The 1,153,433-nt window shown below is 45.3% G+C and overlaps 7 protein-coding genes and 1 long non-coding RNA gene across 11 annotated transcripts; 3 read left to right on the top strand and 5 right to left on the bottom strand.

Annotated features, from left to right (window-relative positions):
- Nucleotides 1–103,948: 103,948 nt before the first annotated feature.
- On the top strand, nt 103,949–114,659 carry SSTR2 (somatostatin receptor 2). Its single transcript, XM_040437709.1, has 2 exons — nt 103,949–104,187; nt 111,426–114,659. The coding sequence occupies exon 2, from the start codon at nt 111,511–111,513 to the stop codon at nt 112,621–112,623; it is 1,113 nt and encodes a 370-aa protein (XP_040293643.1). The 5' UTR covers nt 103,949–104,187; nt 111,426–111,510; the 3' UTR covers nt 112,624–114,659.
- A 199,395-nt stretch (nt 114,660–314,054) lies between these two features.
- COG1 (component of oligomeric golgi complex 1) lies at nt 314,055–337,705 on the top strand. Of its 2 annotated transcripts, XM_040438744.1 has the most exons (15): nt 314,055–314,392; nt 314,810–315,042; nt 315,322–315,503; nt 318,239–318,409; nt 318,597–318,753; nt 320,026–320,236; nt 321,194–321,973; nt 326,915–327,061; nt 330,014–330,175; nt 330,455–330,579; nt 330,662–330,770; nt 331,244–331,353; nt 331,910–331,985; nt 332,684–332,737; nt 336,999–337,127. In XM_040438744.1, exons 1-14 carry the CDS (start codon nt 314,090–314,092, stop codon nt 332,708–332,710), a joined length of 2,793 nt encoding a protein of 930 aa, XP_040294678.1. In that variant the 5' UTR covers nt 314,055–314,089; the 3' UTR covers nt 332,711–332,737; nt 336,999–337,127. The 2 variants fall into 2 exon arrangements, with proteins under 2 accessions (XP_040294678.1, XP_040294676.1); XM_040438742.1 differs by lacking the exon at nt 332,684–332,737 and having other exon boundaries at nt 336,999–337,705.
- A 9-nt stretch (nt 337,706–337,714) lies between these two features.
- Nucleotides 337,715–349,564, bottom strand: FAM104A (family with sequence similarity 104 member A). The gene is made up of 4 exons (XM_040438745.1): nt 349,423–349,564; nt 348,307–348,440; nt 342,283–342,376; nt 337,715–340,140 (listed from the first exon to the last, which is right to left on the bottom strand). The coding sequence occupies exons 2-4, from the start codon at nt 348,321–348,323 to the stop codon at nt 339,922–339,924; spliced, it is 330 nt and encodes a 109-aa protein (XP_040294679.1). The 5' UTR covers nt 348,324–348,440; nt 349,423–349,564; the 3' UTR covers nt 337,715–339,921.
- An 861-nt stretch (nt 349,565–350,425) lies between these two features.
- C6H17orf80 (chromosome 6 C17orf80 homolog) lies at nt 350,426–363,117 on the top strand. 2 transcript variants are annotated; one of them, XM_040437782.1, is made up of 6 exons: nt 350,440–350,472; nt 350,684–350,745; nt 355,680–356,665; nt 356,767–356,913; nt 359,658–359,774; nt 362,869–363,117. In XM_040437782.1, the coding sequence occupies exons 3-6, from the start codon at nt 355,705–355,707 to the stop codon at nt 362,895–362,897; spliced, it is 1,254 nt and encodes a 417-aa protein (XP_040293716.1). In that variant the 5' UTR covers nt 350,440–350,472; nt 350,684–350,745; nt 355,680–355,704; the 3' UTR covers nt 362,898–363,117. The 2 variants fall into 2 exon arrangements, with proteins under 2 accessions (XP_040293714.1, XP_040293716.1); XM_040437780.1 differs by lacking the exon at nt 350,684–350,745 and having other exon boundaries at nt 350,426–350,472; nt 355,682–356,665.
- Nucleotides 363,118–366,303: 3,186 nt separating this feature from the next.
- On the bottom strand, nt 366,304–379,972 carry CPSF4L (cleavage and polyadenylation specific factor 4 like). The gene is made up of 8 exons (XM_040436048.1): nt 379,836–379,972; nt 376,567–376,617; nt 374,481–374,633; nt 371,881–371,976; nt 368,568–368,661; nt 368,424–368,466; nt 366,967–367,167; nt 366,304–366,803 (listed from the first exon to the last, which is right to left on the bottom strand). Exons 1-8 carry the CDS (start codon nt 379,936–379,938, stop codon nt 366,735–366,737), a joined length of 810 nt encoding a protein of 269 aa, XP_040291982.1. The 5' UTR covers nt 379,939–379,972; the 3' UTR covers nt 366,304–366,734.
- Nucleotides 379,973–403,572: 23,600 nt separating this feature from the next.
- Nucleotides 403,573–443,102, bottom strand: CDC42EP4 (CDC42 effector protein 4). The gene is made up of 2 exons (XM_040437171.1): nt 442,969–443,102; nt 403,573–405,058 (listed from the first exon to the last, which is right to left on the bottom strand). Exon 2 carries the CDS (start codon nt 404,869–404,871, stop codon nt 403,936–403,938), a length of 936 nt encoding a protein of 311 aa, XP_040293105.1. The 5' UTR covers nt 404,872–405,058; nt 442,969–443,102; the 3' UTR covers nt 403,573–403,935.
- Nucleotides 443,103–484,692: 41,590 nt separating this feature from the next.
- On the bottom strand, nt 484,693–494,841 carry LOC121004816. The gene is made up of 3 exons (XR_005779832.1): nt 494,567–494,841; nt 491,427–491,431; nt 484,693–484,704 (listed from the first exon to the last, which is right to left on the bottom strand). It is a non-coding gene; the product is annotated as an uncharacterized LOC121004816 (long non-coding RNA).
- A 2,777-nt stretch (nt 494,842–497,618) lies between these two features.
- Nucleotides 497,619–1,089,704, bottom strand: SDK2 (sidekick cell adhesion molecule 2). 2 transcript variants are annotated; one of them, XM_040435816.1, is made up of 45 exons: nt 1,089,213–1,089,704; nt 819,850–820,009; nt 655,692–655,798; nt 630,695–630,842; nt 624,439–624,572; nt 622,249–622,360; nt 620,964–621,154; nt 619,063–619,146; nt 616,881–617,075; nt 616,426–616,542; nt 613,046–613,213; nt 606,016–606,118; nt 598,575–598,751; nt 598,343–598,479; nt 586,523–586,670; nt 584,235–584,375; nt 569,734–569,915; nt 569,060–569,175; nt 549,622–549,817; nt 548,747–548,845; nt 546,271–546,462; nt 543,940–544,061; nt 543,743–543,852; nt 543,498–543,648; nt 542,330–542,567; nt 541,315–541,430; nt 540,219–540,408; nt 539,805–539,903; nt 538,607–538,801; nt 538,206–538,407; nt 537,588–537,691; nt 537,261–537,331; nt 536,391–536,526; nt 532,015–532,071; nt 526,825–526,926; nt 526,492–526,607; nt 519,361–519,547; nt 516,999–517,136; nt 516,388–516,549; nt 515,861–515,986; nt 515,617–515,781; nt 515,296–515,436; nt 515,065–515,203; nt 511,722–511,848; nt 497,619–500,147 (listed from the first exon to the last, which is right to left on the bottom strand). In XM_040435816.1, the coding sequence occupies exons 1-45, from the start codon at nt 1,089,283–1,089,285 to the stop codon at nt 499,797–499,799; spliced, it is 6,525 nt and encodes a 2,174-aa protein (XP_040291750.1). In that variant the 5' UTR covers nt 1,089,286–1,089,704; the 3' UTR covers nt 497,619–499,796. The 2 variants fall into 2 exon arrangements, with proteins under 2 accessions (XP_040291750.1, XP_040291751.1); XM_040435817.1 differs by lacking the exon at nt 532,015–532,071.
- Between the last annotated feature and the right edge of the window lie 63,729 nt (nt 1,089,705–1,153,433).

Below are 1,153,433 nucleotides of genomic sequence, written 5' to 3'. Positions count from 1 at the left end.
CTGTGGTGGCACTGCGTCATTTCGAAAGATGGGTGTCCTGAGTGTTGGGCCCCTACTGATCTGATGACCTACCCTAAGTCCATGAAGTAAAACCAAGGAGGAGTAGTACTCACAGTTCTGACACTTCCTGGGCCATGCAGTGATGAGAAGGGTGCACCTTTGTCTCTCTTGGCGGCACTCCCTGGTATTGGGGTTCTCCCTCCCGATGGTGTTTAGGGGTTCCCTTGGCATTAGTGGTTTCTGTGAGTTACAGGGCTGGGTTCCCTAAAACGTGAGTCCTTGATGAAGCCAGGGTCAATTCAACAAATTCATTGTACTTTATTGCAGCAGTTAATGGATGGTTCACACAAGCACTCTACACATTAAATGTAGTCTCTGCAGTTGGCATATGGGAGACAGGGGGCTGAGTCTGTCTCTTCTTTCACATATTCTGCACAATCTTCTAAAATGAACCAAGGATTGAATTGATTCTTCTCACTTTTGCTATATGGGTGTCACTAAATAAGAGACCAGGCGGTTCTTCTACATGGTGGGAAGCCTGAAGCCTATTTGCTTCCACCATATGCAGAGAAGTCTGTAGCCTCAATGTAGATGTGTTTTCTTTCTCTGACAAATGCTCTGCAATCCTCTTTATATGTTCATTGAAGTTTCTGCTGCATTCAGTAACCTCCTCCCTCAAAAGCTGCCCCATATGCTGATGCTTTACTGCTTTGTATCCACCCTGAAAAACACTGTGTGAATTCACCGAAACAGGTTCCCCACCAACCATTACCATTTGTAATGCTGATGTCTTCTTATCATCTATATATTATCTATCTATGTATCTATCTATCTATCCATCCATCCAGGAGTGAATTTGCCATAGACCTTACAGGAAAGTTTCCCGGTGGGCCGATGCCCAGGGGGCAGTCTGAGCCCTTCTCACGGCCGGCCAGTGGAAGTTTTTGGGGATGTATTTTATGCTGCTGGTGGCAGTATTTTGTGATGGACTGTTGTATTTGGCTCTGTTGGGGTGGTATAATATGCTATTGCTGGCCCGCCTACTTGTGTTGGCCTAGCCTTCTATCAATATGGACTTGACTACAAAACGGGGCCACTTTAAGTATTTTTTCCAGGGTCACTTTAAGTTCCCAGTTCGCCCCTGTACCCATCTTATATCTATCTATGTACCTATGTATATATCTATGTAGCTATCAATCTATTTCATATCTCTCTATCTATCTATCTATCTATCTATCTATTGTAATGCCGTGTACTTCTATGACCAGTTTTAAAGGCTATGTACACATTTGTAGTCAATTTTCTTTTTATGATTGCATTTAACTTATTTTTGGCTATAAATAATATTTTCAATTGGCCTTTATTTAAAAAAAATTGACCTGTTCAGTCACAAAGGGTTAACTGTTTTTCTAACTGTGTGAGTCTGATACTTTCACTTTGTGCCAATCATCTAATTACCCTTATTTCTAAACTACTGAGAGGTCATAAACACTTATTTAACCCCTTAGGGACACATGACGTACCGGTACGGCATGTTTCCCGAGTCCTTAAGGACACATGACATACCGGTGCGTCATGTGTTGTTCCGATCACCGCCGCGCGGCGGGCGGTGATCGGAACAAGGTGCCTGCTCAAATCATTGAGCAGGCACCTCGGCTAAATGCGCGGGGGGGGGGGGGGGGGTCCCGTGACCCCCTCGTGTCGGCGATCGCTGCAAACCGCAGGTCAATTCAGACCTGCGGTTTGCGGCTTTTTATGGTGCGGCAGCAGTGCCATCGGGTCCCCATGGCATCTGCGCTGCCTTCCGGTGAAGAGCCTGTGAGATCCAGCCCCCTGGATCTCACAGGCCCCGGAAGCTGTATGAGTAATACACACAGTATTACTCATACAGCCAATGCATTCCAATACAGAAGTATTGGAATGCATTGTAAAGGATTAGACCCCCAAAAGTTCAAGTCCCAAAGTGGGACAAAAAATAAAGTGAAAAAAATAAAGTTTAAAAAATTAAGTTTTCCCCCCCAAAAATTAAGTTTCAAGTAAAAATAAACAAAAACGTCATTTTCCCCAAATAAAGTAAAAAAAAATTGGTAAAAAATAGGGGGAAAAAAAGTATACATATTAGGTATCGCCGCGTCGGTATCGACTGGCTCTATAAATATATCACATGACCTAACCCCTCAGATTAACACTGTAAAAAATAAATAATAAAAACTGTGCTAAATAAACCATTTTTTTGTCACCTTACATCACAAAAAGTACAACAGCAAGCGATCAAAAAGGCGTTTGCCCACCAAAATAGTACCAATCTAACCATCACCTCATCCCGCAAAAAATGAGCCCCTACCTGAGACAATCGCCCAAAAAATTAAAAAACTATGGCTCAGAATATGGAGACACTAAAACATCTTTTTTTTTGTTTTAAAAAAGCTGTTATTGTGTAAAACTTACATAAATAAAAAAAAAGTATACATATTTGGTATCGCCGCGTTTGTATCGACCGGCACTATAAAAATATCACATGACCTAACCTCTCAGATGAACACATATATTTATATTGACAGGCCTGGTCCTTAAGGTGAGTCCTTAAGGGATTAAGCCACATTCCTATCAGATAAGGATTGGGCTTTGATGAGTGTTTATTATGGCAGAGAGAAGAGATAAGAATCCTATCTGCTCCTCAGATGACGGAAAGAACAAAAAATCCACAGGCAGCTAGTAGAGCATGTCAGCTCTGTACAGAAAAAAGGATTCCATATTGTTAATAAAGACCAATTGAAAAAATGACTTTTAGCTCAAAATAAGTACAATGCAATAATTTAAAAAAATGCCCCCAAAGGTGTACATAGCCTTTAAAGACAGGCAGGGACACACCAAACTCACTTTAATACAGTTTATTGCTTGTTCCAGCCAACTTAGGCCACTTTCACACAAGCAAGTGCAACGGCCCACTCATAGGCGTCTGGGGGATCCCTTGCCCCTTACCAGGTTTCTACGAAATATGTCCCTCTTATAGAGCAAGTAGTTGTGATGCCAGTTGCAGTTAAGCAACAAGGACATGAAGTCCCCTTTGTAGATGGTAGTGTGGGTACCAAGATGTAGGATTGCCATAGTGGTGTAGAGTGGCCTACACTCTCTCTGAAGGTGTTGTATGCACGTGTCACGGTGCTTCTACCTGGAAATCCTTGGATCCCAGACGTGGTGGTTCGAAGCAAGTGCAAAAAGGGGGATTGTTGAACTTGGATGATGAAGGAAGTTGAATAAATAGAGTCCAGACTTTTTATTAGCGTAGAACACAACTTTACTTGGCATAAACGGTAATCTAAACAGTTTCCAAATGGTATCTTGGTCATCAGCAGGTATTGGCTTAACTTTGGCAGGCAAACACTTCTGCAACAATCTCAGCTCTGCTGTGCTGTATCTTTCTCAGCTCTGCTATGTTAGCTGGGTTAAACAGGAAACTTCTCCTCTTCTGCTGGAACTTTACTTAGCTGTAGTCTGTCTCTTACTTTATCTTTAATCCTAGGAACTTCTTCCTGGCTTCAAGCATACTTAGCTTGGGTATTAGGCAATGCAAGCCCAGGAGGGGATAAGCAACCAGATAGATCTCGCAGGCAGTGCTCTGCTGGCCGACACAGAACCTTCACTTAGGAAGGGGTAGACTAGACTCTGCACAATCTGTCCTAACACTAAACTCCTCCCTCTCTAGAAAGGGCTAGAAGGAACAAAAAGGTTCCTCTCCAGGAAAACTAAGTCTGCCAATGTTGCTGCCACCTGCTGGTGAACCATGCACATTACATGTCAACATAACATTTGCAAGGAAATACATATACACATTGCAGGAAATGGCAATAAATACATATAGGATGAAACTTGCTACACTAACCAAGATAGTGGGGGTATAAAGGAGGTGGTAATGCAACTCTGGGGTATTACGCGAGTTTTCCGCACGGGTGAAATGCGTGACGTGAACGCACAGCACCCGCACTGAATCCTGAGCCATTCATTTCAATGGGTCTGTGTACATGAGCGTTTTTTTCACGCATCAGTTCTCTGTTGCGTGAAAAACGCTGCATGCTCTATATTCTGCGTTTTTCACGCAGCCCTGGCCCCATAGTAGTGAATAGGGCTTCAGTGAAAAACGCATTGCATCCGGAAGCAAGTGCGGATGCAATGCATTTTTCACTGATGGTTGCTAGGAGATATTGCTTGTAAACCTTTAGCTTTTTATCACGTGCGTGAAAAAACCCATCAAAACGCATTGCACCCGCACGGAAAAAACTGAACAACTGAACGCAATTCCAGACAAAACTGACTAAACTTCCTTACAAAATGGTGTGAGTTTCACTGAACGCACCCTGAACGCATGCGGAGCCAATCCGTCACGCTCGTGTGAAAGAGGCCTTACAGTTCAGTTCAGACGGATCGCAGCCGGGACAAGTAATCAGTTCATGTCATCCACGATAAAGTCATGCAGGCTCGGGGCTCCTTTATAAGCGTCCACAGGCTAGTGTTTACTTCACATGCACCTTACAGGGTGTAATCTGCAGCCTCTCACACAACAGACACACCCTGCCTCATGCTGCTGACTTTAAGGCTAGGGCTACACGACGACATTTGTCGCGCGACATTGATGTCGCCCGAATGTCGCGCGACAATTTTTATAATGATAGTCTATGGTGTCGCATAGTCTATGGATTTTTCTGCGACTGTCACATCGCAGTCGCAGTATGTCGCATGTCGCAGTGCGACACCATAGACTATCATTATAAAAATTGTTGTGTGACATTGGTGCGACATCAATGTCGCGAGACACATGTTGCAGTGTAGTTGTGCCCTATAAGTCGCACGACTTATTGTCGCGCGACACATGTCATCGTGTAGCCCTAGCTTTAAATGACAATTGTGGAAATGGGCCACGTATAAACCCCGGAGTGGATCGTGGGGAATAAGCACCCACCCAGCTCTTTGCTTACTCCCAGTAAAAGCCAGGCCCGGATTAGCTGTTACCAGCTATATTAGGTAACAATGCAAAGGGCGCCTCCCCCCAGGGCCCTACTATAACACGACCCAGGTGTAGGAATGACGAGTGGTATAGTGCGGCCTATCTGTTTCTTTATGTGTCACGGTGCTCCTACGTGGATATGACTGGACCCCAGGATTTGGCTCCAAAGCAATACATAGGGGGAATGATTAAGGGATTGGGAAGAATAACTTGAGTCCAGACCTTGAGATGAAGTTAAATGGCAGCTTTACTTTGAATAGATGTTTCTTCAAACAGTTTACAGACTTTAGCATTAAAGGGTAACTGTCATATTTTTTTTATTTATTTGCTAGTTTATTAGAGCTAGGCATGTATACCTGACTTAGTCTGTCAATGATTGTCAAAAGATCTGTAATTACCTTATAATAACAGTTTTCATTAATGTCCTCTGTCCCTTTCCATTGCTCCCTTAAAAGACTGTTGCTAGGGCTTATCTGTCTCCCAACTTAATGTAAACAGAAGACAGAGGGGCGGTCCTTCACACTGCATGCCTGCACTAGGCTTCAGAGTGAGGAGGCATGTCTCTCAGTAATCTAATCTGATTGGCTGGCAGGGAGCTGCTGTCTACAGCAAGTGTGTATGGGAAGTGAGGGAAGACAGTTTTGGCCTCAGAGAACTGGCAGAGGAGCCATCTTGAGAAGGTCCTCATATTGTAAATGTTTAAACAGCCATAACTAAGGTAAAAACTCAAGGAAAACAGTGGTATGTGAAGAAACTAAAGATCGCTTTATGCATAATGCTCCTGCAGCAGTAAAATTTATTTTTTGATGAAAACATGACAGTTACCCTTTAAACTGGCAGGCAAACTCAACTCTGACTTGGTAACTTGGCTTCTTCTTTATGCTGAACTTCACTTTTTAGTCGGACATATCTTCAGCCAAGGAATAGGTTAGAATCTTGGCAGCTCCAACATGGAGTCTCAACCAGCACAAACCAGAACTGCCCCACTTCCTTCTGGTAGCAAGCAGGACTGGCCCACTTCTGACCAAAGGGGCGGAACAATGGAATGGTGAATTCCATTCTATCTAACTATAACTCTGCTATGTTTGCTGCCACCTGCTGGTGAACCAGACACATTACATGAACAGTTACATAACATTATTATAAATGCACAGTGTTGAAGGGCCTGGAAATAAATATATAGGTGACATACAGGTTAGACCATAAAAGATAGTAGCAAGGTGCAGAAGTGGTAACACCACTCTGGGGTGTTACAACAACAGTGTCCACTATCTATCTTAGTGGACACTCTAGCGTCTGGCTTCCACTCCACCAAGGCCGGGTACCTTGGTGGCACGTCTCAGGTCCACCACAGCAAACCACAATATGAATCTCCTTAATAGGTTTCTTGCACCATTCTGGGAGATACATACCTTCCTTCATATATGAGGCCTGTCACTGCCTCACAATATCTATCTATCTATCTATCTATCTATCTATCTATCTATCTATCTTCTATCTATCTATCTATCTATCTATCTATCTATCTATTATCTATCTATCTATTATCTATCTATCTATCTATCTATCTATCTATCTATCTATCTATCTATTATCTATCTATTATCTATCTATCTATCTATCTATCTATCTATTATCTATCTATCTATTATCTATCTATCTATCTATCATCTAATATCAATGCATTTATCTATCACCAACTTTATTGTGTCATTTGCCCATTACCCAGTTGATGCCTGCATAAGGGTCCATTCACATGTCCGCAAAATGGGTCCGCATTCGTTCCGCAATTTTGCTGAACAGGTGTGGACCCATTCATTTTCAATGGGGCCGGAATGTGCTGTCCGCATCCGCATTTGCGGATTCGCACTTCCATTCTGCAAAAAAATAGAACATGTCCTATTCTTTGTAATGAAGTCAGGCGGCACAGCGTACTGGTTGAGGGGTGCTCGGTTTGTGTGGAGGTAATCCCAAAATCAGAAGAATGAAAGAAAACCGGCACTCCCAAAAATCTTTGCTGGTGATAGATTTATTGGTCACTCATATGACGCGCAGCGTTTCGGCACTCACAGGTGCCTTTTTCAAATAAGAAGTGAGCAGCAGTATGAGTGGCGGACAAGAAAAGGCATTTTCTATGAGAGTGCCGGTGATGTGCAGTCCGCAAAATGCGGAACGTACATTGCTGGTGTCCGTGTTTTGCGGATCCGCAATTTTCAGATCCGCAAAACACATATACGGACGTGTGAATGGACCCTGTATCTGCCCCAGACTGATCACTTTCCATTTCAGATCTGAGCCCGGTTTGTCCCATTTCTTCCACAGATAAAGCAGATTACAAACTTTTCACGTAGCCAAATCTAAGTCTTCAGATGCATCTTGTGCTTAAAGATGTAGCAGAGTTATAACGTGTTAACTAGATGTGATAACTCACCAAGTGTGACTGTTAACTCTGCTACATCCGTACATTTTCTCTTTTCTCAATATACAGGATTCAGGGATATTCAAGATGCCATCAAAGCAAAGGGCAGAGATCTGACATTTAGGAATAATATACTGTATGTTCTTTTTGTCTCTCGTATGTTTCCTGAGGTCTGAATTGTTGGTCAGCATCGTGTTCTCCATGACGCTGACATAATAAATGTATCTGTGAAGATGTGACAGCGTGCAGCATGGAGTAATTGATTTCAATGAGGGAGAAGGGGGCGCTGTTTTCGCTCGGTGGTGATGTGACGGGTTCCCTTGTTCTCTCCTCGGCTCCAGGAGCTGCTTTTCTTGCAACCAAATGACATGGTGGATTGTTAAATCCCCTCCACCTCATTCATCGGCTCAAGTTCATTCTTATGGATAAATATTAATCTGTAAGATGAAAAGCTTTGTATGAATGTTAAGCACTGCTTCATTGTAGCTTTCTTCTAGGTCTATGTTTTATCCTATGTGTGTAAGTGATCTCTCCATCCTGAGTAGAATGTTACTTATATGCTGTGGAAATTTGAGTTTTAATTATACCAAACTGTGCTGGATCCTAAGTAAATTATCTATCTATGTCATATCTATCTATCTATCTATCTATCTATCTATCTATCTCATACAGTCCTGATCAAAAGTTTAAGACCACTTGAAAAATGGCAAAAAATCATATTTAGCATGGCTGGATCTTAACAAGGTTCCAAGTAGAGCTTCAACATGCAACAAGAAGAAATGGGAGTGAGACAAAACATTTTTTGAGCATTCTAATTAATGAAAACAACGAATAAACTGAAACAGGCTGTTTTTCAGCTGATCAAAAGTTTAGGACCACACCTCCAAAAAAAACGAAACCCCCCCCAAAACAGAAATCCAACTTCCAAACATGAACTCAGTAATGAGTAGCTCCGCCGTTATTGTTTATCACTTCCAAAAATTTGTTTTGGCATGCTTGATGCAAGCGTTTCCATGAGGTGAGTGGGAACATTTCTCCAAGTGGTGAAGACGGCCGCACGAAGGCCATCTACTGTCTGGAACTGTTGTCCATTTTTGTAAACTTCCCTTGCCATCCATCCCCAAAGGTTCTCAATTGGATTTAGATCAGGGGAACACGCAGGATGGGCCAAAAGAGTGATGTTATTCTCCTGGAAGAAGTCCCTTGTCCTGCGGGCATTGTGTACTGTAGCGTTGTCCTGTTGAAAAACCCAGTCGTTACCACACAGACGAGAGCCCACAGTCATGAGGAATGCTCTCTGCAACATCTGGACATAGCCAGCGGCCGTTTGACGCCCCTGCACTTCCTGAAGCTCCATTGTTCCACTGAAGGAAAAAGCCCCCCAGACCATTATGGCGCCCCCTCCACGGTGGCGCGTAGAAAACATCTCAGGTGGGATCTTCTTGTCATGCCAGTAACGTTGTAAACCATCAGGACCATCAAGGTAAAATTTTTGCTCATCAGAGAATAAAACTTTCTTCCACCTTTGAATGTCCCATGTTTGGTTCTCTCTTGCAATGTCCAAACGAGCAGTTCTGTGGCGTTCAAGGAGACGAGGTCTCTGAAGACGTTTTTTGTTTTTGATGCCCTTCAGTCTCAGACGCCGTCTGATGGTTATGGGGCTGCAGTCAGCACCAGTAAGGGCCTTAATTTGGGTCGAGGATCGTCCAGTGTCTTGACGGACAGCCAATTGGATCCTCCGGCTCAGTGCTGCTGAAATTTTTTTGGGTCTTCCACTTGACTTTTTTGTTCCATAACCCTCAGAATCATTTAAGAAATTCCAAATGACTGTCTTACTGCGTCCCACCTCAGCAGCGATGGCGCGCTGTGAGAGACCCTGCTTATGCAGTTCAACAACCCGACCACGTTCAAAAAGGGAGAGTTTTTTTGCCTTTGCCATCACAACGTGTGACTACCTGACAGAAAATGACAATGAATCAACATCTTTGCACAGATTTGGCCTTTTAAAGACATGTGGTCCAAAAATTTGGATCAGCTGAAAAACAGCCTGTTTCAGTTTAATCGTTATTTTCAATTAATTGAATGCTCCAAAAATGTTTTGTCTCACTCCCATTTCTTCTTGTTGCATGTTGAAGCTCTACTTGGAACCTTGTTAAGATCCAACAATGTAAAATATGATTTTTTGCCATTTTTCAAGTGGTCTTAAACTTTTGATCAGGACTGTATCTATCTATCTATCTATCTATCTATCTATCTATCTATCTCATATCTATCTATCTATTATCTATTATCTATCTATTATCTATCTATCTATCTATCTATCTATCTATCTATCTATCTATCTATCTATCTATCGTGAAAGGCAATGACCCATTTTTTCCCAGGCAATGTTTCAGGCCACTCAATGAGGCTTAACAAAGGCCTCATTGAGTGGGCTGAAACGTTGCCTGGGAATAAATGGGTCATCACCTTTCACCCTGATTTGGAGTGCTGCCTTATTCTTTTGGAAATATTGCATTGTGGAATGGGTGCCTACCTGTCCTGAGGATTTGCACCCGATTTATTTTTCTCTAACTGTGCTGCTGTTTTTTTTTTTGTATCTATCTATTTATTATCTATCTATCTATCTATCTATCTATCTATCTATCTATCTATCTATCATCTATTATCTATCTATCATTTACCTATTTATCATTTATTTCATATCTACAGTATTTGTCATCTGATATATATACGGTATAAAACGCCCTTAAACAATACAACTCCTCTTGCAAAAAAATCTAGTAATCATATGGCTATGTCGATGAAAAAAATAAAAAAAGTTCTCGGAGACAAGATCCCAGGTAATAAGTGCTATTACTCTGTGCATTAAATTCCTGTGCGGCTCTTCCTACACGGGAACTTGCTGTGTTCTTTCCTGCTGCATTAATTCTCCTGTGCAGCCCTCCCGGCAGAGCCGCCGGCATTTCTCTGATGCTTGGCGATTGTCTCTTTATGTCTCATTTCTTTACATGCTGCACTTTTGCTTCTGGCTCAAATTCAGGGCCTGCTGTATGTGACGCAGAAACACTAGCGGTGCTGACAGCCTGCACTGCAAATACATTGTTTATTTAACACTTTATGAAATAAACCTCACTCAGATACATTGTATCCCAGTATCCACCTTATTACGGGCCTTGGTACAAAATGGTTAGAGCTGGCATTATTTTGTAAAAGTTGCATACTTATGTACATTGCAGAATGGTACGATTGAAGATTAAAAAAGTTATGGCTATTGTAGAGTGAAAACATAAAAAAATCATTTTGCCCTCTGAGCATAAGGAACACTTCAATTTTTACCCAGTAACGACTGCGGCATGCAGTGGTCGACTTTTAGTGCTTGTTTGTGGGGGTTTTTCAAGGTTTACGGTAAAAATGACAGGAAATATATTAATATGATTTAAAAAGAGGGGCAGAAGACACACATAATGCCACCAGTGAACATTGAACTGGCAGCATCAGTAGTAGATGAAAGAAGCTGAAATATAATAATAGGCTATCCATATCTGATCGGCAGAGGTCCGACACCCTGCACTACCTCTGATAAGCTGTTCTGAAACTGGAAGTAGGGACCAGAACCACACAGCTCCGTCCATTGTGCAGTGCATGGGGCTGATTACGTTCACTTCAGCTCCGTCCACTATACAATGGATGGAGCTATAGTTCAGGCGTTGACTTTTGGCACTGGACCTTCTCCTGAACCGCTGATCGGTGGTGGTGCAGGGTGTTGGACCTCCACCGATCAGATATTGATGGCCTATCCTGAATTGGAAAACCCCTTTAATAAATCCCATACTCATTAATATCTGATGAGGGTCCGATTCCCTTACACCCCTGCTGATCAGAGGTGAACGATGCGGCCTCTTCCTAGACCAGTGACTTTATGTTCATCGATCACATGGCCAATGTGCAGCTCAGTCCCATCCAAGTGAATAGACCTGGGCTGCAATACCAAGTACAGCCACTATACAATGGATGGTGCTGTGCTTGGTAAGCTGTGAGGAGGCCACAGGGCTCACTAAAGCACCGCTGCCTCTTCAAACAGCTGATCATCAGGGTGCCAGGAGTCGGAACCCACTAGAGAGCATCAATATTCTACTCCTGGAAAACCCTGGAAAACCTGAAGCTCCTGGTCCCCAATGCTACATCTGTAACAGGAACCCCATATACCATGCACCATTTGCAATCCCTATTGTAGGTCCTTCATGTGGGTTACAGAGATAATCACTTTTACACCAATCTCCTTTACTTTATTATTACAACCTGTGGCTCGACATAATGAAGGCATATATACAGTACAGACTAAAAGTTTGGACACACCTTCTCATTCAAAGAGTTTTCTTTATTTTCATGACTATGAAGGCATCAAAACTATGAATTAACACATGTGGAATTATATACATAACAAACAAGTGTGAAACAACTGAAAATATGTAATATTCTAGGTTCTTCAAAGTAGCCACCTTTTGCTTTGATTAATGCTTTGCACACTCTTGGCGTTCTCTTGATGAGCTTCAAGAGGTAGTCCCCTGAAATGGTCTTCCAACAGTCTTGAAGGAGTTCCCAGAGATGCTTAGCACTTGTTGGCCCATTTGCCTTCACTCTGCGGTCCAGCTCACCCCAAACCATCTCGATTGGGTTCAGGTCCGGTGACTGTGGAGGCCAGGTCATCTGGCGCAGCACCCCATCACTCTCCTTCATGGTCAAATAGCCCTTACTTTCAAAGTTTTCCCAATTTTTCGGCTGACTGACTGACCTTCATTTCTTAGGGCTCTTTCACACTTGCGTTCTTTTCTTCCGGCATAGAGTTCCGTCGTCGGGGCTCTATGCCAGAAGAATCCTGATCAGTTTATCCTAATGCATTCTGAATGGAGAGAAATCCGTTCAGGATGCATCAGGATGTCTTCAGTTCCGGACTGGAACGTTTTTTGGCCGGAGAAAATACCGCAGCATGCTGCGCTTTTTGCTCCGGCCAAAAATCCTGAACACTTGCCGCAAGCCCGGATCCGGAATTAATGCCCATTGAAAGGCATTAATCCGGATCCGGCCTTAAGCTAAACGTCGTTTCGGCGCATTACCGGATCCGACGTTTAGCTTTTTCTAAATGGTTACCATGGCTGCCAGGACGCTAAAGTCCTGTTTGCCATGGTAAAGTGTAGTGGGGAGCGGGGGAGCAGTATACTTACCGTCCGTGCGGCTCCCGGGGCGCTCCAGAGTGACGTCAGGGCGCCCCACGCGCATGGATGACGTGATCACATGGATCACGTCATCCATGCGCATGGGGCGCTCTGACGTCATTCTGGAGCGCCCGGGGAGCTGCACGGACTGTAAGTATACTGCTCCCCCGCTCCCCACTACTACTATGGCAACCAGGACTTTAATAGCGTCCTGGCTGCCATAGTAACACTGAACGCATTTTGAAGACGGATCCGTCTTCAAATGCTTTCAGTTCACTTGTGTTTTTCCGGATCCGGCGTGTAATTCCGGCAAATGAAGTACACGCCGGATCCGGACAACGCAATTGTGAAAGAGCCCTTAAAGTAATGATGGCCACTAGTTTTTCTTTACTTAGCTGCTTTTTTCTTGCCATAATACAAATTCTAACAGTCTATTCAGTAGGACTATCAGCTGTGTATCCACCTGACTTCTCCTCAACGCAACTGATGGTCCCAACCCCATTAATAAGGCAAGAAATCCCACTTATTAAACCTGACAGGGCACACCTGTGAAGTGAAAACCATTTCAGGGGACTACCTCTTGAAGCTCATCAAGAGAAAGCCAAGAGTGTGCAAAGCAGTAATCAAAGCAAAAGGTGGCTACTTTGAAGAACCTAGAATATGACATATTTTCAGTTGTTTCACACTTGTTTGTTATGTATATAATTCCACATGTGTTAATTCATAGTTTTGATGCCTTCAGTGCGAGTCTACAATTTTCATAGTCATGAAAATAAAGAAAACTCTTTGAATGAGAAGGTGTGTCCAAACTTTTGGTCTGTACTGTAGATATAAATTCTGCACGTGGCACAGTGCGATTTATTTTCTTGCGGGTCAAGTGGAGCATCACGCAGTAGGTAAAATTGCTGGTCAGGAGCAGGTGAGATATGTGCATTATGTATGGTGTTGCTTGGAAACACGCTCTCTTATTACAAGTAACGGGATCTTGCTCTGCTTTGCGGGGTGCAGAGCAGTTCACGGATATGAGCAGAGTGATTAGTTATAGAATAGACATTTTTACTAGTAAGCGAGGGACGAAGCCTCATACAGTAGATGCCTACAAGATCAGAAAGGTTCTGTGATGTCTTTCTGCTGCACTATGTATCTTACTCCTCCAGCAATGGGGCCCATTTATAAGACATGGTGCAGTTTTTTGGAGTTGTGGTGGATTGGAAATTGATGAAAGCACATGTGCTGTATTCATAAAGCCAATGGCCAGGATGAAGAATTAAGGTGTAGTGCCCTGGAGCTGGGGTACTTTGACGTTTGGACATTTGTGGACGTTTGTCTATTTCCTCTATGCAAAGTTATAAACTTCTTACTTTATTTCACTTGAAAAGGTTAACTTGCACTGTTTTATACTGTGTAACTGCATTGTATATGTTGTGATATACACTCACCTAAAGAATTATTAGGAACACCATACTAATACGGTGTTGGACCCCCTTTTGCCTTCAGAACTGCCTTAATTCTATGTGGCATTGATTCAACAAGGTGCTGATAGCATTCTTTAGAAATGTTGGCCCATATTGATAGGATAGCATCTTGCAGTTGATGGAGATTTGAGGGATGCACATCCAGGGCACGAAGCTCCCGTTCCACCACATCCCAAAGATGCTCTATTGGGTTGAGATCTGGTGACTGTGGGGGCCATTTTATTACAGTGAACTCATTGTCATGTTCAAGAAACCAATTTGAAATGATTCGAGCTTTGTGACATGGTGCATTATCCTGCTGGAAGTAGCCATCAGAGGATGGTACATGGTGGTCATGAAGGGATGGACATGGTCAGAAACAATGCTCAGGTAGCCCGTGGCATTTAAACGATGCCCAATTGGCACTAAGGGGCCTAAAGTGTGCCCAGAAAGCATCCCCCACACCATTACACCACCACCAGCCTGCACAGTGGTAACAAGGCATGATGTATACATGTTCTCATTCTGTTAACGCCAAATTCGGACTCTACCATTGGAATGTCTCAACAGAAATCGAGACTCATCAGACCAGGCAACATTTTTCCAGTCTTCAACAGTCCAATTTTGGTGAGCTCGTGCAAATTGTAGCCTCTTTTGTAGTGGAGATGAGTGGTACCCGGTGGGGTCTTCTGCTGTTGTAGCCCATCCGCCTCAAGGTTGTGCGTGTTGTGGCTTCACAAATGCTTTGCTGCATACCTCGGTTGTAACGAGTGGTTATTTTAGTCAACGTTGCTCTTCTATCAGCTTGAACCAGTCGGCCCATTCTCCTCTGACCTCTAGCATCCACAAGGCATTTTCGCCCACAGGACTGCCGCATACTTGATGTTTTTCCCTTTTCACACCATTCTTTGTAAACCCTAGAAATGGTTGTGCGTGAAAATCCCAGTAACTGAGCAGATTGTGAAATACTCAGACTGGCCCGTCTGGCACCAACAACCATGCCACGCTCAAAATTGCTTAAATCACCTTTCTTTCCCATTCTGACATTCAGTTTGGAGTTCAGGAGATTGTCTTGACCAGGACCACACCCCTAAATGCATTGAAGCAACTGCCATGTGATTGGTTGACTAGATAATTGCATTAATGAGAAATAGAACAGGTGTTCCTAATAATTCTTTAGGTGAGTGTATATTCTGTTCATTATCACTGTATTTGCAAGGCTTTGTGGAAAGGGTTAATAAATACTAAAAGACTGTTAGGACTTTGAATGAGAAGCTGGTAATTTTCCACGGCTGCCATAGAGACAATGTTTTTGGGGGGAAATGCCAGATGTTGTTTCCCACTAAAACCAGACAGACTGACCTTGTGACTGTCTGGTTTAGCTCTGTTCTTATGTCTGGAAACTTGTTTTTGTCTGGAAAAACTGCTGTGTCATTATCATTGAATATCATTGAAGCTGTAATGTAAATCTATGAGAGACGGAAAGTGTTACAATGTATTTGTTTCTGCTGAGCTTCTCCACTCCACCCCTCCCACTAGAAGGCTCTAGTCTAGCTAGCCCCTGGTGTTCTGCAGTTAGGGACCAGTGCTTGAAGAGAAGACTCATGCCAGACTACTGAGTGATCAGAAGAAGATGCTGAAATGGGGAAGCTGAGCCACAGACCATGGGTCACCAGCCCTGTGACCAAGGAGGCACCCAGACTACTGAGCTACAGACCGTGGGCCTTTGACCAGGGTACCAGTCTTCTGAGAGAGAGAGGGATAGCTAGCTCTGTCATGACCTACAGAGAAATAAAATACACTGACTCCTTCTTACTGCTCAGCTTTATAAGGTCCAGTTTTAGGCACTCCCTAAAACACATCTTTTTAGGGTGGCCTATCACATCCCCTGATCTAACTCCTCTCCACATAGCCCATTTATCATTTCCTTAACCTGATCCTCCACCAAACTCCTCCATCGCACCCAGAAGCACTTTATTTATTGGCTGCTGACCAGCTCAAGCAGATTTATATCTGCTCCCCTATTCTCCCAAGATGGCTGGACCATTGTACAAAACAAGCACTTCTACCTTTTGTGCCACCCCTATCTCCTGATAGATTGTAAGCTCTGGTTCTAATTATTGACTTGTCTGTTGCTATGTTATTTATGATTGTTTGTACATGAACCCCTGAACTGTAATGCGCTGCGGAATATGTTAGCGCCATATAAATAAAGATTATGATTATTATTAAGTGTATGAGAGACGGAAAGTGTTACAATGTATCTGTTTGTGCTGAGCTTCTCTACTCCACCCCTCCCACTAGAAGGGGACGCTGAGTCACAGACCATGGGTCACTAGCCCTGTGACCAAGGAGCCACCCAGACTACTGAGCTACAGACCGTGGGCCCTTGACTAGGATGCCAGCCTTCTAAGAGAGAGAGAGGGATAGCTAGCTTAGGCCTTTCCTCAGCATCAAACCCTTCTTCTGCCAGGGAGAAGACTGGAGAAGCCAGCCCTATGCCTCGCCTGTATTGTTTTGCACCTGAATCCCTCCAGTAAAGAAGCACCCTGGTTTACTGCAGACCCTGACTGTCTGGACTTATTTCCCATTGGGGTGCACCACACCTTACCATCTCTTCCGGAGAGCAGCAACATGAGGGGACACCTCGATGGTGTCCGGGGGACACAGCGTAGCATTGGGGTCACCCCAAACCCGGCCACTGCATAGGGCATGGGGAAGCCTAGGCAGGGTACCTTCCTTGTCCAGATTTAGTAATAGTTTCTAGACTAGACAGTCATGTACTGCACCAGATTTATCATAGTGTGGGATGCTATATGATAAATCTGGAGTTTCCCACTCATCCATTGCTGCTTTGGATGCACGGACATGCTTGCGGCATCCTGGCGATCTGGAGGTGTCGAGAGCACCAGGGAGATTGGTCAACTCTTCCAGGAGGCCAGAGGGTCTGCAATGTTTCTGGGAGACTCCTAGAAATTACAGGATAGTTGGCAAGTATGATGTAACTTTATGACTGTAAATGCAGAGCAGTTGCATAGCAGAGGTAAGTGTGGTACAATGGCATAGCTCTCATGGGAGCAGTGTGATAGGTATTCAGCGGTGGGGGATTATGAGGGCAAAACATGGTGGTTGGCACTGTTATAGGGCACTGTGGCTGGCACTGTTATAGGACACTTTGGCTGGGACTGTTATAGGACACGGTGGCTGGAACTGTTATAGGACACGGTGGTTGGCACTGTTATAAGACACTGTGGCTGGCACTGTCATAGGACACTCTGGCTGGCACTGTTATAGGGCACTGTGGCTGGCACTGTTATAGGACACTGTGGCTGGCACTGTTATAGGACACTATGGCTGGCACTGTTATAGGACACTGTGGCTGGCACTGTTATAGGACACTGTGGCTGGCACTGTTATAGGACACTGTGGCTGGTACTGTTATGGGGCACTGTGGCTGTCATTGTTATGGGGCACTTTGGCTGGCAGTATTATATGTAGGGCACTTTGACTGGAACTTTTATAGGACACTGTGGCTGGCACTGTTATGGGGAACTGTGAATGGCAGTGTTATAGGGCACTTCGAGTGGAAGGAACTGTTATAGGACACTGGCTACCACTGTTATGGGGTTACCGTGGCTGGCACTGTTGTAGGACATTGTGGCTGGCACTGTTATGGGGTTACCGTGGCTGGCATTGTTATAGGGGACTGTGGGGTGATATAAGAATATCATCTTGGGGTGGTATTAGACCACACTAATATTACTGATACTACTTCATGCCTGGGATTGCTATTTGGTCACTGTATGTGAACATAGTATAGCGCTTTTTACTTAGACACTGTATGGAACTGCTACCCTTTTTGTATATTAGTATCTGATGGTATTTATTAGGCACAGTATGGCACTGTATTATGTTAGTAATTGTCGTTTGGCCAGCATATACTATGGTAATTTGGGCACCATACTGCATGGCGCTTGTCATCAGGCACCGGATGGTCTAGTGCATGTGGTATAACATACATCATATTGGGGGGGGGGGGGGGGGGGGGGGGTCATCCATCATTAGACTGACCTGTTCTACTATATAGGAATATACTTGAACATTTTTGAAGGGATATTCTAGTAGACTGAGCCATGTCAATTTCTACTCTCTGAAGATGGAAGTCATTGAAGCCAACAGTGGCCGGACCCCAGTGTGCCTATATTGGCCTCGACCACCCTGGACGACTCCTTTAATTAGGCTGCAGAGGGGGGTTAAACCCAGCGGACTTCAGGCTCGACTAGGACATGAGAGGGCCAGTCATTTGCTTGATAAACAGCGTAAGGAATAATTCCTTTCATTTCCCTCTCCCATGTATTTAACATTTCGCCCAGCGGTCCCGTAAGCGGCTCCTCTTGTTTATTCAAGTCCCTAAAGGAAAGTAATCCTTGTTTTGAGGTTATCGCTCCGCTCCATAATGAGCTGGAGCTGACGCCATTAATATTCAGGACGCACATTACCCATGCAGATCGTTTCTTGAAGCTCGGGAGCAATCTCGGCTCCCCCACTTGTTTTCTTTCTACTATATCAGGAATTGGCCGCTGCACTTGCGTTAAGTGACCCCTGGGTAATCTCATAAGCATATCACAGCGCAAACCCGGCAAGAAAATGCAAAGGAGTCAATTTACTCTTTGCATTGATCTCTGAAAGTTTAATTGTCATTTAAGTTTTGTCAGCTCTCCTGATGCCTTATATCTTAGAGCTCTGCGTTGTGCTGTTCCTCTGTTATTCCTCCTAGAAATTTATGAATGAATGAAAGGGGGTTTCCAGGCTCCTGATATTGATGAACTATCCTCAGGATAGATCATTAAAGGGGTTGGCCCATCTCTAGGATAGGCCACCAATGTCTGATAGGTGCGGGTCCCACCTCTGGGACTAGCACCTTTCTCTACAACAGGGTCCCCTAAGCAAAGGAGAACGCATAGCACGCTTGGCCATTTCCAGAACTCCCATCTCTATTAACCTCTATGAGAGTTCCAGAAATAGTCATGTTGGTGCTTGGCTATTTTTGGAACTCTCATAGAAGTGAATGGAGGGTGGCTGCCTTTGGGTGGGACCTGCACCTATTGGACATTGGTGGCGTTTAATAGTGATATGCCACCAAAGTGCAAGATGGGCCAACCCCTTGAATATCCAATCGGTGAGGGTCTGACACCCTGCACCCCCACCGATCAGCTTTTCTGTGCAGCCACCAGCACAGAAACTAGCACTTTGAATGGAACAGGAAGTACAGCGCCGTTCAAAGTGTAGTGGCCGTGCCGGGTTACTGCAGCTCAGCTCTCAATAACATCAGTGAGAGCTTAGCTGCAGTAACCTGGCACAGCCACTAGACTTTGAACAGCGCTGTTCTTCCTGTTCCATTCAAAAGCTAGCTCAGTAGGTTCAGGATGTCGGACTCTCACCGATCGAATATTAATGACCTATTTTGAAGATAGGTCATCAATATGAGGAGCATGGAGAACCCCTTTAACAATGGTTGTTTTCGTTTGCCTGGCCAATAGGGACAAATAGGGTGTCCCTCTTGACAGTTTGACCCTGCCAGTTTTGACTGGACAGTGGTGGAGTCTGTAGGGACATGCCCAAAGGGAATGGTAATGCCCAATTGTCAATTTAAAAGGGTTGTCCAGGAGTTTACTATCAATAGCCTATCCTCAATATCTGAACGTCGGGGGTCTGACACTTTGCACTCCTGATGATCAGCTGTTCTGAGGTAGCTCCAGCACTGAAACAACACGGTGTAGTGGATGGAGCTGGTCACTTCAAAGGCACCTGGGCCGCAGTAACCAGCTCTGTCCACTACACAATGGACGGCGCTGACTTCCGGCAACTGAGATACTGCAGAACACCAGATCGGCCAGGTGGCAGGTGTCAGACCCCTGCTATTCAGATATTGACTGCCTATCCTGAGGGTAGGACATTAATAGTAATATTCTGGACAACCCCTTAATACTGCAGTTCTTACACTGGCCTTTAGAGCAGACCCCATAAGCTAACGCTTTCTGTTTTTAGTAGGTCATTTATCAGCTTTGCTGTGCAGACTAAGACACAATGAGCAGGGCCATGTCAATATCATAAGAGGGTGGGTAAGTCAGTCAGTCACAGCTCCATTGTACTGCTGGAGGCTCATCTACATCAACCTATTACATGGCCTATTGCAAAGGATGTGGGGGAATAGTGGGTACCTTCAAAATGGCCGCCCCACAAGCTTTTAAAAATAATTTAAAATATTTAGAAAACAGATCAAGCAGCTTATTTCTCTTTATGGATTTTATGGTATTAGTGATGTATTGTAATAATGTAGGGAAATCAACAGTGCCCAGGTCAGGAGTCCAATACATTCATAATATTTTCCGCAATTACTGTAAATTATGATCAATTAGGTTTAGATTTTATTTTCTGTAACTGAATTAGCCCTACGATTAATTATCCACATTACATGTGAGCTGTGGTCTGCTGACTGGCCATAATAATGATTGCTTCTGCATACACATGGCGGCCATTACCAATTAATCACTGCTGGTTACGAGGTGGAATTACTAAGCATACCAACGGCTATTGTGACTTGCTTCAACTGGCATCTAGAAGATACCCATAAAGGGTTAAACCAGTCACTGCTAAACGGTCCCAATAAATAGCACATGTAAATGTTTTGTATTGTTGTGTTATATAATGTTATGTACACCTAGAATGACCTGGTATGGTTGGCAGGGACAGGGTTAATCATCCTGTTCCGCCCCTCTTGGCAGGAGTGGGCTGGTCCTACTTCCTGTCTGGAGGGACACTAGAATGAGTAAGTAAGTGAGGAGGGAGAAAGTGGGTCCACGTGCTCCTTCTCCTTGGGTCTCAGGATCCGGAGACTAACAGATCTCTGTGAAAGTTATTGCTTCTGCTACAGCAAGAAAGAGAGAAATAAAGAGTTTAGAATCTGCATGGCCAGACATAGGAGTCAGCAAGGTAACCTGCGACAACAGCTATACAGACTTTGCTGCGTATGAGGGATTACAGTTAACTACAGCTATACATAATTTGCTGCTTGTGAGGGATTACAGTTAAGACACCCTTCACATTTAACCAGGTCCTAGCCAGAAGTGCCTCTAAATACCTGTAAGCCGCAGTGGACACTGCAGCCATAATTTCCGGACAGAGACTTTGGCAAGATAGCATACCAAGAGTGCCATTATTTGCCACTGTGCCAGCCTCCATACCTCGCCATCTGAGAAAAGGATTTACACTGCGTCCAGATTATTGTTGGATCTACTACAACTCCCATTTTGCACTCAAGTAAAAGACATTTACTGTATTCGCCTACCTTTGGCCTCGTTTGCTGACTCCTATCAAACCATACACTGGCCACTGCACTGAAATTACCATCAGGCATGAGCTTCAATTACAAGGAGTGCCCCGAGGGAAGAAAGGGTGCACCCTCTTCTCACTGCACTGGCCCTAGGGTGCAACGACCTAAGGGGAAGCCACTGTGACACATCCTATAGTCAGATCCACTACCACTCCCATCCTCCACTCCAGCTTCTCAAGGGCTCACTGCAAAAACACAGGTAAAGGGGATGACATTTTATAAAACCGTAAGAGAGGCATTACTTGCCTGTTTAGTCCCTGCACCAGTGCCTGCCTCCCCAACAGTCTTTCTTTACTATGCTGCACTTTGACACAACTAACCAATCACTGGCCTCAGTGGTGAGACATTTTATAGCAGCATTATTGATGGATACTTAATGGCAGTATTATTTATGGGTACAATGTGCCCCATTTATGGGTATTGTATAGTAGGATATTTTATGTAGGCAGAGTGGTAGAATAATATGTATTGTGCCGTGGAATTCTAGATACTGTACAGTGGGATATTGTAGTAAGATTATGCATGCTTTATGACAGTATTCATTTTGTATGCAAAGTGGCAGGATAATAGGTATTGTATGTTAGGATTATGTACGTGTGTAGTGTGGGATATTTTATGTGAGTGGTAGAAGAATATGTACTTTATGACAGGATTATTTATGTGTACATTGTGGTGGAATTCTGGGCATTGTTATTAGAATTTTTTATGTGGATACTGTAATGAGATTATGAGCACTTTATGACAGTTGTAATCTTGTGTACAAAGTGTCAGCATTATGGGTATTGTATGGTAGGATTATTTGTGTGTGCAATGTGATGGATTTATGGGTATTGTATAGTGGGATTATTTACGTAGATAGTGTGGTGAGATTATGTGTACTTTATGACAGTATTACTTTTGTGTACAAAGTGGCAGGATTATGAGTTCTGTATAGATTATTATTTAACTGTACAATGTGGCAGAATTATGGACATTTTATAGTAGAATTATTTTATAGAAGGATTATTTATGTGCACAGTGTGGCAGAATTATGGGTATTTTATATTCAGATTATTTATGTGTACAGTGTGGCAGAATTACAAGTATTGTATAGTCAGATTATTTATGCGTACAGTGTGGCAGAATTACAAGTATTGTATAGTCAGATTATTTATGTGTACAGTGTGGTAGAATTACAAGTATTGTATAGTCAGATTATTTATGTGTACAGTGTGGCAGAATTACAAGTATTGTCAGATTTTTTATTATTTAGTAGGATTATTTATGCAGTGAGATTAATATATGAAAGCTCTCTAAGCAGAAAGGTATTGGCGAAAATCACAGGTTTACGCCTCGTGCACACAACAGTATGTATTTTGCGGTTCATAAATTGCAGTACCGTCTGTGTTGCATCTGCATTTTTTGCAGACCTATTGACTCATCCCTATTTTGCGGATCCGCAATTTGTGGACTGCAAAAGGGATATGGGCAATATAGGAATTATTTGGGAGTTTTTTCCTATGGCACCTTTTTTGAGTGTTACGGCACAAGCTAGATGGAAAATTCAGAGGCTATGCTAGGTAGCAGGTGCGTCGATCCTTGTAAATATGCCCCATCCTCGAAATCAATGCAAACCTCTATAACATGTCACACAATGAAAACATAATACGCCAATGTTTCCGAGCTGAAAACAGTAATCAGAGCGTTCTAGTCACAGCAATTATCCAGGAACCCGAAAGCAAATTATAATATAACGTACATGTGAACGAAAAATAAATAGAGTAACGTGAAAATTACCAATTAGAGAATTACGCATAATTATCCGGCACTGGAAGATTAATTAGTTCAGTCTGAAGGGCGCACATAAGACCTTTCGGTTAAAGCTAATTCATAGTTAAGTTGGTGGTAAGGAAGTGTAAAGAAGGAAAAGCCAAAGGATATCAAAAAGCCGCACTTTACCTAGATGTACAGTAAGTTTACGTTTTTTGTTTTTTTTTACGTGGGCTCTCACGTGGACTTCCGCATGTTGTAGCAGTAATCCCTTGACTAAGATGCTTTTAAATGCACAGAAGGGATATAAGTGGCATTATTGGAGCGACTTGTACAAGATTGGCTGACAAGGTGAAAGGAGATGGGAGGATCGGGCAGAGCGTAGAGAGACGTCTGCGGTGTACGCCTGTATGTACCGGGGTGACCAAAGACATATCCATAGCCTTCAAATTGTTGAACTTCTCCTGTCCACCGTTATGGTGACCATATACCTAGAATAGCTGTCGGGCAAGCCCTATTTCTACCGACTCCTCCATACACATGCATGCTTGGTTCAGTTGAGCATGCATGTGTTTTCAATAGCTTATCTCCGGCCAAATTATTTTTATCGGGTGTCGAAATTCAACTTGCCTGATTCTCCTTTCCCCCGATTTGGAAGATAGTTGGCTTGCCACCCACTGAAATTGGCAATATAAAAAAAAAATAATGTAATAAATAAGGGAGTATAGGAAGCGCAGCTCTGGAGTACAAACTGCAGATCCAGTAGTACAAGGACTTCCCAGCTAAATTCTGACCTAATTTTTAGGGGTTTTTCCAATGCTGTCCTAATGCCACTCCAACAACAGATGTCGGGGAAATAAAGGATTGGGCATGTTCAATTTCAACATGCCTGATCCTTTGTTCCCATGGGCGATAAGCCATTGCCAGAAGTGTGTGGTCACAACTTATTGCCAAACCAAGCGTGCATGTCTATGGCAGAGTTGGTCTTTTTGCTTTTCAGTTCATTTTTACACTATGAATAAAAATTTTTGTGCTGCTAAAAGGAAACAGTCAGCAAGTTGCCATTGACTGATCTGACCATGTGTTTTTAGACTGTGGATCTGGAACACCCACTTCACAAGAAGCCTTTAAGTGTTATTCTGGGATTGAAATATTGAGGATCTAGGATATATCTGATCAGTGGGGGCCTGCTGGCTCCCCTTACCCCTGAAGATCAGCTGAAGGAAAAGGCCACACCCCTTCACTGTTTACCAGGTACAGCACATGCATTTTCTTTGTGACTGTGCTTGTGCAATGAGCAGGACACTGGGTCAGTGGGAATGCTATGCAGTGGGTCAGTATAGATGTATATAAGTTTGTGACGCCAGTTGCAGCTTGCGCAGGTACTGTAGCAGGGCCCTTTAAGATGTTATGAGCTCACGTACCAGGTGAGGAATGCCAGAGGGGGATATTGTCTCTGTATTGTAGGTATAGTAGTGTCAACGGTGTCTCCTACCTGTGGTACGGCTGGACTCCTGTATCCCAGGTCACATGCAACAAATTGAGTGTGGTTAATAGGAGTAATGGAGGAATGATGGGATTCCACACAGATAATAGGGTCCAACTTGTCTTTACTTGGTGGTATGATATGCAGCTTTGATCCATACAAGTATACAGCTTTAGTCTAGGGTCCCAGCAGGTTTTGGCAATATGTGGCAGGAATTTATATCCATTCTGCATCTGGTACATACGCCTATTGATCTGGCAGGTATATATCTTCTGCTCTGTCTTTAGTCTGCTTAGTTTGGGCCTGACTAGCTGAAGAGGTACTTATCTTCTCTTTATCTTTGGATCTGTACTTACAGGACTGCTCGCAGGGTATGGTGGTCTTGTGAAGGTCTGCTTTCTTGGTCTACCAGCTGAGGTAAGGGACTCAGGCTGGGAAGGTTGATCTTGTGCCTCAGCCGAGGCTTGGATCCTTGGTTGGGGTCCCTGTTTTCTGGGAGCTCCTACTAACACAGCCTACCCCAGCAGGGGGGTGGCTTACTCTGCCTATAACTTTCCTTCCTCCCCCTGAAGTAGGATGTGGGAACATTCAACTCCTCCTCAGAAAGGGGGGAGCTAGCCTGGAATGAACTATTCCAGTCTAGGTCTATTAACTAGCTATGGTCTGCTTACATATTGCTGCCACCTGCTGGTGTACATGGAAATTACAGCAAATACATATTAAACAGTCATATAAATACATATGTTGGTAATGCACAGTTATATTACACTAGTTGACAATACATTCACACGTAACATTATTGTAGCAGGGTGACAGAGTTTTAGTGACATACTCTGGGATGTTACACTTGGTACTGCAGCCGAGTCTGATTCACTTGAGTGGGGCTGAGCTACTAAGAGCTGCAATACCAGGCACAGCCACAAGTAAAGTTATGGCGCTGTATCCGGCTAGAAGGGGACATGAGTGTTGCAGCCCTAAACAATCAGACATTAATGACCTGTCCTAAGGACAGCTCAGAAGAATCCTTTTATTCAAATGAGCAGGATCTAGCCTGCTTGTTGACGGTTTCCTTGCCGACACAGATTTTTATTTTTAAAGCTGCACATGACAATAAGTAAAAGCAAAATAAATAAATAAATAAAAAACTAGCATATAATGCAGAGATTTTATATGAAATCATCCAGCTACTCCTGACCGTGATTGCTGACCCATTTCCAGGAACGGCGCATGATTCAGAAGTGAAAAGAGGCATAAAAATCAGTGTGAAGGAGAAAGTTACGCAACACAAACTTGACGCACGTTAGCAGCGGCCGCGCTTGTCTGAAACCACCTCGCTTCATGGAATATTCATCAGTCCTCTTAGGCGCTTTGTATCATCTTGAAGGATGTAACTATGGCCAAGGCTTTCTATTCACAGCATGATATCTCTCAGATGGGTTCGTTCTGTGTTATTGCTGTACGTGAAAGTGTGGATAATCTTTTATGCTAGGAATAGACCATATCTGGAACTTCTCACCGACCGTGCCCTTAAAGGGGCTTTGGATGATCCTGACACGACCTATCCTAAGCATGGGGCTTTGATATCCAATCAGTGAGGGTCCAACAGCCCGTGCCAGCTGTACCAGCCTCTGGCGCTGGAACATTGTAATGGAGAAGGAAGCAGACAGCTCCGTGCAAGGTGTAGTGGTCGTTCTGGGTTACTGCGGCTCAGCTCCCATTGAAGTGAATGAGAGCTGAGCTGCAGTAACCTGACACGACCACTACACCTTGCACGGAGCTGTGCTTTCTGTTCCATTCACAATGCTATTTTCAGCCCCAGATCAGAGGGGGTGCGGGGTGTTGGACCCCCACCAATCAGATATTAATGACCTATCCTGAGGATAGATCATTGATGTCCGGAGCGTGCAAAGCCTCCTTTAAATCAGTCTTAACCCACAAGCTGCCGGAATATTTTCTCTCTGTGGATTTGCTTCCGGCAGTAACTGGAAAAGTCAAGGGTTAGAGGACATTGCTGCTCTACTATTTGATAATGACTGCATGCTATACAGTGCAGGCAACACCATTCCTGCCCAAAATACTAAAAATATATAATAATATTGTCCAGTGCCACACAACACATATACCGCCATACAGTACTCACATAATGGCAACATAGAGTGACCAAATAAAATCATGTAATCTAATAACACTGCTATACCCCTATGCCTTATCATCTGAGACACCCCCTAATAACAGGGGGTACCTGATGTGCCAAATGAAGGATGGGCCAAAAAATATGGTGAAACTGTTTAGTGCAACTCTCAGCATCATTCGGCAGAAGAACCTTCAGATAATCACATGACTTCTAAGGGTCCTCAAGTACAGGCAACAGAGGTGCTGCTATGTTCTGTAAGTGTATAGGGTGTGGTGTTTATTATTAGGGGTCTAAATTTATTTTGGGGCTCTGTATTAGTTTAGGGGGGTCTGGTCTGGGTCTGTATTTATTTAGGAGTCTGCCCCAGATTTGTTTTAGTTTAGAGGGTCATCTGTGGTTCTGTAAATATTTAGGGGTCTGCCTTTTGTTTGTTATAGTTTAGTAGGTCTGCTCATAGTCTGTACTTCTTAAGGTGGTTTAGTATTAGGTGGTCTGGTTTTGGAGAGAGGTCTGTATTTAGGCGATCTGGTTTTGGGAGGGGGGGTTGTATTTATTTAGGGTGTCTATTCTTGGGTCTGTATTTGTTAAGTAGAGTCTGGTCCAGGGTCTGTAAGGGTACGTCCACATGGGCTGCAGATTTACCACTTTGTGTGAAATTGACAGGTCACCCACGCGGTGCGTAAAAAAAATCATGGCCGAATCATATGTGAACACTGACATGCGGTGCAGATTTTAAATCCACGGCATGTCAACTTTTTAGACTTGTAAAGTAGGTTGACCTTATCTCTCCATTGCTGAGTCGAGGTGAGGTAACCCATGTGGATTTTGCGGATTCATCATGGATTCTGCTGCAGATCTGACATTTGGCCAAGGTCCTCAATATCTAAGTCTCAGAAAACCTCTTTAGGGTAGGTTCAGAAGATGGAGGTTTTTGTTCTCAAGAAAATTTGCTGCATATTCTACAGCAGAAACTACTACGCTGTACTCCACTTTTTGCCACAGGTTTTTCGGCAGACCCGCTCTACGTTTTGCTCCATTGAATAGAGCTAAACTTCAAGCAAGCCCCTGTTGTGCTTTTTTGAGGGGTGCCAGTAAAATGGACTTGTACATTTTTGGCTCCGTCTTGAAAAAACGCACCTCAAAAATTCTTGCCTGTATAAATTACGGAGCAACCTCCAATTGAAGACAATGGGAGGTGATTTCCGTGCAGATTCTGCGTAGTTTTCTGCACCAAATCCTCGCTGAAACCTGTGCCCAACATCCTCCGTCTGAACATAGCCTTAAGGTGTTGTCTATCCTACACAAACCCTTTGAGGGTACAGCCACACTGTTGGGTAGCGGCTTAGATGTAGACACGGTGCCGCTTGAACCTCATGGCCTGAGATATTAGATATTAACATATTTAATTTATTTTCCGCCCTATAAGACGCACCTGCCCATAAGACGCGGGTTTTAGAGAAGGAAAATCTGAAAAAAATATTTTTCATTAGACATCAAATCAGCAATCAGACCTCATCTCACAGCCCCAATCAGAACCCCAATGTTAATAAGACCTCAATAAGACTTCAGATCAGACCCACAATCAGACCTCAGCTCAGACCCCAATGTGAATGACCCGCAATCACACCTAAGATAAGAGCCCTAATATACACTGAACAAAAATATAAATGCAACATTTTTGGTTTTGCTCTCATTTTGCATGAGCTGAACTCAAAGATCTGAAATGTTTTCTAGATACACAAAAGACCCATTACTCTCAAATATTGTTCACAAATCTGTCTAAATCTGTGTTAGTGAGCACTTCTCCTTTGTCGAGATAATCCATCCCACCTCACAGGTGTGGCATATCAAGGTGCTGATTAGACAGCATGAATATTGCACAGGTGTGCCTTGGACTGCCCACAATAAAAGCCACTCTGAAATGTGCACTTTGATCACACAGCACAATGCCACAGATGTCGCAACGTTTGAGGGAATGTGCAATTGGCATGCTGACTGCAGGAATGTCTACCAGAGCTGTCGCCCATGCAATGAATGTTCATTTCTCTACCATAAGCCGTCTCCAAAGGCGTTTCAGAGAATTTGGCAGTACATCCAACTGGCCTCACAACCGCAGACCACGTGTAAACACACCAGCCCAGGACCTCCACATCCAGCATGTTCACCTCCATGATCGTCTGAGACCAGCCACCCGGACAGCTGCAGCAACAATCGGTTTGCATAACCAAAGAATTTCTGCACAAACTGTCAGAAACCGTCTCAGGGAAGCTCATCTGCATGCTCGTCGTCCTCATCGGGGTCTGGACCTGACTGCAGTTCGTTGTCGTAACTGACTTGAGTGGGCAAATGCTCACATTCGATGGCGTCTGGCACGTAGGAGAGACGTTCTGTTCATGGATGAGTGCAGGTTTTCACTGTTCAGGGCAGATGGCAGACAGCGTCTGTGGCGTCGTGTGGGTGAGCAGTTTGCTGACGTCAACGTTGTGGATCGAGTGGCCCATGGTGGCGGTGGGGTTATGGTATGGGCAGGCGTATGCACATTTTATTGATGGCATTTTGAATGCACAGAGATACCGTGATGAGATCCTGAGGCCCATTGTGTCACTCATCCACGACCATCACCTCATGTTGCAGCATGATAATGCACAGCCCCATATTGCAAGGATCTGTACACAATTCCTGGAAGCTGAAAACATCCCAGTTCTTGCATGGCCAGCATACTCACCGGACATGTCACCCATTGAGCATGTTTGGGATGCTCTGGATCGGCGTATACGACAGCGTGTTCCAGTTCCTGCCAATATTCTGCAACTTCGCACGGCTATCGAAGAGGAGTGGACCAACATCCCACAGGCCACAATCAACAACCTGATCAACTCTATGCGACAGGGATGTGTTGCACTGCGTGAGGCAAATGGTGGCCACAGCAGATACTGACTGGTTTTCTGACCCCCCCACTACTGAATCTGGAAGGATTTTGTACCCATTTTCTTGACCATGCTTCACCATCAGCACAGCAATATTATGTCCTGCAAGTTTTCGGGATTCCCTCTCCACATTATCAGAGCTGAACCACATACAGGTAATCTTTGGCTTTCACCCCACTTGACTCTCAGGTTCCGATAATTGCTGGCGATGACCCAGCGTATTATAATCCGTTAGTCTCTTAATATAACCCCATCTATAGCCCCTTACCAGCTCATTTCCTTCCCTGTTCCTGACAATGACTCAATGACTAATTCATCAACTGATTAGCACACAGCTGAGCCCGGCTAAGCCTGTCATCTAAATAGGGCTGAAATAACATCACAAAAATTACACAGACGGCCAAGATATTACATGAAGAAAATGTTGGCGACAGATTGCCACGTTGCATTTCTGGAGCGAGCTCCGCAGGCTGCGAGCCTGAATCGTGACTTACGAATTATTCATACCCTGCCTGGAGGTAGACACACGAAAATGGGGATTAGTTGTCAGAAGTCCATATCAATAGATAGATAGATGGATATGAGATAGATAGATAGATAGATAGATATGAGATAGATAGATAGATAGAAGATAGATAGATAGAAGATAGATAGATAGAAGATAGATAGAAGATAGATAGATAGATAGATAGAAGATAGATAGATAGATAGAAGATAGATAGAAGATAGATAGATAGATAGATAGATAAGATTAGATAGATAATTATGAGATTGATAGACAGACAGAGAGATACATAGATAGATAGATACATAGATAGATAGATATGAGAGAGAGAGAGAGAGAGAGAGAGAGAGAGAGAAAGATAGATATGAGAGAAAGATAGATAGATGTCAGAGAGATATAGATAAATATTTGATAGACAGACAAACAGACAATTTCTAGATAGACAGATACAGTAGCCTAAGCCCAGACAAACCTTTTTTTTTTTTTATGATTGTGTAGATAAAGGTACAATATGTAGACTTGAAGGCAAAATAAAAAATAATCTAAAAATTTACCACAAAAAAACACCTAAGTGACTACCAAACCATGGGCACCGAGGCCATTTTGCAAGCTTCTAAATAATAGTACAATCAAAAACTCCTGGCCAAATAATCTTATGGTATAACAATGGGCTGGGCATATTTGTTTTCTGAAATTCTTTTTAACAAGTTTTTATCTTGTAAGTATAATTAATGAAAAGAAGCGTGACATTGCCACTTGGATTTTACACAGGGCGTCTGCTCCCATTGTCAACTCAGGAGAATCTGAAGGTAGATAAGGAGACCCATAGGTGTGAGTCAGAAGGTTGTTTGAAGGTGGAAGGAGAGCGGTGAAACACTGGAGCAGTGTAACAGCTCGGCTTCTCTAAAACAAAACTGATCCTATATTGGATTCACCCGTCATCCTGTGGAAATCAGGCTCACCGGGTTACACAGTGAGATCACCGACGGGAAGAGTGATCCCAGAAGACCCGTGACCTCCCGCGGCGGGTTTCACGGGATCACACGCCGCAGGACGGGATTGCGCACCAAAGTGACTGAACTCATGCCCGCGCAGCCTGCAAGTAGCGGATCAGCGGAACAAGTAGGGGTGGGGGGATGATCTGTGGGCCCTGGAATAGCCAAATATTAAAGGGCCCTGGAATAGCCAAATAAAAATATAAAATGCTACCAGGCCAGCATAACATTCGGGGCACTGGACAAAACACCAGGGGCTCAAGCCCCGAATGTTTTGACATAACGATGCCCCTGGTCAGAGCATACAGGCTGTACAGAGAATTAGCTAGCAAGTGGGGGTGAATGATGCTTGTCCCTAGGGCACACCACCCTAGGGACCTGGATAGAGGTCATAGGTCATAGCAGTGACACCCCACAGAGGGGAAGTGCAGGGGAAGCTGAACAAGTCCTAGCTCTTGCACCGGCAAGTGTTCAGAAGAACTGTCATAAGCTGGGTAAGGAAGAACAGGGCAGTTTGGGGTAGACAGAAAGCCTGTGTAGAGCATGGAGTACCATACTGTTATAAGAAGAGAATATGAAGGTTATCATTCATCCAGAGCATGATATATCAGTAGTAATAAGTTACAGCATCTGGACTTGAAGACATCTTGCAAGTCATCTGACTGGCTTTCTCATTTACAATGGCTTGTACAAGATATTTCCGGCATTAAATACTGATAACGTGTGCTTCAGTCATGGAGGTAAGATGTTGATTGCTTTTGCATAGCTGAACCTATTAAGCGTGATTAAACTGCCTCAGGAGAGGTGTTTGAACAGCATTGTAAGTGAGACAATTGATGTCACACCCCTCCACCTCAATTCAAGCTGAAGGCAGAAGGAAGAACTTGATTCTTCAGTAGAAGCTCGGGAGCATTGCATGTCTGTTTGCTTTAAACCTAGCAACACTCTTAGGCAGCAACTGGTTCACCGAAAAGACCCAAAACACAAAAAGAGCGGTATTGTGTATACAGTCCAGTGCAATGAGGACTGCCAGGAATTGTACATTGGGGAGACAAAACGGCAGCCACACCAGCGTGTGGTCCAGAACAGAAGAGCTAGCATGTGCCGTCAGGATAGCTGTGTACCTACATCTCAAGGGCAAAGGACAATCGTTTGATGACAGCGAGGTCTGAATCTTAGACATAGAGGAGGACTGGTTCAAATGAGGTGTAAAAGAAGCTATTTATGTAAAATAGGAGAAACTGAGCTTGAAAAGAGGTGGAGGGGTGCAACATCTATTGTCTGCCACTTACAATGCTGTTCTAACATCTCTCCCAAGGCAGTGTACTCACACTTAATAGCTTCAGTCATGCAAATGCAATCAGCATTTTACCGTCATGACTAAAGCACGAATCACCAGTATTTAAATCAGGAGAATTCTCGTACAAGTTATTCTAATTGAGAAATCCAGTTAGATGACTAGCGAAATGTCTTCAGGAAAAAAATAATCCAGTTGCTCTGACTTCTTACTGCTGAGATAAGAAGAGACACTCAGAGAGAACTGATTTCTGTGGCTCAGCAGGTGCCAAGCCAGATACGCAAGGAGAGGGATCTACGTGCGGCCTGTGGTCATGTCTGTAACAGTGTGTGCGCCCTGTGATGAGAAGCCACATCCTAGACCAAGAAGCATAACGATCTTCATCACTGCCACCAGAAGGAGACTCCAGGGCAGAGTTGCAAACACTTGTTGAGTTGCGTGCAATGCCAGAGGAGCAAGTACGATGTTTTCACCAGGAGACTTTCAGACCACCAAACCTATAGTCTCTAAAAAGAATCTTGTAACCATCAAGCCAGTTGCTTCTTTTTAAACCCTTGTAACCATCAAGATTGATGCCTCTGTGTTCAACCAAATCCTGGTGCTATCCTTTAAAGGGGTGCCACGTACACCACTTACTGGCCAGAAAGATCCTGGGTAAGGTCTGACTCTGTTACAAGCTGCACTGGGTGTTTGCCAAAAGGAAAAATGGGTCAAACCTTCTCCAAAATGTATTAATCAAGTCAACAGCAAAAGTAGTCAAAGAGATAATTCGGTGAAACTAATCCGAGCCGCTGCCGATTCCAACACAAACCTTGTCACCATGTCCTTAATATGTGTCATTCAGTAAGCTTTCATAAAAATCTATTAAAACTTTCTAAAAATAAACTAATGTTCTCCGTGCGAAATTGACCCTGAAAATAAATTATTTTCCGTTTCCTGAATTTCCATGACCCATGGACAGGACCTGCTGTTCCCCTACCTTCCTACAAGAATACGTAGCACAGGCTAAGTGTGTAATCCTCCAGCACAATGGAAAAATGAAACAGTCTGCGATCAGTGAAGAGCAGCTCGCCTGCTAAAAATCCCATGTGCCAGATATGATTTAACATCTGCAATTCAGGGGATTATCTCATTGATTGAACACAGTACAGAGAGGACTGAGTCGCTGCTCTGCCAAGCCTTGCTTGCTCACTTTCCCAGTGTAACTGATATGCACACAATATTACAGCAAGTTAACATTATAGTATATGGGCACTAGTTGTATTTCAAGGGTACAGTATGTCAACAACAGAGGACCATTTTACAACTTATAAATTACCTAAAAAACAAATGTAACTTTATGTAAATTCATCACAAAGCTGAGTTATATCCTGTTACACTCCAGAGCTGTACTCATTATTCTGCTGGTGGATTCACTGTGTTCATACAATATTTTACATATCCTGTACTGATCCTGAGTTACATCCTGCATTATACTTCAGAGGTGCACTCACTATTCTGCTGGTGGAGTCACTGTGTACATACATTACATTAAGTATCCTGTGCATATCCTGAGTTACATCCTGCATTCAACATCAAAGCTGCACTCAGTGTTCTGCTGGTGGAGTCACTGCGTACATACATTATATTACTTATCCTTACCGATCCTAAGTTATAGCCTGTGTTATACTCCAGAGCTGCGCTCAGTGTTCCGCTGGTGGAATCATTGTGTACATACATTACTTATCTTATATTGATCCTGAATTATATCCTGTATTATACTCCAGAGCTGCACTCTCTATACCGCTGGTGGAATCACTGTGTACATACAACACAATACTTACCCTGTTTGTATCTTGCATTGCAACCTGTATTATACTCCAGAGCTGCACTCACTGCTTTGACAATACTCATCAAATCCATAATTCCTTCAGTAAAAAGTACCGTAGTTCATCAGATTACTGCATAGTACCTGCTGTGAAGTCTACACCTCTCAGAATGCAAATAACCAGAGCACAGTCTACTAAGTTTCTAAACAAACAGGACATACTGGGAGATTTCAGCTCTGGTGTATAATACAGACAGTAACTCAATGCAAGATAATTTCAAATAACATAGCAATTCAAATGTGTGTATTTCCAATACAGGGCTAGGAAGGTGAGATATGGGGTTCTGTTTGGCAGGCTTCTAGACAACTAATTAGCATATCTACAGGATCAAACAAGCTTCAGGATAAATGAAATATTTTCTATAGACTACCCCAATTGATCAGCTGCTCTGCAGTAGCTTCAGTGCCAAAACATGGTGATGAAACTGCGCAGCTCCATCCACTGTGCAGTGGACAGAGCTGGTAACTGCAGTCATGCTCCAACAGAAGTGAATGGGAAAAGTGCGGCAGTAACCAGCTCCGTCCACTGCACAACAGGCGTAGCTGTGCAGTTCTGGCACCAGTTCTACTGAAGAACAGCGGAGTGGGGGGGTGTCAGACCCTTGAAACAAAGTCATGATCGGCAACCACTTGTGAAGGTTTGTACAGCCCCTTTAGTAAATTTCCTAGCACTATGCTTATCGAAGGCAAACTCCTTTCAGTTGTAACATTTGATCTGCCTGCAGCCATCACTAGGGGTAGCTAACTGAATACAAATTTATACAGATCCCTTTCCCTTTTGAAGGGGTTGTCCAGGATTTTAAGAAAATAAGCAAAACATTTTTTGGGAAATTGTGTAGAATAAAAAAATATATATACTACTCATTTAATTATTATTATTATTATTATTTATTATTAAAGCGCCATTCATTCCATAGCGCTGTACATGTGATAAGCGGTGCACATACATAATACAGACAATTGCACTAATCATAAACAAGACAAGTTACAGACTGGTACAGAAGGAGAGAGGGCCCTGCCCGTGAGGGCTTACAATCTACATGGTATGGGAGAAGGACACAGTAGGTGCGAGTTAAGTTGGTCATGGCGGTATAGAGGCAGCAGGGTCACTGGTTGTAGGCTTGTCTGAAGAGGTGGGTTTTCAGGTTTCTTTTGAAGGATTCCAATGTAGGTGAGAGTCTGATATGTTGGGGTAGCGAGTTCCAGAGTATGGGGGATGCACGGGAGAAATCTTGGAGTCGATTGTGGGAAGAGGCGATAAGAGGAGAGGAGAGAAGGAGGTCTTGTGAGGATCGGAGAGTGCGTGTGGGGATGTATCGGGAAAGTAGCTCCGAGATGTAGGGAGGGGATAGGTTATGGACGGCCTTGTATGTATTTGTTAGTACTTTGAAGTGAATTCGCTGGGCAATGGGGAGCCAGTGAAGGGATTGGCAGAGGGGAGAGGCTGAGGAGTAATAGGGTGAGAGGTGGATTAGTCGGGCAGAAGAGTTGAGGATAGATTGGAGGGGTGCGAGAGTGCTAGATGGAAGGCCACAGAGGAGAATGTTGCAGTAGTCTAGGCGGGAGATAATGAGGGCATGTACAAGAATTTTCGCAGAGTCAAAGTTAAGGAAAGCACGGATGCGGGAGATGTTTTTGAGTTGGAGGCGGCAGGTGGTGGAAAGAGCTTGGATTTGCGGTCGGAAGGAAAGTGCAGCCTCAAAGGTCACTCCAAGGCAGCGGACTTTGTTGACCGGGGAGAGTGTGCAGCCATTGATCATGATAGATAGGTCTGCTGAGGGGGTTGAACAAGATGGGGGAAAGATTATAAATTCTGTCTTATCCATGTTAAGTTTTAGAAAGCGAGAGGCGAAGAAGGATGATATAGAAGATAGACATTGTGGGATTCGTGATAGTAAGGTGGTGATGTCTGGACCAGAGAGGTAGATTTGTGTGTCGTCAGCGTAGGAGTGATACTGAAAGCCATGGGACTCTATGAGCTGTCCCAGGCCAAAAGTGTAGATAGAGAAGAGCAGGGGTCCTAGGACAGAGCCTTGCGGGACACCAACAGAGAGGGAATGAGACGAGGAGGTGGTGCGAGAGTGGGAGACGCTAAACGTCCGGTCTGTGAGATATGATGTGATCCAGAAGAGGGCCAGGTCGGTGATGCCAAGAGATGAGAGAGTTTGCAACAGAATGGAGTGGTCAACAGTGTCAAAGGCAGAGGACAGGTCAAGGAGAAGGAGGACAGAGTATTTAATATCTTAAGGTAAGGACAGACACAGACAGTGAGCCCTAACCTAGGTCCCAGTTCACTTTTCCTACTTACTTGCAAGCCCTAGGTAGCAAGGCCGCATCTGGTCGACAGTCCCTACGCTACTATGGTGCAGAGACAGACAAACACCTAGTGACAAATAACACAAAGAGTCGTACGTAAATGGGTCAGAACCAGGAGGACAACACAGTACAAAAAAGAAGAAACAGAGAGAGGTAAAAAAGACGAGACAAGGTCAGAACCAGGCGGGATGCACAGTGCAAATCATGAGAGACAGAGAGTGGTCAAAGGACAAACTGAAGTCAAAAACACAAGCAATCCAAATCAGCACAGGAACAATAACAAGGAAGCTAGCTTGTGAGCCCAAACAAGACTATCATTGGCACTGATGTATGGCCTGGCAGAGGTTTGAATAGAACACAGAGTCCCTGGATCAGTACCTGATAGGGGCTCCATTAGTCAGAAACACTGGCACACAGTAATAGACCAGCTGAGCAGTCAACTCACTGCTAATCTCCTCCAACACACGCCCGCTGCAGGGAGAAACGGAGGATTGCATCCTGTCACGTTGCCAGGGGGGCATGGCTCAGCACCGTGTCTCTCCCAGCTTGGCCGCGCCGAGGCTGAGGGTCACGCTGCTGTCACGTCCCAAGGGGTGTGTGGCTTAGCACCGTGTCTCTCCCGGCATGGCCGTGCCGAGGCTGAGGATCGCGCTGCTGCCTCACCTGCTTCACTGCCCTTCTGGTGGTCTCTGTCTTACCTGCAGTGATAATATCATATAGATGGAAGACTCATCGCTGAGACCTGTGATTGGCTGCAGCAGTCATGTGATGCCATTGTTTTGCTGGATTTAAACGGTGAGTATCTCCTGGACACCTTTCTTAAAACCCTAAACAGCCCCTTTAATTCAACGAGAGCTGTATAAGTCCTGACGGAAGTAATTTTTGACCAATTTTATTTAATTAAATGAAATTATGGCAAATTTATAGGTGGTGGTGAGCCCTTCGTCTACTTGGCCTTTGCATAATACCTACTGGACACTATGATACGTTGTTGCAGCTGTGCAAAGATTTTTGTCATATGATCATCTAAAAGAAACCAATATTGAGCAAGATCCTGGTCTAAAGATGGGCCCCTTTGCCTCTGAACCAGTACAAAAATTAACCCTACCTTACTCTTAGTAACAGGAATGCAAGATATCACGTTTAGTGTCTATCTTAAAATTTTGTAATTGCATGTAATTAAACATTTTGTATAGTGTATTGAAAGGGTATTTTTAAGTACTGATTGGTTCTGTCCCCTTTAATTCTGTCTCTTAAATAATACTTTTAATCTGTATAACAAAGTTCCCCTTGTAATGTAGTTGATTAGAGAAGTACTCATCCCCCATTGTGCTTATAAGACCACATTTCTGAGTGATCTCAGAGACATGTGAGATGTACACTGGAGGAGGGGCTGATGGGAATAACTCTGGTTTGCACACATATGTCGGGGAGACTCTACTGAAACTGCATCCTAGGTAGGATGTAAGTATTGATTTGCCCTATCTTGTGTACACCTGGGGTGTCGATCATGTGTTTTAATGTGGTAGACAGCCATGTGTTATAGCATGATCGTTGGATTCTCACCCTATTTAGGCTAGTGATGTGTTTATTCTGTGTTATTTTATAGTTAATTACACTAAGTAAATATATTTATCCACTTAGCCTGCGTAAATCTTTTGAATTCACATTTTGAAATACTTGATGTCAGAAGTGGGACTTGAGCAAATGAATATGCAGTAGATAGGGTGTTACATAGAGAGAGGGTAGTTTGGACCAGCTACTCCTAATGGGAACCTGGGCATTCGCGGGAATCTAATAATCTGAGGGTGGATTATTAGGGTCACAAGTGTTGTGCAAATCTGCTATGAGCTGTGAGTGGGGCTGTAGTAGGCTTGGTAGAATCCAGCAACGTTCTTTTCAAAATTGTAGAACTCAGCAGATTCAAATGAAAATCTGTAAGAATCAGTGAAGTTAGAGCTTGCAGATTGTGGACATCAGAGCTCCTGTGATGTTGAGGGGAGTTCTGATGAGTTGGAAAACAGAGCAGTGTCAAGATGTTAATTTATGGCACCAGCAAGAGAGAAAGTGCCCAAGTGTCTACAGTGGTCACTTGTGTTAAATGTTCAGAAATGTTGGTACCCTAATGGTATGTGTGTGAGTCCTGGCCATAGCATTAGAGATTGGAGCAGTAAAAGATGGTAAGTGTGATACATCAGCGTCTGTTTGTCAGTTAATGAATAAGTATTGTACCTACTGTGTGCCAATAGATCTATGGCTAGCACTAAGAATATGAAGACTTTAGGAAAGTATCTCTGTTGAAATTGTTCTGATTTCTAGTGTGTGAGAAGATGTATGTTGATCACAAAGATTAAATATTGTCTGGTATATGTATAAAGTTGAATAAGGTTAGAGAAGAAAAGTGTCCTTGAAGAATGCCCTACCTTTAAACAACGGTTGGTATGTCTGGACTGTTAAGGGATATAGACTCACACAGATAGTGGTATTTTATGGCCCTGTCCCCCTTCTAGTCTGATTGTATAGATCTGCTTTTCTCTCTTTGCTGAAGTTTCAGGAAAGTTGGATAGAATTCTTGAGATATAAAAATCAGGAAAGGGGGGCTGACTGCTGCAGTGGGCTGATCCCATCCCACAGCTTTAACAGAGAAGAGTTGTTAAAAGACATATAGTTTGCTAGGCCCAAACATTCCTGTAACGGTCGCGTACACACACACACAGGGGTGAGGGAAGTGACCACTGCGCTCCACCCTTACCCCTGGCCCTGCCTACTTGCCTCGCGAGTCCTAATGACAGGGGACAACTGGACGGCAATCCCTAACTTGGAATAAGTGCAGGGATGACAGACAGACAAACAACAGGACGTGAACGGACCGAGTCAATACCAGGAAAGCTACAAAGTACAAATGGAGCAAGCAGAGAATTGTCAGGAGAAGCCGGGGTCATAAATACCAGGAGAGACGTGAAGTACCAAAGGAGTCAGCAAAGGATCGTCAGGAGGAGGCCGGGGTCAGAATACCAGGAGAGCAGCAAAGTACACAAGGAGCAGGCAGAGGATCGTCAGGAATTCAGCAGGAGGTAAGTACGCCAGGAAAGACCAAATCACAGGTGGAACCTAAATTAACAGGCAACCTGTGGCCAGCAGGCTGTATTTATAGTGGGGAGTGAGGGTCATGTGACATGGCCAGCGTCACATGACCGACAGACCAACCAGTCGAGCACCGAGTGATCAGCTCGGCGCTCAAGGCAGACTTAGGAGCAGGGAGCCACCCAGCTAGTAAAGCCGCCCTGGGAACGAGGTAAAACACAGATCCTCATTCCCGAAGCTAAGCAGCAGGTCTGCGGCTAATGGGGGACCGAGTGCACCTTCGGAACCCCGTTACAATTCCTCAGAAAAGGGAGTTTTGATTCTGTGCAATGCAAAAGAGACTATGAAGAAGGGAGGGGTGGGGTATGAGGAGTAAGACAAACAGAGTATAAGATTGTTGAAATGTAGGATGTGTTTAGCACATGATGTCCAGTAACCTTTTACAAGACACAGAAAGGAGAAGATTATTAACTTTTTTTTCTTTCTTCTTTCCCAAGCAGCTAATTGGAATGTGGGAACCCAGCCTTAAAGGAAAATGATTATATATGTGCACCACCAATTGAGTCATATACAATGAATCCGTTTTAACACAAATTGTTTTATGATTATAACTTGGATGCTGTCTTTTTATAAGATTTTGATTAATTACATATTGAAGACCAGACGGCATTGGCAAGAATGGCAGAAATAGGCAACCGAAATTATTAGTAATTGTGGGTGTGCTGTGTGCATCTGTTTCCAGAAAAACTGTTTCTTTGTGGCTGTTACATTTCAGGAATATGAAACAGAGAAAGCTGTGTAGCTGGTATGGCAGTCATAAATCATTAGGTAGAATATGAATGGGTGTAGCTTTAAGTTGCAGTTCTGTTGAGGTGGAGACTGATTGATGCTTAGTATAAGGGTGTGGTTATAAGCTGTGTGTGGATATGAATAGATGATGCTGTAGCAAGAGGTTAATTAATGAAAATGTAAATATGTATGGAGTACAATATTAGTTTTTTTATAATGCACATTGGGAATTTTAATTTTTTCATGGGAGATTTTTGCTTTTTATTGGTGACAAAAGTTTTTATTGAGCTCTACATTTTTTTTATTGAATTTTATAAAACGTTTCCTCTGGGCCCTTCATGTGTTCATGTCTATGTTGTCAGATGTGTTTGTTTCTATGTTTGTATTATATATCGACTGTAACATGTTAAATGTACAGATAACACAGGAGATCTGTCCTTATGAACAGTTGAAAGTAGACTTACTGAAAGAGGGAGGATCGCACCATCCGACCGGAAGGGGTGGACATAGATGAACTAGAGTGTGGAGGAAGGAGTAAAGATAGGATGTCCTAGACACAAAGACAGCCCTTGTTTCCATCCCCTAGTTAAAAGACACCCTCATGAAAGATGAGAAGTCCTGTGTTCCTTCATGAAAACAAAAAGGTCTATTCATTTCCACATCCAGAAAAGCTAGGTACTTCTTCAAACTAAAATGGCAGAAGACCTCTATGGTACCATTGGAAAGTGTTCTTTAAATATAGTGTTGGACCGACAAGGACTTTTCTTTGTTTTATTTGATCCATTTCATGCAGGGGTGGAGAGGAAACCACCCCATCACTGGCTTTTCCCGACATGGACTGCAAGTACCTTTTCCCTAAGTGCAGGCTGTATCAGCTGTTTAACAGAGCCAGGACTGGCAACCTCAGAAGTGTCAACGACACCAGGTATGCTAAGACATAGCTTTCGGTGAAAAGACTTCAACCACTAGTCTGCCATGCTGAACAAGGCCTTGCTCCTCGTACTACTGACCTCAAAGGTAATCGTCTACCTAAGACTTCCTGACCAACCGGCAGGGCTGATGCAATGATCTGAAGACCAGTGAGGGGAGAAGGTCAAAGCTCCTTCCACAGACAAGGTAATGGACTGTCTAACACCCTCTGATAAGAGGCTCTGACACCCGCACTGTCAGTATACCTACAAAACCCCTTCACATAAATAAGGAGGGGTAATAGACTGAACTGCACAGAACATAAAGAAATGGACAATTGACTGTGCACCAGAGACGTTGTTATCCAAGAAGATCAAAAGTAAAGAAGACCTCAGTGAGACACTTCTTGTTAATCCAACACAGTTTTGTTTTTGTTTTTTTTTGTTTTTTTTAAGATCCAATGGTTCCAAAGTAGTTTTCTGTCAAATGACTAGACTATATACTGTATATAGAATAGGTCCCGATGTTGGGTTTCGAAAATTAATTAAAGTGGAAGAACGAGGGGTGGAATGTACTGTAAGGGTAATTCTACTCATTTACATTACTTTTAATCTGTATAATAAAGTTTCCCTTGCGTGATACACAAAGGAGGAGGGGCTGATGGGAATAACTCTGATCTGCACACATACATTGGGGAACTCTACCTGAAACTTTATCCTAGGTAGGATATAAGTATTGATTTTCCCTATCTCTTGTACACCCTGGGGTGTTGGTCATGTGTTATAACGTGGTAGACAGCCATGTGTTATAGCATGGTCGAAGGAGTCTCACCCCATTTGGGTTAGTGATGTATTTACTTTTTATTCAATGTTATCTTATATTTATTTACACTTAGTAAATATATTTATTTATTCACTTAGCCTTCATAAGCTTATTCATTCTCAAATCTTTTGAATTCACGTTTTGAAAGATATAGCCACTGAGCTATTCAATAAAATCTGTCTGTATAGCGCCACCTGCTAATTGTTCTTTTCCATATTTCTCTGTCCACCTCAGTAGCATCGATGAGGTGGTCACACATGCTCAGCATCGATGAGGTGGTTCCTTCCCTCAGCTTCCACTATCCATATTCTACTGTAGATGTGAGTTACAGGGAGAAATCTGCAGCAGAAAGGAGATGCCCCCCGAGAACAGACATGGCCCTGAGCTACAGCAGAAAGGACACACCCCTAATAAAGGACATGCCCCTGAAGTACTAGCCTGAAGAAAATCTACAGTAACAGAGCAATTGGAGCAATGAATAGGTAGATCTCTGGATCCATATGAGGTACAGGGCTGGTTCTAGCTTTGTTAGAAAGAGATTGTCATGTACTATATGTTTTTTCATGTTTTACATTAATCATAGAGTAACCTTTTAAAATGTAATTAGTAGAGCACAGTCACCCCTTTTCAGTATATTTGCATACGCTTTCATCCACATATTCTTTGTAAGCACAGAGCACGACCATCATGTAAAGAGCACGTATGTATGCTCCCTCTAGCAATTACTAGTGCATTTGCCATGGCGTTCCACTACTGCACTCAGTGCAATTTTTCTACAACCTTTTATCTTGCTAATTATTGGCTTCTTTCCATACTTGTTAAGTGGTTTGAGTCATAAGTAGAGTAGCACTATGTAAAATCCCTATATTCTAGCTATTACTACATACTGCCATGCAGGCAGGGCATTATTAAGAAACTTTTGCACGGGAACTTCAACACTCACATGAGAGTTATCCTACTTCAAATTTAACATATACCCATTCCAACTGAAATTAATATTTGCTGGAAGTAACATGGTACAGTCCATAATAGCGGTTTTTACAATCAACCATTACAGAATCTCGAAGCAAACTTTTCATGCGGTACAATAAAAGGCATTATTTTTTTTTTTCACTTTCATGTTGTTGTCCATAGGGGATTGTATTATAGAAGTTATATTCTTGTACATAGGAGCAGTATTATAGTAGTTATATTCTTGTACATAGGAGCAGTATTATAGTAGTTATATTCTTGTACATAGGAGGCAGTATTATAGTAGTTATATTCTTGTACATAGGAGGCAGTATTATAGTAGTTATATTCTTGTACATAGGAGCAGTATTATAGTAGTTATATTCTTGTACATAGAAGCAGTATTATAGTAGTAATATTCTTGTACATAGAAGCAGTATTATAGTAGTAATATTCTTGTACATAGGAGGCAGTATTATAGTAGATATATTCTTGTACATAGGGGGCAGTATTATAGTAGTTATATTCTTGTACATAGAAGCAGTATTATAGTAGTAATATTCTTGTACATAGGAGCTGTATTATAGCAGTTATATTCTTGTACATAGGAGGCAGTATTATAGTAGTTATATTCTTGTACATAGGAGCTGTATTATAGTAGTTATATTTTTGTACATAGCAGCAGTATTATAGTACGTATATTCCTATACATAAGAGCAGTATTATAGCAATTATATTCTTAACCAAATTTATTTTTATTCAAAGTAAGTAAGGCATATCAATCGATCACAAACCATCGTAGCATCACTGGTAAGGCAAAGTCACAAATCGGTCATGGAAGTGACCACAAATGCATGTCAGTGCAACACATGTTGTACAAAATGATACATCAAATGTGACAGACAATAAAAATCAATTATAACACAAATAAGAGGGAAAGAGAGGAAAAGGAAGGGAAAGGAAAGGGGGGGGGGTAGGGGAGTTTTCCCCAACTCCGTCAGGGGAACTTCCTATATGTCTTCCAGGGCGACCAGATTTTCAGAAAGCGGGAACGCGTGCAAGATTCCCAGTGGGCCAGCTCTTCAAACCTGTAGATCTGATCCACCTTATCCCTCCACATCGAAACAGTGGGAGGTTCAGTATCCTTCCAAAGCAGCGGGATGAGCAGTCTCGCCGCCGTGATGAGCATAGTAGGAAGATCAGATCTACAGGGGGAAAGCGAGTCATTAGGGCACCAAAGCAGAATCAGTTTAGGATCCAGCTTAACCTGCTTAGCACACACCTCATTTATCAGAGCTTCTATACTGGTCCAGAACGCTTTAATCTTTTCACAGTGCCACCAAATGTGTGACAGAGAGCCTATGTCTTTTCTACACCTCCAGCACTCACTTGGGAAATCTGCATTAAGCCTATGCAAGAACTCCGGGGACTTGTACCATCTCGTAAGCAGCTTATACGAGTTTTCTTGTACCTTAATACAGCAGCTAAAGCCGTGAGAATGTGTAAGGACAAAAGCCCTTTGCGGGTCTGTAAGGTGGATGGACAATTCCCTTTCCCATGAAGAAAGGAAATGTAGCTCAGGAGGGGAGGCTGAGAGTAACTCCTTATATATGGTAGACAGCGGTTTAGGGATCCTACAGGCATCTGATAGTCTCTTAGACAGCCAAGAGGGGGTTCCAGAGGTGGTGGGGGGTGGTAGCTTAATCATCTTAATCTCCTTCTGCAGGGCAAAACTCTGTAGGAAGGAAGCTTTTTTGACTTTAGGGTTATTCAAGACCATGGACCAATCCAGGGACCCATCCGGGGACCTAATCTCACTTAAAGGGATCTCGGCCAAAAGAGGCCAGATACCTGAGGGCTTCTCTGCTTCCGGATGGACATAAAACTGTAAAGAGGAAAGCGGAGTACCCGGTATGGGAAACTCAAGTGTTCTATCCTTAAACTGCTTGGCCCACTCAACAAACATACCCTTCCATAGGAGTGGCAAAGAGGAACTACCCGGAGAACACGGGGACAGCCCCCAGAGAATCCGCTTCATTCTAGTGGAGAGCAGAGAGCGCTCAAGACACACATATGGAGCAATATAAGTGCTATTGAGGAGGGATAGACCTCTAAATAGTTGAAAGGCCACATAGTAGGAACGTATGTCGGGCAGACCAAAGCCGCCAAACCTCCTCTCTCTGGTCAGCACCGAATAAGCAATTCTGGAGGGTTTACTTCCCCACAAAAAGAGGGAAAAAACTCTGCGGATGTCTACAAAAAATGAGTGCGGCAGCCAGATAGGCAACACCTGCAGAAGGTACAAAAATTTAGGTGCTATAAAGGTCTTGAAGTGGTTCCTCTTGCCACACCAGGAAATAAACGGCAGTTTAATAGAGTGCAGCTGCTTCCTAACTGAGGACAATAAGGGGGCATAATTCAGAGCAAATAAGTCCTTCGCCTGAGCCAGGACGTGCACTCCCAAAAATACTATGTCTTTTGTAGCCCAGTGAAAGGGGGTAGTATTCTGAAGGGCCTCTTTAACCGATTCTGGACAAGTAACGTTTAGGGCCATTGACTTGCTATAGTTGATTTTAAAGTTTGACACATAGCCAAACTCCTCAAAAAGAGACAAAAGCCTAAGGAAGGATGTTTCGGGATTGGAGGTCATGATAAGTAGGTCATCTGCAAATGCGGCTGTCAAGTGGGTCCGAGAATCAATGGTCAAGCCCCTAACCGCAGGATCCTGCCGGATCTTACACAGCAAAGTCTCCATCACTATGACAAACAGAGATGGGGAGAGAGGACACCCCTGCCTCGTCCCATTGGATATGGAAAAGGAGGGAGAAAGCGTACCATTTATTTTGAGTTTGGCAGACGGGGCTGAGTACAGAGTGAAGATCGCAGATATAAACGAATCTGGGAAACCAAACCTCGACAGGGCCCGCGACATATAATTCCAACCGACCCTGTCGAAGGCCTTCTCCGTGTCCGTGCTCAGCAAAGCCAGAGGCATAGAGGAGCTTCTAGCCCAATCCATAAGATGGAGCAAACGTATCGTGTTTTCACAGCCCTGTCTGCCACGCACAAACCCCACTTGCTCGCTATCAATAAGATCCGGCAGGATCAGCTGTATTCGCTGCGCCAGAATCTTGGCCCACCACTTGACATCCGCATTTAGCAGTGAAATCGGGCGATAACTGCCACAGTGGAGGGGGTCTTTGTTTTCGTTATGGATTATAGTTATGTGGGCCTCTAACGTTTGGGGGGGTAGAGAGCCTCCAGACAGGAGGAAATTACAGAGTGCCTGAAAGTGAGGAGTCAAAACGTCTTTGAAGGTCTTGTAATACGATATAGGGAGTCCATCCGGGCCTGGACTTTTACCTGAAGGAATGGAGGAAAGGACCTTGCCAATTTCCTCTCTTGATACAGGGGCGACTAGTTGGGAAGCTTGTAGGGGACTAACAGAGGGCAGCTTCAGAGTGGACAGGAACTCATCTGTGGCTTGCTCAATAGAGGCTGAACCAGGACGGTCTGGAGTGGGGAGGTTATATAGATCCGCATAGAAAGCACTAAACGCTTTCGCTATATCATGAGTCGACTTGTGCTTATTGCCTTTCGCATCTAGAATAGCAGGGATAAATGAATCCGCGTGGCGTTGCTTAGCCATGGCAGACATCAGTTTATTCCCTTTGTTCCCATGAGCATAAGCTTTAAACCTGGAGCGGAATATAAGTTTAGCTGATTTGGCGTTGAGCAAGTTTTTCAATCCCGTCCTGGCCTCCGCTAATTCAGCAGCCACAGCCTGAGCCTGGGTTTGCTTATGGGTCAGTTCAAGACTCGCTATGCGGGACAGCAGGTCATCTACAGCCTTGGAGCGCAACTTTTTAACATGCGAGCCCAGGGAAATTAATTCTCCTCTAACCACTGCCTTATGAGTCTCCAACAAGATGGAGGGGGAGGGAGGAGGGTTGCCCACTGCATTAAGAGAGAAGAATTCAGACATAATCCGGGAGATTCTAGCTGCATTGTTAGGGTCGGAGATCAATGTGTCATTAAGACGCCATATTCTCTCTCGTTTAGGAAGAGCTGTCATAGACATTCGGAGAAATACTGGGGCGTGATCAGAAAGCGTAATGTTCCCAATTCTCGTGTCTACCACCTGAGAAATATGGGGGGAGGATAAAACAAGTAGTCCAACCCATGGAAGGATTTTTTAGCGTTTGAATAAAACGTATAATCCCTACCAGAGGGATGCATAGTGCGCCACACATCAATAACCCGCAACTTCTTCAGCGCAGTCTTCAGACGTCGCAGAAGTTTGTGGGACAACTCAGACCTCTGAGAGGACGAGTCAAGGCCTGGCTCCATAGTCACATTAAAGTCACCACCTAGTATAAGCATACCCTCACTAAAAGCCTGTAATTGCTCAAGAGTCCGAACGAGCCAGGGGATCTGACCCCTATTGGGGGCATATAAATTAGCCAGGGTAACAGGCGCGTCAGCGATGTGCCCCTTAACGAATAATAAGCGACCATCAGTGTCCGCAAGGACAGCGGAGTGTTTGAAGGGTAGGCGCTTGTGGACGGCCACGCTGACACCCCTGCTAGCCGAGGCAAAAGAGCTATGAAACCATTGTGAGAATGCGTTTTGGGACAACTTCGGGATCTTCCCTGATTTAAAATGAGTTTCTTGGAGGAATACAACGGAGGCCTCATCTTTCAGTAACAAAGAGAGCACCTGAGACCGCTTACATGGCTCGTTCAGACCCTTGGCATTCAGTGAGGCAACTACAACAGAGGCCATAGTAAAGACAGAGGAGGCCTGTCGGCCCAGAGCAAGAGGACATCCAGTCTGGAAAGCCACGTACGGCGTAAGGAGAAGAAAGGGAGGAAGGAGGACAAAGGGAAAGTCAAAAGAAAAATAAAAGACATAACAAATGAGACAGAAACACAACCCAAATAACAAAGAATGTCTCCCCATGGACAGGGAGCACGTGACCCCACCCAGCATCTGACACAATGGAGATCCTTTTTCATAGCGGCGGACAGCGGGATCTATCAGAGGGGGGCTCCTGTGGGGCCACCGGGGGTGGAAAGGAAGGGGGCGAGGGAGAGGACATAATCAGTAACATAACTGACAACAGTGCAGAAATATAACCCCCGCATAACTAACAGTGCATTCAGTGCTCTAATGCACAGCTCGTAACCCGCATCTCATGCAGGCAAGGTAGTAAAGCATAGGGTCAGGCCCAAAACCCATGAGAACGGGGCAGTGGGCCAAGACCTAAAATAAGTCCAAAACCTATGGACAAACGATGAAAATTCAGCTCAGACAGAGCCAGAGTTCCTACGTCCTGGGACCCAGCAAAGTCACAGAACATTGAACTCAGTGAAGAGTGAACAAAAGCGCCTTCAGCGCCTCCCGGAACAGAGTCAGGTAACAGTTGCTTGCGACCAGCCTGTTCCTTGTTTCCCAGCTCTGGAAGGTGAAACTTGCTGCCACGAATCTATACCCGGAGGGGTAGGCAGGGGATCCCCTTGATCAGCCGGCATCCACGAGGGAATTGTGATGGGTTCAATCCCAAGAGGGCCCCAAATAACTTTCAGGTCACCCGGGGTCCGCACCGTATACTGCCTCCCATTTTTCAAGATGGCCAGACCGAAGGGATAGAGCCATCGGAATGGCGTAGCTGTGGCTTTAAGGGCCTCTAGGAGCGGCTTCACGATGCGCCTCTTGGCTAAGGTGGAGGGGGCCAGGTCCTGGAAGAAAAGGACTGGGGTCTCACCGTACATGATGTGATCCGCCTCCCTTCCCGCCTTGAGCAGTGCAGCAGTGTCCACATAGCTTAGGATGCCACATACTACATCCCGCGGCGGCTCACCAGGTTTTGGCTTGGGCCTCAAGGCCCTGTGGATGCGCTCGATCACAATCGGAGCTGCTCTCTCAGCTCACAGCAGGGAGGAGAAAATTTCGCATGCGACTGAATGAAGCGCGTCAATCGCAATATTTTCGGGTAGGCCGCGGATGCGAATATTTTGCCGCCGGCTCCGGTTCTCCTGATCCTCTATGCGCATCAGCGCGTCGTTTAGCAAGTCTCTATGGGTTTGCAGGGCTGCGCTGGTCTTACCCTCATGCACCAGGATGGCTTTCTGTGCTAGCTCCAGGGACTCCACACGATTCCCAATCTGCCGCAGATCTCCTTTTATCTCCTCCAAGTCCTTTTTAAGAGGTGCAAGAGCAGATTCCAGAATGTCCCTGAGATCTGCTTTGGAGAGTGAGGAGCTCTTTCGCAGTGGTCTGCAATCTGATACATCAGAAGTTCTTCCTGCCTCAGAGCCTTCCTCTGCTTCAGAGAGCTGCCACGCCCTCCTGGTTGTTTCAGCAGCAGGAGTTCTGGACTGTTTCTTGAGGTATTTATCCATCTCCGGTTGCCTGGAACGGGCCCCAGTCGGTTCTGGTGTCTCAGGGTGACGGTTCTTGCCTGGTTTCCCCATTGGCACTGAGTAAATAGCTAATAAAAGGGGCTATAATAGCTGCCAGGGAGAGGAGCTCAGGAACAAGCAGCCATTCAGCTCCAAGGTCAGGCTCTGCCCCCCAGCAATTATATTCTTGTACATAGGAGGCAGTATTATAGTAGTTATATTCCTGTACATAGGAGCAGTATTATAGTAGTTATATTCTTGTACATAGGAGCAGTATTATAGTAGTTATATTCCTGTACATAGGAGCTGTATTATAGTAGTTATGTTCCTGCACATAGGAGCAGTATTATAGCAATGATATTCTTGTACATAGGAGGCAGTATTATAGTAGTTATATTCTTGTATAGAGATGTCGCGAACATAAAATTTTTCGTTTGCGAACGGCGAACGCAAATTTTCGCAAATGTTCGTGAACTGGCGAACCGGGCAAACCGCCATAGACTTCAATAGGCAGGTATCATGACCGGCGTGCCGATCACATACGTGACGCAAAGGTAGGGAAATGGGAATGCCCTGTCCAAGGGAGAGGGAAAGATGGTGACCCCTGACTCACCTTGTGGCTGGCACCTGACTGCCCTGACGTCCCTAGACGGGTTCCTTACCCGTACGCCGATCACGTGCCTAAAGCCTGGCTTTCCCTGAGATGAGCCCTACGTAGTCAATAGGGCGGTGGGAACACTTGTCCGCACCACTAACACTAAAGGAAAACACCAAGGAGAGGACAGACAATACAGACAAAACATATAATCCCAGGTGGGCGACAACAGCAGACAACAAAAGCCCAACAGGGATCCGGAGGGTAATGCTCTGGAACAACAATAGAACAGGGAGAGAGAGAAAAAGCCAGGCGGCACTGCCCCCACTACTGTAACTGCAGGATAACACCGGCCGGCATGTGGTGTAGAGGGATCCGATAGGTGGTGCTCAGCAATATGAAGCGTGAGGTAAAGTTCACAATGCGAGAGAAGAGGAGTAACAAAGTTGCGGCACTCACCAGGATATAAACGAAGTCTTTATTGATGCTTCCTTGGAAGTTGTTACATGGGGGATCCAGGGGCGGACACACTGTTGCGGGCGGCGACGGCCGTTTCGCGCGTGGGATCAATGCTCTGGAACAACAACCAGGAATCACAGCTACACAGCTCCAGTGGGTCAGTATAGAAGTCCAGGCAGGAAGCTCTATATCTGGCAACCAGAGAAGTGGGAGAGGGGAATATAAGGAGGTTGGGATTGCTGGACAAGAAACAGCTGAGGAGAAGACGCTACGGATCCCTGAGTGAGCCAAAAAGGATTGCAAGGCAAACCCAGAAAGCTACCATTCAGAAACAGCACTATCTTTAGACATAGAGCGCGCAGCCACCCGCTGCAACTTCCTGACCCCGGGTATAACGGAGTCAGACGTGGCTCTTGACACCCTCGTGACAGTACCCCCCTTTCCACGAGGGGCCTCTGGACACTCAGGACTAGGTCTCTCAGGATGAGAGGCATGAAAAGCCCGAACTAACCTGTCGGCGTTTACCTCAGACGCTGGAACCCACATTCTTTCCTCGGGACCGTAACCCCTCCAATGCACCAGATATTGAAGAGAGCGGCGGACCCGACGAGAATCAACAATTTTGGATATTTGAAACTCTAGATTACCATCCACAACAACAGGAGGGGGTGGCAGCGGTGACGGTTCTAGAGGTGGAACATACTTTTTGAGTAACGACTTATGGAAGACGTTATGGATTTTAAAAGTTTGAGGTAGCTCCAGGCGAAAAGCCACGGGGTTAATGATGGCTACTATCTTGTAAGGACCAATGAACCTAGGACCCAGTTTCCAAGAGGGAACCTTTAACTTAATATTCCTAGTAGATAACCACACATAGTCATTCAATCCTAGGTCCGGACCTGGCGACCGTTTCTTATCAGCCATGCATTTATATTTACCTCCCATATTTTTCAAGTTAGCTTGCACCTTCTGCCATACAGATGAAAGAGATGACGAAAACCGTTCCTCTTCGGGAACCCCAGAAGACCCCCCCCTCTTTGAAAGTACAGAATTGGGGATGAAAACCATATGCACCAAGAAATGGTGACTTGCCAGTGGATTCCTGACGATTATTTATAGCAAACTCGGCTAACGGTAAATATGATGACCACACCTCTTGGTTTTCAGACACAAAACACCTTAGATATGTCTCAAGGTTTTGGTTGGTGCGCTCAGTCTGTCCATTCGACTGAGGATGGAAAGCTGAGGAAAAGGACAAGTGTACCCCCAAACGGGAACAAAAAGCTTTCCAAAACGTAGAAATAAACTGGGTTCCCCGATCCGAAACAACATCGGAAGGGACCCCGTGAAGCTTCACGATTTCACTGATGAATACCTGAGCAAGAGTCTTAGCATTAGGTAGTGCGGGTAACGCTATGAAGTGTACCATTTTGCTAAACCTGTCTACTACTACCAAGATAACTGTTTTACCCGCAGACAAAGGTAAGTCAGTGATGAAATCCATTGACAGATGTGTCCATTGTCTATTGGGAATGACAAGTGGCAATAAAGACCCTGCAGGAAGTGTATGAGAGACTTTCGCGCGTGCACAAGTAGAACAAGTAGACACAAAATCCATTACATCCTGACGCAACCTTGGTCACCAAAAACGACGAGACAATAGCTCCAAGGTTGCTTTACTACCCGGGTGCCCAGCAAGTGCCGAATTATGATGTTCCTTTAATAATTCGAGACGCAGGTTTAACGGTACAAACAATTTCTCTGAGGGGCAAGAGACCGGGGCGTCCCCCTGGGCCTCTAACACCTTCCCCTCCAGAACAGAGTGTACAGCAGAGACAACCACTCCTCTTTGTAGAATGGGTACCGGATCACCCACATTACCCCCTCCAGGGAAACTACGAGATAATGCATCTGCCTTGGTATTTTTTGCCTCAGGACGATAGGTGATGAAAAAGTTAAACCTGGTAAAAAATAGCGACCACCTAGCTTGTCTAGGGGTGAGACGCTTAGCTGATTCGAGGTACAGAAGGTTTTTGTGGTCCGTAATCACCGTGACGGGGTGGATTGCCGCCTCTAAAAAGTGACGGCATTCTTCAAACGCTAGTTTAATAGCTAATATTTCCATATTGCCAATATCATAGTTCTTGTAATGGGGTTCCGAAGGTGCACTCAGTCCCCCATTGCCCGCAGAACTGTTGCTTAGCTTCGGGAATGAGGATCTGTGTTTGACCTCATTCCCAGGGCGGCTTTACTGCTGGGTGGCTTCCTGCTCCTAAGTCTGCCTTGAGCTCAACTGGTTGGTCTGTCGGACATGTGACGCTTGCCACGTCACATGACCCTCACTCCCCACTATAAATACAGGCAGCCTGCTAGCCACAGGTTGCCTATTAATTTCTAGGTTCCTGGCTATTTGTTGGATTACTGAATACTTACCTGATTCCGTTCCTTGACGATCCTTTTGCCTGCTCCTCCTGTACTGTGCATCCGTCCTGGTATTGTGACCTCGGCTCCCACCTGACTACTCTCTTAGGACTCCTCTTGTACTTCTCTACTCTCCTGGTATTTGACCCTGGCTTCTCCTGACCATTCTTTGCTTAACCCTTTGTACTGCGTAGCTCTCTTGGTTCTGACCCGGTCCGTTCATGTTCCGTATTTTGTCTTGTCTGTCTTCCCTGCACGTATCCAAGGTTAGGGACTTTCGTCCAGTTGTCCCCTGTCATCAGGACTCGTGAGGCAAGTAGGGAGGGCCAGGGGTGAGGGTGGAGCGCAGTGGTCACTATTCTTCCCCGTGTGTGTGTGTGGACGTGACCATTACAGATTAACAGGCCCAATAACCACTGTATCATGAATCCTCTTACTACCCTGACTGACCATGTCTCTAACTTGACACAGAGGGTGCAGGAGCTAGGAGAGAAACTCCGTTCTTGTGAGTTACGGCAAGGTTCTTCCACTCCTCTGTCCTCTAGTCCACATTTTGAACCCCAGATCAAGCTCCCAGAACCCTTTTCTGGAGACCGGAAGAGGTTTCTCTCCTTTAAGGAGAATTGCAAACTCTACTTCCGTTTGCGCCCCGTGTCCTCCGGTCCCGAGAGCCAACACGTGGGGATTATCATTTCTCTACTACAGGGTGATCCCCAGGACTGGGCATTTTCGTTACCTCCTGGGGCCAGTTGTCTAACTTCTGTGGAGTTTTTTTTTCAGGCCCTGGGTACCCTCTATGACGAACCAGACAGGGCCCTGGTAGCCGAGATGGCTCTTAGGGCACTGGTTCAGGGCCATCTCCCTGCGGAGGAGTATTGCACCCAATTCAGACGGTGGTGTGTCCCCTCAGGATGGAATGAACCAGCCCTGAAGAGTCAGTGTCGGGATTCGAACCCGTGACCAGCCACATCCCAGGCGGTAGCCCTGCTTACTAGGCTACCGTCCTCTCTGGACATTCCTCCCTGAAGCCTATTAGTTAACCTCAGTCTTGCCAAGCCTTGCTCATTACCCTTGATTCCCCACACCTGGTACTTCCCTATATAAGTCCAGCCCCTTGCACTCCAGTTTGCTGATTATTGAGCTCCTGAGCCTTGATCAAGCTTCTCCTCATCTGTTGCTCTTACTACTGCTGGAAGTCCACCGCTGACCAGGAATTGCCTACCGACTACTCTTCTGCCTTATCCCTACCTACTGAACTGCTACCACCGTTGCCATCCGGATTGTCTGACCACGCTTACTGCCGCCTGCCCTGACCCACCGCCTGCCTACCGACTACTCTTCTGCCTTATCCCTACCTACTGAACTGCTACCACCGTTGCCATCCGGATTGTCTGACCACGCTTACTACCTGCCTGCGGTCCTTGCCACTGGGCTCCACTCCTACCTCGAGCCAGCGGTCCTCTGACTCAGGTGAGCCTGTAGGACTGTTACAGAATAATCAGCCACACTATGGAGTCCGCAATGGCCACTCTGCGTAAGCAGGTCTCCGAACTTCAAGAATTTGGTACTACATATCAGGAGAAATTTGCCCAGCTCCAAGGCGTAGTCCAAAGCCAGCAAAGGGAGATTATTGAACTACAGAGGCAACACCTGGACGTCCGCGGCGCGGCCGCAGACACCCGCGTGCCACTCCCATCAAGATTCGGCGGCGACAGACGCCAGTATCGGGGGTTTCTAAACCAATGCCGCATCTATTTTCAGATGTACCCGGCCCCCTTCACCACCGAGAAAAAGAAGGTGCTATTCATTGTCAATCTCCTGACGGAAGAAGCATTAGCATGGGCATCACCTTACGTGGAGACTAACAGTCAGCTCCTGGACGACCTAAACAACTTCATCACCGCCATGAGCCAAGTCTTCGACGACCCCAACCGCTGTGCGACAGCTGAGGCGCGACTACATGGTCTGCGGCAAGGGAGACGCTCCGTCGCCGAATACACCGCCGAGTTTCGCCGTTGGGTCACGGACACCACCTGGAACCCAGCGGCACAGAGGAGCCAATTCCGGCGAGGCCTGTCAGAATTAATAAAGGACGAACTCGCCAGAGTTGAGGCCCCGGACGATCTGGATGACTTCATTCAGTTATGCATCCGGATAGATCAAAGACTCTCCGAGAGGAAGAGAGAAAGACTCTGGTCCTCGGACCACAGATCCACTTACTCCTTCTCTTCCAACGCCCAGCGCCACCCCCAATCAGCAACTGAACCTATGCAGGTCGATGCTCTACGTAGGTCTCTATCTACAGCTGAGAAGGAGAGACGGCTGGCCGAAAACCTCTGCCTCTACTGTGGGGAGCCGGGTCATTTTGCCATCAAATGTCCTCATAAGATCCGAAAGACTATTGCCGTCACAGAACTAAAGGAGCAACCACAGACTCCAACCCCGTCAGCAGCCCCGGAAAATAACAATACGGCGGCTCATGGATCCCATTTCATCATTCCCATCCTCATCGACATTGAGGGGCGACAACTCCCCTGTTCAGCGATGTTAGACTCTGGGGCGGGAGGCAACTTCATGGACCTAACCTTCGCCCGCGAAAAGAACATTCCACTGACAATCAAGGCAGCCCCCGTTGACCTGGAAACCGTCGACGGATCCCCACTCTCCTCGGGGCCGGCCACTCACGAGACCACCGAACTACAACTCCTCATAGAACCCGATCACCGTGAAAAGATCCACTTCTCGCTGATCGCTTCCCCGAAGTTCCCGGTGATCTTGGGCATCCCTTGGTTGGCCACCCACAACCCCTCGGTGGACTGGGAAACCCGCTGCATACGATTCCCGTCCGAGTTCTGCTCGCTAAATTGCTCCCACAGATCCGTCCTTCCACCCGAAGACACCACCATCTCAAAGCTATCCGTCAAGGGTCTGCTACCCCCTCAATACAGCGAGTTCCAGGATGTCTGCGACAAGAAAAACGCAGACAAGCTGCCACCACACCGACCCTACGACTGCCCTATAGAACTGTTGCCCGGGGCCGAAATACCCTTTGGCAGTATCTACTCCCTCTCAGAGCCTGAACTCAAGGCTCTGAAAGAGTACCTGGACGAGGACCTGAGGAAGGGGTTCATCCGGCCCTCCACCTCCCCCGCGGGAGCCCCCTTTTTCTTCGTAGAGAAAAAAAGACTCCTCCCTGCGTCCCTGCATAGACTACAGAAAGCTTAATGACATAACCGTAAAAAACCGGTACCCGCTCCCACTGATTTCCGAACTCCTTGAGAGACTCCGGGAAGCGAAGATCTTCACCAAACTCGACCTTCGAGGGGCCTACAACCTCGTCCGAATCCGCCCTGGGGACGAATGGAAGACCGCCTTCCGGACACGTTATGGTCATTTCGAGTACCTGGTCATGCCTTTCGGACTCTGCAATGCTCCCGCCACCTTCCAGCACTTCATTAACGACGTCCTCAGGGACATGCTGGATCTGTTTGTAGTCGTTTACCTGGACGACATCTTGATCTTCTCTGAAGACCTTGAGCAGCACCGCGAACACGTCCGCAGGGTACTGCAGAGGCTCAGACAGAACTCTCTCTATATCAAGCTAGAGAAATGCGAGTTTGAGCGAACCACCACTCAGTTCCTCGGATACATCATCTCCCCAGCGGGCCTAAGTATGGACCCGTGGAAGGTTCAAGCTGTGATGAACTGGCCCGTTCCGAAAAACGAGAAGGAGATACAAAGATTCATTGGCTTCGCCAACTTCTATCGGAAGTTTATCCGGAACTTCTCCAAGGTCATAGCACCAGTCACCCAACTCACCAAGAAGGCAGTCCCCTTCTCCTGGACACCCGAGGCCCAGGAGGCCTTCACCAAGTTGAAACTCCTCTTCACTTCTGCCCCAATCCTAATCCACCCGAACCCCGAGCTCCCATTTACAGTCGAAGTGGATGCATCAGACTCTGCGGTGGGGGCAGTTTTGTCACAACGGACAGGGGAGAGGATGCTATTACACCCGTGCGCATATTTCTCCCGCCAGATGTCCCCCTCCGAGAAGAACTATGACATCGGGAACAAAGAACTACTGGCGATCAAGGATGCCTTCTCCGAGTGGAGACACCTGCTGGAGGGAGCCACCAACCCCATAATCGTACTAACTGACCACAAGAACCTCGAGTTCATCCGCAGCGCTAAGAGACTCTCAGCCAGACAGGCCAGATGGAGCCTATTCTTTTCCCGCTTCAACTATCTCATCACCTATCGCCCTGGATCAAAAAACGGCAAGGCTGACGCCCTCTCCAGAATGTTTTCCGAGCCCTCACAGAGTAACAAGGGCCAAAAGAACATCTTACCCGAGAGAAGGGTCGTAGGGGCCACCTACTCTAAAGAACTCCTGGGCACAATCAAAGAAGGATATGAAAATGACCCCTTCCTCTCCCACCCCACAGGCACTGTCAGCCTTACGTTTAAGAACGGTCATTGGTTTCATCAGGACCTACAACTATATGTACCAGAAATCGCACGGCTCGAAGTGCTCAAACTCAACCATGACTCCAAGGTGGCCGGCCATTTTGGCACAAGAAAGACCCAGGAGCTTCTCTCCCGCTCCTTCTGGTGGCCAACATACAAGGAGGACATCAAGAGGTACATCTCCTCGTGCACGGTCTGTGCCCGCAATAAGACTCCTCGTTCCTCTCCCGTGGGTCTGTTACAACCCCTCCCGATTCCCTCCCGCCCCTGGGGCTCGATCTCCATGGACTTTGTGGTAGACCTTCCTCCTTCAAAAGGGATGAACACCATCCTGGTCGTGGTCGACCGTCTCACCAAGATGGCCCATTTCATCCCCTACAAAGGCCTACCCACAGCCAAACAGACGGCCGATCTTATTCTCAGAGAGGTCTTCAGGCTGCATGGGATCCCGGACGACGTGGTCTCCGACCGAGGCGTACAATTTGCCTCAAAGTTCTGGAAGAACTTCTGCCTGGCACTCGGGGTTAAAGTGAACCTGTCCTCTGCTTTCCACCCTCAGTCAAACGGGCAGACGGAGAGAACTAATCAGACCCTAGAGCAATACCTACGCTGTTTCAGCTCCCACCTGCAGGATGACTGGCTTGATCATCTCCCCACGGCCGAGTTCGCCTACAACAATGCTGAGCACAGCTCAACCAAGCACAGCCCCTTCTTTGCTAACACAGGCTCGCACCCGGTGTTCATTCCCCACCTACCCGTCGCCTCCACCCTCCCAGCAGTGGCCGAACGCCTAACAACCCTACAGGAGGCACAAAAGAACATTATAGACAACCTCCAGCTTGCCCAGAGGCGCTTTAAACAGGGAGCAGACAGACGTCGCAAACCCACCCCGGGCTTCCATGTGGGAGACAAGGTGTGGCTGTCCACCAGGAACCTCAGATTGAAGGTCCCCTCCAAAAAATTTGCCCAAAGATACATGGGTCCGTTCCGGATCACCGCACAAATCAACGAGGTCACGTTCCGGCTCGACCTCCCGGACTCCATTAGGGTGCACCCTGTCTTCCATTGCTCTCTCCTCAAGCCATACGTGGAGAACACCTTCACAGGCCGCCACTCTCCCCCTCCACCACCCGTGAGGGTACAGGGTGAAGAAGAATACGTTGTCGCAAAGATTCTCGACTCCAGGATCCACCGGGGAAGACTACAATATCTAATTGGGTGGGAGGGTTACCCTCCTGAGGATAACTCCTGGGAGCGAGAAGAAAATGTCCACGCCCCCAGACTGGTAAAAGAGTTCCACCAACGGCACCCCGGTAAGCCTGCCCCTGCGGTGCCCAGAGGTCACCTTGGAAGGGGGGGAGTACTGTCGGGATTCGAACCCGTGACCAGCCACATCCCAGGCGGTAGCCCTGCTTACTAGGCTACCGTCCTCTCTGGACATTCCTCCCTGAAGCCTATTAGTTAACCTCAGTCTTGCCAAGCCTTGCTCATTACCCTTGATTCCCCACACCTGGTACTTCCCTATATAAGTCCAGCCCCTTGCACTCCAGTTTGCTGATTATTGAGCTCCTGAGCCTTGATCAAGCTTCTCCTCATCTGTTGCTCTTACTACTGCTGGAAGTCCACCGCTGACCAGGAATTGCCTACCGACTACTCTTCTGCCTTATCCCTACCTACTGAACTGCTACCACCGTTGCCATCCGGATTGTCTGACCACGCTTACTGCCTGCCTGCGGTCCTTGCCACTGGGCTCCACTCCTACCTCCAGCCAGCGGTCCTCTGACTCAGGTGAGCCTGTAGGACTGTTACAGTCAGTTTAGGTCTGGTCTATCTGATAATTTAAAAGATCTATTGGTCAATTACCAAATTCCTGAGACCTTAGAGGAGATGATGACCCTAGTTGTCCGACTTGACAGACGAGTTAGAGAGAGACGACAAGAACGACAGTTCTGTTCTCAGATGGTGGTCCAGCCAGAGGCCTTTTCCAGGGACAACACTGAGGTCTCCACCGAGGAACCCATGCAGGTTGGCATGACCCGGGTTCATCTTTTTCGCAGACGCGGAGAGTGCTTCTACTGTGGAGATCCTGGCCATTGAATCAACAAGTGTCCTAAAAGGGTCCTCTCTGACAAGTCCCCTAAGGCAAGACAACCTAAAGACCAGGTACACCCTGATTTTTCTAAAGGTAAGCTTTTGGTACCCATAACAATTTCTCTGGGGGTTAATAAGTGGCCGGGTAAGGCCTTTATTGACTCCGGTTCAGCGGCCAGCTTTATTGACTTTGAGTTTGCTTGTAAATTGGGTATTCCAATGTTTGCTTTACCTACACCTATCCATGTCATGGCTATTGATGCTACTCCCCTGATTGGTGGTACGATGAGGTCATGTACCTCTGAAATTTCTCTGTCCGTGGGTGTGTGCCACTCTTAGAGATGTTCTCTTCTAGTTCTGGAGAACCTACCGGTTGAGGTGGTACTAGGGTTGCCTTGGCTCCGTTTACATAACCCCATAATTGATTGGTCCAAAGGAGAGTTGGTGAAATGGGGACCTAAGTGTGACTCATGCTTGTCCGTGGTCCAGGCTGGGGTTTCAGTAAGGTCTAATACATTACCCTCTGTTATTAAGGAATATTCTGATGTGTTCTCGTCCCTTACTCCAGAGGTTCTACCCCCCCATAGACCTTATGATTGCGCCATAGAGCTAATTGAGGGTGCCGAATTTCCTAAAGGTCGAATTTATAATCTTTCAGGCCCGAACGCAAGGCTATGGAAGATTATACACTGCTCAAAAAAATAAAGGGAACACAAAAATAATACATCCTAGATCTGAGTTAATTAAATATTCTTCTGAAATACTTTGTTCTTTACATAGTTGAATGTGCTGACAACAAAATCACACAAAAATTAAAAATGGAAATCAAGTTTTTCAACCCACGGAGGTCTGGATTTGGAGTCACACTCAAAATTAAAGTGGAAAAACACACTACAGGCTGATCCAACTTTGATGTAATGTCTTTAAAACAAGTCAAAATGAGGCTCAGTAGTGTGTGTGGCCTCCACGTGCCTGTATGACCTCCCTACAACGCCTGTGCATGCTCCTGATGAGGTGGCGGACGGTCTCCTGAGGGATCTCCTCCCAGACCTGGACTAAAGCATCTGCCAACTCCTGCACAGTCTGTGGTGCAACGTGACGTTGGTGGATAGAGCGAGACATGATGTCCCAGATGTGCTCAATTGGATTCAGGTCTGGAGAACGGGCGGGCCAGTCCATAGCATCAATGCCTTCGTCTTGCAGGAACTGCTGACACACTCCAGCCACATAAGGTCTAGCATTGTCTTGCATTAGGAGGAACCCAGGGCCAACCGCACCAGCATATGGTCTCACAAGGGGTCTGAGGATCTCATCTCGGTACCTAATGGCAGTCAGGCTACCTCTGGTGAGCACATGGAGGGCTGTGCGGCCCTCCAAAGAAATGCCACCCCACACCATTACTGACCCAATACCAAACCGGTCATGCTGGAGGATGTTGCAGGCAGCAGAACGTTCTCCACGGCGTCTCCAGACTCTGTCACGTCTGTCACATGTGCTCAGTGTGAACCTGCTTTCATCTGTGAAGAGCACAGAGCGCCAGTGGCGAATTTGCCAATCTTGGTGTTCTCTGGCAAATTCCAAACGTCCTGCACGGTGTTGGGCTGTAAGCACAACCCCCACCTGTGGACGTCGGGCCTTCATATCACCCTCATGGAGTCTGTTTCTGACCGTTTGAGCAGACACATGCCCATTTGTGGCCTGCTGGAGGTCATTTTGCAGGGCTCTGGCAGTGCTCCTCCTGTTCCTCCTTACACAAAGGCGGAGGTAGCGGTCCTGCTGCTGGGTTGTTGCCCTCCTACGGCCTCCTCCACATCTCCTGATGTACTGGCCTGTCTCCTGGTAGCGCCTCCATGCTCTGGACACTACGCTGACAGACACAGCAAACCTTCTTGCCACAGCTCGCATTGATGTGCCATCCTGGATAAACTGCACTACCTGAGCCACTTGTGTGGGTTGTAGACTTCGTCTCATGCTACCACTAGAGTGAAAGCACCGCCAGTATTCAAAAGTGACCAAAACATCAGCCAGGAAGCATAGGAACTGAGAAGTGTCTGTGGTCACCACCTGCAAAACCACTCCTTTATTGGGGGGTGTCTTGCTAATTGCCAATAATTTCCACCTGTTGTCTATCCCATTTGTACAACAGTATGTGAAATTGATTGTCACTCAGTGTTGCTTCCTAAGTGGACAGTTTGATTTCACAGAAGTGTGATTGACTTGGAGTTACATTGTGTTGTTTAAGTGTTCCCTTTATTTTTTTGAGCAGTGTATTAAGGAGAGCCTTGCTAAAGGGCATATTAGACCTTCAGTCTCTCCTATGGGAGCAGGGTTTTTCTTTGTTAAAAAGAAGGATGGTGGTCTTAGGCCTTGTATTGATTACCGGAGATTAAATAAAATCACTGTCCAAAATAGATACTCTCTCCCATTGATTCCGGATTTATTTAACCAGGTTTTGGGGGCAACCTGGTTTTCCAAGATTGACCTGAAAGGGGCATACAATCTAATGCGAATCAAGGAGGGAGACGAATGGAAGACAGCGTTCAATACTCTGATAGGACACTTTGAATATCAGGTGATGCCTTTTGGACTCAGCAATGCCCCAGCTGTGTTCCAAAACTTAATGAACGATATTCTTAGGGAGTTCTTAGGTAAATTTATTATTGTCTATCTTGACGACATTTTGATATTCTCTCCTGAATTCGAATCTCATGTGTCCCATGTCAAACAAGTATTAGAGGTGTTGAGGGAGAACCAGCTATCCGCTAAGCAAGAGAAATGTGTCTTTGGTGTACAGGAGATACTGTTTCTAGGGCATGTTTTGACTCCTCACGCCTTTAAGATGGATCCTGGTAAGGTTTTAGCAATTAAGGAATGGGTAAGGCCTTCATCCTTAAAGGCTTTACAACGGTTTTTGGGTTTCGCTAATTACTACCGTAAATTTATCATGAATTTTTCTGTAATTGCTAAGCCATTGACCGACCTTACTAAGAAAGGGGCGGATTTGGAGAATTGGTCTACCAAAGCCATTTCTTCATTTGAAACATTAAAAAAGGCATTTAGTAGCGCTCCTATTCTGATCCAGCCTGATCAGGAGAAACCTTTTATTGTGGAGGTGGATGCGTCCGAGGACGGCGCAGGAGCAGTCCTTTCACAAGGTCCTGCTAGCCTCACTAACCTGAGACCGTGTGCCTTCTTCTCTAGGAAATTCTCTCCCACGGAGAGAAACTACGACATAGGGAATAGGGAGCTGCTGGCTATTAAATGGGCATTTGAGGAGTGGAGACATTTTTTGGAGGGGGCAAGGCATCGAGTAACTGTTGTCACTGATCATAAAAACCTTATGTTTCTCGAGTCCGCTAAGAGGTTGAATCCCCGACAAACCCAATGGGCTCTGTTTTTTACCCGTTTTGATTTCTCCATTACGTTCAGGCCGGGAAGTAAAAATGTGAAGGCAGACGCATTATCTCGGAGCTTCCATGCTTTTCAACCCACTGAGACGCCGCCTGAATCCATCCTACCAGCAAACATCTTCTTAGCGGCTCTAACCCAGGTTATCTCGGCTCGCATTAAGGCTGAACAACATCTGGCACCGGCATCCACCCCAACAGATAAGTTGTTTGTTCCCGTACAATTTCGTCTCCAGCTGTTGGGTGAGTGTCACGATTCTGCCTTTTGTGGACATCCGGGTGTTGAGGGCACAAAGGATCTGGTTTCTAGATCTTATTGGTGGCCCACTCTGACCAGGGATGTCAAGTCCTACGTGTCAGCCTGTGAGGTTTGTGCCAGGTCTAAGACACCTAGGACTCGCCCTGCTGGTAACCTACGACCCCTACCCATTCCCAGTAGACTCTGGTCCCATATCTCGATGGACTTTATAACTGACCTACCGTTGGCGGAGGGTAAGACTGTGGTTTGGGTAGTGGTCGATAGGTTTAGCAAGATGGTTCATTTCATTCCCCTGTCTAAACTTCCGAATGCTAAAACCCTGGCGTCTATTTTTGTGAGAGAGATTGTTCGTTTACATGGCATTCCGGAAAATATTGTTTCGGACAGGGGTGTGCAGTTTGTGTCCAAATTCTGGAGGGCCTTCTGTCAAAGATGTAAAATTTCGTTGTCTTTTTCTTCCGCCTACCATCCTGAGAGTAATGGGCAGACTGAACGCCTTAATCAGTCTGTGGAACAATTCCTGAGGTTGTATGTTGCTGATGACCAGCAATTATGGGTCAAATTCCTTCCGTTGGCTGAATTTGCTTTGAATAACCGTGTCAATTCTTCTGCTGGGGTCTCCCCTTTCTTTTGTAACCATGGTTTTCATCCCCGTTTTCATTTTGGGTCGTCCGTCTCCTCCTCTAACCCTGAAGCTGATAAACTCTCCTCCGAACTGTGCACAGTTTGGGCCCGGGTTCAATCGAACCTAGAAAAGGCTCAAAGTTCTCAAAAACTCAAGGCCGATAGGAGACGTTCAAGGGGGGTGAACTTTCAGGTTGGGGATAAAGTATGGTTGTCCTCCAAGAATCTATCTCTAAAGGTAGCTTCTAGAAAATTTGCTCCTCGTTTTATTGGACCATATAAGATCACGGAGGTGATTAACCCGGTATCATTTAGGTTGGAGCTGCCCGAGTCATTCCACATTCATAATGTGTTCCATAAATCTCTACTTAAAAAAATATTTTGAACCGGTAGTACCATTAAAAGCCTCGCCTCCGCCGGTTCTTGTTAATGATGCTGTCGAGTATGTCGTGTCTAAAATAGTGGATGTCAGGAAGGTGCGTAACTCCTTGCAGTACCTGATTCACTGGAAGGGGTATGGACCCGAAGAGAGATCTTGGGTACCTGCCAGGGAGGTTCATGCTCCTAGACTGGTTCGTAAATTTCATTTAGAACACCCTGAAAAGCCATCGCCTGAAGTCTTGGGTCCGGTGGCCCCTCGTAAAAGGGGGGGTACTGTAACGGGGTTCCGAAGGTGCACTCGGTCCCTCATTGCCCGCAGAACTGTTGCTTAGCTTCGGGAATGAGGATCTGTGTTTGACCTCATTCCCAGGGCGGCTTTACTGCTGGGTGGCTTCCTGCTCCTAAGTCTGCCTTGAGCGCCGAGCTGATCACTCGGTGCTCAACTGGTTGGTCTGTCGGTCATGTGACGCTTGCCACGTCACATGACCCTCACTCCCCACTATAAATACAGGCAGCCTGCTAGCCACAGGTTGCCTGTTAATTTCTAGGTTCCTGGCTATTTGTTGGATTACTGAATACTTACCTGATTCCGTTCCTTGACGATCCTTTTGCCTGCTCCTCCTGTACTGCGCATCCGTCCTGGTATTGTGACCTCGGCGCCCACCTGACTACTCTCTTAGGACTCCTCTTGTACTTCTCTACTCTCCTGGTATTTGACCCCGGCTTCTCCTGACCATTCTTTGCTTAACCCTTTGTACTGCGTAGCTCTCTTGGTTCTGACCCGGTCCGTTCCTATTCCATATTTTGTCTTGTCTGTCTTCCCTGCACGTATCCAAGGTTAGGGACTGTCGTCTAGTTGTCCCCTGTCATCAGGACTCGTGAGGCAAGTAGGGAGGGCCAGGGGTAAGGGTGGAGCGCAGTGGTCACTATTCTTCCCCCTGTGTGTGTGTGGATGTGACCGTTACAGTTCTTCTCCGCTGCAGATAGTTTTTTAGAAAAGAAAGCGCAAGGATGCCATTTGCCAGGAGACGGACCCTGAGACAGTACAGCCCCCACTCCCACCTGTGACGCATCTACTTCAACAATAAAAGTCTGGGAGACATCAGGTTGGATTAGTACAGGTGCCGAGGTAAACCTCTCTTTTAGAGAGGAAAATGCAGTTTTAGCGGCATCAGACCATTTAGAAAAATCAGTCCCCTTCCTAGTCATGTCAGTAAGGGGTTTGACAATCACTGAATAATTTTTAATGAACTTTCTATAGAAATTTGCGAAACCCAAGAACCGTTGCAGTGCTTTAAGTTTCTCAGGAAGATCCCAATCTAAAATTGCCTGGACCTTCCTAGGATCCATACGGAAACCTGAAACAGATAATAGATATCCCAGGAACTGTATTTCCTGAACGGCAAAGACAAACTTTTCAATTTTCGCATATAATTTATTCGTCCGTACGACCTGCAGTACCTGCCTGACATGTACCTCATGTGTTTTCAGATCAGACGAATAAATTAAAATATCATCTAGGTATATCACCACAAACCTGACGATAAGATGACTAAAAATGTCATTAACGAAATGTTGGAAGACAGCAGGAGCATTGGTCAGACCGAAAGGCATGACTAGATTTTCATAATGCCCCTCAGGGGTGTTAAAAGCTGTCTTCCACTCATCCCCTTCCTTGATACGAATCAGATTGTAGGACCCCCTAAGATCAAGTTTGGAGAACCACCTAGCACCCGCAATCTGATTAAACAGGTCAGGAATGAGAGGAAGAGGGTATGGGTCTCAGATGGTTATCCGGTTTAGTTCGCGGAAATCTAAGCAAGGACGCAGGCCCCCATCTTTATTTTTAACAAAGAAAAACCCTGCAGCCACGGGTGATGAAGAGGGTCTGATGTGTCCCTTAGCCAGACTCTCGGAGATATAATCTTTCATGGCTTGTCTCTCGGGACCCGAAAGATTATATAACCTGGTCTTGGGTAATTTTGCACCGGGAATCAGGTTAACCGGGCAATCATAAGGACGGTGAGGTGGTAACTTCTGACAACCCTTTTCAGAAAAAACGTCCTCAAAGTCCGAAACAAATGTAGGTAGAGTAGCTATGGATGCGACTAAGCAATTGCTATTTAAGCAATTTTCTCTGCAATGCTCACTCCACTCCAATATCTCCCTGGCCTGCCAATCCACCACTGGATTGTGCGCTACCAACCAGGGAACACCCAATACCACAGGAGTGGGAAGACCCTCCAGAACATAACATGATAGACACTCGTTATGGTGGTCCCCTACCCGAAGGTGTAAGTTATGGACAATGTGAGTGAGGTTTCTCTGAGACAGAGGAGCAGAATCAATAGTGAATATGGGAATAGGTCTCTGTAGCGTACAGAGAGACAAACCCATAGTGCGGGCAAAATGGGCATCTATCAAATTTACCCCTGCTCCACTGTCTAGAAAGAAAGAAATAGTCTCCGTCTTAACACCAAAAACAACAACCGCTGGCAACACAAATTGAGATGTTCGTATGGAGGAAACGTATACCCCCCGGCTGACATCCTCCACACAGCCTGGGGTTAGTAGTTCCGACGGTCTTTTGTTTTTGAGAAAGGAAGGACAGACATTAATGAAATGACCCCTCCCCCCACAGAAAAAACAAACCCCACGCCTACGGCGAGCCTTAGGAGGACGGACCTGACGAGTAGTTGCTCCTAGCTGCATAGGCTCTTCTAGGTCCGTACAGACTAACTGCTGCTTGGGAGGGGTTACCAATTGCTCCAGATTTTTCAATCTATCCCTAAGACGTCTATCTATTCTGATAGAAAGGGACATAACAGCATCAAGGGAAAAGGGGGTCTCATACAGCGCAAGCGCATCCTTAACCCTTTCGGATAACCCAGAAAATCTGTCAGGAAGAACAGCAACCTGGTTACCCATAGCAACCGCTGGGCTTGCGTCTGTAGCAATTGCTGCTGTTGCTGGAGGACTGACGTCCTCAATCCTGCCACCTCCAAAGACAGGCCTTGAAGTTGCTTTGTCAAAGCAGCAATAGGATCCATACTGGATTCTAAATAGGCAGAAAGAAAAAAAAAAATATATATTTTTTTTTTCTTTCTACCTACACAAAATAAGGGCCAGATATAATATCATGACCGGTGTGCCGATCACATACGTGACGCAAATGGAGGGAAATGGGAAGGCCCTGTCCAAGGGAGAGGGAAAGGTGGTGACCCCTAACTCACCTTGAGGCTGGCACCTGACTGCCCTGACGTCCCTAGACGGGTTCCTCCCCCGTACACCGATCACGTGCCTAAACCCTGCCTTTCCCTGAGATGAGCCCTACGTAGTGAATAGGGCGGTGGGAACACTAGTCCACACCACTAACACTAAAGGAAAACACCAAGGAGAGGACAGACAATACAGACAAAACATATAATCCCAGGTGGGCGACAACAGCAGACCACCAAGGCCCAACAGGGATCCGGAGGGTAACGCTCTGGAACAACAACCAGGAATCATAGCTACACAGCTCCAGTGGGTCAGTATAGAAGTCCAGGCAGGAAGCTCTATATCTGGCAACCAGAGAAGTGGGAGAGGGGAATATATGGAGGTTGGGATTGCTGGACAAGAAACAGCTGAGGAGAAGAAGCTACGGATCCCTGAGTGAGCCAAAAAGGATTGCAAGGCAAACCCAGAAAGCTACCATTAAGAAACAGCACTATCTTTAGACATAGAGCACGCAGCCACCCGCTGCGACTTCCTGACCCCGGGTATAACGGAGTCAGACAGGGCTCTTGACACCCTTGTGACAGCAGGCAAATTTTAAAACTCACAGGGACTCTTTCTGGCCACAATAGTGATGGAAAAGTTGTTTCAAGGGGACTAACACCTGGACTGTGGCATGCCGGAGGGGGATCCATGGCAAAACTCCCATGGAAAATTACGTAGTTGAAGCAGAGTCGGGTTTTAATCTATAAAGGGCATAAATCACCTAACATTCCTAAATTGTTTGGAATAACGTGCTTTAAAACATCAGGTATGATGTTGTATCGATCAGGTAGTGTAACGGTTACGCCCGCTTCACAGTGACAGACCAAACTCCCCGTTTAACGCACCGCAAACAGTCCATTTGCACAACCGCAAACTCCCCATTTGCACAAGGTTGGATACCAAGCTAGCCATGTCCCGTTCCTTGTCCTCACTGATATCATTGAAGGTCTCTTCCTCCACCCAGCCACGTACAACACCAATGGTCCCCGAAAGGTGACAACAAGCCCCCTGGGACGCCTGCTGTGGTTGGTCTTCCACCTCCTCAAAGCCACCTTCCTCCTCTGACTCCTCTTCTTCAGACTCCTCTCTCTGCGTTGCCTCTCTATGCGTTATTATAAGGTGTGTTAAATAGTACTATTCCTATCAGTTTAATCCCTGTTACGTCCCCTATTAGGGGACATGTATATGGAATCGATTTTAGGATCCGGGAGAGGGAAAAAGATGCTTGGTCGGTCCTCCTACTTCAAATTTGGGGCACTGCGCGTGCAATCTAATGTGCCGCCAGATAGTTGTGGTGTGTTATGTTGTTCTATTCTTATCAGTTTAATCCCTGTTACGTCCCCTATCAGGGGACGTGTATATGGCATCGATTTTAGGAATGGGGAGATGGAAAAAGATGCTTGGTCGGTCCTCCTACTTCAAATTTGGGGCACTGCGCGTGCAATCTAATGTGCCGCCAGATAGTTGTGGTGTGTTATGTTGTTCTATTCTTATCAGTTTAATCCCTGTTACGTCCCCTATCAGGGGACGTGTATATGGCATCGATTTTAGGAATGGGGAGATGGAAAAAGATGCTTGGTCGGTCCTCCTACTTCAAATTTGGGGCACTGCGCGTGCAATCTAATGTGCCGCCAGATAGTTGTGGTGTGTTATGTTGTTCTATTCTTATCAGTTTAATCCCTGTTACGTCCCCTATCAGGGGATGTGTATATGGCATCGATTTTAGGAATGGGGAGATGGAAAAAGATGCTTGGTCGGTCCTCCTACTTCAAATTTGGGGCACTGCGCGTGCAATCTAATGTGCCGCCAGATAGTTGTGGTGTGTTATGTTGTTCTATTCTTATCAGTTTTATCCCTGTTACGTCCCCTATCAGGGGACGTGTATATGGCATCGATTTTAGGAACGGGGAGATGGAAAAAGATGCTTGGTCGGTCCTCCTAGCAGTTTCAAGTTTATTAGTATAAACAAATATAACAATACATTCAATCTGAATGAACAGAAACAATGGTCATTTACCAGAAATCATACATATCCAACAGTATAAATAATAATGATAATAACTCTAACTTAACAATAGTCCATCGCTGTTAAAGGGAAAGAAAGTAAATAAATCAGTAATAAACATTCCATTATAAAGATAAGTCCACATCCACCATATGTACATTCCTCCATAACATCCTGTTTCTCTCCTTTTTCCTACATTCTAAGTTCTTTATCCACCTCAGCTCTGACAGGATCAAGTTCACCGCTTGCCTGTGATGGAACGGCTCGTTATGTACGGACACATTCGTTCTAGTATGCCAGTGATAATATTTAACAATGGTGATGATCAGGTACATGGTCCCCCAGTCAATGTCAGGTATACTAGCTGGTACCCCATAGATGATGTCTGGGTATGTAAGACACTGCAGTCTGGGGATCTTTAACCTGGAGGATACTTCCTGACATATTTTCTGCCCTTCCTCGCACTCACATATGAAATGTGCCATTGTCTCCTCCTGTTGACATCCTAAGGGACACTTACGCTCTGACACACTCAGATGTTTTAGATTCCCCTTAACATAAAGCTTCCCATGCAAGGACAGCCAGGCTATGTAAAAAAAAAATTGCGGGAAACCTCAGACTTTCTTTTTAGGTTACTGTTGCACAGTCTTTTAATGCTGGCTGTATATAAAAGAAAGTCCTACATATGGTCAGGTACAGCTCTTTCCTGGTCTTACTCTCAATACATGCTCTATCAATCCTCCAGTTTCTCAAGCACCTAAGACCATATTCCAGGTACTGGGGTAGGAAGCCACGAGTCAACCGATCCCTCTTGAGACTGCCGCCTCACACCCAAGACTCTGCAAAAGGCAATATCCAGTCCCTGACACTGTTCACCCACAGGGAGCTGTTCTCTGAGTCCAGGTCAGCAAAACTTAACTTCTAAGATCTTAATATAGGTGGAGGCTTTTGTGAATTGTGGCAGATCAAAATCGGGATCAGAATTCAATGACCAAAAAGCTTGACTCTTCTCAAGGTTGACCAGAGACCCTGAGGCCTCCGAATAGCTTCTGATGGCTGCCGACAACATCTGCACCTCACGAGGCTCAGATATCACCACAGTCACATCATCCGATTAGGCAACAACACTCAGAGGCAAGCAGTGGGGGATCGGTACCCCCCGAAAATCACACTCCTGCAGCGACCTCAGGAACGGGTCTAAGGCAAACACATACCGCAGTGGACTCAACAGGCAACCCTGTCTCACCCCTGCCGCAACCCTGAACGTGTCACCCTGCCAACCATTGACCAGAGGAAAGCTCTCTGCCTCTTTATACAAGGTTTTCAGCCAATCAATAAATTGTCCCGGAATACCGTACTTTGACAAAGTGGCTCATAGATACTCGTGGTCTACTCTGTCAAAGGCTTTAAACTGGTCAAGACCAACAACATATCTCCCACACCTCAGAGCTTTACATCTCTCAAACATCTCCCTTATCGAGATGACTGCTCTAGAGATGTTCCGCCCTTTTACTGTACCGAACTGACAGCCTGCCAACAGTGCCCGAGACAAACAGACTAATCTAGAGAAAATGATTTTTTCCAGAATTTTCCTGTCGACATTCAAAAGGGCAATCTGCCTCCAGTTCTTCATGTCACTAGGCTCCTCACCTTTAGAAAGCAGAATTAGCTATGACACCCTCATGAAAATATTCTACTTTGGTCTCATCTGACTAGAGCACCTTTTTCCACATGTTTGTTGTGTCCTCTATATGGCTTGTGGCAAACCGCAAACAAGACTTCTTATGGCTTCCTTTCAAAAATGGCTTTCTTTTTGCATATTTGCAAAGGCAAGATTTGTGGAGTGCCCTCCATGCCTGGGCTGTCAGTTTAGTTGGACGGCCATGTCTTGGGGTAGGTTTACAGTTGTGCCATACTGCTTCCATTTTCGGATCATGGTATGAACAGTGCTGTGTGAGATGTTCAGAGCTTGGGATATTTTTTTATAACCTAACCCTGCTTTACATTTCTCCACAACTTTATCCCTGACCTGTCTGGTATGTTCCTTGGTTTTCATGATACTGTTTGGTCACTAATGTTCTCTAACAAACCTCTGAGGCCTTCACATTAAATTACACACAGGTGGAATCTATTTACTAATGAGGTGACTGCTGAAGGCAATTGGTCACACTGAGTTTTATTTAGGGGTATCAGAGTACAGGGGGCTGAATACAAATGCACACCACACTTTCCATATTTTTATTTATTAAAAATGTTCAAAAACATATCATTTTCTTTTCACTTCACACATACTTGCTACTTTATGTTGGTCTATCACATCAAATCCCAAAGAAATACATTTAAGTTTGTGGGTGTAACATGAACAAATGTGGAAAAGGGGTATGAATACTTTTTCAAGGCACTGTAGTTGTTGTGATTCATGTTAGTGATATCTTCTTCTATATATATATATATAAATATAAAGAAGGACGTATATATATGTGTATGTATGTATCTATGTTCCGCTATCATTCAAAAACGCAACCATCGATTTCAACAAAACTTGGTATACACAACCCTTGCTACCTGGAAAGAAATCTTGTGGGTGTCATATGCCCCTACACCGCAGCTGCATGGAGTTTGTATGCTTCAACTGTTTTTGCTACACACATAAAGCTCTGTAACTCAAAAACTCATCTCAATCAACTTCTACTAACATTGATACTCATATCACTTACTACCTGTGGAGGTAACATGCCGGTACACAATGAGTTTCTGTCTGTCCTGACGTCTGTCTGTCTGTTCTTTATGCGCAACCAAATGACTGGAGCGATCTTCACCAAATTTGGCACACAGTTACATCAGGTGTCCTGGAAGGTTTTAGACCAGGTCTCAGCTCTCTAGGATGTACCGTTCCTTAGATATTCCCCAAAAATGACCTGCATTAGCCAATACAAGCCTGCAAGTCTTTCTCTTCATATCCCAACTGCCATACACACGGTCACGTGTCCCTTATCAGCCAATAGAAGCTCGCAGACCCTTAGTCTCCACATACACACAGTTTTACTCCAGGTTTCGATAAAAACCCAGGCATTTTTCTTCACTGCTGTAGGTCAGCTTTAGGCTAGGGCTACATGACGACATGTGTTGCGCGACAATAAATCGCACGACACATAGGGCACAATTATACTGCTATATGTGTCGCACGACATGTGACATGCTGCGACTGCGATGCGACAGTTGCAGAAAAATCCATCCGTGTCGCAGTCGCAGCATGTCACATGTTGCAGTGCGACACCATAGCCTATCATTATAAAAATTGTTGAGGCAAAATGTTGCGCAACACATGTCGTCGTGTAAACCTAGCAAAGGTTAAAGGGGCAGGGCGCTTTGGAGGTCACTGTTAAAGGGGAAAGCCTCTATGGTGGTCACTGTTAAAGGGACAGACACTATGGAGGTCACTATTAAGGGGGCAGGGGCAACTGCTGTGGAGGTCACTGTTAAGGCAGCAGGGTACTGTGCGGGCACTGTTAAGGCAGCGGGGGTACTGTGGATGTCACTGTTAAGGGGCGGGCCCCTGAGGAGGTCACTGTCAAGGGAGTGGGGTGCTGTGAAACTCACTGTTAAAGGGGAAGGGGGTCAGTCAGCACATCCCAATGCGCAGGGGCACGTTGCTATGGCTGAAAACAACACTGTAAAACAAAACATGCAATGCAACAGCTCTCTGCAAACCAAATAGCTGGTCAGCTGTTTTACAGTGTTGTTTTCAGCCATAGCAACGTGCCCCTGCACATTGGGATGTGCTGACTGACCCCCTTTATCTTTGCAGTTCGTACTGGAGGTGTGGCTGACACCTCAGTCGTGCACTCCTGACCAGCTCGTCTACCCCATAGGCTGATTTTAATTAGTGTGAGTATATAGCTTGGCCTGCTCCCCCTCACTCACTGGAAGCCATTTGGCACCAGGAGAGATATAGTTGTGGACTCTCATTACATTCTTTGGTGGCCATTTGGCACCAGGAGTGGTGTGGAGTGGGCCCGGCCTGCATGTTGGTACCTGCATTCCTTGGATATAATGGAGGCCATTTTGGCACCAAAAATGACAAATTAAAGCAGGCCCAGCATGCATGTGGAACCTACACTCCCTGAATTGTATGGTAGCCGTCATGGCACATAACAGGTAGAATTTAGTGTTAGGTTCCCGTCTTACAGAGATCGCCTTGACGTGCGGCAGACAGGCTCAAATAATTTTGTACAAAATGATTTGCCAAGCATCTCTAATTTATAAGTATAGCATTAGCAATCATTATGCATTTTTGTACTTTATTTGGTTTGCAGAGAGCTGTTGCATTGCATGTTTTGTTTTACAGTACTGTGGAGGTCACTGTTAAGGGGGCGGGCACCTGGGAGGTCACTTTCAAGTGAGTTCAGTGCTGTGAAACTCACTGTTAAAGGGTCAGGCTGCTGTGAAGGTCAAAGTTAAGGGGATGGGCTGCTGTGGAGGTCCCATTTTAAAGTGGCGGGGCACTATTTGGGGGGTCAGTGTTAAGGGGTGGGGGACTGTGGAGTTCACTGTTAAAGGGGTGGGGTGATGTAGAGGTCACTGTTATGGGGGATACTCTCGATATCTTTTAACCACACACACAAACATTAAATGAAATAGATTAAATATTCCCGCTGTGGGGGATTAGCTCTCTTTCGGGGGTCATTCTCATAGATATATTCGCCAGACATCAAGTTTAAGGTCCAAACGCTGTGCTTTATTGCAGCACATCCGCGTAAACATGATCAATTAAACAAAATAATAAACACCTGCCCGGCTGGGCTCTAACTAAACGTAACATGTCCCTGGCTCACGTAAATCACCGTTCACACACGGTCATAACATGCGGCTTTCCCAGCCCAATGTCCATCAGCCTCCTGGCTGTACAGAGCACCGTTCACACACGGTCTCAAGTCCAGTACCTTTATGGGGGAGTGTGGTCCAGTAGTCCTCCCGACTCCGGCCTCGTGACCCTTGCACCCAGGCGTCACAGCATCCCCCAATGTTCCAGCTAGCACCTAGCCCCATGGCCCCTCAGCCAGCCCGGCTGAGGCCAATCGTACAGAGCCTCCAACAGGACTCTGTTTCACAAAGAATCTCCCTCTTGACTGACCGTCTGGGCAGCTATGAGGCCTGTCACTGCCTCACACCGCACAAAGCCAGGTCCTTTTGCTAGTATAAATATAAAAACTTTTCATAATTATGGTTGTACAGCTTTAATGTTTTTTACACTTTTCTTATAACCTGGGGGTCCAGAACATGCGCTGTATTGTAAATAGTTATTGATCAGTAGATGATGCATGTTCCTTTTACAGCAGCTGCCTGGCACTAGCTGCTACCGATCTCTTCTCTGTCTACTGTCAATTAGTCTATTACCCAAATGTTTCCACTTAAAATGTAATTAGGGCATTTGTTATCATATCATAAGTGCAAAACCACACTGAATTTCATTTGCTATTTCCCATCATATTCTTCCAATTTCGCTAAATCCCTCTGTAGCATGATAAGCTCTCGGCAATTATATCATCTGCAGTTGTGAAAATTTTACTTTCTAAGCTATCTACCAGGGCATGATAAATACATAAAAAGGGACATAATTCAGTGCTATTCCGTCTAATACCCCAGTACTAAATATAGATGATAAACAGAGAGACAGATAGATACTCTAGATAGAATGGCAGATAGATACTGTAGAGAGATAATAGAAAGATAGATAAAGATCGATAGACAGATATGAAATAGATAGATACATAGATAGATATGAGATAGGTAGATAGATAGATATGATATATAAAAAAAACATTTATTTACCTGAATTTTATTTCCTGTAGTCCGTAGGCAGCACAGTCAAAAATGGGTTAAAGCTCCCTAGGTACAACTAGACAGAAACAGGTTAATAAGCAGTAATGAACAATCAATCAATTAGCCAATCACCCTGGACCCTATAAAGTTTAAACCAGTGTATTTTAATAAGGCAATATTGAATTAAAGGAAGGGGAAGTTGTGCTGCCTACGGACTACAGGAAATGAAAATTTCAGGTAAATAAATTTTTCTGGACGTCCTACGGCAGTGCTGTCAAAAATGGGACCTACAAAGCAGTGATCAAGTGGGTAGGACAGAAGCCTGCATTCAAATATTTGGTAAATAGAGGCCTATGCAGAGAGGATGCCCATCTTGTAATTCCTCATCAAGGGTTAAGACACTGACTGTGCGGTAGCGTTGCAGATTTGTTCCAGTGGTATGTGTCCAGTGGTAGGAGCATCTGCCAGGAGGACCTCTGATGAAATCATCATCATCATCATCACAGGTCCTGTACATCTAGTAAAAGAACTGCTCAGAGAATCATCACAGGTCCTTTAACCTCCAACAGCATGGAGAAGAACTGCAGGATGAGCCCTCCACTGAGACTAGAATGGAGTGGTAAGAGGAGGTCCTCCTCATTTCTCCTCATTTGCCCCCTCATTCCCTATTTTTATAGTACTGCAGACATTTACAACCCCTATTAACTCATGTACCTCACAATATAACCGTAATATACACTCACCTAAACAGGGGCGTAACTAGAAGTGACTGGGCCCCACAGCAAATATTTGTAAGGGCCCCTCCAGCGCGCTTTGCATCTCCCTCATCCTGTGTAAACCCCACTCCTTTGGCACAGTGTAGTGGTATACTGTATATTGTGTGGCACGTTGGATGCTATATGTGTATAACATAAACATATTTCATATGAAAACTTACAGTTACTTGACCCTTGGGGATCTCGGACACCACTTCAACACTTGGCCGGGGGCTCGGCGGAGCTGATGTTGTGCTTTATCCTAATGAGAAAGATTTCATAATAAGGATTTGGAGAAGGGGCAGAGGGATAGCAGAGCAGGGAGAGGCTGGTGCTGCTACTAGGGGATCATACCATGGGGGAGTAATAAAGCCCACTATAATGCCCCCCTCCCCAGTAGTAATAATTCTCCTTATAATGTGACAGTGCAGAAATACCCCCTTGTAATGCCCCCAGTTGAGCTAATGTCTCCATAGTGCCCCCATAGTGCCCCCATAATGTCCCAGTATAAAATAACCCTATATAGTGCCCCCAGTAAATTCCCCCATAGTGCTCCTCTCCCCCCTTCCTGCTAGTGCCCCTCATAATGTACCAGTATAAAATGCCCCATATATAGTGCCCCAGTAGATGCCCCTCAGTGTCCACTGATAGGCTGCCAGCCTAGTGTCCCCCATAATGCCCCCAATAATGTGCCAGTAAGTGTCCCCATAGATGCCCCCCCATCATGTGCCAGTATCAAGTGCCTCTCTCCTCCCCCCCACATGTCCCAGTATCATAGTTCCATCTCCCCCCCCAATGTGCCAGTATCAAGTGCCTCTCTCCTTCCCACCCCCCATGTGCCAGTATCATAGTGCCAAACCCCCTCATGTGCCAGTATCAAGTGCCTCTCTCTCCCCCCCCATGTTCCAGTATTATAGTGCCACCCCCCCCCCAAAAAAAAAGTGGCAGTATCAAGTGCCTCCCCATGTGCCAGTATCATAGTGCCAAACCCACCCATGTGCCAGTATCAAGTGCCAACCCCCCCCCCCCCCCACATGCCAGTATCAAGTGCCTCTCTCCTCCCCCCCCATGTCCCAGTATCATAGTGCCATCTCCACCCAAAAAAAGTGCCAGTATCAAGTGCCTCTCTCCCCCCATGTGCCAGTATCATAGTGCCACCACCCCCCACATGCCAGTATCAAGTGCCTCTCTCCTCCCCCCCATGTCCCAGTATCATAGTGCCATCTCCCCCCCCCACAAAAAAAGTGCCAGTATCAAGTGCCTCTCTCCCTCCCCCCCCATGTGCCAGTATCAGGTGCCAACCCCTCTCCCCCCCATGTCCCAGTATCAGGTGCCTTTCCCCCCCCATGTGCCAGTATCAGGGGCCAACCCCCCTCCCCCCCAGGTGCCAGTATCAGGTGCCTCTCTCCCCCCCCATGTGCCAGTATCAGGTGCCAACCCCCCCTCCCCCCCAGGTGTCAGTATCAAGTGCCTCTCTCCTCCCCCCATGTCCCAGTATCATAGTGCCATCTCCCCCCCCCACAAAAAAGTGCCAGTATCAAGTGCCTCTCTCCCTCCCCCCCATGTGCCAGTATCAGGTGCCAACCCCTCTCCCCCCCATGTGCCAGTATCAGGTGCCTCCCCCCCCATGTGCCAGTATCAGGTGCCTCTCTCCCCCCCATGTGCCAGTATCAGGTGCCAACCCCCCCTCCCCCCCAGGTGTCAGTATCAAGTGCCTCTCTCCTCCCCCCCATGTCCCAGTATCATAGTGCCATTTCCCCCCCCCCACAAAAAAAGTGCCAGTATCAAGTGCCTCTCCCCCCCCCATGTGCCAGTATCAGGTGCCTCTCTCCCCTCCCCCCCAGGTGCCAGTATCAGGTGCCAACCCCTCTCCCCCCCATGTGCCAGTATCAGGTGCAAACCCCCTGTCATGGTCTTACCTTCTTGCTGTTCTCCTTCGTTTGACATGTGCTGGCGGCCATCTTGGTTTCTGGGTTTCTTGTAGCCTTCCACCCTGCGGCTCCTCCTTCCCACTGGGAGGAGCTGGATGCCTAGCTCACATATATAGGAGGTCTGTGGCTTCAGTTCCTTGCTTGGTCCTCTTGTGTTCACATGCTTCCAAGACTGCTGCTGCTTCTGTTTCCTGATCCTGGCTTCGTCTGACTACCCTGCTGGTTCCTGATCCTGGCTTCGTCTGACTACCCTTCTGGTTCCTGACCTCTGGCTTCGCAAAGACTCTGCTCGGCTTCACCATCCGTTTGGACTTTTGCTTTACAGCTTTATTTTCAATAAAGCCTTCTTATTTTCTCTTATCTCTTGTGTACGTCTGGTTCATGGTTCCGTGACACCCCCCTCCCCCATGTGCCAGTATCAAGTGCCTCCCGCTCCCCCATGGCAGTAACAGTCGGGTATTAAAATAAAATAAACACTTCTACTTACCTCCATGTCAGCCTCTTCCTGTGTCCCGCCCTGTATGTCCATATATGGAGTCAGTGCTTGTATTTCAGAAAAGTTTCTGCTGGGATTCAAACCCACAACCTTCTGTATCAGAGGCAAAGCACTTAACCACAAGACCATAAGAGCTGCCTTGCTGCTGACTGAAAAAATATGAGACTTCTACTGTTATAGCTGGCTAAGTGTACATCTATACACATGACAGCTGCCCCAACACACCCAGCACTGCTATATCTCTATATGACAGCTGTCCCAGCACACTCAGCTCTGCTATATCTCTATATATGAGCAGCTGTCATGTGTATAGATGTACACTTAGACAGCTATAACAGTAGAAGTCTCATTTTTTTTCAATCAGTTGCAATGCAGCCTTTATGGCTGTGAGGGTAATAAATGCCATGCCTCTGATACACTGATACATTGGAGGATGTGGGTTCGAATCCCAGACACATCAGGAGACTTTAGGAGACAGTAAGATTAGATCACATTAGCGAGGTGGCCTGGTCAGCCGCTGCTGCTGTAAAGGGGCCCTGAATGAGCGGTGCGGGCGGCGTGTGTAGTGCCGTGTAATGATTGGTTGGCGCGCCGGGCTGCGTGTCTGTGCATGTGTGCCAATAAATGAACTGCACATGCGCGGTGAGCTAACCGATCATCACATGGCACTCCACACAAATGTGCCGCTGAATCACAGCCGTCGCTCGCAGGTTATGGTGTGCTCGCCACGTCGGAGCGCCGCCATTACTGTCCGTGCATCGGAGAGCCACACAGTCCCAGCACTTTCAGCCACAGACAGCAGCCGCTGCCAGCAGTCTCAGCCACCAGTCGCTGCCAGCGGTCTCAGCCACCAGTCAGTGCCACCAGCCACAGCCACCAGTCACAGTGCCAACAGTCTCAGCCATCAATCAGTTCCAGCCGTCTCAGCCATCAATCAGTGCCAGCAGTCTCAGCCACCAGTCGCTGCCAGCAGTCTCAGCACCACCAGTCAGTGCCATCCGTCCCCTTGCCATTTAATATAGACTGTTCCTACTAATGTTTATGCACTACTGTTCTAGCGCCCGTTATTGTAACTGGCTTAAAGAGAACCTTTCATCAATTTAGACCTAGTCTAATTATGGTCTTACCTTATAGGGCGGCCCCCACTGATGCCATGGCACTTTTTTTTTACTGCTGTGTAATGAGCGGTACAGGCAGCGTGTGTAGTGCCGTGTGATGATTGGTTGGCGCGCCGGGCTGCGTGTCTGTGCGTGTGTGCCAATAATTGAACTGCACATGCGCGGTGAGCTAACCGATCATCACATGGTGCTCCACACGCCGCCCACACAAGCGTGCCGCTGAATCACAGCCGTTGCTTGCAGGTTATGGAGTGCTCGCCACGTAGGAGCGCCGTCATTACTGTCCGTGCATTGGAGAGCTGCACAGTCCCAGCACTCTCAGCCACAGACAGCAGCCACTGCCAGCAGTCTCAGCCACCAGTCGCTGCCAGCGGTCTCAGCCACCAGTCATGCACTACTGTTCTAGCGCCCGTTATTGTAACGGGCTTAAAGAGGACCTTTCATCAATTTAGCCCTAGTATAATTATGGTCTTACCTTATAGGGCGGCCCCCACTGATGCCGTGGCACTTTTTTTTTTCTACCATCCCCCCCTTCCCCCCCAGTTCGTGCGCTGTTGGCCGCGTTGATTTCTGCGCCTTATATTATAATGAGCCGACTCGGTTATACTAGGCGGAGACTCACAGTTTTGCTGGGGGCGGTTCTCTTCTCCAATCAGAGAGCACCGCTCTTAGCCAGGGAGAAGCTCAGGTAAGACCAGAATTAGACTAGGGCTAAACTGATGAAAGGTCCTCTTTAATGTCTAGTATATACAGTACAGACCAAAAGTTTGGACACACCTTCTCATTCAAAGAGTTTTCTTTATTTTCATGACTATGAAGGCATCAAAACTATGAATTAACACATGTGGAATTATATACATAACAAACAAGTGTGAAACAACTGAAAATATGTCATATTCTAGGTTCTTCAAAGTAGCCACCTTTTACTTTGATTACTGCTTTGCACACTCTTGGCATTCTCTTCATGAGCTTCAAGAGGTAGTCCCCTGAAATGGTCTTCCAACAGTCTTGAAGGAGTTCCCAGAGAGGCTTAGCACTTGTTGGCCCTTTTGCCTTCACTCTGCGGTCCAGCTCACCCCAAACCATCTCGATTGGGTTCAGGTCCGGTGACTGTGGAGGCCAGGTCATCTGGAGCAGCACCCCATCACTCTCCTTCATGGTCAAATAGCCCTTACTTTCAAAGTTTTCCCAATTTTTCGGCTGACTGACTGACCTTCATTTCTTAAAGTAATGATGGCCACTCGTTTTTCTTTACTTAGCTGCTTTTTTCTTGCCATAATACAAATTCTAACAGTCTATTCAGTAGGACTATCAGCTGTGTATCCACCTGACTTCTCCTCAACGCAACTGATGGTCCCAACCCCATTTATAAGGCAAGAAATCCCACTTATTAAACCTGACAGAGCACACCTGTGAAGTGAAAACCATTTCAGGGGACTACCTCTTGAAGCTCATCAAGAGAATGCCAAGAGTGTGCAAAGCAGTAATCAAAGCAAAAGGTGGCTACTTTGAAGAACCTAGAATATGACATATTTTCAGTTGTTTCACACTTGTTTGTTATGAATATAATTCCACATGTGTTAATTCATAGTTTTGATGCCTTCAGTGTGAATTTACAATTTTCATAGTCATGAAAATAAAGAAAACTCTTTGAATGAGAAGGTGTGTCCAAACTTTTGGTCTGTACTGTATATATTACACAAAAAATTCCACAGTACTCCCAGATGAAGTTCAAAAGTAGTGTTCTTTAATCACCAATGTGACGTTTCAGTCCTGTTACTGGGACTTTTCTCAAGCAGTGAAGAGTCCCAGTAACAGGATTGAAATGTCGCATTGGTGATTAAAAAACACACCTTTTTTTTGTTTATTAGTTTGGAAACTGGATCACATCTACAGCCACTGGCACACCATTTTTATTTCCTTAGCTGTGCTGCTCCGATTATACTGCATGGTATAATAGATGCAGTGGACACAGATATGTAGTATACCCAGCAGTGTACTGAAACGTGACATACAAGGTATAATAGATGCAGTTTGTATGGATATACAGTTGCAAGAAAAAGTATGTGAACCCATTGGAATGATATGGATTTCTGCACAAATTGGTCATAAAATGTGATCTGATCTTCATCTAAGTCACAACAATAGACAATCACAGTCTGCTTTTACTAATAACACACAAAGAATTAAATGTTACCATGTTTTTATTGAACACACCATGTAAACATTCACAGTGCAGGTGGAAAAAGTATGTGAACCCTTGGATTTAATAACTGGTTGAACCTCCTTTGGCGGCAATAACTTCAACCAAAAGTTTCCTGTAGTTGCAGATCAGACGTGCACAACGGTCAGGAGTAATTCTTGACCATTCCTGTTTACAGAACTGTTTCAGTTCAGCAATATTCTTGGGATGTCTGGTGTGAAATGCTTTCTTGAGGTCATGCCACAGCATCTCAATCGGGTTGAGGTCAGGACTCTGACTGGGCCACTCCAGAAGGCGGATTTTCTTCTGTTTAAGCCATTCTGTTTGTTGAGGAAGGGTGGCAGGTATACATAAATATATATGCATGCCTACTGGGCATGCATGTATATATGTGTATATATTGGCGGTGCATAATATTCCCCTCAGAGGGCGATGTGCGCAGATGTGCCCAGCACCTTCGCCCATCTGCCTCTGATATTCCCCAGGGGCTCATTCATGCCCCTGTGGGAATTCATATGTGTGTGCCCCCTTAAGATATGCCCCCTGAATCATATAATGTGCCCCCTGAATGTATAGTTGGAGGGATGTGTATATATATATATATATATATATATGTATATGTGTGTATATATATATGTATATATATATATATATATGCCCCCTGAATCATATAATGTGCCCCCTTATTATATAGATATATTGCCCCCTTAATGTATGCCCCCTTATATATATATATATATATGCCCCCTATGTGTATCCATTCATATATGTTTATGGATGTGCCTCAAGCATCCATAAACATATATGGCAGTTGCTCGGGTGCCCCCGCTCAGATGCGTCTGCTGGGGGTGGCGGAGGAGACCGACAGTTGGACAATTATGTCCAGCGTTGGCCTCTACAAAGGACAGAGGATCAATAAGATCCTCTGCCCTTTGTCACCATCTCCGGCCGCGCCGGAGATGATGCTCCTAGCAGAGACATGGGAACAAAGAGTTCCCATGCCCCTGTAAGTGGCTGACCTCCGGCGCTGTAATTACAGCGCCGGAGGTAGGCGTCCGCTTCATGGGCGGGAGGATCAAAGGATCCCCCCCCCCCCTGGAAGCGCGCTCTGAGATCCTCGGGCCGGCGCGGTGACGTCATATCACCGCGCCGGCCAACGAGTTCAGGCCGGCGGTGCGCATGCGCACGGCGGCAATAGAGGGACTGCGAGCGGGCGCTGCCAAGCTTAAATAGGCTGGCAGCGCTCCGCTCAGCAGTCCAGCTTACCACCGGCCAGAAGAATCATCCCCTGGACCGACGAGCCCCCCTGGACAACGAGCATAATACCCTAAGTATCTTCTATATACCCTCTGCTACCTGCTATATACCCCCCTGAGCTGATATATACCCCCTGCTACCTGCTATATACCCCCCTGAGCTGATATATACCCCCTGCTACCTGCTATATACCCCCCGGAGATGATATATACCCCCTGCTACCTGCTATATACCCCCCTGAGCTGCTATATATACCCCCATAACCCTATATACCCTCCTGCTATCCCCTGGTAACCCTCACTATATATCCCCTGGTAACCCTATCCCCTGCTCCCCTGATATACACACCCCTGGTAACCCTACCCTATATACCCCTGGTAACCCTACCCTATATACCCCTGGTAACCCTACCCTATATACCCCTGGTAACCCTACCCTATATACCCCTGGTCCCTACCTATTACCCCTGTTAATCCTACACCCCTGGTAACCCTTTACGCCCCTTGTTGCCCTGATCCCTGATTTACTCTAATCACCTCCCGCGGTATATTTATGCTTTGTGGTTGGCTTACACCCTTGTAAGACCACCGTCAACCTTCGTCTACCCCATAGGGATAGTATATAGTACTAGGTGGGTGGGCTGTTAATATTGAATGTGTGTATCGTATAGTTAGTTTAAGGGTGGAATTGGGAACGTGTAGTGTAGTTGAGTACTGTATATTTAGTGCTGTATTGTTAGTATTGCGTGCGTAGTGTATTGTTAGTAATAAATACTGTTACTTATAACTATCCGTGTAACGTGTAATTATTGGCGATAGTTAGTTAGTAAGGCGCATGCAGCTAGTGTAGCAATCAGTGTAAGGCATAGTGAAAGTATTGTTATTATTATATAAAGGCATAAATAGGTGGAGTTATCACTAGACGGCTCCTCCTATTTATGAATATTAATTATCGATATTTGCATAAATATTGGTGATTAATATTCCCCCTTTACATTGGCGAGGGATTTAGTAATACCTATGCCCTCTGTAGGAGAAATGGTAATGGTGAAAGTCTTTCGTCGGGTCGGCCCATGGGACGCAAACTGGGAGGGACCGTACAAGGTCCTTGAAGTGATGGGGGACACCATGCTGAAGGTACAAAGGCCTATCACGAGCAAGAAGAAATCCCGTAGACGCCAGGAAGTTTTTTGGATTCACATCGACCAGGCCAAAGCCACCCGAGCATCCTCAACTCAATAACGCATACCGTTCCGAGTTGGGTGAGGGGGGGGGGAAGGGCTTGGTGGGTCGAGAGTGAATCCAATCCACTTAACACATCCCATCTCATTGCAGAACACAAGAGGGAGACACTCCATGGGACAACACTGCCAGGGAAGAGCTAGGCATCCTCTGAATGAGATATGTATCCAGCTTGTGACACTAGTGGTAAGCATGTTGATGGCGGGCTCAGCCTCTTCAGGGGAGGACCTGGGGACTAATATTGGTATGGCCAGCATATCACTTGATGGACCCGGCCTTTTAATGGTGGAATGTTTGGATGGCAAAATCCTGGAACCATACAAGAACGTTACCTTTACACCAGGTCAATGGTATCTGTATGGTTTCCAGAGAGAGGGTTTTGCCAATGGTGTAATTCAGCATTATACCCTGGTGGAGAATGTGTCTGCCATACAACATGACTTGCACGCCCTCTGTCTCAAGGAATACAGGCATTTTCAGGACTTGGACCCTGTACCTATCAAATCCTTAAGATGGGTGTCTAGGAATCCACACTTACACCCTTATCACCAAGTGAGAACCAGCACTACCACAGTGTTGTGTACTAAGGAGGGTTTGCTGAGTCCTGAAGATGTCACTGGGGCAGAGTACAGCGTTTGGTATATCCTGAAAGCTACCTTCCTAGGGAAGGATAGCAGAGACGGGTTGAGGGTTAGGACATATTTCGATAGGCCCATTCCGATAAAAGGTACCCTCAAGGCTTATTGTATGTTGAGGGATTCCCAGATGATTATCACCAGGGAATCCAGTTATGTACAGGGACATGTATCCACAGATTACTTGCGAACCAGCATAATGATGTTAAAGTTAAACTGCAGTGACTCTGATCAGGCCATTTGGAATGATCAGAGTGGTCCGGTGAAACTGGAGGGTTTGTATCGAGCCACAGTTTTAAAGGTACGGACCGATGCCAAGGACCCAAGGTATGCGCAGTTAAAGGGGTCCCCATCCATACGGTCTTTCATGATCACGATCATGAGAGACAACTGCGTTCCTGAGGTGACGGGGTACTATTTCGTCACCTATGCCCACTGGGAACAGGATACCCAGATGGTGATGTTGGACACTAATCCCTGGAGGTGGGATTTAGTGTGCAATGAGGTGGACACCCCCACAGTGGATGTATGGATGGATGGTACCCCTATGACTGAGGAATACCGGGGTAGGTATGTGTCTTCCGATTGGACAGACCCCAGGGGCAGGGACATTAACTTTGACATCAATATAGATGGTTCATTCAAGTGGCCTTTTTGCGAGGCAGCCGACGAAGGGTGCTGGACCTTTACTCAATGGGTCTATCTGTCTCAAACCAAACCCGTAGGGAAACTAGTGTTACAGGCTGGAGAAGATGATCAATGGTATCCATTCAAAGGACGGGGACGGGTCTGTGTTACTATAGTAAGGGTCCCCTACGAAACAGAAGGTCTCCAACCAGTAAGACCACTTTCGGACTCTTGCACCACCCCTATCCATCAATTGGCAGACCCTGTAGCTCCTCAACTGTCATCCCCCTGGAAGATCATCACGGATGCAAAATTCATCCTGTTTACCTGGAGAATTTCCGTAGATGACTTCCGAGTTGATCACTGGGATCACAGGTGTGAGGAGTTCGTTAGGAACCAAATTGACATGGTAAGAGGTTGGATAGAGGCGGGGCAAGAGGTCAGGAAAGACGACTCTCGACTCAGGAAGAACAGGGGGAGGAGAGACCTGGTGGCTATGGGACTTGGCGGAGGTGCTTTGGGAGTGGGTGCCCTGAACACTATGGACATGGAAGTCTTGAGAAGTAAGCTTGGGGAGGTTGCGCGACACGCCGGGGAAGGATTCAAGACCCAGATTGATGTAGACCACGTCTTAGAGGGTTTACAACACTCGCACATTGATGCCACTACCTCCCTATCTTCTGCTATACGTGAGAAGTTTAGGAGGTTAGTTGTGGGTCTTTTGGAGGAGCAGGATCGGGCTCAGCTTGCTCTGGCGTGTACGCAGGTCCAAAGTGAACTCTCGGACAACCTTAAACATATTGTCACGGCACTTCACAACGGCCACTTCCCATTCAACCTCCGTCAGCGAATAAGTCCACTGATTTCTCCTTTTGCCATTAATCACACCAACTGGTGGGTGGTTCAGTGGCATGGATGTCAAAATTTAACCTGCACTGCTTCATCCCTGGCACCTGTATCCGGTCGCATCAGACAAGGATACAGTGTCATCAATCTAGGAACAATGATTAACAACCAGACGGTGCTTCATCCCCAGCTCCCCTCGGGCGTTCTAACCTATGAGGAGGGCCATCCCTCTTTGTTTGATACAGAGGGATGTCGGAGAATGCCATCCTCTGTCAGGGTAGTCGGGAGCGGATGCTCAGACACCAGTGTTGGAACACCGAGGGGTCCTGTGAGATGAAGGCCAACCCAGTGCCCTCATCCTCTTTGAAATATTTGGGGCAGGGGTATTGGTGTTGGTACCAAGGGAGTGCTGCACCCTTAGTCCCGTTTTAGGTTTGAACATCGCAGAGCAGCAGGGAAGAACCCCGATTACCCCAGAGAAAAGACTTGACATCCGCCCCGATGTTCCTGTAAGACTTCAGAAGATTCCTCTTGGCTTCGGCAAAGAACTTAGACATCTCCTGATGGATTTCGGCCAAGAGGAAGAGATTATACAACGTCTTCGGGAGACGGAGAAGCAAGCCACCATTCAACTCACCCATGACCGAACAAAGATTATCGCGGTTGCCACAGCATTGGACAAGGACTCAAAGGTTTCGTGGTGGGAGAGTCTTTTCGGATACAGTCCTAAGGCAACGTCATTTTTTAATTTATTGATTCACCCGGTGATAGTGCTTCTGATTCTGGTTGGACTCATGTACCTTGGACTATGGTGGATGTATCGGAGAGTCAAGAGACTAACGGACCAACTAAACCAGAACCAGACGGCACTTCACGAAAACAACCGCCGAAGGCTCAGGACTTGACGTCACAAAAAGTCCTGGTCCTAATCGCCCAAAGAACAAGACAATTGGACTGAACTCTTGGATTTAGGGGGGGTTGGGGGTTATTGTGTAAATAGGTGGTGTGAATGGGGATAAGGTTAGGGCACGATAGGGACAGGCCCCCTCTGGTTGCCATTTGCCACTTTGACCCCTGAACGGTAAGGATCAGGCCTCATGCACACGACCGTTGTGTGCACCCGTGGCCGTTGTGCCATTTTCCGTTTTTTTTCGCGGACTCATTGACTTTCAATGGGTCCGTGGAAAAATCGGAAAATGCTCCGTTTTGCAGCCGCATCCGTGATCCGTGTTTCCTGGCCGTGAAAAAAATATGACCTGTCCTATTTTTTTCACGGCCAACGGTTCACGGACCCATTCAAGTCAATGGGTCCGTGAAAGAACACGGATGCACACAAGATTGGCATCCGTGTCCGTGATCCGTGGCCGTAGGTTAGTTTTTATACAGACGGATCCGAAGATCCGTCTGCATAAAAGCTTTTTCATAGCTGAGTTTTCACTTCGTGAAAACTCAGAACCGACAGTATATTCTAACACAGAGGCGTTCCCATGGTGATGGGGACGCTTCAGGTTAGAATATACTAACAGAACTGTGTACATGACTGCCCCCTGCTGCCTGGAAGGTGCTGCCAGGCAGCAGGGGGCAGCCCCCCCGTAGTTAACACATTGGTGGCCAGTGTGGCCGCCCCCCCCCTCCCTCCCCTGTAGTTAACTCATTGGTGGCCAGTGCGGCCGGGCCCCCCCCTCCCCTGTAGTTAACTCATTGGTGGCCAGTGGGCCCCCCCTCCCTCCCCTGTAGTTAACTCGTTGGTGGCCAGTGGGCCTTCTCCCCTCTCTCCCCCTCCTAATTAAAATCTCCCCCCTATCATTGGTGGCAGCGGAGTGTACCGATCGGAGTCCCAGTTTAATCGCTGGGGCTCCGATCGATAACCATGGCAACCAGGACGCTACTGCAGTCCCGGTTGCCATGGTTACTTAGCAATTTGTAGAACCAGGTCCATTATACTTACCTGCGAGCTGCGATCTCTGCGTCCGGTCGGGAGCTCCTCCTACTGGTAAGTGACAGGTCGGCCGGGAGCTCCTCCTACTGGTAAGTGACAGGTCATGTAGGAGGAGCTCCCCAGCGATTAAACTGGGACTCCGATCGGTATACTCCGCTGCCACCAATGATAGGGGGGAGATTTTAATTAGGAGGGGGAGGGAGGGGAGAAGGCCCACTGGCCACCAACGAGTTAACTACAGGGGAGGGAGGGGGGGCCCACTGGCCACCAATGAGTTAACTACAGGGGAGGGGGGGGCCCACTGGCCACCAATGAGTTAACTACAGGGGAGGGGGGGGGGCCGGCCGCACTGGCCACCAATGAGTTAACTACAGGGGAGGGAGGGGGGGGCCGGCCACACTGGCCACCAATGTGTTAACTACGGGGGAGGGGGCTGCCCCCTGCTGCCTGGCAGCACCTTCCAGGCAGCAGGGGGCAGTCATGTACACAGTTCTGTTAGTATATTCTAACTGAAGCGTCCCCATCACCATGGGAACGCCTCTGTGTTAGAATATACTGTCGGATTTGAGTTTCACGATGTAACTCAAATCCGACAGTATATTCTAACATAGAGGCGTTCCCATGGTGATGGGGACGCTTCAAGTTAAAATATACCGTCGGATTGGAGAAAACTCCGATCCGATGGTATATTAACTCCTGACTTTACATTGAAAGTCAATGGGGGACGGATCCGTTTGAAATTGCACCATATTGTGTCAACGTCAAACGGATCCGTCCCCATTGACTTGCATTGTAATTCAGGAAGGATCCGTTTGGCTCCACACGGCCAGGCGGACACCAAAACGACTTTTTTTTCATGTCCGTGGATCCTCCAAAAATCAAGGAAGACCCACGGACGAAAAAACGGTCACGGATCACGGAAAAACGGAACCCCGTTTTGCGGACCGCAAAAAAATACGGTCGTGTGCATGAGGCCTCATAAGGGAATAACCTGGATGTGTAGTGTAACGGAGGTATTCCCGTTGTTAGAATTTAGGTACCGTGACATCACCTCTATTGAAAAAAATATATATATCTGACCTGCCTTGTAAAGACCGATTCAGCTGTCCATGGGAGAACCGCACCCATCCTTCGATCAAGATGGAACAAGAATAGAGACTGAGACTGTAAGGGTGGACCCACTCCAGGTTTCTTGGGCGTGGACGACACCTGAAGATCGACAGCAATGCCGAGAGACAGCGAGGGTGTGGTCATTCTAAACTTATCAGGAGTGACCGACACCGGAAGAGTGAGAGAAAGACCAGTCAAAGACTGAGAGTCAAGCCACTCCGGAAGTCCAGAAAAAAAATGACAGTAGGAGGGGCTGACACCGTAACAATCAAGGCAGAAGAGAGTTCCTGGAAAAAAAAAAGACGACGGTGTATCCTGTGGATGGAGGAGTCGGTTACGGTGAAGGGCAGGTCGGAGGAAGTCGTTGGGTTAGATGATGTCTAGGTACCTAAGAGACAGGGTGCACTCCGGTTTTCCTGGACCATCACCGAGGATGGGGTTGAGGGGGGCAAAAATGCCTCCACCCTTCCCCCAAGATATTGTCGTATCACCGACAACAGGGGGATTGTTGAGGAAGGGTGGCAGGTATACATAAATATATATGCATGCCTACTGGGCATGCATGTATATATGTGTATATATTGGCGGTGCATAAAATTCCCCTCAGAGGGCGATGTGCGCAGATGTGCCCAGCACCTGCGCCCATCTGCCTCTGATATTTCCCAGGGGCTCATTCATGCCCCTGTGGGAATTCATATGTGTGTACCCCCTTAAGATATGCCCCCTGAATCATATAATGTGCCCCCTGAATGTATAGATGGAGGGATGTGTATATATATATATATGTATATGTGTGTATATATATATATGTATATATATATATATATGCCCCCTGAATCATATAATGTGCCCCCTTATTATATAGATATATTGCCCCCTTAATGTATGCCCCCTTATATATATATATATATATATATATATGCCCCCTATGTGTATCCATTCATATATGTTTATTGATGTGCCTCAAGCATCCATAAACATATATGGCAGTTGCTCGGGTGCCCCCGCTCAGATGCGTCTGCTGGGGGTGGCGGAGGAGACCGACAGTTGGACAATTATGTCCAGCGTCGGCCTCTACAAAGGACAGAGGATCAATAAGATCCTCTGCCCTTTGTCACCATCTCCGGCCGCGCCGGAGATGATGCTCCTAGCAGAGACATGGGAACAAAGAGTTCCCATGCCCCTGTAAGTGGCTGACCTCCGGCGCTGTAATTACAGCGCCGGAGGTAGGCGTCCGCTTCACGGGCGGGAGGATCAAAGGATCCGCCCCCCCTGGAAGCGCGCTCTGAGATCCTCGGGCCGGCGCGGTGACGTCATATCACCGCGCCGGCCAACGAGTTCAGGGCGGCGGTGCGCATGCGCACGGCGGCAATAGAGGGACTGCGAGCAGGCGCTGCCAAACTTAAATAGGCTGGCAGCGCTCCGCTCAGCAGTCCAGCTTACCACCGGCCAGAAGAATCATCCCCTGGACCAACGAGCCCCCCTGGACAACGAGCATAATACCCTAAGTATCTTCTATATACCCTCTGCTACCTGCTATATACCCCCCTGAGCTGATATATACCCCCTGCTACCTGCTATATACCCCCCTGAGCTGATATATACCCCCTGCTACCTGCTATATACCCCCCGGAGATGATATATACCCCCTGCTACCTGCTATATACCCCCCTGAGCTGCTATATATACCCCCATAACCCTATATACCCTCCTGCTATCCCCTGGTAACCCTCCCTCCTGCTATCCCCTGGTAACCCTCACTATATATCCCCTGGCAACCCTATCCCCTGCTCCCCTGATATACACACCCCTGGTAACCCTACCCTATATACCCCTGGTAACCCTACCCTATATACCCCTGGTAACCCTACCCTATATACCCCTGGTAACCCTACCCTATATACCCCTGGTCCCTACCTATTACCCCTGTTAATCCTACACCCCTGGTAACCCTTTACGCCCCTTGTTGCCCTGATCCCTGATTTACTCTAATCACCTCCCGCGGTATATTTATGCTTTGTGGTTGGCTTACACCCTTGTAAGACCACCGTCAACCTTCGTCTACCCCATAGGGATAGTATATAGTACTAGGTGGGTGGGCTGTTAATATTGAATGTGTGTATCGTATAGTTAGTTTAAGGGTGGAATTGGGAACGTGTAGTGTAGTTGAGTACTGTATATTTAGTGCTGTATTGTTAGTATTGCGTGCGTAGTGTATTGTTAGTAATAAATACTGTTACTTATAACTATCCGTGTAACGTGTAATTATTGGCGATAGTTAGTTAGTAAGGCGCATGCAGCTAGTGTAGCAATCAGTGTAAGACATAGTGAATGTATTGTTATTATTATATAAAGGCATAAATAGGTGGAGTTATCACTAGACGGCTCCTCCTATTTATGAATATTAATTATCGATATTTGCATAAATATTGGTGATTAATATTCCCCCTTTACACTGTTGTTGATTTACTTCTATGCTTTGGGTCGTTGTCCTGTTGCAGCACCCATCTTCTGTTGAGCTTCAGCTGACGGACAGATGGCCTTAAGTTCTCCTGCAAAATGTCTTGATAAATTTGGGAATTCATTTTTCCTTTGATGATAGCAATCCGTCCAGGCACTGACGCAGCAAAGCAGCCCCAAACCATGATGCCCCCACCACCATACTTCACAGTTGGGATGAGGTTTTGATGTTGGTGTGCTGTGCCTCTTTTTCTCCACACATAGTGTTGTGTGTTTCTTCCAAACAACTCAACTTTGGTTTCATCTGTCCACAGAATATTTTGCCAGTACTGCTGTGGAACATCCAGGTGCTCTTTTGCAAACTGTAAACGTGCAGCAATGTTTTTTTTGGACAGCAGTGGCTTCCTCTGTGGTATCCTCCCATGAAATCCATTCTTGTTTAGTGTTTTACGTATCGTAGATTCGCTAACAGGGATGTTAGCATATGCCAGAGACTTCTGTAAGTCTTTAGCTGACACTCTAGGATTCTTCTTCACCTCATTGAGCAGTCTGCGCTGTGCTCTTGCAGTCATCTTTACAGGACGGCCACTGCTAGGGAGAGTAGCAGCAGTGCTGAACTTTCTCCATTTATAGACAATTTGTCTTACCGTGGACTGATGAACAGCAAGACTTTTGGAGATACTTTTATAACCCTTTCCAGCTTTATGCAAGTCAACAATTCTTAATCGTAGGTCTTCTGAGAGCTCTTTTGTGCGAGGCATCATTCACATCAGGCAATGCTTCTTGTGAAAAGCAAACCCAGAACTGGTGTGTGTTTTTTATAGGACAGGGCAGCTGTAACCAACACCTCCAATCTCATCTCATTGATTGGACTCCACTTGGCTGACACCTCACTCCAATTAGCTCTTGGAGATGTCATTAGTCTTGGGGTTCACATACTTTTTCCACCTGCACTGTGAATGTTTACATGGTGTGTTCAATAAAAACATGGTAACATTTAATTCTTTGTGTGTTATTAGTTTAAGCAGACTGTGATTGTCTATTGTTGTGACTTAGATGAAGATCAGATCACATTTTATGACCAATTTGTTCAGAAATCCATATCATTCCAAAGGGTTCACATACTTTTTCTTGCAACTGTATATATTCTTCAGATGGAAAAAAAGACGAATATTCTAAAAAGCAAATATATTCGATATAGTGCTATATATTTGTTTTTTCGAATATTCATAATATTCTAAAACAAGAATATATAGCAATATAGCGATAGATGAGAAATAAATTACAACTATTAGACAAAGAAGATTATAGCACTATATTAGCTAATTTGCTCTATATTTGTTTTTGTTTTTCGAATATTCGCAATATTGCTATATATTCTTGTTTTTGAATATTCCGAATATTCTAAGAAACAAATATATTAGTTTTTTAGAATATTCGTTGTTTTTTTAAATCTGTACAGTTGTTCCACTTTGGCATACTCCTCCCCGACAAGAGTCCACGTCACCATGGGAATGCCTGGGGGTTAGAATATACCATCGGATCTGAGTTTTTACGATCTCATTGATTCTCATTACGAAAATTCTCATTACAAAAATTCTCATTACGAAAATTTGCATTACGAAAATTTGCATTACGAAAATTCGCAATCAACACTACTCCTAAAGTCAAAGATATTGCAGCCTTCTCATTGGCCCACAAGCTAGAGGCAGGGAGGGATCATGTGTACTGATAAAAAAAAAATGGTGAATATTCGAAATGAAGAATATATATCACTATATTCTAAATATTCGCGAATTCTCGAATTGCGAAAAATTCACAATTCGAATATTCGTGATCAACACAAGTGTCCGTCCAGGCTCTGCGCCAGATGGAGGACAGGGAGCCTAAAAAGCTGGACTTTCCGACCTAAAACTGGACCTCTGGCCACCCTAGGGGCAGGCTGCTGTGGAGGTCACAGTTAAGGGGATGATCCGCTATGGAGGTCAGAAAGGAGCAGATTGCTGTAAAGGCCACTGTTAAGGGGGCGGGCCCCTGTGGAGGTCACTGTCAAGGCGGTGGTGTGCTGTGAAACTCATTGGTAAAGGGGAATTCTTGAAACTCACTGGTAAAGGTCAAAGTTAAGGGGTGAGGCGCTGTGGAGGTCACTCTTAAGGGGGCGGGGTGCTGTAGATGTCACTGTTATAGTGGATAGTGTTGATATTTTTTAACGACCCACAAACATTAAATGAAATAGATTAAACATACCCGAGCGAAGCCAGGTCCTTCAGCTAGTATAGTATATACAGCAGTGTACTGAAATATAAGTTATGAGGTATAATAGATGCAGCGTGTATAGATATATAGTATATACAGCAGTGTACTGATATGTGAGGTACGAGGTATAATAGATGCAGCGTGTATAGATATATAGTATATACAGCAGTGTACAGATATGTGAGGTACAAGTTATAATAGATGCAGTGTGTACAGATATATAGTATATACAGCAGTGTACTGATATGTGAGCTATGAGGTATAATAGATGCAGTGTGTACAGATATATAGTATATACAGCAGTGTACTGATATGTGAGGTATGAGGTATAATAGATGCAGTGTGTACAGATATATAGTATATACAGCAGTGTACTGATATGTGAGGTATGAGGTATAATAGATGCAGTGTGTACAGATATATAATATATACAGCAGTGTACTGATATGTGAGGTATGAGGTATAATAGATGCAGTGTGTACAGATATATAATATATACAGCAGTGTACTGATATGTGAGGTATGAGGTATAATAGATGCAGTGTGTACAGATATATAATATATACAGCAGTGTACTGATATGTGAGGTATGAGGTATAATAGATGCAGTGTGTACAGATATATAGTATATACAGCAGTGTACTGATATGTGAGGTATGAGGTATAATAGATGCAGTGTGTACAGATATATAATATATACAGCAGTGTACTGATATGTGAGGTACGAGGTATAATAGATGCAGTGTGTACAGATATATAGTATATACAGCAGTTTACTGATAAGTAAAGAATGAGCTGTAATTTATACCTTATACCTTACATATCAGCACACTGCTGTATATACTGGTCAGGAACAGGCAGTGGTAGGGGTTATGAATGGGGCATGGGGGCCCAGTGATTTCTATGTACGCCCCAGTTCAATCCAGGAGATGGCAGACGAGTAGGCAGAATTACTGATTAAACTGGAAGTACTTCTCAGTAGATACCCTGATCCACCATAATAGTGGTATTACTTGCTCCCTGCCCTTTATTGAGTCCTTGATGCTGAGAAAAAGGGCCTCAAAGTTTCTAAAAGTACCCGTCATGGATATACTGCATGTTAAAACAGTCCTTCTAACATCAAAAGTGCCATTCCTCCTGTTCCTGGCCTTGTGGATCCTATCTCTAAGATAAGGCCCCTGGTATGACCACTCTTGTAGTTCACTAATACGCCTTGCATAAGTGATGATAACCAACCAGAAGATCTTGAAAATTATGAATCTGAGAGAAGAATCCTCTGAGCTAAAACTATAGACAACCCCAAGAAGGTGAGTCAAGGTCACAGTGGCTCAACCAGCCTAAAATTATGGTCCAGTTGCACACTCCACGACACACCCACTGTTGACCGAGTAATTTAGAAATGCATAAAATGGAGGGCACTCTGCTATCTGGTGTTGCACAAATATTAATCAAATACATGTTTATAATCAAATAAACAAATATTTATTATCAACCAATAAAATAGAAACTGAAAATAAAAATTAAACGTTAAAAATATTGCAGATAAGAATAATTACAAATATTTCACATCTAGATCGTGATTAGCTGAACATGTAGGTTTGTTCACAGTCTCACAGTAGCAGCTGGTATGCTGTGAGGGTGTGAATCTGCATTAAATCTCTGGTGGAACTATTCTCTACATGGATAGTTGCTTTGATGTCTTAATAGTGGATAGCACATCACGCCCTTCAATTAATCAATAAGGGTTAAAAAATATATACTGTTAAAATATAACAAACAGTAAGGCTAGGGCTACACGACGACATGTGTCGTCGTGCAACAAACCCCTGACAAAATAGTGGTTAGAAACCCTACTTTACAGCTGTGCCTTGATGGTGCTGAATTACACCATGAGGTTTTTTTTTTAAAATACATTCCACAAAAATGTTATAGGCCTTCAGGCAGCTAGCAAAGCTTTAACAACCTCAGTGGCAATCTTAGGTATAACAGGTTGTCCTTGCCAGCTTCCACACCACTAGCTGCAACTTGTTTGGATGAAGTAGAAGACACCTCTTCTCTAAGAGAAGGTCTGGAATGCTAGGCAGACTCCAGTAACTGTCTTTTAAGAGTGACCACAGAAATGGGAACCAGGCCATGGAAAGTTATCATGGGAGAATGACTATGGCTTTTGTCTGCACACAATGACGTCACAGTAGAATAATGATTACTTTATAAGCTCCACCACAGGCATAAGGCATACGGTGATATCACAAAATGCTTGGAGATGTTCTAAAATAGAACAGTGATAAAATGCCAAAAAAATTATGAAATTTTCCATACACATCACTAACTGTACAGAGTAAATCTCTGATTGGAGATGGGCCCTACCGCAGCTGACAGGATATAAGATTCTTTTCAATAGTGAATCAGCTTTTCTATCCATAGGTTCCTTCAAGTGTGGTGACTCTTCTGAGGAGAACAAAGCGTATATGGACTGTTTTACAACTACAGAATCAGCTTTGGGGTCGGCCTCTTACATTTCAGAGAATTTCCAACTAATTTGCCTATTTTGGTCATTTATTCAGTACTGGAAGACCAAGAAAAACTCTTTCCTTGTTTATTTTTTTAAAGTACCTGCTGAGTGGTAGGAAGAGTCTCCCATGCAAAGCAGAACATAGCTTAAGTTTGCTTAGCATCCCACATTAGGCTGAGTCATTCCTGTCCAGGAGAAACAGAGAAGTTATCTCAGACCAAAGCCAGAGAACCATCTATGACCTATGAGCCAAGATCTGTCTTTCCAACAAGCCTTGGGATTTGACTACTGAATATAGCCAAGCCAGTTATATACATCCATAGACAGGGGGGGGGGGGGGGGGGGGGGGGGGGGGGGGCTTGCCCCTCATCAGTACAGAGTAGGATTCTGGCTGGCTCAGCACAATGCCTTGGACTTCAAGAGACCAGTCCTGTGTGAGGAAGTGCTCCATGGTATGAAGACTTATTGGCAATGCTCCATGGGATCTTGACTCATAGAGAGCCACTTCCAATAGGTGGCACTGGCGAGGTGGTTCTCTTTTTGGGAGATACCTCTTTGCATATTTGTTTCCCATTGCCAAAAGATCTCCATACAGGATTGGTAGATTCAGCACCATGCCTAAACACAAGACAAAAAGAAGAAATTCCTTGGTCTCATTTGGCAGAGAATAAAATCTATGTGATTACCAGGCAGTGCAGACATCTGGTAAAAGCTGCTGGCATTCCCTGCAGAGTCTGGATTTCCAAGACCTTTTGCTGGAGTTAAATACCTAATCAATACCTAGTCAACAGAACCAGGGATTTCCAGGCAGTCTACTAAGCTGCTGCTTGCAATGAGTAACAGCTGCGATCTGACGAGTGAAGGTATATTCAGCTTCACCATGAGAGGTAGACATCTAATAAGAAAACTACATATATATGAACTCTGGTATGCTAGTGATGGTAAAACTACAACTCCCAGCATGCACACTGGCTTAGTTGTTCTCAGTACTCCTACAGAAGCGAATTGAGTTTCATGCATGCACCTTATCATTGGCTTCCCTCTACATAACGATACATGTTTCAGGAAATTCATATAGGCAGGGATAAGCTAACTTTCACAGCAGGGAGGCGGTATACAGAACAGGGAGTCTGGAAAGGTTTTGGGAGCGCTGGAGAAGTGTCTGTGTAGTGACCTGGAGCAGGGACACTCTGAAGTCTGGACATTTGCCCCTGTTTCCGCTATGAAAAATAATAAACTTTTTACTTTATTTCACTTGAAAGAGTTAATGTCCACTGTCTAAAACTGTTTAACTGCATTTTATATGCACTGTATTTGTGAGGTAATGAATACCAAGAGACTTTTGGGACTTTGAATAAGAAGCTGGTAATTTTCCACAGCTACCATAAGGTTTAAAGAAGAGCAGACTTGGAGGGAAAAGCCAGACTTATTTACCATCCAAAATCAGACACTCTGACCTTGTGACTGTCTGGTTTAGCTCTGTTGTTATGTCTGGAAACTTGTTTTTGTCTTGAAAAACTGCTGTGTCATTATCATTGACTATCATTGAAGCTGTAATGTAAGTCTATGACAGACGGAAAGTGTTACAATGTATCTGTTTGTGCTGAGCTTCTCCACTGCACCCCTCCCACTAGAAGGTTCCAGTCTAGCTAGAAATAGTATATAAGGAGAGCAGTCAGAGCCCCTAGTGTCTGCAGTTAGGGAACAGTGCTTGGAGGGGAAGACTCTGCCAGACTATTGAGTGACTAGAAGAAGACGCTGAGCCACAGACCATGGGTCACTAGCCCTGTGACAAAGGAGGCACCCAGACAACTGAGCTACAGACCGTGGGCCCTTGACCAGGGTACCAGCCTTCTAAGAGAGGGACAGCTAGAATGGGCCTTTCCTCAGCATCAAACCCTTCTTCTGCCAAGGAGAAGACTGGAGAAGAAAGTCCTATGCCTCGCCTGTATTGGTTTGCACCTGAATTCTTCCAGTAAAGAAGCACACTGGTTTACTGGAGACCCTGACTCTCTGGACTTATTTCCCATTGGGGTGCACCGCACCTTACCATCCCTTCTAGAGAGCAGCAACATGCGGTGACACCTCGACGGTGTCCGGGGGACCCAGCGTAGCATTGGGGCCACACCAAACCCGGCCACTGCGTCTGTATAAAGGGTGATTAATGTTCTGCAAGAGGCACAATGTATTATATAAATCAGAGCAAGTGCCGTTCTGCTGCTTCTTCAAGCTGAGCGACAAAGGCTATGCCCTGTATACAGCTCGGGAAGCTCCTGTAATTTCTTTATATTGTAAGATCTTGTCTCTGTCATGACCTACAGAGAAATAAAATACACTGACTCCTTCTTCCTGCTCAGCTTTATAGGGTTCAAGGCGGTTGGTTAACTGATTAATTGACCAATACTACTTACTAACCTGTCTCTGACTAGAGAGATTTAAACTATTTGTGACTGTACTGCTGTAGGACATCCAGGAAAGATAGATAGACAGGAGGATGGATAGAAGAATGGGTGTGTAGATAGATAGATCGATAGATAGACAGGAGGATGGATAGATAGATAGATAGATAATATATAGATAGATAGATAATAGATAGGAGATAGATAGATAATAGATAGATAATAGATAGATAATAGATAGATAGATAATAGATAGATAATAGATAGATAGATAATAGATAGATAGATAGATAATAGATAGATAGATAGATAGATAATAGATAATAGATAGATGATAGATAATAGATAGATAGATAGATAATAGATAGATAATAGATAGATAGATAATAGATAGATAGATAATAGATAGATAATAGATAGATAGATAGATAATAGATAGATAGATAGATAATAGATAGATAATAGATAGATAGATAGATATATAGATAGATAGATAGATAATAGATAATAGATAGATAGATGATAGATAGATAATAGATAGATAGATAGATAGATAATAGATAGATAGATAGATAATAGATAGATAATAGATAGATAGATAGATAATAGATAGATAGATAGATAATAGATAGATATATAATAGATAGATAGATACAATAGATAGATAGATAGATATATAGATTTTGTCAGGGCCCCCTCAACAGTATTATACAATGAAATGATATACAATGACAGTATAGACAGTGTAGAAAACGGATGGAACAGCTGCCGGGCCTGGTCTGAGAGAGCGATCTTTACTAGCCACAGGAATATGGGGGTTGAAAGGAAGGGGTTGCAAAAAAATTACTGGGGGAGGGGGGCCCCATTCAAAAATTTGCTGTGGCGCCCAGTAATTTCTAGCTACGCCACTGAGATAGATAGATTAGATAGATAGATGAGATAGGTAGGTAGATAGATAGATGTGTAAAAATGAAAAGTTCCACGGCACTTCCAAGAAACAATTGATGTGTCTATTACAGCAGATGCGACGTTTCGGTCCTCTCAATGGAACCTTTTTCAAGCAATGACAATGAGAGGACCGAAACGTCGCACCTGGTGTAATAGACACATCAATTGTTTCTTGGAAGTGCCGTGGAACTTTTCATTTTTATATTGATCTGGATGTTGGATCGCTTCCGTGGCCGCTGGCACTCCATTTTTCCACTTTGCCTGCAGTGCTTGGTTGTTGTCTAGATAGATGTCTAGAAAAATGTGTAGATAGATAGATAGATGATAGATATATAGATAGATAGATAGATAATAGATAGATAGATAATAGATAGATAATAGATAGATAGATAGATAATAGATAGATAGATAGATAATAGATAATAGATAGATAATAGATAAATAGATAATAGATAGATAGATAGATAATAGATAATAGATAGATAATAGATAGATAGATAATAGATAGATAATAGATAGATAGATAATAGATAGATAATAGATAGATAGATAATAGATAGATAGATAGATAATAGATAATGTAGCAAAAGAAGGCAGCACTCCAGATTGCAGTAAAAAAGTGGACGGTTTATTCACTCATCAGCAACGTTTCAGCTCTCACATTGGAGCCTTTTTCCAGCTCCAATGTGAGAGCTGAAACGTTGCTGATGAGTGAATAAACCGTCCACTTTTTTACTGCAATCTGGAGTGCTGCCTTCTTTTGCTACATTATCTACATTTGGGATCTTGGTCGCAGGTCTCCTGGGAGGATTTTTTTGCACCCGTTCCTTTTTTGTGTGCTGCTTTCTTTCTTTTTCTTTTAGATAATAGATAGATAGATAATAGATGATAGATAGATAATAGATAGATAGATAATAGATGATAGATAGATAATAGATAGATAATAGATAGATAATAGATAATAGATAGATAGATAATAGATGATAGATAGATAATAGATAGATAGATAATAGATGATAGATAGATAATAGATAGATAATAGATAGATAATAGATAATAGATAGATAGATAATAGATGATAGATAGATAATAGATAGATAGATAGATAGATAGATAGATAATAGATAGATAATAGATAATAGATAGATAATAGATAGATAGATAGATAATAGATAGATAATAGATAGATAATAGATAGATAGATAATAGATAGATAGATAATAGATAGATAATAGATAGATAGATAATAGATAGATAGATAGATAGATAATAGATAGATAGATAGATAGAAGATAGATATATAGATAGATAGATAGATAGATCGAATAGACAGACAAATACAGAGAAGATAGATATATGAGATAGATATATGAGATCTGTGAGTACAGCCTTACAGGGAAACTAAACTCTTCCATATGTGAGTAATCCATATTTTCTGTGTAGTAGAGTACGGTCTTTCGCTCCCAGTAATAATATTATAATTGATGAGCGAAGTTACTTTTGGATCATAGATCTGAAGTCGCTTCGCTCCAAACTTCGTTTGAATGCTGTACGGGGATTCGTCTCCGCACAGTATACAAATGTATGGGCTCCGGCGAGGGGAAAGGAGTTATCACTTCAGTGAATAACTTTGGCCATCGATTTTTTATATTTTTTCCTGAAAACCATTTTAAAACAGGAATCCGAAGTCGGCTTCGGTACCACGTTTCAAAATGGTTTTCAAATCCCAAAGTTATTCACCAAAGTCCCGTGATAACGAATTTCCCTCGCCAGGGCCCATAGATTTTAATGCTGTACGGAGGTGAATCTCCGTAAAGCATTAAAGCAAAGTATTGAGCGAATCGCCTTCGGATCTTGGATGCGAAGCTTGCTTCGCTCATCCCTAATTAGTATTATTACGCTCTTGCATGCTCAGAACTCCTTCCTTCTGACGCTTTATACCGATTCATGGCTTTTGGGACCTGCTCATTAGACTTGTATGTTATTTAACACACGTCTGGAGAAATAAACTCTCTGCTTGTCACTGACGTTTCCTTATCAGATCAAAGAATGGGGATGTCAGGATGAAAGAAGGGGCAATCTGTGTCTCTCATTCAGCTCCTTCTGTTCCGTGAACTGATCCTTCAGGTGTGAGGACTTCAGCACCAATGCCCTGCAGGTGCAGCCTGTGCCAACCAGAGACCCCCGCTCCTTCCATTATCTATATTTTTGCTTGTCATGATCTCATGCAGACCTGTCATCACTTCTCCAGACAGAGCAGGAAACAGTTCACAAGTTATCTTGTAAACATGAAATACTCTGTGCTGCTGTGAGTGAGCATTAGGATGGGCTACAGGATAAGCCATTCCTATATGTGTGATACTTTATTAAACTTCAATCTGCTGTTCTCCATGGAAGCAATTTCACTGAAGCAGAAAATGGCAAATTACAAAAACAGCTCTACTACATCTGCATCTTTGTAGAATATTTTTGCTAAGGGTTTCTTGTGCCTGATATGTTCAGAGCTGTTTGTATGGGCTACTTTTCTGCACCCCCCTCACCACAACTGCATCCCAGTAACTTTTTTTTTTTTAACTCTGTGCTTTGCTTGTAAACCATATTTTTTTTAAAAAAATATTTGCTTGCTGTCAGTGAACAGAAATAAAACCCCTGACCTAGTGCAGAAGGTTTGCCATAGCTTATCAAATACAGGTAATCCATAGTGGGTTAAATATAGCGGTAACAGCAGAAGCCTCTTCTGTCTAGGACTTACCTGTACTGATACGTTGTGACAAAACACTTGCATGGGAAGGACATTTCCAGCTTCAAGATGTACAGTATCCCTATTCATTGACAGCAAGCAGTGGGAAAAAACTGATAGCCGTTATCACCCAGATAAGATTTTATGTTAAACCCAGGTACAAGATGGGGAAGCAGGGGGTTTACAAATTGCTAAAACGTACTTTTTTTTCCAATTTGATCCCATCCTCCCGTATGTGTGTGTGTGTGTGTGTGTAGGCTGCTATATTCAGTTACATTCGCATACCAGTTGGTACTGGAGAAATAATTAACCCCTTGAACATTGGAAACACATCTACAGATATAGCAGAGCTGGAATATGTCATTTCACAGTTTCCTGACCATGTTAGTACAAAATCTACAGAACGACAACCTCAGCTCTGCTACATCTGCAGATGATACAGAACCTTACCCTTAGGCTACATGCACACGAACGTTGTTTGTCTCCGCGTCCGTTCCGTTTTTTATCAATGGGTCCGCCAAAAATGCGGACAGCACACCGTGTGCTGTCTGCATCAGTATGTCCGTTCCGTAGCCCCGCAAAAAAAATAGAACATGTCCTATATTCTTGTCCGTTTTAGGCATTGTTACAATGGATCTGCAATTTGTGGACTGCAAAACACATAAGGTCCTGTGCATGTAGCCTTATTGGGATAATAGCAGGAATTTTTGCAACAAATCTGCACCCTTACCTTTTATAAACGGATACAGTAAATAAGTGCAGTGACTGACGGCTGTCAGTGGAGACTGAGGGGGGGGGGTCTGTATTCAGGGAGCGAGCGACAGACGCTGTCTCCATCTTTCCAGCTCGCAATAGACTTGAGAGAGATTGTATGGCTTGAGCACCATCTGTGTGTGAACAGGAGGAATTCTGCAAGTCCTCCTCTCATTACTCCTGGATACAACCCTCAGATGTAGAGGGAGCTTCAGACTGAGCACACACGCACTTGGAGAGCTCTGTTGCCGAGGACCAGCTGGAGAGGGAAGTCACTATCCAAACGCAGGCAAGAGCACTACTCCCATCGGATCTCAGAAATACATCGGAGAGTTTCCGAAATCTCTCGCAGGTGAGAAACTTCAGGACAATGGACTTCGTCAGGTGCACTGCTGGAGAAGACGGTGGATTCCCTGGAGCGTCTTGAACCCCTAGTTGACCCTAGACAGGTAAGTGACTTTTTATTTATTTCTTTGCACCAAAATGAGCTTATGTTTTTTCTAATATCCGAGCAGATCTATTGGATCTCTCACCTCAGGGTTAGGCTCTATGTGTGATGGCTAACCTCCGGGACTCCAGATGTGGTAAAACTACGACTCCCAAGATGTCATAGAAATGAATGGAGCATGCTAGGAGTTGTAGTTTCACCACAGCTGGAGTGCCAGAGGTTAGCCATCACTGGGCTATAGTGTAAGCTATGAATACATTCTATGCAGGTTTTCCTATGCCCAGGGTAAAAAGATTCAGTTTGCTACCCTAGCCCTGTATCTAAATAACCTTGCCAAGGCAGAGTGACTTGTTGACATCCCACCGCCCTGGCACGCAACACCCGGGGCAGCTACTCTCCTAAATTGTATGGGGCTGTTTCCCTTTGAATTTTTCTTCAACCTGTTTGCTCAAAGTAAATTGTAACTTTGACTAATCTTATCAGCCACTTTAATGACATGGAGCAGTTCTGCCAGGACGCCAGTGTACTAGGATCATTATATTTGACATGGTAGTTGGCAGAATGCATGGCACAGAACTGATTGGCACATTAGGATGCCATGAGTTGCATATTAGAAAAGCACATCACCCACTAAAAGAGTCCGGGTGGCAACCTTGTCACACATTGTATCAGCCATTGTTTGTTTATAAACGGCAACAATTTGCATTTGTTACTTTGTTGCAAAGAGCTCACAATCCGCATGCAACAAGTGCTAACCGATCAGTGATTCCTCTTCCCCCTGGACTACCTATGACTTGTATTCTGCCAGTCTCATCAGCTTCCCTGGCACTACAAGTCCTAGCATTGCTTGCCATATGGAGAAAGAGGGTAGCCATAATTTCTGGTGATTCAAAATCAAATATCAACTGAAAATTAGAGATGACATGAAGGGTTAAATAAAGGCGTAGGGCGAGAGGTGATGAGGCACTACGAGTCCCAGAATGGCTTATCATTCGCTAAACTAAGCTAACTGTGGACTGTAGGTGCTGACTAAATTCCACGGTCTAGGACTAGATATGGGATTCATCAATGGACACATCCTTTCTTCCCCAGGGGTTAAATAGACAAAACCAGATTTTGTAGAGTCCTTATGTGAATCAGGGAAAGAAAATCACTGGTGCCCACTAGTGTGAAGATCCTGACAAACATCTCCCCATCTCTCAGTTTCCTGGACCCCTTAATTGTGTAACAGGTTCCTAACGGAGATAAGGCTGTGATGCTACAAGTGGTAGTGGTCCTCGTATGGCAAGCCAAATTGGGTAAAATGTAAATATTCAAGGGGAAAGCTCCTCAGATCTAAACATCACCTAAGAAGAATTCGGTCCTGCTATCTCATATGTCTTCCTGCCTTGTATCTTCTCACTACAGTAGTGGACCATAAGTATAGTAGGAAACATGAGCTACATGAGCTGATGAAATGTGGTCAGACTGGTGTACTCCTCTTCGTCTAATGAAATGATGCAGATCTAAACAGAGAGCGGCACGTAGAGAGTCACTGCGTTATGTCATCTGACAAGGACCTTGCAAATGAATCTAACTAGTAACTAGCCTCCTTACTCCAGGACGGACATAACCTGGTGTAAAAATAAGTTCCTCATTGCTTTTTGGCTATATTACTATGGGATTGTCAGGTCCAAGAGCTTCTCTAGAATGTCATCACCCCTACTTGGGTCTTCAACCTTCTTAAAGACATATTCATGTTAACCGCTGCCATTGCCTCCATCAACTTCCCCTCTCTGGTCTAACTAGTAACTAGCCTCCTGACTCTAGGACGGACGTAACCTGGTGTAAAAATAAGTTCCTCATTGCTTTTTGGCTATGTTAATATGGGGTTGTCAGGTCACGGAGCTTCTCTAGAATGTCATCAACACTACTTGCGTCTTCAACCTTCTTGAAGACATGTTCATGTTAACTTCTGCCATTGCCTCCATCAACTTCTCCCTCTTACCTTAGCTTTGTAATTACCTTTTCTAATGAGTAAATTCTTCTCCTAATATGTCCACAATAACATAATGTCTCAGTTTTTATCCTTCAAGGAGAATATTCAACTTAACTTGGCCAAGCTCCTTGCCTTCGATGGGATTTTTAAAAGATACTGTAGCTGTCGTTCGGTTACAGTTACTTCTGCCAACCCTTCATCCATATGCACACTGGCTTATCTCCCTGAGAACAAAAGGATCAGGCATGTTGAAATCTATCAACCTGATCCTTCTCTACCCTGACATCTGCCATTGGGGAGAGATAAAGGTCCCACATGCGCATTAGATGGTCAGCCGGTTTCCTCAAAATCATTGGGTTTGGCTTATAGATATCTAATTCTGGGGCAGCTTTAGGGGTGTATGACCCTAGTGGTCACAGAGGACACATCAGCCATCCCTATTGAAGGGCGCCGGAGGCTTTTGCCCACCATTAATCCTACTATTAATTGTCTAGCAGTATTAGATTACTTTATGTATGGAGCTGTTATCTGGTCACTTTATGATACTACTATTTGAGCACTATATGATACTGTGTGGTGCTGCTGCTACACAGCTTATTATTTTTGTAGTGTACAATGATGGTGGCACCCTATGGCACGGTTAATTACCGTACGATATGGAAGAGTAATTTGGCCTACATATGGCAGTATTATTTGGGAACATTACTTTGTGGCACTAATCATTAGCCACTCTATGATTGCCCGCTTTTGAACCCTCTCTACCTCTCCCACGTTCTTTTTTAGAATGTGGAACCCAAAACTGGACCTCATCTTCAACATGTGACCTTGCTGTACGAGGGATTTTCTAAAGGGGCAATATTATCTTGGGGTCACAGAGTTTTATCTCTCTTTTTATACTCCCTGAAACTTCATTTGCTTTTGAAGCAGGTGCCTGACATTGAGTGCTGCTACATGGCTTACTTGTAAGGTGGCTCTTAGTGATGCCCAGGCCACCATCCGTCCATCATGAGGTCATCTTTGCTTTAGTTTATGCTTCCATAGTAATGGCTGGACATACAGTAGATTATGGAGCAAACTATTAGATAGAGAACATGGGGTTTACATGCTTTAGGGAGGACCATGGACTTCCACTTCTGAATGTATGACCTCTGGTTGCCTGCCTTTGAAACCTTTATGCCTCTCCCATGTCCTTTTTTAGAATATGGAGCCCAAAATTGAAGCCCAACTTCAACATTCGACCTCACGAGGGATTTCTAACAAAAAAAAATATATTACCTTGGGATGACAGGGTCTTATCTCTCTTTTTATACATCCTGAAATCTCATTTCCTTCTGCAGCTGCTGCCTGACATTGAGTTCTGCTGCCTGGCTTACTTGTAAGTTGGCCTTAGAGATGCCAACAGAAAATACCACCCAGGCCACCATCCGTCCATCATGAGGTCATCCTTGCTCTAGTTTACGCTTCCGTAGTAATGGTTGGACATAGATTATGGAACAAACTATTTACACCTAGATGATGGAGGGCAGGTTTAGAGGCTTTAGGGAGGACCATGGATTTCCACTTTCGATGTATGACCTGGTTGATAAATGTGTCAGATAGGACCTCGTTGATACAGATGCCGGTACAGAGCATACTGGTGGCTAAACCCACGATCAGGCTTTATTGAAGTGTTTGAAATGTTTCCTATTAGAGTGAGAGCGTGATACAAAATCAATAGTCTTTCCAGCCGGCTGGAAATAACCGATTGCATTCTGCATCTGCCAGACCTCTGCAGCCAGCGTGACGGATCAGGACTGGGTCATTATAAAGTGGCAAAATGTACTGTAATATCAGTATCCAGGCAATGTACAGAGGAGTGTGGGAAGTGTGAGACTAATGCATCACTGCCTTGGTTACGTTTTACAATATTATTACCGTAATGCGAGTTACACTGAGAGCAATGGAGTTATGTGAGGACACATACAGAAAGGAAGAGGGATTCAATGGTAAGGAAGCAACATTAGAAAAAAAATGGCTGCTTTCTTTCTTTCCAGAAGCAGCGCTTCCTATGTTGTGTATGGTATTGCAGCTCAGCTTCCTAGATAAATGCATGGAAATGATGGGAGCAAACAGAAAAAAAGAATTGTTAAAAATTTAACATATTAACATAGTTTATAAGGCTGAAAAGCCTGTCATCCTGCAAGTTGATCCAGAGGAAGGCAAAACTTTAGGGGAAAAAAATTCCTTCCCGACTCCAATCAGGCAATCAGAATACCTCCCTGGATCAACGACCCCTCTCTAGTAGCTATAGCCTGTAATATTATTACACTCCAGAAATACATCCAGGCCCCTCTTGAATTCCTTTATTGTACTCACCATCACCACCTCCTCAGGCAGAGAGTTCCATAGTCTCACTGCTCTTACCGTAAAGAATCCTTTTCTATGTTTGTGTACAAACCTTCTTTCCTCCAGATGTAGAGGATGTCCCCTCGTCACAGTAGATACATTATATTTAGAGATGGGCAAAGTTTTAGAAAATTCAATTCGGCTGCTTCACCAAATAAAAATAAAAAAGTGCTTTGTGACGAATTACTTCGTCATGAAGCGCATTTTTTTTTGTAAGTAACGGGTGCAATGACAGGGAGCTGTGATAGCACCGCCACCCGTCATTGTACCCCTCAGATGCCGCGTTCATAGCTGATCGCGGCATCTAAGAGCAAAAACTGTGTAAAATTAGCAGAAAAAATAATTTAATCATACTTACCGCCTCCATTTGCTCGTGACGGTCCGGCCAGCCACCATCTTGCTTGAAGATCTTTTGCGAAATCTTTCAGCGCCCGAGATGATATCGGCACGCCGACCAGCGTGGTGATGTCATACGTCACCACGTACGAGATTTCGGCCAAAATGTTCCATCAAGATGGCGGCGGCCGGCAAATGGAGGAGGTAATTATGATTTTTTTTTTTAACACTATTTTAGGTTAAACCGCTTCGCTACCACGAAGCACGAGGAAATTCAGCTTTGTGGCAAATCGAATTTATCCTGAAATTCAGATTGAATTCTTGATATTTCAGAGCTGGTAGCAATAACACAGGAGAAGCCAGGTGTGGGTGTGTGAATGGAGTGCCTCAACCCACAATGCACCAAGTAGAACAGCCGCACCCATGGTCTAACAAAAGATCTGTGTGTATAAACAGCCATCTGACCTATCATTGGTCAGAAAAACTGTCAGACAATCTGTTGGTGTAAATGCCATTACAGAGGTGACAGACAACCTCCACTTCCTTCACAGCATCACCACAAGTGATCTGAATGGTTACCTGATACCTATAGAAATCTGTGGGCTATGTGTGCAATGCACAGATTTTCTGGGTCCTCCAGACAGAGAGGGGCGCTGTTTGGAAGTGATTCCTGTTCTGAAAAATAGATGAGGGCCCTGAACAGTGAACACTCTCCCCTTCCAATAGATGTTTCTTAAAAATATCATAAAACTTGGCAAATACTTGGCTTCCCCAATGATGACGTTTACATTTTCATCCAAAGCTACCATTAAAGTGAACCTTTCTCAGCTGAACGTAATGATACCTTCTACTTAGCGATCTGTTGCTTCATTCTGGAGAAAAAGTACTTTTAATCCATATGAAAATGAGCAGTTGAGTGCATCGAGGGTGGGCTTAAGATCTTCGGTGCACCCTTGCTCCTACTAGGTGCCCCTCCTTCTACTTCTTGGATAACAGGGCCTGGCGATAGATTATGCAGGAACCTGGCAGTGTCAATCAAGAAGGAGAGGTGGGACTGGCTGAGGAAGCAAGAGATACAAGGGAGCCCTTTGTGCACGTCTCTGCTCACCTGCATATGGATTAAAAGTAATGTTCTCCAGAAAGAAGCAATAAGCAATGGACCACTAAGTGAAAGGTACATTCGGCTGATCTAGCCCTACAAGGCATTGTGATTGGTTAAACTGGTGACAGACTCCCTTTAAAGGAGTTGTCTCATCATGACAGCCCTATGGTCTATTATGGAATATGGGCATCATACAAGGGGGGTTTCTATGTCCATAACTTCTACACTGGTGGACCAAGCATGTCCATGCATGGTGTCTAGTGATACAATGTGTAGCTGCAGCTTTGCCTGGTGAAAAGACCTGCATCGATCAGCTGATTTCTTCATCAGACAACCTCTTTAAGGGTATGTCCACACAGGATGGATACACTGCAGGGTATCCACCACATATTGCAGTTGGAAAATCTGCAGCATTTACAGCAGCAGCAAAGTGGATGAGATTTTTCCGAAATCTCATCCACACCCTGTGGAACAGTGTAGACATTCACTATTGAAACTTCAATTTATCTTCCAGATTTTCACTGTAAGTTTCAATGAATTGGGTAAAATCAATGGCAATATAGACCTAACTAAATACTGAATTGGTAGTTGTAAGTAAGAAGTCTGTCACAGAAGCCAACTACCTAAAATATAGTGTCTGATAGGACACTATATTTGTTTGTATAGTAGATATCTCAGGACCCGGACATCTATATGGTTTTTTTTTGAGATTAGGGCTTTTCAAGGACAATTAGGTTAGGTACGGGGACGGAGTGTTCCCACCATCAGGGTTCATCTCCGGGCTAAGAGCAACACAGGGACATCACAGGGATACACATGTGTGTCTGGTCCTGCCATATCACCTTATTGGCCCTCCCTTACCTGGTCCTTGTTTTGGCTCTATTTTTGTCTGTATATGTCTTCTGTTTGTCTATCAGTCCCCAAGTGAGGAATAATGTGTTTATCTTAGCCGATTTTGATTAAAAGTTATATTTTAGGTAGTTGGCTTCTGTGACAAAATCAATGGCAAATCTGCGATGAACTCACATGTAATTTATGCAAATGTGGACCCCAATTTGGATGTGTGTGGATGTTCTCTAAAGGGTTCTTCTGATGTCCAGACAGCAGGGCATTAAAGATGAGATTTATTCGGCTAGGAATAAGCCACGTCATACATCTGACAACAGGTGGAGCTAAATTGCTGTCTGTTTCCAATGGCAACCAGCAGAATTTTGGAATCTTCTATGGATATGAATAGAGAGAAACGGAACATGTTGTGTAGATCTGAACTGCATAGATATACATTGTAATAGATCATTATGGTATACATGGAAAGGCAAGATCAATAATGTGTAGCCGTAGCTACGTAGGCTTGGGCAGAGTAAATAGATTTGTCAATCTGTTGCTACTTACAGTTGCTAGCTTTTAATGATTTTTGCTTTTATGTGTTTTGTTTTAGTGTCCACCAGACTACAAGAGACCCAAGGATCTGCCATGAGTATTGAATAAACAAACGCCATTTGTGCTCACTAGAGAACGACAAAATGGAGCAGGATTACTCAGACTTAACCAACATGACAGAGCTATATTTTTCTCCTGTTTCACAGGGGTACATTATGGAGACAACTAACAATGCATCCACCAACTCAACATTACACTACTATGACCTGACGAGCAATGCCATCCTGACCTTCATCTACTTTGTGGTATGTATTGTTGGACTTTGTGGAAATACACTGGTCATTTATGTCATACTCCGATATGCCAAGATGAAGACAATCACCAACATCTATATCCTAAACCTAGCCATAGCAGATGAACTGTTTATGCTTGGCTTGCCCTTTTTGGCCATGCAGGTGGCTTTGATTCACTGGCCCTTTGGCAAAGTTATTTGCAGAATTGTCATGACGGTGGATGGCATTAACCAGTTCACCAGTATCTTCTGCCTGACAGTCATGAGCATGGACCGTTACCTTGCAGTGGTTCATCCAATCAAGTCTGCAAAATGGAGGAGACCAAGGACTGCTAAGATGGTCAATGCTGCCGTATGGGCCATCTCACTTTTGGTCATCATGCCCATCATGAATTATGCCGGGGTACAATTAAACCATGGAAGAGGCAGCTGCACCATTATCTGGCCTGATAACTCTGGCAACTGGTACACTGGTTTTATCATTTACGCCTTTATCCTAGGATTTCTGGTTCCTCTCAGTATTATTTGCCTTTGCTATCTGTTCATCATCATCAAAGTGAAGTCCTCTGGGATAAGAGTTGGCTCCTCCAAAAGAAAAAGGTCAGAAAAGAAAGTTACAAGGATGGTGTCTATAGTGGTAGCGGTTTTTATATTTTGTTGGCTCCCATTCTACATCTTTAATGTCTCCTCTGTCTCACTCTTAATAGTGCCAACTCCAGGCTTAAAAGCCATGTGGGACTTTGTAGTGGTTCTGAGTTATGCCAATAGCTGTGCCAACCCCATACTTTATGCCTTTCTATCTGACAATTTTAAAAAGAGCTTTCAGAATGTCCTTTGCTTATCCAAGGTCAGTGGCATGGATGAAGGAGACAGAAGTGATAGCAAACAAGACAAATCTAGGTTAAACGAAACAACAGAAACGCAACGCACATTGCTTAATGGAGATCTTCAAACCAGCATCTAAGGATACCTTAAGTTTTAAAACATAGCATATAAAGCTGTATATATACAAGCAAATCCACCCTAAAACATCTTGACTAGATAAAGGCTATGAAAGTGAATGAACCAGCTCATGGATGTTCTTCAAAAGTTGCTTGGCATGTAGGCATAGGTTTACAGAGTCAAGCAGTTACTCAACCAATGCTATTAATGTCACAAATAATGTACAACCTGAAGAATTTGTAGAAGTTTGCACCCAGTACAGTTCCAGTCTTCAGGAGTGTCTACAACCAAGTAGCCTCCGTCTAAAAATGTCACTGCCGGATCTTGTGTATAGGGTCAAGTTGCTAAATAACATACATATTGACTTTGTGTGGGCTCCATAGGAACAGTTCCTTCTAGGTGGAGGTATAAACTGGGGTTATTGAAGATACCAAATATGAAATTTGGAAGATTCAGTAAAACCTTGCCCAACTACAGAAGATATCTCCCAATGTTGTTGGGTTGTGGCTGCACTTACAATATGAACTACTCAATTGTCAATGTTCTGCAGGACTACAGGTCACCACACTGTCATGTTTCATAGATGAAATATGGGATTCTTTTTGAAAAACTGGAGTGACCTCTAGTATTTTTGGATGCCTTTCCATAACCCATACTCTTTAGAACCAGTCCACCTTTGACCTATCTTCTATTATGTTTTATATTATACAGGTGAGGCACCAACATAAATAGATGTGCCACATTGTCTCAGATATGTGTGCCCAGCTGTGTGTGCACCCATACATACAAACACACATTAACCCAATTTATCTAGTGGCTATTTTTCATTTCTAGCAATAACTTGAAAATTGGTGGTCATTTGTATTGTTTTTTTCTCCTCTTAGCTTGGCATAAAATATTTACTTTCTTGTAGTAAGTGCACTTTATATTCACCAAGAAACACACTGCACTTTACTTTTGGGCAAAATCGCCATATCCTTGTCATGGAGGAAATGGAAAATGATGGAGAAAGTGAACATTCTGAACTGAATGTGGACAAAAAAAATGGAAAAATGTAATAAAGCACAAGAGATAAGGTTAAGAAACTTCTACACTTTGCAGTTTTGAAGACGAGACCTCAAAGGGGTGGTAGAAACAACCCACCATCATCTTCATACAGCACAGGATCTCCTGTAATACTACTAGCAAGTAGTGGTACCAAATAGGCTGCTATTGGTTTACGTGCTTTGAGCTGCTGATTGTTTTGTCCATGGAGGGGTTGACACCATACATGAGCATGAGGCAAACTGGTGGTCAAATGTCCACTACTGGAGTAAATGATTTAATAATTAAAAAAAAGACAAACCCCAAGACTGGTATAAACATTTGTAGGGTAAAGTGATATAGTGCCTACATATAACAAAACCGCTGAAAGATTATCTGGTATTTCTATACTCAATATGTCACTTATGTCTACAGAAACTGGCACTTTCAGAGAAACCAAACTTACCTGATTTCAGCTAATACGAACAGAGGCCTTCTGCCTGTGGAGCAAGCCTGGAGTCTAAAGTTCACAAGAAAATGGGCATAAGAGCTTGTGCCATTCTGTGAAAATAATCTTGTGCTATTTTTTTTTTTGTTATTTCATACATCCAATGTAAAGGGTGTTGTTGCCTGCTGTCGAGGGAAGCAGCCACTTTGTGAGGTGGACTAGTATAGAGGCAGCTCCCATAGTTACTATTGGGTTAGTGGTTAGCTAACAATGGAGCTGAGAACATGCCAATTGTCAAGCCACCTTTAAAGGTCAATGGGGCAAGCAGAACCTTCTGTCCAGGAAAGGATCCTGTTTTGGGGCCCCCTTTTCTCTAAGTATTTTTTTTGTGATCCACAGCCTACCAATGTTTTGCCCACAAATTGGCTGTTTCCCTGTGGGCCGTAAGTTTACTTTAACAGAAATGTCTCATGCAACTTTCCAGATGTTCTCTATTTGTCATATTTAAAATTTGTTATATATTTTCAGAAAGTGCTTAAATTATACAAATGCTTGTGGCAACATTAAAAACCAGATATTGTATTCTTCTTTATGGCTGTTATAATAGAACATGTAAGGAAGTCCCCATACAGGAGGGTTTTTCACATTTATTGATGGTCTTTAAGGTATATTCCCAGCCCTGGGCACCTATAATGGTCAACATTATACTTTTCTGTATGTAGATTGTCTTCTTAACATGCTGAAAGAATGAATGGTGCAGTTCAGTAGTAAGTCTGGTGAAGGAGGAAGTAGCTAGCTTCTTCTCCTAAATACTGAGTTTGGTGAAGGAAGGAGTAGCTAGCTTTTCCTCCAAAATAGTGAATGCGGTGAAGGAGAAAGTAGCTAGCTTCTTCTCCTAAATATTGAGTTTGGTGAAGGAAGATTAGCTAGCATCTCCTCCTAAATAGTGAATTTCGTGAAGGAGTAAGCAGCTATCTTCTCCTCCTAAATAGTGAGTTTGGTGAAGGAAGAAGTAGCTAGCAACTCCTTCTAAATAGAAACAGTGGAGTTTGAGTAAGTTATTTTCATTTTTCCTCTAAATACTTAATTTGGTGAAGGAGGGAGTAGCTGGCTTCTCTTCCTAAATAGTGAGGAAGGAAGATGTAGCTAGCTTCTCCTCCTAAATAGTCAGTTTGGTAAAGGAGGAAGTGGCTGGTTTCTCCTCCTTAATAGTAAGTTCGGTGAAGCAGGAACTAGCTTGTTTCTCCTCCTAAACAATGGGTTTGGTGAAGGGCTAAGTAGCTAGCTTCTCCTCCTAAATAGTCAGTTTAGTGAAAGAGGAAATTGCTAGCATACTTTTGGAGTAAACCACAGCCTAAAAATTTTTGTCCACAAATTGCCTGTTTTCCTGGTGGCCATGAGTATACTTTAACACAAACCTGTCATGCAACTTTCTATATGTTCTCTATTTGTCATATTTAAAATTTGTTATAGATTTACAGAAAGTATTTAAATGATAAAAATGCTTGTGGCAGCATTAAACCAGACAACATGGAGTAGAACATGTAAGGAATAAGGATGTCTATAGACAGGAAGCTTTTTTCACATTTATTGATGGTCTTTGTGACATCTGCCCACTCTTTGGTCATAATTGTGCCTTTTAGACAGATTAAAAGAGTGAACTTTGGGAAGTGTAGTTCAATAGAAGTGTTGGGCGAGCATTCTCGCAATGCTCGGCACATCGCGGTGTTCGGCCGAACACCGGTTGTGCTCGAGCGCAATGCTCGAGTCTCCTCCCCGCACGTTTGTTACGCAGCCAATAAACGTGCAGGTAAGTACAGCCATTCACTGTAATGCCGTAGCCATGTTGGTTACTGCCATTCAGAACTCGAACATGAGGCCCCCACGAAGAACGTTGGGATGCTCGTGATCTCCCGTACAGCGCCCCGGCTCAGTCCTCAAGAAATAAGCTGTGTCAACCACCGCACGGAGCGGTGGTGTGGTCAACACTCCCCCTGCATGTATCTCTATGGAAGACTCGGAGATACACAAGTGCTGTATCTGCGTCTCTCCCATAGATACATGGAGGGGGAGTGTTGACCACCGCTCCGGGCACAAGGAGATCCAGAGTACCATACAGGAGATATTGGGGGATCCCATCGGCCGGACCCCCCCGATCAGACACTTATCTCCTATTCTTTGGATAGGGGATTTATTTTCCTATCCTGGAGTACCCCTTTAATATGCAGTGACATCACAGTAAAGGGTTAATATTCACAGTGGCAACACAGTACAGGACTTATATTCACAGTGCATATTAACACTTTGCATTAACCCTGGCTATACTGAGATGTCACAGTGCATATTAATCCTGTACTCTGATGTCCCTTTGCATTAACCCTGGTCCCTGGATGTACTGATGTACTGTATGTGACATCACTGTGCATATTAACCCTGTACTGTGACTAACAGTACAGGGTTAACATGCACAGTGAGTGACATCACAGTGCAGGGTATACACAGTGATGTCACAGTCAGGGTTAAGCAGCTGCATGCTTGCAGCCAGGGCCGCTGATAGAAATCATGGGGCCCCGTACAGCATACATGACGGGGCCCCCTTCAGCTCCACCCCCTGATCCCTCCTTCAGCCACACCCCTGGCCCCGCCCTTGGCCCCTCCCCAGACGCCGCCTTGAAACAACATGTAGATTTGTCTACAAGTGATATTTATTTTTCTCCAGCCAGTTATAAGTTTTATTATCCAAAATAAATACTGTTTTCAGATGAGAACAGACCTCTTTAATATCAATATGTAATAAAAAAACATTAATGAATAAATGAAGTGGTATTTTGAAAAAATTAGGAAGATTAAACAAATGATAAAGGTGGAAAAAAAACAACAAGCCAGGTCTCGTTAAAGATAGTTTACTGTAGACAACTGGGTAAACATAAGTGCGCCAACAGGCACAAAAACAACAGGAGTCAAACGACCCAAGTTCAGAGTGCAATTGAACATTCACAGTCTGCATATGTGCATATATTTATGGCTTCACCCAAAAACAATGTGAAACACTGACCAGTTTCACTAGTCCTTTCCCATTTTGACGCTGACCCCCACCTGACACAGACGCTGACCCCCACCTGACACAGACGCTGACCCCCACCTGACAGAGACGCTGACCCCCACCTGACAGAGACGCTGACCCCCCTGACTCCTACAGTAAGCGTCCTACTTCCTGCACTACTCACACACCCCCTCCCCAAACCAATTAATGTTTTAAAAAAAAAACAAAAAAAAACCTCCACAGCCCTGACCGCTAGTCAAACGCCGTCGTACCCCCCCCCCCCTGCTTTCTACGTTTTTTTTTTTTTTTAAATCGCCGCTCAGTACCTGCCTGCTTGCTCCGTTTGTATGCGGCAGGCTTGAAAGTACTGAGTAGTGGTAGCATTTAAAGTGGAGGTTCACCCAAAAAATACATTTTTAACATTACATTCAGCCGAGTTGTCCTAATGACAATCGGCTGTTTTTTTTCTCGTACATACCGTATTTTACCGCCGCTTCCGGGTAGGTCTTCTGCGGGACTGGGAGTTCCTATTTGATTGACAGGCTTCCGACCGTCGCATACTGCGCGTCACGAGTTGCCAAAAGAAGCCGAACGTCGGTGCGCAGGCGCCGTATAGAGCCGCACCGATGTTCGGCTTCTTTCGGCGACTCATGATGCACTGTATGCGACGGTCGGAAGCCTGTCAATCAGATAGGAACGCCCAGTCCCGCAGAAGACATACCCGGAAGCGGCGGTGAAATACGGTATGTACAAAAAAAAAAAAAAAACAGACGATTGTCATTAGGACAACTCGGCTGAATGTAATGTTAAAAATTTAAGGCGGGGAGTCGGGACAGAGGTAAGGAGGACGGGTTTGAACCGAGTTGTTATGTCGAGGCTGCCCGGGCCCAGTGCAGTTTCTAGGTAAAATTTCTCTCAGGGCGAGTGTCAAAAAAACTCCCCCCCCCCCCCCTCAAAACTGCTCGATGAAATAAGTGTCTCCCCATTGTAAAAAATGTGGAACCACATTGCACGGCGAGGATTTTTGCCGCCCTAGGCAAGATAAAAATTGCCGCCCCCCCTTATCAGACATCACATATGTTCCACCCCTTTCTCAGCTTTTAAATTAAAAGAACTGCTATGTTTCCCTTAGGGTTAATCTAGCTTCATGTAGCTGTCCCTTTTTGCAGAATGGAATTGCGGACTCATACATTTCTATGGGGCCGCAATTCCGATCCTGAAAAAAATAGAACATGTCCTATTCTTGTCCACAATAGCAGACAAGAATAGGCATATTCTCTTAGTGCCGGCAATGTGCGGTCCGCAAAATGCGGAACGCACATTGCCGGTGTCCGTGTTTTGTGGATCCGCAGAACACATACGGACGTGTGAATGGGCCCTAAATGTGAGGTAAATTAGTTTCCAATATAGCATTAATAACTAAACAATTACATAATAAACATATTGCATTGTCTACTTACCACCAGGACAATAAGATGATCTGGTCTCTGGCTGCAGTCTGGCTCTTGGTCTGGCTCTGGGGACTCTCTTGTCACTCTCTTCTCTCCCCCCCTCCCTCCCTTGTCACTCCCATTCCCCCCCCTTGTCACTCATTTCCATTCCCCCCCCTTGTCACTCATTTCCATCCCCCCCCTTGTCACTCATTTCCATCCCCCCCTTGTCACTCATTTCCATCCCCCCCTTGTCACTCATTTCCATCCCCCCCTTGTCACTCATTTCCATCCCCCCCTTGTCACTCATTTCCATCCCCCCCCTTGTCACTCATTTCCATCCCCCCCCCTTGTCACTCATTTCCATCCCCCCCCCCTTGTCACTCATTTCCATTCCTCCCCCCCCTTGTCACTCATTTCCATTCCCCCCCCTTGTCACTCATTTCCATTCCCCCCCCCTTGTCACTCATTTCCATTCCCCCCCCCTTGTCACTCATTTCCATCCCCCCCTTGTCACTCATTTCCATCCCCCCCCCCTTGTCACTCATTTCCATCCCCCCCCCTTGTCACTCATTTCCATTCCCCCCCCCTTGTCACTCATTTCCATTCCTCCCCCCCTTTGTCACTCATTTCCATTCCTCCCCCCCCCTTGTCACTCATTTCCATTCCCCCCCTTGTCACTCATTTCCATTCCCCCCCCTTGTCACTCATTTCCATTCCCCCCCCTTGTCATTCATTTCCATTCCCCCCCCCCTTGTCACTCATTTCCATTCCCCCCCCCCTTGTCATTCATTTCCATTCCTCCCCCCCCCCTTGTCACTCATTTCCATTCCCCCCCCCTTGTCATTCATTTCCATTCCTCCCCCCCCTTGTCACTCATTTCCATTCCCCCCCCCCCCTTGTCATTCATTTCCATTCCTCCCCCCCCCCCTTGTCACTCATTTCCCTCCCCCCCCCTTGTCATTCATTTCCATTCCTCCCCCCCCCCCTGTCATTCATTTCCATTCTATTGTCAGTTTGTCACCTCTAATGTAGCGTGGCCGAGCTCTGTTCGGTCCGCGGTACAGGAGCATTTGTTTCCTGTACCCGGCCGGACTGACAGGAAGTGCTCACTTAGTGTGCACTTCCTTTCAGTCCGGCCGGGTACAGGAAACAAATGCTCCTGTACCGCGGACCGTACAGCGCTCGGCCACGCTACACTAACATGAGCAGAGACAGCAGGCGCAGGCAGGAGATTCTTTAGAGGAGCGGCAAGCGCTCAGCCGCTCAGGAGGCGCAGCATGAGGGGCGCCACCGGCCGGCAATTATATATAACCACGGCAGAGAAACGACAAGAGGGGGCGCCCCCCTTCTGACAGCGCCCCGGGCGCCCGCCCGTTCCGCCCGCCCCTAGAAACGGCCCTGCCCGGGCCCCCCTGCCAGCCGGGCCCGGTACAACTGGGCCAGCTGTACTGGCCTATCAGCGGCCCTGCTTGCAGCACATAGTACAGGGTGATCTTGTACCTTGGGCTTATATTCAATTATATTCACTATACAGCAGCACATACCTGTCACATCCAGGGCCTCCGGGTGACGTCTCCTCCGATGTAGATCTTCTCTGTCATTGTCTTCTCCATTCGGTCCGGACAACTTCTCTCAGCCACCTCATCTCTGCAGAGTGTGATACACAGACATCTTAGTGTCCTCACTTTTCTATCATCATCCCCCAACCTGGAGCCCCCACAGTGTTATCCTGCTGCTCGCTGTGCTCCCCAATACCCCCAAATACTATCCTGAAGGAAAATGAGTGCCCCATGGTTATAGTACTCCTCATAGTCCCACCAATTGTAATTCCCTTCTAGAATGCCCTCATTAGTAATACTGCCCCTCACACTGCGCCATTAAGTAATTTTCTCCCACACTGGCCCACATGATGTAATTTGCCCCCCACACTGCCCCCATTAAGTAATTTGTCCGCCACACTGCCCCCCATTAAGTAATTTGCCCCCCACACTTCCTCACATTATGTAATTTGCCCACACACTGACCCCCACACTGCCTCACATTATGTAATTTGCCCCCTACACTGCCCCATTAAGTAATTTGTCCGCCACACTGCCCCCATTAAGTAATTTGCCCCCCACACTGCCTCACATTATGTAATTTGCCCCCTACACTGCCCCATTAAGTAATTTGTCCGCCACACTGCCCCCCATTATGTAATTTGCCCCCCACACTGCCTCACATTATGTAATTTGCCCCCCCACACTGCCCCATTAAGTAATTTTCTCCTACACTGGCCCACATTATGTAATTTTCCCCCCACTGCCCCCGTTAAGTAATTTGTCCACCACAGGTAAGCCCTTACCTGTGCGCGAGCCGGTCTGAAACAAATGCGGTCACCGGGAGCAGGCGATCCCGGTGACCACATTTGTTTCAGACCAGCTCCCGTCACAGGCACAGGTAAGGGCTTACCTGTGCATCGCCGGACTTGTGAGTTAAGATGGCAGCCCGCATGTGTTCGCGGGTGAACACGGCGAACTGGCCATCACTGCTGGACAAAACATCCAGGGCTCAAGCCCCGAATGTTTTGACCTAACGACGCCCCTGGCGGTGTCGGGTGAAAGCCAGAGCGAGGCCCCCACCAGCGCAAGGCCTTAGGCGGCAGCCTAAGTGGCCTAATGGAAGAGCCGCCTCTGCTGGCATTACAGTGATTGGCTGGCCGGAATGCGCCATCGGGTGCTATATAGCACCCGATGACACGTGTACGGCTCAGTCTTAGTCAGGGAGAGCTGTGCTGAATAAGGGACAGATAGTGTAGTGAGTGAAATAGTACTATTCTATTGAAAAAGCTTGTTAGAGACCCAAAAGTCCATTTAAGGACTATTGTTCTATCTGGCAGCAATATAATTATTAGCGCAACCTGCGCTAAATTGCGTGGAATTGTTAGAGAGACCCAAAAGTCCTTTTAAGGACTATAGTTGTATCTGGCAGCAATATATATTTTGAGCGCAACCTGCGCTAAATAGCTTGCAATTGTTTGGCCACTGCAGACAGGGACATTATCTGCGCTACATCTCCAGTATCACGTGTGTGCAGCCTAAAAATATCTGTGACATCCAGTGTATGTTTTCCGTAGATGGTGTCCTCTGCGGACAGTTACATTACCTGCGCAACCTCTCCTGTATAACGTTTGCATATCCGAAATATCAGTGACATTCAGTCTAATTCTTTTGCTGCTGGTGGCAGTGACATTACCTGCGCTACATCTCCTGTATAATGTTAGCGCATCCAAAATATCAGTGACATTAATGCAGTGTAATTTTTTATTAGCTGCTGGTAACAGCGACATTACTTGCGCTATACCTCCTGTATAACGCTTGTGCAACCTAAATATCAGTGACATTAATTCGGTTTACTTTTTTTATAGACGCTGCGGACAGCGACATTATCTGTGCTACATCTTCTGTATAACGTTTGCACATCCTAAAAATATCTGTGACATTCTGTGTACTTTATTTGCGCATACACTTACAAAACCTACACTACTGTACGTGTGACATACTTGGAAGCATATATACCATTTATTATGCGCAAGGCGAGCAGTAAGGGACGGGGAAGTGGCCGTGCTGCTGATGGTGCACGTAGAGGCCGTGGCCCTGGGCGCGGTGAAACTGTGCCTGCTGCCAGAGCACAAGAAGCACACTCATCCACGATACCTAGCTTCATGTCCCAGTTTGCAGGGCAGCGCAGGACACCACTCTCGAAGTCAGACCAGTGCGACCAGGTGGTCGGTTGGATTGCAGCAGATAATGCTAACAGTCGGTTAAGCACCACCCTGTCTTCCACAAAGTCCAGTCTCAGTAGCCAAGAGTCTGGTCAACAGAATCCTCACCCTGATACTCCTTACTCCCACCGTGGAGAGTCTTGGCAAACAAGTGATCCCACACTCGGATATTCCGAGGAGCTCTTTTCATCACCATTCTGTCACGGCGCCGTCTAGGAGGCGGGCACGTCCGGAGCGCACGCGCATCATCATTGCGTCCAGCGTCACCCGCGCTCCTGATAATACTATGTGTGTATCTATCTGCATTCATGCTAATGGTTTTAGGACTGAGCACCGAGCTGAGCACTCGGTGCTCGGCTGTGTAGTCTGTGTGGAGTCATGTGACGCTGGCCACGTCACATGACCCCTCTAGCTCCCTATTTAAACAGGCAGTCTGCAGGCCATAGATTGCCTGTTATTTAGCTTCCACCTGTGATTTTGTCGTTCCTGGCGTACTTACCTCCTGCTGAATTCCTAACGATCCTCTGCCTGCTCCTTGTGTACTTTGATGCTCTCCTGGTATTCTGACCCCGGCCTCCTCCTGACGATCCTCTGCTGACTCCTTTGGTACTTCACGACTCTCCTGGTATTTATGACCCCGGCTTCTCCTGACAATTCTCCTGTGTGTGTGTGTACGCGACCGTTACAGAATAACAGGCCTACTGAAACCACTGTACCATGAATCCTCTAGTGACCCTGACTGAGCATGTGTCAAACCTGACGCAGATGGTGCAGGAGCTAGGGGAGACGATTCTTTCCCTAGAAATAGGACAAGACGCTGCTGCTCCTCAGGCCTCTGGTCCGAACTTGAGCCCTCATATGGAGCCACCGATCAAGCTTCCAGAGCCCTTCTCTGGATTTCGGAGGAAGTTTCACTCTTTTAAGGAGAGCTGTAAATTGTATTTTAGTTTACGCCCCTTGTCTTCCGGGTCGGAAAGCCAACGGGTGGGCATTGTTATTTCCCGCTTACAGGGGGATCCCCAGGAGTGCGCCTTTTCTTTACCCCCTGATGCTAGTTGTTTAACCACGGTAGAGGGTTTTTTCCAGGCTCTGGGTACCCTGTATGATGAACCAGACAGGGCCCTGGTAGCCGAAACTGCGCTGAAAGCATTGGTTCAAGGCAACCTCTCTGCGGAGGAGTATTGCACCCAATTTAGAAGGTGGTGTGTTCCCTCAGGATGGAACGAGCCAGCTCTTAAGTGCCCATTCAGGTCAGGCCTATCTGATAATCTAAAAGACCTACTAGTGAGTTATCAGCTCCCTGAGACTCTTGAGGAGACTATGACCCTAGCAGTCCGACTCGACCGACGTGTGAGAGAAAGACGACAGGAACGACAGTTCTCTTCTCAGGTACTGGTCCAGTCTGAGGGTTGCACCAGGAGTGGTGTTGAGGTTTCCTCTGAAGAACTTACTCAAATTGGGATGACCAGAGGGGATCAGCGCCGCAGACGTGGGATCTGTTTCTACTGTGGAGATCCTGACCATTGGATCAATCAGTGTCCAAATAGGATCCTTTCTGATAAGGCTTCCAAGACAAGACCACCAAGGGACCAGGTACTCCCTGTTATTACTAAGAGTAAGCTTTTAGTTCCTATAACCATTTCTCTGGGTTCTAATAAGTGGTCGGGTCAGGCCTTTATAGATTCTGGCTCAGCGGCCAGCTTTATTGACCAGGGGTATGCTACTAGACAGGGTATTCCAATTTTTGTTTTACCTTCGCCCATCCATATCATGGCCATCGACTCCACTCCCCTGGTAGGGGGTACTGTGAGGTCATGTACCTCAGAGATTTCCTTAGCTGTGGGAGTGTGCCACTTAGAGAAATGTTCCCTGTTAGTCCTAGAGAACTTACCATTCGAGGTGGTATTGGGGATGCCATGGCTCCAATTACACAATCCTACGATTGATTGGACCAGAGGGGAACTGGTGAGTTGGGGATCTGAGTGCGGCTCGTGTTTGTCTAGAATACAAGTTGGGTTCTCTGTGGAGTCTGAGGTATTACCCGCAGTCATAAAGGAGTATGCTGATGTGTTCTTGTCGTCGTCCACGGACGCTCTTCCTCCCCATAGACCTTATGATTGCGCCATAGTCCTGGAGAAGGGGGCAAGGTTTCCTAAGGGGCGTATTTACAATCTTTCCAAACCTGAACGTGAGGCCATGGAAGATTACATTAAGGAGAGTCTCATTAAGGGGCACATTAGACCCTCGGTTTCTCCCATGGGGGCAGGGTTTTTCTTTGTTAAGAAGAAGGATGGTGGTCTTAGACCCTGTATAGATTACCGGAAATTAAATGAGATCACTATTCGGAATACTTATTCCCTCCCATTGATTCCGTTTTTTTTTAACCAGGTATTAGGGGTGGCCTGGTTTTCTAAGATTGATTTAAGAGGAGCATACAATTTAATCCGAATCAAGGAGGGGGACGAGTGGAAAACAGCATTCAATACCCCAGCTGGTCACTTTGAATATCTCGTTATGCCTTTCAGACTCAGCAATGCCCCGGCTGTGTTCCAAAATTTCATGAACGATATTCTTAGGGAGTTCTTGGGAAAATTTGTCATTGTATATCTCAACGACATTTTGATATTTTCCCCTGATTTTAAGAATCATGTGTTTCATGTTAGACAGGTGTTGGAGGTGTTGAGAGAGAACCAATTATCTGTTAAACAGGAAAAATGTGTTTTTGGGGTGCAGGAGATTATATTTATCAGACATGTTCTGACTCCCCATGCCATAAAGATAGAGCCTAGCAAGGTTTTAGCGATTAAGGGATGGGTAAGACCATCATCCTTAAAGATCTTACAACGTTTCCTTGGATTCGCTAACAACTACCGTAAGTTCATAAAGAATTTCTCGGTAATCGCTAGACCACTGACCGACCTCACTAAAAAAGGGGCGGATCTGGAAAATTGGTCTACTGAGGCCTTAGATTCATTTGAAACCCTAAAGGAGGCTTTCAGTAGCGCTCCCGTTCTAACCCAGCCAGATCAGGAAAAACCTTTTATCGTGGAGGTGGATGCTTCTGAGGACGGGGCAGGAGCAGTCCTCTCGCAAGGTCCTGCTACCCTCACTAACCTGAGACCTTGTGCTTTTTTTTCCAGAAAGTTTTACTGGGAGTTACTGGCCAGTAAGTGGGCATTTGAAGAAAGGAGACATTTTCTTGAGGGGGCAAAACATTGTGTTACTGTTGTTACCGATCATAAGAACCTAATGTTTCTCGAGTCGGCTAAAAGGTTAAATCCCCGTCAGGCTAGATGGGCATTGTTTTTTACTCGCTTTAATTTTTCCATAACTTTCAGACCTGGAAGTAGAAACGTGAAGGCCGACGCACTCTCTCTGAGTTTCTGTGCGTACCAGCCTACAGAGACTCCACCTGAAACCATTTTACCAGCTAAGGTCTGCCTTGTCTCAGGACATCACGACTCTCATCAAGGCTGAACAACACCTAGCTCCGCCATCCACTCCTACAGATAAGTTGTTTGTTCCCGTACAGTTTCGTCTCCAACTGCTGGGTGAGTGTCATGACTCAGTTTTTTGAGGACATCCGGGCATTGAGGGCACTAAAGAGCTGGTTTCCAGATCATTCTGGTGGCCTACCTTAACTAGAGACGTCAAGTCTTATGTGTTGGCCTGCGAGGTTTGTGCGAGGTCTAAGACCCCTAGGACTCGCCCGGCTGGGGACCTACGACCCTTACCCATTCCCAGTAGACCCTGGTTTCATATCTCGATTTTATCACTGATCTGCCACCTGCAGAGGGTAAGACTGTGGTTTGGGTTAGGGTTGTTGCGGGTATCGAAATTTCGATACCCAATCGATACTTTTGTCCCGGTATCGATACGATACCGGGATTTCCGTTTTTTCGATACTGGGCTGCGCTTCTGCGCAGTCTAGTATCTCTGAACATGAGAGCGCTGCTATCGGCGCGCTCATGTTCTCTCTCAGCAGCACGGGGAGAAGGAAGCTGTCCTCCCTCCCCCTGTGCTGCTGCCGCTGCCACCAATGAGAAGAGAGGGGCGGAGGAGGGGCGGCAATGAGAAGAGAGGGGCGGAGGAGGGGCGGCAATGAGAAGAGAGGGGGTGGAGGAGGGGCGGCAATGAGAAGAGAGGGGCGGAGGAGGGGCGGGCGCACTGCGCCACCAATGATAGGATTACTATCGGAGCGATGGGAGGAGACATCAGCTTCACTAGTGGGCGTTCCTTTTCCCTGCGCTGCGATTGGACAGCGCTACAGCCAGGGAGAAGGAACGCCCACTAGTGAAGCTGATGTCTCCTCCCATCGCTCCGATAGTAATCAGCAGCATGTGGAGCAGGAGAGGAGACAGTAATGGGGCACTGCGGGCGAACGGAGCGGCGCCCAGGACTAAATGGTGAGTGCTGAGACATCGCTGGGCGCCGCTCTGTGTGGCCTAATAGTGAAAGTCTGGACTCATATACAGTAGTCAGTCTTTAACACATACAGGAGGCGGGTGCCGGCAGCAGAATCGCATTGCCGGCACCCTGCCCCTGACAGGGAGCTGCGATCAGCGGCAGTTAACTGCCGCTGATCTGCTAGTACCCGCCTCCTGTATAAAGGGGTAAAATCATTGGTGGTGCAGTGTGCCCCCCCCCCCTCAATCCCCCCATCCCATTAAAATCATTGGTGGCACAGTGCGCCGGCCCCTCTCAACCCTCCAGTATTAAAATCATTGGTGGCAGTGGCCACAGGGACCTCTCCACTCCCCCTCATTGGTGGTGCAGTGGCAGCTTCTGATCGGAGCCCCAGCTGTGTAAGCCTGGGGCTCCGATCGGTTACCATGGCAGCCAGGACGCTACAGAAGCCCTGGTTGCCATGGTAACATCCCTGATGCTGTGTGCACAAAGCACAGAGCAGCAGGGACAGTGTGGAGTCCTATTCACCCTGATAGAGATCTATCAGGGTGAATAGGAAAAGGGATGAAAGATCCCAGGTTCTAGCCCCTAAGGGGGGAAATAGTTATTAAATAAAAAGTGAAAAAAAACAAAACACTAAAATATGAAGTATAAATCACCCCCCTTTTCCCAATTTCACATATAAAATATATAAATAAACATATTACATCGCCACGTCAGAAAAGTCCAAACTATTAAAATATAAAAAAAAAATCTAGGTGGTGAATGCCGGAACAGAAAAAATAAAATAAAAACTGCGCGATTCGCCATTTTTAAAAATGAGGAATGCACGTGGCTTTTTTTGTTTATTTTTTTCGCGTGGTATCGAATGGTATCGAGTATCGCAATACTTTTTCATGGTATCGAAACCGAATCAAAAATTTGGTATCGCAACAACTCTAGTTTGGGTAGTGGTCGATAGATTCAGCAAGATGGCTCACTTTATTCCCCTGCCAAAACTCCAGAGTGCAAAGACCCTAGCATCTTTGTTTGTGGAACAAATTGTACGTTTACATGGCATTCCAGAAAATATTGTATCTGACAGGGGTGTGCAGTTTGTGTCCAAGTTTTGGAGGGCCTTCTGTCTGAGATGCCGGATTTCTCTGTCCTTCTCATCTTCTTATCACCCTGAAAGTAATGGACAGACTGAGCGCCTCAATCAGTCGGTGGAACAATTTCTCAGGGCATATGTTGCAGATGATCAACAGTTGTGGGTGAAATACCTTCCGTTAGCCGAGTTTGCTCTGAATAACCGTGTTAATTCCTCTGCTGGGGTCTCTCCTTTTTTTTGTAACTATGGCTTTCATCCTCATTTTCTTTCTGGGTCATCCGTCTCCTCGTGTAATCCCGAAGCGGATGAGATCTCCTCAAAACTGTGCACAGTATGGGCTCAGGTTCAATCGAACCTGGAAAAGGCTCAAGATACTCAAAGAGTCAAGGCCAATAGGAGACGTTCCATGGGAGTGAACTTTCAGGTGGGTGATAAGGTGTGGTTGTCCTCTAAAAATCTTTCACTCAAAGTTGCTTCAAGAAAGTTTGCTCCTCGCTTTATAGGGCCATACAAAATCACAGAGGTGATTAATCCTGTATCATTTAGGTTAGAATTGCCCGACTCGTTCCACATTCACAATGTATTTCACAAGTCCCTACTAAAAAAATACATCGAACCTGTTGTACCGTCACAAGCCGCGCCTCTGCCTGTAATGGTTAAGGAATCTGTGGAGTATGTGGTATCTAAAATTGTGGATGTCAGGAGAGTGCGTAATTCCTTGCAGTATCTGGTGCACTGGAAGGGCTATGGACCTGAGGAGAGGTCTTGGTTACCAGTTAGGGAGGTTCATGCCCCTAGACTGGTTAAGAAATTTCATGAGGATCATCCCGAGAAGCCGTCACCTGAGTCCTTGGGTCCAGTGGCCCCGCGTAAAAGGGGGGGTACTGTCACGGCGCCGTCTAGGAGGCGGGCACGTCTGGAGCGCGCGCGCATCATCAGTGCGTACAGCGTCACCCGCGCTCCTGATAATACTATGTGTGCATCTATCTGCATTCATGCTAATGGTTTTAGGACTGAGCACCGAGCTGATCACTCGGTGCTCGGCTGTGTAGTCTGTGTGGAGTCATGTGACGCTGGCCACGTCACATGACCCCTCTAGCTCCCTATTTAAACAGGCAGTCTGCTGGCCACAGATTGCCTGTTATTTAGGTTCCACCTGTGATTTTGTCTTTCCTGGCGTACTTACCTCCTGCTGAATTCCTGACGATCCTCTGCCTGCTCCTTGTGTACTTTGCTGCTCTCCTGGTATTCTGACCCCGGCCTCCTCCTGATGATCCTCTGCTGACTCCTTTGGTACTTCACGACTCTCCTGGTATTTATGACCCCGGCTTCTCCTGACAATTCTCTGCTTGCTCCATTTGTACTTTGTAGCTTTCCTGGTATTGATTCGGTCCGTTCAGGTTCTGTTGTTTGTCTGTCTGTCATCCCTGCACTTATTTCAAGCTAGGGATTCCCGTCCAGTTGTCCCCTGTCATTAGGACTCGCGAGGCAAGTAGGCAGGGCCAGGGGTAAGGGTGGAGCGCAGTGGTCACTTCCCTCCCCCCTGTGTGTGTGTACATGACCGTTACACATTCATTGTTTTGGGCCTCTCAACAAGCCTGCTAGAAGATGGACATGAGGAGATCTTGTGCCCTGATTCCCAAACTCTTGAGCATCCACAGTCACAAGAAGATGACGGTGGGGAACGGCAATTAGTGTTCCACGAGGTGGATGATGATGATGAGACACAGTTGCCAATAAGTCAACCGCAATTAGTGTCTCAAGAGGTTCATGATGAGGATGAGACACAGTTGACCATAACTGAGGTTGTAGTTAGGTCAACAAGTCAGGAGGATGACCAGAGTGAGGAAGTGGAAGAGGAGGTGGTGGATGATAAAACCACTGACCCAACCTGGGAAGGTGGCAAGCCGAGCGAGGACAACAGTACAGAGGGGGAGGGATCTGCAGCACGGCAACAGGCTGAAAGAGGCAGTGGGGTGGCAAAAGGGAACTGTTCCCCGGGGCACCCGCTTGCAGCAATCTCCCTTGCCAAGGGGTAGGTGTTTCGCAGTCTGGTGCTTTTTTGAGGAAAGTGCGGACGATAAAAGAATTGTCATTTGCAACCTGTGCCGTACCAAAATGAGCAGGGGCGTGAACACTAGCAACCTCACCACCAGCATGATCCGTCACATGGCATCAAAGCACCCTAATAGGTGGGCCGAACGTGTCTGCGGGTCACACCACTGCCTCCTCTTCCCCGTGTTACATGCTGGCCAATCCCCTGTCCAAGACGCAGGCCCGGATGCCTCCCACCATGCACCTGGACCTTCGCAAGCACCATCAGCTAGCACATCCACTTCTGTGTCCCAGCGCAGCGTACAGATGTCTATACCCCAGCCCTTTGAACGTAAGCGCAAATACCCAGCCACCCACCCACAGGCCATAGCACTAAATGCGCACCTTTTAAAATTGCTGGCCCTGGAAATGTTGCCATTTAGGCTTGTGGACACTAAGGTGGTGGCCAATATTTTTCACGTTGTGCGGTCCCAGCCTTACACCAGAATGTGTCTCGTAACATCACCGTGCCCTGACCAACGCAGTTATTGGGAAGGTCCACTTAACGACTGACACATGGACAAGTGCTTTTGGCCAGGGACGCTACATTTCCCTGACGGCACACTGGGTGAACGTTGTGGAGGCCGGGAGCGAGTCGTACCCTGGGATGGCACAGGTGCTACTGACGCCAAGGATTGCGGGCCCTACTTCCATCAGGGTTTCTGCCACCACCTACGTTAGTGGCTGCAACCCCCCCCTTTCTCCTCCTCCACCTCCTCCACCTCCTCCTCCACTTCCACCTCCGAATTATCTTGCAGCACCAGCCAGACATCAGTCAGTAGCTGGAAGCAGTGTAGCACTGCAGTGGGGAAGCGGCAACAGGCCGTGCTTAAACTAATCTGCTTAGGTGACAAACAGCACACCGCTGCAGAGCTGTGGCAGGGGATAAAGGACCAGACTGAGCTGTGGCTCTCGCCACTCAACGTACAACCAGGCATGGTTGTGTTTGATAATGGTAGTAACTTGGTGGCGTCTTTAGAGCTCGGCAAGCTCACGTGTTCATCCTAGTGGTTCAGCGGTTTCTCAAAACCTACACAATTTGCCTAAGCTACTGGTGAAGGTGCGCCACATGTGTGACCATTTCCGCGAGTCATTGACAGCTTCCGCCGGTCTGGCAACGCTGCAGCAGTGCTTGCAATTGCCAGCTTACCGACTGTTGTGCGACGTGAGCACGCGCTGGAACTCCACGTTCCACATGTTGGTCAGGCTTTGCGAGCAGCTGAGGGCAGTAGTGGAATACCAGTTTGAACATGGTCATCGCCTTTCGAGTCAGCTTCCGCTCTTCACAAGCGATGAGTGGGCAGTGATGTCTGACCAACTTTGCCAACTTTGAGGAATCAACACAGATGGTGAGCGGCGATAACGTTATTATCAGCATAACCATCCCACTTCTGTGTCTACTCAAACGCTCGCTGCTCACAATTAAGGCAGACGCTTTGCTTGTGGAAGAGGTGGAAATGGGGGAAAGCAGTACACAGGGTGATAGCCAGACCACCCTCAGTTCATCTTCTCAGCGCAGATTGGATGATGATAAGGAGGAGGAGGAGCAGGAGACGGTTGCCTCCGCTACAGAGTGTAGTACCCATGGAAGTTTTATTTCATCTGTTCAGCGTGGATGGGTAGAAGAGGAGGAAGAGGATGAGGAGATTGAGAGTCATCCTTCTGATGAGGACAGCGAAGTCTTGTCTGTTGGGACTCTGGCACACTAGACTGCCTTTCCTGTGACCCTCGCGTTGTACACATTTTGGCCAACACGGATTACTGGTTGTTCACCCTTCTCGACCCCCGCTACAAAGAGAACTTCTCATCTCTCATTCCTGTGGTGGAGAGTACGAGCAAAATGATGCAATACCAGAAGGTCCTTGTGGAAAAATTGCTCCAAAAATTTCCAGCTGACAACGCTGGCTGCAGAGTACGTAGTTCCTTGGCCAACCGAGGAGGGGAGACGAGGGGAACATGCAGCAGTTCCAACAGAGGCAGGGCAACACTCTCCAAGGCCTGGGACAGTTTTATGACACCCCGCCAGCACCATCAACCTGATGCACGGCCTAGTGTCACAAGGAGGGAAACAGTGATCCCTCTGTGACTTCCTGATATTACTTTTAAACCTTTGCCCCTCTAATTTAAAACTATGTGCTCTTGTAGCAGTTTTTCTTCTTTTAAATATTCTCTCCTCTTTTACCTTGTTGATTCCCTTTATGTATTTAGCAGTTTCTATCATATCCCCTCTGTCTCGTCTTTCTTCCAAGCTATACATGTTAAGGTCCTTTAATCTTTCCTGGTAAGTTTTATTCTGCAATCCATGTACTAGTTTAGTAGCTCTTCTCTGAACTCTCTCCAAAGTATCAATATCCTTCTGGAGATATGGTCTCCAGTACTGAGCACAATGCTCCAAATGAGGTCTCACTTGTGCTCTGTAGAGCGGCATGAGCGCCTCCCTCTTTCTACTGGTAATGCCTCTCCCTATACACACAAGCATTCTGCTAAATAGTAAGTAGTTAGCATCTCCTTAATAGTGAATTTGGTGAAGGAAGACATACTGTAGCTAGTTTCTCCTCCCAGTCAGTTTGGTCAAGAAAGGGCTAGCTAGCTTCTTCTTCTAACCACTGAGTTTGGTGAAGGAGGAAGTAAATATCTTCACCTAAATATTGAGTTTGATGAATGAGGAAGTAGCTAGCTTTTTCTCCTAAACAAGTAGTTTGGTGATGGAAGAAGTAGCTAGCTTCTCTTCCTAAATAACTTGGAGTTTAGTGAAGAAAGAAGTATCTAGTCTTTCCTCTTAAATAGCAAGTGTGGTGAAGGAGAAAGTAGCTAGCTTCTTCTTCTAAATATTGAGTTTGGTTAAGAAGGTAGTAGTAGCTAGCCTCTCCTGCTGAATAGGACGTTTTGTGAAGGAGGAAGTAGCTAGCGTCTTCTAAATAGTGAGTTTGGTAAGGGAGGATGTAGCTAGATTTTCTCCTACTTGGTTGAAACAGAAATCAATATATCCGTTGATACATACCTGCATATGCAGAGAGATAATAAGATATTTTTAGAGCTAAACACAAACAAAAATTCAAGTTGTGCAAAATTTCAATTGTTACTGCAAACAGATAACATGTAACGATGCAATGCTGCAACTACCCGTTACCATGTAGAATCTTGTGTGGTGCCTGATGTATCTCAACACCTCTATATTAGCCTCAGGCTCCTTTCACATCACAACGGAGCCGGAGAACGGAAAGGAGAAACGGTGATGTGAAAGGAGCCTCAGCCAAAAATAAGTTAAAGAATACCACCCAGCATCATACAGGTGCAATTTTGGATAATTAGTCCATATCTCTGACATGCTATTCTATTCAGAAATAAACACTAATGTACTGTAACTATTCACAGATCAGGTCATCTATATCTAACTGGTGGAAGTCTGGCACCACCACTGACAAGCTGTTCCCTGGAGTCATCAGGGTGTGGCACTGTCACTTTGCACAGAGTCAGAAGCACAGGCACATTCAAAGTGTAGTATAAGTGCTAGTTCCCGTACCGGCAGCTGCAGGGAACAGCTGAATGTGGGGGTGCCTTGTGTTGGACTCCCACCAATTGGATATTGATGGATATTGGGCTTAAAATCAGGAGCCCACAAAACAACTTTTAGATATCTTTCATATATATTAACATTAGCCATTCCTGTATCTCAATGTGCCTTTAAATAACTTGACTCTTCCCCTTAATAAGAAGTTTTATCCCTATTGGAAATCTATTAATTGGGGATATTCCATAAAAATGGAGTCTGTATGTCTACGGCTGCAGCAGAGTGGTCTGGTTTTATTATACTGTAAAAGATTTAATATGGTCACAAAACACAACTGACTCTACAGTAATAGAGGAGGGAGCATGACAACGTAAATGTATAGTGGATTCTCATAAAGTTTAATGGCTTGTGTACAATCAACTGGGAATGCACTAAATCTATGTATCTATGTATCTGTCTGTCCGTCTATCTATCTAAGCAGGTGCTAACTCTACTACATCTGTATCTATCTATCTATCTATCTATCTATCTATCTATCTCATATCTATCTATCTATCTATCTCATATCTATCTATCTATCTATCTATCTATCTATTATCTACCTATTATCTATCTATCTATCTATTATCTATCTATCTCATATCTATCTATCTATCTATCTATCTATCTATCATCTATCTATTATCTATCTATCTATCTATTATCTATCTGTTATCTATCTATCTATCTCCTATCTATCTATCTATCTATCTATCTATCATCTATCTATTATCTATCTATCTATCTATTATCTATCTGTTATCTATCTATCTATCTCATATCTATCTATCTATCTATCTATTATCTATCTATTATCTATTATCTATCTATCTATCCATCCTTCTTCAATCTCACTCTATATCTTTCTACTATCCTTCTATGTATTACTTATTTCTCTCTATCTAATTTATCTATCTATCTACCATCTTTATCTATTTAATATCCTTCTATTATTTATTTCTCTATATCAATTTATCTACTGATCAATCTCCTCTATCTTACTCTATCTATATTTATTTAGCATCCTTCTATCTATTAATTATTTCTCTATATCTATCTATCTATCTATCATATCTATTCTCATATATATTATATACTAGCTGAAGGACTCGGCTTCGCTCGGGTATATTTCATCTATTGAATTTAATGTTTGTGTGTGTCGTTAAAAGATATCGACAGTATCCACTATAACAGGGACCTTCACAGCCCCCCACCACTTATCACTGACCCCCCCTACAGTGCCGCATCTCCTTCAAATGGGACGTCCACAGCAGACCCCTCTTAAATTTGACCTTCACAGCAGCCTGCCCCTTTAACAGTGAGTTCCACAGCACCCCACCCCCTTGACAGCGACCTCCACAGGGGCCCGCCCCCTTAACAGTGACCTTTACAGCACTCGCCCTTAACACTGACCATAGGTTATAGTCCCCTTAACTGAGACCTCCACCTTTCCCGGCCCCCTTAACAGAGACCTCCACAGCGACGGCGCGCGCCCCTTTAACAGTGACCTCCACAGGGGCCCGCCCCCTTAACAGTGACCTTTACAGCACTCGTCCCTTAACACTTTCCCCTTAACTGTGACCTCCACCTTTCCCCGCCCCCTTAACAGAGACCTCCACAGCGACGGCGTGCGCCCCTTTAACAGTGACCTCCACAGTGGCCGCCCCTTTATTAGAGATCTCCACAGTACCCCGTCTCTTTAACAGTGATTTGCAAAACACCCTGCCCCCTTAACTGTGGCCTCTACAGCAATCTGCCCCTTAACACTGACCTCCATAGCAGACCGTCCCCTTAATTGTGATCTCCACAGCAGACTGCCCCTAGGGTGGCCCGAGGTTTTAGACAGGACAGTCCGGCTTTCAGACTCCCTGTCTCCGTCTGGCGCAGGGCCTGGACGGACACAGGGATGTCTTTTTGAACAGCTCACTCTCAGACAGCAGCACTGTGCTGTCTGAGCGTGCGCTGCAGGGAGAAAATCACCGTCCCTCCCACCCCTGCAGCTGACAGAAGTTGATTTTTACCTTCCCTTTTCAATCCCTGTCGGCTGCAGAGTGGGGGCGTGGCCTAACCTGGCCAGGGGCGTGTCTTAGCGGGACCTGGGGGCGGTGTTTTTAAGTCCGTCTTTTGAGGGTGGCCTGAATGACCACCCTACCTGCCCCCTGAACTGTGACCTCAACAGCACTCCGCTCCCTTAACAGTGTCATTCACAGCGCCCTGCCCCTTTAAAGGAAATCTGTCACCTGGATAATAGCTAATGAAGTAAAGCCATGGCCTAATAGCACTTCGTACCTTATTTCCAGGTGTGCCTTTGTTTCAGCAATAGTTGTTTTCTATCTTCTGAAAATCCAGTTAATTTGGTATGCAAATGAGCCAGTAAGGTGCCCAGAGGGGCGTCGCTCCTGCAGGAGGGAGCCCAGACACAACTCCTGCTAGTGCCCAAGCGCACCCTCATGCTGGGTGCAGGAAAAAGGGGGGCAGTTATGGCTTAAGGGTCCATTTTACACATCCGTATGTGTTTTGCGGATCCGCAGATCCGCAAAACATGGACACCGGCAATGTGCGTTCCGCATTTTGCGGACCACACATCGCCGGCACTATAATAGAAAATGCCTAATCTTGTCCACAATTGCGGACAAGAATAGGACATGTTCTATTTTTTTCGGGAACAGAATTGCGTACCCAGAAGTGCGGAACCGCATTTCCGGATCCGGACAGCACATAGTGTGGCCCCATAGAAATGAATGGGTCCGCAATTCCATTCCGCAAAATGCGGAACAGAATTGCGGACGTGTAAATGGAGCCTGAATGTGATGTAGGAGGGGTGGGTGGACACATTGTGGCAGGGGGCGTGTCTGGGCTCCTCCCTGCAGGAGTGACGCCCCTCTGGGCACCTTACTGGCTCATTTGCATAGCAAATAAATTGGATTTTCAGAGGATAAAAACATCTATTGCTGTAACAAAGGCACATCTGTAAATAAGGTACTAAGTGCTATTAGGCCATGGCTTTACTGCAATAGCGATTATCCTGGTGATAGAATTCCTTTAAAGCTCACCTACAGCAGTGAAGAAACATGGCTGGGTTGTTATGGAAACCTGGTGTAAAACTGTGTATGTGGAGACTAAGGCCTGCGAGTTTCTATTGGCTGATAAGGGTCAGGTGACCAGGCTTCTATTGGCTAATGTATTTTTTGGGGAATATCTCTGGAACGGTACGTCCTAGAGAGCTGAGACCCGGTCTAAAACCTTCCAGGACACCCGTGTGCCAAATTTCGTGATTGTAAATGTGAGGGTGCGGATTCCTTTAGCGGACATACATACACACACATACATACACTCAGCTGTATATATTATATCTATCTATTCTCATATCTAATCTATCTATCTATTATCTATCTATCTATTATCTATCTATCTATTATCTATCTATTATCTATCTATCTATTATCTATCTATTATCTATCTATCTATTATCTATCTATTATCTATCTATCTATCTATTATATATCTATCTATCTATTATCTATCTATCTATCTATCTCATATCTATCTATCTATGTATTATCTATCTATTATCTATCTATTATCTATCTATCTATCTATCTATCTATTATCTATCTATCTATCTATCTATTATCTATCTATCTATTATCTATCTATCTATTATCTATCTATCTATCTATCGATCTATCGTTATATTTCTCACACATTCTCTATATATACAGGCTCTTAGGTTATATTTATGTGTCTCCGAGACGCAAGTCTTGATCAGCCGCCACTTATAACGAGGTGACGTGTCACCCGCCTAGAAGGCTGATTCCTCCGGCCGTAGAATCAGAATAAGTCAATAGAGATGAGCGGAGTATTGGAAAATTCGATTTGATACCCACGGTTTTATAAGGACAGTATAAAATTAGTGCGGACCAGAATAACATTACAAGTCATAAAATATCCGAATCTCCTTTTGTGCCGTTCAGTTGATTTCAGGCTTCAATTTTCAGTTTTGGGAGATTCCCCAGCCTCTAAAAATGCAAGATGAAATATCCATAGATCCATCTGTACTGAGGATGAGCGTGTAAAGCAGAAATCGCAGATAAAACCGACATTAACGTCACAAGTCCGTCTGGGGACATTGAATACTGAAAGATTAATTGGGAATTTGGTTGCATTTAATAACATTTTCTGATCAGTGAGACATAATGGACACAAGCAGAAGGATCCGTGCGCACAGTGCTCGAGGCGAATATCCTGATCAACATGTCACCGAGTAACCCATCAGTGTCCTATGTCCCAGTGTAAGGCCATTGAAATAGCGGTAACTGAATGACTGTGGACAAACTCATCTCTGCTGCATCTCACCAGTGCAGCCCTGCTATATGCGTATGACTGGGATAAACTGGTGACTTCTCCCTCCTTGCAGTCTAGTCCTGGTGCCCACGTGGGAGCCTAGACCCAATCTCCACATCTAACACCTGTTCTGCGACACCTGACCAGCCCAGCTGCCAGTCCTGGTTTATAAGGAGCCGGGCAAATATTGACACAGCCCTTTACTCTGGGTTTTGAAGCCACGCATAAAATCAAATAGTGGAAGGTGCAATAAGAGATAAGAGGAGCCAGGAAAGGCACGTGACACACCACTAAGGACAAAAATCAGGTTCTGGTTCTTACTGACAACACTGTTGCATCACCATCGCTCTCTGGGTTAAATTTGCATTGCAATTTTATGTTCTAATAAAGTTTATGTTGCAGTCATGCAGGGGAGACAAAAAACTGTCACCCTGAACTCAGCGGCTTAAAGGGAATCTATTTGCTGTTAAAATTGCCACCATGCCTTGTAGGGATAGATCAGCTGAATGTAATGATACCTTTCACTTAGCGATCTGTTGCTTCATTCTAGAGAAAAACTACTTTTATTCCATATGCAAATGAACAGTTTAGTGCACTGAGGGTGGGCCCAAGGCACTCTGTACACCATTGCTACTCCTGTTTCTGCCTCTCCTTCTTGATTGACAGGGCCAAGGGAGGCGACTATGCAGAAACCTGACCCTGGCAATCAAGGAGGCGCTGCAGTCCCTATCGCTACGCCCCTACCTAAACTCATTCCTCTGTCGCTGGATGTGCAGGAGACATAGAGCTGCCAGTAGGTAATGAAAACATGGATTATCTGTATTCATTGGGTGACTTTAAAGATTTTAGGAGTCCTGGAATGTGCATGAACCTGGTAAATTGCATAGATGCCTTGAAAATTAATCCTTCCTTAATAAATATATGCAGCAAACCCAAGAGGAGCCAGAGCGGAGGATGGGAGTGGCAGTGGCTCTGGCTGTCGCAGTCAATCACAGTGGCTTTACTCACATCATCGCTCCCTAGAGCTGTGCAGTGAAAAGAGGGCACACAGTTTCTTCCCCCAGGGCACACCCTAATTCTGGGTTTGTATGGGTGCAAGGCCTACAGAGTACAATCAGTTGTCAGTAATGAAGCCAGAGGTAGAAGAATAAACTCTTTACTGAAATGCAAAATAAGGGTTGTAGTACATCCAATGACAAACCCAAATAACGATGTATGGATTTTGGAAAGGAAAGCAGTTATGGCTCTCTTCCCTCTCTATGTGTCTCAAGTGTCTTCCAGTAGAATCTTTTCCTGGCAATCATACTCTTTCTATGGTGGCTGTAATGTCCACTAAGGGATACAAGGCTTTAGTGATATAAATGGCCAGGTTATGTTCAGGTGTGAAGGGTGTCTTAACAGTATTACCCTCACTGCAGTAAAGTCTTAACAGCTTTTGGTAGGAAGTTACCTTACTGTCTCCAATGCTCAACCATGTAAAATCTAGGTGCTCTATTTATCTTCTCTGTCTTACTGTAAATCATGCAAAGATTGGTGAGTCTCTGTATCTTTTTGGGTCTAAGAAGAGATAACATAATGAGCATATTTAGGACAAAACCTGGGTAAGGTTTTATAATAACTAAATTAACTAATGTGGGGGATTGGGTCAGCACAACCTGTATGTAGGTGCACATCACTATGGCGACATACATATACAAACGGAAAATACAAATGTGATAGCACTCTGCACCCAGCATTCTGCCCTGCCTCCATGCTGGATGAGGCATTCGTGTACATTTTGGCCAAAGCGTAATAAGCCACTCACCACGTCAAGATCGCCTCTATGAGTGGTCCCTAACACTTGTTCCTACCTGTTTATGGGCCATGACAGCCACATAAAGTCCAGGGAATGCAGGTCAGCATGCACGCCAAGCACACTCTGCTTTTAACCCCGTCCGGTGCCATTACAGCTTTCATCGGATCCAGGGATGCAAGTACCAACATGCACGCTGAGCCCACCATATACTTCTCCTGGAGCCAAATGGCTACTGGTAGGTTCTATATAAGCAGACTCAGTTTTATACTGACTTTAAAACCAGCCTCCAGGACAGAATCTCCCACCTTCTCACTGATAAATCACAGTGTCGCCATCTGCAGGGCTGATATTAGCTCTATACTGCTGTCCGTGGCAGTGTAAAGCAGAGGGGACTTATGCGACGTCAACCCTCTGTAAGGGGAGAACAATGGCTCCCATACACACAGCTAATCAGCTGAAATCTAAACAGCCAAAAGCACCACAGTTTCGGCAGTCACTATTAGATGTATATCATGATTGATTGATAACTGTGATAGTATTCTAGTCCTTTCGGACAGCCACAGTTTAAACACTATGAGGAAAGAGACCGCACATTAAAACAACAAACTGCCCCCTGACATGTTTCGCCAGATAACTGGCTTCATCAGGGGAAATGGGCAACAAGGGGTGTGGCCAAAAAACGGCAGGTTAAATACTTTAGGGGCTGATTGACAGGACGCTCGTCCACTCATAGTCATGGTAAGCGTAGTTGTTGACCTGTCATCTTATGCCAGAAGCAGGGTTCAAGGCAGGTCATCCACCGATGTCAGACGCCTGCCGATTGCGTCATCAGGCCGTGCCGTACACTTGAAGGATGCGCCGGCACTTAGACTGAATCTAACTCGCATATGTGCAGTGCGCATGCGCTGCGCCAGTATACGATGCGCATACACTTAGCCCAGGTACAGAGGCACTTGGGCTAGATTAGACCCAGACATCGGGCATGCGCTGCGCTAAAAAGAGAGGCGCAGACACTTCACATATATTAGTGAAGGCTGCTTTAATAGATCTAAATACAGGGGAAATGGCTACTCTAGTACAGATTGCATTTAATCTGAAATGATATGACAGATGCAATCTGAAGAAAAGAATGGCAAAAAATGCCTATTATGTTTGTCTATCATACTTGCCTATTATTGTTATAAGTAATGCAAAGCTATTTAGCAGTCACTAGGTGTTAACTGTGTCCAGAAAGCCATAAAGGGCAAGAGTATATCCCATAAACACCAGAAGGTGTATAGGGGTGTACGTGTAAATATTAAAATTATTAATAGGTGCTGACATGTCAATTGAAATGTCAGAAGACTGTGTGTGAATAGGAGAACAATAATAATACAGCAAGGCTCTTAACTTTGAACAATAGAACAATAGCATGATGAGAATGAGTGCCATATTTATGAATTTTAAACCTTTACTACAAAACCCTGGATCCTACTTTCAAAAAGGTGACCCCAGTATGTATGGCTATTTGGATAAAACAGTTATCTCCCTAAAGGATCTGCAAAAGCCCACAAAAGCGGTTGTGAATAACCAATACCGTCCTTATGGCACCCTGAAGGTTTCAGAAACTGTAGAATAATAGTCTGAAAAATTGAAGCATGTGTCGAAATATACAAATAATTCAGTACTGAACAAAATAGTAGTAGGACTGCAATAGTTGAAAAACCAACAAGGGGTGGTACCTCTCCCTACAGCTTTTAAAGAAAGGCTGTGAAGGCAAAATCTTCATTGAGACCGTTGGGGCTAAGATTGAAGTGTCAGCTCCAGTGTTGATGCTGCTAAGATGTTACATATATAACGTTAATAACATCTTAGCAGCATCAACACTGGAGCTGACACTTCAATCTCCAGACACGTTAGGTCCCACCATTCTGGTGACCATAAGGCTTTAAAATTTTGGGGTATCTGTAAGAAAACCCTAGGTGCCAGGAGAGGAGACCTGGATGCCATCCTTTTACAGGAAGAGACCAGGTGGATTTATAGGCTTGATAGCCTTAGCCCCAACGGTCTCAAAGAAGGTTTTGCCTTCACAGCCTTTCTTTAAAAGTTGTAGGGAGAGGTACCACCCCTTGTTGGTTTTTCAACTATTGCAGTCCTACTACTATTTTGTAGTGATGAGCGGCAGGGGTCATATTCGAATTCGCAATATTTCGCAAGTATTTTGTAGAATATTCGTCGAAAATTCGCAAATTCAAAAATTCACGATTTTTTTTTACTCGAAAAATCGGAAAGGTAATGATTGTGTAATATGCGAATTTTTGGAATTCGAATTTTTGGATTCAAATTTTTTTATTTACGAATTTTTCAAGTTACAACTATTAGACAAAGAAGATTATAGCACTATATTAGCTAAATTGCTCTATATTCGATTTTTTTCTAATATTCTCTATATTGCTATAACTTAGTTTTTTCGAATATTCTCTATATTCTAAAACAAGAATATATAGCAATATAGCGAATATAAAAAAAAAACGAATATAGAGCAAAATTTGCAAACACTACTACTCCTAAAGTCAAGTATATTGCAGCCTTCTTATTGGCCCACAAGCTAGAAGCAGTAAAGGATTAAGTGTACTGATCAAAAAAAAAAATCAAAAAAAAAAATTTGAATATATAACTATATACGAAATATTCGCAAATTTTCGAAGTACCTATATTCGCAATAAAAATTCGAAATTCGAATATTCGTGATCAACACTACTATTTTGTTCAGTACTGTATTATTTGTATATTTCGACACATGCTTCAATTTTTCGGACTATTATTCTACAGTTTCTGAAACCTTCAGGGTGCCATAAGGACGGTATTGGTTATTCATAACCGCTTTTGTGGGCTTTTGCAGATCCTTTAGGGAGATAACTGTTTTATCCAAATAGCCATACATACTGGGGTCACCTTTTTGAAAGTAGGATCCAGGGTTTTGTAGTAAAGGTTTAAAATTCATAAATATGGCACTCATTCTCATCATGCTATTGTTCTATTGTTCAAAGTTAAGAGCCTTGCTGTATTATTATTGTTCTCCTATTCACACACAGTCTTCTGACATTTCAATTGACATGTCAGCACCTATTAATAATTTTAATATTTACACGTACACCCCTATACACCTCCTGGTGTTTATGGGATATACTCTTGCCCTTTATGGCTTTCTGGACACAGTTAACACCTAGTGACTGCTAAATAGCTTTGCATTACTTATAACAATAATAGGCAAGTATGATAGACAAACATAATAGGCATTTTTTGCCATTCTTTTCTTCAGATTGCATCTGTCATATCATTTCAGATTAAATGCAATCTGTACTAGAGTAGCCATTTCCCCTGTATTTAGATCTATTAAAGCAGCCTTCACTAATATATGTGAAGTGTCTGCGCCTCTCTTTTTAGCGCAGCGCATGCCCGATGTCTGGGTCTAATCTAGCCCAAGTGCCTCTGTATCTGGGCTAAGTGTATGCGCATCGTATACTGGCGCAGCGCATGCGCACTGCACATATGCGAGTTAGATTCAGTCTAAGTGCCGGCGCATCCTTCAAGTGTACGGCACGGCCTGATGACGCAATCGGCAGGCGTCTGACATCGGTGGATGACCTGCCTTGAACCCTGCTTCTGGTATAAGATGACAGGTCAACAACTACGCTTACCATGACTATGAGTGGACGAGCGTCCTGTCAATCAGCCCCTAAAGTATTTAACCTGCCGTTTTTTGGCCACACCCCTTGTTGCCCATTTCCCCTGATGAAGCCAGTTATCTGGCGAAACATGTCAGGGGGCAGTTTGTTGTTTTAATGTGCGGTCTCTTTCCTCATAGTGTTTAAACTGTGGCTGTCCGAAAGGACTAGAATACTATCACAGTTATCAATCAATCATGATATACATCTAATAGTGACTGCCGAAACTGTGGTGCTTTTGGCTGTTTAGATTTCAGCTGATTAGCTGTGTGTATGGGAGCCATTGTTCTCCCCTTACAGAGGGTTGACGTCGCATAAGTCCCCTCTGCTTTACACTGCCACGGACAGCAGTATAGAGCTAATATCAGCCCTGCAGATGGCGACACTGTGATTTATCAGTGAGAAGGTGGGAGATAGTGCACTCTCCGTGTCCTCCTCAATGTCATTCATCAAGTCTATTCCTGTGAAGTTGAGACTGTAATTTTAACCTTAGGCTTTTGATTTGTAGAAAATTAATAAAGACAAGCATTTTTTCATTCACCTATTGTGATTCAGGTTTTAGTATATTCAGAAATAAAAGTGAAGTTTTAAGTAACACCTGGGTCAAGATAGGTCTCATTGCCTTGGTTGGCATTAGTTAATTTAGAAGAGATAACATGAGGCACAGCTTCTTTTCCCTTCCAAACTCTCCCTATCATTTCCAGGGGTGGAGCCAATACACACCTAACCTCCCACAAGGGCTGTCAGGATTGTAAACCCTGTCTGTGCCATCCATACCTGATTATAGTATGCCATGAAGTTACCTGTCCGGGCTCCAATTCTGTGTTCTCCTCCTCGTTCCGACCCATTCCTGTACGACTCTGCTTTTGTGTGGTTTTGTCTCTGTGTTTCGTCTGTCTTGCACCTAAGTAGGGTAGGGAGCGTCGACCTGTTGCGGACTTGCCGCCTAAGCCTTGCACAGCAAGTAGGCAGGGAAAGCAGGCAGGGTAATTGTAACGGACCGTTTCATCAGACAAGGGGTTAAAATCCGTTTAGGCGATATGCCCCTTTCTGAGAGACAGGCACAGCTACTGCAGAACACCAACTCCCGAACTGGATACAAAATAGCACTCCAAACTGGAACCTCACGAATAGCTGCTAGCAGACGAACAGGAAAAGCATACAATCCTGGCAATCGGTCTTCTAACAGCATACAGTGAATCCCCCCAATAACGAGACAAGGCTCCGTGTTGAGGGTCAAACAGTGGTCTGACTGTACTTCACGTACAGCCTCTTTTATTCATAAACCACAAACATAGTACTGCCCACAGGGGTTTGAAATACAACCAATCAGTAATTAACAACACATACAATGTAACTACAGCAACCAATCGTTCACGCCCCCAGAGGACCAGAATGAAGACTGACATAGGACAACATATCCCCACAATGCATCATGGTTTCCTCCTCTCTGTCCAGACAACCTGAAGAGCAATCCAATTATCTCTGAGGACAAAGGGAGATCGCCAATACACATGTGAGGACAACAGAACAGACATCACCATTTTAAACACACAATGGGACAATAGCACAATAGAAACACACCCGCATATTCCTCCCAAGCTGACAAGTTACACTTATTATAAATTGTTACAACTTTGTGAGTTTACATTGGCCATACATATAACTTACATTAATTTAAACAGTATAACTTGGGGACAAACCTATCCAAAATTCACTTGAATCGGTTCAGGGGTTTAAAAGTTAGTATATGGCCCATAATCCTGGGGCAAGAGGCCAGCAGCCAGTCCTCTCCAAAACCCAGTGGCGAGGTCGGTTTCGCCACACATCTCCCCCCCCCAGGGAAGACTAACCAGATACCTGACCTCACGCCGGTCGGTACCTGAGTTAGTCTGGCAGCCCACCCACAACCAAATACTGGACCTGTTGACTTTAGTAGCCTGTCTCTGTCCAGTGAGTCCACCAAGGTTATGTTGGCAGCTGGTACTCTCGGTCTCTGTGTTGCTCCCTGGCTTGGAGTGGAGGTTGCTTTGTGGGCAGGTATCAGCGGTACTCTGCCCTGGTGCCAGCGCTACCACGGAAGAAGCCTGGTTGGAGCCTGGTTGTTGGAGGGGGAGACCGACTGTCTCTACCCCCTGTGCTGTAAGTGCAGAGACCACGGTCCCATCTGCACTGTTGTGGGGCTTACTTTGTCCCCCTGGTGCGTTAAGCTGCCGCTGGGGAGAGGGGGTAATGAGCTCCTCTCCCATACATACTTCCAGCCGCTGGGGGGGGAGGGCGACCGACCGTCTCCGCTCCCAATACAGTGTCCTGCTGCTGGGGAAAGGAGACTGGGCTCTCTATTCCCTGCTGGACACTCTGCCGCTGGGGGACAGGACCGACTGTCTCTGCCCCCTGGAACTCCGCCTGCCGCTGGGGAATGGAGACTGGGCTCCCAATTCCCATAAAATCATGCTGCTGCTGGGGGGCAGGAACAACTACCTCTGCCCCCTGTAACTCCGCCTGCTGCTGAGGAGGAAGGACGCTGCTCTCCTCTCCCTGCACTTCACACTGCCGCTGGGGAATGGAGACTGTGCTCCCAATTCCCTGCAATTCACACTGCCGCTGGGGAGGGAGGGCGCTGCTCTCCTCTCCCTGCACTTCACACTGCCGCTGGGGAATGGAGACTGGGCTCCCAATTCCCTGCAGGACCGGTGGAGAGACCTCGGTCTCATCTCTACCGGCCACCTGGGGTACTCCCCAGTAACACTCTACAATATCTGCCCAGCTGAATGGGTCTGGATCTGGGTCTGTCACCTTACCGTCCTGCTGAGCCTTCTCAATGGAGTGGAAGAGATCTCGGTAGTCCTGCTCCAGTTCCCACTCCAGGGTTGCTAGGTGAGCCAGGTCTTGCTCTACCTCATGGGGGTCATCCCACTCATGCCTAGCCTCCCTCTCATAGAAAATGTCCTGAAGTCTGGACTGTGCAGGGCTCCCGAAGTCAGGCTCTGCAAAGGACTCCCATAACAAGCCAGGACCATAAAACTCCTCTCCCTCTGGCTTGTCATGTTCGGCTGTCCAGGGTATATACTGTGCCATATACCACCAAAGCGCCTGGTAGGCATCCTCCAGCCATAGCTCCTGCCATACCCGGTGCTCTAGTTCCTTCACCCATTCCTCCAGGGGCTGCTCTCCCAGGAAGGGCATCCGCAGGGCCACTTGCTTCTGCAACCGCTGCTCTTCACTGGGGAGACTCTCACCCCGCTGGTATTGTAGATTATCCAGGGCCTGGTACCAGATGCCTTTCCTTAATGCATCCCGGCCATCCAGGTCCTCCTCCTCGTATAACACTGCTGGTTCCATCCTGCTGCTGTCAGGGACGCTGTACTGGGACATGCGTTGTCCTTAAATTGTAGAATCCACAGAAATGGTGTCTCCTGTAGCTGTCCTTCTGGCTGTAGGAACGATCCCGCTGCTTGCCACCAATGTAACGGTACGTTTCAGCAGACAAGGGGTTAAAATCCGTTTAGGCGATATGCCCCTTTCTGAGAGACAGGCACAGCTACTGCAGAACATCAACTCCCGAACTGGATACAAAATAGCACTCCAAACTGGAACCTCACGAATAGCTGCTAGCAGACGAACAGGAAAAGCATACAATCCTGGCAATCGGTCTTCTAACAGCATACAGTGAATCCCCCCAATAACGAGACAAGGCTCCGTGTTGAGGGTCAAACAGTGGTCTGACTGTACTTCACGTACAGCCTCTTTTATTCATAAACCACAAACATAGTACTGCCCACAGGGGTTTGAAATACAACCAATCAGTAATTAACAACACATACAATGTAACTACAGCAACCAATCGTTCACGCCCCCAGAGGACCAGAATGAAGACTGACATAGGACAACATATCCCCACAATGCATCATGGTTTCCTCCTCTCTGTCCAGACAACCTGAAGAGCAATCCAATTATCTCTGAGGACAAAGGGAGATCGCCAATACACATGTGAGGACAACAGAACAGACATCACCATTTTAAACACACAATGGGACAATGGCACAATAGAAACACACCCGCATATTCCTCCCAAGCTGACAAGTTACACTTATTATAAATTGTTACAACTTTGTGAGTTTACATTGGCCATACATATAACTTACATTAATTTAAACAGTATAACTTGGGGACAAACCTATCCAAAATTCACTTGAATCGGTTCAGGGGTTTAAAAGTTAGTATATGGCCCATAATCCTGGGGCAAGAGGCCAGCAGCCAGTCCTCTCCAAAACCCAGTGGCGAGGTCGGTTTCGCCACAGTAATAATAATAATATTTATTTATATAGCGCCACCATATTCCACAGCGCTTTACAATTCCATAGGGTTCATGTACAAAACAAAAGTAAGTGGCTAATATACAACTGAAACGCTAGAAGTCAAGGCCCTGCTCGCAAGAGCTTACAATCTATGAGGAATTGGGGATGACACATAAGGTAGGTGATTGTGATAGGTAGTATTCAAGCCATTATTGAACTGAAAGGAGTGGTGCCGGACGATCTGCTTTGGTTTTGGGACTGTTAGAGGATCGAGTTCAGGCCAGAGGAGTTGGTGGGGGAGAGGTTTACTCGGGAAATAGTCATTTTAGGTAGCGTGATAAGCCTGCCTGAAAAGATGTGTTTAAGGCACGTTTGAAGGTGGAGAAGTTGTGAATTGACCTAATATTCCGGGGCAGAGGATTCCAGAGAGTAGGAGCAGCTCGAGAAAAGTCTTGAAGATGGGAGTGAGAATTATGGAGGATGTTGATCTTAGGTCACTAACAGAACACAGAGCATGACTAGGGTGGTAGATGGAGATGAGGGAGGAGATGTATGGAGGTGCAGCACTGTGGAGAGCTTTGTGGGTGAGGGTGAGAAGTTTGAACTGTATTCTGTGGTGGATGGGTAACCAGTGAAGTGATTGGCACAGGCTAGTAGCATCAGTGTAGCGGTTGGTTGGATGGATAGATGAGCCTGGCTGCAGCATTTAGGACAGACTGAAGGGGGAGAGTTTAGTGAGAGGGGGACCAATTAGTAGCGAGTTACAGTAGTCAAAACGAGAATAAATCAAGGCAACAACAAGAGTTTTTGCTGTTCCCACCGTAAGAAAAGGGCGGATTCTTGCGATATTCTTGAGAGACGACAAGTGCAGACGACAAGAGCGTGCAAATGATTGAATATGGAGAACAAAGGAAAGATCAGAGTCAAACGTGGCCCCAAGACAGCGGGCATGGAGTTATGATAGTGCTGCAGACCGAAATTGAAATATCACGTTTAGGTGAGTTAGTAGATGGGGGAAAGACAAGAAGTTCAGTTTTTGAGAGGTTCAGTTTTAGCTACGGAGAGGACATAATGTTAGAGACATCTGCCAGACAATTACTGGTGTTTTGGAGTAAACCACGGGTGATGTCAGGGGATGAAGTGTATAGATGGGTGTCGTCAACATAGAGATGGTACCGAAAGTCTAATCTGTCCGATGGGGGCAGTGGAGGGAGAAGAGTAGAGGATCTAGTACTGAGCCCTGAGGAACGCCAACATCGAGAGGAAGAGGAAAAGAAGAAGAGCCAGCAAATGATACACTAAAGGAGCGGCCGGAGAGATAGGAAGAGAACCAAGAGAGAGAGTGTCCTTAAGGCCAATTGTGTGAAGCATGGTGAGGAGGAGTTTATGGTTTATGCTATCAAACGCTGCAGAGAGATCCAGCAGAATCAGTAGAGAATAATCACCATTTCTTTTTGCTGTCAGGAGATCGTTAGACACTTTAGTAAGGGCAGTTTCTATAGAATGTAGAGGGTACCAGTTAGGGCTTTAGGGCTCTCTTGTTGTGTCCTCCCTACCGACTGCAGTATCATACTGCGTGCAATACATAACATGATATAGCATTACATTACATAACATAAAGAAACAATTAGCAGATACCCCCTTGTGCTGGCATACTGCATATACCATGGTTGAAAGGTCTGTCTAAATAGAACAGGTGATTGATGGATTAATACATCCTCCCCTCACCCCCACTTCCACAATCTGTACATGTTGTTGGAGAAGCCACAAGATAAGTGGCCTTTTAATTGAATCAATACTTGAAGTCCATTAAAATCAATGTCTATCGGTTAATTTTAATGAATACTAATGATGCTTCAGAGAGAAGAAAGGCAACCTTCTCCGAACCCTACACCCAGCTGTGGTGCAGGTTGACTGAGGGAACCTTCATTATATAGTTTTCAAAAACAAGAGCTGGAAAAAAACTGGAGGCAACACACAACACAAATATGGTGCTCCATAATGGTACACATATGGCGGAAGGTGGTCCACATTTGATACGTACAATAAGAGGCCCATCATGCAGTGCCACCAGGCCTTCGGACTAGCCGTGGTTGGTCCACTTCTTTGTTAAAAAACCTTTTCTAGCACTCACCTCTACAGAGGAACTGCATTATTAGCAAACGTAGTGGTGGGGAACAAGCTCAAGGGTAATGGTAGGTGGCAATTCTGATATTTTGCTATGGGGGCCCCTCTCTTCTTCGTACAATATGCTACTGATTCCTGGTGATTGGATGACACTGGTGCTAGGATAGATGTAGACAGCAGTTATGAACATCTGTTTTGTGCAAAGGTATGGTTTATTATAGATGGGGTTTATTATAGGCATGGGTTATTATAGATGTGGTTTATTATAGATGTGGCTTATTATAGGCATGGTTTATTACAGATGTGGCTTATTATAGATATGGCTTATTATAGGCATGGTTTATTAAAGGAAGTGGCTTATTATAGATGTGGCTTTTTATAGGCATGGTTTATTATAGGCATGGTTTATTATAGATGTGGCTTATTATAGGCATGGTTTATTACAGATGTGGCTTATTATAGATATGGTTTACTATAGGCATGGTTTATTATAGATGTGGCTTTTTATAGGCATGGTTTATTACAGATGTGGCTTATTATAGATATGGTTTACTATAGGCATGGTTTATTATAGATGTGGCTTTTTATAGGCATGGTTTATTATAGATGTGGCTTTTTATAGGCATGGTTTATTATAGATGTGGCTTATTATAGATATGGTTTACTATAGGCATGGTTTATTATAGAAGTGGCTTATTATAGATGTGGCTTATTATAGGCATGGTTTATTATAGGCATGGTTTATTACTAGAGTTGAGCGAACTTCCCGGAAATGTTCGGGTTCGGGATCCGAACCCGACCCGAACTTCGTCCCGAACCCGAACCCCATTGAAGTCAATAGGGACCCGAACTTTTGGGCACTAAAAAGGCTGTAAAACAGCCCAGGAAAGAGCTAGAGGGCTGCAAAAGGCAGCAACATGTAGGTAAATCCCCTGCAAACAAATGTGGATAGGGAAATGAATTAAAATAAAAATTAAAAAAATTAAAATGACCCAATATCAATTGGACAGAGGTCCCATAGCAGAGAATCTGGCTTCACGTCAGCAGAGAATCAGTCTCTTCATGCCATAGCAAAGAATCTGGCTTCATGTCAGCAGAGAATCAGTCTCTTCATGCCATAGCAGAGAATCTGGCTTCATGTCACCCACCACTGGAAGAGGCCACTGTCACATATTTAGGCCCCGGCACCCAGACAGAGGAGAGCGGTCCCGTAACAGAGAATCTGGCCTTATGTCAGCGCAGAATCTGTCTTCATGTCATAGCAGAGAATCAGGCTTCACGTCACCCACCACTGGAACAGGCCACTGTCACATATTTAGGCCCAGGCACCCAGGCAGAGGAGAGAGGTCCCGTAACAGAGAATCTGGCCTTATGTCAGCGCAGAATCTGTCTTCATGTCATAGCAGAGAATCAGGCTTCACGTCACCCACCACTGGAACAGGCCACTGTCACATATTTAGGCCCAGGCACCCAGGCAGAGGAGAGAGGTCCCGTAACAGAGAATCTGGCCTTATGTCAGCGCAGAATCTGTCTTCACGTCATAGCAGAGAATCAGGCTTCACGTCACCCACCACTGGAACAGGCCACTGTCACATATTTAGGCCCAGGCACCCAGGCAGAGGAGAGAGGTCCCGTAACAGAGAATCTGGCCTTATGTCAGCGCAGAATCTGTCTTCATTTCATAGCAGAGAATCAGGCTTCACGTCACCCACCACTGGAACAGGCCACTGTCACATATTTAGGCCCAGGCACCCAGGCAGAGGAGAGAGGTCCCGTAACAGAGAATCTGGCCTTATGTCAGCGCAGAATCTGTCTTCATGTCATAGCAGAGAATCAGGCTTCACGTCACCCACCACTGGAACAGGCCACTGTCACACATTTAGGCCCAAGCACCCAGGCAGAGGAGAGAGGTCCCGTAACAGAGAATCTGGCCTTATGTCAGCACAGAATCTGTCTTCATGTCATAGCAGAGAATCAGGCTTCACGTCACCCACCACTGGAACAGGCCACTGTCACATATTTAGGCCCAGGCACCCAGGCAGAGGAGAGAGGTCCCGTAACAGAGAATCTGGCCTTATGTCAGCGCAGAATCTGCCTTCATGTCATAGCAGAGAATCAGGCTTCACGTCACCCACCACTGGAACAGGCCACTGTCACATATTTAGGCCCAGGCACCCATGCAGAGGAGAGAGGTCCCGTAACAGAGAATCTGGCCTTATGTCAGCGCAGAATCTGTCTTCATGTCATAGCAGAGAATCAGGCTTCACGTCACCCACCACTGGAACAAGCCACTGTCACACATTTAGGCCCAGGCACCCAGGCAGAGGAGAGAGGTCCCGTAACAGAGAATCTGGCCTTATGTCAGCACAGAATCTGTCTTCATGTCATAGCAGAGAATCAGGCTTCACGTCACCCACCACTGGAACAGGCCACTGTCACATATTTAGGCCCAGGCACCCAGGCAGAGGAGAGAGGTCCCGTAACAGAGAATCTGGCCTTATGTCAGCGCAGAATCTGTCTTCATGTCATAGCAGAGAATCAGGCTTCACGTCACCCACCACTGGAACAAGCCACTGTCACACATTTAGGCCCCGGCACCCAGGCAGAGGAGAGGTTCATTCAACTTTGGGTTGCCCCGCAATATAATGGTAAAATGAAATTAAAAATAGTATTGAATGAGGAAGTGCCCTGGAGTAGAATAATATATTGTTAAGGGGAGGTAGTTAATATCTAATCTGCACAAGGGATGGACAGGTCCTGTGGGATCCATGCCTGGTTCATTTTTATGAACGTCAGCTTGTCCACATTGGCTGTAGACAGGCGGCTGCATTTGTCTGTAATGACGCCCCCTGCCGTGCTGAATACATGTTCAGACAAAACACTGGCCGCCGGGCAGGCCAGCACCTCAAAGGCATAAAAGGCTAGCTCTGGCCACGTGGACAATTTGGAGACCCAGAAGTTGAATGGGGCCGAACCATCAGTCAGTACGTGGAGGGGTGTGCACAGGTACTGTTCCACCATGTTAGTGAAATGTTGCCTCCTGCTAACACGTTCCGTATCAGGTGGTGGTGCAGTTAGCTGTGGCGTGGTGACAAAACTTTTCCACATCTCTGCCATGCTAACCCTGCCCTCAGAGGAGCTGGCCGTGACACAGCTGCGTTGGCGACCTCTTGCTCCTCCTCTGCCTTCGCCTTGGGCTTCCACTGGTTCCCCTGTGACATTTGGGAATGCTCTCAGTAGCGCGTCTACCAACGTGCGCTTGTACTCGCGCATCTTACTATCACGCTCCAGTGTAGGAAGTAAGGTGGGCACATTGTCTTTGTACCGGGGATCCAGCAGGGTGGCAACCCAGTAGTCCGCACACGTTAAAATGTGGGCAACTCTGCTGTCGTTGCGCAGGCACTGCAGCATGTAGTCGCTCATGTGTGCCAGGCTGCCCAAAGGTAAGGACAAGCTGTCCTCTGTGGGAGGCGTATCGTCATCGTCCTGTGTTTCCCCCCAGCCACGCACCAGTGATGGGCCCGAGCTGCTTTGGGTGCCACCCCGCTGTGAACATGCTTCATCCTCATCCTCCTCCACCTCCTCCTCATCCTCGTCCTCCTCGTCCTCCAGTAGTGGGCCCTGTCTGGCCACATTTGTACCTGGCCTCTGGTGTTGCAAAAAACCTACCTCTGAGTCACTTCGAAGAGACTGGCCTGAAAGTGCTAAAAATGACCCTCTTCCTCCTCTTCCTCCTGGGCCACCTCCTCTTCCATCATCACCCTAAGTGTTTTCGCAAGGAGACATAGAAGTGGTATTGTAACGCTGATAACGGCGTCATCGCCACTGGCCATGTTGGTGGAGTACTCGAAACAGCGCAACAGGGCACACAGGTCTCGCATGGAGGCCCAGTCATTGGTGGTGAAGTGGGGCTGATCCGCAGTGCGACTGACCCGTGCGTGCTGCAGCTGAAACTCCACTATGGCCTGCTGCTGCTCGCACAGTCTGTCCAGCATATGCAAGGTGGAGTTCCACCTGGTGGGCACGTCGCATATGAGGCGGTGAGCGGGAAGGCCGAAGTTACGCTGTAGCGCAGACAGGCGAGCAGCGGCAGGGTGTGAACGCCGGAAGCGCGAACAGACGGCCCGCACTTTATGCAGCAGCTCTGACATGTCGGGGTAGTTGCGAATGAACTTCTGCACCACCAAATTCAGCACATGCACCAGGCAAGGGATGTGCGTCAAACCGGCTAGTCCCAGAGCTGCAACGAGATTTCGTCCATTATCGCACACCACCAGGCCGGGCTTGAAGCTCACCGGCAGCAACCACTCGTCGGTCTGTTGTTCTATACCCCCCCACAACTCCTGTGCGGTGTGGGGCCTGTCCCCCAAACATATGAGTTTCAGAACGGCCTGCTGACGTTTACCCCGGGCTGTGCTGAAGTTGGTGGTGAAGGTGTGTGGCTGACTGGATGAGCAGGTGGAAGAAGAGGAGGAGGAAGCTGAGTAGGAGGAGGAGAAGACAGGAGGCAAAGAATGTTGCCCTGCGATCCTTGGCGGCGGAAGGACGTGCGCCAAACAGCTCTCCGCCTGGGGCCCAGCCGCCACTACATTTACCCAGTGTGCAGGAGATATAGCGTCCCTGGCCGTTCTTACTGGTCCATGTATCTGTGGTTAGGTGGACCTTGCCACAGATGGCGTTGCGCAGTGCACACTTGATTTTATCGGACACTTGGTTGTGCAGGGAAGGCACGGCTCTCTTGGAGAAGTAGTGCCGGCTGGGAACAACATACTGTGGGACAGCAAGCGACATGAGCTGTTTGAAGCTGTGTGTGTCCACCAGCCTAAATGACAGCATTTCATAGGCCAGTAGTTTAGAAATGCTGGCATTCAGGGCCAGGGATCGAGGGTGGCTAGGTGGGAATTTACGCTTTCTCTCAAATGTTTGTGAGATGGAGAGCTGAACGCTGCCGTGTGACATGGTTGAGATGCTTGGTGACGCAGGTGGTGGTGTTGGTGGTACATCCCATGTTTGCTGGGCGGCAGGTGCCAACGTTCCTCCAGAGGCGGAGGAAGAGGCCGAGGCTGCAGCAGCAGAAGAGGCCGAGGCGGCAGCAGCAGAAGAGGTAGCAGGGGGAGCCTGAGTGACTTCCTTGTTTTTAAGGTGTTTACTCCACTGCAGTTCATGCTTTGCATGCAGGTGCCTGGTCATGCAGGTTGTGCTAAGGTTCAGAACGTTAATGCCTCGCTTCAGGCTCTGATGGCACAGCGTGCAAACCACTCGGGTCTTGTCGTCAGCACATTGTTTGAAGAAGTGCCATGCCAGGGAACTCCTTGAAGCTGCCTTTGGGGTGCTCGGTCCCAGATGGCGGCGGTCAGTAGCAGGCGGAGTCTCTTGGCGGCGGGCGTTCTGATTTTGCCCACTGCTCCCTCTTTTGCTACGCTGTTGGCTCGGTCTCACCACTGCCTCTTCCTCCGAACTGTGAAAGTCAGTGGCACGACCTTCATTCCATGTGGGGTCTAGGACCTCATCGTCCCCTGCATCGTCTTCCACCCAGTCTTGATCCCTGACCTCCTGTTCAGTCTGCACACTGCAGAAAGACGCAGCAGTTGGCACCTGTGTTTTGTCATCATCAGAGACGTGCTGAGGTGGTATTCCCATGTCCTCATCATCAGGAAATATAAGTGGTTGTGCGTTAGTGCATTCTATCTCTTCCACCCCTGGGGAAGGGCTAGGTGGATGCCCTTGGGAAACCCTGGCAGCAGAGTCTTCAAACAGCATAAGAGACTGCTGCATAACTTGAGGCTCAGACAGTTTCCCTGATATGCATGGGGGTGATGTGACAGACCGATGGGCTTGGTTTTCATGCGCCATCTGTGCGCTTTCTGCAGAAGACTGGGTGGGAGATAATGTGAACGTGCTGGATCCACTGTCGGCCACCCAATTGACTAATGCCTGTACCTGCTCAGGCCTTACCATCCTTAGAACGGCATTGGGCCCCACCAAATATCGCTGTAAATTCTGCTGGCTACTGGGACCTGAGGTAGTTGGTTCACTAGGACGTGTGGCTGTGGCAGAACGGCCACGTCCTCTCCCAGCACCAGAGGGTCCACTAACACCACCACGACCATGTCCACGTCCGCGTCCCTTATTAGATGTTTTCCTAATTGTTCCCGTTCACCACAATTTTGAGAATGGCAAATTTGGGAATAGTTTTTCAACCCAGAACAAAAAATGTGCTTTTACGGTCACTACAAATAACTTGACCAGCTAAAACAGTACAGATTTGGTTGAATAGAAATGTCAGGCCTGTTTTTTTTTTTGCGCTATGTGACAGGTATAGGTTTAATCACAGAATTAGACTTCTATCTGCACGGTAGCGTGTGTCTTAGGTTTTTCTGAATGACACTATCAGCACCTTCAATGTAAGATATCCTTTTTGGGATAGATTTCAAGTAGGCCTCAAATACCAGAAACTAGTTATTTTGAGAATGGCAAATTTGGGAATAGTTTTTCAACCCAGAACAAAAAGTCTGCTTTTACGGTCACTACAAATAACTTGGCCAGCTAAAACAGTAGAGATTTGGTTGAATAGAAATGTGAGGCCTGTTTTTTTTGCGCTGTGTGACAGGCTCAACTTGCCCCTGATGTAGTATATGGCCAAAAAATAACCACACTGTTGATGGTTTAATGCACTTGGGTGACACAGGCTCAGCCTGCACCTGATGTAGTATACGGCCAAAAAATAACCAGACTGTTGATGGTTAAATGCACTTCGGTGACACAGGCTCAGCCTGCACCTGATGTAGTATATGGCCAAAAAATAACCAGACTGTTGATGGTTAAATGCACTTCGGTGACACAGGCTCAGCCTGCACCTGATGTAGGATATAGCACAAAATAACCACACTATTGATGGTTAAATACACTTGGTGATAGCTTGTGCTGGCGCACCACAAGTCACAAAATGGCCGCCGATCACCCCAGAAAAAAAGTGATCTAAAAACGCTCTGGGCAGCCTCAAAAAAGTGAGCAAGTCGGTATTAGCACTTCAATGATCCACAGCTGCAGATCGATCACAGAATGAAGTCTTTTGGAGGAGTTAATCTGCCTAATCTCGCCCTAACGTCGCAGCTGCAACCTCTCCCTATACTGATCATAGCAGAGTGACGTGCGGCGCTACGTGACTCCAGCTTATATAGAGGCTGGGTCACATGCTGCACTGGCCAATCACAGCCATGCCAATAGTAGGCAAGGCTGTGATGGCCTCTTGGGGCAAGTAGTATGACGCTTGTTGATTGGCTGCTTTGCAGCCTTTCAAAAAGCGCCAAGAAAGCGCCGAACACCGAACCCGAACCCGGACTTTTACGAAAATGTTCGGGTTCGGGTCCGTGTCACGGACACCCCAAAATTCGGTACGAACCCGAACTATACAGTTCGAGTTCGCTCATCCCTATTTATTACAGATGTGACTTATTATAGCTATGGTTTACTATAGGCATGGTTTATTATAGATGTGGCTTCTTATAGGCATGGTTAATTATAGAAACCTAGAATGTGTCGGCAGATAAGAACCATTTGGCCCATCTAGTCTGCCCAATATACTGAATAAATTTAAATGGGTAGATTTAATGGTCAGTAATAATGATTCAGCTATAATAAAAGTTATGTTTTATGGGAGTGAAAGATAAGGCAAACACAGTCTTAGGACTATAGGTAAATTGTCTAGAAAGAACATACATTTATAATAAACCATTTATAATTATAGATGTGGCTTTTTATAGGCATGGTTTATTATAGGCATAGTTTATTATAGATGTGGCTTATTATAGGCATGGTTTATTACAGATGTGGCTTATTATAGATGTGGTTTACTATAGGTATGGTTTATTATAGATGTGGCTTATTATAGGCATTGTTTATTATAGACATGGTTTATTACAGAGGTGGTTTATTATAAATGTATGTTCTTTCTAGACAATTTGCCTATAGTCCTAAGACTGTGTTTGCCTTATCTTTCACTCCCATAAAACTTAACTTTTATTACAACTGAATCATTATTACTGACCATTAAATCTACCCATTTAAAAACTATCAGTTGTGTTGCCTATTTTCTGTTAATGGATCAATTTATACTCCGTTCACTATCTGGACTGTAATTCAATAAGGGGCTGGAAGCTGCGTGCTGGCTCCAGACTCCTCCCCTATTCTTATGCTGAATACACTTGTGTTTAGACTGAATACACTTATTGCTGAATTCACTCCATTATGCTGAATACACTAGATATCTATAGGCTTCACCCCTGCTCTAAAAACACCCCCAATGACTGTCCCCCAAGATGTTTCGCCAGCTAACCTGGTGTCTTCAGGGGATCGGACAGTCTACCTGGAAACAGTCTACAATAAATGTTCAACTAGGTATGACCAATTGGGGGCGTGTCCCTTTACAACACTGATAGGATTGTGTCAGGCCATGCAGGGGCATCCCCACCCTCAATTGGTAACACCTTTATTGTAGACTCTTTTCAATTCAGTATTGAACTTCTGGAAGGAATAATAGAGGAACAATACAGCCACAGCATAGTCATAAGAAGAGATTGCAGACTGCGGGCAATTCATTCATAACTCCTAGTAGGAGTCAAATAGGGACAGCGCAACATATTCATATGAATAGATGCTCCAGAAAATTGTTATTACATGGGGAATGCATGTAATTATCAAATAAACATGTCGGGAGAAGCGACGTGTCCTCTTGAACTACAGCTTCAGATATTCAGCTCGAGGCGAAGCAGAGGCAAAGAGGCATAGACTCAAAGCACACTGCAAATGATAAATGAAAACCTCCACTTATGTTGTCATGCTATAGTTCAGATTTTTGTTTTTGACCTTTTGGAAGGTCACCACCAATCTAGATTTAGCAAATGACCCGCCACCGGTTAGAGGGCGTGCAAATGTTGGAATTTCACTGCAGGGACATTAGTGGCTGTCAGTGTGAAGCTCCTGGACGGGAGGGGAAATAATTCACACTGAGAAGTGTTTGGCGGTAATTGAATGGATTGCCATGTTCACATTGTCAAAGGCACTTAGGTTATATTTATGTGTCTCCGAGACGCAAGTCTTGATCAGCCGCCACTTATAACGAGGTGACGGTGTCACCCGACTAGAAGGCTGATTCCTCCGGCCCTATAATCAGAATAAGTCAATAGAGATGAGCGGAATATTGGAAAATTCAATTTGACTTCTTTGCAGAATTTTACAAAAAAATTAGCTTTGTGGCGAATTACTTCATCACAAAGCGCAAATAAAATAATACTTACCTTCTCCGTTTGATCACGAAGAGCCCGCCGCCACCATCTTGATTGAATATCCAGCAAGAAATCTCGCACGGCCCGTGATGATGTCACCACGTCATGCGACATCCCTATGAACCGGTGACAAAAATGAGTAAAAAATTTCTCTAAGTCAAATAAACTCCAATACTGAATTAGAAATAGTAATACAGATACAGTAATTAGAGGAAATTTATTTTTTTCAGCAACAGCGCCACTCCTCTCTCTAGGCTGAATCTGGTATTGCAGGTTAGTTCTATTTAAAGGGAACCTGTCACCGGGATTTTGGGTATAGAGCTGAGGACATGAGTTTCTAGATGGCCGCTAGCACATCCACAATACCCAGTCCCCATAGCTCTGTGTGCTTTTATTGTGTAAAAAACCTGATTTGATACATATGCAAATTAACATAAGAGAGTCATATCTTACTTGTGTGACCAAAGAAGAGTCATATTTTCAAGCTCTGACTCAGCTCAGGTTAATTTGCATATGTATCAAATCAGTTTTTATACACAATAAAAGCACACAGAGCTATGGGGACTGGGTATTGTGGATGTGCTAGCGGCCATCTAGCAACCCATGTCCTCAGCTCTATACCCAAAATCCTGGTGACAGGTTCCCTTTAAAGGGGCTGTACCACCATTAATTGCTATCCAGGATAAAAAAACTAGTTACTTTTGTGATTTACTTTCTGTTACAAAAGTGCTACTGATGTACAATATTTTCTTTTCAACATTATAGTGGCCCCACCTGGTGTTTAATGTGTATAGTAAAGTGCATGTCCACCGACAGAGGTGGTCCCAGATGCTCAGCTCAATTCTTCACCTGCCACCAGTCGGATCTACCAGCCAGATACGTAGATTATCAGAAAGAGTATTGGGAACAAACGTGAATGCCCACTCCATTTATCAACAAAACCTGGAAGTGCTGTAGAAAAAAAAAAATATCCGCATGGGGATGAACGATTGCAATGGTGATCATTCATTTCAATATAGATGAGATGACTGTTGCATGTAAATGCGGCTTTAATAAACTGCTGGTGGCAAGAGATCTGGCAGTTGGAAGCTGTGACAGTTACAGGGTAAGAGCTGTAGCAGAAAGGACACACCTCCTGCTACAGGACACACCCCTGAGGTACTAGCCTGAAGAAAATCTAGCAGAATAGTTGGAGCAATAAATGGGGAGATCTGAGGTACAGGGCTGGTTCTAGCTTTGCAACTCAGACCTACCTTCTCCTTACTGCATGATCATCTCACCCAGCCCTGGCAATCAAGAAGAAGAGAAGGGGCTGGCAGAGGAAAAAGGAGGGGCAAGGGTGCACAGAGTGGCTTTGGCCCACCCTCGATGCACTTAACTGCTCATTTGCATCAAATTGGATTAAAAGTACTTTTTCTCCAGAATGAAGCAATGGGTTGCTTAGTCAAAGGTATCGTTACATTCAGCTGATCTAGCCCTACAAGGCATAATGTCTGGTTTAACAGTTGGATCTGGTAATTTCTAATGACACAGAGCTTGTTGGTAATGTTACTGTTCGAGAAACACTAGGTAATAGTGACCACAATATAATTATATCCCCCCTAAACTATAAAAAGCAAACTCTGTCAGTCAGAGCAAAGACACTGATTTTCAAAAAGACTAATTTCCCTGGGTTGAGGGCAGTATTTCAGGGCATAGACTGGGAGCAGCTACTGTCACTAAATAATACTGAGGATAAATGGGAGAGCTTCAAATCCACATTGAGTAATTGCACTAAAAAATTTTATTCCTTTAGGTAACGAGTATAAACGGCTAAAATTAAACCCCCCCATGGCTTACAGCTACTGTAAAAGGGGCAATAAAAGACAAGAAGAGAGCATTTAAAAAATAAAAATCTGAGGGGTCAGCTGTAGCGTTTGAAGATTACAAAGGGCTTAATAAAATCTGTAAAAAGGAGATAAAATTAGCAAAAATACAAAACAAACAATAGGTAGAAAAAGAGAGCAAAACAAATCCCAACATTTTATTTATTTATATATATATACATGCTAAAACACCTAGGTCTGAGCAGGTAGGTCCCCTAAATAATGGTAAAGGTAGGGAGGGGGGGGGGGGGGAGTCACTGAAGATAAGGAAAAGCCAGAGTTACTAAATGGGTTTTTAGCTCTGTATATACAAAAGAAGAGAAATTAGCTGATATCTGTGGTGCTGAGGCTGTTAGTACATCCAGTAGTATACTCAATTGGCTAACTGTAGATATGGTCCAAGATAAGTTAAATAGGGTAAATGTGAACAAGACTCCGGGTCCAGATGGATTACACCCAAGAGTGCTTAAAGAGCTCAGTTCAGTCATTGCTGTGCCCCTGTTTAGAATTTTTAAAGATTCTCTAGGTACTGGTACAGTGCCAAGTGATTGGCGCAAGGCAAACGTGGTGCCCATATTCAAAAAAGGATCAAGGTCCTCCACAGGTAATTATAGACCTATAGGCTTGGAAAGTATAGTTTGTAATTGGATTGAAAACTGGCTGAAGGACCGTGTCCAAAGAGTTGTGGTCAAATAATGAAAAATATCACATGACTTAACCCCTCAGGTGAATACCGTAAAAAAATAAAAATAAAAACGGTGTAAAAAAGCCATTTTTTTGTCACCTTGCATCACAAAAAGTGTAATAGCAAGCGATCAAAAAGTCATACGCACCCCAAAATAGTGCCAATCAAACCGTCATCTCATCCCGCAAAAATCATACCCTACCTAAGATAATCGCCCAAAAACTGAGAAAACTATGGCTCTCAGACTATGGAGACACTAAAACATGATTTTTTTTGCTTCAAAAATGAAATCATTGTGTAAAACTTACATAAATAAAAAAATTGTATACATTAGGTATCCCCGCGTCTGTGACAACCTGCTCTATAAAAATACCACATGATCTAACCTGTCAGATGAATGTTGTTGTTAAGGAAGGGTTGAAATATATGCATGTATATATATATAACAGGCATATTATAGGATGATGTGCGCAGATGTGCCCAGCATCTGCGCACATCTGCCCTTAGTATTCCACAGGGGCTCATGGTGGCCCCTGTGGGGAATATGTGCCCCCTAATATATATCCCCCTATGTGTCCCCACATACAGTACAGACCAAAAGTTTGGACACACCTTCTTATTCAAAGAGTTTTCTTTATTTTCATGACTATGAAAATTGTAGATTCACACTGAAGGCATCAAAACTATGAATTCACACATGTGGAATTATACACATAACAAACAAGTGTGAAACAACTGAAAATATGTCATATTCTAGGTTCTTTAAAGTAGCCACCTTTTGCTTTGATTACTGCTTTGCACACTCTTGGCATTCTCTTGATGAGCTTCAAGAGGTAGTCCCCTGAAATGGTTTTCACTTCACAGGTGTGCCCTGTCAGGTTTAATAAGTGGGATTTCTTGCCTTATAAATCGGGTTAGGACCATCAGTGGCGTTGAGGAGAAGTCAGGTGGATACACAGCTGATAGTCCTACTGAATAGACTGTTAGAATTTGTATTATGGCAAGAAAAAAGCAGCTAAGTAAAGAAAAACGAGTGGCCATCATTACTTTAAGAAATGAAGGTCAGTCAGTCAGCCGAAAAATTGGGAAAACTTTGAAAGTAAGGGCTATTTGACCATGAAGGAGAGTGGTGGGGTGCTACGCCAGATGACCTGGCCTCCACAGTCACCGGACCTGAACCCAATCGAGATGGTTTGGGGTGAGCTGGACTGTAGAGTGAAGGCAAAAGGGCCAACAAGTGCTAAGCATCTCTGGGAACTACTTCAAGACTGTGGAAGACCATTTCAGGGGACTACCTCTTGAAGCTCATCAAGAGAATGCCAAGAGTGTGAAAAGCAGTAATCAAAGCAAAAGGTGGCTACTTTGAAGAACCTAGAATATGACATATTTTCAGTTGTTTCACACTTGTTTGTTATGTATATAATTCCACATGTGTTAATTCATAGTTTTGATGCCTTCATAGTCATGAAAATAAAGAAAACTCTTTGAATGAGAAGGTGTGTCCAAACTTTTGGTCTGTACTGTATATATATCCCAAAATTCTATGTGATGTTGTATACATGTGTATGGATGTGCCCCAAGCATCCATATACATGTATATTATATATGGAGTCCCCTGGTTCACCTGAAACCAGATATATCAGTGTGAATGTGCCCCAAGCATTCACGCTGATGCCATCTGGTTAATTGCATCAGAATGACCAGACAAGAGTCCGGTCATCCTGTATGCTTCAAAAAAACTCTGATTCAATAGAATCAGAGGCCTTTGTATTAATTATCTCCAGCGCCGCTGGAAAAAATTATGCATAATAGGAAGAGGGGAGAAACCTCCCCTCCTTCTCTTATGTGTATTCCGGCAGTGCGATTTCCATCGCTCTGTCCGGAATGCAAAGTGCTACAGGCGGGAGATCAAAGGCTTCTCACGCCTGTCAGGAAGCAGCGCGGCCCCGAAGCGCTCGTGCAGGGACGCGCGGGCTGGCGCAGTGACGTCATCTCGCTGCGCCGGCCCACGTGTCCCTGATGGGGGCGCGCGCCACAGTGTGGGCGGTGCGGCAGTGTGGGCCGCCGGACATAAATATCCGGCGGCCCCTGCACTGGGGGAAGAAGAGCCGAGCCTCCCCCCCCCTGAAGAGGATCCCCTCTTGGACAACGAGCAATTTCCTGGATGGGCTGAGTATCCACTACCCCACCAACGATTAACCTCTACTCCCCATATTACCCTATCCCACCAACGACTACCTGTAGCCCCTACGGACCCCTATATTTCCTCATTAACCCTCACTATACCCTATATTTAACCCTCCTTATACCATACCTCAATCCCACCAACATACCCCTATACCCCTAAAATCATCCCACCATCACTCCCTGCTACACCCCTATCTATTAACCCCTACAATACTCCATCCCACCATCACTCCCTCCTACACCCCTATCCCTGCTGCTATTATCCCACCAACCATACCCCTATACCCTACCCTAACCCTGTAGGAGCATCCCTGCTCCCGATTCTGTACCCCAGTACCCTGTGTCTGTGGCCTGCATTTGCCCTTGCAGCGCCACCGTTAACCCTTCATTTCCCTGTAGGGATAATTTTTAGTCCAGGTGGGGTGGGTTGCTAATGTATGTGTGTGTGTACTGTATAGTTAGTTTGTGGGTGGAACTTGGGATTGAATAGTGTATTTAGTGCTGTATTTATGGTGCTGTATTGTGTGTATTGAGTACTGTAGGTTGATAATAAATACTGTGTGTTATTTGTACCTACTGTGTAACGTGTGGTTACTAGCGGTAGTTAGTTAAGTTAAGCGCATGCAGCTAGTTTAGTGATTAGCGTAAGGCAAGGTGAAAGTATAGTGTTATTAATATAAAGGTATAAATAGGCGGAGTCATCGGTAGACGGCTCCTCCTATTTATTAATATTAATTATTGATATTTTCATAAATATTGGTAATTAATATTCCCCCTTTACAGTTGTAAATAACCAAAAATAAAAATGGTGCCAAAACAGCTATTTCTTGTTACTTTGCCTCACAAAAAGTGTAATATAGAGCAACCAAAAATCATATGTACCCTAAAATAGTACCAACAAAACTGCCACCCTATCCCGTAGTTTCTAAAATGGGGTCCCTTTTTTGGAGTTTCTACTCTAGGGGTGCATCAGGGGGGCTTCAAATGGGACATGGTGTCAAAAAAACAGTCCAGCAAAATCTGCCTTCCAAAAAACGTATGGCATTCCTTTCCTTCTGCGCCCTGCCGTGTGCCTGTTCAGCATTTCACGACCACATATGGGGTGTTTCTGTAAACTACAAAATCAGGGCCATAAATATTGAGTTCTGTTTGGCTGTTAACCCTTGCTTTGTAACTGGAAAAAAAATATTAAAATGGATAATCTGCCAAAAAAGTGAAATTTTGAAATTTTATCTCTATTTTCCATTATTTCTTGTGGAACACCTAAAGGGTTTACAAAGTTTGTAAAATCAGTTTTGAATACCTTGAGGGGTGTATTTTATAGAATGGGGTCATTTTTGGGTGGTTTCTATTATGTAAACCTCACAAAGTGACTTCAGACCTAAACTGGTTTTTGAAAATTTCTGAAAAATTTCAAGATTTGCTTCTAAACTTCTAAGCCTTGTAACATCCCCAAAAAATAAAATGTCATTCCCAAAATGATCCAAACATGAAGTAGACATATGGGGAATGTAAAGTAATAACTATTTTTGTAAGTATTACTATGTATTATAGAAGTAGACAAATTGAAACTTGGAAATTTGCAAATTTTTCTAAATTTTTGGTAAATTTGGTATATTTTTATAAATAAAAAAAGATTTTTTTTTTACTCCATTTTACCAGTGTCATGAAGTACAATATGTGACGAAAAAACAATCTCAGAATGGCTTGGATAAGTCAAAGCATTTTAAAGTTATCACCACATAAAGTTTTCCATTTTTGCGTTTTATTTTTTCACTCCCCGCCTTCCCATAGTCCTATCTTTTTTATTTTTCCATTCACATAGCCTTATGAGGGCTTTTTTTTTGCGGGACAAGTTGTACTTTCTAATGGCACCATTTATGGTTGCATACCATGTAGTAGGAAGTGGGAAAAAAATTCCAAATGGGGTAGAATTGGGAAAAAATGCAATTCTGATAAAGGTTTATATTTTTATTTTTTTACACTGTACACTATCTTCATTCTCCAGGTCAGTACGTTTACAACGATTCCACACTTGTATAATCTTTCTTGCGTTTTAATACTGAAAAAAAATGATGTTTATTTTTTTATAGTTCAAGTATTTTTATTTTAAGGAATTTTAAGGTGATTTTAACTTTTTTAAGGTGATTTGAACTTTTATTTTTTCTTATTTTTTTATATTTGCAAAAACTTTTAAAACTTTTTTTAACTTTTTTTAAGTCACCTTGGGTGACAATAACTGGCAATCATTAGATTACCTATTGTGTTCATTGATGTCTATTTACAGGTGAAACTCTAAAAATTAGAATATCGTGCAAAAGTGCATTTATTTCAGTAATGCAAATTAAAAGGAATTGCATTAATGCAGCTTAAAATTAGAATTTTGTGAAAAGGTTCAATATTCTAGGCTCAAAGTGTCACACTCTAGTCAGCTAATTAATCCATACCCCTGAGCAAAGGGTACCTCGAAATTGAGACTTTGGGGTTTCATAAGCTGTAAGCCATAATCATCCAAATTATACCAAATAAAGGCTTAAAATATCTCGCTTTGCATGTAATAAGTCTATCTCATATGTTAGTTTCACCTTTTAATTTGCATTACTGAAATAAATGAACTTTGCACGATATTCAAATTTTTCAAGTTTCACCTGTAGACACCATTGAACACTCCATTTGCACTATACCAATACAATGCTGCCACCTAGTGGCCTGTATTTGTATAGTCATCTAATAGGCACCGAAGCCTGCTTGAGGCTTCAGCCAATTAGATCAATGTAACAGGTTCCCCGATCTCAGCCCGGGAACGCTGTTACCGGAGCGGAAGTGCGCGACTTCCGCTTCCGGACTGCGCAGATGCCGTGGTGACATTTGACTACGGCATCTGAAAGGGAAAATGTATGCGATCAGCCTTATGGCTGATCGCATACATGTGCCGCGGGTCTCTGCTATTTAAAATAGCAGAAACCCGGCGGCTATGGCGCCCACTGCACGTGCAAGCGGGCGCCATGTTTGGGGACCGGACTTCTGCCGTACATGTACGGCAGAGGTCCTTAAAGGGTTAACCCTGAAACGCGTTGTCTACTGGACTTAAAGGCATTGTCCGGGCTTTTACTATTGATGACGTATCCTCAGAATAGGTCATCAATATCCGATTGATGGAGTCGGACCCCTACCGATCAGCTGTATGAAGGGAAGATGCGTGCAGTGTGCACGTGCCGCCTCCCTTCTCTCTTCCTCTCCGCTGCTGCTGTCTATGGTCTTTGCCATAGATAGCAGAAGTGAACAGGAAGAGAGACAGGAGATAGCACATGCGCACTGCGCTCGCCGTCTCCTAATATAGTCTGACACCCCCGCTGATCTGATATTGATGACCTATCCTGAGGATAGGTCATCAATATATAGGAGCCCGGAGAACCCCTTTAAGTCCAGTAGACAACACGTTTCACGGTTAAAACCCCATCATAAGGTCAAATGGTCATATCTGACGGTAGTGCTCTGTCCTAATGACAGCATATGCGCACTGCGCACATCTTCCCTTCATAAACCTAATCAGCATGGGTGCCGGCTGTCAGACCCCCGCCGATCTGATATTGATGGCCTATCCTGAGGATAGGTCATCAATAAGGGGAGCCCGGAGAACCCCTTTAAGTCCAGTAGACAACGCGTTTCAGGGTTGAAACCTCATTGTCAGGTCAAATGGACATATATGATGGTAGTGCTCTGTCATAATGAGAGCATATGCGCACTGCACACATCTTCCCTTCATAAAGCTGATTGCCTGAAGAACCTGCAAGCTAAAAAATGATGACTGTTTATATCAAGACTTATAAATAATCAAGAACGGAATAGGTGGAGGGGGGCTGTCATCCAAATCGGAGATAGAAATCAAAAGGCATGAACTGTTCAAACTCATGGGCCCTAAGTTGTTGAGAGTTCATCTCTGGAATCATTAGCAACTCATGGTCCTCCACAGGGTAGGACTGAGGTTTCTTGGGGCTACGGACAAGTGATTGGCTTCAAAGGCAGCTCCAAATGAGAATTATCTCCTGGACCTTTGGGGCCCACTATAGTTTCAGAGACTGGGCCCAAAGGATCCTCTGGTAGTCTGGTGGGCCAGTCCAACCCTGGTCTTCCACTTGAAATGACAAATCAACCTAATTTATTAACTATATTGCCATCCCTACCTGGACAACCATTTTACACACCCCTTCCTCGAAAAAAAAAAAAAAAAAAAAGCTAATACTCACCTGTCTGCATTCCCAGTGTCCCCTTCCTTCAAAATTGAGTGGTGGCCAGTAGCCGGTGAGTGACGTCAACGCTGTCCAGTCACTTGGGCCCATTTACATGCGTAGATTATCAGGACAAGTTTTGGGAACAAACAGTAATGCCGACTCCTCCACTTATCAACAAAACAGGGAATTGCTGTTGAATTTTTTTTTATCCGCATGGGGATGAGCGGTGATGGAGGTCATTCATTCCCATATAGATGAGATGACAGTTGCATGTAAATGCATCTTTAATGAGCTGGAAATGAACAAGCAGTTCATTCTGAATGATTGCCCCCTGTAAATGTGTCCGCGATCACAAGATGAGGGGGCGATCAGGTGATTGGATCATTTAATGTTGCTGCCAATACTAAGTAAACTGTGTGGGAATGAATGATCGTGTTAACCATCCGGATGATTGCTGCATGTACATAAAAGGATGAACCACCAACTGACATACTGTTATCAACAATCAGAGCTTGTTACCGTCCAGAATATCTGCCATGTAAAGGAACCCTTAGGCTACCACCATCACTGCCATGTAAAGGAAGCCCTAGGCTACCACCATCACTGCTATGTAAAAAAACTATTAGGTTATGACCATCACTGCTGTGTAAAGGAACCCTTAGGCTACAACCATCACCGTCATGTAAAGCAACCCTTAGGCTACCACCATCACTGCCATGTAAAGGAACCCTTAGGCTACCATCATCACTGTCATGTAAGGGAACCCTTAGGCTATCATTCTTATTGTTGTGTTAAGGAACCCTTAGGCTACCATCCATCACTGCCATGTAAAAGAACCCTTAGGCTACCATCATCACTGCTATATAAAGGAACCCTTAGGTTACCCCTATCACTACCATATAAAAGAACCCTTAGGTTACCCCTATCAATACCATATAAAGGAACCATTAGGCTACACCATCACTGCAGTGTAAAGAAACCCTTAGGCTACCAACATCACTACTATGTAAAGGAAGCCTTAGGCTACCACCATCATTGCTATGTAAAAGAACCCTTAGGCTATCCCCATCACTGCCATGTAAAGGAACCCTTAGGCTACCACCATCACTGCAGTGTAAAGGAACCCTTAGGCTGCCACAATCACAGACATATAAAGGAACCCTTAGGCTACCCCCAACACTGCCATGTAAAGGAACCCTTGGGCTTCAACCATCACTGCTGTGTAAAGGAACCCTTAGGTTATGACCATCACTGCTATGTAAAGGAACCCTTAGGTTACCACCATCACTGTCATGTAAGAGAACACTTAGGCTACCACTCTCTATGCCGTGTTAAGAAATCCTTAGGATACCACCATCGGGTACTACAAGTAAATGACAAAAGTACGTTTTCTGGCTGCCCACCAACACCACCAATAGTGATTTGGGGATTAAACATTTTTTATTTTTTTTCACCTTGACACTAAATGTATGGACAAATATTGACAAAATGTCCCTTCTTACCACAACAAAAACAGACTCCCTTCATATGACCAAAGCTCTTGCCAGCAGTTCCAGGAGTAGCTCCCCCTAGCTGCTTAGGCTCATCGCAAGATGTAACCACAGGTGACTCGCCACAATAAGTGTCAAAGGAAGCCACCATATTATTAGATAGTACATCCTGGGGGTGAGGAACCCTAGATCTCTCCCTCAGGCGTCTATCCAGATAGACCCTGACAGAATTGGCTACGGAGAGCAGGATCATTCCACTCCGTATCCGTAGACCATCTCCTAAATTCAGAGCAATAGGTCTCCGCGGAGCGCTCTCTCTGCCGTAAACCGTGTAACTTGGTCTTGGCCTGAGAGACCCGATCCGGGTCATCGTAAATAAGACCCAAGGCTCTAAAAAATTCCTCTACCGACTGCAGGGACGGTGATCCGGTCGGCATAGAAAAAGACCAAGTGTCACGGCGCCGTCTAGGAGGCGGGCACGTCCGGCAATCTGCTGGCCACAGATTGCCTGTTATTTAGGTTCCACCTGCGATTTTGTCTTTCCTGGTGTACTTACCTCCTGCTGAATTCCTGACGATCCTCTGCCTGCTCCTTGTGTACTTTGCTGCTCTCCTGGTATTCTGACCCCAGCCTCCTCCTGACGATCCTCTGCTGACTCCTTTGGTACTTCACGACTCTCCTGGTATTTATGACCCACGGCTTCTCCTGGCTATTCTCTGCTTGCTCCATTTGTACTTTGTAGCTTTCCTGGTATTGACTCGGTCCGTTCACGTTCTGTTGTTTGTCTGTCATCCCCGCACTTATTCCAAGCTAGGGATTGCCGTCCAGTTGTCCCCTGTCATTAGGACTCGCGAGGCAAGTAGGCAGGGCCAGGGTTAAGGGTGGAGCGCAGTGGTCACTTCCCTCCCCCCTGTGTGTGTGTGTGTACGCGACCGTTACAGAATAACAGGCCTACTGAAACCACTGTACCATGAATCCTCTAGTGACCCTGACTGAGCATGTGTCAAACCTGACGCAGATGGTGCAGGAGCTAGGGGAGACGATTCTTTCCCTAGAAATAGGACAAGACGCCGTTGCTCCTCAGGCCTCTGGTCCAAACTTGAGCCCTCATATGGAGCCACCGATCGAGCTTCCAGAGCCCTTCTCTGGAGTTCGGAGGAAGTTTCACTCCTTTAAGGAGAGCTGTAAATTGTATTTTAGTTTACGCCCCTTGTCTTCCGGGTCAGAAAGCCAACGGGTGGGCATTGTTATTTCCCGCTTACAGGGGGATCCCCAGGAGTGGGCCTTTTCTTTACCCCCTGATGCTAGTTGTTTAACCACGGTAGAGTTTTTTTTTCAGGCTCTGGGTACCCTGTATGATGAACCAGACAGGGCCCTGGTAGCCGAAACTGCGCTGAAAGCATTGGTTCAAGGCAGCCTCTCTGCGGAGGAGTATTGCACCCAATTTAGAAGGTGGTGTGTTCCCTCAGGGTGGAACGAGCCAGCTCTTAAGTGTCAATTCAGGTCAGGCCTATCTGATAATCTAAAAGACCTACTAGTGAGTTATCAGCTCCCTGAGACTCTTGAGGAGACTATGACCCTAGCAGTCCGACTCGACCGACGTGTGAGAGAAAGACGACAGGAACGACAGTTCTGTAGTGTACGGGGACGGTAATGCCCGTCACTACAAAAGGGTTACTTTGTGTGCTGTCGTGTCCTCTTATTTATGGGGAGGTTGGTTATAAAATGTAATTGAATGTAATGTTATGTATTTCCCTGTTACTGTGAAACTTGCATGTACAGGCCTGCTAGGGGTGTCATTCCAGCTCTTAGTCACTAGAGGGAGCTAGGGAGCCCTAGTTTATATAAGGCCCAGTCAGGGAAGGGAAGGTCAGTCTAGTCTAGAGTCTAGTCTAAAGTCAGTCTACAGCAGTTGGAGTTTAGACTATGTCAGAGTCAAGTCCAGGCCTGAAGCCTGCGGACCAGGAGAGGGTATTGCAGTCCCTGTAACCGGGTTCCAGATCCAAGGAGAAGGTTCCCCTCCTGAATTTATATATGCAGAAGCAGGAAGACCACTGTTAAACAGCCTGGGAGTTCAGAAGTTTCTAGAGCCTGAGGAAGCTGAGGGAGACAGAGGCAAGCAAAGAAAAGCAAGAGGTACTCAAGACAACAGAGGAGGTACTTGATAGAGATAAAACCAAGGATATACGCCAGAGCTAGGGCATTGGACCTTGGAGAAGAGTTTCTATGTTCCAGGATCAGTCAGGAATAGAGTGCAAGCTGCCTGTACTGCAAGTCCTGTGTTTAACACTCTGAAGTCACCTTGCTGTATCTGTATTGCCTGCATCAAATGTACTGCAACAAACTGTCTGCAAAGGAACTGCGTTTCCAGCTATGGCCATGTTTGATAACTACTAAAGTTTGAGTTCTGCTTTAACATCACGTGGTTCCTCAGTTATTCCTGCTATCAGCAAACGGCGTGCCACCGTTTAATTGGCACTGGCGTCACGAACATTTCTTACCATCACCTGCCCTTGCAGAGAGTCAGCAGTCTCACCCAGGAACATTTCTAAACACAACTTGAGTACGCTGCACCTCTCTTTTGGCGTCACGAACAGGATACGCACGCTTTCTAGTGCAAGAAGCGTGAACTTTGTGACTTATACAGTTGCCCTGTGACCAAAGTGACAAATTGCCTGTTTTATTGAAGTGAACTTTGTGGACTGAAAAACATACTAAAAGTGTCCCTAAAACCTCCAAAAAGCGCTGTGCAGTGTTGCGCTATCAAGAGGAAAGAAATCGCCACATCGGAGTGTGGTTTTGTGGACTTTTCATCATCCTGCTTGCTGTCAGTGAATAGACAGCGTTTCTACCAAAGATGGCCGCTGAGGCTACTGAAATAGCTGCTGCGTCATCTTCATCCCGAAAATGCGGGAAAAATTGGCGCCTTTTTGAGGAAAAAGCGGGAAGGAGTTCAAGGTCAGGCGCCACTGCTTATCTGGACATTTGCATGTCTGCCAGCATGGACTCCGCCTTCCATATACTGGAATACCTGGGGGGCGGCCTCCCAGTGCAATGGGAGGATCTGGCTGAACTTATTGGCGCCACCCTGTCGCTCTCCAGAGAAGGATCGAGCATGTTGGAGAGTGAACAGAGCTTTGCTGCAACGTCCGCGCCTGATATACCAAAGATGGATCATATTGGTGTAGAGCCAGAAGAGGCTCCACCGGCCTACTCTCCGGGACCGGAGAAACCCGCCTGCCCGCCACGGGAGAAAGAACCAGAGCCCTGCTATGGCTCTTGGAGAGACTTCTTTCAGCCCTCTTTCAAGTGGTCTTCGTTAATGGCAGAGATCCGGGAGGCCGCTATAAAACGGAATACAAAGACTAAAATCTATTATGAGGAATTGACCAAGACTATCCATGAACGACACACCAACACCCAACCCCGCCTGGAAAGGAGAAAGGGAGTGGTGGTGTCCTTTGACAAAACCCGTGGCTACGGGTTCACGCAAGATTATCTGACTGGCAGAGACTTATATGTTAACAGAAGATCTGTCAAAAGAGACTACCTCCCTTCCTATCAGCACAGCCTCCGCGAGGGAGAGGAAGTGGAGTTCACCCCTGCCGAGAGCCTGAGAGGCCCTTATGCAACTGCCGTGACCCGTCCCAAGCGAAGACCTGAGGACTAGGAGGCAGAAGAAGAAGACTACTCTGGCTGCGAGCGGGAACCGGAACGCTCTCCAGAGCCGGCCCATCACGCCTTCCAGGAGCGGAGCTCCTTCATTGGGCCCAATGTCTTCTGGCAGCCAACCGTGTTGGAAAAATGGGTGAGCCCCTATCCTTCCCCCGAGCTGCCTCGTCAGGAGAAGACCATACAGGACCTGGAGAACTTAAAAGGACTTCGCGCTACCTTTGAGAACATCCGGTGGGGTCAGAGACCCGATGCGCCACCAGAACCTGCAGAGGCCGCGTCCGAAGTATCGTTGCCTGAACCTGCGCCGGCGGCGCCAGCAGATGACAGCGACTCCGACACAGAGAGCATCGGTGAGCAGATTGTCCGGCTGGAGGAAAAGTTGCGGGAGCTGCGCAAGATTGCCACCGCCAGGATCCGAACGCCGCCTAAGAAGGATGAGGTAAGGGTGCCTGTCACCACCCAGAGGCCACCTTCTGTCACCCCCGCTCCGTTGCGGCCCCAAAGAGGACCCGCTATTGCTGTGAACTGCTGCACAGAGCCCACCGGACCGCTTGCTGCGGCGGTACCCAATGCGGCACCACCCCCAATCATTATGCCGGGACCGGTACGGTCCACCCGAGGGTTTACCCCTAGGCCCATGGGGCCAATACCTATTAGGGGCCCCTTTACTTTGCAGCTGCCCCCTAACACAGTTATGTGGGCACATCCTCCTGTAGAGGACTACTACAGGCCGTACTTGCCAGCAGAGCCGGGTAATTATGACATACCCCTGTGAATCAGCCTGCTAGGCCTTTGATTTATTGCACCAAAGAGTGATGTTGTTAACCCTTCCAGGACAGGAGTCCTATGTTTCCTGGTCTTTTGTTGCTGCTGCCAGTTCATCCACAGCTCAGTGGTAGGTGTTAACCACTGAAATCACAAGGTCAACAAAGCCAAGTTTGTTTCCAGGATCTCCTGCCTGCTTTTGCTACCCCACGCCAAGTTGTGCCTGTTCCTTAGTTGCACCTTTTACCCTTTACCCCCTTTTCAGGTTGATCAGGGGTATTACAGCACTTGTTTTATATTGTGCAACTTGATACTAAGGAACCGTGCCCGGAGACAGACTCAAAAGAACCTGAGCCTCTGAGATTCTTACTCTTTTTAAAGGAAATGTGCCCAGAGATGGACTCCACCGCACGAGAGCCTCTGTGATTTAATAGGAAAATAACCTGGGTACGGACTCATGTTTGTTCTTTGAGCCTCCAAGAACTTTTATACTGTTTTATCTATTTTGCTGTTCTATTATGGACTTATTCATTGTCATGGACTATCCTGGTTATAATGTTACGCTGTGCCAGGTCAGCGCCCCAGTTCCATTCACTATCCTGAGAGAAGAGAACGACGCCCCTTGTCACCACACTTCACTTTTGCCAATTGGACCTGATATGAATGTAAATGCAGATGAATTACATATATGTATGCCTGCATGTGTCTTTTCTGTTTCAGGTAGAGATTCCAGTTGGGCGAGCCCTGATGGAGTACGAGGTCGTACTCAGCTTAAAGCAGTGGGGTATGTAGTGTACGGGGACGGTAATGCCCGTCACTACAAAAGGGTTACTTTGTGTACTGTCGTGTCCTCTTATTTATGGGGAGGTTGGTTATAAAATGTAATTGAATGTAATGTTATGTATTTCCCTGTTACTGTGAAACTTGCATGTACAGGCCTGCTAGGGGTGTCATTCCAGCTCTTAGTCACTAGAGGGAGCTAGGGAGCCCTAGTTTATATAAGGCCCAGTCAGGGAAGGGAAGGTCAGTCTAGTCTAGAGTCTAGTCTAAAGTCAGTCTACAGCAGTTGGAGTTTAGACTATGTCAGAGTCAAGTCCAGGCCTGAAGCCTGCGGACCAGGAGAGGGTATTGCAGTCCCTGTAACCGGGTTCCAGATCCAAGGAGAAGGTTCCCCTCCTGAATTTATATATGCAGAAGCAGGAAGACCACTGTTAAACAGCCTGGGAGTTCAGAAGTTTCTAGAGCCTGAGGAAGCTGAGGGAGACAGAGGCAAGCAAAGAAAAGCAAGAGGTACTCAAGACAACAGAGGAGGTACTTGATAGAGATAAAACCAAGGATATACGCCAGAGCTAGGGCATTGGACCTTGGAGAAGAGTTTCTATGTTCCAGGATCAGTCAGGAATAGAGTGCAAGCTGCCTGTACTGCAAGTCCTGTGTTTAACACTCTGAAGTCACCTTGCTGTATCTGTATTGCCTGCATCAAATGTACTGCAACAAACTGTCTGCAAAGGAACTGCGTTTCCAGCTATGGCAATGTTTGATAGCTACTAAAGTTTGAGTTCTGCTTTAACATCACGTGGTTCCTCAGTTATTCCTGCTATCAGCAAACGGCGTGCCACCGTTTAATTGGCACTGGCGTCACGAACATTTCTTACCATCACCTGCCCTTGCAGAGAGTCAGCAGTCTCAGGTTAGTGTCTATTGCACTACAACACCCAGGAACATTTCTAAACACAACTTGAGTACGCTGCACCTCTCTTCTCAGGTACTGGTCCAGTCTGAGGGTTGCACCAGGAGTGGTGTTGAGGTCTCCTCTGAAGAACCTACGCAAATTGGGATGACCAGAGGGGATCAGCGCCGCAGACGTGGGATCTGTTTCTACTGTGGAGATCCTGACCATTGGATCAATCAGTGTCCAAAGAGGATCCTTTCTGATAAGGCTTCCAAGACAAGACCACCAAGGGACCGGGTACTCCCTGTTATTACTAAGAGTAAGCTTTTAGTTCCTATAACCATTTCTCTGGGTTCTAATAAGTGGTCGGGTCAGGCCTTTATAGATTCGGGCTCAGCGGCCAGCTTTATTGACCAGGGGTATGCAACTAGACAGGTGTTGGAGGTGTTGAGAGAGAACCAATTATCTGTTAAACAGGAAAGATTTGTTTTTGGGGTGCAGGAGATTATATTTCTCGGACATATTCTGACTCCCCATGCCATAAAGATGGATCCTAGCAAGGTTTTAGCGATTAAGGGATGGGTAAGACCATCATCCTTAAAGGCCTTACAACGTTTCCTTGGATTCGCTAACTACTACCGTAGGTTCATAAAGAATTTCTCGGTAATCGCTAGACCACTGACCGACCTCACAAAAAAAGGGGCGGATCTGGAAAATTGGTCTACTGAGGCCTTAGATTCATTTGAAACCCTAAAGGAGGCTTTCAGTAGCGCTCCCGTTCTAACCCAGCCAGATCAGGAAAAAACTTTTATCGTGGAGGTGGATGCTTCTGAGGACGGGGCAGGAGCAGTCCTCTCGCAAGGTCCTGCTACCCTCACTAACCTGAGACCTTGTGCTTTTTTTTCCAGAAAGTTTTCCCCCTCTGAGAGAAATTATGACATAGGAAATCGGGAGTTACTGGCCATTAAGTGGGCATTTGAAGAATGGAGACATTTTCTTGAGGGGGCAAAACATTGTGTTACTGTTGTTACCGATCATAAGAACCTAATGTTTCTCGAGTTGGCTAAAAGGTTAAATCCCCGTCAGGCTAGATGGGCATTGTTTTTTACTCGCTTTAATTTTTCCATATTTTTACCAGCTAAGGTCTTCGTAGCAGCCTTGTCTCAGGACATCACGACTCTTATCAAGGCTGAACAACACCTAGCTCCGCCATCCACTCCTACAGATAAGTTGTTTGTTCCCGTACAGTTTCGTCTCCAACTGCTGGGTGAGTGTCATGACTCTGTTTTTTGTGGACATCCGGGCATTGAGGGCACTAAAGAGCTGTTTTCCAGGCCTACCTTAACTAGAGACGTCAAGTCTTATGTGTTGGCCTGCGAGGTTTGTGCGAGGTCTAAGACCCCTAGGACTCGCCCGGCTGGGGACCTACGACCCTTACCCATTCCCAGTAGACCCTGGTCTCATATCTCGATGGATTTTATCACTGATCTGCCACCTGCAGAGGGTAAGACTGTGGTTTGGGTAGTGGTCGATAGATTCAGCAAGATGGCTCACTTTATTCCCCTGCCTAAACTCCCGAGTGCGAAGACCCTAGCATCTTTGTTTGTGGAACAAATTGTACGTTTACATGGCATTCCAGAAAATATTGTATCTGACAGGGGTGTGCAGTTTGTGTCCAAGTTTTGGAGGGCCTTCTGTCTGAGATGCCGGATTTCTCTGTCCTTCTCATCTGCTTATCACCCTGAAAGTAATGGACAGACTGAGCGCCTCAATCAGTCAGTGGAACAATTTCTCAGGGCATACGTTGCAGATGATCAACAGTTGTGGGTGAAATACCTTCCGTTAGCCGAGTTTGCTCTGAATAACCGTGTTAATTCCTCTGCTGGGGTCTCTCCTTTTTTTTGTAACTATGGCTTTCATCCTCATTTTCTTTCTGGGTCATCCGTCTCCTCGTGTAATCCCGAGGCGGATGAGATCTCCTCAAAACTGTGCACAGTATGAACCTGGAAAAAGCTCAAGATACTCAAAGAGTCAAGGCCAATAGGAGACGTTCCATGGAGGTGAACTTTCAGGTGGGTGATAAGGTGTGGTTGTCCTCTAAAAATCTTTCACCCAAAGTTGCTTCAAGAAAGTTTGCTCCTCGCTTTATAGGGCCATACAAAATCGCAGAGGTGATTAATCCTGTATCATTTAGGTTAAAATTGCCCGACTCGTTCCACATTCACAATGTATTTCACAAGTCCCTACTAAAAAAATACATCGAACCTGTTGTACCGTCACAAGCCGCACCTCTGCCTGTAATGGTTAAGGATTCTGTGGAGTATGTGGTATCTAAAATTGTGTAGTATCTGGTGCACTGGAAGGGCTATGGACCTGAGGAGAGGTCTTGGTTACCAGTTAGGGAGGTTCATGCCCCTAGACTGGTTTAGAAATTTCATGAGGATCATCCCGAGAAGCCGTCACCTGAGTCCTTGGGTCCAGTGGCCCCGCGTAAAAGGGGGGGTACTGTCACGGCGCCGTCTAGGAGGCGGGCACGTCCGGAGTGCGCGCGCATCATCAGTGCGTCCAGCGTCACCCGCGCTCCTGATAATACTATGTGTGCATCTATCTGCATTCATGCTAATGGTTTTAGGACTGAGCCCCGAGCTGATCACTCGGTGCTCGGCTATGTAGTCTGTGTGGAGTCAGATGACGCTGGCCACGTCACATGACCCCTCTAGCTCCCTATTTAAACAGGCAATCTGCTGGCCACAGATTGCCTGTTATTTAGGTTCCACCTGCGATTTTGTCTTTCCTGGCGTACTTACCTCCTGCTGAATTCCTGACAATCCTCTGCCTGCTCCTTGTGTACTTTGCTGCTCTCCTGGTATTCTGACCCCGGCCTCCTTCTGACGATCCTCTGCTGACTCCCTTGGTACTTCACGACTCTCCTAGTATTTATGACCCCGGCTTCTCCTGACTATTCTCTGCTTGCTCCATTTGTACTTTGTAGCTTTCCTGGTATTGACTCGGTCCGTTCACGTTCTGTTGTTTGTCTGTCTGTCATCCCTGCACTTATTCCAAGCTAGGGATTGCCGTCCAGTTGTCCCCTGTCATTAGGACTCGCGAGGCAAGTAGGCAGGGCCAGGGGTAAGGGTGGAGCGCAGTGGTCACTTCCCTCCCCCCTGTGTGTGTGTGTACGCGACCGTTACTCCAAGACTGGGCTCACTAGAGCTCTATAGAGCATTCTATAATTATCTACTGAGGAAGGAACTTGTTTCCGAAACGCGTCTAGTGTGTATAGAGACCAAGGCTATTAGTGCGGTTTTTTGCAAGAAGAGGACTTTCTTCAACTTTCAGCTCTTTGAACATTTTCAAGTATCTGAAGACGTCCCATACTGCTCTAGAGGTTTGCATTTATCAACTACTTACAAAGTGGACTAAATCCGGGCTGGCACATTTACCATTGCCGCAAATCAAGGTAAAACCTTGTTACATCTTTTGCCGCTGGCCTGACAGGCTCAGGCAATTACCAGCTCAGCTCAGCTCAACCAGCTTCCGTTGGTCTGACGGCTTCAGGCGCCTGCGTCACTAAACCAGCGATCGACTACCTGGCTGGACACGTGAGACGCTGAACAAGCTGGTCTGAAATCTTGCTCCGCAAGCAAAAAAGTAAGTGGAGCATTGCCAAATAATTGCGGTTACGATCTGTTACAGGCTATTGGAATACAGAGCCTTTATTTGTGGGAATCAGAGCAAGGACGTTCCCAAAACCTTGTTTGAACTTTTGTTTCAATTACCTGGCAAATTGCCATTCATGTCCTGGACATACAAGCGGTCTATTTGAATATCTCTTGCAGCCCCACTTTAGCCATTTGGTCCTATTAGGAGTACTCCAGATATATAGGATTGTGCGTGAGCTCCGCACTTATACACCTATATTTACACATTTATTCATGTATGCATGCTGATATGATGATACAAAGTCAGTTGTTTTTGATTTAGTGTATTAATAAAACTTTTATTGCAAAAATACTGTGAGCCAGCCTATATCTCTATTGATTTATCACCTCCTAAATAACCCTACTCCTTGCCCTGTCTCCTATCCGTATGGGCACACCCCGAAGGTAGGAATTGCCATACATGGTAACCTGAGATCCTGGAGACCCTAAGGAGCCCTATAGATAAAGGATGGGCAAGAGGCGACCCGCTCCTTCCCAGTTGAAGGAACCAGCGTCTCTCTGAGGCCTAGTAGCAACAGACAAGGGGAGGGACAACAAAACACAAAAGAGCAAGACACTTAACTTCTGAAGAGATGGACAAGCACGGACTCCAGAGATGACAACACACCAGCTCTTCCAAAACCCAAATGAAGCTATCAAGCTCACAGCCAGAAGGGTGAGGTCAGACTATATAGGGGAGGTGTGATGACCACTAAGCAACACCTGAAACAAGGGGTGTGGTCAAGAACAACAACAACAACTGAAGCAAGTAACCAAAGAGGCTGTTAGATTCCTTCACGTGTAGCCAGTCTCTTTGATCTCCTGACATGTGTCACAGGCGGCACTGTGACAGGAACTCTTAGGCTACCACCATCACAGCAGTGTAAAGGAACCCTTAGGCTACCACCATCACTGCCATGTAAAGAAGCCTTAGGCTACCACCATCACTGCTATGTAAAAGAACCCTTAGGCTACCCCCATCACTGCCATGTAAAGGAACCATTAGGCTACCACCATCACTGCCGTGTAAAAGAACCCTTAGGTTATGACCATCACTGCTATGTAAAGGAACCCTTAGGCTACGACCATTACTGCTATTTAAAGAAACCCTTAGGCTACCACCATTACTGCTATATAAAGAAACCCTTAGGCTACTACTTTCATTGCTGTGTTAAGGAACCCTTAGGATACCACTATCACTGCCATATAAAGGAACCCTTAGGCTACCATCATCACTGTTATGTAAAGGAACCCTTAGGCTACCACCATTACTGCTATATAAAGGTATACTTACGCCACCATCACTGCCATATAAAGTAACCCTTAGGCTACCACCATCACTGCAGTGTAAAGTAACCCTTAGGCTACCACCATTACTGCCATATAAAGGAACCCTTAGGCTACCACCATTATTGCCCTATAAAGGAACCCTTAGGCTACCACCATCACTGCCATGTAAAGGCACCCTTAGGCTGCCACAATCACAGACATTTAAAGGAACCCTTAGGCTACCACCATCACTTCAGTGTAAAGCAACCCTTAGGCTTCCACAGTCACAGCCATATAAAGGAATCTTTAGGCTACCACCTTCACTGTTATATAAAGGAACCCTTAGGGTACCATCAACACTGCCATGTAAAGGAACCCTTAGACTACCACCATCACTGCCATGTAAAGGAACCCTTAGGCTACCACCATCACTGCTGTGTAAAGGAACCATTAGGCTACCTCAGCCAGGATCTCTTTAGCAGCTCATATGGAAGACAGAAGGTTTCGGCTTAATAAACCGATTCAGCCTAGTCATCAACACTACCAGACAATTTCTTTAAGCATCTCAGCACTATGAGGGGCATATAGACTACCCAGATCGATAAGAACACTGTATTACAAGGAGGCAGTGGCTTACGTTCAATGGAGGCAGTCCATGAGACTGCTACAGAGCCCAAGGGCAGCGGGGAACTCATCTTCCCGAATTGAAAACGCAAACAGGAATATCTCAGCGTAAAGAGATCATTACAGCTTCTCTTGCAGGCAACTGCATAAATTGTTAACCACCAAGCTCCCCCTAGTGGTGGCTGCACACAGCCAGCTTTGTAATATTATCTGAAGGAAAGCAGTGATTTAGAGCTGTATGGGGGAGATTTATCAATACATACAGTACAGACCAAAAGTTTGGACACACCTTCTCATTCAAAGAGTTTTCTTTATTTTCATGACTATGAAGGCATCAAAACTATGAATTAACACATGTGGAATTATATACATAACAAACAAGTGTGAAACAACTGAAAATATGTCATATTCTAGGTTCTTCAAAGTAGCCACCTTTTGCTTTGATTATTGCTTTGCACACTCTTGGCATTCTCTTGATGAGCTTCAAGAGGTAGTCCCCTGAAATGGTCTTCCAACAGTCTTGAAGGAGTTCCCAGAGATGCTTAGCATTTGTTGGCCCTTTTGCCTTCACTCTGCGGTCCAGCTCACCCCAAACCATCTCGACTGGGTTCAGGTCCGGTGACTGTGGAGGCCAGGTCATCTGGCGCAGCACCCCATCACTCTCCTTCATGGTCAAATAGCCCTTACTTTCAAAGTTTTCCCAATTTTTTGGCTGACTGACTGACCTTCATTTCTTAAAGTAATGATGGCCACTCGTTTTTCTTCACTTAGCTGCTTTTTTCTTGCCATAATACAAATTCTAACAGTCTATTCAGTAGGACTATCAGCTGTGTATCCACCTGACTTCTCCTCAACGCAACTGATGGTCCCAACCCCATTTATAAGGCAAGAAATCCCACTTATTAAACCTGACAGGGCACACCTGTGAAGTGAAAACCATTTCAGGGGACTACCTCTTGAAGCTCATCAAGAGAATGCCAAGAGTGTGCAAAGCAGTAATCAAAGCAAAAGGTGGCTACTTTGAAGAACCTAGAATATGACATATTTTCAGTTGTTTCACACTTGTTTGTTATGTATATAATTCCACATGTGTTAATTCATAGTCATGAAAATAAAGAAAACTCTTTGAATGAGAAGGTGTGTCCAAACTTTTGGTCTGTACTGTATATGCTGAATGTCTGGTGTAAATTCTTCTTTTTTTTTTTACACAGAAGTGGACTAAAGTGGTGAGGCCAACGACAACTTTTTTAATTCCATTTTTTTTTATTTATTAAAATTTCTTACTTTAAGTTTTTTCATTACTTAATGAAAAAACTTAAACTTGTCTGGGGCATTGAGTTTTGCATTCTGCGTTATCTGGGAGTAATTGGCGCACACATCCTGAGAAAATGGAGCAATAGGGGGGCCCACATTAAGTTTTGCCAGGGGGCTCTATGAGATCTGTGTACTCCCCTGTGAGAGGATGGTGCAGCGTCTTACCATGATTATATTTTTTGCATCTGATAGCATGGAGATAGATTCTATATAGCATGCTCTATTATCATGCGATACCACAGCACGTGATGTAGTCGACATGTGGACGCTACCGCATACCCTGGGGCCCAGCCACGAATCTGCATAGCATAGCAGCACTAGTAATATCTTACTATACCACACAGCGCACACTGCATCACTTTTCTGTTTTTTAGAATGATATAATGCGCACTCTCACACATGGAGCACGCGTTTGCCGCCTGGGCCTGGGCCTGTACTGTAGACCGCAAATGCACGGGCACCGAGCATAGGACTGCCAAAAAGAAGTGAATGCACTACTATTTTGCAGTGCGGAGGCAGGAACAGAAACTTGAAGGAAGCACCCCGTAAGGCTTCCGTGGGGCTCCGTGCCTCCATTCCGCAGCGCACCTTCTGTGATGCGATGCACAAACGGCCGGGCAATGAGCCCTTAGTCTACTACTCCTGTCATCTCTAGAAACCTCAGGGAACATCTTAAAGCGTTAAAGCCTTTATATTAAGTTTTACAAGCGGCTTCTGCATCCTGCCACGTTAATATCTGCTTTCCCCTGAGGCAGTTGTAAATATCTTTAAATTCTTGCCTTCGATATTAGAACTACCCGTAACCATAGAAACAGCGTTGTGATGTCGCGCATTCAATTCGGAGGAGGGGGTGGATTAGGAGAACAGTCTATCTATGCTGGAATTTGGGAAGTTCATATCGGTAGGAGATTCTTCATATATTACAGGATTGGGCAAATTTAGGCACAAAATTAGATTTTTATCCAGTCCGTTGCCTAGAATTTTGTATTTACAAGGAGGACATAATTACATAAATCTAATTGCATCAATTAAAATATAGAGTAACTGCATCTGAGCAGAAATTAAAGCAATAGTTTAGTAGTGGGGTTAGATCTTCTGCACAATTGAGAACCCATATAGTGAAGCTAGACAACAGCCATCATATGTTCATGAGTGGCCCCTCAGCCCCTATAGCTGCGATGACAGGTAAAGAGGAAATACCGTATAGGGAACCATGGTGAAATATCTGGAGGATTTCCCCTGAGGGGTAGCAGTATTTTATTCTTACAGGGTTGTGCTACTGCAACGGGTGCCTCCCCCTAGGGACCTCTATATCGCGTCCCAGATTTAGTAGGGATGTCACGGTGCTCCTACCTGGATACCGTTAGACCCCAGGCTTTGGCTCCGAAGTAATAAATAGGGGGGATAATTGAGGAATAAAAGAATAACTTGAGTCCAGACCTTGAGATGAAGTTCAATGGCAGCTTTACTTGAATAAACGTTTCTCCAAAACAGTTTACAGGCTTTGTCTTGGTTCCAGCAGGCTTTAGCATGAAACTGGCAGGCAAACTCCACTCTGCTATATCTGTTTCTCTGACTCTGCTGTACTGACAGGCTGGCTGTATAAATCAGCTTCTTCTGTATGCTGCACTTCACTTTGTAATTTGACTCTAGGTTATGCCAGGAAACTTTCTTCCTGGCTCCTGAGGCTTCAGACTTTGGCCTCCATGGTCAGCAGAGCTTAAGGTACTCTGGCTGACGTGGGCACGTCTAGCAGAGACATGCCCCTGCACACCCTTCCCTTAGCTGGGGGTGAACTAGACTAACTGGAACTTCTGCCCCACCCTTCCTGCACGAAGTAGGACTCGCCCACTTCTCTCCAGAGGGGGGTTAGAATGAAATGGTAAGTTCAATTCTAAGTATAGCTCTGCCGTGTTCGCTGCCACCTGCTGGTGAACCAGGCACATTACATGAACAGTTATATAACAACATTAATAGGAATGCACAGTGTGGATGACATGAGGTTAGACCAATAAAGACAGTAGCAATGTGCAGAAGTGGTAACACCACTCTGGGGTGTTACACTACCATTAAAGGTCACACTCGCATGATAAACTAGTTAGCTTTCTGTTGTAAAAATGCTCCTGTTGTGATATATTCTCTTTAATTCATCATAATGGTGCCCCTAGTGTTTAATCTATATGGTCATGGGCAAGTCCACCTCCTGAGGTGGTCGCACATGCTCATTTCCATCCTTTAACTGCCACCAGCCATATGTACTGTAAGAAGTTGTTACAGAAAAACAGATGCAGCAGAAAGGACTCACGTACTGAGCTGTGATAGAGAGAAAACCGAAGCAGAAAGGACACATTACCTAAGCTGTGATAGGGAGAAAGCTGCAACAGAAAGGACACCCCCTGAACTGTGATAGAGAGAGCTGCAGCAGAAAGGACACACCACTGTGATAGGGAGAAAACATCAGCAGAAAATACATAAACGAATGTTATTTGCGTCGCAATCTGCGACTTTTTCCCGCTCATGCAAAAGGGCGGACCAGCAGGCAGTATCATTTATCATTTTCTATGCCTGTTTTAGACATAGGAAAATTATCTAAATCTACTCCAGCAAAGAAGCTGGCGTAGATTTAGACAGACAGCGGATATGCCTAAGTTATGTACAGTAAAACCCCAGTGCAAGGGGTATTAAGATCGGCGCCTAAAATACCGGTCTTAATAAATGACCCTCTTTATGTTTCCTGCAGATCACATCTCAGCTTTGTTGTGTAGACTGGAGCAAGGTCAACGGAGTCATCACCTCAAGAGAATTTCATTATAGATGGCACTACTGTTGTGCTTAAAGTTTATTTTTCTTCGTATTTTGATATCAGTATCAGATCATCAGGGGTCTGGCACCCCATCAGTCAGCTATTTGGGAGTAACCATAAATTAGTGCCGGAACTACACAGCTCCGTGGCCTATGTAATGGACAGAACTGGTTACTACTGTGCACTTGGACAAACGCCAATCTGACATTGATGTTCTATCCTGATAATGGGTCATCAATATAAAAATACTGGAAAAGTTATTTTAGATAAGGCAAGATAGACGCACTGCACACTAATAAGGCTCTGCACTCAGCTGTCCTGTGGACAAGACCGACACTTTTCTGACCGCTCAATGCAGTTGCCATAAAGCACGCACCCTGCTGTGCTGCCTACACAGACAATACAGCATGAAAGTGTATGCATCCAATATGGCCGCCCCCAGGGATGTTGGAAATTATAAAAAACTAGCAAAAGGACCCGGCTTCACATGGGTATATTTCATCTATTTCATTTAATGTTTGTGTGTGTCGTTAAAAGATATCAACTGTATCCTCCATGACAGTGAACTCCACAGCACCCTGCCCCCTTAACAGTGAACTCCACAGTCCCCCACCCCTTAACACTGACCCCCCCAAAGTGCCCCGCCACCTTAAAATGGGGCCTCCACAGCAACCCATTCTCTTAACTTTGACCTCTACAGTACCCGCCCCTTTAACAATGACCTCCACAGTGCCCGCCCCTTTAACATTTACCTCCACAGTGGTCGCCCAGTTAACAGTGACCTCCACATTGCCTGTTACTTTAATAGTGTCTGCCCTTTAACAGTGACCTCCACAGTGCCCGCCCCTTTAACAGTAACTGCTCCTTTAGCAGTGACCTTCATAGTGGCTGCCACTTTAACAGTGACCTTCATAGTGCTCGCCCCTTCAATGGTGACTTCCACAGTGCACGCCTCCTTAAACAGAGACCTCCACAGTGCCCGCCCCTTTAAAAGTGACTTTCACAGTGACCGCCCCTTTAACAATGACTTTCACAATGACCGCCCCTTTAACAGTGACCGCCCCTTTAACACTGACTTTCACAATGACCGCCCCTTTAACAGTAACTTTCACAGCTCGCATTGATGTGCCATCCTGGATAAGCTGCACTACCTGAGCCACTTGTGTGGGTTGTAGACTCCGTCTCATGCTACCACTAGAGTGAAAGCACCGCCAGCATTCAAAAGTGACCAAAACATCAGCCAGGAAGCATAGGAACTGAGAAGTGGTCTGTTGTCACCACCTGCAGAACCACTCCTTTATCGGGGGTGTCTTGCTAATTGCCTATAATTTCCACCTGTTGTCTATCCCATTTGCACAACAGCATGTGAGATTGATTGTCACTCAGTGTTGCTTCCTAAGTGGACAGTTTGATTTCACAGAAGTGTGATTGACTTGGAGTTACATTGTGTTGTTTAAGTGCTCCCTTTATTTTTTTGAGCAGTGTATATAAGAGATGATTAGCTAGAGGATAAAAAAATAAGGAACGATCAAATTATTTCTCATTAATTCTCTTACCTCTGATGAATGAAACTTTAAAATGAGATTCATGAGACATTCCCTTTAATTAATATTAATCCATTCATTAAGGACCTGAGGGGAATGAAAACCATAATTGGTCTGAATTGTTCAGCAATCATTAAGAGAATAAAAATGAAGAATGTAAAGGACACCAGCAATGACAGGGGACCTGTCACCACCATGGACCCCACTAGATCAGTACCCCTTCCCCCCCACAGATTATTATTATTACTACAATCCTGATTCTGGGGCCTGGTAAGGCCGCATACACACAACCGTATCCGTTTTCACGGATGTGCAAAATGCGGATGTGGCTCAACCACATTTTATTTATTGACCCATTATTTTCAATGAGTCCATGGTCCGTATTTCGCAGACATGGTCTATTTTTGCGAAATGAACATATGGATGCTGAAAGCACATAGACAATCCCTGTGCGTTCCGCATCCATATGTCCGTTCCACAAAAAGTATAGAACATGTCCTATACTTGTCTGCAAAATGCGGACCGCGGACCGATTGAAGTCAATGGGTCTGTAGATAAAATGCGGCCCCATTTAGACAATGATATCCGGGGTTTTGTGGTCCGCAAAAACACGGATTCTGTCTTTTGTGGAACAGAACAGCCGGCCCAATGATAGAAATGCCTATTCTTGTCCACAATTGCGGACAAGAATGGGTCATTTTCTATCTTATTTGTGGGGCCGTGGAATGGAAGTATAGATGCGGACAGCACACGGTGTGCTGTCCGTATCTCTTGAGGCCCCATTGAAATGAACGGGTTCGCATCCGTTCCGCAGGATACTAAATGAAATATACAGTCATGTGAATGGGCCCTCAATTTGAGACGGGTCCTTTGTTGTAATTTGGCTTAATAAATTGCGTTAGAAGAGCATTAATCACTAGAAAGATCATGAGAACGGGGGTCCTGGGCCCCACATGGACGGACCGGCAGGTCACGCATGCACACTGCTGCTGCATTCTTTCTATATGACGGAGTTCAGCAAGAGCACAGGACCCCGATTCTCATGATTGGACAGGGGGTGAGTTTTTAAGGCTCCTTTCACATTAGCAGGATACTTCTCCGGCAGGCTGTTCCAGCGGGTGAACAGCCTGCCGGATCCGTGCTGCCGCTAGTGCAAGCGTACCGCCGGAAGTCCGCTCCGGCTCCATTCACTATAATGGGGGCGGGCCGGAGGTCCGGCTGCAGTACGGCAAACATGTCGAGAGGCGGCCGGAATAAAACGACGACATTCCTTTGAGGAATTTTTATTACTGTGGAGCAGAAGACTGGTCACAAGACTTCAGGATAGGCCATCAATGTCAGATAGGTGGGGGTCCGACACCCTGCCCTCCCGCCAATCAGCTGTCACCTTGATGCTCCGGTGCCAGAAGTCAGAAGGTGCTGCATAGTGGACAGAGCCGGTAACTGCTCCGGTTACATTCCGGTGCCAACCTCCGGCGACAGATCTACAACTAAGTAGCTGATCTGAGGGGGTGCGATGTGTCAGACCCACTGTCACGGATGTTGTTGCAGATAAACATCCGACTGGCTTGATCCCAAACTAAGGAGCATAAAGGTGACCCCTATAAAACTCTAAGCACATACCAGGGTCTCAGAGGTAGACGATTGCATGCCCTCGTACCTAGACTGTGTGACACCTGAAAAGCCTATAATAGTGAGGGGACACGACCACCAGCTCCCTGCACTTAATACGGAGGGAGTCAGGGTCACCTAGAATCAAGCCAGCAAGGAAACACAATACATAAAAGGACTTATCTGAACAAGCAGCAACAGAAGTCTCCAGCAGTGAACACTTCAATCCAGGAAGTAGTATAAACCGCAAAGTGAGGCAGTATGGGAGGGAATATAAAGGGAGGCAATTAGTGTAAATAGGTGACAGCTGGGAGAAGGAAATGAGATGACAAAGTGAAACCAAAACAAAGAACATCATGCAAGAGGTAGAAAAGGACGTCTGTCAGACCTTCTCACAGAAGTGGCGGTGACACCCCCCTGCTCTGATAATAATAGCCTATCGTGAGGATACCTCAACCATATCAAAATCCTGAAATAGCCCTTTATGTCCTTTTAAAGGGGTTGTCGCATAAGGATCAGGGGAAAAGGATATCGTAAAGGGGGTCCCCTGCTTAAGGCGAGTTAGAATGGAGACCCTCCATTCTGGTGAACTCTAGTTGTCCATGGATTACATGGATGGCCAGTCACGTGAATGGCGGCCATATAATACTATATCATAATACATTATAATAGATAAGAATTGTATTGTATTATATTATTGTATTATATTGTATTATACATATTATTATATATTATAGCACTTATTATAATATATATATTATTATCTTATAATGTCTATTAACCATATGCTTGCTGTTTTACATTAATAAACCATATCGCAGGCTCATTCGGCCATTATGCTCCATGGTAAAATACAGATAATTATTTCGTTCCGAGACAAGGACGGGTGAGCAATCCTCAGATGTGTGAACAATAGAGCGGTGCGAGGCTGGAGCAGGTGTGGGAGGCATACACTCCACAATAGCATCATATGAATGCTCATATCATCGATTTGTCTCCGGTGTCTCCTAAGCTACATTATGCCTCGTATGGAGGTTTCCAAGCAATAAGCATAACTGCTATTGATCTATAAGGATTGTGCCATAACCTGGCAACTGGCTCTTCCGGTATCACCGTGGTGAAGCAGTAAGCAGCTGAACCCCAACATACAAAACACACAACCACACAGTAAAGCTATGAAACCACCCTTTATTTACTATGGACCTCTTCACTGCCCTAGACGCCCAGGGAATGTGAAACTAACCCATTCACTACCTACACCATTAGTGATTATGGAACACCGAGGAAAAGGCGACTAAAAATGGGGAGCGAGGCCGTGCATGCTAGTTACGGTTCACACGGTAGATACATAGCAGTGCAATGTACAGATAAAAGGAAAAAGTATTAAAGGGGTTGTCAAGGTTTATCTGGGAACTTTAAAGGGGTTATCCAAGACTATTAAATGCCCCCATATGCCCGGGCCCCTCATACTGAATATACTTACCTGGCTCCCCGCTCCCGGCACCGCCACTGCTGCTTCTCCCCGTGCGTGGATGAAAACATCCGGTGTTGGGGGGAAAGCAGCCAATGGCAGGTGCAGACAGGGACGAGCCTCCCTAGTATCACGGGTGATGCTAGGGAGGCTCGTCCCCGTCCCTGCCTGCCATTGGCTGCTTTCCCCCCGACACCGGATGTTTTCATCCACACACGGGGAGAAGCAGCAGTGGCGGTGCCGGGAGCGGGGAGCCAGGTAAGTATATTCATTGTAAGAGGCCCGGGCGTATAGGGGGCATTTAATAGTCTTGGATAACCCCTTTAAGCTGTGTTCCATTTATTTCATCATGAAATAATCATCTGTAGGATAAGGCCTAAATAAAGGAAACGTCAGAGAAGACACAAGTGTTGTCTCCCCTGCATCTTCCCTATGGATCTTTTACATGGGTTGATTTTTGAGGTCAAAAGACGCTCATTCCCGATCACAGGGAGTGTGTCATGTAATTTTTTTTTTCTGCCAGTTAAAACCAGGTAGTGACACCAATCCGTTTCTAATCTGTTTTTATTTTCTGATTGTAGATATTTTATTCTATTTCCTGAACATTATTACGGGGGCGACCTTCTTGCCTGACCTGTTCTGCTTTATGGCAGTCACAACGGTCTGGAGGGAACCTCATTGACTTCTGTGAGAGAGTTTTCTAGGCATGCTCCGTGACTTGTGGAGAGGTCAGGAGGGAGCAGATAAGCTGTGATATCATCAATTGTGAATGCTGGTTATTGTCTTATCTATATATAGGTGATATCTGTAATTCTAATCCTGCATGTGATGATAATGAGATGACTGCAGTATAACATCATCAAAAATATGTTTAACATAAAAACCTGGTGTAAACAGTAGGTAATTTTTTGATGGGAAATACTTTAGAAAGGGCTCAGAATTTAAAGAATGGATACTCCCCATCACCGATCCCCTATTGCCAGTTGATCCCGTTTTGAAGGTTACTGGTTTCTCTGCTGGTCTCAACTTTCTTGTCCCATCTAGACTAACAGAAAATGCCTTCCCAGCCAATCACTGGCCACAGCAGTGACCCCCTCCCCCACTACCACAGCCAGGCATTTCCTGTATGTCAAACTGGGACCAGGACATAGTGACTATCTGGAATATAAGTGGTTGGGGGTTGGCGACTACAATAATCCCTTCTTTTATTATTTTTTTTTCCCACCATATTAAACACTTTCACTCGAATTTTCTCACTAGGTCAAAACTTTGAAAAAACAGTGATAAGAAATGCCATAAGTACCCGATAGGTACGGCTATTTTTGAAAGTCCTATAGAAGTGAATGGAGAAAACTGTGACATGCACAGCGTACTCGCCATTAATGTTGGGTCCATTCTTGAAATAAGAGAGGGTCCCAAAGGCGGACATTTATGGCAGATCCTACTGATGTGAATGCCCCTTTAAAGGGTTATGCCATGATTGATGTAAAATGAAAATCAGACATCATATAGTACATGACAATCTCTTTCTACCAAAGCTAGCCCTGTACCTCACATGGACCCAGAGACTCCCCATTCATTGCTTTAGTTGTTCTACTAGATTTATTTCAGGTTGACACCTCAGGGGCGTTTCCTTTCTCAGGAAGTGTGTGTTTTTCTGCTGCAGCTTTCTCCCTATCACAGCTCAAGGGGTGTGTCCTTTCTCATGGGGCCTTTTTTTTCTGTTTTATCTCTTTGCCTGTAACTGTCACAGTTCTTACAGAACATAGGACTGGTAACAGTTGATGGCTTAAGCATGTGTGACCACCTCAGTGAGGTGGACAAGAAATAAGGAAAAGAAGAAACAGCAGGTGGCGCTATAAAGATACATTTTACTGAATAACTCAGTGGCTATACAACATTTTTAATTAAATACAATTCCCTTTTAGGCCCCTACAGCACCACCCCAGGAACAATGAAGCTGTTCCCTGGCGCCAATGGGCAATCCTTGTAAAGCATTCATATGTTGGGTCCTCCAGAAACATAGACGGTCTAGTTAGCCACTGTTTCCTCTGGCAGACTCAAGGTGGTCTTGAGAATAAAATTACAGCATATGTTAATCTTTATTTATACAGTGAGGATTTACATAGAATTTTTCTATACTGCCAACCAGTGGTCATGCCAGTTATCGCAGCAAAAAAAAATCTTACCATGCCCATGATTATGCCAGTTCAGTAATGATAATTCACCATTAAAGTCTTTTATTATAGGATCAGATAGGGTAAGATATTCCTACCTTAGCCACAGAACTGAAGCCCTCTTTATCTGCAATTTATCTTAGCTACGTCACATCCTCATAATGCTCTCCCTGCCCAGTGCTGATGAAAACACGTGTAGGCGCAGGGACATGGGGGCGCATTACTGTCCTACCATATAAAGCATGCTGCTATCTGCAGCCCAATAAACTATAAATCTGTTTCATAAACCAGTTAATAAAATCATACACAGCCAAAACCGAGAGATTTTACAGTTGCACAATAAAAACGGCTCAGGTATCCCAGCCATGCACATTCCCGCAAGGCAGATCGTAATAAACATTTAGAGGGATGGATCGGGAGCGCAGATGGAGACACTGATAGTAAAGTGTTCTGCAAATCTTGTGTGAAAGAGACAAGAAGAAAACCAGTCACAAATGCAGGGAGTGAAACACGATGGAAATGTATGCGTAGGAATACATAGAAGCAAGCCTGCCGGAAATTAAAATGCTGCTGAACATAAAAGTATTAAACAATGTAATTTACCAGAAAGGTCAAAATCCTCTGTGAGAAAACAAGGAAAATGTGTTTGTATTTTGGTTATTGAAAGAGTAGAGTTGATCATGCTGATTAAAATGACACTTTTCTTTTGTTTGTATGTTAAACAGCTGCAGAGATATCTGTGATTTTATTCATATGCAAATGAGCACATTGGAGCACCAGGGGGTGCAGCTGAAGCCTTGGAGCACTGCTTTTGTAACACCCCTGTGCACTGCACTCTCCAAATCCCCTTAATTGACAGGGCTAGACATCAGCATGCTGAGGGCAGAGTTGTGTACTACAGCTGAGTCCCAGTATGTGCATATCATATATACTACTTGAGAATATAGTTTTTTTATGCTTAGGAAGCTAACACAGATTACTGGTTTATTTACACATATTACTAGTTAGACACCAGTAATATGAATTAACTTTCTAAGTATAAAAAAACACTCTTCTCATCATGATAAGACTGTAACCTGTTGATAAACAGACAGCCTTGTATGTAGAGATCCTAAGTTCAAGTCCCAAGAGAGACTTAAAGATACTTTTCTTCTGTTATGTTTTGTCTCCCTTATTTAACCTATAAAAAATGTTATAGCCTTACTTATATTGAGAATAGTGTTTTTATACTTAGAAACCTAAAACTGGTTTATTCACAGGCCCAATATATGGTTTTAAAGAAACCAGTAATCTGTATTAACTTTTTAAGCATAAAGAATATATTATCAATATAGTGAGGCTATAACCTTTCATTATGGTTTAAATGAGGGAGAAAAAAATACCTGAAGAAATCTAAAATTCTCTCCCAAGATTCAAATCTGGGACATCTACATCAGGCTACAACCTTATCATATTGAGAAAAGTGGTTTTCTATACTTAGAAAGCTCATACATATTACTGGTTTCATGATAATCATATATTGTGCCTATGAATTAACCAACAATATGTATTAGCTTTCTAAGCATAGAACACCTCTATTCTCAACATGGTAAGGATGTGGTAAGTAGTGTATGATATGTACATGCTAGGACAAAGCTCTAGGACACACCTCTGTCCTGAGCATGCTGATGTCTGGCCCTGTCAATGAAGGGGAGGGGGGAGTGTGCAGAGCACCGTTGTAGTACAAAAGCAGTGCTCCAAAGATTCAACTGTGTCCCCTGGTAGTTCAACATTCTCATTTTTATATGAATAAAAATGTTGATATTTGTAGACAAAAGAAAGGTATCATTTTAAACAGTATGATCAACCCTACCAGGCAGTATGCCTGGTTTAATAGTGTTGATCATGCTAACAGAGGCTTTTTAAATTTAATTTTATGTTCTATTCTGTAGGATTCAGTGCTGACATCTCACAGTATTCTCTGCTTACTCTTATAATTTGCATTCTGGGAAGTGTGATCTTTACACCAGAAGCTGTGCAACAATTTAAGGAAACTAAATCTCCTCCTGCTTTATAGCTAAGCTATTGACAGGCTTATTAACTATTTCTATGAGCAGAATAGTGAATGAGGCTCTGGAATATAATACAGAATCAGGATATATAATACAAACTCAGGATCAGTACAGGATAAGTAATGTAATGTATGTACACAGTGACTGCACCAGAACAATAGAGAGTGCAGCTCTGGAGTATAATACAGGAAGTAATTCAGGATTAGTACAGGATAAGTAATGCAATGTATGTACACAGTGACTGCACCAGCACAATAGTGAGTGCAGCTCTGGAGTATAATACAGGATGTAACTCAGGATCAGTACAGGATAAGTAATGTAATATATGTACACAATGACTCCACCAGCAGAATAGTGAGTTCAGCTCTAGAGTATAATACAGGATGTAACTCAGGATCAGTACAGAATAAGTAATATAATGTATGTACACAGTGACTCTACCAGCAGAATAGTGAGTGGAGCTCTGGGGTATAATACAGGATGTAACTCAGGATCAGTACAGGATAAGTAATGTATGTACACAGTGACTCCACCAGCAGAATAGTGAGTGCAGCTCTGGAGTATAATACAGGATGTAACTCAGGATCAGTACAGGATAAGTAATGTATGTACACAGTGACTCCACAAGCAGAATAGTGAGTGCAGCTCTGGAGTATCATACAGGATGTAACTCAGGATCAGTACAGGATAAGTAAGGCAATTTATTTACAAAGTGAATGAACTCTATATAGATTACGTATGCAAACTATAAAATTGGGTGAAAAAAAGTTGAAGTTTTGAATTAAAGGCATAGTAACCTAAGCACATTATAAGTAATCTTTCTCTGCATACAATATGCATATATTTTTCCATGTTATAGTAGTTCCAGTCCCATCCTATGGAAAAAGTATGTAAAACAAAAAAAATTCATACAATTTTTCTCACTTATATAGCACTGACATATTCCACGGCAGACATTATCCTCACTTGCTGTCCCCAATGGAGCTCACAATCCAAGGTCCCTATCAGTATGACTTTGGAATGTGGTAGAAAACCAGAGAACCTGGAGGAAACCATGGGGAGAACATACAAACTCCATGCAGATGTTGTCCTTGGTCAGATTCAAATCCAGGACCCCAGTGTTACAAGGCACCAGTGCTAACCACTGAGCCACCATGCTGTTTTTTTTTTTCACGGTAAATGTCTCAGGAAACCCCAAATATAAGAGGAAATTTATGTTAAGAAGAGTATGTATACCTGTCACTTACCGTATCTGAGAGTAGCAGGGACTTACCTTCCAGCTGTTCCTTTCATGTCTCTAATGCGGCCCACCTTTTAATTCAGTTGAAGCAGGATAAAGACAATCTCTGTGAATCCTCTTTTCGGATGAGTTCTTCAAAAAGAAGTTCTTGAAGACAGAGGCAGAGAGCCTCCCGGGAGGGAAATGGAATTCAATGTCTTTTTATTCTGTCTCGTCCTCTCTCCTCTTATGCCAGTTTTACAACTATAAGAAATGCCAAGGTGGCAAATATCCAAGATGTGAAGATAAAAAGGACAAGTGGTGGTGACTAAGCTCATACAGTGAAGACTCCAACTTGTATATAAAGGTAGAGACATAGGTATAAACTTAAAAGGGTTTCCCAATGGAATAGTTTTTAACGGGGTATAATGGGTTAAAAAAAATTCATTATTGTCACTCAACCTCACCGATTCCCTCTGTGGTGACGTCAGTCTGGTCCCAACTGCTCTTCACTTCCTGATGCATGCTCAAAGTACAGGAAGTGACTTGGACCCCCCTTCAGTCAAACAATGGGTCACCTCTGTGACCAATGATTGGCTGAGCAGGCAGGCCAAACCATTTCCTTTAAAGGGGTTGTCATGTGTCTATTTTGCCATATAAGGTCATTAAGATGTCATATAGAGGTGAGATCTCCTAATCACGTCCCCTACCCTCCTTTATCAGCCAGGTAAAGTCAGCTGCTTGCCAGGGGTATAGGGTGGTCAATAGAAAATTGGCCAAAATGTGTCCAAGTGGAAGGCAAGGGATGGGATAAATTAATAAGACGAAGTAATTATCTGCCGTTTCAGCACCACTTCCCCAGTACTTTGTTTACTTAGCTGCAGCAGTGAGATCACATCAACAACATGTGACCTCTGCAGCCAATCATTGTACAGAAGCCCTATCAAGGCATATAGGTGCAACATGCCGCCCAGCAGTGCCAATCATGTCCCAGGTTTATCGGAATGCTGAGTGATGTGGTGTGGCCTCAATAGTTTTCTGTGTGTGTTACGGTGTTCCTACCTGGATACCATCGCTCCCCAGGGTTAGGCTTCAAAGCAATAAAAAGGATGAGTAATGGTGGAGGTGGGGAATAAGTCGAGTCCAGACTTTATAAAGTTCAACAGATTTATTTGCATCAACTTTTATCCAGATAATTTTCAGTCTTTTTCTTGGTTCCAGCAGACTTTAGCATAAACTGGCAGGCAAACTTGAGTACACTGCTTTCTCTCTCTGCTGTGCTAAACTTGGCTCTATTCGGGCAGCTGAACTTTAAGATTGTTCTGGTATCTCTGGAGTGGGGTGCCTTTGGCTGTTGACCCCCTCGTGACACTCTATCTGTAAATCTGTAAGGAGTCATGGTGCTCTATGAGATGCTTCCCTCTGGAGAGATTCCTGCTGCAGGAGGGGGTCTCCCCTTGCTGCTACATCTTTGGCACATCTGCATCAGACACTACCCTGGATTAGACTCACTAGACACTTCCTGCTGCCTCTCCCTTGGTAGAAAATGGGACTAACCCACACCTGCCTAAAAGGGTGAGAATGGGATGGTAAATTCTGTTCTATCTAAGGATTCTCGCTGCCTGATACACACCGCCATCTGCTGGACAACCAGGAACATTACATGAACATAACAGTTTCAGAGCAATACAATCAATGCACAATGTGAAGGACCTGGAATAAATACAAGGATGACATTATTGTTAGCAATCAAAGACAGTAGCAGGGTGAAGAAATGGTAATACCACTCTGGGGTATTACATAGGCATTATTAATGGTGGGGGATACGTAGGGGAAATGTATTGTCAGCTGACAGCTGATCGCCAGGGGTTTCTGAAGGTGGGCCTTCTGCAATCACCTATCCAGCTTTAGTATAGGTGGGTTCTCATGATGAATAAAACCCTTTCATGGGGGTTTATGACAAAAATAAAACATAAATGGGGATTGCTTGTAATTCCCAGCACGATACAAAAATGGGGGTGGTCCTGTAAAGCCAAAGGGACCATGACCCCACATTCTAAACAATGAGGGAGGTCCGTGTTAAAATTTTGCATTGAGGCCCAAGCACGTCAAGTCATAATTTGTACTAGTTTTTCTGGCATAAATTAGTAAATCCAGTGTCCAGGTGCCAGGCCCCTGTTGCTAAGCCCTGCCTCTTTTTATAGCCACTTCTAAAAAGTGGCAAGAAGCTCAACAGTTGCAAATTGTGCTGCAAATATAGTTTGTGCCATATCTTTAGGCCATTTTTCCATAGTATTGGAAAAATTTAGCAAACTATTAATAAATGTGCCTCACAGATTTTTACAAAGATGGTTGCTAGATAAATTCATACTCAGTTAGCTCCCCCTAGTGGGACCTACAGGAAACAAAATTATGCAATTTATCAAGTCCCTCCTCTATACAGCTATGTTATAAAATTACCCTGCATAGATTTTTGGATTTTACAGGTGTAGTAGTTTTGCAGGAACACGTTCCATTTTGACTTTCATTATGGGGCCCTATGAGCATGTGCAGTGCCCAGGTTTGGGGTGGCCCTAACATTACGCTTGGTCCGCCAGACACCATTGAGGTGTCACCATGTGTTGCTGCTCTCTAGAGGGGATGGTACGGCATGATGCGCCCCAGTGGTGAATAAATCCAGAGGCATTGAGCTGGCTTCTTCAGTCTCCTTCTGGGCAGAAGAAGGTTTCATGCTGAGGAAAGGCTTGTGCTAGCTGTCCTTCTCTCTCCTTCAGAACACTGGCTCCCTGACCAAAGGCTGATGACCCAGGATCTTTGACACAGTATCCTCGTCTAGGAACTCTGACTGCTGTAATATACAGTTTTTAGCTGAACTAGAACCTACTAATAATGGGAGGGGTAGAGTGGAGAAACACAGCCTAAACAGAAACATTGTTGTACTTTCTGTCTTACATGGACTTTGCACAGAGCTTCAATGCAAGTCTAAGGAAATGAATAAGTCGTTTTTCCAGACATATATATGTCTTCAGACATACACAACAGGGCTAAACCAGACAGTCAAAAGGTCAGTGTGTCTTGTTTTTTTCTCCAAAACTTTGCATAGATATAAAGTCCCAAAGTCTCTCAGTATTAGCTGGCTGGGCATTAACCATTTCCACAGGCATAGTGCAAATTAACAGGATATATCACCATATTCCCAACAGTCCTGGATCTAGCAGGACAGTCACAGATTTCAGGGGCTGTTACGCGGTCTCGGAATGGCTGAGGTATGTCCTGCTGTCAGCTGTCTCTGCATCCATAGGATGCAGAGACAGCTGATTGTAATGATGAAGCAGGGAGCCATATGCTCCCCGTTTCACCATTCCTCTCAGTTGCTAGCACTCCCCAGCAGCAGCACGATGCCCTCACACATCGCAATGCAGGTCTGTGTACGAGGAGCCAGGAATCAGCCTCTGTGCTCCTCCTACACAGCACATAGTTGAGCATAACTACTGTAAAAGGGGCATATCTGGGCATAACTACTGTGAGGGAGCACATATCTGGGCATAACTACTGTGAGGGACCACATATCTTGCAATAACTACTGTGAGGGAGCACATATCTTGCCATAACTACTGTGAGGGGGGCACATATCTTTCCATAACTACTGTGAGGGGGGCACATATCTGGGCGTAGCAACTGTGAAGGGGGCACAATGTGGGCATAACTGCACAATGTGGGCATAACTACTCTGAAAGGGTCACAATGTGGACATTACTACTGTGAACGGGGGACAATATGGACATTACTGCTGTGTGCTGGCACAAAGGGGGAATAATTACTATGTGGGGGCATTTCGGGGACTGGGTGTGTATAGTTATGGTTTGAGTAGAGTTAGAGGCACGGCCTAGTATGCGCTCTGCACGTATTGTCTCGCTTTGTGTTTTTCAAAAGTTGGGAGGTATGTATTACAGATAACATGTTGTAACGGATCCGCTTCCGTTAATGGACGCTTCCTAGCTTGCGCCGAGGACCACAAGCACCGCACTGGACACAACCGCCGTAGCTTAACTGGAGCCGCGCCGTCTTACTTCCACCCTGAATGAACCTCCAGCATTCAGGACCGTGTGGGAAAGATCTCTCCTCCAGGGAATATGCAGAGCATAGCAATCCCCAGCGTGATACAGCAATTCCCTCCAATAGCGAGACAAGGCTGCGTTTTGAAGGGTTAGAAACACATGAACTCAACTGAACTCTTTATTGAGGGCTACCCGCCCGTATTTATGCAGGTCCCCACAATGCATCATGGTTTCCTCCTCTCTGCCCTGGAGACACCCGAAGAGCAATTCAATTATCTCCCAGGACAAAGGGAAATCACCAATACACATGTGGGAACAATAGGACAGGAATTACCACCCAAATACACAAAATCCTCCCTTCTGTCTGGGATATAATTATGGATTAACATAACTATCACAGACAGTAAAAATACAGTTTTTAAACATACACTGTAACTTTAAAACCATACATTCCATCTCCATAAAAATTACATATTTAAACTCAGCATACATCAAACATAAACACTTCCAAAAATCACACAAATCCCTCCAGCGGATCAAAAGTTTAGTGGAAGTCCTTTATGACTGACCGCAAGCACAATTTCCTGCCCAAAACAGTTCCATAGATTTGGGCTGTGTAGTCGGTCAATTTCATGCAGAAAAACGACTAAGTCCCATCTTCGAACGGGACTTAGTCTCTGGAGCTGAAAGTTCATTATGGAAGAAGGTAAGGGTCAGCGGCGTTCGTGTATCCGATTCCAGCTCCACAGAATCCCCAGCATACACCGCTGACCGCGTTCGGTCCCACCAACAGTCCAGACATGCGGCACAGTTCTGTCACACTGTTCCTGAAGGGCAACATGTCCCGGGGCCATAGTCGTAGGGCAGGAGGCTAGCCATAAGTCCTCTACAATGCCCAGTGGCAAATGGCAGTTTGTCACACATGTATATGAAACAGTATGAATGCACAAATCACAGAGCAAGTTAACCCTTCAAAGTGCTATAAAGTAAGGAGCTGATGGCTTTGCATAGTAGCAATAGGGGCAAATGTCCACAAATGTCCATAGTCCAAGGTCCCCTCACCACAGGGCACTGCATATGCTCCTGCTAACAATTCCATGGACAAGACGGTGGTTGTCAGCGCATCTCTAGCAACCAGACTGTCCAACATTACAAAACAAAGCAATTTGTCGACAGGCATGGGTGCAATATGGGTGCTATGGGGGTATTCTCTCACCACAGGATTGAAAGGGAATGGGGTTAATAAACCAGGCCTAGTAGTGAGGGGTTGTCTTCTCTTTCTACAGAATGCCATCTTTCATCCGTCAGCGAAGTACATTTACGAGTCACTGCAACAAGAACCAGTGCTCACAATGAAATCGGACTACCATAAAAAGTTAGACTCATTTTTATCACAAGGTCCTCTGAGGTTTTCCATGTTTGCAGGTTGGTTGTGTTCAAGCTGTGCTGTATTTCTATGGCTGCTTCTAGCAATCTGTAACCTTAAAGGGGTTTTCCGGGCTACAGAAATTGATGGCCCATCCTCAGGATAGGTCATCTTTATCAGATTGGTGGGGGTCCGACACCTGGCACCACTACTGATCACCATTGGCACTCCTTAAATTGTACAGACCTGGAAGCAGACAGCGCCGTACACTGTGTAGTGTCCATGTCGGGGTACTGCAGCTGTCCGTTTCAGTAGGGGTGTTCGGTGTCTGACCTTCACCAATCTGATATTGATTACCTATCCTAAAGATAGGCCATCATTACTGCAGCCTGGAGAATCCCTTTAACTCCTATCCACTTGATAGGTGATAATTTCCAGATTGGTAGGTGTCTGAACAAAAGGAACACAACAATGGGGGAACCCAGTCCCCTGTTCTCCAGAGGCCGGACCGTGGCTAGGAGGGGTTTGACTGGAGTGTTCCCATTCTGGTGACTAGTGGGTTGTAACTCCACAGATCTAGTGTTTATCAACTATCCATTGGATAGTCGATAAGTGCTTCTGATCAGAATACTTCTTTAACCCCTTAATGTATAATGCTGCAGTGAGCCCACTCCATACGTGGCAGGTACCGGCTGTATCACAAAGCAAATACCCGGCCGCAATGATGGGGAATGGCAATCGCGCCGAACCCTGTCCTTTAGCCCCTCAGTTGCCACGTTCAACACTGATCACGACATCTGTGAGGTAAGGCAGAGGCATGCGGCTCCCTCTGCCTTCCGATCGGAGCCCTTGTGGTGAAATCTCAGGGCTCTGATCGGTTACCATGGCAGCCTGAACTCTTTTGAATCCTTGCAGGCCTGCCATGGTAATCTGCCTGCTCAACTATGCACGAGGCACAGCTCAGCAGGGAGAGTGTCAGAGTCCTATTCACCCTAATAAATCTCTATTAAGGTGAATAGGACAAGAGATCAAAAGATCCCAGGTTTATGCCCTCTGAAAAAGCACCAAAATATCAAAATTTTAATCACCTCCCTTTCCCAATTTTACATATAAAAATATATAAACATTAAAAAATGAACATATTAGGTATCGCTACATCCGAAAATGTCTGATTAATGTCCGGTGAACGCCATAACATAAAAAATAAATAAAAAAAACCACCAGATTCAAAAAATTTTTGTCATCTTGTCCACTCCTCAAATTGAATAATGGTGATCAAAAAGTCGCACATACCACAAAAACATTAACAATAAAAACTTCAGTTTGTTAGGCAAAAAACAAGCCCTCATACAGCCCTGTAGACCAAAATATACATGTTATGGCTGTCAAAAAATGACGATGCAAAGTAAATTCAGATTTTTCTTTTTGTTTTAAGTAATTAAACAAAACAAAAACTATTCAAGTTTGGTATCGCCATAAATGTATTGAGCTGCATAAAAAGGTGTTGTGTCATTTTTAGCAGACAGTGAACACTGTGGTGTCAAAATCTCAAAAACCTTGGCGGAATTGTGCTTTGTTTTTTTCAATTTTACCCCACAAATAATTTTTTGCCCATCTTCCAGTACAGGACATTGGAAATTATATGGTGGCATTAAAATAATACATCTTGTCCCGCAATAAAAATGTGAATAGAAAAATAAAAACGTTATGGATATTGGAACGTGGAGAGGAAAAATAACAATTGCAAAAATGAAAATATGCCCAGTCTTTTAGGGGTTAAGAAAACAGCCTAAAAGTTCACCTTTACCCTATTTTGGCAGTCAATAACTAATGACTTTCATTATGCTTTCCTGGCTCAGGGGAATCCCATTACCATTCACATTTTGCAGTAGAAATTGATTTCGGATGTTACCCTCAGTCTAGATCAGACATCTGGATTAGGAAACACCTAAGTATTAGATTGCCTTAAAGGGATTCAGGCTTGTTAACGACCATTTAAATTAACCTTTTTCCTATGGGAAAGAGAATTTGCAAATGTAACTGGTTTTTGTCATTGGGTGTGTGGAACATGAAAGGTTTACAATGCACTGATTTCCCCAGACGCGTACATGGGGGAGGGGGGAACAATTGGTATGACAAATGAAATTACAAACGGTATGCCCCCCACAGTCAGTACATTAGGTCAGTCTATACATACAAGAGATTACATACACTGTCCAGCAGGGGTCCTTGTACAAGGCAACTAAAGTGGCTCCAGGGACCATACACGGAAGGCGTTTTCTGTAATTCTCCTACTGGTATAATCAAGGGTAATTTATTGTGTCATTGTACCATGATAGACAACTGGGGTGCAGAGGTAGCAATCGACTGGGGCCTGAGGGGACGCACCAGCCCCTCTGCCAAATAAATCAGTGCAATAAATGATCCCATTATAGCTGACGGGGGACATCAGGCATGGCTCATTTCCAGACGGCACATCTGTAGTTAGCAATGTTCTGCTTCTATAATGAGCATTAAAATGGAAATAAAAAATGAATATATAAACATTAACTAACATCTATCTATCTATCTATTTATCTATATATCATCTATCTCATATCTATCTATCTATCTATCTATCTATCTATCTAGCTATCTCATATCTATCTATCTCATATCTATCATCTATCTATCTATCTATCTATCTATCTATCTATCTCATATCTATCATCTATCTATCTATCTATCTCATATCTATCATCTATCTATCTATCTCATATCTATCATCTATCTATCTATCTATCTCATATCTATCATCTATCTATCTATCTATCTCATATCTATCATCTATCTATCTATCTCATATCTATCATCTATCTATCTATCTATCTATCTATCATCTATCTACCTCATATCTATCGTTCTACTGTATCTATCTATCTCATATCTATCATCTATCTATCTATTAAATTCAGATTCAAATCTGTTTTATTGACAGGACTAAATACATTTTACCATTGCCAAAGCAAGTGGGAACAAGTGGGAAATAATTAGGTGTGGTTGGGGGATGAGGACACGTCCAGGGTGGGGATAAAGGAGCCCATGGTATATCAGGCTCCTCTCAGTCCATGGCAGGCTATGGCCGCAGTGTTCTCCTTTTCCCCCAGCGGTATGGAGTCTCTCTTCCTCCTCCATGGAGCTGAAGACTGGGCAGAGATCAGACAGTCTCCTGAAGTGAGTCCCTCACTGCTGAGTTTTTGGGGGGCACCGCCGCATTAAGTGAACCTCAACTTCCACGGGCTCCTGGTCGCACGGCTGGCACAGTCTTCTCTCCTTGGGCATATACCTCTGTCGGTGCCACCCGGATTCGATTAACAGCCTGCTCAGTCTGTACCGGCTCAGGATCTGTTGGTCTCTGGGATTGGGGCGTTTCTCCAGATATGGGGCCAGTTCGTATCTATCTATCTATCTATCTATCTATTAATCTATCTATTCTTATATCTATCTATTATCTGTCTATTTATCTATCTAACCTATCTCATGTCTATCACCGGTAGCTATCTATCTATCTATCTATCTATCTATCTATCTATCTATCTATCTTATATTTCCATTGTCAGTAGATAATATCTATATCATCACACCTCTCCCTGGAGCACCATCCTCAGTTGGTTGCCCCAAAATATAAACAATTTCCCACCTGTCAATTATACCGACCTAATGTTTATAAAAAATGTGCCCAATTGTAGTGTAATGAGATTACTGGGGAGACCTGTGACTGGAGGGAAGATCACCGGTTGTCTCCCGGGAGGTAATATCTAGAGTCAGGAATCCGGCACAATGTAATCACACACAAGATGAAGAAGCACTCTAGATATTAGATGGTATCTATAGCAGAGGAGGGGAACGCAGCCCTGGGACAAACATCCATCTATCTTCCATGTGGGGCTCTTTTTTGCCTACCTGTCGCCACAGGGCTGCTTATCTCTTCCTGGGAGTCAGCTGGAAAATGAAACTATTATGAACTGGTGATGAGATATGTTCACTTGTATAATGAACACTGCTATGATGAAACAGTCCAAAAGAAATAATCACAGTATTATATTATACTGTATTATATTATTTATACACATTTTTCACCTAATTTTCATGCATTTGAACTATAGACATGGACATGTCTGTCTATCTATCTATCTATCTTTTAATCAAGCTTTATTGGCAGGTCTAAAATTATACATTAGTATTGCCAAAGTATCTGGGAAATAGGGGGTTGAGGCAGGCACTGATATTTTGTGCTGCTATGTCCACAGTGTTCTCTTCCTCTCCCAGCAGGATGGGCAGTTTCTCTTCAACCTCCATGGAGCTGAAGTCTGGCCAGAGATCAGAAAGTCTCCTAAAGTGCTGAGTATTTGGGACAGGATATCAGGAAGTGGGCCTCACCCTCCACCACCATCAGGTGGCACTGCTGGCACAGTCTGCTTTCTCTAGGCATGTAGCTCTGTTGATTCCGTCTGGATTCGACAGCCAGACTGTCACGACTGCTATCCCAGCAGCAGTCGTGTCGCACCAGACGGAGGGGAAGGGGGACCCTTATCTACGGATGGGAATAGTATGGCCACCCCTGACTAACCCTAAACTGGCACCTGTCTGCCCTGATACCCTAGACGGGGTGTGAACCCGTGCGGCGAGCTGGATGCCTAAACCCTCAGTCACCCTAACAAGCCTAGAGTGGGGAAAGGCCGATGGGAGCACTAGTCACCATCACTCATGTCTAGGAGAACAGCAGGGGAAGACAGCAACAAACAAACTATAGCAGAGATAGACTTATCCAGTCACGAGCAGAGAAGGCGATCCCAATCACGACAGTCCACGCCGGACAAGAGCTCCACAGCAACACCATCAAACGATCTCTTTCAAAGGTCAGAATAGAACTGAAAGTAAGGACTATATCTGGCAATGACTGCAAGTGAAACTGAAACTAATATAGTAGCTGGGAGTGGCAGACAGGACTCACCTGAGAAGGATGCCTACAAACTCCCAGTCAGGACAAAAAGGTTCACAAGGCAAAACCCAGATGACATACCCTGAACCACGGAGCAAACTCACAAGCTATCGCGAGTAGCAAGTCGCTGCGACCTTCTCCTCCCAGACCTGTCTGGATCAGTCACAGTCGTGACACAGGCTGTGTGCGCTCAGTCTGTAGCGGCTCAGGATTTTCTGGTCTCTGGGGTTCCCTAGTTTCTCCAGATATGGGGCCAGTTTGTAGTCTCTCTGTAGGCTCTGGTACACCGTCAGCTTCTGGGATGCTTTGACCTCCTTCCTCCATTCACTGACATATTTCTCTTGTCTGTTGTTTACTGTGTTCCTGATCCTGGCTTTTGTGAGGTTGTGTGGAGTGATTATCTGGTCGGGCTGGGTTTCAGTAAGTTGATTTTGGGTCTTTGCCTTGCCTGGGATCCCTTGTTGTAGCAAGGCTTTATGGTGATGGGAGCCTTTACTACTACCATGTAGATGGCCCCAGAATGATAGCGCCCTCTTCTGAATTGTAAAGTGTAGAGGGAATCTGCCCAGCTCTGTGTAGAGGTGCTCCGATGGACCTGGAGGAGATGCTTACAGAATTCCAGGTTGAATATTTCAGTTGTGCTAGAATCCCATCTTAACCAGTCGGGGTACGTGTGAGGGCCCCAGACTTCACTGCCATACAGGAGGATTGGTACAATGATGGAGTCAAAGATTTTAAGCCAGACCCTCACGGGTGACTTGAGGTTGTACAGTCGTCTTCTGATGCTGTAGAAGGTCTTGCAAGCTTTGTCTTTCAGCTCCTCAATGGCTGATTTGAAACTCCCAGTCTGGTCAATTATCAGGCCCAGGTAGGTGTTCCTGTTGGTGGCTGTAAGAGGGCGATTGTGTAGCGATTGTGTTTTCCTTCTCTGGAACACCACAGTGTTGGTCTTTTTTAAATTGATGGCAAGGGTCCATGTGGTGCTGAATTTCTCCAGAATGACTAGCTGGTCTTGGAGACCTTTCTCAGTTGGTGATAGTAGGAGAAGGTCATCCGCATACAGGAGAAATTTCACCTCGGATTCATGGAGGATGAGACCTGGTGTTGAGGAGGACTCTAGAGCCACTGCCAGCTCGTTGATGTAAATGTTAAAGAGAGTTGGACTGAGGCTGCAGCCCTGTCTGATTTCTCAGCTCTGCTGGAAGTAAGCTGTTCTTTTCCCATTTACCTTCACACTGCATCGGTTCTCAGTGTAGGAGCTTTTGATGACATCGTATGTCTTTCCTCCTGTTCCGCTCTCCAATAGTTTCAGGAGCAATCCTGGGTGCCACACCGAGTCGAAGGCCTTTTTAAAGTCCACGAAACAAGCGCATTTCTTTCCCTGCTTTGTGTTGTGGACATGGCTCTGGATGAAGCGGTGCAGTGTGTAGACGTGGTCTGTGGTGCGGTGGTTTGGCATGAACCCTGCTTGGCTTTTACTGAGTACATTGTGCTGGGTGAGAAAGCCGAGGATTTTCTGGTTCAGGATACTCTTAAATAGATTCCCCAGATTGCTGCTGACACATATCCCTTGGTAGTTGGCCGGGTCATACCTGTCCCCGCTCTTGTATATTAGGGTTATAACACTGGTTCCAAGAAGTAGCCAGCGCTCAGCACAATGTCGTACAGTTTTGCTATGGCCGCCTGTATTGCTTGTGGGCTGTACTTAATCATTTCGGGTGGGATGCCATCTGTGTCGCTGGCTTTCTTACCCCTTAGGCCCCTTTCACACGAGCGAGTTTTCCGCGCGGGTGCAATGCGTGACATGAACGCATAGCAACCGCACTGAATCCTGACCCATTCATTTCAATGGGTCTGTGTACATGAGCGTTGTTTTTCACGCATCAGTTCTGCGTTGCGTGAAAATCGCAGCATGTTCTATATTCTGCGTTTTTCACGCAGCCCTGGCCCCATAGGCTGGGTTCACACGAGCGTGTCCGGATTAGTTCCGGATGCGTCCCGGTGTGTTGCGGCAAACCCGCGCGAGTAGGAATGCAATTGCAGTCAGTTTTGACTGCGATTGCGTTCCGATGTTCAGTTTTTATCGCGCGTGTGCAATGTGTTTTGCACGCGCGTGATAAAAAACCGACTGTGGTACCCAGACCCGAACTTCTTCACAGAAGTTCAGGTTTGGGTTCGGTGTTGTGTAGATGTTATTATTTTCCCTTATAACATGGTTATAAGGGAAAATAATAGCATTCCGAATACAGAATGCATAGTAGGTGATCAATTGAGGGTTAAAAAATAAAAAAAATTAACTCACCTTCTCCTCTTGTTCGCGTAGTTCTCCCGGTCTTCAGTTCTTTAAAAAGATGAACTATGGGCTAAAGGATCTTTGGTGACGTCAGATCACATGCTCCAATGACATGGTCCATCACCGCGGTGATGTACCATGTGATTGGAGCATGTGATCTGACGTCACCAAAGGTCCTTTAGCCCATAGTTTATCTTTTTAAAGAACTGAAGACCGGGAGAACTACGCGAACAAGAGGAGAAGGTGAGTTAATTTTTTTTATTTTTTAACCCTCAATTGATCACCTACTATGCATTCTGTATTCGGAATGCTATTATTTTCCCTTATAACCATGTTATAAGGGAAAATAATACAGTGTATAGACTGTCACCTAGCAACCGTGCGTGAAAATCGCACCGCATCCGCACTTGCTTGCGTATGCATGCGATTTTCACACAACCCCATTCACTTCTATGGGGCCTGCGTTGCGTGAAAAACGCAGAATATAGAGCATGCTGCGATTTTCACGCAACGCATAAGTGATGCGTGAAAATCATCGCTCATCTGAACAGCCCCATTGAAATGAATGGGTCCAGATTCAGTGCGGGTGCAATGCGTTCACCTACCGCATTGCACCCGCGCGGAAATCTCGCCCGTGTGAACGCAGCCATAGAAGTGAATGGGGCTGCGTGAAAAACACATTGCATCCGCAAGCAAGTGCGGGTGCGATGCATTTTTCACTGATGGTAGCTAAGAGATGTTGTTTGTAAACCTTCAGTTTTTTATCACGCGCGTGAAAAACGCATCAAAACGCATTGCACCCGCGCAGAAAAAACTGAACAACTGAACGCAATCGCAGACAAAACTGACTGAACTTGCTTGCAAAATAGTGCGAGTTTCACTGAACGCACCCTGAACGCATCCGGAGCTAATCTGTCACGCTCGTGTGAAAGAGGCCTTACGGTTGATATTCTCTCTGATATCTCCTGCAGTGTTATGGGTGAGTCTAGCGGGTTTTGGAAATCTTTAAGTATCTCTTCCATGCTCTTCAGTTTTGACCTCATTTGTTCTTGGTCTGGGTTACGTTCTTCTTTTGGGATGTCTCTGTAGAGGTCTCTGAAATACTGGAGTCAGATGTTGCTGTTCTGAATATGGAGGTTGTTTTTCTTCTCATTTGTGCCCAGGTGGTTCAATAGTTCCCAGAAGGAGTTATCTTGGAGGGCATCTTGAAGCTGTGTAAGTTTGGTTGAGGTACAGTACAGACCAAAAGTTTGGACAAACCTTCTCATTCAAAGAGTTTTCTTTATTTTCATGACTATGAAGGCATCAAAACTATGAATTAACACATGTGGAATTATATACATAACAAACAAGTGTGAAACAACTGAAAATATGTCATATTCTAGGTTCTTCAAAGTAGCCACCTTTTGCTTTGATTACTGCTTTGCACACTCTTGGCAATCTCTTGATGAGCTTCAAGAGGTAGTCCCCTGAAATGGTCTTCCAACAGTCTTGAAGGAGTTCCCAGAGATGCTTAGCACTTGTTGGCCCTTTTGCCTTCACTCTGCGGTCCAGCTCACCCCAAACCATCTCGATTGGGTTCAGGTCCTGTGACTGTGGAGGCCAGGTCATCTGGCGCAGCACCCCATCACTCTCCTTCATGGTCAAATAGCCCTTACTTTCAAAGTTTTCCCAATTTTTCGGCTGACTGACTGACCTTCATTTCTTAAAGTAATGATGGCCACTCGTTTTTCTTTACTTAGCTGCTTTTTTCTTGCCATAACACAAATTCTAACAGTCTATTCAGTAGGACTATCAGCTGTGTATCCACCTGACTTCTCCTCAACGCAACTGATGGTCCCAACCCCATTTATAAGGCAAGAAATCCCACTTATTAAACCTGACAGAGCACACCTGTGAAGTGAAAACCATTTCAGGGGACTACCTCTTGAGGCTCATCAAGAGAATGCCAAGAGTGTGCAAAGCAGTAATCAAAGCAAAAGGTGGCTACTTTGAAGAACCTAGAATATGACATATTTTCAGTTGTTTCACACTTGTTTGTTATGTATATAATTCCACATGTGTTAATTCATAGTTTTGATGCCTTCAGTGTGAATCTACAATTTTCATAGTCATGAAAATAAAGAAAACTCTTTGAATGAGTGGTGTGTCCAAACTTTTGCTCTGTACTGTATATTCTTGCTTTTTCTTTCTGAGGAGGGTTTTGTATTGCCTCTGTGTTGTGTCATAGACTTCCCACAGTTTGGTGTTGTTGGGATCTTTATGTTTTTTATTTGAGGCCGATCTTAAGGTCTTCCATACATCTCTACACTCCTCATCGAACCAAGTTTTGGGGTTATCTTCTTTTTGCTTCAGGTGGCTATACTTTTTTAGGTCAGTAATTTCTGCCATGGTGTAAAATATATAATAAATATCTCTTACAGCTTGATTGACTCCTTCTGGGTTTATCTCAAACACCTTGTTGTTGAAGTAATAGAGCATCCCTTGGATTTCTGGTTTACTGTGCACCTCTTTATATTTCTGAGCCGATGTCTTGGACCACTTATAGGATGGAGGTAGTCCTGGTGGTTTGTTTGTGGACTTAATATATAGGGAAGTTTGGTTGTGATTAGACAGGTGCGATTGTGGGCTGACTATGAAGTCCCCAATGTTTGCGAGGTCCATGTCTGTGATGGCGTAGTCCACTACGCTGCTACCCACATGGGAGTTTAATGTAGTCCTTCCTAGAGAGTCTCTCTTGGTGCAACCATTGAGGAGTCCTAGGCTTCGGCAAAGATTCAGCAATTTTTTTACACTTTTATTTATCGTGCTGTCGTAACTGTTCCTCTCTGTATGTACTGAGTTGTCGCTGTCGGTCTGTTCTCAATGTATATAGATGTTTCCATCTGTGGTCAGGTTGTCTCTTTCCCTGCCTGTTCTGGCATTGAGGTCTCCCATGATAAGGACTTTGCACAGGGTTTGATAGTGGGCGGCTTCCCTTTGCAGGATCTCAAAGCTTTCTGGGTTGTAGTAGGGGGACTCAGGTGGTGGTATGTAGGCCGCACAGAGGTAGATGTCGGACTGAGAGGTGAGGATGGAGCGGTCTATTCTGATCCAGATGTGTCTGTTTCCCCGTTTCACAGGTCTGATCTGCTCATGGAGCTCCGCTTTATACCACACTAGTATTCCTCCCGAACAGCGGCCAAATTTGGTAGTTTTATTTTTCAGGGATGGGACAGAGATTTCCCTGTATCCAGTGGGCGCCAAGGACTCGCTATCTGCCTTAGTCCATGTTTCTAGAAAGATTTGAATGTTGATGTTTCTCAAACTCTGGGTGAAGTCTGGATCATTTACTTTACATCCAAAGGCTGATGCATTCAGACCGTGGATGTTCCAGCTGCTGATTATAAAAGATGTCATAGCGGCTCCTTATACCTTGTAATGAGCGGGTTTCATAGGACGAGCTAGGGGTCTGACTGGTTCTAGTATGATAGATAAGGCTTGCGTTGTCCAGTCACTTGAATGTTCTACATAAAGTTCTAGGCAGGGTTTTTTATCTCATCTAGGTCTCTGCTCTGTATTTCACTGTGTGAGGAGGGTGGTTTCCTCCATGGTTTTTGCCTCTGGTGGCCCGCGTTGGGGTACAAGGCCTTGTTTCCAGTTTGTGGTGTGGTGTTTGATAATATCTATCTATCTAAGACAAAAAGCAGCAACTAGTCAAGATGATGTGGGTGCAATCCCTCTAGGCTGTAGGTTCTTGAGCCCATGTATAGAGAAGCAAAGAATGAGGCAGCAATTTTGGTGAAAAAAGTTGTGGACTGCTTTATTCATCGCGGTCCAATTCAAAACAACTTTTTTCACCAAAATTAGAGTGCTGCCTCATATCTATCTATCTATCTATCTATCTATCTATCTATCTACAGTTGCAAGAAAAAATATGTGAACCCTTTGGAATGATATGGATTTCTGCACAAATTGGTCATAAAATGTGATCTGATCTTCATCTAAGTCACAACAATAGACAATCAAAGCCTGCTTAACCTAATAACACACAAAGAATTAAATGTTACCATGTTTTTATTGAACACACCATGTAAACATTCACAGTGTAGGTGGAAAAAGTATGTGAACCCCTAGACTAATGACATCTCCAAGAGGTAATTGGAGTCAGGTGTCAGCCAACTGGAGTCCAATCAATGAGATGAGATTGGAGGTGTTGGTTACAGCTGCCCTGCCCTATAAAAAACACACACCAGTTCTGGGTTTGCTTTTCACAAGAAGCATTGTCTGATGTGAATGATGCCTCGCACAAAAGAGCTCTCAAAAGACCTAGAAAGATTAAGAATTGTTGACTTGCATAAAGCTGGAAAGGGTTATAAAACTATCTCCAAAAGCCTTGCTGTTCATCAGTCCACGGTAAGACAAATTGTCTATAAATGGAGAAAGTTCAGCACTGCTGCTACTCTCCCTAGGAGTGGCCGTCCTGTAAAGATGACTGCAAGAGCACAGCGCAGACTGCTCAATGAGGTGAAGAAGAATACTAGAGTGTCAGCTAAAGACTTACAAAAGTCTCTGGCATATGCTAACATCCCTGTTAGCGAATCTACGATACGTAAAACACTAAACAAGAATGAAAAATTAAAAATTAAATAAGATGTCGCACTCGAATAAATGGACCCCAAACAGCAATTTTGAATAATATTTATGTATAAATTATATATTAAGTGCTTGCTGAATGGGAAAGAACAAAAAACTAAAAAAACGCATGGAAACCGCAACAAAAACGCATGGGGTGACCATGCGTTTTTTGGTCTAGGAGAAAGATAAGCTTAAGTTATATCAGTAGGTGTAATTATATGAATATAGCATATTGCTAAGTATTAGAAAACACTACTTCAAAAATTGTTATTTTGAGAGCAAGTCCAAACAGCAATTTTGGTCACCTGGGTTGATTGAAAAAACTGGATCTGATGTTCAAGGGTGTGTCCAATGAGTCCATAGAAGACACAGTATATAAGAGGGGTATTGATAGGGGTGCTGCATACCACTGAGGAAGGGGCAATAACTTGGACCCCGAAACGCGTCGGGTGCTACACCCCCCATCTGTACATTGAAGGAACAAAGTACCCCAAACCGACCGACTTACAGACTACACTTGGAAGCCTCCTTTGACGGAATATCTCTGCTACAAACATCACTGCAGTTTTTCCACCAACGGATTGAGATCTGGTGGACTTGGCAGTTAAGTTCAACAGAAACACAGAGTCGTCTAGGTAAACCTCTTGATACATTGTGTCACAGACACTTCTGAGGAGAGGAGAGGACCCAAAGTTTAAAGTCTGGAGAACCTTCGGTTGATATAAGGTAAATCTTACTTGCAAGTCATTTTATAGCGGGACGCCACTATCTACTTCATGTTCAGCGGGACGCTGCTGTAATGAGAAATGGGACATAATAATATTCGATTGGACTGCACCAATACCCAGATGTTTATACCAAATTTGGACTGAACAATTGAATTTGAGATTTTATTTTATGATTGTCGATATTTGCACTATATTGTTCTGAGCCCTTGTGTAAATCGATTATTTTTATTCAATATTATCAAATATTTTATTCAATGATATCAAATATTTTATTGATTCATCCATTGATTATTACAATTGACTGGTTTGAGCAACATTATTCACAATAGTAATAAAGATATTAAATTGTACCACATGGTCAGGATTTCTTGAGTGCCCTGTTACACTGTTTACTAAACAAGAATGGATTTCATGGGAGGATACCACAGAGGAAGCCACTGCTGTCCAAAAAAAACATTGCTGCACGTTTACAGTTTGCACAAGAGCACCTGGGTGTTCCACAGCAGTACTGGCAAAATATTCTGTGGACAGATGAAACCAAAGTGGAGTTGTTTGGAAGAAACACACAACACTATGTGTGGAGAAAAAGAGGCACAGCACACCAACATCAAAACCTCATCCCAACTGTGAAGTACGGTGGTGGGGGCATCATGGTTTGGGGCTGCTTTGCTGCGTCAGGGCCTGGATGGATTGCTATCATCGAGGGAAAAATGAATTCCCAAGTTTATCAAGACATTTTGCAGGAGAACTTAAGGCCATCTGTCCACCAGCTGAAGCTCAACAGAAGATGGGTGCTGCAACAGGACAATGACCCAAAGCATAGAAGTAAATCAACAACAGAATGGCTTAAACAGAAGAAAATACGCCTTCTGGAGTGGCCCAGTCAGAGTCCTGACCTCAACCCGATTGAGATGCTGTGGCATGACCTCAAGAAAGCGATTCACACCAGACATCCCAAGAATATTGCTGAACTGAAACAGTTCTGTAAAGAGGAATGGTCAAGAATTACTCCTGACCGTTGTGCACGTCTGATCTGCAACTACAGGAAACGTTTGGTTGAAGTTATTGCTGCCAAAAGGAGGTTCAACCAGTTATTAAATCCAAGGGTTCATATACATTTTCCACCTGCACTGTGAATGTTTACATGGTGTGTTCAATAAAAACACGGTAACATTTAATTCTTTGTGTGTTATTAGTTTAAGCAGACTGTGATTGTCTATTGTTGTGACTTAGATGAAGATCAGATCACATTTTATGACCAATTTGTGCAGAAATCATTCCAAAGGGTTCACATACTTTTTCTTGCAACTGTATATACATCTATCTGTCTACCTATCTATATATCTATCTATCTATCTCATATCTATCATCTATCTATATCTATCTATCTATCTATCTATCTCGTATTTATCATCTATCTATCTCCTATGTGTCTGTCCTTCTGACAGACTTAGAACGTTCCCCCTGCTTCTCCTCACAGAGAGCACCCCAAATCTAATGCTTATCTACTAGCGCCATGAAATATTATACAATTTCAGCTTCATGGAGCCACCACTAGGGGGAGCTACCTGCATAAGGCTACTTTCACACTAGCGTTCGGAGCGGATCCGTCTGATGTTTCATCAGACGGATCCGCTCCGATAATGCAGACGTTTGCATCCGTTCAGAACGGATCCGTCTGCATTATTACTTAGAAAATTTTCTAAGTCTGAAAGTAGCCTGAGCGGATCCGTTCAGACTTTACATTGAAAGTCAATGAAGATTGAGCCATATTGTGTCATCTTCAAGCGGATCCGTCCCCATTGACTTACATTGTAAGTGTGGACGGATCCGCTCGCCTCCGCACGGCCAGGCGGACACCCGAACGCAAGCAGCGTTTCAGGTGTCCGCTCACTGAGCGGAGGCTGAGCGCTGGCAGGCGGATGCATTCTCAGTGGATCCGCCTCCACTGAGAATGCATTAGGGCTGGACGGCTGCGTTCGGTGCCGCTTGTGAGCCCCTTCAAACGGAGCGCACGAGCGGACACCCGAACGCTAGTGTGAAAGTAGCCTAACATTAGGATGTAAATGCTACATTTTTTATTTTTATTTGGCATGTAAGGCTAGTTTCACACCAGCCTTAGAGTTCTCTGGATCTGGCATAGTCAGATGTTACCGCAATGCCCCCTGGCCGCCACTCACTAATTTGGGAACTGGCGAAGATCCGTTCGCTCCCTGGCATATATGTCCTGATTCGGCTGGACGAAAGCTGCTGTAAGCCCAGGTTTTTTTCCAGCCGAATCCGAGCATGTATGCTGGGAGCAGTCGGATCTGCGCCAGTTTCCATTATAGTTAATGGGTCCGGCGGGCAGGTGGCACTTTCCGGCTATGCCAGATCTGGAGATGTCTCCAGATGTCTCTAAATGCTGGTGCGAAAGTAATCTAACAGTGACATCTCAGAAGTTAAAGGCGTTGTCCCACAAAAAATATTCTACAATTTTCAAACCAGCTCCTGGATCTGAATACTTTTGTAATTGCATATAATAACAATTTTTGTATAGCCTCTGAGTTATTCAATAAAATGTATCTGTATAGCACTTTATTATTTTTCTTGCTTTCTTTGTCCTGCTCACTGAGAAGGCCACACATGCTCAGTTTCATCCTTCAGCTGCCTCCTGAGCTGTGATAGGGAGAGCTGAGACACGCCTCCTGAGCTGTGATAGGGAGAGCTGAGACACGCCTCCTGAGCGGTGATAGGGAGAGCTGAGACATGCCTCCTGAGCTGGGATAGGGAGAGCTGAGACACGCCCCCTGAGCTCCAGCAGGAAAGACACTCCCCTGAGCTGCCAGCTTGATATAAATCTAGTAGAGCAATGAATGGGGGGATCTCTGGATCCATGTGAGGTACAGGGCTGGTTCTAGCTTTGTTAGAAAGAGACTGTCGTGTACTATATGATCTGATTTTCATTTTTTAGATTATTCATTGGAGAACACCTTTATGGTAGGCAGGGGTCCCGTTGCTGAGACCAGTTGCTAAAACAAAGAGGCAGAAGTGCCTGGCTGATCTCTGTGCCCTTTTGTTTTTGATCGGTTCTGCTTGGTTCTTCTCGGATAGTGGAGCGAGTGATATTTGGGCTTGCAGAAAGTCCACAGAGTTCTTATGGATCCTTACCCCACTCACTCCTCAGAGACCCAAGCAGAGGTGATCAGAAACGAAGGGGCAAAGATGGGTCCATATGCTTCTAGGAGAGGCATTCAACTGAGATCTTCTGCGCCTTGGTTTTAGGGACCAGTGAGGGTCACAGCTTCTGGAGTCCTGATGCTGATCAAACCTTTTGGCATGCCGCTATGATTTTTTTTTCTAATGATAGGTACTTAGCATTTCAACAGCAAAGATTGAACTCAATGGCATCTGTATAAATCTGCATGCAGTGAGCTCCCTCTAGTGGCAGCTTCAAGTATAGCCATGACAGTATCACAGCATGCTGGCAATGCAAGGAGCTGCCTACTAACATGGGTCTGATAAAAGTGACGTGTCCTGTTTCTATGGTACGTATGCCACCGGCTATATGGAATGAATAAGAATTTCAATTATTCAAGCGAGAATGAGATGAGCCTGGCGGTTGGATTCTGCTCACAAGAGGGAAGGCACTGCTGCATTTTATCAGACAGGCCATGGCCATTTGTCTAGTGCAGAATCCCTGCAGCCCCTCCGATGCTGAATAGGGGTGCATGGTGCTACCCTTGGACCATTTTCCGATGTGCATTAATATCACAGCAGCCAAGGTTTCCCGTTCTGTGCAGAAATTTAGAAAGAGTCTTAATGCTGCCATCTAGTGGTGTATAGGTGTTAGGAGCATATTAAAATATTGCATTTTCGTCTAATATTTCTGATTTTATGCACTGGCTGAACCCGGGTACTCATAAACACATAGCAGTGACACCATGTAAAAATTATTGGGAAATCTCTGGCGTCTTTGGCTCCTGGATAATCTCTCCCTTATTAGTACAATGACTGCAGAGTTTCAAGCTGTAGAGGCCATTGTGTTATGAAGAAAATGGTGATTAGACATGGAGGATGGATGCCACCACAAAGCTGGGCTGTTATACAGTGCAACAAATCAATAAGTCACGCCCGTTCCGTCTACACGGCAGATCTTTAAGACAACGGATATTTATGTCATGCGTAATTCAGGGGGGGACGAAACGCGCTTGATTCGTTGGCAAGTAAAAAATGTAATGATCATGAATGGCTGAAGATGAGATGACCAGCAAATTTTACAAAAAAAAGTGTTATCCTTGGTTTTAGGTCATTGCCAGGCCGTTAGGGTGCTTATTTTGTGCGGTGGGCTACTGGGGGCATAGAACCATCTATAACCAGTCTATCTCCTATCATAAGCCTGCAAAACGTTGGTAGAGACTTTTTAGGGGCTGCCAACTCCCCCAAAAAGGCAGCCAGACTATCCCTGTTCCCCTGCAAAAAACATATTCCCAACTGTAATGACATGATTAAAGGGGTCATCCAAAACTATAAAGTGCCTCCCCATATGCCAGGCCCCTTACACGGAATATACTTACCCCGCTCCCTGCGCTGCTCCTGGTCCCCGCACCGCCGCTGCTGCTTCTCCCCGTGCACGGATGAAAACATCCGGTGTCGGGGGGAGAAGCCAATGGAAGGCAGGGACGAGCCCCCGCCTGCCATTGGCTGCTTTCCCCCCGACACCGGATGTTTTCATCCGCGCACGGGGATAAGCAGCCGTGGCAGTGCGGGGACCAGGAGCGGCTCGGGGAGCAGGGTAAGTATATTCCATGTGAGGGACCAGGCATATGGGGAGGCACTTTATAGTTTCGGATAACCCCTTTCAATCCAGCCCCTGGATCTGAATACTTTTGTAATTGCATGTTGTAAAAAATTTTGTAGAGCCTCTGAGTTTTTCAATAAAATGTATTTTTATGACACCACCTGCTGTTTGTACTTTTCCTTATTTCTCTGTCCACCTTGCTGAGGTGGTCGAACAAACTCAGGTCCATTCCTCAACTGTCACCAGACTTATCTAATGTTAGAAGTGTTGACAGTTATAAGGAGAGAACTGCCGCAGAAAGGACACACTTCCTGAGCTGTGATATGGAAAGAACTGCAGCGGGAATGACATGCCAGCTAAGAAAGGATTGCAGCAGGAAGGGCATGCCAGCTGAGAAAGGACACGCCCCTGAGGTGCCAGATTGATATAAATCTAGCAGTGCAATTAGAGCAATGAATTAGGAGATCTCTGGATCCATGTGAGCTACAGGGCTGGTCCTAGCTTTGTTAAAAAGAGATTGTCATGTCTTATATGATGTCTGAGTCCATTTTTTACATTAATCATGGGATAACCCCTTATAAATGTCACCTGTTCAACTCAGGAAGAAGTACAGCACCACCTAAAAAAGACAAATCTAAAGAAAATAAGTACCATTATAGACACAACATTATATCTATCCTTTAAACAGGTTGTCCAGCCTAGGAGCTGACAAGCCCAATAGTCAGAACCTGTGAACAATTTAAAAAAAAACACTTATGTGTCCTTATATATGACTGCTGAGGCCAGTGATTGGCTGCAGTGGTCATAGCATCAAGCTGCACACGACCCAAAGGAGACCAGGAGCAGCTGGGTATGATAGCTTAGGAATGGCAGGACTGCGGACAGTAGGTTTTTCTTTGTGATTGGGCACAAGTTTCAAACATTGAGGTTTCAGCAAAAAGGCCAGACAATTTCTTTAACCCTTTCAAGCTGGTTTTTGCCTTCAGAACCCAGCCTCATTTTGCAAATGTTTTTCCTTGTCCAAGCGATTCTGAGATTGTTTTTTGGGACGCATTGTACTTCATGTTAGTGGTAAATTTGGGTCAATATGTTTTACCTTTATTAAAAAAATAAAAATAAATTACATATAACTTTGAAACATTCATAATTTTTTTATTTGAATTTCTTTGCTTTTAAGACAGATGGTGATACCTCATAAAATAATTACTAATTAATATTCCCCATATGTTTACCTTATGATGGCATCATTTTGTAAATTTCATTCTATTTTTTTGGTCGTTAGAAGGATTAGAATTTTGAAGCAATATTTGAAATTTTAAACAGATTTTCCAAAGCTGACTTTTTTAACGACCAGTTAAGTTTTTAGAAGTGACTTTGAGAGGCTTTCCTAATAGAAATCACCCATAAATTACCCCATTTTAGAAACGACACCCGTCAAATTATTAAAAACTGAGATACTGAAGTACCAGTAAAGTGGTAATTCCCTATAATTAAAATATAAAATTGAGTCCACGCCCATTCTGACAAACCCCTCCTACATTTAATAGGCCACTCCCAACAAACGCCATACAGCTGAAATTATATTTTTTAGGATGAAGGTAAGACTCTCACCCTCATCCTACATAGACACACTGGACTTAATCCTCTTCTACACAGTATCACTTACCTCTTACATCCAGTGATGTCACCTCTGATGTAGACGTTCTCTTTCTTTATCTTCTCCATTCAGACCAGACCGCCATGATGATTTTTCAGCCATCTCTCGTCTCTGCAAAGATTGACAAACAGACATTAGTTTCCCAATTTCCCATCATCTTCACATCTTCTGAACACCCCATCCTGCCACCCCCAATACCGTGCCCGCTGTGCTCGCCAATATTATACTTCAGAAACAGATAATCCACCTGAAAATACTAGTACCACACAGATAGTGCCCCCTTCAACATTTATTGGCACACAGTGCCCTAAAAAAAATTACTGCGCCCAGTAAATAGTGTCCCTGACACTAATAGTATGAACATAATGTCCCCCAAAAATAATTGTGCTAAGCTGATACTGTGCCAGGGTGCCCCCCACAGTAACAGTGCTCCCCAAAATCCCACCAATACAAATAATTCTCTGCCAGAGCACAGTTAGTAGTAATAATGCCCCCATAGTGCCCATACTAGTAATCATGTTCCCCATAGCTCCTCTCCCCTTCTACATAGCGCCCCCCCATAATGTCCCAGTAAAAAATGCCCCTTCTTACTGCCCCTAGATGCCCCCATAGTGCTCCTCTCCTGCATTATGACAACAACAACAACAACAACAACAACAACAAAACACTAATAAATACACCATGCGTCTGTTAGTGATACGATGCAGGCCTCTTCTGGCCTATGTCCTGCCCTGTATGTTGCCTGGCTCAGGCGGTGCAATGATAATGACATCATTGCATCGCCTGAGCCGGCCTCCGATAGGCTGCAGACACTAGTGCGTGCAGCCTATCAGAGGAACGGGGAAGGGAGATGCCTCTCCCCTGCCCCGCAGCAGCATGTATCAGATGAATATGGAGATGAGCGCCTCCACAATAGAAGCGCTCATCTCCACTCCTACTGCCCTGCTGCCGCCACCGCCCCCCACATAGATCCAGGGCCGCGCCACTGAGGCGATCGTCTCATTTAACTGGCGGTGCGACCCTGGTAAAAAAAACTGGCGGAAAAAAAATATTACTGCTTCTAGTGGCGTGCAGACCCGTTGGACCCCCTGTCGGTGCACCCCTGCTATAAGTAACCCAATTTTGGATACTACAACACACAAGTTATTTATGAAGGGAGGGGGTAAGCAGCTTGACATCCTCCCTTCTTTTTGACCCCTCCACGATTGTGTCAGCACTGCTCCCACTTCATGCACTTATCCACCTCCTCCTCTTCCATGGGCATGTTCCCGTCCCCAACAGCAGCTGAGCACAGGGTCGCTCGCACTACCCCTCCTTCCTATCACATCTGGGAGGTCAAGCTTTCCCACGTCGTGTTGGATCTGATTGGCCCAGAAGAGAGTAGCCAAAACGGCGAGCAGTTGCTCAAGTACAATAAGCAGCAAATCCCATTGGCTCTCCCCCCATGCCGAATTCTCAACCTAACCCAATCCTTCCAGTCCTACTGTTAAACGGGGTTGTCCTCTTTTTACTACTGATGACCTATCCTCAGCATAGGTCATCAATATCAGATTGGTGGGGGTCGGACCCCCGGCACCCCCGCCGATCAGCTGTTTGGCTGTTAGGCTTCACTCATATCAGAGCTGCTTTCTCTACTCTGTTTACCTACTCGCCCCAACACATGCAGTGCAAGCTGCGTACACAGTGTTTCCTGGTAGTAATGTAGTTTGTCCTTCCTTTCTGCCAGAGGAAAATATTCCCCCATTTTGCTTTAATAGCGAGGGTCTAAAAGCATGGCTATCTAGTAATCCTCAGACTGCTTGATTTCAACGATACATCGGTCACTGTGTAAGCAAACCAGCATACAGGTGACCAGCGTTCCCCAGGAGCCATTTCTTTCCCCCCCGGCCCCCCCCCCCCCCCACTGAGATGATTGTCTGGTGCATGACAAAATTGTTCACGACTTTTCTCTTATCATACAGACGCTCGAGCATGTGCAATGATGAATTTCAGCGAGTTGGCACGTTGCGGATTAACTGGTGTAGTGGCAGGCCATTCTGTCGTTGCAGATCCAGGATAGTGTTCCTCATCATGTAAGTGTGGCTGAAGTGCTTGGACAGTCTCCTGGACTTTGCCAGCACCTTGCGCAAGCCAGCGTATTTATTTAGAAGGCACTGCACCACTAGCAGGGGTGCACCGCAAATGAGGTGAGGTGAGGCGCTTGCCTCAGGCAGCACCAGGGAGGGGCAGCGGAAGGGCCATGGGCAATGAGTGCTTCCAACGTTCATCTCTACATATTCAACTGCATCACTGTACTCAGGACAGCAGTACAATTGAATGCAGGGGCGGGCTGGGCCGGGGGGCAGAGAGGCAATTGCCCCCCAGGCCGGCAGGCTGCCCTAAAAAAACGGCCGCTGGGCCGTCTTCAACAAATTATTTTTTTTTTTTTCAACAGACATCAGGGGCGGGCAGGGACGGACGGCCGCACTTAAAACGGCCGCTGCCGCTGCGCTATCTGAGCAGCACAGAGCGCAGGCACCGGTCCGGCCGGGACCTGGAAGCCGCGGTGAAGGCTTTGAAGTTTACTCACCGGCACTTCCTGGTCCTCGGCTGTGTGTGCAGGGCAGAGCTGCGCTCTGTGTGAGTGACGTCACACAGCTGTGCGCAGCCTTGCCGCCGACAGCAGATAGCTGAAGAGAGGACCGAGGAGCAGACAGACAGAGTGGAGGAGGCAGAGCCCGGCCAGGCAGCGTTCTTCCCAGTTCCAGAACTTCCAGCCCAGGAGCAGAACTTCTGCAGAACGAAAAGTGGGTTTTTGTAGGATGTTTTGTTGGGAAGACAGACTCAATGGTGGTGGTGGGGGGGGGGGGTGCTGATGAATTGATGACTGTGGAGAGGAGAGGTTTGGGGGGGGCTGATGAATTGATCGATGACTGTGGAGAGGAGAGGTTTTGGGGGGGGGCTGATGAATTGATGACTGTGGAGAGGAGAGGTTGCTTTGGTGAGGGGGGGGCAGGGGCTGATGAGACTGAGATGGAGGCACTGGGGGAGATGAGAGGCATTGGGGGCATATGGAGGCTGCTGGGGCAGATAGAGGCACTGGGGGGGGATGAAAGGCATTGGGGCAGATGGAGTGGCTTCTGGGGGCAGATCAGGGGCTGATGATCATGAGAGGCTGCTGGGGGCTGATGGAGGCACTGGGGGAGATGAGAGGCATTGGGGGCAGATGGAGGCTGCTGGGGCAGATAGAGGCACTGGGGGGGAGATGAGAGGCATTGGGGGCAGATGGAGGCTGCTGGGGCAGATAGAGGCACGGGGGGGAGATGAGAGGCATTGGGGCAGATGGAGTGGCTTCTGAGGGCAGATGAGGGGCTGATGATCATGAGAGGCTGCTGGGGGCTGATGAGAGGCACTGGGGCAGATGAAAGGCTGCTGAGGGCAAATGAGAGGCACTGGGGGAGATGAGAGGCACGGGGGCAGATGGGTTGCTGGGGGCAGATGGGTTGCTGGGGGCAGATGAGTGGCTGCTGGGGGCAGATGAGTGGCACTAAGGGCAGATGAGAGGCACTGGGGGCAGATGAGAGGCTGCTGGGGGGAGATGGGAGGCACTGGGGGAGATGGGAGGTATTAGGGGCAGATGGAGTGGCTGCTGGGGGCAGATGAGGGGCTGATGATCATGAAAGGCTGCTGGGGGATGATGAGAGGCATGGGGCTCTGAGGTCTGATTGGGTGTCATTCATATTTGGGTCTGAGCTGAGGTCTGATTGGGGGTCTGATTTGAGGTCTTATTGGGGTCTTATTAACATTGGGGATCTTATTGGGGCTGTTAGCTGAGGTATGGTTAACATTGGGGGTCTGATTGGTGGTCTGACCCGAGGTATAATAAAAAATATGTTTTTCTCATTGTCCCCCTCTAAAACCTAGAGCGTCTTATAGGGCGAAAAATACGGTACTTGCTTGCTCCTCCTCACGATCTCCCCCGCCCTTTGCGTACACCGTGCGCCGTGACATCACAAGGAGGCACTGCAACGCTAGGGTGAGCCCCGGTCTCCGTCCTAAACTGGAGAGCAGTGTCCACTTCCATCCCTGAGCCCAGCTGCCCAGAGCACTGATCCTGAGCCGCTGGAGTCTTCAGAGCTGTAAGTATTTACAGTCATTCACTGTAAGCTATATTATATATATATATATTGTTTTATGTGAGTAAGGATGCTGGGTGGTTGGAGAAGGGGGATGGAGGGGTTAGTGGTACAGTCCTATCTGCACATTGTAAAAAAATATTTGTCTTGCTTCATAACATAAAAATCCGGTATAAAACAAGGAAAAGGTGGGCGTGGACGGCGAGCTGATTAAGTGGTGCTATGGGCCACTTGACTGGATTTGCCCCCCAGGAATAAGGCTGCCAGCCCTCCCCTGATTGAATGCTGCGACGGGGCACGGGAGCGATGTCTCCCTGGCCCACCGTTTCCTCTAATAGTCTTTAGTCCTAGTTCCTGTAGCCTATCAGAGGCCGGTGTCATCATTATCGCACTGCCTGAGCCGGGCTGCATAGAGCTCAGGGCACAGACTAGAAGAGGTCGGTGTATTGCACTGCATCGCTGACAGAGGACTGGAGGTAAGTATTTGAGTTTATTATTTTTATTTGGCAGCATGATGTTAGGGCCACAATGGGTGGGGGTCATTATTTTGTAACTGGAGAAAGCACTACTGGGACATTGCAGCTGTCAAAAGAACATTTTTGTACTGGCGCACATTTTAAGGTGGTCACTATGAGGACATTTGTTCTACATGGGGCACTAAAAGTTTTTTTTTGTACTAGCACACGTCATAAGGGAGCATTTTTTGTATTGACACACATAAGAGGGTATTTTTGCACTGCCACACATAATTAGAGAGTATTTTTGTAATGGCACACATTATAAGAGAGTATTTTTGTAATGGCACACATTATAAGAGAGTATTTTTGTACTGGAACACATTGCAAGTTGATCTCTCTTGAGAATCTATAACAGGAACAGGAGCTCTGCAGTGTGCTTCCTCCCCTCATTGTCTCTGGACAGTACCTCCACCTTCTGGCAGGAAGCAGGACAAGCCCTCTCCTACTAAGTGGGCAACAACAGGGTGGTAAGCCCTGTAGAAAAAAAAAAAGGGACTGAATCCAGCGTGGCCAGGGGAGGGAGGGGTGAGTTCCACCACCTTTTCTCTGAGAAAATCACAGACAATGGGGGCATATCGCTAGGATATGCCCACATTGTCTAATAGGTGTGGGTCCCACCTCTGGGACCCGCACCTACAATGAGAACGGAGCGGGGAGAGCTGTGGCTGGAGGACCCCGGATTTCCCGGGGTTCGTCCACCACCAAGCGCTGCACCCATAGAAGTGAATGGGAGCGCACGCGCGGCCCCTGCTCCCATTCATTTATATGGGGCAGACGGAAATAGCTGAGCCAGTGCTCAGCTATTTCGGTGGCCACATAGAAATGAATGGAGGGCGGCTGTGCATGCACAGTGCACCCTCCATTCATTTCCCCACTCTGTTCTCATTGTAGGTGCGGGTCCCAGAGGTGGGACCCGCACCTATCAGACAATGGGGACATATCCTAGCGATATACCCCCATTGTCTGTGATGGGAATACCCCTTTAAATTCATTTATCTGAAGAGATCACCTTCTTTACCTAATTTTATACAAAAATTTGTTTCGCAAACAGTCGGTTGCTGCTGTGCATAGGGTTCCCACCCCAGGTAATATTTTTACAAAGATCACAGCAGATAAGTGAGATGTTCTTTGTGTTTTTCTTTTTATTTTGTTTCAAAATAAAGTATAGTGACATACGGCAGACACACGTACTTCTTTACCTAATGTTACAAGAACTAATTTTAATTTTGTAGACCAGTGTTATCGATCTTTCCTTTATACTACTTCTTTAGCTCAAAAGAAAAAATTGTATCAAAATCTTAAAGTGTGATTCTAGCCTTATAGGTATCCGCTCTTCCTAGAATTAGGGTCTCTTTCGTCTTATGGTTGTTATAGTCTGACTCAAAAAATACATGTAAGAATATCAAATTCCCCCGAGCAGGGGAGGGGGTGTACCTGCAAATTGCTTGCTTTTTAATGCTTCTCATGTTATTTAAAGGGCATCTGTCAGCAGATTTGGAATCTATGACACTGGCTGACCTGTTCCATGTGCACTTGGCTGCCCTATGGCATCTGTGTTGGTCCCATGTTCATATGTGCCCACCTTCCTGAGAAAAAATATGTTTTAACCCCTTCTACCCCGGGCCAGTTTTTACCTTCCAGCCCAGGCCATTTTTTGCAAATCTAACATGTGTCACTTTATGTGGTAATAGCTTTGGAACACTTTTACTTATCCAAGCCATTCTGAGATTGTTTTCTCGTGACACACTGTACTTCATGATAGTCATACATTTGAGTCAATATATTTCACCTTTATTTGTGAAAAAATCCCAAATTTACCAAAAATTTTGAAAAATTCCCAAACCTTTTAGGTGTTCCACAAGAATTATTGGAATTGGATTTTACATTTTAATCCATTTTTTCCAGTAACAAAGCAAGGGATAACAGCCAAACAAAACTCAATATTTATTACCCTGATTCTGCAGTTTACAGAAACACCCTATATGTGATCATAAACTGTTGTATGGCCACACGGCATTGCACAGAAGGAAAGGAACGCCATATGGTTTTCGGAGGGCAGATTTAGCTGAACTGGTTTTTAGACACCATGTCCCATTTGAAGCTCCCCTGATGCACCCCTACAGTACAAACTCAAAAAAGTGACCACATTTTGGAAACTACGGGAAGAGGTGCCAGTTTTATTGGTACCATTTTTGGGTACATATGATTTTTTGATCATTCATTATTACACTTTATGGGACAAGGTGACCAAAAAATAGGTTGTTTTGGCGCAGTTTTTATTTATTTATTTTTACAGCGTATACCTGAAGTATTTTGTCATGTGACATTTTTATAGAGCAGATCGTTACGGACGTGGCAATACCCAATATGTCTACTTTTTCTTATTTATTTAAGTTTTACACAATAATAGCATTTTTGAAACCGAAATAATGATGTTTTTGTGTCTCCATAGTCTGAGAGCCATAGCTTTTTTATTTTTTAACCGATTGTCTTAGATAAGGTCTCATTGCAGGATGAGGTGACGATTTGATTGGTACTATTTTGGGGGGTTATATGCCTTTTTGATCGCTTGGTGTTGCAATTTTTGTGATGTAAGGTGACAAAAATGGCATTTATTTTTTACAGTTTTTATTTTAATTTTTTTATGGTGTTCATCTGAGGGGTTAGGTCATGTGATATTTTTATAGAGCAGGTTGTTACGGATGCGGCTATACCTAATATGTCTACTTTTTCTTATTTATTTAATAATAGCATTTTTGAAATCGAAATAATGATGTTTTAGTGTCTCCATAGTCTGAGAGCCATAGCTTTTTTATTTTTTAACCAATTGTCTTAAGTAAGATTTAATTTTTTGCGGGATGAGGTGACAGTTTTATTGGTACTAGTTTGGGGGGTATATGCCTTTTTGATTGCTTGGTGTTGCAATTTTTGTGATGCAAGGCGACATTATTTTTTACACAGTTTTTTTTTTTTACGGTGTTTACCTGAGGGGTTAGGTCATGTGATATTTTTATAGAGCTGGTTGTTACGGACGTGGCGATACCTAATATGTATTTCTTTTTATGTATTTCACTTTGGCACAATAATAGCAGTTTTGAAACAAAAAAATGTTTTAGTATCTCCATGTTCTGAGAGCTATAGTTTTCTTATTTTTTGGGCGATTGTCTTAGGTGGGGGTTTATTTTTTTCGGGATGAGGTGATGGTTTTATTGATACCATTTTTTGGGACATACGCCTTTTTTATCGCTTGGTGTTGCACTTTTTGTGATGTAAGGTGACAAAAATGGCATTTTTTTTACACTGTGTTTATTTAAAAAAAATTTAAGGTGTTTATCGGACAGGGTGGATCATGTGATATATTTATAGAGTCGGTCATTATGGACGCGGTGATACCTAATATGTGTGGGGGGTTTCTGTTTTTTCTTCTAAAATAAGGGGAAAGGGGCAATTTTTTTATTTTTTTACTTTTTTTCTTTACTTTATTTCTGACGTTCACTTTTGGGGGTCTGATCCCCTCTGCAATGCATTACAATACATCTGTATTGTAATGCATTGCCTGTTTGTGTACTACAGTGAGTAGTACACGAACAGGTTGCCTAGGAGACCCAGCCTGAGGCTGGATCTCCTGGGCACCCGTAGAAGGCAGGTCCCAACGCCGTGCAAGGCTATGGGCAGCCTCTGCACGGCATCAGGCTGCCTTCTGACACATCGAGTCCTCGCCACAGCAGAGCGGGGACTCGATGCGCTCTCTCACCCGACACAAACCCCTTCTATGTCGCGGTCAGCGCAGACCGCGGCATAGAAGGGGTTAATCCGCCAGCATTAGATTTTACAGCGATGCCGGTGGATACAGCAGGGACCTGGCTACCAGGGACTGCCGGACCCCTGCAGTGATCAGGTGCGCACCGTTCCGGTGCCCGCCCGATCGCCATGACGTACTATTACGTCAAATTGCGGGAACGCAGTGGCTTCCATGATGCAATAGTACGTCATGTGACGGGAAGGTGTTAATATATGCAAATGAGCCTCTAGGAGCAACTGGGGCGTTACCACTACACCTCGAAACTTAGCTCTCTCTGCAACTGCCTGGTCCTCTGCACTTTGATTGACAGGGCCAGGTGTGATGATGTTTTCACTGCCTGGTCCTATCAATTAAAGTGAGAGAACGCGGCAGTTGCAGTAAGTGCAGTCTTTAGGTGTAACAGTAACGCCCCCATTTTATCCTGATTACAGAAATACCCCATATGCGCTTGTATACTGCTATATGGGCGTACCACAGGGGTCAGAAGGAAAGGAGCACCAAATGGCTTCTGGAAGGCAGATTTCACCGGAATAATTGACAGGCGCCATCTTGCAATTGAACACACCCTGAGGTATCCCTAGAGTGGAAACCCAAAAAGTGACCCCATTCCAGAAACCACACCCCTCAAGGAATATTTAAAGGTGTGTAGTGAGCACTTTGACCGATCAGGCGTTTCACAGAATTATGAAACGCTTGGCTGTGAAAATGAAAAATTAAATTTTTTCCAGAAAAAGTTGCTTTACACCCACATTTTTCACTTTCACAAGGGGAAACAGGACAAAATGCATCCCACATTTTGTTACCCATTTCCCCCCGAATACGCCAACACCCCATATGTGCTCAAAAAATGATTTATGGGCACACAGCAGGGCTCTAGAGTCAAACAGCTAAATATGGATTTTGCTGACCTGAATTGGCAGACATTTATTTTAGGTGCCTTGTCGCATTAAATAAATTTCCTGAGGTCCCCAGCACCCCCGTACGAACATATTAAGTGGTGGAAAGGGTAATTTTCAGCAAACAGGTGACTCACAGAAGGCAGAAATACTAGAGAAAGCATTTGTAAAAATGAAAAAGTACTAGCAGACCCCAATTTTTCACGTTCACAAGGTGTTAAAGAAGAAAATGCAGCCAAGTACATGTTCACCATTTTCTCCTCTTTTTGCAAACACCCCATATGTGTTTGTAGCCTGCTGTATGGGTGCACAGCAGGTCTCTAGAGGCAAAGTGCAAAAAAATGTTTTTTGCAGGCTTGAATAAACAAACATGGATTTTAGGTACCATGTCGCATTAAACACATTTCCTGAGGTCCCCAGAAATGAAAAACCCAAGAAATTACCCCATTTCATAAAGAGCACCCCTGTACGAACATTTTAAGTAGTAGAAAGGGTACTTTTCAGCAAGCAGGTGACTCACAGAAGGCAGAAATACTAGAGAAAGCATTTCTAAGCACACATTTGTAAAAATAAAAAAATTACTAGCAGACCCCAATTTTTCACTTTCACAAGGTGTTAAAGGAGAAAATGCACCCCAGTATATGTTTCCCATTTTCTCCCCATTCAGGAAACACCCCATATGTGCTTGTAACCTGTTGTATGGGCACACAGCAGGGCTCTAGAGGCAAACTGCAAAATACGGATTTTGCAGACCTGAATAAACAGACATGGATTTTAGGTGCCACGTCGCGTGTTAAAAAATTTCTGAGGTCCCCAGAAATGAAAACCCCCCAAAAGTGACCCCATTTTGGAAAGAGCACCCCATTACGAACATTTTAAGTGGTTGAAAGGGCACTTTTGACCAAACAGGTGTATTACAGAAATTAATATGTAGTGGTTGGTGAAAAGTGGATATGTAAGCTCTGTGGACAAAATCAGTTATAAGGTGGTAAAATTACAGGGTACATCAATTATTCCATGGATGAGTGATAGATTCGGAAACAATCCTTGATGCACAGGCACTGGCGTACTGCCCATATAGGCAGACTAGGCAGTTGCTATGGGGCCCGTGAGTGTGAAGGGCCCGGCCAGGCTGCATGGCCCCGCCCCCTTTCCAACCTAAATGCACAGCTTTCTTCCTCCTGGCCCCTGTAGCTGCTGCCATCTGCCCAAGATACCGAGCTGGTCAATAAGCAGGGAGATGCTGTGTTCTCTGCTCTACTTATTGACCAGCTGAATTTTCAGGGCCATGACCTGACCTGTCCTCCAGTCTTCACTCTGCTGCTTCACTGTCTGATGCGTCCAGGGATCAACTCTTACAGGGACCTGGGGCTGGTTAGGTGAGTCATATTTGTGTAGCAGGGACAGGGTTAGTGTAACGGTCGCGTACACACACACACAGGGGGAAGGGAAGTAACCACTGCGCTCCACCCTTACCCCTGGCCCTGCCTACTTGCCTCGCGAGTCCTAATGACAGGGGACAACTGGACGGCAATCCCTAACTTGGAATAAGTGCAGGGATGACAGACAGACAAACAACAGAACGTGAACGGACCGAGTCAATACCAGGAAAGCTACAAAGTACAAAGGGAGCAAGCAGAGAATTGTCAGGAGAAGCCGGGGTCATAAATACCAGGAGAGCAGCAAAGTACACAAGGAGCAGGCAGAGGATCGTCAGGAATTCAGCAGGAGGTAAGTACACCAGGAAAGACCAAATCACAGGTGGAACCTAAATTAACAGGCAACCTGTGGCCAGCAGGCTGCCTGTATTTACAGGCCTGTTAAACTGTAACGGTCACGTCCACACACACACAGGGGGAAGGATAGTGACCACTGCGCTCCACCCTCACCCCTGGCCCTGCCTACTTGCCTCACGAGTCCTGATGACAGGGGACAACTGGACGGCAGTCCCTAACTTAGGATATGTGCAGGGAAGACAGACAAGACAAAATACGGAACATGAACGGACCGGGTCAGAACCAAGAGAGCTACGCAGTACAACGGATTAAGCAAATAATGGTCAGGAGAAGCCGGGGTCAAATACCAGTAGAGTAGCGAAGTACAAGAGGAGTCCTAAGAGAGTAGTCAGGTGGGAGCCGAGGTCACAATACCAGGATGGATGCGCAGCACAGGAGGAGCAGGCAGAGGATCGTCAGGGAACAGGATCAGGTAAGTATTCAGTAGTCCAACAAATAGCCAGGAACCTAGAAATTAACAGGCAACCTGTGGCCAGCAGGCTGCCTGTATTTATAGTGGGGAGTGAGGGTCATGTGACGTGGCCAGCGTCACATGACCGACAGGCCAACCAGTCGAGCACTGAGTGATCAGCTCGGCGCTCAAGGCAGACTAGGAGCAGGGAGCCACCCAGTCAGCAAAGCCGCCCTGGGAATGAGGTCAAGCACAAATCCTCATTCCCACAGCTAAGCAACAGGTCTGCGGGCAATGGGGGACCGAGTGCACCTATGTATATACAGAACAGACCAAAAGTTTGGACACACCTTCTCATCCAAAGAGTTTTATTTTATTTTCATGACTATGAAAATTGTAGATTCACACTGAAGGCATCAAAACTATGAATTAACACATGTGGAATTATATACATAACAAATAAGTGTGAAACAACTGAAAATATATTCTAGGTTCTTCAAAGTAGCCACCTTTTGCTTTGATTACTGCTTTGCACACTCTTGGCATTCTCTTGATGAGCTTCAAGAGGTAGACCCCTGAAATGGTTTGCACTTCACAGGTGTGCCCTGTCAGGTTTAATAAGTGGGATTTCTTGCCTTATAAATGGGGTTGGGACCATCAGTTGCGTTGAGGAGAAGTCAGGTGGATACACAGCTGATAGTCCTACTGAATAGACTGTTAGAATTTGTATTATGGCAAGAAAAAAGCAGCTAAGTAAAGAAAAACGAGTGGCCATCATTACTTTAAGAAATGAAGGTCAGTCAGTCAGCCGAAAAATTGGGAAAACTTTGAAATTAAGGGCTATTTGACCATGAAGGAGAGTGATGGGGTGCTGCGCCAGATGACCTGGCCTCCACAGTCACCGGACCTGAACCCAATCAAGATGGTTTGGGGTGAGCTGGACCGCAGAGTGAAGGCAAAAGGGCCAACAAGTGCTAAGCATCTCTGGGAACTCCTTCAAGACTGTTGGAAGACCATTTCAGGGGACTACCTCTTGAAGCCCATCAAGAGAATACCAAGAATGTGCAAAGCAGTAATCAAAGCAAAAGGTGGCTACTTTGAAGAACCTAGAATATGACATATTTTCAGTTGTTTCACACTTGTTTGTTATGTATATAATTCCACATGTGTTAATTCATAGTTTTGATGCCTTCATAGTCATGAAAATAAAGAAAACTCTTTGAATGAGAAGGTGTGTCCGAACTTTTGGTCTGTACTGTATATACAGTCAGGTCCATAAATATTGGGACATCGACACAATTCTAACATTTTTGGCTCTATACACCACCACAATGGATTTGAAATGAGACGAACAAGATGTGCTTTAACTGCAGACTATCAGCTTTAATTTGAGGGTATTTACATCCAAACAAGGGGAACGATGTAGGAATTACAACAGTTTGCATATGTGCCTCCCACTTGTTAATGGACCAAAAGTAATGGGACAGAATAATCATCATAAATCAAACTTTCACTTTTTAATACTTGGTTGCAAATCCTTTGCAGTCAATTACAGCCTGAAGTCTGGAACACATAGACATCACCAGACGCTGGGTTTGATCCCTGGTGATGCTCTGCCAGGTCTCTACTGCAACTGTCTTCAGTTCCTGCTTGTTCTTGGGGCATTTTCCCTTGAGTTTTGTCTTCAGCAAGTGAAATGCATGCTCAATCGGATTCAGGTCAGGTGATTGACTTGGCCATTGTATAACATTCCACTTCTTTCCCTTAAAAAACTCTTTGGTTGCTTTTTCAGTATGCTTTGGGTCATTGTCCATCTGCACTGTGAAGCGCCGTCCAATGAGTTCTGAAGCATTTGGCTGAATCTGAGCAGATAATATTGCCCGAAACACTTCAGAATTCATCCTGCTGCTTTTGTCAGCAGCCACATCATCAATAAATACAAGAGAACCAATTCCATTGGCAGCCATACATGCCCACGCCATGACACTACCACCACCATGCTTCACTGATGAGGTGGTATGCTTAGGATCATGAGCAGTTCCTTTCCTTCTCCATACTCTTCTCTTCCCATCGCTCTGGTACAAGTTGATCTTGGTCTCATCTGTCCATAGGATGTTGTTCCAGAACTGTGAAGGCTTTTTTAGATGTCGTTTGGTAAACTATAATCTGGCCTTCCTGTTTTTGAGGCTCACCAATAGTTTACATCCTGTGGTGAACCCTCTGTATTCACTCTGGTGAAGTCTTCTCTTGATTGCTGACTTTGACACACATACACCTACCTCCTGGAGAGTGTTCTTGATCTGGCCAACTGTTGTGAAGGGTGTTTTCTTCTCCAGGGGAAGAAGTCTTCGGTCATCCACCACAGTTGTTTTCCGTGGTCTTCAGGGTCTTTTGATGTTGCTGACCTCACCGGTGCGTTCCTTCTTTTTAAGAATGTTCCAAACAGTTGTTTTGGCCACGCCTAATGTTTTTGCTCTGATGGGGTTGTTTTGTTTTTTCAGCCTAATGATGGCTTGCTTCACTGATAGTGACAGCTCTTTGGATCTCATCTTGAGAGTTGACAGCAACAGATTCCAAATGCAAATAGCACACTTGAAATGAACTCTGGAGCTTTTATCTGCTCATTGTAATTGGGATAATGAGGGAATAACACACACCTGGCCATGGAACAGCTGAGAAGCCAATTGTCCCATTACTTTTGGTCCCTTAACAAGTAGGAGGCCCATATGCAAACTGTTGTAATTCCTACACCGTTCACATGATTTGGATGTAAATACCCTCAAATTAAAGCTGACAGTCTGCAGGTAAAGCACATCTTGTTCATTTCATTTCAAATCCATTGTGGTGGTGTATAGAGTCAAAAATGTTAGAATTGTGTCGATGTCCCAATATTTATGGACCTGACTGTATATACACACACACACACTGCTTACTGACTACACAGCAGCCTCCATATGCTTCTTACCACTCACAGACACATGATTGAGATTCAGGGAATTCAGTCTTTGCCCAATAAGAACTAAGCCAGTTCTACTTTACACCAGTTTTTTTTAACCGTTTCCTGCTCTGTAGATGTGTAGCACAGTGATCACCTTTTGGTGTCAGCTATATAGCTGATACATTGCTCAAACTGACAGGTGTGAACTAGATCCAGTGCTGCCATTTTAACCCTTTGGAGGGGGGGCCCAATTCTGAGTTTTGCCATGCGGCCCCATGATTACTATGTACGCCCCTGTGCACAGGCCAGGTTTCGCAATGGTGAATGGTGTCTTTCCATATCCCCATTTTGGAACACACCCTGCATCCTTTTTGGGTCCTTCCCTTTCTTGCTGTTTAGGGGACTTCACCAGGAAAAGTTTGCCCTGGTACAACTCGGGCACCGTAACTTGCAGAAGTACTAGGGCCCTCGATTGCTTGGTTAGAAAATATGAGGGCCTTTATCACCCCCTTATGAAACTGTAGGAATGTTCTTGGATGGCCTCTAGATTTAAAAAGCACAAACGCATTGTACAGCGCCATCTTGTACTTAACCATCAACATGTTATCATTGAGGAGAGCACGGCTGTCTCCTTTCTTAGTGGTTGCCCTACCAGGGATCTAGGGAGGCCTCTCTGATTTTTGCGCACCGTGCCGCACGCCACAGTACCTCTGGAAGCTAGAGACTGGAACAGTGGTAGACTCGTGTAGTAATTATCCACGTAGAGATGGTAACCCTTATCCAGCAGTGGGTGCAGTAAGGCCCACACTATCTTGCAGTAAGGCCCACACTATCTTCTAGGATGGGGGGCATTCTGGGGGTTCAATCCGGGTGTCCTTCCCTTCGTAAACCCGGAACTTGAGAGTGTACCCAGAGCTACTCTCATAGATTTTATACATTTTTATGCCATACCTTTCCCGCTTGCTGGGCAGGTACTGGCGGAATCTTATCCTCCCTTTGAAAAGTAATAGGGATTCGTCTGCGCAGACATTTTGTTCTGGGGTGTACACTTCTGAAAACTTTGCGTTGAAGTGGTCAAGGATGGGCCTAATTTTGTACAGACGGTCAAATGCGGGGTGATTCTGGGGTGGGCACTGTGTATTATCGTTGTAATGCAAACATTTCAGGATTGCTTGGAATCGATTACGGGCCATGGCACTACTGTAAATTGGAGTGTGGTACAAGACATCCACATTCCAATACTGAGTAATCTTTGGTTTTTTAACAACGCCCATATGCAGCAAGAGCCCCCAAAAGGTCATCATCTCTGCTGCATTTACTGAGGTCCAACCTAGGGGTCTAGCATAGGGCGGTGTGGGGTTCTGGGAAATAAATTGCTGGGCGTATAAATTTGTTTGAGTTACCATCAAATTTATTAAATCTTCAGAGAAAAAGATTTTTAAACATTCAATTTCAGTGAAGCCCACACAATCTATCTGAATTCCTGAGCTGCCCACAAACTCAGGAATTTGGGGAAGATAATCGTCAGAGGGTGGGGTCACTCTGGGGGGCTGTCTCCGCTGTTACCCTGGGGTGTCTTCTAGAGGGTCCCTCATCACCGGATGATGATGATGATGCATATGCCTCTTCAGCTGAGTAAACTCGTTGGGACGGACGGGCCATTTTTATTTTATTGGGGTGTAATGTGTGAAATGTGTAAAATTTTATTTAGCGTGGGGTGTGTATGAGGTGCTTTCACACGTGAAGGGGCTTGTAATGAATTGGAAAATAAATTTAGGAGAAAAAATGGTGAACAAAAATTAGCAAAAAATAAATAAATTATTTTCTGCACAAAAAAAGTCTCTTCTGCACAAAAAAAAAAAGCTGTGAAAACTGAGAAGACGCGATCAGTAATGGACACCACTGATCAGTGCTTACTGGTTGCAAAATGCACGCACACAGATGGTGCGTTCGTGCAAAATCCTAAACTGGCACTAACTGGAAAAAAAAAGCGCAAAAAATAATCCCGAGGTGCTGATCAGGCAGGTATGCACTGAACAGCACTTGGCGGTCACAGCTCGCATGCAGAAAAAGTTGTGCAGAGCTGTAAAATTGTAAAAAAAAGAATAAAAAAACAAAAAAAAATGCACGGACCAAATGGCGTCTGTAAAAAAACGATGGGGGGGAGGGAGGGGAGACGGGAAGGGACAGGGACCGAGGGTGGTTTAGGGATCTAGAACTGCTGCAAATGAGAAAAAAAATCACTGCAGCAGTTCCAGATGCTCTTCTTCTTTTCTTCTTTCCTCTTCTTTACAGGAACAGTTGAAGCCGCAGTGGTGGAGCACCACAAGTCCCAGCAAGCCAACCAGCAGCACAGAGGGGCACAGAACCTCACCAGCTAGAATGGCTGCATGCAGGGAAGTTCAGCCCTTTCCTGTACAGCTGTAGCACTTTCATTGGCTGGAGCGCTGTTTTATTTTTTGACCGATTGTCTTAGTTAGGGTCTCATTTTTTGCAGGATGAGGTGACAGTTTGATTGGTACTATTTTAGGGGGCATAAACCTTTTTTATCGCTTGGTGTTGCACTTTATGTGATGTTAGGTGACAAAAATGGCTTTTTTGGCACTGTTTTTATTTTAAAAAAATTACGGTGTCTACCTGAGGGGTTAGTTAATGTGATATTTTTATAGAGCATGCTGTTACGGATGCGGAGAGACCTAATATGTCTACTTTTTTCATTTATTTCACTATAACACAATAATAGCAGTTTTGAAGCAATAAAATATATATTTTAGTGTCTCCATTGTCTGAAAGTCATAGTTTTTTTTTATTTTTGGACTGATTGTCTTAGGTAGGATCTCATTTTTAGCGGGATAAGGTGACGATTTGATTGGTACTATTTTGGGGGGCATACACCTTTTTGATCGCTTGGTGTTACAATTTTTGTGATATAAAGTGACAAAAAATAGCTTTTTTGGCACTGTTTTTATTTTTATTTTTTTACGGTGTTCACCTGAGGGGTTAGGTCATGTGATATTTTTATAGAGCTGGCTGTTACTGATGCGGAGATAACTAATATGTATACTTTTTTATTTATTTCACTTTAACACAATAATAGCATTTTTGAAACAAAAAAATGATGTTTTAATGTCTCCATGTTCTGAGAGCTATAGCTTTTTTTATTTTTTGAGAGATTTTCTTATGTAGGATTGCAGAATGAGGTGATGTTTTTATTGGTACCATTTTGTGGGACATACGCCTTTTTGATCACTTGGTGTTGCACTTTTTGTGATGTAAGGTGACAAAAATTGTTTTTTTGGACACACTTTTTTTTTTTTTTATGGTGTTTATCATGTGGATCATGTGATATATTTATAGAGCCAGCCATCACGAACGCGTCAATACCAAATATGTCTATTTTATTTATTTTGTTTCTATTTTTAACATTTTTTTTAATTACTTAATTGGGGAAAAAAATATTTACGTGAAAACTTTTATTTTTTTTATTTTTTATAAAACACTGTGAGGAATATCGATTATTATTTAATGTCAGCCATGTTCCCACACCAGCCATCTGCTGTCAGATAGCAGAGGTAGTGAACTCCACAGGGGGGCCCCGCTTCAAAGCCCAGCCAAATGGCAGAGAACTTCTAGAAGGCCACCTTTGCTTACAATTTCTCACCTCCATTCAGATAACATGGATCCTGCAGGAAAGCTTCTCTGCAGGGGTCTAGGCCATTCCCCAGTTCAATGAACATTATCAGACATCATGGAACCGGTGAATTATAAGGAATTATGAATCGCCCGTCCCCCGCAGACCTAAACCAGATACATATTTGTGTCCCTGTGGCCACGATGAACAGGCCCGTGGTCATAGTTTGGTGGTGGGATGCCAGGGAGGGGAGATATACATATCTCCCCACAGAAACCAAATAACAGTACTGTAACGGATCCGCTTCCGTTAATGGACGCTTCCTAGCTTGCGCCGAGGACCACAAGCACCGCACTGGACACCACCACCACCGCAGACTTCACAACCGCCGTAGCTTAACTGGAGCCGCGCCGTCTTCCACCCTGAATGAACCTCCAGCATTCAGGACCGTGTGGGAAAGATCTCTCCTCCAGGGAATATGCAGAGCATAGCAATCCCCAGCGTGACACAGCAATTCCCTCCAATAACGAGACGAGGCTGCGTTTTGAAGGGTTAGAAAAAACATTAACTCAACTGAACTCTTTATTGAGGGCTACCCGCCCGTATTTATGCAGGTCCCCACAATGCATCATGGTTTCCTCCTCTCTGCCCTGGAGACACCCGAAGAGCAATTCAATTATCTGTCAATGTAGGATTGGCACACTCAAAACATGCGGAGCCCCACGGAGGATTTTGTGTATTCGGGTGGTGATTCCTGCCCTATTGTTCCCACATGTGTATTCGTGGTTTCCCTTTGTCCTGGGAGATAATTGAATTGGTAAATATCTTGGAAATAGCTCACTGACCCCACAACCATAAGAGGTGCACAATCTGATGAATTCACCCTTCAAATTGTATAACTGTCAATGTAGGATTGGCACACTCAAAACATGCGGAGCCCCACGGAGTTGAAACTATTTATTATTTATTATGACTACGTTTGATAAAATATTATAAAATACAATAAGATACATAAAATTAGATTAAACAATGGTCGTAGTTTTGTAATATTCAGATCAACTTATTACAGACAAAGTGCCCTGAGTATTCTCAATACTGAATGGGTCTGAAATGACACACAATAGGATCTGTGTATGTTCAATTACAGATCCTAACAACAGGGTGTTATCTTGCGAATAAATCACACTTTAGGTCACTACAGTCCATACATATACAGATTACAAATATTCAGAAAAACTGTTTAGATTCCAGGAGGTTGTCGAAAACGGTCTCTCAAAGAAGGATCCCTTAAGAGAGATTTTTCGCATCAAGCTCCGGTTATATTCATATGAAAAATACACTAGAAGACTCTACATGCAAATGAACGCATACAATGGTTTTCTATGCAGGCACTAAATTCCTATCTCTGTGTGCCTACAATTGCTGCAATCCATACATTCCAAGATTGTTATAAACTCGATTTTTCGTAAGAGTTTTCTGCATGCATCTATATTTGTATTTTTCTCAAGGATTGTCGAAAATTCTATTCAGAGGGATCCTCAGAGAAATTGTTCCACACAAAGTCCCGATTGTATCCACATGCAGTATTCACATATAGTCTATATAGACACTGTGTTGTTATTTCGTTATGAGATGTAAGTTTGTAACGATAACCCACGTTTGTGGGCTTACCTGGCCTTTTTATTCAGCTAGTTTTTCTGGGTGGTTATCACTTCCGACTTTAGGCCGGCGTCCCGGTCTTTGCTGTGTCGGCGGCTTAGTATTCCCCAGTGATGACTTTCAGCTGGTTGAAGGCAGATTGATATAGAGCGTCTTATTTGAATCCTTTGAATCCTCGATATCCTCTGGTTTTTAACAGTGCACTGTTTTTTCAAGGTTCAAATCCTTCAGGGGTGAAACTCTCGCCAGACGCGTTTCGGGGATACTCTCCCCTTCCTCAGTGGCATCACCCCTATAAGTGAATGGTGGGTTTTTATATCCCTCATGGACTTGTGTGGAAAAGGATCATGGGAAAAAGCATCATGGGAAAAAGAAGGAATCATGGGAAAACAGTGTTCTGGAAAAGAAGGAGTATGGATTCTCCCAATATAGGTCTTCCCCTACCATACTTCTTTTTCAATCTTAATGGTCCAATGTCATTCAAGAGTTCATAGATAATATGATTTTATAATTTTGTTAGTTTCCAGGTGTTTTTGTGCATGCGTTTTTTGATTGCGGTTTTCATGCGTTTTTTTCTTTGATGCGTTTTTTTAATATTTGAATGCAATCTTTACTTCTGAGTCTACTGTATACCATATTTTTTCAAAATAACATTTATGAGTAGTTCAAAGTTCATCCACCCAGAATCAGACGCAGACGATCACAATCACCAGACCACGAGAAACAAACACCAATACCTTACAGACCACCATACAATTTGAGGCACAGAACTCCACCACTGGAACAGAGGAAACCGACACATCAGAGGGCACACTTAGAGAAACAGGACTCACGTTCACACAATGTTCAAGACAATTATTTAACAGACAGTCAGAGACACTACCACAGGGAATATCCCGTAAAATTAGGAAAACACGACGAGGTAAGAAGAAAACCAGAGCACAAGAGACACTATTAAATATGGACCAGAGTAATATAGTTAATCTGAGTCAAATAATTCTCACACCTGCACAAATTACTTTATTAAACAAGGGATTAAAATTTGCCCCCACAAAAAAATTAAACAAATTTGATACCTATATAGGTATTCAAAAATTTATTCGGAAGTTATGTTTAAAGAAATATTATTTGAAGAACCCAGTTAACACAGACACGGAGAATGTAGATTCCTTCACACATACTCACCTAAAGACCAAATCAAAAAAGTTTCCGAGAGCAGAGATCAGTCCAGAGATATCTGCCTTTCAAAAAAATATCGAAATAGGCCTGAACAAGATTAAACCAAAAAGATCTGATAGAAACAATCTAACTAGCACCGAGATTAAGGCCATAAGAGTATTGCAGGAAGAACAGAACATTGTAATTCGTCCGGTCGACAAGGGGGGCGCTATTGTCATTTGGGGTAAAGACAAATAAAATGAGGAATTCCTGTCTCAGCTGTCCGACCAATCCACTTATAAAAAAATAAAGAAGGATCCAACAAGCGAATTCAAGTTGGTTTTAGTCAATTACTGTGAAAAAGGTTTTCAGCAAAACATTCTGACTGCACAGGAATATAATTACATTATGGGAACATTAGACAGACTACCAATCTTCTATTGCCTGCCGAAGATCCATAAGGATATTGAAAACCCCCCGGGACGCCAAATTATATCAGGGATAGGGTCCTTAACAGCTAATCTATCGCAATATATTGACATCCTGCTGCAACCATTGGTAAAAACCACTAAGTCCTATATTAAGGACACAACCCAAATTATTGGGGTATCGGAGGGACTGGATGTCCAATCGGAGTGGATTATCAACACACTGGACATCCAGTCCCTCTATACGATAATAGATCACACACAGGGAATTTCGGCCCTAAGGGAACAACTGAATTCCAATGGGACTATGCAGCAGGAACAGATAGATTTTATAATAGAGGGTGTGGATCATATCCTTCACCATAACTATTTTTTCTTCAATGATGAATATTATTTACAGTTGAGGGGCACCGCCATGGGTACCAGGTTCGCCCCCAGCTATGCTAATTTATTTTTGGCCCAGTGGGAACACGAGTTCATAGACCCCAAGCTTGGGGGCGACCTGGTCCTATGGCGGCGCTATATCGACGATGTTGTTTTCATTTGGAGAAATGGTGAGGATGGACTACAACGGTTCATGCAAGATTTAAACAAGAACGCATATAATTTACGTTTTACGGCAGGCACGAATAAAGAAAAGGTAGACTTCCTAGACATACAAATAACAAAAAAATAATAAATACCTGTGCAACACTTATCACAAACCAACATCCAAAAATGGGTTTATTCTTTTCTCTAGCTGCCATTTGCCATAATGGCTTACTAATGTCCCCCTCGGGCAGTTCCGCCGCATTAGACGCAACTGCACTGAAAATAATGTTTTTGAGGAGGAAGCCATAAAAATGAATTCGCAGTTTAGAGAAAAGAATTACCCGGCTAAAATACTTGAAGAAGCATTGGGAAAGGTGAGGCAGCTGAGCAGAGAGTCCTTTTTTGAGACTAAATCCCCACGGAACATTGATAAAAGTTCTGAGTTCAGAATAAACCTGCCTTACAATGCTCAATCAAAACAAATTTCACAATTGATTAAACAACATTGGCACCATGTGCTTTATGATAAAATAATTGGCCCTATCTTACCAGCTCAACCACTCATTACCTATACTAAAGCTCCCAACTTGGGTATACAAATAGCCCCCTCAATAAAGGACAAAAAGAAGAAAATAAATACATCAGGCTGGCTGAATGCCAAAGGTTTCTTTAGATGTGGAACATGCATAGGATGTAGGAAAACTAAATTTCCCAAAAAAACAACAGAAATTTCCTCAACCCAAAACGCTTTCTCGATGACAGTAAAACAACCTCTGACATGCAATTCCTCCAGTGTGGTCTATCTAATCCAGTGCCCTTGTCCTAAACAGTATATTGGCCGCACTAAAAGACAGCTGAAAGTGAGAATATCGGAACATCTTGATAATATTACAAAAGGATGTGAAAATAATCCATTATCTAAACACTTTAAAGAGACACACAACAAAAGCTGTACAGGCCTGACATTTACGGCGCTGGAGAAGATAGATACACACTAGAGGGGGGGAAACCACATAGAGAAAATGTCGAGAGCGGAATCGAGGCGTATATACGATTTTGGGAGCATGATGCCAAAGGGACTAAACTCAGAACTTGAAATATTTGGCTTTTTATAAGATGGGTCGTCCGCCCGTGTGTCCACAGAGAGTCGCACGTTTGGCTGTTTATCAGCACTGTGCCCCTCTCTGGACCACGGGCGTGCGCCCCCTAATCCTCTCTGAATGTGTCAGATGCATCGCCATCCGACCCAATTTAGGGTCATTTTTGAAGCTGCTAAAATTGCCATATAATTTTAAGTATGTATGTTATTTTAATAAAACATGGGGTATAGACATATTCAGAAGTAAAAAAATGTAACAAATATCAAAAAAACGCATCAATGGTGAAAAACGCATCTTTAAAAAAACGCACAATAATCGCAACCAAAAACCGCATGTATGAAAATGAACAAAATTATATTATTTATGAACTTTGAACTACTCATGAATGTTATTTTGAAAAAATATGGTATACAGTAGACTCAGAAGTAAAGATTGCATTCAAATATTTAAAAAACGCATCAAAGAAAAAACGCATGAAAACTGCAATCAAAAAACGCATGCACAAAAACACCTGGAAACTAACAAAATTATAAAATCATATTATCTATGAACTCTTGAATGACATTGGACCATTAAGATTGAAAAAGAAATATGGTAGGGGAAGACCTATATTGGGAGAATCCATACTCCTTCTTTTCCAGAACACTGTTTTCCCATGATTCCTTCTTTTTCCCATGATGCTTTTTCCCATGATCCTTTTCCACACAAGTCCATGAGGGATATAAAAACCCACCATTCACTTATAGGGGTGATGCCACTGAGGAAGGGGAGAGTATCCCCGAAACGCGTCTGGCAAGAGTTTCACCCCTGAAGGATTTGAACCTTGAAAAAACAGTGCACTGTTAAAAACCAGAGGATATCGAGGATTCAAAGGATTCAAATAAGACGCTCTATATCAACCTGCCTTCAACCAGCTGAAAGTCATCACTGGGGAATACTAAGCCGCCGACACAGCAAAGACCGGGACGCCGGCCTAAAGTCGGAAGTGATAACCACCCAGAAAAACTAGCTGAATAAAAAGGCCAGGTAAGCCCACAAACGTGGGTTATCGTTACAAACTTACATCTCATAACGAAATAACAACACAGTGTCTATATAGACTATATGTGAATACTGCAATTGGATACAATCGGGACTTTGTGTGGAACAATTTCTCTGAGGATCCCTCTGAATAGAATTTTCGACAATCCTTGAGAAAAATACAAATATAGATGCATGCAGAAAACTCTTACGAAAAATCGAGTTTATAACAATCTTGGAATGTATGGATTGCAGCAATTGTAGGCACACAGAGATAGGAATTTAGTGCCTGCATAGAAAACCATTGTATGCGTTCATTTGCATGTAGAGTCTTCTAGTGTATTTTTCATATGAATATAACCGGAGCTTGATGCGAAAAATCTCTCTTAAGGGATCCTTCTTTGAGAGACCGTTTTCGACAACCTCCTGGAATCTAAACAGTTTTTCTGAATATTTGTAATCTGTATTTGTATGGACTGTAGTGACCTAAAGTGTGATTTATTCGCAAGATAACACCCTGTTGTTAGGATCTGTAATTGAACATACACAGATCCTATTGTGTGTCATTTCAGACCCATTCAGTATTGAGAATACTCAGGGCACTTTGTCTGTAATAAGTTGATCTGAATATTACAAAACTACGACCATTGTTTAATCTAATTTTATGTATCTTATTGTATTTTATTATATTTTATCAAACGTAGTCATAATAAATAATAAATAGTTTCAACTCCGTGGGGCTCCGCATGTTTTGAGTGTGCCAATCCTACATTGACAGTTATACAATTTGAAGGGTGAATTCATCAGATTGTGCACCTCTTATGGTTGTGGGGTCAGTGAGCTATTTCCAAGATATTTACCAATTCAATTATCTCCCAGGACAAAGGGAAACCACGAATACACATGTGGGAACAATAGGGCAGGAATAACCACCCGAATACACAAAATCCTCCTTTCTGTCTGTGATATAATTATGGATTAACATAACTATCACAGACAGTAAAAATACAGTTTTTAAACATACACTGTAACTTTAAAACCATACATTCCATCTCCATAAAAATTACATATTTAAACTCAGCATACATCAAACATAAACACTTCCAAAAATCACACAAATCCCTCCAGCGGATCAAAAGTTAAGTGGAAGTCCTTAATGACCGACCGCAAGCACAATTTCCTGCCCAAAACAGTTCCATAGATTTGGGCTGTGCGGTCGGTCAATTTCATGCAGAAAAACGATCTTCGAACGGGACTTAGTCTCTGGAGCTGAAAGTTCAGTATGGAAGAAGGTAAGGGTCAGCGGCGTTCGTGTATCTGCGCATCCGATTCCAGCTCCACCGAATCCCCAGCATACACCGCTGACCGCGTTCGGTCCCACCAACAGTCCAGACATGCGGCACAGTTCTGTCACACTGTTCCGTAAGGGCAACATGTCCTGGGGCCATAGTCGTAGGGCAGGAGGCTAGCCATAAGTCCTCTACAATGCCCAGTGGCAAATGGCAGTTTGTCACAGGTACTATGCTTGGACTTTACTGGTAGCCGGAACCCATGCGGATCTATTGGTCCCAGAACCATGTCCCTGCGACATTCTGGTCTGGAGACATGAACCCTAATCAGTTTTGTGACTCATTTGCTGCCAGCCCCAGAAGAGGGAGGGGAGGGGCCGGCTACTGGTCAAAAGGCTTGTGCCAGCAAGCGGGCATGTCTTTTCTTCTGAAGAGGGGTCACGCTGCATATGTGTTTGGAAGGGACCTGGAAATGGCTGACATCACTGCCTCCCATGTGACTACAGCCAATCCTTACAGAAATCCATTATCCATCACCACCCAAAGGACTCATCCATCTGGTAAACTGACTTTTGTTCTGCTTAACCCTGTTGTACCATGCCATCTGTATTTACCACTCAGACCACTGTATATATTTTCTTTGTATATTGTGTTATGTCTAGTGAGCCCTTAAAGGGACTCTGTCACCAGTTTCTTACCCCCCCCATTTAAAAATATGGTTATGTTCATGGAGCTCTAGCGATTCCTAATGTGGTCTTATAACCGAAATCCGTAGGCTCATTTTGTCTAAAAAACGTTATAACTAACCTGTCATTCATCTCACAAATGTGCCCAAGGGGATGATCATGTCTTCCAGATGCCGCCCGTACCCGCCGCCGCCGTTTGTGCCCAGCTCCTCCCTTGCTGTCATCAGCGCCGCCTCAGAATCGTGTGACGCCTCCGGCTCCCTCACTCCCCCCTCCTTCTTCTCTAACATCCCGCGCGTGCGCACAGGCCTGTGCCTGATGCGCCCGTGCGGACTTCTCCGTTCGGCTTCATGGAGCGAAGTGTGCATGCGCCGGCACTTCGCTCAACCATTGGCCGGCGCATGCGCACTTCGCTCCATGAAGCCGAACGGAGAAGTCCGCACGGGCGCATCAGGCACAGGCCTGTGCGCACGCGCGGGATGTTAGAGAAGAAGGAGGGGGGAGTGAGGGAGCCGGAGGCGTCACACGATTCTGAGGCGGCGCTGATGACAGCAAGGGAGGAGCTGGGCACAAACGGCGGCGGCGGGTACGGGCGGCATCTGGAAGACATGATCATCCCCTTGGGCACATTTGTGAGATGAATGACAGGTTAGTTATAACGTTTTTTAGACAAAATGAGCCTACGGATTTCGGTTATAAGACCACATTAGGAATCGCTAGAGCTCCATGAACATAACCATATTTTTAAATGGGGGGGGTAAGAAACTAGTGACAGAGTCCCTTTAAGGCAATTAAATATATAATTTAATCTTGTGCTGTTCTGGTATCTCGATCACAAATCCCCACGTCCATGTTTTGGCTTAGGTATACGCTACTGCGGGTTGGTTTCTCACCCTATATAATTCCGTTAGCGGACCGGGCTTATATCAAACGAGAAGCTGGTGGCCGTCTTCCCGGGCTGAGGAAGCGCTGTTTCACTGGGGCAGTGAAAAGGCTCCCTCAGCTTGTTGCCTCTTGGTGCCCGTGTGGACAGGAGGTGTCTGTGTAAACTGTACCAAGCTGACCATACCTGCTTCTCAAGGACGGCATAACGCCGTGGTAACCAGTGACTATACCATATCTTGCTGGCTCTACATATTTGACGTCAGTCGGGGTATGGTATTCGTCACAAACACTTTATTTTTTTATTTTACACTTTGCGTCCCTTATAAAGTCATACAAGACCTCTGTGGGACATTTTAACTATTGATTTCTCCTGTAACTGGGGCTGACATAGTAGCCCCAGTTACAGGGTAAATACACCCCAAAGAGAGGCTGTACAGCACTATACTGCACTGTACAGCCTCAGTGCAGGGCTGATCGAGGTCTACGGCAGACCCGACAGCTCCTGGACTCTCCCGGCTCCGGCGGTCACATGATCACCGGGCCGGGACAGAAAGCGCATAGCTCTTTGAGAGCTGTGTATACAGCGATCTAGAAGGCAGGGACACCGAGGAACGGTCCCTGCCTTCTCTCTGGGGTGCCCTGCTGTCACTGAAAGCGGGCCCCCCGCTCGGCAGCTGCACGATTAGTGTTCAGCTACCATCTCTGAATGGACATTCCAGAACATCCATTCAGAGATAAACGACCAGCCCACAGACGTTTATAGTCAATGGGCGGTCGTGAAGTGCAGTGGCTAGTTGACCTAGGGGTGATGTGTGTGAGCGCAGTGGTGGTGATGTTCCGAGTGGGTGTAGTAGTACTCACAGTTCAGTGGTCCCCTGGGGCCTGCATGCAGCGGATGGGAAGACAGCACTACTAAATCCTCTGGGACACTCTGGGTTGCAGGGAACAACAGCTATATGGAAGTTGAGGTGCTCTTGATGGTAGTGGGTATGCTTAGGGTGCTTTGGTGGCTGGGCCGTGTTCGTGATGCCAGCACCATAAGGTGCAATTAAGAGATGGAGCAGAAGAATGAGGAATGAGGCAGTGGTTAAACCAAACAGGATCTTTACTTCTCAGATATAGTAAGTCACCCAATATCATCACTTTGTCTTGCATACACATGGCAAAAATGGAAAAGCTGCAAATCCAAATTAGCAGGCTCCTTGAGGGGAAGTGTAGAGGTTAGCTCCATCTCATTTTAGTAAAGGTGATGTTCTTATTGTACTTGGTTCCTGATCTTGCTCTGATCACTCAACCTTTCAGTAGTAGTTTAGATCCTCTGTAAATAAGTATTCTGACAGATGGTGGGGCAGCGGGTAGCTTTGAATCTCTAGAGCTAATGCAAAGGTGACTAAAACCTGATAAACAGCAGTTATCTTCCTTCACCAATAGTCTATAATTCAGTGATCCTACAACCTAAGGGCAATCTCACTCCTGGCAGGCAAACTCCCTGCTTCATTGTTTAAAAAGTTTGCGGTCCTCAAAGTGGTAATCTTACATTGTAGGATTAGACCTTGGACTCCAAGGTTAAGGTAAATTGGTTCCCCTGGGCTAGGCCAAGGAGGACAGAGACAAGACTGTCTCCTCTCCTTCCTACTAACTCCTAGTCTCTCATTTTCTAATCTCAACACCCTCTAACTTTCTGTGGCTGCAGTATATAAATGGTGTGATGGAGACCTCTAGTGGTATAAGTATGTAGTGCATGTTACCAGCCTGTAATATGGACTTAGCAGCATAGACAAAGGCAGGGGCGTTGCTAGGGTCTGAAGACATCCGAGGCACGAGCCCACGTGAAACCACGCCCACATCCCATGAAGCCACGCCCCCATCCCATGAATCCATGCCCTCATCGCTGCCGGGGGAGGGGGGGGGCCTTCACTGTAGTTATTAACCCCTTTTAGCAGTCCCCCCTTCAGTGAATGGGGGACTGCTGAATGGGGTTAATAACTACAGTGAAGGGCCTAGCCGTCTGGGCAACCCCACAGATCATCCATAACAGTTCCATCCACAGGTCCCCCTCCCCATAACAGTGTCATCCACAGATCCCCCTCCCCATAACAGTGCCATCCACAGATCCCCCTCCCCATAACAGTGCCATCCACCGCAGATCCCCCTACCCATAACAGTGCCATCCACAGATCCCCCTCCCATAACAGTGCCATCCACAGATCCCCCTCCCCATAACAGTGCCATCCACAGATCCCCCTCCCCTCCACTCACAGGAGTGTACAACTGTACATTATTTTAAACTGTAATCCCAGTAACTTTAACTTTTGCTCATAGTGACCTAGTCTTACTCAGAGTCTCTCTGTAGTCTCAGCTAGTCAGCTCCAGGCAGTGCGGGCGGCGCACACTCACTGACATCACGCGCCTGCGCCGCCTAGTGGGATGATTTTTCAAGTTATTTACTCTGCAGGCAGGGCAGGCGGATTAGGATTAGGATTACACATGAGCGGCGGGGCCGGTGTAGCGCAGCTGCGCAGGAGAGTCAGAGCGCCGGCCCTGCCAGTGCCAGCAATACATTTGGGGCACTGGTCAAAACATCCGGGGCTCAAGCCCCGAATGTTTTGACCTAACGACGCCCCTGGACAAAGGAATACTGTAAAATGACATCATACAATATATATTGTGGGGTTTTGCTCTGGTAGACAGGCTAGCGGACGCAGTATAAAGGCAATCACAAAGTCTTTAACTTAAACAGTTCGGTGTTTATTCACACATAAAGAAAAACAAAATGACCGTTCACAGTCTTGGTGTTTGTTCACACCACGCAATGTCCATAGAAGAAAATCTTCTCCTTGTTAGCAGTTTTCCTTCCGCAGTCCACAGCAGGCTTTAGGGGCGTTTCCCGGCATGCGGCTCTCAACCCTTTAGCACGGCACAAATTCACAGGTCCCAAAACAAAGAGATTTCCCAGCTTCTCAGTCAGATGGAGGATAAACCACACCCAGCTGAGACTGCTGGCTGGGTTTTATATAGGCCGAAAAAGACCCGGCCTGGAGCGTTGGGAGGAGCCACCCACCCAGTACTTTGGCTACTCCCAGTAAAAGCCAGGCCGAATCGGCTTTACAGCCATACTAACAGCAAAACAGTGTCAGTCAGCACTAGCTGCCGCTGACACTTAAAACTACCGGCTCTTACCTCACCGAGGCCAGGAATCTCGGTGACACATACCTTCCATCAATGATGGCTCCTTGCGCCTTCCTACAATATATATAACAATTTGGAGTGGACCATACACACATGTGGGACACTACAAAGTGGTTAAGTTAAATGATCTGGACTGACATTCTGCTGTTTGGCCACAAGATGCCGCTGTTTCCTAAACACAGCTAACAGACTGCATATTTTTCCATATTCATGAGAGGTGGAGTTACAAAAGCCTAGAGAGGAAGAGATAGATCAGCCATCTTGGGGAGAGCTTGGAAGAGGATCCAGGGGCTGTGTATGAGGAGAACCCATCGAAATCCAGGTGTGGGAGCACCCTTCGGTGACCAGAACTATAGCCTAGTGAAGCTAATTGTGTCCAAGGCCCTGATCCTGTCCAGAGGAACAAGGATTGCTTCCAGAAACGCTGATGAGAGCTGAGGTGCAAAGCAACATACTCTGTGGCACCGCATGCTTGTTGGAGAAACTTATGTTCGGTCCACAGCCACCAGAGGAGGCAGAGCAGACCCGGGTTGGTAACACTGATCGTGCACACACCTCACTACAGTGATGGCACCTAGAATCCTAGAGACTGAGAACAGGCCTGTAGTCAGTTAGATAGGGTTTCTGTTTGTGTCAGGCCACAAATGTTGCTACTGTTCATTGCAAGGACCACAATTTAAAGTGACATTTCACACTGGAGAGCTTATAAGCTTCCCTACAAACTCAAGCCAGGCAGTTTTGCTCAGAAGGAATACCCAGGCATGTGCTACACAACCAGTTATGGGAATGGGAATACTGTAGAGCACTGTAAGATTGTAAGTTGTTGTGCTGCACCGCAGGCTAGCCGCACCTCGCACCCATACAGTTATTCCTGATATTTAGGGTAATAACAGATAAGGCGTGGATGTTTAATTGTGCCCTCCAGTAGGTAAATTACCGCACTTTCCTCCGACATCCATCGGAGGGCGCCGCGCTGTGCAGCACAAGGGTCTCAGCCTTCGGGCTGGGTGTATGTAAATTTATTGTATGTTCCCAGCATTTGTGGTTGTGCTCATTGCCACGTTTAAGTAAAATACTGTTTTGGCAAAAGCTGGTGTTGGAGTTGCTCTCCTCGTTCGTGACTTCGCTGTATCCTGGGGAGCCCACCCCGGTACACGGCTTACATGTATTGGCAAGTTATGCTTCGCTCTAACGGCCTGGGCCTCTTTACCACTGCAGGCCCCGCAGAAGTTTTGCCCTTGGGGGGCATCACACTGTGAGAACGGCACATTGGGTATCATTCTGTGCCATTATATTAAGGGGCACATAAAGAGGAAAAATATTATGTGTGGGATATAAGAAGGAGTATTATATTGTGTAGGGGCAAATAAAAGGGCATCAATATGTGTGAGGGGCACATGAAAAATTGGTGAGGACAGTGCAAGAAGTGTAAACATTGTAAAAATCTCTGATTAGGGCCCCCAGACCTAACAGCGTGGGGCCCCTGAAACAACAAATCTGCCCCTGCTGCTACCAATTATTGGAGAAGGAAGAACACAACTTTTCAGGCAACCATATAGAAGAGAACAGAGACCTCGGATCTGGAAGAGGAAATGACTCCATAACACTTTATATTCATACAAGATTACTTCTACTACTTTTTTTTTTTTGGGGGGGGGTGTGGGGGGCAGGTACAGGGGGTTGGTTTTTATATTTATCTCCTTGGACATAAATAATGGTGATAAAGAGATTTCACGCATGTCCTCAAGATGCTCCTCTGTCTTCTTCTCCTCTTGTTCTTATCTTTATTTTTCTTCAAAATATTATATACTGTAGATGTTTTAGGCCAAATTTCTTCAGATAGATCATTGGTATATCTCCAACATCTCCAGAATATATGCCATGTTTCACACGTCGTACTTTTTTAATTACTTTATTCACAGCTGCTGGACCAAATAGAATGTAAAAGGAAACCATCAGTAAGTTGTAGACGTAACAAACTCTATCTCTATAAGAATATGAGAAATGAGACAATATAACAAGGAGGACGCAGGGAAATTCCCAATGTCTTCCTTGCAGCCCATCAGCAGACACAAGATGTCTGACCGCTGCATTCTGCTGATTTCTAGGGTGCTAAAAAGACCCTCCAATATGTAGGACCCCCAAGTATAAGAGGCCTAACCTGTGTATATGATATCATAAAGCCGTTCTTACCTGTCCGCTCCACCACCACTTCCATTAGGTGGTCTAGTATGACATGCTGGCATTTTTTAATACACTTGTAGCTGTAACACAGAGAGATGTCCTTACATAAACTGGCAGATATGACAATATTCAGTTACCCCCAGAATATACCCCTGATCCCCTCCCCCACTACAGAGGGGCAGATATAAAGGTGCAGTGTATACCAGGCAGGAAGGATATGGGGTCCTGGTGTATATTACATCATAATACCAGGAGAGGAAGAGCAGCGGACATCTGATTATAGCACCGCCTGATCCAGCCCCTGGGGTATAGCCTGGCTGCTCTAGTCATTGTGCCCCCTGTAGGTCAGACAGTAAAGTGCAGACCCATGTTATATAGCAGTTCCCTATAGAGGAGAATGTGATCTGTAGAGAAGAAGAAGATGGACACTCACCAGCATGTAATGATGCTCACAATAGTAAACAAAGTTGAAATTGCCGATACAGCCTTGAGAGCGAGGCTCGCGACTGGTAATAAAGAAACAAGATGGCGGTTATTACTTCTTATTATAGACAGAATATCCTATAAGACATTGTCCAACATCTCCAGATCCTCCTGATGCCAGCGCTGTCCTTTATGAAGATATCAGCGGGCAGGGACTGGCAGTGTGGCTGGACTGGGGGTAATGGGAACATCATTATATAGGAGCAATCCCCTAAAGAAGCCGCTCAGTGGTCGTTCTCCTCCACTACAGCCAGGGCTTGGTAGAGGATGATGGGAGTAGTATTAGTTGGGGGAGGGAGGAATTGACTACTCACTGTTCTTGGCTCCTCCGCTGTCCGGTCCGGCAGATGTTTTTGTCAGAAATCCAGGTAAAGTCACTGTCCAGAAGAGAATGAAAGGAAATAAAGACGTAAATCCATGATGGCAGCAAATGACCCCAAGACTGTAACATGAGGAGGAGACAGAAGACTCTTTTTATAAGTGACCCCCAGAAACCTTCACAGACCCCCCTAGTAATAGCGTCCATTACCTGATGGTCGTATTGTGACTTTCTTATCAGCCAAGCACAGGCTAGTTATGCAGAAAATCAGAAAAAGTCTCTGTAGCTCCATCTCCAACAGCAAGTAACCCTCAAAAGACTCCGGAGCACCTCCAACACATAGAACACTGGACACTGCATTGTGATGTCATCCAGCATCACAGATGTCTTCTCTGGGGGCGGGGCTTCTGGCTGCTGCTGATGTCATCAGAAATCTGTCCTGAATGATGAATAGTATATGGGGGATAATATTTAAAGTGAAACTCCACCTCAATTTAACATTTTGAAAGTAATATGAATGTTAAATACACTGTAATATCAGAATAAGATAAATCTACACCAAAATGCATTTTTATTACAAATGGATCAAAAATTCTGCTCTAATTAAGGTCATAAATATCGTTATAGGTGTTGGAGCTGCATTTGATGTGAGACAGATCTGCAGAGCTGCCTGCCACCACTAGAGGGAGCCTGGAAGTGTACTGTATACATGTGTAACTGGAGCAGCAATAAGAAGTGGCAGAATGAGCAGCCATTTATATGAATGAAATACTGGTTATAGTGAATCTTTACCCACAAAACTATTTATCAGTTTGCTCTGCTCCTCCTGCTCTATAATATTCTAGCTTAAGATAAAACGGCAGATTCATTTGGAAAGGTACAATTTAAAGGGATTTTCAGAGTGTTTCATCAATATCTGGAGGATAGGTCATCAGTATCTGATCGGTGAGGGTCTGACGCCCAGCTGCTCTGCCAATCAGCTGTTTGAAGAGGCCTTACCAAGTACAGCACCATCCATTATATAGTGGCTGTGCTTGGTGTTGTAGCTCAGCCCCATTTATTCAGTTAGTTAACAGACGTCACTCTTAGAATCAGTTCACACTTCAAGTGGTGCCCCCCTGACAGAGTGGAGAGGGTGTCAGCAGTAAGTTTGTGTTGACGTCACTGATTATTTTGCCCTTCCTCTGATCCGTCAGAACAATAACCCCCAAAAACGGATCCTGTCTTTTGAGCATCCACCTTAATGCGGTCAGCATTTGGTCAGTAATCCATCAGTATTGCTAAGACATAATGATAGGGATCTTAGATTGTGAGCCCAATTGGGGACAGTGTGATGCTATTGTCTGTAAAACGCTGCTGAATATGTCAGCGTTATATACAGTAAGTGTGTATAATAAATAATAATAAATAATAATATTGGCAAGGCCAAAAAACAAACAAACAGGAGTGGATCCAAAAAAGAGATGACACGTTATTGGAATATTTGCATGTCTTCTGTGTTTTGGTTTAGTGCTCTCATTAAGAGAAACAAAATAAGAGTATTGGAGGTTTGATACCTTTTAATGGCTAAGTAATGATGTTACATAGCGAGTGTGATGGACTGAACCGTCACTGGGGCTGCTGGAAAAGCCTGAGGGCTAGCCTCCTTCCTACGGACTATGGACCCAGAACTATAGAGACCCCCTCAGACTTTTTGGGGTTACAAGGAACTATGAACCCTGATTTATGTGTGGAATTTATATGACACATATTTCCTATTGCCCATTAAAGGTGCAGGGTGTGAATTCAGCAACACAAAAAGGGGTTAACTCTGCACTGAGACTCCCACTGATTGTGTTAGTGATGGGATTAAGATAGCTGACACTAGGAGCAGCCGACTCCTAGATGAGTAGATCACCCTATGATACACTGTGTCTTCTCTCTCCCTATTCATTCATTATGGAGTGGGGGGGAGATGTCTGTTTGCATGTTGTTCATGGTTGATTGCGTTATGTCGTTAGACTTCTTGAACTGTATATATATTCAGTTGGTCTTCAATAAAGGGAGTTCCTGTTTTGCCTCCAACATAGAGCCTCGTCTCATGTGTGTGGGGATTGCTATACGCTGTATACTCCCCTGGCTATAACCCCTAGCTCTTGTAAGAGCTGTTCCTGTTCCTTTTTCCTGTGGTGGTTACGGTGTCGAGCGGATTGCTTGGAGTCCTCGGGAAACACCAGGAGCATCCATCAACGGAGGTACCCAGTATCCGTTACAGTGGTGGCAGCAGTGGGATGGCGTCCTAGTGAGAGGAGAAGCAGATTGGTGTCACGGCTGAAGGTGGGGGAAACCCTCAGCCGTGCGGTGTCAATATGAAAGGGAAGCTGCTAGGCCAGGACAGGAATCAGGGAGCAGGTCACCTCCTATCACATCCCTAATTCTGACCCTGTCTCCTAGCCAACCCTGATGGTAGGAGGGCTCATACACCGGAACCTAGGATCCCTACTAGCCCTCAGGGTAGCCCTGGACTAAGAGCAGGGTAAGACGACCTGTTCCTCCTAGACACGGATGAACTGGAGTCCCACTGGCCAGTCTGCAAAGGAAAGGGGAATAAATACACCATATGGCAATGGCAGGTAAGTAAGACTAGTACCACACCTACCTACCACGGACACATAGCCTGGAACCCATGCACAAGTGCTGCTGTCCACAACAACTTAAACGGACACAGCACACACCACACATCACACAGGAACCCAGGACCATAAGCTGCAATAAAGATAGAGACACCACTAGACATATAATACCATGAGAACAATAATGTCTAAACATAACCTATGACCACAAGGGTGGCCCTCACTGGACAGATGGAAAAATACCAGGAGGATGACTCCAGCAAACACCATGGCTGGAGTACCCCTCAGCTACTGGCATCCAGCAAGAGCTAAATAGCCCCAAGTAGCCACACCCACACACACACCCAGTGTTAACACACTAGGAAGGGAATTAACCCTTCCAATACCAGGCAAGGGATAAAAGCTACTAAAAGGGGAAAAGCACAAACAAGCACACACTCCACCCGTTACCGCCAGCAACGGCATGCGTGGCAACCATGTCCTGGGGATCAGCCAGAAGGCCGAGACACTGCCACCACATGCATAGAACACCACACATTGCCACGGGCAACCACAAGTGAAGGAAAGTGTCACTAAACACACCATAGGCCGTGACAATTGGAGACACCGTTCGTGGATTTACAAAATTGAGGGCAACGCTAGTATCCGTACAGCTCCCCGGGACACAGCAGGATGGAATCAACTAGTCTTCGGACAGCGTTCCATGATGAGGAGGAGGAGGCAGCCGCCGACTACAGGGATGCAGACAGAAAGGAAGTCTGGTATGATTCCCTGGAAAATGCCCAGCGGCGGCGAGGTGAGAGTCTCCCTAGTTATGAGTAACGGCTACAGAAGCGTGTGGCGATTTGGATGGGTCTCTTGGGAGAGCAGCCCCTGGATGAGTGGGTAACAGAGCTCCAGAACCTGGTATGTAAGGAGCTTTGGCTAGAGGACGCTTACTGGGCCCTAAGGTGGCATGTCATTCAACATTCCCCCTGGACGGCCGAGCGCGACTTACCTTAAGGGAAGGATTATGATGGACCTGGGTTACTATGGGAGGCCTTGGAGGAGGACATTGATCTCGGCAGCATGGAGGAGAATAGGTTTTGGGACATCTACGACAACCGGATAGGCATGCATGTTCATGCTGATGGATGGGAGGTGAGCAAAGACATGACCCACCTGGTAACAAGGGAGTGGGAGCTGGAGCAGACCTACCAACACCTGCTCAGCTCCATTCATCCCCAACCTACCCGACAAGCAGAGCCAGATCTACCCTCCTACAACTGGCTGGGAAGACTTGGCAGCGATACCCCCTGCTTCCCTACCAACGCCCAAAGTAGGGAACTTCATCGACTGGTTCTGGGAAGACCTCCTGACGGCAGGTATAGATGGGACCGAAGTCTCTCCACCGGCCCTACAGGGATGCTGGGCAGCCGGCCCAGATCCCCAACTACAGCCAGCGTTAACAGGAGTCCAGACAGTCGGTCTGACTCCCCAACGGCAGCGGGAGTTTCAGGGAGTAGGGACAGTCGGTCCTGCTCCCCAGCGGCAGTATGTTTTGAAGGGAGAGGAGAGCAGCGTCTCCATTCTTCAGTGGCAGTGTACCTTGCAGGGAGAGGAGACAACCGGTCTCTCTCCCCAACCACAGGGGGACAGCACCCCTAACTCCGATGGTGCAGATGGGACTGTGGTCTCTGCACCAGACCTACAGGGATGCTGGACGGCCGGTACAGATCCCCAACCAACTCTGCAGGAATGCCAGGAGGAGGAGGTAAGCGATCCCTCCTCTCCACAGCCGATCCACAACCAGGTCCTGGTTCCTTGTAACCCCAAAAGGTCTGAGGGGGTCTCCATAGTTCTGGGTCCATAGTCCGTAGGAAGGAAGCTAGCCCCTAGGCTTCTCCAGCAACCCCAGTGACGGTTCAGTCCATCACAGCGAGCTTTCGAGACATCACCAGTCCCTTCATCAGGCGTACTACAAGAATATATGAAGAAACAGCAATATATATATTTTAAGAACAGAGACATGGGGGAATGAATGGACATTTGGAAAAAAAAAACAGAACAACATATCAAAGATCTTTAGAATGAGTCCTTATTTATCTTGCAGATAAGGGGTGTGAAAGTTTTATGGTCTCTAAATTCATGTTATCTCAGAGACCTGGTGCCCCCACTATGTCTATAGAAGACTCTTTAGATCTTGTAGTGTGTCATAAATCCCGGGGACAAATTCAGTCCAGTATTCAAAGTGTCAAGCAGTATTATAAATTTGTATTCCCAAATTCTGTGTTTTGTACCCACTCCTGCTTTTGGCTACCTAATCATGAGCAACTTCTGATACAAAATACTGACCGTGGGATACAGGCCTTACAGCTGCTACATAGACAGAATCCGTTGTGGTTTTCATTTTTCCTTTTTTCTGACAGATCAGAAGAAGGGTAAAATAAACGGGGATGGCAAACAGGGACACTAGTGGCGAAGTCACAGAATGGTGAAGGTGGCAACAGATTGAGGATTCAACACAGTGGCCCAGTGACAGAGTGATGAGGGTGGCAACCACAAGAGGAGTCAACATAATGGCCCAGTCACAGAGTGGGGAGGTGGGGTGCAACAGCAGTGGCAGTAACACAAAATAGTGGCAGTAGAAGAAGATGGCAGCAGAGGCAGCAGGTGTGTGGCATCAGGCAGGTGGTAGCATCAGAATAGTGGCTGAAGTATGTGTCCAGAAGTAACGGGTCATGTTTCACAAGGTTTTGGTGTGGCACCCAGAATGATCTAGTCTATTAAATCAAGCACTGGCATGTGGAAATATTGGCTGAAGCCCACCTGATTCATCTTTACAAAGGTCAGTTTCTCAATTCTCAACATTTTGTGAGGAAAGGCGAGTTCTCTTTGGGGTATCTATGTCCCCCTCCACACTAAACACCAGCATTCATGCCACACTACTGACCGGGCAGAAAAGCTTTTCCAGGGCAATCTCAGCCAGTTGGGACCACAAATCAAGTTTGGCGGCCCAGTAGTCCAGATGATCTTGGATCTGGGGTGGCAGGATGCACTCCAAACATGCCACCACCTGCTGGTTCAGGTTCTGCTCCATGTCCTGCTGATGCTGGGTTGTTTCTTCAGTAGGCGGGTGAAGAAAAGTGCTTATTAGAGACTACAGACTTAAGTTGCTGCTGATGGAGCTGGTGCTGCTCTTGGCTCCCCAACCCCCTCCAGCAGTCATGGCAGTGGAGGGTGAACGCAGAGGGCCCCCCCGGTCAGACCTTCATGAGGATGGGCGATGGCGCACATAGGCAGCAACCAACTGACTACGTAGGATGTCTCGATAATAGTTGAGTGTATCCTCCCTCTCAGCAGGTGGAAAAAAGGCCCCCATTTTGGACCGGTAGCGAGGATCTAACATGGTGGAGAGCCAGTAGTCATCCCTCTGCCGAATGGTAAGAATACGGCAGTCACTACGCAAGCAACTGAGCCTGCATCTGGCCATTTACGCAAGGGACTCAGGGGTCCATCTGTATGTGTATTGCATATATATAGTGTATGTATATGTAAATAAGTCGTAATGCCACGTGTCCACCGTTGAGTAGGGAACATGTTGTTAAAAATTTTAATTCCATCCCTGTGGCCTTCCTCTGCTCATATAGTCGGTCCAACATGTGGAGGGTGGAATTACAACGGTGATGTTGGGGTACGCCTTTCTGCCTTTGCAGCTCAAGGAGAGCGTGTTTGCAGTGTAAGAGTAGCTGAAGTGCATGCACAGTTTCCTGGCCATTTTCAAGATGTCTTGCAGTTGGGAGGAAGCCTTCAGGGACCGCTTTACAACCTGGTTGAAGACATGACGGCTTGGGACTCTTCACCTTGGCTCGGCACAAGCCATCCATTCTCTGAAAGGTGCAGAGTCCACCACATGGAAAGGGAGGGACTGCTCCTGCTGCTACCAATCATTGGAGAAAGAAGAACACAACTTTTCAGGCAACCATATAGAAGAGAACAGAGACCTCGGATCTGGAAGAGGAAATGACTCCATAACACTTAATATTCATACAAGATGAAATTTTATATTATTATTTTTGGTGGGTGGGGTGGGAAGGGGGTGGTGGGGCAGGGACAGGGGGTGGTTTTTATATTTATCTCCTTGGACATAAATAATGGTAATAAAGAGATTTCACGCATGTCCTCAAGATGTTCCTCTGTCTTCTTCTCCTCTTCTTCTTATCTTTATTTTTCTTCAAAATATTATATAGATGTTTTAGGCCAAATTTCTTCAGATAGATCATTGGTTTATCTCCAACATCTCCAGAATATATGCCATGTTTCACACGTCGTACTGTTTTAATTACTTTATTCACAGCTGCTGGACCAAATAGAATGTAAAAGGAAACCATCAGTAAGTTGTAGACGTAACAAACTCTATCTCTATAAGAATATGAGAAATGAGACAATATAACAAGGAGGACGCAGGGAAATTCCCAATGTCTTCCTTGCAGCCCATCAGCAGACACAAGATGTCTGACCGCTGCATTCTGCTGATTTCTATGGCGCTAAAAAGACCCTCCAATATGTAGGACCCCCAAGTATAAGAGACCTAACCTGTGTATATGATATCATAAAGCCGTTCTTACCTGTCCGCTCCACCACCACTTCCATTAGGTGGTCTAGTATGACATGCTGGCATTTTTTAATACACTTGTAGCTGTAACACAGAGAAATGTCCTTACATAAACTGGCAGATATGACAATATTCAGTTACCCCCAGAATATACCCCTGATCCCCTCCCCCACTACAGAGGGGCAGATATAAAGGTGCAGTGTATACCAGGCAGGAAGGATATGGGGTCCTGGTGTATATTACATCACAATACCAGGAGAGGAAGAGCAGCGGACATCTGATTATAGCACCGCCTGATCCAGCCCCTGGGGTATAGCCTGGCTGCTCTAGTCATTGCGCCCCCTGTAGGTCAGACAGTAAAGTGCAGCCCCATGTTATATAGCAGTTCCCTATAGAGAAGAATGTGATCTGTAGAGAAGAAGAAGATGGACACTCACCAGCATGTAATGATGCTCACAATAGTAAACAAAGTTGAAATTGCCGATACAGCCTTGAGAGCGAGGCTCGCGACTGGTAATAAAGAAACAAGATGGCGGTTATTACTTCTTATTATAGACAGAATATCCTATAAGACATTGTCCAACATCTCCAGATCCTCCTGATGCCAGCGCTGTCCTTTATGAAGATATCAGCGGGCAGGGACTGTCAGTGTGGCTGGACTGGAGGTAATGGGAACATCATTATATAGGAGCAATCCCCTAAAGAAGCCGCTCAGTGGTTGTTCTCCTCCACTACAGCCAGGGCTTGGTAGAGGATGATGGGAGTAGTATTAGTTGGGGGAGGGAGGAATTGACTACTCACTGTTCTTGGCTCCTCCGCTGTCCGGTCCGGCAGATGTTTTTGTCAGAAATCCAGGTAAAGTCACTGTCCAGAAGAGAATGAAAGGAAATAAAGACGTAAATCCATGATGGCAGCAAATGACCCCAAGATTGTAACATGAGGAGGAGACAGAAGACTCTTTTTATAAGTGACCCCCAGAAACCTTCACAGACCCCCCTAGTAATAGCGTCCATTACCTGATGGTCGTATTGTGACTTTCTTATCAGCCAAGCACAGGCTAGTTATGCAGAAAATCAGAAAAAGTCTCTGTAGCTCCATCTCCAACAGCAAGTAACCCTCAAAAGACTCAGGAGCACCTCCAACACATAGAACACTGGACACTGCATTGTGATGTCATCCAGCATCACAGATGTCTTCTCTGGGGGCGGGGCTTCTGGCTGCTGCTGATGTCATCAGATATCTGTCCTGAATGATGAATAGTATATGGGGGATAATATTTAAAGTGAAACTCCACCTCAATTTAACATTTTTTAAAGTAATATGAATGTTAAATACACTGTAATATCAGAATAAAATAAATCTACACCAAAATGCATTTTTATTACAAATGGATCAAAAATTCTGCTCTAATTAAGGTCATAAATATCGTTATAGGTGTTCGAGCAGCATTTGATGTGAGACAGATCTGCAGAGCTGCCTGCCACCACTAGAGGGAGCCTGGAAGTGTACTGTATACATGTATAACTGGAGCAGCAATAAGAAGTGGCAGAATGAGCAGCAATTTAAATGAATGAAATACTGGTTATAGTGAATCTTTACCCACAAAACTATTTATCAGTTTGCTCTGCTCCTCCTGCTCTATAATATTCTAGCTTAAGATAAAACGGCAGATTCATTTGGAAAGGTACAATTTAAAGGGATTTTCAGAGTGTTTCATCAATATCTGGAGGATAGGTCATCAGTATCTGATCGGTGAGGGTCTGACGCCCAGCTGCTCTGCCAATCAGCTGTTTGAAGAGGCCTTACCAAGTACAGCACCATCCATTATATAGTGGCTGTGCTTGGTGTTGTAGCTCAGCTCCATTCATTTAGTTAGTTAACAGACGTCACTCTTAGAATCAGTTCACACTTCACTTATTTGGTCTTCTACGCGTCCAAAACTGACCAAATAACTCAAGTGTGAACACAGCCTTACAGGACAGTGTTAGCGTCTAATATAATGAAGCTGCAGTGGCCTAAGATTCTACTATAGGGTGAAAGAGCGCACTCCTTTTACACCGTCGTCAGCTGATTCCTCATAGATTTCTACAGAACCTGTTCTGTTACACACTAAAACAAGTGGTGCCCCCATTACAGAGTGGCTACCTAATAGAGATGTCGCGAACATAAAATTTTCCGTTCGCGAACGGCGAACGCGAATTTTTGCAAAAGTTCGCAAATGGGAGAACCGCCATTGACTTCAATTGGCAGGCAAATTTTAAAACCCACAGGGACTCTTTCTAGCCACAGTAGTGATGGAGAAGTTGTTTCAAGGGGACTAACACCTGGACTGTGGCATGCCGGAGGGGGATCCATGGCAAAACTCCCATGGAAAATTACATAGTTGACGCAGAGTTGGGTTTTAATCCTTAAAGGGCATAAATCACCTAACAATCCTAAATTTTTTTGAACACCGTGGTTTAAAACATCCAGTGTGTGTATACGATCAGGTATGATGTTGTATCGATCAGGTAGTGTAAGGGTTACGCCCGCTTCACAGACATTGACAGACCAAACTCCCCTTTTAATACACCGCAAACGACCGTAAACAGTCCATTTGCCCAACCGCAAAGTCCCGTTGATGTCATTGAAGGTTTCTTCCTCCACCCAGCCACGTACAACACCAAGGGTCCCCGAAAGGTGAATTGAATTGATTTTTCGAACGGGGAGATGGTTAAAAAAACGCTGGCTCCCTCCCCTTTGTTTTAATCCACGGTCACTGCGTCTGCGCCGTGCAATTTTCTCTCACACTCTATATGAGTGGTATTTTCTGTAGTATTATTCTCATCAGTTTAATCCCTGTTACGTCCCATATCAGGGATTGCCTTTTGTGAAAAAAAAATTAGGCCGGGTACCTTCGACTGCCTTCACAGTGACCGACCAAACTCTGATACACCAAAATGAATTGATTTTAGAAACCGGGAGATGGAAAAAGCAGCTCTTACTCCCAAGTTGGGGCACTGCGCGTGCACGGAGCAATGTGCTGTGACACCCTATATGAGTGGTGTCTTAACTAGTACTATTCCTATCAGTTTAATCCCTGTTACGTCCCCTATCCGGGGACGTGTGTAGAATTGATTAACCATTGTCGAATTAACGAACCATTACGACATCCTGAAATAATTTAGTTCTGAGCTCTGTACTTGCTTTGTATTGGAATTGATGGGGATTTTTTAAATTGTCTGCATTATTTCTAATAAACTATTAAGAGACTTTATTATGATTTTTTTATTTTATGTATGAAAAACCCATACAACTTAAGAAAAAAAAAAGAAAAGGTTTTTTCTATGAAAAATTATCCAGCCGATCGCTTTTGGTCTGATCATAATGAAGCAACTGCCTTATCATCTGGGGTGTGGCAACATTGCCAACACACTCATAGAGTGATGATCGCTTCATTGTGATACGCAAGCCCCTTCACCACAACAAGGTAACGATCACGAAGGGGAATTGACACATGTATGTGCATTTTTTTTTGTTTTGTTTTTGCAGCCACAGTGCAGCACCAGAGGGCAGAAAAATTAGGCATGTACACATGCCTGAAAAATAATGCTATTGTTGCAGCCGCTGTTGGTGTTTTCCAGGCAGAAAGGTGACTAAAACATTGGGGCTTGAACCCTAGTTGGTGGCGGAGAATTCACGAAAGTCATCCGGTATGCAGACATTAAATACAGCAGCGTGGGGACCATTTTGAGGCCAAGGCATGTTCTCAGGCCTTTTGTTAGTCAAACGTATCCCCCACTGTCAGTCCCTTCGGGATCCATGCCTCATTCATCTTAATGAAGGTGAGGTAATCAACACTTTTTTGACCGAGGCGACTTCTCTTCTCAGTGACAATACCTTCTGCTGCACTGAAGGTCCTTTCTGACAGGACACTTAAAGCGGGGCAGGCCAGAAGTTCTATCGCAAATTGGGATAGCTCAGGCCACAGGTCAAGCCTGCACACCCAGTAGTCAAGGGGTTCATCGCTCCTCAGAGTGTCGATATCTGCAGTTAAGGCGAGGTAGTCTGCTACCTGTCGGTCGAGTCGTTCTCTAAGGCTGGATCCCAAAGGGCTGTGGCGATGTGTAGGACTGAAAAAGCTCCGCATGTCCTCCATCAACAACACGTCTGTAAAGCGTCCTGTCCTTGCCGGCGTGGTCATGGGAGGAGGAGGAGGATTACTTTCACAGCTTCCCCTGTTAGATTCCCGTTGTGCTGTGACATCCCCCTTATAATCTGTGTAAAGCATATTTTTTTGTTTGGTTTTGAACTGCTGCATCCTTTCCGACTTTCGGTAATTTGGTAACATTTCCGCCACTTTCTGCTTATACCGGGGGTCTAGTAGCGTGGCCACCCAGTACAGGTCGTTCTCCTTCATCCTTTTTATACGAGGGTCCCTCAACAGACATGATAGCATGAAAGACCCCATTTGCACAAGGTTGGATGCCGAGCTACTTATTTCCCGTTCCTCGTCCTCACTGATGTCATTGACGGTCTGTTCTACCCCCCAGCTACGTACAACACCACGGGTCCCAGATAGGTGACAACAACGAGCACCCTGGGATGCCTGCTGTGGTTGGTCTTCCTCCTCCTCAAAGCCACATTCCTCCTCTCACTCCTCTTCCTCATACTCCTCTTCCAGCATTGCCGCAGGTCCGGCAAGCGATGATGACAAGGCTGTTTCTGGTGGTGATGGTGACCACAACTCTTCCTCTTCCTCTTCACGCTCATCTACAGCCTGATCCAGCACTCTTCGCAGGGCACGCTCCAGGAAGAAAACAAATGGGATGAGGTCGCTGATGGTACCTTCGGTGTGACTGACTAGGTTTGTCACCTTCTCAAAAGGACGCATGAGCCTACAGGCATTGCGCATGAGCGTCCAGTAACATGGCAAAAAAATTACCAGCTCCGCAGAGGCTGTCCTAGCACCCCGGTCATACAAATACTCGTTGACGGCTTTTTCTTGTTGGAGCAGGCGGTTGAACATTAGGAGTGTTGAATTCCAACGTGTCGGGCTGTCGCAAATCAAGCGCCTCACTGGCATGTTGTTTCGCCGCTGGATATCTGAAATGTGCGCCATGGCCGTGTAGGAACGCCTGAAATGGCCACACACCTTCCTGGCCTGCTTGAGGACGTCCTGTAAGCCTGGGTACTTAGACACAAAGCGTTGTACGATGAGATTCAACACATGTGCCATGCACGGCACATGTGACAACTTGCCCAAATTCAATGCCGCCAAATAATTGCTTCCATTGTCACACACCACTTTGCCGATCTCCAGTTGGTGCGGGGTCAGCCACTGATCCACCTGTGCGTTCAGGGCGGACAGGAGTGCTGGTCCGGTGTGGCTCTCTGCTTTAAGGCAAGTCAACCCCAAGACAGTGTGACACTGTCTTATCTGGGATGTGGAATAGCCCCTGGGGAGCTGGGGGGATTCAGTTGATGTGCAGCCAGACGCCGCAGCAGAAGAGGACTCAACCGAGGAGGTTATCGAAGAGGATAAAGTAGGAGGAGTAGAGGAGGTGGCAGTAGGCCTGCCTGCAAGTCGTGGCGGTGTCACCAACTCCGCTGCAGAGCCACGCATTCCATGCTTGTCAGCCGTCAGCAGGTTGACCCAATGCGCAGTGTAGGTGATATACCTGCCCTGACCGTGCTTTGCAGACCAGGTATCAGTGGTCAGATGGACCCTTATATTCAATCAAAGTCCCTTTTAGAGACCCTCAGGATATTTATATAATTGTAGCAATGGTCTGTTGAGACTGAGACAAACAGCCACTAAACACAGAGGATTAGCAATCTTGCTAGCTGCTTGGTAACCTTGATATAGGGACCAGATAGCAGTGAACATTGGCAGGAGAGACACATTCACCAGTGCTCCTGTAGGTGATCCACTGTTAGTAATTTGAACTAGTAACTGCCAGTGGTAATACCATCCCATACCAGTAGGTGGGATGAGGTATACCCTATCAAGGGATCCCATCAAATTACCGTATATGTAATCACACCTTCCAAATGTAATCACACTACTCCGGCACAATCCCATATATACACTGATACACTGATAATTTTAAAGTGAATTGTTTTTCTGTACAGTGCGTTTTGTCCATTAAATAATAAAGACAAAAATTTTAACATTTGTTAGGGACCCCTACAGGGATTTCAGGTCTCAACAGACCATTGCTACAATCAGATGGACCCTTGCCCCAACACTGTATGCCAGAGCCATGACTTCTTTTTCAATTTCAGAGTAGAGGTTTGGGATTGCCTTTTTTGAAAAAAAAATTTGTCCGGGTACCTTCCACTGTGGTGTCCCAATAGCGACAAATTTTTTGAAAGCCTCAGACTCCACCAGCTGGTATGGTAAAAGCTGGCGGGCTAAGAGTTCCGTCAAGCCAGCTGTCAGACGCCAGGCAAGGGGGTGACTTTGTGACATTGGCTTCTTACGCTCAAACATGTCCTTGACAGACACCTGACTGTGGGCAGATGAGCAGGAACTGCTCAAGGCGAGAGACGGAGTGGTGGATGGTTGAGAGGGGGCAAGGAGGACAGCAGTGGTTGACGTGGCTGAAGATGCTGGACCAGGAGGAGGATGGCGGCTTTGAGTTTGTGTGCTGCTTGTACTCATGTGTTGATCCCATAGGCGTTTGTGATGTGTGATCATGTGCCTTCGCAAAGCAGTTGTACCGAGGTGGGTGTTGGATTTCCCATGACTCAGTTTCTTTTGGCACAGGTTGCAAATGGCATTGCTGTTATCAGAGGCAGACACACAAAAAAATGCCACACTGCTGAGCTTTGCAATGACGGCATTCTGGTGGTGGCAACAGCATGCGTTGATTGGCGTGCTGTCTGCCTGACCCCGGGTGCCAATACATGCTGTCTGACTGTGTCACTAGCTCCTTGCGACGACCTCCCCCTGCTTCCAACTCGTCTCCTCCTTCTCTTTGTCTCCCCTTCTGAACTTTCCCCCTCTTCTTCTTCTCTTCGAGCGGGCACCCACGTGACATCCACGGACACATCGTCATCATCAACCGCTTCACTTGTATCTGACACCTCAGCAAAGGAAGCAGCAGCGGGTACAACATCATCATCATCATCATCATCATCACACTGTACGTCCATGTGAGTGTCTTTTTTTTATCTGCCAGGTATTGTGAGTGTGACACCCTGTAACGGTATGAGTGGTGGCCTGGCCAGTGGACACAGTACAGTCTGTGAGCTTGCAGCCTCTCGCTGTCTGGCAACTGCAATTATATCACAGAGAACAAATAAATTGGCTTTTTTTTTATCTGCCAGGTATTGTGAGTGTGACACCCTGTAATGGTATGAGTGGTGGCCTGGCCAGTGGACACAGTACAGTCTGTGAGCCTGCAGCCTCTCACTGTCTGGCAACTGCGATTATATCACAGAGAACAAATAAATTGGCTTTTTTTTATCTGCAAGGTACTGTCTGTGACACCCTGTATGAATGGTGTGCACACAGTACAGTTTGTGAGCCTGCAGCCTCTCACACACTGGCAGGCAACTGCGAGATATATATATATATATATATATATATATATATACAGTACAGACCAAAAGTTTGGACACACCTTCTCATTCAAAGAGTTTTCTTTATTTTCATGACTATGAAGGCATCAAAACTATGAATTAACACATGTGGAATTATATACATAACAAACAAGTGTGAAACAACTGAAAATATGTCATATTCTAGGTTCTTCAAAGTTGCCACCTTTACTTTTGATTACTGCTTTGCACACTCTTGGCATTCTCTTGATGAGCTTCAAGAGGTAGTCCCCTGAAATGGTCTTCCAACAGTCTTGAAGGAGTTCCCAGAGATGCTTAGCACTTGTTGGCCCTTTTGCCTTCACTCTGCGGTCCAGCTCCCCCCAAACCATCTCGATTGGGTTCAGGTCCAGTGACTGTGGAGGCCAGGTCATCTGGCGCAGCATCCCATCACTCTCCTTCATGGTCAAATAGCCCTTACTTTCAAAGTTTTCCCAATTTTTCGGCTGACTGACTGACCTTCATTTCTTAAAGTAATGATGGCCTCTCGTTTTTCTTTACTTAGCTGCTTTTTTCTTGCCATAATACAAATTCTAACAGTCTATTCAGTAGGACTATCAGCTGTGTATCCACCTGACTTCTCCTCAACGCAACTGATGGTCCCAACCCCATTTATAAGGCAAGAAATCCCACTTATTAAACCTGACATGGCACACCTGTGAAGTGAAAACCATTTCAGGGGACTACCTCTTGAAGCTCATCAAGAGAATACCAAGAGTGTGCAAAGCAGTAATCAAAGCAAAAGGTGGCTACTTTGAAGAACCTAGAATATGACATATTTTCAGTTGTTTCACACTTGTTTGTTATGTATATAATTCCACATGTGTTAGTTCATAGTTTTGATGCCTTCAGTGTGAATTTACAATTTTCATAGTCATGAAAATAAAGAAAACTCTTTGAATGAGAAGGTGTGTCCAAACTTTTGGTCTGTACTGTATATGAAAAAAATAAAAAAGCAGACTGATGTACCAGCCCTAAAAAGGGCTTTTTGGGGTGCTGTCAGGACGCTGTCCTTACAGCAGATGAGTCTGTGGACACAGAACACTGCCCTAGCTAATGCTTTCCCTATTAAATCAGCAGCAGCAGCACTGTCCCTCCTCTCACTAAGAATGCAGATTCCGAATGAATCTAAAATGGATGCTGTCCAGGAGGTGGGAGGGTCTGGGAGGGAGGGTCTGCTGCTGATTTGCTGGAATGTGTCTGCTGACTGTGAGGTACAGGGTCAAAGTTTACACAATGATGACGAATAGGGGGCGGACCGAACATCGCATATGTTCGCCCGCCACGGCGAACAAGCTATGTTCGCCGGGAACTATTCGCCGGCGAACTATTCGGGACATCACTACTACCTAATCATGAGCAAATTCTGATACAAAATACTGACCGTGGGATACAGGCCTTACAGCTGGTACATAGACAGAATCCGTTGTGGTTTTCATTTTTCCTTTTTTCTGACAGATCAGAAGAAGGGTAAAATAAACGGTGATGCCAAACAGGTACACTAGTGGCCAAGTCACAGAATGGTGAAGGTGGCAACAGAATGAGGATTCAACACAGTGGCCCAGTCACAGAGTGATGAGGGTGGCAACCATGTAATGACCCAGAGTGTCATTACCACTCCGCACCCCGCTACTGTCTTCTATGGGCTAACACAGTGTCATCTTATGCATTTATTTGGTTGCACATAGTTCTTTTTTTCCCCCTTCTCAGGTTAATTGGGAGCCCCTTTTGCTAAAAGGGTTCTCATTATCCTGTGTTGCTATTTTACATCCTACCCATGTGGATTACAAATACCATTATTGCCTTATGTGGATTACAAATGACTTTTACTACCTCATTTGGATTACAAATAATTACATTATTTCCCGTGGACTACAAAGGAACTGTTTGTACTATTTGATTCCCGTTTGGTGCATTTCATCCACCAACATGGAAGGAGAGACTCTAATGTGATTTATTTGCACTATTTTATTGCACTTTTTAATTGACTTATATTTTTGCACTAACCTTTTCAAGTTTTCAACAACGTTAAAGTATATTATGCCCATTGTGTGTATTTATTTTCCAGGTGCCCCAATGTGACCTTAGCCTATCATGCACTTTAAATGGACTTTGCACTGAATCTAGTTAGCCAGATAGGTAGTACTTTACTTTTACAGGTCAATATGGACTGCCTCTGAGGATGTCTGGTACGTCACAAGCAGCTCTAACATAGTCTTTGCTCATATGGACTGCCTCTGAGGACGTTTAATACTAATGGTGCTTATTGTACCTTGTGTCAGTTTAGATAGCCTAGGTATACATTGAATTGTATTTTTGCTGCACAAGGAGAGCCAAGTCGTAAGTGAAAAGCAGATCTAACAACGTCAAGGGTAACCCGTTGCTAATATGCGTTTGGAGGGATTAGTCCTCCAGGAGAGATTGGAGAGCACTGCCTCATCCTTCTAATTTATATGTGTTTTAGGGCCTTGTGCTTTGCCAAGGTTGTGTATATCCTTAGGTCTTGTGCATTGCCAAGCCAAGGAAAATTTTGTAGCTACCTGTTCAGACATCAAGGTGACGAAGCGTAAAGCATGATTAGACCTTGGTGCTAGGAAGGGAATACAGGATGAAGCCACCCTTCTATTTGCGGGAGTATCATAGTATTGTGGAGGGATTACAGTACATGACACCCCCACGCTCCACATAAGAATATGGTCACATCGTGGAGTATTTGAGCGCATTGTGCATGTATGTATTTGTTTGGTTCACTGCAAGAGGGAAAACCGTGGTTAGACACCCTAATCATATAGGCAGAAATCTGTTGGTAGCTGTGTACATGTCTCGGTATGTGTCTTCCTATGCATATACCCTAAGCACAAGCCAAGGGCGGCTTGATTCTTAAGTAAGAGGGAATGTAATGACCCAGAGTGCCATTACGCACCCCGCTACTGTCTTCTATGGGCTAACACAGTGTCATCTTATGCATTTATTTCAGTCCACTACAATGTGCATTGTTATTTCTATGCAACTGCTATTGTTCATGTAATGTACCTGTTTCACCAGAAGGTGGCAGCAAGTATGGCAGAGCTACATTTGCAGAGGATGGAATCTTCTTTCTATTCTCTTCTCTTCCTCTAAGGAGGAGTTTAGTTAGTTAGAAGTCGGAAGGGAGTACCTGCTGCTTGTGGAAGAAAGCAGGTCCACATCCCTGCTGGACGTGTCCTGCCTAAGCCAGTAAGAACACCTTCAGCTCTGCTGGATATTGAGGCCACAGCTTGGAGCCTCTGAAGCCAGGAGGAAAAGATCCCTGGTACTGATCTAGAGTCAGACTACAGAGAGAAGATGCAGCATAAGGAAAGAAGCAAAGTTATACAGTATGCTTGCCAGCACAGCAGAGCCAGAGAGCAACAGATGTTGCAGAGTTGAGTTTGTTTGCCTGCCAGAGTAAATGCTAATGCCTACTGAGAACCAAGACAAAGCCTGAAACTGTTGGAGAAATGTTTATTCAAGTAAAGCTGTTATTGAACTTCATCACAAAGTCTAGACTCAATTTATTTCTTCAAATCCCTCGATTATTCCCCCTATTTGCTCTGCTTTGGACGACAATGTCTGGGTTACAGTGTATCCAGCTAGGAGCACCGTGACATGTGCACCAACATTAAGGGACATTTAGTCCACCCTACACCACTCTGGCATTCCTACACCTGGGTACCATCTACTACATCACTAAAAGAGGCCCTGTGCCCTTGTTGCTTCACTGCAACTGGCGTCACGAAAAACATTTGTTTTAAGGGACCCATGGCCCCTTGTCATTGTGTTGCAACCAGAAGAGTCAACATAATGGTCCAGTCACAGAGTGGTGAGGAAGGCAACAGCATCAGGAGTCAAAACAGTGGCCCAGTCACAGAGTGGGGAGGTGGGGTGCAACAGCAGTGGCAGTAACAGCAAAAGATAGTGGCAGTAGGAGAAGATGGCAGCAGAGGCAGCAGGTGTGTGTCATCAGGCGGGTGGTAGCATCAGAATAGTGGCTGAAGTATGTGGCCAGAAGTAACGAGTCATTTTTCACAATGTTTTGGTGTGGCACCCAGAATGATCTAGTCTGATGCATCAAGCACTGGCGTGTCGAAATCCTGGCTAATCCACACATGATTCATCTTTACAAAGGTCAGTTTCTCAACATTTTGTGAGGAAAGGCGAGTTCTCTTTGGGGTATCTATGTCCCCCGCCACACTAAACACCAGCATTTATGCCACACTACTGGCCAGGCAGGAAAACTTCTCCAGGGCAATCTCAGCCAGTTGGGGCCACAAATCAAGTTCGGCGGCCCAATAGTCCAGGCGATCTTGGATCTGGGGTGGCAGGATGCACTCCAAGCATGCCACCACCTGCTGGTTCAGGGTGAAGAAAAGTGCTTATTAGAGACTAAAGACTTAAGTTGCTGCTGATGGAGCTGGTGCTGCCCTTGGCTCCTCACCCCCCTCCAGCAGTCATGGCAGTGGAGCGTGAACGCAGAGGGCCACCCCGGTCAGACCTTCATGAGGATGGGCGATGGCGCACATAGGCAGCAACCAACTGACTACGTAGGATGTCTCGATAATAGTTGAGTGTATCCTCCCTCTCAGCAGGTGGAAAAAAGGCCCCCATTTTGGACCGGTAGCGAGGATCTAACATGGTGGAGAGCCAGTAGTCATCCCTCTGCCGAATGGTAAGAATACGGCAGTCACTACACAAGCAACTGAGCCTGCATCTGGCCATTTGCGCAAGGGACTCAGGGGTCCATCTGTATGTGTATTGCATATATATAGTGTATGTATATGTAAATATGTTGTGATGCCACGTGTCCACCGTTGAGTAGGGAACATGTTGTTAAAAATTTGAATTCCATCCCTGTGGCCTTCCTCTGCTCTTATAGTCGGTCCAACATGTGGAGGGTGGAATTCCAACGGTGATGTTGGCGGACGAAGTTCTGCCTTTGCAGCTCAAGGAGAGCGTGTTTGCAGTGTAAGAGTAGCTGAAGTGCATGCACAGTTTCCTGGCCATTTTCAAGATGTCTTGCAGTTGGGTGAAAGACTTCAGGAACCGCTTTACAACCTGGTTGAAAACATGACGGCTTGGGACTCTTCACCTTGGCTCGGCACAAGCCATCCATTCTCTGAAAGGTGCAGAGTCCACCACATGGAAAGGGAGGGACTGTAGTACCAGCAACCTGGCCAGGAGCACGTTCAGCTTCTGCGCCGTTGTGCACGCATACCGTTGTCTTTTTGCAATTGCCTCGGTGATCGATTGCTGGAGAAATGATTAGCAAGGTGTAGGAGGAGGACGAGGAGCATTAGGTCTAGTAGATGATAGGAAGGAAACACAGCTCCTTTTTTTCTGAGGTAGTGTAGCCTTGACTGCTGAAAAAGAGTTGCGGGCCGCTAGGAGATGCCTCATGCTGTACCACAACATTAACGGCACGGTTTTCCCAAGCCACTTTATGGTGACGCTCCATGTCTTGACGCAGGGCCGTGCAACAGAAGATTGCCAGCACTCCAGACCAACACTTAGGGTAAATCTAATTTCATAAATCTGGGTACCTGGTGAAAGAGGTCCAGAATAAAGTGGTATAGTGACAAGACAATAGAAGCATCCACAGCACTCATCCAGTTCAAGCAATCCAGTTTTTATTTAACCCGCAGCAAACAAGCCTTGATAAACACTTCACAGTTAAAACGTCTCTATGCCCCCCCTCCCCCCCCCCCCCCCCCCTTGTTCTGCTGCTACTTCTTTAAGCTCCAGAAACATTTTTGCCACTGCCCGTTCCTTTAGAAGGGCCTGGCACTTGTCTGTGGGACATACTGTACTGTAACAGTAACTGTAAGTGTAAAATAGCAGTAGTGTCAGGGCGCAATTGCATCCCAGAAACAATGATGAATGGATCTACTTATGTAAAAAAGAATGTGAACACTCCAAAATCTGTAGTATCAGGCCGCAGTTTCACCCCAGAATCAAGGATGTATGGATATACTCAGTGGTGTGCTATTGGGGAAAGGGGGGTGGGCGGCCCGCCCAGGGTGCCCGCTCTCAGGGGGCTGCCAGAAGCACTTCAATCAATACAGATGGAAGCGCTCATTGCTGGGGTGCCAAGAGCTGCGGTCCTGTCATTCAGCTCTCCGCGCTCCGTCTCACCCAAAGTAGGAAGACTTCTTCCTGCTCCACTATTCAGTCTGAAGGCACAGATTGTGCTGCTGGCCTGTGTGGGAGGAGCCTGCAGCCCAGGAATCTGCCTAAGCTCCGCCCACACAGCGCTGCAGAGTGATCTGTTGATCTGTATCTGCAGGGGGAGAGCTGGATGTGAGCGTCAGGAACGGGACAAGTGAGTAGTTACTGTGTTTTTTTTATTTTTTATTTAACACAGAGGTGGCACAGGGGGCATTACTACTATAATGGGAGCACAGAGGGCATTACTACTTTGAAGGGGGCACAAAGGGCATTACTACTTTGAAGGGACAGATGGCATTACTAATACAAATGGGGCACAGAGGGTAATATTAATACAAAGGGGGCACAGAGGGCATTTGTCACCGCCAGCTCTGTGAGAAGATCTGGCAGACGTTCTTCTCTACCTGTTGTATGATGTTCTTTGTTTTGTTTCACTTTGTCATCTCCTTTCCTTCTCACAGCTGTCACCTATTTGCACTGATTGTCTCCCTTTATATTCCCTCCCATACTGCCTCACTTTGCGGTTTATACTTCTTCCTGGATTGTCTTCACTGCTGGATGCTGCTTCTCCTGATTCCTCGGATAAGTCTGTTTCCTTTATTTGTGTTTTCTTGCTGGCTTGATTGTAGGTGACCCTGACTCCGTCCGTATTAAGTGCAGGGAGTCGGTGGTCGTGTCCCCTCACTATTATAGGGTTTTAAGGTGTCACATAGTATAAGGTACGTGGGGATGCAATCGTCTACCATAAAGACCTTTGCATGGGCATAGCAGTCAGGGAGAGCTCTAGGGGTTTTATAGGGCTCACCCATATGCTCCTTATTTGGGATCAAGCCAGTCAGATGTTTATTTATAAGTTCCAGCTTACTGCAACACCATCCGTGACAGCATAACTACTATTAAGGGGGCACAATGGGCATTACTACTATGAATTAGGCACAATGGGCATTACTACTGTGGAGGTGGCACAATGGGCATTACTACTGTGAAGGGGGTACAATGGTCATTACTACTATGAAGGGGGCAGAATGGGCATTATTACTGTGAAGAGGGCACTATGGGCAATACTACTGTGAAGGGGCACAATGGGCATTACTACTGTGAAGGGGGATCAATGGGCATTACTACTAAGAAGGGGGCACAGTGGGCATTACTATTATGAAGGCACAATAGGCATTATTACTATAAAGGGGGCACAATGGGCATTATTACTATGAAGGTGCACAGAGGGCATTACTACTGTGAAGGGGGTACAGGGGGCATTACTCCTTTGAAGGGGTGGGCATAACTGTTTTGGGGCACAGAGTGGGCATTATTTCTGTGAATGGGCACAATGGGTATAACTACTGTGAAGGAGCACAGAGGACATTACTACTGTTATGGGGGCACAGTGAGGGCATAACTACTCTGAAGGGGCACAGAGAGGGTATTACAACTATGAAGGGGGCACAGATAGGGCATTACTACTGTGAAAAGGGGCACAGAGAGGGCATAACTACTGTGAGGGTTTGTACAATGAGGGCAATACTACTGTGAGGGGGTACAATTTTTTAAAAGTATTGAAGGGGTGGGCATAACTGTTTTGGGGCACAGAGTGGGCATTATTTCTGTGAATGGGCACAATGGGTATAACTACTGTGAAGGGGCACAGAGGACATTACTACTGTTATGGGGGCACAGTGAGGGCATAACTACTCTGAAGGGGCACAGAGAGGGTATTACAACTATGAAGGGGGCACAGATAGGGCATTACTACTGTGAAAAGGGGCACAGAGAGGGCATAACTACTGTGAGGGTTTGTACAATGAGGGCAATACTACTGTGAGGGGGTACAATTTTTTAAAAGTATTGTGGGGGGGAGGGGGGGGTGCCAGAGAAAGGACTCGCCCCGGGTGCCAAACACCCTAGGTACGCCACTGGATGTACCTATATATAAAAGAACGCGAGCATCCTAAATTCTGTAGTATCAGGCCTTATTTTAACCCCAATTACACAATTGAGGATTAAAGGATTGAATTGAATTATTTAAAAAAGCCGATGGCATATAATAATTAGAGATGGCCTTGCGGTTCGCCCGGCGGTCGTTTTGCAGTGATCTTTGCTCGTTCGCGTTTCACCGAACGGGCGAACATATGGCGATGTCCGCCGGTGTCATATTCTTTTACATTGTGAAGAACTTTGACCCATGACACATCCATCAGGTGGTACAGGACAACCAATTGAGAAGTTTCAGCACATGGACATACCCATCTTATAAATAAACCCAATCTGGCCGCCATTTTATATTCAGTCATTTGCCAGTGTAGAGAGAGGTTGCTGTGTGGAGCAGGGACAGGCTGTTAGGGACATCAAACACTAGCTAATAGGGCCACAAAAGTCCTTTTAAGGACTGGTATAGGTGAGATATCCATAGGTGTGACATACTGAGGGGTGTGATATACAGGGAGTGCAGAATTATTAGGCAAGTTGTATTTTTGAGGATTAATTTTATTATTGAACAACAACCATGTTCTCAATGAACCCAAAAAACTCATTAATATCAAAGCTGAATATTTTTGGAAGTAGTTTTTAGTTTGTTTTTAGTTTTAGCTATTTTAGGGGGATATCTGTGTGTGCAGGTGACTATTACTGTGCATAATTATTAGGCAACTTAACAAAAAACAAATATATACCCATTTCAATTATTTATTTTTACCAGTGAAACCAATATAACATCTCAACATTCACAAATATACATTTCTGACATTCAAAAACAAAACAAAAACAAATCAGTGACCAATATAGCCACCTTTCTTTGCAAGGACACTCAAAAGCCTGCCATCCATGGATTCTGTCAGTGTTTTGATCTGTTCACCATCAACATTGCGTGCAGCAGCAACCACAGCCTCCCAGACACTGTTCAGAGAGGTGTACTGTTTTCCCTCCTTGTAAATCTCACATTTGATGATGGACCACAGGTTCTCAATGGGGTTCAGATCAGGTGAACAAGGAGGCCATGTCATTAGATTTTCTTCTTTTATACCCTTTCTTGCCAGCCACACTGTGGAGTACTTGGACGCGTGTGATGGAGCATTGTCCTGCATGAAAATCATGTTTTTCTTGAAGGATGCAGGCTTCTTCCTGTACCACTGCTTGAAGAAGGTGTCTTCCAGAAACTGGCAGTAGGACTGGGAGTTGAGCTTGACTCCATCCTCAACCCGAAAAGGCCCCACAAGCTCATCTTTGATGATACCAGCCCAAACCAGTACTCCACCTCCACCTTGCTGGCTTCTGAGTCGGACTGGAGCTCTCTGCCCTTTATCAATCCAGCCACGGGCCCATCCATCTGGCCCATCAAGACTCACTCTCATTTCATCAGTCCATAAAACCTTAGAAAAATCAGTCTTGACGTTTCAGCTTGTGTGTCTTGTTCAGTGGTGGTCGTCTTTCAGCCTTTCTTACCTTGGCCATGTCTCTGAGTATTGCACATCTTGTGCTTTTGGGCACTCCAGTGATGTTGCAGCTCTGAAATATGGCCAAACTGGTGGCAAGTGGCATCTTGGCAGCTGCACGCTTGACTTTTCTCAGTTCATGGGCAGTTATTTTGCGCCTTGGTTTTTCCACACGCTTCTTGCGACCCTGTTGACTATTTTGAATGAAACGCTTGATTGTTCGATGATCACGCTTCAGAAGCTTTGCAATTTTAAGAGTGCTGCATCCCTCTGCAAGATATCTCACTATTTTTGACTTTTCTGAGCCTGTCAAGTCCTTCTTTTGACCCATTTTGCCAAAGGAAAGGAAGTTGCCTAATAATTATGCACACCTAATATAGGGTGTTGATGTCATTAGACCACACCCCTTCTCATTACAGAGATGCACATCACCTAATATGCTTAATTGGTAGTAGGCTTTCGAGCCTATACAGCTTGGAGTAAGACAACATGCATAAAGAGGATGATGTGGTCAAAATACTCATTTGCCTAATAATTCTGCACGCAGTGTACTTATAATATACTTTCTAACATAGAAAGTATATTATAGTGCATTTGTATTGTGCAGTAGTTGTGTGCAGTTCTGCTGCGATTGGAACAAAAAAATTGCAACTGGTGTGATATACCAGTTGCCCCCCCAAAAAACTGATTGAAGCGGGGGTGTTATATACCAATAATATACTTTCTATATAGTGCATTTGGGTAGTGCAGCATTTGTTTGCGGTTTTGCTGCGTTACCGCAGCTACACAGAGTGAGAAACGCTATTGGAACAAACTATTTCTACTGGTGTGATATACCAGTTGCCCCCCAAAAAAAGTGATTGAGGCAGGGGTGTTATATACCTTCTTCCACAAATACTGCTCTTCTGTAGAGACTTTTGTCACAAGGTCATTTTTAAAATGACAGGCAGAGGAAGAGGCAGACCATTCCGCAGGGGTGGTAGGGGTCGTGCAGGTACACCAGGCCGGAGCCTAAGTGGAAAGTTGGAGAAGGTGAGTGCGATTACGTCAAAGGACGCACCAGACTTGGTTGAGTGGCTCACTCAGCCTTCCGCTTCTGCACCCTCCTTATCCTCTGTATCTGCACCCTCTTCACTCTCTGCTGTGTGCACCCCCAAAGACACCACCACCACCATATCCCCTCCGCTCGAGTCAGAGGAATTATTTTCCTATCCATTCCAAGACCTTACCGATGCGCAGCCATTCTTGGCATCGGATCAGGAAGAGGAGGTATCAACGGTTGCCACCCAGCAGTCTGATGACAGTACCCAGATCAGCCCAAGGAGGGTAGTTCCCGCTGTTGCTGCCTACTCAGAGATCTCTAATGTCAGTGGTGGTGAAGGTGACGATGATAACGTGTCGATGGATGTCACGTGGGTGCCCACAAGAGAGGAAGTGGAGGGGAGTTCAGAGGGAGAGACGGAGCAGCAGATAGGGAGGAGAAGGAGGAGAAGCAGGCAGAACTTACAGTGCACAGGAGGCAAAAAGCAGACTGCCAAAGTATCTGAAATGAGCCATTCACCATGCACGGTCACATCTAGCGCTCCCAGGACGCCGGCACATGGCTCCGCCTGTGCTGTCAACGCATAAGTCGCGGTAAGCCCAACACTCACCTAGGGACGACCGCCTTAAAAAGGCACCTGGCCTCCCATCACCGAGCCCAGTGGGAGCAACACGGGCAGAACCCACAAAGCCACACTCCCAGCGCTCCACGTCCTCCATCTTCTCCTTCTCCTTCTCCTCTCTCCTCCCATTTGTCCTCCACTCCACCTTCCACCGTGCCGTCGTCGCGTTCATCTGGTAAAAGGCAGGCTTCCGTGGCCCAAATGTTCGAGCGTAAAAATATGATGACGCCGGATAACCCTCTTGCCCAACGGCTGACCGCTGGCTTGTCGGAACTGCTAGCCCGCCAACTACTGCCATATAAACTGGTGGACTCGGAGGCCTCTAGATTTGTGGCCATTGGCACACCGCAATGGAAGGTCCCCGGAAGGAAATATTTCTCCCAGAAGGGCATCCCGGAGCTATATGGCCACGTTCAGCGGCAAGTGAATGTATCTCTGGCACACAGTGTCGGTGCCAAGATACATCTGACCACAGACACGTGGTCTAGCAAACACGGGCAGGGAAGGTACATAACTTTTACAGCCCACTGGGTGAACCTTCTGACGGCCGTCAAGCATGCAACCCATAGCACCCGTGTGGATTTGGTGTTACCGCCACGGATTGCATCCAGGCCTGCCTCTTCTTCTCCTCCTACTCCATCCTCCGTCTCTTTCTCGGCTGACTCCTCTTTTTCCACTGCTACCGCATCTTCCGGTGCGCACCCCAAGCTCCCCAGAACCTATTCGACGTGCCAGGTAAGACAGTGCCATGGAAGCCAAGAGCCACACCGATCCTGCACTCCTTTCAGCTTTGCGGTCACAGGCCGATCAGTGACTAACCCCGCTCAATTTGACAGTTGGCAAAGTGGTGCGCGACAACAGTGCTAATCTGCTGAGCGTGCTGAAACAGGGTAAAATGACACACGTGCCGTGCATGGCACACGTCCTGAACTTAGTCGTGCTACGATTCATTGCCAAATACTCCGGGGTCCAGGACGTCTTGCGGCAGGCCAGGAAAATCTCTGGCCATTTTAGAAGATCTTACACGGCCATGGCTTGCCTTGCTGACGTTCAGCGGCGACACCACCTGCCCATCAGATGTCTGATTTGTGACTGCCCGACGCGCTGGAACTCCACCTCGTATATGCTTGATAGGCTGCTCCAGCAGAAACGTGCAGTAAACGACTACCTGTACGAACTCTGTGGCAGGACAGGTTCTGGGAGCTTGTTTTTTTTTCACTGTGCCAGTGGCTGCTCATGGGCGACGCATGCAGACTTCTGCGGCCATTTGATGAGATCACCAAACTGGTCAGTCGCAGCCAGGGCACCATCAGTGACATTGTACCTTACGCCCTCTTTCTGGAGTGTTCATTGCGTCGTGTCATTGATCAAGCCGTCGAGGAGCAGGAGCAGGAAGATGAGGAAGTCGCAATGCTGGATGAATTCCCAGGGGGGGGCTACTCCATCTGAGACAAGTCAACAGGAGTCTGAAGAGGAGTTAGAGGAGGATGGTGCTGGGGCGGAGGAGGAGCAAGAAGAGCAGGCTTTAAACTTTTCTGGGATCCCTGGTGTTGTACGTGGCTGGAGGGAGGAGACCGATGACAACATTATCCTGGACGATGAGCAGGAGCCAGGCCACTCCACCACTTCCAGTTTAGTGCAAATGGGGGCATTCATACTCCAGTGTTTGAAGAGAGACCCCTGTATAAAAAGCATAAAGAGCAAGGACCAGTACTGGGTGGCAACGTACTTAGACCCCCGGTACAAACACAAAATGGCGGACATGTTACCACCATCACAGAGGGCTGTCAGAATGCAGCACTTCCAGGCCTTGCTTCGAGAAATGCTGCATTCTGCTTTTGCGGGAACTGGCAGATGAATTTCCACTCATAGAGAAACAGTTGTGGGTACCAATCCAACAGCACATGCAAAAAGAGGGAGGTTTGAAGATGTGTTGATCATTCTTGCAGCCAACCCATCGACAGCCACCCTCCGGATCCAGCCCTCCGGATCTCTGGGAACGCCTAGACCGACAGGTGTCCGACTACATCAGGTTAACGGACGATGTGGACGTTCTGAGAAGCGAGGAACCCCTGGACTACTGGGTGTGAAGGCTTGACCTGTGGCCAGAGCTGGCACAATTTGCCATGGAACTCTTGGCTTGCCCCTCGTCCAGTGTCCTGTCCGAAAGGACATTCAGCGCAGCAGGGGGGGATCGTGACCAATAAGCGCACTCGCCTAGCTCACGACAGTGTGGACTTCCTCACAGTTCTAAAAATGAATGAGGCATGGATCTCGGAGATTTTCAACACATGTGACGAGTCGACCACGTTTAATTGAATTTCTTTATGACAGCCCACAAATATCCGCCACCACTCAGAACAAATAATGGTCCCTGTCTTAGGTAAATACAGCGGCATAAAAGGCCTTTTCAGACCGGTGAATGCCTAACGTTTTGGGCCTCGGAGGAATTGAACACCTGTGACGACCACTTGTTTCAACTATTATCATTAGGGTTTTTTTCAAGAGGGGGGATTTCGTTAGCCATGTTTTTAATCCAATTTTATATTTTTTGTTCTTTTAAACATATGTATTTGACCTGTATTTGTACTGGCCTTCAGTAAAATTGATATCCATTGACCGTCTAATAGACCTCCAGCCACATAATGACTTGATCTTTTCTGTACAGTGAATGCATAATTTTTGGGGCCTGTAATACACTTGCCTGCAGTAAAATTGATATTCAATGACCGTGTAATCTACCTCCAGCCACATACTTACTTGTTCTTTTCTGTATGGTGAATGCATAATTTTTGGGGCCTGTAGTCCACTGGCCTGCTGTAAAATTGATATCCAATGACCGTGTAATCTACCTCCAGCCACATACTTACTTGTTCTTTTCTGTACGCTGAATGCATAATTTTTGGGGCCTGTAGTCCACTGGCCTGCTGTAAAATTGATATCCAATGACCGTGTAATCTACCTCCAGCCAGCCACCTACTTACTTGTTTTTTTCTGAACGCTGAATACATAATTTTTGGGGCCTGTAGTCCACTGGCCTGCTGTAAAATTGATATCCAATGACCGTGTAATCTACCTCCAGCCACATACTTACTTGTTCTTTTCTGTACGCTGAATGAATAATTGTTGGGGCCTCGGAGGAATTCAACACCAGTGACGACCACGTGCTATCGAATTTCAACTATTATCATTAGGGTTTTTTCAAGAGGGGGAATTTCATTAGCCATGTTTTTAATCCAATTTTATATTTTTAGTTCTTTTAAACATATGTATTTGACCTGTATTTGTACTGGCCTGCAGTAAAATTGATATCCATTGACCGTGTAATATACCTCCGGCCACATAATCACTTGATCTTTTCTGTCCGATGAATGCCTAATGTTTGGGGCCTGTAGTCCAGTGGCCTACAGTAAAAATTGTATCCATTGACCGCATAATGTACCTCATGTCACATAATCAGAATTTATTTTATGTCAGGTAAATGCCTAATTTTTAAGGCCCGTACTCCCGTGGCCTAAAATAAAAAAAATTTAGGCTCCAACAGGGCACATTTGAATTTCCCTTTAAGACGCATAAAAATGTCCACTGATTAAGATACATATTTTTTGTTGGAATTTTTGTAATTGATGGACTATTTGTGCACTTCTACTAAGTAATTGGTGGCGCAAATATGAGCTGAAGGCTTTTCAGGTTCACCTGCCATTCAAGTGAATGGGGCCCGTGGTGAACTTGCGGTTCGCGAACATTTGATCGCGTTCTCGCAATCACGTTCGCAAACCGTCCCGGCCGATATTCGTCCATCACTAATAATAATTCCTGAGAAGAAGGAGCAGAAAATGAAACAGGCAGGTTCAGGACAGGTGAGGGCACAGTGCTTGTTCCTGGGTCATGCCAACTTAGTGTGGTGTCAGAGTAACCCAACGACTCCTGGCTGGGGGTGTCTAATGGGACTTGAGATGATATTGAAGACCGAATCAACCATTCAAGGACAGCTGGGTTGATGATCAAGACAGGAATGCTGGATGACAATGGCAGCTCTGGCCTGCCACTGCGACTGCTGCTACCACCCCACCCCCCTTGTTCTGCTGCCCATTCCCTTAAAAGGGCCTTGTAACGAGCCCCTGCTCGCTCTATTCTGCTCTCATGGCACTCCCTGATGTGACCACAATATCTGCTGGTTCCACCGTTGATGATCCGGCCTCAAACGACCGCTCGTGTCGTTTTAATTCTCACAGAACTAACACCAGTCAGGCTGTATGTGAGTTCAAACTGACAGAATCTTTATTGAATGCATCACATATATTTATAATGACAGTTGGAACACTCTTTCAATTGGTAAATTGTAAAACCCCCTCTGATTGGCTATGCAAATGAGGTAAGCAGAGATTAGTTCAAGAGCTTGGCTGGGAGGCAGATGGGTGTGGCCATTGTCACAGAGAGAGTCAAACCATGATATTACCCCCCCCTCCCGGGAAACAGTCCAACAGACACAGTGGGACCCTCACCGGGTCAACTCGAGGATGTTGGAAAAGTAGTCTTAAGATTCCAGGTCCGTTTGCCATGACAATCCATCCGCATTCCCGTTTTGAGGCCCTGGCCGATATTGTATGGTGAAATTGTAGGGTTGCAAAGCCAGGCTCCACCTTAGTAATCGGTCATTCTCTCCCGCCACCCGGTTTATCCATATCAAGGGATTGTGGTCCGTCATGACGGTAAAAGAGCGTCCATAGAGGTAGGGCTGCAATTTCTTTAAAGCCCAGACTAAAGCCAAACATTCTTTTTCCACGGCAGCATATCCAACTTCACGGGGTAACAACTTGCGGCTGAGATACGCCACCGGGTGCTCCTTCCCATCGTCGCCAACTTGACTTAGTACGGCTCCCAGTCCGAACATGGAGGCGTCTGTATGTACGACAAAGCGTTTGTTAGGATCGGGTGCCGTCAGTATGGGAGCTTGTGTTAGGGTGGTTTTCAACTGTTGAAATGCTGTTTCGCACTCCGGGGACCACAGGACCTGTCTAGGGAGATTCTTTTTGGTCAGGTCCGTCAGTGGTTTGGCTATGTCACTATTGTGAGGTACAAACTTTCTGTAGTACCCGGCTGTCCCTAAAAATGCAAATACCTGGGCCTTGGTTCTGGGAACCGGCCAGTTTAGGATGGCATCGATTTTTGCAGGCTCCGGCCTCTGCTTCCCACATCCCACTCTATGTCCCAAATATTGTACCTCAGACATCCCGATATTACACTTGTCTGGCTTCAGGGTCAGGCCTGCAACTCTGATTCTGTCTAGCACTATGCCCAGGTGTCTGAGATGCTCCTCCCATGTCTGGCTATAGATTGCGATGTGATCAAGATATGCGCATGCAAAATCCTGCAGACCACCGAGGAGTTGATCTATCATTCGTTGGAAGGTAGCCGGAGCATTTTTCATCCCGAATGGCATTACCCGGAACTGGTAAAGGCCAAACGGGGTGATGAAGGCCGACTTTGGAATGGCGGCCGCCTCCAGGGGAATCTGCCAGTAACCCTTACACAGGTCAATAGTCGTCAGATAATTTCCCTGAGCTATTTTGTCCAACAATTCATCCACTCGGGGCATGGAGTAGGCATCTGTCACAGTACAGTCATTCAGTCGCCTATAGTCCACACAAAATCGGGTCGTGCCATCCCGTTTTGGACTAATACTACAGGGGAAGCTCAGGGGCTTGCTGATGGTTCGATCACCCCTAACCCAAGCATCTCCCTAATCTCTGCTCTCATCCCTTCTTGCACAGTTCCAGGAATCCTATAGGCTGATTGTCTCAGAGGCTTCTGCCCGAGGGTCTCCACCTTGTGCACTGCCAAGTGAGTGTATCCAGGGAGTGTTGAGAACATCTCTTTCCGGTCCTGGAGTAATTCCCTGACCTGTTCTTGCTCCTGGGGTCCTAACCCATCTCCTAACTGAACATCTTCCACCCCCCCCCCAGAATGATTACTGATTGCAGGAAGCTCCAGCATCGGCAGGTATTCAGAGTCCCCGGTGGCAGGAGTGCATATGGCGGCTACTGCCTCAGCCCTCTCGTGATAGGCCTTCATCATATTGATGTGGAATGTCCTCTTAATTCTTGTGTCTGCACAGCTGGCGACCACATAGGTGGTGTCGCACAGCTGTTTTACCACCTGATAGGGGCCCTGCCAGGAGGCCTGTAATTTATTTTGCTTCAAGGGTTTTAGTACTAGGACCTTCTGTCCGACACAAAAAGTGCGATTCCGAGCAGATCGATCATACCAAACCTTCTGCTGACTCTGGGCTGATTGCATATTCTCATGGACTAGCTCGGTAAGTTCCCGCAGTCGATCCCTGAGTTCCAAGACGTACCTAAGGATGGGGAGGCCTTCAGGATCCTCTCCCCCTTCCCACTGGGCCCTCACTAAGTCTAAGGGTCCCCTAACCCTTCGCCCATACAACAGCTCAAATGGTGAAAACCCTGTGGACTCTTGAGGTACCTCCCTGTATGCGAACAGTAGGTGGGGAAGATATTTTTCCCAATCCTTCCTACTCTCTACGAAGGCCCGAAGTAGCTGTTTTAGGGTCCAGTTAAATCTCTCGCACAGCCCATTCGTTTGGGGGTGGTAGGGTGCACTCTGGAGGGTTTTAATACCACAGAGGCGCCAGAGCTGCTGGGTCAGCTCAGCAGTGAACTGATTTCCTTGATCAGACAATATCTCCTGGGGAAATCCTACCCTAGTAAACACCCGCAGTAAGGCATCAGCTACCGTGTCAGCCTGGATATTGGATAGGGGAATAGCTTCCGGGTAGCGGGTGGCGTAATCCACCACTGTAAGAATATACTTCTTCCCAGTAGCACTGGGGCGGGCCAGTGGGCCAATAATGTCTACTGCTATCCGGCTAAAGGGTTCCCTAATTATCGGCATGGGGTGCAGAGAGGCTTTTGGATGATCCCCCGCCTTTCCTACTCTCTGGCAAGTCTCACAGGTCCGGCAGTATTCTCGTACCTCTGCATGTAACCTAGGCCAGAAGAGAGCACGAGACAACCGACTCCGGGTCTTAGCTATCCCTAAATGTCTGGCCAAGGGGATGTCGTGAGCCAGCCTCAATAGCTCCTGTCTGTACTTCTGGGGTACGACTAGCTGTTTGTGGGGGCCCTCGCGTTTCCCGTTGCCCACCCCTTCAGTGTAACGATAAAGAAGCCCTCCCTCCCACTCTATTCTGTCTTCCCCTAACCCCCCTGGATCCTTGCCCGCCCTGTCCCGATAGCACGCTAAAGTAGGGTCTCTCCGGGTTTCTTGCCTAACGTCGGAAGGAGAATCCCAGGACATGGGGTTGTCAAGTCGGGGTAACGTGGGAGGATTTGGTCTTACCTGGGTCCCCATAGGAGTGGAGTTGCCTTGTAGGTGGCTTTGTTGTCGGGTGGTCACGGCCATGGCGGTCTCTGGTGCAAATGAAGAAGTCAAATGCCCCAAGTCGTTCCCCAAAAGTATTTCTGCGGGTAACTCACGGAGTATCCCTACTCTCACTTGTCGCTTCCCTGAGCCCCAATCAAGGTGAACTCTGGCGGTGGATAAGCGCAGCACCTTGCCCCTTGCTACCCTGACTGCCACAGTCTGGCCGGTTCGGGCCGACTGAGGAACCATGTGAGGCTGAATAAGGGTAATCGTAACCCCGGAATCACGAAGTCCCTGGGCCGGCTGCCCATTAACCCATACCGCCTGACGATGGTGCTGCCGATTATCTTCAGCTGCGGCCTGGACGGGATCCGCCTCGAACAGCTCACCAAACTCTTCCTGAACATCTAGCGGGTTGGCCTCGTTCTGGAGGCAATAATTCGCCGACTTGGATAACTGGGCAGTCTCTTTGTACCTCGGGGATCGGTTAGGGCAATAACGCTGCAGATGACCCCTTTGATTACATGTATAGCACTTAGGCCCGGTAGAAGATTTTGATTGGGCTAAGGGTCTAGAGGCAGCCCACTGAGATACTGGAGTTGGGCTCGAGGTCGGTACACTGGGCCGCGGTAGTGGATAGCGCTGGCCCCCAATGGATCTCCGAGAGTCCAGATATTCATCGGCCAAAGTAGCTGCTTGCTGTACCGTCTGTGGCCGCTTATCTCGCACCCAATCCCGTACTATCGGAGGGGTGTGGTCAAAGAACTGCTCTAAGAGAACTAGCTGGGTGATGTCCTCTATGGTATGAGCATGGCTTCCCTGGAACCAGCCCTTGAGGTTCCGCTGCAGACGATGTGCCCACTCCACGAAGGTTAGGTTGCCTTGTTTCCGGGATTCTCGAAACTTAATCCGGCTGGCTTCAGGGGTAATGGCAAATCGGGCTAGCAGGGCTTCTTTTACCCGGTCATAATCCATGGCGTCCTCATCCTCCATGGCCCGATACGCATCCGCAGCTTTGCCAGTTAGGTTACTCGCCAGTAAGGCGACCCGATCTTGGGACGGCACTTTATGTATCTGGCACAGTCTCTCAAAGTCCTGGAGGAACTCTTCTATTTCCTCCTCTCCTTCCTTAAATAATTTGAATGCGCGAAAGGGCAATTTACGGACAGGTGCTGTATCTCTAGGTGCTGTCTCTGATCGCCGTATTTCCGCCATTCTCCACTCATGTTGTCGCTCCAATTCTCTCTCTTGTCGCTCTAGTTCTTTCTCTTGCCGCTCATCCTGCAGCTGGATGTCTCTGATGGCATTCTGTATGGCGGTCTCAGATGGGTTGGCACCATATAATGCCAACCGCTCTCTAACTCGTTGCTGAAACAAGGCTTCCACGGACCGAGGTCCAGCATCACCATCCCTCTGATCCATCTCAGCTAACTCACTGATCAAGGTGGCCTTGTTCTTTGTCCCAGCGATCCCTCCTCGGCTCTCAAGTAAATCTTTCAGCGTGTCTCTCCTGCAGGCTGCGTAGCTGGTCTATTCTGCTCTCATGGCACTCCCTGATGTGACCACAATATCTGCTGGCTCCGCCGTTGATGATCCGGCTTCAAACGACCGCTCGTGTCGTTTTAATTCTCACAGAACTAACACCAGTCAGGCTGTATGTGAGTTCAAACTGACAGAATCTTTATTGAATGCATCACATATATTTATAATGACAGTTGGAACACCTCTTTCAATTGGTAAATTGTAAAACCCCCTCTGATTGGCTATGCAAATGAGGTAAGCAGAGATTAGTTCAAGAGCTTGGCTAGGAGGCAGATGGGTGTGGCCATTGTCACAGAGAGAGTCAAACCATGACAGGCCTGACACCTGTCTGTCGGACATACTGTACTGTAACAGTAACTGTAAGTGTAAAATAGCAGTAGTGTCAATTGTAGTGCAATTTCACCCCAGAAACAAGAAAGTAGGAATGGATTTACTTATGTATAAAAGAACGTGAACACCCTAAAATCTGTAGTATCAGCCCTCAATTTCACCCCAATTACACAATTAAGGATTAATGGATTTACTTATATATGAAAGAACATGAGCTCCGTAAAATCTGTAGTATCAGGCCAGATTTGTAGCTGGCCAGCTAAGACCTGTCCTATGGTGATAATATAGCTTATATGTTTATACAGCTAGACCTGCCAATAACCTTAATACAGTTCCTATGTTTGTGTGTTAAAGACAAAAGCAGAGCTATTTACAGTGACTTCATGTTTGGATGTCATTTAACTGTTATATATATTGTGTTCACAGAAGCAGAAAAGATAATATGCTTTTAAGATTCATTATATTAATGTGAGGTAAGCTCAATGACACAGCAGAAACAACAGAAAGCATAGGGTTAAACAGTTGTTGCTGGGCAGGAGACTTGACCAATCCTAGCCAGCCTCACACAGCCCAGGAGTTTTGACCAATTACAGCCAGCCTCACACACAGCTTATGTGGGAAATTCCCTAGCAGGAGCTGCTGGAATCATTGTTCACTACAGAGAGAAGCTGAACAGACACACACTCCACTAAGAGCTGTGTTTTATGGAAGCAGAGAGGCCAAAATAGGTATTTAAAACAGTTATATAATGTTCCTACTGTTAATATAGTGATTAGAGCTGTATACTGAACTAGTTATATATGTGTTTACTTACAGTTCCACCAATTGCAAACTACAAAGTTCACAATCTAAATTCAAATTCCATATTGCAATCCAAATTGCACACAACCATACCAGATCATACTTAGCCAATCTGCAAATAGTTACTGCTAACTGCATACTGCAAATTGTGACCAAATTCAGCAAGTAGAACTATTAGTTAGACCTCAGATATACCTCTCAGAGAGATCATAAAGTGCTTAAATAACTTAAAGTGAGAGTACAGATACTCAAGAGAAAAATATATCCTCTATTGTATATGTTGAATGACAAGATTGAACAGTTGAACCACCATAATATGCATACCGCCATTTTGTGATACTTTATTCAAAATGTGTTATGTACATGGACTATCTGCTGTGGAGGCTGCAGTGTTATATGAAGAAAATTTGAAGTTAATAAAGAAGTTATTTCAAGCATTTGGTGTGCTCTTTAAACCTACTGCTTCCATAGAACGGCGCTAGAGGAATTACAGAGTAATAGACAGTCTGGTTAGACTAAAAGTCAGAGATATCCAAATTCTTCTAATGCCACAGCGCAAAAGGCACTTAATAGTGCTGCGCCTGCCACAGTGGAACTATTTCCCTCAGGGGGCGAAGTGATAGCGCTCCTCAACTTGCACAGTAAAGAGCGCATTAGAGCAGCAGAGCGCCAGCATATACCGCGCACAGCAACTGTTCCCTGAGTGAGCAAGCAAAGACACCTCAGCGGAGCTACCATAGAACGTGTGCATTAGTCAAACTGCATCCGACTCTTAAAGTGGCAGAACGGCAAAGGCAAAATAGTCAGAGAAAGAGCGCCAACCCTCCTGCGATCCCTAGATAAAGAGACGCATGGTGGGAGGCCAAAGTCCAGAGCTAGAGTGCCCGCACCACTATACACGAAGAGGCCACGTACTGCAGCCAGCTAGTTTCCCGCCACTAGGCCCAAAGCCTGCAGCATCGTATCCAAGCCAGCGCATCACAAGTCAGCACAGAACATCGCAAGCAGCGTATCCAAGCCAGCGCATTGCAAGTCTGCACAGAGCATCGCAAGTCAGCGCAGACCATCGCATTATATCAAGAAAGGACACGTCTCCCTTAAGTTTGACATTTGTTCCTGCTCTTCAGAATAAGGTCAGAGCTTTCCTTTTATTACTTATCATTGCATATAGGCTTTGGCATAAAGAGACATTTTTCGTGTTCAGGAATAAAAGACAAAGGACAGTTTGTAATACACGGACTCTATTGCATTTAAAGTGAAAGTCATTTATTGCCTGCAAATAATGTTATTGCATTTAAAGTGAAAGTCATTTATTTTTGCATTTGTCAATATTTCATTTAAAGTGAAAGTTCCTTTAATATTCGTATTGATTGTTATAGCATTGAAAGTAAAATGTCTGATCCTAGTATTACCATTCCACTGTTAGAGGACACAAAGATAGATAGAGTAGAACTTGAAGAGCAAGGGAACCTGTCTGAGGTAGAAGAGTCTGATGCAGCATTAGTCTTGCCTCAAATAAATATAGCCCAAACAGATGAACTAAGACGTTCATCACGTGCCAGAAAACTGACCCCAAAGACGCTGGAAAATTTGGAGCAAGAAGCAGCATTAAAAGGAAAAAAGTTTGCCAGAATGTATCAGAAGTGGAAATTATACATTAGAGACATTCATGGATAGTTAAACCAAGAAAGTATAACAGGTAACTTGAGTGATATGGTAGAGACGGTAGAAGAATCTGAATCAGAGCTTATGGCAGCATATGTCAACCTACGGTCATTTAAGACACCTTCCTAGGATATAGTAAGGAACATGTACTGCAGTCACTAACGATTTGGTAAAGCTCATGAGAGAATTATCATCTGCAGAAAACTATGATAAAGTTATAGCAAGAAATAGAATGAATGAGCTTTTTATGAGAGACTATGCTAGGTCCTTAGGGGGAACCACAATCTCAAGTGGGACTTCCTTCGCTAGCAGAAGTGCCACCTACATATCAGAATCCTCAAATACTTCAGCCAAAAGAAAGGAATTAGCTGAACAACTTGCTGTCAAGAGAGCAGAAATTGAAATGGAAGCTGCCACCGAGGCGCAGCGCCAAATGATGACTGAAAAGGAAGCTGAAAAGGAAGTACAACGCCATCAGATGGAAGCTGAATTGAAAAGTCTGGAAAGGCAAAAAGAAGTTAAGATCATAGAAGCCAGACTCAGAGTACACGAGGAGGATATGAATCAGAGTGGTCATAGGTTCAAATCTGTACTAAGTGAAGAGGCAGACATCTACTTTCCTACATACTCCCAGGAGAATGGAAGGAAATCTCCAGCACTTAGAGAAAATAAGTCATTATCCTTCCATTACTGCTCAGAAAGACAAAGAGAGGCCTATTCCAGTGTTAGGAAAAAGGTGTGTGGATTTACCCTCTATCTCTACCAGAAAAGAAGAAGAAAGGGACTCACCTAATTCAGAAATAAGTGAGAAAATAGAACCGGATGATTCTATTCCTAGATGCCACGGCAATGCTCAGGACAATGTTACAACTATTGTCCCAACAAGACCACAGAGAACAATCCTAGCTAGACTTCCCGTTCTGGAACCTACTGTATTTTCAGGAGATGTACTGAAGTTCATAGAGTGGAAGGCAAGTTTTGAAATGATGATGGAGCATCATTGCTTCAGTCCAGTCGACAAGTTATTCTACCTTCAGAGATATGTTGGTGGGGAAGCAAAGAAAAGTTCTTGAAGGTAACTTCTATAGAAAAGACGAAGAAGCCTACAAGCAAGCTTGGGAAAAATTAAATGCAAGATATGGTCATCCTTTCTTAGTAAAAAAGAGCTTTTAGAGAGAAATTGAATAACTGGCCTAAAAAAGGTCCTAAAGAGCACTTCAGACTCCAAAAGTATGTGCAGCAATGCCATCCCGCATGTTCAAGGACTAGAAGTACTGAACGACTATCTAGAAAACCTATCTAGAGCTCAGTACATGGTGACATCATGGCCTCTTCCCGCCAGTAGGAGTGACATAAGGAGGTGACCTGTTTTGTTGTCGCAGAATTTTCCTGTAATCACTGCCATGTATGTAATCTGTCCACAATTATGTATTTATAATAATTTTTTGAAATAATAAAGATTGAAGTTATAATACATGTGTGTGTTTATGTATTTGGTGATTTATTGTATGTTGACACACATGTTAAACTACTGGTGTTTTGTTAATATCGGTGTTTCAAGTAAAGCTGTTGTTCAACGTTATACAAAGTCTGGACTCCATTTCTTTCTCCATCCCTTTCATCAACTACCCCTTGATTTGCTTCGCATGACCATGCCTGGGATTTCAGCGTATCCAGGTAGGAGCACCGTGACACGTGCAACACCATTAAGGGACATTTAGGCCACCCTACACCACTCTGGCATTCCTACACCTGGGTACCACCATATCACTAAAAGTGGCCCTGTGTCCTTGTTGCTGCAATGCAACTGGCGTCACGACAAACACTTATAACATCTTAAAGGGATCCCATGGACGTTGACCCCCTGTGCGCTACAATTGCAAGAAGAGGTATGAGGAGAGGACTACAACTCCCAGCATGTCCAGCTTGTTAGGTAATATCAGAGTACATTACAAGAGGAGGTATAAGAGGAGAGATCTACGACTCCCAGCATGTCCAGGCCATTATTATGTAATATCAGGGCACATTACAACACCCTGGATATGTTGGGAGTTGTAGTCCTCTCCTCATACCTCCTCGTATAATGTACTCTGATATTACATAATAACGGCTTGGACATGCTGGGAGATGTAGTCCCATCCTCTTAAACGTCCCCCTGTAATGTGCTCTGATATTAAATAATAATGGCTTAGACATGCTGGGAGTTATAGTCCTCTCCTGTTGTAGCTTCTGCGGTAATGTGCTCTCAATTAGGGCTAGGAGGATGGATAGGAGACAGTTCTCGTCCACCTGGGGCGCTACTTCGCTACCCATAAAAGGGGGGCGCACTCACGGCCGTCCAACTTCACAAGCCTCAGGCCACTAGGCCTCAAGCCTGGGAGGCAGTAGAACAGCACAAGAAGCCACGATGACATCAATGTGACCTCCTGCTCTGGGTCTTGCATGATGACATGATCACCTGAGACCCAGAGCAGGAGCGGTGATGTCATTGGGACGGCATGCATCAGGACGCAGCAATGCAAGCCACAATAAAACTGTGGTCTGCATCGCAGACACCGGCAGGGGGAACGGGAGGGAGGCAGTTTTTTTTTTTTTTAATACTAAATGTCCGCACTGCAGGGAAGAGGGGAAGGCGATCGTTATATATACCGGGCACTACTGGGTAGGAATGGAGGAGCAACATATACTGCAGGGGAGGGCTGGCAGCCTTAGTCCTGGGGGGCAAATCCAGTCAAGTGGCCCATTTTAGCCCCGCCCATTATTAAAAGCCCCTCCTACATATAATAGGCCACTCCCAACACACACTGTACAGCTGACATTCTATAGTTGAGGCCTGTCTACACATCATACGGAGAGGGGAGGTCTGTCCTGGCTGCACTGCCTGCTTATATAACAAGCTACAGCCAGGAAGCTCCTCCGCTCTCCTCCCTCCCCTGATCCTGCTCAAGGCTTGTGGTTCCCCCCACCATCTGCCACCCGCCCGTGGCCTGCTGCCCCCTTTCGTTGTCCTCACCCAGCTCTGAATCCTCCTTCTGCAAATGGCAGGGGGAGGAGCCGGAGCATCTCCTCTCCTACATAGCACCACATACCTCTTACATCCAGTGATGTCACCTTTGTTGTAGACGTTCTCTTTCCTCATCTTCTCCATTCAGACCAGACCGCCATGATGATTTTTCTGCCATCTCCCGTCTCTGCAGAGATTGAGAAACAGACATTAGTTTCCTGCCACCCCCAATACTGTACTGCAGAAGCAGTCCCCCTAGAAATACTACTACCACACAGATAGTGCCCCCAATACTGTACCCGCTATGCCCCCAATACTATACTGCAGAAACAGTACCCCTGGGAATACTACTACCACACAGATAGTGCCCCCATAAACAATTATTGGCACACAGTGCTCTAAAAAATAACTGCGCCCAGACACTAATAGTATAAAGATAATGTCCCCCAAAAATAATTGTGCTAAGCTGATACAATGCTAGGGTGCCCCCAAAGTAACAGTGCTCCCCAAAATCCCACCAATAGAAATAATTCTCTGCCAGAGCTCACTTAGTAGTAATAATGCCCCTATAGTGCCCTAGTAATCATGTTCCTCATAGCCCCCCAGTAGTAGTAAAGCTCCCCATAATACCCCCTAGTAGTACTTATTTTCCCTATAATATGACAGTACATGAAATACCCCCGCTTAGTGCCCGCAGTTGAGCTAATGTCCCCATAATGTATTCCAGTATAAAATACCCCTATATAGTGCCCGAGTAAATGCCCTCATACTGCTCCTCTCCCCCTTCCCCATAGTGTCCCCATAATATGCCAGTAAAAAAATGCCCCTTAGTGCCCCCAGCAGATGCCCCTATAGTGCTCCTCTCCCCCACAATGTGCCAGTAAAAAAATGCCACCATATGCCCCAATAGTGCTCCACTCCCCCATAGTGCCCCCAAATAATGCCCCATAGTGCCGCTCTCCCCTATAGTGCCTCCCATAATGTGCCAGTAAAAAATGCCCCCTTAGTGCTACCAAATGCCATAGTGCCCCCATAATGTTCCAATACAAAAGGCCCCTTTAGAGCCCCCACTTCCCCATAGTGCCCCCAAATAATGCCCCTATAGTAACACCAGATGCCCCATAGTGCTGCTCTCCCCTATAGTGCCCCCCAGAATGTGACAATAATTTAAAAAAAAGCCCCTTTAGAGCCCCCAGATACCCCCATAGTGCTCCTCTCCCCCATGGTGCCCCCCCCATAATGTGCCAGTAAGAAATGCCCTCATAGTGCCAGCTCCCCTCATAGTGCCAGCTCCCCCCATAGTGCCAGCTCCCCCCATAGTGCCAGCTCCCCCATAGTGCCAGCCCCCTTATAGTGTCAGCCCCCCTATAGTGCCAGCTCCCCCTATAGTGCCAACCCCCCCATAGTGCTAGCTCCCCCATAGTGCCAGCTCCCCTATAGTGTCAGCTCCCCTATAGTGCAAGCCCCCCCATAGTGCCAGCCGCCCCATAGTGCCAGCCCCCCTATAGTGCTAGCTCCCCCATAATGCCAGCCCCCCTATAGTGCCAGCTCCCCCTATAGTGCCAGCTCCCCCATAGTGCCAGCTCCCCCATAGTGCCAGCTCCCCCATAGTGCCAGCTCCCCCAATAGTGCCAGCTCCCCCATAGTGCCAGCTCCCCCTATAGTGCCAGCTCCCCCCCATAGTGCCAGATCCCCCTATAGTGCCAGCTCCCCCCCATAGTGCCAGATCTCCCCCCATAGTGCCAGATCCCCCCCATAGTGCCAGCCCCCCCTATAGTGCCAGCTCCCCCCCATAGTGCCAGATCTCCCCCCATAGTGCCAGATCCCCCCCATAGTGCCAGATCCCCCCCATAGTGCCAGCCCCCCCTATAGTGCAAGCCCCCCCATAGTGCAAGCCCCCCTATAGTGCCAGATCCCCCCATAGTGCCAGACCCCCCCTATAGTGCCAGATCCCCCCATAGTGCCAGACCCCCCCTATAGTGCCAGATCCCCCCTATAGTGCCAGAATCCCCCCCTATAGTACCAGATCCCCCCCATAGTGCCAGATCCCCCCATAGTGCCAGATCCCCCCTATAGTGCCAGATCGCCCCCATAGTGCCAGCCCCCCCCATAGTGCCAGCTCCCCCTATAGTGCCCCCCCATAGTGCCAGATCCCCCCTATAGTGCCAGATCCCCCCCCATAGTGCCAGATCCCCCTATAGATTAGTGCCAGCCCCCCGCAAAGAAGAAAAAAAAAAACACTAATACTTACCTTCATCAGCAGCGATGCAAGCCTCTTCCGGCTTGTGTCCCTGCTGTGTGCTGCCCGGCTCAGGCGGCGCAATGATGACGTCACCGCGCCGCCTGAGCCGGCCTCTGATAGGCTGCAGGCATTAGTGCCTGCGGCCCCGCAGAAGAACAGGGGAGGGACACGCCTCTCCCTCCCCCTGCCCCACAGCACACAGCACGGCCGCAATTACATCCAGGGCCGCGCCGCCTGTGGTGATCGGCGGTGCGGCCCTGAAGAATAAAAAAAATATATTTTTAAAGACGTGCGGCCCAGCGGCCGTTTATTTAGGGCGGCCTGGGGGGCAATTGCCCCCCGGCCCAGCCCGCCCCTGATATACTGGCACTACGAGGGAACACTAAATACTGTACAGTGGGATGCGAAAGATTGGGCAACCTTGTTAATCGTCATGATTTTCCTGTATAAATCGTTGGTTGTAACAAGAATAACTAATGTAGATGTGAAAGTAGCCTAATACAGGTCCACATACCGATTCCATCCAGTGACGTCTCCTTTGATGTAGATGTTCTCTGTCCTCATCTTCTCCTTTCAGACCACACCGCCATGATGATTTCTTTCAGCCATCTCTTCTCTGCAGAATTTGAAATACATCTTAGTTTCCTACTTTTCCATCATCCTCCCACCTTCTGAACACCCCATCCTGCCACCCCCAATACTGTGCCTGCTGTGCTCCCTATACAAGTTACACACAGATGGTTCCCCTTCAATAATTATTGGCACACAGTGTCCTAAAAAATAACTGTGCCCAGGAAACAATAGTGTAAAAATGTTCTCCAAAAATAATTGTGCTAAGCTGATACCGTGCCAGGGTGCCCCCCACAGTAATACTGCTCCCCAAAGTCCCACCAATAGAAATAATTATCTACCAGACAACACGTAATAGTAATAGTGCCCCTGTAGTAATAATGTCCCCACTGTGTCCCAGAAGTAATAATGCTCCCATAGTGCTCATACTAGTATTCATGTTCCTCATAGCCCCTCAACTGTAATAAAGCCCACCATAATACCCCCGGTAGTACTAATTCTCTTTATAATGTGTTACAGTAAAAATAAAAAATGCCCCGTTGTGTGGCAGTATAAAAAAATACCTCCTCTTAGTGCCCCCTGTAGAGCCAATGCCCCCATAGTGCCCTGATAATGTGTGCCAATGCCCCCTACTGTGTGCCCAAAAAACCCTCTTAGTGCCCCCAGTTGAGACAAGGTCCCCATAGTGCCCTATAATTTGCGCCAGTATAAAATACTCCTATATCGTGCCCCAATAGTGCGCCTCCCCTTATCCCCATGGTGCCTGACAATGTGCAAGAATAAAATGCCCCCATAATGTGTGCCAGTATAATTTCCCTATATAATGAGCCCAATAATGCTCCTCTCCCCCCTTCTCCATAGTGCCCCCCATGTGTGCCAGTATATAAGATAGGGTCCCCAGTAGATGCCCCCATAGTGCTCCCCTTTCTCCATAGTGCCCCCCATGTGTGCTAGTATATAAGATATGGCCCCCATATTGCTCCTCCCCTCCATAGTGTCCCCATGTGTGCCAGTATACAAGATAGGGCCCCCCATAGTGCTCCTCTCCCTCCATAGTGCCCCCGATGTCTGCCAGTATATAAAATAGGAAGACCCCCCCCCCCTAATATCAGTTGTTAATTATTTATTCAGGCACCCCCATATCGATGTGACAGACCCCCATCAGACCTCAGATCAGACTAAAAATAAATAATTAAAACTTACCTCTCCTGCTCCGCTGCCGGGGTGTCCTGATGTGAGTGCCTGCCCTGCTGGTCTCCAACAGACCGCGCTGCACAGTCACGTGACCTGACTGCGTCCCATATCACTTCAGTGGAAAAGAACACCGGGTCTCACAATTACGCTTTCAAGTATTGGAGCAAGTCGATTCCCCAAGACGCGGCGGTAACCGGATTTCACGTTTAAAACAAAGAGAGGCATCCATACGCTCGGGACACTTTCACCACACGGCCTCAACCGGGAATGCGATTTTTTCATCAATGTTTAATGTGACTGTAAAAATTATTGACTTTATGTAACTAATCAGTTCTTTATTTTCCTTTTCAGACCCGTTGAAATCACGACTTGTAAGGGTGAGATAATTTCCCCACCCCCCCTTCCCTTCCCTTTTGTTCCCTCACTTTCCCATGCCCTTTCCCCCATCCCTCCATCCACTCTACCCACTATACTTAAAAGTAGGGATATGATGTATTTATTATTTTCTGTATCAACGAGTCGGGAAATATCATCAATTATCTAATAACTTTATTTTTCATAGAAATACAGTAATTACTCTGCTGTTATTTAGTTCCATAATGTCTATTTATTCTAAAATATCCATGCAACCTATCCATTTTCATATGCGCTTCCCTAGAGGTCAGTATGCATTACCGACAGTGGCATTACCGATTCTGTACCTGCATATTGTTCATAAATGGCATACAACTAATAATATCCCCATATTTTATGTTAAATCTGCCCCTATAATCAATCGTATTTGCCATACCGGCTAGCATGTATACAGACCCTCCCCCGAGACATGTGATAATATCACATGACTCGGCATTCTCCGCCTCCCAGACAGCGCAGCACACGCCCGGCCTGAGCGCTTGACACGTAGGTGGAACGCACGTGTCACGTGACCCACGCAAGCCTAGCGTCCCTCGCCGCTTTAAAGGGCGCGCTTCCAGCGTCTATATTTTGTATCCAGCGCAACACACCACAGGGGCATAACTAAAGGTAAATACTGATGGGACCTTAACTCTTTGCTACCTTCCTAATAATGATGAATGTCTCTTGTTTTTACATTATATTTTTTCCATATGTTTTGATTTCGTGTTCTATATGTATAAAAAATCTTTCTCTATAATCTTTCATCAATCTTGATCTCGATGCATGTATCCCATGACTTACGAAAGTACGTATTGCTCTGTTTTAGATTAAGACCGCTGAAGAAGGCCCTGACAGGCCGAAATGTCCGGTCGCCATAGCAGTACGCAGCCCTGCAGGGTGAGCGAATGTGAGGTCACAGGGGTAGTTACTAACCTGGTGTCTTTGGTACTCACAGTTTTTCATATACCCTGGGTAGGCGTACAGCAGTGATGGAATTCTCTGTGTATAGGGACCAGGCCGGGTGGTAGGTGAGGTGCCCTGGGTGTTGCAGGTTTAATGTGCCGGTGGCAAGATCACTTTAAGTTTGTGACGCCAGTGCCGGTAACGGTGGCACACCGATTTATTGTAGTAATAATTGAGGAACACAAGTTGCAGTGAACCAAAAACTTCCTTTTACTGAACAGTTCAACTATGTACAGTCTTTAGTCAGTTCCATAGGTAAAAGGTTGTAACAGGCAGGCTTCATATAAAACGGCAGGCAAAGTCCTTGCAAGATACTCAGAGGGAATAACACTTACAGATCAGGCTGCACTTTTCCTCAGAATCCTGTCTGTCTTTCTCCAAGGCCCGTATGCCCTATAGCTGGCTTTATCCTTGGTTAGGGAAAACTTCCTCTGTTCTAAATCCTTGCTGTCGAATATCCTTCTGCCCTTCAGCTCTCTGTTTGGCTCTGCACTGTACTTTTATAGGAACTTCAGGAGGCAAACTCTTCTCCTGGGTGCAACTTCTGAGCTTCTCTTGCTCAGGAAACTCAGGCAGGCTAGACTGCACTCACTAGCCTCCTGGACTATACTGCACTGTCCTTTTATAGGAACTTGGTTTCTCAGGAGGCAAACTCTTCTCCTGATGGCAAGCTAGGAGCCTGGGCTATCTAGCTGCATGTCAGAAGCTGCTCCTCAGCTCTCCTCTGGCTAAAGTCCAACCTGACTTCTGACTACACACCTTCTAGACTGACTCTTTCCTGTCCTGAACCTGACAATATATACTAGGGGTTCCCTAGCTCCCTCTACTGTCTAGGAGGAGGAACTACCCCTAACAGGCCTGATACAGGAAATACACAGGGAAAATGACATAAAACATCATATAAAATACAATGGCCCTGTTCCACAGGAGGTGGAGAACAACGTAGCCCAATTGACCCTTGTGTAGTGCCCATATTTACCTAGTGGGACACTACACCATTCTGATTTATACATGCCCGTCCTATATACCCTGTAATTGCACTGGATCATGATCATGTGATGATTAAAATTTTACAAGCAAAGAAAAAAATACTGTGTGCTGCAATTTTCTACTACTTGATTACGACTAAACAAGTCCTTGCTGGCACCAGCAACCAACGGTGTGCGGTACTCCAAATTTAATAGACTGACTTCGTACAGCGTCAGGTCATAGTGCGCGCTGTACGCAGTCAGGCAGGAGGAGACCAGGGAGGAAGTGGAGTAAGGGGTAAGTAAGCGCTTCTTTCCACCACCACTCTCTTGCATACCAGAGGGGGCCCATTCATACTAGTGAGTGCTTCCAGAAGCGTATGCTAGTATGAATGAGGATGATTAGTAAGTAGGGGCATAAAAGGAGGCAATAATACTAAATATCTGTGTTCTGTTTCGTCAGTTATACAGAAAGAAGTTGTGGAAAAAGTAAAGAGAACATCTCCAGTCAGAGGAGACATCATTTGTAAGTCACTGAGTGGGGGTCTATACGGGTTTATTAATTACTGTGTTTTGACCGACCATCCGCCCCAAACGCATATTAAATGGCGGATTTTCAATAGATAATGTACGAGAAAATTAGAAACATGAATACAAGCAACTACTTCACCTTCTGCCCAGACAGCCGCATCAATATAAACACTGCATTAAATAAACGACAAGTCATTAGAGATGAGGGGGAAGAAGCGCGGGAGCGAATGACAATGCGTAGAGACAACTTCATCACTTTTTCTATTAAAGAACCGTACCCCGGGAGTGTCCTCATTCTTCCTAGTAATTGCTTGTTCATTGGAATGGCCTCGACTCTATAATGTGTTTTCTGTGGCTGGCGTCGTTGCACGCTCCCGCACTAGAGACAGAACACGCTCCAACTTATTGAAAAACCTAATTTCCGTTATACATAACAATTTTATTAATAGAGATTCTCGTTGGTCCTGAAGAAGCTTCTTCAGTGTTATCAGCCCCTTAATACTCGCGGGATTCGCACCCACGGCCTCCAGAATTACATTTAGTCTCGTGGTCCTGTTCTGGGATTACACCGCTGTCTGACTGTAACTACTGATTAAAGGGCATCTGTCAGCAGTTTTGTACCTATGAAACTGGCTGACCTGTTGGCAGCTGAAGACATCTGTGTTGGTCCCATGTCCATATGTGCCCGCGTTGCTGAGAAAAATTATGTTTTGATATATGCAAATGAGCCTCTAGGAGGAATGGGAATGTTGCCGTTGCTCCTAGAGGCTCTGCTCTCTCTGCAACTGCAGCGCCCTCTGCACTTTTAAGGTGCTAGGCAGTTAACATCACACCTACCTGGCCCTGTCAATCAAAGTGCAGGGGACGCAGCAGTTGCAGAGAGAGCTGAGCCTCTAGGTGTAATGGCACCGCCCCTGTTGCTCCTAGAGGCTCATTTGCATACATCAAAACCTCATTTTTGTCAGCAACGCGGGAACATATGAACATGGGACTAACACAGATGCCTTCAGCTGCCAAGTGCACACGTAACACTTTCTGGAGCGGGGAAATTAATGCGCAGCCGCCCTCCATTGATTTCAATGGGGCCGCCGAAAATAGTCGGGCGCTGGCTCAGCTATTTCCGTCTGCCCCATAGAAATGAATGGGAGCAGGGGCCGTGCGTGCGCTCACATTCACTTGTATGGGAGCCGCGCTTGGTGGTGGACGTACCCCGGGAAACTCGGGGTCCTCCAGCCACAGCTCTCCCTGCTCCGTTCTCCTTGTAGGTGTGGGTCCCAGAGGTGGAACCCACACCTATCAGACAATGGGCGCATATCTTAGAGATATGTCCCCATTGTATGTGATGCGAATAATCCTTTAACCTAACCCCTTCACTTCAGCCCATGGTCCTTCGGCTGCCCTTCTCTTGCCCCTACCTGGTGCGATCGCCTCACCTAGCTTCATTGGTGGTGCATCCCTGGCTGACGCCCTTTAAGTGCCAGGATAACAATATAGACGCCAATATAGGTGACAATGGCTCTTGTCATAAGGTGGGATACATTAGGCTGCAAGTGAACAGTCAGTTCTTAAAGTTGATGTGGCAGAAGCAGGAAAAATGGGGAAGTGTATGGATTGGAGATCAAATTGTGACATCTAGATGATTGGGTCAGAGAATCCCCAAAACGTCCCGTTTTATGAGGTGTTTCTGGCAGGCAGTGGTTAGTATCTACCATGAAAGGTCCAGAAATGGATGATCAATGACATGTGTAACATCCCAGAGTTATGTTACGAAACTCTTTTACCCCGCTACAATCTCTTAAGTGTATTCACATTGTCATCTTGTGTCATTTCATGTAATCTCCTTACAATTGTGCATTCTAAGCCTTGTAAATGTATATTGCTGTCATTTTCCATGTTTACCAGCAGGTGGCAGCAATGTGTTCAGCAAGGACTTAGCTACAGTTTAGTGTTCCTAGGCTGGAATACTTTATTCCAGTTTAGCTCCCCCTCTCTTTGAGCAGAGTGGATTGTTCCCACATCCTGCAGCAAGGGAGGAGAAAATCAGTTAGATCCAGTTCTAGCTCTCCCTGCATGGGGAAGGCTGTGTGTGTAGGATGTCATGGTCTTACCTTCTTGCTGTTCTCCTTCGTTTGACATGTGCTGGCGGCCATCTTGGTTTCTGGGTTTCTTGTAGCCTTCCACCCTGCGGCTCCTCCTTCCCACTGGGAGGAGCTGGATGCCTAGCTCATATATATAGGAGGTCTGTGGCTTCAGTTCCTTGCTTGGTCCTCTTGTGTACACATGCTTCTAAGACTGCTGCTGCTTCTGGTTCCTGATCCTGGCTTCGTCTGACTACCCTGCTGGTTCCTGATCCTGGCTTCGTCTGACTATCCTGCTGGTTCCTGATCCTGGCTTCGTCTGACTACCCTGCTGGTTCCTGATCCTGGCTTCGTCTGACTACCCTTCTGGTTCCTGACCTCTGGCTTCGCAAAGACTCTGCTCGGTTTCACCATCCGTTTGGACTTTTGCTTTACAGCTTTATTTTCAATAAAGTCTTCTTATTTTCTCTTATCTCTTGTTGTACGTCTGGTTCATGGTTCCGTGACATTAGGACCAAGCCATGAATTCTGACGGTACAGGGTTCACGATCCGTAGCTGAATACGCCATTGAGTTTCGTACCCTGGCAGCAGAGGTGGGCTGGAATAATGAGGCTCTGGTCGCTGCTTTCTCTCATGGTCTCTCGGATGCCTTGAAGGATGAGGTTGCAGCTAAGGACCTACCAGTTGAGCTCGAGTCTCTTATTTCATTCCTGATTTTGATTGACACCAGACTCAGGGAGAGACCTTCCTTTAAGGAGAACCTGCGGAGGTCTTCTAACAGATTGGTGCCTACGTTTGCTGTCCCACCCGTGCCTCCCTCTCCTCCCACGCCTCCTGGGGATGACTTGTCTGGGGGTGAACCCATGCAGCTGGGGTTTGCTCGCCTGTCCGAGGGGGAGAGGGCACTCCGGAGACGCGAGGGCCGATGCATGTACTGTGGTCTCGGTGGGCATTTTCGGTTGGCATGTCCGAACCGTCCGGGAAAACGCTCGTACCTGAGATCCTGTCGGGGGCAGATCTTGGGTGGAGTCTCCTCGTCCCCGGTTTCCCGTGTTGACAAACCACTGATCACTGTTGTCCTCTCCTGGGTCGGGGGCTCGGTGACGACCCAGGCGTTGGTGGACTCTGGTGCTGGTGGTTTGTTCATTGATAGTGTGTTCGCTGCCGCCAATTCCATTCCTCTGCAGGCTCGAGGTTCCCCACTGGCTCTTGAGGCGATAGACGGCAGACCCCTTCTGCCGCCACACGTGACTCATGAGACCCTTCCAGTGGGGATAGCCATTGGTGCCGTTCACAGAGAGTCGGTCTGTCTCCAGGTTATTTCGTCTCCACACTACTCGGTGGTCTTGGGGTACCCCTGGCTCCAGAAGCATAATCCGACTTTCGATTGGAGATCGGTCGAGATCCTCTCGTGGTCACCGCAGTGTGGGGCTAGTTGCATCCATGGGCCTGTCAAGTTGCTGTGTACTTCCTCGGACTCTCTGTTGCCTCCTGAATACGAGGAGTACCGGGATGTATTCGATAAGGTGCGCGCGGTTGCCCTACCTCCGCACCGCCCATACGATTGTGCCATAGAGTTACAATCTGGTGCCGTTCCTCCTCGTGGCAAAGTCTATCCACTGTCGGTAGCGGAGAATGAGGCCATGGAGGAGTACGTGAGGGAGGCGCTTTCACGCGGACACATTCGCAAATCCTCGTCCCCGGCAGGGGCTGGATTTTTCTTTGTGAAAAAGAAGGGCGGTGAGTTGAGGCCTTGCATCGATTACAGGGGTCTCAATCGCATCACGATCAAGAACGCTTACCCGATACCCTTGATTTCCGAGCTGTTCGATCGCCTTAAAGGGGCCACGGTCTTTACCAAACTCGACCTGAGGGCGGCATATAACCTGGTAAGGATCAAGGCGGGCGATGAGTGGAAGACCGCGTTTAACACCAGGACCGGTCATTATGAATCCTTGGTTATGCCCTTCTTAGGTTACATCATTTCCGCTGAGGGGTTCTCCATGGATCCTGAGAAGGTTTCAGCTGTCTTACAGTGGCCCCAGCCCAGTGGTCTTCGTTCCCTGCAGCGCTTTTTGGGCTTCGCCAATTATTATCGGAAGTTCATCAGGGACTTTTCCATGCTGGCCAAGCCTCTCACGGATCTGACCAGGAAGGGCAGTAATTCCCAGGTCTGGCCGCTCGAGGCCATCCGAGCTTTTGAGGCCCTAAAGTCCGCCTTTGTGTCGGCTCCGATTCTGTCGCATCCCAACCCTGGGTTGCCCTTTGTCCTCGAGGTGGACGCGTCTGAGACGGGAGTAGGCGCCCTTCTGTCTCAGCGTAGAACACCAGAGGGTCCTCTGCTTCCTTGTGGGTTTTACTCCCGGAAACTGTCTTCCGCGGAGTGCAACTATCAGATTGGTGACAGGGAGTTATTGGCCATCGTGCAGGCCCTTAAAGAATGGAGGCACTTGCTCGAGGGTTCGGTGGTTCCGGTTCTCATCCTGACGGACCACAAGAATCTGACCTACCTTTCTGAGGCCAAGAGATTGACACCACGTCAGGCCAGATGGGCTCTGTTCTTGTCACGTTTTAATTACGTGGTCTCCTACCTACCCGGTTCCAAGAACATCAGGGCGGATGCCTTATCACGGCAGTACTCCGAGCTGTCCAGGGAGGAGTCGATTCCGACTTCGGTCATACCTCCGAATCAGATCCTGGCCGCCATTCGCACCAGCCTGACCTCTCCCCTGGGTGAGCAGATTTTGGCGGCTCAATCTGGTGCTCCCTCTGGGAGACCCAACGGCAGATGTTTTGTGCCTGAGGAGTTGCGCACTCGGTTGTTGCGTACCTACCATAACTCCAAGACCGCGGGGCATCCTGGAAAGAATCAGCTGTCCTGGGCTGTTTCACGTCTGTTCTGGTGGCCTTCCCTACGTTCCGACATCGCCGCATATGTAGCGGCATGCTCCGTTTGTGCCCAGAGTAAGTCCCCTCGGCACCTTCCGTTGGGCCTTCTGCAACCCATAGCCACCGGGGAGCGCCCATGGTCACACCTGGGGATGGATTTCATTGTGGACCTCCCTGCATCCCGAGGCCATACGGTCATTCTCATGATTGTGGATCGGTTTTCCAAAATGTGCCACTGTGTTCCTCTCAAGAAGTTACCCTCTGCACAAGAGTTGGCCACGATTTTTGCCAGGGAGGTCTTCCGGTTGCACGGTTTGCCCAAGGAGATTGTGTCGGATCGGGGGAGTCAGTTTGTGTCCAGGTTCTGGCGCGCCTTTTGCTCCCAGTTGGGGATTCATCTCTCCTTCTCCTCGGCCTACCACCCTCAGTCCAATGGGGCCGCAGAACGATCCAATCAGGCCTTGGAGCAATTCCTTCGTTGCTATGTCTCCGACCACCAAGACAATTGGGTTGACCTCCTGCCTTGGGCTGAGTTTGCCAGGAACACGGCGGTGAACTCTTCCTCTGGGACGTCTCCCTTCATGGCCAATTATGGGTTCCAACCTGCCGTGTTACCGGAGGTATTCTCTCCCCAGGATATTCCGGCTGTGGAGGATCACCTTTCCGTCCTACGTGCTTCTTGGGTACAGATCCAGAAGTCCCTTGAGGTCTCTGCGCAGCGCCAGAGACTCCAGGCTGATCGCAGACGAGCGCCTGCTCCTTCCTACCAGGTCGGAGACCGTGTATGGTTGTCCACCCGCAACCTCAACCTTCGAGTGCCCACTCCCAAGCTGGCGCCTCGCTTTGTTGGTCCCTTCCGAGTGCTTCGCAGGGTAAACCCGGTAGCCTATGCCCTTGCGCTTCCTCCTGGCATGCGGATCTCCAACGTGTTTCATGTCTCCCTGTTGAAGCCACTGGTGTGTAATCGTTTCACTTCCTCGGTTCCTCGGCCTCGTCCGGTCCAAGTGGGCAATCGTGAGGAATATGAGGTGAGCAATATCCTGGACTCACGCCTGGTCCGCGGTCGGTTGCAGTTTTTGGTCCATTGGTGTGGTTATGGTCCAGAGGAGCGTTCCTGGGTTCCCTCCGCAGATGTCCATGCTCCTGCCTTGCTCCGAGCCTTCCACGCACGCTTCCCTCAGAAACCGTTTTGTGCTCCGCGGAGGAGGGGCCCTTGAGGGGGAGGTACTGTCATGGTCTTACCTTCTTGCTGTTCTCCTTCGTTTGACATGTGCTGGCGGCCATCTTGGTTTCTGGGTTTCTTGTAGCCTTCCACCCTGCGGCTCCTCCTTCCCACTGGGAGGAGCTGGATGCCTAGCTCATATATATAGGAGGTCTGTGGCTTCAGTTCCTTGCTTGGTCCTCTTGTGTACACATGCTTCTAAGACTGCTGCTGCTTCTGGTTCCTGATCCTGGCTTCGTCTGACTACCCTGCTGGTTCCTGATCTTGGCTTCGTCTGACTACCCTGCTGGTTCCTGATCCTGGCTTCGTCTGACTACCCTGCTGGTTCCTGATCCTGGCTTCGTCTGACTACCCTTCTGGTTCCTGACCTCTGGCTTCGCAAAGACTCTGCTCGGTTTCACCATCCGTTTGGACTTTTGCTTTACAGCTTTATTTTCAATAAAGCCTTCTTATTTTCTCTTATCTCTTGTTGTACGTCTGGTTCATGGTTCCGTGACATAGGAGCTCCCAAATATAGGGATCTAAAGCCAGGATCTTGTCAATTGATCATCATCCCCAGCCTGAGCCTTGCAGCCTCAGCTGGTAGAAAGCAAGTAGCCACCTCCAGTTACAGGAAGAAGCACACCCTGAGATAATAACTGTGAGTACCATCCAGAGACACCAGGAGAAGCCATATTCCTCCTCAGCTAGTCAGTCCCCAAGACAGTAGAAAATAGTCAGCGCAGAAGCCAAATTCCTGCCACACATTGCCAATACCTGCTGGGAGCAAAGACTATTGCTGTACCTTGTTTGGATGAAAGCTGCAACTAGTAAAGACAAGTTTGAACTTTACCAAAGGTCTGGATCTCAATTACTGCTATCAAATCCCTCAATTACTCCTACTAGCACAACACTCATTTTATTGCAAGTGAGCCAGGATCCAGGAGTCCAGCCGTATCAAGGTTGGAGACACCGTTGATACTATTACTACTACCATACAGAGACATTACACCACTCTGGCATTCCTAACTTGGTACGTGAGTTACAACACCTTAAAGGGCCCTGTGACAGTACCCTGCGCACGCTGCAATTGGCGTCACAATCAAAAGTATAGACTATTATACACATATCCTGACCCACTGCATAATTTGGCGTTCGTGTAAATGTACCCACGGTCCGGCTCATTGCATTTAAGTGGCGTCACTCGAACAGGATACAAACTAAATTGTATGCCATAACAGGATCGGATTGAATTGTGTGCCTATCCCTGCATAACCGGATCCCATTGTGTGCTACAACAGAACCAGATCCAATTGTGTGCCAACAGGATCAAATTGCACGTTTTACAGTACTGCAAGACCTGAAAATTGTGCCAAAACCATGAAAATTGACTTTATTGCTTTGTTGCTGTGCCAGAAAGCACTATGCGGTGCCCACGAGCACTCAAAGGGTTAATTCGCCGTATTCGCAAAATGGCACCGCTTCTTCATGCCTGTCGGAAGCGGGAAAAGTCAAGAACGCCCTCTCAAGAGCGCGAAGATGCCGAATACACCCCCCTAGAAGCGGAAACTCTAAAGCCTGCCCACCAAGAACTTTGCAATGCGAGCCAAGGGAGTGCAGACTCCTCCCTCTGGGCTCCACCCTCACTTCCTGAACGCACCCCGACAGAGGAGCCAAGGAAGATGGCGCTCCCTGCATCAAAATGGGATCAGATGGTGATCCAGGGAGAACTCATCTACGAGCACACTGTGCCTGAGATCCGGGTCTCCCAGCTCGTGAGGAGAGCTGGCCCCTGTGCATTCAAAGTGCCCCCAGAGCCTGTGCATGCCGCAACCAAAGAAGAGGACATCGCGACTACAGTCCGGACCTTGGAGGCAGTGGATCCCTCCGCCACTGTCGACTCAGCAAACCAGACTGCTGCCAGTGCCGATGATCAGACATCCCCCAAGATGGCCGCTGATGCTACGCCTGCTCCCGCAGAAGACGCCGCTGACACCGTCGCCCAGGCCTTGGACCAGCCTGCACCACAGACGGCACCTGAACACCGCGATGACCACCAGGAGGCACCGGAACCGGGCCCGACATCAGGTCACGAACAAAACTATAGACTATCATACACATATCCTGACCCACTGCATAATACACATATCCTGACCCACTGCATCCGTGTAAATGTACCCACGGTCCGGCTCATTGCACATGATTATGGGCGCCCAGGGCTCCTTGGTGCACATGGAAAGCAAAAGCTAGCCCGTCTGGCCGGAGCTACTGTAGAGCAAACTGCTGAAAATGTTTCAGCTGGTTATGACAAAAAGGTGTCAGGACACACAGGACATCACATCTTGGGTCTGAGTGTCCATGCTGACCCCTGTCCACTACTGAAAGTGCCTACAATGGGCACCTAGGTGTCAGAACTGGACCACTGAGCAATGGAAGAAAATGGCCTGGTCTAATAGATCCCCTGAATCATGTGGGTGGCCGAATGCCCTTGTGCAATTGACTTGGGGAGAGATGGCACTTTGGGAAGAAGACAAGTCAGAGGAGGCAGTGAGATGGCTGGGCAATGTTCTGCTGGAAACCTTGGGTCCTGGCACCATGGGGATGTAACCACCTACCTAAACATTATACCTAAAGGTGGGTGTTGTCCCCACATGGGACAGTCACACAGGGAGATGAGCGCTTCCATTGTGGGAGCGCTCATCTCCATAGTCATCTGTATCGCCGTCCTCAGGACAGAGATACAGATGGAAGTGCTGCGGCGGGGCAGGGGAGAGGTGTGTCCCTTCCCTGTTCCTCTGATAGGCTGCCAGCATAGTGCTGGCAGCCTATCAGAGGCCGGTACAGACGTCATCGCGCCGCGTGAGCCGTACAGCGCGGGACACAGGCTGGAAGAGGCCTGCACCGCATCGCTGATATAGTGGTAAGTATGTTTTTTTAATATGTGTACAATACAGGCGGCTACTGATATGAGGGAGGCTCTGGCTACTGGCACATGATGGGGGGGGGGGGGGCTCTGGCTACTGGCACATGATATGGGGGCTCTGGCTACTGGCACATGATGGGGGGGGCTCTGGCTACTGGCACATGATATGGGGGCTCTGGCTACTGGCACATGATAGGGGGGCTCTGGCTACTGGCACATGATAGGGGGCTCTGGCTACTGGCACATGATGGGGGGGGGCTCTGGCTACTGGCACATGATATGGGGGCTCTGGCTACTGGCACATGATAGGGGGGCTCTGGCTACTGGCACATGATAGGGGGGCGGCTCTGGCTACTGGCACATGATAGGGGGGGCTCTGGCTACTGGCACATGATGGGGGGGCTCTGGCTACTGGCACATGATAGGGGGGGCTCTGGCTACTGGCACATGATAGGGGGGGCTCTGGCTACTGGCACATGATAGGGGGGCTCTGGCTACTGGCACATGATGGGGGGGCTCTGGCTACTGGCACATGATAGGGGGGGCTCTGGCTACTGGCACATGATAGGGGGGGCTCTGGCTGCTGGCACAAGAAAGGGGGGCTCTGGCTACTGGCACATGATATGAAAGTGGCTCTGGCTACTGGCACATGATATGGGGGGGCTCTGGCTACTGGCACATGATATGGGTGGGCATTGGCTACTGGCACATGATATGGGGGGCTCTGGCTACTGGCACATGATATGGGGGGGCTCTGGCTACTGGCACATGATATGGGGGGCCTCTGGCTACTGGCACATGATATGGGGGGGCTCTGGCTACTGGCACATGATAGGGGGGGCTCTGGCTGCTGACACATAATATGGGGGGCCTCTTGTTACTGGCACAAGATGGTGGGGGGGCTCTTATTACTGGCACATGATTGGGGGGCATCTATGGGGGCACTTCTTACTGGCACATTATTGGTGGGCACTATAGGGGCATCTACTGAGGCCACAAAGAACGGGTATTTTATATGGGGGGCTCTGTACGGTAGCATTTTATACTGTGACACATTATGGTGGGTACTTTGGGGAAGGTGGGAGAGGAGTACTATGGGGTCATCTACGGGGGGCACTAAGAAGGGGTATTTTGTACTTACAAATTATGGGGGACGCTGAGGGCATCTACTGGGGCACTATATATGGGGCATTTTATACTGGTACATTATGGGGGGCACTAGGAGGAAGGGGGGAGAGGAGCACTATGGGGGCATTTACTGGGGGCACTATATAGGGGTATTTTATACTGGCACATTATGGGGGCACTATGGGGACATTAGCTCAACTGGGGGCATTACAAGGGGGTATTTTTTGCACTGTCACATTATAAGGAGAATTATTACTACTGGGGGGGGGGCATTATAGTGGGCTTTATTACTCTCCCATGGTATGACCCCCTAGTAGCAGCACCAGGCTCTCCCTGCTCTGCTATCCCTCTGCCCCTTCTCCAAATCCTTATTATGAAATCTTTCTCATTAGGATAAAACTCAACTTCAGCTCCGCCGAGCCCCCGGCCAGAGTGTTGAAGTGGCGTCCGAGACCCCCAAGGGCCAAGCCAAGTAATTGTAAGTTTTCATGTGAAATATGTTTCTTATACACATATAGCCTACACCGTGCCCCACAATATATATTCTTCTGTATGAACGTCCACAAATTAAATCTCCAAAGTCAATACAGGACGTTAAAGTCAGCAAGTGTCGGGGAGGGGGGGGGGGGGGGGGGGGGGCTCTTATTGTTTTTCGCCCCAGGGCCCTATTTCGCCTAGAACCGGCCCTGAGCCAGAGCGGTCGATCATGTAGTCATACAGTGATGACCTATCACTAGGATACCTTTAGGGACCCCCCACTGCTCCTGAGAGTGAAGGGGCCACAGTGCTGATCTAGCACAGTTTTTCCCTGCACAAGTGACTGGAGGAAAGCTGAATATATCAAGAGTGAACAAAGCCTTTCTGATTGCAAAGAAAAAAATGGAGGGTAGTCAGCACATCCCAGTACGCAGGTGCACGTCGCCATGGCTGGAAGCACAACAGCAAAAACAAGCACAAATAATAAAGTAAATATGATTGTGCTATACTCACTATAGAAAATGTGCTAACGCTTTTTTGTGCCTGGCCGCCAACCACAAGGCGATCTCTTTAGGACAGGAACCTACACTAAATGCTAACTCCTCTGGTGCCATGTTGGACTCCATTAAATTCTGAGAATGCAGGTTTCCAACAGCAGGCACCCGCGGCTAATGTCCACGACCGGCGGTACTGCCGATCGTGGACATTTAACCTCTCAGATGCTGTGGTCAAACTTGACCACGGCATCTGAGCGCATGAAATACCGAACGTGCGCACTTCCCGGTGTGCTCGGACTCACCTGTGTGGTGATCGGAGGAGCCGGAGCGCGTATCCGTCAGCCCCTGTCATTCACAGTAACAGGAGGCTGCCTCATAGTAGTTTCTTTGGAGACCCTGCCTGTAGCAGATGCTCATAGACTCCAATGCTAAAGAATTGGAGTCTAGGAGAGAAGCAATCCAATGATTGCTTGTTATAGTTCCCTAAGGTTTAAAAAAAAAATAATATTAAAAAATATAAAATTCTAATCACCCCCCTTTCCTCAAAATGAAAATAAACTAAAAAAAAAAAGCAAAGAAAAAAAAAAACACATCATGGGTATCACCGTGGGTGAAAACACCCGTGCTATTAAAAAGTGTCAAAATGGCTGATTTGCCATTTCTTGGTTGCTTCTCCTCACACAAAAAAATTAAATAAAAAGTGATCAAAAAGTCATACACACCCCAGAATGGTATAAATGAAAAGTACAGACCGTCCCGCAAAAAATGAGCCCTCACACAGCTCTGCACACAGAACTTCAAAAAAGTAATAGGGGTTAGAAAAAAAAATATATATATATATATTTTTTTTTTTTACTTTTTTTCTGTATCAAAACGCAAGAAAAACTATACGTATGTGGTGTCACCGGATTCGTACTGACCTGGAGAATAAAGAGCACAAGTCAGTTTTACTGCACAGTGAATGCCGTAAAAAAAACAAAAAAAAAACAAAAGCAAGCCCTCATACGGCTATGTGAACGGAAAAATAAAAAAATTTATGGAGCGAAAAAAAAAAGAAAACACAAAAAATGAAAATTGCCTCGTCGGGAAAGGGTTAAAGATGGAGATTTAAAGGGATTCTGTCATCAGATTTAACCCCTCTAACCTAAACATATGCTCATGTCCGGACTAATAGAAAGAATCCTAAGCTGGCCTTATTAAACCTCACTGTGGCTCTATTTGCCCAAAAAAAATGGTTTTTATAACCTGTCAATCACTCACTTAAGGTGCTCAAGGGGAGGTCCGTTAATTCAGGGTGCCCGGCCGCACCCCTCGCCGTCCGGCGCCCAGCGCAGCCTTCTACAGCTCAGCGCCGCCTCCGCAATCCTCCCCGTCCCTCTGCCAGATCCCGCCAGGCCTGCGCACTAGGCTCAGGGATAAGTATCTGATCGATGAGGGACCTATTTTGAGAATGGGGTCCGGTGTCACCGTATGAATGACAGGTCACACATGTCAGCGCTCGGCTACCTAATGCAGTGCCATAGAGATGAATGGAGTGGCAACGTGTAGCGGAATCAGGATCACTAACTGTCCGATGCTTATGTCCTATCCCGAGGACAAGTTTCTAGCTTGGCAGAGCCCCCACTGAAGTCTATACTAGCTCTATAGCTATAGAGATTTGTATATAAGGAGCGCCACCTAGTGGCATCTGCTGGGAGAACACATGTACTCATAGTAGCAGCACTGGGGGTAGGTTCTGACCAGGCGCCCCTTTAAATTTTTGGATTAGGACGCTGTGAGATTAGAAAGACAAGGTTGCTTTTTTCCACCACAAACAGCGCCACGCCTGCCCACAGGTTCTTTCTGGTATTGCTACTCAGATCCTTTTCAGTGGATGGGACTGATCTGCAATACCAAACACAACCTGTGGACGAAAGCAGCCATTTTTTTATTTTATTATATACCACCACCCCTACCAGTGGTTTAACAGTAGGAGGGGTTAGTTTGGCTACTACACCCATTGCCAAAGCCCACCCAACCAGCAATGAGTGACGTCTCTAGGTCACATGACTAAATCAGCAGTCACATGACACAAATCTCCAGCAGATACCGTCTACGTCTTCAGTAACTTATGAAAACTACAAGTTCCGTCATCCCCCACGCCGGTCCTGGTAGACTAAAACGACTTTGATTCGAACGGCATGACGGGAGGTGTAGTTCAGCGTTTATTCACCAATCAGGTGACACGAACGGTTTCCTCCCCTGGTAAACGACAAATCCCATCAGCCCCTGCGACAAGTCCAGTCGCAAAGTGGTTCATTTCGTTCGCAAGGCATTACGGGAAGCGTAGTCCGGCTGAAGTGACAGCTGGTTTCCTGGCTGCGCTGGCAGTCAACATGGCGGCGATGAAGCTGAGTGAGGTGCGGGATCCCAGCGCCCTGTTTGAGGCGCACAGCGCCGAGGAGATCCGGGTGCTGGAGAGGAAGGTGCGGGCGGAGATCGAGCAGAAGAAGGAAGAGCTGCGGCAGATGGTGGGGGAGCGGTACCGGGATCTGATCGAGGCGGCGGACACCATAGGAGAGATGAGGAAGAGTGCGGGGCTGGTGGTGGAGGCCGTGCGGGATATGGAGCGCTACTGCGGGGCCCTGAAGTCCAAGCCCAGCCCGGCCTCGGGGCTCCGGGGAAGCAGCGCTGCACAGGTGAGCATGCGCAGTGGGGTCTGCTCTGCTGCATCTTTGCTTTATAATGTCTGGAGGTGTAACATGATGAAGCCTGGTGCAAAAACTGCCACAGCGCCCCCACTTGCCATGTGGCAGAGTAAGGAATTGCACCAGATATGTTGCATCTGCACCCCCAATATGTACGCTGCTGGCAGGGGCACTGCATGCGGTACTGTGATGCCCCGAACAAGGGGGTCTTCGCTTTGAGTCACATGACTTGCCCAATTTTCTTCTCCCCCCCCCCTCTCATCCCATAGACCTAGGTAACCATGAGGCGAGAAGGATGGTTTGTTACAATGTATCAGTCCAGGCTGCTTCTGGATCATGTGAACGGGAAAGTCTCTGTTCACTGACAGCAAGCAGAGATGTAAAATGCCGCATTTTCTCTTTTCTCAGTCCCAGGAGAGGTTTTACAGCACGGCTGCTCAGATCAAGCTGCTGCTGGAGATTCCGGAGAAGATCTGGAGCGCCATGGAGTCCTCTCAGTACCTGCGCGCCACCCAGCTCTACCTACTGTGCTGCCACCTGCACACCCACCTGCAGCTCGACTCCTCCGCCTCCCGCTACAGCCCCGTCCTCGCCCGCTTCCCCATTCTCATACGGCAGGTGGCAGCAGCTGGCACATTCCGGTAAGAGCCGCCAGGTCCTTACTGCAGTGAATCCTATCAGATTAAACCCGGGTCATGTGACCAGGAGGTACGGATAGCTCTGGATGTGTAGGTGCCATTTAAAGGAGTTGCCCATAAGCTGCCCCCAGGTTGTGTCTGGTATTGCAGCTCCCCTACACTGAAGTGATTGCAGTACCGCTCACAACCTGTGGACGGAGGAGGTGCTGTTTTTTAGAAGAGTGCAGCCATGTTTTTTTCAAGGTCTGATTTCCATGTACATTCCTGGTATCCTTTCTGCAGGTCCACCATCCTGCAGGAGAGCAAGTCCCTTCTGAGATGTTCCTCGGCCTCTGACCAGTCTGTGGCGGAGGCGCTCTGCTCCATCATGCTTCTGGAGGACAGCTCTCCGCGCCAAGCCCTGGCCGATCTCCTGCTCGCTAGAAAGGCCGGCATCCAGCAGCTGCTCAACCAGCCGCATCACGGTGAGAACGCGTAGTGACCACTTCATACGGACCTGGCACCTCTCTTCTCTGATCTGGCCTGGGACCCCCGACGATCAGCTATTTGAGAAGGCGCCAACGTGCGCCCTCCTCGCAGCGTGATGTCATGACCATTGAAGTAAATGGGGCTGAGCCGCGATACCGAGCACAACCACTATGCAATGTACGGCGCTGTGAGGAGGCCATGGCGCTTGTGGCTTCTCAGAGAGCTGATAGTCTCTGAATAAATCCCTTTTAAAGAGCTGGGTCACTTGGCAGCACAGAGCATTTCAGGAGAGCATTGTGCCGATCTAATCGGATGCTGTCCTCTCATGTGACGACGTTGCGGAGGAGAGGATGCGGGCAGGGGTCGCACTTAATTTTTTCCGAAAAGAGTAAAAATACTCTTCTTGAGGAGCCCTTTTAGTAAGAAAGTTGCGGTAATTAGAATAAAGCCTCTTTCACACGACCGTATGGCTTTTTAAAAATATTTTGCGGTCCATTTTTAACGGATCCATTGTTCCGTTTTTTGTTTCCATTGTGTTTCTGTTTCTGTTCCGTTTTTCCCTATGGCATATACAGTATACAGTAATTAGCAATAAAATGACAAAATAGGGAGGCTCAACACTTAAGATGAACGGATAGCGGTGGGTTCACTGCTGATTGGGTCACTCACCCAATTGAGAAAGTGTAATGTATAGCAGAGAAAAGCAGGCAACACCACCTTCTGGAATAAGCGTGGAACAATAGTCTTTGAAATATTTATTATGAGATGTCACACTTTAAAAATGGCCAATATTTATAAAATAAAATATTCTATTACAATAAAATACAATACACTGAATAAAATACAATTAAATCAATAAAAATATAAATGTATATATCAGGAAGTGGTCTCCTGGAATAATGTCTCATGAGATAAATTGCGGCAGAGAGCAATAAAAATCCACCTGTTGGTGTTTGCCTGATAGGACTGTCTCTGTGAGACTCTTACCGCTCAGTAGTACCGATGCTGTTAGTGTATGATTCGCTTCCACGGAGCGGTAAAGAACTGTCGTCACCAGGACTCTGGAATATGAACGCTGAATGATGAACAAGCGCGCAGCTTGAAGTAAGTAGTCACACAGCGGTGAAGGATGCAGACACTGGAGCGCAGGACGCTGAATGCTGAGTGTTCAGCTCGGAGGGCGTGCTCTTGATCAGGTGATCCTATGTAAATGAATCAGATGTTCCGATCAGCTGGTATGTATCGCCCAATCACGTACTGCTCAGGTCCTTGTACCTAAAGGTAACTTGACACAGCGTAAGTCCAGGTCCAGGTCCTAAATTGCAGTGTTGGTGGATAATATTTAAAGAGTGAATTCTCTTTGTCCACGGAATATTTTGTACTTGGGGTCCGGACCAGTACTAGATATAGAAGTTGCGTAGTCCGCTAGACTACTGAGGAAGAGGCAGGAGGCCTCGAAACGCGTCTAGCGGACTACGCAACTTCTATATCTAGTACTGGTCCGGACCCCAAGTACAAAATATTCCGTGGACAAAGAGAATTCACTCTTTAAATATTATCCACCAACACTGCAATTTAGGACCTGGACCTGGACTTACGCTGTGTCAAGTTACCTTTAGGTACAAGGACCTGAGCAGTACGTGATTGGGCGATACATACCAGCTGATCGGAACATCTGATTCATTTACATAGGATCACCTGATCGAGAGCACGCCCTCCGAGCTGAACACTCAGCATTCAGCGTCCTGCGCTCCAGTGTCTGCATCCTTCACCGCTGTGTGACTACTTACTTCAAGCTGCGCGCTTGTTCATCATTCAGCGTTCATATTCCAGAGTCCTGGTGACGACAGTTCTTTACCGCTCCGTGGAAGCGAATCATACACTAACAGCATCGGTACTACTGAGCGGTAAGAGTCTCACAGAGACAGTCCTATCAGGCAAACACCAACAGGTGGATTTTTATTGCTCTCTGCCGCAATTTATCTCATGAGACATTATTCCAGGAGACCACTTCCTGATATATACATTTATATTTTTATTGATTTAATTGTATTTTATTCAGTGTATTGTATTTTATTGTAATAGAATATTTTATTTTATAAATATTGGCCATTTTTAAAGTGTGACATCTCATAATAAATATTTCAAAGACTATTGTTCCACGCTTATTCCAGAAGGTGGTGTTGCCTGCTTTTCTCTAGTATACAGTAATTACATAGAAAAAATTGGGCTGGGCATAACCTTTTCAATAGATGGTTCCGCAAAAACGGAACGGATACGGATGCATATCCGTATGTGTTCCGTTTTTTTTTTTTTTTTTTTGTGGACCCATTGACTTGAATGGAGCCACGGAACGTGATTTGCGGACAATAATAAGACATGTTCTACCTTTCAACGGAACGGAAATACGGAATGCATATGGAGTACATTCCGTTTTTTTTGCGGAACCATTGAAATGAATTGTTCCGTATACGGAGCGCAGAAAACAGCCCGTCAACGGAAAAAAAAAACGGTGATGTGAAAGAGGCTTAAATGGTACGCAGGCGCGCATCATGTGATACGGTCGCTGTTTATGAGGACAGACAGAGCAACTGGTGGACAATGGGAGCACCTGTGTGAACTCTCCTGAAATACTCTGTGCTGCTGAGCAGTTGATTATACAGGCTGTGGGAGGCAGGTAGGCTGTAGATGATCGGCACCGGGTTCCATGTCACGTCTTCTTGTCTTCCAGGCTCCAGCATAAAGTCTCAAGTGTGTTCCTTGGTGGAACTTCTGGCCAATACCCTGTACCAGGCCCATGCCCTCTTCTACACCCAGCCGGATGATGTGCCCGCAAACCCCACTCTAAGCTGTGGCCTCTTATTCTCTATGTTAGAGACAGTCACTGCCCAGCAGGCAGGAGGTAAGACGCGGTATGCCTGGGTCTGATCTGCCGTGCCAGTTCCCTGGGCACCGTGTGCCACGGAATGACCAGTCTCGCAATGCTTTGCGTCAGTCATCAACAAGGAGGAAGTTTCCTCCACTTGGCAGACGTGGGCACGCTGTGCCAGTGACCCTCGCCCATTGTGTACCCATCTGTTATATTGCAGGAAAAGCCGTGAAGGTGCTACGGGAGGAGATGCAGTCCGTCAGCTGGTTCAAGCACCTTCCGCCCTCCGTCGCGGATTTCCAGCCCACCCTGCGGACCTTGGCTCACCCCATAAGCCAGGACTATCTGCGGGAGACTCTGCAGCAGTGGATTCACCTGTAAGATCGAAGGATTTCTAGTAGTTTGCAAATGAAATTGTCACTTTTAAAGGGAACCTGTCACCTGGATTTTGTGTATAGAGCTGAGGACATGGGTTGCTAGATCGCCGCTAGCACATCAGCAATACCCAGTCCCCATAGCTCTGTGTGCTTTTATTGATACATATGCAAATTAACCCGAGAGGAGTCCTGTACGTGAGATGAGTCAGGGACAGGACTCCTCTAAGGTTAATTTCCATATGTATCAAATCGTTTTTTTTTACACAATAAAAGCACACAGAGCTATGGGGACTGGGTATTGCGGATGTGCTAGCGGCCATCTAGCAATCTATGTCCTCAGCTCTATAGACAAAATCCCGGTGACAGGTTCTCTTTAAAGGGATGTTCCCATTTCCTACATGGAGGAAGGGGGGGGGGGGCTGAAAGATCAGACAGGTTGTATTTCAGCATGCCCAATCCTTTGTTCACATGAGAGATAAGCCACCGCCAGAGGTGTGGCCAACAGCTTTTGAAGGTGTATGGCTGAGTTTTAGGGCTCGTTCACACGACCACAAATTGCGGACCGCAGTGCACGGGCACCGACCGTGGCCCAGCCGCATGGAGATCGTTGACCCATTCACTTGAATGGGTCCGCTATCCCTCCGTTCCGCAAAAAGATAGGGCACGTTTTATCTTTTTGCGGTGCGGAGGCACGGAACGGAACCCCAGAAAGCACTCCGCGGTGTTCCGTTCCGCACCTCCGGATTTGCCGACCCATTGAAGTGAATGGGTCCACTCCCGCGACGCGGAATGCACACGGAACGGTGCCCCGTGTATTGCGGATCCGCAAATGTGGTCCGCAGTACGGCAACGGGCAGCACAGGTTCGTGTGAACGAGCCCTTAGGTAGATGACTAGTAGGTAAGAATATTTCAATTCACTGACTGCAAGCAGAGATCCTAAAGATGGTAGGGAATTGCAAAACAAAGTATATTAGGAACTGATAGAACTGTTCATGGACACATTGAGGTTTACTTACTTAAAGGGGCTGTCCACTGCTTTTATATTGATGGCCTTACTTAAAGGGGCTGTCCACTGCTTTTATATTGATGGCCTAACCTCGGGGTAGAGCTGATCGGGGAGGGATTTGTTAAACCCACCCTCACTGAGCAGATATTGATAGCCTAATACAAAGGTGACCCCATTAAGTCTGAACACTCCCTTTAAGACAATTGACCATTGGATGCGTGTCCAATGTAGAAGTGTCGGCTCATGGACGTGGTCTTTCCGCCAGGTGTAACGAGGACCTTAAGTCTGGCATTTCCGCTCTGCTCGTCTATGTGAAGACCCTGAAGGGCCTGGCCGGCATCAGAGACGCTGCGTGGGAACTGCTGACCAGCGACTCCATGAGCCAGAACTGGGAGAAGGTTTGTCGGCGACTACTGGACCGACCCATCCGCTTCTGGGAGGACATGATGCAGCAGCTGTTCTTAGAGCGACTCCAGGTGAGAGCTCTGACTAATACTGGGGGTCGCCGGAGCTTCCTGAAAGGGGTCTTCTCGTGAAGATTCTCCTTTACCCCCCCCCCGGTGATCAGTGTGAGCGCCTGCTGCAGGGGAGGGGGTGTGATTGGCTGTTCATGTGATGCACGGTGGCGCCGGGCCCACCAGAGCTGTCCGTTCCATCTCACGGATGGAGACCCCTCTGATAGGGTAGCATTAAATGGCAGCTAGTCAATTCTGGCTCATGTAGGGATTCCGGGGGCAGCCCCTTTTAAGGACTTAAAGGGGTGTTCCCATCTTGGACACTGATGGAATATCACTAGGATATGGCATCGGTGTCAGATAGGTGTAGGTCCCAACTCCAGAACGGCGCCCCCGAAGCGAGTGTCCTGCTATTTGTGGAGCTCCCACAGAAAGGAATGGAGGGGGCTATGCATGTGCTGCTCCCTGTTCACTTCAGGGGCCCCGTCCCGGAGATGGGAGCAGTGGGAATATCCCTTTAAGTTCTCACCCAGGAGAGGCAGAGAGATCGGGAAAGAGTATCCGTGTCCGACCTTCTCTGAGTTGAAGATCTAGCTCATCGCTAGGTTATCTGCTGTCTGACAACCCTATTGAAAAGATTGGTTGTTAGGCAGTGTAGCCCTAGCAACCAGTCAGGCTCAGCTCTTTAGCTTAGAGCTGGATCGGCACACCATCTCCCAAAAGGTTAGGTGAGTGCAGAAGTAAAATCCCAACATGGCACCAAGAGCCCATAGTATCATGGCTGGCTTTTGCTGTGGCACTTGGGCACAAATGGAGATGTGCCATCGCAGAATGTTCACCATGACGATGATATTGTGTGGCGCTCCACCCTTGTCTCCATTCAGTGCCCATCTACACAGGGTACCATGTGGACTAAGGCGGGTTCTGCCCAGGACCGTATAACTGTCTCCTTCTGACCATTCTGTCCTCTCTGTGCAGACTCTGATAAAAGAAGGCCTTGAGTCCATCTCCAGCGACTCCGTGCAGCTCCTACGCTCCACACTGCAGGACCTCGAGAGGAGCCCAGACACCCTCAAACATGCCCAGCACGAGAGCAACATCTGCTCCTTCCTATGGTCCGAAAGCCAGAGCGACCTCCCGACGGATGCCGCCTGGATCAGTGTGGCAAACCGCGGCCCCCAGCGCAGGAGCGGCCTATCCCTGAAGGCTCAGGCAGTCACTCCATGCGTTCAGAGCTTCTGCCAGGCCTTAGACTCCAAACTGAAGGTCAAACTAGAAGACCTGTTCTCCTACCTGCCAAGGGAGGCGTCCGCTACAGACCAGCAGAACGAACCTCTCACAGCGGGCGGCAAGCCCTCGGCTTTTGATCGATACGGCGATGCCAGCACGGTGCAGCAGATGTTGGGCCACCATTGCCTCGCGTGTATGCAGCACATCCAGGATGCGGTCAAGGCACAGCTCAGAACTGCTGGAGGAGCAGAACTTGGCGACCGTAACGCGTGTGCCTTATGTAAAGTGCTTTTCCTGGCAAGGCTGTGCCAGTCCTTGAGCGAACTCTGCCCACATTTGAAGCAGTGCGTCTTGGGAAAGACTGGTGGCATTGAACAGACTATACGAGAGACTAAGACGGGCAAGAAGTCTGGTAAAGGGAGAGCCGCCGAGAAGCCGCAGGTCGTCTGCAAGTGGCAAGAACTGAAAGACAAACTCGTAAACCAATCTCTGGAGGCCTACTCCATCTGGAGCACCACTGTGGTCAAAGTAAGTGGCACCTTCTGAGCGGTGGGAGGCAGGAGGGGGTGAGGATAGACATCTAGGATGGTGCACCCATCATGAGACCGCCCTCAGAGCTGCATTCACACTTTAGAGCTGACATTTATACCAACTCCTGCTTGAGCAGGAGGTCGTGCTGTATCTAGGAACCACTGACCTAATGCATTACAGGTGTCCGGTGTTAAGAGGTGTGTATGACAACAAGCTTGTGAGTGCAGCTATGGAGTATAATACAGGATGTAACTCAGGATCAGTACAGGATAAGTAATGTAATGTATGTACACAGTGACTCCACCAGCAGAATAGTGAGTGCAGCTCTGGAGTATAATACAGGATGTAACTCAGGATCAGTACAGGATAAGTAATGTAATGTACACAGTGACTCCAGCAGCAGAATAGTGAGTGCAGCTCTGGAGTATAATACAGGATGTAACTCAGGATCAGTACAGGATAAGTAATGTAATTTATATACACAGTGACTCCACCAGCAGAATAGTGAGTACAGCTCTGGAGTATAATACAGGATGTAACTCAGGATCAGTACAGGATAAGTAATGTATGTACACAGTGACTGCACCAGCAGAATAGTGAGTACAGCTCTGGAGTATAATACAGGATGTAACTCAGGATCAGTACAGGATAAGTAATGTAATTTTTATACACAGTGACTCCACCAGCAGAATAGTGAGTACAGCTCTGGAGTATAATACAGGATGTAACTCAGGATCAGTACAGGATAAGTAATGTAATGTATGTACACAGTGACTCCACCAGCAGAATAGTGAGTGCAGCTCTGGAGTATAATACAGGATGTAACTCAGGATCAGTACAGGATAAGTAATGTAATGTATGTACACATTGACTCCACCAGCAGAATAGTGAGTGCAGCTCTGGAGTATAATACAGGATGTAACTCAGGATCAGTACAGGATAAGTAAGGTAATGTATGTACACAGTGACTGCACCAGCAGAATAGTGAGTGCAGCTCTGGGGTATAATACAGGATGTAACTCAGGATCAGTACAGGATAAGTAATGTAATGTATGTACACAGTGACTGCACCAGCAGAATAGTGAGTGCAGCTCTGGAGTATAATACAGGATGTAACTCAGGATCAGTACAGGATAAGTAATGTATGTACACAGTGACTGCACTAGCAGAATAGTGAGTGCAGCTCTGGAGTATAATACAGGATGTAACTCAGGATCAGTACAGGATAAGTAATGTAATGTATGTACACAGTGACTCCACCAGCAGAATAGTGAGTGCAGCTCTGGAGTATAATACAGGATGTAACTCAGGATCAGTACAGGATAAGTAATGTAATGTACACAGTGACTCCAGCAGCAGAATAGTGAGTGCAGCTCTGGAGTATAATACAGGATGTAACTCAGGATCAGTACAGGATAAGTAATGTAATTTATATACACAGTGACTCCACCAGCAGAATAGTGAGTACAGCTCTGGAGTATAATACAGGATGTAACTCAGGATCAGTACAGGATAAGTAATGTATGTACACAGTGACTGCACCAGCAGAATAGTGAGTACAGCTCTGGAGTATAATACAGGATGTAACTCAGGATCAGTACAGGATAAGTAATGTATGTACACAGTGACTCCACCAGCAGAATAGTGAGTGCAGCTCTGGAGTATAATACAGGATGTAACTCAGGATCAGTACAGGATAAGTAATGTAATGTATGTACACATTGACTCCACCAGCAGAATAGTGAGTGCAGCTCTGGAGTATAATACAGGATGTAACTCAGGATCAGTACAGGATAAGTAATGTATGTACACAGTGACTGCACCAGCAGAATAGTGAGTACAGCTCTGGAGTATAATACAGGATGTAACTCAGGATCAGTACAGGATAAGTAATGTAATTTATATACACAGTGACTCCACCAGCAGAATAGTGAGTACAGCTCTGGAGTATAATACAGGATGTAACTCAGGATCAGTACAGGATAAGTAATGTAATGTATGTACACAGTGACTCCACCAGCAGAATAGTGAGTGCAGCTCTGGAGTATAATACAGGATGTTACTCAGGATCAGTACAGGATAAGTAATGTAATGTATGTACACATTGACTCCACCAGCAGAATAGTGAGTGCAGCTCTGGAGTATAATACAGGATGTAACTCAGGATCAGTACAGGATAAGTAATGTAATGTATGTACACATTGACTCCACCAGCAGAATAGTGAGTGCAGCTCTGGAGTATAATACAGGATGTAACTCAGGATCAGTACAGGATAAGTAATGTATGTACACAGTGACTGCACTAGCAGAATAGTGAGTGCAGCTCTGGAGTATAATACAGGATGTAACTCAGGATCAGTACAGGATAAGTAATGTAATGTATGTACACAGTGACTCCACCAGCAGAATAGTGAGTGCAGCTCTGGAGTATAATACAGGATGTAACTCAGGATCAGTACAGGATAAGTAATGTAATGTATGTACACAGTGACTCCACCAGCAGAATAGTGAGTGCAGCTCTGGAGTATAATACAGGATGTAACTCAGGATCAGTACAGGATAAGTAATGTAATGTATGTACACAGTGACTCCACCAGCAGAATAGTGAGTGCAGCTCTGGAGTATAATACAGGATGTAACTCAGGATCAGTACAGGATAAGTAATGTAATGTACACAGTGACTCCAGCAGCAGAATAGTGAGTGCAGCTCTGGAGTATAATACAGGATGTAACTCAGGATCAGTACAGGATAAGTAATGTAATTTATATACACAGTGACTCCACCAGCAGAATAGTGAGTACAGCTCTGGAGTATAATACAGGATGTAACTCAGGATCAGTACAGGATAAGTAATGTATGTACACAGTGACTGCACCAGCAGAATAGTGAGTACAGCTCTGGAGTATAATACAGGATGTAACTCAGGATCAGTACAGGATAAGTAATGTAATTTTTATACACAGTGACTCCACCAGCAGAATAGTGAGTACAGCTCTGGAGTATAATACAGGATGTAACTCAGGATCAGTACAGGATAAGTAATGTAATGTATGTACACAGTGACTCCACCAGCAGAATAGTGAGTGCAGCTCTGGAGTATAATACAGGATGTAACTCAGGATCAGTACAGGATAAGTAATGTAATGTATGTACACATTGACTCCACCAGCAGAATAGTGAGTGCAGCTCTGGAGTATAATACAGGATGTAACTCAGGATCAGTACAGGATAATTAATGTAATGTATGTACACAGTGACTCCACCAGCAGAATAGTGAGTGCAGCTCTGGAGTATAATACAGGATGTAACTCAGGATCAGTACAGGATAAGTAATGTAATGTATGTACACAGTGACTGCACCAGCAGAATAGTGAGTGCAGCTCTGGAGTATAATACAGGATGTAACTCAGGATCAGTACAGGATAAGTAATGTATGTACACAGTGACTGCACTAGCAGAATAGTGAGTGCAGCTCCGGAGTATAATACAGGATGTAACTCAGGATCAGTACAGGATAAGTAATGTAATGTATGTACACAGTGACTCCACCAGCAGAATAGTGAGTGCAGCTCTGGAGTATAATACAGGATGTAACTCAGGATCAGTACAGGATAAGTAATGTAATGTATGTACACAGTGACTGCACCAGCAGAATAGTGAGTGCAGCTCTGGAGTATAATACAGGATGTAACTCAGGATCAGTACAGGATAAGTAATGTAATGTATATATACAGTGACTGCACCAGCAGAATAGCGAGTGCAGCTCTGGAGTATAATACAGGATATAACTCAGGATCAGTACAGGATAAGTAATGTAATGTATGTACACAGTGACTGCACTAGCAGAATAGTGAGTGCAGCTCTGGAGTATAATACAGGATGTAACTCAGGATCAGTACAGGATAAGTAATGTAATGTATGTACACAGTGACTGCACCAGCAGAATAGTGAGTGCAGCTCTGGAGTATAATACAGGATCAGTACAGGATAAGTAATGTAATGTATATATACAGTGACTGCACCAGCAGAATAGCGAGTGCAGCTCTGGAGTATAATACAGGATATAACTCAGGATGAGTACAGGATAAGTAATGTAATGTATGTACACAGTGACTGCACTAGCAGAATAGTGAGTGCAGCTCTGGAGTATAATACAGGATGTAACTCAGGATCAGTACAGGATAAGTAATGTAATGTATGTACTAGGGTTGGGCGATATCAAAAATATTCAGACGATAACGATATTAAAAAATATATCGCGATAAATACCTGTTTAAAAGAAAAAAACACAAGGAGACGTTACACTGTGCCACAGGCCACCATACATACAATAATACTTTACAATATACTTTTCCGGCGGCTGCTTCGCTTGTGTGCTCCGATTCTGACATCAGATGTAAAAGTAGTACGTTTGTAATTTCGTCATCGGAGCACACTACGAGGCAGCCGCAGGAAAAGTCTCTCCAGAGACCCCAGTACTCGCACACAGTTCGCCCCATAGAACCGGCACGGGTGGGTGACGGGCGGTGATGTCAGATGGTGGGTGGAGTCTGGAGACTTGAATAAGGGAGGCGGAGCAAGAAGGAGCCAGGAGCGAGTGGAAGTAATGTGTTTGTACTTCTCAGCGCTATGCAAGGTGCAGGGGCGGGCGGACGCAGATTTAGAAGCGGTCAGCACACATGACCGCTTTGATGACGTCGCAAAATACCGCGGTAATTAGGAAACAGCGATATCGCCATATCGCCGTTTTTTTAATACCGCGTTATATCGTGATATGGGTATATCGCCCAACCCTAGTATGTACACAGTGACAACAGATACATTTACCTGCACTGATACATTGTAGCAGCCCATCAGGAGGCAGTGACGACCTGGTAGTTAATAGATTAGTATTTTCATTTCTCTGTAACAGTCCCTGTTTGCACCTCTTTTCCCAGCACTTGGTCCATTCCTTCACCAACACCTTACTGCAGAACACAGCCGGCTCCGCGCTCGCTACTGCCACCCAGTGGGATGAAATAGAAATTCAGGAGGAAACTGAGGCAGGAAGCAGCGTAACATCAAAGATCCGACTCCCTGGACAGGTGGGTTCTTCTGTGCAGGGGGAGAGTCATGAAGAGTCTGCATTGCCGTAATTTGTACCAAATGTATCAAATGTGTGACAAATTTGGTGGATCTTAAAGACTCTTCTGTCTACTAGTTACTCCAATTGGAGTAAGATTGTGTCAACTTTTTAGAAAAGTCTCAGTTGATAAATCTGGTTTAAACAGTTCAAGACCGACCATTTACCCCCCTCCCCAATTCTCCCGGGTGCATTTTCTGCTTTTTCTTTTTTTAGTACATGCATCTTTGAGAGCCATAACTTTTTATTTTAATTTTTTTTCCATTTGGTTATTTAAATAATATTTAGCATTTTTTATTTATTTTTTCCCCAGGGATACATGGGGCTTTATTTTTGCCATTTTTATTTTAGCATTTTTTTATTTATTTTTTTTTACCCAGGAAAAATTTTTAATGCCACAAAAATACTTTTTTAAATGATGCACCCTTTCTATAACGGCCTTCTTGATATAGGTGGAAATATATAGAGTATGGGCACGGGGGTAGAAGCTGTGGTTGTAGTGTTTGCTGGGGTTTTTCATTATTATTATAATTTATTTTTATTTTACACTTGCCCCCACCCCCCCTACTCCCATAATCTCATTCAAGATGTTTGGATCTTACGCCCCTTATGGATTTTGCACCTTAATGACCAAGCAGGAATTTTTTGTTTTCCAAGAGCTATAATTTTATTTTTTATATATTTTTATTTTTTTATTTTTCCATTTATGTAGCCGTACAAAGGCTTATTTTTATTTTTTTGTGGAAAAGTTATTGTATTTAATGGCACCATTATGGGGTACACGTAACTTTTTTTTATTTTTATTTTTGCATCGCCACATGATCCCAAGACTCTGAACATTTTTATTTTACTTTGTACTGATGTGTTAGAGCTTGATGATTTTTGTGGGATGACATGGAGTTTTATTTGGTATTATTTTGGGGTACATAATACTTGTCGTTTATTTTGGATTCCATTTTTTTGGTGGCAGATCGAATGTGCAAAACCAGAAATTCTGGCATAATAAATTTTTTGACGGATTTCACCGTGCAGGATAAATTACGTGATCAATGCATAGTTCGGGTTGTTATTTTTTCAAAAGGTGGGTGTTTTGTTTTTTTAAGGCCTCATGCACACGACCGTTGTTGTGTTCCGTTCCGCAAAATGGGGTTCCGTTGTTCCGTGATCCGTTTCCGTTTTTGTTTCCGTGTGTCTTCCTTTATTTTTGGAGGATCACCAGACATGAAGGAAAGTAAAAAAAAGTTTGTCAAGTTTGCCATTCAAATGATAGGAAAAAAACGGACGCGGATGACAATCTTGTGTGCCTCCGCGTTTTTTCACGGTCCCATTGACTTGAATGGGTCCGCGAACCGTTTTCTGTGAAAAAAATAGGACAGGTTATATTTTTTTGACCGACTGGAATCACAGACGTGGATGACAAACGGTGCATTAGGCCTAGTTCACACGAACGTATGGCTTTTATAGTTTTTTGCGGTCCGTTTTTCACGGATCCGTTGTTCCGTTTTTGAGTTCCGTTGTGTTTCCTTTCCGTTTTTCCGTATGGCATGTACAGTATACAGTAATTACATAGATAAAATTGGGTTGGGCATAACATTTTCAATAGATGGTTCAGAAAAAACTGAACGGATACGGAAGACATACGGATGCATTTTTGTATGTGTTCTGTTTTTTTTTTTTGCGGACCCATTGACTTGAATGGAGCCACGGAACGTGATTTGCGGGCAATAATAGGACATGTTCTATCTTTCAACGGAACGGAAATACGGAAACGGAATGCTTACGGAACACATTCCGTTTTTAATGCGGAACCATTGAAATGAATGGTTCCGTATACGGAACACAAACAAAACGGCCCGTACACTCGCAAAAAAAAACGTTCGTGTGAACTAGGCCTTAGCCGAGTTTTCAACGGACCCGTTGAAAGTCAATGGGTCCGCAGAAAATCACAAAAAACGGAACAACGGACACGGAATAAAACAACGGTCGTGTGCATGAGGCCTAACTTGGAGATTTTTTTTTTATTTTTTTATTAAACTTTAATTATTTCTTTTTTTCACCTATTAGTCCCACAAGGGGATTTTGACTTGCAATCCTTTGATCACTACAATATACTGTAGTAATTATGTAGTACAGTGTATTATGTTGTCAGTAGGATATTAACAGGCAGTCTATCAGGCTGCACCTCTGGCACGGCCTAAAAAGGCATATACAAAGGGCAGTCTGGGGTCCTTCATGGGACCCCCAGCTGTCATGTGGTGCTGATGCCTGACAGAGAAATCCCCCCTCCCTCAGCTAACCACGTCCACTTTCTCACATTTCAAAACTGAATCGAGTGGTGTGACCAAAAAAGCAAAATTTCACAAAATTTTTGTACAAATATTCCCTATTTTGCACCACCTTTGAAGCCAGAATTCTGGATGCAGGGTGTGATGAATTCCCTCTATAGTATTTACAGCACACTGGGATGGAAAAGATGAATACATTATTCCAAAATCAAGATGTTGCGTCCGGTGCTTGCATCCAACCGAAACGGACTTGAGGGAACAGAGTTGTCAGGAGATCCCCGTCAGATACTTCCCGTCCCGGGGTTTTCCGAGATTATAAAACTTAAGACCTATCCTATGGATAGGTCATCAGTATCTGATCGGTGGGGGTCCGACACCCAGGTCACCTGTGCTCAGTAAGCAAGAGAGGGGGCCACAGCACTCACTGGAGTGCCGATAACTTCTTAAGCAGCTGATCGGCGGTGGCCCCGGGTTTCGGACCCCCCACTGATCGCTAGGACCAACGTTAAAGTGTTCTTAGCAGTGTTGATTGGCGAAAGCAGAGCTCTCCTCACTCCATGTCCTTTTCAGTTGGATTCAGGCCCATTAGTGACTCTCCTAATTTTTTTTGTATGCTTCACCGACTGCAGTGTTCCTGGCACGTCCAGTCCCTTCTGTTCAACTTGTGCCAAGCCGTCAACTGCGTCGGAGGGCATGCCCTACCGAAAGTGACCCAGCAGGCGTTACTAAGGAGTTGCCAGGATGAAGTGCTCAGTGCATATGAGAAGCTGTGCGAAGAAGGTCTGGGAAAGGTAAAGTCCAACCTGAGGTTTTTCTTTGCTATATTTGAACCATCGTTCCAAATCATCTTCCCAGGGAAAGACGAGCATCTCGCTAGTGCCACCTTCTGGCAGTGGCTCGGATGGATATTTGGCTTTGCTATTTTCCCTTGTCACGTTCCAAGGCTTGTTAAAAGTCGGACTTTGACTCCTAAGGAGCCACTTCCACAAGGTGGCCCTAGCGAGATGGTTGTCTATTTTTAGGAGATACTTCTTTGCATATATATATATTTTTTTTTTTGTTTTTTTTAGAAATCTGCTAATTCCGTCACACAGACGAGAGCTCTGCAGCTGCTCTTTGACCTCCGTTACTTGTGCCTAATCCTCGGCTCTCGTTCAGAAGATGGTAAAAGTGGTAAAGCCAAGCCGGACTCCAGGTATGTGACAGTGATTGTTGTCATAGGGTTCCCAGGAGAAATCTCCCCCCTCCCCCCCTCCTAATATGTTTTCCCTTTACAGGATTCAGCAGGTGGCCGATCAGCTGGAGAGCTGCATTGATCCGTTTGATTTGGACGTCTTCACCCCACACTTGAATGTTAATTTAAACCGGCTGGCCCAGAGGACCTCGGTACGTGCCCCCCGCGTATTGTGCGAGCGTGAACGTCCTCCAGTCTGGCATCAAGCAGATCTTCTGATTGTGGATGATCAGACTTAAGGGCTCATGCACATGACTGTATGTATTTTGCGGTCCACAAACAATACGGATGACGTCCGTGTGCATTCCGGAACAGAACAGCCGGCCCTTCATAGAACAGTCCTGTCCTTGTCCGTAATGCGGACAATAATGGGACATGTTCTATTTTTTGCGGAACGGACATATAGAAACAGAATGCACACAGAGTAACTTCCGTTTTTTATTTTGCGGACCCATTGAAATAAATGGTTCCGCATACGGTCCGCAAAAAAAAAACCGGAACGGACACGGTTAGAAAATACGTTCATGTGCATGAGCCCTTGCTGTTTGTATATCCAGCCAGTGATGCTCTGTGACGTGATGGGAGTAGTAGTCCTTGTAGTGACTCCAGTTCCTGTTCCTTGCAGGTCCTCTTTGGGTTACTCACAGGAAGTGAAAACCAGTTCACCAGCAGAAGCTCCACCCTGGGGGTGCAGGAGACGCACAATGTCCTGCCATTGGCTTCCAGCCAGATACGGTGACTATGTCGATCCATCATCTTCCCAGTAACTTAGTCTCTGGGAAACCTGATCCTTCTTGATGGACAGGGCCAGGTTCCTGCCTAGTCCTCTCACCCGTTCCTGTCCACCAAGAAGGAGCTTGGACCCGCCCTTGGTGCACTTAAAGGGATTCTGTCATCAGATTTAACCCCTCTAACCTAAGCCTATGCTCATGTCCGGACTAATAAGAAGATTCCTAAGCTGGCCTTATTAAACCTCACTGTGGCTCTATTTGCCCAAAAAACTGTTTTTTATAACCTGTCAATCACTTACTTAAGGTGCTCAAGGGGAGGTCCGTTAATACAGGGTGCCCGGCCGCACCCCTCGCCGTCCGGTGCCCAGCGCCGCCTTCTACAGCTCAGCGCCGCCTCCGCAATCCTCCCCGTCCTTCTGCCAGATCCCGCGCCTGCGCACTAGGCTCAGCCTGATGCGCCAGTGCGGACTCCTGGCAGCGTCTTCGTTGAGCGAAGTTCTCTGCCTGCGATGAAGCTGGCCCCATAATCCATTCTCAACTTTCAATTATTTTTTTTAAAGGTTTGGGCTGCTTCCCCTTAGTATGTCTAGCTCACGCAAGTCAACGAGCAGGACTGTGGAAGATGTGAAAATGCAGGTGAGTGCAGGTTTCCATGACAAGCACCCCCTGACTGGCTGGAGTGTGTGCCTAGAGGTACACTTAAAGGGATTATCTGAGATCTTGATATGGATTGCTTATTCACAGGAGGTCACCAATATCTGATCAGTGGGCACACCACTGCTGCAGTCTCTTTCTAGACCAGTGACCTCATGGGCATTGATCACATGACCTAGGCGCATTCAAGTGAATGGGCAGAACCAAGCACAGCCACTATACAATGTACAGCGCTGTGCTTGGTAAGTTGCGAGGAGACTGCAGCACTCAGAGCACCACGGCCCCTTTACACAGCAGATTGGAGGGGGTGCTGGGAGTCAGACCCCCCCAACGATCAGATATTGATCACTCTTGTCCATGTCCTGTGTGTTAGGGTTTGTAGCTCAGTCCATTCATTTGAAATGCTATAATACCAGTAGTCTAAGGCAGGGATGCTCGATCTGCGGCCCTCCAGCTGCTGCAAAACTACAATTCCCAGCATGCCCTAATAGCTGTAGGCTGTCCAGGCATGCTGGTAGTTGTAGTTTTGCAACAGCTGGAGGGCCGCAGGTTGAGCATGCCTGGTCTAAGGTACACTTCCTGTACACTGCATTGGTCTCTTGCCCAGGATCAGGCGCTCGTCAGTTTCAGCCGATTCTATGTCACAGCCGTGTTGATAATTCCTGTAACTTGACTTCTAGCTGTTAGCGAGCCACATCCTGCTGTAGACGCCTCCCGGCCGGGATCTGTGATGCGTAAGCTGCTCTGCCGTTTGCCTTTGATGTGTCTTGCAGTGAATCCCATTAGTTTGAATGCACGTTGTTTGCCGTGGCAGCACTTAAAGTACAAGTCAAAATATGTCTACATATACCATGAGGAGCGGGGGAGGGGCTCGCCGCACAATGCAGAGTTATTCACCGCTCTAGCTACCCTGGCTGATTCTCCTGTCTTCCTGCTGTGAGCTGTGTAATGTCACAGCCCGCGTGTCGGCAAAGCGGGTGACGGGGGAATCGAGACTGGAACATATACACTGTATTGGGGCATCAATTATGCATAAAACTTGTGCAGGCAACAAGCAGCCAATCAGATTCTCTTCTGCATGTTAGAAAGTAGTCATTTAATTGGTTGCTATATGCAACATCTCTACTTGTTCTCCGCAACATAAAAAGTTGTGCCTGTATTCTCCTCCAGAGCTGCACTCACTATTCTGCTGGTGGAGTCACCGTGTACATACATTACTGATCCTGAGTTACATCCTGTATTATACTCCAGAGCTGCACTCACTATTCTGCTGGTGGAGTCACTGTGTACTCTACTTATCGTTCACTGTGCTCAGTAATGTATATACCCCATGACTGCACCAGCAGAATAGTGAGTGCAGCTCTGGAGTATAATACAGGATGTAACTCAGGATCAGTAATGTATTATACTCCAGAGCTGCACTCACTATTCTGCTGGTGGAGTAATGGGGTATATACATTACTGAGCACAGTGAACGATAAGTAGAGTACACAGTGACTCCACCAGCAGAATAGTGAGTGCAGCTCTGGAGTATAAATACAGGATGTAACTTGGGATACGTAATTGTAGATCTAGTGCCTGTTCTCCCCCCTACACATGAATGATGGGTTTAACACCAAATGGGCAGATTTTCATTAGTCAAAAATTAATAGTTTTTAGCAATATACAGTTCTGTTCAAAATAATAGCAGTCAGACATCACTAACCTGATCAATCACAGTTTTTGGTAGAAATGATATTTCTACATGGCAAATAATTTACTAGCAGGTGTAGTAGAGTAATGGAAATCCAACAGTCAGGACATGCATGCTGCTGATTCTGTGTAATTCAATCACTTAGTGAAAGGGTCATGTTCAAAATAATAGCAGTGTGGAGTTCAATGAGTGAGGTCATTCATTCTTTGAAAAACAGGTGGCAATTATTGTCCTTATTTAGGGAAGGAAGGCAGCACATGTTGTACATGCAGGTTACAGTGCATTTCTCTGAAATTCTGAGGAAAATGGGTCATTCCAGACATTGTTCAGAAGAACAGCGTACCTTGATTGGAGAGGGGAAAACATATAAAGAAGTGCAGGAAATGATAGACTGCTCAGCTAAAATGATCGCAAATGCTTTAAAATGGCAACCAAAACACTAAAGATGTGGAAGAAAGCGAAAAACTACCATTCGAATGGATAGAAGAATAGTCACAATGGCAAGGACTCAGCCAACAATCAGCTCCAGGAAGATCAGAGACGGTCTAAAGTTACCTGTGAGTACTGTTACAATTAGAAGACCCCTATGTGAAGCCGAGCTATCTGCAAGAAGCCCCCCCAAAGTCCCACTGTGGGAAAAAAGACTTGTGCTGAGGAGGTGACAATTTCCCAAGGAGCACATTGACGGCCTAAAGAGACATTCTGTGGACTGATGAAAGAAAGATTGTTCTTTTTGGGTCTAGTGGCCGGAGACAGTTTGTCAGACGACCCCCAAACACTGAATGTAAACCACAGTACACTGTGAAGACAGTGAAGCATGGTGGACAAGCGTCATGATATGGGGATGTTTCTCATACTAAGGTGTTGGGCCTATTTATCACATACCAGGGATCAGTCTGAATCCATCAGAATACTTGAAGAGGTCATGCTGCCTTATGCTGAAGAGGAAATGCCCTTGAAATGGGTGTTCCAACAAGACAACGACCCCAAACACACCAGTAAACGTGCAACATCTTGGTTCCAGACCAACAAGACTGATGTTATGGAGCGGCCGGCCCAATCCCCGGATCTTAATCCCATAGAAAACCTGTGAGTGACATCAAAAATGCAGTTTCTGAGGCAAAACCAAGAAATAGAGAAGAACGGTGGAATGTAATCCAATCATCCTGGGCTGGAATACCTGGTCACAGGGGCAGAAGGTGGCGACTCCGAGCAGCACAGACGTCCAGCAGTTCTCAGAAACAGCGGTTATACAACCAAATATTAGTGACGGGATTCAGAGGAAAGCAAAATCTTCAAACATCATCAGTTTATATAGTGAATGTTTGAGTTTGTAAAGAAGAATACAAACACTGCTATTTTTTTGAACAGTCTTATATTCACTTTTCTTTAAACACAAATTTGATATATTTTTCTTCACGTTGTGATTTGGAATAGAATGTGTAGTGTTCCCAATGCATTTGTGTGGATGGAAATAGAAGCCATTAGAAGGATTTTGAGCTTTATTCACTTTTGTAAACACACTGCTATTATTTTGAACACAACTCTATAGATCAAGAAAACGTGACTGCTTTATTCCAGAAACTGCACCACAACTGTCCATGGGTTGTGTCTGGTCCTGCAGAATACAGCCGAGCTGCAGGACCGGACACAACCTGCGGTGCTATTTGTAGAAGAAATAAGGCGTGTTTCTCTAAGGCTACTTTCACACTGGCGTTTTGGCTTTCAGTTTGCGAGATCCGTTTCAGGGCTCTCACAAGCGGTCCAAAACGGATCAGTTCAGCCCCAGTGCATTGGTCTCCATTCTGCTTTTAAGGTGGACACAAACGCTGCCTGCAGTGTTTCGGTGTCCACCTGACGATGCGGAGCCAAACGGATCCATCCTGACTAAGGCTACTTTCACACTAGCGTTCGGGTGTCCGCTCGTGCGCACCGTTTGAAGGGGCTCACGAGCGGTCCTGAACGCAGCCGTCCGGCCCCAATGCATTCTCAGTGGAGGCGGATCCACTGAGAATGCATCCGCCTGCCAGCGCTCAGCCTCCGCTCCGTGAGCGGACACCTGAACACTGCTTGCAGCGTTCGGGTGTCCGCCTGGCCGTGCGGAGGCGAGCGGATCCGTCCACACTTACAATGTAAGTCAATGGGGACGGATCCGCTTGAAGATGACACTATATGGCTCAATCTTCAAGCGGATCCGTTCCCCATTGACTTTCAATGTAAAGTCTGAACGGATCCGCTCAGACAACTTTCACACTTAGAAAATTTTCTAAGTTTTAATGCAGACGCATCCGTTCTGAACGGATGCGAACGTCTGCATTATCGGAGCGGATCCGTCTGATGAAACATCAGACGGATCTGCTCCGAACGCAAGTGTGAAAGTAGCCTTACAATGTAAGTCAGGACGGATCAGTATAGACTTTTTTTTTTTTTAAAGAATAATACAAACAGATCTGTTCTGAACAGATACAATCATTTGCATTATCAGTGCGGATCCGTCTGTGCAGATAAAAGACGGATCCGCACCGAACGCAGGTGTGAAAGTAGCCTAATCTTAGTGTCTGTAAGGATAATCATTCATTCAGGTTTCCCCACTTCCAGCAGCTGGCTGTATACCCTAGGGCCAACTGGTGGAGGTGCAACCCTCTGCGCGCTCCACGGATCCAGAGTACAGAGTACAAACAAGTCACGCCACAGTTGCATGAGCGTTTGCAGTGTGCCGTTATACCCTCTGACATTGGCGGAGACTTAGAAGGGCTGTGCAGGGGTTTGATCAGGATAACTCATCAATATCATATTGGCAGGGGTCCGACATCAGCACCCCCGCCGATCAGTTGTTTGAAGAGGAGGCGCGCGCGCCGTACCAGCGCTGCCTCCTCTTCACTGTTTACCTTCTTGCTGTCGCCTCTGCAGCGATGAGCAGGTGTAATTCCCATACAGTTGTATAGAAGTGATCCGTCCCATTGAAATGAATGGGACGGTTAGGTGTAATTACACCTGCTCACCACTGCAGAAGCGACAGCGAGAAGGTAAACCGTGAAGGGGAAGCAGCGCTGGTACGGCGCGCGCCGCCTCTTCAAACAGATGATCGGCAGGGGTGCTGATGTCGGACCCCTGCCAATATGACATTGATGACCTATCCTGAGGATAGGTCATCAGTATTAAAAGCCCGGAGAACCCGTTTAATAATCCAAAAAGCAGTCTGATCGCTTCTCCTCCCTTATTCTTTTGCACCCAATTTGATAAATCTCCCCACTGCCTGACAACTTGTACTATTTTGTCCTGACAACTTTTGATCTCTGCAGATGCCCCGGACCATCCCCGAACCCGAGGACACTTTCAGACCAGGCTCCTTGTTCAGACAACTGGCAACGCAGGACGACGACGCTCAGGCCCCGTCCCTCTTCAAACTGGGCTGGCTCTCCAGCATGACCAAGTGACCCCCCCCCCCCCACCACCACCAACCCACACCTTCAAGAACTGACACACTGTAACAAACTGTAATTTTGAGCAAATTAAATAACTTTATTGTGCATCAATCCCAGTTTGTATTGCCTGTGTTTCCACCTCAGGTATATATAGAGACACGGGTGCTGTGGTATACAAAATCTCCTTGACTTCTTGGAGAGCTGGTGCCAGAAAAAGCAAACCACCCTGGCAACTCATCGAGTATTCTCATTTAAGACAACTGAAAAACTTCTGCAACTCCAGGTCAATTTTCTAAATTGACGCATCCACCCTCCTGCAACTTTACCAAATGCTTTGTCTTACTGCCCCTGGGGACAGTCAAGCCATGCAGTATCAATGGCAGGCACTGGACGATAAAGTCATTGATGAGGATACAAAGCATACATCCACCATATCTCCACAAGAGGTTGCTCAGGGTTGTCTGATGGCGCCCACAGACATGGGTGATCAGACTGTGCCCACTGGAAAGTTGGGCATTTGCAAACAGCATAAGTAAATGTTCAGAGACTTGGGGTATTCTGTTTGGGTGCCTACTAATTTCCTATCTCACTTTTGGGTGTGCGTTCCCCTTTAACATCACCGTTCTCTCTGCTCCACAGATTTACACAATGGGAGGAGTAGATTGCGTGGGTGACGGGCTGCCTGCTCTACCTCGTCACCTGAGGCCTGGCCATGAACCTGGGCTTTGAAGCAGATTAATACAACTGAACAAGTGCACCTCATACGGTGCTTCACTTCCAAAAAAAATAATTGTTTTTTCTTCAACTTTTGCCGAACCAATGCTGTATTCGGTATAAATGGAGGTGTTAGATGGCTTCTTACCAATGTAGCACCGAAGAGGAGGAGGAGTGCGCTGCCGCGAGTGAAGAGCATGGGGCTTATTTCATAAAGGTGCCTAAATCTGCTGTCCAGTCGGGATCCTGATGAATGCTGACAGTTTTGGGGCTCTGTGAAAGCTCATATTAATAGGAGCATTGTGCACGTCATCAGAATCAAGCAGGAGGCCCCATATTGTGTTACACAGGAATAGTGTCCAGGGCCCCAAAAATTGGGAGCAGCAAGCCAAAGTGCACTCGGGTCTGCTACGTACATAAAGCAGTAAAAGGGATTTCCGGGTCCCGCAAACCCTCCTCAATTACATACAACTCGCCTGTAGGAGAAAGTTTGTATATACTTACCAGCCTGAAGTTGTGTGCTGCTCAGGAACTCCTGAAAATCTAGCTTCCGCCGATGTCACATCATTTACCGGGTTTCCAGCCTAAACTATGGAGGAGACGTCACTTCCGTTGTGGATGGAGCTAGATCTAGTCGTCTCCCTAGTGCGGGCGCAAACTCCGGAATCCACCTTATTTGCACATGCACAAGGGAAAGGAATAGTTCTGGAGATAGCCAAATACAGCGCTCACCTATCTCCAGAACTCCCATAGAAATGAATAGAGCGGCTGCACAGATGTGCGACCGTCCAATCTGGTCATTTTAGGGGAGCAGCAAGGGACCCTCGTTATCATGATTGGTGGGGTTCCCAGCAGTAGGACCCCCACCAATCTGACAGTTATCCCCTATCCTGTGGATAAGGGATAACTTGTACCCCTTTAAGTATATTACAAACTTTCTTCTAGAGGCGAGTTATGTGTAATTTAAAAAGATTTGCAGGACCTGCTGGGTCCTGTACTAGAATCAACATTCATCACCCTATCCACATGATGTGATGTCTGATTGCGGGGGACCCCACTGATTATTAGAGCGGAGGTCCCAAGCCCCCCTGTTCCTTCTCGCTAGACCACTGTTCTCTGCTATCTCAGTCATGGAGAGGCAGTGAATGCTTGGATTGGTGGGGGTCCAACACATCTGTGGTTGGTTCAAAATGTCGATTCTGGTACAACCCCCTTTAAAGGCATACTAACTCAGCGCTTGACTAATTGGCACCGTGTCTAAAAAAGTAGCTGCTGGCACCTAATGTCTACGGTAATTTTACTACTGATGCTACTGCCAGGCTCAGCCAACCACTTGGGAACCAGCCTGGTAGATTTCATAGATGACATACCAAGTTATACACTAGGGCAAGTATCTCTACCAGAAGGCCCAGGCTCCATCACATCAGGTGCCCCGTAGGTTCACTGGTGGGACAACCGCCTACGGCTTTTAGTTCCCCCCCGCCACAAACCAGGGCTGGGGGTGCAATGTAGGTTCATGTCACAATCATAACGGCAGCATCTGATGTAAGGTCTGAGTTCCCTAATTAAGCGCCATGATGTCCTGAGGGGATTGAATGGTGACCCTTACATCAAGCAAGGAGGTACATGGTGGTGGTTGTGGAAGCTCTGATCCAAGACAAGTCCTTTGTTCCGTTGCTTTTTGCCATCTGAACATGGAGGTGGAACCAAGCTAGTGTATATATACAGCCCCCCCTTTCAAAAGTGCTAATTAAGGTCACCTTCCAAAAAGAAAAAAAAAAAGAAAAAATGATATATGTACAAATTAAATTTACACAACACCTAAATGCACACGGCAAGATGGCGTCTCTGACCAGCAAAGATTCCCTGTCCGAAAGGCTTCACCTTCTTACAGAAAGATGGAGTCTCCGGCTCAGGGGGCTGAACTGAGCGTGTGATAATCTGTTACCTTGGGTAATGGGTGGGAAACGACAGAATAAAGCCAGCAGGTAACGGCTCGTGGGGCCGCTTTGGAAGCAACCGGAGGGCTGTAATATTGGCATTAGACACATAGTCCGTCTGCAGGGTGGGATCCGTGGCTGGCAGGTCAGGAGGAGGGGCACCCCCGCTGCTGTAGGCTGGAGAAGTGCGCTTCTTTTAAGATCTGGTTGATGACAACATAGGGTCCCTGATTTAGCGCCGACTGCTCTGGGACGGAGAATGGCTGTGGGGTGGCGGGGCCTGACGCAGCCACTGTCTGTAGATTCTCCGACCCGCTACTCCGGTCCAAGCTTAAGTTACTGTTACTGCTGTCACTCCCTGATGACTAAAAGGAGAAGGGGAAAGAAAAAAAAAAAAGTTACAAAAGTACAAAACGAATACTATAATATTAAAGGGGTTGCCCAGGGTTTGAAAAGCACCACACCTGTCCAGAGGTTGCATGGGGTATTGAAGCTCAGCCCCATTGACTTCAATGTAAACTGAGGTGCAAAACCAGATACTCAGACAACCCCTTTAAGAACCAACCCAAGTAAGGCTCAGGCTATACAATAGCATCTACACAGTGGAAAAACCCATTCAGGTTGTCCCTGCAAAAGCCAGACTGGATCCAAATCTGACCATATATATCCCGCGAGTTACTAATTCTGCTAAAAGGGGTTGTCTGGGTGTTTAATATTGAGGACCTGTCCTCAGGATCGGTCATCAATACCCGATTGGTGGGTGTCCACCAGCTGTTTGATGAGGTCGTGGCTCCTTGCAGCTTACCAACCACAGTGCTGTATAGTGGCCGTGCTTGGTATTGCAGTTCAACCCCATTCATATGGGGGGGGGGGGGGGGGGGGGGAGAGGGAAAGAGTATACAGAATAGCTCTCCTCAAACATGTAGGTGGCTACTAGTGTTGAGCGAACTTCTGTTTTAAAGTTCGGCGTCTAAAGTTCGGCTTCCGGTTAGCAGAGAATCCCGATATGGATTCCGAATTCCGTTGTGGTCCGTGGTAGCGGAATCAATAATGGCCGATTATTGATTCCGCTACCACGGACCACAACGGAATTCGGAATCCATATCGGGATTCTCTGCTAACCGGAAGCCGAACTTTAGCCGCCGAACTTAAAACAGAGGTTCGCTCAACACTAGTCGCCACCCTTTAGGTCAACGACCATAGCTGAAGCCATACAGAACCCCGGATCTTTAACGGGCAGGACACTAACCTGTAAGTGGCACTAGAAACTTTTTCCCTTTTTGAAGAAAGCTATTTTGCAATGGTAGATCTGACATGTAGTCAAATGTAAAGGTAAAACGGCAAGATCAGCCATTATACCCCGATACAGCAGTCCCCCATGATCACCAGATCCATCACTGATCCTGTTGCCATGTCTTCAGCCTGTAGTAGTCATCCTGCAATCAGGAACAAGCCTACTACAGCCAGAAGGTATTTTCACACAGGACTATTACCCAGGGTGTGCATAACTTCAGTACAGCATAGAAGCTGCCATACGATGCACAAGCCTAGCCTTCTGTGAGGGACACTGATGGAAGGAGAGGCACTAGTATTAGGATATGTCATCGTGACTGGGTGGGGGGTTGCAGCAGTTAGACCCCCCACTGATCACACGGTGGGGTAAAGGGATCTTTCAAGGTTTAAGAAATTCACGGTGGTCAATCTGTAATGCCCAATATCACTTACATAAAAAATCTGATTAATACAGCAGTAAGATAAGATAGGCCTGGTTTACTTCCTGCTGAGCCTCCTTGCCCATTCTCTACCCCTTAGTTCAATGTCAACTCTGCCTTGAGCTGAAGACTTGAGCAATCCGACACAAACAGAAGAAAACAACTTGTCTGACAACCCAATTCCAAGGATTATGGGTAGTGTTGAGCGAACTTGTGTCTTAAGTTCTGCGTCCAAAGTTCGGGTTATCGAAGAATCCCGTTATGGATTCCGCTACCACGGACCATAACGGAATTTGGAATCCATAACGCGATTCTTCGATGACCCGAACTTTGGACGCAGAACTTAAAAGACAAGTTCGCTCAACACTAATTGTGGGTAATGCATTTGGAGCAATGTCATTGTCTCATGCTGCAGTAGTAATCAGATTTTTCAGATAAAGGTCTGAGCTATGAAAACCTGTTCCACTGGTGGGACACTTCTACCCATCAGAATGATTTGGTTGCTCAATAACGGCATTACGGGTACACGGTTTTCACCAAGAGAAAACCTTGTGCATTGTGGGAAGGCTATTCTCACTTCTGACCATTATCAAACATGGCACCATTTGCAAATGGGGGAATCTTTACACTTCTAATGCCTGGGAAAACCCTCCATAAGACAGCCAAGGCCATACAGGTCTCAGTAGGCGAGTACATCTACCTCTTCATGGGCACTGAAAGGTTAATTGCTGGAGTCCTAGGTTTACCGGCAGATGACAGTAGGCCTATTGTATGCTGCAGGCAGGGGACACTTACCTCCGCCTCTGCCTCCCAGTCCTGGAATGTAGGACTCCCGTTGCTCCGTTTAGACTGTGGGAGCTGGGAGACATCATTATTTCGCCGTCTCTTCCTAGAAATGCAGAATTAGAGAGGATGACTAGGGTTAGCATTAGATAATCATCACATAGATGTGGATATTGGGTCGTTTTCTCTAAACATTCTTCTGACCGGTATCATTTAAGAAGGGGTTATCCGACACTAATAAATGCTCCCCTCACTGATTCTACTTACCTGGCTCCCTGCGCTGCTCCTGGGGACGAGCCTTCCTAGCATCGTGGGTGACGCTATGGAGGCTCATCCCCGTCCGCCATTGCCCGCCTCCCCCACGACACCGGATGTTTTCATCCGCGCAGCAGCGGCGGTGCAGAGACCAGGAGCGAGCCGGGGAGCCAGGTAAGTAGAATCAGTGTGTGGAGCCCAGTATATGGGGGAGCATTTTCTAGTGTTGGATAATCCCTTTAAAAAGGTTTTTTTGGTGCTACTCAGGATAAGCCATCCATAATATCTGATTGGTGGGGTCCAACATCCCTCGCCGATCAGCCTTTCTGCAGTAGCTCCGCGACCGGGAGTACACAGTGGACATAGCCGGCCATACACACGAGCTGGTCTGTTTTGTGGTCCGCATATCAGTAAAATACGGTTGCGATCCATGTTGCATCCGAATTTTATTTATGGAACTATTGACTTCCAACATTTTGCAGAACAGACATACGGATGTAGAAAGAATACATAGAATTCCAACATGCCCGATTGCTTATCTCGCAAAAAGTGTCACCACAGAGCAGCTTACTCTCCCCCTCCCAGGACACCTGCATGCTCGGCTGAGCCAAGTGTGCACTGTAGGTAGGGGTGGTTTGGCGAAACACCTGTGGGATGACATGTATGGCTAGCCTTAGGTATATCCACAGGACCATAGGCTTCATTCCCATCACGCACAGAATAGAGCAGGGGTAGGCAACCGCCGGCACTCCAGGTGTTGTGAAACTACAACTCCCAGCATGCACACTTGCTCTGCTCTTCTCAGAACTCTCATAGAAATGAATGGAGCATGCTGGGAGTTGTAGTTTCAGAACAGCTGGAGGGCCGAAGGTGGCTGACCCCTGGACTAGAGCGAAAGCCTCATTAGGCTACATACACATGACCAAAAAGGAAAGAACGGAACAGGTTATATAATTTGCGGAACAGCCGCCTGGATGCAGACAGTACACGGATGATATCCGTTTGCTCACTGTCTTTGTATTTCACGGCTCCAAATGAATGCAATCCACAAAAAATGCAGATCGGATGTGGACCAAAAACTATGTCGTGTGCATGAGGCCTGAAGAAGCTGAAAGTCAGCAGTTTCCGGATTCAGTTCACGTCTTCGCACCAGACACTACGCGGGCATTTTCTCACGGGATTATCAGATTTGCAAACCACCTGCTTTCTGCGCTGCTCCCGACCGCTGCGCCAATCTGCCGCCTGTCTGACGTGCATCTAAGCCGAATGTCTAATTACACAAAGGCACCTTGAGATGGACGAAAATCATCTTCTCATATTGGACAGGACACGCAACTGCTTTCCTTTATCAGCCATTAACCCCCTCCGTGACCAGCCTGTTTTGGGCCTTAAATGGGTTGTCTCATCACAGACGATGGGGGCATTGCGCTATATCAGGAACGGAGCCTCGCAAAGTGGCGGCTGGAGGACTTCGGTCCGGCCACCACCAAGCACTCCCCCCATAGGAGTGAATGGGAGCGCACCGCGCATGACCGACCACCGCTTCCATTCACTTCTATGGGCCCGACGGAAATAGCAGAGCCAGTGCTCGTCTATTTTTTTGGGGCCCCATAGAAGATGAATGGAGGGCGGCTGCTCATGTGCAGGGCGCCCTCCACTACTTTCGGGGCTCCGTTCCTGATACACCGCTGGGACCCGCACCTATCAGACAATGGGGGCATATCCTAGCGATCTCCGAGAGCTATAACTTTTCTATTTTTACGTCTTCTGTGGGACAAGCTGCAGTTTTAATGCCACCATTTTGGGGTACAGATACTGATTTTAGTTTTTATTGCTATCATTTTGGAGGTATAAAACACTTTGATCGCTTTTTATTCAGTTTTTTTAGGCTGGCAAATAAAAAGTAGCAATTCTGGTATTTTTTTTTTAAAGCCATTCACTGTATGAGATAAATGTGATAACTATGTAGTGCGAGTCATTACAGACGTGACCATGCTAAATTTGTGGAGGGACTTTTACTTTTGGAACTTTTTCATTAGAAGGCATTTCTTCAATGGAAAAAAGGAGTATTATATTTTTTTTTACTAGGAATTTACTTTAAAGCGAACCTTTCACCTGCATTTCACTTAATAAACTATCAAAAGTACCTTATAGATCATCCTCATCACGCGCGAGGAATAGCGCGTGAGGAAGAGAAGACAGGCAGGCATCGGGGACGGCGCATGCGCGATTCAGTTACAGGATCGCGCTCGAGTCAGACGGCGCATGCGCCGCCTGTACAAGCGCGGTCCCGGCGACTGAGCCGGGTGTCAATTAGACTGCATAGAGGCGGGGTTAGGCAGGAGCGTTACAGCCTGGAGTGAGGGAAGGGCGACCCCCTTGACTTCTAACGTGACTTGTGGAGCTGGAGAAGAGTACTTTATAAGGCGATTTTTTCATGCATATACATGGCAGAAAAGCGGGACAAGACCGTGTGCTAACACAATGAGGATGATCTATAAGGTACTTTTGATAGTTTATTAAGTGAAATGCAGGTGAAAGGTTCGCTTAAAAAAAAACTTTAATAAACCATATAATAGTCCAAAACGGGGACTTCAATATTAGATGTTTTGATCACTCTGTAATTCTCTGTTAATGTACTGCATATAAATATACTGTCTGTGTTAGGGTACATTCACATGAAGGTAAGCAATCTGTGCCCGTGCTGCGGACCGCCACTAGTGGTCTGCAATGCATGGGCACCAGCCGTGTGAATCCTGTACTGCGGCACGGACCCATACAAGGACGCAATATATACGGCAAAATGTCCTATCTTTAGCAGGGGGCAGAGGCACGGATCCAGAGGTTGGACCATGTTTTTTCCAGAAGAGTAAAAATACTCCTCTGACCATTTTTGTGGAGTATTTTTACCCAAGGAGGAGAACAAAAGTTGCGGAAATTCAAATACATAATACATAGGCCTGCATTTGCCAACAAGTGCGTTGGAGGCTGCGTTTGGAGCCTCTGTGGCAGAATCTGTCGAAAGATCACACAAAAAAGCCTTGTGTGCAGCACTTTTTGGTCTGGTAAAAAGACAGATCCCGAACAGAAACTGAACGGATCCCATCATAGTCGGCAGAGTCTGTTGAGCAGGGCCACCGGCGGGGAGACGGGAGGGAGCAGGGCCACCGGCGGGGAGACGGGAGGGAGCAGGGCCACCGGCGGGGAGACGGGAGGGAGCAGGGCCACTAGTAGAGGGGGGGGGGGGGGGGGGGGGAAATCCTATAAGATTTTGTGTCTTTCCTTTTATTTCTGTAAGTCACGTCCTCTGCACACACTTAGATACTACGCTCCTCATTATCCTGCAACCGGAGGGGGGTGCAGAGAACTGGGAGACTGGACGGAACCATGATTGAGGAAGGGGGGGAATCACTCACTTGAAGACCGACAGGCTGAGCTTATCACTGCCACAACTTTCCCGACCCCCGCTCCGCCCAGGGGCCGGGACACACACAGGCCCGGGGACAGCTCTTCTCTCAGGCCGGGGACCAGTCACACGAGTCTGCAGCTCCTTAGCGTCTCCCGCGGTCCATGGGCAGTGCGCCCTGCTCACCTTACTACAGCCACGTCTGTACAAGCGTCTATGACGCTTGTACAGACGTTATTGTGACCTCTGAACGGATCAAAAAGCCCACAGAAGCGCTTCTAATCCGTGCCTCCGCGCTGAAACTTGAGGATGGCGGGCCCATTAAAGTCAACGGGTGCGCATCCGTGATTCACAAAGCCAGTGCCAGTATATTGCGGAGCCGCCATTTCCGTTCCGCAATACGAGCACGGACGGCCTACGGTCGTGTGAATGCACCCGTATACCGGCTGCGCCACAGAGGTGCGGCCTGCTAGGATACGCTGCGGGCAGGCCTGGGGTCTTCATTAGGCCATAGGAAAACATCAGCACCCCGCAATCTCATTTGCGGGGTGCTGATTGGAGATGGAGAGAGCTCCTTCCCTCTAAACCACTTCTTATGCTGTGATTGCTATTCACCACTGCATCTAAGGGGTTAAACAGCCCGGCTGCCGTAAAAAGGTGGCGGCATACACTAGGGCCCCTAAGGGGTTAAGACTAACAGTGACGCTTCAGTACATAGCTACCACAGAACACGCCTAGGGATAGACACAGAAACACAACAACCGTTTTGTGTTTACAGCACCTATGCAGACACTCCCCACCCCCCATAGTCTGACTGTCCGCACGAAGGGGGGGGGGGGGGCAGAGGGAATGCAGATGTAATACATAACTGCAAGGTCCGACTACAACAGGTAGCCTGTAACCACAGAGTCCCATAGGTGCGCACAGGAGCTGCTAAACAATAAACCATAGAAGTCAATGTATTTGGATTATTTTAGATGCATTACAGCAATGTAGGCACTGGCAGTGAGGGCGGCATCGCGAAGCAAGGTTGCTGCATGCCATCGTCACATCCAAACGAGTGGAAGAAATGCCCATCGGACCTGCTGAGAACGCAGACGCTTTTACCCACAGCAAACCCAGCTCCCCCTGCTTGTTCAGTCTCTGTACAAGCACAGGCAGTGCTGCTGGGTTGGCAGAGGGATGGCAGCGCCTCTGCTGACTCTGGAAGCTTGTCTATGGCATGACATACTGCCACTTCATGTTTACCACGTACGCAGTGTGGGTGCGGGAAGCCAGCGTAGCAGGGATTAACCCTTCCATGGGAAGAACGTCAAACTCCGCGCAGATTTCTACCACATCAGATTTGGTCATCATCATGTTCAGGAGACGAGGCGGCGCCATTAGCAAGGGGGTGCCAGCCGTTACCTAGAACTGTAACTATGATCCTAGCCATTTAAGCCCTTAAGAGTCCATTCACGCGTCCGTATGCGTTTTGCGGATCCGCAAAACACGGACACTGGCGATGTGCGTTCCCGCGTTTTGCGAACTGCACATCGCCGGGACTCTCATAGAAAATGCCTTTTCTTGTCCGGACAAGAATAGGACATGTTCTATTTTTTTTGCAGAACGGAAGTGCGGATGCGGACAGCACACTCCGGCCCCATTGAAAATGAATTGTCCACACCTGTTCCTGCAAAACCGATGAGGACGTTTGAATGGAGCATACAAGACCCTTGGGGGGGGGGGGGGGGGTCACTTAAAGGGAACCTGTCACCGGGATTGCGTGTATAGATCTGAGGACATGGGCTGCTAGATAGCCACTAGCACATCCGCAATACCCAGTCCCCATAGCTCTGTGTGCTTTTATAGATATGTAAATGAACCTTAGAGGAGTCCGGTCTCCTCCATGCTTGAGAGAGGGGTCCAGCGTTCTGACTCTGAGCCCAGCACCGCCCCCCATCCTCCGAATCTCCTCCTTGCTCCCCGACGTCACAAAGCTAGCACCACATGCGCAGTTTGTTCCCTGAGGCTGATACCAGCACAGGGAAGGAACACTATGCAGACACTGTGCATGCGCCAGCTCACGCAGGGACCCCCCCCCCCCCCAACTGGACCTTCACTGCAAACTGCTGGCAATTCATTCAGAAGTAGGAATAATAGAGGAACGGGACATCATATTCCAGACTGGTTGTTACATGGAGAATGCAAGCAGTTACTAAAACGGAGACGTCAGGAGAGGGGACGGGTCCTCTTTAAATGATCATAGGACGACTCCTGGGTGACAACCAATTTAGCTATTATTTCGACATCCAAGTGAGTTGTCACCAGGGATCAGAATTTTCAAATGACCCATTTCATTCATCAAAGAAAGCCAGGCAATATTGACTTCTGACCTGCTATCGGGCAACATCTGGGCTCTGGGGTCCGGCTGTACCGGGATCCTCGCTCTGACGATGGGGGTTCCACAGGAAATGCGTGGGGGGTGTGGGCTGGGGTCCAGTAAGACGTCTCTGCTGCTTAGTCCAGGCTGAAAAAGGGACAATATAAAAAAATTCATGCAAATTCAAAAAGACTATGAGGTGCCCTAATGTCACAAAGGTGGTATCCCGACAGGACACAGATACAGGCCCCCCCCTCCTATGTACTGGGCGATGCCCTCCTGGTGTCATACCCTGGAATCTGCTGTGCCATCAGGGTTATAGTGGTTCCCATGCGTGGTAACACCCTCCTTCATTTTGGGGGTCCCCATTTTAGAGACCGATGCGGGTCCCAGAGGTGGAACCCATATCTATCGGACATTGGTGCGAGATGGGCCGACCCCTTTACATGGGACTGAGCTGCTGCAAGGTCATGTGACCGATCACGTGGCCTAAGAAGACACGGCAGCGCCCCCCCCCCCCCCCTGATCTGATATTTAGTCCATCAATATCCAAACCTCGGACTCTGGATCGCCGGACACGGGTGTACAGAACCCGACGCCGCGGTCAACAGCGACTGCGGCATCTACGTGGTTTACAGAGAGTGACTGAATCACAGGACACGACAGGTTAACACAGCGACCGAAGCCTAGTGAAGGCCCCCAGACCCGCCATCTTTGTCCTCCTCAAAGATGATTGCTGTGAAACTACATGTCCCAGCATGCCCTATTCACTCAAAACCGGCAAAATAAAATGGTGCCATTTCTACCGCGCAGTGAACGCTATAAAAGCAAAACCTCAACAAACAATGGCGCAGAAACTAAAGTAATTTTTTTGTTACAGTTGAAAATGTGTTTAAAAAAGGAAAAAAAAAAAACTCGTCCAGCAAAAAAATAAAATAAAAATGGCTCTTGGAAAGGAAAGAGTGAAAACAAGAGGCCAGAATCGGCCTGGTCCTGAAGGGGTCTATTATAATGGGAGGCCATGGCGGCATATACGGGGCTCACCACAGAACACTGCGGCAGGGCATTCTGAGACTTGTAGTCCCACAGAAGGCGATACAAAGGGCCGCCCCTCCTCCTCCCGCCTCACCTAGGCTCCGTCTCCCCGAGGCTGCTGCCCCGGCTTCTCCCGGTCCGGCTCATACTCCTCATACGCTGGCTGACGCTCTCATTCCCCGCCGGGCTCCATGGTCCAAACCCAAGCTGCAGCCGGATACAGGGCCTTGTGACGTCACCACGCAGCCTTGGCGGTGGACCAATAAGACAGCGGCTTCACAAATGTCGCCGGAGTGGCGAGTAGGGAGGCCATTTTCTTGGTTATAATAAAAACAAAACCCTTGTGAACGACCATATTGTTTCAACTAGAGCAGGGGTAGGCAACCTTCCGGCACTCCAAGTGTTTTGTGAAACTACAACTCCCAGCATGCACACTCGCTCTGCTCTTCTCATAACTCCCATAGAAATGAACTGAGCATGCTGGGAATTGTAGTTCTGGAGTGCCGAAGGTTGCTGACCCCCTGAACTAGAGTGACCGACCAACAACTGTAATATTGCTGTTTATTCATTGGCACGGGTCTATCAGTCCCTCCACAGCAACCAATCAGAATGCGGCTTTTAACGTTAAAGAGAGGGTTTGAACATGAAACAAGAAATCCGATTGGTTTTACGAGTTCGATGAGGCGAAAACGTTTATTTTTTTTGCCTCTGCCAACATAGCGACGCGTCGCAGACATCCAGCCAATCGCAGGAAATGATTATGTCCACGTGACCCTGCACGCCTGAGTACGTCGCGTCGTAAGATGCGGGCGGCCATTTTGTTGGTGTGTATATAAGCTTTATTTTTATTTTTTTAATACTTTGCGCGATATCTATCAATTTCTTACCGGGCTATCGCTTTTCGGTTTCCCGTCCCGCTTCTTTCCCTTGCTCACGTATAGGATATTTGGCTGTGTATGTGCAGAAAATATTGAGGGGTTGTTTTTGCCTCTACCAATATGGCGACGCCTTAATGTCAAAATAGGAGAAGACCGGTCAGCCAATCAGAGTAAAGAAAAGGTCTGCCCACGTGACCGTGGCTTGTCTAATGACGTCACTCGTCCTGTACAGGGCCAGAGGCTGCATGTGGGTGAGAAGTGTGACGGTGAGCATAGTGTGGTGTGATTCTGTGCAGCAAGCAGGGCAGGACCTGCACTAACCCTGCATGCGGTGCCCGTGCTATATACAGTGATACTCAGATTTTAATTAAATTAAAATATTATTTACATCTAACTCCCTATTTTTTTTCCTGCAACTTTCTAATATACTCTGTGTTTCACTTGTTTTCCATTTTCAATCTCTCTGCTTGCTGTCAGTGAATAGGAACATGCCTTTGAACATTGTGCTTTTGAGGAGGGACATCAGGGAGATTCTAAAAAAGGTGCGTACAAAGCGCAAATCTTTAGTGTTATTCCCTGCCCGTTTATAAAGGACAATGAAACAAATGCAGAGCTCAGGCTAGATTCCCCTAGTTCCTACCCCACTATGCAGACTCCACACTAGATCCTGCTACAAACCCCCTTCATAGAGACAGGATGTCTGTGGTGGGCACCCATGGGCAGTGGTGTATCTATCATGAGGCAAACAAGGCATTTGCCTAGGGCGGCACTTGCCAATGGGGCGGCAAAATGCTTTGTTTGCCCCTTGTCCCATCCGTCTTATATGCCGGTATACTCAGAAGATCCGATGGTATATTCTAACCCCCAGGCGTTCCCATGGTGATGGGGACGCTTGCCTGGGGGTTAGAATATACCATCGGATCTGAGTTTTGACGATCTCAGTGAGATCGTGAAAACTCAAATCCGATGGTATATTTTAACCCCCAGGCCTTCCCATGGTGACAGGGACGCTTGCCTGGGGTTTAGAATATACAGGGCCAAGCCGCCCACAGGAGAACATTTATAAACTAATCAGTAACTTTAACTTTAATGATTGCTGATCTCTTTACTTGGATACCTTACTCTGTCTTAGCTCTGGTAACAGCAGGCAGTGCGGGCGGGCGGCGCTCACTCACTGACGTCACGCGCCTGCTCCTCCCACTAATCGGCGCAGGCGAGTGACGTCAGTAATTGAGCACCGCCCGCCCGCACTGCCTGCTGTTACCGGAGCTAAGACAAAGTAAGGTATCCAAGTAAAGAGATCAGCAATCATTAAAGTTACTGACTAGTTTATAAATGTTCTCCTGTGAGCGTCGGGGAGGGGGATCTGTGGATGTCACTGTTTAGGGGAGGGGGATCTGTGGATGGCACTGTTTAGGGGAGGGGATCTGTGGATGTCACTGTTTAGGGGAGGGGGATCTGTGGATGTCACTGTTTAGGGGGGAGATCTGTGGATGGCACTGTTTAGGGGAGGGGGATCTGTGGATGGCACTATTTAGGGGAGGGGATCTGTGGATGGCACGGTTTAGGAGAGGGGGAACTGTGGATGGCACTATTTAGGGGAGGGGGATCTGTGGATGGCATGGTTTAGGGGAGGGGGATCTGTGGATGGCACTGTTTAGGGGAGGGGGATCTGTGGATGTCACTGTTTAGGGGGGAGATCTGTGGATGGCACTGTTTAGGGGAGGGGGCTCTGTGGATGGCACTATTTAGGGGAGGGGATCTGTGGATGGCACGGTTTAGGGGAGGGGGATCTGTGGATGGCACTATTTAGGGGAGGGGATCTGTGGATGTCACTGTTTAGGGGAGGGGGATCTGTGGATGTCACTGTTTAGGGGAGGGGGATCTGTGGATGTCACTGTTTAGGGGAGGGGATCTGTGGATGGCACGGTTTAGGAGAGGGGGAACTGTGGATGGCACTATTTAGGGGAGGGGGATCTGTGGATGGCATGGTTTAGGGGAGGGGGATCTGTGGATGGCACTGTTTAGGGGAGGGGGATCTGTGGATGTCACTGTTTAGGGGGGAGATCTGTGGATGGCACTGTTTAGGGGAGGGGGATCTGTGGATGGCACTATTTAGGGGAGGGGATCTGTGGATGGCACGGTTTAGGAGAGGGGGAACTGTGGATGGCACTATTTAGGGGAGGGGGATCTGTGGATGGCATGGTTTAGGGGAGGGGGATCTGTGGATGGCACTGTTTAGGGGAGGGGGATCTGTGGATGTCACTGTTTAGGGGGGAGATCTGTGGATGGCACGGTTTAGGGGAGGGGGATCTGTGGATGGCACTATTTAGGGGAGGGGATCTGTGGATGGCACGGTTTAGGGGAGGGGGATCTGTGGATGGCACTATTTAGGGGAGGGGATCTGTGGATGTCACTGTTTAGGGGAGGGGGATCTGTGGATGTCACTGTTTAGGGGAGGGGGATCTGTGGATGTCACTGTTTAGGGGAGGGGGATCTGTGGATGTCACTGTTTAGGGGGGAGATCTGTGGATGGCACTGTTTAGGGGAGGGGGATCTGTGGATGGCACTATTTAGGGGAGGGGATCTGTGGATGGCACGGTTTAGGGGAGGGGGATCTGTGGATGGCACTATTTAGGGGAGGGGGATCTGTGGATGGCATGGTTTAGGGGAGGGGGATCTGTGGATGGCACTGTTTAGGGGAGGGGGATTTGTGGATGGCACTGTTTAGGGGAGGGGATCTGTAGATGGCACTGTTTAGGGGAGGGGATCTGTGGATGGCACTATTTAGGGGAGGGGATCTGTGGATGGCACTGTTTAGGGGGGGGGGGATCTGTGGATGGCACTGTTTAGGGCAGGGGGATCTGTGGATGGCACTGTTTAGGGGAGGGGATCTGTGGATGTCACTGTTTAGGGGAGGGGGATCTGTGGATGTCACTGTTTAGGGGGGAGATCTGTGGATGGCACTGTTTAGGGGAGGGGGATCTGTGGATGGCACTATTTAGGGGAGGGGATCTGTGGATGGCACGGTTTAGGAGAGGGGGAACTGTGGATGGCACTATTTAGGGGAGGGGGATCTGTGGATGGCATGGTTTAGGGGAGGGGGATCTGTGGATGGCACTGTTTAGGGGAGGGGGATCTGTGGATGTCACTGTTTAGGGGGGAGATCTGTGGATGGCACTGTTTAGGGGAGGGGGATCTGTGGATGGCACTATTTAGGGGAGGGGATCTGTGGATGGCACGGTTTAGGGGAGGGGGATCTGTGGATGGCACTATTTAGGGGAGGGGATCTGTGGATGTCACTGTTTAGGGGAGGGGGATCTGTGGATGTCACTGTTTAGGGGAGGGGGATCTGTGGATGTCACTGTTTAGGGGAGGGGATCTGTGGATGGCACGGTTTAGGAGAGGGGGAACTGTGGATGGCACTATTTAGGGGAGGGGGATCTGTGGATGGCATGGTTTAGGGGAGGGGGATCTGTGGATGGCACTGTTTAGGGGAGGGGGATCTGTGGATGTCACTGTTTAGGGGGGAGATCTGTGGATGGCACTGTTTAGGGGAGGGGGATCTGTGGATGGCACTGTTTAGGGGAGGGGATCTGTGGATGGCACGGTTTAGGAGAGGGGGAACTGTGGATGGCACTATTTAGGGGAGGGGGATCTGTGGATGGCATGGTTTAGGGGAGGGGGATCTGTGGATGGCACTGTTTAGGGGAGGGGGATCTGTGGATGTCACTGTTTAGGGGGGAGATCTGTGGATGGCACTGTTTAGGGGAGGGGGATCTGTGGATGGCACTATTTAGGGGAGGGGATCTGTGGATGGCACGGTTTAGGGGAGGGGGATCTGTGGATGGCACTATTTAGGGGAGGGGATCTGTGGATGTCACTGTTTAGGGGAGGGGGATCTGTGGATGTCACTGTTTAGGGGAGGGGGATCTGTGGATGTCACTGTTTAGGGGAGGGGGATCTGTGGATGTCACTGTTTAGGGGGGAGATCTGTGGATGGCACTGTTTAGGGGAGGGGGATCTGTGGATGGCACTATTTAGGGGAGGGGATCTGTGGATGGCACGGTTTAGGGGAGGGGGATCTGTGGATGGCACTATTTAGGGGAGGGGGATCTGTGGATGGCATGGTTTAGGGGAGGGGGATCTGTGGATGGCACTGTTTAGGGGAGGGGGATTTGTGGATGGCACTGTTTAGGGGAGGGGATCTGTAGATGGCACTGTTTAGGGGAGGGGATCTGTGGATGGCACTATTTAGGGGAGGGGATCTGTGGATGGCACTGTTTAGGGGGGGGGGGATCTGTGGATGGCACTGTTTAGGGCAGGGGGATCTGTGGATGGCACATAGGAAGGGGTGGGGTTTAGAGAGAAAGGGGTTTGGCCTTGACAGGAAGGGGTGGGTCAAGTTTATATTAGGGGGGTGCCCGAGTTTAGTCTCGCCTAGGGCAGCACAAAACCAAGATACACCACTGCCCATGGGTGAAGAAGAGTGCAGGGACCGAGAGAAAAGTATAATTTAAAGGCGCAGCACCAGGCAGATTTGCCTGCTATCGCGGTTATCCAGGAGATTTTCGCATTTTCCACGAGTCTCCTTTACGGGCAAAGATTGAAACCCTGCCTTGACCTAATACTTGTCACAGCTGAGCATTCGTTACAGTATTATCCAGTCTGCACAATCCAAGTGCGCCTGGATTCCTGTCTGATACATTGTAACAAACTATCAGGATGGGAGAGCGACTAGCGCTGCTCACAAGGATTGTCTAGGCGCGATCGAATGGTAGCAAGCGCTCGGCGATGAGCAGTATTCGCTGTGGGTGGGTCTGTATGTAAAGAAGAATGTTCCCATTCATTGACAACAAGCAAAGATCTTACATTTCCGGGAATTTCTCAAGATATCAGATCGGCGAGGGTCTGACACGCAGGTCCCCTGCCGATGAGCTGGATAAGGAGGCGGCAGCGCTTTGTAGGCCATGTGACGTCACGTTCATCGGACACGTGGCCTAGCAGTGGCTCAGTCTCTTTCAAGTGAATAGGCCTGGGCTGCAATACCAAGCACAACCACTATCCAATGGACGGCGCTGTGGTTGGTGAGCTATGAGGAGGGTGTGGCACCACCATAGCTCTGGTGAGGGTTGCGGCTTCCTCAAACAGCTGATTGGCAGGGGGGCATCAGTGGGACCCCCCTCCCCTGATCTGATACTGATGACTTATCCAGAGGATTGGACATCAAAATAAAAATCTCGGAAAGCACCTTTAAATAGGGTGAGGAACTGAAAAACAAAGTGTATTAGAAAGTTGCAGAACTTTTCATAACGCAATGATTAAAGGGGTTTCCAAAATCATAGACATATTATTATTTTTGGGTGGGTGTCCGACCTCTAGGATGCCAAAATGTCATGAGAATAGAATGGCCCTGGCTCCCCAGTCATCTAGGTGAGCCACCATGGTTATACCTTGTATTTCTGTTCCTTCCAGTGAGGAGAGACCCATCATCTCTAATGGAGGTTTGCCCGTTCTGCGGGAAAGCTTTCAAGAGGCTGAAATCCCATTTACCACACTGTAAGATGGCGGAAATCAAGAACACGGCACCCGAGGCAGACAGCGGAGACGAGAATCGGACGGCCAACCGGGTGACCATGAAAAGTATGGGCACAACGTTACCCAGTATGGAAAAATGGAAAGGCAAAAGTAAGATGGAGGAACTCAAAAGTCCAGTCCGGCAAGAGAAGACAACACGTACGAAAGTGGGAAGAGCCTCATCGGGGAGCACATCGACTCAACAGAAAGCCTCAGTGACCGTAGGACAATCCAAAAAAGCTCTTCAGGCAGGGACCAGTCAGATGGTTACATCAGTAAAAGAACAGGTGGAGTTGACTGAACCCAACATACCAAACCGGCAAGCCCTAATGTTAAGGTCCGATCTTGAGATCACAGCCCCGGCTAATGTGGACAATCCAGGAATGAGAAACTCATGGCAGATTGTGAGAGAGCAAGTCTGTACTGAGAATTTAGCAGGAGCTCAGGCTAGGTTATTCTTGCCTGAGCCCATCTTAGATGAAAATTTTGAGGTACAGGATCATCTTCAAGGCCATTTCCATGAACAGGTCTACGTGGACCAGAGCTCGGCACCAAGGCCTCTTTCTGAATCTACCGTGGTCTTCCATAGGTCTACCAGCTCTCCTCAGGATAGAGTTAAAACACAAATACCAGTCATCTCCCCCACCTTGAGTGATACAAATGTGGAAATGAGGAACGTTATTGGGGAGACTATGAACATCAAGTTGGACATGCTATCGCCAGCCAAGACCGTGCAGATGATAGATGGTCCCTTAGGGCTACAGTGGGTTCCTCAGTTTTATTCTAATTATGTCCAACTGCGAGTTGTCCCTGGAAGACAAGAGCAATGGGATCCATGTGGAAGAGGAACTGAGACCCTAGAGCCATCAGGAAGACTATCTGGTAGTGTACATCCATGGTTAGATGGTTGGATTTTTACCAGGATCTCACATACTTTGTAGGCTTTTTCTCAAATTCTATCATTTCCTTGCTTCTTTGTCTAGAATTTCGCAAGTTGGGTTGTAAAGAGTCCATTCTAGAAAGACGGTCTACATCCAAGCGTTTGATGGACGTCAGGCTTGGGGAGCTTCCTGCTTGGTTAGCTGACCGTAGATATTCACCAAAGATGATTCCAGAGTTTATTGAGAAAGGTGAGAGAGCTAACTACCTCATTTCACCTGTGGAGGCGCTGTAGGGGAATTGAGCACTTTACTTAAGAGTCTTACATAGAGATGAGCAAGGCGATTCTTCTCATCAAGAAGATTCCTACACCTGCGAGGATTCTCTCTCCCTTTCCGCTTGATGACCTTGACAATCTCGCACCTGTGCCATTGCTTCAGTTAGTGGCGCAAGCACAGAAGCTCTGCTTCCGGAGCAGCCACTCTTCCTTTCACCGCAACCCGGAAGTGTTGCGGCACAGGCTCTAGTAGCGGAAGCAGAGCAGCGGCTTGGGCATGAGATTGTCACGGTCATCCAAGATGCCCAGCCATGTCAATCAAGCAGCAGGGGGAATGTCCTCAGCTGAGACGAATTGATTTGCTCTTCTCTAGGCCCAACACAAATGACATCTGATCGGCAGGGCCCCTGCAACGATGAGACGTTCTGATCAGATTATCGTCTGGCAACCCTTCTAACAAGAAGGGCCTGAGTAGACTGGACAATCCCTTTAAGCCAGCGGTGGGGCCCCTAAGTAGCACCTGTTTTTCAGTATGCCTCAGCATCTGATGAGACTTTAAGGTTCTCATTTGAACACTAGATTGCTCTTCCAGCAGCAGGATCCTTCCATAAGGTCCTCGTCACCAGGCTACAAGTTCTGTCACATTAGACAGGAAGCCCCTGCTTGGTTGGTGGGTGGCTTCCAACTTAGTGATAGTCTACATGTTCCTTTGTAGTTTATAGACTTCTTCCACTTTTCCTTCATTTCCGCTCCTGGCATTTGATAATTCAGCACTTGTTTGTGACATGATCTACTATAAGGTCCAACCACAGATGACTGAGCAGAGGTAACCCATTTGGAAATTAGTCACAGGAGCAGGTTTTCTGTTATCATTCCTTCCTATAGATTCACGACCCTCAAAAAGTGCTTTTCTAGGACTTTCCAGTAATCCAAAATATCTAACAGGTGCCTCTTAAAGGGTTGTCCCCACCGAAGAGCGTCATGGCATTTCGTTAGTATACCTCATATCATTTCGATCAGTAGGGGTCCTACCTCTGGGAAACCAAATGATCTAAAGCAGACATCCTCAACCTGCGGCCCTCCAGCTGTTGTAAAACTACAACTCCCACAATGCCCTGCTGTAGGCTGTTCAGGAACGCTGGGAGTTGTAGTTTTGCAACAGCTGGAGGGCCGCCAGGTTGCGCATGCCTGATCTAAAGAACGGAGAGATAGGCCTCTTTCACACCACCGCATGGCTTTTTCAGTATTTTGCGGTCCGTTTTTCACTGATCCGTTGTGTTTCCGTTCCGTTTTTCTGTATGGCGTATACAGTAATTACATAGAAAAAATTGGGCTGGGCATAACATTTTCAATGAGTACATTCTGTATGTGTTCCGTTTTTTTGCGGACCCATTGACTTGAATGGAGCCACGGAACGTGATTTGCAGGCAATAATAGGACATGTTCTATCTTTCTACGGAAACGGAATGCATACGGAGTACATTCCGTTTTTTTTTTTTTTTTTGCAAAACCATTGAAATAAATGGTTCCGTATACGGAACGCAAAAAAACGGCCCGCAAACGAAAAAAAAAAAACGGTCGTGTGAAAGAGGCCATAGAGGCAGTTTTCCTGCCACACTGCAGTCCATAGAAGTGAATGAGGCTGTGTTGCACTTCCCTACAGTGGATGGCCGGGGGCGCTGCCTGCGCTGGGAACAGCACTGAGCTTAAAGGGAATCTGTACCAGCGACCTCCCCATGCAGCTGTTTGTATGGACACATCGCTGGGCTTCACCGGATCAAAATTTTTATTTTTTTTCAAAGAAATCCAAACAACTTTATTTGCTTATTTAAATTTATACATGTTTCCGTTTTTTGCGGATCCGCAAAAAACGGATGACATATGGAAACATTTTCAGGAACAACAGATCCGCAAAAAACGGACCGAAAATCGGGATATAGAAAAATACTGACGTGTGAATGTAGCCTTAAGATACTTTTTTCTTAATATGCAGTCTAGGCCTTTGGTGCAATGAGGGTGTTGCCGTTGCTCTTGTTGCAGCAAAGCTCCACTGCTTTCTGGGGTGAGCCTCTCCCTCACTACTTTGCTACTGCCTGGTCCTGTCTATCAAAGCAGCCAGGGAGGGGCTGGCCACCGAAAAGAGCAGAGCTTGGGTGCAACCAGAGCAATAGCGACACCCTCATTGCACTAAAAACCTAATCTACATATTAAGAAAAAGTATCATAACTCTGCAACAGAGCCTCGGGTCAACAAAAGAAAAACAGTGTGAAGCACGGCTATGTGTGTATGAAAACAGCTGGGTGGGGGAGGTCGCTGGTACAGATTCCCTTTAAAGGGGTTGTGCTTTTTCGGAGGCCTTTTGGCCAGAGATCCCCCACATCATTGGACCTGTGGAGGGATGCTGGTTCCCCGATCTGTGCTGGTAAACTTCCACAGCAGTCACATGACCCCCACAGGTCTGGTGACTATGGGGGGGGGGGGTTCCCCGAATGTGGACAACCCCTTTAAGAAGCCTTGCAGCCCATTTAGTCTGAGAATCAACGAGGGTCCCAACAGCCAGACCCCACTGAGCAGGCAGTGAAGCATATCCTAGCAATATGCCATCACTTTTTATGGTAAGAAAACCCCTTTAACACTAGTTTAAAGGGATTTTACCAGGTTTCCGACGAGGACACAGTAGTCGTTAACCCTTTTACAACCGTGTCCCTTTTTTTCCAGCTTGGGGCCGATACTACGCCAAGTACATCAATGTGAAGAAGGGCGGTGCGGGAGGCCTGAGCATGCTCCTCGCTGGTTACTGCCTCCTCAGCTACTCCTGGAACTACAGCCACATCAGTAAGATCTCATCTCCTCGATTACCCCTCCCGTACGTCAGGCTGCGGTTTACATCCGTCTTTCTAGCCAATTGACGACTCCACTGCATCGAAAATAGGAAAGGAAGCAATTTTGCCTCTTACCGTTTTGGGTCTACAGCCTGTATGCAGAACTATGCGTCTCTATGGTTACAGACTACAAGAAAACAACAACAGTAGTCTGTAACCGTAGTAACGCATTAGCTGCGTACAGAAAGATGTTAGGAAGTAATGTTTGGGCAGATTCTCCAGCTGTACTGTAGATTTCATGGGTATTGTTAGGGGTTGTATAAGAGTAAAAAAAACATGGCAGTGTTCTTCCTAAAACAGCGCCACCCCCGTCTATAGGTTGTGTAGGGTATTGCATCTCCACTATATTCACATAGATAAAGACCTTTATTGTCATTGTATTTCCGTACAACGATATTCTATTTGTCGCCCAGCTGGCCGCATAGAAACTGACCTGCTGTACCAGGCACAACCCATTGACAGGTGTGGCGCTGTGTTTTTAAGTCCTACACTTCCTGGAGGAATAGCAGAGGAACAAAGACTCCCATTTCTAAGAAAAGATTCCCCGGAATAGTTATTTTATGGGGAATAGAAGTATTTACTAAAACTATGTAAGGGACGCCCCTCAATTTTAACCTTGTAGGTGACAAAAGTCATGGCAAAACAGCATATAAAAACTGCACTGTGTGAACAGGGTCTAACTGGTGCCAGGATCTGTTTAAAGGGTACATCCAGTTATATATGGTTATTACCCTATCCACAAGATAGGGGATAACTATTATATCGCCAGGGGCCCTACCACTGATCACGAGAACAGGGGTCCACACACCGTGGAGTCCCCCAAAACTAAAGGAGCAGCCAGTCAGGCATGCGCGCAGCTGCTCCATTCTCTTCTATGGCAGTTCAGGAGATAGCCAAGCGCTGTGCTCCCATAGAAATGAATGGAGCGACTGCACGCATGCCTGACCGGTCGCACCGTTCTCGTGATCAATGGGGGGGGGGTCACACCGATCTAATAGTTAGGGTCCATTCACACGTCCGCAAATTGCAGACCCATTCATTCTCTATGGGGCAGGAATGTATGCGGAGAGCACACAGTGCGCTGTCTGCATCCGCATTTCCGTAGCGCGCCCCCGATCTTCCGGTCCGCAGCTCCGGAAAAAAATAGAGCATGTCCTATTCTTGTCCGCAATTGTTCTATGGGGGTGCTGGCCGGGTGTATTGCAGATCCGCAAATTGCTACGGACGTGTGAATGGACCCTTATCCTGTATTCTGTGGATAACTTTCTATAAGCGGAGTACCCCTTTAACTGACTGTATTGTGCCACTTTCAGATGGATGCAATAACCAGACCTCTACCTAAACAGATCCCGGTGGGATCCTGCTGGAGGTCGGGGTGTTGTTCTTGTGTAACGGACGGTAAAACGTGGCCGCGTTACTCCCATCTGACTCTGCCGACAGCTACTAGGAGTATCAACCCCATGCCATCTCATAAGGGTCACCCGAAGTCACAGACGGATCCGAGCCAGACTCCGGGGCGATCTGGAGATGTCCTTTAAGAACCACATTAACATAGAGAGCACTTCATGCCCAGCGTCTGCGGCTCCTGTAAATCAGGTTTCATTGCAGACCATTACCCTGCGCCAGCTGGAAGGAGCACATTAACGTGGCACAGCGACGTATTCTGGGAGCCGTAAAAGTAATAGATCTCAACAAGCCCCGAAGACCAAATTAACTGGAGGTGGCTGCATCAAGCCGAGCGCGCTCAGCCCAAAGACGTATAGGGCTGCAAGAAATGGAAGGATAGGGTGGACCCGGCGCCATCGCATTCACACCACCGTATCCGTGTGCCTCCCGGCCCCGTTGGAAAAAAAAAACGTATTCTTATCCTCAAAATGGACAAGAATGGGACATGTTCTGTCATTTGTAGCTTGGACACAAAGATGCGGCCAGTGGGTCTGCATCCAATCTGTAAAAAAAAAAATGCGGATTGGACGTGGACCGAGAATACGGTTGTGTGTAGAGATGAGCGAATTTCCGGTTATGAAATTAGTTTGCGATTTGTTTACTGGTAAAAGGTGAATTGCGTAATAAATTCAGTTCCCACGGACCATAACGCAATTCTATGACGGGATGCCTTTAGAGGCATTGCATTATTCATTCCGTCATTATAGAAGTCTATTCGCTGCAAAACGGATCCGTCCCGTTTCCGTTACGCAGAAGAGGACTCCCCTGCTTAACGGAAACGGGACGGATCCATTTTGCAGCCCATAGACTTCTACTATGACGGAATGAAGCATTCCGTCATAGAATTGCATTATGGTCCGTGGTAATGGAATCCATAACGCAATTCACCTTTTACCACCAAACTAATTTCAAAATACGAAATTCGCTCATCTCTAGTTGTGTGAATGCATCCTTAGGGCTCATGCACACAAAGGTATTTTTTTTCCGTTTCCGTTCAGTTTTTTCTTTTTTACAGGTCCGTATGCGGAACCATTCATTTCAATGGGGGGGGGCAAAAAAACGGAAATAACTAAGTGTGCATTCCGTGTCTGTATGTCCGTTCTGCAAAAAAATAGAACATGTCCTATTCTTGTTACAATTGATCCGCAAACAAAAAGGGATGCAACACGGACATCATCCGTTTTTTTTTTGCGAATCCATGTTTGACGGACCGCAAAATACATACGGTAGTGTGCATGAGCCCTTAGGCTGGGTTTAGTTATTTCTGCATCATTTGGATTTTGGGATCTTCTCTACGCTTTGTGATTGCTACCTCTAGGCTACGGCTACACTGGTCGCGGCCAGGATCGCAGAGTAGCGGTGATCCCATAGAAAAAAAATGGGATTGCTGCGCGAGTCGCACTGCTGGATCTCGTGCAATTGGCGCAGCTATCCCATCATATGGTTTCCCCTCACAATAAGCGGCACCGGTGGTGTATATGGCAGCTGCTTATCCCACATATCAAATCCATGCTTGGGTTTTCAGTGCGCAGGTCTCCATTCTGGCCAGCAGAGGGGGCTCACGCGCCCCTTTAAAGCTGATGTCAATGTCTCTCTTTCAGAGCAGGATCGCTGGAGGAAATACCACTGACGACGTGACCGCTTGGAACTACCGGTACGCCGCGGGATGCCTCCAGGTCCTCCAGCGACGTCCTGGAAGACTCGACGGCATTCGCCAAGTGCCTTGTGAATCTTCGCACAGAGGTTCTCGCTTTTAGTTCTATTTTGGTTTACAAAAAAATGTTTATTTCTAGTATTACAAGTTTTATGAAGGAGAACGTTTTCTGAGCCCGTCATTAATAAACGAGCTTACTGACCCTGTAAGAATAAAGGGGTAATGCAGGATTGTTCCAGAAACAGCGCCACTCTTGTCTGCGTCTGATATTGCAGCTCCACCCCATTCAGTAGCAGACACACAGACTATTGCGCCGTTTCACTGTAATCTCGGAGATCACCTTTATCATTGGTCACCCGTACTGGAGATAAGTGAACAGGGTTATCCCGTGGTCGGACCTCCACCAATCTACGTGATAGAGGCTCGTTGTGGGACGACCCCTTTAAGGCTAAATGCACACGATCTGGATTTGCGTGCGGAAAATCCGCACCGTAGGTCATGTACATTGTATTCTATGAGAATTTGAAATTCTCAATGCACACGATGTGGATTTTTTTTCCACGCGGATTTTGACCTGCGGTGCGGATTTTAAAATCGACGCGGCATGTCAATTTATTTTGTTTTTCCTGACCGGATTTTCTTCATTCACTTAGTAAAATCCGCACCAATTGATGCAGATGCGATTGAATTCAATGGGTGACAGATCCAGTTTCTTAGGCTCCTAAAAAAAAATAAACGGATCCGTCACCATTGACTTAGGCCTCATGCACACGACAGTTGTTTTGGTCCGCATCTGAGCCGCATGCGGACCCATTCACTTGGATGCGGACCCATTCACTTCAATGGGGCCGCAAAAGATGCGGACAGCACTCCGTGTGCTGTCCGCATCCGTTCCGTAAAAAAAAAAAAATTTAACCTGTCCTATTCTTGTCCGTTTTGCAGACAAGAATAGGCAGTTCTATTAATGGCTGTCCGTGCCGTTCTGCAAATTGCGGAACGCATACGGACGACCATCCGTGTTTTGCGGACCGTGGTCGTGTGCATGAGGCCTTACATTTTCAGTGACTCATCCAAAAACAAAAAACCGCAGCTTGCAGACGTCCTGATGCATCCTGAACAGATCTCTTTCCATTCAGAATGCATGAGGACATAACGGAAACGTTTTTTTTTTCCGGTGTTGAGAACCTCTGCCGGATCTCAGTACCGGAAAAACAACAACGCAAGTGTGAAACAGGCCTAAAGGAGAGCACACCGCTCATGCGCGGCCGCCATCTGTTCATCACTATGGGAGTTCAGACAGTAGTCACGCCCAGGCTTGACGTAGCAGTGAATAGAGAGGTGGCCGCACACGCGCGGCGCGCTCGTCTCCATTTCAGAGGCTCCCAGTGGTGGGACCAACACGTATCTGACGTCGATGCCCATGGTTTTAACAATTTTGACTTCCATGCGTCTCACATTTATTGTCCATTCACACGTCCGCAAAATGGGTCCTCATCCGTTCCGCAGAACGGATGCGAACCCATTCATTTTCAGCGGGGCCGCAAAAGAAGCGGACAGCACACAGTGCGCTGTCCGCATCCGCACTTCCGTTCCGCGGCCCCGCAAAAAAAAATGGAACATGTCCTATTCTTGTCCGCAGACACGGACAAGAAAAGGCACTTCTACACTGCGTGCAGAATTATTAGGCAAATGAGTATTTTGACCACATCATCCTCTTTATGCATGTTGTCTTACTCCAAGCTGTATAGGCTCGAAAGCCTACTACCAATTAAGCATATTAGGTGATGTGCATCTCTGTAATGAGAAGGGGTGTGGTCTAATGACATCAACACCCTATATTAGGTGTGCATAATTATTAGGCAACTTCCTTTCCTTTGGCAAAATGGGTCAAAAGAAGGACTTGACAGGCTCAGAAAAGTCAAAAATAGTGAGATATCTTGCAGAGGGATGCAGCACTCTTAAAATTGCAAAGCTTCTGAAGCGTGATCATCGAACAATCAAGCGTTTCATTCAAAATAGTCAACAGGGTCGCAAGAAGCGTGTGGAAAAACCAAGGCGCAAAATAACTGCCCATGAACTGAGAAAAGTCAAGCGTGCAGCTGCCAAGATGCCACTTGCCACCAGTTTGGCCATATTTCAGAGCTGCAACATCACTGAAGTGCCCAAAAGCACAAGGTGTGCAATACTCAGAGACATGGCCAAGGTAAGAAAGGCTGAAAGACGACCACCACTGAACAAGACACACAAGCTGAAACGTCAAGACTGGGCCAAGAAATATCTCAAGACTGATTTTTCTAAGGTTTTATGGACTGATGAAATGAGAGTGAGTCTTGATGGGCCAGATGGATGGGCCCGTGGCTGGATTGTAAAGGGCAGAGAGCTCCAGTCCGACTCAGACGCCAGCAAGGTGGAGGTGGAGTACTGGTTTGGGCTGGTATCATCAAAGATGAGCTTGTGGGGCCTTTTCGGGTTGAGGATGGAGTCAAGCTCAACTCCCAGTCCTACTGCCAGTTTCTGGAAGACACCTTCTTCAAGCAGTGGTACAGGAAGAAGTCTGCATCCTTCAAGAAAAACATGATTTTCATGCAGGACAATGCTCCATCACACGCGTCCAAATACTCCACAGCGTGGCTGGCAAGAAAGGGTATAAAAGAAGAAAATCTAATGACATGGCCTCCTTGTTCCCCTGATCTAAACCCCATTGAGAACCTGTGGTCCATCATCAAATGTGAGATTTACAAGGAGGGAAAACAGTACACCTCTCTGAACAGTGTCTGGGAGGCTGTGGTTGCTGCTGCACGCAATGTTGATGGTGAACAGATCAAAACACTGACAGAATCCATGGATGGCAGGCTTTTGAGTGTCCTTGCACTTTTGAGTGTCCTTGCAAAGAAAGGTGGCTATATTGGTCACTGATTTGTTTTTGTTTTGTTTTTGAATGTCAGAAATGTATATTTGTGAATGTTGAGATGTTATATTGGTTTCACTGGTAAAAATCAATAATTGAAATGGGTATATATTTGTTTTTTGTTAAGTTGCCTAATAATTATGCACAGTAATAGTCACCTGCACACACAGATATCCCCCTAAAATAGCTAAAACTAAAAACAAACTAAAAACTACTTCCAAAAATATTCAGCTTTGATATTAATGAGTTTTTTGGGTTCATTGAGAACATGGTTGTTGTTCAATAATAAAATTAATCCTCAAAAATACAACTTGCCTAATAATTCTGCACTCCCTGTATTATAGTGTCGGCCATGTGCGGTTTCGCAAAACACTTGCGGACGTGTGAAGGGACCCCAAGGCTACATTCACACAAATACTCACATTAATCCCCTGTTACTCGGCAGCATGAGGCTAACGTGTAGGTATTTTTTTTTGGGGTGGTATCGTGCATCACAATTCTTTCCTTGGTACCCAACACAAAATTCTGGTATTGTGCCGGCTCTATCCCCCAGCCCCGCTTCTTGACAGTGTTGCGGGACCCCCATTGTGGGGAAAACACTATAGGCGGCAAATTCCCAGCCTCCGTCATTATGTTTTACCATTTTCCCTTCACTTTGACCACCTAGAAGCCATAAACAAGCTGCTGTTGACGGACCTTGCCTGGGAATAGATCAGTCCTGCAGTTGTATGAAAATATAATTTATTCTATAATTTAGCAGTTTAGGGGGGTCATCGATGGACATAGAATAGTCATTCGCAGCGCGTCGCCCTTTGGAGCACAGCTTGCGGGGATCCTCACTTGAATGGACGAGGACGCGGCGCTCCTGTCTGTGTCCACACAACCGCCCCTCCGCCATCTTCTATTCACTTCCTTATCAGAAAGGCGTAGCGGCCTTTGCTGCACTTGTTGGCGTAGTGGCCTCGGTCTCCGCACTGCGTGGTGCAAAACAAAAACGGATCAGATAGGGAAGAAATAGGTCGATTTTTTACTGCAGTTTTACTAATATCAGGAGCGGACACCCCAGTATTTTGGCACAGGCACCAGGAGCGCTGCTCTACCTGGTGTCACTTACTGGGCAGCGTTCAGTAGACTTACCTTGAAGCATGTGACTTGTTCCAGGGGTCTCAGACCCCCACAGACGTTTTCATGCATCTTTCTAAAGCGTTCGTTTATCATGGTGAGAACAGTCAGGTGTGAGAGGTGTGGGAGCTCCAGCAGGAGAGCCGGGTGCTTCGCCATGGACTCGGGATCGCAGGGGAGTGAGGGGCCCGGGGGCCTCTGAGGGCCAGCAGCAAGCTGGAAGAAGAAGCAGGGTCACCAAACCAAGGCAAGAAGGAAGCATCTTCACATTAAACACGGCTTTAGGCCTTTACCAGACGTGCGCTATCCTCATTTTCCACAGACAGAGCACATAACTCTTGATTTGAATGTGTTTGTTCACACATCAGTGGTTTTCCACGGACCATAGGTCAGTGAAAAAAAAAAGAGACATGCACTACTTTGGTCAGTGATGTGGACGAAATACACCCATTAGAGGCTACATGCACACGACCATTGTACGTTTTGCGGTCCGCAGATGGCGTCCGTGTGTGTTCCGGCACGGACGGCCATTGATATAAATGCCTATTCTTGTCCGCAAAACGGACAAGAATAGGACAGGTTATATTTTCTTTGCGGACCATGGAACGGAGCAACGGATGCGGACAGCACATGGAGTGCTATCCGCATCTTTTGCGGCCCCCATTGAAGTGAATGGGTCCGCATCCAAGCCGCAAAAATTTCGGCTCGGATGCGGACCGAAACAACGGTCGTGTGCATGAGGCCAAAGTCTGTGGGTCAGTGAAAACCACCAGCTAAACAGTGTCCATGGAATATGGACAGACACAGAAATGTGAAAGGGGCCTTAGTTATTAGAATTCTGCCCAAAAGGGCGATTGTGAGTACATTACTGATCCTGAGTTATATCCTGTATTATACCCCAGAGCTGCACTCACTATTCTGCTGGTGGAGTCACTGTGGTCATACATTACATTACTTATCCTGTACTGATCCTGAGTTATATCCTGTATTATACCCCAGAGCTGCACTCACTATTCTGCTGGTGGAGTCACTGTGGTCATACATTACATTACTTATCCTGTACTGATCCTGAGTTATATCCTGTATTATACCCCAGAGCTGCACTCACTATTCTGCTGGTGGTTTCACTATGTACATACATTACATTACTTACCCTGTACTGATCCGGAGTTACATCCTGTATTATACGCCAGAGCTGCACTCACTATTCTGCTGGTGCAGTCACTATGTACATACATTAGATTACTTATCCTGTACTGATCCTGAGTTACATCCTGTATTATACTCCAGAGCTGCACTCACTATTCTGCTGGTGCAGTCACTGTGTACATACATTACATTACTTATCCTGTACTGATCCTGAGTTACATCCTGTATTATACTCCAGAGCTGCACTCACTATTCTGCTGGTGCAGTCACTGTGTACATACCTTACTTGTGCTGTAATTCTGCTGTCTGTACACAGTACTAACCTTTGTGTGGTCCGGACTGCAGAGAACCAAGTCTACTTTGGGGCTGGAATACATAAGAGATCATTTTTAGAATCCCCATGTGAACTGTTGTGAACAAACAGACCCAGGTTTTCCATTGAACTGCATGGGAGGCTGACAACTTACTGGACGTATTTACACCTAGGACCTTCTGGACAGAAGCCAACCAGGTAGTTGGCGCACATCACTCTGCGGGTGTGTCTGTGTTTGCACGCCGGACCTGGTCAGGTGTAGAAAGATTAAAAAAAGATTAGTCAAATTCTTTAGTGAAGCATTTTAACCCCTTTTCATTTTTCTTCCCCAGTTTTTGGGGTACACATGACTTTTTGGTCACTTTGTAGTCAGCTTTTTTTTTTTGAGGTGGGGGCAAGGTGTGATCACTTGTACCATAGACTGCAGTAGTTTACTATTACAGTGTATGGGGAAAATGTGGTCTGCCAATTAAGTCCTGCCACAGGCTGCCGTTGTACCGATCAGCACTCTACAATATTGCTGTGTGGAAGGGAGCGGTCGTAGGTCAGAGGGAGACTTAACACTTAGATGCTGCATTCTCTACTGACAGTGGCATCTAAGGAGTTAAATGGCCAGGATTGGAGTCATCTCCAATCCTGGTCACTGCAGGCTGGTATCTTGTGGGGTATGGATTGGGCTATACTCCTGAGCCCGCTCCATACTCCCCTTGTGCCATAATGCTTGCATGTTTCCAAGGGGTTAAGGGAGCACTCTAAGCAAAATGGACAGTGTGTTATCCCTAATGCACAGCCCAGGGATGCAGACCCTTTAGTGGTCTTTGGATCCTTGTGTCAAGCTCAGGCCCTGCACTAGGCATAATAGTAGAATAGTAATTCCAATATCCATGGAATAACTTGGGGGTCTGACCGGTCATGATGGCGGGGTTCCTCTGCCCCCCATCTCCAGCAGTCACATAGAGAGGAATGAAGCGACAGCGAGCATGCTTGCCAGACGTTCAGTTCATACGGGACCCCCATTCTCATGATCAGTGTGGGTCCCAGCGGTCAAATTTCCACCAGTCTACCAGTTGTGGAATACCAATAGTATAAACAAAAAATGTAGATGTCGGAGTCTAATTTTTCCATGATTACCGATACGGATGCTACATGACTACAGAAAGTGGAGCGAGGACCACTGTTGGCTCTGTGTCCTGGGTGGTCTTGGTGTGGACGGATGCACTCATCCATGGTGACACCTCCTGGAACCATCAGGATCTATGAGATAATACAGCAGCAGAGTATTTCTCATAGATCCTGATGGTTCCAGGAGGTGTCACCATGGATGAGTGCATCCGTCCACACCAAGACCACCCAGGACACAGAGCCAACAGTGGCCCTCGCTCCACTTTCTGTAGTCTTGTTTATATGGTCAGCAGAGGTGCAGTGTGAAAGCTAAATCTGTAAAGTGTCCCCCCACCTACCATGTGCCCTTTATAATACTGGGGTCTTCTTATACGACAGAGGAGCCTTCTGGATCCCTTACTACCAGGACACGGGTGGGACAAAGTCCTCGGTCTCTACAACAAGGGATTAATCTCCACCCGTAGAACAATGCATCTCTCTAGAAATTGCAGCAAAAGTCACAACAAACAACATAAAAGCAATAGAAATCTGTCAGTAACCTGCAGCTGAAGGCGTATCTAGGGCGTCCATGGATGATACACAATGATGCTGTTCTATAGTCCTGCTCCACCTTCTAGAAGTCAGTCCAGGCGGAGGCCTCCCGACGTGACCCCCAGGAGGTCGTGATGACAGAACCTCCTACCTGAAGTTCTGTGCAAGGGTTGAATAAGGGGCTCATTGCGCCCCCTAATTAGAGTCTGTACCTCCCGGTCAAAACATGTGTTCAAGAAGAAGTGGGACTTCGATTCGAATTTCAGAAAAAATTCAAATTCGCCAAATTTTTCCTTGAGCTTCGTGGTAACAAAATCTATTTTCCATAAAATGGCAATTAAAAAAAAAAAAAAAAGTTCACACCTCATCCATTTGCGCGCAAATAGCCCACCGCGGCCACCTTGATTGAAGATCCAGCGCGAAATCTCACGCAGTGTGTGATGACATCATCACGCACAAGATTTCGTCACAAATGCATAAATCGCCGTTCCCCGTCATTGCGCCCTCTACTCGCAAAGAAATTCGCTTTGTGATGAAATAATTTGTCACAAAGCCAATTTTTTTGGGCGAAATTCGGCAAAGTGGCCAATATGAATTTTTAAGAACTTCGAGCGTTGAGGTTCAGCTCCACTTCTGCCTAGAATTTTACACCGTATGTATTTTGCGGCCTGCTTATTACGGATGCGCAAAATGCATTGAATCCACATTCTTTGCAGATCCGTCGACTCTTCAGTCGGTCTGTGGTCAGGTATAGGACATGTTCTATCTTTTTGCGGATCCGTATGTCCATTCCACAAAAAAAATAAAAAAATAGAATACGTCCGCAAAATGCGGACCACGGATCCATTGAAGTCAACGGGTCCGTGAAACTAAATGCGGACAGCACATGGACGCATTCCACATTTTGCACGTATGTACATAAGACCTAATGGACTTTGATCTCTAAATAAATGTCTTCTACTCTAGAAACATCCAAAGCTGCCTTCAAAAATACGTTTTTTTTCTCATAAAATGGAGTCACCTGCGGCTGCCACTGCAGCGGGGCAGAAAACTTCCACGTATAGAAAAATGTCTCATTTTTTTGAGCACCGAATGTCAGGTAACCCCCGAAGTGCATCATTTACAACGGTGCATCCACATTGCTCATGCAACAATTCATAAATTTGGCATAACACCAGAATTAAAAAAAATATATAAAAAAACATTAAAAGGGCATCTGTCAGCAGCTTTGTACCTATGACACTGGCTGACCTGTTGGCAGCTGAAGACATCTGTGTTGGTCCCATGTTCATATGTGCCCGCATTGCTGAGAAAAATGAGGTTTTAATAAATGCAAATGAGCCTCTAGGAGCAACGGCATTGACAGAGACAGGCATTATGATGTTTTCACTGCCAATTAACAGAGCCTCCGGGTGCAATGGTAACGCCCCCGTTGCTCCTAGAGGCTCATTTGCATACATTAAAAACATCATTTTTTTCAGCGATGCGGGCACCTATGAACATGGGACCAACACAGATGCCTTCAGCTGCCGAGTGCACATGTAACAGGTCAGCCAGTTTCCTAGTTACAAAACTGCTGACAGATGCCATTCAGGGTCATATAAGAAAAGGTAGACTGATGGCGACCCGACCGCTCCCACACACAATCGTCGTTAATTACAGACTCTGAAAGCCATGGGGGGCGTTTGTCGTTGACAGATTCCAAGTAGCATCCAGGCGAATTTTTGAATGGAGCTTTGTGTGTGAATTGTGTACGTGTCGGATCAGGATCAGAACAGGGCAAGTGAAGTCAAATATTAGAAAAGGCACATTACCATGTTTGCAGAATCCTCTGTCGTACCAGGGGCAATCCTTAATCTTAGACGCTGGGTCGATGTGCAGGAAGGGGCAGTCTCTGTTGCTGCATTCACCTAGAGCGACAATCAAGCAGAGGGACACTTGTCATTCCACACTCTACCACTAGAGGGAAGCAGAGCTCCACTAGGCTGCAGCACTGCTGCATTCTTTTAGAGATTGTTTGGTTTTGTGTTTACGCAGCCAGTTCCAAGAATGGGTCAACTCAGACTCTTCTTAAATGCATACCCCCCGCATCCCGGTGAACTAAACATGACCTATAGAAACTTCTTTAGTAGTTTACGTAACCCAATCCGATCTCAGTACAACCATTTATGGCAAAAATACTCGGTTTTCCAGTAATAATTACATTTCATCTAATGCCTCCTGAAACAGAAGAGAATCTGTCAGCTCTCCCGACATGTCCGTTTTAGTAAATACTTGTATTCCCTATGAAATATAAATTCTGGAGCATCTTTTCTTAGAAATCTGTGGCATTAGGCCTCATGCACACGACCGTATTTTTTCACGGTCCGCAAAACGGGGTTCCGTGATCCGTTTCCGTTTGTCTTCCTTGATTTTTGGAGGATCACCAGACATGAAAAGTGAAATAAAAAAATCTAAGTCAAGTTTGCCTTGAAAATGATAGGAAAAAAACGGACACGGATGACAATCTTGTGTGCCTCCGTGTTTTTTCACGGACCCATTGACTTGAATGGGTCCGCGAACCGTTGTCCGTAAAAAAAAAATAGGACAGGTCCTATTTTTTTGACGGACTGGAACCACGGACGCGGATGACAAATGGTGCATTTTCCGAGTTTTCAACGGACCCATTGAAAGTCAATGGGTCCGCAGAAAATCACGGAAAACGGAAAAACGGACACGGAACACAACAACGGTCGTGTGCATGAGGCCTTACTCTGTTATTCCTCCTTGAAACGTAGGAATAAATTGACAACTGGATGTTGGGGGTGTGGCCCCACAGCCCGACACTGTCCAATCAGTGCCAATATAGTCCTACATTTCCAGTAATACAGATATTTAGTCGGATCGTTTTAGTAACATTTTTATTGTTTAGTATCTTTTATTCTCTGTGTAAAGTTGCAATAGTCCCATTTGCTGTAATGAATTATGTCTGAGGGTAAGGGTCCATTCACACGTCCGTAAGTGTTTTGCGGGGGAGGGGGGGGGGGGGGTAAACCCTTTAATTATTCAAATAGTTATCTGGGTACATAATCTAAACTATGTATTATATGTGTCCACATCCTTTCTGAGGACCCATGAAGAACTCCGAAACTCCTGAAGGGGTCGTGTTGATGCAAATCAAATATGGAGCTTCGGCCCAGCACTAGTCCTTCACCCGTGCCACGTCCTCTCTAAGGAATTTGGACCCTCAGCAGAGCTGCTATGGACTCTAAGGCCTCATGCACACGACCGATGTTGTGTTCCGTGTCCGTTGTTCCGTTTTCCGTGATTTTCTGCGGACCCATTGACTTTCAATGGGTCCGTTGAAAACTCGGCTAATGCACCGTTTGTCATCCGCGTCCGTGGTTCCAGTCCGTCAAAAAAATATAACCTGTCCTATTTTTTTCAACGGAAAACGGTTCGCGGACCCATTCAAGTCAAGGGGTACGTGAAAAAACGCGGAGGCACACAAGATTGTCATCCGCGTCTGTTTTTTTTCCTATCATTTGCATGGCAAACTTGACTTAGACTTTTTTTTACTTTCCTTCGTGTCTGGTGATCCTCCAAAAATAAAGGAAGACACACGGAAACAAATCACGGATCACGGAACAACGGAACCCCATTTTGCGGAACGGAACACAACAACGGTCGTGTGCATGAGGCCTAAGAGAGAGATTAAATCGCCAGGCGCGAGGGTCAATTCCTGTTAATTTAGCGACATCCCGGGTGCTGCCCGGACTAACGGCATTGTGCTGGATTTCTGCGGCAGAACCTATTAAACAGTATAAATCCACCCGCATGGTTTCCTGGCAGCTGCCCTCGTGGCGTGACCCTCACATCCAGGTGTGTTTCCCCATCAGACACATTCCATTATGGAGGACTTCTCACAAGCAGTCATGCGGGAGAGAAGGCAAACAGAACAGGAGAGGCAGCTCGGCGCGGGTGCATTCATTTAGTCATGCCCGTGTGACACCACATCGCTTGCCAGAGATATAACTGGCAGCTCGCCCCGGGCAGTAGTGATGCCATGATGTTTTTGGTGACCGTAACCAACAGATAGTGAGCCACAGTTTCAGGGCTGTCTGTTGCAAAACTACAACTCTCAGCATGCCCTAATAGCTGTAGGCTCTCCAGGCTTACTGGGAGTTGTAGTTTTGCTACAGCTGGAGGGCTGCAGGTTGGGCATCCTGTTATGCCCTGCCCAGTAGGCTGACCGGATTGCAGTCCCATCCCTACATAAAACCACTTTGATGCTGCAGACCATGGCACCTAAGGGGTTAAAGGGGCGAACCTCGAGTTCTCTCCGATCCTGGCCATGGGTAATAATAGGACGATCGCCCGTGAGTAATTTAGCTAAGCAATGTGCTTTACCCATAAACCCGGCCTCGGCCCTTACCAAATTTGGAATAGAAGTAACATTCGGGCATTCGACCCATGTCGTACTCGTGGAGGAACTCGCAGTGGTCGCCTTTCTTGCACAAACCCCTCAGCCAGTGCTTGCAGACTACAGTCTTCTCCCCCGTCAGGTGACGGAAGGGGCACATGGGACCTAGGGGGGAAATGGAACATGATGCAGACATGTAGGCAACAGGACAACCTGAAGCATCACACGTGTACTGGGCCTGGGACTCGGGGTGTAGGTGCAGGGGGAGCGCTCACACCGAGGTCCTGGAGTCCGATATGGCACAAAAGTCCCTCCGCCACGTGACGCCAGTGTTAGAAATGGTAGATGGGGGGGGGGCACAGATAGAAATTTTGCATCTGGGCCCAGGAGTGAGAGACTTAGGCCTCATGCACATGACCGTTGTTGTGTTCCGTTCCGCAAAATGGGGTTCCGTTGTTTCGTGATCCGTTTTTGTTTCCGTGCGTCTTCCTTTATCTTTGGAGGATCACTAGACATAAAGGAAAGTTAAAAAAAATCTAAGACAGGTTTGCCATGCAAATGATAGGAAAAAAATGGGTCCGCGAACCGTTTTCCGCGAAAATAATAGGACAGGTTATATTTTTTTTGACGGACTGGAACCGCGGATGGCAAACGGTGCATTAGCCGAGTCTTCAACGGACCCATTGAAAATCACGGAAAATGGCGCAACGGACACGGAATAAAACAACGGTCGTGTGCATGAGGCCTTAATGGGGTGCAAGATTGATGACCTATCCTCTGATCGGTGGCGTTGGGACAACTGGGACCACCACCGAAGCACCATGGCAATTCAGAGAGCGCCATCCATTGTATAGTGGTTGTACTTGGTATTTCAGCCCAGGCCTATACACCTGAAAGGGACCGAGCTGCGCCTAGGCCACGTGACGTCTCCAGTCTAGGAAGAGACCGCAGAGCTCACCAGAGTGCCGGCGGAGGTGTCGGGAGTCTGACTCCCACCGATCAGATATCGATGACCTGTCCTGAAGGCAGATGATCAAAATTCGAGTTCTGGATAACCCCCCTTTAATTTTGGTTATCTTGTACTGATTCAGTTACATCACGTCTTATGCTCTCTAGTCACACCTAGAGCTGCATTCACAATTCTGCTGCATTCCTAAAAGCATATCTGGCATCAGATAATGCACATCCCTCGGGCGCATTGAATAGGGAAACCATAAAAGGGTAAAATTGTTATAATATTGTATTTCTAAGCGGAATGTTTTGGTTAGCTGTGTTTGTAAACCAGTAGTACTGTATAGGTAAGTCGGGGTTAACACCTGGCCTCAACCCTTACAGGTTCGGCCACTCAACATTTCATGTAATGACAGTCCATGTTATCGCAATGGGATCTGCTATGACTGCGATGCAACAGTCACAACATCTCCAGACAGGCTGGACTTTGTGTTGCAGGTCACATTGTCGCACGCAAACATCTCATCCAATGATTAACGGAAGTCGTGCGCGACATTCAACTCGCTGCGTTTCCACGGCCGTAACACAGTTCTAAAATAGCAACAAGTGTCGCCATGTAGCCAAACCCTTAGTAAGCCAGGGGATGGACCTGGGTCCGCCCCCTGCTTAGCGAGTAGTCGTTAGGCTGCTTCCGTCACAGAATTCGCTAGAAATAGCGGACTGCACGCCGGTCTTTTTTCTACGCTACAAAAAACAATTCTCTAGAATGGATCCCAGTACAGTCACATCTAGTAAGAACCTCATTGCAGGCTAAAAGTCTTAGTAAATGACCCCCCCACTATATTTTTCACAATGCATGACAGCAGAGCATGCGCTATACCTACATATACTGTAGAAGCAGGTAAGCGATATCAAGTCTAGTATGAGAGGTCTGAGAGTTAACAAATCCAGCAGAATTTTGAATGCAGCTTTGGATGTGAATGGAGTATAAGACATGATTTTTTTTATTTTTATTTTTAAAGTTATTTCACATTATTTGCAGATTTAAACAAAATAAGATGGAGGGTTTAGTTCCGGACGGGTTGGGTGAAAAGCGCAGCCGTTATTATCAGAGAGGCGTGCACAGCTTATGTACAGGCCGCCTTACCTTTCTTACACAGGCCTCGTATGAAGAAGTCACACACCGCTGCTCCAGACTCTGCACAATACAGAGGAAAGAAAGTGATTGCAAGAGCAGAGCGATCCTCTTACACGGCTCATTAACCCATTCCTAACAGCCGAGGCATGTCTGCAGAAACTGCCAAAAAGTTGCCTTTTCACACTGAAATAAGAGTGGTTCTCAGGGTTTTAGTAAAATATACGACCAATATTTTTTTTTAGAATTGCGGCATTTAAAATTTTTTAAGAAGCTTTGCAAAAAAACTAACAAACAAACAGATCCTGCATTTTAGGGCTCGTTCACACGACCGTTGGTGTCCCGTGCTGTGAACCCCAAATTGCGGTCCGCAGTCCGTGGGGCAGGCGCATGGGGATCGCAGACCCATTCACTTAAATGGGTCCGCAATCCCTCCGTTCCGCAAAAAGATGGAGCATGTTCTATCTCTTTGCGGTGCGGAGGCACGGAACGGAACCCCAGAAAGCACTCCGTAGTGTTCCATTCCGAATCTCTGGATTTGCGGACCCATTGAAACGAATGGGTCCGCATCAGTGATGCGGAATGACAACGGAACGGTGCCCGTGTATTGCGGATCCGCAAATGCGGTCCGCAATACGGGAACGGGACACCAACGGTCGTGTGAACGAGCCCTTAAGCATCCGTTTTAGGCATTTCCGTCTGAGATCCGTTATTTTTAGATGGAAAAAAATAAATAAATAAAAAAGTCTCACACAAAGTATTTAATTTACGTCTAAAATGACGGATCTCAGACGGAAATGGCTAAAACGAATGCAAAATGAGCATAACGGATGCTTAAAATACAGGATCCGTTTTTTTTCCCTTTTTTTGCTTTCTGTTCTTTTGATGGATCAGAAAAACATAAAACTAAACGGTGATGTGAACCCGACCTAAACAGCGATCTGCCGCCCAGATGCGATGCAGCTGTCTGAGGACGAATGACCGCAGTAGTGAACGCTCATCCGGTGGAGGAGATCGATGCACACATCTTTTGCCACACTTTTCCATCATTGCAGAAAAAAATTCAGCATTGACTCAAAGTGTAAGGGCTCATGCACACGAATGTATTTTTTTTTATTGTGTGTCAGTTCCGTTTTTTTGGGACCATTCACTTCGAAAGGTTAAAATAAAATTAAAATAAAAAAGGGAAATGACTCCATGCGGCCATTCTGTTCCACAAAATACAGAATGCATACGGCCGGTATCCGTGTGCATGAGCCCTAAACCTGGCCTACTTCTGAGGGCCTTGTACACATTGGGGGGGATTTATCAAAGCCCAATCTTTCATAGCCCCGGCTCTGCCAGAAGAGGCGCCTGGTTTATGACGAGCCGCATCATAAATTTGGCGCACCTCTGGCAGTCCATGGGGCATATATACTGTGTGCATATATACGCATCTTCAGGGGTAAAAAATGGAATTTCAGACTTTTTTTTTTTTTTGCGCCTTAGGCTACTTTCACACTAGCGTTAATATTTTCCGGTATTGAGATCCGTCATAGGGTCTCAATACCAGAAAAAAACACTTTCGTTTTGCCCCCTTTCATTGTCAATAGGGACAAATCGTAACTGAACAGAACGCAGCGCTCCCAAATGCATTCCGTTCTCATACCGGAGAGCAGCACGCCGCAGTTTGCTTCCCATCCTGGGATGCGGAGCAAAACGGATCAATCATGACCAACAAGGCAAGTCAATGGGGACGGATCTATCTTCTCTGACACAATAGAAATCGGATCCGTCCCCCATTGACTTTCAATGAATTTATGACGGATCCGTCTTGGCCATGTTACAGATAATACAACCGGATCCGTTCATAACGGATGCAGACGGTTGTATTATCAGTAACGGATCCAGTAAAACGCCAGTGTGAAAGTAGCCTTATTTACAAACTGATTTTTATTTCTGATGTATTTATGTTGGTGCGCCTTTTTTTTGCACCTGAATTAGGCCTCATGCACACAACCGTTGTTTTGGTCCGCATCTGAGCCGCAGTTTTGGCGGCTCGGGTGCGGACCCATTCACTTTAATGGGGGCGCAAAATATGCAGACAGCACTCCGTGTGCTGTCCGCATCCGTTGCTCCGTTCCGTGGTCCGCAAAAAAAATATAACCTGTCCTATTCTTGTCCGTTTTGCGGACAAGAATAGGCAGTTATATCAATGGCTGTCCGTGCCGTTCCACAAATTGCGGGACGCACACGGACGCCATCCGTGTTAGGATCCGCAATTTGCGGACCGCAAAACACACAACAGTCATGTGCATGAGGCCTTAAACCGACTTATTTCTACTCCACTCCTGAGGCTTATTTTTTTCCGTATGTTTTGATGGAGAACTTGAAAGAGATGGAGTTGCAACTTTTTTCCGGTCATTTGCGCACTTTTTTCTTGCACAAACCAATGAGACAAGTCTTAATGAATATGAACCTGTCTTACAAGAAAACAACCACTAGAGGTCAGACTTTAATAAATCAGCTTAATCGTATTTGGTTTAAGGGATCATACATTTCTGGTAATTTAAAGACAGGCGTTTCGAATTCGTTACTCCTACAAACAGGCGAGCTTAATAAATGTGCCCCCACGTGCCTGGAGTGAACACCACGTCAGCCCCTGACAGGAGTAGTTTGAGTAGTTTTCACTTCTCTTTTACGCCTGTTCCCATACGTGAATGTTAGGGCTCATGCACACAAACACGTGCGGCCCGTGCCCTTGCTCCAAACCGCTAAATGCACGAGAACCGGCTGTGTGCCCGCCATTTGCAGATGTGGACCCATTCACTTAAATGGGTCCGCACCACAAAAAAATTGAACATGTTCTATTTTTTATATATTTTTTGCAGTGAGGAGGCACAGACCGAAATCCCACAGAAACGCTCCGTAGTGCTTCTGTGGGATTCGACTCTGTACCGTTCCGTATCTTGCGGATTAGGGACCCATTAAAGTGAACGGGTCCACATCCACGGCCGGTGCTTGTATATTGCGGACGCGCCGTTTGCGGGCCACACGCGTTCATGTGCATGAGCCCTTAACTTGCTGCGTCCAAGGTCCCGACCTCGTCCGCGGCCAAGTGGTGGTTACAACATAAAAATACCCATGTGACAAAATATTCTTGCTAGAGCGTTCAAAAAGTAAATGATCCCCCCCCATTCTCTGGATACATTACCGTTTTGATGGGAGCGTTCCCCTCCTGCATTATGTCCTCACTGTCATTACATTGATTTTCTGGGATGCTGTATGTGTGTCATACTTACTGTCCATGCCATGGAAAGGCAGGATCTGGGACCCCCGCTGACCTTCAACATCCCTTTCCAAGTCAAAACTGAATTGTCCAAACCCAGCTATTAACTCTTGCATGCCTGCAGCTTTCTGACCACAGGGAAGATCCCCGATGCAAATACCAAAGCGCTCCTGAAATAAAGTTAAAAAAAAAAAAAAGTTCAGTTTTTCACTATGGGTAGCGTAGAGCGAACGCGTGTTTTCAAGTTCGGCGTACGAGGTTCGAGATATCTAAGGCCCCTTGCTAGGTCCTAATGCGTTCAGTGAAAAAATGCGCAATTTTGCAAACAAGTTCATTCAGTTTTGTATGTGATCGCGTTCAGTTTTTATTGCGTGGGTGCAATGCGATTTAATGCGTTTTGCAAGCGCGTGATAAAAAAAACCTGAAGGTATACAAACAATATCTCTTAGCAACCATCCGTGAAAAACGCATCGCATCCGCACTTGCTTGCGGATGCGATGCGATTTTCACGCAGCCCCATTCACTTCTATGAAACGCAGGATATAGAACATGCTGCGATTTTCACGCAAAGGCACAAGTGATGCGTGAAAACCAACGCTCGTGTGCACAGACCCATTGAAATGAACGGGTCCGGATTCAGCGCGGCCGCAATGCGTTCACATCACACCCGAAATACTCGCTCGTGTGAAAGGGGCCTAAGAATTCCGTTATGGATTCCGCTACCGCAGACCATAACTTATGCTCCATGGTAACGGAATCCATAAATGACCCGAACCTCGTACGCCGAACTTGAAAACAGAAGTCCGCTCATCCCTAGTTTTGGGGCCACCATCAGCAGTATCTGGATGCTATATTTTCATAGCTATTAGTATCATCGTGTTACCATATTATAGAAGTATTTGCCCAAAAATTGCAATAATTATATCTACAGCACCAACATATTCCACTGTACTGTACACAGATAAAGTGTCCATGGAAAGTCCATACCTCTTCTCAACCTTTGCAAACGACGAGCTCATGTCTGGAGGAAAACCCTGTTTAGATGCCTCCAGGCCAGATCCTCCATGTCTAATAGACACCTGTGACCACATGTGCAACAATTGATTGACCAGCCTGTGTAGGCACCATTGCTTCCTGTGTGAATTGGGATGGGAGAGGGGGGATATTTATCATTAGTTATCTTTTTCACCAGTTTTGATAAATCTACCCCATTACGTTACACAAAGAGGGTCATTTACTTACAGCGCTATGCCAGTTTTTGGCTTAAAAAAAAAGTTGCAAGACCTCGTTTTAACACCACCCTTGCTACTGGGGCGTGGCAGGGGCGTAGCGGAGGCCGGGCCATGATATTGGAAAAGGAAAATTTACTAACATTTATGCCTAGAAAAAAAGTGTAAGGCCTCGTTCACACTGATACGGATTGTGTCTGGGTGCGTTCAGTGAAACTTTCACCATTTCGCAAGCAAGTTCAGTCAGTTTGTCTGCGGTTGCGTTCAGTGTTTTCCACGCGGGTGGTTGATGTATTTTTCACACGCCTGAAAAAAATGGAAGGTTTACAAACAACATTTCCAAACAACCATCAGTGAAAAAACGCATCACAGGATATATCCGGATGAATCCCCATTCACGTCTATTGGGCCAGGGCTGCGTGAAAAATGCAGAATAGAGAACCTGCTGCGATTCTCACGCAACGTAGAACTGATGCGTGAAAAAACCCTACATGTATTTGTACACAGACCCATTGAAATGAATAGGTCAGGATTCAGTGCGGGTGCTTTGTGTTCACTTCACGCATCGCACCCGCGCGGAAAACTCGCTCATGTGAAAGGGGCCTAAAAGAAGAGTGAAAAACACTCCACACAGGCCCCTTTCACATGAGCGATACGGATTGTGTCAGGATTAGTATTGGTCGAGCACCAAAGTGCTCGGGTGCTCGAGTAGAACACCTCGGGATGCTTGGGTGTTCGGGTGTTCGGGTGCTCGAGTAGAACACTTTGGGATGCTCAGGTCCTCTACCGAGCACAATGGAAGTCAATGGGAGAACCTGAGCATTAAACAGGGTACCCCCTGCTCTGAAGAGGGGAGCGTGTCTGATTCATAGGAAAAGGTCAGCATCTTGGACTCCCAGGTCGCTGCTGGGAACGATGTTGTCCGAGTAGTACGCCACTTTTACAGACTGACAATAATACGCACAAAACTGAAGATAAAATCGATTTTAGAGGAAACATTGTTAGGAAACATTCATTCCTGTATATTTACTTGTATATAAAGTGCAAGTGCTGCCAAAAATTACAAGGAAGCGGCACTCCGATACAACCTGTATATGACATAAAGGAGGGTCTCATTCACATTGTGGTACAATTGTTCAGGTAGAGGGACTCCTACACTAATAAAGCCTATGCACTAAGTGAAGGGGCTGCCAAAAATTACAAGGAACCTGCACTCCAAAACACCCTTTATTACACATAAAGGAGGGCATCATACACAGCCTTGAAAAATGATGATTGATGGCCTGCTGGTGACCCTCAAAAACATTAGGAGCAAGGACCTGCTGGTGACCCTCTAAAACATTAGGAGCAAGGACCTGCTGGTGACCCTCTAAAACAGGGGCGAGGGCCTGCTGAGCTGACCATCTAAAACATTAGGGGCGAGGACCTGCTGCTGAGCTGACCATCTAAAACATTAGGGGCGAGTGCCTGCTGGTGACCCTCAAAAATATTATGAACAAGGGCCTGCTGGTGACCCTCTAAAACATTATGGGCGAGGGACTGCTGGTGACCCTTAAAAACATTAGGAGCAAGGGCCTGCTGGTGACCCTCTAAAACATTTTGGGCGAGGGCCTGCTGGTGACCGTCAAAAACATTATAGGCGAGGGCCTGCTTGTGACCCTATAAAATATTAAGAACAAGGGCCTACTGGTGACCCTCTAAAACATTATGGGCGAGGGCCTGCTGGTGACCCTCAAAAACATTATGAACAAGGGCCTGCTGGTGACCCTCTAAAACATTACGGGTGAGGGTCTGCTGCTGAGCTGACCCTCTAAAACATTAGTAGCGAGGGCAGCCTAATAAGCATGTTTATATGATGGAGGAGGAGGACGAGAAAAGTGAGATTGAACCATATACCCTTTTTAGTGGTGGAAGGGGTGCATGGGAATACAGAGTATTCAATACACCATAAAAGCCACATTTTGAGTGCCTTTATGTTCAGCTGCTTTCCTGGAGTAGAGAAGTCAGGGGCAATCCAGGCCTTGTTCATTTTGATAAGAGTCAACCTGTCAGCATTTTCAGTTGATAGGCGGATGCGCTTATCAGTTATTATGCCCCCAGCAGCACTAAATACCCGCTCTGACAAAACGCTGGCGGCAGGGCAGGGCAGGCCAGCTCCTCCACGGCGTAGAGCGCCAGTTCGTGCCACGTGTCCAGCCTGGACACCCAATAGTTGGAAGGCACAGAGGGATCACCAAGGACGCTGACACGGTATGCTACGTACTCCTTCACCATCTTCCAAAATGTTTCCCTCCTTGTGACACTAGGCCACGCATCAGGTTGAGGGTGCTGGCGGGGTGTCATAAAACTGTCCCAGGCCTTGGAGAGTGTTGCCCTGCCTCTGTTGGAACTGCTGCGTGTTCCCCTTGTCTCCCCTTCTCGGTTGGCCAAGGAACTACGTACTCTGCAGCCATCGTTGTCAGATGGAAATTTTTGGAGCAATTTTTCCACAAGGACCTTCTGGTATTGCACTATTTTGCTCATCCTCTCCACCACAGGAATGAGAGATAAGTTCTCTTTGTAGCGGGGGCCGAGAAGGGTAAACAACCAGTAATCGGTGTTGGCCAAAATGCATACAACGCGAGGGTGACGGGAAAGGCAGCCTAACATAAAGTCAACCATGTGTGCCAACAGACAAGACTTCGCTATCCTCATCAGGAGGATGACTCTCAATCTCATCATCCTCTTCCTCCTCTTCTACCCATCCACGCTGAACAGATGGAATAAAACTTCAATGGGTACTACCCTCTGTAGCGGAGGCAACCGCCTCCTGCTCCTCCTCCTCATCATCATCCAATTTGCGCTGAGAAGACGAACTGAGGGTGGTCTGGCTATCACCCTGTGTAATGTCTTCCCCCATTTCCACCTCTTCCACATGCAAAGCATCCGCTTAAATTGTGAGCAGCGAGCGTTTCAGTAGACACAGAAGTGGGATGGTTACGCTGATAATAGCATCACCATCTGTGTTGATTGCTCAAAGTTGCGTAAAACCTCACAGAGGTCAGACATTCATGCCCACTCGTCGCTTGTGAAGAGCGGAAGCTGACTGGAAAGGCGACGACCATGTTGCAGCTGGTATTCCACTACTGCCCTCTGCTGCTCACAAAGCCTGGCCAACATGTGGCTGCACAACAGTCGGTGAGCTAGCAATTGCAAGCCCTGCTGCAGCGTTGCCAGACCGGCGGAAGCTGTCAATGACTTGCAGAAATGGGCACACACGCGGCGCCCCTTCACCAGTAGCTCAGGCAAATTCGGGTAGGTTTTGAGAAACCACTGAACCACTAGGTTGAACACGTGGGCTAGGCATGGTATGTGTGAGCTTGCTGAGCTCCAAAGCCGCCACCAAGTTCCCAATAACTGCATTGGTCAGGGCACGGGTGATGTTACAGGACACATACTGGTGTAAGGCTGCACACCGTGAAAAATATTGGCAGCTTGGGACAGAGTAACGCGGGACGGCCACCACCATCAGGCTGCGGAAAGCCTCAGTGTCCACAAGCCTAAATGGTTGCATTTCCAGGGCCAGCAATTTGGAATAGTGCGCATTTAGTGCTATGGCCTGTGGGTGGGTGGCTGGTTATTTGCGCTTTCGTTCAAAGGCCTGGGGTATAGACATCTGTACGCTGCGCTAGGACACAGAAGTGGATGTGCTAGATGGTGGTGTTTGCGAAGGTCCAGGTGCATGGTCGGAGGCATCCGGGCCTGCATCTTGGACAGGGGATTGGCCAGCACGTAACACAGGGGAAGAGGAGGCAGTGGTGTGACCCGCAGACACTGATTGTGGACCCAGGTGTTCGGCCCACCTATTAGGGTGCTTTGATGCCATGTGGTGGATCATGCTGCTGGTGGTGAGGTTGCTAGTGTTCTTGCCCCTGCTCATTTTGATACGGCACAGGTCCAAATGACAATTCTCAAAAAAGACTGCAGAACACCTACCCCTTGGCAAGGGAGATTGCCGCAAGGGGGTGCTCCGGGGACCAGTTGCGGGCCTGTTTGGTGTGGCCCGCCTTCTCCCTTTTGTCACCCCATTGCCTCTTCCAGCCTGTTGCGGCGCTGCGGATCCCGGCCCCTTTGTACTGCTGTCCTCGCTTGGCTTGCCACCTTCCCAGCTTGGGTCAGTGACTTCATCGTCCACCACCTCCTCTTCCACTTCCTCACTCTGATCATCCTCCTGACTTGTTGACCTAACAACAACCTCAGTTATTGACAACTGTGTCTCATCCTCATCATCAACCTCTTGAGACACTAATTGCAGTTGACTTATTGACAACTGTGTCTCATCAACATCACCCACCTCGTGAAACACTAATTGCCGTTCCCCACCGTCATCTTCTTCTGACTGTGGATGCTCAAGAGTTTGGGAATCAGGGAACAAGATCTCCTCATGTCTCTCTTCAAGCGGGCTTGGCGAGAGGGCCAAATCAAGGAATGGTGATGAAAATAGCTCCTTGGAATATCCAAGTGTGGGATCACTTGTTTGCCAAGACTCTCCATGGTGGGAGGAAGGAGTATCAGGGTGAGGATTCTGTTGACCAGACTCTTGGCTACTAAGACTGGACTTTGTGGAAGATAAGGTGGTGCTTACCTGACTGGAAGCATTATCTGCTGCAATCCAAACAACCACCTGGTCGCACTGGTCTGACTTCGAGAGTGGTGTCCTGCGCCGCCCTGCAAACTGAGACATGAAGCTAGGTATCGTGGATGAGTGTGCTTCTTGTGCTCTGGCAGCAGGCACAGTTTCACCGCGCCCAGGGCCACGGCCTCTACGTGCACCATCAGCAGCATGGCCACTTCCCCATCCCTTACTGCTCACCTTGTGCATATTAAATGGTATATATGCTTGCAAGTATGTCACACGTACAGTAGCGCAGGTTTTGTAAGTGTATGCGCAAATAAAGTACACAGAATGTCACAGATAATTTTAGGATGTGCAAACGTTATACAGGAGATGCAGCACAGATAATGTCGCTGTCCACAGCGTCTATGAAAAAAGTACACTGAATGTCACTGATAATTTTAGGATGCACAAATGTTATACAGGAGGTATAGGTCAAGTAATGTCGCTGTTACCACCGGCTAATAAAAAATTACACTGAATTAATGTCACTGATATTTAGGATGCGCAAACGTTATACAGGAGATGTAGCGCAGGTAATATAACCGTCCGCAGCGGACACCGTCTACGGAAAAAGTACACTGGGCGTCACAGATATTTTTAGGCTGCGCACACGTTACACAGGAGATGTAGAGCCGATAATGTCGCTGTCACCAGCAACAAAAAAAATTACATTGAATGTCACTGATATTTCAGATGCGCTAACGTTATACAGGAGATGTAGCGCAGGTAATGTAACTGTCCGCAGCGGACACCATCTATGGAAAAAGCACACTGGATGTCACAGATATTTTTAGGCTGCGCACACGGTACACAGGAGATGTAGCGTAGATAATGTCGCTGTCTGCAGCAGCCAAACAATTGCAAGCTATTTAGCGCAGGTTGCGCTAAAAATATATATTGCTGACAGATACAACTATAGTCCTTAAAAGGTCTCTAACAAGTTTTTTCAATAAAATAGTACTATTTCACTCCCTACACTATCTGTCCCTTCTTCAGCACAGCTCTCCCCAAGACTGAGCCGAACACGTGTCATCGGGTGCTATATAGCTCCTGATGACGCGTTCCGCCCAGCCAATTACTGTAATGCCAGTAACCAACATGGCTACGGCATTACAGTGAATGGCAGTACTTACCTGCACGTTTACAAAAGTGCAGGGAGGAGACTCGAGCATCGCGTTCGAGCACACGCAGTGTTCGGGCCGAACACCGCTATGTGCCAAGCATAGCGATGCTCGAGCCGAACTGATGTTCGGACGAGCATGCTCACCCGACACTAGTCAGGATGCGTTCAGTGAAACTCGTACCATTTCGCAAGCAAGTTCAGTCAGTTTTGTCTGCGATTACGTTCAGTGTTTCAGTTTTTACTACGCGGTTGCAATCCGTTTTGATGCGTTTTTCACACGTGTGAAAAAAAAAAACGATTTGCAAACAGCATCTCCTAGCAACTATCAGTGAAAAACGCATTGCATCCGGACTGCATCCAGGTTACATCCGGATGCAATGCGTTTTTCACTGAAGCCCCATTCACTTCTATAGGTCCAGGGCTGCGTGAAAAATAGAATATAGAACCTGCTGCGATTCTCACGCAGAACCCATGTACACAGACCCATTGAAATAAATGGGTCAGGATTCAGTGCGGGTGCTATTCGTTCACTTCACGCATCGCACCCGCGCGTAAAACTCGCTCATGTGAAAGGGGCCTTAGAGTCTGGAGTAGTCTTTACGAGGCCTGGCTCTCTTCATAAATGAGGCGCTTTCTCTATCATAGTACAGGGGCTATCGAAGACCAGAATAAAAGGCTGGTCTTTGATAATTGACCCACAATGGATGTAGATTGAAATCAATAGACATTAATGGCCAAAGGCATATCTTTAAGTTTCTGGGCTAATGTAAGGGCGCCTGCACACGTGGCAGAAAATTCCACGACTGAAAATCAGTTCCACTCATTTGAATGGGGCAGCAAGCGCATGGATTTCTGCCAGCCCCATTAAGGTGAATGGAACTGATTTCCAGTTGCAGAATTTTCTCCCACGTGTGAAGACGTCCTTAGATTGACGACTTGTGTTCACCGCTGCTCCACTATCCTAGGTGGGCATGGGCGTCGCTCCACTTACCGTGTGTGTATTAGGGCTTGTATTCAGAAAACGTCTCTGTAGTACTGCAGGGGTTAACCTTCCCTCTTGCTTTCGGTTCAGCTGCTGACTAAGGTGCTGATAAACCCTCCCATTTATTTTGCCTCTTTGTTCCTCAACTTTAGGCCTCATGCACACGACCGTGCCGTTTTTTGCGGTCTGCAAACCCATTGTAGAAATGCCTATTCTTGTCCGCAAAACGGACAAGAATAGGACATGCTATATTTTTTTTGCGGGGCCACGGAACGGAGAAACGGATGCGGACAGCACACGCAGTGCGGCTCTGATGCGGACCACAACAACGGTCATGTGCATGAGGCCTTAGGCTAGGGCTACACGACAACATGTGTCGCGCATCAATTTTTATAATGATAGTCTATAGTGTCGCACTGTAACGTGCAACATACTGCGACACGACAGGAGCAAAAAATCCATCCAAGATGGATTTTTCTGCGACAGTCGTGTCGCAGTTTCAGAATGTTGCATGTCGCAGTGCGACACCATAGACTATCATTATAAAAATTGTTGCGTGACATTGGTGCGAAATCAATGTCACGCGACACATGTTGCAGTGTAGTTGTGCCCTATATGTTGCGCGACTTAATGCCGTCGTGTAGCCCTAGCCTTAGGGCTCATGCACACAAACTTGTGTGGCTTGTGCCCGTATTGCTGCCCGCAAATAGCAGGTCCACAATTTACGGGCATAGGCCGTATGAGCCAAGTATCAGACCCATTCACTTGAATGGGTCCGCAATACGCAAGATACGGAGCGGAGTCACGGAACGGAAGCACTCCGGAGCCCCTCTGTGGGATTTCGGTCTGTGCCTCCGCACCGCAAAAAAAATAGAACATGTTCTATTATTGTCCGCATTACGGACAAGGATAGTACTGTTCTGTTAGGGGCCAGCTGTTCCGTTCCGCCAAATACAGAATACACACTGACGTCACCTGTATTTTTTGCGGATCCGTTTTTTGCGCAAAATACATACGGTCGTGTGCATGACCCCTAACACTGGTGTCTTCTAATGTGGCAGAAGGGCCTTTGGTCCCCTCTGGCACCAATACCCCAGTGTGACTGCTACCTCTTACTCCCCCTTCCTATAGCTATGCCCCTGCCATTTATTCTTTACTGTAGGCTTGCAGTATGTTTTAGGCCACACATAGTGGATGAGGGCATCTGGGTATGGAAGTTGGGGGTCATTCATGACCATGATGGGCCAGGGAAACAAATTCCATTTGTCCGCCACATCTCCCAGGCCACCCGTGGCTCCCTTAACCTGAAATGACTGTATCATAATGATTTATGATGCAGTCTCTCTCTGATTGTAGAGTTATTGTGCTGTACTCACATGATGAGATGAGTGTGCAGTACCCCATTAGGACTACTGCAAAGGGTTAACTAAAGCCAAAATGGTTAATACAATGTTAAATGTGATTAATAGTATTTTGTGTGTACTTAATAGCAATGTATAGACATCGAAATGGTTAAAAGATTGGCAGACTGGTTAGGTTGCTGGGGCAATGGACCGTGTCCGCCCCCTGGTTAGTTAAGGAGTTTAGTCTTAGCAGAGCAAGGGAGAAGACGTGTGTGAAAGCTCCTGCAGACCAGGCCCAAGTTCAGAGAATCTTAGGGGGTCATTTACTAAGACCAGCGTTTTAGACGCTGGTCTTAATAACCCCATTCGCTGGTGGTGGATCCTTCATCTCTAAAGAAGCAACTCTACTACCAGAGTACCCATGATAGAAGGAGATGTTTTAGAAGATCCAGAACAATAAGGCCGTGCATAGGATTCAGACAGCGAGGTATTGTGCTTATGGCAGAAGGACTTTGCTGATGTGAAGAGGTAATATTGCTTAGGCATCCTCCACACTTTGAGAAGGACTGGCCATCCAAAAGAAAAGGAAAGGTTCCAGCACTATATATTCCGGTTATTGCTTCGTCTTTATTTCATTACTGATTGCAGATTACATCTTGTGATTAAGAACGTTGGAGTTCAAAACATGTTAACCTGTTGCGGTGGTGGGACGTGATTTCCACAAGATGTAATCTGCAACCAGTAATGAAATAAAGACGAAGCAATAACCGGAATATGAAGTGCTGGAACCTTTCCTTTTATTTTGCATGTTGAGAGGACTTGTCCGGTTCGTTCCATGCATGGGGAGGATTTGGTGAGCTGGAATTTACCTTTTTTTGTGGACTGGCCATCCGTATCTAAGTTCTGCACCCCTAAGCCCTGGAACTGCAGAAGGAGTTAACCAGAACCTAATTGAAAGCCAGGGAGTACTACAACTACCATCATTGTTTTAGGAACAGAATTTTCACACTCCGTTTTACTGTGATAATGTGAAAATCAAGTCAAAAGATGCAATGTGACCTCAACAACTCAAACAGTATGAAGAGAAGCGGAAATCATGAGACATAAGTGCTGTTATAAATATACACTCTAGGCCTCAGGTGCCTCAGAGCTGAATTGGCCTCGTTGCCAGTAGCAACCAATCAGCATCCTTGTTTCATTATTCCAGTGCAGGTTTGAGAATAGAAGCTGATCTCTGATTGGCTGCTGTAGACAGCAAGGCCGTCTGCAGCAGTTCTCCTACTTGAGGCCCTCTGTTTACAGATGACGTCTTGCTGGGTTTGGTGGCCCTTCATAAGAAGAGCAACGGGAGACATTTCTGAAACAAGTAGTAAAGGCAAAATGGTTTTAGTTGTTCCCTATAACGACCAGGGTAAAACGTGCCAGACGTCATTAGCTAATTACACAAAAAATGTTGTACGTGACGTGTGGTACATTTATGGTGTGTTTTAGACACTTTCATGCCTACCTCAATAGCTAGGTGTATTTCCATGAGTTTTTTTGGAACTATTTTCATAATTGTGGGAAAACCCCAATAGTTAAAAAAAAAAAAAAAATGATATGGTTTTTTGTGATTTGTGCTCAGTTGCACCAAATATATTGAGGGTCATTTACTATGACCCCTCCGCCAGAAACTGGTGCAAAAAAGTCGCAAACCAACTGTTTAAATGCCATTGCACCTAAATTTTGTCACAAATGGCGTTTCTACGCTGCCCTCGCTCCTTTCCAAAAAAAGGGGGACAGCGTGGGGCATTAGCCCCACACATTTATCATCCTTTGCGCCCTATGAGCTGGGATAGATCTAATTTTCGGCACGCTGTGGCACATTTACAAAGACCGACGATTTCACAGTGCTAGAGGATTAGCCTAATATGTGACTACAACTACAACATAATATTGTCGCACGGCTGGTCAAAAAGGGGACTTGCGACTATCCCTAGATAAATAACCCCCACTAACTCCTTGAGGATTCACTTAATTTATGATGGAGCTTATGATGAAGGGATCACTGTGCTATGCTAAAAGAATTCCCTATACCAGGGATCAGCAACCTTCCGCACTCCTGCTGCTGTGAGACTACAACTCCCATCATGCCCACATACATGGCTGTTCTTTTAACTCCCATAAAAGTGAAAGGAGGATTCTGGGAGTTGTAGTTTGAGAACAGCTGGAGTGCCGGAGGTTGCTGATCCCTGCACATAGACCTGTCGTCGTCATATAATTTCTAGCCTATAGGTCCGTGCAGCGAGCAAGACCTGATTTACTGGCCTGCATTAAATTCTTTATCTAGATATTCTGCCTGATCTTAATTTAGATCACAGACCATGGTTCCCCCCCCCCCCCCCCCCTCATCACATGGGCCTGGAGGCAGACAAAGGCCTAGTGTATCACAGTAATAGGGTGGACGCTCCGGGCTGGCACGTGACAGGAGCCGCGCTCACATCTGGCCCTCTGGATTTTGTGAGGACACTTTGTACTGAACCCTCAGTTTCCATTTCGACCCATTATATTGCAATAGGAGGACAAAGATATCACTTATGCTTCTTGTCAGAGCAAACGCATCCAAAAACGCAAGGCTATGTATTTTAAAGCCTTTTATTTTTAGGTGCCTATATCAGTGTGTTTTAACATAGTCTTTTTTTCCTTTTTTATATAGAAAAGCACAGACCCTGTAAGGTCACCATCTTCACGGTGCATTCACATGACTGTATGTATTTTGAGGTCTGCCAAGCTCGGATCCGTCGAATATACAGGTGACGTCCGCGTTGCATCCGTTTTTTTTGCGGACCCATTGTAACAATCCCTATTCTTGCCCCCAAAATCTTTTTTTGTGGGACTGCGGAAAGGACGTCCGGATGCAAACAGCGCACTATGGGCCAGATTTATCATTACTCTGACAGCTCACTCCACTTTCACATATGGCTAAAGTCAGTTTTAGCCAAGTCAGATTTATGATCGGCCCTTTAAGACTGTAATAAATGTGGTTTGACGGTAGCAGTTTATTTGTTAGTAAGCAGCTTTACAAAAGTCGCACATCTTTACGAAAAAGTCGCACGTTTTTAAGAAAAAGTCTCATAAGATAAGCATGGTCCTCACTGGAGTGAAATTGCGACTTTTTTGCGACTTTTTAAATAGTCCCAATAGTAAATCTGTCTAGAGATTCATTTACATAAGAAAACACGCCCACTTTCAGAAAACTGGCGAGCATAGTGCAGAGCAGAAAAAAGTCGCAAATTTGTGCGCAGTTTTAGCGTTTGGGACTTTTTTTGGGACTTTTTCACTCCATTATTCTGACCTGAGCTAATGATAAATCTGGCCCAGTGTGCTGTCCATCATTTTTGCAGACCCATAGAAATGAATACGTCTGTGTGTGATCTGCAAAAAATGGGGATCGGATGCGGACCAAAAATACGGTCGTGTGCCAATAAAATAGAAAAAAAAAACACCATGCAACACACATTGGGCCAGATTTATCATTAGCTCAGGTCAGAATAATGGAGTGAAAAAGTCCCAAAAAAAGTCCCAAACGCTAAAACTGCGCACAAATTTGCGACTTTTTTCTGCTCTGCACTATGCTCGCCAGTTTTCTGAAAGTGGGCGTGTTTTCTTATGTAAATGAATCTCTAGACAGATTTACTATTGGGACTATTTAAAAAGTCGCAAAAAAGTCGCAATTTCACTCCAGTGAGGACCATGCTTATCTTATGAGACTTTTTAATAGAACATGCGACTTTTTCATAAAAATGTGCGACTTTTTCATAAAAACGTGCGACTTTTGTAAAGCTGCTTACTGACGGATAAACTGCTACCGTCAAACCACATTTATTACAGTCTTAAAGGGCCGATCATAAATCTGACTTGGCTAAAACTGACTTTAGCCATATGTGAAAGTGGAGTGAGCTGTCAGAGGAATGATAAATCTGGCCCATTGTTTTTTTTTGCCAAATAATTAGGAAAATAATGCCATACCCAAAGCATTCTGCAATTTACAAAAACATTAAAAAACATTAAAAGGGGCTAATAAAAGGCAGGGACGCTATCATAATGTGTCCCACAAAAAATCTCAATGTAACATCTGGATGCGTTGAGAGGTCATTTATCAAGGGTCTTGCGAATTTTGTAGTTGTAAGTCCCTTTTTTGACTGGCAGTGCGACAAAATATTTTGTCACATGGCTGGTTTGATGCTGCGTTCGACAATTGGTTGGGAGGAAGGCATGTCAGGACCCGGCAGAGTTACTAACATTTTCCCCATGGCAAAACACTGGGTAAGGGCTCATTCACACGGCCGTATCCGTTTTTGAGGTCTGCAATTGCGTCTGGAGGAAAGAAGGTTTGTACACAAACATAGAAGAGGATTCTTTACGGTAAGAGCAGTGAGACTATGGAGCTCTCTGCCTGAGGAGGTGGTGATGGTGAGTACAATAAAGGAATTCAAGAGGGGCCTGGATGTGTTTCTATAGCTACTAGAGATGGCGAGTTAGGGACCAAGGGAGTTAAGGACCATTGAGATGGCCGTATGAACGGCAATTCATTTCAATGGGGCCGCAAAAGATGCGGACAGCACACCGTGAAGGAATTTGTTTCCCCTATAATGAGGAAAATTGGCTTCTACCTCACAGAGGTTTCTTGCCTTCCTCTAGATCAACTTGCAGGATAACAGGCCGAACTGGATGGAGAGATGTCTTTTTTTGGCCTTATAAACTATGGGGGAGATTTATCAAACTGGTGTAAAGTAGAACTGGCTTAGTTGCCCATAGCAACCAATCAGATTCCACCTTTCATTTTTCACAGCCCCTTTGGAAAATGAATGGTGGAATCTGATTGGTTGCTATGGGCAACTAAGCCAGTTCTCCTTTACACTGGTTGGATAAATCTCCTCTTATGTTACTCTGTTCAATCATGTGTTATCATTGCAGAGGTTGACTGCTGGAAGTACCAGAGGCCGTGTTCATGACCCGCAATATAGTAATCTACTTTGTATCATATTACCAGATTAGGTATGGCAAATTGGAGACAAACAAATTTATCTGTGAATTATTTTTTAAACGTGTCATACAAGATTAGAAAAACATGGCTACTTCCCTGCACAAACAGCGCCACACCTGTGTGTGGTGCTGCTTAGGGACAAAAGCAGCCATATTTGTCTGATCCTGAAGAACCTCTTTAATTCTTTGGCAAGGCACAGTCCTGTTTACACAGAATGATGTTTTTTTTTTTTTGTAGAAATGTTTGATCCCAATAATTTTCCCACTCATCTGTCCGTGCAAATGAGGCCTTAAACTGGCCTTACACATTAGTCTCTAGTCGGCCGAACCCGCAGAGAACACTAAGGCTGGGTTCACACTTGAGCGTTTTACAGCGCGTTCAAACGCGCTGTAAAACGCTCAACACATGAAAACCAATGCTTCCCTATGGCCCTGGTTCTCACTTGAGCGTTTTACAGCGCGTTTGAACGCGCTGAAAAACACCCTACGCTCAAACAAGTTCTTGAGCTTCTTTGGGGCGTTTTGACGCGCGTTTGTGGCCATAGGACACTGCAGTCAATCACACAAACGCGCGTCAAACGAGCGTTTACTATTGCAAAAAACGTGCATAAAAACGCGCGACAAAAACGCGCGTTAAACGCGCATATAAAATGCGCTCAGGTCTGAACCCAGCCTAAGGCCTCTTTCACACGAGCGTGTCCGGATAAGGTCCGGATGCATTGCGGCAAACCCGCGCGAGTAGGTACCCAATTGCAGTCAGTTTTGCGTTCCGTTGTTCAGTTTTTATCGTACGGGTGCAATACGTTTTGCACGCGCGTGATAAAAAACTGAATGTGGTACCCAGACCCGAACTTCTTCACAGAAGTTCAGGTTTGGATTCAAGGTTGTGTAGATTGTATTATTTCCCCTTATAACATGGTTATAAGGGAAAATAATAGCATTCTGAATACAGAATGCATAGTACAATAGGGCTGGAGGGGTTAAAAAAATAAAAAATAATTAATCCACTTGTTCGCGCAGCCCAGCTTCTCTTCTGTCTTCATCTGTGAGGAAAAGGACATTTGATGATGTCACTGCGCTCATCACATGGTCCGTCACATGATCCATCTCCTAGGTGATGGATCATGTGACGGACCATGTGATGAGTGCAGTGACGTCATCAAAGGTCCTATTCCTCAAAGAAGAAGACAGAAGAGATGCCGGCTGTGCGAACAAGTGGATTAAGGTGAGTTAAATTTTATTTATTTTTTTAACCCCTCCAGCCCTATTGTACTATGCATTCTGTATTTCGAATGCTATTATTTTCCCTTATAACCATGTTATAAGGGAAAATAATAAAGATCGGGTCCCCATCCCGATCGTCTCCTAGCAACCATGCGTGAAAATCGCACCGCATCCGCACTTGCTTGCAATTTTCACGCAGCCCCATTCACTTCTATGGGGCCTGCGTTGCGTGAAAAACACACAAAATAGAGCTTGCTGCGATTTTCACGCAACGCACAAGTGATGCGTGAAAATTACCGCTCATATGCACAGCCCCATAGAAATGAATGGGTCCGGATTCAGTGCGGGTGCAATGCGTTCAACTCACGCATTGCACCCGCTCGGAAAACTCGCCCGTGTGAAAGGGGCCTAAGTACCCAGTCACATGACCCTATTTTTTGTCTGAATCCAATCAGTATTTTTTGTGGACCGGATGCAAACCTATTCATTTCTATAGGTACCAAAAAAAATTGATTAGTCACAAAGCTGAATTTCCTCGCGCTTCATGGTAACGAATACATTTTTACTAAAATGGTGGCATGAAAAAAAATATTATACTCATCCGCTTGCTCTCGGAGAGGCTGTCCACTGATGGCGTCACTGCGCGTGCCCAGCTTGATCATGTGGTGACTGGGTCATCACACCCAGCGCAGTTTCTTTGGTGGGATTTTTTCAATCAAGATGGGAGTGGACGGCCTCTCCGCGAGCAAGTGGATGAGGTGAGTGTAATTTTTTTTTTTACCCCTGAAAGGCTTAATGTGAGTCACAAATGCCGCAATCAGTCTTGAACGTGGCATCTGAGGGTTTAAATGGCGGTACGGTGGCCACGCGATCACCGTTCCCTGTCATTCTGCCCGCTCCATACAATGGAAAGCGATTAGTGACAAAGTAATTTGTCACTAATTGAATTTTTTGTCGAAGTTCAGTGAAGCAGCCAAATCAAATTTTTCTAAACTTTGCTCATCCCATGCTAGAGAGAGAGAGCCAGAGACTGAATGCCCCTAAGACCCCAGAGATTGATGACCCCCTTCTCTACGACCTGTCTGAATATAGAATTTGGTGCACTGGTTTAATCATTTGCCTAAGCACATGAACGACCTTTACACCACATGCCCCATCTTCTGTCTGACCATGTGGCTTCCCAACAGACCGTTCATGGTTTGAGGGATTGTCTCCTTCCATTTTGTTGCTGGTTACAATCTCCTTTCCGCTCTTCTGAGCAGAACGGTCTGGTTTCCTATGATAAAATCTTTAATGTTGGGGTAGTAAAAGTATAACTAACATTTCTTTATGAGATCATGGTGATAGATTTCTCGGTGGACGCCATTGAGTTGGCAGTGATACGTTGTGTCATGTTATTTGCTATAAGATAACAATCTGTAGGAACCAATTTACAAGTTGGCTTCTTACCAGCCGGACTGTGATGATACCATGGAGACATGACTATTTACCATGGCGTCATGTTCAGAACTGCAGGCTTGCACGCTGTTCTGTGACTCCCTTTTGTGTCACGTTGCTTGAGTCACTTTATTCTGAGAGCTCAGGGTGAATGGATCTCATTACTCCTATGTACTTTGCTGTCTTAAAAGATGCCTGACGAAGAGGTCATCTCGAAAGCTTGCAATTGTGGCATCATCTTCCCAGTTAGCCATTATAAGGCATCGACCACTGAGAAATCTGATGTAGTGAACATGAGTAGTAGTGAACACTCAACCATGAGTAGTATTACCTTGGAAAGGCAGAACCTGATCACGGCTACAACAAATGTTTTACCAATTTATATGTGATTATTAGATGGGCTGTGCATGTTTGAGTTTTTTTTGGCACCACCGGGCAGATCTGCAAAGGGAAGCATTCTTCTCTGCTTCCCAACACTGGCTCCCGAATCCTTCCCTCTCCGGCCCCCGCTGCTCCTCTCGGGTCCCTGGATGTAAACATCTGGTTTGACGCCTCTGCAGCCAATCTATGGCCGCAGTTCTGACCTGCTCCCCTTGCGTCATGTGACCATTTGTCATGAACCAAGGGGAACAGGTCTCCACTGCAGAGTGGAGCATCAGAGGATGGAAAGCGTAGGAGCCAGCGTCAGGAACCAGTAAGTATGCTTCCCATCACAGGTTTCCCCCCCCAAAAAAAAATTCACAACGCCTTTAAGTTGCACTCATTGCAAGAAATCATTTCAACCTTTCTTGAAGCCATCAATTGAATCATTTTGTGCCACTGTAGATTGATCATTATCTCCTCCTGTCAGAGCAGATGCCCCATGAGATAAATACATTATATTTTTTGAGGTACTGGAAGGTGAAGGTAAGGGTCTATCCACTGTCCATTTTGTGCATACACAGGAAAGCTCCTTGCGCATATGAGAAATGAATCCATAAAGTCCCATTTCGTTTAGTGGGTACAGGGGCCCTAAAGAAGACCAGGGAGGGTGAGTACATCCAGCGCAGAGCTTCCCTCACTGCTCCCTGCGCCTCCTGCATACTAATGACCACTTCCATAATGGAAGCATCTGGACTATAAGACGCACTGTAGTTAACTCTTTGTTGTCCAGTGCGGCTGGCCCCCCTCCCCTGTAGTTAACTCATTGGTGGCCAGTGGGTCCCCCCTCCCTCCCCTGTAGTTAACTCATTGGTGGCCAGTGGGCCCCCTCCCTCCCCTGTAGTTAACTCTTTGTTGTCCAGTGCGGCAGGCCCCCCCCCCTCCCTCTTAGTTAACTCGTTGGTGGCCAGTGGGCCCTCCCCCCTCCCTCCCCCTCCTAATTAAAATCTCCCCCCCTATCATTGGTGGCAGCGGAGAGTACCGATCGGAGTCCCAGTTTAATCGCTGGGACTCCGATCGGTAACCATGGCAACCAGGACGCTACTGCAGTCCCGATTGCCATGGTTACTTAGCAATTTGTAGAAGCATTATACTTACCTGCGAGGCTGCGATGACTGTGTCCGGCCGGGAGCTCCTCCTACTGGTAAGTGACAGGTCTATGCGGCGCATTGCTTAATGATTTGTCACTTACCAGTAGGAGGGGCTCCCGGCCGGACACAGACATCGCAACCTCGCAGGTAAGTATAATGCTTCTACAAATTGCTAAGTAACCATGGCAACCGGGACTGCAGTAGCGTCCTGGTTGCCATGGTTACCGATCGGAGCCCCAGCGATTAAACTGGGACTCCGATCGGTACTCTCCGCTGCCACCAATGATAGGGGGGGAGATTTTAATTAGGAGGGGGAGGGAGGGGGGACGGCCCACTGGCCACCAACGAGTTAACTACAGGGGAGGGAGGGAGGGCCGGCTGCACTGGACAACAAAGAGTTAACTACAGGGGAGGGAGGGGGGGCCAGCCGCACTGGACAACAAAGAGTTAACTACAGGGGAGGAAGGGGGGGCCCACTGGCCACCAACGAGTTAACTACAGGGGAGGGAGGGGGGGCCGGCCGCACTGGACAACAAAGAGTTAACTACAGGGGAGGGAGGGGGGCCCACTGGCCACCAAGAGTTAACTACAGGGGAGGGAGGGGGGGGGGGGCCGGCCGCACTGGCCACCAATGTGTTAACTACAGGGGGGGGGGGGCCTGCCCCCTGCTGCCTGGCAGCACCTGCCATGCAGCAGGGGGCAGTCATGTACACAGTTCTCAGTATATTCTAACTAGAAGCATCCCCATCACTATGGGAACGCCTCTGTGTTAGAATATACTGTCGGATTAGAGTTTTCACGAAGTGAAAACTCATCTCTGAAAAAGCTTTTATGCAGACGGGTCTTCGGATCCGTCTGTATAAAAAGTAACCTACGGCCACGGATCACGGATGCCAATCTTGTGTGCATCCGTGTTCTTTCACGGACCCATTGACTTGAATGGGTCCGTGAACCGTTGTCCGTCAAAAAAATAGGACAGGTCATATTTTTTTGACGGACAGGAAACACGGATCACGGATGCGGCTGCAAAACGGTGCATTTTCCGATTTTTCCACGGACCCATTGAAAGTCAATGGGTCCGCGAAAAAAATGGAAAACGGCACAACGGCCACGGAGGCACACAACGGTCGTGTGCATGAGGCCTTATAGTCCAAAAAATACAGTAATATGTGGCCCAATATGTCCAAATACACACGGAGCTCCACTCCTCCATAATCACAGCATAGCAAAGTGTCTAGGACAATCTACGACAATCACAAGTTAAATCTCTTTTCATAAAGATATTACATAGCTGCACATATGAAACGTAAAAAAAAAACGGATTCCGTGTGTTACGTCACGATTTATTCTATCCCGGATCACCTGCTTTTCCATGCATTCCTGACATGCATCCGGCCTGCAACATGGCAGTATACCGTACACGTAACGTTTCGGGGGGCACGCCTCATTTGTCAAGAGCACTTGTGCCACCGAAACATTGTGTGGCGGGTGTGGTATGTTGCCATGTTTCTGGTGATGGAAGCCTGGGAGGACTCTGACCGAGTGCACATGAGGAATGCATGAAACGCAGGCGATCCTGTATGGAATAAATCGTAACGGAACACGTGGAATCAGGTTTTTATATACGTTTCACATAATGCAATATCTTGATGACAAGTTTGGTAGGTCTAATAAAAGAAGAAAAGAGATTTAACTTGTGATTGCCCTATATGTACACTTACTACCTGCTATGCCACCTGTGTCTCTCCATGCCCAATGTAAAACCACAGCAGAGTGAGCTGAGGGCAGGGAATGGGCAAGGAGGCTTGGCAGGATTTGACCCCCACTTTTCTCTTACTGTCACATCAGCAGAGTGTTTGCAGAAATAAATTTAGATGGAAACCTACTTAAAGGATGTTTTGCCCAAAACAAGTGAAAGGACCGGCATTCGTTTCCAGGAAATGTGGCAACACTGAGGTCAAACAGACCAGGAAATGGATTCATATGTAGAAAGGAACCAGGGTTATCTTGGGAGCTTTTCACTGTCAGTATGTCTTTGCAGCTAACTGTAGGTATCCAGTGACTTCTTATTAATAATAAATGAGTTCTAGATTATTTTCATTGAGAGAAACTGATAAGTAAATTTAAAGCAGTTTTGCAGTTTTCACTAGCCAACCGGAGAAGATGCCAGGACCCACTGGAGTAAAGGCCACCACACACTTAAGGAAAAGGTTGTCTGAAGCCACAGATTTTGGATGGACCGACCGACTGTCTTATGTGTATGGAGTACTACCGACTCTTAGCAGATAATGTCAGGGAGAAAAAAAGATCGGCCATGTTAAAGTTCACAAGCCACCAACAGTAGCCACTTGCCACGCAGAGGGAAAGTTGACAGGTGGCCCATTGTTTCTCCATTCCCATGGCTCCACATAGACTTATATATGGCCCTGTGTGTATGGCAAAATATGAGTGTCATGGCGGAGCTCTGTGCGGGTGCTACATCACTCACTTATCCCGACATGCATCCCCACTAGCTCTCCTTTGCCTTCCAGTAGTGGAGACCGCCACCATAGTCCAGTGTCCCACCCTGTTTCCCGTAGGGCACGTGTCTCTGGGATCTTAAAGTGCCAGTACCCAATTACCTCAATCTGAGCTAGCCAATGGCTGCTCACCTTGGGGAGGGTGTCTGAGCATTAGGTATCTAGTTTGCCAGTTTATTAGTGGTGTTTTTTTCCATTTGTCTGCTTGTGCACCAAACTCTGCCTGCTTGCTGATTCTGATTCTCCGCTGCCTTCCGTAAGTTCTCCCTGTTTATTGTATTGACCCTCTGCTGTCTGCCCTGACCTTGGATTGTTTTATGGATATGCAGAAACCTTGCCTGCCTTGACCTTGGCCTGCTACTGACTAAGAGTGTTGCGTGATCCCTCGTGTGTTTTTGACCCTTGTGGGTCAGCTGCCAACTACACCGGGACTATTACAAAAGTAGTGATCTGGTGGCTCCCATGCAGCGAATTCCCTGTACAGGGGTTAAAGGGTAAATACCAGGGGGCTACCAGGATAATGCCCTTATGTCTAGCCCCTAGCCAAACCGGTTAGTTGGCACAGTGGTTCCACAACCATTGTCTGTTACAATCAGCACTTCTAATCTATAGGGTCATCATTGTGCCAGATGGGACCACTCCTTTTAAGGTCTAATGTCCTTTTCCCATCCTTCCCATATCCTGGGAGGACCTTTACCCTGTTCTTTTTTTCATCCCTTGCTAAATATAACTTTATGTACTCTCTTCACAAGGGAATGACAAGTGCAATGTATAAGTGCTGCAGAATTTACCCATGTTCTGTACCTCGCATGACTATGATGAGCCCTTACTGACTAATAGGTCTTGGCACTTACCAGCAATTAGCAAAATCTTGCTCACAGATAATTATACCAACATTGCATTAGTTTATTTAGTCATAAACTCTTAATACTAAGGAACACGTTGTGAACAGAAGATGCGTGTATGTCCTGGGATCAGATTTGGGGACAGATAGTCCCGGACAGTACCTCGTCTCATTTATAACATTTATGAGAGTTTGGGAAACTGAGATTTTTTTCAGTGAGGTCCTGTCTTTGAATAATTGGTGGATACCAAACTCACAGACCTGCCCCTGATGCTACTGTATATAGTCTTATCACAATGTAATTAAAGCCTATGTACACCTTTGGGGGCAATTTTTTTATGATTGCATTTTACTCATTTTGGGCTTAAAATATATTTTTTTCAATTGATTTATTACAAATATTCAGCAGCTTCGTCATAAAGGGTTAACTTCTACCTAGCTGTGAGAATTGTATTTTCACTTTGTGCCTGTTACCTAACAACCCTCATCTCTAAATTACTAATAGCACAAAAACACTTATCTAAGCCCCATTCTTATCACTAAGATAAGAATTGAGCTATAATGAGTGTTTATGAGGTCAGAGATAGGGAGCCATCAGCTGAGCTGTGTAAAAACACAGAGCATGCTACTCGAGAATCTCAAGGCTGAACAGAGAAAGGGGCTCATAAGTTTAAATAAAGACCAATTGAAAAAAATGATTTTTAGCTTAAATGAGTACAATGGAATAATAAAAAAAATTGCCCCCAAAGGCTTATTTCCATCTCAGACATTGGGGGCATATCGCTAGGATATTCCCCCAATGTCTTATAGTATACACCCCCAATGTCTTATTCTAAGTATAGGTGCGGGTCCCACCTCTGGGACCCGCACCTATACTTAGAATGTAGCCTGCAAAGTCCCAGAGGGAGCACCGCTCCTATGGGAGCACCGAAAATAGCAGAGAGTGACGGCTATTGTAAGTCCTATTGAAATGAATGGGAGATGCACCGCTCCATTTACTTCTATAGGGATGACAGAAGCGCTCTCATGGGAATGAATGGAGGGCGGACGCACATGTGCGGTGCGCTCTCCAGGACTTTGTGGGCTCTGTTATAATTCTAGCGATATGACCCCAGTGTCTGAAATGGAAATAACACTTTAATGGAAATAACACTTTTGTAAGGTATATGATACGGTATTGGTGGTCAGGGGATAAAGTGCTCAGGAAAATGCATAGTGTTCTTTTTATTTTACTCCAAGCACCATAAATAATAACAATACAAAAAATACCTTCTCATACACAAGAAGTTTTAGGGAAATAAGTTCCTCTAAAGATTAGTATTAATTCCCACAGGAAAAAAGAGTAATCTCTGCTGATAAAGGAGATGTCCCAACTGTACATTTTACTGGCAAAGTAATGGTTAATCATTGGCAAAAAATGTGAGGACTGAATCCTGAGTCCGGTGCTCACATCATCAATAAAGTTCTAGTGTTTTGGAATTACTAAGGAGTTATTGGTGCCTCTTCATCACCTAGAGTAGCTTTCCTTTAATCTCATCTTCTCACTGCCGACATCCATTGTAATCTGATTGTCAGTGGACATGACCCCATACATAGCCACCCATAAGTCCATGTCAGTTTACCGAAAATGTATTTTACAGTCACAAGAGATCTCCAAGACCTCCAGGCTTATTTTAGTCTCTGTAATGGGACCAGTTTACACCCACATGGCAGGTTTAAGGGTTCCACTTACAAGGCAACAAAGATTTGGGAGGTGTGACCAGATATAAAACCTGCAAACTTGGGGTTATGGGTCTTTGGAAACGTTGAACAACATGGCCGCGGTGAACAAATGATCAGGGTTTTGTAGTGATACCTCTTGCTCAGTCTGAAATTGTACATTTCTTCCTCTGTGTCTGTCAAAGGATGACTTGCAGCATTCGTTATAATGGTTACTTGTTCAAGGGCAACAACGCCATCATCCGATCCACATGGTCTACCCTTGGCCACTTTTGATCATGGATAAGTGTTGGAAATTGTAGTGCCTATTGCTATAAATTGCCTTCTATAGCTTACACACTCCATTCATGGTTCCATGGTTAAGATTTATAGAGCGCGTAGGTAAAAGGGTTATTGCCAGAATAGCCCTGTGGTACCAAGCTCAGATCTAAACTGGGACGAGCAAGTCCGCTCTATTCATGATTTGCATCTCAGATTATTGAGTAGGCTGTATATCCTTCCTACACCCTTATTTCATCCTCCTCTTCCTCATCCATAAAGGAAAATTCCCTTCCTCGCCTTGGTTTTCCTTCTGGATGTCCTGAAGAAGCTCTGGAAACTGAGTGGGACTCTTTGGTGGGCTGACTCTTGTGGTTCCTGCTAGATGAGGAAAGACTTCCATGATCATGGACTTGAATGGGTGGAACTGCTGAAGAACTTGCCTGTCTAGTTGGTCCAGAACTTTGGTTATAAGTGGTCCTGTTTCCATCCAGGTCATCAAGGCTTCGGTCAAGGTCTTTCTCCCACTGGCTCTTGTCCATTACGCTTAGTATATCTCCTAACATTGAAGGGCCCAGGTCAATATGAAACGACATGATGGAGTCTGCATGTTTCATGCCATAGCTGCTTTTTGGTGCTGTGTCTGGAAGGTCTGTTAATTCTCCAAATTCTTTCTCTGCTAAGCTTGTGTCTGAAATGGGTATTGGGCTGGGCAGTGGGCTTCGAGCAGAGGCTCCATTTACGTGTTGCTGCTCTTCAGGCATCTTCTTCACTGGACTGGATGAGAGGCTCTTGGGCATCTTTTTGCTTGAAGACCCCTTTTCTGATTCTTTTTCCGTCAGCTGTGGCAGTGAAACAGCATTCTTAACAAAAAGGGCTGAGTCCCTTAAAGATCCCAGCATGTCTCTTCGATCACCTCTAGTTACCGAAAGGGAGCGTTTGCTGCTCCGGAAGGTCCGGGATAATAAGCTGGGTTTGGAGGTAGATTCTTCTCGTTCTGGCTGCTCCTCTTCTTTGCTCAGAAACGATGTATCTCCAAAGGCATCTCCGGACCTTCCTATGTGCATGGTATGACGAAAATCCCCAAGGGGGGCACTTATCATTTCTGCAGTGAGATCTGCTCGTGAGCGTCTCTTGGATGCATTTGGGTTGGCCACCAGCTGCTTGAGAATTGGCATCTTGGCTACTGGTACACTCCAATCTCCGAGAAGAACCCTTTCACTGTTCCCTCAGCAATTCAGTGCTATAATATGGAGATGCAGTGAGTCCAGAGTGTCCTCGGGAAACTTTATGAGGAGATTTCAGGAAACCAATAAACTGGCGATGTGGTGACAAGTTTACTGGGAATCACGAGCTGATTAGATCCTGATGAGACAAAAGAGGAAATAAGATGTAAGGTTCTGATGTAATCTCTCATAAGGAATATTCATGATCTCTACATTAAACTATTTGCAGTTGCACATTAGTTTTCCATCTGTGCTGAACCTGGCTGAGTCTTCATTGCAATATGTCCGCTGATTACAATGATCAAGGAGGGGGAGGGGTACATCTAAGAAATGGATATCACAATTCGGTGCCATTTACTGGGGTCTACAATTTGCACTTTCTACAAAAGCTTATATTAGAGGTGTGAGTGGGCTGATATGGAGCAACGATGGCTGATGTTGATATCTTAGGGTATACTCAGTAAAAATACATAAAAAACACATGTTTTTGTCAGATTTTTTCAATGCAGTCAAACCGCAACCACACCGAAAACCATCCCAACATTGGTGGTGTCCAAACTCTGAGACCTGCACAGATAACTGGTGCCGGTTTTGCTGGAAAGTTGTTGCCCCTTCTGTGTTTTCCCACATGCAGGAGAGTTTCTGAAATGTAGCCCCTTGCCTTCTATAGAACAAGGGTCAGCAACCTCCAGCACTCCAGCTGTTGTGAACCTACAACTTCCAGCATGCTCCATTCACTTCTATGGGAGGTTTGAGAACAGCTGAGCAAGTACGCACGCTGGGAGTTGTAGTTGCATAACAGCTGGAGTGCCAGAGGTTGCTGACCCCTGCTATCTAGGATACGTGGATAAAATACTCTAGAATCTCCACAGACCTAAGCAGAAAACAACCCAAACTTCCAGGAGCCTGTAGCAAATTTTAGCTGCATTGTCCACTGCAATAGAGGGTGTGAAAGATGGAGCAAAGAACTTGAAAACATGTTAGTCAACTCCAGTTTTTTTTAACCTATTTTTGTAACCGTGTTAAATCCATTTACTAGGTCAAGCTCTGCTACCAATAAGGCGTCTACAGGGAAGGCTTCCGATCCACAACGTATCACTAAGAGACAGTTTTGGGAATTAACGGTGACAGCCGTCAAAGCTTATATTCCCCTAATACGAGAAGAGAGAGGCAGAGGTAACCGTGCAGAAAACAAAGACTGCGCTGACGATCTGAGTTATCTGTCAGGGATGTGACCGGAGGAGTCGTGACGGCACTATAGCGGTACACGGGCAAATTTGGTAAACTCAAGCCTGCCTTCTCTTATCTTCCCCTTCTGTGATTTTCCAGATTTTACTGCTGCCACTAATAAAACTGGAAATTAACAAATTCACTACGGCCTCGTTCGCATCTCAGTTTAGGAGATCCAGCCTGCCGGATCCTCGACTTCATCGTTGGATCCCCATTGACTGCAATGAGGTCTGGTGATTCAGCCAATTTCCAGCACAAATGGCAGGTTTCAACTGGACAAAAAAACCATTGCATGCAACAGTTTTTTGTCCCTCCGACAGCCAGCATTTGCGCAAGATCAGGAAGCTGGATCTCCTAAATGGAGATGTGAACACAGCCCAAGTCTAAAGCCGGCCACACATTCAATGGCTATCTTTCTCTACTACTCCTTGACGTCCACATCCGGGGAGAGGAGAAAGCAGCCAACCCTTCTTCAGAACCTTGTCTTCCTCGACATCATCTGTTGGGGAAGAGTCGGGAGCTCCCAACATACATTAGACTGTTGTCCGAACCGACCATTCTAGGCAGGTTTGTCAGACACTGATGTGTATGGGGGCCTTAAAACTGGCCATGTACTTTAGATGTAAATTGGCCAGGTTTGGCCAACCATCTCAAAGCCTTCTGGCACTTCTTCTATGCATGATGTTGGGGAAGATTAGGACGGGGCAAGTTGGATTCAACTGCCAATCCTTTTGTTAGCCGAAAGAAAAATCTCTTTCAGAGGATCCTGGCAGCAACTTTCTCCCCATTCACTACATATGCATGCTCAGCTGAGCCAAGCATGCATGTGTACAAGAGGATTGGGAGAGAGAGCGAGTATTTAGCCAACAGCTATAATGGGTTTGGTCACGCTGGAAATTCAGGTGCAACCAGAGCTCTCGCCATTAGTTTTTACCCCATCTCACACTCACAGGGGCCCTGGCGCTGAGGTATGTGATGCTGTTTTCTGAGTTCTTCACATTGTAAAGCTGCTACAGCTTCGTCTGCATGGGGTGTAGCGATGGGTGGTGAAGAGGTAGTAGGCACACTCGGGCTACATGGCAACTTTGGCTGCGACATACAAGGCATGCTCCCTGCCTCACATCTGATGAAAATGAATATGGTCGTGTTATGACCTTTAAGTTTGGATGTCTGGCAACTGCAGTGGTGGCTATATTTACAAAGACCCCTCCTCATTATCTTTACCTGGATAACCCCATTAACTTCCATGATCAAGGCCTTATTTCCATCAGTGATTCAGAGCCAAAACCAGGTGCGGGACAAAAACACAGAACAGGTGCATATCTTTCTACCTTATCTCTCTACTCCTGGTTTTTGCTCGCAGTCACTGATGGAAATCACTGACCTAACACTGAAGTGTGAATAAGGCCTAAGGCCGAATTCACACGGCCATGGTATCCCGGCCTGGCATCCTGCTAAGAGCAGGAGCGCACGGCGTCATTGGTTTCTATGACACCGTGCGCTTCATGCTGCCGCTGCACTACAGTAATACACTCGTATGATCTATGGACATCATAGGGGAGTTAAAAAAAAATACCCTCTAATTGTTTTTCATGGTCCTGAAATTCAGGCCTGTGGGAAGTGAGAACTTTGCAATCGACAAAATGCTGCTGAGGGTGGTTGTCACATTTGTAGTCCCCTCCTCCTCCAGGACATCCAGACTGCAGATCCAGAACCGCCCTGTGTATGGACTGTACAGTGTAAATGTCCAAGTAGCTGTGGGATTGTCTATGGTACATGATCTTGGTCTCTTAGGGCCTTTACTCACAGACTGTAAACTGTGGCATGTGGTTGGTCCTGGAGGTGACAGTCTTCGGAGGTCAGTGGTCGTGGACTGACCATACATTAGTCACATATTTACCTGCCATCTAGTGCTTCAGCGGGTCCCCCAGGGTTATATCCTATGCAGGGACACCGATCTCCTTCCCGTCCCGATGCAGGTACAGATTTATAGGAGAACATATCCCAGTAACCTGCACTTGTTTATATTGGGCACATGTCCAAAAATCCTGTAAGTGTATAATCTTTCATGGGAGGATGGAATAAATGGTATAGGTGGGATAAACACCCAACGTAAGTGGAAAAAAAGCAACTCCTTAATATACTCTTTAACCCTTTCATTAGTAAACTGCAGAATTTTTCCAGTGGGATCATCATTTGCACACTAGGTAAGGAGATCTCCCACTTTTTGGCACTATTTCCTATGTAATAGAGTCTGTAAGGACCATAGATCTTCCTGTTCCAGCTCCCTCTAGTGAGCCTTACCCTATGCAGGGGCGGATTTGCTATGTCTGGGGACCCTCGAAACACCACTAAGCTCCACCCCTGTTGGACCACTAAGCTCCTCCCTTTCACACTGAAACCCCACTCTCAGCATACCACTGCTCTACAGCTGGGAAAGGACCGCCCCTGAGCAGCTGAGCCACCTGTACAAGGTGGTATTCTCTACCCATAATTTTTTTTTTCTTTCAGCCAACCATTTGTGACCCATCTGATCTCTAGAGCTCAAAGCATTTGCTTGGTTTGTGTGTGTAGGGGTCCACCCCTGATCAGCTATATACTGTGGGGTTTCGCTCTGGTAGACAGGATTAGCGGACGCAGTATAGAGGCAACAACAAGTTCTTTGGATCAAACAGTTCAGTGTTTTATTCACACTTTAGGCAAGTGACAAAACAAGCAGTCATAATCAAACAAAAAGTCACCTTGCGGTGTTGGTGGTAATTCACACCATGCGGCAATTCTGCCTCAAAGAGTCCTTGCTCATAGCAGCCCCAACCTGTTTTCATGCCAAACAGGTAGCAAGCCTTCATCCAGACACAAGGCTCCCAGATCCCACCACAGAGACATGGCTTCTGAGCCCAGCTGCTTATTTAAGGACAGCCAGGTGCTGCAAAGACCCGGACCGGCATTTAAAATCTGGTCCGGTATTTGACCTTACCTGGCTATAAATCAGCCCAGCACATGCTGGGAGGAAAATACCTGTTTTCCCAGACCAAACCTCTCACTGTGCCACAATATATACACTAATATATGAGGCCTATCTATCCCGGACAGAAACCAAGATGTGATATATTAATTGACTACTTATGAAAAGCAGGAAAATATGCTCCGCCACTTTAAAACTGCAGCTGTACTAATCCAAAATGGCACACAACACCCCGGAATATAATTGACTATGGCATGTATCCTAGAATCATATCCAGCACTGAAGGAGACTGCTGTCTAGGGGCGGTCATGTGATGGCCTGCTCTTGAGGACAATAATGGAGACATCACCGGCTGTGAATTCTCTTGTTTGGCCTCCCCTAATCTATATGCCAGTAATATAAATGCTACTCACACAGAAAGCATTTTGGCTGCTTGAAATAGAAATGCTCTGTCATCCAGCGACTGGTTTGCACCACTCCTTTAGATCTGACTGTGCTGATCCCCACAAAGCTGTCAGCTCAAGTGATGTGCTGTCCTCCATAATAGATTACCTGTACCTGGGGTTACAGCCAGAGACACGTGGCCATAGTGCTTATAATGTACAAAACTACAAACAGTGAAATTAAGCCACCTCTGGGACCACCACCAGTCCCGAGAATCGCTGTGAACACATACCCTTAGAGGGGGACTCAATGCTGCAGTCCCTTCAATCTCAGGATTATTGGACATCCTTTAGGTCGGAATATAAAGTATCTGATGAGAATGACCTTTTAACTTTAACCTTTTGGCATCAGCATTATGACAACCTACACAAGAACACAGACCAACCATTAATTACAAGTCACTCAGAAAATGAAATCCCTAACGTACAGCCAGCTGTACAGACATATAAACACACGTTTATGGCAATAGACTTTACTGCTTGTGGTCTGGGTTATGGGCTTCTGGAGCCTGCCATGTTTCTGAGACGGGCTAGCCATCCGGATCTAGGATCTGTATCTTTCAAGTGGGAACTGCAGAAAGTATATTGAGTAATTGCCTTTGGTCAAGAGAGACTTTATTTATGCTAACCAAGCGAGTCTGGTCATTCTCTCCATCGGCCACCTGCGCCTGTCCTCCTGCCTTGCACCCACCATCCACCATCAAGGGTACCCAAGCCATACCAAAGTCCAAGGTGTGCCCTGAGGGGAAGAAGGGTTGCGTCCAGAGGCGAAGCTATAGGGGGTTCAGTGGTAGCAGTCACTACCAGGCCCAGGAGCCTGAGGAGGCCCAAAGACGCTTGTCACATAAGAAGACACCAGTATTATGGAAAGTGTACGCTGGTCAAGTTACACCTCTGGCTGAAGGGAAAGGGTTAGGTCAAGAATTTGGCATTGGAGGGGAGTACCGTTTCAATTTTTGCCTCAGGCAGCATGAACGCTATGTGCTTCCCTTCCCCTGGCCACAAAGCACTGAGGGAAGGGGGGCCCAACCTGAGCTCTTGCACCAGGGCCCATAAGCCTTCAGCTATGCCCCTGGTTGCGTCCCCCCATTCACTGCAAATGCGGACCAGAAGAGCACTGGAGTCGGGATTAGCCACCCTCAGCGTTTCAACCACTACTCCCATCCTCTCCAACACGCTTCCATGTGCGAACCAGCACCGCAAATCTACTCATTATATATTTTCAACTTAACCCTTAAGGCCCCTCTGTCTATTGGCTCTTCTCTTGCCTGGTAGTAGCGTGTGTGTGTGTTTTATCAGTGGTCAAGAAGACATTTTGTGCAGAAGAAGCCAATTACAGCCGGGGTTAAATAATGTGACCCAAGCACAGAGGATCCGTCAGCAGAACGGCCCAGTCTAAACCCCATGGCTTTCAGGACACGTGTAAACAGACACCCTGTGACGGTTGTAAATCTGCCTGCCCTGCACAATCCACTAACCTGGCTGTGCATCAGCTGCTTGGAAACCCTGACTGAGCATTTCACATATCGAAAGCCAGAATGTGTAGGCGCTCTAGATTTAAAGGGCCACAAGGTCTAAAGTCAGCCTATAATAGTGCTAATATTAGTCACGTGTTTGTTAATGTTCCTGGAGGATCTTAGCACTGAAGATCTGTAAGACAGTAGTGGTCATCATGATGGGTAGGGTTTATTCTGGATTACCCCATGACATGGCCGAGGTGCTATGGGGCCACTTAAGGAGGTCTCATACTCTATGGGGGCATCATACTGTGTTAAGGGGCACTTAAGGGGACACGATTTTGTGTGGGGACTACTTAACGGGATATCACAATGTGTGGGGGGCACTTAAAGGGGTTTTCTTATCTGAGACATCGCTAGGATATGCCACCAATATCAGATAGCTTTGAGTCCCAGGGGTGGGACCCGCACCTATCTCCAGAACGGGACCTCCAAGAGAGCAGAGAACAGTCTTATTACTGTCTGAAGGGCACAAAGAGACATCACTATGTCATGTTTCTGTACTAAGGGGGCATCACTACAGTGAGGGGAGCACTAAGGGGTATTCTTACTGGGAGAGGAGCACCATAATTATGTGGGGGCCCTAAGGCGACTGGGTGGGATTGGATATTGTATTTGAATTGCTTGGAAGAAAGACGAAAAAGAGGGGATATGATAGAAACTTTTAAATATATAAAGGGAATCAACAAGGTAAGGCCTCATGCACACGACCATATTTTGTTTCTGTGTCCGATCCGTTTTTTTTGCGGATAGGATGCAGACCCATTCATTTCAATGGGTCCGCAAAAAACGCGTGTGCTGTCCGCATCAGTATGTCCATTCCGTTGCTCCGCAAAAAAAATAGTGCATGTCCTATTTTTTTCTAGTTTGCAGACAAGGATAGGCAATACAGAACGTCATCCGTTTTTTTTAGCGGATCCGCAATTTGCGGACTGCAAAACACATACGGTCGTGTGCATGTAGCCTAAAAGAGGAGAGAATATTTAAAAGAAGAAAAACTGCTATAAGCGGATATAGTTTTAAATTAGAGGGGCAAAGGTTTAAAAGTAATATCAGGAAGTATTACTTTACTGAGAGAGTAGTGGATGCATGGAATAGCCTTCCTGCAGAAGTGGTAGCTGCAAATACAGTGGAGGAGTTTAAGCATGCATGGGATAGGCATAAGGCCATCCTTCATATAAGATAGGGCCAGGGACTATTCATAGGATTCAGATATATTGGGCAGACTAGATGGGCCAAATGGTTCTTATCTGCCAACACATTCTATGTTTCTAATAGGGGTTGGGTGGGGTTAGAGGCAGAAATTGCCTGGCATGGTTAGTATTGTCCCTCCTTGCATTTTTTTAAACGTATGTAATACTGGGGTCTTCTTATATGGCAGAGGGAGCTTTGTGCCCTCTAATGCACCAGGGCCCCTTGTAGCCACATCCATGATGACTAAAGGATCAGTCTTGTCCAAATCAGACTTTTACATGTTTTTCTGTTTAGAGGGATGAAATCCATTAAGATGTCATGAATCGGAGGCGACGACTGCTCACCGCTGAGCTTTATTCTACAGATTCCCCACCAGTGAGTCAGCCATTATCTGCATCTCTCACTGGATATATCACCGGTTTTACGGGGAACATCAACCAGAATAACAACGTAATAAGCCAGCAGGCCCGCGGCAGACCCTCCCGAGACTGGCCAGCTACAACCGGTAGGACTGAGCTGCGTGACAATTGAACGTTACATCTTAGGCCTAGGAACCCTATCAATGAGATATTGATGACCTATCCTGAAGATAGGTTATCGGTATTAAACAACCAAAAAAAAACTTTGATCTTGTTGATTGCTGCTCATTAAAGGGGTTGTCCCATGAAATATATTAGATAGTTTTCAAACCAGCGCCTGGATCTGAATACTTTTGTAATTGCATGTCATTGAAAATCTTGTATAGCCACTGAGCTATTCAATAAAATGTATCTGTGTAGCGCCACCTGCTGTTTGTTCTTTTCCTTATTTCTTTGACCTGCTCACTAAGAAGGCCGCACATGCTCAGTTTCATCCTTCAGCTGCCTGTGATAGGGAGAACTGAGACACGCCTCCTGAGCTGTGATAGGGAGAGCTGAGACACGCCTCCTGAGCTGTGATAGGGAGAGCTGAGACACGCCTCCTGAGCTGTGATAGGGAGAGCTGAGACACGCCTCCTGAGCTGTGATAGGGAGAGTTGAGACACGCCTCCTGAGCTGTGATAGGGAGAGCTGAGAGACGCCCCCTGAGCTGCAGCAGAAAGGACACTCCCCTTGAGCTGTCAGCTTGATATAAGTCTAGCAGAGCAATGAATGGGGAGATCTCTGGATCCATGTGAGGTACAGGGCTGGTTCTAGCTTTGTTGGAGAGAGGTTGTCATGTACTATACTTTTTTTATATTGATTATGGAACAACCCCTTTAAGTGATATTCACTTATGCAGCACTTATTCACTTTATGCAGCAATCATGAGAAGTATAAGAAAAGAACAGTAATACGATCATTCATCCACAGACAGTTTTAGTGCTGCATAAACTATGCGATCAACCGACAAACGATCGCTCCTTCGTTTGTGAGGTGATTGGTGACATATTTCCATGGGGCAATGATCAGGAACCACGAAAAGGCATCCTAAGGAGGTTTTATGCTCGTCTTTCACAGACAAAGTGGGGTTCTATACTGCAAGGGTCCATAACCTGTTCAGTCACATTCAGGTGGTGCTGAAAACGTATTCCAGATATGAGCTGGGTCACTTATTTACAGCAAATGTGGAAAATGCCAAGTGGCAGAAACTCTGTACTGGTGCGAAGTCCGGTAAGACGCTGCATAACGAGGAGGTTCTGCCAATTTTTCAAGATATCTGCTTGCAGTCGATGAATATGAACATCCTTGCTTATCTCAGTTCCTGCAAGGACAGGATCAAAACAGATGCAAATATTTCTCTCCGCTGAAAGCAAGCAGCAATCTTGATAACTGTGATGATTTGAAACACCAAGGGGGTCATTTGGTAAGACCGGCGTTTTAGACGCTGGTCTTAATAAGGCCTTGCGCTGGCGGTGGAATCGCCAAAGTTTTGTAGAGGCGCCGACCTCTACATAACTTCAGCGGATCCACCGCCGCTTCTAAATCTACCCCAGCTTACTTGCTGGCGTAGATTTAGGCCATTTTCTATGCCTAAAACAGCCATAAAAAATGATGAATGAGATGGGCCAGCCTGTCCCCTTCTCCGCCGACACTACTCCCACTTCTGTAGACCTGGCGTGAGCAGGGAAAAGTCGCAGATTGCAACGCAAATAACCTTTGTGCCGCAATCTGCACCAGAAATACGCCTAATATAGACATATTTCTGTTAGTAATTAACCCCCAAAGTATATTTGAAGGTTGCAGAACATTGCATTATACTATGGGTTTAGGCTACAAGTTTATCAGATCCATTTGCCTCCTCGTTCCTGTCTTTTACGGACGACGCAAATAACTGCAGATAGTAGTTTAGGTTTGTGCTGATTTGTACTGAGTTTCTCCATCACATAGTATCGCGCTATTACTATAGCGTGTCTTAGCGGTCTTGTGCTCGTCTTCAAGTTCAATTACATAAAAATGTTCCTGTTTCTAGGCGATGTGAGCACTGCTATTCCAGAGGAGTGGCGCAGCGGCTGACTAACCAGGCATAGTATTCTCCTGACTCACTGCCACAGAAATAGACACTGGATTGGATCTGCACCCAATATAAGGACTGTAGACTCATCCTGTAGGACTGTTCCAGCGTCTGAACATCTGGAACCTAGATGACTGTGTTTTAGCTGGGTTAAGAGTCTAGACCAGGGATCAGCAACCTTCGGCACTGCGGCTGCTGTAACACTACAACTCCCAGCATGCAAACTTACTCAGCTGTTCCTGTAACTCCCAAAGAAGTGAAAGGAGGATTCTGGGAGTTGTAGTTCTAGAACAGCTGGAGTGCAGGAGGTTGCTGATCCCTGGTCTAGACCATAAGGTCCACTACTGCACAGGGGCCCTCATCTGCTCCCTCGTCAGGTATCTGGACAGATTTGTCATTATGGGAAGGAGACCTTATGTCAGCCATGTTGGTTGAACTTGTCATTAAACTCTCCCAGAAACTGGTCTAAGTAATGCATAGCTATATTCATTATTCTACTTTCAAATCAGCGGTTTTGGTTTCCGGTTTTGAGATCCGGCAGAGGATTTGTCCCCATCCATTGTCAATGGTGACAAAACTGATCAGGATGCATCAGTTCCGTTTTGTTGCGTTTTGTGTCCGGTCAGCGAAACTGAACACACCGGACTTGGCATGAAAATCAATGTAAGTCAATACCGAAAAAAACGGATTCGACTTTCAATAATTTTAATGCTGGATCCGGTTTCTATTTAATACAACTGGATCAGGATCATCGAAAGGCTACTTTCACACTAGCGTTTTTCTTTTCCGGCACTGAGTTCCGTCAAAAGGACTCTATACTGGAAAATAACTGATCAGGCATATCCCCATGCATTCTGAATGGAGAGTAATCCGTTCAGGATGCATCAGGATGTCTTCAGTTCAGTCTTTTTGACTGATCAGGCAAAAGATAAAACCGCAGCATGCTACGGTTTTATCTCCGGCGAAAAAAACTGAAGACTTGCCTGAATGCCATGCGCAGACCGAAAAAAAAGGTGAAAAAAATAAATGCCAGATCCGTTTTGCCGGATGACACCGGAAAGACGGATTTGGCATTTCAATGCATTTTTCTGACTGATCAGGCATTTTTAAGACTGATCAGGATCCTGATCAGTCTTAAGCTAGTTTCACACTTGCGGCAGGACGGATCCGACATGCTGTTTAGCATGTCGGATCCGTCCTGTGGCTGTTCGCCGTGCCCCCGCTCCGTCCCCATTGACTATAATGGGGATGGGGGCGGAGCTCCGGCGCAGCACGGCGGTGCACGGAGAAAGCCGCCGGACTAAAAAACCTGACATGCAGTAATTTTAGTCCGGCGGCCTTAAGCCGTGCACCGCCGTGCTGCGCCGGAGCTCCGCCCCCATCCCCATTATAGTCAATGGGGACGGAGCGGCGGCCCGGGGGCACGGCGAAACAGCCGCAGGACGGATCCGACATGGTGAACAGCCTGTCGGATCCGTCCTACCGCAAGTGTGAAAATACCCTTACAAAGGCTACTTTCACATTAGCGTTGTTTTAATCCGGCGTTCAATTCCGACACCGGAACTGCCCGCCGGATCCAGAAAAACGTGTGAAAACAGATTACATTTGAATCCTGATCAGGATTTTGATCACAATTAAAAATGCATTGGATAAAACGGATCCGCCATTTATGGACTTTAACTTTTTTTTCACATTTTTCGGGTTTAACATGCAAAAGCCGGATCCGGTTTGACGGTACACACAGCGCCAGATCCGGTGTTAATGCAAGTCAATGGGAAAAAGACCGGATCCGGCGTTCAGTCAAAGTGTTCAGGATTTTTGGCCGGAGGTAAAAATACAACATGCTACGTTTTTCTGAAAAGCCTGATCAGTCAAAAAGACTGAACTGAAGACATCCTGATGCATCCTGAAGGACGGACTCTCCATTCAGAATGCATGGGGATAAAACTGATCAGTTCTTTTCCGGTTTGAGCCCCTAAGGCCTCTTTCACACTTGCGTTGTTGGGATCCGGCGTGCACTTCCGTTGCCGGAGGTGCCCGCCGGATCCGGAAAAACGCAAGTGTACTGAAAGCATTTGAAGACGATACCGTCTTCCAAATGCTTTCAGTGTTACTATGGCAGCCAGGACGCTATTAAAGTCCTGGTTGCCATAGTAGGAGCGGGGAGCGGGGGAGCGGTATACTTACAGTCCGTGCGGCTCCCCGGGCGCTCCAGAGTGACGTCAGAGCGCCCCATGCGCATGGATGACGTGTCCATGCGATCACATGATCCATGCGCTTGGGGCGCCCTGACGTCACTCTGGAGCGCCCCGGGAGCCGCACGGACGGTAAGTACACTGCTCCCCCGCTCCCCGCTACACTTTACCATGGCTGCCAGGACTTTAGCGTCCCGGCAGCCATGGTAATCACTCTGAAAAAGCTAAATGTCGGCTCCGGCAATGCGCCGAAACGACGTTTAGCTTAAGGACGGATCCGGATCAATGCCTTTCAATGGGCATTAATTCCGGATCCGGCCTTGCGGCAAGTGTTCCGGATTTTTGGCCGGAGCAAAAAGCGCAGCATGCTGCGGTATTTTCTCCGGCCAAAAAACGTTCCGTTCCGGAACTGAAGACATCCTGATGCATCCTGAACGGATTTCTCTCCATTCAGAATGCATTAGGATAATCCTGATCAGGATTCTTCCGGCATAGAGCCCCGACGACGGAACTCTATGCCGGAAGACAATAACGCAAGTGTGAAAGAGCCCTAAGACGGAACTCAGCGCCGGAAAAGAAAAACGCTAGTGTGAAAGTACTCTAATGCCATCAGTTGGCATACGTTTTGCCGGATCACTCTGCCGCAAGTGTGAAAGTAGCCTTATTCAGGTTTTGAATAAAGGGAGATTATGAGATTTTTGGAGACAGAGGTTTCATGAAGATTAAAGGAGTATTCCGGTAAGGCCTCATGCATCCGATTACAGACGTATGCGATCCGTATTTTCCACTGACAGCGCACTAAGGCCTCAATTCACATTTCCGTGTCCGTTTGACGACCATGAAAAAAACTGTCTAGCTTTATTACTGTACAATGAAAAGGTCTGAGGCTTTCTAATATACTTTTCAGTTTCTCATAACTTTCAAGACCTCTGCTTGCCGTCAGCAAATGGGAAAGCTCATTGTGCACATCCAGAGGCTACATCCCACAGATGATACATTTGTATCCAGCCTAGACAGTGGTCTGTGGGGGGTAACCAGTCGAGATTCCAGATTGATACTTTTCACCAACATTGATACACTGTAGCAAACTCTCAGGCCAGGTGGATAGCGTTCTCTAGACTGGATACAATTGTAGCAGACCCCCAGCAGTGAGTAATAAAAGGTCTGCACCAGCTTTCCGCCTCTGGCTATAAACACAAATGGTTTCATTCACTGTAGAATAGCTGCGATCCTGGGGAATTGAAACACTAATTATATAAGAAAGTTGCAGACCTTTTTGGATTCCCACCGGCACTTCAATTCCTGTTGTTCTGCCCCATTATAGGAGCAAAAAAAAGAAACTAATGGGAGCAGTGGAGGCGTCACATGACTGTGACAAACAGCGCCTGACGGTCCCAGTGACTATAATGGGATCAGTCGGGTATCTTACATTGTACTGGATAAAACAGCGCATCATGCTGTGCATTTTGTCCTGGATTTGGTTTTTAAGGGAGGTTATGGCCGGGGTCACACGTGACTGATATGTGGATTTTCTGTTATGTGTGATCCTGGCCTAAAGCCTCATGCACACTACTGTTGTTTGTGTCCGCGTCCGAGATGCATTTTTTTCGCCTCAGATGCGGACCCATTCACTTCAATGGGACCTCAAAAAGATGTGGACAGCATTCTGTGTCTGTGTACAGTCCGCATCTGTTGCTCCATTCCGTGGCCCCGCGAAAAAAAAATATATGGGTGGCCCGTTCCGTTCCGCAAGTTGCAGAACGCACACAGGCGGCATCCGTGTTTTGTGGATCTGCAATTTGCGGACCGCAAAACACGGCACATCTTGGATGGATTTTTTGCTACTGTCGTGTCGCAGTCGCGGTATGTTACATGTCGCAGTGGGACACCATAGCCTATCATTATAAAGATTGTCACGGCGACATTGGTGCGCCAAAACTTTGCGTGACACATGTAGCCCAGGCCTAAGGGTACCTGCACACAGGTGAGGGCATACTAACAGAAATTCTGCATGAATTTCCGTGCTGATTTCTAAGCATTTCCGCACCAAATCTTCAGAAAAAAACACGATACTTGCTGTTTTTCTTAGGCCTCATGCACACGACCGTTGTGTGCATCCGCGGCCGTTGTTCCGTTTTCCGTTTTTTTTCGCGGACCCATTGACTTTCAATGGGTCCGTGGAAAAATCGGAAAATGCACCGTTTTGCAGCTGCATCCGTGATCCGTGTTTCATGTCCGTCGAAAAAATATGACCTGTCCTATTTTTTTGACGGACAACGGTTCACGGACCCATTCAAGTCAATGGGTCAGTGAAAAAACACGGATGCACACAAGATTGCCATCCGCGTCCGTCATACTTGTCCGTAGGCTACTTTTACACAGACGGATCCGCTGATCCGTCTGCATAAAAGCTTTTTAGATCTGATTTTTCACTTCGTGAAAACTATTCTAACACAGAGGCGTTCCCATGGTGATGGGGACGCTTCAGGTTAGAATATACTAAAAGAACTGTGTACATGACTGCCCCCTGCTGCCTGGCAGGTGCTGCCAGGCAGCAGGGGGCAGACCCCCCCTCCCCCCCCCCTGTATTTAACTCATTGGTGGCCAGTGCGGCCAGCCCCCCTCCCTCCCTTGTATTTAACACATTGGTGGCCAGTGTGGCCGGCCCCCCCTCCCTCCCTTTTATTTAACACATTGGTGGCCAGTGCGGCCGGCCCCCCCTCCCTCCCTTGTATTTAACACATTGGTGGCCAGTGCGGCCGGCCCCCCCTCCCTCCCTTGTATTTAACACATTGGTGGCCAGTGCGGCCCCCCCCCCCCCCCCCGCAGTCGGTCATTTGCCATCAGCTTCCCCCCAGTCCCATCAGCTCCCCCCCAGTGCCACCCTCTCCCCCTCCTAGCCATCTTCTTCTTCACGCGCTGCACTTGGACCTGATGTCACACAGCGTCAGGTCATAGTGTGCGCTTACGTGCACTATGTCCTGACGATGTGTCAGGATCCAGTGCAGTGCGGTGCGGGCCGGCGGGTGACCACTGATAGCAATAGCAATAGCAAGCGCTTTACTCACGTTCGTGGTCACACGACACAAACGAGTCATCGATGCAAAAAATTACATCGAGGACTTTTTTGTGTCGAATTACTCGATTCAATCGAGTAATCGTTCTGCCCTACTTTCCATTATACAAAACAATCACACAAACAATTGACATGCTGCTGATTTCTAAATCCACACGACAGGTCATTTTGACGCGGAATGCACATGGAACGGTGCCCGTGTATTGCGGATCCGCAAATGCGGTCCGCAATACGGCAACGGGCATCAGACATTCGTGTGAACGAGCCCTAAGTGTAAATTATGCGAAAATGCTGCCGTACAAAGTCACTTTCCCTCTTCTATTTTTTAAATTGACCTGAAAAAATATCTGAATCCATAATGTAAACTCATTGACGGGGCCCTGAACCCTTCTTCCCTGTCCTCGCAAGGCCTGTGGCTTACATAACAGACCTCTGTTCTCCTCACAGTGGATCTATGTGCTGCAGCCCTGTCCGTCAACTACCAGAGAGCAATAACATCACACGGCACACCCAAACTTTCTCTGAAGGAGCCTCAATATTTGGGATCCTGTGACAGAGCTGCGTCAATGGCATCCTTTATACCCTGCAGTCATCTCGCAAACCACCAACGCCACAGACTAATGATGGGCCGACATAATAAGTGTCCGTGACACAAGGGCCTAGTGTGTAACACGGCAGCTAATAGCTGGGAGGCAAAGATCTATGCATCTATGCATAAAGGGGACCTCCGCCACTGTGTAAATACGGTTTATTGGAGAGGGCGCGCTTTGCATTGTATCGTACATCAGGCTCGGACTATGTGTTAGCACTGGGGCCTCGCAGCGCCGGGGTCCTAGGTTTGAACCCGGCCGTGGACAACATCTGCGTGGAGTTTGTATGTTCTCCCCATGTTTGGGTGGGTTTCCTCCAGGTTCTCCGGTTTCCTCCCACTCTCTAAAGGCATATTGATAGGAAACTTAGATTGTGAGCCCCATTGGCGACATCTTGATGCTAATGTCTGTGCGCTATATAAGTGCATAAAATAACTAAAATAAAGTTTCACAGCTAAATTTCCATGTGTGTCACAAAGAACGCTGGGAGTTGTAGTTTTGCAACAGCTGGAGGGCCGCAGGTTGGGCATCCCTGGTCTAGACCATACAGTAAGAATTCAAAAAGGAAGTTCCACAAGTGTCTGATCGCTGAGGGTCCGACCGTCGAAACTCTCAACAATCACATGAAAGGAGTCCTGTGTCCATCTATGTGGTGGTCGAGCATGTGCACTGCCACTCCAGTCATCTCTAAGGGACTGCGCAGTACAGCGCTCAGCAATCTCCAGCAGTCACATAGAGATGTCACATGCTTGACTGCGGCTTCATTTGTAAAAAGGGACACAGGACCCCCGTTCTTGTGACCATGGAGGTCCCAGTGGTCACCCCCCCACACCAATCAGACGCTTATCCTCTATCCTCTGTCCAGGGGACAACCCTTTTAATAGATTAAGATCACCAACCACATACCAATATCTACATCCTAGCTGACATATTTGACAACATGGGTATAGATCAGGGTTCAGCAACCTCTGAAACTACAACTCCCAGAATCCTCCTTTCACTTCTGTGGGAGTTACAAGAACAGCATGAATGCTGGGAGTTGTAGTTTCACAGCAGCTGGGGTGCCGAAGGTTGGTGAGCCGTGATGTCGATGATTATTCATTATTCACAGAAGATAGACTACAGGGCACCTGACAGAAGTCACGGGACATGTTTTCAACAGCTTGCCGCAGGCTTTGGGCCTGAAGCTCAGTGAGCATATTGCAGTATAGAAGATCGACTTCCAAAATTCCTTTGTTCTTGAAAACTCATATAAAATTTCTCCCTGAAATGTTGTGTATATGGTGAGGACGAGGTTACAGATCTCCTGTACGTCACCTGTATACAGCGCTGGATAAACATGTAATGTGCGGAGAGATTTATGTGCATGAGGTAAGTCGTTAGTAATTACTTGGAGGACATGTTACCTCATGCTACATAAATGTAAGATCTAGGAGGGGCCGACACCACCGGCCATGTGCTGCGCTCGCTCTTATTCAACTTCATCATTGTTTCTGTCTTGTGAGCGGGTTAAGACTATTTATCACCATTGTTACTGCCGAACGGCATGTTCTTAAAATTACATTCTGCTGGTGCAGTCACTGTGTACATACATTACATTACTTATCCTGTACCGATCCTGACTTACATCCTGTATTATACTCCAGAGCTGCACTCACTATTCTGCTGGTGCAGTCACTGTGTACATACATTACATTACTTATCCTGTACCGATCCTGACTTACATCCTGTATTATACTCCAGAGCTGCACTCACTATTCTGCTGGTGGAGTCACTGTCTACATTACATTGCATTACTTATCCTGTACTGATCCTGAGTTACATCCTGTATTATACTCCAGAGCTGCACTCACTATTCTGCTGGTGCAGTCACTGTGTACATACATTACATTACTTATCCTGTACCGATCCTGAGTTACATCCTGTATTATACTCCAGAGCTGCACTCACTATTCTGCTGGTGCAGTCACTGTGTACATACATTACATTACTTATCCTGTACTGATCCTGAGTTACATCCTGTATTATACTCCAGAGCTGCACTCACTATTCTGCTGGTGAGTTACTGTGTACATACATTACATTACTTATCCTGTACTGATCCTGAGTTACATCCTGTATTATACTCCAGAGCTGCACTCACTATTCTGCTGGTGCAGTCACTGTGTACATACATTACATTACTTATCCTGTACCGATCCTGACTTACATCCTGTATTATACTCCAGAGCTGCACTCACTATTCTGCTGGTGGAGTCACTGTCTACATTACATTGCATTACTTATCCTGTACTGATCCTGAGTTACATCCTGTATTATACTCCAGAGCTGCACTCACTATTCTGCTGGTGCAGTCACTGTGTACATACATTACATTACTTATCCTGTACCGATCCTGAGCTACATCCTGCATTATACTCCAGAGCTGCACTCACTATTCTGCTGGTGGAGTCACTGTGTACATACATTACATTACTTATCCTGTACTGATCCTGAGTTACATCCTGTATTATACTCCAGAGCTGCACTCACTATTCTGCTGGTGAGTTACTGTGTACATGCATTACATTACTTATCCTGTACTGATCCTGAGTTACATCCTGTATTATACTCCAGAGCTGCACTCACTATTCTGCTGGTAGAATCACTGTGTACATACATTACATTACTTATCCTGTACTGATCCTGAGTTACATCCTGTATTATACTCCAGAGCTGCACTCACTATTCTGCTGGTGGAGTCACTGTGTACATACATTACCTTACTTATCCTGTACGGATCCTGAGTTACATCCTGTATTATACTCCAGAGCTGCACTCACTATTCTGCTGGTGGAGTCACTGTGTACATACATTACATTACTTATCCTGTACTGATCCTGAGTTACATCCTGTATTATACTCCAGAGCTGCACTCACTATTCTGCTGGTGCAGTCACTGTGTACATACATTACTTATCCTGTACTGATCCTGAGTTACATCCTGTATTATACCCCAGAGCTGCACTCACTATTCTGCTGGTGAGTTACTGTGTACATACATTACATTACTTATCCTGTACTGATCCTGAGTTACATCCTGTATTATACTCCAGAGCTGCACTCACTATTCTGCTGGTGCAGTCACTGTGTACATACATTACATTACTTATCCTGTACCGATCCTGACTTACATCCTGTATTATACTCCAGAGCTGCACTCACTATTCTGCTGGTGGAGTCACTGTCTACATTACATTGCATTACTTATCCTGTACTGATCCTGAGTTACATCCTGTATTATACTCCAGAGCTGCACTCACTATTCTGCTGGTGCAGTCACTGTGTACATACATTACATTACTTATCCTGTACCGATCCTGAGCTACATCCTGCATTATACTCCAGAGCTGCACTCACTATTCTGCTGGTGGAGTCACTGTGTACATACATTACATTACTTATCCTGTACTGATCCTGAGTTACATCCTGTATTATACTCCAGAGCTGCACTCACTATTCTGCTGGTGAGTTACTGTGTACATGCATTACATTACTTATCCTGTACTGATCCTGAGTTACATCCTGTATTATACTCCAGAGCTGCACTCACTATTCTGCTGGTAGAATCACTGTGTACATACATTACATTACTTATCCTGTACTGATCCTGAGTTACATCCTGTATTATACTCCAGAGCTGCACTCACTATTCTGCTGGTGGAGTCACTGTGTACATACATTACCTTACTTATCCTGTACGGATCCTGAGTTACATCCTGTATTATACTCCAGAGCTGCACTCACTATTCTGCTGGTGGAGTCACTGTGTACATACATTACATTACTTATCCTGTACTGATCCTGAGTTACATCCTGTATTATACTCCAGAGCTGCACTCACTATTCTGCTGGTGCAGTCACTGTGTACATACATTACTTATCCTGTACTGATCCTGAGTTACATCCTGTATTATACCCCAGAGCTGCACTCACTATTCTGCTGGTGGAGTCACTGTGTACATACATTACTTATACTGTACTGATCCTGAGTTACATCCTGTATTAGGCTACTTTCACACTAGCGTTGTTTTAATCCGGCGTTCAATTCCGACACCGGAACTGCCCGCCGGATCCGGAAAAACGTGTGAAAACGGATTACATTTGAATCCTGATCAGGATTTTTATCACAATGAAAAAATGCATTGGAAAAAACGGATCCGCCATTTATGGACTTTAACTTTTTTTTCACATTTTTCGGGTTTAACATGCAAAAGCCTGATCCGTTTTGACTGAACACACAGTGCCAGATCCGGCGTTAATGCAAGTCAATGGGAAAAAGGCCTGATCCGGCGTTCAGTCAAAGTGTTCAGGCTTTTTGGCCGGAGGTAAAAATACTGCATGCTACGTTTTTCTGAAAAGCCTGATCAGTCAAAAAGACTGAACTGAAGACATCCTGATGCATCCTGAAGGACTGACTCTCTATTCAGAATGCATGGGGATAAAACTGATCAGTTCTTTTCCGGATTTGAGCCCCTGGGACGGAACTCAGCGCCGGAAAAGAAAAACGCTAGTGTGAAAGTACCCTTATACTCCAGAGCTGCACTCACTATTCTGCTGGTGGAGTCACTGTGTACATACATTACTTATCCTGTACTGATCCTGAGTTACATCCTGTATTATACTCCAGAGCTGCACTCACTATTCTGCTGGTGCAGTCACTGTGTACATACATTACATTACTTATCCTGTACTAATCCTGAGTTACATCCTGTATTATACCCCAGAGCTGCACTCACTATTCTGCTGGTGCAGTCACTGTGTACATTACATTACTTATCCTGTACCGATCCTGAGTTACATCCTGTATTATACTCCAGAGCTGCACTCACTATTCTGCTGGTGCAGTCACTGTGTACATACATTACATTACTTATCCTGTACCGATCCTGAGTTACATCCTGCATTATACTCCAGAGCTGCACTCACTATTCTGCTGGTGGAGTCACTGTGTACATACATTACATTACTTATCCTGTACTGATCCTGAGTTACATCCTGTATTATACTCCAGAGCTGCACTCACTATTCTGCTGGTGAGTTACTGTGTACATACATTACATTACTTATCCTGTACTGATCCTGAGTTACATCCTGTATTATACTCCAGAGCTGCACTCACTATTCTGCTGGTAGAATCACTGTGTACATACATTACATTACTTATCCTGTACTGATCCTGAGTTACATCCTGTATTATACTCCAGAGCTGCACTCACTATTCTGCTGGTGGAGTCACTGTGTACATACATTACATTACTTATCCTGTACGGATCCTGAGTTACATCCTGTATTATACTCCAGAGCTGCACTCACTATTCTGCTGGTGGAGTCACTGTGTACATACATTACATTACTTATCCTGTACTGATCCTGAGTTACATCCTGTATTATACTCCAGAGCTGCACTCACTATTCTGCTGGTGCAGTTACTGTGTACATACATTACATTACTTATCCTGTACTGATCCTGAGTTACATCCTGTATTATACTCCAGAGCTGCACTCACTATTCTGCTGGTGCAGTCACTGTGTACATACATTACTTATCCTGTACTGATCCTGAGTTACATCCTGTATTATACCCCAGAGCTGCACTCACTATTCTGCTGGTGGAGTCACTGTGTACATATATTACTTATACTGTACTGATCCTGAGTTACATCCTGTATTATACTCCAGAGCTGCACTCACTATTCTGCTGGTGGAGTCACTGTGTACATACATTACTTATCCTGTACTGATCCTGAGTTACATCCTGTATTATACCCCAGAGCTGCACTCACTATTCTGCTGGTGGAGTCACTGTGTACATACATTACTTATACTGTACTGATCCTGAGTTACATCCTGTATTATACTCCAGAGCTGCACTCGCTATTCTGCTGGTGGAGTCACTGTGTACATACATTACATTACTTATCCTGTACTAATCCTGAGTTAGGTCCTGTATTATACTCCAGAACTGCACTCACTATTCTGCTGGTGGAGTCACTGTGTACATACATTACATTACTTATCCTGTACTAATCCTGAGTTAGGTCCTGTGCTATATACTTCAGAGCTGCATTCACAGTTCTGCAGGATGTTATCAGACACAGGGGACAGTTGATCTTTTCATCTATATATTATCAGATTACCATGCAGTGACTGATATAAAGACAAAATACAATATGCCCACAGCCAACACTGCGGAGATAGTGAACAAGAAAGACATGCTGGAACATTTCAGCTCTGAGGCCTGCAAAATTACGAATGCAGCTCTGGATTATAATAAGGTAATATACTGCATGTATTAATGTACTCCATTTTAGATTTACATTATATCTGTATGTAAACTATGGACATATACTTGGTTGCTATGGTCCTTGTTACCATTTTTGCTACAATGGATTTGTACTTACAGGGTTAGGCCTCATGCACACGACCGTGTTTTTTTTTACGGTCCGCAAAAACGGGGTCCGTAGGTCCGTGATCCGTGACCGTTTTTTCGTCCGTGGGTCTTCCTTGATTTTTGGAGGATCCACGGACATGAAAAAACAGTCGTTTTGGTGTCCGCCTGGCCGTGCGGAGCCAAACGGATCTGTCCTGAATTACAATGCAAGTCAATGTGGACGGATCCGTTTGACGTTGACACAATATGGTGCAATTTCAAACGGATCCGTCCCCCATTGACTTTCAATGTAAAGTCAGGAGTTAATATACCATCGGATCAGAGTTTTCTCCAATCCGATGGTATATTTTAACTTGACGCGTCCCCATCACCATGGGAACGCCTCTATGTTAGAATATACTGTCGGATATGAGTTACATCGTGAACCTCAAATCCGACAGTATATTCTAACACAGAGGCGTTCCCATAGTGATGGGGACGCTTCTAGTTAGAATATACTGAGAACTGTGTACATGACTGCCCCCTGCTGCCTGGCAGCACCCGATCTCTTACAGGGGGATGTGATCAGCACAATTAACCCTTCAGGTGCCGCACCTGAAGGGGTTAATTGTGTGTATCATAGCCCCCTGTAAGACATCAGGGGCTACAGTAGGGGGCAGACCCCCCACCCTCCCCAGTTTGAATATCATTGGTGGCCAGTGTGCGGCCTCCCCCCCCCCCCTCCGTCGGCCCCCCTCTATTGTAATATCATTGGTGGCCAGTGTGCAGCCTCCCCTCCCCCCCTCTATTGTAATTTCATTGGTGGCCAGTGTGCAGTCTCCCCTCCCCCCCTCTATTGTAATTTCATTGGTGGCCAGTGTGCGGCCTCCCCTCCCCCCCTCTATTGTAATTTCATTGGTGGCCAGTGGGCGGCCTCCCCTCTTCCCCCCCCCCCCGCCCGATCATTGGTGGGAGCTGGGGCTCCGATCGGTAACCATGGCAACCAGGACGCTACTGCAGGCCTGGTTGCCATGGTTACTTAGCAATATTACAATATTAGAAGCATCACTTCATACTTACCTGCTGGCTTCTGCGATGTGTGTCGGCCCGGGAGCTCCTCCTACTGGTAAGTGACAGATCAATGCGCCGCACAGACCTGTCACTTACCAGTAGGAGGAGCTCCTGGCCGGACACACATCGCAGCAGCCAGCAGGTGTAATATTGCTAAGTAACCATGGCAACCAGGCCTGCAGTAGCGTCCTGGTTGCCATGGTTACCGATCGGAGCCCCAGAGCGATTAAACTGGGACTCTGATCGGAATCTCCGCTGCCACCAATGATCGGGCGGGGGGGGGGGGGGGGGGGGAAGAGGGGAGGCCGCACACTGGCCACCAATGAAATTACAATAGAGGGGGGGAGGGGGGCCGACGGAGGGGGGGGGGGGGCGGGGAGGCCGCACACTGGCCACCAATGATATTCAAACTGGGGAGGGGGGGGGGTTTGCCCCCTGCTGCCTGGCAGCCCCTGATCTCTTATAGGCGGCTATGATATGCACAATTAACCCCTTCAGGTGCAGCACCTGAGGGGTTAATTGTGCGGATCACAGCCCCCTGTAAGAGATCGGGTGCTGCCAGGCAGCAGGGGGCAGTCATGTACACAGTTCTCAGTATATTCTAACTAGAAGCGTCCCCATCACTATGGGAACGCCTCTGTGTTAGAATATACTGACGGATTTGAGTTTTCACAAAGTGAAAACTCATCTCTGAAAAAGCTTTTATGCAGACGGATCTTCGGATCCGTCTGTATAAAAAGTAACCTACGGCCACTGATCACGGACGCGGATGCCAATCTTGTGTGCATCCGTGTTCTTTCACGGACCCATTGACTTGAATGGGTCCGTGAACCGTTGTCCGTCAAAAAAATAGGACAGGTCATATTTTTTTGACGGACAGGAAACACGGATCACGGATGCGGCTGCAAAACGGTGCATTTTCCGATTTTTCCACGGACCCATTGAAAGTCAATGGGTCCGCGAAAAAAAAACAGAAAACGGCACAACGGCCACGGATGCACACAACGGTCGTGTGCAGGAGGCCTTATTCCAGTTAGAGAAGGTTATCCCCTATCCATAGCATAGGGGATAACTATTAAATTAGGAGGGGGGAACCTACTGCTGGGACCCCCACGATCACGAGAACGGGGACCATCCATTATCAGGAGTGCTCCACAGGGTATGGGGTCTCTACGGGAGGACCCCCACCGATCTAATACTTATCCCCTATAATCGGAATACCCCTTTAAAGCCATATCATACAGTGAGCCTGCCCTTTGCTCTCTTCAACCTCCCTTCATTGCATGCAGTAAAATACACACACTTCCCTCCAGCTTAGTCCCAATAAGGGGTTAACGCTATCTGAACTGATCTCTACTGCTTTGCCGTTTCCTTGCACAATTTGCATGATTTTTGATTAATCGGTGAGGCTTTGTTTCCTGAAGAAGGCGCCATCGCCCAGTGCACATTATATTGCTTAAATAGCAATTCCATCTTCTGTTTCTTGATATCAGCAGAGGTGATAATGGAGAAGGGACAGCCCTCCCTGGGTAAAGGGAGCTACTCTGTTCATAGCAGGCTGACGAGGAATTGCTACTTGAGCGATTTTCTTTTGGAGAATTGGAAATAAGTTTCATCGCTATGCAAAGCCAGTTGCTTTCTAAGTTTGTCCTAATGGAGGTGAACCCATCGGGGGTGGCAGGCCCGGCAGCTCACGGCAGCGCCGTCCTTCGCCGTAGTCATGCTTTCGGTTGCAACTCCTGGGAGTTTCTTTGCAAATGGGGAATTAATACTGAGTCACAGATGAGGATTGCACCACACAAAAAAGCCCTGTCAGTAAAAAGTCCCTGGAAGACGTGGGAACTTCACAAAATCTAAAAATCCCATGCTACTGTCAGTGAATGGAATGCGCTTGCTTACATCCAGAGGCCAATACAGATCTAATACTTCTCACAGCTGAGGGTCTGGTATACAACACAAATATGTGCTCTGGCCTGATAGTTTGTTACAATGTATCAGTAGGTGAGCCAGAGACCAATCTAGACTTGCCACAATTGTATTTGTATACAGCCGCGGTATTTCGCCTCTTTCACACGTCCGTGTCCATGAGGACGTCCGTGAAGGATCCATGTTTGGTCCGTATTCCATGGACACCACTCAGAATAAAGATTAAATTCCAGAACATCTCCTACCAATGGTCCGTGAAAACTCCAGTCCAAACATAGATGCCATCTGTCTCGTGTCCGTGCTTTTCACGGCCCCCAATGGGTGTGCTTGGTCTACTCACCGTGCACTGACCCACGGTGAGTGCAAAAGGACAGATGTGTGAATAAACACATTAAAATCAAGGGGTATGGACGCTGTCGTCGCAGCCCGCGGAGAGCAGAGGTTCGCGATTCACTGATGTGTGAAAGAGGCCTCGGGTGGAGGAAGGCAGAAAAAAGACATAAGACGCGGTTCACACTTCCATTCTTTTTTTAACTACAGTCGCTGTATCCATAGGGCAGGACTTAGCTCATACCTTCAGCGGCGTACAGTATATACAAAGAGGTATCTCCCAAGGGAGGGAGCAATCTCACTAGCGCCACCTTGTGGAACTGGCTTCCTATAGGTCAAAATATGACCTTTTAACATGCCTTGGAATTCGGATTTTGACTCATAGGGAGCCACTTTCACATGGTGGCGCAAGTGAGATGGTCAACCTCCTTGCATATTCCTTTCCCTTGAAGCATTGCCAATAAGTCTCCATACTATGAAGTACTTGAAGTGCAACTGCCATATTTTTATTAGCTAGTTTATTAGAGCAAGGCATGTACAGTATACCTGTTAGTCTGTCAATGATTGCCAAAAGATCTGTATTTACCTTATAATAACAGCTTTTATTTATGTCCCCTGTCCCTTAAAAGACCATTGCTGGGGCTTGTCTGTCTTCCCTTCAGTGTAAACAGAAGACAGAGGGGCGGTCTTCCGCACTGCATGCCTGCATTAGGCTTCAGAGTGAGGAGGCGTGTCTCTCAGTAATCCAATCTGATTGGCTGACAGGGAGCTGCTGGCTACAGCAAGTGTGTTTGTGAAGTGAGGGAAGGCAGTTTTGGCCTCAGAGAACTGGCAGAGGAGCCATCTTCATATTGTAGGGGTTAAAACAGCCGTAACTAAGGAAAAACAGTGGTATGGGAAGAAACCAAAGATTGCTTTATGCATAATGCTCCACCAGTAGTAACATATGGTAAAATAGATTTTAGACTTTAAGTCTCCATACAGGACTGGTCTCTTTAAGGAGATCCAGCACCCAAAAAACATATACCTTGTGTATCCATATCATTTTCCTGTGAGGTGCTGTGGGTGATGTCTGGAGCTGAATGACCACCCAGTGTCTATCATTGCAGTCCTCTGTCAGAGGTGTATATTCTGTAACACTCCCGACACATCCCTCTGACGGACTGCCAAAACAGGTTGTTTAGCTCACAGAGGATTGTCTAGTCTGGATACAACTGCGGCAAATCCTCAGCTGCGAGCATTAAGCCTGTACAGATGTAAACAAAATGTTCCGTTCACTGATAGTGATGAGCGGCATTGGCAATATTCGTTTTCGCGATATTTCGCCAATTTTTCGCATAATATTTACAATAAATTTACAAATTTTAGAATTCGTGATCTCCAGTTATTATTTTCGCGATTGCGCAAATCGGCACTAATGATGCGCATATTTTTTGCGCAATACGTTCAACTTTACATTTTATCAGGTCTGAGTAGATATTACTGATTGGTGCACTAAGTATTGTTGTGACATCACAGCACTATGTCTGTAGCATATATGTATGGACAGCAGAGAAACAGTAATCCCTATCACACTACCTAACACCCTGCACTGGAATCAGCTACACTATATCACTATCTAACCTTCACTGACTATCTCCCACTAACTATCTGTATTATATATATGAGCTAACTAACTAATGTAATTGGATAAGGAATAGGATCCAGATGAAAGCGCAGAGCACAGCAATGTCACTGCTCTCTCTCTCAGAACTGCGGGGGAGGTTCTTATATAGTAAGGGGCGGGCAACTTTCCTATTGGTTGCTAGGGATGTTGCTAAGCTCTGACAAAGACATTGCAGCCTTCTCATTGGCCAACAAGCAAGAAGGGAGGTTACTGATGAAAAAAAAATCTAGAATATTCGCTATTACGAATATATATCACTATATTCTACATCTTCGATATTCGCGATAAAAATTCGCGATTAGACTATTCGCGATCAACACTATTCACTGACAGCAAGCAGAAAAATTGAAAATGGAGTAAAACTGAGGCAGAGTAGAAATTAAGTTGCAGAACTTTTTTCATGATATTGTGAGGAGGGGGATGGGGGTTAAAATGTTATGTTGTTTCCTCTGCGAATCCTTAATTTTTTTCTCAAAACATAAGATGTAGTAGAAGTGTCCAGCAGTCGTTTGCCGTACCACAACGGACTCCTAAATCGGTGTGACAACCCCCCATTTAAAGATTTTTCACCCTCTGCATGCATAGCAATTCCCAAAAATATGCTTCCCTGCTCATAGAGGTGATGCACTAAGGCAGTGGTCGGCAAGCCGCGGCTCGCGAGCCACATGCGGCTCTTTACACACTTTAATGCGGCTCTTCTGCAGGGCTCCAGATGCCATTAGCGACTAGACCCGCCGCCGCAGCTCTGCTCAATACAGCGGCGGGCACAGGAGATGATCGTTCTCAGCAGCGCAGGAGGAGTCTCTCCCTCCCCCCTGTGCTGCTGCTGTCCCCGCCGCTGCCAATAAGAAGAGGCAGGAGGAGGAGGGGAGGGGCTGTGGCCACTGCGCCACCAATGAAGAAAACTGACCTGTTAATACAAATACAGGAGGCGGGTGCCGGAATCAAATAGCCGGCACCCGACCTCTGTGACAGGGAGCTGCGATCCGCTGCAGTTGAGTTAACCCTTCAGGTGCGGTACCTGAGGGGTTAACTGCCGCTGATCGCAGCTCCCTGTCACAAAGGTCGGGTGCCGGCTATTTGATTCCGGCACCCGCCTCCTGTATTTGTATAAGAAACGTTGGTGGCACAGTGCCCCCCCCCCCCCAGTATAATAAACGTTGGTGGCACAGTGCCCCCCCCCCCCCCCCCCCAGTATAATAAACGTTGGTGGCACAGTGCGCCACCCCCCCCCCCCCCCCCAGTATAATAAACGTTGGTGGCACAGTGCGCCCCCCCCCCCCCCCCAGTATAATAAACGTTGGTGGCACAGTGCGCCCCCCCTCCCCCAGTATAATAAACGTTGGTGGCACAGTGGGAAGTGCCAATGAGGGTTAAAAATAATAAAAGAAAATTAACTCACCTCCTCCAGTTGATCAGGTAGCTGCCGGTCTCCTGTTCTTACTTCTTTCTAGTTTCTTCAGGACCTGTGGTGACGTCACTGAGCTCATCACATGGCCCATTACCATGGTGATGGATCATGTGATGAGCACAGTGATGTCACCACAGGTCCTGCGTCCTGAAGAAACTAGAAAGAAGTAAGAACAGGAGACGATCAATTGGAGGAGGTGAGTTAATTATTTTTTTATTTTTTAACCCTCATTGGCACTGCCCACTGCGCCACCAATGTTTATTATATTGAGGGGGGGCGCACTGCGCCACCAATGTTTATTATATTGGGGTGATGGGGGGGGCGCACTGCGCCACCAATGTTTATTATATTGGGGTGATGGGGGGGGCGCACTGCGCCACCAATGTTTATTATACTGGGGTGATGGGGGGGGCGCACTGCGCCACCAATGTTTATTATATTGAGGGGGGGCGCACTGCGCCACCAATGTTTATTATATTGGGGTGATGGGGGGGCGCACTGCGCCACCAATGTTTATTATATTGAGGGGGGGCGCACTGCGCCACCAATGTTTATTATATTGGGGTGATGGGGGGGGGCGCACTGCGCCACCAATGTTTATTATATTGAGGGGGGCGCACTGCACCACCAATGTTTATTATATTGGGGTGATGGGGGGGGCGCACTGCGCCACCAATGTTTATTATATTGACCTTGTACTAAGCATTCTGTATTCAGAATGCTATTATTTTCCCTTATAACCATGTTATAAGGGAAAATAATACAGTGAATAGACTTTCATCCTAGGAACCATGCGTGAAAATCGCACTTGCTTGCGATTTTCACACAGCCCCATTAACTTCTATGGGGCCTGCGTTGCGCGAAAAACGCACAACAGAGCATGCTGCGATTTTCACGCAACGCACAAGTGATGTGTGAAAATCACCGCTCATGTGCACAGCCCCATAGAAGTGAATGGGTCCGGATTTAGTGCGGGTGCATTCCGGTATTTTGAATGCCGGATCCAGCACTAATACATTCCTATGGGGAAAAATGCCTGATCCGGCATTCAGGCAAATCTTCATTTTTTTTCGCCGGAGATAAAACCGTAGCATGCTACGGTTTTATCTTTTGCCTGATCAGTCAAAATGACTGAACTGAAGACATCCTGATGCATCCTGAACGGATTACTCTCCATTCAGAATGCATGGGGATAAAACTGATCAGTTATTTTCCGGTATAGAGCCCCTGTGACGGAACTCAGTGCCGGAAATGAAAAACGCTAATGTGAAAGTACTTTAAAATATTAAGTTTAAATCCCCCCTTTCCCAATTTTACATATAAAATATATAAACAATAAATAAATAAACATATTACATAGCCTTTTTAGTCACCTTGTCACCCCAAAAAATAGCATAGGACTGTTCTATTATGGGCCGAATGTTTCATAAAATGCGAAATGCACACAGCTTTTTTTGTTGTTTTTTTTTTTTTGCACGGTATTGAGTATCACAATACTTTTTTATGGTGACGAAAGCGAATCAAAATTTTGGTTTCAAAACAACCCTACGCCGATCTGATCGGCGTAGCGTTGTCACGATACCAAAATTTTGATTCAGTTTCGATTTGGCAACTAAAAATTTGATTTGGCTCCTAAATTTTTCAGTTCAGGAGCCAATGGCTACTTGGAATTTTTTTTTAGTCTGGAGCACTGTTCTGTGTGCCCGGCGCCCGCTCCCCTCCCTCCTCTCGGGGGCGGCAGCCTGCGGCTGTCCTGCCTACATGTGTGCCGTGCGGCGCTCAGGCCAAAGGAGGCGTCACTGACTGTCAGTGGGGCCGCGGCGGAGGGAGGCGAGGAGGCGGAGCTGCTCTGTCTGCTATGACCTGTAAAAGCTGCCCCTCCAGGCTGGCAGCAGAAGAACACAGTCACAGAGTAACACTGAGGCACGACTTGTTGGAACTTGGCCGACCCTGCTGGACTCTAGTCTGGACTCTGGAGAAGACACCTTAAGGCAGAGCCAGCTGAGATTGGAGCCAGGACCAGACCGACCCCACTCCAGCCAGACCCCAGTGATATATCAGGTACCGACTTCAACATTGTCCCTCATCATGTCACCCCCCCGATGGTGCAGACTCCAACATTGTCCCCCATTAGGGAGCATAATGGATGGGGGCTGACGGCTGTCATGGGGGGCATGATGGCTGACATGGGAGTAATGATGGATGGGTGCTGACGGCTGACATGGGCATGATGGATGGGGTGCTGACGGCTGACATGGGCATGATGGATGGGGTGCTGACATGGGGGGCTGACGGCTGACATAAGGTCATGATGGCTGACATGGGGGGCATGATGGATGGGGGCTGACGGCTGACATGGACATGATGGATGGAGTGCTGACATGGGGGGCTGATGGCTGACGGCTGACATGGGGTGCTGACGGCTGACATAGGGGCATGACGGCTGACATGGGGGGCATGATGGATGGGGGCTGACAGCTGACATGGGCATGATGGATGGGGTGCTGACGGCTGACATGGGGGGCATGATGGCTGACATGGGGGGCTGATGGCTGACATGGGGGGTAATGATGGATGGGGGCTGACATGGGCATGATGGGGTGCTGACGGCTGACATGGGCATGATGGATGGGGTGCTGACGGCTGACATGGGCATGATGGATGGGGTGCTGACGGCTGACATGGGCATGATGGATGGGGTGCTGACGGCTGACATGGGCATGATAGATGGGGTGCTGACATGGGGGGCTGACGGCTGACATAGGGGCATGACGGCTGACATGGGGGCATGATGGATGGGGGCTGACATGGGCATGATGGATGGGGTGCTGACTGCTGATATAGGGGGCTGATCTGAGGTATGATTAACATTGGGGGTCTGATTGGTGGTCTGACCTGAGGTATAATGGAAAATATTGTTTCTGATTATACTCCTCTAAAACCTATGTGCATCTTATAGGGCGAAAAGTACAGTCCTCAAACCAGATCGAAGATATCAGGACCACACAGAGGAGAAGCCAGCTGCTGCAGACAGAACCAGGACCAGGTGAGCTGCGGGCGGGGCGGTGGGAGAAGGGGGTCACCGAGATGTAGCTTCGCTTGTGTTGCCAAAAAATCCTTGCACAGGCTCTGGTCACGTCCACGTGACAGGGCCGGTGCAAAGAGTCCCACAGTACCCGACCTATGTGGATACTTGCATGCACAATATTCTCAATAAAAACTTATTGAAACTAAAAACAGTGTACCATCCTATGTATTTTCGGTTTTAAAAATGTGGCTCTCAAAATAAATTTCAATCGTGGTTTTGGCGAGATTTGGCTCAGTTGAAAAAAAAGGTTGCCCACCACTGCACTAAGGTGTCACATCACGGTAAGCAATGGCGCGTGATGTTTACATAATACAAATCGCGCTCGCTCCAGCCAGGACAGGAGAAGAACACGAGCTGAACACGCCGAGGCCTCCAGGCCATGCACTTCCAGAGATCAGCAGGGTACGTCCCACTACACCCTTCTCAGGCTGGCACCGCTGGGCGATACCCAGCATACGATAAGTCCTGTTCTTGTGTAACAATTCCTAATATCCTTCTATCGGCCAAAAAATACAGCAGGGAAATGGTCTTCACCCCACCAGGGCTGTGCGGTCCCATCCCCAGCGTACAGACCGCCCATTGTCCAGTGGGAGCGGGAGAGATTTTATCCCCCCCCCCCCCCCCCACACACACTTTCCAGCTCTGTTATCTGATAGCTCCCACTCAGAAAATAGAATACGTAAGGGAATTGCCGTATATACGCAATTCACCTAAGACATCAGTCTTTCGTCAGGTGAACCCACCGAGAACAGGAGGGTTAGGCTGACACACTAAGGCCTTGTTCACATTTCCGTGTCAAAAAAGCGTATGTGTTTCATCCGTGAAGGATTCGTGGTTATTCCGTGTGTCCGTTTTTTTATTATCTGTGTGTCATCCGTAATTAACAGACGTTGCTCAGCAGAAAATTAATTTGCAAAGAATCTCCTATGAGTCTTCAGTGAAAAAAACGACGCAACACGGACCCTGAAGAGAGGTCATCAATATTTATTCCCGGATAACCCCTTTAAGGCCGCTTTCACGCAGTCAGTGATTGTGAGCCGAAACTAGTTACAGGTCAAAAACATAGAGCATGTGAAAAATCTTCACGTTATCTCTGTATAAGCTCTGCTCCTGGTGTTGGCTCAGAACCACTGACTGCGTGAAAGCATCTCCGTTTCATTTTCCGTTTTTTCTGATCCGTCAGAAGAACATGAAAAAAACAGGATCCTTTGCATCAGTTATTCATCCATGTGCTTCGGTTATGTACAAGATCCGTTTTTTTACAGAATCCTACAAAAAAAACGGATCCTGTTGCACATTTGGCATCCGTTTGAGTAATTTCCGTCAGAGATCCGTTTTTTAGACGGGAAGAAAAAGTACTGCACGCAGGACATTTTTTACATCTAAAAAAACGTTTCTTTGATGGAGATGACTGAAACGGATGCCAAATTTGCAACAGGATCCGTTTTTTTTATTATAGGGTAATGATAATGTCTGTAGAGAGCTGCGGAATAGGTCAGCGCTGTATAACGAGTATAATAGGTATTTAATGTCCAATATTCCCAAAGGTCCTGAATGTGGCGAACTGTTGAAATGTTACCGTATACGTGGCGCATCCTATAACTATTCTAGCCAATGTATCAACTAGTTTTGGCTAAAGGACGATCATTTCATTGCAAAGTTCGTCCAAGAATGGAGGGTGCCCCATGGGGCGAGGTATGGGGTTAGCAGGTGGCTCCTCTGGCCATATGTGCCGTTAAGTGTCGTTACTGATCCTGTTTCCTGTCATCACAAGAAGATAAAACCTGCAGTGACAGATGGCAGATTCCCAGATGGGACCTTCTCGCTAACCGCCGGCTGATCAAGATCATCACAACTGGCTGCAGACATCAGGTCCCCAGCAGGGGCGGATTGGCCGGATGCACAACGAACGTTGCGCATCCGTTCCGTGCAATGCACGGGCCACGTCCTTACGGAGGCCAGGACGGATCGAGGCCCATTCAACTTGAATGGGTCCGTGATCCGTCCGCACGGCAAAAACAAGTTCTATTTTTTTTTTGCGGTGCAGAGGCACGGACAGAAACACCACGGAAGCACTCCGTAGTGCTTCCGTGGGGTTCCGATCCGTGCTTCCGTCCCGCATCTCCGTGATTGCGGACCCATTCGAATTAATGGGTCCGCATCTGCGATGCGGAGTGCACACGGGCCCACATACGGCAGGTCTGCAATACGGCCACAGGCACACAACGTTCGTGTGCAAGAGGCCTAAAGCCTCATTCACTCGTCAGTGTTTCACGGACACATGCTGTACGTGTTCTCCACGGACAGCACACGTCCCCATTCTTTTTAGGCTACATGCACACGACCGTGCTGTTTTTTGCGGTCCGCAAAAAACAGAAGCCGCCCGTGTGCCTTCCGCAATTTGCGGAACAGAACGCACGGCCCATTGTAGACATGCCTATTCTTGTCCGCAAAACGGACAAGAATAGGACATGCTATATTTTTTTTGCAGGGCCTCTGAACGGAGCAACGGATGCGGACAGCACACGGAGTGCTGTCCACATCTTTTGCGGCCCCTCTAAAGTGAATGGGTCCGCATCCGAGCCGCAATAACTGCTGCTCGGATGCGGACCCGAAAAACGGTCGTGTGCATGAGGCCTTAATGTGTGTATTCAGACATCAGTGTTTTAGCACGGTCCGTAGGTCAGTGTTTTAGCACGGATGCATGCTCTATTTTGTTCAAAGATCCATCACATCCATTATAGTCTATGGGTCCGTAAAAACCACGGATGCAACACAGATGCCATCCGTGTTGCATCCGTGTTTCACGGATCATTAGGAAGAGATGCTTTGAAAATGATTTTTCAGCTGTTCAGTGTCAGTGAAACACAGATGCAACACGGACAACAAAAAACGGACACACGGACAGCTTCACGAATGCATCACTGACCACCTGCTCACGGATTTGAGCACGAACACGGATGTGTGAATGAGGCATAAGGGGTTGTTTACACAGAAATTTGTGCGACTGAAAATCAGTTGCGTACATGTGAATGGGAAGCAGGTGCATGGTTTTCATGTCAATGGGAAACACACAGAAACTTCTGCAACAAAATCTTCCGTGTGTGAATTCACCTTTATCACCCCGGCATCCCCATTTAGGTTCATGTCATTTCTGCTCCTCTCCAGACAAGACAGGCACAAATACAACCTGCTGCAGGGGTGCACCACCAATGAGGCCAGGTGAGGCGATTGCGTCAGGTAGCAGAAAGGCTAGGTGCACCCAACGGTCCACCACCGATGAGGCCAGGTGAGGCGATTGCCTCAGGCAGCAGGAAGGCTAGGTGCACCACCGATGAGGCCAGGAGGGGTGATCACCTCAGGTAGCAGAAAGGCTAGGTGCACCCAATGGTGCACCACCAATGATGCCAGGTGAGGCGATTGCCTCAGGCAGCAGAAAGGCTAGGTGCACCCAGGGGTGCACCACCAATGAGGCCAGGAGGGGTGATCGCCTCAGGTAGCAGAAAGGCTAGGTGCACCCAACGGTGCACCACCAATGAGGCCAGGTGAGGCGATTGCCTCAGGCAGCAGAAAGGCTAGGTGCACCCAGCGGTGCACCACCAATGAGGCCAGGTGAGGCGATCGCCTCAGGCAGCAGAAAGGCTAGGTGCACCCAACGGTGCACCACCGATGAGGCCAGGTGAGGCGATTGCGTCAGGTAGCAGAAAGGCTAGGTGCACCCAACGGTCCAACACCGATGAGGCCAGGTGAGGCGATTGCCTCAGGCAGCAGGAAGGCTAGGTGCACCACCGATGAGGCCAGGAGGGGTGATCACCTCAGGTAGCAGAAAGGCAAGGTGCACCCAATGGTGCACCACCAATGATGCCAGGTGAGGCGATTGCCTCAGGCAGCAGAAAGGCTAGGTGCACCCAGGGGTGCACCACCAATGAGGCCAGGAGGGGTGATCGCCTCAGGTAGCAGAAAGGCTAGGTGCACCCAACGGTGCACCACCAATGAGGCCAGGTGAGGCGATTGCCTCAGGCAGCAGAAAGGCTAGGTGCACCCAGCGGTGCACCACCAATGAGGCCAGGTGAGGCGATCGCCTCAGGCAGCAGAAAGGCTAGGTGCACCCAACGGTGCACCACCGATGAGGCCAGGTGAGGCGATTGCCTCAGGCAGCAGAAAGGCTAGGTGCACCCAGCGGTGCACCACCAATGAGGCCAGGTGAGGCGATCGCCTCAGGCAGCAGAAAGGCTAGGTGCACCCAACGGTGCACCACCGATGAGGCCAGGTGAGGCGATTGCCTCAGGCAGCAGAAAGGCTAGGTGCACCCAGCGGTGCACCACCAATGAGGCCAGGTGGGGTGATCGCCTCAGGCTGCACGAGGAAGGGGCCAGAGAGGGGCAGCAAAAGGGCCATGGGCAATGAGCGGTTTCATTGTGGCAAAGGGGTTAGGTTAAGAAACTAGCATGCGGTGGGGGGGCGCGTTTCAGTTTTCGCCTCAGGCAGCAGAAAGGCTAGGTGCACCCCTGACCTGCTGGATCCTTGTTTTCCCCAACAGTCCCAGATACATTGCTACAATGTTTGCCAAAACTGGATACAATTGTAGCAAACAGTTGTAACATGACACCTAAGGATGTAAACCAGAATGTCTCCATTCCCTGACAACAAGCAGAGATACAGAACTCTTCGTTATACGAGAAAGGACTGTCTCAAACATTTTTTGTTTATAGAAATAAATTTGGGGCCATAAATCCCAGTTATGCACAGGTATTAGATGATTATGTGTCCAGTGCTGCGTCCACTGCTGAGCTCAGGGGTGGTCGCACATACATGCACCAGTATAGGGGCCCCTCCAATAGCTGATATTGCTGACAGTGGGGTTCCTGCCATAAGAAACAAGCAGCGGGCTCACTGCTCACACAAACAGCCTTGTCCAGCGTTACCCCCTTTTTCAAGGGATTGCACAGAATTGGGAAAACATGGCTGCTTTCTTCCATAAGCTCACAGGTAGTGGGCGACATGGCAGGTTTAGTCCCATTCACTGCAATACCAGTCACAACCACGGACAAGTGTGGCGCCGTTTCTGAAGGAAAACAGCCATGTTTCTCTAAGCCTGTACAGTCCCTTTAAGGCCGCATAATCCATGTAGAGAGTTATCACACCGCTCAAACGATTTAACCCTGAAAGAGTTAAAAGGCACATACAGCTCTGCTACATCTTGTGTATTATAGGCATAAAACATACACAAACCAGCAAGCTACATACTACTGAGAAAGTTAATATGAAACCGCAACAGCGGGTCCACAATTCAGGCACTGACCGCGTGCAACCCGCATTACGGATGCGGACCCGTTCACTTGAATGGGTCCGCAATCTAGAAAGTTGGTGCGGAACCTAGGCACGGAACCCCACGGAAGCACTACAGAGTGTGGTGCGGAGTTCGATGGGTCCGGATCCTTCTGCGGAATCCGCGGGGATGTTGCCCGTGCATTGGGGACCGCATATTGCGGTCCCCAATGCACGGAACGGCCGTGTGCATCAGCCCTTAGTCACCCAGCTTTCCCAGGGCCATGCAGCGGTAGAGTAGTGCTGTAATGACAGCCATATTGGTTGTCACCCAGCTTTCCCAGAACCAGATGATGAGAAGAAGAACACAACACTTTACATAGTACAGAACTCCAGCTGTAGTCAGACTACGACTCCCAGCATGTGCACTTGCTTGGCTGTTCTCTGGTAGAAGTCAATGAAGCATGCTGGGAGCTGTAGTTTCATCGGGCACCTCTGCACACAGCAGGACTCGATCAGATGTATTCTTATCCATGTCGGAGTGCCCATTTATATTTTTTCCACGTGTGGGGACGTCCCCGTCACAACCCCTAAGTATTTGCATAACAGTCACAACTCATGGACTATGGCTCAAAGGACTTATGGTGACAAGGACAGAGGAACTTTAACCCCTCCGACCGGTCTACGGTGACAGCCGAGGGGAGCCATCCAGATAATAAGGAGTAAATATGGTACCCACCACAAAAGACCCTACTGAATGGGTACAGAGACCACCCCCCTTCCCCCGACAATGAGGGGCAGTCATTTGGATGCAGGCCTTTGTGTCCCTCTGAACACAGACAGAGCGAGAAGAAGCAATGGGACAGGATCCAGGCGGCGCCGTGCCTCGTCCCATCATCTCCCATGGTTGTAACCACTGCAGTGCTGAACCCATAGGCATGGCTGGGTCCCGGCACAACCCTCTAGCGCGCCTATTTATCCATAACCATGGCGCCTCGGATCATAATCCGGCGAAACGGCGTCCATCCGTAATTTCTGATTTATATAGCACCAACATATTCCACAGCACTGCACAATCATCTACTAACAGGGATACAAAAGCAGGCGGCAAGAGCTTGCAATCTAACGAAAGGAGCAGACAAAGACGAAAAGAACAACAGAGGAGAATGACGCATGGAACGTGCGGGGCACTTACCTCAGAGGACCCTAATCCCAATCCTAATCCCAAAAAAGAAAGGGGCGCAGAAGTGCGATCCAGAGCACAGTTGCTCTCTGCAGATCTCCCCAGTGTCTGTGTGACTACTGTGCCAGCACTCACATAAAGAGCTGCAGCACAATGCAGGCCACGCCCACCCCCACAGAGCCACGCCCCCTCCAGGAGTTAAAGGAGTCAATGCAATCTGCTCTCCCGAAAGGCAAATGGCATTTTCCAGTGACAATAGACACTTACGAATTAGAACAAAGAATCTATTGAATTAAGGGACAGTCACCTGGGGGTTTAGATGTGCCCTGAAGGTGCAGCGTCCATTGTCCACACATCACCCGGTTTCAGTCTACTGTATATGTCTGGCTTTGTACATAAGGGGGTGGGGGTAATGGCATGAGCACTAGAGCAGAAATCTTGAGGGACCCCAACTACTATGTTCTCATAGCAGCCCACCAAGGATCTGTGGTCACCGGGTCCCATGATAGATTTTATTTTAAAATTCCTTTAATTCATCATCCAATTTACCCATGGGGCCCCAAAGCAAAACTCAGGATGCGGTCTCACACCACCATGACCACCTTCGGTAGCATGATTGTGAGAAGATTAAGATTATTTTGCTTTTTTAGATCGTGCACACAGTGATGTCAGAATGGTGGGATAATGCACACAGTGATGTCACAGTGATGGGATAATGCACACAGTGATGTCAGAATGGTGGGATAATGCACACAGTGATGTCAGAATGGTGGGATAATATGTACAGTAATGTCACAGTGGTGGGATAATGCGTACAGTAATGTCACAGTGGTGGGATAATGCACACAGTGATGTCACAGTGGTGGGATAATGCACACAGTGATGTCAGAATGGTGGGATAATGCACACAGTAATGTCACAGTGGTGGGATTATGCACATAGTAATGTCACAGTGGTGGGATAATGCACACAGTGATGTCACAGTGGTGGGATAATGTGTACAGTAATGTCACAGTCATGGGATAATGCACACAGTGATGTCACAGTGGTGGGATAATGCACACAGTGATGTCACAGTCATGGGATAATGCACACAGTGATGTCACAGTGGTGGGATAATGCACACAGTGATGTCACAGTGGTGGGATAATGCACACAGTGATGTCACAGTGGTGGTATAATGCACACAATGATGTCAGAATGGTGGGATGATGTGTACAGTGGTGTCACAGTGGTGGGATAATGCACACAGTGAGGTCACAATGGTAGGATAATGCACATAGTGAAGCCACAGTGGTGGGATAAATGCACACAGTGATGTCAGAATGGTGGGATGATGTGTACAGTGATGTCACAGTGGTGGGATGATGCACACAGGGAGATCACAATGGTGGGATAATGCACATAGTGAAGCCACAGTGGTGGGATAAATGCACACAGTGATGTCAGAATGGTGGGATGATGTGTACAGTGATGTCACAGTGGTGGGATAATGCACACAGTGATGTCACAACGGTGGGATAATGCACACAGTGATGTCAGAATAGTGGGATAATGCACAAAATTATGTCACAGTGGTGGGATAATGCATACAGTGATGTCCCAGCACGCAAAGCAATCAGGCTCACAGTAACATCCGAATAGTATGATAATACACATGACACAGAAATGTATCAGTAATGTCACAGAACAGAAATAATGCGAGAAGTAATGCGCTTTTCCATTCTCCATAAGCTGTACATCACAAACTGCACATAAGTCTGAGTGGAGATGGGCCCCCTTAGTTATTGGGGCCCCATAGCAGCTGCTGTGCCTGCTACCCTGATAGTTACATCAATTGATTTCTAAACGGGACAATCCAGAATCTCGCAAGACCAAAAGCTGGACATCGAGCAGGGATTACCAATGAGGAGTTATTTCTACGACCATCTAATAATCCGGAATCCCTGATCATCTGGCAACAGTATATAGGTGTAATGGGACCCCCAATAGTGAGTACAATGAAGGGGCCACAACAGTCCTGCGAGCTCTACGTCCCCTTCTTAGTTTAGTTCATCTCATTTATTTTGCTGGACGGTGCTGGTCTCTGAGGTCGAACCCCCCACTTAAGTCCTAGAGAACCCCCTTAACTTATAGTGATGTCTGTCAAGGTTTTTAAATATTCTACTCAGTTGCTTCTTGGTTTAATCTGTTCCCAGGAAAGAAGGGTCGCAGCCCAGCTTTTACAGACACCTGAAGCACATGAAGTAATGGCGGACAAGTGGAAGATGTCTCCTCAGGTTGTGTTCAGGGTCGGACTGGACCAGAGAATCCTCTATTGGGTCCAAGCTCTGACAATAATAGACCCCTAATAAAACAGGGCCCGTAATGTCCTATATACACGGAGGGTGGTCCCTCAGAATCATTTCCTCTGGTGGGCCCAAGGGACTTCAGTCCAACGCTGGCTGTGTTGTCACGGTTTTTGCTCTCCGGCGATTGATTGCGTTTTATTATATGTGTGTTTTTTTTTTTTTAAATTCTCCTGTGAATTTTGCCACCAATAACCGCATCGCTAAACCAACATGTGTGCTTTTGCCATGTGGCATGTGGCCTCCAGCTGCGTAATTTACCACCATGCAAACCAAGCAAATGCTTGGGACCACAGAGACCAGGGGCGCCCCCTGCTGGCCACAAGCAGTTGGCTGAAAAAAATGAATAAAGGGGTGGACATACCTGCCTATGCAACAGGTGTTCAGCTTCACAGAGGCCCTGGGGAGAGAGGGGGCCCTTTCCAGCTGTAGAGCAGTAACAGAAGTGCCCAGGCTGCACCACTGAGCTGAGAGCGGGGTTTAGAGGGCTGATATGGGTGAAATTTTACAATACAATTGGGATCCCCAAACTTAACTTTGCTTGGGGTTCCAGAAATGCCAAATCTGTCCCTGCCTAATGCGACATCTAAGGTTTTAGATCTACTTATGAGTTATCTGATTTTCTTTCAGGCCTGGGATCCAAGGCAATAATGTAGTGCCCTGGAGCAGGGGTACTTTGACGTTTGTCTATTTCCTCTATGCAAACTTGCACTGTTTTTTACTGTGTTACTGCAGTTTATATGCTGTGATATATATCCTTTTCATTATCACTGTAATTGCAAGGCTCTGTGAAAAGGGTTAATGAATACTAAGAGACTGTTAGGACTTTGAATGAGAAGCTGGTAATTTTCCACAGCTGCCATAGAGTTTGTTTTGGAGGGAAAAAGCCAGACTTGTTCACCACCAAAACCAGACAGTCTGACCTTGTGACTGTCTGGTTTAGCTCTGTTGTTATGTCTAGAAACTTGTTTTTGTCTGGAAAAACTGCTGTGTCATTATCATTGAGTATTATTAAAGCTGTAATGTAAGTCTATGAGAGACGGAAAGTGTTACAATGTATCTGTTTCTGCTGAGCTTCTCCACTCCACCCCTCCCACTAAAAGGTTTCAGTCTAGCTATAAATGTATATAAGGAGAGCAATCAGAGCCCCTAGTGTCTGCAGTTAGGGACCAGATGGGGACGCTGAGATGGGGACGCTGAGCCACAAACCATGGATCACTAGCCCTGTGACCAAGGAGCCACCTGGACTACTGAGCTACAGACCATGGGCCCTTGACCAGGGTACCAGTCTTCTAAGAGAGAGAGAGGGACAACTACTGTAGCTTAGGCCACTTTCACACTAGCGTTTTTACTGGATCCGGCAGGGTTCAGCAAAAACGCTTTCGTTACTGATAATACAACCGTCTGCATCCGTTATGAACAGATCCGGTTGTATTATATTTAACATTGCCAAGACGGATCCGTCATGAACTCCATTAAAAGTCAATGGAGGACGGATCCGTTTTCTATTGTGTCAGATTGTGTCAGAGAAAATAGATCCGTCCCCATTGACATCCCAGGAAAGCAAACCGCAGCATGCTGTGGTTTGCTCTCCGGTATGAGAACGGAACAGAATGTATTTTGGAGTACTCCGTTCTGTTCAGTTACATTTTGTCCCCATTCACAATAAATGGGGACAAAACGGAAGCGTTTTTTTCCGGTATTGAGACCCTATGACGAATCTCAATACCGGAAAATATTAACGCTAGTGTGAAAGTAGCCTTAGGCCTTTCCTCAGCATCAAAACACTTCTTCTGCCAGGGAGGAGACTGGAGAAGCCAACCTATGCCTCGCCTGTATTGTTTTGCACCTGAATTCCTCCAGTAAAGAAGCACCCTGGTTTACTGCAGACCCTGACTCTCTGCATTTATTTCCCATTGGGGTGCTGCATGCCTTACCATACATTCCAGAGAGCAGCAACATGTGTTACTACACACCTTTACCCCGCCACTATCTTCTAAGAGCCTTTATACTGTCATCAGATATAATTTACATTATGTCTTCCACAAATGTGCATATAAATCTATGTTAAATGCAATTGTTAATGTAATTTGCCTGGCTACCAGAAGGTGGCAGCAAAGCATTGGCAGGTAGAAGCTACAGTTTAGTGTATCTGAGCTGGAATGGATTATTCCAGCTTAGCTCCCCATCTGTGGAGGGGTGGGCTAGTCCCACATCCTGCAGGATGGGTGGAGAAAGAAGTTAGTGTGAGTGTAGCCTCCGACTGCTAGGGGAAGGCTGTGTGTTAGTGTAGTATACGGGAGTTGTAATACCCGTTACTACCAAAGGTCACTTGGTGTGCTGTCGTCCCTCCTTAATTATGGAAAGTTGTTGTATGTCAGTTTTATAAAATGTAATGTACTGTGTGTACTTCCCTGTCATTGAAACTTGCATGCACAGGCCTGCTAGGGGTGTAATTACAACTTCTAGTCCATAGAGGGAGCTAGAGAGCCCTAGGATATATAAGGCCAGACAAGGAAGTGCAAGGGGAGACGGAGTCTAGTGTCTGTAATCTACAGATGGAGATTAGATAATGTCTGAGACCAGTCCAGGCCTGAAGCCTGCTGTTCAGGAGAAGATTCCCTCCTGAATTCCTACATGCAGAAGCAGGAATACCTTAGCCTGAGGAACCATTCAGAAGCTAGGAGAGACTGAGGCAAATATCAGAGGAGCCAGAGGTATTGAGGAAACAGAGGAGGTACTTATGAAAGTCATAATCAAGGATATAAAGCCAGTATTAGGTTAATGGGCCTTGGTGAAGAATTGCTACATTCCAGGATCAGACAGAATTAGAGTGCTAGCTCCTGTGCTGAGAATCCTGCGTTTTACACTCTGTAATTACCCTGCTGTACTGAATTGCCTGCATCGACCGAATTGCAAAATCGACTGTATGCTGAGGAACTGCGTTTCCAATATTGTCTCTGCCTGCAACCTACTAAAGTTGAAGTTCTGTTTAACACCGCGTTTCCTCAAATTATTTCCTGCATCCGCAAACGGCGTGCCACCGTTTACTTGGCACTGGCGTCACGAACTATTCCTACCTATACCTGCCCTTGCAGAGAGTCAGCTGTACCAGGTTAGTGTATATTGCACTACTACACTCAGAAACACCTACTACGCACAACTTGAGTACACTGCACCTTCTCTTTTGGCGTCACGAACAGGATACGCACGCTTTCTAGTGCAAGAAGCGTGAACTTTGTGCCTTATACCGTTGCCCTGTGACCAAAGTGACATTTTCCTGTTTTATTCAAGTGGACTTTGTGGATTAAAAATCATACCCAAAGTGTGTCAAAAACTTCTAAAAAACGCTGTACAGTATTGCGCTGCACAGAGGAATAAAATCGCCGCATTGGAGTGTGGTTTTGTGGACTTTAAACATTCCTGCTTGCCGTCAGTGAATAGACAGCGTTTGTACCTAAAGATGGCCGCTGGGCTTGCTGAATTTACTGCTGCGTCACCTTCATCCCGAAAAGGCGGGAAAAATTGGCGCCTTTCTGAGGAAAAAGCGGGAAGAAGGTCAAGGGCAGGCGCCACGGCTTATCTGGACATTTGCATGTCTGCCAGCATGGACACCGCCCTCCATATACTGGAATACCTGGGGGGCGGCTCCCCAATGCAATGGGAGGAGCTGGCTACTCTAATTGACGCGACCCTATCGCTCTCCTCAGAAGGATCGAGCATGTTGGATTGTGAACAGAGCGTTGCTGCAGCGTCCACACCGGTAATTGAAAAAATGACCGACACCGGTGTAGAGCCAGAAGAGGCTCCACCGGCCTACGCTCCGGGACCGGAGCAACCTGCCTGCCGCACCAGGGAGAAAGAACCCGAGCCCTACTATGGCTCATGGAGGGACTTTTTTCAGCCATCGTTTAAATGGTCGTCCCTGATGGCGGAGATTCGGGAGGCCGCTATCAAGCGGAATACCAAGACAAAGATCGTGTATGAGGAGCTAACCAAGACCATACATGAAAGACACACGCACACCCAACCCCGCCTGGAAAGGAGAAAGGGAGTGGTGCTGTCGTTTGACAAATCCCGTGGCTACGGGTTTATTCAGGACTATCTTACTGGCAGAGACCTCTATGTCAATCGAAGGTCTGTCAAGAGAGACTACCTCCCTTCGTACCAGCACAGCCTCCGCGAGGGAGAGGAAGTGGAGTACACCCCTGCCGAGGGCCTGCGAGGCCCCTATGCGACTGCTGTGACCCGTCCGAAGCGAGGACCTGAGGATTGGGAGGCAGAAGAAGAAGACCACTCTGGCTGCGAGCGAGAACCGGAACGCTCTCCAGAGCCGGCCCATCACGCCTTTCAGGAGCGGAGCTCCTTCATCGGGCCGAACGTCTTCTGGCAGCCAACCGTGTTGGAGAAATGGGTGAGCCCCTACCCTTCCCCCGAGCTGCCACGTCGGGAGAAGACACTATCTGAGCTGGAGCAGCAAAGAGGATTGAGTGCTACCTTCCAGAACATCCGGATGGGACGGAGACCTGAGGCAAGTCCAGAACCTGAAGAGGCCGAGTCTGCATCAGCGGTGACTGTACCTGCGCCGGCGGCGCCAGCAGAGAACAGCGACTCCGACACCGAGAGTATTGGTGAGCAGATCGTCCGGCTGGAGGAGAAGTTGCGGGAGTTGCGTAAGACCTACACCGCCAGGATCCAGACGCCGCCGAAGAAGGATGAGGTAAGGGTGCCTGTCACCACCCGCCGACCGCCTTCTGTTGTCACCGCTCCATCAGTGCCCCAGACCGGACCCGCGATTGCTGTGAATTGCTGCACCCAGAGCACCGGACCGCTTGCTGCGGCGGTACCAAGTATGTCACACCCTGCAGTGATTATGCCAGGGCCGGCACGGCCCACCAGAGGGTTCACCCCTAGGCCTATGGGGCCAATACCTATTAGGGGCCCCTTTACCCTGCAGCTACCCCCTGATACAGTCATGTGGGCCCATCCTCCTGTAGAGGAATACTACAGAAGATACCTCCCTGCAGAGCCAAGTAGCTACAATATGCCACTGTAGTCAGCCTGCTAGGCCCTTGATTCATTTCTTCAGAAGGTGATGTTAACCCTTCCAGGACAGGAGTCCTATGTTGCTGGCCCTTTGTTGCAGCTGCCAGTTTGTCCACGGCCCAGTGGTAGGTGTTGACCACTGAAATCAGAAAGTCAGCAAGGCCACGTTTGTTTCCAGGACCTCCTGCCTGCTTTTGTTACCCCACACCAAGTTGTGCCTGTTCCTTTGTTGCACCTTTTACCCTTCACCCCCTTTTCAGGTTGATCAGGGGTATTACAGCGCTTGTCTTTGCTGTCCATTTTATTGTGCAACCTGTTACTAAGGAACCGTGCCCGGAGACAGACTCAAAAGATACCTGAGCCTCTGAGATTCTTACTCTTTTAAAGTATTGTGCCCAGAGATGGACTCCACCGCATGAGAGCCTCTGTGATTTAATAAGAAATAACCTGGGTACGGACTCATGTTTGTTATTTGAGCCTCCAAGAACTTTTATACCGTTTTCTACTGTTTTATCATGGACTTATTCATTGTCATGGACTATCCTGGTTCTAATGTTACGCTGTGCCAGGTCAGCGCCCCCGTTCCATTCATTATCCTGAGAGAAGAGAACGACGCCCCTTGTCACTACCCTGCACCTTTGCCAATTGGACCTGATGTAAATGCAGTTGAATTGCATATATGTATGCCTGCATGTCTCTTTTTCTATTTCAGGTAGAGATTCCAGTTGGGCGACCCATGATGGAGTACGAGGGCGTACTCAGCTTAAAGCAGTGGGGTATGTAGTATACGGGAGTTGTAATACCCGTTACTACCAAAGGTCACTTGGTGTGCTGTCGTCCCTCCTTAATTATGGAAAGTTGTTGTATGTCAGTTTTATAAAATGTAATGTACTGTGTGTACTTCCCTGTCATTGAAACTTGCATGCACAGGCCTGCTAGGGGTGTAATTACAACTTCTAGTCCATAGAGGGAGCTAGAGAGCCCTAGGATATATAAGGCCAGACAAGGAAGTGCAAGGGGAGACGGAGTCTAGTGTCTGTAATCTACAGATGGAGATTAGATAATGTCTGAGACCAGTCCAGGCCTGAAGCCTGCTGTTCAGGAGAAGATTCCCTCCTGAATTCCTACATGCAGAAGCAGGAATACCTTAGCCTGAGGAACCATTCAGAAGCTAGGAGAGACTGAGGCAAATATCAGAGGAGCCAGAGGTATTGAGGAAACAGAGGAGGTACTTATGAAAGTCATAATCAAGGATATAAAGCCAGTATTAGGTTAATGGGCCTTGGTGAAGAATTGCTACATTCCAGGATCAGACAGAATTAGAGTGCTAGCTCCTGTGCTGAGAATCCTGCGTTTTACACTCTGTAATTACCCTGCTGTACTGAATTGCCTGCATCGACCGAATTGCAAAATCGACTGTATGCTGAGGAACTGCGTTTCCAATATTGTCTCTGCCTGCAACCTACTAAAGTTGAAGTTCTGTTTAACACCGCGTTTCCTCAAATTATTTCCTGCATCCGCAAACGGCGTGCCACCGTTTACTTGGCACTGGCGTCACGAACTATTCCTACCTATACCTGCCCTTGCAGAGAGTCAGCTGTACCAGGTTAGTGTATATTGCACTACTACACTCAGAAACACCTACTACGCACAACTTGAGTACACTGCATTAGTGTCCAGGAGAACCCCTTCTTAGGGAAGACAGCAAGGACCTAGTCTCGGCTGAGACTTTGCCATATACCCACTCTGAGCACCTTCAGGTCTGCTGGGTGAAGAAAATAGAAACTACAGACCAACTCCAGAGTTTCAGGAAGAAAGCATCCCTTGAGAACCCATCTGTGAGATGAGTCCAGTGCCTAGGAGAAGCCTATTCCTCCTCAGCTAATCTGTCCCCACACAGCAGAAGTTCCAGATAAGTGCAGAAGCTAATCCTGCCATAGTTACATAGCTATCAAGCAGACGTTTTATCCTGCAAGCTCCACATTTAAAGCAGATGTACTCATTCCTGCCAATCATTGCCAAAACCTGCTGGGACCAAGAGACCAAAAGCTGTATACCGCTTGGATGCAAGTTATTTCAAGTAAAGCAACATTTGAACTTCATCTAGAGGTCTGGACATCATTTATTCTGCCAAGTTCCTCTATTACTCCTACTATCACCACATTCAAATTTATTGCAAGTGAGCCAGGAGTCCGGCCGTACCCAGGTAGGAGACACCGTGACACAACTAACATCAAGCTATAGAGACATTATAGGCCATTACACCACTCTGGCATTCCTAATCTGGGATGTGCGTTATAACACCTTGGAAGGGCCCTGGGATAGTACCCTGCGCATGCTGCAATTGGCGTCATGAACAAATACAGAATATTATCCCCACGTACCTGGCCACTGGATTGACACCTCGTCGGTATCCTGGGGACCCAATGTAGCATTGGGCTCACCCCAAACCAGGCCACGGCAATAATACTTTAGATCGCCATGCGTTATCACTATAAGTGGTGCACTATAGGGAGGCACATGAAATCCCACGTCTGCATGCAGTTTTACACGCCTGCAATTTCAGACCTCAGATATCCAACATGCATGAAGCAGCATGTAGACAGAATTTGCTGTAATTCTCCCACCCACTGGGTACCCCTGACGGAGACAACCCGCAATATCAGTTGCTTAGTGGACCCGGGTCTATCAAAGGGAGATCTTCCTTTCTCCACTGAAGTCATGCACTGCTGGGTACCCAAACAGATCAGCACGAGTGTCACGGGTTCAGACTAAATTGAATAATGATCATCCCGCGCACTTCGGATCGTTCTGACAGTCACGCTTTAGAAATCTCTGGATTTCAAGGCTGTAATTATTTAGCAGAAACAACTGTTATTAATGTCATCAGCACAATAACCCCCTCTATAACACATACAGGGCAGCATTGTACACAGCGTAAGGTGTGCTATAGAAGGCGCCGGCACTGTAATCCACACAAGGGAGATGGAAATTTAATAATTTGTGTGTCTGTGAGGGTCTTCATGGCAGGGAAGCCACCACACTTGGTTAGACTGCGAAAGCAACTGTGATCCAAACCAGGTCTGACTCCCAGTATACTTATCACCAGAGCAAGCTCTGTGCAGACATTGAGTCAGAGAGGAATCTGGGAGATTTCAGCTCTGAAGTTTTGAATGTGCATGCACCTGACACTCTCCAGGGGCAGGAACAAGATGTATTCATCTTGCCAGGGTACAAATGGGGGGCAGGGGGAGATGTAATTTATGCATGCTATGGCCACCCTACTGATAATACTGGGGTGCAAATAAACAATTTTTAACACTTTAGTAGATGTCTCCTAGGTTTGTGGTGTCACCATTTTTGCTATGTGGTGATTGACTGCATGTTTTATAAAAAATGTTTCTCTGTGAACTTTGTCGCCAATAACCACATCGCAAAACTGTAGGGGTAACGTACATGTAATGTATGAGGGGGGGCCTCAGCCACCAAGAAAGCTTGTGCCACCCTACCATCCACAGTGTACAGCCCAGGACCATATACAGAGATTCCTTAGCTTTAGTTTCTGGGTCCTGGCCAGTTTTGGACTGAAGTCCCTTGGGCCCACCAGAGGAAATGGTTCAGAGGGCCCACCCTCTGTGTATATAGGATCTTAAAGGCTAGATACACCTTTGGGGCAATTTTTTTTATTATTGCATTGTACTCATTTTGAGCTAAAAATGATATTTTAAATTGGTCTTTATTAAAAATATGGAGCCCTTTTTTCTGTACAGAGCTGAGATGCTCTAGTAGCACCCTTTGGATTTTCTCTCTTTTCCATCAGACCAGGAGCTGACGGGCTCCTTAGCTCTCCTTATTTCATTATGGCTTACCGATAAGAATGTGGCTTAAATAAGTGTTTATGACCTCTTAGTAGTTTAGAACTAAGGTTTAGGCACAAAGTGCAAGTACCAGTCACACAGCTAGAAAAACAATTAACCCTTTGTGACAGAACAGCTCAATATTTTTAATAAAGGTCAATTGAAAAAATTATTTTTAGCCAAAAATGAGTAACGTGCAATTATTTTAAAAAATTGCCTCCGAAGGTGTACATAGCCTTTAAGGGCCCTGTTTTACTAGGGGATCATTATTAGCAGAACTTTTGTCCACCTGAGGATCTTCTGGTGCTCCGGTGGGCCACCCTGCTATCTCACAACCTCCCCTGTCTACAGTGCACAGAACAGAGGCCGCAGGAAACCCACCCTTCTTCAGGACATGATGGTGGGATTTGTAATTCCTGTTCGTTACTACTATTGAAGTATTCTGAGCAGTAACTGCTAATACATTACTTTGGGGAGTTGTCAATGCCTTCGAAAGGTGAATTTAACCCCCCTATGGGGCTATTGTTTGGATTTATATACATAAAGACAAATGGGTTCACAGAAGGTAAACAATGTAGACTTCAGTTTTTAGTAGTCATTTACTGCTTTATTAAAGGTTTTATGATCCCTGCTTTTCATAATGTGCATTGTCTATTAAAGAAGAATTCCGACAGGTAAGGAGACATAAAGCTTTGGAAGTTTATTATTCTTCCACCACATGCAGAAATGTCTCTAGCCTGTGCAGTTACCTATCTCTGAAAAAGTAGTCCACAAACCCCTTTAATATGACTGCTCAAGCTAAGTCTCTTTCTCTCCAAGGGCTCTTCTCTGGGACTCTGCCTCCTTGCTGCCTATAGGTCTTTAGCTCACACTGGACTGAATTCTATTTGTTCTTAGAAAGGAAGGGTGGTGCCAGCCCTGCCTAGCGACCAGGGACCTCCCACTGCTCTCTCTCCATACACAACTTATAGGATATGTAATACAAGGTATAATGCTTGAAATACACTGACATTAACCCCTGTGATGGCGCTGCAGTCCATTCAGCATTTCCTGCTAGATAGTAGCCGATCCCTGGGCGTGACCCTGTCATCCACTTTTTTTGTGGTGCTCTTCTCAAAAAAGGGACTGGAAAAAAATCAAGCAACACCTTTAAACAAGAAAGAGGTCATAAACAGAATAAAAAAAAAGGGGCCCTTCTTAGTTTTTGTGCTGTAGGGTGCTGATTAATTTCTTTAATTTTATTATCCATTTTTCTGATACAGAGCTCCAAATCTCCTGCCTAGACATGGATATAAAAGTTAAAAAGCTGCTTGCCTGCAGCCACCACTAGAGGGAGCACAAGAGCTAACTGCATACTGTCCTCTTATTGAGCACTAGCTATAAACAGTATGCAGTAAACTCCTGAGCTCCCTCTTATGGAGGCTGCTGGTAGTCCACATAGTCTCTTGTAAATCTATGCACAGGTAAGGAATTTGGAGCTGTCTCCATCATTACAAAGATGTATTAAGGAATGAATCAGAACAAAATTATGGACATAGTCTGTTCATAGACATAAAGCAATGAATTTTTCTCTAGAAAAACCAAGATCCTATACTCCATTTCCTGGGGAAAACTATAGAATGAGGTGGGGAAAAAAGATCCAACCTGTCGACTTGGTAATGCTCTGGAGGCTGTAGACATTCGAAGGTTTCATTGAGATCCATGACAAGTATAAATCAGTCATTCCACCATAAACATAAATTAAATCCTATTCTCTATATGTAATGTCACATGGGCGGAAGGGATTGAGAAACATAGAAGATATTATTTCTTCATTAGAAATTACTTGATGCTTGTCACAAGGCTGAGCCGGGATTCCAGTATTTAACAGGGTTTTTCGGGGAGTGGAGAGAAGTTAATCTAAGGCTTACAAAGAATATTGCAAAATAGAATGACAGGCAACCGCAGAGAGATGACACAAATCCTGAAAATGAAAGAAGACAAGACTGTAATTGTCACCCTGTGTTCTCTACTATAAATCACCTACACGCAGATACTGACATCACCTGCAGCTGCACGGTGGAACGCCGGCGCAACATCTTAGGATCTGTGCGTGTAGAACATTATCTGCAGAATTTTGTAGAAGACTTTTTGACAAAGTACATAAACTACTGCCACTTACTATGTCAAAGGCTCGCCTCTCAGCCAAGAATGAGCACCGCTCGACATGCTATTGATCGTTTGGCGCTCATTACCAGGCAGACAACTGCCCATCAAAAAGGACATTTTCTAAGGTACGCCCCATAGACAAAAATAAGAGGCCCTTAGAGAGGTTCTCCAGGATTTTCATATTGATGGCCTATCCTTAGGATATCTGATCGGCAGGGGTCTGATTCCTGGCATCCCCGGCTATCAGCTGTTTGAGGAACCTAAATGTAAAGATGCAGCAGCACTGACGGTTCCATGGAGCTATTCCAGGATAGGTAAGTGGCTGTGTCAGCAGTGTTAGGCTGTAGCCTGTGAGCCCCAGGTAAATCGGAAGAAGTAGAAGAATAAAGCAGCACTCACTTGTCTTCTTTGCATTAGTTAAGAAGGTTTATCCACCAAGATGAATGCATCGTTTTGACTTCCTACAGTCTTCAAGTCAAAACGTCGAAAAGTTGCATTCATCTTGGTGGATAAACCTTCTCAAGTATTGCAACGAAGACAAGTGTGTGCTGTGGTATTCTTCTATTTCAGCTGTTTGAGGAATCCATGGAGTTCACTGGAGCTCTGGTCAGCGCCTCGGCCTCCTTGCAGCTTACTAAGCACGGTGCCATACATTAAATCACAGCTCAGCCTCATTCACTTGAATGGGACTGAGCTGCACCTAGGCCATGTGACCGATGAACGTGACATCACATGGCCTAGGAAGAGGCCTAAACGCTAACGGAATGCAGCAACCTCTTCATACTGCTGATCGGCGAGGTCACTGGGAGTTGGATCCCCGATCTCAAATTAATGACGTATCCTGAGGATAGGCCATCTATATCAAAATCTGGAGAACCCCTTTAATTCCAGTTGTGTTGATAAATTCCAGACTGAAGATTAAAAAGGAACTTTGCATGAGACAAGGGACTTTTGACTGTACAGTGGACGACTCCTGAAGCCATCCTGGTAATCAACCGATCACCATAGCTTTGGCTTTTCTAACCTCTGGTGATCAGCTGTCATTGCCCGTGGAAGTTCTATGTGGCCAACCATGGAATACAAGACCTGGAGACTGCAGGAGTAGGGGCTGCACTTGCTAGTGCTCTCTGGCTCAACGACCAGGGGTCCAAAATAGGAGAACGTTCATATATCCTAATAGTAAGAGCAGTTGTCCAGTAGTTTTCCATTACGTGATGTAATGTGCATGGGGATGACTAGAGTGTACCCCAATTTCTGCCATGGTGGATTTAGGATGTGCAGATGGAGCGGCCACACACTCCCACATTCCAACATTCACAATGGGTATCAATTAAACTGTATGGAGAAAAGTATTGGGACACCTACACATTATACCTACAGGAGCTTTTATGACATCCCATTCTACTGTATATCCATAGGTGTTAATACGGAGTTGGTCTCCAGATTTGGTGGGAATTTTCGCCCATTCATCCAGAAGAGCATCTGTGAGGTCAGACACTGATGTTGGAGAAGAGGGCGTGACGCACAATCTCTGTTCTAGTTCATTCTGAATGATGGGGTTGAAGTCAGGATTCTGTTCGAACTTTCAAGTTCTTCTATAACAAAATTCCCCACCATGCCTTTATGGAGCTTGCTTTCTGCACTGGGGAACAGTCATGCTGGAACAGAAAAGGACCTTTCCCGAACTGTTCCCACAAAGCTGGAGGCATACAATTGTCTAAAATTTCCTGGTGTACAGAAGCATTAAGATTTCCCGTCACTGGAACTAAGGGGCCGAGGATATTATACCCCTGTGTTAATGGCAGAATGCATGACTAGAGGCAGGATTTTATACACCTTAGGTAATGGCAGACTGCATGGCTAGAGGCGGGATTTTATACACCTTAGGTAATGGCAGACTGCATGGCTAGCGGATGGATTTTATACACTTGTGGTACTGGCAGACTGCATGGCTAGGGGCTGGATTTATACACCTGTGGTAATGGCAGACTGCATGGCTAGAGGCTGGATTTTTTACCCCTGTGTTATGGCAGACTGCATGGCTAGGGGATGGATTTTATACACTGGTGGTAATAGCAGCCTGCATGGCTAGGTGCTGGACTTTATACGCCTGTGGTAATGGCAGCTGCATGGCTAGGGGCTGGATTTTATAGACCTGTGGTAATGGCAGTCTGCATAGCTAGGGGATTGATTTTTTACACTTGTGGAAATGGCTAGGTGTTGGATTTTATACACGTTTGGTAATTGCAGACTGCATGGCTAGGTGTTGGATTTTATACACCTGTGGTAATGGCAGACTGCATGGCTAGGATATGGATTTTATACACCTGTGGTAATGGCAGACTGCTTGGCTAGGAGCTGGATTTTATTTGTCTTATGGTGCAAGTTATCAATCACTTGTTGGTGCTGTATATATGCCACAATATTACTACTGTATAGCCACCAGGTGTTCTTCTGGCACAATATGTGGCGCACTATACAAAGTAAATGTGTTCATCACTACACTTGGACATTTCTATTGACTTCTATGGGGAAAAAAAGTCACAGGACAGCGTGAATTTCATATGACACGTAGTCCCATTGCTGGAGAATTTAAGAGAGATGTACTGCACGTGGGAGAGAGAGAGAGGGAAGTTCCAGCAGACACGGTTTCAGTTTTGGATGGCTTCCACCGCAGCGCTCTGGACTGATCTGCTAATTCTAAGATAATCTGTATCAGAACTGGAGAGGATATTAAAGTGTTGTGTCTCCGTATCAAATGCCTCCTTCATGTTTTGTCTTTGAGGCAAGGACACGGCTCCAAGAAGGATCCAGGCAGCTTTCTTACCAGCCTTCCTCTATAGGGCCTTGTAGAATTTCTGAAGTTATCGCAATATGTAAAGAGCCTTCCATTTCTGTTTTAGGTAATTGCATATATAGCTATTCCATAAGGCTGTATCCTATGGGAGCATTGAAATCCCTATTACCTATGGACTTTACTGGGGAAAATGTAACATAAAATTTGCAGGGGGTGCAGAAGTAGCACTCACACCCAAGACCTGGTGCCTTACAAGAGCCACTGCCACAAGGAAGGAAGGGGGGGGGGGGGGGTCAACCTTTACTAGTATACTACTACTCCTCTCCTCCACGGGAGCAATGCAGGCAATACATGCTCCCAAAGGCTGCACCACCATTCTTGTGCTGCTCCTCAGAGCTTGGGTTTGGTGGTAGACCACATTATACAGTCATGACTGATTGCACTATAGCAACTTCCCCATTACTCTTCTGATATCTTCTTGCAGCCACCATTCTACAAGTAGCACATAAGTGGAGCCCTGGGCAGTCCTGGAGTTTGTAAATTCTCCCAGTGTTTGCATGGGACTGCAGCTCATCTGTTTGAGATTTTCCTGTGCCTTCTGATACATATAACACTTCGTACAGGAGCAGTTGTGATAATACAACTATATGTGGGAATTGCTATATATGCACATCCCTCACATATAACGTAAACCTGCAATATGAGGTCATGCATGGGGCAACATAACAAATGATGCAAAGGTAAATGACTACGGCGTGCTCTATAATCACCGCACTGTGGATTATAAAGACTTCAGAGAAAAGATGTGATAACAATTACATAAATACTGCTATGGGCATTACCTGTGGTATACAGTGTGACTCGTTTATAAGCAATCTACATACAGAGAAGTATTATAGCAGTGATTGTCTTATAGGAGACAGTATTATAGTAGTTATATTCTTGTACATAGGAGGCAGTATTATAGTAGTTATATTCTTGTACATAGGAGCAGTATTATAGTAGTTATATACTTGTACATAGGAGCAGTATTATAGTAGTTATATTCTTGTACATAGGAGGGAGTATTATAGTAGTTATATTCTTGTACATAGGAGCAGCATTATAGTAGTTATATTCTTGTACATAGGAGGCAGTATTATAGTAGTTATATTCTTGTACATAGGAGCAGCATTATAGTAGTTATATTCTTGTACATAGGAGGCAGTATTATAGTAGTTATATTCTTGTACATAGGAGCAGTATTATAGTAGTTATATTCTTGTACATAGGAGCAGTATTATAGTAGTTATATTTGTGTACATAGGAGGCAGTATTATAGTAGTTATATTCTTGTACATAGGAGGCAGTGTTATAGTAGTTATATTCTTGTACATAGGAGCAGTATTATAGTAGTTATATACTTGTACATAGGAGCAGTATTATAGTAGTTATATACTTGTACATAGGAGCAGTACTATAGTAGTTATATTCTTGTACATAGGAGCTGTATTATAGTAGTTATATTCTTGTACATAGGGGCAGTATCATAGTAGTTATATTCTTGTACAGAGGAGCAGTATTATAGTAGTTATATTCTTGTACATAGGAGGCAGTATTATAGCAGTTATATTCTTGTACATAGGAGGAGTATTATAGTAGTTATATTCTTATACATAGGAGCAGTATTATAGTAGTTATATTCTTGTACATAGCAGTATTATAGTAGTTATATTCTTGTACATAGGAGCAGTATTATAGTAGTTATATTCTTGTACATAAGACCAGTATTATAGTAGTTATATTCTTGTACATAGGAGGCAGTATTATAGTAGTTATATTCTTGTACATAGGAGCAGTATTATAGTAGTTATATTCTTGTACATAGGAGCAGTATTATAGTAGTTATATTCTTGTACATAGGAGCAGTATTATAGTAGTTATATTCTTGTACATAGAGGCAGTATTATAGTAGTTATATTCTTGTACATAGGAGCAGTATTATAGTAGTTATATTCTTGTACATAGGATGCAGTATTATAGTAGTTATATTCTTATACATAGGAGCAGTATTATAGTAGTTATATTCTTGTACATAGGAGGAGTATTATAGTAGTTATATTCTTATACATAGGAGCAGTATTATAGTAGTTATATTCTTGTACATAGGAGCAGTATTATAGTAGTTATATTCTTGTACATAAGACCAGTATTATAGTAGTTATATTCTTGTACATAGGAGGCAGTATTATAGTAGTTATATTCTTGTACATAGGAGCAGTATTATAGTAGTTATATTCTTGTACATAGGAGCAGTATTATAGTAGTTATATTCTTGTACATAGGAGCAGTATTATAGTAGTTATATTCTTGTACATAGAGGCAGTATTATAGTAGTTATATTCTTGTACATAGGAGCAGTATTATAGTAGTTATATTCTTGTACATAGGATGCAGTATTATAGTAGTTATATTCTTATACATAGGAGCAGTATTATAGTAGTTATATTCTTGTACATAGGAGGCAGTATTATAGTAGTTATATTCTTGTACATAGGAGCAGTATTATAGTAGTTATATTCTTGTACATAGGATGCAGTATTATAGTAGTTATATTCTTATACATAGGAGCAGTATTATAGTAGTTATATTCTTGTACATAGGAGGAGTATTATAGTAGTTATATTCTTATACATAGGAGCAGTATTATAGTAGTTATATTCTTGTACATAGGAGCAGTATTATAGTAGTTATATTCTTGTACATAAGACCAGTATTATAGTAGTTATATTCTTGTACATAGGAGGCAGTATTATAGTAGTTATATTCTTGTACATAGGAGCAGTATTATAGTAGTTATATTCTTGTACATAGGAGCAGTATTATAGTAGTTATATTCTTGTACATAGGAGCAGTATTATAGTAGTTATATTCTTGTACATAGAGGCAGTATTATAGTAGTTATATTCTTGTACATAGGAGCAGTACTATAGTAGTTATATTCTTGTACATAGGATGCAGTATTATAGTAGTTATATTCTTATACATAGGAGCAGTATTATAGTAGTTATATTCTTGTACATAGGAGGAGTATTATAGTAGTTATATTCTTATACATAGGAGCAGTATTATAGTAGTTATATTCTTGTACATAGCAGTATTATAGTAGTTATATTCTTGTACATAGGAGCAGTATTATAGTAGTTATATTCTTGTACATAAGACCAGTATTATAGTAGTTATATTCTTGTACATAGGAGGCAGTATTATAGTAGTTATATTCTTGTACATAGGAGCAGTATTATAGTAGTTATATTCTTGTACATAGGAGCAGTATTATAGTAGTTATATTCTTGTACATAGGAGCAGTATTATAGTAGTTATATTCTTGTACATAGGAGCAGTATTATAGTAGTTATATTCTTGTACATAGGAGCAGTATTATAGTAGTTATATTCTTGTACATAGGAGCAGTATTATAGTAGTTATATTCTTGTACATAGGAGCAGTATTATAGTAGTTATATTCTTGTACATAGGAGCAGTATTATAGTAGTTATAGTCTTGTACATAGGAGGCAGTATTATAGTAGTTATATTCTTGTACATAGGAACAGTATTATAGTAGTTATATTCCTGTACATAGGAGCAGTATTATAGTAGTTATATTCTTATACATAGGAGCAGTATTATAGTAGTTATATTCTTGTACATAGGAGGCAGTATTATAGTAGTTATATTCTTGTACAGAGGAGCAGTATTATAGTAGTTATATTCTTGTACATAGGAGGCAGTATTATAGTAGTAATATTCTTGTACATAGGAGGCAGTATTATAGTAGTTATATTCTTGTACATAGGAGCAGTATTATAGTAGTTATATTCTTGTACAGAGGAGCAGTATTATAGTAGTTATATTCTTGTACATAGGAGCAGTATTATAGTAGTTATATTCTTGTACATAGGAGCAGTATTATAGTAGTTATATTCTTGTACATAGGAGCAGTATTATAGTAGTTATATTCTTGTACATAGGAGCAGTATTATAGTAGGTATATTCTTGTACATAGGACCAGTATTATAGTAGTTATATTATTGCACATAGGAGCAGTATTATAATAGTTATATTCTTGTACATAGGAGGCAGTATTATAGTAGTTATATTCCTGCACATAGGAGCAGTATTATAGTAGTTATATTCTTGTACATAGGGGGCAGTATTATAGTAGTTATATTATTGCACATAGGAGCAGAATTATAGTAGTTATACTCCTGTACATTGGAGCAGTATTATAGTAGTTATATTCTTGTACATAGGAGCAGTATTATAGTAGTTATATTCTTGTACATAGGAGCAGTATTATAGTAGGTATATTCTTGTACATAGGAGCAGTATTATAGTAGTTATATTCTTGTACATAGGAGCAGTATTATAGTAGTTATATTCTTGTACATAGGAGCAGTATTATAGTAGTTATATTCTCGTACATAGGAGCAGTATTATAGTAGTTATATTCTTGTACATAGGAGGCAGTATTATAGTAGTTATATTCCTGTACATAGGAGCAGTATTATAGTAGTTATATTCTTGTACATTGTAGCAGTATTATAGTAGTAATATTCTTGTACATAGGAGGCAGTATTATAGTAGTAATATTCTTGTACATAGGAGGCAGTATGTAATCCCACATCTGTGCACTGTCCTCGTCTCTATGGGGACCAGGGGGCGGGGAGGACCCGCCCGCACACGCCTCCTCAGCGAGGCCGGCATCCTCCTAGCTGAAAGAGGTACTGAGCGCCGATCGCAATGTATCGGCGTTAAGATGGTTTGGGCTGGACTTGGGTCACGTGATGCTGGCCACGTCATGTGACCCACTTGTTCAGCTATTTAAGCAGGCAGCCTGCTGACCACAGGCTGCCTGTGAATGGTCTTGCTACTCTCACCAGCATTTTCGTATTGTGCCTTCTGTTTGTTTTTGACCTCGGTTCTGTTTTTGACCTCGACCTTGTGACCTCCCTGGAATTGACGTGACCTCTTGGCTTCAGACTCCGGATAGTTTTTTTACTTCGTTATCGGATTGCTACCTGTGTACCTGCGTGACCTCCTGGCTTTGACTTTGGCTTGTCTGACTCTGTTACGGTACTTCTGTTATCTTCTTAGGCCCCTGCACATATCTAAGCGAGGGACTGCCGCCAAGTTGTACGCCGTCGGTTAGGACGGGCCGTGCAAGTAGGCAGGGACTTAGGTGGGGTGGCGTTTAGGGCTGCACTTATCCCTACCCTCTGTCGTGACACAGTATTATAGTAGTTGTATTCTTGTACATAGGGTAAATTATTATTGCAGTTATATTCTTGTACATAGGAGGTAGTATTATAGTAACATAGTAACATATTATATAAGGCCGAAAATAGACATTTGTCCATCCAGTTCGGCCTGTTATCCTGCAAGTTGATCCAGAGGAAGGCAAAAAAAAACCTGTGAGGTGGAAGCCAATTTTCCCCACTTTAGGGGGAAAAAATTCCTTCCCGACTCCAATCAGGCATCAGAATAACTCCCTGGATCAACGACCCCTCTCTAGTAGCTATAGCCTGTAATATTATTACACTCCAGAAATACATCCAGGCCCCTCTTGAATTCCTTTATTGTACTCACCATCACCACCTCCTCAGGCAGAGAGTTCCATAGTCTCACTGCTCTTACCGTAAAGAATCCTCTTCTATGTTTGTGTACAAACCTTCTTTCCTCCAGACGCAGAGGATGTCCCCTCGTCACAGTCACAGTCCTGGGGATAAATAGATGATGGGATAGATCTCTGTACTGACCCCTGATATATTTATACATAGTAATTAGATCTCCCCTCAGTCGTCTTTTTTCTAAAGTGAATACTCCTAATTTTGATAATCTTTCAGGGTACTGTAGTTGCCCCATTCCAGTCATTACTTTAGTTGCCTTCCTCTGGACCCTCTCCAGCTCTGCTATGTCTGCCTTGTTCACAGGAGCCCAGAACTGTACACAGTACTCCATGTGTGGTCTGACTAGCGATTTGTAAAGTGGTAGGACTATGTTCTCATCACGGGCATCTATGCCCCTTTTGATGCAACCCATTATCTTATTGGCCTTGGCAGCAGCTGCCTGACACTGGTTTTTACAGTTTAGTTTGCTGTTTATTAAAATTCCTAGATCCTTTTCCATGTCAGTGTTACCGAGTGTTTTACCATTTAGTATGTACGGGTGACTTGCATTATTCCTTCCCATGTGCATAACCTTACATTTGTCAGTGTTAAACCTCATCTGCCACTTATCTGCCCAAGCCTCCAATTTATCCAGATCCCTCTGTAGCAGTATACTGTCCTCATCAGTGTAAATTACTTTACACAGTTTAGTGTCATCTGCAAAAAAAATTATTTTACTGTGCAAGCCTTCTACAAGATCATGAATAAATATATTGAAGAGAATAGGGCCCAATACTGACCCCTGAGGTACCCCACTAGTGACAGTGACCCAATCTGAGTGTGTACCGTTAATAACCACCCTCTGTTTTCTATCATTGAGCCAGTTACTTACCCACATACAGACATTTTCTCCCAGTCCGAGCATTCTCATTTTATATACGACATCCATTGATTTGCCGCTGTCAAGTCTAGAACTTACCTCCTCATAGAAACTGATTCAATTAGTTTGACATGACCGATCCCTCAAGAAGCCATGCTGATATGATGTTATAAGCTTGTTTTCATTGAGATCCTCCAAGATAGCATCTCTTAGAAAACCTTCAAACAGTTTACCCACAACAGATGTTAAACTTACCGGCCTATAGTTTCCGGGCTCAGTTTTTGGACCCTTTTTGAATAGAGATGTTGCGAACATAATATTATAGTAGTTATATTCTTGTACATAGGAGCAGTATTATAGTAGTTATATTCTTGTACATAGGAGCAGTATTATAGTAGTTATATTCTTGTACATAGGAGGCAGTATTATAGTAGTTATATTCTTGTACATAGGAAGCAGTATTATAGTAGTTATATTCTTGTACATAGGAGCAGTATTATAGTAGTTATATTCTTGTACATAGTAGGCAGTATTATAGTAGTTATATTCTTGTACATAGGAGCAGTATTATAGTAGTTATATTCTTGTACATAGGAGCAGTATTATAGTAGTTATATTCTTGTACATAGTAGGCAGTATTATAGTAGTTATATTCTTGTACATAGGAGCAGTATTATAGTAGTTATATTCTTGTACATAGGAGCAGTATTATAGTAGTTATATTCTTGTACATAGAGGCAGTATTATAGTAGTTATATTCTTGTACATAGGAGGCAGTATTATAGTAGTTATATTCTTGTACATAGGAGGCAGTATTATAGTAGTTATATTCTTGTACATAGGAGCAGTATTATAGTAGTTATATTCTTGTACATAGGAGGCAGTATTATAGTAGTTATATTCTTGTACATAGGGGGCAGTATTATAGTAGTTATATTCTTGAACATAGAAGCAGTATTATAGTAGTTATATTCTTATACATAGGAGGGAGTATTATAGTAGTTATATTCTTGTACATAGGAGCAGTATTATAGTAGTTATATTCTTGTACATATGAGGCAGTATTATAGTAGTTATATTCTTGTACATAGGAGCAGTATTATAGTAGTTATATTCTTGTACATAGGAGCAGTATTATAGTAGTTATATTCTTTTACATAGGAGCAGTATTATAGTAGTTATATTCTTGAACATAGAAGCAGTATTATAGTAGTTATATTCTTGTACATAGGAGGGAGTATTATAGTAGTTATATTCTTTTACATAGGAGCAGTATTATAGTAGTTATATTCTTTTACATAGGAGCAGTATTATAGTAGTTATATTCTTGAACATAGAAGCAGTATTATAGTAGTTATATTCTTATACATAGGAGGGAGTATTATAGTAGTTATATTCTTTTACATAGGAGCAGTATTATAGTAGTTATATTCTTGTACATAGGAGCAGTATTATAGAGGTTATATTCTTGTACATAGGAGCAGTATTATAGTAGTTATAGTCTTGTACATAGAGGCAGTATTATAGAGGTTATATTCTTGTACATAGGAAGCAGTTTTGTAGTATATTCTTATACAATATTATAATTAGAAATCATATTCTAATTATAATCAACAGAAAGATCTCCAGGTGAACATATATAATACACTAGTAAGTGATATATGATTATTAGTAATGATAATTAATTTCATTTAATAAACATAAAATGTAGTCCCTTTGAATTTCTATGGATTTAGTTGTGGTGTCTTCGCTTCAGCCTCTTTTTTGCTGAGCTAGGAACGACATGTCTTCTCCTAAAGCAATTTTTGACCGGGTCTAGCAATTCTTAACAGAGAGCGGCCTACATGAGAGAGCAATGTCAGACTGATTTACTAGGCTCCCCTCCGTCTCTATAGGCCCTAGTGACAGGATTAGTCCTGGGGTGCCCCATTAGTGGTGAGCGCTCAAGTGTATGACTGGTACAATCATGTCTGATCGAGGTTTGGAGATTTTAATATGAAGCTTAGAAGGGAATGGAAAGCTGTGGTGTAATGTATGAAGTAGATCTGAGCCTGGTGGATTAGAACTGGATAAATAATAATCCTTCATCTGGTAATCTAAAAAGTCTAATAATCCAGCACTGGTTCCCAGCACAGGAATGCTATATAGCAACACCTTTTTGGTAATGCTTTTCTTTGAGCTTTACATAATGGGTCATTTTTGCACATTTTTACTATTTTTAGCATGCTGCCAGTGCCAGTAAATGGAAATTCGTGTTTCCCTCTTGTAACTGGAAACCCTGATCTCACAAGTGAATCTGCTTACTAGAATTGTTGGCAATCTAGACTGTGCTTCAGATAAGTGCATTGGAAGCAGATCTCCTCCCTGTCTCCTATCACATTATACAGATAATGATGCATTGTATTAGGCTATGCCCAGGCTGTTTAGATCAGAAAAGATAGTCTAGACTGGATGACACCTTGTAGCAAACTCTCAGCTCTGAGACGTACTATGTCTGTAAAAGTGTTCAAACTGCTAAGGCAAATAAGGACTGTCCTATTCACTGACAGCAAGCAGAGGTCTCGACGATATTGCAGAATTGAAAAACTGTTTAGGTATTATTAAGTAGTAGCATTTCAAAGTGATCAAGCTTTATTTACATAGCCCTTTAAGAGAGCTCACTTAAAGGGGCATTCCAGTTCAAAATTTTTTTTTTTAGCTTATTTGTTTATAAAATAGGAAACCATACAATTTTCTGATATACATGTACTTAAAATTCTGCATACATACCTTTCTTATATCAGGCAGTTGACCCCTATATACAGTAGAATGGTGTAGCCCGTGTATCAGTCCTGTGTAATGTATCCACGCACCAACTGAGACATGGTATTAATCATGTGACACCTTACGCATCATAACATTTCTGACATTCAGTTAAGCAGCAGTGTGACATGACATACATGTGCTGGGTCAGCACACAGGTCACGTCCGTGTGATAAGTACAGGTGAAACTCGAAAAATTTGAATATCGTGCAAAAGTCCATTTATTTCAGTAATGCAAATTAAAAGGAATTGCATTAATGCAGCTTAAAATTAGAATTTTGTGAAAAGGTTCAATATTCTAGGCTCAAAGTGTCACACTCTAGTCAGCTAATTAATCCATACCCCCTGAGCAAAGGGGACCTGAGATTGTGACTTTGGGGTTTTTATAATCATCCAAATTATAACAAATAAAGGCTTGAAATATCTCGCTTTGCATGTAATGAGTCTCATATGTTAGTGTCACCTTTTAAGTTGCATTACTGAAATAAATGAACTTTGCACTATATTCTAATTTTTCGAGTTTCACCTGTGTATAGGACTAGTGGTAGAATCATGATTTGTATTGTGGTTATTACAGTAACTGCATCACTGTGTGTATTGACCTGGCTGCCTGTCTGTAGGTGATTTGTAAAATGGCTGCCTGTCTCTAGGTGATGTTGTAAAATGGCTGCCTGTCTCTAGGTGATGTTGTAAAATGGCTGCCTGTCTCTAGGTGATGTTGTAAAATGGCTGCCTGTCTCTAGGTGATGTTGCTATGTTGTTAATAAAGGTTAATGCAAAAAAAATAAAAAATAACATGCAGATCTGTTTCTACTAAGACATTAACAGACATGATGGGATACTGCTGCAGATAGTAATACAGTATATACCATATATGTTCTGCTCTTTAATACACTACTGTTCACCTGTTAGATACCTGCTCAGATACTTCTGAGGGTCACATGATAGCTCACATGACTGATGTCATGTTTAGTCCTATCCAGCTATCCTATGGATGCATTACAGGACAAAAATGGGCCATACCATTTTTTTTCTTTAGGGAGATGATCTAATAAACTTCTGCAAGCAAAATTTTAAATAGAAGTATGTTAGAAAATTGTTCAACATCCCATTCTCTACATAAATAAATGTAATCATTAAAACCGGAATACCTCTTTATTAGCAGACAATGATTAAAGGTGTTGTGTACCCCATTTTACTTAGAAGATGGCGTCCAGCTCCCCACCAATCTGCTTTTCTCTAGGGGGGAACTTGACAAGTATTTAATATCCCTGCAGTGCCCCCAGAGGGGAGGTGAAGCATTACCCAATTGCCATTGAAATCAGTTTGTTGTCCATGTAATGCATTGGCGTGCAGGGTCCTCCAGAAGAAGAAATGCTCCTTGTAGCCACACTCTAATGCTAATATTGTGTTGGTCCTGAAGAAGGGGACCCTCCCTATAATAATTTAGAATTATGGGGGGTGTAAAGGAAAACCAGCTTAGTTGCCCATAGCAACCAATCAGATTCCACCTTTCATTTTCTAAAGGAGCTCTGAAAAATGAAAGTTGGAATCTGATTGGTTGCTATGGGCAACTAAGCCAGTTTTCCTTTACACCAGTTTTAATAAATCTGCCCCAATATGAAGATCTACTGCATGCAATGTGGCATCATACTCTATTACGGTGTGCGGTATATTATCCCATGAAGGTAGCTTTTCCTTGTATTTTTCTTTATTGTAGTTGATGTCCACGAATATTTTCGACTTTTTCCTCGTTTTACACACATTTTTCCATAAAATACCGTGCAGCAGACGGCAAAACCTTAAAAGACCACATCCCTGAAACTAATTTAGCTATTGAGAGTCTCAGTGACCCCAAATGTTACGTGAAGGCAGGAGAGACGGGCCTGAGCCTTGCGGCGTTGCCATGGAGATGCAGTTTGGGACAATGTGAAGCCGTGATCTCATCCATGAGATGAGACTTGGGAGAAAAACTGGCAACAGGCTTTGCTTTTTACAATAAGTGCAGTGTAAGCTTTCGATGTTAACTCCTTTATGTCTGAACAGGCCACACACCAAGGCCTCTTGCACTAAGGCCTCTTCCGTTTACGTTCCATTTTTTGCGGTCCGTATACGGTCTGTATATGCATTCCGTTTCCGTATTTACATTCCGTTCAAAGATAGAACATGTCCTATTATTGTCCGCATAACGGACAAGGATAGTACTGTTCTATTAGGGGCCAGATGTTCCGTTCCGCAAAAAACTGAATGCACACGGATGTTATCCGTATTTTTTGCGGATCCGTTTTTTGCGGACCGCAAAACACAGAAAAAGCCATACGGTCGTGTGCAATAGGCCTAAGGGCTCATGCACACAAACTTATTTTCTTTCCGCTTCTGTTCCATTTTTTTTTGCGGACCGTATGCGGAACCATTCACTTTAATGGGGCTCTAGAAAATACAGAAGGTACTCCGTGTGCATTCTGTTTCCGTTTGTCCGCATGGCCGTTCTGCAAAAAAGTAGTGCATTTCCTATTATTGTCCGCAAATCACGGTCCAAGGCCCCATTCAAGTCAATGGGTCCGCAAAAAATACGGAACGCACACGGAACTCATCCATATTTCATACGTATTTTGCGGATCCATACTGTAGAAATGCTATCCTGAGCCCATATTGCTCATGTGTTTGGTGATTAATAAGTTACTGTTTCTGTATACGATCTGCAAAAAACGGAACAAATACGGAAACCATACGGATATGTTTTGTGCAATAACGGAAGGGAAGAGGACTTAAATCAGAGAAAAAAAACCCTCAGATACGGAACAACGGATCCGTGAAAAACAGACCGCAAAACAACAACGGTCGTGTGCATGAGCCCTAAGAGCAGTGCTTCTCAATTATTTTCTGTCATGCCCCCCCTAGGAAGAAGAAAACATTTCGCGCCCCCCGCGCGACTGTAAATAGTATCATTTGTCTATAAAATTGTTATAAGTACACCTCTGCATAACACTGTATCCTTATTAACGTATAAGAGAATAAAAAAAGAAAGAAATGTGGATCGGACACACACTTATGGGGGGATCTGTGGATAACGGACACTTATGGGGGGATCTGTGGATGACGGACACTTATGGGGGGATCTGTGGATGACGGACACTTATGGGGGGATCTGTGGATGACGGACACTTATGGGGGGATCTGTGGATGACGGACACTTATGGGGGGGATCTGTGGATGACGGACACTTATGGGGGGATCTGTGGATGACGGACACTTATGGGGGGATCTGTGGATGACGGACACTTATGGGGGCGATCTGTGGCTGGCACTGTTACAGGGGGATCTGTGGCTGGCACTGTTATATATGTGCCATCCACAGACCCCCGACCCCATAACAGTGCCATCCACAGTTTCCCCCCCAGCCCATAACAGTGCCATCCACAGACCCCCACCCCTTAACTGTGCCATCCACAGATTCCGTGTGCCCGCCGCCGCCGTTTAAAGTTATTAAACATGCCCCCCTCACTCCTAATAGTACCGTATATCCGAATTTCTTCTGTATAATACCGACAGGCGGGCCGGGCGGCCGGCGCGTCCCTCAGTGACGTCACTTGTCTGCGCCGCCTGCTTCACTTGTCTGCGCCGCCTGCTGAGGGACGCGCCGGCCGCCCGGCCTGCCTGCCGGCATTATACAGAAGAAATTCGGATATACGATTAATAACTTTTAATTCAATAATACATTTTATATTAGTATACCGGAGGGAGCGGTGGGGCGGGGCTATAGTACAGTGACCGCACCGCCCCACCGCTATTGCCGGCCCCCACCTCCTCCCAGTCCCTCCCCCGGCCCCCGCTCCGTACATCGCGTCCAGCACCTGCGCCGGCCTCTGATCAGACGGGAGATGAGCGCTTCCACAATAGAACCGCTCATCTCCCTGCCGCATATTACACTGCGAGCTGTCGGCCGCCCGGTGCCCCTGTTGCTATGGCGCACTGTGCGGCCGCACAGCCCGCACACCCCAAAGGCCGGCCCTGAACGAGCCCCCCTTTACGGAGCCTGGCGCCCCACTATTTGAGAAGCACTGCCTAAGAGGGAGATTTAGTAAACTGGTGTAAAGTAGAACTGGCTTAGGTGCCCATAGCAACCAATCAGATTCCACCTTTCATTTTCCAAAGAAGCTGTAAAAAATGAAAGGTGGAATCTGATTGGTTGCTAGGGGCAACTAAGCCAGTTCTACTTTACACCAGTTTACTAAATCTCCCCCTGTGTTCAAAAAGACAGTCGGGAAGCTTTATCAAAAAAGGTGTGAAGGAAAATTGGCCTAGTTACTCATAGCAGCCAACCAATCAGATTCCACCTTTCATTTTTTACAGCTTCTTTGGAAAATGAAAGGTGGAATCTGACTGGTTGCTATGGGCAACTAAGCCAATTTTCCTTTACACCAGTTTTGATAAATCTCCCCCAGTGTCCCCAATATTCTATGGGACCCCATATTTCGTCTTGAGTCTTCTGTCTCTCATATTTTGTTGCCATTACCTATTGACTTTTTGTGAATATTACATTTTATAAGATGACCACCGCCAAAATGATTTGGAGCGTTTCCCTATGTGCTTGATAAAGCTTTGGTGCTCCTCCTCTTTAGGGTATATTCACCCTGAGTTCTTTCGGTACGGATTTCATATTCAAAAACAGCTCCTCTATTGATTTCAATTGTTAATATACCGGTACATGGCGCATTTTTTTCCCGCTTGCAGTTTTAAAAACAGTGATGTGGAAAAAAGAAGGGCCAAGTTCATTGTTCATTCTGGGTGCGGACTTCGCATCGAGTCCGCGTCCACACTTCGCGTTGACCTGGGGAGGATCGAAAACCATTTCAAAACCATCAAAAACCACTTTGGAATAAAAACCACTGTTAAAAAACGCACAGATTCCTAAAGCAGAATTTGTTTTTGTTTGTTTTCAGCACAGAAAAAAAACTCCATGTGAACTTAAAGGGGTTATCCAATACTATGAAAATGTCCCTCACAGTGAATATACTTGCCCCGCTCCCTGCGCCGCTGCTGCTGCTTCTCCCCGTGCGCTGATGAAAATATCCGGTGTCGGGGGGAGCAGCCTATGGCAGGCAGGGACGGGGACAAGACTCCCTAGCGTCACCCGCGATGCTAGGGAAGCTTGTCCCCGTCCCCGCCTGCCATTGGCTGCTCCTCCTCCGACACCGGATATTTTTATCCACGCACAGGAGCGGCGCAGGGAGCGTGCAGCGGGGTAAGTATATTCACTGTGAGGGGCCCGATATATAGGGGACATTTTTATAGTATTGGATAACCCCTTTAAGGCTGTATTACACAGCCCAATGGGGCAGACGATTGTCGGGAGGGAAGTGTTCCTTCCTGGCAATCGCCTGCCCGCTAGCGGAGGAGACAACATGGCTATGCAATTGCTCGTCCCCATGCTGTATAGTGGTTTGCCGGCGGCAGATTGTGATTAGACAGCCCGGTCTGCTGCTTGCAAACAATAATTTTTTTAACGTCAAGAGATTTGGATTGCCTGATGATCGAGCTTTTGCTTGTTCATTGGGAAATCGCCGGCAGTATTACACTGCCAGATGATCGCTAACAAGCATTCATGCGAACGTTTGTTAGCGATTATCTGCCAAAAAATCAAGCAGTGTTATACAGGCTTTAGCCTTAGTGTTTTTCTGCCAGCTCACACACATAAAAAAATCACACACGTGTGATGTCACAGCAGCTTGTTAGGGCTCTTTCACACTTGCGTTCTTGTCTTCCGGCATAGAGTTCCGTCGTCGGGGCTCTATGCCGGAAGAATCCTGATCAGGATTATCCTAATGCATTCTGAATGGAGAGAAATCCGTTCAGGATGCATCAGGATGCATCAGGATGTCTTCAGTTCCGGAACGGAACGTTTTTTGGCCGGAGAAAATACCGCAGCATGCTGCGCTTTTTGCTCCGGCCAAAAATCCGGAACACTTGCCGCAAGGCCGGATCCGGAATTAATGCCCATTGAAAGGCATTGATCCGGATCCGGCCTTAAGCTAAACGTCGTTTCGGCGCATTGCCGGAGCCGACATTTAGCTTTTTCAGAGTGGTTACCATGGCTGCCGGGACGCTAAAGTCCTGGCAGCCATGGTAAAGTGTAGTGGGGAGCAGGGGAGCAGTATACTTACCGTCTGTGCGGCTCCCGGGGCGCTTCAGAGTGACGTCAGGGCGCCCCATGTGATCACATGGATCACGTCATCCATGCGCATGGGGCGCTCTGACGTCACTCTGGAGCGCCCCGGGAGCCGCACGGACTGTAAGTATACTGCTCCCCCGCTCCCCGCTCCTACTATGGCAACCAGGACTTTAATAGCGTCCTGGGTGCCATAGTAACACTGAACGCATTTGGAAGACGGTTCCGTCTTCAAATGCTTTCAGTACACTTGCATTTTTCCGGATCCGGCGTGTAATTCCGGCAAGTGGAGTACACGCCGGATCCGGACAACGCAAGTGTGAAAGAGGCCTTAGATAAAAAACATGGCTGTGATGTCAGCTGTTAGCGCATCTGCCGCTTCGTTTTTTCAACAAGTTTTAATTACCCGTTATGGTCCAATGGTCAGCAATACCTCCTTATAGTGGCGGATTTACATTAAACAGATCATTGCCTGCTCAGTCGGCGCATGTGAATGTGCCCGAAAGGGATTGTGCCATGAAAAATATTCTACCTTTTTTAAACCAGCAACTGGATCCGAATAGTTTTGTAATTGCATGTAATTAAAATTTAGGATAGCCACTTAACCATTCAATAAAATGTATATGTATTGCGCCACCTGCTGGTCTTTTCCATATTTCTCTGTCCACCTCACTGAGGTGGTCGCACACACTCAGTTTAAATCTTCAGCTGTCAACAGCCATTTCTTCTGTTAGAAGCTGTGGCAGTTACAGGAAATGAGCTACGGCAGAAAGGGCACACCCCTGAGGTGCCAGTCTGAAATCAATCTAGTAGAACAATTGGAGCGATGAATGGGGAGGTCTCTCCATGTGAGGTACAGGGCTGGTTCTAGCTTTGTTAGAAAGAGATTGTTTCATGAAAAAATAACTCTTTTTTTTTTACATCAATCATGAGTAATCCCTTTAAGTCTTTCTGTGAATTGTCTTGTCCTTGATAGGATCATTATTCAACCTCACAAATCATTATGTAAATAGGGTTGTAAATGATAATTACGTCACAATGGATGTGGACACAATGGATAATGGCATATGATGAGGACAACTTACCACAACATCCAAAAACAAACCTCAGTAGAGGTGGATAATATAGTTAGATACACGTTGGCCCAATTCTTTCAGCTGTGATTGAATTACGGAATTTAATTAAGAAAAGAGAATAATCTCAAGGATAGCTACAATCTTCTTCTGTAGTCCGTTTCAACTACAGATAATGCCCATGGAAAAGGTGGGTTTTGGCCAAATATCTGAAAGTTAAAGAATTAATAGGGAACCTTGTCTAAAGGACATGGCTAGGCGGGGAGCGATGAGTACCCAAATTTGTTTTAGCTATGGTGCATATTCTCAATAGGCTTCTGGTCATGCACCGCTGAACACCTCCATGGAACTTTACATTGCTGTTTTTTCTCATCCCTGTTTACTGCTAGAACATCATCTGGGAATTTGCATTTGGCACATGCATCCTGTTATGATTTCCACCATAGCCCTACACTAGATGTGCCCGGATCCCTGCTGGAGGAATGACTACAGCGAGCTCTGCAATCTTATATCTGCTATCTATAGTCAGATAGACTACGGGTAGGTTCAGACGTAGAATTTTGGGCGCAGGTTGCAGCGTGGATTCAATGCCAAAAACCGGGCCAAATCTGCACTGAAACTGCGGAGCAGTTCATGCGGCCGAGGTTTTTTGCCATGCGGTTTCAAGTCCGTGTTAATAATGTATAGGTCCATTCTTGGTGCAGTCACCACGTGGACCGCTCATAAAGCCTCATCCAGAACTTGCTTGGCATTTAGCTTCATTTAATGAAAATAAACTTAGAGCAGGTCCGCATGAAAACTCACAACAGATATCGCAGCACAGCGCAGCAGTTTCTGCTGCGGGATGGATACCCAGCAGATTTTGTAGTGGACAAAATTCTCCGTGCAAACCTACCCTTCCATTGGTAAAGGCCAATAAGTTCCACAGGGAAGCTTGTGCACCTAAGTGGCTGGATTTAGCTTAAGAGATAAAAAGGTCTCCAAACCCAACATCTGGATTTCTTCTGTGGGTTTTATCGTACCAACTATCTTAGAACTCTTAGGGCCTTGCATAGGTTCCCTAATTGAAAGGAATTTCCTATGTGAGAGGTCTTCAACCTAAAGTTCTCCATCTGTCACAAACTACTGCTCCCAGCAGGCCTTGATGAAATATGTAGAGCTGCAGCATGGAGATCACTAACCAGTTGCAAAACTCCATGCCATATGTCGGTAGAGAAACACTAGGGGGGACATTTATCAAGAACAATGTTTTAGATGTTTTACACACTGCTTGCTTGAGACGTACCGCAATTGTTCAGAGGCGCATTTCTCTGAAAATTTGTGGTGCATCTGTGCAGGTCCGTGCAACAAAGAGGAGATGTAGAACAGCAAAGGAGCTAGTGTAGATCTTCGCTATAATCTATGCCAGGTTCCTGAGGTAGATTATAGTGTACAGGGCCGGTTCTAGGTGAAATGGGGCCCTGGGGCGGAAAACAATAAGGGCCCCCCCCCCCCCCCCCCCCACATGACACTTGCTGACTTTAACGTCCCTTATTGTAAACAAATGCAAGTGGCAAAGCAAGATGTACAAGTAAAAATCCCCCTAAATGCACATTTCTCCAGTCCAACTGACTCCAAACAGAACCAGGGCGGGCTAGTACACTGGCACGGGTGAGATGGTGCCTGGGATGGATCCGACCCAGTTTAATCAACCAACCTACCAGACTGGGATGGATCCCGATCCATTTTAATCAACCAGTTACTGGTAGGTTGGTTGATTAAACTGGATCGGATCCATCCCAGGCACCATCTCACCCGTCCCAGTGCCAGTATGCCCCGCCCACCCTGGCTCCCGGGGGTGTTCAGCATATATTGACAAGAATCTGGGGCATTACATGATGTAATACCACCCAACTTTCCTGCTGTCCAGCATTGCACATGCGCAGAGACATGAGAAAAGTGTGAGGAAGTGAGTGCCCCCCTTCCCCCATCCTCTGTGTCATGCAGGACAGCTGGGAGACACTGACATTACTTGCTATCCTGCAGGGCACATGTGCAGAGACATGAGTCTCTGGGAAAGCTGGGTGACCCCCTCCCCTCTGCCTTTCCATGTTCTTATTATCTGCATTTATGCCTTGCAGGAAATCTGAGTGACATTACATGATGTAACAGCACCCAGCTTTTCTGCTGTCCTGCATGGCACATGTGGAGAGACATGAGAATAGTCTGAGAAAGCTGAGTATAAGGCTACTTTCACACTTGCGTTCGGAGCGGATCCGTCTGGTGTCTGCACAGACGGATCCGCTCCTATAATGCAGACGATGGGATCCGTTCAGAACGGATCCGTCTGCATTGTATTTCAGAAAAAAATCTAAGTGTGAAAGTTAGTCAGACGGATCCGTCCAGACTTTACATTGAAAGTCAATGGGGGACTGATCCGTTTGAAATTGCACCATATAGTGTCATCTTCAAACGGATCCGTCCCCATTGACTTACATTGTAAGTCTGGAAGGATCCGTTTGCCTCCGCACGGCCAGGCGGACACCCGAACGCTGCAAGCTGCGTTCAGGTGTCCGCCTGCTGAGCGGAGGCTGAACGCTGCCAGACTGATGCATTCTCAGCGGATCCGCGTCCACTCAGAATGCATTAGGGCAGGACGGATCCGTTCGGGGCCGCTTGTGAGAGCCTTCAAACTGAGCTCACAAGCGGATCCCCGAACGCAGGTGTGAAAGTAGCCTAACACAACTCCCACCTCCCCTTATATCTTCTCCTACCTCTGCACTTGTGCCATACAGGACATCAGGAAAGCTGAGTCACATTACATAATAGCACCCAGCTTTCCTCCTGTTCTGAATGGCATATGTGCAGAGGAATAGCCTGGGAAAGCTGAGTGACCCCCCTCCCTCCACACATACACCTCTGCACAGTCCTCACCTACAAGTCGTCACTTCATTACTGGTGGGGTTGTGGCAATCCGGAGGAATCAGGCGGGAGGTGGAGCTAGGAGGCGGGGCTAGCAGACGGGAGAAAGTTAGGAAGATAGATGGGGGGGGGACTCTCTTCCACTGGGGGCCCCATAGCAGCTGCGTGGTCTGCCTATGGTAGGTACGCCACTGCTTTGCTTCTCCTTCAATCCAAGTTCTCTGCTCTGGGCAGGGGGGGCGGAGCCTGTGGCAACATAACATACGTCAGCTAGACGTGCCTGCCTTGCCTGTGCTGTGCATGCCGCTGCTCCAGTCTCGGATCTCTTAAAGAGACAAGCAGTACAGCGCAGCCGCCGGCGTCCGGCGGGGGGCCCCTCCACTCCAGACTCCAGACCAGTTTTAATTACATTACTGCGGCACGGCGCCACACAATAGAATTATAGATATAGTAGTAGTTGCGGCCGGGCCGGCGCTGGGGGCCCCTAAGGAGTCGGGGGCCCGGGGGCAATTGCCCCCCTTGCCTCTATGGTAGCGCCGGCCCTGATAGTGTAGTGTCCCACTACGTAAAGATGGGCACTACTTAAGGGTCAATTGGGTCATGTTGTTCCCCACCTCCTGTGGAGCATGGTCATGGTATTTTGTATTGCATTGTAATGCATATTTTTCTGTCATTTCCTGTGTACCAGGCCTGCTAGGGGTGTAGTTTCTCCTCCTAAGCTGTAGAGGGAGCTAGGGAACCCCCTAGTATATAAAGACAGGCCCAGTCCAGCTGGGGGGGGGGGGGGGGGGGGGTGTTTGAGGCCAGTGTTAACTCTAGTCATGGAGTAGCTGAGGGTCAGCCAAGAACATGCAGCTAGATAGTCCAGGTCCTCCACCTGAGTCCAGGAGAAGAAGATCCTCCTGACTTATCCTGCACCCTGCAGAGTACAGAGCAGTGCTAATCCTATACAGCCAAGTGGAAAGCTGAGGGGCAGAAGTTTATTGTCAGCAAGAGAATTGATACCAGAGGAGGTTTCCCTACCCAAGGATAAAGCCAGCTAATAGGCATACGGGACGGGCCTTGGAGAAAGCCAGACAGGATTCTGCAGAAAGTACAGCCTGATCTGTGAGTTTAATTTCCCCCTGAGTTATCTTGCTAGGATTCTACCTGCCACCTGGGTAAAGCCTGCCTGCTACTAAATATTCTTCATATGGAACTGTTTGGAGTTTGTACATAGTTTGAACTGTTCAGTAAAGAAGAATTCTAGTTCACTGCAATCGTGTGTACCTCCATTATGCCTCCTAACTCACACTCGCTCACCCTGAAGGACTGGCGTACTGCAATAGTACATGTGATGGACCACCTACTCCAGCCCTTCACGATGAGTAAAAAGTTGGAAACTTTTCCTCAACAGTAGCGTGCACCACAGATTGCGATTCTTTTCTGGCGCAGAGGGGATAATAAATGTCTTCCTATGTTCTTTGGAAGTTCTGTATCTCCTGCAGAAAGTGTAGGAAACCTCTGAATTGCCTAACAGATGGGCTCCACACGTCACCCGCTTGTCTCTGAGTGATGTAGCCTCTTCGGAATAATTTGTTTTGTACGGCGTTGAATCATGACATGACAACTCGGCATGGAGAAGCTCGAAATGGGAAAGACAGACGCTTCACCCGTTAAGTACATGAGAGTTGGAAAAAGAAAATGCAAGAACAGGTGGCAGCTAAACGTGAACATTTTTATTTTAAAAAAAAAATTAATCTACATTTCTTAACCCAATGTGTTGGCAGATACAAGAGATTAAGTCTCTGCTGGATTTCAGTAGGCACACAGGGCAACGTATACCAGCCTGGCAGTCCCAAGGTAAAAGCTCCATTATAGAAGGGATCTTGGGGCATAATGTCATATTACACAAAACGATGGCACTTTAAGGCCAAGTCATACATTCGACATGACAATAAAAAGTGTAACAATGTCCATCGTCATGTGATAAAAAAACTATATTTTGTTTAAATTTGTCTCTGACTTGAGAAGTCTCCAAGGGCGTTGACCAAGAGCATTACAGAAATGTTTCCAACTAACTGGAAATCTTCCTACAGGTTATAGCAGACACGGCACTTAGAGTTACGTCTCAGCCATTGACAACATGGAAACTCTGGTTTGTGTCACAACTTCATTGCTTCTCATAGCTTAGCCTAGGCCATTGATGTCACGTTCATCAGTCACTTGGCTTAGGTGCAGCTCAGCGCCATTAAAGTGAATAGGACTGAGCTGCGATACCAAGCATAGCCACTCTACAATGTACGGCACTGTGCTTGGTGACCTGAGAGAAGGTGAAAGCAGTGCCTTGGCAAACAGCTGATCGGTGGGGGTCCTGGCTGTCAGACCCCCCACGGATCAGATTATGATGACCTACGTTAGTAAAGAAAAGTAAAAAAAATAATAATTTGAAGTGCCTATAGTCTATATCGTAACTGACCAAGACTTACTGAAGTAGCTGCGCCCAAAAAAAGTGGTGCAAAATTGCACAATTTAGTGCAACTAGGGTTTCTACACTTTTTCCCCCAAAAAGCTCTACCAGGGGCAGGGCTTAACACAGAGTTGGCAGAGCTTCGCAGGAAAGTGGCAGTGCCTAAGATGCGGCATTTTGTGCCAAACTTTTTCGCAATTCTGATGTCAAAATTTATCTTAAAGTAAGCCAACCAATTGTTGGTATAGAGTCAGAGAAAAGTGCACCAGATGTATCATCCTGCCTTAGCTTCTGTGATAAATCTGGTGCAGGTCTAGACAGACGGCCTAAACTTACTCCATCTTTAGGATTAGTAAATCTTGGCCACTGTCTGCTACATAGTTGCTGGAATCCACACCAAATTGTATGGGATTTTTTAGGTTTTTTTGCCGACTTCATAGAGGTTATGCCTGGCAGAAATCTGCAGTATAAATTGACATGCTGCAGATTTAGAATCCCCTGATAATGTTCACAAATGACTCAAATGTCCAAGTTATGCGGAGGAATCCACCACCACAAAAAATGTATAATCCAGAGGTCTCTAAAGTCTTCAAACATAAAATTTATACATAAATTTTCTTTATATCTGTTCCAAGGAAATGTTGACTAATGATTGTTAAAGGGGGTCCTACTACAACAATTTATCCCTATACACGTGCTTTGGGTTAAGTGTCTGATGACCACTGGGGCTCCTAAAGATCACAAGAACGGGGGCATCGCCTGCCGAGCATGGTGTAAAGACATCTACAGCTTGAGCTCCCCTGCCATCCTGTAATTATCCTGCTTCCCAGACTGTCCTGAACTCAACAGTGACCCACACTATCAGCAGAAGGACTTCTGCCCTCACCCTGTTTCTGTGCCACGCTGCCAACAGCTCTTCCTCTGCGACGGCGGCTCTAGTGAGAAGCGCTCCAGTCTCCTGCAGGAGAGCGGGCGGCAATCTTTCTCGGCGGGAGCAGTGAGTCAGCGACTCCAGAACATTGCGGAGCACCTCCCGCTGTCTGCGCTAAGTCCCCCGTCGCGCCACTGGGGATCTGGAAGAGACACTTCTGCAGGAGCAGCTCCATGCAAAAACAGAGAGATTCTGCAGCGGCGCCCAGAGACAGCTAGTGGCCATCTTGTCCTCACATGGTGCCTGATTACAGGTGACCGGGAAGGGAGCGCTATCTGACAAGCTGGGGAGGAGGTTGGGGACCCCCCTGTTCTCGGTTTCCCTGGACCCTGATAAAGATAAAGGTGCAGTGGGAGCCAGAGCTTTACCAATTGTCTCTACTGGGCTGCTATATCTAGCCTCCTCTCTCATGGGGAACTGGTAACGCCATTTTGGTTCCCTGTTTCCTCCCACCGCTGGTTACTGGAGACCCATATCCGTTACTTCTGAAGTCACACCACTTGTAAATCTCTCAATACAACTACTAAGTGGGATCTTCAATTATCAAACCCACACAGAGGGCAACTTGACACTTCATATCTTGCTTTGCTCAAGGCTTCCTGCACTTTCCCCTCCAAAGGATATTGCAGTTTTTACATATACTCCCCTTAGGGAGCATCTACAATATATACCGCATCTGAAACATACTTATGGGCCGCAAAACCGCATCCTCTACATCACCGAAAGAACCGGTAGATAATATGAGTCAGACTGACCTGGACCCAGAACAGGTTGCCCCTATGGACAATGAGCCACAAACAGACAAGATCATGTCTGCTACAGCAGCATGCCAGGCAGCCATAACTGCGAAAATCGATCATTTACAAATTGACATTAACTGTCTACACCATGACATAGATAAAATGAGAGATCGTACAAAGGAGGTTGAATGTCTCCTTGGTGAGGTGGAGGATTCAGCATCTGCTACCTCTGAAACTACCAGATATTTGCAACAACAGGTGAAAACCCTACAGGCCAGAGTGGAAGATGCGGAAAACTGCAATAGAAGAAATAACATCAGAATTCTGGGACTACCTGAAAGGGGGGAAGGATCCACCCCAGAGATCTATGCGGAACAACTGATTCGAACTCTCCTCGAGCCCATTGAGCTATCGTCAAGATTTGTTGTGGAACGAGCCCACAGGATTCCTACAAGACCTCTCCCTCCTGGCTCTGCTCCCAGACCCTTCATTATGAAACTTTTAAACTATAGAGATCGGGATGCCATTCTGGCAGCAGCCAGGAGGAAGAAAGACATTCAATATAAAAATGTAAAGATCTCCTTCTATCCAGACTTCAAAACTGAAGTACAGAAACAATGCAGGCAAGTTACCAACGTCTGAGCTAGCCTTCGTGACTTGGGGATGAAATATGCAATGCTGTACCCGTCCAAACTGAGGATCCAAGAAGGAGATAGAGCCAGGTTTTTTCAGACTCCAGAAGAAGCATCAGACTGGATCGATCGACAACATCTGAGATGATGGACATGTAGTTCTACAAATAACTAGTTCAAGTGAACTTTTTTCTTTCCAAGGGTTTGAGAGAATGCCACTGCCGTTAGGGGTGTTCCTGTTCTGCTGTGTGATTGTGGCACTCTATGCTGGAAGTGGGATATCTTCGGAATATTGTGCAATATAATCTAGATAGGGGTTAGTTAGCCTTAGGTCAAGTGTTCCAGAGGGTACTGTTAAATAACCCTCTATGTTCTAGTTAGACTGGCAGAGTGATCCTTAGTCTTCCATAAAGGTTTACTAAGCAGGTTAGGGATAAATAAGCTCATACGAGTTGGCGATGTTTGGGCAGGGAGGGGTTGTGGTAGGAAGTTACAGGTTTTTCATACTTTGGTGTGATTGTGTGTGTGAATGGGGCAGCGACTCTGACGGACGTAGGGTGTGGTGGCACCTCCTTATGAATACCCATGGCGATATGTAAGCTGATCTCCTGGAATGTCCTGGTAAAAAGGTCCTTAGCATTCAATTATATAAAGAAATATAACCCAGATGTTCTCATCTTCCAGGAAACCCACCTTCGCGGTCAAAAAGTATTGGCGCTTAAAAGACCATGGATAGGTTATGTGTACCACGCAACCTTTTCTAACTATGCCAGAGGTGTGTCCATACTCATAAGTAAAGCATTGCCGTTTCAGCTGATCTCCGTGCACATTGATCCGTCTGGGAAATATTTACTGCTGCAGGCTGCTATTAGAGGCTGTGATGTTTTGATTGCTGGGATATATGTCCCCCCACCTTTCGATAGGGAGGTGTTAGACCAAATTATGGCTCGGGTAGCTGTACTCCCGCCAGCCCCACTTTCCCCCCTGGGTGATTTCAATGCCACATTGGATAAACAACTGGATAGGCTAAACCCGTCACCTAGACATAACCTAGCATTGCTTCATTGGGCACAGGCGCACCATCTCACGGAGATATGGAGGAGGCTACATCCTGATACCAGACAATTCTCATGTCACTCTTGCTCTGTACACTCACTATCACGTATAGACCTTGCGTTTGCCAATCAGGCAGGACTTGCATGGGTGAGGGCAGCTGAGTATCTACCCCGGGGCATATCTGACCATACCCCACTTCAAATTACCCTTATACAGCCACTAAGCTGACCACTTACCAACTGGCACCTAAACCCTACTTGGCTAATGGTGCTTCCCATGGCACAAAAATGCAGGGAGGGATTATCGGAATTCTGGGAAACTAACACAGGTTCCTCTAATCCGTTGACAGAATGAGACACATGCAAGGCAGTTATGAGGGGAATACTGATAGCAGCGATAGTGACGCATAGGGCTGAACTACTCTCCACACATAAAAAGCTGGAGGAGAAGTTGGCAAGTGCAGAAGAGGCTTACACGGTAGACCCCACAGCAGAACATGAGGCAACATGGCTTGCAGTTCTGAGGTTATACACTTTACACCTGACGGAGTACACGCAGAAACGGGTATTAGCACAGAAGCAGTCCATCTTTTCCGAGGGCAACAGGAGCAGTAAAGCCTTAGCGTACTTGGCAAGGACAGAGACCCCACAGACAGTGGTAGCAGCAATCAGAAATGAATTGGGTGGGCTGGTTACTACCCCTTAAGCTATATGCAAGCAATTTGTCAATTACTACTCTACTCTCTATCCTCTAAAATGGCGAGACCATTGGAGGAGCTAAAACGGTTTCTTGAGGATACTCCTCTTCCTTCCTTAACTCAGTCGGAGAGACAAATATTGGACGCCCCCAATACTCCAATAGAAATCCAAACGGCTATTCTATCTATGGCGCAGGGGAAAACCTCAGGTCCAGCTGGCTTTCCATTCGGGTGGTATAAATTCCAGATCGAGGAAGCCAGTCAAAGACTGAGTAAGCTATTTACATACGCTCTGGAACAGGGGTCGTTACCTGCGTCCTTTAATGAAGCCACTATAGTGGTAATTTTCAAAGCTGGAAAGCCGCGGACCAATGCAGCTCTTATAGGCCTATTTCAGTGATAAATACGGATACCAAAGTAGGCGTCGCAGGCACGTGACATCAGGGAGTTACGCTGCCGCCCTGCCTGCATTCTACAGAAGCTGTTAGGATGTACGGTAATATTAGGAGTGGGGGGGGGGGGGGGGGGGGCATGTGTAATCACTTTTAATTGAATGAGACATTTTATATTTGTATAGTGCAGCACTGGAGTGGCGGGGCCGGACTACAGTGACTGCACCGCCCCGCCGCAATTGCCGGCCCCCAGCTCCTCCTCCCAGTCCCTCCCCGCTCTCGCATACATCGCAGCCAGCAATGTAAAAATGTCAGCATTCGCCCCATAAGACGCAGGGGCATTTTTCCCCCATTTTGGGGGGGGGGGGGGGTGCGTCTTATGAAGCGAAAAATACGGTATATTTGTAATTTTGAATATTTGAGATTTTTTTTAAATCAGTACACATGATCCCTCCCTGCTTCTAGCTTGTGGGCCAATGAGAAGGCTGCAATATCTTTGACTTTAGGAGTAGTGTTAATTGCGAATTTTCTTAATGCTAATTTTTACCGCTAATTTTTCAATTGCGAAATATGACGTATTCGAATATTGCCCCTGCCGCTTATCACTAGTGGGAAGTACTAAAGAAAATGGGGATCCCTCAGAACTTCCTCAAATGGTTACATTTGCTCTACCTGCAGCCGATGGCTCGGGTGAAAGTAAATGGGTATCTCTCCAATTCATTCTCATTGGGAAGGGGTCCTAGACAGGGGTGTCCATTGTCACCCCTCCTGTTTGCTCTGGTGATGGAACCTTTGTCTGCGCATATAGTGGGAAGTGCGAGAATACAAGGATGGGACATTGCTGGCATCACTGAGAAAATGTCGCTATATGTGGACGATATGTTAATTTACTTGAGGGATGTGGGCCCCTCGCTCGAGGCTCTACTAGAGGTGGTCAACGAGTATGGTTCATACTCCGGATTAAAGGTTAATTGGGGTAAATCAATATTATACCTGGTGGATAAAGTAAACGCAAGGTCTATCTCATTTCACTCGTCACTGCAGATAGTAGATAAATTCACATACAGTACCTGAGAGTAGTTATTCATAAGGATGTCACCCAGTTCCCTACACTTAATATGGCTCCAGTGGTGAGCTACGTCTCGCAAAAACTTAAAGCCTAGGAGAATTTACCCTTGTCCCTCATCAGACGAATCAATATTTTCAAAATGGTTATCCTCCCTAAGCTCCTTTATCTTTATAGGGCAGCCCCCATGGTACTGCCGAAGTCTCATTTCCAAGCACTCGACTGCTTATTAACTCCCTTTCTGTGGAGTCGATCGGTACCCTGCATTGCTAGGGAAACGCTCCGGGCCCCTTATGGGATGGGCGGTTTGGCTCTCCCGGACCTACAGTCAGGTCCATAAATATTGGGACATCGACACAATTCTAACATTTTTGGCTCTATACACCACCACAATGGATTTGAAATGAAATGTGCTTTAACTGCAGACTGTCAGCTTTAATTTGAGGGTATTTACATCCAAATCAGGTGAACGGTGCAGGAATTACAACTGTTTGCATATGTGTCGCCTACTTGTTAAGGGACCAAAAGTAATGGGACAATTGGCTTCTCAGCTGTTCCATGGCCAGGTGTGTGTTATTCCCTCATTATCCCAATTGCAATGAGCAGATAAAAGGTCCAGAGTTCATTTCCAGTGTGCTATTTGCATTTGGAATCTGTTGCTGTCAACTCTCAAGATGAGATCCAAAGAGCTGTCACTATCAGTGAAGCAAGCCATCATTAGGCTGAAAAAACAAAACAAAAACATCAGAGACATAGCAAAAACATTAGGCGTGGCCAAAACAACTGTTTGGAACATTCTTAAAAAGAAGGAACGCACCGGTGAGCTCAGCAACACGAAAAGACCCGGAAGACCACGAAAACAACTGTGGTGGATGACCGAAGAATTCTTCCCCTGGAGAAGAAAACACCCTTCACAACAGTTGGCCAGATCAAGAACACTCTCCAGGAGGTAGGTGTATGTGTGTCAAAGTCAACAATCAAGAGAAGACTTCACCAGAGTGAATACAGAGGGTTCACCACAAGATGTAAACTATTGGTGAGCCTCAAAAACAGAAAGGCCAGATTAGAGTTTGCCAAACAACATCTAAAAAAGCCTTCACATTTCTGGAACAACATCCTATGGACAGATGAGACCAAGATCAACTTGTACCAGAGTGATGGGAAGAGAAGAGTATGGAGAAGGAAAGGAACTGCTCATGATCCTAAGCATACCACCTCATCAGTGAAGCATGGTGGTGGTAGTGTCATGGCGTGGGCATGTATGGCTGACAATTGAACTGGTTCTCTTGTATTTATTGATGATGTGACTGCTGACAAAAGCAGCAGGATGAATTCTGAAGTGTTTCGGGCAATATTATCTGCTCATATTCAGCCAAATGCTTCAGAACTCATTGGACGGCGCTTCACAGTGCAGATGGACAATGACCCAAAGCATACTGCAAAAGCAACCAAAGAGTTTTTTAAGGGAAAGAAGTGGAATGTTATGCAATGGCCAAGTCAATCACCGGACCTGAATCCGATTGAGCATGCATTTCACTTGCTGAAGACAAAACTGAAGGGAAAATGCCCCAAGAACAAGCAGAAACTGAAGACAGTTGCAGTAGAGGCCTGGCAGAGCATCACCAGGGATGAAATGAAACCCAGTGTCTGGTGATGTCTATGCGTTCCAGACTTCAGGCTGTAATTGACTGCAAAGGATTTGCAACCAAGTATTAAAAAGTGAAAGTTTGATTTATGATTATTATTCTGTCCCATTACTTTTGGTTCCTTAACAAGTGGGAGGCACATATGCAAACTGTTGCAATTCCTGCACCATTCACCTGATTTGGATGTAAATGCCCTCAAATTAAAGCTGACAGTCTGCAGGTAAAGCACATCTTATTCATTTAATTTCAAATCCATTGTGGTGGTGTAAAGAGCCAAAAATGTTAGAATTGTGTCGATGTCCCAATATTTATGGACCTGACTGTATACCTGTATTATATAGCACACACAATTAAATTACGCTGCTTGGTGGATTAAGGCAGATCCAAGTAACCCAGCTGTGGTACTAGAGGCGGCTCTGATGGGATCCTATGAGGCCATGACAAATCTGGTCTATAGGGCAGACAAATACCCAGTGAAGTACCTTACCTCTCTTATGGTAGGGGTGATTAACGCATGGAACTTTAGGTTTTTCCAACTGAGGCATGCATGTGTGTCCCAATTCGGGGTGGGCCCTCTGCGGCTAGAATATGGAGAGGTAGAGAAAATTGCCAAACGCGCAGATCATGGTAAAATGGTCTCTGCCTTCTATGGGATACTAATATCATATCAACCTTTGCCTATATCTAAAGCTTTCGCCAAATGGAAAGATAATATCACAACTCTAGACCCGAGGCAGGAGAGGGAATAGGCCTCTACATGGAGATCATCAGTGATTTGTGCGCGGGATCAGCTGATACAGGCTAAATGGATACACAGAGTATATTTGACTCCTGTGCGTCTGGCTCGCATACATAAACTCTCATCAGATATCTGCACCAGATGTGGCAGTGACAGGGGAACGTTGATGCACATGATTTGGGAATGTCCAGTTATTGCAGACTTTTGGGAAAACGTGCACAGCTATCTCAATTCCAAATTGGGTCTCCCAGCAGTTGTATCCCCAGAAGTTAGTCTACTGGGCCTTGTCAACGACACTATTCCTACTAAATATACTAAAATCCTTTATAGATTATTACTATTCTATGCTAGGAAGTCTATCCGGCAAAATTGGAAGCCTCCAAAGAGTCCCTCCTTATCCCATTGGACTCAACTTATCAATCCAACTCTACCTATGTATAAATTGACCTTTGAAGCCAGGGGTACACCAGACAGGTTTGAAAAGATCTGGGGTCTCTGGTTGAGTGCCAGCTTGGTATTAGAATAATTCAGAGACATAACTCTGGTGTCTCCAGGTCGCTGCCCGCGTGAATGTGGTGTGTGAATGTCTGACAGTCTGTGATGGTGACCAGTTATATCCAGGATCACTAGGATTATGAGATGAAGGTGGAACGTACTGTTTCCACAATCATCTAGATGTTACATAACGCCTTTCTCTTGACTGTCAGGTAATGTAGCTGAATGTAATTGTCATTCTCATTTTGTTTGTTTCAAACTTTATTGTTTGTGTTTTGTAAAGTTGACAAAAGGAAAAAAAATTAAATCTATTAAAAAAGATCACAAGAACAGAGGCGGTGTTCTCCGATATGAATAGAGTGTCTGACATGCATAGGTGCCCACCACTCCATTCTAGCGGAGTGCAAGTGCTCGGCTATCTCCATAGCCTCATAGAGTTGAATGGATCCCCACCGAGCAGGTGTGTCCACCCTCCATTCAAATGGGAGAGCACAGGCCCTGTTCTTCTTGATCAGCATCCCCATAGAGCTTGATGGATCACCACCACACAGGTGTGTCCACAGCGCCATTCAAATGGGAGAACATTGGCCCCCTGTTCTTGTGATCAGCAGCCCCATAGTGTTGAATGGATCGCCGCCATGCAAGTGTGTCCACAGCTCCATTCAAACAGGAGAACATGGGCCCTCGTCTTCATGACTGGCAGCCCCGTAGAGTTGAATGGATCACCATCGCGCAGGTGTGTCCACAGCTCCATTCAAATGGGAGAACACGGGCCCCAGTCCTGAATAGGGGTAAGTTGTTGTAATTGGACAATACCTTTAAATTTGTGACTTTTAGTGGTAATAAGCCTTTGGTTCCACAGAGCTGATACAATAGGAAAAGATATTAACAGTTGACTATACTGGCCGACTATCTGATGTGTATGTGGGTGTCCTGACTTCTCCATGGGCGCAGAAAGAAAGATTGGGGTTGCAGTACTTTGACATTCCTAAACCTTTTTTCCTACAGGAGGTTGTCAAACACCCCTTGTTCCCCTTTTCACCATTTACAATATACATGCAAGACCTGGGAAATGGCTGAAAACTGCTGTAGGTGTATGGACGCTTTACAGATGGTTATCTGTAATGGTGGTATAAAGGCCTTCACATACATTAGTCTGTTAAACCCACTGTTTTAGGCCGAACCGGCTAAAATTCTATGTGCATGGGAAGTTCCTTGAGTGCACTCAATTTCAAGGCCCAATCCTTTTGTTCTCCTGGGAGATATGTCTGTTTCAGAGGTTCCTGTCATTGGATTTCTTCTCCCTTCCTATTGCAAACACACACAAGCTCGGCCGAGCAGAGTGTGCAGTGTATGGGGGAGTCGGCAAGGTGTATGGGGTCTATGATCTACATAATTTCTTGACTTAAAGGGGTTGGCCCATCTCACACATTGTTGGCATATCGTTAGGATATGTCACCATTGTCAGATAGGTACAGGACCCACCTCTAGGACCCACACCTATTTCTACAACTGGGCCTCTGAAGTGAAAGGCACACTGCACAAGGGCGTCCACCCTCCATACACTTCCATGCAAGTGTCGAAAATAGTTGAGTGCCGGCTAGGCTCTTTCTGGAACTCCGGAACTTCTGTGCTCATTTCAGAACTCCCGTAGAAGTGAATGGAGAGCATGCCGCGCATGCGCTCTTCTTCGCTTTGGCACCTGCAAAGGTGGAACCTGCATCTATCTGACACTGGTGGCCTATACTAGGGACATCCCATCACTGGGTGAGATTGCCCAACCCATTTAAAGGGTTTCTCAATGACAAGCAAAATGAACTGAAGAAAGCAGTAACCTTCATTGTGTACTTTATGTAGAGGGTCATGCAATGATCACACAGGCATACAACTCTTAACAGTGACAGTACAGTTATAGTATTGGAACCAGCCCCTGTCAGGCACTGCAGTAGAAGTTTACGCAGCCTCCAAGCAACAGGTCCATAGAGCCAGTGGTTGAAATGTCGGAATCTGCAGGCTTCTGTGGAGAAAATGGTGGTGTCACCCGGTACAGTGGAAGGTCCTACTGATATGTGTTCTCCACTCTCAACGTGATTTACCTTTGTTCTCTTTTTGTATAGGACTATGGACTCTTAGTGTTGTTTGCATGATGACAGACTGATGCAAACATCTGGGTATCTGCATGATAAGCTTAATGTGATATGGACACCATTGTCCATATGGGACTAGGATGGGCTTATTGTCCCCCTAGAGACTGCCTCGGTGACTGACAGGTAAGTGCACATCCTCATACATATAATATTTGCCTTTTACACAGGAATCATTTCCCACCATTTTTTATTATACACTTTTGATAACAAAAATAAATTTACTTTTATGAATTTACAACGATGCCAGAACGATGCCACATTTTAGAAAATAAACACGATCATTGAAATGCAAAGGACAAATGTGATAGAGACTCTAGACTGAGGTGGGCAGGCAAGTCCTAGGACAATGAGTCAGGCTGGAGGCCACGCAATAAGCCTTTGGGCAAGGTCAAAATTCAGATCTTACAATGTTTTCAGAATTTGTTCTTTTTTTTATACTTGGGTTCATGAAGTTTAACACTGATATCAGAACATCGGGCTATCGCTTAAATAACAATTCAATAATATATGTGCTCCTGATATGTTTAGGAAGTGTTATAAAATACAGCAAGGCAGTCTGGGAAGTCTGCTGTGATATGGTCTGTAAAAAGTTTTTGAGTGGTGAGGAACCATAATAAGGCACCCATAGAAGTCTATGCAACCATACTCACCTTCATATGTTTATGCTTTACACATGGCCATACTAAAGGTGTTGTGCCCCAAACACAAATTCTACATTTTTCAAGCCAGCTCCTGGATCTGAATACTTTTGTAATTGCATGTAATTAAGAATTTCAAATAGCTAGTGAGCTATTCAATAAAATGTATCTGTACAGCGCCACCTGCTGTTTGATATTTTCCTGATTTTTTTGTCAGTCTCACTGAGGTGGTCGCACACGCTCAGTTTAAATCTTTAGCTTTCACCAGCCAAATGTTCTGTTGCAGTTACAGGGAAAGAGCAACAGCAGAAAGAGCACGCCCCTGAGCTTTCAGGCTGAACAGAATCTAGCAGAGCAATTGAATCAGTGATAGCTGAGATCTCTGGACCCATGTGAGGTACAGGGCTGGTTCTAGCTTTGTTAGAAAGGGATTGTCAATTACTGTACGATGTCTAATTTTAATTTTTTACATTAATCAGGTCCAAGTTTGATAACCCCTTTGTCTGAATGCCCTGCTGTATTTTTTTTTTCATATTTCCACCGCCAACGGGAACCAGTTACTGCCCATTCAATTATGGAATTGTTATTTAAGCAGTTACAAATCAAAGATATTCTTTGACAATTGGGGTCTTCATTAAGAAATAATACAACTGAGCATCACTGGTCTAGAAGATCACCTAGTGTAACGAACAGGAACATTTAATAGTTTGTGATTTCTGTAAAAAAAAAAGAAATTAAGTAATAAATTACAGAAAATTAAAGCACTGTTGTCTGCGAACACAGGACACAAAAAAAGTGAAATATTCTCTGCAGAAGTGTAAAATCATAACTGGAATTGTAATTAAAAAAAAAGGCAAAAGTGCGACCAAATAGGAAGTGGATTTCATTGGCCAATCCAGTACATTAGTCAAAGCTGAAAACAAAAACATAATACCATAACCAGGCGGGCTGTGATCTGTAATATTATTCATGTGATTTCTGATAATGATTTTACGTTTACAGAGTCATTTAGTGACATAAAATTGCATTTGTGTTGATCATGCAGCAACAAATCCAAAGGTATACAGCACAAAAACCCAATGTAATAAATCAAAGTGATAAAAAAAAAGTTCTATGGATTAGAATGATTGAAAAAATTTAAATATAAATGGGTGGGTGGGGGATAAATAAAAAACCTAAACCCAAAAAGTAAAACTTTCCTATTTAGTTTCAGGTAAATGGTCTAAAACTGGTGGCTGCGCTGACCCTTATAATATTTGGTGCTTATGGCCGTACATGCGGAAGCTGAGCCGTGGTTGCAGCTCGGATCTTGGATCGGCTTCTTTTCCTATATAACCATACTCTTTGCGGATCAATGATCCCTGTGAAATATATTTGAAACTTTTTGATTCTCTTGTAGACACACCAGCTTACAGTAAATATTTTTTAGGCCTCATGCACATGACCGTCCGCAAACCGTGGATCTGTAAAACATGGATACTGGCTGTGTACATGCTGTCATATTTTTTTTTAATCTATAGAAATGTCCTATCCTTTTCCGCAGGTCGGAGTAACAGACATATAGATGCAGACAGCATGCCGTGTGTTATCCTCATTTTTTGCGGCCCCATTGAAATGAATGGTTCCGCATCCGATCCGCAAAAAATGCAGAACATAAATACAGTAGTGTGCATGGGCCCTTAATATTAAGGGAGGAAATCTTTGGAAAATGTTGAAATATAAAAGGCGGGTTTTACACTGACCAATTGTCGGGCCGATTATTGGGAAGGGCGTTACCACGAACACTTGTTCTCGCTTACAGGTCCATGTAAAGGTGCTGCCAATCATCTGATGAACGGGCAAAAGCCATCGCTCATCCCCATACAGTGGAGGCGATCATTGCACGGAAATGAGGAGCAGGCAATTATTGGGAAGAAACTGTCCCTTCCTGTTCAGTCAGCATACATTCATGAGAAACAGGTTTAGGCAATTGTTAGCCAAACTGCGAAGCTGCAGGAGGACTTAGCTTAGAACAGGGATGCTCAACCTGCGGCCCTCCAGCTGTTGTAAAATTACAACTCCCACCATGCCCTGCTGTAGCACAATAGCTGTGGGCTGACCGGGTATGCTGGGAGTTGTAGTTTTGCAACAGCTGGAGGGCCGCAGGTTGAGCATCCCCGGCTTAGAATATGGGTGTATCTACTGTTTGGTAAACCTCTAGTAGGGGACATGTGGCCACCGAGTAGGATAAACCGGGATGAGGTTTGGCCATCCAGACCAGTGGTGGTGGTGGTGGTGACACCCACCAAAGTGACCGCTCTTACATGTCTAACAGTCTATTAAGAATCGGGCGTGTTGTCAGGGAAGCATCTTCCTGTTTTTGGTGCCCTGATAACAACCATATGCAGGTTCTATTGCTCTGCCGAGGAGGTATGCATCTTGTTGTAAAACTACAACTCCCATTTTGATTGGCCTGCTGGGTATTGTCAGAAACCAGTGCTTTACCCCCTAGAGTTTCACAGCCGCCATCTTGTCAGTCTTCACAATGAAGGACAAACTGTTTGCTCTATCTGATTAGATTGGCCAGACAATAGGGCAATTAGTCCTTAATTAAACTTGCCCCCACTAATTAAACTAGTGGATATTTCATCCTCCTCTGTTTTAGTTCTTCTTTCGGCAGAAGATATTAACCCTTACACTGTCGGGGATGTAGCAGAATGTTCAAAAATGCTCAAAAATGTGAAGCTGGTTCACACACTCTCTGCAAAACGAGCATGATTTGCATATTCAATAGTAAAATATCATTTTGATGCATCTCATCTAGAACTTGTTGTTTTTCGTTGCGTTCTAAAGGGAACATGTCCTCCAGTAAATCTCCTTGCAGGTTGGCACATTCCTAAAATGCTGAATTAGTGGGCACAATAGTTTTTTTTCTCTAAGCAGCTCCTCGGAACAGTTTGTTATACGATCCCTTCTCCTGAGCTGCTCAGCAGAGGAGGAGTCACATAGACTCTGCAGCCTCAGGGGTGGGGCTTACATGTTAACCCCTGACCGCAGTTCTCTATACTAGTTCAATTTGAGCCTACGTTCTGCTTATGCTCTCATTGAAAGGGAATTCGTCCAGTGATAGGTAAAAATACATTCTAAAAGGCCTCGCGACACACTACACTGTTCTACAGTAGATGGTAATGATGCAATCCTTCCTACGATATGTCATCATGGCTGAGCAGCCTGACAGGAACACACACCTATACTGTATGTAGTATATGCAAGTGCCAGAGAGTAGTGTGTAGTGAGACAATGCCCTTCCTAGGCAGTTCTGCAAGCAGCAGAAACCAGTCCAGCTCACAGGACCATTTTAAATTCCTGGAGAACCCCTTGAATCCTGATAATTTGGTATAGGTGTAGATCATGCATAGAAGCAGCCATATTTTATAATATTTTCTGTACAAAGTGCAAGGACATTAAGGGTCAATGAGGTTATGACGCATCCGGTAAAAATCATAATGAATGTTGACGGACAAAAAATTTAAAACAGCACCAGAACAGAAGAACAAAAAGTTACGTGTATATGACGCTACAACGACTAGTTCTGTGTGTGATCCTCTGCGTACTGTACAATATCTTCTCCATCATATCACTGTAGTCACCTTACTATTTCTAAGTCTGCACATGACCATAGGCTGAAGATGAGCGCCAGTCAAAAGTGGCCCCTGTCCCTCCCATTAACATGAACGTTTGGCTCTGCCGAATGTTCATGTAGTTTCAATGGAGGGAAAATAAGTAATGACCACTGGGCAGCACCAGCCTGGCGCAGGAAAAAAAAAAGGATCAACCTAAAGAAAATTCCAATCAGCCAAACCTCTGATGATAGGAGAGGCGGGCGGTGCCCATTATATTCTGTATAGGTTAATCTACTGCAACCTCATCACCAAAGGCATGCACAGGGGGTGAGCGCGGGGTTGTCCTAATACTGGAAGATCTGCAGACCATTTATACCACTGGAAGGGGGGATATCAGGGTGACGCCCCCTCATCACACTAACAGAAGATGGGATTTACTATTATAAATAGGATTTAAAAAAAATAACAATAATAATTTGATATATTCTGGACGCCCCGGTCACCACCATCTGCTCAGCAAACACGTTAAAGGCAATCCAATCCACAAAGTGGCATTCACTTAAACCTATTTCTATGCCAAGCTATTTTTTTAATTTTCCATGATAATAACTGGCCACTGTCAACACCCAAAATACTGTCCATAAGGCTGAAAACACACATGCAGTTAAAGGGAGTCTGTCACCTAATCTGAGCCTTTTAGACCGCCCAGATCAGGTTATAGACTGTGCCCTCATTACAATGGTACCTTTATTTGTGCTGTCCCTCGCCGAGATCTTCCAAAAAAGACTTTTAAAACGGATGCTAATGAGGTTCGGCAAGTGCCTAGGGGTGGCGTTACTGCAGCAAGTGCCCAGGCCCCTGGGCAATGTGCCCAGAAAACCACACCTATTTCACCCCTCTGGCCCGCCCTCCTTTCCTATTATTACCTCCTCCTCTTCCTCACAAATCTCGCGCCTGCTAGAGGAAAGACGCTGCTGCGCCGACCCGCCCCTTCTTTGGCTTCACTGCAGTCCTCTGCAGCGGCTGGTTACTTCCGCCCGCTGGATTTCAAGCTACGGACCAGCGCATGCGCAGTCCAACTCCCTGTTCCTCTGCCCTTAATGGGCACAGCAGTGCGAAGGTGCGGGAAAAGTGTGGAGCGGCGCAGGAACGAGATTTGTGAGGGAGAGGTAATACTAATAGGAAAGGAGGGCGGGCCAGAGGGGTGAAATAGGTGTGGTTTTCTGGGCACATCGCCGAGGGGCATGGGCACTTGCTGCAGTAACGCCGCCCCTGGGCACTTGCCAAACCTCATTAGCATCAGTTTTAAAAGTCTTTTTTTGGACAATTTCGGCGAGGGACAGCACAAATAAAGGTACCATTGTAATGTGGGCAAAGGAGTCTATGACCTGATCTGAGCGGTCTAAAAGGCTCAGATTAGGTGACAGACTCCCTTTAATGAGCAGGAAGGTAATGGATTGTCTTTACTTTATACCGCCACTTCTGGCTTTGGCTCCCAAAAATGTCATTAAAAAAACAGCATACATGTTTCAGGCCCCAGGACTTATTCACACGTCCGTGACACGTCTTCCGCAGCACACAGATCCACTGAATTCTGTGTTAGGGCCCTTGCACACAATCGTATGCCCTCCAAGACATGCGGTCCGTGAGCGGGCCATATGTCCCGGAGCGGCATTGGTCGTGCGCACGGGAGCGTACAGCATCAAAGATTACCATGATGCTGTGGAGGTCGGCCCGCCCGTGCTATTGTCCAGCACTCATATGATTTTATGAGTGCAGGATAATAGCCCCGCGGGCGGCCCGATGTGCACAGCATCATTGTAATCTATGATGCTGTGCGCTCCCGTGCGCACGATCAATGCCGCTGCGGGACATATGGCCTGCTCATGGACGGTATATCTCGGAGGGCATACGGTCGTGTGAAAGGGCCCTTACTTTCATGTTTTTCTCAAAATCTTGGGAGCACGCACTATTCGGGTCTGCTTTATGTGTGCTGCGCTCATTCTATTCAACGAGTCAGTGAAAACCAAAGACATCACAGGGATGTCATCCACATGTGGTCCATTATCACTGGTCCAATGCGTAGAAAATGAATAAAAAGTTTATTTAAAACGGGCAGGGACGTGTGAATAGGCCCTTGTACTGTCCTGTCAGTAAGACTGACAGGAGGACTCCGCAAAGATACAAAGGGGGGGATTTATCACCGGCTGTATGCCAGTTTTTCTGACCTATTTTTATGCAGTTTGTTACTTTTTTATTTTATACCACTCTCACCAATCGGGGTTTGATAGGAGGGGCATGACACATTTGCTATAATTTATGCCAGAAAATGGGTTAAACTGCTTTTTCTGCACAAACACTGCCAAATGATGCACCAAATTGTTTAAGAATCCTGTTCCTGTTAATTTGGCGCATTTTTCTCCAGCAATCTTATTGTTAAGACTGGCGTATGAAATACCAGTTTTAATAAATCCCCCCCAATGACTACTACTTGTTACGCCTGGCAAACAGCATCACTTTCACAGTCAAAATGGCGTTATATGCAGATTATTACCCTCTCCATCCTAGAGATGCTATCTGGAGGCTTAGGTATGTCTGTCATCTATAGGACTGCTGTAAATCTTTCCTATGATGTCATTTCACCCATTCACAACCCAAACACTACCATCACCACAAGCCTTTTTTCGAGTAACACTGTTAAATTAGGTGTAATTCCGCAATGAAGGGGGTTGACAAACTCAACATCTTTGGGTTAAAGGGAAGCACTGTTGGGGCCCATGAGAAGGAACCTTGGATTTCTAAGATCACCTTCTACCAGACGTCAGGTGGCTTCCATATCGGTCAACAGAACAGGACTCTTCTGGTCATGGTGGAGGGCCCCAGCCTCCAATGACATTAAAACCAGTTTGTCGGTAAAACTCCTCTTTACTAGAAGGGACGTACACAATGAAGAGGAGTGCTGGCTCATGACACCATGAACCCCCCTCCATCGAGGGAGAGGTTGGTCTTGAACATCATGACCCCCATTCTTTTTCCAGAACAGGGTTATTCTCCTCGCCCTTGTAGCCAACAAAGTACACAGCACCTGCAAGGGCAACCACTACTGTACCTACACCCTTGTCTAGTTGCAAATATGCATCTGTACAAATAACCATTAACCCTTGGAAAACTCTGACTCCTGTACAGCCAGGAGTATATCGATGGACACATGACTGGACCATGGATACATGTGGACTACAAGGTCAATATGATATAGGATGCATTCAATGTAATTTCCTGCTCCTTCAGTATTTGAAGGCCCTTGCCTACCAAGGGTTGTACCCTGGCTGGTAGCTACAAGTTGCTTAGAAATGTGTTACTGTTGGCACCTTCCCCCCACAAATGAAATCTATGTAATTTGGAGGTAGCCCTGGTGCCATCTTTGAAACCCTTGGCTCCAGTAATGGCATATTGTACACCAAGTCCCCATGGCACTTGTAAGCTTCCATATTGTCCTCCGTCCAACTGTATGAGGTTGAGGGGGAGAGTATGGTCCTCAGGCAAACTGCTGTAAATGCCATCTTCAGTCCAGAGAGCACAGCGCACTTCATCACCAGCTATGAACGAAGGTGCTCCAAAGCAACAGCAGCTATTTTATGACAACAGGCCCCATGGTCCTCGATGAGGATGAAGGTTTCCTTGGTTCACTGCATCCATCGTATTAGATTTTTTTTTTTTCTTTTTCTTTTTTTGCACCCAAAAACCTTTGGAATATTATACATAACCGAAGCAGCAAAATGAAGATCTCAATTCGCAACTGATTGTCTCCAACACAGTCTCCTCCCTATTCATATATATGTATATGCATATATACACACACATACCTTTTTATATATAATATAGATTTATCTGCTTCTTCAAAGTTAAAGAAACCATGGTAAAATGTTGCAAGGGTTTGTCATCAAACGAAGGAGGAAAAGCCAGCGATTGGGGCGCGGGATGATGGGGCGAGGCTGCTGGGGGGCCGGTATAGGGGGTTTTGCTGCGTCGGAAGGCTCGGAGGCTGCTGAGGGGTTGGAGTCCGGCTGGATTTGGGCCTATACAGGCTGCCTTGTTGACTGCTGTTGCTGTTGGGTATCATACAGTGTTCCGAGTCCTCGGGCTCGTCTGTATAATTGTAGGCATGTGCCCTGGAGATGCCTTTCTGCTGACGTCGCCATGAGTTGTAGTAAGTGGGGTCACTGATGTAATGGTTGACAAAGGAATGGGTTTTCGGCTGGGTCTGGTCCACTTCATATTCGCTGTCACTCCCCTGCATCAAAATACAAAGCAAAAAGCACAGGTTAGCAGCACTAAAGACTCCTGACCAGGGGTGCACCTAGCCTTTCTGCTGCCTGAGGCAAAAACTGAAACGGCGCCCCCCCCCCCCCCCCCCTCGGCGCCCCCCTTAAGGTTAAATCTACCTTGTCTCTAGTTTCGGAGACATTCGAGGTGACTGGTCTTATGCACTATATACATTTGTTGACATGTGCAGACTGGAACACACCTGGAATTGCTGGAATGAAAACAGGATCTGGACTGGTATCAGGAAGATCAACCCTGAGAACGATCCACAAGCAGATACCTGCAGAGAACCCCGAGCAGTAATCCTGAAGCCCCTATCCTGCAAGCCAAGGATTTAACCCCGTTCAAGGGATTCTGCCCCCCACCCCCCCGCTGCCTGTTTGCCTCGGACAAGGTGCGGCTTGTTTACCCTGTCAGCTCGTAGAGAATAGTGGCGTTCCCATAGTGATGGCATTTTACACTGGCAGAACACCGCGGCCTGGCAGCTATGACAGGCGACCAACAATGCCCGCTCCTGAATGAATATGTCTAATCCATCACTTTATCAGGACGGATGGCGTGCCCTGTCAGGAATCTCTCTCCTACTGGGTCCTGTTGGATTTGTTCTAATAAAATAACAGTGGTGCAAACTGGTATTTTTCAGCCCGATCTGCTCCATCTGGGGTTCAGAAATCAGAGCAATAGTGATGACTGAAACTGTACATAGAAGTCTACACCACGTTGGCTGAGCCCACCATCCGACCTTCTAATGTGTATAGGGAGCTCTCGATCCTAACCCTGATGTCAGGGGAGAGAGGGTGCGCGGTCAGGTTTGTGTGTGCAGTTTTGGAAGCCGTATCTGTCCTTTATACTTTCCTCTCCTGATTTTGGCTTCCAAAACTGCATGCAAAAACCTAACTGTGTGGTCCTACCCTGAAGGATCAGGCGTGTTGCCTTTTAGCATCTGATCCTTGTTTTCTTGGGGAGATCAGCCACCTCCAGAGGTTTCTGGCAGCAGCTTTCTCCTCTCTCCCCATGCCGAGCTGATTGTGTATGTGTATGGGGGCTATTAACTCCATTATGGAAACTGCACACATTGCGGACTATGTGTGTTTTTTCCGTGCAGATTTCTGTGCCGAAAAACCTCAGCAAAGTGAATGAGATTTGACAAATTGGGTTGCTGAAATTTTCCAAAATGGACAACGCCTCTAGGCAACACGCACGCAGGAATATCAGTTTTCAGATTGTCTGGATTTGCATGTGCTGCGTTTCCACAATAAATCGGCATGCCTTATACGTAGATGTTGTTACAGATTTGTTGCAGATTTCACCCTACACTTCACGTGAAATCCTCAATGCTCTAAGAACTGACATGCTGCCGATTTCAAAATACGCTCCGCAGGTCAATTTCTGAAGGGAAATGATTTGCAAAATGTAGCTGACTTTTTAGGAGTCAACGCCCCCGTTGCTCCTAGAGGCTCATTTGCATATATTAAAACATCACTTCTCTCTGTAATGCGGCCACATATGAACATGGGACCAACACAGATGCCTTCAGCTGCCAAGTGCACATTTAACAGGTCAGCCAGTGTCATAGGTGCAAAACTGCTGACAGATGCCCTTTAACTGCCCATTGATTATAATGGGAATCTGCACAGATTTTTTCAACATACAGACTGGGAATCTACAATGGGGTTAAATCCGCAAGCAGATCCGCAGCATGTAAACTGAAAATCTTGGGTAGAAATAAAAAATTCCTACAGTGGATTTTTCTAACCCTTGAATGCCTGGCTCTGGATCCAAAAAGTGAAGCATGATCCACCACCTACCAACCCAGAATGAAACATTTTCAATAAGTAGGTCACCGGTTGTGTATCGTTATATATATATATACAGTATATATGCCAATCCGTCTACCATGATGATTGTATTGTGGGCCTTGTATATTACTGCATTATTTTAATTTCTGGGGGACCACCTGGGCCCTCTGCCACCTAAAAGATGAGTCAAAACTTCTTGGTCTCTACTGCTACAACACTATGTAAAACAAGAATCTGGGTTGTGTTGCCTGGAACTATTGCTTGTATAATGATCATAGGTCAGGCTATGGTATCTTACTCTATGCCAACAAGGCAAGACAAGTGCCAGAGATCTTCCTGCTGATATTTACTTTGGACCTCGGACATGCTTTGTGACTTTGCTCCATAGTTTTGGGCCTCACACAGGGGGAAGTTTTCGGTTCCCGAGTATGCTAATGGACGAATAGGGAATTTTGATCCAATTCCTTAATCAAGCATGCCGGACCATCTGGTTTTAGGGTCAGCTGTAGTTGGCCATAGGTTCATTTCATCTCAGCAGCCAGGGCATTACAGTATGAAGACCACCACCACAAAACATGCTGGTCCTCAGCACCAGACTCCAATCCCATCCCTATTTCGCATAACCCTACGGCAGGTTGTTTCCCCCTGGTTGCTCGCATTGTAGTGTCCTTAGGTAGAAGGATACTTGCTTTGATTCTCACCATCCAGTGGGAGCAGTGATGGTGCTCATCTAAGCTGGCCATGTGCAGGGGAGGACGGGGAACTTAAAGTGGCCCCATGTTATAGGCAGGCAAATCTGACAGAAGGCGGGACAACACAAGTAGACGGAGTCAGCAATACCACAGTGTAGCACAGAATATTGCCCCACCAGAACCAGATACCACAGTGCAGCACAGAATACTGCCCCAGCAGAACCAAATACCACAGTGTAGCACAGAATACTGCCCCAGCAGAACCAGATACCACAGTGCAGCACAGAATACTGCCCCAGCAGAACCAAATACCACAGTGTAGCACAGAATACTGCCCCAGCAGAACCAGATACCACAGTGCAGCACAGAATACAGCCCCAGCAGAACCAGATACCACAGTGTAGCACAGAATACTTCCCCAGCAGAACCAGATACCACAGTGCAGCACATAATACTGCCCCAGCAGAACCAGATACCACAGTGCAGCACAGAATACTGCCCCAGCAGAACCAGATGCCACAGTGCAGCACAGAATACTGCCTCATCAGAACCAGATACCACAGTGCAGCACAGAATACTGCCCCAGCAGAACCAGATACCACAGTGCAGCACAGAATACTGCCCCAGCAGAACCAGATGCCACAGTGCAGCACAGAATACTGCCCCAGCAGGACCAGATACCACAGTACAGCACAGAATACTGCCCCAGCAGAACCAAATACCACAGCGCAGCACAATATACCACCCCAGCAGAACCAGATACCACAGTGCAGCACAGAATACTGCCTCAGCAGAACCAGATACCACAGTGCAGCACAGAATACTGCCCCAGCAGAACCAGATACCACAGTGCAGCACAGAATACTGCCTCAGCAGAACCAGATACCACAGTGCAGCACAGAATACTGCCCCAGCAGAACCAGATACCACAGTGCAGCACAGAATACTGCCCCAGCAGGACCAGATACCACAGTGCAGCACAGAATACTGCCCCAGCAGAACCAGATACCACAGTGCAGCACAGAATACTGCCCCAGCAGAACCAGATACCACAGTGCAGCACAGAATACTGCCCCAGCAGAACCAGATACCACAGTGTAGCACAGAATACTGCCCCAGCAGAACCAGATACCACAGTGCAGCACAGAATACTGCCCCAGCAGAACCAGATACCACAGTGCAGCACAGAATACTGCCCCAGCAGAACCAGATACCACAGTGCAGCACAGAATACTGCCCCAGCAGAACCAGATACCACAGTGCAGCACAGAATACTGCCCCAGCAGAACCAGATACCACAGTGCAGCACATAATACTGCCCCAGCAGAACCAGCTACCACAGTGCAGCACAGAATACTGCCCCAGCAGAACCAGATACCACAGTGCAGCACAGAATACTGCCCCAGCAGAACCAAATACCACAGTGCAGCACAGAATACTGCCCCAGGAGAACCAAATACCACAGTGCAGCACAGAATACTGCCCCAGCAGATCCAGATACCACAGTGCAGCACATAATACCGCCCCAGCAGAACCAGCTACCACAGTGCAGCACAGAATACTGCCCCAGCAGATCCAGATACCACAGTACAGCACAGAATACTGCCCCAGCAGAACCAGATACCACAGTGCAGCACAGAATACTGCCCCAGCAGAACCAGATACCACAGTACAGCACAGAATACTGCCCCAGCAGAACCAGATACCACAGTACAGCACAGAATACTGCCCCAGCAGAACCAGATACCACAGTGCAGCACAGAATACTGCCCCAGCAGAACCAAATACCACAGTGCAGCACAGAATACTGCCCCAGCAGAACCAGATACCACAGTGCAGCACAGAATACTGCCCCAGCAGAACCAGATACCACAGTGCAGCACAAAATACTTCCCCAGCAGAACCAGATACCACAGTGCAGCACAGAATACTGCCCCAGCAGAACTAAATACCACAGTGCAGCACAGAATACTGCCCCAGCAGAACCAGATACCACAGTGCAGCACAGAATACTGCCCCAGCAGAACTAAACACCACAGTGCAGCACAGAATACTGCCTCAGCAGAACCAGATACCACAGTGCAGCACAGAATACTGCCCCAGCAGAACCAAATACCACAGTGCAGCACAGAATACTGCCCCAGCAGAACCAGCTACCACAGTGCAGCACAGAATACTGCCCCAGCAGAACCAGATACCACAGTGCAGCACAGAATACTGCCCCAGCAGAACCAAATACCACAGTGCAGCACAGAATACTGCCCCAGGAGAACCAAATACCACAGTGCAGCACAGAATACTGCCCCAGCAGATCCAGATACCACAGTGCAGCACATAATACCGCCCCAGCAGAACCAGCTACCACAGTGCAGCACAGAATACTGCCCCAGCAGATCCAGATACCACAGTACAGCACAGAATACTGCCCCAGCAGAACCAGATACCACAGTGCAGCACAGAATACTGCCCCAGCAGAACCAGATACCACAGTACAGCACAGAATACTGCCCCAGCAGAACCAGATACCACAGTGCAGCACAGAATACTGCCCCAGCAGAACCAGATACCACAGTGCAGCACAGAATACTGCCCCAGCAGAACCAAATACCACAGTGCAGCACAGAATACTGCCCCAGCAGAACCAGATACCACAGTGCAGCACAGAATACTGCCCCAGCAGAACCAAATACCACAGTGCAGCACAGAATACTGCCCCAGGAGAGCCAAATACCACAGTGCAGCACAGAATACTGCCCCAGCAGAACCAAATACCACAGTGCAGCACAGAATACTGCCTCAGGAGAACCAAATACCACAGTGCAGCACAGAATACTGCCCCAGCAGAACCAGATACCACAGTGCAGCACAGAATACTGCCCCAGCAGAACCAAATACCACAGTGCAGCACAGAATACTGCCTCAGGAGAACCAAATACCACAGTGCAGCACAGAATACTGCCCCAGCAGATCCAGATACCACAGTGCAGCGCAGAATACTGCCCCAGCAGAACCACATACCACAGTGCAGCACATAATACCGCCCCAGCAGAACCAGCTACCACAGTGCAGCACAGAATACTGCCCCAGCAGATCCAGATACCACAGTACAGCACAGAATACTGCCCCAGCAGAACCAGATACCACAGTGCAGCACAGAATACTGCCCCAGCAGAACCAGATACCACAGTACAGCACAGAATACTGCCCCAGCAGAACCAGATACCACAGTACAGCACAGAATACTGCACCAGCAGAACCAGATACCACAGTGCAGCACAGAATACTGCCCCAGCAGAACCAAATACCACAGTGCAGCACAGAATACTGCCCCAGCAGAACCAGATACCACAGTGCAGCACAGAATACTGCCCCAGCAGAACCAAATACCACAGTGCAGCACAGAATACTGCCCCAGGAGAACCAAATACCACAGTGCAGCACAGAATACTGCCCCAGCAGAACCAGATACCACAGTGCAGCACAGAATACTGCCCCAGCAGAACCAGATACCACAGTACAGCACAGAATACTGCCCCAGCAGAACCAGATACCACAGTGCAGCACAGAATACTGCCCCAGCAGAACCAGATACCACAGTTCAGCACAGAATACTGCCCCGCAGAACCAAATACCACAGTGTAGCACAGAATACTGCCCCAGCAGAACCAGATACCACAGTGCAGCACAGAATACTGCCCCAGCAGAACCAGATACCACAGTGCAGCACAGAATACTGCCCCAGCAGAACCGGATACCACAGTGCAGCACATAATACCGCCCCAGCAGAACCAGCTACCACAGTGCAGCACAGAATACTGCCCCAGCAGAACCAGATACCACAGTGCAGCACAGAATACTGCCCCAGCAGAACCAGATACCACAGTACAGCACAGAATACTGCCCCAGCAGAACCAGATACCACAGTACAGCACAGAATACTGCCCCAGCAGAACCAGATACCACAGTGCAGCACAGAATACTGCCCCAGCAGAACCAAATACCACAGTGCAGCACAGAATACTGCCCCAGCAGAACCAGATACCACAGTGCAGCACAGAATACTGCCCCAGCAGAACCAGATACCACAGTGCAGCACAAAATACTTCCCCAGCAGAACCAGATACCACAGTGCAGCACAGAATACTGCCCCAGCAGAACTAAATACCACAGTGCAGCACAGAATACTGCCCCAGCAGAACCAGATACCACAGTGCAGCACAGAATACTGCCTCAGCAGAACCAGATACCACAGTGCAGCACAGAATACCGCCCCAGCAGAACCAAATACCACAGTGCAGCACAGAATACTGCCCCAGCAGAACCAGCTACCACAGTGCAGCACAGAATACTGCCCCAGCAGAACCAGATACCACAGTGCAGCACAGAATACTGCCCCAGCAGAACCAAATACCACAGTGCAGCACAGAATACTGCCCCAGAAGAACCAAATACCACAGTGCAGCACAGAATACTGCCCCAGCAGATCCAGATACCACAGTGCAGCACATAATACTGCCCCAGCAGAACCAGATACCACAGTGCAGCACAGAATACTGCCCCAGCAGAACCAGATACCACAGTACAGCACAGAATACTGCCCCAGCAGAACCAGCTACCACAGTGCAGCACAGAATACTGCCCCAGCAGATCCAGATACCACAGTACAGCACAGAATACTGCCCCAGCAGAACCAGATACCACAGTGCAGCACAGAATACTGCCCCAGCAGAACCAGATACCACAGTACAGCACAGAATACTGCCCCAGCAGAACCAGATACCACAGTACAGCACAGAATACTGCCCCAGCAGAACCAGATACCACAGTGCAGCACAGAATACTGCCCCAGCAGAACCAAATACCACAGTGCAGCACAGAATACTGCCCCAGGAGAACCAAATACCACAGTGCAGCACAGAATACTGCCCCAGCAGAACCAGATACCACAGTGCAGCACAGAATACTGCCCCAGCAGAACCAGATACCACAGTACAGCACAGAATACTGCCCCAGCAGAACCAGATACCACAGTGCAGCACAGAATACTGCCCCAGCAGAACCAGATACCACAGTTCAGCACAGAATACTGCCCCGCAGAACCAAATACCACAGTGTAGCACAGAATACTGCCCCAGCAGAACCAGATACCACAGTGCAGCACAGAATACTGCCCCAGCAGAACCAGATACCACAGTGCAGCACAGAATACTGCCCCAGCAGAACCGGATACCACAGTGCAGCACATAATACCGCCCCAGCAGAACCAGATACCACAGTGCAGCACAGAATACTGCCCCAGCAGAACCAGATACCACAGTGCAGCACAGAATATCGCCCCAGCAGAACCAGATACCACAGTGCAGCACAGAATACTGCCCCAGGAGAACCAAATACCACAGTGCAGCACAGAATACTGCCCCAACAGAACCAAATACCACAGTGCAGCACAATATACTGCCCCAGCAGAACCAAATACCACAGTGCAGCACAGAATACTGCCCCAGCAGAACCAGATCCCACAGTGCAGCACAGAATACTGCCCCAGCAGAACCAGATCCCACAGTGCAGCACAGAATACTGCCCCAGCAGAACCAGATCCCACAGTGCAGCACAGAATACTGCCCCAGCAGAACCAGATACCACAGCGCAGCACAAAATACCACCCCAGCAGAACTAAATACCACAGTGCAGCACAATATATGAACATGCGGGAGGCAGTGCAAAGGACCGGAGCGGTGAAGAGCAGGTAAAAATTCATTTTTACAGACGTAGGCTGGTGGCACTTGCAAAAAAAAAATATCTAAATTCCTGGTGAACCCTTTTAATGTTGGTGGAGTGTATGGGACTGGGTGGCTGAATGTGACATATGCATGTACAGACATCAGTTTATGCATTGGGTAGGTCAATAATTGTCCATAAATGTTGCAAACGCACTTTGATTGACAAGTAAATAGCAAATCACTGGGTTGCTACGAGACATCCCCAGGCAAAGGGATTCCAGAGGAGCGTTCCGCAGCCATCAAGGAGTTAAAATAAACCGTACTGGATGACGAGACACGCTAGTTTTCTCTGTCTCTTTGTATTTGGCTCTGAGGTGAGACGTTCACATCCTCCAGCGCCCCAGAGAAGTATTCCAGTGACTGCAGGTTTTCTCGGTCGCACAGCTCTATTTCCTGGGTCAGCTTCTTGCTTATTGTGTATCGCAGGTCCAGACACACCCTGCACAATGTGCGCTCATGCCAGGAAACTCCCTTTAACCTCAAAAGATTGCCTTTCACGGTGACAATTGCGGTCATTGTGTCGCAACTGAAACCGATATCTCCTATCTGGAGCAGTGTGTTCTGGATCTACATATCTGTCTCCTCGTCGCCAGTTCGCCATTATCTCTCCTCAGGTCTGCAGACCGCCACTCTGCATTTTATTTCTGTTTCCGTTCCATTTTTGCGGTTTCCGTATACGGAACCTTTCATTTCAATGTGCATTCCGTTTCCGTATTTCCAATCCGCTAAAAGAAAGAACTTGTCCTATTATTGTCCACCTTACGGACAAGGATAGGACTGTTCTATTAGGGGCCAGCTGTTCCGTTCCACAAAATACGGAATGCACACCGACGTCATCCGTATTTTTTGCAGATCCGTTTTTTGCGGACCGCAAAATACATACGGTCGTGCGCAAGAGGCCTCAGGGTGGAGTGATATAACATAGACAAGTCCTATCAATGTGTGCTGTGACGTAGGGAGGAGGTCCGCTGCTAGGGACCCCCCTGTCTATGACCCAGAATGGAGAACCACTCTGGCAGACTCACGTCACCCTTGTGTTACATCGATGGCTACTGTGTAAAGCTACGTTTCTTCTGTATAGGACATGTTCTACCTTTTTTGCGGAAAGGACATATGGATGCGGAAAAGCAAAAAGATCATCCATGCGCTCTCTGCTTCCGTGTGTCTGTTTCGCAAAAAGGTAGACTATGTCCGCAAAATGAAGAACACGGACCCATTGAAGTAAATGGGTCTGCGAAAGACAAAAGGAAGACGCCACACGGACCGCTTCCATATTTTGATGGACACTGTTGATCACATGTGCACTCTCGCTTTTGTTTATATTTGTTTATATGGTTGTCATAGTAACTGACGTAATCACTGTGATTTGGCGAGCTATTTAAATGGGATTATGTTGCTTGTATGTTCACAGTTTGAGAAAGGCAAACAGCGTGCCGAAACGCGTCACTAATATGTGGGAGTAAACAGAGTAATATTATTACTGACAGCGAGTGCCGATCCTCCTTTACTGCTATCTTCACGGGACGCCAGCCCTAGGATACGCGCGCGCCACTCTAAACTTACCGTTGTACCGATCGATATATGGTACATATTGCAAAACGGATAAGGTCGTATGCACAAGGCCTTAATTATTGTAAATGTTTTTATGGGTACAGGGGGAGTATGCATATAGTCATTGGTCAGACCCAGTCAAGGCCAGAAAGAGAAAGTTCACATTAGCTTTGCTAATTCCGTTATAGTGTTCCGTTATAACGTAATATAATGGAATTTTTAGGACAGAATGCAAAACGGAACCCTTTAAGTTTGCTCCGTCCTAATACATTTCTATGGGCACAAATAACGGTTCCATTTTTTCCCCCCGTTATGCATGACGGAAAAAACGGAACCCTTATATGTGCCCAACTGCCCATAGAAAAATATTTGGATGGTGCAAAATGGAATGCCTCTTAAAGGGTTCCGTTTTTCATTCCGTCCTAAAATTCCGTTATACCTCTATTATAACAGAACTAGAAAAGCTAATGCGAATCTGCTCTTAGGCTTCCTTCATACGTGGCCAATTTTGGCAAACTTTCTGCGACTGAAAATCAGTTCCATTCATCTCAATGGGGTTGTTTGGTGGGAGGCACATAGGGGGTCATTTATCAAGGGACTTGCGTCTATTTTAGGAGCTGGCGTCCTTTTCACCAGTAACATGGATGGAGTGCCTCAGGTAAGCCTAATTTATCATCAGGCGCACGCTTAGTCATAAATTAGGCTAATCCTTTGGCAGCGCAAGGGGAAACAAAGACCGGTGTGTGTGAAAATGTAAATCTGCCCCATAGATTTCAGCAAGCCCCATTCAGATGAATTCATCATTTGCACACATTTTCTGCGCCAAAATCTGCCACGTGCGAAGGCTCCCTAAGGCTCCATGCAGATGACCATATTCATTTTGCGATCCACAGATCCGCAATACACGGGCGCCGTTCCGTGGGCATTCCGCATCACAGATGCGGACCCATTCCCTTCAATGGGTCCGCAAATCCAGAGATGTGGAATGGTGCGGAACGGAAGCACGGAACCCTACGGAAGCACTACGGAGTGCTTCCGTGGGGTTTCGTCCCGTACTTCCGTTCCGCGAAAAGATAGAACATGTCTTATCTTTTTGCGGAACGGACGATCCGCTGCGGCTGCCCCGCGGTCGGTGTTCGTGCATTGCGGCCCGAAGGAGGCCTGAATGAGGCTTTATACTTTAGGATTCTTCATGTGACTTGAAAACCCTGGTGCCTCCCTTGTATTTCAGAACCATAAGGGCTCATGCAGACGAATGTTGTTTTAGTCCACACCCGATCCGCACATTTTGTGGGTCGCATGTGAACCCATTCACTTCTATGGGTCGCAAAAGATGAGGACAGCACACTGTGTGTCGTCCGCATCGATGTGTCCGTTCCGTGCCATCTCCGTGCCAAATGTCCTAATCCTATCCACATTATGGACAAAGATGGGACTGTTGTATAATGGCTCAGACGTTCCGTTCTGCAAAAGGCAGAACGCACACGGCCGGTATCCATGTTTTGCTACGGCCGTGTGCAAGAGCCCCAAAGCAGATACAGATAACGAGCCTGTATAAAATTGGACTATGAAGCTGGGGCGAAATCGACTTATAAAGGGAACTGCCCTTCAGGTCATCTATTGAGACTCGTCAGTCATCGCTGTTGGCCATTGCACCTCTGGATACTCTAGGACAAGCTGAGACACCTATCCTTCTACAAGGCACGGTCACCGCTCTCACCTGTGAGTCTGACACCTCGGAGGGCTTCTCAGTCAGGCTGCCGCTGTCAGCAGGAATCAAGTCGTTGTACTTGGCTACGTCCTCGTCTGAATAGTGAAGGCTCCCAGGACTGGGACGTGGAGGAGACCTGCCAAGAAAAAGATTCATTTCATGGATGAAATGGATAGGGAGAAACTGAATACACACCACATATGTTCTCTGCTTATTCCAATAGCCCCAATAATTGAGAACTTCTGCAAAGTTCTCGCCCAGCAGGCTTGGAAAATTGAGCGTTGTACCACTGGGTTTGCAGGTTTATATCCAAACTATGAGAATGCTTGTTCACACGATCCAGGAGATCTTAGACTTCCTGCACACGATGCAGATTATGTGCGGTTTTTCAGCGCCGATTTTGGTGCAGTGTAACGTATGGTCCAGCAAAATGTATGAAATTTGACAAAACTCATGCTTTTTCCTTCAGTGCAGAAGCTGACCTGCCGTATGGATTTTGAAATCTGCACCATTGTCAATTGTATGTGCAATTCCGCACCTTCTGTAGACTGGTCTTCCCATTAGACTTCAAACAGGCAATCTACACCATGAAAACGCCCCAAAAAACGCAAAAAAAAAGCTGATTTATGTGCTTTTTTTATGCAGTTTTGGTGCTGCATCGATGCTCTTTGGTATCAATTATGTCAGGGATCGGCTCTTTGCAATGCAGGACACCAGGCAGGTGGCCAGGAAACTCTTCCCCCCACAATCACTGCTTTATCATGAGGTTCTCAAGCTCTGAGTACATCAGAGATTCCTTCTCCAGTGCATATAAGGGGACATTTCATATAAAACTTTATGGACGTTGTTCAGATTTGTCCATGTAAAAGCTGCAAACATATCTGAGGCCCTCTGACGTCCACCACCTGGCAGGACGTGTAATGATCTGAATATATATCTTTCTGTGGGGACATCAATATTTAGAAGTTTGTGGGACAGTTTAGGGCAGGGGTCAGCAACCTTCCAGGCACTCCAGCTGCTGTGAAACTACAACTCCCAGCGTGCTCCATTCACTTATATGGGAGTTCTGAGAACAGCTGAGCAAATGAGCATGCTGGGAGTTGTAGATTCACAACAGCTGGAGTGCCGGCCCCTGGTTTAAGGTTTTTGCTATGAGCAGCACTGGTTGAGAAATCGGAGTGGACCCATGAAATTTGACGAGGATGACAAGCGGCTCATGAAGGAATGCTATCCTCTTCTATCACAAGGGTTTAGATCATGCTTAGCAACGAAGGATGTTTGGACTCTACAGAGTGATATGGGGGATTCGCTTTAAGAATTAATGGGTTTTCTTGAAGCCCCAACATTATTGTAGGCATCTCGGAATGTTACAGTACAAAATGGAATTGCAGATTTTTTTTTGTAGCACTTGGATAGAGAGGATTTTTTTGGGTAACAGCCTGTAGCTTTTGTAAAAATGTTGTCCAAATTTTGAATGGGGGCAGAGGCATAGCTGCTATGGAAGCAGGGGAAGCGGCTGCTACGGTGCTCAAGCTCAGGAAGGTGTCCAGGAGGAGAACAAATGGATTGATTTTCAGGGCCCAGGGAACAGTCAGTATGGGGCTTCTAGCCCTAGCACTGGTATTACTCACTGCTCCCTGGTCTTCTTCTCCAGATGCCTGCACTGCACCAAGTCCTGGCTGCACATAGTTCAGGACAGGACGTAGTGCCCTTAGGGGTGCACTATGACCTGACGCTGTGGGACGTCAGAGTGTAGTGCGTGCCTAGATGCAGTGCAACACAGATGGCAGAAGCACTCGCAGGAGAAGAAGAGAGGTGAGTATTTTCTTTTTTTTTGCTCCAGTCTGAGGTGACTGAGCGGGGGGGCCCCATTCACAAATTTGCTGTGGGGCCCAGTCAGTTCTAGTTACGCCACTGGATGGTGAATGCAATTCATACCATTCTCCTACTGAAAGAAATGTCTGCTCATTCCCAGTGATGGACTGGGAAATACCTGGCATTGGGTAAATATGACACATCAGACCTGGAGAGCTGGCAGAAAATCTTCATTAGTGTCTGTTCACACATGGCAGTTGTTGTTGCACAGATTTCTGCTACCGAGAATCGGCAGCATGTGCGAGGATTTCTGGAATCCCCACTGAATGGCACAGTTGCAGAAATGTTTGCAACAAATTTGTGTGAATCTTGGACATTGGGGGCATATCACTAGGATATGCCCTGAATGTCTGATAAAGTGCTGGTCCTACATCTGGGAACTGCACCTATCCTTAGAACGGAGCCTGCAAAGTGAAGGAGGGCACACCGCACATGTGCGGCCGCCATCCGTTCATTTAGTTGGGACTGCTGAAAATAGCCCAGTGACACACTCTGCTATTTTTGGAAGTCCCATTAAAATTAACGGGAAGTGCGCCACACAAGCGCGGCCACCCCTCCATTCACTTCTATGGGGCTTATGAAAATAGCCATTTTCGGCATAGAAACATAGACATAGAATGTGTCGGCAAAGAACCATTTGGCCATCTAGTCTATGGGCACTCCCATAGAAATGAATGGAGGGTAGCCGCACATGTGCGGTGTGCCCTCCAGCACTTTGCGGGCTTCGCTCTACGTATAGAAGTGTACGGAGGGTGGATGCCCTTGCGCGGTGTGCACTCATTCACTTCAGAGGCCCAGTTGTAGAGATAGGTGTGGGACCCGCACCTATCAGACATTGTCTGAGATGGGAAAACCCCTTTAAGGTTTACGATCCTATAAAAGGTGCAGACAGTAATGCTAAAAGTAACTATCATAGTATTCTACCATATTTAATATCTTCCGCTCTTATTATTAGCAACCTGACCCCTTGAGTATATTTCTAGTGTAAGGACCTATTTGCCAAGTTGCTGAGTAAACTTTCCTTGGTCCTTCCGATGCCAGCCCGTGACACTCCACAATGCTTCTCTTTCCTCTTCACAAGAGCTGCTCACACGGTTACGTCCCTAACAGAGCTGCCTTTGTGATTCCCCCAGCAGGAGGACTCCATGAACATTACCAGGACGAGACGTGAATATCAATGGGCAAAGACAACTTTTAAAACAAGCCGCACCCTGTGCCAACCACTTCACTGGGAAGTAGAGGCTCTTGGCTCGGAGACTAACGTACAAGAAGAGAAGAAGAACACAAAATACTTCTCATGAAATGCTTACGAACAAATCCCTGGTTTATACTACCATTGTCTACTGAAAATATTGCATTTTGGGAAAAATCCTTGAAAAAAGGGCCTGAAATGCATTTACAAAAAACATCTTTAAAGAAGTGAGCATGTAGGATAGGTACAGGGCTGGTTCTAGCTTTGTTGTACGTGGTTCCTCACCTCGTATAAATACCGTTCTTCCTGCAGAATGAATTCTTCACCGAGAGTCGCCGATTGTTCAGCTCTAGTGCCGGGAATCTGCTCTCATCCAGACTCACCATCTCTCCGTGGCCCAGGGTTGTGTTCTTGGAATTACAGCCTGTTGGAGGAGAAAGAGATGGAGAAGAACATAAGCATTGTCATGTGGTGGGAACTGTCAGATCTCCGGTCTGCCGTGCCATATTTTCTCACCCGAATCAGATTTTTTGGCATACTTCTTGCTCTGTCCTCGGATGATCAAAGCAAAGACCAGTAGGAGAATGAAAATGAGACCGATGAGGGCGATGACGACCAGGAACCACCATTCCTCATAGAAAGGGTTTGCTTTGGTGGCTGTAATAAGAAAATAAATATTAAACAATGAGCTCTCCTAGTACAAAGCGACGCATTTCAGGCCATCAGGATTATTTACAGACTTCACCTGTCCAGGAGGATCGGAAACGCATCATCACGTTAAATGCACTCTGACCTTTTGATTTGATAACGTAATTTTCTACAGCAACTTTGAAATACCTGATACAGATGTGGAGGGCGGGCTGGGGGTCCCGTATCCGTAATCATTGACGGCAATGACGCGGAAGTCGTAGCTCACGCCTTGCTTCAGGATGTCTATGCTAAAGGTGTATGAGGTGGCTTCCTTGGGAATGTCCTTGATGAGTATGTCCCATAATCCTTCATCTGAAGAGAAGAAATACGCTATATACTAGTGCATAATAAAGCGGCAGAACCGATCCACATGCGTACTGTCGGTACGTACCTGATGGCCGGGCCTCTATGACATATCTGGTAATAGGGCTTTTTCCTGGATCCCCACTTGACCACTGGATAGCAATTAGTGAGCTGTATCTGGAGATAGTAGGAACCCCCGGAGGTCCTGGAGCCCCTAGGGTTTGAAAAAGTAAAAGTTTTTTGAAATATATGATCAATGGTAGGAGAGCAACTACACACGTGATATGGAGGTTTTTCATATAAAAGGGGTGCACCTAGCCTTTCTGCTGCCTGAGACGAAAACTGAAACGACGTCCCCCTTCCCAATGACAATTTCTTAACCTAACCCTTTCCCTTCAGCCCATGGCCCTTCGGCGGTCCCCTTCTTGCCCCTACCGGGTGCTGCCTGAGGCAAATCGCCTCACCTGGCCTCATTGGTGGTGCACCCCATCGCTTAGGCACATGATGTGTCGCAGTACAGTGCCTGAGCACGTGACGTTGCTGTGTGCATGCTGTTTACATTACTAGTATATTGAAAATGGCTATTACATGGGACTGATAATGCAATTCATTTACCATCCCCTGGTCCCGTCGTCACATTGGCCTCAATGTCGGGTCCATAGGTGAACGTTTTGGCCCATATCCGAAAGCGGTACGTCACCCCCTCAGCGAGGTCCTTCAGCTTCATCCACAGGGGACTGTTCCCCTTTACATCCACTGTTACTATCTTACTGATTCCTGGGAAAAAAGAAGGAAATTGTAAGGATCAACAAGTGACTGACCGAGGCGTACTGTATAGCAAAGATGGCGGCTGGCTACGAAACGGTGTTGTCCAGTATTAGAAAAACAGAAACGGCCCCACTCCTGCTCATGGCTTGTCCCTGGTACGAAAGTCATTCAGCCCCGGGCACAACCCATGGACGGACGTGGCGCTGTTTTAGGCAAAAAGCAGATATATTTTTTCTGATCCTGGACACAATTTTAAAGGGGTTGCATAGGGTTTGAGAAAAAAATGTCTGCTTCCTTTCAGAAACAGGTCCACACAGGTTTATTGGATGTGTCTGGTATTGCATCACAGCGAGTTGCAATACCACACATAACCTGATGACAAGCGTGGCACTGTTTTCGGAAGAAAGGCATTTTGCAACAGATTTCTGCTGTCCACTACATCCTTAAACGACACTTACCATCTACAGGTGTGCAGGGCTCGTATACCAGTCTGTAGCCTTCCAGAATCCCATTGGGGTAAATGGGCGCATCCCATGATACATTCACAGATGTGGTGGTCAGTTCACTAAATCTGAGTACCGCTGGGGCACTGGGTGCTGCAATGAAAGCAGATGTTAGATTAGCGTAACCTAATTGGTAAGGCCTGCGCCAGCCAGTGTCAGACTGAATTTCCTTGGGCCCACCAGAGGAAATGATTCTGGAGGCCCACCCTTTGTTAGACCTTACAAGCCTTGTTTCATAAGGGTCCCTGATTTATAAAGTGTCAGAGCTTGGGCCCACCGGAGGAGGCCCGGAGGATCTTCTGGTACTCTGGTGGTCCAGTCCGACTCTGGCGCAAGGTGACTAGAAAAGAATCATGAGGAACATGGTGGGCACACTTGTTATCTTGGGCATGGTTTGATAAGCTATTACACCCCCTGGAGTGGGAGGAGGTGGTGGCACGAGTGACAACCGGCAATCACCAAATTCACTGTGACAATCGTGCAAGGGACAACGCAGACCATCGCTCTGGCGCGGCGTTATTGCCTAGGTTGCTTCTGGGCTGGGCTCGCCTTGGTATCGTCAACTGCTGACCGCCATTCCTCTAAAGTCCTCGTCTACATCTCGTCAGGTCATTGCCTTTCAGGTGAGCTATGTAAAGACTCAAAAATGTCGCCAGACCAGAATATCCACCGAGATTTATGTGCTAAAACAACATCCCCATACAAAAGTGCATCACAAGTGCGGGGTCAGGAGGCGAATTTCCTCATGTGCGTGATACAGATGAGATCTCACGTTGAGTCGGTGCCACAGACCACCCGGGTTATGGCCGTTACTATAGTCACTGAATCTTCGTACCAGCCTGACCCCCGCGCTTGCTGTGTGATAGAAAACCACTAAGTGCGATAAACGAGGGGGCGTCAGAGGCGATAACCATCAGGCACGATCTGTCTGCCGGGCATCAGTGCGCCGCACACAGGCTAATGTCACTTGACATTGTCATAGCCGGGCAGTCAATGGGCGGATTTGCTTAGGGGTTGTCTGCTTAGGGAAAGCGCTAAACCAGGAGAGTCTAGGCTGAGGTTATATAACGCTTATCCATCCATAAAACTGTGATAAAGCTGGGATTTTGTAACGAAGCTGGGCAATATGGAGTGCCTGATTACCAGATTTTCCAATCTATTGGATTTTATCAGAGGGTTTGGAGAACTGGGTATCTCTGCTCTCTCGTCAGCATGTAGTCATGTAAGATTTAAGATTCTTCTATTGTTAAAAACGGACACGCTGACATTTTCCAATGATTTCTGCATCCGCTTTCTGGCCGTCTGTCCATTTTTAATGGCCGTTTTGCATCCATTTTGCTTCCATTTTTAACGGCTGTGAAAAATGGCCATTAAAAAGGTTTGATTTCCATTGGGTTTTTAAGTTAAGCCCCAACCCCTCATTATATACATTGTGCCCCCCAGTATAGATAATGCACCCCTTTGTGCCCTCTGTAGTTATGATGGCCCCGAGCTGTGCACCCAGTATAGATAAAGGCCCCCTTGGTGCCTCCTAGTTGTTCCCCAGTACAGATATTAGCCTCTAGTTGTGCCCCCATACATATATTATGGCCCTGGTTTTTGCCGTCAAGACGCTGGGGTCGGTCCTGCTGCACTCAGTGAATAGCAGGAGTTCGAGGAGCGAGTGTCCACGCGCATTCCAGCGGAAGAGGCGAGTATTGTTTAATTTTATTTATTTTTTTAACTCCTGAAAGACCCTTGTAGCCTTTTAATAGTCCACTGATTTTAATGCCATGAAAATGGGCAAAAATAAGACAAAATAAGGTCATGTGACTAGCACAATAGACTTTAACTGGCTCTGAAAATGGCCGTGTGATGGTTATTACAAAAATGGCTGTTTTTTAACTAAGGCTACGTTCACAAGTCCAGCATGCCTGATCCGTCACAAATGCCGGCTGGACAAAAAATGTTGCACGCAATGGTTTTTGTCCAGCTAAAACCGGTCAGAGAGTGGCCAGATCACCGCCGGAGCCCATTATAATCAATGGGGATCTGGCAGTGAACTGAAGAATCCAGCAATGCCGGATATGACGAAATCCGTCAGGCAGCTCTCTGCCGCAGACGTGAACGTATCCTAAGGCTTGAAGCCAAAGGTGCCTCCGAGCTGTGAAAAGATTGGAATAAGTGAGAGTGACCCCTAGTGGACAAAATATCAAGAAGGTAGACTTGCAGGAACGTAAATTTCCTTCACCTGATGCCATTGCACTGGCCGGCGTTTCTGAAAAATCAAGAGATTTCGCCATAATGGTTTCCGAATGTCAGGACCGCTACTACTCACCTGCTTGGTGTGTCTGTCCACGGATGGGATGACTGCGGGGACCATCTCCGGCCGTGTTAAAGGCAGCCACACTGATGAGATAGGTGGTATAGCCGGTCAGGTTTTTGATCTTCACCCCACTCTCTGGCAGGAACAGGGTTCTCACTTTCTCGGTCTCATTTACTCGGGAGACTTCCCAGTAATAAATCTGTGGAGGGAGAAGATATAAAATGATGGGTTAGATCTTCACTTCCCGCAGTAAACTCTACTCCGTGCATCCCCTTTAAAAGTCAGTTCTACCCAGTTGTATTTATTCTGCGGGAAAGTTGGGTGACTACCAATATGTCTGCCATTACAGCTCTACGTTAATGGTCTGCACCCTGCGGTACTACAATTCCCAGCATGCTCTGACATTGGCTCTCCAGCAGCTGCCCTCACGGACTGCACATTGTTGTTGTCACTGGAGACCAGAAGCTATGTTCCTGTAGGGAGATGTGGTCCGACAGCAGCTGGAGAGTCAGGTGTTGTAGTCCCGCTCTTCAGATAGCCAACCATGAATCTCCCAATAGCTGTGGTAGAGCTCCCCCTACTGCTTAAACTTAGTTTTACGTCTTTCCCGTACTTTGGATATTTATTAAATTCAAGGTATAAACCAGCGACTCTTTTCCTCCTGTGTTGGTGGCTCAATATTTACTTTTTCAAGTGTTTTTACACCAGTTTATTAATTAGCATTGCTCCTTTGGGATCCCGGACAATGAGGAGGCATCCTCATGGTATTATTTACATCTTTTATGTACCGTTTTTGGTGGGAAATATTCCCGCTCTTAGCTTCTAGTGATACGGCCCCTTTGGATAGTTAGGGGACCCATGGTGACCCTGGGCTGGAGGAAGTTTAGGTCTAGCCTTAAGGTGGATTAAGGCGCACCAATAACCGTCCAGATTATTGAGAACAACCGTTTCAGATCATCTAGCCGTCTAAATGTGCCGCCGATCACCCGATGAACGGGTGAAATGCTTGTTCATTGGGTGATCCTGTCGTTCATGCAGGCACCACATGGCTTCTGAGCAGCAGATCGTGTGGTCTACACAGCGATCTACACAGAGATCTTACTAGCCTGGGTTCTGAATGGGATTTTGACACTGGATATACAAAGAGGTATCTCCCAAGGAAAGAGAACCACCTATTGGAAACGGCTCCCTTTGAGTCAAGATCCGACTTTTCACAAAGCCTTTGGGATTAGACAAGGGAATATAGCCAAGCCAGATATACACCCATAGACATCTGTTTCAGGGTGCTTGCCCCCTCATCAGTACAGAGTAGGATTCTGTCTACCTTGGGAGCGGGGTGATAAATTTCCTTCAAAAGACCAGCCCTGTATGGAGACTTACTGGAAGTACTCCATGGTATGGAAACTTAATGGAGGTTCTCCATGGTATGGAGACTTATTGGCTATGCTCCATGGTATCTTGACTCATAGGGAGCCACTTCGAATAGGTGGCACTGGTAAGATGGTTCGCTTTCCTTGGGGGATATCTCTTTACATATTCATTTCCCATGGAGAATTTCCAGTAAGTCTCCATAAAGGACTGGTCTCTTTAAGGAGATTCAGCACCCTGTCTAAGACACTGTGGACATAATAGATGTAATTCCTTTCTTCGGCAAGAACCATATTTAGGGGAAGATGTCGAAAATTTAGAGGGGGAAATCCAACTGCTGATTTCTAAAATGAAGAGGCTGTGGTGCTCTGTGATGGGCTCATCATGACTTGCCACCAGCGCATTTCAGTCCTACATGGAGTGATTTGGTAGTCCATGTCATCGCATTGCTCCTTGCCGAGAACTGATTTTCCCTTTCTATCCTTCCTCCACATTGAACAATTAGTGTCTGCTATGAATGGAGCTCACTGTGGAGGGGCTGCTAAGTAATCCCTCACCTATCAATAATTATCACAAGGTGTCACCATCTACTTCTCCTTCAGAGACGCAGATGTCTAAGAGCATCTATGTCATCGACAGAAAATATTTTCATACAATTTTAAAAGTTTTGAAGAGGAAACTTTTTTAGATGCCCAACTGTGCTAGAGCCAACCACTGTGCCTATGCCTTGTCGGATATCCTGTGCCACTCTCGTGTCTACGTCCAATCAGCTGCCACTTAAAGCTAGCTTTCTCCTTCTGTGGGGAGTGGCACATGGGGCAGAAGTCTTCAGACACAGTCTATACCCGCTAACTCTTCTCGGGATAGCAATAACAGCGCTGACACCCCAAGATTGGCAATAATTAGAGAGTCGAAGCAAACTGTTGTAATGACGTGATGAACGCCTGGAAATAATCCATCTGTACACGCTGATTACACCCACCGTTATTCGACTGGTAATATTCTGTAAATGTGGACCATTATCCATTTAAACCTTGTTATCTCTAATTTAAAGTCTAGAGAAACCGTAAAAGCGAATGGCGGCTGTTTCTGCAACGCAAAATTTCTCCAGAGAACATTTCAGCACTACACGGATGGGAAATCAATAGATAAGGAGACGGCGCAATCATCACTTTTTAGGCATCCATTCTTTGTAAAACTAGTAAGTGAGAAAGGAGCTGAGCGGACAAGAATCCTGGAGCTCAGGATGAGAATGTCAGGTACTGTCACTTAGCAATCAGGCACATCGGACATCTGCCAAAGACTACTATAGCTGGTGGCCGGGATGGACTGGCCATAAACCCTACAGTAAAACTTCCTGGTGGGCCAATGTACAGGGGGCGCCTGGGCCCTCCTAACGGCTACCAGCCGGGTACATAACAACCTAGTTAATGCTGGGAATGTGAGGTATTCTGTGCTGCACTGTGGTATCTGGTTCTGCTGGGGCAGTATTCTGTGCTGCACTGTGGTATCTGGTTCTGCTGGGGCAGTATTCTGTGCTGCACTGTGGTATTTGGTTCTGCTGGGGCGGTATTCTGTGCTGCACTGTGGTATTTGGTTCTGCTGGGGCAGTATTCTGTGGTGCACTGTGGTATCTGGTTCTGCTGGGGCAGTATTCTGTGCTGCACTGTGGTATCTGGTTCTGCTGGGGCAGTATTCTGTGCTGTACTGTGGTATCTGGTTCTGCTGGGGCAGTATTCTGTGCTGCACTGTGGTATTTGGATCTGCTGGGGCAGTATTCTGTGCTGCACTGTGGTATTTGGTTCTGCTGGGGCAGTATTCTGTGCTGCACTGTGGTATTTGGATCTGCTGGGGCAGTATTCTGTGCTGCACTGTGGTATTTGGTTCTGCTGGGGCGGTATTCTGTGCTGCACTGTGGTATTTGGTTCTGCTGGGGCGGTATTCAGTGCTGCACTGTGGTATTTGGATCTGCTGGGGCAGTATTCTGTGCTGCACTGTGGTATCTGGTTCTGCTGGGGCAGTATTCTGTGCTGCACTGTGGTATCTGGTTCTGCTGGGGCAGTATTCTGTGCTGCACTGTGGTATTTGGTTCTGCTGGGGCAGTATTCTGTGCTGCACTGTGGTATCTGGTTCTGCTGGGGCAGTATTCTGTGCTGCACTGTGGTATCTGGTTCTGCTGGGGCAGTATTCTGTGCTGCACTGTGGTATCTGGTTCTGCTGGGGCAGTATTCTGTGCTGCACTGTGGTATCTGGTTATGCTGGGGCAGTATTTTGTGCTGCACTGTGGTATCTGGTTCTGCTGGGGCAGTATTCTGTGCTGCACTGTGGAGTTTGGTTCTGCTGGGGCGGTATTGTGTGCTGCACTGTGGTATCTGGTTCTGCTGGGGCAGTATTCTGTGCTGCACTGTGGTATTTGGATCTGCTGGGGCAGTATTCTGTGCTGCACTGTGGTATTTGGATCTGCTGGGGCAGTATTCTGTGCTGCACTGTGGTATCTGGTTCTGCTGGGGCAGTATTCTGTGCTGCACTGTGGTATCTGGTTCTGCTGGGGCAGTATTCTGTGCTGCACTGTGGTATCTGGTTCTGCTGGGGCAGTATTCTGTGCTGCACTGTGGTATCTGGTTCTGCTGGGGCGGTATTCTGTGCTGCACTGTGGTATCTGGTTCTGCTGGGGCAGTATTCTGTGCTGCACTGTGGTATCTGGTTCTGCTGGGGCAGTATTCTGTGCTGCACTGTGGTATCTGGTTCTGCTGGGGCAGTATTCTGTGCTGCACTGTGGTATCTGGTTCTGCTGGGGCGGTATTCTGTGCTGCACTGTGGTATCTGGTTCTGCTGGGGCAGTATTCTGTGCTGCACTGTTGAGTTTGGTTCTGCTGGGGCGGTATTCTGTGCTGCACTGTGGTATCCGGTTCTGCTGGGGCAGTATTCTGTGCTGCACTGTGGTATCTGGTTCTGATGAGGCAGTATTCTGTGCTGCACTGTGGTATCTGGTTCTGCTGGGGCAGTATTCTGTGCTGCACTGTGGTATCTGGTTCTGATGAGGCAGTATTCTGTGCTGCACTGTGGTATCTGGTTCTGCTGGGGCAGTATTCTGTGCTGCACTGTGGTATCTGGTTCTGCTGGGGCAGTATTCTGTGCTGCACTGTGGAGTTTGGTTCTGCTGGGGCGGTATTCTGTGCTGCACTGTGGTATCCGGTTCTGCTGGGGCAGTATTCTGTGCTGCACTGTGGTATCTGGTTCTGCTGGGGCAGTATTCTGTGCTGCACTGTGGTATCTGGTTCTGCTGGGGCAGTATTCTGTGCTGCACTGTGGTATCTGGTTCTGCTGGGGCAGTATTCTGTGCTGCACTGTGGTATTTGGTTCTGCTGGGGCAGTATTCTGTGCTGCACTGTGGTATTTGGTTCTGCTGGGGCAGTATTCTGTGCTGCACTGTGGTATCTGGTTCTGCTGGGGCAGTATTCTGTGCTGCACTGTGGTATCTGGTTCTGCTGGGGCAGTATTCTGTGCTGCACTGTGGTATCTGGTTCTGCTGGGGCAGTATTCTGTGCTGCACTGTGGTATCTGGTTCTGCTGGGGCAGTATTCTGTGCTGCACTGTGGTATCTGGTTCTGCTGGGGCAGTATTCTGTGCTGCACTGTGGAGTTTGGTTCTGCTGGGGCAGTATTCTGTGCTGCACTGTGGAGTTTGGTTCTGCTGGGGCAGTATTCTGTGCTGCACTGTGGAGTTTGGTTCTGCTGGGGCGGTATTGTGTGCTGCCCCTGCCTACTTGTGTTGTCCTCACTTCTTGTCAATTTGGACCAGCTCACGACATGGGGCTGCTTAATGTACCCAGTCCATACCTGCCGGGGGCTGGCAGATGTACAGTCTACCTAAATAGGATATATCAGGCCATTATTTTAGTCTGCAGGCAGTGGCGTACCTGTAATAGAGGCAGACCACGTGACTGCTATAGGGCCCGGGGGGGCGGCATGGAACATCATCTCTACCACTGCATTGTCCTGCAGCTACCACTAGGTGGAGCTCAAAGCAAAGAGATTATTACAGCTTCCATAGTAGTTGTATTCCTATTCACTGAGCTCCCCCTAGTGGTGGCTGCAGGCAGCCAGCTAGCTTTGTAATGGAAGGGCAGCAGGAGATTTATCAATGTATTTTTGTATTGTATTTTCTGGTTTAATTACATTGAAAAACATGGTGGTCAGAATAAGTGCCATATATCTGATGCACCTTATAAAAGTCTGATAAAGTGGGTAAGGCCAAAGGTAACCTTTTTATTACAATTTGTATTCAATTAATTTTCTTCCACAAACTTTTATGTCAGAAATCTGGGGCGTTGCGCATGTTCTGCATTGTTCTGGGAGTGTTTGATGCACGTACACTAGGAAACTAGGTGCAGGGGCCCCTTACTAAGTTTTGCACTTTTTTCCCATCTAAAATAATGGATCTCAGATGGAAATAGCTAAAACGGATGCAAAATGTGCATAAGGCCTCATGCACACGGCTATTGTGCGGCCGTTCCATGCAGCGGCCGGGACGGATGGAGACCCATTTAACTTGAATGGGTCCGTGATCCGTCCGCACCGCAAAAAAATAGAACATGTTTTATTTTTTTGCAGTGCGGAGGCACGGACAGAAAGACCACGGAAGCACTCTGTAGTGCTTCCGTGGGGTTTTGTGCCTCCGTTGCATCCGTGATGGGTCCGCATCCGTGATGCGGGGAGCACACGGCCGGTGCCCGCATATTGCGGACCGGCTCTTTGCGGGCCGCAATACGGGCATGGCCGGCCAAAGGCCGTGTTCATGAGGCCTAACTGGGAATAACGGACGCTTAAATACAGGATCCGTCTTTTTGTTTATTTTTCTGTTCTTCTGATGGATCAGAAGAACGGAAAACCAAACGGTGTTGCGAACCCGGCCTTACGTGTTGAAGCACTAGTTTTGTGTTGCCTTCTTCTAGTCTAGGCTTCCATGGCTGACGTCTCCCTTTTTCTGCCTCCGTAAATGGGGGGTCTTTATTGCCATGCGGATCAGTTAACGCCATTGCTGTAGACTTGCACCAACAAGCTGGTTGACTCTGTTATGAAGGCACTAAGGCATAGGGTAGGGTTGCCCCATAATGGCAGCAAAAATACTCACAAACCTAAACCGGTGAATCTTAATGCAAAAGGGTTTGATGCAAATGACACAGCTAGTGATGAGCGAAGTATTGCAAAATTCGACCTGGCTGCTTCGCCAAATTTTACAAAAAAATTCACTTTGTAATGAATTACTTTGTCACAAAGCGCATTTATTGTAAGTAGTGGGTGCAGTGACAGGGATCGGCGATTGCACCGCCACCGTCATTGTACCCCTCAGATGCCACGTTCATAGCTGATAACAGTGCGATAGCAATAACAGAGTGTAAAGTTAAAAAAGATCCTACTTACTTCATCCATTTGATCGCGACTGGCCGTCCGCCGCCGTCTTGATTGAAGATCTAGCGCAAAATCCCGTGCATTGTGACATATGACATCACCCCGCCGGCCGTACGAGATTTTGCGCTATATCTTCATCAAGATGGGGGCGGACGGCCCGTCGCAATCAAATTGATATTTTTTTTTTTTTTTACACTATTTCAGGGAAAATCTATTTGCTACCACGAAGCACTAGGAAATTCGGCTTCGAGGTCAATTTTCCCTGAAATTCGGATCTGGACATCGATTCGCACAACACTAGACACAGCACGAGCACCCAACAATGGTGACTCATGCAGTTACTGGGAGTAAACAGACTCAATACCTTGTATCCCTGGATGTCGCCATTTTGAGAATCCAGCGGAGGAGGATCCCAGGTCACGTCGAGCTGCACAGCGGTGGCACTTTGTATGGCTACGTTCTGAGGCGGAGCTGTGGGCACTGAGGAAACGTAATAATGGAGAGTAAGCAGCGCTGGCACAGCTTTGGTGGCCGGGTGGACATTTTGGAGGCCCTTTATACAGCTTTTAGTAGGGGAAAGGGGAGACATGACTCATTGCCCATAGATGAAGCTCCACTCGGCCACTACTTCATGGTGTGGTCCACCCCATTTCTGAATGCCACTGGAGCCAGTCATCATGACGTGATTGAGACTTACCTGCCTCTCCGACAAATACTTCTTGGGGGACGCTGGCTGGTCCTTCCCCTGCAGCGTTGTACATGCTCACTCTGATCTCATAGCGCTTGTGCTTGTTCAGATCTGAGGCAGAAGACAAGATGGAGATGAGCACCCCCATGCTGATTTCAGCTCTTGATGTCAGTTTATTTGGCAGAGGAGAGAGAAGCTCCTTCATGTAGATCTCATCACATCATGGCAAGCTCTGTTCACAGGGGTGCGCCTAGCCTTTCTACTGCCTGAGGGCGCCCCCCACTCCCCAATGCCAATTTCTTAATTTAACCCCTTCCCTTCAGCCTATGGCCCTTCGGCTGCCCCCCTCTTGCCTCTACCTGGTGATGCTTGAGGCAATCGCCTCACCTGGCCTCATTGGTAGGGGACACCCCTGTCTGTGCATATACCGGATTAATCCATATAAAGGGGCAGATCCAGCCCATTGTAAACCACCTGGAATCACAATTCTGGAGCATCTGTTCTTATGATGCTATGTTGTGCAGTTCCTCTATTATTCCTGCTAGAATTTTATGCATAAAGGTCAGCACTGATTGGAAAGCATCAGACTTCGCAGAGAGACACCTTTAACTGGTAACACCCAGCTAATACCTTCATTCATAAACTACTAGCAGGAATAATAGAAGAATGAGGAAGAACATGTTATTACATGGGGAATTCAAGTACCCTAGTTACTAAACCAGAGCTGTCAGAAGAGGGGACAGCTCCTCTTTAAGCAAATTATTATATTCTGACTGCAAATATCATTTTTGTACTACATACTGTAATATATATATTAAAATCTACTCTCATAATGTCGAAAAAGTATAAAATGTAAATTCTAAAGATACTAGAAGGCCCCTCGTGCACTCTATGTAAAATAATAATGGTAATAATACATTATAAAATAAATACAAAAAATAGTAAAATAATACAAATGGTAATTTATACAGTGACAGTGCAGAGCGTCTTCTCCTCTGTAAGGGACAATATTTCCCAGTGCACATGGAGATGATGACATCACCAGTGACCAGAAATGACGTCACAACTCCTATTGTGTAATATTTGGATAACTCTGGGAGGTGAAGGGTCCTCTTTATGCAGATGATTATATCCTGACTGCAAGTACCACGTTTGTACTATGTACTGTAATATAATACCGTATATTAAAATCTTCTTTCATAATGTCATAACCCATAAAGGTAAAAAGATGTCAATTATGGCGATACAAGAAGGCCCCTCATGCACTCTCTATGTAAAATAATAATAATACTAAATAATAAAATACATGAGATATTATAAAATAAATAAAAATGATAATGAAATGATAAAAATTATTATCTATATAGTCACAGTATAAATAAAAATCAGGTGGCTCTCCTGTCCGCTGTATGGAAGAGGTGCTCTAATCTTTGAGACTCTAATAAAAATAATAATTCAGAAAAACCGCTTGAAAAGATTGGCGCTCTACCTCCAGAATCACTATAAGAAACCAATTTATTCCGTATAAGTTACAAATAAAATTGCAAATAAAACTGTAAATAAAAGTGAGATAAAATAAAGGATAGTATTAAAAACATGCAGAAACGTCCCTTGTGATAGGGAATCCGGTCTGGAAATCTAATCACTATAGTGAGAAGATTACGTCAGGCGCATCAACTGTCAGATTCCCTCAGATGTTATCCAATTGTGAATTCCGAAGTCGCCACTGAAGAAGGAACAAAGTGAAGGTTCTGAAACGCGTTCGGGTTTCTGGACACCCCTTATGTACAGATGTCCTGATATGGATTTTGATCTATGACCAATATTATATGGAGCGCTCCAGAATTATCTCCATTGGATTTTGAGAAGCCGATTGATTTGGCTCCACTTACCACGTGGCATGCCAACTGCGCCCTCTTCGGCACACGAGACAAGCATACCAACAAGCATACCACATTCGGACTCACAGACAGGAGGGATTATCCGGACCACGTGGGACGCCACGGCAGGCACTAGACCCGGCTCCTCTGTAATAAACTGTGTAAAAATAACGCTCTAATCCGTGTGCGCATTATTGAACTTCCTAACCCTTGCATGGACTATTTATGTGGGATTTAAATTCTAGTTGAATATGAATAGATAGCCATTGCGCTAGTAAATCATTCAATGGACATAAGCGGTATACTGTTCAGCATTTAATACGGACCCTTACTTCCATATATATATATATATATACAGTACAGACCAAAAGTTTGGACACACCTTCTCTTTTAAAGAGTTTTCTTTATTTTCATGACTATGAAGGCATCAAAACTATGAATTAACACATGTGGAATTATATACATAACAAACAAGTGTGAAACAACTGAAAATATGTCATATTCTAGGTTCTTCAAAGTAGCCACCTTTTGCTTTGATTACTGCTTTGCACACTCTTGGCATTCTCTTGATGAGCTTCAAGAGGTAGTCCCCTGAAATGGTCTTCCAACAGTCTTGAAGGAGTTCCCAGAGATGCTTAGCACTTGTTGGCCCTTTTGCCTTCACTCTGCGGTCCAGCTCACCCCAAACCATCTCGATTGGGTTCAGGTCCGGTGACTGTGGAGGCCAGGTCATCTGGCGCAGCACCCCATCACTCTCCTTCATGGTCAAATAGCCCTTACTTTCAAAGTTTTCCCAATTTTTCAGCTGACTGACTGACCTTCATTTCTTAAAGTAATGATGGCCACTCGTTTTTCTTTACTTAGCTGCTTTTTTCTTGCCATAATACAAATTCTAACAGTCTATTCAGTAGGACTATCAGCTGTGTATCCACCTGACTTCTCCTCAACGCAACTGATGGTCCCAACCCCATTTATAAGGCAAGAAATCTCACTTATTAAACCTGACAAGGGCACACCTGTGAAGTGAAAACCCTTTCAGGGGACTACCTCTTGAAGCTCATCAAGAGAATGCCAAGAGTGTGCAAAGCAGTAATCAAAGCAAAAGGTGGCTACTTTGAAGAACCTAGAATATGACATATTTTCAGTTGTTTCACACTTGTTTGTTATGTATATAATTCCACATGTGTTAATTCATAGTTTTGATGCCTTCATAGTCATGAAAATAAAGAAAACTCTTTGAATGAGAAGGTGTGTCCAAACTTTTGGTCTGTACTGTATATATTGGACATTATCTTTATATACTCTCCATATACTCACCAAACTGTTTTATGGTGGGTCAGAATAAGTCTGCACAATTGTGAATGGATCTAAGCTAAAATTGAGGAGCCTATAACTTAATCAGCTGTGTTTGCGGTTGTATAGCTGCGGAGACATTACTAATACAGCATTTACAGCTAGCATTGTGCAGTGGAGACTTCGGAATTCACAATTGGATAACATCTGAGGGAATCTGACAGTTTATGCGCCTCACATAATATCTTCTCACTATAGTGATTAGATTTCCAGACCGGATTCCCTATCACAAGGGACGTTTCTGCATGTTTTTAAATGCTATCCTTTATTTTATCTCAGTTTTATTTGTAATTTTTATTTGTAACTTCTACGGAATAAATTGGTTTCTTATAGTGATTCTGGAGCCAATCTTTTCAAGCAGTTTTTCTGAATTATATAGTCACAGTGCAGGGCGTCTTCTCCTCTATAATGGACAATATTTCCCAGTGCGCAAGGTGGATGATGATATCACCAGTGACCAGAAATGACATCACAACTCCAATTGTGTAATATCTGGATGGCTCTGGGAATTCTGGGACCAGTGACTTCAAGTACGTTATAATATGCAGTTGTGATCCTATAGAAAGTACATTTTCTGAGGTCCCCTTTGTATAATTACTTTGGTCAAATTGAAAAAAATAAAATAATAATAGGACTAGGCTTTTTGGAAAAACTGGATGACAAACAATATGGCTGACGTTACCCCTCACTTGGAAGTTGACACCTAGCTTTCCTATACACCTAGTGGGTAATTTATCAAACTGGTATAAAGTAGAACTAGCTTAGGTGCCCATAGCAGCCAATAAGATTCCTCCTTTCATTTTCCAAAGTAGCTGTCCAAAATGAAAGGTGGAATCTGATTGGTTGCTATGGGCAACTGAGCCAGTTCTGCTTGACACCAGGTTTGATAAATGACCCCCCTAGTTTATACACCATTCTGCCCATACCACTGCACAGCTAGGTAGAATAGCTTTTCTGGTATCTGGAAAGCTGGGTGACAACCCCTGTATGTAGCAGTCGTGGTGGTTGTCACTGACATTACTCAGAAACAGAAAGAACTGGGAAACAACAGGACAGGAGAGGATGAGTCCAGGATTTGTATTTATTGGATTTTCCGTTAAAAGGGTCTCCAAGACTTTAATACCACTGGATAGGTCATCAGTAGGGATGAGAAAATCGGCTTCGGATGTTTCATCTGAAGTCAATTGGCATAAAACTTTGTTTGAATACTGTAAGGACCAGGATCAGCGTACAGTATTAGAATGTATTGGCTCCGATGAGCCGAAGGTGTTACTTGCGAGACTTCGGGTAATAACTTTGTAAATTTATTTCTACTGTAAAAAACATTTAAACTGAACTTGGGTTCGGTTCCAGGTGGTACCTTGGAACTGAACCCGCGTCCGGTACAAAGGTCTTTTACAGTAGAAATGAATTTACAAAGTTATTACCCGAAGTCTCGCGAAGTAACACCTTCGACTCATCGGAGCAAATACATTCTAATACTGTACAGAGCGCTCGCTCCATACAGTATTAAAACAAACTTTTATGCGAATCGACCTCGGATGAAACATCCGAAGCCGATTCGCTCACCCCCTAGTCATCAGTATCTGATCGGTGGGGGTCCAACATCCAGGACACCCGCGATCAGCAGTTTGAGAAGACAATGGCACTCGCAATAGATATATACATTGTATAGTGGTTGTCCCTGGTATCGCAGCTCAGCCCCATTGACTTCTATGGGGCTGAGCTGCGCCTAGGCCATGTGACCGATGAACGCGACGTCACCTGGCCTAGGAAAAGCTGTGAGAAAAGGCCGTGGCGCTACTGTGAGTGCCGTGCCTTCTCAAACAGCTGATTGGTGGGGGTTGGACCTCACCGATCAGATGCCGATGACGTCATCAGTTCAAAAATCTCGGAAACCCCTTTAAGTTTATATCTGATCAATATCCGTATAGGACCCCATGCCGTTAGTCAGGACCACACTTACTGTCTAACTCGTACTGGGTGAGAGCCGGTTCACTCAGGTTCCGGACCATGTAGGCAGCTATACAGATTGGAAAGAAGATGGGGGAATGGAGGGCAGGGGAGCAAAGAGCGGGGGCAGGAGTGCAGTTAGTATATAGTGAACACAACATGCTGACAGACAATTATATACATAGCACATAGATACATATGGACAGTCCTAAAGTTTGTCTGGAGGGGCCGCTTGTTGAGGATAGGCCATCAATATTCGTAGCCCCCAAAAAAAATAACTTAAAAGGGGTTGTGTCACGAAAATATTCTACATTTTTCAAACCAGCACCTGGATCTAAATACTTTTGCAATTGCATGTAATTAAAAATTTGGTTTAGCCAGTGAGCTATTCAATAAAATGCATCTGTATAGCGCCACCTGCTGTTTGTTCTTTATCTTATTTCTTGTCCACCTCACTGAGGTGGTCACACATGCTCAGTTTAAATCCTCAACTGCCACCAGCCCAATCTTCTTTTAGACACTTTAGCAGTTACAGGGAAAGAGTAGCAGCAGAATAGAGACACCCTCCAAAAAAGAGCGCACCTCCAGAACTGAGGATAATCTAGCAGAGCATTTGCAGCAATGAATGGGGAGATCTCGGAGTCCATGTGAGGCGCAGGGCTGGTTCTGGCTTTGTTAGTAAGAGGTGGGCATGTACTATGTGATGTCTGAATTGTATTACAATTGGAGTGGCCAACCCAAACTCATCAAGCTGCCCTTGAAAGACCATTCTTAGGATGAGATTGGTTATTTTGGCCTTCAGTATTTTCCCCGGATATCTGATCTCCATTATTCAGAGACGTCCCCTGTTATGTTTACTGCGCAGATCTCCTCGCTGAGGTCAGATAAACACAGATGTTCCTCAAAATTGGGGACGCATCCTTTCTATGACCTGTACCTCCTATCTCCTAGAATTAATTCAGCAGAATCGGATGTGCGGGGACAGGACGCTACCGCATCAGGGAACTTGGCCAGGACGAGGATTTATCCTATCGGACGTTATCACTTGACAGCGAGACAAGATGTAACGTAATATTTTAGACTCTTAAAAATGTACATCTAGAGGTCAGATAGGTAAATCACAATAACGGTCCTCATGTATAACACGTTGCTCTGGAGCAGTCATGGCCAGATTGCAGATTTTAGTTTTTTAGTGCCGGCTGGTAAATAAAACCTACAGGTACGGCGATGTACGTGAGGGTCATTCCCACAGCACGCTCAGATTCTCCTCATGCACCGTATACTTTTGGTCTCACCAGGACGTAAATATTCAGAGTATTAAGACTTCTTTTATTGTGTTGGTATGCCACTTGCTGCTACATTATTATTCTTTGAGAACAGTGGGATGTTTTTTTTTTTCACATTTACATTGATCATTTTAATTTTTTTTATTTTATTTAGGTTGTGTTTCATATATAGGGAGTTTGACACTATCTGCTTTTATCATGTGTTCGTGCTGTGTTGGGTGGTCAGCGATGTATTTGGCACCACTCCATGTATACATCAATTTTTTTTAAATGTTTTTAATCTTATATCAGTTTCTGGGTCATGTTGTGTGATGAATTTAATAAAATTCGATACATATTATTGATATCTTGGGTGTGCTTTGTTGTAAGTGTGTTCATTATCCCATACTGTGACATCACTGTGTGCATTATCCTGTACTGTGACATCACTGTGTGCATTATCCTGTACTGTGACATCACTGTGTATATTATCCTGTACTGTGACATCACTGTGTATATTATCCCTGTACTGTGACATCACTGTGTATATTATCCCTGTACTGTGACATCACTGTGTATATTATCCCTGTACTGTGACATCACTGTGTATATTATCCTGTACTGTGACATCACTGTGTACATTATCCTGTACTGTGACATCACTGTGTGCATTATCTCTATACTGTGACATCACTGTGTACATTATCCTGTACTGTGACATCACTGTGTATATTATCCTGTACTGTGACATCACTGTGTGCATTATCTCTATACTGTGACATCACTGTGTATATTATCCCGTACTGTGACATCACTGTGTATATTATCCTGTACTGTGACATCACTGTGTATATTATCCTGTACTGTGACATCACTGTGTACATTATCCTGTACTGTGACATCACTGTGTACATTATCCTGTACTGTGACATCACTGTGTGCATTATCCTGTACTGTGACATCACTGTGTATATTATCCTGTACTGTGACATCACTGTGTATATTATCCTGTACTGTGACATCACTGTGTATATTATCCCTGTACTGTGACATCACTGTGTATATTATCCCTGTACTGTGACATCACTGTGTATATTATCCCTGTACTGTGACATCACTGTGTATATTATCCTGTACTGTGACATCACTGTGTATATTATCCTGTACTGTGACATCACTGTGTATATTATCCTGTACTGTGACATCACTGTGTATATTATCCTGTACTGTGACATCACTGTGTATATTATCCTGTACTGTGACATCACTGTGTACATTATCCTGTACTGTGACATCACTGTGTACATTATCCTGTACTGTGACATCACTGTGTATATTATCCTGTACTGTGACATCACTGTGTACATTATCCCTGTACTGTGACATCACTGTGTACATTATCCCTGTACTATGACATCACTGTGTACATTATCCTGTACTGTGACATCACTGTGTACATTATCCCTGTACTGTGACATCACTATGTACATTATCCTGTACTGTGACATCACTGTGTACATTATTCTGTACTGTGACATCACTGTGCACATTATTCCTGTACTGTGACATCACTGTGTACATTATCCCTGTACTGTGACATCACTGTGTACATTATCCTGTACTGTGACATCACTGTGTACATTATCCCTGTACTGTGACTCACTATGTACATTATCCTGTACTGTGACATCACTGTGTACATTATTCTGTACTGTGACATCACAGTGTATATTATCCTGTACTGTGACATCACTGTGTACATTATCCTGTACTGTGACATCACTGTGTATATTATCCTGTACTGTGACATCACTTTGTACATTATCCCTGTACTGTGACATCACTATGTACATTATCCTGTGCTGTGACATCACTGTGTACATTATCCTGTACTGTGACATCACTGTGTACATTATCCTGTACTGTGACATCACTGTGTACATTATCCTGTACTGTGACATCACTGTGTACATTATCCTGTACTGTGACATCACTGTGAACATTATCCTGTACTGACATCACTATGTACATTATCCTGTACTGTGACATCACTGTGTACATTATCCTGTACTGTGACATCACTGTGTACATTATCCTGTACTGTGACATCACTGTGTACATTATCCTGTACTGTGACATCACTGTGAACATTATCCTGTACTGACATCACTATGTACATTATCCTGTACTGTGACATCACTGTGTACACTATCCAGTACTGTGACATCACTGTGTACATTATCCAGTACTGTGACATCACTGTGTACATTATACCTGTACTGTGACATCACTGTGTACATTATCCCTGTACTGTGACATCACTGTGTGCATTATCCTGTACTGTGACATCACTGTGTGCATTATCCTGTACTGTGACATCACTGTGTACATTATCCCTGTACTGTGACATCACTGTGTACATTATCTTGTACTGTGACATCACTGGGTGTATTATCCCTGTACTGTGACATCACTGTGTACATTTTCCTGTGCTGTGACATCACTGTGTTCATTATCCTGTAGTGTGACATCACTGTGTATATTATCCTGTGCTGTGACATCAGTGTGTACATTATCCTGTACCGTGACATCACTGTGTATATTATCCTGTACCGTGACATCACTGTGTACATTATCCTGTACTGTGACATCACTGTGTTCATTATCCTGTGCTGTGACATCAGTGTGTACATTATCCCTGTACTGTGACATCACTGTGTACATTATCCTGTGCTGTGACATCACTGTGTACATTATCCTGTGCTGTGACATCACTGTGTACATTATCCCTGTACTGTGACATCACTGTGTACATTATCCTGTACTGTGACATCACTGTGTAGGATCTGATGCCTGGTTCATGTACCATTACTATAAATTACATGTAACGTTTGGTGGCCTTATAAAATTTTGTATGAAGGCCCAAGAAAAGGAACCCTCACTTCTGCACCTATAAAAACAGTTCATGCATTAAAAACGTATATACATCAAGCACTCTGAACAAACAAAGCTGCAGTGTATAGCATGGAGGAGGAACAAATAAGCAGACTGAGCGTCAGATGAGACAAGAGATCAATTGGATTCAATCTACCTGGTGGCACACAATGTGTTAAGCATTACTTACATGTTAACTCCGCCCATTTGGCGTTGGGGTCATTGATGTTTCGCAACGTAAAACTCCTCATTCCATCATATACCAGTTCCCGGTATCGGATTCGGTAGCCCAGAAGGATGCCATTTATTTTATCTTCTGCTGGAGCCTAACCAGACAAAGCAAAATAACCTTGTCATACACACATGTATGTACAGGCCCCCGGGGGGGCACACGTCACCGTGGGCCGGACATACACATCCATACACTCTGTCTGACAGCCCTCTCTCTCAACCCTTCCATACACATACACGTTGTTTTCGGCAAAAACAAGTAAGGGTATGTTCACACGACGTATTTTGAAAACACGCAGAAAAATCCGGTTTTGGGCGCGTTTTATTTCAGCTTCCTATTTTTTGAGCTTCTCATTCATTTCAAAGTGAGAATCAGTGCAGAATCCGCTCCAAGATAGAGCATGCTGGGAAAAAGCAAGTTCTGCATTCATTGAAATAAACAGGAGGCTTTTCAGAGGCGATTTTTGGTGCGGATTCCGTGTGGAAAATGCATGAAAAAGGTTGTGTGAATGGGCCCTAAGTGCGTGCAGTGGGGCGAAGGGGAAAGTTGCAGACAGACCCTTCTGGTGGCAGCTTATCTCCTGCGAGGACAAAGGGACTGGATGAAAATATTTACTTTATCCGATCCTTATCTCCTCCGACATCATCTGTCGGGGGCTCCCCATACACATTAGACCCCCAGTAATGTGTTCTATAGGCTGATAAAAGGGAATAATAGATTCCACTTAATTTCAAATCAGCTAGAAGTAAGATAGACTTTCTGTTTACCGCCCCTATAAATGCAGCATATACCGTAATAATACACAAATACATGTGAACCGTTTCATACCTGCCAGTGAATTAATACTGAGGTAGTTGTCTGGGGGGTGACGGACAGGATTGATGGAGCATCATCAGGTGCTGGAAAATAAAATAAGGTCACTTACAATTTAAACGCCCCGATGTATTAACACGAATCAGAGAACGAGCAGTATACGTGAAATAACCCGCCAACAGACTGCGCTCCTCCCATACAGCCTGTGCAATGCCAGCCGCAGCCTCAGGGGGCACTGTCTGAACAGAAGGTACTCAAGGAATCTCCTTATGGAAAGCGCCTGATTGGCACGAGGTTAGATGGTAAGACCAGCCCAGTCCTGGAGAATGAGGGGTGACTTACCCGCCTGAAGTGTCGTTAGGGACTCTGATTCTGCACTGTATTCACTGTCTCCAATGTCATTTGTTGCCTTGACTCGGAATTTGTATGACGTGAATGGTTTTATTCTGAAATGTTACCACAAAAGAAACGTGTCAACGAAAGGATGACATCACTTGGGGTATGTTCACATGACAGATTTTGAAAATGAGCTGATTTTCTGTTCGGTTTTGGTGCGGTTTTTGGGACGGCACGCGTTTTTTCAGCTTCCCATTCAATTTCAATGGGAGAGTTAGCGCAGATTCCGCTCCAAGACAGAGCATGCTGCTTCTTTTTTCCATGCAGTTTTTTTAATGGTAGTACCCGAAGTGAAGGAGAGCACACTGCGCATACGCAGGTCTTCTTTGTTCACTGCTATGGGACTTCCAAAAATAGCCGAGCGAGCGCACTCGTCTGTTCTCAGAAGTCCCATGGTAGCGAATGAAGAGCGCACAACGCATGCACAGTAACCCCTCCATCCATCTTTATGGCACTGCTGGAAATAAGCAGTTTTCATAACTCCCTGTATTAATTCCTTACGAACCAATAAATATGTCTGCCACCAGTGTGTATGTTGGCAACAACGTAAGAAAAACTTTGTACCGGTCTACGATGGCGGAGGTGGCATTGTGACTGAAGGAGGAAGAGTGCACCAGCCAGCGTCCTTTAGGTAGCTCTCGGGTCTGGATGGTGTAGTAGCGCACGGGAGAAAGACCATCACTTCCTGGTTCCCAGGAAAGCAGCACGCTTCTGGACTTGACATCTTCCTGCCGAACTACGGGCTTTTTGGGGGGCTGAGGGCGTTCTGCAAAAGGAAACAAAACAAGAGTCCAAGTCTTATCTACAGGACTTCCAATACAAGAGGATAATGAAGACAATCCCTTTAAAAAATCTCCCCTTAGGGAATTTTGAGGTAACAGAGAGGGGTCATTGATTAGTGCCCCCCTTTACTTTGGAGAACTATCATTTCCAGTTAATGCATTAACTTATGGACTCCTGCTTACCTCTCTTTTCTGTGGTGACCACCAGAGCTTCGGCAGCCTCGCCCCATCCCTTACGGGTCTGGGCTGTGATTCGAAACAAGTAAACAGACTCCGGTCGAAGTGCCGCGGCTGTGTACTGCCGCACGCTCGGATTCAGCAGTTCCACGGTGGCAGTGTTTGCGTTGGTCGTGTTCAGTCTGTGAGTGATCTGATAAGCTGTGAGGAAACCAATGTGACATGTTATGTGCCAGAAGAGATGGTTCCATACCGGGGCCTACATGATCAGACGTTATCAAGCCAGAACCAGTATGCTTGTGAGGATGCTCCAGTATGGACCACGTATGCCCCGGCCACCCTCTGTCTACTACTTTTATAGTCCACAGGAGGTCACAAGTCCTCCTGCATGGAAGTATGAGAGGAGGTGGTGCGTTCCTTAATGGATGTACTTTTAGGGCATGCAATATGGTAAACTGTGGACTATGGAACACAAGATACAGAAATCAATCGAATTCCTTTTTTTTTTGGAGTCAACGTCTTTACGGTGTACATGGCTGGATAACGGATCCTTGTTGTACAGATAGGTAGCATCATGGCTATAACATCTATAGGTCCTTACGCTACCTCAGTTTGCCTCCTGTTTCATGTAGAGGTTTTTCCATGTGAATCTGTGACAAGACAAAATGTGGCATGTCCCATCAGGGCATGGCCACATGGTCTTGTTTCCTGATGCAATTTTTGGAAGCCAAAACCAGGAGTGAATGCAACAAAGAGGAGAAAGTTGTATCTGTCCTTTATACTTTCTCTCCATCACGGGAAACCTGAAAGTGTGGCCCTACCCTCATATTGTCGTTCCTTAGAGGTTCGTTCCTTAGGGGAATAGGGTGTTGCACAGAGGCACCATGAGGCAGTAGTACCTATGGCTCCATAATGAGGAACGGTAGGGACCACAGTCATAACTGGTTCCTAGTGCAACAGGGCCCCATCTAGTATGTACTATTTATAATATTGGTGTCTTCTCCTGCGGCAGATTGCCCTTTGGTCTTCCGTAGGCACCAGGCCATGGATATGACCACAGGTAAGGATTCCATGTGCTATGGCGCAGGCTCCTGGTTTAAGACTTGAAGGTTTAGAAATGTCACCTCTTTCTTACTGTCCAAACTATCTGATGATTTGTAAACCTGTTGCAGATCACAAAATAATCGAAGTGTGAAGTTCTTACCTAAAATGATACCGTTGGGAGCAGCTGGGGTCTGCCAAATGAGGCGGACTGAGGTTGTTCTCACCTCAGGAAACAGTATTCCCACTGGCGGACCTGGAACTGAAAACCAATGTAACATGAGGCAGTGAATCATCTGGCTGTGCTCACCTCATGCAGAGTTCACTAAGAACCATGCTGGCTGGAGATCTGCCAGAATAATGTGCTGCAGGTATATAGTATATAGCAGAGTGCACCACGCAAGTGATGGCCTGCACCACCAATGAATTTATTAGGAAGGAATGACCTCATTAAGGCAACTGCCTAATATCTAGGAAGTCTATTGTAGCAGAAGTATCAATCTACATCCTACAGCATGTGCTTCTTGCTCCAGTAGTAAGAATTGGGCCAGTGGTGTTCTGAAGAACACAGTCTTACCATCATCCAAGGTCCTCTCCAGAATTGCCGGTGTGCTCGGTACTCCATCTCCGATTCTGGTGAAAGCCAAGACCTGGATTTCATAGAGAACGTATTTCCCAAGTTTGGTAAGCTGAACACTTCGAGAGGAATTGCCTTCCACAAGCCAGAAACGAGGAGGATTGTCTGAATCTTTCTCCTTGTAGAGAATCTACACAAGACAATAAAACAAATCAGAAAAGAACATCCCTATCCTATACTGTTCCTGGCCCACTGCTTAAAGTATGACAGAGACTCGAAAGAAACCTTTTTTTTCCAGAAGTCTCCCATTACAGATGTCTGTATTCCGACTCATGCACATGGCAGTAAGTTGCGAATCCGCAAAACATGGATACCGGCCAAGTACATGCCGCCATTTTTTTTTTTTTTTTTCTACTGCAGAAATATCCTATCTTTGTCCACAAAATGGACAAGAATAAGACATGATCTTTTTTTTTGCTGGGCTGCAGAATGGCCTTGCGGGTGTGCTTTCTGCATCTTTTGCGGTCCCATTGAGATGAATGGATCCACATCTGATCTGCAATAAATTTTCAGATCGGATACGGACTGAAACTACGGCCATGTGCATGAGCCCTTAGTCATATTGAGTTATTGACTTAAATCAGCAAATCAGCAGTTAAGTGCAACAATGGCGGGCCCAAGCCATAGGGTGCCTCCTTGCTCCTTCTACTTCCTCTGCCAGCACTTCCCTCTCTTTCCTGATTGACAGGGCCAGGTTCCTGCATACTCATCTCACCTGACCCTGTCAATCAAGAAGAAGAGGGAGGGTCTGGCAGAGGAAGCAGGAGAAGCAAGGGTGCACAGAGTGTTTGGGCCCGCCTTCAATGCACTTCACTGCTCATTTGCATATGGACTAAAAGTATATTTTCTCCAGAATGAAGCAACAGATCGCTAAATGAGAGGTATCTTTACATTCAGCTGGGCTAGTCCTACAAGGCATTGTGTCTAGTGTAACAGTGAATTTTCTGGAAACTCTAAAGTAAATCTAGATCTAGAGATGAGTTTATCCTTATAGATGCATCTGGTAACATCCACATATTAAAGTCAGGCTCCTCACCTTGTAACCCAGGAGGAGTCCATTCCGATCCGGTTCGGGGATTTCGCTCCAACGAACCAAGATGCTGCTTGAGGTTGTGGCCAGAGCAGAGACATTGCTGGGTCCAGAGGATGGAACTGAGGGCCAGAAGCAGAGGTACAATTACTTTTATGTGCAATCATGGTGACCAGAAAAAGGGGGCAGCACTCCAACCGAGAGAACCAAATTGTTCGGTAGAGCCTGCGCTGTTGGGTTCTAGCTTAGGAACCCCAGCACATCAAAGGTAAGTAAAGGACCGAAGCACTCCTTAGGTACCGCAAAAGAAAGATGGTGTTTTATTCACCTAGCATGGGAATGTTTCGACTTCATCGAGTTTTTTTTCAAGCCTGGCTTGAAAAAGACTCATTGAAGTTGAAACGTTGCCATGCTGGGTAAAAGAAACACCATCTTTCTTTTGCAGTACCTAAGGAGTGCTTCGGTCCTTTACTTATCTTTGACCAGACAGATGTTTACATCCCATTTATTTTATTATATTGTCATTAATCATTACGATTCCAAAGGTGGTCAGGGACAGAAGTAATGAGACTTCTCCAACATCAGGAGCTGTCCAGCTTTAGACCAGCGATGGAAATGCTCTTCTTCTGCCATCATTTTTCTTTATTTTTAACCTACACCGGCCCAGGATGGATCTCTCAAGCTCACTGAATGTCATAGGCCTCTACCCAAAATATCTTACACACATAAGCATATGAAGAGGACAATTCCGTTAGTGGTTTTTAAAGTGTGTTCACATTGTATATGGTGAATATGTCCAGATTACATATGCCAAAGTAGCCAAACGGAGACGAAAAGAGTGTTCTTTTCCCTCCGTTGGGATAGTATACACCAGCAAACCATTTCTGTACTGCATAGGAAAGTGCGGTAGGCTAAATATACCATACAGTGGGCCACCACAAGTGGTATACATACTTTTTTTTCTTAAATTGTGGCCAATGTGACCAAGGGCCCAACTAAGGGGTGCAGACTGGCCTCTCACCTGACTCTCGCGTCCTCGCCGCCACTATAGGACTCAAGGGCCCAGAACCAATGGCGTTAAAAGCAACAATTTGGACATTATATTCTGTCCACTCTTCCAGATCTTCAATAGTGTATTCCCTCTCGATGCGGTCATGAATGATGTGGGTGGAGGACTTCCCTTTTCCATCAGATCTCACGTATCGGATCCTGTACCCCACAGATTCTGGGTTACCGTTGTACTCCGTCTCTGGTAAAGGCTAAGGGAAGGAATGGTTTATGAGAAAGCGAGGAGGCGCTACTGAGTATATTTTAAACCAATCAACATGATAGGTAGGGTTGATTATTAGTCCTTTGATTGGCTCAGATCCAGCATATTACACACATGATACGTCTGTCCCCTCATCCACTTTCTGACTAGTACAGTGGTGCGGTCCGGCTTGACTGCAGCACTGAAAGAGTTAGCCCCCGGGATCAGAGTTATCTCCAATCCCCGCAGCTGTGGCAGAAGTTTAGATATCTATTACAGCAATCCTCCTACTGGTGATTGCGTGAGCACAGTAGCAGAAGCCATACAATCACCATGAAGTAATATTATATCAAAGTGTGCCAACTACCCCAGGCCCTTAAAGGGGTTGTACCAGAAAACATATCCTAAATTTTTCAAACTAGCACCTGGATCTGCATACTTTTTTAATTGCATGTCATTAAAATTTTAATTACGGTACTGAGCTATTCAATAAAATGTATCTGTATAGCGTCACTTGCAATTTTTTTCTTTTACTTTTTTCTTGTCCACCTCACCGAGGTGGTCGCACATGCTCAGTTTAAATCTTCAACTGTCACCAGCCATATCTTCTGTTAGAAGCTATGGCAGTTATAGGAAAAGAGCTGCAGCAGAAAAGACACCCCCCCCCTAAGCTACATAAGAAAAGGCACACCCCCTGATGAAGGACACGCCCATGAGCTGCCAGCCTGAAATAAATCTAGCAGAACAATTGGGGCAATGAATGGGGAGCTCTCTGGATCCATGTGAGGTACAGGGAGGGTTCTAGCTTTGTTAGAAAGAGATTGTCGTGTACTATATGATGTCTGATTTTTACATCAATCATGGCATAACCTCTTTAACATACTGTTATGTCAAGGTGAGGCATGGGGTTAATAAATCCATAGCTTTTCGTCACACTCACCACCCAGCGCACCCACAGGCTGGTCTGACTGGCTGTACGTAGGGTCACATTAGCTGGGAACATGTCTGGTGGGGCCTGCAACGTCTGTATCCTTCTGGAGGCTAGACTGGGTGGACTGGTACCAACAATGTTCACCTGGCGCATGCGGAAACTACAGACAAATAACATTTCTCATGAATACATGTAACAGGGCACAAAAGAGTCTCCTTCACAATGTCTTATCTGGTCATCGACATCTGACTTACCTGTAAAAGGTGAAAGGAGTCAACTTAGGCACCACCAGAGCGCGGGCATTGGGCTCATTCGCCAGCTGATGTATGAGAACCCATTCTTCAGATTCTCCTTGTGTTCCAACCTTAAGATAGAAGGTCAGAGGTCACTTGAAGAAAGAAATGATAAAGCATTTTACTGTGTTAGAAAAAGTTTCCCCCAGTTTTCTCACCTGGGCTTCCACCTGCCACTTGGAAATTGAAGTTTTCCCATCATAACCTGGTCGGAACTGAAGTGTAACAGAGCGAGGGCCGATGTGAGTGATGGCGATATTGGTTGGTGCTCCAGGCAGTTCTGTAGGAAGACAGTATATGGCATATAAAAAAAAAATACATCCATTTAAAAGGGTTTTATGCAGAATTTATGGTCAAGCAATTTTCTAATATTTGTTTCAGTTCCTCATCGTTTTAGGGTCCCTGCTTTACATCAGTTAAAGGAGTTTTCCACCCCTGCCGATAAGACGGGAACGATGCGGCCTCCTTGCAGTTTACCAATCACATCGCTGTCCATTTCATAGTGGCAGTGCTTGGTACTGCAGCTCAGCTCCATTCACTTGAATGGGACTGAGCTGACCCTAGCCGATGTCAATGGCCTAGGAAGAGACCACAGCTCTCACTGAGTGCAGTTGCCTCTTCATACAGCTGGTCGGTAGGGGTGCCGGTAGTCAGACTCCCGCTGATCTGATATTGATGACTTATCCTGAGGGTAAGCCATCAATGTCGGAGGCTGAGGTCTATTGCTGATCGTGTTCTGCTATATCTATGAATTTACGTAAGGATGTGTTACATGTGGACTGTGCTGTGGATTCACCCAAAGCTTCACTCCCGCTACATTAAAAGTGACACGCTGCGGTTTTAAAAGTTTCCACACCTTGTGCATTTGTAAAATCTCATCTAATGTATTCTACTGCTGAATTTACCAAGTCCCAAGCTATTCCATATGTGTTGGGAGGCCTAATCAGATGTGTCAGATTTGACATGCGCTTCATAGCAGTCAATGTCTGCGCACTCTCCCCGGTGAACCAAGTCCGCTGCCTTGGTGTAAACTTCGATTCTGCTCTGTCCTTTAAAGCACACATCTAAGCTCTTTCCACCTCTTGCCGCCTCCAACTGCTTGTACAGTACATGCCCTCATCATCTCCCACCTAGACTACTGTAACATCCTCCACTGTGGTCCCATCTAGCCCCATCGTACTTCTCCAATCTATCCTCAACTCTGCTGCCCAACTATTCCACCTCTCCAACCATCGCTCCTCTGCCTCTACCCTCTGACAATCTCTTTCTTGGCTCCCCATTGCCTAGAGGATCCAGTACAAAACACTAACTATGACACACAAGGCTGTCCACAACCTGTCCCCTCCGTCCATCTGTGACCTGATCTCCCGATACCTTCCCACACGGAATCTCCAACCCTCACAAGACCTCCTTCTCTTCCCTCCTCACCTCAATCACCTCAATGTTTCTCCTGTGCTTCCCACATACTCTGGAGATCTCTACCCCAACATATCAGACTCTCATCTACTGTGAAAACCCAGCTCCACAGACAAGCCTACAACCAGTGACCCTGCTGCCGCTATACCACCATGACCAGTTTTACCCTCACCTACTATGTCCTTCCCCCATACTCTTGAATTCTCTTTCCAAACATATCAGACTCTCACCTAACATGGAAACCTTCAAAAGGAACCTGAAAACCCACCTCTTCAGACAAGCCTACAACCTTCAGTAGCGCTGCTTCCACCATATCGCTATATGACTAGGTTTACCCTCATCTACAGTGTCCTTCCTCCATCCCTGGTAGATCGTAGGCCCTCGCGGGCAGAATCTTCTCTCCTGAACTAGTTTTTAACTTGCCTTGTTCATGCTTACTGTACTTGTTTTATGTATGTGCACCCCTTATTATATGTACAGCGCCATGGAATAAATGGCGCTACAATCATAAATAATAAAAATAGCAAATTTTGTGCTGAAATCTTTGGGAAACCGCATCCCGTGTATGTGAATGCGTTCTACGTAATCCTGTCCGCATGCAACGGAAAATGTGTGTGGTGTTTTTGGCTTGAGCGTGGGAAAAAAGCCCGGCTATTCCCGATGAGGCTCTGCTACGCATTTTGCTGTGCAGTCGAAGGAGATGACCTTTTGCAGACTTTTTTTTACAAACAGATGAGCAAGCCTGGACCCTGGGATTTTTTTTTAATAAGCACTTTACGAATCCATGTCATCAGGCAATGGTTGCCCAAATGAGATTAATTACTATTATTGTCTAGGCGATCCTCGTTTTCCATCAGAGAGATGTCGAGGTGACGAGCTGCCGCAGAGCTGATGACAGATTAGTCTTTTGTAATAGAGAACAATTATGTTATCAAGTACCTCCGCTAATGGAAAAATCACACAAAAAAAGAAAAGTCATTGTGATAATGTCAGCGCCCTGTTCCAGTAAATATGAAAAAGAAAAAATAAAAGCTTTTCCGGTGAATCGCCCTGTGTACTGTCACCGTACCGACCTGGCGGCACACCGGAGGAGATGGTGGAGGAGACCACTGCTCCTTGACCTTTGGATGTCATGCCGGCCACCTGGATGGTATAGGTTGTGAGTGCAGTCAAGCCGGTGACCCGATACTCCAAGGTGACGTTGGGGAGGTAGTGCGTTACTCTGGTGTTGGTTTGGTTAAACTCTTCCAAGGAGATCTTGTACCCTGCAGAACAAAAAGGCAGAAAGGAAGATGACCAAACAGCACCCCGCCTGTCCGTGGTATATGGCAGGTATTGCAGATCAAAACCATTGAGGTCAATGGACTATGCAATACCACACACAACCTGTTGACTGGCGTGGCACTGTTTTTCTAATTATGGACATTTTTAGCTAACCATATACAATAGTTGTCTTGACCAACAGCTATAGCTCCTTAGGCTACATTCACACGACCGTAGCGTTTTGCGGATAGTGATATTATTGATGCACTATATGGAAATCTTATTTAACCATACTATATAGCCCTTTATTTAGGTATTATATAGTGGTATTACTGGTGCACTTCATGGTAATATTATTTAAGCATACACTATACAGCACTTTTATTTGGGTACTATATAGTGGTATTATTGATGCACTATATAGCAATATTATTTATGCATACACCGTATAGTACTTTTATTTGGGTACTCTATAGTAGTATTATTGCTGCACTGTATGGTAATATTATTTAAGCATACCCTGTATAGTACTTTTATTTGGGTACTATATGGTGGCATTATTGATGCACTATATGGTAATATTATTTATGCATACACCATATAGTCCTTTAATTTGGGTACTCTATAGTAGTAGTATTGATGCACTATACGGTAATATTATTTAAGCATACACTATACAGCACTTTTATTTGAATACTGTATAGTGCTATTGTTGTCGCACTATACAGTAATATTATTTAAGCATACGCTATACAGCACTTTTATTTGGGTACTGTATAGTGGTATTATTGATGCACCATAGGGTAATATTATTTAAGCATACGCTATACAGAACTTTTATTTGGGTACTCTATAGTAGTATTATTGATGCACTATACGGTAATATTATTTAAGCATACACTATACAGCACTTTTATTTGGGTACTCTATAGTAGTATTATTGATGCACTATACGGTAATATTATTTAAGCATACACTATACAGCACTTTTATTTGGGTACTCTATAGTAGTATTATTGATGCACTATACGGTAATATTATTTAAGCATACACTATACAGCACTTTTATTTGGGTACTCTATAGTAGTATTATTGATGCACTGTATGGTTATGTTATTTAGCCACTCACTGTACATTGCACTGTTTTTTGGTTACTATACTGTATTATTTGTACACTGATGTATGACCCTGAGGATTTTTTCTTATTTTCACCCTTCGCGATACTTTGCTGTAAGTCTCCACACATCTTTGCGATGGCCCTGTATTAGAGCATGCTAATATTATATAGCTTACTTCTTCCACTCAGCTGGGAAATCACTTGCACTCTGCTGATTTATTAGCTCGGTTTGCGGCACGCCAGTCTCTGCAGAGCTGGTTATTACTAGCTGTGGATTTATGCGCACCTCGCGCTCTGTGTCTCGCTGATTACAATGATTATACGTTGCTTGTTTGCTCGTCATACAGAAACATTTTTAGAAATGTTCCTCTGTATAATTCATGCGTTCTGGGAAAGTTAGTTGCAGCGTTTTCTGGCGTTAGATTGTAGGTGAAAGCAAAAAAATCATTACCCGTTCTCCCACTTCTGCCGGTCAAGTGTCCACCGGGGATTTGTACCAGGCACTTTGCTTATAAAGGCGCATTATGTTCTGCAGAGCTTTAGGTTTCTGACCTGAATATTAGTCAAAATTAGACCTCGTTCACATTTTCTTTTTTTCACTGAGATGTGTTGTCCGTATTTTACACATACTCATTGATTTTAATGCGTTTGTTCACACATCAGTTTTTTTTTTTTTTTGTGACCGTGGGTCAGTGAAAAAAATCAAGGAGACATGCACTACTTTGGTCCATGACATGGACTAAACACGGCCATTGAAGTCTATGGATCCATGAAAATCACTGACACCGTGGCATCCGTGCTTGTTCAGTTTTTTTTTTTTTACTAGAAATTAATTTTCAGCTCGAAAGGAGCTTTGAAAAATGAAAGGTGGAATCGTATTGGTTGTATTGGCCCGTTTTCCCATTACACCAGTTTTAATAAATCTCCCCCATATGACACTGGCTAGTCCATTATAAGACAGGCAGGCCTCCTATGTAACCAGGGCTGCACCACCAATGAGGCCAGGTGAGGCGATCGCCTCAGGCAGCACTAGGTAGGTGCAAGGATGGGGGGGGCAGCAGAAGGGCCATGTGCAATGAATTAGGGGGCGCCGTTTCAGTTTTCGCTAGGTGCACCCCTGTATGTAGCTACCGCCAAATACTCCTTTCTCTGGACTGCTAAGAACCTACCAGTGAGGACCCCATTCTTCTCTGAAGGCTCCTGCCAGGTCACTCTTAAGGATGTATCCAGGATGTCATCAAAGCTGAGACTGCCCACAGGACCAGGTACTGGAAGGATAGAAGAGACAGGAGTAGGGATGAGCGAACTTCTGGTCCGTGGTCACAGGATTCATAACGCAATTCTGCGGTAACCAGAACCCGAACACCAACTTCTAAAACAGAAATTCGCTCATCCCTAGACAGGAGGTGAAGTTAGACCAGATCATAAAACAACCATGATGTTTTGGGATCATTTTGTAATTCTACAAAAAAAAAAAATCTCCTATCAAAGATTCGCCTAATTTCTCCATCTTAGGCTAGAGAACAGCTCTGTGCACTGGCATGACAGAAAGTTCTGGAAGGAAGGGGGGCTTATGATGTCACCATCTGACTGATCCCTCCAAATTATCATAATGCCACCTATGATCTCCACAAATAATTTGGTTGCCTATTGTGATTCTTTATGTCACCTATGCTCTCCATCCCTGAAGCAAGAATAACTACTGTAGAACTAATTTAAAAGTCTCTTCTCACAATTAACATTTATGGAATATATCAATTCACCATGCCATAAAAAGAGACACATGGGGATCCGACTACAGTGGTGTCCAGACCTCCATCCCAGCAGAGAGTTGGCTGCACATTACATAGAAGCTCACAATGAAGGGTGACCATGCATGTGAAGCCAACCCTTCGTCCTGAGCGGTGGTGGCACGTGAAAGCAGTGAACGGATAAGTTGCTCTTCACATGTCTTTCCTCATAGTTTCATCATAAACTGGTTAGAAAGTAGATATCTCCCCGGCTTCTGCATAGAACATTGCAGGTTAGCGTATCACTGCCATACCATCCTCTTGTGTCCAGACTAGCTGTGGGGGGCTGCGGGGCCCATCTCCTGGGGTAGTGAAGCATAGGATGGAAGTCACGTAGCTGTGATACTTCTGTAAGCCAGTGATGAAGCCTACGAGAGTGCTGTCCTGGAAGTTGGGTCTGACTGTGACCACAGTTCTATCATCTTCCTTAGATGGGTCCCAGGCCATTAGCTGTGGAAGAGAAAGCAGATGTATACAGCACAACATACATGATACAGTAACTGTCTGATGGGAGTTATATTTTTACATGACCGATCCTGTAAATCTTAATTTTTTTTGATGTTATTTTTTTAATTTTTAATGTCACTGTTTATATTAAAAAGAAGAGCAAACAAAAAAACTAGAATCCTGCACACGACCGTATGTATTTGGCTGATCCACAAAAAAAGAATGACGTCCGTGTGCATTCCGTATTTTGCGGAACGGAACAGCTGGCCTTTAAAAGAACAGTCCTATCCTTGTCCTTTATGCGGACAATAATAGGACATGTTCTATTTTTTGGGCGGAAAGGACATACAGAAATCTGGAAACGGAATGCACATGGAGTAACTTCAGTTTTTTTTGCGGACCCATTGAAATGAATGGTTCCGCATATGGTCCGCAAAAAAAAAAAAAAATGAAAGAAAATAAGTTTGTGTGCATAAGCCCTAAGCCTAATAATCAGCGCCACTTGTTCTGTACAGATCACTTGACTGCAGTCATCTCCTTATCGTCACTGGCAGGATTACAATGTCAGATATCACCTATATGTATAGATAACACTAGATCCACTATTCACAATAGGTGATATCACAGCTTATCTACTCCCTCCTGATCTCTGCACGGGTCACAAAGCATGCCTAGAAAACCCTCCCATAGAAGCCAATGAGGTCCCCTCCAGACCACTGAGTCTATAGCCCATGGTGGCTGCCGTAAAGCATATCTGTAAATGCTGTTAAGAACAGCTCAGGCAAAACGGGCGCCCTCATAATCATATTCAGGAAATCAAATTAAAAAAAAATCTGCTATCAGAAAATAAAAATTGATTAGAAAAAAAAAAATTTGGTCACACATTCCCTGCAAATGTCAAATATTATATTCCTCATCACTTTTTTTAAGTTTGGTTTTATTTTAGGTGTTATTTGAAAAAAAAAAAAGCAGGCTTGCTGCCGCGCTGGATCTTTATGTTTTAGAAATGTACATTCAATTTTTAAAGAGCGTTGGCGACCATGACAGTGTAACGCCCCTGAGATGCATTACCACCTTTGCGCCTCACTATTATATCCCATTGTTAACCTAATGTCCTCCCGTGTATTAATTTCTAGGGCCTGCAAAATGTGCATTTCCATTTCCATGTAACTGTTATGTTTAAGTGTAATGTGCCTGGTTCACCAGCAGATGGGAGCATACATGGAAGGGCTAGAATGGAACCCTTCTTTCCATTCTAGCTCTCTCTAAGAGAGGGAGGAGTTTAGCTAGTTAGGGCCGGTCTAGCCTACCCCTTCTAGGGGAGAGGTCGAGTTTACCCCCTGCTAGGGGAAGACTGTGTCCAAACCAGCCAAAGCACCCTAAGCTCTGCTGGACAAGGAGGCCAAAGCTTGGAGCCTCAAAAGCCAGAGGAAAGTTCCCTGGATAAAGACAAAGCTACAGACCAGACTACAGAAAGTTAAGTACAGCAGAAAGGAAAGGAAAAGCTTCCTATTTAATCCTGTTAGCACAGCAGATCCAGAGAGCAACAGATGTAGCAGTGCCGAGTTTGTTTGACTGCCAATTTCAATGCCAAAGCCTGCTGGAAACCAAGACAAAGCTTGCAAACTGTTTGAGGAAAAGTAAAGTTTCTGTTCAGCTATATCCAAGGTCTGGACTCAATAATTTCTTCAAATCCCTCAACTATTCCCCCTATTTGCTCTGCTTCGGGCGACAACGCCTGGGGTTCCAGCGTATCCAGGTAGGAGCACCGTGACACGTGCACAACACCTTAAGGGACATTTTAGGCCATCCTACACCACTCTGGCATTCCTACCCCTGGGTACCACCATAACACTAAAAGGGGCCCTGTGCCCTTGTTGCTTCATTGCATCTGGCGTCACGACAAACATGTTTCTTTAACAAGGACCCCTTGCCGTTGCCGTGCACTGCAACAGCAACATTCTCTCCTTTTCCTCTCCTTCCCTGATAACACTCGTTTTCCCAACATTTACTAAGGCTATGTTCACATCTGTGCTCAATGTTTCAGAGAACAGACACCAGTCTGCCGGAGTTCAGCGGACTTGGCATTGCCGGACTCTGCCGTTCACCGCCCGACCCCACAGACTTTAATGGGATCCAGCGGGGATCCGACTGATTTCCAGCATGAGCTCTGGGTTTCGGCTGGACAAAAACCATTGCATGGACTGATTTCTGTCCATCCGAAGCACGGCACTCATATTGGAAACCCATTCTAGTCAATGGGCTCCAGAGAGGAATGTCAGTTTCTGGCAGTACAGTGAACTGCGGCAGGCTGTTCTCTGCCGGATACGTTTACCGCAGATGTTGTGAATGCGGCCTAAGCAGTTCTTGGGATGACCTGTGGCAAACAAAAAAGCGTTAGAAACCATGTGTGACCAATCTTCACAAAAAATCCATCACTCGCCAAATTATGAAAGTGGCGACAAAATGCGCTAATAGTCACAATAGTCTCTGAGGAGACACAGCTCTAGTAACATTTCTTAAAGGGGTTCTCCCATGATTAATGTAAAAAAAATTAAAATCAGACATCATATAGGACATGACAGCCTCTTTCTAAGGACTCATGCACATCACCATATGTATTTTGCAGTCCCCAAAACACGGATCCGCAAAAAATATTAATGAAGTCTGTATTGCATCCGTTTTTTTTTTGCGGATCCATTGTAACATATATGGATGAGCGAATCGACTTCGGATGAAACATCTGAAGTCGATTCGCATAAAACTTTGTTTGAATACCGTACAGTATTAGAATGTATTGGCTCAGATGAGCCAAAGTTATTACTTTGTGAAGTCTTGCAAGACTTCGGGTAATAACTTCAAAAAATAATTTCTACTGTTAAAAACCTTTTTTCCAAACTCGGGTTCGGCTCCAAGGTACCACTTGCAGACCCATTGAAGTGAATGGTTCCATACACGGGCCACAAAAACAAAAAACTGAACCGACATGTTCGTGTGCATGAGCCTTAACCAAGCTAGAACCAGCCCTGTACCTCACATGGATCCAGAGATCTCCACATTCATTGCTTTGCTAGATTTATATCAAGCCGATAGCTCAGGGGGCATCTCTCAGCTCTCCCTATCACAGAGGCGTGTCTCAGCTCTCCCTATCACAGCTCAGGAAGCGTGTCTCAGCTCTCCCTATCACAGCTCAGGAGGCGTGTCTCAGCTCTCCCTATCACAGCTCAGGAAGCGTGTCTCAGCTCTCCCTATCACAGCTCAGGAAGCGTGTCTCAGCTCTCCCTATCACAGCTCAGGAGGCGTGTCTCAGCTCTCCCTATCACAGCTCAGGAGGCGTGTCTCAGCTCTCCCTATCACAGCTCAGGAGGCAGTTGGAGGAAGAAACTGAGCATGTGCGGCCTTCTCAGTGAGCAGGACAAAGTACAAAGCCGGTGGCGCTGTACAGATACATTTTATTGAATAGATCAGTGGCTATGCAAAAAATTTTATGACATGCAATTACAAAAGTATTCAGATCCAGGCGCGGGATTGAAAACTGCAGAATATTTTTCATGGGACAACCCCTTTAAGAAAGCCTTAAAGTGGTGCAAATTGTGGTATGGGGTCTATTTCCAGACAGTTCCAAACTCATGTGCGAAATTTATTAAATCTGGGGCACACCACTCCAATACGATACACTTAGTAAAGGCTCTTCTCTTTCTTTTTTGGCCGCACTAAGGCACAGGCGTCTTGTACTTCGTCGTCTCCGGCATTGTGCACAGAACATCTTACTTTATTGAAAAGCCTTTGTTGGCCATTTAAGAGCACAATACTATATCCAATCCAGCTGCTGCCGCTCCTTCATTTTATCCAGTAGTACATAAGGCACTTTTACAAAAGTGCATCGGAGGTCTCTCCCTAAACTTTCGGCCGAGCCTTTCAGCTGCCGTGTCTTCATTCTATCCAGTAGTACATAAGGCACTTTAGGGCAGTGCATCGGAGGTCTCCCTCAATCCGATTTGAACGCCTTTTATTACAATTATTTTATTGCACTTCATCAATTACATCACAAAAAGCAAAACATTTTTCCAATTGGTTTTCATGAAATATTTAAATATTTTGCTAGCTGCATTGTGGCCCAAATCCATCAGACGGATGCTTGATTTGGTTAGATTTCAGGTAGACGATCGCTCAGGAGAGGAGAGAGAGGGACTGGAGCCGTCAGGAAGCTAGTTTGATGGATTTGCCGCTGAACAGCATAACGCTTCAAAATTTTTACTAAGAAAACAATTGGGAAGATATAGGGATTTGTGTCCATGCAGTTGTGTGAATGATCCCCCTATAACATACCACATATACCTTTGCCGCTTACTCATCGACAAAAGACACCAAAATGGATGTACAAAATAAATAAAAAAGTGCCGGAGATTTTTCCTGTATAGACCACTCTAAAGAAAGGCTACAGAGAACAATGGATGTTTCCTGTCCGTAAGCCACTGGGTAATCGCAGTGCCCCACCACTACGTGGTATACTGAAAAAAAGGGTTAAAATGCGTTTTAGGCCACATTCACTCATCCGTATTTTTAGTCTGCATCCAATCTACATTTTTTGCGGATTGAATACGGACCTATTCATTTCAATGGGGCCTCAAAAAATAAAAAAATATGGAACATGTCCTATTTTTGTCCGTTTTCTGCACAATAATAGGCATTGTTACGATTAGGCCTCATGCACACGACCGTTGTTGTGATCAGTGTCCGTTGTTCCGTTTTCCATGATTTTCTGCGGACCCATTGACTTTCAATGGGTCCGTTGAAAACTCGGATAATGCACCGTTTGCCATCCGCGTCCGTGATCCGTGTTTCCAGTCCGTCAAAAAAATATGACCTGTCCTATTTTTTTCACGGACAACGGTTCACGGACCCATTCTAGTCAATGGGCTCCAGAGAGGAATGTCAGTTTCTGGCAGTGCAGTGAACTGCGGCAGGCTGTTCTCTGCCGGATACGTTTACCGCAGATGTTGTGAATGCGGCCTAAGCAGTTTTTGGGATAACCTGTGGCAAACAAAAAAGCGTTAGAAACCATGTGTGACCAATCTTCACAAAAAATCCATCACTCGCCAAATTATGAAAGTGGCGACAAAATGCGCTAATAGTCACAATAGTCTCTGAGGAGACACAGCTCTAGTAACATTTCTTAAAGGGGTTCTCCCATGATTAATGTAAAAAAAATTAAAATCAGACATCATATAGGACATGACAGCCTCTTTCTAAGGACTCATGCACATCACCATATGTATTTTGCAGTCCCCAAAACACGGATCCGCAAAAAATATTAATGAAGTCTGTATTGCATCCGTTTTTTTTTTGCGGATCCATTGTAACATATATGGATGAGCGAATCGACTTCGGATGAAACATCTGAAGTCGATTCGCATAAAACTTTGTTTGAATACCGTACAGTATTAGAATGTATTGGCTCAGATGAGCCAAAGTTATTACTTTGTGAAGTCTTGCAAGACTTCGGGTAATAACTTCAAAAAATAATTTCTACTGTTAAAAACCTTTTTTCCAAACTCGGGTTCGGCTCCAAGGTACCACTTGCAGACCCATTGAAGTGAATGGTTCCATACACGGGCCACAAAAACAAAAAACTGAACCGACATGTTCGTGTGCATGAGCCTTAACCAAGCTAGAACCAGCCCTGTACCTCACATGGATCCAGAGATCTCCACATTCATTGCTTTGCTAGATTTATATCAAGCCGATAGCTCAGGGGGCATCTCTCAGCTCTCCCTATCACAGAGGCGTGTCTCAGCTCTCCCTATCACAGCTCAGGAGGCGTGTCTCAGCTCTCCCTATCACAGCTCAGGAGGCGTGTCTCAGCTCTCCCTATCACAGCTCAGGAAGCGTGTCTCAGCTCTCCCTATCACAGCTCAGGAGGCGTCTCTCAGCTCTCCCTATCACAGCTCAGGAGGCGTGTCTCAGCTCTCCCTATCACAGCTCAGTAGGCGTCTCTCAGCTCTCCCTATCACAGCTCAGGAGGCGTGTCTCAGCTCTCCCTATCACAGCTCAGGTGGCGTGTCTCAGCTCTCCCTATCACAGCTCAGGAAGCGTGTCTCAGCTCTCCCTATCACATCTCAGGAGGGGTGTCTCAGCTCTCCCTATTACAGCTCAGGGGGCGTGTCTCAGCTCTCCCTATCACAGCTCAGGAAGCGTGTCTCAGCTCTCCCTATCACAGCGCAGGAAGTGTGTCTCAGCTCTCCCTATCACAGCTCAGGAGGCGTGTCTCAGCTCTCCCTATCACAGCGCAGGAAGTGTGTCTCAGCTCTCCCTATCACAGCTCAGGAGGCGTGTCTCAGCTCTCCCTATCACAGCTCAGTAGGCGTCTCTCAGCTCTCCCTATCACAGCTCAGGAGGCGTGTCTCAGCTCTCCCTATCACAGCTCAGGTGGCGTGTCTCAGCTCTCCCTATCACAGCTCAGGAAGCGTGTCTCAGCTCTCCCTATCACATCTCAGGAGGGGTGTCTCAGCTCTCCCTATTACAGCTCAGGGGGCGTGTCTCAGCTCTCCCTATCACAGCTCAGGAAGCGTGTCTCAGCTCTCCCTATCACAGCGCAGGAAGTGTGTCTCAGCTCTCCCTATCACAGCTCAGGAGGCGTGTCTCAGCTCTCCCTATCACAGCTCAGGAAGCGTGTCTCAGCTCTCCCTATCACAGCTCAGGAGGCGTGTCTCAGCTCTCCCTATCACAGCTCAGGGGGCGTGTCTCAGCTCTCCCTATCACAGCTCAGGAGGCGTGTCTCAGCTCTCCCTATCACAGCTCAGGAAGCGTGTCTCAGCTCTCCCTATCACAGCTCAGGAGGCGTGTCTCAGCTCTCCCAATCACAGCTCAGGAAGCGTGTCTCAGCTCTCCCTATCACAGCTCAGGAGGCGTGTCTCAGCTCTCCCTATCACAGCTCAGGAAGCGTGTCTCAGCTCTCCCTATCACAGCTCAGGAAGCGTGTCTCAGCTCTCCCTATCACAGCTCAGGAGGCGTGTCTCAGCTCTCCCTATCACAGCTCAGGAGGCGTGTCTCAGCTCTCCCTATCACAGCTCAGGAGGCAGTTGGAGGAAGAAACTGAGCATGTGCGGCCTTCTCAGTGAGCAGGACAAAGTACAAAGCCGGTGGCGCTGTACAGATACATTTTATTGAATAGATCAGTGGCTATGCAAAAAATTTTATGACATGCAATTACAAAAGTATTCAGATCCAGGCGCGGGATTGAAAACTGCAGAATATTTTTCATGGGACAACCCCTTTAAGAAAGCCTTAAAGTGGTTGCAAATTGTGGTATGGGGTCTATTTCCAGACAGTTCCAAACTCATGTGCGAAATTTATTAAATCTGGGGCACACCACTCCAATACGATACACTTAGTAAAGGCTCTTCTCTTTCTTTTTTGGCCGCACTAAGGCACAGGCGTCTTGTACTTCGTCGTCTCCGGCATTGTGCACAGAACATCTTACTTTATTGAAAAGCCTTTGTTGGCCATTTAAGAGCACAATACTATATCCTCTCCAGCTGCTGCCGCTCCTTCATTTTATCCAGTAGTACATAAGGCACTTTTACAAAAGTGCATCGGAGGTCTCTCCCTAAACTTTCGGCCGAGCCTTTCAGCTGCCGTGTCTTCATTCTATCCAGTAGTACATAAGGCACTTTAGGGCAGTGCATCGGAGGTCTCCCTCAATCCGGTTTGAACGCCTTTTATTACAATTATTTTATTGCACTGCATCAATTACATCACAAAAAGCAAATTTTTTTTCCAATTGGTTTTCATGAAATATTTTGCTGCTGCATTGTGGCCCAAATCCATCAGACGGATGCTTGATTTGGTTAGATTTCAGCTAGACGATCGCTCAGGAGAGGAGAGAGAGGGGCTGGAGACGAGCCGTCAGGAAGCTAGTTTGATGGATTCGCAGCTGAACAGCATAACGCTTCAAAATTTTTACTAAGAAAACAATTGGGAAGATACTTCTGACTCTATCATAGGGATTTGTGTCCATGCAGTTGTGTGAATGATCCCCCTATAACATACCACATATACCTTTGCCGCTTACTCATCGACAAAAGACACCAAAATGGATGTACAAAATAAATAAAAAAGTGCCGGAGATTTTTCCTGTATAGACCACTCTAAAGAAAGGCTACAGAGAACAATGGATGTTTCCTGTCCGTAAGCCACTGGGTAATCGCAGTGCCCCACCACTACGTGGTATACTGCAAAAAAGGGTTAAAATGCGTTTTAGGCCACATTCACTCATCCGTATTTTTAGTCTGCATCCAATCTACATTTTTTGCGGATTGGATGCGGACCTATTCATTTCAATGGGGCCTGAAAAAATATAAAAATATAGAACATGTCCTATTTTTGTCCGTTTTCTGCACAATAATAGGCATTGTTACGATTAGGCCTCATGCACACTACCGTTGTTGTGTTCCGTGTCCGTTGTTCCGTTTTCCGTGATTTTCTGCGGACCCATTGACTTTCAATGGGTCCGTTGAAAACTCGGATAATGCACCGTTTGTCATCCGTGTCCGTGATCCGTGTTTCCAGTCCGTCAAAAAAATAGGACCTGTCCTATTTTTTTCACGGACAACGGTTCGCGGACCCATTCAAGTCAATGGGTCCGTGAAAAAACACGGAGGCACACAAGATTGTCATCCGCGTCCGCGTCATTTGCAAGGCAAACTTGACTTAGATTTTTTTCCCATTTTCATGTCTGGTGATCCTCCAAAAATCAAGGAAGACACACGGAAACAAAAACGGATCACGGAACAACGGAACAGCTTTTTGCGGACCGCAAAAAAATACTGTCGTGTGCATGAGGCCTAAGTCTGCAAAAAACAATGTATGCCGCATGGGCGTCACACATATATCATTTGTCGTTTTTGTACATACGCGTTTTGAGGACCGTAAAATACAGACGGATGTGCGAATGCACCCTTAGGGCTCATGCACATGACCATGGTTTTGGTCCGCATCCGCATGTTCCAGTCCTGAAATATGGATACAGCATGACAATCGGTGGCGCATGGGCATGGTCACATCAATCGTGAACCGCCGGCGGTGTTGCCATGTTCTGCTGCAGTCAACGACTGGTTTCAGCAGTGACATGGCCACAAGCAGCACGTCACCACTGAAGCCAGTCAGTGGCTGCAGCGGAGAAGCTGACCATGGTCATGCTAAGCCTGAAACAGTGCAGGGACCGGAACATGGACACATGGGAGGATGTGAGCAGGGGGAGGATGTGAGGCACGCTTAGGTCAATTTCTAAAATGCCCTTATTCTCGGAGAACCCCTTTAAAAATGCAACACCGCACGCCAAATTTTGGTGCAACAGAAGCCAACTAATACCGTAAGTGATAGATCAACATTTTCTGCCCGGATATTTGTCGCCTTTATACAGTCTACTGTTTTACTGCCGTGATTTTGCATTTCTCCTCCGCGCTATCCTCATATGACCGCCGCATAATGCAGTGTTTTTTGGACTGTATAAACAAAATGGGTTAAATGTTCCCCTTCTAGACAGAGGTTTATCAGGGATGTGTGTTCTGCAAGCTCGGCTGCTCTCCCTGACTCACAGTAACAGATTAGCTGCATTAGGCGGATTGTTGAATCTTATTATTACATTACAAGGACAGCTGAGTAAGTTTGGCAGGGGGCCCACACTTCCGCCGATGACCACTAGATGTCAGCGCTGCCATGAGGAATGGCCACCCCGGCAGCAGGGTAATGAAATGGACTCGAACTACATAAATTGTACAATTACGGATTTACTCCTGGGTCCTGTATACAATGTGCACTTCGTATCTGCATTATATATAAAGCTCGTTTCTTTGCCGTTTAAGCTGCGCTTGGGAAATTTCCCAAGGAAATGGGGGATAATAACGGATATAACACGAATCTGAGGCTGTGCGGTGCACATACCACTGCCACATGCCTGCGACGGACATAGGTGTCTGTCCGCTGACGGTTTATAGAAACTGAGATTTAGGCCTCTTTCACACGGGCGAGTTTTCCGCGCGGGTGCGATGCGTGAGGTGAACGCGCTGAATCCGGACCCATTCATTTCTATGGGGCTGTGCACATGAGCGGTGATTTTCACGCATCCTATCCGGCCCTCACACGCGACGCCCGTGTGAAAGAGGCCTTAGTCTTGTCCATTGGTGCAAGGAGGGGGCGAAAAGTTCTGCAACTTTCTCCTATACTGCGTGCAATCACTGTTTTTTGTATCTCTGCTTGCTGTCAGTAAGGCCTCATGCACACGACCGTGCCGTTTTTTGCGGTTCGCAAACTGCGGATCCGCAAAAAACAGAAGCCGCCCGCGTGCCTTCCGCAATTTGCGGAACGGAAGGGGCGGCCGTCAATATATGCCTATTCTTGTCCGCAAAGGGCGGACAAGAATAGGACATGTTATATTTTTTTAACGGGGCCGCGGAACGGAGCAACGGAGTGCTGTCCGCATCTTTTGCGGCCCCATTGAAGTGAATGACCCAAACAACAGTCGTGTGCATGAGGCCTAAATGGAATGTTTATATCCAGAGGCTGAAAACCCCTACAGACCTAATACTTCTCACAGCTGAGATTTTGCTACAATGGTAGCCAGTCCTCTGTGAGCTAAATACATCGGCAGCACAAATCTCTCCTTGGTCCAGGTGGTTTGTTACAATGTATCAGTCCAGATTCTAATCCTAGTTCTAGAGCCTCTGGACGTAAACCAGAAGCCACCCCATTCAGTTACAGCAAGCAGAGATCTTGAAAATGGCGAGGAATTGATATGTAAAGTATATAAAAAAAAAGTACAGGACTTTTTGTTATACGATTATTAAGCATCATTTGCATCAAACAAAAAAAAAAAAGAACTCCGACCACAGCAAAATCCACAACGGACCGAGGCATATCTGCAAGGAGTTGCTGATATAAAATCCGCGCCGCAGGTCAATTTGCACGGCAGCGTGTGGATAACATATGATAAACGGTGGATTTTCCACCCACAATTCCACACAGAAAAATCCACAGCATATCTGCCATGTGTGAACTTACCTTAAGGCCTCATGCACACGACCGTAGTTTCGGTCCGCATTTTTTGGATGCAGACCCATTCATTTCAATGGGGTCGCAAAAGACGCAGGACATGTCCTATTTGTGTCCGTTTTGCGGACAAGAATAGGCATTTGTAGCTTGATGCGGGGCCTGCAGAAGGGAAAATGCGGGACGCATACGGCAGGTATCTGTGTTTTGCGGATCTGCGATTTGCGGACTGCAAAAATGGATACGGTCATGTATGAATGGAACAAGCCAATCGATCCTGTCCTTACAGAGACACATTGCATTGACCATAGAAGGGTGGCTGCACACGATGCGGATTATTGGGGTCATTTATTATCTGGAAATACGCTTATTCTATTCTATCTTCATTCAGCAGGACCTGCGCTGACGTCACCAAAGGTCCTTTTGCAGGTCCTCAAAGAAGAAGAAAGAAGACGTTGCCAGCTGCCTGATCAATTGGATGAGGTGATTAATTTTTTTTAATTTTTTAACCCCTCAATCGACATTTTACTACGCATTCTGTATTAGGAATGCTATTATTTTCCCTTATATCCATGTTATAAGGGAAAATAATACAGTGAATTAACTTTAATGGGGTCCGGGGTTGCTCATCCCTATCATCTCCTAGCAACCATGCGTGAAAATCGCACCGCATCCGCACTGGCGATTTTCACACAGCCCCATTCATTTCATTTACATAAGAAAACACGTCCACTTTCAGAAAACTGGCGAGCATAGCGCAGAGCCAATAAAAGTCGCTAATTTTTGCGCAGTTTTAGCGATTGCGCAATTTTTAAAAACTTTTTCACTCCATTATTTTGACTTGAGCTAATGATAAATCTGGCCCTTTTTTTTTCTACCATGCAGAAAATGGCCTTTTACGGATTTTAAAACCCGCGGCATGTCAATTTTTTGGTGCGATTCCGCGCCTTCTGTCGGGTGGTTTTACCCATTGACTTGGATTCGAGATGGATTTTTCTGCGACTGTTGCGTCGCAGTCGCAGCATGTTGCGGTGCGACACCATAGACTGCCATTATAAGAAATGTTGCGCTACAAATGTTGCAGTGTAGTTGTGCCCTATCTGTTGCGCGGCAAATGTCGTCGTGTAGACGTAGCCTTACACACCGGTCTTAATCTAATCCCCGCCGTAGTCAGAGGTGCTACAATTATTAGAAGGCGCACTCCTTTTAATGAGGGCTCATGCACACGACCGTTGCCTATTTTGCAGATCTACAAAAAACGGATACCGGCTATGTGCATTCCGCATTTTGCGGAACGGAACGTCCGGCCCATAATAGAACGGTCCTATCCTTGTTCGTAATGCATCCCTATTGAAGTGAATGGGTCCGCATCCGACTCACAAATATGTTCATGAGGCCTTATTGTGGTGCACATGTGCAGGTCGGTGCACTAAAATGCAAATCTACACCAACCAGCTAAAATCCCCGCCAGTTTCTTGGGCATAGATTATAATATATGCCCCGGGCTGGCTATAGCCGCCCCTGAACTGTCCAGCTCTGCCCAAATAAAATATTTAAAAAATGGACCCTTCGGGACACATTTATCAAGCTCGCCTGTTTTTAGGCGTAGAATTAGACTGGCGTATTTCATTTGGCTGTCTTTCTTTTGCCGAGTATATATGAAAAGTCGCACAGCCGTTGATGAATTAGACGAGGCGTATTGTTATTAGTCTGACCTCTGGTGGTTGTTATTCAGTATGACAGGTTCATATTCACTTAGACTGGTCTCATTTATTTGTGCCTGAAAAAAGTTGCATCTGTGCGGAGAAAAGTCGCATGTCTCCAGGAGAGTGTGAATTTGAACTTCATCACTTAAAACAGATGAAGAAAAGTACGTCAGCCCTGGAGTGGAGTAGAAGTTAGACTGTTTTTGCGACAAATTCAGGTGCAAAAAAGGCGCACCTATATGAATAGGTCGGAAAAAAGTTGCAAAAGTTGGAAAACCTCTGAATTAGGCTACATGCACAAGACCGTATGTGTTTTGCAGTCCGCAAATTGCAGATCCACAAAAAACCCGGATGCCATCCGTATGCCATAATTTTTTTTTTTTTGAGGATCCATTGAAACAATGCCTAAAACAGACAAGAATAGGACATGTTCTATTTTTTTTGCGGCGCAATGGAACGGACATACTGATGCGGACAGCACATGGTGTGCTGTCCGAATTTTTCGCGGACCCATTGAAATTAATGGGTCCGCATCCTATCCGCAAAAAAAACGGAACAGACACGGAAACAAACAACGTTCGTGTGCATGGCATGAGGCCTTAGTCTAAAAAATCCAAATAGGTGAACGAGGCGCAAAAGCCTCCAAAACAGGCGTAATTTTAGTAGTAAATGCGACTAAAAGAATAAGACGGTCTAAAACAGCATTTTTTTTTTTTTACTAAAAACAGGCGCAAAATGTGCCCCTTTATTTTTGAGCATCCGTTGTGACCATTTTGCATCCGTTATTTTAGACGACAGAAGAAATCCCATGAGGAGGAATTTTTCTCTCGTCAAAAATAACGGATCTCTGACGGAACTGACAAATATGGGTGCAAAATGAGCACAAAGGACGCTCAAAATAAGGGTTCGTGCACACGAACGCGTGTTTTTGCGGATAGGATGTGGAACCATTCATTTCAATGGGTTCGCAAAAAATGCGGACAGCACACGGTGTGCATGCGTGTGTCCATAGCCCCGCAAAAAAGATAGAACATGTTCATTTTGCGGACAAGTATAGGCACTGTTCCAATGGATCTCTTCTTCTGACGGAGCAGAAAAGCGGAAACCTACACGGTGATGTGAACCTGGTCTTAATGCGGGGCACGTGGGGTTCTGCAAGCCCCAATTAGATCTGTGTGACGGACGTGTAAATTTTTGTAACAAATCTGTTGCATTTAAATATACCATTTATGGGTAGGACCGGTTATTGTTTGCCACCCATCATCTAACGTAAGTGGCTCTGTACCATCCCCCGATCGTCCCGTCTGATCCCTTAATGGGACACAAACAGCACAAGAGTTTTCTGCTTGTTATCTCCTGATTTACGAGACACATAAAGCCATGGAACTGCCAGGACTGGAACAGGCCAGGAGCGGCTAATTAGACCCTGATTTTAGAATGGAATTTCCTAATCAGAAATACTAATTACAATTTAATATGGATGTTAAATATCTTCATCGCCATCGAATTCTCGGCCAATTACATGCAGAGTCTGCATTGTACAGGATTGATGTAAATGAGTTTAATTAATGTAAATGCCAATTAATTGCAATGGGAAGTAATCGAGGGGCCATTAGGCCGTCCCGTCCCTCCCCGTATTGAATAACAATAATTCTTTGCCTAAACGAATATAGAAATTAATTGGCATCAAAAAGTAAGTGGAGTTTGGGGAAGCACAGCACTGCGTAGGAATGGAGCCGGCCTGATGATGTATACATGGGTCCGGCAATGCAGGGGGGGTACACAAGAGCCCCCATAACTGTTACATGCAGGGGGGTACACAAGAGCCCCCATAACTGTTACATGCAAGGGGGTACACAAGAGCCCCCATAACTGTTACATGCAGGGGTCTGCACAAGAGCCCCCATAACTGTTACATGCAGGGGTGTGCACAAGTGCCCCCATAACTGTTACATGCAGGGGTGTGCACAAGTGCCCCCATAACTGTTACATGCAGGGGTCTGCACAAGAGCCCCCATAACTGTTACATGCAGGGGTCTGCACAAGAGCCCCCATAACTGTAACATGCAGGGGTCTGCACAAGAGCCCCCATAACTGTTACATGCAGGGGTGTGCACAAGTGCCCCCATAACTGTTACATGCAGGGGGGTACACAAGAGCCCCCATAACTGTTACATGCAGGGGTCTGCACAAGAGCCCCCATAACTGTTACATGCAGGGGTGTGCACAAGTGCCCCCATAACTGTTACATGCAGGGGTGTGCACAAGTGCCCCCATAACTGTTACATGCAGGGGTGTGCACAAGAGCCCCCATAACTGTTACATGCAGGGGTGTGCACATGTGCCCCCATAACTGTTACATGCAGGGGTGTGCACAAGTGCCCCCATAACTGTTACATGCAGGGGTCTGCACAAGTGCCCCCATAACTGTTACATGCAGGGGTGTGCACAAGAGCCCCTATAACTGTTACATGCAGGGGTGTGCACAAGTGCCCCCATAACTGTTACATGCAGGGGTCTGCACAAGTGCCCCCATAACTGTTACATGCAGGGGTGTGCACAAGAGCCCCCATAACTGTTACATGCAGGGGTGTGCACATGTGCCCCCATAACTGTTACATGCAGGGGTGTGCACAAGAGCCCCCATAACTGTTACATGCAGGGGTGTGCACAAGTGCCCCCATAACTGTTACATGCAGGGGTGTGCACATGTGCCCCCATAACTGTTACATGCAGGGGTGTGCACAAGAGCCCCCATAACTGTTACATGCAGGGGTCTGCACAAGTGCCCCCATAACTGTTACATGCAGGGGTGTGCACAAGAGCCCCTATAACTGTTACATGCAGGGGTGTTCACAAGAGCCCCATAACTGTTACATGCAGGGGTGTTCACAAGAGCCCCCATAACTGTTACATGCAGGGGTGTGCACAAGAGCCCCCATAACTGTTACATGCAGGGGTGTGCACAAGAGCCCCCATAACTGTTACATGCAGGGGTCTGCACAAGAGCCCCCATAACTGTTACATGCAGGGGTGTGCACAAGAGCCCCTATAACTGTTACATGCAGGGGTGTTCACAAGAGCCCCATAACTGTTACATGCAGGGGTGTGCACAAGAGCCCCATAACTGTTACATGCAGGGGTCTGCACAAGAGCCCCCATAACTGTTACATGCAGGGGTGTTCACAAGAGCCCCATAACTGTTACATGCAGGGGTGTGCACATGAGGCCTAAATCTTCATCTGACCCCAGCCATATCTTCTGTTAGAAGATGTGGCATTTACAGGGCAGTTACAGAAAGGACATGTCTCTTGAAGAAGTACCCGCCCCTGAGGAAGGACACGCCCCTGAGGAAGGACTCGCCCCTGAGCTGCCAGCTTGACATAAATATAACAGAACAATTGGAGCAATGAACAGGGAGATCTCTGGATCCTCTTCATTTTTTACATCATCATGGCATAACCCATTTAAGTGTTTTGCATGGTCCAAATTCACCTCTCTACCAGAAGCATTCGAAACCAGTTTGGAGCCAGACCACCACAAATATGACGTATATGTCGCGGATGGACAGACACATGGATAGGTGCAATATAGTGTATTTACTACATTATATATATATATATATACCCAGCAGTGTCAGAGTCTGGCGCAGCGCAGCCATGGCAGGGTGACAAGCTCAATAATACCAGGGTTTGGAATACATATTAAGAAACAGTCTAATCAGGAGCGGCTGATAGGAGGGCGCGCAGCATTATCCCACTTAGGAGGGCGCGCAGCATTATCCCATTTGGATTGACAAGCTGCACGAATCTATTACTGTACAACATGTTGTACAATTTATGTGCGATGCGTCCGCTCTGTATAATGCGAAAGAAAACTGTCAGTGCGCTGTACAAAAAGGCAGAACAGAGCAGATTGGACATGAACTGGAAATTGTACAATGTGGGAGGAGGTAATACACAATATACACAGTATACAAAAAAGGCACAGGAATAAGGGCCGGGGATCAGTGATCAGTGTATAATGGGTGTAGGTGGCCACATACACAATTAGAGAAGTCAACCAAATGTACACATTCGGGGGCAATTTTTTTTAGGATTGCATTTTACTCATCAAAATTATTTTTTTTATTGCTCTTTATAAAAATAAAATAAAAAATATTCAGCAGCTTTGTCATAAAGGGTTAAAGGGTTTCTGTCACCAGAATTAACCCTCTTAAACTGTCTGACATTAGCGATGTGCTGATGTCAGCAGAATCCAACTCTGCTATTTTTATGTTTATTGATGCCCCCCTACGGCACAATTCTTACTTTTGTAATATGAAAATTAGCAGTGTTCGCCAGCGGGCTGCCATCTTTAGTAAGGTAGACTCACCCGTCCGGCGATGCACAGGTAAGCCCTTACCTGTGCCGCGAGCCGGTCTGAAATCAAACGCTGTCACAGGGAGCAGGCAGTTCCGAGGACAGCCCGATGAAGGCCCCCGGCGGTTGTTCTCAGAACTGCCTGCTCCCGGTGACCGCATTTGATTTCAGACCGGCTCCCGGCACAGGTAAGGGCTTACGTGTATCGCCGGACGGGTGAGTCTACCTTACTAAAGATGGCAGCCCGCACTGCGAATTAGTCTCTAGGAGCGGGGGGGGGGGGGGGGGTGTTGCTCCTAGAGGCTCCTTTCTCCCACCTCATTCCACGCCCTGCTGTTCTTGATTAACAGGCCAGCGTTCGTCTTCTCCTGCCGTCCCTGTGTGCTGGGTAAGTCTCGCGCCTGCGCAGTGCCGTTTAACCAGCAGGGCCGGCAGAAGACGAACGCTGGCCTGTCAATCAAGGCGCTCAACATTTTTAATAAAGACCAATTGAAAAAAATATTTTTTGTTTAAAATGAGTACCATGGAATAATAAAAAATTGCCATTAAAAGGTGTCCATAGATCTATCCTCTGGATAGATCATCAGCATCTGATCGGCGGGGGTCCGACACCCAGGACCCCCGCCGATCAGCCATTCAAGTGAACAGAGCTTAGCCCCGCCCAGGCCAGTTGATACCAGTTGTGACGTCACTGGGCCTGCGGTAAACAGTGAGAAGGCTGCGGCGCAACACCCGGGACCCCCGCCAATCAGATGCTGATCAGTTTAAACAAACTGCAGAACCCCTTTAATATACTTCTACTATCTGAATCACCCCCTATATGAGGAGAAGAAAACTGATAACAGAGGAAGTCCATATTTATGACCACCTGTGCCTTCTGACAGGCTGCAGGGAATTTCGTTGCTGCTGTCCTGCTCTATTCTCACTCAGAAAAAGACTAGTGAATTGCTATAAAAACACTTGCCCCCTATCAAAACCAAGGTTGTCTCTGTAAGAAGTTGTCCATTTTTGCATAAGCCCCGTGTTCATCCCATAATGACCTCTGAGTTACAAAATTCATGCCTGCTATCCCTGCAGCACCAATGGTTGCAGCACTTAAAAGGGTTGTTCTAAAAAAATTAAAAAAAATTCTAGTTTTCAAACCAACACCTGGGTCTGAATACTTTTGCATCTAATTAAAAATTTTGCATAGCCAGTGAGTTATTCAATAAAATTTATCTGTATAGCGCCACCTGCTGCTTGCTCTTTTTTTTATATCTCTGTCCACCTCATTGGTTGAACTTGATGGACTTCAGTCTTTTTTCAACTGTATTAACTATGTAACTGCTACTAGCTGCAGCAGACAAGACATGGCCCATGAGAAAGGACACGCCCCCTGAGCTGCCGGCTTGAAATAAATGTAACAGAGCAATTTCAACAATGAATGGGGAGATCTCTGGATCCATGTGAGGTACAGGGCTGGTTCCAGCTTTGTTAGAAAGAGACTGCCATGTACTAGATGTTGTCTAACTTTCATTTTCTACATCCCAATCATGGGATAAACCCTTTAGCAAATTTAGGGTATTCTCATATGAGGTCCCCAAACCATCAGTTGGCATTTATGTCCTAACAGGCTATGGATATCTTCAGGGTAATTTTTTTTATCATTGCATTTAATCATTTTTTCAAATTGGTTTTCATTAAAACTTTTCAGCAGTTTTTGTGATACGTGAGGTTAAAAAATCTGTCTATTTGCATACTGTCCTTTCTGAGTTCCCTCAGCTGACAGCTCATGTGAAGCCTTATCTCTGATCTCTTGACCTAACAAACACTCATTATAGTTAAAGTCTCATCAAACTGGTAAGAATATGGATTATATTACTGTTTATGAGGTCAGGAGATCAGCGACAAGGCTTTATATCAGCTGACAGAACTTAGGAGGGAAACTCTGCAAATAGACTGATTTTTAACCCCATGTATCACAAAAACTGCTGAAAATTTTTAATAAAGACTAATTGAAAAATGATTTTCAGCTCAAAATTAGGAAAATGCAATCTTAAAAAAAAAAGGGTCCATGGCCTTTAAATGTGCACAAACCTATAAATGAATACAGTTAAATAATAATGATATTTTCCGGTAAAGCACTGTACCTTGTACCCCTGGTTGATCCCATTGACAAACTGCGGACTTGGTGGGCTCCAGGTAAAGCGGATTGCGGTGGAATTAACAGCTTCTGCCTTTACGTTTCCTGGGGCCACAGTTGGTACTAAAATAATATTTATACACGTTATCACTACATAAATGTTTAGTCATTTGTATTAAAATGTTTAGAGGTGTAGCCAAGCGTTGTAAGGGGGACCACCAATGGTTAAGGGCTCATGCAGACGACCGTACACGGATACGCCAAAAATACGGATGTCGTCCGTGCGCATTCCATATTTTGCGGAACGGAACAGTTGGCCCCTAATAGAACAGTCCTATCCTTGTCAGTAATGCGGACAATAATGTTCTATTTTTTTGCTGAATGGACATACGGAAACGGAATGCACACGTAACTTCCGTTTTTTTATATTTTTTTGCAGACCCATTGAAACAAATGGTTCTGCATATGGTCCACAAAAAATATTAACATTCGTGTGCATGAGCCCCAGTGCAAATCTTACATCTACTCAGTACGAAGTAGAAGATTCATTACAAACCTATATTCATGGATAATGCAAACACGAATATTCAGGTCTGAGGGCCTATAATCCCGATCCTGCAGACGCATAATATCATATATTACAGGATTGCAATGGTTGTGCTCTAGTCCAGGTCATCTCACCTCCCTGCAGGGTCCACTCGGTCACTTTGGGACTGAACACTCCCAGTCCAGCGCTATTAAATGCAGCAACCTCAATCTCATAATTGGTCCAGATAATGAGGTCCTCCAGGAGCAAGCTGATGGTGTCTGGGTTGGAGAGGTTTCTATACTGGTAGTCTACAGGCAAGCCAGAGAGACAGTATCTGCAGGGAGAGACAATCACGGCCGTTAGAATACACAACGGTTATGTGGAAAATACTTTTCCATGGTCATTTTCTCCCTCCCCGCAGTCAATCAGGGAACATATGTTAGATTCTCACTAATCTTAGTAATCCTGCTTTGTCTTGCTAAGGTCCACTCATCTCCTTCAGGCTATCATTTGCATGGAAGATGTTCTGGAAAAATGGGTCTTGCATGTAACGACACTCCATAAGACACTGCTGATAAGACAAGGCAGATAGACCACAGAGGGCAATGCCGCAGGCAAAGTATGGAGGAAACCCAGGGGAGATATCCATGAGAAAGGAACCACAGGGAGCATTATCTTATTAATAGAAAAACACTCATCATGGACAGAGATGAGCAGTTCTTAGGACAATGCCATATTTATTAGTCGGGACCTTCTTTGGGATAAGCGCCCCCAACTTCCCTCATGTGCTGATGCTATGGTGCCCAGTGGAAACCTGTGCAGGTTCTCAATGGAGATTGAGAAAATAGATGAGTTTAAGATAAATGAAGCTCATCTTCCCACAGAAGCAAGAGGCATTTACAGAAGTTGCCTGAACTTCTCCAAAAAAGCAAAAAACACCTTTCTCCCCCTAAAAAACAGTACCAGCGCTCAAGTAAATGCTGTACCAGACACAGGACAAGAGCAGAGTGGTTTCTGTAGAATAACAGAGGCAGACCCTTTTTACTAAATTCCCTTTAAGTTGGACGTATCTATGAGCTATCTCTCCCTATGTAGTGTCCCACTAGGTAAAGGTGGGCACTCCCCAAGGGTTAACAAGCCTTTTTGCATTAATGTGATGTTTAATGTTCATTTCCCTGTGTTGTCTGGGTGTCAGGCCTGTTAGGGTGTAGTTTAGCCTCCTAGACGTTAGAGGGAGCTAGACAGCCCTAAGTATATATAGGTAGGCCCAGACAGGGGAGAGTCAGTTCAGTCCAGGTGGCTAGAAGTGTAACCTAGTCAGCCAGAATAGCTGTGGAGATAGCGCAGCCTGGACTGTGAAGCATTAATTGTATACCCTCCAAGTATCTTACAAGATTATACCTGCCATTATTGAATGTAAGCCTGCTTGTGGAATATATGATAAAAGGGACTGCATCATTACCAACTGTATGTACAAAGTTTGGACTGTTTTAAGTAAAGCAACGTTTGGTTCATCATAACACCTGTGTACCTCAATTACTACTCCTACAAATCGGTGTGCCACCGTTACAGGCACTGGCGTCACGATCCTTAAAGGGACCTTGCCCCAGGCACTCAAAATACCTGTAACATCCAGGGCACCTCATCCACCATCAGGCCTGGTCCCTACATACAGAGTGTGCCCCAGAGGAACTGTGTCTACCTCTCCTTCACTGACGCATGCCTGCCCAGGGTCCTCCAATACAGTGAGTAACCCTAGATTGCCCATAACCGTGACCTCACTATCGCAATACCCTGCAGGTCTGGCGTGCTGCATAAATTGGCGCCACGAACAGGATATGATCATATCCGCGCCATTGTTGGATTACAAAACTGTGTGCCATTATCCACCTAAAAAAGTGACTAAGCCCCACTGTTTATTGAAAAATTGCTGGGCCAGAGAACTGTACCAATTTGCGGTGTGAAACTGCTTTTTGTGGACTGTTTTGCTGTTGTGGAGCCACCGCTCGCTGTCAGTGAATAGACAGCGTTTTGCTCAAAGATGGCCGCTTAACTTAACCGGATTAAAAGTGCGCCTCGTTGTACCCATTTGGCGCGAAAAAGGACAAGGTGAAGTTACCGCCCAGCCTGCAAGGAGGAAGAAACACCGCCCTGTCGGGAAAAAGTACCGCCTACCTGAATCCCGGAGCTGCAAGAGGCCGCGCCTACCTTCTGACGCTGAACGTGGGACTCCCGTCTGACGTAGCCACGCATCTCGCGAGACTTGGAGCGAGAAACGCCGGAGTAAGTGCTAACTTTACCCTTCACTGGCCCCCTTCTGATCACTATACCGGAGCAGCCCCGACCCCCGCTAGGGTACCGGAGAGGGTCCTCCCTTAACGGCAAGAGACTTTACTTGAAAAAAAAAAAATAATGAACTCTGACATTGTTGGCTCCAGTCCGCTCCGCTGTCATTTAAAGGGCCATACCCACCTAGTAACACTATGTCCGCACCTGAAGGAGCAGGGCAGGTGGCCCCAGAAATGCCTTTTGAAGTGCCCGCAACTGACAATAGGGCACCTGCCGCCGCGGCAGCATCAAGCCTGATGCCATTAACCATGCCGTATTATTTTGGGGCCCCCTGGTTTCCACGATATTCAGGGGAAGCCCATAAATTAAAGGACTTTAGGGACCAGATACTGGCCTTATTCCGGCTCTATCCTATATCTGCTGAACAACAAATGGAGATCCTCCTAGCTCAGTTAGAAGGGGCCGCCCGCAGGGAAGTCATGTCCTGGCCCCGTTCTGAAAAGAGTAGCCTGGAGCAGATTTTTGATCGCCTCGGCACCACATTTGAGGCCAGAACGGTGTCCGAAGTTAAAATGCGATTCTTCAGCAGGAAGCAGCAACCTGGGGAGTCGCTCCGCGATTTTGCTCTGTCCTTGCAAGAGACCCTGAGGGCTGTGGTCCAAGTGGACCCCAAGGAAGCTGAGGATCAGGACAGGACTCTTACAGAACAGATCATTGCAGGTATAAGTACGGAGCATTTAAAGGGCCAACTGAGGATGCTGTCAGCCCAACATCCCAGTTGTGCATTCTTGGACTTTAAAGAGCTGGCCATCAGCATTCTAGGCCAAAACCCGGCCGCAGGGCCAGCAGCCTTGCCTGAACCTCAGGTTTGTCAATAAAAAACTGTCAATGTGGGGCCGGCTGGAGTCCGTCAGGCCACTCAGGCTCCAGTAACAGATGTAGTGGCAGCACTAATGGAGCAAGTGAACCATCTCACTCTGAGCTAAGAGAAAGTATGCAAGAAAATAGAGGAGTAGGAAAGACCAATACTGTTGGAAGATGAAGGCCCTTTTCCTCCAAGGCTCCCACCTGCATATAGGGATGTCTACCCAAAACAACCTAATGGACGGCCAAATTATCGGTCTAGAAATCGAAAGCAGCCTGTTTGCCACTATTGCAAAAAATATGGACATACTGAATTAATGTGCTGGCAGTTAAACAGGCAACCCCTGAGGCAGAGGACCGCCCCTCGGGAGGTAGAACAGTAGGTCCACAGGATCCAAGCTAGATGCCTAAATATGTGGGATCCCGTCCAAAAATTAAAATATGTATCAATGGGATACCATTTGAAGCCCTGCTGGATACGGGGTCACAGGTCACCACCATCCAACGACCTGCCTTTGACAAGTTCTGAGATCCAAGTCTCCTCACCCTGCCACCAGAGTCCTGGCTAGATATCATTGCCAGCAACGGGAAGCCAGTGAAAGTCCATAGATACTGGGAACCTACTCTTCAGGTGGGAGAGGCCACCTTACCACAGCAAGGTGTGATTGTGGTACAAGCAAGAGATAAAGAAGGACACCCTGTGATCCTAGGGACTAATGTCCTTAAAAACTGTTACTCCGAAGTGCTTGAAGCATTGACCCAAACTATATCCTCAGCCTCGCCTGCTTCCAGAAGGGTCATTCAAAAGACTATCAGCGTGCTGTGCGCTCAACAAAGGTTCGCCAACAAAAAAGGGGAAATTTGTACTGTTCGGATCCGGGACAACCGGCCAGTAATCCTGCCTCCGAATTCCCAGATCATCCTGTGGTGCTGTGCAGTGTTAGGGATCCAGGGTCAGGATTATCAAGCCCAAGTGGAACCCATCCAGATTGAGAATCATCCCTTCGTACGGACAGCCAAGAGTCTGGTGACCGTGTCCCAAGGTAAAGTGCCTGTTCGTTTAATTAATTTTGGTGATCACCCCGTTACTCTTTTTAAGCACTGCCCCGTTGCTCAGCTTTTACAAGTGTCTTTCCAGGATGTGATCCGTCTGCCTGCCACGGAGACGTTCCAGACCGCACAGAGCAGCAGCGCCTCTGCCAGTGCCTCTACAGTATCCTGGTGGGAAGAACTTCATGTGGGGAACAAATCCACCCCGAAGTAGCAAATAGAGGGAGTTCTGAATCTGGTGAAAGAGCACCACAAGGCTTTCAGCAAGCACTCCACGGACTACGGAGAGGTCAGTGTAATCAAATACACCATACCCACTGGCTCATCCTCCTATCAAGGAGAGGCACAGACCCATACCACCTACTACCTATCAGGCTGTGAAAGAGATGATAAAAGAGATGAAAGACTCTAATATAATCCGGGACAGTCACAGTCCCTGGGCTGCGCCCCTAGTCCTTGTGCGAAAGAAAGATGGCAGTATAAGGTTCTGCGTGGATTACAGAAAGATCAATCAAATCACCCACAAAGATGCTCATCCACTACCACGCATAGAGGAGTCCTTGACTGCTCTAGGGTCATCAGCCTATTTCTCCACCCTGGACTTAACTAGTGGGTACTGGCAAGTACCTATGGCCCCAGAAGATCGAGAAAAGACTGCTTTCACTACACCTATGGGCCTGTTCGAATTTAACTACATGCCATTTGGACTGTGTAACGCTCCAGGGACGTTCCAACGGCTGATGGAACGTTGTTTAGGCCATAGGAACTTTGAAACCGTATTGTTATATCTAGATGATGTCATTATATATTCCAAGACGTATGAGGACCACCTAGAACACCTGGCGGAAGTGTTCCAAGTCCTTACCAAATATGGCCTCAAAATCAAGCCATCTAAGTGCCACCTGCTGAAACCAGCGGTAAAATACCTAGGGCACGTTGTCAGTGCCGAAGGAGTATAGCCTGATCCTGATAAACTTGCTTCTGTCCGCAATTGGCCTACTCCTACCACCGTGAAAGAGGTGAGAAGCTTTCTCAGCTTTGCAGGGTATTACAGGCGTTTCATCCCCCATTTCGCACAAATTGCGGATGCAATCCAGGAACTCCTGAGGGGGCACCCTAAGAAGAGTCCAAAGACTCCTATTCCTGTTGAGTGGAGCGAAGAACGAGAGATTGCCTTTCAGCTCCTAAAGAAGAAGCTGACCGAACCCCCTGTTCTGGGTTACCCAGATTATCAGAAGCCGTTCCACCTCTACACAGATGCCAGTAAAAGAGGCCTGGGGGCTGTGTTGGCTCAAGCGCAAGATAACAAAGAGAGGGTAATTGCCTACACCAGCAGATCCCTGAAGGGAGCTGAGAAGAACGACCAGAACTACAGTTCCTTCAAGCTGGAGTTTCTTGCCTTAGTGTGGGCTGTGACCGAAAAGTTCAAAGACTATCTCGCTGCCACACCATTTGTGGCCTTCACGGACAATAACCCCCTGGCGCATCTGAATACAGCCAAGTTAGGGGCTCCTGTCTTGCCAACTATGACTTCACAGTGAAATACCGGGCAGGCCGCTCCAATGACAATGCTGATGCCCTGTCTCGGCTACCCACTACAGAAGCCCCAGATGAACCAAAAGATGCCTGGGAAGAAGTGGAAATGCCAGCGTTCTACAATAAATTTGCCCAGCAGGATAATATCCTCACTGAAAACCATCCCGCTGCTGATCCTTCCTCACCAGATATTCCTGAGTCCAGAGGCGACCAAGAAAGGTGGATTAAGCTCCAGTCCGAAAGTAGAGTCCTCGGTGAACTGCTCGACTTCCTTACCAGTGGGAGAACTCCTGAGAGAGTCCGCAGGAAGAGTGCAGACCCAGAACTGATGAGACTGTGGAGACATCGCCACCAACTTTTCCTTCAAAGAGGCCTGTTGATTAGAAGGAGCCTGGATCCATTGTCCTGTGATAGGATATATCAAATCCTCCTACCACGTCGAGATGCCAGTCTGGTGCTAGAAATGTATCACAACCAGTCCGGACACTTCAGCGTGCAGAAGACTGAGGCCACCATTCGCAGAAGATTCTATTGGATTGGGATGAGAGAAGATATTGAGAAATGGTGCAGAGAATGCACTGCCTGTGCTGTGGGGCGAACTGAACATCATGACCAGAGGGCGCCTCTCCATCCTATCGTAAGTAAAACTCCTTTAGAACTTGTTGCTATTGATCATGTGAAGTTGGAGCCGAGTCGCTCAGGGTATACTTATGCCATGACCATTATTGATCACTTCACTAAGTTTGTCGTAGCAGTGCCTGTGAAAGACCTGACAGCTAAGACTACAGCAGAGGCGTTCTAGAAGTATTTCCTTCTGCCCTACGGCTGCCCAGAGAGAATCCTCACCGACCAAGGGTCTGCGTTTGAGTCACAGCTGTTCCAAGAGATGTGCCTGCTGCATAACTGCCAGAAAGTCCGGACCACCGCCTATCATCCACAAGGTAACGGACTCTGTGAAAAGATTAATCAAACTCTCATCGAAATGCTGAGAGCAGTACCCCGAGACAAGGGGTAATTGGCCTACTCTGCTGCCACAACTCATGTATACCTATAATAACACAATTCACTGCTCCACCGGTTACACACCTTTCTACCTGATGTTCGGCCATCAAGGGAGGTTGCCTGCGGACCACTCCCTAGATGTACAGGTGCCTGACGTCATTAACCCACTACCGAAGACTGATTGGGTAGTGGAGCACCAAAGACGTCTCCTCAATGCAAAAGAGATCGTTCAGGAACGCATGGAAAATGCCCGGGAACGACAACAAAGAGACTATGACCTGGCTGCTCATGCGGAACCCTTAGCTCTGGGAGATCTGGTGTGGTTGAAGAACAACCATAGAACCAGTAATTAGGACAGTAAGTGGGAAAGGATTCCCTATGACATTTCTGCCATTCCTAACGCTGAGGTTCACATCTAACAAATCTCCAGAGAAGGTAAAGGCTCTCAAGTTGTACATAGAAATCGGTTAAAACCCTGCATAGACGAAGAACCTGCAACAGAGGACATTGAACCAGAATCTCCTGAGCCTGAGTTGCCAGCCCAACCTGCTGATCCTATGCAGGCTGTTGATAACCTGATACATGATAAAGATCCACTTCATTGGTTTCTCACTCCCTGGTTAAACCTGGTAGTACCTGCTCCTGTTCCAGTTGTTTCTCCATCCCAGGATGAACCCACTTCAGTTCCTGTTATTTCTTCGCCTCAGAGTATACCTGAAGGAGCTCCAGAGCCTGTGGACTCCTCCAATCCTCCTGAACCAAGTCAGGAGGAATCTCCGCCAGTAAGAAGGTCCACGCGGTCTACCAAGGGGCACCCACCTGTGAGATTTGGAGACTACATTATGGGCCCAGGTAGCCCCTCACGGGAAACCCATGTTTAACCCTCTACAAGCCTTGGGTACGGACTCATTGTGTTCGTTGAGCCTCTAAGAATCGTTATTTGTTCTGCATTTTCTATGGACTATTATTATGGACTATCCTGGTATTATTTATACGCTGCACCAGGTCAGCGCCCCTGTTCCCTTATAATTATCCTGAGAGAAGAGAACGGCGCCCCTTGTCACCGCACTTTCAGTGAAACTGTTTATTATATTTCAATTGCTAAAGTGGTGATTACTGTGTATGCCTGTTCTCCATTTTGTCTTTCAGGCTGCAGTATCCAGCTGGGCAGGGCCCCTCCATGTTGCGCCGAGGACGGGAAACGTTGTAGCATGGGGGTATGTAGTGTCCCACTAGGTAAAGGTGGGCACTCCACAAGGGTTAACAAGCCTTTTTGCATTAATGTGATGTTTAATGTTCATTTCCCTGTGTTGTCTGGGTGTCAGGCCTGTTAGGGTGTAGTTTAGCCTCCTAGACATTAGAGGGAGCTAGAGAGCTCTAAGTATATATAGGGCTCTCTAGAGGTAGTTCAGTCCAGGTGGCTAGAAGTGTATCCTAGTCAGCCTGTAGTTCCTGAGTCTAAATTTGGCTCAGAAGATTACCCCAGAAAAAGGACTTACCTCCTGGGAGAAACCTGCAGTTATCCTCCAGCAAAGCAAGGACAATACAACCAGCTCAGATAAGTAAGCTGATGGGCAGAGGTACTATAAAATAGAAGCAAGGGTCAATACGGGAGGAAGATTATTTTACCAAGGATTAAAGCCAGCATTTAGGCATCCGGGCCTTGGGATACAGCCAGCCAGAATAGCTGTGGAGATAGCGCAGCCTGGTCTGTGAAGCATTAATTGTATACCCTCCAAGTATCTTGCAAGATTATACCTGCCATTATTGAAAGTAAGCCTGCTTGTGGAACATATGCTAAAAGGGACTGCATCATTACCAACTGTATGTACAAAGTTTGGACTGTTTTAAGTAAAGCAACGTTTGGTTCATCATACCATCTGTGTACCTCAAACACTACTCCTACAAATCGGTGTGCCACCGTTACAGGCACTGGCGTCATGATCCTTAAAGGGACCTTGCTCCAGGCACTCAAAATACCTGTAACATCCAGGGCACCTCATCCACCATCAGGCCTGGTCCCTACATACAGAGTGTGCCCCAGAGGAACTTGTGTCTACCTCTCCTTCACTGCCGCATGCCTGCCCAGGGTTCTCCAATACAGTGAGTAACCCTCGATTGCCCATAACCGTGACCTCACCATCGCAATACCCTGCAGGTCTGGCGTGCTGCACTGACTGCTGTCATGTCTATGGCTGGCCGCAGTGACTTGGACATAAGCTTCCCTTCATGTCTATGATATCAGCATAACCCACCATGTACCCACACTAAATGGTAAGCCCATTGATTTTGGTGGCTCTGTAATTAGCACTGGTGCCTTGCACCGCTGGGGTCCTAGGTTTAAATCTGACCAAGGACAACATCTGCATGGAGTTTGTATGTTCTGCCCACTTTTGTGTGGCGGAGGTGGTGTCCAGATCCCTTTGTGACCATTTGTCATGACGCAAGAGGATCCGGACACCACAGATGTTGACAACGATGGAACCTAGTGGAGAATCGCAGGCCTGCAGGAGAAGGAGCGGGGAGCCGGCATTGGGAACAGGTAAGTTATCTGTCCTTTGCAGGTCCGGCAGAATGGTAGAATGGTTGCTAAACCCTTCCATCTTTGCACAAACCTTTAACAGGGCATTTTGGGGGGTTGTGTAAAGCAAACATTCATTTTGAGGCTAGGTTCACATTAAAGTTATGCCTGTCCCGGCATAAATGCGTGCAATGGTATTTGTCCGACTGAAAGCCAGCATTTATGCTGGAAACCAGCCGGGTCACCGTCAGGTCCCATTATAGTGAATGGATATCCGGCGGTGACCGGCTGTGTCCATGAAATGCCGGATACGGTGAACTCCAGCAGTCCGTTCTCTGCCTGCCGGCTTTTATAACGCTACTGTGAACATGGCCTTAAAGGAACACTAAACAAAATAAATCCTAAAAATTATCTGCAAATAATATTCTGCAGGTTTTGTAGAAACCCCCCAGAGAACCCAGTGGTTACTCTCCTGCCCATCTGTTGTATTTTCTCTGGAATCTTGGCTGAAAGGGTGTGATTTAGGAAATTGGTAAGGCCTAAATGACCTTTGCTTCTGCTGCAACCAGCTGTCATACAGCCAGACATATGACAGTGAGGAGGAGGAGGAGGGACATGGCTGATCTGGGACATGTGGAAAGAGATTACAATCTACAAGGGTTAGGTCGGGATAGGTCACCAATATCTGATCTTTGGGGGTCCGACACCAATCAGTTGTCTGAAGAGACTGCGGCGCTCTGGTAAGCCCACGTCCGCCTCGCAGTTTACGAAGCACAGTGTTGTCCATTGGATATTGGCCATGCTTGGTACTGCAGCTCAGGCCCATCCACTTGAAGGCCACAAGACGTGTGAGGACTAGAAAGCGCTCCCGGTCTCTTCATACAACGGATCAGTGAGGGTGCTGGGAGTCGGACCCCCACTGATCACATACAGTATGAAACACCCGGACAACCCCTCTCTTTTGGGAAGGACATGTCTCTGTAGCTCAGAGGCGCCTTCTAGAAGACATTTCTAAGTCCGGCGTCTTGTTTTACCAGTCTTGTGTTGTGTGCACATCTAATTAATTCCTCCTGTGTTTCACGATAATCCTCTCCGACGCTCATCACTCGCTGCGTGCCTCCTAATAATCTTCCCACCTCTCTTCTCTCGTTAGCCTTTTGCTTTCCCGCTCTCTGTCACTGACCTGCCCCATAACGCCCCTTCTTTCCCCCCATGATTCCCCCCCATTCTCTACAGGTCAGCAATTAAATTGCTCTTCCTATTGTTCCTGCCTTACAGATTCCTTCTGCACTAAACCTGCCTTCGTGCTGCCTTCTAATCCCTATTTTTTCACTCAGCTCAACGTCGAGGCGAGAAAAAAAACGTCTGACCTGCAAGTGTGACATTATACATATTAATCAGGACCTGTGACAATGCGCTGTTAATCAGCGAGGGATTAGAGTCGGGATTTAATGTGAATTTATTTGAGGACTGCAGATCGGGAGAGCAGTTAATATTGTACTTCCGCCTGATCAATATCCGTGTATAATCTGTAAGGAGGTCACGTCAAGCCAGACCCAAAATCATATCCTGTATATAAGGAGTGCACTGTATAGCGGGGATATCCTGTATATAGGGGGTGCACTGTATAGAGGGGATATCCTGTATATAGGGGGTGCACTGTATAGAGGGGATATCCTGTATATAGGGGGTGTACTGTATAGAGGGGATATCCTGTATATAGGGGGTGCACTGTATAGAGGGGGTATCCTGTATATAGGGGGTGCACTGTATAGAGGGGATATCCTGTATATAGAGGAGTGCACTGTATAGAGGGGGTATCCTGTATATAGGGGGTGCACTGTATAGAGGGGATATCCTGTATATAAGGAGTGCACTGTATAGAGGGGGTATCCTGTATATAGAGGAGTGTACTGTATAGAGGGGGTATCCTGTATATAGGGGGTGCACTGTATAGAGGGGGTATCCTGTATATAGAGGAGTGTACTGTATAGAGGGGGTATCCTGTATATAGGGGGTGCACTGTATAGAGGGGATATCCTGTATATAGAGGAGTGTACTGTATAGAGGGGGTATCCTGTATATAGGGGGTGCACTGTATAGAGGGGGTGCACTGTATAGAGGGGGTATCCTGTATATAGAGGAGTGTACTGTATAGAGGGGGTATCCTGTATATAGGGGGTGCACTGTATAGAGGGGGTATCCTGTATATAGAGGGGTGCACTGTATAGAGGGGGTATCCTGTATATAGAGGAGTGTACTGTATAGAGGGGATATCCTGTATATAGGGGGTGCACTGTATAGAGGGGATATCCTGTATATAGGGGGTGCACTGTAAAGAGGGGATATCCTGTATATAGGGGATTCACTGTATAGAGGGGTATCCTGTATATAGAGGGGTGCACTGTATAGAGCGGTATCATGTATATAGGGGATGCACTGTATAGAGGGGTATCCTGTATATAGGGGGTGCACTGTATAGAGGGGGTATCCTGTATATAAGGGGTTTCCTGTATATAGAGGGTATCTTGTATATAGGGGTCCACAGTATAGAGGTGGTATCTTGTATATAGAGATGTGCACTGTATAGAGGAGATATCCTGTATATAGAGGGAGCGCACTGTATATAGAGGGGGTTTCCTGTATATAGAGGGGTGCACTGTATAGAAGGGGTATTCTATATATAGGAGGTGCACAGTATAGAGGGAGTATCCTGTATATAGGGGGTGCAATTTATAGAGGGGGTATCTTGTATATAGGGGGTGCACTGTATAGAGAGGGTATCCTGTATATAGAGGGGTGCACTGTATAGAGGGGGTATCCTGTATATCGAGGGTGCACTGTATAGAGGGGGTATCCTGTATATAGGAGGGCACAGAATAGAGGGGGTATCCTGTATATAGGTGGTGCACTGTATAGAAGGGGTATTCTGTATATCGAGGGTGCACTGTATAGAGGGGGTATCCTGTATATATGGGTATCTTGTATATAGAGTGGTGCACCGTATATAGAGGGGTTTCCTGTATATAGGGGTCCACTGTATAAAGGGGGTATCTTGTATATAGAGAGGTGCACTATATAGAGAGGATATCCTGTATATAGGGGGTGCACTGTATAGAGGGGATATCCTGTATATAGGGGGTGCACTGTATAGAGGGGATATCCTGTATATAGGGGGTGTACTGTATAGAGGGGATATCCTGTATATAGGGGGTGCACTGTATAGAGGGGGTATCCTGTATATAGGGGGTGCACTGTATAGAGGGGATATCCTGTATATAGAGGAGTGCACTGTATAGAGGGGGTATCCTGTATATAGGGGGTGCACTGTATAGAGGGGATATCCTGTATATAAGGAGTGCACTGTATAGAGGGGGTATCCTGTATATAGAGGAGTGTACTGTATAGAGGGGGTATCCTGTATATAGGGGGTGCACTGTATAGAGGGGGTATCCTGTATATAGAGGAGTGTACTGTATAGAGGGGGTATCCTGTATATAGGGGGTGCACTGTATAGAGGGGATATCCTGTATATAGAGGAGTGTACTGTATAGAGGGGGTATCCTGTATATAGGGGGTGCACTGTATAGAGGGGGTGCACTGTATAGAGGGGGTATCCTGTATATAGAGGAGTGTACTGTATAGAGGGGGTATCCTGTATATAGGGGGTGCACTGTATAGAGGGGGTATCCTGTATATAGAGGGGTGCACTGTATAGAGGGGGTATCCTGTATATAGAGGAGTGTACTGTATAGAGGGGATATCCTGTATATAGGGGGTGCACTGTATAGAGGGGATATCCTGTATATAGGGGGTGCACTGTAAAGAGGGGATATCCTGTATATAGGGGATTCACTGTATAGAGGGGTATCCTGTATATAGAGGGGTGCACTGTATAGAGCGGTATCATGTATATAGGGGATGCACTGTATAGAGGGGTATCCTGTATATAGGGGGTGCACTGTATAGAGGGGGTATCCTGTATATAAGGGGTTTCCTGTATATAGAGGGTATCTTGTATATAGGGGTCCACAGTATAGAGGTGGTATCTTGTATATAGAGATGTGCACTGTATAGAGGAGATATCCTGTATATAGAGGGAGCGCACTGTATATAGAGGGGGTTTCCTGTATATAGAGGGGTGCACTGTATAGAAGGGGTATTCTATATATAGGAGGTGCACAGTATAGAGGGAGTATCCTGTATATAGGGGGTGCAATTTATAGAGGGGGTATCTTGTATATAGGGGGTGCACTGTATAGAGAGGGTATCCTGTATATAGAGGGGTGCACTGTATAGAGGGGGTATCCTGTATATCGAGGGTGCACTGTATAGAGGGGGTATCCTGTATATAGGAGGGCACAGAATAGAGGGGGTATCCTGTATATAGGTGGTGCACTGTATAGAAGGGGTATTCTGTATATCGAGGGTGCACTGTATAGAGGGGGTATCCTGTATATATGGGTATCTTGTATATAGAGTGGTGCACCGTATATAGAGGGGTTTCCTGTATATAGGGGTCCACTGTATAAAGGGGGTATCTTGTATATAGAGAGGTGCACTATATAGAGAGGATATCCTGTATATAGAGGGGGCGCACTGTATTCCTCCCTCACCTCTTGGAGGTGCTATCTGCAGGTGCAGCAATATTTTGGCGCACAGGCACAGTGCAATCTCTCAGGGGTAGTAAGACATTGCAGGCGGTGACGGCCGTGATGATGCAGAGTGTGTGACGTGCAGCCCTGCAGTATAGCGTTCGGCGTGTCACCCGAACACCAGCCTCCAGCGGTGATTCGCAGCACTTTACCAGCGCTACCTGTGTGGGGTCTCTTCAGCCCCTGCTAGAATTAATGTCTGGGGCAGCAGGAACTGAAGAGACTACACAGCCCTGTGCTGATACAGTGGTCCAGAAGAAAAAGTTTGATATTTGATAAAATTGAATTAATTAAATTAATTGCCCAGCCTTTACATACATTTCAACCAGGGTCTGAGCTACTGAAAAAAGTGAGTCTGGCTCCCCTCCCAATATGCCTCTTATGGTCATCAAAGAAGATCGTCTAATCATACTTTGTAGAACCGACCATTTTTGCCAGTGAAGGAACCTAGGAAACCTTTCACTGCTGGCTGGCATTTGTCAGTGGTGGTCTGGAAGGCTTTTGCCAAAAACCAAAAACTCCATTGGATTACAAGGTTTGTCCAAGATTTGGGGAACTCTTGTCCGCGCTTTGTGGCTGGTATTGCACTTCATCCCCATTCACACAGGGCTTGGTTGCAATACCCAAGAATGGTGAGGTTTGTAGAAGAAAAGCATTTTTTTATATTTCCTAATTCTGGACTAATCATTTCGAGAAGATGTTTCAGACTTTCCCCTTTTATCGGCCGTTCACCCACCTGATAACATAGCCCTTCAAGACACCATTTTGGTGATTCTCCGGAGGTGACTGCCACTGGATCAAGATGGACTGGTTGGTGCGCCCAGTAGCTAGGACATGCTGAGGAGGTGCACTGGGAGGCTCTTCGGGAAGTGTCACGCTGTGGAGAAAAGACCAGGCTGCTCAGGTTCAGACTACACAGAAGCAGTATTATTACACTGACATGAGTACAGTGATACCGGCCACCGAGCGTTGTACACCAGTTCAATGAAACTTATCTGGTTGATACTTTGACATAGAACAAAGTATAAAGCGAAACTCTACATTATGGTAATGAACAGTTTACCAGGGACATTTATCAAACTTGGCTGAGCTACACCAACCACAAAAAGCTCAGCTCGTCCAGACAGGGATGCTCCTCTGAGATAAGAGCTGTTTCTTCACGCCGCTAGAGGAAGTACTAAGATCAGTGCAGACACTGACTGAGAAAACAGATTATTCATATTATTTAGCAGTTTTACTCTTGCTAATAGACTGGCAAAGCCTGAAAAACTTTTTCCTTTTTTTACCAGCCATCTGCAGTATTAATATGTTGATACCTCCTGTATGTAACTTCATCCTTACCGTGAATTCTGAGATCCGGGAATAAGATACACTTAGACAGGCTAAGTGCAATTAAATACAAAAGGGATAAAACAAACAACTCATATACGTATTAAAAAACAATCACTCTGAGTTGTGTTCACCGAGCAAGCTCCTGTTGGCAGTCCTATAGAGATGGTGATGTTCTTGCGAGTACATTTCAAGCGTTTTGGAGTTACAATGACTCATCTCAACAAGGAGAGACAACTTTAGATATTAGGGCGCAATTAGGAGTAGATGGAGTAGGCCACCACCTAGTGCGTTACAGGAAGGGGGCACAATTTATATATAAAAATATATATATACTAGACTAGAGATGGGTGGTGCTACCATACCGATGGTTGTAGTGATAGTATTCTGTAACCCCTGCCTTCGGTACCAAGAAAGCTTAACCAACTTCTGTCAGTGATCTAGGTATATATTTCTTACCCATCAACTAGACATTCATCAATTCTGACTTCTGCTTCCACTCCCAACTGACATCTAAAGTCTATGCCACTTAGCAGACCCTCATCCTAGAGCTTTCATTTTGAAAAAAGTGGATCAGACCAGTTGCTTATATTGGTCCTAAAGCCCCATTCCACCATGACCATTTTCAACAGCATGTTCAGAAAAAAACTCAAGGCTAAGGCATACATTGATGCCATAGTACAGGGATAATGCACATGGTGATGTCCTAGTTCAGGGATAAAGCACATACTGATGTCTTAGTACCGGGATAATGTACACAATGATGTAATTATAGTGGAATCATGTGGACAGTGAAGTCTAAGTGTAGGGATTGTACACACACTGATGTCAAAATATCGGCCTAATACACACAGCGATGTCACAGCACAGGAATAATCTACTCAGTGATGTTGCAACACTGGAATTATACAAACGGTGATGTCACAAGCGAGTATGATGCACATATGATGTCACGGAAATAACGTAGTGATGTCACAGCACAAGAAAAATAGATGAATTGATAGATATGAGATAGATAGACAGATATGAGATAGATAGATAGATACAGTAGATACAGTAGATAGATAGACAGATATAAGATAGAGCGATAGATAGATAGATATGAGATAGGTGAAACCATGATATGATGGCATTGCTCAGCACAGCCTGTGGCCAGGTGAAGGGTTAAAGGTTTGCAGAACCTACAGAGACGCATGAGGTTTGGAGGTGTAATATGTGCATCCCTTGACTCCATCAATCACAATCTCAGGAATTCAGTGCAGCTGCAAAAAAAATATCTAGGATAATCCGCTGAGAGAGAGCTTCACAATTATTGTATTTTTTTTTTACTTATCATAAAAGAAGGAAAATAAAACAGGCACCTCACTGCTGGGGAGGAACCCCAACTTCAAAGGGCCCGACATTCATCAGAACAGCGAGATCTTTCACAAATTCTGTTTAACATTTGTATCTGCGGAAACTGATTATGTCTAACACTGTTTCTCCCCGTGTAATGGGCTCCCTCGACACACATGAAAATAAGAGAAGAAATGCAGACCTTAGTTTACCTCACCGGTGAAACAATAGAGGAACCAAATTATGTTTCTCCTTCAGAGGGCTGAGCCTTCTGGGTAGTCATTAGGCATTTACTTCTAAGGGACAGAAGCTAAAGTTTGGGCACAGATACTTCTCAGCGTTTACCACTAGTCTTCTTACCGTTGTGTCTCTTTGCTAAATTGCCCTTTGCCGACGTCATTCACCGCAAGAAGACGGAATTGGTAGAAGCGTGCTGGGATGAGGTTCCTCACAACGAGGGAGGTGTAGTCAGGATCCAAGTTAGCAAATAGGATGGACCATGGGACACCTGTGAGAGAGAAAAAAAATCATATGGAGGAGGGTTCAGATATCACTATCCTGATATGACTAGATGTATTAGCCCATCATGTCCACCACAAACAATAGTGACTTCTGGACTAACCAAATGTTCCAGTGTATGGTTCCTTTTGCTCTAGGAACCACTGTAACCTCATGTGAATACAAATATTTAAAGGGTTTATTTGGTTTATGAAACCCAATTTTGACCAGTGGTCCAGCACTGTGACTACAAAGAGTTTCTATCTCACATTCAAGCACAGGCCGGACTTAAGGCTGCAAGACTGGGGGTAGGCCTGGCATGACAGGCGTTTGGAGGGAGTGAGTTGGGGGGCTTAGGGTTAAGGGGTATTGCAAGGATGGGGGGCGGGGGGACGTTAGAGGAGGAGTGTATGGTTTAAAAAGGGCAGCGGGAGGCGGGATCAGGGTCATCTCGTGTGGGACAACAGTCTTGCAGCAGCCTCCTCCCACCCACACGTTGGCTGCTGGTTGGGTAGGGAAGCTAGCGGCGGTCAAGGTTGATGTGGTTTATGGGTGGATTTTGGTCCAGCAGGGACGGCATTGTCATAGCGGCCATGGCGGGGGTGGGTCCTTGGAGTTGGTGGTTATAGTGGCTCTGGCGTGGTGGGGAGGGAGCCAAAGGGGCTCTGGACTCCCCAGGTATTGGATGTTGGGGTGTGATATGGCGGGTATCTGCCCCACTGTTGTTGCCCATGGTTACCGGTTCTGCCTCCGAGCTGGCGTTTATCGGCTGGAGGTAATTTAATTAAGGGCACGGGCTGTTATCCGTCAGGTTTTACGGGGCTCCGAGGACCCTCTCCGTGCTGGGCATGTTTCTCTGTGGTCTGGAAGTTTTTTCTTGAGCGGGGGGCCTTCAGGTGGGAAGGCCTTGGATTGGTTATGTTATATGTTATTTATGCTTAAATTATTATTATTAATAAATAAATGGCTGCTGTGGCCAATAAAATCCACCAGAGGAGTTGTGTCTTTATTTGGGGAAGGAGGGGAGAGTGGGAGGTAAAACGACTTGACAATACGCTGGTCATGCAAAATCCAAACAGCCCACCAAATTAATGTAATGCTTAAAGGGGTTGTCCCACAAAAAAATATTTTACATTTTTCAAACCAGTCCCTGGATCTGAATACGTTTGCAATAATTTTATTTGATGAAATGTATTTGTATAGAATCATTTACTGTTTGTTCTTTTCCCTATTTCCCTTGTCCACCTCACTGCGGTGGTCACACATGCTCCTTTCCATCCTTCAACTGCCTCTAACCATATCTTATATAGAAGCTGTGACAGTTACAGGGTGAGAACTGCATCAAAAAAGACATTCCACCTGGGAAAGGACATGTGTGTCCACTGAGACAGGACATGCCTCGTGAGAAGCCAGCCTAAAATAAATCAAGCAGAGCAATTGAAGCAATCAATCATAGATCTCTGGGTCCATTTGAGGTGCAGGGCTGGTTCTAACTCTAGGTTGAGTGCTATATGATGTCTAATTTTAATTTTTTACATTAATCATAGAATAACCTCTTTAATTACTCCTGTGCTATTGCTGGACGGAAAGTGACCACTTGCTGACAGGTTACTATGCATATGACAGCAGCAGGTTACAGCATATTTTCAAGGAAATTTTACAACTCTTATCAAATGGCCTTTGAAGGCAATTCTACATCATATTTATTTCCTCACTTTGTACTACCCAATTGCTTAAACTATGAAGTGATATTTTATAAATCTGCCATATATAAGAAAATTAATGCTAACACTGTCCGCTATTTACAATAATATAACTACTGTAATACTGCCTCCTATGTACAAGAATATAACTACTATAATACTGCCTCCTATGTACAAGAATACAACTACTATGATACTGCCCCTATGTACAAGAATATAACTACTATAATACTGCTCCTATGTACAAGAATATAACTACTATAATAATGCTCCTATGTACAAGAATATAACTACAATAATACTGCTCCTATGTACAAGAATATAACTACTATAATACTGCCTCCTATGTACAAGAATATAACTACTATAATACTGCACCTATGTACAAGAATATAACTACTATAATACTGCCTCCTATGTACAAGAATATAACTACTATAATACTGCTCCTATGTACAAGAATATAACTACTATAATACTGCCTCCTATGTACAAGAATATAACTACTATAATACTGCTCCTATGTACAAAAATATAACTACTATAATACTGCTCCTATGTACAAGAATATAACTACTATAATACTGCTCCTATGTACAAGAATATAACTACTATAATACTGCTCCTATGTACAAGAATATAACTACTATAATACTGCCTCCTATGTACAAGAATATAAGTACTATAATACTGCCCCCTATGTACAAGACTATAACTACTATAATACTGCTCCTATGTACAAGAATATAACTACTATAATACTGCCCCTATGTACAAGAATATAACTACTATACTATGGGAATCCCATAAGGTGGTCCTAAGGGGGGAACTTATAGCTTTGGGAGCTTTTGTGAAAAAACAAAGGACACTAGCCCTGGACGCCTTATTGGCGACCATATCTCGTCTAGAATCTTCCCACAAGGAATCTTGTGCTATAAGCATCCTAGCAGAACTAACTGAAGCCAGAACAAAACTTAAAAATTTATTGAATGTCACCTCAGCAAAGCTGGTCCTCCGTTCCCGATTCAAGGCCTATGCTCATGGGGATAGAGGAAACAGACTGATGTTGGCAATTGCCAAGAAGCAGTTTTCTGACTCCTTTGTTTCCTCTATTAAAGACTCCAAAGGCAAAGTACATAAGTCTACCCCAGATGTCGCTAAGGCATTTTGTGCCTTCTATGAGGCCTTATATAATTTGCCACCCCCTAATGGGACTACCCCTGGAGATTTATCCGAGGCCACTGATAAATTCTTGCAGTCTCTAGACCTTCCCTCTGTATCCCCATCAAAAACTTCCCTCCTGACTAAGCCTATTTCCGATTCAGAGGTTCGCAAGGTCCTTATGTCTATTCCATCGGGTAAAAGCCCCGGCCCTGATGGATTTTCCATTGCATATTATAAATCCTTTCAGGATGTGTTAATCCCACGTTTCAGGAACTTGTGCAACTACCTTCTGACAGGGGGTTCTCTCGCTCCTCATTCCTTATTGGCGCACATTACTGTCCCCCATAAGGAAAACAAAGATCCAACATGCTGCAGTAACTATAGGCCAATATCTTTACTTAATAATGATGTGAAGTGGTGGGCGAAAATTCTGGCTACCAGGCTTCAGGATGTTCTCCCTGACATTGTGCATGAAGAACAAGTAGGTTTTGTCCATGGCAGACAGGGGTCGGAGAACATGGTGCGGCTTCTACATCTAGTGAATTGGGCCAAGAGATCCTCTAGGCCTTTAGTCCTAGTGAGCACAGATGCGGAAAAAGCCTTCGACAGGGTCAGCTGGCTCTTTATGTCGCGGACCCTGTCGAAGTTTGGCCTCCCGGATCAGTTTATTAGTGCTGTCAACACCCTTTATTCGGCCCCCTCTGCCATGGTCAAAGTCAATGGAGCATTATCCCCACCATTTCGCATCACCAACGGGACAAGACAGGGGTGCCCCCTCTCCCCGGCACTATTTGTACTGGTCATGGAAACCCTTCTGTGTAAAATTAGATCAGACCCTGTTATTAGAGGCCTTCAGATTGGCCCACAAACCCATGTTACTGCAGCATTCGCGGATGACCTTTTAGTCATGACCTCCAACCCTGCAGAAGCCTTGCCCAAGTTGTTGAATACTTTTGAGGACTTTGGATTTGTATCCAACTTCAAAATAAATTATGGGAAATCCATGGCACTTAATATTTCTTGCCCCCAATCTGTAGTCAACAGTCTAAAACGTTCCACTCCATTTACCTGGGCCTCCAGAGACATTACATTTTTAGGAACGCATGTTTCGGCCAATATTCAAGACCTAGCATCCCTTAACTATGCCCCACTCCTACAAGAGGTTCGCACCCACTTACAAAATTTGAAACTCCCTTTTGTCTCATGGATAGGGAGGAAAAACTATCTGAAAACTTTCATTCTCCCCAAATTTCTTTATTTGCTACAAGCCATCCCTATATGGTTGCCAAACTCATACTTTTCAGAGGTCCGCCGAGTGTTCACGCGCTTTCTCTGGAATGGCAAGTCGCCACGCATTGCCTATTCTGTCCTTACAAGAGATAAGAAGTTTGGAGGCTTTGGGATGCCTGATGTAAAGTCATATTACACTGCTGTTTAGTTATGTAGATGTGTATCTACCTTAACATGTAAATCTAGCTCCCTTTGCTCACGGCTTGAATCTGTATTACTCACCAACCAAGATCAACTCACTCTATGGGGTGTTAGGCCCTTTTCAGCTAACCATTACGCCTCATCCCCGGTTTGGAAAGGAATGCTAGTAGAATGGTCTAAAATGGTCAAATCCCAGCAGTTTAGCTTTCCTAATCCCTGTATGCCTCTCAAATTGTTACAGAGCTATATTCATCCTTCTGTGTCAAACCCCTCTGGGATTTGGTCTAGGCTCGCTGGCTTGTTCCTGCGGGATGTCCTTCTCCCAGATGGTAGTTTGCAGTGGGATTTAATAATGGATCGCCCCGAAATCAAGACAGCTCCCTTTTTCCACTTGGCAGATTTTAAGAGAGATACCAAGTTATGTGTTGGAACCTTTGCTAGTAGCAGCTCCCCCTCTTGGCTTGAGAAGAAAGTCTTGGCTCCTAAGCCTCCTCTTAGGCCATTATCCCAGATGTATAAAGAAATGCTTTCCTTCTTACCACCAGAACTTGGGTATTTGACTTCATGGGAGCGAGAGCTTTCTATGACCCTGACGGAACCAGAGAGAGCCTTTGTTTTGGCTCATTCTCATGGCTTTGGTCGTTGTGTGAGAGTTCAGGAGAATTCTTTTAAGCTACTAAGTAGATGGTACAAAACTCCTGAATTCTTGCACAAACTTAATCCTGAGGTACCCGAAGTGTGCTGGAGGTGTGGCATAGAAACCGGTTCATTATCACATATCTGGTGGCTCTGCCATAAGATTCAACCGTTTTGGAAATTGGTAGAATCAATGATTAATAGTGTTTGCAAAACCAAAGTCGTACTAGATGCTAAACTTATCTTACTATGGTGCCCTAATAGCACGATAACCCCCGCCAAAAATAATCTCCCTACAATGCTGATTACAGCAGCTAGACTACTAGTTCCCTTTTTGTGGAAAACAGATTCCCCTCCAAATCTTGATATGTGGACGGACAAGGTAGATCAAATCTACCGCTTTGAGGAACTGGCACATTGGGAAACAAACTCTCGCCATTGTTTCCTAAAGCTATGGTCCCCCCCCACCCCCCCCCCCCTTTTTTCCTTCCTTCTTTTCGTTTCTTTTGATGTATGTTTCTGATGAAGATGATAATAGCTGGTATTGCTTACACATGACTTGTATGCTGGATAACTATTGTGACTCTTAATGTTATGAAACAGTTGTCTTGTGTAGGCGTGTGGCCTTGTTTTCTTACCTCAATAAAAAGAAATATGGTTAAGAATATAACTACTATAATACTGCCTCCTATGTACAAGAATATAACTACTATAATACTGCCCCTATGTACAAGAATATAACTACTATAATACTGCCTCCTATGTACAAGAATATAACTACTATAATACTGCTCCTATGTACAAGAATATAACTACTATAATACTGCTCCTATGTACAAGAATATAACTACTATAATACTGCTCCTATGTACAAGAATATAACTACTATAATACTGCTCCTATGTACAAGAATATAACTACTATAATACTGCCTTCTATGTACAAGAATATAACTACTATAATACTCCTCCTATGTACAAGAATATAACTACTATAATACTGTCTTCTATGTACAAGAATATAACTACTATAATACTGCTTCTATGTACAAGAATATAACTACTATAATACTGCCTTCTATGTACAAGAATATAACTACTATAATATTGCCTCCTATGTGCAAAAATATAACTACTATAATACTGCCTCCTATTTACAAGAATATAACTACTATAATACTGCTCCTATGTACAAGAATATAACTACTATAATACTGCTCCTATGTACAAGAATGTAACTACTATAATACTGCTCCTATGTACAAGAATATAACTACTATAATACTGCTCCTATGTACAAGAATATAACTACTATAATACTGTTCCTATGTACAAGAATATAACTACTATAATACTGCCTCATATGTACAAGAATATAACTACTATAATACTGCTCCTATGTACAAGAATATAACTACTATAATACTGCTCCTATGTACAAGAATATAACTACTATAATACTGCTCCTATCTACATGTATATAACTACTATAATACTACCTTCTATGTACAAGAATATAACTACTATAATACTGCTCCTATCTACACGTATATAACTACTATAATACTACCTTCTATGTACAAGAATATACCTACTATAATACTGCTCCTATGTACAAGAATATAACTACTATAATACTGCTCCTATGTACAAGAATATAACTACTATAATACTGCTCCTATGTACAAGTATATAACTACTATAATACTGCTCCTATGTACAAGAATATAACTACTATAATACTGCTCCTATGTACAAGAATATAACTACTATAATACTGCTCCTATGTACAAGAATATAACCACTATAATACTGCTCCTATGTACAAGAATATAACCACTATAATACTGCTCCTATGTACAAGAATATAACCACTATAATACTGCTCCTATGTACAAGAATATAACTACTATAATACGGTCTCCTATGTACAAGAATATAACTACTATAATACTGCTCCTATGTACAAGAATATAACTACTATAATACTGCTCCTATGTACAAGAATATAACTACTATAATACTGCCTTCTATGTACAAGAATATAACTACTATAATACTGCTCCTATGTACAAGAATATAACTACTATAATACTGCTATGTACAAGAATATGACTACTATAATACTGCTCCTATGTACAAGAATATAACTACTATAATACTGCTCCTATGTACAAGAATATAACTACTATAATACTGCTCCTATGTACAAGTATATAACTACTATAATACTGCTCCTATGTACAAGAATATAACCACTATAATACTGCTCCTATGTACAAGAATATAACCACTATAATACTGCTCCTATGTACAAGAATATAACTACTATAATACGGTCTCCTATGTACAAGAATATAACTACTATAATACTGCTCCTATGTACAAGAATATAACTACTATAATACTGCTCCTATGTACAAGAATATAACTACTATAATACTGCCTTCTATGTACAAGAATATAACTACTATAATACTGCTCCTATGTACAAGAATATAACTACTATAATACTGCTATGTACAAGAATATGACTACTATAATACTGCTCCTATGTACAAGAATATAACTACTATAATACTGCTCCTATGTACAAGAATATAACTACTATACTACTGCTCCTATGTACAAGAATATAACTACTATAATACTGCTATGTACAAGAATATAACTACTATAATACTGCTCCTATCTACACGTATATAACTACTATAATACTGCCTTCTATGTACAAGAATATAACTACTATAATACTGCTCCTATGTACAAGAATATAACTACTATACTACTGCTCCTATGTACAAGAATATAACTACTATAATACTGCTATGTACAAGAATATAACTACTATAATACTGCTCCTATCTACACGTATATAACTACTATAATACTGCTCCTATGTACAAGAATATAACTACTATAATACTGCTCCTATCTACACGTATATAACTACTATAATACTGCCTTCTATGTACAAGAATATAACTACTATACTACTGCTCCTATGTACAAGAATATAACTACTATAATACTGCTATGTACAAGAATATAACTACTATAATATTGCTCCTATCTACACGTATATAACTACTATAATACTGCCTTCTATGTACAAGAATATAACTACTATAATACTGCTCCTATGTACAAGAATATAACTACTATAATACTGCTCCTATGTACAAGAATATAACTACTATAATACTGCTCCTATGTACAAGAATATAACTACTATACTACTGCTCCTATGTACAAGAATATAACTACTATAATACTGCTATGTACAAGAATATAACTACTATAATACTGCTCCTATCTACACGTATATAACTACTATAATATTGCCTTCTATGTACAAGAATATAACTACTATAATACTGCTCCTATGTACAAGAATATAACTACTATAATACTGCTCCTATGTACAAGAATATAACTACTATAATACTGCTCCTATGTACAAGAATATAACTACTATACTACTGCTTCCTAAACAGAAACATTGGCTAGTCCGCACTTGGTATATCCGTGCATGGTTTTTCAGCAGTATTTTAGTCCAGATGGAACATAGAGGCGCCGCTGCTCTTTCATTTGCCACATTAACCACACTGCTAATCCCTGCCTCTGATTCAATTTACCTCAGGCCATGATCTCTTGTTCTGCTTCAACTTAAAGTAAGTTTGTGTTTCGAGGTTTTGTTCGACGTCTCATGTCTCCTCTTCAAAGCTGTGCCCCCCCCCCCCCCATTTCTCCTTTAAGCTATAAGTAAGATCTAGGAGCCTTTCCTCTTGTGCTTTGTTCGGTAGGTACGGCAGTAGTAATCCGCACACAAGGCACTATCAGCCATGTTCTCCTCTATACATGAAGACAACAACATGAACACCGCACTTGTGAGAAGGCTTATCACGCTCCAGTCTTGCAAGGGGCATTCCAATGACACAAGGAAAACAAGTTGTTTTTTTTTTCTTTCACGTTTTTGCCCTGATGATGGAGAGAGGAAGATAAATATGGTCTATCGTCAATGGAAATCAGAAAAGGGTCTGCCCTAGGGGTTCAGTCCTTAGGGGTGTCGAATGAGATATAAGATCTGCATATGATATGCGCAGGCAGGCGAAAGAGATGCTAAATCTCTCTGAAGACACCTCATAAATATGGAATTCAACTCGCAAGGCAGAGAGATGCCTGCAAATAAGACGAGGCTGAGGTTAACCCTATCCTGGCCACCCGGCTGAGACGCCGGAAGGTCGGTGGGGCCTCATAGACGACCCTTTTTAGGATTACAACTGACGTTCTTACTTATTGCTAAGACGGCGCAGGGGCGCGGTTTTATTTGGTGACTGTCAATTTTTTATTTTTTTATTTTTTCCGCCGAGGAAAAAGCAGAACGTTGACTCTAAAAATGCCAGGTTTGAGTGGACCCATAAATACGGTCATGAATATTAATGCGCCAGCCACCTGGATTCCAAGACAGATTAATATGGCAGCTGAAGGGTTAGTGTTATGATCTACTTTGCTATTCCGCTCTGTGTCTTGATGCTAAGCCATCTATCTACAGGACGTGCTTATCTACACAATACAATGTTGCCGGGGAGCTGCGCCGTTCATACCAAGTAAGTTGGTGCGCCATAAAAACTGGAAAATTCAATTTACGGGAAAAAGAAAGCAGGTACGGGATAAGGCACGAGCAGCAGCTTTAAAGATGCAGTTTGCAGTGAAACAAATAATACGATTAAAGGAAGCGGATGTTAGATTTTAGTGAAAAGATGACCTGTGACCCTTAGTGAATTGCTACCGTATATTCCGCTGTGCAGGCAGCTTCTCGCTCTGCTGTTTTACACGGGGAGGCCTAGTAAAACTGAGCGTGAAGAGGGCACTGTAATTTAGAAATGACAGCATTTCAATGCAATTGGCTACTTTTATGTGATCTGTAAATGGGCTGGTCACTGCTGGTCGTAGAATAAAAGCATATCATCTCCTCAAACTAAAAAGGAGGCCTTGGTGTGCCACATATATTACAGGACTCTTCACCCTACGTAAGTGCCTTGCTGTGGCCCGGGAGGAGCACAGTGGAGGATGGGAGTGGTAGAGGCTCTGGCTACAACAGTTATTCACAGTAGCAACCCTCAGACCGATGCTCCCTTGGGTGATAGGAGGGCAAGCTCTTTTTTTTCCTTGGGGCACGCCCTAATGTCGGGGCTCTTGCTTGATGGTAGTTGGAGTGCCCTTAGAGGTATGAGGTTGGTACAGGTGCAAAGCAGGAGATGTAGGTTATATGGCCGGCGAATGGTGCTAGAGTCAGTACCCAGGCCAGTTGTAGAGAAATTGACAAGTCTCTCTTTACTAAGATGCCGAACGGGAGTTATAGTACTTCCAACGGTATGAAAGACAGTTTGAAACAATTTGCAGTGCAAATTTTCCCCGATAGCAATATATGGGTATGAGCAATGATGGGGTTGTAGTACTCGTCTATGTCTTTCTCTCTCTTTAACTCTCTCTGCAGAATATAAGGCTGGCAATAAAGTTCTTGCAAAACATGTCTGTAATTCCCAGCTGAGGGAAAGAGGATTAAGATGTGGCTGGCCAGGACCATGTCCAAGTCTGGAGGGTGTGTTAGCAATGTCCATCTCACTACAGTAAAGTCTCTATTCGCCTTAAACAGCGAATACCTTACTGACTGACTCCATTGCTTGGACATGCAGATTGTGGACCTTCTAGCTCTTTCTCTCTCTCTCTGGAGTACTGTAGAGTAGAGATGACTTTCTTCATGCAAATATCTCAAAGATTCTCTGGGACTCAGGACTAGTCTTCTGAGAAGTGTAGCTTCCTCTCACTTCCTCAGTTAACAATAGATTCACACTAAACTAGGGGCATACCTAAGTCTCTATACACAAGATAGAGGATAAGTGGCTATTTTGTGGGGTTCTGACCCCTGGGACCGCCAGCAATCCTGGGAACAGGATTCTTGGCAGCTTGATCATGAGCCCTGCCATTCCATTAATTCTCTATGGGACTGCCAAAGGTAGCTGAATACAGCGCTCGTCTTTGTCCAGGGGTGGCCCATTAAGAATGAATGGAGCGTCAGGGTGAATGCTCGACCTGACACTTGGGGGAACAGGACCCATGTTCTCAAGATTGGTCGGGGTCCTAGCGGCCAGACCTCACCAATTAGTTAGGTATCTCCTATTCTGTGGATAGAGGATAACTTCAAAACTTGCATACCCCTGCACCTTATCTACATCTAATATACAGTAAATCCAGAGTATCGTGAAGGACCTATCAATCCTCATATACTATTTACAGCCTGTCCTACCTCAACGATCACCTGAAGGCGCCTCCCTCTTATAGTCCTATCTGTTCCAACTACAGGCCCCTGGGCTATTAGTCATGCAAGGGTCTGAGATGATTTCCTTCCTATGGTTCCCCTACTTTATCAAGGTGTTGGACCCTTTTAATAATTCAAGTCTAGTCAATGGCACTTTGGCGGTTTTGGTGTCGAAGCTGAATAGACTAAAGCTAGTTGTGATCAGATCAATCGTGTTGGCCAAATCTATTGTTGCCACACTGTTTCTGAGCAGCCATGCCGTGTACATGCATGGGAATTAGTATTACTGGGCTCCCGAGGGCCATTTGTCAGACTAGTTAAAACATTGAGACAGGCGTGGACACCAGTGTAGCACAAGCTCATGATTCTTCTCAGTCACGACTATTTTCCATGAGGATGAAAGTATCTAGATCCATGAGGAACTTACTGTTTTCAGAGACCTCCAGAATGTAGCGGATCAGTGGACTGTTACCATCAAAGGGTCTGGCCCATGTTAGATTAATGGATCGTGGCTCAGTGCTGCTTAGCATTGCCACTGGGTTCTCAGGAGCGTGAGGAAGTTGTCTAGAAAGAAAAAAAAAGGCACCTTCTTAGTTGATGACCTAAAACGTTGATATTTTCATTGACAATAAAACAAAGCCACTGATGGACATTCATACCTTACTCTTAGGTGAGCACTCCTGGAATCGTTTCCTCCTATGGACAGGACACGGCAGGTGTACGTTCCAATATCTCCTGACCATGTTTGGGAGAGGTGCAAAGTGCCATTCTTGTCCATCTGGAGTCTAGGCAAGTTATCTACACTCAGAGGAACGCCGTCCTTTTCCCACACATACCTGGGACAGAAGAGAAGATATACAAAATGTGATCAATATCTAAAGAGTGATGGCTGGTTATATTACCCCCTAGCCTAAACGTTGGCTCTACTGGAGCATCTCGATGGGCATCCCTTGGTGACCTAAAGTAGTTGATGTAATTGGCAATAATTGTGCCCAGTAAACTCTGCGTCTTCCCCAGGGCAGGATATACCGATCAATACCTGTAATAAAACATCCCCATAAAATATAAAAGGAGAAAATCTCTGGTAAATGTAAGAGGTTCTTCTTCATCTGTCAGACCTAGTCAGTTGTGTCTCGGTTTGGCTCAGCAATTCAGTCTAATTAGACATTGATATATGAGTATAACGGGGCATATTTGTTTTTCAGGAGTCTTGAAAAATTTGGTGGCATCAATGGCCAACATAGACGTAAAGTTTTATCATTTTTGCGAACACACAGACAAGCTGAGGACGACGCCTGTATTTTCTAATATTTTATCTCCTACGTACAAGTCATCTACATACTGATATCACAATCTATTTATAGAGGGTGTCGCGCATATTGTACACATCTCGGCCCAGCGGGGGGCCCTGTCAGGAGACTTCCAGATGGGCTCTTTGTACCGTACATCATTTTTACACTTACAAGATAACTGATGAAACATCTCTATAAAAATAAATCATTAAATTCACAAACAGATTTTATGTACGGATTCTGGTGATTGCGGAAAAAAACTTTAAGGGCAGGTCCACCATATTCATACACAGATTCATACTGAATTCATTTATAACAGGTGGTTATGAAAAACACCCTCCACCCCCCCCCCCCCCCCACCCCCAAAAAAAACAAAAACAACAAACACTCTGCATGTTGACGATATTTGGGACCATAAAACTTTACAGCAAGTCACCAGATTGAAACTCTTGCTGCTCGGGGTGGGGCCTCCCTAATGCTATTTCCTAAATCACTCATGGGTGGGGGATAGAAGGTCCTGCACTGAGGATTTAGGATTTTACCTAATGTGGGTCTTTTCATGGTCCCGTACAAGTTTACGAAGAATTTTTCTTCAAAGGGGTAAGTTCAGCCAAACTACTTTCCTGACATATCATAAAGTGGCACAAAAGGAAGTCAATGGGGTTAATTTCCGTATTTTTGGACTATAAGACTCACTTTTTTAGCAGTAAAATTAAGTCTTGCTATAGTCCACAGTCAGGGTGCTCCAGCAGTGCCAGACCTCCCTGACTACTTTCTTAAAGATCAGGCCGAGTGATCATACAGCTCTTTGCTGGATTAATGAAAGAGCTGTGCATCTGTACACTTCTCTCTCCCCTGCCTGACTCCCTGATCTGTGTGATCAGTGCAGGCAGGAGAGAAGGGTAAGCGGTCATTTAGCTCAGGGGTTCTCAACCTGCTGCCCTCCCTCTGTTTTGAAAACTACAACTCCCAACATGTTGGGCATCCTTGATTTAGCTCATGGGAGAGGACTGTGAGAAAAACCTCCCTCAAATGACAGCTTTGTCTTAGTTAGCTAAAGGACCTTTGATGATGTCACCAGTGGAAGGACTAGGACCAGTAAGACAACTACACTGTGGGCACTGTATTGTACTGTACACTGGAACTTGTGATGTTTATTGTGATGCTGATACTATGTACACCTACGGGAGCATATTTTTTATGATTGCATTTTACTCATTTTGGGCTAAAAATTATTTGATCTTTACAAGGGTTAAAAATCAGTCTGTTTGCAAGCTGCCACTTTCTGTTTTCCTTGAATCCGCCACCTGACGGCTCATGTGTAGCTCTTATATTTGATCTCCTGACCTCATAAACACTTATTTAAGCCATCAGATTGATAACAACTCAGCTATAATGAGTATTTATGAAGTCAAGAGATCAGAGAAAAGAGCTACACATGAGCCGTCCGATGACGGGATTCAAAGAAAACAGAAAATGACAGCTTGCAAGCAGACTGCATTTTTTTACCCCTGTATATCGGAAATGGCTGAACATTTTTTTAATAAAGACCAAATGAAAAAATATTTTTTTGCCCAAAATGAGTAAAATGCAATCATAAAAAAATTGTCCATAGCCTTTAAATTTGATGTCAGAGACTTCAACTCAATGGGGTTCCAACAATCTTCTAAAAATTAGTGACCATGTTGCCTGGTTAAAGGGGTTATCCTATGGTTAATGTAAAAAATGAAAATCAGACATCACATAGTACAGTCCTGATCAAAAGTTTAAGACCACTTGAAAAATGGCAAAAAATCCTATTTAGCATGGCTGGATCTTAACAAGGTTCCAAGTAGAGCTTCAACATGCAACAAGAAGAAATGGGAGTGAGACAAAACATTTTTTGAGCATTCAATTTAATGAAAACAACGAATAAACTGAAACAGGCTGTTTTTCAGCTGATCAAAAGTTTAGGACCACACCTCCCAAAAAAAACTAAACCCCCCTAAAACAGAAATCCAACTTCCAAACATGAACTTAGTAATGAGTAGCTCCGCCGTTATTGTTTATCACTTCCAAAATCCGTTTCGGCATGCTTGATGCCAGCATTTCTATGAGGTGAGTGGGAACATTTCTCCAAGTGGTGAAGACGGCCGCACGAAGGCCATCTACTGTCTGGAACTGTTGTCCATTTTTGTAAACTTCCCTTGCCATCCATCCCCAAAGGTTCTCAATTGGATTTAGATCAGGGGAACATGCAGGATGGGCCAAAAGAGTGATGTTATTCTCCTGGAAGAAGTCCCTTGTCCTGCGGGCATTATGTACTGTAGCGTTGTTACCACACAGACGAGGGCCCTCAGTCATGAGGAATGCTCTCTGCAACATCTGGATATAGCCAGCGGCCGTTTGACGCCCCTGCACTTCCTGAAGCTCCATTGTTACACTGAAGGAAAAAGCACCCCAGACCATTATGGCGCCCCCTCCACTGTGGCGCGTAGAAAACATCTTAGGTGGGATCTGCTTGTCATGCCAGTAACGTTGGAAACCATCAGGACCATCAAGGTTAAAAAAAATTCTCGGCAGAGAATAAAACTTTCTTCCACCTTTGAATGTCCCATGTTTGGTGCTCTCTTGCAAAGTCCAAACGAGCAGTTCTGTGGCGTTCAAGGAGACGAGGTCTTTGAAGACTTTTTTTGTTTTTGAAGCCCCTCAGTCTCAGAAGTCGTCTGATGGTTATGGAGCTGCAGTCAGCACCAGTAAGGGCCTTAATTTGGGTCGAGGATCGTCCAGTGTCTTGACGGACAGCCAATTGGATCCTCCGGCTCAGTGCTGATGAAATTTTTTTGGGTCTTCCACTTGACTTTTTTGTTCCATAACCCTCAGGATCATTTAAGAAATTCCAAATGACTGTCTTACTGCGTCCCACCTCAGCAGCGATGGCGTGCTGTGAGACCCTGCTTATGCAGTTCAACAACCCGACCACGTTCAAAAAGGGAGAGTTTTTTTGCCTTTGCCATCACAACGTGTGACTACCTGACAGAAAATGACAATGAATCCACATCTTTGCACAGATTTGGCCTTTTAAAGGCATGTGGTCCTAAAATTTGGATCAGCTGAAAAACAGCCTGTTTCAGTTTAATCGTTATTTTAAATTAATTGAATGCTCAAAAAATGTTTTGTCTCACTCTCATTTCTTCTTGTTGCATGTTGAAGCTCTACTTGGAACCTTGTTAAGATCCAATTATGTAAAATGTGATTTTTTTGCAATTTTTCAAGTGGTCTTAAACTTTTGATCAGGACTGTACATGACAATCTCTTTCTAATGAAGAAAGAACCAGCCCTGTGCCTCATGTGAATCCAAAGCTTGAGTCATTCATTGCTCTGCTAGATTTACTTTAAGCTAGAATCATAGGGGGCATGTGCTTTCTCAGGGGGTGTCCTTTCAGCTACACTTGAAGGATGGATCTGAGCATCTGCGTCCACTTCAGTGAGGTGAAAGAAAATAATTCCTTCTTCGGTGCTCAAAAACCACTTGAGCCGGTCTTTTAAAAAAAATAAGATTCTTCTTTATTTGAATAAAAAGTGTGCATGCGACAACAACGCGTTTCGGGAAAAAAGACCGACTCAAGTGGTTCTGGAGCGCCGAAGCATGAATTATTTTCTTTCTTCTCAAACGATCCTCCGGAGGGACTGCACATCTCTTCTGAGGAACCCTTAACCCTGTGGCAGCACACCCAAGAACCGGATCTTACTTATCAAGCCCTCAATAGAGTTGCGCCTATTCTAGCATAACCATATAAGGTGAGCCTTATATTTACTCTATTTGATCTACCAGTGTGAACATACTACCCTATTGTGCGCCATCTTTATCAAGCTTTAGGCACGTCCAAAATTTCTACACTTGAGTGAGGTGGACAGAGAAATTAGAAAACGAACAAACAGCAGGTGGAGCTGTACAAAAAGATTTCACTGAATAGCTCAGTAGCTATAGTTAATTATTAATTACATGCAATTTTAAAAGTTTTCAGATCCAGGTGCAGTTTTTTTGTGGGGTCTCCAAAGTTTTTGCTTAGCTTTGAATGGTGTGTTGCAGATTTTGTAATGACTGGTCAAAGGGAACCAGCTTTTTAAAAAAAAACACACAAAAAAAAGTTGGGCAGACCCCAAGTCTGGCCAGCACTCCAATGTATTTTTCAGATATACTCATATTGCATGTCGGAGACGATGTTTCGTTGGATTTCCCCTTTAAGATGAATCCAGTGATGAATGACTTGATTTACCAACCAGACGGTTTCCCATTCTAGCCAGCCCCCACCACTGTCCCAAAATGCACAGAGAGAAGTTTCTGCATGCAATGATGCATATGCTGTAGAAAAGAGAATTAATATCACCCAATAAAATATTCACTGCGGATGAAGTTAAGTAAGATTAATTTTTTAACTTCTATTAAATTTTTTACAGAGTTCACCATGGGCTTTCTTTCCCCCCGCTGTCAGGAACCAATTAGGAATGTTTAATTTTCCCTCATTATTTATGGGTGAAGTATAGGGAGAAATAAGATTGTCTTAATTAGGCACGGGTCCTCTTGAGCTCCAGCCTGACGCAGGGTCAGGTGACCTCTATATTACGTCTCATTATAACAAAAGAGACTAAGTGATTAAAGGAAAGTGTAATATGTAGAGTGTGGAAGCCTATCACGCAGAGCCTCCAGGATTTCCTGGTCTGTGGTGTGAAGACAGCTGAATGTGCTCAAGGAGAAAACTAAAGTATAAGGAGGGCAACAAGAGTATACCTTATTACAGTCTGGGTTTTGAGGAACGTTTAACTTTTTGGGCAACCCCTATAAATTCCGGAGAACTAGGATCAATCATATCACCAGCCCAGGTAAAGACGGAAGACTTGTCTTAAAAGAGGTTGGTATGTCTGCTGTCATAGTCACTCGTGTTTGCCTCATGTAAAGGTCCCGCTAATTACCCAACGAATGAGCAAACTCAACGGATGGCCAATAGGGGTGTGATTAGAAATGAAGAATCGTTGGCACTAGGTGTGTAACTAGAAGAGGCTAGGCCCCCATAGGAGATTTTTGAACTCCTTCACCATGAGCACCTTTCCCGCAACCACCCCTCCCGTGGCTAGTCAAGACAGCCCACCTTCACCACACACCCACTCAGTCATGGAAAAAATCCTATATAATAAAATCCCTCTGTGCTTGCGCTGTGTCCGTGCGTGTGTGCCGAAGTTAAATGCGCATGCACTGAGTTAAATGCGCATGCGTGATGCCAATAGAATCGCAGCGCACCACACACACCCGTCTAGACCTCCCACATCAGCGCGCCACCGGCCAATAGTAACACAGCGCACCTCAGGCCTCCTGAACTGCCCACAGCAACAGCGTGGTAACATGAAAGCCGCCCCACACGCTGCAGGTAACGCCTACAATTGCGCCGGACGCCCGAACCGCCCACATTAGCGCGCTGGTGGCCAATAAAAACACATCACACCTCAGGCCTCCTGAACCGCCCACAACAACAGCGCTGTCCTACACGCAGCAAGTACCGCCCACAATTGCGGCGGCCAATAAACACAGGGCGCACCACACGCTGCTCGGACCGCCAAAAGCAGCATGCTGTTATTATGGTGTGCTGTGTGACTTTGAGCGCCGCTATTAAATGAAACAGAAATGCCGCCATTACAGTCCTGTCAGATACAGCAGCTGCTGCTGCCATCAGTATTGGCCACCAGTTGCTTCCAGCCATCTTAGCCATCAGTGATTGCCACCAGTAACAGTGCCAGCAGTCTCAGCGCCACCAGTCAGTGCCAGCCGTCTCAGCCACCAGTCACAGTGCCTGCAGTCTCAGCCACCAGTCACAGTGCCTGCAGTCTCAGCCACCAGTCAGTGCCACCAGTTACCGATCAACGCCACCCCCAAACTCCGTCCTCACCGACCACACCCCGAGCACCGGCCGCTCAACGCCGCCCCACACGCCGCCCGTGCTGTCCATGGAACACGGTGTGATGATTTCTCTGCGCACCGGCCAATTCTAGCGTACGTTTTTGTAACGGGCATAATGTCTAGTATGAGAATAAAACATTTACTAGCGCTGGAGTCAAGAGTTTACTTTACAGTATACTGCTCAGGCCTGTATGCCGCCTTAGTACCACACACAGTAGTTATGCGCCCTTAATACCTCCACACAGTAGTTATGTGCCATCAAACATTAGAATGCCTCCTTAGTGCCCCCTTAAAGTAGTACTGCCCTCTTAGTGCTCCCCTTAAAGTAGTGGAGCTGCTCTAGTGTTAATAAAATAAAAAAAGTAATACTCTCTAGTCCCATTCCCCCGATGAACGGATCACATCACGCTCTCCCCAGCAGCAGGAGCAATGCGGTGACGTCATTGTTCCAGCTGAGCTGAGCAGGAGGGCGCACAGGCTGGATAATCTTCAACCTGTGCACCATCCTACTCAGCCTAGCAGGCTCGATTACATCACTGCAATGACATCTCACGCTGGGGAAGGAGACACGGCTCTAATGGATGACAGACACAGCAGTTACACTCTGGCTGCTGTGTCTGTCATCCTTTACAGCTCAGGCCTCGCCTGCTAGTATACACACACAGTCATCATTACCGCGCTGATATATACAGGAAAGCGAGGCTCCCTGGTAATGCAGGCCTTGTAGCAGATGCTACAGCGTAATCCCATCACAGTAGAGAAGAGCTTTTCCATCATGCCTGCTTTCATAAGGGAGGTTGGTTCTCTCAAAATCAGTAATAAAACAGCTGGAGTGGGACATAGACATTAAATGTGTCTGCAGCTATGGCACCTTACCTGATGGTAACGCTTGGGTCATGAGATACGCCACACGCCATTGACGCTTTTGTCCCCTTGATAACATTTTGGTCTGTCGGGGGATTGGTGATACGGGTTCGAGCTGTTGAAACAAGAGAGTTCACTGATTACCCATATTCTCTTTGTGACAGTTGCTGTAAAGTATTATTACTAGGGACGGTGACCTTCTAGGAGCATTTTTTTTAAGCATACTAAATTTTGACAAAATGGTTTCTGTAAAGTTTTCTTCACCTTGTTTCACCAGGGATTTAAGCTACAGGATTACACAAGCCCTTTACTAAGGTCAATACTTGGATCCGCAACGCATACTGCAGACATAAGTCAATTTGCTTCGCTCTTCATCTTCCATCTAAAGCTACTTTCACACTAGCGTTTTTGCTGGATCCGGCAGGGCTCAGCAAAAACTCTTCCGTTACTGATAATACAACCATCTGCATCCATTATGAACAGATCCGGTTGTATTATCTTTAACATAGCCAAGACGGATCCGTCATGAACTCCATTGATCCGTTTTCTATTGTGTCAGATTGTGTCAGAGAAAACAGATCCGTCCCCATTGACTTGCATTGCTCAATTGACTTGCATTGCTCTTGCTCCTCATCCCAGGACGGAAAGCAAACTACAACATGCTGCGGTTTGCTCTCCGGTATGAGAACGGAATGGAATGGAGCGCTCTGTTCTGTTCAGTTCAGTTTTGTCCCCATTGACAATGAATGGGGACAAGACTGAAGCGTTTTTTCCGGTATTGAGCCCCTATGACGGATCTCAATACCGGAAAACTAGTGTGAAAGTAGCCTTAGCTGTGTGTTCATTTATATTATCACCTCCAAAGCCTAGAACTCTGATTTCAGCCTCCATAACAATGGACAAGTATTTATCTGCCCAAAGAGAATGGATGCCATATCCAAAGAACCAAACGTTAGGCTTTTGTTTATTGGGGGGGTTGGGGGTTTAAAAAGACACTGTGACCTTGTCGTATCTACTTAGCGTCTGTTGGGTGTGCAAGTGTCCTCAGGTCAAAGATGCTCCTCTATCTGGAGATACAAAAACTCTCCAGTGGGTGCCCCAAATTTTCCATTCTACAAATGACCTTCTACGAGGAGGTGTCGGTGGCACACAAAGCAAATTCAACGTCTTTCTGCTCAACCCATTTTTGTTTTTTCCGACATGGCAAGGTTAACATCTGAATTGACGAACCAATGTATGACATCTCGACGTGGTCTTTTCAAATGGAGCTGGGAAGACAGGTTTGATGGTCCTCTAACTCCCCCCGGTCTCTAGTGTTACACAGAAGATAAAGTCACAGGACAAGCTAATTTCACTCCTGTCATTGTAGACAATGTGGAGCGATCAGCTGAAGGATCACGATTGTGAGAGGCAAAGAGAAAGACAAAGGGGCTCGAAGCAGCGCACATTGTATTAAAGCCTGAGGAGCGGATTCCCGGCATCTCATTTAATCCCACTCGCTGGCAGATAAAAGGAATATCTACCGGGTCTGTGCAGTTTGTCAACTCTACAAGTCACTGAAGGCTCCCAGAACTGTGTATTTTCTGAAGAACCTCATAGAAGTCAAGGTTTAACCATGGCAACCTTTCATTTAGGTCCGAATTTCAGGGGACCAATTATTTTAAGTGAAGACTAACCTGAGTCCTATTAACTGAATAGTTTCAACTTGAAAAGGCACCGATTCAGATAATGATCATGGACCTCAATTGGGAAGATCCTTTTTAACCCCTTAAGAACCGGGCCAATTTTTGTTTTTACGCTTTGTTCTTTTTTCCTTTTTGCCTTTTAAGAGCCATAGCTTTTTTCATTTGCTGTTCACATATGCCATATGAAGGCTTATTTTTTGCAGAACAATTTGCATTTTTTTAATGGCACCATTTAATTTACCGTATGGTTTTATATTTCTAAAAGATTTTACTGTCATTTTAGTGTCCCTATGAGTGTTAAATATGCGATCTTGTGATTGTTTGTACCATAGACTTCAATAGAATACTATTGCAGTCTATGGGATTTTGACATGCTGCCTATTAAGCTGTGCCGCAGGTAGGGCTTAACAGGTAGCTTACTGTGGCAGGCCTGGGAAACTTTACATGGCCTTAGGCTGCCATAGTAACCAATCAGAACCCTACAATTTCTCAGGAGAACAGTGGGAGCCGCCTATTTACTGCGGGGGGCTGAGGGGTTAAATGACCAGGGTCAGAGTCTTCTCTGATCCTGGTCATGGCGGCCAGGTGTCAGCTGTACTACTTGTCATGTATGAGCTAAGCCCGCTCCATAAATCCCTTACACATACAGTTATGTCATTTTTCATTAAGGGGCTAACTGAGATTCGCCGTTTGTATTCTGGCTTCCTTATAGGAACAGAGCTTTTTAATATTATAGTTTTTATACAAGTTTTAGGGCTATCTTGAAAAAAACCATAATTGATTAAAGCAACTTATAGATTCCCTTAAGAGATCTATTACTTGTATTAAAGGGAATGTATCGTCAGAAAAAGAACCATAATTTAAACCAAATTTTACACATTTTTAAGAATTTTTATTTAATTTTCTAAATTTGTTTTAAATTATCTTTATTTTAAAATCCTGCATTTTTCACACTGGCCACTTAATCTAATAATAAGCATGTCTAGAAAACTCTCCCATAGAAGTAAACGAGTCCTCTCCAGTCTGTTGTGAATATGGTCCATGTGGCTGCTGTAAAGCCTATTACATTATAAAACCCACTGATTTTAATGAGTGTACTCACACATCCGTGATTTAGCACGGTCCGGGAGTCTGGGGTTACACCACTTAAGCATGCCTTATTTTCCTGTGTTTATGGATGCATCACATCATTGAAGTTTATGGTTCAGTTAAAAAACATGGACATAACATGGCATCATTGTTTCATGGATTGTTGCTAGAAGATGCCCTTGAAATTAAAGGGGTTGTCCCTATAACAACCCCCCCCCCAATGCCTGGTCACCTCATATAGGTTATACTTACCCCGCTCCCCGACACCCGCATCACTCCTGATCCCCGCGCGGCCGCTGTTGCATCTCCCCGTCACGTGGATCGAAACATCCAGCGACGGGGGGGATCAGCCAATAGCAGGCCACGACAGGGATGAGCCTTCCTAGCGTCACCCACTATGCTAAGGACTCAGGCTGTATGTTTTGATCCACGCGATGGGGAAAAGCAGTAGCAGCCTGCGGGGACCAGGAGCAACGCGGGTGCCCAGGAGCGGGGTAAGTATAACTGATATGAGGTGCCCGGGCATGGGGGAAGGGGGGCATTATAAAGGTTGGATAACCTCTTTAATTCTTATCCTAGCAGGATGACACATGGAGGACAAATACCAGACACATGGACCAAACACGGATCCTTCACAGACATCTTCACAGATGAACCACTGACCATCTTGTCATTGATGTCATCACGGACGTGTGAATAAGGCCTTACTCCATAATCACACACATCCACCCCATCTTATGTAAGTGCTCCTAACTTTCGCCTGTCATATGGTTTCAGAGAAGAAGCAGGGGCGCACCACCAATGAGGCGAGGTGAGGCGATTGCCTCAGGCTGCACCAGGTAGGGGCAGCAGATTATCTGGTTCTGCAGTATAGTATTGGGAAGCACAGTGGGCACAGTATGTGGCGCTGTATTACCCTGTATGTTTTGTAGTTCTGTATGTAATGTTTTCCAAGTATGTATTTAACAGTAGGGCTGGAGGGAAGGGGTTAGGTTAAGAAATTGACATTGGGGGTTGTGACGCCGTTTCAGTTTACGCCACAGGCAGCAGAAAGGCTAGGTGCACCCCATAAGAGGATGACCGATAACCCAGAGGCCACCCTTGCTATGCGCCTCCGTATACCCTTACTGTATATAGTCTTTATTTTTTATGATACTGTCGCTTAACTCCTTCATGACCTATGGGAAGTTACCTCCTCAACACCAATTTTTTTTTAATATACCATAAATCTTCTACGCTGGGAATTAGATATTTTATTAGGAACGTACTCCGGTGACTTTTATGTTGCTTTATTGCAGCTGCAGAATATTGCTCTGCACATATTTATGGTTTATTTTTAGGTAAAAAACAAGCCGTCATAGGAAGTAATTACTTGAAAACTGGCTCCAATATAAGTGTGTGTGTGGGGGGGAGAAGATTGTGGGCTCCACGGGGCACTCAGACTGATCAGTGATTGTCATCTGTGTACAGCGATGTGGAATATGTTGCTGCTATAGGAAAAAATATATCTTTTTTTTTTCTTCACTATTACAACTATATAAATGTACAAAATATATTGAATGTATTTCCCTTTAGGGTAGGTTCCGGCAGGCTGCCCTGGCAGAGAACAACCTGCTGGAGTTCATCGGGTCCGGCCTAGCTGGATAATGCCGTTCACCACCATTGATTACAAAGGGATGCGGCTTTTGGCTGGACAAAAACTGTTGCATTCACTGACACATCTAATAGCATCAGAGTTCTGTCAGCGTCTGCAGAATACGGATGACACATGGAAGGCAAAAAAAAGGACCAAACACGGATTCTTCACGGATGAACCACTGGCCATCTTGTCATAGATGTCATCATGAATGTGTGAATAGGGCCTAAGCCAGAGGAATCTTCTTAGAGCCAGGAAACAATGGAAGCCTACACACGTTACGTTTACGTATGTTTTTCTGGGTGGAGTCTTGTGTGGAAAAACCACAGCGTAATACAGAAACTTGCAGCATGTCAATTAGGGTTGCGATTTTTGATGTGGATTTCACCCTTTTCAATAAAAAACAAGTTACACATGCAGTTTATGGTGCAGAAACGCACAGATATCCATACGGAAATTCATGCAGATCTTCTGCGTGTTTACCCGCACCCATGTGCAGGTAGCCTAAGGGGGCTTGTACCATAACATCTTGAAAAAACACTAATCAGTGGCAAAACTGTGATAGGGTGCACCCAGGGGTGCACCTAGCCTTTTTGCTGCCTGAGGCGAAAACTGAAACAGTGCCCCCCCCCCCATGTAAATTTCTTAACTAACCCCTTTGCCACAATGAAAGCGCTCATTGCCCATGGCCCTTCCTCTACCCCCCTCTTGCCCCTTCCTGGTGCTGCCTGAGGCGATCTTGGCCTCACCTGACCTCATTGGTGGTGCACCCCATAAGGATTCAAGGCCTTATTACAGCAATTATAAGGGTTCGCCCACAAACATTTATCACCTGAAAACGGAAGTAAATAGGTGATAAATGTATGATTACTGGGCAGGACTGCCACTGTGAGAGAAGGATTTATTATTTTATACGCATATATAATTAGAACATTCTGTAGTACACATTTTTGTCCACTAGATGGCCGCAAACCATATGTATGAGAAGGTCAATAATGGAGGGGGAAGAGGGGATTACATTACAGTCTTCAAATACACCTATAGACTCAGTGAAACCACTCCTATCAGGTTAAGGAGCCAATAGTCTCTTCTTAAGGAACACCCCTTTTGTGATGTCATGTCTGCTATTTAAGTGAATGTACTGTGAATAAAAGGCTCTCGCCTGCTCTTCCACCAGGGCTCAAGGAAGATGAGAAGATGCTTTCATGAAACCACCTAGTTTGTCTGGTCTCATTATAAAGCTGTATGGCATGCACATACTTATTCTTCTAATTGATTTGGCACCACACAAAGAAGAAGGAGAAGCGCATGAATTGCGCTAACAACACCAATTACAAAAACAGGAGTCCCCCAACTCCTCTATGTGACTGGGGTTGTAGTGCATGTGCTCGACCATGGGTCCATGTCTATGTGAACTGAGCAGTGGTCACACATGAGCACTACAGCTATATCCAGACAGGAGACTTGGGGACCCCTGCTCTCACAATCGTGGAGGTCCCAGCTGATAGACCCCTAGTGCTATCTCCACCAGTCCCATAGAAAATGAACGAAGTGGTGGTCATGCATGTGCACAACTGTTCCATTCATAAAGGGATTGGGGACCAGTGATCGGTGGCGGTCCTGGAAATCAGACCGACAGTGATCATACATTTATCACCCAATGTTGTTCCTGGGCGGACCCCTTTGATAATGGTATATATACAGTAGCGTCATTCATCATGGGTCTGACCGATAGTTGATGCATTCATGTCAAGTTTATCATTCCTCTTATTAAAGGGCATCTGTCAGCAGTTTTGTACCTATGAAACTGGCTGACCTGTTGCTTGAAGGTATCTGGGTGGGTTCCATGTTCATATGTGCCTGCATTGCTGAGAAAATGCAAATTAGCCTCTAGGAGCAACTGCGGCGTTGCCCTTACACCTAGAAGTTCAGCTACTGTTGCGCCCGCTGCACTTTAGCTGACAGGACCAGGCAGTGCAAATATCATCATGCCTGGCTCTGCCTATCAAAGTGCAGAGGGTGCAGCAGTTGCAGAGAGAGCAGAGCCTCTAGGTGTAATGGCAACGCCCCCGTTGCTCCTAAAGGCTCATTTGCATATGTCAAGACATCATTTTTCTCAGCAATGCGGGCACATATGAACATGGCAATTACACAGATGCCTTCAGCTGCCAACAGGTCAGGTACAAAACTGCTGACAGACCCAATGATAGCGCTAGTTCTTGATAGCTTTGTTTCAATAACATGTTTAGCTCTGCTACATTGAGAGTAGCCCCTTTGTAGAAGGCAGTTGAAGAATCATTGCGTTCCGGACTCTCCCAAATCCTTTAATATTAAGAAAGGTATTCTTAGCAATAAGACACATCCAGCAATTGTGTAGGGAAGTGTCATTTTCAACGCTCCATAGAGTGACCTCCAAGCGGAATTGAAATAGTGAGAGAGCCTGAGCGCATAACAGCCACTGTACTAAGCTGCATGAAAAACCTTTTATCCCTAATGACTATAATAAACAACATCAACTCCTACGGCAGCTAAACAGAGACAAAGTGTAAAAAAACAATATGTGTTAGTGGAAGAAGTGGCGACAGTATATATTCCTCAAGATAGGGCGAGACATGAACGGAGCTCCTCTTACCCCAGACAATAACGTCGGCGGAGGCCTCGTCAGCGCCGCGGGAATTGGTAGCTGTGCAGGTGTATGTGCCCATGTCTGATATGTGTGCAGGGCTAATGAGCAGACTTCCAGATTCCAGAAGGGTGAAGCGTGGCAGCTGTACCGACCCGCTGGCCAAGATCTTATCACCTGCAGACGAAGGAGACAGAATGAGGACATTTTATACAAAGGAGAATTTGATTTCCACCTCAGCAAAGAAACCTTCTTGAACATCATAGATTTGGGTTTAGCACAAGCCGAGACATATATTTCTACACTCAACAATGAAATTACAACACCAAGAAGGAAAAGTCATGGAAATCACAGGATCGATAGACATGTTAATGATGATAGAAAAAGGAAACAAAATATTCAAAACATCTTGATTTATTTAGAATCAAGTATGAGGGCCACCCGCAAAAATACACGCACTTACACACCTTATTACTGGTTGTCCGAGAAATGTTCTACCAGCTGAAAGAACTTGGGCATGCAAATCATCAAGATGCGCTACTGGCAGCTCCCTTTGCAATTGCCAATCAATGATGTCGCAGATGTGCTTGATGGGAGATAAGGCCATGGTTGCACGTTTAAGCCATGTAGGCTGCTCACAGTAGCACGAGCAACACGCGGCCTGGCATTGTCCTGTTGAAAAGTGGCTCCTTAAACACTTTGGATAAACAGCCGTACCACTGGAACCACGACCAAATCAATGTAATGCCAAACTTTTTGTGCACTTGAAATGAAGACAAGAGGGGCCCGGCTACCGTTGACTATGCCACTCCACACCATAATCCCGGGAGTAGGACCTGAGTGACTTTCCCTTGTAAAGGCCTCTTCATGGCATTGCCCACGTAGTCTCCAGACTATTTTCTTGGACACATGACTGAGGAAGATAGACCTAGCCTCTATTACCATCTTGCTGTGCACCATGATAGGCTTTGAAAGACGTGGCGTAAAGCCAATGGCACACCTGTAGCTGGATGTCTGGCTCACAGCCCAATGTCGTGCAAACGCCTTCTGATGGTTTATGTAGACACTGTTGTCATCCAGGGCTTGGGATGTGACGTCAACTATGACTTGCAGTACAGAATGGATCACTACATGCCATTCTTCTAATCAGACGATCAGTCCCTGTTCTCCTAAACAACGGGACACTCAAAGTTGAACAGTGTTGACAACTTGATCTGATTTTTGAGGTTTCATGTGGCTTGTCCTTCTTGATGCATTTTAATATATATATATATATATATATATATAGAAACTGGAGCTGGATGGCAGCCCTAACTCCTGGCCAGAAAGGCCTAACTCTTGCCAATTCCAAACCTTTAGCTACATGCCCTTCAACCTTATTAGTATTGTGCACAGCAGAGGAAGTGGTCAAGTTTACATCATCAATGGTTGACCCTCCAAGAGTAACTAGTAGTAACTGGTCGATCAGAGAACAAAAACAATACCATAAATCTGAACAAGTGAAGCTCTATTCAGAGTCTGGAGGTCATACGAGTCTGTGTTCAAGGTAAGCTCATGGCTGAGACTTTTTTTGGGGGGTATCAGGCAAAACATTTTCGAGCATCAGTGGCTTTCCCTTTGGTACGTTGAGGAAAGTAAGAAAAAATTGTGAAAATTTTTTGTAGTGCAGGTAAGAGGATGTTTGATATCCAAAAGTTGGGAGGTATGCCACGATTAAGGGCGCTAACCTTAGTCTAGACCTCTTCACGGCCGCAAAGGCTCCCTACTTTTTGGTTGAGTGACCTTCATACTTCAGCCTTACCTTAATATAGTTCAGTAAAAGTTATTTCTATGGTCTGGAAAGGGGTGGAAATCAACGTGTTCCTGCAGCCCCCCATCTCCTTGTGGTTTTTGAAGAAACCATTGAAGGGTTACATTTCCTCTAAATTGAAAAATCTAACGATCCTCCAGTTTCCATGGCTTCCATTAAAGAAAAGCCTGCAGGTCATAAACTGCATAGACGTATAGAAAGGTTTAACCCTTCGTCTCGCCTGCTCCCGTTCACGTGCACATTTCTCCGAGCCCGATGGCTGCTCGTAGGAGTGGAACCATTAGGCAGTCTGGTTGGTGGTGGCTGTGACTGGGTATATATCTTCTTCAGGGCCGAGCACAAACTGTGCATTGAAGAATATAGCTCTGTCGTATTTTATAAGGCAGTTCTGCTTTATTAACCTGTCTCGTGCCAGTTTTATTCCAGGAACAGAGGACTGGCAGTCGTCTGGAGATGAGAGGCTCTGCCTATGATTTATACACAGGCTGGGAACTGAGGATCAGCTTATCATTCATGCACAGGCTAGAGATGAGAGAGCTCTCTGTATAACTAACACGAGCGCACAGACTAGAGCCGAGGAACTCTGCATCTCATTGTATAGCGAGGAGGGAGCCTGCAAATATCACTCCATGTAGCTGTAGTCAGATAGGGGATGTGAGGAGGCTTTACGCATCCAGAGCCGGGAGACTGGTGAATTATTTGGGAAGACTTTATTTGCAGAAGGATCTCGTAGATGAGGAATTCTTTATCGAGCTTGCAGCCTTGCTGATGGACAGATTGTTTGCAGCCCCTAAAAGCTTTATCAGAATGATGTTTTTTTGGCATCAAAGACAAAGCAACAAACTCGTCTCGCGCCCACGCATACGCATCTTCAATTTCTGCCGTACAGTAATATAACTACCATTATATAACTCAGTACGTACTGGCAGCTAGCAAATAATCTGACGGAAAAAAAGTTGGAAGCAGCAGAACTTTTTCTTGGAGAATTTTGTTTTGTTACTTCAGTCTTGCTGCGTTAGTTGGGCAGTATGGCTCTAAGGCCGTCAGTGGGGTTCATTTACAAAGATCGCCTTTTTTCCGCGAGCTGCCAGAGGATTCGCCTAATTTATGATAAGGCATGTGACTCATAAACTAGACGAGCCCCCGGCAGTCCGTGCACCGGCAGTAAAAATCACTCCAACCCCTGGCTGAATTAGTTTTTTTGCCAACATCCAGTCAAAAATGTTAGTAAATTTGCAGCCCCCCGTCACTTCCCTGCTGTTCTGTTGCCACAGAGCACAGCGCGAAAGCGCCCATGTGGCAAAATATTGTTGAACAGCCATTTTAAAAGATGCAAAAAGGGGTCTTGCAATTTTTTGGTTTAGATCTCTAGATCCATGTGAGGTACAGGGCTGGTTCTGGCTTTGTCATGTCCTATATGATGTCTGCTTTTCATTTTTTTTTACATTAAACAAGCGATAAGCCCTTTAAGGTAAACCACATTACACTAACGCCACAGGCACACCAAGCAAAGCCATACGTAAAGTTGACACAAAAACAACCAAGTGAAAATTGTCCCCCGAAGTCTTTAAAACTTTACCTTTCTGCCATGTAATCGCAGGCCGGGGAGCTCCAGAGGTCTCACACGGCAGTACCAGGGCGGTGCCATCTATCACCGTACTGTCCAGGGGACCCTTTGTGATGTTGGGAGCGATACCTTTAACACAGACAAAAGTTCTAGTTACCAAATTGAAACGGGTCCATGAGGAAAGGGCAGAGACCTCCGCAGGTGCTTGCACAGTATTAGCTAGTCTGACTCCTGCATAGTTTTTGCATAACTATAAAAATAAGATTTGGCGCCTGGGACAAACAGAGAGGTGGGGGCCCCGTGTGTCGGACTCCCACTGATTAGATACTGATGGACCTATCCAGAGGACAGGTCATCAATATTAAAAACTCTTGGGAAAACCCCTTTAAATTAGTGTCGTTAAACCAGGATTTTTAATTATGGACAGTGTATGCAATTTTTTATTTTTTTTATTCTTGGGTACTTACTAGTTACAGCCAGGTAAGTAGAGGTCTGTACTTCCCCCGCGCTGTTTCGGGCAAAGCACTGGAACATTCCTGTGTCCTCAGGCATCAGCCCGCTGATTCGTAAGCTTCCCGCGCTTACGATACGAAACCTGGTGTCCCTCCTTCCGTCAATCAGAGCAGCATCCTTGTACCAGGAAATAGAAGGCTGGGGGACTCCTTTGGTGGGCAAGAAGAATAGAAGAAAGTAATCAAAAAATTACTTAGTGAAGAGTAATTATAAAACTGCAAGAAGTGGAAAGTAAGTGAGAAAGGGAAAAAAGAAAAGCCAGAGGACAGTAAAAATCCACACACTATCGGAGAAGTGGCGTCTCCTGGGTACTTAACATAACAGAGCATATTAAATCATCTCCAGATCCCTTCAATGTTACAGTCATTTATTTTTCCAAATGCTTCGGGGCTACAGTGCCCTTTTCTGGTAATAATTATATATACAGCACGAGCCTAATTGCAGCACAAGTGATTATTACTGACAAGTGAGCATATATTACCAGCGCCAGAACTTTAGCGGCGAGCGGAGAGGGCATACGGTAATGAACTTTGCAGTCCTGGATATGAGCCACTCATCAAGGCCACTGCCTCGGGTGGCAAAAAATTGCAGTAGGGCTGACGTTCTGCTTATGTTGTATCCCGAGCATTTCTTTATTATGGAGTAGAAATGCTTTCATCGGCTTCGGACAATTTCTTTTTTATTAGAGGGTGTCATAGTGGAGTTTTTGTACGATACCTAAACAAGGGACCTAAACATGTCGTCTGCTCCCAATCTCTAAATTCGGTCAAGGTGCAAAAGAATGAGAAGACATGACTTATTCTTCTGACCAGGGTTGCTAACCAAAATTTTTCTTTTTTCTGGACAACTTATCCCAAAATCACGGACAGCCAACAATTTTTACGGACAAATTTGAAAACCATAATAAATGATAAAGATTATATTATAAGTGATCCATGTCTATGGCACAATATACTGATAAGAACTCATTGCCAGAATTTACCGTGAGCAGCAAAATCATGATAATTACCACCAAAATGATCTTTTCAAGTACTACTAGCCTCAAAAAAAATCATGGACACTATTTTTTTTTCACGGACACAGAAAAAAAAAACATCTATTTTTACGGACTGTCCAGAAATTTCTGGACGGTTGGCAACCCTGTCTCTGTCCCAGATGACAGAAAGTTCCTTTTATTAAGCAAAGGCCTGGGTGTCACCCTTACAGCTTAAAAATACAAATGAGCCAATAGGATTGTGACGTGTCTTTACAAAAAGTGATGTATATACCCTCATAGTATGCATCTAGGCACACTTAAAGGGGTCATCCAAGTTCTATAATGCCCACCCCCTCATATGCCCGGGCCCCTCAGAGAGATTGTACTTACCTCACTTCCCGGCACCCGCATCGCTTCTCATACCGGCACGGCCGGTAGCGATGCAAATGCCAGGGAGCGAGGTAAGTACAATCTCTGTGAGGGGCCCGGGCATATGGCGGGAGCAGGGCTGCACCACCAATGAGGCCAGGTGAGGCGATTGCCTCAGGCAGCACCAGGTAGGGGCAAGAGGTGGGTAGCGGAAGGGCCATGGGCAATGAGCACTTTTTATTGTGGAAACGCTCATCTCTACATATTTACTCAGGACAGCAATTCAGTTGAATGCTGCGACGGCAGTTATGTCTCCCTGGCCCACAGTTTCCTCTAATAGGCTTTAGTCCTAGTTCCTGTAGCCTATAAGAGGCCGATGTCCTCATTATCGTGCTGCCTGAGCCGGGCGTTTCAGTTGTCTCCTCAGACAGCAGAAAGGCTAGGTGCAACCCCGTGTGGGTGGCATTATATAACTCAGATAACCCCTTTAAGGATGACATAGCACAAGTAAACCAAAGCAAAATAATTATTTTGTTTAGATTCAGATATCTAGATACTAGCTTTTCTACCAAATTTTGCAACCCTATCCTGTAGACATATGACTCAGGGGTATGACCCGGACCCCTACATGTTTAATTAAAGGGGTTGTCCCAGATTTTTTTTTATTTAATGATGACCTATTCTCTGGATAGGTCATCAGTAAAAAAAACACTTGGAAACCCCCTTTAATCTCACTATATCAAGGGTGAAGCCGGCAGCAAGTCTACAGTTTTCCTCCTAGTCGCGCTCACCTTTAGCCTGGCACGGGATGTCAATCACCTTTTCCATCTCGGCTGTGATGTGTCTCTCTGGCTCCTTTACAAACTGAGGGGGTTCTAAGAGAAGAAGTCATGATTTAACCCAATTATCGGCAAATATAGTACAAATTACGAGAAATAAAATAAGAAGGCGCTTTAAATTACTAGTATATTCACTTTTTGCCTTTTCTGTATATATTTTGTATAGTTTTTTTAAGTAATCATCATGTTTCAAAACGTGTAAGCAGTTGGGATTTGCTAATTGGAAATGCATCTCAATTACAGAGCTGTAATCAATTACAAGCCACCAGAAACCTCCGTATGTCATTGGCGGTACTGTGTACTGTCACGTGCACATAATTGGATGGGACACTGTATTCCCTGGTTGTAACCTGAGTGACGGCAGAGGAGACAGCCGGTAGAAACACCGCTAGAAGTACGTGTCTGTCTGCTCCTATCATTATAGGATAAGCGGCAGTAACACCTCTACCTACAGAAATGAGAGGGGCATCTGGATGTCCAGGGGTGGATTGGCCCAGTGACCCTGGAAAAAAAGCTTAAAAGTGGCACCATGGTCTAGGTCGGGCCAAACTGGTAAAGGGGTGGCCAAGTCAAGTCGGCGGGTTCAGAAAAACATTTTTTTTTACACTAAGCCACGCCTATAACTCCGCCCAATGCCTATCTATACATGCCTAATTCTGCCCAGTCTCCGTACTGGCCCTAGACACTATGCTCCCTTTATGCCCCCACAAGGTAATTATTCCCACTTAGTGCCCCCACCCAGTAGTTATGCCATCTTAGTGCTCCCACATGTTAATTATTCCCCCTTCGTGACCTCACACAATAGTAATTGCCCCCTTAGTGCCCTCACACAATAGTTATGCCCTCTTAGTGCCCCCACATGTTAATTATTCCCCCTTCATGACCCGACACAGTAGCAATTGCCCCCTTAGTGCCCTCACACAATAGTTAGGACCCCTTAGTGCCCCCCACATGTTAATTATTCCTCCTTAGTGACCCCACACAGTAGTATTTGCCCCCTTAGGGCCCCCACACAATAGTTAAGCCCCCTTAGAAACCACACACAGTAGTTATTTCCCCTTTATGCCACCACATGTTAATTATCCCTCCTAGTGCCCTCACACAGTAGTTATGCCCCCTTAGTGCCCTCACACAGTAGTTATGTCCATTTATGATATGGTAACTATTCCTCCTAGTGTCCCCACACAGTAGTTATGCCCCTTAGTGCCTTCACACAGTAGTTATGCCCCCTTAGTGCCCCCACACAGTAGTTATGCCCCTTAGTGCCCTCACACAGTAGTTATGCCTCCTTAGTGCCCTCACACAGTAGTTATGCCCCCTTAGTGCCCCCACACAGTAGTTATGCCCCCTAGTGCCCTCACACAGTAGTTATGCCTCCTTAGTGCCCTCACACAGTAGTTATGCCACCTTAGTGCCCTCACACATCAGTTATGCCCTCTTAGTGCCCTCACACAGTGGTTATGTCTATTTATGACATGATAATTATTCCAACTTGGTGCCCTCCACACAGTAATGATGCTCTCTTACTGTCCCCACACTGTAGTTATGCCCTTTTTGTATCCCCACACAGTAATTATGCCCCCTCTATGCCCACACGTGGTAATTATTTCCCTTACTGTCCCCACACAGTAGCAGTTGTTTGTGGTATTCACACAGTCTGCAACACAAATGTCCATGCCCGGTGTAGGAATGAGCACATTGAACTACTTGAACCACTGTCATTTGGCAGTAGCTCCATTGTGTATTAGAAGTAGCAGTCTTCACTGTGCATAGAAGAGGGGGTATCTGCGTCTCCCAGCTACCCCTTATCTACCTAATGATGACCCAAGGAGGAACTTCGTTTTTTTTCTTACCCAGTACAGTTAGGTACGCCCCAGCAGTGACGGCAGGGACGCTGCTGCTACGTAAGGTGGCTTCACAAGAGTAATAACCAGCATCACTCAGTGATGGGTTCAAGATAGTCAGGCGGCGGCCAAACTCGCTCACTCCAATGGAGATGGGCACCCCGTCCTTCTTCCATGCAATGTTCAACTTGATAAGAGGCCTGGAGAAAGAGGAGAGATGGTCAAACCAAACAGTAAAAAAGTTGGTGTTGCTCGCGCCAACTAATATGACCCTTGTTTAGAGTATTTAACCTTCCCTTGGGTGCTACGGGTGACACAGTGTGATACAAATTTATAAGAATGAGTGGAATAATGGTGATTGACACTTAAGTAGTCATGAAACCTTAGTTAGCATAGCCGTGTATATAAGTGGAAAAGTACTGAGGGTACGGGAGTTCAGGAAAACAAAGAAGATTCGCAGGCATTGTCACAAGTCAGGAAAACAAGTTATTGTGCATGAAGACATGAAGTGTTCATAATAAGATTTTTCTCATAATAAGATTTTTCTCATAATAATACTTTTCTCATAATAAGACTTTTCTCATAATAAGACTTTTCTATCTGCACATGATCAAGTAAAGATGATCACGCGCTTACATGCCCAATCACGAGTTTATGAAATCATATTTGCTTAGAAAATTAGGGGGGTTTCCACGAGGAATTTGGGATTCGTTGAAGACGCGGCAGACGTGTCTTGCGCTGTTCCCAGATTCTTCCCCGTGCTGATTGTTGGAATCCCCCAATCTGTGGGCAACGGGTGATGCTACAATATCTGGTGATGTATTGATGCTTTACTCAAACGTACTCATGATAGTCAAGATAAGGGTGCATTCACACGACCGTATAAATGGATCCGCATCCGTTCCGCAAATTTGCGGAACGGGTGCGGACCCATTCATTTCAATGTGCTGGCCGCATCCGTTGATTCCATTCCAAGGCCCCGCAAAAAAGATAGAGCATGTCCTATTCTTGTCCGGACAAGCTTAGGCATTCTCTATATAGCGCTGGCCATGTGCGGTCCGCAAATTGCGGAATGCACGCAGCCGGTATCCGTGTTTTTTGCGAATCCGCAATTTGCTGACCGCAAAACACTTACGGTCGTGTGAGTGCACCCTTACTGTAGTTTTATAATTATAATAACTCCTATTGTCAACCATAATTTTTTTTATCATTAATCATAAATAAAGTAATTGATTTGCTTTAAGTGACTTAAGGTCCTAGTCTGTGTCCTAGTGAGCGATCCGTAGTAACTCACCTGGCATTGGCTACACACTCCATAGTGACTTCGGAGGTGCCAGTCACAACGCTGGTGTTCTGAGGTGGGATGACAATAGTAGGAGCAATGGGGTCCGCAGGCCCGCCAACATCTACATGGACACAAAGCCAAGTGAGTGCGCTATATTTGCAGGAGTTTCTTTTGCACCCTCCCACTTACGTAGGATAACAGCCTGGCAGACAACATCATACACTATTCATATCCATAGCTGCATTCTAAATTCTGCTGGTTGGCACTAGGTATTCATCAATGACACGTTGGCACACTGCCTCCAGCAGCCGTAATATTGTGCAACTACTGGGCATGAAACGCTGCATCTTCCATAATGTATCACAGCAGACATTGATCCAGCAGGGTGGTGCGAGGTCACGCCACCTGAGAGTAAACGGGAAACCAGCAGAATTCTGAATGCAGCTCTGGAGCACATATTCAAAATTATGCTTTAAGCTGAAACCATTCGCTGTCCATTAGGATGCAATGTGCAAGTCTATTCGCCAGATTTGAGATTCACCTCCAGCGAACTTAATTAATAATTGAAATCAATTCCGCCGTCATTCTCCTAGGTCTAATAAGACCTCATGCACGTGACCGTATACGTTTTGCGCTCTGCAAACCACGGATTAACCTTCTGAGTGCAATCCGCATTTTTCTCTGCTTCGTTCATAGAAATGGCTGTTCTTGGTTGCAAAAAGGGCAACAATAGGACAGGACATGTTCTACAACTTGCAGGATGCAGAAGGCACACGGATGTCCCAGTTTGTTTGCAGACCCATAGAAATGAATGGGTCCGTGCGCGATACGCCAAAAATGCAGATCGGACTGGGATCCAAAATCTGGTTGTGTGAATTAGACTTTAAGCTTGCTTTCCACTGCGTCGACCTAAGCTATGACTACAATGTGTTTTTGTAGCTTCTTTAAAACATCGCTTTTACTGCTGTCAGCAGAAGAGACAACGGGGTCTGCGCGGTGAGCGCCTGTCTGGACAGCGGGCATGTTTCATTTGCAGTAAATCCCGGGCGTGTGCTTCGTAGCCTGCTGAGTCTGCAGGACGGGGATAGGGAGATTAGTGTGGACTCTACCATCCATCCCTCCGCTGAATACGGCCACAACGTCAACCTGTGGCCCCGATCCTCAATTCATCTCTTTAACGGGTTAGTAAAACAGGAACTGGCGCACGGTTATAAAACAGGTTCTCCAACTTTAATGGGAGTTTGGCTGAAAGTGACGACATTTAAGGATCAAAGAGGGACAGAGGGATTTGGGTCAAAAAGAGGGACACTTGGGAGGCATGCCTAGAGGCTCAGCTCTCACTGCAACTGCCGCACCCTCTCCACTTTGATTGACAGGGCCAGGCAGTGAAAACATCATAACGCCTGGCCATGTCAATTATAGTGCAGAGGGCACGACAGTTGCAGAGAGAGCAGAGCCTCTAGGTGTAATGGTAACGCCCCCGTTGCTCTTGGTGGCTCATTTACATATAATAAAACATCATTTTTCTCAGCAATGCGGGCACATATAAACATGGGACCAACACAGATGCCTTCAGCTGCCAAGCGCACATGTAACAGGTCAGCCAGTGCCATAGGTACAGTTGGAGTTGTAAAATCTCCTGGGCACAAGGTGGAGGGCTGCTTTATGAATGTGGCACCTGGATTCTATGTCAAAGTGCATTGAGGGGTAAATGGTACAGTATGAAAGAAGGTGAGATGTCATACGAAAGGGGGCAGGTGCCCTTTGTGCAGGGCGCTCCTTTCGGCTTCCCAAAAGTCAGCCATCAAAAGTTGGCAAGCACGTTAAACATGGCTGCAAGAGAGCAGAGGGCATGGCAAAAATTCCTACTCTTCACGCCTTCATACCCTACAAATGCCAGGACAATTATCAAAAACCCACACCTTCCCGTACCTTGAAGGAGAGAATGATAGAGACATACAGTATGGTATGTTGTGGTCACTGGAGCCTTGCATACATGGGGGTAACCTGATGCTCCCATGCGCTAATGCATAAGCGGTAAGAGGTGCCTTCACAGTTTCAGCATGTACTCAATGACTTTGCTTGTATTTCTTACTTTGGGGGTTGTGTACTGACTATAGAGAAGATGAATACGGCCACGTGTCACTGTGAAAAAGCAGGACCCACTCTAGTCTATACCATGACCAAAACATTACTTACTTTCCACCGTCAACGTGATTGGTTGACTGGTCTTGTTGTCGCCGTTCTTGTCATTGACGGCCTGCACATAGTATCGTCCAGTATCGGGGGCTACACTGGACAAGATCACCAGCGTGTTGTCTTTGGTGATAGCACTGTAGGGAAAAAGCAAAATAAAAAAAAGCAAAAACGTCATCTTCAGCTCACAACCAAATAAATACTTTCACATATGCGATTTGCTCTCCGGTTTTGAGATCCGGCAGAGGATCTCAAAACCGGAGGAAAAGGCTTTAGTTTGATTTAATACAACCGGCTGCGCCCGTTCCGTTCGGATGCGGTTGTATTAAATCGAAAGTGAACAAACTGGATCCGGCACTATTGTAAGTCAATGGGAACCAGATCCTTTTTTTTTGGACAGGAAAAAAACGGATCTGGTACCCTTGACTTCTATTGTTTTTGATGCCAGATCCGACTTGTTTAGTTTTGCAAAGTGGACACCAAACGACAGTTGGAAGCGACGAACCGGAACTGAGTGAATTCTAAAGCCTTCCGTTCCGGTTTGCTTAGTTTTGTCTCCATTGATAATCAATGGGGACAAAACCAAATAGTTTTCCTCCGGTTTTGAGATCCTTTGCCGGATCTCAAAACCAAAAAGGGAAATCTCATATGTGAAAGTAGCCTTACCAAGGAAAGAGCAAGTAGTCAACCTTCTTGGCCAATGCAGAGAGAGACGATCAAAAGACCTTCTCCAAAAACACCTGTCGCTGAATCTGTTAGGCCACCTCTACTATATGGTCGTTCTTTTAGGAGTTTAAGGTCTTGTACATAGTTTGTATATTACACGCATTGTTATTCTTCAGTAAACTATCTTTCATTGTGTCTCCAAAAATCTCTTCCAAAGTACTCCGGATTATGCCCTGGACACAGTAGCAGGGTCTTACTCAAAAATGGAGTATGGGCTTTTGTCTCAGTTCTGGACTGGCACAGCTGGCATCCTGATAAGCGGTACTAATCTCAGCCCAAGCTTCCGAAACAGAATTTCCTTGCAAGATATGGGCTTGTGCTGGAAGCAGAGGGTACATGACATTCTCGTCTCCTCGCTCAATGACCCGACACCCTTTCCACTTTTGCTATTCTGGCACTTGTCCCCATAGATATCTCCCCGCTCAGCCCCCCTTGCATGGGATCAGCTGCCAGATCATCTGGATAATAATTCTCTGCAATTAGGTAGATAAGGCAGAATACGCTGCTGGTTCATTAGTACTTCTAAATTCCTGGATGATTCAGCTCAAGACAGGTGTTCCCGAGCCAAAGATACTGCGTGTGCAGCGAGCTCATAATGGGATTCTGTAAAAGCTGTTTATTACCGTGGTTTATTTCAATCCGAGAGACAAACGGCCTAAAAACTGTTATGGCAGCTTCACACTGAGGTTTTTCGAAGGAGGTTTTGAAACAGATTTTCCTGCAGGTTTTTCAGCCAAAACCAGAAGTGGATCTAGCGGGAATGAGCAGGAGTTATACCATGATTGACGTAAAATCAGACATCATATAGGACATGACAATCTCTTTCTAACGCAGCTAGAACCAGCCCTGTACCTCACATGGGTCCAGAGATCTCCCCATTCATTGCTTCAACTGTTATGCTAGATTCTCTTCAGGCTGGCACCTCAGGGGCGTGCCCTTTTTCAGGCTACAGCTTCTAACAGAAGATTTAAATTGAGCATGTGCGACCACCTCAGCGAGGTGGACAAGAAATAAAGAAAAGGACAAACAGCAAGTGGCTCTATATACAGATACATTTTATTGAATAACTCAGAGGCTATGCAAAATTTTTGACTACATGCAATTATAAAAGTATTCATATCCAGGTGCTGGTTTGAAAAATGTAGAATGTGTTTCAGGGCAAAACCCTGTTTAAGTCCTTCCTTTATATTTCTGATGCCTTTTGAATCTACTTCTGGCTTTGGCCTCAAAATCTCAAAAACTCTGTGTGAACCTATCCCAGGGGCGGATTGGCCATTGATTAACCTTACAGGGAAATTTCCCAGTGGGCGAATGCCCAGGGGCCACCGAAGCCCTCCTCACGGTCGACCAGTGGACATTTTTGGGGATGTATTTTGTGCTGCTGGCAGCAGTATTTTCTGATGGACTGTGGTATTTCGCTCTGTTGGGGTGGTAGAATGTGCCACAATATGGTATTGCTGGCCCTGCCTACTTGTGCTGGCTAGCCTTCTATCAATTTGGACCCGACTACAAAACGGGGTCACTTTTTAGTATTTTTTTTCCAGGACCACTTTAAGTTTCAATCTGCCCATGACCTTCCCTTATACACCAGCAAAACCAAGATCTACATTGCCCTAATTATTTGCAAAAATATAATTAGTTCATGACAGTTACCAAACCGGTTCACCTCTAACCTGACCTCTTAAGGCCTCTTTCACACGGGCGTTGCGGGAAAAGGTGCGGGTGCGTTGCGGGAACATGCACGATTTTTCCGCGCGAGTGCAAAACATTGTAATGTGTTTTGCACTCGCGTGAGAAAAATCGCGCATGTTTGGTACCCAAACCCGAACTTCTTCACAGAAGTTCGGGCTTGGGATCAGTGTTCTGTAGATTGTATTATTTTCCCTTATAACATGGTTATAAGGGAAAATAATAGCATTCTGAATACAGAATGCATAGTACAATAGGGCTGGAGAGGTTAAAAAATAAATAAATAAAAATTTAACTCACCTTAATCCACTTGATCGCACAGCCCGGCTTCTCTTCTGGCTTCTTTTTTGCTGTGTGCAGGAAAAGGACCTTTGATGACGTCACTCCAGTCATCACATGGTCCATCACATGATCCATCACCATGGTAAAAGATCATGTGACTGACCATGTGATGACCGGAGTGACGTCACCACAGGTCCTTTTCCTGCACACAGCAAAAAAGAAGACAGAAGGAGATGCCGGCTGCGCGATCAAGTGGTTTAAGGTGAGTTAAATTTTTATTTTATTTTTTAACCCCTCCAGCGCTATTGTACTATGCATTCTGTATTCAGAATGCTATTATTTTCCCTTATAACCATGTTATAAGGGAAAATAATAATGATCGGGTCTCCATCCCAATCGTCTCCTAGCAACCGTGCGTGAAAATTGCACCGCATCCGCACTTGCTTGTGGATGCTTGCGATTTTCACGCAGCCCCATTCACTTCTATGGGGCCTGCGTTGCGTTAAAAACGCACAAAATAGAGCTTGCTGCGATTTACACGCAACGCACAAGTGTTGCGTGAAAATCACCGCTCATGTAAACAGCCCCATAGAAATGAATGGGTCAGGATTCAGTGCGGGTGCAATGCGTTCAACTCACGCATTGCACCCACGTGGAAAACTCGCCCATGTGAAAGGGGCCTTAAGGGGCCCATGCACCTTCAATAGCTCTCTAGCTTCTCCCCCATATGCATATACTGTATGCTTGGGTCAGCTGAACATTCATAGCCAATGACAGACACCTCTGTAAAAATTTGATGCGCCCAATCCTTCTCCCCCCAAAATGGTCCAATCTCCCAACAATGCTCTAATGTGTTACGGGGGCCCTTTAAGCTAGCCGTACAGATTTTTGGCAGGGTCCGACAACTCCTACAAAGGCAGGCGTAGATGCAAATTGATCATGCTGGATTTCCCTTTCCCCACTGAAATAAACAGACTCAGCCAAAGCGAGATAATCAAAGGCAATATGATCAATGCTCCGGCCGGCCATTACTAGGACGCATTGAACAGTTTGCTGCACGTCAGGCCGTCTGCCCAAATAATCTGATATTAACCCCCTACCGACCAGCCGCTTTAGGGCCTTAATGACCAAGTGATTCTTTTCATCTTCGCCTTCCAAGAGCTATAACTTTTTTTTTTTTTCTTCTGTTGATGCAGTCGTACGAGGGCTTGTTTTTTGTGGGACAAGTAACTTACTGATTTCTTGGGGGCATGGAAAAAACTGCAATACTGCCACAGAGTATTTACGTTAGAAGCGCTCATTTTTAGGCGTAAAAAAACCCACAATAACCTTACTCTCTGGGTCAATACGACGACAGCGATATTAAATACATATAGTCTTTGTTTTTATGTTTTACTCATTTTGCACAATTATAATTGTTTTTGCATTGTTGCATCTCAAGACCCAGAACATAGTGAGGGCTTGATTTTTGTGGGATGACTTGTACTTTCTATTGGTATAATTTTGGGATCCATATTTTGATTGCTTTTTATTTTGTTTTTTTGTGGTGAATAAGCAAAAAAAAAAAATGCTATTCAGGCATTTTTATTTATTTATTTATTTTTACGGTGTTCCCAGTATGGGTTAAATTACATGATAATTGTGCAGTGCAGGTATACCAAATATGTGGAGGGGCCTTTATTTTGGCAGTTTGCAGCTCTTTTCAATGTAAAAAGGTGTATTTTTTGACCTGGATATTTTTTTAATCTTTTTTTTTTTTAACCCAAAAGGCGATCTTTTGATTGCTTCTATAATGCATTTTACAGCTTATGCTATACAATGCATTATACTGTCAGTGCTATACTAACAGTCACCACCAGGGTGAGCCAGAGAGGTGCAGCCTGATGGGAAACACTGCAGGCATTAAAGGGAGTCTGTCACCAGATTGTGACCTAATAGACCGCTTACATAGCGCTCTAGCATAGCAGTCTATGATTCTAATGGTACCTTTGATGTTTGCTTGTGAAGTTCCCCCAAGGCAAAAACGGACTTTTATTCATATGTAAATTAGGTCTCGCAAGTGCCCAGGGGCGGCATTCACCTCGTTGGTGCCCAGGCTGTTCTGCCTCTTTTCGTCATGTCCCCGCCCCAGCCTCTTCTTCTGCCCGCCCCGCTCTTCCTTTGCGTCCTCCTTCACTGCAGCGAGATTCTGCGCCTGCGCTCTCCATTGCTTGGCTGGGGCATGTGCACTGCGATGCCCATTGTGGGCATGGCATCGCAGTAGCTACTGCGCATGTGCCGGCCAATGGCGAGAAACAGCGGCGAGGAGGCGGACCAGCCTGTAAGAGTGGAGCATCAGAGCATTTCTAGCGCAGGACAGCGGCTGTTTGTTCACTAACCGGCTTTTTCTCAGTATGCTAGGCGGAGGTTTGACGTCACCGGCACTAATGGGCGGTCTTTAGAGCTGCCCTAGACTGTAAAACACTTATAAGACCGCCCATTTGTGCCGATGACATCACCGGGCTCACTGCTAGGTGGAAGCCTCTGCCTAGCACACCCATGAAAAGCCTGGTATGTCACCAGTAGTGAAGACAAAGCATCGGAGCAAAAAATCCACTGATTCTCCACTCATACAGGCCAAATGAGTGAAGGGGAGCTTATGTCTGGACAACCCCTTTAAATATTATAATTAATGGGGCCGGACGGACACCTACAAGCTTCCGGCAATACCAGATCATTAGCGCTAGTGTTAAACTAACCTAAAGAGGATATGGATTCTGCTCCCGAAAATGAAGGGATTTACACTTATTGACAAAAGAAAAAAATAAAGCGCCAAGAAGAGGTTTTTGGAATAAAAAAATTAAATTTCTCTGTGTAAATTTATGAGGATAAATGGAAGTGATCACAATATTAGGCTACTTTCACACGATCCGTCATTGGGTCTCAATACAAAAAAAACGCCCGGCACCCCTATAGAAATGCCTATTCTTGTCCGCAGCTGCGGACAAGAATAGGACATGTTCTATCTTTTGCGGAGCTGCGGACCCGAAGATCGGGGCCGCGCTCTGCAAACGCGGATGCGGACAACACACTGTTCCGCAAAATTGCTGAATGGATGCGGACCCATTTGCGGACGTGTGAATGGAGCCTCAATGGGGACAAAACGTAACTGAACAGAACGGAATGCTCCAAAATGCATTCCGTTCTGTTCCGTTGGGATGAGGAGCAAGACGATACAATCTGACACAATAGAAAACAGATTAGTCCCCCATTGACTATTAATGGAGTTCATGACAGATCCGTCTTGGCTATGTTAAAGATAATACAACCGGAGCCGTTCATTACGGATGCAGACGGTTGTATTATCAGTAACGGAAGCGTTTTTGCTGAACCCTGCCGGATCCAGTAAAAACGCTAGTGTGAAAGTGGCCTTAGAGGAAAGGGAAGCTTATTGGGGAACAAGGTACAGCTGAAGGCAGGCTCTAGGACCCTGTTGGGCCGCTCTAGCCTCAATACGGAAATAAAATAAAGCGTTGATTGGCGCTGGATAACCCCAGCCTCACACCATTTTCAATAGACTTACATGCGATTGCTTGGAGGGATCTTTCTTCCGTCTCTGAACCACGTCACTTGCGGCTGGGGAAAACTGGCAATGCTCGGGGCAGTGATCATAGCCGCATCACCATGAGATACGGCCAAGGAGGTGTCCCCGTCTTCAAAGTTTCCCATGTCTGAAAAAGAGGAGGAAGGATGATTGAGTTCTAAGGATATATTCACACTGTGCCTGTAAGGCACATACACCAAACATATCCACAGGGCTCGGTGGAGCGTATGCCAAAAACATTGGGGGAGATTTACCAAACCTATGTAAAGTAGAACTGGCCTAGTTGCCCGTAGCAACCAATCAGATTCCACCTTTCATTTTCCAAAGGAGCTGTGAAAAATGAAAGGTGGAATCTGATTGGTTGCTATGGGCAACTAAGGCAGTTCTCCTTTACACCGGTTTGATAAATCTCCCCCATTGCCCTTTAACCACACGTATTGATATGTCGGCATAGCTTTTTTTTTTTTTAACTGCATAGACCGGTGTAGTCAACTATGCTTTTCTATAAGGAAGAGTCCTACAAATTACAGAGCCTATCACTATGTATGACCAAATCCAATGAAACCCAAAATTGCTTTTATATGGTTTTATATATCCTCTCAAAGAAGAGGGCCGATATGCATTAGATATAAGGGAGCTGAAAATAAATCACAGAAAGATCTGTTCCTCACAGGGGTGGTCTGAAAGAGGTGGCATACGAATGTATTTTTTTCTGTTTCCATTATGCTTTTTTACAGGTCCGTATGCGGAACCATTCATTTCAATGGGTCCGCAAAAAAAAACTGAAATGACTCTGTGTGCATTCCACATGTTAGCATGTCCATTCCGCAAAACATCCATCACATGTCCCTCCTAACCACCAATAGTCCTTTGTCACGAAGGCTAAACCCAAACTTCCTCCAATCCAGGGTCACCATTGGTCTCATAACTATTCAATGTGGCGTATCACTAGGTAGATAAAATATCTGCCCGGCGATAATTATTATTATTTATTATTAAAGCGCCATTCATTCCATAGCGCTGTACATATGATAAGCGGTGCACATACATAATACAGACAATTGCACTAATCATAAACAAGACAAGTTACAAACTGGTACAGAAGGAGAGAGGGCCCTGCCCGTGAGGGCTTACAATCTACATGGGATGGGAGAAGGACACAGTAGGAGAGGGTGAAGTTAGTCATGGTGGTATAGAGGCAGCAGGGTCACTGGTTGTAGGCTTGTCTGAAGAGATGGGTTTTCAGGTTTCTTTTGAAGGATTCCACTGTAGGTGAGAGTCTGATATGTTGGGGTAGGGAGTTCCAGAGTATGGGGGATGCACGGGAGAAATCTTGGAGGCGATTGTGGGACGAGGTGATAAGAGGAGAGAAGGAGGTCTTGTGAGGATCGGAGATTACGTGTGGGGATGTATCGGGAAAGTAGCTCAGAGGTGTAGGGAGGGGACAGGTTGTGGACGGCCTTGTATGTATTTGTTAGTATTTTGAACTGAATTAGCTGGGCAATGGGGAGCCAGTGAAGGGATTGGCGGAGGGGAGAGGCAGAGGAGTAATAGGGTGAGAGGTGGATTAGTCGGGCAGCAGAGTTGAGGATAGATTGGAGGGGTGCGAGAGTGCTAGATGGAAGGCCACAGAGGAGAGTGTTGCAGTAGTCTAGGCGGTTGATGATGAGGGCATGTACAAGCATTTTCGCAGATTCAAAGTTAAGGAAAGCGCAGATGCGGGAGATATTTTTGAGTTGGAGGTGGCAGGTGGTGGAACGGGCTTGGATGTGCGGTCGGAAGGAGAGGGCAGAATCCAAGGTCACTCCAAGGCAGCGGACTTGGTTGACCGGGGAGAGTGTGCATCCATTGATCGTGATAGATAGGTCTGTTGGGGGGGGGGTTGAGTTGATAATGAAACAAAGAGAGGGAAAATGTCCTACCAAAAACGGCACATAAAGATGTAAATAATACCATGAAGATCCCTCCTTAATGTCCAGGATCCCACGTTCTCTCAGTGACCACCTACAGATAATTGAAGGATGTCTTGTCGGCGGTGTGGATATATCTACCTGTGTTCATCTGCACATTGGCTTTTCCGTTGCGTAGAGCTACCTCTCTATCAGTGGCGTACAAAGAGAAGTAAGTTTCCCATAGCAGGAATCAAACCAGGCCCTCAAACAGGACAGAAGGATTTCTGCCTAAACCCCTTTCAATGGTCCTTGGGCCTTTTTTTCTACTGCCTCGTTTGCTAAAAGTAGTTCCTTTGAAGAGTAGAGTCATGGCCAAGTTTTCACCCCCAGTAGAAGAGGAGATGATCCGAACTGGGCCCCCTCTTGCCCTGGGCCCCATAACAGCCGCATTGTCTGCCGCTATGGTAGTTACGCCCCTGCTCTCTATTGACTTTCACAAGAACATTGTAGTCTATTAGAACTACATACATACAACATATTGCACAGGGTGCAGGCACCATACATACATACATACATACATACAGGTAATCTCCATGTAAAGTCGAGTCAGATCACATTAATTTCATGGTGACAGAGTCATTAATTACTCATTACAGACTGGAGTTACTGAGGGACAGGGCTCCGATCCCCCCTGAGCTGCGTTAATTATATAGCGGAAGGGAACTATATATAGGGAAATGGTGGACGAGGAGTATGTGTGATATCCTCCTGGGCTCTGGCAGCAACACATGGTAAGTGATAGCTAAAGGGATGTTGTTATCAGATATAACTCCTATGTAGCATGCAAAATAAGAAGTGACAAAGTATGTGAAACCCCAGGATTATCTCTTTAGAACAGTCTTAAAGGGATTGTCTCACTCAGAGTCAACCCTTTTGAAAAAGTGCTTTGGTTATCAGCTGATTGGCCCAGGTCCTGCTTCTGGTAACTCTAGCAAAAAGCTGAATTTTATCGGGGAAGCTGTGCCCAGCTGGGTATTGTGTAGCACCCTGGCCCACAGGGGAGGTGTAGGGGTGGAGAGGAGGATAAGAGTGGTGGCGGAGGTAATAGGGGTGGTCATAGTCCTCACAGTGGTTAACCCCTTCTCCAACACTCTCCTGGGCCACATGAGCAGTGAGAGGGGATCAACCATTCTTCTCGGGGCACATCCTGGACTTTGGGATCTCCTGTCTGGTGGTGGCTGGAGTGACTTTGATGTTAGGTGAGCAGCAGGGTGCAAGGACAGAGAATTGGAGGAGGGCCAGAGGAGGGTGGAAGCAATGACCAGGCCAGTTTTGTTACAATAAAAGAAAATGTCTCTCTACTGTATACCGGTATATGATGGGGGTTGCAGTATAAGCACCAGCAGAAGGCAAATCCTGAAATATTTCTCAAGACAAACACTTCCTAAAAGGCTTTAGATAAGGGATTGGCAATATGACAGACCTCTATGTCTCTCTCTAGGTATATCATTCGATCTTCCGAAATGACTAAAGGTGTGCAAACTCTCAATATTTCTCTGCAATGCCCAGTTGCGGGGTACAGTCCTAGATTGAATGGCCAGTCCATCTCAGTGGGGCAGGTGCCAGAAGCAAAATACCCTAACCACATGCAGTAAAACTATTGCCTCAGCAATGTCTTTTTGCAATGAACCATGACATTAATCCTTTAGCAATAAACCATAGCATTAACCCTTTAGCAGTGAACTTTAGCATTAACTATTTAGCATTGAACCAGTGGGTCACTGCAATCAGTCACTGCAGGAAAGTTCAATATTACATGGTGACCTTCAGATAAAATGTGTCACAATGCGCTCTGTGCGTGGTTCCAGGAGGTGGGGACGGCCGAGGCGCGCTCGCGTCATCAGCGCACCCGGCGTCACCTGTTCCCCTGGGAACCACACCGGGGCTGAGGGCCGAGCTGATCACTCGGCGCTCGGCTATATGGACTGCACTGGAACTCCGGTGTCATGTGACGCTGGCCACAGATTGCCTGTTATTGAGGTCCTTCATGCATGATACTCACCTGGTTTGTTTGTTCCTGCTTGGCTTCCAATTTCCCGTCCGTCTCATCCTCTGGTCTTGGCGTGCTCTCCTGGTTTGACTTCGGCTTGTCCTGAAGATTCTCTGCTTGCTCCTCTGGTACCTTTTCTGCTTTCTTGGTTTTGACGCGGCTTGTTTGACCTTTCTGTTTATATGTTGTTTGTCTTCCCTGAACTATCTTAGCTAAGGGTTTGTCGACCAGTTGTCCCTTTTTGCTAGGACTTGCGAGGCAAGTAGGCAGGGACAGGGGTGAGGGTGGAGTTCAGTGGTCACTACCCCACCCCCTGTGTGTGACAAAATGCAACATTATGTAATACAAAGATGCTTCGAGTCCTCCATAATGGGGACTGCCCATACAGAGCAGCTCTCTGACCTGGCTCAGAGTCCTCAACTGGAGACATCCCACTCTATGAAGTCCATATGTCCAAACAAGGCATATGAACTTGCATCCTCTCATGAGACAACCACAATCTTCCCCATTGAAGTCTCATGCCAATCTAAGGAGGAAATGTATACAAAATGACTTTACGCTTCATCAGTCCAGATTCAGCTGTGCTTTCTATACATCTCAGAGGGAATACGCCCCACCGCTGTTGACATTAAATAATTGCTAAATGAAAGATATTTTGTCTAGCAATTAACATCTAAACATGGAGGTTAAGGTGAAAGGGATGAGTGAGATATCTAAAAAATGTTTATAGATCCACCAACAGCAATGTAAGTATGGTAGATATAGGATGGTGGTCCCCCATCCTTACCACCAAAAGATGTTCCTTATTATCTAAAGGTACTTTCTCACCTCCCACTTGCTAATGGGAAAGGACTAAAAGTCCAAAAAGGAAGAAAAAGACTGACTCTGGTGGTCAACTTATCTGATGGAGTCTATAAGCACAATTCTGTTGCCAGATCTCCCAAATCTGTCTACATTTTACTTCCTTTTCTGTAAGCTCTACCACTTTAAAGTCTGAGAGGAGGAGAAATCAGAAAGAAAAATAAAGACACTTGGTGTTAACCTACCGACGAACCAATAAACTAAACTAACGGAAGAGTTGACTGTGATGGAACGCTCGTACTAACTCTGTAATCGTTGTAATTAAAAACATGCAAAGTATTTCCCTTTAACAACATCATCATTAACGATGCTCGTTAGCACAGCTGCCTTATTAATTCCTCATCAGCGTAGTGTTTTCGCTGGCTGTATCCTCACTCAGTCCCACCCCCCCCATAATGACCTCGGGTGTGATTAAAGACCATCGCTTGGCATGTCGCTTTAACAATATGAGTTCCCACTGTTTAATCCTTTCCAGCAGCCTCCAAGAGGTTAATTTTTTATGACTTAAAACAATCGGTTGCATCTTTTTCTCCATTAAAAAAAGATTTACAGTAATTGCACATTCTGGTGCTGCATTTCATCGCAACGCGGTGGAGAAAACTAAAAGAGTTTCTACCAGATTAACATCAGGTGCAAGATGTGCATAAATGATTTACCACTGGAGATGAAAGCTAGAACAGAACAGTCTGAGGAATAGGCATCAGGAGCTTTACAGCTGTGTGGCCCTGGGTTCAAATCTAGAGGAACATCTGCATGGAGTATGCATGTTCTCCTCGTGACCACATGAACGTCTTCCAGGAACTGGCTTCCTATGACACCAATAAATGGCTGGAACAAGGACCATAGGAATGAATCTACTCTAAATCTTTTCTTGGGACCGACGGGGCAAGAAGAAGTCAATGGCAGGTTTTTGAGGCCACCACAGACTCTACCAATTGGTTATACCTACATAGCTAATTAGCAACTGATCTCCTCTGCCCCAATTCATAGCACCAGGGGTAATGGAAGGATAAGTGTATAAGGATAAGAGGACACAGGATAAGTAAGGAAAGGGGTATAAGGGCATACTAAATTGATGAAATATTCGCAGAATGATGTGGTTGGAACTGCTTGATGGACATCGCAGTGTCTAATATATTAGCAATATGATGTGACGGGTACTTTGGGCACTACTATAATGCTGCCATTACTGCATGAGACCTTGTGTGCCTGTCACCACTTTGTGGCAATATTATACTGGTAATATGTCGCGGTGATGACATGCACAAGACAGGGTAATCATTTTATTTCTTCTTGGGGGCAGCGAGATGCAGTTTTCTATGTACAGAGATCAAAGGGGTTGCCTTGCTTGCTCACATTGTAAAGGGGCTTGCAAAGGTAGCCCTGGTGCCTAAGGGGGCCCAGCAGCTCCTCTGCTACATAAAAAGACATCAGTATTATAATTGACGAGTTGGCAGGTGGTGAGTCTGTAATAAATTTTGTATTGGGCCCAGAAGTTTCGAGTTGTGGCTCCAGGCAGAGCGTTCCTCCTGTTATGGGCCATGGATTGTTGTCTATTTCTGAAATAAAGCCAACCTTGTAAAATTACTTGAGTTGCGACCAACAGCTTTGGAGATGCAACAAACACATTTTTTTATGTAGTCTTTCTTTTCTTCCTTGGGATGTGCAGTGCAGGGTGGGTAGCAAGAGACTAATTAAAGCTCTAGCCAGACTTGTACCTTGGGTGATTGTGCGGATGCAGGATGGAGGCATGTGGAGCCTCCTGTTTGCAGCGCTCAAAGCCAGCTGCCGTCAGGTAGGAAGAAACGGTAGAGTAGCGAACACCATGCAGGATTCCTGTTGTAAAGGTATGTTGTCATGGAGCCTTGATTTAAAAAAATAGCTTATAAGGAGCTGAATTTTAACAGAGGTAGAAGCTTCCCTTGAAATGACCTGTTTTCAAAGTCAGCTTTGTGTTCTATTTCTATTGAAATTCAACCTTTTTTCCATTGGATCTTCAATTTGTGTCAACCAAGATTATTAACTCAAAAAAGTCTAACTTGATTTCTCCAGTCATTACCAAAAGCAACTGAACTTGCCGAGATTGGGGTTCAAGTGTAGACATCACAGAAAAAGGCCTCACTACGTTTGGCTGGCTTGAAAAAAATAAGCCATGCATGGCCAAATCATCACCATTTGGTTATCAGTCAATCTTGGTAAAGATTTTGGGACACTGGTTGAATGGCTCCTCCGATTTTGCATGGCTTACCCACCACATAGTTCTAAGCCTTTCCTATTGGATCTTCTCATTGATAACAGTTTGTTCATGGGTGGACTTACTCCATGTATAGCTTCACATGAACAAGAAGAAGTAAGTAGAGACTCCACTGGTACTGAGAGGTCTACAAACAACGTTCAACCAGAATGGAAGCTTTATAGGGACTACATGTTTCGGCACTGGACCAATTCCTTTATCAGGCTAAGAATGGCTTGTTCACTTTCTCAAGGAGCCTACCTCTTCAGGACATGTCTCGATTCAGGACATGTCTCATTATGCCCACTTCTGAAATTAGGGTCACTCACCACTAATTACTCACTACATTTCTTTCACATCATACCTAACTTAACCATATTAGTTGCATGATGCCATGTTGTATGAAGGTGCAATCAGAAATCGCCACTGTTGCTCTGATCAAGGATGCGCTTACCAAAGTGGCAGCTATGAGGCCAATGGAGAGGTGGGCCAATCTCAGCTGTCTTCCAAAAACAGACCTTGTAACTCTCCAACAGGCACCATAGCATTAGCCAGGAAAGGGTGACACTAAATGGAGGATCATGTCCTCCTCATAGGCTGTCAAGGGGCCAGTCAGTACAATTAGGAGACCCCACTTTGATTGTTACCATTGGGTCCCCTCTCCTCAAAGTATTGTATATGACTATCAAACCAATACTGATGGCTTCAGATCCTACGTGAAGTCATAATTTGAGAAAACAATGATATACCAGAGAATGGTTTAAAAAATGTTAGGAGTCATTTGCCCAAGGGTGACTCCAGTAAATTAAAAATATATAGTTTACCCACGTAATCATACCTTGCTGACTCCTGTGGACCTAGAATGAGACAACTAATATTCCTTCATGTTGCGATTAGTCGTGGGAAAGTAGAGATATTGCACCTCTATGTGTCCCAAGGCCTTTTGCAATATACTCCACCGATCAAAAAAAGCCTAAAATACCTAGGGGATTGTCAACTGCAATAGTGTTTGGGTGGGGGGGAATGAAACTGCACTTCATGAATTGAGTTATAAAATAAGTTTCCTTGCAGGCTGGATTAACCCCTTATCTGCTAGCAGTGATTGATTCCTCAAGTGGCGAAAGTGGCTGCCAGCCGCAGGCACCATCACAACAAGAAGGCTACCCTCAAGCCTCCTCAGTCAGGTGTGACGCCCCACTGAGGAGAACTGTTGACGTGATTAATTCCTGCCCAGAGGAGCCTATTATAGCGGGAATGCATAATCCGTTCCGGCAGCTCCTTCTCTATACCATAGTCATTAACCCCTTCAGGTCGAGTGACACAGATACAATTATTACAGGGCAACGACGCTGTGGGCAAAACACTTTGCATATGGATGTGGGAAATGGAATTGTTGTCTGTCCAAGGCTGAAATAAGATCCAATATTTTCATTGCAAGGGTGAATTAAGGGCTTTTTTTCCCCTTTGTTTTTGGTAGAAACTGAGTGAATTCTCTTAAATGGAACCTCACTGAGGGCTGCATAAAATAGTGACAGAAGTGCTGATTTCAGCGGTGTGTGACTCATGAGCTAAAAGTAAGTGGTTGCCGAAAACCAGCATCATAATCATTGCACCCCAGACCTTGAAAAGAGTCACATCTACCTGAGAAGAGTCATGGTTATACATAATCTCCTGCACTCTCGCCCATCTGCTGATGACTGGCAGTTCTCTCCTAGAGAGAAAGGGAGAAAACTCAGTATTTTAGGCTACATGCACACGACCGTATGTGTTTTGCGGTCCACAAATTGCGGATCCGCAAAAAAAAAAACGGATGACGTTCCATATGGCATCCGTTTTTTTTTGCGGATCCATTTTTTTGCGGATCCATTGTAATAATGCCTATCCTTGTCCGCAAACTACAAAAAAAATAGGACTTGCACAATTTTTTTTGCGGAGCAACGGAACGGACATACTGATGCGGACTGCACACGGTGTGCTGTCTGCGTTTTTTGCGGACCCATTGAAATGAATGGGTCCGCATCCTATCCGCAAAAAAAAACGGATCGGACACGGATACAAAATACGGTCGTGTGCATGAGGCCTTAGACTGTCAGTCATCAGCAGGTGGACAGGAGAGCAGGAATTCATGAGTAACCAGGACTCTTCTCCGGTGGCCGTGACTCTTTTCCAGGCCCGGTCTGCAATGATTGTGATGTTGGTTTTCGGCAACCGATTACTTTTAACTTATAAATGACCGACCGCTGAAATCAACTCACCTGTCTCTACTTTATTCTGCTGCTAGTATGGGCAGCACAAAGTTGATGACAGGTTCCCTTTAGAGGCCACGGACATGGAAATCCTTCAGGGCATTTTTTTTATGATTGCATTTTACTCATTCTGGGCTTGAAATCATTTTTTCAATTAGTCTTTATGAAAAATGTTGAGCTTTTTTTTAAATGCAAAAATTAGTCTATTTGAAGAATGTCGCTGATGGCTAATGTGAAGCCTTATCTCTGGCCTCCTGACCTAAAAAAAAACACTCATTATAGCTAAACTCTGCTTAAATGAGTGTTTATGAGGTCAGGAGACCAAGGCTTCACATAAGCCATCGGCTGACGGGACTGGGAAGTGATACTCCGCAAACAGACTGATTTTTAAACCCCTGTATTTCAAAAACAGCTGAACATTTTTAATAAAGACCAACAGAAGAAATGATTTCCTCATCCAAAAGGAATAAAAATGCAATAATAAAGAAAATTGCCACCAAAGGTGTACATAGCCTTTAAAACTGACTCCTGACCCAGTTGACCCAGTTTAGGAGGGGTAAATAATGTAAACCTGCTGAGCTGGCTGATTTTGGTGCAAAAAAGTTTGAGTTTCTTTTTAAATAAATCTTTAATTTTTTTTAATGCTTTTGGGGTCAAAATGTTAAACCATATTCTGTGAGCACCATCGACTCCGGGCCACTTGTCATGATTCATATCCAGGCTCTTTGTAAGTCTGTGTGTAGGAACAAGTTCCTGCTGCGTGCAGCTGAATTATTCGTATTCATATCTCTTTCAGAGAGGCGATAAAAAAAAACATCTAACAACCGAGTATGAGAAATAACCTCCCGGCTTCGCCCCGGCCATGGAACGTCTCTCTGGTATCATTTCTCACCGGGTCAAGTAGAAAAATATTGTCTGTTACACAGCTGTTATTGGAAGAACATAACGCTGAATCCGCTCGCTTGGAAATCGCCCTCTGGAGAGGAGCAGATACTGAATCTTTTTGTTGAAATTCTCATCGAGGCTTATGTATTCAGTTTACTTCTCTCCATGACTTCCCCATAAACATTCCTGGATTATCGGCAAGCCAACGCGGGTCATTGCTAAGGGAAGGGAACTGCGAGCCTTACTATCTGAGGGTGCTTTATGGCACCTGGACATTTTGAGGCACTTTACGTAACATGTCATTGCCTTGAATTACTACTGGCTTCTTATAAAGCGCAGCCTGTTTTGCATCCAGGAGCAGAGGGTAAATATTAGTGGTCCTCAAATGCGTTATACACATAATAGCACCTGGGTCTGACACTCTGCCAGGGCAAGACAGCGAAAACATCATAACGCCTGCTTGACGGGTGCATAATCGCCCCGCTTCCGTTATGCAGGGGAGGCCTCTCCTGCATAACGGAAACGGGACGGATCTGTTCTGCAGCTCGTAGACTTCTATTATGATGGAATGAATAACAGAATGCCTCTAAAGGCATTCCGTTATGCATTCCGTCATAGAAGTGAGTTATGGTCCGTGGTAACGGAATCCATAACGCAATTCTGCTTTTACCACCATACGAAGCGTGAATGAATTTCATAACATGAAATTTGCTCATCCCTAGAAATCACATAGTACTTTCCATGGAGTTCCCAGCGCTGAAATCCTTCTTCCATTCCCAACATGAAATCACTGCATTTTCATGCTGCTGTCACTAGAGCGAGATCAGTGCAAAGAGATTTTACAGCTTCCACTGCAGTCAGTGGTAACTGTAATAAATTCCTTGTTGTTTTATTCATTTTTTGTTTGATCTGAGGTCTGATGAAGATTGTGGGTCTGACCTGAAGTCTGATGAAGACTGAGGGTCTGATTTGGGGGTCTGATCTGAAAATCTGGCCATCTGATTTGGAGGTCTGATGTACCTTGAGGGTCTGTTCTGAGGTCTGATGAAGACTAGGGGTCTAATCTGAGGTCCGATGAAGATTGCAGGTCTGATCTGAGTCCTGATGAAGACTGGGGCTCTTATTTGGGGCTCTAATAAAGATTAGGGGTCTCTCTGAGGTCTGATGAAGATTGGGGGTCTGATCTAAGGTCTGATAAAGACTGGGGGTCTGATGAAGACTGGTGTTCTGATCTGAGGTCTGATGAAGATTAAAGGTTTGATTTTGGGGCCCGAGGAAGATTTGGGGATCTGCACTGAGGTTTGATGAAGACTGGGGGTCTGATGAAGGTTAGGGGTCTAATCAGGTTTGATGAAGACTGGGTGTCTGATTTGGGGGTCTGATGAAGATTGGGGGTCTGCATTGAGGTTTGATGAAGATTGGGGGTCTGACCTGAGATCTGATGAAGACTGGGGGTCTGATTTGGGGGTCTGATGAAAATTAGGGGTCTAATCTGAGGTCTGATGAAGATTGGGGGTCTGATCTGAGGTCTAATGAAACATATTTTTTCTAATTCCTCCTCTAAATCCAAGGTGCGTCTTATATAGCGAAAAACACAGTATATACCTTCTACTCTTCTTCTTATACTTTTTTATCGGCAGGTTCCGCTCCTAGTTTTGGCTGACACTGACTGCGTGAAAGTGGCCCGACGCGGCTTGAGTGCACAGACCTGCAGTGGCGGCGTACTCTTTGTATAATGAAGTGTTGTACCATTTTCCATCCTACGTTTTCTACGTCAGCTCCTCACAATAGAATTCTGCTTGTTGTCACTCATTGAGAATCATCACTTTTTGCTCAAACTGAGCAACTCATACAATTGGAAAATTGCATTACACACATAGTAACAACTTTATGAGCCAAAACTGTAATACCGCTCCACGGAGGAACATTCCAGACTTCGCTGCAAATTCGACCGCAAATCCGCAGAAAAGTTTCACATTTTAAAGAAGTATTTGTTGCAGATTTACCACCGATTTCCCCCTATGCATTACATGGGGTAAAAATCCACAGAAATAATTGCCATGCTGCAGACTGAAAATCCTCAGCGCACATCAGTTTACGCACAGATATTTTTCCTCTGCGCAGGGATCAGATTTGTTAAAGTCTCATCCTCTTTGCTGCTACTGTAATACGCAATGGATTTCCCATATGTCTGTTTTAGTTAATACTTTCATTCCCCCATGTAATAACAGTTCTGGAGCATCTATGCGTTTGATGTACAGTTCCTCTATTATTTCTACTAGAAGTTTAGGAATTGAATTGCTAGCAGTTTGCAATGAAGGCCCAGCTGGGTGTTATCAGTTGGGGGCATGTCCCTGCACAGTATGACACTGGTAGATGCTCCTAAGTTGTTATTACAGGGGGAATGCAAGTAGTTACTAAAACAGACATGTCAGGAGAGGTGAGAAGTCCTCCTTAAGGTGGGGCAAACTATAAACCTTCCTATGTTCCCATTCATAATTGTGGATCTGCAAACAGCCATGTCTCGTTTCATCTGTCCTATAATCAAGCCATTTGCTAATGGTCAACCGCCATAACATAACTGGAAAAAATGCAAAAAATTCTCTCTGTTTTGATCAACGGGCCTTTTCTACAACTATGGCAGCGTATCCGGCACCACCGACAAGCGGATAGCAAGCAATGGCACCGCGATGACCGCAGCATTTTTCAGTTTATATTATAAATATGGTGTTCTGCCTCTTTAAGGGCCAGTCCAGTTGACATCAGCCTGGGCAATAATCCAGGAGTATCCCAGGCCTTTGGAAAAAGCATGCTATAATGGATATAGTAATAAGATTCCGGTATTATCTGCACAGTAAGTCGTCTCGTACAAGACAATACACGGGGTGGCCGCCAGCATCCATGAGTGTGACAGGAGAGGTGCCATCATGCTGAGCACTCGCTGGGTTCCACGGAGCCCGGTGCATCTTAATGGACTCATTTAAGACACAATGTTGATGGTTCCCTGGTGTTTCCAGCGGCGGTGTAATCTAGACGAGCGTATGAATGGAGGTCCACTCTAAATGAAAGGACAAGAAAGCATTCATTTCTAGATAATGTCCCGCTGTCACCAGCGCGGCGTCCTGCCCACTCTGCAGCAGCAGAAATGCTCCTGATTGTCATTCCTCCCGTATCCAGAGGCTGCTGAAATACCAGACATTACACTATCTTCATTACTGTCAAATAGCATTCCGGAGCGTGTTATTTCCTTCTATTAGAGATTAGACACACAGGTACACGTATGTTACAGCCTCAGGTCTCGGTCGTGGATATTGAGAGCCATAATACATAATGTTAGAGCCAAATACAGCATGTACAGAAACCAATGGTAATACTACCAGTAAGTACAGATGTAGCAGAGCTCAAGTTTGTCTTGTGTCTCAAATCATTGTGTGATATATGTGCTACCACTTATCTGAGACTCTGATAGTGATGACCTATCCTCAGGATAGAGACAGCCTAGTATGCTACTCTGGGTTTCTCGGCAATATATGTACATTGCCTTGGTGGGGGTGAAGGGTATGTGTAGAGTATTGTCGACCAGGCAATGCTCCTCTGGATTTCTGGGAAAGATATTCAATTTAGTTTTCCTAAGTCTATCTGATGCTGGCCGATGCTAATTCAGATATTTTTTCTAGAAACCCAGAGGACTGGTTTATGATACTTTTTATGTATACTCGGCACCCACTATGAGACGAAACAGTACCCCTGTGATGGCTAACCTCCGGCACTCCAGCTGTGGTAAAACTACGACTTCCATGATGTGCACTTGCTTGGCTGTTCTCGGGACTCCATAGAAATGAATGGAGCATGCTGGGAGTCGTATTTTCCCCACAGCTGGAGTGCCGGAGGTTAGCCATCACTGCAGTACCCCATCCAAGGCCTCTCAGACAGCCAAGCAAAGTTTCTTTACTCAGCTCTGTTAAAACGGTAGTTACGCAGAAAGAGCTGGATTGCTAGTATCAGACATTATGTGGAGATGCAAGCAAATCAATAAATACAAAAACTGAGTGTTTCCCAGCTACAGCATAGCCTTCCAGTCATTGCTCAGTCTTTAAAACAGACTTACCTAGCATAACTAGAAAAATCTGAAACTAGCTGTTTCAGGACAGGAGCCTGTTATCACAGTAGAGCAGATAGAATCAGCTTTTCTAGCTGAGAGGCCTTGGGGGGACCTCTGACTGGGTACTATTTCTATTAGGGATACCAATTAATAAATGTGACTATTTTAAGCTAGGCAAAACTCCTCTTGTTTTCTGGGAATATCTAACATCAGTTACCATCAGAAAGAATAACCTTTCTTAGCATTTTTGTCAGAATTTTTTTCCCCCAAACCCCAAAACGATGCAAATAAGTGCTCTCTCTTTCTCTCTCTCCCTCTCCACTGAATTTTTAAAAAAATTCAACGAACCTGAAACGAACCAAATCATAAAACATTTCCTCACCTCTAGTCTAAGAAATAACCTAACTGTATAATTCTTCTGACTGGGAAAGTAGTGCAACAACTTCACAAACCCAAGTCATTCAAGTACCAGGTCTACCACCTGAAGGACAATCTGCTACCATGGACAGGTCATTACCTAAGAGCAGTAACTTCTCGAGAACTGCACCATGGTTTCCAAATGTGGTATGCAGCCTACTGACTTTTGGACCAGAACTGCTCAAGTTTTGTGCCCCGCACCATGCTTTTATACCTGGATAGGAGCTGCAGTATGTATTCCAAGAGCCATAATCCAGACTATAGATATTAAGTCAGGCACTCATCTCATCTCTAGTACATACTTTGAAGTGTATTAGTCATTCCAAGGACTTCATTACGCATCTGGAGACTATTACTCTATTATGTATTATATTTTCCTGGGCTTGAAACGCATAGTACCTGATCAAAGACATTGACTGATATTATTCATTTAGAGGGGTCTGCTTTTAATGGTAACCCACATATGTAACTGGCCAGAATGGCATAAAATATTAACCCTTGGGTTAATTGGTTGATCCGATCGTGAAGTCACAGCCTCTCAGCTGACTACTGTCTCATCTTTACTAGACTGGATCAAATTAGGAGGCCTTCACCTCTAACGAAGAAGACAGGCAATTAGACATGTTTTAATAGACCAGCAGAAGAACCTCATGTTAACGCAATTGATTTTTTTTTTTCCATGGCACGTGCCTGAAAATGTTTAATTGTCAGGATTAGCAGTCAGTTAAGATGACATATATTCTCGCCATGATGTAATTAAGGGGAACCATGGCAGCGTGTGTCCCTCATTATAAAACATGGAAGCTACCTATGAAATTAGATCCAGGTAAAGTCTTGGAATTAGCTTTGCTTCTGGAGCGAGAGGTGAGGGCGTCCCCTTCATGGCAGCTAGAGGTGGATGGAATTGAGCTAATATTGAGATTATTAAGGAGTATTGATTGAGCATGACCTGTGCAGACCATTCTACATGGTGGCAATCTTTACCGGTCAATACCAGGCGAGATCCGATATCCATCTAATTATGACATCTATTGAATGCCTGAAGTATACCGTATCACTTATTATTCTTCTGGTAATTTTCTAGTATAATATCCAGCTGAGGTTCTATCTCTACCCAATTACAGTAATGTAGATGATCTGACTGGAGTATATTAGATTTATTATTACCCCCTTGTAGAGCTCTGAGGTCTCCTATATCATTAGCTCGTCAGATACGATGGAACATAATGCTGCCCCAGGCTACAAGCTATTCATATATAATCCAAAACGTTACAGCAAAGATGGAGGAACACTGTGTGCATAGTACTGACATCTTATTTGTGTTTAATCATAGGCAGCCAGTGACCAGCATGTTATAAGGATGAAGCAGTGACCAGCATGTCATAAAGAAGAAGCCAGTGACCAGCACATCATAAAGCCAGTGACCAGCATGTCATAGAGAAGAAGTCAATGACTAGCATGTCATAAAGAAGCCAATGACCACCATGTCATAAAAAAAGAAGCCAATGACCACCATGTCATAATAAAGAAACCAGTGACCAGCATGTTATAAAGAAGAAGCTAGTGACCACCATGTCATAATGAAGAAGCCAGTGACCAGCACATCATAAAGAAGAAGCCAATGACTAGCACATCATAAAGAAGAAGCCAATGACCAGCACATGATAAGGCCAGTGACCACCATGTCATAAAGAAGAAGCCAATGACCAGTATGTCATAAAGAAGATGCCAATGACCAGCATGTCATAATGAAGAAGCCAGTGACCAGCATGTTATAAGGATGAAGCAGTGACCAGCATGTCATAAAGAAGAAGCCAGTGACCAGCACATCATAAAGAAGAAGCCAATGACTAGCATGTCATAAAGAAGAAGCCAGTGACCAGCACATCATAAGGCCAGTGACCACCATGTCATAAAGAAGAAGCCAATAACCAGTATGTCATAAAGAAGATGCCAATGACCACCATGTCATAATGAAGAAGCCAGTGAACAGCACATCATAAAGAAGAAGCCAGTAACCAGCATGTCATAAAGAAGCCAGTGACCAGCATGTCATAAAGAAGAAGCCGGTGACCACCATGTTATAAGGCAGCCAGTGACCAGCATGTTGTAAGGATGAAGCAGTGACCAGCATGTCATAGAGAAGAAGCCAATGAATAGCATGTCATAAAGAAGAAGCCAATGACCAGCATGTCATAAAGAAGAAGCCAATGACCAGCATGTCATAAAGAAGAAGCCAGTGAACACCATGTCATAAAGAAGCCAGTGACCAGCATGTCATAAAGAAGAAGCCGGTGACCACCATGTCATAAAGAAGAAGCCGGTGACCACCATGTTATAAAGCAGCCAGTGACCAGCATGTTGTAAGGATGAAGCAGTGACCAGCATGTCATAGAGAAGAAGCCAATGAATAGCATGTCATAATGAAGAAGCTAGTGACCAGCATGGCATAGAGAAGAAGCTGGTGACCACCATGTCATAAAGAAGAAGCCAATGACCAGCATGTCATAAAGAAGAAGCCGGTGACCACCATGTTATAAGGCAGCCAGTGACCACCATGTCATAAAGAAGAAGCCAATCACCACCATGTCATAATGAAGAAGCCAGTGACCAGCACATCATAAAGAAGAAGCCAGTAACCAGCATGTCATAAAGAAGAAGCCAGTGACCAGCACATCATAAAGAAGAAGCCAGTAACCAGCATGTCATAAAGAAGCCAGTGACCAGCATGTCATAAAGAAGCCAATGACCAGCATGTCATAAAGAAGAAGCCGGTGACCACCATGTTATAAGGCAGCCAGTGACCACCATGTCATAAAGAAGAAGCCAATCACCACCATGTCATAATGAAGAAGCCAGTGAACAGCACATCATAAAGAAGAAGCCAGTAACCAGCATGTCATAAAGAAGAAGCCAGTGAACAGCACATCATAAAGAAGAAGCCAGTAACCAGCATGTCATAAAGAAGCCAGTGACCAGCATGTCATAAAGAAGAAGCCAGTGACCAGCACATCATAAAGAAGAAGCCAGTGACCAGCATGTCATAAAGAAGAAGCCAGTGACCAGCATGTCATAAAGAAGAAGCCGGTGACCAGCACATCATAAAGAAGAAGCCAGTGACCAGCACATCATAAAGAAGAAGCCAGTGACCACCATGTCATAAAGAAGAAGCCAGTGACCAGCATGTCATAAAGAAGAAGCCGGTGACCACCATGTCATAAAGAAGAAGCTGGTGACCACCATGTCATAAAGAAGAAGCCTATGACCACCATGTCATAAAGAAGAAGTCAGTGACCAGCATGTCATAAAGAAGAAGCCGGTGACCACCATGTCATAAAGAAGAAGCTGGTGACCACCATGTCATAAAGAAGAAGCCTATGACCACCATGTCATAAAGAAGAAGTCAGTGACCAGCATGTCATAAAGAAGAAGCCGGTGACCACCATGTCATAAAGAAGAAGCTGGTGACCACCATGTCATAAAGAAGAAGCCGGTGACCACCATGTCATAAAGAAGAAGCTGGTGACCACCATGTCATAAAGAAGAAGCCTATGACCACCATGTCATAAAGAAGAAGTCAGTGACCAGCATGTCATAAAGAAGAAGCCGGTGACCACCATGTCATAAAGAAGAAGCTGGTGACCACCATGTCATAAAGAAGAAGCCTATGACCACCATGTCATAAAGAAGAAGTCAGTGACCAGCATGTCCTAAAAAAGAGGCCAATGACCAATATTTTGTAAAATGGCCAGAATTTGATGACTGACCAGAAGGTCACAGAACATGTCATACTATACTTGATCAGCATATTAGAAGAATAATCATTTGTAATGCACTTTTTTCACTCAAGGGGCTCACAGAGCAGTCAGAAATTTTAGAGGCTAGAAGGAGAGCTGCGGAGCAGTGGCGCCATCTAGGTGCTCATTCCCCAACATGCATTAGGGTCTGGTTTTTGCAAACAAAATAACCCAAAGGAAACTTGAAGAAAGACAGGGAAAACATACAAACTCCATGCAGATGTTGTCCTTGGTCGCATTCCCACCTAGATCCCCATCGCTGCAGGACACCCGTGCTAACCACTGTGCCACCCTACAATAAGAGTGAAGAGACCATCAGCTTAATGATCCCAAAGACCAGATTACCATATGGCACAATTAATTGTGTAGACTTTCTCCCAGTAACGTCTTCCCATATCCGGCCCCTGGTCTCGGCCCGTGGCTGTGTCCAGTCATTCTGCAGAATTTCTACTCTTTATATGTCTTTTTTCTGATATTTTAGCAGATCTCTAAGGAGAGCCTTACAGAGAACAAATCATTTTCCCCGCTGTCATTGCCCTGCGTACACCTACACATTGCCCTTTCACAAAGTGGCACCAGCACATCAACATACCCAGCTTGTTGCTGGTGGGTCATCTCCAGGTCTGCCCTTTCTTTCATTCTCCACATCCAATCTCCCACTAAGGACTTGAACTGTCACCTGTGAAACATCCATAGAATATGTTCCTTTGTAGCTGCACAATCCCAGCAGTGAACGACATTCAGGCCTTGGTTTTAGCCTCGCCAGCTGATAACGCTGTTCAATCTGGCATCCTATTAACCCACTTGCTCCCAATGCAATCACAAAACTGTGGTGGTCTCTCTCACCTGACCCCATTTACGTCTCAAAGCGACAAGGTCTCTCTGCATCCCCTACTGAATACATCCTCCCTGCAATATCGTCTATATACGCGGCCAAAAGCACCCCTCCCTGCTCACCTTCCTCCTTAAAGGGGTTTTCAGGGATTTTCATATTGATTCCCTATTCTCAACCCCCTCGACTCCCAACACCCCGGCCGATCAGCTGTTTGAAAAGCCAAGGAGCTCTGTGAGAGCTTAGGCCTCTCCCTAGGCCAGTGACGTATTTTGTCATTTTTTTAATGACCGTTTTGCAATAGTTTTTAATGAGCATTAAAAATGGATGAATTTCATAGCCTTTTTTTTTTTATCCTAACCCCTGCAGTGCCCTCAGTATATATAATGTCCTCCATAGTGCCCCCTGGGCATCCAATGGCCCCTACAATGCCCCACAGTTTAAAGATTGGCCCCTATAGTGCCCCCAAGTATAAAGAATGGTCCATATAGTGCCCCCAGTATAAAGAATGGTCCCCATAGTGCCCCCAGTATAAAGAATGGTCCATATAGTTTCCCCAGTATAAAGAATGGTCCCCATAGTGCCCCCAGTATAAAGAATGGTCTATATAGTGCCCCCAGTTTAAAGATTGGCCCCTATAGTGCCCCCAAGTATAAAGAATGGTCCATATAGTTCCCCCAGTATAAAGAATGGTCCATATAGTGCCCCCAGTATAAAGAATGGTCCATATAGTGCCCCCAGTATAAATAATGGTCCATATAGTGCCCCCAGTATAAAGAATGGTCCATATAGTGTCCCCAGTATAAAGAATGGTCCCCATAGTGCCCCCCAGTATAAAGAATGGTCCATATAGTGCCCCCAGTATAAATAATGGTCCATATAGTGCCCCCAGTATAAAGAATGGTCCATATAGTGTCCCCAGTATAAACAATGGTCCCCATAGTGCCCCCCCAGTATAAGTAATGGCCCCCCAGTGCCCTCAATATATATATAATGTACCCCAATTATGCCCTCAATAATTATAGTGCTGATAAATCAAAACCTATTAGACTTCATTAATGACATGGAGGTTGGGCCCCAAGAATAATTTCCTCTGGTGGGCCCAAGAAACTCCAGTCCAACCCTGGCAGGAGTACGTTAGATAATATATTGGGACTATGACATAAAAAAAAGGAACAATGAGCATTTACACAATAGCAAAACGGAATTCATAAAACACCACCAAATAAACTAGGAAAGGTTAGAAATGAATGATATATATATATATAGGGATTTGAGGCCGAATCTGCGACTTTTCCCTGCTCACACCACTTTTCCGAGGTGGAGGTGAGCCAGCCGCCCATCTCATTTATCCTTTTCTACGCCTGTTTTTGGCATAGTAAATGACTTAAATATACACCAGCAAGGGAGCTGGCGCAGATTAAAGCAAGTTACACGGCCAGTGCCACTACATAACTTAGACGCATCAAGCGCCAGCGCAGGGTTATTAAAGTCTAAAATGCCGCTCCTAATAAATGACCCCAAAAGAATATATATTGTGACATCACTCCAATGGCTTTTAATCTTTTCTTTCTTTCTTCCTTTTTTTTTTTTTTTACCCAGAATACATTTCATTACGTAAGGGTGAAGTCCACTCATCTTGTGATGAGTTCCATTTCCCCCAGAGTCTTGTGGGCACATGAAGGCCCGGAGACACATCACTTTTTTCATTAGCTTTAGAGATGTTTTTTCCGAGCTAAGAAAACACAAAATTGCCATGTGTCAGTGACGTCTGTTTTTCAGCTTTTATCTCGCTGATTTATTTTTATTTTATTAGAAACTTTTCGTATATTTTGTGTCTACTTTGTAGTTACTTTTTATATGTATCAGAAGAGAAAAATAATCAACCAAACCGAACCCATATTAAGTTGGTTGAAAGAACATATTTATGGAATTTCTACTCCTTAGAAGTCACTGCGGGGTACGGCAATTTCATAGCGGCAGTAGCCGGTAATCATACAGGAACAGTTTTAGAGTAAATGGACATAAATCAGACAGGGCAAATGTAGACCAAATACATGTCTTAAATATATATATATATATATATACCATATTTATAACATATATACAGTATATATATTTTATCCTTCTTTTTTTTGTCTAAAGTAACCTATCTCTGACGGAAATGGCTCAAACTGGTGCAAAATGTGCATAACAGATTTTTTACAGGATCCGTTTTTTTTCTGTTCTTGTGATGTAAACTCTCCCTAAGGGCTCATGCACACGACCGTATGTATTTTGCGGTCCGCAAAAAAACGGATCCACAAAAAATACGGATGATGTCCGTGTGCATTCCATATTTTGCGGAACGGAAGAGCTGGCCCCTAATAGACCAGTCCTATCCTAGTCCGTAATGCGGACATACGGAAACGGAATGCACACGGAGTAACTTCTGTTTTTTTTGCGGACCCATTGAAGTGAATGGTTCCGCATACGGTCCGCAAAAAAAAACCAGAACGGACATGGAAAGAAAATACGTTCGTGTCTGCATGAGCCCTATGTATTTCAGTAGGTATCGTTTTCTGGGCACCGGCCAAATGCAGATGTGTCCATCAGACAGCCAGAGAACGCGTCCCACTGCTTCACAGTCCACTGTCGACCTTCCCGGAGCCATAACTAGGGATGAGCGAACCTGAACTGCAAAGTTTGGGTTTGTACCGAACTTTGAAGTCCGGGTTGGGGTTCGGTGTTCGGGTGATTTTATTATTTTCCATTATAACATGGTTATATCGGAAAATAATAGCATTCTTAATACAGAATGCAAAACAATATGGCCATTTAGGGGTTAAAAAAACAACAACAACTCACCTCATCCACTCGATCACGCTGCAGCAGCTTCTTCCATCTTTACTAAACAGGACCAGGGTTGTGCGCAATGATGTCACTGCGCTCTCCCACAAGGTGAAGTCATCACGCACATCGCAGGTCTTTTGGCAGGTCCTGTTCAGTGAATATAGAAGAAGCTGCTGCAGTGCGATCAAGTGGATGAGGTGAGTTGCTTTTTTAACCCCTAAAGGGCCATATTGTTTTGCATTGTGTCTTAAGAAAGCTATTATAACCATGTTATGTCGGAAAATAATAAAGTGAAATTCGGGTCCCCATTGATTTCAGTGGAGTTCGAGGTCAAGTTCTGGTCGTTCACATTGTTTGTTCAAGTTATGCTTTCCAACGGCACATTTAATATTCTATACAATGGTAGAGGGAATCGGGAAAAAAATTCCATATGGTAATGAATTGAAAAAAAAAAGCAATTCTGCTACAGTTTTATGGGTTTCTTTTTTACGGCGTTCCCTGCGTGGTAAAACTGACATATTTCCTTCATTCTCTGGGTCAGTAGCATTACAGTAATATCACATTTATATAACTTTTCTTGTTTCAATACCTTAAAAAAGATAAAACATTTGCAAAAAATTATGTTTCTTTCATCGCCATAGTCTGACCCCCATAACTTTTTTATAGTTGTCTACGGAGCTGTGTGAGGACTCATTTTTTGCATGGTGATCAGTGGTATTTATTGATACAATTTAGATGACTTTTTGATCAATTTTTATTCAATTTTTTTTGGGGGGGGGAGGTAATTTAGATTTTTTTTTTCTCTTATGGCGTTCACTGTACTGGATATATATTTTTGTATTTGAATTTGATTTTTTTATTGATTTATTTTTTATGTGGGGAAAGAGAATTATTAAGATTTTGAATATTTTTGTATTTTTAAAAACTTTTTTCACAATTTTTATGCTCCCTTAGGAACTAGCGATCATCTGATTGCTTCTCCCATAGACTGCAATCATTTAGTATTGCAGTCTATGGGAGATTCACTGTGTTCCTATGGAGCCATGACACACTGGAACCTCGCCTTGGTAAAGCTAATAGCCTCTAGCAGGCTCGAAGTTACCACAGGGAATGAACGGCTCCCTCAATCTCAGCATCCGGGAGCCATTCAGGCCCTGGGAGTGCAGCGCTCCTGGGGAAAGCCACCTCAGATGCCATGGTTGCAAATGACCATGATATCCAAGGGGTTATCCAAATCGGCATTATTGCCCATTGCAGACATTAGTTCCGCGTTCCCGCAGGCACACGGCGGCTACAGCCCTAGCTCAGCTTCTAAGCTGGTGCCATGTTTTAGGACTTGGCATTGGACGTACATGTACGCCCAATATCATGAACAGGTTAATATTACAGCATATAAATACATCTTATACAATTGTCATTTCCAGTTTTCTGTGGCAACAGTTAGGGGAAGGCGCTTTCTGTTCCACCATGGCCATGACCAACAAAGAGATGGGTCATGAGAGACTTGATGTCAATCCCATTGAACACCTTTGGAATAAACTGAAATGCCAATTATGGGACGGACAGATGTGAGTCCTCCAGTGGTTGATGGACCTCACAAATGTTCTTTACGGCTGAATGGACATAAAATCCCACAGGCACAATCCAGAATCTTCCTCGAAGGGTGGAGGCTGTTCTAGCTCCAAAACTGCCCCAACGTCATACTAATGCCAATGGTTTTGGAATAGGATGTCCAACAAGCACATATGGATTTGATCAGATGCCCACATGCTTTAAGCACAGATACATATGTACTTCCTATCCAGATATGCAGTATCTACCACCATACACAGCCACATAGTTCTTCCATACAGTGCCCACTTAACACAACCATTTACTTCCCAAACAGAACCACGGTACGCCATTATCATTATCGGAGGTTCGCGTTCAGCAAAACCAACTCCCATGATGTTAAGAAGTATGCCATTTCTGGCGGATATATCCAGGGAATGTCTAAAACTTAAAGTGAGTTTTTTCAAGACACAGGGCCACTTTTGTATAAGGGCAGCCCCTGGTATTGCAGCTCCACCCCACAAACAAAAGCAACACCGTTTCCTTAAAAATAAAAAGAGAATTTAGATAACCTACTGGAAAAATTGGGGGCGCTGTTGCATTGTTGCATTTATTGCCAAGTGGTGAAGTCACAGACTTAACGGGGTATTCCGGGTTGCACTGCAATCCCATGCGGTGGCCACTTCCGGGATCACGTGCCGTATATTGGGCACATGATCCTAGCCTAGTGTTAGAACCCGCAGCGTATTCATGAGTCTGAATCCCTCGCCACAGGGTAGGAACACGTGCCCAATGTACACACATGATCCCAGAAGTGGCCACGGCCCCCTGGATAACCCCTTTAAATTCAGATGGGAGCCGGATAACTAGAAGGATCTGTCTGAAATAAAGTATAGGTAAGTGCCAACCTGCCAGATCTATTGGGCTCTATTTACCAAGCTACAGAGGTGACGTCACGTCGACAACACGTGCAGCCAATCACTGGCCTCAGCGTTGCACCTGACAAGGCCAGTGATTGGCTGCAGAGGTCACACGTTGTTCATGTGACTTCACTGCTGCAGCTGGAAAATTGTGCCTGGAAGGGAGAATTGAACTGGAAGAGTGGGATCTGGGAGGTAGGTACTTACCTGTTCTTTACTTCAGGCGGTTTCCTCCTGAAACTGGACAACGCCTTTAAGTGGACACTGCAATCATATCCGAGGTAAGCAAATTCGAGAAATGGACAATTTTACAAAAATGCTGACTTGTGCGTAACATCATGAAAATGCATAAACTTACAGGCCACCTGGACCTCGGTCTGTCTCTGTAGTAACGCCCCCATCCGATTCCTGACAATGCAGCGGTAATGCCCAGCGTGCGTCCTGTCTAGCGAGGTGATCATGTATCTAAAAGGAAAACAAAAAACACCGCCAAGTTTAGTGCACTTTACTGACATCACATTTTATGTTACCTTTCTCCTTGCACGTTCTGTTTTTGAGTACCGTTATTTAAAGGGAGAAAAAAGTGAAACTTTTTAAAGGGATCAGTGATAAAGAAAAAATATGGCTGCCTTCTTCAAAAAACGGCACCACAGGTTGTATGTGGTATCACAGCTCAGCCCAATTCACTCCAATACCAGGCACAGTGTGTGGACATTTTTGGAATAAAACAGCCAAAAAAGGTCAGAATGGCTTAAAGTCAATACTGTAGTGACAATTCCTGAGTTTTCCACCATTCTCTGCTTGCCGGTCCATTTCTGTGTTGACAGGAACCAGGAGACCAGTGACGGACCAGGGAATTTTGCTTTTAATTTTGATATTTTTTTTAAATATTTTTACCTATTTTTTACCGCCCAGACAACAGTTTTAATCCTATAATGGTAACGGCTACAGCTCTAATATACTTGTGTTTTAATTGCTCACCATTTTTAATGTTTTTTTTCGAGGCTGGAAATGGCCCCCCATACGCAAGGAGCAGCGCGGGGAGCCAGGTAAGTAGAATCAGTGTGAGGAGCCCGGGCTTATGGGGGGCTATTTCCAGCCTCAGATAGCCCCTTTAAGATCTTTGAGATCTCGTTTTCAGTGAATGGAAACACTTTAGGGGAGATTTATCCAAGCTGGCTTTGTTGCCCATAGTAGCAATCAGATTCCATCTTTCATTACAAAAATGTACACTTTTTGAGTTTCCCCATTCTGGGGTACTGCATCGGCAACTAAACCACCAGCGAATAATAGAAGACTATGGAGAGGGGGGTCACTTATTTCAAGAGAGACAACCATAAATTAGTAACACTAACCTAAAAGGGTACTCCACACGACCGTATGAATGGGTCTGCATCCGCTCTACAATTTTGCGGAACAGGTGCGGACCCATTAATTTTTAATGAGGCTGCAAAAGATGCGGACAGCACTGAAATGTGAACAGACACATTTAAAATGCGTGGAAAATGCAGACAGCACACGTCCATGAAAAACGGAAGTCTAGACGAGTCGGTCTTATAACAGACGGCATCAGCAGCAACATCCACCCTGATTCTTATCCTGAATTGTTTTTACCTAATCCCACACGTTCCACCACCTGCCCATAACGTAGTAAGTGGCATCCAGTTCCATAGTCTGCCGTCACATTGTATTCTGCATGAAAGCGCAATTAATGGCTGACAGATAACACCGCCTGACGACCAGGTAAAAGCTATTTGTACCCAGAAGCCAATTAACTCCTTGGCTCTCAAAGAGAACCGGAGAACAGCAGGGTTATATAACTGCGGGGGGTTTCGCCAACCTAACACATGATATTTTTGTATATTTGTGTAAGATAAATCACCCGGAAAATTCCTAATTCAGGCAAATAATATCCTTTCAATGAGCGGAAAATGCTTATCACCTGCTCCAGGCTTATCATAGGCTTACTGTGGAATCTGAAGGGACAAAGATGGCCCAGTTGTCTATTCCTGCACGAGCACACTATTGTCCACATTAGAAATTACCGTAAAAAGATGTTTCGGAAAGAAAGGGACCAAAGCTTTTTCAGGAAAAGACCTGTAGTACATTAGCATGACCTTGAATCGCATCTAATGGAGGCAGTAGGACCTCATCACCATGAGATAAAGCCAGAGGCTTTACCCAACAAGTCTCACAGCTGAACTTGCCTAAATTTGGGGTGTATCCAAATGTGGTGGCCCTTTGAAAATGTAGGTCAGTCCTCAAATGTTTTGCTCATCAATGCGATATCTACTTCAGGGCTCCTTACCATTTTGGTAATTTAAGTAGATGCCGATAACCTTCTGAAGTTTGGAACCGCCTTTCATCCAAGAGTTAATAGCTAGAAGTCTTAAAGAAACGCTTTTAGGTCCATCGTCTAGTGCAGGGCCTGAGGTCTATACTTGGCCATCTCTGCTCCTACATTAGAAAATGAATGGAGTGGCAGGGCGCATGCTCAACCTGACAGTCCTTTAGGACAGGACCCCTGTTTTCGAGATTCTCTTGGACTCCCATTGATCAGTTAGATACCCTAATTAGCAGATGGGGATAACTTATAGTAGCTGGTATACCCTTTCAATAAAAACTGTAATGTCTAAGGTAAGAAGTACAATCAGTTCTGACAATGGAAATCTGCCCCATTGGTTAGAACGTCTCATAGATGTTCGAAAATATCCTGTCCTTTTTATATCAATAGAGTGGGGCTACAATACCATACAAACCCCATGGAGAGTTGTGGCCATGTTTTCCTAATATTGGACACTCCCTTTAAAGGGGTTGTCCAAGATTTTAATACTGCTGGGCTAGCCAATCCTCAGGTCATCAACAGATGATCAGTTGGTGTCTGACTACTGTCACCCCCACCGATCAGCTGTTTGAAGAGGTTGCTCCGGTGCCACTTCCTAGACCAGTGATGTCACATTCATTGGTCACGTTCAAATTGAATAGGTCTGAGCTTCAATACCAAGCACAGCCACTATATAATGTATGGCAATGTGCTTGGTAAGCTATGCAGAGGCTGCAGTGATCACCGGAGCACCTCAACCTCTTCAATTTGCCGACTGGTGAGGGTGCCGGGAGTCAACATTTTGGACAACGCTTTAAGCTTCTAATTCTACTTCTGTCTCTCATCTCTGTAGAGGTTCTGGATTTTGGAAGCTGAATCCTTAAGGGCCTTATAAGTCGGCGAAGCTTTTTCACGACGAGTGAGAAGTTCACAAAGAATGACAATTCTAATAATATTCTGGATTTTGTTGGAATAGGCAACGCTCTGGCGCACGCTTCTACCAGATGGGCCTGTAGCCTAGATTAAGTGTCCTTTAGAACAACATTTTTCTACTTTCCCCCCATGGCATTCTTGCCTCCTGCAAAACAAAGCATCGAAACGTACTAAAGTGATCATTTGACCGTCCCCCCCACGAGGCTCTGCTTCTCAAGCAACACAAAAATGCCTGTTTCTGGCACTGGCCCTAATTGTATCGGGAGCCATCTGTTTTTTTTTCCCTTTTCTGCAGCAAGTGTGTGTGTGTGTTTGGGGGGTTGGGGGGGGGGGTCTCATACTGGCAAGGATGGCAGGATTGAGTGGTTCCAGCACCCGGCTGCCCACACAGAAGTCTCACTTGTCATTTTTCACAGCTGCGTTTCGCAGGAGGCTGCTGGAGCGCAGTCGGCTGGCGCACGACATATCCGTTGTCCCTGAATCCAGAGACGGGAGGAGGCAGCCGTTCTAATCTGCTCCTGCTTGGGAATGGGAAAACTTTATTTCCTTTCTGAAGAGGAGCATCTTTTTATGGCGAGCCTTAGGGCGGCTCCAGGGGTCTGAGTGAGATCTACTTTTTGAGAAGTCGCTCGCACGAGGGGGTCGATGTTACAGTAGCTCTGCCACTGTGTTCCAGCAATAATTGGCGACTTTTTATTTGCCGCACTTAAGAAAGCTCCGTGCACGCAACATTATGTCGCTGGGGAGAGACAAAGCACTGACGTATCGAAATGTACAATTAAAAATAATGAGGGGAAGAGACTAATTACTGTGCTATAAATCTCCAGGACTGTTCGGGAGCCTTGATCATTAGTTAAGGCTTATAATCTAACAAACAATTTCTTATCTCAACGAGACAGTTTCGGCTTGGCAGAAATTCGGCTCCTCCTGTACACAAGAACTTGCTGCTGTCCAGTCCCACGCCCATCACTGCCAGGACTCGCTTCATTCAAAGTTTTCCTTTACCACAACATCAGGGTGCATTCACATGATCGTATCCGTTTTGCGGTCTACAAATTGCAGATCCGCAAAACACGGATACCTGGGGTGTGCGTTCCGCATTTTGCATATCAGCACGTCCTGGCCCTTTGCTTAGAAATGCAGATTCTTGTCCGCAAAATGGACAAGAATAGGACATGTTCTATTTTTGTGCGGGATCGTGGAACGAACATCCGGATGTGTGCTGTCAGCATCTTTTGTGGCCCCATTGAAATCAATAGGTCCGCATCTGATCCACAAAAAATGCGGATCAGATACAGACCGAAAATACGGTCATGTGAATGGCCCTTTAATGTGCCATGGGGACCTGATGTCACTGACCTAGTCACATAAATGGACAAGTTATTGCTCCCAACAAGATCAACACATTATTCCCTTGAAATACTCTGTGCTGCTGTGGACACATCACCTTATCGTATCTGTGACCTCACCCTTTTTCCCCACTTCCTACCCGTATATCGCATGCAATTCTGTCCTCACTAATATAATCATATAAGTGGACAGGCCACTGCCTCCTAGAAGTTCAGGGCAGGACGGGGGAACAGAAGTAGGCGTGGGTCAGCAATACCACAGTGCAGCACAAACTACTGCCTCAGCAGAACCAGAGACCACAGTGCAGCACAGAATACTGCCTCAGCAGAACCAGATACCACAGTGCAGCACAGAATACTGCCTCAGCAGAACCAGATACCACAGTGCAGCACAGAATACTGCCTCAGCAGAACCAGATACCACAGTGCAGCACAGAATACTGCCCCAGCAGAACCAGATACCGCAGTGCAGCACAGAATACTGCCCCAGCAGAACCAGATACCACAGTGCAGCACAGAATACTGCCCCAGCAGAACCAGATACCGCAGTGCAGCACAGAATACTGCCCCAGCAGAACCAGATACCGCAGTGCAGCACAGAATACCGCCCCAGCAGAACCAGATACCACAGTGCAGCACAGAATACTGCCCCAGCAGAACCAGATACCACAGTGCAGCACAGAATACTGCCCCAGCAGAACCAGATACCACAGTGCAGCACAGAATACTGCCCCAGCAGAACCAAATACCACAGTGCAGCACAGAATACTGTCTCATCAGAACCAGATACCACAGTGCAGCACAGAATACCGCCCCAGCAGAACCAGATACCACAGTGCAGCACAGAATACTGCCCCAGCAGAACCAGATACCACAGTGCAGCACAGAATACTGCCCCAGCAGAACCAGATACCACAGTGCAGCACAGAATACTGCCCCAGCAGAACCAGATACCACAGTGCAGCACAGAATACCGCCCCAGCAGAACCAGATACCACAGTGCTGCACAGAATACCGCCCCAGCAGAACCAGATACCGCAGTGCAGCACAGAATACTGCCCCAGCAGAACCAGACTATGTACCTGGCTGGCGGCCAAGAGGAGGGCTTGGGCGAAACTCTGGACATCGGCCCAGCGGGAAATTTCCCAGCAGGCAAATTGAACAGAATTAAACTAGAGAATTAAACATGACCACCCTGAATATCCACAACAGCATGTAGACAAAGAGTGGTCACCGCTGGGGGGCTGGGCCTGTTTCTAGGCACCAGCTAAATGTCATCGAGGTGCTATCTTCTATCCAAGGGTGCCCTTCCAATTAATTACAATGATGGGAATGTAGGTTACTTCTCGATTTGTGCTGGAGATGGCCTTTATATTGTAACTTAGAGGATGAAGAACATCAAGACGCCATCCTGCAGGTTGTTTACTGACAGTAATGATCATATTGCAGGCACATAACACACGGCGCACGGTTGGGTCCTTCCTCCTGCGTAAGCGTCGCAGCAAGGATGTCCCGGTTAATTATTAGCAAGAGACTTGATCTCGCCAAACCTGCGCAGTCCTCCTTATCTGCCTGCCGGGGATACGGAGCCCACAGCGTGCCTATGTTATTGGCCTGGGGAGATAACTGGGATTACAGGCAGGAGCTATAAGCCTATTAAACCTCACTAATAAACAGGCGAGGCTGAAACCCAAAAGGGAGAGTAGTGCCGAGGATAAACTCAGATTACTTGCTGAACTTGCACTATCCGCACGCTGACCTATTTTGCTCAATTCCCTGAGTTACGGATGAAAAGTTTTCTGGTAACTTGGCTGCGAGCTGACATGTAGAACATTGCAAGGGGCTTTAAATAGTTAATTTACCAGCCCCCCTTCCCTTTAAAAAAAAAAAAAGCTAAATTTACATCTACTACATAGAATTTATTAGGGAACTATGGGGTACTATACTGTGCTACTGGGGGGGGCACAATATGGTGGCACATGGATTACATGTACCATACAGGGTCCGGACATGAGGCTTAAAGGCATTGTCCCACAATTGGCATTTATCATCTATCCACAGGATTAGAGATGAGTGAAGTTTTGGAAACTTCGAATCGGCTGCTTCGCTGAATTTTACAAAGAAATTAGCTTCGTCAGGAAGAGCATTTTTTGTAATTAGCGGTTGCAATGACAGGGAGCTGCGATAGCGCCACACCCCATCACTGTACCCCTTTAGATGCCGCATTCATACATGATCGTGGCATCTGAAAGTAATAATACAGTGTAAAATTAACAAAAAATAATAATTTAAATCATACTTACTGCCTCCAGTTGCTCGCGACGGGCTTGCTTGAAGATCTTGAGCGATCTACGTCATCACGCACGGGATTTCAGACGAGATCTTCAATCAAGATGGCGGCGCTCGGCCCGTTGCAAGCAAATGGAGGAGGTAAGTATGATTATTTTTTGTCTTTTACACTATTTTAGGTTAAATCGATTTACTACCACAAAGCACGAGGGAATTCGGCTTTGCAGCTAATCTAATTTATCCTGAAATTAGGATAGAATTCTACTTGGTTGGATTTGATTCGCTCATCTCTACACAGGATACGTGATAATTGTTTTAATGCTCGGGAAATCCATTGCTGTGACTCCCACAAATCATGAAAATGGGGGTCCCCAGCCCCTCTCTCCATTCCTCCTCACTGGAGGACTGGATGGAGCAGCGGTTGATCATATGTGCTCTCCCTCCATTTAAAGTCCATAGGACTAATCGAGATGGCAGAGAAACTGGTTTCCTGTGACCAGTAATTTGTCCCATCACAGCTTCGATAAGGTTTGTCACCTATGTTTCCATGTAATGGCGGCCATACTTTATTAAAACCAAATATAATGAGGAAACAGCTAAATAAAAGTAAGAACATGGACAGAGAGGACAGCTCAAGGATTTAACAATCTAAGTGGAACTGCCCCGGAAAGGGGCTTTCTGAGACTTTTATATTGATGTCCTGTCCTCAAGATGGGGCATTAATTCCTGATTGGAGGGGTCTGGCACTTCATCCATTGAAGTGAATGTGTAGTTCTGACTGTACTGACTTCCAGAAGGTGCAGGGTGCCAGACCCCTACGGATCAGGTTCTCAGGACAGGCCATCAGTATAAAAGTAGCAGAAAAACCCTTTAAAGGGACATCGTGGTAATGGTCCTGCAGACACAACCAATACGCTTTATTTGCTCGTACCGAAAATACCTCTTTAATTACTTGTTTGCCTTCTATAACAATTACCGCAGAAAACACGAGCTGCAACGGGCTAGTAACGCAAGGCGACAGGAGTCGGCACCCTCACACATCTCCAGAGGTAATGAGCACCATCAAAAAGAAAGACGACAAGAATGCCTGACGTTAGTGCAGATCTCTTATGCATCTTCAAAGACAAGAAAAGTTTCCCTTCTCAAGTGAGGGATGGGGGGAGATGAGGTCTCCGTAAGAAAGAATATTGTAGAAGAACAAAACTTTCAAAGTTCTTCAAGTTCTGCAAGCTTTTTCTTATGGTCACTGTCCATCAGGTATAGATCCAGTGTCTTATACAGTCAGGGCAGCTGTAAATGAGAGGACATCTCACTGGCATGGACTTCCTGAGATATCTTCTTGTCTTATGCTGCCAGATCACCAAATCACTCTAGCTTCTGTAAGAGTAAGGAAGGCTTAACACATTAGACGCAGATTTTCCAACCACTTCATAGACATCTCGAGCCAGAGAAAAATCTTTCATGGGGATGTTCCATGCTTCACTGTCATGGTAGGGAACAATAAGCCCTGAACTCCTGCCCAGCACTGTCCCTACATATTTGCACGATCCGCCCTGAACGACAGCCCACAACTGGACGGCAGTCCCTTCCTAAATAAGTGCAGGGTCCAAATCAGGGAAGGCAGGTAGACAAATAACAAATGACTAGTGACAGACTAGCACCAAAATCGGACGACGAAAAACAGAAACGTACCAAGCCGAGATCACTAAAAGTAGAGTCCAAACTGAATCTGACAGAACTATAGACGCAAAACCAAGGGTAGCCAGCATTCAACACAAGGCTATCTTGTCAAGTCCAAAAGATCAGGCAGAAGGCAGAGTCAGGGAATAGATCAGGTATCCAGGAGTCCATAATGGGGTCTTGTGAGGCAACCTAGGTATAGAAAAAACAATCACAGGCAACCTGTGGCCAAGTCGTGCTTCCTGGTCCCATCTAATGTATATGACATTTGACTCTCCCCTCGATGGCAGATGTTCTTGAGGAGATAATCCATTGCCAGAGGTGTCTAATAGTGTCTTAGGGCTGTATTAGACAAGTAGATTTTATACCAATGACAACTGACAATCAAATAGTAAGCAACTCGTTAGCATTCAAAAGTGCTCACATTACACAGAGCAATGGTCGCTGTAGTAATTGGTAACTCGATCGTTATAAACTCGTTACACTACATCACACCTACAGTCTGATCTTCTAACAAGCAGGTGACGACTTATTACACGCTCAGATATGCGCTTGATGAACGAGAATAAATTTATGAATTTTTAAGCATGCTGAAAGATCAGCGAGAATCAAATCATTTTGCGATGGCCAAAAACTATCACACAGTGAGAAGATCATTGAGGAAGAGTTGGGAAATCTCCATATACACTAGATCATTGGTTGGTACGGCCAACATCAGGGGTTCGGCCAACATGCACCTAATATACGTGGCCAGCTATTCCCTGTTCACAACACATGCACACTCAGCCGAATCGAGCAGAGTATGTGAGGAGATCTAGCTGGTCGTTGAATGAGCATTTGGCCGACACCGATCTAAAATACTTGGCCAGGTTAAACGTTCTTGAGAACGACAACCTACTTCAACCCCTGTAGCTAAAGCCATAAGATGTGTCCTCAAAAGTTTCCATCCTAACTACTGCCAACAAGGGAACGCTCTGATCAGGTCATTGACTGAGGCAAGTGGTTGGGGGTGGACGATCTGATAAGAAAAAATAATGGAAGAGGAGTTCTCTGACACTACTAGATAATTGCCTTATGTGATCCACCATCTTCCTCAACCAGTATCTGAGGTCACTTAAGTCTATCAGTAGGTTCTATCAATACAGAATCAGAGGGGGTTGAAAACAAGGACATGAACTCCAAAAGCCTACTTCCTACTAGTCTAAGCATCTGACCGATGTGTACAGTCTCATGGATGCCTGCCTTGATGCTTTGGCACTCCTTGATGTCACATCAAAGTCAGATTGATCGTTTTTGGATATTGCGACCAGCCTGAAAATGTTGTTATTGGCAGACATATTGCTCTGCTGTCAGTCCTACTTCAAAAGAAAGCTTTATTGAAGTATGCCTTTTATTTACTAGTGAAAGGGAAGGGGCTCAGAGAGAAGACCTGCCAAGAAAAGAGAGCGTTGCAGGGATAAATTAGATCACGGTTCCAAATGTCAGGATCACGAGAAGGCCATTTAAAGGGGTTGACTCAGAAATTCCTGATTTTGCCAGAAGAAATTGCTGTTGGCTATACATTTACCCTGCAGGGGATTCAAATGAATGGCCATCAATATAATATATATTAAGTGCCGTCCAACAGAGCTGGCGCCACCGGCGCTCTGCTCTGAAACTCCATCTATGACGTCCATGTCCACCAATAGGTCACACTAACAATTTGAAGGAATTTTTGTTCTAACAGCCCGACAAATGCCCAGTAATAACATTTGAGATGAGACCCCACAACTGTGGTTATGACCATGGGTGTACACAGATCTCATTGGGCCCCATAGCAAAACTTATTATGGGTCCTCCTGCCCAACCCTATTATCTAGGTCAGGGATCAGCAACCTTCAGCACTCCAGCTGCTGTGAAACTACAACTCCCAGCATGCAAACATGCTTGGCTGTTCTAACTCCTACAGAAGTGAATGAAGCATTCTGGGAGTTGTAGTTTCTGAACAGCTGAAGTGCTGGAGGCTTCTGATCCCTGATCTAGGTCTTGTGACTCAATAACTCCCAGGCAATTTAGAATGCAAAGACTAACTCCCTTGATTAGTGATGAATTAGCATTTTCTTTTCCTTAAGCAGAAGAAATTTTAATAAAAAAAAGAATGTAATAAAAAAGTCACCTCACCCACTTTATCCAACTTCTATGTAAAAATCATTCTGACCACCATATGTCTCAATGTAAACACTCCACACTAGTGGCATAAATATATTAATAAATCTACTGCTTCCCAGCTATTGCAAAGCTGTCTGCCTGCAGCCACCACTAGGGGGAGCTCAGTGCATAAGAATTTGTGCAGTTACAATTGAATAACTGTAATAATCTGTTTTCACTAGTGGCAGTGTTTTTACATTGGGGAGAGAAGGAGTTCGGCGCTGCCCACTCCCCCTGGGCCTGAAGAAGCCAAAAGGTCTGGCTCCATTGACATGAAACACAGATCCTATTGCCAAAAGGTCTTGACTTATAGAAACACTAAATATTGAAAATGCACAAAAAATATCCCAGCACATCCTAGTATTAGTCTCATATTACAATTAAAACGAAGAAATATATATTCTATGTGTCCAAGGAGATTATTCATGCCCTTCTCCTCCTCCTCACTGTCCTATGTCTGGCTGTAAGACAACTGGCTGCAGCTGGGTTTATTAAAGGGGTTATCCCATGATTAATGTAAAAAAGAAAAATTAGACATCATATAGGACATGACAATCTCTTCCTAACAAAGCTAGAACCAGCCCTGCACCTCACATGGGTCCAGACATCTCCACATTCATTGTTCTGCTAGATTTATATCAAGCTGACAGCTCAAGGGGAGTGTCCTTTCTCCGGTGGTCTGTCCTTTCTGCTGCAGCTCAGGGGGCATGTCCTATCTGCTGCAGTTCTCTCCCTATCACAGCTCAGCAGGCAGTTGAAGGATGGAACTGAGCATGTGTGTCCACCTCAGCGAGGTGGACAGAGAAATAAGAAAAATAACAAACAGCAGGTGGAGTCATACAGAAACATTTTATAGAATAGCTCAGGGGCTAGAATAGAATTTTAATTACATGCAATTAGAAGAGTATTGCGATTCGGATGCTGGTTTGAAAACTGCTGAATATTTTTCGTGGGGCAAACCCAGGTCCATCTCCTGGCAATCTAAGGGGATTGAGTCAAGGTGTTAACCCTGACATCCAAACAATACTATGCAAAGTCAGTAAATCAGAACATTCCACTTAAATGGGGATATCCCATGATTAATGTAAAAAATGAAAATCAGACATCATATAGCACATGACAATCTCTTTGTAACAAAGCTAGAACCAGCCCTGCACCTCACATGGATCCAGAGATCTCCTCATTCATTGCTCCAATTACTGTGCTAGATTTATTTCAAGCTGGCACCTTAGGGGGTGTGTCCTTTCTACTGCAGCTGAAGGATGGAACTGAGCATGTGCTTCCACCTCAGTGAGCAGGACAGAGAAATTAGAAAAAGAGCAAACAGCAGGTGGCGCTGTACAGATAGATTTCATTGAATAACTCAAAATGTTTAATTATGTGCAATTACAAAATTATCTGATCCAGATGCTGGTTTGAAAAATCTAGAATATTTTTCATGGGACAACCCCTTTAAAGGGGTTGTCCGGGTTCAGAGCTGAACCCGGACATACCCTTTTTTTCACCCAGACAGCCCCCCTGAGGCTAGCATTGGAGCATACCGATGCGCTCCCGTGCCCTGCTCTAAATCGCGCAGGGCACAGGCTTTTTTGTTTTCAATAACACACTGCCGGGCGGTAACTTCCGCCCGGCAGTGTGTTCGGTGACGTCACCGGCTCTGAGGGGCAGGCTTTAGCTCTGCCCTAGCCATTTTACTGTCTAGGGCAGAGCTAAATCCCGCCCATCAGTGCCGGTGACGTCACCGGGGTTCCTATCAGCCCCATGGAAAGCCCCGGTACGTCACCGAAACTCCAAAAAATGCCTTTGCCCTGCGCGATTTAGCACAGGGCAAAGGAGAGCATCGGAGCATGAACTGCTCCGATGCTCCTGTTAGGGGGGCTGCCGGGGTGAAAATGGAGGGATGTCCGGGTTCAGCTCTGAACCCGGACAACCCCTTTAAGCCTTGTCCCCTTTGCTAAGTGCCACCCCAGCTAGCCTCCAGCCAAAGATAGGAGTGATGCAGGATTTCTACGAGACCGTTTGCTAACATCTTGATGCTCCCATCGAGCACCCACTGCATTGCAGAACACGTATAGGACGGACAAGGCCGTTGCCACCCACACGGCTGCCCCCTTCCGCTGATGCCGGGCTGCTAGAAGTGACATCTACTTGCTAGCTGTGCGTCTCGGTTCATCCCCTCAGTCTCCTGGATACACAAGGTATAAGTGATTTTTTTCCTCCTCTTGATGGTCTATTTCAGTGAATCTCTTATTAACACTCACACCTCAGTATCCCGGCCTTTGATGAAGAGCTGGAGGGAGCCTGAACCAATCGCACCAAGGGACCGGCTTTAAAAAAAAAAAAAAAAAAAATTGATATGGAAGCGGAGGATGAAATTCAATCAACCTGAAGCATAAAGGGCCCAGAGCACATACATAATGTGTGTGAAATTAGAGACTCACAAACACACGGTGACCTCTATAATTCTCCTTTGTAAGTGGCTTTCTATGCCTTTTAAGACTACAGGGATCCATTTCTTTGACAAAATGACAGAAAAATAGGATTTTTTTTCTACCTTTACATTGTGACTTATTTTTTACATGATTCCTTTAGGCGGCAGATTTACCATGAAAAAAAAAAAAAAACGCACCCGCCTGTCCATGCGACATAAGGTATGTGTTGTATGACTGATTGACCCATAGGTGTCATAACAAGCGAGCAATTACATGGTAACGATGTAGCAGAGCCAGGTTTGTCACTCAGCACGTATGGTTTGTCACCGTATGGTCGTGGTGCCTGTATTGCAATACACATTCACCGGCCGCGTGAACTCCGTGCTGCTGATGCGCACCCAGTGCACGGGGAGGAATGATCACTGACGCAGTCATTCTTCCCTCATTCGGTTCTATTGATTATCAGTAACCCGTTCCGGATTACACAGAGAGATGCTCTGACGATAATTGTACGTCTTCCATCTTGATAAAATGCGCAAATCATCCGACAAACCAGTGATTTCTAGTTTATCAGCTGATCGGCAGCACGATTATACCGGCCAGATATCAGGAAGGAGCGTTCCTCTGGACACTGGTTCCCAGTTATTGTCCCGAATATCGTGCCATGTATTCAGGGGTGCACCACCACTGAGGCCAGGTGAGGCGACGGCCTCAGGCAGCACCAGAGGGGGGCAGCGGAATGAGCCATGGACAATGAGCGCAAAGGGGTTAGGTTAAGAAATTGACATGAGGGGGCACCGTTTCAGTTTTCGCTTAAGGCAGCAGAAAGGCTAGGTGCACCCCTGCGTGTATTAGGGTCTTAAAGGGATTTTCTATTAAAAATTCCTGCAGCATGGCTCCTGAAACAGAAGAGCTCGGGTCCTCCATCTTCCGCTGTTTTCACCTGGGCATGGTCACATGCACCTCTGCAGCCAATAACATGGCTTCTGCAGTGATGTGGTCACAAGCAGACTGTCACTGCGGAAGCCAATCATTGACTGGCGCGGTGTATGACCATGCACTCCATTTATTTCTATGGGAGTTCCGGAGATAGCTGAGGGCTGCACTCATTTTAGGGGAGCAGCAAGGGGCCTGCAGGGGGTACGGGGTCCCACTGATCTGATAGTTATAACTTTATCTACCGGAATACCCCTCCTTAAAGCTGGGGCACTTGCTGGCTGTGCAGTAGGCCTGCCATGCCACATACAATTCACTTGTAGACCTGACAGCGGCAGAGATGTGTGCCACCTCGTCATCATGACACAGGCCACCCCAGTCCTGGCTTTTATAAATGGCTGAGATACATTGCTAATGAGTCTTGATTAGGGTCAGTCCTACCAATCTGAGGGGCGACAATTGGTTAATCAGATCGGAATGCACCTTCCGTTAGGATACTCAGGGCATGGCACCACCAGCAAACAGGAGATAATCATCGGTGAGCTGATTCACCCATTGTACTTTGTGGCCTGGAAAATGAGCAATCAAGATCTAATGTCCTGCAATCCAATAATACAATCCAATGTGAAACGGCCATCTCGCCAGAGTAGCAATACAACTGCAGCGTGATGGCTGCAGAGCTGCAGTTCTCTACAATTTCCCACGGCATTGCAAACAGGACAGCACAAAGCAGTGCCCCACTGGTATTGCGCTGCCCCAGAGGGCGACTGCAAAGGGTTAATTACTGATAAAAGGGTTCACTTAAAGTTTCCGAGCTATATGTTGTAATTTATTGTAATTTATTAATACCCCTTTAGCTGGCGGTGGCTGTGCCGAATTTATGTAGAGGTGCCCGGACTCTACATAACTTTAGTGCATCCACCACCTGTCTGAATCTACGCCAGCAAGGGATTTAGACTAAATCAGGCGTGGAAAATGATAAATGAGACTCCCCTTCCCCACACACGCCCCTATTTTTACACCTGGCGTGAGTGTGGAAAAGTCGCAGATTGGAGTATAGTGTAGTATATCTGTTAGTAAATGACCCCCTTATTTCTTTATGTACTGTGTGTACCTAATAGCAATGTATGGGCAACAAATGGTTGAAAACACTGGAAGATTTGGTTAGGTTGCCAGCGTGATGGACCGGGTCCGCCCCCTGTTAGCTAGTAAGTCTTGGATAAGCAGAGCTACAGAGAAGACCAACATGTGTAAGCTCCTGCCAACTAGGCCAATGTCCAGAGAACCTTTACTGTATCTCTGAGACTACAGTTGTCAGAGAAGATCCTTTATCATCTGCATACCCCTGAGAGAAAGAGACCAGCCATCTTAGATGGTCCAGAACCATCAAGGCCATGCAGGATAAAGATAGTAAGGTACCGCTCGCTTATAGCATTGATACTTTGCTGCTATGGAATGGGAATATTACCTCGGTGCCAACCACACTTTGAGATGGACTGGCCATCCGTATCTTATGTCTGCACCCCTTAACATGGCAAATGCAGAAAGGGTTAACAAGAGCAGTATGGCAAACTTATGGATATCTTGGAAAGATTTCAAAGTACTTAGAGAGAGACTCAAGGCTACTACTACCATCATTGTTGCTGCCTATACACAGCTATTGGGAAGAGACTACACTGGGACATACTTTAGAACTGTGCCTTTGCTGCCACATGTACTACTGCTCCTATCATCAACTCAGTAAAGAAATACTTTATTTATTGCAACCAACAGGCCTAGTTATAGACCCCACCATTATCCGCCGGCCCTCAGAATCTGACCTGCTGCCGTATACCCTGCCAAATAACTACCATCAAAGGCACCCCAACTACTATCAGGCAGGAACCCCAATACTAGGGACTGCCCCAAGAGGAGAAAGGGTGGGCCCACCACTCACTGTGCGCGGCCCAGAGAGCACCAATGTGGGGACAGCCACCGTTAGTTGTGAGTACCACTACCACCATCATCATAGCCAATACCACTCATCTGATCCATGCCTCCCCTCGGAAGTAACATTAACCTGCTGCAAACAGCTGGTATCAAGGTAGGGCTGCATGTGCCAATGACTTGGCATTATATAAATACCACCTACAAAATAATAATGATTAATACTCGCAGCCCTTCAGAGGCAGGAGTTTGAGAAAAAAGATGGTCCATGGGAGGACGTTGAAAGGACGTTTGGGGTCATACTGTATGTAAGTACTCAGCAAGGGGGTGATTCCAGGTCAGAACCGTGTAATCTGCATCCACATGGCTGGAGACAGCTCTTCACAGGACTACGGGCTATAATGCTATAAGATTGTCCGTTCCTCCTTGTCATCCAGGGTGCATGCAAATAAGATTTCAGGTGGCGGTAAAGTCATACGACACAACGATATGAGGAGAGGTCATCCTACTAGTGTTCAGAACTCAATATTTCCTTGACTCATACCATCACAGTCTTGTAACATTACTGCACAACATATATAAGATCTTACTGTGGTCCACAAGGCTTTATGTTTAGCATTGTTAGGCAGATATTGCTCTTAAAAATTACATTTCATAATGAGTCCAGAATGTTAAAGGGCATTGTACCCAATGCCCGCTAAGTTTTCACAACCTTAAAGACCCCAGGTCTGCTACAGAAGAAGGTTCATCTTCTAGATCAGTGGTTCTCAACTCCAGTCCTCATGACCCCCCAGCACGTTATGTTTTTAAGGACTTCCTTAGTATTGAGCAGGAGATGGTCAACGCATCAGAGCTTACCACAGGTATTCATTCATTCTTAAACCATGAATGGCAGGTGGGCCCTGAGGACTGCGGTTCTTCTTAAGCAGTGTTCCTCAACTCCAGTCCTCAGGGCCCACCTGCTGGACATGATTTGAGAATATCCCACAGAATGAATACCTGTGGTAAGTCCTGATGCACTAATGACACTAATCATATCACCTGCTCAATTCTTAAGGAAATCCTGAAAACAGGTGGGCCCTGAGGACTGGAGTTGAGGAACACTGTTCTAGAAGACCCAGTGAGATCGGGCATCACATATACCACACACTGATTTGATTGGGTGTCATGGGCGGCTTCCTTTACCCTATGTTGTCACAGTTGGTCACCTTGTCCATAATTGGCTTATCATCTGGAGCTGGCTACCAGGCTTCATGTCAGTGGGCTCCATCAAACAACCTTGCCTAAGTAATCCCAGTAAAATATAGAGATGGACTTACTGGTGACCGCTGGTGTTTCCCCAGTAAAATAACCTGAACTATAGCTGCCAAACCCAGAGGATCCCATCAAGCATAACAGAAACATATAGGAGATTTTCAGCCTCCATCTAAGGCCCCATGCACACCACCGTATCCATTTTGCGGTCCGCAAATCGCAGATCCGCCAAATACGGATGACTTCAATGGATCCGTGGTCCTCCTTTTGCGGCCAAGTATATGCCATGTTCCATCTGTATGTGGAATGGACGCACGGATGCGGGAAGCACACGAATCATCAATGTGCTTTCAGCATCTGTATGTCTGTCCTGCAAAATGCGGACCACGGATCCATTGAAAACAATGGGTCCACAAATAAAATACGGAGGACGCACAGAACGCATCTGTATTTTGCAGATCCTCAATTTGCGGACCAGAAAACGGACACAGTTGTGTGTGCATGGGGCCTAATGTGTATGTGTAGCCTAAATGCTCTAACACTGGTCACATCCTTATTGAATGGACACAGATGTGTAATTCCCCTGCAGCCTTTAGATGGCGCTGCTGCCCACCACAGCGCTAGCTCTCTATCAGGCGGGAGAACTTTTCATTGTTTCGCTGGCAGGCTTTGACTCCTTTCATCATGGAAACAGAGCAGCACGGCTCACAGCGAGAAAGCCAAATAAGATCATGACTCGGGCTCTGCGCAGCCACAGAGACCTAATGGAGAATGGCGGCAAACAAGTACTATCAGGTATAGTCGTCTCTGGAACATCGTCGCGTGAATTTATACTAGGAGTGAACGCAGGTTTACAGGAAGATGCTGTATTACATGGTATCTGTTTCTAGAAAAGCTGGGTGACAACCAATATATGCGTCAATACAACTTGTCGTGGGAATTTATGCCTAGTGTATACATTCGCCACTGCCAGCATTAAAGGGATTGTCCAGGCTACAGATATTGATGAGGTATCCTCAGGGTTGGTCATCAGAATCAGATCGGTGATGGTCCCCACATGATCAGATGTTTTGAACAGCAGCGCCACCAGAAACTATACAGTGGTCGGAGTGGACGCAGAAGACTCCATACATGTGCAGGTGGATGGAGCTGAGCGGCATGGTCTGGCCACTACACCATATACAGAGCCTTTGGCCTCCAGTTCCATTTACTGTATGCCCGAAATAGTTGATCAGTGGGGGGCATCAGGTAACGGACTCCCACCAATGCTGAGGACAAGTAATCAATATCTGTAGCCCACACAACCCCTTTAACTAGTCACATGTGGCTTTCAGGAATCTAAGAAAGCTGGATTTCTCACGTTCATGTCAGAAACAGTGTCATGACGTGAGGAGGGGTAGTGGTGTACCCGGGTCCTGACTGTTGCGCTCTGACTCGGCCAACACACACTATGTTTCAAAATAAAAGTTCATGGGAGCTGAAACAGCAGCAGGCACAGTTCATGGAAGTGGTTGGTTATGGCACACTATATAATAAGCAGGCATCAGCAGCAAGCACAGTTCATGGAAGTGGGTGGTTATAGTACACTATATAATAAGCAGGCAGCAGCAGGCACAGTTCATGGAAGTGGTTGGTTATGGCACACTATATAATAAGCAGGCAGCAGCAGGCACAGTTCATGGAAGTGGTTGGTTATGGCACACTATATAATAAGCAGGCATCAGCAGCAAGCATAGTTCATGGAAGTGGTTGGTAATGGCACACTATATAATAAGCAGGCAGCAGCAGGCACAGTTCATGGAAGTGGTTGGTTATGGCACACTATATAATAAGCAGGCATCAGCAGCAAGCACAGTTCATGGAAGTGGGTGGTTATGGCACACTATATAATATGCAGGCATCAGCAGCAAGCACAGTTCATGGAAGTGGTTGGTTATGGCACACTATATAATAAGCAGGCAGCAGCAGGCACAGTTCATGGAAGTGGTTGGTTATGGCACACTATATAATAAGCAGGCAGCAGCAGGCACAGTTCATGAAGTGGTTGGTTATGGTACACTATATAATAAGCAGGCAGCAGCAGGCACAGTTCATGAAGTGGTTGGTTATGGCACACTATATAATAAGCAGGCACAGTTCATGAAGTGGTTGGTTATGGCACACTATATAATAAGCAGGCAGCAGCAGGCACAGTTCATGAAGTGGGTGGTTATGGCACACTATATAATAAGCAGGCAGCAGCAGGCACAGTTCATGGAAGTGGTTGGTTATGGCACACTATATAATAAGCAGGCAGCAGCAGGCACAGTTCATGAAGTGGGTGGTTATGGCACACTATATAATAAGCAGGCAGCAGCAGGCACAGTTCATGGAAGTGGTTGGTTATGGCACACTATATAATAAGCAGGCAGCAGCAGGCACAGTTCATGAAGTGGGTGGTTATGGCACACTATATAATAAGCAGGCAGCAGCACTAGGCACAGTACATGGGGGGGGGGGGAGGTTACAGCACACTATATAATAATCAGCAGCAGGCAGAGTTCATGGGGCAGGGGGAGGGGGCAGAGATGGGTAGTGAGAGGGATCTGCGATTGATAGAGAAAGGGGATTGGGGCCCAATAGAGATTCTTGGTATGGGGTCCAGTTCTATATATGCCCCGCCCTGAGGAGGGGAACACCAACACAATACTTAGTGAAAAGAGGCAGGATCCCCAGAAGCACAGAGTATTTTAGGGTGCTGATCTTATGGTGGTCAATGACACATCCACTTATGACAATGGTCGTTAACATGGTCACTATAGGATCCATTGTACAAATTCACAGATTCACAAACTTTTATTCATCTGGGGCAAAGATGCAGTTCGCTGTATCTTAATACCCTGGCTAGGGCAAAATGGCTGGTTGCCCCCAGCCCCGAGGTACAAAGCTTGCAAGTGTGCAATAACCCCCCCCTTCACACACACACACACACACACACACACACACCACCACCATAGCTGTTTTCTATGTTTCTTTTGGACAGGAATTATTATTAAGCATTTCTCAGTTTCTGCAATTTCAGTTTCCATACAAACTCGGTATCTGTTGTTCTCACAGGGACAATATTATCTGCAGATTCAAATAGAACTGTGCCCCTAGAGGCCTTTTCAGGCAATAACTTCCACAAAACATCTCTCAGACATTGGAAGAGTCTTGCTTGGCTGATCAGAATCCCCTTAAGAAAAATATTCTGGGAAAAAAATAAACAGTTCTATAAAGAGAAAAACTGAATCTGTAAAAAAATAAAAATGATGAAGCCATATTAGCACTTGTCACGCTGTGACTGTGACTAGTGGGACGGATCGGCTCCATATTGTAGGCTGGTCAAAACTGACAGAAGTCAGGACCAACACGAGTAGGAGAGGGCAAGCAATACCATATTGCGGGATATAATACTGCCCCAGCAGAGCCACCACAGTGCAGCACAAAATAATGTCCAGGCAGAACCAAATATCACGGTGCAACACAAAATAATGCCCCAGCGGAAGTGGCTAGCATCAGCTGCCATGCTCTGTCCTCCTACTCCAAGAGCAAGGGTACTATTTACTATGGACATTTGCCCCATTGCTGATACGTAAAGCCATCAACTCTATACGTAAACTTGCACAGTGATTTATGCCCCTGTTTACACATATACTGTTTTATATTGTCGAACTGCATTTTATATATTTATTGTAATATAGCCTCTTCATTTGCACTGTTATTGCACTACATCTGCACTGCACTGTGGAAAGGGTTAATGTACACCCAGCTAATACTGAGAGGTTTTGCGACTTTCTACCTATGCACCTTCCACAGTTCCTATAAGGGACTATGCAAAGTTTTGGATGGAAAAAAACAGACACACTGACCTTCTGACTGTCTGGTTTAGCTGTGTTGCTTACGTCTAAAGACTTGTTTATGTCTGGGGAAAAACTGCTTAGTCATTCCCATAGACTTGTATTGAAACTCTATACAAATTTATGACAGACTGAAATTGCAACATTGTTTCTGTTTAGGCTGTGCTTCTCCACTCCACCCCTCCCACTAGAATGTTAGAAACTGTATGACTGACTGACCAGAACACACTGAGATGGGGATACTCAGCCACAGGCACTTTGCCACTTATTTCTTCCTATGCACTGGAAACGAATTTGGAACATAATGAGCATGTTGCAGATTTGAAAACTGCTATGTGCGGATGAGTTTTGAAAACCCCATTCACATGTACTGGCTTTTATAAATTGCTGCTGATTTACGTTGCAAAATTAACACCACAAATTCACCACTACTGGACCCGGCCTTGTGAGTTCAGATGTGTTGGATCTGGTGCTGGTTACGCGCTGAACATCTGCAGCAAATTACTGTACAATACATGTGACTGGGGTTTTCGAAAATAAATTTTGCTGTGGCCTTTACCCTTATCTATTATGGACATGGATGGAGTTTCAGGCCACACTCGATCCAGATATTCCAGATATTCAGGTTTATCATAGTGTTTAAAAAAAAATGTCTCCCAGGAGATGGTAAAATGCCACGATATAAAATCCATCACTTTGGTGTTTGATCAGTCTAATTGGTTGTGTTCAGGTTTTGCTTTTGCAAATTTACAGATGGTTTTACAATTCCGTCCCGGGGAACCGGCGTTGGATTATCAGAACTTCAGCTGTAGGATTAGAAAAATGTAGTAAGAATAATGATAAATGAATGAAGCGGTGTACTGAAGAGGTTACTACACAACAGGTGCCACGCACCGAGCAGCGGAGGAATCTGCACGAGGCTCCTTCGCTGTGGGAACGAGGTGTAAAAATCTATGAAGCTCTTTATTGAAACTGAAAGATTTGAGAGCAGTGAAGCAGGGCGCCCCGAGGGCAGACGGTTGTGAGAGCCTTGTAACGGGATGAAAACTAAGTGACAGATCCTGTGTTCAGATACTCATCTTCGGAAAAACCGCTGCCTTATTACAGCAATCACAAAGCCAATCCTCATCTGACCCAGAAAGAATGAAGATACATGGATGACGGTATATAGAGGACGGTGGGAATGTATGACGGTATTCTGTATGGTGTGTGCTGTAGGTCAGGCATCATTCACACGAAGCAACCAGATGATCAACGGCACTTCGAAGGATCTCATTTGAAAGCCACGCAGTTTGATTCCCTATGCCTGGCCCTCTAAATGCAAAGTCTGTAACAGAGACCCCCACATGACATGTGCCTTTTATAATGATGGAATCTTCTTATGTGGTAGAGCGACCTTCGGGCCACCTTGTGCACAAGGGGCGAGTTGTGACTGCTACCTCTTCACCTATGTAGTCGTTTTCTGGGACAAAAAATGGTCGGATTCTCATTGCTTTGAAACCCATTGGGGTATCAGTGGACAGGAAGAGTTGTCATGGGGTCAGTAGCACAGAAAACCTTTTTCACAGGGGGTCTGAAACTGGAACCACTAAAAAGGAGACTGCCATCTCTCAAACACCCCCCCCCCCCAAACTAAAGTATTAGGGGAAAGCGTAAAGCTTCCCCCCCTGCATAGTCTCCTTTAAGTTTTCTCCTCTCTCTATACATTGATACACTGGCTATGTAATTCACCCTCTCTGCCCCTTCCGATCTATAGCCTGCATGATCTGTGCTGCTCCATTACTTGCTTCCTCTCCACACTCTGATCTGCCCTGCACAACTTTCTCCCCCTCCCTGCTGCTATTTCTAACACTGACAGAAGGGAGCAGCGAAAGCCCAAACAGTTAGGATACGTGTGCTATCGGACCTATGTAAGAAGCAGCAGAACATCCAGGTAAGTACAGGATTTGAACTTAAATTCCTTATACTGCGATATATCAATATATAATGCTCTTACTCATTTTCGTTCAGTAGTTTCTTCAAAAAACGGACTTTTATAATATGTATATTACCTCTCTACCGCAAGTAGGGCGGCTACTTGCTGGTAGCAGCCGCATCCTGCTTTCATAAAGACTCCCCCTCCTCATGTTGATTGACAGGGCCAGCGAACGCGCTCGTCCTCTGGTTGGCCCTGTCGGCATTTTAAATCTCGCCCCTTCGCCGTACCGGTCTTCAGTCGGCGCAGGCGCACTGAGAGGAGGACGCTCGATCGGCCGCTCCATCCTCAATGCGCCTGCGCCGATGACGTCACATCTACACCCGGCGCAGGCGCACTGAGGATGGAGCGGCCAAGCGAGCGCCTTCCTATCAGTGCGCCTGCGCCGACTGAAGACCGGTACGGCGAAGGGGCGAGATTTAAAATGCCGACAGGGCCAGCCAGAGGACGAGCGCGTTCGCTGGCCCTGTCAATCAACATGAGGAGGGGGCGTCTTTATGAAAGCAGGATGCGGCTGCTACCAGCAAGTAGCCGCCCTACTTGCTGGTAGAGAGGTAATTTACATTATATTATAAAAGTCCGTTTTTTTAAGAAACTACTGAACGAAAATGAGTAAGAGCATTATATATTGATATATCGCAGTATAAGGAATTTAAGTAGCCCAAAAAAAAAAAAGACTTTAGTGGGGTGACAGAAGCCCTTTAAGGAAGCAAATGAACCATATACAACCATGTATAGTGCAAAGGTGGGCATAGAATTAACTGCACCTTATAAATTCAAGTGAATTGTAGTTGAGCTGCAGCAACCCTGCACAACCACTCCACAGTGGATGATGCTTTTAGCTTCCAGCTTCATCCACCGTGTTTGTTCCAGCACCCAGGGGGCTGATGAAGACTCGCAGGGGTGTTATGCTCAGAGATCTAATATTGATGATCTTAGAAAAAACCCTTTAAGGGCTCCTACACACATGACCGATGCTAAAAAAAAAAGCCATAGAAACACTTGCATTTTTTCCCCTACTGTTACTGTGTGGTTTGTTTTTGTTGAGGCATTTTTTCCTGTTGTAGAGGGGATGATTTTTTTTTTTAAAAAACACCCACATTTTTCAACATGCTGCTTTAACAAAAACACGCCACCAATTAGATTTTTACTTCTAAAACTGCACCAAACACTGCATGTGCAAAAAAAATAATAATCGCTAAAACCACAATGGTGCAGAAAAACACCAAAACTAGGTGTGTGTTTTTATCTTAAAGGCTATGGACACCTTTGAGGGCATTTTTTTTTAAATACTGCATTCAAATCATTTTGGTCTAAAAATATATTTTTAATTGATGTCTCAAAAATTTCCAGCAGTTCTTATACTACAGGGGTTAATTGAGAATGTATCATCAGACTGTTTCTATTTACCTCCTCCCCTCATCCAGCGGAGCTGCCTATTTAGGCTGTAGCCCTGTTCTGTGAACTCTAGACAGCTCAATTCATGTCATAGTGATCAGAATGTGGCTTAAATAAGTGTTTATGAGCCTCAGGAGATCACAGATAAAGGATTCACATGAGCCGTCAGATGACGGGATTCAATGTCAACACAGAACCCTGTTGCTCTGCAAATACAAAGATTAGAACCTTATATTGGGATGGTGGCTGAAATTTTTTAATAAAGACCAATTGAAAAAAAGTTTTTTATCCCAAAATAAGAAAAATGCAACAAGTGCTGTCCGCATCTTTTGCGGCCCCATTGAAGTGAATGGGTCCGCATCCGAGCTGCCAAAACGAGCCGCTCGGATGCGGACCGTGTGCATGAGGCCTTACACTAACACTGAGCATGAACAAAATTATCATAGTAAAAAAAAAAAAGTATAAAAAACCGAATATTAGATATTTTTTTATTCAAATCGAAACTCGGTGCCCAGAAATGCTTTTTCAAATAACGTATTTATCCTGCGTTGCGCCTTGGCTTATTGTCTCGTAATCTGTCTCTTCAGTGAAGTGTCACCAGCAGACTTTAAAGCGGCACTTGCTGAGTCAGTGACTCTTTAACATCTACGGGAGAGCGGGGGAGGGCCGCCGAACGTATCCGACAAAGAGAGCGCAATTGACATTTGTAATTGAAGGCTAAATATGTGGCGCGGAAGAAAGGGAAGCGGTGTAAAAAGCCGATTTACATAAAGCGGTGATCTGTGCACTCGGTAACGCAACGCAGGAATTATAAATTACGCTACATAAACGCGCCATTGAAGAGCAAAACAAAGCGGTAAACAGGAGAGGGAAGGGGAAACAAAGAGAGATGAAATGAGACGGCGAGAACATTGAGTAGAAGGGAAACGAAAGGAGAGCCGCGAAACAATATGATGAACGGCAGTAAAAAAAAAAAAGGGGGGGGGGGGGCGCGGTATGAGAGCGTAGGTGATGACAGATTTCTGCAGGGTACGAGTGGCTCTCTATAGGCACATGTACGGGGGAAAATTCCTTTTGGTGGCGTTAACCACCTATAACAACCGTTCTTATTCCGCCGGATAACGTCTGGATAATAGGATTTTTCCACTCGTCGGTGTTACAATGAAACTTTATGCTTTTGGAGAGCGGCGTTAAAGCTGAGACGGGGAATTGTAAACCAGAAGAGTGACGAGTGCCTCCTGTCAACAGATGGGGGAGGCTTGGTAAAGGCTAGGGTGCGCTACACCTATCCCTGACCACTGGGGGCAGTATTTTAGTAAATGTGTGTGTGTGGGGTGGGAAGGGGGGGAGGGGGGGTAATCAAAATGATATAAATGATCTCCGCTGCCACACAAGTAAGCTTATAGATGTTTGGTACTACCATGACTTCCAGGTTGCACGCCCGTTTTCTTGGGATATGTTTTGACATTGATCTTACAACCACAAAGTGCGACGCCCCCTCTTCTACGTCCCTGTGCAACGCCCTACCCATGCTTTCTGTCCTGCCAATGGTTTCCGACTAACATCCTCCATAATCCGAACCTCTATCCTCATCATTTCGACCTGGACCGAGATCTATTCTCACCGTGGAGCGATCTCTTGAGAAACCGAGCATGTAGCCACCCGCTGCGACCTTCTGACCCCAGGCACAACAGGGTCAGCGATAGGTCGTGACATAAAGTAAGGAAAATACAAAATAATATAATATATAAAATAATATAATATATGAATATAAAAAATAATATATTAAATAATATATAAAATAAATAATATAATATATAAAATAATATAATATATGAATATAAAAAATAATATATTAAATAATATATAAAATAAATAATATAATATATAAAATAATATAATATATGAATATAAAAAATATAATATAAAATAATATATCATATGATATACAAAATAATATAATACATAATATTATATATAAATATAAAAAGCAAAATATAACTTAATATATAATATAATATATACCTTAAATAATAATACAAAATATATAATAATATAATATATAAAAAAATATAAATATATATATAAAATATAATATATAATATAATATAATATATAAAAGAATATAGTGGTATCCCACCCCTTTAAAGGCGTTGTACATGATTAGAAAAAACATTACCACCCCTGGTTTTGTAGCTGGTATTACAGTGTTGAGCTGTAATACCAGACCCAACCTGTGGATCTATTTTTGGAAGAAAGCAGTCATATTTTTCAGGTTTGCCTGCTAAATAGAGGTTAATTTTTTTTTATTTTGTTGCCTAGCATAAGTGATCAGGATCGAGCTCTATATGATTATCTGCAAGTCAGATTTTGCATATTAGGCAATTAAAAAAATGTGAGAAAAGTTACCAAATGTGTCATGCATGCAATACCCCTTCTGTCCAGCAGGCGGTGTATGGATTATTGTTTTTTCTTATGGGCACCACTCTTCCCTCATCAGAGAATTAAAAATGCACGGTTCATGAATTTCTCTTTTTAGCCACAAAGTAAATATACTCAGCGTATGATGTGTCTATTTTCCTCTTCAGATCCTTCTGTATATAGGAAGGAGGAAGGTGAGTCACTTCTGGCTGCGGAGAATAAATTAAATGCGAAGGTGCAGAGCGTAGTCTATGTGATTAAGGGTCAGGAGCCGTGGGATATGTAATTAGAATATACAGGAGATGGAAAGAAGCGGCTGTGGCTAGGAGGAGAGCGCACAATTAACCAGTGGGGGGCGTTGCGACATGTGCCAATTCAGTAGGATAGATAGCAATAGGTCTAAAAGCAGTAGATAAGGTTATTACGCTGAAGAAAACACATTGTATCTGAGCGCAACGGTCTTGTTTCTTAGGTCCGCGCCTCTAGTCGCCTATTTCATGCCAAGATGTACATACCCTTTAAGTCTCCATCCCAGCCCCCCAATATTGTCTGCCCATTATTTAGTTATATTTGTTTCTGGGAAAGCTGCGTGACAACTAAAATTGTGTGTGAGCCCATGAAATCTAAAATCTCTGCGGCAGTGGGGGATCTGTACGCTGAATATCATCATTATTATCATCTAAAACCCAGCACCCTTGCTCAGAAGCCCCCCCGAAATACATTGAAAGAGGATCTGCCACCTCTCCTGACATGTCTGATTTAGTAAACACGTGACATCTCCATAAAATATGAAATCCGGAGCATTTTTCCAATGATTTTCTGTTGTGCCGTTCCTCTGTGATTCCTCCTGGAAATGTACAAATAAAATGACAAATGGTTACTATTCCCCTTGTCCCCTTGCCGTGTGAACAGTGCTGACAATGTCAAATTATGTAGCGCCACGCCCAATTGAAAAGATTCCCAGGAGGAATAACAGAGGAACGACACAATGCGGAGCTCTATGATGCAATGCACTGCCGGTAGCGTTGCGAGGTCCTCGTTAAAGGGGTTGGCCCATCTCACATATTGGAGGCATATCACCTCTGAGATTAGCACCTATCTCTAGAACGGAACCCGTAAAGTAAAGGAAAGCCAAACGCGCACGCACGGCGGCCCTCTATTCATTTCTATGGGAGTCGTTGCGCGCGGCTATTTCGGAAGTCCCATAGAAATGAATGGGAAATGCACCGCCCCATATAAGTGAATGGAGCGGTGGCTGTACTTGCGCAGTGCACTTCCTATTAATTTCGATGGGACTTCCGAAATAGCCGAGCGCAACGTTCGGCTATTTTTTGCTCTTCCATAGAAATGAATGGAGGGCGGACTCAATGTTATCCAATTCTAGGAAAGCTGGGTGACCATCAATATGGCTGCCATAGGTGCCGTCCCTGAATGGCAATTCTGAAATGTGAGGGATGTCAAGAAGTAATCGCCATCCGGTCACCCCCCCCCACCCCACATCTATTGTAATCTATCCGTTAACCTATTAAAGGGGCTCCATTCTAGAGATAGGTGTGGGTTCCAAAGGTGGGAACCGAACCTATCAGACATTGGTGGCCTATCCTAGCGGTATACCACCAATGCTTGAGATGGAAGGCTACATTCACATGACCAAAGTGTTTTGCGGTCTGCAAATTGCGTATCTGCAAAAAACGGATACCAGCATGTGTGCGCTCCACCCTATGATAGAAAATGCCTATTCTTGTCCACAATTGCGGACAAGAATAGGACATGCTCTATCTATTTTGCGGACCCCTTCATACGATCGTGTTTAATGAGCCCTAAATGGGGTAACAGATTACAACAGATGTGGGGGCGTGACCGGATGGCGACTACTTCTTGACATCCCCCACATTTCAAATTTGCCATTCAGGCTTCTAAGAAAGTGGATGACACCTATGGCAGCCATATCGATGGTCACCCAGCTTTCATAGAACGGGATAAAATTGAGTATACACTATAAGTGGCAGCTAATCTGGCTGGCAGTGACAGCGCGGCTGCGCGCAGCTCCAGACGCCTCATCCGCTGCGCGCAGTTCTTTGAAGTGGCAGGTCTGTATAAACAGGCCAATATTGAATATAATTGAAGTTTATGTTTCCTATGCACATTTCAATGATATCATCATAAAGCAGATTAAGTATAGCAAAACAACCGCTCCCTCGAGCCTAATTTTCGGGTTCTTCTGCTAATAAGCACCAGGAGATCACGCCTCAAACGGAAATATTGCAGAACGCGCAACGTGGTTCGAGAAAGCAATTAAAGCTAATTTACTGATGGTTTTTGCCGGCCAGACGTTGCACGGAGCGACCTTGAGGGCTGCGGTTCATCCGACAATTGTCCAATTAATTCCCAATAAAGACCCCCCCCCCCCCATATACATTGGATACTGTCTATTTTACAGGAGTATGGGGGCTGCCAAATATCCACTGACATCTCATCCTTATACGGGATAGGTTCAGCCAAATGATCCCCTCCATAAAGATGATGCTGCATTATTTAAAGGGGTTTTCCAATGACCTATTTACACATAGATATAGTAGAACTGAGTTTGTCATTTGGCACAACTCACAGACGTAACATAATGCGCAGGGGTGCACCTAGCCTTTCTGCTGCCTGGGGCGAAAACTGAAATGGCGCCCCTCCTTCCCCAATGCCAATTTCTTAACCTAACCCCTTCCCTTCAGCCCATGGCCCTTCAGCTGCCCCCCCCCCCTTGCCCCTACCTGGTGCTGCCTGAGGCAATCGCCTCACCTGGCCTCATTGGTGGTGCAGCCCTGATAATGCGCTAGCTGTACTTTCAGTTTGGCCTAATGCATTTACTCACAAAGTAGACATTGTGTATGCAGCGGCCCACCAGGGAGTGCGGTGAGGAGAATAGGAGTGGTGGTAGCAGTCCTCAGTTCACAGAGGTTATCTCTTCCTTCGGCGCTCCCTGGGGTGCGGTGACTGGAGGGCACACCCTTTCTTCCTTCAGGGCAAACCCTAGTATTGGGCCTCCTGCCCAGTGCCGATTGGGGTGCCCTTGGTGTTAGGTGTTTTTCAGGGTGCAAGGCAGGAGGAAAGATGAAGTGGCTGGCGAATGGTGGAGTCAATAAATAATTCTCTCTTTACTAAAGTACAAATGGGAGTAGTAGTATATGCGGCAGTAACAAGGCACAGTGCAATCCCTTTCCCAATAGCAACAGTGATGGAGGTTGTAGTACTCCCCCTTGCTCTCTAAAGACATTTTGCAGTCTCTCAGCAGAACCACCGGCGTGCAACGAGGTTCTTGTTAAAATCTTCTGCAATTCCCCGACTGAGGGGTGCAGATAATAGATATAGGTGGCCAATCCATCCCAAAGTGTGGTAGGGAGCTTTAGCAACACTCCTTCGCACCGCAGCAAAGTCTTTCTGCCACAAACGAGTGCAGTACCTTGCTGTCTGAATCCGGTGCACAGCCTTGTGGGTTCTAGACCTTCTAATCTCCATCTCTCAGGGGTACTTTGGTAGTAGGGTTGCTTCCTTGGCAGTTGAAGTCTCAGAGACTGAAGTTCTCTGAACTTGGGCCTAGCTCTAAGGAGCTCGCACATGTAGGGTCTCAATTGTAACTCAGCTAGACTCAAACTGACTAACTACTCAGGGGGCGGACTAAGTCCATTACCCCGGCAACCCAATACAGTGTGCCATTAAGCACACATACACAACATTTAGCCTAATAACATAACATGACTCTCTTTTTGCCAATTAACCTTTTGCAGTAGCCCTTCTGGGGTACTGCGTCTATAAAAATGTACAAACTGAGCTCGTTTTCCCTTACACCACTTAAATTAATAAAGTGGCATTTAATATCTGTATATAAAAAGCGTTGAGTTGTCTATTTGCACTCCCTGAGGGTACAATGGTGCAAGTTCTTTTTGCATGCAGCTTGAAATACAGCATAGCCCCTGTCAGCCGCAATCAGCTAGTGCATACTGAAGGTTAAACTAAAAAAAAAACACAAAACCAGCAAACATGAGCCGAGTCAATGTCTATAATCTGCTGCAAAGTATAATAAAAATATCCATTTAGCAGTTAACTACCTGCTCCCATCTTTAATTTGCCTTCTAGGGTCAGCTCCTTGCAGGAGAAGCCAGCTACTAATCATGGAGCGTGACGGGAAGGCGGGTGACGTGGCCTGTGCCCCCTGACATTGCAGCTCCCCTGCCTGAGCACATCACACAGAGGCGACAAACAAGACAGCCGGGTGTCAATTCAGTGCCTGGCATGAATGTCACAACGCTGTCTCTTCCACCCACACGGACGTTGTGTTGTCTCCTGTCTCTCGCTCGTTCCTTCCCTCCCATCTTCCTTCATGCATATTCAGTTTTATCGTGGCCATGTACATTACACTACTTTGCGGTGGAAGGGCAAAGTTGATTTTGGCATGAGCTATTAGGATCCAATATCACTACATGATGACATCACACAACCGATGACATCACACAACCTATGGCCTATAAATGGGTTTGACCCAATACGGGTCCATCATAATACTATGACCGGATGATTTTCTTTATCCCTAGCACTAAACAGACTTATATTGCCCCAGTATTACATGGCACAGATGGAGAGCGATGATGTCATTGTTATAGTCAGTGATGTCATAGCTTTGTACGCATTAGGAAAACGTACGGCGAAAAGGATGATCTGCTCTGAATCGAACTGAAATGTACTGTGACAATATGAAATGATTTGTATTTTGTACCTTTAGCTGAAAAAAACCCCAATTAGTTCAGAATAGACCGGACTTTTTAATGTCAAGTAAGAAACTGAGAAAATATTACTGATGGACTTTCCTCTTGGTCATACAGTATGTATGAGCTGTGAACAAATACGTTCAGCGTGGAGCGGAGAAAAACACATAAGCGCGCTGCACTGCTTGCTATAAAAATATAGATTTATTTAAAAATACATAAAAATAAATACAAATAAATAAATAAAAATACATAAAACAACAAAGATAAAAGGCTAGCTACGCGTTTCAGTGGCGAGCCGCCACCTTCATCAGGCTTCATTTTGCTCCGCTCCATGCAGAGCGTATTTCTACTCATTCATAATCCGGACTTCATCTGGAGGATCCCGACGAACGAGCGCAGCAGCCTGACCCATCCTCTCGATGAGAGAGACCACGCTGTGACCTAGTGTTGTGCCTGGTTTGCATAATACTATTTGGTAAGGTACCTTTACCCCGAGACCTGATCAGAATTGTTGTGTTATTTCTCTAGGGAGCACCCCGTTGTTTCTATGTAATAGGTGAGTCCTTTCTGCTGCAACTCTCTCTCTGTAACTGTCACAGCGTCTAACAGTAGGTACAGCTAGTGGCAGTTGAAGGGTGGAACTGAGCATGTGTGACCACCTCAACAAGGAGGTGGACAGAGAAATAAGGTAAGAACAAACAGCAGGTGGCGCTATATGGATAGATTTTACTGAATAACTCAGTGGCTATACTAAATTGTTAATGACAGTCAATTGCAAAAGTATTCAGATCCAGGCGCTGGTTCGAAAATGTAGAATATTGTTTGTGGGACAACCCCTTTGAGGGTTTGTAATAAGTATGTATGAAAAATATAAAACTGCTGTGGTAATCCTCTCTAAATATAGTGTATGCGTTATTTGGAGTAAGGAACACCCGGAGGACTCATTCACCAGGATTCAACAAGAGTTGTATAAAAAATGAATAATGTGATTTATTTTAGATCTTCAGGGAAGTTGATTACTTACAAAAATAGTTTAGGAAAAGTATTCGTCTATTGTCCATGGTTGAATATGAATATCCTTAAAGTATCATTTCTGAAGGGTAGGAACCTCCTTCTCAGGCTCCATGTGTGTCTTCCATCTTCTTTAGCAGCAACCCCCAACAGAGTGAGAGTAAGAAGATGACCCCCTTGTCAGTCATTTATAGCATAGATACAGGAGTGTCTTACTAATGTATGTACTTCTACATTGTCATACATGGAGACTTCTAATCTAGGTTTTGACTTTCCCATACAGACCTCCCATCACACCCTTGTTTATTACTATAGATGTGTCAGTGTTGTGTGTAATAAATCCTTTATATTAAATACCAATTAATATTATATCACATATTATTTAACAGGGTTGATTTAATGAACTGATCAGAAGGGTGCCAACAATTGGGCCCCATTAATCTAATATTGATGGCCAATCCTAAGGAGCAAGAACCTAAAATCCGTTCAAGACTATGGTTTCTGACAGCCCATCACCCGATAAATGTCCCCTTAAAATTAGTTTTGATACATTGGAACTTTTTGCCCAATATTCACTTATAATTCTTTCTTTGGGATAATATTGACAGTGGACAAACCGGACTAAAACATCCTTGAAGAGCATATTGTCTACCATCTATAAGTCTGACCTCTTGAATCCTCTAGAGGCCCTGGGTCAACGGTGGACGATATGAATGACCAATGATTTCAGTAGTTGTTCATGCACTGCTTTGTTTTACCTGCACAAGCAGAGAACCTCCACCACAAATACCTGAAGATAAGAAACCCAAAGAACCACAAAATGCCTACAAGTCTTCGGGATGTCTTAGTGCCTCTAGAGGCCCAGGGTCAATGGTGGACAATATGGATGACCAATGATTTCAATGGCTGTTCCTGCACTGCTTTGTTTTACCTGCACGAGCAGAGGACCTCCACCACAAACACCTGAAGAGAAGAAACCCAAAGAACCACAAAATGCCTACAAGACTTCGGGATTTCTTAGTGCCTCTAGAGGCCCAGGGTCAACGGTGGACAGTATGGATGACCAATGATTTCAATGGCTGTTCCTGCACTGCTTTGTTTTACCTGCACGAGCAGAGGACTTCCACCACAAATACCTGAAGATAAGAAACCCAAAGAACCACAAAATGCCTACAGGCCTTCAGGATGTCTTAGTGCCTCTAGAGGCCCAGGGTCAACAATGGACAATATGGATGACCAATGATTTCAATGGGTGTTCCTGCACTGCTTTGTTTTACCTGCACGAACAGAGGACCTCCATCAAAAACACCTGAAGAAAGGAAACCCAAAGAGCCAAAAAATGTCTACAAGCCTTCAGGGCGTCTTAGTGCTAATTTAAAGTTTTGTTTGAGCTTTTCTTCCATTTATGTTGACCCTGCCATTGCTTTTTAAAATGCTCTTTTTTTGGACTGCTGCACAGAGAAACATCAATTATGTTACTTAGAAGGTCTATTTTGGCTGACTTGCACCATGTAATTTGTCCTCCTTGGTCAGGTTTGACCTCTAAAATGGTGCCAAATGTGAACAGAAGTAAAATTGGACCCACGTGATCTTATCCCTTCAGTTCACGCTCTTCTAGATCTCGATGACTCTGCCTTTGATCTTGGACATGTTCTTACAGACAAGGCTTAATGCCTCATAAATGAATGAAAGGCTACTAATGACAAGTCTTTATTTCTGTGCTCTCCACTTAACATACCCAACTCTGTGAAGCCTTCTCCAAGTCTGTCTAAATTTCGTGTTTTTTTTTCTTTCTTCCTAAAGTGACTTCACTTTGGCTCCTGTTCAGCTGCTGTTTGGACGCAGCAGGTACCAGCCCCTCCGCTCAAATGTGAGTTTGCTGCCAAGAAACTCTTCCTTCCTTTGCTTTTCTCACATGGAGGACAAATTCTCTTCATTATTGGGGCAAGGGAGGGAGGGAGGAAGATGAGGAGAGGCGAGAGACGAGTACAGGAAAAATACATTAGGAGAACACTGCTGCTGTCTTGCCAATCCTCCGTCTACTTAGGAGACACTTAGAAAAAGGTCAGAGATATCTTGCAACCATGACAATGGCAGCCAACCAAGGCTGTAATATTCATCGGTAGCGCCAACATATTCAGAAGTGTTGTAGGGGGTTCTGAAAAGAATGGCTGCATTTCCCCTGGTAATCTCAGGCCGATGCAGGCTAAAACTAAGGTTGGTGACCCTAGGATCCTCAAGGAGGACTAAAGGTACTTGGTCCATTCAATTTTTAATAGGTGTTTAATACGAAATATATCCTCTCCTAAAGCGGTATTCCTATCTCAGACATTGGAGGCATATTGTTAGGATATGCCATCAATGTCTGATAGGTGCAGTTCTCACCTCTGGAACCTGCTCCTATCTTGAGAACGGGACCCTCGAAGTTAATGAAAGTGCTCCGCACAAGTGTAGCCGTAGCCTCCATTCACCACTATTGGAGTTCCTAAAATTCCTGGCAGTCCTGTGAACAGAGATGCGGCCATGCATGTGTGGTGTGCTCTCCATTCACCACTACGGGACTTCTAAAAATGGCTGAGCCAGCGCTCTCTTGGCTATTTTCTGATCTCTCATAGCAGTGAATGGAGAGCGCGCCACTCAAGTACAATGTGCCTCACCTTTACTTTTGGGAACCCATTCCGGAGATAGAATTGGGTCCCAGAAGTGGGACCAACAACTATCTGACATTGATGGCATATTCTAGCAATATGCTCTCTTCCTTCATCGATCTAATAGTTATCCCCTATCCACATGACAATGTAACCAGAATACCCCTTTAAGGTTAATTGGACTATACCTTACCAGGATCGGGATCTTCTATGTCTTTTTCTGGATCTACTGGAATTTGTTAATATGAAAGATGATGGCGATACGACAACAGCTAAAAATGTTGATAAACTTTTGATTTCCCAGGGAAAGGTGTTGATGGCAACACTTGAGTCAGTACTGATCATTGGAGGGGAGGCCCTGGTTTATTCTCTTTTTTCGTCACCATTAATCCGTCATTTTATTCCGCACGTCTTGAGAAGCAGATACATATCTTAGTGTCGGTTCCACTTCTTACAGAACATTTATTGAGAGCTTTGAAACTTTGCTTACAATTTTATTTTTATTTTTTAATTCATTTTTTAAAAGTTTATTTTCCTTTTAGAAAGGCAAAATTTACTCCTGTCTGCACCAAGGGCGAGGAGTTTGTGCACTGGCTTTGTGTTCATTGTGTTTTCAGCCACTCTATTCACTATGATTATACCGTTGGACTAGAATGAGGTCAACATTGACTTCATGCCTTACATTAGAGAGTGCCCTATATAATAGCTTTGGTTGACGTACTCCCATCATGCATTATCACTCAATGTGCCCAAGTAAATGCCGCCATAAAGTGCACTAATAATAAAAATAGGCAATAACATCTCATTACATTTAGTCATCTAGGGTCAGTGTTATATAATGTAAAGCATTTAAAAATGAATATAAAGATTTGTGGTGGTCAAGCTATCTGAGGCACCCACTTCAGCGGAGGAGACTGATGAGTCCCATGGACAAGGCCAGTCCTGGTGGGTAACACTTTAAAGAGCATCTGTGATCATGATCAACCCTATCAAACCAGGTAGGGTTGATCATGGTGAGCGTAAAGACTTCTCTTTTGCTGCATTGGATGTTCAGCTGCAGAAAAATGTATACTTTTATTATTATGCTAAATAGGCGTTTGGAGCACTAAGGGGTTAGCCTAACCCTCGGAGCACTGCTTCAGCTCCTCCTATCCCCCACTGCCACCTCCTCTCCCTCACTGATTGACAGGTTGAGGCATCTTTACTCGCCAGATGCCTCTTGCATGCTTTAGTTAAAGTTCATTCAGCACATGCGCAGTTGATTTCATTTGGCTGTCCCCGCTCAGAGATATGAACTGCGCAAATGCGCTGATTGTAAAGCGAGATTCCAAGGCTAGGCATCGAGGCAGGGAGGATGTCCGGCTCTGTCAATCAGTGGGTGAGAAGGAGTGGCAAAGGGGGAGAGGAAAAGGTGCAGTGGTGCTCCAAGCAGTTAGGTAACTAGGCCAGCCCCTTGGTGCTCCAAGCCCCTAAAAGTATGAATTTCTCAGCGAGGGAACAGCTGCCCTCCAGCAGTATCCTAAGAGTCAGTACGTCTCAATGAAAATTTGCAATAAATCCTTTCTCTACCTTGGAATTACAGTGAGGGGATGGTAAAATTAGAAACCAGAAGTTTCTTGTCTCCTTTCCTTTCCGCTGCTCATCTCGGCAGGCGTAAACTATAATATCCTCTGGGCTTCTGGTGAATAATTTACACTAATCCATGTCCTATTTGTTCCAGTTGCAAAACAGATGCGAGTAATTTGACAACAAAACCAAACTTGGTGCTCCCTTGCCACTTTTTCTCCCGTCGTCTTAGCAACCTGGTGCCGCTTACCAGGGATCGGGGTCACCACGAATCCAGCCCATATAGGTCTCTCCTCGCTCCTCTCTTTTGCTTTACAGTGAAATCTGCAATAGAAACTTACCTTCCTGGAACACGTTTCAGAAGACTGGCACACACTATAAACTGAAGTAGTCATTTTTAACTGAAAATAGTAAAAAAACAACATAAAAATGTAATACCGTATTCCTGTTATATGGAATGGGCCTTCATAAATCATTACCGCTTGGTTATAGCGGTACATAGAAAACCATGCCCACGAAGTTAGTGGTGTAGTTTAGAAACCCCATTTTCACTTACATTCTTAAAGGGCACTTGTCAGCTGGGTCAACCCTATCAAACAAGGCATACTGCCTGGTAAGGTTGATTCTTCTGGTTAAAATGATACATGTTTTGTGAAAATCGATTGCTGTGTCCCGAAGAAAAAATTACTTATTATTTATGTTAAAGTGGGGTTTAGTGCACTGAGGGGCGGAGCCTAGCTGCTCTGTGCGCTTCAGCTTTCCAGTGCTGGCCACGCCCCTAGGTGCACCCAAGCCATCCTTTGCATGAAGAATAAAAGTCTTTTTTTCTCGGGAACGCTGCAACTGATTTTTACAAGACAGGTATCATTTTAATCAGCAGGATCAACTCTACCAGAGGAGTGTGCCTGCTTTAATATGGTTGATTCTGCTGACAGGTGCTCTTTAAGAAATATTTGGATTCCCTCATCCTCATTTATTGGCCACAACAGGGTAGCGCATACAAAGAGTGCCTTTTTCAGGAGGACCCGACACATCTGTGCATTACATGGGCAGTCCATGGAACTGTAAAAACTGTGTAATGTTTCATTTCCCCTTTAAAGGCGCTATAGGGAAAGGACAACTGACTGATTGGAGGTTCCAGCAAAGAAACACTTACTGATTTTTTGAATTTCAGATGCTGGGATCACTAGTAAGAAAAGGCCACCGTGAAGGTACTGCCAGTGTAAGATAAGGGGGATGCTCCGATGAGGAATGCCAGGAGCACTCACCCACCCCCTCCTTGAACTGTAACTGCCAGTGAAGTATAAGTGACCATTATGATATGTTTTGCCATGTTGCCATACTGCAGTGGATAGAGGGGTGTGTGAAGATGTGTGGGGTGATTTTTTCTTTTTTTTCTTTCTATGTCACTATCTATATATACAAAAATGTTTATAATCCCGCAATGTTCACACTGGCCACTAGGTGTAATAATATTTCATGATTTCCCATTCTGTGTAGGTATTTTTTCAGCAGCCATTATCATTATCACCACAGGCAGGATTACAACGACAAGTAACACCTCTGTATAGATACGGCAGGATCAACCATTCACAATTGGTGATATCACAGCTTATCTGCTCCCTCCTGACCTCTGCAGCAGAGAGGATGCCTAGAAAACTTTCCTATATAAATCAATGGGGTCAGCGCCTTTCCATTGTGTCTACGGCCCATGTAGCTGCTCACAAAAGACAGGAAGTCTCAAAGGGGTTGGCCCATCTCATACATTGGTGGCATATCTCTAGGATATGCCACCAATGTCTGATAGGTTCGGGACCCACCTCTGGAACCCACACCTATCTCTAGAAAGCAGCCTGCTAAGTGAGGGAGAGCAGACTGCGCATGCGCGGCCACACTCCATTTATTTCTATGGGAGTGCCGAAAATAGCCGACTGGCGCACTCAGCTAATTTTGGACATCCCAAAGAAATGGATAGGAAGCACACTGTGCACGCATGAGCACTGTTCCATTCACTTCTATTGTGGAGACGGAAATAGCTGAGCCAGCGCTCGGCTATTTTCAGCAGTCCCATAGAAGTGAATGGGGGGGGCGGTCCGCTCTTCACTTTGCGGGCTCCGTTCTAGAGATAGGTGTGACCCACACCTATCAGGCATTGGTGGCATCTCCTAGCGAAATGCCACGAATGTATGAGAAGGGCCAACCCCTTCAATCTATTTTAGGCCTAGTGGTCAGTCTGAAAACTGCAGGATTATTTACATTTCTTTTTAAAAAATATTGTGACGTGGAGAAATTTTTTAAAATTCTAAAAAAATATGTTTAATATAAAAACGTGATTTAAACAATAGGTAATTTTCTGATGACACATTCCTATTCATTAAGAGCGTCAATTCTCGCCAGGCGTGAACTGGTTAAAGGACGCCCATTAGGATCGAGCAGACGTCTGTCAGGTATAGAGCGAGGTCTCGGGGACAGTTCATCGAGCTCCACCAGGCTGCTCTCGCTCTCATTTTATATTTATCCTCACTATTATTAATTTATGACTTGTGTCCCAGGATAATTCCTTGCAAGAATGAGCCGAGCCAGTGTTTAGATCCTGCGGCGCTCCCGAGCCCCCCCCCCTCCCACTGTACACAGGGGCTCTCACTAATCATTATTCATTCCACCCTTAACTCCAGCAGAATCTTTTAATATATTTATTTAAGGGCGACGTCCTCGGAGAGAAGGAAAATTCAATACGTCTTAATTTAAGACATGGCTTCCATATTACCCACCAGGGGTAATTTACTGTGCGCACGCCGCGCAGGAATGCATCCAATAATTACAGGCCGGATGCTCTGCTTTTATTATAACCAGAAGATACAAAAAATAGACGCGTGTGGACGGGTGCGCTCACACAGGGAATTAAAAGGAGCAATTTACGTTTTTTTGTGGATTAGGAATTAAAGACTGCGGATACTAAAATAGAAGCGGAGAAGTCGGCGAGCGTGAGATATTATACACAGGCCATGGCGGAGAACAGGTAAATGCATTATACATGTCAACTACTTACCTCCAAGATCAATTATTAATAACGATGTCATAAAAAAAGTACATAGAAATAACGACGGCAATCAAAGTAATACTAACAAACAACCTGATGGTGGTAAGCACAGCAATAACTGAGAGGAGTCACATAATTTAGATTCACGTCTGCGGCTCTGCGGGAGGGAATATTGTGAAGATAAAGTCATTCATTTCCTTCTAATGAACCAATGCATCCAAAACCATCTGCGGATTTATTATTTGCTTATTACAGTAAAGGGTTAACTGCAGTAATTTCAAGTTATCCCTCATCATCCACAGGTACAGTGCCTTGAAAAAGTATTCATACCCCTTGAACTTTTCCACATTTTTTCACGTTACACCCACAAACGTAAATGTATTTTATTGTGATTTAATGTGATAGACCAACATAAAGTAGCAAGTATGTGTGAGGTGAATAGAAAATAATACATGAAAATGAAATAAATAAAAATCTGCAAAGTGTGGCGTGAATTTGTGTTCAGCCCCCTGTACTCTGATACCCCTAAATAAAATTCAGTGTGACCAATTGCCTTCAGAAGTCACCTAATTAGTAAATAGAGTCCACCTGTGTGTAATTTATTCTCAGTATCATTACAGCTGTTCTGTGAAGGCTTCAGAGGTTTGTTAAAGAACATTAGTGATCAATCAGCATCATGAAAACCAAGGAACACGCCAGACAGGTCAGGGATAAGGTTGTAGAGAAGTGTAAAGCAGGATTAGGTTATAAAAAAAATATTCCAAGCTCTGAACATCTCACGGAGCACTGTTCAATCCATCATCTGAAAATGGAAGAAGAACTGTGTATACATGTCTGTGTATATATTGTGTATACATGTCTGTGTATATACTGTGTATACATGTCTTTGTATATATTGTGTATACATGTCTGTGTATATATTGTGTATACATGTCTGTGTATATACTGTGTATACATGTCTGTGTATATATTGTGTATACATGTCTGTGTATATACTGTGTATACATGTCTTTGTATATATTGTGTATACATGTCTGTGTATATATTGTGTATACATGTCTGTGTATATACTGTGTATACATGTCTTTGTATATATTGTGTATACATGTCTGTGTATATATTGTGTATACATGTCTGTGCATATACTTTATATACATGTTTGTGTATATATTGTGCATACATGTCTGTGTATATATTGTGTATACATGTCTGTGTATATACTGTGTATACATGTCTGTGTATATACTGTGTATACATGTCTGTGTATATACCGTATATACATGTCTGTGTATATAATGTGTATACATGTCTGTGTATATATTGTGTACACATTTCTGTGTATATACTGTATATACATGTCTGTGTATATATTGTGTATACATGTCTGTGTATACATTGTGTATACATGTCTGTGTATATATTGTGTATACATGTCTGTGTATATACTGTGTATACATGTCTGTGTATATATTGTGTATACATTTCTGTGCATATACTGTATATACATGTCTGTGTATATATTGTGTATACATGTCTGTGTATATATTGTGTACACATTTCTGTGTATATACTGTATATACATGTCTGTGTATATATTGTGTATACATGTCTGTGTATATATTGTGTATACATGTCTGTGTATATATTGTGTATACATGTCTGTGTATATATTGTGTATACATGTCTGTGTATATATTGTGTATACATGTCTGTGTATATATTGTGTATACATGTCTGTGTATATTCTGTGTATACATGTCTGTGTATATTCTGTGTATACATGTCTGTGTATATACTGTGTATACATGTCTGTGTATATATTGTGTATACATGTCTGTGTATATATTGTGTATACATGTCTGTGTATATATTGTGTATACATGTCTGTGTATATTCTGTGTATACATGTCTGTGTATATACTGTGTATACATGTCTGTGTATATATTGTGTATACATGTCTGTGTATATATTGTGTATACATGTCTGTGTATATATTGTGTATACATGTCTGTGTATATTCTGTGTATACATGTCTGTGTATATTCTGTGTATACATGTCTGTGTATATATTGTGTATACATGTCTGTGTATATTCTGTGTATACATGTCTGTGTATATTCTGTGTATACATGTCTGTGTATATACTGTGTATACATGTCTGTGTATATATTGTGTATATATGTCTGTGTATATATTGTGTATACATGTCTGTGTATATATTGTGTATACATGTCTGTGTATATTCTGTGTATACATGTCTGTGTATATTCTGTGTATACATGTCTGTGTATAGTCTGTGTATACATGTCTGTGTATATATTGTGTATACAGGTCTGTGTATATAAAGGATGGATGGTAAGGAGCAAATGGTGGAAGGGGGCCCAATTTTGGTAAACATCCCGTGCCTATGATGCCCCTGGCCCTGTGGATGGCAGATCTGCAGGTAAAGAGATGAACAGGAGGGCACCGTGTACATGCTCTGTTCGGTCCCCAGTTATTGTGACGTTTTTTTCTTGAACCTGAGGGCCGCTCTAACGCCAAGAAGCTAATAAACCGTCATTTTTCACTTTTGCAGAAAGTCTCTTTTATTCACATATATAACCTCCCCTCCCCTGATCGCTGATGTATTTTTGTACGGCCACGTATGCGCCTGGGTAGATAGGCTCTTGTAATAACACAAGGCCGCTTACATTATATCTGATAATGAAGCGCTATCACCTGCGCTGTCCCTCCGCGGCTCGGCCGCATCATCCATCTTTCCTTTTAGCATGAATAAAATGTATAAGTGACCTTCTACTCCGCTGTGACAGGTCCTCTTTAAGCAATGGCGGAAATCTCCCCTCCTATAGACAGTGATATATTCCACCGGTTTAAAGAGCCTGTGTTGCTGACAAAAAAAAAATTCAAGCAAATTGATAACACGGGTCACTTCCGCACACTCCATGTGGATAAAATACTCCGACTAATTTGTTACACATGACGTCTTTACTTGACAGGAAAAGAACGTGTTTCTATCTCTCCGTGTAATGAAATACCACATTCCGTATTCCATTAGGGAAAAGCCGAGACTGCGGCCGACAGCTGGTAAACAGTGCGCGGCGCGCGGATCTATGGTAATAGGCTGTATAAATTGTTGATAAGCCTAAAGTGAATAGTTACACATTCACACTAAGGGATTTTTTTTCTTTTCCCCATACGAGTTGCAGAGAGGTACGGCAGACGTGGATTCATGTACACAAACACATAAATTAGTCATGGACGCCGGCATATTTTCTCTAGTATGGAATGTATTAAAAATGAAAGGAAGGGAGATAACTTCTCTCCTGCCATCCCTCCTTTTACCTCAAAAAGACTAAGGAATTACAAAATTTTTAGAAAACCTACCCTGACTAAGCCACTTCCAAGGCATTGCCCTGAGCCAGCCAGAATCCTACTCCATACTGACGAGAGGCAAGCCCCCCGAAACAGCTGTCTACAAAGGGATATCTAGCTTGGCTATAATGCCTTGTCAAATCCCAAAGATTATTGGAAAGTCGGATCTTTACTCGTAGGTGGTCACTTCCACAAGGTTGCCCTAGCAAGATGGTTCTCTTTCCTTGGGAGATACTTCTTTGTATATTATTTTCCTGTGGAGATTTGCCCATAAGTCTCCATACCATGGAGTACTTCCAGTAAGTCTCCATACAAGACTGATCTCTTGAAGGAGATTCAGCACCCTGCCTAAGCCGCTTCCAAGGTATCGTTCTGAGCCAGCCAGAATCCTACTCCGTACTGATGAGGGGCAAGGCCCCCCTCCCCGAAACAGCTATCTACGTTGGGATATCTGGTCTCGCTATTTTCCCTTGTCAAATCCCAAGGCTTGTTCGAAAGTCGGATCTTGACTCATAGGGAGCCACTTCCACAAGGTGGCTGTAGTGAGATGGTTCTCTTTCCTTGGGAGATACCTCTTTGTATATTGTTTTTCCATGGAGCATTGCCCATAAGTCTCCATACCATGGAGTACTTACAGTAAGTGTCCATACAGGACTGGTCTCCTGAAGGAGATTCAGCACCCTAAGTAGCTTCCAAGGCATCACCCTGAGCTAGCCAGAATCCTACTCTGTACTGACGAGGGGCAAGCCCCCCGAAACAGCTGTCTACGGATAAGTATCTGGCTTGGCTATATTCCCTTGTCAATTTCCAAGACTTGTTGGAAAGTCGGTTCTTGACTCATAGGTGGCCACTTCCAATAGGTGGCCCTAGCGAGGTGGTTCTCTTTCCTTGGGAAATGCCTCTTTGTATATTGTTTTCCCATGGAGCATTGCTCATAAGTCTCCATACTATGGAGTACTGACAGTAAGTGTCCAGACAGGACTGGTCTCTTTAGGGAGATTCAGCACCCTGCCTAAAATATATGCTAAAAATCTAGAGGTAAAAAATGTATGGGGTGGTGAAGCTAGTTTGAAGCTAGTTCTCAATCCACATCTAGGTAACAAGGGTATCACATTCAATATTGGACAGAAGGGCCACCCTTCCAAGCCCTTTCCATCACCCTCAGGTCTCATGCAGACAACCATAAACAGTCGCGGAAACACAGCCCGTGTGTCAGACAACGGAGATTCATCTGACCTGAACCTACTGCATTATAGTTATTTATGATGCAATTATTGTCTATCTGAACTGGGGTCTACTGTACTGTATTAAAATCATCATGTCAGTTGACCCACTATTAGTTTGGGAGATGCAGCTGCAGTAGTCCTTGAGGAGCCAGAGTGGTAGTAGCTCTAACCATACAATGTTTCTCCCTCAGGCTGTTGCTCCTTTGGGCCCGTGTAGCTAAGGAGGGTACACCTGTTCTTCCTTTGGGACAAACCCTGATGCTGGGGTTTTCTGCCTGATGGTAACTGGGGTGCCAGTGATGTTAACTGTCCCTGTTAATGCAAGGCAGAGCAGGTAGTGCAATGGCCAGCGTATAAAGTCTCTCTCACTAGAATCTATGGCTGGCAACTTTAATCTGGCAATTATGCCTGCAATTTGCACTGTGGTGTGCAGGTTTAAATGACTACATCTGGCCAAATCACATCCAAGTGTGTAGGGTGTCTTAATTGTAATGCCTCCACAGCAGCAAAGTCTAAATGGCAGTAGTAGCAGATAGGGATGAGTAAACTACAGTTTTTGAAGTTCGGGTTCCGGTTAACGCAGAATTGGTCCGTGGTCACAGGATCCATAACACAATTCTAAGGCAACTGGAACCCGAATGCGAACTTCTAAAACAGAAGTTTGCTCATCCCTAGAAGCAGATTACCTGGCTGACTGACCCCTCGCTTGGCCATGCAGGTTCTCTATCTTCTTGACTCCGTGGTCTTTCTCCTTCTTGCTAAGGAGAATGCAGAGAGCTGTTATTCTCTAAAGCTTGAATCTTTGGCCTGGGGAGATGATCACAATGGTCTTTGCTCCTTCTCCCTACAACCTCTTCCCCAGACACTAGTCTAGACTCTCCCTCTAGTCAGGAAGTAAGATTAGCCCACTCCTGCCCATCTTGAGAGGGGGTGGAACAGGGTGATTAACCCTGTCCCTGCCAACCATACCAGGCCATAATCAGTGTACATTACATTAAATAACATAACATTACACAACATCACAAACCATTTGCTGTACTGTGTTACTGCATTGCCAACACACCGGCCCTGTTTCCCTCCCGGACTTCACATGGCTATGTACATGAGCCCTTAGACCAATGTACCACCCAAGGGCAAGTTCACATTTTGAAGTTTTTGCTTCCATCAGTTCTATACGTCGGAAGGATTTCCCAATTGTATACCTCTACGGAGAACTCTGATAAACGTCCCCTTTTACCCATGACAGCAATGAGGGATATGTGTGTGGACAGCATATCACACACCTCATATACCCACCGAGCCTGCTCAGCACACCTGACTTCCTTCAAGAGCTACACGGCGACGAAAGTAGGAAGTGGTAAGAATAATGTGATTCGAAAAAGTATAACGCCCCCTTTGACACTGCAATGCTGATGATCTACAGGACTTGTTCTGCTGACAATGACAGTAACAGCATATCCATTATAGTCCTCTCTGGGCAGTGCATCCATAAAACCACAGCTGCATGATGTTTGTAATTGGAGCGAAGACAAAGCAAATCAAGGGAGATTTAAGGGCGCAGCTCACATGGGGTACAGAAATAAATTTTGCATTAGCTCCGGGGGAGCCTGAGGCTGTAGTGAACTGTGCAGGGTCTACAGTAATAGAAGTTAGACCCCCCCGATGCCACATGGAAGGGGGTTATGTCCATGCTACAGGAAGAGGAACATAAAACATGCCTGAGAACATCTGATCCATGGCTCTGATCCATGGCCCATAGTCTCAGTCATCTAAAGGACTGTATCAAAGCTGCACTGCCGAAGGCTCCGACACTTACTGACTGAGTCATGCCAGGATGGCGCGGTATAATGGAGTCCTTGATTATTGCCGGTCAGTGGCTACGCAGTTTACTGTGCAGGTGACAGAAGGTGAGGGTTTCGGCCAACATTTATTTTTAGATGGGGAAAGGTTCGGCGTGACTGCTGCCAGCTACTGCTTTCTTCTCCGAACTCTCTGTGCTATGAGAAGCTGTGCTTTGCTACTGTGCATCGGGTAGGAAGTATTAGTATGGTTCACCTCACAGTCAACTAGGTACCTGCCGCCCGGTTGATCCACCTCTCCCCTGGTTTCTCCTCCACTTTCCCCTCTGCTGATCCTTTCGCCGGTTCCTCATTCTGCAGTGAATTTGATTCATACAAGGATGGTCCCTCCATACATCTCTGACATCTCCCAATACATCCCTCCATTTCATTTCTGATCCTTCCAAGACCTCTTCCTTTGCTCTCCTCTTGGCTGCTCCTTGCACAGTCCTCTCCAAGATTTCTCCCGTGCATCCCGCCGTACTCTGAAACTCACAACCCCAACGCATCCGCATCAGACTCTCCCCCACCACCTGAACTTTCAGAAGCAATGTGAAAGCTCACCTCTTCAGGAAAGCCTCCACCAGGGGCGAAGTGGGAACATAAGGTGGCCCTGGAAAAAAAGACTAAACGTGGCCCCATGTTGTAGACGGGTCCAAACTGACAGAAGGTGAAACAACAGGAGTAGGAGTGGGCCAGCAATACAGTAATGCATAGCGGAATTGTGCCCCAGCAGAACCAGATACCACAGTACAGCACAGAATACCGCCCCAGCAGAACCAGATACCACAGTGCAGCACAGAATACCGCCCCAGCAGAACCAGATACCACAGTGCAGCACAGAATACTGCCCCAGCAGAACCAGATACCACAGTGCAGCACAGAATACCGCCCCAGCAGAACCAGATACCACAGTGCAGCACAAAATACTGCCCCAGCAGAACCAGATACCACAGTGCAGTACAGAGTACTGCCCCAGCAGAACCAGATACCACAGTGCAGCACAAAATACTGCCCCAGCAGAACCAAATACCACAGTGCAGCACAAAATACTGCCCCAGCAGAACCAAATTCCACAGTGTAGCACAGAATACCGCCCCAGCAGAACCAGATACCACAGTGCAGCACAGAATACTGCCCCAGCAGAACCAAATACCACAGTGCAGCACAGAATACTGCCCCAGCAGAACCAGATACCACAGTGCAGCACAGAATACTGCCCCAGCAGAACCAGATACCACAGTGTAGCACAGAATACTGCCCCAGCAGAACCAGATACCACAGTGCAGCACAGAATACTGCCCCAGCAGAACCAAATACCACAGTGCAGCACAGAATACCGCCCCAGCAGAACCAGATACTACAGTGCAGCACAAAATACTGCCCCAGCAGAACCAGATACCACAGTGCAGCACAGAATACTGCCCCAGCAGAACCAGATACCACAGTGCAGCACAGAATACTACCCCAGCATAACCAGATACTACAGTGCAGCACAAAATACTGCCCCAGCAGAACCAGATACCACAGTGCAGCACAGAATACTGCCCCAGCAGAACCAGATACCACAGTGCAGCACAGAATACTGCCCCAGCAGAACCAGATACCACAGTGCAGCACAGAATACCGTCCCAGCAGACCCAAATACCACAGTGTAGCACAGAATACTGCCCCAGCAGAACCAGATACCACAGTGCAGCACAGAATACTGCCCCAGCAGAACCAAATACCACAGTGCAGCACAGAATACTGCCCCAGCAGAACCAAATACCACAGTGCAGCACAGTATACCGCCCCAGCAGAACCAGATACCACAGTGCAGCACAGAATACTGCCCCAGCAGAACCAAATACCACAGTGCAGCACAGAATACTGCCCCAGCAGAACCAGATACCACAGTGCAGCACAGAATACTGCCCCAGCAGAACCAGATACCACAGTGTAGCACAGAATACTGCCCCAGCAGAACCAGATACCACAGTGCAGCACAGAATACTGCCCCAGCAGAACCAAATACCACAGTGCAGCACAGAATACCGCCCCAGCAGAACCAGATACTACAGTGCAGCACAAAATACTGCCCCAGCAGAACCAGATACCACAGTGCAGCACAGAATACTGCCCCAGCAGAACCAGATACCACAGTGCAGCACAGAATACTACCCCAGCATAACCAGATACTACAGTGCAGCACAAAATACTGCCCCAGCAGAACCAGATACCACAGTGCAGCACAGAATACTGCCCCAGCAGAACCAGATACCACAGTGCAGCACAGAATACTGCCCCAGCAGAACCAGATACCACAGTGCAGCACAGAATACCGTCCCAGCAGACCCAAATACCACAGTGTAGCACAGAATACTGCCCCAGCAGAACCAGATACCACAGTGCAGCACAGAATACTGCCCCAGCAGAACCAAATACCACAGTGCAGCACAGAATACTGCCCCAGCAGAACCAAATACCACAGTGCAGCACAATATACTGCCCCAGCAGAACCAAATACCACAGTGCAGCACAGAATACTGCCTCATCAGAACCAGATACCACAGTGCAGCACAGAATACTGCCCCAGCAGAACCAGATACCGCAGTGCAGCACAATATACCGCCCCAGCAGAACCAAATACCACAGTGCAGCACAAAATACCGCCACAGCAGAACCAAATACCACAGTGCAGCACAAAATACTGCCCCAGCAGAACCACATACCGCAGTGTAGCACACAATACTGCCCCAGCAGAACCAAATACCACAGTGCAGCACAGAATACTGCCCTAGCAGAACCAGATACCATAGTGCAGCACAGAATACTGCCCCAGCAGAACCAAATACCACAGTGCAGCACAGAATACTGCCCCAGCAGAACCAGATATCACAGTGCAGCACAGAATACCGCCCCAGCAGAACCAAATACCGCAGTGCAGCACAGAATACTGCCCCAGCAGAACCAGATACCACAGTGCAGCACAGAATACTGCCCCAGCAGAACCAAATTCCACAGTGTAGCACACAATACTGACCCAGCAGAACCAAATACCACAGTGCAGCACAGAATACTGCCCCAGCAGAACCAAATACCACAGTGCAGCACAGAATACTGCCCCAGCAGAACCAGATACCACAGTGCAGCACAGAATACCGCCCCAGCAGAACCAAATACCGCTGTGCAGCACAGAATACTGCCCCAGCAGAACCAGATACCACAGTGCAGCACAGAATACTGCCCCAGCAGAACCAGATACCACAGTACAGCACAGAATACTGCCCCAGCAGAACCAGATACCACAGTGCAGCACAGAATACTGCCCCAGCAGAACCAAATACCGCAGTGCAGCACAGAATACTGCCCCAGCAGAACCAGATACCATAGTGCAGCACAGAATACTGCCCCAGCAGAACCAGATACCATAGTGCAGCACAGAATACTGCCCCAGCAGAACCAAATTCCACAGTGTAGCACACAATACTGCCCCAGCAGAACCAAATACCACAGTGCAGCACAGAATACTGCCCCAGCAGAACCAGATACCACAGTGCAGTACAGAATACTGCCCCAGCAGAACCAAATACCACAGTACAGCACAGAATACTGCCCCAGCAGAACCAGATACCACAGTGTAGCACACAATACTGCCCCAGCAGAACCAAATACCACAGTGCAGCACAAAATACCGCCCCAGCAGAACCAAATACCACAGTGCAGCACAAAATACCGCCCCAGCAGAACCAAATACCACAGTGCAGCACAGAATACTGCCCCAGCAGAAACAAATACCACAGTGCAGCACAGAATACTGCCCCAGCAGAACCAAATACCACAGTGCAGCACAGAATACTGCCCCAGCAGAACCAAATACCACAGTGCAGCACAGAATACTGCCCCAGCAGAACCAGATACCACAGTGCAGCACAGAATACTGCCCCAGCAGAACCAGATACCACAGTGCAGCACAGAATACTGCCCCAGCAGAACCAAATACCGCAGTGCAGCACAGAATACTGCCCCAGCAGAACCAGATACCATAGTGCAGCACAGAATACTGCCCCAGCAGAACCAAATACCACAGTGCAGCACAGAATACTGCCCCAGCAGAACGTAATACCACAGTGCAGCACAAAATACTGCCCCAGCAGAACCAAATACCACAGTGCAACACAATATAATGCCCCAGCAGAACCAGATACCACAGTGCAGCACAAAATACTGCCCCAGCAGAACCAAATACCACAGTGCAGCACAATATACTGCCCCAGCAGAACCAAATACCACAGTGCAACACAATATAATGCCCCAGCAGAACCAAATAGTGAGACCGCAGTGCAGTACAATATACTGCAGCCTAAGCCACAGTATGAAACCGTATCAGTTTTAAGGAATGGTACTGTGCTATTGTGTCTTTATACAGAGCACCGAGGATGCAGAATACTGCCGTTATAAGAGGTACTGTGTATAAACCGTATATATTGTGTGTTTCCATGTATTATAATGTATCGTAGCTCAGATGAGAAGTTGTCCTCTGTCCTCTCCATGTGAACGACGCCTGAAAGTGATAGGAGAAATGTGGCGTGCTCCTGCCGTGCCTCCTCTTGGCTTCACCTGCTCTCTATCTTAGTAAAGTCTCATTATGGGTATTTGTGTTAGTAATATTAGGACTGGATCTCATTATGTCTTGTTTTAATTAAAATAACAGCTCGTAAATAAAGCGTTGCGATAACAATCCCCATGTGGCACTGCCAGGGACTATTATTTTCTCCAGGAACAAATCTTTAAAGCTGGCAGAGGCCCTGGAAGCCAGGCACACTTGGTCGCCATCCCTCTGATTCAGATGCGATCATTCATTAGAGCCTATCACGAGCCGCTGTTACTTCCAGCCGTCTCTCCTTATCACAGCTTCTCTCCTCTTCCATGACACAAGCAGGCGGTACTTTTTACAACGCGTCCATTTTAATAATGTGAAATATCAACTCTGGAGCTCTACATTGTGCCATTTCATCTTATTCCTCCTAGAAATGTAGGAATAATTTGACAACTGGGTGCTACTGCGTGTGTGTGTGTGGGGGGGGGGGGGGGTGTCCCTTCATACTATACCATACCATACTATAAGTATCACAATGTGTAGGGACACACCCCTTTAACAATGGTAATAGCAATGCCCATTCGTGAATTCACAAATTTCCTGGAGGAGTAAAAGAGGGATGCCACAATGCAGAGTTCTAAGAAAAGATGGATTTTCCAGGTTAATGCTAGTAATGATCTAGCCTCAGTATAGGTCATCAATATCAGATTGGTGGGGGATCTGACATCTGACACCCCCCACCAATCAGCTGCAGCCTCTGGCAGCGAAACAAACACTCTGAATGGAGCCTGAAGCACAGCGCTATTCAGTGTAGTGGCCGCGCTGGGTACTGCAGCTCAGCGCCCACTCACTGGAATACTGCAGTAATCTGGTAAAAAGGAGCAGAGGACCAACAATTCTTTACCCAGCCATTTAAAGGGGTTGGACCATCTGATACACTGATGGCATATCATAAGGACCTGCTCCTATCTCCAGAACGGGGCCCCCAAAACCAAGGAGAGTAAACCGCTCATGAGCAGTGTGCTCTACATTCATCGCTATAGGACCGCTGGCTATTTTCGGAAAAATCCCACAGCAGTAAATGGAGCTCGGCTGCCCTGTGTTCTCTTTGAGGACCCCGTTCTGGAGATAGGGGCGGGTACCAGATTTGGGACCTGCACCTATCAGACATTGATGGCATGTCCTAGAGATATGTCATCAACGTCCCCGAATGGGAATACCTCTTTAAGGCAAAGCCTAGTGTAGTGTCCCACTAGATAGGCGTGGGCACTACACAAGGGTCAATTGGTGTGCGTGTTACTTCTACTCACAAGGGACAAAAATGTTATATTTTAGTGTCGCATTTAATGTATTTTCTAATGTGTTTTTATATGCATTTCCCCTGTGTAAATGTGTAAGCAGGCCTAGTCGGGTGTAGTTAGACATCCCAGACACTAGAGGGAGATAGGGAGCCCCTAGTATAAAGGTTCAGGCCCAGACAGGGAGAGGTAGTTCAGAGTCAGGAGTCTGCAGAGACAGAAGTTAGAAGGCACCAGCCAGGGACAAGCTGAGGGCCTCCTCCTGACATGCAGCTAGACAGCCCAGGCTACTAGTTGTTACCAGGAGGCTAGTAGAGGGATCCTAGCCTACCTGCGGATCAAGAGAGCCTTAGTTAGCTCTGAAGACACCCCAGTAGCAGGACAGAACCTCCTGGGAGAAACCCACAGTCATTATCAAGACAAGTAAGGATATTTCCAGCAAAGATAAGTAACCTTAATAGGCATAGGAACTATAAAGAAAAGCAAGGATTTAATACGAGAGGAAGATATATATTTACCAAGGATTTAAGCCACCATTTAGGCATCCGGGCCTTGGGATAGAAACCAGACAGGAGTTCTAAAAGAACAGTGTACGCTATTTCTGAGGAAAGGTACAACCTGATTCTGAGTGTGTTGTGGATTACCCTCTGAGTATCTTGCATGATTAATACCTGCCATCTTGTGGAATAAGCCTGCTTGTGAAGCTTGTGATATAAAGGACTGCATTACCATCTTGATGTACAAAGCTGGACTGTTAAGTAAAGCAACGTTTGGTTCACTATACCACCTGTGTACCTCACTTATTCCAACTATAAATCGGTGTGCCACCGTTACAGGCACTGGCGTCACGAATCCAAAAGGGACCTTGCTCCAGGCACACAAAATACCAGTAACATCCAGGGCACCTCATCCACCATCAGGCCTGGTCCCTACATACCGAGTGTGCCCCAGAGGAACTGTGTCTACCTCTCCTTCACTGCCGCATGCCTGCCCAGGGTTCTCCAATACAGTGAGCAACCCTCGATTGCCCATAACCGTGACCTCACCATTGCAATACCCTGCAGGTCTGGCGTGCTGCATAAATTGGCGTCACGAACAGGATAACGAACATTCCTGCGCCATTGCGGATATACAACTGTGTGCTAAAAAATTGCCTTAAAGTGACCAAGCCCTATTGTTTTATTCAAAATTGCTGGGCCAAAGAACTGAAAAGAATAAGCGGTGTGAAGATAGTGTTTTCTGGACTGTTTGCTGCTTATTTAAGCCACCGCTTGCTGTCAGTGAATAGACAGCGTTTTGCTAAAGATGGCCGCTTAACTTGCTTGAATTTACTGCTGCGTCATCTTCATCCTGAATTGGCGGTAAAAGTTGGCGCCTTTTTGCTGAAAAGAGCGGGAAAGGCTCAATGTCAGCGCCACCGCCCTGTCTGGACATTTGCATGTCTGCAGAAATGGACTCCGCCTCCCCCATACTGGAGTACCTGGGGGGCGGCCTCCCAGTGCAATGGGAGGATCTGTCTAAACTTATTGGCGCCACCCTGTCGCTCTCCAGAGAAGGATCGAGCATGTTGGAGAGTGAAGACTGCTCTGTTGGGATGTCAGCGCCTGAGGTGTTAAAGATGGATTGTATTGGTGTAGAGCCAGAGGACGCTCCACCGGCCTACTCTCCGGGACCGGAGAGACCCGCCTGCCCGCCACAGAGGACGCAACCGGAGACCTACTATGGCTCCTGGAGAGACTTCCTCCAGCCCTCGTTCAAGTGGTCAGCGTTGATGGCAGAGATCCGGGAGGCCGCCATAAAGAAAACGACAAAGACAAAGATCTACTATAAGGAACTGGCAAAGACCGTTCATGAGTGCCACACTGACACCCAACCCCGCCTGGAAAGGAGAAAGGGGTTGGTTGTGGCCTTTGATAAGAACCGTGGCTACGGTTTCATACAGGACTATACCACCGGCAGAGACTTATATGTGAATCGGAGATCCGTCAAGCGGAGTTACCTCTCCGAATATATGCATAACCTCCGCGAGGGAGAGGAAGTGGAATTCACCCCTGCCGAGGGCCTGCGAGGCCCATATGCCACTGCCGTGACCCGTCCCAAGAAAGAACCGGAGGACTGGGAAGCAGATGAGGACTACTCTGGCTGCGAGCGCGGACCAGCGCGCTCTCCAGAACCGGCCCATCAGGCATTTCAAGAGCGGGGCTCTTTTATTGGCCCGAATGTTTTCTGGCAGCCCACAGTATTGGAGAAATGGGTGAGCCCCTATCCATCCCCCGAGCTGCCTCGCCGGGAGAAAACGATTCAAGAGATGGAGAATCTGAAAAGACTCCACGTTACCCTGGATAATATCCGGAAGGGTAAAAGACCTGATGCGCCACCTGAGCCTGCAGCGGCTGCGCAGGATGCACCCTTTATGGTACAAGTGCCGGCGGCGACAGCGGAGGACAGCGATCCTGAGACCGAGAGCCTGGATGACCAGATCGTCCGTCTGGAGGAAAAGTTGCGGGAGTTACGCAAAATTGCCACCGCCAGGATCCAGACGCCACCGAGGAAGGAAGAGGTAAGGGTACCTGTCCCTACCAGCCGGCCACCTTCTGCTACCACGGCTGCGTTGAGGCCCCCAAGAAGGCCCTCTCACACTGTGACTTGCTGCGCAGAGCCAGTTGTTCCAGAGCCCACCGGACCGCTTGCTGCGGCGGTACCTAGGCCAGCACAACCTACGATTGTTATCCCTGCACCGGTGCGGTCAGCAACTGTCATTACCCCTAGGCCTATGGGGCCAATACCTATTAGGGGTCCCTTTATGCTGCAGCTGCCCCCTAATACCGTGTTGTGGGCACATCCGCCTGTGGAGGCTTATTACAGGCCTCATCTACAAGCAGAGCAAGGGAGCACCACTGAGATGCAAAGTGAATATGACATGCCCCTGTGAATTGGCCTGCTAGGTCATGGATTTCTTTGATTTGCTTTCATCAAGGGACCTCATTGCTGAGAATTTAACCCTTTCAGGACAGGAGTCCTTTGTTTTGGTACTTTGTTGCTGCTGCCAGTTACCCACGGCTCAGTGGTGGTGGTCACCCACTGAAATACCAATTTCAGCAAAGCCATCTTGTTTACAGGACCTCCTGCCTGCTTCTTCAACATTACACCAAGTTGTGCCTATTTGTCATGTTGCACCTTTAACCCTTTAACCCCCTTTTCAGGTTGATTAAGGGTATCGCAGCACTTGTTTTTATATATATACAGGGAGTGCAGAATTATTAGGCAAGTTGTATTTTTGAGGATTAATTTTATTATTGAACAACAACCATGTTCTCAATGAACCCAAAAAACTCATTAATATCAAAGCTGAATATTTTTGGAAGTAGTTTTTAGTTTGTTTTTAGTTTTAGCTATTTTAGGGGGATATCTGTGTGTGCAGGTGACTATTACTGTGCATAATTATTAGGCAACTTAACAAAAAACAAATATATACCCATTTCAATGATTTATTTTTACCAGTGAAACCAATATAACATCTCAACATTCACAAATATACATTTCTGACATTCAAAAACAAAACAAAAACAAATCAGTGACCAATATAGCCACCTTTCTTTGCAAGGACACTCAAAAGCCTGCCATCCATGGATTCTGTCAGTGTTTTGATCTGTTCACCATCAACATTGCGTGCAGCAGCAACCACAGCCTCCCAGACACTGTTCAGAGAGGTGTACTGTTTTCCCTCCTTGTAAATCTCACATTTGATGATGGACCACAGGTTCTCAATGGGGTTCAGATCAGGTGAACAAGGAGGCCATGTCATTAGATTTTCTTCTTTTATACCCTTTCTTGCCAGCCACGCTGTGGAGTACTTGGACGCGTGTGATGGAGCATTGTCCTGCATGAAAATCATGTTTTTCTTGAAGGATGCAGACTTCTTCCTGTACCACTGCTTGAAGAAGGTGTCTTCCAGAAACTGGCAGTAGGACTGGGAGTTGAGCTTGACTCCATCCTCAACCCGAAAAGGCCCCACAAGCTCATCTTTGATGATACCAGCCCAAACCAGTACTCCACCTCCACCTTGCTGGCATCTGAGTCGGACTGGAGCTCTCTGCCCTTTACCAATCCAGCCACGGGCCCATCCATCTGGCCCATGAAGACTCACTCTCATTTCATCAGTCCATAAAACCTTAGAAAAATCAGTCTTGAGATATTTCTTGGCCCAGTCTTGACATTTCAGCTTGTGTGTCTTGTTCAGTGGTGGTCGTCTTTCAGCCTTTCTTACCTTGGCCATGTCTCTGAGTATTGCACACCTGGTGCTTTTGGGCACTCCAGTGATGTTGTAGCTCTGAAATATGGCCAAACTGGTGGCAAGTGGCATCTTGGCAGCTGCACGCTTGACTTTTCTCAGTTCATGGGCAGTTATTTTGCTCCTTGCTTTTTCCACACGCTTCTTGCGACCCTGTTGACTATTTTGAATGAAACGCTTGATTGTTCGATGATCACGCTTCAGAAGCTTTGCAATTTTAAGAGTGCTGCATCCCTCTGCAAGATATCTCACTATTTTTGACTTTTCTGAGCCTGTCAAGTCCTTCTTTTGACCCATTTTGCCAAAGGAAAGGAAGTTGCCTAATAATTATGCACACCTGATATAGGGTGTTGATGTCATTAGACCACACCCCTTCTCATTACAGAGATGCACATCACCTAATATGCTTAATTGGTAGTAGGCTTTCGAGCCTATACAGCTTGGAGTAAGACAACATGCATAAAGAGGATGATGTGGTCAAAATACTCATTTGCCTAATAATTCTGCACTCCCTGTATATGCCAATGGAATAATGTGGGCTATTGTTATGTGCTGTCTTTTTATTGTGCAACATTAAATTTCTAAGGAAACGTGCCCGGAGATAGACTCAAAAGTACCTGAGCCTCTGAGATATTGCTACTTTAAAGAAATGTGCCCAGAGATGGACTCCACTGTAAGTGAGCCTCTGTTATCGTCTACCTTGCTTGTACCTTGCTTGAATGGTGAAGGACGCTTGTTCTAAATAAGAAAGAAACCTGGGTACGGACTCATATTTGTTCCTTGAGCCTCCAAGAACTTTGAATTGTTTTATATTTTGTCTACTGTTCTATTATGGACAATTTGCACTTATGGACTATCCTGGTATTATTCACACGCTGCACCAGGTCAGCGCCCCTGTTCCCTCACACTATCCTGAGAAAAGAGAACGACGCCCCTTTTCACCGTCACTTGTTCCTAAGCCAGTGGAACTGCCTGATTTATTGTCACAGCCAGACAGTTGAGAAGCTCTGACAGGAGCCTTTCAGATCCTCCTCCTTGAATTTCTTTGTTTTGGTTTAGTTTCTTATCTCGTTAGTCTATCTCAGCTGTCATGCTGTTGGACTGATTGCTGCCCTTTAAGTTCCTCCCCAGAATGCAGTAGTGTGCGGCTTATACAACTTCCTGGAGTGTGTGTGCATGCTGTTCCTTGTTCCCAGTCCACAGTCCCCAGTCGTCTGCAAGATAAGTTCTGTTTATGTATTTATGATTTTCTGTTTTCTGGATCCAGGTGACCCTGACTCCCTCCGTGTCTGTGTAGGGAGCCGGTGGTCGTGTCCCCTCACTATTGTAGGGTCTTCAGGTGTAAGATAGTCGAGGTACGTGGATATGCGCCCATCCACCTTTGGGGTGGTCGCATAGGCTGAGCAATAAGGGAGAGCGGCAGGTCTCTTGCAGGGGTCTCCCCTTTTGTTCCTTAGTTGTGGATCCAGTGAGTCATTGTTTATATTATTGTCTTGTTTCCTGTACACCATCCGTGACATTTATGCATATAATGTATTTTTGCAAATGTAGATGAAATTTTCCTGCTTTGCATTATTTTCTCTTTTTCAGGTGCAGTATCCAGCTGGGCAGGGCCCCTCCATGTTGCGCCGAGGACGGGCAACGTTATAGCGTGGTGGTATGTAGTGTCCCACTAGATAGGCGTGGGCACTACACAAGGGTCAATTGGTGTGCATGTTACTTCTACTCACAAGGGACAAAAATGTTATATTTAAGTGTGCATTTAATGTATTTTCTAATGTGTTTTTATATGCATTTCCCCTGTGTAAATGTGGTAAATGTGTAAGCAGGCCTAGTTGGGTGTAGTTAGACATCCCAGACACTAGAGGGAGATAGGGAGCCCCTAGTATAAAGGTCCAGGCCAGACAGGGAGAAGTAGTTCAGAGTCAGGAGTCTGCAGAGACAGAAGTTAGAAGGCACCAGCCAGAGACAAGCTGAGGGCCCCCTCCTGACATGCAGCTAGACAGCCCAGGCTACTAGTTGTTACCAGGAGGCTAGTAGAGGGATCCTAGCCTACCTGCGGATCAAGAGAGCCTTAGTTAGCTCTGAAGACACCCCAGTAGCAGGACAGAACCTCCTGGGAGAAACCTGCAGTCATTATCAAGACAAGTAAGGATATTTCCAGCAAAGATAAGTAACCTTAATAGGCAGAGGAACTATAAAGAAAAGCAAGGATTTAATACGAGAGGAAGATATATATTTACCAAGGATTTAAGCCACCATTTAGGCATCTGGGCCTTGGGATAGAAACCAGACAGGAGTTCTAAAAGAACAGTGTACACTATTTCTGAGGAAAAGTACAACCTGATTCTGAGTGTGTTGTGGATTTACCCTCTGAGTATCTTGCATGATTAATACCTGCCATCTTGTGGAATAAGCCTGCTTGTGAAGTACTTGATCTAAAGGACTGCAATACCATCTGTATGTACAAAGTTGGACTGTTAAGTAAAGCAACGTTTGGTTCACTATACCATCTGTGTACCTCACTTATTCCAACTATAAATCGGTGTGCCACCGTTACAGGCACTGGCGTCACGAATCCAAAAGGGACCTTGCTCCAGGCACACAAAATACCAGTAACATCCAGGGCACCTCATCCACCATCAGGCCTGGTCCCTACATACCGAGTGTGCCCCAGAGGAACTGTGTCTACCTCTCCTTAACTGCCGCATGCCTGCCCAGGGTTCTCCAATACAGTGAGCAACCCTTGATTGCCCATAACCGTGACCTCACCATCGCAATACCCTGCAGGTCTGGCGTGCTGCACTAGCACCAGAGTACTCCCTTAGGGTACTTTAACATCGGCGTTGTGCTGTCCGGTTTTGAGATCCAGCACAGGGTCTCAAAACCGCAGCACAACGCTTCAGCTTTGTCCCCATTCATTGTCAATGGGGACAAAGCTGAACAAACCGGAACGGAGTGCACCAGGATGCATTCCATTCCGGTTTATTGCGTTCCCATGCCGGGCACAAAACCGCTGCAAGCAGATGGGAAACTGAACATGCCGAACCAAAACTATGTAAGTCAATGACGCCAGATCTGTTTTTTTTCGGGCACGGTTGTATTATATAGAAAATGAAGAAACCAGATCCGGCGCTGGTGCCGGACCCGGTTTCTTAATTTTCAATATAATACAACCGGATCCGTTGTGAATGGATGCAGCCGGTCGTATTATTAGAACGGAAGCGTTTTGCTGTGGTTTTGAGATCCCTTGCTGGATCTCAAAACCGTACAGCAAAAACGCAGATGTGAAAGTAGCCTTAAAAGGGTCTCCCCACAAAAAAAATATTCTACCGTTTTCAAACCAGCACCTGGATATAAAAACGTAATTAAATAAGTATTAAAGGGGTTATCCCATCTTATACAATGGGGACATATCGCTAGGATATGGCCCCATTGTCCGAGAGGTGCGGGTCCCGCACCTACAAGGAGAACGGAGCCGGGGAGAGTTGCGGCTGGAGGACCCCGGGTTTCCCGGGGTCCGTCCAACACCAGGCGCAGCTCCCCGCCTCTCCCATTGAAGTGAATGGGAACGCACCACGCATGCGCGGCCACCGCTCCTATTCATTTCTATGGGGCCGACGGAAATAGCCGAGCCAGCGCTCGGCTATTTTCGGCGGCTCCATAGAAACAAATGGAGGGCGGCTGCGCATGTGTGGTGCGCCCTTCTCAGCTTTCTCAGCTCTGTTCTCCTTGTAGGTGCGGGTCCCAGAGGTGGGACCTGCACCTATCAGACAATAGGGCCATATCCTAGCGATATGTCCCCATTGTCTAAGATGGGATAACCCCTTTAAAGCTATAGAATTATTCATTGAAATCTATCTGTACAGCGCCACCTGCTGTTTGCTCTTTTTCTAATTTCTCTGTCCTGCTCACTAGGAATCTAACAGAGTAATGAATGAGGAGATCTCTGGACCCATGTGAGGTACAGGGCTGGTTGTAGCTTTGTTAGAAAGAGATTGTCATGTGCAATATGATGTCAGATTTTCTTCTTTTTACATGGGAGAACATCTAAAGCCTGGGCAACACACAGATTTCACGGAGGGGGGGGAATCATCTTTTACAGGCAGTAAAAGGCAGGAGGCAGACGGCTTGAGAAATCCTTTAATATGGTCTAAAACTGGAAAAAATATGATATTCACACAGTGCTTTCCTCCCAGCTGTCGACAGCTTTTTTTGAGCCTGTGACAAGTCACCTGCGGCGTCTGCACAGCGCTTTGTTTTGCAGTTATCTTTAGACTAATCAATGCCTTGGAGGAGATCGACAGAGGGAAGAAAAGGAGGATTCACTGGAAAGAAGGAACAGCTCCCAGTTTTGGGAAGGAGGAAACGCTTCTGCCGGACCATCGAGTAAGCATCAAGTGCAGAAAAGCTCTGGCGATGAGAAATACAGTCATCTCCCTGACAGTCCTTGAGCAATGCAACTGGTATAGACATCCTTCTTGGAACTAAATAAGACATTTCACTTGCATCAAGCTGTCACGGATGGAGAAAGGCAGCGGAAAAATGACAAACTTCTGGTTGCATTTCTCTCCACAGTAAATAATGTATGGCGGCCTCTGCCTCCTTTGCGAGGTAAACCTCCTCTTCTCCTCTCAGCTCGGTTGCTCTCTTCCTGCAATTTCTTATTTGCAGTGCTCTTGGAAATAGAGAGCTACACGACAAAATGGGCAGCAATGGTGAAATCAAAATCAAAACTCCCTCCTTGGCTGAAGCCTTTAGGTCCGAACTTCAGGAGTCTGTGCAATGTGACACACAACCCACAGCAGTGACTACTGGGATAGGAAAAGATTACTGGGATAGGAGAAGATTACTGGGAAAGGAGAATGCTACTGGGATAGGAGAAGACTACTGGGATAGGAGAACACTACTGGGATAGGAGAACACTACTGGGATAGGAGAAGACTACTGGAAAAGGAAAACACTACTGGGATAGAAGAATACTAGTGAGGTAGGAGAACACTACTGGGATAGGAGAAAATTAGTGGGGTAGGAGAACATTACTGGAAAAGGGAAACTACTGGGATAGAAGAATACTTGTGAGGTAGGAGAACACTACTGGAATAGAAGAATACTAGTGAGGTAGGAGAACACTACTGGGATAGGAGAAGACTACTGGGATAGGAGAACACTACTGGGATAGGAGAACACTACTGGGATAGGAGAAGACTACTGGGATAGGAGAACACTACTGGAAAAGGAAAACACTACTGGGATAGAAGAATACTAGTAAGGTAGGAGAACACTACTGGGATAGAAGAATACTAGTGAGGTAGGAGAACACTACTGGGATAGGAGAACACTACTGGGATAGGAGAACACTACTGGGATAGGAGAACACTACTGGGATAGGAGAACACTACTGGAAAAGGAAAACACTACTGGGATAGAAGAATACTAGTAAGGTAGGGGAACACTACTGGGATAGGAGAAGACTACTGGGATAGGAGAAGACTACTGGGATAGGAGAAGACTACTGGGATAGAAGAAGACTACTGGGATAGGAGAAGACTACTGGGATAGGAGAAGACTACTGGAAAAGGAAAACACTACTGGGATAGAAGAATACTAGTGAGGTAGGAGAACACTACTGGGATAGGAGAACACTACTGGGATAGGAGAAGACTATTGGGATAGGAGAACACTACTGGGATAGGAGAACACTACTGGAATAGGAGAACACTACTGGGATAGGAGAACACTACTGGGATAGGAGAAGACTACTGGAAAAGGAAAACACTACTGGGATAGAAGAATACTAGTGAGGTAGGAGAACACTACTGGGATAGGAGAAGACTACTGGGATAGGACAACGCTGATGGGATAGGAGAAGACTAGTGGAGTAGGAGAACACTACTGGGAGAGGAGAACACTACTGGGACAGGACAACACTACTGGGATAGGATAACACTACTTGGACTTGGACAGGACAACACTACTTGGACAGGAGAACACTACTGGGATAGGGGAAGACTATTGGTATTGGAGAACACTACTGGACAAGAGAAGACTACTGGTATAGGACAGCACTACTTGGATAGAAGAAGAACACTACTGGCATAAGAGAAAACTACTGGGATAGAAGAACACTACTGGGATAGAAGAACATTACTGGGATTGAAAAACACTACTGGGATAGGAGAACACTACTGGGATAGGAGAACACTACTGGGATAGGAGAACACTACTGGGATAGGAGAACACTACTGGGATAGGAGAACACTACTGGGATAGAAGAAGGCTACTGGGATAGGAGAACACTACTGGAAAAGGAAAACACTACTGGGATAGAAGAATACTAGTGAGGTAGGAGAACACTACTGGGATAGGAAAAGTTACTGGGATAGGAGAACACTACTGGGATAGGAGAACACTACTGGGATAGGAGAAGACTACTGGGATAGGAGAAGACTACTGTGCTAGGAGAACACTACTGGGATAGGAGAACACGACTGGGATAGGAGAACACGACTGGGATAGGAGAACACTACTGGGATAGGAGAAGACTACTGGAAAAGGAAAACACTACTGGGATAGAAGAATACTAGTGAGGTAGGAGAACACTACTGGGATAGGAGAAGACTACTGGGATAGGACAACGCTGATGGGATAGGAGAAGACTAGTGGAGTTGGAGAACACTACTGGGAGAGGAGAACACTACTGAGATAGGATAACACTACTTGGACTTGGACAGGACAACACTACTTGGACAGGAGAACACTACTGGGATAGGCGAAGACTATTGGTATTGGAGAACACTACTGGAAAAGAGAAGACTACTGGTATAGGAGAGCACTACTTGGATAGAAGAAGAACACTACTGGGATAAGAGAACACTACTGGGATAGAAGAACACTACTGGGATAGAAGAACATTACTGGGATTGAAGAACACTACTGGGATAGGAGAACACTACTGGGATAGGAGAACACTACTGGGATAGAAGAACATTACTGGGATTGAAGAACACTACTGGGATAGGAGAACACTACTGGGATAGAAGAACATTACTGGGATAGGAGAACACTACTGGGATAGGAGAACACTACTGGGATAGGAGAACACTACTGGGATAGGAGAAGACTACTGGGATAGGAGAACACTACTGGGATAGGAGAACACTACTGGGATAGGAGAACACTACTGGGATAGGAGAAGACTACTGGGATAGGAGAAGACTACTGTGATAGGAGAACACTACTGGGATAGGAGAACACTACTGGGATAGGAGAACACGACTGGGATAGGAGAACACTACTGGGATAGGAGAAGACTACTGGGATAGGAGAAGACTACTGGAAAAGGAAAACACTACAGGGATAGAAGAATACTAGTGAGGTAGGAGAATACTACTGGGATAGGAGAAGACTACTGGGATAGGACAACGCTGATGGGATAGGAGAAGACTAGTGGAGTTGGAGAACACTACTGGGAGAGGAGAACACTACTGAGATAGGATAACACTACTTGGACTTGGACAGGACAACACTACTTGGACAGGAGAACACTACTGGGATAGGGGAAGACTATTGGTATTGGAGAACACTACTGGAAAAGAGAAGACTACTGGTATAGGAGAGCACTACTTGGATAGAAGAAGAACACTACTGGGATAAGAGAACACTACTGGGATAGAAGAACACTACTGGGATAGAAGAACATTACTGGGATTGAAGAACACTACTGGGATAGGAGAACACTACTGGGATAGGAGAACACTACTGGGATAGAAGAACATTACTGGGATTGAAGAACACTACTGGGATAGGAGAACACTACTGGGATAGAAGAACATTACTGGGATAGGAGAACACTACTGGGATAGGAGAACACTACTGGGATAGGAGAACACTACTGGGATAGGAGAACACTACTGGGATAGGAGAACACTACTGGGATAGGAGAAGACTACTGGAAAAGGAAAACACTACTGGGATAGAAGAATACTAGTGAGGTAGGAGAACACTACTGGGATAGGAGAAGACTACTGGGATAGGAGAAGACTACTGGGATAGGAGAACACTACTGGGATAGGAGAACACTACTGGGATAGGAGAACACTACTGGGATAGGAGAACACTACTGGAATATTTGAGCAGTACTGGCATATGAGAACACTGACTGTTTTAGTAAATGCTTGTATTAACCATCAAATATATTTTTTTTTTAGAACTCTGCATTGTGCTGCTCCTCTGTTATTCCTTCTGGAAATTTTTTAACAAACTGACAGCTGGGCTTTACCATTCCTTTGGTCAATAGGACATCTGGCTCATACATCTTACATAGCCAAACCTTTGTCTCCCTCACCTATTAGCATGCTCAGCCTACATGAGAGTGCATGCATTTACAATAAGGAAAGGGGAATAAGCCACTGCCTAACAGTTTATCGTCAGAGGTCCTGGTTGTCCAGAGGATAGCTCATCAGTTAGAAAGATTCGGAAAACGTATTTTAGTGCGGATTGTGACTTACTGTCACAGTGGACAAGCCTTTTAACTAAGGGCAATGCTATCAATTTATTCACGCATTTCCAGGTGGAGTAACAGAGGAAAAGTACAATGCAGAATTTTAAGAAAAGTGCCGCAGCCCAGTTATTTTATGGGGGATGTAAGTATGTGAATGTCAGGAGAGGTGACGGTCCTCTTTAAAGGGGATGAGTGTTAGATCCCGCTGCGGGGAACCTCAGTGCAAATGTTTGTTTTCACTGTGATATAAATATACTAAAACATACGTAGATGATTAAATAGTGAATTACCCCGAGACGCGATGACTCACTGATGAGCCCTTCTTTTATCTCCTTACTTTTTACATCTTTTCCATAAATTCTTGGACAACCTGTAAACCTTCCTCCTCCCTCGGGTTCCACTTCTCCCTACTGCTTTGCTCCCTGATGACAAGCTCAATTGCTGCTCCGGATCTTGATGTCACCGCTAAGTACCGAGTTTGTAAAATTAGAAGGTAATTAGAGGTTTGTCTCTGACAGCGTCAATATGATGGGAGCAGAGGGAGTCGCTATGTTAAACTACCTGCGAGAGGAGCCATGCAGGCTGATGATGAACCCTTAGGCTTCTAGCACACAAATGTATTTTCTTTACATGTCCGTTCCGTTTTTTTTTGCGGAATGTATACGGAACCATTCATTTCAATGGGTCTGCAAGAAAAAACTCTGTGTGCATTTCGTTTTTCCGTTCCGCAAAAAAACAGAACATGTCCTATTCTTGTCCGCATTACGGACAAGGATTGGACTGTTCTATTAGGGGCCAGATGTTCCGTTCCACAAAATACGGAATGCACACGGATCCGTTTTTTGCCGACCACAAAATACATACGGTCGTGTGCAAGAGGCCTTAGGCAGTGAAGATGTTAATAAGAGTGGGGGACGTGTTACTATAGGAAATTAATTGATGAAAGATTTGTAATGAAATCTTTCAGAAAAGTACAAGTATTGCAGTATAGTCAAATCACAGACAGGGGGCGGTGTTAAGATTTATGGTTAGGTTATAGGCTTACTAAGAGGACCCATCTTCTCTCCTGACATGTCTGTTGTAGTAACTACCTGCATTCTCCATGTAATAAGAATTCTGCCGCATCTGTTCTTATGACTCTGTGTTCTGCCATTCCTCTTTTATTTCTGCTAGAAGTTATGAATGAATTGCTAGCAGTCTGTATTAAAGGTCCAGATGGGTGCTACCAGTTGGGGGGGGTGTCCCTGCACAGTCTCAGCAGTGATTATATAGTGTCAGACTGTGCAAAGACACCCCTTCAACCGGTAAGCTTCATTTCACACTGCTAGTAATTTAAACATTACTTCTACCAGGAATAATAAAGGAACGGCATTTCACAGAGTCATACAAATGGATGCTGCTGAGTTCTTATTATACAGGGAAAGCAAGTAGTTGCTAAAACAGATAATGTCAGGAGAGGGGACAGGTCCTCTTTAAAGTCCCACTCATTGAGGTCAAGGATGCTGCATTTTGAGAAGCTGATGGTCCCTGAAGAAGTCAGGTAAACCTCATACAGATGTGTAGGGGAGGAAATATCTGTTTTGGGGAACCTTAAGCTAAGCTTTGTCCACCATATTCCTCCCTATCCTGAGGTTCCTTAACTTTTGCAGTGCAGAGGGTATCTACAAATAGGTAATGTATTATATTACTATGTTATGTATTACAGCCAGTATATTGTGTATGGATGGCAAACCTGGGGCTAATAACCCTGGTTCAGCTCTCAGATGAGGATCAGATGTGGGCTGGCCCCACCACTAGCCTTCAGACGAGACAACCCCTTTAAATTAACTGAACCAGGGCTAATACTGATAACTCAGTGCTGACCTTGTAGCCCTGACCATAGGTGGTGCATACCAGAAACTTGGCCTTAGCCCTGGTGGAACTAAGCAGCTCTTGCCACTGCTTATGTATGGTGGCTCAGTGGTCAGCACTGGGGTCCTGGGTTCAAATTTGATCCGTGGCAATATCTGTGTGGAGTTTGTATGTTCTCCCCACGTTTGGTGGGTTTACTCTGGTTTTGCCCACACTTGAAAAACGTATTAATGTCCTATGAAATTGTACCAAGTGCGTATGTCTGAGACAAGGAAATCGGGGGGAGAAGGACTGAAGTTGGAGATGACCTTCTCAGTAGAGCGCTGCAGAATATGTTGGCGCTATACAGACAATGGCATAAAAGGGGATGTACATAATCCTGTAGTGTTCGAGAAGTATGCAAGAAGTTACCTAAAGGTTTTGTCACAAAGTCAAGTATACACAGCACAAATGATGTTAGGAGTTTGGTTTAAATGGCCATTGGCCTGGTGCCAATGAGAAAAGGAAACATGGAGTCTTACAAGTCATTCATTGATACCTTAATGTACAATGAACGATTAAAACGATGAACGTCTTTATTATCTTGGCTTTTATGAAAACAGACTGTCTTCCAAATGTAACAAACCTCGACCAGCCTGCAAGTTATCTTCCACCTGCTGCTTTAGAATAATTCTTAATGTTCTCACAGAGGAGGAAAGCCGTCTATGACTTTCTGGAGGTCACCAATGTGGGACCTCTGCCAAGACTGAGCATTACGATAATATCCATTTTGGCAAGAGCAAACTTCATCTGAATTATTGTGGCAGGCATAGAACAAGAATTTGGAGAGAGACAGAATGACCTAAGGGCACAGTAAACACCAAGAAGGAGTGAGACGTACCATACATTTCAGCATATCATAGAAAGCAGAGACGCTTGGAAGCTCTCATTCATAAAAAAGTAGTCAATTTTTTGGAGAGCTAACCGGCTAAGGTGGCCAAAAAATATCATAAATGGAACGGCTAATCTGATTACGGGAGCGCCAGAACAAGCGTTTAATGAGCCAAAGGTACAAGTTATTCCAATATTAAACTGTTTATATTTACATTCACAGAATGCCAGTGAACAGTCTACACCACGGTGGCCATGGGGACTTCCACCTGCCAATTAGATGAAACACATTATAATCTATAAGGATGCGAAACAAGTAAGGGCCAATGAGCCTCATGTGCTTTTACTATTTTCCAAACTTTTTTAACAGGTAAAAAATGTGCTGTGGTCTCTATGTGTCTGTACCCTAGAAAGATTGTTTTTCCAAAAAACAGGTCCAGACCACAACTTTCTACAGTTTGTATGTGGTATAGAGGGACAGATCCAAGACCTGGTGTGGTGCAGTTTACGGAAAATTCTGGAATTAGAACAAGACAGAAGAAGAGAGGACTCTTATAATCTCCAAGGGATGGGAGAAGGACACAGTAGGTGAGGGTCAAGCTGGTCATGGTGTTATAGCGGCAGCAGGGTTGCTGTAGGTTGTAGTCTTGTCTAAAGAGGTGGGTTTTCAGGCTTCTTTTGAAGGTCTCCATGGTAGGTTAGAGTCTGATATGTTGGAGTAGAGAGTTCAAGAGTATGGAGGAAGCACAAGAGAAATCTTGGAGGCAATTGTGGGAAGAGGTGATAAGAGGACAGTAGAGAAGGAGGTATTGTGCAGATTGGTGATTACGTGTGGGGGTGTATCGGGAAAGCAGTTCAGAGCTGTAAGGAGGGGACAGGTTGTGGACGGCCTTGTATGTCATAGTTATTGTTTTGTACTGGATACTCTGGGCAATAGGGAGCCAGTGAAGGGATTGGCAGAGGGGGGAGGCAAAAGAGTGACAGGGAGAGAGGTGGATCAGTCGTGCAGCAGAGTTGAGGATAGATTGAAGGGGCAGAATCAAAGGTTACCCCAAGGTAGTGGACTTGGTTGACCTGGAAGAGTGTGCAGCTATTGACAGAAAAGTGTGTTGGGGAAGTTGAGCGAGACGGTGGTTTTCTGTAACGTTTTTCTGGAGTCATTCTATTAGGCTACTTTCACACTAGCGTTTTGGCTTTCCGTTTGTGAGATCCGTTCAGGGCTCTCACAAGCGGTCCAAAACGGCTCAGTTTTTTCCTAATGCATTCTGAATGGAAAAGGATCCCCTCAGAATGCATCAGTTTGCCTCCATTCAGTCTCCATTCCGCTCTGGAGGTGGACACTAAAACGCTACCTGCAGCGTTTTGCTATCCGCTTGACGAAACTGAGCCAAACGGATCCGTTCTGACACACAATGTAAGTCAATGGGGACGGATCCGTTTTCTATGACACAATCTGGCACAATAGAAAACGGATCCGTCCTCCATTGACTTTCAATGGTGTTCAAGACATATCCGTCTTGGCCATGTTAAAGATAATACAAACGGATGGTTGTATTATTTGAACGGATCCGTCTGTGCAGATCCATGACGGATCCGCACCAAACGCGAGTGTCAAAGTAGCCTTAGAAGTTAAAAAACTTGTGTTACCCAATCTGGAATTATAACTGGTTTGGGTGAACTATCGCAAGCTGGTTGGTTAACATTACTTTGCAGTGAACTTCTATATTATTAGCATTTTTGTTTAAAGCCTACAATATGCACTCTTGTAGTTCAGTCCGATCCACCAATTGGGCAAAAATTGGGATATGCAGAAAAAGATGAAAACTTCAGTCACTATGCCATAAAGATGAATCGGACAATAACAAGGTCTGCAAATCACTGGCTGTGCTCTCCCTGAGACCAGGCCATCATTAGACATGTAGTCCTTGTTGAAAAGTTTTTGCAAAACTTGGAGGAATGCATGTTTAGGACATCATCCAAATGTAGTAACTTGAGGCAAATAATCTGCTGTAATTATATTTTTTTTATGATTTTGCTTCAGCCTGACCTTGTCATTTAACAGTCTATCTGACTCTTCAATCTTCCCCTTGCACCAAAGAAGATCAAACAATCCTTCCAGAAGAAAATCAATGTCCCATCTCAGCAGTAACTGAAGGTCACTTAGCAATTCTGTGAAGTAGTAGTGAAGACACGGCTCTGCTCCATTAAAGTAATTTGTACTAGTGACAACACAAAATCCTCTGCAGCCTCAGCTCTCCTGGATGATTAACATTGAAAACTGTCACAGATGTTGGCCAAATTCTGTAGAAAATGAACTAAATGAAATAGTACCTTATCATCTCAGTAATCGGAGGTGAGAGTCTGCCAGGCTCTGAGGTATTGTCTCAAAGTCGCCCCAGGACCATGACATTGGATTGGTGATCACAGATAAAGGGAATTTCTATTTTTTATTTTTAGGACCATTTAAATTTCACTGCTGCTGCCATATATTGGAACAAAGAAAATACCCGTCCAAGGATTTATGGAGTCATTTATAGTCCAGAGCGATTTTAGCCCTTACATGCCTGGAAGTGATATTCTATCTCTATACAGTCACCTGCTTATATTCAGTGAGCTGTGATGTCACTGCTTATATTCAGTGAGCTGTGATGTCACTGCTTATATTCAGCGAGCTCTGATGTCACCGCTTATATTCAGTGAGTTGTGATGTCACTGCTTATATTCAGTGAGTTGTGATGTCACTGCTTATATTCAGCGAGCTCTGATGTCACCGCTTATATTCAGTGAGTTGTGATGTCACTGCTTATATTCAGTGAGCTGTGATGTCACTGCTTATTTTCAGTGAGCTCTGATGTCACCGCTTATATTCAGTAAGTTGTGATGTCACTGCTTATATTCAGTGAGCTGTGATGTCACTGCTTATATTCAGCGAGCTCTGATGTCACCGCTTATATTCAGTAAGTTGTGATGTCACTGCTTATATTCAGTGAGTTGTGATGTCACTGCTTACATTCAGTGAGTTGTAATGGCACTGCTTATATTCAGTGAGCTGTGATGTCACTGCTTATATTCAGCGAGCTCTGATGTCACCGCTTATATTCAGTGAGTTGTGATGTCACTGCTTATATTCAGTGAGCTGTGATGTCACTGCTTATATTCAGCGAGCTCTGATGTCACCGCTTATATTCAGTAAGTTGTGATGTCACTGCTTATATTCAGTGAGCTCTGATGTCACTGCTTATATTCAGTGAGTTGTGATGTCACTGCTTATATTCAGTAAGTTGTGATGTCACTGCTTATATTCAGTGAGCTCTGATGTCACTGCTTATATTCAGTGAGCTGTGATGTCACTGCTTATAATCAGCAAGCTCTGATGTCACCGCTTATATTCAGTAAGTTGTGATGTCACTGCTTATATTCAGTAAGTTGTGATGTCACTGCTTATATTCAGTAAGTTGTGATGTCACTGCTTATATTCAGTGAGCTCTGATGTCACTGCTTATATTCAGTGAGCTGTGATGTCACTGCTTATAATCAGCGAGCTCTGATGTCACCACTTATATTCAGTGAGTTGTGATGTCACTGCTTATATTCAGTGAGCTGTGATGTCACTGCTTATTTTCAGTGAGCTCTGATGTCCCCGCTTATATTCAGTAAGTTGTGATGTCACTGCTTATATTCAGTGAGCTCTGATGTCACTGCTTATATTCAACGAGCTCTGATGTGACTGCTTATATTCAACGAGCTCTGATGTGACTGCTTATATTCAACGAGCTCTGATGTGACTGCTTATATTCAGTGAGTTGTGATGTCATCAATTATATTCAGGAAACAGGAACACTCTACTGGAGACAGAAAGAAACAGTGCGTTGCATCAGGGAACTTCAGGTAAGTAAAAATGTATTTAAAAAAACAAGGTCTGCCTTCTGGAACCCTTCCTGACTGGCAGAAGGACTGTCCCCATGTCCTCTACTTGAATGGACCGGTGGTCATGCATGGACATTGCTGCTCCGTCTGAATGCTTTGGGAGGTAGCAGAGTGCAGGGCTCAGATGTCATCATCAGTCACAAAGACGCTAAATGAAGCAGTGGACAAGAATGGGAGCTGCGTCTCCATTCAAACAGGGAACTCCATCTGGTGATCTGTGGTGGTCCCAGCTGTCAGACCCCCACTGATCTAGCAGTTATCACTTCCAGTGGAGGCAGGGTGGGCTACTTACTAAGACAATAAGTAGATGAAAACCCTGTCCTACAAAACTCCTGTGCAAATGAGACTTTGGTGTCCGACGTATGCCTTATCAAACCAACATCCGGTGTAGTGCCTGTCGCTGACAGTTCTAAACTTCCGGCGAGTCTACGTCCTTGGTAAGTGGAGCTACAGCCTCTGTAAAGTATGGCTAGGGTCTACCTGCACTTCTTTGTCCCAGAGGTGAAGTGCCTGGCACATAGGAATGTAATCTACTGCTAGGTTCACTTTAATAGTATGTGTCCCCTTTCTAAGAGGATTGCAATATGTTTTCCGCAAAATGGGTTAAAGGAATTTGCGGAGATTATGAAACGTTAATTGTCAAATGAAACCAAATCTAATATTTTCAAGCGGCGAATCCCTGGTGAACGTCAGATCCGCTCCTCTGTGTATTCCCTAATAAACGAGACTGAGAGCTAATTACATTTCTGAGTTCCGGAAGCAGAGCATGAGAGGCAGCGGCGTCCCAGCCAGATGTGCTGAAGAGAGTGGGGGACAGAGAGCAAAACGTTGCCAGAATAAGCGACGGTCCTTGGGAAGACGCAACGCTCATCAAAATTCTGAGCAACTGCTAAGGCTGAGATTCATCTGCTTATTAATATGGGAACATCTTATTTCATGTAATAATCATTAGAAACTTTCTATATAAGGAATGAAACGGGGTGCACAATGATGAAGTGTCCTACGTCCTAGAGACAAGTGGTTGCGCTGATCTGAACTTTCTCCAGACCTGCAAGAATCCCACTGTGGTGGTCTTCAATAAAGGGAACACATTTTGCATTCAAAATATGGACATGAAGAATCGCACGGTCCATCGAGATAATGGCAGACAAGCTTACATCAAATTGGTGACATAGAGTGTTTGATGTTGCCAACATATCTGAGGCTATAGGTTAGCTTACTACAGTATCTGACTGTACACAAGTAATGTAGGTCATAGGGAGAAATCATAATTTAACTCTGCTACACCTGCATGATACTTTCTGCTCAAGGACCATACATTGGTGTAACTCAAGTTGTGTGATCATCACAACTCCTACATATTCTTAATGGGAACCTGCTCTGACTTTCAAATTAGGAAATTCTACCAGCTAGGTGACGGCTTTCCCAAATGAGCCCTCTCCTCCCGTGAACTCTGTCTGCAGAGCTAAATGGTCCAATGATACATTTGCCTTCAAACTTCAGGACTACTACTGCTTCTATTGAGTCAGACATGGCTCTGTCTTCGAGTCCTTGACTGGCACAGTTGGGGGCTAAAGAATGGGCATAACCATATAAAATAAATTGTATGACCATTATAATGTCTTCGTTTCAGGGGTTGGGAAGTAAAATGAATGGGAACAACACTATTGTTTCTGGTGAGGGGGGGATAAAATGAATGTAATCCACACTATGGCTAATTCTTTGAGGAGTGAAAAGATGTGGATAACTGATAGACTTCCTGCACGTTACGTCCAGAAACATCAATTTGTCATAAACTAAGGTCTTGGAGAGCTGGAGGTAGCTGATAAGCTGACCACCACTATGGTTCCTGGTGATCAGGGGCTGGGTGACAGAATGAATGTGACCAACATTATGGTTGCGGAATCAAGGGATGAGTGTGACCAACACTATAGGTCTTAGGGATCCAGGTGTGGGTCGTAAAATGAATGTGACCCTCACTATGGTTCCTAGAAATCAGGGGCTAGGTGGTAAAATGAATGTGACCATCCATTATGGTTCCCGGGGATCAGGGGCTAGGGGGTAAAATGAATGTGACCACCATTATGGTTCGTGGAGATCAGCGGTTGGGTAGTAAAAGGAATGTGACCGACACTATGGTTCCTGGGAATCATGGGTTGGGTGGTAAAATGAATGTGACCACCACTATGGTTCCTGGGGATCAGGGGCTAGGTGGTAATATGAATGTGATCACCACTATGGTTCCTGGGGATCAGGGGCTAGGTGGGAAAATTAATGTGACCGACACTATGGTTCCTGGGAATCATGGGTTGGGTGGTAAAATGAATGTAACCACCACTATGGTTCCTGGGGATCAGGGGCTGGGTGGTAAAATGAATGTGACCATCACTATGGTTCCTAGAAATCAGGGACTAGGTGGTAAAATGAATGCGTTCACCACTATGGTTCCTGGGGATCAGGGGCTAGGTGGTAAAATTAATGTGACCGACACTATGGTTCCTAGAAATCAGGGGCTAGGTGGTAAAATGAATGTGACCATCCATTATAGTTCCCGGGGATCAGGGGCTAGGGGGTAAAATGAATGTGACCACCATTATGGTTCGTGGAGATCAGCGGTTGGGTGGTAAAAGGAATGTGACCGACACTATGGTTCCTAGAGATCAGAGACTAGGTGGTAAAATGAATGTCATCACCACTATGGTTCTTGGGGATCTGGAGGTAGCTGATAAAATGAATGTAAACAACACTAAAGGTCTTGAGCTGGAGGTAGCTGATAAAATGAATGTGACCATGGTTCCTGATGATTAGGGGGTGGGTGGTAAAATGAATGTGACCAAAACTGTAGGTCTTAGGGATCCAGACGTGGGTGGCAAAATGAATGTGACCAACATTATGGATCCAGGGTGAGGGTGTGGGTGTAAATATTAATGTGGCCACCTCTATAGTTTCAGGGGATGAGGGGAGTATGGTTATAATGTGCTGTCATATAATTTACTGCGTACATCAAGACTGGAGTGCACTTTAGAACAGATGTGGAGAAATGGTGTGTCATTATTGGTCCCTTGACCAGGGTTTTATAAGTGACAGACAGAAGTTTACAAAGTTGAATTGATAAAGTGCTTCTGCCATACTTGAGTGTGTTGCTAGACAGCCAATGCTATTTTAGACCTGCTGTTCTAGACCTGCCCCCACCCCATGCATATACAAGGACAAGGCTGAGAAGAAGTGTGAACAAAAAATATGCCATGTTTGCGTTGTCAGACACAAAGGTGGCTGAACAACGGAATGATATCATGATGATGTGTTCTGGCTACATTGTTTTATAGTATGCAGAGGTCACTAAATAAAAATAAAAAAAGGGGGTTAGTATAAAAGCCAATGTTAAAACGGCCATCAGCGATTCATGCAGAACATGTCATTATACAGGCTCAGAAGAGCATGAATAGGAAAATAATTAAAGTAACAGGAAAATAGACACGAAGCAATAAGAGAAGATTCATGGTCACAGCTCTCGAACAAACAAAGCAGAATTCACAAATCACATTTAACAATCTTCTAAAGTAAAAACTCTTGCTTATTCAACCCACGTTTGCATCTTCCGTTGTTCCAGCGTATCTACAATACATTCCACTGAAAAGAGAGAACCATCGTCACCGCCAGGAAGGTATTTAGAAAAAAAAAAATAATGTATGACATCTCGATCAACTTTGGAGTTCAGTTATGCTCAGTGGTCATTGTGCCCATCATAGTTCAATGGCATTTAGTGCTGAACCTGTGACTAGGGCCTCTTGCACACGAACGCTTTTTTTTTCTGTTAACGTTCCATTTTTTGCGTTCTGTATACGGACCATATACGGAACCATTCATTTCAATGGATCCGCAAAAAAAAACTGAAGGCATACGGAGTCCGTATTTCCGTTCCGTTCAAAGATAGAACATGTCCTATTATTGTCCGCATAACAGACAAGGATAGTACTGTTCTATCAGGGGCCAGCTGTTCCGTTCCGCAAAAAACGGAAACCAATATTTTTTGGTCATGGGTCCATCTTGAGCTTTAAGTGCACGGGTGACGTTTAGTAGATCAATTACCTTCACTGGTGGATGTGTGGTCATGGTGGGCACACGGTTATCCTCAGGCCTAAGCCATATAGGTAAGTTCTTATAAGGGTACTTTCACACTAGCGTTTTTGTTTTCCGGTATTTAGTTCCGTCACAGGAGCTCAATACCAGAAAAAAACTGATCAGTTTCTGAATGGAGAGCAATCAGTTCAGAGCATCAGTTCAGTCCCTCTTACGTTTTTTGGCTGGAGAAAATACCGCAGCATGCTGCCGTTTTCTCTCCGGCCAAAAATACTGATCACTTGCCGGAATGATGGCATTAATTTACATTGAAGTGTATTAGTGCCGGATCCGGCATTAAGTGTCCTGGCAAAATGGATCCAGATTTTCAGTTTGGCGACGGAACTGCCTGCCGGAATCCTCTGCCGCAGGTGTGAAAGTAGCCTAATACAAGCACACAACTAAAATAATGGGAGATCAATTATCTTCATTGGAGGACTTGTGATCATGGTCAGCACACGGCTAGAAAATTGAGCAAGGCTCTGGATTCACCTCAAGCCTAACGCAATGCTCTGGATTCACCTCAAGCCTAAAGCAATGGGTGAGTTCTTATAATACAAGCACACAACTAAAAGCATTATATATCAGTTACCTACAGTGGTGGACCTGTGGTTATGGTGGCCACAGGGTTATAAAAATGAGCATGGATGTAAGTCCACCTCTGGCCTAAACTACAAAACTGAAACCATCAATTTTGAAAGCAAGTCTCCTTAATATTTTCTTGGTGAAAATGTATAGAAGAATTAGCAATAATGGACAGGGATGATGTATTAGGACTTGGGTGATGTTCAAGAAATGGTATATGGAGTCATATTTTTCATGGTGGTCATCTGGCTATACTTACTGATGTTAGCGGGGAGATCAATTAAGCTGAACTTGCAGGAGGTTAGGGTAATGAAGACACATAAAAAAAAAAAGGCTAACGGCACCCAGATGCCTCAAAATTTGGGAAATTGTACACAGATACATGAGTCAAATTTGGGTCTTTGGAGCAGCTTATGGTACCTAACAAGATCTTACACAAAATTTTTGAAGATCAGTTATTAACTATTAATAAGTATCTATGTGGTAGTATTGAAGGATACAAAAAAAGGCATTCAGGCCAAATTAGCCTACCGAAATCAATATAGGGCTGCAAATGAAACTCCGTAGATGACCAGTGAGTGTGTTTGTGGTCACGTCATCATGCAACTCAAGCCATTAACAGCTTGATAGTCCACCTCAAATTATACTCTGCAGTTATGCTTGTCGTCATAAACTGTCAGAGCCACTATTCACCAACCAGCATGGCAGTGGGTTCTCCTTAGGCTCCTGCTGCGTGGATGACGTCAAGTAGCAACCGAAACCACCGGTTCTTTGATCTGAGCTCAGTCTCATCATCAATGAGAGTAGCCATAAACCCAAGCTGACATGAATACTTCTAGTAGTGCAACAGCATTACCAAAGCCACTAACGATCAATTGCTTTCTTTTGGACTGTGGTCTTGGGAAGCAGGTCCCTGTTCCAAAATAAAATGTGATCATGAAGCTACTTGGAGAAATTTCTCCAAAACGCCAACTGATCTCAAAGTTTGCAGATCTCTGTTATACTTTATGGAAGACCTGTACATGTGCTTGAAATTATGAAAAGTAGCTTACTGATCAAAGTGTGATTATGGTTCTTTTTAATTGGACTACGCTACAAGGCTATGCTATGCTATGTGTCCACCAGAAACCTGGAGGTGCACACTCCAAAACACAGATGATCAATTGCCTGACTTTGATACTCAGCCAGAGTCTCCTGAGGACCTCCTACTGGGCTAAGTAACTTCATTTTCTGAATCCAAAAGGAAGTGAATTTTTTTTTTAAAAAGACCCGTGCACACGACTGTGTCCCTATTTCGGTTTGCAAAAACAAGGGTCAACAAAATACGGATACCTTACGTGTGCACTCACATAAATAGAAATGACTATTCTCGTCCGAAATGTGGACCAGAACAGGACGTGTTCCATAATTTGCAGAAGGGCCCCCCAGATCTACAAAAAAATACAGGTGTGCACATGACCACATAGAAATTAATAATCCACCTAGGCCACGTGACCCATGCACGGTGAAGTCACTGGCCTACGCGATCACGGAATGCTGCAGCCTCTTCGAACAGCTGATCGGTGAGGGTCCCGGCAGTTGGACCACTGCCAATCTGGTATAAGGATGACCTCTCCTGAGGATAGACCATCAATATCAAATTCTTGGATAACCCCTCTAACTAGATTTCTGCAGAAATGCAGATTTTTTTTTTGCTCCTGAGTCCTGATCATACAGACACACAAGCAGTGCCAAGTGTGTTCATCACAACGTGGCACCTGCCTGCTGCTCATGACGACGCGTCTTTAAAAAGGTCTGATCATGGGTGCAGCATTTTTTTTAAATAACTTCCTCCTAACCTATAAGATATTGAAATGTATGGACGTGATGACTGCACACGTATAATACTATTCGCCACCAGCTTATTATATTTGCAGACAGGAGCCCCGTTTTGGCCTTTTGAGACAGAGACTATTGACAGTTATGATAAATGGGGCAGGAAATATTAATATGTAAGGCTGGTGGAGGAGCCACAGGATTGCTGAGGAATTACAGAACGCTTTCACTTATTTAAAGGGGGATGTCCAGGATTTGTAAAATGGATCCGAAACTATACCACCCCAGTCCATGGGCTGTGGATGGTACTGCGACTCGCCATATGCAAATGAATCGGACTGAACTGCCCACATGGACAGACCGGACGCTGTTTTAGGCAAAAAAAAAACTGTCTCTGTTGTCAGGTCCTGGATAATCCCTTTAATATCATTGTGTAGAAACCTATGTAGTGTCCCAGCCCTGGGAGTATATTCAGATGTTTATTATGTATTGTTGTGTATATCATATATTTTGGCAGTATGTTCCAGCAGAGGAGGTTATGGTTGGCAGGAACAGGGCTAACCACCCTGTTCCTTCCCTCTTGGTAAGAGTGGGCTGGTAGTGACTCCTGCCATAGGGAGTTCCTGAGTTGATAGTAGAAAGCGAGAGGAAGCACATGCTAGAGCTCCTATTCCTGGGGACCAATTCCAGTTTTTCTGTGAGACCAACACTCCAGAGAGATCATCCAGAAAGCATCAATTTGTCAAGACTGCAGAGAGATCAGCAAAATCACAGCTTTACAGATATTGCTGCTGGTGAGGGACTACGGCTCAGACACCCATCATCCAAATTACCATGCATCAGGCCTGTATCACACAGTGGACACCTATATCCATAAGTGTCTGCAAGTGCCATTGAATCACCATATATCCAGCCACCATACCTCCTCTGTACTTTATTTTGTTAGATGTGCCACATGTTATTTCTTGCAGTAAAGATGGACTGTTACTTAAGGTCTAATTCTTCAAACTAACATTCCCCCTGCGATGATTCCCCAGGAAGCAACAACATCTCATCAGGGATGACTGATGCATGGAATGATGCCCCTAGTGGCCAAACACACAACATAAGATTTATTTCTGAACGCTGTGATATTTCAATAATATTTCTGAGATTTTGGAATATTTAACTCTTTTTTTTTTTTTATTATTATTATTCATAGTATTGCGTTCTTAGCAAAGCAACAAAATAATAAAATGCTCTTTGTGTATTCTGCAGTTCATAAAAGCGATATTACGCATTGTCAATGCACACTAGGGTGACATTAACACCGAAGTGTCTGCCGCCGGGTGATATACTCGTCTCATTTTACATGAACGTTTTTCCAGTTTTTGGAAGGTGATGTCGCCGTCTGTATTCAGAGCCGTTCCTCGCCCTGATCGCCTGCGTTTTGTCTTATGTGCTCGTCTATTGTCTTCGGCGTACCTAGAGATGCAGCTGCCGTTTCTTACACCTGAGTTTGGTTTCTATGGCGACAGAGAGCTTCTTCTTGCCAACACAAGACGCTTATATCTCTGTTTATCGGGCTTGTGGATCTTATACCGAAGGTCTCAGAATAAAGAAAAAAATATATACATGTGAACCGTAGGCTATGAAGTGAAAAAAACAACAACTTCTAGAGGCAGCATATGAACTTGTAAAGTATACTGACATGAAGTGTCATTCCCGTCACTAAATATAATATCTCACAATTATTATACATAATACACATTTGTGCTCTTTTTTTTTCTCCCACCACAGGCATAATCATTCTCGTCGCCCACATTTTTTCAAAATGTCTATTATACAATTTTTTTTAAATAATAATAATAATAAGATTAAACTACCGTATGTGAAAGCCTTATACACAAGCAGATGTTTGAGAGCTTACCAACATTCATTCCAGTGATCATTGGTCCATCTAAACATGGTCAATGGTCGGCTGATCACTTCTTGTACCAAAAAGATAGATAGATAATAGATAGATAGATAGATAGATAGATAGATAGATAGATAGATAATAGATAGATAGATAGATAGATAATAGATAGATAGATATTAGATAGATAGATAGATAGATAATAGATAATAGATAGATAGATAATAGATAGATAGATAGATAGATAGATAGATAGATAATAGATAATAGATAGATAGATAATAGATAGATAGATAATAGATAGATAGATAATAGATAGATAGATAGATAATAGATAGATAGATAATAGATAGATAGATAGATAATAGATAATAGATAATAGATAGATAATAGATAGATAACAGATAGATAGATAGATAGATAATAGATAGATAGATAGATAGATAATAGATAATAGATAATAGATAGATAATAGATAGATAACAGATAGATAGATAGATAGATAATAGATAGATAATAGATAGATAATAGATAGATAGATAGAGAGATAATAGATAGATAGATAGATAGATAGATAGATAGATAGATAGATAGATAATAGATAGATAGATAGATAGATAATAGATAGATAGATACCGTAGTATATAAAACTGAAGATCAGAAATAATTCTTCTTAGACTGTAGAAACAATATTGTAGCAATCAAGAATATTTCTATTACGGATTTTCTCCCAATGCTCTCATGCCCTGCAGTTACAGCCGCTCTTACGCTGTTCCCCGCCCCCGCCCGCGCCCCCCACTGGCTGCTTTATAACACTGACTCTCACTATACATGCCACTAATTTTTATAATATTTTTTCTTCTGGGTTTTCATCTGGAGAAAGTATGGTGTCCCTGCATATAAACCTCTATATAAATACAATAAACCCTTTGACTTATTGGCAGAGACTTGTCTGATGTGTATTTTTATCTGAACAAGATCCTCGCAGGTTCAGAATTGTGAGAAAACTGAGGTTGTGTTACAATTTGTACGTTTACAGAATAATAAGGTCCTTATAACCCAGGCTATTTCTACACTGAGAGGACACAGAACGCCGGGACCATCGGAGGAGACGTCCTTACCGGTAATGGCGGAGGTACAGATATTCTCATCCTTGGAGTCTGATGAAACATTGTACAAAATAAAAAAATCAAGAAGTAAAAATTCCAACTCAGATGCAGATTTTCAAAAGTTTCAATTTAATAAGATTATGGAGGAATCGGAAATGCAATTTCTGTACCAGGGCCCCAGAAGCCCATGTGCCATTTATAGCATTGGTGTCCTATACGGTAAAAGGGCCACTGGGCCCCCCTAAGGCATTGCTGCTGTTGTAATCTACAATCTCTATCTTTCCATTACATAATTCAGTGATGACAGTGAGGTAGACACTCCGATGTGCTCCTTTGGGTATTCCTACTATTCTCTAGACCTAGATTCTCCTTGCCCAGATGATGGAGCATTGTATAAGAAATGTTTTCCTGAAGTTACATGTCTGATGTCCAAATGATATTCTACTGGCCCTAATGACTATGCACATAACCATGAGGAACTATCATATCACAGGTGTAAATTACTATACATTTCGGCAGCAGTTGCAAGACTTCCCCTGCCAGCCAAATCTGATGGCCACCATCTGGAAGATGTAGTTTCAGTGGAGAGCCACAGTTGAGGACCACTGATCTAGACATAGCACCATGACAAAACTCTTTGAGGACTGAAGAACTTAACCTCAGCATTCTCCTAGGATGAGATGCTGAGCCATTAAGATGGACATGTGCTTTGGGTATGCTGGGAGTTGCCATTTCACAACAGGTTGGAAAATATGGCTCCATGGCACGGCTTTGCTATTACAAATCTATATGTTACTGTAGTGGATGTGCAACCATTGTGTCAAACCTAAGGGCGTTATCCTGGAGGTTCCCTGATTTTCACCCTTTAACCCTTGTACAGGGATCAGGACTTCGCTGCAGGAGAACCTCCAGGCTGTTACTTCCTGGAGTAGTCGCTGTGTGACAGAAAGCTGATCCACAGCAGTCAGACACCGAGGGGGTCAAATAAAATCTCAGTGATGTCAGGGCATGCTGTACGGTAAACAGACTAAGGTCAACACAGGCAGAGAAAGGGTCAATACAGAGGTCAGGCATAGGTCAGGTCAGGCAGCAGAGAGTCAGAATCCAGTAGACGGGCAAAAAGTTGGTACATGGGCAGACAATAGAACATATAAATCTAGACAACCTACTGTTCAGGTACCCTTCCACAGGAGAAGATGCCTTACGTTTCCTAGCTATTGGCTGGTGAAGAGTAGGGTGCTAGCTGGACTTTTGAGAGCCAGAGGGAGCAAGGATAAAAGAAGAGGAGGAGAGGCTTTGCCGGCAAGTGGTAGAAACCTGCATGCCGGGTGAGGAAAGTACTACAACACTACAAGTATATGAGGACTAAACAACCAAACCTCAACGTCCTCCAGTCATGCATGGGACGCTTAGCCCTCAGGGGGGTATGGGGTAATTTATGGGAACTAATTTACAACAGATAATAGCCAATGATGACCATCAATTCCTTGAATCTAATTCAATTACTCCCCCACCGCGACTTCACCTGATGAAAGGCAAAGCTTGACCTAGTTGTCAATGAATGTTCCAGACCTGGGTCCTTTACCAGTAGTGTATGTGACTCATGCTGCGTTACTCACATCCTTCTCTTTTATTGGGGCAGCAGTTCAGATTTTTATGTCAAAATACCAGCGATGTGATACGAGAGCGCTCCGTTTATGGGTATTTAATCATGACAATGAAGTTTTATGAAGATGTGATTAAACCCAGGAACTGTGGAAGCCGGGAGGTCCGCAACGAGTGAATTACTGACTCTGCAGAAGAAAGTGCACGGACGGGCTGGACAAGGAAACCCATCTGATAAATGACGTTTGGGTGGCCCATTTTACTTGCGTCCAGTGATTATACTTGTAGCTCTACAGAAAGTACAACTTCAGCACCAAGCAGCCAGCACCCTTGAGAGTACAAGGCAAAGTGGGTCCGCTACACAACCTTGCCCTTAACCTGTCAGAAATGCATTTCCGAGGAATCCTCCACATATCATTTCCCGCTCTAGTTACCGCAACCTTCGACATCCTGGCTGTTTTCGGATCTATGTTGCGTGAAATTTACCCGCATTACCATTTTATGGACTAACCTTTGATAGAACCTGAAGTCTACAGAGAGTATGTGCATGACACGCAGAACAAAAGTTATTAATAAGAAATATTAAAGGAACAGAGTCTGAATCTATGTCCATGAGCTCCAGAAAACAAAGAAAAAAAACTTACTCTCCTTCCGAAAGCTCCTTTGATCCATCGTCGAGGTTCTTGTCCCTGCAGTTTCCAGTCCCTGGAGGACCAGAAATTATGATGTCCTGTCTGTGGTCAAGTGACCGCTGTAACCAATCAATGGCCTCAGAATTGATGTATCTCCGAGCAGCATTTGACCACAGAGACTCAGTGGTCACATGACGCTCAAGGACATGCCATTGCTGAGGCCAGTGAATGGCTGCAGCAGCCACCTGACCATGGGCAGGATGTTATATAATCTGCGAAGGGAAGCATACTTACCTGCTTCCCAATGCTGGCTAATGGATCTTTCCCTCTCTTGCCCCCGTTGCTCCACTAGGGTCCTTGGATGTAAACCTTCGCTTTGACACTGCTGCAGCCAATCGCATTTTAAGTAGGCAACTAGGCTTCCCTTTGCAGGACTGCCCTGGAGGGGGTGTTTAAAGGGTAGCAAGCTGTAGATGGCGCTAGACAGTTTTCTCCTTCCGGAGGAGAGCTAATTTGCACGAAGCAGTTGTGCACCTAGAGTTGCTGTGCAGGTACATGACACCTGTGGCTTGCAGCACTTTGAAATGTACTGCATCATGTCTAAAACACAAATATACATTTCCAGTTTGACGCAGCTGCAGCCGATCACTGGCTGCAGCCGTGACCTTCACTCCTTGGGTCACCTGACCATTTGACATGACACAAGAGCAGGTGGGCCACCACTGAGGCCAGCGATTGGCTGCAGCAGTGTCAGACCAGAAATTTACATCCAAGGACCTGAGAGTGGACTAAATGTACCGCATCATGTCTAAAACACAAATGTAAACTGCACAATAAATTACTGACTGTCGAGTACCTCTGGTTACAAGGAAAGACAAGGTTTTTGCGCTTTATTCCTGTAAAACCTTTGGGACAATGAGCTGCAGCCAGGGCATGGTATAGCGGTGCTTACTGCCTTTTCCACGGGTGTGTGTCGCTATACCGTGCAATGCATACCTGGCATTAGTTTGTTGTAATGCACCCTAATACTGCAACAGTTAATACGTCTCTAAGTGACTGCCAGACAGACTGACCCCAGCTTAACGGAGGAGTTGGAAGGGCCTGGCCCCCATTACCCTTTCCCGCTGCACCCCCCCATGCAATGACCTCTCCATCCACATGGGAGCTGCTCTCCTCCCTCTCCCACTGACAGTCCAGTAATTGCATTTCTCCACTAATTTAACTGGGGAGAAAAATACAATGTGGTTACCATGGTTACACTTCCTCCAAAAGTCAAAAGCCTTTATACCCCCCCCCCCCCCCCCCCTACATTCTAATTCCGCTCTACAGGAATGATTATACTGGTAATGACAAAATTACCAAAGCTGCAGATGTGAGGAGGATCACCCTTCTGTAATGAACCATGGAAGAGGTCATCTGCACAGACTCCTTGCTGGTGACGTCATCTTCATCCACCAGCTAAGACTTTAGCATGTTCCTTGCACTGGTCAATTAATGGACCAGTCGCTATCTATCAACCCCAGTGCACGAGTCACGGAAAAGTATGGAACAAGGGTTCATTATGTAGTATCCGTGAAAGAAGCGAGCCAGTCGCATCCACGTGGTCAGACAGGGAGGTGAATTCTGCACGTACATTAGATCTCTCCATGAAAGCATCCTTGGACTTCACACAAGTGCTTCCTAACAGGGTCTGGTGCAGATAATAGCACACTTTACATATAGACTTCTCCTGCTAAGCGTCCTATCAGCTTACATAGGAAAGGATATCCATCTGAAAGCAGTGGGCTACTTCAACATCTCCCTACCTCCGTTATATCGTACCTAGACCTGAAGGTGGCCATGGCTGCCAGCCAGACAAAATTTATATTCTTGTATACAGGATGAAGTATTATAGCGGTTATATTCTTGTACATAGGAGCAGTATTATAGTAGTGTCACAGTGCGGTTCACAGTTGTGACCGTGCAGGCTGGCTGCATGCCCTCTCGCGTACTGGCTGCAGGCTGACTCCTGTGTATGCTTCTTACTTGGGACTGCGTGCTGGTTGTGGTTTGTGTGTGACTTCTATGTCTGAATCTGTGGCTCCTGTGACTGGTGCCATGCAAGCTGGCTGCATGCGCTTTGTGTACTAGCTATGGGTGTCCCCATGTATGCTGGTTCTGTGATGCGTGCAGGCTGCGGCCTTGCGTGTGAACATCACCTGAGAATGCATGTCTGTTGTATCACAGTGCGGTTCTCGTTGTTGTGTAGGCTGGCTGCCTGTAACCTCGTACTGGCTACAGTTACTCTGTGTATGCTGGTTGTCGTTCGGGCGTTCTGGCTGCAGCATTCTGTCTGGTGTGAACTGACACTTGTGATCATATGTTCTATGGTTCTGGTACTCCTGGTTCTGATGGGGTTAACTTTCCCTGATCTGGGCCTGGTTGTGGCTTATCAGGTGCCCTCCTTATCGCAGCTATATCTATCTGTGAGCTGTGGAGCTTGTGGTCAGTCTCTTGTGCCTTGCTGAGTGTAGCCCTTTGCTGCTGACCCAGGGGGTTTTGCCATCTGCCCTTTGGTGCGATGTTGCCTGGTATAGTGTTGGTGTTGTTGTTGCTTTGTCTGTTCTTCTATATCTGTCCTTTGATGATGTTGATGTTATTCCCTTGCCTGATCTTCTGTACCTGTTCTGTGTCCTGATCCTGTCTGTTTCATGTTTAGCCTAGCAGTGCTCTAACTGCATCTGATAGCCTGGCAGTGCTTAGAGGGGTCGCTAAGATATGCCCCAATTGTCTTATAGGTGCGGGTCCTACCTCTGGGACCCGCACCTATATAGAGAATGGAGCCCCGCAAGGTGGTGGCTGGAGGACTCCGGTCTGGCCACCACCAAGTCGGCTCCCCATAGAAGTGAATAGGAGCGTACCGCGCAGGCGCAGCTGCCCTCCATTTATTTTCTATGGGGCCAACGGAAATACCCGAGCCAGCACTCAGCTATTTTTGCCGACCCCGTAGAAAATGAATAGAGGGTGGCTGCGCATGCGCAGTGTGCCCTCCTTCACTTGCGGTGCTCCATTCTCGATATAGATGCGGGTCCCAGCGGTGGGACCCTCACCTATAAGACAATAGGGGCATATCCTAGCGATATGCCCCCATTGTCCATGATGAGACAACCCCCTTTAACTGCTTCTGATCCTGTTCTATGTCCAGCCTGGCAGAGCTTAACTGCTTCTAAACCTGTCCTATGTCCAGCCTGGCAGAGCCTACTGCTTCTGATCTAGTCTGTTCCTTGTCTGTCCTGCAGTGCCTTACTGCTTCTGTGTTTGTCCTGCCTTTGTGAGAGGGCTCCTGGGATCTCTAGTCTGTGTGCAGCTCTGCCTGAGACCGCCATGCTTCCATTCCGCTTGGGGTCCAGGCATCTGCTTCTCTGCTGGTTCCCGTTTGTCTTGTTGTCTGATCCATTTCCTGTGTTTTCTTGGGTTCCAGTTCTGTTGTCTGTTCCGCTGGTGCTTGCACCAGCGTGGTTCCTGCAGGTAGCGGCCAAGTGTACAGGGACCTTCCTGGAGGTGCAACCAGTGAGCCCTCGGCCCAGTTCATCCCCACCACCTGGGGCTCTGTGAAGAACATGGCTCACTGCTTCTCCGCCCTCTCGATTTTGCCTCTGGTCTGCCGGTGCACTTGGTTCTGTGGTAGTTCTACCACTATTGCTTAACCTGCTTTACTGTCATGTTTATTTATTAAATGTGTAATAAAGTATTCTGTTGGTCCCTGGTCTGATTCTTGCCTGTGTCCTGTTTGCAAGACATCCTGGAGGTCTGCCCGTACACTCCTGGTATGTGACAAGTAGTTATATTCTTGTACATAGGAGCAGTATTATAGTAGTTATATTCTTGTACATAGGAGGCAGTATTATAGTAGTTATATTCTTGTACATAGGAGCAGTATTATAGTAGTTATATTCCTGTACATAGGACCAGTATTATAGTAGTTATATTCTTGTACATAGAAGGTAGTATTATAGTAGTTATATTCTTGTACATAGGAGGCAGTATTATAGTAGTTATATTCTTTGAAAATTCTCTTTTTATTGAAAAGTATATTGAAAATACATACTACAACATTATGCAGTGACATATACAAAGTGGTTGATATCGTACATTGCTTTGAGTATACATAACAGCTTGAAGGACTGTAGATATGGACCTAAACAGAATTCCGTATATAAATAACAGGACAATACTAATTTCCCATTTTTCACATATAGACAGAATAATCATATCCCATTATACAAGTATTATGCAAAGGTTACAGATGCATCTTACCAGTATATAAAGGTCTTGTAGTATGACTGGTGAACATAATGACGCAGAAAAAGAGGAAAAAGGGGAGGGGAAGGATATGGGGATAGGGACAAGGAATAGGAGGGAGGGAAGGATAAAGAGGAATAACCAAAAACAACAACAATCCATCCATGACACTCGTTCGTATGCAGCATATTAGATATCTAAAGTGCATATTTAATGTATTCATATTCACAGGTATTATTTTGTCAGTGACTCAGACATGGTCTAGAACGCGTACCATTAATGCGCATATATACCCTCTACCCGTGAGCTCATAATGTACCACTACTAGCAGACCCGTGTGCCGTCTGACTATTCGGAGGGTCATCCCTAAACATGAGCCAGGGTGTCCACAGCTTCACATATTTATTGTGATTCCTGTCCTCCCAACTCGCCAGTTCCTCCATACGACAGATATGGTCCACCTTGTTCAGCCATGCCTCCACAGTGGGGGGTTCTGTACTCAACCAGTCCTGCGGGATGAGCAGCCTTGCCGCCTGGAGTAATTGGGTGGTTAAGCATCTTTTTGAGGGAGAGAAAGAGGGAGTCGGGAGCCACAGGAGCACAAGAGTAGGGGGCACTTCCACAACTACATGTGTTATTTTCTGAATAGTGGATAAGACACCTTCCCAGAATGGACGGATCCTAGGACAAGACCAGAAGATGTGAGACAGAGTACCTGTGTCTTCCATACACCTCCAGCATTTATCGTCCTGTCTCATACCCCTGATAAACATTTGCTTCGGAGTCATATACCACTGGGTGAGGACTTTGTATGTGTGTTCCTGTATCCTGGTACACCTTGAGAAACCGTGGGAGTGCGCATGTATCCTCATAATGTCAGTCTCATTCAGTTCCACCTCAAGTTCAGCAGCCCAATGCCTCAGGTATTGCGGTGTTCCAGGGGAGCGGGGAGTAACCAAAGCCAAGTAACACAAAGAGATCAGTTTACGTGGGATGGACTCAAATGTTAAAAGTTTCTCAAACCAAGACTGTGTAGGTTTATGTCTATTACTCTCTATTAGTGGTCTGGAGACTGAGTTAAGTTCAATCAGTTCTAGAAAATTACACTTTTTTATAAGGTTGTGTAGTGGGTGTTGATCAGATAAGTCCCCCGAGGTCGCCCCCAGGAATTCCTCTGTTGTAAACTTGCGTAGTTTATGCCAGGTCGTAGCTATTTGTTTGGTATTCGGTCGTATAGTGAAAGGAAGAAGATCCGCTGGCATAGATGGAGAGGGGTTATTTAGGAGGTTAAGTTTGCCATTTAACTGTTGAATTACTGAGGCGGTTCCCCTAAGCAGAACTTGCGACCTAAGATTAGAAGTAGTAAGACCCCAGAGGCCCGCCCTCTGGACAGATGAAAGTTGGGCAAGTTCTAAGTCGCATCCCCAAGTCTGGTATTTAGTGGCATGTAGCTGAATCCATCTTTTTAAATGAATCGCCTGATAGTATAGGTGTGCGTCTGGTAACCCAAACCCCCCCGTGCTCCTCCCCTGTATCAGCCTGCTATGGGCCAATCTAGCGGATTTCCCACCCCAAAGGAACGTTCTAAATAACCTCCTGACCTGGCAAAAGAAGGACATAGGGATAAAAACGGGCAACATTTGCATCACATACAGGAGCCTGGGCATGATGAAGGCCTTCAGAAGGTTCTTTCTACCCATCCAAGAGACATATGGGATTTTAAGCGAGTGAAGCTGCTTCTGTATATCATTTAAGAGGGGTTTAAAGTTCAAACTGAAAGTTTGGTCCAAATCTGCTGGTAATTTAATTCCTAAGTAGGAAAGATGAGAACCCTGCCAGATAAACGGGGTTGTGCCTTTTAAAGAGGAAATCATTTTGCTTGGCGCTGAGACGTTCATCGCCTCTGACTTTGTATAATTAACTTTAAAGTTAGAGATCCTCCCATATAATTCGAAAAGGGATAGAAGATGCGGAAAGGCCTCGACAGGGTTTGTGAGCATAACCAGTAGGTCATCCGCATAAGCGGCATTTATAAATTCTACAGAACTATCCCTAATTTTGAGACCCTTTATACCGGGGTGTTCTCTTATAGCTTGCAGTAATGTCTCCATTACCATGACATACAGTGTAGGTGACAGAGGACAGCCTTGGCGAGTTCCGTTTGTAATCGGGAACGATTGGGATAATGTACCATTTACCCTTATACGTGCACTAGGTTCATGGTAGAGGGACATGATGGCAGTTTGGAATTGCTCTGGAATGCCAAGTTTATGTAGGGTTTTCCTCATGTAGCTCCAGCTCACTCTGTCAAAGGCCTTTTCCGCATCCACACCCAAAAGGACCAGTGAGGCCTTCTCTTTCTTAGCTAATTGCATTGCTGAGAGAACCCTACAGGAGTTTTGATTTCCCTCTCGTCCAGGCACAAACCCGGCTTGGTCCGGGTGAATTAGTTTCGGCAGAAGGGGAGCAAGGCGGGAAGCCAGCAACTTTGCCCATACTTTAACGTCTACGTTGAGAAGCGATATCGGCCTATAACTGCCGCATTGGTTAGGGTCTTTACCTGCTTTTGGGAGAATTGTGACCGTCGCTTCCAGGGATTGCCTATGGAGAACAGAACCATTTATTAGGGAATTACACCAAGTGGCCATACGAGGGGTTAGGACAGATGATAATTTTTTATAATACCCCACAGAAAACCCATCAGGTCCAGGGCATTTCCCCATTGGCATGGAGCTCAGAATATTTGATATTTCCTCTATTGTGACTGGGGCAAGGAGTTGTTCCCTATCTTTGGTCTCCAGTTTGGGCAGATTGAGGTTCCCCAAGAACTTGTCAGCAGCCTCTTCTATATTAGCTTCTGTGTCGTCATCTGGGCATTTGAGCCCATAAAGCTGACTATAGAACTTATGGAATTCTCTCGCAATATCTGAAGTTTTATGTAATAGCCTGCCATCTTTATCTTTAATTCCAGCTATATAGGAAGCATCTTTTTTCTGCTTAAGTAGCGAAGCCATAAGCCTCGTCCCTTTGTCTCCATGAGCATAAAAACGGAACTGGGCATATTGGTAGGATTTGGCCTGGTGATAGTTAAGGTGATCTTTTAATTTTTTCCTAGTTAGTGTTAGTTCTTGTTGGGCCTCTGTGGTTCTGGATTTTTTGTGCAGAGATTCTAAAGCTGAGATCTTCTCTAGTAATGTATGAAATGTTTTTTGTCTTTCCTTCTTTTTCCGACTACCCAGGGCAATCAGCTCCCCTCTGATGACCGCTTTATGCGTCTCCCAGACAGTCGTGACAGAGACGTCATCCGTGGTGTTCTCCCTAAAGAAGTGTTGTAATTTAGCTTCTATGTCTCTCATTCCCTCCACATCATCCAGCAGAGTCTCATTTAACCTCCATTGTCGAGATTGCTGAGGTAATTCAGAGAACACCACGGATGTCGTGACAGGAGCGTGATCTGATACTGTCATAGGATCAATGGTGGAGTTACTCACCAGTTCAGCGTGAGCGTCAGAGATGAAAATATAGTCTAGCCTGGAATAGACCTTGTGCGCAGCTGAGAAGAACGTGTAATCTAAGTCAGTGGGATGAGTCAGGCGCCAAGTGTCCAGTAAATGGGCCCCTGCTAGATGCTTATTAATCCTGCCAATAGCCGCTTGAGTCAACTGTGAGGAATGATCTGAAGCGTCTACTAGTGGGTTTAGGGCCACATTAAGATCCCCCCCTATTAAACAAATGCCCTCTGCAAAGGAAGTAAATTTAGTCAATGTAGTCTTCAACCATAGGCCCTGACCCCGGTTAGGACTGTATAGACTTGCCAGTGTCACCAACACGGTCCCAATTTTACCTTTTACGAACATAAAGCGTCCCTCTGGGTCAGTCAAGGATGAGACAAGGGAGAAGGGAACCCTCCTGGATATGGCAATCCCCGCGCCCCTGGAAGCCTTGGCATGAGAGCTGATGAACCACTGATTAAAGTAGGACTGGGAGAGTTTAGGAACATGGCCGAGCTTAAGGTGTAACTCCTGGAAAAAACAGACATCTGTGCGTCTCTTCTTTAGAAGTCTGATCACCTGTGAGCGCTTTTGGGGGGTATTAAAACCCCGTACATTGAATGTAGTGCAGTTAACTGCAGCCATCAGTGTAGTGATATACACATGTGCGTGCATATAATAACATACGTGAGCATGGACAGGGAAACAGGGGGAACAAACAGGGGAACGCCTTGTCTTGGACAAGGTCCTTTGATCCCTTTAGCCAGAATTTTGTTAATAAAAGCAAAATATGTAATCCTGCAAGCAAAAGGGGGTCAAAGGAAATAAGAGAACTCCGTGCGGGAGCACAGGAACCACCGGTGACAAGGTGGGAGCAGGCCGACATAGTGTCAGACAGTACTGCTCCTGGCCACAAATCAGGGTTCCCCACCCCCACAAAGTGTGCTGAACATAGTATGCATGTGTGAACATAGCCACTCCTATAACTGCCTGAGAGAATCTGGCTATACATATCAGGGAATCACAGTATACTGTATGCACCTACTAACTGACAACCTGAGAGAATGCATTACTTATATAACCTCTATGGTAGTCGCCCATAACAACATGAATTGAATGCAGCTTCCACCCTCCACATAGGGAGCACTGACTTCCTCCATCTTAAATGTGCTCCTATAACATATTGAACATTAACTGAGGAGCTTGCAATCTAACAGCCCACATACAACCTGTGGAGAATGTTCAGGTGATTCTTTGCTTTGCTCCTTTTCTTGGTGGCACCTTCGACCATCTGGAACTATCAGGGAGTTCTGGGAGCGGGACGCCAGTGTCCGCCGAGGGCAGCCATGATGGGATATCTTGTGGCGTGGTGTTGAGCAGCTCCCATGCCGCCGGCAGATCACTGGGGGTCCGGATCGTGCACCTCTTTCCTTCCCTGGAAAATGTGAGGCCAAATGGAAAAAGCCACTTAAAGGGGATCTTTCTCTGGCGCAGAATCTCGGTGACAGGCCGCAGGATTCTTCTTTTATTCAGGGTTGAAGGTGCGAGATCCTGGAATAGCAGAATCTTGGCTCCATCATGCTTTAGATCTCCCTTCTCCCTGGCCGCTTTAAAAATCGCAGCGGTATCTACGTACCGCAAGAGACCGCAGACCACATCACGAGGGGGTTCTCCCTCCCTGGGTTTAGGTCGCAGAGAGCGATGGATGCGCTCAATTGTGACTGCAGATGCACCTTCAGGGCCCAGCAGGGATGTGAAAATGGCTGCCGCTGCTGCAGGAAGCTCCTCATGTGACACTGCTTCTGGCAGGCCTCTGAAGCGCACATTTTTGCGCCTGCTTCTATTTTCCTGATCTTCAATCAGGGCATATGCATGATCCAGAGAAGACAGGTAAGCAGAGCTGTTATCTCCAATCGCACGGGTGTAATCCAGGATGGCCCCCTGTGTATCTTCAAGCCTCTCCACTCTATGGCCGATGTGCTTAATGTCCTCCTTTATCTCAGTGAGCTCCTGCATCACCGGCCGTATCACTGACAGGAGAGCCTGCTGCAAGAACCGCTTTGAGATAGGTTCAGCAGCTTCAGCCTGCGATCCCTGGGAGCTCTCAGTAGCCGGGCTGTCTGCTCTCTCAGCCTCCTCCATGCTGTCATCAGGGTCAGGAGGGGCCATCTTAGGTCTCTCTGTTACTGGAGCTGCAGACCGCTTGTTAAGGTATTTCTCCATCTCAGACGGACCTCGATCTTGCTTGAGGGGTTCAGGTCTTTCTTTGGGCAGGTATTTGCCAATTTTCCCCATATTTGTGCAGTTAAGAAGCGAAATAAACCACTTTGTGAGGCAAAGAAGAGGAGAGCTCTCCTCACATGCAGCCGGTCAGGAAGCCGGTCAAGCTCCGCCCCTATAGTAGTTATATTCTTGTACATAGGAGCAGTATTATAGTAGTTATATTCTTGTAATTAGGAGCAGTATTATAGTAGTTATATTCTTGTACATAGGAGGCAGTATTATAGTAGTTAAATTCTTGTACATAGGAGGCAGTATTATAGTAGTTATATTCTTGTATAGAGGAGCAGTATTATAGTAGTTATATTCCTGTACATAGGGGCAGTATTATAGAAGTTATATTCTTGTACATAGGAGGCAGTATTATAGCAGTTATATTCTTGTACATAGGAGGCAGTATTATAGCAGTTATATTCTTGTACATAGGAGGCAGTATTATAGCAGTTATATTCTTGTACATAGGAGGCAGTATTATAGCAGTTATATTCTTGTACATAGGAGCAGTATTATAGTAGTTATATTCTTGTACATAGGAGCAGTATTATAGTAGTTATATTCTTGTACATAGGAGCAGTATTATAGTAGTTATATTCTTGTACATAGGAGCAGTATTATAGTAGTTATATTCTTGTACATAGGAGCAGTATTATGGTAGTTATATTCTTGTACATAGGATAAGTATTATAGTAGTTATATTCTTGTACATAGAAGCAGTAGTATAGTAGTTATATTCTTGTACATAGGAGCAGTATTATAGTAGTTATATTCTTGTACATAGGAGCAGTATTATAGTAGTTATATTCTTGTACATAGGAGCAGTATTATAGTAGTTATATTCTTGTACATAGGGGCAGTATTATAGTAGTTATATTCTTGTACATAGAAGCAGTAGTATAGTAGTTATATTCTTGTACATAGGAGCAGTATTATAGTAGTTATATACTTGTACATAGGAGCAGTATTATAGTAGTTATATACTTGTACATAGGAGGCAGTATTATAGTAGTTATATTCTTGTACATAGGAGCATTATTATAGTAGTTATATTCTTGTACATAGGGGCAGTATTATAGTAGTTGTGGTCATGGCTACGGCAGAGAGCTCGTGCCCGAACGTGCCGAACCTGACAGAGGAAACCACCCTACCTACCTGATATGGCTGGAGAGGTGCCCTTTAGCCATGCCGCGGGTAAGCCTAAAAGGGGGCATACCCTGAGAAGTATGAAAGAGAAAAGGGAAGGGTGGGTGGGGCACCAGAAAACACACGCAAATGGGGAGAGGGCGTGCCGCCTTTTAAGTGCGCCTACGCCCCTCCCACAAATGCAGGCTGACATGTCAGCCTTAAGCTACTTGTGGTCATGGCTACGGCAGAGAGCTCGTGCCCGAACGTGCCGAACCTGACAGAGGAAACCACCCTACCTACCTGATATGGCTGGAGAGGTGCCCTTTAGCCATGCCGCGGGTAAGCCTAAAAGGGGGCAAAAAGACACACAAGTAGGGAGAGAAAAACCTTTATTGGCAGTGAACCAAGTTACAAAACCAAACTGTGGAATGCCTGGGATATCTCGGCCTGGGGGTTAGGTATGTAGCGCGTGAAGCATGAGGAGCGCCAGCGACCCATTTTCCGGATGATGTGACCGGGGACGTTGTGTTTTGAAGCTGCGGATGCAGCTCCAATGCGGAAAGAGTGCCCTGAAATGGCCTTGGGGTCGAAACCCAAGCCCACTGCCAGAGTGCGAACGTGCGAGATAAATTGCGAGGCCGTGAGGGCTGAGGCCTGAAACGAGAGCAAAGGTTGATCAGGGGCGGAGTCCCCCAGAGCCGACAGCAGACTCTTGAGTACCTGGACCGGGCACCATGCGTTGGCAGAAGGGAAGAAATTCACCTCCACTGGTGGACCCACCTGCAAGGTTTTGGAAGTGAAGAGGTGCAGGGAGAAATGGTCGTGGTGCCAGACTAGCTGACCCTTGGACCTAGCTGAAGTGCGGGTGAATTCGCCGGGTCTTAAGAACCCATAGAAACTAAGGTACATGGCGGCCTTGATGACTGTGCTGGGAAGGAGCCCAAAAGGAAGACCATCTAGGGAGGTTGAGAGTTTCCTAAATAATTCTCCAGACACGGGCTGCCTGCTCGGGATGGCTGCGAGACTACTTTTCTGAACCCCCCTAAGGGTTGCCCTGACTGCTTGGGATAGGAAAACCGACCTGCTTCCGGGGTCTTCCAACATGGAGAAATGTTGGACTCCGGCCAAATACAATTTAATGGTATTGAAGGACAGCTTGAGATCGATATGACAGAAGGCTATGAAAGCTGTGATGTACGTGGTCTTGTCAGTGTCTTGTCTTGGATGTAGGCCCCTGAACCTGTTGAAGGTGTTCCAGGCGGTCCTGTAATTCCTGGCAGTGTTATGAGACAAAGACTTCTGCATCAAGGATTTTGCTGAATCAATGAAAAAGTTTAATCCAACACTAGCAATTGGTACATCGGAGGAGGTAGCCCCACACGGTCTGCCTCTGGCATGACCTGAAAGAAAGTTTTGTAATTAAAACGGGACAAAGCGTCTGCGGCCACATTATGAACCCCCTGGATATGCCTGCATGCCACGTGAAAGTTGTACACCAGCGAGAGCCAGACCAGCCTGCGGACAAATGACATTATCTGGGGTGACTGAGACCTGCCCTTGGTGATAATGTCCACCACTGTTTGATTGTCGGTGACGAACGCCACAGAAGAATTGGCCCACTGGCTGCCCCACACCTGGGCTGCTGCTACGACTGGGTAGAATTCCAGCAACGGGGATGACTGTAAAGCGCCTCTGGCTGTTGATACCTCGGGTGGCCAGGGGCCCGCGAACCATTGATTTCCACAGATCGCCGCGAACCCCCCGGAGGCGGCGGCCTCCGAGAAAATCAAGGTGGAAGCTGGCCCTAGCTGAGGAACAAACAAAGATACTCCGTTCCAAGAAGCTTGGAACGCCATGGCTTGGGCGTCTAAAGTGACGAAGCTGTCTTGCTCTGGGGCTGAGGGGAGTAACTGGAGAAGCCTGGACATGAAGGCCCTGCCCTGGGGCATGACTTTGGTGGCGAAGTTGAGCATGCCTAGGAGGGACTGCAACTCGACCTTGGTGCACGTCCTGCTGCCTGCCGCTGTTGAGATGGCCTCCTTTATTTTTGCCAACTTCTCGGCTGGTAGTCTGGCCTCCATCTTCCCTGTGTCCAAGATTATACCCAGGAAGGTGATTACCGTGGCGGGGCCTTCGGTTTTTGAAGCTGCCACTGGAACATTGAGTCGGCCGAACAGCTGCAGCAGAGCCTGGAGTTTACAAGGCTGGCGGTCTGGGCTTTCGATGACAAGAAAGTCATCCAAGTAATGGATGATCATAGGGCAATCGCAGTGGTTGACCAGGATCCAATGCAATGCCTGAGCGAACTGGTCAAACAGCCAGGGACTGCTCTTGGACCCGAACGTCAGGCGATTGGCAAAGAAATACTGGTCTTGCCACTTGATGCCATAGAACCTCCAAAGCTGTGGGTGAATGGGCAGCAATTTAAAGGCGTCGGCGATGTCTGCCTTGGCCAACCATGCCCCCCGACCTACTTGGAGGATCAGTTGGATGGCCTCGTCTATGGTGGCATAACACATAGAGAACTCCTCGGATGGCACTAAAGAGTTAAGACTGGGTGTGCTGGAGCCATGAGGTGCCGACAAGTCGTAGATTAGACGTTTTTTATTTGTGAATGGTATGAAGGGAAAGGGGCCGATGAGAAACCCCTTCTCCAATTCTGACTTGATCAGAGTCCCCACTGGCTCGGGATCCCTGCTTGCCGACAGCAGATTGGGCCCTTCCCAGGAAGTTTGCGGGAGAGCTACCAGCCCCGTGTGGAACCCGATGGTGAACCCCGAAACCAAGAACTGCACCCATTGAGGGCTGTGATGGTCGCGCAACAGGGATTCTAACAAGACCACGTTGACCCCGCTTAGTCAGGATGGCCTTGCTCTTTGTGGACACGCCGTCTGCGGGTGAGCCCTGAAACAGCCAGCGCAGACGTGGAGGGCCCTGCACTTATTGTAATAACAAGCCTCCTGGTTGAAATTATTACAAACCTGGCTGTTGCCCAGGAAAACTATTGGCCGGCCCAGCTTATCCGTGGTTGAGCCAGGTCGTTGGAGAGACCCGGAGCTACTACGGAGGGATCTGCCCTGGGAAGTGGAGGGACCTGAGTTGGGGCACCAATCGGAGGAGTGAGTGATGGACTGGCATGACGCACATGCCGGGGCCCTGAGGCCCGCGAAATGTCGGCAAAAAAGCTCCATGTCCATGGCCGCCCAGTTCGTAAGGTGCTGGAATTGGACCAGTGAGGCGGCGGCTTTTGCTGAAAAAGAGCGATGGTAATCATAAAAAGCCTGCCCACCGTACTTGTGGCCCAAGTCCGTAACCCTGTAAAGGTAGGTATCCAACTCTTCCCGCCTTTCAGGGTGGACGGAGCAGATGACATCCCTGAATAAGCTAAACGCCAGGACAAACTCCGTGATGGTTAGCTTCCTGTTGAGGCGGGGATCCCTCGCTTTGAGGACGATGGACATGTCGCCGCAAGCAATGGTCTTGCTCTCTACCGTGTCATGGGTGGCTATCAGGATGGACGCCAGATTAACGTCCTTGCCCTCTAAAATATCCTTTTTGATGTTGCTGGGGATGAAGTGGGCTGGAGCTACCTCGGGTGCACAAAGGACCCTACCTGGGGGAACAAACCCTGGCGTGGAAGCAACAGGCAACGGAGAGGCGGCACGCTCGGATGTCAGCCCCTGGCGAGACTCAACGGCCAGGAGTCTGGACTGCACGTCTGAGACTGAGGAGGCAATGGTGTTCATCATGGCGTGCAGTTGTGTCAGGGACACTTGCAAAGTGGACATGGAGACTTGCTCCAAGTCCGGGGCTGCTGGTTCAGCCATGAGTAGCCTAAATAGTTCTGCTTTCCGGGCGGAAGCGGGGTGTTGGATCCCTCTCCTGTTGAGCTCCGCGATCAGCTTTGCGATTGCCCAACTCCTTAGTGATGAGGAGCTGGGACGCTCGGATGCGGGTGTCTCAGGGATGGATAGGGCTTCCTCGATGTTAGAAACATGCGACATATCGTGGCTGCGAGGTGATGATAAACAAAAAATTAATAGCTGAGCTGGAGGCGCTGGATTACAGAAGGACGACACCCGAGCCGTGCATGGTGGTGAAGAGAGAAACTAGGGCGGGCGAGTGCCTGGGGCTGTGAAAGGGGGTACTACTGTGGAGGACCTTACCAGCCTAAAGTGTGAAAAAGGCGTAAGAGCTACGAGGACGTGGCTACCGACAGGGGTTGATAAACATGGAAAAAGAACACCAAACCTGGGGTCGTACCGTAGAAAATAATATTGATCGAATCTGGAAAAAATGATAGCGACAAAGAATAATAATTAAACCGCATGAACCTGGCCTGTAATGGATGAAAAACGTAAACCTGAGCGTAACGGGGAATAAATACATGAGAGAAACGTAAGCCTGACGAAGTGATAGGCAACAGACGTGGTACAGTGGATACTTAAGCCTGAAGCGTAACAGGCGACAAGATACATTTTAGAAACGTAAGCCGGAAATGTGACCGGCAAGAGAAAAGGAAAAAACGTAAGCCCGAACGTGACAGGCAATAGACATGAAATATTAGAAACGTAAGCCTGAAACGTAACAGGCAACAGACATGATATATTAGAAACGTAAGCCTGAAAACGTAACAGGCAACAGTCATGATATATACGAAACGTAAGCCTGAAACGAAACAGGCAACAGACATTATATATTTAGAAACGCAAGCCTGAAAACGTAACAGGCAACAGTCATGATATATTAGAAACGTAAGCCAGAAACGTAACTGGCAACAGAAATGAAAAAAATGTAAACCTGAAACGTAAAACAGACAACAAACATGATATATTTGAAAACGTAACCCTGAAACAGGCACTGACGGCAAATGATACGTAAGCCTGAGGCGTGACCGGCAACAGATATGGTCTGAGAAAAACGTAGGCCCGGGCGTCCTGGGCAACAGATGGTAATAGTTAATACGTAAGCCTGACACGGAACAGGCCCCAGACATGGAAGAGCATGATATGACATAGGAAAAATAAGTATTTACCGAAAAACGTCCGCAGATGTAGCAGAGTGGAATAGGCGGCGGTTGACACGGGCGGAACTGTTGAGAACCCTTGGCAGACGATGTGTGGCTAGCACGGCAGAGTACCCAGGGTCTGCAACAATAACCAGTATCATGAGGGGTGGGGGGGGGTGCATGGTAGTCTGTAGACTGCGCCATTTACTTGACCCATATACCAGGGATCTAGATATGTCCCTGCGAACTAACGGAATATTCTGATGGGCTGCGGATGTTAGGGTTATAAATTTGTGGAGTGGCGTGAAACTCTGCGTGCAATGTTTTAAGTGTTTTTTATTTTTTTTATTTTTTTTTATTTTATTTTATAAAGGCCGGAGTGTACCGATGCAGACAGGGGGAAGTTTCGCCGCGTCAGCTGTCTGCGGCTCAGAATGACAGGGAGGGCACATGGGGGCCATGTGATTACTATGACTATGTGATTCAGTTAGAATTTGATAAGTATGAAAAGAGTGTGTGGTAGGGCTGTTCGCATGAGCCCAAGCCTGCATGCGGGAGATCAAGGTTTTTTTTTTTTTTTCTTTTTTTAAACTTAATTGACAACGGACAACTGCCGGCCACCGGCCGGCAGCTGCGACGGAGTGGAAGCGGTGGCCCTGTGTCTGGATGGACCCCCCCCCCCCCCGGGTGACAGGTCCTGGACGACAAGCGGCAGGCTGCTGTGACGCCCGGAGCCGGGAGAGGGAGCTGACACGATACGCAGGCTCCGTTGCCAACGGAGGCGCTGCCCGGCGACCCACGTGACCTGCCACGTGACCTGCCCATTCTTGTATATAGGGGCAGTATTATAGTAGTTACATTCTTGTACATAGGAGCAGTATTATAGTAGTTATATTCTTGTACATAGGGGCAGTATTATAGTAGTTATATTCATGTACATAGGAGGCAGTATTATAGTAGTTATATTCTTGTACATGGGAGGCAGTATTATAGTAGTTATATTCTTGTACATAGGAGCAGTATTATAGTAGTTATATTCTTGTACATAGGGGCAGTATTATAGTAGTTATATTCATGTACATAGGAGGCAGTATTATAGTAGTTATATTCTTGTACATGGGAGGCAGTATTATAGTAGTTATATTCTTGTACATAGGAGCAGTATTATAGTAGTTATATTCTTGTACATAGGAGACAGTATTATAGTAGTTATATACTTGTACATAGGAGCAGTATTATAGTAGTTATATTCTTGTATATAGGGGCAGTATTATAGTAGTTATATTCTTGTACATAGGAGGCAGTATTATAGTAGTTATATTCTTGTACATAGGAGGCAGTATTATAGTAGTTATATTCTTGTACATAGGAGCAGTATTATAGTAGTTATATTCTTGTACATAGGAGCAGTATTATAGTAGATATATTCTTGTACATAGGAGCAGTATTATAGTAGTTATATTCTTGTACATAGGAGCAGTATTATAGTAGTTATATTCTTGTATATAGGACGCAGTATTATAGTAGTTATATTCTTGTATATAGGGGCAGTATTATAGTAGTTACATTCTTGTACATAGGAGCAGTATTATAGTAGTTATATTCTTGTACATAGGGGCAGTATTATAGTAGTTATATTCATGTACATAGGAGGCAGTATTATAGTAGTTATATTCTTGTACATGGGAGGCAGTATTATAGTAGTTATATTCTTGTACATAGGAGCAGTATTATAGTAGTTATATTCTTGTACATAGGAGACAGTATTATAGTAGTTATATTCTTGTACATAGGAGGCAGTATTATAGTAGTTATATTCTTGTACATAGGAGCAGTATTATAGTAGTTATATTCTTGTACATAGGAGGCAGTATTATAGTAGTTATATTCTTGTATATAGGAGCAGTATTATAGTAGTTATATTCTTGTACATAGGAGGCAGTATTATAGTAGTTATATTCTTGTACATAGGAGCAGTATTATAGTAGTTATATTCTTGTACATCGGAGCAGTATTATAGTAGTTATATTCTTGTACATAGAAGCAGTATTATAGTAGTTATATTCTTGTACATAGGAGCAGTATTATAGTAGTTATATTCTTGTACATCGGAGCAGTATTATAGTAGTTATATTCTTGTACATAGGAGGCAGTATTATAGTAGTTATATTCTTGTACATAGGAGGCAGTATTATAGTAGTTATATTCTTGTACATAGGAGGCAGTATTATAGTAGTTAGGCATATTCTTGTGCAGAATTTGCGTTAGACCCAGTATACCTCAGGCTCTAGATCAAGATAATAAAAAAATGATATCAATAAAACTCTCTTTTTATTGTAAATCGGATCATTGAAGTAATCAGCCCCCAGTGATCCAATAACTGCATGCTCATTAATACTGCCCATAAATGTCTGGTCTATTCCAATATATATAAACCTTTTTGCAAAAAACATCACACTGAAAACTTTGTGTGCATTGTGCAGCTATATAAAGACCAATTAATTTATCTGCTGCTAATAATTATGGAGCAGTAATGTGTTCTCTATATGATCTTTTTATATCTGTGTCTAAGAAAAATTGTTCAGATGCAAAAATGAAGATATGCATTTAAAGGAGCTCTGCACTTTAACAAAGCCTAGTGTTGTAATATACTGTACAGTACACCCCATCCCGATGGTGCTCTTACAGGGCTTGCAATTTGGCGAGTCCTGTCCAAGAAGTGCCACCCTATGTGCCGAAGCCTCTGAGCGATATCAATACCACTGGTGAAATTAGGCAGGGACGGTTTTATGATTGGTGAGAGCATGCAGAATTGGGGTGAGCCATATATGAGAAACCAGAATCCCATCATTATAGAAGACTATTATTTCACAAAAATTCTAAATTGTGACATTTTATGGTTCGTAAAAGTTGGAGAATTTTGCAATGTACCTATACATTTTTCATTTTTCTGTCCAGACCACGCTGGTCCAGGTGAAGTCTAGAGCTGACATCAATCTAAAGGCAATGAGGCCTGGCAGGATTTTGCCAACAGCTGCTGTCAAGAGAATACAGAGCAGATGGATTTTTTCCGGTCTGTTCCTTATGTCTGCCCCGTATAGATAGGCGCCACAAACTGTATGGCAGGTGCTTAATACCAAACTTTAATAAAGGGGTCTTCTCACAGTGACAATGCCTTTTGAAAATGTAATTGCCAAGAGAGCCTACTGCCGCGGCTCTCTGTTCTAGCCCATAGAAAAGGTCCCTAGCGAAGTCCATGGGCCCTAATACGTCATATAGATATGGGCTGTTTGGGACCACGTCAGCAACGTTCCTTCTAGCAATTACTGAGGGTCTTGGCTCAAAGACACCCACTGAAACCACTCAGCTATTCCCGGCAGTCCCATAGAGTTGAATGGAGAAGCAGTGACCATGCGTGGTCACCGTTCTATTAAAACGGGGATATAAAGGGCCCTTGTTCTCGGCGGGGTCCAATTGCTGGGGCTCAGGGACCTATCCACTATTGTGGAGAAGTGTTTGACATGGGACAACCCCTTTAAAGGCTATGGTAGACAGCAAACGGAACTACTGATGATATTTCCACCACAGAAGTAAGTAGCATGTAGCTATAGGGGTACAGAGGTAGCAGTCGCTACCGGCCCCAGGAGCCTAAGGGGGCCCAAAGACCCTTGTGCCACATAAGAAGACACTGGTATTATAGAAAGTGCATGCTGGTCAAGATATACCTCTGGCTGGAGGACAGGGGTTAGGTCAAGAATTTGGCATGGGGGGGCATTGCTGCCTCTTAAATTTTTGCCTCAGGCAGCTCGAAAGCTATGTGCACCCCTTGCCACAGAGCACTGAGGAAAGGGGGCCCAAGCTCAGGGGCGTAACTACCATAGCGGAAAACCATGCAACTGTGGGGCCATGGGCAAGTGGAAGCCCAGTCTTAGTTGGGATTATCTCCTCTTCTACTGGAGGTGAAAACTTGGTCAGGACTCTACCCTCTAAAGGAACAACTTTTGGCAAATGAAGCAGTGAAAAAAATTGCCCAAGGGTCATTGAAAAGGGTTTAGGCAGAAACCCTTCTGTCCTGTGTGGGGGGCCTGGTTTAATCCTTGCTATGGGGCCCCTACTTCTCTATGTACGCCACTGCCCAAGCTGAACTCTTGCACCAGGGCCCATGAGCCTCTAACTACGCCCCTTCATGTCACCTATTTGAGGCAGAAAATGAAAGTATTAGCCCCAACGAAGGAGAATTGGGCAAATCCTCAAACTCGGATGCCATGTAAACCAAACTTTCTACTTACTTCAGGGGAAACTTTTTCAGTGCAGGCAACATTGCGTTCCAATGCAGAAGACATCCGACTAACCCAAATCTCATAAATGAAGGTTAGAGAGCAATTTATACTGTATAAAACCGGCTTCATTAATCATATTAAGATTATTCATACCCAAAAGTGAAAATAAATTCGTTCAGAGAAATGTTAATATTCTTCTTTCAAGAGGCAAAGGATAAGTAATGACTGAGGCTATTAGCCTAATTGACGGACCCCTAAGAGTTTCATGAGAGACACATTTTGACAGAAATAAGTTAAATTGCTCTCGGATGAAAGAGGCAGGTCGCACAAGAAAACTCTGAGCTCGTTCCTATGACACTTTTAGGCATTCGAATGCCAACAGGGAACGGAGCAGCGGAGAGAGGGGGGAGCAGCCTGAGAACTCAAGCTGTCACCGAGTTGGCAGCGTGAAGCCCTCAGGATCACCCAGGCAGTGCTCGGTCAAAGCGTTGGAAAATTGTCGCTATCGACACCTCAGGCCTTCCCAATGTCTTCTCCTCAGCACAATGTCACTCAAGGTCACCTAAGCCCAGGATTGCAGGCAGGTAGGACACGAATAATGCTCTCCTGTCTATAACACCCGTTACAAGTGATTAGCAAAACGTCACCGAATGTAATTGGTTTTCAGGTTAAGATGGAATTACCACAAAAAAGTATTGCACGCGTTCGTATGAATTTCTGACACATCATTTGTTTCCTTTGAAAAATCTTTGATAAGTGGGTAAATATATTACCTCACCCGTAAAGGCTCTGAGTGGAGGCTTACGGAGGCTCTTCAAGAACTGGTCGTAAGTCCACCACATCAATGGTTGTGGGCTCTTCAATAAATTATTTTTATCAGATATTATTACTGTCCAGGTATTACTGTCCAATCTTGGTGGATTTTATGGAAATCAAACCTGAGGGATAAGAAAGCAATAATGTAAACATAGGAAGGTTTGGATCTTCTGAATGTGGACCCCTTGATTATATCAAGGTGAACCTTCCTTTTGAGGCCTTGCTCTCTCTGCAAATGCCAGCACAAAAAGAAACCTTACTGAAGATTTCTCCTATTTTGTAAATAATTTAGCTAAAGGGAAAAGAACAACCAGAAAGTGGATGGATGAGAAGATCGAAAGAGCGAAGATCTTATCTAAAGGTTGGTCATTCTGGTGCTACACTGGCCATATTAAATTAACTTTAAGGCTGTCAGCATCTGTCAGCAGATTTGTACCTATGAAACTGGCTAACTGTTGGCAGCTGAAGGCATCTGTGTTGGTCCCATGTTCATATGTGCCCAGATTGCTGAGAAAAAAAACGATGTTTAAACATATGCAAATTAGCCTCTAGGAGCAACGGGGGCGTTACCATTACACCTAGAGGCCTTGCTTTCTCTGCAACTGCCAGCACATATGAACATGGGACCAACACAGATGTCTTCAAATACCAAGCGCACATGCAACAGGTCAGCCAGTTTCATAAGTACAAAACTGCTGACAGATGCCCTTTAATGCATTAATTACTAATAGCTAATCATGGATCTTGACTCGTAGTGAGCCACTTCCAATAGATGGCGAGATGGTTCTCTTTCTTGGGAGATACCTCTTTGCGTATTTGTTTCCTATGGAGCATTGCCAATAAGTCTCCATACCACGGTATACTTCCAGTAAGTCTCTATACAGGATTGGTTTCAAGGAGATTCAGCACCATGCCTAAGCCTACTAACTAATCAGAAAGGCTAAGCCTAAAGACTGATGTAAAGATGGTTGAATGTGTTGTAAACATCCTCATCAGTGTCGAACTGGGGTTCTTTGGGCCCACTAGAGGAACTTATTCTTGGGGCCCAACCCCTGTATCATCCATAAGGTCTGTGACTCAAGTGGCAAATTATTTTTTTGTCCTGGACCTTTAGGGACCACTATGGTATTAGAGCCTGGGCCCATCGGTGGATCTTCTGGTACTCTGGTGGGCCAGTCAAACTCTGGTCATTATGATCATAATCAGCTAATAGCAAATCATATCAGAGAAGCAAAGGCCCAGAGGTTTCTCTGGTGATGAGGAAGACAATTTCGGATGCTATCACAAAGTCCAACCCCAGCAGTGCCTACACAAGTAGATTACTTATTTGACTTATAACCTATTGTGTTGTGAATGTGTTGTAAGCATCATCATCAGTGTCGGACTGGGGTTCTTTGGGCCCACTAGAAGAACTTATTCTTGGGACCCAATCCCTATATCATCCATAAGGTCTGTGACTCTAGTGGCAAATTATTTTTTTGTCCTGGACCTTTGGGGTCCACTATGGTATTAGAGCCTGGGCCCATCGGTGGATCTTTTGGTACTCTGGTGGGCCAGTCAAACTCTGGTCATCATGATCATAATCAGCTAATAGCAAATCATATCAGAGAAACAAAGGCCCAGAGGTTTCTCTGGTGATGAGGAGGACAAGTTCTGATGCTATCACAAAGTCCAACCCTAGCAGTGCCTACACAGTCCTACAGGGATCAACGGATGATAATTGTGGAAGGAGATGACTTATTTGACTTATAACCCATTGTGCATTAATAAAAGCTGATTTTGCTATCCTATTAAAAAGGGCATGCACCAGTTCTGTATAACTGGAGATATCAGGAGGTTCCAATCCAAAAGAGGAACATATGCAGAAGATTCCCTTGTCTCCATAAGACTACTTAGAGATTCTGGAGGGTAGGAATGTTCAACTGGTGGGTGATGTAATCTACAGGTAAAGCTTTGTGAGGAAATATTAGAAATTCCTCAAAAAAGAAGACAGGAGAAGCTGAACTGTGGACTAGCGGGGCAGAACAGGTTGAAGATATTCAAGAAAATATGTTTCCCTGCTGAATGTCATTACTTAATTGTCCCCACAGTTTCTCACATCTGACACAGCTTTTTAACACATTAGTCCAACACTCCACAAAAAAATAACACCCAGCATTTCCATTGACCTAAGAGGCACGGCTGGATTTATATAATTTGACGTGCTCTGTTGCTCATTTTGGTCACAGTAGAATTGGCAAACTACGGTACATTGAAGCGTTTATTTCAACTCATGCGCTGCATAGGAAATTGTCCGCAGACGCAGACGGAATAATCTTGTCTTATTCTCTTTGTTGTACACGGAATAATAATTTACACTGTATAATCATACAAATCAAGGCAAGATACCTAAAAATGAGTTCTACACTCTTACATCTTCGATTATTTCTCACAACAGGTTGACAGTACCCTATAAAAGAGTGTCTTCACCTCTACGGAGAAGACTGTGGTTGTCAGACAGTCTATCCAAAGCAGCCGTGTTGTCAAGAAAAATCCAGGTGTTTTGGTCACAGGTAGGAAAAGATTAAAGGGCATCTGTCATCCCTTACCAGTAGGTGAAACGGTCAGCGGTTGCAGATTGGTGCTTGTCTACAGAGTCTAATGATTTTGCTGGTATTTCCATATGTGCCGACAATCTATAGAAAAAAGTCCTCCCCTAGGTGCAACGAGGATGGTGCCGTTGCACCAAGAGGCTCCTCTCCCTGTCTGCTATGCCGCATCCCCACAGCTGTGATAGACAGGCCAGGCAGTGACAACATATTTATGCTTGGCCCTGAAGTCTTGGGGGAGCACATTCAGCACAGGGATGGAGATTGCCCATGGTCCATCCCTTTACCGCGCATGTGCCAAATGCTCTCCATTGAGACTTCAGGGTCAGGTATGAATATGTTTTCACTGCCTGGCCTCAGTCAGAGCAGTGTGTGTGGAGGGGTCATAGCAGATAGGAAGCAGAGTCTCTTGGTGCAACTAAGTGCAACTGCACCACCCTCGTTGCACTTAGCAGTAGTTTGTATATTATAAAAAACCTTGTTCCTACAGATTGCTGACATATATGAATATGGAGATACCAAGGATATCATCAGACTCTGCAGACAGTAGAGGTCAACCGTTTCAACTACTGGCAAGGGATGACAGATGCCGTTTAAGCAGATTTTTCTAATTATAAATTTACGTGGAAGCCCTCTAGGATCCATGCTGCAAATTTAAAAGCAGCTCTTTCCATTGAGAGACATCACATTCTTAGACATCTGTCCCATCAAGAAAAGTTGTACAAAACCACCATTCCGATGATACAGGGAAGAATACAAGACCACCGCTATCACGATCGGTGGAAGTCCCAGCACCTGGACCTCACCGAAGAGCCTGTGAATAGAGGATATGTTAAAATCTTGGGGACAACCCTTTTAACCAAATATCCTTGAGGAGACAATCTTCATAAAAACCAACAGATATGGTGTTTAGAAGCCACATCACGCTGTTCAAGTTGAGCGACGGTCGCTTGGTGGGCATGACAGCAGAAGAAGCCGACTACCTTTAGCCTAAATACCGTACACGGAGCTGTATTTAGTACCGACCGTTGTATAGACTCCATTGTATGAAAACAAGACATGAATACAATGACCAGCCTTCAGCTGCCAACGGGTGAGCCATTTTGATAGACACATCTGCTGACAGATGCCCAATAAATGTATCAGATTGGCAATTATGATAATTCTGATTGCGGAATCAGTTAAAGTGTTTAGATACCCTCGGACAGCGCGCAAGACAAAGCAGGGAATTACACATTTGTGAAGAACCCCCAACATGAGACAGTTGAAAAAAAATGAAGGAACCCTGTGGAGTGACCTGGATTTCTGCATCAAAACACATCTGTAGGGATGAACAGTCCAAAATTCCTCCTCGAAATTGTGCAAATCTTACTTGTAGCTTCCAGAAACATTTGGCAGAAATAACTGCTGCTTCATGGGGCTCTGCGGGTTATTTAAAGGGGTTATCCCGTGAATAATGTGAAAAATGACATCAGACATGATATAGAAGATGACAATCTTCTGACTTTCTAACCAGCCGCAGGTGCCCTCCTGCATTTAAAAGGGTTATCCCATGACTTATGTAAAAAATGAAAATCCGACATCCGATAACCAAGCTAGAACCAGCCCTGCACCTCACATGGATCCACAGATCTCCTCATGAATTGCTCTGCTAGATTTATATCAAGATAACAGCTCAAGGGGAGTGTCTTTTCTGCTGCAGCTCAGGGGGCGTGCCTCAGCTCTCCCTATCACAGCTCAGGAGGCGTGTCTCAGCTCTCCCTATCACAGCTCAGGAGGGGTGTCTCAGCTCTCCCTATCACAGCTCAGGAAGCGTGTCTCAGCTCTCCCTATCACAGCTCAGGGGCGTGTCTCAGCTCTCCCTATCACAGCTCAGGAGGCAGATGAAGGATGAAACTGAGCATGTGCGGCCATCTCAGTGAGCAGGACAAAGAAATAAGAAAGAACAAACAGCAGGTGACGCCATACAAATACATTTTACTTAATAACACAGCGGCTATGATGAATTTTTAATTACATGCAATTACAAAAGTATTCAGATCCAGGTGCTGGTTTGAAAACTGTAGAATATTTTTTCAGGGGGAAACTCCTTTAATTCAGGGGTTCACTCAGCTTCCCCCCCTGCGCTGTGGACGCTCACTTCATGAGCTCACTAAATGACATGGATGGTATGACATTGTTTGGTGTGATTGCGTTTGTCTGTCCTTGTTTTAGTAATCATTGTAGAAAACCAGGTACTTCCAAAGGGTTCATTTACTTTTTATTGCCAGTGTATAACTTTTTTTGGAGGATACCCACAGTCTTCATGCAGTATGTCCTGCCTTATTATACAGCACACAGACTGTCTGGGCCTACGGCATTTTTCCTGGTCTGCCTCCTAGTATTGTCGAAGATCCTACAACATCACAATTACTAGTAGTAATAAGTCAATGGAACATAATAACAATAATCTTTATTTATATAGCGCCACCGTATTCCGCAGTCTACTGTAATATTCGCCTCTTGGGCTGCCTCACATTACCCGAGCGCTGCAAACCTGCGATCAATTTTCCATATTAGATTTTTTTTTTGCTGTTTCAATACATTTATAGGCAGAGAAGTAAAAATCCTCTTTCTCGGCACGCTCAGGGTGATTGGCAACCGAGCTGCTCCGTGCAAAAGAAACAGACAGCTCTATTTAGTCAAGTTTGCGACTGAAGGGAAGTCATCGGCTGTCAGATCCGCCGTCTGCTTTTTACTTTTGGGGGTTAAACAACACTTCAAAGCTTGGGACCAATCACACATCATCAGCGTCCATTAGACTAATTGGCAGGAGTCACAGCAAAGCCGAGATGTAATTGCTAATTATGGGCTAGATTAGAGCTGACACATTTTACAATGTGATGAGATGACATTTATGGGTTTCTTTAGCGCAAGGTGTTGATGTCTGAACGGCGCCACCAATGAGGAGGTTACGATACCGCCAAGCCATGAGACCGTACTGACTCAACACCGACTCCTACCAAAGGCAATAGATTAGTCTGCAAGCCTGAAGTAGAAATCGCCAAACCAGGGGCGTAACTGAAAGTCATAGGGGCCCATAGCAAAATAAGATGGGGTCCGCACCGACTGTGTAAGAAAATGAAAATGGTGGAATAAGTAGCAAAAAATGTAAGGTATGTATAATATGAACATATATATACCAACATATTGTTATTCCTCACAAAAAGCTACAATGTCATTGCACCTAATTGCCCCCCCCCCCCCCCCAACCTCTGGGCCCCATAACAACTGCTTTGGCTGCTATGGCTATAGTTATACCCATGAACCAAAGCACCCATCAGCGCCTTTCTTCCCTCACTTTCTCTCTCTGTTCATCCTGTCCTTTCTTTCGTGCTTCCTTCCCCTGTCTCTCTAATCCTTCTTTCCTCTCATATTCAATCTACCTAATTTTCTTTTAGTCTTTTTGCTCTCCAATCTGACTTACCTACCTTCCATCCCTCCTATCCCACTTCCAGCCCTCTCAATCATCCTCAAAAAAATCATTTTTTTCTCTCTCAGCTGACATCTGCCTTTGGCCCTCTTTCTTCCATTTCACTGTCCTCTCCTTCTCTATTTCATCAATTTCTTCCTTATTTCCTAATCTGCCTACCTTCCATCCCACTTTCGGCCATCTCAATCATCCTCAAAATATCCCTTTCATTTTTTATCCCTCTTTCTCTCTGTTTTCCTGACTTCCTTTTTTCTCTCCCATCTGATCCGTATCTGCCTTTTGTCCCTCCTTCTTCCCTTTCACTGTTCGTCCTCCTTCTCTATTTAATACATTTCCTTATTTCCTAATTTCCTTACCTTCCATCCCTCATTCTTCTTTCCCATCCCACTTTCAGCACTCTTAAAACATCCCTTGAAACATCCCTCTCCTTTTTTTTAATCCCTCTTCCTGACTTACCTGCTTCTTGTCCCCCTTCTTATTCTCTTTCCTGTCCTTCCTCCTCATCCTTCTTCCTTATTTCCTAATCTGCCCACCTTCCGTCCCTCCTTCCTCCCTCTCATCTCACATTCAGCCCTCTTACTCTTACTCTCACCCTCCCTTCGTTCATCTCCTTCAACCCCTTTCCCATCCTTCCTTCCTTGCTCTCTTCCTCCAGTTCTCCCCCCATTCATGATGCACATGAGAGGACAATATGTGGGACATTCAGACATTGGGGTAATTTACATTTAGCGGCTTCTATTTTTTTCTTTTCTTTTAATCTGCCAACAGCAAAAAGACAGCGGCTCCTCTCTCTTTTCCTTCCCACCTGCTTGTTCACCAAACCTGAGACGCCTTTGGCTTCTACTGAAATTCATAGACACCTTTTCTAAAATTTAAATTGGGTGAAAAAGCTTAGGAGCAGAAATTACCATTCAGCTAAATTTTGGTGGTGCGTCGGGTGGCAGGTGGCCAGGTTCCTCAGCCAATGGGAAGGTACTAATTAAATCTAACTAGTTTAGACTGGGGCCACACTCTTGGGACGGCGAGGATAAAAGAACATGGGGTGAAGCTGGACCCTTCTTTCTGCTGGATGGTCTCCTAATTCTATCCTCATCGCTCCGGAGCAGGGATGAACCTGTGACACATCAGCTGCAGTGACCCAGTTCTCAGTCTGCAGTGCTCGGTTATTGAATATATACAGGAGAGTGGCAGCCTATATGCCACATTAATCACAGCCGAGAAGAAAGCAAAGGGAGATTATCTGTGACCAGAGGGGCCCAGAAATAAGGATGAGTCAGACAGAGAGGTGTGCGATAGACAGAGAGACAGAGAGATGTGAGAAAGTCAGACAGAGAGGTATGCGATAGACAGACAGAGAGATGTGAGATAGACAGAGAGGTGTGAGAGAGACAGAGAGATGTGAAATAGTCAGACAGAGAGGTGTGCGATAGACAGAGAGACAGAGAGATGTGAGATAGTCAGACAGAGAGGTATGAGAGAGACAGAGAGATGTGAGATATTCAGACAGAGAGGTATGCGATAGATAGACAGACAGACAGAGAGATGTGAGATAGACAGACAGACAGACAGAGAGATGTGAGATAGACAGACAGAGATGTGAGATAGAGAGACAGAGAGATGTGAAATAGTCAGACAGAGGTGTGTGATAGACAGAGAGACAGAGAGATGTGAAATAGTCAGACAGAGAGATGTGAGATAGTCAGACAGAGAGGTATGCGATAGATAGACAGACAGAGAGATGTGAGATAGACAGACAGAGAGGTGTGAGACAGACAGAAAGACAGACAGATGTGAGATAGACAGAGAGATGTGAGATAGACAGACAGAGAGATGTGAGATAGACAGACAGAGATGTGAGATAGAGAGACAGAAAGAGAGGCGTGAGATAGACAGACAGAGATGTGAGATAGACAGAGACATGTGAGACAGACAGACAGAGGGGTGTGAGACAGATAGAAAGACAGACAAATGCGAGATAGACAGAGAGATGTGAGATAGACAGACAGACAGAGAGATGTGAGATAGACAGAAACTGTAGAGATAGATAGATATGAGATAAATAGAGAGATGTGAGATAGACAGACAGAGAGGTGTGTGATAGACAGACAGACAGAAAGATCTGAGACAGAGAGACAGAAAGAGAGGTGTGAGACAGACAGACACTGTAGAGATAAATAGATAGATATGAGATAGATAGACTGACACTGGCAGCACTGATTGGATAATGTCAAACAGTGCAGGGACACCCCCACCCCACTGAGAACACCCAGCTGGACCTTCATTGCAGACTGCTGACAATTCATAACTTCTAGAAGGAATAATAAAGGAATGGCACAGAGTCCTAAGATGCTCCAGTATGGTTTTTACAAGAGGTTTGTGAGCAGCTGCTAAGAGGCTCCTCCACTGATTAGAATGGGAACCTGCGGCACAATTTACACAGCGCAGATTTTTCCCTGCATATGTGCAATGCAGAAAAAATACAGAAGGAGCCCATTCATTCTTGGGGTGGTCTCCAAATGGAACCTGTGGCGTTCTCCCGCGATCCGCAGTATATAAACTGAAAATCCTCCACAGAAATCCGACACTCGTCCTACTATCTGTTTTGCGGACAAGAATAGACATTTCTAAGAAAGGGCAGGATGTACCAATCCGCAAAATGCGTAACACATGCAGCCGGTATCCATGTTTTGCGGATCTGCAATTTGCGGACCGCAAGAAGGATACAGTCGTTTGAAGACCCCCATGAGGTTGTCATGTACCGTATGATGTCTGATTTTAATTTTTGACATTTATTATGTGATAACCCCTTTAAATTTTCTCCTATAGACGATGGCTTTTCCTGCAGCTGCCTGACTCTAATTCTCCATACTCTCCTGTAACTCTCCACACCAGTGAACCGTCTAGCACCGACAGGTCACCTATGCCGGTAGCATACATACTCCCCGGGTTTACATATTCTCCCAGCGCTGGAAGGTGAATCAGCTGCGCTTTAGATTCCCCGCAGCGGTTGATCTTTTCCAAATGAAGGAGTTGTTAAATCAGACGCTGTTTTATTGGATGTAAAATTGAAGCTTGTTTCAGGCGCAGCGTAAATTAGGGGAATCAAACGAGCTGGTGATTACCAAGGCGACATGTGCCGGATAATCAATTAACCCTTACTCTTCTATTTTGCATGCGCTCACAGTAAAAGCCAAAAGGGAATAAAAAAGATAAATATGTAAGGTATATAAAAAAAATGAAATAAAAGCGAATTCTGCTCCGGGCGCATGATGTGGGTGTATTAATACAACACGAGCGCTGTATGGGAAATGGAGCATCTGTGAGCAGTTCAATCCTCTGGGTCGCTGTCATGCCAAACTTTCAGGATTTCTCCAATTAACAGGCAATTATCCAATTAAGTGTTCCCGGTATCATTAATGCAAATGTTTGGTTGCGCTCTTCTTGGAAGAGCTGCTTACGCCCCTTCTCCAGTTCCGAGCTGCAGGGATCGGGTGTAAACATATGTCACATGCAAAAGAGAAATTTGACTAAAAGTAGCCACTGCGGTTTCACATAATACGTTTTCCTTTGAAAGTCAACTATTAACCCGTTAAAATGTTGCCTTGCTCCAGAGAGCAGGGGGCGCCATAGCCGCCAGGTTTCTGCTGTCCAAAACAGCAGACACCAGAAGCTAATGTCTGCGATCGGTGATAATGCCGATCATTGACATTTGAACCCTCAGATGCTATAGTCAATTGTGATCAAGGCATCTGAGAAGCCTTTTTCCACGAGTGTTGCATTCCTGGTTGCCCAAATCGCTTTCCTGGGAAGCGATTTGTTTGCTGTAATGACGTTGAGCCCTAGGAAGGATCCAAGGCTACCATAGCAATAGCTCCTATAGGAACGTACATGCACAGTGAGTATGTTTCTCATAAAATGTCGCCCTACTCCAGAGAGCAGAGGGCGCCATAGCTGCCAGGTTTCTGCTGTCCGAAACAGCCGACACCAGAAGCTAATGTATGCGATCGGTGATAATGCCAATCAAAGACATTTGAGCCCTCAGATGCCACGGTCAATTGTGATCAAGGCATCTGAGAAGCCTTTTTCCGTGAGTGTTGCATTCCTGGTTGCCCAAATCGCTTTCCTGGGAAGCGATTTGTTTGCTGTAATGACGTCGAGCCCTAGGAAGGATCCAAGGCTACCATAGCAATATCTCCTATAGGAACGTACATGCACAGTGAGTATGTTCCTCATAAAATGGCGCCCTACTCCAGAGAGCAGAGGGCGCCATAGCTGCCAGGTTTCTGCTGTCCGAAACAGCCGACACCAGAAGCTAATGTCTGCGATCGGTGATAATGCCGATAAAAGACATTTGAACCCTCAGATGCTATAGTCAATTGTGATCAAGGCATCTGAGAAGCCTTTTTCCACGAGTGTTGCATTCCTGGTTGCCCAAATCGCTTTCCTGGGAAGCGATTTGTTTGCTGTAATGACGTCGAGCCCTAGGAAGGATCCAAGGCTACCATAGCAATATCTCCTATAGGAACGTACATGCACAGTGAGTATGTTTCTCATAAAATGGCGCCCTACTCCAGAGAGCAGAGGGCGCCATAGCTGCCAGGTTTCTGCTGTCCGAAACAGCCGACACCAGAAGCTAATGTCTGCGATCGGTGATAATGCCGATAAAAGACATTTGAGCCCTCAGATGCCACGGTCAATTGTGATCAAGGCATCTGAGAAGCCTTTTTCCGTGAGTGTTGCATTCCCGGTTGCCCAAATGGCTCCCCGGGAAGCCATTCGTTGTGGTAGCATCGAGCCTTAGGAAGGATCCAAGGCTACCACAGATAGCTCTAAAAGGAATGTATTGAAGGTCCCATAAGCTGCAATGGTAATTCATTGCAGTCTATGGGAGAAGCGATCTATTTTCAAGCCCCTTAAGGCAGTGTTCCTCAACTCCAGTCCTCAGGGCCCACCTGCCAGTCATGTTTTCAGGATTTCCTTACTACTGAGCAGGTGATATGATTAGTGTCAATGCAACAAGACTTACCACAGGTATTCATTCTGTAGGATATTCCCAAATTATGTCTGTCAGGAGGGTCCTGAGGACTGGAGTTGAGGAACACTGCATTAAGGGGACTTAAAATGTGTGTAAAAAAAAAAAAAAAAAAAGAAGATATTTTTAAAAATACAAAAAAATATATAAAAAAACACTGCCCCTTTCCCCTTAACAAAAATAAATAACGAAAAATAAAGATCATTTGCACCGCCGCGTCCCAAAATGGCAGTACTATTAAAATATAATTGTATTTATCTTGTAAGAACAAAAGACAAAAAGAACGAAAAAAAATAAAAAATGGCCAATATAAAAAACCTCCACCACCCAAATAGGACAGATTTATTCATGGCGAAAGCTGAGGCCCTAAAAGCCTCCTTAAGCTCCTCAATGCATTGACATTGACAAGTGAGTCAAACTGCGATGTCCCCCCTCCCATGGGATCGGGGGGTTGGATCAATTTCCGAAACGACACGTACAACTCGCTTTCCTGTCGGAGCCGACAGCAGTTCAACAAAGTTCACAGCTGTCTTCTTTCTGGCAAAGAACAGGTTAATCTGCACGCCGGGGTTATCTGAAAATAGGGGATTAATGTGCAGGAGATTAATATAAATGTATTGTGTGAGGCACCAAATCCTGGAAGGCTTATTGCATTAGCCACTTGCGCAGAATTCTGTAATATATTGTTATGCATATTGCATAAAAGTATTAGGACATTAACCCCGCTGATCCGCCAGTGACTCAAATACTAAGCTCCGGAATTGGGATGGCGGCGGGTTCTGCTGTCCTCCCGGTGGCACCTTTGAGGTAGGCTGCTTTCAGCCTGATCTAATTTGTAGCACCAAAGCCATCTGCAACTGCACACGAGGTTGGTTTCTGAAACCTATCAATTTCTAGGGTAAAGATCTCAAAAAAGAGAACATCAATTAATGCCATTTCTTTTACAAAATGCGAAAGTGATGCGAACGATTGCAGCACGTCGCGTAGTCAAGTCACTACCCTGGAAACTGAGATGAGAAATACAATAGATAATAGAATAAACAGATCTCAGGTGCTTGCAGCCGTCGGAGCTTGTTTGCAGTGTAACGGGCGTGCATTAGCTGTAATGAACTGTAGGGGGCAGCATGTTCACAAGACTCTAACACCTTTGGAGTACGTGCTGGAGCTGCAAATGCTACACAAATCTACTGCATCATATGGTTTGTGACTCCATAATAACCAGTGGTCCCAAAGTCCTTAGATGCCATAGTCAATTGTGATCAAGGCATCTGAGAAGCCTTTTTCCGGGAGTGTTGCATTCCCGGTTGCCCAAATGGCTTCCCTGGGAAGCCAATTGATTTCTGTAATAACGTTGAGCCCTAGGAAGGATCCAAGGCTACCATAGCAATAGCTCCTATAGGAAGGTACATGCACAGTGAGTATGTTCCTCATAAAATGGCGCCCTACTCCAGAGAGCAGAGGGCGCAATAGCTGCCAGGTTTCTGCTGTCCGAAACAGCCGATACCAGAAGCTAATGTCTGCGATCGGTGATAATGCCGATCAAGGACATTTGAGCCCTCAGATGCCATGGTTAATTGTGATCAAGGCATCTGAGAAGCCTTTTTCCGTGAGTGTTGCATTCCCAGTTGCCCAAATGGCTTCCCAGGAGTGCTGGAGGTTGTTGATCCATGCCATAGAGGGTTAAAAAATAAACGTAACCATCAAGTTAGGGTTTATACCTTATGCCCACCTACCACAGAAGGCGAGATCACCATACGCCCAAATGATTCCTTACACACCCTGCCACATCTGTATGTGCTGTATACAGTAATCCACCATCATCTAGTATCCTGATGAAGTCACTGGGCATTGGCATAGCTATGTATTTCACTTAGTTGTGCTTATTGTTTTGAGTATGTTTTGTGGTTTTAGGTATGGCATAGTGTGCAGTAGGTAGTTTTTGAGGGGTTGACCTTTTCAGGTCTACTTGAGATGGTGAGAAATGTGAGCCCAGGGAAAGGCTTGCATAAAACAAATGTTCCCTCTTACATTCCAACCAGTCCTGGATAGGTGAAGAAGTTCAAGGGAGGTCATCCCACTCCCCGGTAATAAAAAAAATGCACCCTTGTGACCACGAGATGTAACGGACCTGGTCCTGGACATCACTGGATGAAGGCCTCGTTATGAAATAACCTTGGAAATGTCTGAGGTGGTAAGAAATTGTCTACCTACTTCTACTGATTTGTGTTACTGATACGGGGCTGACTACATGGCGGTCCTTACTATGATATGTATTGATGCTGGTCTGACGGTATGGACATGTATTAGGGTTTTCTTATAGGGTTCTGCTTAGTTAAAAAAATATATATTTACTGTATGTTTAAGCACAGGACCGTTCAGTGATTTCCACTTACCACTTAAAAGCTATTTTATGGCAATTTTTTTAATGATTGCATTTTACTCATTTCAGGTCAAAAAATAATTATCAATTAAAATGTTTTTGCTGCTTTTGTGATACAGGGCTTCTGACCTCATAAACACTTACTATAACTAAACTCGTATCAAACTAATATGGCTTAAATGAGTGTTTATGAGGTCAGGAGATCAGAGATAAGGCTTCACATGAGAGGTCGGCAGCCGTTACACCTGGAGGCTCTGCTCTCAGGTCCAGGTGTGATCACATTTACACTGCCTGGTCCTGTCAAATAAAGTGCAGAGGGCGCGGCAGTTGCAGAGAGAGCAGAGCCTCTAGGTGCAATGATTACGCCCCCCTTGCTCCTAGAAGCTCATTTGCATATATTAAAACATAATTTTTCTCAGCAATGCGGGCACATAGGTACACGGGACCAACACAGATGCCTTCAGCTGCCAAGCGCACATGTAACAGGTCAGCCAGTGTCATAGATACAATGCTCTTTAACTTTTAGGAAGCCCTTCGATAATTACATAAAATGAATGGGGTCGCTGCGACTCGCACGTTTGCCGCGACCCCAGAATTGCAAAAAATCCAGTAGTGTTGTTTTTTTTTGCGATTCCATTGGTTTTGCACTGCGAAACCAATCATTAGATCGCCGTGCTGCCGAACCCTAATGGCGACAGGAGAAGATTACTTTCGTATCATTAACCTAGGAATGAATGTCAGGTGCGCTGCGCCGGTTATTAAGGCCCCCGCAGCGATAGGGTTAAGAGCGAGAGGTCTGGGCTCCCCGAGAAGCTCTGCCACCATTCTATCTTTTCCAGATAATTAAGCTGTCCTGTGAGTGTATGTCAGCTCTCTATAACCCAGACACTTATTAAAACTTCTCCGGAATTTAATTAGCCAGCAAGTTTAAGCAGCGTGTAAATGGCCACTAATGATACTCTATGTTCGTTCCTGTTATTTCTTAGATCTTTATATGAAAGCTACAACCGCCATCTAGTGCTGGCCTAATACCTCATCTGTCCCTAACCTCACATCTTCTCCCGAAACCCCCACCCCACCACCTTCATTCTTAACGCTGCCTCCTTCAAATTAACCCCTCGGCCATGTCGTGTCAGTATCTCCTGCCTCAGTAATATAAAATGTGAACGTTAAGGGAATTTTAATGACTCCGAGCAGTTCTGTGGATTAAAGGGCTGGGCCGCCATTTGCTCATAATCTCAAGGTTTTAAAAGGGGGTTCATTAGAAGAAGAAAAAATTTCTTCCAAAAACAGCACTGGGTTTTGTCTTCTCAGTGGCGCTGAGCTGCAATACCACATACAACCTGTAGACAGGTGTTTGGCGCTGTTTCTGGGGAAAAAAAGCATTCATGTTTTTTGTAATCCTGTGAAACGCTTTAAATTGTTTTTTTTTTACAGCACACACCGATTGAGAGTTGTCAGCTACATGTTTCAGTTTTCTTGTTTTTCTTTTTAAAACGTGTAGAAAAAAGCATAAAAAAAACACGTGCTTTTTTACAGCAATTGCGCACAACAGAAGCATGTTAAATCAATGCCTCAGCGGTTTTTAAAGGTGAAACATATCTGGAGTCATTTATGAAGATTTTTACGCTGTTTTTTGGGTGTAAAAATGTCACAAGGCCCCTTTTTTGTGACCTTTTAAATACCTGTGTGACTATATTTTGTTCCCAAAGCGTTTTTGCAGGGGCCGGGACAATGGTCCCGACAAATTTACTTTTGTAACTAATTTTGTGACTAATTTTGTGGTCCGCAAAACACAGATCCGCAAAAAATGTGGATGACGTCCATGTGACATCCGTATTGCATCCGTTTTTTGCCTGTCCTTGTCCGCAAAACAGACAAGAATAGGACACGTAAGAGTTTGTTAGAGACAGGCACTCTACATCTGAAACCATCCAGAGAATATACTTCCTTAAATCAACCATTTAATATCCTCATTCAAAATAGATAAATATACACATCTGCACATAAAAACTAAAAATAGCAAAAATGAAAAATAACAATAAAATATATTAAAAACACACAGCGGCAATACCAAGAGAAGTGTATATAATTTAAACAGAGCAGCGCTCACCTGCGTGTATAAACTTCGAAGCACGGACACCTCTCGGACCCGGGTGAATCAACTTGGAAAGGAAAAATAAAGTCCAGCTTCTAAAATTATTGATCCTTTATTTCATGCGGTTAAAAAAATCTGTTTCCAAACCACACGGGGTACACGGTCTACACGTTTCGGATCCTACAATCCTGGTGCTAACTCATCAGGACCAGGATTGTAGGATCCGAAACGTGTAGACCGTGTACCCCGTGTGGTTTGGAAACAGATTTTTTACCGCATGAAATAAAGGATCAATAATTTTAGAAGCTGGACTTTATTTTTCCTTTCCAAGAGAAGTGTATGTAGGATAGATCTGCTGATAACGTGGCATTAGATAATACCTGTCATCCATACAATTATCAAAACACTGGCACACTAGGAACGATAATTGTGTAATGGTCCTATAAGTGCGATTATATTAATAACTCGATTTGTTACTCCCACATAATTCTATATAGAGATGCTGTATCCGCCAAATATAATGACACATTTATATATGTTGGTACATAATTAGTTACATCCGCAGAAACTTTGCCTCCTTATAGGGATAATTGTCTCCTTCAAAGAAGGTTTGATGTTAGTGATAGCGGTGGGTCTGTTAGTTAGTTTGCCCCATTAGATGCCCAAATGTTGCTATCAAATGTCACTTGATTAAAATTGTGTCCAATATATCTGCAGTTTGCTCAATCGTAATAGTGGGGGTGCTGTATCTCATTAAAGAGTGTTAGCTGCCAGTTAATGGCAACCACCGGCCGTGGCGTCCCACGTGGCGGTCAGTGCCCCGGTCTATGTTACTTCCCTCCCACAGCCTACTCGGCTCGTGTTACCTCCACTCCCAGCAGCGTTCTCCGTGATCCCCGAGGACGGAAACTGGCTTTCCCACGTGACTCCGTAGGTTGGTGCTTAGCGTCCCATGTGTTTCAATGTACCGGCGTTCAAAAAACCTTACCCCGTGAAAATCCCTTACCCCTCGTGACTTCCGGTGACGCGGCCACAGCGGACATGATGAAGATCGGCTGGAGGAGGGGGTGTGCGCCTCAGCGCAAGCGCACTACAACGGGTAAGGTAAAATTACAGGGAGCGCTGCGGGAGAAATGGCCACCAAATGCGCATGCGTGACCACCAACAGCTAGGCTCCAGGAGACTGCGCTTGCACACGGAGCCTTAGCTGCGGTAGGAGGGGGGTGCAAGCCGCGATGTACTCTCGTCGGCCACAAACATCAGGATTACACTGCGCGTGTGCTCCTTTGGCCAGGGATCGCTCGCACAGCGAACCACCATCCGCATGAAGCCAGCACAGCCTAGATCACGGACACCGTGCGTCCGAGTGCAGGTGTAGTGTCTCCCGGAGCCTAGCTATTGGTGGTCGTGCATGCGCATTTGGTGGCCGCTTCTCCCGCAGCGCTTCCTGTAATTTTACCTTACCCGTGGTAGTGCGCTTGCGCTGAGGCGCACACCACTTCCTCCAGCTGATCTTCGTCATGTCCGGTGCGGCTGCGTCACCGGAAGTCACGAGGGGTAAGGGATTTTCACGGGGTAAGGTTTTTTGATAGAACACCGGCTCCAGGCTTCTCAAGCCTATGGTGTATTGGTGGATTGTGGGAGGAGGGTTAAGTAGTCCTTAAAGTGCTTCACTTACTCAAAGATGAGGAGATATTTTACAGATCTCCATGGATGTTAGTAGTGGGTCTTAGGGCTTACAGGTATATCTTTTAAGAACAGGATTGTTTCGGAGTATTAGCTAATTTACTCCTTCTTCCACAAGTTAAAAAGAGAAAGGTTCCAGTGTGTGGACCAAAACGTTGCTTTGGTGATTAAAGTCACATCTCTTTTTAACTTGTGGAAATGCAGTGAATTACTCCATCTGTGTTCCCTGGAGACCGGATCGCTCCGATAGCCGCTGGCACCCAACCTTTACTTGATTCGCTTTGCTTGGAATAATTATGTACCAACATATATAAATGTGTCATTATATTTGGCGGATACAGCATCTCTATATAGAATTATGTGGGAGTAACAAATCGAGTTATTAATATAATCACACTTATAGGACCATTACACAATTATAGCTCCTAGTGTGCCAGTGGATGACAGGTATTATCTAATACCACGTTATCAGCAGATCTATCCTACATACACTTCTCTGGGTATTGCCACTGTATGTTTTTAATATATTTTATTGTTATTGTTATTTTTGCTATTTTTAGTTTTTATGTGCAGATGTTTATATTTATCTATTTTGAATGACGATATTAAATGGTTGACTAAGGCCTCATGCACACGACCGTTTTTGTGGTCCACATCCGAACCGCATTCTTTGCGGTTCGGGTGTGGACCCATTCACTTCAATGGGGCCGCAAAAGATGCGGACAGAACTCCGGAATGCATTTTGGAGCGCTCAGTTCTGTTCAGTTCTGTTCTGTCCCCATTGACAATGAATGGAGACAAAACTGAAGCGTTTTGGTTTTTTTCCGGTATTGAGCCCCTATGACGGATCTCAATACCGGAAAACTAAAGCGCTAGTGTGAAAGTAGCCTTAAAAATACTCTTATATATCTAATACATTGACAGGGTGAGTCAACTTGACAAGAGCACCATATCTATATCTATATAATTTTTCTATTTCAGTTAACAAAAATAGGACATGTTTTTTTTTTTGCAGAACGGACATGCAGACGTATGGACATGGAATGCACACGGAGTCATTTCCGTTTTTTGGTGGCCCCTTTGAAATGAATGGTTCTGCATACGGGCTTATAATTTGCGGCTCGGCCGCATGGGTCCTGGTTTCCTGTGACCAGAGAGCAGTGCAAAGTGGGATCACGGGACTAGCCTGTTAGGTCACATGTCTGACAACGGGATGGGAGGAAAGAGTTGTCAGGTGTCCAGGGGTGGAATTTTGAAAACAGCTATAAAATGGAAAATTTGGTTAACAACTGGTAACGTATTTCTAAACTTCTACTTACACAATTTTGGGTGTACTATACGTTCGCTCACACAATATCACATTGTTTTATTATTTTCCTTTCACCAGGTCAGGTATTTTGGGGAACTATGGGTTGAATTTATCAAAACTGGTGTAAAGGAGAACTGGCTTAGTTGCCCATAGCAACCAATCAGATTCCACCTTTCATTTTACAGCACTCTTTTGGAAAATGAGAGATGGAATCTGATTGGTTGCTAGGGACAACTAAGCCAGTTTTCCTTTACATCAGTTTTGATAAATTCCCTATAGAAACCCTAGATCTGTGACAAGTGGTTTCTGTAAGAACTAGTTAGGCGACGTAGGGCAATAAATGATGGCGTAGCTTGTAATGTATCTGCAGTGCTTCCTATTTGAAATAACCTACTGCCTAAAATTTTAGGGGGAAATTTATCAAAACCGATGTAAAGGAAAACTGGCTTAGTTGCCAATAGCAACCAATCTAATTCCACCTTTCCTTTTTCAGAGCTCCTTTGGAAAATGAAAGGTGGAATCTCATTGGTTGCTATGGGCAACTAAGCCAATTCTACTTTACAGCAGTTTTGATAACCCTTCGTCATGGTTTTTATGTTTCCATACATCTTTCCATAGAACCCAATGGAGGAAATTTATCAAAATTGGCTTAGTTGCCCCTAACAACCAATCACATTCCACCTTTCATTTTTCACAGCTCCTTTGGAAAATTAAAGGTGGACTCTCATTGGTTGCTTTGGGTATCTAAGCCAGTTTTCCTTTACACCAGTTTTGATAACTCTTCCTCATGGTTTTAACGTTCCTTACATCTTTCCGTAGAACCCAAATGGGGGAGATTTATCAAAATTGGTGTCAAGGAAAACTGGCTTAGTTGCCCATAGCAACCAATCAGATTCCACCTTTCATTTTCAAAAGGAGCTCTGAAAAATGAAAGGTGGAATCTGATTGGTTGCCGGCTTTCCGTCACACCAATGTTGATAAATCTCGACCATTGTTTGAGACGCCAGTCAATATCCGGAGCTTCCGTGTCACTTTGCCATGTTTGATTGCAAAGACATCTCAAGGAAGCTCCTCCATGTATCATAGGAGTCTCCCTCCCTGTTCGAAAATACGCCAGACGCACAGACAAGGGACATTGTACCCGAGAAAATAAATATGTTGAAATACTCTGACGGGTTTTATAGTTCCAGTAGCCCCAGTCTATTATAATGAGCCACAACAAACAGTGGGAGCTGTCACAGGAACACGGTTTCCGCGGTAAGGAGAAGGGAGGGGGCGACAGGCGCCACCCCATAAAAAACATCAAACACTGAGCATTTTCAAAGCTTAATAAGAGCCTCAATTAGTCCCTTCACTGCCTTTCGCATCCTCAGTCTTCGGGGAATGATAAGTGCTCCCCCCCCCATGAGTGGTGAGAATTTATAGTATGTCACATCGAAACCACTGGAAGTGTCACCGCCTGTCAACTAAATTAACCCCTTGAATGCTATGTCTCCCCATCTTGCCAAGATAAAAAAAAAAAGCAAAAAGAAAAGAAAAGAAAGGTGCGAGCTGAGAAGTGTCTGAAATGCCAGCTGTAACAAAGGAAAATGGGGGCCGAGGTGATTCACAGCTCCAGCGAGCAGCCATCAGCAGGTTCATTAAAAAATGCCACCGAGCGCCGATTAGTCTCTGTGAAGATCCAAGCTTCGTTTTTCAGAAACTTTCATTTGGGAGACTTTTTAACGAATTGATCTGTTAGAAAGAAATGGAGAACTGAAGACGACCTTCTTAGTTCTAAAAAGCTCTCTATTATAAAAGCGTAGGGAGACTAATAAACTAATGGGTATTCGGACGAGTCAGCCAACCCTTCCAGGGCTCTTGTGACTGCGGCAGGGTGAAGGGCAGAGATGGATAGGAGGACCATCAAAAGAGCCTCCAGCAGGTCTCGATAACAAAATGGTCAAAGAGGACCGATTATGTCCGGATGAATTTATGATGCTGTTAAACGGGACAGTTCTTCAATGCCGAATGGTGGGTCCTCAGTTGCATCTCCTCTGGTGGGCTCAAGGTGGTGAGAATTCATCTCGCATAATCAGCATCAAACTGGCCCACCAGAGGATCCTCCAATGTGCCCAGGCTCTGATATCATAGTGGACCCAAAGGACCAGAGGGAAAAAAAGCTTTTTTCTTTGAGTTAAAACCTATTAGACATTATTGATGATATAGGGGTTGGGACCCAAGAATAATCTCCTCTGGTGGGACCAAGGAACCCTAGTATGACCCTGTCTATTATACAGTGTCTATGAGGGTAAAAATTGAATTGTTCCTCCAGCATCCCATTCCTATGTAAAACTTTGAAATGGAGCTTGAAAAGTGAGAACCATGTCCCCGAGACAAAAATTTGCTTCACGTTTCTGACATCATTGAGTGGTGGAGTCATAGACATAGTCATCCTAACTCTGAAAGAAAAAGACCTGCACTTTTTTTTTTTTTTTAATTTAACCCCGAAAGTACACATATACTTTAAAGCCCAAACAGAATTGAGATGGAGAACTCCTTTAAGATTAAACTGTGATAACAAGTCTTACTAAAGCCAACTGAGACCACCAACTGACCATTTTCTTCGGCTGCATCTGAAAAGTCCATTTCCACTAATATTGACGAGCACTCTATGGTCCGAGATATTTGTGTTCTCTTTTCTACAGTAAACCTGGCTCAGGCACTTTGGCCCAGAATTTAGTAATGTATCTGTGCCCAAAATTGGTCTAAAAAGTGGCGGAATTTGGCCCATCTGAGGTTTTTAAACTTTTCTCCAACATGTTTGAAAAAAGTGACGCAAGGTACTTATCGGAATATGGACAGAACTTCATGGGAAGGTTGAGGGCCTAAAATGCACCATTTTGTAGCAATTCTGGCATAGAAATCTATCTCAAAGTAAGCCAACCAATAGCTGGTATAGAGTCAGAGATAAGTGTCTGTCTGTCCCTGCACCATATGTATCATCCAGCCTGAGCATCTGTGACAAACCTGATGCAGGTCTCCCGTGCATTGATAAGCAGGAGCTTGGCTGTAGTATAAAAGCCAGTTCCTGCTCTAACAGCCCAGCAAGCAGAAACGCCAATCCAGGCCTTTTTACCTCTTAGATGCCACAGTTTATAGAGACTACGGTATCCAAGCGGTTTAGAGGAAGGCATCGGCACCCCTGTGAATGAGATGTTGTGTGTTGTAAGGATATTTTACACACATAATGAAATACTGATTGGTTCTGTCCCCTTTAATTATGTTCCCTTTTATATTACCTTCTATATTCTGTGTAATGATAGTTAGATAACATACACAAGCCCTAACCCAACCCCCATTGTGCTGAGAGACAAATTCCTAAGTGGTTATCTCAGAGACATGGGCTGCACACTGGACATCCTTGGGAAGAGGGGATGAAGGACATAAACCTGGTTTGTGCAGACAAATAATTGACACTCCATTGAGGAACTTCCTCTAGGTAGGATGTTGATTGAAACTCTATCCCTATCTCTTGTATGACCATGGGGTGTCAGCCATGTGTTACAACATGGCAAACTCAAAATCCCCCCATATTGTATGTGTAGGCCAGTGATGCTTATTTACTTTTTACCACTCTGTATGTCATTTGTCTGTTTTACCTTATATTTAATCACACTTAGTAAATATATTTTTAGCACTTAGCCTGTCAAGCCTATTTATTCTCAAATCATTAAATTTGCGTTAAAACAGATTGCGAAGATAAATAATAAAGGAAGGCGCCCGCCCCCCGCCGGCCCACTCTTAGTGTATCTCCTGGCGCAGTCTGATAGTGCCTGTCAGTATACTTCTGGCAGTATAATATACTGTATTACATAAGCACTATTGTGTGTTAATCTTCTTTGTAGATAGAAAACGTGCGGCACTCACCATCGTGAAGATATAATTATTCCTTTATTGCCACATAAAGCAAGACACAAGTGGCACCGCAGCTAGGAGTCACTTCCCTGGACACTGGATGCAGCGATGGTTGTTTCGCGCAGTTGCGCAGTATGCTAGTAGCAGCCTGACGATGGTGAGTGCCGCCCGTTTTCTATCTACAAAGAAGATTATTGTCCTGGACTAACTCATGTTTGGGCTTGTGCACCGCTGAGATCCTTGTGGGATCTGCTATTCCGGGTTAAAGTTAGAGGAGAGACGTGGAGTGTGCCGCTCAGAATTCTGTTTAAAGTGTGACTTTTGTGTGTTATACAAGTGAACAGATGATCTTCTGTCATAGTACCCTTGTGGGACTAATAAGTGGCAAAAAAACTAAACATGAAATACATTTCTAACAAAAAAAAGTAAAAAAATTCACCTTTTTCGATTGAAAAATTACTTTTCAATGAAAAAAGCTGCAAAAATAAAATCCCCTTGCTTCGCCTGTAACTACCAGCATCATGCAATCACAACGTAATTTATCCCACAAAAAAGAAACAAGAAAACAGTGCAAGAATTGCTGCCTTGCTTAGGCTACTTTCACACTTGCATGGATAATAAAGTTATCATGTTATGTATGCCGAAAAATCCCCGCTTCAAACGTAACAAAACGCAGTGGCAGTATTACTTTTTTTTCCAATCCCCCCCAAAAAGAATTGATAAAAGTTACTCAGTAAGTTAAGTGTATCTTTAATAGGTTCAAATAAACACTACAACTTGTCCTGCCAAAAACAAGTCCTCATAAGGCTACATCGACAAAAAAATGAAAAAAAGGTATAGGTCTTGGAATGTGATGATCAGAAAATAAAAAAATTGCTTGGTCAGTAAGACCCAAAACAGCCTTGGCTTGGCCATGTCTTCTACTAGTTTGGCTCTGTTTACACGATGGGGCCAATCCATCCCTGCTCCTCCACTTTTCTGGGATGGAGGTTCACCAGCAGGACAATGACCCTAAAGACACTACTAAAGTTCTTGCCAGACCGCAATCCAATGGAGAATCTGTGGCAGGACCAGCAGACTGCTGGAGACCAAAACAACCCATCTAACGTGAAGGACTCGGAGCCTGGAAGAATGGGCAAAAATCCCAGTGTCTAGAGGTGCTGAGCTAATTCAGGCATACCCCCAAGAGACTTGCCTCTGTAATTGCAGCAAAAGTCGTATTGCTCCCAGGATGGTGAATACTTATGCACAATAAAGTTCTCTGTTTGTGTCACAGTAAAAAATATTTTGCACCTTCAAAGTGGTCAGCATGCTGTGTGAATAAAATGGTACAAACTCCCCAAAAAATCCACTTTAATCCCAAGATGACCAAGAATGATGATTAATTTTGGAAGTACAGTATGTATGTATTTCATGGCTGTCCACCATCACAATCAGCATACTTACCAACATTTTAGTTGCTAAAATCAGGGGCATAGAATCCCCCTTCCCCTTCCCGGGAATGCCCAGTCCCCAACCAGGAATCCCCAATTATAGGCAGGGTTTACATTAACCCTGTCTCATTTTGGGCCGAATTTGCCAGGACCTTCTCTGAAAATCAGTTGGCATCTATGAATGAGCTGCCTTCATGTGTGAGAACACTTCTCTGTGCTGCACATTGTATATGTATTATGGCTCAGCCGTGACCCCAACCAAGTAAGACAGGCTAAGCCCCTAACATCTGACATTTTTTGTTTTCTGAATTAAACATATTTCTTTTTGTAGCATACATGCAGAAGAGCAGGAAGGATGGGGAAAGGAACCTTTGACTCCACTCTTCTTACTGAAATGCATTCTCCCATGATGCTCGGCGATCCAGGCTCCGTTCTGTAGCCTAAGGTCCCAGTGTTTTCATACGTTTCCATCACAATCGCCTGTGATCTGTTAAAGATTAGCTGATCTTTCCACCTCACATACAAATCCGCTGTGATATTTTTCCCCTTTTGATTTTTTTCAATCATTATCCATGCAGAATAAAAAACATGAATAGGTCACAGTATCCTATGATCGGGCGGTGGATGCGGGGGGCAGTTCGGGGGGGGGGGGGGGGGGGTTGGGGTTGGTTTAAACAACCTGCCATAGAATTCATTGCAGTTTCCAATATAGAAGGAAAGATATTAAAATATTAACACTTTACCCTTCACATTCACTGTCCTATCAATGACATATCTTTCACATAACATAGGAGATAAGATCTACTCCAAAAAAAATTCTATAAATCCTTGCAAGATTTTAGACATCCCTCAATAATGTCCCTACACATCAGCGATTATGATGTGGCATGAATTAGTTATGGGTGGGTCAACCATTTAATGTTCCCGGAGACCACTTGTTTTCATTTATTCAAAATTGGGGCTATTAGCAGTTTTCTGAAATTTTAAAGGGCATCGGTCAGCAGATTTGTACCCATGAAACTGGCTGACCTGTTACATGTATACTTGGCAGCTGAAGGCATCTGGAGAAGCCGGGGTCAAATACCAGCAGAGTAATGAAGTACAACAGGAGTCCGCAAAGAATTGTGAGGTGGAAGCCAGGGTCAGAATACCAGGAGAGTAGCGCAGTACAGGAGGAGCAGGCAGAGAATCGTCAGGGAACACAGGATCAGGTAAGTATACAGGAATCAAAAATTGCCAGGAACCTAAATTAACAGGCAACCTGTGGCCAGCAGGCTGCCTGTTAAATACTGGCTAGCTGGGGTCCATCCCGCCCCCTATCACCAAGAAGACGAGGACGCTGTGCGCGTCCTCGCTCCTGCACAGAAATGGGATGCCAGCGGCGCTGAGGAGAGCGAGCGCCTCGGCGTCCTGTGACAAAATTTTTAATTTCTATATATGCAACTAGTCTGTAGAGTGAATATATATAGCAGATATCATTGTATGCAACCTGTCAAATAGACACTACTGTTATTGAAATACTCTTATGGGCATTATCCCTGCAGTCCCCTGGTCTCCATCATTAATCTCTATACAGTGATCTGGGCTTCGCTACAGGGGAACTACTAGGCTGCAATCTCCTGGAGAAGTCTCTGTTTGGTTGAAAGCTGACTCATGGAGGTCAAAAGACAGAGGGATCAGGCGAAACCATAGTCAGGGACAGGACGAAGTCAGGGCAGGTACAGTATGTACAATCCGATAAACAGTCCATGGTCAGGGCAGGCAGCTCAAGGTCAGAATGGAGTTTAAGCAGAGTTCATGTTAGGCAGCTAAAGGTCAAATCTGGGAAACAGGCAGCAGTCAGTATACAGAAAAGCAACATATAACAGCAATAACATCACACCTCTGCAGGACATTAGCGAACTAGAACCTATTGCTCAGGCACCCTCTCACAGGGGAATGCGCCTTAAGTACCTCCCGGCTGGAGAAGATTTAGATGCGTGTGCTGGCACTTTAAGAGCCGAAGTTAGTGCATAAACCTTGCAGGCAGTGAGCGGCAATGCCGCCAAGAGGCAGGCAGCAGCCTGCACAGAGGGACAGGAAGGCAGCTGTGGTGGCTGGGCCCGCCACAAAAGTGCAGAGGAAAGTCAGAGGACTGGGCCACCAATGAAGGGGAGTGGAGGCACAGATGAGCAGAGCAGCGTCCTAGGTGAGTGGAGTGATGGCGGCACAGGCCACCTATATAACAACTGGTTCCCGAGATCTCTGCTCAGAAACTGAACTTTTAAATAACAGTGCAAATGTATCTGAGTTCACATCTGCATTTGGAGGCCCCATTAGCAGTTCAGCTGGTTTCTGTCACGTTTGAAGGCAAGAATTGCGCATTATGTTGCAATACTATTGCTGTCAAAATGATAGAAGCCTTAATAGACCTCATTATAAGTCGATGAGGTACATTAGTCACCATTTTGTTGGCTTGCATTGTAGATGGAAGCTACTGCACCAGCATGAAAATAGCCTTACTACAGATTAAGGCTAGGGCTACACGAAGACATGTGTTGCGCGACATTTTGTCGCACCAATGTCGTGCGACAATTTTTATAATGATAGTCTATGGCAGGCATGGCCAACCTGAGGCTCTCCAGCTGTTGTAAAACTACAACTCCCACCATGCCCTTCTGTAGGCTGATAGCTGAAGCCATTCTGGGCATGCTGGGAGTTGTAGTTTTGCAACAGCTGGAGAGCCTCATGTTGGCCATCCCTGGTCTATGGTGTCGCACTGCGACATGCTGCGACTGCGACACGAGAGTAGCAAAAAAATCCATCCAAGATGGATTTTTCTGCGACTGTCGCATCACAGTCGCAGCATGTCGCAGTGCAACCCCATAGACTATCATTATAAAAATTGTTGCACAATCAATGTTGCACAACACATGTTGCAGTGTAGTTGTGCTGTATATGTTGCGCAAATTCTTGTCGCGCAACACATGTTGTCGTGTAGCCCTAGCCTAAATGTTACCACCCATACAGTGTAATGCATACAATCATCATTCCTGAAAAAAATAGCACACAATATTGGTTTTTCAAAGAGTTGACCCATTAAGATGTGATTTAAGACCATGATGCATTGCAGCAGGGCACCACATTCAAACTTCTCTCAGTCTTCCACTTTGCCTAACACTACTGTAGACAGCAATAATCCCCGCCGGCCACTATCTGAGGATGACCCACTTTGCAAAAGAGTATGTCATGAATTTCTGGTGCTACTGTAGCATGCAATCGACTGTACGACCCCAGCATCTTGCTTCTCTGAATACCAGGGTAGGGTTGTTGCTATCTCAAATCAGGAGTCTCAGTTGCCAGTCGGGGGATCAGTGGAGAAGTGAAATTTGTGACCATGGATGGCTTTGTGTTCTCGGTCTTCCCAAAGCCAGGTGTAACACTCCAGAGTGGTGTTACTATTTCTTCACCCTGCTACTGTCTCTAATGGTTAACATAAATGTTTGTATTTGTATTTATTTCCAGGTCCTTCACATTATGGATTCCTAACCATTGTTATGAAACTGTTTTGTACATGTAATATGCCTGGTTGTCTAGCAGATGGCAGTGTGTATCTGGCAGAGAGACAGATCTTTAGATAGAATGGAACTTACCAATCTCCCCTTTTGGGCAGAAGTGGGCCAGTCCCATTTCCTACCAAAGAGGGGCTTCAGGAAGTCTAGGCAATCTAAGCTAAGCTTTCTCTGGCTGCAGCAGGAGCCTCTCCAAAGTGAAGCAGCTCATAGAGCACTATGACTCCTTGCTAATTTACTTACTGAGTGTCAAGAGGGGGTCAACAGCCAAAGGCACCCAAATCCAGGGATACCAGAACAGTCCTAAAGTCCAGCTACCAGACCCAAGCCGAGTTTAGCACAGCAGAGAGATAAAGCAGAGTTATTAAGTTTGCCTGCCAGTTTATGCCAAAGCCTGCTGGAACCAAGAGAAAGCCTGAATATTGTCTGGATGAAAGTTTATGCAAGTAAAGCCGTTGAACTTTATCTCGGTCTGGACTTTATGCTCCACCTCCACCATTACTATTCCCCTTTTTTGCTTCGGAGCCTAACCCTGGGGAGCAACGATATCCAGATAGGAACATCGTGACACATAGAAACTATTGAGCCTGCCCCACACCACTCTGCATTTCTATAGACCTGGTACATGTCTGGGGGGCGGCACATTGCACAGGCTCTTTTCAACTATCTTGGTTCAGGGGAGTCTCTGTTGATGTGGTGGTGACTTTTCCTGGTGACTGGGCTTCTCCCTTTCTGGGAGGATTGTGAGAGTGTGGGGAAATGGGGAGTCTGGTCCACTCTGGAAGCTCAGTGACCGGAGACACAACATTTGAAGAGAAAGTACAAGCTGCATATGATATAAGAGAAGAACGAAGGAAAGGGGGACTACATGAACCAAAGATATGATGCCAAGGTAGAGCACTGCCAAGAAGAAGACATGAAGGCGGCCTAATATGGCTGAAGGAGTGCAGCAGTGTCCCGATGTTGGCTTAGAGTAACAGTGTAGAATGCACAATGTTGGCTAAGACGAGAGTAGTGTAGACAGCACGCTATAGTCTTACTTAAGGCCCTCATACACATTAGTGTATTGTTGGATGAACCCGCCAAGGGCGTTGGATTCAGTCGACTGTCTGATGTACGTGGTGAGCTCTTGACTCGCCCCCGAAATCATCTGTTGGGATGGAAGTAGTGAATATTTTCTCCCAATCTTTTTGTTCTCCTGGGAGATAAGCCTCCAACAGAAGTGTCTGATGGCGGCTTTCTCAACTATGCCCACTGAATACACATACGCAATAGGCTGAGCTGAATGTATATGCGGATGGGGAGGTTGGGCGAGAGAGCTTCCGGCAGCTATTGAATGTGTGTGCACGCCCTAAGTCTACCCACACATGGTGTGGATTATGCATGTTTCTTCCGTGCGGATTTTGTGCGGGAAAAAAGTAGGGTTTTTGGAAGTTTTGAAAGAGTGAAGGAGAAGTTGTATCTGTCCTTTATAATGTCTCACCTTTTATGACCCACTCCTCATTTTAGTTTCCAGAACTGCATCAGGAAACCTGACCGTGTGGCAGTATCATAATACAGTACCAACAAAGTGTATGAGATTAGACAACCCTTTCTTCTGTGCAGAAATTGACCATGACGTGTGGATCTTGAAATCTGCAGCATGTCAACTGTTTGTGCGTTTTTTGTGTGTGCGGATTTCACCCTTTTCAATGGAAGGGTGAGATCGGCCGCCAAAACACGCCAAAAGTGACTGAAATTAGACAAATCTCGCGCACACTGTCCTTCAGTGCGGAAACTGACCTGCATGCAACATGTCGACTGTTTGTGCTGCAGAGTGGATTCACCATAGACTTCAGCAAAAAACGAACCAAAACTGTGATAAATAGTGTGGATTTCTGTGCAGATTTCATACAATTTTCTTCATACAAATCAGCACCGTCTGCAGGTACGTGCCCACGGCACACTACTGTAGCGCCTTACTTTTTTTAATTTTGTTTTTTAGATGAAATCACACTTTAAGCATTAAAAGTAGCAAACAAATGAGCTGTCTGCCTCCTGTGAGTTTCTCATGAGTTTTACTGACTTTAGGTAAAACACAGAAGAGGAGGCGATGTTACTCCTAATGAGGTCCTTGCCGTGCAGATTAGCTCTTCTCACATCATTAATAAGCTGCAAGAATAGAAACTTAAACCGTGTAAGATCACACATGACTAGAATGCACACAAAAAACAAGCCGCCGCTTTCTTTATCTTTCTCTACATCTCCATTTACTGTTCTGCCCAAATGGCTTGTAAAGTGAAAAGGTCGTCCGTTTAGCTAATTGGTTTGTCAATCACAGAATGGAGCTTTAAACCTTCCTTAAAATGATTATGAAGGATTATGCGACTCCAGAAAGGGGGACAGATCTGATCAAGCAATGCACTATGTTCACTGGGTTTTGGTTCAGCGGCTACTCACCCTTCGCTGTTTGTGGGTTTGATTCTGGACTATTAGCCGCATTAGTACATGAGCAGAACTGCAGATAACGAGTCCAGATCGTCAGTTCTTATTCTCGTTCTTCCCCTTGCTCCCCCACCTTCAGCTCTCAAACCTGCTCTGAAATACACAGTCCGCACTGCTGCGCTAAGATAATGGAGAGGACTCCTGTGCGCATGCGCAGCTTTAAACACTGACAGCGGGGGACCGGGGAGCAGTGCGAAAATAAAAAAAATAGCCAACTGGACTCCTTATCTGTACTACTACTCATGAAGTACTGCAGAGCATAGTCCAAGATGGTGGTGACAGATTCCTTTTAAAGGGCATCTGTCAGCAGTTTTGTACCTATGACACTGGCTGACCTGTTTCATGTGCGCTTGGCAGCTGAACGCATCTGTGTTGGTCCCATGTTCATATGTGCCCGCATTGCTGAGAAAAATGAACTTTTAATATATGCAAATGAGACTCAACGGGGGTGTTACCATTACACCTATAGGCTCTGCTCTCTCTGGAACTGCCACGCCTTCTACATATTGATTGACAGGGCCAGGACTGATGATGTTTACACTGTCTGGTCCTGTCAATCAAAGTGGATAGGGTGCAGCAGGGCCTCTAGGTGTAACGGTCTATCCTGAGGATAGGTCATCAGTATTAAACACTGGAAAAAACCCTTTAATGGGCCATAAGGCAAAATAAGTTATCTATAACTGCCTTTCTATCTGGCAGGCAGATGGGATAATCAGCACAGCTCAACCGATCAGAAGAAAGTCTCTGCAGTATCTCCTCCAGAAGGACAAGGTCATTTCATTGTGTCTATTGTGACCAGCAGATTATGGAGGAGGTAGACATCTGCCAGCCTGAACCCCACTAGAGGTGTCTGAGGCCAGATTATCCCTGTTTCCACCATTGAAAGGATATGCCATTGGGCTGTTCAGGTGGAGCCTGAGGAGATGGTGCTGGCGACAGCTCTATCTATGACCAGCAGTTGAGTGGTGGTCCACCTCAGCGGTCCTCAACTGACCAATCTTACGCTCTCTCCGTGCCCGTTCCTTTTTTTTCAGCCTGTATGTAGAACCGTTCACTTACATGGGGCTGCATAAAAAATGGAAATAACTCAGTGTGCATTCTGTGTCCGTATGGCCATTCTGCAAAAAAATAGAACATGTCATATTATTGTCCATATTACGGATAAGTGTAGGACTGTTCTATTAGGGGCTGGCCTTTCCGTTCCGCAAAATGTGGAATGCACACGGCAGTTATCCGTGTTTTGAGGATCTGCAATTTGCGGACCGCAAAACACCCAACAGTCGTGTGCATAAGCCCTAGTCCTTCAAAATCATTTCATTTCTTCACCCTGCTACGTCCAATTGTATTTCCTTTATTGAACCTAGGACATTATGAGACCCAGTATAATTTCCAGGCTAATAGAGCCTTTAGGACAATCTGTAGTCTGGATATTGGATCATCACGTCAAGGTAAATCACTGTACTGCGCGGTATAGTTAATTATAGGACAGAGTGCAAAAACGAAAGGTCGTCTGCATAACAATTCATAGAGAAGAAATGCAATTATCTGATAAAGTATGACGGCCGCCCTATCACTGTAAAATACGACGTTCTCCGCCATCATGGTTTACATCGTGTCCATGCTGCAATCTACTTCTATATATCTATCCCATCACGCCCCCTAATTGTGTTTAAAATCTCTCCCTAAGTACTCTCCTTTACATTGGAAGCATGTCCTCCCTACACATTTAATTAAAGGGGTTTTCCAGGATTTCACCAAGATAGGTCATCAATATGAGATCAGGGGGTCCGACTCCCGACACCCTCACCGATCAGCTGAGGAAGCCACGGTCTTCCTTGTAGTTTACCAAGCACAGCGCTGTCCACTGTATAGTGGCTGTGCTTGGTATTGCAGCTCAGCCCCATTCACTTGGGGCTCAGATGCATCTAGGCCACGTGACCGATGAACGTGACGTCACATGGCCTAGGACAGGGGTAGGCAACCTCCGACACTCCAGCTACAACTCCCAGCATGCATACTTGCTCTGCACTGCTAAGAATTCACATAGAAATGAATGGAGCATGCTGGGAATTGTAGTTTCATAACAGCTGGAGTGCCAAAGGATGCTGATCCCTGGCCTAGGAAGAGGCCTAAGCACTCACCGCGGCCTTTTCATACAGCTGAGTATCGGGATAGGCTATCAATATGAAAATACTGGAATATGTATATAATGTATGTACAAACCAGATTCCAAAAAAGTTGGGACACTAAACAAATTGTGAATAAAAACTGAATGCAATGATGTGGAGATGGCAAATGTCAATATTTTATTTGTAATAGAACGTAGATGACAGATCAAACGTTTAATCCGAGTAAATGTATAATTTTAAAGGAAAAATAAGTCGATTCCAATTTTTACGGTGTCAACAAATCCCAAAAAAGTTGGGACAAGTAGCAATAAGAGGCTGGAAAAAGTAAATTTGAGCATAATGAAGAGCTGGAAGACCAATTAACACTAATTAGGTCAATTGGCAACATGATTGGGTATAAAAAGAGCTTCTCAGAGTGGCAGTGTCTCTCAGAAGCCAAGATGGGTAGAGGATCACCAATTCCCACAATGTTGCGCAGAAAGATAGTGGAGCAATATCAGAAAGGTGTTACCCAGCGAAAAATTGCAAAGACTTGGCATCTATCATCATCAACTGTGCATAACATCATCCGAAGATTCAGAGAATCTGGAACAATCTCTGTGCGTAAGGGTCAAGGCCGTAAAACCATACTGGATGCCCGTGATCTCCGGGCCCTTAAACGACACTGCACCACAAACAGGAATGCTACTGTAAAGGAAATCACAGAATGGGCTCAGGAATACTTCCAGAAACCATTGTCAGTGAACACAATCCACCGTGCCATCCGCCGTTGCCAGCTGAAACTCTACAGTGCAAAGAAGAAGCCATTTCTAAGCAAGATCCACGAGCTCAGGCGTTTTCACTGGGCCAGGGATCATTTAAAATGGAGTGTGGCAAGACTGTTCTGTGGTCAGACGAGTCACGATTCGAAGTTCTTTTTGGAAATCTGGGACGCCATGTCATCCGGACCAAAGAGGACAAGGACAACCCAAGTTGTTATCAATGCTCAGTTCAGAAGCCTGCATCTCTGATGGTATGGGGTTGCATGAGTACGTGTGGCATGGGCAGCTTGCATGTCTGGAAAGGCACCATCAATGCAGAAAAAAATATTCAGGTTCTAGAACAACATATGCTCCCATCCAGATGTCATCTCTTTCAGGGAAGACCCTGCATTTTTCAACAAGATAATGCCAGACCACATTCTGCATCAATCACAACATCATGGCTGCGTAGGAGAAGGATCCGGCTACTGAAATGGCCAGTCTGCAGTCCAGATCTTTCACCTATAGAGAACATTTGGCGCATCATAAAGAGGAAGGTGCAACAAAGAAGGCCCAAGACGATTGAACAGTTAGAGGCCTGTATTAGACAAGAATGGGAGAGCATTCCTATTTCTAAACTTGAGAAACTGGTCTCCTCGGTCCCCAGACGTCTGTTTCTCAATATTACGTATAAAAATACAAAAACAATAAAAAAATAAACATATTAGGTATCGCTGCGCCCAAAAATGTCTAAACTATTAAAATATTTAAAAAAATTTCCTGTATGGTGAACGCCTTAATGGAAAAAAATGTAAATCACACGATTCACCATTTTTTGTCGTCTTGTCCCCCTCAAAAAAAATTAAATAACAGTGAGCAAAAAGTCATACATACCACAAAAATACTACCAATAAAAAATACAGTTTGTTACACAAAAACAAGCCCTCATACAGCTCTGTAAAACGAAATATTAAAAGGTTATGGCTGTCAGAGTATTTCAATGCAAAGAAAATTTTTATTTTTTTCAAAGGTTTTTATTTTGATAAAAGTAGTAAAACAAATAAAACCTATAAAAGTTTGGTATCGCTGCATTAGTATTGAGCCGCAGAGTAAGGACATCAGGTCATTTTTAGCACACAGTGAACACAATGTCAAAACCACAAAAAACCTTGTCGGACTTTTGTATTTTTTTATTTTTTATTTTGCCACACAAAGATATTTTTTTTTCGTGTTTTCCAATACAAGATAAGGTAAATCAAATAGTGGCATTAAAAAAAAAATCATGTCCCACAAAAAATAAGCCCTCATATAGCTATGTGAGCGGAAAAATTAAAAAGTTATGGTTATTAGAACATGGGGAGGAAAAATCCAAAATGCAAAAATGAAAATAGGCCTCGGCCCCAAGGAGTTAATACACTGGTATATATATTTAGAAACTACATCTGATAGATTTGGGTTACTGCTGTTATCAGTTTCTGATTTGAGTTACTATGGACACGACACAACTTTACTAAGCTCCTCGCTACCTTATACAGACCACAGATTTCTATCTTGTCCCAAGGCAACGAAAGTAAATAAGAATCACATAAAGATAAATTATTATAAATCATATAAAGAAAAAGACATAAAGATCCTATTTGGGGAAAAAAAGCTAAGTTTTGGGTTAATATTACAAAAGGTCATGCACAAGTTGCTCTATAAAAAGAAAAATTATCCAAAACCTTTCTTTTAAATGCGTTGCTAAATTTCAAGTGGTATGTACTGCCTTAATGATGGGAGGACCCACCATGACTTCACAACCAAAAGACTAAGGGCCATAAGCTTCCAGAAAATTGGATAATTTTGTTTTTAGTTACTCAGTAGCTCATAAAATCATATTGACTATTTATGAAATTTTGCTGTAATTTTTGGATGCCCTTTTTCAAATTTCTGTCGGTCTTGTGATGGGATTAGACCTTTCTTTTGGTGTAGGAACTGCATATGGTGCTTTTCTTACTGGGCTCATGCTACCTGCAGATTTGACATTGTGTAACGGGTTCACAACTACTTTACATGATCAAGATCAGACCCGTTTTTCATTATTGAGATGATCTACAATTGATAATGGGCGATAGGATCTGCATAGACAATGACAAGGAGCCAAATTTTTCTACTTGGCTTGGTTCACAAGTTACTGTTGGGTCAACCCATTGATCAAACAGGATTACAACTGCAAATGCTAGCGGATTGATGGAAAGGCCCAAAATTATTGGCTGTATAGCCTTAAGGCAGCCATACACAATTCAATAGCTGTCAGCTGAACGATCCTTTGGCCGACGGCTATGTCTCCTGACTCCCTCAAAACTGCCTCATACACATACACATTCAGTTTGGCTGACCTTCTGCTGGTGGCTTAACTCCCAGGAGAACAAAAGGATCGGGAGAAAATATTCATTTCACCTGATCCTTCTCAAGAGTCAAGAGCTCCTCATACACAATACACTGTCAACTGAACCCACTGTTCTAGGTAGATTCAGCCAACAATACACTAATGTATATGGGGGCCTCTGCCCTTAAAGAGGCTATCCAATGTCTAAAACATGTCCGCCAATGCCTGGGCCCCTCATATAGATTATACTTACCCCGCTCACCAGGACCCACTTCTTGACGTTCCTGATCCACGCACGACCACCGCTGCATCTCCCTGTCATGCGAATCAAAGTAACAGCAACAGGGGCGAGCCTCCCTAGCGTCACCCACGATGCTAGGGACGCTCGTCCCGTTGCAACCTGCTATTGTCTGCTCCACCCATTGCAGGATGTTTTTATTGGCGGCCATGCGGGAATCAGGAGTGATGCTGGTGCTGGGAAGTGGGGTAAGTATAATCTATATGAGGGTCCCGAGCATTGGGGGGAATGTGTTAGACTTTGGATAACCCCTTTAAAGAGATTGTCCAACTTAAATACTGCAGCCCATTAGGAATTTAGTAGAGAGGGTTCTTCTGTCCAGACTCTTCATTTATTGGCCAGAAGAAACAGTGGCTGCAAAAAGCTTCTCTCACTCTGGAGGACCCATCCTGTCCTGCGTTACACAGACAACTCATTGATCTGAATGGACACTGTGTAATACTTCATCTGCCCTGCGGTGGCACTGCAGGAAAAATTAACACTTACTAGTAGGTTTCAAAACAGATCCCAGCTGATCGTGGGGAGACTTTGTGATCAGCTTATTGTTGAGGAACCCATCTAACAAGTACAGATTGTCCAAAACGAAGGTATCTGTTGCTTACACAGAAATTATTGGAAATGAACGAGTAAAAGGCAACCTTACTGTCAAGGGCAACACAGGATAATACATAAAGATCACCGGGAAAATAAAAAAAGTATTGCTGATCTTATTATCGAGATGCCATGTCACTGCATCATTAAAAATGTCTGCAGACTCAGCACTCCTTTCCCGTCTCCCATTTCTTTATTTCGGAATTGCTCCATTTTCTTCTATGGGGAAAGTGAACATACCGGGCTCCCGAGGGAGCGTTCTAACATTTACAAAGGACCTTTCAGAGAACCCCTGAAGGGATATTATGTTTACACTGTTCATGGCATATAAGATGAAATAGTCATTTTTTTGCAGTACCTCGGCGGTAACACAGAGCTCGGAGGAGACAAGTGCAAGAATTTGGTAAAAAAATCAACAAATCGATAGTGGTAAAGCAAAAGGTAAAGCGCATCTCTGGAAGCGTTAGAACAAGAGGTCAGGCTCTCACACTGTATACTAGAAATTCAGGGTAACATTAGCAATTGCTGTTATAGAAAATGTCAATACGCAACGTATGGCAGTTTCAATTTCATCCCCAGGCAAGAGTACAGGCGGAGGTTACGGTCAGAAAACTATGCTAACCTCGGTGGTAGGCAATTTTTAGCTCAGGCCGGCTGTTGTTTGACTTTAGTAGGAATTTTCGACAGAAGAGGGAAGAGTGGTCCTCTGGACACTCTTTGTGATGTCTGGAGATGCAAAGCCTAATAAAACCCGGCAAGAGGTTTTCATATTCATTGGCCTTGACTCAGCATAGGTCATCAAAATTAAATTGGAGGGGGTCCAACTCCCCGCACCCCCACCACTCAGGAAGCCGTGGTGCTCACTGGAGCTCCGATAATCGTAGCTGTCTTCTTGCAGCTGACCGAGCACAGCGCCCTCCATTGTATAGTAGCTGAGCTTGGTATTGCAGCTCAGCCCCATTCACTTGAATGGAACTGAGCTGCGCCTAGGACACATGACGTCACTGGTCTAGTAAGAGACCTAAGCGCTCATGAAGCTCAACAGTCTCTTCATACAGTTGATTAGCGGATTACCGGGAGTTGTCACTGTCACTAGCGGAGTACCTCAGGGGTCAGTATTGGGCCCTATTATCTTCAATATATGTATTAATGATCTTGTAGAAGGCTTGCATAGTAAAATATAAATTTTTGCAGATGACACTAAACTGTGTAAAGTAATTGACACGGAAGAGGACAGTATACTGTATATATATACTACAGAGGACAGTACACTGCTACAGAGGGATCTGGATAGATTGGAGGCTTGGGCAGAGAAGTTTAAGATGAGGTTTAACACTGACAAATATACACATGGGCAGGGCCGGCTCCAGGTTCATGTGGGCCCTTGGGCGATAAATCTAAGTGGGCCCCCTTGTGGCATTTATCAAATGTCACCAAGGCATCTGAGAGTGTTAAAAAACGGAAGCGCGGGCTTCCTGCTCAGACGCGCCTTCCCCCAGCGGAGATCAGGGAAAGCACCCTGTTCTAAAAATGAGCCGCAGCCTGTACTAGGCTTCCAGGCTCATTGTTAGTATATCCCAGTTAAGGCCACTAGGTAGCAGCACTAAACTGTTATATAGTGATTTCTATAGAGAATAATGGAGCACTTTCCATTATTCTGTATAAGTTGCAATCTGATGAAAAGTAATAAAAAAAAAGTGAAAAAAAAGTTTTGCAGTTTTTTCATCACTTTATCTTCCAAGAAAATGTAATAAAAAGTGATTAAGTCATGCACACCCCAAAATGGTAAAAAAAAATTTTTTTCCCTCAAATGAGCCCCCACACATCTCTGTAGACATAACTATAAAAAACAGTTATGGGGGTCACCTGGGAGCAGGGGTTCTGTTAGGGTTGCCACCTTTTCCAACAAAAAATAATAGTTACACAAATTAAAAAGGTTGGTGTGTCTATTTAGCCTCTATTTTGGAAATGATTATGCTGGGATTCAAACTCACAGCCTTCTACATTAAAGACAAGAACCACTGGGCTATAGAGCTTCATGTTACCCACCTGCTGTACATATATTATGGCTAAAAACCTCAGTAGTAGTTTCCCACATATTATGCATTCATATATATCAGAAATATGATTATATATATATATATTTAGTAATTACGGTACACATTTATTTTATGCCATACATTTTTTTACAATTACTAAAAAACTATGTAAAATTATACTTCTGCTGTATAAGAATACCTAATACATGAGAAACTACTATGAGGTTTTTCTAGCACAGTTTAGCATTGAGCTTTATAGCTCAGTGGTTAAGGTTCTTGCCTCTAATGTAGAAGGTTGTGAGTTCAAATCCTGGCAGAAACATTTCAGAAATAGAGGCTAAATTAGACTTAAATACACTGGGTGTCCCCAAGCTGGGAACTAGAGTCCTGAACAAGGCAGACATAGCAGAGCTGGAGAGGGTTCTGAGGAGGGCAACTAAAGTAATAACTGGAATGGAAAGACTACAGTACCCTGAAAGATTATCAAAATTGGGATTATAAAAAAAAAAAACTGAGGGGAGATCTAATAACTATGTATAAATATATCAGGGGTCAGTACAGAGATCACTCCCATCATCTATTTATCCCCAGGACTGTGACGAGGGGACATCCTCTGCGTCTGGAGGAAAGAAGGTTTGTACACAAACATAGAAGAGGATTCTTTACGGTAAGAGCAGTGAGACTATGGAACTCTCTGCCTGAGGAGGTGGTGATGGTGAGTACAATAAAGGAATTCAAGAGGGGCCTGGATGTGTTTCTGGAGCTTAATAATATTACAGGCTATAGCTACTAGAGAGGGGTCGTTGATCCAGGGAGTTATTCTGATGCCTGATTGGAGTCGGGAAGGAATTGTTTATTCCCCTAAAGTGGGGAAAATTGGCTTCTACCTCACAGGGTTTTTTTTGCCTTCCTCTGGATCAACTTGCAGGATGACAGGATGAACTGGATGGACAGATGTCTTTTTTCAGCCTTATATACTATGTTACTATGTTATTATGAGGCATCCGAAGTGGAATTTGATCTGAAATTTAGGAAAAATTTTATTCGCAACGAATCCAAATTTCTTCGCACTTTGTTGTAACAAGTTTTTTTTTCCTAAAATGGTGGCTACACGTGTTACAAAGTGAAAGTGAGAAGCCCAGGAATGTTAGATCAACCATAATGCCATGCCGAAAACCAGTCAGCAGCTAGCCAGCCCCTGTGATGTTTAAGACTCATCAAGTGCGGTCTCTGCCATTTCACTGTGAGCTGAGCATAGGGAGAGACGTGACAAGCGCTAGGGACAGTGTTGCTAAAAGCTTTTAATTGTTGAATATTGGATAGGGAGAGTGCAGGGACAGTGTAGGGAGATCGTAGGGAGAGTTTTTACACACTGTAGGGAGAACATAGGGAGACTGCAGAGACAGTGCAGGGACTGTAATCTGAAACTGAAGGGATCCATAGGAGACAGCTTAGTGTGCATCAATCCCTGTGAAGGACACAGAGCTATCTGATTGAACAGCGTCCACCTTGTTTAATAGATAAACAATTCTATTACTCCTTGATTCTCAAATTGGGGTGAAAAAAGGTGTCTAAATCTACTGTTATTGGGGTGTCCACCTGCCTGTCATACTGACGCACAGTAAGTGTTTCACTACCAGAAATGACTAGCTATGTATGTTGCTGCAATGGACAGTGAAGCACACTGACATACAATCTCGCTGCAGGCCGGGATATAGCAGATTTAACACGCTCCATGACGAATTAATTCAGAACGAAGCAAATGTCTTGAAAAAAGTTGTCTCTAGTGATGACCTACCCTGAGGATAGGCCATCAATATCAAAATCCTGGAGAACCCCTTTAACGTTCATTAGTTGATCTTGCTGAATATGTCAAAGGGATCTAAGAGACCATCAGGATTAAGATGGATTTTTTACTATGCAGCACATCTTCTGGAGAACAGAGGCATCAGAGGGTTAAAGTATTTGCTTATCTCCATAGAATTAAGATGCCCCTACACCTTCAATCGCCGGTGGCCGAACGCTTGTTTTGGCCACCAGCTATCCATTCCAACTTCCCCATTTTATCTCTCCTGAGAATAAAAGGATTAAGCACTGAAATTCAACATGCCCGATCCTTCTTTTCCTCCATCAGGTGGAGTCAGGAGGCCTCCCATACACATCAGATGGTCTTCTGGTCTCACCAAAATCCTCGGGTTTATGGCCATCTTTAGCTGAGTTGGTCCAGGTTAAGGGTCCATTCACACATCCATAGTTTTCTGAATCCGTGTGCTGTCCACATCCGTAGTTCCGTTCCGTGGCCTCGCTAAAAAGATAGAGCATGTCCTATTCTTGTCCCCAGCCACGGACAAAAATAGGCATTTCTATCAGCGGGCCGGCCATGTACAGTCTGCAAATTGAGAAACGCACATGGCTGGTATCCATGTTTTGCGCATCCGTGGATGTGTGAATGGACACTAAAGGGGGTTTTCTGACTTTTTTATACTGATCTGATCAGCGATGCTCAGACCTATTTAAGAAGGCTCGTGGCGCTCCTGTGCCTTCTCGCAGCTTACCCTAGACCAGTGACGTCACGATCATCAGTCACGTGGCCTAGGCGCAGCTCAGTCCCATTCAAATTAATGGGGCGGAGCTGCAATACCTAGCACAACCACTATAAAGTGTACGGCGCTGTGCAAGGAGGATGCAGCAAGGGTCGGGTGAGCTGATCGGCAGGGATCCCGGGTGTCGCGCCCCAGTCGATCAGGTACTGATGACCTATGCTGAGGATAGATCATCAGTATAGAAAAGTCGGAAAACCCCTTTAAAATTTCAAGTTCCTCGAGAAATCGTTAGAAAGAACGACTCAGTGGGGGGAGAAGGAGGGGTGTGTGCACATGGTTATAATTGGCTTTGAAACGATTTTTAAGACCCACGAGTGACACTTTTTATTGTACATTGGGATAATATGCCTGCGCCGTTTCCCACATCTTGCGCAGCAAGCACAAGGAGGAGCACACGCGCGTCTTCTTAAGAACATCTGAGCCTCTCAGTCCCTCTCTGCCTTTATTTGATGTTCTTATCTCGGTAACAAAAGGAGATTCGTTTTTTTTCCAGAAGCAGCCGAGCCATTAATCCGGACTTTTGATGTGTGCTAATCACCTGTGTATTCATGTCTTCTGTAATTGCCCCATGCATCTGAAAAAATCCCTTCTCCCTAGCTTGGCAACGCCGTTAACCCCAACAGGTCCGTAGGCTCCTCACCGTTCGCCAAGGACGTCCTAACTGTGCAACTGCAGATCTCCGGTGTTTTACTGGTTAACTTCCAGTGACTGGCACCTCAAAAAAACACATGCTCGCTGCGCTTGAAAGTTAAATATCTTTTTTATGTTCCACAGGCAGCTAGATACAATCATTCGAAGTGATAAAACTCTTTCTAAAACCTCCCTTTCCTTGGAAAATCTGCCGACGCTGCACTCTCCCGGAGTCCCCTCTTGCAGCGGAATTATGTTGCTATCATTAGCAAAGGCTGGGAGAGGGGGGAAGGAACGCGAATTCTTACGCTTTATGGCTGATGAAATCCTTATAAAAAGGCAAGCACATCGATAAGTTATTTAAAATGCGTCTTCTCCTTTCATCGTTTGGTTTTAGGCTGCTCAGTTTTGTTAAGTGCCTTCAGATAGCACACGTTCTCCTCCAAGAAAACAGTGGGGGCGACCACATCGCATCCGATGTAAACGGCAAGAGGATTGCAACATACCAGGTATTGCACAGGGTTAGGCGACATGCACGCAACCATTAAAAATGGCGATTTTTCAAACATTTGTGCAACCATTTTCTGCCTGTTTGTCTATTTTTAAGGGCTGTTTTGCATCCGTTTTTAAAAACAGACATTTTAAAAATACGGATAAATTTCATTAGATTTCTAAGTTGAAACCCCAACCCCTGCAGTGCCCTAATATATATTATGCCCACCCCATAGTGCCTCCAGTTTAAATAATGCATCCCTTTGTGCCCCCAGTAATTATAATGACCCCTAGTTGTGCCCCCAGTAATTATAATGACCCCTAGTTGTGCCCCCAGTATACATAATGCCCACCTTAGTGCCACCTATTAGTTATAATAGCCCCAGTATAGATATTAGCCCCCATACGTATATTATGGCCCCAGTTGTGCCCCTATATATATCTTATGGCCCCAGCTGGGCCCCCACATATATATCTTTTGGTTCCAGTTGGGGCCCCCATGTATATCTATCTATCTATTTATTTATATATCTATCTATCTATATTATAGCTCCTGTTGTGACCTATATATAATAGCCCCTAGTTGTACCCCATATATAATAGCCCCTAGTTGTACCCCATATATAATAGCCTCTAGTTGCACCTCCTTATATCTTAGCCCCTAGCTGTGCCCCCATATATAATGGCACCTAGTTGTACCCCATATATAATAGCCTCTAGTTGCACCTCCTTATATCTTAGCCCCTAGCTGTGCCCCCATATATAATGGCACCTAGTTGTGCCGCATATATAATAGCCCCTAGTTGTGCCCCATATATAAGGGCCCCTAGTTGCGCACCATATATAATGGCCCCTAGTTGTGCCCCATATATAATAGCCCCTAGTCGTGCCCCCATAAGTAATAGCCCCTAGTTGTGCCCCATATATAATAGCCCCTAGTTGTGCCCCATATATAATAGCCCCTAGTCTGCCCTCATATATAATAGCCCCTAGTTGTGCCCCCATATATAATAGCCCCTAGTCTGCCCTCATATATAATAGCCCCTAGTCGGGCCCCCATATATAATAGCCCCTAGTTGTGCCCCATATATACTAGCCCCTAGTCATGCCCCCATATATAATAGCCTCTAGTTGTGCCTCCATATATAATAGCCCCTACTTGTGCCCCCATATATAATAGCCCCTAGTCGTGCCCCCATTTATAATAGCCTCTAGTTGTGCCCCATATATAATAGCCCCTAGTTGTGCCCCATATATAATGGCCCCTAGTTGTGCCATCATATATAATGGCCCCTAGTTGTGCCCCCATATATAATAGCTACTAGTTTTGCCCCATATATAATGTCCCCTAGTTGTGCCCCTATATATAATAGCCCCTAGTTGTGCCCCCATATATAATGGCCCCTAGTTGTGCCCCCATACATAATAGCCCCTAGTTGTGCCCCCATATATAATAGCCCCTAGTTGTGCCCCCATACATAATAGCCCCTAGTTGTGTCCCATATATAATAGCCCCTAGTTGTGCCCCCATACATAATAGCCCCTAGTTGTGCCCCCATATATAATGGCCCCTAGCTGTGTCCCATATATAATAGCCCCTAGTTGTGCCCCCATATATAATGGCCCCATCCCTGATAGAACCCACATTAAAAAAATAAAATAAAATACTCATCTCATCCACTTACACACAGTGGAACACTCGCTCCGCACTGAAGCCACCAGGACCTGACGTTCCCAGTGTCGTGACATCACATGGGAGCACAGGTCCTGCTGTCTCCAGTGCACAGCCAGTGTTCTGCTGTGTGTAAGTGGATGAGATGAGTATTTTTGTCTTTTTTTTTTTATGTCACCACTAAAAAAAGGTTAATGTGAAGCCTTATCTCTGATCCCCTGAGCCATATTCTTATAATTTTATCATTTTGATAAGAATTTTGCTATAATGTTTGAGCTGTCAGGAGATCATAAATAAGGCTTCACATGAGCCGTCAGCTGAGGGGACTGAGAAGTGATACTCTGCAAACAGACTGATTTTTTTAACCCCTGTAACTCAAAAATGGCTAAACATTTTTAATAAAGACCAACTGTAAAAATGATTTTGAGTCAAAAGTGTACAGAATTCAATTATAAAGAAATACATTTCCCTGAAGGTGTCCATAGCCTATATGTAAGGTTTAGACTGCGATCTATAGTTTGGAAATACATATTGATGGTGGCAAACTGACCTGAAACATGCTGTCACCTCCAGTCTACTAAGAGAAATAAAGCTGGCTAAATGACACACCCAGTAGTTGAGTCCAATGTGGTGAAAGGGTAAAGAAACAGCCATGAGGTGGACACAATAAATTATGCTTGATAATACCACACATGGAGATTTTTGCCACAAGACATTATTTAAAAGGCATCTGTCAGGAGTTTTGACTGACCTGTTGCATGTATGCTTGGCAGCTGAAGACATCTGTGTTGGTCCCATGTTCATATGTGCCTGCATTGCTGAGAAAAATGATGTTTTATTATATGCAAATGAGCCTCTAGGAGCAACGGGGGCGTTACCGTTACACCTAGAGGCTCTGCTCTCTCTGCAACTGCCACGTCCTCTCCACTTTGATTGTCAGGGCCAGGCAGTGCAAACATCATCACACTTGGCCCTATCAAAGTGCAGAGGGTGCAGCAGTTATAGAGAGAGCAGAGCCTCTAGGTGTAAAGTAACGCCCCCGTTGCTCCTAGAGGCTCATTTGCATACATTAAAACATCATTTTTCTTAGCAATGCAGACACATATGAACATGGGACCAACACAGATGCCTTCAGCTGCCGAGTGCACACGTAACAGGTCAGCCAGTGTCATAGGTACAAAACTGCTGACAGATGCCCTTTAAACACCCCCACCCAAAAATAAAATCACTGAGGAGGACATGCTGATATTTTTGTTAATACTCTGGCATTTCGCACAGAACTGATCTATACAGAGCATGAACACTGGGACAGAAGGAAATATTCCAAAGCCATTTATCATGCAAAAGCCGGACCCCTGTGCTTTGTTTCGGAAAGGCAGTCGCCATTCACCCAAAACGCTGCAAAAGGCCAAGGAGCAATCTCAGGAACAGAAACAGCTCTACTACATCAACTAATGTTCCAGCAGGTGAACAAGTAAAGCCTTGCAGGAGGCTTCAGTATTTACAATGAGGGCTCATTCAAACGGCCGTGTGCTGTCTGCAAAAATGTGGATCTGTTTTCTTGCGGACGGTTCAGCACGTACGCAAAAAAAAACATGGCATTCCGCATTTTTGGGGACCCATAGACTTCAATGGTGTGTAAGACATGTTTTATTTTTTTTTGCAGAGCCATTGAACGGAAGAAAAGGATCCAATAGAAGTGAAAAGGTCTGCATCAAATCCGCAAAAAAATGGATCCACATTTTTGTGGACAGCATACCGCCGTCTAATGGGCCCCGAGTCCGAAGATTTTATCCTGTATGATCTACGGGGGTCCTTTACGAACAGATATACACCACTTTTTGGTGTATATCTGTCCCAGACTGCGGCGCAAAGGTTATTTGCTCTGCAATTTGTGACTTTTTCCCCTTTTCCACCGCTCACGCCAGGTTAAAAAGGGGGCATGGCATGGGCGGGTCGACAGGCCCATCTCGTTTTTTAATTTTGTACGATTTTAGGCACGTGCACAGTTGCTGATTCGTACTCAAAGGCAGAATCTCTGCGCATGCGCTTCTACTTGTGGTAACAGCGCATGCAAATGATCTCACAGACATCTCGCATTTCGGACAGCCCATCCCTGTCAATCTACCAGTGGGGTAGAGAATCGTCGGTAGAAGGACAGCTCCTTACAGACTTGAAGGGGTTGTCAGGGTTCAGAGTTGAACCCGTACATATCCCCAGCCTCCCTGATATGAGCATCAAGGCATTTCATGCTCTGATGCTCTCCTTTGCCCTGCACTGAATCGTTCAGGACAAAGGCGTTTTTAGGAGATCCTGTGATGTACCGGGCTCTCCATGGATAAAGCTAGGCGAAGGCTTCCGCCTAGCAGTGAGCCCGGTGACATCACTGCACTAATGGGCGGGCTTTAGCGCTACCCTAGCCTGTAAAACAGCTAGGGCAGTGCTAAAGCCCGCCCATCAGAGCCGGTGACATCACTGGCAACACTGCTAGGCGGAAGCCTCCTCCTAGCAGTGTAAAAATATAAACAAACAGCCCTTGTCCTGCTCGAAGCAGCACAGGGCAAGGGAGAGCATCGGAGCATGAAATGCTCCAATGCTCACGTCGGGGGGGAACCGGAGGGGTAAAGATGGGGTATGTCCGGGTTCAGAGTTTAAAATTTGTTCAGATGAATGAATCAATTCAGACAAATCGATTAACTGATCCCTACCTGCCATAAAAGCTTCTTAAGTGTTGCCAAAACCGGCCAACTAGAGGAGATAAGAATCGGGTAGGCGGATTTCAAGTGCTCCAAATCCGATCCCACAGCTGTAGGTTTCTGTCAGCATCTGTAGGTGTCTGTCAGCAGCTTTCTTCCATCTCCCCTGCCCTCCCCTTTTTTTTAGGGCACATGTATTCTCAAGCCGGGTGTGTTTGGCATGGAGATGCTGGGAGAGGAGTCGGATCCAGTAGAAGTACAGGACGTATGATGATCATATCATGTGAAAGCTGACTAAAACCACAGACCAGTAAAAAGGGGAGTAAGCGGAAAAGCAGAGACGGAGAAACTAATTGTGAGCTCACTGGGCACATTGTAAGCGAAGAATGGATACTGAATCAGCCGCTGGAAAGATTTCTTGAATATTCTGGTCTCTTTCTTTCTTTGTCTCCTTGCACTTGTCCAGGTCGTTCAAATATATACGGATAAAGGTCCCTTTAAACATCACTACGTGGAAAATCAAATTAATGGAAATTCACACATTTTATGATTTCCAATGTAATTAGCGCTCAGCATGTTTTACACAATTTCTTTCAATTCCCGCCCCGGTGAAGAGAGACCTGCTATAACACCCAACTGAAAAGAATTGCTGACAACAAAACATATTTCTTGTATCACGCGGAGCCCGTGATTTTTCAAGGCAGAAAAGTAGAAGCATCAGATTGCAGCGCGTTCCCTTTGTTATACGTATGGGCTGTCAATTATCAGTTATGGACTATTTTTGTGATTTATGCTGCGGAAGTCCCTTTGTGGCGTCATCGTTCCAAACATTTAGGCAGGGCATTGTCTACAAACCATTAGTGAATAGACAGACCTTACCCTATGATGCTGTAGGACCTAGATGGTGGGGGTCTGCTGCTACTCTTCTCTTAATGTCTGAAAGCGTTTAAAGGGGATCTGTCAGTAAGATCAACCTTATTAAAGCAGACATACAGCCTGAGAGAGTTGTTCCTGCTGATTAAAATGATATCTGTCTCGTGAAAATTGGTGGTGGCGTTCCAGAGAATAAAAGCTTTTATTCTTTACACAAGTGAAGTCTTGAGTGCACTGAGGGGCGTGGTCAGCACTGGAAAGCTAGGGTGCACATAGGAGTTAGGCTCCGCCTCTCAGTGCACTGAAACCATAAAGAATAAAAGTATTTTTTTCTCGGTAGCGCTGCAAGCCTGCAACCGATTTTCACAAGGTAGGTATCATTTTAATCAGCAGGATCAACCCTACAAGTAATAGAGCTGATCCTGCTGACAGGTGCTCTTTAAAGAAATGTTTTGGGTGTTACCACTGTCCTTTTTCAACATGGAACAAAATGGAGCTTAGATCTAGTAGTGTGGGTGACTGAACCACATAGGTTACCAGATGGTTGAGGCTAGTTCTGGATATGATGAGAAACATTCATCTCGAGTCCTACTGTTTCTCTACTCGAGTCCTTAAAGGGGTTATACCATGGTCGATGTAAAAACATCACATAGTACACAAAGCAATCTCTTTCTAACAAAGCTAGAGCCAGCCATGTACCTCACATGGATCCAGAGATCTCCCCATTCATTTGTCTAATAGCTCTGCCAGATTTATTTCAAGGTGCCAACTTGGGGGGGAGGGGGGGGCATTTCCTTTCTCAGGCGTCATGTAATTTCTGCTGCTGTTCTTTCCCTGTAACTGCCCCAGCTTCTAACATAAACTGAGCATGTGTGACCACCTCAGTGAGGTGGCCAGAGAAATAAGGAAAAGAAGAAACAGCAGGTGGCGCTATACAGATAGATTTCAGTGAATAACTCGGTGGCTATACAACATTTTTAATTAAATGCAATTACAAAAGTGTTTGGATCCAGAAGCTGGTTGGAAAAATGTAGAATATTTTTCACGGCACAACTCCTTTAGGGTTTAGGGGTTCAGTAGTCTTAACATGCCATATTTCCAGGAATAGCCAGTGTGTACTCCCTTGGAGGGATATGCTTCTGACAGATACACTGCACATACAATATCTATAGACTTCTATCATGTACGACTTTCTTCCATATAGAACAATGTATGAAAATAGGCAACTCCTAAAAAATGTTCTTCTTAAAGAGGTTGTCCCACGGAAAATATTCTACAGTTTTCAAACCAGCCCCTGGATCTGAATACTTGTGTAATTGCATGTAATTAAATTACACTGAATTATTCAATAAAATGTATCTGTACATCGCCACCTGCTGTTTTTTTTTTTTTCTTATGTGACACAGTGAGAGGTTTTGTCTGGGAAAACAGGTATTTTCCTCCTAACATGTGCTGCTGGGCTGATTTACAGCCAGGTGAGGTCAAATACCGGACCGGATTTTAAATGCCGATCCGGGTTTTGGCATCAGCTGGCTGTCCTTAAATAGGCAGCTGGGCTCAGAAGCCATGTCTCTGTGTTGGGATCTGGGAGCCTTGTGTCTGGATGAAGGCTTGCTACCTGTTTGGCGTGAAAACAGGTTGGTGCTGCTATCAGCAAGGACTCTTTGAGGCAGAATTGCCGCATGGTGTGAATTACCACCAACACTGCAAGGTGACTTTTTGTTTGAATATGACCGCTTGTTTTGTCACTTGCCTAAAGTGTGAATAAAACACTGAACTGTTTGATCCAAAGAACTTGTTGTTGCCTCTATACTGCGTCCGCTAATCCTGTCTACCAGAGCGAGTCCCCACACTTATTTCTTTGTCCTGCTCACTGAGAAGGCCGCACATGCTCAGTTTCATCCTTCAACTGCCTCCTGAGCTGTGATAGGGAGAGCTGAGACACGCCTCCTGAGCTGTGATAGGGAGAGCTGAGACACCCCTCCTGAGCTGTGATAGGGAGAGCTGAGACACGCCTCCAGAGCTGTGATAGGGAGAGCTGAGACACGCCTCCTGAGTTGTGATAGGGAGAGCTGAGACACGCCTCCTGAGCTGTGATAGGGAGAGCTGAGACACGCCTCCTGAGCTGTGATAGGGAGTGCTGAGACACGCCTCCTGAGCTGTGATAGGGAGAGCTGAGACACGCCTCCTGAGCTGTGATAGGGAGAGCTGAGACACGCCTCCTGAGCTGTGATAGGGAGAGCTGAGACACGCCCCCTGAGCTGTGATAGGGAGAGCTGAGACACGCCCCCTGAGCTGCAGTAGAAAAGACACTCCCGTTGAGCTGTCACCTTGATATAAATCTAGCAGAACAATGAATGTGGAGATCTCTGAATCCATGTGAGGTACAGGGCTAGTTCTAGCTTTGTTAGAAAGAGATTGTCATGTCCTATATTATGTCTGATTTTCATTTTTTACATTAATCATGGGAGAACCCCTTTAACGCCATCTGATGTCCCAGGCTGGTCATCTACATGAAGGGGACACAGCTACTCTACTTGGCCATATATTATTATACTATTGCACATTTTTGCAGTATTATACATAACACCCGACTGGAAAACCGCAGGCGAGGAGTCAATCTGTTTTGCTTGTTTTCGATTTTTCTGGATCTGCACTTTTCTGCTTGAGAGGAGTGAAGGGATTGTGCTGCTCTAGTCAGACAGCTGAGCGACATGGCAGAAGGAAATGAGATTATTCCAGCGGGGCGTTAGAAGTTGGTTCAGGAAACAGACCGGCTTGTTCAATAACTTGTCTCTTGTCATGTGGGAACCTTCATATGAAAAGACCGCTTGTGTCTTGCACCCACTCGCTGCGACATTGCTTCAGAAGGTCTCCCTCACTGCAGGAATCCACAGGCAAATTAATTTCAGTTTCATCAAAGACAAGAGTAGCTTTGAAATCAATAGGACATTAATCTTGGGTTGTATTTGTCGGCCCCGAATGGTTTCTCTTTCGTCTCCATGCTCAGATCTAGGACAATTCAATAAGATAAAGGAACGCTGGGCGCATCCGTCCGCCATATTCCAACATGCTACGAAACACCACTGCGTTATTGATCTTTCTTTGCTATATTCCAGATCGTGGAGATATCCATGAGAGAAGCTAGTTTCGAGTCAAGTGCTCCAGTCCTGTCAATGTCTATTAATCCGGGAGACTTTGATCTCATTCTTTCTCCGATATAGACCTTGAGGACAACAGCTGATCGCCATTTCAAAAGACATTTATCCGAACGAATATTACTTTTCTATATAGGGGGCAACATTTGAAGATTTTGTAGCATATACTTTTTGTGCCTGACGGGTATCTGCAATTGACGTTATTGTATTATGTAATGTTATGTCAGTGTTATGTCTTGGCCGTTTATTCCAGCAGAGGAGGTTATGGTTGGCAGGAACAGGGTTAACCACCCTGTTTCTCCCCTCTTGGTAGCAGTGGGCTGGTCCTGCTTCCTGCCAGGAGGTGGAGATCCAGTTCAGACTGAGGGAGACAAAGGGAGAAGAAGCACATGTCAGAGCTTCTACGCCAAGAAACCATATCTAATTCTCCTGTGAGAACATCACTCCAGAGAGACCACAGCTTCTAGAAATGATCAGTGTGACAAGATATCAGAGTGATCAGCCAAAATTACAGCTTTACAGACACTACAACAGGTGAGGGACTATGGCTCAGACACCCATCACCAGGCCAGACTAACATCAAGCCTGTAACACAGTGGACATCGATATCCACAAGTGCCTGCAAGTGCCATCCAACGAGCCACCATACCTCCTCATCTGGTTCCAGAATCTGCACTTTGTGCCTACTACTTCTGGATGTACCTCAAGTTATATTTTGCAAGTAAAGAGAGACTTTTATATGTTTACTCCTGGCCTGATTCTTCAAATTGCACTTTCTACTGCACCGATCACCCAGGGAGCAACAGCCTGGCCGTGACACAACACCTCAACAGGGCCACTACCACTCCCATCCTCTGCACTGGCTCCTCAGGGGCTCACTTCAACAGCACTGGGTTTATCACTCTTATGGCAGAAATGACTGCAGACACATTTTTTTAATGATTGCATTGTACTCATTTTGATCAAAAAATCTTTTTTTCAATTGGTCTTTAAAAATAAATCTTTATACCCTTTCTCTGTACAACGTTGAGATCCTATAGTAGCAAGATGTCTGTCAGGCAACTGGGCTGATGGCTTATGTGAAGCCTTATCTCTGATCTCCTGACAGCTCATAAACACTCATTATAACTCAATTCTTATCAAACTGATTTAAAAGAAAATTTATAAGCTGATAAGAGTTCAGAGATAAGGACTACACATACAAGGTTGGACTGGCCTACCACAGTATCAGAGGGTCCTCCAGTGGGCCCAGTCTCTGACCCATAGTGGGGCCTAAAGGTCCAAGAGAAAAAAAAAATTCTTTGAACCCCAGTCCAACCCTGCATACATTGCCCTCAGATGGCCACTCCGCAAAATGGGTCCGCATCTGTTCCGCAATTTTGCGTAACAGGTGCGGACCCATTCATTTTCAATAGGGGCCAGAATGTGCAGTCCGCATCCTCATTTGCGGATCCGCACTTCGGTTCCGCAAAAAAAAAGAACATGTCCTATTCTTGTCAACAATTGCGGTCAAGAAAAGGCATTTTCTATGAGAGTGCCGGCGATGTGCGGTCCGCAAAATGCGGAACGCACATTGCAGGTGTCCGTGTTTTGCAGATCTGAAAAACACATACGGATGTGTGAATGGACCCTAAGTGAAAGTAAGATGATCACAACTAGGGTCAAACTTAACCCTTAAACTTAACTCTTTATGACAAAGACTGCTGAACATTTTTAAAAAAGGCCAATTGAAAAAAAAAAGATTTTTAGACCAAAATTAGTAAAATTCAATCATACATTTTTTTTGCCCCCAAAGGTGTTTATAGGCTTTAAAGGGGTTTTCCCAATCTTTAATATGCATGACCTATCCTCACAATAGCTTATCCGTATTTGATTGGTGAGGGTCCAGCACCCGACAACCCTTCCAATCAGCTGTTTGAAGGGAGTGCCACGGCCTTTCCCTAGGTCAGTGACATCACAATCATGGGTCCCGTGTCCTAGGCGCAGATCAACCCCATTTTAATGAATGGAGCTGAGCTGCAATACCAAGCACAGACACTATCTAATGGATGGCGCTGTGCTTGGTAAGCTGCAAGGAGGCTGTGGCATCCACCGGAGTATCGAGGCCTCTTCAAACAGCTGATTGGTGTCGGACCCCCATCGATCAGACACTGAGGACAGATCATTGGTATTAAAACATTCGGAAAACCCCTTTAATGGGGTGTACAAAGGAGTAATTAGGGGTTGACTGGGGCAGTCTCTATAACCCCTCCCGCAGCCTGGATCGGAAGCTTGCACGTTGAGGTCAGGAAGCCCATTCTGTAGAATCAATATCTATTAGCCATTTATGGCCTATCCCCTAGAGGATAGCCTTTTAAAGGGGTTGTCCGGGTTCAGAGGTGAAGGCCATACATATCCCAATCTTCACCTCTCCGGCCCCCTGATATAAGCACCAGAGCATTTCATGCTCTGATGCTCTCCTTTGCCCTGCGCTGTATTGCGCAGGGCAAAGGCATTTTTTTTAAGATCCGGTGACGTACCGGGCTCTCCATGGCTAAGCTAGGCTGAAGCTTCCACCTAGCAGTGAGCCTGGTGATGTCATGGGCACTAATGGGCGGGCTAGCCTGTAAAACGGCTAAAGCCCGCCCATCAGAGACGGTGACGTCACCGGGCTCACTGCTAGGTGGAAGCCTCCGCCTAGCCATATAAAAAATAAAAACAAACAGCCCTTGGCTGCGCAATACATCCGGGGGTCCGGAGAGGTGAAGATGGGGATATGTCCGGGTTCAGCTCTGAACCCGGACAACCCCTTTAAGCAAAGCATACAGTTCAATATACTGTCTGCTACATCAACAATAGTGTAAAGAGAAGTGCTGTCCGGGATTAGGAAAACATGGCTACTTTCTTTCAAAAACAGCACCACACCCGTTTATTGGTTGTGCATGGTATTGCATCTCATGGGACTGAGCTGCAATACCACATTCAACCTGTGGACAGGCGTGGCGCTGTTTTTGGAAGAAAGCTGATTTTTTTTTCCAGTTCCTTTAAATGCACATAGAAATCTACATCTAATGAATGGCAGAGAAGGGAGCAGGCCGGGTCTCGGAGTACTTCTGATCTTTGTGATCAGCAACAGTTTTCTCATATCAGCCTTCCTTCAATGCATTCAGTCATGTATACATACATCGAGGTCAACTAAGGATTTCATTTACTGATGTTACTTGTGAAATATAATAGCTGAAGCCTGTAAAAAGCATCCCTGTGATAGAGGCGCTGTCTGTGAAATCTCGCCGTGATCCATGACATCTCATTATACTATGAACAGCTGTTTGTGAATTTTCCCTGTACACCGCCCAAACTCTGCAGTCTTCAGCGCGGCTAACATCACGTATGATTGCCAGTTTTTTTTTAACACCCACTCAACAAGAAAATGTTCATGTTTGTCTAAAATTATATAAAAAAAACAAAAACTGCTTGCTTTTACTCCCCAGAAACAGCGCCACTCCTGTCCATGGGCTGAACGTGTTATTGCAAGTCAATAAGGCTGTGCTGCAATACTAGCCACAGCCCATCTGCAGGAGTGGCACTGCTTCTGGAAAATATCCCTTTAAAGGGGTTTTCTGGGAGTTCGAGACTGTATTGATATATGATTGGTGGGAGTCTGACTCCCGGTATCACCGTCGATCAGCTGTTGGAAGAGATGTCACATTTATTGGTCACATGGCCTAGGCGCAGCTCAGTCCTGTTCAAGTGAATGGGCTGGAGCTGCAATACCAAGCTCAGCCACTATAAAATAGACGGCACTGTGCTTGGCATGATGAGAGGAGAGCGTTGAGCTCCGCCTCTTCAAACAGCTGATCGGCAAGTGTACTGGGTGTTGGATCCCTGCCGATCTGATACCGATGACCTGTCCTGGGGATAGGTCATCAAAATCGAGAAAAGTCCCTTAGTTATTTCCAATGGTTTGGAACTTGCATAACCAGAATGCCTAGATTGGTGACGTGCCATTAGTGTGACAATCTCGCCCCATTCAAGCAATATGACTATAGCATGAGAATATTCTAGGTGACCCCAGGTCATTCTCACACTCCATTAAAGCAATACGACAATAGCATGAGAATGACCTAGGTGACCCCAGGTCATTCTCACACTCCATTAAAGCAATACGACAATAGCATGAGAATGACCTAGGTGACCCCAGGTCATGCTCACACTCCATCCAAGCAATATGACTATAGCATGAGAATAACCTAGGTGACCTCAGGTCCTTCTCACACTCCATCCAAGCAATTCGACAATAGCATGAGAAAAAACTTGGTGACCCCAGGTCATTCTCACACTCCATCTAAGCAATATGAGTATAGCATGAGAATAACCTAGGTGACCTCAGGTCCTTCTCACACTCCATCCAAGCAATACGACAATAGCATGAGAATAACTTAGGTGACCCCAGGTCATTCTCACACTCCAGTTTCTACTCTTTATTCTTTTGAGCTCACTGTGGGCCTATCATGTCAGATCACTATCGACGAGGAAGGACATCAATATCAGTGGGGGTCCAACTCTTGGGACCATAGTCAATATGATGCTTGAAGGGGCTGCAGATCTCATGCAGTGCTACAGCTTCTTCCCTGTGTCAAGGCACGCCACCTATGGGATGAAGCTGTAATTAACCTGCACCACTGCTACTGTGCAGGGCTGCTGCACTCATGCGAGGTGACTGGCCCCTCCAAATAGCTGATCGGAGGCAGTGCTAAGATTGATGAATTATGAAAAGGATGGGCCATCGGTGTTGGGAAGCTAGAATACCTATTTAACCTTATAAATGACCAAAGAGAATGACATGACCACTGATTGTTCTTACACGTACACTAGAAAAACATGGCTGCTTTCTTCCGAAAACTGCACCACACCCGTTTGTGTGTGGTATTGCAGCTCAGCCCCATTCACTTCCCTTCAATCCATGGACACGTGTGGAGCTGCTTCAAGAAGAAAGCCAATAGCCCTTTTACTTGTCCATTAGCCATTTTACTTGGAGGAGACTTGTGCAACTTATTCTCCTGGCAATTATCATGAGATGGGGCATCAAAGCTACAATTATGCTCTCCACTGAAGTCCGTCATTGTGCTTTCATTTAAAATAAAATTTAATCGCTGTGATGTTGCTGACCATAAAGCTCTACATCCACTACAGCAAGATCCTCTAGACTAGAGACTGTTGCCATTTCACAGTCAAGTCCCATTATTCTGACCACTTCTCATTTTCAACGTCGGCAGCATGTAGCTCATGAAGGCAGTCACGTGCACTGATTGTGCTGAGCGGGCTCGGTGGGTATATAAAGTGTGTGGTAGTCTGTCTGCACACATATCCCTCGTTACCGTCATGGGTAAAAGGAGAGTTGTAAAAACCGATGATTATTGGCTTTCGGGCCAAGGGTGGCGGTATTTCTGACACTGCACAGTGTGAACTGTTCTCGTGCTGCTGTGGTGAAAGTGTATGGTGAGCGAACAAATGGCATCATTGTAAATAAGCACTGTGGAAACTGTGGAGCACCACGTGCCATTGATGTGAGAGGTAAAGGTCGGCTACGAAGGTGGGCGAGGGCGGACTGACACGCTACAGTGGAGCAACTCACCACCAAAATGAACCAGACATGTGTCTAATACAACAGTTCATTGAACCCTACTGCGCATGGGGCTCTGGAGCAGACAGACGGTCACTGCACCTCTGCTACTGATATTGCATTGGCAGGAAAAATGTCAATTTTCACAGCAGTATCGAAATTGGACCTCCACTGATTGGCAGGGGGTTGTCTTCTCCAATGAGTCACATTTCCTGCTTCATGGAACGGGTGGCCCTTGGTGTGTCAGACGAGGAACATCAGAAAACAAACACCCAGCAACCATTGCTGGAAGAACACAAGATGGTGGTGGCAGTGTTATGGTCTGGGGGAGGTTTTGGTGGCATTCTCTGGACCACTCATCCATGTGGAAGGCACTCTCCACTGATTTTGGTATGAATCCATGCTTACAGATTAAGTACACCCCTACATGCTGATTGCCTTCCCTGGAGCGGATGAGATCTTCCAACAAGCCAACGCGACATGTCACATGACTAGAAATGTCCAACATTGGTTGGAAGAGCATGACCAATACTTCCCAGTAGGGCTGCAGCTAACGATTATTTGAATAATCGATTAGTTGTCGATAATTTCATCGATTAATGAAAAATTATGTTCAATGGCCATATTAAAACAAATTGTGGATGGCATTGTTATGGGGGGATCTGTGGATAGTACTGTTATGGAGGTTCTGTGGATGGCACTGTTATGGAGGTTCTGTGGATGGCACTGTTATGGGGGATCTGTGGATGGCACTGTTATGGAGGGGATCTGTGGATGGCACTGTTATGGGGATCTGTGGATGACACTGTTATGGAGGGGATCTGTGGATGCCACTGTTATGGGGGATCTGTGGATAGCACTGTTATGGAGGGGATCTGTGGATGACACTGTTATCGAGGGGATCTGTGGATGGCACTGTTATGGAGGGGATCTGTGGATGGCACTGTTATGGGGGGAATCTGTGGATGGCACTGTTACAGGGGGGATCTGTGGATAGCACTGTTATGGAGGGGATCTGTGGATGACACTGTTATGGAGGGGATCTGTGGATGGCATTGTTATGGAGGGGATCTGTGGATGACACTGTTATGGAGGGGATCTGTGGATGGCACTGTTATGGAGGGGATCTGTGGATGGCACTGTTATGGGGGGAATCTGTGGATGGCACTGTTATGGGAGGGGGATCTGTGGATGGCACTGTTATGGAGGGGATCTGTGGATAGCACTGTTATGGGAGGGGGATCTGTGGATAGCACTGTTATGGAGGGGATCTGTGGATGGCACTGTTATGGAGGGAATCTGTGGATGGCACTGTTATGGAGGGGATCTGTGGATGGCACTGTTATGGAGGGGATCTGTGGATAGCACTGTTATGGGAGGGGGATCTGTGGATGGCACTGTTATGGGAGGGGGATCTGTGGATAGCACTGTTATGGGAGGGGGATCTGTGGATAGCACTGTTATGGGAGGGGGATCTGTGGATGGCACTGTTATGGGGAGGGGGATCTGTGGATTGCACTGTTATGGAGGTGATCTGTGGATAGCACTGTTATGGGAGGGGGATCTGTGGATGGCACTGTTATGGGGAGGGGGATCTGTGGATGGCACTGTTATGAGGAGGGGGATATGTGGATGGCACTGTTATGGGGAGGGGGACCTGTGGATGACCATGCTATGGGGGGATCTATGGATGACACTATATAGCATCTCAGTATCATCCACAGATCCCCCTTCCCATAACAGTGCCATCTACAGATCACCCCTCCCATAACAGTGCACAGATCCCCCTTCCCATAACAGTGCACAGATCCCCCTTCCCATAACAGTGCCATCTACAGATCCCCCCCATAACAGTGCACAGATCCCCCTTCCCATAACAGTGCCATCCACAGATCCCCCTCCCCATAACAGCCCCGGCCCCGCTACTCACAGCAGTATTCCTTAACCGGCAGTAACTTTTACTTTAAATCACTGCATCTTTATCACCTTACAATGAAGCTCCAGTAACAGGCAGAGCGGGCGGCGGCGGCGGCGTAACCTCACTTACTGACGTGGCGTGCCTGCTCCGCCCACTTTATGAATGAAGCAGGCGGAGCAGGCGCGTCACGTGAGTGAGTTACGTTACGCCGCCGCCCGCTCTGCCTGTTACTGGAGCTTCATTGTAAGGTAATAAAGATGCAGTGATTTAAAGTTCAAGGACCTGCAGGTATAGCGCCTGACCGCCCGCATAGCAACGAATCGGCCGATTATTCGATAACGGGATTCGTTGACAATATTATCGATAACGTTGATTAATCGTTGCAGCCCTACTTCCCAGTACTACCCTGACCCCTAATTCCCCAGACTTTTCCAACCCAATTGATCATCTGTGGGACCACCTCGTATTTGCTCTATGGATCCCCCCCACGCCCCCTCCTGCAGCTGTGGGATGCAACGCAGTCAGTATGGCTCCAGATACCTGTGACAACCTACTAGGACCTTATTGAGTCCCCCCCAGCCCAGCTAGCTGCTGTCCGTGCTGCACACGGCGGTTTCTCTGGTTATAAGCTGGTGGTGCTCATTATAATGGGACTCGACTGTATATCTTCAGAATTAGCCTTGACCAAATGATGTCAACATGTCATGTGCAGCAAATACAATGCACTTTATATTCCAAGCTTTGCGGGGCATTTTTTATTCTCCGGAAAGTCGATATAATTCAGCTTGTCACACGGAGCGACGTGTGGTAAGACGAAGGTGACAGACGTTAGCATTAATACTTGTAATTTGTTGAGGCATATGTGTTTTTTTTTTGCAGCATGCACTTCCCCGGAGAATGCCATTACAAAGCCATTACAAATATGAGGTCAATTACAAGTATGTGGATGCCTGTGTAACAATGTGCGTTATACAGAGTCAAGCGGCCGCGCATAACAGCTCACAATATTCTCGAAATGAACGCGAGGGATCAAAGGTCTAAACAGAGAAAATGCCTGTGAAAACAATACCAAATATTACAGTCATCTGTCATGCAGGAGGCAATTATAATCTGTTTACCATGCTAACGAATGGATTTCAGAATCCTAAACTGATTCAGAAAGTGATTCAGAAACTTTTGTAACAGAGCCCACATCTTACCACTTGGCATTGAGTCACCAAGACTTGGTCACCAAGACTTGGGTGCAACTGCTACCTCTGCACCCCCAATCTTTACACTTGGGTGGTGGGGGTTTCTCATCTTGACCTGGTATGTGGTGGCCAGACTTCTCCAGGTAGTTTTGCAATGGTCAAAGGAGCTACCTTTTAACTTGTTAGTGTTCAATGAATGGGCTGGTGTTGGCAAGAGGCCAACTTGAAACGTCTCAGGGGCCACTGAGCTTGGAAGGGGCCCATAGTGACCTGAATAAACATACTGTATGCTTGTCAAGTTGAGAATGGGGTACACAGGTGGGCCACTGTAACTCCTTCACCAATGTACGTCTTCAGGATATTATAAGGTGTGTACAACTGTACCACTGGCGCTAAAGAAATTCGGCAGGCTATTCCGGCAGAGGCGTTCTCCTGATCTGGCATAGCCGGATAGTACCACATGCCCGCTGGACGAATGGTATCTGGCATAAATGCACAGTTTTTGCACACCGAATCCTGTCACTTGTGCCAGGGAGAGGATGGTTCCTCACCAGTTCAAGTTCCAGTCAATGGGCTTGGTCGGTGAATGGCTGTATCTGGCTAGGCAAGATCTGGAGAACTCCAGAGGAACAGCCTGCCAGATTGCATTGGTGAAATCGTGAAAGCATGAATGTGGTAGGTCTGAACCTTCCCTTACTACACCGACCCTAATACACCAATGTACCGCCGTACATAGCTAGTGTTGCAGTCACATACTGGTATTTATATCTGAAGAATGTAGCACAGACCTGTATTCCAGTGAAAATTTGGTGAGCTCTTTGTGGTCATGAAGCCACTTAAATTCGAGAGGCCAGCTCCCCTCCGCCATGCAGGTAAGCACAAGGCGATTCCCCTCCAGGTGGACTTGACTTCGTACCGGCTCGGTCTTGAAGTATGGAGGGACATCATCTAAAACAGTAGAGAAATATGTTAATGCATGAGATCAAGAGAAAAGACATTGTAAAGTTCACAGATCTCCGACACGACGACCGGGTTTATACACTTTGCGGAAGACAAGCCGTGCGCTTGCCTATATGGATGTCTCATCATTAATACATGCAGCACTGAGAAGAACGAGAAGATGGGAAATAGGTGAGAAATGTTCAAATATATTAATCCGGCAATGTACACACAGAAAGGATATTTCACGGCCTGCAGAAGGTGGAACAAAAGGTCACAGGAAAGGGCAAATAGAAATGAAAGCTTGTAGAACATCACAGAATGGCACACGCGCGCGCGTAGAGAGGCCGGGCACCGAGCCGAGCATCTCGTTAGATGACTAAACCAAGGACATAAAAGGCGATAAGCAACACAAAACGCCGAGGCTGGGACTACAGGAACGACTTCTGGGCCGCCACGGTGATGGGAGATCGTATCCGCCACATATACTACGGCCAACAACAAACAGCGCCGAAATGTATCGGAACGGGGTTACGTGCAAAGTGTCCCCTTCCTTGTTGAACTGCTTCCCAAACTTTTCTCTAAAAGTCTTCTTTACCCAAAGCAGGTAAAACACTAAGGCTGAGTTCACAAGGGCGAGTATTCCGCGCGGGTGCAATGCGTGAGGTGAACGCATTGCACCCGCACTGAATCTGGACCCATTCATTTCTATGGGGCTGTGCACATGAGCTGTGATTTTCACGCATCACTTGTGCGTTGCGTGAAAATCGCAGCAAGCTCTATATTGTGCGTTTTTTACGCAACGCATTCATAGAAGTGAATGGGGTTGCGTGAAAATCGCAAGCATCCGCAAGCAAGTGCGGATGCGGTGCGATTTTCACGCACGGTTGCTAGGAGACGATCGGGATGGAGACCCGATCATTATTATTTTCCCTTATAACATGGTTATAAGGGAAAATAATAGCATTCTGAATACAGAATGCATAGTTAAATAGCGCTGGAGGGGTTAAAAATATATATTTTTTAACTCACTTTAATCCACTTACTCGTGCAGCCCGGCATCTCCTTCTGTCTCCTTTGCTGAACAGGACCTGTGGTGACATCACTCCGGTCATCACATGATCCATCACCATGGTAAAAGATCATGTGATGGATCATGTGATGACCGGAGTGACGTCACCACAGGTCCTGTTCAACAAAGGAGACAGAAGGAGATGCCGGCTGCGCGAACAAGTGGACTAAGGTGAGTTACATTTTTTTAAATTTTTTTGTAACCCCTCCAGCTCTATTTTACTATGCATTCTGTATTAAGAATGCTATTATTTTCCCTTATAACCATGTTATAAGGGAAAATAATACAATCTACAGAACACTGATCCCAAGCCCGAACTTCTGTGAAGAAGTTAGGGTTTGGGTACCAAACATGCGTGATTTTTCTCACGCGAGTGCAAAACGCATTACTATGTTTTGCACTTTGCGCGGAAAAATCGCGGGTCTTCCCGTAACGCACCCGCACATTTTCCCGCAACGCCCGTCTGAAAGAGGCCTAAGTGTAAGGTTGTTATGTACCCGTCTGGCAGCCATGATAAGGGCCCAGGCAGCCCCCTGGCCATCAGCCCACCAGAAAGTGGTGGGGGCCGGGCTGTAACATCAGCCCTTGGCAAATTTATTAATATTTACCCCTGTAAATGTTATCGAAAAATTACTCCAGTTAGGGGCTGGAGTAAATTTTACTCTGGCGCACAGACTGCCGGAGGTGCGCTTAACTTATGATGAGGTCCGCACCTCGTCATGCATTAGGTGCATCCTCGGGCAGCACAGGGGTTATCAAAGACTGGTGTAAAAAGTATTTGATAAATGACCCCCATAATATTTTATACACAACGAGGAGATTTTCAGATAGAAAGCAAGAGTAATAGATCACAATAACATCATGTATAAGAGCAACGAAACTCATGGCTTCTTAAGTGTCCCTCCCACCGCTCTCACTTGTACGGTCTTATCCATTAAACGGCATTTAATCCCGCACCCAATTTAAACCGCCATCAACAAGTGAAACACCCCGGGCAGCATTTATTTCTCATTTCACATCCCATAATTTGCACCTCATCGGGGGGAGATCCTCAGTACGGTATCATAAATTGCTTAGTTGTCCACCTTTGTGGCGCTCCGGCCGAATGTAGGATTATCGTTTCCAATAATCCTGCCCATTCTGGCCCAGCGTGGGGCTAATCCTGTGTAAACAGTGCAGCGGAGATTGTCACACACATCGGGCTCTCCTGAGGAGCGTCGCTTTAAGCAATTATTGTTCCCTTTTTTTTACTACTTGTCCTATGCGACTCCCTCGCTGATGAATTACTAGAGCGTCGTCCTGTATTGTGCCGCGCAGTTAGGTGCTAAAATCTTTTTGCGAGATGACATTAAAAAGGAGCCATTAACACGGCCTGCCGTCCTTACGCCTTTGTAAGGACTAAGTGTTAACGCCTTCAGAGGTTAATAGAAATTGTGTTTTACCGTGACAGAGTTTCTTCTCGATTTAAATTGGGAGAAATGGAAGGTTGGGCATCTACACATTGCACAAAAAAATAAAATAAAGTGTGATAAGGAAAATGTGCCTCTTCTGCTTTGGACCTTCTATGGTACAAGTAAACCAGGGGCACGTTAAATGCTAGACATGTCTCCAACTTGGCCCAATTCTCCTACACACAACATGACGCTGCTCCTGCCTTAATGACATGAGTGGACAGGCCCCTGGCTTCTTGTAAAATGCTTGAGGTTGAGGTTAACCCCAATTCTGCTATGAACCCCTTTGGGAATGCTTCCCTTCTCCCTTGTTCAGGTCCTCAGGAGAGAAGATCTTCTATACATGATGTAAAAGGGACCTTAAGTTGTTCATATGCACATGATAAAAGTAATCCGAACCAACCGATTTCAATGGGATTGACCAACAATCTTATGTGTATGAGGGCCTACCAACTCTCATCCATTAGCAGATGAGGGAAGAGTGCTTAGGCATGTTCAAATTTAACATACCTGATCCTTGTTTCCTTTCTCTATCAAAATATGCATGCACTCTCGCTGTGTTGAGTCAGGTAAGCATAATTGTTGTGGAGTTGACGGATACAGAGATTGGTCCAACACCTGCATGTGGCCACCTTTGGCCTACATTGTCCATTTTTCTCCCGTTCATGACACTGTCCCTGTCCAACACATTTCAGTCCTAATTATCATCATTATATGAGCGGACAGTTCAGTGCCTCCAGCAAGATCATGATGTTCCTCTCCTCCTCCTGTCATCTTAGCATGTTTATATGAATGGACAGGTCAGTGCCTCCTGCAAGATCAAGACGTTCCTCTCCTCCTGCTGTCATCTTAGCATGTTTATATGAATGGACAGGTCAGTGCCTCCTGCAAGATCATGACGTTCCTCTCCTCCTGCTGTCATCTTAGCATGTTTATATGAATGGACAGGTCAGTGCCTCCTGCAAGATCATGACGTTCCTCTCCTCCTGCTGTCATCTTAGCATGTTTATATGAATGGACAGGTCAGTGCCTTCTGCAAGATCAAGACGTTCCTCTCCTCCTGCTGTCATCTTAGCATGTTTATATGAGTGGACAGGTCAGTGCTTCCTGCAAGATCAAGACGTTCCTCTCCTCCTGCTGTCATCTTAGCATGTTTATATGAGTGGACAGGTCAGTGCCTCCTGCAAGATCAAGACATTCCTCTCCTCCTGCTGTCATCTTAGCATGTTTATATGAATGGACAGGTCAGTGCCTCCTGCAAAATCATGAAACTCCTCTCCTGCTGCTGTCATCTTAGCATGTTTATATGAGTGGACAGGTCAGTGCCTCCTGCAAGATCATAAAAACTCTTCTCCTGCTGCTGTCATCTTTCCCATCATGTGACTGAGTAGAAAATCTTCTAGCCCTGCCCACAGTTGCTAGTGCAGTGACCCACTAGGTCGCAGCTTGTGATAGTTTTTAGTGTGTTTTATAGTGTGTTGCACTATGTTATATTATTTGCATGTACTTCAAGCTAAATCAGAGGGTTAATCCTTTCCCTTGTCTACTGTCTCTAGAATGACATTCTGTCTCGCTCTGATTGACGTTCCCTTAACTTCCTGATGTCAGCAAAAGCTCCTCTGAAATCTTGCGCCTGCGCAGTGAACACTGCTGCCTCCTCGCTCGCATGCACAGTGAGCTACTGAAGTTAAGATGTATGCGCCTCAGCTCACTGGTCATGGGATCAAGGAGGAATCACAGTGTTCAATGCGCAGGTGCAAGATTTCAGAGGAGCTTGCGCTGACGTCAAAAAGCTAAGAGAACGTCAATCAGAGCGAGGTGGGCGGGCTGGCAGCAGTGACTCCATGACTCCGGGGTTCCAGTTATATGCCCCAGTGATTCCTGATTCCACAACGACTTCTGGTTAGGACAAAATACTAACTTTTATCTCAACAAAACGGCTTGAAAACAAAATTTGAAAACGGTGTAATGTGAAGAGCAGTGACGTGCCCTTTGCTGCAGGTTCCCTTTAAGAAAGTTGAGCCGCCAGAAAGGAGCAAGCGCTTGCGTCAGTCTGTGAAGGTAACGCAAGCAGGAGGCTACTGGACTTCACAGCCGTTGATTGGGTGTAAAGGCTACTGGCCTCTAGTCATATTATTGTGTCAGCTTGCAAGTGCTGCTTTTGGGTCTGCAACCTGCAGTGGGAATCGCAGATCTTGGCTGGATTGGGACGTGAACAACGCTGCAGGGAGTTCCTGGAGAAAACTCTCTGATTCAGCCTCAGAACCTAATGCAATTTGGTTGGAACTATTTGAGATCTGGGCCTTCACCTTTTGGAAGACTTTATGAACATTTGCTCTTTCATAAAGACTCTGGGGGTCATTTATGAAGACTGGCATTTTAGGTGCCGGTCTTAATAACCCTTTAGCTGGCGGTGGCGATGCGCCAAATTTATGTAGAGAGTACATAACTTTGTCGTGTCCACCGCATTCCTAAATCTACGCCAGCTCCCTTGCTGGTGTAGATTTTGACCGTTTTCTATGCCTAAAACAGAAGTAGAAAATGATAAATGAGACTGGCCTGTCGGACCGCCCCTTTCCCGCCCATGCCCCCTTTTTTAGACCTGGTGTGAGCGGGAAAAGTTGCAGATTGCGGCGCAAATAACCATTGCGCTGCAACCTGCGAAGATATACACCAAAAAGTGGCATATATCTGTTTTTAAATTACCCCTTTTGTGTGCATGTAAAACTGCAACCACCTCTGCCTCTCCGCCTCCGGTTTTTGCACCCCGCCACTGCAACACCAAGCACACCTCACCTTCCATCAGGCCAGAGACGCCAACCAGGGTGTGAAAACAACCACCAGGTGAACCTCCCTCTTTTCACTGTAATGGGCCTGGGAGTGAGGGAGAGGGAGCCACCCACCGTGAGGCCTGCGAGTATCACCAACACCACTACCACTCCCATCCTCCTCCCCCTCACTCCCTTCCAGGTTGTTACACAAAGATTTTATTTGAAGGCTTCTTCCACATCAATAGCCAAGTTCTACAAGTTCCCTGCGCGCCACAAAATTCTGAAATATTTAACAGAAGACTACTTCTACATTCTTTCAGTGCCGGGAATCATGCTGTTCCATGACGTCACCCGCTGTTAATGAAAACTAAACTTTGGCCTAAAGGTCTATAACAATGATGTCTTCATCTTGAAATTCCTGTGCCTAGCCTTCGTTCCTATTTGCCGTTTGATCTAATGGTGAGCTCTTGGGACCAGACTATACTTTGAGCGATCGAATCTCATGATCTCGAAATTCTGTAAAGAAAAAAAAACTATTAGAAAAACCTACACTGGAGAAACCCTTTCCGCACCTAACCTGCCATAGGATGTGATTCATACTCAGATGGTATGTATATTTGATGAGCTCAGGCTGGCCCCGCAGCAGATCGCAGCCGAGCAAACTCCAAATTGTCAACTTAAACGTTTTAAATGTTTGATGTGCGCACTCTACGCCGGGGAAACCAATCACCTGCGGCTTATAACATCCCCGGCCCCACCAGGAATTATTAATCAGAAGCAAGATATTTTACAGGAGCTGGGAAGCGGGATTGTTCACAGGGTAATTCATGTTATTGCAGTTCTTTAAAATAGAATCAGCCATCTATTAACTCTCTCACGTACAGGACGAGGCCGTAAAACCGGAATAACATGACATCTCCAGTACCGTCCTATTTATCTGATTTTTTACATATTGCATTATATTTTTACGATGGAAGACACTGATAGAAGCCTCAGATCTTGGTACAGTGGGAACAAGGGGTTCCATTTGGGAGTCTCCGTTTCTGTGACTTGTCCTTCTCCTTACATCGTGAAAATTTGTCCCACTCATTACAGGTCAGACAAAATTTGACGGTGTAAAAGGCTAGTGTCACAACTGCGGCAGCTATTCCGGCAGGCTGTTACAGCAGAGAACAGTCTGCCGGAATTCTCTGGATCCGACACTGAAAGATGCAACCGTAATGCCTTCTAGCCCCATATACTATAATGGGGTCTGGCGGAGATCCGGCAAAAATGACAAGGATTGGCCGGACAGAAACCGCTGCATGCTGAAGTTTGTATCCAGCCGGTTCCCAGCATTCTCTGCCGGAACCAGCGGACAGATCGCAATGCCGCAGATGTGAAAGTAACCTAAGAAGAAGGAGTGGAACCATTATGGGACTGGAGAACCCAGTCAGTCACAAAGGGGTTCTCCAGTCTCATATGTGTCACATGTATTTTTTTTTTATCTTTCTAGCATACCTTAAAAAAACCATTTTCAAAGACGTCCATCAAGTTGGCTGTGGTTCAAGTACACCTTTAAAAAATGCCTGATCAACTTCATGAAAACATTAAAGAGCAATGCATGCCAGGATTGGTTTGCAAACCCATCAGGAGGGTGAAACAGATAGGAAGTACTGTGATGTAAACATCCTGCCAGGATGCAGTAATGCTAAGGGAAAGAAAAGTGTCAGGAATAGACGTAAACCATCACACACAAACAGGGACCCACTTCCCGAACCCACTATCCCTATCTACTTGCACAGTCAGCCTAGGCATTGACCCCACAACTGGGCGACAATCCCTACGCTGGAATAAATGTAAGGGCAACACACAAACAGGGAACAACAGACAGACAAATGAGTAAAGTCAGAACCAGGAGATCAATACAATACCAAAAACACCAGAAGCCAAGAACATAGCCAAAGGAGTCCTAAATACCACAAGGGAACAACGGGGGGAGCCAGAGGACAAGAAATTCAGCAGTTCTTGTACATGTAGGCATCGGCCTTTTATACAGAGTGAGGAGTGCACATCGGGTGGAGGTGCCAGAAGAATGTCCTGACGCTCTGGAGCCACCTTATTGGCCGCAACCCTGGTTCTCCTGACAGCAGCGGCCGTGGGGACCATGACAGAAAGTGATGACATGAAAAACAGTGGGGTACTCTGGGCAGATAAAAAAAATAATATTATGGGACCGATGAACCCCCTTCAAGACTGCTGCTTGTTGGATCATATGGAACCAAAGGGCAAAGGGTATGTTCCATGGCCAGAGCTTCACATTTAGTGATGTTTTAGGCATTTTTAAGGGTCTTGAACCACAGCCAGCTTGACTGACATCCTTGACAATAGTGACCATCATCACAAGCCCGGCCACCATCTTGGGCATGTGACAGTGTGCACAGTTTAGCGGTGTGTACTTACACTGGCTTCGGAAACACACTAAGCGTACACCACATGCAGGCTAAATTTCTTCTTCATAATAATCATGCACCTCTTTTGGACAACTAAGAACATCTTAGGAAATTACTGGAGCACAACCGTTGAGTACTGGTGGCGGTTTGGCTGCAGGGAGGGCAAAAAATGTTGACAGGTTCCATTTAACTTATACGATACTTCTGCCTTTGTATATCATGGGCCTGGGCCATGCTAGGGCCTCTTAAAGAGTTTACGCTGTCATTGATGTAAAAATCAGACAACATATAGTACATGACAATCTCTTTCTAACGAACCAAGAACCAGCCTTGTACCTCACATGGATCCAGAGATCTACTCTATCTTTGATCCGCTTACTCTGCTCTATTCTGGCATTTCAGGAGATGTGTTCTTTGCTCAGGGGTCGTATCCTTTCTTCTGCAGCTCTCTCCCTATCATAACTCAGGGGTGTCCTTTCTTCTGCAGCTCTCTCCCTATCATAGCTCAGGGGAGTATCCTTTCTTCTGCAGCTCTCTCCCTATCATAGCTCAGGGGTGTCCTTTCTTCTGCAGCTCTCTCCCTATCATAGCTCAGGGGAGTATCCTTTCTTCTGCAGCTCTCTCCCTATCATAACTCAGGGGTGTCCTTTCTTCTGCAGCTCTCTCCCTATCATAGCTCAGGGGAGTATCCTTTCTTCTGCAGCTCTCTCCCTATCATAGCTCAGGGGTGTCCTTTCTTCTGCAGCTCTCTCCCTATCATAGCTCAGGGGAGTATCCTTTCTTCTGCAGCTCTCTCCCTATCATAGCTCAGGGGAGTGTCCTTTCTTCTGCAGCTCTCTCCCTATCATAGCTCAGGGGTGTCCTTTCTTCTGCAGCTCTCTCCTTTACAAAGCACGGGGGAGTGTCCTTTCTAACTGCAACTGTCGGCAGGTGGTGGCAGTTGAAGGATGGAAGTGAGCATGTGCGACCACCTCAGTAGGTGGACATGCACATTACTATACAGATGGAACACCAGGGGGCGCCATTATAATGAAGTAAAGAGGATAACTCACAACTGGAGTGTTTTTACAACAGAAAGTAAATTAAAAAAGTAACTCGTTTTTCATGATGAATTACATTAAAAGAACATTCAATGATGGCACACCCCTTTAAATGTATAATATCTCATTTCGTTTGCCCTTTATAAATGGACCATATGTCTAAGTACAGCACGCTGAGAAGGCTATCGGACCTCCTTAAGACTTGGGGCAGATGACAACGGAGGTGAAAATGGTGGGAAACTATAAGGCTACCTGAACAAAAAATAAAAAAAAAGGGCAAATCTGCACCAAAAATGCACATAAATCTGCATTATTTATGGCCGTTTTGGTGCATTTTTTGTGCAATCAAGAAGGAACCACATAAACTATGGTGCCAGGTATTCCAGAGATTTTGTGTATGCATTTCTTATATTCAATGCACGGAATGACCAGAGCAATGATGACCTCCAACTTTGTAGGGGATTCTTCTGGTCAGCAACCGAATAGCGTCAGGTACTGAACAAGTCAGCAGATATGGGAGGTCTGACTTGCAGGAGAGAGATATGCAAAGCCTGGGCCACAGCAGAGGAAGAGTCAAGAGCAAGTCAACAGCATCAAAACCAAGCAAAGGATTAAATTAATCCCTAGAGAGATCTCGTTTAGATAGAAAGCTCTGCGGGCCAGAAACCACCAGTTATCTAATGCACGTTTTCCTGTACGTATAATTTTATGACTCCCCAGAATATGTACTATGTGATTGCTGATTTCCTAAATAACCGCATATATTGTGCCCACAAACCCCAGCTCTGCTAACGATCTACGGCATTAAAATGCTGTCCACACGTACACAGATGTCCTCATATCTCAAGAACTACCAGCATAACCAGACACGTGGCACTGACACATGGAAGGGACGGCGTATTATGTGGCTGTACGAGTCACACTTTCAGATATAAAACACGGATATTATGAGTGTGGAAAGATTCATGTAGATTGTTTTGGATGAAAAATATTGAATATTCACATAAAATGTGGTTACAAAAAACTATTTTATTATTTTGTGACAAAAAATGTGCTCTAGTCTTAACGGGTCACTCCCTGAAGACCTATTCTGCTGAATGAAGTCAGAACCTGACAGGTACAGCTTAATGAAAGGTGGGGTTAAAATAACAAGGAATAATGAAAGGTAAGGATTCATAATTCTGACAATTGGGGACCCAAATAATGATACACTGACACCTGGGCACCCAGAACAATGATAAACTGCCACCTGGGGATCCAGAATAATGATAAACTGCCACCTGGGGATCCAGAATAATGAAATACTGACACATGTGGATACAGAATAATGAAATACTGACACCTGTGGATCCAGGAAAATGAAAAATACTGATACCTGGGGATCTAGAACAATGAAATACTGACACCTGGGGATCTAAAACAATGAAATACTACCACCTGGGGATCCAGAACAATGAAATACTACCACCTGGGGATCCAGAATAATGAAATACTCATACCTGTGGATCCAGAATAATGATACACAGACACCTGTGGATTCAGAATAATGAAATACTGACACATGTGGATCCAGAATAATTAAATACTGCCACCTGGGGATCTATAACAATAAAATACTGATACCTGCGGATCCTGAATAATGAAATACTGACACATGGGGATCCATAATAATGATAAACTGACACCTGGGGATCCAGAATAATGAAATACTGACACCTGGGGATCCAGAATAATGAAATATTGACACCTGTGGATCCAGAATAACGAAATACTGACAACTAGGGATCCAGAAAAATTAAATACTGACACCTGGGGAGCCAAAATAATGATACACTGACACCTGGTGTCCCAGAACAATGGTACAATAATGAACTATAATGAAACCAACATTTCTGTGATTCTGGATCAAGGACACACAGTTGCTTGGTTGGGGCAGAACAATGATACAATTATATTTGGGGTTCCAAAAAAAAATGTCACACTGAGACTTGAGGTTCTAGAGCACTGACAACTGATGTGTTAGAGGCCACTTTTAAATTAGTAGAATGTCAAGAGCAAATAGTTGACTTGTCTATAGGAACACATTGTCTCAAAATTAATTTTCAAAATAATGACTCCTTGTTTTGGTTTGTACGGCTTCTGGAGGACAGAAGACAAGGGCGCACCATCATTCCGCTTGCGTGCGTCACTCGCTGGAATGAAATAGGCACTTTAGCCGGGTCCACGCTGAGATCTAAAGCTGAGATTTTTAGTTTTACGAATTCCGACCATCAAACACAATTTCACTAATCCTCTTGACTCCTAGGTGTTACTGCCTTCAGACGGTTCCAGAATTCTCTCCGGCCAATTGCGCAGCCATCCCGACGCATCGGCCTTCTGCACGGCTCGGGGCCAGGGGTGCAAACCTTAGCTGTCGAAAATAAAAGCGTTACAGACCAATGTTTGATTTGACATTTGAACGATTCTTAGAAGCCCTCGGTAGCAAGAGGAAGCGAGCACTAAACTCTCTTGTAGCGGAGTTAATCCCGACTGCCTGCGCACTGAAAAATTCTAATCCTGCATGCGAGGATAGACGGAAAAAAAAGAGTTGGAATGAATAGCAAAAAATAAATAAAACTGTCCTGGCCCAGAGTCAAGTTTTTGATTTTTTTTCTTCTGCAGAAGGTTTCAGTGAGTAGAGCTTGATACAGATAAGGAAGGATCCTCCACTTGTATGGAGGCAGCACTAAGGCGATTAGAACAGGAATCGGGGAAAGAGAGGCAATTAATGTTTCAGAAGAGGAAAACTTTTTGTAGCTGTCGAGCACTCAGGGGGATTACTTACTGACTAACAGTGTTGTCAAATAATGGCACGCTTTCAAAGAGGAGACTGTTGAGTAGGTGGAAGTACCGCATGTGTGGCTGCGTCATGTAATCTGGCTGCGTTCTGGGTGAGATGGCACTGCTTATTTTATTATTTCGGGTCAACGATGTATTTCGAGAGAGCGGCAAGTGATGCCGATGAGCAATATACCGTCCAAAAAGTGAGGTTGGCATAGAAAGACAATTAAAGCCACAGAAAAGCCAGCGGACAGCACATGGCCCGAGGGCTCTGATTTGGCCAGCGCTGCCGTACGCCTAGAAAACACGGGTTTCACATTTGCTGCAGAGATATTAGAGGTCATTTTCTAAGAGGGCTAAAAAAAAAAAGATGCAAGGCCTCGTTTTTAAAAAATTGTGTTGCACAGGAGCAATTACGCCATCCTCACTACTGGAAACATACCTAAATGACAACTAAAATCTACTCTTAGTGTCGTACCCCAGACATGGGGGTATTGTAATTTTGTAAATAGTTTTGTACTGTAATATTCTGTAATTTTGTATGCTATTCCTCCCCTCTTGGTAGAAGTGGGTTGGTCCTGCTCCTTGCCAGGAGGGGGAGTTTCTGTGAGGGGAGAGGGGGCACAAGTTAGAGCTCCTGCTCCTAAAGAGAATTCTCCAGAGTGATCACTTATTCTTCTGCCTTGAGAAGTTTTCATAGAAGAGTGAACAGCTATAACCAGCATCTCCAGATACTGCTGCAAGGTGAGGGACTACAGCAAAGACACTCATCGCCCAGAACGTAAAGTTCTAAATTGCCACCGTCTAACCTGCCTCCATAATCCTTACTGGTGCCAGAGAAGTTTTGCACTTGAAATATGCTGCAACTAAATGTATTTGAAGTTCCACGTTGCACTTAGTTAAAGAGACCTTTATAGATTTAATTCTGGCCTCATTCTTTAATACTACATTTCCACTGCACCGATCCCCAGGAAGCAATGGCCTGAGGGACTACACCATGTCACAACATTTCATCAGGGTCACCACCACTCCCATCCTCTGCACCGGCTCCTCCAGGGCTCGCTGCATTAGCAAGTGCCATCTAGTAGTCATCTGATGAAAACACTGATCAACAGTAGCCTGAAAGTGGCCCACCCCTTTAAGCAGTGATCAGTATAATACTAATAGTGATTGGCACGGCGCTCCTGATTTCTGACAGTTTCCATCATATACTGTGATGTCGGTGACACGTTGTGAAAACTGTTTAAAAAACCAAGGGTTTTGTCAACAGGCAAAAAATATTGGGTTAAAAATACCCCAAAAATTTGATGCCATATACTAAAATAGGAAGCAACTAGTTGACCTAAGGGATTCTTCCAATGTGCATGTTCAGATGTACTCCAGACCGTGGAGCCTCTCGAATATGGATCATGACCAGGTAATCGCAGAACTCGTGAAGCTCTTTTGGCCGGACACAGCATGGCTATGGCACAAAGGTGCAACCCAATGGATTCTTCTCTGATGGCCACTGCTGGGCACCTCAGTGCTTTCGGCTTCACCACAATGATTATTAATCCGGCTCCCGTATAGCTGCTGGCTATGTGAAGGTGGCACTCATACATCATTCTGTCATGCCTCTAGCATTGAGTAGGGAAATCCAACTTGAGCAAAGGACAAAACTCATTTGCTTCTTCCTTTAAACGTTATTTTTTCCCTCTTCACTATCCCTCTGGCTGGCCAGAGATTTAAGAAAAAGAGAAATTGCTTAATATTTCATGAAAGCATTACTTTGCCCCTGGAGAAGATGGATTTTTGCTGTTCTGAGGCTTGCACACAGCTCGGTCACTTACACATCGTCCCTCCATCATAGTCCTAAGTGACCAAGTAGGTGCTTCATTGCAGAAGGCATCTCAGAGTTTACTGATAGGATAGAAAATTCATCTGTCTGTCATACAAGCTAAAGTTTTTTTTTTATATTGATGGCATATCGTAAGGGTAGGTCATCAATATGAGATTGGCGGGGGTCTGATTCCCAGTACCCCCCACGATCAGCTCAAAGAGGTCGTGAGCGCTCTGAGAGTCCTTATGTGACGGCATTCATGCGGGCTAGGCGCGGCTCAGTCCCATTTAAGTGAATGGAGCTGAGCTGCAATACCAAGCTTAGCCACTATCCAATGGATGGCGCTGTGCTTGGTAAATTTCGAGGAGATCGATGGGGATGCTCGGAGTTGGACCCCCACTGATCTCATATTGATGACCTATCCTGAGAACCCATGTAATACCCTGAGGATATGACTTTTTCTAAGGAAGTAGGTACGTTCTTTTCTTCTTATACCCAGGGACCACGAATAGGGCTGTGCAAGCAAAGGCCAAGGCATAATGCTCATACAAAGTGTATAGCCACTGTGTAAACTAAGCCACCAGTGGATGAAAGACTTGATGATGAGCAACAGAGCTCAAGAGCAGTTGTCACTTCCCTTCCCACTGGTAATTCATACTTTACTCAGCAGAGGGCGACAATGAGCACAGGAATATTAAATTTGGGAAAAGGTCATCCCAAATAAGGCTGTAAAAAGGTCAATTGCACCCCAGTCCTTAATCCAGTTCATTCCCATGTTACTCTTGGAAGGTACTGGCTTTCCTTGTGGAGATCCAGCTGATGCATGCAGTGTAACAAGCAATGCTTCCTGGGAAGAAGTATGCAAATTAGCTCTCCTGTCTCTATAGCGCCATCTACAGAGCTAACTGGAATTCCCTCAATACTGAAAGACATATTGGTACAACATCTGACTCGGAAGACGTCATCTTTTTCTTTAAAGGATTAAAAGTAGTAGCAGGAAATGTAGATTATTTTTTTCCCTATGCACCAGAAATAAAAAGGGTATAATATAACCACAACTAAACCTAGCCCCCCTCGACAATCGCCGACCTGGGGAAAAAGTTGTCAGCCTCTCGTAATACCCTGCAGCTCTCTAGCCCCGCTCCCCTATTGGAGGAAAGCAAACGGCAACGGTAGCAGATGGAGCGTTTTGATTGGTCGATGTCAGAAGCGAGGATAATAAAGGATTCTGTGTATTCTGCAATCTCTCTTAAGGGATTAATTCTTCACGTTGTGCTGACTTTCCTGGTCCCCTTCCAAAATTGCATACTCAATCAGCAGCGAAAAGGGCAGCAATGCCGATGCTTTGGCATCTGAGCTGAACAAAACTTTTGGGAGCTCAATCATAACAAAGTACAGAAGAAAATGTTATACGGCATGAAAAAATAATAAGGCACAAAAATACTGACGTCTGTCCTTAAAGAAACACGGCTTTGAAGACGAAGCTCCAGCTTGGAGGCACATATGAAAATTTATCAGGAAAATTACAGAAGTAGAAATTCTTTGTAATATAGTGATACAAGTGTAGCCGACCCCTGATGAGCAAAAGTAGAGGATGGGAGTGGTAGTGGCCCTGATGAAGTGTTGTGTTGCAGTGTACTCCCTCAGGCCATTGCTCCCTGGGGATCGGAAGTACCAAAGTCTATCTTGCAAAATAAAACCTATGGAAAATCCAGCGCTATTAAGTACAAAGTGCAGTTCCAGTCATCAGAGGAAATATGTTAGTTGGTTAGGTGGCAATTAACTGGTACTTGCAGATATAGGTTTCCACAGTATGCTGTTTGGATGGCCTGGAAGAGCTCCAGATGATGGGTGTCTGAGCCGTAGTTCCATCACCTGCAGCAGGGTCTGTAAAGCTTTGGTTTTGCTGATCACTCTGCTGTCTAAGCACACTAAAAGCAGTTTTCTTGACTCCGGCAATCTTCCTGGAATGACATTGTTAAGGTCCCTTGGAGAAGGAGCTCTCTCATGTGCTTCCTCTCTCCTCTATAGCTAGACTGGAACTCCCCTTCCTGGCAGGATGCATGGCCAGTTTACTCCTACTAAGGGGAGGAACAGTGTGGTTAACCCTGTCCCTGCCAACCTCTGCTGGAGTACAGCAGAAATATAGCATAACACAATACATAACATAACAGTAATTATAGATACTCCCAGGTCTGAGGTACTGCTCAAGCATAAATAATACAGACTGCTGAGAGAGATATTTATTATATTAATGTTTTACTATATGCAAATGAGCCTCGAGGAGCAAAGGGGGCGTTGCCGTTACACCTAGAGGCTCTGCTATCGCTGCCACTATCTGCACTTTGATTGACAGGGAAATCCTCATCACACCTGGACCTGTCAATCAAAGTGCAGAGGATGCAGCAGTTGCAGAGAGAGCAGAGCCTCTAGGTGTAACGGCAACGCCCCCTTTGCTCCTAGAGGCTCCTGTGCATATAATAAAACATCATTTTTCTCAGCAATGCGGGCACATATGAACATGGGACCAACACAGATGCCTTCAGCTGCCAAGCGCACATGTAACAGGTCAGCCAGTGTCATAGGTACAAAACTGCTGACAGATGCCCTTTAAGGATACAAAGAATTTTAGATTGTCTACATTAATGAAAACATTTCCCAATGCAGTTAAATTTGTGGGAAAAAAAGTTGATGGCCATCAGAATCCCATATACCGCACATACATGCTATATATTGCGATGATGTAGTGCGCACCTTGTGTGGGAGCATCAACTGAAAGTGCTTTTCTATTGTTTCGACAGGAGACATATTTCCTGTCATTGACCTCTATTCTCCGCTTTAATTCAAGGCCACACGACCACTCTCAGGGGTCCCTGGATAATCTTTTAGGGGTTGCAGGGGGTTAGTGAGGAGAAGGCACAGTCATATCTCAGCGAGCTGCCTGGCGTTGGGAAGGCTGTAGGCATTACACTGCTCTGGGAGGGAGAGATAGGCCGGAGCGGGGAGGGAGCGCGTGTGTGCGGCTCAGCATACAAATCCGCTATAAAGTCTTGTGTACACAGAGACGTGTTCACCTAATGCCAGTATACAGAGGGGATACAGCTCTGAGCAGCTGCCACACGCAGAGTCTCTTGGCAGACAAAGTTGGTATCTCCGGCCCAGTGTTCTCAGTGACACCAAATATGTTACTCTTAAGTGGAATTAAATCCCTATAATTAATAATTTGCCTGCAAGAAACATCTCTACTTACATGTGGAGGTCATGCAGCACAATCTCATGCTCAGCTCCAACATATAGGACTAAAAATTTCTCGCAAACTGTTAGTGATAACTTTTGCCGTGTATTTTTAAAGGGGACCTCTAGATTAGGATATATGTGTTGCTAGTGGAACTGTACCTCTGTACAGTTGGAGTCTGGAATTGGGTAGCATGACTCTCATGCCTCTCTGTTACGTTACTGCCTGTGTTTGTCACAGTTTTGATTCTCCATATCCGCTTCCTGTATTCTGATATTCTTCATTGAACCTCTCTGGATTCAGCAGTATTGCAAGGTTTAAACCCTTATTTGGTCCTGTGTGCAGCCGTTTCTAATGTGTAGTCAGCTTCTTCTATATAAGCTGTGCTGTTCGTCTTTTTCTCTGCCTGAGTATAGATCCTGCAAAGGTGCAATAATCTGCTTGTCTACCTGTGTACTGATTTCTACCTGTTTTCCAGATTCTTACCCTCTACTGCCTCACTTGTCTGGTGCATAATCATTGTACTGACCCTCTGCTGCCTGTCCTCACCTTTGGACTGTTAATGGATTTGCATAAACTCTGCCTGCCTTGACCTTGGCCTGTTACTGACTACAAGTTTTCTCTGATCCCTTGGTGTCTCTGACCCCCATCGATCAGATGTCAACCACACTGGGACATCCAGGAGGTAGCGGCCTGGTGGCTCCCCTGCAGTGAAGTCCAGATCCCTGTATAGGGGTTAAAGGATGAAATACAGGGGTCTGCCAGGACAACGCCCCTTAGATTTAGCCCACAGTGAAACCCATTGATTGACACAGCGGTTCCACAACAACTAACTACTACACAGCACTGCTGCATCGTGAGCTCATTGGCATAAACATTGATCTACAATATGGCCACTAGGGGTACAACTGGGTCCTACAGGGGCCAATTGTACTTGCCATTCAGCTTCCCTTTAGAGACGGCTTCAAAAACAAAAATTTAAATTACAGGAAGGTGACGAAAAATTCTAGTAATTTTTTCCTTCCTCCAAGTCCACCAATGAGGATCTAAACATCTATATTACCTTCATTGTCTATATTATAGGCCAAAATCTGGGGGGACGACCCCACTGTTATTTGGAATGGTAGGAACAGCAGAATTTGCTTACCCAATGAAAATTATCTTGGAAAATTTCTATACGTTCCTCTGACAGAAGAACAAGATCAATCCCGAAACATGTCATGCTAATGAAGAGCTTTTCCAAGAGACTCTTCTTCACATGAGGGAGTATCACTGAATGAAATCTTCTACTGACCATGTGGTGTGGCTATTACACCATACCATATTCATCATGCACATATAGCTCTATGGGAGTCAATTCATGCCACCTAAACCCATTAGGATGTTCGTCCCCTTTAAATGCCTTGTTTTAAAATTCCCTTTGCAGACATCTGAGCGGGTTTCGTTGCTCAGACACTGGAAGGGCATGTAGTGAATCAGTTATTCGCGGCGCTTGAACTAGTCATCTATTTTCACGGCCCAAAAATATTGAATCGCTGTTTCTTGCAAAACTGAGCGGTATTATTCTCCGGAATATTAGTTCATCCCATTAAAACTTTATATAATTAACACGCAGACTAATGAAAGCTCCTTCATGAAGAGATGCATTTAAAATGAGTGCATTAATCCGGCCCCGAGTAATGAAGTTCCCCTTTAACACTTCCCTTTCCAAACATCGTATTCCCCGAGCAGTACGAGAGGGTTGTGTGAAGCTTTAAAGGGGTTATCCAAGACTACATTTTTTTGAACAGACCTCCTCAGGGTGGCTGGACCCGTGGTGGGGTTCATACTTACATGGTCCCTGCCGCTGGATTCCTTCTGCATCGCTCCACGGCTGCATCTGCGGGTCCTGAGTCTTTGAGAATCAACCAATCACTGGCCTCAGTGGTCACGTGACGCCCGTCAACAGGATGTTGATTGCCCAAGACCCTGAACCTGCCAAGCGATGTAGACGGAATCCAGTGGTGGGGACCAGGTAAGTCCAAGTCCAACCACTCTGAATTGGTCTGTTAAAAAAGTTTAGTCTTGGATAACCCCTTTAACCACCTCCCGTCTCGCTAACGCCGAAAGGCGTGATTGCTGCGGCGCTGCCAGGTCACACTAACGCCAATAGGCGTCATCTCGCGTGAGCCGAGATTTCCTGTGAACGCGCGCACACAGGAGTGCGCGTTCACAGGAACCGGAGGTAAACGAGCTGATCTACAGCCTGCCAGCGGCGATCATTCGCTGGCAGGCTGTAGATGCGATTTTTTTAACCCCTAACAGGTATATTAGACGCTGTTTTGATAACAGCGTCTAATATACCTGCTACCTGGTCCTCTGGTGGTCCCTTTTTCTTGGATCGACCACCAGAGGACACAGGTAGCTCAGTAAGTAGCACCAAGCACCACTACACTACACTACACCCCCCTGTCACTTATTAACCCCTTATTAACCCCTGATCACCCCATATAGACTCCCTGATCACCTCCCTGTCATTGATCACCCCCCTGTCATTGATCACCCCCCTGTAAGGCTCCATTCAGATGTCCGTATGTGTTTTACGGATCCACAGATCCATGGATCGGATCCGCAAAACACATACGGACGTCTGAATGTAGCTTTACAGGGGGGTGATAAATGACAGGGGGGTGATAACCCCCTGTCATTGATCACCCCATGTCATTGATCACCCCCCTGTCATTGATCACCCCCCTGTAAGGCTCCATTCAGACGTCCGTATGTGTTTTGCGGATCCACGGATCGGATCCGCAAAACACATACGGACGTCTGAATGGAGCCTTACAGGGGGGTAATCAGGGAGTCTATATGGGATGATCACCCCCTGTAAGGCTCCATTCAGACGTCCGTATGTGTTTTACGGATCCACGGATCGGATCCGCAAAACACATACGGACGTCTGAATTGAGCCTTACAGGGGGGTAATCAATGACAGGGGGGTGATCACCCCATATAGACTCCCTGATCAACCCCTGTCATTGATCACCTCCCTGTCATTGATCACCCCCCTGTAAGGCTCCATTCAGACGTCTGTATGTGTTTTGTGTATCCACGGATCAAATCCGCAAAACACATACGGACGTCTGAATGGAGCCTGACAGGGGGGTGATCACCCCATATAGACTCCCTGATCACCCCCCTGTCATTGATCACCCCCCTGTCATTGATCACCCCCCCCTGTCATTGATCACCCCCCTGTAAGGCTCCATTCAGACGTCCGTATGTGTTTTACGGATCCATGGATCGGATCCACTAAACACATACGGACGTCTGAATGGAGCCTTACAGGGGTGTGATCAATGACAGGGTGGTGATCACCCCATATAGACTCCCTGATCACCCCCCTGTCATTGATCACCCCCCTGTAAGGCTCCATTCAGCCATTTTTTTGGCCCAAGTTAGCGGAAATAGATTTTTTGTTTTTTTGTTTTTTCTCACAAAGTCTCATATTCCACTAACTTGTGTCAAAAAATAAAATCTCACATGAACTCACCATACCCCTCACGGAATCCAAATGTGTAAAATTTTTTAGACATTTATATTCCAGACTTCTTCTCACGCTTTAGGGCCCCTAAAATGCCAGGGCAGTATAAATACCCCACATGTGACCCCATTTCGGAAAGAAGACACCCGAAGGTATTCCGTGAGGGGCATATTGAGTCCATGAAAGATTGAAATTTTTTTCCCAAGTTAGCGGAAAGGGAGACTTTGTGAGAAAAAAAATATATCTATTTCCGCTAACTTGTGGCAATTTATTTTTTTTCTATGAACTCGCCATGGCCCTCATAGAATACCTTGGGGTGTCTTCTTTCCAAAATGGGGTCACATGTGGGGTATTTATACTGCCCTGGCATTTTAGGGGCCCTAAAGCGTGAGAAGAAGTCTGAGATCCAAATGTCAAGAAATGCCCTCCTAAAAGGAATTTGGGCCCCTTTGCGCATCTAGGCTGCAAAAAAGTGTCACACATGTGGTATCGCCGTACTCTGGAGAAGTTGGGCAATGTGTTTTGGGGGTGTCATTTTACATATACCCATGCTGGGTGAGATAAATATCTTGGTCAAATGCCAACTTTGTATAAAAAATGGGAAAATCTGTCTTTTGCCGAGATATTTCTCTCACCCAGCATGGGTATATGTAAAAAGACACCCTAAAACACATTGCCCTACTTCTTCTGAGTACGGCGATACCACATGTGTGACACTTTTTCGCAGCCTAGGTGGGCAAAGGGGCCCACATTCCAAAGAGCACCTTTAGGATTTCACAGGGCATTTTTTACACATTTTGATTTCAAACTACCTCTCACTCATTAGGGCCCCTAAAATGCCAGGGCAGTATAACTACCCCACAAGTGACCCCATTTTGGAAAGAAGACACCCCAAGGTATTCCGTGAGGGGCATGGCGAGTTCCTAGAATTTTTTTTTGTCACAAGTTAGCGGAAAATTATGATTTTTTATTTATTTGTTTTCCTTACAAAGTCTCATATTCCACTAACTTGTGACAAAAAAATAAAAACTTCCATAAACTCACTATGCCCATCACAAAATACCTGGGGGTGTCTTCTTTCCAAAATGGGGTCACTTGTGGGGTAGTTATACTGCCCTGGCATTTTAGGGGCACTAATGTGTGAGAAGTAGTTTGAAATCAAAATGTGTAAAAAATGCCCTGTGAAATCCTAAAGGTGCTCTTTGGAATGTGGGCCCCTTTGCCCACCTAGGCTGCAAAAAAAGTGTCACACATGTGGTATCGCCGTACTCAGAAGTTGGGCAATGTGTTTTGGCGTGTGATTTTACATATACCCATGCTGGGTGAGATAAATATCTCAGTCAAATGCCAACTTTGTATAAAAAAATGGGAAAAGTTGTCTTTTGCCAAGATATTTCTCTCACCCAGCATGGGTATATGTAAAACATATGTACACATTTTGATTTCAAACTACTTCTCACACATTAGTGCCCCTAAAAAAGTGACCCCATTTTGGAAAGAAGACACCCCAAGGTATTTCGTGATGGGCATAGTGAGTTCATGGAAGTTTTTATTTTTTGTCACAAGTTAGTGGAATATGGGACTTTGTAAGAAAAAAAAAAAATCATCATTTTCCGCTAACTTGTGACAAAAAATAAAAAGTTCTGTGAACTCACTATGCCCATCAGCGAATACCTTAGGGTGTCTACTTTCTGAAATGGGGTCATTTGTGGGGTGTTTGTACTGTCTGGCCATTGTAGAACCTCAGGAAACATGACAGGTGCTCAGAAAGTCAGAGCTGCTTCAAAAAGCGGAAATTCACATTTTTGTACCATAGTTTGTAAATGCTAAACTTTTACCCAAACCATTTTTTTTTTACCCAAACATTTTTTTTTAATCAAAGACATGTAGAACAATAAATTTAGAGAAAAATTTATATATAGATGTCGTTTTTTTTGAAAAATTTTACCACTGAAAGTGAAAAATGTAATTTTTTGCAAACATTTCGGTAAATTTCGATTAATAACAAAAAAAGTAAAAATGTCAGCAGCAATGAAATACCACCAAATGAAAGCTCTATTAGTGAGAAGAAAAGGAGGTAAAATTCATTTGGGTGGCAAGTTGCATGACCGAGCAATAAACCGTTAAAGTTGTGGAGTGCCGATTTGTAAAAAAGGGCCTGGTCACTAGGGGGGTATAAACCTGTGGTCCTTAAGTGGTTAATGTAATATATTACTTTTACAGGATTTGCCCCTTTACTAATTTCAGCCTCCATAATCTTCACTACAGGTACTACCGATCACGTCCTACATCACATGGTGCATTTCAATATCCAAGTCTGGAGGGATGGGCGGTGAGGATTTTGGCTACATCAGCTTGCTGTAAGGAGTCTCCATACCCTTAAGGCTGTATTAGACAGCCCGATTTAGCAGGCGATTTTCAGGAAGGAAGTGTTGCTTCCCGGCAATCGACCGATGAATGAGCGTTTGCTTGTTCATCAGTAATCAGCGGCAGTATTACACTGCCAGATCATCGCTAGCAAGTGTTACTACGTATTCTGTTCTTAAATTTAGTCAAGTAAATGCATGGTTGCTGATTATGCCTATGAATCTAACTCTTAAAATAGCATGTCCCTTTTAAAGGGGTTGTCCAGAATCTTTGGACAAACAGCACGTCTTCTATGCATCGTGAAAACACCTTCGAATTATAAAGAATCAGCAGGAAGAAATTTCATTCTGGGAAATCTGAGTCACATCCAATATGGCGGCTTACCACTCATGCGTTGGTACGTACCTAGGCAGTAATGGATGCCATAAGGGCAATTATCATTAGGATTGTTACTGTCTGACTTTTCAATGATAGCACAGAAAATGGGCCCAGTGTTAGAACTGGCCACCATGGGCGGGCTTAGCCTCCATATACGCTTCATTTCATTGTTAATTCTGCTGTTATCATTAGGTGCACAGGTCATACTACCAATAAGAAAATGTGCAAAACTGAAAAAGTATGGATCTCATCTACCATAAAGTTGGAGCCTCGAAGATTGCTAAATGGATCAAGTCTGAAGCTGAATGGGCCTTAAAGGGGTTGTCCCATGAAAAATATTCTACATTTTTCAAACCAGCACCTGGATGTGAATACTTTTGTAATTGCATGCAATTAAAAATTTAGTATAGCCACTGGGTTACTCAATAAAATGTATCTTTATAGTGCCACCTTTTGTTTGTTATTTTCCTTATTTCTCTGTCCACCTGACTGAGGTGGTCGCACGTGCTCAGTTTAAATCTTTTGTTAGCAACCGCGGCAGTTACAGGAAAAGAATTACAACAGAAAGTACACTACCTAATAGAAAGGACACCTCCCCCTGACCTGTGATAGGAAGAGAGTTGCAGGAAAAAGTCACACCCCCGGAAAAGGGACCCACCTCTGAGGAGCCAGACTGAAATAAATCTAGCAGATAGAAACAATGAATTGGGAGATCTATGGATCCATGTGAGGTAAAGGGCTGGTTCTAGTTTGTTAGAACGAGATTGTCATGTACTATATGTCGTCTGATTTTAAATTTTTACATCAATCATGGCATAATCCCTATAATAGAGGTGTCTGCTTTGAACAATCCTTACATGTTAAGTCCCTTTGACTAAGGACTGGGGCATTTATTCAAGGATGAGCCTTCATAAAAATGCTCATTCCCGATAACTGCCCTGTCCTGTGCCATTGATCACCCAATAACGGAGTAAAACGGTGATTAATTTTTTTTTAATATGGCACATAAACTTATCATTTGCCGGCACTAGATTGCTCTGTGCAAGTAGGAACCTACTGCCGGCAAACAATGAATATGTATTGGGGCACAGCAATCGCTCATCCCCCATAGGGAAGAGATGATTGCAGTATCTAAATCAGCTCTGCTCAACATTTTGGCAAACATCAACAGGGGCGGATTGGCCATAGACCCTCTGGATGGCCGTAGGCCAGGTACATAATGATCTGATGCTCAACAGCCACAGGTGCCCTCCTGAACTCAACTCAATTACTGTCCTCATGATGGTGACACAGTTGAATACTGTGGTGAGGACGGCAGTACTTTATGCTGTCCTGTGGTATTTGCTGGGGCGGTACTCCGCAATGCACTACACTATTGCAGGCCCCTCCAACTTCGGTTGTCCTTGCCTACTTGTTTTGGCCCGTCTTCTGTCAGTTTAAACCTACCTATAACACGGGGCAACTTTTAGTTTTTTCCAGGGCCACTTAAAGTTCCCAATTCGCCCCTGATGAATGGGGAACAAACTTTGATTCCAATCATTGCTTACGCATTGGCCCATCTAAAGGAGCCTTTTGAAGGCTATCTTCATAACAAGCTGTGCCCCTTTCCCAATCATCCATGGAGAAACCTGTCAGCAAGTGTTCAGTTTTCCTACAGCGCCACCACAGGGGAAATAAAGCATTACACCGTGGCCATTCAAATCAGTGGGTTGTCTGTGTAACACAGGACAGGTTCTCTAGAACAAGAGACACTCTTTGTAACCTCACACCACTTTGGCCAAGCGATGAGGATCCTGATCAGTGGACCTCACCCTCCACTTGCTCAAAATTCCATAATAGGGTGTATGAAAATGGGTTTTCTGATGTTGGCGCTTGCTAGATCTGTAGGAGATCTGTTAGCAATTTTTGTCATTTAAGGGACAAACAAGAAGAACCTTTAGAGATTCCTAATTTCTTCACAAGCCTCCCAGACTGTCTTATGTCAAGATATACATATATTGACACCTCTGGATGTCTGTAGACCTGACCATTTTTTCACAACACTTCAGCCATGCCATTTGTAGAACCACCCGGCGATGAAATGGTAACACTGAGGAATGTCCGTTTAAAACCCTGAGAGATGGCAGAGTTTTGACGAGACCCCCGACAGCAGATCAGAAAACCAATTCCTACATCTCTCCCCCCTCCTCCTCCTAACGTTCTCACAACTGCTTGCGCTTTTCAAATGACTTTCAGACGAGCATCTTTTTGACGGGTGTTGTTTTTGATGAAGGGAGGACGAGAAAGGGAAGGAGGGAGATAAAAATAAAAAAAAGGTGCTTTTGAGTCCAAGAGCCAGAGGTTCAGATATAAATGATTCTGCTCTTCTATAAACGGAGGAATGAAATGGCTGGTGATGCAGTCTCTCCATCCATCACATCAAGGCTTGGTTAAGACTCTACCTGACAAGCTGTCAATCATGTTCCTCATGAACTATAGTAAAATGCATGCACTTTAGATGCTAGCCTACATGAAATATTGTTTTTTTACAGGCCACTGACACTTTGTATGGTTTCCTTGAATGTTGAAGGGGTCCTCTGGGAATATATAAATAAAGCTTACACCACTAAGCTCTATATGTGCTGTTATTCTTTCTTTTAATTGGGTCCCATGACCAATGACTCTTGTTGGTGCACCATCAGGCCATTAGAGATAGTACTGTGGTCAGGAGCCCAGGCAACAAAGAACAAAAAGTTGCCTACCCCCCAGTTGTTGGCCATCTATTCTTCATCCTGTGGGACCTACACAATGGCAGGTTACTAATGGAGCCTGTGGGTGATGACCCCTTTTTAGTCTTCTATATCCCATACGTGATGTCGACCCAAAGGTCCATGGGCTATTGTAACGTGGAAAAGGGATCTAGAAGAGAATTATGTAATCCCTGAGTGTTCATCAAATGTAAACTACAGGGACCAAGCTGGAGGACAGAAGTCCAAGGGGCCCTCCAGCTTGGTCCCCGTAGTGAGGCCCTCATACAGTTTAGGATTCTGATGCAATTGTAGGCTCAAAGGTCCAGATATAAATGTTGGGGCCTGAATAATTTTCTCTGGTGGGCACAAGTGTAAGGATGTGGGGCAAGGGACCTTAAATGTATTACTCTGCATGTGTAAATTGTTTAATTACTGCAATGTCTCACTTTGGTCAGTAGATGGCAGCAAAGGATAACATGCTAAAAGTCTACATGGAGCTGCCTATAAGAGTAATATTAATAACTTGTTTTGTTTGCAAAGTTGGTAATTAGCTAATTTATGGCTGTTTGTGTACCCCTACATGCGTGATAACAGGCTGTATATGCAGGTTTGACACTGCCCTTAGCAAATTACTTATTGCATCACACTCTCTCCCTGTGAAGGGAAGGAGGGGCCTGGAGGGGCAGGAAATGAACAGACGGAGGTTGTGCTTGGTGCTGCTGAAGACCAGAAGAGATCTTCTCTGCAGATTCTGGAAGGGAATGGACCGGCTCACAGTGGAGACTGGCGACAGTACGAAGGGAAGGTTTGCAGCGATGACCCCAGGAGTGTCGTGTCTGTAGGATCCAGTTCTGGAGTGGACCAGGAAATAAGATAAAGCACCAAGAACCTGCTCAAGGAACTGTAAGTGCGGCTGCACCGCGTCACATGGCACCACACTGGTAAAGTGGCATTTGGACAGACAATAACGCTCCAAATACAGTTGCATTGCGGTGTACGGGCTGCAAGGTAAGGCAAAGCCCAAAGGGACTCATACGCTGATACCTTCCTATCTCACTGGCTGCTCATAGGTTGTTATATATTGGGAGCTGGAGTAAGGATCACAGCTGCAATCAAAGGGACAGACATCATTTACCTGTGGATTACAAATAGGGAAGTCTGATTTAAAGAGACAGACATTTACCTGTGGATTACAAATAGTATTGCGCAATACTTGGGGTGCACTCCAACGAGGAACTCATCCAGGAACATACAAGTGCAGCAAACTGCTGGGAAAGAACCGTTGTCTGTATCTGTGTGGCATCGTGTACCCTCCGTACCTGTGGGCCCAGCCCTCGGTCTTCTTTCACAAGGAAGCCCAGTCTGACACTGCTGTAGGGGGGGCAGCACTGTTTTTGGACGCCCCCTCTGGGATACTTCAATAGATCCTTAAGGAGCTCAGGGAGATTTAGGAGTGGGAGCATGAACGAGGTAATTAAGGCTACTTTCACATTAGTGTTTTTTGTGGACCCGTCATGGATCTGCAAAAAAAACGCTTCCGTTACAATAATACATCAGCATGCATCCGTCATGAACGGATCCGGTTGTATTATGTCTTCTAACTATAGCCATGACGTCATGAACACCGTTGACACATCGTGTTAGAGTGTCTTGCTCCGTACCACATGGCGGACAGAAAAACACTGCAGCCAGCGTTTTGGTGTCGGCCTCCAGAGCGGAATGGAGACTGAACGGAGACAAACTGATGCATTCTGAGCGGATCCTTTTCCATTCAGAATGCATTAAGGGCAAAACTGATCCGTTTTTGACCACTTCTGAGAGCCCTGAACGGATCTCAGAAATGGAAAGCCAAAACGTTAGTGTGAAAGTAGCCTTAGATGGTTGGCACTAGGGAAAGAAGTGGATGGCGCCATGACAGAGGGCAATGCCGGTCACTTCTATGGGCACACTAACTGCCATTACTATGGAGCATGAAACATTTTTCAAAGGTATATATCTGTCCGGTCCTATGGAAGTGGGACAGATGTTCCCTTGACCCATGTGGGGAGTGAGGCCCTAATAGCCAATATGCCATTAGCACTAGAAAAGTAATAAGGGGCCATTTATTAACCAACCAGAAATACGCCTATATTCTGGCGCAGATTGCGTCGCAAAGGTCCTTTGCGTCGCAATCTGCGACTTTTCCCCGCTTAGCCCAGGTCTAAAAAAAGTGGGCGTGGAGCGGGCGGTGAAGGGGGCGGGCCAGTCTAAAAAGCCAGTCTCAATAAATGACCCCCTTTATGAGCATGAAAAAAATTAATTATGGGGGGGTTGATGCTAGGGAGGCTTGTTTCCTACAGCGCCACCACAGGGAAAATAAAGCATTACACCGTGGCCATTCAAATGAATGGGTTGTCTTTGCAACACAGGACAGCTGCCGTCTTGGCTAGGTTAAAGATAATACAACCGGAGCTGTTCATAACGGATGCAGACGGTTGTATTATCAGTAACGGAAGAGTTTTTGCTAAACTCTGATGGATCCAGTAAAAACGTTAGTGTGATAGTAGCCTTGTCCATTTAGGGGGCTGTCATTGGTGGTCTAATCTCCAGATGATCTTCCTTTATTAATATTGCAATAAAGCGCCGTTTCAGGTCTGAGATTTTGCCCTCTTCAAAAATCAGTTTGTCCTCTGAGCCCAGCGTCCCTCCTCCTCCTCCTCCTCATCTCTATATTCTTCGCCAGATCAACGCACGCTCTAAATCAGATTAAATCTTTACTCAAACAAAATTGAAGATTTGCATCGCTCCTCATTTTCAAAGGTGGTTTTATTTTTTTTAATTTTTTTTATTTTCCCTACTACTCCCCCCCCCCCCCCCCCCTCATCCCTCCTCATCTTCTGGTGAAAAATCCATGTGTGCCGCGGAGCTAATTGACTGCGAATGACTTTCAGAGGCTACCAAGGACGAAACTTAAATATGGATGGGCAGATGGAGTTAACCTCTCCACTGCCTGGGGTCCGAGCCTCCTGGAAAAGGCTAGTTCAAGGTCAAAGGGGGTTCTACAGGGAGACAATGAGGCAGACAGGTACAGGACGGAGACAGGCAGCCATCGCAGAGTGATAGATAATGCTGTCAGATAACAGAGAGATAATGCAGAGTGACCGAGGAAACCGCCACGCAGATACTCTGAAGATTAAATACCATATCTTAAGTGAACAATTAGGCTTATTCGGACTGAAAGCTTCCTGGTTTTAATAGCTCATTTATTTAAAAGATTCTTATTTTTTTTACTATATACAGTATATATATATATATATATATATTCAGATCAAACTAAAAATAAATAATAATAATATAAAATAATAAAAAATATAATAATAAATAAAATAAGAAATATTACAAATGACATATCACATATCAATCACATATTACGGTAAATATAAAAATCTAAACTAAAGTATACACAGTCGAGTACCATTATTCTGACCACTTCCTACTTTCGACGTCAGCAGAGCGTAGCTCAGGTAGGAAGTCCTGTGTGCTGAGCTGGCTCGGTGGGTATTTAAGGTGTGCTGAGCTGGCTCGGTGGGTATATGTGTTGAGTTGGCTCGGTGGGTATTTAAGGTGTGCTGAGTTGGCTCGTGGGTATTTAAGGTGTGCTGAGTTGGCTCGGTGGGTATTTAAGGTGTGCTGAGCTGGCTCGGTGGGTATATGTGTTGAGTTGGCTTGGTGGGTATTTAAGGTGTGCTGAGTTGGCTCGGTGGGATATTTAAGGTGTGCTGAGCTGGCTCGGTGGGTATATGTGTTGAGTTGGCTCGGTGGGTATTTAAGGTGTGCTGAGTTGGCTCGTGGGTATTTAAGGTGTGCTGAGTTGGCTCGGTGGGTATTTTAGGTGTGCTGAGTTGGCTCGGTGGGTATTTAAGGTGTGCTGAGTTGGCTCGGTGGGTATTTAAGGTGTGCTGAGTTGGCTCGTGGGTATTTAAGGTGTGCTGAGTTGGCTCGGTGGGTATTTAAGGTGTGCTGAACTGGCTCGGTGGGTATATGTGTTGAATTGGCTCGGTGGGTATTTAAGGTGTGCTGAGTTGGCTCGGGGGTATTTAAGGTGTGCTGAGTTGGCTCGGTGGGTATTTAAGGTGTGCCGAGTTGGCTCGGTGGGTATTTAAGGTGTGCTGAGTTGGCTCGGTGGGTATTTAAGGTGTGCTGAGTTGGTTCGGTGGGTATATAGGGTGTGCTGAGCTGGCTCAGTGGGTATATAAGGTGTATGATAGGCTGTCTGCACACATATCCCTAATCGCTGACGTGGGTAAAAGGGGTGATTTATCAGAGTTGCAAAAAGGGACAATTATTAGCTTTCGGACCAAGGGTGACTATATTTCTGACACTGCGCAGTGTGATCTGTTCACTGCTGGTGTGGTGAAAGTGTATGGTGAGCGGACAAATGGCACCATTGTGAATAAGAGATGTGGGAACTGCGGAGCACCACGTGCTAGTGATGTGAGAGGTAAACATCGGCTGTGAAGGTGCGCGGGGGCGGACTGAGAATACAGCGGAGAAGCTCACCAGACGTGTGTCTAAGGCCTCTTTCACACGACCTTTTTTTTGCCGTTTACCGGCCGTTTTTTTGCGTTTCGTATATGGTCCGTATACGGAACCATTCATTTCAATGGTTCCCCAAAAAAAACTGAATGTACTCCATATGCATTCAGTTTCCGTATTTCCGTTTTTCCATTCCGTTGAAAGATAGAACATGTTTAATTATTGCCCGCAAATCACGTTCTGTGGCTTTATTGAAGTCAATGGGTCCGCAAAAAAAACAGAACACATACGGAAATGCATCCGTATGTCTTCCGTATCCGTTCTATTTTTTGCGGAACCATCTATTGAAAATGCTATGCCCAACCCAATTTTTTCTATGTAATTACTGTATACTGTATATGCCATACAGAAAAACGGAACCGAAACGGAAACACAAAGGAAACAAAAAACGGAACAATGGATCTGGAAAAAACGGCCCGCAAAACACTGAAAAAGCCATACGGTCCTGTGAAAGAGGCCTAATACTGTACAACAGTTCATTGAACCCTACTACGTATGGGGCTTCACTGCACCTCTGCTAACCAAATTGCATCAGCAGAAAACGCTTCAATTTCAGCGGCAGAATCAGAATTGGACCTCCACTGACTGGCAAAGGGTTGTCTTCTCCGATGAGTCAAGTTTTCTGCTTCATAGAACGGATGTACGTTGGTGTGTCAGGAGAGGAACATCAGAGAACAAACACCCTGCGACCATTACTGGAAGAACACAAGATGGTGGTGGCAGCGTTATGGTCTAGGGATGGTTCTCATGGCATTCTCTGGGCCACTCATCCATGTGGAAGACACTCTCAGCCGATTTGTGTATGAATCCATTCTTGAAGACCACATACACCCATACATGCTGATTGTCTTCCCTGGTACGGATGGGATCTTCCAGCAAGACAATGTGACATATCACACAGCTAGAAATGTCCGAAATTGGTTGGAAGAGGCAAGACTCCCCAGATTCCCCAGACCTGAACCCAATTGATCATCTGTGGGACTACCTCAATGGTCATGTTCGCTCTATAGATCCTCCTCCAGCAGCTGTGGGATGCACTGCAGTCAGCATGGCTCTGTCTAGCTGCTGTCTGGGCTGCACATGGGGGTTACTCTGGATATTAGCTGGTGTATATACCAGCATCAATAATAAAATACGTGAATTATAAAAATGCATCTAGTCCCATTTCAATGTCATGGAAAATTCACCCTATCACATGACTAAGTTGTCCGTGCTTTACCCGTACAGGGATTTTATTTGTCTTCTGGCTGTAGGGCTCCCAAAGTCATTACAAAGTGGTAACAGCTAATTCCCTTATTAATTGTGACATCCATCCTCCCGTCCATGAAAATGATTGAGAAGTCATTACAATCCACCTCCTTGTAATTGGCGTCTCTGTGTGTGATAAGATGTAATCTTACTAACCTGTGTGTACACTGCCCCTTCCTGCATCTACAGTGAAGTCCATCTGGTCATTAGCACCTTCCTCGAGCTCTCCTCTGTTCTCCCCACCGCTCAGATTTTCACTCCATTACTTTGGTCAAAATGCCATCTTGGGCTCCTCAAGAAGGGGTCTACGAGATTTCAAAAGTCTGGTTTCTTTGACTGCTAACCTTCCAAGACTGATATCCAGAAGAGAAACAAGTCAACCCCTGAAGATCTCCCCTAAAAATGTTCACTTACAATCACTGAGGACCAGAAAAGCCCATCTTCTTCCAGGGATCAGAAAACCTGCTGTCCCTGCCCTACTTTATTAGGCCTCCATATAAACAACCGTATGTATTTAATGGTCCACAAAAATACAGATGTGGTCCGTGCTGCATCCGCATTTTTTGCAATGCCACTGAGTGTAGGACATGTTCTACCCCTTTGCAGAATGGACACTGGGATGCTGAAAGCACATGGACCATCTGTGTCCCAATGGGACGGCACACAGACCTCATCCTTATTTTGTGGAGACCTCAAAAAGGGAATCGCTCGTGTGCATGAGGCCTAATATCGTAAAACGTGAGGTCTTAATTAGATAAAAGCCATCCATCATGTCCCCTGAGAAGGAGTCTGCCCTGCCGGTCGCGTTTGCACACACAGATAACAATTACAATTCTAAAATGTTATGGAAGCGTCTGATATTCAGCAAAGTTTCGCCCGTGGACTTTCAACCTATTAAAATATCAGGGCTGTTCGTTTCCTTTGTTGCGGCGGCAGAAGGTACTATCAGGATCAGACAGCGAGGCGCGTCCTGTTAATGAAGCAGGTGGCATTTCAGAGAACGTGGCCTCAGTACAAGGGTGATGAGCATCGCAAGACGAGCTCATTTACATATCAGAAAAATATGCAAATCATCGCAGTGCGTGGCGGCTGCTCCGCCATCATCAGTACGAGGGAAATATATATGTATCACCCATTTTACTGCTTTCTGTAGGGTTCTAGAGGTCACGCCCCAACTGACCACTAAGAGACTGTCACCCTCGCAATCTACGTTCTTAAATGTATTATGGCAATGAGTGTTGAGCCAATCAAAGTTAACCAAGTGGAATTCGATCCGAATTCCTGGAAAAATTTGATTTGCCACGAATCCGAATTTCTTGGTGCTTCGTGGTAATGAATAAATTTTTCCTGAAATGGCGGTAAAAAAACTAAACAAAAACATACCTCATCCATTTGATTGCGGAGAGACCGTCTTCATTGAAGAAAACGCGGCAATTCTCTCGTGCTGATGCGTGACGTCATCACGCTGGGCGGGCACGGTGACGATGTCATCCGCTCTATTGTGATGTGTGAAAGAGAATTGCTGAGTTATCTTCTATCAAGATGGCCGCGACAACCTCAACCTGATTAACCCCCGATAAGCTGATGGCGTGATCAGGGGTTAAATGGGGGGTGGGGGATTGTGCCTGCTCCATACAATGGAATGCGATTTGTTACTTAGTAATTCATAAAGAATTGAATATCTTGTCGAAGTTTGGCGAAGAAGCCGAATCAAATTTTTAAAAACTTCGCTCAACACTAATGTCAATGGAGTCGATAGAAAACGGTAATCGAATTGGACTTTACGTAGAGCAGATTTACCGGACACAAATGCACAGAGCTTATGCTATCATCGGTAAATCACAGCAGAGACCAGAAATATTTAAAGAAGGGCTGTCCAACCAAAGGCTCCTTTCCAAATGAGCCTGACGTGCATCAGAGCGATTAGCTGATCAGCTCTAACCACAGCCCCAAAGAATCCAATAGACAGGAGAAGACGACACAGCAGGAGCAACCCTGCCTAACCATATAAAGGCATAAAATGTAACAACGTGTGCTGAAAAATATCACAAGGAGGCTATTAGACAAATATAGTGACTGGAAATGAGGGGAGGGCATCGGAATGAGGGTGTACAGCTACAGGCACCGCATGGCAGAAGGGACGGCACACTGGGAGTGGCACTATACAGGACCAATAGGGCTGGCACTCTGCTGCAGTGGTTCATGTTGTTTTTCAAAAAAGAGGTTCTGCAGCAACTAAGGTACAGTATAATAAGGAATAACATCAGTGGCCTAACTACAATTGACTGGGCCCCACAGCAATTTTTGAACAGAACCCCCCCCCCCCCCCCCCCCAGCAACTTCTTTGCAACCCCTAACTCATATGTAACCCCCATAGTCCAGATCTCTCTCTCAGACCAGGCCCGGCTGCCACTCTGTCTGTTTCCTACACGTATATACTGTATGTCATGTCACTGTATATAATGTCATTGTATAATACTGTTGAGGGGGCCCTGACAATAACATCTTTTAGTCCTCCTCCTAAGGGGGCCCCTTGTTTGTCTGGGCCCCAAAGCAGCAGCTTCCCCTATAGCTACACCCTTGAATAACATACACCCTATTATACGTTATGAAGTCAAATAAACTATTATAAATGTTTGAAGCCACCTAAAGCTACTTTTACACTCGTGTTTTGTGCGGATCCGTCTTGTATCTGCACAGATGGATCCGCACGAATATTGCAAACGCCAGGATCCGTTTGCATTATTCATTTAAAAAAAAGTCTAAGTCAAAACGGATCCATCTTGACTTACATTGAAAGTCAATGTGGACGGATCCTTTTTTAAATGCACCTTATTGTGTCATAGAAAAAAACGGATTTGTCCCCATTGACTTACATTGTAAGTCTAGACAGATCCGTTAGGCTCCGCATAGTCAAGCTGCAAGCTGCGTTTTAAGTGACCATCTAAAAAAACGCAGCGGAGACCAAACGAAGCCAAATTGATGCATTTTGAACGGATCCTTATTCCTTATCTATTCAGAATGCATTGGGGCTGAACTGATCTGTTTTGGGCCGCTTGTGAGAGCCTTGAAACGGATCTCACAGGCGGACCCAGAAACGCCAGTGTGAAAGTAGCCTAAGAGTAAGTGTGCTCTGGCCAAACCCATCGGTATGCTAGTGTGTTCTACCAAGCACAATGGAAGTCAATGGGAGAACCCCAGGCACCTCCTGCTCAGAAGAGAAGAGGGGGTCTGGTTCATAAAAAAAGGTTAAAAAAAATTGATGGAAACCCCATCAAAATGGTTTGGAAACAGCATTAAGAGGATGGCTGGATGCGTCTTAGACTCCTATTATGTACAACATACAATAGACAAATGAGTTTTTACATAACAAAACTGTATAGAAAGGTTATTGAATATTATGTTATCACAATCGGAAAAATTTTTGTCGCCCTAATGATATTGATCTAGGTGTGCAGGTCCACCCAACCCATCCAACAGATGTGAAGCAACTTTGAGGTTTACTGGTTCTCAGTCAGATGAGAGCTGGTTTGGAATATCTCACAGTGCACACGGCTGCCATTGTAAGGTATGCTGGCTGTTATCTGTCTCATGGATGGATGGATGGATGGATGGATGGATGGATGGATGGATGGATGGATGGATGGATGGATGGATGGATGGATGGATGGATGGATGGATGGATGGATGGATGGATGGATGGATGGCTTGCACATACCTGGCTTTTGGCATATAGCCTTTGTGTGGTTGTCTGTTGTATGTCATACATAATAGGAGTCTAAGACGCATCCAGCCATCCTCTTAATGCTGTTGCCAAACCATTTTGATGCGGTTTCCATCAATTTCTAACCTTTTTTTATGAACCAGACCCCCTCTTCTCTTCCGAGCAGGCGGTGCCTGGGGTTCTCCCATTGACTTCCATTGTATTAAATTGTACTCGAGCACCCGAATTTTTCGGGATCTGCCGAGGATAGCGATGCTCGAGCCGAACAGCAGTTTGGCCGAGCATGCTCGCTCAACACTAATATCTAGCTATCTACCTATTACAGTATATACACTGTGCCATATATAAACACTGTATAAATACACATACCATACATTTATAAGTCGACATACATCGGATCTGCGCGGTGACGTTTCCTGTCTCACCTTTGACCTTCCACTCGGTTTCAGCATCATTTCTTTTTACAGCAGCCTTTTCACTCTGACAGCTCTGCCATAAACAAAATGTCAATCACGCCCCCTCTGAAGTCACCCACTACCCAGCGGACAGACGGACACTTATCTGGTCCGTAGGACTCATAGGGTCGCCGCCGCCGCCTCTGTGTGAAGAGGGATTCATGTACCTGAACTCTGCTCCCCAGACTCGGTGATGAATCCTCAATTCCTCCCACATGTAATTACACCTCAATTATTTCTTTATATTGTTTTCTGACCAAACAGCTTCCATTCAGACGAGATAAGCAGCTAGCGAATTGTCTGCTACGCATCCTTTTATCTTACGGCTGCTTTTTTGTGCGCGCTCTTGTGTCTACTGATGGCACATTATTGACTGCATGCGATTTTAATAGGCGAATACGGGGAGAAAATTGCGTGGCGTTTGCAGTTCGCAATTATTGAAAAACAATTTTTTTTTCACTTTTTGAGATCTAGTCTCTATTAATGTCACCCACGAGCGCAATTTCGTGCAACCTCCTGGTTTTTGGGATACATTGCATGCAATGTCGCTCGACTGAACAATGCGGTCTTCATTAGTTTAATTTGAGCCCGCTGTGGCCGCTACAGTTGTGCAGTACTATCCCGCAGAGCGGCCGCGCCGTCCGGTCGTACCCTCGGAGTCTGGTATTCGCTCACTTAGCTTCTGTAACTTTCTTTGTGCTGTGAATGTTAAAGCGATGAAACTTGTTTGCTTTCTATCCACCCCCCCCCCCCCAAAAAAAAAGCATTTCTCGAGGGGGGCCCCCTCCTCCCGCCAACTCTCTGAATATGCTCCCAGCCCTCCGCTATATTCCAATTTTCTGTCTCCGATCTCTCTCGCAATTACCTGACAATTGCTACCCCTGCCTTCTCACACGGCCAGCAGTAATGGAGGCCTGAATTGGTTTTGATTAACTGCAGTTTTATTCGGCGGTGTTCGCGTATGGGAGAAGCGATCTGGTTAGGTCACAGTAACAGTATCGTTAGGAGTGCGATTAATTGGTCTTCGAAGGAGAGAGAAATTACTGAGGAGGAGCGGAGGGTAAAATGAGGGGACAAGGAGGATTTGGGATTCCAAATAATGGGGTTTATATCAACTCAGGAAAGAGAGACCTAAAGGACAAAACGACCGTCCACATCCAGCGGTCAGAAATTATCTATCTATTATCTATTATCTATTATCTATCTATCTATCTATCTATCTATTATCTATCTATCTATCTATCTATTATCTATCTATTATCTATTATCTATCTATTATCTATTATCTATCTATCATCTATCTATCTATCTATCTATTATCTATTATCTATCTATCTATTATCTATCTATCTATTATCTATCTATTATCTATCTATCTATCTATTATCTATCTATCTATCTATTATCTATCTATCATCTATCTATCTATTATCTATCTATTATCTATCTATTATCTATCTATTATCTATCTATTATCTATCTATCTATTATCTATCTATTATCTATCTATCTATTATCTATCTATTATCTATCTATAATCTATCTATCTATTATCTATCTATCTATTATCTATTATCTATCTATCTATTATCTATCTATCTATCTATCTATCTATTATCTATCTATAATCTATCTATCTATTATCTATCTATCTATTATCTATCTATCTATCATCTATCTATTATCTATCTATAATCTATCTATCTATTATCTATCTATCTATTATCTATTATCTATCTATCTATTATCTATCTATCTATCTATCTATCTATTATCTATCTATCTATCTATCTATCTATTATCTATCTATTATCTATTATCTATTATCTATCTATCTATCTATCTATCTATCTATTATCTATCTATCTATTATCTATCTATTATCTATTATCTATCTATCTATCTATCTATTATCTATCTATCTATTATCTATCTATCTATGTAATATCTATTATCTATCTATCTATCTATCTATCTATCTATCTATTATCTATCTATTATCTATTATCTATCTATCTATTATCTATCTATTATCTATCTATTATCTATCTATCTATCTATTATCTATCTATTATCTATCTATTATCTATCTATCTATTATCTATCTATCTATCTATCTATTATCTATCTATCTATCTATCTATCTATCTATTATCTATCTATTATCTATCTATCTATCTATCATCTATCTATCTATTATCTATCTATTATCTATCTATCTATTATCTATCTATCTATCTATCTATTATCTATCTATCTATTATCTATCTATTATCTATCTATTATCTATCTATTATCTATTATCTATCTATCATCTATCTATTATCTATCTATTATCTATCTATCTATTATCTATCTATCTATCTATCTATCTATCTATCTATCTATCTATTATCTATCTATCTATCTATCTATCTATTATCTATCTATTATCTATCTATTATCTATTATCTATTATCTATCTATCTATCTATCTATTATCTATCTATCTATTATCTATCTATTATCTATTATCTATCTATCTATCTATCTATCTATCTATTATCTATCTATTATCTATCTATCTATTATCTATCTATTATCTATCTATTATCTATCTATCATCTATCTATCTATTATCTATCTATTATCTATCTATTATCTATTATCTATTATCTATCTATCTATCTATCTATTATCTATCTATCTATCTATCTATCTATTATCTATCTATTATCTATCTATTATCTATTATCTATCTATCTATCTATCTATCTATCTATCTATCTATTATCTATCTATCTATTATCTATCTATCTATGTAATATCTATTATCTATCTATTATCTATCTATTATCTATCTATCTATTATCTATCTATCTATCTATCTATTATCTATCTATCTATTATCTATCTATCTATCTATCTATCTATCTATTATCTATCTATCTATTATCTATCTATCTATCTGTTATCTATCTATCTATTATCTATTATCTATCTATCTATCTATCTATTATCTATCTATCTATTATCTATCTATTATCTATCTATTATCTATCTATCTATTATCTATCTATCTATTATCTATCTATCTATCTATCTATTATCTATCTATCTATCTATCTATCTATCTATCTATCTATTATCTATCTATCTATTATCTATCTATTATCTATCTATCTATCTATCTATCTATCTATCTATCTATTATCTATCTATCTATTATCTATCTATTATCTATCTATTATCTATCTATCTATTATCTATTATCTATCTATCTATCTATCTATCTATTATCTATCTCATATCTATCTATCTATCTATCTATCTATTATCTATCTATCTATTATCTATCTATTATCTATCTATTATCTATCTATCTATTATCTATCTATTATCTATCTATCTATCTATCTATTATCTATCTATCTATCTATCTATCTATCTATCTATCTATTATCTATCTATCTATTATCTATCTATCTATTATCTATCTATCTATTATCTATCTATTATCTATCTATTATCTATCTATCTATTATCTATCTATCTATCTATCTATCTATCTATTATCTATCTATCTATCTATCTATCTACTATCTATTATCTATCTATTATCTATCTATCTATTATCTATCTATCTATCTATTATCTATCTATCTATCTATCTATCTATCTATTATCTATCTATCTATTATCTATCTATTATCTATCTATTATCTATCTATCTATCTATTATCTATCTATCTATTATCTATCTATTATCTATCTATCTATCTATTATCTATTATCTATCTATCTATCTATCTATTATCTATCTATCTATCTATTATCTATCTATCTATCTATCTATCTATCTATTATCTATCTATCTATTATCTATCTATCTATTATCTATTATCTATCTCATATCTATCTATCTATCTATCTATCTATTATCTATCTATCTATCTATCTATCTATTATCTATCTATCTATCTATCTATTTATCTATCTATCTATCTAATATCTATCTATTATCTATCTCATATCTATCTATCTATCTATTATCTATCTATTATCTATCTCATATCTATTATCTATCTATCTATCTATCTATCTATCTTCTATCTATTATCTATCTATCTATCTATCTATCTATCTATCTATCTATCTATCTATTATCTATCTAACTTTCCTTATCGTCCTTAAGGCAGCACAACACAAAGGGTTAATGTCTTGCTCCTCCCGTCTAGGACAGAAGATAAATCATTAGTATATCAGACTAATTAACCCCCCTATAAAGGAGCGCACACCCACTAGGCAGACGTGAAGCGCACACATACAGAGGCTCCTGCTGCTGTGAAGACCAGTATGGCTGCTAGGCCTGATATATTATATAGCTGGAAGTGGTTTCCAGAGTTAAATGCACGTTCTAGAGCTGGAGGTGCGCTCCAGAACTAACTGCATGACATGACTAATCTGGAAGTGGTTTCCAGAGTTTATCTTCCCCATCGGGTGTTCCATGGGATGATTGAGCTGAGATTTAGCCTGGAGTGGTCCTGGTGAGTTTCTCATATGCAGCGGGTGTTCCCTGCAAACTATCAGTGTAGGTTTCAGGGTGTGTCCCTGTGAGAAGCGCTGGTTCGGCCTGCAGCAGTGTGTCCATCTCAGGAGCCATTTTGGAGTAGAAGTATACAGGTGCAGCTGAGCTAAACTTGGTGGGTAACATGTTAAGTAAAAAATGGTACAAGAGGTTAACTGACTCTTTCAATGTTTTTCCATAGTTTGTCACAATATGGTATGCGATAACTCTGTGCCTTGTGTTATCAGAGTTGTTTTTAGCTCAGCTACATCTGTGGCTCTGCACAGTGTGAGATCTTACCGCAGCAGAGGAATCACAGCAGCTCTAAGGATCCTGTGTTCTGGAATGGTTCAGATGTAGCTTTTATGTATGTGTGAGCAAATGAGTATGTTACAATTACAGAACTCTGCAAAGAATCCCATAAAGCTAATGCTAGTATGTGCACCAACTGTGGACAAAGTAGGAGATGTCTGCGCCAACTGTGGACAATGTAGGAGATGTCTGCGCCAACTGTGGACAATGTAGGAGATGTCTGCGCCAACTGTTGACAATGTAGGAGATGTCTGCGCCAACTGTGGACAATGTAGGAGATGTATGCGCCAACTGTGGACAATGTAGGAGATGTCTGCGCCAACTGTGGACAATGTAGGAGATGTCTGCGCCAACTGTGGACAATGTAGGAGATGTCTGCACCAACTGTGGACAAAGTAGGAGATGCCTGCGCCAACTGTGGACAATGTAGGAGATGTCTGCGCCAACTGTGGACAATGTAGGAGATGTCTGCGCCAACTGTGGACAATGTAGGAGATGTCTGCGCCAACTGTGGACAATGTAGGAGATGTCTGCACCAACTGTGGACAAAGTAGGAGATGCCTGCGCCAACTGTGGACAAAGTAGGAGATGCCTGCGCCAACTGTGGACAATGTAGGAGATGTCTGCGCCAACTGTGGACAATGTAGGAGATGTCTGCGCCAACTGTGGACAATGTAGGAGATGTCTGCGCCAACTGTGGACAATGTAGGAGATGTCTGCGCCAACTGTGGACAATGTAGGAGATGTCTGCGCCAACTGTGGACAATGTAGGAGATGTCTGCGCCAACTGTGGACAATGTAGGAGATGTCTGCACCAACTGTGGACAAAGTAGGAGATGCCTGCGCCAACTGTGGACAAAGTAGGAGATGCCTGCGCCAACTGTGGACAATGTAGGAGATGTCTGCGCCAACTGTGGACAATGTAGGAGATGTCTGGGCCAACTGTAGACAATGTAAATGTCTGCGCCAACTGTGGACAATGTAGGAGATGCCTGCGTCAACTGTGGACAATGTAGGAGATGCCTACGCCAACTGTGGACAATGTGGGAGATGTCTGCGCCAACTGTGGACAATGTAGGAGATGTCTGCGCCAACTGTGGACAATGTAGGAGATGTCTGCGCCAACTGTGGACAATGTAGGAGATGTCTGCGCCAACTGTGGACAATGTAGGAGATGTCTGCGCCAACTGTGGGCAATGTAGGAGATGTCTGCGCCAACTGTGGGCAATGTAGGAGATGTCTGCGCCAACTGTGGACAATGTAGGAGATGTCTGCACCATTACCTCCCAGCTAAGGTCTCCAGTGCAGACATGGTGCAGAGATTGTGGAATGGATTACTTCTCAGCAGTCAGAAGCTTTCACTCTGGTCCTTTCTGCTCATATATCTATAAGACTTCGCTTATCTACAACTCCTTTTACTTTATCTCATTTGGATCAAATATGCAGGGCCACTACATGGTCTTCTCTATGCACCTTTACAAAACAATATAAGTTGGATGTGTAACACCCCAGAGTTGTATTACTACACGCCTCTACCCCGCTACTATCTTCTAAGAGCCTTTATACTGTCTTCAGATGTGATTTTGCTCATGTCCTCCACAAATGTGCATATAAATCTATGTTAACTTAAAGGGAACCTGTCACCGGGATTTTGTGTATAGAGCTGAGCACATGGGTTGCTAGATGGCCGCTAGCACATCCGCAATACCCAGTCCCCATAGCTCTGTGTGCTTTTATTGTGTAAAAAAAACAAATTGATACATATGCAAATTAACCTGAGATGAGTCCTGTCTCTGACTCATCTCACGTACAGGACTCATCTCAGGTTAATTTGCATATGTATCAAATTGTTTTTTTTACACAATAAAAGCACACAGAGCTATGGGGACTGGGTATTGCGGATGTCCTAGCAGCCATCTAGCAATCTATGTCCTCAGCTCTATACCCAAAATCCCGGTGACAGGTTCCTTTTAAATGTAATGGTTCATGTAATTATCCTGGTTACCAGCAGGTGGTAGCATCATTGACAGAGATAGTCTTAATGTTATGGCAGTTCAAAGTAGAACAATCCTGTTCTATTCGCCCCCTCCTTCTGGAAAGAGGTGGGCGAGTCCCTCTTCCTGCAGCAAGGGAGGGAAAAAACTGTTAAAACCAGATATAGTTTACCCCCTGTTGGGGAAAGGAGGGTTTTGAGTGGTACTCCCTCCTTAGGGAAGACAGCAAGGACCTAGTCTCGGCTGAGACGTGGCCAAATACCCAGTATGAGCATCTTCAGGTCTGCTGGATGAAGAGAGCAGAAACTACAGCCAAACTTCAGAGTTTCAGGAAGAAAGCATCCCCTGAGAATCCGTCTGTGAGATAAGTCCAGAGTCCTAGGAGAAGCCTATTCCTCCTCAGCTAATCTGTCCCCACACAGCAGAAGTTCCAGATAAGTGCAGAAGCTAATCCTGCCATAGTTACATAACTATCAAGCAGAAGTTTATCCTGAAAGCTCCACATTTAAAGCAGAAGTACTCATTCCTGCCAATCATTGCCAAAACCTGCTGGTACCAAGAGACCAAAGCTGTATACCGCTTGGATGCAAGTTATTTCAAGTAAAGCAACGTTGGAACTTCATCTAAAGGTCTGGACATCAATTGTTCTGCAGAGTTCCTCTAATACTCCTAGTATCACTACACTCAAATTTATTGCAAGAGATCCAGTAGTCCGGCCGTACCCAGGTAGGAGACACCGTGACACAACTAACATCAAGCTATAGAGACATTATAGGCCATTACACCACTTTGGCATTCCTAACCTGGGATGTGCGTTATAGCACCTTGGAAGGGCCCTGGGATAGTACCCTGGCTGTGATTTCGACTCCACCCCCCCCTGTTTAATACTGCTTTTCAGATCCCTTTGTGTTGTGCTGCCTGAAGGTCGATAAGGAAAGTGTAAATTTTCTTACCGAAATTTATCTTTCCTTAAGTCCAAAGGCAGCACAAATATCCCTCCCTGAAAAAGACATTGCTTGGAAAAAACACGTCTGCCTAGTGGGTGTGCGCTCCTTTATAGGGGTGTTAGTTAGCCTGATATACTAATGATTTATCTTCTGTCCTAGACGGGAGGAGCAAGACATTAACCCTTTGTGTTGTGCTGCCTTTGGACTCAAGGAAAGATACATTTCGGTAAGCAAATTTAGTCTATTATCTGTCTATCTCTATCTATCTATCTATGTATCTATCTAACTAACTATATCTATCTATCATCTACCCACTTGCATGGCTGTGCTTGTAACTGTCATAGTTGTGACTGGAGCATGCTGGGAGTTGTAGTTTAACAACAGCTGGATCGCCGGAGGTTGCTGATCCCTGCACTAACTTGCTGTATGTCGGTGGCGGGTCACGGTTGTGTGCAGTATTGCAGATCCATACCATTCGTTTTAATAGAGCTGAGCTGCAATTCCAAATACAACCCATGGGCGGAGGTGGCGCTGTTTCTGCAGAAAACCAAAACATTTTAAAGTAGTAGTATTGCTGTGCTCTGACGTACCAGAAGCTGCTTAGATACCAGAGCCCCATAGTAACCAATGAACCCTGTACTGTTTTGTGACCACTGTCTATGAGTACTAAATGCACTTAAAGGACTTGTTCATGGCATTTACTTGAAATATATGGTAACAGCCATGAGCCTACTTAGTACTCCTGTCCGACGTTCCTGTAAATACATCAATGCCATTCAGTTTGAGAGGCTTTAGGACTTTGACAGAATTAATAGAAGGTCTAATGAAATCTGCATAATGCACCATGAACAGCTCCGGGACTGAAACAGTCCGCAGGCCTTTCATATTCCGTCAATAAGTGATATACATTCCCATCAGGATTAGGACTCCCAGCCGTATACAGAACACTAGACGTCTTTCACTAAAAGCCACGGGATCAAGGTAATCTCTTTAATATGACAATGGTAGTCTATAGGAAACAGCCAGATCCCGAATCCCCCGTAATGGGATAAAGCTCTGGCTGCAGCCGCACTTTATTTACACAGAAGCCATTAAAGGCGCCCGTGACTTAAACACATTTCTGTCTATTACCTGCCTGCGGATGACAGATGGGCCATCGGCATATTACCTAGGACGGTCTGCGCCTGAGACGGGACACTAAATGGGATCTCTATACATGCCGTGTTGTACAATCAATTATGTGAATCTAAAAAAGACATGATGGGGGGGGGCGGGTATAGGGAACGTAGACCCTAGGAATGTGCAAGAGCATTAGATGATTATAATATAGGGAGACAGGAGCCGCGTCATGATATACGCCGCATCCAAAAAGGTAGGATGTGTTTTGCAGGGTACGACTATGCGGTCAGGTTTCTTGATGCAGTTTTTGGAAGCCAAAAACAGGAGAGAATAAAAAAAAAAAGAGAAGAAGTTGTATCCGTCCTTTATACTTTCTCACCTTTTATGATCCACCCCTAATTTTGGCTTCCAAAACTGCATCAAAAAACCTGCCCGTACCAGTAAAGTTCACGGTGGACATAGGCCCACAGGACCTGATCTCATTTCTTTACTATTGGTCCTAGCTTAAGCTCTAAAGCCACCTTTAAATCTGTGAATAAAGGGAATGATATCAGAGCTTATCTACTCCCTCCTGACCTCTGCACAGGTCACAGAGCATGCCTAGAAAACTCTCCCATTCAAATCAATAGGGTCAGCTCCTGTCCATTGTGTCTATGGTCCATGTAGCTGCCCTCAAAAGACACATATTTTAGGACTAGTAGCCAGTGTGAAAATTGTAGGATCATATAAAAAAAATTTTTTTTTATATTAATGGTGACATGGAAAAACTTTTAAAAAAATCAGCAAAAATGCAGAAAAAAAAATATGCTGCACATAATATATCCGTGTGCTAGTCAATGGGGTACAATGCAGAAAGAATGAGGAGAAACATGGAGGCAAACCATGTGACTGCTATGGGGTCTGGGACGAGGGCGGACCCAACCCTGAAGTGCTTCTTCTGTTCCGAACATAGATTTCACTGTATTTTCTGGCAGAAACCACTAGAGGGAGCTCAATGCATGCGAATAATTTACAGCTTCCATTGATATCACTGATAAATTCCTATGTACTGAGCTCCCCCTAGCGGTGGCTGCAGGCACCCAGTTTTTTTTAAATATACTTATTTATTTATCCCAGTGTATTTATACCAGTTGTCTGGTAAACATATTGAGAAATATGTTGTTCGAAATTAGAGGCATATTTATGCAGAACCTGTTCCACGTTTTCTGACATGAGGCAGAAATCGGATAAAGTGCGCAAGGTGAAGGGTGACTTTTTCTTGCAATTTTTTTAAATTAAAAATATAAATTTGGCAGCAATCGGGGGAGCCATACCTTGGGTTCTGCACTGCTTGGGTGTATGATACATGCAAACTGGGGAACTGGGCAGGCCGGGGGGGTAAACTCAACTTACTCTGAAGAAAACAGGATTATGGTTACCCAACCATATTTTTTGGTGACGGGAAATGTTCATTTAACTGATAGTCGGGTTTATTCTGCCATAGCTGCAGCAAAGCACTCAGGTCTTAGATCTATAGTGGTAGTACTCACTTTTACTTAAATGTAGTCATCTCAGAATCCCCACTTTATTGATTCTCTGCATCATATAACAAACCTCTAGCCCCTCTTTAGCAATCTGCACACTGCCTGACTGATTTGATTTGTAAGGATCAGTGACTTGATACAGCAGCCTCCTCTATCACACCTTGTGGCTTCAGCTGCGCACTACTTCTGTTCCCTACTTTGAGCTCTTATATACAGTAATATGCAACAGTGACACCTAGTGTCAAGAGTAAACACTACAATAGCCATCAAAATACATGGAAACAGAGTGGGGCACAGCATGACAGCACATCTCAATATAATACATAAAACACACAATTGACAGTATTCACTAGTCTCTTTCTCTTAAAATTTCTCTTAAAGGGACAGTGTCCTGCAAATAAAGGAAAATGTGAACATGAACACCACATATAGTAAGAAACAGCATCATGTCAAACATAACTTGGGTGATACCCTTGGGAAAACACACACACACACACACGTGTGAATTTATCCTAAGTATCACTAAATTGTGGTCGACACTTTGTGAATTTGTACTTTGTAGGTATCTACAGAGCTCTAGATCCAGAGTGGCCTCTCATTAAGGTTCACTGTCAATGATAAGGATATATTCACATGTGGCAAATTTTCTGCAGACAATTGTCATGTACTCAACTGGCCATGCTCCCACAGTGAGTCCGACTGCACTTTTACTGCACTGCCAGTGTTGCTCTATTGCTATAGCAACCAGTCCTGCTGAAAATGGAGCTGGTCGGCCTATCCGTGAGCAAGGACGCTGGGCCAATCGACGTCAGAACTGGCATAATGTGCTTCCTGAGGTTGAGGTATTCAAAGAGGCAACTGCTGGCCACAGTTGCCTGTGATTTGGTCTTTTTACCTCACATGCTTTGCATGTGTTTCATGTAGATTCTTCGACATCTGACCTTCTGCCCCTTAGTGACTTCACCTCTAACTGCTGAATATGGTTCTGATATTACCTCCTGGTTTTGACCCTGCTTGGTTTATTACTCTGTGTTTGTTTCTTCCTTGGTTCTAACAGTATTCTATGGTTTTGACTCAGCATGTCTGACTTCCCCTTTTTGTCTCCTGTAAGTAAGTCCTGTGCACTTAGGTCAGGGACCGACGCCCAGTTGGGAACCGCTGTTTAGGGGAGATCATCTAAGTAGGTAGAGACAGTGGTGTGAGTGGTGGTCAGGTCTGCACTGTTCTCTACTTGATGTGACAACATTTCTACGACTACATAATCATCCGAATGAAGATTGCTGAACTCCATGAATAAGCTGTAAAAACAACCCGATTCACTGTATGGAATGAAGATGTCAGCCACATCTGAACATACCCTAGGCTTCCGAGCATCAATGGTGGTGGCCAAGGACTCAAAGTGACCTCGTTTAGAGGTCTGTAATGAGGAATATAACAAGTTTGCATCTATCTACCACATTTTTAACGTGTCTCCAAATGCCACAGAAGAGCAGTCTATTCACGAGAGATTCCCAATAGTTATCCATCAGCTAATGACAAGATTACTACCCTCTCATTCCCCACCCCATGACGGATAGACCATAAAGGGTTGACAGATAAGGTATTAGCTTTTATAATTTCCCCTGGTACGTAGGACATCCATAACCACACACCTTGAATTAATCCAAGCACCAGGACTCCGGAGTTTATCCTAACATATTTCATCTTCCACATGATATTTATGGTCATCGTCTACTGTAGTTGTTGTGCTTCGGTTCACTTTTTGCCTCTGGATTTCTCTCAGTATTCGGTTCTTTCATACTCAAATGTGTTTTTTTTGTGTGTGTAATTTGGATATTTTTCTGGTGTGTATTTTCAACTTCACTGCAATTAATAGTCACTTGGGCCAATCTGTCGACGTAGTTCAATGCTTATGGAACTGTGCCACTTGGTTAGAGTAATGACCTTATGACTATATTAGATTATTATTACTATGACTGTATTTTACTAGAGAGATCTTTAGGGTACATGCTGCATTAAGAACAAGATATTTAAAGGGGTTGTCCAGCTTTCTGGACAGTTTTAGAAGTGTGCTTTACCTGTTGTAAAAATAAGAATCCCTTAACCTTTCCCCCGACAACCAACCGCCGCTCCATCCGGCTCTCTGCAGTAGTCTTCCGGCCCCCTGGGTCACTTGTGGCTTTGCATCCAATGAGTGGCCTCAGTGGTGATGTGTCCCTAAGCATCATGTCACTGCTGGGTCAGGGTGGCTTAGGGATAAGTCACGGCTGAGGCCAGTAATTTTTTGCAGCGATGTATGTGACCCTGTCAATCCGGAAGTTCTCCCGACAACCAACCACCCAAATCTATCCAGCTCATTCCAGCAGTTTTCCAGCCCCCTGGGTCACATCTGCCTTTGCATCCAATGACTGGCCTAAGTGGTGATGTGTCCCTAAGCGGCACCTAACTGCTGGGTCAGTGCTGAGGATCTTTGCATTGACTACTAAGGGAATTCGGAAATGGGACCACCGCAGAATTTCTATGCATCTATTATTTCCTTCTTCACATCTCCATGTTCACATCACGGCCTTGTCCTGTCACATCTCTACAAAAAATATACTCCCTGGTAAAGTTTATTGAATGTTTACGTGTAACATATCGCCTCACTTACCTTCTCCCCTCGACACTGGAGATATTTATGTATATTATTATCATCGATGATCAATATTTCTCAGAGAAGATTAGATATGGATGGAGAAAATGAACAATGTTGAGATGGAGTGGGCAAGGACAGGGGAATGCTGTTAAGGCGGCTACATCAAAGAACATCTTCCTTCAGAAACCTCAGGGTGTCTAAAGGTGCTTTTTTTATCTATTGATCGTTCTATGTGTTCTTTTACCCTTCCAATAGCCTCTTAATGGAGCTTTTATCCTGTGGGTCACAACTCCTGTCAACTCTTGGAGAACATACTTAAATGTGAATGAGACCTGGGCTAATGGTCTCATGTGCCAACTACCAAAGTGAATGGAATATGAAAAAAACACGAGATCAAGGGGATGTCTGAAACCCTGGCAGAGAATTCTTTCTTTCCTCTAATTGTTACAATTTAGTAGGACGTGTTATGGACTTAATATATAGTTTGGATGATAAAAAGTGCTAGAAAATAAATGTAGTAGTTAAAAGGTTGCACTTATACGGGAAAACTTCCCTAAAGGCAATGCTGGATAATGGCTTCACTGATTAGTGGCTTAGAAAATGTATTTTCATTTCACTGCCTCTAAACGGCCAGCAAAGAGATGCCCGAGCGAAGCAATTTCATGCAGTCAACAAGCTTATAGTCCTTTTGCCTGCCAGGCATCGGTGGTTGTGTCCTGATTTACATCCTGAGACCCCTTAACTATTGCATCTGTCATTAAAAGGTAGCGGCATTGCAACAACCGGGCTCCGGGGGCCCTAGGTCTTTTGCCTTGGATGTCTTGTCATCAGATTAGAATCCTCATGATCCACCAGTGTCAGGTACTTACCGATGTAACATGGTTAGCACTCCTTTTTTCTGAGATTTCTGAGTTTGGTTATTTAATCTAAGCAAACACCTTCAATTGCTTTTCAATGGCTTTTGTCTCAAGATAATGAAATGAGTTAAGAAATTTGAGTTAACAGCGGGAGTGCTAACTATGGTACATCTGTACCCATCCAAGCTCCTGTGGTGAGTCTGGGCTCGGCGTTACTCCATTATGGTGGCAACCAGCCCAGCTGAGCATGGGGCTGATCGGCCTTTCAGGGAGTGAGGACGCAGGGCTAATTAGATTCAGCCCCTCCATCATGTGCTTCCTGTCTGCGGGGTATTTAAACAGGCAACTGCTAACCACAGTTGCCTATGATTTGGGTTTCTTGCCTCACACGGTTAGGTGCTGATTTTGGTTCTAACATTATCTCCTGGTTTTTACCCTGCTTGGTATATTACTCTGTGTTTGTTTCTTCCTCGGTTCTGATGGTATTCTCTGGCTTGAATATGACCTGTCTGACTTCCCATTTTGTTCCCCTAAGTAGGTCCTGTGCACTTAGTTAGGTCAGGGACCGTTGCCCAGTTGGCAACGCTGTTTAGGGTGGATGATCCAAGCAGGTAGGGACACTAGTGTGGGTGTAGGTCAGGTTGTCACTGTTCTCTACCTGAGATGACAACCAGTCTACCAATACCCCTGATTACAGAATTGTGGAAGAATCGTTGGCTTGTCATTGATGCCAAACTGCAAGACTGGACACAGCCCATTATTGTAATATCATGCATTCCTTTAACACTAAGCTAATAAAATTGGTTACTTTCCAAATTGCATTTGAACCTCTTAAAATTTTCACTGTATCCAGTCCCCTCACCCCATGTACAAGTGGCACATGGCACTAACTGAACAAGGTCTCCAGGACTGAACACTCTGAGGCATAGGCTAGGCAGTAGGCTACTACTGAAAATAAATGTCTGTTGGTGCAGTTTTAGGTAATATTTCTATGTAGCTGTACAATGGGGCCCCAGAACTAATTTTACTGTTGGCATTCCAGGTCTACACTGAGACCTCCTGAAGACAGACTGCACTAATGCTCCAGCTGGCCGACTTCATGAAATTTTGTTTTGGGATGCACTGTTAATCGTAAAATCAGATAGCTCATCATTATGCTGTTCCATATAAGCTGCTTTATTGGACTTCTTTCATTATCATCTACTCTATTGTGAAAATCTCACTCTATTATGCATGAACATTATCTGCCTCCTCTCAGCACCATCGAAGACCCTACAACCCATGTGTCTGTGAAGCCATAGATCCTTATACTGCAGCCATTCCTGGCATAAGCTACAATCATACTGAGAATTTACTATTCATTAAGCAAATTAACCCATCTGCGGAAATGTCTGAATGGTGCAGGTCAATACTGACATGAAATACTACTTAAGCCACCCAAGCAGCAAAGGTTTATGAAAACAGGCCAATAAGAAAAAAGGTACATATTAGGTCCAAAGGATAGACTTCAGGGATGGACTGATGGACTCCATGAACTTAATGGAGATGTCACCAGAGACCCTTTCTTAATCCAGGCCAGGACTTTTTTTATGACCATACTAATGAGACCCCCACCCCTCCATCATACGGTCCATACGGTCATAACTCAGTAACTTGGTACGTGAACTGTTTTCTCTATGGAAAAAGCTTCAATCCAACTGTGCAGGACTTTCTCCTATCAGAACGTACAGTAAATAAGTGAGCTTTGACCAATTTTTCGAATACTTCTTCTAAGCCTACGACAATGATTGGTTATGACAAACATGCCTGGCAGAGTCAGCAACGAGGATGCAGAGAAATGAAGGCCGGCTCTTGGCAGGCCGAGGAGCCTCAGTGTCTCAGAAGACAAGGTGACTTTAAAGGAATCACGGTGACATGTTCGAATAGTGCCAAGACAGCCTGCCACCATCACAAGTCATTAGAGAATTGAACGTCTCAGAATCAGTCATAGATCGGCACTGAGGACATGTGGGAATCCCGGGGGGGATTAATGGGGACAGACAGGGAGGGTGGGAAAATGCATAATCGATACGTAGTGCTCTCTTCAGAACGGAACACATCAAGCAATCAACGTTCCAAAGACAATCTATACTTTTTTAAGATAATCTAAGCGTGTGCGTGGATGTGACCTCCATAATTAAAATGCAGGCATCTTGTGGAAGGTACAGACACATCTAAAAAATTAGCACAATAAACGCAGTTCTGTTGGGCAGGATTTTGCAGCCATCTTGCAGAAGAAATATATAAGGAGGATTCAATTATTCATTAATTTGTAATGAGTAACATGGTATGAACATAACATGTTACTTGAAGGAAGCTGGCCCCGATTCTATTACCTAGTGGGGCCCGTAGATGCAGAGTGGGGAGCCAGAAGTCACGCCCAACTCTTGACTCCTTAGAAGCAGGAGTCGTGATTACAAATGACACACAAGATCTGAGTTTTTTAGTAGGGGGGAGTATACATGTGGGTCACAGATGGCAATATGGGTCCATTAATAATGATTTTCAATGAACCCCTAGTTGTGCAATGTGTATCCTGTATATGACATCAGTCACGTCCTGTATAAATGAACTGGAAGCTTCCTAGGAAAAAACATAAATGGATCACAGTACTAGGGTTTCTGTAGAAAATTTGCTAGGCTTTACCTTGATCGAGATTTTCTAGATATTCTCAAGATAGAGATCTCTAAAGGTCGTCTTAAAGTAGTTGCCTAGAATAAGGAAAACATGGCCGCTTCCTTTATAAAAAGAGCCCCACCCCCCATTTCACCATAGGCTGTGTGTGGTGTGGGGATGAGTATGTAGATCAAAAGCAGCCATGTTTTTCTAAGGGTCGTGGTTATGTGTATGTTGCCAGCCCAACCCTTCTCGATAACATTACCGAGGGCGAGATATCCTCAGCTTTACAAAGTTATGAAGATGCTCCACACGTCCCTCCCACTGCATTATGGTCTGGACCGTGAAGTGGCTCCAATTGTGTAATGTGTACAGGAACCAAATTATACACTCTGGCACTCCAGCTATTGTGAAACTCCCAGGATGCAAACCTGCTAGGCTTTACTAGGAACTCCCAAGAATAAACTCTCGTGGTGATGGGAGAACGCTGAGAGTTGAAGCTCCACAACACAAAGTGTGCCAGCGGATGACAACCCCTGATCTAGGTAGAAGATCAAGTTTAGAAAATAGTTGCATCTGTAAGCAAAGTCTTATGGTGACCATACACATAAAAGTTGATCAAAATGGACAATTTTAACCAAAATGAACGTTCGTCGGTCGAAATTTAACAGCTGACCGATGATAGACCATTATCGTTTGAAAAGAAGTCAACATTAACATTTTCATGTGATAGTTGGATGAAAGATCTTTCGCTCAAAAATTGTTCGTGAATTAAAGATAGCTCTTTGAAAGAACGTTCCCAGAAAGATCTTTCGTCCATCACCAAATTTCATTGAACGCCTATGGCCAGCTTGAACAAGTGTAACAGCCAATATGGACTAAAACGTGTATGGTCATGTCTGCGAAATGAATGTTCACCAGATGTTTGTTCAACCATCAACCAACTTCTATCTAATGTGTATGGCCACCTTTAGTCCTGAGGTTCAGAAAGCTGAAGTCCCAGAGAGGATTTTTAGGTGTCTCTATGTATTTCATTGATAGATGACTGCGGATGGAAGTTACAGATCAGCGTCTATTGAGGATATAATCTTTCATTCTCTCCTGGAACGGTTCGGGGGAAGATAAGTCAAGAGGTGTACATAAACCTAGAAGGAAAATAAACCTTGACATATACGGTATCTCTGGTTACTTTGCTAGAAGTCATCTGTCTATAGTGAAAGACACGAGATGAGTTGATAGTTGGTATATTTCCTGTGCGTGCTCCTGGTTGGCATAGAGACCCTTGTTATAGCCATTTCATTCAAGCTTTTTGCTCCCTTCGGGGTTAAAAAGGGAATGAATTCAATGGCGATTTTCTCTCTCTCTACAGCTGTAACTAGTTTAAACCTTGCGCTGTAAATTTCCACATCAAAACTGCGTTTCTGCAGCAATAGGAAGAAATTGGACTAAATTTCCTGTAGCCGAGGTGGATGTGAAAACAAGATCATTCCGTTGCGGATTTATACCCATAAGTATGTAGTATATCACCGGCGCTCTGCGGCTGCCAGCTGGAGTTGGGCGCGGAGGGAGGGCCGCATCTGGAGAGTATACAGCAGATTTAACAGAAATAAACAGGCGGTAATCAAGAAATTAGGATTTAACCAACGGCAGATAGTAAAAGGGATTCCCCCTTTAAATTAAAGTGTGGGGGGCATACTTATGGTATGGTAGCACATATCACATGACCTTATACTGTATATTTGGTGGTACAATACTCCTTGGACACAATACATTACCATGTTTATTGCTCTGTCCTCTTTTCATGGTCTTTCAGTGATCTGTACTGTATGATACTCTACATCCCCTCCACCTCCAAAATCTCTCCTCTGAGGCTCATTTAACCCCACTGCATATTGTACCTTCTTAGTTACCCCCACATATAGGCAATTAGGCTGGCCCGGCCCAGGAGACACCTGTCCCAAACAATTGATGGGCCAAAAGCTATTTTTCCCAACACTAGGGATCAGCAACCTCCAGCACACCAGCTATTCAGAAACTACAACTCCCATAATCCTCCTTTTACTTCTGTGGGAGTTACAAGAACAGCAGAGTAAGTTTGCATGCTGGGAGTTGTAGTTTCAAAGCAGCTGGAGTGCCGGAGGTTGCTGATCTCTGCTCTACACATTTATGCTTGGCTTGGCCCGAAGAGGAAGAGAGTTGCACAAACCACTGCTAGAGGCCTTTGGCATCGGCTTATCTTCTTGAAAACAAAGGGAACGGGCATGCTGAAATCCAACTACCCAATCCTCACTAACATCTGCTGTTTGGGGAGAGTCAGGAGGCTCCTATAGTCAGTAGATGGATGGCTGGTCCCGGCAGATACACTGCTCGTCTCATTCCATGAGGAAACAGGCTATAAGGGAAGCAGAAACAGCCCACAAAAGGTGGAGCGTGCAACCATGAGGCCCCGTTGCAAAATGTGTGCAGTGTCCTGCTCCATAAGACTCTGCAAATGCAAAGGTGTATGGGTATTTGTGTACTGTGAAATAATGTAATCTAATGTAATGCTGTGTGTATTAAAGGGGTTGTCCGATTTGCTCTTCTTCACCATTCGTTCATTTCATGCTCCGATGCTCCCCCTTGCCCTGTGAGATTCAGGGATCCAGTGACGTATCGGGCTTTCCATGGGTAAGCTAGGTGGAGGTTTCTGCCTAGCAGGGTTCCCGGTGACGTCATTGGCTTTGCGCTGTCCTAGACTGTAAAAACAGGCTAGGGCAGCGCTAAAGACTGCCCATTAGTGCCAGTGATGTCACCGGATGTGTGATGAGTTCAGGACTTCCATGATAGACAAGAGAAGAGTCTGCTCAGATAAGAAAGGTGACAAGTAGCCACCCCTCTGAGACCAAGGGAGACCTGAGGTGAAGAACCTCAGAAAAGAGATCCAGTGTGACAGAGTATAGGGAAAGTCTGGTAGAGATAAAGGTGATAACTCAACCTATGGACTCCACAAGCATCCAGTGGAACATGATTTGACTACGGTGCCTGTCCATTTTTTCTACAGTTAAGCACAAAGCTGTGTCTAAGGCCACATTTCTCTAGGGACAGTGTGGTAGCAACCAATGTGAGTAAAAGCATTAATGGATATATGGATCGGCTGTGTGGATTACAAAAGTGTTAGACAAGTACAAGTAGTCTAGTGTATAACAATCTAAGCCTGGAGATTATAAGAGTCAGCCTGAATTTAAAGAAGAACATTAGAGGAGCGAGAACATTGGATGTAGTACAGACCTTAACCAAGCCAGACTTTGAAGTATAAAGCAACTTGTATTAATATCTAGAAGAAAGAACAACCATTCGTCTATGTCACCGAATGTATACAAGAAAAGTGTTCTATTGGTTTACTAAAGTGGACTCTTTCTTCCATCGCCTATTTGCACCCAAGGGTGCTGGCCTCACGAATCTCAGGGACCCTGCCTTAAACCCTTTACCACCACTATCATCTGGCAGGAGAACCCCTTAAACCCTGTGTGCCCTGAAGGAACCTGATTCCTTCCTTTCCATCTTCACGCCGACCCAAGGGGCTACAGAAACGGGAGTAGAGACTGTGCATTCCTTGGTCCACATTTACACTAGTTGCCACACTCACTCACGCATGCCCCTGCGGTTCTGGGACGCTGCATTTGGTATGACCTGACCACCCTTAACAGTGAGCTAAGTCAGTATAGAGGACAGTTGAGATGCTATAAGGTTCACATCATCTCTTTGTTTCTAGGCTGGTCTACCCTCCAATATCCACACGACCTTCAAAGGCATGTTTTATGATTGCATTTTGCTCATTTGGGACTAAAAATAATTTTTTAATTGGTCTTTATTAAAAATGTTCAGCCATTTTTGAGATACAGGTTTAAAAATCTGTCTGTTTACAGGCAGTCAGTTTCTGTTTTCTTTGAATCCCATTGTCTGCCGGCTCATGTGTAGCTCTTATCTCTGATCTCTTGAATTCATAATTGCTCACTAAAGCTCAATTGGCATCCAACTGATAAAAATATTGCTCAAATAAGTGTTTATGAAGTCAGGAGATCAGAGATAAGAGCTACACATGATCATCAGAAAACAGAAACTGACAGCCTACAAACAGACTGATTTTTATCCCTTGTAACTCCGAAACGGCTGAACATTTTTAATAAATACCAAATGAAAAAATTATTTTTAACTCAAAATGAGTAAAATCCAATCATAAGGTTTACATAGCATTATTGTGCTAGCATGTTCAACTTGGTATCATACAAAGATTCTACTTGAATAGGGCTGTAGTGGCGATTAATCACTTTGTAGCACCTGCGGTGTGGGCATTTCCAAATCATATTAATATTCTTGACTAGATCCTGGCCACTTTCTTAGGAGAGGAGGAGTCTCAGAATTAAAGGATATTTCTTATATGCAGATTTCACTCTTCTCCTATTTAAAATGCTGTTTTGACTTTGAGGATAAATTCGCTGCTCCGCCAATCCACCTCTGCTGAGAAACAGATGAAATTGCATTGCTGGCACATTATTCAGTCTCCTACAAAACATCATTTCTTCATCTTCGTGGCGTCTCCCAGATTTGCTCCCCTTTTAATCTAACATTTAACCTCTCTGCATTTAGATTTCCTCTTGTATACAGAGGCTCGAGGTGGAATATGCAAATCTCTCGTGCCTGGGACAGGCATGACTATAATCAGGAAGGAGGGGGCGGTGGCTACATTTTCACTTTAGCTTTCCAAGGAAAATCAAGAAGCAATTACACATTTCCATGTCTATTCTGAAGATCCAGGATATTAAAGTAAAGGAACCCCCCACCCTCACAAAATCCTTTAGAGATTGTGGACTATGCCGATTACCAACACTCAATCATAGCCACTATTTTGACTATGCTTGGTCAACCCACTAAGTTTATGGCCTCCTTGTAAGAAAATGAAATCTTTCAAGCAGTTATATGGCTAGGAGTTTGCATGAGCTTAGCAAAAAATTACAGGAAAAACTAACTGGATCACTTCCAGAGCATGTTCAGGCCCAATCAAAGGTGTGTCTGGTTCTTTAAAATTGATGTCCTACTCTTAGAATAAGATACCAATATTAGATTGATGGGATCCCAACCCCAGCACCCCCGTCAATCAGTTGTTTGCAGAGGCCGTGCCCCTCTAGTGAGCCCTGCACCTTCTTCATTGTTTACCAATGAACCTTGAGTAGTAGCTGTACCTGGTATTACAATTCACTACAGCTTTATCCCAATTAAGTTGTATCCCATGCACACCACTGTCCGGCTCCTCCTTGTGGGCATGGGTGTCGGAATACTTACCTAGCTGACTTCCTCAGTCAGTCAGCCTCCCAGCCAGCAGCAGTCCTGGCTACCGGGGCCTTTTGTGTCTTCCACAGGTTGTGGCCTACATTCCTTGTGCAGGCCTCCGGGCGTGTTTTATAGGGCACGCATGCTCATTCCCAGCCTCTTAATGAACCAGCACATGCACATTCAAATCCTTCCCCAGCCTATGGTTAGCAACCCCTTGTACATAAATTACCTTCCCAGGGGAAGGCTGCCTGACTGTTAGTATCCTAATCTCTGGTTAACCAGTGAAGGTGTGTTATACTATCTGATTACCTGTGAACCGAACTTCTACCTGACAACTAACTCTGGTTCTCCGCTGCCTGGACTGACCTTAGCCTGATTCCTGTATAGATGTATTGCTGCCTTCCCTGACCTCAGACTTGTTTCTCAAATATGTCTGAATTCTGGCCTGTCCCTATGAATACTGCCTGAGTCCTCAGTGACTGGGTCAGCAGCCAACTACACCTACCATCTAAAGAAGTAGCAGCCTCATGGTTCCCCTGCAGAAAATACCAGATCCCTGTATGGGGGTTAAAGGAAGAAAACCAAGACAATACCCTTATAGTTAACCCAATGCCACACTGGTTAGTTGGTACAGTAGGTCCACACCCACTGTCCATTACATAAGTTGAGATGCAATACCAGGCGCAACCACTAAAAGTATGAATCAGATCCTCGTAAACAATAAAGGGGGCAGACACCAGGACTTCTTCGGGCATCTGATAAGCGGTGGTGTAGAGAGATGAACATCCATCGAGCCACCATTGATGGCCATGATTGATAGGTCATAAACTTTAAAGAACTCCTTTAATCAGGTTTTCATCACTTTTCCGAGAATGCCATTTAGCATCTTTCTAAGGGAACCATTTTTCATGGTTGATGGTTACCAGACTATCAGTTCTTGAATTAAAATTGTTTTGTTCTCCTGAAATTTCTGTGACTTTTCTTTGGCCCAAAGATTCTGCTCAATGTGCACCATGCTTTTGCCCAGATGTGGCCTCAAGATGTTCGAGGGAATTATACAAGTAATGCTATCTTGCCTTTCCCATGAGAGACCTCATCCAGGTGATCGTCAGAACCAGGGTCCAGGGTTGAAATTAAACCAACATCGACATCTACAAAGAGTTTGTATGTTCTCCTGTGTTGGTTTGGGTTTCCTTTGGGTTCTTCCAAAAACACAGAAATTGCCTATAGAGTGTGAGTGAAATCCCAAGTACTGGAGTAGGCCATGGTCACATGCAGCAGATATTTCCACTGCTGCAGATTTTACTGCAAAGGGGTGAAATGTGCTGTGAAAATCCCCCAACGAAACTGAAATTTTGCTATTCCGGTATGGGCGGACATGCGGATGTTGATGTACCTAATGGAAATGCAGCTCATATCCTCCTATTTATCAGATGTAAGAAACTGAAAATAAATATTTGGCAATAATTCTCAGGGTGTGAAGCCAGATCTTAATTATTCACATTTCCATGAGATTTTATTATTTTTTTTCATTTCACAGCTCAACTTTTTTTTATAGTTTATCACTTTTTTTGTGAAATGTTCTCGTCGAATCAACATGGAATTAGCATAGTCATCCAAAATGATCCAGCATCTCTGGTAATTATTCATGAAGTAGATGTTAAGAAGAGTAAAAAATAATTATCACTGTTTACGAAACAAACAATAATTTATGGAGAAGAGGACGTGTCGGCCGCGTTCGTCTGAAGCGTTGGTAGCACATATTTATATACGCTGCTAGTGCAAGTGAAGGAGCAAGATGGCTGGTGCTGCGCGTGGAAGGAGGCAACTCTGGGACTTGGTGCTTTGGGGCGGGGGGGGCAGGGAAGATCTTGCTGAGGATTTCATGATCCCTTGCTGGAGTCTTTCTTGAGGCGTTGTTATCTGTTTTCAGACAACTCCTTTTCACATGGGCATAACTTCAGCCGTAGCTTCTGCTATAGGGCTTGGAGGCTGAGGGGGCTGAAATGTCAAAAGATGCTGACACTGCCATAGGGCCCTATGAATTCTAGTTTGCCCCCATTCTTTCCATATAAGACGCGGAATAGAGTTGGCCCCCTTCTATTATCAGTGCTCATCTCATTCTCTTCCTATCTGATCGGTGAGGGTCCGACACCACATTCCCCCATGATCAGGTGTTCCCTACAGCCCCCGATTCTGTAACCAGCACTGTGACTGGAACAGGAAACACAGCTCCATTCAAAGTGTAGTGGCCATGCCAGGGTACTGCAGCCATGCTCTCAATGACGTGAATGGAAGCTGAGCTGCAGTAACACAGCGCGGCCACCACATTTTGAACGGCACTGCACTTCCTGTTCTATTCACAGTGCTAATTCCACCGCCGCAGGCTCCAAGAAACAGCTTATTGTTGGGGGCACTGAATTTTTTTTAACGATCGGATATTAATGCCTGATGCACACGACCATGGTTTGGGTCTGCATCTGAGCCGCATTTTTTTTTTGCAGTTTGGATGCGGACCCATTCACTTTAATGGGGCTGCAAAAGTTGCAGACAGCGCTCCGTGTGCTGTCCACATCCACACGTCCTTTCCGCAGCCCCGTAATAATGGACAAGGATAGGACTGCTCCACTGAGGGCCGGACATTCCGTTCCGTAAAATGTTGCATATGTGTTTTGTGGATCCTCAATTTGCGGACTGCTAAACGGATACGGTCGTGTGCATGATGCCTCATCCTGAGGATAGGTCATCAATATCAGGAACCTGGAAAACCCCCATAAATTTTGTTTGTTTCAATATCGCTTAGGAAAACCTGCATCATATCTGTTTGAACATATCCTTAAGGCTACATGCACATATTGCGGAATACGCACGTTTTTTCCATGCAGATTCTCATGTGGAAAAGCTTTAGTGTAAAGCCTCATTCACACGTCCATGTCCGTGCTCAAATCCGTGAGCAGGTGGTCAGTGATGCATCCGTGAAGCTGTCCGTGAAGGATCCATGTTGGGTCCGTGTGTCCGTTTTTTGTTGTCCGTGTTGCATCCGTGTTTTACTGACACTGAACAGCTGAAAAATAATTTTCAAAGCATCTCGTCTTAATGATCCGTGAAACACGGATGCAACACGGATGGCACCTGTGAATGAGGCTTAAGGGCTCATGCACACAAACGTATTTTCTTTCCGTGTCTGTTCCGTTTTTTTGTTTTGCGGACCGTATGTGGAACCATTCATTTAATTGGGTCTGCAAAAAAAAAACAGAAGTTACTCCACGTGCATCCTGTTACCATATGTCCGTTCCGCAAAAAATAGAACATGTCCTATTATTGTCTGCATTACGGACAAGGATAGGACTGTTCTAAGAAGGGCCAGCTGTTCCGTTCCGCAAAATACGGAATGCACATGGACGTCATCTAAATTTTTTTGTGGATTTGTTTTATGTGGACTGCAAAATACGTACCGTCGTGTGCATGAGCCCTTATACAGTGACCTTCTGTGCAGAGTTAGAAATTCTTTATGCAGATTTTTTGGCAAAACTGCATCAAATCTGCAACAAATATTGTAAGATACACGTGTGGATTTTGAAGTGGATTTGGTGCAGAAATGCACAGAAATCTGTGCAGAAGATTTCCACCAAAAATGTGACAATGCATTGCAACATTAGTAAATCAGAAGTTATCCCTCTGCAAAGGAGGGGTCCTACTCCTTTACTAAGACCTTACTCCTCAATAAATCTGGTGCACCTTCTGCTGCCCACGCACCAGAACTGAGATCTTATAGCTGGAGTTGACTTTTGGTGGTTTTCTGGTGGAGGTCCTGGCCATGGGCCGCTTTCTTCCGTCCACGCCTCATCCCCTTTTTTTGAAAAGTGACAAGTGTGTAGGAAAAAGCAAAAAAGTTGCAAACTCTGCTGCAAAAATTTGAATTTGCAATGAAATGTGAGACCGCCGCTATGTTTATTCTTTTTTCTTACTGAGATATTGTCCTTTTTTGATTCTGTTGCGGTGGCTTTATTTCATATTTTATAAATTTTTTATTTTTTGTTGCAATAGTGCAAACCACTGCCATATTTTGAATCAACCTCTTACTCTCACTTTCTCAGCTTTGAACCAGAGACGCCAGATGCTGAGAAAGTAATTAGCGATCACCAATAAGGAGGTGGCTGTTACTTTTGCAAGAAATGGCCGCTGCAAACGAGGAGAAAAACGCCGTTATCTCTGTCACTTAAGAAAAAAAAATTCTGTAAAAGCAAAACTTCTGACAACTGCAAATTGTGCAGCGTCGTAAATGATCGGCCTGCTGCAGAGGATAACCGCCCCTTTGCAGAACCTACCATTCCCCGACACGCAGTCCTATTTGCTTGACAAACTCTGACAAATATCCATTACCGCTGCCTTAAATCAAGATGAAATTTCCTCCTCCATCATCGTACCTGACAATATTATTTTATTAGCAGAAATATCTTTTCATCAATGAGAATAACTGAGTATTTGTACGGGAACGGGGAGGATGATTTTTCATATATATTAGCCATAAAACCAACGTGTTCTTTTTTTTTTTTTATATCCGCATAAAAGGCGGAATATTTTAATATCGCTGAAAATATGATATCCTATTATTTTCTTTATGGCTCTGCAAATAGCGCAAGAATTCTTAGCGTGAATGAGAGTGACCTAGTATTTGGATATCATTAGAAAGGTTTATTATACCGCCTAGGTATAACTTTGATAAAAATGCCCTCAATTGCCAACAGGAGACGGTCGTGATGGCGAGTTTATGGCTCCTGCTGACGAGGTATGTTAAACAAACGCCTTTACATCCGAATGGGGGGTGGGGGGGAAGCAGAGTTCAGCAAAATGCGGAGATAAGGCAGTCCCTTGGGGTAATTGGCTAATATAAGTAGTTTCATACGTAGAGATGCACGTTATTAGGGGTCAATTTGAGAGAGGTGGAAAACAAACAAGGGACCACTTATCATATTTGAGGGGTTAGTTAAATACATAGGATGTGCTTCTTCTGCAATTTTTTCCTCTAACTTAGTATTATGCGATTCCTGATGGCGGCATCGATCACCAGGGGAGGAAATGACAAGAAAGGGAACAGTGTAATTTATGTCCGTATCAACGGTGAGAAGAATCAAGAATCAACGGTGGTGAGATCGAGGGCGAATGATACCCATGTAAGTCGAGGGCATAGGTTTTGGGTTTCACGAAGTTTGCCGCATCAGTTTTTATGGTGGCAATTTGCATTAACATTAGATTGTTATAAAGAGTGATCGGATGAATTGTAATTAATTGCAAAGTCATTCCTTGCATGAAAATGAACTTAAAAAGAAAACAGAAAGATATCAGCGATGCCACAAAATGACCTGCTAACATCATTTCAGTGATCTTCTCGTTAGCTCAGGAGAAAGTATTAACAGGGACAAAGAAGGTGATAACGCTCTGTCATGCTGATTGGATTAGGCAACGTTCACATCAGCATTTAGAAATCTGGCAGGATGGTCCAGCAAAGGAGAAGACTATATCCGGTATAGCCGGATAATTCCACAAGATGACTTGCTAACATCATTTCAGTGATCTTCTCGTTAGCTCAGGAGAAAGTATTAACAGGGACAAAGAAGGTGATAACGCTCTGTCATGATGATTGGATTAGGCAACCTTCACATCAGCATTTAGAAATCTGGCAGGATGGTCCAGCAAAGGAGTACGCTGTATCCGTCACGGCACAATAATACCGGAAGTCACCGGATCTCCATTGACTACAACTGGAGGCGAACACTTTCCGGCATAACGTCACCTTTCAGCTGGACAAAAAGGCATGCAAAATTTGTTGTCTAGCCAAAAGAGTCTTCAAACAGCTAATGGTCAGGGGTGCAGGGCATAGGACCTCCACCAATCACATACTGATGACCTATCCTGAGGTCATCATTATTGAACCCTCGGACAATCCCTTTAAACTTTAATGAAATAACCGCAGAAAACACACTTCAAGATAATACATGGTATGTAATTGAACTTCTCATTGACACATATACAGGTGTTAAGCCGAGTTTGGTATTTGGAAGCAACTCATTGTGACGCTGCAGGAAAGCTTACTGTGTGATGTCAAGTATCGGATGAATGCCAAGTTCATCTCTGCTACATCTGTACATATAATCCTGTCTATATATAGAGCACCTTTTCCTCTGTACGTTGTTACACTGTTCTCGTTTTGTTCTGTCTCTGTATTTTCGGCATTATGATTATGATCCTTCGACACCTTGATGTCAATCCATCGCCCTCTCCCTATTCTGCAATTGTTACTCGTTCTTCCTATCTGCCGCTTCTTTTATTCTCTCGGATTCGGCAGTCACTCTTCATGGAGGCAGGATTGTAGAAATAAAGCTGGGGGCGTCATTTAGTTTAACTTCTGTTGTGGGAAAAATATTTGAAGGACTCTTAATGTACTATATACCGGAGTCATGGCCGGCGCTACCTGTAAGGTGACCCAGGCAGCCGCCTAGGGCGCAATTTAGCAGGGTGCGCCGGCCCCTTGCGGTTTAAAAAAAAGCGTTGCCACAAGTTTTTTTTTTTTAAAAGTACGGCGGGCGGCGGCGGGCCCTCCACCCTGCACCGAGTGGCTGCCGCACTGCCCAGAGAGAGGGACTGACAGGGGGGAAGCGCCTCTAATGTAGCGTGGCTGAGCTCTGTTCGGTCCGCGGTACAGGAGCATTTGTTTTCTGTACCCGGCCGGACTGACAGGAAGTGCTCACTTAGGAATGAATGGGTCCGCAATTCCATTCCGCAAAATGCAGAACGAAATTGCGGACGTGTGAATGGAACCTAAAAGGACACTATAGTCCCAGAACCAGTACAGTTTAATGTAGTGGTACTGGTGTCTATAGCCTGTTCCTGCAGAGAACAGACCCTGTGCAGTACTGGTGGTAAAGGAGCACTATAAAACAAACTCATTTTCCTGGCACTATATAGTTGTTAGGAGTGGGGCACCCTCGTGTCCCCCTCCCACTTCAGCCACTTACCTTTCTCCAGTGCCGGCACTGGGAACTCCCCGTTCCTCCTCTCAGCTGCGAATGCGCATGCGCACGCATTCAAAACTATGTTCCGCGTCTTCCCACTGTAATTTTCACAGTGAGAATCGCGGAAGCACCTCTAGCGGCTGTCAGGGAGACGGCTGCTACAAGAAGCTGGATTAACCCTAAGGGAAACATAGCAGTTCTTTTAATTTAAATGCTGAGAAAGGGGTGGAACATATGTGATGTCATGATATGGGCAGATCATCTGATAAGGGGGGGGGGCGGCAATTTTTATCTTGCCTAGGGCCGCAAAAATCCTTGCACCGGCCCTCACCAGAGTATGTGACTGTAAATAATATTATAAGTGATAACCAAACATGGGTTTACCAAGGACAGAAGTTGTCAGACTAACCTGGTTTGTTTTTATGAGGAGGTGAGTAGTAACCTGCACAGAGGGGCGGCTGTGGATGTAGTGTTTCTGGATTTTGCAAAGGCTTTTGATACTGTCCCTCATAGACGCTTAATAAGTAAAGTAAGGTCTTAGGTATAGGCTTGGAAAGTATAGTCTGTAATTGGATTGGAAACTGGCTGATGGACCGTGTCCAGAGAGTTGTGGTCAATGATTCCTATTCAGAGTGGTCCCGGGTTATAAGTGGTGACCCCAAGGTTCAGTGCTGGGTCCTCTATTATTTAGTTTATTTAATAAAGATATCGAGGACGGGATTAATAGCACCATTTCTATTTTTGCAGATGACACCAAGCTATTTAGTACTGTACAGTCTATGGAAGATGTCCATATACTACAAGCTGACTTGGACACTCTGAGTGATTGGTCATCAAATTGGCAAATGAGGTTCAATGTGGATAAATGTAAAGTTCTGCATCTTGGTAGTAATAATCTCCGTGCTTCATATGTCCTAGGGGATGTAACACTGGGAGAGTCACTTATAGAGAAGATTTGGGTGTCCTTGTAGATGGTAGATTAAATAACAGCACACAATGTCAATTAGCTGCTTCTAAGGCCCAGGATATTGTCATGCATTAAACGAGGCATGGACCCGCGGGGCAGGGATGTGATATTACCACTTTACAAAGCGTTGGTGCGGCCTCATCTAGAATATGCAGTTCAGTTCTGGGCACCAGTCCATAGAAAGGACGCACTGCAGCTGGAAAAAGTACAGAGGAGAGCGACTAAACTGATAAGGGGCAGGGAGGGTCTTGAGAAGAGACGTCTAAGGGGGGACGTGATTAACCTGTACAAATATATAAATGGGCCATACAAAAAATACAGAGAAAAACTGTTCCATGCCAAATGCCCTCAAAAGACAAGGGGCACTGCCTCCGACTGGAGAAGAAAAAGTTCAGTCTCCGGAAGCGTCAAAGCTTCTTTACTGTAATAACAGTGAATCTGTGGAATAGACTTCCTCAGGACGTGGTCACATCAGGAACAGGGGACGGTTTTAAAAAGGATTTAGATGAATTCTTAAAAGTAAATGACATTAATGCTTATGAAAACGTGTAGAAATCTGAGTCTCACTTCCTTCTGGGATTCGCGTCCTCACTGATCCCTTGGTTGAACTTGATGGACGTATGTCTTTTTTCAACTGTATCAACTATGTAAATTTCAGTTACCAGAGCACAATGAGCCTCCTTTATTTATTCAAGTGCTTCAATTAGAACAATCTGCCCCCCTTCTTCTGCAGTCCAGCACAATAAAGCAGAGAGCGGCTGGAGCGGCCGTGAACCTCAGACCACTGACAGCGGTACAAGACTGCCAGTTATTCCTGGAAACCACTGTGGGAGAGGGTGAAGAACAGAGGACCATGATACAGCACCACTTATGTACTTCAAGGGCTACATCACAAAGCCTTTACAGTGGGGTGGCGGATGCTTTGGCCTATGGAAAGTTTTGCAAGATCACGTTATAGAAGAATGATTTTTATAAAGCAAACTGATGCGTTTCGTGCATGCGGAAAATCTGCAGCCTATACTGTAGCAGCAAAGTGGATGAGATTTTTGCCAACATTTTCTGCAAGAAAATCTGCAGATAACTTGACATGCGGTGCAGGTTTTAAATTTGCAGCAAGTCAATTTATGTTGCTGATTAAGGGTATGACCACATGGCATGGTCGTGAGGCGGCTGTGTTACGTTTGAGTGCCACGTGGCTGGAAGGACTAATGGCTGGTTCTAATTAAACGAATGAAGACCGCACTGTTCAGTGGGCCTGTATTGTTAATGGTTGTGCGGTATTGAAGGTGCCACAAGTCCATTTAATTAGAGCACGCTGCGGTCTGTACAGCCGCGTGGCACTCGAATGTAGCGCAGTCTACTAACAAGACCGCGCCCTGTGGTCAAACCCTTAATCAGCAACATAAGTTGACTTGCAGCACCCCTGCACACGGCCACTTTGTAAAGTCGTACCGTTATGCTTTGGATTTTCACCAAACCCGCAACATTTTCATAAGGACATTCGCAACAGAATCCCGCAAAATTCCGGCAGATTTGACACAATGGGAGGGGACCCAATTCCAAAAAAAAAGGTGTTTAACATAAAAATATGATTTATACAAATACGGTAGGTCATTTTCTGCTGATACGTTCCTTATAACTCAGAGGTTTCTAATAAGGTATTTAAACAGCATCTGTCAGCAGATTTGTACCTATTTTACCTGTTTTAATATATGCAAATGAGCCTCTAGGAGCAACAGGGGCGTTACCGTTACACCTAGAGGTTGTGCTCTCTCTGCAACTGCCGCACTCTCTGCACTTTGACAGAACCAGGCAGTGAAAATGTCATCACAAGTGCCCCTCTAGGCTCACTAGGTGCAATGGTAACGCCCCCGTTTCTCCTAAAGGCTTATTTGCATATATTAAAACATCATTTTTCTCAGTAATGCGGGCACATATGAACATGGGACCGACACATATGCCTTCAGCTGCCAAGGGCACATGTGACAGATGCCCTTTAACAATGTGTTTTGGAAAATGTTCATAAAATATAAGACGTTCCCTAATGTGAATTATGGCAGATCGTAGCCGCCACGTAGCGTTGCCATCACCCATGCTGCTATCGTTGACTGTGCCGTATGGGTACTAGCTGCATCGTTGTTAATAAATTAATCTGACAAGCGCTTATATTTGCTTTATCTACAGATTTTCCGCTGTTTGACCTTGCACCCATCTAAAATAAAGGGAACTATGACTTATGACAGTTCCGAAGGAACCGGGGGGAAATGTGACGGCGCCGAGCTCCATTCTCTTCTCTTGTTCCCTGCGGTTTATTAGCACAGTCTATTTAAGAAGATAATTAGCGGGTCTCCAGCTCTTCTCAGTTCATGTAGACGCCCTCATCAAAGGGAAAAAAAAGCAGTGACGTCCCAGAATCCTGGCGGGATCAATAGCGGAGTTATTCTTACACCGAGCCGCTCGTTTTAGGAAGTTGCTAATATATCAGGAACACAGGAGACGCTGTGTCTGTGGCGCAGGGGAGTCGGGTATTGATTCGGCAGCCAAAGGGAGCAAACACTTGGATTCCCAATTGGATTTTTTGACCTCAGACCGGTCTATGCCGTGCAGTTTACGGAAGCCTCTTACGTGGGTCTGAAAAGGCCGCGTCTAGGAAAGAGCTCGTAATGGATTCAAAATTTTCTAAACTCTTACTGTCAATTGGAATATAACAAAAGCAAATAATTGGCAATGACGTGGGGTTTGTAACGAGCAGTTCCAGTCACTACTGACACTTACATCAGTAAACGTCGCTAAGTTAATTAATAAAGACAAAAAAAAATGCTTTTCGGAAATATATATATTTTTTATTCTGTTACTCCCAACATGCATTAAAAAGGTAGGAGAAATGTCATGTTCCTTCTACTGTCCTCGCTGTGGCCCCCTTCTGTGAGTCTCCGTGGGGTACTGACCAGAGCTCTAATCTCATGTGTGCCTCATGAAAATGGTTCTTGCGCCCATTTATCAGTCAAAAAACGGAACCAAATAGCTTCACACCTTCGGCACTATCTATCGCAATACCGCCCCCTATGGACGAGGACGGACACCAGCACCGTCAATGTGACCTTGTGGCGTTTTCACTACAAAAAGCTGCATGATGAAACTGGAGTTCATAAAAAGTTTAAAGGGGTTTTCCGGGTGTTTAATATTGACAGCCGATCCTCAGGATAGGTCATAAATATCAGATCGGTCGGGGGTCCGATGCATCCAATTAGATGATCACCTAAGCGCCACGGGCTCCTCACAAGGAAAGCGTCATTATTGCAGCTCAGCTCCATTCACTTGAATGGGATTGAGTTGTGCCTAGGCCATGTGACCGATGAACGTGATATCACTGACCACGGACAGACTGGCCATAGACTCTACAGGGAAATTTCCCGGTGGGCCAATGCCCAGGGGGCTGCCCAAGCCCGCCTTATGGCCACCAGCCAGGTACATAACGATGCTCTCAGCAGTAATTATGTAGGAGCATCAGGTACTTATGCACCTGGCCAGCGGCCACAGGTGCCCTCCTGATTTCAACTGTCCTCAAGACGATGATACAGTTTTATACTGTGGCATGGGCGGCAGTATTTTGTGCTGCACCTTGATGTTTGGCTTTGCAGAGGGAGTATTTTGTGCTGCACCTTGATGTTTGGCTTTGCAGAGGGAGTATTTTGTGCTGCACTGTGCTACTTGGTTCTGCAGGGGCGGTATTTTGTTCTGCACTATGGTATTGCTGGCCCGCCTACTTCTGTTGTCCCTGCCCACAAGTGTTGGCCTGCCTACTTGTGTTGACCTCCTTCTGTCACTCTGGACCCACCTGCAACACTTTTAGTTTTTTTTCCAGGGCCGCCCCCGTCAGTGGCCTAGGAAGAGGCCGCGGCACTCACAAAGTGCCATGGGCAATTCAAACAGCTGATTGGTGGGGGTGTCGGGAGTCAGACCCCTGCTGATATGATGTCGATGACCTATCCTCAGGATCTCGAACAGCCACTTTAAACCTACTTTATCTACAAGTTTAATCACAATTATAAAGGGGTTTTCTCATTTGAGGCATTGGTGGCATATTGCTAGGATATGCCACCAATGTCAGATAGGTGCAGGTCCCACCTCTAAAACCTGTTCCTATCTCCAGAACGGGATGCCTGAGGTTAGCGTAGAACAGCCTCATTTCTACAAAAATAGCAGAGCACTGGCTTGGCAATATCTGGCAGTCCCATAGAAGTGAAGGAAGCAGCGGCCGCACTTGCGCAGTGCGCTCTCCATTAATTTCTATGGCACTCTCGAAAATAGTTAAGCGCACTCGCTCGGCTATTTTCAGAACTCCCATAGAAATGAATGCAGAGCACGTTTAGCACGTCCCGCATGCGCGGTGCTCTCTCATTCAATTTTGAGGGCCCATCTCAGAGTGGGACCTGCACTTATCTGACTTCGATAGTGTATCCTAGCGATATGCCACCAATGTCTCAGATGAAACAACTCCTTTAAGATCTCCGGTTGATGTTGACATGTTTTCGTTCACTGGCAGCCGGCAGAAAACTTGCATGAAATTGCAAAACTTTTCATTATTTATGTAAAATCATCAAACGGCAGATCCAAATGAATAGATGTTTTTTTTCCTTGTACGTTTCAGAGGAAACAGAGAAAATCAGTTGCCTTTAAAGTGGCATTCCAGCCGACAACAGTCTACTGACACATCACAGATACCTGCTGGAGGAGTCAATGAGCTCAGACCACCACTGATTTCCAGAACAAAGGGTTTTTCCCGAGACTTCTCTTACTGCAAATCTCTGACACATGCGAGGCCTAATTGGTTTGAATGGACCTTTGTTTAACACGTTTTGCCATGGTCATGCACACAGTCCCCGCAGCTCAATAATATGGAGCCATGAAACGCTAGATACACACGATCACATACATATAATCTATACAATGAGTAGCCATAATACCTGCCTAAGGGCTCTTGCACACGGCACCTGCCTAAGGTCCGCAATACACGGGCACCGGCCTGTGTGCACTCTGCATCACGGATGCGGACCCATTCACTTGAATGGGTCCGCATTCACAGAGATGCGGAACGGAAGTACAGATCGGAACCCCACAGAAGCACTACGGAGTGTTTCTGAGGTGTTTCTGTCTGTGCCTCCGCACCACAAAAAAGTAGAACTTGTTCTATTTTTTTGCGGTGCGGACGGATCACGGACCCATTCAAGTTGAATGGGTCTCGATCCGTCCCGACCGCCGCACGGGCTGAGGCCCTATATTGTGCAGAACACATCAAAACAGCTCTGACTCATCAAGGCGTGGACTCCACAAGGCCTAAGATATTGGCAGCACTAAGATATTGGCAGCTGATCACACAGGTTGTGTGGAGAGGCCTCCATGGATCGGATGCATCAATTGTCCTGTTGCCAGGTTACTGACTGTCCTTTCTTGGACCATTTTTGGTAGGTACTAACATCAGCATACCGGGAATGCCCCAAAAGACCTGCTGTTTTGCAGATGCTCTGATGCAGTTGTCTAACCATCATGATGTGGGCTAACCATCATGATTCCTGCTTTAGATAAACCTCAAGAACAGACTATTTATTGGGCCGACGGCCCATGCATGCAGTCTTCCTGCTCCACCTGCCGGGCATGGGCACAGCAGTACTCATCCTCTCCACTGCTCCCACAGTCAGGCACGCCGGGCTTTCTCCTGCCCTCTCTGGCTCCTAAAGGACCAGCGTGTGTGTGCACATTAATCTTCTCCAGCCTATGGCCGGCCACCCTGTCGGAGGTTGCCTGAGCAATAGGTTCTAGTTTGCTAGTGTCCTGCTGTTATACATTTGTCTACTTGTATACCGACTACTGCCTGTTTCCCAGATTTGTTACTTCTCTGCCTTTCCTGACCTTCCCTGATCATTGTACTGACCTTTAGCTGCCCTCCCTGATACCTGACTGTTTCAGTTCAGAGTTCAGCTTGCATTAACTCTGCCTGCCCCGATTTTGGCCTGTCCCTGACCCCTCGGTTTTCAGCACTGGTGTCTCTTGACCCCAATGGGTCACTAGAACAGAGACTACTCCAAGATGTAGTAGTAGCCTGGTGGTTCCTCTGCAGCAATGTCCAGATCCCTGTAGTTAAATAGTAAAAAAACAGGGAGGGGGGCACTTAAACAGTAGTCCCAAGCCAAATCTGTTGAGGTGACTTGAGTGCACCCTTACTGCGTAACACTGCGCACTCAACAGGAGCCATTGTACTGAGATAAGCAATGTAATTCACGTGTCACCTCTAACTGGTGAATAGATGTGGCCTCATTACATTTACTGGAAATTCACTCTACCTGGATCCATTGGTAGCTTGGACTCCAGGGACTATAATGCATATGGATCAGATACATATATATATATATATATATATATATATATTGCAATCTTTAAATAGTTTGTAGCTGCCCATTGTCATTGCTTTCTATTTAGTGTATACTTGGTATTCAAGCATATGTAACTTTACGAGAAGGACCATCTGGTAACGAAAAACATTAATTGCCCTTTCTTGGTCAGATAAAACATTGGGATTACGGAAATATTGTAATTTTATATCACTTAAAGCACGGAGCTGCCAAGTAAATATGTAAAACTTGCAATGGAACAACGATAAAACAGAAACCTCATCCAGCTCAGTTGGATCCGGGTTACAGAGACAGTGTTAACCATCTCTCTGCCGCACCGTGAAGAATTCATTCCACATGCGGCTCATGCCTCTCTCTCCTATCGATCATCGACGCTCTCAATCAATCCTTCATCTCCCAGTCAAGACTTGCACGATCATGATTCAAGCCGACATGATAAACGTTCCCCCCACAGATTAATAAACGCCCTTGTTAACTTATCCCGATCCCTCAGGTGGACGGGGCCGATCGCAAAACCCAAATATATCATTTTCAGGGGACAGGAGCAAGAAAACGTTGATGTGGCTGCTTCATGACCTCCATTTGTATTGCACCGAGTTGTGATTTGGGAGTTGACGGCTGGCATCGCGTGACAATGACTTATTTAATGTGTTGATATCCAAAGCAGGAGCTCGGTATTCTGTACCCAGGTCTCTCTTCCATTAGACTCACTCAAAAAGGACAATGCACAAAATTAAAAAAAGTTACTTCCTATTCAGAACACATTTAATGGAGGTGCAGGTAGGTTGTGATGAAAACTGAAAAGGTTGAGTAACCTAGTAAACTGATCCTTAGTTACAGTCTATATAATAATCCAGAGCTGCGTTAACCATTTTCCTTTATTTTTTGGTCCTCTCTGGAAATTTTTTACACCACACCTCCTAATGGGTAGGACTCGAATGTGTAGGATTTTTAGCTACTTTCTGGATGTGGCAAATAATAGGTCGTAACGTGGGTGACGTGGGTGTAATGGATCTACTAGGGATGAGCGAATTTCATATTTTGAAATTCGAGTTCGGGTTCATGTTGTGGTATAATCTGAATTTGCGAAATGGATTTCGTTACCATGGACCATAAAGCAATTCCATGACGGAATGCATAATGGAATGCCTTTAGAGGCATTCCGTCATAATAGAAGTCTATGGGCTGCACAACGCATCCGTCCGGTTTCCGTTATGCTGGACTCCTCTCCTGAATAACGGAAACGGGATGAGTCCCAAACTCGAATTTCAAAATATGAAATTCGCTCATCCCTAGTATCTACATAGTGACTCCACCAGCAGAATAGTGAGTGCAGCATTGGAGTATAATACAGGATGTAGCTCAGGATCAGTACAGGATAAGTAATGTAATGAGGAGGGCTCAGGTGGCCTCCTGGGCATCGACCCACCAGGAAATTTCCCTGCCGCTGAACCTAGGAATGTTAACTGCACCAGTTATGTCATTATCAGTAGGGTCTAGCTCTGTCCTTGACCTTAACACAGTCCCCATAACTGGCTATACACATTAGACGATTGTTGACCAAACCCACCAATTTCATCCGGATCGGATAACCATTTAATGTGAATGGGGGCCTCCAGACTGTATTTTTCACAAGAAAGAAAACAAAAAGGATTGGGCAGTGGTTTTCTAAATGACAGATCCTTTTGTTCTGGGGGGGATGATAAACCAGTGTCTGGCGGGAGCAGCTTACTTCACTTTCTCCATTTACACATGCATGCTATGCAATCTGAATGTGCCTGTGTATGGGAGGTTTGTTGGTAATAGACTTATGTTGGCCAAACCCTGACAGGACCGGACAACCTTTCTTGACTCTTTCACGACAAGGAGGAAGAAAAAGGATAGAGCAGTTGGATTTCCACATTACCAATTCTTTTTGGTTCTTAGGGAGATACACCAATAAACCAGTGTCTGGCCGGAGCAGCTTACTCCATGGAACACATGCATGTTTGGAGAACCTGAACCAAGGACTGGACAACCATTAGAAACATTTGGTCAACCTTTGTTAGGTGCGGGGGATCAAGTTAAATTTCAAATCGAGCTGACCAAGAATTTGGGAAGTGCGCTAGAAATAGCAGACAGACATCGAAAGGGTATGGCTGGCTTTACTCCCGTTCCTTCATTATTACGAGTAGACATTCTTTACCCTTCATATACAAACAATCGTCATCTTCCAGTAAACAGTTTACACCATTTACTTGATCACACATCCAACGGCATCCAAGACAGGGACACAGACGCCCATTATGCCGCAGTCGGAGCCTTATCTTTAGCCATCACCTGCCAGGAATTAACGTCGGTTTAATAAGCTGTCAGTACCGGTGGAAGAGGAGGTAAAAGGATCTCGTTCTCTCAGCTGGGGAATATGAGGAAGAACGTGTACTCATCTATTAAGAGAAAGTCAATATCTGAAGTCGGGTCTCTGTTTGCACTGGTGACAGTCACACTGAAGAGAAAGGAGTCTGTTAGGCATCCTTCCTCCGTCCTCGCTCTATTGTCCTTGCTGAGACTTCTAGCCGAAGAAAATTCAGCAGACAGAAATTGGGACATTTAAAGATCACACTAAAATTTAGAAAGTGTTCTGTTCACTGTCCAGTCGCTCAGGGTACGTGAACACGGGTGTGGGTTTACAGAACAAGGATTTTCATGCAGATTTCTCTCTATTTCTGCGCCATAAATCATGTGTTACTTGCGGGTTTTGATGTGGTTTTGCCGCAGATCTCACCCCTTGCAATGTAAAAAGTGAAATCGGCAGAAACAAAACCTGCACAGTGGGTCGATTTCCGCACAGAAAATATATGCAAAGTGTACATGAGACTTGTTAAACCCCTTGAGCGCCCCGGTCTCCTTGCAGCTTACCAAGCACAGGACCATCCATTGGATAGTGGCTGTGCTTGGTGTTGCAGTTCAGCGCCCTTCACTTGAGGTGACCGATGACCTGTTGACATGTTACATGGCCTAGAAGAAGCCTAAGGGATCACAAAGCGCCGTAGCCTTGTCCTACAGCTGATCATTGGGGATTCCGGGAGTAGGACCTTCACTGATTTCAAATTGATATCCTATCATGACAATAGGTCATCAATATGTACATTCCAGAGAACCCCGGCCCTAACCTGTTGTTATGTGAAAACTGTCAACAAGTAGGCTACTTGTAGCTGATGAGACATTGTATTTGATTGTAATTACTTTGCACAAGGTGTACGGTCACAAACGGGGTCTGTCTGGTTATCAGATACTTTAGCGGCTGTCTATTCCGAACAATCATCTGCCAGTTTAGGGCATATGGATGCAATAAATGGGTGTCCCAAGTTTAGAACCCCCCAGGAGCATGTTGGTCATTGCAGGACCTGAGCCACAGTACATTTTGGAGTATCAGTGCCTACTGCCTAATAACTGTGTAGAATAAAGTAAGGTGCCTCGCATACAGTAGCATACTGGCAACATGGAACTGCTGCGGGGCCCAGAGGGAGGAGGATATGTGGTGCTGAACTCCTTCTTTGTTTTCGCGACAAGAAAACACCGTCACTAGAGGGAGCTCAATGCAAAGAGATTATTTCAGCTTCAGTAAATGGTAACTGTATATATTTCTATGCACTGAGCTCCCCCTAGTGGTGGCTGCAGACAGCCAGCTTTCTGATAGAAGGAAAGCAGAGAGATTTATAATAGTTGTCTGTTTTAAATTCAATGACAAATATTGTGGTTAGAATGAGTTGTCATATTTATGAAGCACCTGTTTCACTTTTTCCAATATAGAAGTCAGACAAAGTGGATGAGGTGGAGGATGACTTTTTTTTTTATTACATTTTTATTTTTTTTATTTCAGCTTCCATTCTAGTAAATGTGAACTGTATACATTTCTATGCACTGAGCCCCCCCCCTAGTGGTAGCTGCAGGCAGCCATCTTTCTGATAGAAGGGAAGCAGGAGATTTATCAATGTATTTTGTCTGGTTTGAATTCATTGAGAAATATGCTGGTCAGAATGAGCACCATATTTATGAAGCACCTGTTCCACTTTTTCCGACAGAGAAGTCGGATAAAGTGGGTGAAGTGGAGGCTGACTTTTTTTTTATGACAATTCTTTTTATTTCAGCTTCCATTCCAGTAAATAGTAACTGTATACATTTATATGCACTGAGCTCCCCCTAGTGGTGGCTGCAGACAGCCATCTTTCTGAAACGGAGGATTTATCAATGTATTTTTGGCAGTAAATTCGTCAGAAATCTGGGCCTTTGCACTTTGCATTGATTGGGAGTAACTGATGCCCACGTACTGGGTACCTGGGTGCTATAAGGCCCTATAAGATCTCTCTACTCCCCTATCAACATCGGACCAATATTGTCGAAGCTTTACATTTTCACTTCGAGTCCCCACGTCAACTTGTTGGAAACAGAATGTTCTGTATCTGGCCATCGTAGGAGACAGTTACAATGCCATTGTTAATACATGTGCTCGTCTTCAATAAATTACAAGTGATGCGGTGCTCAGAATATCAGCAGACGTGGCAAGCATAGGAAATGATGCATTAATAACTGTAATTTCCTTTTGTGCCAGCAGTATCCCACATTTTCTCCTAGGGAGCCATCTCTTGTTCTCAGGTATAACATGCACCGTTGGGACAGATACGAGCAAGTAAAAGCTCCCTCCCTCCGTTCAGAAACCCATTATACAGAGTGGGTTGTCAGCAGAGAGTTGTCAGCAGTGGAGTTGTGTTACCGTGGGGGAGCCTTCTACTCTTCCTCTACAATTGACTCTCACATAAGATTTCCCGCATCCTGAATCCAGAGCTCACAGGCTATTGAGCCTCAAAACCTCAGCTGGAGCTCGAGCTGAAAATAACCTCCGGCGATTCTTCCTCAGTGATAAATAAGTAGATGGAATATATATTTCATGGAGTAAAGCACAAGCTGACTGCAGCACTTTCTATAGGTTTATCGATACACCTTCCCACAACAAAACCTCAATTATCCATGCTTCGATGGGCCCGGGCTGTCCTAACGGCGGCCCTCAGGCCAGACATGGTGTTCCAATCCAATATGCCGGGTTCCGCCACAAAACAGTTGCTGATTTATTTCAATCATGTCACTGGGAAGCCAACTGTAATCATTTCCTCTATAGATGGTACATGAAAGGGCTGCCCAAAAAAACAAGCAATAGTAGGAGAAATGTCTTGGGCGGATTTCCTCCTGCCATAATATTTTGTAAGATTCTGCGAGGCGTCGTAACGTATGTGATAAGGCTACGATTCCTTGTTTTCTTCGCACAGAGCGTCATTCCCGTCTGGATCAACAGACGTCCTATGGAGCCAATCTGAGATCGCCACCTAATGGTGGCAGAAACAGGCAGCCAAGATGTTGACGAGTATGTGTATAGGAGGAGAGGCCAGAGGAATGGTGCTCTGCACTTAAAGGGGTCGTCTTCTTTTGTGTGTCTGGTATAGTAGCTCCCTGTATACTGTAATTGGTTGACACCCCTTTAAGAAACTATATCTGTGAGGATAGGTTCACAAATGCGCTAAATGTAAACTTGTAGGGGAACTGACTACCAGAGTTATACATACCGCCGGGCACTGCCGGGTCCCCATTCACTCTGACGGGAATCCGACGGCTTTATGGCATAAATGCCAGCTTTTGGTCAGACAAATCTCACTCCAGTATTTGCCCGGCCAAGCCGCCCGATCCCCGTCTGATCCTGTTATGGTCAATGGGGACCTGGCAGTGCCTGGCGATATCCGTAACTGCGGTAGTCTGTTCCTCTGCCGGATCAGACTTACCTTTAGTACAGATATGAACAGAGCCTAACGTACATTATTGGTAGGATTAGTACCAGTTATCTATTCTGGTGAGCAGCCCATTAAAGGGGTTTACTTTTATATTGATGACCTATCCTCTGGATGGGTCATCAGTATCTGATTGGTGGCAAGGATCTGACAGCTGGGATCCGATCTGTTTTGTGAGAAGGCACCAGTGCTCACAGTAGCGCCGCGGCCTTCTCACAGCTAAGCCTCAGTGATGACTAACCTCCGGCACTCCAGCTGTGGTGAAACTACAACTCCCAGCATGCTCCATTCATTTCTATGGAGATCTGAGAACAGCCAAGCAAGTGTACATCTTGGGAGTCATAGTTTTACCACAGCTGGAGTGCCGGAGGTTGGCCGTCACAGGCCTAGGCCATGTTACGTCATGTTCTTCGGTCACGTGACCTAGCCGTAGCTCAGCCCATTGGAGTGAATGAGGCTGAGATACGATACCAAGCACAGCTGCTATACAATGTACCACGCTGTAGGCTATGTGACGTCAAATGGACTAGACTAAGGTTCGGAAGGCCACGGAGCTACTGTGAGCCCCAGGTGTCGGACCACCATTGATCAGATACTGATGACCTATCCAGAGGATAGATCATGAGCATAAAAGTCTCGGAAAACTCATTGATGTCACACACCGTGGTCATGTGCTGTAGATGCACAGTCGAGGGGACACCCGTAAGACCCACGCATGAAAAAATCTCTAGATGTGACTTCACAATATCCAATGAACACAACTTCTCCCTTCCATTTGGTGGAAGATGTGACTTCACACCTCCAATGAGGCCAGGTGAGGCGATCGCCTCAGGCAGCACCAGGTAGAGGCAAGAGGAGGACAGCCGAAGGGCCATGGGCTGAAGGGAAGGGCTTAGGTTAAGAAATTGGCATTGGGGAAGGAGGGGCGCCATTTCAGTTTTCACCTCAGGCAGCAGAAAGGCTAGGTGCACCTCTGAGAGAGATTGCACGCCCATGTTTTCCAGAATAATGTTAGCAGTATCCATCAAATGTGTGATCTTAGCAACTAAAGGATCAATCAGCTTCTACGTCTCTCTCGTATCTAAATACAGTCTAAACACCCGACATCAGCGCTGAGAATCCCTTCCTATAATCTCCGTATAGTCACAAGCCAGATCCCGCGGCAGCAATTATATCAGGCGTTCTGCTTCCAGTATATCATTTTCTTCCCACACGAAGAAGGAAGGAAGCAGAGATGTCTATTGCATGGCTGCCAATCGGTCCAATCCAACCGCCTCCGTGCCGACCTTCCAGTCTCTGTCCCTGTAACCAAACGCACAAAATATCCTCCGTCTCGGCACAACGACATAAACACCACCATTAAAAGAGATGTCAGTAAGAATTTAATAGACTTCATGGTGAGAACCGTTCTGCATGCTTCATTTCAGTATCAATGAAATACCATATTAGGCTGTGTTCACACGTAGCGGTAGAGGTACATCTGCAGTTTTAGAAGGCAGTAAGTGTCCGCCTGGTTTTTACACGGGACTTACCTTTAGTTTACAGGTAAAAGTCACGCAGCCAGCTAAAAAAACCTCAGCAAATGTGTTTTTTCCGAGACGTTTTTATACTGCGTTAGCTGCACCTTAACTGCTATGTGTGAATATTCGCTGCACGAAAAATTGGGCGCATTCTGCACCTTCTCTAGAGGGGTTTTCCCCATAGGCTTTAATGGGTTGTTTACATAAATAGAAAATCTGCATGAAAAAACGCATAAAAACCGCAATAGATTTGTGCGGATTTATGTGCGGATTTTTTGTGTGTGCAGATTTCAAGTAGATTTTCTGCACACACCTGCAGCTAAAACCGTAAACATAATTGACACGCTGCAGATTTTGAAATCCGCAACGCAGGTCAGTTTCCGCACAGAAAAAATCTGCACAGTGTACATGAGATTGGTGTAATCTCATACACTTTACTGGTACTGTAGTATGCTGCGTTTTTTCTGCATGGGAATCCGCGCGGAAAAAATCACATGTATTCCGCAACGTGTGCAGGTGCATAAGGCTATCTGCGCACGATGTGGATTAACGTGCGGTTTTTCCTCACGTATTTTCGTGCAGAAAACTTCCGCATAACAGTACCAGCAAAGTGAATTCGGTCTGACAAATCTCACATACACTTTGCTTTTCACTTCCGTGTGGAAATTGGGATGATTTAGATTTTTCGCGCGGACTTCACCCTTTTCAATGCATTCCGTTTCCGTATGTCTATATGTCCTATTATTGTCCGCATTATAGACAAGGATAGGAACGTTCTATTAGGGGCCAGCTGTTCCGTTCTGCAAAATACGGAATGCACACGGATCCGTATTTTTTGCGGATCCGTGTTTTGCATACCCCAAAATACATACGGTTGTATGCTTCAGCCCTAACTCCGTGTGCATTCCGTTTCCGTAAGTCCGCATGGCTGCTCAGCTAAAAAAATAGAAAATGTCCTATTCTTGTCCGTTTTGCGCACAAGAACAAGCATTGATACAATGGATCTGCAAAAAAATTAATAAATGGATGTAACATGGACGTCACATGGATATTGTTTTTTTTTTACGGATCCGTGTTTTGCGGACCACAAAATACATACGATCGTGTGCATGAGCCCTTAGTGGGGTTGTTTTAGCCCGAAGCACATGCATTTCTGCAAGTCCCAAGACAGTAGAATACATTTCTCCAACAAATCTGCTACGTGTGAATACGCCCTAACGGGTGTCTACCGGGCTTATTGAAGACGGGGTCTTCCTGCAGTAAACGAAATCCGTGATTTAGCTCCAAGCTCCCATATATGTAAGAAGCATGGCCAGATTAATGACAGCTCCCCTCCCGCTACACGTTAGCAATGGCGGTTCGGACAGGCTGTAGCATTGGTGAATGCTCTGTGGATGAGCAGCAGGGAAATAAAGGGAATATAAATTTCCCAGGTCAAGCCGTTCTCCAGGACGGACGCTTCCTCAACACTTAATTCTGCAGAGCATCATGATAAAGTGGTCAAGTCAGCAAGTGGTTAATTGCGCGCATATTACCGGTTGCGCCCCCTCCCCGTAGTTTCAAACTGTACAGTTATGAAGTCCTATTCACATGTAATTACAGGCTGCACATGCAGTGCTGGCCAGGCTACAATCCACAGCAGATGTACCAATTACCCAAATCTTCTGCCACTGGCTCCAACGCGTTGTGAGTATTTTCAGGCCCAGAGAAAGAAAAGAGAGATCGAGAATGTGGGTGGGAAGGAACGGGGCCAAGTGATGGAGTGAGCTATTTATATTTTCAGCTGTTCAAGTTTTATACATTTTTTCAGTCTGGTATCAGGAGAAGATCTGGAGCATTGCACCGAGGAGAAACCACCATAGGTTTATTTATACCGCACTTGTGTTGCGCCCACTGGTGTTTGCACATAGGATGCTAACTTTGGGTCGCTTGGCAGAGCAGCAAAACAACCACAGCTTTATTAACGTTGACATCAACGTGTCATTAAACCCCTGTGGCATTGGCGTGGCCGGGCCCCTTTACGGTTAGAAGACGGCTGCTCGAAAGTCACATGTAAATCTACACAACTAGAGCCAAGTTACCCACTGACAACAACAAAAATTGCGGAGGATGGTCCGACATTTACTGCACGGAAGTGTAACAAGAAGCAAAATACTGGAATTAGTTTTACCTGGAAAGTCTGAAAATTCCCAAAACTCCGTCACAATACTGAACAATCTATGTGTCATATTTGGTAGGGAACAGGGCAGACCTGAGCTCTGACCACACCACTGTCCCTACCTACTTGGATGATCTGCTCCAAACGGCGTCCCCCAACTGGGCAATAGTCCCTGAGTAGACTAAGTGCACAGGAACTACTTAGGGAAGACAGAAGGAGACGTCAGATCTTATGAATACCGTCAGAACTAAAGAAGTAACAAACGCAGAGTGATATACCAAGCAGGGTCAAAAGCAGGCGATAATTTCAGAACCAAAATGATAAGTCACAGGCGAAAACTAAGGGTGTGAGGCAAGAAGACCAAATCACAGGCAATGCCGCACCTTTAGGAAGCACATGATGCCACATCCTTGCTCCCTGGTAGGCCGACCAGCCCCGCTCTCAGCAGGACTGGATGCCACAGCGGTAGAGCGGCGTTTTTGGAGAGGGGCCGGGTGAGTACATAACAGTATGGTCAATGACTTTAACATTCTAGCTTGAATATTCTTCATAATGCATTATATCATGTGGCACAGTCAGGGGCGCTATGTACTAATACACCCTATATTCCACCCCCGCTGATTCCCATTTAAGTTGGGAAAAATGAGCGGCTGGCAAGACCGAAACGGGAGAAATGATGTACTAAAAGGCAAAAAAATATACTAACACAGCCCCCCTTCAATCTGAGGAGTAAGATACACATCTCAGAGTTGCCATCCACTAAAGAGAAAGCCAACTGCAGGTACTACCCTGCCCCATATGCTATGCTAGGTTATAGGGTGACTTCTCCCTCTTAAAGTTGTTGTCCCACTAAAAATATTCTACATATCTGGAAAAGTATCTGGATCTGAATACTTTTGCAATTGCACATAATTAAACATTGTGTATAGTTACTGAGTTATTCAATAAAATCTTTCTGTATAGGTCCACCAGGTGTTTGTTCTTTTCCTCATCTTTCTGTCCACCTTGCTGAGGTGGACGCAGATGCTCAGTTCTAACCTTCAACTGCCAGCGGCTATACCTACTGTTGAAATCTGTGACAGTCACAGGACATGAACCATGAGCAAAGGCACGTTCCCGAGCTTCCATCTGTGGATCCATGTGAGGTACAGGGCTGGTTCCAGTTTTGTTAGAAAGAGACTGTCCTCTACAATGTCAGATTTTTTTACATTACAGTACAATTCTTACTATAATCATGGGATAACCCCTTTAAAGTGGGGTGAAGTCAATTGTCCCCACCCCCCGGTGATTACAGATGTAAATCATGTAGGATAAAGCTAGTTTTCACACTTGTAGCCTTCCGCAACTCTCTGGGTCTCACATAGCCAGATGTTATTGCAATGCCAGCCGTCCCCTTTGACTATAATGGGATCCGGCGAAGATCCGGCCATTACCAGGCAAATATGCCGGGATTCGGAGAAAAAATGTTGTGTGCAATTTAAATTGCACCTTACATTTGATGCACTTTTACCGCACATTGTAAGCCATAACCCATTCCAGCTTAGCCACCTCTCCACTTACTGAGCAGACCACAAACTGTCTAAAACACATAATAAATGAGGTGCAAAATACGAATGGCACTTTTTCGACACACATTAAGCCAGAATTCTGTTGCATTTAGCTTAGTGAAAAAGAGTCACGTCCTGGAACATGATGAAACTTTTGTACTCGACTGTAATTGCCCCCTCCATACACTGTGGATGAAAATGGGAAATTTCACAGCAATAACCTGTCTGCAAAAGCAACACAGATGGGAAACAGCCTTTATAAAATTCTTCTTTTCCAGGCATGTCTTTGTGACACCTTTCTCAGATATAGTGCAGCTACTGGACCATAGCATGCGGAAGAAGGAACGGTGCAGTGAATTATTACACGCCATGAAACCAAAGTGTGCAGAACCTCTCTGCAAATGCATTTTTCATACAGTTCCATTTTTTTTTGTTTTTTTTTGCCGTTGCGTTAGAGAGAACATTTAGAAGCAGCCCGGCACTGAAGATCAAACTGTGAAGAGACGGGAATAGACAGTTATGTACTGCCCAATGCACAGGAGCCTCTGGGGGACTGGATCATCGCAGTAACACACCATTATAAGGGAGCTCTCTGCCTGTTAGGCCTGCATACTAACTCTGCACAGTGTTCACTACACTCTTCAATAACCTAGGGGTCAAGCAAAAGGATTGTGTAACACCCTAGGCCTTAAATCTTCTGCTGGTGCATAGTTACATGGTTGTCAACTTTAAAAAAATATGGGAATCAATATACTAAAATAGAAGGCAATCACTGGGAAAGGTGACCGTATAATACGGGATCAGATCAGCAAAGGGTCTGAGATGAGTTTATGCTACTAGTAGAAACCATGTGGCCATCATGAGAGCCCCGAACTCTGATGTTTTGGTGGGTATAAGTGTCTATGTATCATAGAGGTGGGACCAGTGGACAATGAGGTGTTTGGGGAATGGGGGAGCAGCTCAGTTTGACCCCATCTCAATTTGGCTATTAGGAGGAAAAACCTATGTCGTGCCCTGGAGCAAGGGTATTTAGGACTATGGGAATTTTGGACATTTGCCTCTTTTGCTACTATGCAAAGTCATCAACTCCCTTCTTTATTGGAAGGGTTAACTTGCACTTTGATTTATGCTGTTGTTTACACTTATACTCATTGTTGAACCATATTTCTATGTTTATTGTAATATATCCATTCGCACTGTTATTACACTATAAATGCACCAGGATTAATGCACTATAAGCTAATGCTGACAGACTTTGGGACTTTCTATCTATGCACAGTTACTATAAGGGACTATGCAAAGTTTTGGAGGGAAAAAACAGACACACTGACTTTTTCTGGTTTAGCTTAGTCATTCCCATAGACTTGTATTGAAACTCTATACAAACTGACAAACTGAAATTGCAACATTGTTTCTGTTTAGGCTGTACTTCTCCACTTTACCCCTTCCACTAGAAACTAAGGGGATCATTTACACGCCATGTTGCAGCAGAATCTGCGACTTCTTCCCCACTCACGCTAGGTCTGAAAAAGGGGACGGGCCAGAATCATTCATCATTTTCTACTCCTGGTATAGGCATAGAAAATTGTCTAAATATAAGACAGCAAGGAAGCTTTAGTATTTAGTATCGGCGGTATTTAGTAGCGGCTGTGGATGCGCCGAAGTTATGTAGACTCCAGCGCCTCTACATAACTTCAGCGATCCACCACCACCACAGGGGCTTATTAAGACTGGTGTGTAAAACATCGATCTTAATAAATGTGTCCATAACTCTATATATAATGAGAGCAGTTAGAGCCATAGGCGGGGTACTCGGCCAAAGACAATTGACCACCAGCTCCTTGACCAGAGGGCCAGCTGGAAGAACCACCAGCTCTTTGGACAGGGTGAGAGAGAGAGCGCACAGACCTTTTCTCAGCATCAAACCTTCTTCTGCCAGGGAGGAGACTGGAGAAGCCAGCTCAGTGCCTTCGCTTATTGTTTTCAACTTCAGTTCCTCCAGTAAAGAAGCACATTGGTTTACGGCAGACCCTGACTTTCTGGAATTATTTCACATTGGGGTGCACCACACCTTATCATCCCTTCTGGAAAACAGCAATGCTTGGTGACACCTCAATAGTATCCGGGGGACCCAGAGTACCATTGGGACAACCTGGCCAGTGCACCTATTAAGACATATGACAGCTGACACTCCATGATATCTCTCATCTTCACCCAGGTTTGTAGGTAATGCTAGGGCTATGGTATATAGTCCCACCAGGGCAGGTACCAAATGCAATAGTATGAACAGTAGACCAACCTCTTCAGTGATGTCCAGTTACATTGCTGTGAAGTCTACAATGAGGTCAGCAAATTCTGGACTTCCTGAGCAACACAAAGAGAAGACCATTGGATCTCCTCACTGAAGGATCTAGGCGATGTAATGTTTTAGAAGATGGCATGTCAAAACCCCCTGAAATATTTATTTGAAGATAAAAGCCTCAAAGCTTTGCTTTACTTCCATTTCTAAGGATCTATATTTGTTAAGGTACAATAAAAATAAAAATTACCAAAAAACAAAGGAACTTGGCATTTCTCCCAAGAATACACCAGCATTTCTCTGCAAGCGTACACATCAAGAAGTCACTTTCCACTTGGAAGTCTGCAGAACATCGCAGCAACATAACATGCAACACGAAGAACATTCCTTCCAGCATCTCGGTCCCGCAGAGTACTGCCCAGCACCACCAGCCCTGATTTATAAATAGGTTTCTGCGCCTCTCATCACCTGCCAAATTTTCAAGTGGGTATCTGGAGTCCCAGCTGTGCTGCAGATGTCTATAATTTAAGCGGCGCTCCCTCCCATGTGCCCCCAAGAACCTGCTGCAGTCTCTCCCACTCTCTTGCCCCAGAACATGCAATTTTTTATAACTTTAACTCTTTCATGTCCAGTCTGTTTGGATTATGCTTCCTGCACACGACTGTATTCGTTTTGCGGACCTCCAATTGCGAATCCACAAAATACAGATATGGTCCCTGTGCATCCCACACTTTTTGTGGGTCCCATTGTAGAAGTGCCTAGAGACAAAAATAGGACATGTTCTATCATTGGCAGCACAGTGGCTCAGTGGTTAGCACTCGAATCGGTTGGGTTCGAATCCGACCAAGGACAACATCTGCATGGAGTTTGTATGTTCTCCCTGTGTTTGCGTGGGTTTTCTCCAGGTACTCCGGTTTCCTCCCACACCCCAGGGGCGACACGTTCATCAGTCACATGGCCTAGACGCAGTTCCATCGAAGTCATTGGCGCTGAGTGGGATGCCAAACACGCCTCCTATACAATGTACGGCGCTGAGCTAGGTAAGCTCTGGTAAGCGCCAGTGTCGTCTCAAACAAGTGTTTGGCGGGGGTCCCGGGTGTCGGACCCCCACCGATCAGATACTGGGATCCTAATGAAGGTCAGTCCCCTAATAAGTAGATCCACGCTCTAGACATGCAGAAAGCCCTTAGTATCACTCAAGGACAGGGGTGCACCACCAATAAGGCCAGGTGAGGTGATCGCCTCAAGCATCACCAGGTAGGGGCAAGAGGGGGGCAGCCGAAGGGCCATGGGCTGAAGGGAAGGGGTTAGGTTAAGAAATTGGCATTGGGGAGGGAGAGGCAGAAAGGCTAGGTGCACCTCTGCTCAAGGAGCAATGATATTTGCCCATTTTTCTCTTTCTGTATTTGTTTATTTAATGCACTTATATAGCACTACTATATTCCCCAGCGCTTCACAGACATTAGCATCCAACTGTCCCCAATGGGGCTCACAATCTAAGGATACATCCTTTTCACCCGTCCCAGATCCTAGCACTGGTCACAGCTTACCGCTTCTTGCCTGGGTGGGTACGTACGCCATTAGACAGTCGGATGTAATAATGATTTCACATAATTAGATATGGTTACCATGTGGCATTCAGATAACCGCACACGTAGCAACAGCATAATTGTACATGTACGGGTTTATTTGACTCTGAAGAATTTTCCGACACGGTCCCCATGTGCTTTCATACCTAATAGTCGTTCACATTCCCTCATGGTGCTCTTATTCTTAGTGACATTTGCAGGCAGAAAGATATTACATTGCAGCATAATGATCACGACAATGGAAATTATTTTAATTAAACACGCCGCAGACCTAACAGTACTGAGCAAGCCCGTAAAGAAAAAACATTCTACTGGTCGCTACCCCGCCGCCGTCTAATGGAGGCTCTGTGGCTCTTTGTGTATCAGACCCCGCAGCTGGACATCATGGCTAGAGTGTCTGGAAAGCAAAGGCAATGGAGATGGGTTACCGTGGGACGGTGCGCCAAAACACAACAACATGGAGTTCTTTTCCATGCCAAAAAGCACCATAAAGTCCTTGCATAAAAATATTAGATTCGTAGATATATAAAAATTTAAAGGTATGTGAGATGCTACGTGCAGGTCCTTCCACCTGTGAAATAGAAGACTATGCCGCATGAGAGTGTTTCTCAAACCAGTCTTCAAGGAACCCCAACAGGTCACGCCCATAGTCAATACACATGCAGGGTCAGACTGGGGCTCCTGGGGCCCACCAGAGGAAATTATTCTTGAGGCCCAACCAATAAGTCATCAATAAAGGCTAATACGTTTTGAATCAAAGAAGTGGCGGGAGATTGGCTCCAAAGGCAGTCAGAATGTTTTTTTTTCTCCTGGGCCTTTGGGGCCACTAGTGTATTAAAGCCTGAGCCCACCGGATGATTCGCTAGGGTGGCCGCTTGCACCCCAAAAAGGAGGACATGAGACCACATCTCCAACTCTACTAAGCCTCTACTAAGTCCCCCCCAACCCCCTCTCCAACTCAGTAACCAGTGCCCGGCAATGCGTGCGCGGGGGCCCAGAGTGCTTCTCTCACCCTCAGTCAGTCACAAAGTGACATGTCGGCCAACTTGGGGTGAGAGACACCCAAGTGTCCATCCAGTCCCTGCGCCAGACAGAGGACAGGGAGCAAATAAACTGGCCTGTCTGGCCACCCTAGGATCTGACCATAGGGACAAGATGATCTTTTTGTAAACAAGTATCCAAAATTGGGAGCAACAAAGGTGGTGGTGGGGGGGTGGGGTGTTGGGGGTCGGATGGTGATAGAAATCATCCTAGAGATTCAAAAAGGCAGTGAATATTATCTCTGAAATCAAATGGATCCGACTGCAACCATTCAAGGTATATTTAATAGATTAGAGAAAAAATCTACAGCCATACATAAAGTTTGTAGGTTCTAAGGCTTTGTTACTCCTACAATAGAAACACAATGTACTACTTGGTCAATAGTCAATCCGTGGAAGCTGTACGGCGTACCTTCAATGGAGGCAGATCATATGACTGTTTTGGGCCGGCGCTGAACAACTCCTCCTCTTTCCGATGTGAAAACACTGCATTTTCATGCAGCCACCACTAGAGGGAGCTCTGTGTTAGGCCTCATGCACACGACCGTTGTTTTATTCCGTGTCCGTTGTTCCGTTTTTCGTGATTTGAAAACTCGGCTAATGCACCGTTTGTCATCCGCGTCCGTGATCCGTGGTTCCAGTCCGTCAAAAAAAATATAACCTGTCCTGGTATTTTCGCGGAAAACGGTTCGCGGACCCATTCAAGTCAATGGGACCGCTAAAAAACACGGAGGCACACAAGATTGTCATCCGCGTCCGCGTCCGTTTTTTTCCTATCATTTGCATTAGATTTTTTTTTTACTTTCCTTTATGTCTGGTGATCCTCCAAAAATAAAGGAAGACACATGGAAACAAAAACGGAAACGGATCACGGAACAACGGAACCCCATTTTGCGGAACGTAACACAACAACGGTCGTGTGAATGAGGCCTTAAAGAGGACCTTTCATCAGTATAATTTTAATAAACTAATAACCCTACCTAATAGTGCGGCTTCCACTGATGTTCCCCCTTTTTTTTTTTTTTTTAAATCGACCACCGAATGTTGAAATAATAGCCCCGTTTGTTCTGGTGCAGCGCCTGTCACTCAAGCGCTTTTTTGTATGGGGCGTTGCTAAACTTTTTTCTTTGCTATGGGCCTTGGCTGAGAGCGCAGCCAATCAGAGCGCTCCTCTCTCAGCCAGGCAGAAGGAGCTAAAGTTCTCGCGAGAACTTTAGCTTCATAACATCCTGTTGCAGCGATGTCTAGGGGATGATTATGATACTTACCCTGCCGCTCGTACCGCTGCTTCCACACTCGTCGCGTCCCTCGGCCGGTCTATCTGATCTTTCGCTGATCTTTCTATCTGATCTGCCTGGCTGAGAGAGGAGCGCTCTGATTGGCTGCGCTCTCAGACAAGGCCCATAGCAAAGAAAAAAGTTTAGCAACGCCCCATACAAAAAAGCGCTTGAGTGACAGGCGCTGCACCAGAACAAACGGGGCTATTATTTCAACATTCGGTGGTCGATTTTAAAAAAAAAAAAAAGGGGGGAACATCAGTGGAAGCCGCACTATTAGGTAGGGTTATTAGTTTATTAAAATTATACTGATGAAAGGTCCTCTTTAAGTTGATTGCAGCTTCCTTTTCCATGAACTGTAACTGCATAAATTGCTATACACGGAGCTCCCCCTAGTGGTGGCTGCGGACAGAGAGCTTTGTGATAGAAGGGAAGCAAGAGATTTATCAATGTATTTATGCCAGTTGTCTGGTGTAAATACATGGAGAAATATGGTGGTTGGAATGAGTGCCATATTCATGAAGCATCTGTTCCTCTTTTTCCGACATAAATTTGGTGATTTTTTTCGAATAAAAATGTATTCTGCTTAAAAAAAATAGTAAATTCATCAGAAATCTGAGGCGTTCCACGTTGCATTTTGCATTGCAGTGACTGAAGCATACGTACTCTGGGCGGGGAAGGAAGCCCTTACCTACGTATGAGATCTGGATGGAAGGATAGATCTTAGATAGTTTTCACACCAGCACTTGGACCTGAATACTTTTGTAATTGCATGTAATTAAAATAGTTGTATAGCTACTAAGTTAAGCCTCATGCAGACGTCCGTGGAACATGGTCCGTGAGATACTGGACTGGCATTGCAGGAGCGCACGGCGTCATAGCAACCAATGACGCCGTGCGCTCCCGCAATGCCAGTCCGGTATCTCACGGAGCGCGTTCCACGGACGTCTGCATGAGGCTTTATTCAATAAAATGTATCTGTATAGCGCCACCTGCTGTTTCTCCTTTTTCTTATTTCTCTGTCCACCATGCTGAGGTGGTCGCACATGCTCAGTTCTATCCTTCAACTGCCTTCTTAGCTGTGATAGAGAGAGAGCTGCAGCAGAAAGGACACTCTCGTGTACTATAGGATGTCTCACATTAATCATGGAAACGTCAACGTGATATTAAACTAAACCAGTAGATCTGGCGGAAAAACATCAGATCTGCTCCGAGCCACGGCTTATTCTTACAGAAAATACTCCACGCTGGTAGTGTGTGTGTCATTTTTTCTAAGCATTCATCTTTTCCTTGAAGCTGGAAATAATATTTTTCTCCCTTTAAGCTAGCTTGCAACTTTAAACAGTTTCCCCGGTAAGTCCTGTGTCAGCTCCCAGCAGGTGGGGGCCGAGACGTCAGCATTATGAGAACAGAACCAGGTTCCCGGAGGAGAGAAACTAAAAATACTGCAAACAACCAAAGGGATGTCCTGAAGTAATTTTCAAAAAGACAGCATGAGCACTGCACAGAGGGAAGGATCTGAATGGATTCCACATATCGGTTTGGCCCGTCGGTTCTGAACGGCGGTGTGACATTTGTCACATCTCATGGTGTCATCAGACTTTGTTTTTTGCAGCGCTAAACTATCAGGCTCCACAAAACAGTATAAAATCATTCACCTGAACAGATGGTTTCCACCAGTACAGTCAGGATCATGAATTATGAATATTAAAGGGGTTGCACCACAAAAAATATTCTGCAGTTTTTTAAACCAGCCCTTGGATCTGAATACTTTTGTAATTGCATGTCACTGAAAATTTTGCATGGCTACTTAGTTATTCAATAAAATCTATCTGTATAGCGCCACCTGCTGTTTGTTCTTTTTCTCATTTCACTGTACACCTCGCTGACGTGGACGCACATGCTCAGTGCTATCCTTCAACTGCCTCATGAACTGTGATGCAAATTAACTCTTTTTCCAAAAAAAGAAAAGAAAGTACTACTCCTCCTCTCCTGCGCTTTAGTAAAGAGAGACTTGTTTATATACTGGCCTGGAGGTTACTGACTCCTCCAACATTCGCCGCCCACCGAGAACAACACATAAAGGGGTTATGCCATGGTAAGACATCATATAGTACATGACAATATCTTACCAGCCCTGTACCTCACATGGATCCAGAGAGCTCACCATTCACTGCTCTGATTGCTCTGCTGGATTATCTTCAGCCTGGCATCTCATGGGTGTATCCTTTCTGTTTCTGCTCAGGGGAGGTGTCCTTTCTGCTGCAGCCCTCTCCCTGTAACTGCTACAGCTTCTAACAGAACATATCGCTGGTGACAATTAAAAATTAAACTGAGCATGTGCGACCAGCTTGGTAAGACAGACAAAAAAAATAAGGAAAAGAACAAACAGCAGGTGGCGCTATACAGATACATTTTATTGAATAACTCAGTAGCTATACAAAATTTTTAATGACATGCAATTACAAAAGTGTTCAGATCTAGGGGCTGGTTTGAAAAATGTAGAATGTGATTTATAACACAACCCCTTTAAGGGCACCCCAACTACCACCAGGCAGGATCCCCAACATTAGGGTGTACCCTGAGGGAAGAAAGGGTGTGCCCTTCTGTTACTGCTCAGCCCCAGGGAACACCAGAGAGGGGGGTGGCCACTGTGAGTATTACTACCACCCTCAGGGGTAAAACTACCACTCCCATCCTCTGCTCCTCTCTCCTTGGGTAGTATGCCGCAATCACACACAGCAGTTTTGTCACTGGCTTACCGTTATCACTTTTATGATGCGTGAAGTTTTAATGGCATGCAGATTTATTAATCGTTTTTTTTTTCACAGCACCCCCCCCCCCCCTGCTCGCCCTCCCCTACAGGACAAGTGTTTGGAGTAACCTCCTGTTTTCCAGCGGAGAGACCGTCGCGTAGTAGGACGATTCTTTTAAGAAATATCCAAGACAAATAAAATGACCTCACTAATAAAATAAATGTTCTAATAGAAATACTAGGCAGAGAAAACGGCGGGGACTGACTGAGTGAGGTTTTATTATTTGGCATACGGCCTACACAGTTACGGGTCACTCGATGTCAGAAGAATCAGACCTGGATCAAATAACATATTACATATCACATAACTGGTTGGATGCAAACTTTTTTTCCATATAAAGAGTAGATATCGTGTCATACGATACGGTAAGCAGGACCCGGAGTCTTCAGTGCCACAGCGTCCATGTTGCGGACAGAAAACCGCAAAACACAGGCACAGACTGTGTGAACTCCACATTGCGGTGCAGATCCATTGACTTTAATGGGTCCCCAATTTACAAGATGCGACAAAAGATAAGACATGTTCTATCTTTTGCAAAGCCGAGACACGGACACGGAAACACACGGAAGCCCTTCAGTCTGCTTCTAGGTCCGTGCCTCCGAGCTGCAAAAGATAGAACATATCCTATCTTTCGTCGCATCTTGCGGGTTGCTGACCCATTGAAGTCCGCAACATGAAACAATGCTGGTGCCAGTGCTTTGCGGACCCGCAGTTTGCGGTCTGCAACACGGGCACTGTGGCACCACAGTCGTGTGGATGGGGCCTTAGCACTCTCATTGGTTCAAACTCCTGCTCTGTCTCATCCCCATGTTTCACGCTGCCGTTATGCGTTACGGCAGGATGTTCCGTCCGAGAACAGCCGGCCGGAGCTCTCTGGATCCAGCATTGCTGGATGTTATCAGGATGTCTGCCGGCCCCAATGGGGTTCGGCGGAGATCCGGCTGCCATCCGGCAAATAAGCCGGCATTTGGAAGGACAAAAACCGCTGCGTTGCGCTGCCAGTACTCATAATGGCCTCACACTGCAGCTGCAGTCACACCGCTTACACAATGTATGCATTTGGAAGATGATTTTCATTACAGCAACGATAGGAGCTGTAGCTCTTTCCCTATAACTTCCACTAACTGGTGACAGATTGGAGATTCAAACTGAGCACGTGCGACCACCAAAGTGAGGTGGACAAGAAATAAGGAAAAGAACAAACAGCAGGTGCTGCTACACAGATACATTCTATGGAACAGTTCAGTGGAAATACAGAATTTGTAATTACATGCAATTACAAAATTTATTCAGACCCAGGTACCAGCTTGAAAAACGTAGAATCTTATTCATGGAACGATCCCTTTAAGACAACATTTAGAGTCAGTAGCAGGTAAGTATAACCCCTGGTTACTGACACATGCTGTATACCGCCTCTCACTGTACCTGCGTTACAGTATGAAATAAAATCTCTAACTCGCCGACATCCTAATTTAAAAACGTCCCAAAATAAGTCCGAGCTCTATACGGAAGAGACCGCACGGATAATTAAGCGTGATAAATAAACAAATTATGTAAGTAAATGAAATTATTGAGATTTGGAAATCTCATAATGTGCCGTTAATGATTTCAATTTCCCAGGATAATGAGTGAAAAGAGCTCAGAGACTTCCTGCGTCTACGGGAAAGAGAGAATCAGAAATAACAAACACAAGTGAAGGCGCACAAAAGACGAGATTCACAGGATACAGAAAAGAAAGGGGAGAAGTCTCTCAAGATATCGGAAAAGAATTTGTCTGATATTTTCCAGCTAAGCTCTGAGCACTTTTTCTCGCTATTTTGGTACATTAAATCAAATTGAACTATTCTTTAAAAAAAAAATATGCCGTACCCTGATTTGTCAGAATTCAGCAAAGCTTCACAGTCTTAGCGGAGAACATGGAGAGGCCTGAAGGCTATTGCAGTGCATGCTTGTGTGCATGTGCAGTACCCCAGACCTGAGGGTATCTAATTCTTTCATGGTTTATATGTAATGTACTGTATTTTCGTATACATACCACTTATTCAAGCGGAGGAGGTCATGGTTGACAGGAACAGGGTTAACCACCCTGTTCCTCCCCTCTTGGTAGGAGTAGTTTGGTCCAGTCTAATGAGACAGAGAAAAGAGAGAGAGGGGAGTTTCTGTTCAAATAGTGGGGGAGAGAGGAAGCACATGTCAGAGCTCCCACTCCCAGGAACTGTATTTTATTTCCTTGTTAGGGAAACTCAGGAACCAGATTTTCTTCTCCTGTGAGAACAACTTAATTCTGCCTCAAGAAACCACTTGAGAGACAAGACAGCAGAGTAATCAGTGAGATAAAGCTTTACAGACTCTGCTGCAAAGTGAGGGACAACAGCTGAGACACCACCACCCAAACTACCACTAGGCCAGACTAACATTAAGCCTATTCTACAGTGGCCACAAGTGCTTGTGAGTGCCAGTCACCATCCAACCAGCCACCATACCTCCTCATCTGGTGCCAGAAGCTGCACTTTGTACTTAATACTGCTGGATGTGCCACAAGTTATATTCTGAACTAAGTAAAGAGAGACGTTTATACGTTTATTCTGGCCTGATTCTTCAATCTACTTCTTAACTGTGCCGGACCCAAGGAGCATTAAGACTCCCATCGATCCCTAGAACAAGGGGAGATAAGCACGTGCATGTTGCGCTCCCTCTCCTCGCTACTGCGGATGGAACCAAAACAAACTCATAGAATTCTATGAAGTTCGTCTCCAGCAGCGAGGAGAGATTTTTTTCTCTCCTCGTTCTAGAGACCATGGGGTTCTCTGTGCTCAGACCCCCTCCAATCTAAACTTTTGATATGTCTCTAAAGTTAGTGACCCTTTAAAAAAGGTATGTCGATGTATACCAGTCTAAAAGCATATTAGATATACACGCAAAATGCAGTGTCCAAACACAGAGAGATTGTAGTCTTAGGGCTCGTTCACATGAAGGACCTTTGGCGGCCACGTGGACATGTCCCCTCTTGGTACAGTGTCTGTATGGACGCCGCTTCGATGTCCGCTTGAAGTTTAGCTCTATTCAATGGAGATAAGCTGCAAGCGGGCCAACGGCACTGAAAGTGAACAACTGAGGCAGGAACCTCGGCAGTTTCTGCTGCGGAGTACACAGTGTATTTTGATAGCACCTTTGGAATACGTTCATATCTAGGTCAGACCCTGAAAACAAAAAGTTCAGCATGTAAGATGACAACCACTACGACAGGAAGCAACTTCCCCATTATAACTCATTAGGGGCTGTTGGGTACCATTGACATCTGTCGTGATGTATTCTCCATATTTGTCTTTCAGTTCTTGTGATGGAACACAAAAAATAGAAATGAGGATGCCGATGTGGACCCAGCCTTACCTGTAGTCCCAACAGGAACTACAACCTAGAAAAACCCCAGCACTTCAAATCATAACACTACAACTTGCAACGTTTCGACTTCTCAGAGTCTTTTTCAAGGAATGCTATGCTTGGAAAAGACTCTGAGGAGTCAACTCAAAACGTTGCGAATGTTGGTGTTACAATTTGCATAAACCATCAGTGCATCTAATAAGGAGTGCTGTGTTTTTTCTACGTTATGATTTGTGGGACCCAGGAGTCAGGATCTAGTACTGTGTGCATCCTTGGAATATTTTTGGAATATCCGTGAGTCTGGGAGGTGCTGCTGATTGTATTTGTTCTTCCCAACAGGAACTCCTCTGGTGATAATTGGATCTTTTGAGCTACTGTAGGATGATTCTGGGTGACCATAATAAACATCTGTCTATTATATGCAAATGTTATAACGGGCGGCATGGTGGCTCGGTGGTTAGCGCCGAGGTCCTAGGTTCAAATCCGACCAAGGACAAAAGACACACTGAGAGGGAACTTAGATTGTGAGCCCCGATGTCTGTAAAGGGCTGCGGAAAATGTCAGCACTATATCTGTGAGTCAAATAAAATAATAAGGAGAATAGAAGAGGGCCCATCCTTGACTTGTGAGCAGGGTGCATTGTAAAGAAACTTACTAAACCTAACGTTGGCTCTCGCCTGGTGTCGTCAGTGTGACATTTCCACATTGCACATGGCATTAATTGCAATACGGCAAAAGTCAGTTTTGTGAAACGCTCCTAATGCTATATTTGCACAGCCGATTCGAGGCAGCTGAAGACTGTTCTGTACTATTCAAAATATGCTAAAAAAGACACGAGGATTGCCTTACATGGCCTAATTACATTTCCCTAAATAGGAAACTATTAAAATCACACACGTGTCGGGCGCACTGATTCCAGGGGCTGGTGGCGATGACACATCCGGGATTAGCAGTTTCTAGGAGCAGACATGTATGAAGAAGGAGACCTACATGTCAAAGCATGTCATCAGGGTTGTGGCACCGGACCTACGGGTACAGCCTTGATCAAGGAAAGACTGAGTGACCAAGACATTTCACACCCCAAATTAAAGGGAATGTATCATCAGAAAATAACCTATTGTTAAATCATGTTTTTATGTTAAATATATACTTTTTATAATTTTTGGGTGAGGTTTTTTTTTATCCATTTTCCCATGTCACTATATTCAAATTTTTTTTTTGTAAATCCTGCACTGTTCACACTGGCCACTAGGTGTAATAAAAGATCACAATTTCCTGTTCTGTACAGGTAACTTTTCAGTAGCCATCTCTTTATCCATCATCATAGGCAGGTTTACAATGACAAGTAACACCTCTGTATAGATAACACAGCAAACACCATTTACATTATGTGATATCACAGTTTTTCTACTCCCTCCTGACCTCTGCTTTGGTCACAGAGCATGCCTAGAAAACTCTCCCATAATAGTCAATGGGTTTGGCACCTGTACATTGTGTCTATTGCTCATGTAGCTGCTCTCCAAAGACAGGACTTCTTAACATATTTTAGGCCTAGTGACCAGTGTGAAAATTGCAGGATTATATACAATTTGTAATATAGATTATGACATGGAAAAACAAAAAAAACAACAAAAATGCTGAAAAAATATGTTTAACATAAAAACATGATTTAAACAATAGGTAATTTTCTGATGACACATTCCCTTTAAAGCATCCTGTGTCAATCAGTAACAGGAATTGTGGCCTTTGTTAAAGGTGCACGTACCATACAGGCTTCCTGTTTTGGCCCATAGCATCTTAGGAGGCCAAGACCCGCATGTTCCGAGATGGTCAGCATTAAAGGGAATGTGTCATTAGTTAGTGACATTATTTAAATAACCTTTTTATGTAAAACTTTTTTATTTTATTTTTTTATTTTTTGTAATTAAAAAAATAATAATTGTATATAATCCTGCAGTTTTCACACTGGCCACTAGTCCCTCAAATATGTTAAGACTTCCTGTTTTTTTTACAGCGTATATACTGTATACCATAGACACAATGGACAGGAGCTAACCCCAATGACTTCTAGGGGAGAGTTTTCTGGGCATGCTCTGTGACCTGTGCAGAGGTCAGGAGGAAGCAGATAAGCTGTGATATCACTTACTGTGAATGGTGGATCCTGTGTTATCTTTATATAGGGGTATTACTTGTCATGGTAATCCTGCATGTGATGATAAAGAGATGGCTACTGAAAAGTTACCTGTACAGAACAGAAAATCATGAACTATTATTAGACCTAGTGGAAAAAAAAAAAATTAAATATAGTGACATGGAAAAATTTTAAAAAACACCAACAAATTCAAAAAAAATATGTTTAAGATAAAAACATGATTTAAACAATAGGTTATTTTTTGATGACACATATAGTGTTGAGCGAATCGAAGTTCACAAAGGGAAGCAAAGCTGAATTTCCTCGTGCTTCGTGGTAAAGAATCGATTTTCCCTGAAATGGTAGTAAAAACGAAAAAAATCATGTTTACCTCATCCATTTGAGCGCAAATCGAAGTTCACAAAATGGACTTTGATCTGAATTTGAAGAAAAATTTGATTTGTCGCAAAGCCACATTTCTTCGTGCTTCGTGGTAACGAATAGATTTTCCCTTAAATGGTAGTAAAAATGAAAGAAAATCATATTACTTTATTCCATTGAGCGCGAAGAAGCTGTCGCGGCCATCTTGCTTGAAGATCCAGTGCCAAATCTCGTGCGTGGAGACGTATGATGTCACCAGCCGACGTGATGATGTCATCCCGCGATGCGCGAGATTTTGCGCTGGATCATAAAGCAAGATGGCCGAGGCGGCCACTTTGCGCTTAAATGAATGAGGAAAGTATGATTTTTTTGGTTTTGTTTGTTGATCCACCCCTGAAAGGCTTTAATATTCATCTCAGATGCTGCGATCAGCAATGAACGCGGCATCTGAGGGGTCACAATCGCCGTTCCCCGTCATTGTACCAGCTATTTACAAAGAAATGCGTTTTGTGACGAATTAATTAGTCACAAAGCAAATTTTTTGGTAAAATTTGTCAAAGCAGCCGAATCGAATTTTTGAGACACATCCCCTACAGCATTAATTGGGTAGGTATGGGGAAGGAGGTTTCGGCGAGTCACTGGGGTCCACAGCGGGCCTATGAAGAAAGGGGTCTTTGCACCCATAAATTACCCACAAGTTACAACTGCATGTTATAAACCAGTATATCACCAGTAAACATAAAGCCCACAGCTTTCTCTACGGTCAGCCTCGAGGCTTTAAACGGTTAACATTACAACGCACTACAGCAATGTAAAAAAAAACAACAACAACAATACAATAAAACGAGGATTAAAAATAAAATAAACTGCGGTTGTCGGGAAGGTAAAATCAGCTGAGCTTTTCCCTAGGAGAGGAATATTATTCAGTATAGTAAAATATCATCCGAGAGACGCCACGAAAAGAGATTAAAAACCAATAAATGCAGGAGAGAGTGCAGCGGTATAATTACAGGCTCACGCCGCCAGCACGAGAAAGCACTCAAATTTTAATAGCAAGCACCGCATTTAATTTAACAACACATTTTTTCAATTACTTGAATAATTGTTTTATTCATAAAATGACTTTCAATAAGGAGGGTAATTTGGCGCTGGTTTTGTTTGCAGCTTCTCATTGACTTGGGGGGGGGGGGGACAGAAAGACGACGGAGAAGGATGGTACGTCGCCTTGCTGCTATCAGAACAAACAGGCCTTGATGTGTAATGGCCATCCTGTAGAGACGCTGCAATATTCGTGTAGCCTGCAGATATCACCATTAGTCCCATTCTTGCAGTGGATTTATCCGCCCAAGGATTTAGTTCCATTCGGAGGATGGTCACCCGCCTCAATTTCCGCACAGAAACCACGAGTCAATTATTTTTCTAAACCAGGGCGAGTAACTACACCAGGTGCACGCCCTCTTCACTGTGCCAGCGCTGTACTACCACCATCTGTGACTACTACCACTCCTATCCTCTACCATTACGCCTCCCATCCAGGTTGCTGCTGCACTCTACGAAAGCTGAGTGACTACTTCACTACTTCTGTGAAAGACAGAATAGTGGCCACCAAAAGGTAGAACTCGACAGAATAGAACTTAAAAATGTAAAGGACTTGAAATAAAGGACTGGATGCAGAATATGAGCGGGGGTTGGAAGGAAATTACTGCGTCACTCTAGAACGTGGCAGTCAGGGGCGGTTTGGCCATAGACCCTACAGGGAAATTTCCTGGTGGGCCGATGCCACCTGAGCCGCTGGCCAGGTACATAACAATCTGATGCTCAAAGCATTAATTAATGCGAGGAGCATCTGGCACTTATGCACATGGCTGGTGGCTGCAGGGGCCCTCTTGAATTCAACTATATCATCTCCTCAGGACGGTGATACAGTTGAATACTGCAGCAGGGATATTTGGTTCTGCTAGGGCAGTAGTTTCTGCAGCACTGTGGTATTTAGCTCTGCTGGGGCAGTATTCTGTGCTGCACTGTGGTATTTAGCTCTGCTGGGGCAGTATTCTGTGCTGCACTGTGGTATTTAGCTCAGCTGGGGCAGTATTCTGTGCTGCACTATGGTATTTGGTTCTGCTAGGGAGGTACTTTCTGCAGCACTGTGGTATTTGGTTCTGCTGGGGCGGTACTGTGTGCTACACCATGGTATTCCTGGCCCCGCCCACTTCTGTTTCCCTGTTTTCTGATGTTTCCCTGCCTTCTGTCAATTTGAACTCACCTACAACACGAGGCCACTTTTATTTTTTAGCCTCCAGGGCTTCTTTAAGTTCCTAGTCCTCACCGGTGGCAGTATACACCAGGAATTCAGGGACCAAACAGGTGCCTCTTTTGGGTGTAATGAAGTGCCTTTACCAAGGTGAATCACGGACAAGGACAATGGTGGCCATTTATCAAACTGGTGTAAAGTAGAACTTGCTTGGTTGCCCATAGCAACCAATCAGATTCCACCTTTCATTTTCCAAAGGAGCTGTGAAAAATGAGAGGTGGAATCTGATTGGTTGCTAAGGGTAACTAAGCCAGTTCTACTTTACTCCAGTTTAATAAATCTTTCCCAATATCTTTGTTGGGGAGGTACGGCATAAGTCACAAAGAACACACAGAGGGATATTTATTAAAGATTTTACTCCACTATTGTGAAAAAGTCACCATATTTGCACTATAACTTTTTGAGCTTGAGAAAATGGGTGAGGCTTAATGGGAGGGGTGGGGCCTATCACAATTTGAGACTTTTTAAGCTCCTCTGCCCCCACATGAAAGGGGTGAGGCTTAACGGGAGGGTGTGGCCTATCACAGCCAACCAGATTTACTACAGCTTACGCCAGAAGGTAGCGTAAGTTGTAGCTCAAGTCTACGCACACGGAGGGTGCAGAGATGCGACTAATTTATTGAAAGGCCTCAGGTTCCCCTCACTCTGACGCACAGGAGATCGACGAGCGCAAATAAAACGATAATTCCAATCCGTCCTTCCTGTACCAATCCATTGCAAACTCGAGGTTTATTTTTTACTGCGGCTCCCTAGCACACTAATAACTGAGAGCGGAGCCATGTCCCACTCCAGGGACGTCGGTCTGGAAATCGGATGACTAGAGGGCTCCAATTATGACTTTCAGACGTGGCTGCACAAAGTCGGACTTAACCCCTAAAGCACTGACTGGGCAAGGCAAAGAGTTAAAAGCACAAATCGCCACGCGTGGAGGGCACAGTTTGTCCGTGGAGTTGTTCAACTCATCATACGCCGCCCAGCCCACCAGATGCCCCCGCTAATAGCCTAGCTAATCAGATAAACACGCCGCCACCTTTGACGCTCCTCCAACTGACAGCTGCCTGATCCCTGATGTTTTTCAAAGAAATTACATCTAATTAAAAAGGGGGGGGGAAAAAACAAGAATTACCATTTTAATGAGGATTTGTCTAGTAGATTAAAAGAAATAAATACTTAACCCTACCTGGGACAAACATAACCGACAGATGCGAGGGAAATTTCGCCTGGGGTTCAACTGCCTGCCATCAGCAGGGTGCATGCAATGCACAACACCGTTAATTGGATTTCTGATAAAGTTTTGGAGCTTTGTGAATGAGATTTCCTTTCCTTCTTTATTAAATGCATGTTTACAAAATTAATGCACGAAAAAATAATCAAAACAACAACAAACACTGTTTATGCCGACACATCAAGTTAGCGGAGGAAAGGTCGTCCGTTCCGGTACGTAGAGACGGGAGAGATGAGAAATTTAGATAGAGGCAGGCAGACAGTGAACGGATTGGATTGTAATGTATTTAAAGGGGTTATCCCAAAAAATAATATCTGGAGTACTGCGCACCCATATATTAACCTTATGGACACAAAAATCCTCTGGTCACTTGGTTCGTGTTCACTTGAAGCTCTTCTGTTTCTTTACTTTCTGTAGGTGTGCGGCAGCTCATCAAGCATCTGCATCTCCCTGGAGGGTCTTACATCATATTCTAGTACATGACAATCTCTTTCTAGCAAAACTAGAACCAGCCCTGTACCTCACATGGATCCAGAGATCTCCACGTTGACTGCTCCCATTGCTCTGCTTGATTTTCTTCAGCCTGGCAGCTTAGAGGGCGCGTCCTTTCAGCTGCATTTCTCTCCCTGGAACTGCTACAACATATGGCTGGTGGCAGCTGGAAGATTTAAACTGAGCATGTTCGACCAGCTCAGTGAGACGGACAAAAAATAAGGAAAAGAACAAACAGCAGGTGGCGCTGTACAGATACATTTTATTGAATAACTCAGTATATGAGCTATACTAAATTTTTAATGACATGCAATTGCAAAAGTATACAGATCTAGGTGCTGGTATGATAAATGTAGAATATGTTTTGTGGCACAACCCATTAAAAAGGGTTTGTCTCATCTCAGACAATGGAGGCATATCGTTAGGATATTCCCTCATTGTCTTATAAGTGCAGGTCCCACCGCTTGGACCTGCATCTACAGTACAGACCAAAAGTTTGGACACACCTTCTCATTCAAAGAGTTTTCTTTATTTTCATGACTATGAAAATTGTAGATTCACACTGAAGGCATCAAAACTATGAATTAACACATGTGGAAATATATACATAACAAACAAGTGTGAAACAACTGAAAATATGTCATATTCTAGGTTCTTCAAAGTAGCCACCTTTTGCTTTGATTACTGCTTTGCACACTCTTGCCATTCTCTTGATGAGCTTCAAGAGGTAGTCCCCTGAAATGGTTTTCACTTCACAGGTGTGTCCTGTCAGGTTTAATAAGTGGGATTTCTTGCCTTATAAATGGGGTTGGGACCATCAGTTGCGTTGAGGAGAAGTCAGGTGGATACACAGCTGATAGTCCTACTGAATAGACTGTTAGAATTTGTATTATGGCAAGAAAAAAGCAGCTAAGTAAAGAAAAACACGTGGCCATCATTACTTTAAGAAATGAAGGTCAGTCAGTCAGCCGAAAAATTGGGAAAACTTTGAAAGTAAGGGCTATTTGACCATGAAGGAGAGTGATGGGGTGCTGCGTCAGATGACCTGGCCTCCACAGTCACCGGACCTGAACCCAATCGAGATGGTTTGGGGTGAGCTGGACCGCAGAGTGAAGGCAAAAGGGCCAACAAGTGCTAAGCATCTCTGGGAACTCCTTCAAGACTGTTGGAAGACCATTTCAGGGGACTACCTCTTGAAGCTCATCAAGAGAATGCCAAGAGTGTGCAAAGCAGTAATCAAAGCAAAAGAACCTAGAATATGACATATTTTCAGTTGTTTCACACTTGTTTGTTATGTATATAATTCCACATGTGTTAATTCATAGTTTTGATGCCTTCATAGTCATGAAAATAAAGAAAACTCTTTAAATGAGAAGGTGTGTCCAAACGTTTGGTCTGTACTGTATATCAGGAACGGAATTGCACAAAGTGGTGGCTGGAGGACTCTGGTTCGGCCACCAGCAATGCTCTCCCCATAGAAGTGAATGGGAGCGCACTGCGCATGACCGGCCACTGCTCCCATTCACTTCTATGGGCCCGACAGAAATAGCCGAGCCCCACATAGAAAATGCATGGAGGGCGGCTGCGCATGTGCAGTGCACCCTACACTACTTTTGGCGTTCTCGATATAGGTGCGGGTCCCAGCGGTGGGACAGTGGGGGCATATCCTGGTGATATGCCCCCATTGTCTGAGATGAGACAACCCCTTTAACACCTTTTCCTATCTTCCTCCCTGCATTGAAAATAATCTCTCACACACAGCCCCAGCCATTCCACTAATAAATAGCACTATGATATGTAATGCAATTCCCTTCTCCACAGTCTAGAGAGAGATAGAGCTACGTATTTCTATGAACTTAGAAGGAGTGAAGAACTGACTGGTGTCTGGATCGCTGCATCTGCTTCAATATCACATCACTACACTGGCACTGATAGCAAGGAGGCTACTGAGCATATTAGGCTACTTTCACATCAGCGTTAGGTGACATCTAGCAGGCTGCTCCGGAACACCTGCTGTTTATTATTTTCCTTAGTTCTTTGTCCACCTCACTGAGGTGGTCACACACGCTCAATTTAAAACTTTAACTGTCACCAGTCCTATCTTCTGATAGAAGCTGAGGCAGTTACAGAGGAAGAACTGCAGCAAAAAGGACACACCTCCTGATAAAGGATAGGCCCCATGAGCTGCCAGCCTGGAATAAATCTAGCAGAACAACTGGAACAATGAAAGATCTCTGGATCTATGTGAGGTACAGGGCTGCTTCTAGCTTTGTTAGAAAGTGATTGTCATGTCCTATTTGATGTCTGAATTTCATTTTCTTACATCCATCCCTTTAAAAGACTTGGAGGGTGATGATAAGGTTAATAAAGGCTATGTACACCTTTGGTGGCAATATTTTATTATTATTGCATTGTACTCATTTTTAACTAAAATCATATTTTTCAATTGGTCTTTATTAAAAAATATTGAGCTGTTTTCCCTACACAGCTTAGAGTTTATCTAGTAGCAGGTTCTGAATTTTATCTCTGCTCCGTCAGGCAGCTCAGCTGACGGACTCCTTATCTCTGACCTTCCGAACACTCATTATAGCTCAGTTCTTATCTTACTGATAAGAATGTATAAGTGTTTATGACCTTTTAGTAATTGACAGATAAGGGTCATTAGATGACCTGCGCAAAGTGAAAGTACCATTCACACAGCTAGAAAAACAGTTAACCCTTTGAGACAGAACTGCTCAATATTTTTTTTTAATAAAGACCAATTGAAAAAATGATTTTTAGCCCAAAATGAGTAAAATGCATTCATTAAAAAAAAAAATTGCCCCCGAAGGTGTACATAGCCTTTAAGGTTAGTCTGTGAAAACCAAACAAATGGCTTAATGATTTCTAATACTTCACCATCCGTGAAATATCACAGTTGGTAGAGAACCAGGTCAACTAACCCTTCCAGGCCTTGCCAATGCCCTATCCCATACTTCTGGGTTGGAATGATGACTATGTAGAGGTTTGTTAATACTTTTCCAAAGGCCTCATCATTGATAGAGCTGTAATCGACCTTCTGCCTTCTAGAACTACCGACAAATACATCCTTACATCGTAAAGCACAGATAAATCATCATATTGCTGCACTACCGCTGTTGGCCTTAGACTGTAACCCAATTCACCCTAATTATTGTCCTCTACTCCCAGCACGGCTCCTGCAATAAAAGCCAAGATGTCTACCTGAGACATAGCTGCCTGTGTTTCTCTTCTGTCGGATGTGCTATTAGATGGCCTCTTTGGCTCGTTAATTACATTTCAGGAGTGATTTGGAAGTTGACGTGTGAAGGGGCTGAGTGGCACACGGACCATCTTCATCAATTGCTCCCGCTTAATAAGATGCTCTGGAGACGTTAATAGATCAGCGCTTGTTGGGTGAACATGACAGCTTCATATGATAGATTGAGCCACACGCTGGCGGATGGGAGCAGAGCTCATAGCCCTAATCTGTCTTGAGAGCCTTCCTGTCCCTTCGTGCTATGGAATATGCTGCAGGAGACTCTGGATACAATTGTTTTCTTTAAGGTAATAGTGGTTTGCTTAATAACATCATTATCCGGGTTTATGGTCTCATTACTAACCATGTAGTCACGGCAGGGTGGAGGACATTCAGCATATGACCCCTCTTAATGGGTTTTTATTAAGGTTGCCACCTTCTTATGCTTGACTTCTAACTTTGAAATTGTAGCAATGGGCACTTGAAGGGAACATCCCATGGACCCTTGTTCTTCTCCGTTGAGTATTTTTTTTTTAACAGGATATGTGCATTTCTAAAGGTTAGGTTCCATGCACACCACTGTATCTGTACTTCGGTCCACAAACCATACCTTTCGTGTGACTTCTGCATTTTTCCCACTCCTATCAATAAAAATGAATGTTCTCATACACTTGAAAGGGATTGAGCTGCACCTAGGCCACGTGACTGAAGAACGTGACATCATTGGCCTTGGAAGCACAGTGGCCTCTTCAAACAGCTTATCGGCAGGGGTGCCCCGCTTATCTGATAGCGATGACCTATTCTGAAGATAGGCCATCAGTATCAAAATCTCGGACAGACCCTTTTACTACTTTTCCATTGCATGGAACCAACTTGATTCTACCCTACGCTATCTTATTCTTCCATTTCTCAAGTAGGACAAAGTTTTAGATAGTACCTAGTATTTTTTTGGTACCAAATCAGAAGAGGTTCCAAGAGAGTCAAACCGGTACCATGGAGGCCAAGTGACTGGTCCAGCTCACTACACTGCTACGAGCTACGTGCAGGGGTTCCTTATCCACAGTAGAGTAGAGGTGAGTAGGGTAGAGCTGGTACCATGCAGTTAAAAAAGGGGCAGATAATCAATTTAGGAATTGGTCAGACAGACATGTGCTTTTAAATTAATGGTACTATATGTACCAATTGAGCTGACATGTGTCACTCCTCGCAAAAACGTCTATCCCACTATGGAGTGTAGACACTCAAAAAAGCAGTTGCAAGCTACCACAATAATAGTATGATTGAGGGCCGGAGACCTTTACACCCAGGCAAGGCCTATGAAGTCCAAGAGCCTGAGAGAAGCACTACCTTCACAGATCACACACACACTCGTTTTTTTATGACTGCTCAACCAAGGGGCTGCCCAGACCTGCGAACCGAAACATACTTAGCTTCTTCTTGGCACTGGGTCCCGGTCTCGACTGCTTTGCTTATCTCCCCCTCTGTTAACATTAGGTTTGTCACCGCCAACTGCTAGCTGCCACAGCGACATGCTCCCTTTGTCTCATGTCAATTGGTCATGTGATGCAAGGGGGGCAGGTCACTGCTGCAGTCAGAGATTGGCTGCAGCAGCATCCAACTGGATGTTAACAGCGGGGAGCCGAGCAAAGCAGTTGAGGTTGGGGAGTGGAGAAGCTGGGACCCAGATAAGTATGCTTCCCTTTGCAGGTCTTCATAGGAGGGGTGTAAGGAATTTCCAAACCACTACACCCCCACCCCCAAAGGTGGCCAGTTTGACACCACCTATTAATTTCATACTCAATTTCTCCTACCCTTTTAGGACGCCCAAGAAGCTAGGGGACAACCACTGCCGGAGCTGTAACGGAATATAAATTGCTTGTTATCCTGTCAGAAGAAATAAAAATAACTTAAAAATCTGTAGAGGATGCATTAATAAAATACACATATTAGTAATAATTCTTTTACTGTAGGGGAAAATGCTCCTTCAGCATTGCTACTTACCAGGACAAGGTTTACATCCTATCAGAATACCGATCGACTTAAAAAAAAAACTCTTCCTCCATTAGCCAGATCAATGATAAAATGATTTATAGCCCTAGAAATTACTTTATTTTTCTCCTCCTGAGCACCTGACGTTCCCAGGAACATAAAACAACCCCTTGAATAATACAATCCTATTACTTTTAGCTCCTGTTCTCACCAGGATCAATAATATTATTAGTAAGCTGTACGACCCTTACACATTTCACATCTGTGGCCATATTGTTTATGACAGCGGCAGACAGCGCGTGGTTATGGGACGCTCGGTGACAATGTGGCTCAGGAAGGCAGAACTTTGACTGAAGAAGTAGCTACAGCCAGTGTATTAGCATTGTGCGGCTTGCACACATGGCTGGCTGTTGAATGTCAGTATGTGGTCAGCGCTCATCTATAATTCATATGTGCTTGGTAAAGAGATCTTCCTCCCTGAGCAGATCTGGATATGTCTTTGTGCTGATTCAGACTTGCAGAATCATATCTATACGGTATAACAGCCAATAGGGGGCGCACATGGGTCACCGTGACCATTACGAGAGCTATGTGTAAATTCCTATTTTACTTGGCACTGGAGGCATAATGTATACCTCTACTACAGGCAATCGTATATACAAATCCCTAATTTGAAGTGTGCCGGAGTAAGATGTGGCAAAATTATGTGACAAAATGAAATCTATGCCAGTTATGAAAATCCGCCGGTCCCTTGAGGTGATGCCCCTCCAGCTAAACTTTTCTTGTTACTTTTAAAATGTGACAAATGTAAGATGGCAAGAAGTCGCACATTTGTGCGAAAATTGGCTATAAGATAGCAAAACAACGGGTCTGTGGCACCCAGTCATGCCCCTGACATCTCAGTAATGCCCCCGACTCATCAATAATACACCTGACTACTCAGTAATGCCCCTGACTCCTCAGTAATGCTTCTGACTCTTCAGTAATGCTCCTGACTCCCCAGTAATGCTCCTGACTCCTCAGTAATGTTCCTGACTGCTCAGAAATGCTCTGGACTCTTTAGTAATGCTCTGGACTCCTCAGTAATCCTCTGGACTCCTCAGTAATGCACCTGACGCCTCAGTAATGCTCTGGACTTCTCAGTAATGCTCCAGACTCCTCAGTAATGTTCTAGACTCCTCAATAATGCTCTAGACTCCTCAGTAATGCTCTGACTCCTCAGTAATGCTCTGGACTACTCAGTAATGCTCCGAACTCCTCAGTAATGTTCTAGACTCCTCACTAATGCTCCGGACTCCTCAGTAATGATCCCTACTCCTCAGTAATGCTCTAGACTCCTCACTAATGCTCCGGACTCCTCAGTAATGATCCCTACTCCTCACTAATGCTCTGGACTCCTCAGTAATGCTCCGGACTCCTCAGTAATGCTCCCTACTCCTCAGTAATGCATGCATCTCAGTACTAGATGAAGATATCCTTCACACAAAGGAGACAACAGTGCACCATGGACTTTGTTTTGGGGAAATAGTAGTAACATCTCTTTTGATAGGTTGTCACAAGATAACTATGACGTTTACCCGTTAATAAGCCTGCATTGTTCTAGTAAACCCCTTTGATATTGACATACTTCTCTTCAAATTGACATCAGAAAACGCATTAGTGATGATTTCCACATCATATTATTATCACTATGGATTGTCCATAAAACCCTGGACAGACTTTCGTATTAAATTCAAAAATCTCCTGTAATACCTGATCTGCTCTTACAAATCCCCATAAAATGAAGCTCAGTAATAAGTAACGTTCTCCTTTGTGCTACCTCCCAGCCCGATCCTATAGGACTGCCATAATCTATCCTTATTACTGCGCTGTGTAACTCACCCTCTAACTACTTCAATAACTGCTCCCTATATCTTGCCGCCTAATGCTCCTCAGAGCGTTCTAGGGCCGTGACAGCACAGCTTAAACATAAAGTACTGTTTCCATCTAGCACTTTAGGCCAGCGCAAATCCGGTTACAAGATAAACAATGCTGCACTCCAGCATTGGCCGCAGCTCGCTAGAATCAGGTTGGATTAAAAAAAAAAAACACACACGGTAATGAATGAACGAATGAAAAAACTTGACATTTCTCGGCCGTAAAATGGAGTCGGCTAGCGCCCCAAGCCGCATTAAACCTGTTCCGCTGCTGAAATATTTGTTCTGAGAAAGTCGAAAGTGTTACTTGCAGAAATGCTGCTCAGAGCAAGGGAAGCGGATTGTGACTGATTTAGCACACTGGAGAGAACAGTGACTTAACAAAAATTCTCCTCCCAACCCCCAGATTCTTGAACAGTTTCTGTACGGTGTTACCTCCCCGGTGAGAGATGTGGTATGCTTCAAAAACAGGAAGGAAAAAGAAGAAAAAAAGTCCTAAATAATTTCAAGTCATTGACATAAAAAATTTGCATACTGGAGACTTTAAAGCGTATATGAGTTTTAAAAAACTGTTTGCATAATGACTGTGCCTTATTGTAGAATTATAACTGTGAAGGAACTTTTCTTTTTTGGACTTCTCTAATGTCTTCCTCAGCCATATTATTCCCTATTTCAGCTGCACAGCTAGATGCATTTCTCTCACAAGCAGAGATGTCTACCTTCAATGGAATCTTCCTGTACTGTACTGCAGTGACTCCACTTCCCTTACTTCCCACTATATTTCTTTTCTTCTAGGGAGCTCAGAAAGTTGACAAGGAGGAAGGGGGGGGGGACACACACATGCACGCACACAGGAGCTTCTCTTCTCTTCAGAATATGTAGTAGAGGCAGGGAGCTGTCTCTTCACGAACTCCATTCCTACAGAGATCCATCTGAAGAACTTCAGAACTAAATCTGTATTTAGGATCATAATCCCTGACAAGTAGATCAAAGAGTAGGACCGCAACCCCCCTCCTGATACACATGCATGCTTTGCAGAGCATGCATGTGTTCTAAATAGGGAGCAGGGAATAAGCCTAAGCTCTTGAACACAAAACTATCAGGCATGTTGAAATTTCCCCTGACATCTGCTGCTGGGGGAGAATCTGAACCTCCCCATACACATTAGATGAGTGCTCGGATCCTGAAACTGGAAGGTTCGGAATATGTTTGCCTAATGTGTAAGGCCACCTTAAAAGTTTTTTTTCCAGAATTAAGATGTTGGTGACCTACCCACAGGATAGGCCATCACTATTACCTGAATGAGCTACCCAAGAATGGCCACTACACACTGTATGGAGCTGTGGTGTTCCATTTCCATACACTGTTTACTTCCTTGAACTGCGGTTGCGGGTAACAGCCGATCGTGGAGCTTCCGGTTGTTGGACTCCACCAGTTTAACAATTATGACCTATCCTATGGACTGGTCATCAATATCTTAGGCTAGGGCTACACAGTGACAGTTGTCATGCGACTTCTTGTCGCACAAAAGTCGCGTGATAATTTTTAACCATGATGGATGTTTCTGCGACTGTCGCAGTAGGTCGCAAGTCGCAGTGCGACACCATAGACTATCATTATAAAAAATGTTGCACGACACATGTTGCAGTGTAGTTGTACACATGTCGTCATGGAGCCCTAGCCTAAGTCCCGGTAAAAACCCTTTAAGAATTGTCTCTTAGACAGAAGAACAGAAAACAACAAAAAATAAAAATGGATCCTGTATTTTAAGCATCCGTTATTGTAGACAAAAAATAAAAATCACACTGGAGTGGAGGACTTTTTTTCCATTTGAAATAACGGATCTTGGATGAAAATGGCTAAAACGGATTCAAAAGGTGCATAACACAGCATAATGGATGCTTAAAATACAGGATCCATTTTTTTCTGTTCTTCTGATGGATCAGAAGAACGGAAAACGAAACAGTCCTCCTCTCTGATCTACTTGTCCTCTCCTCTCTGATCTACTTGTCAGGGATTATGATCCTGAATACAGATGATAAGTTGTTCAGATGGACAGCTCCCTGCCTCTACACAGATTCTGAAGAGTAGAGAAGCTCCTGAGTGCGTGCATGTGTGTCTCCCCCTCCTTGTCAACTTTCTGAGCTGCCTAGCAGAAAAGAAATATAGTGGGAAGTAAGGGAAGTGGGGTCACTGCAGTACAGTACAGGAAGATTCCTCTGCTTGTGAGAGAAATGCATCTAGCTGTGCAGCTGAAACAGGGAATAATATGGCTGAGGAAGACATTAGAGAAGTCCAAAAAAGAACTGTTCCTTCTGCAATTATAACTCTACAAAGAAGCACAATCATTATTTAAACTTTTTTTTAAAACTCATGTACGCTTTAAAGTCTCCAGTTTGCACATTTTTAATGTCAATGACTTGAAATTATTTAGGACTTTTTTTTTTTTCTTTTTTCTTCCTGTACTTGAAGCAAAACGAAACAGTGATGTGAACCCGGCATTGGTCTTCATAACGTGCAGAGTGCAGTACTCAATTTGCCACCTGGAGATTCATACAAGGGGTACAGTTAGGCCCCTTTCACACGAGTGAGTTTTCTGCGCAGGTGCAATGCGTGACACGAACGCATAGCACCCGCACTGAATCCTGACCCATTCATTTCAATGTGTCTGTGTACATGAGCTTTTTTTTCATGCATCAGTTCTACGTTGCGTGAAAACGCAGCATGTTCTATATTCTGCGTTTTTCACGCAGCCCTGGCCTCATAAAAGTGAATGGGGCTTCAGTGAAAAACGCATTGCATCCGGGATGTGTTTTTCACTGATGGTTGCTAAGAGATGTTGTTTGTAAACCTTCAGTTTTTTATCACGTGTGTGCGAAAAACGCATCAAAACGCATTGCACCCGCGTGGAAAAAACGGAACAACTGAACGCAATCGCAGACAAAACTTGCTTGCAAAATGGTGCGAGCTTCATGAATGCACCCTGAACGCATCGGGACCTAATCTGTCACGCTCGTGTGAAAGAGGCCTTAGAGCCTACAATCAGTGATGGTCAGTTCGCAGTGTTTGCCAGAGAACACATGCGGGCTGCCATCTTTAGTAAGGTAGACTCACCCGTCCGGCGATGCGCAGGTAAGCCCTTACCTGTGCCTGTGCCGGTCTGAAATCAAATGCGGTCACCGGGAGCAGGCAGTTCCGAGAACAGCCGCCGGGGGCCTTCATCGGGCTGTCCTCGGAACTGCCTGCTCCCGGTGACCGCATTTGATTTCAAACCGGCTTGCGGCACAGGCATAGTTAAGGGCTTACCTGTGCATCGCTGGACGGGTGAGTCTGTAACATCCCAGAGTTATGTTACAAAACTCTTTTACCCCGCTACAACCTGTTAAGTGTCTCTGCATTGTCATCCTGTGTAATTTAACATCACATTCTCACAAATGTGCATATTCTAAGCCTGTTACATGTACTTTGCTGTAATTTCAATGTACACCAGCAGGTGGCAGCAATGTTTAGCAGGGCCTTAGTAACAGTTTAGCATATCTAGACTGGAATAGTATATTCCAGTTTAGCTCCCCCCCTCTTTGAGCAGAGTGGGCTCACCCACATCCGGCCTCATGGGTGGGGAAGGAAGTTCAGTGTGTGTGCCAGCCACCCCGGCTAGGGGAAGGCTGTGCTGGTAGGAGCTCCCAGAAATAGGGATCCCAACCCAGGATCTTGTCTCGGTTGAGACCAAAGATCATCATTCCCAGTCTGAGCCCTTCAGCCTCTACTGGTGACAAGCAAGCAGCCACCTCCAGAACTCCAGGAAGAAGCATTCCCTGTGAGCACAACTGTGAGTAACTATCCAGAGACCAGGAGAAGCCAAATTCCTCCTCAGCTAGTCAGGCCCATATACAGCAGAAGATTGACAGAGCAGAAGATATAGATTCCAGCCATATTCTCCAGGCATATGATAGATGCAGAAGAGATATTGATCCCTGCCATACATTGCCAATACCTGCTGGGACCCAAGACTATTGCTGTATCTCATGTGGATTAATGCTGCCTCCAGTAAAGACAAGTTGAATTATATTCCAAGTCTGGATCTCATTCATTACTACCAAGTTCCTCAATTTCTCCTACTAGCAACACACTCATTTTATTGCAAGTGAGCCAGGATCCAGGAGTCCAGCCGTACCAAGGTAGGAGACACCGTTGACACTATTACTACTACCATACAGAGACATTACACCACTCTGGCATTCCTCACCTGGTACGTGAGTTGCAACACCTTAAAGGGCCCTGAGACTGTACCCTGCGCACGCTGCAATTGGCGTCACAAACAAAAACTCTTAACTATCATTTACACCTGACCTAGTCATTGCATATTATAGCGTCAGTGTGCATAACCCCAATCCGGCTTACTGCAAGTCTACCTTACTAAAGATGGCAGCCCGCATGTGTTCGCTGGCGACCACTGCGAACTGACCATCACTGCCTACAATGTTCTCAAGAGGCTCATAGTCAATATTAGATCTAAGTAGCGCCAAGTTCACTTTAAGAGCATTTTCATCACAGTGATTACAAAGCAAAAACAGAAATAATTCCAGGCTAAGTTATCTCCTCATTGATTTTATTCTCGAAGGATTTACTCTGTAAAATTCCAAAAATCAATCATCATTATCTGTGTAAATGGCTGTGTTATTACACATAACTATCCACACACGTGTAATGGCTCCCATGGACGATCCTCAGATCTGTCAAAATTCACTGGACCAAGGACTTCCAGGCTGCTCCAAGATGCCTCATAGATTGTGCAGCTCTTCTTACAGGACATAAAGCACGACATAAAACCCATAGGAACCACATTATAATGCAGAGAGCTCAGGGTTTGTCAGGATCTGTCATGGCTTTGTTAGGAATGGAAACCTTGATTCTTCTCTATATACTTTCTTTAGAAAAAAGTTAAGCAGCAGTACTCTATGTCAAGCAGTAGGCGCAAAAGCAAATATATATAAAAAAAGAAAAAAAGATGGCTTTATTATACGTCACTGCGCACGGGATTTCGGATGAGATCTTCAAGCAAGATGGCGGCGGCTGTGCCATCACAAGCAAATGGATCAGTAGTTTTTAGTTTTTTTGCATTTCAAGTTAAAACGATTCGCTACCACGAAGCGCGAGGAAATTCGGCTTTGCGGCGAATGGAATTTATCCTGAAATTCGGACCGAAGAGAAACCCTGGTGGCCATTCGTGTTGGTGGCAAATCTTGCCTTTGTTAGATCAGCTGGTTCAAAGCTACAGCTGGCTGTCAGAGCATGCTGGGAGTTATACTTATGGAACAGCCGGAGAGTCAAAGACAGGAGAACACATGCTGCTGTCAGGGAATATAACTTTTTTATTTTTTTTTCAGATTTTGGATTTTACCAAGATCAGAGAACATACACATATATACAAGAGAACGAGATAGGGCTACGTGACCGCCCTTGGGTTAATACAGCAGGCGCTGTCGTAAACATCCGCGGTAGTTACAACCTGGCAGCGACGCAAAGAATTCCACATTAGTGCTGCCGCCTAAAGTGAAGACTGGTGTTCGGCCATATGGGGACAGATCTGTTCTTGGCAAAAGCAAGAGAATCACAACGATGATCTCATCTTGGAAGCTGATTGCTCTCATATGCCATAATATTTCAGGCCCGGATTTCCCTCGATAGACTTATAAGTGCAGTTACATTTTTGCCGTCCCGCTATGTCGTGATTAAATTCCTACCCTTGAAGTGGGCCCACTTGGCGTATAGACAGCGGCAACCAATGGGTAATGGGAAGTCATCGCAGGACCCACATTATGCAAACGAGTGGGGATTTCTACCATGGAAATCAAAGACCGACTTTAATTAGGCAGAAAAAAAAACAGGAGTTCTGCCTAATGAAGCCATTCTGCATCCCCGAGCTCAGCAGGGCCGGGGAGGAACAGCTTTTCCGACCGTCTAATGCTTCATCCCATTTGGTGTTCCCAGCTTGGACGTAAGAACATCATATTGTACCCTGCCATTTTGAGTTTATACTCCTGATGTTCCCCTCATTAATATTCACAATATGGATCCATGTTTTAGACTGAGTAAGGCCTCATGCACACAAACGTATATTCTTTCCATGTCCGTTCCGTTTTTCTTTGCGGTCCATATGTGGAACCATTAATTTCAATGGGTCAACAAAAAAAAAAAAACAGAAGCTACTGCGTGTGCATTCCATTTCCGTATTGTCCGTTCCGCAAAAAAAATTGATCATGTCCTATTATTGTCCACATTACGGACAAGGATAGTACTGTTCTATTAGGGGCCAGCTGTTCTGTTCAGCAAAATACAGAAAGCACATGGGCGTCATCTGTATTTTTTGTGGTCATTTGCATGAGCCCTAAGATGCATGAGAAGGCCTCAGAGGACTAGGATGAGGGCTTCTCAATGTCAGAGAGGAGCCATACTGGAGAGTAGTGTTGAAGCGAAGTTAACGATCTAGACGTCGATCCGAATTTCCGGAAAAATTTGATTTATCATGAAGCAGAATTCTCTCAAGCTTTAATTTTTAATAAAATGGAGGTAAAAAACCCAAAAAATACATACCTCATCCATTTTCTCGTAGAGAGGCCATCATGGACATCTTGATTGGAGAAAACGCACGTAGTGACGTCATCACATCAGCGCGCACAAGATTTGGCGCGTTTTCTTCAATTAAGATGTCCATGATGGCCTCTCTACGAGAAAATGGATGAGGTGTGTATTTTTTGGTTTTTAACCCCTGATTAACCCCAGAAATACCTCAATGTGGCTGTTAGATGCCGCGATCAGCATTGAACGTGGCATCTAAGGGGTTCAATGATGGGGGGGCCTGCGCGATCATCATTCTCTGCCATTGCCATACAATGGAATGTGAATCATGACAAAGCAATTAGTAACAAATCAAATTTCTTTGTGAATTTCGGCGAAGCAGATTCTTGTCCGCAAAATGGACAACTGCAATGAATGTGGGCCGGGAGACATGTGTTGAAGGTCTCTCAGGTAACTAGACGCTACCGGGGTTCAGAAAGTGGGGGGCCCGCTGTCACCTTAAAAGCTGCTTTCTGTCACTTATTACAGTGTATGCAATGTACTAAGCTAATGCATTTCATTCTCAGGGATTGTTAGACATTACGAGGTGCTCTATAATGAGCGGCTTGAGAGCACGTGGCCCATATACCGGTCTTGCATGGGGGGCCCCTCTCCTATCTGTAGGGTATCTGCCCCCGAAGAGGTAGTATGGCTTATGAGTATTGTTTTTAGAAACGTTTAGAAGATTTGACTCTTCATGGGTGGGACTTGCGTCTGAAAAGAATTCCCAGTCTCCACTGGGTGGCGCCATTTCACATTTTCCGCCTTCCACAGTGGAAAGCAAGGGACTGCCCCTGGGGAACCACCGTAATAAAGCTAAGGAGCCGAGACAGAAAAAACAAATTACCGGGATACCTTCACTTCTTGGACGCCGTGCACAGCGAAACAGTTTCGGGAAAAAAAAAAAAAAAAAAGTCAAACATTAAAGGTTGCCAACCCCTCCTCTTTTAATTAAAATTTTGTTACGCTGTAAGGTATAAATCACACTTGTACGGCGCTTATGCAATCTGCGAAAAAAATCATAATACTTTATTAATCCCTAGAGCGCTGCTTTTATTTTTGCCATGCCGAATGTGCAGCGAGAAGTGTATTCAGCATTTTCCATACATTCTCATTACCGTGATGCAAAGACTATGTGATGTGAGAGCTAAAATGCATTTTACACACGCGCACCCACGCATCCAACTATCTAGCCACTTATCTGCAAAAACAGGGAGTTTTTTTTGTTATGAAGCATCCTTTTAATGACAAAGTAAAGAGACAAAAAAGTTTGAAGAAAAGTTAGCAAAGGACAACACTGAACTGCAGGAAGATACTATAGCGGCCTATAGAGCTGTGATATCACCATTGATTTCTATGGGCCTATGGCCATGTATGCTGCCCTTCTCTATATACCGCCAACCCACACCTACAGCCCATTATTTTTGGACAAACCCGCCGCTGACTTGATGGTATCATTATATAAATTAAAGGGGTTAATGTAAAAAATGAAAATCAATCAGTCAATCTGTTTCTAACAGCCCTGTACCTCACATGGATCCTCTAATCTCCTCATTCATTACTCCCATTGCTCTGTGAGATTTATATCAAGCTGGCAGTTCAGGGGACGTGTCCTTTCTGCTGCAGCTCTCTCCCTATCACAGCTCAGGAGGCAGCTGAAGGCTGGAACTGAGCACGTGTGTCCATCTCAGCAAGGTGGACATAGAAATAAGAAAATAAGTTACTTGCAGCACATATGGTGAAGAAAACAGCAGTCATTAAAGGGGTTATCCCATGATTGATGTAAAAAATTGGACATCCTTTAGTACATGAAAATACCTTTCTAACAAAGCTAGAACCAGCCCTGTACCTCACATGGATCCAGAGATCTCCCCATTCAGTGCTCTGATTGATCTGCTAGATGTATGGTATTTCAGCCTGGCAGCTCAGTGGCCAGTTCCTTTCTCAGGGGGGCATGTCCTTTCTGTCGTAGCTCTTTCCCTTTATAACAGAACTTATGGCTGGTGACATTTTAAGATTAAAACTATGTGCGTGTGACCATCTGGGTTGCTCGCGTATAGTTTATATATTTTTTTGGGTGGGGGTGGGTGCGCCACATGGCAGGTAGATTACTGTTATGCACTTATCCCCTTGCTTCATTTGTCTTATGCATACTTACAGCTGACCCCATTTCGGCACCTTCTTGTGGTTTTTGTTTGTCAGTTTGTCATGTATTTTTAAAAATTCTAATAAAGATATATTTTGTAATACCTCTTATACTATAGTAGTCTGGCTTGGTAGCACTATAACTGCTCACTAGTGTTGAGTGAGCATGCTCGGCCGAACTGCAGTTCGGCTGAAGCATCGCTATGCTCGGCACATCGGAGTGCTCGGCCCGAATACTGCGGGTGCTCGAGTACAATTTAATACAATGAAAGTCAATGCGAGACCCGAGCATCAAACCAGGCACCCCCTGCTCTGAAGAAGAGAGGGTTTCTGGTTCACAATAAAGGGTTAGAAATTGATGGAGCCAGCATTAAGAGGATGGCTGGATGCGTCTTGGACTCCTATTATCTACGACATACAATTGACAACCACACAAAGGCTATATGCCAAAAGCTAGGTATATGCAAGCCATCATACCTTACAATGGCAGCCGTGTGCACTATGAGACATTCCAAACCAGCTCTCATCTGATTGAGAGCCAGTAAACCTCAAAGTTACTTCAGATCTGTTGGATGGCTTGGGTGGACCTGCGCACCTAGATCAATATCATTAGGGTAACAAAAAGTTTTCTGATTGTCCTAACATAATATTCAATAACCTTTCTAAACAGTTTTGTCATGTAATTTGCATAAACATGGGCATATGGGAAAGACATACAAATGAGCAGAATCTGCCTTGTTTTTCATCTGAAAAACCACTTGCATGAAAAAAATTGCGATCTGCACTTCTCATGAACAGCGCCATCTATTGGTTTCATAGTCCTATGACAAGACTATTATTCTTGTTATAAGACTATGAATCCAATAGATGACGCTGTTCATGACTACTGAATGCGATTAATCGGCAATATAAAAATCGCGTAATGCGAATTCGTAACGACTAATACAGGCGTGGGTCACTTTGGCTACATTTTTCAAGCTGGTATAAGTTTCCTGAGACTGGAGAAAATGGTTGGCATGGCAGAACATTAGAATAGCTTTATATGCAGACAGAGTCAAGTGCTCCAATATATTCGCGATTGCGCTAATCGGCAGTGATTAGAATATTTTATCACACTACCTGCAACTTCACATTTTAGCAGGTCTGACTTAATCTCGAATTCTCGAAATTTGCGAATATATGACAAATATTCGACAAAATATTCATGAAATATCGCGAATTTGAATATAGCCCCTGCCGCTCGTCACTATTCATGAGTAGTGTAGATCGCAAATATCCTAATCGCATGTCATAGATAATAGGAGTCCAAGACGCATCCAGCTATCCTCTTAATGGTGTTTCCAACCCATTTTGAAGGAGTTTCCATCAATTTCTAACCTTTTTTTTGTGAACCAGACACCATCTTCTCTTCCGAGAAGGTATTGCGCAGTGAGTTTTCCAGGGGAAGCAGCTTGCAAAGCACCCCGACTCCTTGCTTTTTTTAGACAGTGTATTACAAGGGGGTCAAGAGCCAAAGGCACCCCACTCAAAGGTAACAGAACTGTCATAAAGGCCAGTAACTACACCGAAGCTAGAGTTTAGAACAGCAGAGAAAGGGAAAGCAAAGTGTCTGAGCTGACCTGCCAGTTTACCCCAAAACCTGCTGGAGCTAGAGAAAGATCAAATATTATCTGGATGCAAGTTTATTTAAGTAAAACTGTTGAACTTTTACCAAGCCTGGACTCTTACTCCACCAACTATCACTCTCCCCTTTATTGCTATAGAGCCTAAGCCTCGGGAGTGACGGTATCCAGGTAGGAGCACCGTGACACACACCAAACTAATAAGGCTGCCTCACCACTCTGCATTCCTAAAACCTGGAACACGATTGGCCCTGGAGGGGTGGCGCATTGCAATTCTAGAGATAGGTGTGGGTCCCAGAGGTGGGACCCGCACCTATATGACATTGGTGGCATATGCTAGCGATACGCAATGAGGTGGGCCAACCTCTTACATCAAAGACAAGCAATGAGGCAGACCACAAAGGTAATGGAGACCAGTATGGCAGGAAATATTCAGCACCTCTAGGGATTGCCACTCGGTTTTCTCCACATCCAATGGAGACCTTAGGATAGCAGAAAACCCAGACTTTGAACTGACTGCATTGCAGAATTCGCCGACTCCTGCCCATAGCAAAAATTCAGAAATATGCGGTTAATTCTCTGTGGAAACGTCTCGGGCACAAATGTGCTGTTGCAGAATATTTAGGACCTTCCCAGGGAAATTGGTTCGCTTCACGTCAAACCATGTCGAAATCGTATGCCAATAAGAGCGCGCTGCGAGATTGTAAGAGCTCCTGCGTGCGAGGTCACCGCAGGTTCCGGCATTTCAATCATCCCAAAACAGTGGGCTCTTTCCTCGTGTCTCCTTCTGCTGTGCGCATTTGCAGAAAGCAAAAAAATATAAAACCCCTAAATGGTTGAAAAATAATGCATTTCAAGTTTTTCTCTGTGCAGAATGTTCTCTGGAGTGACTACATGGCAGATGTATCTTGGCTGATGTTAATTCAGTGCTAGTAAAAACATCCTGAGCCCCTGGCTGGCATATGTGCTTTTAACAGCAGCAAGCGAGCGCTTCTTCTATGGAAAAGCTCCGTAATGAACAGTTGGGGAGCCGAGGTGTCGAGAATTCACAGTAGCTGGACTATAATCTGACTTCAGACATAGGGTGACATTTATCAAACCTGGTGTAAGGGAAAACTGGCCTATTGTCCATAGTAGCCAATCAGATTCCACCTTTCATTTTCCAAATGAGCTCTGAAAAATGAAAGGTGGAATCTGATTGGTTGCTATGGGCAACTAAGCCAGTTTTCCCTTACAACAGTTTTAATAAATTTCCCCCTAATTCCTCCGAAAATCTGAAAGTCTTAACCCAACACTACCCCTCCCCAGTACAGTCACGGGTACCCAGATTCTAGGAGACCCATGCTTCTCATTTAGGCTGTGTTCACATCTGTGTTAGGGACCTCCGTCACAGATTTTGTCACATTTGGCACTATTTTTTGCTTGGCGGGACCAAACAAACCCCATTCTAAGACAATGTAGTGTCCATCAGGCATAGTTGGTGTCCACCATGACATGGATTTGTCATTGCGTCATGGCTTCCATTTTGCATAGTTCCTAAATGTCCCGAATTTGGCGGGACTGTCCCCGATTTTCTGAGACAGTCCCAGCAAATTCAGACTGCCCTGATCCAAAAATAGGTGGGGCTTAAATAACACTGATTTTATAAAATCAAGGGGCCACAAAGCCTGGGCTTGGTCACTGCCGTTCTCAAGTGAATGAGACTGATCTACAAAACCAGGCACAGTGCCTTAAAATGTCTATTAGCTGTGCCTGGTAAACCATGAAGGGTACGGGACCATAGACTGGCCTCTTTGATCAACTAATCCAGTGGGGGACGGGGTGCCAGGAGTAGGACCCCCAATGACCTGATATTAAAGGGGTTTTCCGAGATATTTTAATTCAGATTACCTATCCTCTGAATAGGTCATCAGTATCTAATCGGTCGGGTCCAACACCCAGGAACCCCGCCAATCAGCTGTTTGAGAAGGCAGCGGTGCTTACAATAGCGCCCACACACAGCGCCGTACATTGTATAGTGGCCGTGCTTAGTATTTCAGCTCAGCCCTATTCACTTTTATGGGGCTGAGCTGCACCTCGGCCATGTGACCGATAAACGTGAAATCACTGGGCCTAGTGTAAGCTATGAGAAAGCCACGCCATTACTGTGGGTGCCAGTGCCTTCTCAAACAGCTGATCGGCGGGGGTCCCGAGTGTCAGACCCCCACCCATCAGATACTGATGACCTATCCCAAGGACAGGTTATCAGTTAACCTATCTATAGGACAGGTCATCAGTTAAAATATCTTGAAAAAAAAAACTTTAATGGTCTATCAAAATCCCAGAAGCCCCTTTAAAAACATTTCAGGCAAAACTGTTAGACTGTATTATGCCTTATGTCGGGCCTGAGGGGGCCATGCAGGTAATGGGTTCAAAGGACACCAAAGGAAGAGTCCCCGTGTTCTGTGCCACCCCCTTAGGCTCTGTACTAGGCATACCACCGTGTATTGTTGTAGTGTCCCACTCTGTAAATGTGGGCACTACTCAAGGGTCAATTGGGTCACGTTGTTCTCCACCTCCTGTGGAACATGGTTATGGTATTTTCTATTGCATTTTAATGTATGTTGTCATGTTAATTCCTGTGTACCAGGCCTGTTAGGGGTGTAGTTCCTCCTCCTAAGCAGTAGAGGGAGCTAGGGAACCCCCTAGTATATATAGTCAGGTCCAGACCAGAGAGAGGGTTGAGTGTTCAGAAGCCAAGTGTGCACCTTAGCCAGAGGGTAGCTGAGGAGCAGCTTCTGACATGCAGCTAGATAGCCCAGGCTCCTAGCTTGCCACCAGGGGAAGAAGTTACCTCCTGAAGACATAATTAGCACCTTAAGAAGTACAGAGCATAGCCATTTTATCCAGTCAAATAGAAAGCTGAAGGGCAGAAGGATATTTACAGCAAGAGGATATATACCAGAGGAAGGTTTCTCTACCCAAGGATAAAGCCAGCAATAGGGCATATGGGCCCTGGAGGAAGACAGACAGGATCTGAGGAAAAGTGCAGCCTGATCTGTAAGTGTTATTCCCTCTGAGTATCTTGCAAAGACTTTGCCTGCCATTTATATGAAGCCTGCCTATTACCAACATTTTACATTTGGAGCTAACTGAAACCTGTACATAGTTGGACTGTTCAGTAAAAGAAGTTCTGGTTCACTGCAACTGTGTGTACCTCAATTCTTCCTACAATAAATCGGTGTGCCACCGTTACCGGCACTGGCGTCACAAACTATAAGGGATCTTGCCACAGGCACACTAAACCTACAACACCCAGGGCACCTCACCTACCACCTGGCCTGGTCCCTATACACAAAGAGTGCCCCAGAGGATCCATGTGCCAGCCTCTCCATCACTGCTGTACGCCTGCCATGGGTATATAAAAACTGTGAGTACTAAGAACAACCCTCGGTTTGTTAACTACCCCTGGGACCTCACATTCGCTCACCCTGCAGGACTGGCACACTGCATTGTTTTTTCCTGGAGCATTTCTTTAAGCAAAGCAGTGTGTAGCATTTTTTAATACCGATGTTACTTATTTTTTTACTTATTTATATGTAAGAGTTCACATTGAAAGTTCCTTTAAGCCGTCCTCAAGCAGCTACACGATGCACAAGGGGCTATGAATGCACCACTGTGTACATCCCCTTACACTCCACAAAAAGATCTTTGACAACCGCAATAAGCTACGTTTTTAAAAGCAGTAAATAATATATGTATTTGTCTCGACAGGCAGCAGCATGACGAGGAGTGTGCCTACAGGATAATATCAAAGAACATACTCTGCACAGCAATGGAAGGTTCTACCCTGATAGCGAGAGGAGCTATGGGGACTTCCGCTGGCTACTCAACCTCCCCAATCTCTCCTAACCTTGTGCCAAGACCTCACGTACAGAGCAGATCGCGCTTCTCGACTGGATTCGCATCTAATCCCTATCGTGCATCTTGCAGAGGAAAAGGGGGGCGGGTACCTGTCTTGCAAAAGAAAATTAGCAAGAAAATAAACAAGATATTAATAGGTATCTTTGTGTGAGGGTGTCAGGCGGATCTATCCAGAAAGTGAGAAGGGAGCAAGGAGGCAGCGAGATGCAAATCAAAAGGAGCGCTTTAATTAGGAATAACAAGCGAGCAGAAATGTTGTTTTGTGGCTGTTATAATTAATTAAATGACTCGTTTGATCAGTGGCATGCTGCGCGCCGGCAGTAGACTCTTAGGATGCCTCTCCCGTACAACATGACGGAACGGGGGAGACCCCCGTGGATGTTTTGAGATCACAAGGGTGCTGTAAACTGTAATTTGTGTCTGTACGCATCGCTGGATAAAATGACATCAAGAACATTTAGGCTGAAGAACACAGCCATCTTGAGGTCCCTCCAGGGTCTCCTTACAGGTCAGGGCCGGATTGTGATGCCATGGAAATGTGGCCAAAAGCGACTTGAAGGCGGTCAATGTCAGTTCTCATCAGTTCAAATCATGAGTCCTCCGAGTAGCGGGCTTAATCCAACGGATTGATTTCTTGCCCAGAACAGGTGTAGAAACGATCTATATGCGGAGACTTATCCAGGAGAAGCAAATGGGAATGTTAAAAGTCGTGTGCTGGTATTAAAAAATATATATATTGATTAGACATAACATTAAAACTACTGACAAGTGAAGGGAATAACATTGATTGTCTCCAGACAACGCCAGTGGGATATTCTTCATGACACTGTTGGAAGAAGGAAAAATGGTCACGTGGATCTGAACGACTTTTACAGAAACTTTGATGTGTAGACGTCATGGTCAGAATACATATATCCAAAATGCCAAAATGGCTAGTCTTGTTAAGGGGTGTTCCCAATAAGCAGTGGTAAGTATCTACAGAAAGGGGTTCATGAATGGACACCTAGATCATGGGCAACCACGGCTTGTTGATGCACATGGAAGCAAAGGCTAGCCCGTCTAGTCAAGACACACCTTCATGGCTACGGTGCCGCCTAATGGTGGTGGCATTTATCAGGAAGATAATGTCCCAGCCACACTGCAAAAATTGTTCAACAATGGTTTGAGGAACATGACAAAGAGATCAAGGTGGTGACTTGAAAGGTTACTTCAGAATAGACCCTGAAAATCCTATGGTAACTTTGGCCACTTCTCAAACAGCAGGTCCTCCAAAGACAACCTGCAAATGGCACCTTGAATTTCAGTCAGGTTCAATAATTTCAGTGGATGTCAATTCAGTACCCCAGAATAGGGTACTTGCAAACTGTTCTTGTTATATATTACACAATACTATTTACTGCTATTTTATAAGTCCATACCTTGTAATGTACCCATGTACAGATGAGATGGTGTTAATTACCCTAACTCAGCCCCTGTAGGAAGTTGGGTTTTGATCCTGGATCCACCCCTAGCTCAGTCTAGAATTAGAGGAGTAAGTGAGAGGACGCTCCATGTGCTCCACTCCTCACAAGACCAGACCAAAGTTCCGGAGAATCACCTTTGCTTAGGATTTATCTACTTAAATGAAAGATCTTGCCATTTTGATGGTACCCCTAGCTCAGTCTAGAATTAGAGGAGGAAGTGAGAGGACGCTCCATGCGCTCCACTCCTCACAAGACCAGACCAAAGTTCCGGAGAATCACCTTTGCTGAGGATTTATCTACTTAAATGAAAGATCTTGCCATTTTGATGGTACTCCAGAACGTGAGAGAAAGAGGGAAACAACAAGGTCCAGAATTAGCATTTTATTCTGCATGGCTAAACACTGGAGTCAGTCAGTAAGGCTGTTATAGACTTCACTGCTGTGAGGGGAACATTGTTGGTACACCCTTTACACTTGCGCATGATCTGGCCATCTCGTGGCATTGCAAGAGTAATATTGCTAGCCCTAGATTCTTTAGAAATAGACTCTGTTAAGATGGAAAGAAACGAGTAGTTCAAATCCCTTCTTTATGCAAATCCATAGATTACTGTCTGGGAAGATTTGCACTGTGAATTATTTGGAATTGTGTTTTGATACCGTTGGATGTACTACAATTCCCATTCTGCACTTTAGTAGAGAGACCTTTACTTTCTACTGCTGACCTGGTTACTGACTCCTGCAACTGTAATCTGGTAATTGTGATTGTAGCATCCACTGATATATATAGGTCTTTAGAGGCATGCCTGGCTAGAATGTGGTTAAGTGTGATAAGTGTCTAAATAGTAGTCCCTCACAAGCAGAAAAGGCTGTAATCGCAGGTTACCTTGCTGACTCCTACGCTTTAGCCATGCAGATTCTAAGTTCTTGTCTTTCCTTCTTTCTCTCTTTCATGCTGTAGAACAAGTAGTAATAGTAATCTGTTACTCTCCAGATTCTGAGGCCTAAGGAGTATGAGCACATGGACTTCCTTCCTCCCTCACTCTCTCTCCCCCATACAGGAAGCAGGACTAGCCCACTCCTGCCAAGGGGGGAGGAACAGGGTGATTAAGTGTCCCTGCCAACCATACCAGGTCATGCAGGGTGATGTGACATAATATAACATTAGTCCTTTTGCAGATACTGCACTACCATCAAGCAGGAGCCCCAACATCAGGGTGCCTCCTCTTGCCCTGGCCCTAGGGAGCATCGGTGTGAGGATTGTCACTTTCATTGCCCGTTACAGCTAGAACCACCTCCATTCCCATCCTCTGCTCCACTTCAATGGGGTTTGTGGCACCAGCAGCCCTACGGAGCAGAAACCTACTTAGGTGTAGAACCTCTACATGTGACAACAGAAAGTCTCAGACCAGTTGCACAATCAACAATATTTCTGTAATTTGCTTTTGAGCGACTATTTTTAAGCCTTGAATTAGCTGTAAAAAAAAAATCATGGAGAGGTCACAGCTGATCGCAACTTGCATAGTGGTCTGTGAAGGCTGCAACTTGTGACCAGGCTGTGACCCAAAAATTCTTCAGTAGTGTTTTTTTTCGACTTGTGCCGCAGTACCGCTAGGTTGGGGGACCCCACTGATGCAACATGACAATTCAACATTGTGATCTTCATGACTTGTACTATGTTTATACCATATGGGCTGATGTATCGTGACGTTGCCATGTCCTCATTACAACACTTCCTGTCCTGATTGCTGTCAAGTTTAGTGTTGGCATAGTAACTGCGACAGGTTGTGTGCATCTAAATAAGCACTCACATCAATTTCCACACACGAGGTTGACACTCCTCAAAAACCCGTTACGTAGGCGCCGATGTGGAATGAACATATGGACGGGTACAACATTCCTATAGCATACTGAATATGACAGAAGTCAGAAGAGGAAATGTCATTAGGATATGGCAGTAGTGACACTGCAGTCTTTGGGCTGAAAAATCGGATTCTATTCTACAATGTCCTTTCTATACGACTTCTCGTAAGTTTTACTAACATCTCCTAAATATTGTGACCACAACATCTTAGAGGGGGTATGGTCGCACATAATATACAAGCATGGGGCGGTCCAACCAGCAAAGGAGCTGCTGACATTCACCGCTCTTGCTAAGGCTGCATTCACACGACCGTGCCCATTTAAAGCTCTTCCGTGTGTTTCATTGTGCCTCGGGGTCCATGCCTCCGAGCCGCAAAAGATAGGATACGTCCTATTTTTCGTCGCATCTCGAGAATTGTGGACCTATTGAAGTCAATGGGTCTGCACAACGATGCGGAGTCCACAGGGCCGGTGCCTGTGTTTCGCAATTCTGCAGTTTGCAGTCCGCAAGACGGGCATGGCTGACCCACATTGCCTTATAGAAAGCAGGCCCAAAACGAAAATCCTCTACATGCCCTGTTAGGGCACCTGAAAAATGGTCACATTAGAGAGCTTTATACTACGTATTTTGTGGTTCGCAAAAAGAGAATCTTCACAATATGGATGACGTCAGGTTTTGCCTCCGTTTTTTATTTTTTTTTGCAGACCCTGATGGGTCCATGGTCCACATTTTGTAGCCAAGAATAGAAAATGTTCTATTTTTTCAGAATGGACATATGGATGCAGAAAGCGCGCTGATCATCTGTGTACTTTAAGAACATGTCCTCTACTTGGCCTCAAAATGTGAACCTTGGACCCAGTAAAGTCAATGGGCCCACAAAAAAACAAATGCAACACAGATGTCACACGAACTTCATCTGTACTTTGCAGATCTGCATTTTGGGGTCGCGTGTGGTAGGGCTAAATCATATTTTTGTAAAAATACATTTCGGGAAATAACTTAATATGAACAGTGACTGGAAATGACCTTAAATCAACGCCCTGACAGTGAGGTCCAGGCGGCTGTCACATTCTCAGAACATCAGTCATGTCCTTCATGAGCATGAACATGGGTTGCCATTCCGTTTCCGAGTATGTGGTGGTAGAGATCCTGACTGTACAGTTTGGAGAACTCTTAAGAGATGGGATTTATCTACCAGGAAGCGTCACCACGTTGGACAGAAGCCACAATTCCTCTAATAGAATAAAGCTGCGACCGCTGCTTCTAATGTCTTATTGGAACAAAGTCTAATTTTCAGTGATAAAATACGGGCGAGATGGCAGCCTAGAAAAGAGGTTGATTTCCTTTTAATGCAGTGTCAAAACTTTACAGCCCTAGATAAAAATAAAAAAAATCTAAGAGGAAAAAAGGACAAAAAAATAAAGTCATGAATAAAAAAGAGAGTAAGCCAAGAGTGGGGCATCCAATGAATATAAAAAGGCAAATCAAATAGAACCTAATGTTCTAAAACAGATAAGATGGAAAGGGTTTCAAATAATAGGTTTTCTTCAGTTCTGCAAGGCTTAAAAGACATCTTATAACTAAATGTATTTTTAGAAAAATCTGATTAATAACGCAAAGAAGAATAGCACGCTGCCAGTCTAACTACAACCAGGGCATTTAACATGGGGTCTTAAAAGGGTATTCCCATCATAGACAATGGGAGCATATCGCTAGGATATGTCCCCATTGTCTGGTAGGTGCGGGTCCCACCTCTGGGACCCTCACCTACACCTAGAACGGAGTGGGGAAGGGGGCAGAGGGCGCACTGCGGTGGCCGGAACCCGGGAAACCCGGGGTCCTCCAGCAACCACTCTTATCGCTCTGTTCTCAGCGTAGGTGTGGGTCCCAGAGGTGGGTGTGGGTCCCAAAATGTTCCACCGGTTTAGAGATACAAGGGTTCAAAATCAGTCTGTTTGCAGAGTATCACTTCCCAGTCCCGTTGGCTCATGGCTCATGTGAAGCCTTATTTCTGATCTCCTGACCTTATAAACACTAATTTAAACCATATTCTTATCAGTTTGATAAGGGTTTAGCTATAGTGAGTGTTTAAGAGGTCAGGAGATCAGAGATAATGCTTCACATGTCTATCTGCAAACAGACTGATTTTTTAACACCTGTAGCTCAAAAACAGCTGAAGATTTTTAATAAACACCAATTGAAAAAATGATTTATAGCCCAAAATGAGGAAAATGCAATCCTAAAAAAAAAAAAATGCCCTGAAGGTGTCCATAGCCTTAGGCCCTGTGCAGACGAGCCTGAGCGTATTAGGCCCGGATGCGTTCAGTGAAAAATGCGCGATTTCACAGGCAAGTTCATTCAGTTTTGTCTGCACTTGCGTTCACTTGTTCAGTTTTTATAGTGCGGGTACAATGCAAATTAATGTGCTTAGCACACGCGTGATAAAAAACGGAATGTTTACAAACAACAGCTCTCAGCAACCATCAGTGAAAAACGCATCGCATCCGCACTTGCTTGTGGCCAGCGTTGCGTGAAAATCGTAGAATATAGAACATGCTGCGGTTTTCACGCATAAAAATGCATGAAAACCAATGCTCATGTACACAGACCCATTGAAATGAATGGGTCCGGATTCCGCGCCAAAGCAATGCGCTCGCATCACGCATTGCACCCGCACGGAATACTCGCTCGTGTGAAAGGGGCCTTAGCCTACGTTTTAACAAGGGTGCAACATTTTCATTTTAGCATGGGTACTCCAGGGTATAGTTATCATTCCAAATGCACGGGTTCATGAAATTAAAGGGATTCTGCAGTTTGTTTAAACTGATGATCTATCCTCTGGATAGATCATCAACATCTGATCGGCGAGGTTCGGACACCCGGGACCCCTGCCGATCAACTGTTTGAGAAGGCAGCGGCACTGGCAGCTTTCTTGCTGTTTACCGCAGGCCCAGTGATGTCACTGGCCTGGGCGTGGCTAAGCTTCATTCAAGTGAACAGAGCTTAGCCCCACCCAGGCCAGTAATACTAGTCGTGACGTCACTGGGCCTGAGGGAAACCGAGAGAAGTCCACGGCGCTCTTGGAGCGCCACTGCCTTCTCAAACAGCTGATCGCCAGGGGTCCCGGGTGTCGGACCCTCGACGATCTGATGCTGACGATCTATCCAGAGGATAGGTCATCCGTTTAAAAGAACTGCAGAACCCCTTTAAATAAAAAAAATGGCACTTTTGGTATTCGAGAACTGTGGGTAAAATGCTATTTTTATAAAATGTGCTCCTTGTATCCACAAACCTATTTAAAAAAAAACGGAACATACACTAAAATATGTAGTTCTACATATGCTTGTTAGTTGGAATCCGCTCAATAAGGCTGTCGTAAACAACAAAAACCAATAACTGCATGTACACACGCTCCTTCTCAGTATCGCGCATTGAATGTTAATATAATTGCACCGCATGTCGGGCTAGAAGAAGCGGAGAAGAAGCATTGAATGCTGAAGGAAAAATGATCCAGAAGGACGGGCCTGGTCTCTGTGGCTGGATTGCGCTGACTCTGGTTAATGACTATTGAAAACCATTAAAGTTCACTTATCTCAAAACACAACTCCCCAGCATCTCATTACAGCCGAGCTTAGTAAATAAGGATGTCTCGGCTTGTGCTCCGCTGATCTTTTCACTAGAACGCATTGAGGCGACTGCATATTCCTTAAAGGTGAGGAGTAAACAGGGGGGGGGGGGGAAGGTGCCTTGATCCATTTCTAAGGATAAGGAAAAATGACGGTCTGTACTTGCATTAACCCATTAGTCTCCCATTCTGATTTATTTAAAGGGAGCCTGTCATATTGAACAAGGTGTCTGAGCTGAAGGCGGCACCTGACAGAGTAGGAGGAGCTGAGCAGTTTGATATATACTGTATTTTCCAGACTATAAGACGCACCTTTCCCCCCCCCAAAACTGAGAGAAAAAAGGGCAGCGTGTCCTATAGTCCGAATGCTAATGACCACTTCCATTATGGAAGTGGTCATTAGCATGCAGGAGGTGCGGGAAGCAGTGGGGGCACCACGGCGCTGGCTCTACCCACCCTCCCTGGTCTTCTTCCGGGCACTGCTCTGCACTGTGTCCTGACAGCATACACTGTCAGGACGTAGTGCATGTAGGCACTCACTAAGACCTGACGCTGTGTGACATCAGGTCACAGTGCAGTGCGGGCCGTAAGAAGCGGTGCAGAGTGCGGTGAAACCCGGAGAAGCAGAGTGGCAGCGCCATCCAGTGCAAGCAAGGTTGATCTGAGGCTGATGGGATCTGATCTGAGGCTGATGGGGTCTGATCTGAGGATGATGGGATCTGATCTGAGGCTGATGGGATCTGATCTGAGGATGATGGGATCTGATCTGAGGCTGATGGGATCTGATCTGAGGCTGATGGGATCTGATCTGAGGCTGATGGGATCTGATCTGAGGCTGATGGGATCTGATCTGAGGCTGATGGGATCTGTTCTGAGGCTGATAGGGGTCTGATCTGAGGCTGATGAAGGTCTGATCTGAGGCTGATGGGGTCAGATCTGAGGCTCATAGGAGTCTGATCTGAGGCTAATGGAGTCTGATCTGAGGTTGATGGGAACTGATCTGAGGCTGATGGGGGTCTGATCTGAGGCTGATGTGGTTTTGATCTGACGCTGATGAGGGTTTGATCTGAGGGTTATTGGGTCCAATCTGAGGCTGATGGGGGGGGGGGGGGGGGTCTTATCATAAGCTGACTTCAAAGCCCAGAATGAGCAGGAATGTAAATGAATGAACTACAAGTTTTACTGAATCTTTTCCCATAAAACTATATATTAGTCTGCTCAGCTCCTCCTGCTCTGTAACATGCTGCCTGTAGCTTATACTGCATTTTCATGGTGACAGGATCCCTTTAAAGCAGTTGTACCACTAATCATACAGGGGTTGTCTTTAATTATACAAGTAAACAGATAGACTTGTATACTTTAATTCATCACTGTGTGTTTGGGCACTGGAAACCCTGTCTTGTGTCTACATTTGAGTGGTTGTGCCACTAATAAGACTTATCCCCTATTCACTGGTCTGGGTTCAGCAGGAAATGAAGACCACTGCCTCACGGACTCTTTAAAGGGGTTATCCCATGATTAATGTAAAAAATAAATACCAGACATCATATAGTACATGACAATCTAGTGCCAGAACTGTACCAAACATGGAACTAGATCTGTCATGATTTATTGCCCCAGTAGCTCCACTAGATTTATTTCAAGCTGGCAACCCAGTTGGAATGTTCTTTCTCGAGGGGCATCCTTTTTCCGCAGCTGGTGACATTTGTAGGATGGAACTGAGCATGTGTGTCCACCTAACTCAAGTGGACAGAGAAATTAGAAAAACAACCAACAGCAGGTGGCGCTATACAGATACATTTTATTGAATAACTCACTGGCTATAATGCAATCATAAAAATATTCAGATCCAGGTGCTCTTAGGAAAAATGTAAAATATTTTTCGAGGGACAACCCCTTTAATAAAGGTACCGACAATCCACCTCCTAACCTAACTCCACCTATCCCTTCTTACCGCTCTCCACTAACTCCTCCTTATCACCCCAAATAACCCTTTCCTTACCTATCTGAAATCCCAGTCATGCCCGGGCCTCCACTAAGGCTCAGTTCCGCTTCGTCCCTCTCTTTTGAAAGACGTATCCAAAATTAAAGTATAAATTTCAAAGAAAAAAGAATAATTGAAAAACATTGAGAATAGGCTCAGATCCGAATATCCGTCTGAGTATAGACCTATAGGGTTTAGGAAGCCAACCAGGTCCAAATGAATAAATATTAAAGATTAATGACATAGGAGACCGGTGTCCACATGATGGCGTGAGGCTGGAGAAGCTTCGTTGAATAAGGAGGAGGCTATGAGATGACGATTTGGTCTATTTTCCCGTCCCTACTCTCGGCTGCTCTCTCTTTTTTAATGAGAGATGGAATTGCATTTGCATAATAATTCAGTACTAAGAAGTGTAATAGGCAGGGAGAATGCAAGGTCCCAGCCCTGCCAGCCCTCGGCTCCTCCGTATCCTCAATGCAGGGAGAATTTACCATTTAAATGCAGATTTTGACTTTTAATCAGATGCAGTTTTTTCCCCGGCAAAGAGAAGATTTCTAATTACTCTGAATGCCACATAGAGGAGGTCAAATCCAAATCTTATTCACTTCTAGCTCCTTCTCATGCAGAAGGTCAACGCCATGTTAGAAGGCTCCGGAACTTGAGAAGTTACTTAGCGTATGTCCAGCAGTGCGCTAATTTCACAGCATGATAGGAGACGAGGAGCGGTAAATTTCAGGATATTACCTAGGGGCATGTTCTCTGCAGGCATTCTCTATAATAGGGATGACAGAGAAGAAGTGTACATGGTATAGGCTTCTCTTAAAGGGATGCTGGGAAAAAAACCATCAAGTACAATGTAATGAACGGAGCGGCAGGCACAGCCCTAGTGGGCATTCTTACCAATGTTTTAATTGGTAAAATCAGGGCATCTAAGCCCTGCCCCCTGGAAAAGCCCTATCCCTTCCTGGGAACTCCCACTTATGGGTGGGGTTTACATTAGCCCAGCCCATTTTTGGCCCGGGACAGCCTGAATTTGCTGAAAATCAGGGATAGTCCAGTCAAATTCGGGACAGTTGGCAACTATGAGAGGGTTTGGCCGACCAAAGTACGGGCATACTGTGTATGGGCAGCTTAAGTATACTAAGAAAACCGGCCAGCCTTGGGTACCATATAGTCAAACAGTCTTATACCCCTTTATATTACCGTATACAAGCATGTCCAATATGGCAGAACCACACAACCTGGCTTCTACTCCAGCATGGTCTTGGTATGTAGTTTGTACTATTTCTCCATATGGGCAAAAGGGATGGAAATGAGCTCTTAACAAGCTCTGCCTCTGATTACACCAGATGTAAGGCGTCCATCCTATAAGTCAATGTTCCCCTTTAAATAGGCCTTGAGATATGACTCATCTGTAGACAGCTGTTTTAGGGTGATTGTCCCTCATCAGTGCAGAGCAGAGAGTACTGCTTTAACTGTCTGAGAGGCCTAGGTGAGGATATGGGGGGGGACTATTTCTCCTTACGGAGAGGGCCCTTTAGGATAGCTGCCTTACATCTGGTGGCATCAGAGGCACAGCATGCTAAGAGCATCCCTTTTTCCCAGAATTCCAGAGGATAGTACCCCTCAAATCCATATGGGCAGTGAGCTCTAGACCTGACCTGACTGTCCATATAGAGAAGGCCTGTTGCCTGTAGGGTAAAACTGCACAGGTCCCAATCTGCTCATATTTCCAGAAGAAGGTCCATATGGGGCAGTGTTGAGGCTACATATTTATATGTCCGTCCTTCATACTGAACATAACATGTACAGGCCGTCCAAAAGTCCTACTACTATCACTCACCTGATAAGTACTATCGCTGATGAAATATGGATGTACTGAAATCTCCTTTTTTACAGTTTCTACCAACTGGCAGATCCCAGCAACCACTGTGTTCCACCTAAATGTACCGAATCCAAATCTAGCCGTGGTTTCACTTTGTCGCCTCAAGATTGCTCAGGTGCCGAGGGACCATCTCCAGTCGGTCAGCCATAACTGAGGACTGCTAGAGAAAATTACTTTGCTAAAACGTTTGCCCATCACCTTTTTCCTTTTTTTTTTTAAAGGAAAACATTTTTTGTGTAAGAAGTCTGTGGGGGAGAGGGAGTTTCTTAAGAAATCATGGACATACGGTAAATGTATCTCCTTTGAGTTTTTGAACGCAGTCAATACAACTAGGTACTCAAGATCAACGCATTTAGTGACCCAGTGGATCACTGCTAAGGGTTAAAACAGAATTCAGATGTTTTATTATATTACAGAATCATTCTTTTTCTTGTTTTCTTGTACCCAAAGCCTGGAAAATGGGGTTCATTCGATTTCCCTAGAGATAGTTGTCAGGAAGGAGCGGGTCCTAACCCCTTGGGTTTGGCTCTTTCCTGTGTGTTTAGTCTACTCTAGTTTTGGTGCCTAAAGTGTGAGCAGCTAAGTTGCTTATTCAGACCTGCATGTAGGAGAAAGGATATGCCTCTGAGATAGGACACACTCCTGATAATAGACATGCCCCCTGAGAAAGGACACACCCTCTGAGATGCCAGCTTGATATAAGTCCAGCACAGCAATTGGAGCAATGAATATGGAGATCTCTGGTTCCATGGGAGGTACAGGGCTGGTTCTAGCTTTGTTAGAAAGAGAATTGTCCTGTGCTATAAGATGTCTGATTTTCATGTTTTACATCAATCATGGCATAACCCCTTTAAGCATTGTTAAAGGGTAACTGTCATGTTTTCATAAAGAAAATCTATTTTAGCATGTTACTGCAATATTTAGTTTCTTCACATACCACTGTTTTCCTTGAGTTTTTACCTTAGTTATGGCTGTTTAAACATTTACAATATGAGGACCTTCTAAAGATGGCTCCTCTGCCAGTTCTCTGAGGACAAAACTGTCTTCCCTCACTTCCCATACACACTTGCTGTAGCCAGCAGCTCCCTGCCAGCCAATCAGATTGGATTACTGAGAGACATGCCTCCTCACTATAAAGCCCATAGTGGCTTCATAGTCTGTCTTCTTAGCCAGAGACAGACAAGCCATAGCAACGGTCTTTTAAGGGAGCAGTGGAAAGGGACAGAGGACATTATTGAAAGCTGCTATTATAAGGTAATTACAGATCTTTTGACAATCATTGACAAACTAACTCAGGTATACATGCCTATCTCTAATAAACTAGCAAATAAAAAAAAAAATGTCAGTTACACTTTAAATTTGAAAGTGCCTCAGGGAACGTTTTAAGGACTGTAGCTTCATTTCATGTGGATGAGTGTGGAACAACTTAATTTTCAGTAAAGACTTGTTATCTGTTGAACTGCACAGACTACCTCATCTCGCATCTGTGTGCTCTTCTAAATGCTTCCTGCCTTGCACCTCACTACTACCAATGTCAATGTCAGGGACGTTCTGGCGACAGGTGGCAGGAGATCTGTGAGACGGGCAACACGTGGTTTGATCTGACATGTTTTCCGTTTGGATCAAATGACGTTTGTGTTGTTTCTGGTGCTTGCCACACCTTCTTTCCCCAGGTGTGGCTATTTGGGTAATTTAACCTTCTCTATTTATTGCTGTTTCTCCCACAATGCTTTGCGGTTTATAGCTTCTGTTTGAGTTGTGGATAGCTGGTGTGTGGATCTCGGCTGAGTTCCTGGTGCTGCCATAGCCACTTGAAGTTAAATGTTTTCTTTCCCTTTTGTATTTTGTTTGGGTTATTTTGTTATTTGTATTAAGGCCTGTTCGTCCTTCCTTTTGGAGGAACAAGTTGTCTCAGTCCTAACATTAGTACCAGGGTCCTATAGGGAGAGTTAGGACATTAGGTATTCCTGTGTATGAACTCACCTACCTCTGGGGTCTGTTCATACTGGTAGTTAGTCAGGACTTTGATTAGGGCTTTACCAAGAGGTGTCCTTCTCCTTTCCCTAGGTTCCAGGCCTTATTGCCTCATCCCTTTCTCTCCTATGTACACTGTGGTGTTTCCCTTTCACACCCGAACGTGACAGTCAAGGGCACCCCACCTTCCAACAGGCAGGAGTCTCCTACCAGGATGTTCCCCAGAGGAGTGTTGGAGCAGGATGACCACCATTGTGAGTGAGGCCACCATCCACCACTTCTGTCCTCTTCTCCCACACCTGGTCGCTACACATTATGGCATATCTATACTACTCACGAGAAGTAATGGTCAGAGGCCTGCACATGAGCACCTGGCCCTTCCCTGCGCATCCAGGTTTAGAGAACACAGGACCATCATTCTCCTAATTGAAGGGTGTGCCATAGGTAAGAATGCAACTTCTAAGACATAATGGCAGCACTGATAAAGTCTTACAAACAGCCAATGTTGGATTAGATGGCCTTGCATCTAAGAGGAGTTTCTGTTTCCTACACCAGTGAAATCCTATTAATCTGGTATACAACGAAAAGAAGCGACCAGCTAGAACAGACCATGATTCCTTTAGTGTCTAGCTTATGGCATTTCATGTTGTGTTCACCGCAGATGCAGGAGCTAATATCGAAGTGGATTAGCCCTGACAATAATCCGTCACTGAGCTGATGAGGATCCGGGAGAGGCCACAGATCAGCTTCTGTAATCAGGTAAGTATACATTCAGATGGGGGAGTGTGAACTTGGATATTTTATCGCCCTCCAAACCCTTATTAGTCAAGTCAAACTTTCTCTACCAACGTTCTTTTTCAAATTCAGTTAGATAGAAGTTCCACCACAGATAAAGGAGGGGGTTTATGTTGTCTCTTGGGTCTTCTCCGAATAGGTGGGCGGGTTAATAAACATCCAAACATCACCGGTTGATACAACAAACATTGTTAATTAGCGCGGTGCCTGATGATTAGACATATGCAGGCATTTGAAGCAGCTTGAGGTCTAGATTGGCTGAAAGGAATGTATAAAGCAGCGGAAATAAGATTTCTGGAAGAAAAGCTATTCTTAACGTGTGCATCGATGCTTTATGGAACTCATTTCCTTCTGACACTTCAGAGTTAGTACTGCAGCCCCAGGAATTGGAGGCACAATGTACAATTTAGGTGTTAACCACGTGCTCCCATTAGCTGCTAACACTACAGATCCTCTATGGAGAAGCATCCATGCAGTGCGTGATCCAAAGGAGCTACTTTCTGCAAAACTTGTAAAAATAAACTGGGAAATATGTAAATCCTTTATAGACATAATTAATGAATAATAAAATGAAACAAGCAACTGTGAGTAAATGCAGGACCAGAGGTGAAGAATTAAGCCTGTAGATGCGTTCTTGGCACATGTGAGTCTCTTTCCTTTTCTCACTGCAGACCTGCAACCTTTGGGATTCCCGCAGTTGTCAAACTACAACTCTCAGCCTGCCCTGACAGCCTGCAGTCTGAGACTTAGAGGTGGGACTTGTTAGCAACACAGGCTCTTTTATCTAATACTCCACTCGCATACGCTGACATGAGCGGATGCACACAGGTCTCAACAAGAGGCAAGTAATGGAAAATCAGTTACCGTGATATATAAACAGGAGTTGTCCAAATGGGATGCTTTAAAGAGGTTGACCACCTCTTGGGGGGTCTTGGCAAACCCCACTGCTGGTCAGCCCTGCAGAAGGGAAGCATACTTACCTGTTTCCCACTGCTATGTCTCAGCTCCTTAATTGCCCTTCCTCTGCTGCCTTGCTCAGGTCCCCACAATGTCAAAAACCGCTTTGACACCACTGCAGCCAAGCTATGGCCAAAAAAGTGACCTGCTCCCCTTGTGTCAGGTCAACTGGTCATACAATGCAAGATGGGGAGGTCACCATTGCAGACAATTACTGGCTGCAGTGGTGTCAAAGTGGATGTTGGGACCTGAGTGGGGGAGCTGTATTGTAAGGGTATTTTTAAGTACTGATTGGTACTGTCCCCTTTAATTCTGTCCTCTTTTATATTATGTTTAATACTCGATTGTAATAGTTTACAAGTTTTCCTTGTAATGAAGTAGGTTACAGATAGTAGTCATAGTACCCATCCTCCATTGTGATGATAAGAACACATTCCTGAGTCATCTCAGAGACATGTGTGATGCACACTGGAGAAGGGACTGATGGGAATAACTGTGTTATACACTAACAATTAATTGGGATTCCACCTGGAACTTCATCCTAGGTAGGATGTATGTATTGATTTGTCCAATCTTTTGTACACCCTCAGGTGTCGGTCTTGTGTTATAATGTGGTAGACAGTATTGTTTTATAGCATAATCGACCGGATCCCTACCCCATATTTAGGTTAGTGATGTTTATTAAATTTTTATTATTCTGTATGTGATTTGTTGGGTTATCTTAGATTTAATCACACTTAGTAAATATTTATTCACTTAGCCTTCACTTAGCTTATTCATTCTCAAATCTTTTGAATTCACGTTACGTTACAGGTGCGAAGGAACTGAGACCCAGCAGCAGAGAGTAGGTAAGTATTCTTTCCCTTTGCAGGTCTGGCCAGGAGGATTACAAAGATGCTACTTGATCAGTGCCCAGTGGCAATTCTAGGCTTTGTGTGTTCCTGAAGCTTTGGAAGGTACACCAGTGTGAGTGCCATAACAATGTGACGGCCACTCGTAGGGATGATGCAATATACATTCTACAGCTCTCTATCTGTGTCTACAAACTTGCATGCAACAATAGCAAAATGATAAACTGTACATCCCGCATACATGTGCCTAAATAAACCTTGATCAATAGCAGAAATTATAATTACACTGTATACTGTAAATAATTTAAAGCTAATTAAAGTTAAAAGCAAAGCGTCATCATAAAGCAATACTTACAATCAAAACTGTGCATTTTCTTCCAAATTAAATCGATTCAAGTTCAATTATAATCTCATCTGCACAAGAAATCTTTATATCGCGCTGGCTTAAAAAAATAAATGCAAAGATGAAGGAGTTTTACAGCCTTTCAGCCTAAGCCTTGTGTAAGAACACGGATAATTCAGATCACAAATCCTCAGCTGAAACTACAGTGATCGGATGATCTGTGTGCTTGCCGCATTCGTATGTCCATTCCCCAAAAACATAGAACATGTCCTATTCTTGACCACAAAATGCAGACCATAGACCCACTGAAGTCAATGGGTCCACAAAAAATGCGGATGTAAAGCTACTACTTTTTTGTGGTGTAGACGGACTATGGACCCATTCAAGTTGCATGGGTCTGGATCCGTTTGTGGAATCCGCACGGATTTTCCCCGTGCATGCGGTCCTCAATGCACGGAACGGCCGATCAACGGTGTATGACGCCTAACAGTCATCAGTCAATTGCGAGTCCCAGTAGTCAGTGTGAAAACTAGAGGATTTAAGCATTTATTTATTTTTTATAAAATATGACATGGAAAATCGGAAAAATTTCATTTTTTAATAACATAAATATAACACGCAAACCTGATGTAAACAGAAGATCATTCATTTTCTGTCAATACAATAAATGTCTGGACAGCTCAGAAAGCAGAGATTCTGAATGTGTAATTTTTATTGATGCCGACAAAGGTTCAGTGCACTGTGTGCTGCAGTATACCAAGGACTCCTGAGCTCTGCCATATAGGGGAGGACTCCTGTGTGCTCTGAGCACAGACCCTTTGCTCACTTGCTGTCTGGGAATGCAAGCAAGTTGACAGATTTTTTTTTTTAAATGACATTTTCAGAATCAGTGTCTTCTGAGCTCTCCAGCCATCGCTGAAGTAGTAGACATTTTTTTCCCTCTGGTGACAGATTCTCTTTTAGATGTTGCATATTTGCATATATAGTTCCAAAAGGTCTGGTTTTATTTCTTTTTCCCAACAGAGTTAAGTACTAGAGTTAGGAGCCAAACAGTATCTTCTCTGAACCCTGATGACCACTAGAGATGAGCGAAGTTACCGTATGAAAACTTAGGTTCAGCTGCTTCGCAGAATTTCACAAAGAACTTTACTTTGTGATGAATTACCTCGTCACGAAGCACATTTATTTGTAAGTAGCGGCCGCAATGATGAAGAGCGGCGATTGAGCCACCCCCCCCCCTTAATTGAAACCCTCGAATGCTGAGTTCATACCTACCTCATCCGTTTGAGTGCGAAGAGGCCACTGCAGCAATCATGATTGAAAATCCTGTGTGAAACCTTGCATGGCGCATGATGTTGTCATCACGCTGGCCGGTGTGGTGACGTCATACGTCACCGCACATGAGATTTCGCGCAGGATCTTCAATCAAGCCTCTTCGCACTAAAACGGATGAGGTGAGTATTTTATTTTTTTGCCATTTAAGGCAAATTGAATTTTCCCTGAAATTCGGATCGAAGTCCACTTTAGATACTTCGATTCGCTCAACACTAGTGACCACTGATGGTGGGTTTACACAGCCTAATTGTCGGGCAGATTATCGAGGATGAACATTCCTATAAATGTTCGTTCCCGATAATCTACCCGCCTAAAGGTGCAGCCGATCACCTGATTGACAAATGAAACGCTCGTTCATAAGGTGAAGCCGTCGTTCAAGCGGGCAAGTAAATTATCATTTCTGGACAGCAGATCATGCCATCTAAACAGCGATCTACTGCCTAGAAACAATGCAGCTGTATGGGGAAGAGCGATCGCAGTAGTGATCATTCATTCTCATATTGTGGAGGAGATCACTGCATGTAAATGAGGAGCTTCACCTCCACTGAATGAGCAGCCAGTTGTAAGGAAGGAACGCTTCCTTCCCAATAAGCGGCTGCTCCTCAGGCCATGTAAATGCACCATAAGAAACAGAGTGTCAACTGAGATACAAAAGGTCCACCAGTAAAATTAATTTTGGGGGCCCACTGTACAGCTACATGAAAATATTACCTGACCTCTATTTGTCAATCCCTAAAACTGCTGCAACACACACTTATTTTCAGTAGTAGTCCGCTGCCTAGCCTGTTTCTGAGATGGTTCTGTCCTGGAGACCCGGTTTGCATCCTGCTCATTATCTCTTTCCTTGGACCAGGGGTCTATCAGCAACGTGAACCAGGGACACATTCTTACACAGCATCAAGCAGCAGCAAGATGATTGATGATGGGGGCTCCCGCAGTGGAAAGAGGATAATGACTGGCCTGCCTCTGTACGTAGAGGTCATCTAAGCCACCCGAGGCGTCTATAACAATGAACTGTGCAGTATGCTCGGGATAGGTCATCAATATCAGATCAGATACCCCCACTCATCAGCTGTTTCGGGCAGTCTTTGACACTGAAAACTACAGTATACAGTGCGTGGAAGGCTCCGTCCATTGTGAAGTTCCTGGCACTCCTGTATTGCTGGTTAGCTCCTATTCACTTGAATGGTAGCTGACCTGCAGTACCCCGGCTCGGCCACTAGAAAGTGAACAGCACCTTCTGCTTCCAGCTACATCCATTGTAGTTTTCATCGCCATCAGCTGCTCAAAACAGGTGATCATTGTGGGTGTGAGTGTAAGACCCCCAACAAACTGATATCCTGAGGGTAGGTAATCAATATCCTGATCAAGTCCCAAGTCTTTAATATGGACGCATAGGCTGGTTGAGACACTGTACGTTGTCTACTTGTATGTGGTGCACTTAACGCACTGTGCCATGTGCCACCTTTGCACCCCCACCCTGGCTAAAGGGCCCTCCAGGGAGTTCAGCTGCTGCCTTGTGGGCCATTTGGAAGCAGATATGTAAATGCTACAGAATGCTGGGGAGATGCCTGTACAATCTCTGCTCATTACAAGCCTCTAGTTATCGTACATCTTTACAATATTCAGCTCTGGTTCCATTCGCCACCACATAATGCATGATTAAGTATCTGTGATACATATTTCCTATGTGTGGACATAAATACAGACATTGCTAACTTTTCCTTCAACACATTTGAAGACTCATTGCATGCTTCTCTAAGAACCTTTCTAATACTTGCTTCTTCTACTCCACGCATTAGCTGTTTAGTGAAGGAGCATTTAATTGTAAAAACTATGACCGTTTGTGTGCATTATCTTCTGGAAGTCTTCCAGTGTAACATAAGTGCAAACCAATGACCCACACTGCTTCATCCAAACTGACCACAAGGATAAAAAGTCCACCAAGACCCTATCAGTAACAGGCTTGTTGCAATAATGGGTCTACAAAGGTCAAATATAGACTTCAAGGGGTTGTTTGAAATGAGAAAAAAGGGTCTTCTTAAGAGATTTGCAAATTTCCAATTCAATTGAGTCCTAGAAGATGAGAGTGAGAGACCCACACGTAGTACTACTCAGTGAGACATTCAAGCCAGTTCTCCTTCCAAAAAGGACAAGAGTACCTAATGTGCCCGTATTCCACTTCTCCGAGTCGGACACGCAAGCCAGTTCTCCTTCCAAGAGGACAAGAGTACTGAATGTCCCAGTATTACACTTCTCCGGGTGACACATGCAAACCAGTTCTCCTGCCAAAAAGGACAAGAGTACTGAATGTCCCAGTATTACACTTCTCCGGGTGACACATGCAAACCAGTTCTCCTGCCAAAAAGGACAAGAGTACTGAATTTCCCAGTATTACACTTCTCCAAATGAGACATGCAAGTCAGTTCTCCTTCCAAAAGGACAAGAGTACTGTTATGTCCTAGCATTACACTTGTCTGGGTGAGACGTGCAAGCCAGTTATCCTTCCAAAAGGACAAGAGTACTGAATGTCCTAGCATTACACTTGTCCAGGTGAGACGTGCAAGCCAGTTATCCTCCCAAAAGGACAAGAGTACAGAATGTCCCAGTATTACACTTCTCTGAGTGAGACATGCAAGCCAGTTCTCCTTCCAAAAGGACAAGAGTACTGAATGTCCCACTATTACACTTCTCTGAATGACAAGTGAAAGCCAGTTCTCCTTCCAAATGGACAAGACTACTGAATGTCCCAATATTACACTTCTCTGAGTGAGACATGTAAGCCAAGACCTCTCAAATGTTTCTTAAGCCGGTGCGAGACACTCGGTTTTCTCGTCCTTTTGGTAGGAGAACTGGTTTGCACATCTCTCCCAGACCAACTTTTTCTGGGGACATTCAGTGCTCTTGTCCTTTTGGAAGGAGAACTGGATTGCACGTCTCATTCAGAGAAGTATTACATGTGGGTCTTTCTCTCTCTCTCTACTTTTGGAAAATTCGGGACAAATTCTGAATCAGTAGAATGATGACTTCTGACAAATGAAATTTGGATTCCATACTGAAAACTTTCATCGAAGTGAAATGTGGTGAGGAATGAACATTATATTATTCTTCTGACTGGGTCTTTAGGCTTACGCCGACCTTTACAAATGTCAAGCCATCTGGATTTTTACACTACTGGGTGCCAGATTATCAGAACAGTACTACATTTTGGTCGTTTCCTCTTGGAAATGTATCCGTCTGTCAAGCAAAGTGCACATAATACTAGATCTCTCTTAGCTTCGGCACATAATTATTCAGCGGGTGCAATATTCCAGAACTCAGCATGCTGCCGCTGAGGACTAGGGTGGAAAACCCATATGCCAAACAATATGCGGCGCACTATTTGCATGTAGGAAATACTTTTTTGGAGAGAGGTGATGACACACTCCAGGGAGACAATGATCTTCAGAAAGTCGATGAGCAGAGAAAATAAAATTTCACGCACCATTCCTCTGACATCTAGAAGCTGCATTTGGTATGTCAGAGGCTCGGTGGGTGACTAGATTAGATTAGGAGTGGGGTTCCCTCTTAATTTATGCCAAGTGCTCCAGATAAAGGGCGAGGCTGCTATTAATTAAAAGCCAGAAGGGATTCATAGCTGGGACTCCGGCAGCTAAAGATTAATGAATATATCACAATTAGATTATTTTTATAGCCTGGTTAGTTTCAGTAACTGATTCATTTTTCAGAAGACAGTCTACTTGGATATAAAAATGTCACATCTCCTAATACAAGGGGAACGCTTTTCACGCTAACGAACATTACTTTAGCAATAGGTTGCAATAGAATCAGGGCTCAAAGGTTGTTGGGGGCAGTAGCACTACAAAGGACTCTGCAGAGGTGCAAGGTTGTGGTAAACCTTCTGCTTTATCCATAGTCTGTTCTGATGTCTGATATACACTCTATAGCAGTTTATACATTATTCTGACCACTTCCTACTTTCGACGCAAGGATTGTGTAGTTCATCAAGGAAGTCATGTGTGCTGAGCTGGCTCGGTGGGTATATAAGGTGTGCTGATCTGGCTCGTTGGGTATATAAGGTGTGCTGAGCTGGCTCGGTGGGTATATAAGGTGTGCTGATCTGGCTCGTTGGGTATATAAGGTGTGCTGAGCTGGCTCGGTGGGTATATAAGGTGTGCTGAGCTGGCTCAGTGGGTATATAAGGTGTGCTGAGCTGGCTCGGTGGATATATAAGGTGTATGCTAGGCTGTCTGCACACATAACCCGCACTGCTATCAAGGGTAAAAGGGGCGATTTATCAGAGTTGTAAAAAAGGATCATTATTGGCTTTGGGGCCAAGAGTGGCGACATTTCTGACACTGAACAGTGTGTACTGTTCTCGTGCTGCTGTGGTGAAAGTGTATGGTGAGCAGACAAATGGCACCATTGTGAATAAGTGATGTGGAAACTGCAGAGTACCACGTTCCATTGATGTAAGAGGTAATGGCGGCTACGAAGGTGCGCGAAGGTGGACCAACACAATACAGTGGAGCATCTCACCTCCAAAATGAACCAGGGGCTACCAGACATGTGTCTAACACAAGAGTTCAGTGAACCCTACTTCGTATAGGACTCCGAAACAGATAGTCACTGCACCTCTGCAAACCAAGTTGCATCAGCAGAAAAGGCTTCAATTTTCGCGTCAGTATCGGAATTGGACCTCCACTGAGCAGCAAAGGGTTGTCTTCTCTGATGAGTCACGCTTTATGCTTTATGGAATGGATGGACGTTGGCGTGTCAGATGAGGAACATCAGAGAATAAACACCGTGCAACCATTGCTGGAAAAACACAAGCTGGTGGGGGCAGCGTTATGGTCTGGAGAAGGTTTTTGTGGCATTCTCTGGACCACTCATCCATGTGGAAGGCACTCTCAACCAATTTGGGTAGGAATCTATCCTTGCAGATCATGTCCACCCCTACATGCTGATCGTCTTCCCTGGGACGGTTGGGATCTTCCAGCAAGACAATGCGACATATCACACGGCTAGAAATGGTTGGAAGAACATGACCAAGACTTCCAAGTACTACGCAGGTCCCCTAATTTCAAAATCTTGAACCCAATTGAGCATTTGTGGGACGACCTTGATCGTTATGTTCTTTCTATGGATCCTCCACTACTCCCCCTCCAGCAGCTGAGGGATGCACTGCAGTCAGCATGGCTCCAGATACCTGTGACAACCTACCAGGACCTTACTGAGTCACCCCCAGCCCGTCTAACTACTGTCCATGCTGCACACGGCGATTACTGTGGATATTACCTGGTGGTCATAATAATGTGAACATGGCCTTGTGTTCTGGAACGTCCTCTCTTTGCATATTAGACCTTTTCTACTGTATGTGTCAAGCGTTGAAGAAATCTCTGCAAATCCAAAAGTGTCCTAAGAGACAGAGTTATTCACAATCCAACAAATCCCTCTACTTGACAATTCAGCTCTAAGGAATAAAACTGGCTTTGGATGGATTTTCTCACTAGAGTGATTTTGTCGATATCTAGACTATGAATTTGAGGACCATTGTCCTGGTTCTTCCTGACAGTCTTACAACTCGCAGGTATTCTGCACCGCCGTACACATCATACAGCCTCATTATTCATTAACCTGATGGATATTATTAATGATTCCAGCGGGAAATCAAAAGTATCCCATCCATTTGTCTGTCTGCCATCTTAGCCTCTGGCTGGAGTCTGGAATTTAGAGGACAAGCATTGACCGAAACAACCCGGCTAATGCCGACCTTGGGTTCTTCACCCGCAGATCGGCAACAAATACAGTTTTAATGCAATCAGCGAAAACCCTTGCAGATAGAACATTCAGCGTGTCCTTGGGTCTTGATTTGGTCAATCTTACTGCACGTCTATAGATCGAAATAAATAACACATGGCTCGGGAGGAGGCTTCATTTTCCTAGAAGTGTATGGTCAAATACTTGGAAGTTCAAGCTCAAGACAAAGTCTGCTTATTACGCTTCTTGATTTTGGCAAAGGGGGCGCTCTGTGTTGTCATGTTTCCAAAAATGTAAATCACGTAATATAACATTCCAGCCACTAGATGTCACTGTAGCAGGCAGACAGCACGCACTGCCATTCTGCTTTATGGCATGATGAAAAATTATACAATATCAACTTTGTCTTCTAAACTGTACTGGAAGAGTCCAATTCCCCCTCCCGCCAAAGTCAGGAGATAGGCAAAGCTAGATCGTCCAGTAGCCACATTACTCAATATTGCAATAATATGGCGGTTTAATTGAGCTATATAAGGGGGGAAGGGGACTTGTAGCAGCAGCCGTCTGAACGTCACATCAGCCGACGGCTACTGCGTGGCTAGTTCCGGTTTCAATCTTAAAGGTCATGTGATCTTACAACACCTCTGCTAGGCCTTAGGCATTTAAAGGGATTCGGTCACCACATATCTGCATACCAATCCAAATGAACTGTTAGGCCTTATTCACACGTGTGCTGTCCGTGTTCTCCACACGTCCCCATTCATTTTAATGTGTGTATTCACACATCTGTGTTTTAGCACAGTTCGTGGGTCCGTTTTTTTTAGCACTGATGCATGCTCTATTTTGTCCGTATTTTGTTCACGGATCCATCAGGCTCATTACAGTCCGTGAAAGCCACGGATGCCATCCGTGTTGCATCTGTGTTTCACGGACCATTAGGAAGAGATGCTTTGAAAATTATTTTTCAGCTGTGCAGGGTCAGTGAAACACGGATAGCACATGGACAGAAAAAACGGACAGCTTCACGGTGGAATCACTGACCACCTTCTCATGTATTTGAGCACAGACACGGAAGTGTGAATGAGGCTTTCGATGTGCGCTGGTCTCCTGAGTACAACGCTCTTTCCTCCACCCCGATTGGTGCCCGTATTACGGAGAAATTCTTCTTTTTATGATATGCAAATAAACTGCTCGGTCCGATGAGGGCGTCACTATTGCACCGTCTTGCACCGAAAGCCACAAACCTTATTCTTGCCCCCAGTCTCATCTCGCCCTGTTGTCTTGCACTTCTCAGATTCCTTCTGCCCAGCAAGCTTCTGGCCTGTGCTCTGTGTGGGTCCATTGAAGGCCCAGACGCGAGAGTACGGCTCCAGCCGAGATTACGTTGGCACTGCCTGGCCCTGTCACTCAAAGCTAGGAGGGGGTAGAGAGCAATAAGGGGCATGGTTTTCAGTGAAATAAAGTACAACAGTGACATCCTCATGGCACCGAAAAGTTAATTAGCATATTAGAAAAACAAATATTTATCCGGAACCTGAGCATCAATCAGGGGGGTGACCCGTGCAGGTGTCAAGCATTTCAGCAAATAACTGCCCTTGTCATTCACTTCCAGCATTTCTTTCCATTCCCTCCTATCTTTCACTCTACGCCTCCTTCCTTCGCCCCCCCCCCCCACTCCAGCTGACGGCCATAATTGTCTGAAATTGTCATAATGACAGAGATAATGAAAATAATGAGGCTTCTTCATTACAGGGAATGGCGATCAGAGTCAGCGAGCGCCGCAGTCCCTGTCATTGTGCTAGAGGTGAAGAGGTTTAATGCCGCAGCGCTGCTCTACTGATCCCGCTAGCCGGCAGACGGAGAAGGCTGCGGAATAATCTCCCTTTACATAAGAATAATGGCAGCCCCGCGTCTCACAGGGGATATTGACTACCCGAATAACCGCGGCACAGTCACATCTGACGGCGGGGCGACGAGGAGGAAAAATAACGCCATTACAGCAGACAAAAGGAAAAACTGAGGAGAAACAGCGGAGAAATTCCAATAAAAATCCTCTATAGTGCATAAGTCATTTAGGAATATAATAAATCTCATCTATCTATTATCTATCATCTATCTATCTATATCTTCTATCTATCTATATCTTCTATCTATCTATTATCTATCTATTATCTATCTATTATCTATCTATTATCTATCTATCTATCTATCTATCTATCATCTATCTATCTATTATCTATTATCTATCTATCTATATCTTCTATCTATCTATTATCTATCTATCTATCTATTATCTATCTATTATCTATCTATCTATCATCTATCTATCTATCTATCTATCTATTATCTATTATCTATCTATCTATCTATTATCTATCTCATATCTATCTATTATCTATCTATCTATCTATCATCTATCTATCTATCTATCTATCATCTATCTATCTATCTATCTATCTATTATCTATCTCATATCTATCTATCTATTATCTATCTATCTATCTATCTATCTATCTATTATCTATCTATTATCTATCTATCTATCTATCTATCTATTATCTATCTATCTATCTATCTATCTATTATCTATCTATCTATCTATCTATTATCTATCTATCTATCTATCTATCTATCTATCTATTATCTATCTATCTATCTATTATCTATCTATCTATCTATCTATTATCTATCTATCTATCTATCTATCTATCTATCTATCTATTATCTATCTATTATCTATCTATTATCTATTATCTATCTATCTCATATCTATCTATTATCTATCTATTATCTATCTATCTATCTATTATCTATCTATCTATCTATCTATCTATCTATTATCTATCTATCTATTATCTATCTATCTATCTATCTATCTATTATCTATCTATCTATCTATCTATCTATCTATCTATCTATCTATTATCTATCTATCATCTATCTATCTATTATCTATCTATCTATCTATCTATCTATTATCTATCTATCTATCTATCTATCTATCTATCTATTATCTATCGATCTATCTATCTATCTATCTATTATCTATCTATTATCTATCTATCTATCTATCTATTATCTATCTATCTATTATCTATCTATCTATCTATCTATCTATTATCTATCTATCTATTATCTATCTATTATCTATCTATCTATCTATCTATTATCTATCTATCTATCTATCTATCTATTATCTATCTATCTATTATCTATCTATCTATTATCTATCTATTATCTATCTATCTATTATCTATCTATTATCTATCTATCTATTATCTATCTATCTATCTATTATCTATCTATCTATTATCTATCTATTATCTATCTATCTCTCTCTCTCTATCTATCTATCTATCTATCTATCTATCTATCTATCTATCTATCTATCTATCTATCTATCTATCTATCTATCTCTCTCTCTCTCTCTCTCTCTCTATCTATCTATCCATCTATCTCTCCCCAGACACAGCTCCGCTCGGCCCCGTACTCTTGTGTACAGCAGCTTGTATTTCATGTTCAGTAAATGAGTAACTTTCATTTCACCGACCATAATCTTGAGCCGATGGCGCAGCAGACATCAAAGTCTGTTGTTGGACACCTGTATCTGACAAAAAGCGGGAATCGCAGGCCTGGTTTAATACATAATCTTAATCATTCATTTGATGGAAAAGAAAACTATGATAGAAAAATCCACAGACAAGTGCAGATGAAAGTGTATTCCGGAGATGGCGATAAAACATTCCTTCTGAGGCCGACAACTGACAGGCGCAGGGGAATTTACAAGACCACACTATTTACAGGACAGGGTACACTATTTAAAGGGCTTGTCCCACCAAAAATATTCTGCAGTTTTCAAACCAGTGCCTGGATCTCAATATTTTTGTAATTGCATGTCATTAAAAATGTTGTTCAGCCACTGAGCTATTCAATAAAATCTATCTGTATAGCGCCACCTGCTGTTTGCTTTTTTATTTCTCTGTCCACCTTGCTGAGGTGAACGCACATGCTCAGTTCCATCCATTCAATTGCCTCCTGAGATAGGGAGAGAGCTGCAGCAAAAAGGACACACTCCCTGAGCTGCTGCAGAAAGGACACGCCCCCGGGCTACCAGATAAATCTAGCAGAATCATTGGACGCAATGAATGCAGAGATCTCTGGATCCATGTGAGGTACAGGGCTGGTTCTAGCTTTGTTAGAAAGGTATTGTCATGGACTATATGATACCGGATTTTACATCATTCATGGCATAACCCCTTTAAGACATCACAATGAATGGCGCTATCGCGAGTATCGGTCTCTTTGCAGTAAAGAGCGATTAGGAGTGAAAAAAAAAATCCTGATTTTAGAAGCTGAAAGTGGTGGTCACCCTTGCTTGTCACAAGCTGGCGGCCTCCTCCTCTGCGGTGCCCTGTTGGCACTGGACGGTAAACATATCACCGCCATCCCTTCGCACTGGACGGTAAACATATCACCGCCATCCCTTTGCACTGGACGGTAAACATATCACCGCCATCCCTTCGCACTGGACGGTAAACATATCACCGCCATCCCTTTCTTATTAAGTACATTTACTTGCAGCTATCCATCGTTTTCACAATGTGAGGACAATTTTCAGAGACATTTGGCTGCAGGAGAGAACATCAATTCAGATTGTGCTCAGCACAGTGTAGACGGAACACTACTCCTCTCAGCATGACCTGATTAAAGAACAAGGCGGTAATGGCCTTTTATTGTATTTAAATTGTCCTACTTATTAAGTATCAACCTACATATAAGAGTGCAAACGGATCCTGAAAATTGCATATAATTGCACATGTAGGCCATGCATCGTACGGTAACACTGGATAATATTTAATAAGGGATAATGGGGGTTTGAATATTTTATAGATGTAATGGGTATATTTTAAGGCACATTACCGGAAAATGAAAAAACATAACATCTAGAAGGAGTTAAAGGGCATCTGTCAGCAGATTCGTATCTATGAAACTGTCTGACCTGTTGGCAGCTGAAGGCATCTGTGTTGGTCCCATGTTCCTATGTGCCCGCATTGCTGAGAAAAATGATGTTATAATATATGCAAATGAGCCTCTAGGAGCAACGGGGGCGTTACCATTGCACCTAGAGGCTCTGCTCTCTCTGCAACTTCTGCTCCCTCTGCACTTTGCTCGACAGGACCAGGCAGGTGTGATCACGTTTTCACTGCCTGGTCTTCTGCAGAGGGTACAGCAGAAGTTCCAAGAACCTTACAAGATGCTCCACAGACTTTTTTATACTGCATCACTGTTGTTTTATTTATTTTTTTGGCTGTCACCACTTGTTTTTTTGTCTGACATCACTGTTTATCATCTCCTCTCTTACAGGACCATTAAGGGGGCATTGTTGAGGCGTTCACTCTGCCTGTTGGACAAAGGCGAGCGCCATCTGTGCAATTAATGGACTTTGAAAAGGGCCGAACAGTGGGATTTTGAGAAGCTGGATGGTCCATCTGTCAGATCTCAGAAGTTTCTGTAGTGCACTGGTGGTGTCTACAGTGTCAGAGAAGGCCACTCATACAGATGGAGTGGGTTCTGGATGGTTAAGACAGTCAGATGCCTGCCAGAGCTGCTGTATCGCAGAGGACAACCACAATCTGCTTCTGCAGCAGTCCCTGCTCAACCGCATTCAGGTGTTCCAGGTACCTCTATAAATACACCCAGTGTTGCCCTGTGTATCTTGTGACAAAAATGTCCTTTGGAAAAACCAGCCTTCCTTGGGCCATATTTTACTTGCCTTCAGTTTTTAGGGGAGGAAGTAGCTGTCCCAACCCTGGTGACCCAGAGGGCGTTCTGTTTCTGAGCTCTCCCAGACACTCTGGGATAAGATCTGGTCTCATGGAGAAAAGGATATAAGTGTAATCAGTTGGGCCAAAAATTAGACTGGACTTTTTGAAATATTCTACTCCATCTTTTTGGTGCCTCCCCCCCTAAAACAAGCGCAGACACCTCTGCTCTATAGGATTTACATGCACATTCAGCCACGTCAAGCACTGTGTGAACAGAGGGATTAGACATTTTAAGATAGTTTTGGATTTACTGTGTCTTTCTTCTCGGTTTTGATGGCCCGGATACGTTTGCAGCACAAGCAAATAATCGGAGTCTAGACACCATATATTTAGCACCTAGCGAAGCATTGATTGGAGAGACGCAATGAAATGGGTAAAGTATCTATTTTGTTTAGTGAAATGACTGCGCTCGGTGACATTTTTACCCACACAACAGAGTGACATGGAGATTATGTTAGCAGCATGCAATCTTGCCCAGGGGTAGAGGGAAGCTACCTTTATTAATTCCGCACAATTCCTCCCAGCATCCGGCCGAATCTAGTGGCAAGAGCCCATGTGGATTTCCAGGCTGCGCTGCTCCAGTGACATAATTAGGGTAATCAATAGTCATTACTAGCAGGCATCTGTTGGCGGTGACACTTGGAGGGTCCGCTGGGAATGCATACTGTGAATGGAGCAGGAACTGGGTGTCTCGGGAGGAACCCTGACATTCAACTCTCTGCAAGAGGCAGAAGTAATTCGACTAGTGCAACAGTCTTCACTTGCCACCCCGGGCAATGTGGCACCTGCGGGGGGCAGACACATTATAAATGTAGGGCTGAGGATGGCAGGAGCCATATGGCTGAAGATCTTGAGCTGCTTAAAGCAATATGTGTTTATTGGGTTTAGTATTTAACGACTTAACCAGCGCTTTATCAGGTGGGAAAATTTGAACAAATATTAAAGGGGAAATTTTATCAAATGATTAATGCAAAACATGAAAATCAAACATAATCTTGTACATGACAACCTCTGTACCTCACATGGATCCAGAGATCTCCCCATTCATTTCTCCAATTGTTCTGCTAGATTTATTTCAAGCTGGCAGCTCAGGGGGGGGGCGTGTCCTTTCTCAGAGGGCATGTCTTGTCTGCAGCAGCTAGTGGAAGCTGAAGGATGGAACTGAGCATGTGCGACCATCTCAGTGAGGTGGACAGAGAAATTAGAAAAAGAGCAAACAGCAGTTGGCACTATCCATATAGATTTTATTGAATAGCTCAGTGGCTATAATACATGTCATTACAGAAGTATTCAGATCCAGGTGCTGGTTTGAAAACTGCAGAATATTATTAGTGGGACAATCCTTTTAAGGCCCCTTTTAATAGAGTTGATAATAGATTTGATCGAGCGGCGAACAAGTCATTATTCTAGCAGTTATCGTTTGAATGACAACACTGCAGATGCACAGAGTAGCGAGTAAAAACTTGTTAGTGCGATCGAGTAATAGAACATTTTGCTAGTCATCCGACTGCCTTTCTCAGTTAGAATGGCTTGTATGAGAATTATCCCACATTAAATACTCCTGATTCATGCTTCAGTCATGGAGGTAAAGTGTTCTTTGGATTTCCATGACTGAAGCTATTAGGTGTGGTTAAAACTGCCTTGGAAGAGGTGTTAGAGCCGCATTGTAAGTGGCAGACAATAGATGTCGCATCCCTCCACCTCTATACAACCTTGTTTTCTCCAACTTAAACAGGTTTTCCGAGACTTTTATACTGATGACCTATACTCTGGATAGCATTCAATAAAACGGTAACGGCAGCATCTCCAGATATTTCTTTATTGGACGTGCTTCAACGAATGTGTACACAAAGAGCCAAAATGCAATTATCATGCTTGATAAAGGCTACCATGTAGCCGAAACGTTGCATTTTGGCTCTTTGTGTACACATTCCTTGAAGCACGTCCAATAAAGAAATATCTGGAGATGCTGCCGTTACCGTTTTATTGAACACTGATCTGTGGACTGCTGAGCATCTGCGGTCGTGGCTTGGCTGGTGCATTCCGGTAAGGTCGAGAAGGCCCGTGGGTGTTGCTCTACATTATTTTCTTTACTAAACTCTGGATAGGTCATCAGTATCTGAGCAATGGGGGTCTGACACCTGGGATCTCTGCTGATCAGGTGTTTGAGAAGGCACCAGCACTCGCAGTAGCACCGCAGTGGGTTTCCTGAGGAAAGGTCATCAGTATCTGAATAATGGGGGTCTGACACCCGGGACCCCCGCCGATTAGCTGTTTGAGAAGGCAACAGCACTAAATGCAGACCTCTTGCCAAATCCCCCCCCCCCCCCCCCCAGAGTTGCACAACCCCTTTAAAAGGGTATTCCCATATCAGACATTGATAGCATATCAGACAGTTGCTGGTTCCACCATTGGGACCTGATCTTATCTCCAGAAAAGGTCTCACCCAAAGTGAAGGAGAACGCACCGCACAAGCACAGCCACTCTCTATTCATCACTATGGGAGTTTACAAAAATAGCTGTTAATGGAGAGGTGTCAGTGCATATGCGGGGTGCTCTCCATTCCCCGCTATGGGACTTCCGAAAATAGACAAGCAAGTGAATGGAGAACATGCACGGCATGCTCTCCTTCATTTTGGGGGTTCTCTTCTGGAGACAGAAGAAGGTCCCAGAGGTGGGACCTGCACGGCATCAATGTCCCAGATGGACCAAACCCTGTAAATAAAGTTTCAATAAAGTAAATAATTCTTCCGACTTAGAAATCCACAATTTCATTGGCCAAGGAAGAAAATCGCTGCGACCACCAACATTCTGGTTTGAGGATGTTACCTGCAGCTACAGGTGAAGGTCAATGGTTTGAGTGGAATTATTGCCTACTTGGGAGACATAAGAGGTATCAGGACAAGAGCCTGGGAGTCGACAGGTTCAAGGGGGAAAAAAACTGTATTCTTCATAGAGACTGGGTGATTCACAGAGTCTCATCCCAACAGAGGCGATAGAGGCTAAATCTGAAAATGCCTGGAGTGACATTAATCTTTTCTGAATGGAAAAAAGGCTAAAGATCAAAGCTGGCATGAGGTTTCATAGAAGAATGAGATGGCTTGGATTTAAGCCCCTGTTCCTATGCGAAGATTAGAGCTTTGATGGAGATGTGGTGGCTCAAAGTAAGGTCTCTGAGCAGTGGTGCAAACAGGTCCCAAGGTCATGCAACACAAAGGCAAGAGGGCAATGTATGTAGAGAAGGGACAATGAACCATCAGCAAGGAATAACATGTATCAAGGTGAAGGCAATGGAAAGATCCACAGATGAGATCAAAAGAATGAGAAATGCAGACTGGGAAGGCAAAAGGTGGTCAGCCGTGTAACAATAGTTCATACAACACAACCAGTACTGAGCCTCATTCCCACCAAAGGTACCAAACCTTTCAATTATTACGTTTTTGTAAGATTATTCACTAAGAGGTACACTGAGAACATCACCTCTGAACATCGTACCTCATCATTTTGAGATATGTCTATGATCCTGCAGCACCACACTGCTCTGCAGAAGCTATTTAAATGGCTTGTGGCACAAAATATATTATAGATTTTTCAAACCAGCCCCTGGATCTGAATACTTTTGTAATTGCATGTCATAAAAAGTTTTGTATAGCCACTGAGCTATTCTAATTTATCTGTATGGCGCCACCTGCTGCTTGTGCTTTTCCTTATTTCTCTGTCCACCTCACTTAGGTGGTCGCACACTCTCAGTTTAAATCTTCAATCGCCATCAAGACTATCTTCTGTGGCAGTTACAGGGAAATAGCTGCAACAGAAAGGACATGCTCGAGAAATTACACATGCCCTGAGCTGCCAGCTTTAAATAAATCTAGCAGCTAGGGTCCTAGAGTTGTTTTTCAATTATACAGTAGATGTGGTTGGAAAATCATCAGTAAGTGACTGTAAACCGGCCTGCGGTAAACATATATCTATACTAAGATCAAGATATATAAGGGCAGACTAGATGGACCGGGGGTCTATTTCTGCTGTCATTCGTTTATGTTTCTATATGGCACAGGCGTCAACAGTCCCGTATTTGCCAGGAATGTCCCATTTTTTATGGGCAATTTTGGCAAATAATTTCCCCAGCACAGGTCCTGCAAATGCAGGGGTGACATTATTATTTATTCAGATTTTGTCCACTGGCTATTATCTATTGGAGTTATCCAATAAGTTATGGCTGATTTTAATGCTCACCTCTCTGCACTCCTGGCTCCTTCTCTGCAGGCATAGTTCTCTTTCACGTCTGGGTGCTGCCATATATGATATCCGGATGCTGGCCATCATTAGGGTTTTGTGCGACAGTACACAGAGGCGAAGTGGAGACAGACGTGAGGAGAGGCGAGGAACGAAAGAGTTCTGATGTTTAATCGAGGGACAAAATTTGGGGTCTGGTCTGTGGTACGGTCTGAATATTGGGATCTGTATTATAGGGTATAAAGTCTGATTATTGAGGACCTATTTTATGAGGTCTGAAAGATGGAATCTGGTCTGGGGTCTGGTCGGGGTTATGCACTGTTGGACTGGCCCACCAGAGGATCCTCTGGTGGGCCCAGGCTCTAACACACCATACTGGGCTCCAAGGGTCCAGCAGATAAATTCCATTACCACTTTTGGTCTATTTCTTTGATTCAAATCCTATTACACTATATTGATGATATAGTGGTTGGGCCCAGAGAATGGTCTTAGAAAGTATGGCGGGATTATGGGAACTGGTCAGGAATCTAGATATTGTGGTATGGTCTGGGGTATGGTCTAAGGTCTGGACATCAGGTTTGTATTATACGGTCTGAAGTCGAATTATTGAGCACTGCTTTGAGTTCTGTATTATGGGGTCTGAATGATGGGAAGTGGTCAGGGGTCTGAATATTGGGGTCTGGTCTGGGTTATGATCTAAGGTCTGGACATCAGGGTCTGTATTATGAAGTCTAAGTTAAAGGGTCTGAGATTTGAATAATTGGTTCTGAAAACTGAGGTCTGTGTGATGGGATGTGAATATTGGGTTGCCAATTTTTGGTGGTCTGTTTTAGGTTAAAGGGGTTATCCAGGCTTTTAAAAACTGTAAAGAAAATGGGATCAGAAATCACAGTTGCAGGCAAAGCCTTCCCTCTATACTTTCCTTATTGTAAGGTCCTTAGGTCCTCATAGTGAAAACTATATACAGGGACTTCTATCAACACCCTGCCCCCGTTGAGCATTCATCCCAACATACCATTCCCAATACAAACCCCAATACAATCCCCCATAGATATATACAAAAGCTATAATAATGTAAAATGCCTTTGCTTACAGCTAATGTGGGCAGTCCTGTAAAGGGTTAACCGTCCCTGAATCAGGTGACTGTGACATTGCGTTCCGATGACAATAGGACCGGCAGCATCCAAGCTCTTCGACCCCCCCCCCATAATCCCACCGTCAATATTAATTAGAGGCAGCTCCAGGGAGGACATAATAAAAGGAGGTATCAGAATAATGGCCGGGAATTAAACGAGTCATTTATCTAGAGGGTAAGTCAGGCGAGCAGGAGATACTCCCTGACAGGCAATTGGCGCCAGTTGGTAAAACAGCTTTCTAAATAAACTGCCCTCCTACGGCCAATCAAATTATAGGATGTCGCGGCTGAAGCATCACAGGTCCTTTTTAACCCCTTGACTCCCTGAGCAGAGCAGATTTAAAGCCCAAGAGGATGGTCAAGACATTCTAATTCCTACTACATTTCTTAAAACAATGGAAACAAAAAAAAAAAAATTCCTTCATCTACACAATGGACGTAAATATTTTAACGAGCTCACGCTATATTGCGGTACATGTAGTACTGAGGTATACTGAGGTATACGATGCCCGGTGACTTACTGAGGCCAATACAGCCTAGAAGAAATTGCTAGATGCTTATCTAAGGGCACATGGCATTGAGGGATATAGTTAATCTTCTAAGGCTAGTTTCACACCTGCGGTAAAGGTATACGCCAGACTGTTTCGGCAGTATACCACAAGGACCTATTCAATGGGTGGCTTCCAGTGTACTATCCATGTGTCCATTCTGCAAATTATATACATGTCCTTTCCTTGTCCTTATTTATCCTAGTAATGGGAGCGAGAACATGGAACACGGAAGGTGTCCGTATTTTGCGGATCGGTGATTTGCGGACCGCAATACGGACATGGTCGTGTGCATGAGGCTTTACAATGATATAACAAACCCTCTTTAGATACTTTGGGGGTCATTTATTAAGACCGGCATTTTAGACGCCGGTCTTAATACCCATTTGCGCTGAGGGTGGCTACGCCTAAGTTAACCTTTGTGCTGCAATCTGTGCCAGACATACGGCAAAAATTGGCGTATATCTGATAAATGACCCACTTTGTATTTATTTAGATATCTGCCACACAGACTAAAACTTCAGCGCTAGGAGGATTTTACAGTTTGATGATGAAGAGTCGTACGAACTTTGTGCCAATACCGCTATCAGACTTGCTAAAATTCAGAAGGTGCAACAGCCGCCCCCACACCAAGCACGCAGTCATTGCGAGAAAAAATAAATGGGAAATTGATCTGTGGGTGAGATCTTCAGCACATTACAGGTGGCAAAGTTTCTCTTGCATATGAATGATTGTAGAATAAGCAGAATGTAACTTCTAATGTAATGTAAAGTCTGAGTCACTAATGACTTGGCATAACATTTCATATATCACAGGTGCACAATACGCAGCCCACGATGCCATCCTGTGTGGCCACCAACCAGACTTGAGGGCTAGATGTGAGTACATCTTCACTTCCTGGCCCTGTCCGTCAAAGTGGTGGGGGAAGGAAAAGGAGCAGAGCCCACGGATGCCGCTACTTGGCATAAAATAAATGTATGTAATGTATGGGCATTTTCTACTTTGGAATATGCACTTGTAAAAGTGTTTTTGGACGTCTATATCAAAAGAAGGGATGATAAAAGAAAAACGTGGTTCTTGTTCCGTTTTCTCCACCATGGGGCCACCGATGGATATAGTACCAACAGCATTAGAATGTATTGACAGGCGTGCATCTGACATGTAAGATGGCTTCATAGCAAGTTACATTATGTGCTGACGGAATTTTTGACATATACTTTCAATATGTATGGCATGAATAATCCTTTCCATTTATATTGTGACCTATGGAAAATGTGCAATCGGACAATGTGGCCCCTGATTTATATATTCAATTTACCAATCTTAAAGAAGACATAATTGCACAGTTAGTAGATATTTACACGAGGGGATGGGAGGCAGAGGTGGACGGGCCATAGACCCTACAGGCAAATTTCCCAGTGGGCCGATGCCAAGTACATAACAATTTAAGTACCTGTACCATTGTACCATGTACCATTAAGTACCTGTACCAATAGTGATACAGTATTTGGTTCTGCAGGGGCGGTATCTTGAGCTGCACTATGTAATTGCTGTCCCACCTACTTCTGTTATCCCTCCCTCTTGTCAATCTGAACCTGCTTACAACATGGGGCCCATTTAAAAAAAAAATATTCCAGTCCCACTTTAAGCTCTTACTTTAGACCCTTCTTCTTTGTGGACCTCCCCTCAGGAGCAGACTGCTCCTGAGGGGAGGTCCACAAAGAAGAAGGGTCGAAAGTTAAAAAAAAGTGACAAAAAAATTGAGATCAGCTGAACAAGTATATTGCATCCACTGAATAGACCAAAAGGGGCAAGATCCGCCCGTCCCTACTACGGTTATTTACCGCAGCAGCCAGATTTTACATGGTTGGTCCTGGGAGTAATGGACCAGTGCAGGTGACAGTTTCCCTTTAAACGCTAATTCAAAATATAACCCTATCGTTGCAAACAACTCCATTCGTAAATTATATCTTTCCAACAACTTCTCTTTATAACGATCCGAAGAGTCCAATGGCGGAAAACACTGTTAATGGTTGCACTGGAGGTGAGGATCGGGAAAACGGACGGTGTCCAGCTGTTAAACCCAATATCCTTCTTAATAAAACAGAGGAAGGATGTTAAGTAGTGCTTGGCCTGACTCAGCTACTTCTTCTATCTGTCCTGTTTTATCTCTTCCTGAATCCTGTCAATGTCAGCCTTCCAGCAACACCCCGCTGATCGGCTGCCCTCTGACCATCTGCCTCTGCCAAAGCCCACTGCAGGAATGGCCTTGGTTATTGAAACACATCCGTCAGAGAAGTGATGCCTCCCGACCGAGAGCTATCAAACATGGGTTTTCCACAGCTTGATCAACAGCGAGGTGAAGCCGGGCAGTGCAGAGTGGGCCAAATAAATAATAGAAGTAGCATCCCCTTTCTCCGGTTGTATGCCGGCAGAGGCGTAGCACGTAGCTGCGGAATAGGATGGCGCGGGCATATGAGAGCATCTCGGTGGTACAGAATCAAAAGCGCCTGTAATTATTTTTAACAATTTGGCCAATAAACATAGCAACAGCACATGGCAACGAGTGCCCATGGGGTATGGGAAGTTTTTGATTAATATCAACAAGCACAACCGTCAGGATGATCCAACGCTTATCAGCATTACAGCTTAGCCCCTCCAGGCTAGTCGCGCAGCGGAACGTCCAAAGGGCCGGGTCTTTTGTATGCGCGGCTACCACCTGTTCCGTTCTCATCTCGCTCGTTAATTTTAACCGCCAAGTACTGGCATCTTATAAGGTCCCATCAGGCTGAAGGAAACAAAGAGTGTTTTTTTTGTTTTTGTTTGTTTTTCAACCTCACCACTCTTTAAGCTTTTTTCTTGCCCCCCCCCCCCTCCTTTTTCAAATGTCCATGGATGATAAAGTGTTAAAGATGCCTGGGTGCTTTAGGACATATGGCAAGGAAGAGCTGATTTGCCGTCTTATTAAATGACAGTCGCCCTGATCAGATTGTGAGCTGTTAATCGGATCGGGCTTGGCGGGTGTTAACCGGATTAAGCAGATTGTGTGCCTGGTCAGAACATTAAAAGGAGCTTTCGCGTTTCCTGCAACACATGACGGATGCACCCTGCTATCACCCAGCACCTGGAGGCATCTTCCGAATTAATGTTCCTTCCTTCCAAACATCCCCCCCACCATCATCATCATCACTATCTACATCCCTTCGGGCGAAGATTGCATGAGCTTTCCCTGATGAACCTCTGCCCTCCGACGTCACGCGGAGATATGGAAATCACAAAGATATTCTTGGCTTCTTTCGTTTAAAGGACTGCGGTTTTGGAGAGTTTACCGCTCAGCTGGTTGTTAACGGAGTGCTTCAATCTGGAGTCGCCGATGAATTTGGTTTAATAGAGCCAGTAAAATTCTGTAGAAATCTAATTTGCAGAAAGACAAAATTAACGTCCCTGTTTGCTGCAAGATATTTTCCTATAAATCAAGGCTGTAACATCAACGCTTCTGTAGAATGCTGTATTCTGAATCTAAGCATAACCCTCGACACTATTAAAAGTACATTTTAACTCTTACAAATGATGGCCTACCCTATATCTGACCGTCAGGGGTCCGACATCCCTCACCTTTGTCGATCAGCTGGTCTGCAGTGCCGAAAATACACAGCTCTGTCCACTAGAGAGTTGGTAACTGCAATGTTTCTCCCGCACATTTTAATGGGGGCAATCCTGCAGTAAGTCGCTTCAATGGGAGCAGTCCTGCAGTAAACAGTGCTGTCCATTACACAATGGATGGAGCTGTGTAGTTCCAGTACCAGGACTACTGCAGAACAGGTGATCGGTGGGGGTGCAGGTTGTCAGAACGCCCACCAATCAGATATTGATGGCCTATCCTAAGGCTAAGCCGAAGAGTGAACAACCCCTGAGTAAAGCTCATAGGCAGTAAAGTCTCTATCAGCCTTAAACAAGAAATACCTTACTGACTGACTCCAATGCTCGGCCATACAGATGTTGGACCTTCTTGTTCTTTCTTTCTCTTTCTTTTCTAGAGCACTGTAAAGTAGAGATGGCTTTCTTCAAGCAAAGCTCCAAGGAGTGAGCTGAACTAGGGGCAGACCTAAGTCCATCACCTCGGCTCCTACAGGGGTAGAGTCAGGATTGTTAACCCTGACTGATCCATACAGAGCTATATAAGCTGCAATACAGCAGAACATTATACAAGGAGAAACTATTTGCATGTACCCTATTCGGAGGTAATGCACATACTGCACAATCTTTATCATGCGTTAGGTTTTTCTAGCATTGAGTAGGGGGATGTCTCACTAGTAAATGTCATATTCATTGTATAAATCATTAAAAAAAAATAACATTTGACATTTACACGTTGTTAAAAATGATCCAGGAAAACGTTATGACAGTCATTCTCCCCACGGCCAGGTCTCTGCATAGTGATCCTGTCTTCACTGCAGAGCAGCAGGAGAAATCACTTTTTGCCCTGCTTGTCAAAAAATGGACCAGAGCTGTAGCATGGCTGTATAGATGGGAAGACTATATCAGCTGCCAGAGGGGTAAGGAGACTGATTCTGCCCAGATCCCATCCCCAGCTGTATAAAAAAAACAGCAGCACCAATAGTTAGATATGGAAGAAAAATTATGAAAATGTATTTATGATTGCTAGAAACATAGCAAATTACTGTATAACAGCTACTAACGGCATTCTGAGCTTTTGGTATGAAAATGATTCATTAAATAAATTCTTTAACCGCAGAGTGAGATGATCTTGGAGTTGTAAGACAAATTGAAAATTTCTCTGTTATTCCGTTACATTCCCCCCTTACTTTATGAGGCTTCCCCTCTCTCTTTGCAGAGGCATGCTTTAATTAAAGGGGTTATGCCAAGTGTGAAAGCTATCCCCTATTCACAGTATAGGGGATAGCGGTGGGGGACCTCCACCAATCTTGAGAACAGGGATGCCATGTCCCTGTCCTGATGGAGAGGCAGGCTGAGCATGCGCCCTGCCACTCCATTCATTCTCTATGACACTGCTGGATACAGGCAAGCACAGACCTCGGGTATTTCTGGCAATAGAGAATGAATGGAGCAGCAGGGCGCATGCTCTGCCAACCTCTCCATCAGGGAAGAAGCAAACAGCTAAAAGGAAATGAAGAACTAATGCGGACCATACATATGAGATACCTGAGAGTCCGGCCAGCAGCTATCAATCACAAACCTTCAATACATATACACGCTCTGCTCAGCCAAGCATGCATGTTTTATGATCAAGGAGAGGTGAGTAAGCCACTACCAGAAACCATTTAGATCCCTGAGTATAAAGTTGAAATCCAACAGCCTGATTCTTCTCTCCCGAGACATCTAACATCGGGGGAGAGTTAGGAGGCACCCATACACATTAGATGGTCAGTTGCTCTCACCAAATTCAGTGGGTTTGGTTAATCTACATCTAATGTCTATAAAATGCATAATGGCTGTGCTTCTTTGTACAATCATAACTGTGAAGGAACAGGTCTTGTTTGGGCTTCCCTAATGTCTTTTTCAGCCAAATTATTATTACCATCTTCAGGTGCACAGCTAGATGCATTTCTCTGAGAAGCAGAAGGCGTCTCCCTTCTGTGAAATCTGCCAGTACTGTACTGTTGTGATGTCCTTTCCCTTCCTACTATGCTTGTTTTCTGCCCTGGAGCTCACAGAACAGATAAGAGGGATAAAACACACTTTGGCCTCATGCACACAAACGTGTGCCGCTCTGCCCATGCTGCGAACGACAATGCACAGGCACACGTGTGCCCGCCGTCTGCGAACAAGGACCCATTTAATTGAATAGGGTCCGTGATCCTCATGCACTACTTTTTTGCGGTGTGGATTCATGGACAGAAATCCCACAGAAGCACTCTGATCCCTTCCGTTCTGCACCGTGTCTTCCGGATTGCAGAATCATTCAAGTCAATGGTTCCGCATCCGTGATACGATGCGCACATGGCCGGTGCCCATATATTTGGTGCCGCAATACTGGCATGGACCTACTACGGTCGTGTGCATGAGGCCTTACAGAAAGGCAGACTGTCCCTACTGAGTTCCATCAGCTGATGGCTCATGTGTAGCTCTTATCTCTGATTTCCTGACCTCATAAACACTTATTTAAGCCATATTCTTATCAGTCTGATAAGAGTTTAGCTATATTGAGTGTTTATGAGGTCAGGAGATTAGAGAAAAGGCTTCAAATGAGCTGATGGAATTCAGGAGGAACACTGCAAATAGACTGATTTTTAACCCCATGTATCACAAATACTGCAGAACATTTGTAACACCCCAGAGTGGTGTTACCATTTCTGCACCTTGCTACTATCTTTTATGGTCTAACCCGTATGTCATCTTATGTATTTATTCCAGGTCCTCCACAATGTGCATTACTATTTTGTTATGCAACTGTTATGTTCAAATGTAATGTACCTGGTTCACCAGCAGGTGGCAGCAACGATGGCTGAGTTATACTTCCATTCCGTTCAAACACCGGAGAGAGGTGGGCGAGTCCTACTTCCTGACAGGTGTGCAGGGGCACGTCTCTGCTGGACATGCCCAAGCCAGCCAGAGCACCCTCAGCTCTGCTGGCCATGGAGGCCAAAGGTAAGAGCCTCAGGAGCCAGGAGGAAAGTTCCCTGGCCTAATCTAGAGACAGACCATACAAAGAGAAGTGCAGCATACAAGAAGAAGCAAAGTTATACAGTCAGCCTGTCACTACAGCAGAGCCAGAGAGAAACAGATGTAGCAGGGTTGAGTTTGCCTGCCAATTTTAATGCTAAAGCCTAGTTGGACCAAGACAAAGTCTGGAAACTGTTTTGGAGAACGTTTTTGCAAAGTAAAACTGCTGTTCAACTTCATCTCAAAGTTTTGGACTCAAGTTATTCTTTTATCCCTCAATTATTTCCTCTATTTATTGCTTCGGAGCCAAAGCCTGGGGTCCAGAGGTGTCCAGGTAGGAGCACCATAACACATAAAGGGACATTTTCGGCCGCACTATACCACTCGGCATTCCTACACCTGGGACGCGCGTTCTATATATAGAGGGCCCTAAGGGGGAGGCCGCCCGTTGCACATTTTTGATAAAGACTAATAAAAAAAAATGGGTAAAATGCAATCATGTGTCTATAGCCTTTAAAGAAAGGCAAGATATATATATTTATACAGTATATATATTTTTTTTGCTAACACATGGCAGTTGAATAGTTCACCGTGAACAGTTCATATCTTTTGATACTGTATGAAAAGACTTGATATCTCAAGATTAAAGGTCAGGAGGAGATTCATCTGGTACTCCAAGAAATGATTAGCCGCTTCCTCATTAAGGACCATCTACAAGATGGCATCGAGACACTTGTGAGAGGAGAAAGCCGCCATATGTTAAGTATCACCTGATGATTGCACTGAAAACCATAGGGGGCTGCAGTAAAAGCCTTTGGTACAAAGCTCTCCCTGCTGTCCGAGTATTTAGATGAAGGGGGTCTCATCTGCGTTTGCAGGTTGAACACGATTACGAAGACTGCGCCATTCAATGTAACCAGTGAACCACAAGAGAGGGTCACATACTTAGCGTGGAACAATTCTCTGGACAAATCCTCCTCAATAAAAAAAAAAAATAAAAAAACATGCCTGGGAAATGAGAGCTTTACGAACAGTAGTCACAAGGCAGTGGAAGCGATGTACCGCAATACGTATGTCCTATGTATTTTCCATGCATTTTTGCACAAAGCAATGTTCTGCCCAATACAAAGAGGTCATTGCCGTCTACAAACCGGAAAAACACTTCAGAATTTCCAACAATTATCACAAGTATGCCGTCATTTACATTGCTTTCATAGCTGCACGAATAGGTTACCGCACACGTATCTACATACTCCGGGCAAAGCTTTGATCATGGACCTTTTATATCTGAAACCTATTTATGACAGACATCGGGTTGCTATCAGCAACCTTGTGCCAGCAGAATTATTGCGCCTAAACGTAGGACACGATTAAAGGGGTTTTACGAGTTTTTCATATTCATGGCTAATCTTTAGGGTAGGCCAATCAATATGTGATCAGTGAGGGCAGGGGCGTAACTACCATAGCGGCAGACCATGAAACTGCTATGGGGCCCAGGGCAAGAGGGAACCCAGTCTTATTTGGGATTATCTCCTCTTCTACCGGAGGTAAAAACTTGGTCAGGACTCTAAAGCAGGAATGGCCAGCCTGCGGCTCTCTAGCTGTTGTAAAACTATAACTCCCAGCATGCTCAGACTGCCTACAGCTATCAGCCAACAGCAGGGCACGGTGGGAGTTGTAGTTTTACAACACCTGGAGAGCCACAGGTTGGCCATCCCAGCTCTAAAGGAACAACTTTTAGCAAATAAGGCAGTGGAAATATGGCCCAAGGGTCGTTGAAAAGGGTTTAGGCAAAAACCCTTCTGTCCTGTGTGGGGGGCCTGGTTTGATCCTTGCTATGGGTCCCTTACTTCTCTATGTACACCACTGAGTGAGGGTCTGACTTCCGGCATGCCTGCCAATCAGTTGTCTAAGGAGGCCAACTCGCAGCTTACCAAGCACAGCACCATCCATAGGATAGTGGTCGTGCTTGATATTGCAGCCATTGGCCTCCAGAGAGCACTGCGGCCTCTTCTACCGATCGGCAGGGGTGCCGGGAGTCAAACACCCACCGATCAGATACTGATAATAGGTCATCAGTATCTGATCGGCAGGGGTGCCGGGAGTCAAACACCCACCGATCAGATACTGATGATAGGTCATCAGTATCTGATCGGCAGGGGTGCCGGGAGTCAAACACCCACCGATCAGATACTGATGACCTATCCTGAGAATAGGCCATCAATAGGAACATCTTGAAAACCCCTTTAATCCATGACCTATCCATCAACATGCCCATATATGGTCAGATCATACGTTTTTTGGTGGCATCTGTCACTTCTTCCAAGGGCTCAAAATTAAAGAGTTGTCATACACGACCTCAGAAAGGACGTCCAGCATCGGTAACACACCACTGAGCAAGTTAAGCTTTGCCTCTGCACGGACAAATATAAGATACCAGCGAACCATCATGGATCCCAGTGACTTTTATGAGACCTTTCTGCTGTACCTATTTCCCTGGAACTCCCACAGCTTCTAACAGAACATATGGCTGGTGACAGCTAAAGATTTAAACTGAGCATGTGTGACCACCCCAGTGAGGTGGACAAGAGATAAGGACAAGAACAAACAGCAGGTGGCACTATACAGATACATTTTAATGAATAGCTCAGTGGCTACATAAGTTTTTAATTTTATCCCCTCCAAAAGGTAGCGCGTCTTAGCGCGAAGTGAATACTAATTAGTACACAGTAGGACCAGGAAGCTGTGAATTTAGCGCTCCTGGGGCTGTCTGTACTCACCGCACCCTGGTCTTCTGCCGGGAACCAGCTGTGCTGTGTCCTGACTGCATAAAGCATCAGGACGTAGGGCACTATGACTTGACTGTGTACGAAGTCAGGTCATAGTTCAGTGCGGCACCAGCAGAAGACCAGGGATCGGTGAGTGTAGGAAGAGCATGCTGGATCTCGCGAGTAGTATCACCGTTTGGAGCAGGAGAAGTAAGTTCATTTGTTTATGTATGATCTGAGGTCTAGTGAGTAATGGGGATCTGATTTAGGGGTCTCATCTGAGGTCTGATGAGGATTGGGGAGTCTGATGAAGCTTGGGGGTCTGATCTGAGGTCTGATGAGAATTGGGGGTCTGATTTGGGGGTCTGATGAGGATTAGGCATCTGATTTGGGAGTCTGACAAAGATTAGGGATCTGATCTAAGGTCTGATGAAGATTGGGGGTCTGATCTGAGGTCTGATGAAGATTAGGGGTCTCATCTTAGGTCTCATGAAGATTGGGGGCATGATCTGAGGTCTGGTGAAGACTGAGGGTCTGCTTTGGGGATCTAAACTGAGGTCTGGTGAAGATTGGGGGTCTGATTGAAGTCCTCTAAATCCTAGGTGCATTTTATGGTCCTGTTCATCTGATGGAGCGAGAAATACGGGACATACAATAAAAAAAATGATTAGATCCAGGTGCTGGTTTGAAAAATTTAAAATATCACATTCCCTTTCATGCAGATTTGAAAATGCTCATGCAATTCCACTGTATCTAATGGTTTCGGACTTTTGGACTATTTTATATAGGTACTGGACCTATCAGCATTTTGGTTCTAATGTACACTGAAGATGGCCATAGGCAGAAAGATTGTTTTTGGCAGATTCATTTTTTGTGGGACCTGCTGACAATCTGAAGTTAATGGGGTCTGTCAGACACTCCTGAGCGCCAGCTTATTTCTGATGAAAAGGACGGAAAGGTTGGATTGTCTACTACTTTCCTGTAAGCCTCAGTGGTTATTCTCACAGTCGTATTTTACTTCGATGTGCTATACAATCTTGAAACAGATAGCCTTTTCCGTGCCTTTTGATTGACGGGGCCGGACAGTGAAAACATCATGACGTCATCAGGGGTTTTTTTGAGATATTTTAACTGATGAGGTCATCAGTATCCAATCCATGGGGGGAGGGGGGTCAACACTCGGACCCCCTGTTGATCAGCTCACCAAGCACAGCGCCGCAAATTGTATAGTGGCTGTTTGGTATCACAGCTCAGTCCCATTCACTTTGATGGGGCTAAGCTGCTCCTAGGCCACGTGACTGGTGAACATGACATTACCTGGCCTAGGCTAAGCTGCGAGAAGGCCGCAACGCTACTGCAAGTACCGGTGTCTTCTCAAACAGCTGATCAGCGGGGGTCCTGGGTGTTGGACCCTCACTGATCAGTTACAAAATCTTGGAAACCCCTTGAACCCTAGTCTATGGCCCAGATTTACTAATCCTGTAGATGATGTCAGCTTAGACCAGCTGTCTAGACCTGGACCAGATTTATCATGGGGGGATCAGGCTGGATGATATATCTGCTGCAGGCATAGACACTTTTCTCTGACTCTATACTAGCTATTGGCTGGCCTACGTTGAGACAGAATTTTATGCAAGCATGTGTCTGCAAAACGGGGCGTCCTAGGTCACTCCCACTTCCCCTTGAAGCTCCACCCTTTACAATGAGCTACATCCCCCCTTTTAAACAATTGTAGAAAGCCTAGTTGCACCAAATTGTGTCAAAATTTGCACCACTTTTTAGGGTACTTTCACACTAGCGTTTTTGTTTTCTGGTATTGAGTTCCGTCGTAGGAGCTCAATACCAAAAAAAAAAAACTGATCAGTTTTATCCTAATGCATTCTGAATGGAGAGTATTCCGTTCAGTATGCATCAGTTCAGCCCCTTTTACGTTTTTTGGACGGAGAAAATACCGCAGCATGCTGCAGTTTTATCTCCGGCCAAAAATACTGAACACTTGCCGAATGCCGGATCCGGCATTAATTTACATTGAAGTGTATTAGTGCCGGATCCGGCATTAAGTGTTCCGGCAAAACGGATCCGGATTTTCAGAGACCTTTTAAACTGCAAAAATTTTTTTATACTGGATCCGTTTTTCCGGATGACACCGGAGAGACGGAACTGGTATTGCAATGCATTTGTCAGACGGATCTAAGATCCGTCTGACAAATGCCATCAGTTTGCGTCCGGCGACGGAACTGCCTGCCGGAATCCTCTGCCGCAAGTGTGAAAGTACCCAATTTTAGGCACAGACACATTAGTAAACCTGGGCCTGTGTCCAAAATGAGCGCTATATAGGCAGCGGGAAATGAATCAGGACAAATTGCATTTTCTCATCATTTCAAGCATCCCTTGGTTGGCCTTGATGGACGTATGTCTTATATTCAACCATACCATGTCACCATAATAGAAAATGAAGTCTACAGACAGTAAGAAGGATTTCCAGCCAGCTCTTCTCCAGGAGGATTGTGAAGATTATAAAGCACTGTACGGTATCATTATGTTCCAGGACTGGTATATACCGCCAGGTCCCTGCACAGATATTTCTCTACATCCACAGAAGATGCAATACTCTGAAGGGATGAGTCTTTTGTTCTGCTGTTGTCTGGCGTGGAAAAGGCTTTAACTTATCAAAAGCTTTCTGTGACCCGCTAACCTTTGATTGCCGGGCTGCAAGCCTCACAATCATTTCAAAAGGTTGGATGTTGAATGTACCGCAGTCCGCCTGACTATGTGCAGTATGTGAGGGTATTATATGCCTGTGAATAGGCCACCTAGAGGTCCATGCCATTACAACTGCAGCAAACCTCCGCTTAGACCCACACTTCACATTCTTCCCAACTTTTACAAAGGCCAAGGAGGAACAACAGCAAATTCTTTAACACTAAGTCACACCTCTAACTCACCCAATGTTCCCATTAGTGCCCCCACACAGTAGTTAATCCACCTTACCGCTCTCACACAGTAGAATGTTTGCTCCTTGTAGAGCTCACTTCACAGTAGTAGAGATGTCCCCTTTGTGCCCCCTTCACAGTAGTTATGAACCCTTAGTGCCCAAACACAGCAGAAAGCCCTATTAGTTCTCCTAGAGAGTAGAACACCCACTTAGTGCCCCCGCATGGTAGAATGCACCCTTAGTGCCCTTAGACAATAGTGAATTCCCCTTACCGCCCACATATGGTAGAATGCTCCTTGTAGTGCCCACTTCACAGTAGAAATGCCCCTTTTGTGCCCCCTTCACAGTAGTTATGACCCCTTAGTGCCCCAACACAGCAGAAAGCCCTACTAGTGTCCCGAAAGAGTAGAATACTCACCTTAATGCCCCCGCATCGTAAAATGCCCCCTTAGTGCCCTTAGACAATAGTGAATCCCCCTTACCACCCTCACACGGTAGAATGCTCCTTGTAGTACATCCTTCACAGTAGTTATAGACCCTTAGTGCTCCAACATAGAAGAAAGCCATATTAGTGCCCCAGACAGTAGAATGCCCACTTAGTGCCCTCACACAGCAGAATTCCCCCTTGGTGGCCCCACAGTTGTGCCCACACAGTAGTGATGCTCCCTTAGTGCCCCTACACAGTAGAATGCCCCATTAGTTCCCCAACACAGCAGAATGCCCCATTAGTGCCCCCACACAGTAAAATATCCCCGTAGTGCCACCACATAGTAGAATGTACCTTTAGTAGACCACACAGTAGAATGCACCATTCGTGCCCCTACATAGTAGTTATGCCCCCTTGGGGCCCCAACAAAATAGAATGCCCCATTGGTGACACCACAAAGTAGAATGCCCCATTAGTGACACCACATAGTAGAATGCCCCATTAGTGCCACAACAAAATTGAATGCCCCATTAGTGCCACCACAAAGTAGAATGCCCCATTAGTGCCACCACATAGAATGCTCCCTTATTGCCCCCACAAAGAAGAATGCCTCATTACTGACACCACATAGTAGAAAGCCCCATTAGTGCCCCCACATAGTAGAATGCCCCATTAGTGCCCCCATAAAGTAGAATGCTCCCTTATTTCCCCCACAAAGAAGAATGCCTCATTACTGACACCACATAGTAGAATACCCCATTAGTGCCCCCACATAGTAGAATGCTCCCTTAGTGCCACCATAAAGTAGAATGCTCCCTTAGTGCCCCCACACAGTACAATGCTCAATTAGTGCACCCACATAGAAGAGTGCTCCCTTAGTGCCCCACAAAGTAGAATACCCCATTAGTGCCACCACACAGTAGAATCCCCCCTTAGTGCTTCTACACTGTAGTTATGCCCCCTAATAGTAGTGCTCCCTCTTAGTGCCCCCTTTACAGTAGTGAAGACACTAATAAAATAAAAAAGTAATACTCCCTTAGCCCAGTCCCCCCAAAGAACAGAGCACATCATGCTCTCCTCAACAGCAGGCAATATGCAATGACGTAATTGCGTCTGCTGAGCTGTGCACACGAGCGCTCAGGCCGACTGCCCAGCTGATGAGTGATTCCCAGTCTTTGCGCTCTCCTCCACAGCTCAGCAGGCGCAATGACGTCATGGCATCGCACCTGCCACTGGGGAGTCGCGCAACAAGAAGCTGATGACTCCATGCCTCCCCAGGAACATGGGATATCCGTCAAAATCCAGGACTGTCCCGCTGGATCCGGGAAGGTTGGGAGGTATAAATTTCAGTAGAGAAGCTCCTAACAATATCTTATTATGGGAATGACTCTCGCTTGTTATGGGTCCATTCCAAAACTATAGCAAGAATCTTATAGCCTGGCTGATGACTGCATGGTTCAGCTATGTCTGCATACTTTGAAAATCTTCCCAAAGATCTGCAGTATTCTTGGAATCCTCCCATGGCTAACGAGTGAGATTCTGACCATAACTATCTAAGAGAATTGCTATTTTAGCAATATGGTAATAGAGGAGCAGCAACACACTGAAGCTTGTCATGATGGTCACTTGGTGGCAACCTGGTCACAGTAATAGGTCATCATGCACACAGTAGAATTTTTCATCCATTTGCACATCCACCTTTTGTGGAAAGCGTACTGACCTCTTCTTTTGCTATGGGGTCATGCCCACTTAAGTATTTTTTGCGGATCAGTGCGGCTGCTCTGCAAATTATAGAACATGTCCTCTTCTGACCGGCGGAGCGGACGAGAATAGCCAGTTCTATTAATGGGAAGTGAAAAAAATGTGGAAGGTATCTGTATTTTAAGGATCCACAGTGTGTGGACCGAAATACGGATATGGTAACTTTTGGTGGTGAAACAAACAGAATATTTTCAAGCCCATTGCGCCAGTTCCATGAGCGTTTCGGCTTTCGTTTAGCTCTCTGTCAGCTCTGGCACATTTTCTTAGTTTCAGTATAAAGGATTTCTATCAGCTTCATGTCTATTCCCAAACCTTTACAAAAAAAATATAAAAATCTCCAGACTTCAAATACTTAAAGGGGTATTCCAGTGTTAACAATTAGAGAAGAGGCAGTTATCCAATTTTCTAATATATATGTATTTAAAATTTTGCTTGCAGACCTTTATTATATCCACCTCTCCCTCTAAAGGAAAAAAAAAAATGGTATGGCCCATTTTAGTCCAGAGAAGCCGGAATGTGGCGTTAGCTTAGGAGAGGCCGGCATGATTGGTTTTGGTTTGAGGGCCTGGCCATTAAAAGGTTAATGTTAACTCTGGAGGGGTGTGCCCATATAGGGGTGGGGTTTTTGCTTTATAAGGGTGGGTGGTGAGGGGATCAGGCACGATTTTAGTTTAGATTCAGTGGGTAGAAAGCTCCCACCCTCCCTCCCTTGTTGAGTATGGTTAGAAAAGGTTAGGGGGGAATGCAGGGTGGTCCGTCCGGTTGGATTTGTTGTTTGTGCTAATTTGTTTGTGTGTTTATGTTTGTCGCGGCAGTCGTGGCGGTGGGAGGTCCTCGAAGCTGGTGGTATTGCTGGTGGTGGGGAATGGGAGGGCCTCAATGGTGGGGCTGGACTCTCATGGTTGGGCACTTGGTTGGTTCTGAGAGGCATCCATCAGTTGGTGTCTCCGAGCTGGGGTTCTACGGCTGGAGGCAAGATGGAATGCCATGTTTGGTTTTGTGGATATTAAGATTTGGGGCTTCTAGGACCTCCCTCATCAGGGTTAATTTATATTGTAATTTATAATTATGTATTTATTTTGTTAATAAAAACGGCTGCTGTGGCTGACTAAATCTGACTAAATTCCTTGGGTTTGGCAAGTCGGAAGGGGGTTAATGAGGTTATAGAGGACCCGAAGAAATTGACCAATAACCTAATCATTGATTGCATCAATCATGTGACCCTTAAGCATGTCATGTGACTTTACTATACTATATAAAGTATTACTGCCTGCCGCACCCCATCATGTATGTCAGTATAGAAGCACATCTGACATTGCTCTCTCCGTCTCCCCTGTATGTGTTGCGATTGTTATTTTTTTTTACAGTTAACTTTATTCACAACATGACAACATCACCTAGAGACAGGCAGCCATTTTTACAAATCACCTAAAAACAGGCAGCCACACATACAGTGTCAGTGCTTACGTAATGTCAGTGGGGTGTCACATGACTGATGCCATGTTTCATTAGTCTGTGGATGTATCACACAGGACTGACTGATTCATCCGCTATACCAGGGATGCTCAATCGGGAGTTGTATTTTTGCAACAGCTGGAGGGCCGCAGGTTGAGCATGCCTGCTCTATACCATTCTGATGTGCATATAGGGTTTAACGAAGAAACGTATGTGAACTAAACTTTAAATGCATGTATGGTAGAAAATTGTATAATTCCCCATTATATAAACAAAGAAATGTAAAAACTAAAAACTGGAGTACCTTTAATTTCAGTATGTTTTTTATGTTGGTTCTATACAACCTGTGTAATCATAACCCCAGCCTGTGGACACTGGAGAGCCGCGTCCTGCGTTCACCCCTGACTGTCTTATTCGTATGTTGCACGCATAGTTTTTTCCCACGGGTGGCATGTTTTTGGAATACAGAAATTTCCCTGGATGCTGATATGAATAACACAGGACTTTAAAGGCTGACTGTTTTTGAAACCAGCGTGCATCTCCGTTCGATTCGCCTCGTGCGACAGTCCCGCTTTTACAAAGGCAAGTGGCACAGCACACACAGCAGGGAGTGTCAGAGACAGTGAAGACAGACCGAGACGCCAGTGATGCCGCACCACGAGACAGAGATACACTCCTGGCAGGTCCACATCTCCACCGGTCTACAAAGACTTGGGGTTAAAGGGGTGTTGGGGGAGAACTATTCTTCTATGGCAGGATAGCCTATGGAAGGGGGGGGGGGATATTTTAGAGATTGGAGATTTAGAAATTAGAAAGACGTTAATAGGATGATGTAAGTAAAATAAAATAAAAAATAGAACATTTTGCGGACAAAAATAAGCATTTCCAACATAGGGCAAATTGTGCAAAGGGAAAATGTGGGATGCTTCCGTGTTTTGCGGATCCCTAAGGGGGAGCAAAATAAATCAGAAATGGTTCATCATCCTTGCTGCTGGTTCACGCCATCACGCCATTTACAGCATGTTCACACAACGCATTTTAACCGCGGCAGAAACTGCTGCTAGGTTTTATTTTGAACCGTGCAGCTAAACAGTGAACAAACTCCCGCTGCAGCTTTCCGAGGGATCCACACCGTAACCACGGCAAGGATGGACGTGTAGCTTACCGGCACAGCCTGGAAAAAAACGCATGGGAAATTTCCTCGGTAACACAGACAGTGGTTACAATACAATGGGGATCGTTTACAAACTTGGCGGCGGTCTTTGATTCCCTTCTGCGCTGCTGGAGGATGCTCATAATTTATGACAACATCAATTAGTCGCATCTATGCAGTGGAGTTTTTCCATCAACATTTACGCTCATTTCCAAGCGTAAATGTTAGTCAATTTTCCGGGGCCACTTCCAAGTGGCAAGGGCGGTTTCATGCGTCATTTCGAAAGTTGCAAAAAGACGTCTTGCAACTTTTTATTACGCCAAGGGAGGTTAGTAAATGACCCCCAACGTTTTTGAAAAAAAAAAAAGAATTCCAACCGCCTGATGTCTTGTATCGCCAACCAAAAACGGACACAACCTGGTGCCAGATGGCAGGTTCTCTTTAAGCAGTCTTGACAATCGCTTTTCCGAGTCTTTTATCCAAGACCGGCGCCGCCGAGCTTTGCATTCAATTCTACTTAGACATGGGAGAGATATATTGGGAGATACTCCGCCATCATGCGCACTGCTCGGTCCCATCAGAGCAGAATTAATAATCCCCATGATCACAGTTTTCCAAGGGAAGAATAGAGCTAATTGATTTCTTTCTGAATACTACAGACTAATTAAGCACTAATCTGCTGTTTATACGCCGCCTTGCTGGAGAGCGATTTTACGTAACAATAAGGCTCTTTGGGGATTACACAGGATGTTTTTGTAGATAAATTATAGTGTATTGGGTAACAAAAAAAAGAAGCCATTTCTTTTTCTGCAGGGGTGTGGAGAGGATCCGGCCGAATTCATGCAGCGGGAGAAAAGGGTTAACGGAGGAAAAAAAGTGGCGTCCTGCAGGGGCCTTTCAATTGCTTTCCTTTTTTCGCCTGCACAACAGGTGCAGATAACAGCTGGTCCACGGCCCGGATCATTAGACCGGAGGACGGAGGGAGAACGAGACGTACATGAAGAGATGAAGGGAGACAGTGAGAAAACGGAGCGGGCTAGACAGGAACGGCCAGACAAGTTAGACGATGTCGGCGGGGATGGATGAGAAATATTGACAGGCAGGCGAAAGTAAAAGGACCAAGGGAAGAAGGAGATGTCGAGTTAGACAAGAGTAAGAGGCTGCAAAGCAATGAACTGAAAAGACCCCCTCCCCGACAATTCAGTTTTAGGCCTCATGCACACGACCGTATGTATTTTTCGCAAAAAATACGGATGACGTCCACGTGCTTTCCGTATTTTGCGGAACGGAACAGCTGTCCCCTAATAGAAAAGTACTGTCTTTGTCAGTAATGTGGACAATAATAGGACATGTTCTATTTTTTGGCGGAACGGAAATACTGACATAAGGAAACGGAATGCACACGGAGTACCTTCTGTTTTTTTTGCGGACCCATTGAAATGAATGGTTCCGTATACGGTCCGCCAAAAAAACCCAAAAAAACGGAACTACACGGAAAGAAAATACGTTTGTGTGCATGAGCCCTTATGGATATGACATATTTGATTACTAACACTAGGTGGCGCTGCAGAGCAACAGCACGCTCCATGGAGCCACACGCCAAACAGAATATTCTGCATCCATCTGCCCTTCCCAAACTTTGCGTCCCAGCTCTGGGGTCTAACAGGTAGGGCTACCTAGAATAAAAGCAACGGAGCGGGGGCGCAGCCTTAGCGCAGGGCGAGCTGACTTAGGGGGAAGACCGGAGGCTAGGAGAGGGTTAAAATGGACGGGGGTATGTTTAGGGGTTGGTTGAGTTGGGTGGGGAGGAGTTGGTTTTGAGGCGGGAAAATATAAGACTGGGAGGCGGAGCTTTGGGTCAGTTGCAGCCTTCCAACGTGGAATTTAGACATGGCCTCCCTGGACGAGTTGCTGGCGGCATTGAGGGACGCGGTGCAGGTACATGGAGTGGATTTTATGCAGCAATCCATCCAGGCTGCCCTCCTCCCTCCCGCCCCTCCGGTTGCGGTAGCTCGCGCTGTCAGGGCCAGGAGATCTGTCCCCCCTGAGCGCTTGAGCCCAGAAGCTACCCCCCGGGTCCGCCGACGCATTAGAAGCCCCGCCAGGGACCCTCCGCTGAGGTCTGGGGTGTCTTTGGCCAACCGGACCCCCAGACGCAGCGGGAGGAATTCAGCATCGCGTGGCGGGCCGGCGGGAGAGGGTCAGGCTTCCCCTAGACCAGTCTCCCTTTCAGCACGGGGGAGGGATCGTTCCCAGGCGGCGACGTCCCCGCGAGAAGCTCCGCGTCGGGGTCGAGCCAGGAGGACATCACCTGTGGAGAGAAGAAGTGTCGCGGCTGGGCTGTCTGCGGGCTTGGGCCTACCGGTGAGTGAAGAGCTGGCGTCTCCGGCGCTGCGGCAGAGGGTTTCTGGCCGGCAGCTTCAGTGTGAGGAGGATCGGTGCGCAGCGGCTGGATCTGATGCAGGTACGCCGCGACCCCTGGCGGTGGGTCGGCGGCATGGCAGCCAGATTAACGTCAGGGAGGAAGCTGGGGTCATATACACGGAACGGCGGCATGGTGTGGCGGCTGGCTGCAGGACCGCAGCTGAGCCGGTAACTGGGGGAGCAGGAGCGATTGTGGAACAGCGGCCAGAGGATGAGGCCTGCCCGGCTGGGGTGCGGACGGTTACCCTCCCCTCACGACGGCGTTCTGAGGGGGAGGCTGCGATTATGGAGGAAGGAGAGCTGGAATCGGGAGAGGATGTCGCGGCAGGCGGAAGAGATGACGCAACTCTGGAACTGGCCGTGCCATGTGGAGCGAGCTCGCCGGCGGGGACTTCTCTGAGGGAAGAGGCGGCTGCCGGAGGATCTGTCCGGGGACGGCCAGGTGAGATGACGACGGGGCAGATGTTAGCTGGGAGTGATGTTCAGTATAGTGGGGGGGGTTCAGATAATTTGGCGCGGGAGGTTCTGTCAGGGATGTTGTCTTTGTTGTCACGGTTGGGGTCAGGAGCACCTTCATCTCCGGCGTCGGTCTGGGCGCCCGTGCAGGCGGGCGGGACCCTAGGGCAAGTGACGGTGCAAGGTACGGCGGGTGTTGGGGATAGCGTGGGCACCGGTGGTGTGCAGGCCTCTGCGGCGGGGGGTAGAAGTGAAGTGGGGGATGGCGTTCGGTTGTCGGATGCAGCAAAAGGTGAAATTTACGTGTGCTTTGAAGGGCCATTGGGGTCTCATTTAAAGCAAGAAATCAGGGAGAAGATATGGAGGGATGAATATGTAGAAATATTTTCCTTGCTTCCTTTAGAAAAATTTAATTTGGATCGTGGAAGGCCAGATGACAGTAAAAAGGAGGATGAGGAAAGGAGGCGGTACAGGTTGATCCCACGTACGTTTCAGAATTGGCTGCAGGCATTTGCGATTTTGGCCAGCGTGGTTGGGGAAAAATCGCCTGAACATTGCTCTTCGCTGTTCTGTTATATGGATGCGATAGGGGAGGCTCATCGGACGTATGGGGGCGTGGCGTGGCTCAGGTATGATGAGCAGTTCCGGCAACGGAAGGCGGTTAGGCCTAATATAAGGTGGGACCATAAAGACATCGGTCTCTGGATGCGATTGATGGCGGCACCTAGGAGTGGCCCGCAGCCTTTTCGGGGACCGGCCGGGGGTCCCTCGGCTTATGAATCACAGGGAGGAGGTAGAAAAGGCTGTTGTTGGCAATACAATGAGGGACATTGTAGGTTCTTGTCGGATTGCAGGTACAAGCACGAGTGTTCCGGTTGCGGCGGTTCCCATAGTTTGTCGCGCTGCTTCAAGCGAGGGAAGGGTAAGGGACCCGAGGTTGTGCAGAAGAGGGGTGACTCCGGTGAGGGTGGGAGAGATGGAGCCCTATTTAAAGAGTTATCCAAATAAGGAGGTTGGGCGGTTTTTGCTGGCGGGGTTTACTAAGGGTTTTGTGATCCCGTGTAGTTCAGTTGTGCCGTGTTTGTCGGTGCGGAATTTGCCATCAGCGTTGCGTCATCCGGATGTGGTGAGGGAGAAGATTGAGAAGGAGGTCGCTATGGGCAGGGTTGTAGGCCCCTTTGTTGAGCTCCCCTTGCCCGACTTGTGGGTGTCCCCGTTGGGATTGGTTCCCAAGAAGGAACCCAATAAGTTTAGACTTATTCATCATTTGTCTTATCCGCAAGGGGGGTCTGTGAATGATGGAATAGCGGATGAGTTGTGCTCTGTGTCTTATACGTCCTTTGATGCGGCGGTGCGATGGGTTAGGCGTTTTGGGCAGGGCGCCTTGCTTGCTAAGACGGACATTGAGGCTGCTTTTCGGTTGTTGCCCATTCACCCGGATAGTTTGCATTTGCTGGGATTTCAATGGGATGGTTGTTATTATGTGGATTGTTGTTTGCCTATGGGCTGCGCGATTTCTTGTTCACTGTTTGAATCGTTTAGTTCTTTTCTGGAGTGGGTGGTGAAGCAGGAGTCTGGATGGAACTCGGTGCTACATTATTTAGATGATTTCTTGTTCTTAGGTCCGGCTGGATCCAGGGTGTGTCCGGTGTTGTTGCGCACGATGGAGCGAGTTGCAGGGAGGTTTGGTATTCCTTTAGCCGGGGAAAAAACGGAAGGGCCGTCCACGGTCATTACGTTTTTGGGGATAGAAATCGACAGCATGGCCATGGAATGTCGGTTACCGGACAATAAGGTGTCTGATTTGTTGGAGGAGGTTGTTTTTCTGAGGAAAGCTAAGAAGGTTCAGCTTAAGCGGGTTCAGTCTGTATTGGGAAAATTGAATTTTGCGTGTCGTATTTTGCCAATGGGTAGGGTTTTTTGTCGGCGTTTAGCGTTAGCTACGGCTGGGGTGGTCGCCCCTTTTCATTATTTGCGATTGCCGGTTGCGGTAAAGGAGGATTTGGTGGTGTGGGAGAATTTTCTGGGGGAATATAATGGGCGGTCAATGTGGATGGAGGAAGCGATTAGTAGTGTGGATTTGGAGTTGTTTTCTGATGCCGCGGGTTCGTGTGGATATGGGGTTTTTTGCCAGGGACAATGGAGTGCGGGTGCGTGGCCTGTGGAGTGGGAGCGGGCTGGTTTCCTTAGCAACTTGGTTCTGTTGGAGCTTTTTCCCATAGTTTTGGCTACTGAGTTGTGGGGGGATTGGCTCAGGAATCGGCGAGTTCGGTTTTATTGTGACAACATGGGGGTAGTGCAGGCGATTAATAGCCAGACGGCTAATTCTCCGCCGGTGTTAAATTTACTCAGGCATTTGGTGTTGCGGGGGCTGCGCTTGAATGCATGTTTTGTCGCGGTACATGTTCCAGGTGTAGATAACTCACTCGCAGATTCCCTTTCTCGTTTTCAGTGGGATCGTTTCCGCAGTCTGGCGCCAGGCGCCGAAGTTCAGGGCTTGTCCTGTCCCCAGTGGCTCTGGAGCGTGGCCTTGGGGTGTCAGCGGGCTTGATTGGTCAGTCACTCAGTAGAGGTACGTGGTCGGCATATTCGTCAGTGTGGTTGTTGTGGGAACAGTTGATAGAGCGGGTTGGGGGGTATAGTTCGGTTGCGGAGCTTCAGACTTTGTTGGTTTTTTGGGTAGGTTCATGTTATGCTGAAGGTTTGTCTTTTTCTGTGGCGTCTAAGAGGGTGGCGGCTGTTGCCTTCTGGTTGCGGGTGCGGGGACTTACGGATGTGTCTCGGTGTTTTATGGTACGGCAGGCGCTGAAAGGTTATAGGCGGGGCACGATTCGTAAGGACGGTAGACGGCCGGTTTCTTTTGATGTGTTACAAGTCTTGTGGGAGAAAGCAGGTGTGGTTTGTGTGTCTGAATTTGAAGGGCTTTTGTTTAGGGCGGCGTTTTCGTTGGCCTTTTTCGGAGCCTTTCGGATTTCAGAATTGGTTTCTGCCAGTCGGTCTGGTGATGGTGGTTTGTTGAGGGAGGATGTTTGGTTAGGAGAGGGCGGTTTACGGTGTGTGATACGCAGGTCAAAAACAGATCAGTTAGGTAAGGGTGCAGTTTTGTGGCTCAGGCCTTTGGTGGGGTCTGCGCTTTGTCCGGTGCGTTGTGTGACTGAGTATTTGGAGGTGCGGCCTGATGGTATGGGTTCTTTGTTGATTCACCGGGACGGTTCGCGGTTGTCGCGTTTTCAATTTGTTGCAGTATTTAAAAAATGTCTGGGCGCAGCTGGGCTCCCTGTTAATGAATATGCGTCTCATTCTTTTAGGATAGGGGCTGCGACGGAGGCGGCCAAGTGGGGGCTCGGTGAAGAAGTGATTAAAAGGATTGGGCGTTGGGAGTCGGATTGTTTTCACTCTTATATTCGGCCTCATTTGTTGTGATTGTGGGGTGGGTGGCGTTGTTTACGGGATTCAGTGTGTTGGATCTGTTGTCACAACTATGTTATTTTGTTTTAGGGGCGGCGCCGTGTCTCGCATGGATCTTCGGGCATTCCTACGTCTACTGGGGGGCCTTACGCGCCGATGTTAGAAGGAATGGACGCCAGTTGGGTTTCCCGGTGGAGGAATTGCTAGTTCGTTGGATTGGTTTGAGGGGGCTACTTTGGGGGCGGGTTCTGCCTGAAATTCACACGAATGCCACTTTAGATCGGCCACCTGATATATTGGTGCTTCATGTTGGAGGCAACGATTTGGGGGTGCGGCGTTCCCGGGATGTTATTCGGGATATCAAATTGGATGTGCTACGCTTATTGTCGGAGTTTCCGGATCTGTTGCTGGTGTGGTCAGAGGTGGTGGCGCGGCGTTGCTGGCGGTTTGCTAGGTCGGTGGAGCGGATTAACAAAGCCCGGGCGAAATTGAATAAGGAAGTGGGGCGGTTTGTGCGCAGGCAAGGTGGGATTGTTGTTCGTCATCGGGAATTGGAGGCGGCGTCGCCTCAATTCTTAAGAGATGATGGTGTACATCTGAATGATGTGGGCATAGATATGTGGGCTTTGGGAATCCAGGAGGGTTTGGAGACGGCTATTAGGGTTTGGCGGGACGCCCACAGGTGAGGTTTCACCGGTGGTTGTCGGTGGCTGATGGAAATAGGATCCTGGGGAGCAATTCAATGGTTAAGAGGTGCAGGACATGTTGGAGCCTGCATCTCAGATGGTTTGTTAATGACGAGGATGGGTCCCCTGTTTGGGCTACAAGGCCTACAGGGGGGATACTAGTATACTTCAAGGAGTTGGTGCCCTTGGGTCGGTGAGTGCGGCCAGGGGTAAGTCTTGAAGTGAGGCGGTGAAGGAGGATACGGCTCGTTTGGGTTGCCCTCCAGGATCCTTGTTATGTGTGTAAAATGTCGGATGTTATTATGGTTATTGTTATTATTGTTATTATTATTATTATTAATGTTATATGGTGTACGATGTGGTTTTGTTATGCGTGGAATAATAAAGTTGGCCACTATGGTCATTATACCAAGCAAGTAAGTGTTGGTGTGGTTTATTTTAAAAGGGGAACAGGGTAGGTTTTTTGTAGCTGGAGGAGATTCTTCCATCCTATTAAGTCAGGCTGCAGTGACTGGAGCACCCATCCAGCCCCCTCTTCATGTTTATTTCTTCTTCCTTTTTTATCCCTTTTTTTAATTAGCGAATATCTGAGAGACAGTTGTCGCATATTGTGCAGCCGAGACCCCCGGGCTGTGCTGCTAAGTAGGATTTGAATTTGTTAATTAAAAGCAGAACGCGGCTGTAACAAACTTCCCCATCTGCAGTGCTCCCTCCTTCCTTTCCCCTCCAAGCGCACACATCCCCGGAGGAGGCACGCAGCATGATCTTTCCAGCAGAGCTGCCCGGACCCCCCATTAAAAAACCTGCAGACCTGTTTCAGTGTCTATTAGGAAGAGCATCAATTATAGGCGAGCGGCCTGCCTGGACCCAGAGCCCAGGGCTTTGTACTGAAGAAGCGGATCCTCAGCTGTATCCATACTGCTCCTGTAAAAATGCGGATCAACCGAAAATGCAACCTAAGGCCTCATGCACACGAACGTATTCTGTTTCCGTGTCCGTTCCGTTTAGTTTTTTTGCGGATAGGATGCGGACCCATTCATTTCAATGGGTCCGCAAAAAATGCAGACAGCACACCGTGTGCTGTCCGCATCAGCATGTCCGTTCCGTAGCCCCGCAAAAAAAATAGAAGATGTCCTATTCTAGTCCGTTTTAGGCATTGTTACAATGGATCCGCAAGAAAAACAGATGGCATACGGAATTTTTGAACCGCAGAACACATACGGTCGTGTGCATGTAGCCTAAGAAAGTGAGAACATTAAAGGGGTCCTCCAAGACTTAGGCGTATTACACACAACCGTATAGCTTTTTCAGTATTTTGCGGTCCGCAAAAAACGGATCCGCCCCAAAAAAACGGATGATGTCCCTGTGCATTCCGTTTTTTGCAGAACGGAACAGCTGGCCCCTGATAGAACAGTACTATCCTTGTCCGTTATGCGGACAATAATAGGACATGTTCTATCTTTGAGGGCTTGTTCACACGACCGTGGCGTTTTTTTTTGCGGTCTGCAAACTGCGGATCCGCAAAAAACGGATGCCGCCCATGTGCCTTTCGCAATTTGCGGAACGGAATAGGAGGCCCATTATAGAAATGCCTATTCTTGTCCGCAAAACGGACAAGAATAGGACAGGATTTTTGCGGGGCCACGGGACAGAGCAACGGATGCGGATGTCAGGTTTCAGCATGCAATTTTGAAAGCCAAAATCAGTAGAGGATCACACAGGGAGAGAAGGTATAAGGTCACCCGCACACGTTCCAGATTACGTGCAGTTTTTCTGTACGGATTCTTGTGCATAAAAAAACGCAGTGTAATACGGACCCAGCAAAGTGTATGAGATTAGATAAACCTCATGTACGCGTTGCTTTTTGGAAACTGACCTCCATGTGCATTTTGAAATCCGCAATTCTTTGTCCGGTTCTTGTGTGCGGATTTCACCCTTTTCATTGCCGGTGTGAGATCTGCAGCAAAACCACATCAAATCAGAACCAGAAAAAACGCATGTAAGGGCGGGTTCGCATTGGCGTTATTGATTTCCACTATAGGTTCCTTCATAACAGAGTTATCACGGAAGATAACGGAATTCTAGGACGGAATGCAAAACAGAAGCCTTTATAACGGAACCTATAACGGAATTCAATAACACCAATGTGAACCTGCCCTAACACATGCGGATTTTGGTGCAGAAAAGCACAGAAATCTGCACAGAAATTCATGCCGACTTCCAGCAAGTCTATCCGCACCCGTGTGCACGACCGTATGTATTTTACGGTTCGCAAAAAACGGATCCACAAAAATTACGGATGACGTCCGTGTGCATTCCGTATTTTGTGGAACGGAACAGCTGGCCCCTGATAGAACACTACTATCCTTGTCCCTAATGCGGACAATAATATGTTCTATTTTTTGTGGAACAGAAATCCGGACATACGGAAACGGTTCCATATACGGTCCGCCAAAAAAACCTAAACGGACACAGAAAGAGTATACGTTCGTGTGCATCAGGCCTAAAACGGACGAGAATAGGACATGTTTTATTTTTTTGCATTGAAGTGAATGGGTCCGCTTCCGACCCGCAAAAAAATGTGGATCAGAGGCGGACAAATACACTGGCTGTGTCCATGAGCCCTAAAGGACAGATGCAAGTCGTATATCACTCCTGGTTGTGGCTTCCAAAACTGCTTCAGGAAACCTGACCACGTGGCCACGGTATATACAGGCAAAGATAGTTAGAAAGACAGAAAGAGGAATGAGAAGGAAAGGTAGAAGGGGACAAGGAACTGGGGAAAGATAGCAAAAAAAGAGAGAAGAGAGAAGAGAGCAGGGGAGGTGAGACCTGAAAACCCCAGTCTCTGCATCTCAAGCTTTACCTGCATTACTTTAAGATGTTCTCCCCTAATTTATACAGTATGTACAGAATAGGGGGCATGTACACGACTATATTTTCGGTCCGCATCCCTTCCGCGTTTTTTGCAGATCCATCAATTTCAATAGGGCCGCAAAAGTATGTCCATTTTGCGGCCCCCACAAAAAAGACAGAACATGTCCTAGTCTTGTCCGTCAAGAATAGGCATTTCTAACAAAGGTTAGAATGTACGGGGCGGATAGGGGATGATTATTACAGAGGTGGGGGCCCAGTCCCCCCCAAAATGAAGGGAACGGCAGGTCAGTCATGTATATTTATTCTCTCTGGAACTGCTGGAGATAAGTACAAGCTCTCGGCTATTTCCAGCAGTGATGAATAAAGCAATGCACAAGCTGAATCTGGCCGTCTGTTCATTTTGGGGGTTCGGTACCCCGGTTCTCATGATCAGTGGGCTCAGACCCCCAACAATCTAATAGGGGTTAACTTCATAGGACTAAAATGCCCATTGAAATCAATTGCAAGCCTGAGTTCACACTTTGCAGTTATGCAATCTGCACCTAAATTCCACAACTGAGTACAAAGAACTGAAAAGGAATCTGACACCGGTGACCCCCCCCCCCATCCAGCTATCTGCATAGACACATCGCTGGGCTTCACCTGATTTAAAGGCTTTCCTTTAGTTGATCTGAAGGTCAGTTCCTGGGTTATAATCCTTTTTTTAAATATGCAAATTAGGCCTTGAGTGCAAAGAGGGAGTCACTGTTGCACTTGTTGCACCCAAAGCTCCACTCATTTCGGTGGACAGCCCGTCCCTGTCTCCTTTGCCACTGTCTGGCTCTGTCAATCAAAGCAGTCCGGGGGGGGGATGGAAAGGAGAAAGGAATGGAGTTTGGTTGCCACAAGAGCAATGGTGACACCTTCATTGCACCAAAGGCATATTAAGAAAACGTGTCATCGCTTGGTATCGGAGCCTCAGATTAACAAACCCCATTCACTCACTAAATATTTTTTTTAGCAGAATCAATTTTCTAAAATTCCGTATCTGTTGTGGAAATGGCGCAGAGTTGGACCACGGATTTCATTCATTGCTGTGCAAACAGTGATATCCGCCCCAAAATCCACAATGAAAATTTCACTGTGGATTTTAAAGAGGTTGTCCATCTTCGGGGCTTTTCGGCCAGACCCCCCCCCCCCCTCCCCGCTCCAGCTCCTTCGGTCCACTGCCTCCGCTGCACCGCTCTGGTCCCACTGGTAAACTTCCTGTTTGTTGGGGTGCAGCCACAGCGGCAAGTCATTGGGTGCAGTCGCCACGTGAGCCCCATCAAACAAGAAGTTTAATAGAAAGGACCGGAGCGTGGCCGTGACAGACCGAAGGAGCTGGAACCCAGAGCAGGTAAGGCTGGGTTCACACCTGAGCGTATTCAATAAGCGCTGTTTACAGGTGTTTTTATCAGGCGTTTTTGAGGCATATTTTGGGGCGTTTTTGTATTTTGGAAACGTGCGTCGTACACGCGTTCTTGCTATTGACCACAGAGGCGTACAATGAAAAACAGAGGTGTTACGCGCGACAATATGCCCCAAAGAAGCTCCTGTACTTCTTGGGGTGTAGGGCGTTTTACAGCGCGTTCGTACGCGCTGTAAAACGCTCAGGTGAGAACCATGCCCATAGGGAAACATTGGTTTTTGCCTGTTAAACGTTTTACAGTGCGTAGGAACGCGCTGTAAAACGCTCAGGTGTGAACCTAGCCTAAGTATGTATCCTTCTACAGCTCCGACAATGTAGGGGGGTGGATAACTGCTTTAAAACAGTTGTTTCATCAGGGTCATTGATAGCCTATTGCTAGGATATACCATCAAAGTCAGATAGGTGCAGGTCCCACCGCTTAAACCCACGCCTATCTCTAAAACAGGCTCCCAGACGTGAATGTGAGGGCACCGCGCATGCGCAACGTGCTCTCCATTCATCTCGATGAGAGTTCTGAAAATAGTCTGCTATTCATAAAAATGAATGTATCACGCATAGCGCAAGCGCAGCCATCGCTCCATTCACTTCTATGGGAGGAAGCCAAGCCGGCTGACTCCCATAGACATAAACATAGAGTGGCCTCTCTCCGCTCACATCGGATGCCCCGTTCTGGAGATAGGAGCTGGTCTCAGAGGTGGGACCCGCACCTATCTGACACTGATGGCCTATCCTAGCGAGACAACCCCCTTTAAGAGCATGATCAACAGTGCAATCTTTATGCAGTGTGTGAATGCACCCTGAGGGTCGCGATGCAGAAAGCAGGCGATTTAGGGAGTTACCCGATCCACAAAAGAAGGGGCGCAGCGGGTGAAGCTTTGCTATAAAGCTGTTATCCGCAATTCTTTTCATTTCTCCATTTGTGTAGAACATAAGCCTTAAGCACATAAGAGTGACTAATTCTACCCTTTTCGCGTTATGTTTTTTTTTTCTTTTCCTTTAGCGGACAATTTTCCACCTAATACGACGTGCCAGCAGCGCGGCGCGGCCGTACTTCAGTAGTCACAAATTATTATTAGCCTCTTGATGTGTCTTGAAATGTGAGATTTACATTCATATTAAATAAGGTATAAAACACACGGTTAAATCAGGCGCGGGGATGAAAACAGATGAAGGATTGTTCCGTGGAAGAAAAATACAAGAATTGATCATTTCGGAGCTGGTGCGGCCGATTTTCTGAGCGCTACCCCCCCCCGCAGGAGGACCTGAGCTGGATTTTCCAGAGCGACAAAAGTAGCCGAAGGAATTTTCAGCTCGATCTTGTGAGAAGACCCATTCAGAGCTGGCACGAGCTGAGCCGGGCACCTCATGTGTACCTCCATTCAGTAGGTATTATACGATTTCCCGGTCTCTGCTGCGAGGAGTTACCCTAAATATGGAAAAAACAACATTTTTGTCAATGACGGGGACTCAGACGTTCACTGGGCAGCTCTGTCTTACCCGAAGGGAGATTTATTAGCTTGGACAGTATGTGCTTTCTATGGCAGCTTTACCCTCCCTCCCCCCTCCAACCTCCACCCCTAAGGCAAAGAATATGAACAGGAGTCCTTGCCTGTGGTCAGCAGCCGCCGTTCACATTGGATGCTACAGCATTTCCTATCCTCTACCCCTCGGCAGATACAAGCGTTTACCAGAACAGTATGTATAAAAAAAGGTCACGTACATTTTAGAAGTTTTTAGACTATACATGTCTGGACGCCATCTCATTGGCTAGAGCCAGATATATATCGTACTTCAGATGTAAATGAATGATACAAAAGTGGTCAAATGCCGCTCAAAAAGCAAAAAATGGACCGCAGCAGTGCGCACAATCCCCTCATTCAACAGGATCTGGAAGGGAAAGGGTGTCTTATTCCCCTTTAAGCACCTACAAAGTATTAGATGGGTGCCAGACCTACCATATAACTGCTGGATCCACCAGCAGGAGTTCCATGTCTATGGGGGAGGTTTAAGACCACCTCTGTCCCATGACTGGAGACAGAATAACAGATTTTTTTCCCCTCTCGAGATTTCCAGAGGTTTTGATTGTGAGGTGACTGTGAATTCTGGTGTACGGGAATAATAAAGGCTCCACGAAACCATCAGGAATAACATTCAATGGAAATATTAAAAAGTGGGTTACATGCCAGTAATTAGTCCAAAGTTCTATTAACGATTCCACTGGTTGGGGAAACAGTCAACAGGTTTGTTGTCACCACTACTAATTTAGCTAAGCCCCTATAAGACAGATTACTGTACAGTGTCAGACAGAAAGAAAACCACCAGAGCAAGATATGTGCAGACTGTACACAATCAAGGAGTGCTGGGAGATGTCAGCTCTGAAGGCAGAATTATTGTGAATTACAGCTCTGAACTATAATACAAGCTATGTCTTGCGATCCTTGAAAGGTAAGTAAGTTATGTGATCAGAGCAGAATAGTGAGTGCAGCTCTGGAGTATAATACAGGATGTAATTCAGGATCAGTACAGGATAATTAATGTAATGTATGTACACAGTGACTGCACCAGCAGAATAGTGAATGCAGCTCTGGAGTATAATACAGGATGTAACTCAGGATCAGTACAGGATAAGTAATGTAATGTATGTACACAGTGACTGCACCAGCAGAATAGTGAGTGCAGCTCTGGAGTATAATACAGGATGTAACTCAGGATCAGTACAGGATAAGTAATGTAATGTATGTACACAGTGACTGCACCAGCAGAATAGTGAGTGCAGCTCTGGAGTATAATACAGGATGTAATTCAGGATCAGTACAGAATAAGTAATGTAATGTATGTACACAGTGACTGCACCAGCAGAATAGTGAATGCAGCTCTGGAGTATAATACAGGATGTAACTCAGGATCAGTACAGGATAAGTAATGTAATGTATGTACACAGTGACTGCACCAGCAGAATAGTGAGTGCAGCTCTGGAGTATAATACAGGATGTAACTCAGGATCAGTACAGGATAAGTAATGTAATGTATGTACACAGTGACTCCGCCAGCAGAATAGTGAGTGCAGCTCTGGAGTATAATACAGGGTGTAACTCAGGATCAGTACAGGATAAGTAATGTAATGTATGTACACAGTGACTCCACCAGTAGAATAGTGAGTGCAGCTCTGGGGTATAATACAGGATGTAACTCAGGATCAGTACAGGGTAAGTAATGTAATGTATGTACACAGTGACTCCGCCAGCAGAATAGTGAGTGAAGCTCTGGAGTATAATATAGGATATAACTCAGGATCAGTACAGGATAAGTAATGTAATGTTTGTGCACAGTGACTCCACCAGCAGAATAGTGAGTGCAGCTCTGGAGTATAATACAGAAGGCAACTCAGGATCAGTACAGGAAAAGTAATGTAATGTATGTACACAGTGACTGCACCAGCAGAATAGTGAATGCAGCTCTGGAGGATAATACAGGATGTAACTCAGGATCAGTACAGGATAAGTAATGTAATGTAATGTACACAGTGACTCCACCAGCAGAATAGTGAATGCAGCTCTGGAGTATAATACAGGATGTAACTCAGGATCAGTGCAGGATAAGTAATGTAATGTATGTACACAGTGACTCCACCAGCAGAATACTGAATGCAGCTCTGGAGTATAATACAGGATGTAACTCAGGATCAGTACAGGATAAGTAATGTAATGTATGTACACAGTGACTCCACCAGCAGAATAGTGAGTGCAGCTCTGAAGTATAATGCAGGATGTAACTCAGGATCAGTACAGGATAAGTAATGTAATGTATGTACACAGTGTCTCCACCAGCAGAATAGTGAGTGCAGCTCTGGAGTATAATACAGGATGTAATTCAGGATCAGTACAGGATAAGTAATATAATGTATGTACACAGTGACTCCACCAGCAGAATAGTGAGTGCAGCTCTGGAGTATAATACATGATGTAAATCAGGATCAGTACAGGATAAGTAATGTAATGTATGTACACAGTGACTCCACCAGCAGAATAGTGAGTGCAGCTCTGGAGTATAATACAGGATGTAACTCAGGATCAGTACAGTATAAGTAATGTAATGTACGTACACAGTGACTCCACCAGCAGAATAGTGAGTGCAGCTCTGGAGTATAATACAGGATGTAATTCAGGATCAGTACAGGATAAGTAATATAATGTATGTACACAGTGACTCCACCAGCAGAATAGTGAGTGCAGCTCTGGAGTATAATACATGATGTAAATCAGGATCAGTACAGGATAAGTAATGTAATGTATGTACACAGTGACTGCACCAGCAGAATAGTGAATGCAGCTCTGGAGTATAATACATGATGTAACTCAGGATCAGTACAGGATAAGTAATGTAATGTATGTACACAGTGACTGCACCAGCAGAATAGTGAGTGCAGCTCTGGGGTATAATACAGGATGTAACTCAGGATCAGTACAGGATAAGTAATGTAATGTATGTACACAGTGACTCTACCAGCAGAATAGTGAGTGCAGCTCTGGAGGGATAGCCAAAACATTTACAGTCTAATTATTTCGCTGCCATTACAGCAAACTTTCAACTTTTTGGTGACTTTACTATTTTTCTATTACATGCACTTCTTACTACCATGCTGTACACAGGCACATATTACTAAAATAAAATAAAAAAACACATTGACAAGTTGACTCCTAAATTTCCCAATTATGACACTGTATTTGGAAACCAGATAACTAGGCAGGGGCCAGTAAACCATCTCTGACTCCCTAGCACCATCGACCCTTTTAAAATGCCCTCCGCCAGTTTAACAGACTGTGATTTAGCATTTTCCCTGTCATCCTTGATCAGTGTCCTGTGATGATGGAGGCATATAGGGTACAGTCCCCAGGACAAGGTGACATAGCGATGAGGGTGCGATTATGGAGTCCTTATCGCACTGTCACACAACAGACTGACGCATGGATTGGGATGGGAATGGACGGCAGGCGCTGGAGAACGCTATCCTGCATGCATTTACTGTACATGGTATTGGCACATACCGCAGGGTATGGTACATCCAGCCTGGCATTATCCGAGGAGCACAATCTGATTTCTCATGCCAGTACCAATGACGAGGCCACACAGGCGCAAAGAGAAGAGAGACGCCCCCTGCAGGTGGTTGCATTTAAATCCATTTTTTTTTTTTACAGACTGCGAGCTCTGGTCTCCAGTCCCTCGTTCCTCATACAATATGTTAATAATAAACGTAAAAACATCACAAGAAATCCTGAGGCAGACGAAAAACCCCTGGAAAGAGCAGAAAGCCATGTGTTACACACATTCTCCAACTAACCACGGAAATGTTCCTCTTGCTATTTAAAGGACTAAAATGGATTTTCAGCGTGAACCGAAAACAAAATCCAGCTCCACAATCAACCATCTGTGGGACATGTGGCTCGCTTTATTCTGGAAAAGTTGTTTTCTTAAAAGCAAACTCAAGAAAACAGAGAGGAGAGAAACTGGAGAAGTCCTCCCCTTATATACACTGGAGGAGTCCTCCTATTATATAAACTGGAGGCGCCCTCCCCTTATATACACCAATAGAGTTCTCCCCTTATATAAACTAGAGGAGTCCTCCCCTTATATACACTGAAGAAGAAATTGGAGAAGTCCTCCCTTTTTTATACACTGGAGGAGTTCTCCCCTTATATACACCAGAAGAGTCCTCCCATTATATACACCAGATAAGTCCTTCTCTTTATATACACTGGCGGTGTCCTCCCATTATATACACTGGAGGTGTCCTTCCATTATATACACTGGAGGAGTCCTCCCATTATATACACAGGAGGAGTCCTCTCCTTATATACACTGGAGGAGTCCTCCCCTTATATACACTGGAGGAGTCCTCCCATTATATACACAGGAGGAGTCCTCTCCTTATATACACCGGAGGAGTCCTCCCCTTATATACACCAGATGAGTCCTTCTCTTTATATACACTGGCGGTGTCCTCCCATTATATACACTGGAGGAGTCCTCCCATTATATACACAGGAGGAGTCCTCTCCTTATATACACAGGAGGAGTCCTCCCCTTATATACACTGGAGGAGTCCTCCCCTTATATACACAGGAGGAGTCCTCTCCTTATATACACTGGAGGAGTCCTCCCATTATATACACCGGAGGAGTCCTCCCCTTATATACACTGGAGGAGTCCTCCCCTTATATACACTGGAGGAGTCCTCCCATTATATACACAGGAGGAGTCCTCTCCTTATATACACCGGAGGAGTCCTCCCCTTATATACACCAGATGAGTCCTTCTCTTTATATACACTGGCGGTGTCCTCCCATTATATACACAGGAGGAGTCCTCTCCTTATATACACCGGAGAAGTCCTCCCCTTATATACACTGGAGGAGTCCTCCCATTATATACACCGGAGGAGTCCTCCCCTTATATACACAGGAGGAGTCCTCCCCTTATATACACAGGAGGAGTCCTCCCCTTATATACACTGGAGGAGTCCTCCCCTTATATACACAGGAGGAGTCCTCTCCTTATATACACTGGAGGAGTCCTCCCATTATATACACCGGAGGAGTCCTCCCCTTATATACACTGGAGAAGTCCTCCCATTATATACACTGGAGAAGTCCTCCCCTTATATACACTGGAGGAGTCCTCCCATTATATACACAGGAGGAGTCCTCTCCTTATATACACCGGAGAAGTCCTCCCCTTATATACACTGGAGGAGTACTCCCATTATATACACAGGAGAAGTCCTCTCCTTATATACACCGGAGAAGTCCTCCCCTTATATACACTGGAGGAGTCCTCCCATTATATACACAGGAGGAGTCCTCTCCTTATATACACCGGAGGAGTCCTCCCCTTATATACACCAGATGAGTCCTTCTCTTTATATACACTGGCGGTGTCCTCCCATTATATACACTGGAGGAGTCCTCCCATTATATACACAGGAGGAGTCCTCTCCTTATATACACCGGAGGAGTCCTCCCCTTATATACACTGGAGGAGTCCTCCCATTATATACACAGGAGGAGTCCTCTCCTTATATACACTGGAGGAGTCCTCCCATTATATACAACGGAGGAGTCCTCCCCTTATATACACTGGAGGAGTCCTCCCCTTATATACACAGGAGGAGTCCTCTCCTTATATACACTGGAGGAGTCCTCCCATTATATACACCGGAGGAGTCCTCCCCTTATATACACTGGAGAAGTCCTCCCATTATATACACTGGAGGAGTCCTCCCATTATATACACCGGAGGAGTCCTCCCCTTATATACACTGGAGAAGTCCTCCCCTTATATACACTGGAGGAGTCCTCCCATTATATACACAGGAGGAGTCCTCTCCTTATATACACCGGAGAAGTCCTCCCCTTATATACACTGGAGGAGTCCTCCCCTTATATACACCGGAGGAGTCCTCCCCTTATATACACCGGAGGAGTCCTCCCCTTTTTTACACTGGAGGAGTCCTCCCCTTATATACACCGGAGGAGTCCTCCCCTTATGTACTCTGGAGGCGTCCTCCCCTTATATACACCAGAAGAGTCCTCCCATTATATACTCCGGAGGAGTCCTCTCCTCATATGCACTGTAGGAGTCCTCCACATATATACATTGGAGGAGTCCTTTTGTTGGTATTTTTTCATGTTGTTTATTACATTATGGTGGCAAACGCCGTTGGATAAAGTTAGATTTTCCATACTGATGTTCCCCTGTTCTGCTTCACCTCCAGCAAAGTCAAATATTAAAATATACCAGGGGAGATTTATCAAAACTGGTGTGAAGGGAAACTGGCTTAGTTGCCCATAGCAACCAGAATCCACCTCGTTTTTCAGAGCTCCTTTGAAAAATGAAAGGTGGAATCTGATTGGTTGTTATGGGCAACTAAGCCAGTTTCCCTTCACACCAGTTTTGATAAATCTCCACACTGTATTGCTGGGGGAAAAAAAAACTTACAGGGGGGACCTTCATCTAATCTGGTACGCCTAGTTTTTTTAAATTTTTTTATAAAAATGTGCTGTCACACATGAGATTCTGTGCAAAATTTGGGGACTTTTTGCGGCCCGCACCACTTTTAGAAGTTGTTCTGGTTTTCTGGGTAGATCCCTTTTATGAAGTGCAATTTATTAAAAAGTCGCAACCCCTCGCCAGGCATCCGCCAGTCGTACTTTCGCTGATATAAGCGCTCCAGCATTGCACTTGCGCTGAATTTATAAAAAAAATGTGCGCTACGTTCAGAAATTTGCCGCAGGTGGGCCATAGCAAAACCAATCTAAAAACTGAATTCCAATACACCTACGTTGATAAATCCCCCCTATATTTTTACATGACAGCGTATAAATTGTTTGGTGCTGATGCCCCCTCAAAGCTAAAGTAGGACAGGGGAGCGTATACCGCACACATTTCTGCATTTTCTTGCTTGACCTGGCCTTTCTGCCTGTCTTCACATCAGGATTTACCGAGACACCTGGGTCTGCATGATATTTATAGCACACGTTGTAGAGACAGATTTTCCAAAAATAATACAAGAAAACTATGTGCTAGGGGGAAAAAAAATAAAACTAATACATAAAAAAAAACTACACTTAAAAATATAGAAAATGAAAAAATATAACTAAAATCTGTCCTGGAAAAAGCAAAAACAATCTATCCTCATCAAGGGCGTGCAGAGGTAGCAGTCGCTACTGGGACCAGGAGCCTGAGGGGTCCAAAGACCCTTGTGCCACATAAGAAGACACTGATATTATAGAAAGTGCATGCTGGTCAAGTTACACCTCTGGCTGGAGGGAAGGGGTTAGGTCAAGAATTTGGCATGGGGTGGGGGGGTGTTTCCATTTTTGGCTCAGGCAGCACGAAGGCTATGTGCTTACCTGCCCCTGGCCACAAAGCATTGAGGGAAGGGGGGCCCACGCGGAACTCTTTGAGCTTTTAGCTACGCCCCTGATCCTCATTACAGATGCTGCCTATTAGGGTGCATTCACATGATCATATTATTTACTGTCTGCACTCGATAAGTATTTTTTGCCGATCGTTCCTTTCGATGGGGCCGCAAAAAATGTGGACAGGGTGCGGATGTCATCCATGTGCTGACCACATCTGTGCGGCCGAGTAGCAAATGATAGAAAATGTCCTATTCTTGTCCGTTTTCCGTTTTTCTATGTGGTTTGTGACCATGCCCGTATTTTGTGAGTCCATGATTTGCGGTCGCCTGAAGGTCGTGTCTCTCTGCTTGCTGCAAGAGACAGGCCCCATAGAAGTTCATAGGCCCATTTTGATGCCCCCCTCAGCAGTGAAGAAAGAGAGGGTACGATATGCGAGCGCTTCTCTCTCCTCATTCTAGTGACTGATGGGGGTCTTCGGCTGCACCAGAAGGACCATATGTGGTTGGATCCTCTGCCCTCTATCCCCACGACTATGATCTGGGCCCCTCAATATCATCCCTATTAGTTCCAGATTTATCAACGCCTCAAAATGTATTTATTTACAGGGGTTGTCCTATGAAAAATATTCTACAGTTTTCAAACCAGCCCCTGGATCTGACTACTTTTGTAATTGCATGTAATTAAACATTTATTATAGCTGCTGAGTTATTCAATGAAATCTATCTGTACAGCGCCACCTGCTGTTTGCTCTTTTTCTAATTTCTCTGTCCTGCTCACTGAAACAGAAGCACATGCTCAGTTCCATCCAACTGCCACCAGCTGCAGCAGAAAGGACACGTCCCTGTCACGGCCATGGCTATGACCGTGACTCCTGAACCGCATGCGGTTGTCAGCGGTTTTCATTGGTGTTCAATCACAGGTGAGGGCTGTGGTATTGGCCTCACCTGTGGTTGCCGCTGGCAACAGTATGTATGTGGCAGCGTAGCAGGCTGAGCTGTGCCATGCAGCTCGCTACGCTGCGCATGCGGTTTTGTGTGTGAGGTGTGGATGTGTGCACTGTGTTTTATGTTATTGTGTGCACGTTCCCTTTAAGTGGTGTTTTCCCTTCTCTGGTGTTGGAAGGGTTAATCCCCTTCCTAGTGTGTGTGATCACTGGGTGTGTCCGACTGTGGGGTGTGGCTTCTTGGCCTATAAAGCCTCACTGCTTTTGCAGGCCTTCAGGTTGCTTCAGCCATGCTTAGCTGAGAGCAGCCTCATGTATTTATTACCTGCCAGTAAGAGCCACCCCTGTGGTCATAAACCTTAATGTCATAACCATATTGTGCTTTAGTTATTTCCAGTTATGTGTGATGTCCGTGTGATGTTTTATATGTGATTTTGTGCAGCTATGGATCTGGGTCCCTGTGTAGGGATGCGCTTGTGATCTGCACCCTGCTAACACAGGGATCCAGTCAGCAAGGCTGTGGCAGGTAGGTGGAACTCCTTGTTCACCTGCCATATCCATAGAGCTGTTTATGTCTCCCCTTTTCCTGCAGCTTGGCCGTTGAGACTCCTGCTCCTCCGTGTCTAGGAGGAGTGGGCTTGTCTTACTTAGCTCCTAGGTGAGGGTCATCTTGAGGGCTAGCAGGGACTTTTAGGTTCCGGAGCATGGGCCCTCCTACCATCAAGGTTGGCCCATGCAGCTAGGAGCTAGGGTCAGGTTAGGGATGCCTTAGGAGGTGACCTGCTCCCTAATCCTGTCTTCATGGCCAAGCAGCCGAAACATCATCGGGCTCCACACGGCTGAGGATTTCCCCCATCCTCAGCCGTGACAGTCCCCTGAGAAAGGGCATGCCCCCTAAGCTTCCAGCTTGAAATAAATCTAGCAGTTAGATCTGGATCCATGTGAGGTCCAGGGCTGGTTCTAGCTTTGTTAGAAAGAGACTGACATGAATCATTTTATAAACCTTTTAAATAGAATTTGGTATCGCATAGGCGTCTGGAGCAGACTCATGTCCAAAGCTATGTCACTTGGCTAGGCATAGGACAATGGTCTTCTTTAAAGGGGTTCTCCGGGAAGGATTTAAAATGGTCGCCAGCAACCTTTCCTAGAAAGTGAGGAGAACTGGTTGCCAACGCTTGCACAGCCTCACTACACTGCTCTACAATAGATGGTAATGATGTGATCCTGTCTGCGATATGCCACCCTGGCTGAGCAGCCTGACAGGAACGCTCACCTATATGTAGTATATATAGGTGTCAGAGTGTCATGTGTAGTTAGGCTCTGCAAGTGGAGGCAACCAGTCCTGCTCATATTCTAGGGCAGGTTGATGCCGGCCATTTTAAATCTTTCCTGGAGAACCCCTTTAAAGGGGTTTTACCATCACATACAATGGCGGCATATCGCTAAGACAACCAGTACAGAGTGGGGAAATTAATGGAGGGTGCACTGCGCATGCGCAGCCGCCCTCTATTCATTTCAATGGGCAATGAGCAATTTTAACGTCTGCCCCATAGAAATGGATGGGAGCAGGGGAATTCACTTGTATGGAAACAGCGCTTGGTGGGGTCCTCCAGCCACAGCTCTCCCGCTCCGTTCTCCTTGTAGGTGCGGGTCCCAGAGGTGGGACACGCACCTACCAGACAATGGGGGCAAATCCCAGATTATTTAGGTTTAAAGGATGGTCCCCTCATGCTGTCCTTTAACATAGGCATATGCATAAGTCCATTTTGTTCATGGGCATAATGTAAGAACGAAAGTATATCGCGACCGGAATGGTTACCGTCTCACTGGTTTTGCTCAGGGGTCCCTCCAGGCTCCGACGATGGTGAGATAACGTGCCAGGCACGCTGTAAGCAATGCCCGCCAGACAGAGACAAGTAAATACCTAAGACCTAGCACATCTTATCCCTCCGCCAGACTGGCGCACAGCGTGCCGGTATAGCCCTCTTAGATGTGTTTCCCTGCTGTACCATACAATAATCTTTTTTTGAAGTACATGAAATACTTCCTGATATAAATGAAGACCCTGCAGCATTTTTCTAGTCCATTCTCCATTGTCTTGAGATTTATCAGTGCCGTGGCGTCTCTATCTTGCTCGCAGTACCTCTACCTATTGAAGTTAGCGCCACACTGTTTCCCCCCCACCGCTGGCCTACCTTTAATTCAGCTGACGTAATGCCCGCCCGCTCCCTCTAGTACGACGAGTCGCGTTAGCTATTAATCCTGCGTTCTGTTATTCCATTATTGAGTCCCAGGTGCATTATTTTCCACTTTTCTGTCATTAAAGCGAAGTTATCGCCCTTCTGTCCATTCTTTTAATTTATCTGCATCGAGAATCTATCACAGAAGCAAATTTGCCTGCTTTTACATTTGCTGGCAGTGGTACAAGCGCCTCTTGTTTATCTGAATCAGGCAAACATTATTAACGGAGGGGAGGATGGGGGGGGGGGGGGGTTTAATTCATATATTAAAAAAATAAAAATGCCACCGACGCGTTAATCAAGCGGCTTTCAGAACGAAATAATTGAGCAGCAAGATATTGAGAGATAATATAGGTGCTGTCTACGTATAATTGACAACATTGCCAAGACCAGTAAGCGTATAATTACAGAACGCATTTCTGCTTGCATCTCAGTGGGGACCACATATCGAAACGGTTCAGACTAGCCTAATAGTGAAGACTTGGAGAACCAATATTTAAAGGGAAATTCCACTTTTATTTAAAGGGATTTCTCCGGGAGTAAAATATTGATGACCTAGTGTCACGGTCAAATTACTGTTTGACCGTGACGCTGTTGCGTGCAGACTGGTTGCCGGGGGCAACGAGTAGTTTGCTGTTTGCACGTACACTTTCCTTTAGTTGGTGTTTTCCCCATTTTGGTTGTCACAGGGTTAATTTAGGTGTGTCTGCTAGGTGTGGTGGGTGTGACCTCAGGCCTCTTTATATGTTGGTGTGTTGGGGCCTGTGGTCAGTCTAATTTTGTTGTCTGCCTGAGTAGGAGCTCTGCTCCCTGGCGGTATGTCTTTGTGTCTGTGTGAGTCACCCTTATTTATTATATTGATTCCTTGCCCTGGCTGTGTGTCCCCTCCGGTGTGTCTCTGTTTTCCTCCACCACCTGGTGTATGTTGTATTGGTGTGGTTGGTGTATGGAGATTTTCTGGTGGTGTCTTGGCTCTGAAAGGGGCGTGCTTTCCCGGAGGGGTTTAAGCGAAGACAAGACTGTGGGTTTCCCAGCCTAGAGCCGCATTCCATCTTGGCTACGGCAGGTAAGTGCGGATAGCATAATTATGTTGCTGTGTAACTTACCTGCCGTACTGTTTATCCCATGGTCTTGCTTCCTGTCTGCCACTGGGCCTCTGGAGACACCTTTTCATCCGTGGTGTAGGATGAATGGGTGGTCTCTGCCCTGTCATTAGGCCTAGGGCGTTACAGGGATAGTAGGGTCCTAGGTTCGTGAGCATGAGCCCCCTTACCATCTGAGGCGGCTCATGCGCTAGGAGTCCAGGGAGAGCTCAGGGTTACTTTAGGTGGTGACCAGCTCCCTGTGCCCTGCTATCTGGCATTGCAGCCACTGCCATTGCACGGTGGGGGGTTTTCCCCACTCCCCGCTGTGACACCTAGCCTCAGGATAGATCATCAATATCTGATCAGTGGCGGTTCCACCGCCGATCAGCTGTATGAAGAGGCCAAATGAGTGAGCGGTGCTTGACTGCAATGCCAAGCACGGCCACTATAGAATCTATGGCGCTGTGAGGAGGCTACAGAACAGAACAGCGTCGGGTTGCATGCCTCTGCCAATCAGATATGGTGTCCTCCCTGAAAACCCCTTTAACTACCGACGTGGCACTGGGTCTTAGCACTGGTTTTCAGGATGATGGGACTGCGTCTAATGACAGTATCCAGCATCCTTGGTGCAGGCAACACATTTATGCAATTTTTTTTTTTTTTCTGGAAGTACCACTGCTTTCAATGTTTTTTTTTTCTGGGCACATTCCTGAAATTTACCATTGATATCAAACTACTGCAGATTACTAAATTCTCCAACCAGGACCGAAGTTTTTTACCTATCATTTCTGCGTTCAGAAAAAAATCGCAGCATGTTTTATATTCTGCGATTTTCACGCAGCTCTGGTTCCATGAAAGTGATTGGGGCTTTAGTGAAAAACGGAAGGCATCCAGATGCAATGCGTTTTTCACTAATGGTTGCTAGGAAATGTAGATTATTCTTCATTTTTTTATCACACATGTGAAAAAAGCATCAAAAACGGATTGCGCCCGCGCAGAAAAAAACTGAACGCAATCGTAGACAAAACTGACTGCACTTGCGTGCAAAACAATCAGTCATAAACAGATCCTGACACAATCCGTATCGTTCGCGTGAAAGAGGCCTAATATGTTTTTACGAAGAACTCCCAAAAGTCTTGGGAAAGGCCACAGGGGACTGCAACTTAAGAACCACAGCTTTATTCTATTGTTGAAGTCAGTCTCCTCTCATCTGTCAGCTCCAGGTTAGACTCGGGTCATCTATTGCTCAAAGGACTTTGTGAGGTCAACACTTTCTTTTTAAGCCGGCAACATCTTAAATGTGATACCTGCGAATAATTAAAAAGTAAAGACCTAATGCAAAGATGGTCAATGTTTAGTGGTCTAGCTCGTAGGAAAGTTCTATCGTTCTTTAAGGACACTTTATTGTAGTCTACATCGTAGGAGAGTTCTATGATTCTTTAAGGACTCTGTTTAGTGGTCTATATCATAGGAAAGTTCTATAGTTCTTTAAGGACACTTCTATTGTAGTCTATATCGTCTGAACATGCTATCGTTCTTTAAGGACACTTCTATTGTGGTCTACAAGATAGGAACGTTCTATGGTTCTTTAAGGACACTCTTCCATTGTAGTCTACATCGTAGGAACACTCTATGGTTCTTTGAGGACACTATTCATTTGCTGTTGCCCTTCATCATGGTATATGAAAAGGATATGTTCTCATGGACATTGGTCCATCCATTGTAAATGTCATCTTTCATCATCCCTACCACTCTCTACTAGGAGTATTTTCCACTGATAGAAAAGCCAAAACTGGCAGAAGATTAGACATGTGCTGACTCTATGTATGGTCAGCCAAAATCTGGTCCAGTCCATGTGGACAGAATGTCATCATAATGTTCCATCGAAACAAGTACAGTCTATCAACAGCCAAGGATGTAAGTGAGCGCTGGCATCAATGGAAGACAATGATCATAGTGTCATAATAGTCATAATCGTTGTACGTGGCTCCACGCATGTGTGGGCAATGATGCCCTAGCATTGTGCCAGCGTACCTAGAAATAAGCTAATGTTGAATGGTGGAGCAGGAAGCAGAGGGCTATCTAAAGGCATCTTCACATCTGTGTTGCAGGCTCCGTTCAGGGAATCCATTGCAGAGTTCTACAAAAACAGAGAACATAAAAGTTCTGAATGCAGAATTAGAGGACATCCAAAAGAAACAAAAAAAATAAACATTATAGTCAATAGGATCTCTTTGGCCTTGTTGGTTTAACTAGTGGTGATGTGGACATACCTAACACCTGACAAATATGTCTTCAGTTGTGAATGTGAACCAGATGGGAAAACATTTCTTGTTATCTGCCCCCTAGACCCTTAAGTTAGTGAACTCCCTAGAGCATCCTTCCTTGGTTCATTTACCAAAAGCATACCACAAACACTGGTGATCAGTTCCTCCAGTCCATCCTAATAGGGTGAGGATCCAATTAACTTGCTCCTCTTCCACTCAACATTTCCTACATAGAAGTAGAGCAATGGAGCGGGGCGGAGCCATAGCGAAGTGCAGCTTGACTTAGGGGGGAGTTAGAAGGCACGAAAGGGTTAATATGTTTAGGCTAAGGTTCAGGGTCTGATTGGTTGTACGGGGGGTGGGTCAGTTGCGGGGTTTGGCGGGCTATATATAAACTAGTGGGGAGGGGTGTGTCTATTCAGTGCAGTGGGTACCTGGATAGTTGAAGCATGGTGTCCCTGGAGCAGTTGTTGGTAGCAGTTAGGGCAGTAGCGGAGCAGCATGGGACCGAGTGGCTGGAGAGGTCCTTGCAGATAACGGGAGGCAAGTCTGAGGTGGCGCAAGTAGAAGTTGGTAGGGTGCGTGCCAGGAGATCCATTCCTCCTGAGCGTTTGAGCCCTGATGTGAACCCCAGGATTTGGCGCTTAAGGAGCCCCAGCAGGGACTCTTCACTGCGGGCGGCGTGGTCTGGCCGCTTTTCAGCACGCCGCAGTGGAAGGAATCCAGGTGCACTCGCCGATCCCACAGGAAGGGGACGGGTATCCTCCCGTTCTGCTTCCCCTTGTCAAACGGGGGGGAGGAGAACGGCGTTCTCCTTACTGGATGCCCACAGTGAGGAACGAGCCAGCGGCGGTGAGCTGTGTGAAGAGGCAGGCGCAGGAGAAGACAGGAGATCCGGTGTGGAAGCAGCCCCTCTAGTGGTTGGAGCGGGCACTGCAGGCGGTCAGAAGGTTGTTAGTGGGACGAAAGGCCTTGCACAGGAATTGTTAACGGGCATGTTATCGCTGTTGTCCCGTTTAGGATCAAATACGGCAGGGTCCCCTGCGGCGGTCTGGGCCCCTAATATGGTGGTGGGGGCTGGGGAACGGGTTAACTCACTTGGTCTGGCAGGCGCGTCCTCGGCAGCTGGTGTAGAGGTAGAGAGTTCATCGGCTGTAGGGGTGACGGTGTGGTGGCGGAAAAGGGACAACCGGGGAAAAGGTCAGGCTTGCTGATGCAGCAAGGGGAGAGGTGTATGTCTGCTTTGAGGGCCCTTTAGGGGTTCACTTGAAGCCTGAGGTCAGTGAGAAGAATTGGAGGGATGAATATGTGGAGATATTTTCGTTGCTTCCGTTAGAGAAGTTCCACCTGGACAGGGTTAAGTCGGATGAGAGCAAAAAGGAGGAGGAGGAGAAGCGGCGGTATCGGCTTATCCCGCGGACGTTTATGAACTGGTTACAGGTGTTTGCTAGTTTAGCAAGCGTGGTAGGGGAAAAAGAGCCAGGGCACTGTTCAGCTTTTTTTTGTTATATAGACGCCATTGGGGAGTCTTATCGGACATATGGGGGTGTGGCCTGGCTTAGATATGATGAGCAGTTTCAGCAAAGGAAGGCGGTTAGGCCTAGTATTAGGTGGGACCACAAGGACATAGGTTTGTGGATGTGTTTGATTGCGGGACCAAGAGGGGGGCTTAGTCCTTTCGTGGGGTGACTGGGGGTCCCTTGGCAACAGAATCAGGCAGTGGGAACAGGAAAGGCTGTTGTTGGCAATTCAATGAAGGGTACTGTAAGTAACTTTCAGATTGCCGATACAAACATGAGTGCTCAGGTTGTGGTGGCGCCCACAGCTTGTCACGTTGTTTTAAGAGAGGAAAAGGGACATGAGACTTCGCAGAAGAGGGGTGACCCCGGTGAGGGTGGACGAGATGTAGCCATTTTTAGAGAAGTGCCCAAATAGGGAGGCGGCAGAGTTTTTGTTGGTTGGTTTTTGGATTCCTTGTAATTTGAAAGGCTCTGGGGTTGTGGGGCGGAATTTGAGTTCTGCATTACAGAGGCCGGAGGTTGTTTCGAAGAAGATTTTTAAAGAAGTACAGGCGGGACGTGTTGTGGGCCCGTTTAGGGAGTGTCCTTTGCCAGGTTTGATGGTTTCGCTGTTGGGGTTAGTCCCAAAGAAGGGGCCGAATAAATTTTGGCTCATTCATCACCTTTCGTTTCCGGTAGGGGGTTCAGTGAATGAGGGCATTGATAGGGATTTATTTTCTGTGTCATATACTTTATTTGATGCAGCGGTTAGGTGGGTGCGTCGTTTTGGATACGGGGCTCTGTTGGCGAAAACGGATATTGAAGTGGCGTTTCGTTTTTTGCCAATTCATGCTGACAGTTTACGTTTGTTGGATTTTAAATGGGACCATCAGTTTTATGTAGATTGTTGTTTGCCGATGGGTTGTGCGATTTTGTGCGCGTTGTTTGAGACGTTTAGTTCCTTTATTGAATGGGTAGTGAAACAGGAGGCCGGTTGGAATTCTGTGTTGCATTATCTTGACGACTTCTTGTTTCTGGGGCCAGCGGGGTCGAGAGTATGCTCGGTTTTGCTGCAAATGATGGAACGGGTGGCGGCCAGGTTTGGGGTTCGTTTGGCTTTGGAGAACACTTACGGGCCAGCAACATCGGTTACGTTTTTGGGGATAGTGATAGTGTTGCAATGGAATGTAGATTGCCGGAGGATAAGGTAGCGGATTTGCATGCGGAAGTGGCTTTGTGTGCAAGGTTAAGAAGGTGCAGCTTCGGCGAGTGCAGTCTGTGTTAGGTAAGTTAAATTTTGCCTGCCGCATTTTGCCAATGGGACAGATTTTTTTGTCGTCGGTTGGCCATGGTTACAGCAGGGGTGGTATCCCCATAAAGTTTTTTGAGGTTGTCTGCTGAAGTACAGGCGGACTTGGAAATTTGGGATTGTTTTTTAAAGGAATTCAATGGCCGCTCGGTGTGGATGGAGGCGCCCATTTCTAACGTTGATTTGGAGTTCTATACAGACGCTTCAGGCTCCTGCGGTTATGGCGCCTTTTGTCAAGGGCAGTGGAGCGCAGATCCTTGGCCGCAGGAGTGGTGTTCGGCAGGTTTTCTTAGTAATTTAGCTTTGTTGGAATTGTTTCCGATTGTTTTGGCAACTGAACGGTGGGGGTATTGGTTGCGGAATAAGCGTGTGCGTTTTTATTGTGACAATTATAGCGTGGTTCTTGCAATTAATGGGCAGTCGGCAAGTTCGCCGCCAGTGTTGCATTTGCTGCGTCATTTTGTTTTGCAGGTTCTGAGGTTGAATGCATGTTTTGTGGCTGTGCATGTGTCAGGTGTGGATAACGCAGTTGCTGATTCTCTTTCTCGTTTCCAGTGGGACCGTTTTTGCAAATTGGTGCCAGGCGCGGACATGCGGGTTTGCCGAAAAAGGAGTTCGCGTCACACTCTTTTTGGATCGGTGCAGCGACTGAGGCTGCCAGGTGAGGTTTGGGGGATGAGGCAATCAAGCGTATTGGCCACATGATATTGTTTCTTTGGTTTCAGGATTCTCTTCGTGTCTGGCATGGATTTCTGGTCATTCCTATGTGTACTGGGGGGCTTTGCGAGCTGACGTGCGACGGAACGGACGTCAATTGGGTTTTCACCAAGAAGTGTTGCAAGTTCGGTGGATTGGTATACGTGGGCTCTTTTGGGGAAGGGTGTTACCAGAGTTTCATGTTTATGCTTTACTTCATCGGCCACCTGATATCCTGGTGCTGCATGTAGGTGGTATTGATTTAGGTGTTCGCCGATCTAGAGATGTTATTAGGGATATAAAGTTAGATTTATTGAGACTGTTGATAGAGTTCCCAGATTTGTTGGTTGTGTGGTCTGACGTGGTGGCCTGGCGGTCTTGGAGAATGGCGAGGTCAGTAGAGCGTATTAATAAGGCTTGGGTGAAATCAAACAAAGAAGTGGGGCGTTTTTGTGTGCAGGCAAGGTCATTTTGTGGTGAGACACAGTGTCACGGATGTTCCCGTGGCAGGTACCAGGAGATCGGAGAGACTGGCAAATCGTGGGTTAAATTGACAAGTTCACTGTGGATCTTATTGTGTCTGTGTTTTACTGAATGGCACACCCCTTGCTTCAGGTGCTGCTTGTTGGTAAATTACCTTTCCAAAAGTAGCCGCTTCTCACTCTTGGAGGTGCGGTTTATAGATTTTCTTCCTGCCTTCTAACTAGCTGTTCGGTTGTACTCTGTGGTGCTTCTGGAGTTGCCAGTTTTCTACTTTCAGATAAGTCTTTTCTTATTGTTTTGTGTTTGTTATATTCCCTGTTGTTTGTATCTGGACCTGAAACAGAGACTTCTATTCGTCCAGCTGGGGAGGAATGGGTTGTCTCTAGTCCTAACCTCATTCCAGGGCCTTATAGGGATATAAGGGCCTAGGTATACAGCATATGAATATTCCTACCTTCAAGGTCTATTTATATTGATATGTAATTAGGACCCGGATTAGGGTTGATTAGGAGATGACCTGTTTCCTCCCTAGTTTCCAGGGCCAGTTACTGTTCCCCTTTCCTCCTGTGTTCAGTGTGGAGTTTTTCCCCCACACTGATTGTGACACACAGAGAGTTGGAGGCGACGTCGCCTCAATTCTTGCGGGCTGATGGTGTACACTTTGTGGGCGTTGGGGCTTCAGGAAGGTTTAGAGATGGCCCTTAAGGTGTGGCAGGACATGCATAGGTAAGGTGTTGCCTATGTTCGTTGGTGGCAGGTAAATGGGGGATCCTGGGAGGCAGAACAAGGGTTAACAAGTGCACAATACGTTGGAGCATGCATCTCATGAGTTTTGGTAAGCAGAAGGATTGGGGTTCCTGTTTGGCTAAAAGACCCACAGGGGTATATATGTTTATATATTGGAGGATTCGGTGCCCTTGGGTCGGTGAGTGCGGCCAAGGGTAAGGTGGCAATACAGGTGGAGTTGGTGATTTATGCATTCAGTTGGCTTAGGTTGCCTTCTAGGATCCTTCAAGATAGGGAAGGTTATAAGGATGGGTAGGTCGGCTTATGTTACATTAAAATATTATTGCACTAAGAGGTTTATATTGGTGTAATTTATTTATTTGCTTACTTTCCGGCAAGGCACGTCTGCTGCTCTTCTTTTTTTGATACGGACGTCTGAAACCTGGATTGGATGTTTTGCTTTCTGCCTGTGCTGATATAAAGCTCTATTACCATTTGATACCTTCAAAATGCTGTCCTTCAGTCTTGCCAAAACCTGCCACTTGCTTTGTGAACCATATCGCTTCACTTTTTTCAGGGAGTTCTTAACAATCCACCAGGCAAAAAGGTTCTGTTAGCTTCTGAGCTTCTTCTTATTCAGGTTTATATCAGGTTTGTCTTGACTACATGGACTTATAAAACCACAGATACCTTTGCTCTCGTCAAAATTAAAAACATCAAAAAATGAATTGCTGGGTTATTTACGGATTTTTATTTTTATTTTTTAGATAATCTGGTCAAGTCTGAAAAAAGCAAGAAGCATTTTTTGAGGAAATGAAAAAAAGAATATGGCTCATCTTCTAGTAATATCTGGGAAAGATAAGTAGCAACTAAATGCCTAGTGTTATAGCTCCCACAGGGGTCGCTTTTCTAGGCTTTTTAATGGTGAATTTGCCTAATTATACTGTAATACATCTCCAGGCTTCAAAACCCTGCACACAGTAGGCCTTGTAGAAAAGACGAGAGCCACGGAAAACATCAAAAGGAAGCCAGGTTTTCTTATCGAGAACAGAAGGTTCAATGTTTTTCCCTTTCACTCCCTATCCATGGGCCGTGCTTGGACCATCTCCCCTCCCACACAGATTTCATAGTCTCATGCCCACAATTATATCCATTTTGAGGATCCTCAAAATAGGGATGCGGTCCTTGTGCCGTTCTAATTCGTTGGCATACCCATTGTCTTCAATGGGCCCGTGGTCTGCATTTTGCAGACATATTCTATCTCTCTGTAGAATGGACATGTGGTTTTCTGCATCCGTACGTCCGTTCCACCAAAAAATAGAACATGCCCTATACTCAGCTGCAAAACGTCCCTATCAATGGATCTGTGGTCCGCATCTTGTGAACATATTCTAACTTTTTGCAGAATGAACATACAGATGCACACGTGTGCTTTCGCTTTCCGCATCCATATGGCCTATACTTGGCAGCAAATTGCGGACGTTGACCCACTGATGTCAATAGACGGCATCTGTATTTTGCAGATTCGCTATTTGTGGATAGCAAAACGGCTACGGTCGTGGTGCATGGGGCCTCGAACTTTCTTCTGAGCATATGGTTGCCCCCTACTAATTCATCTGACCAAAGGAGTGGGGGAGGGTGAGAACAACAGCCAACAGTTGCTTTCATTCAACACTAGTTAATAACTCCCCAAAGACAAAGATATCAGGGGAATTTTCTTATATGGCTGGAACTGCTCTTTGCTCCCGGTCTTTCCAGGCTTTAGCATCCATCTGGTTTACTCCTGAACACTCATACAGTATCTGACTGCGTTTGGCTTGACTACTTAGTAATAAAAAGTAAAAAATTATAGACAGAGTTACAAGTGGTTCATTTACCCTTCATTGTGCCCGACTCGAGCTGTGCCTATACGCTGTTTTTTTTTATTGACTTGTGTTCTATAACCAGTGTTTATTGCTCTCTTAAATATAATTTTCCCTGCAATTTTTTATTTTCCAATAAATGGGCACTTCACACCAAACATTACATCACTGGCAAATGTACAGGTCTTGAGTGCTCGACTTCAATGCAGCGCATTCTAATTCCATGCACCCCCCGCATTCTAATTTCTCATGACGATCCAGTATACTGCAGGCCCACAGTTGTGATTTAAAAAAATTGACAGTGTAAAATAAAAAAACATCACTAGCTAGCATGCCGTGTGTTGAGCACTTACTTTTAGAAAGGACGTACACCTCTGTAATACTTTAAAGGGCATCTGTCAGTGGCCAGACAGTGAAAACGTCATCACTCCTGCCTCTGTCAATCAAAATGGAGAGGGGGTGGCAGTTGCAGAGAGGGCAGAGCCTCTAGGTGTAATGGTAACGCCCCCGTGCTCCTAGAGACTCATTTGAATATATTGTGACATAATTTTTCTCAGCAATGTGGGCACATAGGAACATGGGACCAACACAGATGTCTTCAGCTGCCAAGTGCAACAGGTCAGCCAGTGTCATTGGTACAAATCTGCTGACAGATGCCCCTTCAATACCACTGACAATTAAGTAAAGCTTAATTTTATAACATTTATGCAGAGCAAAGTTTTCATTCACATCAACGTTTTAACGTTTTAACTTCATGTGCCGCAGTACCCAAAGGATCCTATTATCTATAATGGGGTCCAACAGCCTGGTTTCCGGCATGAGTAACTGGTATTCTGCTGGACAAAATACCGCTCCATGTACTCCCACCCTCTCCCACTCTTTTGGTCAGGTGCTACATCAACCCAGGTTGATGGCTGATGGTTGAAGTCAGTATATATATATAAAAGCAACCACAGCTCCAGAAATTATCCTGTAGAATCTAAGAAGAGGATCACTTTGAATATGAGATTAAGAAGAACTTACCGGTATAAAAGTATAAAAGGTATAAAAGTATACTGTTCTCCTGGTCATAAACCTAAAGAGAAAAACACTCAACGACAACCTCTAGAGGCTATCAATTCGGCCTGCCTTTGTTGACTTAGACAACATATTGGTTCTTAGCCTTGAACATATTGCTTAGAGACACATTTCCAGGGTCTAATAAAGCATCTAATGTCCTATGAATGGTTCGAAGCTTAGGACAGTTATATTGAACTCAGATTCTCAAACACCACTTACAAGGCAGGTTAAACAGATAGCTTGTATTGACAGCTGGTTCAATATCTCACTGATGTCAATTGATTTCTGTCTTTACTCCTGTTGGGTCATAATTAAATCCTGGCTTTACACTGACAACTTAAAAGTAGAGTCAGACGTTCATTTCCAAGAAATGCGTGGGACACATTGACAATCCCAATAAAAGTAGTGAGCCAAATGTCCACCTAAAGATACCTCTCACCTGGATCACCGAGAATATTTCATGTATATGTAGTTCCCTGGAGCAAGTGTACTTTGGAATTTAGACGTTTGCGGATGTTTTCCCCTATTGCTGCTATGTAAAGCCATCAACTTTGAAGGGTTAACTTGCACTGCGATTTATGGTGTTGTTTGCACTTATGCTGTTATACTGTTGAATTGCATTTCATATGATATATCCTGTTCATTTGCACTGAATTGTGGAAATGGTTAATGCAAAGCCAATTTACACTAAGAGACTTTGGGAATTTGAAGCCTGGGCACTGAGAAGCTAATAATTTCCCACTGCTGTCAGAAGAGACTAAGCAGAGTTGAGTTTTGGAGGGAAAAGCCAGACACATTAAACTTTTCACTGTCTGGTCTAGCGCTGTCAGATTGTTGTTTATGACTGAAAACTGCTTGGTCATTCCCACTGACTTGTATTGAGGCCCAATACATGTCTATGGCAGCCTAGAACTGCCAATTTGTTTCTGTTAGGCTTTGCTTCTCCAACTTCACTTCTCCCACCAGAAGGTTCTGGATCAGTTAGAAAGTTTATAAAAGTAGAGACTTTGCCAGACTGCATGAGTGACCAGAAGAAGATGCTCAGACAGGGATATTCTGCCACAGACACTGGGTCACCAGCCCTTGGACCAGGGAGCCAGCCTGACGACTGAGCCACAGAACTTGGGCCATCAGCTCTCTGACCAGAATACAGCCTTCTAATAATGACAGGGACAGTTAGCTTAGGCCTTTACTCAAAACAGAACCTTCTACTACCAGAGGAGAGACTGAAGAAGCCAGCTCAGTGCCTTGCCTGTTGTTACGCTGAGCGCTCCGGGTCCCCTGCTGGCCTCGGAGCGCTCACAGCGTATGCCCCCAGGCAGCACTCCAGCGTCTCGGGGTGTGCGTCCTCGCTCTCTAGGGCGCGCGCGTGTGATTGGTGCCTGGTCCAAAGGGGCTATTAAGGGTTAAGGTTGTGAGAGGCAGTGCTGACTTAATTAGGCTGCACCTGTGCACTGCCCATTTATACCTTCTCCTCCCACAGCTTTCTGCCGGATCTTTGTGCCTTGTGCCTCAGAGAAAGCGTTCCCTACGTTGTTTGTTTGCCTTACCTGTTGCCGTACCCGTTGCTACCGTCCACTCGCCTTTGAACCTTTGCCGCCTGCCCTGACCACTGCTTCGTCCGACTACGCTCTTACCTTCTCCCTGTGTACCACGCCTTATCAGCTGCCAGAGAGGTCGAGTTGTTACTAGGGGACACGACCTGGTAGTTACCGCCGCGGCAAATCCATCCCGCTTTGCGGCGGGCTCTGGTGAAGACCAGTAACTGCTTAGAACCGGTCCTCTAGTACAACCCGCGCCATCGCCTCTCTGGTCCAGAGGATTCACTACCTGTCTGCCGGTTCGTGACACCTGTATTGTTTTAAACGTGAGTTCCTCCAATACAGAAGCACACTGGTTTACTGCAGACCCTGACTCTCTGGACTTATTTCTAATTGGGGTGCACCACGCCTTACCATCCCTTCCAGCTAGCAGCAACACATGGTGACACCTCAACAGTGTCCGAGGGACCCAGCGTAGTGTTTGGGGCCACCTCAATCCTGGCCACTGCATATAAAGACTATGTTTGGAACAAGTATTACCAGCTATAGTGTAAAATGACTTATCACCAGTCATTACGTCTGACCATAATTAATGAGGTTGTTAGTTAAAAGGCGGGGAACCACAAGGACTCCTTGTAGACCTGTCAGGCACAATGATGTAAGACCTTACCAGATGAAGGCCTTGCCACTGAGGGCCTCAAGCATTGCTTTAATTATTTATCGTTATTCGAAGTCGTCAGTTTAATACGGGGATACATTGGGTACATTACCTGCAAAGATGATGAATACATAAACAGTAATTTGTTAAACTGACCACAGAGAATGACTCTTCATATTGTAAAACCTTGTCATCAGTGATTACCACTCTGCTGTGGCATCAGAACATCTGAACACAATAAAAAGTTTGATCAATCATTATCATGTTATAGTAATATGTAGCTAGAGGTCTAAAGGGGTTGAAAACCATGAAGAACAAGGAACGGCCTGGTCATAGACTTTCTGTAGATCGTTGCCTCAAGGTTCTTGGATCAAGTTTAAATGACTGGAAAGCACCAAAAAGTACCGTCATCCATTTTTCATGACACCCAGCACCCTTGGAACCTTGGAACTGATCATATTTTTCTCAGACAAATGACGACCAAAAAGCTATCCACACAGAACACTGGAAGACGACACATCTTAAGGGGTTTTGATAAGTATGGGCTATCCCCAGGATGGGTCATCAATATCACATAGGTGGGGACCGACCCCTGACACCCCTGCCGATCAGCTGTTTGAAGGTAGATGACTGTGGCCTCCTCACAGCTTACCAAGTACAGTGTCATCCATTTGACTGAGCTGAGCCTAGGCCACATGACCAATGAACGTGACATCACTAGCCTAGGACGAGGCCTAAGTGCTCATGGAGTGCTGTGGCCCCTTCGAACAGTTGATCGCCAGGAGTGCCGGGAGTCGGACTCCTGACGATCTGATATTGATGAACCATCAACTTTAAAATCTTGGAAAACCTCTTTAAAGGGAACCTGTCACCAGGATTTTGGGTATAGAGCTGAGGATCTGGGCTGCTAGATGGCCGCTAGCACATCCACAAAATACCCAGTCCCCATAGGTGTAACGGATGTAAACGTAATGTCTCACGTTTCCATCGGTTTCTCATTGACTACAATGCAATAAACATTGTTTATGTTTATATATGTTTTTGTACACTATGCTATTCTGTCCTTCAAAAAAAGAAAAAACATATTGAATCATAAAGATGAAAAAATGGAGTCAAAAGTCAATTCTGAATTACTGTATATTTTCCCAATCTCAGACTATGGGTACGTCAAGCAATACGTTTTGATGCGTTTTTAATGTATTCAAAAGGTAAAAACTAAATGTGAACAGTCCCTAATCCTGACATCAAGGAGGGGTCTGACATCTTCCTAAAGGCCGTGGCCAATTGACTTGTCTCCTGTCAGTGAAGAGGACTATCCCAAAACAGTGGTTGAAGAAAAAACTAAGAGGGTGCCAATAGATACCGAGGGGGAGATTTATCAAAACTAGTGTAAATGAAAACTGGCTTAGTTGCCCGTATCAACCAATCAGATTGATCCTTTCATTTTCTAAAGGCGTTCTGAAAAATGAAAGGTGCACTCTGATTGGTTGCCATGAGCAAATCAACCCCCCGAGAATACTACATTACAAGCACACAGCACTGGTGTAAAGGCAAAACTGACTTAGTTGCCCATAGCAACCAATCAGATTCCATCTTTCTTTTTTCAGAGCTCCTTTAGAAAATGAAAGGTGGAATCTGATTGGTCGCTGTGGACAACTGAGCTAGTTTTCCTTTACACCAGTTTGATAAATCTCCCCCCGAGAATACTACATTACAAGCACACAGCACTTGTGTAAAGGGAAAATTGACTTAGTTGCCCATAGCAACCAATCAGATTCCACCTTTCATTTTTCAGTGCTCCTTTGGAAAATGAAAGGATCAATCTGAGTGGTTGCTATGGGCAACTAAACCAGTTTTCCTTTATACCAGTTTTCTTAAATCTCTATATATTCTTTATTTCATCTGTGTTATCCGGCAAAGAAGTGCAGCAGCTCATTACAACCAGTTGCGCCGTGTACCACGCACTGACCGCCAACCAATGTGTTTATGCCAGTCAATGGGTACTCCCAAGATAGAACAGTTTGCCTTCAGCGTTTACACAACTACCACCGAACCAGACCTAGGAGGGAAGTAGGAGAAGGAGTTCAGCGCCAGGGCCCCGGCCCCATAACAGTGGTGTGGCCCGCCTTCATAATGAGATTATATCAAAAGGGGCAGACTGGGAACTCAAAGTAGACCTGGGAAAAAAAAACTAAAAGTGGCCCCATGTTGTAGACGGGTTAAAATTGACAGAATGCAGGGCCAACAGAAGTAGGCGTGGGCCAGCAATACCATAGTGCAGCACAAAATACTGCCCCAGCGGCACCAAGTACTGTACTGTACACAGTGCAGAACATTGTACTGCCACCCTGCCCCTCCAGAGGATGCTGTTAAAGGGGTCATCCCATGAAAAATATACAGTTTTCAAACCAGCACCTGGATCTGAAAACTTTTGTAATTGCATGCAATTTAAAATTTTGTATAGATACTGAGTTATTCCATAAAATGTATCTGAATAGCGCCACCTGCAGGTTTTTTTTTTCTTATTTCTTTGTCCGGCTTACTGAGATGGCCGCACGTGCTCAATTTCATCCTTCAACTGCCTGCAGCTGCTGAAAGGACACGCTTCCTGAGCTGCAGCAGAAAGGACACTCCCCTTGAGCTGTCAGCTTGATATAAATCAATGAATGAGGAGATCTCTGGATCCATGTGAGGTGCAGGGCTGGTTCTAGCTTTGCTATCGGATGTCGGATTTTCATTTTTTACATAAGTCATGGGATAACCCTTTTAAATGCAGGAGGGCACCTGAGGCTGCCGACCAGGAGCATGAGTACTTGATATTCCTAGCATTTATTAATTTGTACTCAGTCGGTCGGGCCCCGGGAACTTTCCCTATGAGGTCTATGGCCAGTCTGCTCCATGTACACCCAGGGTTGCACCTAGCCTTTCTGCTGCCTGAGGCGAAAATTTAAATGGCGCCATTCCCCTCCAATGACAATTTCTTAACCTAACCCCTTTGCCACAATGAAAGCACTCATTGCCCATGGCCCTTCCGCTGCCCCCCTCTTGCCCCTACCTGGTGGTGCCTGAGGCCTCACCTGGCCTCATTGGTGGTGAGAAAAATGCAGAAAAATTGTACTGAGGAACTGAGCTCCTCCGCTTTTGCAACGGTTTTGATAAATCTCCTACAATGTGTTTTCGGATAGAACCTCAACCGAAGAAGCTGCTCCATCCTCCTAACACAGGAACCTGCTGCATAACAGATTTATTCAGTGCATTATCCCGCCCCCCCCCCCCCCCCCCCCCCCCCCCCACCCCCCCCCCCCCCCCCCCCCCCCCCCCCCCCCCCCCCCCCCCCCTTCGTAATTTCCAAGTCTCGCTCGGTCGGACAAAGTCTTTGAGCGATATGAATTTTAAATGTGACTTTGTTGGCTCTCAAAATTTGGCTTGGATACAACCAAAGCTGCACGGGTGACGTTCTACATAAATACATGGCTAATGATACCAATCAAATAGAGTATCTCCATCTCTCACACTGGGGACTTCATTAAATTACCTATAGAGCAGTTTATCAGTATGCAGAACGGATTACCGTGGCACATAGTCACATACGGGTAGCCTCACAGTAGGGCACTGCTCATAACCTTTTATTAAATAAACATTAAAGGGGTGGTCTCACTTCAGCAAGTGGTATTTATCATGTAGACAACGTTAATACAAGGCGCTTACTAATGTATTGTGCTTGTCCATATTGCTTCCTTTGCTGGCGAGATTAATTTTTCCGTCACATTATACACTGCTCGCATCCAGAGGTTATGACCGCCGCTGCAGCCCACGGACGGTAGCTGCTGTGCAAGTGTTCCTACACGTGCTTACATGGTCCCAACCACCAGAGAAGCCGGCGCTTTTTCTTATAGTGTGCAAGCACGACCACTGCTGCTGGATTGCAGGGTGGTCGTAACCCCTGTAGGCGAGCAGTGTACAATGTGATGGCAAAATGTATCCTGCCAGCAAAAGAGGCAATATGGACAATCACAATACATTAGTAAGTGCCTGGTATTAACTTTCTCTACATGATAAATCCAATTTGTTGAAGTTAGACAACCCCTTTAAAGGGTTGGCCCATCTCACACATTGGTGGGACATGCACCAATGTCTCATAGGTGCAGGTTCCACCTCTACCTCTAGAACAGGTTTACCCAAAGTGAAGGAGAACGCAACACGCAAGCACAGCCACCCTCTATCAGCTCTTTTGGAGAGTCCCATAAAAATAAATGGGAAGCGCACTGCGCAAGCGCGGCCACCGATCTCTAAAACGGAGCCTGCAAAGTGAATGAGAGCCGACTACGCATGCGCAGCTGCCCTCTATTCCTTTCTATGGCAGTGCCGAAAACAGCCCAGCAGCATGCTCGGCTATTTTCGTAAGTCCCAAAGAAATGAATGGCACGTGCACCGCGCAAGCGCGGCCACCACTCCATTCACTTCTATGGAGCTGACGGAAATAGCTAAACCAGTGCTCCGCTATTTTCGGCACTCCCATAGACTAGTCAGCTCTCCTTCACTTTATGGGCCCCGTTCTAGAGATAAGTGTGTGTCCCACCTCTACTGGTGCAGGTCCCACCTCCTAGCGATATGCCGCCAATGTGTGAGATGGGCCGACCCCTTTAATTTCCTTGGAAGGCTTCCATCGATGTAATACCACAAAGAGTCATACCTTGCTACAACCGCAGAGCTTACAATCTATTCAGCAGCTTCCGAAGATGAGAATGTCAACTGCAAATGCCAGGAATGGGTGCTGGGATTGATTAATAGCATGGAGAAAAAAAATCTTAGAGTTTCATAAAGTTTACAAAACTGACAGATTAATTTTACGAGAGCTGCAGCTCATTTTTCTTCTTTTTTTTTCCTCTTCGTACATTTCATCTGCATTGCTACCGGAATATATAAAATAAAAAAAATTCTCCACTTTTAATATATATATATATACCTATAAATTTACAGGCAGTGAAAAAAAAAAAAGCTTTACTGATTCACCTTCAGTCTGTCTGCAAGGGCATAGTTTCCAGACTGATCTGTGGAAGTGAGACTTGGCAGAGGAACCCCATGTAAATCTACTGGATGAAGCTTCAGAGTTGCATATATTTTTATTTTATAGAAAATGAACGTCACCGCCTTTAACCCCTCCAGAGCTGGCAGTCTAAATGGGCAATAGGATAAGGCTCTTGGCGGCTTGAGAAGCACAGGAAGGGGTTAATATGATCACATCTCTTCTTACAAATAAGGTGGGTAATATATGTCAAGAGCAAAAAAAATTGAAAATTCCCGAGGGAAACATGTAGCACATACACAATATAGGCAGCCAATTAATGTATGAATCCAAACTTCAAGACATCATATGAAAATATGATATCAAATAGTACAAGACAACCGTTACTTCAAGCTCGCAGCTCAAGGTTCGGGTCCTTTCTGCTGCAGCTCAGGGGTGTGTGTCTTTTCTGCTGCAGCTCTCTCGCTATCACAGCTCAGGAGACAGATGAAGGATGGGACTGAGCATGTGCGACCACCACAGCAAGGTGGACAAGGAATAAGGAAAAGTACAAACAGCAGGTGGCGCCATACAGATACATTTTGCTGAATAACTCAGAGGCTGTACTACACTTTTAATTACGTGCAATTACAAAAACATTCAGATACAGGCGCTGGGTTGAAAAATGTAGAATATTTTTTTGTGGGACAACCCCTTTAAAGGAAGTAACACTGCAAATCTAAAAAAGCGTCGCTAACATTTCACAAAACTTTTGATACGTCACAGAGATATATGAAAAGTTGTGATCAGGGGATGTTTGAGTGCTGAGACCCCTCACTGATCCCTAGAACGAGGGGAGAGAAGCACAAGTCCTCAGCAGTGCGGAGAGAGAGCGATAGGCTCATACTTCTCTCCCGTCGTCCTAGGGATCGGTGGTGGTCTCTGCAAGCATTGCTGAGAAAAATGAAGTTTTAATATATGCAAATGAGAGTCTAGGAGCAACGGGGGCGTTACCATTACACCTAGAGGCTCCGCTCTTTCTACAACTCCTGCGCCCTCTCCACTTTGACAGGATCGGGCAGTGTGAACATCATAATGCCTGCCCCTGTCAATCAAAGTGCAGAGAGAGCAGAGCCTCTAGGTGTAATGGTAACGCCCCCGTTGCTCCTAGAGGCTCATTTGCATATATTAAAACATCATTTTTCTCACCAATGCAGGCACATATGAACATGGGACCGACACAGATGACTTCAGCTGCTGACAGCCGCCCTTTAACCAAGGTCATATTACTATTCTTCGGCAGAGTCCAAGATAAAAGACAGTCGTTGTCACCAATAATGGATGATCCAGTCTGACTGATGGCAGATCACGGTGGATTTCTTAAATGCCTCGTCAGAATGTGAAACAGCTGCAGGATAAGGTAACAAAGGGGATTTATCTCTTTTGGACTGAGCTACATATCCTTGTATAGGTTCCCTGAGGCTGCATGTATTTCATAGGCACAGACGAGATCTATTTCACCGAGTTATAAAGAACGGAGACAGAAAACAGAACATCAAGTCCCACCACTGACGCTGGCCGTAGTAGACCTATGGACATAACTTTATGTCTGCCGCCGAAAAACAGGCCCGGTACTGGAGCCCTATAAATCCAGAGCGTTGACAATAAGAAATGAAGAAATGCAACAGCAAATGGTCCAAAGCAGCCTTTCGAACATGACGTTGTGTTGAAGTTTAGACCTTAGAGAAGAAGACAGCCTATAGGTCATCGATAAGATTTAAAGGGCATCAGATTTGTACCTATTGAATGTGCTCTTGGCAGCTGAAGGCATCTGTGTTGGTCCCATGTCCACATGTGCCCGCATTGCTGAGAAAAATTATGTTTTAATATAGGCAAATGAGCCTCTAGGTGCAACGGGGGCGTTACCATTACACCTAGAGGCTCTGCTCTTTCAGCAACTACCGCATCCTCTCCATTTTGATTGACAGGGCCAGGCAGTGAAATGTCATTCTGTGGTCATTTGGAAATATTGCATGGGATATCTGGAGAAGGACTCTGGGAGGACCATCATTACAACCTCCTCCAATATGCAGCCTTCGGGAAAAGCCTCCTCTGTGATATACCTCAGAACTGCGCCTACTGCTGGTATTATTTACTACAACCTCCATCAGAATTCATTTGTTCTAACTAACACGAGCCTGGTCATTGCCTCCACCATACTCCAGCCCTCCACCTGCTCTCCTGCCTTGCACCCACTGCCTATCCACCAAACATCAAGGGCCCACCATCCACCACTAGGGTTGCCACTGTTCCTAACAAAAAATACTGACCAAGTTAAGCCATACCCCAAAGGGGGGGGGGTGTTTGTGGGGGGTTGCTTAACACAGGGTGTTACATCGCTATGTCATAATGTGGCTCCCAGTATTAATAATGCCCCCCATTAGTGCCCCCAGTAATAGTAATGCCTCCATTAGTGCCCCCCAGAATGAATAATGCCCCTATTAGTGCCCCCAAGCAATATTAATGCCCCCAATTACCGATCCCCAGTGTAAATAATGCCCCTGTTAGTGCCCCTAGTAATAGCAATGCCTCTATTAGTGCCCCCCAGAATGAATAATGCCCCCATTAGTGCCCCCAGTAATAGTAATGCCTCCATTAGTGCCCCCCAGAATGAATAATGCCCCTATTAGTGCCCCCAAGCAATATTAATGCCCCCAATTAGCGCCCCCCAGTGTAAATAATGCCCCCGTTAGTGCCCCCAGTAATAGCAATGCCTCTATTAGTGCCCCCGAGAATTAATAATGCCCCCATTAGTGCCCTTCAGTAATATTAGTGTCCCCAGAATTAATAATACCCCCATTAGCGGTGGTACTGTATACAATATACAGTACCACCCATCTCCGACCGTCGCGGTGACTATAACGCTCCTCTAGCTATAACACAGTAGCGACCCCGCTGCTGTAATAAGCAGAGCAGCCGTTCTCCTCTGTATTAAAATTTGACCTTAAACATTTCAAATTGAAAAATTACAGCAAGATTTGCTATTACAAGAAAAGACAAAAAAAAATCCACTTTTCGCACATGGATGAACTTAAGACTTTTGGGTATAAATTAAGATAAAGTACAACTTACTACGCAGACAAATAAATATGAGGGAACGCTGGAGCATGTCACATAATACAGCGTGAGTGATGTTCACAGCGAACCTGGCGGTGAAGGATCGGTTGCCATTTTGCAGACGCACACGCTAAAATTCTCCATAGGGTTTAAGACTGAGCTGCACCTAGGCCTTGTGACCGATGAACGTGACGTCACTTAGGGGGAGTTCACACAGTGTCCACAGATTTCGGCGCAACTGTTTTCAATGGGAGTTCTTGTCACGTTCACGACCGCACCAAGAAAGGATATGACCATTCTCAGCGCGGTTTCCACAAAGAGAAAGCCGAAACCTGAGAGTCCGCTCATGGATTAGACCCACTGAGTGCCTCATGCCTCACAGCTCACCGACCACAGCACCGTCCGCTGTATAGTGGCTGTGCTTGGTATTGCATCTCAGACTTTGCTGGGCCTAGGCCATGTGACCAATGAAGATGACATCCCAGGCCTAAGTGCTCACGGAGAGTGGTGGCCTCTTCGTACAGCTGGAGTTGGACCCCCATCGGTCTCTGAGAATAGGTCGCCAATGTGTACAGTAATTCCTGGAGAACCCCTTTAAAGTGGTTGTCCCATTAAGACAACTTGGCGATTGCAAGAATCACAAGAACAGGGGACAGGGACCACTTTGGCCTCTTCAAAGATCTAATTGTCAGTAGTTGGACCTCTACCGATCAGATATTGATGACCTATAGTCATAAGATATACACTTGCTTGGCTGTTCTCAGATCTCCACAGAAATTAATGGAGCATGCTGGGAGTCGTAGTTTCATCACAGCTGGAGTGCCGGAGGGTTAGCCATCACTGACCTATAGTATCCTGAGGAGGAGAGGCCATCAACATGTTTTGGACAACCCTTTTAAACTGGCCTTGCATTCGGAAATCCTCATCCTCTGGCATGGAACAGAACAGTTGCATCCTGGGTTAAAGGGGTTATCCCATCTTAGACAATGGGGACATATCGCTAGGATATACCCCCATTGTCTGATAGGTGCAGGTCCCACCTCTGGAACCCTCACCTACAAGGAGAACGGAGCGGAGAAAGTTGAGGAGGGCGCACTGCGCATGCGCAGCCGCCCTCCATTCATTTCTATTGAGCCGCCGAAAATAGCCGAGAGTGCTCCTATTCACTTCAATGGGAGAGGCGGGGAGCTGCGCCTGGTGGTGGACGGACCCTGGGAAACCCGGGGTCCTCCAGCCGCAACTCTCCCCGAATCCGTTCTCCTTGTAGGTGTGGGTCCCAGAGGTGGGACCCGCATCTATCAGACAATGGGGGCATATCCTAGCGATATGCCCCCATTGCCTAAGATGGGAATACCCCTTTAAGAAAAATTTACCTGACAACGTGGCACGTCAGCACAGCATCCACGTCATTGGGGTCAGTATGCAATAGCAAAGCCCATGTTGTGCCATTATCAGAATCCGTCTCATTCGGTTCGATATTTCCGTTCCATGGATGCCGCATTATCGGAATTTTTCTGTACTGACCCAAAAGTGGAGCTGACGCCCCTGGCAACCAGTCAAATGTGTGCTCACATTTCCTAAAAACAAAAAGTCGAAAAAATGAAATCTGCAATACGACCGGTTGTCAAGGCCAACGTTTACTCGTTCCGAACATTGCAAGAAAAAAAAAAAAATCTGTTTTTAGCAAATGAAAACGCCGGCACTTAGCGGTGAATTTCTACTTTCTTGTGTACGACTTGTAATTATCTAGTGTGCCGGCAGAGCCTGCAGAGGGACTGCCCTGTAATCACGCAGGTCACATTTTCTCCTATAAAAATAAAAGAAAGGACGCAGGAGACGGCGGAAAGAGAACGCGGGGACTTTGTGAGATGTTTAGGATAATGTTATAGCTTGCTGGCATATGGTAAGCAGGAAGCTTATAATCCGCGGGGGTCTATCTGCCATAAAAACACCGGCTCTAACGTCTCCCACATGGTACAGAGAAAAACTTACTCTATCGGAAAGTGAATTATATTTTTTCTTTGGCGGAGATACCTGATCGTTTATAGTCTCTGGATAGAAATAATACATATTACTATAGTGCGGCTTACGAAATGGAAAAAAAATGCATGAACACACGTACGTCGTCAATTCCCATTATTCTGATCACTTCCTACTTTTGACATCGACAGCATGTAGCTGATGAGGGAAGTCATGTGTGCTGAGCGGGCTCGGTGGGTATATGAGGTGTGTGATATGCTGTCTGCACACATATACCTCGCTGCTTTCATGGATAAAAGGGGGAAATTATTGGCTTTGGGGCCGAGAGTGGCGGTATTTATGACACTGCGCAGTTTGTGAACTGTTCTCGTGCTGCTGTGGTGAAAGGGTATGGTGAGTAGACAAATGGCACCACTGTGAATAAGCAACGTGGAAACTGTGGAGCAACACGTGCCATTGATGTGAGAGGTGAACCTACGAAGGTGTACAGGGGCGGACCGACCCGTTACAGTGGAGCAGCTCACCGCCAAAATGAACCAGGGGCGACCAGATGTGTGTCTTACACAACAGTTCAGAGAACCCTACTACGTAAGGTGGCTCTAGAGCAGACGGATGGTCACTGCACCTCTGCTAATGAAGCTGCATCAGCAGAAAGGGCTCGTTCACACGAATGTGTGCTGCCCGTTGCCGTATTGTGGACCACATTTGTGGATCCGCAATACACGGGCACCGTTCCGTGTGCAGTCCGCGTCACGGATGCGGACCCATTCACTTAAATGTGGACATGCGGAACGGAACACTACGGAACACCGCGGAGTGCTTTCTGGGGTTCCGTTCCGTGCCCCCGCACCGCAAAAAGATAGAACATGCTCTATCTTTTTGCGGAACGGAGGGATCGCGGAACCATTCAAGTGAATGGGTCAACGATCCCCATGCGGCTGGGCCAATTTGCGGTCCACAGCATGGACACGGGCTTCACACAGTCGTGTGAACGAGCCCTAAAGCTGTAGCCTGCTCTACCTGCACTCACTGGAAGCCTTTTGGCACCAGGAGAGGTATAGAGTGGACTCTCATTGCATTGATTGGAAGCCGTCTGGCACCAGGAGAGGTATAGAGTGGGCTCAGCATGCATGTTGGTACCTGCATCCCCGAAATTTAATGGAGGCAATTTTGGCACCAAAAATGATAAAAAGCAGAGTGGGCCCAGCATGCATGTGGAACCTGCACTCCCTGAATTTTATGGTGGCCGTTATTGCACATAACAGGCAGCATTTAGTGTTAGGTTCCCGTCTTACAGAGATCACCTTGACGTTTCGCAGACGGGCTCAAATAATTTTGTACAAAATGTATTTGCCAAGAATCTCAAATTTACAAAATAAGCCTACATTAGCACCAGAATATTTTCTTTTACTGTGGCATGATTGTACTTTATTTGGTTTGCAGAGAGCATTGTGTTTTTTTCTTTCTGTTTCTAGCCATGGCAGCGCGCAACTGCGCATTGGGATGTGCTGACTGAACCACCTTTTTCTTTGCACTCTCTGGACCCACTCATCCATATGGAAGGCACTCTCAATCCATCTGGGTACGAATCCATCCTTGGAGACCACGTACACCCGTTCATGCTGATTGTCTTCCCTAGGGCAGATGGATTTTTTCAGTAAGACAATGCGACATGTCACATGGCTAGAAATGTCCGACATTGGTTGGAAGAGCATAACCAAGACTTTGAAGTACTACTCTGGCCCCCTAATTCCCCAGACTTGTACTCAATTAAGCCTCTGTGGGACCACCTTGATGGTTGCGTTTGCTCTATGGATCCCCCACCATGCCCCCTCCAGTAGCTGTGGGTGCACTGCAGTCAGTATGGCTCCACATACCTGTGACAACCTACCTTATTGAGACACCCCCATCCTATTTAACTGCTGTCTGTGCTGCACACGGCAGCTACTCTGGATATTAGCAGGTGGTCAGAATACTGTGACTTGATCAAGTATAAATGAATTGAAACAGAAAGGTAAATGGATCCTCAGGGGTGGGGCAAAAATGTTCTAAGCAGGCGCATTCACTCGTGGGAGGTACCAGAGCTAAATGTAAATGTCTGCATTATGTAAACCCTCATGGCTTGAACCTTTGTGGTGAAAATTGGCCCAACCCCAATGGCAGACTACCCTTAACAGCTGCGACGGAGACCACTGCAATTACCACCAATTTGCATACTCATTAACTCAATTTCCCGCTGCTTTGGGCACTGAATGTGCTGAATGCCCAATTGTGTAACACAGCATGGTCATCTGAAGGAGAGCCTGATTTTAATCAGCCTTGATATTCAAGCCTCCCACAAGACTACAGATAATAAATATTATCTTGACTTGGGGGTAACCAAAATGCAACCCTAAAGAGCGACACGATAACTTCAGCTCTGCTACATCTGCCAGTGTCTACTCGTTCACTCAGTGAAAGTATCCTGCATTTCTTTACCTCTTTAGGCTGAAACGCGTGGGTGATCCACATCTATGTGTCGCCCTGTATGCAGCCGGCCCTGCTCTTATATCATATAAATTCTTAGGGCGACAAAGGAGTTGAAACGGCTCTAATTTCCAAGTGCAACTTTTGCAGGAATTCGGGATGTTTACTTATCTTGGCAGTGTAACCTGCACTGGCCAAGGACGAGCAGTTCCTTGGCAGAGAGGACCTACCCTCTAAAGTGTCTCAGTCTTCTGTAGGTATGGACGCGCCACGTGTCGCACGCGCACTGATGCATCACATACATGGATATATATATATATATATACGGATAAATCATTATCAGATTAAAAATAGAAGCTTCCTGAAACACAAAGCGCTCTGCAACCAAAGACACATCCGTAAAAATTCCCTCGGGCTGGATTCACACCTGCAGTTTTTGATGCAGTTTCTTGCACCAAAGCCAGGAATGTTTTCATCAGGAAGAAGAAGTATAGATTAGAGCTGATACACCAAATTTTAGCATAAAAATGTGTTTACTTCATCACAAAGTGCATTTCTTTGTACGTAGTGGGTGTAATGACAGGGAGCGGCGATCGCACCGCCCCCCCATCATTGTACTCCTCAGATTCCGCGTTCATCGCTGATCGCGGCATCTTACGTTAATATTAAAGTGTAAAATAAAAAAATATAAAAAGAATCATACTTACCTGATCCATTTGATTGCGAAAGGCCAGCGGTCGCCATCCTGATCCCGCGCGAAATCTTGTGATGATGTGATATGTCACTGCGCACGGGATCTTCAATCAAGATGGCAGTGGCTAGCTTTTTGCGATCAAATGGAGCAGGTAAAGTATAATTTTTTTACATTTAAATTTACCACCATTTCAGGAAAAATCTATTCGCCACCACGAAACAGGAGGACATTCGGCTTTGCAGCAAATCGAATTTTCCCTGAAATTCGGATCAAAAATAAATCCTTCTTTTATATTTCCCTTTTGAATCCACTTCTGGCTTTGGCTCAAATACTTCTTTTGTTATTCCGGACTAAATCTGGCATCAATAGGGTGTGATAGTTGCCGGATTATCAGATGTAGCAGAGTGGAGTTTATCATCAGCGTAAAAGTACTATATAATACTGGTTTATCCCGGTTTATAGAAATCGCCTTTTAATGGGGTTGTCCTTTTAAGACAACGTTATCCCCTATCCACAGTCTGACCGCTGGGGAACAGAACAAGAACCAGTAGGGCTGAATGGAGGGGCCATTGCTCCATTCAAACAGAGGAACACGGGCCCCCTGTTCTTGTGATCGACAAGGGCCCCAGCTGTCGAACTCTATGGATAGGGGATAAGTTGTCTTAATAGGACAAGACTTTAAAGGGGTTCTCTGGGATTTGCATAATGATGACTTATCCTCAGAATTGATGGGGGTTTGACCTCCTTAGTCATGTGACATCACGTTCATCGGTCACGTGGCCTAGGCGCAGCTCCGTCCTGTTCAAGTGAATGGGGATGAGCTGCAATACCAAGTACAGCCACTATACAATGCACGGCGCTGTGCTCATGGGAGCGGCGCTGCGGCCTCCTCGAGTGGCTGATCGGCAGGGGTATCGGGAGTCTGGCCCCTGCCGATCTCCTATTGAAGACCCACCCTGAGGATAGATCATCAATATGTAAATCCCAGAGAACCCCTTTAAGGTGAGGTGAACTGATATGAAAGGAAGATACCCAAATCTGGGCTCCTCCATAAAGCGGGGGCTACACTGCGATTGTGGCCGCGGCACCCATCCCTCAACCAAAGTTTGTTGTGTAGCACAGCAGCCGCTGACCTGAACGGTATCACAGCGCAACGCGCAACCGTGTAGCCCCAGCTTTATCAAGCAGGGCAATCAAGCACACCCCTTTGCACCGGAGGACTAGCAGTATCCACTGACACCAGTACACACCTGCAGATTTCGATAGGCAGAATTTTTGGAACTGTCAGTTTGGAAAATTTTTATGTGAACTGGACCAACTGAGAAGAAAAAAAGTTTACTGACACGTTCAGCTCTGCTACATTATACGTCTACATAATTACCAGGACGCGAGTGAAAACAATACGTATGGAATATATACACTGTAGCTCCCTGCCCCCCCTTTGATCGAGGTCACACTATGGGGTTGTTCCGGTAAAGCTCCTTCTTTGTCTCGCCCCGTCACCCTCCCCCCCTCGCCTGCGCTGTGATTCCCAAAGAATGTTTTAATCCCATCCATCCCCTGTCAGCTGTTTCCAGGCGCTGATTCAATAGGTTCCCAAAAATCCCTTTTTTTCCAAACTCAGTCCACCCTTTGCCTTTTGTCCTGTTTTGCTTTAACCCCTAAACAGCCACCGATCTACGTCCTGAGATCAAAGCAGGGGTCTTAAGAGGATCAAGCTCCCCCACCCCTTTGACCCCTGCCGTGCCTCAGGCCATTCACTAACCCCTCAGCTTTGTTACAGGTGTAATATTCAAGGTTGACCCAAGGTCAGTGAAATAAAACCTTCCAATTTAGGCCTCTTTCACACGGGCGTGTGCGCCCCGTTGCCGTATTGCTGGACCGCAATACACGGGTGCCGTTCCCTGGGCATTCCGCATCACGGATGCTGACCCATTCACTTCAATCCGCAAATCCGGAGACGCGGAATGATGCGGAACGGAAGCACGGAACGGAACCCTACGCAGTGCTTCCGTGGGGTTTCGTCCCGTACTTCCGTTCCGCAAAAAGATAGAACATGCCCTATCTTTTTGCGGAACGGCCAGATCGCGGACGCATTCAAGTGAATGGGTCCGCGATCCGCTGCGGCTGCCCCACGAACCGTGCTCGTGCATTGCGGCCCGTGTGAAAGAGGCCTAAGGGTACTTTCACACAAGCGTTTTTCTTTTCCGGGAATGAGTTCCGTCCTAGGGGCTCAATACCGGAAAAGAACTGATCAGTTTCATCCCCATGCATTCTGAATGGAGAGCAATACGTTCAGGATGCTTCAGTTCAGTCACTAAACTGCGTTTTGGACGGAGGAAATACCGCAGCATGCTACGGTATTATCTCCGTCCGAAATTCCGAATCAGTTACCGGAATGCCGGATCAATTAATTTACATTGAAATGTATTAGTGCCGGCATTAAAAATACCGCAATGCCGGATCCGTCCTTCCGGATCCGTTTCTCCGGATGACATACAGAGACGGATCCGTTCTTGCAATGCCTTTCGGATCAATCTACAAATGCTGTCCGTTTGCATACAGATTGCCGGATCTGCCTGCCGCAAGTGTTAAAGTACCCTTACCCCGGGGGTTGGGGCTTATCACTTTTATTTTCCTCCAAAATCGCCGGGGTTAAACCGAGTAAATAAAGTTGGCGTTATGGGAAAAAAAACACAGAAGAGATTTGCGCTGCACTAATTTTCTTCATAAAAAACTTTCAATGATTAGGTATTACTAGGCCACAATACAAGAAAATGTGACTTTCCTCCAGGATCGCCGGGGTTAAACCGGGTAAATTAAGCCGGCATTATGGGAAAATACAGAAGAGATTTGCCTGCCACTAATTTTCTTAATAAAGGAACTTGCCGCCGTCGTGCGCAAGATGTGCGTCCATCTTCCGCGGCTTACATTAGACGCCATGCTGCTAGTCCAACGGCACCTTGATGTATGACGCAAATGTTTTTTTTCGGTGAGTGTGAGTCGCTCATAAATAAGAGAGCGCCTGATGCAGCCGCTGGTGGGAACTTCAAGGGAGTCTGCCGAGGACATTATCCGTTTTTTTTTAAATTCATTTATTTTTTTAAGCAGAGGCAGAAATGATATCGGAGTTAATCAGAGCCGGTGGGGAAGCCGGGCGCTAATGCAAGTTTATTTTCAAAATGGAAATACTGATTTAAAACACCCACTCAGCTCCACAGGAATTAATGTGCAAACAAATTCCCCCCCGAATCTGCCATTACATGAGCTTGTGTTAACAAAAAGGCGCGATGGCTGCATATGAATTGCAGGTGACTGATCTAATTCCCGTTCTGCGAGTGCGCGGAGGCACGCCGTAATGTAATCGCAATCATTCCTCCGCCACCGTCTGGCAATGAGAAATTTACATACTTTATGGAAAAAGTCATTAGCTATTCCTATACGGTCGTGTGTGCGCTTTCACTTGTCAAATTATAGCAAAAAGCGACTACAACACTGCCCCCTGGTGGGCGAGTTATCATAAAAAAAAAAAAAAAGAACATATGACTGTTGATATTTGAATCCCTGCGTCTGGGACCGCCCCTTATATACATTGTACGGGGTCATGCTCCTTTAAAGGGGTCTATCACCAGGGAATTCACTGACGAACCCAGCACAAAGGGGTCAGTTACTTACATTTTTAGGCCTCTTTCACACTACCGTTTTTTTTCCCGTTTTGCGGGCCGTTTTTTGCGTTCCGTATACGGGACCATTTATTTCAATGGTTCCGCAAAAAAAAACGGAATGTACTCCGTATGTATTCCGTTTCCGTGTTTCGGTATCTCCGTTCCGTGCAAAGATAGAACATGTCCTATATTTGGCCGCAAATCACGTTCCGTGGCTCCAATAAAGTCAACGGGTCTGCAAAAAAAAAACGGAATGCATACGGAAATGCATCCGTATGTCTTCCGTATCCGTTCCGTTTTTGGCGGAACCATCTATTGAAAATGTTATGCCCAGCCCAATTTGTTCGATGTAATTGCCGTATACTGTTAATGCCATACGGAAAAACGGAACCGAAACGGAAACACAACGGAAACAAAAAAACGGAACAACGGATCTGTGAAAAATGGACCGCAAAACACTGAAATAGCCATACGGTATTGTGAAAGAGGCCTTACTCCAGTTTTTGGCACCTGCGCAGTAAGCCCCTCTGTAGTGTACTTGATTCCAGATGGGCTCACTGCGCAGACGCAGAAAACGAGATTGTATGGTGCAGCCACGAGATCTCCTATCTCATATCTATCTTCTATCTAATATCTATCCATTTATCATCTATCTATCTATCTATCTATCTAATATCTATGATCTATCTATTTATTATCTATCTATCTATTATCTATCTATCTATCTATCTATTATCTATCTATCTATCTATCTATCTATTATCGATCTATCTATCTATCTATCTATTATCTATCTATCTATTATCTATCTATCTATTATCTATCTATTATCTATCTATTATCTATCTATCTATTTATTATCTATCTATCTATTATCTATCTCTATTTATCTATCTATCTATTATCTATTATCTATCTATTATCTATCTATCTATTTATTATCTATCTATCTATCTATCTATTATCTATCTATCTATTATCTATCTATCTATCTATCTATCTATCTATCTATCTATCTATTATCTATCTATTATCTATCTATCTATTATCTATCTATTATCTATCTATCTATTATCTATCTATCTATTATCTATCTATTATCTATTATCTATTATCTATCTATTATCTATCTATCTATTATCTATCTATCTATTATCTATCTATCTATTATCTATCTATTATCTATCTATTATCTATCTATCTATTTATTATCTATCTATCTATTATCTATCTCTATTTATCTATCTATCTATTATCTATTATCTATCTATTATCTATCTATCTATTTATTATCTATCTATCTATCTATTATCTATCTATCTATTATCTATCTATCTATCTATCTATCTATCTATCTATTATCTATCTATTATCTATCTATCTATTATCTATCTATTATCTATTATCTATTATCTATCTATTATCTATCTATCTATCTATCTATCTATTATCTATCTATCTATTATCTATCTATCTATTATCTATCTATTATCTATCTATTATCTATCTATCTATTTATTATCTATCTATCTATTATCTATCTCTATTTATCTATCTATCTATTATCTATTATCTATCTATTATCTATCTATCTATCTATTATCTATCTATCTATTTATTATCTATCTATCTATCTATTATCTATCTATCTATCTATTATCTATCTATCTATTATCTATCTATCTATTATCTATTATCTATCTATTATCTATTTATTATCTATCTATCTATCTATTATCTATCTATCTATCTATTATCTATCTATCTATTATCTATCTATCTATTATCTATCTATTATCTATCTATCTATCTATCTATATATTATCTATCTATCTATCTATCTATCTATCTATCTATCTATCTATTATCTATCTATTATCTATCTATCTATCTATCTATTATCTATCTATCTATCTATTTATTATCTAGCTATCTATTATCTATCTATCTATCTATCTATTATCTATCTATTATCTATCTATCTATCTATTATCTATCTATTATCTATCTATCTATCTATCTATCTATCTATTATCTATCTATTATCTATCTATTATCTATCTCTATCTATCTATCTATCATCTATCTATCTATCTATCTATCTATTATCTATCTATCTATCTATCTATGGTGGAGACCATACAGATCCTATAGGGCACAAGGAAAAACCGAGCCAGTCTGTATTGCTACCATCACCTTTCTACTGGGTGGAATGGACCTCTACAGGACTACCCAGTCCAGAGAAACTGCATAGTTAACAAGCAGTAAGTCAAGTCACACCCATAGGCACCTATAACTCCTCTAACCCTAGAGGCACTAAATAGCACCACATTCTGGTGCAACTTACTTCAAAATTAGGTGCAAAACATTTGTTAAAGGGGTTGTACCACAAACACAAATTCTAAATTTTTCAAACCAGCTCCTGGATCTGAACACTTTTGTAATTGGCTGTAATTAAAAATCTAGTATAGCCTCTGAGCTATTCAATAAAACGTATCTGTGTAGCGCCACCTGCTGTTTGTTCTTTTCCATATTTCTCCGTCCACCTCACCGATATGGTCGCACACGTTTAGTTTAAATCTTCAACTGTCTACAGCCATAACTACTGTTAGAATCTGTGTCAGTTAGAGAGTGAGCGCTGCAGCAGAACCGGCACGCCTCCTGAGGAAGGACACGCTCCCGAGCTTCCAGCCTGAAATCAATCTAGTAGAACAATTGGAGCAATGAATGTGGAGATCTCTGGATCCATGTGAGGTACAGGGCTGGTTCTCGCTTTGTTAGAAAGAGACTGTCATGTGCTATATGATGTCTGATTTTCATTTTTTACATCAAGCATGGCATTAATCCCTTTAATGGGGGCCAGAGTCTACCAGGCGGACATTGAGGAGAGCTGGATTGTAGAGTTGTTGTAGGTCACACGACAGGCCTGTAGCCGTCTCGGTTGCAAAAAATAAATAAAAAATAAGGCAGAACCTCGCTGTAAAAAGACCACATTTGTTTCCGATGGGAGTTGTGCTGCCCTCTGTGTAGCCCCGAGGGTCCAATAGTTTATAGTAAGATGATACTTCAAAGAAAAGAGGAAGCAAAGTGACATGAGTGGAGGCAGCTGCCCGGGTGATCACCTCGAGGTGGCATCAGCTTACCTATCCCCAACTGTGCCCCCAACTGGGCATGTTTGGAAATCCAGAGGGATGATAGAAAGAGAGCTGAGGCTTCTGTGCTGGGCAGCTGGTGGTGGGGGAGTCCAGGCGGACACCATTATCCGGATATATGATACCGAGACCCAAGTGATACAAAGTGACACAAATCTGAACACTGGAGCCATGGCTTATCCTCCTCTGCATTCCTGAGGTGGCCAACTGCGAGCACAGCCACACCGTGCCAAGGCTTTAGTACATTATTCTGTCCTTTGCATCTCAGCAACCTCCAGCAATTCTAGATGTTGTGAAACTACAACTCCCAGCATGCACACTTCCTCGGAACTCGCGTAGAAGTGAATGGACCATGCTGGGTGTTGCAGATTCACAACAGCTAGAGTGCCGAAAGTTGCTGACCCCCTTGTCCTAAAGTGATGGCATACCGCTAGAATATGCCATCATTTTTCAATCGGTGGGGGCCCAACCTCTGGGACCCTCAGCGATCCGGACAACGAAGGGGATGCAGCACTGTGTCGCCTTCTAAGTCTTCCCTGCACAGCAGTGCTCCAGCCACCCGGTTTTGCAAAAGGAATGGCTACCGGCCCCAAACGCTTGGAAATGAGGATGTGCTACAGGTCACCGCACAGCGAGGGGGCGCTGTGCAGGCGCAGAACAGTGGAAGCGGTATCCTCTGGGGATCCCAGAGGTTGGAAAACAAGTGATCATAAAGTGATGGCTAGTGCTAAAAAATAACAATTAATATTTTCTAAGATCAATTCCGTCATTTCCCTAATGGTTGTCACCCAGCTTTCCCAGAGTCCTGAACAACAGATCCGCCCAGGTCTGCAGCGATACATCCCTTCCAGCCCATAGTTTTGCACATATAACGGAAGGTTCTCATTCGTCCAGGTCATGGTATATCAGTCAGAGCAACTGGACTCTTCTCTCGTCGGCTGGCTTTCTCATTTAGAATTACTTGTACAAGAAATCTCCTGCATTAAATACTGGATTAAATACAGCAAGTCCAGTTGCTTTGACTTATCGTTCTGCACAGTTAGTCAGATCTGTCAACAATCAGGGAAAGCTGGATGACAACCATTAGGGTTGAGCGAATCGAAGTTGACGGAGTGGACTTCGATCCAAATTTAAGGGAAAACTCGATTCGCCGTGAAGCCAAATCTCCTCGCACTTCGTGGTAACAAATCGATTTTCTCTGAAACGACAGTAAAAATTGAAAAAAATAATACTTACCTTATCCATTTGAGCGCAAAGATCCCGCGCGAAATCTCGTGCGCGGTGACGTATGATGTCACCACGCCGGCCAGCATGATGACATCGTCACGCAACGTGACGAGATTCCGCGCTGGATCTTCAAGCAAGATCGCACTCAAATGGATAAGGTAAGTATGATTTAATTAAAAAAAAATTTTTAATTATTGACCCCAGAAATTCCTTATTAATGTCAAATGCTGCAATCAGCAATGAATGCGGCATCTAAGGGGTTCAATGGCACGGGGCGACGCAATTGCCGTTCTCCGTCATTGCGCCTGCTACTTACAAAGAAATGCTTTTCGTGCCGAAGAACAACCATTCATTAGCCTTTGTTACCCAGCTTTCTCGGGGACAGATAGAAGTAGAATAAAGCGGCACGGGTCTTTTTAACGCCTAATGGAAAAGGAAGATTCAGAGACTGTATATTCATTGCAACGTTTTCTGAAATCTAAGATGAAGGGGTGGGGGGAGTTATTACCTGTCCATATCCCAGATCCAACACCCGGACCACCCGTGGTTCTACTGAACCAGACTTGGTTCGCAATGCACAGGAACCGACCGTGGGGCCGCCGCATGTGGATCGCGGACCAGTTCCATGCGACCGTTCCGCAATTCCGGATTTGCGGACCGCAATACGGCCACGGATCACACACGTTCGTGTCAACTAGGCCTAAATGTAAGACAACTCAGAAGCTGTCTTACATTTAGACCAGTGCTGGATGCGCCAAAGTTATGTAGAGTCAGGCACCTCTTCATCCACCGCCAGGTAAAGGGGCTATTAAGAACGGCGTCTAAAATGCCAGTCGGAATAAATTACCCCTCAAATGTGTCATAATCCAGGTCTAATCCCACTTTTCTGCCTTAAACAAAGACCACTTTGAAAAGCAGCGTGTCTCCTAAATGTCGCAATTGGCATGTCGTGCGACATTTAAAAAAAAAACGGATCTGGTTTGGCAAATGCCCCCCAATGTCTGTAAAGCGCTGTGGAAGATAGATCCGCCTTCTTCTCATCATAAACAGAGAATAATTGTTCTCGTCAGCCATACGGACAAGAATGCGAGAAGTTTTAGAATATGGATGCGTTCACGACCCCCTACAAACCAATGGGTCAGCAGCAGGCGGTAGCACAGGGGTGAAAAACCGCGTGCACGAGGCCTTACAGCACCGTTACAGGGGCGTAACTGCTCCTATTTGTCTCTGACGGAATTTCAAATTCCCCGCCGTCCCCCTCCCCCCCTCTACGTAAAAGAATGCGAGTCGTTAGTGATTTATTAGAAATTTGTATAAATATTTTGCCTGGCTCTGACAGCCGCTGGCGGTTAGGGAAGAAGTGTGGAAGGAGCGTTAAACTGTTGGAGGGGTCAGGCTGAGGATTAGGAAGATTTGGTGGTCAGTAACAGACAGATGTACACACAGACGCACTCAGTAAAATACACACGGTGTAAGTGGGAGCCTTATAAGGGTAGCGAATGAGGCGAGATTTACGGAGCTGTCTGTCTCCACCGTAACACTGACCCCAATGTAAATACACAGACTCCTCACAGAGATCTGCCCACAGATGAAAGACCTCAAATCAACTCATCCCCCCCCCCCTGCTAGGCCCGAACTTAACTTCCATCTCTCGACCACCGTTTCACAGTATCCTTTCTTTTATTAATAACCCTTCCGAGTCTCCGTTGATTTCCAATCTTTCGCGCCGCAGACCTGGAGGTGCTGAGCGGAATTTTTAATACAGTGTTTACCGTTTTATTTCGGCTTATTAGTCAAATGCAGCAAGCCCCCGGTCAGCCGAAAAAAAAGTCAGCCCCAACTGCCTGCTCGATAGGCGAGTCACGCCGAGCGCGCCATATAACGTAACCTGAGAAGTCGGAGAGAGAGAGAAAAAAAGAGAGATTAAAAAATATACGGAGAGGACCCGCTGCTCTAGTAAGCAAAAGATAGAGGCGATAAATTTCCCATTTTGACAAGAAGTACCGAGTTGTGCAGAAGTCTGGAGGGAAGCGTATATCAGGAAAACGGGACAACGGGAAGGAAGGGAGAATTTTACTGCAGAAAGAAGGCAAAAATGAAAATATAAAAAGACGGGAAGCTGGGTCGGTGTGCGATGTGGGCGCTGACATGACGAATAGGAAGTCTATGTACAGGGGTTCAGTAAAAGGATCCCTATAATTCTAATCCCCCCCCCCCCACCTTCCCCCAGATCTGACATCAGGCGTAGAGAGACGCAGGGGGGTCCTCACCAGTAGGACTCTCCGTTGGGAGTGCGCCCTCCACACCTGTCAAACTGAGCGGAGGAATCAAACTGGAAGGATAATTTAAAGGGATTCTCTACCTAAAGATTTTAATTGCATCCCCTGAGAGGTGTCTGACAACCACCCTGCCTAAAAAACAGTCTTTGCATTGAGTTTGTCAAGTCGCATGTTCGGAGCACAGTCTCATATTAGAATGTGTCTTTGGCGTCCATGTCATAATGAGGACAACCTACCACAGCTGACCCCGTTTAACATATGCAGTAACTCGCCTGCAGATTTCACCCGTCCACCCTCCGAAATCTTATGCTTCACTCTAAATTTAAAGAGCATCTGTCAGCAGTTTTGTTCCTATGACACTGGCTGACCTGTTACATGTGCGCTTGGCAGCTGAAGACATCTGTGTTGGTCCCATGTTCATATGTGCCCGCATTGCTGAGAAGAATGATGTTTTAATATATGCAAATTAGCCTCTAGGAGCAATGGGGGCGTTGTCGTTACACCTAGAGGCTCTGAGCTCTCTGCAACACAGATGTCTTCAGCTGCCAAGTGCACATGTAACAGGTCAGCCAGTGTCATAGATACAAAACTGCTGACAGATGCCATTTAAGAGATTCCAAGGGGAAAACACAGCTTTAGGCTACATGCACATGACCGTATGTGTTTTGCCATCCGTATGCCATCCGTTTTTTTTTTTTTTTTTTTGCGGATCCATTGTAACAATGCCTAAAACGGACAAGAATAGGACATGTTCTATTTTTTTGCGGGGCTACGAAACGGACATACTGATGTGGACAGCACACAGTGTGCTGTTCGCCATTTTTCGCGGACCCATTGAAATAAAAGGGCCCGCATCCTATCCGCAAAAAAAACCCGGAACGGACACGGAAACAAACAACGTTCGTGTGCATTTAGTCTAAAGCTCATTGGTCAAGGGCAATTCCCTAATCATAGGGACTGATGTGAACATCTTTTCTGTGTGATATAACTGTAGTCACTAAAAATAAGGAAAATAATTACTAAATGGGTTTTTAGCGCTGGGGCTGTTAGTACATCCAGTAATATACTCAATTGGCTAACTGTAGATATGGTCCAAGAGAAGTTAAAGAGGTTATCCTATCTTAGACAATGGGGGCATATCGCGAGGATATGCCCCTATTGTCTGATGGGTGCGGGTCCCACCTCTGGGATCCTCCCCTACAAGGAGAACGGAGCAGAGAAAGCTGAGGAGGCCGCACTGCAAATGCTCAGCCGCCCTCCATTCATTTCTATGGAGCCACGGAAAATACCCGAGCACTGGCTCGGCTATTTCCGTCAGCTCCATAGAAATGAATGGGAGCGGTGGGCGCGCATGCGCGGTGCGCTCCCATTCACTTCAATGGGAGAGGCGGGGAGCTGTGCCTGGTGGTGGACGGACCCCGGGAAACCCGGGGTCCTCCAGCCACAACTCTCCCCGGCTTCGTTCTCGTTGTAGGTGCGGGTCCCAGAGGTGGGACCCGCACCTATCAGACAATGGGGGCATATCCTAGCAATATGCCCCCCAATGTCTAAGATGGGATAACCCCTTTAAATAGGGTAAATGTGAACAAGGCTCCGGGTCCAGATGGATTACACCCAAGAGTGCTTAAAGAGCTCAGTTCAGTCATTGCTGTGCCCCTGTTTATAATTTTTAAAGATTCTCTAGGTACTGGTACAGTGCCAAGTGATTGGCGCAAGGCAAATGTGGTGCCCATATTCAAAAAAGGATCACGGTCCTTCACAGGTAATTATAGACCTATAGGCTTGGAAAGTATAGTTTGTAATTGGACTGAAAACTGGCTGAAGGACCGTGTCCAGAGAGTTGTGGTCAATGATTCCTATTCAGAATGGTCCCAGGTTATAAGTGGTGACCCCAAGGTTTAGGGCTGGGTCCTCTATTATTTAGTTTATTTATTAATGATATCAAGGACGGGATTAATAGCACCATTTCTATTTTTGCAGATGACACTAAGCTGTGTAATACTGTACAGTCTATGGAAGATGTCCATAAACTACAAGCTGACTTGGACACTCTGAGTAATTGGGCATCAACTTGGCAAATGAGGTTCAATGTGGATAAATGTAAAGTTCTGCATCTTGGTAGTAATAATCTCCGTGCTTCATATGTCCTAGGTGATGTAACACTGGGGGAGTCACTTATAGAGAAGGATTTGGGTGTCCTTGTAGATGGTAGATTAAATAACAGCACACAATGTCAATCAGCTGCTTCTAAGGCACCAGGATATTGTCATGCATTAAACGAGGCATGGACTCGCGGGCAGGGATGTGATATTACCACTTTACAAGCGTTGGTGCGGCCTCATCTGGAATATGCAGTTCAGTTCTGGGCACCAGTCCATAGAAAGGACGCTCTGCAGCTGGAAAAAGTACAGAGGAGAGCGACTAAACTGATAAGGGGCAGGGAGGGTCTTGAGAAGAGACGTCTAAGGGGGGACATGATTAACCTGTACAAATATATAAATGGGCCATACAAAAAATATGGTGAAAACTGATCTATGTAAAATGCCCTTAAAAGACAAGAGGGCACTGCCTCCGACTGGAGAAGAAAAAGTTCAGTCTCCGGAAGCGTCAAGACTTCTTTACTGTAAGAACTGTGAATCTGTGGAATAGACTTCCTCAGGACGTGGTCACAGCAGGAACAGTGGACGGTTTCAACTTTCAAAGAGGGTTTAGACGAGTTCTTAAAAGTAAAAAACATTAAGGCCCCCTGCACACGAACGTGTGCACCCCGTTGCCGTATTGCGGACTGCATTTGCAGATCTTTTTTGCGGAACGGCCGGATCGCGGACCCATTCAAGTGAATGGGTCCGCGATCCTCTGTGGCTGCCCCATGGACTGTGTTCGTGCATTGCGGGCCGCAGCACGACCACAGGGTGCACACGTTCGTGTGCAGAGGGCCTAATGCTTAAGAAAACGTGAAGAAATCTGAGTCTCGTTTCCTTCTGGGATTCGCGTCCCCACCTATCCCTTGGTTGAACTTGATGAACTTATGTCTTTTTTCAACCATATTAACTATGTAACTATGTATCCGTGGATCTGAAAATTCTAATTAAATTTTCTTTCCATTAGCCGACTCAAGGGTAGCTTAATTTATTGCAGGCGGAGGCCTCTTTCACACGGGCGTGTTGCCGTATTGCAGACCGCATTTGTGGATCCGCAATAAACAGGGGCCGTTCCGTGGGCATTCCGCATCACGGATGGGGAACCATTCACTTCAATGGGTCTGCAAATCCGGAGATGCGGAAAGATGCGGAATGGTGCGGAACGGAAAGATGTGGGAAGATGCAAAATGGTGCTTCCGTGGGGTTTCGTCCCGTACTTCCGTTCCGCAAAAAGATAGAACATGTCCTATCTTTTTGCGGAACAGCCAGATGGCGGACCCATTCAAGTGAATGGGTCCGCGATCCGCTGCGGCTGCCCCACGGACTGTGCTCATGCATTGCGGCCCGCATTTTGCGGGCCGCAGCACGACCACGGGGCACACACGCCCGTGTGAAAGAGGCCTTAGGCAGAGTACAGACTGCTGCAAAGAGTAGTCTGCTCTGTTCCCAGTAGATCAATTCCTGGAAATTTGGAGCAATTCAGACTGAATGAATGTGCCATAGATTTCAGCGGAGAACTGCAGTGATTCCCAGTAGTAAAAGTAAGAATGGATCCCTGCTGGTACTTATTGATACCATGTTCCATGGGGTCATTATTTCAGAAGACTTAAAGGTAGGCAGACAATGTTATAGAGCAGCAGGAAATGCTAGCAGAATGCTGGGGTGTATAGGGAGAGGCATTACCAGTAGAAAGAGGGAGGTGCTTATGCCGCTCTACAGAGCACTAGTGAGACCTCATGTGGAGTATTGTGCGCAGTACTGGAGACCATATCTCCAGAAGGATATTGATACTTTGGAGAGAGTTCAGAGAAGAGCTACTAAACTGGTCCATGGATTGCAGGATAAAACTTACCAGGAAAGGTTAAAGGACCTTAATATGTATAGCTTGGAAGAAAGACGAGACAGAGGGGATATGAGAGAAACTGCTAAATACATAAAGGGAATCAACAAGGTAAAAGAGGAGAGAAGATTTAAAAGAAGAAAAACTACCACAAGAGGACATCGTTTTAAATTAGAGGGGCAAAGGTTTAGAAGTAATATCAGGAAGTATTACTTTACTGAGAGAGTAGTGGATGCATGGAATAGCCTTCCTGCAGAAGTGGTAGCTGCAAATACAGTGAAGGAGTTTAAGCATGCATGGGATAGGCATAAGGCCATCCTTCATATAAGATAGGGCCAGGGGCTATCCATAGTATTCAGTATATTGGGCAGACTAGATGGGCCAAATGGGTCTTATCTGCCGACATATTCTATGTTTCTATGGAGGAGGATGAGGTAGCCAACAGTGATGGCCAGTTCGCCGCGTTCGCCCGCGAACACAGCCCGATGAAGGCCCCCGGCGGCTGTTTTCGGAACTGCCTGCTCCCGGTGACCGCATTTGTTTCAGACTGGCTCGCGGCGCAGTCACAGGTAAGAACTTACCTGTGCATCGCCGGACTTGTGATTTAAGATGGCAGCCCGCATTGGTTCGCGGGCGAACACGGTGAACTGGCCATCACTGGTAGCCAACACTGGTTTTTGGTTTTAATTTTATTTATTTTTTATTAGGGTACACTCCAAAAGAGTGTGAAATATCCAAAATACAAGAATGAGCAATTGCGCTGTAGTATAACAATGGCTGGTTAAGGTCGGTATACATGTCTATTCTGCACAAGGTACGGACAAGTCCTGTGGGATCCAGGCCTGGTTCATTTCTATGTTCCTAACCTGCTGCTACTCATTCCTATCGATCCCTTTCTGCTACTCACACGTCCCATGTTCCCCTGTCTGGTAGTCCTTCATGCCATAACATTCCACTATCCCATGAAAGGATGGTCCAGCCTTTGTTGTCCTCCCCTACCCCCCATATGTGTCATTCATTACTCACTGCAAAGAAAAAGGGGGTCAGTCATCACATCCCAATGCACAGTTGCGCGCTGCCATAGTTAGAAACACAAAGAAAAAAACACAATGCAACAGCACTCTGCAAACCGAATAAAGTACAATAATGCCATAGTAATAGAAAACATTCTGGTGCTAATGTAGGCTTATTTTGTAAATTTGAGATTCTTGGCAATTACATTTTGTGCAAAATTATTTGGGCCCGTCTGCGAAACGTCAAGGTGATCTCTGTAAGACGGGAACCTAACACTAAATGCTGCCTGTTATGTGCCTTAACAACCACCATAAAATTCAGGGAGTGCAGGTTCCACATGCATGCTGGGCCCACTCTGCTTTTTATCATTTTTAATGCAAAAATGGCCTCCATTGAATTCAGGGAATGCAGGTACCAACATGCATACTGAGCCCACTCTATACCTCTCCTGGTGCCAGATGGCTTTCAATGAATGCAATGAGAGTCCACTCTATACCTCGCCTGGTGCCTAAAGGCTTCCAGTGAGTGCAGGGAGAGCAGGCTACAGCTTTATACTTACACTAATAAAATCAGTCTATGGGGCAGACAGGCCGGTCAGTGGTGCAAGACTAAATGGAGTCAGCCACACCTCCGGTATAAACTGCAAAGAAAAAAGGGGTTAGGGTACTTTCACACTAGAGTTTTTCGTCACAGAGGCTCTATACCGGAAAAGAACTGATCAGTTATATCCCCATGCATTCTGAATGGAGAGCGATCCGTTCAGGATGCATCAGGATGTCTTCAGTTCAGTCTTTTTGACTTTTCAGGATGGAGATAATACCGCAGCATGGCGCGGTTTTATCTCCGGCCCAAAAAACTGAACACTTGCCTGAATGCCGGATCCGGCATTTTTTTTCAATAGGAATGCCGGATCCGTCCTTCCGGTCTGCACATGCGCAGACCTATAAAAATGTGAAAAAAATAAATACCGGATCCGTTGCAATGCATTTTTCTGACTGATCAGGCATGTAGAAACACAACGGGGAAAAAACACAATGCAACAGCACTCTGCAAACTGAATAAAGTACAATAATGCCATAGTAATAGAAAATATTCTGGTGCTAATGCTATCCTTTTTTTGTAAATTTGAGATTGAGGCCATTTTGACACCAAAAATGATAAAAAGCAGAGTGGGCCCAGCATGCATGTGGAACATTTTATGGTGGCCGTTATGGCAGATATCAGGTAGAATTGAGTGTTAGGTTCCCGTCTTACAGAGATCCTCTTGACGTTTGGCAGACGATCCCAAATAATTTTGTACAAAATGTATTTGCCAAGAATCTCAAATTTACAAAATAAGCGTACATTAGCACCAGAATATTTTCTATTACTATGGCATTATTGTACTTTATTTGGTTTGCAAAGTGCTGTTGCACTGTATTTTATTCATTACTCACTGGCCATTACATTCTCAGTTTTATGCCAAGCTAGAAGCTCTGAGCAGGTCTACAAGGCTCATAGAAAAGGTAGGGTTGACTAGCCAGAGATATTTTCATGGATCCTACATCAGCTGGGCATGTTGCTCCTATGGTCTTTGGTGCTATGTCATGAAGTATAATGAGAGAGGTCACTTCCAAATTACACATGTGTATAAACTGGTCAGAGGGTTCCAGAGAGGTGTTTCTGAAGCCTTCTAACATCTCAATGTGTTCTATGACCTTGGTGTTGATACTTCGAAAATCCTGACTGACCAGAAGAAAACTTGGACTGTGTGTATCGGAGCACTTCGAAATTACACGATCCCCATCCACCCAGCACAAACAGCAAGCAAATAATAATAGCAGGGTAAATTATCTTCTACGCAGAAGCATAAACTGCTTCAAGAGGGAGAAGAACATTCCGGTTATGATTTATTCCCTTCACATTTACTGTGCATTCAGCAATTTAGCAAATAACGAACAGATAAAAAATAATAGGAGTAATGCAGGGCATAAAACACTCACTATATAATAATAATAAGAAGAAAATGTAAAGCCGAGACCCTGAAGGAGCTACAAAACCGCTCGTAAAGATAAAGATCCGTAACGGCGCAGGACACTCAATAATTCCTACCAGTATCCTCTACGTACATGGTTGTTTTTTTTTCGTTAAGTTGAAAGAAAAAGGTAAACAGGAGGGAAGAGATTAGGAGAAAACGCGCTGTTACGCTCATTAATACAATCACATCAGCCCTGACAATGGGATATTTATCATCGTGCCGTCGAGAGAGAGCTCTTCGCTCCGTGATGCGCATCTGTCTAATGATTCGAGGGGATCGCTTAATGAGCAGCGTCTGTCCTCTGCCGGTGACGCTTCATTGCCCGTAAACTCCTTCTCTCTTTGAGGAAAGAGGTGATCGCTTGCCCCCATTAACTGCACGGACTGAACGTTGAGTAACAAGGCCGGACTGAACGTTGAGTAAAACCGTGGAGTAGGTAAAGACGACCTGGAAAAAACGTTGAGGTAAACTGTAGAGAATGGAAGACGTGACAGATGAATAGACCGGCTTGAAAAAATCCATAACTGGTCTTCTTGGTCTTCCACGAGACCCAGGATAAGTATTGTCAAACAGACTCTTGCATCCAAATTATCATCATTTAAAGATCAATATATTGTTTGAACCAAGATACAAAGCGTCTTTGTTAGAAGAACCTACTGAATGTCTTGTTATGAGGAGAGCACGCTGAGGGAAAAGTATTAAAAGAGGTCGGCTGGGACATTCAAAATAATCTTGACGTTGACTTCATCGTGGATGCCTACAATGATCTTCTGTCATTATGCCTTTGTTAGTACCAGTGGCATGAATTTTTGTTTTCACTGGCTCAGAAGAAGCCATCAAATTCTACTTTCCCATGGACTCAACCCTCTTGACGGGAAGTAGTTAACAGCCGTTCTAGATGTATATCTTCTTTCAAGGGCACCATGAGTCTCCAACCAAGCAGAGTAATCTGCAGACCCTCAGGGGGAACATGTGGTGAGGATATGACAGACACATAGGAAGATGAAAAGTAACTATGGAACGGGTAAAACTTGCCCCAAAGAGGTTCCATCACTTGCCTTATTAGAAAACCCAGACAGCCCCAAGCCAATCTTCCTCCTTCTGCTACCACAGTAATGGGATAAAACTCGAAACGGAGAAAGAGCATTCAACCTATGCACTCTGCCCATTAGAAACGCATGGGATGACAATGCCTGATGGAACATTTTCTCAAATCACTGACCAGAAACTGGTCTGTTTTGGGGCAAGGAACCACCAAGGGGAGCAACACATCCAGCTATTTCTTGGCCGGGGCCCAGGCAAAAAAAAAATCTTCCTGTCTTACATGAACTCTGAGACACATTCCTTTCATTTACGATGATAAAATGGCCCATTGTGAGCATGATAATGTCAACATGTGTGGTGATGAAAAGCGGGCATCGGTTTTAGATGCCAAGACAACTTTGGCAAGCGCTTAGGCTTGTGTGTCCTCACTTGTCACTTCTCAAAAGAGAAGGGCTCCGGGTCCAAGGCGAGACTTGCATTTCGTGAACCTGGGATAGGTGCTAGCATGCGTAATAAAATAAAAGCACAATTACGTCTTAAGACACCAAATGTTTAAAAAATGTTGGGCCTTGGGCCAACCTGCCTGCAGATAAAATGTTGATGACTGCACAATTAATGCATTGTGAATTCCCACCTCGTTATTGGCATCGAAACCCCTTTTTTCACAGACGGAGAAGAATCTAAAGAATAAATCTAAAGAGTTAACTCATCCATTGCATTTCATAACCCATTTGGATGCGGGGACAGAAGCTGTTCACCTTGTGTGAAGAGCTCTATCTTCTGCCTTGGGAAGTAGTCGCTTCTGTCCCAGACTAATCTACCTCTACGACCTTAGAGACGGTCCCTCGTGTACTTGTTTTATCTGTTTGCTGTCAAACCGGCTGTGAATCCCAAGCTAGCGTCTATCAGCTCGGCTCATTCTGCTGAGCTGTCCAGATTGTAGATCTAGATTAACCTGACGGGAACAGGGAGGCGACCATGCTATGGGCACATGCAACGTCCAAACTTTATTTCCATTTCACTTTCACGATGGACAATTCCAAAAGCATTTACAATCTGCGCAGTCTCACTAGATCCCAGGCCGTGCATCAGCAGCATCAGCCGCAGACTAACAAGCAAACTGTAAGAAAGGAGAGGACATCTACCTGGTGACCCAGTTCATTTTTCTCCTGCCAGATAATGAGCCTTGAACAATACTGGAAAAAAAGTGAGACTACTTTTTCGTTGGATTCTTTTTACATTTCAGTTCTTCTGGTAATAATACTAAGAAAAAAACCTATATAAGATTAAACCAAAGTTCACCCAAGCCTTGTTCAATTTGATATATTTTTTTTGGCAAGATATTTTGGCCCAGATTTACTAATCCTGTAAATGGGGTAAGCTCAGACTGGCTGTCTAGACGTGCACCATGTTAAAACAGTATGTGGGCCCATTGCACCCCAAAAGCTCATCTTAAAGCGCCTCCAAGTCGACCAGTATTAGTAAGCCATGAAGTTGATTAGGTCAGTCCCATACGTGCAATATAATAGACAGTAGGAAGCTTCTGGCTGCTTTTAAAGAGGTAGTCTAAGCTCATAAAGTGATGTTATATTGCTATGATATGCCATGACTTTATGATGGTGGGTCACAACCTCTGGGACCCTCAAAGGTCCTAAGAATGAAGGGCCTGCCAGGCTCTAGCCACCTGTTGTGCAGAAGAACTGCAAGGGAATGGGGCTGGCTGCAGTTTTCTGCTTAGCCCAGGGTACAACAATAAAGAAGCCACAGTGCTAAATCAGCATGGCAGCTCCTCCACTCTTAAGATGTATGGGGGTCCTACAGGTCATACCCCCGCTGATCATAAAGTTATTGGCATATCCATGCAATATGCCATAACTATATGAGGGGAATAACACTTTAAAGGGATTGTCCTATAACACAAACCACAAGATAGGGGATAGGTATTTGAGAGGTGGGGGTCCGGCTGCTTTGGAAAGCTTGCTCGACTTGCTGCTCCATGCATTCGAGGGGAACAAGATCCCAGCTCTTGAGATCAGTAGGGGTCCCTGTGGACAGACCCCCCACCATTTATCCCCTATCCTATGGAAACCCCCTGGCCTGTATTACCTACTTAGCCCCTGTGCAGCTGCATAAGTTGCACATATAATATGTCCCCCTTCGATCAGAGAGGAGTTTTTTTACTGCTTTCCTTACTACAGTTCTTGCCACCTACCTTGCATAAACTACCCCCACGTGAGGAGGACGTTGGCTGCCCCCGCATTTCGAGTCATACCCCCACATTGTGCTTTAGTCTATTTTGGACCTTGTACTTCTGGCACCCAACCTCTTGTTACAACTATTCTTGGACAGCAAAGAGCGAACCTCGGCCAAGACCGTCCATAAGAACCAGGAGCCAGGTCTCCACTCGCAGATGTCTTTATTAAAACCAGACCAGCATCTGGAAGACCAGCCAAAAAGAGTTAATAGCACATGTAGATCTCATTTCTGTCAAAGGCACAATGAGCATTCATCCAAGCAAAGTAATCTGTGTCCCCGCAGGCAAACATGTGGAGAAGATGTGACAGACACAGAAGATGATGCAGAATAATCTGGAGATTTACGCTCACTAGATTCTTATAGTGGAGGAACGTACAGTTGATGTCCTACGTCTTTTTTATCTGATGGTTATCTTAATGCATTTGTAGAAATAATGATGATTCCGTCATAAAACTGTTCTCCATATAATATATATAACTCATCACCATCTGCACATTTTGACATTTTTACACTTTAACCCCCTACATAACAGCTAGCTACTCATCACTATGTATTCCTCGACAGGTGGTCGTTGCCTCTACCACAGCACTGATCCAAGTCTTGGAGACTTGGGCTCCCTAGTTTTGCCAGTTAGTGCCATGAAACTCTACCAGTTCAGTAAAGGGTCCAACACTAGTTTTACCAAACCCCCCTTCCTACAGTTGTTGCCCCCTTACCGGTTTGCTAACACTGGATAATGATATCTACAGGAGAGGAGGAAAGTGTTAAGGTGGCCAAACACCTTAGAGTCCTGAACGTTGAATACTGGCTTGGCCAACAGCTGTTTCTCCTGACCTCCCCCATACACATGCAATGGCAAGAGGGGAATAAGCTCCTGGCAGACTGCTCTGCTGGCAGAATATCTCCTATGGGAATCAAGGATCAGTTATGCTGAAATCAAACATGCTCGACCCTTCTTTTCTCCAACATCTGTTCTTGAGGAACACTTCAGACAGCTCCACAAAAGTAGACAATCGGCGTCTTGCGGAAATCGGCGGGTTCAGCCAACTTAATTCTAAAGTGTATGGAAACCTTTATAGTCCAAGCTTGGCCCCATCCTGTGGACCCTATGCCTCTTTTGGCTCTGGTACTTCCCAAAACAGACATTCCAACATACCTACAATGTACAGTAGGTGAATGCAATCAGCATATACTGCGCAATAAAACTTTATCGTTGTATTAGATTTATTATTGCAAATGCAGAATTCCGGCACAGAGTTCAGGCACCACATTTACTTTTGCCTCGGTGTCAAAGGGGGCATAGCTTTAGATGGACCAAAATTGCTCCAGAATTCAGATGCACAATTCTGGCACAAAATAAGCCACCTAATAAGATAGTAGAAACGTGGAATGGTTTTGCCAGTTTTGTAGGTGGAGTAGGCATCTGAGCTGAATTTATGATGTATTTGCACTATTTTTAGTGTGGCACGCCATACCAGGCAGTTAACATTTACTGAAGGGGCGGCTAGATGTTTAGTGAGTGGAGCAAAATGTTTAGCCAGATTTATCATTGAAACTTTTAGCAAAAAGTGTCATCCAGTCCCCTGATGGAATTACAGGAGTGCTTGGCCATTATCAGGCTACTCCTTCGAAAATCCATAGGTACGTATGTTGTACAACAAATTTAAGAATTGACGTGCAACATTTTGTAAATTTGTGCCAAAAAAACACAACCCATGTCCGACACACTAAAAACTAAGAGCAAAAAGTTGCATATTAAATTGGTTAGCCAAGAGTTTAAAAGACCGCAGAGAGTAGCCAACCCATGGTGTGGTTCGTACTTACCTGGTGCCTGCTGCTGGTTTCCATCTCCACTGCTTCCGGCTATCTCTGCAGCCCCGTGCTATGACATCAATATCTTGTTGACGGGAGCCACATGACTGCTGCAGCCAATCACTGGCCACAGTGGTGACCTGTCACGTGCCGCATGGGTGACAGGAGCAATGGAGCCGGAACCCAGTGGTGGGGACCAGGTATATATAAACTCCATAGTGGGTTGGCCATTCTCTGAGGTCTTTTTAAGACTTGGATAAACCCTTGGATAAGCACTTACACTGAAACTGTGCCATATATATCATCCAGCATCAGCCACCTTGATAAATAAGGTGCATTTATCTAGCACTTAAACAGCATTAGTAATTCTACTCCTACGTTTTCCTATTGCAGCCAGATGGGGTGACAACCACGTTATGCAAGGAGGATAGTGTGGTCCAGGCCAAGGAGACATCTAGAAGAAACTAATTGTACAGAAGAATGATGGATTCCCGAGTAGAAGATGCAAGAATCTAAATGTGGTCTATCTCCTGGTGTAGACCCATGCCCACTTAATCTCCGTACTCCTACAGTAGTGCTTCGCTATTATCAGGCTACTCCTTGAAGGACAGAAAGGCAGTTTGAGCTTCAGGCCAGTTCCCAATGTCCCTGGCCTGCTAATGTTGCTATGTCTTTGAGGCAGGGGCGTAGCTATAGGGGGTGCAGAGGTAGCAGTCGCTACCGGGCCCAGGAGCTTGAGGGGACCCAAAGACCCTTGTGCTTCATAAGAAGACACACAAAGCACTGAGGGAAGGGGGGCCCAAGCCTAACTCTTGCACCAGGGCCCATGAGCCTTTAGCTACGCCCCTGCTTTGAGGGATAGGCCAAAAAATTTATCCAGCACATTCAGGGACCCACAGAAGCTGCCTAAACTGCATCAGCTTAGGTTCCTGATAGGGATTTCCAGTCAAGATGGTAAATGATAGGAGAATATATTAACCATACAATAGTAGTTACAGGCCTACAGATGTCATTTTACTCTTTACAAAAAGCCTGCTGAGTCCTAGATTTCTTCAACTAGTTCTAAAACTAAACTTCCCTTTATCTAAACTTACGGTGATTTTGCTGCTTCTGAAGGCAACTGAAATGATGACCTTCCTGCCCTCTATTATTAAGATACAAATACAAAGAAAACAGGATTAACAACAGAAGAAGCGCTCGTTCTACTGTCAAGATAATGACAACCAAAAAGCCAGCATCAGCCCGGGCAGAGACAACCCGGCCACAGACATACAGTAAAACAATCACCAGCTGAGAGGTCATTTAGGAAACAATTTAAAGTGTCCAATCCCTCTGTTCACACAGTTGTTGCCGAGGCTTATTCTAGGGAGGCACCAAAGAAATGGATTTGAATATTTCAAAAAGTTTAGTCTAATTTTTGGTCCAACTTATATCTAATATTTATGACTAATAGACATGGGGTGAAGGCTGGCCAACAGAGATGGCCAGACAGCCGATTTGCTTAGAGATTATTTGTTTGGATATTTTTAATTATTTTTGTCTTGCCACAAAAAGTGGTCTACATAGTCTACAGTACATTGAACATCCCTGATTCCCAAATCCACCATGTGCCTATTACTTCTATAGATCAGATACATTTCACAGTGTGCCCATCTGATAAGCAGAGGAGATGAGTGGCTACCAGACAGACCTGATGCTGCTTATCTCTGGGGACAAAGAAAACTCTTATGATGAACTTAAATTCTTAAAGTATCTGTCTAGGGCAGGGATGGCCAACCTGAGGCTCTCCAGCTGTTGCAAAACTACAACTCCCAGCATGCCCAGACTGCCTACAGCTAACAGCCTACAGCAGGGCTTGGTGGGAGTTCTAGTTTGGTGGAGAACCGCAGGTTGGCCATGCCAGGTCTAGGGCCATCTACATGAATGGTTTCTTGCCTATTTTAACTGGTCTGCACCTTTCGAACCTCCTTCATCACTTCTTTCAACTCTAACCTTCATGAATACGTCTGACGTGCAGAAGAAGTTGGGTATTCGTGCTGTTCTTGGTAGGATTTGGAGCCTGGGACTGTCAGAGTGACACTTAAGTATGGTGGTTGGCATGTGGATCTAGGAGCTGGCACGTGTGGGGACAGAGGCTGAGACTACTGAGGGCTCAAGCTGGCAGTTATGGATACCCAGGCTCGGGCACTGTAGCTGTCCCATTAGGGGCACTGTGGCTGTTACTGGTGAGCATGGTGGATTGCTCTTTTATGGGGGCATCTGCTGAGGCATCTATGTGTACATCATGGAGGATGCACCTATTTACGATATCTGAATTTCAGAGGCAAAGTGAATTCGCCCTCAGGTTTAATTTATTGATTCTGGACTTACAGGTGAAACTCGAAAAATTAGAATATCGTACAAAAGTCCATTTATTTCAGTAATGCAAATTAAAAGGAATTGCATTAATGCAGCTTAAAATTTGAATTTTGTGAGAAGGTTTAATATTCTAGGCTCAAAGTGTCACCCTCTAGTCAGCTAATTAATCCATACCCCCTGAGCAAAGGGTACCTCAAACTTGTGACTTTGGGGTTTCATAAGCTGTGAGCCATAATCATCCAAATTATAACAAATAAAGGCTTGAAATATCTCGCTTTGCATGTAATGAGTCTATCTCATATGTTAGTTTCACCTTTTAAGTTGCATTACTGAAATAAATGAACTTTGCACAATATTCAAATTTTTCAGGTTTTACCTGTATATTGGTTGGTTGCAAAGGCCTGCAGGTAAATTAATTCCAGCACTGAAGGTGTTACAGCCGGCTTCATCTGCTCGATGCCAAGGACGAGTGACTAATTGCACCCGGCCGGGGTCCTGATGGGTGAGATTTCCAGGCAGCAAAGGCAAAGCTCACACGCCGATGTCAGGATGATTAACTACCACATGTTGCTTGGGGCAGAGCATTGCCAATAGCGTGGCAATGATTATCCCCAGGTACCACCGATAAACGCCCCACCGCACCATCCGGAAATGCCCCTGTCATTAAGTAAGGTGCCGAAGCAGAAAGTCACCGAGTCTGTCTGCAGCCAAGACAAGATTTAGGAGACCAGAGTGACAATGCGGCTTCTTGGAGAAAAACCATACTGGGTCGGCCACCCTTCAGCATCCATGGAACAAAATATGAAAAGATTATAATATTCTGATGCAAATATAATGAAAACATTTCATGCTCACATAATTCTATAGGCCCATTTACACAAAGAAAACGATAACGAGCAGTTGTGAGAATAATCAGCCCAAAGACATGAGAACGATCGCTGGGGCAGTAATGTCTCCTTACTCCAATCATAAGGGTACCGCCGTACAGATCCACAGATTGCATGAGAAAAACGCCTGCATTTGATCATGGAAACAGCGCCACCTTGACCATGGGCTGTGGCTGGTACTGCAGCTCAGTCTTGTGTACTTGTCTGGGATTTTAAGAAAAGTGAACAGGAGCTGAAAATTTTATAAAATAAAGATTAAAACCTATATTAAACGGCTAAATCCATCCATAATAATGACATCATGTACATCTTTTACGTAACCGCCTTAGCGTTGATGCATGTACCGCATGTGACGGCTAAGGCCAGTGATTGGCTGTAGTTCTCATGGAACAGCAGGGAGTGTCGGGGGACCACCAGAGTGGATATGATAGGCAATGTTTCTGTTTTTTCCCCCCAGAAATAGTGCCACTGTTATCCACAGGCTGTGTCTGGTAATACAGCTGTTGAATGATTCTACCCTGCAATACCCGGCACGACCTTTGGACAAGAGTGGCGCTGTTTCTCTGTATAAATTGATAAAAAGAAACACCAGCAGACTAGGATTAAGAGCAGCGCAAACCCCAATGCCGTCTACTTTCTATTTCATCTGTTAATGATTACCTAAAAGTAAACTCTCTAATGAAAAAGTAACGGACTCTGCCGTTTGCTAAACAGAAGTCAACATATGTCGAGGCCATTGCATTATGGGTGGCCCTGACATGTGCATGTGTCCCACCCATGGTTACTACAACAGCTGATGCTCCAGCACTACTAGGGGCTGTGGTTTTCAACGGCAATAACTCAATATAACACTATGAAAAAAGAAGAATAAAAAATAGTAAAACAGTAAAGTCAATAGCAGCAGATGAAGCCTAAGGAGGTCTTGTAGAGTTAATCTTCAGGCTCATCTCAAAGTAGACATCCCCAGCTGCACCATTCCAGGAGTGACCAAAATGTCAAGGTAATGCAACCGGGGGTTCCAACAGAATCTGCTCCCCTGGATCACACCTAGCAGGAACAGCCAAAACATTACGCAAGCACCCTTTGCAAGGGGGGTCCCATAACCTCCTATGGGCCCAGATCACATCCTTACAGCCCTACTTAGTAGAACAGACACTGTTGAAAAACACTCTGCTGTGGAACAAAGGGACTCAAAATGCTGTGGAACAAAGGGACTCAAGTTAAGGCGGGTGAGTAGGCTGTTTCTGGCACGAATCAAAGCGGTACTGCTTGGTGAATTATTATGATTTTTTACAGATATGCTCATGTAGCTGTTTACCTCATGTAAATCTTACCCATGCCTTTTATTTTCTCAATTTGGACTCTCCTGACTTTTTTTTTACCATGTAAACTAATCTCTCTGGTTTCTTTACGTCCTGTAGGTAGCACTTCCTGTTGCTTTATCCAACCAAACCCATGATGCAATTCTCTTTTCTGTTCCACAGCTCCAGCACAGTCCCTAGCAACATCTAGCTAGTTTATAAGCTCCTCCCACCCAGCTAGTTACACAGACATTCCCTTATCACCGCCCCTAACAATGCCTAACTAGTTGATGGCTCCTCCCACCCAGCTAGTTACACAAACATTCCCTTATCACCGCCCCTAACAATGCCTAGCTAGTTTATAGCTCCTCCCACCCATCTAGTTACATAGACGCTCCCCTATCACTGCCCCTAACAACACCCAGGTAGTTTATAGCTCCTCCCACCCAGCTAGTTACAGTACATAGACACTCCCCTATCACTTCCCCCACTATAGACTCGATGATCATGTGACCACAGCCTAAAACGCGAGATAGGAACAATAAAAGTAAAAAATAAATAAAAATACCTTACAATATTAGAGTGACCTTCATAAATGGTTATTTTAATGGATGCTGGTGCAAACCAGAAATCCCCTTTATAAAGGTACTGGAGCGACCAATCAAATCGGGTTTCTCATTTTGTAAACCACATTCCAAAAATAACAGCGGGGATCTGTTTGGCTCCTATAACTACATCTTTCACTCATACTGGTTTTCACACACGAGGCCTATTGTGATATAAGGGACCTTACACTAGTATACAAACAAGCCACCGATCTGCCGTTAACTCCCTGTCAATCTTTACCCCCCCCCCCGCGCTTTTTCGCACTCTCCGCAGTCTCCTTCCAGTGTTCAAGCTTTTCACAGTCATATTCCTACGCGTTTTGTGTCTGTCATTTGTGGCATTCATCATCGTCGGCTGCCATGAAAGTGCCCCCTCCCATTACCTGCCTGCTCGGCTTCTCTGTTTTCTCTCGTACCTCGAGTTCCTCGTCTGGCTGGAAGAGATCGTTTTGCCGTGGATGTCCCGGTGGACCATTTCTCAGGGTACCTTAGAGAAAATTACATTTCCGAATCCCAGTGTGACCGTGTACTCTCTCTTTTCTGACATCTCCCCTGAGGAAATCAAGATCTATCTTCTACGTTTTGCAGAGTCTGGGTAATGTCTCAGTCTGCACCTCATCGTTGCTATGGACTCTGCAGCCATCTGTGAAGGCTTTACCAGAACATAGGACAATTCTCTCTCACAAATTAAAGGGTCACTGTACATGAACTGACAGTTATTATACACATATAGAGCCCTCAATTAACATTTGCAAATACAGTAGAATTCCATTGAATGGGTTGGACTGGCCCACCAGAGTACCAGAGAATCCTCCTGTGGGCCCAGTCTATAAAGCTATAGTGGGCCCCAACGGTCCAAGAGAAAAAAAAACATTTGGCGCCAATCACCTACTACTAGGGTCTATTTATTTGATTCAAAACCTATTCGACTTTACTGATTACATAAAGTTTGGGCCCTGAGAATAATTTCCTTTGGTCGACCCAAGAAACCCCACTCCGACACTGCTTAAAGGGGTTTTTAGAACTTCAAAACCACCCCACTGCTTTCTGAGCCAGTTATGTGACCTGCATCTTTGAGAAATCCTGACTTCTACCATTGTCACATTCCCCTTCTTCACTGATGAGCGGGGGATTAGGAAGCCCAGGAAACCCCTGTAATCTGCTATCAACAAGATTCTGAAATATTTTCTGCATTATCCGTGTGTCCTGACTTCACTTCTGGTCTCTACATGTAAACTTCCTGCATGGACAGGAACATGTGCACTGCTGTAGCCAAGCTGTAGCTACCCTAGAGTCCGACATTGACTATAGGGTAGCTATCTCCACTAGGTGGCACTACAGAGACCACTTTCTTTGACCAATTTCACACGCGCGTAGTCAGTCCGTGAAATAGGCTCCATGTGACAGCAGTATTTAATGGACTGAATGCTGCTCCTGTGACACAAACTTACAGCATTATAATGATTTATAATGCTGCGTGTTCCTGCCCAACCTCAACTGTACCGAATTGTACAGACAGCATTATATGACTACAATTCAGTACAGCCGAGGTCAGGCCGAAACACACAGCAATAAACCAGTTCACTTAATAAGATGTAAGATCACTTCCGTCAGCTGCCAGAACTACCACAAAATACCCTCTCGCCCCCAAAATAACACTCTGAAGCCAACTTCTTGGTAGAAAAGGACATAGCAGCCCGTTTATTAAACAAACAAATCCTCCATCAACTTTCTTTTAATGATCACAATAATAAACACATAAATAAAGTGCAATAAATTCCAACACATTGTGGAAGGATCCTAGAAGGCAACCCAAGCAAGCTGCGTTCTTCACTCCCCATCTCCACTTGACTTTCCACCTTACCCTTGGCTGCAATCACCGACACAAGGGCACCAAATCCTCCAAAATGATATCTCCATCCACCCCTGTAGGCATTTTAGCCCAAACAGGAGCCCCAGCCACCAGCTTACCGAACCTCATGAGATGCACGCTCCAACATGTCATGCACCTCTTAATTAAACATTGGATTGCCTTCCGGGACCCTCCATTAACCAGCCCCTGCTACAACAGAAAATTAATTACCTAACCATTGGCGGGCGGGTGGGTAACTCACTGGTATACCCCAGACACTGTTGCAGATACCACCCCTACACTAGATTATATAGAGCCTGTGAAGTTAGCTAACCCCGTCCCCTTTCTCAACCATACAGACACCTAACCCGAAAACTCCTACTTAACCCTTTCCTACCTACATACTTCCCCCTAAGTCAAGCTACACTTCGCTACTGTCTGCGCCCCGCTCCGTTGCTCTACTTATGTGGGAGCATGAACTTTTTGACCGGACTGCTCAGTATAATAATTATTTATAATGCTGTGTGTCTCTGCCTGACCTCAACTGTAATGATTGGCACTGACATAATGCCATCAGTAATAATTATTACAGTTGAGGTTGGGCAGGAACACGCAGCATTATACATCATTCTGGTCAAAGGAGCAGAATTCTCTACAGGAATTCACGCTCCCACATGGAACATGTTCATCTGAAACTGGCCTAATGCTGTGTGTTCTGGCCTGACCTCAGCTGTACTGAATATTACTGTGCTCACGTAATGTTTCAGTACAGTTCAGTACAGCCAAGGTCAGGCAGAAACACACAGCATTATACATCATTATCAGTCTGGGTAATACTGCTGTCACATGGAGCGTGATTCACGGACTGAATACGCTCATGCGAAATTGCCCTTTTTCTTGAAGGTGCGCTAATCTGAATGTCGTTTTTCCCAGGAAGCATTGCAGTGGCGCCCTCTGCAAGAAGACTCCAAAGAAGCTTTGGGGGCTTCGAAGGAGGGGGGCGCTTTAATGGGTGTAATCACTCCCACCGATACAGCTCTATTAGCAGCTTCGGCATCCCTAAGCACCTGCAGTAAAGATCAACAAACACAGACGAGGCTAAAATCTAAATAAAAGCGCATTAAAAAAACACAGCGGAAATGTGTAATCCTAAAGCCATAACAAATTATGGCTCGCTGTACATTTTATGGGCCAATTATCCTCTAACGACCCAACCAGATTACAATTTGTGTGAAGATTCTCCACACAATATACTTTACTGGGTGACAAAAAAAAAAAAAAGCCAGTTCCAGACTACTGTATATAAAAAATAAATAATAAAGTCACGATGTTCCGGGTTATCTGGCGTATGCATAAAGCATGATGGCCAGCGGAAAATACTAAATAAGCTCGAAAGATCCGCAAATATTGAAACAGTCCAAGGATCAAAGTTTGTTACAAAAAAACACAAGGCAAGCAAATAACTCCAGCTAAGCGAAAGGAGAAACTGATGGAATTATTTACCCGACTTTTTAAGTCCGGAGAGTCTGGAACCTCGGGGTTATTCCACAAATTGGCCACTACAGTATATCCTCTAAAGCTAAAAGTCACAAAATATTACAGAATGCGGAGGCTGTCCGTCTGGAAGCGTCATAAGGTCTTGTTCACACATTGCGGCATTTCAGCGCAATTTTTTTCCGGCATTGAGACCCTTTACCGGATTTCGATACCGAAAAAGTATATAACGCTAGTGTGAAAGTACCCTTATACTATTTATACACAGTGATCTGATTGGCAAGTGCGCGCCGTGCCACTGCTAATGTGATGCCCACTGCACGGATGCCAGATGTCCACAGAAATGAGAAGGCTAAAAGTGAGGGGTCTCAATCAGACACCCCACCATTTATTACTTCCATATGTCCTATACACATCATTTATACATACAGTGATCAGCCATTACATTGTGCAACTCCCCATCATGCCAACAAAACAGATAGATAGATAGATAGATAGATAGATAGATAGATAGATAGATAGATAGATAGATAGATAGATAGATATGAGATAGATAGATAGATAGATAGATATGAGATAGATAGATATGAGATAGATAGATAGATGATAGATAGATAGATAGATAGATAGATAGATAGATAGATAATAGATAATAGATAGATAGATATGAGATAGATAGATAGATAGATAATAGATAGATAATAGATAGATAGATAGATAGATAGATAGATAACAGATAGATAGATAATAGATAATAGATAGATAATAAATAAATAGATAGATAGATAGATAGATAGATAGACAGATAGATAGATAGATAGATAGATAGATAGATAATAGATAGATAATAGATAGATAGATAGATAATAGATAGATAGATAGATAGATAATAGATAGATAATAGATAGATAGATAGATAGATAGATAGATAGATAATAGATAGATAATAGATAATAGATAATAGATAGATAGATAGTAGATAGATAATAGATAGATAGATAGATAATAGATAGATAGATAGATAATAGATAGATATATATATACAGGGAGTGCAGAATTATTAGGCAAGTTGTATTTTTGAGGATTAATTTTATTATTGAACAACAACCATGTTCTCAATGAACCCAAAAAACTCATTAATATCAAAGCTGAATATTTTTGGAAGTAGTTTTTAGTTTGTTTTTAGTTTTAGCTATTTTAGGGGGATATCTGTGTGTGCAGGTGACTATTACTGTGCATAATTATTAGGCAACTTAACAAAAAACAAATATGTACCCATTTCAATTATTTATTTTTACCAGTGAAACCAATATAACATCTCAACATTCACAAATATACATTTCTGACATTCAAAAACAAAACAAAAACAAATCAGTGACCAATATAGCCACCTTTCTTTGCAAGGACACTCAAAAGCCTGCCATCCATGGATTCTGTCAGTGTTTTGATCTGTTCACCATCAACATTGCGTGCAGCAGCAACCACAGCCTCCCAGACACTGTTCAGAGAGGTGTACTGTTTTCCCTCCTTGTAAATCTCACATTTGATGATGGACCACAGGTTCTCAATGGGGTTCAGATCAGGTGAACAAGGAGGCCATGTCATTAGATTTTCTTCTTTTATACCCTTTCTTGCCAGCCACGCTGTGGAGTACTTGGACGCGTGTGATGGAGCATTGTCCTGCATGAAAATCATGTTTTTCTTGAAGGATGCAGACTTCTTCCTGTACCACTGCTTGAAGAAGGTGTCTTCCAGAAACTGGCAGTAGGACTGGGAGTTGAGCTTGACTCCATCCTCAACCCGAAAAGGCCCCACAAGCTCATCTTTGATGATACCAGCCCAAACCAGTACTCCACCTTCACCTTGCTGGCGTCTGAGTCGGACTGGAGCTCTCTGCCCTTTACCAATCCAGCCACGGGCCCATCCATCTGGCCCATCAAGACTCACTCTCATTTCATCAGTCCATAAAACCTTAGAAAAATCAGTCTTGAGATATTTCTTGGCCCAGTCTTGACGTTTCAGCTTGTGTGTCTTGTTCAGTGGTGGTCGTCTTTCAGCCTTTCTTACCTTGGCCATGTCTCTGAGTATTGCACACCTTGTGCTTTTGGGCACTCCAGTGATGTTGCAGCTCTGAAATATGGCCAAACTGGTGGCAAGTGGCATCTTGGCAGCTGCACGCTTGACTTTTCTCAGTTCATGGGCAGTTATTTTGCTCCTTGGTTTTTCCACACGCTTCTTGCGACCCTGTTGACTATTTTGAATGAAACGCTTGATTGTTCGATGATCACGCTTCAGAAGCTTTGCAATTTTAAGAGTGCTGCATCCCTCTGCAAGATATCTCACTATTTTTGACTTTTCTGAGCCTGTCAAGTCCTTCTTTTGACCCATTTTGCCAAAGGAAAGGAAGTTGCCTAATAATTATGCACACCTGATATAGGGTGTTGATGTCATTAGACCACACCCCTTCTCATTACAGAGATGCACATCACCTAATATGCTTAATTGGTAGTAGGCTTTCGAGCCTATACAGCTTGGAGTAAGACAACATGCATAAAGAGGATGATGTGGTCAAAATACTCATTTGCCTAATAATTCTGCACGCAGTGTAGATAATAGATAGATAGATAGATAGATAATAGATAGATAGATAATAGATAGATAGATAGATAGATAGATAATAGATAATAGATAATAGATAGATAGATAATAGATAGATAATAGATAATAGATAGATAGATAGATAATAGATAGATAATAGATAATAGATAGATAATAGATAGATAGATAATAGATAATAGATAGATAATAGATAGATAGTAGATAGATAATAGATAATAGATGATAGATAATAGATAATAGATAGATAATAGATAGATAGATAATAGATAGATAATAGATAGATAGATAGATAGATAGATAGATAATAGATAATAGATAATAGATAGATAATAGATAGATAATAGATAATAGATAGATAATAGATAGATAATAGATAGATAATAGATAATAGATAGATAATAGATAATAGATAGATAATAGATAGATAGATAATAGATAGATAGATAGATAATAGATAATAGATAATAGATAGATAATAGATAGATAATAGATAATAGATAGATAATAGATAGATAATAGATAGATAATAGATAATAGATAGATAATAGATAATAGATAGATAGATAGATAGATGATAGATAATAGATAGATAATAGATAGATAATAGATAGATAGATGATAGATAATAGATAGATAATAGATAGATAATAGATAGATAATAGATAGATAATAGATAGATAGATGATAGATAATAGATAGATAATAGATAGATAGATAATAGATAGATAATAGATAATAGATAGATAATAGATAGATAATAGATAATAGATAGATAGATAGATAATAGATAGATAATAGATAGATATTAGATAGATAGATATTAGATAGATAGATAATAGATAATAGATAGATAATAGATAATAGATAATAGATAATAGATAGATAATAGATAGATAATAGATAGATAATAGATAGATAGATAGATATATAGATAGATAATAGATAATAGATAGATAATAGATAGATAATAGATAGATAATAGATAGATAATAGATAGATAGATAGATAGATAGATAATAGATAATAGATAGATAATAGATAGATAATAGATAGATAGATAATAGATAATAGATAGATAATAGATAATAGATAATAGATAGATAATAGATAGATAATAGATAATAGATAGATAATAGATAGATAATAGATAGATAGATAATAGATAATAGATAGATAATAGATAATAGATAGATAATAGATAATAGATAGATAATAGATAGATAATAGATAATAGATAATAGATAATAGATAATAGATAGATAATAGATAGATAATAGATAATAGATAGATAGATAGTAGATAATAGATAGATAATAGATAATAGATAGATAGATAATAGATAGATAATAGATAATAGATAGTAGATAGTAGATAGATAGATAGATAAAACAAAGTGAAGAGCAGAACACAGACAGTAAATGTAGGTGCAAAACAAATCCTACAAAAGACCGACGACCAAGGTCTTGTTAATAATCTAGAGAAAAAGGAAGGCAGCACTCCAGAAGTTCATGAAGAAAAAAGGGTGATTTATTAACCCATGTGACACGGGTCAATAAATCACCCGTTTTTCTTCATGAACTTCTGGAGTGCTGCCTTCCTTTTTTCTCTAGATAGATAGATAATAGATAGATAATAGATAGATCTCACACTGATGGCAGTAGGGTAACAGTATCGGTGCCCGTCCTCTAATGAATTCGCTGACAAGGCCCGGTAGTATCAGAGGTGCCCACTGTCCCCCATGCCAGGCTGGCGCAGACCCTCACAGGTGTCCTGGCAGTTGGCGGTGATGATTTAGGATCATACTGTAAACCGTCCTGCAGTAAAGCTGCCGTTAGGAGCCATGTACAGAGGCCAAACCTCCACCTAAAATTTATTAGGGCGATTCCGTTTCATCACCCTGACATATAATCTAACTGTAGATAAAAGGCAGGATCGGCGCCTCCTGCAGACTGTGAGCCGCGTCTTCCTTACATAGACAAGTCTGGAGAATTCTGCATTTTCCTTCACGACAACGGATCCAAGACCAGTTCAGAGAGAACAGACGGCAATGGATTTACCTTCAAACGGCTGGTGAATACAGCTGGGGAGCACTGGCACCGCTCGCTGCATAAATGGTCACAGTTGAATCATTTGACAGTCGGACTAAAACCAAATATGGCACCGCCTGGAAGGCCATCTGCGGCGGGGCACCGGCGCCTGTCACCTCCCTGATTCAAGTAATCACATATGCTGGCCTGGATCTACTGTACAGGAAGGAACGTGTACAATGAGAATGTCTTACAGTAGATTTCTGCTCCTAAGCAGCTGCCTGGCATGCCCATCCTGCATCCTGGCACTGAAAGGACTACCGGGAAACCTTAAAGGGCATCTGTCAGCAGTTTTGCACCTATGACACTGGCTGACCTGTTACATGTGCACTTGGCAGCTGAAGGCATCTGTGTTGGTCCCATGTTCATATGTGTCCGCATTGCTGAGAAAAATGATGTTTTAATATATGCAAATGAGCCTCTAGGAGCAACCTAGAGGCTCGGCAGTTTTTGGGATACATAGGGCTAAAAATCAGTCTATTTGCAGACTGTTCCTCATGTGAAGCCTTATCTCTGATCTCCTGACCTCATAAACACTCATTAGAGCTGAACTTATCAAACTAAAAAGAATATGACTTAAATGATCATTTATATGGTCAGGAGATCAGAGATAAGCCTTCACAAGAGCCGTCAGCTGACAGGACTCAGGAGGGAAAGTCTGTAAATAGACAGATTTTTTAACCCTATGTATCACAAAAACTGCTGAAATTTTTAATAAAGACCAAATGAAAAAATGATTTTTATCCCAAAATGAGTAAAATGCAATCATAAATAAAACTGCCCGGAAGGTGTCCATAGCCTTTACAGGGGTTTGCCCATCTAAGACAATGATGGCATCCCACACCACGCATGCACATTCACTGCTATGTGAGTTCCGAAAATTGCTGAATGAGTGTGCTGGGCTATGTGAGCGCACCTCACATACGTGGCCACCTCTCCACTCACTGCCAGTGCTCAGCTATTTTCGGAACAACTATAGCGGTGGCCACGCTTGTATGGTGCGCTCTCCTTCACTTTGGAGGTCCAATTCTGGTGATGAGAGAGGGTCCCAGAGGTGGGACTCACACCTGTCTGTCCTAGCAGTATGCCATCAATGTCTGAGATGGGAATATCCCTTTAAGCCATAGTCTTATCCGTTTGATAAGAATTTAGCTATAATGAGTGTTTATGAGCTGTCAGGATTTCAGAGATAAGAGCTCAAAGCTCACGGATTCAGTGTAAAAACAGAAAGCAATAGTCTGCAGATACACTGAAAGTGAACACTGTCGAACAAAAAAAGTTGAACATTTTTAATAAAGAACAACTAAAATATGATTTTTTTTATCCCAAAATGAATAAAAATGCCCTCGACAGTGTTCTTAGCCTTTAAATCTGTAGTATCCAAGCTGCAGATTTCCTTTGCCATGTGAAAACTGTGGCAAGTCTGCAGCAAAATATATGATAAACCCGCATGTGAGCTCATCCGTGGTGGCAAATCCGTGGCCGTTCCCTTAGGGTTAAATCACAGGTAGTTTTTACCGCAATTGGCCTAAAATGATGCCGCTTTTGGAAGAAAATGCGACAAATGCTCCAACATTAATGTGATGTCTATGTCAAAGCAGTGGCGAGCAGGAAGAGAGACCGGATACGGCACTTGCACACTGCGTGCGCCTTCCCTTCAGACAGCTGATTGGCGGGGGTGCCGGGTGTCGGACCCTCGCCGATTTAATATAAATGACCTATCCTGAGTATAGGTCATCAATATTAGAAGCCTGGAAAACCCCTTTAAGCTCAAACATGATTGTCTAGGCTGGACACCAATGTAGCAAACTCTCTGCTGTGAGAAGTCTCACGCTGCGTTCAGACCTGAGCGTACGGGATGGAGTGCTCTGTATGCGCGATTGTATGCGCGTGTACAGACGCGGCTCCGGAACAAGCGAACGCCCATTGTACTTCTTGGGGCGTCAGGCGTTTTACAGCGCGATCGTACGCGCTGTAAAACGCTCAGGTGAGAACCATTCCCATAGGGAAACATTGGTTCTTGCCTGTTGAGCGTTTTACAGCGCGTAGGAACGCGCTGTAAAACGCTCAGGTCTGAACCCAGCCTAATGCCTGCATCAGCTTCCTGCTCGCTGCCGCCCCCTGCTGATTAAAGTACAGTGTTTGAGCCATTAACAGAAGATAGAAAAGTGACCAAAAGTGTCTTGCACAACAACCAATCGGATCCCAGCTCTAATATATTGGCGCACCTATGCAAAATTAAAGCAGCGACCCGATTGGCTGCTATAGTCAACTATGGACCCCCACCCACAAACTTAACTTATAGGAACCCCAACTTCTCCAGCCCAAGGCGGGCATCTCAATGGGAAACGTGCCTTTCGTATGCAGAAACTCATCGATTTTAACGACCCCGGCAGAACGAGGACCCTGTGATGTGAAGCCAAAAGGGGGGGTGGCGGCAGACGGTCAAGGATGGATCACATGTTTGCGATTATCCCACCGCCAGACAGTCCACGAGAAAAGATTTATTAGCCAGCATGTTCTCTAGCTGCAGGGTAAAGTACAGTGCACACAGGTGCTATTTAATGGGGTCCTCAATCATGTCAAACAGTCACTTCCTCCAGTCCCCAATCGCTGGCAGCCACAGGGGGTAATCGGTCATAGTCTAACAGATCTGAAGGCTTCAATGTCTTCCCCAGAAATAGCGCCACTCTTATCGAAAGGGCTGTTTCTGGTATTGCAATATTCAAGTGAATGATACTGAGCTGCAATACCAGACACAGCCACTGGACAAGGGTGGCGCTGTTAAGATGCAGACTTTTTTTAAAAATCTTACACAACCCATAAAATCCTGAGGATGGGTTTGGATCCTGTTAGATCAAGAAGGCCTCCAACGCATGAAGCCATAGTATACCGTAAATGTCTATTCACATGGTGAGATCAAATTGTGCTTTATGTTCACAATTACAATGCTTTAGCAAAATCGCTGCATTTTGCCCCAATTTCTCAGTAATCACTGCAAGAAACCACAATTGAACCGCACTGTCTAAATAGACCCTGGGGCTAACATTTCACCTTTTACCGCCATTGTGCTGGTGTTTTCTTAAAGCGACAGTAGCATATACAACATTCCACCATTTCCCCCCCCCCACCAAAATCAATGGGGGGGGGGGGGGCAATACAAATGCAACGGAGCAAACTGCCACAAACACCTAAGCGTCTGGCTTCTAAAGGCAGAATGTGAAGGCGATTTCTGTATGTGTAACATATGAACACAAGGGGGGGGGGGGGCGTGCTTGGGTTAATGCTGGAGAAAAAAAAGCAAGGTATGAACTAATAGCCTAACGAAGGCACCAATGTACCATTGGCATAGATGTCATCTATAGAGGCAGCAATACTGGAAAATGGTAATAATAATCTCAAATTATTACCTGTCTTCCCACAATTTTAGTAATAGAATGCCAGAACTGCAGTGAAGACTGACACTAAGTGCAGTATATGGAATGATAAGTGGAATAATCAGGTCTGCATAATGCTGTGCATTTATACGTGACATGGGCATTGTGGAAACCTGACCTTTATGGGCACTGTAATAACTTAGCGCATTCTCAGGTGCTTAATGGCGCCGGTAATGTTCCGCTATTGGCAGCCATCCTGCCAGTTAGAATTCACCTGTATAACACCAGTCAATGCTATTTAAAGGGGTTGTCTCATACGAAACACTGGTGGCATATGCCATCAATGTCAGGTAGGTTGGACACGCGCCTATCTAAAAAACGGGCACCCAAAAGCAAAGGAGAGCGCATGGTGCATGCACGGCATGCTCTCCGTTCATTTCTATGGGAGTTCCGAAAAAAGCCGAGCAAGAGTGCTTGGCTATTTTTGGAAATCACATAGAAACTAATGGAGAGCACACTGCGCAAGCGCGGCCACTGCTCCATTCACTTTCATGGGACTTCCAGTAATAGCCAAGCCAGCTCCCAAAGAAATAAATAGAAAGGACACTGCAAGTGCGGCCACCTCTCTATTCACTTTCATGGGACTTCCAGTAATAGCCAAGCCAGCTCCCAAAGAAATAAATAGAAAGGGCACTGCGCAACTGCGGCCACCTCTCCATTCATTTCGATGAGACTGCCAGAAATAACCAAGCCAGCTCCCAAAGAAATAAATAGAAAGGGCACTGTGCAACTGCGGCCACCTCTCCATTCATTTCGATGAGACTGCCAGAAATAACCAAGCCAGTTCCCATAGACATGAATAGAAAGGGCACTGCGCAACTGCGGCCACTGCTCCATTCATTTCGATGGGACTGCCAGAAATAACCAAGCCAGTTCCCATAGACATGAATAGAAAGGGCACTGCGCAACTGCGGCCACCTCTCCATTCATTTCGATGGGACTGCCAGATATATTCAAACCCGCTCCCATAGAAATGAATAGAAAGGGCACTGCGCAACTGCGCCCACCTCTCTATTCATTTCAATGGGACTGCCAGAAATAACCAAGCCAGTTCCCATAGACATGAATAGAAAGGGCACTGCGCAACTGCGGCCACTGCTCCATTCACTTTGATGGGACTGCCAGAAATAACCAAGCCAACTCCTATAGAAATGAATAGAAGGTGGCTGCGCAGGTGTGTCTGGTCTTCGTTCACTTCAGGGGTCCCGTTCTGCAGATAGGGAGGGGTCCCATAGGTGGGACCCACATCTATCTGACATTGATGGCATATCCTAGCGCAGGGCTCAGCAACCTTTGGCACTCCAGCTGTTGTGAAACTACAATTCCCAGCATGCTCCATTCCCTTCTATGAGAGTTCTGAGATCAGTAGAGGAAGTATCCCTGCTGGACATTGCAGTTTCACAACAGCTGGAGTGCCACAGGTTGCTGACCCCTGCGCTAGGATATGCCACCAATGTCCCCTTTAAGGATAGACCCAAAAATCTATATCTTGGCCATTGCATCAGACTACCACCATAAGGGTATGTTCACACAGGGGAGGACACGCTGTGTGAATCTTCCTGCACCCTTTACAGTAGCAGCAAATTGGATGGGATTTTAATAAAATCTAAAAAAAAAAAAAATCTGCAGCACCTCAATGTATGCAATGTGTAGGGTGAAACCCATGACAAATCCGCACGTAAAACATGCAGATTTCACCACAAATTCTGTGGCGAATCTGCAGTGGATATTTCCCGCTGCAGATCACCTCCCATGTGGACAACATCAGACAAGATCCATTCATCGCCCATCTTTAATGGCCAGTACTACCTACAGTCCTATGGAAAGCCACAGATATCGCCACGGGTTGTGCCTAATGACAGACTCAGCTCTGCTACATCTTGACACAACAATGCAAATGAAGACCGTGCTGTAAAGAGCTTTCATTCTGAAAAAAGGGAGGATGAGGACAATGACGGATACACAGGCAGACGAGGCTCTCTACATCATCTGGTTTTTACTATTCTTTGCATTTGGCTTGAAAAAAGAACTTCAAAAAATCAATAATAAAAAAAAAAAGCAGAGAAGAACTTTACCTCATCTCTCTGTGATGTGGACACAAGTAGGAGGCATAACTCACCACCAAAGGATTTACAATACCTTCAATGAGCGCACAACCCAGCAGAGCTTTAACAGGCAACAGGGGCTAATGCACGCTGATGGAAGGGTTCACAGCAGTCCAAATTCGAAAGATTACACGTGGATTAGTGAATAAGAGCACCAGATTCTTAAACTAGTGAGTAAGAGCACCACACCTGTACGATCACATGAAGGACTGTCCATCAAGTAGCTCTAGTTCAGGATGGGAGGGTCCCACTGCTCAGACCCCATATCATCAAGTGGGTCCAGAAAAAAAAAAATTGGTGCCAAATGATATTTTTGGACCCATTGGTGACCACTTTAGCCACTAACTGGAGCTCTGAATCAAAGTATTATCTCGTGTCCACTGAAATGAATGGGTGTCCATGTAATACATGGATGGCAGTGGTCATCAGGGTGAGAGCCATGGTAAGTTTGGTTCACTAGAATCACTGGAGGCCGGAGAATCAAGGAGTGGAGGTCCTGACTGGGGATCACCTTCCAGTACCTCCATAAACTAATAGGGCATAAAGAAAGAGACAACGCTAATAACTCAATGGGACTTGTGCACACTGTGTCTGAGCCCTTCATTTGGTGTATATGCTGGGAAATGTTCATGGTGTATACATCATCTATATCCAAAGGGCTCCATTCATCTGATGGAGGTCAAAGGGTGTTCCTAGGTCAAAGGGTGTTCCTTAGGGCTCCGCTGGGGTACCACAAAAAAAATCCCAACTACATGGTACACCTTTTTTGGTACAATTGGAGTTAATGGAGTCTATGCCTATACAGAGGCATACTTAGCAGCCTACCATCAAAGATATACAGTGTATTCCTGACATATACCTCGATGGAATGGTCAGACAAGGTGCCTACAGAGCAAAAGAGGACTCTTACGTAAAGCTTAATGCATGGTTGCGCTAAAATGATGGAGATCTCAGATCTGTAGTGTTGGAGAAGACTTTGGATGACAAGGGGATAGTTCATAAGCCTGCTCCTTGGAGTTTTATCTTATCCTGGAATATATTATGGGACAACCAACGGAGAAGTATTGAGGGCAAAAGACGGTTGACATGACATGTGGAGACCAAGAACGAAATCATGGACAAACCATTGAGAAGACCCAAAAAGAAGTTGAAACATTCTGGATTATGTTAGATGATGACCAACTGAGAATAGTTAAGGGCAAAATAGGAAAGGCGTGATGTGTGGAGACCACCACAGAAATCATGGACAAACTATTGAGGAGACCCAAACAGAAGTCGGGAAAATCTGGATTGTATTATGGGACAACCAACTGAGAATAGTTAAGGGCAAAATATGATAGATATCACGTGTGGAGACCACCACAGAAATCATGGACAAACCATTGAAAAGACAAGTCGGGACATTCTGGATTATATTATGGGATGACTTACTGGGAAGAATTACTGGGAAGAATTGAGGGCAAAAGAGGAAGAGCATGACAAGTGAAGACCACAATGGAAATCACAGACACGCCACATAGAAGACTCAAGCAGAAGATTGGACATTCTGGGGAACTACTGGTCATATGGTTGAAAAGGATGGAAAGCTTCAGGGCACCAAACAATAATACAAACGATGATGTCACTGCCTGGGTTGGTGAACCGAGAACACAGACTTTCTAATTTTTAAGTGCCAAGATGTTTGCCAAAGAGATGACATCACTGTCCTAAAGCTGACACGACTCTGTTAATGTACTATAGCCAGACAATGTTATTAACACTAGTGAGGTGGAACATCTCTGAGCCAACGTCTTGTCACTCCTGACTAGACATTTCAAGTCTCCAAAAATAGACCAAAAACAGACTGTACAACCCTTGGGACAAAGAAGAAATGAGAAAATATGCAGATACAGCAAAGGAGTAAAGTGCAAGTGAAATCGTAGAGATCAGAGAGTCCTTATCCAGTCAAATGATATGTCCACGAGGACAGGGTAGTAGCTAAACATCTGAATGGAGAATTGGGACTGCTCGCTCACTACTCATGTCAGCCGGCATCTTTATAGTAGGATTGATTCCTGTACTGAGTATACGCTGTATATCAGTGGTCTCCAACTGGTGGTCTCCAACTGTTGTACAACTGCAACTCCCAAGCTATCTGGGCATGATGAGAAATGTATTCCCACCCCAATGGTGACTTTAACAAATCCTAAACGACCATTACTTGACCTAAGTCTTCAAGGCGTTCTCCAAATATTTAGGTGCAACTGTAATTAACCCTCATTCTTCCTTCTCCCTTCCTCCAATATCAGCTTCCCCTGGCTGGGTTCCAGGAAGCTGAGATTTGAGGAGTAGTTTGTTAGGGTCCTCACACTGAACAGTTGATTTGAATGTTCCTATGACATGGAGGGAACACAGTGGTCACTGGTGATTTTCCTTCCCTGACCAGACAAACAAGTCATAAGAATTAGGGCGCACTCACACAATGCGGTCAATTTCTGCAAATAACCCAAACATCGCACTGTGTGAACATACTTTTAGGTACAGAGACCACCAGTTCTCCATGGTGAGAAGCCTACCAAACTGCTCCTCACATCTCAGCTTCAGTAGTATGGTTTATTAGGGTTAACATCTTTGGATTTTCAGAGGCGTACTGCTGGATACAGCTCAGGCCATTGGCCCCGTGGCTATAAACTTCAGCCGTGGTCCACAGTAAACCCGAATTAGGTTCATGTCCTCATGGGCTGTGAGAGAGAAGACGCTGGATACTGTATGGAGTATGTCCAGAATACCAATGACATGTTCAGGAGGAGGATAGTGAGACTCGACTCTTAGCAACTGATGGAGTTTGTTTGTCACCTTGGGCATCATTTTGCCAGCAGACAGGTGCACACCCGGTCACCATATAGCAATACATACAACATACAACATATACACAGCAGCGCAATCAAAACACAATGATACAAAACTTCCAAGTACCAAAATATTTTGCAGCAATGAAAAGGTTACAATGTTGCACCAGCGACTGCATGAAGCCCCTGAGTGCACATGCACGGGTTCCTGATGTGTTCATACAAGAGCCCTGGCATCATAGCCAACCCTATAGTACCAACCTTGAGCCCAGGCTGGGCACAGCACCCCCAGAGCTGTCATCCATATCCAGGTCTGCCAGTATGCTCCAGACATTCCTGCTGTTTATAATCCTGGGAAAGCTTAATAAACTGGGGAGGGGGGGGGGGGGGTCTTGCACTTGAAAGGGGGATACCAGCTACTCCCCAAAATGCCAAGCTGTTTCCACAACAGAGAGGTGATGCTGGCAAAGGCTGCACATTGAGAAGACCAAGGTCCTGTAGGATTTGTGGTGGGTACAAGCTAATCCCCAGATCAGGGAAGTTGGATGCACAGAGTCCTCCTGTAAACCCTAGAGCTTGCTCCTATTCTGGAGAAAGTTTATGTGCCCTGCTCCCCAGGATGGGCAGTCATTGGGGTGGTAAAGTTTTCCTATAGATCCTGGCAGGAGTCTGGGCAGCTTGTGGCAAGTGCCTGCTCTCTGCTTCTCCTCCACTTGCTTGTTCCTTGGCTGCTGTTAGATTGCCTGCTGCTCCATGGATGGTGAGCAGGGGAATGCTGCTGCTGCTGAAGCTCAAAGACCCAGGATAAGGAGGAGGGAGAGGGAATGACATGGTAGGAGGGATGTGTCATGTACAATAGCGAGGATTGCCACCTAGTGGTCGCTCTGTGGTAGTGCAGCAGTGGTTTGTACATTCAAATGATGACATTTCCAGTAGTTCTCAGCAGCTGGCTGAGTAACATATGCACAACACATGAGGGTTTATTCAATCTGGAGGCATCGTCATAAAACATGGCAACCTTTTTGCAAAGTGCAGGGGAACTGGGACAGGATGAAGGAATACATTTCTCTTGAAAAAGAGGATCATGGAAATAAAATGTAACACTCCATTTAGTGGTGCAGACAGAGCTAATTAGACCAAGTTGCCTGTAGTCCAGGTTTTACTGTTCCAGAGGATGCAAGAAAATGGAAAATGAGGGTAGTCATCCATAGCGACTTTACTGGACTACAGTATGTGCCATTTATAGGGCATCTATCAGAAGATCTGTCCCTATGACACTGGCTGACCTGTTACATGTGCACTTGGCAGCTGAAGGCATCTGTGTGTGTTCATATGTGCCAAGAAGAAGGAATTTTTTTATATATGCAAATGAGCCTCTAGGAGCAATGGGGGTGTTACCATTACACCTAGAGGCTCTGCTCTCTCTGCAACTGCGGCTCCCTCAGCTCTTTCACAGGGCCAGACAGTGAAAACATCATCACACCTGACCCTGACTTCTCCTAAACTGCAGAAGGCGCGGCAGTTGCAGAGAGAGCTGAGCCTCTAGGTGTAATGGTAACGCCCCCATTGCTCCTAGAGGCTCATTAGCATATATTAAAACATTATTTTTCTCAGCAATGCAGGTACATATGAACATGGGACCAACACAGATGTCTTTTTTGTTTTTCTCACTTAAAGGGATTCTGTCATGAGGAACGTGGCAGTGGCGTGCCTAAGGTGTTTGGCACCCGGGCGGGTCCCTTCTCTGGCACCCCCCCCCCCCCCAATACTTAACCACATACCTCTTACATCCAGGGACATCTCCTGTCATGTAGACCTTCTCTTTCCTCTTCTCCATTTGACCCAGACCCATGGCAAATTCTTTCAGCCGCATCTCATCTCTACAGAGTTTGTAATACAGACACGTTAGATTTCTCAGTTTTTCCATCAACCTCCCCATCCTGGTGTCCTCAGTGTCATCCTGCTGCCACCCCCAATACCTGTGCCCGTTGTGCCCCCCAATGCCCCAGGTACTATACTGCTGAAAAAATAGTGACCCCAGTAGACATAATTGGGGTCATTTATCAAACTGGTGTAAAGTAGAACTGGATTTCCAAAAGAGCTGTCAAATATGAAAGGTGGAATCTGATTGGTTGCTATGGGCAACTAAGCCAGTTCTACTTTACACCAGTTTGATAAATTACCCCAAATGTTCCTATAGTGTCCACAGCAGCTATAATGTCCTCTAGAGTGCCCCAGTAATAATACCACCCTCTATTGTGCTCCAGGTAATTATCCCTGTATAGTGTCCCCAGAAATAATAGAATGGCCCCTACAGTGCCTCCCCAATAGCAACACCCCCCACGCTGCCCCCATATAGTAATTTCCCCCACACTGTCCCCATAGTAATCCCCCTACAGTAATTTGCCCCCTCACACAGTAATTTCCCCCACATTGCCCCCCACAGTAATTTCCCCCACACTGCCCCCATACAGTAATTTCCCCCACACTGCCCCCATACAGTAATTTCCCCCACACTGCCCCCATACAGTAATTTCCCCCACACTGCCCCCCACAGTAATTTCCCCCACACTGCCCCATACAGTAATTTCCCCCACACTGCCCCATACAGTAATTTCCCCCACACTGCCCCATACAGTAATTTCCCCCACACTGCCCCCATACAGTAATTTCCCCCACACTGCCCCCATACAGTAATTTCCCCCACACTGCCCCATACAGTAATTTCCCCCACACTGCCCCATACAGTAATTTCCCCCACACTGCCCCCATACAGTAATTTCCCCCACACTGCCCCCATACAGTAATTTCCCCCACAATGCCCCCATACAGTAATTTCCCCCACACTGCCCCCCACAGTAATTTCCCCCACACTGCCCCCATACAGTAATTTCCCCCACACTGCCCCCATACAGTAATTTCCCCCACACTGCCCCCATACAGTAATTTCCCCCACACTGCCCCCACAGTAATTTCCCCCACACTGCCCCCATACAGTAATTTCCCCCACACTGCCCCCATACAGTAATTTCCCCCACACTGCCCCCATACAGTAATTTCCCCCACACTGCCCCCCACAGTAATTTCCCCCACACTGCCCCCCACAGTAATTTCCCCCACACTGCCCCATACAGTAATTTCCCCCACACTGCCCCATACAGTAATTTCCCCCACACTGCCCCATACAGTAATTTCCCCCACACTGCCCCCATACAGTAATTTCCCCCACACTGCCCCCCACAGTAATTTCCCCCACACTGCCCCCATACAGTAATTTCCCCCACACTGCCCCCATACAGTAATTTCCCCCACACTGCCCCCATACAGTAATTTCCCCCACACTGCCCCCATACAGTAATTTCCCCCACACTGCCCCCATACAGTAATTTCCCCCACACTGCCCCCATACAGTAATTTCCCCCACACTGCCCCCCACAGTAATTTCCCCCACACTGCCCCCATACAGTAATTTCCCCCACACTGCCCCCACAGTAATTTCCCCCACACTGCCCCCCACAGTAATTTCCCCCACACTGCCCCATACAGTAATTTCCCCCACACTGCCCCCATACAGTAATTTCCCCCACACTGCCCCATACAGTAATTTCCCCCACACAGTAATTTCCCCCACACTGCCCCCATACAGTAATTTCCCCCACACTGCCCCCATACAGTAATTTCCCCCACACTGCCCCCATACAGTAATTTCCCCCACACTGCCCCCCACAGTAATTTCCCCCACACTGCCCCCCACAGTAATTTCCCCCACACTGCCCCATACAGTAATTTCCCCCACACTGCCCCATACAGTAATTTCCCCCACACTGCCCCATACAGTAATTTCCCCCACACTGCCCCCATACAGTAATTTCCCCCACACTGCCCCCCACAGTAATTTCCCCCACACTGCCCCCATACAGTAATTTCCCCCACACTGCCCCCATACAGTAATTTCCCCCACACTGCCCCCATACAGTAATTTCCCCCACACTGCCCCCATACAGTAATTTCCCCCACACTGCCCCCATACAGTAATTTCCCCCACACTGCCCCCATACAGTAATTTCCCCCACACTGCCCCCCACAGTAATTTCCCCCACACTGCCCCCATACAGTAATTTCCCCCACACTGCCCCCACAGTAATTTCCCCCACACTGCCCCCCACAGTAATTTCCCCCACACTGCCCCATACAGTAATTTCCCCCACACTGCCCCCATACAGTAATTTCCCCCACACTGCCCCATACAGTAATTTCCCCCACACAGTAATTTCCCCCACACTGCCACCATACAGTAATTTCCCCCACACTGCCCCCATACAGTAATTTCCCCCACACTGCCCCCCACACAGTAGTTTCCCCAACACAGTAGTTTCCCACACACAGTAGTTTCCCCCACACTGCCCCCCACAAAGTAGTTTTGCCCACACTGTCCCCCACAAAGTAGTTTCCCCCACACTGCCCCCATATAGTAATTTCCCACACACAGTAGTTTCCCCCACACTGCCCCATATAGTAATTTCCCCCACACTGCCCCATATAGTAATTTCCCCCACACTGCCCCCATACAGTAGTTTCCCCCACACAGTAATTTCCCCCACACTGCCCCATATAGTAATTTCCCCCACACTGCCCCCATACAGTAGTTTCCCCCACACTGCCCCCACAGCAATTTTCCCCACACTTCCCCTACACAGTAGTTTTCCCCACACTGCCCTCATACAGTAATTTCCCCCACACAGTAGTTTCCCTCACACTGCCCTCATACAGTAATTTCCCCCACAAAGTAGTTTCCCCCACACTGCCCTACACAGTAATTTCCCCCACACTGACCCATATAGTAATTTGCCCCACACAGTAATTTCCCCCACACTGCCCCCCACAAAGTAGTTTCCCCCACCCTGCCCCCCACAAAGTAGTTTCACCCACACTGCTCCCATATAGTAATTTTCCCCACACAGTTGTTTCCCCCACATTGCCCCATATAGTAACTTGCCCCCCAAATAGTAATCCCTCCCATAATTATTGCCCCCACATAGTAATCCCTCCCATAATAATTTGCCCCACATAATAATCCCTCCTATAATAATTTGCCCCCACAGTATCCTACCATAATATTTTTCCCCCACATGTCCTCCTGTGCCCCCGACCCATGTCCCCCAAAGTTGGCACATAAAATAAAAAAATAAAATAAAAAACGAAAGAAAAAAAACCTAAAAGCTAAATACTCACCTATGTCCAGGCGCTTGCTCGCATGATTTCATCAACCACACCTGCGTCGGGATTTCACTACCGCATAGGCCTTAGTTTTCCTACACTACTCAGAGGGGAGAAGCATAGGCATCGCTACAGGGGGGGAATTATTTCCCCCCCTAGGTTATTCCTTGCCCCTCCCGAGTGCCCCCTCCACTGATTCCCCTTTAAAACGCTGGCCGCCCCCGCCGCTAGTGCAGTGGAGATCTGTCAGTTTTGCCAAACTGAAAGTACTGCCCATGCTGCCCACCCGCTTTACTATGGGCTCCTCGGCAGTCGGCAGCCAAGTGAATATTCCCCCGCCCACCTCAGCTGCTATTGGCTGGAGGGAGAGGGCAGCACTGCCATTGGCTGCCTGTGTATTTCAGCCTAGCAGGGCAGAAAAGAATGCGGCTTGGCGATTTACCATGACGAAACATCATTGCGCACCCCTCCCCCTGCCACCATGCCTAGAGGAAGAAGGCACGAGGACAGAGCACATCAGAACTGTAAGTACCTTTTCTATCTGCAATGTACCCCTGACCAGCGCCCCCTGCGTTACATGCACCCCTGACTAGCGCACCTTGCGTTACAAGCACCCATGACCGCTGCACTCTGTGTTACACGCACCCCTGACCGCCGCATTCTGCGTTACACGCACCCCTGACCGCCGCATTCTGCGTTACACGCACCCCTGACTAGTGCACCTTGCGTTACAAGCACCCCTGACCAGCGCACCCTGAGTTACAAGCACCCATGACCGCCGCACTCTGCGTTACACGCACCCCTGACCACCGCACTCTGCGTTACACGCACCCCTGACCACCGCACTCTGCGTTACACGCACCCCTGACCGCCGCACTCTGCGTTACATGCACCCCTGACCGCCGCACTCTGCATTACACGCACCCCTGACTAGCGCACCTTGCGTTACAAGCACCCCTGACCAGCGCACCCTGAGTTACAAGCACCCATGACCGCCGCACTCTGCGTTACACGCACCCCTGACCACCGCACTCTGCGTTACACGCACCCCTGACCGCCGCACTCTGCATTACATGCACCCCTGACCGCCGCATTCTGCGTTACAAGCACCCCTGACCAGCGCACCCTGAGTTACAAGCACCCATGACCGCCGCACTCTGCGTTACACGCACCCCTGACCACCGCACTCTGCGTTACACGCACCCCTGACCGCTGCACTCTGCGTTACACGCACCCCTGACTAGTGCACCTTGCGTTACAAGCACCCCTGACCAGCGCACCCTGAGTTACAAGCACCCATGACCGCCGCACTCTGCGTTACACGCACCCCTGACCACCGCACTCTGCGTTACACGCACCCCTGACCACCGCACTCTGCGTTACACGCACCCCTGACCACCGCACTCTGCGTTACACGCACCCCTGACCGCCGCACTCTGCATTACATGCACCCCTGACCGCCGCATTCTGCGTTACAAGCACCCCTGACCAGCGCACCCTGAGTTACAAGCACCCATGACCGCCGCACTCTGCGTTACACGCACCCCTGACCACCGCACTCTGCGTTACACGCACCCCTGGCCGCCACACTCTGCATTACATGCACCCCTGACTGCCGCATTCTGCGTTACAAGCACCCCTGACCAGCGCACCCTGAGTTACAAGCACCCATGACCGCCGCACTCTGCGTTACACGCACCCCTGACCGCCGCACTCTGCGTTACACGCACCCCTGACCGCCGCATTCTGCGTTACACGCACCCCTGTCCGCCGCATTCTGCGTTACAAGCAGAATAAGTAGTATTAGTTGCACACACCAATAACACCCAAAGGGTTATTTCACAGAAGGGTGATGAGTTTGTAGAAGTCAGGAGAAGTGAACAATATAGGACAACATGGCTGATTTGAAAAAAATTCTCCAATTCAGCTCACTTCCCAATTCATTTATATTGTCCTAGATTGCTCCCTTCTCCAAACTCTTCACCCTTTTGTGAATCAGCCTGTGAGCGTCTGTCCGTTGGTCTTCTGTAGGGACATGTTTACCATATGGGATTATTTACACAGCCCTGGTGTTTGCTGAAACGGCTTTAAACTATAAAGAAACGTTTTCGAGAGTGTTTCTCTCTTTCTCAGGTCTGATGCAATACCGAGGAAGAAAGGAAAACTCTTGAAAGCTTGTCTAAGTTATATTTATTGATGACCTATCCTCAGGATAGGTTATCAATATCAGATCAGCCGGCACCCCCGCCGATCAGCTGTTTGAAGAGAAGGCGCGCGCCGTGCCAGCGCTGCCTCCTCTTCACTGTTTACCTTCTAGCCATTGCATCTGCGGCGGTAAGCAGGTGTAATTACACCCAAGCCGTCCCATTTATTTCAATGGGACGGATCGCTGTATAGAAGCGATCCGTACCATTGAAATAAACGGGACGGCTTGGGTGTATTTACACCTGCTCACTGCTGCAGATGCAATGGCTAGAAGGTAAACAGTGAAGAGGAGGCAGCGCTGGCGCGGCGCGCGCCTTCTCTTCAAACAGCTGATCGGTGGGGGTGCTGGGTGTCGGACCCCGGCTGATCTGATATTGATAACCTATCCTGAGGATAGGTCATCAATAAATATAACTTGGACAACCAAGTGGACAACCCCTTTAAGTATTAGGTTAGTACAATAAAAAGGTATCCCTGCATACCACAATACTGTCGTATTTTGTAATCTTATTTATACAGTGCTGCCCATAATTATTCATACCCCTGGCAAATTTTGACTTAAAGTTACTTTTATTCAACCAGCAAGTCATTTTTTGACAGGAAATGACATAGGTGTCTCCCAAAAGATAATAAGACGATGTACAAGAGGCATTTGTCATGGTCTTACCTTCTTGCTGTTCTCCTTCGTTTGACATGTGCTGGCGGCCATCTTGGTTTCTGGGTTTCTTGTAGCCTTCCACCCTGCGGCTCCTCCTTCCCACTGGGAGGAGCTGGATGCCTAGCTCATATATATAGGAGGTCTGTGGCTTCAGTTCCTTGCTTGGTCCTCCTGTGTTCACATGCTTCTAAGACTGCTGCTGCTTCTGGTTCCTGATCCTGGCTTCATCTGACTACCCTGCTGGTTCCTGATCCTGGCTTCGTCTGACTACCCTGCTGGTTCCTGATCCTGGCTTCGTCTGACTACCCTGCTGGTTCCTGATCCTGGCTTCGTCTGACTACCCTTCTGGTTCCTGATCTCTGGCCTCTCAAAGACTCTGCTTCGGTTTCACCATTCGTTTGGACTTTTGCTTTACAGCTTTATTTTCAATAAAGCCTTCTTATTTTCACTTATCTCTTGTTGTACGTCTGGTTCATGGTTCCGTGACATTAGGACCAAGCCATGAGTTCTGACGGTACAGGGCCATCCTCGCTACCCATGCTGGTTGCCAGACTTGATCAGCAGGATCACCTGTTGGGTCAGTTCGCTGTGGCGTTGCAAACCCTGCTTGAACGCACGGCTCATTTCGCTCCCGTTGCCGATGGGTCGGTTGTCGCTCCTACTGCCGCTCCGGTTGTTGCGCCAGAGTCTACCCCGACACCTGTTGTTGCGCCTGCGGTGTTTCGGGGTATGACCGGTTCTGCCCCTCTTCCACAGCGCTTTGGGGGAGAGCCAACTCAGTGCCGAGGTTTCCTTAACCAGGTGGGCATTTATTTCGAGTTGCTGCCACATGCCTTTCCTACTGAGAGATCAAAGGTGGGCTTCTTGATCTCGCTGCTCTCGGACAAGGCCTTGGCCTGGGCCAGCCCTTTATGGGAGAACAACAATCCGGTGGTTGCCGAGTTTTCCGGTTTTGTTGCTTCTCTTCGGAAGGTATTCGATGTGCCGGCTCGTGCTGCCTCTGCTGCGAAGCTCCTTATGTCCATCAGACAGGGTTCACGATCCGTAGCTGGATACGCCATTGAGTTTCGTACCCTGGCAGCAGAGGTGGGCTGGAATAATGAGGCTCTGGTCGCTGCTTTCTCTCATGGTCTCTCGGATGCCTTGAAGGATGAGGTTGCAGCTAAGGACCTACCAGTGGAGCTCGAGTCTCTTATTTCTTTCCTGATTTTGATTGACACCAGACTCAGGGAGAGACCTTCCTTTAAGGAGAGCCTGCGGAGGTCTTCTAACAGATTGGCGCCTACGTTTGCTGTCCCACCCGTGCCTCCCTCTCCTCCCACGCCTCCTGGGGATGACTTGTCTGGGGGTGAACCCATGCAGCTGGGGTTTGCTCACCTGTCCGAGGGGGAGAGGGTACTCCGGAGACGCGAGGGTCGATGCATGTACTGTGGTCTCGGTGGGCATTTTCGGTTGGCATGTCCGAACCGTCCGGGAAACGCTCGTACCTGAGATCCTGTCGGGGGCAGATCTTGGGTGGAGTCTCCTCGTCCCCGGTTTCCCGTGTTGACAAACCACTGATCACTGTTGTCCTCTCCTGGGTCGGGGGCTCGGTGACGACCCAGGCGTTGGTGGACTCTGGTGCTGGTGGTTTGTTCATTGATAGTGTGTTCGCTGCCGCCAATTCCATTCCTCTGCAGGCTCGAGGTTCCCCACTGGCTCTTGAGGCGATAGACGGCAGACCCCTTCTGTCGTCACACGTGACTCATGAGACCCTTCCAGTGGGGATAGCCATTGGTGCCGTTCACAGAGAGTCGGTCTGCCTCCAGGTTATTTCGTCTCCACACTACTCGGTGGTCTTGGGCTACCCCTGGCTCCAGAAGCATAATCCGACTTTCGATTGGAGATCGGCCGAGATCCTCTCGTGGTCACCGCAGTGTGGGGCTAGTTGCATCCATGGGTCTGTCAAGTTGCTGTGTACTTCCTCGGACTCTCTGTTGCCTCCTGAATACGAGGAGTACCGGGATGTATTCGATAAGGTGCGCGCGGTTGCCCTACCTCCGCACCGCCCATACGATTGTGCCATAGAGTTACAACCTGGTGCCGTTCCTCCTCGTGGCAAAGTCTATCCACTGTCGGTAGCGGAGAATGAGGCCATGGAGGAGTACGTGAGGGAGGCGCTTTCACGCGGACACATTCGCAAATCCTCGTCCCCGGCAGGGGCTGGATTTTTCTTTGTGAAAAAGAAGGGCGGTGAGTTGAGGCCTTGCATCGATTACAGGGGTCTCAATCGCATCACTATCAAGAACGCTTACCCGATACCCTTGATTTCCGAGCTGTTCGATCGCCTTAAAGGGGCCACGGTCTTTACCAAACTCGACCTGATGGCGGCATATAACCTGGTAAGGATCAAGGCGGGCGATGAGTGGAAGACCGCGTTTAACACCAGGACCGGTCATTATGAATCCTTGGTTATGCCCTTTGGGTTGTGCAATGCACCCGCAGTCTTTCAGGAATTCATCAACGATGTTTTCCGTGACCTGTTGCAGCAGTGTGTGGTGGTCTATTTGGATGACATCTTGGTATATTCTGAATCCATGGAGGCCCACATTCTGGATGTCAGACGAGTGTTGCAACGGTTACGAGAGAACAAGCTGTTCGGTAAGCTTGAGAAATGCGAATTTCACCGATCCCAGGTAACCTTCTTAGGTTACATCATTTCCGCTGAGGGGTTCTCCATGGATCCTGAGAAGGTTTCGGCTGTCTTACAGTGGCCCCAGCCCAGTGGTCTTCGTTCCCTGCAGCGCTTTTTGGGCTTCGCCAATTATTATCGGAAGTTCATCAGGGACTTTTCCATGCTGGCCAAGCCTCTCACGGATCTGACCAGGAAGGGCAGTAATTCCCAGGTCTGGCCGCTCGAGGCCATCCGAGCTTTTGAGGCCCTAAAGTCCGCTTTTGTGTCGGCTCCGATTCTGTCGCATCCCAACCCTGGGTCGCCCTTTGTCCTCGAGGTGGACGCGTCTGAGACGGGAGTAGGCGCCCTTCTGTCTCAGCGTAGAACACCAGAGGGTCCTCTGCTTCCTTGTGGGTTTTACTCCCGGAAACTGTCTTCCGCGGAGTGCAACTATCAGATTGGTGACAGGGAGTTATTGGCCATCGTGCAGGCCCTTAAAGAATGGAGGCACTTGCTCGAGGGTTCGGTGGTTCCGGTTCTCATCCTGACGGACCATAAGAATCTGACCTACCTTTCTGAGGCCAAGAGATTGACACCACGTCAGGCCAGATGGGCTCTGTTCTTGTCACGTTTTAATTACGTGGTCTCCTACCTACCCGGTTCCAAGAACATCAGGGCGGATGCCCTATCACGGCAGTACTCCGGGCTGTCCAGGGAGGAGTCGATTCCGACTTCGGTCATACCTCCGAATCAGATCCTGGCCGCCATTCGCACCAGCCTGACCTCTCCCCTGGGTGAGCAGATTTTGGCGGCTCAATCTGGTGCTCCCTCTGGGAGACCCAACGGCAGATGTTTTGTGCCTGAGGAGTTGCGCACTCGGTTGTTGCGAACCTACCATAACTCCAAGACCGCGGGGCATCCTGGAAAGAATCAGCTGTCCTGGGCTGTTTCACGTCTGTTCTGGTGGCCTTCCCTACGTTCCGACATCGCCGCATATGTAGCGGCATGCTCCGTTTGTGCCCAGAGTAAGTCCCCTCGGCACCTTCTGTTGGGCCTTCTGCAACCCATAGCCACCGGGGAGCGCCCATGGTCACACCTGGGGATGGATTTCATTGTGGACCTCCCTGCATCCCGAGGCCATACGGTCATTCTCATGATTGTGGATCGGTTTTCCAAAATGTGCCACTGTGTTCCTCTCAAGAAGTTACCCTCTGCACAAGAGTTGGCCACGATTTTTGCCAGGGAGGTCTTCCGGTTGCACGGTTTGCCCAAGGAGATTGTGTCGGATCGGGGGAGTCAGTTTGTGTCCAGGTTCTGGCGCGCCTTTTGCTCCCAGTTGGGGATTCATCTCTCCTTCTCCTCGGCCTACCACCCTCAGTCCAATGGGGCCGCAGAACGATCCAATCAGGCCTTGGAGCAATTCCTTCGTTGCTATGTCTCCGATCACCAAGACAATTGGGTTGACCTTCTGCCTTGGGCTGAGTTTGCCAGGAACACGGCGGTGAACTCTTCCTCTGGGACGTCTCCCTTCATGGCCAATTATGGGTTCCAACCTGCCGTGTTACCGGAGGTATTCTCTCCCCAGGATATTCCGGCTGTGGAGGATCACCTTTCCGTCCTACGTGCTTCTTGGGTACAGATCCAGAAGTCCCTTGAGGCCTCTGCGCAGCGCCAGAGACTCCAGGCTGATCGCAGACGAGCGCCTGCTCCTTCCTACCAGGTCGGAGACCGTGTATGGTTGTCCACCCGCAACCTCAACCTTCGAGTGCCCACTCCCAAGCTGGCGCCTCGCTTTGTTGGTCCCTTCCGAGTGCTTCGCAGGGTAAACCCGGTAGCCTATGCCCTTGCGCTTCCTCCTGGCATGCGGATCTCTAACGTGTTTCATGTCTCCCTGTTGAAGCCACTGGTGTGTAATCGTTTCACTTCCTCGGTTCCTCGGCCTCGTCCGGTCCGAGTGGGCAATCATGAGGAGTATGAGGTGAGCAATATCCTGGACTCACGCCTGGTCCGCGGTCGGGTGCAGTTTTTGGTCCATTGGCGTGGTTATGGTCCAGAGGAGCGTTCCTGGGTTCCCTCCGCAGATGTCCATGCTCCTGCCTTGCTCCGAGCCTTCCACGCACGCTTCCCTCAGAAACCGTTTTTTGCTCCGCGGAGGAGGGGCCCTTGAGGGGGAGGTACTGTCATGGTCTTACCTTCTTGCTGTTCTCCTTCGTTTGACATGTGCTGGCGGCCATCTTGGTTTCTGGGTTTCTTGTAGCCTTCCACCCTGCGGCTCCTCCTTCCCACTGGGAGGAGCTGGATGCCTAGCTCATATATATAGGAGGTCTGTGGCTTCAGTTCCTTGCTTGGTCCTCCTGTGTTCACATGCTTCTAAGACTGCTGCTGCTTCTGGTTCCTGATCCTGGCTTCGTCTGACTACCCTGCTGGTTCCTGATCCTGGCTTCGTCTGACTACCCTGCTGGTTCCTGATCCTGGCTTCGTCTGACTACCCTGCTGGTTCCTGATCCTGGCTTCGTCTGACTACCCTGCTGGTTCCTGATCCTGGCTTCGTCTGACTACCCTTCTGGTTCCTGATCTCTGGCCTCTCAAAGACTCTGCTTCGGTTTCACCATTCGTTTGGACTTTTGCTTTACAGCTTTATTTTCAATAAAGCCTTCTTATTTTCACTTATCTCTTGTTGTACGTCTGGTTCATGGTTCCGTGACAGCATTATTGTGGAAAAAACATTTCTCAGCTTTTATTTACATTTGAGCAAAAAGTGTCCAGTCCAAAATTATTCATACCCTTCTCAATAATCAATAGAAAAGCCTTTATTGGCTATTACAGCAATCAAACGCTTCCTATAATTGCAGACCAACTTTTTGCATGTCTCCACAGGTATTTTTGCCCATTCATCTTTAGCAATGAGCTCCAAATCTTTCAGGTTGGAGGGTCTTCTTGCCATCACCCTGATCTTTAGCTTCCTCCACAGATTCTCAATTGGATTCAAGTCTGGACTCTGGCTGGGCCACTCCAAAACGTTAATGTTGTTGTCTGCTAACCATTTCTTCACCACTTTTGCTGTGTGTTTTGGGTCATTGTCATGCTGAAATGTCCACTGGTGCCCAAGGCCAAGTTTCTCTGCAGACTGCCTGATGTCGTTGAGAATCCTCATGTATTGCTCTTTTTTTATGGTGCCGTTTACTGTGATTAGGTTCCCTGGTCCATTGGCTGAAAAACACCCCCAAAGCATTAGGTTCCCACCACCATGTTTGACAGTGGGGATGGTGTTCTTTGGGTTGAAGGCTTCTCCTTTTTTACGCCAAATGAAGGAAACATCATTGTGACCAAACAATTCAATTTTTGTTTCATCTGACCATAACACAGAAGACCAGAAGTCTTCTTCTTTGTCCAGATGAGCTTTTGCAAAGGCCAAGCGAGCGTTTGTGTGCCTTATCTGGAGAAGTGGCGTCCTCCTTGGTCTGCATTGTGCAGTGTCCGTTGGATTGTCTGCCTTGAGACATTGCCACCAGCAAGCCCAGATTCACCAGGATGGCCTTGGTGGTGATCCTTGGATTCTTTTTCACCTCTCTAACTATCCTCCTGGCTAGCACAGGTGTCACTTTTGGCTTCCGAACACGTCCTCTGAGATTTTCAACAGTGCGGAACATCTTGTATTTTATGCTCAAATGTAAATAAAAGCTGAGAAATGTTTTTTTTTCCACAATAATGCCTCTTCTACATCGTCTTATTATCTTTTGTCATTTCCCGTCAAAAAATTACTTGCTGGTTGAATAAAAGTAACTTTAAGTCAAAATTTGCCAGGGGTATGAATAATTATGGGCAGCACTGTATATACTTATTTCGATTTTTTTCAGTAGTATGATTAAGTTGTGAAAATTATTAGTGCCGCCCATTTTGGACTGTGTGCCCCCCCCCCCCCCCCTATATATTGTTCCTAGAGTCGCCACTGGGGGGGAAGGCTTGTCTATCCAGGGAAGAGCTGAGTAGTATTACATCATCCAGTGGAGTCTTGCTCTGCCTGTTGTTGAGGGCAGATGACTCTGAATGTGGCAGAAGCTGATAGCAAAGACAGAGGATAGTCTCCAGGAAAAGCACCATTCCTGTGAAATGAGAAGCTGCCAGAGCAAAAGCAACTTTGCCAGGGGAGTAACACTGAGAGAAGGAAGGGAATATACTCACAGACTGTCTCGGAAATAGTGAGTACATGATCAGGGACAGTGAAGATAACCTTGGGCCTGGATGGTTTGTAGCCTCTGGTGCCTTGCAAGCCCATAATCAATTTGGGAAGATAGCAAACTTTTTAGAAAGTCTTAGGGACTATTACTACCATCATTGTTGCTGTCTATACACAGCTGTTGGGAGAAGACTACACTGTGTTATACCTCAGAACTGCACCTGGTGCTGATGTTTGTACTACAGCTCTCATCATCCTCATTAAAGGCATTGGGGCACATTTATCAAGCTTGTCTGTTTTTGGCCTTAAAATTAGACTGGTGTATTTCATTTATTAAAAGTCGCACAGCCGTTGATGAATTAGACTCGGCGTATTGTTATTAGTCTGACCTCTGGTGGTTGTTTTCAGTATGACAGGTTCATATTCACTTTGACTGGTCTCATTTATTTGCACAAGAAAAAGTTGCATCTGTGCGGAGAAAAGTCGCATGTCTCCTGGAAACAGCCCTGGGGTGGAGTAGAAATTATACAGTTTTTGTGACAAATTAGGGTGCAAAAAAGACACCTACACACATAGGTCGGATAAAAATAACAAAAGTTAGAAAACTTCTGAATTATTTTGAAAAAATCAAAATAGGCGAACAAAGCGCAAAAAACCTTCCAAAACAAGTGCAATTTCAGTAGTAAATGCTACAAAAAAAAGAGAGTCCAAAACATAATTTTCTAGACTAAAAAAAGGCACAAACACTTTAATAAATGTGCCCACTGTTCTTTGTTATCACTAAACTGGGCCTGATGCCTCCACCATATGCTGACCCCCCTGCTCCTGTACTTCTGCTTTATACTCTGCCAACTATCTACCATCAGGGGCACCCCAACTACCACCAGGTAGGAGCTCTAATATAGGCCCTTCATTTACCACACAGGCCCAGTAAGTGCCAGAGGGAGAACTGCCACCATTAACTGTGAGTACTACTACCCCTCTCAGGGCCACAACCACCATTCCCGATCCTCCTCACCTCCCCTTGGGGTCACTGCACCTGCAGTTCTATATAACGACACAGATAATACAATGATCATTCTCTGTGTACAGATAACGTAGTTGATGTTAGCTGCAGTCCTATGTAGCACCTCAGATACCACAGGGACAGCAAGAGCAAGGTGATCCCTGAGCCACTGCCTGAGGGCCATAGGCAAGAGGAGGCCCAGAGCAGCCCCTTTGTGTTGGTTTGTTTGGTTGAATACTAGTTTGAGGGGTCTGTATTACTTTAGGGGATCTGGTCTGGGGTCTGTATTAGTTTAGGGGTTCTGGTCTGAAATTTGTATTTGTTTAGGGGGTCTGGTCTGGGTTTGTAGTGGTTTAGGGGGTCTAGTCGGGTGTCTGTATTAGTTTAGAGGATCTGGTCTGGGGTCTGTATTAGTTTAGGGGGTCTGGTCTAGGGTTTGTATTAGTTAAGAGAGTCTGGTCTGGGCTTGCATTTGTTTAGGGGGTCTTTTCTGGGGTCTATATTAGTTTAGGGGGTTTGGTCTGGGTCTGTATTAGCTTAGGGGGTCTGGTCTGGGGTCTGTATTAGTTTAGGGGGTTTGGTCTGGGGTCTGTATTCATTTAGGGGGTCTGGTATGGGGTCTGTATTTGTTTAGGGGGTCTGGTATGGGGTCTGTATTCATTTAGGGGGTCTGGTATGGGATCTGTATTTGTTTAGGGGGTCTGGTCTGGGGTCTTTATTTGTTTAGGGTTCTGGTCTGGGGTCTGTATTAGTTTAGGGGGTCTGAGATTTGCATTCAGTGGAGTCTAGGGTTGTTATTCATTTGGGGGTCTGGTCTGAGGTCTGTATTCGTTTAGGGGGTCTGCTCTGGGGTCTGTACTTTTTAGGGGGTCTAGTCTGGGGTCTGATATGGGGTTTTTATTTGTTTAGGGGATCTGATCTGGGGTCTGTATTAGTTTAGAGGGTCTGTTCTGGGGTCTGTATTAGTTTAGGGGTCTGGGGTCTGTATTTGTTTAGGGGGTCTGCTTTGGGGGTCTGTATTTTTTAGGAGGTCTTCTCTGGGGTCTGTATTTGTTTAGGGGGTCTGCTCTGGGGTCTGTACTTTTTAGGGGCTCTGGTCTGGGGTCTGATATAGGGTTTTTATTTGTTTAGGGGGTCTGCTTTGGGGGTCTGTATTTTTTAGGAGGTCTTCTCTGGGGTCTGTATTTGTTTAGGGGGTCTGCTCTGGGGTCTGTACTTTTTAGGGGCTCTGGTCTGGGGTCTGATATAGGGTTTTTATTTGTTTAGGGGGTCTGCTTTGGGGGTCTGTATTTTTTAGGAGGTCTTCTCTGGGGTCTGTATTTGTTTAGGGGGTCTGCTCTGGGGTCTGTACTTTTTAGGGGCTCTGGTCTGGGGTCTGATATAGGGTTTTTATTTGTTTAGGGGGTCTGATCTGGGGTCTGTATTAGTTTAGGGGGTTTGGTCTGGGGTCTGTATTAGTTTAGGGGGTTTGGTCTGGGGTCTGTATTCGTTTTGGGGGTCTGATATGGGGTCTGTATTTGTTTAGGGGTCTGGTGTGGGGTCTGTATTAGTTTAGGGGGTCTGAGATTTGCATTCAGTGGAGTCTGGGGTTGTTATTCATTTGGGGGTCTGGTCTGAGGTCTGTATTACTTTAGGGGGTCTGCTCTGGTGTCTGTACTTTTTAGGGGGTCTGATCTGGGGTCTGTATTTTTTAGGAGGTCTTCTCTGGGGTCTGTATTAATTTAGGGGTCTGATATGTTTTTTTAATTTGTTTAGGGGTCTGGTTTGGGGTTTGTATTAATTTAGGGGGTCTGGTCTGGGGTCTGTATTTGTTTAGGGAGTGTGATATCTGCATTCAGTGGAGTCTGGTTTTTTTATTCATTTGGGGGTCTGGTCTGGGGTTTGTATTCGTTTAGGGGGTCTCATCTGGAGTCTGTATTCACGTAGGCATGCTAGTTTAGGGTCTGTATTTCTTTGGCGGACCTAGTTTCAGTCTTATTTTGGGGTGTGTTAGCAGTATACACTTGAGTCGTATTTATGTCCATGTACAAGTACAGCACATGTGCATGTGGTAAAACTGCCCAAAAGACAAAGATCTCAACAGAATATACAGTGCTGACAGACAGGTCCCTATACACAGTGCCTGTGATAAAGAACCAGATGCTTGAAAACCAGGAACCATGGAAACAGAGGAGCTGCCAAATCAACCAGTTGGATTTCAGCTGGCATTTTACAATGGCAGGTGAGGAAATGAAAGAAGCGATTTGATTGGTTGTTAGAGCGGTGATTTAATTGGTTTATTTTTCCATGCATTGGTTTAATAAAACTGCACCACCTGTTGATAGCATGTGGTACTGCAGGTCTATTTTACTATTAGAATTTTTATTAATTTACATTTTAACCATTAAATGTCATTAAGGAGACCTGCAGAGCGTCAGTAACCCTTAGACAGCCATGTGGTTTGCTCTAATTTACTTTTTTTGTGATCCTAGTGTCAATCATGGGAGCATAACTTTATTCACTATTCTATTATGGCCTTCTATGATTCAGGAGCTACATATCTACTGCCAATACTGATCCAGTGATTTACGGTGTTATGGGGGCATCTATGACTGGCAGTCTTTTAGGTAACATAGTACATAACATAGTACATAAGGCCGAAAAAAGACATTTGTCCATCCAGTTCGGCCTGTTATCCTGCAAGTTGATCCAGAGGAAGGCAAGAAACCTCTGTGAGGTAGAAGCCAATTTTCTCCACTTTAGGGGAATAAAAAATTCCTTCCCGACTCCAATCATGCAATCAGAATAACTCCCTGGATCAACGACCCCTCTCTAGTAACTATAGCCTGTAATATTATTACACTCCAGAAATACATCCAGGCCCCTCTTGAATTCCTTTATTGTACTCACCATCACCACCTCCTCAGGCAGAGAGCTCCATAGTCTCACTGCTCTTACCGTAAAGAATCCTCTTCTATGTTTGTGTACAAACCTTCTTTCCTCCAGACGCAGAGGATGTCCCCTCGTCACAGTTACAGTCCTGGGGATAAATAGATGATGGGAGAGATCTCTGTACTGACCCCTGATATATTTATACATATTAATTAGATCTCCCCTCAGTCGTCTTTTTTCTAAAGTGAATAACCCTAATTTTGATAATCTTTCAGGGTACTATAGTTGCCCCATTCCAGTTATTACTTTAGTTGCCCTCCTCTGAACCCTCTCCAGCTCTGCTATGTCTGCCTTGTTTACAGGAGCCCAGAACTGTACACAGTACTCCATGTGTGGTCTGACTAGCGATTTGTAAAGTGGTAGGACTATGTTCATATCACGGGCATCTATGCCCCTTCTGATGCAACCCATTATCTTATTGGCCTTGGCAGCAGCTGCCTGATTCTGGTTTTTGCTGCTTAGTTTGCTGTTTATTAAAATTCCTAGATCCTTTTCCATGTCAGTGTTACCGAGTGTTTTACCATTTAGTATGTACGGGTGACTTGCATTTTTCCTTCCCATGTGCATAACTTTACATTTATCAGTGTTAAACCTCATCTGCCACTTGTGATCGGATCGGCTAGCAGATGATGAGCCCTAACCTTGCAGTGGGGTGTGGCGGAACTGCTTCTGTAAGGAAAGCCTAAAGAGGGCCACCTTGAAAGGAGGATGTGTGAGTTGAGGGTTGTGGGTGGGAGGGTCAGCTGTAGCTGAAGACCGCGTCACCCGGGAGCTCGCTGCTCCTACCTTTTGTAGTTCTGCTGGCGCCTCCCCTCACACAAATGCGGCGCTTGCCGCGCCTATACTTATCTGCCCAAGCCTCCAATCTATCCAGATCCCTCTGTAGTAGTATACTGTCCTCTTCAGTGTTAATTACTTTACACAGTTTAGTGTCATCTGCAAAAATTGATACTTTACTATGCAAGCCTTCTACAAGATCATTAATAAATATATTGAAGAGAATAGGGCCCAATACTGACCCCTGAGGTACCCCACTAGTGACAGTGACCCAATCTGAGTATGTACCGTTAATAACCACCCTCTGTTTTCTATCACTCAGCCAGTTACTTACCCACATACAGATGTTTTCTCCCAGTCCGAGCATGCTCATTTTATATACTAACCTTTTATGTGGTACAGTGTCAAATGCTTTGGAGAAGTCCAGATATACGACATCCATTGATTCGCCGCTGTCAAGTCTAGAACTTACCTCCTCATAGAAACTGATTAAATTAGTCTGACATGACCGATCCCTCACGAAGCCATGCTGATATGGCGTTATTTGCTTATTTCCGTTGAGATGCTCTAATATAGCATCTCTCAGAAAACCTTCAAACAGTTTACCCACAACAGATGTTAAACTTACCGGCCTATAGTTTCCAGGCTCTGTTTTTGGACCCTTTTTGAATATTGGCACCACATATGCCATGCGCCAATCCTGTGGGACATTCCCTGTCAGTATAGAGTCTGTAAATATCAGAAATAAGGGTCTGGCTATGACATTACTTAATTCCTTTAGGATACGGGGGTGTATGTCATCCGGTCCTGGCGATTTGTCTATTTTAATCTTTTTAAGTCGCTGATGTACTTCTTCCTGGGTCAGACAGGACACTTTTAATGGGGAATTTATTTTTACATTCTGCATGTCATCTGACAGTTTATTTTCCTCAGTGAATACATTGGAGAAAAAAATATTTAACAGCTTTGCTTTCTCCTCGTCGCTCTCTGCGACTCCCCCCTCATTACTCTTTAAAGGGCCAACACCTTCAGATTTATACTTTTTAACATCTATATAATTGAAGAACATTTTAGGGTTAGTTTTACTCTCTTTGGCAATTAATCTCTCGGTCTCTAGTTTGGCCGCTTTTATTTGTTTTTTACATGTTCTATTTTTTTCCTTATAGTTTTTCAGTGCTTTCGTGCTACCCTCCTGTTTTAGTGTTTTATATGCTTTCTTTTTGTCATTTATTGCTTTCTTTACAGTTCTATTTATCCACATTGGTTTCTTTTTGTTCCTTAACCTTTTATTACCATACGGTATGTACCTCTCACAATGAGTTTTTAGGATGTTTTTAAAGATATCCCATTTTGTGTCTGTATTTGTGAGGACTTTGTCCCAGTTAGTTAGGCCTATGGCCTCTCTTAGTTGGCTAAATTTAGCTTTTTTGAAGTTTGGTATTTTTGTTTCTCCCTGTAGAAACGCTCTTTTGAATGATAATTGGAAGGTTATTACTTTATGGTCACTATTTCCCAGGTGTCCCCCAACCTGCACGTCTGTTGTTCTGTCAGGTCTATTGGTTAATACTAAGTCCAGTATGGCCGTCCCTCTAGTCGGGTCCTGAACCAGTTGGGAGAGGTAATTGTCTTTGGTTATTGCCACGAACCTGTTTCCCTTATGAGATATACAAGTTTCAGTTTCCCAGTCTATATCTGGGTAGTAGAAGTCCCCCATAATAACCACCTCATTATGATTTGCCGCCTCGGCTGTGGCTGGCAGTGTTATGGGGGAACCTGTGACTGGCACTAATGTGGGCAGTGGAGTAACTAGAAATGACTGGGCCCCACAGCAACCCTCTCCTCCCATGCAACCCCCAATCCTGTGACTAGTGTTACGGGGGTATCTGTATCTGGCAGTGCTACAGGGGTATAAGTGGCTGGCAGTGTTACAGGGGTATCTGGTGCTGGCAGTGTTATGGGGGTATCTAGTGCTGGCAGTGTTATGGGGTATATGTTGCTGGCAGTGTTATGGGGTATATGTTGCTGGCAGTGTTATAGGGTATCTGTTGCTGGCAATGCGACACTGATGCTTGATGAGAAGGCCTGTGTCACACTTCGGTGTGGGAGGGATACACCACATCAAGCATAAGAGGGAAGGGGGAAACACGGAATCAGGCCTAAGAACTAGGGAAGGAAGAAGGACACCTCCTAGTAAAACCCTAGCCAAGATCCTGACTGACTACCAGTATGAACAGAACCCAGAGGTAGGTGTTTTCATACACAGGAATACCTAGAGTCCTATCTAGCCCTTTAGGACCCTGGTACTAATGGCAGGGACGAAACTACCTGTTTCTCCAAATGGAAAGACGAACAGGAGTCTCCTTCAGGCCTAATACAAACAAAAGGGAAAAGCAACACACAGAACCCAAACAAATACAAGAAGGGAAAGAAAAGACTTAACTTCAAAGGAGCAAGGTAAGCACCAGGAACTCCACCGAGATCCACACACCAGCAATCCAAAACTAAAACTATAAACCGCACAGCATAGTGGGAGAAGCAACTCTAAATGAGGAAAGTTAAATGACCACATTAGCAACACCTGAGGCAAGGGGTGTGGTCATAACAGAAACAACACAGATGTCTATTGATCCACAGGGAAACCTGTCAGATCAAACCACGTGTTGCCAGTCTTACCGATCTCCTGCCACCTGTCGCGGGAACGTCCGTGACAGCCTGGCTCACAATCTCCATTCTAGTTCCTCCCAAAGGCGTTGGATGGGGTTGAGGTCAGGACTGTGTGTGGCCAGTCCTGACCTCAACCCCATCCAACCCCATCCAAAGGCGTTGGATGGGGTTGAGGTCAGGACTGGCCACACACAGTCCTGACCTCAACCCCATCCAACGCCTTTGGATGGGGTTGGATGGGGTTGAGGTCAGGACTGGCCACACACAGTCCTGACCTCAACCCCATCCAACCCCATCCAAAGGCGTTGGATGGGGTTGAGGTCAGGACTGTGTGTGGCCAGTCAAGCCTTTACGGAGCTTGCCGAACTGTTCCCACAAAACTGGAAGCATTCATTTCCAAAATGTCTTGGTCTACTGAAGCATTGAGATTTCCCTTAACTGGAACTAAAGAGCAGAGGTCGACCACTCAAACATTCTCATAGCATTACCCTTCCTCCACCAAACTGGCACAGTGCAGTCAGGCAGGTAACATTCTTCTGGCATTCCCGAAACCCAGACAGGAGGGTAGAGATGTCGCGAACATAAAATTTTCCGTTTGCAAGCGGCGAATTTCCGCAAATGTTCGCGAAACCGGGCGAACCGCCATAGACTTCAATAGACAGGCGAATTTTAAAACCCACAAGGACTCTTTCTGGCCACAATAGTGATGGAAAAGTTGTTTCAAGGGGACTAACACCTGGACTGTGGCATGCCGGAGGGGAATCCATGGCAAAACTCCCATGGAAAATTACGTAGTTGACACAGAGTGTGGTAAGTTAAATTCGCAATGCGATTAATATAACCTGTATTAATCGCATTGCGATTACAACTTAGTTCTGAGTTCCTAATGGTTCTATTGCTAGAATTGACGAATATAGCAATATATTCTCAATCTTCGTTATATTCTAGCAACACAACAATTAGGAACTCAGATCTAAGTTGTAATCGCAATGCGATTAATACACGTTATATTAATCGCATTGCGATTAATACAGGTTATATTAATCGCATTGCGATTAATACAGGTTATATTAATCGCATTGCGATTAATACAGGTTATATTAATCGCATTGCGATTACAACTTAGATCTGAGTTCCTAATGGTTGTATTGCTAGAATTGACGAATATAACGAATATAGCACTATATTCTCAATCTTCGTTATATTCTAGCAATACAATCATTAGGAACCCAGCTCTAAGTTGAATTCGCAATGCGATTAATATAACCTGTATTAATCGCATTGCGATTACAACTTATTCAAATTTGTGACACTGCAGCTTCAGAATGAATCGAAGATGGATGCTGTCCTTGCTTTTTGATAGGAGGTGGGAGGGTCTGGGAGGGAGGGTATGCTGATTGGCTGGAATGTGTCTGCTGACTGTGAGGTACAGGGTCAAAGTTTGCTCAATGATGATGTATAGGGGGCGGACCGAACATCTCATATGTTCACCCGCCGCGGCAAACGCAAACAAGCTATGTTCGCCGGCGAATAGTTCGGGACATCTCTAATGGAGGGACAATCCCTCACTCCACAGAAGATTGTTCCACTGCTCCAGGATCCAGTAGCGGCATTCTTTACACCTCTCCATTTGACGCTTGGCATTGTGCATGGTGGTGTAAGCCTTGCATACACCTGCTCAGCCATAGAAACCCATGCCATGAAGATCCTGGAACAGCACAGTTGTTGTTTAATTCCAGAGGAGGTTTGGACTCTGCAGATCGTTGGTGACTTTTACACATTATGCGACCCTGCTCTATAACTTTACGTGGTCTCCATGGCTGAGCTGCAGTGGTTCCTTCCACCTTACACAATAACACCACTGACAGGTGATATGGGAAGAGAGGGAAGAGAATTCAGGAAGTGACTTGTGGCATCCTATTACAGGACTACGCTTGAATTCAGTAAGCTCTTTAGAACAAGCTATTTTTTCACAAATATCTGTAAAGACAGACTGCAGAACTAAAGGCTGGCTTTTATACACCTTTGGTAATGGCAGACTGCATGGCTAAGGGCTGTATTTTATACACCTGTGGTAATGGGAGACTGCATGGCTAGGGGCTGGATTTATACACCTGTGGTAATGGAAAACTGCATGGCTAGAGGGTTGATTTTTTACACCTGTGGTTATGGCTGATTGCATGGCTAGGGGCTGGATTTTATACACTTGTGGTACTGGCAGACTGCATGGCTAGGGGCTGGATATTATACACCTGTGGTAATTGCAGACTGCATGGCTACAGGCTTGATTTCATACACCTGTGGTAATGGCAGACTGCATGGCTAGAGGTTAGATTTTATACACCTGTGGTAATTGCAGACTGCATGGCTAGGGGCTGGATTTATACACCTGTGGTAATGGCAGTGAACGGGGTGCCGAAGGCGCACTCGGTCTCCCATCAGCCACAGACCTGCAGCTTAGCTTCGGGAGCGAGGATCTGTGTTTGACCTCGTTCCCAGGGCGGCTTTGCTAGCTGGGAGGCTCCCTGCTCCTAGGTCTGCCTTGAGCGCCAAGCTGATCACTCGGTACTTGACTGGTCGGTCTGTCGGTCATGTGACGCTGGCCACGTCACATGACCCTCACTCCCCACTATAAATACAGGCAGCCTGCTGGCCACAGGTTGCCTGTTAATTTAGGTTCCTGGCGTTTGTTGGATACCTGTATACTTACCTGATCCTGTTCCCTGACGATCCTTTGCCTGCTCCTCCTGTACTGCGCATCCCTCCTGGTATTTTGACCTCGGCTTCCACCTGACTATTCTTTGCGGACTCCTTTGGTACTTCTCAACTCTCCTGGTATTTATGACCCCGGCTTCTCCTGACCATTCTTTGCTTATCCCTCTGTACTGCGTTGTCCTCTTGGTTTTGACCCGGTCCGTTCACTATCCATTATTTGTCTTGTCTGTCCTTCCCGCACGTATCCTAAGTTAGGGACTGCCGTCCAGTTATCCCCTGTCATCAGGACTCGTGAGGCAAGTAGGCAGGGCCAGGGGTGATGGTGGAGCGCAGTGGTCACTATCCTCCCCCCTGTGTGTGTGTGTACGTGACCGTTACAGGCAGACTGCATGGCTAGAGGGTGGATTTTATACACCTGTGGTTATGGCTGATTGCATGGCTAGGGGCTGGATTTTACACTTGTGGTACTGGCAGAATGCATATCTAGAGGTTGGATTTTATACACCTGTGGTAATGGCATATTGCATGGCTGGGGGCTGGATTTTATAAAACTGTGCGATCTAGGACGGACGTGGTGAATCTCCATGCCACCAACTCTGGACATTGGCTGACACTATTCCAGCAGTTATGTGCACCATTCACATGCCTCACACTGTCAATAGTCTCTTTCTATGTGGAGTAACTTCTTTTGAATAAATACCCCCATATGTTTGCTACACTGGGTAACTTATTACAGTGGCATTATTCAGACTGACAGGAGCCTTAAGCCCCGTGTCCCCTGATGACTTTTGGGGCCTCTGGTTTAAATATATGCACTTAAGATATGTTATATTAAGAAACGCGTCGGGACACGCTAACATATCAGACACGCACCTTTTGTGCTTACCTTAATATGGTCCTTGAGACCTGTTTTACTTAGCATCTTTTCCGGCCTTGATACATAGCACCTTGCCCCTAGTCACCCTTTTGATAGGGTTACCTAGGGTTTCCATATCAGGGCTAGGTTCCGGACGGGGCCACAGCTTGCGGGGCACGGACCCCGTGTTAGGTCACTAGGGCCAGGATAGGTCAAGTAGGGAGGCACTAGGGCTAGTTTCTTATTGAGGCTACTCTAGTACCTGGCCGTCTGGACACCTCGGATGTCTGTTTTCTTCCACCTATGGACATCTGATGGAGTACCTACCTGCTCCATGTGACCTCCTCCTGCATTAACCCACTACATGCGGTTATCCAAGTGAGGCCTCCTTAAGATCTGGTAAGACCGTTCCATTTCTTAATTACCTGACTTCCTACCGTCTTACCTTTTAGACACTAGGAATCACATGCGTCCTCCATCTTAGGCCCTCGTGTTACTCACCACAGGCCTAGGGAGGACGGCACCTGGATGTGTCCGTAGCAATACACACGTGGCACTTCTCTCCAGGGGCCTTGTCTGTCTTTTGTGTTTTTTTGTTTGTAAGGGGTCTTTTACTCCCTTTTGGGAGAACAGACATATTAAAAGCTATATTTTAAATTGTTACTGCTCCCCTTCTTTACATATAATGGCAGACTGCATGGCTAGAGGTTGGATTTTATTCACCTGTGGTAATTGCAGACTGCATGGCTAGGGGCTGGATTTATACACCTGTGGTAATGGCAGACTGCATGGCTAGAGGGTGGATTTTATACACCTGTGGTTATGGCAGACTGCATGGCTAGGAGCTGGATTTTATACACTTGTGGTACTGGCAGAATACATGGCTAAAGGCTGGATTTTATAAACCTGTGGCAATGGGACTGAATGAAACACCTTAATTATTATTATTTAAGCCACACACAAGCAAGCCAATAAGACAATAGAAGCCATCAGACATAAAAATCCAAAAGTAAGGCATAAACAGACCTATGTGTGAAAAGGATAAGCAAATAACTACCCAAGAATGCGTGTGGAACCCTCAGCCGCCTCCTCCCGACGTCGTTTCACCAGTAACACCTGGCTTCTTCCAGGGATGGCATTCTTGGGTAGTTATTTGCTTATCCTTTTCACACATAGGTTTGTTTATGCCTTATTTTTGGATTTTTATGTCTGATGGCTTCTATTGTCTTATTGGCTTGCTTGTGTGTGGCTTCTCTCTGCAATCTATATACCCTTGTGTGTTGACCCCTCAGCCTCCTCTAGGGTTGTTTCTTCCTCACTGAAGGTTCCCCCCTTCCTTGCTGCTGTTTTTACAAAGTATATATTTTTTTATACATGTTAAATTAATGTATGTTATGTATGTATATACATGTGTTTGGTGCTAATGTTTGGTGTGTTTAGTACATTGAATTGTTTGGGCTGCTCTCAGAACTATATATTCAGTATAACCCGGTGATCAAATCTAGTGGGTATTAGTTCCCAGAAGTAGCATAAGGAATCGTCCTCTATGACAATCAGTCTTTCTCTCTCTTATTTCTAAAGGTAGGAAGGATGAACTATCTCTGTTGTACTGTATAATGCTGTGCCTCTGTATCCTCTTCTAGGAATACTATACTCAGACAAATGGCCATTTTGTCTTTAATTATGGTGGGTAGCTTGTAGCTTTGAATCTCTCCACCTGATGCAAAGGAGTCTGGAGTCTGATAAATGACAGTTACCTTTCTTCGTCAATATCCTCATTTCCTCTCTGGGTAGCCTGGAGATACTGTAATCTTTTCCCTTCTATGGTCTGGTACATGGAACTAAGTATGGAGTTTGGATAACTCACAAAAATGGCTGCTGAGGTTCAGCTTGTCCTCAGACCTTCTTCCTGCACTGTGCACACACTGAGTGTAGGGTGGAGTTAGTCCTGGGAGGCTTGTTAGAACCTCCCTCTCCCTATGCAACTTTATGAGAACAAATTTACAAGTACAGTTTACATGAAACACAATCACAACATTAAGCAGTGTGTTTCAGGACACTGCATCCCCCCCTTCTTTAACGTAAGTTGTCCTCGACGCACTCTTGCCATGATGATGCATCACCTGAAAAACACAAATAGAGCATGTATGCATATACACAATACCATTAACCCATTCTTGTGGTTTCTCTTTTCTTTGGCTGCAAGAGAATTGGGTTAGGCACATATATATCAGGAGCATCACAACATAGATTAGGTGACAAGGGCCTTAGTTTCTCTTGTAACTGGAAAACTGGGGTCGCTGACCTTGTACAGCGAAACAGTAAAGACCAGGATAGTCCATAATGTAAAACAAAAAGGGAAACTTCTCAGGAGACTCACAGGCCATGAGTCCGTTCCCTGGGCACGAAGCATAAAAGTTGGAGAACATCACGGAGGGCTCTAGTGCGTCAAAGTCCATCTCCAGGCACATGACTTGAACGTTGCAGAAACATTAGCAAAGGAGTCTTTAGAGAGTCCCTAGGGCAAGGCAAATAATCAAAGCAATAAGTCTCTTACTCTGGCTCTGCAGCTCCAAGTTGTTGTAGGAATGTAACAAACAGTTAATCCCGGTATCGGGCAGTATCTGGTAGGTCGTTCAGATACTCGAAGTGGCTGTGACCCTACAGGCCTTGGTTCAGGGTCCTCCGGTACATCTTGAGTTTCTGAGGATCCATAGCGAGATAGTTCTTCTGGCTGAAGTGGGGCTGCATTAGTCTTTGCAGGTACAAAAATGTTAAGCCATGGTGTAAAGAACCAATGTAGAGGATCTGAGTCCAATAAAAGTTTACCAATAGACTGTGCTGGTTCCTCTGGATCAGGTGACTTTTCCAGACAATGGTTCTGTGGATGGAGTTTCTTCTTGCATTGGAGCTTCTTTTAAATGCAGCTTGAGACGATTGTGACGCACTATTTGTGGGGCTCTGTTCTCTTTGGTGATTTTGTAGATATCAGTCTCAGGATTAGGAATAGCTGTGATGATGTAGGGTTCTCTTTCCCATTTACTATCCAGTTTACTGGTGCAATGATTATTTTTCAGCCACACATTGTTACCAATTCTCGGCTTTTGCAGACTGATCATAGTCTTTCTGTTGCTTTTGGCGTACATTCGTCATGCAAATCTGGACAATCTCTTGGGCATCAACTAGGCGTTTTTGATGTTCACTGACCCAATCAGTTTGTGGTAAAGGATTGATGGAATCTGGAACTTGTACATCCAAGGTGAGATCTGCAGGTAATCTTCCTTGATGGCCAAACCTAAGGTAATATGGAGTATATCCAGTAGAACAATGCATGGTGTTGTTGTAAATATACATCAATTGAGGTAGTAGTAGTTGGCCAATCAGTTCTTTTAGCAGGTGGTTCAGCTCTCAACATCTCAATCAAGGTTTGGTTCATTTTTTCACAAAGTCCGTTACCTTGTGGATGGTACGCTGTTTTTCTCATCTTCTGACAATTTTGGAGTGAACATAGTTCATGGAAGAGTTGGGATTCAAAGGCAGATCCTCGATCTGTGACAATTTTTTCAGGGCATTCATAGGGCAACAGGAATTCTTACAGAAAACATTTGCGGTGATTTTGGCTGTCAAGTCCTTAACAGGTACAGCTATAACAAATTTGGTGTAGTGATCAATTATTGTCATAGCGTAGGAATATCCTGAGCGACTTGGTTCTAGCTTTACGTGATCAATGGCCACTATCTCTAGAGGTGTTTTGCTTACGATGGGATATAATGGTGCTCTTTAATCATGTCTCTCACTTCTTCCAATGGCACAAGTGGAACATTCCCGACACCAATTTTCAATATCTTCTCTCATTCCAACCCAATAAAACTTTTGGCGGATGGTAGCTTCTGTTTTTTGTACACCAAAGTGTCCTGACCTGTCGCGGTACATTTTGAGGACAATTCTAGAATCTCGGTGTGGTATGATAATTTGATACAGCCTATCATTGGTTCTTCTCAACATTAGTCTCTTTTGCATGAAGAGTTGCTTTCTGTGTCTCCATAGCTTGAGCAGTTCCGAATCTGCATTTTTCCTGTGGATTCTTTCTGGTGTTCTTCCACTAGTGAAGAAATCTTGTAGCTCACCTAATACTCTGCTCTCTGCTTGCAACTTGATCCACCTTTCTTTCTCAACTTAGGGTTCTGGATTTCTCTGCTGTTGAAAGTTGAGGACTTCTTTACCTTGGCCTTTGATGGGGATAACATCTTGTTGAGCAAAATGTTTATAGAAAGCCGGCATCTCTACTTCTTCCCATATGTCTTCCTGTTCATTAGGGTCTTCTCTGATAGGCAGACGGGATAAGGCATCTGCATTTTCATTTGACTTGCCTGTTCTGTACTCTGTTGGCAAGACGTAAGGCCCATCTTTGTTCTAAAGCTCCTAACTTGACTGTGTTGAGGTGCGCCAGTGGGTTGTTATCAGTATAGATGGGGTTGCTGCGAGGTAGTCCTTACATTTTTCAGTGACAGCCCACACAAGTGCGAGGAATTCTAGTTTGAATGAACTGTAGTTCTGGTCATTTCTCTTGGCACCTCTAAGAGATCTGCTAGCATAAGCAATTACTCTCTCCTTACCGTCTTGCAGTTGAGACAGGACAGCTCCCAGGCCTTTCTTACTGGCATCAGTGTAGAGATGGAATGGCTGTTGGTAGTCTGGATATCCTAAGACAAGAGGTTGGGTTAACTTCTTTTTCAGGAGTTGGAAAGCGATATCTCTGTCTTCATTCCATTCGATTGGTATCTGGGCTTTCTAGTACTTCTTGGGATGTCTTTTCTGGATCTGGCTTGACACCTTCAGAACTGACAACATGTCCCAGGTACTTGACTTCTGGTTTCAGTAGGTAGCACTTAAAGGGTTTGATCTTGAGTCCGTGTTTGATGAGGACTTGAAAAACATCTGCAAGATGTTTTAAGTGGTCTTAATAGGATTTAGAGTAGATGATATCATCTAGGTATACATGGGTGTAGGAACCCCAAAAAATCTGGGGGGGGACAGCATTTTTGCTCGCAGGTATATTCTTATTCAGTAAACTGCAAGTTGTTTATATCGTTAAATTTTAAGTGTGTGTGTGTGTGTGAACCCCCCCCCCCCACACTTACAGTTCTGAAGACTCAGGGGTGCTGGCTGGCTTGCCTGAGGTGCTGGCTGGCTTGGCCGGGCAGCAGAAGGAGTGTGGGAGACTGTGAGGCCTTTTTCTCCAAGCTGCTCCGGATCAGTGCTCTGGGCAGCTGGGCTCCGGGCTGGAAGTGGGCACAATAATAAAAAAATATTTTTCATTACACCTCAGGTCAGACCACCAATCAGACCCCCAATGTTAATCAGACCTCAGCTAACAGCCCCAATAAGATCCCCAATGTTAATAAGACCTCAGATCACACCTCACCTCAGACCCCAATATGAATGACCCCCAATCAGACCTCAGATAAGAGCCCCAGTGCCTCTCATCAGCCCCCCAGTGCCTCTCATCAGCCAGTAATAACAGCCCCCCAATCATGTGCCAGTAATAACAGCCCCCCCAATCATGTGCCAGTAATAACAGCCCCCCCAATCATATGCCAGTAATACCAGCCCCCCCAATCATGTGCCAGTAATAGCAGACCCCCCAATCATGTGCCAGTAATACCAGACCCCCCAATCATGTGCCAATAATACCAGACCTCCCCCAAATTCCCCAATCATGTGCCAGTATAATACCAGACCCCCCAATCATGTGCCAGTAATACCAGACCCCCCCAATCATGTGCCAGTAATACCAGACCCCCCCAATCATGTGCCAGTAATACCAGACCCCCAATCATGTGCCAGTAATACCAGACCCCCCAATCATGTGCCAGTAATACCAGACCCCCCCAATCATGTGCCAGTAATACCAGACCCCCCCAATCATGTGCCAGTAATACCAGACGGTCCAGACCCCCCCCAATCATGTGCCAGTAATACCAGACCCACCCAATCATGTGGCAGTATTGTAATACCAGACCAGACCCCCAATCATGTGCCACTATACCAGACCCCTTCCCCCAATCATATGCCAGTAATACCAGACAGACCCCCCAATCATGTGGCAGTAATACCAGACCCCCCCAATCATGTGGCAGTAATACCAGACCCCCCCCCAAATTCCCCAATCATGTGCCAGTATAATACCAGACCCACCAATCATGTGCCAGTAATACCAGACCCCCCAATCATGTGCCAGTAATACCAGACCCCCCAATCATGTGCCAGTAATACCAGACCCCCCCAATCATGTGCCAGTAATACCAGACCCCCCCAATCATGTGCCAGTAATACCAGATGGTCCAGACCCCCCCCCCAATCATGTGCCAGTAATACCAGACCCACCCAATCATGTGGCAGTATTGTAATACCAGACCAGACCCCCCAATCATGTGCCACTATACCAGACCACCCCCCCCAATCATATGCCAGTAATACCAGACAGACCCCCCAATCATGTGGCAGTAATACCAGACACCCCCCCCCCCATCTGTGCCAGTAATTCCAGGGCCCCCCCAAATTCCCCAATCATGTGCCAGCCCAGTATAATACCAGGGCCCCCCCAAATTCCCCAATCATGTGCCAGTATAATACCAGTGCCCCCCTTTTATGTGCCAGTTAAAAAAAATATATATATTGTATATAATATAGTTAAAAAAAAAAATAATGAACACTTATACTTACCTCTTTGGAGCGATGCGATGCAGGCCTCTTCCAGCCTGTGTCCTGACTCCAGCGCTGTACGGCTCAGGCCGGCCTCTGATAGGCTGCTGGCCTAGTAGTGCTGGCAGCCTATCAGAGGAACAGGAAAGGGACACACCTCCCTGCCCTGCTCCTCCGCAGCCTTCTGTTTGTATCGCTGTCCTGAGGACAGCGATATAAACAGAAACAGATAACCATGGAGATGAGCGCTTCGCTTCCACAATGGAAGCGCTCATCTCAGTGCCTACCCCGTCGCCGCCGCACACTGCCTGCCCCGCCGCACAAAGACACTGCCGCTGGCCTGGCTGGAGCCCGGGGGGGATTTAACCAAACCTGTCCCCCCCGCATTATTTCCTGGGGAGGATCCGTCCCCCCCCGTCCCCCCCCCCCCGCTTCCTACGCCCATGTAGGTATAACAAGACAGTTTCAAAGTTCTTGTGGCCTAAACAGCGTTCCATTAGTCTTTGGAAAATTCCAGGTGCCATGCAAAAGCATATAGTTAAATTCAAATAGGCTCATAGGGGTAGTAAATGCAGTTTTTTCACGATCTTCAGGAGCCATGGGTACCTGCCAGTACCCACTGGTTAAATCCAGAGTAGAAAAGTAAGCTGAGGATCCTAATGCTGTCAAGGACTCCTCAATTCTTGGTAAAGGATAGGCATCCTTGTGGGTAATTTGATGAATCTTCCTGTAGTCCACACAAAACCGAATGTTACCATCTTTCTTTCGGACAAGGACTAGAGGTGCAGCCCATGGACTATGGCTGTCTTTGATGATTTTTGAATCTTTCATCTCCTGGATCATTTTTTTCACAGATTGGTACATAGTTGGTGGTATAGGCTGGTACCTTTCTTTAATTGGAGGGTGTGAACCGGTAGGGATGGTGTGCTTGATTACACTGACCTCTCCATAATCTGAAGGATGTTTACTGAAGGCTTGATGATGTTCCTCTACGACTTTTAAGACTCCTTCTATTTGTTCCTCAGGAGTAGAAGTATCTCCCACATGGAGTTCTGTCCACCATGATGTATTTGGAGTATTCAGCTTTTCAGTAGACTGTTCAGTCATAGCTGCAGGTACACTGATAACATCTTGGAAAGTGACTTGTAACAATTGAGCAACAGGGCAGTGCTTGGTCAAAGTTATACTGCTACTACTTAAGTTCAGGAGACGAATTGGCACTTTACCTTGAGAAACAGTCACTAGGCTTCTTACAGCTTGGACTAGAGGATGATCCTGTAGGTTGATAGGTTCTACTAAGGCTTGGTAGTCTTGATCTTGGATTCTAAAAGCGGCTTGGCACCTTAGGAGTGTTTCAGTATTGGGTTTCAGTATCACTGATTGGTTATCTTTGATGCGAGCACAGCAAATCTCTCCTTTCTCATTAGCATGTTTCTGTTGTGCATTTAATACACGGATGGTCTATTGGATCACCTTTTTGGAGGCAGGTGAAACGGTAGGCATAGACTTGTGCAAAGCTCCAAGCTTTTAAGTATAACAGTTCCTAAGGACGTTCATTCCTAGGACTACTGGAGGGTTATTATCTTCCCTGACTTGTACAACAATGATACCTTGTTGGGGTAGTCTGGTTCCTCCCACTTGAAGAGTTGGCTCCCAGTATCCATGCACTGGCACAGGTTTGCCGTTGCTGGCCTTTAATGCTCAGCCAGGATTCTGGTGGCTGTGTTAGCTGGTTTTGGTCCCAGTATTCCTCAAAGGCATTCCGTTGGATAGTTGTGACTTGAGACTCGGTATCCAATAAGGCAACAAAGGGAACCCCATTGATTCAGGGAACCACTTCTGGACGGGATCCTACAGATCTGGGCATCCAGCGGGGATCTTCTGGACCTACTGCTCTACCTCCCGAGGGGAGGTCCTTGGCCTCGGGGGTCGACCTTTTAACTGCCAGCACATAATTTCTGTATGACCTGGCTTGTGACAGTACGTACAAATGGATCGCTTTTGTTTGTTAAAGCGGTCAGTGGGGCGTCTACCAGCGTTTTATGGGATAAGTCTCTTTATAATCAGTAGGGAAAGATTTCATTGGTGACGGTGTCTCATCCTCCAGCAATAAGGGTTTCTCCCAGTGTTTTAGTTTTTTGCATACTTTCTCCAGACTTTTGGTTAGGAAGTTATCTTGCTCTGTCAAGGCAGCGACTGCATCAGGAACCGGGTCTTGGGCTTCCTGACTATAGGGTGACATTTTGGAGATGTAGTTGGCTTATACACAGACATTTCAGCAGGCCTAGCAGGTTCTGGTTGTGGGTCTTTCCCCAGAATACTGACAGCTAGCTCTTTGAAGTCTAGGAAGGTAGAACTTGGGTGCTGTGCAGCTAACATTTTTAACTGGAATTTTAAGGTTTCTGTCCTAACACCTTCAATGAATTGTTCTTTCAGTGTTTTATCTTGATCCTCTGCCTCATGGGGGTCTACCTATATAACAGCTCTCAGGGCTTCCTGTAAGGACAATGCAAAGTCTCTAAGTGACTCACCAGGCTGCTGACTCTTGCTGAAGAATCTCATCTTGACCTCTGACACAGTCCTGGGTTCAAAAGTGGTGTAGAGTCATCCAAATATCTGCTCCAGGGTTTTGCTCTCTGAGCTTGGCCAGGATTTTACTTCTCTGCGGGCCGCTCCTTCCAATTGTGCAAGGAGGATTCCCATTTGCTATTCTGCTGACAGGGTACAATCTGAATATAGCCAACAGTTTTTCTTAAAATTCCCTTAAAGTATGAGCTTCCCCTGCGTATCGTGGGAACCAGGGTGCTCTAAAGAAATAAGGCATTGTTAAAGGCATCATTCTTGGTGCTGCAGCGGCTGGTGATGCACGAGGACCAGCTGCGGCTGCTGCAGGGGACCTGTTGAGGTCAGGCTGCACACTATCTCCTTGTTCATACATGGCAGTGACAGGCCTTCAATATAATGCAGGTTAAATATAGTTTTACACACTTTTTGCGTTGCGTTGCTATAGGCAACCGCTATTTTCTAGGTGTCTGGCTCTTTAAGAGACGTTGTGACAACTTAATACACAGCAGTATGGTGCTCTGTAAGGCAGATTATGCTTCCAAACAGTCCCGCTTAAGGTTACTTCTTCCCAGCGGCACTCACTATTACTGTATTTTTCGCTTTATAAGACGCACCTGATGATAAGACGCACCTAGGTTTTTGAGGAGGAAAATAAGAAAAAAATATTTTGAACCAAAAGGTGTGCTTTTGGTAGCTTTTGAACTAATGGTGGTCTGTGGATGACACTGTTATGAGGGGTCTGTGGATGACGCACTGTTATGGGGGGATCTGTGGATGACGCACTGTTATGGGGATCTGTGGATGACGCACTGTTATGGAGGGATCTGTGGATGACACTGTTATGGGGGGATCTGTGGATGACGCACTGTTATGGGGGAATCTGTGGATGACGCACTGTTATGGGGGATCTGTGGATGACGCACTGTTATGGGGGGATCTGTGGATGACACTGATGGGGGATCTGTGGATGACACTGATGGGGGGATCTGTGGATGACACTGATGGGGGGATCTGTGCATTACACTGAGGGGGGATCTGTGCATGACACTTATGGGGCTCTGTGGATGACACTTATGTCATCCACAGATCCCCATAAGTGTCATCTACAGATCCCCCATCAGATGCATCAGTGTGGAGGGAGGAGGCAGGGCCCGGTGTAGTGACTCTACTCTAATACACCGGGCCCCGCAACTGTTAAACATTCAATCTGATAGTATATGCTCTGTACGGGCGGCTCTTACTATAGTACCGTAAGTATAGCGCAGACCGGCATCTCCATCGGTCATGCGCCACCTGCCGCAGCTCGCTCTGTCATGCGCCGTCTGCTCCAGCTCCCTCTGTTATGCGCCGCCTGCCCCAGCTCCCTCCTCATGCGCCGCCTGCCTGCTTATCTCACTTTATGAATGAACAGGCAGGCGGCGCATGACAGAGGGAGCTGGGGCAGGCGGCGCATGACAGAGGGAGCTGGAGCAGACGGCGCATGAGGAAGGAGGTGCGGCAAGCGGCACATGACCGATGAAGATGCCGGTCTGCGCTATACTTACGGTACTATAGTAAGAGCCGCCCGTACAGAGCATCTACTATCAGATTGAATGTTTAACAGTTGCGGGGCCCGGTGTATTAGAGTAGAGTCACTGCACCGGGCCCCGCTTCCTCCCTCCACACTGTCACTGATACTTCGCTGGCCGCGCTGTACAGCATAGCGGCCAGCGAAGTATTCGCTTTATAAAACGCACGGCAATTTTCCCCCCACTTTTGGGGGGAAAAAAGTGCGTCTTATAAAGCGAAAAATACGGTATATTTGTTCTGAGGAGAAGGGCTGTTGATCTCCCTATTTTTTCCGTTCACCCTCACGTAGTCTCGTGTCTCTTTTGCATGCGTGCGCACGTCATGCTCCCTTCTCATGCGCGGCCCTCCCCCTAGGTCTGTTTGCAAGGCAGGAGGGGCGGCGCTGATTTGCAAGTATTAGCAGCAGCGATAGTATTGGCACAATTGTAATAAGTTATTTTACATAAGAGAATTGTCTTATTTTTTCCCGCCGCTAGCAGAGCGTTTACACAAATATTGCGCAGTAAATTAATCAAGAAGGCCTCCGGCGGCCATTTTAGGTTCAATTCAAAAGTCCATTCACTGACAGCAAGCAGTGATAGTGGCACAGAAACATGCGATTTTTCCACTTTGAACACTGCGATTTGATTGCAGATGGCTTGTATCATATGTCCATGCAATTTTTAAGCAATTAAAACAGTTCTGCAGCCCAATAAAACGTTTAAAGTTTGCACTGTATTAAAGTATATTGACAGTCTCTCAGGCAAACAGGTGGGGCTTATTCTCATAAGGCAATGGCACACAGTTATATTGCACGAATCCTGTTCGTGATGCAAATTCTTTTTGCAGCATACCAAACCACAGGGGAAAACGCGTAAGGCTCACGGTGGGCCGATAGGTGCAATAGTTCATGTACTCACAGTTAGCAGATGCCTCCCTGGGCTGGTGTACAGTGGCACAAAATCCTCCGGGGCAATCTTGGTTGCAGGGAACACCAGCCAGATGGAAGTTGAGGTGCCCTTGATGGTATTTGGTGTTAGGTGCTTTTGTGGCTGGGCCCCTGGTTCGAGACACCAGCACAGTTAGGTGCAAATGTTGGTGGTAGTAGTTGAAATGATGATATAGAATAAGGGGACTAGAGCTTTTAACAAACTCCCAGTACTTTACTGAAGCTGATCCACAGATCATCAAGGTATGTAACAGTCATTTACATAAAGGCAGCTTTCACCGTGATTCACATTAGTTCCCAGAAGTAGCATAAGGAATCGTCCTCTATGACAATCAGTCTTTCTCTCTCTTATTTCTCCAGGTTGGAGGGATGAACTATCTCTGTTGTACTGTATAATGCTGTACCTCTGTATCCTCTTCTAGGAATACTATACTCTGACAAATGGCCTTTTTGTCTTTAATTATGGTGGGTAGCTTGTAGATTTGAATCTCGCCACCTGAAGCAAAGGAGTCTGGAGTCTGATAAATGACAGTTACCTTTCTTCGTCAATATCCTCATCCGCTCTCTGAGTTGCCTGGAGATACTGTGATCTTTTCCCTTCTATGGTCTGGTACATGGAACTAAGTATGGAGTTTGGATAACTCACAAAAATGGCTGCTGAGGTTCAGCTTGTCCTCAGACCTTCTTCCTGCACTGTGCACACACTGTGTGTAGGGTGGAGTTAGTCCTGGGAGGCCTGTAGAACCTCCCCCTCCCCATGCAACTTTATGAGAACAAATTTACAAGTACAGTTTACATAAAACACAATCACAACATTAAGCAGTGTGTTTCAGGACATTGCAAGTAGAAGAGGTCTCTCTCCACACCTATGTAGAGTGGGGCAAAAAAGTATTTAGTCAGCCACCAATTGTGCAAGTTCTCCCACTTTAAGAGATGAGAGAGGCCTGTAATTTTCATCATAGATATACCTCAACTATGAGAGACATAATGAGAAAAAAAAAAATCCAGAAAATCACATTGTCTGATTTTTTAAGAATTTATTTGCAAATTATGGTGGAAAATAAGTATTTGGTCAATAACAAAAGTTCATCTCAATACTTTGTTATATACCCTTTGTTGGCAATGACAGAGGTCAAACGTTTTCTGTAAGTCTTCACAAGGTTTCCACACACTGTTGCTGGTATTTTGGCCCATTCCTCCAGGCAGATCTCCTCTAGAGCAGTGATGTTTTGGGGCTGTCTCTGGGCAACACGGATTTTTAACTCCCTCCAAAGGTTTTCTATGGGGTTGAGATCTGGAGACTGGCTAGGCCACTCCAGGACCTTGAAATGCTTCTTACGAAGCCACTCCTTCGTTGCCCGGGCGGTGTGTTTGGGATCATTGTTATGCTGAAAGACCCAGCCACGTTTAATCTTCAATGCCCTTGCTGATGGAAGGAGGTTTTCACTCAAAATCTCACGATACATGGCCCCATTCATTTTTTCCTTTACACGGATCAGTCATCTTGGTCCCTTTGCAGAAAAACAGCCACAAAGCATGATGTTTCCACCCCCATGTGTAGTGTACGGGGACTGTAATACCCGTCACTACCAAAGTGTCACTTGGTGTGCTGTCGTCCCTCCTTAGTTATGGAGAAGTTGGTATATGTCAGTTTTATAAAATGTCATGTAATGCAATGCTGTGTGTTTCCCTGTTACTATGACACTTGCATGTACAGGCCTGCTAGGGGTGTCATTCCAGCTTCTAGTCACTAGAGGGAGCTAGGGAGCCCTAGTCTATATAAGGCCCAGTCAGGGAAGGGAAAGCGAGACGGAGTCTAGTGTCTGTAATCTACAGTTGGAGATTAGACAATGTCAGAGACAAGTCCAGGCCTGAAGCCTGCTGTCCAGGAGAAGATTCCCTCCTGAATTCCCATATGCAGAAACAGGAATATCTTAGCTAAAGAGCCTGAGGAAGCAGCTGAGAGAGACCGAGGCAAAGTGCAGAGAAGCAAGAGGTACTAAAAAGAACAGAGGAGGTACTTTCTAAAGCTATAGCCAAGGATATAAAGCCAGAACTAGGTTATTGGGCCTTGGGGAAGAATTGCTATATTCCAGGATCAGACAGAAATAGAGTGCAAGCTCCTGTACTGCAAGTCCTGTGTTCAACACTCTGTAATCACCTTGCTAAATCTGTAATTGCCTGCATCAACCGTATTGCAAAATCGACTGTATGCCAAGGAACTGCGATTCCAATATTGTCTCTGCATGAAAACTACTAAAGTTGGAGTTCTGTTTTAATACCACGTGTTCCTCAATTTATTCCTGCTATCCGCAAACGGCGTGCCACCGTTTAATTGGCACTGGCGTCACGAACAATTTCTACCATCACCTGCCTATGCAGAGAGTCAGCCGTCTCAGGTTAGTGTCATTGCACTACTACACCCAGAAACTCTATTACACACAACTTGAGTACGCTGTACCTCTCTTTTGGCGTCACGAACAGGATACGCACGCTTTCCAGTGCAAGAAGCGTGAACTTTGTGCCTTATACAGTTGCCCTGTGACCAAAGTGACAAATTGCCTGTTTATTGAAAGTGGACTTGGTGGACTGAAAATCATACCCAAAGTGTACCAATAAATTCTAAAAAGCGCTGTGTAGTGTTGCGCTACCAAGAGGAAGAAAATCGCCGCATTGGAGTGTGGTTTTGTGGACTTTTAACAATCCTGCTTGCTGTCAGTGAATAGACAGCGTTTATACCCAAAGATGGCTGCTGGGCTTGCTGAATTTACTGCTGCGTCACCTTCATCCCGAAAAGGCGGGAAAAATTGGCGCCTTTCCGAGAAAAGAGCGGGAAGGAGTTCAAGGTCAGGCGCCACTGCTTATCTGGACATTTGCATGTCTACCAGCATGGACACCGCCTTCCATATACTGGAATACCTGGGGGGCGGCCTCCCAGTGCAGTGGGAGGAGCTGGCTGCTGTAATTGACGCGACCCTATCGCTCTCCTCAGAAGGATCGAGCATGTTGGAAAGTGAGCATCATTGTGCTGCAATGTCTACGCCTAAAATACTGCAAGTGCCTGATGTTGGTGTAGAGCCAGAGGAGGCTCCACCGGCCTACTCTCCGGGACCGGAGACACCCGCCTGCCGCCCAAGGGAGAAAGAACCAGAGCCCTACTATGGCTCGTGGAGAGACTTTTTTCAGCCCTCGTTCAAGTGGTCATCACTTATGGCGGAGATCCGGGAGGCCGCTATAAAGCGGAATACGAAGACCAAAATCGTTTATGAAGAATTGACTAAAACAATCCATGAAAAGCATGCTAACACCCAACCCCGCCTGGAAAGGAGAAAGGGAGTGGTGCTGTCATTCGACAAAACCCGTGGCTACGGGTTCATCCAGGACTATCTAACTGGCAGAGACCTCTATGTGAATCGAAGGTCTGTCAAAAGAGACTACCTCCCTTCTTATCAGCACAGCCTCCGTGAGGGAGAGGAAGTGGAGTACACCCCTGCCGAGAGCCTGCGAGGCCCTTATGCCACTGCCGTGACCCGTCCCAAACGAGCACCTGAGGACTGGGAGGCAGAAGAAGGAGAAGACTACTCTGGCTGCGAGCGGGAACCTGAACGCTCTCCAGAGCCGGCCCATCACGCCTTCCAGGAGCGGAGCTCCTTCATTGGGCCTAACGTCTTCTGGCAGCCAACCGTGTTGGAGAAATGGGTGAGCCCCTATCCTTCCCCCGAGCTGCCTCGTCGGGAGAAGACCATACAAGATATGGAAAACTTGCAAGGACTTCATGCTACCTTGGAGAACATCCGGAAGGGTCGGAGACCAGACGCATCGCCAGAACCTGCAGAGGCCGAGTCCGCGCCATCGGTGACTGTACCTGCGCCGGCGGCGCCAGCAGATGACAGCGACTCCGACACAGAGAGCATCAGTGAGCAGATTGTCCGGCTGGAGGAGAAGTTGCGGGAGCTGCGCAAGATCGCGACCGGCAGGATCCAGACGCCGCCAAAGAAGGACGAGGTAAGGGTGCCTGTCACCACCCATAGACCACCTTCTGCTGCCACCGCTCCGTCAGTGCCCCAAAGGAGACCCCCGGTTGCTGTGAATAGCCGCGCCGAGCCCACCGGACCGCTTGAGGCGGCGGTAACCACGCCATTCCATCCCACAATCCTTATGCCGGGACCGGTACGGTCCACCCAAGGGTTTACCCCTAGGCCCATGGGGCCAATACCTATTAGGGGCCCCTTCACCCTACAGCTGCCCCCCAATACAGTTATGTGGGCCCATCCTCCTGTAGAGGACTACTACAGGCCGTACTTGCCAGCAGAGCCAAGTGGTTATGATATGCCACTGTGAATCAGCCTGCTAGGCCTTTGATTTATTTCACTGCAGAAGTTTGATGTTAACCCTTCCAGGACAGGAGTCCTATGTTTCTGGTCCTTTGTTGCGGCTGCCAGTTTGTCCACGGCTCAGTGGTAGGTGTTGACCACTGAAATCACAAAGTCAGCAAGGCCACGTTTGTTTCCAGGACCTCCTGCCTGCTTTTGCTACCCCACGCCAAGTTGTGCCTGTTCCTTTAGTTGCACCTTTTACCCTTCACCCCCTTTTCAGGTTGATCAGGGGTCTTACAGCACTTGTCTTTGCTGTCCTTTTATTGTGCAACTTCATACTAAGGAACCGTGCCCGGAGACAGACTCAAAAGAACCTGAGCCTCTGAGATTTTTGCTCTTTTAAAGGAAATGTGCCCAGAGATGGACTCCACCGCACGAGAGCCTCTGTGATTAATAAGAAATAACCTGGGTACGGACTCATGTTTGTTCTTTGAGCCTCCAAGAACTTTTATACTGTTTTACCCATTTTGCTGTTCTATTGTGGACTTATTCATTGTCATGGACTATCCTGGTTATAATGTTACGCTGTGCCAGGTCAGCGCCCCCGTTCCATTCACTATCCTGAGAGAAGAGAACGACGCCCCTTGTCACTACCCTTCACCTTTGCCAATTGGACCTGATGTAAATGTAAATGCAGATGAATTACATGTATGTATGCCTGCATGTCTCTATTTTCTATTTCAGGTAGAGATTCCAGTTGGGCGACCCATGATGGAGTACGAGGTCGTACTCAGCTTAAAGCAGTGGGGTATGTAGTGTACGGGGACTGTAATACCCGTCACTACCAAAGTGTCACTTGGTGTGCTGTCGTCCCTCCTTAGTTATGGAGAAGTTGGTATATGTCAGTTTTATAAAATGTCATGTAATGCAATGCTGTGTGTTTCCCTGTTACTATGACACTTGCATGTACAGGCCTGCTAGGGGTGTCATTCCAGCTTCTAGTCACTAGAGGGAGCTAGGGAGCCCTAGTCTATATAAGGCCCAGTCAGGGAAGGGAAAGCGAGACGGAGTCTAGTGTCTGTAATCTACAGTTGGAGATTAGACAATGTCAGAGACAAGTCCAGGCCTGAAGCCTGCTGTCCAGGAGAAGATTCCCTCCTGAATTCCCATATGCAGAAACAGGAATATCTTAGCTAAAGAGCCTGAGGAAGCAGCTGAGAGAGACCGAGGCAAAGTGCAGAGAAGCAAGAGGTACTAAAAAGAACAGAGGAGGTACTTTCTAAAGCTATAGCCAAGGATATAAAGCCAGAACTAGGTTATTGGGCCTTGGTGAAGAATTGCTATATTCCAGGATCAGACAGAAATAGAGTGCAAGCTCCTGTACTGCAAGTCCTGTGTTCAACACTCTGTAATCACCTTGCTAAATCTGTAATTGCCTGCATCAACCGTATTGCAAAATCGACTGTATGCCAAGGAACTGCGATTCCAATATTGTCTCTGCATGAAAACGACTAAAGTTGGAGTTCTGTTTTAATACCACGTGTTCCTCAATTTATTCCTGCTATCCGCAAACGGCGTGCCACCGTTTAATTGGCACTGGCGTCACGAACAATTTCTACCATCACCTGCCTATGCAGAGAGTCAGCCGTCTCAGGTTAGTGTCATTGCACTACTACACCCAGAAACTCTATTACACACAACTTGAGTACGCTGCACCTCCTTCACAGTAGGTATGGTGTTCTTCGGATTCAACTCAGCATTCTTTCTTCTCCAAACACGACGAGTTAAGTTTTTACAAAAAAGTTCTACTTTTGTTTCATCTGACCATATGACATTCTCCCGATCCCCTTCTGGATCATCCAAATGCTCTCTAGCAAACTTCAGATGGGCCCGGACATGCACTGGCTTAAGCAGGGGGACACGTCTGGCACAGCAGGATTTGAGTCCCTGGCGGCGTAGTGTGTTACTGATGGCAGCCTTTGTTACTTTGGTCCCAGCTCTCTGCAGGTCATTCACTAAGTCCCCCCGTGTGGTTCTCAGATTTTTGCTCACAGTTCTTGTGATCATTTTGACCCCACGGGGTGAGAACTTGCGTGGAGCCCCAGATCGAGGGAGATTATCAGTGGTCTTGTATGTCTTCCATTTTCTAATAATTGCTCCCACTGTTGATGTCTTCACACCAAGCTGCTTGCCTATTGCAGATTCAGTCTTCCCAGCCTGGTGCTGGTCTACAATTTTGTTTCTGGTGTCCTTCGACAGCTCTTTGGTCTTGGCCATAGTGGAGTCTGGAGTGTGACTGTTTGAGGTTGTGGACAGATGTCTTTTATACTGATAACAAGTTCAAACAGTTGCCATTAATACAGGTAACGAGTGGAGGATAGAGGAGCCTCTTAATGAAGAAGTTACAGGTCTGTGAGAGCCAGAAATCTTGCTTGTTTGTAGGTGATCAAATACTTATTTTACCGAGGAATTTACCAATTAATTAATTAGAATTCCTACAATGTGATTTTCTGTATTCTTTCCCCCCATTCTGTCTCTCATAATTGAAGTATGCCTATGATTAAAATTACAGGCCTCTCTCATCTTTTTAAATGGGAGAACTTGCACAATTGGTGGCTGACTAAATACTTTTTTGCCCCACTGTATAACTGCTCATCAAAGCGAGTACTCGCAAAATCGACCACCCCTCTGCTATTTTGGAAGAATCCAATAGGTACCCTGCAGCCAGACCACACAGAGACCACTAGATCTGGGACATATTGGGTAATCTAGGTACCTATAGATTTACACTAATATACTGGTTGATCAAACCTTCCACCAGCATTTCATGTGCACTTTGAGCAAACACCTCCCACCAATGATGATAGACGTGACGTGTACACCATAACATAAGAGAGTGACCCCGGTACCCCGACAGTTTTAATGGATCACACTTTTATTTTCTTTTAGCATAAATGGTAAAAGTTATGTTTTATCTCAATAAGGGTGACCCTGTACAAGGACTATTTTGGGGTTATCAACCCTCTCATTCAGTTTCAGTTAGCTTCAAGGGCTTCGTTTTGAACATAGGAGCAAGTCCCCGAGGAGGACCTGCACCTACCTGACATTGATGGCATATCCTAGAGATATGCCATCAATGTATGAGATGAGACAACCCTTTTAAGGCTGGGCTTCCACATTCTGATTTTTTTATGCAGTTTTTGAAGCCAAATCCAGGTGTGGATTCAAAAAGAGGCGATGTCTAAGTCCTTCCTTTGTACATGTTCTCCTCATACGACTCGTTCCTGGCTTTGGCTTCAAAAAACCTGACCATTGAAACCCAGCCTTAGGGCTCATGCACACAACGGTGATCGGCCCGGGAAACATAGTCCATGTCGGCCGCATCTCCTGGGCCGACCCCTGACCCAAGCTGACTGTATCATAGTAATTTATGATAGTCTCTATCTGCTGTGTACTCACCTCATTATCAGGTGAGTACGGTACAATAGCACCACAATCAGATACAATCTGGCTGTATAATAAATCAGTTGGGGTCAGGGGAGCCATGGTCGGCCCGCGGGATGTTACCGACACACCGACCGATCACGGCCCTGTGCATGAGCCCTTGGGATAAATTGCAGTTTCTAGTCCAGTCAATTAAGACGTAACACAGCAGTTTATGTGCCCATACAAAATAATTCCCGGCTTGATACATTGTCTGTCGTGAAATCTACAATGCCGTGCAAAGCATGACGGGAATTCCAGCCCCATGATGGCGGGTTGCCTCCTTTTAATAGATATAAAGCCAAACTCTGTCTGCATTGAATACTTTTCTCATGCCTCCTCTCTCCCATTCTCTGTGCAGTTAAAAGCTTCTCCAGACACGCTCTCTTTCCAAACACGGCTGTCGCTGTAACAACAAGCGCACCTTCCCGCTGTGAATAAGAATGGGTCCCTGGCGTCTTTAATTGGTTATGTCTCCGCGCTGTCATGTTCTCCTCTCGCTGAGATTGTCTGACCCTCCCTTCGTCCAAAAAACAGGATGATTACCAATGAGAACGCTGACGAGCGCTTGCAACCCTCTTGTCTCTGCAGAACATCTCGCCAGCCCGATATCGGGCTTTTTGGCAGCCAACGTCGAGAACCACAGATGTAGCAGAGCCGATCTTGTCTCTTCAATGGCTATTTTTGCACACTGAGTCCCATTCATATCAGGCAATGAATCCAAAGGACAAACTCATCTATGCAGGGCTCTTCAGGGCTGAGCATATAGTCACATAAATTGAGTTGCATAATAAGACTTTAGTGTGAGTTTCCGCTACACCCCCCCCCCCCCCCCAAAGAGTAGGAGCCCATTTGAGACTACTACCCTTGAGATGTCTCCTTGGTGCCTGCCTCAGCCTAAGCATCTGGACATTACTCCTGTAGTGTGTGCGGTGGAGATGGTGGGAAACCTGCAGGAACAAGGTAAATCCAGCTTGGGGTCAATTATTGCGAGCGAATGGAAGTCCAAAGCCGAATTTCCTCGTGCTTCGAGGTAGCGAATCGATTTAACCTTAAAAAACATACTTACCTGTTCCATTTATTCGCGACGGGCCGGCAGTCATCTTGCTTTAAGATCCTGTGCAAGGTGACGCATGACGTCACCATGCCGGCTGGCGTGATGACGTCATCTCTGGCCATGCGAGATTTCACGCCAGATTTTCAAGCAAAATGGCGGCCGCTGGCCTGTCACGAGCAAATAGATCAAGTAGGATTTTTTTTGTTTTTTTCAATTTTACACCGGATTATTGCTATCAGATGTCGTGATCATGTATGAACGTGGCATCTGACGGGTAAAATGACAGGGGGCGGTGCTATCCTATTTACAAAGAAATGTGGTTCGTGACTAAGTAATTTGCCACAAAGCAAATATTTTTCTAAAATTCGGAGAACCAGCGAATCAAATTTTTAAATACTTCACTCATCTCTAGCTGCAAACCCATGGACTGAGATCAGGACTGCACCAGCGTCAGGTCTGAGAACTAGAGCTGTGCCTCGTAATGTAGTGAAGCCCTGTCTCATCTGTACCCTGTGCCTCATACCTCATAATGTGGTAGGGTTATGCCTCATGTATCCTCTGCATCTTGTGCATCGGAGCAAGGGAGTGGCTGTGTCAGTGACAATGATGGGGACGGTAGATATCACGGTGACAGTCCCCACCCTGGCGCTCCCTGGGCCATGTAGTGTTGGAAGGGCTTACCTTTTCTCCCTTAGGCTTTTAAGGGGCACCTGTCTGGTGTTAGTTGGGGTGCACTTGATGGTGAATGGTTGGCGGGGTGTGAGGCAGGAGAGCAGGGGTAGGATCGGTGGATGAATGATGGAGTCAATGACCAGGCCCATTTGGTTACAATGAATAATCCTCTCTTTACTGAAAGATGATGGGACTTGCAGTACGTATAGCAGCAATAGGCACAGTTGTGAGGTATATCACAAGAGTAAGCTTTTCCCAGTATGTATAGGCAGCAGTAATGATGGTAGTAGTAGTCCTTCCTGAGTCTCTCTCTAAATAAACTTTGAAATCTTTTGTTCTCATTAACTCTTTCTGCAATTTCCATTCTGCACAGTGCAGATCTTATATCGGATGGTCAGTCAATCTTTAAATTGTGGTGGGGTGCGCCGAAGCAATATACTCAGACCACAAGCAGTAGAGTCCTTTGCCATAAACAAGCATTACCTTACTGTCTTTATCCAGCACAGCCTTGGTTCTCAACCATCAATAGTTGTCCGTTTTCTCTCTCTCATGGGTAATCTCTTAGTTCAGTTGTCTCTCTGGTAGCTTTCAGTCTGAGGAATGAAGGTTCCCTGGACTAGGCCTGGTTTTCAGGAGCTCACACAAGCATGTCTTCCCTCTAGGCCTGCTCAGCTAAGACTCTTCAACCACCCGTCACCCAGGCAACTGCACTGAAAAGCTGCCATTTAACTATTTTTTGCCTATACATAACCATTAGGGTTTTACAGTATACAACTAAAAGAGAATACTTTAACATTAGAGGGCTTACAAAATCAGTCACAATATTTAACCCTTTGGCAGTGATCCCCTAGGTCACTGCACTTGCATAAATACTATAATGGGACTGTCCCTTCTGTGTACCTTGTGCCTTATACCTCATTAAAGGGTAACTGTCATATATTTTTTTATTTGCTAGTTTATTAGAGCTAGGCATGCATACCGGAGTTAGTCTGTCAATGATTGTCAAAAGATCTGTAATTACCTTATAATAACAGCTTTCAATAATGTCCTCTGTCCCGTTCCACTGCTCCCTTAAAAGACCGTTGCTAGGGCTTGTCTGTCTCTGGCTAAGAAGACAGGAAGACGGAGGGGCGGTCCTTCACACTGCATGCCTGCATTAGGCTTCAGAGTGAGGAGGCGTGTCTCTCAGTAATCCAATCTGATTGGCTGGCAGGGAGCTGCTGGCTACAGCAAGTGTGTATGGGAAGTGAGGGAAAGCAGTTTTTGGCCTCAGAGAACTGGCAGAGGAGCCATCTTGAGAAGGTCCTCATATTGTAAATTTTTAAACAGACGTAACTAAGGGAAAATTCAAGGAAAACAGTGGTATGTGACGAAACTAAAGATTGCTTTATGTGTAATGCTGCTGCAGCAGTAACATATGCTAAAATAGATTTTTTGATTAAAAACATGACATTTACCCTTTAATACTATTATAGGACTGTGCCTCATGTCTATATTGTGCCTCGTGCATCACCTACTCTATATCTAATGTGCTTTACTTCTTCTGAGCTGTGCTTCAACTTACACTCTACCTCATGTATACAAAATACACAGTTTGGAAGGGGGGGGGGGAAGTATCAGTCCTTATGTAGGATTTTTCCGGCCCATAAGTGATATGCATGGCTCCCCACTTAAAGGGGTTGTCTCATTATAGACAATGGGGGCATATCGCTAGAATATGCCCCATTGTCTTATAGGTGCAGGTCCCAGCGCCTATATCGAGAACAGAGCCCCTCAAGGTGGTGGCTGAAGGACTCCGGTCCGGCCACCACCAAGCCGGCTCCTCATAGAAGTGAATGGAAGTGTACCGCGCATGCATGTCCCCCGCTCCCAATTATTTCTATGGGGACGTCGGACATAGCCGAGACAACGCTCGGCTATTTTCACCGGCCCCATAGAAAATGAATGGAGGGCGGCTACGCATGCGCAGGGACTCCGTTCTCGATATAGGTGCAGGTCGAAGGGGCTGGACCTGCACCTATAAGACAATGGGGGCATATCCTAGCGATATGCCCCCATTGTCCATGATGAGACAACTCCTTTAAGGATGTGCAAGGGATCCAATGGACACAGTTGAACTTGAAACAAAAGATTTTACTGGACTCACATAGAACAACAAGCTTAATGGTTACTGGTTTCTCACAGTAGGCAACTGGCTTAGTGGTTACAGTCGCTAGGGGAACAAGCATGCGGTTACAAGATTCTCTTAGGCTACTTTCACACTTGCGGCAGAGAGATCCGGCAAGCAGTTCCGTCGCCGGAACTGCCTGCCGGATCAGGCAAAATGTATGCTAACTGATGGCATTAGTAAGACTGATCAGGATCCTGATCAGTCTTAAAAATGCCTGATCAGTCGAAAAAATGCATTGAAATGCCGGATCCGTCTTTCCGGTGTCATCCGGCAAAAACGGATCCGGCATTTATTTTTTCACCTTTTTTTTCAGTCTGCGCATGCGCATACCGGAAGGACGGATCCGGCATTCCGGTATTCTGAATGCCGGATCCGGCACTAATACATTCCTATGGGAAAAAATGCCGGATCCGGCATTCAGGCAAGTCTTCAGTCTTTTTAGCCGGAGCTAAAACCGTAGCATGCTACGGTTTTCTCTTTTGCCTGATCAGTCAAAACGACTGAACTGAAGACATCCTGATGCAAACTGAACGGATTACTCTCCATTCAGAATGCATGGGGATATGCCTGATCAGTTCTTTTCCGGTATAGAGCCCCTGTGACGGAACTCTATGCCGGAAAAGAACAACGCAAGTGTGAAAGTAGCCTTAGAGAGGGAACACTCTTAGTCACAACAGACAGCAAATAAACCATCACCCCCTCCCCCATTATAGTCAATGGGGACGGAGCGACAGTCCGGGGGCACATGGGAACTAGCGGCAGGACGGATCCGACAGGCTGTTCACCCGCTGGAACAGCCTGCCGGAGTCCCCTGCCGCTAGTGTGAATCTAGCCCAAGATGTAACAATCTCACTCTTTCCACTGGATGCTCTGCTCCCTCTTCTCTGCCCTATCTAGCCCCTTAGGTGCTGCACCAATTGGCTAGTGGCACTCACCTCCACTTGCTAGCTAACTACACGCAGGAGCTCCTGGCTCTCCGTCTCCAGCTACAGCATCTCCCAGCTCTATCTCTCTCCTCTGTCTGACCATAAAGCTCTGCTTAGACTCTGGGGAGCGTGCTCACAAGTGTGAGGATGCCCAGCAGTGTGATCCCTATGCCATCCTCTGACTCAGCTCAGCTCTTATACCAGCCAATTAACCCTTCACTGCCACCAAAAATGCAATACATAATAAATACAGTGCATTTATTAACACTTTACCTGATTCACTTGAAATGCAGTGGGCTGCAATATCATACACAGCCCATGGACAGTAGCGGTGCTGTTTTGGGAAGAAAATTGACATTTTTGTAATCTCATAATCCCTGTATATGAGAAAGTTTGGTCAGAAGCCACCACTAAGGGGAGACTACAGAATACTGTTTTTTTTTTTTTTTTTTTACCATATCTCTCGATGGCTATTCAGGGTGTACTGAACAATATATCAGAAAAACTGAACTATAAAAATAAATTAGGACATTAATCAGATGTTATTTTGGAACCATTTAGGTTTACAAAAAAAACAACAACACTATTATGTATGGGTGGACACTCCAAGCTGATGGTATAATATATTCAATGTCTATAGGACTTAGAAGTCTTTAAATAGAGGTGGAGTTTCACTTTAAAGTTCAACCTCCCAACCTCATACATCTGATGACATCAGCAGCAGCAGACAGAAACCCCGCCCCCAGACAGTACAGCTCTGATGCTGGATGACACAATGAAGTGTTCAGTCTTCTATGTGTTGTACGGTTGAGGTTCATCTGCATCAAACACTGCATTGAAGAGGTTTTTTTTTCCTCACCTTTTCCATGACAATTTGGCCCTGGTTCTTTTCATTCAGTAGCAAGGAGGAAGAGGCCAACTATAATTGGGCCCCCATTGTCTTAGGGCCCCTGAGCCAAAGCATTGTCTGGGTCTATGGTATGCATGAACATGCAGACATGCTGTGGTCAATGTGCTATGTATGAGGATGTGGCCTTTCTGCTGCAACAACTAACGTACCACCTTTTGCACCCCTCTACTGTCTCCTATGGTCAACCCAATGTCATCCTATGTATTAATTTTCACATCCTGTAAAATGTGTATTCATTATATTGTTATGTAACTGCTCAAGTGTAATGTGCCTGGTTCACCAGCAGGTGGCAGCAAGCATGGCAGAGCTACCTTTCATAGAATGGAGCCTTCTTTCTAATCTATTCTCTCCCTCTGGGGAGGAGTTTAGCTAGTTAGAAGTCAGAATAGAGTATCCCCTGCTAGGGGAAGGCAGCAGGAGCCCGTCCCTATTGGACGAGCCTTGCTTAGGCCAGCTAGAGCACCTTCAGCTCAGCTGCATCTGGAGGCCAAAGCCTGAAGCCTCTGAAGCCAGAAGTAAAGTTCCCTGGACAAAGCTAGAGACAGACCAGACTACAAAGTGAAGTACAGTCTAAAGGAGAAGCTGAGTTCTATAGTCAGCCTGTTAGCACAGCAGAGCAACTGATGTAGCAGAAAGGAGTTTGCCTGCCAGTTTAATGCTAAAGCCTGCTGGGACCAAGACAAAGCTTGAAGACTGTTTCTGATGAACTTTTATTTAAGTAAAGCTGCTGTTCAACTACATACAAGGTCTGGACTCAATCTTTCTTTCAAATCCCTCAATTATTCCCCTATTTAATGCTTCAGAGTCAAAGCCTGGGGTCCAGCTGTATCCAGGTAGGAGCACCGTGAAACATATACAGGACATTTTAGGCCGCACTATACCACTCGGCATTCCTACACCTGGGTCGCATTACATAGAGGGCCCTAGGGGGAGGCGCCCGTTGCAAGATCTGCACCTGTCAACCAAATGCCAAGTATTTTTCCCAGTTTTTTCTGTACATTACATTTGAAGGGCATGTACACTTTAGAAATTCATATCGAACAAAAATTGAAGCAACTTTGCATACAGATATGATTAAAGGGGTTTTACTACTGATGACTAGAGATGAGCGAATTTCATATTTTGAAATTCGTTTGCGCTTCGTTTGGCGGTAAAAGCAGAATTGCGTTATGGATTCCGTTACCAAGGACCATAACGCAATTCTATGATGGAATGGATAACGGAATGCCTTTTAGAGGCATTTCATTATTCATTCCGTCGAAATAGAAGTCTATGGGCTGCAAAACGGATCTGTCCTGTTTACGTTATGCAGGAGAGGACTCCCCTGAATAACGGAAACGGCACGGATCCGTTATGCAGGCCACAGACTTCTATTATGACAGAATGAATAACGGAATGCCTCTAAAGGCATTCCGTTAGACATTCCGTCATAGAATTGCATTATGGTCCATGGTAACGGAATCCATAACGCAATTCTGCTTTTACCACCAAACGAAGCGCGAACGAAATTCATAACATGAAATTCACTCATCCCTACTGATGACCTATCCTCAGTGTCGGACCTCCATAGATCAGCTGTTTGAGTAGGCACTGCCACTCCTGTGAGCGCCGTGGCCTTCTCCGTGCTTACCAAGCACAACGCCGCACAATATATAGTGGCTGTGCTTGGTATCACGCTCAGTCCCATAGAAGTGAATGGGGCTAAGCGCAATACCAAGCATAGCCGCTATAAAATGTTCGGTGCTGTGCTTGGTGAGCTGCGAGAAGGAGGAGCGCCGGGGCCTTTTCAAACAGCTGATCAGTGGGGGTCCTGGGTGTCAAACCCCCACCGTTCAGATATTGATGACCTTTCTTGAGGATAGGTCATCAGTAGTAAAATCCTGGAAAACCCCTTTTTCAAATTTTTGGAATACAGCTCTCATACAGACCTGTCTATCTCCATGGTTACAGACTACAAACAAACCTCATACGTAGTCTGACCCTATCACCCTGTGTTCTCCTCTTCATGATAGATCTGTGATAGCTAACCTCCGGCACTCCAGCGGTGGTAAAACTACGACTCCCAAGATGTACACTTGCTTGGCTGTTCTCAGAACTCCATAGAATGGTGCATGCTGGGAGTCGTAGTTTTACCACAGCTGGAGTGCCGGAGGTTAGCCATCACTGCCCTAGATTGTATATGAAGGGGCAAATAGAAGGGAGTTACATGTACACATACTACACACTGGGTATAGACTCTTTTTGTTGTGTGGTGACACATCAATCTGCATAGGAACTGTATACAAAGAACGGTAACAGATCCTTACTCAAAACTTTATGGAAAGTTGCTTCATTTTTTTATGTAGATGCTATGGAGCAATCAAAAAGACGGAATGCAATAGTGTTCATGCCCATCTGACCACAGAATTCTTGGTTCTGCCTTGGTACTGGTTCTGTTCTCTTGCAGATTAGCTGGACACAGCTGAAGTGATGGACAAGTCCCTGAGCTTCTCTCCTGTCCCATCTTTAGGAAGGTGACCCACTCCCCAGGACACGCTGCTTGAGATGCACTCCACGTCCGGCGCTCACAATTACACACTATTTACCTAGCAGCATATGGCTGCTCCGAGCAGGTGTCTGCCTAATGAAACACTACACTTCAATTATGCATCTGGGAAGCTGCCTCACTTCTGTCCTGATTAGGAGAATGATGGCTCTTTATTTATTTATTTAGCTATTTTTTTTTTATTTCAATTAACCAAATTACAACTTAATGAGACGGAAGACTAGGGGGGTGGGGTGGGGGTTTAGGGGAAGCGGAGAGACCACATTGGCGCATCATCTAATGCCAATGTCACCTGAAATATAAAGATGCCGTAGAGAAAGGTAGAAGGATACAGTAAGGGTGGGGCCGCGTGGGCTACATTTTCCAAAGCAGATTTATCACAAATTTGTGCGGTGCATCACAAAGGGTGAAATCTGCGGTGTAAATCAGTGCAGGTATAAAATTTGTACTGCAGATTAATGCATGCCGCAGAATTTTTTTAAACTCAAATCTCATCCACTTCCATAAAACAGAATCTTCTGCATGCCATGTGTGGCTGTAGCCTAGGGGTATGTTGGGTAGAATTTCTGCAGGAAAAAAATATATATATATATTGTCAAAGGATGCATTTTTTGCCTTTAATTTTCAACAAATTGCACCCTATTCATTGCAAAGGGTAAAATGCAGCATAAGTTGACATGCTGTCACGGACGTTCCCGTGACAGGTGGCAGGAGATCGGTGAGATTGGCAACACGTGGTTTGATCTGACAGGTTTTCCTTGTGGATCAATGTGTTGTTTCTGGTAATGGCAACACCCCTTGCCTCCAGGTGTTGCTAATGTGGTCGTTTAACCTTCCTTATTTATAGCTACTTCTCCCACTATGCTGTGCGGTTTATGATTTTGTTTTTGGATAGCTTGTGTGTGGATCTCGACTGAGTTCCTGGTGCTTCCATTGCTCCTTTGAAGTTGAGTCTTTACTTTCACTGTTTGTATTTTGTTTGAGGTCTGTGTGTTGCATTTCCCTATCATTTGTATTAGGCCTGAGGGAGACTCCTGTTTGTCCTTCTTTTGTCTCAGTCCTGACATTAGTACCAGGGTCCTATAGGGTGAGTTAGGACTCTAGGTATTCCTGTGTATGAACTCACCTACCTCTGGGGTCTGTTTATACTGGTAGTTAGTCAGGACTTTGATTAGGGTTTTACTAGGCGGTGTCCATCTAATTTCCCTAGTTTCCAGGCCTTATTCCCTCATCCCTTTCCCTCCTATGTTTCGTGTGGTGTTTCCCTGCAACAACCGAACGTGGCACTTGCTGCTAGTTTAAAAGCTGCAAAATAAGTTACTCGGAGGATTGTGTGCCGCAATGTGTGGATGAGATTTTAAGAAATCTCACTCACTTTGCCAGTACAGTAACATGCGGCCAAGTGAATATACAGTGCATTCATAAAGTCTTCAGGCCATCTCCCGTTTTTTCCACATTTTATGTTGCTCCTTGTGCTAAATAAAAAAAAAAAAGCCCCCCCCCCCATCAATCTGCAGTCAGTACCCCTTTAATGAGAAAGTGAAAAGAGAATTTTAGAAATCCACCTGTGGTAAATTCAGCTGATTGGACATGATTTATTTATATAAGGTCTCCCAGCTGACAATGCATATCAGTGCAAAAACTGAGCCATAAGGAGGAAAGAACTGCCTGTAGAGCTTGGAAACAGGATTGTGTGGAGGCACAGATCTGGAGAAGAGGAGAAAAAAATTCTGCTGCATTGAAAGTTCCCAAGCGCACAGTCGCCTCCATAATTATTAAATGGGGTAGGTTTGGAACAACCAGAATGCAACTCTGAAAAAAGTAAAAGGGTCTGAAGACTTTCCAAATGCACTGTACCTTTAGGTACAATTGATCAACGAGGGGTATTGATGGCCTATCCTCAGGATATGTCATCTGTATTAAGCACCCAGAAAACCCCTTTAAGTGCCCTCCACATAGTATGATGTGCTCACAAGTGCCCCCCACACAGTGTGATGCTCTCTTAAATGAGTATTTCCATCTCAGACATTGGGGGCTTATCACTAGGTACTCACACCTCTGAGACCCATACCTATACTTACAATGGAGTCTGTAAATTGTCGGAGGACACTGTGCGTATGCGTGGCCACCCTCTATTCATTCCTATGGGAGTGCCGAAAATAGCCGAGCGTTGGCTCGGCTATTTCCGTCAGCCGAATACAAGTAAATGGAGCGTTGGCGGCTATTTTCAGTGCCCTCCATCACCAAAGTATAGGTATGGGTCCCAGATGTGGGACCTACACCTATCAGACTTGGGGGCATATCCTAGCGATATGCTCCAAATGTCCGAGATGGGAATACCCCTTTAAATGTCCACACACCTGAGGGTCCTCACCCGAGGACACAGATACAGTTGAAGAAGGCATAATGCTGCTTGAGATCCATTGTATGAGGGATCTGAACTTCACCAGTACCTTATAGAGGGGTATGTTGAGGTTTCAACAATATTAAAGCGAACCTTTCACCTGCATTTCACTTAATAAACTATCAAAAGTACCTTATAGATCATCCTCATTGTGTTAGCACACGGTCTTGTCCCGCTTTTCTGTGATGTATATGCATGAAAAAATCGCCTTATAAAGTACTCTTCTCCAGCTCCACAAGTCACGGTAGAAGTCAAGGGGGTCGCCCTTCCCTCACTCCAGGCTGTAACTCCCTTGCCCTAACCCCGCCTCTATGCAGTCTAATTGACACCCGGCTCAGTCGCCGGGACCGCTCTTGTACAGGCGGCGCATGCGCCGTCGGACTCAAGCGCGATCCTGTAACTGAATCGCGCATGCGCCGTCCCCGATGCCTGCCTGTCTTCCCTTCCTCGCGCGCGCGCTCCCCGATCTTCACGCTCCATGCGTCCACGTAAAGAGAAGACAGGCAGGGATCGGGGACGGCGCATGCGCGATTCAGTTACAGGATCGCGCTTGAGTCCGACAGTGCATGCGCCGCCTGTACAAGCGCGGTCCCGGCGACTGAGCCGGGTGTCAATTAGACTGCATAGAGGCGGGGTTAGGGCAGGGGAGTTACAGCCTGGAGTGAGGGAAGGGCGACCCCCTTGACTTCTAACGTGACTTGTGGAGCTGGAGACGAGGACTTTATAAGGCGATTTTTTCATGCATATACATGGCAGAAAAGCGGGACAAGACCGTGTGCTAACACAATGAGGATGATCTATAAGGTACTTTTGATAGTTTATTAAGTGAAATGCAGGTGAAAGGTTCGCTTTAAGATAATTTTAATGGCAAGAATAACCTAAATTTGCCTAAATGTAAATCTGCACCTTTTAACAGTACAGTCGTTTTTAGGTCTAGCATTCTCTTTTGATAAATTACTGTACTTAGGCCTGATTCACATCTGCGTTTTGCAGATCTGGCGGATTCATCACTGTCTGGTCCCATTCACAATAATGGGGACCGGCGAGATTCCAGCAGCAACCCATCAAATATGTCGAGATTCGTCCTGCTGATTCTCTGCATGATTACCGGGATGCGGCCGGATCTCTGCCAATCCCCATTATAGTGAATGAGTCCAGAGGGTGTCAGGTAGAATCCGGCAGTGCCAGATCCAAACATTTTGGGCAGGCTACTCCCTGCCGAAACAGCCTGCCTGCTAGTGTGAAACTAACCTTAATATATTTTTATAGGAGTTAAAGCTCAATTTTTCTGATACAAAGCTCCGAATCCCCTGCATAGACAGAGGTAATCATACATTCTGACTGCCTGAAGCTGCCACTAGGAGGCGCTTACTGTATACAGCTTAGTGTATAAACAGTAAACTGCTTTTAGTAGTCGTGACAGAAGTTCATCATTTAACACTATATTTATGCAGGGGATTTGGAGCTCAGACAAATGGAGTCCAACACCTATAAAGACACGTGAAAAAATAATTCAGGGCAGCATATCGGACCTAAAAATGTAAGAAAAAAAGGGATTTCAGCTCACCCACTGTCCTCCTTCGCCGGACCAGGAATCAATCCAAACAGTAGAAAAAACAGCAGGCTCAGGATAAAATCCAATTTCTTTATTTCTTCATTATAAAATTCATAGGCTGACCAGGCAAGGTCTACGATTTTTGACTGTACGTCTTAATCATGACCAATCATGGATTTTTTTTACGGACCTAAAAATGTGTTTTAATAAATGCATCCTTTCTTGCACTGTTTACATCTATGGATGTTTTCAGAATTTGAGATTTCATCAAATATAATTGCTCCATGACATTGCCATCTTTAATGTAACATGAAGTTCTCTCTTCTAAACAATTATTCATTTTCTCCAACACTATTTAGTGCACTTAAATTCATAATAAGGAGTTTTGTTGATAAAATGGAAAATCTGTTCCATTACTAAGGCAAGTTTATTTCTCTTTACATGTTCTGTAAAAGTACATGAAGTCAGAACAAAAAACAGGATTCCATTAACGTAGCTAGACAGATAAATGGGGTAGTTTGAGAACAAAAGAAGATACCACCTCCTAGTGACCAAATTGGGATGAGAATATCTGTTGTCCAAGTTGTCCAAGATTAAAAATAAGTGAAAGGGTTAATATTAAAATCTCTTATGGTGTAGGGAACTGCAGGGTTAAAAAAAATAACACGCCTGGTGGTCTAGGAAAGTGAAGGGGTTAATAATGACATCCCTGTCGGTTTAGAAAACTGAAGGGGTTAAAAATAGCATCGCTGGTGGTGTAGGAATGTGAAAGCATTAATATTAACATCCTTGGTGATCTAGGGAAGTGAAAAGGTCAATAAGAGGTTAATAATAACATCCCTGGTGGTCTAGAAATTGAAGTGGTTAATAATGACATCACTGGTGGTATAGTAAAGTGAAAGCGTTAATTATACAATCCTTGGTGATCTAGGGAAGTGAAGAGGTTAATAATGACATAACTGGTGGTGTAGGAAAGTGAACGTGTTAATGATAACATCCCTGGTGATCTACAAAAGAGAGAGGTTTAATATTAACATCCCTAGTGATCTAGGGAAGTGAAAGAGTTTATAATAACATCCCTGGTGGTCTACAAAAGTGGTGAAGGGGTTAATGTTAACATCCCTGGTGGTGTAGGAAAGTAAAGAGTAGGGCAATGAAAGTGTTAATGCTAACATATCTTGTGGGCTAGAGAAGTGAGGGGAGGTTATTGATAACATCCCTGGTGGTCTGGGGCAGTGATGCTCCTCAGACACATAGACATGGCATCACAGGCTATCAGCCAATCACAAGGTTGTTCAGATAATCATATCTGTGATTGACGGACTGGGATGATTGATCTGTTGAAAGTATGATCAGGGGGAAAGTGGGCGAGAATGGCAGCATGATATAGAGTAGGGGGTCAGCAAACTGGTGGCAACTCGATCACAGGTAGATGTTCAGTAAGTACTCTCCGGCTTCAGAGTACTTGGTAAAGTTTGGAATAATCAATGTGTGAACTGAGCCGCTCCCTGCATCAGTTTTCCTTTTATTACTCTGCTCAAATATTTCCTAAATCAGCAAATCCCACAGAATTGCTAAATAAGGGCAGAATGTGATATCCAGAATGTATTCACTGATGGCTGCTCTGATACAGGAACTGCCTGATTCATGGTTTAGAAATGTTTGGGTTTGATAGAATTGAGACCTGCATAAAGCAAAAGGAATCGAACCATACACTGCAAATATGAAAGTGTCGTGCAGTGTGCATATAATAGCACCAAAAAGTGCAAATAACAGTACTGAACCTGCAGTGCCAAATATGCAGTACACAGATAATAGAGCTATAAATTGTAAATATAAATACTGTAATGTCGCCACCCAAAAGGTATCTACAGGGCGACATTTCACCAGTGGAGGCTAAAAGAGTGACAGTATACATCAAATTCCCCTTCTTTGCAGTATTATCATATACTATACTAGTCCATACCAGGGGCAGACACAGACAGCAAAGGACCTCTGTGCAAAGAATGTGCCTGGGCCCCCCACCCCCCATGTCAAGTTCTTAACCTAACCTATTCCCTCCGAACATTACATAAAGCAGTACAAAGCATACAGGGAAAGGTTACTTTCACACTTAGGGCACTACGATCCAGCCACCTGATCCACCAGAGTATGCATGAAATCGGCTGGTTTGTGTCACAACAATTCTCTGCATTTTTGCCAGATTGTGGCCGGATCCAGTGAATCACTAACACAAATATGAAAGTAGCCTAATACAGAGCCACATGTCTCTTACATCCAGTGACATCTCCTTTGATGTAGATGTTCTCTTTCCTCATCTTCTCCTTTTAGACCAGACCACCGTGATTATTTCTTTCAGCCATCTCTCGTCTGAAAGACAGACATTGTCACAGTCATGAGTAGGGTTATTGGCTACGCTCGGGTCCACTACCCCATCATTTAGCTAACTAACCTTCCCCATTTCCTCTCCCAATAACCACACACAGCCACTGTTTGGATTAAATCGGCCACAGCAGCCGTCTTTTATTAAATAATATAAATAACATGAATAAACATAACACTTGATATAACAATGACATATATATATAAATATATACATGTCTAACTGACGAGGGGGGTCCTAGAAGCCGCCTAACTGCACCTTAAACGACCACAAACCACCACGGCAATTCCATCTTGCCCCCAGCCGCGTACCACAAGCTCGGGGACACCAACTGACGGACGCCATACCAAGCCAACCAGGTGCCCCAACTCTGAGAGTCCAGCCCCACCATTGAGGCCCTCTCATTCACCGTTACCATCCAGTAGCCCCAGCTTCTATGACCTCCCCCCGCCACGACTGCTGCGACAAACGCAACACTTAAAGACACACTCCGTCCACCACCCCTTGTCCATTTTATTTTTTTTTTTAAATACATTTATTTATTTATAAAATACACATTTTTATTTTTATTTTTATTTTTTTTATATATGCATCCCCTCTATAATATACCGTTGCCGCCCTGAAACATCCAAGTACACACTACGGGAGGGAGGGAGGGAGATGCTGGCTCTCTGCTCCTAAAATGGCAGGCGCTGACCTGCCTCACCACTACTTCAGCCTGCCGCTCCCCGCCCCTTTCTAGCTCCTCCCCCCTTTTCCTGCACTCATCCACTTAACCCTTACCTTCCCTGACCCTTGCTCACAAAACCCCTCATGCCGGCCTCCCCTGAAGCGTGCCGCTTCGTCCGGCCTCACTTGAGTAGGGTTATTGGCTACGCTCGGGTCCACTACCCCATCATTTAGCTAACTAACCTTCCCCATTTCCTCTCCCAATAACCACACACAGCCACTGTTTGGATTAAATCGGCCACAGCAGCCGTCTTTTATTAAATAATATAAATAACATGAATAAACATAACACTTGATATAACAATGACATATATATATAAATATATACATGTCTAACTGACGAGGGGGGTCCTAGAAGCCGCCTAACTGCACCTTAAACGACCACAAACCACCACGGCAATTCCATCTTGCCCCCAGCCGCGTACCACAAGCTCGGGGACACCAACTGACGGACGCCATACCAAGCCAACCAGGTGCCCCAACTCTGAGAGTCCAGCCCCACCATTGAGGCCCTCTCATTCACCGTTACCATCCAGTAGCCCCAGCTTCTATGACCTCCCCCCGCCAACAACGCGCAGCTTGACAGCCCTTAAGCTCGCGCGTTCCGCCACACCCGGAGGGCTGTTTCAATACCTCCCTGCAAGTCCAGTGACCACAAATCAATGCCCACCGCATTGAGGTGGACTCCATCCTGTCTCCAAAAGCCTCCTGTTCCTGCTTCCAACTCGGGGTGCCTCACCACCACCGCCCCATGTTTGGCACAGAACCGCCCAATCACCCTGTTCAGCTTAATCCTAGCCTTATTCAGCCTTTCAACCGATCTCGCCTCCCTCCAGACCTTCCTGGGGACAATGTCCGACCACACAGTGACAACTGACGGGAAGAGGGACCACAAACGCAAAAAATCAAAACGTATATCCCTGATCAACTCTCTGCAAGGTCGGACCCCTAGGTCATTTCCCCCAACATGCAACACCAAGATATCTGGGACTCTATCTAACCTGGCTTGCCGATGAACCTCCTGCAAAACACTACCCCACACCATACTTCTGCGTCCGATCCATCTTACTATGGCTGTCCCCCGATCAAACACCAGCTGCCGCCCATTCTGCCGAACATCCGATCGTAATGCCCCCCAGAACACGAACGAATGGCCCAGGATCCAAACTAATAACGGGGCATCACCTGAAAAAAGAACGAGACAAACATGGTTAGACACAGCCTTAAACTGCCCCTAAACGCACATACAGCCGAAAACGCTCCGACTCCCACCTCCCAATACGCCTTATCACTTCATCTCGCACCCCCAAGCGAGCAGCCTCTGTGGCAGCACCTATCCTGAAGGAATGACCCGTAAACTTGCCAGAGTCCATTCCTAGATTACGCAAACATTTCTTGAATACCGCTATAAATTGAAATCGTGATAAAAAGGAGCCATCCTCGTGTCTGAGAATCGGGCCTGCCGCGACCCCTGCCCTTCCTTGAAAATCCCGCAAACACCGTACTGGACACAATAGACATCCCGGCACCTCAAACAATGAGACTAAATGACCCCTCCCCTCCTGATCCGTCTTTGAAAATCTCAGATAAATCAGCACCCTGTCGTCATATAACGTTACATCCTCAGTCCTCAGACCCCCTTCCCGCTGCACACTTGCACACACTAACTCCCCTAAACGAAAGGCTCCGAAAAAAGCCAGAGCAAAGGCTAGTCTAAATAAGCTCACCTCCCAAGCCGAGCGACACACTCCAGCTACCTGCTCCCCTAACTGTAACAATAACGAAAAGGACACCGGTAGGCGGGAATCTTTGACACGCTGAAACCTTCTATAACCCTTCAAAATTTGTCGGACCAAAAAGGACTTAGTAATGTCCGGGGAATTCCGCAACTTGAATCCGAAAGCCAAGCCCGCCATGCAACCATTGATCTTGGCAACCGACCAACCTTGATCCTTCACGTGGCCAATGAACAGTAACAACGGAATTTCCCCGTCCAGTACCTCGACCCCTAGGTCATTACACCACTGCTGCCACCTACTCCAAGCCCTATCGTACATCCTCCACGTGCCTTCACTCAATGATGCCTGCAACAGACAAGCTACGGTACCTCCAGGATCTCCCACAACGACTCTGGACACACCAATCCGACCTGACTCGCCTCCGGGGCCAGCTGGCGAAACCGCTCCCACTGAAAACGAGAAAGTGCGTCAGCTATACAGTTAGAGGAACCAGGCACATGCACCGCAAACACCCAAGCATTAAGGGACAAACACCGGAGAACCAACTGCTGCAATAGGCAAATAACTGGGGGGGAAGAAGCCGTTACCCTGTTGATGGCTTGCACAACTCCCAAGTTGTCACAATGGAAACGAACCTTCTTGTGCCGAAACTTCTCCCCCCAGAGCGTGACTGCCAACACAATGGGGAAGAGTTCCAACAATGCCACGTTTTTTACCCACCCTTTTCGTACCCAGGACTCAGGCCACCGACCCGCACACCACTGCCCTTCACAGTACGCCCCAAAACCCGCTCCACCCGTAAACAATTTGAAATCAAACGCATCAACCACCCCCCCCATAACTAATGCTCTGCCATTAAACTGTTTTAAAAAGGAATCCCAAACTTTCAAATCCCCTTTCAACTCACTGCCTAGTCTAATAAAATGGTGGGGAGACACCACCCCTCCTGTCGCCGAAGCCAACCTCCTACTAAAAATGCGGCCCATAGGTAGGATTCTGCATGCAAAATTTAATTTGCCCAACAAAGACTGCAGGTCCCGCAGACGAATCTTTTTTGCTGTCAATGCCGCCGCCACCTCTGTTCTTAAATCTGACACTTTGTCTACTGGTAGCCTACACTCCATCCGCTGTGTATCTATGACAATACCCAAAAAACTTAGCTCAGTAGCCGGCCCCACCGTTTTGTCCACCGCTAACGGGACTCCAAAACACTCAAAAACAGACTGTAATGTGGATAACAACAACGAACAAACCCTAGATCCCCCCGGCCCCAAACACAGGAAATCATCCAAATAATGAATGACAGAGTGACAACCTGATTCCTGAACCACCACCCACTCCAGAAAAGAACTGAAACGCTCAAAATATGCACACGATATTGAACAGCCCATTGGCAAACACCTATCCACAAAATAAGCGCCATTCCAAAAACAACCCAGTAAATACAAACTATCCGGGTGAACTGGCAACAACCGAAATGCCGCTTCAATATCACATTTTGCCAACAGGGTACCCGGACCCAGCTTCCTTACCCATTCCACAGCCGCATCAAAGGAAGCATAAACCACAGAACAAAGTTCCGGGTCAATGCCCTCATTGACCGACGCACCCTTAGGGAATGATAAATGGTGGATGAGCCTAAATTTATTAGGCTCCTTCTTAGGGATCAAACCCAAAGGGGAAACTCGCAAGTTACTGATGGGTGATGTAACAAACGGACCATCCATCCTCCCTAGGGAAACCTCTTTAGCTAACTTTCCTGTCACTATGTCCGGGAACTGCAATGCCGAGCGCAAATTCTTCCGCTTCTCTAAGACTGGTAACGGGTGTGAAGGTATATGAAAACCGAACTTAAACCCTGAATACAAAAATTCAGCTAACTCCTGGTTCGGATATCTATTTAGATGCCCCACCATCCTTTCCACTCGCACTGGGGTCTGCCCCTTTTGCAAAACTATCCCCCCCCC

Source organism: Bufo bufo, chromosome 6 (assembly GCF_905171765.1).
Source record: "Bufo bufo chromosome 6, aBufBuf1.1, whole genome shotgun sequence".
NCBI classification, from domain to species: Eukaryota; Metazoa; Chordata; class Amphibia; order Anura; family Bufonidae; genus Bufo; species Bufo bufo.
Note: the sequence above shows the minus strand (reverse complement) of the source record. Positions and strands in the feature narration are given on the sequence as shown.

Excerpts from the sequence above, each read along its gene's own strand:
- COG1 (XM_040438742.1), top strand. The coding sequence starts at position 314,090 with ATGGCGGCGATGAAGCTGAGTGAGGTGCGGGATCCCAGCGCCCTGTTT. Across the intron at positions 330,580-330,661 it reads AAAGCCAAGCCGGACTCCAG|GATTCAGCAGGTGGCCGATC; the intron begins GTATGTGACAGT and ends TTCCCTTTACAG. Across the intron at positions 331,354-331,909 it reads TTGGCTTCCAGCCAGATACG|GTTTGGGCTGCTTCCCCTTA; the intron begins GTGACTATGTCG and ends TTTTTTTTAAAG.
- CPSF4L (XM_040436048.1), bottom strand. The coding sequence starts at position 379,938 with ATGCAAGAGTTAATAGCTGGGTTTGGACAATTCAGTTTTGACTTGGAA. Across the intron at positions 376,618-379,835 it reads GCCTTTCCATGGCATGGACA|AGTCTGGAGCAGCGGTGTGT; the intron begins GTAAGTATGACA and ends TGTATTGTGCAG. Across the intron at positions 367,168-368,423 it reads GCAGTCCGGACCACACAAAG|CTTGCTGCTGGCCCTCAGAG; the intron begins GTTAGTACTGTG and ends TTCTTCTTCCAG.
- FAM104A (XM_040438745.1), bottom strand. Across the intron at positions 340,141-342,282 it reads ACTGGGAGGCAGAGGCGGAG|TCATCAGGGAGTGACAGCAG; the intron begins GTAAGTGTCCCC and ends TTCTCCTTTTAG.
- SDK2 (XM_040435816.1), bottom strand. The coding sequence starts at position 1,089,285 with ATGTCTGGAGCATACTGGCAGACCTGGATATGGATGACAGCTCTGGGG. Across the intron at positions 532,072-536,390 it reads CAAATGGGCGGAGTTAACAT|CTGCCTACATGGTCCGGAAC; the intron begins GTAAGTAATGCT and ends CAATCTGTATAG. Across the intron at positions 515,987-516,387 it reads GACGACGGGACCAGGGGATG|GGGCTCCAGGACCTCCGGGG; the intron begins GTAAATGAATTG and ends TTCAAACCCTAG.
- CDC42EP4 (XM_040437171.1), bottom strand. The coding sequence starts at position 404,871 with ATGCCAATTCTCAAGCAGCTGGTGGCCAACCCAAATGCATCCAAGAGA.
- C6H17orf80 (XM_040437780.1), top strand. The coding sequence starts at position 355,705 with ATGGAGGTTTGCCCGTTCTGCGGGAAAGCTTTCAAGAGGCTGAAATCC. Across the intron at positions 356,914-359,657 it reads TCCAGAGTTTATTGAGAAAG|CTTGGGGCCGATACTACGCC; the intron begins GTGAGAGAGCTA and ends CTTTTTTTCCAG. Across the intron at positions 359,775-362,868 it reads CTGGAACTACAGCCACATCA|AGCAGGATCGCTGGAGGAAA; the intron begins GTAAGATCTCAT and ends TCTCTCTTTCAG.
- SSTR2 (XM_040437709.1), top strand. The coding sequence starts at position 111,511 with ATGGAGCAGGATTACTCAGACTTAACCAACATGACAGAGCTATATTTT.